This window comes from Canis lupus, chromosome 23 (assembly GCF_011100685.1).
Source record: "Canis lupus familiaris isolate Mischka breed German Shepherd chromosome 23, alternate assembly UU_Cfam_GSD_1.0, whole genome shotgun sequence".
Lineage (NCBI taxonomy): Eukaryota > Metazoa > Chordata > Mammalia > Carnivora > Canidae > Canis > Canis lupus.
The window spans coordinates 31,760,224-32,913,656 of NC_049244.1; the positions used below are offsets into that span (position 1 = coordinate 31,760,224).

General features: G+C 44.9%; 4 protein-coding genes and 8 long non-coding RNA genes across 28 annotated transcripts; 3 read left to right on the forward strand and 9 right to left on the reverse strand.

Moving 5' to 3' along the window:
• Positions 1–346: 346 nt before the first annotated feature.
• ANAPC13 (anaphase promoting complex subunit 13) lies at positions 347–8,132 on the reverse strand. 7 transcript variants are annotated; one of them, XR_005377046.1, is made up of 4 exons: positions 7,612–7,626; positions 5,799–5,877; positions 4,683–4,808; positions 347–533 (listed from the first exon to the last, which is right to left on the reverse strand). XR_005377046.1 is itself a non-coding variant. In XM_038570942.1 (3 exons), the coding sequence occupies exons 2-3, from the start codon at positions 4,779–4,781 to the stop codon at positions 408–410; spliced, it is 225 nt and encodes a 74-aa protein (XP_038426870.1). In that variant the 5' UTR covers positions 4,782–4,808; positions 7,973–8,132; the 3' UTR covers positions 350–407. The 7 variants fall into 7 exon arrangements, 6 of the variants coding, with proteins under 6 accessions (XP_038426870.1, XP_038426871.1, XP_038426875.1 ...); XM_038570942.1 differs by lacking the exons at positions 5,799–5,877; positions 7,612–7,626 and adding an exon at positions 7,973–8,132 and having other exon boundaries at positions 350–533; XM_038570943.1 differs by lacking the exon at positions 5,799–5,877 and having other exon boundaries at positions 350–533; positions 7,606–7,756.
• Positions 7,760–62,518, forward strand: CEP63 (centrosomal protein 63). Of its 8 annotated transcripts, none has more exons than XM_038570934.1 (15): positions 7,760–8,088; positions 18,420–18,488; positions 19,586–19,763; positions 26,879–26,974; positions 27,855–27,977; positions 32,290–32,403; positions 43,905–44,138; positions 46,946–47,085; positions 47,916–48,053; positions 50,687–50,801; positions 51,861–52,058; positions 54,367–54,453; positions 58,717–58,922; positions 59,724–60,003; positions 62,122–62,518. In XM_038570934.1, the coding sequence occupies exons 2-15, from the start codon at positions 18,445–18,447 to the stop codon at positions 62,278–62,280; spliced, it is 2,112 nt and encodes a 703-aa protein (XP_038426862.1). In that variant the 5' UTR covers positions 7,760–8,088; positions 18,420–18,444; the 3' UTR covers positions 62,281–62,518. The 8 variants fall into 8 exon arrangements, with proteins under 8 accessions (XP_038426862.1, XP_038426865.1, XP_038426861.1 ...); XM_038570937.1 differs by having other exon boundaries at positions 7,760–8,084; XM_038570933.1 differs by lacking the exon at positions 7,760–8,088 and adding an exon at positions 8,095–8,236.
• A 19,070-nt stretch (positions 62,519–81,588) lies between these two features.
• Positions 81,589–129,828, reverse strand: KY (kyphoscoliosis peptidase). Its single transcript, XM_038570941.1, has 12 exons — positions 129,618–129,828; positions 126,375–126,437; positions 122,241–122,303; positions 111,065–111,139; positions 109,255–109,317; positions 106,218–106,300; positions 101,720–101,828; positions 100,114–100,231; positions 91,403–91,591; positions 89,967–90,157; positions 83,711–85,901; positions 81,589–82,990 (listed from the first exon to the last, which is right to left on the reverse strand). Exons 1-11 carry the CDS (start codon positions 129,751–129,753, stop codon positions 85,006–85,008), a joined length of 1,986 nt encoding a protein of 661 aa, XP_038426869.1. The 5' UTR covers positions 129,754–129,828; the 3' UTR covers positions 81,589–82,990; positions 83,711–85,005.
• On the forward strand, positions 83,800–88,635 carry LOC119865394. The gene is made up of 3 exons (XR_005377047.1): positions 83,800–83,856; positions 84,444–84,534; positions 87,956–88,635. It is a non-coding gene; the product is annotated as an uncharacterized LOC119865394 (long non-coding RNA).
• Positions 129,829–203,749: 73,921 nt separating the features above from the next.
• EPHB1 (EPH receptor B1) lies at positions 203,750–678,345 on the forward strand. Of its 3 annotated transcripts, XM_038570949.1 has the most exons (17): positions 203,750–203,922; positions 257,319–257,378; positions 385,607–385,671; positions 411,066–411,747; positions 537,196–537,351; positions 560,103–560,438; positions 584,809–584,933; positions 592,291–592,453; positions 596,085–596,193; positions 597,058–597,122; positions 609,444–609,566; positions 621,641–621,888; positions 629,640–629,855; positions 664,829–664,978; positions 671,306–671,499; positions 673,407–673,562; positions 676,880–678,345. In XM_038570949.1, exons 3-17 carry the CDS (start codon positions 385,615–385,617, stop codon positions 676,986–676,988), a joined length of 2,889 nt encoding a protein of 962 aa, XP_038426877.1. In that variant the 5' UTR covers positions 203,750–203,922; positions 257,319–257,378; positions 385,607–385,614; the 3' UTR covers positions 676,989–678,345. The 3 variants fall into 3 exon arrangements, with proteins under 3 accessions (XP_038426877.1, XP_038426878.1, XP_038426876.1); XM_038570950.1 differs by lacking the exon at positions 257,319–257,378; XM_038570948.1 differs by lacking the exons at positions 203,750–203,922; positions 257,319–257,378 and adding an exon at positions 245,368–245,781.
• On the reverse strand, positions 293,199–299,784 carry LOC111091947. Its single transcript, XR_005377053.1, has 5 exons — positions 299,653–299,784; positions 298,013–298,225; positions 297,433–297,486; positions 296,305–296,527; positions 293,199–293,508 (listed from the first exon to the last, which is right to left on the reverse strand). It is a non-coding gene; the product is annotated as an uncharacterized LOC111091947 (long non-coding RNA).
• Positions 299,861–302,356, reverse strand: LOC111091944. Its single transcript, XR_005377050.1, has 3 exons — positions 302,233–302,356; positions 301,415–301,623; positions 299,861–300,918 (listed from the first exon to the last, which is right to left on the reverse strand). It is a non-coding gene; the product is annotated as an uncharacterized LOC111091944 (long non-coding RNA).
• On the reverse strand, positions 385,646–390,353 carry LOC119877434. Its single transcript, XR_005377055.1, has 3 exons — positions 390,058–390,353; positions 388,351–388,579; positions 385,646–385,762 (listed from the first exon to the last, which is right to left on the reverse strand). It is a non-coding gene; the product is annotated as an uncharacterized LOC119877434 (long non-coding RNA).
• LOC111091946 lies at positions 489,675–492,841 on the reverse strand. Its single transcript, XR_005377052.1, has 3 exons — positions 492,572–492,841; positions 490,678–490,817; positions 489,675–490,143 (listed from the first exon to the last, which is right to left on the reverse strand). It is a non-coding gene; the product is annotated as an uncharacterized LOC111091946 (long non-coding RNA).
• Positions 588,187–605,427, reverse strand: LOC111091945. The gene is made up of 4 exons (XR_005377051.1): positions 605,303–605,427; positions 603,648–604,624; positions 602,121–602,242; positions 588,187–588,642 (listed from the first exon to the last, which is right to left on the reverse strand). It is a non-coding gene; the product is annotated as an uncharacterized LOC111091945 (long non-coding RNA).
• A 38,628-nt stretch (positions 678,346–716,973) lies between the features above and the next one.
• Positions 716,974–757,380, reverse strand: LOC119865396. The gene is made up of 4 exons (XR_005377054.1): positions 757,319–757,380; positions 724,512–724,651; positions 721,407–721,521; positions 716,974–718,648 (listed from the first exon to the last, which is right to left on the reverse strand). It is a non-coding gene; the product is annotated as an uncharacterized LOC119865396 (long non-coding RNA).
• Positions 757,381–883,916: 126,536 nt separating this feature from the next.
• Positions 883,917–925,919, reverse strand: LOC111091948. Of its 2 annotated transcripts, none has more exons than XR_005377049.1 (2): positions 925,469–925,919; positions 883,917–884,813 (listed from the first exon to the last, which is right to left on the reverse strand). It is a non-coding gene; the product is annotated as an uncharacterized LOC111091948 (long non-coding RNA). The 2 variants fall into 2 exon arrangements; XR_005377048.1 differs by lacking the exon at positions 925,469–925,919 and adding an exon at positions 909,285–909,339.
• Positions 925,920–1,153,433: the final 227,514 nt, after the last annotated feature.

Below are 1,153,433 nucleotides of genomic sequence, written 5' to 3' on the forward strand. Positions count from 1 at the left end.
TAAAGCTGCGGTGGACAACGTGGCCCATGTTTGGTCACCTAATTCCTGACACAGTGCGCTGTGGTTTTTGCACCTGTCATAAACAGGTTAGCTCATAACCTGATAGTACAGAAAAATCAGAGTTAAAGGCATATGTTGAACCAGTCACATTCAAACACAGATGTCAGTGTTTGACAGTGTTTGTTTGAGCCTTTTGGCTCAGAGGGCCAAATATTCTGCATTCCTGAAAAATCCCAATTAGTTTCTCATTCTGGTATTTTCACATTGCACTTTGCTGTCACAAAACTAGGTGGTGTACATTGTTGAGTGTAGATCTATCACTTCAAGATCTGAATTAGGAGACTGAAAGAAAACATTTTGTATCTGTATATTTTTCAAAAATATGTACAGGAAAAAGGAGCCAGGTGTTAGTTTCCTATAGGGGGAACATTCTCATGGAGATACTGTAAGGCCAAGTCAGTCCACTTCATTTCTTGTTCTTTAACAGATTCTGTGGTTCCACCGTTGTCCTGTTCAGGTTCAGGAAGCTCATTCTGCAAAGGTACAATGCACATTCAGAATGCTGGTACACTCTGCATTGACAACCCCCTTTAAAACCAAGAGTACTTAGAATTCAAACCTGTGAGTTCGTAGAAACAGGCAGCATAATTGATACCAATATATCCTAAAGAAAGAACTTGGAGCAAGGGATGTGAGGCAATCTTATAAGTATTACTCAGACGTGCCCTGGTCTATCTCCGGTAGGGAATGATAGCATGATGATACTGGCACTTGTGCAAGAGGCAGTCTGGCAGAAGGACGAAGAGTACAGGCTTTTGGAAGGCACTGGGATCCAAGCCCACAATACCGCCATTTGCTGGGTTACTTGGGCAAGGTATTTAACCCCTCAGACCCTTGTTTCCTGTTTGGCAATGAGAGGAAAAACCCATCCCTCATAGGACCTATGAAACTAAAGGAGGTAATTGAGATCAAGTGCTCGCCACTGTGGGTGGCCATCCGATGCTCAAGGAAGAGCTGATGTTATTATTAGTGGCTAGGATCACTGAAAAGTCCCAATACCAAATCCTTTTTTGGGAGGCTGCTTTAATTTAATACATTTGCTGGAATATTCCTTAAGCACAAGAAATGTATTTAAAAAAAAACTCCCCTGTACCCAACATGCCCAAATTATTATGGAGGTGAGCGGAGAGCACTGAAAATACAACATAACAGGTGAGACGCCCCCCGTAGTGATGGAGCACAGCAACATAAACCCTAGTAAATGACCCTTTCATACCCTGACAGCAATGGTCACAGAATGGTAAGCCATGGACCACTTAGTATGGAATCTGACGTTTAGTGGTTTTTTTCAGCTTGTAATTTAATTTACATATAACACTGTGTGAGATTAAGGTGTACGACTTGATGATTTGACATATATATATATATATAATATAACATATAATATATACTGTGAAATGATTATCAGGATAAGGCTAGTTAACACACCCATCACCTCATATAATTAACCATGTTTTTACATGTGTGATGAGAACTTTCGGTAGTTTCCTTGTATTTTAAATTTATTACTACCAGGTTTCTGCTTTGTAGCCGAGTTTAATGATACCAATATATTTCTTTTCAATTATTTGAATTTACACTTTTTTTGGAGGGGCAGCAAACTCAATATTGAGACTTTCAGTTTCCCACTGACTCCAATGTGCAGTATATACGTTTTTCTCCTTTTAAATTATGTTCAATATATATAAAATGATTCACTTACAATATGTATACATATACCTGAACCATATACATTGTTTTCCAAACATAATACTGAGATTCAAACATATCTGTACAAATTGCAAAGAGCTATCATTTACTGTAAAGCAATCATACATTCAAACTTAAAGAGAAAGTTCGGTTCCAATAATTATTTACAGCTCACAAAGCACAAACAAGTCCTTAGTGCTGAATTATTTCATTCACAGGCAAGCAACTTTACTTAATTTATTGTATCCATGGTATGTGTTGTTTTAAAAATATTGAGAGAGAGAGAGAGAGAGAGAGAGAGAGCACGAGTGCTCATGTGCACAGACTGAGCACACTGAGCCTGGAGCCCCACATGGGGCTCGATCCCAGGACCCTGAGATCATGACCTGAGCCAAAACCAAGAGTTGTACACTCAACCAACTGAGCCACCCAAGTACTCTACTGTGGTGTATGCTATAAAATAATACCTCTCATTTGGCCACTACTGTCTCTTATGTTAAATGCCAAAATGAAAAATATGTGTATGTGCTTAGAAACCAACACAAAGTATCATAAACACAACAATCAATTATGGTGGTATCCTGCAAAATGCCCTCAAGTCTTGGCAGCTACTCCTATGAAAAAGCCTATTTCCTCCTATTTCCCCAATTTCAGGTTGGGACTGGCCAAGTGACTTGCTTTGGCTAAAAGAGAGCAACGACAATGTCCATGGACCCATTCTTGGCTAAGCTCCACGAAGCCTTACAGATCCTCTCCTGCTGCTCTTGAAACCCTGAGATGGCCATGTGCGGTGTAGGCTAGACTAATGGGTAATGAGCCTTAGGCCTAATCACCTCATCATCCCAGCTGACCTGCTATCTACCAGAATATGTGAAAAGTCTCCCCATCCCCCAGGTGGCCTGCTGACTGCACAACACCAGCAAGTCCAGGAGGGATAAGCTAAGCTGGCAAAGGCTGGAAGACCCTCTCAGCTGAGACATAAAATCACGAGATAAACAGCTGTTGTTTTAAGTCACTGTTTTTGTTTTGTTTTGTTTTTTTTTTTGGGGGGGGGGGTTGTTAGGCAGCAAGAAAAGCTAACCAGTACACACTGCCTTAGAATCACAAGGTAGAGGAAAAGACACAGAATAGCAAGATGGCCAGACTACAGCATGGATATCATCTCCTTCCACAGTAGTGGTCCCCAAATCCTGCCATAAGCCTGTCCAGAATTCAGCAGTTCCCCTCCACTAGTATGCTTTTGTTCAGGCTCTGCTCCCCTGCCTATACCACTGTAATCGCTTCCTACCTGGCCCCTCTGCCCTGTCACTTGCCCTTTTCTCCATGGTACACATTCTCTAACAGTGTTTCTGAACAGATGTTCTAAAACTCAAATTTCAGCATAGCAGATTTCTATTTTGAAAACCACTCATTCCTAGTTATCCTCAGAATGAAGTCTAAGCATGGCATCAAATATTCCTCTCAAAATCTGGTCCAAGCCCATCTTTTCTGCCTACCTTGGGTGACAAATACATTCTCTATCCACAATGAATGTCTCACCGTCTCCCAAAGCCTTTCAAAACTCTGAGCCTTTGTACATCTGTCCCCTCTGTTGGAGTGCCCTCGTCCACCTCCACTAAATTTCTGTGCTCCCTTATGATCAGCCTAATTATTACATTCTCTCTGAAGCCTTTCCTGATGCCCAACAGGCAATCAGCCACCTCCTTTCCTATGTAGCTATTCACAACCCCACTTATAACATTTATTATTATAATTACTTATTTATATGTGCTGCCTCTCTAGACCCCCAGGAACAGGAACTGTATCTTATGTTCACATAGTCTTATGGCACACAGTAGGCTTCAAAGAAATGCCTGTAAAATGAAAAAAGTTTATAAGACAGGAATCTGGAGCCTTCACACAGACCTAGGTGTGAAGTTCAACTTATCAGCTATCAGGCTTTGCACACACTGCCCTACAGTTTCTTGCTGTAAAATGGGGATAACATCACTACCCTTGCAAGGGTGTTTCAAGGGTCAGAGATAATGTATGTCAAATTTTAACCTCAGTCCACATCATAAAACTAGTATTAAGTGGCAGCTAGAATTCTCATTGCATACTCTTTTGATGATTTTTCTAAACTTGAACTAAGCTGTGAATTATTATCTGATATGTGTATTATTTGTTGAACAGATTATCATCTCTTAGCCTTAAATGAAAACGTGGGTGGTTCGAATTTTACTTCTCAGTAAATAGCAGCAGCAGTCTACGTTTTATTAACAGCTCTTCTCAGGGCACTTGGCATGCTCTGACGAAAAACAGTCCATGGAGCCTATTCTCCTTGTTGTTAGGCCTTTATGACATAAATAGGAGTTTAAATAAGCATTTACAAACATACAACTTTTAGATCCTTTATTACAGGAGGTTCAACAAACTCCTTGCAGGAGAGTTCTCCAGAGATCAGGAAAGAAGAGAGTATCCTAGGACCCTTTTGGTCTAAATGCAAAAGAAAAGCCAGGTGTCCTCCAAACATTTTCCAGGGAAACTAGGATAGGTGTGTTTCAAGAATATGTCTCTAAAAATACCAAAAGATCAACCATAGACAGGCAAGTAAGAAATACAGTGTAAATGCCATTACTTCTTGTTCCTCTCCATCTTTTGTACATTAAACTCTCATCATCTGGTTTACTAGCTTTGCTGTGGTGGACAGAACATGGTGCAGAAGTCTTGGGTCCAGTCCTGATGTGATCCCTAACTGAGCTCATCATATCAGCTCTTTGGATCATATTTCTCTTCAAATAAAAATTCAAGTTACCCCCAATCTTCCCGAGTTAGAAGACTACATGGCTTTTATTTCTGTGCCCTACGAGTTTATTTGTCCATTGACATCCTCCTACTAGGGCTCACCAGATCATACCTCTAACCCACCATCCTTGGCACAAATTATAGCCTACCAGTGGTATTGCAACATCCTCATATGGCAGCTTGTCTTCTCGCCAAGCATCGTCAATCAAATCCAAGATCCTTCCATCTCTCTGTACCTCACTGTCCATTCTCCTGCAGCTTTGATCTTGTCAGATCTGTAAGCCAAAGAGATTATTTCTTAAACATGACGACTTAGGAGGTGATGTAATCTACCATTAGGATTCCCCAGGCCTTTTAGCCTGGATGTGTCTTTTGGTGTAACATGACCCTGGGAAATGGGAAAGACTCCTCTTCTCATCAATAGGATCACAGTCTCTCCCTACTGCCCATCCCCTCTCCTCTCATGGACGCTTTATAACATATACACGTCTGTGTGTGTGTATATATATATATATATATATATATGTGTGTGTGTATATACACACACACGTATATATGTATATGTATGTATGCGTGTGTACGTATATATATGGCCCCGTTGACAGATCAGTGTCAGTGTGACAGATGCCTTGTGTGCAAGGCCACAGTGTACCTAGAATGTAGCTTTTCTCTCCTAATTTGCATATTCACCTTTCCCTGTTCAGGATGCCTTTCCCTGGTTCACAACCAAGTGTTCTCTGTCCCCTTTAGCCTTCTCTTGCACAATTTTTTACAAGTCTCCACCTGCTTTGGCTCTAGTATTAGCATTCTTAGGCACAGGAGCTAAATGAACGTACCAAGACAGTGAAATGGGCTACGCAAAGTGACCAACTACAGAGCTGACAAAAATCCTCAGCTGTATTTGTAAAAGAAACTGCCTCCTTTTAAAAAATAGTGCCCCCCCCGCCCCCATAAAATAAAATAATGCCCAACACGAGTTCTGAAAGGAGCATCTCTAGGTGAACCATAGTAGAGGGACTCCTTGCTTCCCATTTCTGCTTCCCTTTGGGGTCCCTTCCTCTGAATTTTAATGTTGTATTCCCTTGAATGCCTGGACCAAGGGGTCAAGATGTTACTTAGCTCCTTGGCCATGGCTGATTCTCCCTTTTTTTTTTTCCTCCTAAACAGCAGCAGCCAGCAGGGAGGGTATGTCTGGATACCCTGTTTCCTACTCTGGGTTCTGCTGCTTCATCATCAGTGAAGCACAGTACTAGGGGCACTCCTACCCGGCCACAAAGCAGCCATCCTGATGGTCTGGAACCTAATGGCACCAAAGACACTCCCAGTCACTCCTGGTTTCTGAGGCTACAAAACATTCATAAAAGGAACAATCTTTAAGGGTGGATTCCAACTCCTTCATACGGGCTGTGCTTGGCCCCAAAAATATGACTGCATGATGGCCCTAATGCCTGGGTCATTAACTACACAGTTTGGGGTGGGCTAAGTGTTTTTATCCCCATGGGAAAGAGCCAGGCGAAACTGAAGCAGAAGGGACCCAGCTATTTTCGGTCACCAGTGAAATAGCTGAGGCCTTGCTGTTTTGGTCAAGAATTAATCCAGTACTACCGAGTGGATAACTCAAAGCAAGTAAAAGGATATTGCTTTTAGGAAATCTCCACACAGTTCCTGTTATATTTTTGGAATCCCTGTCCTACACGAACCCGTTTTCCTGCTGCCATTTCTTTGTCCCCTGGGATATCCTCCTCCTTTTTCTTGCTGATCGGAACTAGCTAATTTCCCCCAGTCACGTACAGATTCCACCTTCTTGTAAAGTTCTTTCAAATCACTCCAGCTTCAGCATGCATTCTGCTTTTGAACGTTTCCTTCTGGTCTTTATGATCCACCTAACAAGCTGGGTCGTCTCTCTAACAGATTCTATCAGTGTCTACAACTACTGTGTGTCGATCCTGCAGCAAGGATCCAGTACATCCTTTCCAAATTTGGCCTCCAGCTTTCTTCACTGTCCCTCTTCCAAATACCACTAACCCTGTTATACTTCCCTGGCTTTGCACTTAAAAGCCTCCCCACCCCACCACCACCCTCCCCCAATCACCAACGCCTACTCTTCCTTCCAAACTCAACACTGGTGTCAGCTCACCGGGTCAACAACTCATTTCCAGAGTCAGGCACTAAGGTGCCTTCACTGAATCTTCAGGGGCTGAAGAATGGAAACGATCAAGACCCCAAAGATTCAGATGCAGTGAAACGCCGGGACACCTGCACCCCGATGTTTCTAGCAGCAATGTCCACAATAGCCAGCCTGTGGAAGGAGCCTCGGTGTCCACGAAAGATGAATGGATCAAGAAGCTGTGGTTTATGTATACAATGGAATATTCCTCAGCCATTAGAGACGACAAATACCCACCATTTGCTTCGACGTGGATGGAACTGGAGGGTATTATGCTGAGTGAATAAGTCAATCGGAGAAGGACAATCATTTATTGTATGGTCTCATTCATTTGGGGAATATAAAAATTAGTGAAAGGGAATAAAGGGGAAAGGAGAAAAAATGAGTGGGAAACACCAGAAAGGGAGACAGAACATGAGAGACTCCTAACTCTGGGAAACGAACTAGGGGTGGTGGAAGGGGAGGAGGGCAGGGGGGTGGGGGGTGACTGGGTGACGGGCACTGAGGGGGGCACTTGGCAGGGTGAGCACTGGGTGTTATGCTATATGTTGGCAAATTGAACTCCAATAAATAAATTAAAAAAAAAAAAAAAAAAAGACCGGCAACGTCCGGGACACGGCCACTGTCCCGAGCACGTGCCACACTCGACAGAATGAGACACTACTACCTTCCCTAACGAACCTTCTCTTACGCACGTGACAGCCCGGGGCCTCCGGAGCAGGTGCTCCGTACAATGTTTCCAGCCACCCCCCGCCCCCCATCAGTCTACAAGACTTGGCTCCCGGGTCATCTCCCGCAGGAGGGCGGTTCCTAGACCCAGGCGGGGCGCGGTCCTCGTCCCTCCTGGGGTCCCTCAGTTCCCTGGACACAGCGAGTGGTCCCAACGCGGAGCTCGTCACACTTTCCCAGACCCGTGGTGTCATCCGGTTTCTGTGCTTTGCAGATCCGCAAGCCGGCGGTTAACGCGAACTAAGCGGGCCCGCCTTCCCCCGCGCTAGAAATGACCCTCGCGGGCCACCACCAGCCGTCCGCAAGCAGGGGGCCGCCCCGGTCCCCACTTCCGGCTGGAGATACCAAGTGTGGAAGCGGGGGAGGCCCGGAGCCGCCACGCGAGTGCCTTTCCACCCTCCAGGGCGAGCGGTGGGGACAGTGGTTGTGAAGATGAAGTGAAGACATCGGCCTCCACTGACGGGAGCGGGGAGAGGCGCCGCTGAGGAACCAACGCGTCCTCGTCCCTCCAAAACCGGGACTAGGGGCGCGGGAAAGCCTTACCCGCACCGGACTCAGCGCCGCACCCGCTTCCACCGGAACTTCCACCCCCCACCCCGCGCCTCTGAGGATCACGTGACCCGCGCGGTCCTGCGCTCCGATCCCCGGATGTGATGTGGGTGAGCCCATTTGCATGCGCGGAGGGGCGTCCTGGGAGGACGCTGCTCCGAGGAAGAAGCGAGGGGGCAGTGGGCGGAACGAACGTGCGGACGGCGGAGGCCGGACGTCGGGGTCGGCGGTGACGCGCGTGCGCGCCCCCGGCCGGAGGTAACGGCGGGAAGGCTCGGGGGCGCGCGCGCGTGCGCAGCGGCCCAGTAACCGCATGTGCGCCCGGTGGACGGGCGAGGGGCGGGCGTGTCCCGGTCCGGAGGCAGCCCTGGCTGCGGCGGCGCCGCGGGCTGCCCGGCCGTACGGCCCGGGGCTGGCGTCCGCCGCCGCCCGCTGGCCCCCGGGCCCGCCCTCGCCGGCCCGGCTCCGCTGCGGCGCCCCGCCCGTCGGCCTCGCCGCGTGTGCCCTGCGGAGCCGCGAAGGCGGACGTGGCCTTTGGCGGCGCGCCGTCCGGGCCAGCCAGGTGGTCAGCCCCTCCCCCGAGGCCGGGCCGGCGGGAGGGCGGCGGGGGGGGCGAGCTGCCGCCCAGGCCTCGTCTTCCGCGGCGGAGCCGGCTGCGGGCCGCTCTTCCTTTGCAGAGGAGGGACCCCCGGCACAGCCCTCCCGCCTAGGCTGCCAGATCTGGTTAGCTTCCCAGCGTTGTTGCGGCTTAGCCTTGGCGGCACTGGGGCCGATTCGCCTGGGGGCGGGGCGGGGGGCACGAGCAGTTTTTATTTTTATTTAAAAAAAAAATTTTTTTTAGCAGTTTTTAAAAAGTGAGTTAATAATGTTCGTCCAAGAGGTACGGAAATGCAGGAATCGTGAAGGACTGAAGAAGTTGGGAAACCCTGAGTTCACCGATCGTCTGACATCAGGGGCGCGAAAGAAATGATCCAGGGCTTAAAAGGGACAGTTCCTTAGGAGCACTTTATTTATTTATTTATTTATTTAAAAGATTTTATTTATTTATTCACGAGAGACAGGCAGGGACACAAGCAGCGGGAGAAGCAGGCTCCATGCAGGGAGCCCGAGGTGGGCCTCGATCCCGGGTCCCCAGGATCACGCCCTGGGTCAAAGGCAGGCGCTGAACCGATGAGCCACCCAGGCTGCCCCTTAGGGGCACTTTAAAAAAAAAAATTTTTTTTTTTTTAAGATTCTACTTATTTATTCATTCATGATAGACATAGAAAGGCAGAGACACAGGCAGAGGGAGAAGCAGGCTCCATGCAGGGAGCCCGACGTGGGGCTCGATCCCGGGTGTCCAGGATCAGGCCCTGGGCCACAGGCAGGCGCTGAACTGCTGAGCCACCCAGGGATCCCCCCTTAGGAGCACTTTAATCGTGAAGATACTTGAGGGCCCTAAGCCTAGGGCGCATACTGTCTTCCTTAACGTTCCTTACCAGCCTCAGAGTAAAAACGAGTCCAAGGTCATTGACTAGTCTTGATTTGTAGTTAGAGTAGCCTTATTTGCAGAGAGTAGTTTTCCTTGAGCCTTTCATCCGATTCCTTAAATAATTTCACACTTAATAAAGAAGTATTATAGTGTAGGTACACTACGGTAATACAGAAGTTCCCTAACTGCTTGCATTCCGTTTTATTTTATTTTATAGAGGCGAAGAGGAAGCCCTAGTAAGGACCATCAACTACATGTAACATCTACATATTCACATTTACACGTATTATAGCTGTAGCGTAATCATATAATAAGCTTCTGTATTTTCTTACTTGAAATACAGTACCGCCTTTAGTTTGTCATCAGCTTCTTGCCCCTCTGGCTACACCGTTCTCAGTGATCAGTATAGTAGAAGTGAAATTCTCTTGGGTTACAGACTCCTAAACATTTAGACATTCACACTGCCCTTCAGTGCATGTAGGTTCAGGTTTTAAAAATTATTTGTAATAAATGTGTATGTTAAGTGTACTGTGCCATATTCCTCGCATTAGAAGGTAGAAGATCTTTGCTTTGTCCTTCCTTTTCTCATTTAACGTTGCAGTGGTGGCCAGCTGTGACAAGATCAGTAAACCACTCTATCAGAGTTCCCTACTTAAAAAAAAAAGTCAACTTGATTTGAAATTCATCTGAAGCCAACATGAACAGGGATTGCAAGGATTTAATTTATTTTTATGTTAGGGTACCCGCAGCTAAATTTTTATGTTAGGGTACCCGCAGCTAAATTTGCTTTTTCAGCTTTACAAAACCATAGTCCTGTCATCACACTTACAAAAATTTATAAAAATTCCATGATGTCGATATTCAGTCTGGGTTTAGATTTCCCCAAGTGTCCCTTAAGTGACTTTTTACAATTAGCTCTTTTGAAGCAAAATCCCATAGAGATTCACATGTTGCATTGGTTGATACATCGATTAAATCTTTTTAAATAGAGCGGTTCCCTTGTGTCCCTTGTCCCCCTTAATATTCTAGATTTAGCTGATTGCATCTGCATGACATCCTTTTAACATGTACATCTTTTCCCTTTAAACCAGTAGTTAGATCTAGAATTGCACTGTCCACTATAGTAGCCACCAGCCAGCTGTAGCTATTAAATATTACCATGATATAAAACTAAAAATTCAGTTCCCTGGCTTCATTAGCCACATTTCAAGTGCCCAGTGGTCACAAGTGCCTGGTGGCTACCCTTTGAATGGTGCAGAAGTAAAATTTTTCAATAATTGCAGAAAGTTCTGTTGAATAGCACTGATCTAGAAGATCAGATTTAACTTTAATTTTGTGTGTGTGTGTGTGTGGGGGGGGGGTCAAGACGATTTTCCAGGTGGTACAGTAGACAATCTATTGCATTATCAGAGAGGTATGAAATGTCTGAGTTGTCTCTCTCTTAAGATTGAGCAATGTAATGGGTTCAAATATTGTTAGCCCAATCCATCCATTGTGAAATTCCCCATGAGCTTTTCACTTAATGGTGAACTCTTTTTTACAGATTTATATCGCCTATATTCATTATTGCATTAGGGATTGCAGAATGGTGATTTTCCCACTCCTGCCATTCCTTCAATATTTATTAGCTGGAAATCTTTTATGAGAAGAACTCTACCCCAGCAGCTATTTGACTGTCATCAGCTATTTGAAATATATTTTGTAGAGGAAAGGCAAGGAAAATGCTTAATTCTTTCCCTCTATTTTCAGACTACAGTAATGAGTTGGTGGCTTAGCAACCTCCAAAGGTAACCATGAGGGTTTTTGCCCTTTTTTTTTTTTTTTAATCATCATGGAGTTGAATATATTTAAACTGTTTCAACTTATTGCAGTCTTTTTTTTTTTTTTTTTTTTTTAATACTCAAATTGTCCTGCCTTTGGTCAGTGGCTTCCCCTTTAAGTTGGTTCCTGTCCACCTTGTTATGATTAGTAGTCTTTGATAATCAGTTTACCTATTTTCTGGTAAAACATGTTCCTCCCTCATTTATACATTAATGCCCACCAAAATGCCCTGGCTCTTTAGAGTAGGAACCAGTATTTAGAGACCACAGTCTGGGTGCTACAGGTGCTCTTATTGTTAGGTTGGTCAATGGTTCTAGCATTCACAGTGGCCAGTTAGGAAATATATATAGTTTTAAACAAATATACAGAATTCATACTGATATTTACATTTTATTTTATTTGTTATTTTTAAAGATTTTATTTACTCATGAGAGAGAGAGAGGCAGAGACACAGGCAGAGGGAGAAGCAGGCTCCATACAAAGAATCTGATGTGGGACTTAATCCCAGAACTCTGGCATCACGCCCTGAGCCAAGGGCAGATGCTCAACGGCTGAGCCACCCAGGAGCCCCTGATATTTACATTTTAATTTAGGTTTTTATATTTTTGTCTTGCTGAAAATGTTGAAACCCAATGTCATTAACGTAATTACTTTTAGTTATGTTATATATGTTGATTTCAAATTAATAATAACAATATGATTCCTGACTAGTGTTTAGGATTTCTTTGCAGTTCTTCTTTTTTTTTTTTTTTTAATCTTTAGTGTATATCCCACTTGGGATACATACAGTTAAAATTATTGCATTTTAAAGACATATGAAATATTTCATTATATGATTAGTTTGTCACCTTGATAACCTAGTTGATTTGTTTCATTTTGTTTCCAATTTTTCCATACTGCCTGTTTTTTTCCCATTTGGACTTGCTTTTATATGTAAAACATTGGCATAAAACTAGTAGTATAAAATGCAGATATTCACACAAGATTAGCTTTCATTCCTTTTTTCTCTACCCTAGTTCCCTTTCATATAGGTATCATATTTCCTAGCTTTGGGCTTATTCTTCCATAAAAATAAATGCATTATCTACTTGCTTTTCCCCCTAGTGACATATGCCTTGTAGATCCCTCCTAAGAAGTATGTTATCCGTTTTTACGGCTTCATAATATTCCATTGATGGATGAATTGTCCCTGTTGATAGGCATTTGTCCTCCTGTTATATATAGTGCTGCACTGTGTGTCTTTGTTCATATGTGATTTTATTATTTTTGCCAGTGTATATTGTGTATTTTGCCAGAGTGTATTGTGAAACTTGAGTTTGGTTAATGTAAATGTAAAAGAAAGGGTAACTTAGTATATATATTTTTAAAGATTTTTATTTATTTATGACCGACACAAAGAGAGAGGCAGAGACATAGGCAGAGGGAGAAGCAGGCTCCTTTGAGGATCCTGATGTGGGACTCGATCCCAGGATCACAACCTGAGCCAAAGGCAGGTGCTCAACCACTGAGCCACCCATGTGTCCCCTAACTTGGTGTATTTGAAGTTTGTATTTCTCTTCTTGTGAGCAAGATAGAGCATCTTTTCATGTTTTGTTGTGTGTGTTTTAATTTAATTAATTTTAAGTTTTAATTTTGATTCCAGTGTTAATTCCAGTAAACATATAGTGTTATATAGTTTTAGGTGTACAATGCAGTGATTCAAGACTTGCATACATTACTCAGTGCTCATCATGACAAGTGCACCCCTTAATTCCTGTGACCTATTTCACCCATTTCCCCATCCACCTCTCCCCTGGTACCATCAATTTATTCTCTATAGGTAGGGATCTCTTTCTTGGTTTGTCTCTCTCTCTTTTTTCCCTTTGCTCATTCCTTTTGTTTCTTAAATATATGAGTCAAATCATATGGTATTTGACTTTCTCTGACTGACTTATTTCACTTAGTGTTATAGTCATTATACTCTCTAGCTCCATCCATGTCATTGCAAATGGCAAGATTTCATTCTCTTTTTATAGTTGAGTAATATTCCATTACATACCCGCCAATATATACACATACATATATGTATATAAATCCATAATGGGTATAATAATATAATATGTTTTCTTCTTTACCTATTCATCAATTGTTGGACACTTGGGCTGCTTCCATATCTTGGCTATTGTAAATAATGCTGATCTTTTCATATGTTTAATGTCATTTGCATTTCTTTTTCTGTGAACTACTTGTTCACATCTTCTGCCCATTTTTCTATAGATTCCTTTACTACCCCCCTCAATTTTTGTTTTATTATTATTTTGTTGAAGATTTACTTATTTCAGAGAGAGCGAGCTTGGGGGAGGAGTGAGGGTGAAGGAGAGAAAAACTCAAGCAGATTCCATGCCAAGTGCAGAGCTGGACATGGGCCTTGATTCAAGACCCATGAGATCATGACCTGAACCAAACAAAACCAAGAGGCAGGCACTTAACTGACTGTACTACCCAGGCAGCCCTCCTCCCTCAATTTTCAGGAACTTTTTATATATCTGGATAAAACTTTCAAATACTGTTGTTGTCTTTAGACTTTGCTTATGGTATTTTTCCACTGAAAGTATATTGTAATCTATTCTGATTTCTCAGTCTTCTCCTTATTCTTTTTGGATTTTGAGTCATAGTTTGATCAATGTTTTAGAACTTAATTATTGGGACGCCTGGGTGGCTCAGCGGTTGAGCATCTGCCTTCAGCTCAGGGCACGATCCTGGGATCCGGGATCCAGTTCCGCATCGAGCTCCTTGCGGGGAGCCTGCTTCTCCCTCTGCCTGTGTCTCTGCCCATCTCTCTCTGTGTCTCTCATGAATAAATAAATAAATAATCTTAAAAAATTATTATTTTGGAAAATTTCTTTGATACTTTATCTGTGATTTTTTCCCCCTTTAAGTAGGAACTTTTCTGGCAATGGTAAATTATATTGATTGTTTATTGGAACAGCCATAGAACTTTGTAATCTTAGTGGTGCCAAGACAGGTAAGGAACAGAGCATCATTATCCTCCTTTATTTTTATTTTTTTAAAGATGTATTTATTTATTCATGATAGACAGAGAGAGAGAGAGAGAGAGAGAGAGAGGCAGAGACACAGGCAGAGGGAGAAGCAGGCTCCATGCTGGGAGCCCAACGTGAGACTCGATCCCGGGACCCCAGGATCGCACCCTGGGCCAAAGGCAGGCGCTAAACCACGGAGCCACCCAAGGATCCCCCATTATCCTCCTTTAAATGAGACTTGATGAGTAGGCATATCCCTTCTATTAGTACACATTAATTCATAGTTGTATCTAGAGTTTTTATTTTCTTCCTGTGTCTGATTTTGTGAGTAATTTGATCATGGGTTTATACTCTGAATATTTTTCCTGATCTGCAAAATGAAGAGGCTAGTTTTTTAAAAAGATTTTATTTATTCATTTGAGAGAGAGAGGGAGCATGAGCAGGAGGAGAAGCAGAGGGAGAAGCGGACTCCCTGCTGAGCAGGGAGCCCAGCACAGAGTTGGATCCCAGGACCTGGACATCATGACCTGAGCTGAAGGCAGATGCTGAATTGACTGAGCTACCCTGGCACCCTATAAAATGAAGAGGTTCAATTGGAGGCCTTCAGATCGTTTCTAGCTCTTAAATTCCAATAATCTAATGAATTTCAAAGCTTTGTGTATTATTAGATACCCTATCTGGAGTCTTTTCCCCCTAAGATTTAAAGTGTGTTTTCCCTGTTTCCCATCCTGTATTTCCTTTAACAGTCCTATTCTAGATGTCACTGATTTAAAACAGCCTTCATTCCAAAGGAGAGTTATAATTAATAACTTACAAGGAGAGTTAAAACAACTTAACATTTGTTGATGTCTTGATTTAACTGCAGAAATGACAGTTGTAGAGCTACATTGTTTTTATTTTTTTATTTTTTCTTGTGCTTACGCTGTTTTTATTTAATCACCTTAGCATTCTATGTTAGTGACAAGGAGTAGCAGATTATCAAACATTAAGTAAATTTGTATTTAATATTATGAACAAAGAATATCTAACTTTACATCAGTATCACATGGCACAGGCAAAAGAAGAAAGCAAAGTGACAGTAATACAGAGTTGAATGAGGCTTAGTTTTGGTTAGGAAGGAATCAGTGGTGTAGCTATGAGAAACTCACATGAGAAAAGTACACAGAAAATATGAGCCCTTGCTATTTACCTGATTCTAAGGAATGAGAACTAATGGTATTTGGCAGCTATTCAAACAGATAATGAAGATATTAGTAAAGAAACATATTACACGTCAGTAAGATTATTTTCTAGAGAGAATGTTGCTGGTCCCCCACCCCACTTCCCCATTTTTTTTTTTTTTTTAACAGAGATCTCTTTGTTTTATTAGTCTTAGACCATTATTTTTACTTCTGAAATAGCAATCTCCCCAGATGTGGACTATTTTCACTATCGCGTTACTGCCATCTGGTGTCCATGGTGGGGAGTTCGCATTTTTTCCTATATCCAGACTTTTTTGGTTTGGTTTCATTTATTGCCAAGAAGACACTATTAAACCAAAAGAAAACATGAAGGTATTTTAAGATCTGGAATCCTCTATGATTTATAAAGATTGTACATTAGTTGTGACTTGGGAGTCACACCGCCTATGTTTGATCCTAGGACTATAATGTGTAGTTCACTGTAGTCAACTTATTTAACCTTCCAAGTTTCTGTTTCCTCAAAGTAATACCGTCTGTCTTTTACAAGTGTTGTGAAGGATGAATTAGTACATACGAGGCAGAACAGTTAGGCACTCAGTGACTGTTGCCTTCTGTCAGAGACACATTGCTAATTTTGAACAATGTCCTCTAGAAAATATATATTATCAAGTGTGTGTCACTAATATATATTGCTAAATATATTAATGTTTAAGAATGATATGACCTAAAGAAGTATAATTTTACTGATAATTTTGAATGACTGTAGTAGCACTGTCCTTAGGAATAGCACTTTGTTACAGATTTAATGAATATCCATATACAGTAGTCAAGAATATGCTACTTACAGCAGACATTTCATTGGCTCCTGGAATCCCATGAAACCTTGGAGATTATAGTTCATACAATTCATTTTACAGATGCAAAAACTGAAGTTCAAGGGCACAAAGCTACTTAGTTGCAGAGCAGGATTCTATCCTGGGTTTTCTTCTACATGGTACTGTGGGAACTGTGCACTGCCTTGCAGCTCCCCAGAGTGTAATAAGACGTGGAGTCTGGATTGTGCTATAATTGACCATATCATGGTTTGAAAGAAAGTGGATTAGAACATGCAAATCTCTTTAGGTTTTTATTTTATTTAATGTCAGTGTAATGTGAAGGATAAGCCAACTGGAGAAAAAAGGTCTCTGCCATATTTGTGCACAAATAGTTTAATACTCCTGGTTAGTAACTTAATTTTTTTGTTTTGTTTTTTAAGATTTTATGTATTTGAGAGATAGAGTGGAAGCACAAGCAGGTAGACGGGCAGACAGGGAGTAGGGAGCCCAATGCTGGTTTCAATCCCAGAATCCTGGGATCATGACCTGAGCTGAAGGTAGACACTAAACTGACTGAGCCACCCACGCACCCCTCCTGTTAGTAACTTTAGAAATGGATGCAAATAGCATGCAGTGATTGTATTTTCCAGTCTTCCAGGACACCCTATCCTCTCCTCTGTCACTACTAGGTAATATTTCGGGTCAATTCTTTCTTTCCCATACTGGACTAATAATTCCTTGAAAAGAAACATGTCTTTCATCATTATGTGTTTGGTAGTACAACACTGAATTGATGATGAATCAATTGACGAAGGAATCCCCTTCTCAGAGCAATGTAATTTTTAGATGAGGCATTAGGACAAAGGGACAGAACCTTCCACCCCAGCCTTTGAGAATTATTTAAAGACTAATTCAGGGCTGAGCTTTTGAAGGCTTAAGGAAAAAAGCAGTGTCTCAGGAGAGAGAAGTAGTTTGACAATGGTTAATATTGTGTAGAGGTGAGACATCACCGGCAGTTACTTCCAAATTTATTTACTTTTTTTTAATTTTTTTTTAAAGATTTTATTTATTTATTCATAGAGACAGAGAGAGAGAAAGGCAGAGACACAGGCAGAGGGAGAAGCAGGCATCATACAGAGAGCCCGACGTGGGACTCGATCCAGGGTCTCCAGGATCACGCCCTGGGCTGCAGGCGGCGCTAAACCGCTGCGCCACCGGGGCTGCCCTACTTCCAAATTTATGAGTAATCTTTTACCTCTCCTTCTCACCTTCCTTTCTTTATGGTGTATCTTTCCCTTTCTATGCCAGTCTGTTCTGTCTTCTTTCTCTACTAGACACTTTATGACCAGCTTGCACAGAGGGATAGGGAAAAGGGAGGGGAATTGTGAGAAGTTCAGCCAAAAGCATCTAAAATATGCCATACTGAAATGCTACACTAAGCTGGAGCTGAGTAGGTGAACAAAATTAGATTTCTGCCCTTGAGGGTTGAATAGTAGGGAAAAAGAGTGTGCAAAAACCTTATTCCCAGTACAGTGTAACTCCTGTGAAAGAACTTGTTAAAGACTAACAGTGGGGAAGTCCAGAGGAGGGAGGGAGGGCCTGTGCAGCTGCCTTTGAGCAGAGGGAGGATGTTCGAGGAAGCTTCTCAGGCCTGTCATCTGAAGGGCGCATATAAGATCTCCATGAGAGACCAAGGAATTCAAGCTCAGGGCATTTAGTCTTTTTATAATATCTCTTAAAAAAAAAAGATATACTTTTCCTCTGATGCATGTGACCCCTAATTATTTCCCCTCATTTTGTGAGATGCTTTGTGCCAGTGTCCCTCTGCTTCTAGTACCGCTGGTTCAAGGGGCACAGGAATGAGGTGTGATTTCTGTCACATGGGGAGTTATCAGCGGCAATTCAGATCATTGTAAGTTATTTTCTTTCAGCCTGAAATGTATTTGGTTTTAATATTTCTGGAAGTGATGTTCCTTGACTGCTTCTCTAGTCATCCTAAGAAGTGCTGTGTTTTCTCTTTGTTATTTGTTATGGTAGGCTTTCACTCAAATTCTTAGCTTTGTAAGTTGGAATGTTAGAACTTAAAAAATGAATTTTCTCCTGAATGACTTTTTTTTTTTTTTGCTTTCCCAGTTGCCAAAACAAAGGGGATTTGGCGATGGAGGCTTTGTTGGAAGGAATACAAAATCGAGGACATGAAGGGTGAGTTCACTTTTGACCTTAAGCTTCTCACTGAGTTTATAAAGCATATCCTCCAAGTTATGCCTCTGACCATTGTGTGCTTTGGGTACAGAAGCAAAGATGCTGAGTGGAACTTGGCTGATTCTTGTTGTGTTGTGGACAGTATCTCTTTGGGGCATCGGCCTCATCTCAGCAGTGTGAAGCTGGCCGCTTGCTTTCATCCTACTCTTAGTTTTTTCCTCTTCAAAAGCAAAAGTAGAAGTTTAGAAGTTTTGTACACTAAGAATAAATGCTTTTATAAAGAGATATTTAAACCTTTGTAGCTATAGCTTTCTGTGGCCATTCCTGCACACTTATATGAATTCAGTAAATCTCTGTTTACTTCTTTTTTTGCCTCTCTGATATCTGGCATCTCCTATAACTGTGAAGGGTATCAGTCAGTTTACAATAATAAGGTCAGTTGCAGTAAGTTTCTAATAATAATGTGGGAAGGAAATAGTTGAAATAAATGTGGCTCAAGGATGATTTTCTTGAAACAGCTTCTAAAATTGTATTGTCATTTTCCCAATTGTTCACTTCCAGGGCTTTTATTTTGGTTAGCTAAGAATGTGACAGACTTGCCTGATTCTTCCTGAGAGCTATCCTAAAACATTACAAAAGAGGTGCTTGTTGGTTGTGGAAGCCTCGCTCACAAGCCAGACTTAACCATCAGTCTAGTGTTTGACCAAATGACTTAGGCTTCAGGGTTGGCTTTTAGAGGGAGACAAAATATACAGTGGAATAAGTAATCACCTTAAGATGAACATTAAGAGGAAAAGCTCAGGGGTGCCAGGGTACTTAGTTAAGCATCTGCCTTTGGGTCAGGTCATGATCCCAGGATCCGGGGATTAAGCCCCACACCAGGCTCTCTGCTTAGCAGGGGTCTGCTTCTCCCTTTCCCTCTGTGCTCTTTCTCAGGTAAATAAATAAAATCCTTAAAAAAAGGAAAAGCTTAGAGATCCTTTTCTTTGCCTCTAATAATTTCTTTACTGATATCGTTCCACCTCAGGTGGGTTTACATCTGCTATATTTTTACATGGAAAACAGGAAAAGTCATGGGCATGTGTTCTTATTTACAGGGGATTTTTGACATCCTGTGAAGCAGAACTGCAAGAGCTGATGAAACAGATCGACATAATGGTGGCTCATAAAAAATCTGAATGGGAAGGGCAGACACATGCTCTCGAAACTTGCCTGGACATCCGTGAACGAGAACTTAAGGCTCTTAGGGGTCAGCTGGATATGAAACACAAAGAGGTACAGCTGTTGAGTCACTCTTTTTTTTGATATCTTGACCTTCAGTTTTATATTAACTGTGTTTCTTAAATATTTAAGAAAGCATTTGTGTGTCAAGTTAGTTTCTATATTATCTTTTAATTCTAGTGGTTTCTTTTAGGAGAAAAATTAGTTGTGAAAAAACACATAAGAATATTAATATTTATTTCAAGTATCATGTTAGCTTGGTCACACGTAATACATAACTTCTTCAGGAAAATGTGAAGGTGTCACATGATCTTTGTATAACCCTCATCCTATAACATGCCCATGTTAATGTTGACTGAGTTTAATGAATGTTGTTTTTGGCCTCATTGTATGACTAGGGTAAAAAAGTTAAGCCCAGAATTCAATAATATGCCTCTTTGGGTATAATTTGATAGAAAATTCAGAAAACCCTTTAAAAATTTTTATTTGCCCTTATTGAAAATTAGGGGAAAAGAAAGAAAAGGGAAAAATAAAAATTACTTGCAATCCCACCATCACTAGTTATTGGTGATTTGAGGGAAAAGTTTGATAATATGCTGACTGATTTCTCATAGATTAGCTGGTATAGTAAAAAGAAGAACGTGGGATATTGGAAGGGAAGCAGAAAGCACGTCTCAGCCCAGGAATTGCTTCTAAATGTCCGGCATGAATGTCAGCATGAAGATTGGAAGAGTTGTAGGGAAGCACTGGTCCCAATCCCCGCTCTGCTGGACTTTCCTACCAGTAGGATCACCACATATTAGTGCTGTTACTCAGCTTACTTAGGAACACACTTACGCTAGTATAGTATGCACACTGACATTGTGATTCTTTTGATAATACTTACCAAGAGTATTTTAGAAATATTTCATGTAACAAGGAAAGAATTAGGCTTGATAAAAAAAATTTTTTTTAAAGATTTTATTTATTTATTCATTAGAGAGAGAGAGAGAGAGAGAGAGGCAGAGACACAGACAGAGAGAGAAAGAGAAGCAAGCTCCATGCAGGGATCCTGACATGGAACTCCATCCCGGGTCTCCAGGATCACGCCCTGGGCTGAAGGTGGCGCTAAACCACTGAGCCACCCAGGCTGCCCTGGATAAAAATGTTTTATGCTTGTCTCACTGGCTGACCATTTGCACTTCGAGTCAAAGCAGTACGGGGTAATATTGGCCATGTCAAAATCAGTTTTCTGTGAATGCCATTTGCTAACTGGAACTTAATTTAAAATTTGGGTAAACCTTTCAGAATGTATTTTAAAATTATACTTCATGTAGAATGTAGAAGGTGGTAAAAAGGTACCTGAAATGATAATCATATTTGATTTTTTTAAACATTTAGGTAATTTAGGTAGGGTCAGTGCTCCTTATCTGGTAAGCTACTTTAGCTACCATTTCTTTATTTCTCCTGGTGTAAAACAAAAGTAGTCAGTAAGTTAAAGTGATTATGCTTTCTTAGCTAAGAAAAACACCGTATATATATATAGATATCTAAGTCGTTTATTTTGTTAGAAGCCCATTAAAGAAATTCCCATGTGTGTGATTATGAGAATATTTAGTCACTCTGAGGCTGTTTAAACTTATTCCTATAGCTTAGTTTTGATGTCAAGGGCATTACTGCTATTACTTAATACCTTAAAAAGAAATTAAAGGGATTGAATGGATAGGTTCCATGGTAAGGATCTGAAGATTTGGCCTGGGGACATAAAAGAAATTTAGAATTGTAGCTGTCTGGTCAATTTACTGCTTCATTGATTGGGTTGCTGAAAGTTGATTAAGTTTCTAGAAGTAAAGTGCTTTTACCAAACGCTAGTAATGGGAATCTATCCCATAGAGTTCTTCTGTGAAATTGTGTTGATATTAACACATTCATAATCTACTTTGATATAAGAGTTAGAAAATAGGGCTTTAAGTTTTTGTCATTCTTATGTGTTTGAAACTTACAGGCCTAGAAGCAGCCCTGTGGTATGAACTGGTGCTACTCAAATGACAGGTCCATGGTGAGATAGAAAGGTTTCACTAGAATGTAAATCAATATATTGCATCCTTCACTTCATAGAAAGTTTTGCCACATAAAAAGTGCCAGTTGCACTACACAGTGTGTTTGGTGACATCATTGCTTCACATTCTGCCTCCTTATCTTCTGCTGGATTGCTGTAGTGACCAGCTCTAGCCTGTGTGCAGATCATGCTTGGAGGAGTACTAGTATAAACAATTCAGTTTGTAAGTGAATACTTTATGTGTTTTCTGATTATATTGTTGGGATTGGGTTAGTTTTAATGGCCATTTCTGTTAGTGTTAACTGCTAATGCTGCACAGAGCAAGTTGGCCTGATGAAATGAGTAAGGAATTTGGAGTCCTGGCTCTGCCTCTTTTCAGCTGATTGGCCTTGGACAAATAGTCTAACCTCTCTGAGCCTGTTTCATCATATGTAAAATTGGGACATGATGTCTATATCCCAGGGTTGTTGTAAAGAATGACTTGCTATTTAAGAAAGCTCTTTGAAAACCCTCAATCATATCTAAAATGATCTTTATTTTAGCTCTTTCTTGTGTCATCCATACTGACAGTTTCAAACCTTGGCTCCCATTTCCCTGCCCAATGCCATTCCTCACTCTCAGCATTTAACATCTTTTTTTCTCCTTTTTTCTTTAAGAAATTTCAATATTGTTGAATGCCCATTATGAACCAGACCTTGGTACATAACTAAATTTTTTTAAAAAGATTTTATTTATTTATTCATGAGAGACACAGAGAGGGAGAGAGAGAGAGAGGCAGAGACACAGGTAGAGGGAGAGGGAAAAGCAGGTTCCATCCAGGGAGCCTGACGTAGGACTCGATCCCAGGTCTCCAGGATCACGCCCTGGGCTAAAGGCGGCACTAAACCGCTGAGCCAACGGGCTGCCCCTACAAAACTAAATTTAAGCAGTCTTTTCTTCACATTTAATATTTATGCTTGCCATGTGATGTAAGTAAAAAGAACAATGGTTCTGTAAGGCTGGTAAGAAAAAACAGTAATCACCTGCCTGCCCCTCCAAAGCTGGAATTCTGGTTTCTCTGAAACAGTCATTTCAGTGCCTTTAATTCTTTCTTTTGGTATTCTCCCCATGTTTTTAGGTAACATTTGGTAGTGATTCTTGTTAATTTTCAGTTTTAGCTATTTATCTAATGACTTACTACTATGAAAGATAAGAGTTTTGCTCTTTTACATATAATTTCCATCTTGTTATCCTGCCAGGATCATAGGCCTTAATTTCTGGTTGGATCGATATTTAGTATTTACATCATTAAGATGGTAAATATTATTCACATCTGGGTCAGATAGTATAATGATAAACTTAATTCTCATACAACTTTTTTTGTTTTCCTGGGAATTAATAATGATCTCATTTTCATTTGCTTTTTAAAAATGTATCTACTACTGATCCTTCCCACACCCCCTGACACAAGTATAAGTCTTCTCTGTGTCTGCAATATATCAGGTAATCTATCCATTTTCTTCTTCTTTTTTTTTTTTTTTTTGGAGCCATTCTCAAATAAGGATGGGATGTTCTCTACGTTAGCTAGGTAGCTGTCATTTTGACAGCTCCTTTCACCATTATTCTGGAGTTTCCTATGCTTTTCTCCTTTTTGTCTCTTCTGTCATCTTTATTTATTTCTGTTTTTGGTAGAACATACTTTTGAGATTTTATTTTTTATTATTATTTTTTTCTTTTGAGATTTTATGTGTCTAAAATATCATTATTCTCTTTTTATACCTGATTGAAAGTTTGATTGGCTATAGAATTCTTCAAAGTAAATTTTACTCAGGATGTTTTTAGTTAAATACGAATCTTTCAAATTTTAACATCTGGTAATGACAGACTGGTTAATTTGGACCAGCCCACCCACTGAGACCAACTAAGTAAGTTAGATTAAAAAAAAAAAGTCTGCTTAAGGTAGAGTGCTAAACAAGCTAGTGAAGAATTTACCAGGCCAGGATTTCGGCTGACTAGAGGTTGAGGGAGGAGCCCACAGCCTGGGGCAATTATTAGCTGAAATTAGAGAAGATAGCTCAGAGGATAGCTGAATGGGGTTTTTAATAACTTCAAGATGCTAAGAGAATAAAAAGTTTGGTGTCCAAGGCAGCTCTGAACCCCTCCTCACTTTAGATTAGGACCCTAAAAGGCAGTACCCTAGGAGGAAGTATGGGCTGGATTTAGAACAGGCTTCTTGAAATTGCCACTTAGCCACACATATTTAAATATCTGAAATCAGTTTGAGGTGATCCTAGAGTGCTGTTTTCCCCAGGCATCTCCAAAGTGCTAAGGTTTTTAGGAATCTGGAAAAAGCAAACTTAAATTTTCTCCAAAGGGAAAAAAAACCCCACCATTCTGGGGCTTAAGTTATGTCTTCAAATAATTTTGCAAATTATGTCCTTGATACCCACTCAGGATGTAACCCCTGACACACAGGAAGAAAGCAACAAGAATATGAAAAAGCAGAAGCAATAGAAGATAGACACAGATCCGTGGCAAATCTAGATATTGGCATTACCGTGCTCTGACTTTGCAATAGCTATGTTCACTGTGGTCAAGGAGATAAAAAATAAGATTAAGCACTTCAAGAAAGAATTGAAAACTCTTAAAAAAATAAAATGAGTGGAAATTATATCAAAAAGTAAAATAACTGAAATTAGGGCCTTAAAGATTAGGGGATAATTAGTGAACTTGAAGATAGGACAGAAGAAAATATTTAGAATAAAGCATGGACAAATGATGGAAAATATAGAGGATAAGAGAAAGAAGATGAGTGAGAAGGTTTAATATAAGTGTTTTGGGATTCCCTCAAGGAGAAAAACAGCGTGCTAATGGGCAGAAGCAATATTTGAAGATAAGATTTTGCCAAAAATGAGGAAGGCCATGTATTTAAGAAGTCTGAGAATCTCAAGTGAGATTAATAAAAAGTATTTACCTAGGTTGAAAACTAAAAACAAAGAGGAAGTCTGAAAAATGATCAAGAAAATAAGGATTATTTAACAAGAAGAAAAGACAGATTATCTACAAACAGTTCTAAACAGCTGACTTGTAAGCTAAAATAGTGAAAAGCCAGAAGATACTAGAATGATCCTTACAAAGAAATGATTTTATTTTCCCTTGCCAAACCATCTAGAGTTAAGATGAAATAAAGACATTTCAGATCAATAAAAATTGAGAGAATTTGTCATTGATAGACCCACACCAAGGAAATACTAAATGTTCTTCGGACAGAAAGAAAGTGATCTCAGATGGAAGCTCAAGAGGGAGGAAGAAATGAAAGGCAACAGTAGATATTTGGGTAAATCTAAATGAATAATGACTCTATATAACAACAGTAGCCTTTTCAGTTTAACATATATGTAGAATTATAATGGCATTTACATGGTTGGGGGATAAATGGAATTAATCATTTTCAAAGAAGGCAAGAAAAGAGAGAAAATGGATAATAGAGCTTATTAAGTACACATTGCTTTTAATAGCATGATAGATTTAAATCCTGATGGATGTTTCCCTGCCATCTAAAAGTTCGCCTTACACCACTTTGCTTTTACCAAAGACTTTATATTAGTACCTGTTTTTACCAGCTGAAAGAAATCTGAAGAGGATTTTTACTTTTATGAAGTGATCGCTGCTTCTTGTAGCCATTTTGAGTTGCAAAAGGTTTCATAGGAACACTCTACTTTCAGATAATGGGGGGAACTTTGTAGGTCCATTAAATGTAATTGCATACAATGGCCTAATTAAAAGGTGAAAATTGCCCAACTGGGTAAAAATAACTAAACTCTCAATTATTTAGTGTTTAGAAAGATACAGCAAAATTGGATTGTTCTTATAAGAATTGTGTGGCTTTTTTCACCGAGATAAAACATATTAGCTTTACGTGTAAAATGTAATGACTCAGTATTTGTATATATTGTGAAGGATCACCACAATAAGTGTACTTACCATCGCCACCCTATGTCCTTACAAAACTTTTGTTTGTGTGATGAGGACTTTTTTTCCCCGAAGATTTAAACACCTCTATTTTCTTCTTTATTGATATTGCCTACTAGAATATGAGTATCTAAGGTATTTGGTGATTGATGTTTTTATTTTAAATTAATACATACAATATTAGCTTCAAGTATACAACATCTTGATTTGATATTTATATACATTGTGAAATGCTGATAAGTGTAGTCACCATACAATGTTATTATAGTATTATTGACTATGTTCTCTATGTTGTACTTTTTATCCTTGAGAGTTATTTATTTTGTAATTGAAAGTTTGTAGCTCTTAATTCCCTTCATCTATTTTGCCCATCCCCCTGCCTTCCTCACTTTGGGCAACTGCAGGTTCTCTATTTATGAATCTGTTTCTGTTTTGTTTTGTGTGTTTGTTTTGTGTTTTAGATTCCATATATAGGTGAGTGATGAGAACCTTTAAGATCTGTTTTTTTTGTTTGTTTTGTTTCTGAAATTACCTTTATATATTGTGATTATTACCTTGTGTTCTCCATTCTACCTCTCCCTCCTCACTTATTAATAGATGAAATTCTAATCAGTTATGGAGAGACATAGAGAGTGATGGATATAGATGGAGGTGAGGATTGGTCATGAACCAGCTGTGGCTGGTATCAAACTTTTGAAAAATAGGTTAAGATAATGTCCTTACTCTGGTCGGTAGAACTGATTTCTCTGAAATGAGGTAAATGGTAAAGCAGTTTCAAGTCTCCTACTGTGTTTCCATCTGACATTACTATTCTGTACTTTGATTTATATAACTTTTTCTTGAAGTCTCACTGACTTTAGTTCAATATTTTTAGTTTCCAAGGTTGTTATAACTTTGTATGTCTTAATTTCCTATGAGTTTTTTTTTAATAAAAAATATTCGGGAAAATAAATCAAACAGAGCAAGTTTTCATCTAAACCTAGAAGTTTTAGAAAGGTTGTGTTTTCTATTTTTTGGCAGTTATGAATTATTAAATAATTAGATGTTTGACTTCCTAAGAAGTGGGATATTGCCATGTACAGTTGAGAACTTGTTTTTACAGATAAGTACAAAGGTTATTTCCTATTTTTATGTTGTTTCAATGCCAATAATGAAAAATACTACCTCTTTTGGCTTCTAGGTTGTAATGTTGCGTCAGCAGATAGAAGAACATGAAAAAGTCAAACAAGAGATGGCCACGGACTATAAGCAGGAGTTGAAGAAAGTACACGAAGAAGTGAGGTTTTAATTTTACTATGTGTTGTATAATTCTGTCTCTTAAACCCTTAGAGTTCTGTTAATGGGCCCATTTCTACTTAATAAAGTGGGAAGTATATATTCCATGGGAGGTACAGGAGTAGAAAGCTATTTTTCTGTTCTTTAAATCCAGGCAAAGAGTCTTGTCTAATTATATGTTTGGTATTATCTAAACAGGGAGTCCAAAATGTGTTTCTCAGTTGAGTACCTGAAAGAAATAAAACTATTTTTGTGTAATGCTGGGAAATATTGATACCAGTAACCTATATTAAATATTTTAATTTTTGAGTTAAATCAGTGACTAGATTTTAAATATTGGAGAGTCCAAAGTATTCAGAAGAGTTTGGGGATAAGAAAAGTAAGAAAATTCTAGTGATTGAGTGTTATTCTTCAGATTGGGGAAAAAAAAAACCCCTGCTCTTACTTTTATTTAATTCCAAAGTACTCTTCTTCTGCTTACTGAATATCAGTGTTCCATGGGAGAATGGCACAAGAACCTGGGCCTAGAGTAGAGGAGGTTTTTTTTTTTTTTTTTTTTTTTTTTTTTTTTTTTCTGTTTATATCATGGGTGTGGTTTATGGGGTCCTTTAGTGCAAGGCTATTAGAATAAAAATTAAAGTTTTGTTTAAAAAATATTTTTCCCTTAATTTTTTTCTTTGATGCAATATCTTTCTCTTCTGGTGTTTATTTTTTATCTGCAGGTATGAGTTGTTCTGTTTTTAATGTATAAATCTGACATGCTCAGTCTGTTTTCAGTAGTACTGTTTAGCACTGCACTTGCTTTCATGATAACCAATTTGTTCCACTACTACTGTTTACAAATTCTTAAATTTTAAGTCTAGAAATAACTGTGTCTACAGTTAGGCAGACTGAAGAGAAGCTATGAAAAACTACAGAGAAAGCATATAAGGGACTTCAGAGGAAATGCCAAAAATCACAGGGAAGATCGGTCTGAAATTGAGAGGTTAACTGGAAAAATAGAGGTATGTGCATAGTAATAATTTCTTCAGCATGGTCGTCAGCCTTCCTTAGGAAGGTGCTGTTTCTAATAGTACTAGTTCTGAAACCAATTTTCTGCCATCTCCACTGCCGTGGAGCTATTTCAGAGGCACATCCTGTCCTCACTTGGTCTTCTGTGATTGGTGGGCTTACTAGCTATCGTTAGTGCTCAGTAGGGCACTTTGAGGACATTTAAAAATATATGGAGACATTGGTTTGGTTGTTCAGATGACAGAGTGAGGCTGGTGTTTAGGAGACAGGAAGTAGGGACATTAAACATGCCCAGGGCCATTCCACACAGGAGGAATTACTGTACCCCAAATGCCAGTGTTGAGAAACAATGAGAAACATTGACCACCAGTTACCAGTGGTCAGTGTCCTTGTCCTATTTATCACCTGATAGAGTAGAGGCTCAGTCAGTGTTGAAAGTAGATGGCTTTTTGTACAGAATACTGTGCATATCAGATTGTTTATCCTCAGTTTCCATTTAGACATAGTAAGCCCTCTTTGCTGACTTCGTTTTTACTAAGGCTGAGTAACTGTGGTTATTGTGCATGTTGATTCCTGAAGGATTTAAGGGAGGTGGCGAGTCAACAGTGCCAAAGATCGATGAAACAGTGGCGCAAAGCTATCACCCTTTTCCCTTGTATCTGCTGCTCCCCATCTCTGTCTATGCCGTTGGTTCTCCAGTGTACCTGAGAATCACGAAGGTCCTCTTCAAGCTGTCAGAGATTCTACTCCAGTATTATGACATGGGACCTAGAAGTTAGTGTTTCAGTGTTTTATCTACCTTCGTTGTCTGATTGTAATTTGAGAAATGTTCACCATCTCTCTATGATTGCTTACAATTTGTCTACTCAGAGTGACCTTTCACCCACAAAAATGCCATTATTACTACTTAGAATTGTAATTTCTATGTTTAATGTTCTTTTACATCTTAATGTTTTTATATATTTGAAGAGCTTAGACTCAGAGGACTATGTAGATATAGATACTGCTTCCTCTCCAGCCATCTTCAGTGATACCTGGATTTTTTTCTCCCATGCCCCTCATCTTCCTCTTGCTATTCATTACCATTCTCTTTTCTTTCTACCTCAAAACCCATCTGTGATTTTCATGTCATCAGCCTGTACCTCCAGCCAGTATACATACAACCAAAGTAACCACCTTCTGATCCCTGGATTACTTCCCTGGCCCAGAAGATTCAGCTCCCAGGGCATTGTTACTTTCTCTAGAGTTACACTTGTCATAATTCTTGAGGGTTTCAGTATCCACAGGATGATACTCATAACACTCTGGTCTTTGAATTCCTTGGTATTCTTTCTTCCATGGACCTCTTGATCTCCTCCTTGTCTCATCCACCCATTCCCACTGCCATTCTTTGGGTTCCATCATTGCCAAACTTGCAGCCTTCCTGGAATCACATTTTTAATCATCTCATTCTTTGACTGCCATCCTTCTCTTTTCAGCTCACTCCCTCCAATCTCAATAATCTCCTGTCAATAATCGTTTGACTCCACCCCCAAGTGATTGAATTCTGCCTCCTTTTCACTGCAGGATGGCTACCTCATGTCCTCACTGTCAGTCCTTACCCAGCTTAAATTCCGTGGTTATGTTCCTTACATTCCCCTTCAGCTCCTGTGTCCCCCTCTTCATCATATTTGCTTGGCAAAACTATAACTAGTTAAATCCAGCTTCCTGCCCTCTCTCTACTTAGCATGTTTGGCAGAATGTGGCTGGAGAAAAACATAATCATGCTGATTGGCTTCATTTTAAATTCATGGCCACTTACGTCAAGGAGTTTCTAGTGCTTCCCAGAATCATGCTACATATCCCCTCACTCTGCTACTTTCCATAATGACTATCTTATACTTTCTCTTTTCTCAAACTTTCAACATTTTTTCTGACATTCTCACCATTGGGTGATGGTGTTGCTTTCCATTTCATTGAGAAAATGGAAGCAATAAAAAGAGAATTTTCACAAACTTCCAACACTGTATCTACCCATCTATTTGCATCTGTGCCCATCTACTCTGCCTTTGTGCTAGTGGAATTGTCCATAGTCTCCACGGCCCCTACCCAAGACATGGTTCCAATGATTCTTCTCTTCTGCTTCCTCCCTTCCTCCCTACTGGATGTTTTCCACCACCATCTAGATTTCTCCCCTCTTAAATATCCTCTCTTGACCTCTCTCTGCCTCTGGATGCTGCCCCATTCCCCACCCCTCCTTCAACTTATAAGTAAACTACATTAGGCATCTGTACCTGTCTCCAGTTCTTTTTTGTCCCCTTTTCTTGCACCCACTCAATAAGGCTTTTGCCTCCTCACTCTATGGAAGCTATTTACATAAGGGTCACCAATGAGTTCCACCTTAAAGCGCTTTCTAGATTTGACTTAGAGAACTAAACCGCACTTTCCTAGGCTTTCTCCTACCTTGTTACCTACTCCTTCTCACTCTCTTTTGCTCCCCAACCTTTTAATATTAGAATATACTCAGGGTTGTATTCATTGAACCTCTTCTTTTTTGTATCTGTGCTCATTCCCTTGGTGATATAATTCAGTCTCATAGTTTTTAGCATTGTAAATATATTGATAATTCCACACTTATAATCTAGTATTGTCCTTTTTTGCTACAGAATTTCCACCTGCCTGTTTTCACCTGTTTCACAGTTCCACCTTGATCTCTGAAGCTGTGTCATACTTGACATGTCCAGAATAAACTTCCTGGTTTCCTCTTCCCCATCTCCCAGCACCATTCCTTTTCATTTAATGGCAACTCCATTCCTCAGCTTTTCAAGCTCAAAGCCTTGGAGTGACCCTCAACTTCTCTTTTCTCTACACAGCAGCCAGAATGATTCTGTTGTAAGCCAAAACATGTCCTCTCTTGTACAAAAACCTTCCAGTACCTTCTTTTATTTATTTATTTTTTAAAAATATTTTATTTATTCATTCATGAGAGAGAGAGGCAGAGACACAGGCAGAGGGAGAATGAGGCTCCATGCAGGGAGCCCGATGCGGGACTCGATCCCGGGTCTGCAGGATCACACCCTGGGCCGAAGGCAGACGCTAAACTGCTGAGCCACCCAGGCATCCCTCCAGTGCCTTCTTTTAAAAGCCAAAGTTATCCTGATGACCTACACAGTCTTGCTCCTTGATAACTGACCTTTCTTTACCTACTTTTCCCTTTACTCCATTCAAGCCACACCAGCCTCCTTGCTTCTACTTCAAACATTGGTACTTGCCTTTCCCTTCCCAGAATAGTATAACTTCATCCCCATCTCCCTGGGAGTTTACTTAAATGCCATCCCTTTTTAAAAATTGCAACCCCCAGCTCTGAGCACTCCGTTTTCTTCAAAACAGGTATGATCATCCAGTGTATTATACATTGAATGTGTTGTCTATTGCCAATGGAGTGGGGCTTGACTTTTTGTTTGTTTTGTTAACTGTTGTAGCCCCACCACTTAGAATAGTTCCTGGCATATATAAGAGAATGAATGAGTGAGTGACTATCAGAAAGCTGGTTAACAGTGATTACCCCATACTAGCATGAGATTGCTGGAGTTGAGGGTCCTGGAGGACAATGATAGAAATTCCTTTGATTTACTCCATTTTTATAAATTTGGGCTCATTTTCTTATTGACTTGAAGTGATCCATCATTCATTTTTACTATTTGGCATTGGGTGACAAAAGTCTGTTAGAATTTAGTACAGATCTCCCCTTGTTATTCAAGTCTTTGTAGTTCTTCTGTTGAGATAGTAAAAATTTGTATATCAAAAAGTACTACATTATATGAATCTATTTGTTCCTGAATTTCAGATACTGAGAGGTAAGACTTGGGCTACCCAGGCACTCATCTGAACATTTTTTTGATCTGTTCAATTTCCGGGTTTGGATATCAAGAATTTGGGTAGTGGGATCTCCCCATAATCATATTTTGAAATTTTAAAATGTTCTTGTAAGATCAGTTTCCTGAAAAATCACTAAAAATGATAACAACCTTTAGGTGGCAGCAAATCTATGAAAATCATCACGAACCCAGGATTTAGCATCTGTGTTGCATACTCTTCACCATTAGGGTGTTAAATTTAGAAAGACAGATATCCAGAGGCACAGTGTGTTAGGAATTTAGTATTGCTCTACAGTTCTATCGGCTAAGTGAGTAATGGGGCTCCTGCTGGGGAGAAAGTTGCGTGTGTACCCAGGGAGGAGGGGGAAAATAAGAGTAAAAGTGAATCTAGGAGCAGGGACAGCCAGGGGAAGCACTTACAAGTTAAGTACTTTAATTGCCTCTTCAGGAATTTCGTCAGAAATCACTGGACTGGGAGAAGCAACGCTTGATTTATCAGCAACAGGTGTCTTCTCTAGAGGCACAGAGGAAGGCTTTGGCTGAACAGTCAGAGATAATTCAGGTAGGTGTAAGCCATTTTAAAATAACAAGAGGCAGAGAAGTCTTGATGGCAATGATGCTAGCTTAGTGTAGTGCACGTGTGCTCATTCATGTCTCCGCGTGTCTTCGTGCCATGTGCTCCTTTGCTTGCTTGCTCCTGCCCTTGAGCTCTGTCTCACCCTCTCTGTCTTGCATTCTCCGGCTCACTCCGTGCTCACCCATGTCAGTCTCCTGAATTTGGTCTTCCCTTTTTCTCCCCTTCTGTCCCTCCTTTCTCTCTTTCTGCCTGTGTTCTCTCTCTGTCTGCTTTCCCATTTCTTTGGGTCTCTGGCTTACTCGTCTGGCTGTTTCGGGCTCTTGCCTTGGCTCCACTTCATGTCTCGCTCCATTTCTAGTAGCTGGGGTACCTTGGACGAGATGCCTCAGCCAGGGAGCTTCAACCCGGCTGCCTGTTTGCTTATAGATTCCAAGAGTTTCACACTGCATTGATGTGCATACTAACTAAAAGCAGTATCTTAGTGGCAACAGAAGCACTTTAGAACTCTAGTAAAAATCTTTTTTTAAAATGAACTAGTTACTAGTTTTTAAGCAGACTTAAGCAGAACCAAAAAATAGCTATCTAATTTGGGGATGTTTCTTCTTGGATACTCTGTTTGCCTTTTCAATGAAAAACCAAGAACATAAAAGGAAAGGAACGTAGAAGGGAATAAATATTTGAGACCATCTATGGTGTGCTAGACACAGGCTCAATACTTCTTCTAGACTGCAGTTCTCTAGAATATGTAGTTTTATGTTGTCTGTTTAATATCATGATAATCTGTCAAGGCTAGTAGTTATCTCAGTTTTATAGAATGAAGGAATTACTGGATAAGTTAAAAGCTGACAGGAGGCTTTAAAAAATATTTTTCAGAAACAATCTGCATCATTTGCTGCTTTAACTCTCAGTAATGTTTTGACTTGTAATCATTCCCCTGAAATATCAGCTGGCTGATAAAGTACTGCGAATGGCTCTGCTATGAGTGACTCCACTCAGGATGGTCAGGAGGGGCCCATAGCAACCTCAAGGAAGAAAATTATTTACTAGGCTACACCGAGCTATGCAGTCAGAGTGGGCCAATAAAATCCTAGATGTCTAGACTACAGTTTTTTGACCTGAATGCTAAAGCACTATGCAAACATAAATAGCTATAAGATATTGTTGTATTCTAATTGTAGTCTTCAGATTGGAAGAAAAAGGAAATCAAGTCCTACTTTTCAGTTCTCAATTACTCATCTGTCGAGTGTGCTTATTATTGATTGCAAATCCTGTTTTCAAATTACTATTGTGATTACTCTGCATAATTAAACTTCATTGTTAGTAAAAGTGAGATTTTTATTTACCATAATTCAGCTAGGCCAGAATAAGAAGCCTTTAAAAAGCCAACATTTGTTTTCCCTACTAAGGGCATTTGAATTATTCTTCTGATAGTTTGTTTAAAACTACTCTGCCGCTTAACTCAAAAAATATTACTGGCAATATATTTCTCTTTCTCCCTTAGCAAACTAAACAAAATTAAATCTTTCTGTGGTTTAGTATGTAGCAGTATTATATAATCATCATTAAAAAAAAAACTTTAAAATAAATTTCTGTATAGTTGTTACCCAGCATTAATAGATACCATCATTTTGCTGGTCTTTTTTTTTTTTTTTTTTGTGGTAGAAATCACAGTAAAATTTGCCATCTTAACCATTTTTAAGAGTTTAATATAGTAATCTTACTATATGCAGGTTATTGTGTCACAGTAATGTAACTATGCATATTGTTGTGTAACAGAGCTCTAGAAATTGTTCCATTTGCAAAAGTAAGACTTTACTGATTGAACAACTCATTTTGCCAGTCTTGTTTCATCCTTCACCACTTTTTACCTTTGGCTGGAATATTACAAAGCAAATCACAGAAATTGTCATATTTCCCAACAGATAAGGACCTTTAAAAATTATAATATACCAATATAACATTAACGGAGTAATTTATTACTAGAACTTAATATTCAGTCTGTTCAGACTTCCCCAGTTGTCTGAAATTATGTCTTTTTACAGTTGATGTTCAAGTTGGAATCTAGTCAAGGTTGCTACATCACATTTTGGTGATATGTAAGTCACCATTCAACAGTTAAGGGAGAAGATCTGGGAGAGAGGATAAATGGATATCAGCATCCACACTTCCACCCCATTTTTAAGAACTCAATATAAACTTCTTTCTTATATATTTTTTAACATCTGAAAGTGGAGTTCACAATAACTTCTCAATTTTTGAGTCCTGTGCTTACTCAGGTTTCTTTCTTTTAGTCAGCTATTAAAGTTATAGAATACATGTTCATTTTAGAAAAATGAGAAATTGTCAGTGAGACAGGAATTAAATGAAATCACCCCTAATTCCATCATTTAGAGATTTATCATGATTAACATTTTGGTGTAAATTTCTTCCAACTTTTTCTATGCTTCTGTGCAATGTAATTGCAGTCATGTACATTTATTAGGAAAACACTGTTGTATGGGGGAGAGAATATGTATATTCGGTTTTTAGATTCCACATACAAGTGAAATTATACAGTATTTATCTGACTTATTTCACTAAGTATAATGCCTTCTGAGTTCATGCATGTTGTCACAAGTGGCAAGATTTCATTCTTTTTTTTATGGCAGAATTATATTCCATCATAATAGAATATAAATACACACCAGCACCCGTACATCACATCTTCTTTATCCATTTATCTGTTAATGGACACTTGTTGTTTCCATATCTTGGCTATTGTAAGCAGTGAGGCAGTGAACATAGGGGTGTGGATATCTCTTTGAGTTGGCATTTTTGTTTTCTTCAAATAAATACCCAGAGGTGGGATTAGTGGATCATATGGTAGTTCTATTTTTAATTTTTTCAGGTGCCTCCAGACTGTTTTCTATAGTGGCTGCACCAATTTACATTCCTACCAACATTGTATAAGGTCTCCCTTTTCTCTACATCCTCACCAACACTTTTGCTTTTTTGTCTTTTTGATACTGGCCATTCTGAAAGATGTGAGGTATTATGTCATTATGGTTCCAATTTGCATTTCCCTGATGATGAGTAATGCTGAGCTTCTTTTTATGTGTCTGTTGGCCATCTGTATATCTTATTTAGAAAAATGTCTGTTCATGTCTTCTGCCCATTTTTAAATCAGGTTTGTTTTTTTTTCATATTAAGCTGTATAAGTTCTTTATATATTTTAGATTTTAATCCCTTATAAGATGTATGACTTGCAAGTATCTTTTCCCATTCAGTAAATTGCCTTTTTGTTTTGTTTACAGTTTCTTTTATCATGCAAAACCTTTTTAGTTTTTTTTTTTTTTTTTTAAGATTTTACTTATTTATTTAAGAGAGACACACAGAGAGAGAGAGAGGCAGAGACACAGGCAGAGGGAGAAGCAGGTGCCATGCAGGGAGCTCGATGTGGGACACTATCCCCGGACCTGGGATCACGCCCTGAGCTGAAGGCAGATGCTTAACCTGAGCCACCCAGGCATCCCAAAACCTTTTTAGTTTGTTGTAATTCCATTTGTTTATTTTAGCTTTTGTTACCCTTGCCACAGGAGACTGGTCCAAAAAAATATTCCTACGCCTGACTTCAAAGAGTACTTATGTTTTCTTCTAGGAGTTTTATAGTTTCAGTTCTTGGGTTCAAGTGTTTCATCGATTTTGAATTTTGTATATAGTGTAGGACAATGACCTAGTTGCATTCATTTGCATGTAGCTGCCTAGTTTTCCCATTGTTTGTTGAAGAGACTGTTTTACCCCATTGTTGATTCTTGCCTCCTTTGTTATAGATTAATTGACCATATAAGTGTGGATTTATTTCTGATCTTTATTCTTGTCCATTTATTTATGTATCTGTTTTCATACCAGTACCATACTATGTTAATTACTATAGCTGTGTGATATAGTTTGAAATTAGGGGGCATGATACCTCCAGTTTTGTTCTTTCTCAGTATTGCTTTGGCTACTTGAGATCTTTTGTTGTTCCATACAAACATTAGAATTTTTTGTTATAGCTCTGTGGAAAATGCCTTTGATATTTTGACAGGTATTGAATTTGTAGATTGCTTTGGGTAGTATAGGCATTTTACCTATTAATTCTTTCAGTTCATGAGCACGGAATATCTGTTTATTTGTGTTGTCTTCACTTTCTTTCATCAGTGTCTTATGGTTTTCAGTGGACAGCTCTTTTATCTCTTCGGTTAAATTTATTCTTAGGTCTTTTATTCTTTTTGATGCAAATGTAACTACAATTATTTTGTAATTGCAATTTTCTGATAGCTCATTATTAGTGTACAGAAATGCACTAATAAGTTAGTATGTTACTTTTGTATCCTGCAACTTTACTGAATTCATTTATTAGTGTAACAGTTTTTTCTGTAGTCTTTAGGGCTTTCTATGTATAATATCATGCCATCTGCAAATTTTCATGGCTTTACTTTTTCTTTACAATTTTGATGCCCTTTTGTTTCTTCTTCTTGCCTAATTGCTGTGGTGAGGACTTCCAATTCTATGTTGGATAAAGTGGTGAGAATAGGCATCCTTGTCTTATTCCTGATTTGAGGAAAAGCTTTCAGCTTGTTGGGTATGAAGTTAACTTTAGATTTGTCATTTATATCCTTTATTATGTTGAGGTATATTCCTTCTATATTCACTTTGTTAAGGGATTTTATCATAATAGATGTTGAATTGTCAAATGCTTTTTCTGCAAATATAGAGATGATCATATGATTTTTATATTTCATTTTGTGGCGTATCACATTAATTGATTTGCAGATGTTGAACCATCCTTATATTCCTGGAATAAATCCTATTTGATCAGGGTATATGATCCTTTCAATGTATAGTTGAATTCAGTTTGCTGATATTCTGTTGAAGATTTTTTACATCTATGTTCATCAGGGATAATAGCTTACAATTTTCTTTTTCATGGTGTCTTTGGTTTTGATATTAGAGTAATGCTGGCCTCATGAGTTTGGAAGCATTCCTCACTCTTCAGTTATTTTAGAATAATTTGAGAAGGATAGGTATTAACTTTTTTTAAAAGATTTTGAGAGAGAGCACGAGTGGGAGTGGGGTGCATTGGGATCAGTAGACTGCTGAGTGTGGAGCCTGACTTGGGGCTCTATCCCAGGTCCCCAGGATAATGACCTAACAAAAGCCAGATGCTTAACTGACTGAACTACCCAGGTGCCCCAGTACTAACTCTTCTTTAAATGTTTTATAGAATTCATCTGCAAAGCCACCTGGTTTTGGACTTTTATATTTTGGGAGCTTTAAAATTATTGATTCAGTTTCATTACTTGTAATTGTTTGGTTCAGATTTTCTATTTCTGTGTGATTTAGTCTTGGAAAGTTTTGTGTTTCTAGGAATTTATACATTCTAAACATTTTCTAGTTTGTTGGCTTGTAATTGTGGTAGCCTTTTATGATCCTTTGTATTTTTGTGGTGTCTTGTAACTTCTTTTATTTGGTTCTTCTCTCTCTCTCTCTCTCTCTCTTTTTTTTCCTTACCAATCTGGCTGGAGATTTAACAGTTTTTTTTTATCTTTTCAAAGGACCAGTTTTTAGGTTCATTGATCTTTCTGTTTTTTAAGTCTCTATTTCATTTATTTCCTTTGACCTTCAGTATTTCTTTCTTCTACTAACTCTGGGCTTTGTTCTTCTTTTCCTAGTTCCTTTGTGTGTAAGGTTAGATTGTTCATTTGAGATTTTTATTGTTTTTTGATGTAAGCCTCCATCTTTATCAATTTCCCTCTTAGAACTACTTTTGCTGCATTGTTTCCATTTTCACTTGTCTAAAGGTATTTTTTTCTTTTTAATTTTTTCTTGTTGATCCATTAGTTGTTTATAGCATGTTATTTAGTCTCCATGTGTTTGTGTTTTTTCCAGTTTTCTTCTTGTAATCAATTTCTATTTTCATAATGTTGTGGTCAGAAAAGATGCTTGATAAGATTTAAGTCTTACTGAATTTATTATGGTTTTTTTTTTTTTTGTGGTCTATCATGTGATCTGTCTTAGAGAATGTTCTGTGTGCACTTGAAAAAAATGTGTATTTTGCAGCTTTTGGATGACATGTTTTGTTTATATCTATTAAATCCATCTGGTTTAATGTGTCATTTAAAGCCAGTGTTTCCTTTTGATTTTCTGTCTGGATGATCTTTTCACTGATGTAAGTAGGGTGTTAAATTCCCGTACTATTTAATATATTACTGTCAATTTCTCTGTTTATGTCATTTAATATTTTTCTTATTATTTTGATGCACTAGGCACTTTATAACACATTTTATTTGATTTTCATGCTTAAAATTTTCATTTTTAAATATGACAAATCAACAGATGTGTGGTCATAATGATTGCATAGAAGTCCTGTCTACAATTAAATGTACCATAATTATATAATGAATCTCTTATTGTAGAACATTTAGCTTTTTACTTTTTCACTTTTGTAATAGTGCTAGGGTGTGTGTCTTTTTAAACATTGAGGAGTATATGTCCATTTATATTCTTAAGAAATGGCTTTGAAAGTGAAATTGCTGTACCATTGTAGTTGTACATTCAGGGATTTTAATATATATTGTCAAAGTACTCTCCAAACTTATGTTGACACAGACTTTCACCTGCAGTATTCGGGATTGTCCATTTCCTTATGCTTTCCCAATATTAGGCACTATTATTTCTTTTAGTTTCCCCTACTTTTAGGTTCAGCAAATTGGGCTCCAGCCCTTTCCTCCTCACCCGCACCCAGTCTCTTCAGTTATTTATTCTGTACAAGGTAATGTATAAGAGTTTTCCCTTTGGGGGAGCAAAAAAGGTTTATATTGTATTTTAAAAATTTAGAAACATTCACACGCTTGGCAGTTATTCTTGGGGATTTAAATCTATTTGATATCCTCCTTTCACATTATCATAGGAATCTGGTAAAAAGGTTTTGGTTCTTGACACCGGAATCTTGATCTGTAATTTATACAAACACTATTTGTTTCTTTGCCTTTCTCCTTTGAGCATTCCTCTGGCTGTGGTCATTATTAAGCATCTACTTTATGTGGCCACAGTATAGGATTTGGGTCCTGTACAGTATACAGTAAAAGCTTTAATCCATGGCAGATTGACTTCCCAGAGACATTTCCATTTAAATTTCTAAAATAAAATTGGATACTTTTACCTTTTAAAAATGTTTATAATAAGGTGAATTTTTCTTAGATGATTCATGTCCATCTTCAGTATTTAAATGAAATATGTATCTGGATACAGAATTAAAACTTGTGAACACTAGAAAGTTGGGAACTAAAAACCAGGAGAGCTGGGATACATAGCCTAGGAATTATCTAAGTCTGCAGGAACTTTATACTATAGGTCTATGAGATAGTCACTAACCAGTTTTATTCGCATGTACCTCAGTAGATAAATCATTGGAAGAAACTAATTTGAGATACGCTATTATTTGGTTAAGTCTTTCAGCTCAGGGAGTGTGTAAATATTGATGATGGAACCAATCTTTCCTTCAAGCACCTTTTTCCTCAAGAAGCAAAATTCTCCTAATTCCCTCCACCCCAAATTTAACCATTTTGTGATTGGTTTGAATCATCTGAATATGCATGTCTGTAATGTATCTGAAAATACAGAATAATTAACTACATGCATGTAACATGTTCTGGGGTGGGGAGAGAGGACAGTTTGACCTGGAAACTTGAGGAGTTTAGTAATTAAAAAACCCTAATTTGAGCTTCCATGGAAATAAAATAATTCATTATAGTTCCTATTTCCTATGTTGTAAAGAGGAGAGAAATCCAGTTTTCCTGTGTGATGACTCAGATGCAGGTAAACTTCTGCACACGTGGGTAAAATAATGCAGCTGTTTTTGCAGTAGGTGGGCAGCATCTCTTCTCCTGAGGAGTCTCTTTACTTTCTTGATTCTTTTTTACTCCTTCTTCTCAAGATATTTATTGTATAATTTTTTAAGATTTCATTTTTTTTAAAGATTTTATTTATTTATTCATGAGAGACAGAGAGAGACAGAGAGGCAGAGACACAGGCAGAGGGAGAAGCAGGCTCCATGCAGGGAGCCCGATGTGGGACTCCATTCCCATCTTCAGGATCACGCCCTGGGCTGAAGGCGGCGCTAAACCGCTGAGCCACCCAGGCTGTCCCTAGATTTCATTTTTTAAGAGCAGTTTTATGTTTACAACAAGGAGAAGGAGGTACAGAGATTTCCTTTATACTATCATATGTGCATGACCTCTTCTGTTCTCAATATCCCTCACCCGAATGCTACATTTGTTACTAGGGAGGAACCTACACTGACACATGATAGTTTACTTTAGGGTTTACTCTTGGTATTGTATGGTCTATATGGGTTTGTACAAATGTATAATGACATATACCCATCATTGTAATAGCATACTGAGTATTTTCACTGCCATAAAATTCCTCTGTACTCTGCCTTTTCATCTCTCTCCTGCCCTACAGCCCCACAATCACTGGTATTTTTAATGTCTCTGTAGTTTTGCCTTTTCCAGAATGTCATATAGTTGGAAGTATAGAACATGTAGTCTTTTCAGATGGGCTTCTTTCCCTTACTAGTATGTATTTAAAGTTCCTTTGTGTCTTGATAGCTCATGTGTTTAGCACTGAATGATATTCCAGTGTTTGGATGTATCACAGTTTATTTATCCACTCACTTACTGAAGGACATCTTGGTTGCTTCCAGATTTTGGCAATTATGAATAAAACTGCTATGAACATAGATGTGCAGGTTTTTGTGAGAACGTAATGTTTTCAATTCCTTTGGGTAAATGGCAAGAAGCACAATTGCTAGATCATATGGTAAGAATATATTCAGTTTTGTAAGAAAACACCAAGTTGTCTTCCAAAATGTCTGTAACATTTTATATTCATACCAGCAATGTATGAGAGTTCCTGTTGCTCCACATCCTTTCCAGCATTTGGTATCATCACTGTTCCAGATTTTGGTCATTCCAATAGATATATAATTATTGTATTAATTTGCATTTCCCTGATGACATATGATGTAGATCATCTTTTCTTTTTTTTTTTTTAGATCATCTTTTCATATGTTTATTTGCCATCTGTATATCCTTTTTGGTGAGAGGCCTTTTTAGGTCTTTGGCCCATTTTTTAATGGAGTTGTTTTTTTCCTTATTATTGGGTTTTAAGGATTCTTACTGTATTTTGTATAATGGTCCTTTATCAAGTCTATCTTTTGCAGATATTTTCTCCTGGTCCCTGGTTTGTCTTCTCATTCTCTTGATATTGTCTTTCAGAGAGTGAAGTTTTTAATTTTAATCAAGTTAAGCTTGTCAGCTATTTCTTTCAGGACTCATGTCTTTGGTGTTATGTCTAAAGAGGCATTCCTATACCCAGAGTTATCTAGGTTTTCTTCAATGCTATCTCCTAGGAATTTTATAGTTTTGCATTTTACATTTAGGTATATGATCTATTTTGAGTTAATTTTTAAGAAGAGTAGAAGATGTCTAGATTTATTTTTTTGTTTGTGAATGTCCAGTTGTTCCAGCACCATTTGTTGAAGAGACTGTCTTTGTTCCATTGTATTGCCTTTGCTCCTTTGTCAAATATCAGTTGACTCTATTTAATGGGATCCATTTCTGGGCTCTCTGTTCGGTTCTATTAAATTGTTTGTCTTTTCTTTCACCAGTATCATGCTGTTTTGGTAACCATTGATTTATAGTAAATCTTGAAGTCAAATAGCATCAGCCCTCCAACTTTTTTCTTCTTCAATATTATGTTGGCTAATCTGAGTCTTTTGCCTTTCCATATAAACTTTAGAATCAGTTTTTCAATATCCATAAAATGATTTGCTGGGATCTTGTTTGGGATTGTGTTGAATCCATAGATCACATTGGGAAGAACTGACATCTTGACAGTATTGAGTTCTCCTATCCATGAACATGTAGTATCTTTCCATTTATTGAGTGCTTTGATTTTTTTTTTTAGTGCTTTGATTTAATTCATTAGAGTTTTATAGTTTCCCTTAAATAGATTCTGTATTTACTTAGTTCTATTCATACTTAAATATTTAATTTATTCAGGCATTAATGTAAATGATACCCTGTTTTTAATTTAAATTCCACATGTTCATTATTGGCATATAGAAAAGTGAGAAGTTTTGTGTATTAACCTTATGTCCTACAAATTTGCTATAATTGCTTATTAATTCCAGGAGAGATGTTTTTCTTTTCTTTTTTAAAGAAGTTTTTATTTTAATTCTAGTTAGTTAACATATAGGGTTTTATTAGTTTCAGGTGTACATTATAGTGATTCAGCAATTCCATACATCATCCAGTGCTCATCACAAGTGTACTTCTTAATCCTCACCACTTATTTAACCCATCCCTCACCCACCTCTCCTCTGGTCACCATCAGTTCTTTATAGTTAAGAGTCTGTTTCTTGGGGCACCTGGGTGGCTCAGTTGGTTAAACATCTGCCTTCGACTCAGGTCATGATCCCAGGGCCCTGCTACATCAGGTTCCCTGCTCAGCAGAGAGCCTGCTTCTCCCTCTTCCTCTGTTGCTCCTCCTGCTTGTGCTCTCTATCTCTGCCAAATAATTTTTTTTTAAAGAGTATGTTTCTTTCTCTTTTTCCCTTTGCTCTTGTTTTGTTTCTTAAATCCACTAATGAGTGAAATCATATGGTATTAATGTTTCTCTGACTACTTCTCATAGCATTATACTCTCTAGCTTCATCCATGTCATTGGAAATGGCACAATTTAATTCCTTTTTATAGGTAATATTCCATTGTGTGTATATATACATATATATCATCTCTTCTTAATCCATTCATCAATTGATGGACACTTGGGCTGCTTCCATATCTTGGCTATTCTAAATAAGAATACTATAAACACAGGAGTGCATGCGTCCCTTTGAATTAGTGCTTTTGTATTTATTGGGTAAATGGTCAGTAGTGGGATCACTAGAAGGTAGGATGCTATTTTTAACTTTTGAGCAACTTTGCAAGAGAGTTATTTGTTGCTGTTCATTTGATTTTCTACATAGATGATCATGTTATCCTTGAGCAAAGAGCACTTTATGTCTTCCTTCCCAATCTGTATACCTCTTGTTTCCTTTTCTTGCCTTATTGCATTAGGGAGGACATGCAGTTGATACTGAAAAGAAGTAGTGAAAGGGGATATGTTTGCCTTGTACCTGATCTTAGTGAGAAAGCTTTGGGTTTCTCACTATTAAATATGATGTTAGCTGTACAGATTTTTTAGGTCATCTTTAGCAAGTTGAGAAAGTTCCCTTCTAGTCCCAGTCCTTATCATGAGAGGCTTTTTTGTTTCTTTGGGTCATGAGTGGGTTATTATAAATGAGCCAATGCTTTACATTTTTATGGAAGTAAAACTCAGTTTTATTTTAGTCTTCCTTATTCATAAATTGTCCTTTTAGAATTTCACTTCTATCTATTGGTAATCTGTGTTTCTAGGCTCAGCTTGCCAATCGGAAACAGAAATTAGAGTCTGTGGAGCTGTCCAGCCAGTCGGAGATTCAGCACCTGAGCAGTAAGCTGGAGCGGGCCAATGACACTATCTGTGCCAATGAGTTGGAAATAGAGCGCCTTACCATGAGGGTCAATGACTTGGTTGGAACGAATATGACTGTTATGCAAGAGCAGCGGCAAAAAGAAGAAAAATTGAGGGAATCTGAAAAACTGTTAGAGGTTTGTTTTAAAATTACTATAGCTGGGGAAATGTGTATACGCACGTTTTTAAGAGAAAATAATTAGCCCAAAGTCCATCAACTGAATGGATAAAGATGTTGTATATATATACAGTGGAATATTACTCAGCCATCAAAAAGATGAAATTGTGCCATTTGCAATGACTTGAATGAAACTAGAGTGTATTATGCTAAGCGAAATAAGTGAGAGAAAGACAAATACCATGATTTCACTCATATATGGAATTGAAGAAACAAAACACATTGAACATGGGGTGGGGGGGAAGCAGAAGGAGGAAGACCATAAGAAATTCCTAAAGATAGAGAACAAACTGAGGGTTGCGGGAGGGGAAGAGTGGGTGGTGGGAAGGGATAATTAGGTGATGGGCATTAAGGAACTTATGATGCTCACTGTGTGTTATATGTAAGTGATGAATCACTGAAATCTACTCCTGAAACTAATATTACACTATAATGTTAACTAACTAGGATTTTTTAAAATTTATTTTTATTAGCTTCAGAGGTATATATTATATATACACACATACAACAAGTGTTCAATGGTTCCCCTTTCTTTGCATCCTTACCAATATCTGTCATTTCCGACCTTGTTAATTTTTACCATTCTGACTAGCATGAAGTGGTATCTCATTGTGGTTTTGATTTGTAGTTCTCTGATGCCAAGTGATGTGAAACATTTTTTCATGTATCTGTTGGCCATTTGGAGAAATGCCTGTTCATGTCTTCTTTTCATTTCTTGCTTAGGTTTTTTGTTTTTTGGGTGTTGAGTTTGATAAGTTCTTTATGGATTTGGATTACTAGCCCTTTATCTGATAAGACATTTGCAAATATCTTATCCCATTCTGTGAGTTGTCTTTTGGTTTTGTCGAATGTTTCCTTTGCTGTGCAAAAGCCTTTTTTTCTTGATGAAGTCCTTATAGTTCATTTTTGCCTTTGTTTTCCTTGCCTTTGGAGATGTGTCTAGCAAGAAGTTACTATGGCTTGGAAGTTCCTTTGGTCATAGAGGTTGCTGCTTGTGGTGTTCTCTAGAATTTTGGTGGTTTCCTGTCTCACATTTAGGTCTTTCATCCATTTTGAGTCTATTTTTTGTGTATGGTATAAGGAAATGATCTAGTTTCATTCTTCTACATGTGGCTGTCCAGTTTTTCCAGCATTATTTACTGAACAGACTGTCTTTTTACCACTGGATAGTTTTTCCTGCTTTGTCAAAAGTTAGTTGACCATAGAGTTGAGAGTCCATTTCTGGGTTCTCTATTCTGTTCTACTGATCTGTGTCTGCTTTTGTGTCAGTACCATACTGTCTTGATGGTTTGAGCCTTGTATTAGAACTTGAAGTCCGGGATTGTGATGCCACCAGCTTTGATTTTCTTTTTCAACATTACTTTGGCTCTTCAGGGTCTTTTCTGATTCCATATAAATTTTAGGATTACTTCTTCTAGCTCTGTGAAAAAAGTTGATGGTACTTTGATGGGGATTGCATTGAATGTGTAAATTGCTCTATATAGCATAGACATTTTAACAATATTTGTTCTTCGAATTCATGAGCATGGGATGTTTTTCTATTTCTTTGTGTTTTCCTCAATTTCTTTATGAGTATTCTATAGTTTTCTGAGTACAGATCCTTTGCCTCTTTGGTTAGGTTTATTCCTAGGTATCTTACAGTTTTTGATGCAATTGTAAATGGGATTGATCAACTCTTTAATTTCTGTTTCTTCTGTCTCATTGTTAGTGTATAGAAATGCAACTGATTTCTGTGCCTTGATTTTATATCCTGCCAAGTTGCTGAATTCCTGTATGAGTTCTATCAATTTTGGGTTTTTCACATAGGGTATCATATCATCTGTGAAGAGTGAGAGTGTGATATCTTCTTTGCCAGTTTAGATGCCTTTTATTTCTTTTTATTGTCTGATTGCTGAGGCTAGGACTTCCAGTACTGTGTTGGATAGTGGACATCCAGGCCATGTTCTTGGCCTTAGGGGAAAAGTTCTCAGTTTTTCCCCATGGAGAATGATATTCACCATGGGCTTTTCATATCATTGTGTTTTGATTTGTATTTCACTGATGCCGAGTGATGTTGAGCATTTTTTCATGTATCTGTTGGACATTTGTATGTCTTCTTTGGAGAAATGCCTGTTCATGTCTTCTGCCCATTTCTTGCCTGGATTTTTTGTTTTTTGGGTGTTGAGTTTGATAAATTCTTTATGGATTTGGGTTACTAGCCCTTTATTTAATAAGAGATTTGCAAATATTTTCCCCCATTCTGTAGGTTGCCTTTTAGTTTTGCTGTTTCCTTTGCTGTGCAAGCTCTTTATCTTGATGAAGTCCTTATAGTTCATATTTGTCTTTGTTTCCCTTGCCTTTGGAAATGTGTCTAGCAAAAGGTTACTGTGGCCAGGGTCAAAGAGGTTGCTGCTTGTGTTCTCTTCTAGGATTTTGATGGATTCTTGTCTCTCATTTAGGTCTTTTATCCATTTTGAGTCTATTTTTGTGTATGGCATAAGAAAGTGGTCCAGTTTCATTCTTCTATATGTGACTGTACAATTTTCCCAACACTGTTTGTTAACTAACTAGAATTTAAATAAGAACTTAAAAAAAATTAACCTAGAACCCAGTTCAAGAATCCATGGTTTCTTTTCTACTCTGTAGCTAATGGATCAGACATTGATAGCCTTATTAACAATAAGGGTTCTGTACCTTGTACCTGTTAGACTTGACTCCCTGGCTTCCTATTCTCATGAAATGGAAACATTGTAAATGACATCTGACTTTTTTCTGAGTATTTTTTAGATTCTGCAGGAAGAAAAGAGAGAATTAAAAGCAACTCTTCAGTCTCAAGAAAATTTCATGCATGAGGAAAGAATGCAAAAGGAGAAGCTACAAGCAAAGTTAAAGCCAGCTGACACTCAACACTCAGTAGAGGCCATAAGGTATATTTAATCTTAAATATTAATTGTAGCCACCTGGTGGTTTGGCATTGAGCACCAGTTTTAGTATTACATATTCATAATTTTGTGTTTGATCATGTTATGGGTTTTCTTATTCGGTTTTAATTTCTGAGTTAAATTTTTATGGTTTTATAAAATTTTGTGTGATTTGGGGGTTTTTTTTTTTTTGGCTCCAATTTGGGTCCCTAACCAAAAGACTGTAAAAATAGAAACCAGTTGGTCAAATCTATACCCTCGGTGAAACTTCAAATGTGAAAGGATTTGGAATCCATGTCTCGTGGAAGGTCTCTGTTTCTTGGTAGAATAGGTCATGATTAGTAACTGCTTATCAACATCATTAAAAACCAGCTATCGAAATGGCTAATTTTTAAAAAAATCCTAAAACACATTTTGTTCCTATGTGTGAATTATTTCCGTGAGGTTTGTAGTGGAAAGTAATAGAAGGAGCTATGCTCCTTTTGTTTGATTTAGGTCTGGTACGCGTTTCTATTCTTGCCAGAACTTTTCTGTAACTTTTCAGTTTCTTTGGCTCAAGGTATCGAGTGGAAACAAAAGTTTTGTCATTTTGTCTTTTTCCCTTGAAAAATGGGCCAAATCCTAGTTGAGAAAGGAGTAAACTGCTGCTGACTTTTTTGAGAAGCATCATTTCTTCAGCTCTTTAGTCTAAGTGTTCTTTTCATGAAGCAGGAGACAAGCTGAAGAGTTCCAAAGAGTTTCATTACCAAAAACAATAGGAAAATATGAACTAATTGTGCATTGTTTTATTTGCAAAGATCAGAGGCCTTTAACCATCCTCCTCTGTCCTTTTTTAGGTCACTGCAGGAGTCACAGACAGCACAGAGGTACACCTCACAAGGACAGGGGGACTTAGGCAATGTGCTGTCCCAGCTGGATTTCACCCACAGTAGTGAAGAACTTCTGCAGGCAGAAGTGACTCGTTTGGAAGGCAGGTAGATAATTACATGCCCATTTCAAGAATGTTCAAGTTGTTAAAAATTATTTTTGATCATCATATTGATAAAGTAAAGTAATGTAACAGTCTTAGGGAAGGGGTGCCTGGGTGTCTCATTGGTTAAGCATCTGACTTTTTTTTTTTTAAGATTTTATTTAGTTATTTATGAGAGACACAGAGAGAGAGAGGAAGAGACAAGGAAGAGACTCCTTGCAGGGAGCCCGTTATGGGACTTGATCCCAGGATTCCGGATCACGTCCTGAACCAAAGGCCAGATGCTCAACCACTGAGCCACCCAGGCTCCCAGCATCTGACTCTTGATTTTGGCTCAGGGTCATGAGATTGAGCCCTGAGTCAGGTTCTACATTCAGTGGAGAGTCTGCCTGTCCCTCTCCCTCTGCCCCTCTCCCCACTTGTGCACACTCACTCTGTCTCTTAAATAAATAAATAAAATCTTTGAAAAAAATAATCTTAGTAAAAAAATAAGTTTTTTTTTTTCTCTAGCATCCACAGATAAAACAGAAGCAATGAAAGGAGGGCTTCCTAATTTTTCTACCACCAAATCTACCAGTCTATCTGCATCTGTGCCCATAGTCTGTTAGAGTGGATGAGTTGATGATGGATGACATGTCTCTTCCCCTAAGACTTCACTCACGTCCTTTTGCACAGTTTTTTATTTTCTTTTTACATCATCAAGTTCTGCCTCACTGCTAAATCATTCCTACTGATATAAAGTAAGCTTTAATATTTCCCATATTGCAAAAAAATCGAAACCATCCTTGAATCCTATATCCCTATCAAATTATTTCCATATTTCTCTGCTCTCCTTCAAAATCAGATTCTTCAAAAGAGTTGTCTATACTGACTATATTAATTTTAATTTTACATTTTCCTGTGTAGAACATCTTCAGTTAGGCTCTGCCCTCTACCAGCCACCTCACTGGAGCTGCTCTCAGCAAAGCCATACCTGGCACATGGTGCTCCTTACTTCCATCCCAAAGTGCTGTCAATTATTTCCTTGGCTGCCGTTTGAATCCACATCTCTGCTATAGCATGCCCAGCTCACTTGCTTCGTCATCATACTTGTAAACTTCTGTTTTGTTTGTCATACCTCTAAACTTTGTGACTGGGAAGAGGTTGATATTTTGTTTTAAATGCGAATTGTGCTCATTTGTATACTAACATTTTCTATATGTAAAAGGTTTAAAAATATATGAATTATTAGCCTTTAGACAACAAAAATATTGCCATTTTACCCTTTCAAGTTTATCTTTAGGTGATACTTTTTTTTACTTTTTATTTCTGTTTTTGGAAATCATCAGATATTTTCTTTACATATTAAATACTATGCACACACATAGTTTTTGCTTTATTTGTTCTGTACCTTAGAATACTTAAGATATTCTTGGTTATCGTTATTGAGGTGGATATATGCACTTTATATTGAATAAAATAAAGTTTATTATTCTTTCTTTTGAGAGAGAGAGAGCATGAGCAAGGGAAGGTGGGATATGGAGGGCAGAAGGAGAAGGAGAATCTTAAGCAGGGTCCACCATGCTCAGCACCAGCCCGATGTGGGGCTTGATGTCACAGCCCTGAGATCATGACCTGAGCTGAAATTAGTCTTGATTAACTGACTGAGCCACCCAGGTGCCCCCAAAGCTTATTATTCTTTTTGACATTAAAACTAAAATTTACATTTTCTATCCTAGATTTTCCATTGATTGACTTTTTAGTATTTTACATGTAGGTGTGTTGTACTGTGCTCCCATCAGGCTTTAAAGACCTACCTCTTACTTTTGACTTGAAGTATGATCTTAGACCCTGAGTCTCTTTAAGTCCCAATTTTCCCATCTGTAGCTAGGACAAGAGGATCTATGATTCTTCTTCTTGCTCTACCTCAGTGTTTGACACACTAATGTACTAAGTACTAAGTACTAGTACTAATGTACTAAGTACCAAATAAGTGGGCATTCTAGGATATTTAGAAATAGGTAAAATTGAAATACATGGAGACAAACACCAGTGTCAGTAATAAACAATGTCTTTAAAAATATTTTTCTATCAAAAGGCAAATAGGAAAAGGAGTCCATTTTAGGCAGTTTATTTGTGTTGTTTAGTTTGAACAAAATATTCCCTACGAAAGGCGCAAAAGGATTTTATTAGCAGAAATGAGTGGTGAGAAAAGAGAGTTATGGTGTCTCTAAGGGTTCTCATATCTCATGAGGGATTGATTCTTAAGAAAGGGTGACAAGTTGGAAGCTGCATGTAGGGTAGAATTGTAATTAAGTATGGTGGAGATTAAAATTACGATAGTAACTACTGTACAATTTGAGAGAGAAAAGTAGTGAAGTTACTGTAATCTTTAGAATTTAAGAATTCTAAATTAAATTTTAAGCAGAGGGAAAAATATTAGGTAAACATAGAAATCAAAAGTATCTCCAGAAGTTTGAATTGGATTTAGTTGCCTCTGGTGATGATGAGGAAATTAGAAATCAGTTTTAATTTGGGGTGGGAGGTGATATTTAAGATGATTCTTGGACATCAAAAAGCTAAGTTAGACAATTGAGTCTGTGGGTTTTTAGGATTTTTGTTTTAAGTTTTGTGATCATATTTATGTCATACATACAGCTTGGAGTCTGTGAGTGCAACATGTAAACAACTGAGCCAAGAACTAATGGAAAAATATGAAGAATTGAAGAAGATGGAACTACATAACAATGAATACAGGGCAGAGATTAAGAAGGTAAAAATATGCCTGCCTGCAATTGCCAAGTTGTATGTATTTAAGGACTGGGCTGTGAGTTGAGAGGTTATGGGAGTATATTTAATGAGAGGAAAATGTGGTCCAAAGAGCCACCTGATATTCAGGAGTAGACATGTACCTGGAATTGCTTAGGGAGTCTTTGTCATCCTCAGAGATGCCATATAAATGTTTTCAAGATAATTGAAGCCTATCCTCTTTGAACTCTAAGCTTTATTTTAAACATGTTTTGATGAAAAACTTTCTAGACGATTTAAACTTCTGCTTTCAAAAAGATATTGTAGGGATCCCTGGTGGTTCAGTGGTTTGGTGCCTGCCTTCAGCCCAGGGCATGATCCTGTAGTCCCGGGATCGAGTCCCACATGGGGCTTCCTGTATGGAGCCTGCTTCTCCCTCTGCCTGTGTTTCTGCCTCTCTCTCTCTGTGTCCCTCATGAATAAATAAATAAAATCTTTAAAAAAAAAGATATTGTATGAACTAGCATTTATTTTTGCTTACTGACTGGAAGTGGTTATGGGTATGTATTCTGTGCTATGGTATAGTTAATATCTGCACTGGCTATTGAGGTATGCAGAGCTGTTTGTGTCTACATTAATGGGCCCTGGCTGCTGTGTTTGACTCATAATTTTTATTACTTACTCGAGATTACTTCTAGCTTCTTTCTTCCTCTTGCCTTTCTGTTGTCTTCTGTGGACAAAGAAGCCATAAAACAAAATTTTTAGCTTTGCAACGTAAAAAAAGAATGAAGGTCACAAATGCTGTCCTCTAAGTAATGTGTGCATGGACTTTTGACACAGGTTCTCAGCATTTGAATATCCCATCTCTCCATTTTGAGATTAATAAATTATTAATAATATAGCCATCTGATTTTCAGTGTAGACATACAATTTGGTAAATTGCTAATTTCCTGCAGACTTAATCAAGGGAAAAATTCATGTCTTGGGGGTAAGGTAAAAATTACCTTACTATTTTAACTGTTAACATATTTATCTATCATGCTTTCTCTTTGTTTTTTATGCTTTCCTTTCTGTTTCTTTGTAGTTGAAAGAACAGATTTTACAGGCTGAACAAAGTTACAGTTCTGCATTAGAAGGAATGAAGATGGAAATCTCACAGCTAACTCGGGAATTACACCAGCGAGACATCACTATTGCTTCCACCAAAAGCTCATCCTCTGACATGGAAAAGCGACTCAAAGCAGAAATACAAAAGGCAGAAGAAAAAGCTGTAGAACATAAGGTGAAGCTTGAACAAAAACTCTCTTCATTTGAAGTGTTTTTGAAGATTGAATTTAGTACAGATATAATTTTCATAGTATTTAATTCAGCAAATTTTTATAAGACTCCTGCTTTGGGCTGGGGTGTGCTGGTTAACATTCTGTGAGGATTGGTGGGGAGGTGAGAATGGGTACAGAGTAGAGAGGCTGTGTCTATCGTGCATGCTGAGAGTGTGACGTGTTCGCTGGGACAGGCTAGAGTACACATGGGGTGAGTGCAGCAAGGGATGGGACTAGAAAGCAGGGACTGGCTCTTGAAGGGCCTTGCCAGCATGTGAAGGGCTTAGTGTTCTCTTAAGGCCAGTGGAGAACAGCTGTGAACAAGCATCAAGGGTCTCTGTGGTTGTGCTATGGAGAGTGCACAGGAGACAGACCACTTGGATACTCTTATAGCAGTAAGATGGTGGTCTGAGCGGTGGGCAGGGGAGGTGGAGGAAAATGCTGGAATTCTGAGTTATCTGGCTGGTAAAATTGAGTGGGCTTTGCATTTGATTGGACAGGGAGAGCGAGTTAGACAGGGAAAAGTGTCACTCTGGATTGCAACATGGGCAGCTGAGTGGAGAGTGATACTCTTTAGTGAAATAGAGAAAAGATAGGGAGCAGGTTAGGGCAGATACTGAATTTGTATGTAAGTTATACAAAATAGAGAAGCTGGTGGAAGGGACGCTGGTTTCAGATTAAAGTTGGATGTTTGTGGGGAAATAACTAATAGTCAATTCCACAGAAGACCTGGAGTTCAGGATTGAAATCTGGGCGAGACATTTGGCTGTGGGCATCTCTGTGTGGAGTTGGCATTTGAAACACCCTGAGAGACTTAGAAATTGTGGTGAGAAAGCATAGAGATGAAGACAGAGATTGAACCACACTTAGGAAACTGCCTTTATGGGAAAAAGGTGTTGGAACAGAGCTAAAGAAAAAAAAATAGCAATAAAGAAGGAAACTAGATTGTTTTCATAAAGGAAGCAGAAAACCAAGGAAGGGCAGGAGTCTTTTAAGGCAGACAAGCTGAGGAGAATGGGGACAGAGAGTAAGTTATAGGCACATCTCCGTTTTTTCTACTTTGCTTTACTGAACATTGCAGATGTCACCTTTTTCACAAATTGAAGGTTTGTGGCTACCCTGTGATGAGCAAGTCAGTCAGCACGATTTTTCCAACATGAAGTGTTTTCTCACTTCATGTCTCTGAAATCACATTTGGGTAATTCTTGGAATATATTAAACATTTTCATTATTTTTATATTTATCTGATAATCTGTGATCGTAATTATAACTCACTGAAAGCTCAGGTGATGGTTAGCATTTTTTAGCAAAAAAGTGTTTTTAAATTAAAGTGCATATTTTTTTAGACTTAATGCTCTTGCACACATAATAGAGTACAGTATAGCATAAACATAACTTTGTATGCACTGGAAAACCAAAATATTCATTTGACTCATTTTATTGTGATATTTGTGTTATTGTGGTGCTCTGGGACTGAATCCACAACATCTCGGAGGTATGTCTATATTCTCTTGTGAAAGGAGTATAGTCCATATGATGTTAGAGGTAGAAGCCACATGAGAGTAAACAACACTGGAGAGTGGGAGAGATTGACCAGTGAACTCATTCATCATAATCTTTTTTTTTTTTTTTTTTTTTTGGTAAAGATTTATTTATTTTCTCTCAAATAAATAAAGAGAGCAGGAGGGGCAGAGGGAGAGGGAGAGAATCTCAGGCAGACTTCTCACTGAGTGCAGAGCCCTTATGTGGTGCTCAATCTCAGGACCCCGAGATCAAGACCTCAGCTGCAATCAAGTCAGCCGCTTAACTGCCTGAGCCATCCAGGTGCCCTGAACTCATTCATCTCCTTAGAATATTTTTAAATACATTGTATTAATTCATCTTTTTAAAAAATCTTTATTTCTTTAGCTTTTAATTTTTTTTTTTTTTTTTTTTTGTGAGAGAGAGTATGCATGAGTGGGGGAGAGAGGTACAGAGAGAGAAGGAGATTCCCTCTGGGATCAACTTGGGGCTCAATCCCAGGACCTTAACTGACTGAGCCTCCTAGACATCCCTAAAAAATCTTTTTAGAAAGGTATTTATATATAAATATATATTTATTGATCTATTAATTTACATATAATATATAACATATAACTTACATATATAAATATTCTTCATATATTTATATGAATGAAAAATGCATCTTTACCTGATGAAAATTATATATAGAAAAATTTTATAGATGCATTTGATTTATGTGTTCATTTTTTTCTGTTTTCCCCTTCTCAGGAGATTTTGGATCAGATGGAGTCACTCAAATTAGAAAATCGTCATCTTTCTGAAATGGTGATGAAATTGGAATTAGGTTTACATGAGGTACGTAATAGAAACTTCAGTGTTTCTGTTATCCAAGCCTTTTAAAGGAATCACTTTGTAAATATTGCTGTTGTAAAGAGAGTTAAGATCAAATTACAGAATGAACCTTGTGCAGAAACTTGCTCAATAAAATAGTCAAGACAATGTTGTCAAGACAATGATGGCAGTAAGCAAAATATCACTCTCCACTTCAGCAATTGGAAGATTTTTTAATGTTATGTATATGACAAAATACATGTGTAGTCTGTGTTCTTACTAGGCAACATGTATACAAAGTGCTTAATGTAGTGCCTGGCATTTGTTAATACACAATAAATGTTAGATGCTATTATTATTATTGTTATAATTACTATGTTTATAAGTATCTTTTTCTTATAAAATATATCTTTTCCATAATTTGGTTTTAGTTATATTTATATAGGATATGGTTAGTTTAGTCAAATATTATAGAATCTTTTATGTTCAAAATATTTTAATAGACAATATAACAGACACAAGGATGAATAAGATAGGATTCTTGCCTTTCTAATAGGATAAGAAGTGTGTGCTAGCTCCTGTGAAACAAGGAGAACATGCTTAGTTAACAGTGAGTTCATTAACTGTGCATGGATGTCCTTTGAGCTATTTTGTTATAAAATTCTTATAATTTGCAAAATGACCCATCAATTCTGACCTATGTCTTTTTGGTGTTGTTCAAAAGCCCAAAGATTGTAGAAATTCTTTCTTTATGCATTTCCAGAGACTGTGTGTGTGCCTCCAGAGAGGTTTGGTTATACAGCGCCCCTATTTGCTACTAAGTAGTTTTAATTTCACAATCATGGACTAGGGAGGCTGGGCTGGGAGAAAGTGCAAAACACTAAATGAATACTTTATTTCAAGTAAAAGAAAACATTGAGGACTCTCTGAGAAACAAAGGGTTGTGGAAGGGGAGGTTGATGGGGGGATGGGGTAACTGGATGAAGGGCAATGAGCCAGGGTACTTGATGGGATGAGCACTGGGTATTAGGCTATATGTTGGCAAATTGAATTGAATTTATTTTATTTTTTTTTAAGATTTTATTTATTTATTCATGACAGACAGAGAGAGAGAGAGAGAGAGAGAGGCAAAGACACAGGCAGAGGGAGAAGCAGGCTCCATGCAGGGAGCCTGATGTGGGACTCGATCCTGGGCGGCGCCCAGGCTGAAGGTGGCACCAAACCGCTGGGCCATTGAGGCTGCCCGGCAAATTGTATTCAAATAAAAAAATATAAAATAAAAATATTGAGGACTATTTTTATAATTTTTTGGAACAGTAAGATTTGCTTACCATCATGAAGCCATAAAGAATTTTATAATATAAACAATTTTGCAACATAAAAATATAAAATTTGTGGGTGGCAAAAGATCCCATAAAAAAGACTAATAGACTGGGGAAACAATCTACAAATAGAAGTTAATATAAAATATTAATATAAAGATTTCCTGGAAAGATAATAAAAGATTGGAATCCAGTAGAAAAATAGACAAAATAGATAATGCATAGAAGTGATGCAAAATTAAATAAACGAGAAAAGCTTTTTAGCCTCCCTAATAATCAAAACTAAATAAATACTTCTTAGCTAACTGGCTTGACAATGATTTTTTTAAATGTTTTATTTATTTATTTATTCATAAGAGACAGAGAGAGAGAGAGACAGAGAGAGAGACAGAGAGAGAGACAGAGAGAGAAGCAGGCTCCATCAGGAAGCCCAACGTGGGTCTCGATCCCGGGTCTCCGGGATCACGCCCTGGGATGAAGGCGGTGCTAAACCGCTGAGCCACCCAGGCTGCCCCTTGACAATGGTTTTTAAAAATGAATATAGCCAGTATTGGCAGGGATATAGGGCAACAGGCTCTCATGCTCTGTTAATGAGAAAGTGAATTGATACAGCCTTTCTAGAGGATAATTTAGCAATATCCATTAAACTTGTAAATATATATAGCCTATAAACTCCTGGGTCATGTGCATTTCTGATTTTGATAGTCATTGCCTAATAGTTCTCCAGAAAGGTCATATCAGTCTGCATTCCCAAAGAACCCATCCTGTAGCAGCAAATGTGTGGAAATGGTCATTCTGGTGTTATTTGTAATGTACAAAATTTTGAAATAAACTAAATGTTAGCCTCTAAGGGGGATGGGTAATCTGTGGCTATACTATGAAATATTATGTCGTCATTTAAGGTGGCAGATGAAAATATGTATCTAATCTTGCTCCTTCCCAAATCCCTCTAACATGAAAGGATTTTTTTAAGTGCAAACCCACAAGGGATGGGAAAGAGAGGAGGGGAAATAGCAGCTAAACCCTTTGTAAGGGGGAAGTTGGAGAGAGGGAGGAAAGAAGGAAGGAAGACTTTTATTTGCTCCGATAAAGCCAGTATAAAGCTAGTAGTGGAAAAAGCCAAGAACCAATCTGATTTTTACTACAGAATCTTCAAAAGGCTCAGGATTCGGCAATACCTGATTGAGAGAATCTTATGTAATGATTACCCCTTCATATTTAAGTTAGGAACTCTCAGGAGTGCGTGCTTAAACCAGACGAGGACCAGAGATTCTGTTGAGCTTTGATTTCTCCTCAAACTCTCATCTAACAGTTATAGTCCTGTTCTTTCTTCACATAGCCCAGCATTTGCTTGGCACCCAGTTTTTATATTACCTCTGACATTAATTTTTCTGTAATTGTTGTTAATAAAATAATAAATTTGAGAAAACTTTAAAAGATGCCTGGCAAAGGCAAAGCAGTATCTTTTAAAATATATATATATATTTAATGATCTCAAATATCAGACTCTGGCTGATCAAAATCCTGTCAAGCAGTTTAAACCTCCTCTGGTTTTGAAGTTACACCTAGTGGGAATATACTGTAGGTATTGAGAATAATTTTTAGAAAGATCCGCCTTGCATTTTACCACCTAGGAAGGTAGAATTACTTTCACAAATGAATGTTTGGATTAGATAACCATTTTAATGAAATTATCTAATTAGCTTAATAATCAAAGCAGTAGCTCTGATAAAATTCTTTTCCTCCTTTAAAAAAATCGACCATAGTTTGTAATTTAACTTCTATGTCCTGCCATATTTTTTTTTTTTTTTTAGATTTTAACTGGCATTGACAGCTTATTGAAAAATTTTGTAACTTATTGTCACTGCTGGTACTCAGGTAGTTGAAGGCTGCATTTTATTTTATTTTATTTTATTTTATTTTATTTTTATTTATTTATTTTTTTAAGGCTGCATTTTAAAGTTTATGTTTTAATTCTGTTGGTAAGCCACTTTTGAACAGCTTACTTTGAGAAAATCTTTACAGAAGAGACCAAGCTAAAAATCATATTAAATTCCAAAGAAAATTACTAATTTTTTCAGAATGTTAATGAAATATTTTGTCATTAGAAAAAAACAGGGGGATCCCTGGGTGGCTCAGTGGTTTAGTGCCTTCCTTTGGCCGGGGGCGTGGTCCTGGAGACTTGGGATCAAGTCCTGCCTTGGGCTCCCTGCTTGGAACCTGCTTCTGCCTCTGCCTGTGTCTCTGCCTCTCTCTCTTTCTCTCTGTCACTCAGGAATAAATAAAATCTTAAAAAAAAACAAAAAACAAAACATGGTCCAGACCATCGTTTTTTCAGGTATAGTTACCAGGAAACACCTAGAATTGAAAAGCAATAAAATTAATGATCACAGAACCCAGACCAGATCACAGTAGGAATTCTACTGTTTTACCATGTATTTCACGTTGATTTCACATACTAGAATAGGTACTGATATTATGTAAAAGTCCTTAAGACCAGAAAGTACTAATTTAAAAGTTATCCTTGCCAGCTGGAATTCCTTTTCAGAACCTTTTGTTCACATGTCTTTCTTTGACATGTGAATTTTCTTTTTCTTTTTCTTTCAATTTTCTTTCAATTTTCTTCCATAGATACTCTGGAAGAACCCATGACTGCTATTTTCTTTCTTTTTTCTCTTTCTGATTCTCACTTACAGCTTTCCTCCATCTGAGCTCCAGCCTTCCTCTAGCTCCTCAGATATTCCCTGACACATCAGGGAAGCTCACTGTACTCCTAATTTTCCAAAAGTGTTGTAAGAGACACTTTTTTTCTCATAGGAGGGCAAACACAAATATTTACTTTTTCCAAAGTAAAGCCATAGATGAAATAGATACAACTAAAAAGAAAAAAAAAAAAAGTAATTTCCCACCAGTGGTATCACAGATCCAGGTATTCTTATTTAACTCTGGTATTCTTTTTTATTAGGCAAAAGAGATTTCACTAGCAGACCTCCAGGAGAATTATATTGAGGCATTAAATAAATTAGTGTCTGAAAATCAACAACTTCAGAAAGATTTGATGGATACTAAATCTAAGCTGGAGATTTCTACTCATATATGCAAAAAAAACCATGACAGGATCTTTAAACCAACACACAACAGAGCACCTGAGTTCAAGAATACAGAGTTCAAGTAAAATTTCTTCACGGTTTACTTAAAATGTGTACCATTATAATTCTCATTTCTTTGAGAATAATTTCAGACTTCCAGAAATTAAGTCTTCCTCAAATGACTTTATGTTTGACTCTGAAGTACAGGATATACAAGTAAAGCTACTGTGAGGTTAATGAATGGCGGGGGGTTGTATAGCAGTTTTTTCAAGTTTTAGTTTCACACACTCTAGACATATGTATAAACAATGTCCTTGCTTCCCCAAGCCTTTCCATGCTGCCTCCCACCTCTCTAACCCCACCAGTACCATGAGAAGTAGAAATTAGCTTTTCATATTAAGAAAACTTCCTTTGTATTTTTGGTCAATTAATTATAAGCTATTACCATAGGAAGCCAGCATTCCATGGAAATCCACCTGGCTTCCGCTCTTATTATATGGCTCCTATGTTTTCCTACTTACCAAAGCCTCTGCTGACACCTCACCTCCACCGCCACCTCAACCCCAGAGGACGTTAGGCGCCCTTCTGTATGCACAGTACTTCCCTCTGGCCTAGCACCAAACACACTAGGTTACTCTGGCAGCTTGTCTTCCTTGCTCTATTGTACTCCTTTGAGGGCCGGGGCCTGGCAGTGGGGATTAGATATTGGGCCTGAATGGATGGAAAGAACATGTGGTCTAAGTGGGCTGCTCACTTTGTAAATTACAGCCTTACTGGTTAGCCTGTTCCTTTATTTTTAAGCGAACTTCCTGCAACAGTTCTATGTTAAAAGAGAAAAGTTACTACAATTTATATTTGTTTTGTTTTCTAATCTGCTATCCAGGCCAACCCATGGCCCGTACAGACATGATGGAGTAAAGACTGAGCACTACAAAACAGGTCTTCATTCTCCGAGACGACAAGCGTTGGATAGTATAGAGCCCATGTCCAGGGTCCTCAGCCCCCTGAGTTCTCAGATCACCCCTTACAGTTCCACCGTCTCTTTGCCTTCTAACTTTCTGTGTAAAACTAACTCTTTGCCTTCAGTGCTAGATACAAACGAAGCCAATTATTCTGACACTATCTCTGAGAGTATAAATGATGAAGAAGAGTTTATATCTTCGGTATGGAAACTTTCTGATCTTACTAGTTTATTAAGTCTGTTTAGTTTGGTTTTATTTTTTATTTGAAGGGAAAGGGAGGGTGATGGGGTGTGTTTGTTTCTTACTAGTTCTCTATCTTAAGTACTCCATGTTATTCTCATGTATGTATGTCTTATGATTTTGCTTGTCAAGACACATTGAGCCATGATTACTTTTCAAAATTCATTTTAGTTCCGAAAATTAATAGCTATTCCTTTATTTTTAACCCTAATTTGGAAATTCCTTTCCTTTTTCAGAGAGGGTTGATTTTATATTGGAATGGTTGGTTCAAGGAATATTTCTGGATGCCAAGATAGTACTGAGGTGTAGACAGTGAAGAAGGAAGGAACTGTGGGAAAGGGACATAGAGGGTGGGTGGAGGCAGAGGAAGGAACTGCATTTGACGTGTCCAGAACATGGATTCGGAACCACACAGTGTGACACGGCGCTGGCCCCATGTTCCTGCACCTGCTATGCAGACTTGAAGCACTTGCCTCTAGCCATTCATTGCCTCACCAGTTAATGGTCCCACACCTGTGAAAGTTCAGTATTTTTGACTTTTTAATGTACTGACAAGTCCACGGAAAGGTTTTCTTTTGTTTTTAAAATAAGTCTCCACTTCACTTACATGTGATTCAGAGATTCAAAAACTTTCTGAAAACTTCCTTCCTATGTTTAGCAGCAAAACTTATTTGGCATGAAAACCTGCCCTGAACTGAACCAATGTCATAATATGCATAGACTTTATTTAATCCCCTCTAGCATTTTCCTTCAGAAATATCAGTATGTTTGATTATGGGACATTACCTCAGATTCCACTAAGGGAATATAGTTGATCTTTGTCAGTTATGGGTTCTGGTTTGGTGAATTGCCTACTCGCTAAGCTATTTGTAACCCCCTGTCAGTACTATAGGGACTCCTATAGTCACTTGTGGTCATGTGCAGAGCTGGGAAAAATTTGAATCCCCAGGCTTGCACATTCGCCGCTGAGGTTGGCCAAGGTGCCTCCAGTCCAGCTGTCACACAGAGGTGACCAGAGGGGGAGGAATTGGGGACATTGCAGTGTAGTGCCAGGAGTGTGAGCTCTGGCGCCTGCTGAACAGGGTTGGAATCCCAACTCTGGCACCTGTTAGTGGAATGGCCTTAGGCAAGTCACTTCACACTTCTGAACCTCGTTTTCTTTTCTGTAAAATAAAGAAAATGGAGCCTACCAGGATGAGTTGTTTTTAGGATGATAGTCTGTGCATGTGTGTGTGCGTATGTGTGTGTGTGTGTGTTTCCCCAAGGAGCAGTAATTCGTTATTCACTAACTCAGTGTTTGAAGTGACTCTAGAAATAACTACTGCAAGTGAGGAGGGACTGTGTGTGGTGCATGTCCTATATTACCTTTCTGAGGTCTGGTTTCTGAAATACCATGGTGGCCCCTGGAGTTTCAGATGAGGGATTATGGATTGAGGTTTTTGAAGGAGAGAAAGTATTGATTTCACAGTAGATTTGTTCTGCTTTAAAATCAAAGTAACATATTCAGAGTTTAAAAGTGAATTTTAAATAACAGACCTTGAGTATACTCTCTTCTGGGGTATTAAAGGCTCTTAAAGGCTATTTATATACTTCATACAAAGTCTAAACAGAGATATTCTTCAGACCCATAACTAATATGTTTATATGATACTTTACATCTATATAATTTAGGTCAGCAAGGAAGAGGTCTGTGATAATTTTTATGGAACAACTTCTTTTTTTCCCTAAAGATTGTATTTATTTATTTTAAAGAGAGAGAGAGAGAATGAGCAGGAGGGAGGAGCAGAGGGAGAGGGAGAAGCAGACTCCCCGTTGAGCAGAGAGCGTGACTCAGGGCTTGATTCCAATACCCTGGGATCATAACCTTAGCTGAAGGCAGATGCTTAACTGTGCCTGAGCCATCCAGGCACCCTCTTTTTTTTTCTTTACTGTCTTACCATTAGGATAAAAACAAATTTCAGAAAAAAAGTATTTTTTTAAAAGTCACCTTTTAATATTTCTAGTTAGAAAATAGCATGAAATTGCATCTGAGAAGTATACTGCTCAGTTTACATATGTCAAAATTTGTTTCTCCTCTAGTGTCCCTTGCCTGTATCTCCTCTTGGTTCAATAGCTACCAGATTTTTGGAAGAGGAGGAGCTGAGGTCGCATCATATTCTAGAGCGCCTGGATGCCCATATTGAAGAACTTAAAAGAGAGAGTGAAAAGACAGTGAAACAGTTCACAACCCTCAAGTAACCTCTTTAAAAAATATCACAAATCTTGAAAGAAAAATGGAGTTGTTGTCACCCAAAGTAGTGTCTCTTCAAAATACAAATAGAAAAATTGCGAAGATAAGACAGCCTAACACTGTTGTGAAGAAGTCTGAAGAACTGATACTTCTCTAAGTCATTGTCACTGCACTGGTTTGTTGGAAGAACTTTTCCCAGCAATAACCTGTAAGAATAAACCACTTTGCTTGACTTTTTTCCCCTCACATTAATATTTATTATAAAGTGATATTTTCTCTTGACTTAAATGTGAATAGCTATAGACTAAAGATTTTATGATACAAGTTGAAAATAAAGCAACTAAAGAGGCATGTGGTAGGGGTATGGATTTCAGAGTCAAACTGATCTAGACTGATGTCCTGGTGTTGCTGCTTACTAGCCAGTTGTGCTAGTAGCATGTACAAGGGCAAAATAGCTTGGACAGGAAGCTCTCTCTTACTCCGAACACAAGTATGAGAGAGAGGAAAAAGGAGAGGATGGGCTGGTTTGAGGTGTGGGGTGCCTATGGAATGTCAGATGGAAATGGTATCTGCATTACTGAGATGTTTAAAGGGCAGACAAAGATCTCAATGTGCAGAAGGTGTTTGAAACCATGGAGAGCTGATAAGATCCACCTGATAAAGTCTACCAAGGAGAGTGTTTAGGGAGAGAGCAGAATGCAGGGCCTGGGGTGCTGAAGGATGCCGGCATATGAGGATCACAGGAAATGGATCAGAAGAGTAGCTAGATCCCATACCTACATGCCCATGCCATTAGGAGGTCCTATCAGTTCGGCTTCCAAAATCTATCTCAGATGCAGCCACTTCTCTCCTCCAGTTCCACCACCCTGATCCAAACTAACTCAATCTCTCACCTCGATTCTGGCAGTAGCCTCCTACCTGGCATTACTTCTACTCATGACCCCCAGTAAATGAAACATTGTCACCTCTACCTCCCTCAAAACCCTTCAAAAGCTGCTTACTGCTCTCAGAATACCTCCAAACTGCTTTGCAGAGCCTACAGGGCCTGGGGTAACGGGGCCTGCCTGTGCCACCCACTGCATTGTCTTTCCTCCACTGTGCTCCAGGCACACCTGCCTTTCCGGTTCCAGTGTAGCCAGCTTCAGCCTGTTAGGATCGTTGTCCTTGTCATTTGCTTGGAATCCCTCTGTCTCACCTCACCCATGGTTGGGGTTTCTTGTGGTCAAGTGTGCACTCTAACATTCCATCTTCAGGAGACCTCTGACCTGGCTTCTTTCAGTTTCTGTAACTCACTGCCTTGAGTTATTCCCTCTATGGTACTGCCCACCCTGCAATCATTTTGTTACTTGATTTACATTTTTTGTTTTTTTTTTTTTAAGATTTTATTTATTTATTTATTTATTAGACACACACACACACACACACACACACACACACACACACACATAGAGAGAGAGAGAAAGAGAGAGCAGGGCAGAGACACAGGCAGACTCCAGGCGGGGAGCCTGACGTGGGACTCGATCCCAGGTCTCCAGGATTACGCCCTGGAGAAGGTGAGAAGGTGGTGCTAAACCACTAAGCCACTGGGGCTGCCCCGTTTTTTGTTTGTTTTATTTTGTTTTAAGTAGGTTCCATGCCCAGCGTGAGCCCAACATGAACCTTGAACTCATGACCCTGAGATCAAGACCTGAGCTGAGATCAAGAGTTGGATGCTTGACCTGACTGAGCCCCCCAAGGGCCCCTAGATTTACGTTTTTATTGTTTCTGCCCATGTGCTCCTTGAGGGAGCCTCTCTGGTTTATGGTGGGGTCCTTGTCACCCAGCACAAGCCCAGCACTATGCAAGCACTCAGAGTTTGAACCCATGGATAAATCTCTTTCCTCGGATGCACCACATTTTCCCTTTGTGCCTTGGTACATGCTGTTCCTTGGGTTGGCCTCCTCTTCCCACACTTTTACATGCTGTTATTATCTTGCTCCGCAAAGCCTTCCCATAGCCCCTGACCAGAGTAGGAGAGCTTCTCATTTCTTACAGCATCCTGTGTGTGTCCCTCTCAAATCACCAACCACACTGTGCTAATTTTTGTCTCTCACAGTCAACTGGTTAAACTAAAACTGAATTGGGAACTCCGTAAAAGCAGGGGACAAGGTCCTGTCTACATCCAAGGTGGTGTCCCACACATAGTAGATACTAAGTAACTACTCAGTCAATGAAAATCACTGCCATTCTGGGCTTCAGTGCACCCACCTGTAAAATGGGGATGAGAGGATTTACTGAAAATACATTTCTGAAAGGGTTTTGCAGACTCTAAAAATATTGTACCCATCCGAATCGGTCAGTATATGGGGATTTCTGAGTTTCAGACTGTCTGAAGCTTCCAATTAAAATATGTAGGGTACAATCCCAAATTTCCATGGCCCATGCCAACAAGGAGGGACAAGGACAGACTCTAGTTGCTGGAGATACTTAAGGAATCGTGAGGTACTATGTACTTCCTTAAACTTCTACCGCATTGTTAAAGTTGAGGTAAACGGTCTAAATTTGTCAGCATGTTTGATTATAATTTAATCTCCCAACTTCGTATTTCAAAAAAATATGCCAAATATTAAAATGTGTCAAACTAAATTTGAGCTAGTTTCTCTGTGCTCTCTGTGCACAGGATACTCACGTGAGATGGAAAGGTAAGGGTGCTCTCCTGTACTTTTGGTGTTTACAGATGGTGTTGTATTGGATGAGTTGCCTCATTCCTCTTGGCCAGCATTCCCAGTGAATTTTGGTCTGGATTTCTAGCTGAAGAGGACAAAGTTGAGTTCTCACTGTGAGTAGGATGCTGCCTTTCTACGGAGCCTTTGATCTCAATAAGCCTAGGAGGCAGTGTGTGTCACTGTTCCAAAGTGACAGGGAGGAATTAAGTGGCTTGCCCTGGATCCCAAAGTGCAGGCTCTCTTTAGCTGAGCCTAGGAATAGAGAGTGTGGACTCTGCAGGCAAGCAAGCCAGCCTAATCCTAATCCTAGCTCTACCATTTACTGGCCGTGTGATCTTGGGTAAGTTAATTAACCTGTCCATATCTCAGCTTTCTCATCTATAAAACAGGGGAAATAAAAACCACTTCCCTTACAGGGTTTGTGTGAAGGTTAGTATTTGTAAGGTACCTGGCCTAGTAAGTGCCATGAAAGTAACTCATTGAATAGAAACAAATACACTATTTCTTTTTTTTTTTCTTTTCTTTTGTTTAAGGTTTCATTTATTTGAGAGAGAGGCAGAGAGAGCATGAGTGGGGTGAGGGTGCAGAGAGAGGGGGGCGGGGAGAAGCGGACTTCCCTCTGAGCAGGGAGCCCAACATGGGTCTCAATCCCAGGACCCTGAGATCATGACTTGAGCCAAAGGCAGACGCTTAATCACTTAACCAATTGAGCCACGAAGGGGCCCCCAAAATACACTTTCTATTATGTCTCCTCAAAAAAATTCTACCCTCCCTAGCATACACAGATACATAACACCTAGTAAACTCTGGGTAATCTGTTTGCAAAACACTCCTGAGTCTGGAAACTAAAGGTTACATATGAGAAAAATAACTGTAAAATAAGTTCTGTCATTAAGAACATACATCTGCAAATAGTCGTCACGAATGGCAGTCAAGCGTATAAAGGCAAGGTTAGAGATTTGTTGACTGGTTCTAGAAATAGTTTGAGATAGGATGTAAAATGTATCAAAAAGAACCAACAGTGGAATCAAGACAAGAGAAAAATGAGGGCCGGACATGTCCATTCACACACCAGCATCTAGTTCAGGTGCGAGGGGCAGGCAGCAACTTTCCCTCTGAGCTTCTTAAGGGCAAAAGCAGAGAAGGAAACATTACTTAAAGGCTTCATGGCACCCACAAGATCAAAACAGACCATGGGTTCAAGAGAAGCACATCTTTTTTGAGTGTGCATATGAGCTTTTGGCTAGGTGTATGAGCATTAGTAGAGGTCCTACAACACTTCTGTATTGGATAAAAATAAGAGAATCTGCACAGCTTCCTTACAGTGGGCTTCAGTGCAGGCTGATGGCAAAGGCTGACGTGCAATCAGAGACCAGTTCTAAGGTGGTCCCAAATGTGATGGTGTAAAGCTCTTGTGGTCTGGCCTGACCACAGGGGAAAATTTAGAGAAATGATGGACTGCAGCCTTGAAAAGCAATCTTCTTTAAAAGCTATTTCTCCACAGTGTGATTTCTATAATCTGACAACCAGTTCACCCATTTTTCCTCTGTGGGAACCTAGAATTTGGCCATTTTATGTTGCCCATTAAGGCCTGGTTCAAATGATTTGACAGTACAATCAGAAGTAAGTATATACTCTTCTTATGAAAAGAAAACCTTATTAAAGTGATGCTTGAATGGTGGAACATCCAGGAACTCTCTGATATTAAATGCAAAGTAGATAATTTGCATGTGTCCACTTTTCTGTCAGAAAGCATCCATCAGATTCTCAAGGATATCTGTGAGCCAAAAAAAATTATCAAGAACCACAACTTTTTTTAGAGACTAGAATTTTCCCAGAATTGTCTTCTATTTTCTGGGGGGAGATGGAGAATTGCAGGAGTCCAACCAATTCCTATTGGGGCTAAGTTTTAAAATGCAGTTGAATAGTCATTAAAAACTCAAGCTTTTCGATAATAAAAAGGTAAATAACCAATTTTAAAGTGGGTGAAGGATCTAAATAGACATTTCTTTAAAGAAGATATGCAAATGGAAAAGATGCTCTACATCACCTGACCAGGAAAATGCAACTCAAAATCATGTGAGATACCACTTCACAGCCACTATAATACAAAAGATGGACAATAGCAAGTGTTGATGTGGAGAAATAGGAAACCTTATACGTTGCTGATGGGAATGTAAAATGGTGCAGCCACCCTGGAAAACAATTTGACAGTTCCTCAAAAAGTTAAACTTAGAGTTACCATTTACCCAGCAGTACCAGCCCTTGGTACATGCCCAAACTCAACCAAAACAAGTCCACACAACGAGTAGCACGTGAACGTTCGTAGCAGCATTACTCGTGGTGGCCACGAGTAGAAACAACCTAAATGTCCATCAACCAGTAAGTTGATAAAATGTGGATACTGACAATGGAATTTGTTTTGGGAAAAGAAAGGGATGAAATACTGCTGCCATGATACTGAATGACCTTGAGAACATTCTATTATGTGACAAGCTGGTCACAAAAGACCACATATGCATGATTCCATTTATACGAAGAAGCTATGATGGGCAAATCTGCAGAGACAGAGTACGTTGGTGGTTGCTAGCGGCAGTAAGAAGGAGGGTCTGGGGGGGTGAAGACTAAAGAGGTTTCTTTTGGAGGGTTATGAAAATGTTCTGTAGTAGATTGTGTGATAGTTGCCCAACTCTGAATATCACTCAACCAAAATCTATTGAATTATACACTTTACATGGGTGAATTATATGGTATGTGAATTATATCTTAATAAAGCTGTTACCCAAAAAAGCCTCCCTGATGCGTAGCAACGCCTAAAAAATTCAAGTTTATATTCAGAAAACATCACAGCACTTAACAGCACATACATATCAAAGTCTCATATTTTCCACTCTGCACTCACATTCAGGAGTAACAGTGGTGGTCCTCTTTAGAGAAGGGGTGGCCAAGCTCTGTCTGTATAATTGCTTGTGAGCGGAGCAGTCCTGTACTGCGAGGTAATGTGGGCGAGGGCTTTGCCAGGAGCTGGGCACACTGCAAGGCCCCAGCTCATTCTCCAGCAGAGCGTGGTCTTGTGCTGCCTGGGTGGGGAGCGGTTTCCAGGATTACTGAGGGTCCTGGCAGCAAAGTCCATAATGATCAGCCAGGCAGAGTTTCTTGGCTAAGCATCATGTATGGAGGGGCTGCAGAAATGCCTGGCACTACCCTCAGTGGTGAGGAGGACTGCGTACAGAACGTTTTAGAGAGCGTTACAGACCAATGATAGGGAAGTGTGTGAATATGGCACTTGTGCCCTAAGACTGCCTGGCAAATCCTCCAGTATCTCTCCAAGCATGACTGGGGAAAAATAGAGAAAGAAAAGCCAGATCCATTACATAAACCTGCTCATTTCTTCCGCTATGGAACACAGATCAGCTAAGACCATCTGACATTAGTTTGCCCAGTGCTTTTATGGAACAACCACTCCTTTGGGAGGCATCTACTGTGACTGAGCTAATTGTCAGTTCCCAGAGCTGTCCTAATCCATGGCACTGGCTTGGGGAAGCAATGAGGGCCTCTCGATAGGCCTTCTTTTGGGTTTGTCTTGCCCCTGATGGATCGCATGAACTAAAACAACTCACCAGTCCCTCACCAGTCTATTGGAATAAAGTCCCAGGTACTGGTAGTTGCTTTCTGCAATCTAGAACACGTGTTTCAGGTCCTCAGTCTCAAATTCAATGTCATGAACAAGACAAAAAGTGTTTCCTACCAATTATTTTCTTTTTAAAAAAATTAACTTATTTTAAAAAGAGATTATTTATTTATTTGAGAGAGAGAAAGGGAACAAGCAAGGGGGGCAGAGGGAGAGGGAGAGGGAGAGAGAATCCCAAGCAGGCTCCATGTTGAGCGTGGAGCCACATGCAGTCAGGGCTGGATCTCATGACCCTGGGATCACCACCTGAGCTGACACCAAGACTTGTACGCTTAACAGATTACACTACCCAGGTGCCCCTCTTTTCTCTCTTTTTAAAAAAGACTTATTTTAAAGAGAGCACATGGGGTAGGATTGGCAGAAGGAGAGATAATCCCAAACGGACACCCTGCTGAATGTAGAGCCTGATGCGGGGCTTGATCCCACGACCCTGAAATCATAAACTGAGCTGAAATTGAGTCAGATGCTTCATTCAGCCACCCAGGTGCACACACAGCCCCCCTCCCCCAGTTAGTTTCTTCAACCATGGTGGAGTATATAGCCCACTCCCAAGTACTCTGTATGTGCGGGTCCCCTTAAACCCAGGAGTGCTGTGGCAGGGCAGGACACAAGTGATTTCCCCAGTGATCCCCCTGACAGGCCCTCAGCCCAGCGTGGGATCCTAACCTGTTCATATTTAGTCCTGGACCGTGAGCAAAGGATAGGAAAGTTTCTAGGTGGCTGGCATGTTCAGCCTGCTACCGTCTGCATGAGCTACTGCTTGTAGACTAAGAAGACATCACCTGATCTTTTTGTTTTGCTCCAAAAAGTCTTAATACTAACACATTTTAAAGCAACACTAGGCAATTCCAGTATCTTCTCAGGCTGTCCTCCCCTAAATCCAAGTTTTTCAAACTATTTTCCAGAGATCTGAAATTTTTCAACATTAATACGTGTTCCTTAGAAATATGCCAAAGCAGAATGGGAAATGCTGCATATCATATCCATTAGGGCCAGGATGAAACTGGGAGAACTGCCTCTTTTCCTTTCACTGGCCAAGATCCCTCTACCCCTCCATCCCTCTCCCTGCCTCCCCTATTGCTTTCCAAACCACTGGGAGCTGGTGGCCTTAGACATTTAGTGTTCTTAACCTTTTGTGTGCCAGGGACTTCTGTGGCAGAGTGGTGAAGCCTGTGGACCCCTCAAAGTAATGCCTAAGCACATAAAATAAAACACGTAGTGTTAAAAGGAAAACCCAACCATTTCAACGGTCTGTTATCAAAACCTAAGAAAAAACAAATTTATGATATGGCATTTTATATGCTTCTTTATTAACTCATTAAATAACAAGACCAAGTGGCAGGTCTGTTGCTGACTGTGCTTTTAAAGCAGTGCTGCATGAAAATAGTATTTTGAGATGTCTACAACAAGTATAATGAGCTATGAAAATATCTGATTTCTACTGGAATAAAGCCCCAGGTACTGGTAGTTGCTGTGGTTTATGGCCTATATTCCTAATGGAAAAAAAGCTAAATTTCAGTTAGGGCTTATTGAGAATTAGGATGTCAATTTTTCCCATCCAAGTTCACGGAGCCCCACATTCTATCCTTGGACTCCTTGGTAGGGGTGTCTGTGATCTCCAGGTTAAGAACGTAGAGGCTTAGAGCTTTTTAATGGTTTACTTCATACCTGGGTCAGTTTGGTTTTCTGTGAACATTCACTGTTGTACAGGGGGTAGTATTTGTGCTTAGTGTCACCAACTTAGGGGAACATTCTTTCCTTTTTTTTTTTTTATTCATGGCATACCTTTGGGCATCTTGGTGAACTGCTGTTGTGCGTTGATAGGCCAGAGCATTCCACCTGGGTTATTGGGGTCCCTGGATCCTTGGAAGTCCTCACATTTGGGGCAGCCAGGTCAAGCCTGGGGTGGGCATGTGACCAGGGAGAAGCTGGACCACTTGGACATCTTCGACAGAGCTGCGGAGGATGCCACTGTCCACTGTGGACAAGGGGCCAATGGAACACTGGAGGAACTGGTGCTCTGTGCCCCGAAAGAGAATTTTGCAGCCCAAGTGCAGCCACCTGGAAACTGTGGGGCAAGGGACATGTTGAGGGTGGTTGATGTAGGGGGGCCAGGTGATGTTCTTGTAGGTGTATCTCTAGACAACAGACCAAAATCTCTGTCTTCAAAAAACAATCCAACAGTCTCAATCTTTGTGGAATCTCAAGACATTAAAGCTTAAATACTATGAACAAGGCAAACATTATCCAGCGAAGGTCAGATAATCCTGTCTGCTGTTATACCCCTTACCACGCCTTACCCGAAGCTAGCTACAAGTTGACTGCTCCAACAAGATTCAGAAGTTACCCAAATTAGTGTTTTGCACTAGACCTAAAAATGTTTGATTGGGTTAAAAGTCTATCTATAATATCACTAGGAACATCAACAATAAATTTGTCAATGAAGGAAGAGAAATTGCAACTAGACTTTTTCTTTGCAACTAGACTCTTTAAATACGATCTATATTGTTGTAATTTTCAAATTAATGTTGTAAAGAATGTTATCACTACTTTGCAAAGTTTCTCATCAGGGTGAACGGTGATGAATTTAAAGACATTGTTAATTAAAAATACCTTGATCGGGAATTGTGTGTAACAGTTTCAAGCATAAATCCTTATATAAAAGTTAAAGTCACAAAAGAAAGCTCAGGGTTTTCATTAAATTTTTTAAAAGATTATATTGGAAGTTTCATATAAATTCAATGTCTTTTCTAATACTTGCATTTTATTTTTATCATCATAATTACATATGGCAGAGAAACTTTAATGAATTTTGTCCCATATAGACACCTTTAAATCCTCTCCATTTTTACCCCAGAGGGTTGTGCAAGTATTACTGTCTCTGCTTTTCATGCCAAGTCCCCTCCAAAATATTCAGCCACAAGATGAGAGGAACTCATGGTGGGGCCTGGCATGGGTTCTGGCACGTTGCAGGCTTGCCCTTCCTCTTCTTTCTTTATATGCCTCAGCTAAAATATTTCTGCAGTTAAAATCTATTTTGATTAATGGTTAAACATATGTGGCCTACTCAGATGACAGCTCATCCATTTATTAGTCCATTCATCAAACATTTAATCAAGCAAACCCCTCATCTTAGAAGCCTGAGCTCCTGCTACTCCCTGCAGATGTCAGCGCAGGTGATACGATCCTCAGCTTCCTTCATGCTCCCAGAACCTCTGACAGGTGCACACCACAGCCTAGTAACACACCTGTGCCCTTAGCAATTTGCATCACCAATGCCTAAAGACAGCCTCAGTGCCCAGGGCGATGGGGCCCAGGAAAGGAGTCTGGGAGCACAGGGGGAGGGCCTCAAAGCCAGCTAGCCACTTAGCAGCTGTACGCCCTTGGGCAGATTCCTCATATGCAGAGTGTGGACTCTGATCCTGGCTCAGCAAGGCTGTCAGGAGGCCAGGTGAGCTGCTGAATAGGGAAGAGGATGGAAAAGCTGTAGATGGGGCCTTGCAGGTAGCATCGAAGAGGGCAGCTGACCCTGGCTGGCCTCAGGGCCTGGGAGACAGTTGGAGGGGCAGGTGTGCCGTGACCTGGACAGCCAGTTTGTCCAAAGGGGGCGCTGCAACTCAACCCTCTGTGGAGATGTTCATGGGCTTCTTGAGAAAAGCTGGCCAGTCAGATTTTGATGTGATTTTCCTGATTTTTAAATATTGGCATTAACTTTTTTTTTTTTAAACACTGTGCATGCCAAGCAGTAAAGTTTGCAACCTCTGCACACCAGTGTTGGGGTGATAAGGTTGGCTGGCGGAGGCAGGGTCCATTATCACAGGCAAGGCCCCCTGGAAAGGGGGTGGGGAAGGCGGCAGGAGGAAAGGAGAGGCCATCTTCTTGTCTGCAGGGCTCCAGGGGAAACAGATGCCAGAGAGGTTGGTCACCCACCATGTGTTCTTTTTATCCTCCATGGAGAATGGGGCGCATCTTGCAATAGAGTGACTTCCATTAAGAGCTAAAACCATAAAACTTCTAGAAGAAAACCGGAGAAAATCTTTGAGACCCTGGGTTAGGCAAAGATTTTTAAAAATATTTATTTATTTATTTATTTATTTATTTATTTATTTGAGAGAGAGAGCAAGCATGAGTGGGAGGGGCAGAGGGCACTGAGCACGGGACCCAATGTGGGGCTCGAACTCACAACCCCGAGGTCCTAGCCCAAGCTGAAGCCAAGAGTTGGATGCTCAACCAGCTGTGTCCCCAGGTGCCCCTGTCTTTTTAAAAATAGCGACACGGATGATTTCTTTCTCCCTGAATTTAACAAATGCCAACATTTCGTCATATATTCTTCAAAACTTACATAGAATAAAAGATTACTGAAAACGTCTCTGTTTTGGTCTCATTCCATGCCTTTCTTCTGTTTCCAGAAGCAAGTGCTATCTGGTGATGGTGTTAACACCTCACAGCTATATTTTTGGATTTGTACACATCCACAAAGAACACACAGCACGATTTCATGTCGTATAACCCTATGTCTATATTCTAGCAACAATTAGAAAACGCACTTTAAGATTGATACCATTACCACATCATGAAAGTTCCCCTGTAAATACCTAGCAATATACCTAATAAAAGATATGCAAAGCTCCACAAAAACCTACTGAACATTACTGAGAAAGGAAGAATTTGCTACCTCGTCCTCAAAACTGGGAGACGGGAGAGGGGGCTCGAATGACACGAGCTATCTAAACACAGCATCTGCATCATCAGTACTTGACATTTACATTAGTATGACCGTGTAGATACCCACGTATAGCATACTATGGTTCATACGATTTGGGGGGTACAACCTTTCCACGTGAATTTAGCATTTGCTTTGTTTTCAACATAGCTTTCACCAAAGAGTCCCACAAACTCCTCAGTGTCATTAACATAGCCCCAGTGAAGTCAGCTGCATCGGGTAACCGAGTCATTTGTCCTGTTTGATTTTTTCCCTATGACATGCCTCCTGGACCAGTCTGCCCTGCTCCTTTCTACACTGGGTCCATCGTCCTTGCTGTGAAGCTGTTCTCCAGATTTATCCCATTACCATCCTCCTGGGTGTCCCCTTGCCCCTCCTTTCTGTAGGAGTCTCCTGGTCCCAGTGCACCCCGTTCTCGGTTTACAGGAGGAAGTGGTAATGCCATATACGTCTTAATCTTGAACATCACACACTGTGATTTGTGTCACATTCTATCTGTTAGAAGAGAGTCACTAAGTATAGCTCCCACTATACTTAAGGAGATGGGAGCTAGGCTCCACCTTAGGGAGGGAGGAGTACCAGAGAATCTGTGGATGTATTTTAAAACCACCGCAGATGCGCTCACAAACTGTGTGTGTGATTTCCGTGTGTGTGTGTGTGTGTGTGCATGCCTGCGTGTGCATGTGTGTATGTGTGTGTGTCTGAGGGATTCCTAGAGGTGGTCCAATGGGGTCCTGGTCCTGTCACTGGAGTGCTGGCCGCAGGTTGTGCCTGTGAGTCTTTTTTCTTGGGTTGGTCCGTTTTCTCGGAGAAGAAATGCTTGGAGGATACAGGCCGGGCAGCCAGGTGCAGGGCATGCTGTGGGCTTAGGGCTCGGGGCTCGTCTCACCACACAGCGTGCAGATTGCTTACATTTTGTGACGCTCACCTTTCTTCATGGGGTTTCAGATGCTGATGTGCAGGCTCTCTTGAGTGGGAGATTTTCCTTTTCTCTCCCTCTCTTCGGGCTCCCCTTCCTCGTCTAGGTAGATGAGAGCTGTTGCGGTCAGCTCCCAGAGCCCTGGATGAGCTGGGTTTGGCCCTGGTGGCCCAGAATGCCTGCATGGGGTGATCGCGGAATAGTACAGGTCTGTCCACGGACCAGTGGGTGGATTGGCTCAACTGCTTGAATTTCAGGCAGTTACAAATAGGGAGGGTCTTTCAACAGAAGCATCCAGTAACGGGATAGCTGTTTCACGGAGTGATGAGCTCCCGGTCTCTGGAAGATTCTAGGAGGGGCAGGTGGCCAAGGATCGGAGACAAGATTTCTTCTTTTAGAGGCTGGCATCAGAGACGGCTGTGATGTCAGGAGGGGCCCGTGACCTTTTAGATTCAACACACGGCTCCGGGAACAGCACATGGCACTTCAATACCATCCTCAGAATGCTGGGGACACCAATGGTGTGGTGGTGATGGCAGCTGACATTCACCGAGCAGGTGCTACGTGCCAGGGGCTACTCCGTTCGCTGTACTCACGTGAATTCAGGGCAAACTTGCGTGGTGGGTGCGCACGTTATGCTCAGTTCACTGCTGCAGAAACCCAGCCGGGGAGGATCAAGTCATTTGCCAAAAGCAGAGGGTGGCCGAGCTGGGACGGGACCCAGGGGGCTGGCTGGGGGTCCGTGCTCCTGTCGCGCCTGATACTGGGGACGGGGCAGGGCCGCAGGCCTCCCCTGGCCTCGGGCCGCCTGGAGCTCGACGAGGAGGGGTCTCCTGCTGGCCGCGGGGCTTCCCCAGCTCAAACCAGTGTTTGTAGAAAGAAACTGAGGCTTCAATCCTACATCAGTGGCTCCTGGCGGCGCAAGACAGCTTTACAGTCCAACAGGGGAGAGGCAGCTCAGAGGCCATCTTTCCAGAAAGAGGCCCATTGTCCTCCTTTTAAAATGGACTTTTAACTCTCTTGCTGAGCTTTAAAAATGTCAAGTGAAGCTTTTACTGACAGAGTGGATTTCCTCCCGCGATCAAGTTAGCATGTTTCTCTTCTCTGTGTTTCTCCTGGGAGGTGAGGAAGGAGATCGGATGCTAAAGAAATGGATGCTCAAAGGGTTCATGGTGCCCACGCTCGCCACCAGTTCCCAGGGGCGGGGGGGAGGCATCACAAAAGATATGGGCAGAGGAGGGGACAGCCTCAAAACGCCTCCGGCATCTTGGCTACATTTAATTTTTTTACAGTGTAATAAAATGTTAATTTGCCCATCCCCTTGGTGTTCACGTACACACAAACACATCAGCCGAGTGTTCAGGGAGCAATTTGTAATCCTGCAGTCATTTCGGTTGAAACAAACGTCTCCTCGTTGTCCCTTGTCGCCATTCTTTGTCCATGTGGGAGCTGCCAGGGGCCCTCACCCCCAACATCTGTCCATCATTAATCATGCAGCCCGGTTGTTCTTGGCACCTTGTGGTCGCGGCTGCTCCGTGCGCCTAGGCCGCAAGCCTCTCCACGGTCGTCCCTGCCACCCTGGAGCGGGGCGCCACCGCCTCTGTCCCTGCACAGCCGGGGTGAAGTGATGGCTGATTCCTTGTGTCAGAGAGGCAGTCAGCCGTCCCTCCTGATGGGAACAAAGCAATCCCCGCACACGCCGAGGGCGGGGGGGTTCCTTGGGAAGAAGGGCAGTCCTCTCATCGATCGGGTGCCCTGATGGCCTCCTGGTGGCAAGCAGTGCCAGCACTCCCGGCTGGTGGCAGTTTCTGTCATCCTGTAAACATACATTTCCCACGGGGGCAGAGAAACTCGCTCCCGGGCATCTACTTTGGTAGATCTCTTTTTTTGAGAAAAAAAGAAGGAAAGGACTATTGAGGATGATGTAACTCAACGGCCTTTTTGGTCGACAGCCGTGTAAATAAGTCCCAAGATCTATGAATTCATTTTTGAAATGACAAATTGATGTTCACCTCAAAACTGTATTGATCATTTGTTCTAAACGCAGGTGTCATTTAATTGTGGAGATGAAATAGCAAGCCAGTCCGGCGGGCACATGCCTGGAGCGGTGTGCCTGCGCGCATTGGGTGCTCCACATGGGCGTGTTGGGTGGCATCTCCCTGGAACCCAGAGGTGTCGGGAGGCGTCCAGACCACCCTTGGACCTACGGTTTGGCAGCTGACCGGCTGTCAGTGGGCTAGTTTGCTCTGGATGGACGGGTGTGGGCAGGACGGGCAGGTGCCTTTAGCTTTATTTCTGTGCTCCTAACCAGGAGCACCAGGCTTAGGTTATAGAATCTCCTTCAAACAGGGTCCTAGAGGGAAATCTGAGGCAGGAACCACAATTAGGTAGAGGAAAGCAACTTCATGAAGTTACTCAGGGCCAAAGAGTCCTGGCCGCCCCCTGCCATTCACAGACAGAGTGGTCATTCTTCTTGGAAAGCTCAAGCCCTGTGTTCAAGTTCTGTTCTGTGGCACAAGCATGTGTCCTCTTTTAGAGCCTCATAAATAAGTGCGGGCTGCTGGTCTTGGTGAAAAGCCCACCTATTTCCTTGAAGACCACCATAAACTACCTCCTCAACACTCCCCAGGGTGGTCATTCCAAGATCTCACCCTATCCCAGTTTCCCAGCCCTTCCTGAGGTGTAGCCCTTCCAGAGAGCATCTTGGGTGCTCCTCGCAGTTCAGGCTCTGGTGTCCAGAGCCGGGCGAAAGGCACAGGGGCCAGTCTCGGTGAAACACGTCAGCAAATGTCAGTGAGTGTTCTTGGACTGCTGAGTTATGTTACTTCGCTGGTCCTGTCTTCATCATCCCTTACTGTTCTCCCAATGAAACACTTGCCAAGCATTTACCAAACCCCTATTTTGTGCCATGGAGAAAAATCAAAGTAACTGTGGTCAAACAACTCATAACCAAGTGTGTGAACTTCTAAGTGCCCTCTCGATCACAGGAATCATGCAGAAAGTCCCTGGTTAACAGATGAGCTAACAAAGTGCTAACTGAATGTGGAAGGTGGGCACATAATTCCACATGGGCCTGGTTAGCGGAAAGGCCAAGGAAGGGCTGACAAGGGATCTGGCCGGGCTTCTCCAGAGAAAGAGGGAGGGAAAGTCTTCCCAGTGAGAAGGAACAGCATGTGTAAAAAGCACGGTGTCTGGTGTCATGCGGTTGAGTTTTGCAAAAGGAATCTCATGGAGAGTCATGAGAGACAAAGTGGAGAAAGCAGTGCGAAGCCAGAGTCGGGGTTATAGATTGAATGTTTGTATCTATCCCCCCCACCCAAATTCATGGGTTGAGACTGAATCCCCAATATGATGGTGTTTGGAGGCGGGGCCTTTGGAAGGTGATTAGGTCAAGAGGGTGGTGCTCTCATCAATGGGATTAGTGTCCTTATAAAGAGACTCCAGAGAGCGAGCTTGCCCCTTCCACCACGAGTCTCTCAGATACCTGAGAGCTTTCAGCTGGCAGTGCCTTTACAGTCTGCCTTAGCTTTTATACATTGTTGGATTCAATTGGCTAATTTTGGGAGGGGGTGGAACGGTTTTTATATCTATGTTCACAAGAGATATTATTAGTCTGTTGTTTTCTTTCCTTATATATTGTGTTTGGTTTTGGTATTAGGGTAATGCTGGCCTCAGATGAGTTAGGAAGTGAGCCCTCTGCTTCCATCTTCTGAAAGAGTTTGTAGAAAATTGGTATAATTTCTTCCTTAGGTGTCTGGTAGCATTCACCAGTGAACCTCTCTGGGCCTGGTGCTTTCTTCGTAGAGGGCTATTGATTATTGACTCGATTTCTTTAAAAAGAGGGGCCTGTTGGCCAATTCAGATCACTATTGCTTCTTGTATGAATTTCAGCAGATTGTGGCTTCCAGGGAATTGGACCATTTGATAACGTAGGTGTTCAAATTTGGGTGCACAGAGTTATTCGTTGTATTCCCTTATTATCCTTTTAACGTGCATGGGATCTAGTGATACCCCTTCTTTCACTTCTGTTATTTTTTTTTTCCTTCTTTCACTTCTGATATTGTAATTGTGTCTTTCCTTTTTTTTTCTTAGCTAGCCTGGCTAGAGGCTCATAGATGTTATTGATCTTTTCAAAGAACCAAGCTTTTGATTTTGCTGATCTTTTCTATTGATTTCTTGTTTTCAATTTCTTGATTTCCACTCTTTAAATTATTTCTTTTTTTTCTGCTTACTTTGCTCTTCTCTTTTCTAGTTTCCTAACGTGGAAGCTTAGATCATTGATTTTAGGGCTTTCTTCTTTTCTAATATATGCCTTCAATGCTCTAAATTTCCTTCTAAAGAGAGCTTTTGCTGTACCTCTCAAATTTTGTTAAGTCGTGTTTTTGTTTTCGTGTAGGTCAAAATATTTTAAAATTTCCTTCGAGATTTCTTCTTTGACCCGTTAGCGGTTTAGAAGTGTGTTGTTTAATCTGCAAATATATTGGGATTTTCCAGTCATCTTTCTGTTACCTATGTCTAGTTTAATTCCACTGTGTCTGAGAGCAGACATCGTGTGACTTCTATTCTTTTCAGTTGGTTTGCGGGGGGAAGTGGGGGGGTTGTAGCCCAGAATATGGTCTATCTTGGTGAATGTTCCATGTGCGCTTGGAAAGAATATGTAATCTGCTGTTGTTGGATGATGTAGTCTATAGATGCCAACTGTATCTAGTAGTTTGGGGGTGGTGTTGTGTTTAACCATGTCCTTACTAATTTTCTGCTTGTAGATACGTCCATTTCCTTCACTCCAGAAGCAGGGATTTTTATCTGATATTCACTGTAAGACCTGGTAGAGATCCAGGAGATAAAACTCACAAAAATGTGGGGGTCCTGATGATTGAGTTCCCCTGGAGGGTTTTCAACTCTCAACGTTGACCACATGGAGCCCCAGCAATTCATCAATTTACAATTCAGGTTTTCCCACCCAGGCTTTGGTTCCCATGGAGGTTTCTGCTCTGGTGGGTTGTGATTCTCTGTATCATCTCTCCAGTTTGGGGAAGGGGGGCAAGTGGTTTACTTTGTGACTTCACTTTTTACAGACAGAGGAAGAGTTGTTGATGTTTCAACTTGCCAGCTTTTTACCTGTTGGAGGGAAGTGATGGCTTCTAGGCTTCTCACATGATGGATCAGAAACCTTATGCTGTTTTTGAGCTGAGGCCAAGCTCTTTCATGGTCAGCCCGCAGCCAGTGACTGAGCAGACTGGGGTCTCTAGGGCCTGGCTGTTTCGGCACAATGGGATTCTTCTGTTGTCCGGGACTTGGACCACGGTCGGAAGTTCTCTCCACCTGATCCTGCTTCCTCCTGCTTTATCTTTCACAGGTATTACCCTCTGGTACCCCACTTGCATTCCTGTGTCTCAGCATCTGCCGGCCAGGAAGCCCACCTGGCACATTTGAACATATGATCAATACTGTTTTGGTTCCAGGAGGAGAACAGGCAAATCTATGAGCCACGGATGTGGATAATCTGATTTACAAGGTGTCGCTCACTCACCTTCAGGCTAGGCTCCACCACTCACCCTGTCACAGGTCCTCCTTTAGCTGTGGTGCTACGAGCCACCCTACACAGCACCGCCCGTGAGTGAAGACCTCAGCACCCAGCCTTTCAGAGTCCAGGAAAAAGGAGGAGTTTCTGCCTCTCTGTTAAGACTGGTTTTTGTTTGAAGACCTACCTTTTCCATCAGCACCTGACACAAATGATACTTTCACCAGAGATGGTGAACTTCTTCTGGAAGGCCTTCATGGAAACCTTGTCTTAGGTTTCCAACAGTCCTGGTGATCTTACAAGAGGAAACATGGAGTCGTCATGGGGCAGTGGTGGTGGTGGGGCCCTCATGTCATCATGGAAAGCAATCACGACAGCGTAGCTGAGAGATGATGAAGGCTTGGATTATGGCAAAGGCTGTGAGAGTGGAGTGGGTGCGGGGCTGGGGGAGTGGATCAGAATGGACCACTCATCAAAAAAAAAGTGAAATGGACTTTCATCACTGAGGGGAATGAAGGGGTCACTAGTGACCATCATGAGTCTGACTTGGGGACTCGGGCATGGGGATGTATTTACTGTGTTGAGGACCCAGGAGGAGGTGGAGGTAATTTGGGGGAAGAGAGTGACTTCGGTTCAGTATCTTTTGATTCGGGGATGCCTGTGGGACATCTAAGGGAAGGCATCCCAATTGCTGCCTGACTTTTATTTTCTTTTGTTCTGCTTGCAAAATCAGAGAGAAGCCGCATCCTGTCAGGGGCTGTTGCTTTCCCTTTGGTCCCTCTGCTGGGTTTTTTCCAGCCCCTTGCCCTTAGGCAAGAGAGGAGCCAGCAGCGCAGTCTGCTGGGGGCTGCAGGGCAGGCTCTTAACACAGCAGGGCCCTTCAGATGTTCCGAAACTGACAATCCCAGGTCTACCACCTGCCAGCATTTGTTCACAGAGACACAGCATCACAAACTCTCCAGACTGGAAGGGACGTTAGAGGTCATCCATTCCAGCCTCGGGGGTGGCATTTTCAGACCGTTCTAAGAATTTAAGAGTTCCTCCTCCTATTAATGTGGGAGCCTTTCTTCTGACTTCTCCTTAATATGCTGTTAAAGACACGGTCCACCTGTGCGCTTCCTTCCTCGGGAGGAGTATGCTGGGGCTCACGTTTGTGGGTCCAGCGGGCAGGGATGAGCGAGGCCAGATTTGCGAACACAGTTCTTTCTGTCCTTCACACTACAGCTACGAGAATGGTCTCCATGGTTACAGCAGCTTCTCAGAGGTGCCTGGATGTTCACTTTCTCTATTCCCCTAAATGTCTAATTTATGAATAATCTGTTTAGGTAAATTGCTAGAAAGTTTCTGTATATATATGAAAATCAAGATATGTATAAATATACACACACACTCAAAACAGCAAAAAAAGTAGGCTGATAGGCATTTTGGGTACATTTTTTTCCTCCTCCTAATAACAAAAATTGGGATTGACTTTAAAAATTTCAAGTTAAACAAGATTCAATGAAAGAAACACTGCCTTCATGTTCTTCAAAGGCATGTGAGTGAGAGGGGTTGGAGCTAACCTAATTATGTTTTCTTTAATGTGAAATAGCTATTTGCCTGACATTGCATTTGCATCTCCCCATCACATTCAAATGGCTGGGACATTGATTTTTTTTTTTTTTTTTCTGCTAGGGCTCCCTTTGAACATGAAAGTGCTTTTTCCTATTTTTTTTCCCCCTTGTGAGAGCAGTGATAAGAACAGATCGATAATTACATTGTTGGATAAAAATGAATATAAATTTTATTGAAAAACAACACCAGCAACAATGTGGGGAAAGCATACTCAACAGCCACTGGCCCACACAACTCAACACACACATTATGAAAAGTAATCACCATTTAAGAGTTCCAGCTACTTATTCCAAATGAAATGATAGACCCCAGATAAAGTGATGTGGGATGCGGATGCACACCCGCCTCTGAACACGCTGCTAACAGCAAAGGATGCGGCAATCCTGTTCACCTTGCGTTTGCTGGGGGCCATCTAGCGTATTTTAAGGATTAACTGGTTTGGTGAGAATTTAGTCCTTCCAGTGAGCAGAGCGTCTAATACCCAGACCACTGGGAAACCTTTTCTACTTTCCAAGTCCTTTGAGAAGAGGATTTCACAAACTTTCTTGGCAACGTGTCCCTCCTGCTTAAAAACAGGAAATAGTTCTTTATGTCTAGCCTAAATCCTTCATGCTTCAGTTACTCTATTTATTTCCTTTTAATCTCAGCAGGCGGTGAGAGGTTTGCCTCTGGTGGGACAATGTAGCATATGGGGAGCTCACAATGATCATAATCAGATTGAAACGGGCTCCAGCTGTGCTGCTGGCGCTTGGGAACCAAGCCAACCAAGCCGCACGCAAGGAGTTAAGAGCAGTTAACTCCCTCACCCTCCCCGACCTCTGCACCCTGCTGCCTGGGGTGAGGGCCACCGTCCTAGGACTTGCGGGGCCAAAGCTCGGAGTGTGATCGGTTCGGTCCTTACAATGGGGGCACAGTAACGAGCGCTCGCAGAGCTGTCCCTTCCAGTCTCATACCCAGGGTTTGCATGTCAAGATGGGATTTCCCGGCAAAACACTCCCCAGTGGCACACCCCGGTGTCTTCTCACCCTGCCAGGCAGTCCCCAAGCTCGCCCCACAGCCTGTGCGCTCCGTGTGCACGCCAGGAAGCACGCGGTGAACGTGACACCAACATCGGAGTGAGCCGGAGTGAGCGTGAACTCTCGGCAGCTCGCGGACTGGGCACCAGGGAGCGCCCGTGCCATTCCACCGTCGCGCCACGGCGCCACCAGGAAACAAAGCTGGGGATTTGAATAAAAGACTTCAAAATGCAGCCCTGCGTTCCACCCTGAGCAGCATGCGTGTAAAAATTCATGAAGATTGGATTTCATTTCATGTATTTTTACTTCAGTGGAGAGAAATACAGGTGATTTCTGGCTGCGCCCACAGCTGTCTTTACAAATGGGGTGGGGTGGTTGGGGGGGGGCCCTGGTTAACGCCGCAGACGGAGGGGCACGTGGTTGCTCCGCAGACACTTTGCGAGGCTGGGCCTTGTCTTGCTTCCTGGGGCAGCTCCTGTGTTGCTGGGTGGCATCCTCCGCATGCTCCAGAATGTATTCATTAGCTACACTATTTTAAAAAAGACGCACGTTGTTCTCATCGGGACGACCCGTGGCTCTGGGTCCGGTGAGCGACATGAGTCATAGGAGGCACTTATTATTCAGATAAAACACAGCAGGTTTCTTTCAGCCCATAAAATCAAAGGTGTGAAAAAAATTTGTTTTCAGGGCATCAGAACCCCCTCCTTGTTTCCCTGCCGAGTGCTCAGTGGTCCCTCCTCTGGGGCCTTTGTGCTTTTTTCCAGGCACGGGTGACAACAGTGCCTGCCAAGGGGGTGTGGGACACGGGCCAGAGGAGAGCTCAGACCCCCCGGGGGTACCGCCCTCGTGTTCGGCCAGGGGGGTGGGCAGCCCTAGAACATGGCCCTGGGACCCCGGGGAGAGGATGGACTGAAGCCTCCGGAGCCCGCAGCCTTAGGCAGGCCTGTTGGGGGGAGGCTGCTGCTGCCCACCCTGAGCTCCGAGATGGCAGGGGCGGGACCCCCTTGTTCCCCCCTAACCCCGGCATCTAGCACAGAGCCCCGTGCTCATTAAGTGCCCCGTGAACATCTGCTGAATACACAAATGTGAGAATGAAGGCAGAGGAGGCGTGAGCAGCGGCTGGCCTGGCTGTCGCGGAGCCTGGGGACATTTAGCAGCGTGGGGGAGGGGGACGGGGGCAGTGTCCCGCTCTCAGGGTGAGGGGCTGAGCCGGGAGGGGCGGGGAGCCGGCGCCAGGGGGCGGGAGCACCTGCAGGGGGCGGGCGCTGCGGGGTGCTGCGGTGGCCACGCGGGCCTCTCCCCCTTCCCCTTCCCTCCTCTCTGCCGTTGCCATGGCAACACGGGCCTGAGGCGCCGCCGAGGCCGCTGGGCCCAGGCTCCTAGGGCAGCCGGGAGGTGCACGCGGACCCCAGGGTCTCTCCTGTCAGAGCAAGGCGGGGAAGGAGGGGGGACAGACGAGCTCAGAGGCTCCGGGCGGGGCGGTCCCCCTGTGCGGGCTTCGCGCGTGGGGACCCTCGGGGCCAGCAGAGCCCTGCTAGTTCCCGAGTCTCCTGGACACTGTGGTATTTGCCCGACTCCCTGCCCGGCCTCCCTGCTTGGGTGTTTATTTAGGGTTGTCCGCAAGCCCCCACCCCAAGGGCCTAGCAGCCTCCTGAAGCTCCCCCTATGGAGGTGCAGGCCAGGGCCTGACACCCAGGCTCTGAGAGGGCCTGGAGGACCACCAGCTAGACCGAACCGGACCGAACTGCCCTGTGGGCTCGTCTGGGAGCACGGAGTCTGGGGTCTCACACCCTCAGACTCAGGTTGTGGGGCTGCTGCAGCGTCCCTCGCCCTCTGGCCCTCCACCCAGGCCACCCAAGAGTGGGCACCGGGGGCCCCCTTCCGACTTCTCTATTGCCACATCCCCAGAGTATACAGGGATTGTGGAACCTCCAGGCAGAGGCGGCCTGGCTGGCTTCCTCTTCACACCTTCTCTTTTCTAGGGCTCCTGAAGAGCAAGAGGCTGCAGGAATGCAGAGGATGGTCAGGTCTGGGAAAAATGGGCTTCCAACCCTCCCTGGGGTCGAGGAATTGGTGAGAAACACCGATGCTACTTGAAAGGGGTTCTGTGATTCAGGACGACTCAGCCTCGCAGACCGGGTCCCTGTGGGGCGTAGAGGAGAGTCCTCTCACCATCACGTGCAAAGCTTTCTGCTGGGGCCATATGCCTGCTTTCCCACATCAACCCTACAAAAACAACAACAGCATGAATACGAGAAGGGGCATCTGGGCAGTGGTGTACAGTTTACAATACCTTGGATTTACATAGCACCTTTTTCTTCTAAAGGGCCTTTGCCTCAGTCCTCTCGGCCGTTGCCACAGCTGAGCGAAGCCATCAGAACACAAACATCGCAGCTTCCACGGCGGGGCAGGGAGACTGAGGCAGAGGCCCAGAAGTGGTTTCATGCAGACTCGCTGGTGGCCGGGGCTCGCTGCACTTCCGTTGGGCCCTCCCTGGGCAGGTCTGGCCTTGGCCCTCTGGGAGGCGTGACCGGGCACCAGGCCTCACTGGGAGTTCACTTTGTATTTCAGGATGTAGGAGTAGAAGTTGTGGTTGGCGTTCTCCAGCACCATGACATAGATTTCTTGGCAGCCGGCCGTGCTGCAGCTGCCCTCCCAGTAGCCCTCTCTATTCAGGGTCAGGGGCCACGTGTCCTGCCCCTTCACCAGGGCTTTGGCGATACCATGTAGCTTCAGTTTGAATGGGACATTCCGGTTGGCAGGAAGCACGCCCGACAGGGGCTCCAGCAACTCATTGTCCTGCCCCCAGTTGCCAAAGCTCTCGGGGAACATGGGCCAGTTCACCTTGGTGTTGGTACAGCACAGAAGGTAACTGAAGACAAAGACGTAGTTGCCCGGCTCCAGCCTCTTCTTGACGAAGATCTTGAGGGCAAACTTGCCGGCCTGGGGCAGCTGGACCTTCAGCTCCGCCCGCTTCTCTCGGTGCAGCTGGAAGATGTAGCGCCGCCCGGTCTCCTCGGTGATAGGGCCTTCGTCCCCGTGCAGGGAAGCCAGGACGCTGATGCCCTCGTCTACACCGAAGCTGACGGAGCAGCGGCCGTCACTGGTGTGGATGATGGGGTCGGGGTGGGAGGGCTTCACGATGCCCATCTGCTCCGAGAACCAGCTGGGGCCCACGGGCTGGTGCAGCTCAGCGGGCAGCTGGACACCGATGTCCACGTAGTTGCACTTGAGTGTGTACTCCAGCACCGAGCTGTAGATGTCAGAGTTGCCTTTGGCAAAGATCTGCAGCTTGTGGGTGCCCACTGTGGGAGGGTAGATGTCCAGCTTCATCCCGTTCTTCCTGAGGCTCAGCAGCCCATGCTCCTGCTTGCCATTGAGCATAAACATGAAGAGCGTCGGGGCACAGCTCTCAATGGTGATGGTGGCCTTCCCGTTCACTGCGGAGACAGAACCAGGGTCGGGAGGTGGATCCAATATGTGCTGACGTGCTGCTAAATGTTTGACAACTGGCTCTCCGGGGGGACCCTGACTCTAGCATCTGCCCATTTCCATGATGTGAATACTTTCAGCACGATGGATTTTAAGCAATCACGGTGGTATCCCAGACCTCGATGCGGGCCACCTGCGGCGTACACTAAAAGGATCCCCTCCCCACGGCAGGTGCTTCTCTGAGAGGGAGTTGAAAGCTGAGGGTCTCAAGAGAAAATCCGCCCCAGCCGTAGATGCTGGCCTCACCCTAGTGATTCTCATTAGATGAAGGTTGCATGGAGGCTTAGCCTGATTCTGGAACCAGGTAGAGGGCCCAGGGGCAAGGAGGGCCCGTGACCCGTTGGACACCCTGTGTCTCCTTCCAGTCTTAAGTCTTGCCTCCCACCGCTCTCTCCGCATCTGCTCATTGCCAGCAGCTGTCAGGTGAACACAGGACCTTACAACCTGGCTTGAATGCCATCGTGTGCTAGAGGCTGTGCTCCAGGGCGACGACTGCCTCCTCGCTCCACTCCTGCCCCAACCCCAGGACTCTCACTTAGCTGTGGCTTGGCCCGGCTCTGGAGGGCCTTTGGCATCCACTCTCCTTCTGCCTCTCCCCATGCCCACCAGTTTTGTGATCTTCCTCTGTCCTGCTGTTTTTCAGGGACAGGTGGTCAGTCCTCTGGTCTTGCAGCCCATGAGCATTTCCTTACCTGGTCCTCCCTGTCTCGAGGGACCACGGGCAGGGCGGGGGGCGGGGGGGAGGGCAGTGGCTCCTTGCAGAGCCTCAAGCCCCTTCCTCTCGGAAGCCCCACACCTGCTCCTTGTCCCAGCAACCTCCCCAGCCCCATTCGTGTTCACAGATGAGCATGAGGGAAGGAGACAGACTACTGCCAGAGCCATGCTCACTAGTCACCTTTCCCCAGTCTGAGGTCCAGTACTCTTCTGCGGAGGCAATGCCTGGGCTCTGGGACAAGTACCTCCAAGATGTCCCCTCTAATCTGCCACAAGGGCCCCGACTCCAAGCTGCTCTGCTACTGCATTCAGTGCTAACTTCCAGCCAGCCAGTGAGAATCCCACACAGGCAGCAGGAAGAGATGGGAGCTCACTGGCCATCTCCCCTCTGCTTCTTCGTGGGCTTCCTCATCCAGAAACCTTGGCAGGGAACCCCTCCCCACTGCGGTCCTCTTCCACCCTGTAACTCTCATCTGGCCTCCGTCCAAAGACTTCAGTGAGTTCCTTGGAGCATCGGGGCTGCTGGCAGGCCCTCCTGGACGCCCTCTTCTCCCCTTGCAGCCACCACGCTCTCCAGCCCAGCCTGCTGACCACCACCCCAAGCCCTTTGCTGCTCTTCCTTCCTTTTCTGGTATATTGATTGTGGGGCCCCTTGTGCTTTGGTGTTCTTTTCTTGTCTACTTTCTTTCTCCACTGCCTCCAGCCGCTATGGGACATCTACCTCCAAAGGAAAGTGACCAGGAGCAACAGGCTTGTTATGAGTCTCTCTGGTCTGAATCTCCCCTCACTTCCTCTTCTAAGCCAACTCAGTGGGCAGAAGCCATCTCAGCCTTCAACTGCTCATGGCCCCATCCTGTTCCATCTTGCATCTGAGTTGGCTGTGAGATCCCACGGAATTCACCTTTGAGGTGGAGTGCCACCCAGCATTTCCACAGGGCCTCCCGAGGGCCCCTGGGAAAATATCTACCTGCCAACTCCTGGGTTCACTCATGTGGGTCACCATCAGCCTGGAGACCAGTGAGAGTCTGTCGCCTCCTGCCTAAGCTGAGTCAGGACCCGCACAAGCATCCTCCCACATCCTCCAGGGCTCCTTCACATCCCAGAGCCCTCACTCATGTTCTTCCCTCCACTGCTTTCCCCTAAACCTGCTAAGACCTTAGCATAATGTCTGACTGCAGAGGAGTGAGGTCGAGCTCCCCCGGGAGCCCCTCTTCTAGCTCCACATCTCCTTCAGGAAGCAGCACTGTTGTAGTGAATTCGTTCTCTGTGATGTCTGTCTTCCCTGCAGGGGTGAGCACTGTGGGGAGCTGCCCTCCTCCCTCCTTTCCTGCACTCCTCAGGCTTGACGAGGGCACCTGGGCCAGCAGATTCTCTACCAAGGTGAGCTGAATGGCCCGAAGACTTGAAAGAAGGACTGGCGACTCCGGGGACTCTGTGGGAGCCTGCATCCTCCCCTGCATCCTCCCCTGCATCCTCTCCCTGTACCTCCCCTCACCCCTGTGGGTGGTACTCCACTCCCCACATCCCCTGTCCTCTTCATTCCCTGTCTTTCACCCACCTGTTTCCCTCTTCTGCTTTCTCCGCATCCCTACTCTTAACGAAAGTAGCTCCAACAAAGAAATATTCTTTAAATAAGCATCATGAATATGGAATCAAATTTGAGATTACTGTATATTAAGAAACCCAGCGTTGACATTTCTGTGCCTCTTGCAAAGGCAAGTTCTTCTACTCCGTGGCATTAATTTGATGTTGGTGTGGCCTGGTCCATCCTTCCCTGTGGTTCCACAGCCTGCACCAGACAGAACAGGCTCCCCATCCGATATAAACAGAGGAAACACATTCTCAAAGATAGCAACCTCATGCTGTTATTTTAGCAGCAGGAGCCTCCAGGTATTTGTAGTTTTAAAAAAGTATTCAAGAGAGCTCCGCAAACTGGTTAAGGAAGCCATTGTGAGGTGGAAGGGACAAATCAGCTGGAAGTAACTTGGGGACACCTGTGCTCCCCATGCCCCTATCACTCTACAGTGTGGGATGGGGCTCACCTGCAGGCCCACCCACAGGTGGCCTGTGCGCTTGGCCTTCTCTCCTGGGAATACACATCCCTCTACCCCCACCCCCACCCCCACCTCACCCCCATTAGCAGAGATGGTACCAACAGGCAGGCCTTTGCTGAAGTGGTGTGTGTGTGTGTATGTGTGTTTGCGGGTGGGTGGGGGGTAGGTACACTGACTAGGTTGTGCTGAGCCCTGGAGCCTGTCCAGGTTATGTGCCCAGCCTTGGACCAGGTGCCAGGGCCTTGGACGTACATAAGACAAAGTCCTCTGTGGTTAGCTCTGCGAGGCTCGTGACCACAGTTCTGTACCCTCTCCCACACAGCTGGCTCCCCCTAAACCTCAGAGTGCACAACACACTTAGCTCGGTGCCTGTGGCCCCTGTGGGGACCTGGGGAGTAAAGGTCAGTCTGGGTCAGCCGTGGGGACAGCTCAGCTAGGTGTCCTGCACTTCTTACTCCCAGGGACGTTGGCTGGAAAAAGCTGGCCTCTGCCTCCAGGAGGGAAGCAGGCAGAGTGAGCATCTGAGCTTGTGAGGGAAGGGCATGGAGGAAGGCAGGCTGCGCCTCTGGGGCCAGCCCTCGTCTAGCGGAGCTTGAGCTCAGACGTTGGAGGGCTTGCTGTGCCCGTCCAGAGCATGTCTGTCCCTGTGTGTGGCGGTGCCTGTACTCTTCCAGCTCCTGAATAAAGCGCCTCCCCCCCCCCAGTCCTGTGTCCTGGGAGACCCACGCTGCTCTCCCACTAGCTGGTTAGACCACTGACATGGAGATCCCTGCTTGGCTGGGCCAGCAGGAGCTCTTTGCCAGGAGTTTGGGAACTCCTGTCGGGAACCTGAACTGGGGGTGGGTACAGCCCGGCCCGAGGCAGTCCTTTACTGGCTCTGGGAACTGGGAGAAACTCATCCAGCTGGGGACCCTCCAGTCCTGGCTCCCTGACAGGTTGGGCTGTAAGTGTGGCCCTCAGGGGCTAGGGAAACCCAAGGACTTCCTATGCACCCCGTTTTTGGTTTATGCTGCTGCGAGCGGGTACCTGTCCCTGCAAATGTGACCTATGGCTGGATCTTGCCCCAATGGCCTCATGGCCTTGGCTGCCGTAGTAGCATCTGCACATACGTTCTGCTTACACCAAGCTCAGGGACCCTGGCTGTACCCTGGCAGGGCGGTCCCCTGGAGGCCCAGATACCTTGAGACACAGGGAAAGCTGCTCTGTCTCTGATGCTCGCATGCTGGCCACCTGCTCAGGGCTTACCTGTTTTGATCACAGAAGTCTCTGGGTGGGCACTCAGCATCCCCTTGTTGTAGAATTCACTCTTGTGATACATGTTGTTCTCAAACTGCTTCAGGGATTGAGGTGGTTTTAGCAGTTGCCAATTCTTGTTGTCTGGGAAATGGTCCTCGATGAACAGTGCGGGATGGGTGAGGAAGTAGAATTCATTGTATCTAGAAGTGGGGTGGGGAGGAAGATGGTCAGTAGCCATATAGGGTGAGTAGGCCTCAGCTCTGTGGAGAAGCAGGTGGGGGCTCACAGGGGGATCCCTGGGGCCTTCTTTGGCCTAACACATCCACAGAAGGGGTCCTGCCAACAACCCAAGGGGAAGAAGCACTATTTCCAGCCTTAACATGGGCACTGCAGATGGCTCCTCAGTGGCTGCTTCCAGAAATAGAAGCCATGGCAGGATCTGAGGCCCCTTTTAAGAGAAGGCCATAGCCCACGTGGAGCTGTGTCCAGGTGGGGAATGGGCTCCCCCTACACTCAAAGCCAAAAAGAGATTTGAGGGAGCAAAGGCATAACCCATGGACGAGGTCCCAGCCATCAGGGTGGAGGGACGGCAGGCAGGGAGTCTTGGGTGAGCAGCCCTCCTGTGGTCCCCAGGGCCAATGAGACACAGCTCCCTAGAGGTTAGTGATGGGGATCAGGAGAAGAACACGGAGACTCATCTGAGATGGGGAAGCTTCACTCTTAGCTTGTATTTGGCCTGTGTGCAGGACTGTCGAGATTTAGACTGCAAAAATCAGAGACAATGCTCTCATTCTTCTGGATAAAAAGGAATCTGAGCTGCTGAGAGATGTTCATGATCCATGAGGAAGGTCATGGCTTTAAGGTTAAGACCACAGTTGGCCAGAGCCTTGGAGAACAGACGTGCTCCAGTGCCCTGCACCCCACCACCCTGCCCCACTGCGGCTCACAGGGACTCTGGGCACCCACAGCCCCCTTCCCACAAACTATAACCCCTTCCTCCGAGATGTGATGTGGCTGCCTTCAGTGCGGAGGAGCCCTGGTGTCTGGGGGAAACAGACACCAGGAAGAGAACTCTGGCATCCCTGCGTTACAATATGGTCAATGGGTCAAAGGCCTGGAGGGAATCTTGATAGTTCAGTAGCTTCTCAGCCCTGCCTGCCTCTCTTGTATGGCCCGTGGGCAAATAAATGCTGGGCTTTCAGCACTTGGGTAGAGGGAGCAATGGGGAGCCAGAGGAGGGATTTAGTCAGTGGAGGGTGAGGTGACAAAAAGGTCTGGGCCCTTCCTCTCGGCCTGGGGCCAGCTCATTTCAGAGCCCGAGGAAGGCTGGGGTGGCCGGCAGCACGCACCTGGCTCTCCCTGCCCTCCCACCTGGCCTGCCCCACCTGCTGCTTCCTTCACCTGTGTCCCCCATTTCCACCAACAGAACCCAGATTCATACTTACAGGAAGGTGAATTTGGAGGTAGCAGAGTCCACCAGGCCACTGCCCCAGGTGCTGTCCACCAGGTGCCACCTCCCCTCCAGGTACACGGCGTTCCAGGCGTGGTCAAACTCCCCCGAGAAGCTCTGGCCCGTCTGATAGCCAAAGCCCTTGGAGTAGCCAGGCACAGTCATGCACTGCACCCCGGCGATCCTGGCGGCGGGACAGGGGTCTGAGAGCGGGCTCCCGCCGGGGCTGCCCACTGCCTGGGACTCTGTCCATGGCCCCCCGCGCAGGCCTGTCTGCTGCGTGTCAGTCCCTCCCTGCCTTTCACACGGTCCCATACAGACAGCCTGAGGACTTTCATCCCCAGGGCTGGGGCGGGGAGGGAGGTACAGGGGGACACCGGGCTGGCTGGTCCTGCTGGCACCCACTGGCTTTAGTCCCCATTGCCGGCTCCTCCTAGGGGACGGGGCAAATCACTTCTGGAACGTTCTTCCCCAGACAGAACCTGCCTGAGTGCTCTCCCCGCAGCCCTCTGGGAGGACACTGGGTGCCGTGGCGAGTATCACCCCGAGAACATGGAAACCAGGGAGAGAATGATGTTCTCGAAGTATCAGAGCAGCTCTAAATTGAGGAGCTAGGTCTGGGTGACACAAGTGGGGTGATGAGGGAGGGGGCTGGATAGGAGGGTTCAGGAGAAAGCTCAGCCCTAGTCTCTCCATTATGTCCTGTTTTAGGACATCCGTGGGGGGACAGCTGGGGCAGGCTGGCCAGTGTCTGCAGCCCTGACTGGGGAAGACTGGCCCATTGCTGAGATGGCTCAGGTCTGACCACCAGGGCCACTGCAGTGCAGTAAGGTAGTCTGCTGACTGATGGTCCTGGCCGCAGTTTTGGAGTCCCCCATGGATGTCCCTTGAGGTGTGACACGTGGGCCAGCCAGCCTGACTTGTTTGGCCCTCTGACAGTGTGCTCCCCCACTGCTTACAACCATGCTGGCACCACTTTCTGTGGCCTGGGCAGTGAGAGATTGGTGAAGGTCACCTATGGGGACCACAGAAATCTTGGGCAAGCTCCCATGTGGGCATTTGTAGCCGAAACCCTGAGGCACCACCCCAAGGCCAATGCAAGAGCCCCGAGAGTCTTTCCATGACCAGCTGGCTCTCCTCTTCAGCAGCCCTGCCCACCACCTGGCAGTGACCAGAGTGGACCACTATCTGCCCCAGGGGACGTCCTGTGCTTGCTCCCCTGGGGGTCTTTGTGTGAATTAGAAAAAGGTGTTCCTTTTTTAAGACTCTCTCCTTCCACTTCTGGCAGATTGGCATAATAAAAACACAGTCCATGATTTCCAGGCTATTCTGGTGGCTCCTTAAATAGGGCCCCTTTGAGGATCATGCAAGCTGCCCTGCTGAGTCTGCACTCCCCTCAGATGAACCGATTCTGTACACTGGGTGTTAGCCAGGCCTGGAGGCCTCTGGGGGCCAGGGTCCTTCCGTGGACCAGGTCTGCAGACTCCAGTGCTCTAAGCAACAGGGCCACGGAGCCTCTCAGGGTAATGGGGAAGATGGCTCTGCAGCCATAATAGGAACAGGGGAAATTTTCCCTATAAAAACATAGGTTTCTAAATCTTTTCTTTTATTTTTTTTTAATTTTTTTTTTAGAGAGAGAGTGTGAGAACACGCACCTGCAAGCAAGTGGAGGGAAGGGCAGAAGGAGAGAGAGAGAGAATCTCAAGGAGGCTCCAGGCCCAGTGTGGGGATCAATCTCACAACCCTGAGATCATGACCTGAGCTGAAATTCAGTCAAACGCTCAACTGACTGAGCCACCCAGGTGCCCCCAAAAACATATATTCAATTAACCACTAGAATGCTGGATTAAATATTGCTTATCATTTGCTGAGAGAATCCGTGAAGCAAAATGGGGGGTCTGCAAGTTTCCACACCCCACCCTGCCACGGGGTCGCTCCACCCGCACACGACAACAGTGTCCCCTTCCCACGTCTGCCTGAACTTCCCTCCTCTGCAGGGTGCAGGCAGGGTGCAGAAGGTGCCCTTCTGCCCACAGCTTCACAGGAGGAGGTCCAGGCCTCCCAGGCTGTCTAGGACATGCCGCAAGAACAGAGCAGCTAGGCCCCCTGGATTTTAGGAGCACCTGGGGAATGCGGGGCAGAGAGCAAGAGGGACTGGACTGGGATGTCAGGTGTTTCTGCTGGTACAGGCCGAAACCCACTCCTGGAGCAGAAGGGCAGCCCAGAGGCAGGAAGCCAAGAAGGAGCCCCAAAGTGAGGGGGGGCGGCAGGCCTGGACGGGTGGGGAAAGAAAGTGCAGCGTGCATGCCTGGAGAGTCCCCGGTCTCCTTAGCTGCAGAGGGTGGTGAGAGGATGCTTCTGGGGGTCGGAACTGGATACGTTTCCAGGCAGCAGAGGGGTTGGGATGAGAGTGAGGCCAGAAGGGCGGGATAGAGGAGCAGACTGGGGGGCTTCCCTGGCAGGTGGGGCTCCACCCACCCAGAGTGAGTGAGAGGAAGTATGGGGTAAGACATGCTCCTGACACGATGTTAACTGACAAAAGCTCATACAACCGGGCCATCAGCACAAGGCCCGAGTGTGTGTGTGCACGTGCGCGTGGGTGCGTGGGTGCGCGTGCAGGGCGAGAGGCAGACAGAGGAGGGCGGCAGAGTGAGACCAGCGGGCTGCACCTGCTCTCCTAGTAATGCGATTATGGATGAGTGTAATTTTCTTTTTTAAACTTCTCTGTATCTCCTAAATTTTCAGTAGTGATTAGGTGTTACTTTTAGAATTGGAAAAAAGCCATAAATACTACTTGAGATTACATTCTTCAGTGAGTTATCTTCCTTTCTTGGCCAGCAACGTCTGTGAGCATCCATTTCCAGGCGCGTGTGGAGGGACAAGTGGAGACCTGGAAACAGTTCTGGGGTAGGTGTGCTGGCTGCGGGGAGCTGTGGACTTCTGCACACGCTGCCCACTAGGTCCGCCTCCGCTCATGGCCCGCTGTGGTCTGGGCCCGAAGGAGGGCCTTGCACATCCACACGGCCCGTCAGCACTGCAGTGAGACGGAGCAGGCATTGCTGTGGGCAGTGTGGCCGGCTGGAACTCGGGCTGAGTGTCCTCCCGGGAGAAGCTATGGGCCTGGCCAGTGGGCCCGGGGCTACCCTCCCACCGAGGGATGGAGTGGAGGGAGGCTCTGAGAGCCAGGTCGGGGAGCAGCAGTGAGATCCTGACCCCAAGCCCGGGAAGGGCAGAAGGAAGCAGAAGTGGGTGGCCGGAGGGGTGGTCCCTGGGCTGAGAAAGGGGATCAGGGCTCAGTCTCAGTAACATGGTCACCTCTAGGGTGACCTTGCCAGGCCCACGATGGACCAAAAGAAATGTTGGATTAAATGGTCTCTAGGGGGGTGATTCTCCTATGACAAGCTGAAGGGAAGCTGGGGAGGCCATGGGGAATGCCTGGGGCAGAATAAAGATGAAAAAGGAAACTTAGCTGTGAGCTTATACCATGCTTGACTATGACATGAGGGTATTTTACTACCTGGAAGCAATGTGCCAGATGGATTGGACAAAGAAGTCATAATGTAAAGCATTATTGTTAATAATCCATAATTCTCTCACAAAATTGTGGAACTAGTAATTCCAGCTGCTGGTTGCTAGTCAGGATGACCCATAGCCATTTCATGCCATCGAAAGACACCACCTTTCGTGCAAAGCACTGTACCAGGCACCAGGGAATAATATCATATATCATCTCATTTCATATAATAAATATTATAGCCTAATAAAATATTCTGGGGACGTCTGGTGGCTCAGCAGTTGAGCGTCTGCCTTTGGCTCAGGGAGTGACCCCAAGTCCCGGGATCGAGTCCCACATCGGGCTCCCTGCAGGGAGCCTGCTTCTCCCTCTGCCTATGTCTCTGTCTCTCTATCTCTCATGAATAAATAAATAAAATCTTAAAAATAAAATAAAATAAAATATTCTGAAAGGAAAATTCACTGGCTTCCCTAGATGTGCTGATAGGTGCAAGAGGGGCAGATATGTGAAGCATCACTAAAATGCTAGTGATACAGACTTTTAAGGAGACCCAAAGGAAGAGGAATTTGCTGGAAAGATCTAGGAGAGTATTGAAGAAGGGACAGAAAGTGAGAAATGTTTCCACTTCCTAATGAGATCTGACTAGTCATGCTAGAGCCTAAAATATCATCCCAGGACATCTATCTAATAATCTCAGGTTGTAGAGTTGGCTTTTACTTTTGATAGCTTTTAAATTGCCAACACCAGTGGTATCAATTGAGGAGTTGGTGGATCCAGTCTGTGACTATTATTTTATACAGACATGGTCCGGGTCCTGCTGTGGGAACCGTGTAATACTGTGTTAGCCACACCACTGCCAGGCCTCAGCAGGGTGGCTGCACTGTCCGGGGTGGCCAATGAGCTCTGCAGGCATCAGGCTTTGACCATAGTGTACTTCCCCAACTCTGATCTCCTCCCAGAATACGTGAGCCATGTGGAAAATAAGAGAGGGAGGGAGGGATGTACCAATGGGAGAGGCAATGAAGCATGCTCTTTTTTTGTGTGTACCTTGATGAAAATATTGTGATTTTTTTTCTTTTTCTTTTCTTAAAGATTTATTTATTTATTTACTTATAGTACATGAGCGAGGGGGAGGGGCAGAGGGACAAGGAGAGAGAGAGAGAATCTTAAGCAGGCTCTGTGCTGAATGGGGAGCCCAATGTGGGGCTCGATTTCACGGCTCTGAGATCATGACCTGAGCTGAAACCAAGAGTCTGCTACTCAACCGACTGAGTCACCCAGGCTTCCCCCAAATTTTGTGATTTCTATACTGCAGCAGGACAAGTATAGCCATGTATCATGTTTCACAGTTTATTTACATAGTTGATTTCTTATAAATCTGATGGTGCCTATATTCCTGCCATACGGTATTCTTGGACCACCCTTTATGGTGAGGTCAGTAACTATAACTACAGTAATTATTCTTACTCTGAGGCCCTTTTGGGGTGTGACTTCAGGGCCCTCCTCTCTGACAAGTCAAGACTCAGAGAGGGAGGCTGATTTGCCTGGGGACATATAGCCAGCCAGTGGCCAGAGCAGCACCAGGACTCAGTTGTCCAGATGCACACAGTTCAGGAGGCTTTGTATTATAGTAGCACTTTTGTATGCCAAGATTCATTTTAATTTATAAATATGTGGGTGGAGTAAAATCAAAGAATGGTTTGATTTAGTGACATCATTCAGCTCTGTAAGCACTATCCTTTGATGTATCTACAAGGGCAGGGGAATTCAGATGTCCCTTTTAGAGGCTTTATCTGACAAAGTCAGAGATCTGGGCAAAACTTCAGGTTATCCAGGGTATCTGCCTCTCCCAGGAGGGTGAGATGGTCAGTCCTGGCCTTTGGGGCCTTTGGAACCAACCGATGTATTGGGATCGTCTGGGACATCATGTTGAGCAGAAGCATGCCGCTGCTCTTGCTCTCTGTGACAGCAGGAGGACGGATGGAGAACAGGCTGACATCTGATTGGTGACAACCAGTCTCTCCGGCAGCAAAGTCTCAAACTGGTAATAAGCTCCTGACTTTATCAAGTCTCTGGAAACCCTAGTAGCTGATGGTGGCTGGAGCTGTGCTAACAGAGGGAAGCGTTCTACTGGGGGCTAAGTTGGGGGCAGGAATCTGGGAAATTAAGCTTGGCCTCTCCAAGGAAGTTCAGCAGAATTCATTAAGGCCAAGGGGGATTGAGACAAAAGAAGGGACATTAATGATGGGTGATGGGAAGTCAGAAAGAAACCAGACCAGCAGTTACAAGCAACAGCACTAACAAAAAAACTCACATAGCTTACTTGGGAAAGACAATGTGGAAATGAAGGATGCTGCAAAAATATCTGAGTTCTCCACCAAATTACTTTATTCAATCAGTCTTTAATGAGGCCATTGCGAGGAGGCAGAATGGACAGACAGAAGTAATGAAGGCCGCATAGGTACTACTCTTGCTAAGAGGCTGCCCTGGCGACCGAGCCGGGATAAATCAGCAAGTGTGGATTACATGTCTTCTGTTATTAAGGACTCCGCTAATGAATTTACCAAACCTTCGGCAATTATTTGGAAGGTGGGGAATTAGGAAAGTGATGCATAGATGAGGTTACTGATTTTTAAAGCCAAAGTTAAAGGGTTCCAAGGGACCGTGAGCTACTGTTAACCGTCTGAGCGGTAGTATAGAGTTTTTCACATGCTAACTGCCAGGTTAGAACCTAGCTTTAAATGATGTAAAATGTTGGGATTGTTTTAATGATCAGCTGCAGGCCAGGATAGGGCCATTGTTAAGCATCTGGATTAAGCCAAAAAGCTGACAGATTCACTCAAGGCAAGTGTCAATTTTCTGAGTCGATGTGTGTCTGTAGGAAAGTTCCACAGAGCAACAGCATTCCCAGACTCAAGAAAGACAGGCAAGGTTAAAATAAAACACAACCACCCCAAAATCAGGTGAACAAACTCCAAACTGCATGTTCTCACTTAGCCCTAGCATTGCCAGCAGGCAGTACAGTCCCCATGTACGGATGAGAAAACTGAGAAATTCCTCAGTTTGTTCCTCAGAAGGCACAAAACTAACAAGTAGTAAATCAAGGACTGGAAATTAAGGAAGGGGGACGGAGGACTCTAAAAGTCTTTCTGGCTTTGAGTCTGGCACCCTTCTATATCATGCTGGAAAGCTTATACTGGATGAAGAAGGATGTATCCTAGGATTGAAAATCCTGAGTGCTTTCAAGTTGGCCAACTAAGATGCAAATTACACTCTGAAAGATGCCAGGCACAAACAGAGCTGAAAATAGACTGAGGGTTAGTCCATTGTTTAAAGAGAGGAAGGCCATGTCATACAAATCTGGTAGGAATATCTTATCATTTCCTGTCATTGCGGACCTATGGTGTGTAGGGTCTGAGATGGGCGTTCACAGGGGAAGCAGAAACAGCGAGCGCCTGAAGACACATAAAAGACATATTAGACCCACAAGACATATAAGGAAAAGTGAGCACAGGTAACATGTATGTGATAGAACAAGGTATGGAAAGGAATGTGACAAAATGTGAAGTGTTATCTCAAAGTGGTCAGAGTAACAATTTTCTTTCTGCTCCTATACATTTTATAAGTCACTTATAATTAAAAAGTATTTTTTCCCTTGATTTGGGAAAGTTATTAAATAAAAGCATAAGGCAAGACAGGAGCTTGTGAACAAGGCGTGCTGATGATATCAAGGGAGAGGAAGGTGGGGTGACCATCCTGGGGTGGTGCTGGAAGGAGCATTAGAGATAGGGGAGCAGAGTGAGCTTGAATACACGTAAGTGCGGCCAGTGGCACAGGGGGTAGGGCTGGAAGGGTGCTGGAGGTCAGATTTTGGAGGACTTTGTAAGACAGTGGAGCCTGTGGTCTTCTTCAGGAGTCCAGGGCCTAGGGAGTCTGGGCAGAGGGCCAGTGAGGATCCTGCATCCTGGAGAGGCCCCCCGGCATATTGGAGTGCCTGGGTCAGAAGCAGGGGCAGGAATGTGAAGGGTGGGAAGGACTAGCGCTGGGGGGGTGGATGGGCTGCTGAGGGGCTGGCATCCTCTGCAGGCCGCAGGCTGACCTGCCCTGGTGGCCTCAGGGACTGTGGTCTTAGCGGTGGGGTGTGTAGGTGGGATAAGTGAAGAGCAGGGAGCAAGCAGGAGGCTGGAGCAAGATGGGAACAGACACATGTCTATGCTTGGTGGTGGCATTGAGGGGTGGGAGGCCCGACAACTGGGAGTTAGACAGGAGCAGGACGTCTTGGGCTGCCTGTACAACTCCGACATGCGACAGCTGCCCCACTGTGGACTCGTGTCTGTTGCTACACTTGGTTTGATGAATCGTCACCTGGGTCCTGGTGGGCTGACATCTGGGTGCCCGAGAAGACCCACTCCCAGAGGCCTGCAGAGATGGTGGGCAGAGCCTATCCATCTCCCTGGGAAAGAGACTTTTCAATGGCCTCCAGGGCTGACTGATTGATCCTGGGGAACCCAGCAGACCTCGGAGAGTGAGCAGAGCAAGCTGTGGGGTCGGTGGGGCTCCCCCTGCCTGAAGTGTGTCCTGAGGTCACCTTGAACCAACAACGGTGTCTCTGTACGCAAGTGGTTTCCTTACCAGCCACTCTCCTGTCGTCACCCACCCGGGCAACCTGGCCAGGTGCTCATTCCCAGAGCAATGAAAACGGAGCCCAACGCCTCCAAGAGAAAAGCTGCTTCCTAGTTATTCAGCTTCTCCAACTGACAAATCTTTTCAGGTAGGAGATCATCTGTTTCCCCCGCGAGAGGGCCCCCGTGCCAGCCCCGAGGACAGGTTTTCACAGTCCCCTTGGCATCAGCAGCCACTGTCCTCCTATTCTCAGACCTGCCATTCTTCTAACCTTCAGCTGCGCAGAGATCGGCGAAGGTGGAAAAAGGGCCTTTTATAACCAAATTATCTCTGTGCATTCATCTGCCATTATGTTAATGCATCGCGAAGCCCGGCAGATGGTACAAAGTCAATTATGCTGGTGTTAAAAAGGGAGAAATTGACCTTTTCAGGACTCACTTGGATTCCAGAGCAGAGTTTGCAAACTCAAGTTTCAGGCCTGGCATGTGGGCGAAGGCCCACAGCGCTTTGGAAGGGAGGAAGGGATGTGTCAGGGTGGTCAGCCCGGGACTGGGGGACCCCTCTTGTACCTGCACATCCTCTCAAAGAGTCCAGCGTAGCCATCACAGTTGGTCTTCTGTGTCCGCAGGATGTCGGTGGGCTTGAAGGCCTGGCGGTCCTTCTCCTGGGCCGCCTCGACGTCGTATTCTGGAGGGCAGAGGCGTCTGTGAACAGCTAGGTCCGGGGAGGCGACCAAAGCTTATGCAGAGCAGAGGGGGTCTGTGGCCGGCAGCACTGCCCTCCCGCCCTTGGCTGTGCTTTCAGCACCACTTGGGCTGGCCTCCCTCAGGTCCCAGAGAAACCACTGTAGGCCGAGGGGAACCAGGGCCCAGCCAGGGCCAGTGCTGGGAAATGTCACCCCCTTGCACAGGTGGCTAGAGGAAGAGCGGAGCATTGGCAGAGCAGGCCTGGCTCGGTGGGCCTCTGGGGAGAAGCTGGGAGGGAAGGGGGCCGAGACAGCACTAGGGGTGGGGGCTCTGGTCTTGTCCCCACCACACAGCTCTGCCAGCAGCTCCCCTGAGGCTGCTCACCCATCCCTGCTGAGGCTGCCACCTTCCAGACCTCACACTGACCCACAGGGGGCGCTCTGAGCTGCCGCTAAACAGCCTGTCTGGTCTCTCTCTGGTCACTAACAGAGGCCTGGGGTCACTAAGGCCTGGGGTGAGGCCCTGAGGCAGGAATCACTGTGGCCACTGGGCACGAAGGGAACATGTGGGAGGGTGGCAGGCAGTATATGGAGTCCTACCTAATGTTCTCTTTCTGCCCCTGTAAGGCCGAGGCTGAGTGGAGCTGCTGGTGGTGGAGGGGGAGGAAATGGCCTCTCAGGCCCTATGTTCAGATACCCTCCCTGTGTCCGGTGAGTTCACCCTCTAAGCTGCATCCCTCACTGCTGCTTTAGAGGACAAAGGTAAAGCCCAGTGGCAGCAGATCAGGAGAGCCCGGCTGGTTGTGGGGTCACAGGGAAAACGCTAGAAGTCCACCCCACCACCACTGGCTCTTCCACTGACTGCAAGGGGTAGCATCCAGCATCTCCCTGGCAACCACCCACGGGGCTTGGCTTGCCCTGGCCAGACTCCCAAGGCTGTCCTGTGCAGAGCTGAGGACAGGTGCAGAGGCCCAGGTCCCCTGAGGTTGCTCTGAGTGCCTGGAGGCGGGGCTGAGGTCATGGGTGTGGGAACAGGGAGCAGGGAGAGGCGAGCCCACTCTTCCTGGCACTGGTGCTGTAAGAAACCTCTTGGTGTTGCAATAACTTTCCAACAGTTATGAATCTTCTGCATCCTTCTGGAGATGACCTTCTGTCCTGTGTTCTCAGGTCTGTGCAGCAGGTTTACCAGGAAGCCAGGACTGGGGGAATGCTGCTGCTGGGTGAAGGGCCTTAGCTCTGGTCACTGGCTCTGGGCTGATGGCCACAGGAGATCCCCCCCACCCAATGACCCTTTATGGAGACTGAGTTTTATGCTCCTTGGTTAGTCTTTGATTATTCACCTAGCCATCTGGGAACCTTTCTCCACTGTCCATCTAACTCCATGCACACTAGTGGTCAAGTGAATCCCAGAGAGGCTCCCCTAGGGACAGGGTCCTGCAAGGAGTGGCATCAAGGAGTCCTAGAGCCAGTGGCACCACAGGTGGGCCTACCTATGTGGTGGCAGATCCAGATCCAGATCACGCGGACCCTCTCCAGGTCACTGTGGGCTTCCTGGAGCAGGTCACTCACCAGCTCATCCAGGCCACTCTTGACCGTCACCTGGGGAATGGGAGGGGTGTACTATGTCAGGGTCTGGGTGAACTGTGGGAGCTCGGTGCCTTGCCACCTGCAGCCAGCGCTGCTTTCCCTTCAGTCAGAGGAGGAGGAGGAGAGGGCCAGGGGCACAAAGGCTAGGCTGAGAGCAACCCTTGGTTGGGGACTGGACATATCAGGTTGTGCCGACCAGCTGGGTCACTGGCCCAAGAGTCACACAGACCCTGGGGCCAGCATTGTAGATGGACGTTTGGGCAGATGTAGCAGCTCCTACTCATGGTCAATACTCCCCAAAGCAATCTATGGACTAAACACAATCTCTATAAAATTCCAACAGCCTTTTTTGCAGAAATGGGAAAGGCAATCCTCTACCTCATATGAAATTAACAACAGGCCCAGAATAGTCCAAATAATCTTGAAAAAAGAATAAAAAAGTTGGAGGACCCATGTTTCTGGATTTCAAAACTTACTACAAAACGATAGTAATCAAAATCAAAATCAAATCAAAATCAAAATCAAAATAAGTCAGTGCTTATGGTACTGACATAAGGATCATTTGGCCAGTGGAATGGAATTGAGAGTCTAGAAATTAACTTGTACATCCATGGCTAACTGACTTTTTTTGACAAGGATGACAAGTCTATTCAGTGGGGAAAGAATAGTCTCATTAATAAATGGTGCTGGACAACTGGATATCCACATATAAAAGAACGAAGTTGGACCCCTACCTCATACCATATACAAAAATTAACTGGGAGCACCTGGGTGGCTCAATCGGTTAAGCATCTGACTCTTGGTTTTGGCTCAGGTCATGATCTCAGGTTTGTGAGAACCAGTCCTGTGTTGGGCTCCACACTCAGCAGGGAGCCTGCTTGAGATTCTCTCTCTCTGCCCCTCCCCCTGCTCTCGCTCTCTCTCAAAATAAATACATAAATCTTTAAATAAATTAACTCAAAAAGGGTCAATGGTTTAAATAAAAGAACTTAAATGCTAAAACTCTTTGAAGTAAACACAGGAGTAAATCGTCATGACCTTGGATTTGGCAACAGATTCTTCAATATGGTACCAAAAGCACAAAGTACAAAAGAAAAAATAGATTAATTGGGAGTCATGACAATAAAAAACTTCTGGGAATTGAAGGACAAAATTGAGAAAGTGAAAAGACAACTCAAAGAATGGGAGAAAACGTTCACAAATCATGCATCTGGTAAGGGATTAATATCCATAATATATAAAGAACTCCTAAAACTCAACAACAAAAAGACAACCCAGTTTTAAAATGGGTGAAGGAAAAAAAGTAAAAAAAAAAAAAATGTATGAGGGACTTGAATATACACTTCTTCAGAGATATATAAATGGCCAGTGAAAAGCTGCTCCACATCATTAGTCACTAGGGAAATGCAAATTGAAATCACTTCACACCCACTAGGATGGCTGTAGTAAAAAAGACAGCAAGGATGTGGAGAAATTAGAACCCTTGTGCATTGCTAGTGGAAATGTAAAATGGTGCAGTTGCTGTGGAAAACAGTTTGGCGGGTCCTCAAAAAGCTGAAGAGAATTCTCATACGATCCAATAATTCCACTCCTTGGTAAATACCCAAGAGAACTGAAGACAGATACTCAGATACTTGTTCGCCTGTGTTCACTCGAACATTATTCAATACACAAAAGGCAGAAACAATGCAAGTGTCCATCACACATGAACGGGTCAGCAAAAGTAGTGTGTCTCCACGACGAAATATTATTCATCCATGAAAAGCAGTGAGGTTCTGACACATGCTACATCACGGATGCTAAATAAGCCAGACGCAAAGGGACACGTACTACATGATTGCACTTAAACGGAACATCGAGAGTAAGTTAAGGGAGACAGTAAGTAATGTAGAGGGTACCAGGGGGGATGGGGAGGGATTGCTTCATGGGCACAGGGCTTCTGTTTGGGGTGATTTTGGAAACAGATAGTGGTGATGGTTGTACAATATAGTGAATGCAAGCAATGCCACTGAGCTGTACACTTAAAATTATTAACACGGCACATTTTATGTTCTATACATTTTACCACAATTAAAAAAAAAAAAAAAGAAGGAACAAATGAGGTTTGCTGGCCGGGGCCCTCAGGAGGAGAAACAGTTGGGGTTGTAGGAAAGGCACCCCTGACCATGTTTAATCTTTCTAGAGAAGCTGGGGCAACTGGGTGCCTAATTCCGTGACAGTTGCTCATGCCTTCACCAGCCCTCACCCTAAGGTACTCCCCAAGCTCCCGGACCCTTTCTGCCACTCACATCAGAACCCCAGGTGCACTGTGTGACCACAAGGAGACCTCTGGACCTTTCTTCTGTCTCCTACCCACCCAGCTGCTGTCTGCCTCCTTTTGTTCAGTGTCCAGCTCCAAACCGATGGTTCTTGTCTTTGTCTTTCTCCCAGGGCGGAGGACAGCGCCTGACTCCAGCCTGGCTGACTCTGACCTAACCCCATGGCTTCTGTGCCTCTGGTCCCCACCTCCTGGCTCTACTTGGGTCTGGCTGGCCCCGGACACCCACTGCTCCGTGGCTGGGTCTCTGGCCTCAGCTGGGCTCCCAACACCGCTCCCGGAGCCTGGCCAGTAGCCTGGCCTGTCCCTCTCAGCGGCCACTGCAGCGCACCCCACGATCCTCGGACCCTGACACCGCCCCCTTCTCGTCCTTTCAGACAACCTGGCCTCAGATCAACGAGGCTCAGGCAGGACTTCCCCTAAGGAGCTCTCCCTCCGGCGCAGCCAGCCTCTCAGCCAGCCTTCGGTCCTGGCCCCGTCTTGGCAGTGCCCTTGCTCACCCGTGTCCTCACGCCTCCCTTCTAGTCCTGGTTGCCTCGTCCCCTCCTGTCTGTACCTCTTCCCCAAATCTCTTCCTCAGGGCTGTCTACACGTAGCCTCCCCTCCTCTGCCGGCTCCTGTGGGGTCTTCACTCCCTCCTCCTCCATCCCTGCGTTGCTCCTCGGCCTGCAAGAGTCGGGCTGAGGCTCCAACCCCTGTCCAACCACCCCTCTGGGGGTAGGAAGCACTTCAGTGCTGACATAGTAGAAATGAGTCCATCCTAACCTCACTTGACTAGACTCAATAGCTCACGCTGTTGACCATCCATGCCCTCAGGGAGCTCTCCCTGCACCTTCCAGAACATTGATCCCTCCTGGTCTCGCCCTGGCCTCACATGGCTCAGGGGCCTTTGGACCTCCTGCCCTGTCCTCCCTAAAATGACACCCACCCTCTGGCTTCAGCTCTTAGCTAAATCTGCTGGTTCCTGAATCAGTGTTTCCTGCCCAGACGTCTCCAGGCCGGATAAGGCTCTGGGCTTCGAGACCTGGCTGCCTGCTGCTCACTTCCACTGGCTGTTCCGCAGCTGCTAGCGCCCACTGCCCCTAAACAAACTTGTCAGCCCCTGGGACTTGCTTCTTGTGATGAGCTGCTGTCCCACCCTCTGTCACTCAGTCCGGCAGCCTGTGAGCCACCTGCCTTCCACCTCCCTCACACACACTGGGATGCAGTCCTCCCTCTGCCGCCAGCTCAGTGTTGACCACTCCTCTCTGCTCTCAGTGTTCCCACTTAATCCTGCCAGCACAGCTGGTGGCCCCCTACTGATGACCCTGCCTCTAACGTGATTCTGGATCCATGCCCCCATCCATCTACTCATCAGTTCAACAAACAAGGTTCCTGAGTACCTACTATGTGCCAACCGTAGGGTGGTCTCTTTAGATTGCAGGGGATCTTACTGCTTACTAGCCTACAGTGGCTCACTCAGACTTGAGCAATGGGTCCAGCTCTTTGGCCCTTATAATCAGACTTTCTGTGGTGAGCTCTCCCACCTGGCTCCCAGGACCCCAGTGTGCCTCTGGTGCTTCAGCTCAGGTAGCTGTTGCTCCCTAACCACATCCCAGATGAGCCTGGACCCAGAGATGTGACCCATTGACAGCCCATATGCTCCAGGGGTGAGCATGGCTGTGGTTGCAATGGGTGCTAGCCAGCTGCATCCATGGTCCTCCCTCATCCTCTGGCTTGCTTCCATCATGGGCTGGGGATGGCCTAGTTCAGTAGCAGCAACACCTAAGTGGCCACCGGCAGCGAGGCAGGACAGGGCTGGCCAGAGGAGCCTGCAAGTGAGGCCTTTGCAGGGTGTGAGTGGCCTGGGGTGGGTGCATCAGGACTCTGGGTGGTATTGGGGGGATGGAATGGCCTTCTGTCCTGGGTAGGGGCCTGATGCCTTGGTCTTCTTTTCCCCATCCATATAATGTGAAAAGGCACTCCGGGCCATCTCTCTGAGGGCCTCCAAATGCATGTGGCGGGGAGGGGGCCTGAAGAGAGGCTTCATAACCTTGACTTGGGAAACTCTAAGTCACCTTATACAGAGGGGCTCGTTCTCTTACCTGTGAGGCATAGCTGTCCAGTTTCTCAAACTGCCGCAGGTCCAGGGGCATGGATTTCAGGCTGGACCGATCCCACGGGTAGGCTGGAAACACAGGGAGGCTCAGTCAGCTCTTGAGGCCTGCTGACCAGTGCCACCTGGCTCAGGCCTCTCTGTCGTTTTGAGGAGCTGTGATTGCCTGACCTCCAGCATGATTCCCAGAGCTTGAAAAACCACTCCCAAGAGCTCTATTTCCTAGAAGGCTTCCTTGGTCAAATTGGTTTGTGAACTATGGCAACTCCTCTAGTTGTTTTGGAGACTCACAGGGGAGAGGAGCCCATTTGCAGAGCCCTGCAAGTCAGCAGTAAGGAAACTGGTTTTACCTCAATTAACTCAGCAGGGCCTAGACAGATTAATGAAGGGACTCCTTCTCCTCACCATTTAGTTTTCTGCAGATTTTTTGCTCCTAGGAATGAGTGATCTGCAGGAAGTGTCTGGGCAATACTTCCAGTCCCTAACGGGCTCAAGAAAGGAGGGTCTGTGCCAGCGTCATGGTGCCCAGGGCGAGGGCATCTCGGGTATCAGAGGAGGGTGTGCTGGAGCCAGGCCATTTGGCTTCGGTAGGGTGAGGTGGGTTTGGCACCCAGACAGGCTTCCTCTCATGCCCACAGTCAGTTGGAGACTGGAGCACCCCAAGAAAGCCAAGTGTGTTCCAGCAAAAGGCACCCCAGGTACTGTGGGGGAGGCCTCTGAGGGAAGTTGGCCCCAGGACCACTCATCTGTGCCAGCCTTTCTCATAGGAAGCCAGGCCACAGGACAGCCCCAGTCAGGCAGGTGTGGACACCTATGCCCCGCCTGTGCCTCACCTATGTATGCCCCACTGCCCCAGCGGTCAGACCTGCCACGATGGGCAGCAAACCCCTATCACAGCCCAAAAGGGAACCTGGGCTTTGGCAGGGCCTATCTTATTCAAGGCCAACCAAACCAGGCAAGCTGGATGGGAGGCCAGGGAGGAGGTGGGGAAGGTGGGGCCGAAGGGGTGCTGATCCCCAAACTTACTGATAACCCAACTCCCCTGAGCGGGGTGCTGGTGGAGTTCCAGGGTACGGCAGCCAGCCTGGAAAGAGTAGAGCGACCTAGAAAAGTGCCTGGTGGGGGCCACATGAAGCCTATGTCCTCGCGGAGGCCTAACCTTCAGGACCTCCACCTCCCTGGGGGTTGCTGGACTCGGCCACCAGGCCACAGGCGCATACCTGTGGGGCACCTGGGAGAGTGAATGAGATGGTGGATCATGTTGCAAGGTCAGTGCCAGTCTGCTCCTGGGAGGGTGCAGGGTGAGGGTCCTCTGTGGGCAAGTCCGAGAGGAGACATATAAAGCCTCTGTGCCCGGTGTGGGGGTGCAGCTACATCTGCCCACACATCCCTCAAGGTCGGTGAGAGACCCATGCCTTGGTGCTACAGACCCAAGGCCTGTGGTGCTAGAGTGGGGAGCAGCTCCTGCACGACCCTCTCTGGGCCAGCTTTGGCTGAGAGGCAGCAGCAGCTGGTTAGGGAGCCGGCCAATTTCTGGCCACAGAGGAGCTCCCAAACTCTAGTCAGCTGTCAGAGCAGGCCACATGGGTCGCTCGCACTTCCCCCCTGACCAAGGTCCCTTCCTCTTAGGAACCAGGCCTTCTTTCTTCACAACCCAACTGGTTCTGGCACATTCCCCAGGGCGGTGCTTTCTTGCTTCCTGCTGACAGTCTGCAGCGCCCCGAGAGGGCTTTGGTCTCTTTGACTCCAACCTTCTGACTGGGTCCTCACCATGTCACATGCTCTGACACATCCAGGATTGGAGGGCTGTTCCTCTCCCAAGAGGGGGCAGGGGGCAGGCAGGCTATATAAACCCTACCCTGAGGCTGTGGTTGTCGCTCACCAAGCAAGCATTTTCTTCTTTCAGTTTTCTGCTCTTTCTACAATGACCAAGACATTTCCTGGACCTGTCCCCAAACCTTCTGTGCTGTACAGTCTTACCCTGAGGCTCTCTGGAAGCCCAGCACCACTGTGGTCACTTGCCTGGTACTGGAGCCGGGATCTCTTGTCCCTCATTACTTAGATCACTGTCAGCCCCTTTCCTGTGTAGTGTGAGCACAGCCCTTGTCCAGCCAGCCCCTAGGGACGGGGGTGGGGACCCGCGGCAGGCTCTCCGCACCCTTTCCCTCCAAGGATTTGGGCTCCTGCCATTCTCTGACAAGGGCTAGCAGGCTGGCCTAAGTGGATATGAAGTGGACTTACATTTGACAAATTTCCGCTCAGTACAACTTGGCAAATGAGGTCTCCCCCGCCCCCATTTAGAAGAAGGATGACATTTCTAAAACGGGACCGAAAGCCTTATTACTAATTTTACCCTTTCTTGGTTCCATTTTACAATATCTGAACATTAAAAATACCCACAATGATTTATGCCTCATTAAATTTACCTTCTGAAGAGATTATATAAGATCTAAATATGATTTTGCATAAATACATTTAAAATACCAGTGGCATTAACTGAATTATTCTAATTTTAAAGCAAAACAATGGGAAGAAGTGCCAAACTCTAGCAAACCTTAGAGCCATCTGGTCTACTGAGAGGAAGCCTGAGGCCCAAGGAAGGTGAGCGAGGGACAAAAATAGGATTCGAAGCCAGGCCATCTATCACCCTATTCAGGGTTCTACCCTCTGTCCCATTCTTATTCACATGCCTCCTACCTTACAGATGCTTGGCATTCCATTTAAAGTTAACACAGTTCTGAATTATGTTTTTAATATGTTTTCTGTAATGGGCTGCCTTATTATTGGGGTTTATGCTTTAGCTTTGGGGTCATATGGCATGTGAGCTTTTCATTACCCTGCCTGTGTCCGTGGCAGACATTGCTAATCAATCATGATACTACTACTCCTCATCCTGAGCCCAGAGGTAGCCCCGGACTCTCACCGAGTCCCCAGGGAGCCATTTCCAGACCATTGGAGATTGGCCCACCAGGCTAAACCGATTCGCCATGTCACAGAACAGCCCTGGGGAAGGCCCTGCAACTTACCATGGGCATCTTTCGCTCCAGGCTGCCGGGGTCTTGTGTTTCCATTTTTATCACCTTGCAAACCTGCAATATCCCAAAGGTCAGAAGTAGAGATGCTCCAGAACACAAGCACAGATGACTGTCTGCGTGGCAGTCTGGGTTTCTGACCCCTCCTCTTCACTGTCTTTCCCCAGCCTTCTTGCTCCGATATCCACCCGCCATCTATTACTGCTGGAATTGCCCTGGACTTCCTCCCGATGTAAAGGAAGGACTGGGAACCAGAGAGGGAATGACAAGAAAGAGAACCGCAGTCTGTGAGCAAAGGCAGAATTTACTCTGACATCAATATTTTGTGTTCCTGTGTTCCTCAGTGGGTCCACCTGGAGCCTGGAGCTCTTGCCCTCCTCTGGGTTCCCCTACCATCTTGGAACACATCTGGGGATGCTAACAGCACCAGTGAATTCTCAGCCAGATAAGAACGGACCATGAGAAGAAATGGATGTGGGAGTGAGGGAAAGGCAGTTTCTAAGGAGTTGAAACCCAGAAAGGTCAAACAATTATTAAATTATTCCCCAGGATGTTTCAAGGGCAACCAAATCTCATCAGTCTGTTAATGCAGAATGGTTGCCAACAGTCATTAGACTCCATGGAAATAGGAGAGGAGCTGCTGATTTGAAACCAGGTCAGGGAGATATGGGTCCCTGATGGAACCAGGAGGAGCTGGGGAGTAGGGTGTCAAGACAGGTTGTTTTCTGCCCTTGAAACCCACAAAAGGATGTAAATATAACAACAGATGGTTGCAAATGTATAGAGGCACTGAAAAACAGTGGTCCTTGTGTTTCTTGCATCTATATTTTATTTCCATCTCCATTCTTTGGTAGAATAATGAGGGTTCAACACCATAGCTAGCGTTTATTGTACACTTACTATGCCTGCCTTGTGTTTCAGACGGACTGTGCCATTTAACTTTACAACAGTCCTATGAAGGAGGGTGAATTATTTTCCTCCTTTCACAGATGAGGAATTTGATTTCAAGCAAAGGGAGGTTAAGCTACTTGCCCAAGGTAAGAGCTGAGGTCTGACCCCAGCCAGGAGGCTCCAGGGCCTGTCCAGTCTACATCTGACTGCCCTCCTGAGACCCTGACCACTGAGGGCTATAGGGCCAGGCAGCCAGAAGGACCTGCCTCGCCCATGCATGGACATGGAGAGAACCTAAGCCCTGGATGCTCTGGGGCCTTCATTCCCTGGCCGGCATTTCCCCAGGCCCCTTTGGCCATAAGGTAGACAGATGCCTATAGAGGACAAAGAGGGAGTGGAAGAGACATCATGGGCCTGGGCCTGTGTACCTTACCTGGAAGGTAGCAAGCAGGCCTTGTGTCAGACCTGGTTTTGACCCACTTCCTAGCTGGTCCCTTAGGCAGTTATTTCACCTCTCTGGGCCTCACTGCTGACTTACAATGTGGGGATAATACTGGCTTATATCAAAGGGTTAAAAAGTTAATTAATGTAAAAAGCTTACCACTGTGTATGCCACTTTTTAGGCAGACAATAAATGGTATCTAAAAACAACACTCTTGTGATGAAATTCATATTTAGCTAAATGCCTCGTGTTACCCACATCTAATTGCAAAGACTCAAGAACAGTGGGTGTTAGTTATGGAGAAAAGAGTCCCCAGAATGAAGCTGTCATGCCTCATTTCTTTCCAGTGTGTAGGCCTGGGTTATTCCTCCTCTTCTCCCAGAAGAGGCCTAAGGTGGGCTTTGGCCCATTAAGTGACTGTAATTCCTCCCTGCCAGCCCTCCGCACACAAGCAGCCCTGTACGTACGTACGTTTAGCCAAGGAGAACTTCTTGAGCAGCTGGGGCATGGCATCTCGAGGGTGGACTTCCACAGTCAGCTGTGTCCCTGCAAGGGAATGGGATGTGATATTCTCAGCCAGATGCTGCTAGGAAAGGGTGTGCGGTGTCCCATGACAGATGTTTGAACAACAAAACACAATCGGTTTTAAGCTTTCTTCTGAATATGCAAATAATTCTTGTTTAAAAAAGTGAAAAACAAAATACAGGCAGCCAGTTTTCAGAGTCAGGCAAGGCGAAATAAGAACATTCTACCTTGTATTTCCCACTGAACACAGCTATAAACCTTGGAAAGAATGCACACAGCAACTATTGAGGACTCTGTAAGGTAGTTTATAGAAGGCAAGTTGTGGAATAAGATTAGCATTTAAAGCACCACCATATTTGCAGTGAGTTTGCTGTTCCTCTCCCCCTATGGCTTTACTTGGACTGGACTTTCAAAGGCAGCCCCAAACCCAGAAGTGCACATGGGTACAGAGAAACAGTGCTCCAAGAGAAGTCCTTTCTTTCAGCTTATGGAGTAAGAAAGGAAACCTCTGAGAGTCAGAAAGTGTGGGGGAAATCCTCTGTCATACCCCCCTCTTTTTTCTGTTATCTCTCCACCCAGCCCCTAGGGAAGTCTGTTGGTAGCAGTGTAGCAGTGATTTTGTTGGTCAGCCAAAACCTTAAGCGTCTGAGTCTTTGAATGAGGCCACAGAGAAATTATGATTCCCTGGAGTGTAGGGGCCAATACTCATTGTTCTTTCTCTCTCTCTGTCTCCCACTGATTGTCTCTAGGTGCAGACAGAGTTGTGAGAAGTGCCTGGCAGAGTGGGCAAACTAAAGTCTAGCTTTTGTGCTGGAGAACTGGGAAGTGGATTGTGAAGAGGAGGGAGCTCTAGAAAGCAAACCCATACAGGTATGGATGAACTCTTGTGGTCACCTCTGAGCTGAGCATACATGGATCTCATCCTAAACATCATACCAGAGTATTTGAGAACTAAACTATGCCAGACTGCCCCCGGGAGGTGAATGTGCTGGGCAGATCTGCATAGCATTGCAAGGGCTACAATCCGAAATTATTCAGCATAGGAAGAACCAGAAATATACTTGAAAGAAAAGATAACCAACAGATGCTAACCCCAGGATGACATAAATTTTGGAATTATCAGACAGACTTTCAAAGAACCATAGTAAACCATCCTCTAAAAAGTGAGGGCAAATAGTCTTGAAATAAATGGAAAGATACCAAGATTCAGCAAAACATCAGAAGCTATGAAGAAGAAACAAATAGAAATTTTAGAGTTAAAAAATATAATAGTTTGAGAAATTATCTGGATATTCTAAATAGTCGAATGGAGATGACAGAGGAAAGAGTCAGTGAACTCAAAGAAAGATCAATAGAAATTATCCAATATGAACAACAGAGAGAAAACGTGAACAAAACTTCAGGGATAATACTTAAAGGTCTAACATTCATGTTATTGAGATCCCAGAAGGAGAGGAGAAACAGTGTGGTGCAGAAAAACAAAACAAAACAAAAACACAACTGAAGAAATAATGAGAGAATAATCAATGAAACCAGAAGCTGTTTTCTTTTTTTTTGGAAAGATCAGCAAAATTGATAAGCCTCTAACCAAACTGTCCAAAAATAAAGAGAAGTAAGACATAAATCAGGAATAAAGACAACAATACCAGGAATGAAATAGGCAAGACCACTAAAGATCTCATGTATATTAAAAGAATAATAAGGGAATACTACAAACAGTCCTATGCACATAAATTCTACAACTTGCATGAAATGAATCAATTCCTTGAAAGCTACAAACTATCAAAACTCACCCAATGCATAGATAACCTCAATATCTCTATGTCTATTTTAAAAACTAATTGTAGTTCAAAATCTTTCAGAAACAAACAAATGCCAGGTTGACGTCACTGACAAATTCTAACAAACGTTTAAAAAGAAGTATGACCAAACATTTTATAAGATCTCTCAGAAAACAGAAGAGTAGCAAATACTTCATTACCCATTTTATGAGGCCATCATTAATCTGATATCAAAACCAGACAAAGTTTAAGAAAAGAACACTACAAACTGATATTTCTTTTTCTTTTCTTTTTTCCAGACCAATATTTCCTATGAACAAAAAACTCTCAAAAAAAAAAAAATTAAATCCAGCAATATAGCAAAAGAATTATACGCCACAATCAAGCATGATTTATTTTGGCAATTCAAGGCTGGTTGATTATTTGAAAACCCATGAATTCACCATATTAGCAGGCCAAAGAAGAAAAACCACATGATCATATCAATTGATGCAGAAAATGCATTTGACAAAATTTAACATCTATTCATGATAAAATTTCTCAATAAACTAAGAATAGAAGGCAGTTTTCTGAATCTGAAAAAGGGTATTTACCTTTTTAACATATTTAATGGTCAAAATTTTAAGAGTACAATTATTGCAAATTTACTAAATTTACTATTTACTAAACAGCATATTTAATGGTCAAAAAATGCAATGCTTTCCCCCTAACACTGGAAACAAGGCATAGATGTCCACTCTCACTGCTCCTACTAAATATGCACTGGAAATTCTATCCAGTGAAATAAAACAAATAAATAAATAAAAGTCCTATAGATTGGAAAGGAAGAAACAAAAATTTCCTTAATCACAATCACACATCTGTCTACATAGGAAGTATCAAGTAATCTACAAAGAAGTTCCTAGAACTAATAAGAAAGTTTAGCATGGTCATAGGATATGAGGTCAGCACCCCAAAATCACTTATATTTATGTTCACAACAAATGACTGGAAATTGAATGTAAAAATTACATTCACCACAGCTCCAAAACACTGAAATGTCTAAGTATAAATCTAAAAGATAGTTCAGGAGCCATATGTTGAGAACTACAAAATATTATTAAACAAATTAACAAGACTTAAATAAGTGGGAAGATATACCATGTTCATGAATTGAAAGTCTCAATATTGTTAAATTGGCAATTCTCCCTAAATTGATCTATACAGATTGAATGCAACTCTAATCAAACCCCTTGGAAGACATTTAGGCGAGATGATTCTAAAATATAGATGGAAAGATACAGCAACTAGGGTAGTCAAACCAGTTTTGAAAAAAATAAGTTGGAGGACTCTAGCTATCTGATTTTAAGATGTGTTATAAAGCTACAGTCATCAGTGCGATACTGGCAAAGAGATAGATTCATAGATAAATGTAGCATAATAAATAGTTAAGAAATAGAGCTATACAAATATGGCAAATTGATTTTTTTATAGATGTGCAAAGACATTCCAATTAAAAAATGGGTAAAAGAACAAATATTCATCAAAGAGAGTACAGATGGCAAATAAGCCATGAAAAGATGTTCAACATGATTAGTCATTAGGAAAATGCAAATTAAAACCACAATGAGGTATCATACCTATTAAAGAGCAATAATCAAAAATAGTGGTAATAGGGCAGCCCGGGTGGCTCAGTGGTTTAGCACTGCCTTCAGCCCAGAGTGTGATCCTGGAGACCTGGGATTCGGTCCCACGTCAGCCTCCCTGCATGGAGCCTGCTTCTCCCTCTGCCTGTGTCTCTGCCTCTCTCTCTCTCTCTCTCTCATGAATAAATAAATAAAATCTTTTAAAAAAATAGCGGTAATACTATATGTTGACAAAGTTGTGGAGAAATCAGATCTCTAATACATTGCTGGTGGGATTATAAAGTACTACAGCAACTCTGGAAAATAGTTCCACAGTTTCTTATAAAACAAAACCTACACCAAACATATGATCCAACAATTGTACTCTTGAATATTTACCCCAGAGAAATAAACACTTACATTCACACAAAAACCTCTACAGAGGGGCACCGGGGTGGCTCAGTGGTTGAGTATCTGCCTTTGGCTAAGGTCATGATCTCGGAGTCCTGGGATCGAGTCCTGTATTAGGTTCCCCACAGGAAGCCTGCTTCTCCCTCTGTCTATGTCTCTGCCTCTCCCTCTGTGTCTCTCATGAATAAATACATAACATCTTAAAAAAAAAAAAAAACCTATCCAGAAATGTTTGTAGAAGCTCTATTCATAATAGCCCCAAACTGGAAACAACCTAAATGTCCTTCAATGGGTGAATGGATAAACGCCCTGTGGTACATTCATATCAAGGAATACTTCTCAGTAATACAAAGAAACTCTTAGGATAGGTGAGAGGATGTAACTACAGAGATTCTGCACAAGAGAATTTTGGGGTGACAGAGCTGCCCTGTATTCTAATTGTAAGGGTGGTTACATGAGCATGTGCTGTGCATGTGTTAAAACCCATAGAACTATATATCAGACAATTCCATTTTAGTAATTTAAAATAAAACAAAAATAAAAATAAGTACCAACTGAGCTTTTTTGCAGAATTAAACCAAGAATCTGGATGATACAGAAAGATACAAAATAGAAAGTCCAAAGCAGGATAATAGTAAACATGTTCTTTGTAACCTGCTTTCTTTTCTTGACTCTTCACACGTCAGTGAATTTAGTCCTACGTCATCATTTTAAGTGGGCTGAATAGTACTCCATTCTCTACATGGTGTATAATCCATATAAGCAACCCTTTTTGGTTGGATAGTTAACTTTTCCCAAATGTTTTGTTATTATAATCAGTGATGCATGAACATTCTGATACATATCTCTTTACACACTTTTCCTTTGAATAAATTCTCAAATATGGATCAAAGGTTATGGAGAAGGCCTTTGTTATATATTGGCAAACTTCCCATGAATGATTTTTATCGGTCGATGACCACACCAACAACATGAGAGGATGTCCATTTTGCTCATTCTTGCTGGGTTTGATTGCAAAATTGGTCACAAAACTCTGCACTTCTGAGAGGTCTTTTGTTATGTCCCTTGAATTTGAGCTGTCCCTATGGCTTGGTTTGGCTAGTTAGCATGTGATGTCAGTAGAAGTGATGCTGGGCAAGCTCTGAGCCTAGGTCTCAAGAAACCTTGCAGCCTTCATTCTCATTCTTGGGAATCCAGCGACAAATGCCTTGTGAATGAGCCCAGGCCAGCCTGCTGGAGGTTGAGACACCACGTGGAACAGAGCAGAGGCATCTCAGAGCAGACCCTAGCCGATCTCTAGCCAACTTACCAGCTGACCACAAATACGTGAGCAAACCCGGCCAAGACCCGCGATAAACTGGGTGTGTCTCAGGCAAGAACGCCCAGACATCCTGTGCCCTTGTGAGCTGGTAAAGGCTTATTGTTTTCAGCCACTGAGTTTTGGGGTGGTTAGTAATATAAAAATAGATCACTGATGTACTCACTGACATTTGATTTTTATCAATCTCTGAAACTTTTATTAATGAATAATGCCATCTCATTTTTGTGTATTTAATTTTAATGTATTTTTCATATACTCATTTGCCATTTAAAATTCTTATTTTGTGAATTGCCTATTTTCCTACTCACATATTATTTTTTCCTTATTAATTCCATAAGAGCTCTTTTTACGAACCCCTTCCTGCAAAGTGTATTGCAATTATTTTTCATAGAATAACAATACTGACTTTCTTGTGTAGCTCATAAACTTGCTCTGCATGCTAAAGAGGGTAATTCTGAAACAATTTTATAAGCTACAATGTGGCCTTCCAAAGCATTACTTTGAAGAGGTTAACATCACTTTGAGTGTAGTTTCTGGTACATTCACTGTCAAAGAAAATCAGTGTGTGACTTTATAATTAAGACTTTAAGCATTTGAGAGTTCAAAGCATAATTCGGTTCTGGTCATAGGATCAGGCGCCATTGCCAAGAGCAACACTCCCTGTGTGTCTTCTCATGCTGAATGGGCCTGTTCTCCTCTGCCTTTTCACTTTTTCCATCTGAAATACTTTCAGGTGTTTTCCAAAGTGGGTGCCAGGCTGTACTTGGCTGCAAGATGTCTTACAAGAAAAGGATTTTAAAAACCTGCCCACTCTCTCTCTTTCCCCTTTTGCAGGTCACAATGTGTAATGCCCTGAGAAGTCCTGCAGGGAAGAAGTCAGTTTACCCCAGGACCATTTTGTGAAACACAATTTGGAAAATGCTGGGCTGCAACCTCATCCAGAAGCTTAAAGAAGCTGCAAAACTGAACAACTTGGTTTGGGGGTCAACAACACACTTCCACCCCAAACTTCTCACATCTAACTTCCAGGCACTTCCCACTGCCCCCAGTTCAGCCGTGTTTCTCTGTCCAAGAATGAGTGAGCTGAAAACAAGGTACTGTTAAAGCCCTGGCAAAAGGTGGTGCTGATATTCTCATACTCCGACGTGATCCTGGCCTGCAAGCTCCACCCAGCCATTTCCAATTCCTTTTTCCTTTCCTGTACCTCATCTTTTCTCCCCGCTCTAGGACAGGGGCCCAAATTCCAATATTCCCCTGAGCCCCTGACTTCCTGAGTCAGGGGCTAATCAGTCCCCGTTGAGGAAAACAGCAAAGCTCCTTGGCCTCCCTGATCTGCGGGAGTGCTGTACCCACTCTTATTGTACACCTGTGTGTACGGGCCCTTGCGGGGGCTTCTCTGCCTCTGAAACCAGGCTCTCCAAGGCTCTTCATATGCTCATTTGCCATTTAAAATTCTTATTTTGTGAATTGCCTATTTTCCTACTCATGTATTATTTTTTCCTTATTAATTCCATGGTTAGAGAACCATGGAGAGCCTTGGGCTTCCTAAAGGTGTGAAACGGTAGGATTTTCTTTTTTTTAAGATTTTATTTATTTTTTCATGAGGGACACAGAGAGAGAGGCAGAGACATAGGCAGAGGGAGAAGCAGGCGCCTCACAAGGAGCCCATCCTGGGACTTGATCCCAGGACCCCAGGATCAGGACCTGAGCCTAAGGCAGATGCTCAACCACTGAGCTACCCAGGTGCCCCTAATGGTAAGGTTTTGCAGACTACTACATTCCTGTATCACATATAACTCTTAATTTAAGAAAAAAATTAATGGGACCAATCTCCAATGGTAAAGAGTGGAACATCATTTGGAGCAAAATTTCAAGTAAGATCTAAAACCTAAGTATAGTCAGATATCATGAACCAATCTAAACAGTCACGACCACCCCCGGGGGAGGCCCTTCCTGGGACTTTAGGTCACCTGGCTGGTTCTCTCACAGCGCCCCTCCCCGGTTCTGCCAACTGTCACCCAAACAACATTTCTGAAGCTGCCGCCCTGGCTGTCTTAGGAACACCATATTAGTGGTTGTTTCCTGTCACCCCTGACCAGTGGCTCCTGGGGCTTTTCCAGATCCCACCAGCTCTGCTTCCTTTTCCTCTTCCCCTCCGATGTGGAGATGTAACAGGCAAGCCCCAGCACGTCTATGGCCCACCGCCTTGGGTCTGCCTTTTACCTGGTCAGGAGACTTCTCTCCCCCAGCAGCTCCTCCCCGGGGCTCTGCAGGTTTGAATGAGGATTTGTCTAAAGGCCTAATTTGCTCAGAATATCTAATGCAGAGACGGCAAACAGATTTCATGTTGTTCATTAACTCTGACTGACTGGAAGTGGCTGCCTGGAGTGTGAATCAATTAGCCATGACTGTGGGCATGTGTGTGCACACGAATGTGAGTGTACACAAGTGGGTGTGTATGTGTGTGGGGGGGGGCTAGGGGATACATGTCAGATATTTGCCATCCTTGATTTTAAGGAGGTTTCACTCATGCTTTCCATAACTAGAACTCGGGTTAATAACCGGGTTCTTCTCCTGGAAATTTTTCTCTGCAGGAGCTGAGAGTCAGGAAGCCTCAGCTAAAGCATCTGTAATTAAAAAACGCCCTGAAAGAGCTCCAGGGTAGGTGTTCAGCAGCGCTGTGCTGCAGTTTCTGCCTAGAGAACAGCATGTGGGATGATGGGAGGAGCAGTCTAGCTCTGTAGAACCTTCACCAGCCTCTGCCAGACACAGCGGGCAAGGTCTGCCCTGAAGCTCTAGTCATGAGATGATGACCTGCCAACAAAGTGGGCTAAGGCCTCTGGAGCATCAGCCCAGTGGAGAGGGGATGGGGTGGGGGGTGGGATGGTGGGGAATGAAGGGCCCTAATCCTGCCCTAGGCCTTCGCTGGGCTCTTGGAAACATGGGGCCATTATGATTCTTTCTGCAGAGCAGAGCTCCACAGGAGTGTCCCAGGTCTAGAAATGTGGCAGTTTGACTCTAGCGCATGTGTGATCAAAGAAGGCACAGAGCGTCTGCATGAGACCAAGGGTACATGACCTGGAGGGACGAAAGCCTCAGAAGAAAACCAAGGAATCGCTTTTGGGGCCTGAAATCACGGGGGCTCCGGTGATCACTCTTGTCATTCTACCCACACACCTGTTCTGGAGTAATCTTCTGAAGCACCCCTCCACATGAAGATCCAAGATTCCAATGATCCCTTTGTCACCCCTTGCATAAAGTTTATCATACCTGGTGCTCCCTCTGCTGGAAGCTCCTCCCCAGGTGCCCCCAAGGCTTGCTTCCACCCCTCCTCCCTCACTCAAATGTCACAGAGGCCTTTCTCAACTACTCTGCTTTAAATTGTCCCCAGGGTGGTAGGCTGTGTAACAGTCCTTAAAGATATCCATGCCTTAATTCTGGGGACCTGTGAATGTTACCTTATATAGGAAAGAGGACTTTGCAGATGTGATTAAATTAAGGATCTTGAGATAGGAAGATCATCCTGGATTATCTGGTGGGCTCAGTGTAATCACAAGGATTCTCATAAAACAGAGTCAGGAGATTTAACTACTTAAGTGGGAGAAAGGTAAGATGACAATGGTTACAGACAATGGAGTGATGCAGCTACGAGTCAAGAAGTGCCTCTAGAAGCTGGAAGAGTCAAGGACCAGATTCACCCTTAGAGCCCCCAAAAGGAACCTGCCCAGCCCACACTTTGACCTAGCCCAGGGAGGCTGACTTGAGACTTGTAGTCTCCAGAACTCTTTAAGAGAATACATTTTGGGGACCCCTGGGTGGCTCAGTGGTTGAGCATCTGCCTTTGGTTTGGGTCATGATCCAGAGGTGCTGGGATCAGGTCCTACATTGGGCTCCCCACAGGGAGCCTGCTTCTCCCTCTGCCCATATCTCTGCCTCTCTCTGTGTATCTCTCATGAAGAAATAAATAAATAAATGATCTTATAAAAAGAGAGAGAGAGAATACATTTTTGTGTTAAGCCACCAAGTTTGTGATAATCTGTTATAGCAGTTATAGGAAACTAACACCCATGTGTACCCACCCTACCCTCATCCTCCTCCCGGCCTTGTTTCTTCCTTCAGCCTCCTTTGACACCTGTATTTTTCTTCTTAGGATTGTCTGGCTCCCTCACTAGGGTGTCAGCTCCACAGGGACAAAACAGCTCCTTGCCTGTTTTGTTGTGGACTCTAGTTCAGCCCCAGACAGGGGCAGCCTTTTCCCTCACTGTGGCCCAAGCTCTCGTAAGACCTTCCTGGGCCCATCTCATCCCAACCTACAGGGCTCTATTCTGCACCTAGGACACCAAGGCCACCCTCCTTTCTGCCCGCTGGAAGCCTTGAAAGCTGGAAGGGAGAACGTGAGTAGCCCATGAGAGCCAGAGTGTGGTGTGCCAGGTGAGGCTCCAGTGACTGGTGGGCCCCATCCCACTCCTATCTGCCTAGGACACAGTGGGGGCAGTGCAGTGTGGAGGGCTGGCAGGTGCGCCCAGCTCGGGGACCCCAGCGTCTCCTGTCTCCGCTTTCTCGTGCACAAACAGTGATGACACCATGACCGCATCAACCAGGGTAGCCAGAGCTAAGCAAATCAGTGAGGTAGTGGCTGATCCACTTTCATTCCAGTGCAGTATTGTTTACTTTTGCTTTGTGCTGAGCTGTGAGCTGGTAGTCCACTTCAGGGAAGCAGCGGGGCACAGGTTTGTCTCTGCCGTGTGCCCAGGGGAATTCTGCTGCAAGGCACACTGGCCCTGGTTGCAAGGAAGGCTGGCCTAGTGCCGCTAACCCGTCTGGAGAGGCCTTTCCTCACCGCCGGCCAGTGCCTTTCTGTTGGGGATGCTGGCTTAGTCCGTGCTTCTGACAGCCATTCTCTGAGAGGCTCTGAGTCCTTCGGCGAGTCCTACTTTGCCACTGCCCCCTGGACACGATGAGATAATTTCCTTACAAGTCAGGACGTCAGCACCGAGAACCACAGTAGTATGATCTTAGGGCTGAGTCTATGAGGCCTCTCAGGTACCAGGGCCTGAGTCTTTAATGAGGAGCCGGAAACCAAGGTGAGAGGTTAGTGTGTGTTAGGAGTGAAGTGGGAGTGAGCTGGGGTGTGTGTGTGTGTGTGTGTGTGTGTGTGTGTGTGTATTTAACCTGGTCTCCCCTGCAGCTGTAGCTGTAGAGTCCTCCTGTCTTTACCACCCCCCCTACCCCTGTTCTCAGATCCAGTCAACTGCAGAGTCAGCCCAGTGATGCCCACTCAGAGCCCCCAGAACCCGTCCCAGCAAGGGAAGGATTCTCAAAGAAGGGCCCTCTCACTTCCCCTTGCTCAGTCAAATTCATCCCTGGGTGGAAGGCCCTGGAAGGCTCAGTCTCGGGAACAAGAGGCCAGGGAACCGCTGTGACAGGAGGAGGGAAAGCTCTGACTGTGAGCACGCAAGGTGAAGGCTGCTTTCCAGAGGCGCCGAGAAGCCCTGCTGTGTGAAGGTTAACAGCAGAGGCCTTGGTGGTGGCTGTGAGGGGAGGGTCGGGCTGCTTACTGGCCCTGTGCTCGCAGACCCATGGCAACCTTTCCAAGCCTCAGTTTACTCATCTGTAAATAGAGGATAATTGAGAGGACTGATCAAATAGGAGTGCTGTGAAGCTTCATTTACATGAGAATAATTATGTAAATGAATCGGCAGGGTGCCTGGCACATGCTTAGCACTCATAAATGTTAGCTCTAGTGATGACAGTGAGGGCGATGAGGACAGCTGTGGGTTCTGTGGCCCAAGGACTTTACTACTCTACCTCCTGTCACCATGCAGCCTCTCACTGTTTCCCCTGGGATGTGAGGAGGAGAGGGAGAGGGTGCTCCAACCTCCCTGGGGCAGAGAAGGCCCTGTTTCCCCCAGTCTGTGCTCTGCACTTGCTGTCTCTGGCCTGGACAACAGATCCAGACACACAGGAGGTGGAGGAGAGGCCACAGGGAGTGGTGAATCCCTTACCTTGGTTGTCGTAGGACGTAATGACCTGGGTCTGCTGAGGGTTCTGTTTCTCCGCTAGGCTTCCTGTTGAGCAAGACAGAGAGAGAAGGACCTTCAGTGACCACTGGGACCCTGGTGGAATTTGCCCCAGGCAGAGCAGGGAGCTGTGTGTGTCTGCAAGAAAGGCAGGCTGGTGGGGGCTGAGCTCATCCCAGGCCTGGCCTAAACCTGTGCACACCCACACGCACATCCACATGTTTAAGAGGCAAATGACTACGAACTCATGCACACACACTCTTACGCCTCTCAGCAGGTGCCAGTGGAGGCTGGGTTTCTTCTAAAGAAGGTGGGGACACCTCTTGTGGGCTAAGTAACCGTAAGTCCCAACTTCAGTGTCGCTGGACTCAGGTGCCAAAGTGCAAAGGGATGCCTGGCTGATCATCACACCTTCTGTGGAGCGGTCTTCGAGGCTCCTATCCCCTATTTTATAGTCGATAGGCCCGTGGCTTGGACATTTAGCTTTTGGCCATAGACCCTGCCCCCAGGGCCTTGAACTCCAAGTCTCCTGATTCCTAGATCAACCTCTTGCCTCCCTCTGAGAAGAATGGGGGCAGCCTGCCTTCTCCTCCAGTTTAGGAGTTGGGGTGGCTTGCAGTATGGCTCAGTTTCACAGAAACCTGCAGGACACCCACTATGTGAACACAGAGCTGTCCCCCAGTGGGGTCAGGCTACTGTGGAGAAATGCCCAGTTCCTGCCACAGGCCACGAAGAGGGAACCCACAGACTCACCTGCCTGTCCTATGGGAAGCAACATCTTTTCCTATATCTCTCCCTTTTTTTAAAAAATAAATTTATTTTTTATTGGTGTTCAATTTGTCAACATACAGAATAACACCCAGTGCTCATCTCGTCAAGTGCCCATCTCAGTGCCCGCCACCCAGTCACCCCCACCCCCACCCACCTCCCCTTCCACTACCCCTAGTTCGTTTCCCAGAGTTAGGAGTCTCTTATGTTCTGTCTTCCTTTCTGATATTTCCCACCTATTTTTTCTCCTTTCCCCTTTATTCCCTTTCACTATTTTTTATATTCCCCAAATGAATGAGACCATATAATTTTTGTCCTTTTCTGATTGACTTATTTCACTCAGCATAATACCTATATCTCTCCCTTAACAGCTGCTGTGGTGGCCTAGTCTTGCTGAGGCTGCTTAAGGGGGGGGGGGGCGGGGAAGGGGTTGAGGGAGGGCCAGCATTGTGGCAGCAGAGCATTCCCCGCTGTTACCACCCAGAAGGCCTGCCACCTTCTCCCCTGGCCTCCCACTGGTCTGCATAAAGGCTGTCCGGCCTGCCACTGGAAGTGACCACTAGGACCAGTGCCTGAGCTGGAAATAAGCATGCCTTTGGGGCTCTGGCCTAAGCAGATTCCATTCAGATGACTTCCCTTGTGCACCTGATCAGATCTGCCACTCAGGGCTTCCCACACCTGGGCCCACGTAGAAACCGGTCAAGGTGGATAGGCAGGTCACTGAGCTGGGCTGGACTTGTGATCCACCTGGCAGGGTCTTGCCCTGGAGAACCTGCCTGCCCCAGCCTTCTATGAGCAGGCCCAGCCAGGACCCTCACCCCATGGGCTGAGGTCGGTGGGTCGGCCAAGGGCTAGGAGCACTGGGTGTGCCAATCCAGGGTGACACTGGTCTAGAGCTCTAGGCCAGACTCAGGCCAGGACAGGGAGGCTGCCTCCTTCAGGCACAGCTGGCTACATCTCTGCTGGGCTGGCGGATGAAGGAAACAGGATCCGGGAAGGGAATCCTCAAGGAGCACGATTGGCTGGCATAGCTGCTGTGGGTATTTATAGTCAGGGCTGCACAATTGGTTTCCCTGTGGCTATGGGGTGTCGGTCCCTGTGCTGCTAGGCAGACTTCGGCCAGGACCAAGGAAAGCAGCCAATCACAGCAGGGGAAGCCCGTTGCCAGGCAAGCTAGTGGGGTTGGCTCGGCCCAAACACCTGCTGCTCGGAAAAGTTTGGAGCAGTCCAGGCTCCCCCCACCCTGCCAACGCCCCAGTTCAAGGAGCACACAGGGCAGCAAGAAGGGGAACATGTGCCTTTTTGGATCAGTCCCATGTTCAGCCACATTTGTGCACACTCCACCAGCACAAGCCATCAGCTGCCTCCTCTGCGGATGAAAGCCATCCAGTTTCCAGGGCTGAGTGCCTTGGACACCAGCAAGGGAAAGTATGAACCCAGAATCTCACCATCAGAAAACATAGAGAAGCCGTAATTTTAATTTCTGCATGCATACAAATGTGCAATTTGAAAAATATAAATACAATTTTACTTTAAATTACCTATATTTGTGGAGTGGAGCAACTCTTACCTTTTCCAGGCTCTGTAGAGCCTCTCCCCAGGCCTCTACTTACCTGAAATTCTCAGTTCCTGGGTGATTTTTCAAGAACTACTTTCACCATCCTCACTTTTTTAAAATTATTTTTTTAAAAGATTTTTAGTTTTTTAAAGTAATCTCTACACCCAGTGTGGGGCTCAAACCCACAGCCCTGAGATCAAAAGCTGCATGCACCACCGACTGAGCCAGCCAGGTGCTCCATGATCCTCCTTATTTGTTGTATTTTTCCACTAACATTCCCTCAAACCAGGGCCCTAACGGTGGTAAAAATAGGATATATTCACTATATTTCAATCTTCTCCTAATGTAATAACATGGCTGAGAAGACATAAGATGAATTTCAGACAACTCAAGGTAAGAGAGTTATAACAAATGAAGACGCTGTGTCTCTTTTGTTCCACCTCAACCCACTTTTCCACGTACCCACTTGTACACTGGCCAAGCATGCATATCTGCATAGGCTCTGTGCATTTTTGCAGCTGACAGGTTTCTGGTGGAATTATTCCTATAATTCTCGTGCGCCTGCAGCATAGTTACACTAACTTTGGCATCTGCTTCCGTACAGCTAGAGCAGGTGCATCTACCATCCTATAGCCCTGAAGCAAGGTAAAGGAAGCCATCCCACCATGCATGCCCATTAGCCAGGACCCTAAGGGATGGTCTCCCGGGCAGGGATATGTCTTGAGGATGATCTGTCCTCATACACAGGGCAGGGGACACAGGAAAGCTCTTTACCTCCAGGATGTTGAAACTCAATTGCAGTAAACATCATTATAATTATGATCACTAACGTGGCCCCATGAGGGCAGGGGTTCTTGACTGTCTTCATCCCAACAACTAGAACCCTGCCTGGCACAGAGTAAGCACTGTAGACCTTTATTGAGGGAATGACTGAATGAATTTACTTTTAGAATTTCATCCTTCCCTTTTGTTACCTTCAGGATGGTCTCAGTCAACTGGGGTCCTGGTTCCCCATCTGTGGAGGGTCATGGGAGTGGTTTCTTCACAATAGTATTTGATAAACCCAGATTTGACTGTGTCCTCTCTTGGGGCTCAGGGAGCAGAGTTCTGATTCTTACTAGAATTCTCATATGCCTATAGTGCAGTCTCACTGATGTTCGTTCTTGGAAGCTGGGCTAATGAATCTCTGAAGGGTACAGAATAAGGCCTGGTATGGTCAGTCCATGTATGGCATTCCCAGAGATGCCCTGGGCCTGTGGGGTGACAAACACCTGGCACCAGAGAAAGGAGGCTTTGGAAAGTGACTTCTCTCAGATCTTACTATATTGTGAGTCTCAGGACAGCCAGGAATCACAGCACCCATCGCACTAGGCCGGGAGTAATAATGTCCCAAAGCAGGCCACTATCCTCTCTGTTTGGAAAAATTTTCAAAGGATGGATGCCCTGCATGACATGGGCAGCCCTACCTCCAGTGGGAACTTACTCAAACCTAGCCATGCCGAATGATGATGTTAAGTCCGTTCCTATATGTAGCCAGTGAACAAGTGAGCGCTCAACCTTATGGCACTGCTCTCCTCTCCTCCCACAGCCTCAAAGAAATTGAGGGACCTGATGCCAGGGAAAGCTTTTGGGGGTCACAGAGGCTCCAGATTTGACTGAGTCATGAGCAGTCACCTTCTGAGTGGTGAGGTGTGTAGAGCCCGTTTTCAAACACGTGAAATCTAATGCTTCCTATCATTTTTCCATGTGTTGAATGACAGAGATCAAAAAGAAAATGAAAAGAGAGGATTTACCATGCACATCATTTCCTTCGAATTTCTGCCATCTCCGGATTCCGTTTCCGACACCCTGGAGTCCTGTGAAATAACAGGGTCTGGCATGAGGGTCTTCATGGTGGGAAGACCCGGGCCAGTGAGTGATGGGCCAGTTGTTAACGTATCTGGGTTGAAGTGGGGCTGCTGGAACCCAGCTCTCTCGGGATCCAAGGGAGGCTGCCCACGAAATGAGATGTACTTTAAAACATAAAAGAAAAATATTAAAACAGTAGTTTTCAAAGGTGGTGAGGTTGGTAATCAGGATCATCCAGGGAGAATTTTCACAATGCAGATGCCCAGTTTTCACTCTACATCTCTTTCGCAGAAATATGGAAGCATTACTGTGGAAGATGTTCACCATTCATTTTGGTGAATCTCCCACTTTTAGAGTCATGATGTGAGGATGAGGGTGGGCAAAGACGGCCTATCCTTGTGGAAACTAGAAGTGATAGTTGCCTGCTCTCCCAGCCTCCCTTGCAGCTAGAGCAGGGACCTATGTGGCCTAGGCACAGCCAGTCAGATGCAGCTGTGTCTGGCTCTGTCTTGGGGCCTGGTGATGCAAGAGGGAGGGAATGGAAGCACTCTCTCTCTCTCTCTCTCGTGGTAGCTGCAAGGTCAAGTTCCTGGCACAGAAACGGTGTATGTCCTGGCAGGGAGCGGCTGCAATAAAATCAAGCTCCTGGTGAGGAAGGAGTACCTAAGGTCCCTTGGTGGCAACAGAGGTGTCCTCACCAGAGCAGCTCTGCTGTGTAGCTTATGGCGCTTTTCCTAGAAGATCGGCCTCCAGCCTGGATCTCCAGCCCTTGCAACCGTTGCAAGCCCCCAGTCCCTTCCCGACGCTCTTCTTTTCTGCAGTCAGTATCTGGGGCTAACCACTGAGAACCCTCACTGACACATATGTGGAGTGGATTGCACACATCATATTGACTTAAGGGATGAAACCTGACTTGGGAGCTCTTTTAGACTTGGTGCAGGCAGCTGTAGGCCACCTCCTCCATGGCTGGGGGATACATGATAGGAGGCAAGGGTGTCCACGCATGCTTTTGAGAAGCACGGCATAAAGGAAATGGAAAGGCCATAGAGGAAAGAACAGAGAGCATCTGTTGGCAACCCAAAACCCAAAAGATAGCACACGCTATCTTTGCCTCCTTGTCCCTCTCACTCTTTTCTGCCACAAAGACACAGCAGAAAACCACCCAATCATATCTCCACTCAGTCTTCCGCATTGTGACAATAATGGAGCTCAGGCCCTCCTTTGCAGAGCCAAGGACCTGGGCTAGACAGGAGACAGGAGGAGATGCCTGGGGATCTTGTACACCAAGAGAAGGCCTTGGAACAAGCTAGTTTAATTCAGTGTTTCCCTGCCTTTGGCTGTGTGGGGCCATAGGTCGACTTAGCCAGGGGCCTCCTGGACATCATCACTGCCCAGCAGACTTGGAGGCTGGGCACTCTCCGTCTTCTCTGCTTTGGTATAAAACTGTCTGATTGTAAATAAGTGACACCAGTCTCTACACTGGCACAATGTCTGGAAGAAACCTCCTTTCAGGAAAATTTTGGAGACAAATGGCAGAAAGGGCTTGGAAAGCAGGGTCTTCTTTCCTTACGTCATGGTCACGAGTGTGAAATGCATCAATGGAGTCATGTAGGGTTTGTGCTGGGGGTCGGACACCTCTGGGAACAGTCCTGATCCCTGGCATTTCTGGGGCTTCCCTGTGTTCCTGGAGCTTTTAGGAGAGATGCAATCAGAGTGGGGAAGGGAGATGGGACTCAGGCCGACCCAGAGCTGGGCCTCATAGGGGCCCTCTGGCCTCACCACACACTGGGGATGGCCTCTGGACTGTAGTTTCTGGAGGAGAAGCAGCTTCTTTTCAATCAAGGAGTGGATGGCCTCTGCCAATTTTCTCATTACAAATACTGGGGTGGCCCCTTTCCACCTCTCTTGGGAGCAGCTCTGAGAATGAAAGAACCAACCAGGGGCTTCCCGGGATGGCCCGCGGCAGACACAGAACCAACTCAAACAACTTCCAGCCCCAAATCCCTCCGGAGACTGGAGTACCTGTCAACACACGCAGTTCTCCACAATCTATTTCTTTCCCCGGCCTCCCCAAGAAGGTCACCAGGAATTATGGGGCAGCTTTGGCCTGTGTGACTGGTGGGGGCAAAGCCAGTGGCCGCGCCACTGCCTCAGCATGGCCGATGGAAGGCAGGTGTTCAATGCACACAGGGCCTCTGTGTACAGAAGAGCCAGAGGCAGACTCAGAGGAGCTCTGGAGCTGGAGGGCAGGCAGGAGGCAGAAGTCATTTTGCTGCATGGGCTGTAAAACATCACTCCCAAAGCACTGGGCCACAGTCAGTCCAGCACAAACCTCACACCAGCCCCCAAGGCAGCTCGGGAGGGCTTTCTCACACACCTAGGACCTGTGGTCCCCCAAATTCCGAGAGGCTTGTTTAACACCTGCTATTCTCCATCTCTATTGTCTTCAGGTGTCCTCTCTGGAGATTACAGGGGCCTGAGTGCTGCTTTCCACCACTGCTCTATAAGCAGTCACTTTACTTTTCCAGCCTATCCTTCCTCAGAAGGTCTGTAGGAAGAGTAAAAGGAGTAGCTCCGTGAGAGCGCAGAGAGCAGATTTTAAGCTTCCCCTACCCAAGCCTCGGTGCCTTTTGCACCGCCCTTTATACCTTCTACTGTGGGACGCTGGGAGAGGCTTCAGGAAAGGGGAAACTGAGGCCAGGAGTTGTGCAAGGACGCGACGGGAGCTCCCGGTCTCAGAGTCTGATTCAGCGCCCAGATTCCCCTGGCTGCCCCCGGGCGCCCTGCAATGTGCCGTGTGAGGAGCAGGCCTCAGCGGCGCAGGGCTCAGGCCTGAGGCTCCGGCCCCCCTCCTCCAAGGCATCTTCCAACCCTGCTGTGCACCCTTCAGACAGTGAGTGGCCCGGAGGAAGCTGGCTCCCGGGGGGGTGACGGAAGCACCGACAAGCCCGCGCGGGGAGTCACCCCAGGGCAATCACGGGGCTGCGCGTTGCCACGGGACGCCAGGGCCACGGCGCACAGGCACAGGCGCAGGCAGCGGCGGGGAGAGGGTCGGTGGGGCCGGGCTCGGTGGGGGCGCGTGGGGCGCGTGGGGCGCCCCCCGGCGGGCGGGCCCCGGGGCGAGGAGGCCGAGGAGGCCGAGGAGGCCGAGGAGCGGGGGCCGGGGGCGCGGGCGGGGCGCGCGTTACCTCCTCGGCGCTGCGGCGGCGCGCCCGGGTCCGCCTGCCGCTCCGAGTGCGCGCCTTGCGCGGCGCGCCGCTTCTCCGAGTGCACGATCAGCAGCATGTCGATGGACACGGCGTTGCTGTCCTTCTTGAGCTCCATGGCGTCGCCTCGCTCCCCGCCGGTGCGCCGCGGCCGCTCTCGAGGCTGCCTGCGCTGCAAATGGCCCCGTGCGCGCCGCTGGCCGGCGCGGGACGCGGCGAGGGCGCGGGAGAGGGCGCTCCCCCGCCGCCGAGCCGCCGGGCGCCGCGTTTCGCTGACTCTGCCAAACACGCCATTAGGGCCCGCCCGGGAGGGCGCTACCCTAACGCGGCGGCTCTAAGTCACCTTTGAAAGGAAATCCCCAGCCGAGCCCTGACCTGCGCCCGGGCCGCGCCGCACAGCCGCCGCTGCACAGCCTCCCCTCCGGGCGCCCCGAGCGCGTCCCCGGCCAGCGGCTTCCCGGGCGGCCCGCAGCAGGCACGGAAATCACGCGGCGCTGCCCGCAGTGAGCGCTCGGGGAAGGCACAACAGCACCGGGTGGCCCCACTGCTTCCCGGGGGGGGGGGGGCGTCGGGGAGGTTGAGGGCCTCCTCCGTAAGAGGGAGATGGGCAGGGTGTTGGGGTCAGGACCTCTGCGATTGCCGCTGCACCGGGGCTTGGAGCTTGACCGCTGGGCATCAACTTCACAGGTCTTTCTGGCTTGCGGTGGAAGTCTTAACATCTCTGTTCCTTCTAGAAGCCTGGCTCATGCTTGGTGGGCCGGGGGGAGGGGCAGAGGAGGAGGCCGGTGCAGGGAGCAGCCTGCCCGCTGTGCTCAGGGAGCTGGACCTGAGAGCCCATCTATTTTTAGTGGGGCCCGGCCAGGCCAGCCAGCAGCAGCAGCAGGGCCTTTGGCTCCCGGTCTCCGGAGTGTTTACAGCGGCATCTGCCTGGTGGCCCTTGGCACCAGAGGGCCCACCCAACCTGGGCCAGGCCCCCACTCAAGTTTCCGCCATTAATAAATGCCGAGCGCAAGGAAGCCTTGCTCGGAGACCCTTCCCGTCGCAGGGTAATGCCCCTGCGTTGCAGCGCGGCCCTTGAGAGCTCCTAGCTCCTCCTTGGCGGCGGATGACATATGGTGCTGGATTCCAGTCCTAGCTCTGCCAGCTGCCCATGTGACCCTGGACAAGCCATATCCCCCCATTTCCCCAGACCTCTGGTGGGCACGATACTAGTTCTCACCCGGCTGCTGTGAAAATGACATGTGCTTGAGGGGCTAGGTGCATAGTACCTGGTCTCCAAGTGGCAGATGTCATTCATAACTCATTTTAAGGATGACGGAAAGGATAGGTGAAGTGACAAGTCAGTGATGGAGTTGGGGGGCTATGCAGACATACCCTCAGATTCTGAAGGCCTTTCTCCACTGATTGTGACTCACCATTTATCTGACAGTAGAGACACCACCTTGCTGTGTCACCACCACTGCCTTGCTCACTGGGCATCTGATGAAAGATGTCACTGGTTTCTAACAGTGTTGACTTGGAATCCCTAGAGAGCTGAGCTGTGGGACTGGTGGAGGCAGGTGGGTGACTCCCAAGGCAGGTTTCCTCATGCAGTGTGTCCTGTCCTTTACTGTCACGTCTACGTGTGTGTGCTCGCGCACATGCGCGTGTGCGCCCACATGCCTGAGGCTGGCTGAGCCTTGTGCTCTCTAGATGCCTAGGAAAGTGAGGACTATGGATTATTGAAAGTCCCTGGGGTCTTGAAGATTGCCCAGGCATCATCCCCTCATCTGACCTGGGACGGTGTGTCCTACCTCCTTCTATGGTGTAAGTCCCAACAGAAGCTTCTGGGTAGCCCCTCTCACTCAGTAATGAATGAAATTTGCCTGAATTTGTATTCCATCCATCTCCCTTGTCCCCCCCTCCCCCGGAAAGTGTCACTGATGGGAGCTTGCTCACTTGGCATCCCTTTCCAGACTTGCCTCTGAAGGAGAAGATGATGACCTGGGGGTGTATCAACCTGAGGTCCAGGAAGCCATTCTAGGGGCCTCTTGCCTCTTTAGGATATCAGATCCTTTGAAGTGGGGCTTCTTGTCTGTAGCACTACAGACATTTAGGGCCAGAGAACTCCTTGTTGTAGGGGGGTGTGCTATGCATTGTAGGATATTTAGCAGCATCCCTGGGATCTAGCTACTAGATGCCAGTAGCACCCACTCCCAGTTGTGACAACCCGGAATGTGTCCAGATGTTGACGTATGTTTCCTGGAGGACAAAAATGCAGGCAAAACACTGCTTTGGAGCAAACCCATGAAATAGGGGCTGTGTTACTTTGTTCTGAAAAATGCTGCCGCTCCTGGATCCTGATAGTGTCCAGAGCCTGGACCCACTCTCAGAGGTTCCCACTGATGGCTCTCAGTCTAGTAGCTGGCTTCTTGGACGTGTAGAGCTGTTCCCTGCCAGCAGCATGGGCAGAAAGATGTGATGCTGGCCTCATTCTTCATGCCCCCACTCTGGCCTCTGTTGACCCATCCTCTCATCCGCACTGCTTTGGCTGAGAGGGGACCAGACACCACACCACAGGAAAGCATTTGGATGTATTGGAAAGGGGAGGGGGAGCAAGAAGGAGTGAGGCTATGAGGCATCATTCACGGAGTCTATACCTTCTGTTCAACACGCCCCCCCCCCCCCCCGCCCCAGCCCTAACCAATGGCACTGAGAACAGTCCCTCAGCCTGTGAGTTACACCCTGGGGCCAGCCTTCCTCTACAGACTCACCTCTTCCTCTTTCCTTGCCAACTCACACATGCTGCAGCCGTAGCTGTGTCCACTCCTGCACAAACACATCTACGTGGCCTTTCTGCTTCTAGGCTTTCCTCAACACACTAGCCCCTCCCCCCTGACACCATCTTGAACAACATGGGACTCAAGTACTTCCACATTCTGACCTAACACATTTCTCTACCTCGTTGTCTTAGGATATGACAAACGAGGGGCTCTCTCCATTGTTGGGCAGACCTTTAACGATTTTAAACACAATGAGTTAGAAATTTCAGGACACCAAAAGTCAAAGAGCCGTCAAAGTGGTTGTATTGCTGCCTTTATCCCCCATTACACTGAATACTCAGACATGTCCTACTGGCATCTACACAGCTTCCACCCTTTTAGTTGAAGATGGGGTTCATCAGTTGTCCTAATGGTTCTGAGCCCTGAGCTGTCTTGCAGATGGGAGGTGGTTGACAGGGGGGAGGCTTGCTTCTGGCAGATGACATTTTCAACAGAAGGGGTGTGTTCTGACTCACGTTTTTGTTTTTCCTAAGGAATAGTGGTTCTTTTTTTTTTTTTTTTTAGGATTTTATTTATTTGAGAAAGAGAGGGAGAGCACAGAGGGAGATCGAGAGGAAGAAGCAGACTCCCCACTGAGCAGGGAGCCCGATGCAGGGCTTGATCCCAGGACCCTGAGAACATGACCAGAGCTGAGGGCAGATGCTTAACTGACTGAGCTACCCCGGTGCCCGAAATAGTGGTTCTTCAGGGACCACCAGCCCTAACTCTTTCACCCTTCTAGAGATCCCAAGAGGTAAGTTTCTCCCTTCTGCATAGAGATGAAATAGGCAAAGCCAATACACAAAAGGCTTTTAGCAGGTGATTTGTAGACATCACATGGTTTTCTCCATTGGTGCAGTGGGGAGGGAGCACGCAGAGAGTGGGGCAGCTCGGTAAAGAGCACGGATCACGTCCCAGACTCTTCATACCCTTGCTTCTGCTGAGATGGACAAATTGTTACATGAGAGACCAGAAACCTTTTCGAAAGCTGGTACAGGCCTCCTGTGGTGTCTTCACTAGCCTGACTTGGCTCATTCCCGTTTCTGAATTTGTTATTGCTGTCACTTCTTCCTGAAATGCCTGTTTGGACATTCCTGGCAAGTACAGTCTAGCCATCCTTTGAAGTCTGACACTGGCTCTCACCTCCACCCTGAAGCCTTCCTGGTCACCCTGGTTCTTGGAGCTCCTGGAGAATGCCAGTTCTCTGTGGTGCCTCTCTTTTTAACCATCTTTAGTTCCCTTTTTCTACTGGAATGGCACAAACATTTATTTTTTTTTAAGATTTTATTTATTTATTTGTGAGAAAGAGAGAGAGGAGTGGTGGGAAGGGGCAGAGGGAGAAGGAAAAGCAGACTCCTCACTGAGCAGGGAGCCTGATGTGGGGCTCGATTCCAGGACCTGGTGATCATGACCTGAGCTGAAGGCAGACACCTAACCAACTGAGCCACCCAGGTGCCCCTGACATGAGCATGTAAATGTTAGTTTTTTAAAAAATGCTCTTCCAAACTACCTCAGGTATTTCCTATTTGCATAGGAAAGTTTTTGGTGAAGTCATTGCCTGGCATCAGATCACATTAAGCTCTCTGAGGGCCAGGTCAGGGTCTTCCTCATTCCTAATCCACCCCCCACTACCCCCCACACACTGTGCCTCCTATGTGTATTGCACACAGGAGGCGCTCAATAGATGCTTGAATCAAATTGGGCAGAATGAACGCTCCCAGCCACCCAAGACTTGTCCCTTTAGCCCGGAGGTGTAGCAGCCTTGCAGAGACTTGTAGCATTTGCTCTTCTGTGCCTTTCTCTCAGACCGTCAGAGAGTGGAAGAAAGGGAGGTTAACTGAGGACAAGCAGCTCTAAAGGCACCTTCTCCCACTGCTGACAGAACCATCTGGAGCATGAATTTGGGGGAGTGCTTGGTTCTAACAGCACTGCTGGGTCCCCTGCCGCCGCCTCCATCCCGCCCCAATCAGGAGCCAGAAGCTGTGACATTTCTGTTCAATACAATTCCCTCTCTCAGCCTTTCTGGCCTGTGTCCCCCTGGTCGGCCTGTCAGCCTGTTCTGGCATTTCTACCCATGACGCCTTCATCGGTTTCCCCTCTTTTTCCTGTCCATAGCTTTTACGATCCCATTTTGTTGCACACAGTGATGTGCAAATGTGGGAAGCACTCCATCCCAAGTTCCAGGGAGTTTGAATTTTGGAGTCTTTATACACTATGGCATTCTTGGCCTTTTCCTGGGGATGGAGATGATGAGAATCAATTTGTCTCTCACCACCACTTCCAAAATATCTCCGGCCGTGCCAAGAGAGGTATCCAGTGGCACATGAAAGCCCATGGAGAGATTACCTCTTCAGCTTCGCCAAGTGTTTATTGCCCAGCCATTGAAATGCCCCTTGCATATTCCTCGATCCGCCTCTCCGAGGGACACCAGAGGTCCTCGCACGGACGTCACGCTTCCCAGTTCACCCCTCGGTGGTCAGTTACTCCTGTAGAGAAGTGTGCACTTTTACTCTCATAAACTCAGGTCGTCCTCACAGTAATTCAAGGCAGGGCTGATACATTTATGCACATTTTATTGACACTAAAACAGGATCGAGACATGGGATTGTGCGATTTTCCCAGGGAGTCAACACCAGCTTCTAGATGGGCCCAGGGCTCACACCAAGCCTCACACGCTTGCCATTCTGTATGCTTTAGTGGGGAAGGGCACGAGTGTCTTTTCCACCAGCAGGCTGAGATTTAGGCCAGCCACTTTTTGCAGGGCCCAAGGCAATGCCCTGAGTGACGTGTCCTGTGGGAGAGAGCACCCACGCCTGGGGTGGGAGGTTGTCTAATGAGGAGAGTCACAGGAAACAGCTCTGGAGGGCTTGCACCAAAACACAAATGAAGTCAGAACGGGCTTCTGATCAGTCCCTGGGGACTGTTGGAGTGAGGTTTGGTGCCCTTCTGCCCCAAACGGGATGGGCACTGTGGCCTGGATCCCACAGGGGCAAGGGAGCCAGTTTCTCGTGTCAGTGCAGACTTCAGCCCTGCCTGTCCCTGGGGCACAGCCTCTAATAGGAGCTGCGGGTATTTTTAGTTTCACGTCGGCAGGCACAGGACAAGGAGAGCTGGACAGGAACAGCTAATAAGCCATGGTCCTTATTAAGTTGGGAAGGGTGAAATGAGGGGGAGGACAGGGAACTTGCTGGAACTTTTGCACATGCCTCATTTTCAGAGAACTCTTTTTCCATAATTCACCAAGAAAGATTGAGGTCAGGGTGATTATGCGTAGCCCCAGTTAGAGAAATCTGAAAGTGGAGCATGCTCCCCTCCTGTGACCTCTCCCAACAGGCCCCCTGCTCTGCCCTCTGGGTGACGAGGCTGGGCAGGAGGGATGTTCAGCTTTGGGACTTGATTATCAGGGCTCCCCCAGTGGGGGTGACTCCAAAGGACAGGATGAGAAGCCAATTCCCAATGAGACCCTTGTAGCCTCAGATGATAGTTGAGCAGTATCAACTATAATCCTTTTTTTTTTTTAAGATTTTATTTTTCTTTTTTTTAATTTATTTTTTATTGGTGTTCAATTTGCCAACATACAGAATAACCCCCAGTGCCCGTCACTCATTCACTCCCACCCCCCGCCCTCCTCCCCTTCTACCACCCCTAGTTCGTTTCCCAGAGTTAGCAGTCTTTACGTTCTGTCTCCCTTTCTGATATTTCCCACACATTTCTTCTCCCTTCCCTTCTATTCCCTTTCACTATTATTTATATTCCCCACATGAATGAGAACATATAATGATCAACTATAATCCTGATTTTGCGGGTGAGGGAATGGGGGTTCAGAGAGGTGCAGACACTGTGCAAGGCCACACGGCCGGGGCGAGGTAGAGCTGGGTCAAGCTCGGAGCCCTAGGTCAAGGTCTACCATTGTTTTTCAGTATATCCTTCTTTTCCCCCAATGACAGGCAGTTGTGTTGGAGACTCCTTATCCATTTTATTTAACTGCACACATTTTTTTCTATGCCAACTCTGTGTCAGGAACTTCCTCCCTGGCCTGAGGCAAGTGAGGATGATACAGATGCTCCCAAGAGTCCTGAGCTTAGGGAGAGCAGCATAGAGGCCCCTTGCAGCCGACCCTCGGCACAGCCAGTGTGCCAGCTTGCCCGGTGGCAGAGGCAGCCCGGCAAGCGCCATTGAAATTGGCAAGTTTCCAGCCTTTGGTGCTGAGTACGAGGACACTCGAAGCTCTGCTCATACAGTCAGTTCCCTTCTGTGCAGCATCGTCCAAGGGTGAGACTGGTGGAAGTGGCCAGGGAGGGGCAAGGGTGCCCTCAGCCTTCCTCCAGTCCTGTAGCTCGCACTGGGATGCTGGCAGCCTGGGGGGCAGGACTCACCAAGCGAGCGCTTGGCAAATCTGCAACCAAGATGGTACCGACTCCAGCTGCTATCAGCCGCTCTTTTCCTTCCCTGCCACATCTTTACAGTTTGAGAGCAGGAGACAGTGAAAGCATTGATTTGGGATGAAAAGCATTGAAGTGGGTTCTCTGCACCTTCCTGCCTCAGTGTGAAGCCAGCCATGACATGTCTGCCCATCTACCCATCCAACAATCCATGCTCTCACACACTCTTTCATGTTGATCCATCCAGGCCCTCTACCCCCTCTTGTCCATCCATCTCTCACTTAGCCATTTGTTCACTCATGCCTCCCTCTCTACCTGAACATTACCCCTCAATCACTCTGCCAACCCCATTCTTTTATCCCTCCCATCTGACTTGTTCCACCCATCCATTCATCTCTTCACCCAACTGTGACCCACCCCATCCATTACCAGTTCCTTCATCCCATCTGGAACCAGACACTGTGCTCCAGGTCCTGTGTCTGGAGTTGTGGGGACACAGAGATGAATGGGTCTCTCATTGTTGACCTAGAAAACAGTGCAGATTCATTTATGAAGGGAGCAGTGGAATCAAAGAGAGAAGGAGAAGAGGGAGCTGCAGCTGGATCAACCAAGATGATTAGTCTCTGCATTTTGGGAAGATAATAATGGAAAGAAAGAGAGAAAGAGAGAGTGGGTAGGGGATAAGGAAGGCAGGAAAGAAGAAAAGAAGGAAGGGAGGGAGGGAGGTGGGAAGGGAAAGGAGGAAAAAGTATGTGTTGAGTACCGGACCCTGTGCTAGGAGCGTTTACTAGTCTTACTTACCCCAACCACCTTTCTAGGTAGTTCCCTGCATCTTAGAGATGAGGAACCCCAGTTCCTCAGGGCCCCTGTTCCACATGAATAAATCATGAAGAGCAGGGCTAGGTTGAACATGCTTGCTAACACAGAGCATCAGAATGAGAGCCTGAAGCAAACAGGTCCAGGACAAGTGAAAACCAGGCTGTCTGACAGTTAACTTCTGCACTGCGTTGCCCGGAGGCGTATTCGGATAGGAACCACATAGTCACTCCTGTGGTGACCGGTGAGAAGGAGGTTGGGGGCAGGGGGACACACACAGCTGTTGGAGTTTGATGCCAGGTTGTACCTGTTGGATGTGGAACTAGAGCATCCCTTGGTGGCTGTGCCAGATCCAGCGTCCTTCTGGAAGATTCCTGGCCCTGGACTCTGTCTGCTGGGGATGCACTGAGCACCCTTAGGGAGATCTATAGGCATTTGCATGCCAGTCCAATGTCCAACTTTTCTTTTCTTTCTTTAAGATTTTATTTATTCATTCATCACACATACACACACACACAGAGAGAGAGAGAGAGAGAGAGGCAGAGACACAGGCAGAGGGAGAAGCAGGCGCCATGCAGGGAGCCAGACGTGGGACTCGATCCCGGGTCTCCAGGATCATGCCCTAGGCTGAAGGCAGCGCTAAACCACTGAGCCACCCGGGCTGCCCTGCTTTGCTTTTCTGGTCCAGGTTCTCCTCCTGGGGAGTGTGGGGCCCCTGGAGACCAAGCATAGCCCCAGGGATGAGAGCTCAGCTTCACCTCCCATCTGTTAGGGCTTCAGCCAGGGTCCATGGGCCCCAGCCCCAGGCCCCTCTGGCACCCAAGGTGTGCAGTTTCCCACTGATGTATCACTCCTGGCACTTTCTGGATCCATACCCAGTTCTCGTTGTTTGATGCCCCCAAATTGTTCACTGCCACCTGATGAACTCTAAGTGTTGACAACCACCACCCCAAGGCTGGAGGATTTCCAGGCGGTTAGGTAGGTGGCCCAGGCAACCATGGGCTCTACGGAGGGAGACGGCTTTGTGGGGCGAGGGGCGGTGGCTCTGCAGTTTACTACACAGAGGCTGTCTAGAAACAGCTGCAGAGCTGGTGGGCGGGTGGGAGGGGAATGTGAAGGTGGCCGGCTGAGGGGCAGTGCAAGTGAGAGATTCTAGAATGACACAGGTTTCATTTATATGAGCCCCACTGGCTCCTCCAAACCTGTGGGTCTTTGCGTCTGAAGCCAGGCTGTCTGTCTGTTGAGATACTATTTGGCTTTGGCTTTGGCTATCCTGGAGAGCAGAGTTTGGGGGAATGGAGTGCAGGCGCCCAGGTGCTGGAGCAGAGTCCCGTGGCCCCGGGGTGGCTGGGAAGAGGGGATGTGTGAGGAGGGCGGCTGCCTGAGGCCCCAGTTACCTCAGCCGTCCTTCCTCCCCGGCTTTCTCCCTCAGCATGACCAGGCCACCCACCTGCCAGCTCAGCTGTCCTCCTTGCTCACCATGTAATCCCTGCCAGGAAGAGAGGGGAGAAACATGAGCCAGCCTGCTCCCACTGCATCCTGCCATCCTGTCCTCCCTCCAGCCAGGAGGGATGAAGGGAGGGGGCCGGGGACAGGGGAAGGCAGGCCCTGGGGAAAGCTCCCAGGCTCCGTGGCCTCCTCGATGTATGAAAACCACAGAACGGACGCCTTCCCTCTGAGCCCATGTTGCAGGGACTGCTCTCGGCTCCTCTGGCATCTGGACACCTGCTAGGCACGTGCCATCCGGCAGAGCCTCTCCTGCCTCCCCTGGACTCCTGCCTTCCCCTTCACTTCCCTGGGTCTGGGGTGGGGTGGGGAGGTCTCTGTTTACATTTTCTGTTTACATTTTCATCCTTAAAAGATCTCCCAGCATCGCCAGGCAACTTGGAGCCTTGGTCTTCTGATCTGTAACCTGGGAGCAGTCCATGCCCACTGTCCAGGGTAGAAGACAAAGTGAGGTGGTGCAGAGTGTGGTGCCTGTTCTGAAACGGTGCCAGTCCAGTCCCCGAGCCTGGGACACGACCACAGAAAGGCCGCTGCTCACCTCTTTGTCAGGGCACCTCTGGGGCGCTGGATGGGAGGAGCGAGGACAGAAACAGCCCCTGTGCACTCACGTCACTGCAGGATCTCAGGAACGTCAGGTGGTGGTGTGTCTACTGTGTGTTTGTGTGCAGAGCGCTGCTGTCAAAACCGTGCCATTCATCTGTGTTCTAGAACAATCTCCCGCCTGCCCATGGCAGGGGTTCCTTTAAAGCAATTCCAGGGGTGTGTGCATATGTGTAACAAGACCACTGTGGGTCCCTCACTGGTGCTGTGGGACCTTGGGAGGGTCACGTCATTTCTCTGGGCCTTGGTTTCTCATCTGAACAATGGGTGTGTTGATTCCCGCCCGGTGCAGCTGTTCCAGATTCAGCAGCTGGCCTTCTGCATGGCCTTCTGCATGGCACAGGGTAAATGAGGGATCCAGTGACATCTGTCCCCTCTCCCCCATCCAGAGGTCTTCTCCAGGTTGCCTTCGGGTCTACTCCAAGAAGACGGGAGAGGACTGGCTAGAACACAGGATGGTCAACAGATGTGGGGAGCCCTGGCTTCTCACCAGACTCTGGAAGTCTCTGCAGATCAAGGTGGGGCAGGGCTGGCCTAAGGTGAGCAGCGTGAAGCCACTTCTGGGCTCACCCCTCAGGTCTGGGAGAAATCAGGCTGGGGCATTAGGGCCCTTCACCAGCCTGGCTTCTTCTCCTCCATGTCCTGGTATGAGAGGGGACCAGGGTGAGGGCCTTGACCATGCCTCTCAGGGAGAGAGGTCAGGGCTGGCCTGTGTCCATAGGACCCCTAGCTCCCGGTGCTGTGACGGGGATACGCTTACTTGGAGCCAGGCTTCTCCCCTCCCCCTGCCCTCCCCTTGAGGCCTCTGGTCCCTGGAGCTGCTGTTGCGCAAGCAAAACCCCACAGGGTTACCTGAGGCAGGCTGGGCCCAGGGCTGGGCCAGGCCCTGGAGCACAGTGATGACAGGGACCTGTTGGTGGCAGGACAGTTTGCACTCCCCAGGTGGTGGCTGAAAAGCTGCCACTGAGGGAGGAGCCTGTGATGACATGTGCCTCTGGCCAAGGCCTGACAGCCATCTGTTCCCAGCCACCAGCCTGGGGGCCTCCAGGGAGGGAGAAGACAGGGAAAGAAATAGCAAGAGAAACAGGGGACAGAGAGACACAGAGACAGGGACACAGAGACAGAGAGAGACACAGAGACAGAAGAACGGAGACAAGAAGAAAGAGAGAGAGAAAGAGGTAGACAGAGAGATAGCAGGACCCACAGACAGAGACAAAGAGAGACGGAGGGAGAGAACAATAGGAACAGAGGAGCAAAGAGAGCGAGAGCGAGAGCAAGAGCAAGAGCAAGAGAGAGAGCGAGAGAGAGAGAGAGAGAGATGGGAGGGGACAGGGAGGGGTGGGAGAGAGAGAGAGAGAGAGACAGACAGACAGACAGAGAAGTAGAGAGACAGGGGAGGATGGACATGGAGGGAGACACTGTCAGGGAGAGAGACTGAGAAAGACAAATTCCTGGAGGCAGATAAAGAGGGGGTGCGTGCTGGGGTAGCTGGGTTGGAGGGGGAGATAGACCAAGGTGCTTCTGGTCAGGCTCCTGGTGGAAGGAGAGCCCTCATGAGCCAAGGCTTTTTCAGTCTCAGCACATCGAGAGGGAAGAAGTCACATGTGACCCTGGACCCCTGAGTCTGGGGTCCTGATGGTGGTTCTCAGGTGTTAGTGGGCCACAGAATCCCCAGGGGGCACCTTCTAGTTCAGGTGCCAGGCCCATCCCCAGGATCTGACTTGCTGGGCAAAAGGAGTTTACTTACTCTTGCTGCTTTATTACAAAGGATATTTTAAAAGCTCGGAACGAACAGCCAGGTGAAGAGATCTATAGGGTGAGGACAGATGTGAAGGATCCCAAGACTCTGCATTTTCATCAGGCTCCCCAGGAAATTCTAGTGTGGGGTCACCCCAGTTACAGTCAGAGACACTGCAGCAGGAGGAGCCAGGAGTCGGTGGCCCTGTCCCGTCCTGGCCTGGCCACCCTGTGGACCCTGGCTGGGCGGGGGCCAGGGCTCTGAGGGAACTCTGTCCACAGACTTGGGGGCTTCCCACATCCCTTGTTTCACCAGCCAGTGATCCCCAGGAAGGCTTGGGGCCCTCTGTCTACCTGTGGATGGGCAGACAGGGAGGCACCTTGGTGGTGCCTCAGTACCCCCTTCTGCAACTCTGTGCAGTCGAGGACACTCAGCGTCTGGGCCAAGGCAATAAAGACAACATGACACGTTAATTTATCCATCTCCGGCTATGGCCCAGGCTCTGTGCTGAATATGAGTTCCATTTGTCGCTTCAACAGGGGAAATGTTGTCACTGTCTCTACCTTAGAGGTAAGGAAATGAGGCCCAGAGATGACAAGTGACCGTCCCGAGGGCACACAGCTAGTAAATGGCAGAGCCTGGGCCAGACTCCGTGTCCGTCTTACCCTAACACCCATGCTCAATTCTCAGCTTCTCCCCTATTTCTATTAATGGCTCTACTGGCTCTCAGGCTGAGCTCCCAAACGCAGCTATCTTGGTTCCTCCCCTGCCCTCATCCAATCAGTGTCCCAGGCCCGCGGGTGCCAGCTCGGGTTCCCCCTGGAATAGCTCATCCCCAGTTCAGCCTTTGTACCTCTAGCACCGACCCGCGCGGTACTCTGCCAACTCATCCCCACCCCACACCCCCAAAACTTGTTACCTCTACCCGTGGATGTGAGGAGGAGGGGCTTAAGTACTCTGTCTTTCCAGGCACTCTAGAAGACGGCCCTCGGCAGATTCTCACGCTAACACTTTGTGAGACTGGGTGGGCTGGGCTGCAATCCCAGGTCAGCAGGACGGAAGGGGAATGGCTTTGAGTGAGGCAGGGAGGAGAGGAAGGAAGATTTTTTTAAAAAAAATTTAAATTCAATTTGCCAACATATGGTATAACACCAGTGCTCATCATATTATGTGCCCTCCTTAAAGCCCGTCACCCAATCACCCCATCCCTCCACCCACCTCCCCTTCTGCAACCCTTAGTTGGTTTCCCAGAGTTAGGAGTCTCTCATGGCTTGTCTTCCTCTCTAATTTTGCTCAGTTTCCCCTTCTTTCCCTTATAATCCCTTTCACTATTTCTGATATTTCACATATGAGTGAAACCATATGATAATTATCTTTCTCTGATTGACTTATTCCACTCAGTATAATACCTTCCAGGTCCATCCATGTTGATGTAAATGGTAGGTATTCATCCTTTCTGGTGGCTGAGCAATAGTCCATTGTACACATATACTAAGACTTAAGAAGCTGTGCCTCTCGGTCCGGTCATGGTCTCAGGAAGCAGGGCCCGTTTCTTGAGGTACACTGGCTGTTTCCAGAAAAAATTGGGAATGTCATCTCTTGAAATGGTATATTTCAGCAGCTCACAGAACCCAGGAGACAGTTTGCTTACTCTTGCTGATTTATTACAAAGGATATTTTAAAAGCTAGGAATGAACAGCCAGGTGAAGAGATCTATAGGGTGAGGACAGATGCGAAGGGTCCCAAGCACAGGAGCTTCTGTCTCTGTTGAGTTGGGGCGCACCACCCCCTCCCGGCACATAGATGTACTCACTAACCTAGAAGCTCTCCAAGCTCCATGCTTCTGGGCTTTTTAGGGAGGCTTCATCACACAGTCATGATGGTTAGTAAACCCATTTCCTTGCTCCAGTCCCCTCTCTGGAGGATGGTGGTTGGGGCTTAAGCTTGTAATCATGGCTTGGGTTTCCAGGAGCCCACGAAGAATTAGCTCCTCCTAGCCTCCTATCACCCAGAAATTACGAGGTTTTTAAGAGCTTTGTGTTGAGAACTGGGCTCAAAGACCAAATATTAGCAGGCACTGGAGGCAGAGACTAATATATACATTTTAGTGTTTCACAATTTGGCAGTATGAAAAACCCAGTGGGACACCCATGGGCCAGCTTCACAGACATATCTGCCTAGTGACACATCCTGGAAGGGGACTCCCTGGCTCCTAATGTGGTAGCTGGCAAAATGTGCTCCAGCCACTCAGGAGGGACGTTCGGGGAGCCGCCACACATCGGATCACAGGCCTTTGCTCAGAATCCTCTGATGGAGGGGCTAAGAACTTGAAATGTAGAGATCCAGTGTGCTCAGAGGTTGCCTTGTGGGACTGCCCTGAAGGGAGGAGCTTGGGGCCTGTAGAAATGTGTAAATCCAAGTCTACACTTTGCAAACTCTTGGGGTGCTCTGATGTATTGCTTCTTATGTCGCCCTGGCTAGGTCATGGATGGAAGAAGCCACAAAGCCCATGACCATGGGCCTCCCTCTCCATACAGTTGTCCACCTTGGTGTGAGGAGGAAGTTGAGGACTGAGAAAGGCTGTCCTGGTGGAGCCCGCAATGGGAGGAACCGCTGGGTGGCCCTTGGCCCCCAGGAACTGTCCTCCCAGAGCAGAGAGGTCAAGTAGGAGGTGGCATTATGAGCCTACTGACTCCTTGACCTTCAAGACAAGGCAAGAACACATTCTGGACAGAGCTGCTTTTAGCAAAGTGGGCCTTCCTCTCTTTTGAATGGCTTTCAGTCCAAACGGTGTCCAGTTAACTCCCATGATAAAATCATTTACGTTTCCTCTTTTCACTGAACTCAGCTGCTCTTCAGGTAGACTGCAGAGTACTCACATCTTACAGGTTTCCACAGAGGTGAGTGCACTCTCTTCTTTTCCCTTGGACTGGTTCCTTCTTAATAAAGTGCATCTTACTGCTATGTTTCTATCAAGAGGCCACCACCACCATCTCATCTCCTCTACTTCTACCTCTACTTCGACCACCATCACCACCTCCACCACCATCACCATCACCACCTCCACCACCACCACCATTTCCATCACCTCCACCACCTTCACTCTCTTATACCCAAAAGACTTTGTCTTACATCTCAGAGACTCTCACTCCTCGAAGTTGCAGGTAATGAAAGAGGCAGACTGTGCACTAGCCCAAGGAGCACAGGCCATGGATTCAGAGCAACAGTCTTTTTCCTCCTCTTTATGAGCCTGTTCTTGGGGGTTCTGGCCAGACACTGTGCTGGGGAGATGTTGGGCTTCTCCAGCCCTGATGCTTGTCACCCGCATAATGCAAGTGCCTGGCAGGGCAGGAATGACCAGTGACTCTTAGGCCCCGCTCTCTGGCTGCTTTGCGTGGCATGGCTGCACGAGGCTGTCGGCAGCTGCTATGTACTCCGACAGATCAGCTCCTGCGTGGTGTGGACCAGTAAGTATTTTGCAGAACGCCAATGCTGTCCCAGGCTAACCATGCCTCCGTTCTTGTCACTTCTTGATGAGGGTGATGGTGATTTCTAGTCATGGTAAAGCTCTTTAGTCATCGTTCCATAGTTTCTGGAGGACTGAAATGCCTGGGAAATTGGGCCAAAGATCTGAAGTAAAAATAGAGCCACTGCGTCTTAAAAGGTAGAATTTGGGGACCGGAAAGTAATTTCTGAGCACAAGAAAAGGTTTTTGACTATTGTCAACAAGATAAACCAAATCAGATACGATTTTTGAGGCTCTCTGAGCTATTTTCACAAGTTGTTTTGCAAGTTGTTTGCCACCAATGTGAATACACTCCTCCCCAAACCACACAGCGCCTCTCTGCCAGGGGCTGGGAGTAGGGGGAAATGGGACGTGACTGCTAGTGGGTACAGGTTCTTGGTGCAGGTTGGCAGAAATGTTCTGGAATCAGATAGTTGCACGACCTTGTCAATGTAGTTAAAGTAACTGTAAGGTGCAAGTGTACATTCTAAAAGGGTGGATTTTATAAGTGAATTATATCTGTTTTTAAAGAGAAGAATTTAAAAAGGTGCACCTGTTGGAGAACAGGGTCGACAGTGAGGAATCAGAGACAGGAGAGAGAGGGAGAGAAGCCAGATCCGTGATCCCACTTGAGCCCCTATACCGGGTCGTGCCAGAAGTCAGACTACCTTGGAATGTTTCAGGTCCGTGAGCCAACAGATTCTCTGTTTCGTAGCTCAGGGTAGATCAGGTTTTCTGTCACTTACCCCCAAAGGATCCCAGGCTGGCACATGTGCCCTCTGAACCCCAGGGGCTGGGCCTCTCGGGTAGCACTCTTTCCTCCCGTCCCCCACCTGTGCCCCTGTTGGCCCTAGCTCATACTTCTCCCATTTAAAAATTAGTTCCCCCCGATGCTGCTTTATACTTTTTCCCTTCCCCATTTCACTCAAATCTCCCAAAGGGGGGTCCACATGTGCCATTCCGCTTCCGGGCCATCTTTCCCTCCTCACCCCTGCCTTGCTCACCTCCCCACTTCCACGGGCACGCTACTGCCCTCCGGTGGCCGAGCACGGCCTGCCCTCCCTCCACCAGGGTGGGCTCAAACCTCTGCTCCTGCCCTTTCTGGAGGTTCCTTCACCGTCTACTCATCCGTGCACGCTTGCAGCCTCCCCTGACTCTGGGCTAGGCCTCCACTCTGATCTGCTCCCTCTCCCAGGGCTGCTCTCTCCATGCTCCATGCTCTGGACTTATCCCTGGACCCCCTACCTGCATGTCAGACTTGTCCTCCCCTCTGACCTTCTCTTTCTGAGGCCTGCTCATGGATCCAGCACCCTGTCCTCCTCTTCTTATGGTCACCCAGTCACATCGTGCCGTGTCCTAAGTATTCCTGGTGTCCTTGCTCTCTCTGCATCCCCATCACTAGGGCCCTACGCTCATCTGCTCGTGGCTCCCTTTCTGTTCTCCCCTCTAGTGTTCTCTCCTCTACTTTCACCTCTTGCTGTGCTCAGATTTAACGCACAAATCTAAGTATGCTACTCCCTGCTCAAACCCACATAGGATCAAGTCCAAGCCCTTGGCAGGGCACCCGAGCCGCCAGGCGCTGCCTTCCCCCTGCTTCTCAGATGTGTCCTTTGTCATCTCTCCTTAGGCATGAGCTCTTCCAACCCAGAACTCCCCGTTGGTTGCCATGGGAACCACGCTGCCCCACATCTCTCTGCACGTGGTGCGCTCCTACCTTCAGCCCCCTCCAAAGATGTTTCTACTTCTCAAGACTGGACCGAGGTGATACCTTCTTGGGGATGCTTTTCTGGACTCCCCATCCGATATCTCCCCTCCCTCCACTTCCGCTGCCACGTCACATGCTTTTCATGGTTTCCACAGAGTATTGGGATTATCTCTGAGAGACTGTTTATAGCTGTTTCAGTGGGTTTCACATCTATGCATACTTTGTGCTTCTGGAGGGCAAGGCTGTGTTCCTCCCATAGTGTCGGACACATACTGGTGCTTGTCCAAAGCTGAAAGAAAAAGCAGGGTGAACCATAACAGCTGACACTCCCTGGCCACTCACCATGTGCCAGTTACCACCCCCAAACCTCTTGGTTTATGACTCATTTAAAGCCCACAACAACCTTATGCAGTGGGTGCCATAATAGTATCCATTTTTACAGATGAGGACACCGAGGCACAATGAGGCTAAGAAGCTTGGCCAGACACGTGCAGCTGGATTCAAAGCCAGCTCTAGGGGCTGGCCGGTATCTGCCACACTGTGCTGCTTCTGCAGATCTGTCCACACCATCGATGACTCGCTGACTCCTGCCCTTCATCCCCCCCACCCCCGCCCTGCTGGGAATGCCAGGGCCCCAGTCATGTCCTGGGGATATTGCTGGGGACTCAGCTCAGGCCCCACCTCTCCCTCTGCATGAGGAGTTCCCTGACATAGCAGGAATGAACCTTTTACATATACCATTCATCAGAACAAAGCACAATACCCCCTTCCTCAGAGCTCATTCAGGTCCCACTACCAGTAGAGCTGGTGACATATGGGCCCATTAGACACTGACTCTGAAGAGACACCACCAATGATAGCCATGCTTTGGGAAATGTCATCTTTCTGTGGGGGGACATGTTAGTTTACTCAAAAGGGAAAAAAAAAACACATTTTAATAACTTTCCCTTATTTAGTATAATTACAGTTCATAATCTACTGCCGTTTCTTTGCTTTATCTTATTTGCTCTCCCCTACTTTCCTGTTGAAGTGTTTAGGACAGGTTAGCCCCATTTTATTGGACAGACAGCTGAATGTCAGCCAGGCTGAAGTCACTTGCCCAAAGCACCACAGTGCATCAGGACCCAGGTTTGTTGGTTCTAAGCTTGCACTTGTTCCTTGCTTGATGGAAGTGTCTAGACACGACCTGGCTCCATGCTGACCCTCAGTAGGACACTGTTCAGCTGGTGGGTAGCCAAGGAAGCCCTGCACTTAGGGATCTTAGCACAGCCCAGGGTCCCTGGGTTAGGACTGCAATGTATGAATTTGTGTGTGTGTGTGTGTGTGTGACACAATTCAGCCCATAGCAATGTGTGTGCTCTTCTTATGTGTGTGTGTGTGTGTGTGTGTGTGCACGCTCTTAAAAGAGAAAAAACAGAACTACGTTGGTGAACTAAGAGCCCAGTCGGAAGCCGTCACGGGAGGGCAGTACTCTTCCGCGTGCACTGAAGCCCTGACAGCTAATGCCTACAGAATGTGACTGTCGTTGGAGATAGGACCTATTAAAGGGGTGATTAAGGTAGAATGGGGGGCCATTATGGTGGCCCTAATCCAGTAGGACCGGTGGCCTTATAACGAGAGGAAGAGACACCAGCTAGTGCGTGCAGGGACAAAGGGCCATGTGAAGGACACAGCGGAAAGGTGGCCTCCTGAAAGCTCGGGAGAGACCAACCCGGTGGATGCTGAGATCTCAGACTTCCAGCCTCCAGAGCCGTGAGCCAGTGAAGGTGTGTTGTGTAAGCCGCCCGGCCTGTGGCTTCTGTGACGGCAGCCCGAGCACACTCAGATATATAGATGTTCCAAAGCTCTGTGTGACCATTTATTCATGTTCGGTTTTCGATAGTCCCAGCCTTGTGAGCCCTGTGAAGTTTCCCAAAACTGGCCAATGGAGGCGCAGGCTCTGTGATGAGTCCTGCGAAGTCACCACCTCGGGAGGCTGCGTGCTGAGCAGCACAGGAATGAGGCAAGGATTCCGGACAACCGTGAGAGCTCCAGCTGGGCCACTCTGGGCAAACAGGTAGACTTTACTGAGCCTGTTTCCTCCCTTGCTAGATGAGCTTGTTGAGACGCGTGACTGCGTCCCCTTCCAGCTCAAGATGGTCATCATTCCCCGGCAGGAGAGAGTAGAGCATTTCTGGCTTAGTGAGGCTATGAGACGTTCACGTTTCCGATTGGGAAGGTCCAAAGCCCCCCACCAGTCTCTTTCTACTGAAAGGCTTACATACAAAAAACCCTTTGGTTTCTTGGCAGGACTGTAGCTGGTGGCTGGGCGAGGAGGTGGCTCAGAGATCTAAAGGAGCCTGGGACTGCCAGCTCACAGCAGAGGCGGCAGGAGTTTTATGAGGACTTCAGCGAGAGCCTTTGAAACTTTCTGCTATTCAAGTCTGTTTAGAGTCTGCTTCTGAAGCCTGCTATCTTTCAACTCCAGTATCTTAATTCTTCCCTCCTGCCCTGGTGGCAGGGCCCAGAGGAGCTTTGCAGGATGGTGGCACTTGTCAGTGAAGCCCTGGGACAGGTGGCTCTCAGGACGGGAGCCTGGGAACACGCAGGGGTGGGCCTCGGAGTGGGACGAGGCTCAGGATGGGGAGAGCTGGAGGGGGTGGGGAGGTGGACACTGCAGGCCCAGTTCCTGGGAGGGTCAGGAAGGCATGTCTTTTGAGGCAGACACCACACAGAGGGGGCTGAGCAGGTGTGGAATCAGCCTTCCATGACCATTCAACTGAGAATAGATCACTTTGTTCTGTGATACTGCGTAAACTGTGAAGTAAAGGACTTTTACCCTGCTGCCTTTGGGGATGAACCGAGAACACATGGGTAGCAGCAGTATGGGCCAAACACAGATGGGAGGGCCAGAAGCCCTAAAGCTCTGTTAAGGTGGAGGATCTTTTTTATTTTTATTTATTATTTATTATTTATTTATTTTTTATTCATGAGAAACACAGAGAGGCAGAGACATAGGCAGAGGGAGATGCAGGCTTCCTGCAGGGAGCCCAATGCAGGACTTGATCCCTGGACCCCTGGGGATCACGCCCTGAGCCAAAGGCAGGTGCTCAACCACTGAGCCACCCAGGCGTCCCAAGGCGGGGTATCTCAATCTTGGGGTGCACATGCCCTAGAAGGCATGGGGAGAGGCTTCATGGATCTCTAAGCCTTTGAAAGTCACATGCAAATATGTGGTTATTTTCATAGGGAGCATGGCCATGAAGTTATGGCAGGAAACAGCAGAACCTAGGAAAAGGTGATGAGCATGAAAACCATTTGGAGTCTATCCATCTGTATGTGGGGCGTGGCGGGGAGAGCGAGTGGATCCCGGCGCTGATGCTGGCTGCGGGCACAGAAATATCTCCCAAGAGGAGGAAGGACATTCAGAACCACGGAGATGTGCCATTTATTGATGCAGCAGGAACTTTACCTGTACGATCTCAGTTCCCACAGCTACTCCGTGGGGGTGAGCATCGTGACCCCACTTTGCACCGGGAACCGGGGCTCAGAGAAGTTAGAAATTTGCCCAAAGCCATGCAGCTAACAAATCTGGCAAGAGTAACAACCCAGTCCTGCTGGCCCTTGGCCTCTTCTTGTTTTGTTCTGCGTGCTGTTTGGAGGGTCTATGCCTCCAGGTCGGCCAGCCCACTTGGTTCCACAGCCAGTGAGTGGCCTTGTGGGTGCTCGGGGGGTGAGTCTTCTGAGAGGGAATTCTCTAAGTGATGCCAGGGACTGGGGCTCTGGTCTAATCTGCTTCCTATTATTCTCAATAAATGGTCTTTCTGAGTCATCAATTGTTTCATTTGAGAGCAGGTTAGAAGAATTGGTTCCCAAATCCTGTTACTTCTGGGTGCCCCAGGGAATTGAGGCCTGGGGTCAGCTGGTCACTCTGGATATCTTTCAGCCTAAATAGACATAATTGAGAAATGAGTCTGCAGTTGTCTTGGGAGCAGTTCATATCAGGTACCAAGAAGGGCAAATCCACACCAAGAGCTGCACATCATCGTTAACTGGACATCCTAGGCCCTGCGAGCCGGTAGCAAAAGCTCTAAGCAGAAAGGATTTGCTGGAGACTTGGGGGTAGGCAGAAATGGCAGGAAGGGGAGCAGGCTCTGTGATTTGTTCCCTCTGAATTGTTGCTTTCATGTCTCTAGAACACCATTGTTAATACGTGCTTACTGATAGGGATGCCTGGGTGGCTCAGCGGTTGAGTGTCTACCTTCGGCTCAGGGCGTGATCCCGGGGTCCCGAGATCGAGTCCCACATCGGGCTCCTTGTGCGGAGCCTGCTTCTCCCTCTGCCTGTGTCTCTGCCTCTCTCTCTCTCCCTCTCTCTCTTTCTGTCTCTCTGTCTCTCATGAATGAATAAATAAAATCTTTAAAAAAATAAGCATTTACTGATAACCTACAGGACGTGAAATATTTTCTTGAGTGCTTCACACTTTTAACCTCTTTCTTCATCCTCCTGTCCAAGTGACCATCCGTTGGCATGGAGGAGTCCCTCCGGGACGATGATGGTGAAGATAAGAGCGAAGACTCATATGGTGCTTACTGCATGCCAGGCACTGTTCTGGGGATATTACTCATTCAGGACTCACAGCGACACTCGGAGGAAGGTACCATTATCATCTTATCTCACAGATGAGGAAACTGAGGCCCCAAGAGATTAAGTGATACACCTAGGATGTGCAAGTAGGCAGGAGTGGGAGAAGGGATGGGAGCCTGCGGGCAGGCATCTGACTTGGCATCTGGGAGACAGAGAGTCGCCAGAGGGCTTTGGGAAGGGGCCTTAGATTCTATGGACAAAGCAACCACAGTTTTGTTTTCAGATCTGTCTGAGGATTGTTAAACTGTTGTTCATACCCCATCTCTGAAAGTCCAAATGGGATAGTCGGGCTGCAGCCACACCTGGGAATTCCTCAGTAGAGGGGGTGCGGGGCTGGGGGTGGTGGAAGTTTTCAGGCACCAGAAGCTAGCAGGTGACACATCCGCACCATGTGGTTCTATGCTTCGCGAAAGGAAAGAGGCCTTGCGTGGTTTTCATCATCTGACATTTGATTTAAACTTTTTCCAGTTTTATTTTAATGTTTTGAATCCACTCTCTTGAAGAAAATAGTTTTGTATCTAATTCTGAGTGTGAAGGTTGCTAAGACACTATTCATAGAAGTCCACAATTCCAGAGCTGGAAGGAACTTATGAGATAGGATCCAATGCCCTCATTTTACTGATGAAGGCACGTGGATATGACCTGTTCAAGGTTAGACAGCAAGCACTCGATGACGTTAGGAGCAACCCAAGGCTTTTATACAGGACTGAGAATCAAATAGTAAGAGAGAAGGAAAATCACTGTCTTTTAAGGTTGAAATTTGTTATCAACCCAGACTCCATCACTTATAAGTGCTAGAAAAACCAACAGAAGTGATGATGCACCAATAATGTATCATTTGCACACATGTCAGTGCAAGGGCCTGGACACTGGCTTTAGACATGATGTTCAAATGACATAATCAGGACTCAGTCCTCTGCTTCCCTCTTTCCATATTCACTCCATTTTCAGGCAGATTCTTCTCACGAGCTACCCGAGCAGCTCCAAGGTGCCTAGTACCTTTATAGGCTTCGCAGATGAAGAATCCTCTTCCCCACTTCCCACCACCACCAACTCCGTCTTGTTAGCTTCAGTTGGCCGGGTTGGGGTTACCTGCCCACATGGGAAGCCAGGAGATGCGATGCTCTCAGAAGCTACATGCCCAGCCTTGGGCCTGGGGTGCAGTCACACCCACCACCAACCATATTGCCTCAAGGCAAGATGGGGTGCTGCTAACAGACCCGGGAGAAGTGGATGTAAGGCAAGCACAGCAACAGATGTGCACTCTAGGGTTTCATGAGAGCGAGTTGCCGTAAGACCGTTTTCATTCTCATTTGGCCTTTGCCATGGAAGGAAACGTGCTGTTGCCTGGGGCCTCCAGGACAGTTAAGAGCGTCTTCTCTTAGACTGGAAGAAAAGGCAAAAGATCTCTCTCATGTGTATCAGGGCCTGGAAGGAAGCCCCTGGCAGGTGGTACAAGCTGCCTAGGAGGGCTTTAGGTTCAGACTTGCTCAGAAACCCTCAAAAGGTGCCACATCCTGGGGACCCCAGTGGCCAATGGCATGTCCCCCTCAGTGCCCTCTCCCACGGGGCTCACTCCCACCCCTGCTCCCATGCTTCTTCCCTGAAAAATGGGGAGCCAGCTGTTTGGGGCTGATTGTGTGGTCCTGGCTGCACAAAACCTCTCTCCACTTTGACCTTCCTTCTCCCTCAGGGGCTGGGGCTTGAGTCTAGTCCTCCTTCCATCTTTTCCCATGCTTCTCCTGTCAGATAACTCCAGGTGGGCAAACGTCTTTATAGCTTAAGCACAGGCTCCTTCACGAATCCTTTACTTTCTCCCACCACCTCCTACTTTGCCTCCCTATCTCAAGAGAGTCGCTCCCCCCATTATCTCCAGACATAGCGCCTCCAGCACAGTGATGCCTTCCTGCAGCAAGTAGAAGATTCCCTCCAATTCAGCAAAGGCGTTTACCATCCTGCAAAGCAGAAAGTCCAGAGGTGGGGCCGAGTGGCACGACACAGGGAGACCCAGGCTCAGGTTCCCCAGGATCTCTGCTCCGCGCTCCTCTGTGGCACTTTGTTCTTGGCAGCCTCACTGGTTACGGCAAGATGCCTGCCTGCAGCCACGGGGACGACATGTTCTGTGCTGTTGTCCGGCCAGGAGCCCTCTCCTCCACCCACAGGACAAAAGAATATTCCTTTGGTGTACTAGACCAACTTCGGTCTCACGTCCCTCCCTGGATCCATGACAATTGCCAGAGGGATCCCAGGTGTCGGTTGGATTCCTGAATACAGCACTGGGAAGAGATGTGCTTACCCTGCTGGCTCCCTGAGCCCAGACCTTCCCCGGAGCTGTGGCTGGTCCAGGGGCCTCGGTGTCATGTGGCTAGAATGGAGGAGGGAAGGGACTGGAGGCTGGGTAGACATTATATCATGTTTAATTGGGCTGTACGTGTTTACTATGTTCTAACGTAAATGTATTTTCCTTAAAAGACACGGTATTGCTGACATAGGATTGTTTTAACAGACCTTTATGGATTTAAACTTATATCCTAAATGTCATGTATAAAATTGTTTGCATGGAGAAAATGCCTAGCCTCATGACAAAATGTCTTATTTATAAATGCATCTATACCAATCTAAGCCATGTTGAGTTGAAGCAATGATTAGGATAATTAAGACTTTGTTGGGGGAAGTGTGGTCACTTGGACTGCTTTCAGAGCTCTGGGCAGCACTTTGTTTGACCCATGCACTGGAGTGAGCACACAGACACAGATACACAATTGGGGTTTCTCTCTGGGGACGGCCATCAAGCCCCTTGAATGAGGGTTCCCATCTGCTTTTATCCTTTGCCCTTCGTCCCAGGGTCTGGCCACAGACATGTGGTCTGTGGCTTTCTGTGTATTGATAAGAGTCTGTGTTTGGAACAAGAGAACTTGGGATTTCACCTTCGGATACTCATCTTTAGCCCTTTCTGAAGAACATTCTGGATTTGGGGGCAGGAAGACGATTTGGGGAATAAGAAGCCATAGATGCCACCCCGTCTTAGCTGGTGCTTTTTGTCTTTCTAGTTCGAATCCTGAATCCAGTGATTTACTTCTTTCTAGTCCGTCCACCATCAGAGTTCCCAGGGCTTGGGGGAGACCACCCAGGCATGCCATAGTGTATACAGTGGAAAAGAGCATGAGCTTGTCAACGGCTTCGGGTTCTGGTGGAATGGGCTTCAGTGTCCTCGCAGTTAGAGGGGGGACACTGCTCCAGTGATTTATTTCGCTGCCATATATTGAGGGCTTACCCTGTACCAGGCTCTGGGCTACCAGTAGGTTCTATATCACTTCATCTCGTTCTCAAAAGCTGTATGAGGTAGGTTTCATGAGCTGTATTTACAGACGAGGAAACTGAGGATCCAGGAGGTGAACCCTGACTTGCTCAAGGTCAAACTGTCAGCCTGTGGCAGAGCTGAGGTTCGAGCCTGCTCTGTGTGACTCTAGTGTCCCTGCTTCCACCGGCCCCTCCCTGCCCAGGGCTGTAGAGAGGAAGAAATGGGAACCTGGGGCAGAGCTCGGCACCCACTGGCTGCTCAGCACATGGTGCTGGTTGCTGCCACTGTTGTTATGAAAAGCAAAGGTCCTGGATACTCCCCAAACTGACAGCCGGCCCTGCAGAATCTCGAGCTGGCTATGGTCTCCCTGAAAACTTGTTTATTGGCCTTGTGGTTGTCTGAAGAAAGAGTTGTCTGTCCTCTCTCAATTGCTCGGGCCCTCAGAAGGTAGGCTCGAATTACCGGGCACATACACCTGTTGTCCTGGGCTGGGAGGGGCTGGGGAGCTCAGGCGACCAAGCACACATCTGACCTGGGGTGGGGTCAGCAACGTCCTTGGCAGGCCCAGGTGCTGGCTGGCCAAGGGCCTTCCAGTAGGGGCTGCAGAGGGGCTCCCATAGCCAGAGACCCTCCAGTCTTCCCCTTGTCATCCTGGAACCCCACTATTCATCCCAGACATAGCACAGGCTCTTCCTGGAGGCAGCCCCATATCAGCAAAGCTCAGGGCAGCTCCCCACCCAGGGAAAGGTCAGAAAAATGCAAGTAACAGCAGCTACCATATCAGGCCAATGCTAGCAGGTGCTGCTTAGTATGAAAAGCTGGGCTCAGTGTTCTATTCGCTGTCTTCTGGGAGTCCCACAGCACACCTACTGAGTGCGGCGCTCTCATGGGCATCATTGCAGGGCTGGAGAAACAGGCCAATGAGAGTGGTAACTTGCCTGACTGCACACAGCAGGCACAGTATGACCTGCGCTAGGTCATTTTCTCAATTGCAAAGCCTTAGCGTCTCCCCCAAAGCAAAGGATTGGGGCGGGGTCATTTTATTTTACTTTCCTTCGGTAAACTTTGGCATGACGACAAAGCGGAGAAAAGTGCCATCCATGTGCCAGGACACTGTGTGGTTGCTCTCCTCATCACCAAGCCTCACAGAAGTCTTGTAAACTATAGCTCAGAGAGGTCAGGTGACTCACCCCAGGTCACACAGCTCTTTATGCCTGCATAGAACCAACTCTGGTCACCCAGGAAAGATGTACCATGGAGAAATTCTCGAAGTGCACCAGGACACACATTTTCTGATGCCTGCCAAGTGTATCTCCATCTTCATCAAATTTCTCAAAGTCTGCTGGTTCTTCTTACCACATCTTGTGCTTCTTTGGGAGAAACTGTAACTTAGCTCAGCTGAGCCTGCACCGGGTCCGGAGAGGGGGGTTCTAGCCTGGACGAATGTGCTGCTTGTCACCCCAGGGACCCAGAGAGCTGGGCGATGGCACCGTCCTTATGGCTGAAGTGTTCTCCCTGACGTTTGTCTCCATTAAGAATAAATCCTGACCCCATGAGGCCTGCTGGCTACAAACCTTTGGCACTTTGGCTGCAAATGAGGTCAAGAAGAGGAGGCTGCAGGAAGTATGCAGTTCAAATGGGTGCTGTTGCAAGTAACAGAATCCCACTCAATCTCACCTGACCTTTTAAAAGCCACTTTATTGGAAGCACATGGAGGTTATACACAGACTCCCAAGAGAGTAGGATATCAGGCCTCAAGAAAGAGAGAAATCCAGGCTGCCTGGGTCCTGCAGCAGGATGAGGAGCAGCTTCCTCGGGGTGCTGCCGTCACGATGGGCCACCCACAGCCATGGCCTGCTCTCACATTCCTGTGTGGAAGTCACTGTTTTTCAGATTTCTGTTGCCAAACACAATTCCCAAACAACGCAAGGTGTTGTTTTCTTTATTGGGTAGAAAGATTCTTTATATACAATGGCAGGGAGCAGAAAAAAATGGGCTCATTTATGGCTGGTTTACAGTTGCATTTGGGGCTCAGACATTGCCAGGAGGCAAAAGCCTCTGCAGAGAAATGATTCTTCATCTCTGCCCACAGTCACCAGACTATTTGCTGAAGATTTGATAGAACCTGAGTGAAGGGGGCCCAGGGAGAGGGCTGTCTTCGGGGGGCAATCTGTGGGTGCTTTTGCCTCACCTGCATGGACACGGCCTGATTTCCCAGGGGCGGATGGTGAGGTCCCAGTCCTCCCCCTCCTGGCAGTGGGTCCGAAGCACCCCCCAACTGACTGCTGCTGGCTGCAAATGTCCTGGAGGTGGTGCGGGAAGAGGGCTCAGGGCTCTGGGCGCCGGGAGGAAGGCAGTGGCATCCTGAGGAGTGTTGGCAGCCATGCTGTGGCCAGGTGGGCGGTGCTCCCCACCCAGGCCCAGATGCTAACCTTCTCTATCAGTCTCCTGGCCTCTGGCCCCTACCCCAGGAAGCAAATCCTCTGGCTCCTGAGCATGGCCATCATTTTCTGTGAAGGGCAGGGGGTTGGCCTGGGCCCATGCAGATGGCAGGCAGGTGCAGTCACCCTGTGCACTATGCTGCATCTGCACACTCGTCCTCCTGGTCCAGGAGCAGGGCGTGAGCACCATATAGCTGGTGCCTCCCCCTCCCAGGTGTCAGACCAGGCTCCTCCTCCTCTGGCCACAGGAGGACCCCGCTCCTCTTGGCTCACATCCTGTTCAGCAAATACACACTGTTGTTCTCCAAACGCTGGCTGAAGTAAAACGGCACCCAGAGCTCTGAGCGGAAGCTAGCTACCCTGCTCCTCTTGTATCTTCCCTTTTTTCCAGCATCATCAAACATTTCCTGAGCACTGGTCTGTGTCTGGGCCTGTGCTGAGGGGTGGGGGACAGAGATGTGTGGCTGTCCTCGGGGGCTGCAGGCTATGACAGGAGCCAGATGCACAAGCCAGCTGGGAGGCCGCCAAGGCACCATTTCTCGCTGAACCTTCTTCAAGGACTCATTCTTGAGCGTGGGCTCAGCTTCTTTCTCTTCTGAGTCTCCAGGCCCCACGTCCATTTCCTTCACCAGGTCCTGATAGCCTACAACCTAGATAATGAACAAGTTTTTCTGTCTTATATGACAAGGAGCGCTTCCCTGGGATTGTCGCAGGTGAAGAAGCAAGCATTCACTCTGTGTGTGTGTGTGTGTGTGTCTGCGTGTGCGCACGTGTGTATGTGTGCGTTTCAGGAGGACTCCCACATCTGCAGAGGAAGAAGGCCGGACCAGAGCATGGGCTTGGGGACAATGATGTGAGGAGGGCCCGTGTAGCGGGTTCTTAACGAGAGGAGTTAGCCAAGCTCCTGACCAGCCAGCACAGGGCTCTGAGATATCAAGCAGCCCCAGGTCAGCCAGCCACGACCTGCCCGAGCTGTGGAGGGTGGGAAGTTGGAGGTAGGACAGGCTGGGTGCTTGGGCTCCAGGTGTCCCTGCAGTCAAAAGCCACTAATGGAAATAACCACCGGGGCATGATTTTTCATGCCCTGATTCCAATCACAGACCTGTCATCCAAGAAGAATATTGAAGGGGAAATTCCATTTCCTTTTAAACCAAATGTTCCCCACAGAAGCCAAGGGCTTGTGGGAACAATCCTGATTGGAAAGGCTTGAGCATATATTGTTCTGGCTTCTCGAGTGAGATGTGACAACACTCATCATTTATTGAGAGATGAGTTTACGGAGAGAGGGGGCCTGCCCACACGTGGCGGTGACCTTTTGTGCTTCCTTGGACCAGATACTCAACCACAGGGGGAGCTTGGGGCCCATCTGGTCCTTGTGAACAGATGGATGTGGATGCTGGCAGGTGGGGAAGCTGGGCATGAGGCACTGCACGGCAGGGGCACCACATTAGGGCCCAGTGGAGTCCCCGAGGGAAAGAAGGGGCTGGGTACCACTCCCAGAGCAGAGCCCGGAGCTCAGTGTGCGCACCCTCTGCTTCTGCAGTTATCCACACGCTGGGCATTTATTAAAGGACAGAGAAGGAAGGAAGGCGAGAGGCCCGATGGCCTGAGCAGCTGACGCAGGGTCAGGCAGCCAAGTTCCCCTCCCTGGTCTGCCACCGGTAACCTCTGAACGCTGATGGCTGGTAGTTTCTGTTTTAAGTGCTTAGAGGCACTGAACTCAGTGAATCCTCACGGCCACCAGGGTAGACAGCCCCACTGTTATCTCCATCTTATACTAATAAAAGCTGAGATTCAGAGACGTTAAGTAACTTGCCTTCGGTTAAACAGCTGGAAAGTGCTTCTGAGCTTTTCACCTCTTCACTGAACTCCTTCCTTGTTCGGGCAATGCTTTGCTCCCTGTCTATATATGAGACGACATCCTGGATGGGCTCTTTTAGAGATGCATGGGGACTTACCATGTAGGTGAAATCTGCCCACATGGCGACCCTTGATGTATGATAATGGCCTGGCAAAATCTAGCCCCAAGGGGAGCATGTGAAAGGCAGGCCTGTTGCTGAGGGCACCATTTTATTTACTCCCCAAATATGACCTACTCTGGAATCACGACCTCCTGTCTTTTGCTGCGTGTGCATTCTCTGTCTGGGACAAGACCTGCCTGCGGCAAAAACATGCCCCATGGTGTCTCCAGCAGGGGTACTGGGTAAGGGTGGCTCCTCCAAAATGCCTCAGGGCAGTTGGCTGACGACAAGTCTGTGCCTCTTAGGCTTCAGGACAAGGGAGGCAAGGACACAGCCCAGGGAAAGTGACCAAACACCCTGTGCTGGTCAGACAATATGAGGGCCCTGTGTCCAGTTCTATTTTAAACAGTAACTTTTCTAGTTGCAAATGGGAAGTAGTATATACCTATTGTAGAATTTTTAAAAAATTTATTTATTTATTCATGAGAGACACAGAGAGAGAGAGGCAGAGACACAGGCAGAGGGAGAAGCAGGCTCCATGCAGGGAGCCCGATGTGGGACTCGATCCTGGGACTCCAGGATCACACCCTGAGTCAAAGGCAAGCGCTCAACCACTGAGCCACCCTGGCATCCCCTATTGTAGAATATTTGAAAAATACTGACAAAATATAAAAAGGATCATCCCCCAGAATGCCACTGATATGTATGTCCTCCACTCGCATTGAAGGGTGTTCCTTCCTGTTTCGTGTGTGTGTCTGTGTGTGCACGTCTGTGCATAGGTATGTGTGAATGTGCAACATGGGCGTGCATCTGTGTAATATTGGGTATATAGCTATGCATCTTTCTTTTTTCTACATTCCTGAAAAAGTTAGGGTTTTACGGTCACATAATGCTGCATCATTACATAGACACAACATAATTTATTTGCCCAACTTCTCATATATTCTTCCATAATAAAGGCCAATGCTTCAAGGGAAGAGCTTTAAGATGAACACCTGGCTGCATATGTAGATCATTTCTTTAGGATAGTCAGATTACGGAAAATAAAAACTAGGAACATTGTCAAGTTCCTTGATATCCATTGCAAAGCACCAGCTGCCCCCCTCCTCAAGGGGCTTTGATGCAAGAGAACATGTCCAGGGCCAGGTGATTGGTCTGAGGTGGGTATCAGCTCCCTTGAGGGATTATTGAGAAGATGAGAGCCTTTTCATGTTGAAAAGGGGGGTGGTGTGAACAGAGCAGCTGCCTTGAAATGTTTGAAGGGACATCCTGTGGGAAGGGGAGTGCATTCTTATGATGACTCCATAAGGTGAAACTGGCACCATGGAGAGATGTGAAGGAGTAGCATCTTGGCTTAACGTAGGAGGAACTGAAAGCAAAGCAAAGCTCAGCGTTGGGTGGAGGCTCGTAACGGGGTATCTGGGCTGGTGAGGCGCACACTGCCTGCTGGGGCAGAGGCAGCCCGGCTGTGGCTGAGCGCCTTCCTGGAAGCCTTCACAGAGGTGGGTTGTAGACGGGTCATATGGTAAAATGTCATGTTATAAAAGGGGCTGTGTGTGTGTGGGGGGGGGTGCCTGGATGGCACAGTTGGTTAAGCATCCAACTCTTGGTTTTGGCTCAGACTGTGATCTTGGGGTCTTGAGATCAAGCCCTGCCTCAGGTTCCGTGCTCAGCATGGAGTCTGCTTAAGACTCTCTCTTCCTCTCCCTCTCCTCACCCCTCAAATCAATCAACCAATCAACCAACGAGTCAATCTTTAAAAAGAAGGGGCTGGTGGGGGGGAGAGAGTTCCTGCAAGACGTAGTCTTCATAGTCTTTCAGAGTGTATTCTCCAGCATGTTATGTTGGTTAATTTGTTCTTCCTTATAATCACACACATACACACACACACACACACACACACACACACACAAACCTCAACTCGGGGCTACAGGTTTGGTTCTTTCAGTAATGCCTACAGGTTCCCACCTTCCTGTCAACTGCATTAAGTTTTTCAGACATTTTCTAATCAATATTAGCACTTTCAACTAATTGGGGAAACCAACACAGATGACGTTAATGGGGCTGGGAGAGAACTGCCAGCTCGCTCCCGTGTGGGGCCACAGAGTGGGATGGGGGTTGTCCCCTGATGCAGACGTGTCTTCACATTCAGGTGGAGCTGTTGTGTGAACAGCATGGCTGTGCAGGTCGTCCCGATGTGGAAGACTGCCTGCATGGCCTATCCTGCACAGCGGGTGTGATGAAAAGCAACAGCCAGACACACTGTGGCAGGCATGGGTGGCACACTCTCCAACTTAATTTCAGGAGGAAGACCTGAGCAGGATTTGCTTTCAAACCAGCAAGCTGTATATCTATGCAGCCATGTGTAGAGATTCCCAAAGTGGCTCTGGGCAGGGATAACCATATAGGTGCCTGGACAGTTGACTCTGGGAAGTTCTGTAAGGCTGGCTGAAACGAGCTGAGCATGGATCAGTAAATCGGTTCCTTTCATCTGCTAGCTTCTCTGGCTTCCAAGTGAAGGGGGTTGAAGTGGTGCAAAGGCTGGGGCTGCCCTCCCCACCCTCTGCCTCCAGAGCCAATTTCCATAGGGATGGAATCCAGAGGCCCGGAATACCCCTCCCGCCCCAAGGAATGCAATCTTGCAATGTCTTGCTGGGAGTTTGCAGCTGCTGCCTGTCAGGCTGAGATTGTTGAGAGGCTGCTCCAAGCTCCAAACTGCTGCTAAAGCCACATGCTCTGGAGAATGGGATACTGGGCTAGCTCCAGGACCCAGCCTGAGCATCAGCCTGCAGATGGAATAGGGAGCAGGTTTGTGGCCTCCGCCTGGGCTCAGAGAGTGCTACAGGGGCCAGCTCTCTGGGCTTCCCTTGTCCTTCCCTTGTCTCTAGGCAGATTGACCCCATACACCCATCCCGCAGGCGACCTTCATCAGCGCCTCCCGTGAGAAGATTCCTTATGTATTTGTTTTTGTTGTTGCCAAAGATCATTTGTATTTTAACTCAGGGTGAGCACTTCACTCATTCATCCACCATTCCAAGCACCACCATGTACCAGGCACTGTACTAGGATCTGCGCTGAGTGGGCACATAGTTTGGCTCATCCTGGGCATTCCTCTCTCCAAAGTGGATAGTTCCAATGAGCCCATGTGTCATGGAAGGGTTAATGTTTGGGCTCCTCATCACCCCATAGAGGTTCACTGGGCCTTTCTACAGATTTGGTCAGGGGGCTTGGAGCCAGAATACAGACTTGGGCAGGTGAGGAGCTTTATCTGAAGGGGCCCAGTGCAGAGAGTGTCAAGGCAGACATGAGTCCTTCAGGGTAACTACTTTGTCCTAATCACCTTTGTGTTCACTGTGCCTGGTACTAGTGTTGGCATGTTGGGTGCTTCATGAGCAGTTGTTGAATGAATGATCGGAGTCCAGTCCTTAGAAAGCAAGGGTCAAGAGAGGAGGTGCATGAAGTCCTGGGGAATGGATAGGCCACAGACTGCAGAGAAAGGCAGTGACCTGGAAGCTGGGAGGGCACAGGACTGACAGTGAGGCAACACCACAGGTGGAGAGAAGCTGGAGTTATCTGACATCCCAGGTGGACACATGGACACTGGCCTTGAGCAAGACAGAGGACGTTCACTTCCAGTTCTCTTCACTTCCATTCCTACCATGCCAGCCCTGTCCTCACCAGCTCTCCCCTGGTTCACTTATAGAGTTCCCCTGGTTCCATTCTTGCCTTCTCCCAATCTGTTCTCCACACAGCAGTCAGGAATGCAATTTTCATTTTTACAAAAGTGATATATGGACATAATTTTAAAAGGCTTCCAATGGACAACAGCAGGCTCTTGTTGCACGACTCGTTGGTCACATTTCATACTTCCCAGAGGTGAGCACTTCCAGCTCTCAGCAGCTGCCACCATGCTTATACTGCTAACATTTGGCTTTCAGGTTTTACTTATTTTCTACTGAATTCCAAACTTGGAATAAGACTTCTGTCTCTTATTCCCCTGCCCTCATCATGCAGACATGTCCCAATAACATCTTGCTAACTTAGCTACATCACAAGTTGGATTAAGTTAGCAGTCTATATGCCATTGCTGTCCATGCAGGGTAGAAGGGGTGGGGGGAGTCCCATGGATCCTCAAGGATCTTCAACCCATTCTCTTGTGTTCAGCCCCACCTGTCCCAGCCTCCGGAGCGGTCTTCCTTCTTCCAGTTCTAGATGCTGAAGCAGGAACCAGCTTCCTTTCTGGCTTCCCCTTCTTCAGACAAACATAGTTGTCCCTTGCTTGGTCTGCCAGTGTGGCTACCCTTGTCCATCTGCTTTCCATATTACATATGTTCATATGTCTAGTCTGCTGTCATCTCCCTCTTATTCTTTTTGTCTTTATGAGTTCATTTTGTTTTTACCTCTTTGTCATTTTGTTGGGATTTGGGGAGGACACAGGTAGTCAGTCCAGCATGTTCAATTTGGAAGCCAACATAGTGCAATTGTGTTCAGCATACACTGCTCAAACTTTCTTTTTTTTTCAAAAAAGTCCACCCCCCACCCCCGAGATTTATTTATTTGAGAGAAAGAGAGAGAGAATCTCAGGCAGGATCTTAAACAGGCTCTGCACCCAGCATGGAGCCCTACCTAGGGCTTGATCTCACACCCTGAGATCATGACCTGAGCTGAAATCAAGAGCCAGACACTTAACCAACTGAGTCACCCAGGTGCTCCTCAAAAAATCATTTCTTGGGGCAGCCTGGGTGGCTCAGTGGTTTAGCGCTGCCTTCAGCCCAGGGAATTATCCTGGGGTCCTGGTATTGAGTCCCACATCGGGCTCCCTGCATGGAATCCGCTTCTCCCTCTGCCTGTGTCTCTGCCTCTCCTTCTCTCTCTGTGTGTCTCTCATGAATAAATAAATAAAATCTTTAAAAAATCATTTCTTGAATGATCAAATGGCATATTATTGATATAAATATTGCTGTGTACAATGATTGTTATGACCTATGCTGATCTAGGGCATAGTTTCGCTCTGTGTGACAAATAGATTGTAGGGGCAACAGGAGGAACAGTCAGTTTTAATCACCCAGGTGTGGGATGGCAATGGTTTAGGTGAGGGTGGCAGCAGAAGGAGTGGTGAGAAGTGTTGCATACTGGACATACATCCACTGAATTTTCTTAGGGTTTCAAGTAAGGGGAGTGAGGGATGACTCCAAGAATTTTGGCCTGAACATTTTGGCAAAGGCTGAGGGGTAGAGGAATTTGGGGGGTGGGATTCATGAATAACAAGAGAATTGGATACATGAAATCAAGCCTAAGGTAGCAGGAAACAACACAGAGGGCTCTCCTATGTAGTTTAAATCACTGATGACTTTCCTTTGCACACAAAGTCAAGCTCCATGTCAGGATGATTAAGAACTTACAGAACTGGCTTCCTCTCACCTTTCCCACCTTACTTTTAATCCCTCTCTCCAGTACCCACTGCCCTTCCGCTACACCAGCCTTCAGGATATTTGCCCCAGCTCCTCTGTATGAAATGCTCTTTCTTGGTGTGTGTGTGTGTGGCGGGCGGGGGGGACCTGAAATGCTTCTAATGCTGTTTTCCAAGTGGCTGCCTCCTTATCATTGAGATCTCAGTCTGAATGTCACCAACCCAGAGAAACTTTCCTGTCACCTAATTTACCACTTTATATTATGTCATGCTGTTTTAATTTCATCATAACACATTCTACAAACTGAGATTTTCTTGTTTGTGGGTTTATTTACTATACAAACTTATTAATGTGCCTGAGCTATATTAGAATGAAAGTAGCCTTGCCTGTCTTGTTTCCTGCTATGTTCCCAGGCATAGACCTATACCTAGTGCATAATAGGGGTTTCACATTGCTGAACGAGTGAGCATCACACAGAGCCTTCCATCTGAAGGCAATTTTCCTACTGGCTCCCCCACTTTTACCCTCAGTTCACTATTTGGTTTTCAGGTTTTTTAAAAAAAGATTTTATTTATTTATTTATGAGAGACACACAGAATGAGAGGAAGAGAGAGGCAGAGACACAGACAGAGGGAGAAACAGTCTCCATGCTGGGAGCCCGATGTGGGTCTCGATCCCAGGTCTCCAAGATCATGCCCTGGGCTGAAGGTGGCGCTAAACTGCTGAGCCACCCGGGCTGCCCCTCACTATTTGGTTTTAATGTGTACTAGTTTTCTGCCAGGACCTGAATTGGCTGCACTTCACAACTTCTGATCATCTGGAAGCTTCTGTTTTCCCAGGAGGGTTGCTGGTGGTACAGAATCTCAGCTAACATTCTGGGAACCAGTCAGAGAGGAGATAGCAGGCTAGGCTGGAACCTGGAATGTCTCTCTCCCTGGCCAAGGAAGATCCAGGAATCTGGAGAATCTTAAAGTTTTCTTCTTCCTTTCTTGTTTCAGTCTCAGTCAAGCTAAAAATACCATTATTGGAAGGAAATGAAGGGACTTGTCTTGACCCTATGACAGGGATATCTCTCCAAGAGACCTCTGATTTTATTTGCTTTCAGCTGAGTAAGGATATGGTTGGTGGGGTCAGGGGTGGTCCTAAATAAGGTCCTTTCTCCTTAAGGAAGAAGAGAAGAAGCTTTGTGTGCTATTTGTTCATCATCCTGGCTGCTTTTAGATGACTTGAGAAAGCAAACCTCTACTCTAATCTAAGGTATTTTGACTTCAATTTTTGTCCCCAGAAATGCATCCTAAACTCTGCAGCCAGAATGATCTTTTTCTCAGATAAATCTCTCTGTGCTTTGCTTTGGATATTTTCTATTGACTTGTCTTTGGATTCACTAATCCTCCATTCAGCTGTGTCCACTTTCTTTAACATATTAATTATAACTATTTTGTTTTAAAAGATTTTATTTATTTATTTGACATAGAAAGAGAGAGAGAGAGAGAGAGAGAGAGCACAAGCAGGGGTAGTAGGAGAGAGAGATGGGGTTTCGATCCCAGGACTCTGAGATCATGACCTGAGCCAAAGGTAAACACTTCACCAACTGAGCCACCCAGGCACCCCTAATCATAGCTATTTTAAAGTGTTCTAACTTATTTCTATTATTCATTTTTTTTCTCTTATCAATTGCATCTTCTTATATCTTTGCATATCTAGGAATTTTCATTAACTTATTTCTATTATTCATTTTTTTTTCTCTTATCAATTGCATCTTCTTATCTCTTTGCATATCTAGGAATTAATCATAGCTATTTTAAAGTGTTCTAACTTATTTCTATTATTCATTTTTTTCTCTTATCAATTGCATCTTCTTATCTCTTTGCATATCTAGGAATTTTTCATTAAGTGTTGGTCATCATGTATAATAGAATCATAGAGGTTTTGGGTGATATTCTCAACCAGCAAGGGTTCCTTCTTTGTTAGGTGGAGAGGGTAAAAAGACTACTACCTCAATCCAATCAGAGATTGGGCTGAGTTGGAAATGGATTACAGTTTTAGTAAGACTCATCTTATCTGTAGTTTGTCCTTGTTCTTTGGGTAAAATCTTTCTGAAGTTCTGATTTACAGCCTGCTGGCACTCTCTCCTCAGCCCTGAAAGTTCCTCCCCCTTTAAAGGATGTGTTACAGGATCAGGAAATTATGGCTCACAGGTCACATCTTGTCCACTGCCTGGTTTTGTATGGCCCACAAGCAAAAATGGTTTCTACAGATGAAAATTTGCAATCTGTTTGGTGATGGAGAATATTAACTCTGAATCCCTATTAAGTGAAATGTTATCTTATCCAAAAGAATTATGTTCTTCTTATAAGTAGACCTGTATTACAAGAAAACAATTCATCTTAAATTATTTTTAAGGCAATTTGAATTTAGTCAAAAAATTTGTGGAAATCTGTTTTCTCTTTTGTTATGTAAGTACCTTTACAATGTCCTCTTAGTCTTCAAGGCACATATATAAATATTTACCATAAAATAAATACATATTGGGACATCTGGGGGGCTCAGTTGGTTAGGCATCCGACTTTTGATTTTTGGCTCTGGTCATGATCTCAGGGCATGGAATTGGGCCCTGCATTGGGCTTTATGATCTTGGGGAGTTTGCTTGGGGTTCTCTCTCCTTCTTTCCTTTGGCCCCTCCCCCCACTTCCACTTTCTCTCTCTCAAATAAATAAATAAATCTTTAAAAAATAAATATATATTATTTATAACAATAATTATTATTATATAAAATGTTTACATAAGAAGTTTGCTGACCTCTGATGTATGAATTAGAGTTTGATCAGAGCAGCAGAGCCAACATGAATGACATGGAATGATGATTATATGGATTAGACCTTATGCAGTTGTGGGAGCTGGTAGGGGAGCCTATGGAAGGCTGCTGTGTCTGTGTCTAGTGGTGGGCCTGAACTTGCTCTAGATCAGCAGAGTACTGTTGCCTCAATCTGCTTTCCAAATCTCAAATTTATCTTGTGACCACCCATAATCTGGTACAAAACAAGGAAAAGAATTCTGGGAAAGGACTTCCAATTTAGTTAAATTAACACAGTTAACACCACTGATATTTCAAGTGTAGATCTCTATCTTTCCCCTCTGAGTATGTTCAAAATTTGGCAAGGATCCTAAAAAAGACTGACATGTTTGTCACAGCCCCCCTCCCTCTGATGATGGGGGGCGTGGAACTTTGTTCATTTTTCCAGTCCTGGTGCCCAGTCTCTAGTGCTGACCTAGGTCAAAACCAACTTTGCTTTCGGGCTCCTCCTATTTCCAGTCCATCAGCCAGCCCGTATGACCTTGAAGATTTTACTTGTTCCTTTTTCCTTTTGAAGATTCCTCTGGCTCAGCCATCACCAGCCTGTGCCCTGAATTGACAAGGGTCTTCAAGGAAGAACAGTGCCAACGTTCATGGGCTCACCTACGAAAGGCTTTTCCTTCCTTGGACTTTAGTTTATCTAGACTTCATTGCTTCCATAGTACTCTTAGATCTTTAAAAAAAAATTTAATAAAAGATCTTGAATTTTTTCCCCCAATTTATCCTTTTCCTCCTAGTCATTGCAGCAGGAACATTGGCCTGCTACAACCTTTCATATCCTGCCTGAATACAGAAGTCTCTCTCAGGTAAATCCCATGAGGCCTCTTTCCATTTCAACTGTACTTTCCCATTGGCCTCCGGATAAAATCCTATCTCTGCACATATTGCTCTCCATGCTCTCTACTTACCTATTCAGTCTCACCACCTGGACTTACTCTGTTAACTGACTCTGGCAACACCTTGTTGCCTGCACTTTTCCAAACGCTTACTCTCTCAGGCCTGGGTGCTTTTACCCATTAGTGTCTACCAGAAATGTCCTTACATGATTTTTCCCTTAACAAACGTCAGTTAATCCTTCAAATTCCAACTCAAATGCCAAATTCTCTTTAATAGGCTTGGGTGCCCTTTTTCCTGTGCTCTGTATTGCTGTGTGCTTCTGTGAATGTGGATTTATGGTCTCCCTTTCCAGCTGAGAGCTCTGATAAGAAGGGTTGGGCCTTGTTCATCCTTGCGTCCCCAGCACCCAGGGCCTCACCTGACATCCAGTAGACATCTACACTGCGCAAAGAGAGACTGAAAGCAGAAGGCGAGAAGGAGGAAAAGGAGACAGAAAGAATTAGATAAAGAACAAAAAAGACAAACAGAAAGAGAGAGAAAATGATGGAGGCCCATCTTTGAAGGGTATTCTGCTTGAACCCAGAGATCACTATGATTAAGAGTCATTCCAACCCCAAACCTGCCATGGGAAGATGCTTATGCCACAGGTCCCTCTCCTCTGGAGCCAGGACTAGTTCACACTTGCTATTTGCAGGAGTCTGTTCCCAGCGCACCTTTCCGATGAGCCAATCTGCCATCATGGTCCCTATGTGCTTTATTTGGACTGACTGGGCAAGCTAGGACTTGTCCATGGGCTGGAAACTTCTGCAAATAGTGTGTGGATCCCAGAATGGAAGGGCGATGGCTTGCTGGGGAGGTGGGGCCTGGCAGGAGTTCGTGAGCTCTCTCTGGAGGAAGGCAGCCCAGGGTCTGCCAGCCTCACAGAAGTAGACCAAATGGGCTTTGATCTCCCTTATCCTCTTAGACCTCATACACAGGCTCCGGGAATTACGGGGTGCACACAATGTCCCCAGGCTCTGTCTAACTTTTCAGAGCCCTTTCTATTTAATACCTTAGCAGGTGCATAAGCAGCCCTGGAAAAGCAAAAAGAGTAAACAAAACTAACCTCCTGGAGGCTAAGGCTCCCTCATCCCACTGTGAGGCTTCAGGGTACCCAAGGTTTATTCACAGGATTGATCTACTTTGTCTTCATGTTGGTGAGAGTGCCTGACCAAATTCCAACCCTCGTTCCTGGGACCTGAGTCCCCAGAGCAGGTGGTGGTTGCTCACCTGTCCCTGGGCCGGACCACCAATGGGCAATTCACATTAGCCTCAGATGGATGGTTGTCACTACCCTGGAGGGTACGAGTTAATGATGTTCATTGAAATTAACTGGAATTGATGGCTGCTCAGCCCTTCTCTCACTCTGGGCTGGAGCATGGCTGAGGACCCTCTGGAGATGACCGCTGGGTGAGGTCAGGTTTTCCTGGAGCATAGAAAGGGCCGGGCCATCTCAAGAGGGCTGTAGGGTCCCCTTTACTCCACACACCTCCTCATGGGCTCAAGGGCTTTTGCTATCTGGAGTAAGACTTCCTTCCCCCAATGGCCATGCCAGAGAGGGAGGGATAGGTTAACTCAGGGCAGCCACAAGCCCAAGGATGGCAGACAAGCAGCACCTGTGATGGCATTGTCCCTGGAGGGCTCAGGGCAGACATCCCGAATCGATGCCCGCACTCTTGCTTGCTGTGCTAACCTCGGGCCTCAGTCCGCAAACGAGCACTCCAGGTAGCCCTACCAATCAATCACGGTTGGCAGCAGAAATGAAATCCATTTGCCATCCTTACATTAATCTTTTATCAGAGATTAATTTGTCCGATTGGTTAGGGATTTCCCACAACAATAAAGCTTTGCCTAGTGGAGGCCGGGTCCCTGAGGGAATAGGGAGGATTTTCATCATCTTGATGGGTCATTGAGGGAATGATCAAGAAGCCTGGAAACTTAGAGGCTCAGATGATGGAAGTGGTCACTGAGAGCCCTGTCCGAGATGCCCCTTCAGGCTTGGGAGGCCCTCACATTTGCCTCGTTCTGTGGTATCTTGCTGGTTGAAGAATTTTGCCTTTACCCCGTCACAGCACAGATACGGTTCTGGCAATATCTCCCATTTGTACATCTTATTCTCAGACTCTTGGGTTTTCTGTTTTATTACATAAGCATCAATTACTAGATATTTATATCTCTTGAAATTTCAGGGCATTGTCCTGAGACGTGGGGAGGACCCATGCCCCTCTGCAGCCTTCTGACCCCAAATGATAAGGTCTAAGGGTATTGGGACTTGACTGTGGGAAGGTGACCAAGCAGGATGAGTCAGGGTGGGCAGGAGTACAGCTGTGCATGTGCGCGAGTGTGTGCAACTGCATGCCTGTGTGCATGTGTGTGTGCTGGGGAGTCAGCCCACCGTGGGGCCTCAGCTATGTCAGAGCGTGTCTGGAAGGTTAGTTGAGGTTTGGTTTTGTTTTGTTTTTTAATATTTTATTTAGTCATCTGAGAGAGAGAGAGAGAGCAGAGAGCACAAGTGGGGGGAGCAGCAGAGGGAGAGGGAGAAGCAGACTCCAAACAGGGAGTCCGCCACGGGGCTCGATCCTAGGGCCCCAAGATCATGACCCAAGACAAAGGCAGATGCCCAACTGACTGAGCCACCCAGGAGTCCTGATTAGTTGAGGTTTTTATGAGGGACTGAGGAGCTTCTAGGGAAGAAGAAGGCAGGCGGGAGTTAGTCTAAGGAGCAAAACCTCTGTCCTTAGAGGGGCTGCCACTTGGATTTGTCCCCAGCTCAGCGTCCTATGGACATATGTAAAACTCAGGTTCAGATGAAAGGAGACTTTTCAGTGGATACCTTGAAAGATTTTAGGTACAGGAGCAGCCTCGCTGTGGCCCCAGGTGGCGGAGCCTCCATCAAGGCCCAGAAGGCCATGTGGCCTCAGCCCTCAGGTTCCAGACACTAGAGCCCCATTCTGGTGATCTTCAGGATTCCAGAACTTTCTTGCTGTGGTGGCTGCACTGTGGTCCTGGGGTGTCTGGAGCTGGCCGAGGCCTCAGCAGCTGACAGCCTCAGACAAGAGGGCTTGAAGGGGAGGAGAGCAGCCGCTGCTAAGTGGCCAGTGGCGGACACGTCCACGGCAGGGGAGAGGTGGCTGAGAGCTCCTGAAGATCAGCAGGGGTCGGATTCGCTTATCACAGAGCAGGGCTGATTGGTTCAGCGTCTTCCTCCTGCACTGGACTGTGCCCTCTTTGAGTCTAGGGACTGCACTTGGCCCCGGACCTTGCATAAATACTTCTCGAATCAACAAATGAGCATTGTGCGGTATAGTAATGTTTATAAATATTCTCCCAGGGAAACTTTGCATCCTGCCCACCCTGGGAATAAAACGTGTCCCTCCCCATTTCTAGAGACAGTCTGGGAAAAGGAAAAGAATTCAGACTTTGGAGCCAGTAGAGCTGAGTTGGCAGTTATTACCTGTGTGCTTGGGGGTGGGTCATTCAGCCTCTTAGAGTAAGAAGGGTGAAGTATTTAGCCCCAAGAACCTGGTGCCCCTGGATTGTGGTTGATGGCAGGGAAGGTTGATGGCAGGTTGATCACCGAGACAGCTGGTTGGGCTCGGGCATGGATCTGAACACTGGGTCTTTCCGATCTGGATTCAGTGTCACTGCACCCACGGCACCAGCTTCGGTGGGACTCTCAGTGGGCAGACTGGTTGGCAGAAGCAGCCAGATGTGGAGACAAGTGTGGTGCCTCGGGTGAAGAGGTCTGGGGCCGGCAGGGGTGGGGACACCCATGCTCTGTCTCCGCCTGGCAGGGGCCTGGTCCCGGCAGATGTGCTGTAGCCCAGCACCAGCCCCAAGGCCCCAGGGTGTTTGGAGCTCCAGGATCGGCTCCCAGCCCCTTGAACCTGGCACAATGGGCCCATCACTCTGGGGCTCAGGGACACAGAAAGGTCACACGGGAGGTTTGAGGCCCAGCTGGAGGTGGCTGGTTGGTTTTTCCCGGGGAGTTTTCAAAAGCTTCGGTGGCGGGATCCCTGGGTGGCTCAGCAGTTGAGAGCCTGCCTTTGGCCCAGGGCGTGATCCTAGAATCCTGGGATCCAGTCCCACATCGGGCTCCCTGCATGGAGCCTGCTTCTCCCTCTGCCTGTGTCTCTGCTCTGCTTCTCTCTCTGTGTGTCTTTCACATGTAAGAAAAAAAAAAAAAAAAAGCTTCGGTGGCATCAGTTGTTCCAAATGAAGACTCTGCAGGCAGCCAAGGGGGGCCACTCACTATTGGCCAGGAGCACACACCCGCTCCTGAACCGAGGTCCCGCAGCATCTCCGTGAGTAGCCTGGGCTTTGGTGGGTTTTCCCTCAATAAGTGAGAATCATTTATATCTTTGAAAGATATTCTTGCAAAAATAACAGGGACATAGTTGAATAATTCAATTAACAAGGTTTGGCTGACGGTGGACCTGCCTCACTTCTTCCACCCTGATGCGCTATTCTCAAGAGAGCCCTGGCTCTGGCTTCTTCTGTTCATTTCTCCCGGCAATACACGATTGTACTTAAGTTTCTTGATTTTCCAGCTTCAACATAATCGATGGACTTGTTATTTCAATATTAGGATTTAGTCCTTTTACACACACACACTTCTATTCCTCCCTTCTCTCAATCTGCTTAGATCACAAGATTTGATTAAATAAATATTCAGTGTTTACAATAGTATGACTACAAGTATAACTGACAATTAAGCAGCCTATTGTTCCATGATTACATTTCCATTCTTTAACAACTTATAGCTTATTGTTTTCTGGGAGGGTGGGGTAGGGGGGTAATTGCCTCATTTTTTATTTGCTTTAGCTTCCCATCTCTATCACTAGATCTCCCCATTCTCTTTCCCCAGCACAGCTGGGAACTGCCAGCTTCACATCTTCTTGGGGACGCCTGCTCTGAAATCTTCCGTCCCTCCTGGTGTCTCTCCAGGCCTTCTGCACACCTGTGGCTGTCGTCCTACGGCCTTCCTTCATGCCATTCTCATTCTCATCATGAATTAGCCTGTGTTCCGGGTCTGATTTCTTCCTCTTCCTTAGTATTTTCCCCTGTGAGTCATGATGTCCTGTGGCTTCCTGAGAAAGGTGCATGATTCTGAGACCTTGAATGTTTGTTGAAATGTCTGAAAATGTCTTTCCAGCACGGGAATAATCATTTGACTATTTATAATTATTTGATTTGTTACATGACTATTTGTTTTTTTTTTTTAAGATTTTATTTATTAATGAGACACACAGGCAGAGGGAGAAGCAGGCTTCATGCAGGGAGCCCAACAGACTCGATCCCGGGACTCCAGGATCATGCCCTGGGCCGAAGGCAGGCACTAAACCGCTGAGCCACCCAGGGATTCCCCTGTTACATGACTATTTGACATCATTTTTCCTCATCTCTTTGATGGCACTGCACCGCTGTCTTCTAACTTACTGTGAGAAGTTTCTGGCTGGAGGTCCGATGCCATTCTCATTCCTCACCATTTGGAGGTGACTTTTATTTATTTCTCTCTGGACACTTCTGCCCCAGTGTTCTGAAACGTCATGATTACATGACTCAACAACATTTGCTTGTCACTCTGGGGCTGCACACTAGGATAGTTTTTCCACCTCCCACAGTTCTGCATGGGCTCCTGGGGAAGGATCCAGAGCAGCCGTTCCCTCCTCTTCCATTTTGGCCAAGTCCCAGATGAAGTGTTGGATTGTCTATGCCTCTACAAGGGAGCTCGAGGGTCCATCCAAGTAGGCTAATCTCATCAAGTCCTTTTCATTTCCCCTTGCCAGCAATTGGTTCAGGGATGGGCATGTCACTTACTTCCACCCAACGTGACCTGAGGGAGATCTGCTGGGAAAGCACCCCTCACTGAATTAGGGGATGCCTGGAAGAAATAGCCCTTCTTCCTGTCTGATCACGATGCCAGCTGCCATCTTGTGACCATGAAGGGAGGTGCCTTGTCTTCAAGGAGAGAGGTACAAGCTGAGAAGGAGAACACTTGTATCCTTCATGATACAATAGAAGCACTGCATTAACCCATCACAGCCACCCTACCTGGGAGCCCCTTGTTAGATGAGGTGATAGCTTTTCCCTGTTGTCTAGGTCCACTAATTTATTCCTTGCACCTGGATGCTTCCTAACTGACAAGGTGAATGTTGTTGGTATGAATAAATTATAGTCCCAGCCTCCAGGGCCCGGATATATGCTTAAATCATGGAGCTAGTCACAAGGGTTCAAGCCAGGTGCAGGTTTGGTCCTGGAGTAAGATGTCAATCAGAGCCAGACAAGGGACACACATGTAAGGTGGTGATGTCTCGTGGTTAGGGCTCCATGCTCTGGAATCCCGGCTTTCATACTTGCTCACTTGGTGAACTTGGTGAGCTACTTCACCATACATCAAAGCCTGGCTTCCTCCTCTGTAAAAGGAAAGTAATCACAGTATCTGATGTTGAGATTATCAAATGAGATAACACGTAAAACCTCAGGACTTTGCCTGCACAGAGCGAGTGCTCATGACCGCCAGAGGGTGGACCCCCTGAATGCTGAGCCAGGGCCTCTTTATATCCTCTGCATAAGGGATGCCGAGGGCCCGAGCCAGGAGTGCCTGAGCTGGGCTGCTGCTGAGACCAAGGCCGAGTGGATGCCAGCCATGGAGAAAACATTCTCCCAAAGACAGTGGGGAGGAGACTCACAACAATTTGAAACATCACCAATCCATGGAAGTCACACGTTTGAAGATTTAAAGAAAATACACTAGATCAGCGGTTCTCAAACTTAAGCATGCACTGGGATCATTTGGTGACTTGTTAATCACAGTTTGCTGGGTCCCACCCTAGAGTTTCTGATTCAGTAGGTCTGGGGGAGCTTATGCATTTGCATTTCTTGGAAGTTCCTAGGTGATGCCAATCCCTCTGGTCTGGGTAGCAGAGTTGGAGAACCATTGTGTGAGACGAGGTGAGGAAAGAGTAAGACCATGAGGGAAAATCATTTGCAGTTAATGTCTTTTTAAATTTTAAATCTTACTTTATTAAAATTATGTTACTATAGAAAAATGCAAACATCCACAAAAGTAGAGAGATGGATAACAAGTCCTCATGCGCCCATCACTCAGCTTCAACATACACCAACTCATGTCCCGTCTTGTGTCTGTGGATGCCTTCTGAATGTGCCCCTCCTCCCCATGGCCAAGAGCACAGGACCCAGCCCCATCTCAGGCTGGCTCCCAGTGCTCATCTTTGGGGTCCAGCAGCATGGAGACATGACCAAGTGAGGCTGTTTTTGAAGAGCTGGAACAGGCATCTCTTGACAGCCCTCTGTCACCCTCAGACATCCACCCCCACCATGGGTAGGCAGCCACAGCAGTGCCATGCTATCTGTAGCCAGCTGCTCAACTGGATGGCCATGGGCTCAGGTAGCTGTGACCACCAGTCTTGGGCTCTGAGGACTAGCTCTCCTCCAAACAAGCCAATGCCCTGCCACTCCACCATTCAATCACGTACAGTGTTCCTGGTTCTGGTGGGTGCTGGGGAGACTGCAAACAACAAGGCCCACTCCAGCTGGGCGACTTGGCCCATAGACCAGTGATTGTAAGACAGCAGCCGAGTGCTTGGGTAGAAGCTTCTGCAGAGAGTGTCATGGGAGCTCGGTGGGGAGCATGCTCCAACTCCAGCTCAGAGCGGGAGGCAGGAGGTCTAGGGAAGCCTTCCTGACTTGCTGATGCTGGCCCTTGTCTTCAGGGCTGAGGAACAGAAGGCCCTGGCCACCCTTGTTCATGGGCCATGCATCTCTTGCTGTGAGAGTCATCCAGCCTCTTCTCAGCTCATGGTTCCTGCCTGCATTCTCCTTATCAAGTGGCCAGGGCACCACTGTCCTTCCCCCTCTCCACGGAGCCTGTGCCCGGCTGCAGCCCCTTTTGTGAGACACTGTGTAGATGAGGCATGAGGGGTGGCACTGTGGAGGTTAGGGGCATGTTCTGGACTCTTGACAGGCGCAAGGGTTGAAGGTCAGCTGCTCTGGAGTTAAGCAGTTTTGCAGCTCTCTAATCTCTACTAAGTTTCCTCACTTATTAATCAGAGCTATCCGGCGGTGAACTGCGCTCCTCCTGGCTGGCATGTGGGGGTGGGGGGGCGTCCTGGCATTGGCTGCTCGGTGTGTGCGTGATAGGCATGGGGTGGGGCCTGCACTTCTGCACATTTAGGGATGGGGTTGATGCCTGGAGGGCTGTGCAGTCAGGGAAGGGGTTTTTCCTCTCTGGGTCGGGGTCAGAGACAGACCCAGAGGGCCTTGACCTCTTCAAGGGGTCCTGGTAGACTGGTCTGCACAGAGCTCTCAACTGATGATTTACAAATGTCCTCTTTCAAAGAACGTCTGAGTTTCCCAACATTCTTATTACACCAGAGCCCTTGTTCCAGATCTCTCTTCCCATGACTAAACACAACCCAGCGATTTATCATCATCTTTATATTTAATTAAATTGCTGTTCCCCGTTTAGTATTTTCAATTAAGCTCCCAAAACCAGATCTTACTTATAGATCTAAGTTTTACATTGCAGGTTCTTTCAAAGGCTTTGTCATGGGAGCTTTTTTTTTTTATTACTATTAATCCCCTATAATAAATAACATCAACTCCAATAATGCTACACTGGTTGCTTTCTCCTGACTCCCGTCTCCTTCCACATTTGTTATTGACTCAATTTATGTTCCTTTAAATCTGTTTCAGTCTGGGTGGCAATTCTCTCATTTACTGACTGATCAATTTGAATTTGTTTTATAAGATTCCATTAATTACCGTGTCCAATTCTCTCGCAGTGTCTGGAAGCAGGGCATCCCTTCAATCCTTTAGAATTCCCTCCAGTCCCTCCGGCTGCATATTTTCACAGGAATGATATCTTCGAGTTAGGACTGGTGGGCCCTCAGATGCTTACATCATCAGATATTTTCAGCTTCATTTGCAGCAAGGAGCAGGTGGCGGAGTTGGAAGTGGCCTGCTTCTCCCTGATTCCTTAGTCCTCTCTTCTGGCCTCTTCTCTGGTGAATCCCCTGAAAGCCCTGCGGGGAGTGGACACGAGGTTTGGAGAGAAGGTCTGTTTCTGAGCAGGAGCACTGGGGGACTCACGGGCCATTCCTTTTGTGAATGGCTGGGATTTCCTAGGATTGGTCCAGTCTGCCACATAGCAGCCCCCTTCTCTGGGCCAGCCTCCCTCTCCCAGAGGCTAGAGGTGCAAAGATGCCTGAGCTTTGATTAATTTCTTCCTTTTCCTTAAGCTGAACCCCTCACCTGGCACTGTCTCCAGAGCCATGTGCAGCAGCCTCCCAGCCTCCTCTGCCCTCGTCATTTGGAAAGACATTTATTCTGTGTTACCTGGTGGCCTGATCATTTTGCACCCTTTCAGTTGGTTGGTGACTTACAGGGAGCACGCGAAGCTGCGCGCCTAAATCTCTTCAATACTCCGGTGCAAGAGGAGGGATGTACGTGACAACTTCGGGGTGTGCGTTAGGTGAGCACCACATTCCAGAGTATTACCCACAGACTTACTGAAGAGCAGCCTGGGCTGTCAAATCTGTGTCTCCTCCCTTGGCCACAGGGATCTGGAGAAGGGTTGAACTTTAGATTGGGGTTGGCTTATTGTCTGGGGCAGAGCAAGAGCTGGTCTGATAACATTCCTCTTCCTGGATGTGAGAATGGGACAGTGCAAAGCAAGTCAGTTGGTGGCTGAGTGTGAGGATTCAAACAACTGGCCTCTGGCTAGCCAGGTGACTAACGGCAGAGTGCTGGGTGAGCCTGGGTGTCTTGCTGCGCAAGTCCCAGGGCCATCCTGATTGTGGGAACTCAGTTTCTAGCTTCCGTGAGGACCGCAGGTTGGCAGTGATTCCTGTCCCAGATGCCCCCAAACACTGCCATATCCACCCCAAATGCTACAATATCCACCCTGCTCCACACACACACACACACACACACTCCTTTCTTTAGTTGGCTTGAGAGATAAATATATATATATTTATTTATATTTCTATTTTCTTGCAAAACAAAGCACCTCACCTTGAATAAGGGATGAATTTCCAAAGAACAATACACAAGAGATGATAACGCTCTGCTGAAGCCTCATTCCATGCGTCCTTGAAGAGAGCATCTTTAATAACGGCAAGGACAAAAGGCCAAGGCCATTTACAGAGAGTATATGTTCAGGCCACGAAAAGTGGCTTAAGAGAGAAGACAAAAGGAACTATGCCTGTTTCTAAAAGGGCTTGAAAAATTCTATGCAATATGAGTTAGGAAGCTTCTTTATGATGCAAGGTATTTTGAGGCAGAAACAAGTGCCCAGGAGTGAGAAAGAAAGAGACCACGGAGAATCGCTGTCCTTGTGATCATGTAGGGTTTGACTCCCATCCACTGCTCCCTGCTGGACAGGGCGCTGGTGATCATTCAGCCTCTGCTGGGATGTCTCTGGAGATGGGGATCTCTCTCCCTCCTCCCTTCCCAAAGGAGCCCCTCTAATTTGCAGTTTATGGCAATCTGTTGGTTTTCCTGACACACTTCTATTTTCCCTCCAGTAAAGAACAGCCAGGCTATTTTTTCTTTGAAGAATCACCTCTCCTCTAGTCTCAGTCCTTGTGGTTTGGGCAGGACAGACTTCACCTCTCAGCTTTAGTGGTGGGCATGTGATCCCAGGCTGGCAAATTGTCACCTTTCCCATGATGGCCATAATGACTGGTTATATGACCCAGCGTGGGCATGTGACGCAGGCTGTCCAGCAAAAGCCAGCCCTGACAGTTTTGATGATTCCAGGCTCAGGCGAGAGACATTCACTCTTTTGGTTGTGAAACTGATGGGACCTAAGCCTGGTGCTACTAGTGACCATATTGACACCCCTGGAGGAGGATGTGCCTGGAGATGGAGTTAACATGGAGAGAGAGTGTGCAAAGATGGGATGCCTGAAACCTACCTCTGGGCTCACATGTAACATGACAAACAAACCTCCCATCTAGCTTAAGCCAATTTGTGTTTGGTTTCTGAGTCCCAAATGATCTAGAAAGCATTGAATTATTAAAATTGTATTACCTTTTTGTTTATTGGAGTGACTTCCCTACAACCCTCCCCCCCCTTTTAAATCTTTGTTCTGCCCCCTGGATCACAGAGAAAACATTCATTTCCTCTTTCATAGGCTAGCCCTCACTTAAAGCTGGCATCGCTTGGCTGCATCTTTACTTCCAGATTATAAACCTCGCCAATCCTTGCACCAGTTCCCCTTGTGACAACATTTCCAATCTTCTCACTATGCAGGTTACCTTCTTCTAGGCAAACTCTCACTTCCCGAGGGTCCTCTTAAAGGTGGCTCCCACATCTAAACTGGGGACTCCGATCAGACTGGACTTCATGGGCTTTCCTTACTGGGATGGACTCTCTATTTGCAGTAATTCAGTTTCAGCCTCCAGAGTCTCAGTGCCTGGGGTGAACTCCTGATGCAGTTGAGGTCATGGTTACATAGAATTGTTTTCACAGCAGTTGAGGGGAAGCCAGACCTCATCCCTTCTTCACTTCAGCACTAGTTAGCACCTCGGCTGTCACACAAATGGAACTCAGGCTTCCCAGATTTGGTAGCTGTCTGACCCTGAGAGAGCTGCTTAACTACCTAGGATCCTGCTTCTTCTAGGTGTGGCATGGGCAGCTTGTTAGAACTGCCAAGTCTTCAGCTCCATCCCAGACCTATGGATCCAAATCTGCATCTTAACAAATCCCCTGATGAACTGCATGCCTATTAAAGTATGAGAAGTGCTCTCCTAGGATGAGTGCTTTTTGCACCTGTGCAGTCAATTTCTTAAAAAAATAAAAGCTTTATTGAGATATGCCACGTACCACATAATTCATCTATTTAAGTATACAAATCAATGTCTTTTGTTTATTCACAGTGTTGTGCAACCATTGTCACATTCTAATTTTAGAGAGTTTTTGTTTCCCTTAAGAAGAAAACCCATACCTATTAACAGTCAATTTCCATACCCCTCCTACTCCTAGCCCCCTGCCCTAAGTAACCACTAATCTACCTTCTGTCTATGGATTTTCTCCTTCTGGACATTTCATATAAATGGAATTACACAACATGTGATCTTTTGTGTCTGGCTTCTTTCACTTAGCATAATGTTTTCAAAATTTGTTATATGTTAGCATACCAGCACTTCATTCCTCTTTATTAGCCAATGATATTCCATTGTCTGGATGTACCATATTTTGTGTACCCATTCATCTGTTGACAGTCATTTGAGTTGTTCCCTACTTTTTAGCTATTAAGACCAGTGCCGCTACGAACACTCGTGCACAGGTCTTTGTGTGAATGCATGTTTGCATTTCCCTTGGCTGTATACCTAGCAGGAGAATTGCTAGGTCATATGGTAACTCCACATTTAATTTTTTAGGAAGTGCCTAACTGTTTTCCAAAGTGGCTGCATCATTTTACATTCCCACCAGCAAGGCATGAAAGTTCTAATTTTTTCAATTCCTCACAGGCACAAATTGTCTGTCTTTATTATCCGTCCAAGTGGGTGTGACATAGTATTTCGCTATAGTTTTGATTTGCATTTCCCTAATGGCTAGTGATTTTGAGCATCTCTTCATGTGCCTCTCGACCATTCTATATCTTCTCTGGAGAAATATCTTCAAATTCTTTGCCCCTATTTAAATTGGGTTGTCTTCTTACTATTGATTTATAGGAATTACTTATTATAGATAAAAGTTTCATATCAGATATAGGATTTGAAAACGATTTTCTCTCATTCTACGGGCTGTCTTTTTACTTTTTGATAATATCCTTTCAAGCACAAACGTTTTTAATTCTGTTGAAGTCCAATTTATCTATTTTCTATTTTATTACTCATGCTTTTGCTATCATTCCTAAGAATCTATTGCTGTCTTAGGTCATGAAGATTTACTCTGATACTTTAAGAGTTTTACAGTTCTATCTCACACATTTAAACCTGTGATCCATTTTTAATTAATTTCTGTCTATGAAATGAGGTAGGAATCCAACTTCACTCTCTTGCATGTTCAGTTGCCCCAGAACCATTTGCTAAGGAGACTGCTGTTTCCGTCATTGAATGGAGTTGGCATCCTTGTTAAACATCAATTGGCTATAAATGTAAGAGTTTATTTCTGACCTCTCAATTCTATTCCATTGATCTCTATGTCTGTCCTTATGCTGGTACTACACAGTATTGATTACTCTAGCATTGTCATAAGTTTTGAAATTGGGAAATGGAATCTTCCAAATTTGTCCTTTGTTTTCCAGATTGTTTGGACTATTCTGGATCTCTTCAATTTCTACATGAATTTAGCTACATGATTAGCTTCTCAATTTCTGGAAAACAAAAACCTGGCAGCTGGGATTTTGGTAGGAATTGTGTTGAATCTGGAGACTAACTTGGGGAATATTGCTAACTTAACAATGTTAATCTTCCCAACATTAAACATGATATGCCTTTCCATTTATTTATATCTTCCTTTATTTCTCTCAACAAGTTTTGCATTTCTTTTGTTAAATTTATACCAGTACTTATTACTTTTGATGCTATTGTAAATGGAATTGTTTTCCTAATTCTAGTTTTAGTTACTTAATTTAATTGTTCAACTTGCACAATTGAATTTGAATTGCTAGTGTATAAAAAATACATTTATTAGTTCTAATGGTGTTTAAGTGGATTCCTTAGCATTTCTTTTTTTTTCCTTAGCATTTCTATAACCAAGATCATGTCATCTGAAAATAGAATTTTACTTCTTTCTTTCCAATTGTGATACCTTTCATTTCTTTCTCTTACCCAACTGCTCTGACCAGAACCTCCAGTACACATTAAATGGAAGTGGAGAAAATGGATATCCTTATATTGTTCCTAATCTTAGGGGGAAAGTGTTTAGTTTTTCACCATTTGGTATACTGCTAGCTATGAGTTTTTCATTAATGTCCTTTAGCAGATTGAGATGTTCCCTCTGTTACTAGTTGAGCATTTTTATCATAAAAGCGTATTGATTTTTGTTACTTTTCCTGCATTTATTGAAATGATCTTATGTTTTCTGTCCATTAATTTAGGCCATTAATATGCCATATTATAGTCATTGGTTTTTAAAAAAGATTTTATTTATTTATTTATTTATTTATTTATTTATTTATTTATTTGAGAGAGAGAGAGAAAGTACAAGCCAGGGGATGATGGAGAGGGAGAGGGAGAAGTAGACTCCTTGCTACACAGTGAGTTCAATGTGGGGCTCCATGCCAGGACCACGGGATCATAACCTGAGCTGAAGGCAGACACTTACCTGACTAAGCCACCCAGGGGCCCCTACATTAATTGATTTTTGAAGGTTAAACCAACTTTGCATTCTCTGGACAAATATAATTTGCTCATGGAATTTAATTATTTTTATATGTTGCTAGCTTGGGTTTGCTAGTATTTTGTTGAGGACTTTTGTATCTAATGTTATAAAGAATATTGTTCTGTAGGATTTCTTTTTCTTGTGACATCTTTAGTTTTGATATCAGGGTAAAACTGACTTCATAGAATGGATTGAAAAGTATTTCCTCTTTTTCTAATTTCCTAAAGTTTTGTGAAGAACTGTTTTTAACTCTTTATGGAATGTTTGGAAGAATTTATCAGTGAATCCCTCTGAGCCGAGGCCGCTTATCTTTATGGGAAAGTTTTAAATGATCGGTTTGATCTCTTTATTTGTTGTAGGCCTATTCAGATGTGCTATTTCTCCCTGAGTCAGTCACAGTAATTTGTATCTTTCTAGGAATTTGTCCATTTCACCTGAGTTATCTAATTTGTTGATTTACAATTATTTATAGTATTCCCTTATAATCCCTTTTGTTTTTGTAAGGTCAGGAATGATGTATTCTCATTCCTGATTTTAATTATTTGAGTTTTCTCTCCTTTTTTGTTGATCCGCATAACTAAAGGTTTATCAGTTTTGTGGACCTTTTTAAAGAACCACCTTTGGTTTTGTTGATTTTCTCCTATTGTTTCTCCTATTGTTTTTCTAGTCTCTGTTTCATTAATTTCCATGATAATTCTTTATTTCTATCCTCCTGCTTGATTTGGATGTAGTTTGCACTTCTTTTTCTAGGATATGTTTTTTTAATCTGAAAGAAGAGCATAATATTTGCTCCAAAGTATGTTGTGAGGATTAAATAAAAATGTGTGCCTGGCATATAGTAGGTGTTCAATAAATTGTCAGTTTCCTTTTTTATTTATCCATCCTTGTTATTTTAGGCCCATAAATCTAGACTGTTGATGCCTTTTTGAATTTTGATTTCATCATCAAAGGGCATTAGTCACGCTGCTCAGCTGTGTTTCATCTGCAAATCTGATAAAACATGATTTGAATACTTACGTCCAAGATGTGGATGAAAACCATGAAGCAGGGCAGAAGCTGATGGTATGCCACTGCAAACTTCTTCCAGATGGACATCAATCCGTTAGTCAATGTCCTTTGGGCACTGTGGTTCAGCAATAAATCTACCCAGCTGTCCACATTTGCCCCTGCCAAATGCCCTACTAAAGCTGTGTTGTCTGTGGCACTCCCCAATTCTCTCCTCTTTACAGTGGGCTGCTGGCCTTGTCCATCTGTCATCTGTGCTCCTTCCTAGGTATGGTAGATTGAAAAATTATCCCCAATTTTTCACACCTCTCTGCATTTACACCCTTGCCATAGGCTTCTGAGTAGAGTACTCTTTGCATCCTTTACTTTGATTTTGGCTGTATGAGTTGCTTTGGCCAATGGCATGTGGATGAAAGCCATAGTATATCAATTCCAAGCCTAAGTCTTAAGAGGCCTCATGTGTTTGTGCTCATCATCTTGTACCTCTGCCATGGCCCCGAGAAGAACATGCCTAAGCTAGTAGTTCTCTGGTCCAAGGAGGCTAAGAAATTTGTGGAACAAACCTAGACCTACAATCCTGTAGCATGAAGTGGAGTCTCTAGCCAACCCACAGTCTCCGGAGAATAAATGATGGTAGTTTCAAGCCAAAGGGTTTTGGGGTGGATGGTTGCACAATATTGGAGCAACACTTGATCAATATGCTAAGCAAGACCCATTAGAAGGCTATGCCTGTGGTATTTGGGAAGAGATGAGAAGAAATGGTAGAGTTACCTTAAAGCTGAGACTCTGTTCTGAACTAGTGGAAATAGTTTTGGGCTAAGGCTGGTTTACGGAGAGTTTGATCCTGGCCCCGGAAAGCCATGGGCAGCTCTCTCTTCTCTCTACCCGTAGCATAAGGGCCTCTCACTAGCACAGTGGCCTTTGCCATTTTTCTGCAGGTGGGGCATAACTGGTGGACCATGCCCATATGTGAGATGCATTTCCTCCACAAGATCCAGATTTTGACAAAATTCAGAAAGATAATTTTGGGGAAGTAAGTCACTTCAGTGATTGACAAACACCACAACTAGTGGTACTGCTGTAAAGCGCACTCACACGGGGTCATGGCTTCGATCCTGAACACGTATCTACAGGTTATTTAACTGCTTTCTTTCCTATTTAAGAAAGCAGAGGAGTGAGATTATTATTATCCACCAGAGGCCAATTAACTTGAAAGCAAGTGAAGCTTCAACCCCAGGCCCCTCACTTTCTGAGCCGTTTTCAAGAGTCCTGGCAGGGACCTTCACAGTGTGTGCATATGGTTCTGCATTTTTATGAAATTTTCAAAGGTGAGGGGTTTGAGCTATAACAGTATGGCCACTGTCCATGTCCATTCTTTCTTCTGCTCTGCCAGACTTCTTTGTGTCAAGTGGCATTGGAGTGGCCAAGGGCCTTGCTAGCATCTGCAAAAGGGGTTGATGCTGGGACGCATTTAGTTTGGGTTAGTGGGATATATTTCTGTGGTTTGCTTCACTCTCGAGGATAAGTCATTGCTGGCCCTGCTGGCCTTGGATTGGCTTCCAAGAATGCTCTTCCTGCCCATTCTGTGACCTCTCACAACACCATGACCTGAATGCAGCTCCTGAAGCATTTGGGTAATGCAGGAGGAACAAGGCTTGGAATGTACAGAGACTATGGCAGGATAGTCTTCTGATTATTAGGCACATAAAATTGTAAGCAACGGATTCAACTCTCATCAATGTCTAGTCAAAACAGAAGTTCACTTGTGCAGGAATATACTCAGTAAGGCAGGGCATACAATTATAATTGTATGATACATCCCTTTTCACTTTTTTTATGAGAATTATGTAAAATAGAATCGATTAGAATTCCTATGCTGCAGGCACAGGCCTGTGGAAGTACATCAAACTTCAAGTACAACTGTAGCAGCTCATCGATGAAAGAAACTTGACAGAAGTTTTTCTAAATTTGACAACAATCATAAAAATGCACATAACATTACCGATAATGAGGGGCAAAGCTAGAAGAAACTTCTCTAAACTATCAATAATTTAAACCAAATTTCAACCCACGATCTAGAGGAAAGAGTGAATGTCTATCTGTTCTCTCTAGAGAAAATATTATAAAATCATTTCATATGGAGATGTAATCAGAGTATACAGCCAGAAACTATAGGAAAAAGGCATTATAGAGGCATGCCAGGCAGTGAAGTATTATTTTTCAAAATTATATTATCTTTCTAGATTCTGTGCATATTGTGTGTACACTGTCAAAACTTGGTGATTTCTAATTGCCACCGTTGATATTTGTCATAAAAATTGTCATTTGCTGTCATTTCTTTTCTCATTCCAAATCAATCTTCATTTTGCATTTAACTTTGTGTGTGTGGTTTTATTTTTCTTAAAACACACCCCCAAAATTGTGTGGGTTTTGGCTCCTGGAAAGTCTGCTTCTGCCCCAGTCGGCCAGAGGTCATTTCCCAAATGCCTGTGTGGGGCCAGGAGCACCTCAGCCGGGGAAGTGGTATGTCCACTCAAGGACTCAGTGTCCCTCAGAGAGAGCCCTGCTTCCTGCTGAAAGGACAGAGCCTCTCAGCTCCCATCCAGGACTGGAGCTGGGGAGCACAGCCCCAGGTTTTCCATGAGAAGCTGAAAATATAAATTCATATACGAATTATCCCAAGCCTTAAAAGTTAACATGCATGGAGGGTGTGGGCTGCCATTTGCACCCCCTCTTGAGAGAACTTTACCCTTGCTCAAATTTACTTTTTAAAAGGCAAGCAATGTGTAAGTGCCAGAGCTTTACTGTTGACAACAGTGGCTTGCCATGGGCCTCCTGGTGACACCAGTAGGTCAGGACACTGCAGCAGGCACTGGGGCCTAGGGAGTCTCTAGGGTCCTGTGGCTCTGATGCTCCGAGGTTTCTGTCCAGCAGGCTCTGGGCCACCTGGCAGCGGTGCAGGTGAGGAAAGACCGTGAACTGTGGCGGCCAGGACGTTCTCCTGGGCCTGGGCTGGCCTGGGGGCTCGGAGGAGTGAGGGCAGCAGAGGCCACATCCACAGAGCTGGGGCTGTGTCCTCTGTGGCCTTGAAGGTGAGGCGTCTGTGCAAGGGCAGGGGGGATTGCAAGAGTTAATGTGATAATGACCGTTGATTATTTTAAGCCACATGGAGGAAAAATACATTATAAATAGCAAGGGCCATCACAGATTCAAAGGGTAAGTGTATTGATAGCCTTTTCCTCTTCCTAAGATTTCTGATGTTTCAAAACAAGATTATTTCGGGAGTGCGTCTATTTTAATTCAAAAGATTCTCCTATAAACACGTTTCATGGTGAGAGAGCCTGTCTTCTCCTGTTCTCCCCTAAGTTTTTCCACGGAAAGGCAAAGCTCTGGTTTCACACACCTCGTGCCGGCCTAGAGTCTTTAAAAACCTTTCTGGGTGCCACCTGGCCACCATGCATGTTAGCAAAAGCCTGGCTTTGGGTCGGGTTTGACATTTTAATTCCCAGAATCCACCTTGTTTACCACTTGACAGCCGGCTTCATTTTGAACGAGGTGCTTTGCAGCTTCCAGGTTCCAGAGAGGGACACAGCGGTGCATGCGAGTGCACGTCTGTGCGCGCACCCACCACCCACCACCCACCACCCCCACCACCCCCACGAGGTTATTGTTACTGGGGCAGGCTGAGCTGCCACTGGCTCTCCCTGCCCCACAGCCGGCCAGGAGATGCTAAAGGGTTGGCACAGGGCGAAAGCTTGACCCGAACACGCGCTGGTCAATAAAGGGCATTCTGACTTCTTTGGAGCAGGCTCGGGACTCAGGCCACGGCTGGTCTTGGGCCTTGACAAGCTGGTATTTCTTCGCTCGCACAACATAACTTCCCCGGATCTACAGCCTCAGCCCGCAGCGCCAGATGCTGAAGTCAGGCAGGCAGCTCAGATTCCAGCGGCTCCTGTTGCTCTCACTGGGATTAGCACAGGGAACGGCTGCGCTGGAGCTCGGGGGTGGCGTGGCCTTCTCCTCTTCCAGCCTGGCTGCAGTTATGTCTTTGCAAGCACTTATTTTTAAAAAACGACTTTTGCTGTCTTGCAGACATGTCTTCCTCATGATTTCTCTCTCTCTCTCTCTCTCTCTCTCTTTCTGTCCTTTCCCACCCTGCACACCTGTAGCCCTCACATTTGGGGCAGCTTGCTTAGAATCTGATTCATTCCTACAGATACTTGAAATTGGACAAAAGTGGTTTCAACAGAGGAGATAAAGACACCGTCACCATCTTGGAGTTCCACTTACTGCATGAAGCCTGATCTGCACAGGGGAGGGCAGGGGGATTCGTTGCTTCCAGCATGGCACAGAAAGCTCCATTTAACAGAGAGGGAAGAGGAATAAATCCCACTGGCCCCTCTCTACATGAACCACTAGTGAAGGAAGACGAACTAAAATTTAACAGTGTTAATGCTGTTGAATTGTGAGTTTGATTAAGGTGGGCAAGCAGTTAGTAAAACACAGGCCTGGAGACGAGTTGTTTACATGCTCAGCAAATGCAAAATTGGTGATTCTCCTAGGTGAGTCTCCTATCTGGGTGACTTTGGCAAAGCCTTGGCCATGCATTTGGCGTAAGTGCATGGCTGCGATATTTCATCAATACCCCATGGAGTGCACACTGGGGGGGCTGAAGAAGGACAAAGGCCACATTCGATGTAAAGAAAGTGTCAACTAAATGTGGAGAAATGATGGAGGGCTGCATTCTGAAAGGTTATAAATAAATTCCTAATTGTAGAGTCAATCCGTGTACTTAAATAGAAATACTCATATGGCAGCTTAAAAACTCTTTGGATATTTATGGGCAAAATGCTATGATGTCTAGGATTTGCCCAAAATACTCCAGAAAAAATTTTTTTTAAATGTCTATATGTGTGTGTTGGGGAAGAAAAAAGATAAACAGATGAAGTTGTCAAAGTGTTCAGAATCGTTGAGCTTAGGTGATGGGAATGTGGGGGTACGTTGTACTATTCTCTCTACTTTTGGATCTTCTTGGAAATCTTCCATAGTATAAATCTTCCCTAATCTCCAAAAAAATTCCCTGGAGACAATTAGAGGAGAGATAAGCAGGGAGATTCAAAATTTAAAAAAAGAAGATATAGAAGAAAAACATGAAGGTCCAAGTAGATAGATAAACACAGTGTATGAGCAGACAACTGGTTAAAAATATCGTGTTTCATAAGATCGGAGAGCCTATTTAACTTCACTGAAACAATTAACGACATTTAAATGAAAGCAGTAGGATGCCTTTGCTCTTCCCAGGCAATGAGCAAAGATTTAAGGAGTAGGAGCTCCTAATTTCAGTGAGCGTCAGTACCAGGCCTCCCTAAGCAGCTGCTAAGAGTGCATACCAGGACAACTTTTTGGAAGGCAAATTAGCAATGTGATTTCAACAACCTTCAATTTTTTCCTATCCATTCAGCCAGTAATTCCACTTCTAGGAATTTTGCCTAAGGAAACAAGTGAAGACACGTGTCATGCTTTGTGATATATGTATATGGATGACTGTGCTAGCGTTATTTAGGAGAGTAAAAACAACTGGAAATGACCCAACATCCAACAATAAGCAACGACTTAGATGATTTTTATATAATTAAGTTGTGCATTTCTCCAACAGATATTTATCAAGACCCCTCTACAAGTCACACATGGTGAACACAAAGATGGAGAAGACACAGCCCCTATCCTCAGGGAGTTGATAGGGTCATGGGAACATAGATTAGTGACCCAAAGACAAAGGCCGTTTCTATAATGGAGTGTCCTGCAGATATTAAGACAGAAGTTGCAAAGGATATCTTTGCTTTAAGGTATACTACCCTATGTAAAAATGTTTAAATAAAATTTAAAGATTGATAAAGTAATATGCAAAATGCTAACAGATTTACTTCTGAGTGGTGGGATGAGGGGTGACAATTTTTCCTAAGACTTTACTCTGACTTGCAAATTTTTGTCTAATCAAGCTTATAATTTTATAACTAGGAAAATAAAAAAGGGGAAGGTGCTACATTTAATGAATGACCATTATATGCCATGTAGGTTTCTGGATACCACACAACACGTAATACACAAACACACATACCGTGTATATAGTCTTATTTAACTCACACCTTTTAGAGGTAGATTTTATGTTAAATATTTATTTATTTATTCAAGCTTTTATTTAAATTCTCTTAACATAGTGTAATACTAGTTTCAGGTGTAGAATCTAGTGATTCAACATTTACAACACCTGGTACTCATCACAACAAATGCCCTCCTTAATACCTATCATCTACTTAACCCACCCTTACCCACCTCCCCTCTATTCAACTTCCAATTTTTATTTTTGAATAAGTCATATATAGTTTTTGAATAAGTTATATAAGTGGTTCCAAAATCAAAACAGTGTAAAATGCTATATAGTGTAAAAATCTCATTCTCCAAAGAAAAAAAATTCATTCTCGCCTCTCCTCAGAACCACTCTTTTGTACCACCATCCCTCATCTTCACACCAGATTTAACCAATTTTTTAAAAAAAGATTTATTATTTACTCATGAAAGACACACAGACAGAGGCAGAGACAGAGGCAGAGGGAGAAGCTGGCTCCTCACAGGGAGCCCGATGTGGGACTTGATCTCCACACCCAGGATCACGCGCTGAGCCAAAGGCATATACTCAACTGCTGAGCTACCCAGGTATCCAGATTTAACCACTTTTATTAAGTTTTCTGTGTTGTTTATGTAAAATAAGAAAATGAGATATATATGTTTTAAAGATTTTATTTACTTATTTGACAGAGAGAGCGTGAGAGCATAAGCAGGGGGAGTGGGAGAAGCAGGCTCCCAGCTAAGCAGGGAACGCAATACAGAACTCTATCCCAGGGTATTATGCTGAGTGAAGTAAGTCAATCGGAGAAGGACAAACATTGTATGTTCTCATTCATTTGGGGAATATAAATAATAGTGAAAGGGAATATAGGGGAAGGGAGAAGAAATGTCTGGGAAATATCAGAAAGGGAGACAGAACATAAAGACTCCCAACTCTGGGAAACGAACTAGGGGTGGTGGAAGGGGAGGAGGGCGGGGGGTGGGGGTGAATGGGTGACGGGCACTGAGGGGGGCACTTGACGGGATGAGCACTGGGTGTTATTCTGTATGTTGGTAAATTGGACACCAATAAAAAATAAATTTATTATAAAAAAATAAAAATAAAAATAAATAATAAAATAGAACTCTATCCTAGGACCCTGGCATCATGACCTGAGCTGAAGGCAGATACTTACGCCTCTGAGCCACCCAGGCACCCCTGAATGGTTTCTAATAGGGTAAGTGTGGCCCAAAGAAGTCAGTTATACTTGTCCCATTTTATAGGGGGAATAGAGGTCTCAGAGAAGATCAGTGAATTGGCCCAAATCAGAAGCTAGTAAATGATTGATGAAGGCCTCAAACTCAAGCCTATTAGAGTCAGAGCCCATGTTTTCTCACAACTGGACTGAGAGATAATCATCACAGATATAACTATACTTGTTATATACCACGAAGAATATACCAGGAACTTAGAGTTTTATACAAAATGGTCAATTATTAGCTTATTAAAACTATTTTAGGAAGGAGAGGAAACAGTGGAGACCTCTGAATAATTGTGAGCCGGAAAACTCAGGAGAAAGGATTTGGAGAGTGGAGAGGTGACCAAAAGATTCAAGAGGACTTTGCAATGACTTGGAGGGACTCATAACCATTGGAATCAATCCATTTGTTGTTTGGGGGTAAATGATGCCTGCTGGGGCAATTGCTTACCAGTCTTTTCTTAAGCTCGGGGAAGAGGTAGTGCCTGGCCATGATCCCTCAGTGTGGGGTTTTCCTGGTCAGTTCCAGCTTCTGAGGTCTGACCATGGCAAAAGGTCTAGGTGTGTGTGTGGTGGAGGTGGTGGCAAAAGAGTTGTTAGCAAGGCCAGATTGGAGCTGTAGGATGCTGACTCCCGTAGGCTGAAGACCAGTAGCCATAGTGTCCTTATACCCTGGGTTAAGTGCTAAAAGGGCCTCTGAAAAGGTGTTAGCAAATAAGAGATGATGAGTCCTGGGTGTCCAAATAGAGAGCACACATTTCAGCTCCACTCAGCAGAGAAAGGCCAAGATTTACAGAGAAGGACCCTCTTGCTCCCCTCTACTCCCCAATGTAATGTGTGGGTGAGACCACATGAAATCTAGGACACAGAGCTATATCTGAGTCTCAGATAAACAGCTTGAAAATTTTTAGTATTAGGATATTCCGTGTCAGTGTTTTATTTGCTAAATCTGAAACCTTGTCATAGGGGCTCAGCTCAGACACTCCTGCTAGCACCCATTCTTTTTCTGTACCTGTTTACTATGCATAAGAGAAAACATTTAGGGGAGGAGGGATTGAGGAGTTTCTGCCTTTAGACTACTTCCATTTTATGGCTGTTGGTGAATCTACCTAGTTGTATTAACATCATTTCCGTATAACTTTTATTTACTCATTTATTTATCCATTTATGGATTAAACTACCTTTAAATATTTTTTATTTTACAGAGGTCATATGTGTTCATTGAAGGAAAAATAGATAAAAATAGATACATGTATAGGTACACAATACCCAAGTATGTAACAATTTAATTATACTTGGAATGGACAGAAGAAAATGTAAAGAGTAACTAATAGAATTGCTAAACACCAGGTAAATGGAGCAAGCAAGAGAAATCAGTTACTTAAAAATCTTTAAATTAAAAAAATAGTAAGTCAAAGTAAATATATGAAACAAAATAACATAGAAAATTATTTTATATAAATATATCTATAATCACAACAAAAATATACCAAACTCTGTAGCTAAAATATACAATTATCAGATTCAATTATAAAATCTATACATATTCTGTTTGCAAGAGCCACATTAAAGCAAAAGTGCATGAAAAGGCTGAAAATCAAAGGTTGGAAATATAGACTTGCCAGGTAAAATAACCAAAATAAAGTTGATATACCTATGGCAATATCATATTTTTATTAAGTTTCAAATTTTAATTCCAGTATAGTTAGCATACAGTGTTATATTAGTTTCAAGTGTACAATATAGCGATTCAACAATTCTATACATTACTCAATGCTCATTGTGATAAGTGAACTCTTAATCTCCTTCACTACTTCACCCATCCCTCTACCCACCTCCCCTCTGGTACCTATCAGTTTGTAGTCTGTAGTTAAGAGTCTGTTTCTTTATTTATTTCTCTCTCTCTCTTTCTCTCTTTTTATCCTTCGTTTTGTTTCTTAAATACCACATATGAGTGAGATAATATGGTATTTGTCTCTCTCTGACTGACTTACTTCACTTGGCATTATATTCTTTAGCTCCACCCATGTTGCTGCAAACAGCAAGATTTCATTCTTTCTTATGGATGTATATTATCTCATTGTATATATTTATAGCACATCTTCTTTACCTATTTATCTATGAATGGACACTTGGACTGCTTCCATAATTTGGCTATTATAAATAAAGCTACAATAAATATAGGGATGCCTATATCTCTTTGAATTAGTGTTTTTGTATTTTTTGGGTAAGTATCCATTAGAGTGGTTACCGGATCATAGGGTAGTTCTATTTTTAACTTTTTGAGGAACCTCCATACTGTTTTCCACAGTGGTTCCACAGTTTGCATTCCTACCATCAGTGCATGAGGATTCCTTTTTCTCTAGATCCTTACCAACATTTGTTTCTTATTTTTGATTTTACCCATTCTGATACGTGTGAGGTGATATCTCATTGAAGTTTCGATTTGCATTTCCCTGATGATGAGGGATATTGATCATCTTTTCATGTGTCTGTTGGCCATCTGTATGTTTTCTTTGGAGAAATGTCTGTTCATGTCTTCTGCCCATTTTTAATTGATTTATTTATTTTGCAGGGGTTTGTTTGCGTTATATAAGTTCTTCATATATTTTGGATACTAATCCTTTATTGAATATGTCATGTGCAAATATCTTCTCCCATCCCATAAGTTGACTTTTAGTTTTGCTGACTGTTTCCTTTGCTGTGCAGGAGCTTTTTATTTCAATATAGTTCCAATAGTTTATTTTTGCTTTTATTTCCCTTTGCCTCAGGAGACATATCTAGAAAAATATTGTTATAGCCAATGTCAGAGAAATTACTGCCCGTGCCCTCTTCTAAGATTTTTATGGTTTCAGGTCTCACATTTAGGTCTTTAATCCATTTGGAGTTTATTTTTGTGTATGGTTAAAGAAAGTGGTCCAGTTTTAGTATTTTTGCGTATAGCTGACCAGTTTTCCTAGCACCATGTGTTGCAGAGACTCTTTTGCCTATTGTATATTCATTCCTCTTCTGTTGAAGATTAAGTGACTATGTAACTATGGTGTTTTCCTCCCCCTGGGTTTTCTATCCTGTTCTATTGATCTATGTGTCTATTTTTGGGTCAGTATCATACTGTTTTGATTACTACAACTTTGTAATACAACTTGAAGTATGAGATGTGACACCTCCAGTTATATTTTTCTTTTTCAAAATTGCTTTGGCTATTCAGGGCCTTTTATAGTTCCATACATATTTTAGGATTGTTTGTTCTAGTTCTATGAAAAATGCTATTATATTTATAATATTCCTGGTATTTTGACAAGGATTGCATTAAATCTATGGATTGCTTTGAGTAGTATAGATATTTTAGCAATATTTGTCCTTCCACTTCACAAGCATAGAATATTTACCCAGAATAAATGGACAAATTCTTAGAAACATCTAACCTACCAAAGCTGAAGGAGGAAGAAAGAGAAAATTTGAACAAACTGGTTAGCAGTGATTAAATTGAATCAGTAATCAAAAACTGCCCCCCCCCCAAAAAAAAAAAAGTTGAGGACCAGATGGCTTCACAGGTGAAGTCTACCAGGAATTTAAAGAGGAATTAATACCTATCCTTCTCAAACTATTCCCAAAGCTAGAAGAGGAAGGAAAAATCCAAATTCATTCTATGGGGCCATTATTCATCCTGATACCAACACCAGATAAAGACACCACAGAGAGACAAAACTACAGGCTAGTATCTCTGATGAACATAGATGCAAAAATCCTTAACAAAACACTAACAAATCAAATTCAATAATATGTTAAAAAGATCATACACCACAATCAAGAGGGAGTTATTCCAGGGATGCAAGGGTGATTCAGTATTCGTCAATCAATGTGGTACATTACATCAATAAGAGAAAGGATAAGAAACATGATCATTTCAATAGATGCAGAAAAACATTTGAAAAAATACAATGTCCATTTATGATTTACAAAACTCCTCTTTCTTCAGTCTCATTGTTAGTGTATAGAAATGCCACTGATTTCTGGGCATTGATTTTGTATCCTGCCACACTGCCGAATTGCTGTATGAGTTCTAGCAATCTTGGGGTGGAGTCTTTTGGGTTTTCTATGTACAGTATCATGTCATCTGCGAAGAGGGAGAGTTTGACTTCTTTGCCAATTTGAATGCCTTTTATTTCTTTTTGTTGTCTGATTGCTGAGGCTAGGTCTTCTAGTACTGTGTTGAATAGCAGCGGTGAGAGTGGACATCTCTGTCGTGTTCCTGACCTTAGGGGAAAGGCTATCAGTGTTTCCCCATTGAGAATGATATTTGCTGTGGGCTTTTCATAGATGGATTTTAAGATGCTGAAGAACCAGCCAACAAAACTAAAAGACAACCTACAGAAAGGGAGAAGATATTTGCAAATGTCGTATCAGATAAAGGGCTAGTATCCAAGATCTAGAAAGGCCTTATTAAACTCAACAGCAAAGAAACAAACAATCCAATCATGAAATGGGCAAAAGACATGAACAGAAATTTCATCAAAGAAGACATACACATGGCCAACAAGCACATGAGAAAATGCTCCGCATCACTTGCCAGTGAAATACAAATCAAAACCACAATGAGATACCACCTCACACCTGTGAGAATGATGAAAATTAAGAAGACAGGAAACAACAAATTTTGGAGAGGATGTGGAGAAAGGGGAACCCTCTTGCACTGTTGGTGGGAATGTGAACTGGTGCAGCCACACTGGAAAACTGTGTGGAGGTTCCACAAAGAGTTAAAAATAGAGCTACCCTATGACCCAGCAATTGCATTGCTGGGGATTTACCCTGAAGATACAGATGCAGTGAAACGGCAGGACACTTGCACCCCAATGTTTATAGCAGCAATGTCCACAATAGCCAAACTGTGGAAGGAGCCTCAGTGTTCATCAAAAGATGACTGGATAAAGATGTGGTCTATATATACAACAGGATATTACTCAGCCATTAGAAATGATGAATACCCACCATTTGCTTTGATGTGGATGGAACTGGAGGGTTTTATACTGAGTGAAGTAAGTCAATCGAAGAAGGACAAAAATTATATGGTTTTACTCATACGGGGAATATAAAAAATAGTGAAAGGGATTATAGGGGAAAGGAGAGAAAATGAGTGGGAAAAATCAGAGAGGGTGACAGAACTGGAGAGACTCCTAACTCTGGGAAACGAACAAGGGGTAGTGGAAGGGGAGGTGGGTGGGGGGACGGGGTGACTGGGTGACGGGCAAGTGCCCCCACCCAAGTGCTCCTATCAAGTGCCACTGATAGGATGAACACTGAGTGTTATACTATATATTGGTAAATAGAACTCCAATAAAAAAATACCCTCAACAAAGTAGGTCCAGAGGGAACACACTTCAAACATAACAAAGACCTTATATGAAAAACCCACAGCAAACATCATACTCAAAGTGGAAAAACTGAGACCTTTCCCCTTAAGGTCAGGAACAAGACAAGGATATCTACCCTCATGACTTTTATTCAACATAGTACTGGAAGGCCAGGCCTCAGCAATTAGACAACAGAAAGAAGTAAAAGGCATTCGAATTGATGGGGAAGAAGTAAAACTTTCACTATTTGCAGATGACATGATACCATATTTAGAAAACCCTAAAACTTCCACCAAAGAATTATTGGAACTAATAAACAAATTCAGTAAAATCACAGTATACAAAAATCAGTGTACAGAAATCTGTTGCCTTTCTATACACTAATAATGAAGCAGCAGAAAGTGAAATTATGAAAACAATCCCATTTACAATTGCACCAAAACTAATAAAATTTCTAGGAGTAACCTTAACCAAAAAAGTGAAAGACCTGTATTCTGAAAATCATAAAACATTGATGACAGAAATTCAAGGTGATGCAAAGAAGTGGAAAGACAGTCCACATTCATGGGTTAGGATATCAGGTTTTTTTTTTTAAAGATGAAAAGAGCAACATATAATGATGAAATCTTCAGTTCATTAGGAAGAGATAACCAATAAACTCAAATATAGTTAATAACATAGTCTCAAAGAAACATAGTCTGCAAAATTTGACAGACTAACAAGGATAAATTGACAAATATATATCATACTGGGAAATTTTTGTTATGCTTCTCTGAGTAATTAATAGATGAGCTAGACAACACATCTTTCATAATATTCAAACAATATAATTAACAAACTTCATCCAGTGAACATCTATAGAGAACCATAAGAAACTGGAACATAGGGATGCCTGGGTGGCTCAGCGGTTGAGAGTCTGCCTTCAGCTTAGGGTGTGATCCAGGGAATCAAGTCCAGCATCGGCTCCCTGCGAGGAGACTGCTTCTCTCTCTGTCCATATCTCTGCCTCTCTCTGTGTGTCTTTTATGAATAAAAAAATCTTAAAAAAAAGAAATTGAAACATATACATTCTTCTCAAGCACACAAGAATCATGTATAATATGAACCAAAATCCTGTCATTAATTAGGTCTCTATATATTTCAAAGAATCAGTAGCATAATGACCACATATCTGATCTCAAAGCAATTAAGGGAGAAAAATATTGCTAAAAATAATTTTAAAACCCCATACATTCTAAATTAAAAAACACACTTCTAAATAACTATGTATTTAAAAAGTACTCAAAGTGGACATTTAAAATACTTAGTATGAGGGAGAGCTTCCAGGTCTGAAAAATCACGGCAGCTTCCCCATCTGTTTAGCTCCACACATCACATGCAAAGTCAATTAAGTCCAGAGGAAGGACAAGTAAATCCTCTCTGACCCACACCTTTACATCACTGTGAGATGGAGACTACCACAAACTTTAAACTAACTGTAAGTTGAGGAATAAACACCATGCTCCAACAGAGCTTCTGCAGATCTGTGGGGAGGACAGTAGGGGAAAAGAGGCTTAGAAGAATGTGTGAAAAGGAAAATAAGGAGAAGAAGGCACAGACAAAACACATACAAAATCACTACCAGAAAAATAAAGGCAACAGTAAGTGTCAAAATACTGAGCACAGGGCTGGGACACAGTTCTTCACAGCTTGGAAGGGAGCTGGGCTGGAAATGGCAGCTGCAGAAAGGCACAGCATCTAGGAGATAATCAAATAAATAGGGATGAATTATTCCCTTTGTAGATCGACGCAGTAATCATATCTGAGTGTATCATAGTACATCACGGTGATATAGTAACAGAGGAGAAATACTGATCCTGCAGAAATGAAAAAGGAACAAGAAATGCCAAGCTTTTTCATTCCCCTCATCATCATCATCTATAAGGAAACTGCACTTTATCAAACTGACGAAAGAGATACTCTTAAGCTGTGAACTTGATCCATACTATGCTCAGGAATAAAAAAAAAAAAAGAGAGAAAAAAGAAAAAGCCTAAGTCCATATAAGACTACTAGCTAATCAAAATTCTTCCCTAACAAACACCCACAAAATGGAAGAAACTGATCACACATGTTTCAAACTGTGTTTAAATCCACTTAAAAAAGCACTTAGAGATTTAAAAAAAAAAAATTAGAGCCAAAATTAAAAAAACTAAAAACAGAAGTGAGCAAAACATATGAGGAAATGCAACAAAATTTGACCAAACTCAGGAAGGAAATTGAAGAAAAAAAGCAGCACAATTTCAGAAATAAGGAATAAATGAGAAGGCATGTGAGAAGGAATATAATGAAGTGAAAATTTTTAAAGAACACCGAAAAAAGGGAGAAAAACAACCAAGCAGAAATGAAGTGATGAAAGAAGCGTGCGCGTTCTGAGGGGGCATGGCCTGTTGGGCTGTACTTGCAGTTTACTTGATCCTGTCTCCTATTTAATTAGATTATGGGGGCTGAGGACATGATGTCCTTCAACTTTCACCCTCTGGCTTCCCGGCCCTGGGCAGTCAGCTGCCACCGTGTCCTCACTGCCTCCGCTGGCCTCGACCCCTGGGCCTCCTTCCCTCTGCCACCCTTCTCTCCTGCATCTCCACCATCTCCTTCTCCTCCAGCTCTGTGCCCACGAAACAGAGGATGAGAGGGGTTGGCAACAGGCCAACCTGGGTGGGTGGGAGACGCCAGGAGATGTCACTAAGAGCAGCTTGAGGGCCAGGACCATGTGTTACCCCCGGGGGCCTCACAAATCGTGGGCTCAGTTGTTCTGGAAAAGTCTCCCTGGTAGCAGGAATGGGCAAGGCTGGGCAGGAGGGCCCAGGGCCGGAGGCAGGGATGTTGCTGCGGGAACCCGCAGAGGTGGGATGTGGGGTCAGGCTGTGGAAACAGAGATAAGCGGGATGAGCTCCAGGAGCTGTTTGGGTTGGGATTCTTCTACATTGTGAGCTCCTGGTACTCCTGGGCTTGCTTGGTGGAAGCCCTGGAGCGGCCCTGAGTCTTCCCGTCCCACCTGGAATGGCATAGGATGTGACAGTGTGCAACAGCCCTGACGTCAGGACAGCCGTGGTCTTTCTTCACGCAGTCCTCACACCCAGCTGGGAAGCTGAGCTTATCCGCCTCCATAGGAACCTGGCGGAGGCTGCTTCCCCTGTTCCTCTCCCACACTCTCCCTGCTGACACACCTCCAGCCGCAGCCCAAGGTCTCCTCATCCAGGGTCCAGGACTTTCTAACATCATCCCCTATAATTTACAACCTTGTCTCCCATAGCAACCCTTCTCCTCTCCCTCCCCCGCCCCCCACCCTCCCTCCCAAAAGTGTTAGGGTAGGAGGCAGTGCCTGGGAGTCATGGTCCTCTTTGCGGTGCTTTATGGGGCCCACCCTGAACTATTCAACTAAGCCTGTGGGTCCTCGTGGGGTGTGATGTTCACCCCACCCAGTCCCAAACACACACCTGTGCTGACTGTCCCCGGGCTCAGAATCCTGCTGGGAGAGAACCAGAGCCCGGTCCACAACTGAGATTCAGTTATCTATCACTTGATGGTAGATTCGCTGTGTGTGTGGGGGTGGAGTGGGCTGTGAGGAGGGAATGTACTGTGCAGACTAATGCCAGGTTGTCAAGAAGGACAAGAGGGAAAAAAGAAAGATCGCATCATTACAGAAGGGATTAGGCTCAGAGGCCAGACTTAGCCTCAGATCCAGCAGAGAAGGGGGTACTAGGCTAGGCTTGAATACACCCCAGCATAGGTCCCTAGGGACACCTTTGGATTCTTAGGAGAAGGTGGTCATAAGATGGAAGGGAAAGAATTGTTTCTTTAAGAACTTAAACTACACTTCTAGGGAATAGGGTGGTAATCGGGAGGAGTCATTTGCCTAGGGGCCCAAGCAGCTCTGCAGGGGCCCTCGGCCTTCTCCTTGCCCAGGGCGGAGCAGTGGGAAGGAAGGGGCCAAGTGACCAGTGGAGGAACCAGAGGCTCCAGCCCTTGAGTGAGAACCTGAGTGGTCCCTGAGCATGGCGATGAGTGGGTGCAGAGAGCATCCAACGAGAGAGATCTCAGAGAGGTGGTGGTAATGACCCAGGTGTGGCAGGACAGCTGTGGGAAGGAGCCTCGTAGGGCTTCTCTGTCGGAGGCCCTGGAATGTGGGGAACAAGGTTAAAGCTCCAGAGGAAAATAGTCTGGCAAGTAGCCTAGTGAGCTGGATGTGCCCCTCTTAGGGCAATTGGCTCGGATCTGGGCGGGAGAGAGACTCATGTGCAACTTATAACTGTGTTTCTGATTCTCTGGGCCTGCTGGCAAAATTCTGAACCCTCACTGGAAACTGGATGCAAATTTGGGACAAATATTGTTTGTCAAAAAGCAGAGAGATAAGGATCTTACCAGAAAGCTATCGATTACTTATATACTCTTTAATGAGTTTCTTTTTAAAAATATTTTTTATTTAAATTCAATTTTGTTAACATATAGTGTATTATTAGTTTCAGAGGAACAACTTTGTGATTCATCAGTTGTATATAATTCCCGGTGCTCATTCCATCACATGCCCCTGCTAATGCCCATCACCCAGTTACCCCATCGCCCCCCACCTCCCCTCCAGGAAGCCTCAGTTTGTTTCCTGTAGTTAGTTAAGAGTCTCTTATAGTTTGCCTCCCCCTGGTTTCCTCTTACTTTCCTTCCCTTCCCCATGCTCCTCTATTTTGTTCCCTAAATTCCACATATGAGCGAGATCATATAATTGTTTTTCTCCGATTGATTTATTTCACTTAGCATAATACCTTCTAGTTCCACCCACATCATTGTAAATGGTAAGATTTCATTTTTTGATGGCTGAGTAATATTCCAGTGTGTACATAAACCACATCTTTATTCATCCATCTGTTGGTGGACATCTGGCCCCTTTCCACATTTTGGCTATTGTGGACATTGCTGCTACAAACACTGGGGTGCAGGTGCCCCTGTTTGTATCCTTTGGGTAAATACCTAGTAGTGCAATTGCTAGGTCACAGGATAGCTCTATTTTTAACTTTCTGAAGAAACCCCATACTGAGTTCCAGAGTAGCTGCATCTTTAATGAGTTTCTGCATGTGTTTTTCTAATGTAGATTATTCTTCATTACCTGAGCAGAAATACCAGCCCCTCCAAATATTAAAAGAAAGCTTTATTAAAGTTTAATTATATAAAATAAAATGGTGTAGTTTAAAGTAAATAATTTGATAAGTTTTGACATATGGATATGTCAAAACCTGTGAAATCATCTCCACAATCAAAGTAGTGAACATATCCATCACTCGAAAATGTTTCCTCATGTGCCTTTGTCATGTGTCCCTCAGTCCTGTACCTGCACCCCACCCCTGCTTCCCACTGCTGCCTGGAGACTTTCCACAAGCAGTAAACCGGGGTATCTCAGGACTCACCCCATTTGTTTCCTGCTTCTCAGGGATAACCCTTCTCTGCTGCCCAATGCCCAATGTCTCAGGCACCATTGTTCTGTATATTTTGCGTGGGTTTTGTGGTTGTTCCAGATCAGAGGGCAAACTTGGTCTCTGTTGCTCCAGCTTGGATGGAAAAGGAATTCCAACCCCTCCTCTTGAGTGATTCTCTGCAACTTGATATGAAAACAGTGCCTTCCCAACTTCGATTCAGAAAGTCTGAGTTGTGCCATGGATTGATGTCTTGGGTATCCACTATGTAAGAGGTTCTCTCACTCCCACAGTCATTCAACAAAGAAGTGGTTTTGAGAATGTTCATGTGCAGGGCTCTCTCTCCATTGGGGATACAAGACAGACAGAGTTCCTGCCTTCACCCGAATCTCTGTCAAGTGGAGACCCAGACAACTGCACAATCTCGGGGCAGTGGAACAAGGCCACATGAGAGGTGGTCATGGCCATGGTCTATGGGAGTGTGTGTTCACAGACTGGTGCAGATGCCCCGCGGGCCCCATTTCTTCTCTCCCCAGCCCACCTCCAATTTCAGCTGCAGCCATGGTGGCAAGTTCCACATGAGTTCAAGCCCTCCTCAAGTGCCCCTTGCGCATCTCCACTTCTCTGCCTCAGGCCTTCCCTGAAGCTTCAGAATCCCACACATCTGCAGACGAGAGCACCTCTGAAGTATAGCCTGGAGGAGGGAGTGGGAAGTTAACAGGCATGTCAGTCCTTAACCAATGGGAGATGGGAAGTCCGCCTCTTGTCCTTTGTTTTTTTTTTTTTAAGATTTTATTTATTCATTCATGACAGAGAGAGAGAGAGAGAGAGAGAGAGAATGAGAGTGAGGCAGAGACACAGGCAGAGGGAGAAGCAGGCTCCATGCAGGGAGCCCGACGTGGGACTCGATCCCGGGACTCCAGGATCACTCCCTGGGTGGAAGGCAGGCACTAGACCGCTGAGCCACCCAGGCATCCCCCTCCTGTCCTTTGGATGGACAGTCTTAGGGGGGCATTCTGCATGCTTCTCATCTCAGGGGTTCCAACAGGATGGAGGCCTGATTACCTGCAGTGAGAGTTGTATTGGTTTTCCCTCTCTCCTGACTTGCTCTCCCCAGATCTTTTCTCCCAGTCTCTGGACTAACTTCCTGAATAAATTGCCCACATCCAAATCCTTGCCTCAGGATCTGCTTCCAGAGTGGACTCCAATTAAGACATACACTTATCTAAACTTCTATAGTTCCATTTTACAGTTGAGAAAATTGAGTCATGGAGCTTTTCCTGAGGTCGCAGGACTAGAAAGTGACAGATTCAGTGTACAAACACAGGTGATTGGACTTCAACTCCCTACTTCTTTCCATGTACTCTGGATGCCCCCAGAAGCCAGGTTAATAAGAGCATTGGTCTGGAAGAGCTGCAGGGAGCTTGTTTTGCATCCTCTGGGGGCCCAGCAACATCTCTGTAGTAATAGTGAACTCTGTAGTAAAGTGAAACAACTGTGCCTGTGTGGCAGTATGTGTCCAGAGAAGTCGTGACAGCCTAGGGAGCAGTGCTTGAGGCGTGGCTTTGAATCAGCGGCCATATACATGCAGGGTGCTGGTGTTCAACAGTGCAAACTCGTGGCCGTGCCCTCAAAGAGCTCACAGTCTAGGTAGGCAGCGAGAGAGGGAGAGGCTGCTATTAAGTAGTAGGGTTGTAGGCTAGGCAAGGCTGCAGGGGGGCACCCAGAGAAGGAGTGGCCAGTGTGCCCTGAGAGGAGAAAAAAGGACACCCAGCCTGGGGGAACAGGGCATAGAGGCCTCCAACGGCCCTTGTCCAAGGAGTCCTTGCTAGGTGGAGAAGTCGATGCAAGGTGTGCTGGGGGTGGGGATGGCAGTAAGGTTTGGGGAGGAGGAGGCAGGATTCAGAAGATAGGCAGGGAGTCGGTCCCAGAGGTTCTGGGTGTCATGCCAAGGAATCTGGGCCTGGCAGTGGGAACCACTGAAGCTTTTAAGTAGGTCAGTGGTTTTCAACTTCAGCAGTATCACAAACACTTGGAGAGCTTGTTAAAACACAAATTGTTGGACCCTGCCCTGAGAGTTGCTGAATCGATAGGCCTGAGATGTGGTCCTGCATTTTTTTCTTTTTTAACCAGTTCCCAGGGGATGCCAATGCTGGTGGTCCAGATCCACACTGTGAAGTAGGCAGGTGAAGTGCTCAGATGTTCACCGGGATGGCCTGCAGAGGGACGAGCTGGAGCAGAGAGGTAGGTGGGTCCGACAGCTGCTGGCTGCTGCCAGTGATTCAGGGATGGGCTGGAAGGGCCCAAAGCAGTTGTGTAGAGATGGGGAGAGGGGGATGGGAGGGAGAAATGGACAATCAACAGGACTGCAGTCATTTGGAGAAAAAATAATATAAAAATCTAAGTGGGTCTTATCATTATCTCAAAATCTCCAGAAGGGGAGTCTGTGAGTCCAACCTGGGGAATTGTAGGGAGAAGCCAACAGACCCTCCTCCTTCGCTTTTGTTCCTTCTACCTCCTTCCCCTCCAAGTTAGAAGAGCAAGAGGAATTGTTCAGAGAAAGGAAAAATGCACAGGGAAGATAAAGTGGGATGATAACACAAAATAAGAGGGGAGCAGAAAATTGATCCCCAGCTGGAATCCAGAGGCCAGGAAACTGGGCAGCCAGAGGAGAGTCAAGAGGACAGACAGACAGACCTGTCTGTCTAGCCCTGGGCCTTGCTGGTGGAGGGGTGGGGCCCCGAGCTGCTAATGGGTCAAGGTACCCTGTGATAGGTCCAGTCTCCCAACAGTTAATTCAGCCTTTGCTACCAGCTTCTTTTTTTTTTTTTTAATTTTTATTTATTTATTTATGATAGTCACAGAGAGAGAGAGAGAGAGAGAGAGAGAGAGAGAGGCAGAGACATAGGCAGAGGGAGAAGCAGGCTCCATGCACCGGGAGCCCGACGTGGGATTCGATCCCGGGTCTCCAGGATCACGCCCTGGGCCAAAGGCAGGCGCTAAACCGCTGTGCCACCCAGGGATCCCCTGCTACCAGCTTCTGCTGGCTGGTTTGGCTTTGGAGGGAGGAGCACTTGGAAGCAAGTGCCCCACGCAGATAACACCTTCACCCGAATCTCTGTCAAGTGGAGACCCAGACAACTGCACAATCTCGGGGCAGTGGAACAACTGCCACCATACCTTACCATCTCATCTGCTTTACCTGGGTTGCTCCTTTCCCCAGCCCAGTGCTCTAGAGACCGAATCAGCATTAGCATCCCCTGGCCAACTGTCCCAGTGTGAGCCCTTTGGGACTCGTTCCAGAATGAGCATTCTTATCCAAGACCAGGCCAGTCATTGACCATGGCTGTAAGGCATGATGGGAAGGGGCCTCCAGCTGCATTTTGGCCCACTGCTCCGGCCAGAGCCCTTCACTCCCTGCTATTAAATGTCCTGGCCCTTTGGGCACCTTCTGGAGGAGCAGCCCCACAGAGCACAGCCTCCCTGCTCCTGACCCCGGGAACTTCCAGAGCAGGACCAGCCCCAGCAGTCCTGGGGCCAGAGCGGCAGGATTCCCCTGACTTTCTCTCTCAGCAGCTCATGGGATGGGGTGGAGTTGCCTTCTGCTTTGAGGCTCAAATAGCTTCAAGGCTGCTCAGGGTGCCTGGGCTGCTGAGGCCAGGCCTGAATGCTGGTGCCTGCGTCCCACCCTCTGTCCCAGGGGCACCAGTCCTACACTGACAAGACAATAGCCTCCCCATGGGGGCAGTTGTGGGAAGGCCAGCTCATCTGAGGAGGGTTGTAGAGGAGAAAGAGGCTTTCTGTAAGCCAGTTCCCCATCCTTTGGCCCCAAGTTCCCTATTGAGTGTTCACACTGCTAGCCTTTCTCACCTGGAAGTGCTGGCATTCCTATTCTCATAACAGAAAAGGGTCTATGTTCAAGGTCAACAGATTCTCCAGGGAAAACCTTACAGGCTCCTTTAAAAATGAGGTGAAATTCACATAACATAAAATTAACCATTTAAAAGGGAAAAATTCAGTGGCATTTAGTACACTCATAATGTTGTGCAACCACAACCTCTGTCTGGTTTCAGAACGTTTCCACCACTCCAAAAGAAAACCCTGAACCCATTAAGCAGTTACTTCTCATTTCCCCTCCTCTCCAACCCCTGGCAACCACCAATGTGCTTTCTATCACTGTGGATTTGCCTACTCTGGACATTTCACGTAAATGGCAGCATATAATGTGTAACCTTCTGTGTCTGGCTTCTTTCGCTTAGCAGAATTTCCAGGCTCTTCCACGAGTAGCATGTGCTAGTACTCCATTCCTTGCTGTGGCTGACTAGTACTCCATTGCATAGATACACCCCATTTCATTTATCCAATCATCCACTGAGGAACATTTGGGTTGCTACCACCTTCTGACTATCATGAATAGTACTGCTAAAAATATTTGTGTACAAACGTTTGTTTGAGTATCCATTTGCAACTATTTTGGGTGTTAACCTATGAGGTGGAATGGCATACATGGGAATGGGTTATACGAGAATTCCATGCTTGTCTTTTTATCTTTAACTTTTAGTTCAGGAGTTCTCATGCCTCAGCCTAACCCTGCTAGAATTTCCAGGACACCATTACTAGTGCAGATGGCGGCTGGGTTGTAGCTCAGGCAACTGGACCAATGGGTGAATGGTGGTGTCGTCACTACAGGACTGCAGTAGGACATGGGCGATGTTCCACTGGGATGTTAGATTTGCAGTGCCTGTTGGATGCCCACAGGGACTGGCCTGTGGGGAGGGATGGTTGTGCTCACCTGCAACCAGAGGGAAGAGTGTGAGCTGGACACTGACGTGGGTCTCAATAATGGCTCAAGCCATCATACACGTCTTCACTCGCTAAGCACTGACCGTTTCCTCAGGTACCATTGCAAGCACTTTCCACTACTTAACCACCCCAACACCCCTTTGAAAAATCTTCATTTTCCATATAAGGGCAAAAGTGCTGGCTGTCTCAGCCCTTCTCATATCCTACAAGCACTGAGCTCATCGACTTTATGGTTGCTTTGTTTCTGGCTGCTCTCCTAGAAGACTGAGCTCCTTGAGTGCAGGGACGGTCTTTCCTCTCTGCCCCCCTGGGCCTGGCTTGGGGGCTGGTGTTCTTGTGCAATGGGTCCTGGGGGTGAATGGGTTTCCTAAGTTAGGGCTTCAGAGTGGGAAGAAGAACGGGCTGGAGTGGCACCGGGGGAGCCCTGACATTTATGGGCAAGTGGAAAAAGAGTAATCAGTAAAAGAGACCAAGAAACACGCTCAGAAAGGGAGATGGGAACCGGAGAAACCACAAGGGGACATAGTTTAAGGTCAGTCAGAGCAGAGGCCGTACCAGATGTTGCAGGATTTCGTCTCATCTGGTTGAAGAATGAATCCCATGGACACAAAAAGGTGAAGTGAACTGAAAGTTTATTACGTGTTGGGCAGCCTGGGTGGCTCAGCGCTTTAGCGCCTCCTTCGGCCCAGGGCCTGATCCTGGAGACCCGGGATCGAGTCCCACGTCGGGCTCCCTGCATGGAGCCTGCTTTTCCCTCTGCCTCTGTCTCTCTCTCTGTGTCTCTCATGAATAAAAAAATAAAATTAAAAAAAAAAGAAAGTTTATTACGTGAAGGTGAGAAGGAAAGGAAAGAAAAAATCTCTCCAGAGTGAGAGGGGTCCCGAATGGTTCTCCAGTGGGGACTTTTACGGTCAATCTTTTATAGAAAACTGACCAAGGAACTTAGATCTTCTTGAGGTCACCACTTAGCACCATGTTTATGTCTCCTTGAAGTTGGGTCACTTTCAGTGGTCAGTTTGTAACTATCATGAAACTCTCTTGCCTATAACATTTAAGACAGACAAGGTGGGTCTCTCGGGGTTCCCTTCCCTCTGGTTGCGCATGCCTCAGTGTTTCCCCACCACTGGGATCCCTGTGGGCCTGGTCACGCAGCCCCCCCATCTCTCCCTACCTAGCCCCACGCGGCCCTCACTCAGTGTGACCATCACTGCGACGAGCCCAGTGCTGGAGGTAAACAGTCCAGCGGACGTGAGCATGCGACACGACCCCCCGTACCCCGGTTCTCCCATCAGGGAGCCGAAGCCACCTTACCCTCCTACCTCCCCCCTCCACCCACCCCATTCCACAGTGGGGGCAGCGGCCGACTCCACTTCTGGGTGGCAGATGATTAGGTACATGGCCAGCACGTTCGCTTATCCCCCTGGGAAGGCATTAATTACAGTCCTAAAAAGAAGACAGAATTTCCAGGGTGCTCCCCCCCAGAGGAGGTGAGGCCAGGACAGGGAAGAGGCCTAGTGTCACAGGGCCAGGCATCATAGAGGAAAAACACCTTCCGCAGGGAGGCAATTGCTCCGGGTCTCATTAAAGCCATTAAAATGCAGGGCTGACAAGCAAAGGTCCTAGGCGGTGGCCCGGGCCTCTGGGTTCGGAGCCCTGTGGAAGCCCCCGCCCTCCTGCCCGTCCCGCCCGCCCGCGGTGACCGTCGCCGCCGGGGCTCGGAGTGGCTCTCGTGGCCAGGAGAGGAAGGCCCGTGGGGTGTCCAGGCCAGGAAGCGGGCCCAGAGGTCACAGGCAGCGGGGACGCCGTGCTTCCATCCTCCGTTCCCGCCTCACGTGGGCCACTCGAGCCCACGGCCCGGACGCTGGTCCTTCTCTCTGTCCGCCGTGTCAGTGGCTGGCTGGCTGGGCCGGCCTTCCGAGGCCGCTCTCCCTACGGGCCGTTTCTGCTCATCCCCTTTGCATCCGTCACCGCTCTATTTACAGTGTCTCTTGCTCTATATTTATCCTGGCTCTTCCCCGCCTTGTGTCCCTGCAGTCAGCGCCCCCTCCCCGGGGACCTGCGGGTCGCTCCCGGGGCTTCGCGGCCCACCGGTGACCAGGGCCCCACTCCCGGCCTGGGACCGTCCCGGCTGCGGGCCCGGACTCTGCTGAGGACCCTCGTTGTCACCGATGGGCGCCCAGGCCACGCTCCATCACTCAGGGAGCGAGTGCCCCCTGGTTTCCAGAGCCCCCCACTCCGCACCGCCACCCTGGGCGTCCGCGCACAGGGTCAGGCACAGACCCCAAACTAGGGCTCTGCAGGCCAGCTTCCCCCTCAGCTCCCTGGACGTAGGTGGCAGGGACACAGGCACTTTTACAAAGGAGAAAGCAAAGGCTCAGAGAGGGGGACTAACTTACCTGAGGACACAGAGCTAGACAGCCACGGATTGCTCTTGGCCCGGGGACCCCCACCCGAGCACCTTGCAGTACCGTCTCGGGCACCGTATTGTGGGCCACGGACGTATTAAGCCGCACACAGGTGTCGGTGCCCGTATTGTATCTGCGAGGTTTCTATGTACGCACGTGTGGGGATTGTTTCTGGGTGTGCCTCTACGTGTATTTTAAGATCCGTTTCCTTTTTAGGGAGCCCCTTAGAACAATGTAAAACGCTCCTTCCAGTCTTTGCTGGAAATGTGATGGAAACAGTGTCTCTGAGCCCAAAGGACTTGCCAGGCAAGGCCTCTGCCTCCCAGGCTGAAGCACGCTCCTGCTGGCCTTGGCATCCTACGCCATGCACACATGGGGCTGGGCCAGGCAGGGGGAGTTGTAGGTTGGCCTCAAGGAAGTCCTTGTGTCTCAGGCTGACTCCGGTTGAGCCTGTGACAGCCATAGGGGCCGTGCGGCTCTGGCTCAGAGACCCTGGGCTGTCCTCTTTGTCTATCAGGAATCTACTCAGAAGGCCACAGTTTTTCCCCTAGGGTTTTTGTGGATGACACAGCTCATCTGTCAACAGAAAGGCTGTCCCCAATGTGAGGAGGGCCTCCTCCTGCATCCTAGCCCCCTCCCCTTTATCAGGCAGTAGGTTACTTTCCCTTGTGCATTGACCTGGGGCTGCCTGGGCTTATGACCACGCCCAAGGCCTCGGGCTGCCTTGCCTACAGATTTTCAAACTGTATCCTTGAGACTCAGCCTCTCCAAGAGGCACTTCAGTGAGGGCTCAAAGCCAGGAAGTGGAGATGGGATACTCAGAGGATGGGACTCTGTTTACCCTCTTCTGCCCACGGCAGCCCTGATTTTGTGTGTTCTGCAATTGGGCTTTCTTCTAGGAGCTTGGCTAAGCCAGCACCCAGACTCATGTCACATTTTTATTTGTCTTCTTAAAAGGGGCTACCACATGACTCTTAGCTAGGGATAAGCAAGATTTCAGCCCTACAAAGCCATCCCTCCTTCCCCTGTGGTTCTGAGAGAAGCAAACCTCTCGTGAGTGCTGGAAAGAACATTCAGGGCCACCTGGGCAGCTCTGACATGCCTCTCAGATCTCAGCAGCACCCTGGGCTCCCTCTTCACCACGGAAGAGGCCAGGACATCTGGGACTTCTTGGGCAAACTGAGTATGAGGGCAGCTTGTTCTGACCTCAGACTGGAGGGTGCTGGGCCATGTGGCCTCCAAGAAGCTGGTTTATGGAGGACCCAGAATGTACTACAGTGGAGGGGATGCCTCACCCTCCACTCTGTGGGAACTCCTTCTAGAGCCCTGAGCCCTGGAGGCCCTGGGAGCTCCCACCCTGTCCAGAGCTGCCCTCTAGTGGAGAGTACTCAAATGGCGACTGAGCCCTCACCTCGACTTCCAGAGGGCATCTCCAGGGGGCTCCCCTGGAGACAGGGAGTGGGGTCCACCACACTGCAGGCACAGAGCAATTTGGCTTAAGAGCCGTCACAGAGCTACTCTAAGGCTGATTGGCCTCTAAGTGGGGAGAGAGATCACGCTCTCCTTCTTCAGCCTCCTGTGCCCGCTGCCTGGGGCTAGGGTCTCTCCACATGGCACAGCTTCTCCCAGACATGCTCAAGGTACTTCTTCTGAGGCTGTGACCAAATATCAACTTCCTTCCCCCCTCCCTTTCTCAGCTTGCCTCTCTTTGGGGAGAAGATCCCGGAGAGGCACCTCAGCTTTGGTAACCCCCTACCGCCCACAGCTGGGGTACTGCTGCTAAGGAGTTGAACCCTCACCTGGCTCTCTGAGTGTCTGATGCTAGAAAGAGCTGTGAGAACTGCAATGAGGGCTTCACACGCCCCTGAATGTGAAGTCCCATAAACAGTTGCTAATGCAACAGCACAAAGTGCTATTCACACTTGGCCTCTGAGTGATGGTGCAGGAAGAGTGGCCCCTGGTTTGGAGAAAGGCTTGCACCTGTGGTCCCTGGCTGGGCCAAGCCCCATACAGGGGGCAGGAGGAGCTTGTGGTCCTGCTGGGAAGCTGGAATCGGTGGTGTGGCAGGCAGGGATAGACAGAGGAGCTCCTGATGGTCACTGAGCCCTTTGTGGGGCATTTGCCCAGCAGAGGGGAAAGTCTCCACTCAGCACTCCAAAGAGTATTTTGAGTGTTCCTGGCATTTGCCCAGCAGAGGGGAAAGTCTCCACTCAGCACTCCAAAGAGTATTTTGATTTCTTCATTCTAGCTTTCCTGAATTCAGGTTAAAATCAGAGGAGAAGAGGGCCCATGCCTCTGTGTACTAAGCATTCCCAAAGGGATGGTCCATGGACAGCGGGGAAATCCTCCTCCTAGCACTGACCACTCTGCAAAGTGTCAGGGAGGCCCCTAGATAGTAAAGAAGAAGATCTTTATCAAGAGCCTGGTGTGGGAAGTCAAGTCCTACCATGTGCAGGGATGGAGGGCTGCAATGTTTGGTACATTTCAAGGACCAGTATGATGTGGGGTCCGGAAACCAGTCCTATTCTGACAGCTGAAGTTCCAGCTAAACCTGGAAAAAAGGAGACACACGGGATAGAGAGCAACAGTCATGTCTGAAGACTTGTCCTGCACCCTGTCCTTCCAGTTCCAGGAGGACTGGTAGGAGAAACTTCCATATGGGCCCAGAGGTCACTCAACAGCAGAGAGACTCTCATATCTGGGTCTCTGAGTAGAACTGGAGTTGGGACCCTGTGGACCTCAGGGTCTGTCTAGCTCCCAGGTTCTGAGCCCCTGAACATAGACCACTCTCTTCCCATGGAGACATCAAGCAGTCAGATACCTTTCCTTTTGCGATTTTTGCATGGAGTCTTGGCTGCTTACCCTCAGCTGGTGATGACTCTGGGACCAGAAGGACCTGCAGGATGCAGCACGTGTCACCCTTAGGCCAAGACTGGCCACCCAGGGAGCACGTTACTACACAGGACAGAATCCAGATTTTGCCAAGGAGCACAACGAGACTGGATAATGGGCGGGTGAGCAGTGGTGTTTGCCAGAGTCCAAGCTCTTCTAGTCCACAGCCTCACTTCTCAGATAAGCGCACTGAGATGCACAGAGTTCCATAGCTGGTGCTGGACTTGGTTCTAGAACTCAGAACTCTGTGCGCCCACCACAAGGTTGTTTTATCAGCACTTCAATGATATTTATTAAATATGCACAGGATTTGGTGATTAGCAGAATATTAAGGGCAGTTATAGGAAGAGGAATCAAGAATTATTCAAAAATTTGAGGTCCTCAAGAGAGGAAGAATGTGGGCACCTGGGTGGCTCAGTGGTTGAGCGTCTGCCTTTGGCTCAGGTCGTGATCCCGGGGTCCTGGGGATGCTGTTTCCCCCTCTGCCTGTGTCTCTGCCTCTCTGTATCTCTCATGAATAAATAAATAAAATCTTTTTAAAAAGAGAGAGAGAGGAAGAATGTCCACAATTAGGGAAGAGATGAGTGATGAGCAAGTTTAAGTTGGATGCGTGCGTGTAGTAGATTGTGGGGAGATGGGATGGTAGGCACAGGAGGTGCCGCTAGGAGGGAGGATGGCACCAGGATGGCAGAGAGTCCCTGGGACAAGGATGGGACCTTCCATGGTCACCTGTGTCAGCAGGGCCTAGAGGATCCCAGACTGGAGAGAGCAGAAAGGACTGGGGGTGCCTGTGGGAAGGGTGCATCTGGGGGGAAGCTGAAGGCAGTCTGGGTGCTGAGGATGTGAAGGGGACCCACTGGCAGTGAAGGGAGGCGGAGCAGTGGATGGTCATATGGGGGTCAAAGATCAGGGAAGGACCAGTTTGCAAGATTGATGGGACAACGATAGACGTGTAGGCTTTGGTGGAGGAGTCAGAGGAAGGGGGTTTGGGGGTGCAGAAGTGAGCAGATGGACTGAGCAGGGAGGGAAGGGGCAGAAGGGGCTTTGGCACCAGGTGAGAGGAGGGGTTGATGTGAGGGCTTCAGCCCTGCGCCCAGGTGAGGGGCTAGGAGAGCAGGGAGGTTGTGGGGGCCGGGGGCGGGGCGAACCTGTACGTGAGTGTGCATGCGTCCCCATGTGTGACTCACCACCTGAGCCTACGCTGGGATGGGGGCCAGGGAGAGCATCCATCTCAGTGCTGTGTGTAGAGACGGAACAGCAAAAAACGTTTATGAGCACAACCTGTCTGTGCCAAAGTCACCCTTGATCGTAGCTGTTCTCGATTATCAACCCTTGATGGGCTGCTACTGGGGGTAAAGACGTGATCTGGGTGTTAGCGGGGCCTCCTTGAGAGCTGGGTGAGATGGGCCCCAGCCCACCCTTACTGCACCGTCCATGGGAGCCCGAAGGCTTCGCCGCATGTCTGCAGGTGTCTGGACCCGGGCTATTTGTACCCTTCTCTACCCTCGACACTGCTTATGTCACTGCTTGTGTGGTCTGACGACCACACAGAGTAAGCATCTCCCTGGAGCTCTCCAGAGAGCCCGGACACTGCAGGGCCCCTGAGGTCGGGTGTAGGGCAGGGCAAGGCAATGGCCCTGCACCTGCCCCTTCTCTCTACTGTATTCACTGTCTGCCCCTCATGGGAGCCTCACACCAGCCCTGCTGCATCTCTGACCCTCCCCAGCTTGTCTTCTCAACCCTCGCTCTCTCCTCTTCCTCTTTCTCTCCCCTGCCTTTTAGAGTCTTCCCACGGAATGTACCCCCTACCTGAAGCCTTGGTTCCAACAGACATATTTCAAGAGATTCTTGCCAAAAGGAACGACAGCATCCATTAGAAGACTGCATTAAATCAATTTTTCACCACCCACTGATTATTCACATTTCTGCTTAGCTTTATTTTAGGGAGCCCTTGAACTCTGCACTTGACTCTGATCCTGTCTATCATGTTCTCTACCACGCATAGGGCCTGATGACTCTCTGGGTAATATGATCACATGATTGTGACTCCCCAGAACACAGGAGACACTTTCTATGCAGAGGAAAGATCCTGGGCCAGGAGCAAAGAGCCAGGGCCGTACCCGTAGCTGTACTCTGACCATTGTAGCTCAGGGAGAGGGGAGCGGGTTTTGTCTCTCCCTGGGCCACTGTTTCCTCATCTATCAGGTGAGGCTGTGCCAGTCACCCTGATGGGCTCTTTCAGCTAGAAGATTCTGGCTGCAGGTTCCCAGCTGCCTGCCTCTCAGCAGCGCCCCCCAGCTGGGCTCTGGCCCTACTTGTTCCAATGCAGCCACAATCTAGACCCTACATGGCCCTGCTGGGTGTGAATGCAGCTACTTGAGCCAGCCTGGGACCACTCCCTGGGTACTATCTCCTTTCTTGCTCTTTGTCACCCAAACCACCAGCTGCTCCATTCCCCTGATGTTTTACGCACACTCAAACCCAGGGCGTATGTTGTTTTGTCATCCACTTCTCTGGGGACTCAGCTCTAGCTTTAGGGTCAGCTGGAGTTGCTTTAGGGTCCTTCTGGCCTACAGACCATCCCTATGTGTACCTCCCCATGGGATGGGGTTCTCGTTATTAAGGAACAGGTACATACTCTGTCCATTAATTCAGGTATCCAACAATTCCTTCTGTAATGGGTTGAATGGTAACCCCCAAAAAGTTATATCCAAGTCCTAACCCCCAGTACCTAGGAATGTGACCCTTTTTGGAAAAAGAGTTTTTGTAGATGTAATTACATTAAGGATCTTGAAGTGAGATCATCTTAGATTAACCATCTGGGCCCTAAATCCAATGACAAGTGTCCCTATAAAAGGCAGAAGAGGAAAAGACACAGACAGAAGGGGTGGGGGACGCCACATGAAGGTAGAGTCAGAGACTGGAATGATATGGCCACAAGCCATGGAATACCCAGAGCCACGAGAAGCTGGAAGACGCAAGAAAACAGTCCCCCTAGAACTTATAGAAGGAATGTACCCTGCAGACACCTTCATTTGAGACTCTTGATCTCCAGAACCACGAGGTAGTAAATTAGTGTTATTTTAAGCCACTAAGTTTGTGGTCATTTTTTTAGCAGCTTTAGGAAACATGAGTCTCTGACCAAATGGGTCTGCCTTCCCCATTAGAAGAGCAGCCCTCTTTGCCTGGGGCCCGTGACTTCTGAGGATTCAGAGCCTCACCTTGTCAGCTCCTCAGTGTTTCTGCAAGAACTGGGAACTGGCCCTGTACAGAGGACATACTTTTGTCTCCAGTACCATCACCCAGTGGCTTTTCCTGGCAAGGAAAACCTCATTCCCCTCTCGTGCTGTTACATGAGACCATTCCGGTCCCAATAACAGGAAACAAATCCAAATGAACAGGAAACAGGCAGGATCTGACACTGACTTGTAACACCTGGATTTTAAAACGTGAAACCAATAAAGCCTGACTCGTAGGACTGTGGTGTGGAAAGAACCCCTGGTTCAAGGGATGGCTACCATGGGAGGAAGGGAAACCAAATCACCTTCCCAATGTTCAGACTTTTATATAGGGGTTTGGGCCTCTGGTACTGCTGTATAAGCATGAGAGCCTTTTAGGACAAGCAACCCTAAAGCAGGAAATACAGCTACAATTATTGCATGTGCTACTATTGATAACAATAAAGACAAAATCTGCAACGCAATAATAAGACTAACAAAGGTTTACAATGTGCCAGGCACTCTTCTAAGCATTTAGCACATAACTTCTTTTTAAATCCCTTGTAGAGTACACATATGATTTTTTTTTCTATTGAGATATAATTCACATATAACATTATGTTAGTTTCAGGTACACAATGTAATTATTCCATATTTGTATATATTGCAAAATGATCCCCACAATAAGTCTGGTTAACATCGATGACCACACATAATTACAGATTTCTCTTTGGAAAAAGTGAAGGTGGCCAAAAGGAATAAACTTCCAGTTATAGGGGATCCCTGGGTGGCGCAGTGGTTTGGCGCCTGCCTTTGGCCCAGGGCGCGATCCTGGAGACCTGGGATCGAATCCCACATCGGGCTCCCGGTGCATGGAGCCTGCTTCTCTCTCTTCCTGTGTCTCTGCCTCTCTCTCTCTCTCTCTCTCTGTGACTATCATAAATAAATAAAAATTTAAAAAAAAAAAAAAAAAAAACTTCCAGTTATAGAATAAATAAGTCCTGGGTGGTGTAATGCATAGCATGGCAACTATAGTTAATAATACTGTGTTATGTGTTTGGAAGTTGCTAAGAGAGTAGACCTTAAAAGTTCCCATCCCAAGAAACGAAATTGTGGCATCTCCTTTTTCATCTTTGCAGTAATCTACACAATGTTTGCCTTTATTGTTCCTGTTTTGTAGATGAAAAACTGGCACACAGAGAGGTTAAGCAATTGCTTAAAAGACAATTAGAATGCATGATGAGTCTGACTCTAGGGAATGCATTCTTTTTTTTTTTTTTTTGAAGATTTTATTTATTTATTCATGGGAGATACAGAGAGAAAGAGAGGCAGAGACACAGGCAGAGGGAGAAGCAGGCTCCTCGCAGGGAAGCCCTTTGTGGGACTCGATCTGAGACTCCAGGACCACGCTCTGGGCTGAAGGCTGCGCTAACGCTGAGCCACCCGGGTTGCCCTAGGGAATGCATCCTTGAATCAAGTGTGAAAATATTCACCTGCACCATCACAGATCCCAGAGCACATCCCTCTTCCTGGTGTCATTTTGGTGCCCAGAGCAGCAGACAGTAATCCTCACCTGCATTCTTCAGATGAGGAAACAGGTCAAGAGACTGGTCCAAGGAAAAGTCACCACCCTTGTTCCTGTTCAATGTCTGTCTGGTATATCTGTAGAGCAGGGGCCTGACCTAGGGTTATGGGGAGAGGGATAAATACAAACAGTGAAAGGGCTAGCATCTATCCCCACCATCTGCTGGGGATGGTGTTAATGCATTATCATGGGCTCATTCAATTTTCCTAATAATGCCTAGAGGTGGAGACCAGAGAAGCTTGCTTGAGGTCATATAGTGAGTAGCCAAGCCAGAGCTAGAAATGCTTTGGGATCTGGGATTGAGAGGAGCCCAGAATTTAATGCAAATAGCTTCCATATCCATACTTGGAGACTTAGAAGGGGCGATGTTTTGTTTTCTTTTCTTTCTTTTTTCTTTCTTTCTTTCTTTCAAAGCTATGGTCATCAAGACAGTGTGGTACTGGCACGAAAACAGACACATAGATCAATGGAACAGAATAGAGTATCCAGAAGTGGACCCTCAACTTTATGGTCAACTAATATTCGACAAAGGAAGAAAGACTATCCACTGGAAGAAAGACAGTCTCTTCAATAAATGGTGCTGGGAAAATTGGACATCCACATGCAGAAGAATGAAACTAGACCACTCTCTTTCACCATACACAAAGAGAAACTCAAAATGGATGAAAGATCTAAATGTGAGACAAGATTCCATCAAAATCCTAGAGAAGAACACAGGCAACACCCTTTTTGAACTCGGCCACAGTAACTTCTTGCAAGATACATCCACGAAGGCAAGAGAAACAAAAGCAAAAATGAACTATTGGGACTTCATCAAGATAAGAAGCTTCTCTCTTGGTTGTAAGGTGCTGCTGCAGGATGACAGAGGCTCATGCCTGCTTTGTGCCTCAGAACCCATGGCCCGCTTCCCCCGCACCCTCTCCTGGATTCTCCGGCCAGGACCCCTCCCTGGATTTGGAGTTCTTTGTATTGACTACACTTGTGGCTCAAAAGACTGTTGCTAAAAAAAAAGGCTGAGGGGTCTTTCTTACTCTTAAATGATAACCTTCTCACGCAAAAGAGCTTCAGCTTTGGGTGGGAGGAAGGACTGGAACCAGCCTCCGTGGTCACTGGGGTGATTGGTCTGCACATGCTGTCCTCTTCCGTGGAAATGTTCAGAAAGCCCCACCCCTGAGTCTGCAAGCCTCCCTTGGCTGACCACCAAGCTCTGCCCATTCGTTCTCCCAGGACGTCCCCCTAATTAAATCTCAGGGCTTTTAATTTTCATATGCATGAATATGGAACACGAGTGAGGCCGGGAGAGGACCGGGGTGGAAAGGCCTGCCGCAGCCGGAAGGGCAAGGTCAGGACTTGGACTCCCTCCAGGAGGCTCCCTTGGCATTGTGCAGCCTTCAGAGAGGCTGGCTCTGAGGACGTGCTCCTGGATTCACCACAACGCTGAACTGAGGACCACTCATTCTGTCTGAAAGGGCAAGAGGGAGCCCGTGCGTTGGCAGAGAAGCTGTCAGCAAAGCCACTGCCTTCCACCCTGGGCAGTGAGGGAGCGACACGCTCAGGGCAGGGGCCTGGCCGCCACCAGGCCCGGTCCACCTGGCCCCTCAGGAGTGCTTCAGGAATGCTGGCTCTGAGGGAGGTGAACAGCTTGCTGAGATGTGCCTCTTCGTCTCCACCTTTCATTTTTCTTCTCTGTGTGAATCCTAGGATGTGCCTGAGCCCCTCCCTTGTCCTCCTCCTTTGTCCCTGAGGTAGACCACCTTCTGAGAGTTTCTCTTAAACCTGAAAAGGAAGCGAAACCCTGTAGGATCCTCTCTTGCCTGCTCTTTTTTTTTTTTAATTTTTTTTAAAATTTTTATTTATTTATGATAGAGAGAGAGAGAGAGAGAGAGAGACAGAGACACAGGCAGAGGGAGAAGCAGGCTCCATGCACCGGGGGCCCGACGTGGGATTCGATCTCAGGTCTCCAGGATCGCGCCCTGGGCCAAAGGCAGGCACCAAACCGCTGCGCCACCCAGGGATCCCTCTTGCCTGCTCTTTATTGTTCCTATAGGAGCAAAATCTTCCAGCGGTTTCCGTCCTGAGATTTAACAGAGTTGCCACATTTTGTAGCTAGTTGGGCAGGATGAGAAGTGAGAAACCTTGATATCAACCCCTTGGTTATATAGTTATGATGTGTGGGACCAGCAGACGCATCAATGCCACTGTGGGGAAGGTCCTTGCCTGCCGGATGGTTAATACAGCCGTGAACGTAGGCCTAGCCCTACAGGCCCAGTCTCTAAACACGTTGGTGGGCCCAAAGGGAATCCGTCAGAGAGACCAAGACTGAGTGCGTGCCTTCCTACTTAGCTGCCATGAGGTGGGCATTACTGAAGGTGAGTTTCATATCATGAATGCAAATTTCTCCCCTCCACTGTGGAAATGTGCCATTCTCTGGGGGAGCTGGGCCCAGGTAACGTGGCTCTCTCATCCCCTATTTGGCACAAATACGCGTGAGTGAGGTTGTTGGATGTTAGGGATTGAATTGTGTTCCCCCAAAATTCATGTTGAAGTTATGACCCTCAAGACCTCAAAATGTGGCCTTATTTGGAGATGGAGTAATTATAGAAGTAGCCAAGCTAAAATGAAGGGTGGCTTCTAATTCCATATGACTGGCGTCCTTGTAAGGAGGGGCAATTTGGGGATCCCTGGGTGGCGCAGCTGTTTGGCGCCTGCCTTTGGCCCAGGGCGCGATCCTGGAGACCCGGGATCGAATCCCACATCGGGCCCCCGGTGCATGGAGCCTGCTTCTCCCTCTGCCTATGTCTCTGCCTCTCTCTCTCTCTCTCTCTCTCTGTGACTATCATAAATAAATAAAAAATAAAAAAAATTAAAATAAAAAAATAAAGTAAAAAATAAAAAAAAAGGAGGGACAATTTGCCCAGGAGGGAGATGGACAGACACAGGGAGAAGAGGGCGTCCACAGCCATGGAGAGATCCTGTCCTCACAGCCCCCAGCGGTGTGTGAGACCTTGTCAACACCTTGATTTCAGAGACTGAGCCTTCAGAACTGGGAGACACTATGTTTCTGTTAATGAACCACCCAATTTATGGGCAAAGTGATCCAGGGAACTTCATCAGTCAAACCAAAACAGAATAAAAGTAAACAAAAAACACTTCTAGCTAAAATTTTAGGACTCAGTGAATAAGTGGGGATGAGAAGTTCCTCCTGAGGTTGGGGGGTGAGGGTGGGGCAGGTCCCAGAAAGCTCACCAGGCAACTTGTAGGGCGATGTATTTATAACATTTCTAACTGTGAAGAAGGCAAAGGCAGTTGGCCAAACCAAATTAAAGGGCAAGAACACTTCTATCGTTAATTTTTAAAAGTAATTTACAAGGCTCATTATAAACTGTGGCTTTTCTATAGTTCAGGGCAACATTGGGGTGTTCCATTTTGTCTTCCTTTTATGAAACAGGAATCGGACAGGCCGGGACTCCGTAACGAGAGGTGTGAGATCAGTACCTCTAAGATTTATTAGGTGTCTATGAGAGATATTATGGCAGCTTGTTTAGTTCTAAAACAACCTGCTTAGGAGATATTTTTATTTGTTTTGAGATAACCCTGAGGATCAGAGGGTCTAAGTCACTTGCTGAACTCACACGGTGAGCTATGTGTTGGAGGGATATTTACATCAAATGCACATATTCTTTTCAGAACGACTGGTTTCTGCTGTGAATCAAGTGTCTCCACCAGATATCTGAGATGACGTTGGTGTTCCTCATCCTGACCTCTGGCCTAATTTAGCCTAAGCGATCATTTTAAATAAGGTCCCCTTCTTAGTGACCCAGTGAACGCTTTTCTGGCTTCATGTGGCGAATCTGCTTTTGGTGGGGTTGGGGTGTTCCACTCCTCCCTGCTCATTTCTTGGGGTTAACACCACAAAGGTAGGGTAGTCCTCTGACGAGGACTGCAGATCCATGCCTCCTCTGTTTTCTTCCAGGGTCAGAAGGGCAGCCCAGGGCTGGCTTCGCCGACTGTGTAGAGTATGTTCTGCTGGCATGTGAAGAGTATCTGAGCACGAGCTGTGCAGGGATGGACCACTGAGCGGCGTTTGGTAGAGCTCGAGCCTGCCACTAGTCATGGTTCACCAAGCAAGCCTCTTATTTCCATTTTGCTTCAATGCCAAGTGGCACGAGTTTGCAGATGCCTCATCTTTAGAGGAAGGCAAACACTTTCTGGTGGGACTTCAGAGAAAGCCCTGCACGTTCAGGTTGGGGTTCCTCTTTCCAAAGCCTTCCAGGGACACTGGTGTTCTGCTGTCCCCTGGATCACAGCGCCTCGCCTCTTTTACCCTGACTTCAAAGGGAGAGTATGTGACAGTCTTTGCCTCGTTGGGCAGTACTAACCTGCTTCATTTGTCCCAGTCTGATTCTTTGGCATTCCTAACCCGTCTGTGGCCCCACCCCGAGCCTGGAGCCTCCTCATGGGCCCCAAGGTGCTGGTGGCCACTTGCGTGTCATTTCTGCAGGTCTCACCTCTCCTGCCTACGATGCTTACTCCTCACGAGGGGGTGGCTTGCAGAATTTGGAAAGGCCTCGCTCCCCCAAACCCGCCAGTGAACAGAACACCTCCTCAACAGCACTGCTTCTTACTCCTGCCACAAAACTAGCCTTCAGCTCACCTGGTTTCTTGGTTGTTGCTTTTTTATTCAATCTCCAAATTATTCACCTGACAGAGCCATCATCTTTCCTCCAAGCTTGGAAACTTGAGCAGGAACCAGAACCACCCAGAGATTTATTAAAACCAGATTGCTGGGCTCTACCCAAGTGCTTCTGACTCAGTGGGTTGGGGGTAGGGCCTGAGAATGTGCATTTCTGAGAGGTTCCCAGGCAATGTTGATGTTACTGGTGAGAATAAAACCTTGAGAACCACTGTGGTAGTGCAGGTGTAAGGTATTTAAAACCCTGTCTAATATGAATGTAGGCTAATATCTCCATAAGACAATGACGAAGTTCATGTTCATTCATTCAACAAACACTTATTGAGCACCCATTGCTCACTAGCCAGGCTTTGGGGATGAAATAGTGACTGGGATGGATCTGACTCTGCCGTCACAGAGAATGAACCAGACCAGCTCTGATGATTCAGGAGTCAGGGCTGTAGGAGGGAAAGTGCAGGCTGCTCTTGAAGCTCAGAGCAGGAGGCCCAGCCCAGTCTGATGTGGGAGTAGCGAATAAGGGGGAGGAGAGTAGTCATGTAAGGCTTCCTGGGGGAAGTGACATCTATGCTGGATCTTCCAACAGAGATAGGAGTGAGATAGAAGAATTTGGAGAGGGGTTGTGTTCTAGGTAAAGGAGAGAGCATGTATAAAGATCTGTGGAGAGTTATGGTATGGTATGACCTGGAAATTGGAAGAAGTTCAGTAGTAGTGGGGAAATTTCTGTGTATGAGAGCAGGACGGGGAGTAGGGAGAAAGGCTGGAGGCTGGCATTGGCCATGGTAACAAGGTGAAGCTAGGGCAGCGGCTCCCCAAGTAGTCCTCAGACCACCAGCAGCAGCAGCATCACTTGGGAACTTGTTGCAAATACAACTTCTCAAGCCCCTTCATAGACCTTTTGAGTCAGAAACTTTGGGGATGAGGTCCAGCCATCTCAGTTTTAAGCTGATGCTGCTCAAGTTTGAGAATTACTTGACTAGAGAAGCTGGAAGAAGGCTGGGTAGGAGCTATGTAAGTTGTACTAGGGCATCTGGATTTGATCCTACCACAACCACATCACAGGACCATTTCTCAGAAAACACATTTATTGAGTAAGCAAACAAGTGAAGGAATTTAAACAAAATGGTAATGTGACCTACTTGCCTTTTCAAGAAATTGCTTTGGCCAGTGTGAAGGATGTCTTTAACAACATTTCTGTGCATAGTTTTGTTCTCAGGATTAGCTGTCTTTACATTGAGGTAAGGTCTTGGAGTCATAGTCACAGAGGTCAGATGTTGAAAGTATTGGCTGAGCCTGACTCCCCATGACTTTTAAATATATTTATTAATATATACCAACAATAGAATCAACTTGATCAACTTGTATGGAAAGAAAGGGTATTCTGGTTCATGAAATGTTCTGGACAGCTAGGGTTGAATATACTCATACTGTAAAAGTACTTGAGATCAGGGTGCTAGATGCTCTCTCTCTCTCTCTCTCTCTCTCTATTAGGATCTACATCTTCCATGATTTTCTTCTCCTGACAACTCTGGAGAGGGTCAGAGATGCAGATATGAGCAGCCCTCTGGGAAGCAGCAGAGTGTCTGTGACTATGAGTCAAGTCTTGCTCTGTCTTTTCTTGTACCCAGTTCTGGTTCTGATTGGAAGCCCTTCCTCGGATTCTTGGGAGCCTGTCCCCTCCAGCATGAAGACTGTCCCAGCGTTCCTGTAGAGCTGCCATCCTATCTGCCTGGACCTTTTGCCACCAGGGCAACCCTGCAAGGACTGCTCTGGTACTAGAAAGGGTCCTTCTTGCCTGCCCTATGCACATCCCCAGTGGAGGCTGAGTGGGCCTGGTTGGGGGCTATATCTTCTGTCACTCTTGGGCCAGTGATGTGGGCCTCTGTGCCTGAGTTCATGTCAGGCCAATTCAGACTCCTCCCTTGAGAATGTGGGAACACACAAAGGATTGGGCCCTGAGCATAGCAGCTGGAGGAGCAGAGCCATAGTGCGGGGACAGTGAGGCTGGCACGGCCACAGGGCTTTGTGCAGTCTGAGTCATGTGGGAGCAGAAACCACATGGTGGGGAGGTGCTGGTCAGAGAGAAGATGCAGGAAGATGTCTCAGAGGCACCGAGGGAGAAACTTGTCCTCATGGTTTTCTAGCTCTCTGGCTGCTTGGACTTCCAGTTTTCCCACAATCCGCAGTTTCACTCCATGGCATCCAGCAAGAGCTTCTCCACCCCTATCCAGTAGCACGTTAACAAACTGGCTTGAGAGATCTCTGTTCTTTGTAGCTCTTCGTCCCTCAGTGGTTGTCCCATCACTGGTTGTGTGCCTGGGGCTGATGGGTGCTCTGTGGGGCCTGCCTGCCCCAGGGATGCCTATCCTACCCACAAAGACTGTGCTGTGCCCTGGGGACCAATCTGTTCTGCATCCCAGCTCTGCCATTTGGCTCCATCTTGCTGCCAGTGGCCCTATGGGCTCAACTGTGGGGAGAGGCTGGCTGTGGACATGTGCACACTGGTGTAACCTGGCCTTTTCAACCCCTGGGTGGGGAAAAATGGGGTTTCAGGTATCCAGGTGCCCAGCTATTGACATGGACATGCAACACCATATGGCTGACTTGTAATGCATGTGGCATTCCTCCTCTTGGCCAAAGAGGAGGCTGAATGATGTTCCCCCTTCAATTAAAAGACTGCATCTGAAGGTTAACTTGATAGTCACTTAAAAACAGGCCTGAGGGTTTTGGGGAAATGGAAGGCACGTGTTCTGGCCCTCCTGGCTCCACTCTTCAGTGCATGTCAAGATGGCAGGCTGGCGGGCTGGACTTCATGGGCATGTGACCTATGAAGTTTACATTTATTTTTAATAAATCTTAACAAGGGACCCTGCATTTTCATTTTGCAATGGGCCCTGGAGGTGAAGCAACACGGCCTGCAGACTGGGCCCTGTTCTCATTCTTTCCTGACCTGCACACTGATTATTCCACTGCAACTTCGGGTGTCCTCACCCAGGTCTGAGTACTCTAAGTTCTTGCCAAAGACATTATTCTTGTTGCTTGTAAGACAACATCTTTGAGTGTCTATGCTTTGCCAGGCAGCATGCTAGTTCAGGGAGCTCTTTGTCTAGGGGAGGAGATAGATGCATAACTGGATAATCAGCATTCAGGGGTGCCTCATCTGGCCTATCCCTGGGGGGAGAAGATCCTTCTTGAAGGAGCAGACATTTGAGTTGAGTGTTGGGTGATTAATGATCCTCCAAAGACTAGGGGGAAAAGATACTCTAGGCAGAGTCATCCAGAGCAACGATCTGGAGATATGGGAAGTCACAATGTGCTGAGTAGCTTAGAACCCTGAGGCAGGACATAGTGTGAGGCCGGGAGTGATGAGACTGCAGGAACCACCAGGGTCAGACCAGGGAGCCTTTTACATACTCCAGGAGCTTGGAATCTTTGGCATCAAATGGGGAGCCATGGGAGGATGAGCAACAGGAAGGAACGTGATCAGATTTGCATGTTGGATAATCCTTCAGTGGCTGGGGTGTGGCCAATGGATGGAAGGGCATGAGTCAGAAGGTTGTCTGTAACATGCTACCCCATTATTGAAGATTATCTCTAGCTAGTCAGACCTGAGTTTCCCAGGAACAAGGACTGTGTTTGTCCTGCTGCAGACTTTGCCTACGGATCTTCATTTTGCAAGCCTTGCTTCACAGTTACTGGAGCTCTAATTAAGGCAATGAAAGGCTTTAATAGTGACCAGAGGCCTTTTCCCTCCCTTCCTCTTCATGGTGCCAGAAGGCTCTGAGAACCCCTCTCTCTTCTCAGTTGGCATTGGCATCCCTTCCTAATTCTGGGAGGGAGCTGGGTGCTGGAAACCCTGGGATCCAACGTGTCCAGGGACTGACTGCTTGCACGCATGACACTAGGAAAGAGTAGCTTCTCTGAGTCCTAGCTCATGGGGAAGCATGAAAACAGGTAGTGTCCTGGGGAAGGCACATGTCTAAAGATGCGTCTCAAAACTCCTGCCCCCTGGTTATTCAGTCAAACACTAATCTTAGGTACTGCTGTGTGGGGACTTTTTTTTTTTAAGATTTTATTTATTTATTCATGAGAGACACAGAGAGAGAGAGAGAGGCAGAGACACAGGCAGAGGGAGAAGCAGGCTCCACGCAGGGAGCCCTATGCAGGAATCGATCCCAGAACTCCAGGATCACGCCCTGGGCCAAAGGCAGGAGCTAAACCGCTGAGCCACAGGGATCCCTGTGTGGGGACCTTGAAGATGCATTCGGTTGCCAATCAGCTGGCTTTAAGGCAAGGTGCTTACCCTCGGCTGCCCAGATGGGCTCCGTGTCATCACATGAGCCCTTAAAAGCAGAGGAGGGTGCAGGAAGATTCCAGGCATGAGAAGGAATGATATGCTATTGCTGGCTCTGAGAAGGGCCACGTGCAAGGACCAGACTGGGTTCTGGGCACTAATTCGGAAGAGCCCAGGTAGAGAGCCAGCAAAGAAATGGGGACCTTAGTCTTCTGAGTTCAAGTAACTGGATTCTGGGAACAACCTGACTGCACTTGGGAGAGATTCTTCCCCAGAGCCCCCAGCAGGGAGTACAGCCCCCCTGTCCCTTTCTTATCTTACCTGAGGGCCCTGGCCTGGCTGGAGGGCCTGCTTTGATAAGGAAGGAACAGAAGTCGGGCAGGAGTCTTGGGCTTATTCACAAAGTAGAATAGCTTTGGGTGGCTCTGTGGGAAGGGAGGCAAGGCTTCAGGTGGACCCTGGATACAGGCTCTTCTTTCTTTCTTTCTTTCTTTCTTTCTTTCTTTCTTTCTTTCTTTCTTTCTTTCTTTCTTTCTTTCTTCTTCTTTCTTTCTTTCTCTTCTTTTCTTTCTTTTTCTTTCGACTTTACCCATTCATGAGACACACGCAGAGAGAGACAGAGCCATAGGCAGTGGGAGAAGCAGGTTCCCCATGAGGAGCCTGATGTGGGACTCAATCTCAGGACCCCAGGATCATGCCCTGAGCCAAAGGCAGATGCTCAACCACTGAGCCACCCAGGCGCCCCCCTACTATGGGTTTCTTGAGATGCAGGCACTAAGTACCTCAGCAGTTCTGAGTGTGGTTCTGGACCAGCAGGGTAAGCATCCCCTGGGAACTTTCAGAAAGCAATTTCTGGGTTCTGCCTCGGGACTGCTGAGTCAGGAAGTGTTGGGTGAAGGCAGAAGTCTGTGTTAGCAATCACCCTCCAGGTGATCCTGATGCTGGCAGTGTGTGAGGGCCACAAATGTAGCTCCAGGACGGCAGTCTCCCCCCTGGTCACGCATCAGGATCACCCGAGATGCTTTCAAGATTATAGTTGCCTAGACCCTACATGAAACCAATTTATTAAACATTTCTAGGGCACAGCCTGGACATTTGTAATTGTTAACAGTTCTGCCAATGACTGTAACGTACATGAGAGAGTTGTCACTCAGGTGCCTGGCACATTATTGAAGCTGAATAAATTTTTCCTGACTGGATGGATGGTTAATAATATACTCTGAAAAATCCTGATGTAAGTGATTCTCCACCAGAGGAGTAACCCCAAAGCTGGACCATACGGGGCCTCAGGGAGTTGTGGGGGGCAGCGGGGGGTCAGCTTTTGGAAGAGTATGGCCAACTTAGGTCCTGGTGTCATCCTCTGAGCAGTCTTCTGACCTCTAATCTGCTCTGTGTTTACCCAAAAGAGGCGGAGATGAGATGTGGAGGCAGGAGAGCCTACATTTACTTCTGTTCCCTCTTAACATCATGTCTTCAGCCCTGGTTTGTGGAGTACAAATGGGTGTATTTCTGAGATATAGGTGAGATGTAATACGTCAGCTCCTCTATCATGCCTTTGAGCTTCTTTCCTGTCATTTCACTGATGTGCAGGGCCAGCATGTCAAGGTTTCTCTTCTTCTCATGTGGAGGCTTTCTGCAGTAAGGTAAGCTGCCTCAAGTGTGAGATGGGTCCTTGTCTTTGTAGTCCAAATAATCAGGCCTCCCTGGAGGGTGGATAACAGAGAGACCCAAACCACAGTTCTCAAATCTGGCTGCCCATTGGAATCTCCTGAAGGGGCGCCTGGGTGGCTCAGTGGTTGAGCGTCTGTCTTCAGCTCAGGGCATGATCCTGGGATCCTGGGATCGAGTCTTACATTGGGCTCCTCACAGGGAGCCTGCTTCTCCCTCTGCCTGTGTCTCTGCCTCTCTTTCTCTGTGTCTCTCATGAATAAATAAATAAAATCTTAAAAAAAAAAAGAAATCTGGAAAAACAAGTGACCATTCATACTACCAGTTTCCCTCTAGACCCATCCAGTCGGGAGATTCAATAGTGGAACTCAAAATCTTTTAAAATAGAATCCTCAGAGACTGATATCTCAGTGCATGGGAGTTTGGGGATCACTGCATCCTAACAAACTCTTTTCACAAAGTTATGCTCTTTTTCTAGAAAATGAAAATAGGTCTTAGAGTTGTTACATGTGAACTGGTTTTAGAAAAAAAGATTGCACATCAAAGCTGCATTACTTAGAGTGGAAATTAAAGAATTGCAAATACTTCAGTAGCATCACAATCCTTTCTACTCATCTTTCATTTCTTTTCCACTAACCTGATTCTATTCTCAGGACTTGGTGGTACCTCTCATCCTCATCTCTGATTTCAGAATTTAATTCTCTTCCCCCCGTGATTTTGGGGTGTTATGCTAGTTTGTCATCAAGCACCATTCAAGATGCTTCTACGTTTTCCCCTTCCAGATGCAATCACTGCTTAGGTGTAGCGAAGTGGATGGGAGGTGATGGAATTGATCTTTCTACCGACAGGGTCTTTGCCATTCTCCCTCTTAGCATCCACCTTCTTCTTATCAAATGGCAAAGGAAAACTATAAATAGTTAAATAATAGTGTTGTCACCCACTCTTGAAATCTCCTCTTGTGTCTGTTTTGTCTTACTGGTACATGGGCTAATTAGCTTCCAAGTCTTTCGAAGTTACAGCTTGTGTTGATGCTAATTTGGAAAACAATGATAAGATCTACATACCAAACACTTTCCTCTCCATTCCCTTAGTAACCATCCCCAAACCTGATACAAAATTATCAATCCATGTTGCCCAGAAAGCAATTTTAGGAATATATTTGGACAGATGCTAACAAAGGGAGTCAACATCCTCACTTCCGTTCCTGGGCACTGAGGCTCACAGTGGGCTAAAGTTCTAAAGGCAGGAAAACCCAGCCTCCTGCTTCCACACCATTAACTCTACTAGATCCCCGAATCTGGCCAAGAGGACCTTCTCTGTCTTTCCTCCAGGCCGAATGGAGGTGGACTGCCTGAAGGGCTAGTGAAGAGCAATCCATGTCCATCTCCACCCTCACAAGGCACCGGATCCGGGAGACTTCATTTTCTAGTAGCTGTTCACTGACACTTGAGGAATACCCAGAATTTTCTTAGAGGATATTCTTAAATCCATATGCATTCTGGATCCCTGACTTAGAGGGGAACAAGTTACAGGGCTGAGGGTTATTTGCAAGCATGCTGGTGAGATCGAGTTGCAGACATCTTTGTGCAGGAAAGTGGATCCAGCCATCCAAGGTGGGCGGGACAGAAGCAGACATAGGCACGCTGAGCGGAGGCATCCCGGCCAGGCCCATCTGAAACATCAGTCTTGGCCACCCCACTGCCTTCTCCCCTGCAGGCACTGTGGGCATTGTGCTGTTTCGGTGCCAGGAGAGGAGGTGGATGGGAGAAACCTGACCCTTTCATGCCAGACACCCGGTGCAGCTGATGCACGGCTGGATCCTCTTGCCAGACTTGGCTGGCCTCCCTCTCTGTTCGAGGCAGCATTAAGAAGATTGATTTCTGTTAGCTGGCCATAATGGGGGACTGTAATGGCTGTGAGGGAGACACTTGGCTTGTGGACACCTTGTACGGGTGCCAGTAGCTTTGAGGGAGACCACTTGACAGAGAGCCAAGCAAGGCTTCTCTTTAACTTCTCACTTTTCTGTTTTTTCTTCTCTCCTCTTCTCTTTCCCACACTTCTCTCCTATCTTCCATTTGCTTCTCCCTTTCCACTCCCTATTATCTCCCTCATGGTTTGGAAATTTCCATTCAGAGCTGCTCTTGGCTTTGGATGCAGGGTGCTCTCTTGCCTAGGTTTTTCTCATCATACCCCTGCCAAGTGCACACATGGGTTCTCTGTAGCCCCACAGTGGGGGGCTCTCACCTCTTCTCCATGACATTCCAAGATAGCCCTTGGGCTCATCTGCCAACTGCAAGCATTTCCTTGTGGAGTTGTTCCCAAGAGGGAGCAGAGAGCTTGGTCATCTCAGAAGCTGAGAGTTGTTTCCAGGAACTCGGCTTGACTGTGACTCAGTTTATGCTGCTTGCAGCCTTTTGGGATGAGGAGAAGGGAATTTGGCTTCTGGTAGGTGGAGATCGCTAACTGGGCTAGTGCTACCAAGGCACTGTGGTCAGTGAACCTCTCTCCTGGGAAGGGCTTTCTAGATTCCTAAAGCATGGGCATAGGCTGTGGCCTCTTTCACATACCCCAAGGTGTGCCCAGAGGTGCCCAGACCCCTCTGAATCATGCTTGCCAGCCCCAGCCTCCCACCCACGTGCTTAGAGACAGCAGGGCTACAGGGTGTCCCAGGGGGACAGCAGATACAGCTGCTTCCTCATTCTTGTCCCCACCCCCAGTTTGCAGGATCCTGCTCCCGTTTGCTGCCACCAGCACTCAGAAATGAGGCCAGGCCTCAGAAAAGACAAGGAGACCCAGCCATCATTTAGAGGTGGGCAATGTAGTGGGCTCCTTTCCTGCAGGGGCCAGTCTCTTTTGGAGTGGTCTGGCTGGGAGGAATTTTGGAGGCCACTCAAGCCACTCCCTAAGCTCAGGAAAAACAGCACTCGTAGAGGCCAAGTCTATTTTGAGCATTAAGTTCCGGGCACTGCTGTTGTTATGGGTAGGTGTGGGGGAAAACTCAAGTGCACCTGCCATGTTACCCCAGTCCCAAGCAGATCCCCCAGCAAACAGCTTCATGAGTGCCATTTTAGAGCATAACCCAGAAGAGAGAGGGCCCCATACAAATGAACCCTGCCCATCTTTCCAACCTCATGTCCTACACTTTTAGCTATTTGCTCCTCACTTACTAGACTTCAGCCCCACTGTCCTCCCCTGGCCTCTGGCATTTGTGTTTACTTGATTAATGTTATGTCCTCATACATGCCCCTCCCTCCCCCCAGTGGCCCTGGGTGAAGTCATGCTCCTCATCCCACCAAAGGCACCCCTCTATCATGCAGTGTTTTACTTTCTACATGAATCTTAGTTGATATCTCTGAGATGATCTTACTTGGTATTGTTTCGTTTCTCGGGGGGATGATTGTCACCCCTACAATTTAACATCCATGAGAACAGGGACTTTGTCTTCTTGTTGCTTCTCCAGCGCCCAGCCTTGGTGCCCAGCATGCCACAGGTGCTCACCAAATACATGCCAAATAAAGCATCGACTAACAGCAGGAACAGAGAGCCTCACTCCGCCACTGCAGAGCCTGGGAGTGAGTGGGGAGTGGTGGTAAGCTCTGTCCTCTGGGTGCCAGAGGTCAGGAGACAGCTCCCATTCAGTGGGCCCTGGGACAACATTTCTGATCTAGCACGTCTCCCCATGTGGCTGTGTTGTTGGTTCACAAATTAGCCCCCATACATGGAGGCTAAAGAGAGACTGAAGAAAGAGGCCGCTCCAGATTGGTAGGTGGCAGGCGTAATAAGCAAGAGAACTTACACAAGAGGCTCCTCTTGGCCCCAAAGCAAGATCTCTGTATCCTCTGTCCAGCATCTTAAAACTTTGATAAAGGACTTAATGGGATTCAATCACAAATACCATCCACATGGTCTCAACAATCCTTGAGAAGAGCTCCCACTGTGGGAATAGTGGGCAGACTTGTATTCCAAGGCAGGGGAGGGGGTGACAGGCCTTTGCCTAGAGTTGCCTCCACCAGCCATCCTGTCCTCAATAACCTCCTGGCAACAGGCTGATATCAACGTCCTTCCCTCCTTGTCCCCTTCCACAGGCTCTCTGGGCGATACTGGTACCCGCACCCTTGCTCCTTCCCTTGCGCTAAGTCATGAAGCTAAGGAACGACACAAATAATTTACTCTCCAATTTAGCGTACAAACTTAAAAACTGAATTCTTAACTCAAGGCAGCATAATGACATACCACAATACTAATATAATAGAGAGGAAAATTGCTTTATTAATCCATAAACACCTGCTAAGGAGAGAGAATTCTGTAAACAGAAAGACTCTTGTGCCCTCCCTCTGTGAACACACACACACACACACACACACACACACACACCCTCAGCATTTGTGTGTGAGGGAGATATCCCCAAGGGTTCGGCAGTGATGAAGGAGATGATTACTTTGCAGAAATACAAATGGCCTCACAGATAGCATTCGATCTTCTCCCAAGATAGACAAGAGCCCATCAAGGGATTTAGCAGGGCACACTTTGGGGGAGAATTGGTATATGAATACCCCAGCTTCCTTGCTTCCTTTGGGGGGTGACATCTCTTAGGTGTGTGTTCTGCACTGGCTCCCAGTGTTTCCCTAGAGGATTAGTATCTAGTCACCCATGGTGGTGACTGGCTCAAGAGATAGTACACCTTTACTGCCTGCTTCGCCTTTGTCTGGCTCTCCCTGGCCCTTCCCCACCCTCACTGATCCAGGTTTCCTTCCCAACCTGCCTTAGTGAGGTCCCTAGAAACAGAGTTTGAAAAAGGGTCTTATTCAAGTGACTTAGTGGGAAGGGGAAAGAGGCCTGTAAGATAGGGCAGGGGAAGGGGTGGAGCAAAACTGTGGTCTTGCCTGGACACTGGCTTCGGCCTGACCCCAGGGGAACTCTGGAGTACAAATAGTACCACAGAGTTAGTCCCCCTTGGAGTCAAGGGAACTGGCCTTTAAACCCCTATTTCAATTAGGCATTTCCTGAGGATTTTCCTAAGGGTGGAAGAGGGTAGGTAGATCCTCCTAAATGAAGCAGTGCCCATTTGGCCAAAGGCAATGTTCCAGAAAAGGGCTCAGCTGAGCTGTTGGTGGCCAGCATTCACAGCTGGAGATGGGTGCACCAGTCAGTAAAGGGGAGCACCCAGTGTACCTCCATATGGGCTCTTATTTTCATCTTTGTCTTGGGATATGATTCTCGGGTACGGAATAAGATAAATTTATCTAGATCTCTGGGACAAGGGAGACCTCAAATCCCTTGATGGCAGAGTCAAGTTCCCAATGTCCATTTGGTACTGGAGGTCATTCTGGATAATTGACGGAGTTATTCAAACACTAGGTCCTTCTCTCTCCATCATTCTTTCCATGTGAAATGGTACATCTCCTCCTGGAGTGACCCAACCTCTCTTTTTCATTCTTCTCATTCTTACTGCCATTCAGTCATGGACGTGGGGCTCTCTGCCTCCCCAAACCCCTCTTTCCTGCGTCAGGTCTATGTAGGGAGCACTAATGACTGAAATGGCATAAGTGGCCAGCTGCTTCTTCAGCAAGCACTTCCCCACACATTAGTCTGTGGGCAGAGATATCTGTGGCATTGTAGGACTGGGTCTCTGACTCACCTCCCTACAAGTAGCTTTGCCCCTCTGAGATGCCCTGCACCCTGCTTTGTGGGGACTTGATACCTGCCTAATCCTTGCTAATAACTGGCCCAACAGAGCCAGATTCTGTTTCCTAGAGTTCTAGTCAGCAGCTGGTTGGAGTTGAAACATAATGCAGGCTATGTATTTTCTAGTAAACAAACTAAAAAGGTAAAGAAAACAGGTGAAATACATTTTAATAGTTTAATATATTGTGTGATATTATAAATTTAACATGAAATCAATATAAAAACTATCAATGAAGTATTTTACATTTTTTTTCATACTAAATGCTTGAAAGCTGGTATAAATTTCAGTATATTTTATACTGAAAGTGCATTTCAGTTTGGACTAGCCCCATATCAAGTGGTCAATGACCACATGTGACTAATGAGAACCATATCGGGAAGCTCAATTCTAGAGTCTTTGGTAGTCAGTCTGGCTTTATTGACATAGCTTGACCATGGGGTCTAGGCTGAACTAGGAGACAAGAGAAGCCAAGAGTACCTAGTGCCCTTGGATGATGTAGAGCAGATGGATTGAAGTTGAAGCTATAGGGTGGTGGTGAGGAGGGGGTGAGGAGGGGGTGCTGCTAGCCTGGGAGGTCCTGGTCCAAGAGGGGAATTACCAGAGGTGGAAATCATAGAAGTGGGGCAGTGTCTGATGCTGGTGGCTGTCAAGACGGTGTGGAGATAGGGACCAGTTACTTCAAGTGATGAAGGAGCTTTCAGGTGAGTGTTTTTAAGGCCTGTGAAACCATCCATGATACTGATAGGAAGAGGAACAGACAGACAAGCCATGGCACCCATGATGATGCTATTTGGGGAATCAGGACTGGGTTAAGATGAGGTGAGATCAGAGCCAAACTTGCCAGTCTGTGGCTTGTCTATTAATCACTAGAAAACCCAACCATCCTCAGTTCTATTTTTTCTAAGATTTCAAAGGCGAAAAGGGACAAGCACAAATTTAAGTAGCATGCTTCCTATTGCATTATCAAGTCCATGGTGTAGCTGTTAAAAAAGGCAAGGTTTTGTATTGACCTCCTCAAAAAGCACTTGTGGATTTTACCATTAATAAGTCCCCTTTGGTTCTCCCTCCAATTAGTTGTGTGACCATCTAACAGTATTTTGATCTGGACTGTATTTCTTGTTATAATGATTAGCATTTCATACCTCGGACTCTCTGTGAAGAGCAAGATAAATTGCCTTCATTTCTTCTCCTTGATCAACCACATATAGCACTTCATAAAGAAAACGATCAGATTGTGCACTCTCAAGTGCCTGCTAACTGACTTTTGAGCAGAATATATACTCACTTCATTTTTCAGATGGGTAAACCGAGGCTTTGGGCAATTACTGGACTCATCCAATTGACTTGCTTTTTTTAAAAAATGGTAAAACCCAAAAAATTTCCTTCCTAAAAATACATGGAAACAGTTAGTATGGTGGTTTCTACGTCTCACTTTTGGCAAAATTCAATCCTTCAAGTTTGAGGTAGCCGGCCAAGCCTCTTATTGGTTTAAGAACATTTCTAAGGTTAATATTTTAAAACAATTGTTCCTCAGGTAGGCCTTTCGAAGTGGCAAATTCTTTTTGGAAGCAACTGAAAACACACAAAGTATGCACACACACAATCAGATAAAGACAGACACACACACATGTATGAACACACACTCCTATGGGAAACCTGATACTGTTTTCTCTTGTTTCTTCTGTAACTTGCCTTTTCACGGAACCCTGGGTCTTGGAGACCTCCTCGCATTAAGTTGCACATCACTCTTTTTATACTTGCATAATACTTAGTAGTATGACTGGATCAGAGCTTAGTGTTTTCCTTAATTAATGGCATCTAGGTTATTCTCAATTTTGTGCTATTTTAAGATTTGCTGCACTGAACATCTCTGCACACGGCCTCCATGGTTTTTCCTCCAGGTTAGTGCTGATCAGCGAAACAGCAATTCGTAGAGATGCCCAATTTAGGTGTTCTTAGATACTGCCAAAATGCCCCACAGAATAAAACTGCGATTTACACTTTTACTGTCCATCTGCCCACAGCCTTGCCTGGATTTAATATTAACAAACATTTGTTTTTACCAGCCTGTTGGGTGAAAAATTATACCTACCTCATTTTGAGGAGCTAGTTTTACTATGGTAAATATATACAAAATAATGACTAGAACTACATATATATGTATCTATGCATGTATAGACACACAATTTAAATATTAATAACTACTACTCAGTTGAATATTGATGTTGCCTTAGGAGCATCTTCCCAATAGTGCCGTAGTAATTCATTCATTTTTGCTCCTGGATAAGAATATACCCAACTTTATTTATTCTTTTGTTTCACAATCATGGACATTTGAGTTTTTTCCTGGGTTTTTCTTGCCTGTTAGGAATTGCGCATCAATGAATTTCCTTGTGTATACTCTTGGTGCACACATGCATAGTGCTGCTAAGGTGTACCCTGCTGTGAAATTGCTGAGTTGTAGAGTGTAGTGGAGATGGCCAGTTGTGCACTCAAATCCTTTCTCTCCATCTGCCCGCATGGGGTCCAACCAGACCTCTCTCCCAGCCACATTTTGGTTGGATGTGGCCACATGACTGAGTTCTCACCAATGGAATCTCAGGAGTTCCCACTCTGCTACTTTGGGATCAGGACTTTAAAGCAATGAGTATAAATAAATAAATAAATAAATAAATAAATAAATAAATAAATAATAAAGCAATGAGTGTACTTCCTCCATGCTCTCTTCTCTCTTTCTATGGCCCCAAACCCAAACGTGGTGGTGACTCAACTTCAACTTTGCAGAAAACAACAGAGTCCTACATATTGGTAGAGCAATGACTTAGAAAGAACCAGTTACCTGTATGACCATGAGGATCAAAGTTGTCCCACTGATCAGGACAGTAAACTTTGGGTTTGATATATGAGAGAGTAATACATTCTTTACCTTTAAGTTGTTTTATCATTAGTATCTGCATTATGGTAGCCTGTACTTACTCTAATACATAAGAAAGCACATGTTAAACTTCACTGAATAATGCCATACTCCCATTCAGAATGTTTGAACCGATTGATACTCTCACTAGCAATGTATGAAAGCTCCCATTGCTCTATCTCCTACCAACTCTAGCTGTTGTCTGAAATGTCTATTCAGATCTTTTTCTCTTTTGAATATCGGACGCTTTTAAAAATTATGGTTAAATATATATAACATAAAATTTGTATTATAACCATTTGAACTGTACAGTTCAGTAACATTAAGTATGTTCACAATATTATGCAACCATTACCAGTATCTATTTCCAAAACCCATTCATCACTCCAAACAGAGACTCTACCCATTGAGCAATGGGTAGTTCCCCATACCTCCTTCCGGGTAACCTCTAATCTACCTGCCTACCTGAGATATCTCATGTAAGTGGAATCATACAATATTTGTCCTTTTTTGTCTGGTTTTAAAAAATAAAGAACACTTCATGAATTTGTGCAGATGCCATGCCAATCTCTATCTACATTATTTCAGTTTTATTATATGTGCTGCCTAAGGAAGCACTTGAGCACTTTTAAAAATGTTTATTTCTTATGGTTTGTAGAAGTTCTTTATACAATCTGGATGTTAATACTTTTTAAATTAAATGGGTGGCAAATATTTTCCCACTGGTGTGGGTGGCTTCACTATGTTTATGGTATCTTTTAGTACCAAAGTTTTGCATTTTATACAGTCAAATGTGTCTGTATTTTCCTTTGTAATTTGTGCTTTTTGTGTCCTGTTTATGAAATTCTCCTCCACCCACCCCATGTCATTAAAATATTATCCTGTATTTTCTTCAAGAATATTTTGAAACTTTTGTGTTTCATATTTGTTTTTGATCCGCTGGAATTGAATGTGTTTGGTGTGAGAGGAGCCTAATTTTATTTTTTTCAAATTGTCTCAGCAACATTTATTTAATAGTTGGTTCTTTCCAGTATTTTGTTAACATTCTCTTCTTGACATGGATTTTCCATATACACATTGGTCCTAAATCCCTACATTGGTTCCATATTGTTTTAATTATGCCTTCCATTTTGTTTGTCTTCAAAATAGTCTTGGTTGTTCTTGCCTTTTGCCTTTGAATTTTGGATCAAATTGTCGAATTCTTCAAAAATACTGTGGGTACTTCTCTTGTATTTGTATTAAGTTTATATTTAAAGTTGTAGAGAATTACCATCAGTTTTCTTACCCACGAACATAATGTATCTCCCTCGTTACCTACATGGACTTTAAAGATTTTATTTATTTGAGAGAGAGGAAGAGAGAGAGAGAGAGCATGAACAGGGGGAGGGGCACAGGGAGGAGAGAATCTTGAGCAGACTCTCTGCTGAGCATGGAGCCTGATGCTGGGCTCCATCTCAGGACCCTGAGATCATGACCTGAGCCAAAATCATGACTTGATACTCAACCAACTAAGCCACCCAAGCGTCCCTAATAAAGTATTATAGTTTTTTCCATACAAGACTTCTAAAGCTTTATTTAAATTTGTTCCAAGATACTAGAATTTTTGTTCTAATTAAAAATTATTACGTATTACATATTATTTTCTGTAGATATTTAGGGAAGCAACCAGCAAACTTGCTCATCTCTTATGCTTGGTCTACTGGTCTGTTTGTATAGTCTCTTGGGTTTTCTAGATAAATAATCTTACTGTTTGTGATAATCTTCCTGTTGGTTCTCTTTCTTCCTTATGGCTTTCATTTCTTTTTCATGTCTTAGGATGCTTGCTAGGACCTGCAAGAAAATGCTGAATAGCAACAAGGAGAACAGGCATCCTTTCTTTTTCCTTAACTGTAAAGGGAATACTTCATTTTTTTTTCCGAAAGAGTTTTATTTATTTATTAGACAGAAAGAGAGCACAAGCAGGGGGGAGCAGCAGAAGGAGAAGTAGAAGCAGGCTTCCCACTGAGCAGGGAGACCAATGTAGGGCTCGATCTCAGTACCCCGGGATCATGACCTGAGCTGAAGGCAGATGATTAACTGACTAAGCCTGTCAGGCCCGCCCCCCGCCCCCTCCCTTCCCTGTTCCAACTTTCTGCCTTGCATTCATTCAAAGCCTTGTTTCCAACTGATATACATTAAAATTCAAGCTATTAGATTTCCCAGAACAGGGACTAATCCCCACCCACACTGCAGTGTAAGCTCCCACATTTACTATTTGGGATTTTAGTACTTCTTTGTTTCTAGGCCCTTTGGGAATACTTCTTCTGAGCTCTGCAATATATTGAGAAGAAACTATTTTACACATTATTGAGTTTTTCTAGCTGTGTTTAGCAAGAAGTTTTGCAGGTTAACTTATTACCATGATTGAGAATTATTCTTTTACTATTTATTTTTCCCTTTGTTTTCGGTATTATTATTATTATTTGCCAACCTGAGTCTTTTTAACCAAGTCAGTTCATTTATACTTGTTATTGGAAGTGATTATCTTCCCGTATATTCTTACTGTTTAAACTTCATTATGTTTATTAAATATTATTTCAATTCTTTTTTTAAAAAAATCTAGGGGTATATTTTGGTTTTGTCTTTTTCAGGATTTTCAAAGGCATATATATTTCTTTAAAGTATATTTATAAAAATTTTTAACTATTTAAATTGTTTTTAAACCAACTTCAATTATTTTAAAGCAATTTCAATATTTGTAAGATTCGAGCATTAAAAAAAAAACCCTACCCTGAATCCCACCCACGTGAACAGGGAATTTCACATAGCTCTGCTACCCTTCCTTAAATGCTTCTTCTCTTAAAAAAAAAAAAAAAAAAAAAAAAAAAGCTTCTTCTCTTTGTTCTTAATTAATATAATTCAAGTTATTAAATTTAGGATTTTGTCATCAGAATTTTAACAACATGTATATTCTTTATTGAGACTATTTTTGACATTTCAATTCAATTTATTAGTAGTTTGCAAACATTTAGACTTCTATCTTAATTGATTTTATTGCTTGTCACCAAATTTCATCTCTTTGTCATTTGAATATATTTTCAAGTAAATTTTTTTCTGAACAGTTGCAAGTTTTCTGGGACCTGAAAATATTTATTGCTTTCAGTATGCTGGAAATATATTTTCTGTGTCACAAATTTTCTCTTATAAAACTCTATAGCTCTGGTTGCATTTTCTTTTGGACCTTAGTGTTATGAAGTTAACAATCTTTATTCTACTGTAGGTGATCTGTTTGTCCATGTGTGTCCTTAGATAGATGTCAGATTTCTTTAAAATATCCATATGGTTCAAAAATGTTACCTAGATGTAACTATCAGGTTTTTGTTCAATTAGGAAGAGGTTTATTCCTTCATAGCTCTGTCACTACTTTCATGGCATTTGTACTGGTATCTCCTTTAATAATGCACTTAGGGACTCTTTCAAGTCCCCAGGCCTTTGCAAGTATGGCCACAATTTTGCATGTGTTGGTTCTCTGTTTTCTGTCTTCCATGTGTTTTGTATTTTCTCTAGATGTTTTCCTTTTTTCTGTCCATTTTGTATTCATTCTTGGAGAGATTTTCCAATCTGTCTTCTACATCATTCATTTATTGCTCAACAGCAACATATCTGCTCTTTCCTGCTATACCAATGCGAAGTTAGATCCCTACACAGCATTTCTGTTTCTTGAAAACTCTCTTTCCCTCCCCTTCTATCATTCTGTTCTCTTTTAAGATTTCATTCATTCATTCATTCATTCATTCATTCATGAGAGACAGAGAGAGAGAGAGAAAAAAGCAGAGACATAGGCAGAGGGAGAAGCAGGCTTCCAGAGGGGAGCCCGATGAGGGACTCGATTCCAGGACTCTGGGATCACAACCTGAGCTAAAGGCAGACACTCATCCACTGAGCCACCAAGGTGCCCAGGTGCTCCTCTGTTGTCTTTTCTGCTTAACCTGGTTTCTTGTAAGCTTGTTCCTTTTACATGTCATTGTCTTCATGCATGCCAAGAAGCTTCCTGAAAATGTCTCCTGCCTGTGCAGAGCACCATCTTCAAAGGGATGCTTCCCTCTGGTCCTGGAGGTGCTGTTCCTGCTCTTTATTCTGAAGTATTCCAACAGACCACGAGTGTCTTGATTCCTCTTTACTTTTCCTTGAGAAGTAAGAGATTCATTAGTTCTTGCTGTTTTTTGCTAGGCAAGATGAGTGGATTGGCTTTGGGCCCTCCATCTTTCTCTTGCTTGATGGTTGAATCATCTGTTTAGACCTACACTGGAGGGCCAGCCAATGTTCAATTGCCAATTGCCAACAGGCTTCATCTAGTATATATCTGCTCTACTGAGATGGCATCTTTCCCTAACCACCAGCCTGATTCTCTGGTGCTCTGATCTAATGTGTCATAGGAAAAACAATGCTCAGAAAGCTGCACAACTTCCATAGTTATTACTGTGCCTGCTCCAGCCTCTTGGCCATTCTTCATATCCTGAATACATTGTGCTTTCACCAGCCCATCTGTCTGGCCAGTTGTCTTGCTCATTTTGGGGCTCTTCTTGGGTATAAGAAGACCTTGGGGAAGGGAGGAAGATGACCTGGGAAAACTTCTTCATTCGGTGTGAAGCAGAAGCAACAAAACAAAGAATATTTACTCCATTCTCTGGTTAGTACAGATCTTGGGTATCTGAGTCAGGTATTGAGAGAGAGGGAATGACAACGTATCTTCCTATTTCTTCAAAGCAGGTTCTCCTTATAGAGGAGAAGTTGGCATATGTCATCCATGCTCTTGATAGGTTGTTCTCCATCCAGTTTCATCTGCCTTATAAGTATTGTCAGTTCCTTCCACATCCTGGCAATTAGGTTGTCTGTCAGAGTTCATTCACTTCGTTAGTGTGAGTCTTCATATTTGTCTGTGTTTGCTGGGACATGTTCCTGAGAAGCAAGGAAAGGCTTGCTGGAAGCTGCTTGCCAGAGGCCATTTTGTACAGAAAGCACCACAATGCATTTCAATGTCTCTCTTCCCAGCGAGCCCATGAGATCCTTAAAGGGAGGGGCTGGGCCACACATATCACTGAGTCCTCAGCACCTTGAAGGCTACGGACCCAGAACTGCTACCCAATACCTGTTGAAAGAACAAAAGCCCAGGTGGCTTAGTGGTTTAGCGCCACCTTCAGCCCAAGGCCTGATCCTGGAGACCCGGGATAGAGTCCCATGTCGGGCTCCCTGCATGGAGTCTGCTTCTCTCTCTGCCTGTGTCTCTGCCTCTCTCTCTCTTTGTGTGTCTCTCATGAATAAATAAATTTAAAAAAAATTAAAACAGAAAGAACAAAGGAGAGGAAGCTTTTTGTTATTTGTCTTATCTCCTCTTGTTAAAATGTTTCAAATGACTCGTAAATGGTTCACCTGCTTCTCTAAAAAGAATTGAAGAAAATGTATCTTGCAGCCCAAGAATCAAAGTAAAGGTAGCTTGGGTCACGGAGGGTATAACTAAAGCTTATATTTATGGAGTTAAGTATATTTAAAAAGAAAAATATGGGATAAAGGAGCAACTTAATGTCTTTTCATGTACAAGATAGCCATATGATCATCTTCAGGATGGCTACTATTTGCCTACACTCTCCACAACTAGGGAGAATGAGGAAAACAGGCTTAAACTATAACAAGGGGGATGTAGCTTAGAGGTGAGCAGATCCTTTCTGTAGGATAGCTTTATAACATACAGAATTGTCAAGAGAAGTTGTACAATTGTACTCGCCAGAAATGTTTTTCAACCTTTTAGACAGACGCTCTAGAGGTGAGGGTGAATTGGGTGACTGCTCCAAACCTTCTAAGCAGAAGGGCTTCTGAGCCCTAGAAGAAGGGTCAAATTGCCCTTGGGTTCCTGGGAATCCTTAGCTGCTGGCTCAGAGGCAAGCATGTGTAGCTTTGAAGGAGTGATTTAGTGATACCAAATAGCTGGGTGATTAATCAAGAAAACAAGTGAGCATTTGACATCAGAGAGAAAAACAAAATAGCCAAGGAGATGCTTTGGGGAAAATAGGCACCCAGGCTTGGATTGCCCAACCAATGCTGTTTTCAGGGATATTTGCAAATCACAACCCATTGCAAGAGAAAGATCAATTTGCTGCACAGCTAAATTAATATTTAACTTGTTCAAGAAAAGTCAATCCCCTGGGTTATTAGAGAAATTAACAAAAGCCCTAAACTGATGCTATTCTTATCTGAGCCATCAGCATGCTCTCAAAGTCATCAATGCTGTTGTCCTCGCCCCTTCTGATCTGAAGTGCCCCAACCCCACCCCATCCAACCCTCTCGTTTAACCCCCCCCACACTTCTTCCTATTCTTGTCACAGAACCCTTTCTTCAAACAAAACCTGGTAGCGATGCCCCTAAAACAAAAGGTTGCTAGAATAGAGGTGGGTCTGAGGCCCCATGCCCTGTTCACTTAGGTATTTCCCCACTTGGCCAACCCCTGAGATGACCTGAGAGCACGGTATTAAACACCTGGGCAAGAACAGTGACTCCCAAGTCTCACTGGTGCGGCAGAATCAATTGGGGCGGGGGCTATGAAATCATATTTGTGGGCATCCCTACTGACTTCAAATACCCAGGGGTGAAGCCTGGAAAATTAGAAGACATTTCATCAGAGATTCTTGTGTAATTTGGCTGGTATAGCCTGAAAGACCCTGGCAGAGTGCTCCTTGGGATCCCTGTACTTATGGTCTGCTGGGGTCCTTCCAGGAGTGATGTTTTGAGGTTGGACAATGGTCAGTTCTGTCTTCAGCCAGGTCTGAAAGAGCCACTCAGTACTGTCCAAAGAGATGGAGCATGAGACAGTGGGCGGGGTGACCAGCTGAGGGATATCAAGACATCCAGGGAGAGGCGGGGTTTGGCAAGAAGCAGGGTGGGAAACTCTACTCACTTCATCTCAGTTTTGTATGTAAATGTCCAGCACGGTGCTTGTATGCAGAAGGATGCATAACCAGAAGCCACCCCCCCCCAACCATGTCTAACTGCACCACCACCCTTTAACTGTTGCCTTGCTTTACTGTCCTTGCTTTACATGCTGCTGCTGCTTTGTCATCCTTCCCCCACTGCTCTGTATCCTTCCTACGAGCAGGGACTATGTTGAGTCCCCACAGTGAGGCACAGGGCCTGCCTGGCTCATCACAAGTACTCAATAAATATTTGCTGAGTAAGTGGGTGAGTGTGTGGCTAGCCAGGTGCAGGGGAAGGGGAGCCTGGGTGTGGGTGTGGGTATGGGGATCAGGCTGGCTCAGCAGCCCAGGCCCAGAAGGCAGGTTTCAGGGAGCCTGCAGAGAAGTCTGGATGCCTTGCCAGAGTGGTTGGTCTTTCTTTAGCAGACAGTGAGGAGCCACTAGTTTTCTGTGCTGGGGAGAGATAAGATCAGGTTTGGCTTGAGAAAGATTAGTTTGGCAGCAGAGTGCAGAAAGATTAGAGGGGGAAGGAAAAGAAGCTGGGTGGCTGAGACTCTCCAGTTGTCCAGCTGAAAGAATATGGTCAGAACTGGGACAGGCTCATGGGTTTGGGACAAGGGCACTGGGAGGAAGAAGGTGGCAGGACAAGCTCTGCCAGACATGCCTGTCAAAAGTCTGTGACATAGTGAAGGAGAGAAAAGAGTCTGAGACTCATCCATCTGTCCACAAGTGAAGGGAGGGCAGGCGGTAGAAGAGCAGGTGAAGCTGCCAAGGAATTGTCCATTGAACTAGAGAGCAGAGGTTCCAGGGACAGAGGTGGTGAAGGGGCTTCCTTTTGAGAGTTGAAGAGGGTCAGCAAGAAGCAGTAAGACAGGAGGAACACGGGGACCACAGAAAGGGAGGGCTGTGGGAGACTTGCCTGCTGGTCACTGATGCAGTCACTGATGTGGAGGGTGCTGAGGATCTGGGCCAGTGATGGGTAACTGGGGGCGGGTCATTCCCATGGTGACTATTCCAGAGATGTTGGGACATATTCAAGGTATCTGGCAGGGCAGAGGGCAGCTGGCATGGCGTTGAGGTGGCTGATGCGGGAATGGATCTCCCTTTCAGGGGCAGAGTCAGGGTGGGATGGTGGGAGAGGGGAGAGGGAAGCAGTGCAGATGAGAGTGGGGGGGAGACAAAGCGGTGTCAGGACAGGGACACAAATCTGGCTGTGACTGAGGGGGTGCACAGCAAGGGAGAGACTCTGCACACAGGTGGGAAACGGATTTAGCAAAGCTTGGGAAGGAGAGCAGAGAGCGCTGGAGGGGTCACCACATCTGGCCATTGTTAACTCATTGACAACTCTGGGAAGGGCTTGCTGGGGAAGAGGCAGCCGCCTTTGCTGCTTTTAGGGGGGCCATCTAACAGGTCCTCCCTGACCCCATAGGGCCGGGCCATCATCAGCTCTGGGGTGGGGGTGATGGGGTGGGGATACTTCTCCAGCACAACATTACAGCCTCAAAGCAGGTCCTTCATTTAGAACACTATGTCCAGAGACAGGAAGGGAGCCGGGCCTGGGGGACTCACTCCTACCTCCAAGGCCCCCTCCTCTTGTTGCTGCCTATTCAGGTCCTTCCAACCCATGCTCAAGGCCTCACCCACGATCAGAGGGCCTTTCTCTGTGCCTCACCTTGCAAAGCCCTCTGCAGCCCCTCCTTCCATCTGTGTTTTTTATAGCAGGCTGTGTGGCCACCTTAGTGTCCCACCTGACCTGACTTCTGGGGTCAAGCCTTCTGCATGCTCGCTCATAGAATGCACTCAGAAGCGAAAACTAAAGCCCGCCAGAAACTTATGGAGGACTAGAGCAGCAGGGAGTTGGACATGAAGCCTATCCAGTGCCCTGCACACACTGGAGCAGTCGTCCAATCATTCTTTGAACCTCATTCACTCACTCACTCACTCACTCACTCGCTGCTCAGTCAACAGATATACCTCATCGCCTTCTATGGGGCTGGCACTGCTCTAGGCATTGGGCATTCTGTAGTGAACAAAACAGACACGAATCCCGAGAATGGAGACCTTCTCCATTCTAATAGGAGGGAGGAAGACCACCAAACACATAATTGATTAGTAAAAGCCATACTGGGTCAGAAGGTGAAGTGCTATGAACAGGAGGGATAGGGTGTGCCTTCGGGTTGCACTGTAATGGGTGGTCAGGGTAGGTGTTGGTAAGATGAAATAAGAAAAAAAATATATACTGTTTAAAGCTCACCCCGTTCCGGTGGGCTAAAAGGAAGGGTAAGGACCGGCACCGGTTCCCCGGGCTGGGCCGCCTCGGTCGGGAGCGGGGCGCGGGGCGCACGGTGCGCTTCTCCGAGAGCACCACGAGGGGGAGCCCGGCCCCCTCCTAGCGCCTTCCAAGCCCTCCCGCACAGCCTCGCAAGCAAAAGTTTTTCTTAAACTAACAATGCCAGCGTAAGGAGGTGCTCGCGCCTGATTGGCCGGGGGAATTTTGCAGGTTTGATTCCTTGATTGGACAGGAGGTGTTAGGGGTGGAGAGAGAGCCGATGGTGGGGGATCCCGCGCCCTCCCCCGTCAGTCTGGCCGGCACCGTCCTCCCGCAGGCTCCGCTGTAGCTCGCAATGTGACACCAGGACGCACACGCACTCGCGCGCTCTCCGGCTCACACTCCCTCGCCCTCCCTCACAGACACGCGCACGCACACACCCACCTCTCCCATAAACACACACACACACATGCACACCCACACCCACGCGCGCCCGCACCGCCCCACGCGCGCACACTCCCGCCCACGCCCACGCCGCGCTCCGGGGAGTCCGGTCCCAGCGAGAGCGCGAAAGGATACGGAGAAGCCACCGGCGGGGAGTGCAGCGGCGCCCTCCCCGCGCGGCCGCCTCGGCTCGGGCTCGGGCTCGGGCTCGGCCTGGGGGCCGCCGGCCGGCGATGGCCCCGGATTGCCTGCTGCTGCTCCTCCTGGCATCCGCAGCGGCCGCGATGGAAGGTAACGTGGCCTCCGCCGAGCGAGGCGGCGGCGGGCGGCGGGCTCCCCGGGGCCGCTCCGGCCGCTCCGACCCGAGGGCACGGCTGGGGGGGCGCCCCGGGCGCGGGGAAGGGCCGGGCTGGGCGGCACCCCCGGCGCGCCCCCGGCTGGCCCTGGCTCGCGGCGCCCTGCGGCCGGCTCGCCCGCCCCTGGTCCCGCGCCCCGGCGCTCGGGGCAGCGCGGGGTCCGCAGCCCGGCCCGGGGAGCACGGGGCCCGCTGCATTGCGGAGCGGGCGGGCGGGCGGTGCAGGCGGTGCAGGCGGTGCAGGCGGTGCAGGCGGGCGGGCTCCGGAGTGCGGACGCCGTCGGCTCCCTTCCCTTCCCGTCCCGGCCGCGGACGCGCTTAGGGGGCCGTGCGCCGCCGATTCTTGTGCTCCGCTCGGGCGCGGCGGGCTCCGGGGCTCCGGGCTGGCGCCGAGCGCGGGCCCCCGGGAGGGGCGCGGAGTTCCTTGGCCGGGCCCTCGGGGCCGTCGGGTGGTCCCGCAGCCGTGGAGCCGCAGCTCCCCCGGGAGGCTCGGGGCGGGCGACGCGGGCACCCCCAGCCGTCCGGAGCCTGGGAATGGGGGCGCGGTGGGTGGCCGGTCGGTGCGGCCGAAGCTCTCCCAGCGGCGCCTCCTGCCCAGAGGGGAGACTCGCCGGCCCCGGGAGCGACGGGCAGGGACCTCCCCCCCCCCTCGCCGCCCCGCGGCTTCAGCTTCGGCCGAGCTTCGGGCCAGCGCGCCCCCGGCCCCGCGCCTGGCGCAGCGGGGAGCCCCCGCGAATCCCCGTGGGAAATCCCTGCCGCGCTGCCCCCGCCGCCCCCGCCCCCGCCCCCTGCAGCCCCCCCCCCCCGGAGCGCCGCCCGGCCCGGGCCCCGCGGAGATGCTGCGGGCGGAGCGCCTGTCGGGGGCGGGCGGCCTCTCCACCAGGACGACCCCCGCCGCCGCGCCCGGTTCTCCCTGCGCGCTCGTCGGGCCGCGCCGCTCCGACCCCGCGGCTGCTCCCGCTGGCCCCGGGAGGCGCCTCCGTCCAGACCCCGCGGCCCGGGCCCTCCCCGCCGGGTCCCGCCTGCGTCCGGGGCGGCGCGGGGCGCGACGGTGGCTGCGGGGAAAGCCCCCCGGCTTCCCCGAAGGGGGTGTTCGGTGCGCCCCCCGCTGCCCTTCCCGGCCGCCGGCCTGAGCGGAGGGCTCGGAGGTGGGGAGCGCGGGCGCCGGACAGCCCGCGGCGGAGATGCTCGCGCTGGACCTGCGGCGCCGAGGCTGGCAGCGCTGGGCACGGGGCGAGCCGGGCGCCGCCGCTTCCACGCCGCTTCCACGCCGCTTCCACGCCGCTCGGGGCCGCCGGGTGGGCGAGCGGGAGCCACGCGCCCGGCCCGCTGGGCTCCGTAGCGCCGGGGCTGCGCGTCCCCCCCCCCCCACCTCGCTTTCCGCGCCCGCGGGGGTCAGGGGCTGGGCCTCGGGGAGCAGACGGGTGCCCACTTTGGGAGCCCGGTCTCGGCACTGGGTCTGCACCGATGGAGGAGGACACATGCACTCGAGCAAAATTGTTTGGAGAGCAGGTGCGTGGGAGCACACCCGGCGTCTGGATGCCCGCAGTTTCCTTCCTAGACCGCTTCTGGGTGAGCTCTCCCTGCCTGCTGGGCTGGCGCTGCCCGGGAGAGGGTGCCCGGTGCGGGCGCCCAGCCGGGTCCCTGGGCCCTGCCACTGGGTCACCCGGAGGGGCTCACACTGTGGGAGTTGCGTGCCTTCTCTCAGCACAGCCCTGGAAACTTTGCCCGTAGCCTGGCAAGAGGAGCCTGAGTCCCTGGGCTGGACACCTCTCCAGCAAGGGTTAAAAGAAACGCCACATTCAGCAGAATATTAAAGCAGCCCCGCGTCCCTGCTCAGCGCGCAGGGAGAGTACACACCATTCACTCCCATCTCTCCTCCAGCGAACGCAGGCGGGTTCATTTTCTCCTCTTCACACACGGAGCCCAGCGGCCTTCCCGCCTGCCTGGCTGGGCCGGGGCCAGCGTCGTTCGGTTTGTGATGAGTGAGGCATAATTATCAGAAAAGTGGATCAATGAGCTGCCTGCACAGACAGCAGATCCCTCGCCAACTCTGCCGGGGGCTAGGGGCATCGCTGCTGACTTGGTCCCCTGTCTTCTTTCCCCGGGCGGGGTCGGGGGAGCGCTTTGGGGTAATTGCACTGGGGTCTTAAGGCCAAGGGCAAGCAGCTCCAAGACCAGGCAGTTCCTCAGTCCAGGCTGGGGCAGGAACAAAGGGACACTGGCGGCCATGGGCCAGTTGGGGACACTTGGCCAGACAGGCAGGCTCCTACCAGACCCTCTGCCTGGGCAGAAGGAAAGAAGGGGCTGGTTGAGGTAGGGTGTGGGAAACCCTCACTGCAAGAGAGCACCCCTTCCCTCCTCTTCCCTCCTCTTCCCTCCTCTTCCCTCCTCTTCTCCATTCCTAGCCAGAGGCTCTGCTTTGTGGGGAGAGAGAGAGATGCCATTGCAGGGAAGGGCTCTCCTGGACTTTTAAAGTCTATTTTCAGAGGAGAACAGGGCAGGCTGGGAGGCAGGGATGTCGATATCCTCTGGCCTTCTGGACACAGAAGCAGGCCTTTTAGTCTCCAGACAAACACCTCCCTCTTCAAGCCCATGTCTTTTTACACTGGGTCTGGAGCTTGTTGGGAACCCGGCCGCTGGACTCTTCGAGGGAAGGCAACCATCTGCATTCTCTGAGCTGCCCTTTGGCCTGTGCTCTTCAAAACAGGGTCTGGAGGCCTGGGCTTCTTTCAGGGTGTTTGTGCAGCAGTAGGACACGTTGGGCTGGCAGCAGACACCCCGCCCTCAGAGTGGACAAAGCCTGTTGGCCTCTCTGGGCAGCAGCCACCCAGAATCACTGAAAGCTTGTAGCATCCTCCCGGCTCCACCCCTGGCATCCACAAATGACTATGTACCTGCAGGTGGCCTCAGTGTCTGGATACTGGCTGACCAGAGCACGCCCACGAGACCTCATAGGTGTGGCCTCAAGTAAAGTCCTGGCCTTGCCGTCCTGGAACCCGCACATGTGTTTGATTTGGTAGTAGATTTCTCAGGGTTTGACAGGAGGGGCTGCTGAGGCACGGATACATACCTGAGTTACCGTGCCCCTTTCTGGCATACCACACCTTCAAACGCAAGGGCCCTGAGTTACAGGGTACACACTTAAATCTCCATTACAAGTTCTCCGTGAAAACCCCCCACGCTCCGCCCATGTGTCTACAACAGGCCACTGGGCTCCACACTGATTGGCTGTTTCTGCATTTTATGTTAATATTTCTTTGCTGTGTGTGCATCTGTTTTGGGCATCCATCAGTGTGCATGAGCGTACGAGCAGTAGCAGGCGCCAAAGATTAAAAAAAAAAAATGTCTAGCAGAGAAAAGTAAATTTGAGGAAATTCTATTAGATGATTTTATTTTCTGTGCATGGTGGAAAGGTGCCTATTACTCAGTGTTTGTGGAGGGACCCCCTCAAGCCAGCGAATGGAATGCTGGTAAGGTAGGCAATGCCGCTCTGGGTAATTGCTTGAGAAAATTCTTGGCAGTGTAAACAGCTACACAGGTTGGGTCCAGCCCCAGCTTGAAGTTTTCTGGGTCGACAGAGCAGAGTCGCCACCCGTGGTGCCGAGGAGCATGAGGAAGTCCTGCTGGGCCACATAGTATCCTGCCCCAGCCCCTCTTGCCATTTGGTGACCTGTGCAGACCCAGACTGAGATCCCAGAGCCCCTACCCTGGCGCCTCACAAGTACGGATCCTAACAACCAAGATGTGCTTTGGGAAAAGCCCTTGAGGCAGAGGCATGATATGGCATCCTTTACAGTTTCACGCATCTAGAAGTAGTCTTGGATAAAATAGATTGGACCAAAGAAACAGGGTGGTGCCAGGGAGTGCATGACAGCACCTTGACCCCTTCCTCCAGAACGAGTGTCTGGACCCACCCCCAGCCCACTTACCATACACTATGTATTCTCTGGTTGGTTGATTGAATTTCATGAATTTGGGGTGGTGGAGAAAGGTGTAGGGTCAGGAATGGGGTCTGGCCATGAGGATGGGGCTGAGTCCACATGAGGTGGAGACAAATGGCTGGATTGTGAAGCCAGGGTACTCCCTGTAGATTTTTCATCTTCCTACTCTGTGGCTTGGGGAAATCACCTAGTCCCCCTGGCCAAGTGTCTTTCTCTGTACTGCGGGGTCATGACTCACCTTTCAAGTTGGACGAGTTATATATGTTACAGGGTATATCTGTACTATCTTAAAAATTAAGGTGCTCTTAAAGTCAAAGATACTTTTTGATTATTGAAACAAAACAGTCAACTGGGCATGTATAGCTAGTCTCTAAGAGTTCTTAATGACACTCAGATTTGGAAGCAGAGCATGTGCCAGTGTGAGCAAAGGATGGAAACAAATTTTTAAAAAAGATTTTATTTATTTATTCATGAGAGAAAGAGAGAGAGAGGCAAAGACACAGGCAGAGGGAAAAGCAGGCTCCATGCAGGGAGCCCGAAGTGGGACTCGATCCCTGGGAGCCCAGGATCACACCCTGGGCAGAAGGGAGGCGCTAAACCGCTGAGCCACCCAGGGATCCCCCTGGAAACAATTTTAAAAACCAAAAGAGGGGAGTATAATCTTGGGCAGTGGTTCTCAGGCTTCAGAAAGCCTCACGGCACCTAGGCAATTTGTAATAGACTCCTGGGAGCTCACTCCAAAAGTTCAGCAGGTCTGGATGGACCCTGAGAATCTGCTTCTGGTCTCTCTAGACGCTTCCTGGAGACATTGCCCGGGGAGAGGTTCTCAGCTAAGCTACATTCAGAAATCATGGGTAGTCTTGCTCCCTTTTGCACTTGCTGAGTCAGAATGGCCTGGACATCTGCATTTTAACAGAGGGCTCCAGTGATTCAGGTGCAGGCAGCCTGGCACCGGTGTATTTGGGAATTGCCGATAATAGCCAATACTTTACACTAGGTGTTGTTCTAGGTGCTTTACATAAATTAATTCACTTAATCTGCACAACAACTGTATCAAGTAGGTGCTGTTACCAACCCTACTCCCATTTTTCAGGTGAGAAGACTGAGGTACAGAGTAGATAAGTCATTTGCTAAGGTCATAGCTAGTTAAATGGCAGTGCATCTGAACCCAGGTGGTCAGGTTCTGGAGTCCGCGTTCATAACCATCCACCTGACTACACCACTCTTAGTGTGTTTTGCATGAAAAAAGGCTCGTATCAGCCCAAGTCCACGGGCAGAAAGAATTCTGGTGCTAATTCAGCCACTGGCCTTGGATGCTTCGTTGATTCCTGGGCACTCCATGTTCCCATGGTCCTGGGAGAAGAGGTGAGTGAAGTGCTCAGATAATCTCAGTACTTCAGCTCGAACACCAGTCTCCACGTAGCCCCTTCCTGCCCCTTTCTCACCTCCTATCCCTACTCCCACCACACACACACACACACACACACACACACACACACGCACACACAGTTAGAGACCAGCACTGCAGCATGGCTTCTGATGAGGAATCTAGTAGAAAAACCGGAGTATCTTTCTTCCCCTCCCTGGCCCGGCCAGCTCTCCTAAGGAAGAAATGATTACAGACAAGTGTCCCCAAAGGAGATGGGCCTGGGCACCCCGTGCATTCCGGGGGTAGTGGAGGGGGCACATGAGACCCTTGCCTGTCTCCACCTGACCGCCTAGAGCACATCCCTTCCCCTGGACTTCGGGAGTCTGCGTTTCCCTGGAAGAGCTCCCTTTATGTCTCCCTCTTCTGCACTAGCCACTTAAGCAACCTGAATATTTCTATCAGATTTCCATGTCTTCAAAGGTGGTGGGGAAACAGAGCATTGGATGCCTGCCCTTCTGAGGAAATTACTAGAGTAATAAAGTAACACCCTGGGAGAGATTTCATAGTTAAAAGCAAAATAGTACATGAGAAATGCCTCAGCTCCTTCCGTGGATTCCACCTCAATTTCAGCAACAGTTGGGGCTCTTGGTCAGAGTGTCTGACGGTGCTTGGCGAGGGGGCATCGACCGGCCAGCTCAGGGCCATCGAAGACCCCTGACCTCTGATGTCTGAGCTGCCTCGCTGGCCTGTGTTGATCGCTCATCTGGGGGTTAGGGAAACGGGAATACGCTTTCTAGGGAGGCCTGGAGGATGGGGGGGCTGGTTCTCTGCTAATGGAAAACTGCTTTCCACCTGACCGAAGCCTCAGAGAGCAGCCAGATGCACGCTTTGCTCCCTCTCTCCTTGTGCCTCAGTCTCCCCGTTGTTGACTCAGCCTGGAGGGGGGGTCACTATGGTGGAGAGGGTAATGGGGGCTTAGGGTGGGGGCAGACCCTGGGGTAGAAGCAGTGCTGGAAGTAGGGGGGTTGACAATTATAAAACTGGGGCGCAGTGGGGTATGGCGACCCCCCTGGCTACTTGTGGGTGGCATGGGGCTCCTCAGAGGTTGGTGCGGTTTCTGCAGGGGCAGCTCAGGACCTGGGTTTTGGGCAGCAGAGATGAGTGAGGGCCTCAGCCTCGTGCCTTCCACGAGGCAGGCCCTGTTCTAGGACCTCCCACTGGCCGGCAGCAGGCCCAGGCCTGTGTAGGTGGTGCAGGCCGCACTGGGGCTGCGTCCCCGCTGGTCCCACGTAGTGTCACCTGCCAGTGCAACTGGCTTGTCAGTTTGCCTCTAACGCAATCAAGGAGAAGGCTTCATTTCCACAGCCTAGAAAAGGCATCTCGCTCACCTGCTCACTCGCTCGCCAGCCGGATGGGGTGTTCCTCAGCTTCTGAGAGAATGCCCAGAGCTGAAGACCTGGGAGCCCTTCACCGTGCTGGAAGACCCTGCCGGTGACTAGGGCTTCAGGATGAGCCATCTGCTAAAGGGGGAAAAATGGTGAGCGGGAGAAGGACCTGTTTCCCCCTGCATCACCTGTGGAGGTGTCCCTCCAGGGCAGGTGAAACCCTGGCAGCCCAGACACGCCATTAGCGGCTGCTTAAGGACGCTGCGCTGTCCCCTCATGGAAGGTTCCCCTGGAGTTCTCTGTAGCAGAACTGGGCCAACGTGGACACGCACAGGAAATTTCTTGAGAATTACCAGGACTCATTTCTGCCTGTGGATTGCACCTGAGGCCCTGAGTCTCTCCTCTCTCCCCTCCCACTTCCTGACAGCAAGTGACAAAATGACTGATTTGAATTTAACCTCCTTGCTCTGCTTCTCCATCCCCCAGTGGAGGTGATAATGAGCAGAGAAATGGGCAGAGGCAGGTGGCAAGGAGGGGAGGGGACAAGCGAGTGGAGCTGGGGCCCTGGGCTGTAGCCTAGCACTGGCCTCTGAGGGGTCTCAGAAGCTCTAGGGAGCTGAGACAAGGGGTTGGACTTGAAGGGAAGAAGCTTCCCAGAAATCCTATAGTCTCGTGGCACTAGAACCGGGACTGAACTAAGCTCCCATCCACCGTTGAGCCTTTACCACCTGCTGGTCCCTGTGTGTGTCTTGATCCCATACCCTTAATATCCAAGCACTCATTCTCCCACTTTACAGGGGAGGAAGCCAAGGCACTGAAGGGTTGTTACTGCTTCAAGAGCTAAGATTCAAACTGACGTTCTGACAAGTAGGATGACTCCCCAGGCCTCTGCCTCCCCATTCAGCACCTTTTCCATTAACGTCGCTTATTCAGGAATTAATTCAAGGAGCATCTATTAAGCATCAGTTGTTCACTGTCCTGCCAGGTGCTATCAAAGGTTCCAGACAGTGCCATGGGTCTCCACATTCAGGTTCCTGTGGCCAGGCTCTTCCTTTGCTTTCTGGAATTGCCCTACTTGTGCCCCCAGCTGGAAGAAACCTGTTTTCCTTCCGGTTTGCCTTTTCCTGCATGCTCTTTGCCTCTCCTGTGTGCTCCCCAGCAGGCAGACTGTGGTCATGATAGGTTTTTGTTTTTGTTTTTTTTCTGTATGTCCATCTGGCACTTGTTTCTGATGAGCTGTTTTGCTTAGGAGGTTGCAATTTAGCACCTGTGCCTGGCTTTTAGGGGTGGGAGTTGGAGGGAGTTTGGGGAGCAGAGTCCCCGTGGGTCTCCTGGAGCTCCCTTCACAGGCTCATCCTCCAGGGGAAAGGAGAGCTATGGGTGCTCACCTTTGGGGACCTCCCTGGCTTCTGTCTTGTGGGTCCTGTCCTGCCTCGGGCATTGTTGCTTCTTGAGTTTTGGCTGCTCCCTCCCTCCCCCCCCCCCACCTGGCCAGGTGCAGACACGGTGACATCAGAGGAGGACACTGGGATTTGGCATCAGCTTTGAGCACAGAAGGGTGTGTGGGAGGATGGGGAGGAGAGCAACCCCTCAGTGTCTTAGTCTCACTGGGCAGTGACTGGTCCCCCGTGGGACTGTGACTGTGGAAAGGGCTGAGCAGGAGGACTGGGTTGATTGCACGCAGCTCCATCGACGCTGGCAGCAGAGAGAATGCCTTATCTGTGAGAGGCAGCCGGGCCTGCAGTTAATTATGCTGTTGTTTTCCTCTTGCTGTTTTTCTAACACATCAAGGTAGGACCTTTGCCCTTGGCTTTCTCATTGATGCTGAGGCTGGAACTGAGTGGTGAGCCTGGAGGAGGGGAGAGGGAGAGGAGGAGCCTCACTAGGGAAGGGACCCATCCAGGTATGCTTTCTGCCCCTTTGGCAATGCATCCAAAGGGCCTGGGTGGAGGAGCACAAACTATAATCTTTGGGGCAAGAAAGAGGGCCTCAATATCATCAGAAAATGCTTTGAGTTTTGGCAGATGCTCAGGGGCTTGTGTTGGGCACTGGTCGGACCAAACTTGGGTGTCAGACCACAGATTGGTATTTTGGTTTATCCTGGCCACCATGTATGGGAATCTCTTCCAGCATCTTCCTGACCAGTGCAAGACCCTTCACAATCCAGGCTTTCCTTTCCTCTTCTCCTCCTGGCCAGCAGCATCACCTGCTGCGTCATTTCCCCCTACTCTGCACAGGCACACACACACTACACAAGTACATACATCTGGGCGTCATCCCATTTTCTTTTTTTCCATCTGTGCAGAGGCCAAACTGAGCTTCTGCTGCTGTGTGCCTCTGGGTCAGCACCTGCCTGCTCTGCCTTTGTTGCATTTCTCACTGATCTTTTCTTGGCTATTCTTTAGAATTCATGGTCACCTCCTCATGGAAGCCTTCCTTCCAGCCCCAGGCTGGATTAGGTGGCCTCCTGGTCACTACCACAGCTGCCTGTGCCTCCCTCTGGTTTGTAGTTGTGTGTTGCTTTCACTGGATACCCCATAGCGCTGTGAGCCTCTGAAGGGTGGGGCTCTATCTTAATTGTCATGATATCCCCAGCAAGTGGCACGTAGGTAGCATCGATAAGTGTGTGTTGTGTGAAAACCTGGGATCATGTCCTGTATAGTAGTTTAATAAAACATCTCTGCAAAATTTTTGATGCCCTTCTTATCAAATATTAAGTCCCAGCTCCTCTCCCCTTCAATCTGGGTTGGCCTTACTCACTCTCATGAATAGAATATGGCAGAAGTGATCCTGCAGGACGTTGGAAGTGACATCAGAGAGGATTCCAGCCTCTGCCTGGCTCTCTCTCCTGGCATGCTGGAGACCCAGCCACCATATTGTGAGGAAGCCCAGGTGACATGGAGAGGCCATGTGTAGATGTTCCAGTGCTACAGCCCCAGCTCAGATCCCAGCCCTCTGCTAGCATCAAATGCCAGACATTGGAGTGAAGGGGTTCCAGATGGTTTTAGCCCCCAGCCTTCTAACCATCTCTGTTGACTCCCAGTGGGAAGAGACAGGCTTTCCTCACTAAGTCCTGTCCAAATCACAGATCTGAGAACAAAATAGATGTTGTTACTGTTTAAAACTATCAAGTTGTGGGTTGGTCTGTTATACAACAATTGATAAGCAAAACATCCTAGCAGAAATAGAAGAAGAAAAATGGATGGTTTAGAGAAGACCAGAGGGGATTTACTGGAAAGCTGGGGAGCGGGGGAGATGTGGTATGTCATTCATTCAACATCTAACATGTATTTCTTAGCCTCCTACTATGTGCTAGGCTGTATGAGTAAAACAGGATATGTCTTAGCTCTTGGGGTGGGGGGGGGCAGTCATTAAGACAACAGATAACATAGAATATAATTTTAGGAAAGTGCTGTGAAGGGATAAACAAGGTGATGTGATAGAAAATGACAGGCTTGTACAGGCTTGGACAACTTGAAATGAGGGAGAAGATGGGGAATGGAAGGCCTCTCTCTGTGAATACGTGAAGGCTGGTCTGCCAAACAGGTTAGCTTTACTCTGGATGCAAGATAGATTTTTGACTTATGAAATTCTTTCCAGCCAAGCTGAACCAAGATGCAGTGGGCTGCCTTGAGGGATGATCAGTCCCATCCCAGGTCTCCACGTGAGGGCTGAGCCACTCCCAGACCGGAGATCCCAGATTCTACAAGAAGGAAATGAGGAGTGGGAGCAAAGAAACAAAACTGACAGCTTTGCTTAGAAGCCATCAGTTTCATGACTACTCATGCAGAACACAGTTATTGAACATCTGCATGAAAAACATTGTACTTGAAACTGAAAACATGAAGGTAAAGAAGCCATTCCTTCAAGGAGCCACCTATTGACAGACTGGTGGGGGAGACAGACCACAGGCTGGAAGAAGACATATGGAGTCTGATAAATGTAGTATACCAGTTACACGCCAGCTGCTAGAAGAGACCAGATGAGAGGGTCATACTTCCAGTGGGAAGGATTGGGGAAGGAGTGTGTGTATGTGCATGATGGGCGTGTGCATGCATGTGTGTATGTGGGAGACAGACCATAGAGAGATCCAGGGTGGAGGTCCTTGGAGGATGGGTAGAAATTTGTCAGATAGAGATGCGAGTGGGTAGGAAGGAGAAAGCAAGCCTGGATTATTCTTACTCCTTGTCTCCTGGAGGTGGAAATCTCCATCAAAGGCTTTGCCTATTCTATTAGCCATATCTTTGGTTGTAGGGACAGATGTTCAACTCAAGTGGGAGGAAAGCAAAGGGCAGGGGTGAAGACTGGCACTTGTTATTACCAGACAGCATGGTAATAACTGGTTATGATTATATGTGGGGCCACTAGTGCAGTGTCAGGACTCAATCTCCCTTTTCCCATTCCTTATCTCTGTGCCTGTGTCAGCCAGGGTCTTGGCAGAGAACAGACGGCACTCTCGAAAGGTTGATTTAGGAGAGTTTAGTGAAGAGACTCTTTGTGGAGTTCTGAATGGGGTTAAGGGAATCACTGCAGATGGGGATGCAGCCAGGGGCTGGCAACAGTCATGGAAGCCATGACTCCCCACAGCCTGCAGGGCAAGGGGAGGGAGGGTGCTATGGAGACCTGGCAAGAGCTGGAGCATGGGAGAGGGCTCCCTGACCAGGAGCTGTAGATATAGGTAGAGGAATGCAGCTGCTGCCCAAACCATGTGGGACCAGAGAAGGGGCACTGTATTCCCTGAACTCCTTCACTTGCACTTTCTCTCTTCCTGCCAGCACTTCCCACTGGACGAACTCAGCAAGGAGGCAGGAGGCATGGAAGCCTGCTTCAGAAAGGTCAGTCTCCTGAGGCTCAGAAGAGAGCAAAGAAAGGTAGAGAATGGATCTGAGGGGACAACGAACAGAATCATTTTTGTTGACTTCATCCTCAGGCAGGCCTTCTGCAAGATGGTCATGTGGCCACTGGCAGCTCAAACTCACATTCTTTGGAAACTTCCACAGAAAGATAAATGCTCACTCCCAGGAGCTCTAGCAAAAGCCCTGGAACTTTTGTCTCCTTGGCCTTCCTTGGGTGCTAAGCCCCTCTTGGCGAGGCTTGGGGTGCAACTACCTCTGGGGCTGGGGGGAGAGGGTTAGCCCAGACCCATCTGAAGCACCTGGCCTGAAATGAGGACTGGCTCCCCACAAAAAGTCAGGGTGTTGTTATAAGATGCAGGAGTGGGTGTTCAACCTTTCTGCATAACTGGATCATGGAACATGATGAAGAGCAGTAAAGGAAAGGATGTGGGCCGTGGGTAGGGGAGGGGCAGATGGGGCCTGCTGTGTCTGTGGTGCTCCTGGTAGACCTGGGAAAAGCTGCAGAAACTGAAGGTCATGGGGAGAAGTAACAACCCAAGGTGGCTGGGCAAACAGCTTCTTTCTGGATGAGAATGTTCCCTACATTCCTGAGCATCATGACCAAACTCGAAGTCATGAACAGACAAACAGCAGGGGTGTTTGGCTACAAGTAGTGATTTCATGACAAGGGTATCTCAGCCAGACTTTGAAGGAGGAGGTCTCCTATTTGGGGCAAGATGAAAAAACACTGCATGAGGGGCCTTACCTCTCACTGTCGCTCTCAGGGTTGCAGCATAGATAGCAGAACATCTTAACCTAATCACTGCATTTAAATTGGACCCAGTGGAGAGCAAGAATGAAAGAAATGCAAACTCCTGGGAACATGGGATGGCTCCTTTCCCTTCATGTCTTGGCGTTTTCAATCCTGGCTTAGTCTCACCTGGAATTTCCATTTTATATCAGTAGTTTGTTTGTTTTCATTCATTCATTCATTCATTCATTCATGAGACACACACACACACACACACACACACACACACACAAAGAAAGGCAGAGACATAGGCAGAGGGAGACATAGGCATCGGGAGAGCCGGATACAGAACTCGATCCCAGAACCCTGGGATCATGACCTGAGCCAAAAGCAGATGCTCAACCGCTGAGCCACCCAGTCGTCCCCATCAGTAGAATATTTATCTGCTGTGCTCTGTGCGGTATTTGTCAAGGCTCTGAGACTTGTATAAAGAAGGCGGGTCTTCAGAGTCCTTCGCAGACTTCTTCCTTCATACTTTAGAGGTCTCTTCCTCTCTTGAGGAATCTGCTTAGAATATATCAGAGGAGGACTCCATTTGCCCTTCCAAATTCCCTGCTCTTGGCTCCAACTTTCCTCTACTCCCAGCCAAGCAGAAAAAGAACAGTTTCAATTTTTTTTTTAACACAGTAGCACAATGCTGCTGCTCTGCATGAAAACCCATGGTTTTCTTTTTCCAATCAGAAGAAAGTAATTTTCCTTTCACTCACCTGACTAACTTGTTCAAAGCGTCCCCACCCCACCCTTTTCTGATATCTCGCTGCTAAGTATTTGCCAATTCATTTGCATCTCAATGGTTCCTTAGCAACTATCGTACCCTCGGGATTAGGTACAAAGCTGCTCTCTGACACAGACCGCCTGGGCTACATTGCCCTCTTTTACGGTGCCTGAGTTCCCAAACCCAGCCTGCCCTGCCCAGACTCGAAACACAAAACAAACAGCAAACAAACACGAAACCCGGTTACTCACAACTGCACAGGTTCTGCATTACAATGCACTTCCTCCTCACCTTATCAGAGCATGCACGCTTCCAGGCGACCCTTGCACAGAGATGCCCCCAGTGGCCTGTTAGCCCCTGAAAACCGTCCTCTAATACCTGTCTCCAGAGAGACTCCAGATCTCAGCATCAGAGGAGAGTCCCAGTCTCCTTCAGGCAGGCGGGGAATGAGGTCCCTCTGACAGATCCAGGTGTGAGGAAGGTGCGAGGGCCAGAGCGCAGGGCATCGCTGCTTCCTGGGCCACCGTCACAGGCTGTGTCCTGCCAGGAGCGACCCGGTTTGCTACCTATTGGTGAGCTCTCGGGTTAAATGTCAAGAAAGTTCTATTTAGCATACTTAGGCGACTCTCTTCATCTGCGGTCCTAGGAACTGTCACTATTCACTTGACTAGAGAGTGATTGCCCACGTGAATATGCCAAGTGTGTGCGTTTTCTCCAGTCCTGGCAGTTGATGTTCTTTCTCTGGTTGGGCTGGTGGCCGAGGGCGGCACGGGCGGAGAGCGTGTGTCTGTGTGTGCGTCTGTGTGTGCATTTACGCAGATGATATAGACAGACAGTGACACTGGACCATTTAGCAAATTAGAGTATTCCACCCCGAGGAGGTGGTGCTGTTTCTGTAGCGCACCAGGCCTCCGCCACCAGGGCTCAGCGGCATGGAACAGCCTGGCAAATGGAAGACACTATTCAGAAAAGGACAATGAGAACAGAGCTCATTCTACGGTAGGGCTGACCTTTGCGACTCCCACTTCACGTTGTTATTAAATATCGGGAAGAGACTGAAAGAACAATTATAGTATTGTCATCATGTATAAGCGCACAAAACAAGCCATTCCCGAGGAGGCTCTGGCTCGGCTGAGCCTGACAAAAGCGGGGCACTCAGCTACGGCGCTGATTTTCTTCTCTGGAAGTTGTCTTCATTATTTAGCACAGCAGAAAACCCTGAACGTGCCGTGCGCACTGCTGCCATCGCAGGTTCCAGAAAGCTCAGATGTCAGGGAGGGAAGAGGTGGAGGTGCTTGGATCTCTACTCGCATCCCTGTGGACTGCCATGTGGAGTCTTGGTTGCAGCCGGCTTGATGGCCTGGGCCTAGCTGGGTGATGGCTCTGGGGGTTCTGGGGGGCGTTCGCTGTGCTGTGCTGGTTTCTTTCATAGGAGGCCCGGGAGTGCCTGGCTTTCCCATGAAGAGGTAGGTGTCCTATAGAGAAGGATCACGGGAGCTCCTGTGGCCACGGCCTCCTACACACCCACCCACCTAAGTTTGCCACCCAACTATGCCGAAGACGAGGGCCCACCACAGAGGTCATCTTAACAGGTGGGAATTCCACACCTGGGCCTAGGCGCTGCCCTGCAGTGTCACTTTCTCCCATGGAGATCTGCATCGAGACCCGTGTTTCTCAGCCTTCTCGTTGCAACTCTAAGGAGTCTTTTTTTTTTTAATTTATTTTTTTTAACTCTAAGGAGTCTTTAGAGACTTTTTCTTCTTGAGCACTCCACGCCCTATGAAATGTAGTATGTACAGATGCACTGTATGTCTGTTCATGTACTGAGGCTTTTTGATGGACCCCAAACCATTGTAATATTTAAGTGTTTTTGTTCCCCTGTGTCCCCCAAGAATCAGTTTTCACCTCCATTCGGAATCAATCCATGACTGAAACGAAATAAGCCTGGCAGCCAAGTAGCCAGCTCTCAGCTGAGTTAGACCACTGCTTTGCACCATCTGTTTCTCCATCGAACTTTTACCCAGTGTGGCACCGACCTGTTGGAAGAGGTGTCCACCTTGGCTGATCCAGGAGGTCCCCTGCTGGCTGGGATTAACCTTTAGTTGTTGGGTCCTGGGGCACAAGGTCACCAGAAGCCTCAGGCAGTGGTGATTTACCAGTAGGGGTGGAAGTATTTCATACTTTAACAAGCGTGGCTTTATCAGCGTGTACTTTCTGAATGGCAGCCCTGAGCTTACCAGATTTGAAAATAGTTTTTTGAGTCTGTGGTCTATTTTTTTTTATTGTGATTTTAATTTTTTAAAAAAATTTGATTTAAATTCCAGTTAGTAATATTAGCTTCAGGTGTACAGTTTAGTGATTCAGCACTTCCATACAACACCAGTGCTCATCACCATAAGTGCACTCCTTAATCCCCACCTGGGTCCATTTTCTTTAAATAAATAAATTTTCTTGATATAACTTACATTCAGTAACAGTCACCAATTTTAACTGTATAGTCCCTTGAGACTTGACAAACGAATATGGTTGTGTAGCCATCGTACAAACACGATACAGAATATTTTCATTACCCTCATGTCCCTTCACTGTCATTCCCCTCCCTGTCCTCTTATTCTCTCTCAACAACTGAGCTGATTTCTGGCTCTCTAGTTTTGCCTTTTCTAGAAGTTCATATAAATGGAATCGTAGCATATGTTTGCCTTCTTTCACTCAGCATAATGCATTTGAGATTCATCATGTTGTTTTGTGTATCACTGGTTCCTTCCTTTTTATTGCTGAGTACCATCCCCATTGCATAGATAAATCATGGTTGGTTTATCCGTCCAACAGTTGATGGGCGTTTTTTCCTAGTTTCTAGTTTTTGGCTTTTTTGAATAAAGCTACTGTGAGTACATGTCTTCATATGGACACAAAATGAAAAATAGGTTTGCATTTCTCTTGGTTAAGTACCTAAGAGCGGAATTGCTGGAGAATATGGTAAATGTATGTTTGACTTTACGAGATTGCCAATTTGTTTTCCAGAGTGGCTGCACCACCTTGCATTCCTACCAGAAACGTATGAGAGTCCTGGTTGCTCCACATCCTTACTGACAGCTGATATTGCCAGTCTTTTAAGTTTTAACCATTCTCTTAGCCATATAATGGCATCTCATTGTGGTTTCCCCGTACATTTCTGTAGTGACTAGTGATGTGCTTTTCACATGCTTCTTAGTCCTTCATATATATTCTTTGATGAAATGCATGTTCAGATCCTTTGTCCATTTTTATTGTTGGGTTGTCTGTTCTGGGTCCATTTTCAACTTGGATGGTTGTTTGGAGGCTACAGAGGAATGCCACCCCTACTTCTGTGTGTCTGGGTTGCTGTGTTGTGCTAAGAAGACCATGGTTTGTTACCTGCTGGGTCTTATTCCTGGAGTGGAGGTAGAGATGGACCAAGATCTTCCCCACAGGGATGGTTATTAGTTATCAGGGATGAAGTACATCCCCAGATAGGGGCCAGGACCCTGGAAAGTGAGCTGTCACTATGTGACTATGTGAGCCTCCATAGGAAACCCAGCTTTGGGTGAACCAGGATTGTGTTCCTGGTATTTATTTCCCGTGTGTCATCCCCAAATACTAACCTCGTCTCCACTATACTCCTGGATATGAAGGAAGGACTTGTGCCCTGATCCCTGCTTGGTATTGCAGGAGGAACTGTCTCCCCATTGGTGGCAGCAGAAATCAGGTAGATGTCCCCAAGGATTCTGCTTCCCTGGGGTGTTCTTATTAGAGGTATCTTTTGGTTTAGGGTTTTATTTTTATGAAGAAAGGTGTGATTTTCCCATGAAGGGTATTCTCATCCTACACAGGGAATCACATGCAGGCTCAGGCCAGATGCTCAGGGCTGGGCACCCCAGGCTGCTCATCACCTTGTTCCTGCCACTCCAACTCCGAAGGGGTTTCACAGCCCTTCTGATTGGTGCTATGTTCAAGCTGCAGAAGATGCCTTTGGCTCATTTCTGAACTTTAGATGACAGACTCGGGATTCCACAGGCTTTCTAACACTGGGGATGATGTACGTGCTTCAGCCATGCCTACTGTGATTTGCATGATGATCAGTGATCACAGTAATCGTGGGGGAGGTGACAGATGACAAGGATGCAGAGAGACCTGCTGTGGTGTCATCAAGGATTGGTATGCTGAGCCGGGTCCCACGTCACTTCTCACAAGTACCTCTTGTGCCCATGAGCAAAGCTGTGGTTGGTGCTATGTCCTTTCTGGCTGTGGGCAGCACAGGGTCCCCCAGAATCCAGCCCAGGGCCAGGCACTTGGTAAATGTGAAGGGATGGATGAATGGATGAGTGGATGGACAGGGTCTCTGTTATACTGCGTAGGTCACTCAGGGAGAGGCTGATGCAGGTGCCCCCACAGCATAAAGCCAGGGACTCATGTCAAACAAAAGAGACCATAGCAGATGAGAGCCTGAAGATCTGATTGTGGAGACATGACTGGGGTGACCAGTGCTGGGTACAGAGACCCAAGGTCAGATGAAGAGCTGCCATTGTAAGGCCTGTTTCTAGGGGAATCCTAGGGGTAAGCTGTGCCTCAGATATATGGAGATGGAGAGTGGTGGGGAGTACATCATGGGAGAAGTAGCAGAAGCAGAGGTGTGGCAATGAGAAAGGGAAGCAAGTGCCTGGAAAGGAGAGGCAGGTGCCTGGAATAGCAGGTGAGTGCTCAGGGGTACAGCTGGTTGGTCAGTGCTGTGGAAAGTGAGAGGACGGAGAGTTTGGAGTAGGCTGGGTTAGCCAGGGTGGCTTCCTGAAGGTGGGGGTAAATTTTGAAGGAAAAAGAGAGTTTGCTGTGGTAAAGGAGGGAAGGCATAGGTCTTCCTTCCATCCAGACTGGCCCAGTCCAAGCTGACATCATCTGGGGTGGTGAACTAGCAGACAGGTCTGTTTCTGTGATGCATGCCCCTCTGTCTAGGACATCGTGGCTCTACAAAGGGCAGGAACTGTTCCTGTGAGGGAGGGCCCAACATCACTGCTTCGTCCTGAATCCTGTGGCCCAGTTGACATTGCCCACATGGTTCACCTAGAGGAAAGCAAGATGTTTCTTGCAATGCTCTGGACCAGCTTTTCACTAGCTATTTACTTTGGTCTCATGCTCTATGTGGTCCGTGGGCTTCACCTGAGAGCTCCTTGGAAATGCAGTATCTCCAGGCCTCGCCTCATAGTGACCAAATTCAGATCCACCTTGATCAAGAGTCCTAGGCTTTTGATTTCTGAGTCAGGGAAGGAGCCTCTTTTTAAGAAAAAAAAAAAAAAAAGATCTTATTTATTTGAGAGGGAGGGTGCTGAGTGCACATGAGCAGGTGTGCGAGGAGCAGAGGGAGAGGGAGAAGCAGACTCCTAACTGGCCTGGGAGCCTGATATGGGGCTAGATCTTAGGACCCTGAGGTCATCACCTGAGCCGAAGGCAGATGCTTAACCCAGTAAGCCACCCAGGCGCCCTGACGGAAGCAGCCTCTTTAAACAATTTAACCGTTTTTTGAGCATTTTTTTTAAAAGGAACCATTCCAGATTTAAAAACAAAACAAAACAAAACTAAGGAGACACATCAAGTAAATATAACACATGATCCTTAACTAGATCCTGTACTGAAAAAAGAGTTGTTCCAAAGGATAGTATTTGGACAACTAACAACTGACAATGGGCTCCCAAAATTAGGGTAGAGGGTCTCATTAGATGGAAGTATTATAACAATGTTAAATGTTCCAAATTTGATAACTATATTGTGGTCAAGTAAGAGAATACCCTTCCCTCTTGATGTATGCAGCCTACTCTCAGAGGGTTCACGGAAGAGGATAAACAAAATAATCAATGTGTGTATATATATTATAATAAAGGCACATATAACACAACACTGTATATGAAATTTATTATATCCCATTTTACTATGTGTAGACAGAGAATGAAAAAAATTTGGCAAAATGCTAAAAATTGGTGAATCAGGGTAAAAGGCATATGGGGGTTCTTCGTTCCATTCAAGCAACTTTCCTATGTGAAAAAAAATGTTTTTTAAAAATATATGGCTAGTTTAAAAGTTTGATGGATGTTGTAGGTTACCCTCCAAAAAGGTTGAACCAATTTCTATTCTCACAACGCCGTGAGAGGCTTGGTGCAGCTGTTTGATGGAGCTAGTTTTAGTCAGCTATTTTGATGTCAGAGACTTTTTCTGATGGGGTCATATATCAGTTTTGACCCGGGGACATTTTGCTTTTTTCCCAGTGTATTATAAATATTTCTAAAGGTACAGAGTTCAGAGTGCAATGAGCATCTATTGTCCATCACCCAGATTCAATAGTTGTTAATATTTTATGATATCTATCAGAACACAGTTTTGGGGGAGGTTGGGAATTGAGACTCAGCAAAATTAAGTACTTGCCAAAGGTAAGTGAAAGAGCCAGACGTCATATCCTCTACACCTGGCTCTTCATCTCCTGTTACCCAGATTTTCCAGAATTGTTTCTGGGTCTGATAGAGCTGATACCTTTTTTCTTGAAGCAAACTGGTAGAGCATTGGAGGTGGACAGATCAGAATTTGAACTCCAGCTCTGGCCTGGAGGGCAAACTCCTCACCCTCTCCTGGCCTCAGTTTATTCATCAGATCAGTGGGGACGACACCTCTTAACCTGTTCAGATTGTTGAGCAGGGTCAGTGAGACAGCCCGCCGAAAGCATGCGGTAGTCATTATCATTATTTCTCCTGTGTCCTTCATCTAAACAGATCTCCAGGCCATCTCCTCCAGGTCCCTGCCTTTTCCCTGCCTCCAGTATGTTGTCTGGCCCGTGGACTGCTGGTGTGTGGCTGTCTCATGTACTCCAGTAGATGGGGAGCCAGTGCTCCAGGAGTGTCTGAAAAGTTGGTACACAGGCACATGTGCTGGGGTGATGTTCAGCAGCCGGCTGTCACACTTCACTGACCCAGAATCCCAGGCCTGAGCAGCAGGGCCTCCCACCCAAGTCACTAACCCCCAGGTGGGCAGGCCTGGACAGAGTCCCAACAGCCCTGGACTAGCAAGGAAAGGGCCTGTGGCCCCTTGTTCCCTTTCCACCCTGTCTCTAGGACTACTCACTGGACCAGAGTTCCAGTTTGTGGGGAGGAAGTGGCACAGGGATAGGACTAGGGTGCGGAGAGAGAGGCACTCACCTTGGGTGCACAGTTTAAGGAGGAACCCCAAATCTCAGTAACCAGGATAAATATTTTTTAAAAATAAAATCTTTAAACTCTGGCTTGTTCCTGGCTGCTTGTCTTTGTAAATAAAAAATAAAGCTTCAAAATAATATTCGAAGGTCTCAGTCAGTTGGTCTGCACACCTGCTTTGTGGTCCTTGGAATTGGGCTGGTTGGAGAGCACACTCCTGGCACTTGTTCTCAATACAGCAATATCAACAAGTGTGCCATTCTAGAGTTCGTTCAGTGCCTTCATCCCTTTTTATATATGTGGTTTTGTTTGTTTTGTTTGTTTTTACTGAAGTTCGATTTGCCAACATAAAGGCATTCTGTGCTCTTAGCACTTGGCTCCCCAGGCCTGTGGTCAGTGTGGCTGGGAAGGAGGCATGTGGGGTGGTGGCTTCAGTTGGTGCTGGGTGGCACTTGTTTTTCTGTCATGGTGGACGAGATACACAGAGTCCCTCTCTGGCCTTCGTACTGAAGTATGCCTCTGTGGAAGAGATGGGGTGCTGGAGGTTGGAGAACTGGCTCACATTTATCTGCTGGTGAGCTTGGAAAGCCACTCATTTTCATCCCTAGTCCAGTGGGCGTGGGGGTGATGGGGTTTAATCGCCTCCAGTCAAGGTTCTTCAGTAAGAGGTTGTGGAGTAGAAATTGGAGCCAGTGTGCTCCAGTGAAATGCTTTGTTCTGGAACTGGGACATGCTCTGGAAACGCAAGCTGCCCTTCTAGTTGCAGTGGATGTGATGGATTCTGGTGGATAGTGTTAGTTCCTGGCCTGAGGCTGAGTGAGTGATCACGCCTATAGAGGAGGATCAAGTCCAACACCTCACCCAGCCCAGAGCAAGAACAGATGGAGGGGCTTCTCAATGTCTAGCCAGGTTCACAGATACCTCTTAAGATCTTGTGCCTTTTCCCCAACCACCTACTTCTCAAATAAGTGACTCCCCGGTGCTTGCCCCTGCTGCCCCATTCCTGGCTCACCTAAGAATTGTGGGGTTGTCCATTCCTCTGACCCTTCAGAAAGCCATGTGGAGAGGAAGGACATGGAAAGGGAAGACATAACGGGGTACCACAATATGCCGGCCGAGTGGTTACCTCACACACCTGGATGATTACAAGGCCATGGCTATAGATTTCACTTTTACCTTCCTTTGACTTGTCATTCCACAGGCGGTGGAACCTGTGGCTGGCTCTTGGGTAATGAGATTGGAAGTCCCTGGTGCCATATTTAAGAACCTGACAGGCAACCAGCCAGTTGGGGGTGGGGGGTTCCCTTGGCTTGCAATAGGCAACCCAAGCATGGTATGACCATACTGCTGAGGACAGTGCTATGGTTCCCCAAGAACCCTCCAGGCACCTGCCCTCTCCTCAGGTAGGACTGTGTTTTAGGGTTAGTAGGGGGCTGATCAGAGGCTGAGGAGCAGAGGGTAACAGGCATCCTGGCTGGAAATGGGGCGGAGGTGAGAAGTGGGGGCAGATTCGTTCTTCAGACTACCATGAGATGCCTGGTGGTCAGTTTATGAGCAGAACTGGTCATGTGGACAGGATAGAAATGAATCTGTACATGGAATAGCAGACAGGAGAATGCTTTGCCAGTTGGGAGTTTTGCTAGATGCAGAGGTGAACCCCTCACTGAATACAGAGAAATGGGAGCTGGATAGGCATCAGCACAACTCTGTCTTACATTTCTGTACTAAATTGGGGTTTTCCATTTGGAGTGTGTCCATCCTCTCTGTGCTTCCTCAGGCCTATTGGGGCTGGATTTGGATTTTTTGGATCCAAAAAATTTATGGATTGGTGTTTATGGATTGGTGCCTCGTGTTTATGGATTGGTGCCTTGTGCAGACTGGCACGGGCAGGCAGGGTGTGTGCCCCACAGTTACTCCCCATTTCCCAAGTGTTGGTTTGCAAACTAGGCCCCATTAGGAGGGCACAGAGATGGAAGAAAGAGACAGACCACTCCAGATCGGTAGGTGGCAGGTGTAATAAGGGTGCTTCAGTACGAGGCCTATCTTGGGCGCCACAAGACTCTTAGATCTCCACCAGAATCTTTTTTTTTTTTTTTTCTCCACCAGAATCTTAAATGTTTATTTAAGAGGCCTTAACAGAGTTCAGTCATGCTTACCATCCGGGTAGCCTCAACAGCATATTGCTGTCTCAAGCCTATGTCCTTGAAAATGGCTTCCACAGTGGGGACGCGGGCAATGTGTACCCAAAGGCAGGGGAGGAGGGGAAAAGATCCTCCACTGCCCAGGTCCAACTCGTGGGTCAGTCAGCGGTCAGGTCCTCTCAGTGACCTCCTCCAACACCATGAAGGACATAGAATGGTGCTCCTTGGGTGGTCTCAGAGAGCAGGTGCCCATCTGCTCTCTTGAGCACCTCTCTTGAGCAGTTGGGCCACTCTTGAGGTGTGGGTCTTGGGCAGTCATCTCGACCTTGGCAAAATGGAATGAGTAATACCTCCGTACGGGGATTTCAGTATAAGATAATATATGTCTGTGCCACTACGGTGCTGGGTATGTACAGTGCTTTCTTTCCTGTGCTCTTTCTTTCCCTTCTCCTCCAAGGCTTGTAGTGTAGGGGTTCTGCTTGGGGAGTCTGAGTCTCCACTCCGTACCCACTGCAGGCTGCATAGACATTGGCCTCGTAGCTCCCCCTGGTGGGCAGGGTGGCTGCCCTAGGACTGGTTTTACCCGCGGCCCTGCTTCTCTTATCTTTCTGCCCTTCTTCTGTGCTTCCCAGTGATGGGCAGCCAGGAGTACGGTTGCCTCCTTACCTACCCTGGTGCTGCCACCCCAGCCTCCTGCCCTGCGCCTTGCTGGGATGGGCCCAGCTCAGAGGACAGATGGATACCCCTGGTGCCAATTTCCGATTTGGCCGATGTCAGCTAATTGCTGTAACAACCGGCTCCATATGTGTTATCCAATAAGATAAAGTGTATTTCTTCCTCATAACACAGGCCAATGAGGCCAGCGGGAGCTCTGGCCCATCCCATCATTCAGGGGCCCATGAAGGAGAAGACACCCCGTTCCTATGTCCTTCACCCCCGAGGTGATGCATCCTTTCCTCTGTTCAGTGGTCCCATCCAGATACAGCTGAGAAGCCGAGTGAGGAAGAGGGTGCTGGTTTTAGAGGGCAGGTGACAGTGTCCCTGCTGTGCACCACAGCCCCTCTGTAGGACAGGGGATGCCTCCCTGCCCTCAGGGGAGGCCTATTCACAAAGAGGGCTAGAAAAATCCCTGCTTCTTCTCTCCCTACTTCCCTGTCCTTCCCTCCTTCTGCCAGCATTTAGAGAGCATTCCCTTGGACCAGAAACTGGCTGCCTTGATGAGGTGAAGGAAGAGATACCTGACTTTTCACATCATGGAGGCTGGGCTCTCTGATCACAGAGCCAAAAATTATCCACATTATTCCAACACAGAGAGAAGTGATGAGAATAATTAAGGGCGAAGCACTTCTCCAACAGCAAGTTCTTGGTGTTGTTTTGTATTTATTTCTGTTTGCCTGGGCGCCTGCAGTGCACCCCCCACCCTGGCTGCCTCCTCTCTTCCTGGCACTTCCCGCGCTTCCTCCTGTCTCCCAACATTTGCACCTGCTGTTCTGCGGCTGGGTAGAGGGAACAAAAGTCCCATAAGCTTTGAAAGGGAGAACGGATTTTAAAAATTAAGGAAAAGCATTAGACTTAGGCATGTAGAGGAATTTAAAAAAATGATAATAAAGTGGTAAAAACCAGGGAGTTAATTTTTAAATTTTTAAAAAAGATTTTATTTATTTATTCATGAGAGACACAGAGACATAGGCAGAGGGAGAATCAGGTTTCCTGTGGGGAGCCCGATGCAGGACTCAATCCCAGGATTCTAGGATCATGACTTGAGCCAAAGGCAGACACTCAACCATTGAGCCACTCAGGGACCCCAAAACCAGGGAGTTTAATTGTGTAAAAGAATTTGTGAAAAGTGAAAATGGCTCAAGTACAGAGAAAAGATAGGGATAGAAATAACGATGGAATAAAAGGGTAAACCCAAACAGACAGGAGAAAACATGTGAAATCCAGAAACCTAAAGTACTCTAAGGTGAGCCTATAATAACATAAGAAAACAAAATTCAGAAAAAGACAACCATTCCCAAGCCTGGCTCTGTGATTGTTCTGGTAGGTGCCTGCATCTCTTTCTCTGAGGACTCTCTGGGTGTGCAAAGTTCGAATGCAAATAGGAACGTGTTCCTCCTAGGAGGAAGAGGCCCCAGGTGGGCACTGTGAAACTGGGGAAACTGGGAGGCTGGGCAGCTTGCACTACTTGTCACGCCCCTGGAGTCCAGCCCTTCTGGTTCTCCCTTCGTTTGTGGCAGCTGTGTGGGACACAGTGGTTGTGGGGGTCGGAATTTGAGGCCACTAAGAGCAGAGGAGCCCCTCCTAGATGGTATATCCTGGAGAACATTGGTGACATGGAAATTGAGACAGTGTTAAAATGGAGGAAGAGGAGGCCCCTAAGGCCTGGTGCTGTCTGGGAATGTGCAGAGGAGCTGGGAGGTCTCCCTGTTCCACTTCTGGAATTGAGGAATGTATGCTGGGTATAAAAGGGGTGCTTCAGCTGGCAGAGACACCCCCTTTCTCTCCCACTGCCCTCCAGCCTGGAACCTGGTCTCCGGGTCCCCACAGACCGTGTCCCCACTATGCCACAGGCATGCACATACTCTGCAGACACCCTGTGGCCTAGGCTCCCGGGCCCTGGCATCTCTCTGCTCTGACACTGACGGCCTTTGGCTCGGACCCGGCTACAGGTGAGCTGAGCTGTTACAGGCCGGTGCTATGTGCAGGACGGTGGGGGCGGGGGCGCTAGCTGCCATGTGGGAGTCCTTTCTTGTTCCCACTGTGAAAGGATTTGCTCCCTAAAGTCAAGACCTTGCTCTGACCCTTCAGGAATGCCCATGATTCTTTTTTTTTTTTTTAATTTTTATTTATTTATGATAGTCACACACACACACAGAGAGAGAGAGAGAGAGAGGCAGAGACACAGGCAGAGGGAGAAGCAGGCTCCATGCACCGGGAGCCCAACATGGGATTCAATCCCGGGTCTCCAGGATCACGCCCTGGGCCAAAGGCAGGCGCCAAACCACTGCGCCACCCAGGGATCCCAATGCCCATGATTCTTATTTTAAGGTGTAGGATATTCTGACACACGATTTGTGAGCAAGACCTCTCTGGCCTCTTGCTGTCTTGTTCTGATGAACCATCCAACGCCAGAGCACGTTCCTTTTTAATTTCACCTCATTTTGCAAAGATGACAGATCTAGATTACATCAGGGACCCTTCTGTTTTAAAATAGCATACTTTTTGCTATTAAAAATTTTTTTTTGTTCCAATCACCTTGTGTCTTCTCAGGAGCGGTGGGATGGTTTGTGGGAATTGGGGTAGCAGATTATAGCTTTGACTTGGCATAAATGAACCCAGATGGTCTAACCAAGGATCATACTGAGCTGATTTCTCAGCGGGACTTGCACCCTTGCCTCAGATCTGGCCAAAAGGGAAGCAGAAGTGCCCTCGGCGGGTGGACTGGTCCACCGCTCCTGTCCCTGAGACCACCTGGTTTCCTAGTTCCTTTCACCCTGCACGTTTCCAGACACTAGGTTGAAAGGCTTGAGTAGCTTGCTCCTGGGCCTGTGGCCTCTCAGATGACTGATTGCTTTTGCTTAAAAGCTATTACATCTCAGGAGAAGGTGTGAACTGGTGTACACAATTCACCTGCCTCCTTAATGGAGGAAGGAAATTCAGAGAGAAGTGTCCAGAAAACAAGGACAGGCCAGCGTCTCCCAGAAGAGAAGTGTCTTCTGTGAGCTATGAGTGTGGTAAGTGGAATGGGCCAAGTTTGCACAGAAGGGAAAGGCTGGAGGGGGTCACTCTGGACTTCAGAACTGGAAGGAGCAAGATATTTCCAGAAAAAACCCAGCACATTTCTGTAGCAGTCTGGGTTGGGGGTGGGGGAATGGTAGTGTTTGACTCTTGGCTGGAGGAAAGCTCCTTGTAATCCACAGAGGCTGTCTTCAGCATCCAGGGCTTCTGGAGACTTCTCAGATGGGGTCACCGGGGCTAGAAGGTGAGTGCTTGGGATGGTGGGAGAGAGATCTTTCTAGACTAAAGAAGGGTCAGGCTCTGGACTATGGGGTGTGGGAAGAAAGGAAGGAAGGTAAGGGTAGAGGAAGGGATGGAGAGAAAGAGGGAGGGAAGTCGAGGAGGTAGAGTGGGGCTGAAGATGACCTTTTGCTGCTTCATGTGGCCCTTTCTGGGCAGAAGCACCTGCAAAGGGACGCCTGAGTAGCTCAGCAGTTGAGCACCTGCCTTTGACTCAGGGCGTGATACCGGATTCCCAGGCTCGAATCCCACGTCGGGCTCCCTGCATGGAGCCTGCTTCTCCCTCTGCCTGTGTCTCTGCCTCTGTCTCTCTCTGTGTCTCTCATGAAGAAATAAATAAAATCTTTAATAAAAAAAAGAAGCACCTGCCAAAATGGGCCACACATGCTCTTTAAGTCAGCTTGGGGTGCGAGTGGGCATGGAGGGCTGTTCAGAGAAGAGAAGACTTGCCTGCTGAGCACCTGCCTTGCCCCAGATGCTACAACACCTAACCCTCATGTATGCTTTGCAGTAACCCAAAGGCTCAGTCTCCTCATTTCCATTTTATGGACCAGGAAACTGAGAACTAGTTTGGCCAAAGGAAAGGCAGGTTCTTTCTACTATTCCCACGAGGCGATCATTGACAGGGAACCGAATGAATACTCAGGGAACTGCCAAGTGTCCCACTGAACGAACATCATACATAGGAAGATCCACACCGATATCCTCTTAGGAAATTGTAAATACAAAGAAATTCTATTGCCTGAAATCAGAAGTCGGTGATAGCATCAATTTCTATGGCAACAGGCTATGATGTCACAGACAGATGCCTTCAACAGCAGAGAGACAGCAGGCAAGGGTAGTGGGGAGCCATGGGGGAGAGGATGTCAGACGTGAGCTGTTCGCACAGATGCTGAAGGCCTTCCGTCCACCCTTCCCCCAGCACCTGCTGCTGCTTTTTAAAAGCACTGACACTTGAAGCAAATACATGAGCTTTATGAACCATTGAATTCTTCACCTTGCAAACTCACACAATAAGCCAAAACAAACATGATTTCCCTGAATGTTTTCTTCGAATATTTGCAAAAAGAACCATACTTTGTTGTTGTTGTTGTTACTGTTATAATACTGGGTTCTTGCATTCCACTGAGTGCTGGTTGGTTCTTTGTGTGTCCAGCGCGGTGAGGCTGTTAATTCCTGTTGACATGATGTGCCAGGGTCGGGATGGCAGTGCGACAGGACCTGCTGGGGCTCGAGTGCCGGGAGGCAAGTGGGTTTCTGGAAGGAGATCGGCAGGTGAGGACCAGGTGTTGAACATGCTGGGGCTGACTGCTGGTTGGTATACCTTGGACTTAAAGAGTCTAGGTCTGGGGCTTGCAGGGTGTGACACACAGCAGCTGTGTCCCCTTGCCCTTGCCAGCTGCAAGCTTCATCGTGGTGCTTCATGTTTTCAAACCTGTGGCCCATTATGATTGTTCAAAAATGGCTACAACAGTATCCGCCATCCCACCTGCTCTTCACCAATGGGCCTGTGCCAGCGTAGTCTCCTGCCTCTCGCCTTGAGTCTGGACTGGTTTTGGTGACTCACTCAACCAATAAAATGTGGCAGAAGTTCTGGGACATCTGAAGCTAGGTCATAGGCAGCCTCACAGCTTCCAGCTGGGTCTCTGGCACTCTGCTCCTAGAACGCTCACTCCGGGAACCCAGTTGTCATGGTATAAGATGCCCAAGCCACATGGAGAGGTCCATGGAGGGACTGCAGTTGACAGCCCCAGGTGAGCTCCCATAATGCCAGCCAGCACACCTGCCAGCCTTGTGAATGGGCCATTTGGTTACCAAACTGGGAAGAGCTTTCATGACTGTAGCTTCTACCAACATTGACTGCGATGTTCTGAGCAACCCCAAGTGAGAACTACCCAGCTGAGCCCAGTCAACCTGCAGAACTGTGAGGAGGACTAACATGTTATCGCCTCAAGCCACTATATCTCAGGGTGATCTGTTACAAACAGTAGATAACAGGAGATGACAGATCAAAGGGACACAAGCCATCACCTGAAGCTGTCATGAGGCAGAAGCCAGGCAGGCTCCAGGTCAGTGACCAAAGGGGCAGGTGACTGCTCCTGGCACGGGCCCTAGGGTTCAAGGCTTCACACCTTCGATCCCAAAAGGAACAGTCGGTGGCCTGTCTGTTGGGGAATCCTACTCTGAGGAAGGCACAGTGGAGGTGTGGGGATCATCTGTCAGTCAACTCTATAAGCTTGGCGATGGGTCTGCAGTTTGGCAACGTCACTGCCCATCAAGCCAGATCTATTCTAGCTCTGATGGGATCATTTTGAACCTAAGCATGCAGGACTGTTCATTTCATCAGGTTGGTTTTGGATGAGCATCCCAGCAATTGAGATTGGATGAGTGTCCCTTGCAGGGTTTCATCCAAGTGGTTGCTGAAAATGCCAAAGAGAGCAGAGCCTGTGAAATCTCACAGGAGATGCTGCTTCCACTGGGCCCTCTTTGGCTACTGCTCTTACAGCTGCGAATCCACCAATTTGTACTTGTCTCTGCCCAGAGCTTTCCAGCTGATCCGCCATTTCATGAAGTGCTTTACTGAGATCCAGATACACCATCATCTGGTGGCCTAGGAAGACTTTTAAGGAGGAAAAGAGATTTGGTGGTTCTTGCTCAACCCATGGTGTCTCCGGGCCATCTCTACTTTCCTCTGTGTGTAAATATACCCCAGTCTCCACCTTCCACCATGGCTTGGCTCATGGCACACAGTATTGACTCTTTCTCCCTTAAGGAAATAATGCGTTCGCCTCCCAGTTTTCTACCATGGTTTTCATCCTCTGTCATTCCTTGAAGAATATGGTCATTCTCTGACTATATCTGTATTGTCTTTCTATATTGTATTTTCTCCCAGATAGTATTATAACATAGAAGGTGCTGGAAAACGTTTTCAGATGCATAGCTTAGAAGCCGTATACATTTAGGAAGTTCTTCCTGCTATCATTTTGATGTCTAGCCTAAACCAGTCCGGATGCATTGCAGTCTTTTTTCCTCACTTCTTTCCCCCTCATCTCACATGGGCCAGACATGGGCCTCTCCTCAGCAGTACTGCTTTGCATGTAATTGACGATGCTTGCTGTGTCCTTCATCTGCCTTCCCTGGTTCTGGATAAATAACCCCCAGCTCCTTGTGCATCTCGTCACCACTCCTGTTTTTCAGGGCCCTAATCAGTTTTATTTCATTCTCCACTATAAATGATTTTAAAGCCCCTTGGAAATATAAAGGTTGTCTAAATAATAAATCATCATTTTGGCAAATGATACCGAGACATTTAGAGACATAAAATTAATCACCCCTTATAGCTACCTCGCAGCTTTTCCACGAGGAGTACAAAGTAGTTTGTAGAGCTCATAGTTAATTCTCTGCCCAGTCCCAGAGAAAGAGGGTAGGGGTCGTTTATCTATTTTACTGGGGGAAAGGTGGTGGAGGTGCAGGTGACTTCGTCCTCAGCACCCTGTGGCAGGCACGGTCCGTGGTGTGAAAGAGGCCTGGGCTCTAGCTCTCTACCCAACATCTGCTACCACACCCAGGGGTGCGTGGTCTCTTCTCCAGCTGGAGGGCGCTATGCGACGGGCTCCCTGGGCGGGCATCATTCCCTCTGCAGCCTGTACCGTGCCCAGGCTGATGAACATAACGCACGCTTTCCTTAGAGCGAGTTCTCTGCCCGGAGTGCTGCAGTGTCTCCCACAGCATCACGTACAAGTGCCACAGATTCTACCAATGTTCACGGAGCCTCCCTTTCCACATACATCAGCTCGTGAATTATGCTCGCTTTGTAGATGAGGAAGCTGGGGCTTGTGGCACCCAAGTGGCTTATTCAGACTCACGCAGCTGCCCTGTGGTGGTGCCAGCATCTGAGGCCAGGTTTCTCTAACACCCTGGTCTAGCGCTTTCTCTCCTCTTTGGTCTGAGCTTACGGCTGTGTCCTTGACGATTCTTTTGGTTCTGAGCGACAGTGAGCAGAACCGATGCATATGCACACGGAGACTCACACCGTAGTGGCCCGTGTGATTGCAGGAGCAGTGTGGTGCTGCTTTCAGGCATGGCACGAGTCAATATGCTAGCAGGACTCAGCTCCTGCCCCGCTTCGTCAGGGTTAGCCTCCTGCTCTCCCAGCATGGGCAGCAGATCCGTTGTCCTGACGACAGCAGCAACAGGGAGATTCACTTCTTGGTCCCTGCACTGTCCTGAGGTTCATTCTGAGTGATTCCAACCTAGATCACATGCTCATCTCTGAACCAGTCACCATGCCAAGGGGCTGGAATTTATTGATTGGCCCAGAGTACTCCTTCCCCTGGGGAGCTGGAGGTGGTGGATGGTGTGTGTGTGTGTGTGTGTGTGTGTGTGTGTGTGTGAAATTGCAATGAGTATAGGGGCACTTATGAGAAGTAGGGCAACAGCCCTCCCTTGGCACTCCACCCTGGGTCCTCACGTTCTGACTGGGCTGCTCCTCAGATGGGCATCCCCCTGCCCCACCAACATCTCTTCACTTATGCATTTTTCCTGCCCCTGCTTTTCACCCTTCTCGTCTGAATCCCCCACACCCATTGGCCTGTTTCACTCCTCCTTGGACTGAGGAAGGCTTCCTGGACACCAGGCCTCAGAGGCTTTATCTCTTGAGGTCCTGTGATCTGTACCTTCATTTTCCCTCATTTGGTACCCCATCGAGGAAAGACATCTGCTTGGTACCTTGGACAGCTTTCAAGAAAAGAGATTATGTTCAAGTTGGAATAAATGTGCAAAATTCACATCTCAGCGCTATTTGGGCTTTTGGTGAATAGTTGGTGAAAAATCACTGCAGCAAAGGATGGAGGCAAAAAGAACCATGAATGAGAGGGAACAAAAAAGATCATGGGGTCTTAATAGACCCATGATGAATATGACTGAATATAGTGCTATCAGGAGAAGTCTAGCATGGACCTTCCAGTTCCCTGAGTGGGATTAAAACAAGTAGGGCCCATTCAAGCTGGGAAGTTGTCCTCTTGCTCTCTTCCCCGTCAGTTAGAATCTTCTTAGAGACTCATCCCCAGTTGGGTCACTAGATGTGAAAATGTGTGTTAATTCCCAGCATCTGACTCAACCTAATTATTTTACAGATTAGGGATCTGAGATTGAATTAATTCCCCAAGAATCTTGCAGTGGGTTAGCGGCACAGCCAGAAGTAGAAATCCTATTTGGTGCCCTTTCCAATTTATGTGGTTGTCTAGGGGGCCCAGCAAGGTGCATAAGGCTGGAGAATGACTCTGTGAGGCTGGTTTGGGGACTGCAGGTTGTCTCCAACCAAAAGGAGGGTGAGGGTCACAGAGAGGGTCCAGTGATGCTTTCCTGGAGGCTGGTCAGCATAGTCCTGGCACATGTGGACATTGAATCAGTACATGGACACCTGGATTGGCTTGATGGTGCTTCTCAAGTTTGGAAGCTTCTAGCTAGGAAGATGCCGCCTTACTGGTTTCTGTACTGCAGGAGAATGGGACAGAGGCTGGGGTGGGCCACACGGGATGGCTGCTGGGTCCCATCTCTGGAGGCATTAGAAGAGAAGATCTGGGTGGCTCAGATATGAGCTGCCTGAGGCTGGCAGGTTGGGGCTTTCCCTCACCCGGTTCATACTCTGGGAAGTACCTACCATCCCCATCCTCCTCCTCGTCAATGAAGTATTGCTGTGCAAATGTGCTGCTTCTCAGACATGATTTGAATAAACGGAAAACTCTCATATGGAGTATGCTATTTTTAAGAGATACTAGTTAAGGAATAAAATTCTGTGAAACACACAATTATTTAGCGTCTTTGTTTAGCAACATTCTTCTAATTAACCACCACTAGCATCTATTGAGATGCTGGGCAAGGACACCCTGCTATATGCTTGCCTCAAACGGGAAAAAAATTGGTTCATGTTCTTGACCCAAATCCTGAGTAAGCCTCCACTTTAAGGACCTGAGTCCATCACTGCAGGGGCAGGGGTAGGAGACTCTCTTTGTTCTTGGGGCATGGGGACTTTGTCACCTTCCTTAGGTGCCTCTCAGCAACTGCCTCCCTGGGGGGCTTTTAGAACCCCAAGGGCCGGAGAAGGCTTCTCCGATCATGCTGTCCTCTGTACACCCTCCCCTTCAGTCCCTTCTTAGAGCTCCTTTCCATTTATCCTTAACAAAAACCTTTTAATTTTGAAATAATTTTAGACCTACAGAAAAGTTTTTAGTACAAAGAACTCCATTATGTCCTTGTGACAGGTTGAATTGTATCCCCCACCAAAAAAGATAGGTTGAATTCCTTACCATCCCCCTTCCCATGCCTCAGAATATGACACCATTTGGAATTAGGGTCGTTGCATATTTATTGGTTAAACTAAGATGAGGCCATCCTGGAGTAGGGTAGACCCCCTCATTCAATATGACTGGTGTTCATATAAAATAGGGGGAGATTTGGGGTGGCCCGGGTGGTTTAGTGCCACCTTCGGCCCACGGTGTGATCCTGGAGACCCAGGATCGAGTCCCACGTCAGCCTCCCCGCATGGAGCCTGCTTCTCCCTCTGCCTGTGTCTTTGCCTCTCTCTCTGTGTCTCTCTGTGTGTGTTTCTCATGAATAAATAAATAAAATATTAAAAAAAATAGGGGGGATTTGGACAGTTCACACACACAGGGAGATTGCCGTGAGAACACGAAGGCAGAGATCGGGGTGATGTACCAAGAAGCGGAGGGAGGCCAGAAACTGCCAGAAGCTGGAGGAGACGCCTGGAACAGAGTCTGCCTCACAGCCCCAGAAGGAACCAGCCCTGCAGGTACCTTGATCTTGGACGCCCAGTCTCCAGAATAGTCGAAAGATAAATTTCTGTTGTGAAAGCCCCCCTCTTCCTCTACCTGGGTGGCTTAGTAGTCGAACATCTGCCTTTGGCTCAGGGCATGATCTTGAGGTTCTGGGATCGAGTCCCACATCGGGCTCCCCATAGGGAACCTGCGTCTCCGTCTGCCCATGTCTCTGCCTCTCTTTGTGTGTCTCTCATGAATAAATTAATAAAATCTTTAAAAAAGAAAGAAAGAAAAAAGAAAGAAAGAAAGAAAGAAAGAAAGAAAGAAAGAAAGAAGAAAGAAAGAAAGAAAGCCACCTCCCACCCCACGCAGTGTGTGGTACTTTGTTACAGCAGCCCTCGCAGACTAATACATGCCTTTGCTCAGATTTCTCAGTCATCGATGTTCTACCACTTTCTCTCCTGCACACACACACACAGAACTGTCATTTTCTGGACTGTTTGAAAGTTGTATGTGCAATGCCTGTCCATTGCTAAGTGCTTCAGTGTTTGTTTCCTAAAGACAAGGAAATTCTCTTACATTACCATACTTATAAGGATCAAAATCAGGGCATTAGCACTGATACAACACTAGTGCAGTACCGTTTCAAATGTAGAGACTCATATTTTGCTATAATGCCAAAAAATAACTATTTTGATCCATTTTATCTTTTAAATATACATATTTCCCAATTAATTAATTCATTTATTTTAAGGAGGCTCCACACCCATTGTGGGGCTTGAGTTGCATGCTCTACCAACTGCGTGAGTTGCACGCTCTACCAACTGCACCAGCCAGGCACCCATAAACAAGTTTTTTTTTTTTTTTTTGAAGATTTTACTTATTTATTAGAGACAGAGAGAGAGAGAGGCAGAGACACAGGCAGAAGGAGAAGCAGGCTCCATGCAGGGAGCCCAATGCGGGACTCGATCCCGGGTCTTCAGGATCACGCCCTGGGCTGAAGGCAGCACTAAACCACTGAGCCACCGGGGCTGCCCCATAAACAAATTATAATTAAAGTCTTTAATTTTTTTCTCGAACAGCATTTTCTTATTTTTTAAAAGACTTTTTATTTTATTTATTTATTCATGAGAGACACACAGAGAGAGGCAGAGACACTGAGGGAGAAACAGGCTCCCCGCAGGGAGCCTGACGTGCTCTATCTCTTCCTGTTCTCAGCCGGACTTCTCATATGTGACCATTTTTATTGTATTTACTTTTTTCTCTTCTGGTGATTATGCCTATGTAACATGTGTATCACAATGTGTCTTGGTTTATCAAATTCAGAGGACTTTTGCATACACTGTCTGTTGACTTACCTGAAATAATAGATTGAAGCTTTAATCTGTTTATCCTTCCCATTCTCCATACCCCATTCCTCTGAACACCCAGATCTCTATTTCTTGCTTAGTTCCGGCAGATGACATCTCTTGATTTTTTTTTTTTTTTTTTTTTTGTAAGAGGAGGACTGTGGCACTGCCTGCTCCCCAGCAGCTCATCCTGTCTTGTCAGCTGTGCCTTCACTTTTACATTGTGAAGGTCGATGTTTGTATTCAGTTCTTTAACCACAGTGGAACTTTTCATAATTTGACTGTGGGTTGATTCTAAAAGACAAAATCCATCACATAGCATTTATGACATCATAATCTGGAAGTGTTGTTCACCACAAGGCCAGCAACATGCTGTTGATTTGTCTTTCTTGTCCAAGTTTCTAATGCCATCGCTCCTGAGCCATTCAAAATTAAGTATTTCTAGCATTTTTTTTTCAAATGGTGCCAGTTGCTCAAAATAATGCTTTAATTTGGTCTGTTACATGTTTGGAGGCTGTCTTCCTTGTTCTTTTTTCCTCTTGTAGTTTACATCCTTCCTTCCTTCCCTCCTTCTTTCCTTCCTTCCTTTTTGTAGTATACGCCAGTATCATATCCCCAGTTTCCCCCCATAATAAGTTTACCACAAAGTATTTCTAAACACCCTATCACACTGTGTAACTGAGCTTGCACCCTCTCATTTTTCAGAGACTTCCCTCCTGAAATTCTTCACCCTCATGCTCCAGTCCTGACTGGCTTTCTGCAGGGTTGCTGCACAGTGGGCCCTGCCCCCCGCTCTGCCCCTGCCCGGGGACTTCTCAGCTCTGATCTTGTGGATTGATCCACTCCCTGTGTCCTGGCCCCTTGTCTTTCTCTTACATGATTGATACCCTTGTTTGACTACAGTACTTCAAATAACCTCTAAGAAAGGGGGCCTAGAAAGTAAACTTGGTATTAGCAGGCTGCAAATGGGAGCTGGGTGCCTGGCATGAGCCCTCATGGCTCTTCTTTTGCTTTCCTGTTCTGTGTGGGGAGAGTTCCTTTGCTTCATCCTACAACCATTGTTTGAAAGATACATATATTTTGACAATAATTTTCTAAGCTTTTAAAGATCACTTTTGTCTGTTTGCTCTATTTTTTTTAATATGGTGTCCTATTCTTGCTGCTTGGATCTGATAGAAACAATGCCTTGTTTCTATCTGAAGGTACTGATTAGAGAATTTTTTAATGGGGATCAGGGGAAGATGAGGAAGGGCTGAGGGAAACTATTTTTTGAATTGACCATTTTTCCTATTTGTGTGTCTTTTGTGTTGCAGGGCTCCTCAGAGATCTAGTCCACATTTAAGAATCAGAGAGACTCCATCTCTGTTCTTGCCGATGACTTTTTGCATCCTGCTTCAAAAGGAAGCACTTGTCCGTGGGCTTTCATCAAGGAATTTAATGAAGTCTTTTCTCTAGCTCATTCTCTCTGTGGGTCTGGGTTTCTTCCCCCCTCTACCTACAGGAGGAGAAGATCCTGTGTGTTCAGCCTGCTGTTTTCTGAAGGCTGTGTTTTCTTTTTCTTTCTTTCTTTCTTTCTTTCTTTCTTTCTTTCTTTCTTTCTTTCTTTCTTTCTTTCTTTCTTCTTTCTTTCTTTCTTTCTTTCTTTCTTTCTTTCTTTCTTTCTTTTCTTTCTTTCTTTCTTCTTTCTTTTTCTTTCTTTCAGATTTTATATATTTATTCATGAGAGACAGAGAGAGAGAGAGAGAGAGGCAGAGACACAGGCAGAGGGAGAAGCAGGCTTCTTGCGGGAAGCCCGATGCAGAGCTCAATCCCAGAACCCCGGAATCACACCCTGAGGCGAAGGCAGACGCTCAACTGCTGAGCCACCCAGGTACCCCTGAAGGCTACCTGGTTTCTTAAGGGTGCAATCTGTTAAACACGCAGACTCACTAACTGTTATTGGTCCTATTCCTCAGTGTGAAGGGATCCCTTATGGGCAGCTGAGTCTTGATGGAGATGGGCTGGGAAACGCTGGAGAACCTGGTAGAGAAGATCCCTTCTTCACAGGAGGTCCTTCCTATCCTGAGGCCTCAGGACTTGGGGTTTGGGTACTTTGCATTTGCTTGCATGTCATCCATAAACAGCCCAAGGAATAGAGGGCCCCTCCGATGCTCTCCCTCCAGTTGTGAAGTGGACAATGATTTCCTACTCTTTATATAAACTGTAATGGCATCCCTCGTCCAACTAGAGAATTGCTCCTAAGTCCTTCTAATAAAGAAATTTCAGCATGGTCTCCAGTGAGGAGATCATTGAACCATTAAGAGGGTGTGCCTCGTTGGCATAATGGAGATCCAGTGTCCTGTCTAGGCAAATTACTGCCCGGGGCTCTGAAAACACTCATAAGTATGGGCCCCAATCTCCCCCAGAGCTTGGGAGAGCAGCTGGGAGGCTAGGCGTGGACCCACAGAGTTCCAGAATCTAACAAGGGAGCTGTGGCATGTTGAGCTGGAGCCCTGATCCCCCAATCCTAGACCAGCTTGCTGATCCCATAGCTGGGCAGATTTAGGTGCCAGCAGGTGCTCTGGGACCATGCCTTCTCATCCTTTTCTGGCTCACTTTCTCCATCTTATTTTCCCCTAGGTTTATAGACTGGCTCATGTCCCCCCGAAACAAGCAACACAGGCTTGCTTCTGGCCTGTCCTTCCCCTCTGATATTTCTCCCTTCTTTTCCAGCATCTTTGACAGTTCCCACACGCTGCCTCCACTTCCTTGAGGACATTTTTTTCCTATGATTGGGGTTGACTCTTCATCTCCTTGCTTTCCTAAAGGTTGCCTCTCTACAAATGGAAAATTACTTTCCACCTTCTCTGCCTTCAGGCCATTGTGACTTGGCTCAGTACTCCCCCCAGCCCATTTTATATGATTTATTGCCTCCCCCTAATCCCATTACAAAGGAGATATGTGCTTCTGAGCTTTCCTTATTTTCCAATGTGGAGATTCCATATTCAGGGACAGCTGACAAGTGATCTGGGATGTCATAAGAGAACTGAATTTCCAGATCTTCAAATGAAGTGTCTGAGTTATTGTACCTCCCTGAAAATTTGCTATATAAACTGGGGACACTCCCTAGCTCCCTAGCTTCTGCCATCTGAGTGTCCCTGCCATGATTTCTCCCTTTGCCCCGTTACCACCGGTGCTAGCATATCTGTCCTTGGTCAAATCACTTAAAACCAATATTTGTCCTTAAGTCACTTAAAACCTTGAATAAATGTATTTCAAAAAGGAAACTTGATTCACCTCTGTCAGGGAAAAATCTCACTTCTCACAAATTGAAATCTCACTTCTTAACAAATTGCAGATAACTGTAAACATAAGGACATTGAAATTGATGGGTATTGAAATCTAACTTTTGACTCCGAGTCTGAAACTTGCTCTTGATTCCTTAAAAAAGTGAAATGAGGATGTGGGAGAGAAGTGCTAAATGACACCCTAGTCCCCAGCTGAAGCTTTCTCCTCCTCCTCCTCCTCCTCCTTCTTCTTCTTCTTCTTTCTTCTTTTTTAAATATTTTATATATTTATTCATGGGAGACAGAAGAGAGGCAGAGACAGAGGCAGAGGGAGAAGCAGGCTCCCTGCAGGGAGCCCAATGTGGGATTTGATACCAGGACCCCAGGATCATGCCCTGAGCCAAAGCAGAAGCTCAAACCACTGAGCCACCCAGGCATCCCTGAAGCTTTCTTCTTGATAATCAGAAGAACCAGAGAAGAGTTGTAGAGGATGCCTCTTTCTGACCCAGCGAGGCAGCATATTCAGTGCTGTGGCCATGCATTCAGGGTGATGTGGCTCACACTTCCAGGTAGTGCTGGTATTGGGTATGGTGCAGCAGTAGCCAATAATACTGGTTTATTATTTATTTATTTAAAAAACTCTTTATAAGTGAATTTATTTTCTCTGTGGAGAAAACAAGATTTGAATATTTGTGCTCAGGAGCCTGACTTTCTGCAAAGCATGCATGGATTAGGGTTAGGGTCAACTTGAATCCTTTGTAGTTGACCTTAGGGATAATGTCCCAGGACCATGAGCCACCATCTGGCAAAAAACCATCTTGAGGTCCCTTGGGACTCTCATCCCCCCGTGAGTGAGACTGTAGGGGCAAACCCAACTGGACTCTCCAGCTTTAATCTGATGGTGGTTCCACGCTGACCCTGTGACACTGCCTGGGAATGGTTGGATGGGAGGCACAGCACAGGATACGACATGCCAAATGGACCAACATTTGTCCCTGGGACTGTGAATGGGCAAGCCGTGTCCCCAACAGGCCAAGCAGAACTTGGAACACAATTTTTCCATGGAAACAATGTACTAAAGGGTAGTTAGGTTTTATGGTATGATTGGTTCAGGATAGTAAACTTTCATTGAGCACCTAATATGCTCCAGACACTGTGCTGGGACTAGAGAACATATAAAGCACTTTTTCAGGCTAAATGGAGTTCAGTCTTGAGGGAGAAAGAGCAAATGTGCAGGCACTGGCAATTCAGCATGGTGGGTGCCGGTGCTGAAAGAAGCGAGGGTGCTGTGGGGTCTAGCGGAGGGCCTAGGGCATCTGGAGGAGCTGCTCTGAAGCTGATCTCGAAGGGCGAGGAGGTATTTGACAAGTGAAGGGCAGGGAGGTGGGGCATGCACAAGAGCAAACGGCCAACCGTGGGGCAGGAGCCTGACCAGCTCTGTGTATATTTCTCAAGTGCCTCGAGCTTGGAGAGGTAAGGTGAGAGGGTTATGGAGGCCCACCAGACCCCTAAGAAGCATGGACTCTCCATTTTAGGGAGGGGAACCACTTACCTTTAAGAAAGTTGCCCTGGCCCAGGGCGCGATCCTAGAGTCCCGGGGTCGAGTCCCACGTGGGGCTCCCGGCGTGGAGCCTGCTTCTCCCTCCTCCTGTGTCTCTGCCTTTCTCTCTCTCAATCTCTCTCTGTCCATCATAAATAAATAAATCTTTAAAAAAGAAAGAAAGAAAGAAAGTTGCCCTGGCAGCTGTGTGGTTGATAGCCGAAGGCTGCTCGGACAGAGGGAACAGACCAGCTTCTGTGGCTCTTTGGGTGGAGAATGGAAGACTGGACCAGACCAATTGCCAGGTTCCCTAGAATGCAAACTGCATGATGACAGGGATCTTACTCTGTTTTGTTCAGACATCTCTTCAGTGCCTAGAATGGAGCCTGATACACGGTAAGCAACCAATAAATAGGTATTGAGTGAGAGGCTCAGACTGAAGGGGAGGTTTAGGGACTCCAGCTTTGCAGAGATGAAATGGACATTTGATATTCCAATCTGGATTCCTAACTATCCCATTTAGACCTCTGGAGCCAAGATTTGTTCTTTTCTCTTTTTTTTTTCTCCCCACACAAACCAAACTGACTTATGGGTGGTCTTTTGGGATGTGAGGGCAGGTTGCCTGGGACTGTCTTTGGTGTGATCATCCCCAGGATCCACTCTAGGATCTTTTCTGCTGGATTCAGATTGGCCAGTCCCATTCTCTCTTCTTTGGTCATTAGTAAAGACAAAATAGTGCTCTACCTTTTTTTAATGCTCAGAACATGTCACCTTCTAGCTGTTTCTTAGAGATGGCCCTCCCCTTTGAGCTTTTTACTGTTAACATCAGGTGGTCTTTTCAAATATTCCCAGTTGGAGGTTGTCTTATAATCTTTGAATTGAGGACAGCCAGGCAAAGGTCTCCTGGCCATTAGGGCAGTTTTGGATGTCACCCAGTGGAGGAACATGAACAGCCACACCATCAAAATCTGTGATTAATAGACATAATCTCCACCAGAGCATTAATTTTGGGTATAATCAAAGCCTGCTGAATTACTTCAGTGTCAGACCTTGACAGAGAAGTCAGCCTGGGATTAGCATTTTGATTTAAAGTTCAATGGGTGGTATTTATCTTTATTTCTGCCACATACGAGTGATTGACTGTCTGTCCTGGAAAATAAAAACAAATGCTACTTCCTCAGTCAAGTGAACAGGGGGTAATTTAGAGGCGCTCTCTCACGGTTGGGTGGACACATGTGTAATGGGTTGGCAGCCTCTTTTGGCTTCCAGAGAGTGTCTGGGATTCAGGTTCTTGGTTCTGTCAGAGGTCAGGCGACCATGGGAGAAGTTGTGCTAACATCTGAACAGGTATAGGACTTCTGATGGTAGTGCCTTAGCCATGCCTTTTCTTGAAGTGAGAGATACTGGTGCGTATATTGGAGGTGGTAGGGACTGTGGAGAAACCAGGTCTATCCCAGCGGGACTGGTGTCTGAACACCAGAGATCCCTTCTCCTTCCTGAGCTGGACAGCATTTATTGGTGGTAGATTCCAGATTCTAGCTCTTATGATTGCTACTGCCAGCCCTGCAGAGGAGCTGATAATGGGAACAGATTCACATATGTGTGCGTATGACATTTGTTGATGTTGACAGAGCAGCCAGGCACTGGCCTACTGTCTTTACCAGTATTATCTTGAATCTTGACTACAACACTTTATAGTTAAGGACATGGAGGCCCACAGAGATGAGATGACATGCCTAACAGAAGTAGAAATGGCAGCCAAGAGTCCAGTCCAGAAGAGCTTGACTCCAAAGCCTGTGCTATTCCTGTCCTAGCATGTGATACATCCAGCCTAGTGGAGCAGACTTGGGTGGAGGTGAGAAGACAGGCCACTGAAGGAGGAAGATGGTGGCTCTGTGAAGGAGGAAGGCCAAGGAAGGTGTGTCAGGGCTTCCCTGGCTCCCCAGGGCTGTATCCATTCTCAGCCCCACATCAGCATCCCCTTTATCAGAACCTGGGGATTCCTGTCTCCCTGCCTGTGGCCTCCTTTGGTTGAAGGTTGGAGGCTGCAGGTATGGGAGCTGTTTTGGTCCTAATAAGAAATGACTGGCGCTCTACCAAGAATCAGCAAGCTTCTTCATAAAAAAGGTTTGAGAGAAAGGTTATGTCATAGCAGTTTGTATCTTCTGTGCACATTTCATTTGAGGGCAGAAGTTGATGCAGGGGGTGTCTGGAGATGGAGAAGGGATGCGTCCTCCCTCTGGGAGAGCTGTCCACTGGGAACCCGGTGGGCAGAGCCATCCTGGTCCCGGGCCACGCTGGACACACTGAGCACCCCAAAGGCACGATCAGTCCCTATTTGTTCCAAAGTTGATTTGACTGCAAGAGTCAATGCAAGGCATGATTTTAACATATATTATACTTAGCTTTTTCAATTAAAAAGTAAATTATTAATAATGGATTTAAGCTCTTAGATTTTCATAAATCAGATGCAGGATTTTTTTTAAAAGGTGCATTTAGAGAATTAACTTCATTTGTCTGTGTTTAATTTTGCATCTGAAAATGTAGTAATCTTTTAGGAACTTTTTTTATTCACACAAATTGAAGCAGATATTTGTAAATTAAGAGGGAAACCATCTCCAATCTAGCAGGGAAATGATATATATTTGGTGAATTTTTTTAAACTATATTAAGCAAATAAAGTGTAACAGAAATAACAGACGTTCAAATTATTTTGTTTGGTTAAAACCACCTATTTACACATTATAAATATCTACATTCAATAAAAGCACATTTTAACAAAACCATGCACACGCGTTGTTAGTTTTTCAGTTATGAATATGAAATGCGGGCTTAAAAAATAGCAGTAAATATGAATCAGCCTAAGTTTAATCAAGATAAGAAATGCAATATTGTTTATTATGCAGCGACTTCAGCATTTACCTTCTCCTTCCTGCTAATTTATTGACCGGAAAAGAAATAGAAGCTCTCCTACTTTTCCAATTCCCAAGTGACGAATCTCGAATAAATTTGTTTAAAGAAAGAAGACATTGTTTCTATATTTATAGAGGAGGCTACTGTTAATAAAAGGTTATTTTATCATTTTAATATTCTGATGAGTTTAGGTAATGACTTTAACTTACCGAAATTAGTCATCAGCAAATACCTACCTCTTAATGCGTTCATGCTGAGGTTTGACTCATAGAGTTGATATTGAAAAAGGATGATCGCTAGTTGTTCATGTGGCTGCAGGCCAGCGTGTCCCTGCAGTTAAAAGAGTGGCTGCAGCCCTTTCTCTATGGAGACTACTAGCAACCAATGTGTCAGGAGCGTATTGGGACCTATTTGTAAAACTTTCCTTTAAAAGATTAAAATAACCTCGTCTTTCAAGTACCCCGTAGCTGAAGAATGTATTTTCTATTTCATGATTCTTTGAGCTGCAGTGTATATTTTTGGCCATAAAAAGGCAAATTGATGTTTTAAATGGAGATTAATTTTTTTAAATGATGTTTTAAAACCTGGTTTACTCCTAAAGAATCCCTGATTGTCATTCCTCTTGGTTCATGTGGGTGCAGATGTTGTTGACATAAGCTTGAGAATGACCACCAGAGGGTTCCCATAGGGTTCAGGCTGCTGTGCAGGATGCTCCAGCTGCCCAGAATGATGGCAGGGGAGGCGACAACCAGTCTTGCTGTGCAGACTTTGTTGGAGCAGGGGAGGTGTGCGGCTGTTGGAAAGGAGGCCTGCGGGGCTGAATCTTAGTGGGCAAGAGAGAAGTGTTCTTGGCCTGGGGCTTCCTTAGGACTTGTTTGCTCATATTTTTACAAGCATGATTTTTTCAAAGGAATGGAATCTTACAGAAAGTTCTCCCCTGGCTGCCAAAGATTGAGAATTAGCCAATATGAAGGAGCTAGATGTTAGGGGCTATTTGATGGATTTTTTTGTTTTTGTTTTTTTTTACCACATCCATACAAGGAGGATTTCAAAGGAAAGCAGGGAACATGAATAGTCTCATTCATGCTGTTTCTCCGTTGAGGGTGCTCTCTAGATAAGAAAAGCTGTGATCCCTGCCCCACAGAACAGGCACTGGATGTTACACAGCCACGCACATAGCCATACACAAAGAGGAGATGGCATCTAGGTGGACCCCAAGAACAGACAAGCAGTGAGGGCAGGAGTATAGGGAGTACAGAACTGGGATGTGGTTTGAGTGGGATTGAGCTTTGGGACTATTTGAGAAGTTTTAGGGACTCATTGGTCCCGGACTGTGCTGGTCTCCCACTCTGGCCCCTTAACACCTTCAGGCACCAGTGATCAGATTTCATGCAACTGCTTTGGGGTCTGCCTGCGGTGGAGATTTATCATCACAAGGGAAGACAGAGGCTCGGATCAGGGAGATGCAACACAGAAAGGTTGAAGATATGTGTCAGCTGAGGTCACGGGAGCCACAAGAGATCCTTTACGCCCTCATCTCCTTTTATAGTGAGGAAACTGAGGCATAGAAAAGTTTGGTGATCTGGGCAGGGGCTCACAGTGTGTTGGGTAGCAGAGCCCAAAGAAAATCCTGGTTTCCTGATTTTTTTTGTCCTAATCTCTTTGTCCCCTCATAGCTTTTCTGGGCTTATTTTAGCTCTTGGGAACATCCCCTGAGTGTCTTCTCTACAGTCTCCTAGCAGTTTATTCTAAAATGTTATTATCCTGTTGGTCAATTAGTTCTTTCTATTATGTCATCTATTTTGCCCAAATTTAAAGCCTTACCCTCTCATGCTATGCTTGAAAGTCATGGGAGAATAATTGCTTAGCACTTTCCTTTAAAAAAAATCCTTCACTTAATAGAATCTTCTAATCAATCATATGTAGCCTTTCTTGCTCTTTGAAAATTAATATCTGGAAAATTCATGGTGGTAGCTAGATCTAAGACAACTCATGAGCTTCCAGCTTGCTAATGAGCCCAAAGCAGCCACCACCACCTGGTGGCAGTGTACCCTAATTACAAGAGAAGTACATAAAAAGAAGGCAGCTTTTTTGCATGTAACTTTGAAGCTAGAAAATGAAGGTGAACACGCTACTCCCAGGGAAATTCTAATAAAAACAAAAGAATGGAGTAATTAGAAGTGGTCTGGAACATGTTCAAGTAAATTCTTTTTTTTTCTATTGTATATTCATTAATTCATCAAATAATGTTCAGATGGAAGAGAACCAATATTTATTTGCATACTGCCTCCTTTTGCCAGACATTGTGTTAAGTCCTCTCATTTGATTCTCAATGTGCAGCCCCCAAATATGATCCCTATTTTACAGATTCAGAGGTTGACAGGCTAAGACACATAATCTGGAACTCTCAGGGTTAGGATGTGAACTAGATCGTTCAGGCCCAAGGAATTGTCTTTGTCAGTGCTGCTGATTCTGCAGAGTCCTGTGCTCTCCCATCATCAGTGCACAATGAATGGGCTCAGCCCTGTCCTTACCATGCTTATTATTGGCTGGTGGCTAATTCCTGTCCTTGAAAGAATGAATGATCTGAGCTTCACCTGGACTCCTAAAGCCTGTTACTTTATTGTTGGGTGTTCTGGCTGTGTCATCAGCCACTGCCTCTCATGAGACAGGAGGGGGTAGAATGAATCCTGGGGAAGAGAATGTGACAGGAGCCAAGAAAGAGGTTTTAGGTTATGAGAAGAGGACACTGGCATGTCTTTAAAATACCTCTGCCCTTGGGCACACTTTGGAAGCCCTGCTGTGCCATGCGCTCAAGCACAAGACCAAGGATGCCAAATCCTGGTCTCCTGACTAGGTCTAGCCTCAGGCCAGGCTATCCCTGAGTAGGATGACCAGTGCTGTGGACAAATCCCTGATGGAGAGGTTGTAGCCTGAATGGGCTCTGGCATAGGGCTGGGCGGTGGTTGAGTAATACGATATGGACCTCAGAGCCACCTGGCAAGAGTTTTCTATGTCCCTGTGAGCAGAAACCCCTCACCCATCACCCCTCACCCCTGTAAGGAGGGAGTCTGACTCCTTAGATAGTGGGGACTGTTTGTGTGTGGGATGAAAAAGCTTCCAAGTGATTCTACTGTGGACCCTGGGGCACTTTTTGGGAAAAACAAGTGAAAAGTAGAATGTGCTTCTGCTTTGTTAAGGATTAGTTTAGGATGGGCTAGGACTGACACCTCATTAGGGACTCTAGGCCATCCCACTAGAAAGTCTTGGGGCTGGAGCAAGGAGTCACATTTCTTTGTGGGACCCCATTGCTTCTCTCTGCCTGCGAGATCTCTTTATCTCCACTTGGCTCCTCCATTATTGTCTTGTTCTCATTCCTGTTTTGGTCAGTTATTTCTGTGTGTCTATCTGTCTCTCCAGGTAGAATGAATCGCTGGGGCACAGAGATCAGGTCTTACTCGATTAGTTCCCCATGGTGCCTGGCACAGGGCTTGGCCTGTAGGAGACTCCTGTGATAGTGTGTGTGAGTCATCTAGAGCAGGGCCTCAGGCTTGCCAGGCACTACAGGTTTTGTAAGCAGGTGAGATGGCATAATGGGGGCCATGGAGATAGATGAGCCCATTACCCATCTAGTTATATGGGCATTGCCTCATCTTCTGTATTTTCAAGGGGATGTTACCCAATTTTTAAATTTTGATGAAAACATGTTTTCTGTCTTTTTTTTTTCTTTTTTACATCTCCGTGTAGTTGGTTGCATTAAAAACCTCTAAATTAAAGCACTATAAATAGTCTGTGTATGCCCTAGTCCTTTACAAAATAGTGTCTTAGTGTGCATGTTTAATGAAATGGGCCTTGGCAATTGAACTTCTGTCTTTCAAATGAGTGAATGTGTAACAGCACCCTCTTCGTAGGAAGGAAAAATTTTATGAAGTTGTCTGAGTTAGAACCATAACAATGCCAATAAAATGTATTTTATGAAGTTGGTGAGAAAGTTGTAATGTGGATGCCATTTTACAGTGCGCAGAACTGGTACATGTTGTAAATGCCAACTCCCTGCCTGTCCCCTTGGCCTCTTCTTTGGTGGCAGATATGAGGTCCCCTCCTTTCAAGAGTCCCCAGAGAAGCTTCCAGCACAGTGGTGGACACATTAGTGCTTCCAGCACAGTGGTGGACACGTTAGTGGCTCTGGCCACTCACAGCCCTTCAGCTCACTTCCAGATTGACTCATTCTGGGCTGTTATTGGCAGGTATTATTAGGAAGGGTGAGTTTTGAACTGCATGTGATGTGCTGCTCCATCTCAGGGCCCCTTGTAGGAGATGGGATCCTTCCCTGGACTCCCACACTTTCAGAGTCCCCCTCTCCATGCCCCATCAGCAGAGGATGTGTATGCCATGCCCCACCAGTAGAGGCAGAACTCACTGGCACTGAATTGTGACTGGAATCCCCCGTTCCTCCTGGGTTGTTTTCATGATTTCTGTGAAGAGCTCTGATGTGAACAACAAACAGTGGCTAGGATGTCCCCAGAACTCCATTAGATGCTTTGGCTGCCCCATGTTCAGATCCAGCCCAGAAGCCTTGGAGGAGCAGGACTTCCTGCCCCAGCAGGCTTATTCCTCTTGGTATTCATGCTCTTGGCCCAGGGCTGCCTTTTGGTGGCACTGTCTTTCCTGAAAAGGCATATGTCAGTGTGTATATGTGTGTGTGTGTGTGTGTGTGTGTGTGTGTGTGTGTGTGTGTGTTTGCGTGTAGGGGGTGGGAGTAGGCAGAGATACTGAGGCTGTTCACCACTGCACAATGCTGAGCTTGGGTGTGTTGCTTTCTAGGGAACACAGACGGAGACGAAAGATTCCTAAAAGGACGCAGGAATGAGTCTAGCTTAAACAGCTCTCTACTCACTTCACCACTGATTTGATTGCAAGAGCTTATTCTGGGAGTGGGGGCCTTCTCACCTGAAGAGTGGCTGAAACTGTGGGAAGAGTGTGAGCAGTGAATCAGGCACACATGCATCTGAATCCTGCTTTTACTTTATACTTATATGAACCTTAGGCCAGCCAGTATGTCCTCAGTCTTTTCCTTTGCAAAATGCATTTAATAAAATCTCCTTTTCAGGCTTAAGTGAGGGAATTTGGAGCGTTTATCAGAGAGTCTGGCATTGTGTATGGATTTATTTAATTCTTTCATGGGGCACCTGGGTGGCTCAGTCAGTTAGGCATTGGACTCTTGATCTCAGCTCAAGTCTTGATCTCTGGGTCGTGAGTTCAAGCCCCCTAGTGGGCCCCGTGCTGGGCATGGAGTATGGAGCCTACTTAAAAATTTTTTTGAAAAAATTCCCTTATTCATTCGAGTGTCCACTCTTTGGGGGTCTCCCTCATTGCTTTATGTCTTGATGAGCTTGTTGGCAGCGACTTTGAGAGCTGGGGAGAGAATAAAAGTAAGAGGACATCATAGACATATAATTCCAGTGGGCTCCTGAAAACTCCCTCATAACGTGCCTCACTCTTGCATGCCCATGCCATCTGGAGCCATGCCATCACAGCACCCATTCCATCTGGGACCTGAGCCATTGCAGTGCTGGTAGCCAGAAGACACTTTCCTGAGGCACTGATTAGAAAGATTTATTTCTCTAATAAAAAACAAAAAACAAAACAAAAATCCCTCCAGTTTCCTTTTGAATGGGGAAAAAACCAGTCCTATTTCCTTAGCCTGGCTTTCCACAGGTCTCCTTAATTACCTTTAGGCAAATCTCAACCTAATCCAACCTGGCCCTCAAATCAGACAACTTGCACTTCCTCAAACATGACTTTCTTGTCTCTACACTTTTGGCTGTTGAGTTCTCTCTGCCTGAAGTCCCTTTGCCACTGTCACCACCTCTTAAGACCCCCCCACATCCTTAATGGCCTTGTTGAAGTGATGCCTTCCTCTTCTTTATGCTATTCCTATTGTGTCTCTTGCATTTGTAGGTGCTGTAAACTCAGTACAGTGTTATAATTATTACTTCATAATCTTGTGTTTTTGAAAGACATTAGTAAGCCTTTCCATTATCATTTCTTTTCATGCATTTCTGTGTTTCCACATTACCTTCTGGTTCATTTTCTTTTATACTGAGTGACGCCCTTTACAATTTTTTTGTGAGGGATATTTTCTAGCAATGAATACCCTCTGTTTTTATTTATCTGGGAATGTCTTTATTTTGCCTTCTTTTTTTTGTAGGATAGTTTTGCTGGATATAGAATTTTGGATTGGCAGATTTTTTTTTTTCCTTTGAGCACTTTGAATATCATTCCACTGTGTTTGGGACTCCATTTCAGGAATCAGTATCAATCAGATTGATTTCCCTTGTATGTGATAAATCATTTTTATCTTGCTGCATTTACATGCTCTGTTTTGTCTTCTAAAAGCTTGACAATGGTGTATCTATGTGGGAGTCTCCTTAACTTTGGGTTCATTGAGCTTCCAGAATGTGTATAGATCAGTGTTTTTGATCAGATTAGAAAAGTTTTGAAGCATTGTTTTTCAGAAATTTTTGTGTCTCCTGTTCTCTTCTTCACCTTGTGTATCTCTCATCACACATATATTGATGTGCTAAATGTTATCCAACAGGCTTCCAAGGTTCTGGTGCTTTTCACTTTAATCTTCATTCTGTGTTCTTCAGATATGGTACTTTCTATTGATCTGTCTCAAGTTCACGATTTTTCCTTTTTCCTTCTTGAGTTTTTGATTGAGTTTCTCTAGTAAGTTTTTCATTACAGTTCCTATACTCTTCAACTCCAGTTCCATTTGGTTCTTTCTTTATAATTTTTGTCTCCTTAGTGAAAATCTCTGTTGATTCATTGTTGTCACATTTTTCTAATTCAGTAGATATGGTTTCTTTTGGTTGTTGAACATATTCGTAATAGTTGATCTGAAGTCTTTGCTGAATCCAATATCTTGGGACTCAGAGACAGTTCCTATTGACCACTTTTTTTTTCTTGAGTATTGATCACACTTTCCTGTTTCTTTAGATGTATCATATTTTTTAAATTTCAAGCTGGACACTTAGATAATATATTTAGCAACTCTGGGTTCTTTTTTTTGTTCCTCTTGAAGACTGTTACTGTTTTTGTTTGTTTATTTGTTTAGTAACTTGCCTGGGCTAAATCTGTGAAATTTGTCTCTCCTGAAGTGTGTGGTCACTGATGTGTTCTATGTTCAGTTTGTTTTTTAATTTTTTATTTTTTTAAAGATTTTATTTATTTACTCATGAGAGACACAGGGAGAGAGAGGCAGAGACACAGGCAGCAGGAGAAACAGGCTCCATGCAGGGAACCCGACGTGTAACTCAATCCCGGGTCTCCAGGATCACACCCTGGGCTGAAGGTGGCGCTAAACCGCTGAGCCACCCGGACTGCCCCAGTTTTTGTTTTTTGTTTTTGTTTTTTTATTTGTGTTTTTATGTTTTATCTTACTCTCTTGGGGTAACCCCCCTATCTGGGTAGGTGAGGGGTCTTGCAAGGGTCAACAGAGTTTGTGCTCAAATACTTTGTGTCAGTAAGTCTCCCATTCTCTGTTCATGGATCTGCGTGTGGGTAAAAAAGCACATTCAAAATTCATATCATCCTGAAATATACTCTGGCTTTGATTTTGCTTCTCCTATGAGTAAGCACAGTGCTGGTGCTGCCAGTAGGATGTGAATATCTTGGGTCTTCTCTGGCTTCACTGGATATATGTCTAGCCTCAATCAGCCAGAAATATGCTTGTCCCAACCGTGACCACAGCCATACCTTCTGAGATCTTCACTTCTACTGACAGTGCTCCTGGATGTGGGCATCACCAGCCACTCCAAATCAAGTGAGTCCTCTTTGACCCCACACCTCCGCTCTTTTCATGTCATTTCCTTTCCTGGCAGAATTTCCATGTCAGCTGAGGTGGGGGGTGGGTAGGAAGAAGGAAGCAGCCCTACGCAAGAATGACACAGGTTCCCACCGCTTTTTATCCAATGTTTAGCCTTTGAAATATAAACACTTCTCAGATGGTCTCTGATAAATTTCCAGAGTGCTGAAAGCGTTGTTTTGTTACTTTTGCCTAACTTTGTAGTTACTTTTTAAAAAAGAGAGTAATCTTTTCCCTCTGCTCTAGCCATGCATCTCTACCCGGTTGTGTATTTTTTGATGTGATCAGCTTTTTCTTGGCTGTGGAGTCTGTGGAGAGCTTGAGTTTCCTCCTCTACTTACTCAAGAGCTCCATCCAAATCTACTTTGGATTTGTCTTTGAATCCTCCACGTGTGGCATCAAGCCTGGTGCGCAGCAGGTGCCCAACAAATGTTTGTTGCACTTATGATATGAAAGATGGCTGACAGATGGCATGATCCATTTAAACACTGGATGTGGACTCATGCAGATCTAGCTTTGGGGCTCAAGTAGAGTGCTTCCCCGTATTGATCCTTGGTTTCTTATCTGAAAAAAAATGTCAAAAATAAAAATCACTTCTTGGGATATTTGTGTGAATTAAATAAGATAAGATATAGAAGTCATCTACAACAATACCCAGCCTGAAGTAGTGCTTTGTAACTATTAATTTCATTTCTTTCCATAAGATGTGGGATTAATGAAGATAATATGCCTTGGGTAATCTGGTTTATCCATCCATCCATCTTTATACAGATGCCAAGATAAATGAAACATGATGCATGCTCTGGAGAAGCACATCTAGTAGAGTAGACAGCTATATAAATAGACAATTTGTAATCCTGTAGGCAAGAGCTATGGCAGGCATCAGTGAAAAGCCACAGGTATAGAAGTCAGAGGAATGACATTGAGTGGGGGATCTGGTGTCTGTGACGCTTTGCTGTGGCTTTGAAGCTGTCTGGTCAGGGGCAGGGAGCCAGAGTTAAGTAGAGACAAGACTGCCTACCCACTTCCTTCATCCCATAGAATCTCAGGGTCTGGTCTCTTTTGGGGAGATGACCCAGCAGATGTCACATGGTGGTGGTCATCTGTGTGCTCACACTGCCATTTTATTTTTCTTGCTCAGAAATTTATCACTTCTATCCATTGTTTTACCCCAAAGCACTCACATGTCATACATAGTTTTTCAGTGGAGTCCAGGAGAGCCTAGGGAGCTCTTGCTTTTTTTTTTTTTTTTTCCTTTTCATGGAGGAGGCATCCTCACCTTTGTAAGATGCCTGGGGCTATATTCCCCACCACAACACACATACACACACACAGACACACACATATATTTAGCACTGGGAGGTTTCCTTGCCTGGGTCAGAGAGAAGAAGACCTGTGGTCATTTCTATCTACCTCTGCAGAAGGTCTGCTGCAGTGGGGCACACCCTTGGGGAAGTGGGGCTGCCTACCTGCACTCCAGAGTTGCATTTCCTTCTCTGCTTCTGTTGCCTCTTCTCCGGGGCCTAGGGCACAGGAGGGCAGAGATCAACACACAGGTTTTCCCTGAGTCTTTTAAGCCAGCAATAGTTTTTCTCTGCAAACACAGACTCATTTTAGAAGGCGAGTACTCAGTGCTGTGTGTGAATAGAAGCCCATTAAGAAGTGGTTCACTGCTTGCACATTTGCGACCTACCAGGGCAGGGCCCTGGGGTTCCATTCGAAGGGATGTTAGCACAACCCAGTGCAGCCCAGGTTGTCCATAACGCTGCCTCCACACGACCTCCCAAGCTCTGCATTGTTCCCTCCACGCACATCACCAGGAGCGTTGCCCAGGTGCTCCTCTGCTGGCCCTGGGAACTTTATAGCTCATATTTACTATTCATTATTGTTTCCAAAGTACATCTTGGGTGATGTCTGTTCAGTGGTAAAATGACTTCCCCCCTCTTCTCCATGGAGTTACACCAAAACCTGCTCCTGACTGAGGGCGGGGGACAGGCCTCTTTAGGAAAGCTTTTGTGGAGAATGAAAAGACACAGAAGCTTTGCTCACCTTTGCAGTGGTGGTTTGGGAGGAAAGGCTGAGGGCAGCCAGGGCCACTCGCTGGTCCATTTTAGAAGTTGAAACTGAAACTTCTGGGGATTTACGCCGCCAAGTCACCTGGCTGAGGAATGGTTCAGGAGGGTCATGTGACAGGAGTCAAGGCGAACACAAAAGAATCCATTTATTATCCTGGCAGGAAATTTGTTCTTTTGGATGCTGTAGCTGCAGACATAATGATTTCATTTCCTTCAGTGAAGGGAGATTAATGGCCCTTACCCCTGGGCCTATGTGGACTGCTGTTTCCTTCATTTCCCTAAGTGTTGTCAACTCCGGTATGCCTGCCTTCCCGTGGGGTCAGAGGGCATGTGCCAGTTCACACTGATTAACAGAATGTGGCCTTCCCTGTGGAAGGCTCCAGGATACCCAGAGGTGACCTGGGTTAAAACACACACATCATGGAAAAACACATCCCAGACAGAGAGGCTGTTCACGGGAGCCCCTGAGAGTATCCAAAGCAAGCAGGGCCAGGCTTGGTTCCCCTCCTGCATCAGAGATGGCTACTCCTCCTGTGGCTGGAGAAGTGTGCTAGAGCACTGACTCCCCAGGAGATGGCTAGTGCTAAGATGGCACTGCCACCGGCCCATTTGCTATGCAACTTGGAGCAAGGTCCCTAACCTCGCTGAACCTAGTTTCCTCATCTGTAAATGTAGAAATGACACCTACTTTACCAGGCCTTGGAGAGGATTAAGTGAGATCTGTGCCAAAGTGCTTTCAAACCAAGGTCCTGTCTGGGAATGGTGGCCACTTGTGGTGCTTCTAAACTCCTGGTGGTTGTGGGGAGGACATATCTGTTGTTGAATTGGTTTTGTTGAAAGGACATGAGAAGGTGGGTGGATTGAGCCTATTGGTCTGCCCTAGATGAGGAATTTAAGAAGGCAGAAGGAGGAAACCAGAAGGCCTTTGAAGGGAATGTCACTGGATGAGCTAAGGTGGCAACTTCTACCTGGCTCCAGTGTTTCATATTGTGTAAAGCAGATGTCCTATATGGGGAGTCAGATTCCATGTCTGAATAAGGATCAGAGTTGTGTTAAAAAAAAAAAAATCAGGCTTAAACAATTTTCCCACCGTGGCCTTCAAACATTGTGTGCTCTGAAGCCCTGCCTGGAGTCGGGCCCTGGATTGTGAGTCACTGTGGCTTCCTCCTGCTGAGCCTGCTCATAAGTGGTACTTAATGGCTATTTGCTCATTATACATTTTTTAAAAGATTTTATTTATTTATTCATGAGAGACACACAGAGAGGGGCATAGGCATAGGCAGAGGGAGAAGCAGGCTCCCATGGGAGCCTGACATGGGGCTCGATTCCAGGACCCTGGGATCATGCTCTGAGCTGAAGGTAGAAGCTCAACCACTCAACCACCCAGGTGTCCCTCTTGTTATACCTTTTAATTAACACCTTTGCATTCCATAGAGATGCAAGGTGATTTATTTGGGGAAATATTTGTATTTCTGTAGGCCTCAGTTTCTCATCTGTGTCTCCACTCCACCCCAGCCACACATTCCTAATGGAGAGTAATGAGTTTCTTACGCTTTGCATGAAGAGATGTCAGATTGAATATCATGAAATTAAACTGAGTTAAACTGACATTACCGTTGAATACGGGACTATGTGACCAGGACGAGGATTGTTCCCTGGGGCCTCAGAACAGGTTGAAGCTCTCAGCAGAGGTGGGCTTTAGGGTAGTCTTTCTGGAGGCGAGGGTTATCTCGATGAGGCATTACTAAAAATACGTTAAATATGGATAACAGAGCAATTTTAATAAACATTTTACTTTTAATATGTTTATAGTGTTGTTAATTATCTCTCTAAGTGGAGAAAATAGAAATTGTAGCACATTGAACAAAGATTGCTGATTAGGATAATAAAATGGAAATTTTAATCAAGACGATAACTTGAAGTTAAAGGGGGTTTTCTCCTAGGCTGCTGGAGCTTTCATCTTTATTAAACACCCCATTTATCATCACCACTCCATTCATCGTGAGCATTAGATTAATATTGACAATTTAAAATAGAAATAACTTTTTCTTGCCATTATGGTGCTGATTTGATAATGGTGCCGGAGACTTTGAGGGAGCCATCACCAGCTGTCGTTTCCCTCCCCTGCTGCAGTCGGCTGCCACTCTTCCAGCCAAGCCTGAAGGCACCAGCCACCCGGCAGAGAGGGCTTTTCCTGCCAGGAAGCTCCTCCATGACATGCAGCCCACTAATGCTCCTGGGAAAGCAAAAGACCTCTGGTGGCTTGAGGTGATCTCTTCATGGTGGAAGCGGGCTGCCCAGAAGTCCCAGCCTCTGACTGCCTGTGCCCACAGAGCAGCCACAGGTGCTCCCCAGCGAAGAGGGAGAGGTAGATTATGACCAGTGCAAGAGCTATTTATTGAGTACCGGGTAGGTACTATGGAGTGCCCACGGAGGTGGGATAGCCCTGCCCTGTGGAGACCACACCTGTGCCTAAGGCAGGAGGCCTGAGTTTCAGGTGAACCACTTGGACAGATGCACCCCAGAGATTTAGGTGGAGCTTCTTAAAGTGTGGTGCCCAGGCCACCAACATCAGCGTGCACACCAGTGGCTGAGGTCCACTGCTCCTAACCAGTGGTTCTTTGACTTCAAAAGAATCATCTGGGGGCTTGTCCAAACATATTGCTGCTCCCCTGTCTTGAGTTTCTGCTGAGTAACTTCCGGGTGGAATCCAAAAAATTGCATCGTGAACAAGAGGAAACTGATGACCATGCTTTGAGTACCACCCCTGAGCCCCACCAGAAAGATGGCTAAGAAGAAGACCGAGAAGATTTCATGGAGAAGGATCTTTTAGCTTTTGTAGGAGAAGTTGAGCATCAGCACGTAGAGGCGAGAAGTCCCCTGGAAGGTGAAGTGGCCAGGGTCAGAAAGAGGAGGTTTGGAGTGCAGCTGGCCCCTGGGGTGAGATATCTGGGTTAAGAACCCTTGATGGCCTACGAGCAGGGGAACCAGCAGGTGGACCTGGGAGTAGGACAGGGGAGCTCTGTCTCTGCCTCTGCAGAGGGGTGAGTGCACCTGGGGGAGCTATTGCTGCCACCATGAGAATGAAGAGGGGCCCCCGAGGGTAGAGTTAGGAGATCAGGGGTTAGCGGCCATTCATTCATAGCAGCTGGACAGCTGTCTCCGGAGTGCAGCCCAGCCCACACCACGAGCACCTGTGCCCGTGCCTACTGTTTGGGTTAACTGCGTTTCCCTACACTGCTGTCTTTGCTGGGCAGGGCAGGGGATGGCCCTGGGTGTGCGCCCTAAGCTCTGCTTCACATGCCCTGTGCTGGGGGAGAAGGATCACCTTGGAAAGAGGATTGCCCCTGCCTTGTGCTGGGTCTGCTGGGCTCACCTTTGGGGGTCACCTCAGCAGCAGGGGTCCCTCAGCTGTGTTGGCAAGCTGCCCCGGATGGTGCTCTAGGGTGCTGGGGAGGGGACAAGGTCATTGACGCCTGCATGGTGCTGCCTTCTCTGTGGCTCCACTTCATTCTTTCACCTTCCCCAATCCTCTAGGGCTTCTTAAACGTGCTACATTGCTTCTTAAAAGGCCTCTTTCTTTTCCTTGATCATAAAATTGCCAAGGAACAATGGCTGTCATTTAAAACAGCAGCATTAAAGCTCCTTCCCACCAGTTACTGCCATGTCATCGCCTTCTACATCAAAGCAGCACGGAGCTCCCTGGGGAGGAGAGGTAGGAGGGCCTGGCCCATCGTCCCGGTGCAGGGGGGCCAGTCAGCATGCGGGCTGAGACCTTCTCTGAGTAAAAGGATGTCCTCCACACTGGCCGCTGGGGAGACATCCCTGGTCTGGGGCTTGAGAGAATGAGATTGGGGGCCTATAAGGATGGGAACCCCTCAGTCTTCTTGAGAATCCTCTCGGCCTGCCCTCACTGACTCCTCTCAGGCAGGGCCGGGAAACGGGGGCATGGAGCCAGAAGGGGAATATGTCCCAGGACAGGGAGGAGAGAAGGGGTCACAGAGCCTGGGGGCTGATGTCGGGGTCTTGGTGCCAGCCACTTATGCTGGCCCCAGAGGGTTTTGGGGATTGTTCCTAAGCCAGTAGAGGCAGGCTGCACTATGTGCCCACATAAGCTATGGGGATCCCTGACTTGCTGTCTAATGGGGCTGGTGAGTCATAATCCAGCCCACTTCCGCTTCCCATGGGGAGCACCTGTGGCTGCTCTGTGGGCACAGGGAAGGCCACACAGTCCCCGCATGGAGCAGTGTCAGCCACATCAGATGCCCCCGGCTGGTGTGTCCAGAGCCAGGAGGGTGATTGTCCCCTTCCCCTTGTGGATAGCCCTGCAGAAGCAGCTGGAAGGGAAATTGCATCACAATAGAAGGATGGTCCTTGACCTCTACCCCATCAGGAACTGCTTTTCTCCTCTCTTCCCTGTTGGATCATTGCCCTGTTTCCTCCTGGGCTGGAGGTCTGAGTATGTTTGGAAGGAAAGGTGCTGGTTCTGTGTCCTTCTGGGATCTGGCTGGGAGCAGCCAAGAGGGAAAGGGAAACTGAGGCCCCCAGGGCTGGACAGACTTGATTCAAGGGAAGGATCCTGGCTGTAAGGAGCCTACTGAGCAGTTGCCTACCTGGCTCCTTAATGCACTGCCACCTGTCTCAGTGACAGGTTTCCAAAGGCAGTTGGGTCTCTGGAGAGACTCCTTTTGGGGCCTCCTTGGGGTCTCCTCCACAGCCTTTTCCCCATGGGGTGTCAGTCCTGTGCGGTCCAGCTCCTCCTGGCACAACCTCCTCTCCTCTCCTCACCACCCCCTTTCTTCCCTTTCATTCTGATCTCTCATTCACCCCTCCACTCTTTTCCATCCCCCCACATCCTCCTCCTGTAACTTTGCTTCTAGAATCCCCTTCTTCTGACAGCAGCCCCCCCCCACCCCTTCCTGGTGGATGTCTGCCTTGAACTCGATGCATATTTGTATGGCCGGGCTCAATGGGGGCTATCTTCGCTTCTGCACTCTTGTTCCTTGGGCCATTGCCAGTTCATTGTGGGGGCACAACCATGCTCATCGTCCTCAGGGCTCTGCCCCATAGGCAGGGTGGTCACTCTTCACGGCCTGACAAGGGATAGTTTGTTTCAGATCTGAGGTTTGTTCACATGTTGTCTTATAAAAGAAGGTATGAATATTAAATCCCCCTTGTTTCACATTGAGTGAATTATGTTGGCTGAAAATCATATAATGGCACAAAATCTTGAACAACAACAAAAAACTCCTGTAACCTTGTTTAGCATTTTGTATCTGTGTCCGTGCTCAGAGCCAAGCAGTCATCCTTTGCCAGGCTCTGGAGACCTGACGTGTGTCCATGGACCTTAGGATGAGCCAGGGATCTTACTGTGTCCTTCTTTGCTCACTGTCTGTTTTGAAACTCTGGCCAAAGGTGGATTTTCGGTAAAACCCCAGGGCTGTCAGGGTCTGTCCAAGTTCAGATTACGTGCCCCGCCCTCATCCTGTGCAAGCGGCTGTGCACTTAACCCACCTCAGGGGTGTTTTCCTACCCGTTTTAAGTGGTCACAACAGGACAGCGCACCGCCATCTGGTGTCATCCACCTACCCCCACCTCTCACCGCTGTCCTCCTCCGTGGTCCCCTCCTTTCGGCTGCCCACCCCTCTGGCAGTCTGCCTGGACCCTAAATCTGCAGCCACAACACACCCTGACACTCCCACCCTGGCGAGCAGCATTCTCACAGATGGCTCTGTTAAATCTGGATGGGTTCCGAAGATGTTATTTGATTTCTGCGGCCCTCTTGTGCCAAGACCATATGGGGCTACAAGGAGAGAAGGGCAGAGGGTCAGGCGCTTGCTCCCCCACCCCTCCCCCTCTGTATTTCCTATGGGTACTCTTTTCGTGGTATTTTATTAAATCCTTTGTGGTGAAATGATGGGATTTTGAAGAGGATTTTTATAGGCGCATCCAATTGCAACAGAATGCATCAGCCTCACCAGGAGGAGAACTGAAGACCTAAAAAGCCACAAAAGTAACATTTGGAGAGGATGAAACTTCTCTTCTCTGAGATTTTTGGGCGCTGGATTCCATGTGTGCAGTAAAATGTAGAGACAGACAGACGGATGTACAGACCTCCCCAAGCATCTTGATTATTGACTTGTGTTGTAGGAAGGATGGCCCTGTCTTCAGCGGAGGGTCACAGACACGGAGTAAGGAACAGGGACAAGGAAAATCAGTGTTGGCTGGGGTCGGGATATCCCCACTGTCCACCTTGCTGCCGGCCGAAGGTGGGGAGAACGGGGAGCTGCTTTCCCACCCTGAGCCTCACGTATCCATCCGTAGTCAGACGGGCAGATGAGGTCACTGGCAACTCTGACTGTCACATCTGAAGACCAGGCTGAGGGTGGAGTCGGGGGCAGAGGGAGGGAGGGAGAGAGAGAAGTCAAGGCCAAGGAGTGGGAGCGAAAGAAGCAGAGTGGAAGGTGGAAACAGAAGTGGGGGCAGACATGAGAGAAAAGCGAAGAGAGAGCCAGGTGAGCCTGCCCTGGGAGCTGGTGTCAGAGGGGACAGGAGCCGTACGTGACCGGCTGGAGGAGCTGCTGCGGGCTTGGGCTCCTCCGGGACATCCGCCCCCGCCCCGCCCCGGCCAGCTTGGGCGGTGCCAGCAGAGGCAGCAGGTGCCTCCGAAGGCGCCTCCGTTTGTGTGGTGCCCGGGGGCAGCGTCTCACAGCGAACCTGGAAACGGAAAGAAAGGCAGATCCGTTTCAGGGATAAAATCAACAGATTTTAGTGAAGGCTGTGGGAAGGGGCGGGGAGGCAGTCAGAGGTGGCATCCAGGTTTCTGGCCTTTACAGCCACTGGATGGTGGTGCCACTTGCTGAAATGGGAGGGGGTGGACGACTGCTGTGTTTGGGGGACTTGACGCGGCTGTGTAGATCTGGAGCTCGGAGGAGAGGTCTGCGGTTGGCGTGGACTTGGAAAGTTGGTAGCTGCGGCATAGAGATGGGGGATCCCCATCAGAAGCACCATGGCCCAGCAGTATTCTTGGCCTCTTCTCAGAGAAGAGAAGAGCTTTGGGGAGGGAGAGAAGGTTCTGGGCTCCACCACCCAGAACTAGAGCCAGGGCGGAGAAGTACGCAGCCTGGTTCCATGCAGGACTAACATCACATCTCTGTGAAGTGCGTTCTCCTCAACCAGCACCAGAGTCCATCCAACACATTTTCCTTCACGTGAGCCCATACTCAGCCCCGGAATCCCTCGCTCCAGAAGCTTCTATCAGTTGCTCTGTTGGCATGCAAGCAGGTGCACATGTTCCTCTCCTGCCCTGGAGATTAACCAGAGGCTTCTGTGCTAACAAAACAAAACAAAAGGTGTTTATCTTGCTGCAAGCTCCAAGATGACATCAGGTGGGACTGGCCAGCGCCCTGGGTGTATGACAGGCCTGGGGTTATTGGGAGTAGTTGATGATAGGTGTGCCCGGGAGGTGCTCAGGGAATGTGTGTGGAGTGAACAAAGGTGTAGAGGAGTGGGCGTGTGCAGCCTCTTTGGGGCAGAGGTGTAGGATCCTCTGATGGCCCTACATCAGGGGACTAAGCCAAGCTGAGCTGAGCCTAGGAAGAGCTGAGTTGAAGGAGGAGGCTCTTTGAAAGGTGATCTGTGTCCTCACCTTGATCCTCTAACGTCTCCCTCTGGGTTATCTGGGATCCACTGCGAACTCCGCCTCCTGGGTGCCCGTCCTCAAGGATTTGCGTTTGCGGCACCCCGCTTTGGGGAGATGCCATCAGCCCACACTGAGGGGCTGTAGACGAACAGCCCCTGGAAACCCTGGGTGTTTACTGTGAGTGTGTCGTCGGCAGCACTCATTGTGTTACACACCGCCCTCTGTGAGGCCCCGTGGGAGGCATTTGCTTCAGGTTTCCGGATCAGGAACGGCTGGGCTCTTCTGTGCAATCATTCGGTTTATGTCCTGTGGACCCCGTGACCCGTGTAACTGATCGGGGTTTCCTCGTCCATGGACTGTTAGAGAATCCGGCTCCCAATGTGTGGCTCGGCCATAGAAAATGAGTTGCTTTAGCCCCACTGGGGGCTCCAGATTATGCCTTTATTTTAGGCTTGGCTTTTTCATTCTTACCTGTGTCTCTTTAAAAGCTTTTTATTGCTTTTCTTCTTATAAAACAGAAATAGATGCTCTACAAAATGTTAAGAAAATATAGAAAGGTGTAAGGAGAAAACAAAATCATTTATAATCCCTACCCCCTCTTGTTAAATTTTGTGTTTCGCTTACCTGTGACTTTCCTATACATTCATGAGCATACAACATAGAGGTGTGCGCACACATGCACGCACACAAACACAATATCCAGACAATTTCACCACATTACATATAGTGTATGGTAATGTACACAATAGCAATATATATTTTTATGTGGTTAGTTAGATATAATATTTTACATAATTTTCGTAAGACCTACCTTATATCTTCTAGAATAGAGTGGGTTATAAAAAAATAAAATGTAAGATTTAAGGCAGTGACTTCCAGGGAAGCTTTGGAACCCAGAGGCAAGGTTTGCAGCAAAATCTAGAGAAGAGCCCAGAGGGGCTCCCCAGAAACTAGAGGCTCTGGACTGTGGTGAGAGACATGTACCTCTGGGGTGGAGGACCCCTGGCAGGCTGCCTCAGGTCCTTTAGGGGGTGTTTGAACACACTGGAAGAAGTTCAGAGGTGTCCATTGGATCCCAGAGTCAGATGGAAAGAAATTTACCTGTTGAATCTATAGATAGAATGTTGGGACAGCTAAGAGGTGTTAGAAACGGGGGGAATGTGTGGCCTCTGAGTGATAACCTACTGTTCACCTGAGCAGAAATATCAGAAGTCACCTTAAAGCAACAAGCTGGCTCCTAGTTACAGATTGGGCTGGGACCTGATTGAGTATACTAATTGTAATGGGAATTCTGTTTTAGAAATATCTGCTGATAGGGGCGCCTGGGTGCTGCAGTTGGTTAAGTGTCTGATTTTTGGTTTCAGCTCAGGTCATGATCTCATGGTTGTGAGATTGAGCTGCTAGTTGGGCTTCGTGCTGGGCATGGAGCCTACTTAGGATTCTCCCTCCCTCTCCCTCTGCCCCTCCTGCTCATGCTCTCTCTCTCTCTCTCTCTCTCAAATAAATAAATAAATAAATAAATAAATAAATACATCTTTTAAAAAAAGAAATATCTCCTGATATATTGTTCTGTATCTATAGGCTTATTTATTTCCCTGCAGCCCTTCCACCAATGATGTTGGCGGAAGGAGGAGGGAAAAATACTGCCCAGTAGGGAAAAAGGAAGCTAGGAGCTAGAGAAGTTTCTGCTCCACTGTTATAACTCATGTCATTGAGCCCTGACCCGGTAGCAGGCTCTCTTCTGAGCGTATTATGGGTATTTGCCATTCAGTCCTCAGAGCAGCTCTATGAGATGGTAGTATTGGGATCATGCCCATTTTATAGATAAGGAAAGAGAGGAAGAGCAGAGTCAGTTAGTTTTTTTCTAGGTCATGTAGCCACTAATGGGCAGAGCTAAGATCCAAAGTCAAGGAGCCTGACTAGAGACAGTGGCCTTAATTTATGAGGATCTAGGGCCCAATCAGGATACAAATAAAATCCTTTTGGTTCCTGGAGGAAGACAAAAAGAGAGAAAGGCAAGGGTGGAACTGAGTGCCTGCACCCCACAGCCCCACTTTGGGATGGGGGAAAGTGAGGGGCTGCCACGGGCTGGGAAACCCGTAGACAGGTTTGGGGGAGTGGGTGTATGGTGGTATCAGCAGCTGGGACCAAGCCTGCAGTGCGGCTGCATCAGAAGCAGGAAGCACCCTGTGCAGGCATCGGTGAGCCTGATGGGCCAGGCAGATTCAGCATCCCCTCGGAGGGCAGGCCTGGCTCTCGGCGTGGATGGGGACGGGAGCAAATGGCCACACCCCAGGAGGATAACCTAGCTTCCCTGCACCCCACTCCAGCTCAGTCCTAACTGAGAGGTTCTGTGAGTTAAACATACCCTAGGTTTCGTAGACTTGATATGAATAAAGGAATAAAATATCTCAATAATTTTTATATTGATTACATGCTTCACTGGTAATATGTTGGTCATATTGGGATAAATTATTAAAATTAATTTTGCTCTTTTATTTTCTTAATATGATTATTGAAAACCTTGAAATTCTGTATATGACTTGTATTGTATTTCTGTTGGACAGCACTGATTTAGACCAGGAGGAAGGTCAAACAAAACAAGGTTTCACTTTCTGCAGATCTCACTGAAGTGTGGGAATTTCTGTTGTGGAAAATGAATCACTAGAAGGAAGTGTGGGAATGGAGACCCTCCCGAGTGACTGGGCAGGGTGTAGTAAGGGCTTGATGCCAGGAAGGCAGCAGAAGCTGGATGAGCCAGCTCCAGGAGGCAGCACCCTGTGAGCTCCACTGAGGCAGGCTCCTGGGAGACCCCAGGCTACTCCTTGCCCAGCATGAGGCTGTCCCCTTCTATCTGCTCCCCCCGCCCAGGCACGTGCTCTCCCTCTTCTCTCAGTGTGTCCTCCCTCCCTCCAACCTCTTGCTTCTTTTGAACTTGGCTTCCACTTGGCCTAGGCTCCTCCTAGCTGTCTCAGCCTTCCAGGTCTTACATCATAGTCCTGATATAGGCATTCTGGTTGGTGAGTCACCTTTCCCAGCTGGCCAGGTCACGGTCACTGAATGGCTGAAGATGTCGGTTGCTGGCCTCTAAACAGAGGCCAACTTGACATGTGCCCTTGAGCAGAGGGCAGGAAAGTTGGGTCTGCTGGCAGCAGATAACAGAGGGTGGGGTGATTGATCATGCCAACAGAAGCAAAGACTGGTGGCGTCCATCCCAGCACTGTGCTGGCGGGACGGCAGTGTTCATTCTGAGTACTATTCATAAGTGATGTCTAGTACATCCCTAGGGTAGAGGAGGACAGAACTTGCTGGAGCCTGATGCTGTTAAGTAGTTAATTCTTAAAAAAAAAAAAAAAAAGATTTATTTATTTATTTCAGAGAGAGAGAGAGAGAGAGAGAGAATGAATATGCATGCTCAAGCAGGGGAGAGGGGCAGAGGGAGAGAGAGAGAATCCTCCAGCAGACTCCCCACTGAGCACAGAGCCTTATGTGGGGGGTGGAAGGTGGGAGTGTGGGGTCGGGGGGCCAGCCAGAACCTGGAGATCATGACACGAGCTGAAATTGAGAGTCAGATACCGAAATGACTGAGCCATCCAGGCCCCCCAAGTACTTAATTCTACCATCAGTCACCCTGTACCTGTTGGATAACACGACTCTACATGCAGCTTGTCTATAGGGAGAGAGCGTGTACTGGTGAGCCGATGTAGGTTTTCTGGTTACCTGGATGGGTACTCATTTCATTTGAAAGCAACACTTGGCATCCTGGTTATACATCACTCTTGGTGAATGTTATTAGCAAAAGTGACCACACTTGGGGGTCTGACCTGGTCTGGGATGATTTCATGAAAGATGATATCAATTTGGCAGGCTTTCTGGAAGCCATCCAGGGGGCCTTAACCTGTTTCATCCCCCCACCTAACTCTTCCAGAGCTGCTTCAGACAACTTTCTCTTGTAAGCCTTATGGTCCCATCAATATTATCATCATCATTATTGTCAACTCCAGGATATCACCACAGGTTGGGATGATATGGAGTCCTTGCTTGGGGCCCAGAAGCCTGTCCTGCTATCACCCCAGGTGCTCATTTGGTTCCCTAATTGGTCAGAATCAAGGGCAATGCTTCGAGTGTGTTTATGTGAGCACTCGAAGTGGCATGTGGGAGGGCATTTGGGGCTACCACAGCTGAGTAATTAAACAGGGAGAATGTATCTGATGTCCAGGTAATTACTGCTGAACATCTGCTAAATATGAAGTTTCATTGATGCCTGGTGTTGTTAGGCACGGAAGTGATGGTGTGTTTGCACTCAACATGGCAAGGGATGATTTAAAATCTGTTCCCATCAGCAGCCCACAGAGCAGCCCCAACATAAGGAGCCTGGAGCTTATGTAACTTGACCCAAAAATCACTTCCAGGAAAGGGCACAGGAAAGCTTCTCTACTTTGGAAAGGCTGCTAGAAATAACAGCAGGGAATGACGGACAGAGGAACACGAAAGGACCCTTGAGAGGTGGTCAAGTCCACTCATCTGATGGTTGAGGAAACTGACACAGCACGGGGAGGGCAAGTGACCACAGACTCAGCGACAGTGCTGGAGCTAGGATAGGCCAGCCCATCTCCAGCCAGGACCTCTCCCCAGCTGGTCCCCAAAGACCAGCCTGTAGACCCCTTGGAAGCACTGGGCCATGCCCACTGGAGCATGGGGATCCAAGTCCTCCCTACCTGCATAGTCACATGAGCTGAAACCCATGGAGGAAGGAATTCAGGGAGGTTTCACCTCTGGTTTAGAGAGCTTTTACTTCTCCCCTCCCCTTGGGGCAGGAAAATATCCTGAACTTGTCTTGATTTTTTGTGCCCTGCTTCTCATCATCAGTGTCTCTCAGTTAATTGTTTTAGGTTCTGACTCAGGGACATGTGACGTGGTATCTTCTCTCCTCCCTCCCTCTCCAGTTACTGCTCCTCCTTAGGCCTCCTTGGGAGACCATCAAATGATGGTTGCCAAATAGAGAAAATTCTTCTCCAACACAGCCTTGGAGTGGTGGTTATCAGAAGGCATAAACGAAACTCATTTAGGCAGCACCTTCCACCCCAATCATCCTGCTGGAAGTTAACTTGGGAGTGCTAGGAGCTTCCCGCCTGTTCTAGCTCATTCTGATCAAGATGAGTGGCAGGTCTGCGCCCTGGTCAGGGTCCCGTGGTCCCAGCCTTGAGATCTCTAGGGGGCCCACCCCACAGTGCTGCTATGTGAAGACTGATGCCCGCAACCCCCTGACTGAGATCCCCCCTTCCCCCCCCCCCGCTGGAGCCTGCAGCAGCCAGTAATAGGACTCATAGTGGCTTCCTTCTGAGCCTCAAGACCCTGTCTTCTGTCCCTGTGGAGCCTGCCAGCTGCACCATTAGGACTTTGAATTTCCCTACGCAAGAGCAATCCCTCATTCAATTAACAGGCATTTATTTGCAGATTTCCTCCTTTTTTACAGTAATGATTTATGCCATAAAATTCAGAAGTTCATTTGTTGGTGATTCCTCTTCCAGTATGTCCAGATGCATACAAATTTAATGCTCATATTTTCCTTGTTCTACATGATCTCTGCCATTTTCATTTTTGATAGCTTTGTCATCATCCATCAAGTGGCTCTATAATACTTAACCACTCCTCTGTTTCATGAAATTAGGATAAGTAGATCTGTATTTCACTTTCCTTCATAGTGTGTTTTCTTTCTTCTGGTAAACTCTGAAGAATGGATTATTTTTGAATACCTTTAGAGCTGTTCTAAGTACAGAGTGGCATCATATGCACATTTAAGTGACCAGAATTCAGCTCTAGCAAAGGAGGAAGGGTAGAAATACATACATACATGTACATGTACACAGGGGAAGGGATACAGTCTCTGCTGATCCCTCAACCCTCCTCCCTCCCACAAGTCTCCCATTCTGGAAATCTCTCCCCACACCCTCATTAAAGATTCTGGTGTTAAAGATGCGTGGTTTTTGTGTTCTCTGGCACCTAAGTGTATACCAACTGCTTCATCTGGCACCTAGCCACAGAAAGGGGCCATCTGTTTCTGGGCTGCTTGGAGAACTGGAAAGATGACATGGTGGTCTCTAGCATGGTGCCTTCCTTGGGGACTCTCAAGGACAGTTTCGACCATAGGGACCTTCAGACCTAACCGTGGCATGAGAAACAGCTCCACTTAATGCTTTCCAAAAAGGTTTCTTGGTGCTGTCACTGGGAGTGACACTAGAGCCTGTCACCAATCATCACACCCACCATGCACCCCGGCTCACCTCAGATTTAATAGGATGAAAAGTAGCACTTAGGACTCACTGCTTAATCTGCATGTGTTTGCTGCCTATTTTGTTTTACTTTCTCTGTGTTTCCCCAAGAAGCGCTTGGTGATTGCATGGGTGAGCAAGAGGTGGTGAGGAGGGGAGAGCGTGGAGAAAGGGCTTGTGAGAGGAAGTGGGTGGACTAGAGTGCCAGCAGGAGGTCAGGGCTGGGTTTGCAGGTGTTGGAATCGTGAGTGGGTGTAGCGAGGAGTGGGGCTGGGGGCAACATATTACATGCGGAACCACACTGGGGTCTGGAGGAGCAGGGAGTGACCCCGGGGCCAGGAAAAAGAAGGAGGTGAAGTAGAAAGATGACTGTGTCATTTCTAGAGTTGGTCAGGGCCAGGGTGCTTAAGAAAGCAGTCAAATGCATGGAATGTGGCTAAGATCATCAGTGAAGGGGGCTGGAAAAAGTGGCTTTGACCAGCTCGTTTCCTGGCACGGTGAGATGGAATCCACGTCATCAGGGACAAGGAGGCAAGTGCACCTCTATGTATAGAACATTCACCTGAGATTCAGCAATCAAAATTAGGGAATTTGCTGTGCCAGCTAGAGGAGGCAAACAGCAGAATAAGGAGGACCATGCCAGGTTCCAGAAAAGGAAGCTGTCCTGGAAAGAAGGTAGGTGGAAGAGTTAGGAAATGGATGGAGTGGGGGAGGGGAGGGAGAGACAGGAAGAGAACACCCCCCCTCCCCTCGCAGAGGTGGGAAAGATATGTTTAGCTCTGTTGGATTAAAAGGATGGCTCTTGTGTCCCTGGCCCTGACCAACTTCTGCCAAATGTCTAACTACAGTATGCAATTTGGAGGGGTGAAGAGGAGCCCTCAGAAATACTTAGCAGCCTCCCTGCCAGGTCAGAGTGGGGGCTCTGCTCCACAGGGATTCCTCAGAATGTCCATCTTGGTCTCACTGATGCCCCTGCACACAGCCGATTCTGTGTCTCCTGATACTGCTGACCATCGTGGGTGAGGGAGGGATGCTGTGGGCAGCAAGAGAGCATAGGGTTTGCCCAGGGTCTTCCCTGCCTGCCAGGAGCATGTGGTCCAGTGCAAAGGGTGGTGGGGCTCAGGGGCAACCCCACCTGGGTGTCTGGCAGAGGGAATGATGCCTGGGAGAAGCTCCTGGCTCTCTGGGGAAGGAGTGGTTGGGCAGGTTTGGAGTTGGGGTCAGCAGAGAGGGAGAAGCAACAGTCTGAGTTGGGCCCAAAGAGGTCAGAGCTGTGTATTCCATGGATTTCCTTAGTCTGTCTCCCTGGAGCCTTAAAATAGACTTACGCCTGTCTTAACCACAGTTTTCCCCCAGGGATACTGCTGAGTTGTTTGGTCATGGATTTGTTTTTCTGGACAGGCTGTTGTTTCTTTGGTTTAAATCATGTAAGTTCCGAAAAAAAAAAAAAAAAAAAGGTACCCAATTAGAATAAACCTTTAATTAAATCGAAACACCAATTAAAACATATCATCAATTAAAATAGAACACTAATTAAAGTGCTCCCAACTACAGCAGCCAATATGGCCCCGTGGCCTGGAAGCACCAGCCTTGGTCATGGGGTGACTGAAGGGCTGACTGGACGTGACACTGTGGCTCTTGGGGTTTGGGGATCAAGAAGCAGAAGGCTGGCTTTGGGCCCTGGGAGCAGGACATCTCTCTTGTGGAGTTGTTCAGTTCCGTGACCCAGTTGGTGACCCTCTTGCTCCTCTTGGAGGCAGAGAAGCTCACAGCATGTACTGTCCTCCTGGGCCTCGGAGTAGGAAGGGCTGCAGGACACACTCAGGACTTTGCATGCACCACACCTGATGGAGTCACTTTGACTTGAAACCACATGGACATTGGTGGGTGCTGTGTTCTTCCCACTTAGGATGGAACTTGGGGCTGTCTGAGTGGTATGGCTTTGAGAACCACTGCGTGTCTGGCTCTGCTCCAAAGGGCGCTGGACATCAGCTGGGGTGGGTCGGGTCTCCTGACCTGGCAGACCTGGAGGACCTGGCGGACCTGGCGTTCATGGTCTCGTGTCACCTGGGCCCTCCTCCCTGTCTTTCCTCATCTCTCACCATCCTGTGTGTACAGAGGCCCTCTACTCAGCCACTCCAGTCTCCTCGCTCACTGGTAAACTGCTGGAAGAGATAAGATGTTCCTCTAGAGCTGTCCCTGGCCACCTACTCCCCACGGCCCACTTAGCCCTATCTTCTTGCTGCTCCTCTAAGTCTGTATGTTGGCCTCGATGGGCCTGTTTCACGTCCTATTGCAATTCCTTCTATACACAGCCATTTCAATTCCTTGGTAGAAGTCAGGGTATCAGTTAAAAATAGCATGAAGTTGCATCTTGTGTAGTTGACTAGGTTTTTTTAAGGGTAACAGTTGACCTTTGCTTATCATTTTAGCCACAAATTTTTATAATTAACTCATCAGCTTTTAAACTTTACGAATTTTATATTCCTTCTAAGGAAGCATTCTATTTTGCCAGGAACAAAGTGTCAGTGTGCGAAAGAGCCCTCTCTGTCTCTGTCCAGCCCTGCCTGCCTGCGGGGCCTGGGACCACCGGGCCATAACCCGGACCCCCGCTTACCTGATGTGAGCTCACTTCAAGAGCAGGCGAGTTCTTAGGTAGAAATCAATATAACCTCATGCGCGTTAGTCTTTTAAACCCAGTGCTCTTAAGTGGCAGCTAGCTCCACCAGGAACAAAAGAAGGAAGAAATTAGGTAAAAGGAGAATCAATATTTGTGTTGGGTTTTTAAAGACTTAACAGTCTTTTACTGTACTTGGTTCCGGGGAAGAGTGGCTATTATTCCAGAGCTCCTGGAGCAAGCCTGGGGAAAGAAACTCAACATTTTGAATTTCCTCTTTCACCTCAGAGCCTGGAAATAGAACAGGTGTGGCACACCCTGCGAAGCATTGTTCCTTCTTCCTAAGGTTGTATCCTCTTACGCGGCTTCGTATTTAATGCAGGGACAGGCCTGCTGTGTGTCAGTGTCCTATGGACAGACTATGTGTCCCTTGTCCCATCACCTCCCACGTAAAATGGGGAATTGCAGTGGGCTCCTCTTCACAGCCTGGAGTTAGCGTTCCTGGGGAGGTGGGTGGTGGGCAGGTGGGGCTCAGGGCGGTCCTGTGTGTCACGATGAAGGCTGTCTCGTTGGGAAAAGGCTTTGGGGAAAGTGACGCATTCTGTCCTCTGTTCTGCTAAGAACAGCTGGGATGGTGGCTCAGGGGCTCCCCTGCCCCAGTGCTGGGCCTTTTTACATTTGTTAGCCCTACTGCTGTTAGGTGCTTTTTTTTTTTTTTTTTTAAGATTTTATTTATTGATTCATTACAGACACAGATTGAGAGGCAGGGACAGAGGCAGAGGGAGAAGCAGGCTCCATGCAGGGAGCCTGATGCGGGACTTGATGCCAGGACCCCGGGATCATGACCTGAGCCAAAGGCAGATGCTCAACCACCGACCCACTCAGGTGCCCCCCTGTTAGGTGCTTTTGTATGAGGTTTTGCTCACCTCCTTCCCTTTAATGCCCTGTTCTGTGGCTTCTGAACCATGCTTGGCAATCCCAGTGTCAGGAGAAGTTTCCAGATGACCTGGGCCCTTGTTCCCAGCAGTCAGGGAGGGCTTCTTGACTTCAGAAACGGCCTGACTGTTTTCTTCGTCCCTGAGGTCGCTGGCCGGCCTTTCCTCCATTTGTTGGGATACCTTTGCACACACACACACTGCCAGTTCCTCTCATTCTCATTTGCCTCCTCCCTCTGCCTCCCCACCCGTTCTTCTCTGATGGCTGTATTTCTCTACAGAGCCACAGGCTCAGAGGAAAAGAGAAGCCAGCAGACTCGAAGGAGAGACATTAATTGTTCTATCTCCTTGAACCTTACTTTTCATAAGAACCAAAGCAGCAGGTGGGGGACTCTCTCACCATGGCCAAGAAATGTGGGAGCAGTAGAAGGCCCATGGAGGTGATATGTCGGGAGGAAGCGGTTGTTCATTTATTCAGTGCAGCAGATGTCTTCGGAATGCCCATTCACTGCCAGCTGGGCTGGCTAGAGTGGGTGTGGGCTACAAACCCACCCGCCTGTCCTTGCTCGGCTCCCAGTCTTTGCCTAGGGCTATGGGAGCTCCCTGCATGGCCCTTGCAGAGGTCAGAGACTTTGGCGACATTTTCTCAGAAGAGTTTCTACAGTTTTTTTTTTTTTTTCTGATTTTTGAAGAGGTTCAAGATCTAAGGATTTAACATTTAAAAAAATATATTTTATTTATTTATTTGAAAGAGAGCACAAATGGTGGGGAGGGCCAGAGGGAGAGGGAGAAGCAGACTCCCCACTGAGCAGAGAGCCTGACTCGGGGCTCAATCCCAGACCCTGGGCAGATGCTTAACTGACTGAGCCACCCAGGTGCCCCTGAGATTTTAAATTTTTGGACCATGGTGTATGGTAAAAAATTCATATCTTGACTCTGTATCACACCTCTGTGTATGTATATCTGTGTGCATGCATGAGTGTGGGGTGTGTGTGTGTGAGACAGAGACCGAGACAGAGAAAGAGAGTTTTCTGGGTATATCTCTATGTACGTCTATATCTCATCTCTGAAACAAAAGTTCTCCAAACAATGGTTACATTGCTTCTACATGCAAATCAATATGGCATTTTCTTTTTTAAAAGAATTTTTTTATTAAGGTATGATTGCAATATAACGTTACATTGGTTTCAGATGTGCAACATAATGATTCTATATTTGTATAAATTGTGAAATGGTCACCACAGTAAATCCAGTTACTATCTGTCATCATTCACAGTTATCTTTGAGGATTTATTCTCTTAGTACCATTCAAGTATTCTCTACAATATTATTGACTTCAGTCACCGTGCTGTACATTATATCTCCATGACTTATTTATGTTATCAATGGAAATTTATGCCTCTTGACCTCATGCACCTCTTTTTCCCACTACCCTACCTCCTTCCCTTCTGGCAACTGCCAACCTGTTCTCTGTGTCTATGATTTTTGTTTTGTTATCTTTCATTTTTTTTTGTCTCTTAAATTCCTCATGTAAGTGAAATCACATGGTATTTTTCTTTTTCAGATTTATTTTGCTTAGCCTAATTCCATCACAGTCCGTCCATGTTGCAAATGGCAAGCTTTTATTCATTTTTATGGCTGAGTAGTGCACACACACACACACACACACACACACATCTTCTCTGCTCATTCAATGGACACAAATTGTTTCCATATCTTGACTATTGTAAATCATTATGTGCTAAACAATAGGGGTGCATATACTTTTTCAAATTACTGTTTTCACTTTCTTCAGATAAATACACAGAAGTGAAATCGCTGGATCATATGGTAGTTCTATTTTTAACTTTTTGAGGAATCTTTATACTGTTTTCCATAGCGGCTGCACCAGTCTACATTCCCACCAACAGTTCATGAAGGTTTGTTTTTCTCCACATCCTGGCCAACACTTGTTTTTTTTTTTTAATGTATTTATGAGAAACACACACACACACACAGAGAGAGAGCGAGAGAGAGAGAGAGAGAGAGAGAGAGAGGCAGAGACACAGGCAGAGAGATAAGCAGGCTCCATGCAGGGAGCCTGACATGGGACTCGATCCCAGATCTCCAGGGCTGAAGGTGACACTAAACTGCTGAGCCACTGGGGCTGCCCCCAACACTTGTTTCTTGTGTTTTTGATTTTAGCCATTCTGACAGGTATAAGGTGTTATCTCATTGAAGTTTTGATTTGCATTTCCTTGATTATTAATGATGTTGAGCATCTCTTCACATGTGTGTTGGCTATCTGGATGTCATCTTTGGAGAAATGTCTGTTCATATCTTCTGCCCATTTTTAATTGGATTGTTTGTTTTGCTGCTATTGTTTTATGAGTTCTTTATATATTTTGGATATTAACTTCTCATTGGATATATGATTTGCAAATATCTTCTCCCTTTTAGTTGGTTATGTTTTCATTTGTTGATGGTTTTCTTTGCTGTGGTTTAGTTTCCTTTTCTTGCATGTGGCTGTTCAGTTTTCTCAACACCATTTACTGAAAAGACGTCCTTTCCCCACTGTCTATATATTTTGCCTCATTTTTTTGCAAATTAATTGACCATATGGGTTTATATCTGGTTTCTCTATTCTATTTTATTGATAGGTGTGTGTTTTTATGCCAATACCATACTGTCTTGACTACTGTTGCTTTGTGATGTAATTTGAAATCAGGGAACATGATGCCTCCTGATTTGTTCTTCTATTTCAAAATTGCTTTGGCTTTTGTGGTGCCATACAAATTTTAGGATGTGTGTTCTATTTCTGTGAAAAATGTTGGAATTTTGATAGGAGTTGCATTGACTCTGTAGATTATTTTGGGTCATCTGGACATTTTAACAATATCAATTCTAATCTAAGAGTATGGGATATCTTTCCACTTATTTGTGTCTTCTTCAAATTTCTTTTATCAATGACTTATAGTTTTTAGTGTACCGGTCTTTCACCTCCTTGGTTAAAGTTATTCAAAGGTATTTTATCATTTTTGGTACAATTGTAAACGGAGTGTTTTCTTAATTTCTCTTTCTGATAGTTCTTTATTAGTGTATAGAAACACAATCAATGTTTGTATATTGATTTTGTACTCTGCCAATTTACTGAATTTATTTATTAGTTCTAATAGTTTTTTGGTGGAGTCTTTAGAGTTTTTGCTATATAAAATCATATCATTTGCAAATAGTGACAGTCTTACTTCTTCATTTCCAATTGGAAGCCTTTTTTCTCTGTCCTTGTCTAATTGCACTAGCAAGAACTTCCAATATGATACACCACTTAATAAAAGTGATAAGAGTGAGCATCTTTATCTTGTTCTCGAACATAGAGGAAAAGCTTCTAGCTTTACACCATTTAATATGATGTTCTAAGCTGTGGGCTTATCATATATGACCTTTATTATGTTGAGGCATGTTTCCTCTATATCCACTTTGTTAAGAGGTTTTATTATAAATGAATGTTGCATTTTGTAGAATGTTTTTTCTGCATCAATTTAGATGATTATATGATTTTTATCCTTCATTTTGTTAAGATGATGTATCACATTGACTGATTTGCAGCTGTTGAACCATCCACAAATAAATCCCACTTGATCATGGTGTATGATCTTTTTAATGTATTGTTGCATTTGGTTTGCCTTATATTTTGTTGACAATTTTTCTATCTATGTTCATCAGGGATATTGGTCATTAGTTTTCTCTTTTGTGATTTCCTTGTCTTGGTATTAGGGTAATGTGGCCTCATAAAATGAATTTGGAAGCATTCCCTCCTCTTTGATGTTTTGGAAGAGTTTGAGAAGGATGGATGTTAAATTTTTGAATATTTGGTGAAATTCACCAGTGAAGCCATCTGGTTCTGGACTTTTGTTTGTTGGGAGGTTTTTGACTAAAAGATTCAATGTCCTTGGTGAGAATCACTCTATTCAGACTTTTTATTCATGATTTAGTTTTGGAAGATTGTATGATTCTAGGAATTTACCCATTTCTTCTAGTTGTCTGATTTGTTGGCATATAATTGTTCACAGTAGTCTCTTATGATCCTCTGTTTTTCTGTGGTATTTGTTTCTCTTTCATTTTTAATTCTATTTACTTAAGGCTTATCTGTTTTTTTCTTGGTGAGTCTAGCTAAAGGTTTGTCAATTTTGTTTATTTCTCTCTTCAAAGAATCAGCTTTTAGATTCATTAATCTTTTCCATCATCATTTTAGTCTTTATTTCATTTATTTTTGTTCTGATCTTTATTATTTCCTTTCTTCTACAGTGTGCTTCATTTATTCCTTTTCTATTTCCTTTAGGTATAAAGTTAGATTGTTTTTTGAGATCTATCTTATTTCTTGAGGTAGGCCTGTATTGCTATAAACTTCCTGTTTAGAACTGCTTTTGCTGTGCCCCATAGATTTTGGTATGCTGTATTTCCATTTTCATATGTCTCTAGATATTGTTTTACTTCCCGTTGATCTAGTGGTTATTCAGTAGCATGTTGTTTAATTTCCAAATATCTGGATTTTTCCAATTTTCTTCTTATAATTGATTTTAAGTGGCTGGAAAAGATTCTTGGTAGGGTTTCAACCTTCTTAAATTTATTGACACTTGTTTTGTGGCCTAATATGTGATCTATCCTGGAGAGTGTTCCATATGCACTTGAGAAGAATGTGTATTCTGCTGCATTTAAAGGGACTATTCAGTATATATCTTATTAAGTCCAACTGGTCTAATGTGTCATTTAAGGCCAATGTTTCCTTATTGATTTTCTTTCTGGATGATCTATCCATTGGTGTAAGTGGGGTGTTAATATCCCCTACCATTATTACAGTGCTATCAACTTCTCCCTTTAGGTCTGTTAATATTAGCTGTGTATATTTAATTGTTCTTATGTTGAGTGCATAAATATTTATAAATGTTTATCTTCTTGAATTGACCCCTTTATTTTTATGTAATGTCCATCTTTGTCTTTTATTATAGTCTTTGTTTTAAAGTCTATTTGTCTGATGTATGTATAGTTACCCCAGTTTTCTTTTAGTTTCCATTTGCATAAAACTTATTTTTCTACCCCTTCACTTCAAGTCTTTACATTTTGTGTGTCTTTACATCTGAAGTGAGTCTTTTATAAGCAGCATAAGGATGAGTCTTGTTTTTTTTTTTTTATCCATTCAGCCATTCTGTCTTTCGATTGGAAAAAATTTAGTCCATTTACTTTTAAAATAATTATTGATAGGTATGTGCTTATTGCCATTGCCATTTGTTAATTGTTTCCTAGGTGTTTTGTAGTTTCTCTCTGTTCCTTTTTTCTTCTCTTGTGGTTTGATGACTTTCTTTAGTGTTATATTTAGATTCCTTTTTCATTTTCTTTTTTTTAAATTTTTATTTATTTATGATAGTCACACACACACACACACAGAGAGAGAGAGAGAGGCAGAGACAAAGGCAGAGGGAGAGGCAGGCTCCACGCACCGGGAGCCCGACGTGGGACTCGATCCCGGATCTCCAGGATTGCGCCCTGGTCCAAAGGCAGGTGCTAAACCGCTGCGCCACCCAGGGATCCCTCCTTTTTCATTTTCTGTGTATCTACTACAAGTTTTTGCTTAATAGTTATCATGAGGTTCACATATAACATCCTATGTATATAACAGTCAATTTTTAGTTAATAACAACTTAAATTTGAATGCATTCTGAAATCCTACATTTTTACTCCCCCTTTCCACATTTTGTTTTTGATGTCACATTTTACATATTTTTATTTTGTGTATTCCTTAATTAGTTATTGCTGTTTTAATTTAATTTTGTTTTTTAACCTTCATACTAGCTTTAGAAGTAGTTAGCCCACTACTTTTATTATATATTTACCTTTTCCTAATAGCATTTTTACTTTCATGTATTTTTGTTATTAATTAGTGTCACTTATTTTCAGCTTAAAGAAATCACTTTAACATTTCTTTTAAAGCCAGTTCAGTGGTGATGAACTCCTTCAGCTTTTGTCTATCTGGAAAGTTCTTTATCTCTTCTTTAATTATGAATGATAACCTTGCTGAGTACAGTATTCTTGGTTAGAAGTTTTTTCCTTTCAGCACTTTGAATATATCATGCCACTCTCTTCTGGTTTGCAAAGTTTCTGCTGAAAAATCTGATAGATTTATGGAGTTTCCTTTGCACATAATAAATTGATTTTCTATTACTACTTTTAAGATTCTCTTATTATCTTTACTTTTGACATTTTAATTATAATGGGCCTTGGGGTGGATCTCTTTGAGTTTATCTTATTTGGAACTTCCCTGGACCTGGATGTCTGTTTTGTTCCCTGGATTAGGTACGTTTTCTACTATGATTTTTTTCAGATAAGTTTCTGCTTCTTTCTTTCTCTTCTTCTGGGACCTCTATAATGTGAATGTTATTCTGCTTGATGTTTTCTGTAAGCTATTTTCACTTTTTAAAATTCTTTTTTCTTTTTCTGCTCTGTTTTAATGAGTTCCCTTGCCCTGCATTCCAGCCTGCTGATCCATTCTTCTGCTTCATCCAGTCTGCTGCTTAACCCTTCTAGTATATTTTTCAGTTTGGTTGTATTCTTCAGCTCTGTGACTTCTGTTTTGTGCTTTCTTATGTTTTATCTCTTTGCTGAAGCTCTAATATTGTGTTCATTCATTATTCTCCTGAGTTCAGCAAGCATCATCATTACCATTACTTTTAATTCTTTTCATGTAGATTACTTATCTCTATGTCATTAAGGTCCATTTGTGAGGTTTTATTTTGTTCTTCTGTTTGGAACATATTCCTCTGTTTCTTCATTTTTCTTGAGTTTCTATGTTTATTTCTATATGTTAGGCAAAACTGGTACTCTTCCAATCCTGAAGGAGTGGCCTTGTGTAGGTGATGAATCTTATTGTTCAATCATACTCTAGACATTGGTTGTCTCCTGAATCTTTGTGATTGTTTAAACAGCCTAATTTACTCTTAATATATCCCTGCTGTTGAGGGTGTGTGAAGACATGTCAGTGTTCCAAAGGGGAGGATCTCATTTAGCACCTAGTTTCAGGTCAATTGGCAGCAAGACCCTCAGAAAGTAGCTTTTAAATTATACAAATATATATAGTCCTGTGGGGCTATAACCATAATCCCTGTGGGCCTCTAGACCAGGATATCTGGAGGTGGCCCCCAGGTGATACTTATGAAAATTGGGGCTCTGGACAAGGTATTAGCTTCTTTCTAGGAGGTACTCTTGAGCTGTAGGAAGGCCACAGGAGTATGCAAAGACAGTATCTCCCTGGTTACATTCCCTGAGAGTGCCTCTGTATCCAAAAGATGTGTGGCAAACTCAAAGCCTGTCCCTCATACTGAAGCTCCAGGACACGTTACATGGGCTTTTTCCACAGGAAGACTGGTGGTGTGTTTCCATCTGCTGTCTGTGTAGTGTCCTGAGGGTGGTGGCCTGCCAAGAACTGTCTTTCCAATTGTTACAGTCCTGTGGAGCCCAGGAATGCAAGCCCCCTTGGTGGCCAAATGATCAAGGTACATCCCCCATGTGGATTGCATGTGCCCACTGCCTTTACTGAGGCGGCTGGAAGAATGTATGGGGTAAAGAAAGCACACTTGCCAGCTTTAGCAAGGCAGTTGGGAAAATGCCATGTCTGTGCACCCACTGGCTTTAGCAAGGGAGCAGAAGAGTGCCTGCACAGGCCTGTGGGATTTTGCAAGGGAGTGAGAGAATGCTGTACTGTTCATGCGCTCCCTGGCCTTAGCCAGGGATTGGGGGACAACCACAACTCCTCACTCCCACCAGCCTTAGCAAGGCAGGAGGAGGGTACTATGTCCACCTTTGTTAACAAGGGAGGTGGAGAGTACAACAGTGGCATCCATAGCTCCTCTGTCTCCATGGAGAGTCCCAGCTATCCCCTGTCCCTCCAGCCAATCACCCCAGATTAGCAAATGAATCTCTTTCACATATAGTCTTGGTGCTTTGCAAACTACCACTTTTGCACTTGGTCCCAAGGCAATGTAGTATTTTCTGTTTTATTCTTCTTGATTCTATTATGTGCTATTCTATCTTATTTCATTAAGAAATACTGATTGCAACCCACAGAATTGATTTCATGACTCAGTAATGAGTCACAACCCGCACTTTGGAAAACTCTGATGTAAAGGAAAAATGTTAAGAATCACTGATCTGGGAACTCCCAAACATCACTAGTGGGAATGTAAATTAGCACATTCTTAATGAGGGCCTTTTGGCAAAATCTATCAAATTTACAAATACATACACCCATTGACCCTGATGTTCCATTTCTAGGAATTTATCTTGCAGATATACTTGTGCAAAGTGATGTTCAAGATAATGCTCTTTTGTTTATAATAGCAAAAGATTGGAAACAACCCAAGTGTCCATCATAGGGGACTGGTTGAATAACTAATGGAACATCCACACAATGGAATAATACTCTGCAGCTGTTAAAAAAAAAAAAAAAAAAAAAAAAAAGGATGCTCTCAATGACCTGAATTGGAAAGATTGCCAAGACTTATTAAGTCAAACCAGCAAGATGCAAAACAGAGTATTTAATATGTTACCTTTTGAATAAAAATGGGGATAATTAGACTCTATATTCACACCTGCTTGTATTGGATTAAACCATATGAAATCACATTTTTAAAGGTCAAAATGATTGAATATTGGCAATTTCACATGGTTCAATGTAACATGCATAGAAGAAGGATAAGCTAAGAAATGAAGCTATCTGGAGAAGGGTGGGGACCTTCTCACTGAGACTCATTGAAGTAAGGAAGTTTTGAGGTGGTTAATGGGAAAGGCATGGAAGTCTATCTGAGCTAGGACGGAACCAGGGGTGGCCCCATGTCCAAGTGGGGCGAGCAGAAGCCTTCTGTCCCTGGCCTTACACTTGGATTCCAGGCAGCACCAGTCCCAGACAGTGGGCAAGAGGCTACGACTGGGTGGACCAGCTGCTGAAAAATTCCTCTGTTTCTCTCCTTCATCCTCCCTTTTTTAGATATTGTGTGTGAATGGTATGGTGAGAATGAGTTGGAAATTTAACTTTTTCAAAATTTTAAATTTTGAAATGCAATTGCATATGGCAAAGAAAGTGTCAAAGATCAGAAAAAAAAAAACAGAAGTAAAATCAGTGAATCACTGAAAGACTAATTAGTAAAAGTTTATTGTGCGCACACATGGAAAAGATAATTTGCAAACTGGGAGCACTCAAACCAAAACATGCAACGAGACTCTGAGATAGATTGTTATAAAGTAGTGTGAAGGCAGCGACTGTTCTTCACGGTGATTGGTTAGACTATTAGAATTTTCCTAAATGAAAGTGAATTGTTTATTGCTTACCTCATATCAACTTGGGGGAACAATTTAAGTTTCACTTAGATTTTCAGAGGCATTAGCAAGAAGTGACCCAGGTTGACTTAGCCTCACTTGCCTTGCAAAATAAGCTAAATCAGGCTTTGGTTGTATGAGTAGACTGGTTTTGTCTGTTCAGGGTATTTTCAAGGTGGGTCTCCAGTTGTATTTGATTTTAACAAAAGCATCACCGAAGGAGTGTCAGTCACCATAGGCTGGACCAAAGTGGGCTTTTTACTTCTTAGGGCTAGGCTGGAGAGGGTTCAGGACTCACGAGAGCTTCCCACAGGGAGGGACCACTTCTCTCTTGCCCGGTACCTGCTACCTTCTGCTCAGCCTAATGGTCAAGCTCTGTGAGGTTCCTAGCATCCTAGGGTCATCTGGGTAGGTGTCTGGAGGACTTGGTCATTGCTGAGGTGAGGGTGGATAGAGGTGGAGCCTGGTTTGTTCATTCTAAAGTTCATGCTGATTTTTTTCATGGTTCCCGGGCCAAGGAGGATCCTTAGGCAGCTGGCAGGGTATATTGCTAGCTCTTTATAGGGCACTTACTACCACGGGGAGCTGGATCTTTGGGCTATAGACTTGGAAATTTGTTTTCATCAAATGTGGAGGATAGATCTATCTCTTTAGGGCAGAGTCCCACACTTTAGGTTCCCAGAGGCTCAATGTGGACAGAGCCCTGTGTATTTGTACCCTGGGAGCAGAACTTCCAAGAGGAGCAGATACCCAGGCTCTCTGGCAAGGACACACTTTCCCTCAAGCAACTCTAAAGGGGCAGAAAAACCTCCCTTTGGCAGGCAAGAATCTGAGCTATGTAGGTCAGTCTGGGGTTATGGAACACCAGCCCTGATGTAGACGTAAGACCTGGGGACTTTGCTTTTCCATTGAAGATGGGAAGTACATGTGTGCATGCTGTGGGGGTGGGGCAGTGCTAGGAAGGCCATGGACTAATTCTCTCTGAGAAGTTTTTTTATTCTCTAGGTGTGACCATTCTCCCCAGTGGGGTACATTCTTTCATTAGCCTTATGAATATCTTTAATTTGGTCATAGTTGATTCTAGCTCGACAGAGATCTTAAGTATCCCTCTGAAAATACCATGTTGGAATATTGACATTTTTCTACTTTATATATGTATGTAGGTAGGTATGTCTGTATGTTTGTATGCATGTATGTATTTTGTAAGGGGAAGATATTATGCTCCCTCTCATTTTCTGCCTACGTTTTACCCAGCACCCCACTGCTCAGATAACAGAAGCATTGGACGGTGGTTGGTACAGAGATTGGTGTGACCACAGTGGGCTCTGTGAAATGAATCAGGAAGTGCTGGGGAGACGGAGTGGCCAGGTAGGAAGCTGCTGCAGAAGCCCCGGGAGCATCCCAATGTCCCAGGCTGGGAGGAGCAGGTAGGTGAAAGGGAGTGAGAGGTGCCAGTGACCTTGAGAAGGAGGAGGCTTCAGCTTCAGAAGCTGACTCAGTTTCCGAGGTAAGAAGACAAGACACCACATGCCCCTGGCTCCAAGTGTGGTGTTGGGAAGTGTGATAGAGAGCAGCCTTGGGGAAAAGGTGCTGCATTAGTTCAGAGCTGGGCATTCCGAGTTGACTTGATGATGGGAATGGAGATCCTCCCTCTCTACCTCCCTTGGCTCCGATTTCCTGACTCCAGTAGTTAATCTCAAGATTAGAACTGGGTTCATGATTTTGGTCAAAAGTTCATAGAAGCAAAAGACGGTGACTCACTCAGATGAAGGAATGGGTGAACTCCTTTACAAGGGGGCACAGGGGAAGTAGATGGCCAAAGACCAGATCCTGAGGAACGCTTTATTGGGGAGTGCTGTTCCCTATCACTGATTATTGGGTTTTGTGCTGGCAGTGAGGAGAGAAGGCTGAGCAGACAGTAGGCTGGTCTCCCAGGGCCCTGGGCACCGCATGTTGGAGTCCCCTTCCCAGGGGCTCTGGTACCAACAGTTCCTTCTGCCTATAGTGGAAATGGAGCTGGGGGCATTGGAACCAGCAGAATGTGTACCCTGAGGACAATTAGCAAAGACCTCATCTCTAAAAGTAAAATTCAGGGAGATTTGAAGGGAGGGTTCTGCTGCATCCAGGGGGAAGATGAGGATTAGGTGAGGCATTGATCAATGAGTTAAGATTTAACAAAAAGATACCAAATGATACTTAAGTGCTTATCTTTTTTTGCTTCTTGTTCTTAAATTATGTATCAGATTTAAAAATGTGGACATGATTAATGCTACTTAGGATCTCTGCCTTGGCTGTTTTAACAAAGACTTATATTTTAACTTAAAGAGCATAACTGAGAGGAGATTCTTATCATTTTTCATCAATTAATCACCATACATGAAGCTCAGCTGTTTGGACCCCAAGGCCACACGCAAAGGCAGCACTGCCCCCTGGGTGGTAATTTACCCTCATTCTGGACAGGGTACTTTGGAGGAAAGAAACTACCTCATCGGTGCTGCAGCTGTGATGTGAGGTGAAGGTTATGGGGCGTGCAAAGGTTCTGTGCTCCACGGAAAAAGGAAACAGATGTAGAGGGTGGGATAGGGGGGAGAAGTACAGTGCCGATGCTGGGGCAGGGGCTAGTCTCAACATCTAGATGCATTAGGGAGAGTCATTGGAGAAGCTGGTCTTTGAAGGGAGCAGGTGTGGTGGAGGGCTGGGGAAGTGAAATATACGGAGTAGGGTCCCAACTTGCACAGTTCAGTTTGCTAGACATTTATTAAGCACCTACTATATGTCAGGTTCTGGAGATATAAATAGGAATAAGATGCATTCTTGGCTTCTAGTTGTTTATCATATCATGGGGAAAATGGACTAGTGAAGAGTTGCATACATACCTGTGGTCTCTTCAATAATGGGCATTCGTTTAAGGCACAGAATCAGGTCTCCTCATGGGAAAATAATGAATCCACATAGCTGTCATCTGCCACTGAGTAGCTACATGGTGCATTTGAGGCCATGGACCTCCAGAGTTTGATGAGCTCTAACCAGAGGGATGATTAAGTGGGTTCAGATCTTGCCTCTGCCTCTTACAAGTTGTGTAGCCTTGAAAAGTCATTGAATATCTCCTTGCCTCAGTTTCCTCACAGCGATATTTACTTCACAGGGCTAGTGGAAGGATTAGATGTGTTATATGGTGTTAGCTTTGATGATGGAAAAGAAGGAGCAGAAGTTGTGTAGAAAGCCAGATTGGAAGAGAGTTCATAGAGGAGAGAAAGCTTTGTAGGTGATTGATAGAAAGCCCAACCCAACATGACTTAAACCAACAAGGAATTTAAGACTGTCTCAGTGGACCAGAAAGATCAGACAGTGCCATGGATCTGCTTTCTCTCTCCCCCTTGGTCACTCCTTCTGGGGTGATCCCATTCTCCCAGATTCTCCACATGACCTTACCAAGATGGCTGAGGGCAGCTGCTGGGACTGTGGCCTTCCAGGATGGATTCAGTAGGAAATACTAGCAAGAGTTGTTATTCTGGAACTCCTAAGAAGAGCCCTTTGATGGACCTGGGAGGGTTAAGCCTGTGTTCCTTCTTGAATATCTCCCTGAGGTTGGCTAACTGCTCAGGGGTCACTCTACTCTGGCCACCTAAAGCGCACCCTCTACAGTGGCCACTTATGGCTTCTTTTAATGGAGCAAGAACTTGAAGACCCTCAAGCATTTTGAATTCAAAATCTGCTAGATTTTTAGTGATACTGTTTCTGATCTTTTAGCTTTGTCTTACCCTGTCCAAAAAGTGAGCAATTTCCTAGCAACTTGCGTCTGTTGTCTTTCCAAAACATTCAACTCAGTGTCATAGAAGCAAAAGCTCTTTTTCCACATTTATACTTAATAGGTTTATTAATAGCTAATTAAATTAAGTATTTATAATAACAAACACAACTGGCAAATAGTTGTGTGGACACACACAGCATACTGCAGGTAATTATTCTACTTCACTCGTGGGACACAAGTTTAAGAGTCTCCTTGAGCTGTCACAAGGCTGTGGGCATTGGCTCCATGCCTTTGAGAGAATGAATAGAAAGAAGAGGTAAAGCAGGCAAATCAGATAAGGTCATTAACGAGAGTTTCCACTGCCCAAGTTTGTTTTCCAATGACTGGAACAGATGGGCCAGTTGCAGTGGATGTTGAGAGAGCCAACGGTCTAGAGAGAGACATAATGATGTTAGTCCATATCTAGCCTGATGTCCGCGGTCTGTGGTTATCCAGTCTGAGCAAGGAAGGTTCTCAGAGCAGAGTTCACAGGGGTGGAGCGGGGGAGATTGGGAAAGCATAGCCCCAGCCTGCCTATTTTAAGTGTATTCCATTAGGGCATGGGACAGAGAAGAGGATGCCATCCCCTGGCAGAGCAAAGCAGGGGTTAGCTCTAGCTCATAAAAGGAAGTGCACCCCTCAGGTCATCTGAGGAGTATTCAGGAGGAGTTGCCCATCCAGGAAGGCCAGTATGGCACTGAGCCCTTTGTTAAGGAACCCAGGCAGGCACAACATTTTTTTGGATCCCATGAGATTCAAAATCTCAAGCAGAGGCTGGCATCACCTAATGCTGCCTGGGACCGCCTGGCCTTGGCTGCAGTGTGCTAGAACATTCCAGCCTCAGAAAACCCAAGACATAGGCACATCAGGTTTGAGGAGCTTCATCAATAGGATAGCAACAAGGATACCTACCTGAGGATTAAATGAGATGAGAACCACCATGTTCCCAGTGTAAAGTACACACGTAGTATCAGCTTCCTCTTCGTCGTGTCTCCCTGGTTTTCAGTGTAGAAACAGAGGCTCACAGAAGTTAAGAAACTTGCCCCATTTACATGGCACAGGCGTGGGTAGAGGAGGATCCCAGAGCTCCCTCTTTTTGTCCCAGCCCAAGTTTGGTCCAAGTTGCTCCTGCTTCTCTAATAGCTCAGCCCCCTGCGATGGCCCCTGTGATGGCCATGGCCCTTCATGGTGGGTTACCGCATAGGGAGAAAGGCCTCTGCTGAAAAATGTAGCAGAGATCAGAAGAACGGAGGCCAGAGGGAGGCCACAGAAATACCTAGTTACTAAACCGGTATCAGATAACAGCCTCTTACACCAGGTGCAGCTCAGGGGTCGGAGCCGTGCCAGGTAGGTAGTGTCTACAGCTCCGGGCCTGACGGGGAGGCCACCGCTGGTTGATAGCACTCCCTCTTCCTGCTAGTGCATGTGTGCCCCTGGGGCTGGAGGGCTCCTTTCATGGTCTCAGCAACAAATGAGTCCATTTGATCAATTCTCTGGGCCTGGGGACTGGCTGAGCTGAAGGAGGGAAGAATTTGGCAGGTGAGGTCCCCAGGTGCTGGCACCAGGGCGAGAGGGAGGGGTGGGTGGTAAAAGCTCTGGAGTCCTGAGTCCTGTCTTCCATGTGGATTCATTTGCCAGGAACGAATCAAGTGGATGTGGGGCTGTTGGGCTGCCACCTTGCCGTATTCATTATTTACCGTGTATGGTCATTATTATTAGAGACTTTATTGAGTGCACTGTGCTTTATATTCCAGGGCTCCCTAGGGGATCTCCACCATGTCTGGACTTTTAAATACTATCTCAGCACTATGTCTCCCAAACTCATTTCCAGCCAGGACTGTCCACTCACTCCCTTTTGTCCCTGGATCACTCAGCAGGGATGTCTGACAGGGTCCTCAGGGATAGCATGACCTCAATTGTGCTGTTCTTCCTCCACTCTTTACACCACAGTAGATGGTGTTATGATCCACTTGGTCACTTGGTCATCACAGCCCCCAAGCGTGGGTCATCTCTAATCCCTCCCTTGCTCTCGTGGCACTTACCCCGCAGACCCTGCTGGCTGTCCTTCCAGAATGCCTCCTGGATCTGTACACTTCCCTCCACCTGTACCACCTGGTGCTACACCTGGCAATCCTTGGCCTCCCTACCAACAGGCACTGCCGCTTCTGGGCTCCTTGTCACCCTTTCTAAGTCAGGTGATTTCTCTCTCCAGTGCAGAAGCTCTCAGTGTTTTCCCATTACACTTGACATAAAACCCCAACTTTGTACCATGGCCCGTGGGTCCCCGTGTGCTTTGATTCTTGCCCATCTCTGTAACCTTGCCTCCTACTTCTCAGAACCCTCCAGGCTGCACAGACCATTCCGGCCAATTAACAGACCATGCTTGTTCCCCTCTGAGGGCCTCTGCAGTTGCTAGTGTCTCTGCCTGGAATGGTTTCCTTCAGAGTTCTTCGGGACTGGCTCCTCATCACTCAGGGTCTACTAAATGCCAGCTTCTCAGAGAGGTCTTCCCAGCCCCCCTTTATTAAATAACACTCCGCTGCTCCTTATCCTATTCTCTTGATGTATCATATATAGAGCACTTATAATTGTCTGAAATTATCTTATTTATTTACACTTACTCGAGCAGGAACCATCTGTGTGTGGGTTCTGCTCTGAACAAGGCCTAGCACACTGCCTGGGACATAGTAGGCTATCAGTTAATGTTCTTGAGTGAATTCAGGAACGAGTGTTTTTCTAATTTCAATAATAACCCACCAAAGTGGTTTCTTTTGCTCGGTATTACAGTAAGTTCAAGCTCTCAGATGTCAGCTATCTTGCCTGAGGTCATCCAGGCTTGTAAGTGGCAGAGATAAACTTCAAAACCAGTTTTATCATATTTTGACACCCTTCCTGGGGCCGCACCACTTTGCCTGGACAAACCCACTTGGGGGCTCCTCTCAAAACAGAGACCTAGGGGGGTGTCCTGAGAAAATGTTACTTAGCTGGCTCATGGTTATCCTTACAGAGGAGTTACTCTTGCAGGGCCCTGGGGTCTTTGCAATTACTATCATCATCATCCCAGTAGCTGCAGATGAGGGAGCATGGGTGAATGTGTGGGAAGGGCAGGTGGCATAAAGAGTGGCTGCCCTGAAGCCGTGGGTCCTCACAGGGACCACACCAGTGTGGCCTTGTGGTGGCTTGCAGCCAGCCTACCTAAGGGGGGTGAATACAGTTAATTTCACCAAGCTACCAAAGCAAGCAGGGGCAGTGTCTGAAAAAAGTCCAGAAAAGTCCCTCTAGAATGGAACCACTGGGGTAGCTAATTGATAGCAATCATTGGATGCTGTGTTTCCATGTGGTAACACAGGTGCTGCCAAATTGCCCTTCTATCTGCCTGCACCTGCTCTTGTCTCCCATGTGGAGGGGACCCCTCCTTCTTTAAAATCCTTGACTTTCTGGTTGTGTCCCCCTTCTTCATTTTGCTTTGTATACATTCTGTTTGCTCTGAACCTTACCTGGCCCCTGCAAATAAAGGTGGCCTCTCACAACAAATTGGCAAAGGATTTCTGGATTCAGGGTAAAGGCTTCACCTCCCTAGGAGAGAACTGATGATCCCACCCTCTCAGGGGGCTCCAGGATACCTCACAAAGTGGCCTTGACATAGTTTACCCGGGCGCTTATACGCACATCTGAAATATGGCTCCTGTTCAAGGGAGAGGCCTTTTGCTAATAGTGTCTTAGTTCTCTCTCCATTGCCTCTTCCGTTCCTTATAATTTGGATCTAGCACAATTAATCAGATTGTGAGAGAGTCCAGGAACAGTAAGCAGAATTTGCCGTTTCCATACAAAGCTGAAAGACATGGCAATTTCACATGCGGCGATTAGACGTTTTTATGGCCAGCCTATCACATTACACGCCACAGCTTTCCAATAAATAAAGGAGAGCTGGAGTGGGGGTGCCGATTGTGTAACAATCCAGCTAACAATATCGTGGACAGAACGGTGCTTTCTTGACATCTAATTTACTCAATTACATGAGTGATCATGTCACTCCCTGCTTAAGCTCCTTCAATGTCTTTCCATAAATTAGAATGACGGGTAAGTACCTCAGTGCTTCCCTCCATGACGGCACTTACGGCAGAGCACTGGGAGAGGATCTTCCCACATGCCTCTCCCACCAGGCTGGGTGTTCCGTGAGGCAGGGACCACGCGATTTTTCCTAGTATCCCTTGACTAGCACAGGCCTAGTGTCCCAAGAGAACCCTCTTGGGGTTCTGAGTGGTTTGCTGAGTTGCCTGGGTGGATAAATGACTGAATGATTAACTCGAGATACTGTGAAGCAGGGGCGAGGTGGACCGGGGAACACTTCGCAGACCTGATGTGGCTCCCGTTCTAGGCAAAATTCACAAAGTGACATTTCTAGATATTTGACACGTCATCTGGAATTTCCTGTCTCGGTGTAGACTGTTACACTTGAATCGTTAGCTTAGAATTATGCACTTAGCTGCTCATCCTTGACAGAGATCAAGAGAACATGAGCCCAGGAGAGAAAAAAAGAAGGGAGGGTGGAAGGAAGAGAGGGAGAGAGAGAGAGAGAGAGAGAGAATGTGAGGCGAAAGGTAATGATGCCTCTTCTGTTCTGGTTCTCCTGTTTTCCTTGTGACCAAAACGTCTTGCTGCTCTGAGTTGTGATAAGGGATTTGTAATTTAGACTGGCCTTAACACCTAATTCATCCCACCCTTATCCCAAATAAGGGAAAACTTTTCTGGGGCTATATTTGCCACGTCTAAGTGACCCAGATGTTTTGGGGATATATGCTGGTTTTATCTGCATCCTATTAGCTGATCCCAGTAATTATCTTTTTATCTAATCTGCAACTCAGCAATGATAGTGTTTATATTTAGTGAAGACATATGGTAGTGGGGACTCATCACATGCTCTTGTCAATTCACAAGGTTCTGCTTGGAGCTACCTGTCGTGTAACCAGGGATGTCCTGCTCCTTAATTCACCCCCACCCCTTCCTGCTGCGTTTCTGGAGAAGCAGGACTGGCCCATGGTATCATGTCCATAATGCCCCATCGTATGTCCTGGGTCAGCAGGTGGGGGCAGACCGTGTCCTGTGACAGTTCTGAGGAGGGGCACTTACTTGGGGTGGGTTTAAATGCAGGGGAGGGGCCTCCAATGTGGGTTGGGGAACAGAAATAAACAAAACCAAGGAAGCAACCTCTCGCTAAACCTCAGATTCCAGTTTTGGCAGAGTAGCTCCTATTGGGAAGTCACTGGCAGGGCTTTGTCACTCTGGTAGCTCTGAGAGGTTTCAAGAAGAGATGAGGAAGGAGGGTGTGGTGTTCTCCGCTGTAGAAAACCTTTGTTAGGAGCTTCAGCTGCTTCTGTGGGTTGGTTCTAGAGTGGAAGTGTGAACTCACAGGGCCTGGCAAGTGATGCCTCCGGGGAGAAGCCTGCCACTCACCTGCAGTAGAGCAAGCTGGACCAGATAGATCTTCAGATGTCCTTTAACACAATCTGGAAATTGGGACTTTTTTTTTCATGTGAAAGTTTTGCTTTTTTAACATTAGCAACAGATTTCTAAAATATCATATGCTGCTTCCTCCCCTCCCCCCACAAAAATCCGTGGGTAGCCTTGGAATCATGGATCTTCCGGCTCCTAGAGGCAGCAGGGTGGCCTGGATGACTTGGGAGACTTTTATGTTGAATTCCTTGTGGGCACACAGTGATTCTCCAAGTCCTCCTCTGAGAGCATAGAAATCATGTCTGATGTGGAGACATGACCTTCTTTTCTTGCTGGAAAATTTGCAGGAGGAGTAACCCCAATGCGTGGGCCATGACCATTACCATAGTTACCCGATGGCCATCTATACAGTGTGGGCCTTCCTCTGTTTGCCTGTCTGGCAGGCTGAGCCGTGCAGCTGGGCCCTTCCCCATGCTCGGGGTCCTTGAGCCTGTCTGTGGGAGACAGTCACTTCCTTCTGTTTCCTCATTGCCTGACTCGGATGGCTGGTGGGCAGGGCTGCCCAGAGCCCAGCTCCTGGAATTCTTTCCTTTTTAAAGGTTTTATTTATTTATTTATTTATTTATTTATTTATTTATTTATTCATTCATTCATTCATTCATTCATTCATGAGAGACACACAGAGGCAGAGACACAGGCAGAGGGAGAAGCAGGCTCCCTGCAGGGACCTGGAGTGGGACTCGATCGCAGGACCCCAGGACCACGACCTGAGCCAAAGGCAGACGCTCAACCACCCAGCCACCCAGGTGCCCGGGCTCCTGGGACTTTAGGAACTCCTCTTCCCAAGGGATCGGCCTCCCTGGTGCTTGCTGGCACCTGGACAGTCTTCAGTTATGCAAGGCCAGGAAGCAGGGCAGCTCGCCTTAGACTCCGCATGTGGCTCTGCTGGCTCCCGGGAGAAGCCGAGCTCGTCCCTGATCCCTTCCGTGTGAATCAGCCAGGAACAGCCGACCCGCCCGCCTGCTGGCTCCGCAGGACCTCGTGTTGGCGGCGGAGGGGAGCAGAGGGCCAGCTGGGAGGGAGGGTCCGGGCAGATGGAGGCACCGCGGGCGGGGGAGTCGGGGTGTGGGCGGCCTCCCGGGGAGCGGCAGGCAGGGGCTGGCGCAGCCCTGCGGGGAGCAGAGGCCGGCCTGCAGGTGGGTGACGGGGACCGCAGGCCTGCGCCGCCCCGGGCACCGTGCAGCACCCGGAGCTCTGCTTTCCACGTCGAGGAAAGGCCGAGAACTACCGCTCACCGAGGCGGTGAGCTCATGTTTGTGAGCTGGCTTCAGACGCCGCAGATGGCTCTTCCTAAGCGACATGCTTGGTTATTCCGTTTACCTGCTTTTATCCCAGTTCTCAAGTACTTATTTTTTCCCAAGTCTTATCTATCATCTATCTATCTATCTATCTATCTATCTATCTATCTATCTATCTATCTATTTATCTATTTATTTTTTATTGGTGTTCAATTTGCCAACATACAGAATAACACCCAGTGCTCATCCCGTCAAGTGCCCCCCTCAGTGCCCGTCACCCAGTCACCCCCACCCCCCGCCCTCCTCCCCTTCCACCTCCCCTAGTTCGTTTCCCAGAGTTAGGAGTCTCTCATGTTCTGTCTCCCTTTCTGATATTTCCCACTCACTTTTTTTCTCAAGTCTTTAATGCAAACGTTCTAAAGACCTAGAAAACGGAACAGATCGGGGAAGTGGCCACAGGGCCTCTCGAGCCTCCGGCACGGCCTGGGGCCCGGAGGTTCTGGCCTCCGCCCCTAACTGGCCTCCGGCACCCAGCTGGCCCCCTCGGTTCCTTGGGTCACACACGGCCTCCAGAGGGAGCTTTTGGAACCTGCTCTTGCCGGGGCGCTGGGTGGCTCAGTGGGGGTATGCGTGTGCCTTTGGCTCGGGTCATGATCCTGGGGGCCTGGAACTGGGCCCCGCATCAGGCTCCCTGCTCAGTAAGGAGCCTGCTTCTCCCTCTGCCCCTGCCTCCTGCTCATGTGCCCTCTCTCTCTCTCTTAAATAAATGAAGAAAAATCTTTAAAAAAGAAAACTGCTCTTGTCACCTTCCTGCTTCACAACACCTGGTTTGTAATTCTGCACGTAAGCTGTGCCCTGGGCAGGGGGAGGGAGTGAGGAGATGGAGGGGGGGCCCAGCTGTTCCCTAGGCTTATGGGTTGGGGCTGCTCAGTCCCTCCAGGATAAGAGTCACGGCTCCCAAGGTCTCTGGGGCTGTCCCCTTGCAGATGTCTCAGGCCCATCCTCCTCTGCCTCTTTCCCCCCAGCGTCCTGGTTAAACTCCTGGGGCTGAGTGGCCAGTGCTGTTCCCAAACCACTCCTGGGGTGTGGGGGTGGGGCAGTGAGAAGGGGCTCCCGCGCTTTGCCTGCTCGTCTCCCAGGTGCTCTTTCTTCTCCCTCCAGCCCTCCTCATTTGCCAGGTTCCTGCCCAGGCTTCACGGCTCAGCCTTTGTAGGGTTGCAAGCAATAGAAGTTTAACCTAAAAGAACTTAACGGAAAAGTGAATGTATTGATTCACAAAACTTGAAAAGTAACATGCTCTCTGGGTCCAGGGGCTCAGGCAGCCCCAAGAGCCGGTCTCTCCCATCTCATGGCTCTGCTGTCTTCTCTGTAGGCTTTATTCTTCGGCGGACCCCCACAGTGGGGGCAAAGGTGGCCACCTACAAGTTCAGGCTTAAGATACAGCCAGTGTGCATTCCGTGGTAGTGCCAGCAAAAGGCCCTGGGTGCTGGCTCAGTGGGCTGGTCTGGGGCTTGGGATTAATGCTGGTGGCGGGGGTGATAGGTTAGAACCAGGTAGATGTTTGGTGCAGGATGAGGAGGGTATGAGCCTGGCTCGATCCCATGGACCGAAAACGGGAGGGAGCATTTACCAGAGCAGAATTGTGTGGTCTCACTAAAGGAAAGGGCCAGAGATGCCGCGTGGGCAAGCACAGTAGGTTCCAGCACACCTTCCTTAACTGCTGCTACCAGCCTCGGAGTGGCTTGGGGGTCGTGGTTCCGTGCTTTCCACGTGCCTTGCTGCCCTTATTAGAGTGGAATGAATTTTTGTTCATTCACCTGTTTCTCCCAGGGACCTGTGAGCTCCCCTGAGGCTGGAGTGTGTGTCCCCTTAGCTCTGACTCCTCATCGTCCGACCCAGAGCCTGCACCGCATGGGGCTCACTGAACAAGGCCCCGTCTCGGGCTCCCGCACAAATGGAACCACACTGAGAAGAGTCTGGAGTCGGCTGGCAGACCTGGGGGTTGCAGTCCTGCCACCAGGCTCGGACTCTTGCCAGACACATCGGCCCAGATCCTGTGGGTCTTGTGGTCTGGTGGGGTCCTCTGTTTAGGTCTGCTGCTTTGTGAGCTGAGAATGTGCCACACGGACAGGATGACAGTGCTGCCCGGCAAGGACGGTGGTGCATGGCACATTGTCACAGGAGCTGGTCCTTCTCCTTGGGGGAAAAATCAACCCAGTGGCCAGCCCCTGAGCCCCACAGAGCAGGGCCAGCCCTGAGGCTGCGTTCCTCCTTTCTGAGCACCTCTCCTTATCCTCCACTGAGCCTCAGGCCTCCAGCCAATCCCCTTCAGCAGTTAGCTAATTATACCTGACACCTGCCTTCCATGTCACCTGCTGAGGCAGGGAGTCAGCTAAGATTTGCCATCCTAGGCCTTCCTCCTCCCCTGTAGCGATAGGATAACTTGTCCCTGGGCACCCAGGGTTGCCCAGGGTTGCTGGGTGAAGTTGGGGTGAATCATGTGCAGTCCCTTGAGACAAGGCCAGCTGCTTCCTGTCTGCCTCTGTGTGGAGGTTATCACCAGTCCTCCCAGTGATGGTGTTGCTGAGCCTGAGAACGTCAGTTCTTCACAGCCCAGCTAGGATGGCGGTGGGAAGTCTGGGAGTTCTGGAGAATGTTCTGGTCCCGTCTCCATTGATCTTTCTGACAGATATTTGACTTCAGAACAAGTTTCAGGCTGTTCTTAAAGCAGGTTCATTTCTTTTCTATCTTTTTAAAAGATTTTATTTCTTTATTCTTGAGAGACAGAGGGAGAGAGAGAGAGAGGGAGAGGGGCAGAGACACAGGCAGAGGGAGAAGCAGGCTCCCTGCAGGGAGCCCGATATGGGACTCGATCCCAGGATTCCAGGATCACGCCCTGGGCCGAAGGCAGATGCACAACCACTGAGCCACGCAGATGTCCCTTAAAGCAATTTTTAAAGAAAATAGCTCAGGTGAAATGAGCTATTCTGAATAATTCATTTTCCTTCTTCCAAACTTACATTTGCTTTTCTCTCAGTGGAGAATCAGCCAGATGTGAAGCAGGGATTGTTGGGGGCTCATATTAAAGTTATGAAAGGACAGAGGGATGCCGGAAACCCCGTGACTGTCGACAGAGAGAAGTGATACAGGGGTTGACATCACCATGCACCACTGGAGTAGAGGTCTCCTTGCAGAGCACCAGGCAGCCCATTGGGCTGGAGGGCCGAGCTCCTGGGGACAGCAGGTGTCACTACTTCTGGCTTCCAGATGGCTGGTGGGAAGGGCAGGCTTGGCCCTTGATGAGGACTGTGACAATATATAGGGACAGTGGTTTTCTCAGTCAGGAGACCCATGCTGAGGGGGAAGTGACCTCCAGTGCCTTGTAGCCCAGTGTTTCCTGAACCTCTGTCATTCACACAGCAGCCAGCTTGTTGAATTTTGGACATAGGGGTTTACTACCTGTACCACTGTTGATGCACTTATAAAAATTTAAGTACGTTCATTTGTAAAAGAAAGTTTAAATCACTCTAGTCTGTGGAAAATTGGACATATACAATAAATACAGGACAATTGTCAAGATGAATCAAATGAAAAATTGGATATTCAGCTGTAGCTAAAATCTAAAGCCTGTTTTCTACATTTGAATATCCAGCGTTCAAGAGGTATTAAAGAAATACCACACCCAAATTAAGACTTTCTCCCTTAAGGTCATCAGAAGACAGTTGAGAGGGGCATGTGTTTCTCCCAAACCAACTAGGTATGATTTAGTGTGGTGTTGGCATCCTAAAATTGCTTTGTATGTTACCATTAGTGCTCACCCTGGAAACTCTACTCTCCCAACTCTCTGCTCCCATTTTGCAGAAGGTGTGACTGAGGCTCACTTATTTTTAGTTTTAGTTTTAGTTTTTAGATTTTATTCATTCATGAGACACACAGAGAGAGGCAGAAACATAGGCAGAGGGAGAAGCAGAGACTCCCCACCGGGAACCTGATGCGGGACTCGATCCCAGGACCCCAGGATCATGCCCTGAGCCAAAGGAAGACATTCAATCACTGAGCCACCCAGGCACCCCCTGAGGCTCATTTATGGAACAATATATTCAAGGTGCCCAGAGCTGGCCAGAGACAGCACAGAGTGAAGCCCAGGTCTGAAGACTGTTGAAGGAACTGGAATCATTGAGTCATGGCTCAGCCTGAAAAACCAACATCTGATCCCAGTTCCAAGCCAAAAACATTTACTAAGCAGAGAGTCCATCAAAAAATGCAAAGGGTAGAGATCCAAGGAGGAAATTGGCCCCATTTCCTGAACTTCAGAGGAAGGGAATCTCTTTTGGACAAAGTTCTGGAAGAGAGAAGAAGAGGTCTGCAAAGTTGTTATAGAATGATTTATATCAAGACCTAGCCTGATACCATGATAACAGGCAAAATCAAATCCAAGAAGGACATTGGTAGGGTTCATCCGTGAAGAAATTTTAAGACAAAGGTCAGAAAATTATATAAATGAGGCTTGAAAAAAATCACATTCCCCAGAGGGCATTTCTGATTTGAAGCACAAATAATAAGGGACTTCTCTGAGAATCCTGGATTCCTGTTCCTTTATATCTACCCCAAATGCTAGAGTTTGGGGGCCTTCCCTGACACCACAGTGCACTCCTTTGTCTCAGCTGTTCAACTGTGCCACTTACTCCAGGGCTAAAAATGGCCTTATTGGGGGGAAAAACTGTGTTCTGGTCTGAACCGGCCTATGTGGCCAAACAGTAAACACAGAACCAAAGGTGACCAGGACTTTGCTGTTCTCTAGCTGTTGAAGAACTGCCTGGAAAATGTGAGGGTGCCATGCTGGTAGAGTGGGCTTCTGTGGGAGTGAGTTTATTTATTTTTATTTTTTTATGTTTTAAAGATCTTATTTATTTATTCATTCACGAGAGAGAGAGACACACACACAGAGGCAGAGACACAGGCAGAGGGAGAAGCAGGTTCCATGCAGGGAGCCTGATGTGGGACTCGATCCTGGGACTCCAGGATCACATTCTGGGTCGAAGGCAGGCACTAAACAGCTGAGCCACCCAGGGATCCCCGGAAGTGAGCTTCTTTAATGTTAGCAGTGGCTAACACTAGGTTTATTATAGTCTCCTAGGCCAACAAAGGTGCTTTGGTGAGGATGCCTTCAGGTCTGGTTTGTCTACTCTGCAGTGAGCACCTCCCAGGTGCTGCCCATTGGAGGTACAGACTGGTTCTGCTCCTTCTCCTGTGTCCATCCCTCTTGTCACTGGCCTAAAATGTTCTTGGTGCAGGTCTGCTAGTGGTGGCCACATGTCCACAACTGAGAGTTCTTGGAGACTGCAATAGCCCACCAAGCCAGCCAAGAGATGGCTTCAACCACTTCAGATGGCATGGCAATGACGGCCCACTACTAGGAACCCCGGGGCCAGACAGCTAGGCCCATACAGCTGCTCAGCCAAGATTTCTCTTCCAGGGCCACCATTAGAACACCCAGCCAGTGCTTGGCCGAGTAAGGCCACAGTAAATGAGCAACTCTGCCATTGAGCTATGAGGCTGGTGGCCTGCATGCCTTCCAGGCACATTCAGCACTGATGAGAATCCCAAATATTTCCTCATAGGAAGGTTAGGCAGCTGGGAGTTGGGCTTCTGGGTCCTTCCTTAAAGAGGGAAACCTGTGGTTGCTTTATCTGTGAGAGGAAGGGGTGGTGTGAGAATTACATGGACAAGGGTTCTGGAACTTGGGAAGTAGTTAAGAGGAGTAAAGCTGTCCATCAGGGAATAGCACCAGTTCCACCCCCTGCCTCAGCAGATCAAGGGTAGCACATGGGCTGTGATCCAAAGAGTTCGAGCACTCTGCCCTAGTGGGGGATTCTGGGTAACTGAGCCTTTGCTGATTGTGGGAGGACCCTTTGTTAGCAGTGACCTAGAGCCTTCCTACCAGCATCCTTAATGTAGAAAGTGGCACTTCTTGGGGAGGCAGAGACTCCAAAAGCAGAGGCCCCCTCACCATGAGAAGAGGCGAGTGGGTGTGTTTCACATGTGGATGGATGGGTAGTAGGTGTATAGCATGTACCCAGTGGCATGTTGTATATAGATGTATGTGTAATGAGACGGAACCTGTGGGTGTGTGCAAGCAGTTAGGAGCAGAGGATTGTCTGAAAGGAAAACACACCGAGAAACAAAATGCAGACACCAGGCTGATTTGAAATCAAGGTGCCTTCGTTGATAATGGAGATGAACCCCCATTCCAGAGCTCCTTCCTCTGGCATCCCACCTGCCTCAGATTGATGAGGCCATGAGAGACCACTGGCAGAGACTGAGTACTGGCCATCTGCAGAGCCGGTTCAGAGGAGATGCTCTCCTGGAGGAGCCTCTTTCATAAACCAGGCGAGATCCACAGGGGAAGGAGGCCTGACAAGAGATGCTAATTGGTTTATGTCCATCAGCAGAGCTGCCTCAAAAGACTTCCATGCCAGAATGGTAAATAAATGAATAATTGAGAGTGAGGAAGAACCTCTTAGACAAGTCAGCCCCTTAACACAGGCATAGATCTTATTTTTAATCCTCAGAATTTTGACTTTTCAAAAAGAGCTTGACTTGGCAGGCAGTAGAAGAAAACGTGGGAGGGACTGTTACGTCTGGCCGTGGGTTGGCACAGCTTCCAATCAAAGATGACTGAGCAAATGAAAATAAGGGTTCACGGAGGGTTAATAAAGCTTTATTGCAAAAACCAAACAAAGAATTCATGGAACAAAATGATAATGGGGAGCTGTCCAACTATATTCTTTGGGATGCATCCAAGACTGTAATCAGAGGCAAGCTAATTCAGTACTAATTTCAGGAAAAAAGATGGGAAAAAATGGATAATTAGAAAAGAAAATGGAAACACTAGAGGAATCATATAAACATAAATTAGGTCCCAAAATACTAACACAATTAATCACAGCCAGGGGTGAATCAAATCTCATCCTATCAAAAAGAACTGAATATTTCATAAAGAATACAAAAGAAGGATGAACTGAGGGGCATTATAACCAGCCATAACTTAAAAAAAAAAACAACTACCACTTGTCAGAAATTAACAACCGAAATGTGAGAGAGAAATAACATCTTCATTAACCAGTGGGGATGAAAAATGGACTCAGGAAATACAACAAATGCTCATATTCCTCAAAGCCCAATCTCCTTCTATTGAAATTACAGCCATAACTTTCAAAAATCTTTTTATTTTTCCTCTCTCAGGAACAGAATGATTCATTGTATATAAAAAAGAAAAGAGAACAGAGGAAATAATTAAAGCTATAAAAAAAATTCCCAATTACGAAGCATCAGAGTCCAGATGGCTATACCACAGATTCACCATGAAGAATCAACTTGCACGCGCATGCATGCCCCAGTGTGTGTGTGTGTGTGTGTGTGTGTGTTGAGGGGAGAACATCTCTTCTATGCTGGTGGAGCCAGAGACCTGCAGAAGGATGTCCTGAGAAAACACTTCTTTCTGCCTGCAGTGAGAGTGTATTAGGAGTGGAAAAGAATATACAAGCTCGTGTATTCCTCATTTGCTCACCCATATTTCTAATTTGCTCATCCTAACGTGTTGGCACTCTACCTTGAAGGAGGAGAAGCAAGCCATAGTCTGTTCCTAGGAGCAGCACTGGAAGCCTGTCCCAAGAAGACCCCTGGAGGAAATGAGGGCAGGATGAAGAGGAGAAGTCTCAGAGACAGACACGAGAGTCGCTGCAAGGGACCTTTCTGAACACAGAGTGTACACCACCTCTCTGATCTGGGCCCTGGCTGTCTTACGAAGAAATGTCCTGCCATGGGGGGGTAGTGAGCCCTCCATCTCAACAGGGGTGGTACAACCTCTTGGCAGAAATGTTGAGGGAGAATTTGAAAGGGTCCTGCTTAAGCCTTGTGTTTCATAATTTTGGGATTGCAAACTGGTCCAACTTGAAACCCTCTTAGAAAGGTCGAGTGATATATTTAAGATTTCTGGAGGAGTTCAGGGTCACATGGCTGGCTTTGAACAACTGGCCATGAAAATAAAGGACATTGTTTCACTCATGAAGAGGAATTGAGGGAGGTTCTGGACAAGGGGACGGCTGCCTGTTCGGAGATTGGACCTTTCTGAGTAACATCTGGTTGTCCTGGAGCCTCTGTAGCAGCTCCCAGCAGGGCCAAGATGCTCAGAGGGCAGGTGTTGCCCTGCCTGGGTTAGGGGAGAGAGTGGTCAGAGAGAGAGTCCTCGGGTACCTTTCTGGCATTGGGAATAAATGGATTTCATACATCTCATGGCAACTCTGTGAGTCACAAACCATTTTCCTGAGTTTAAGCAGTAAAGAAGTGTAGCCACCTCGAATTTAAGTGATTTGTGCGAAGCCACACACATGTGGTAAGTGGTGGAGGGATGGGATTTGAAACCATGTCCACCATTCTAGAGCTGGGTATACTGCTCAGTGCCTCCTCTTATTCTGGTTTCTGGGTATCAGGCCCTATGGCTATCACAGGGCTGCTCGGCCAAAGATATCCAAATGGCCAAGCAGTGTTCCAGTGTGAGGCGCCATTGGCTGAGTCCCACGGGTCAGAGGCTGTGGTCCCCACTGCAGCACGACAAGGAGCAGTGACAGTGTGGGGAAGGGATTTGAATGCTCCATGTTGGGGAGTGCGCAGCAGGAAGAATTCAGAGTCCGGGAGCAATCACAATTCTATCACTTCATGAAGCCTCAAAGAAGCCTTTTTATATGCATATGCTTATTATAAATCAATGAACGTGAGCCTTCTTTTAACTCTTTGAAAATATATGCTTGGAGCCAGAGCTTCTGAGATGCCCTTCCTGGGGATTCAGAAGTTCATTTGATCAGAAGGTGGTCTGTTCTTGCTAAAGACTATGGTGGGTTCTAATTAGTTGGGGTTCAAAGTCTGAGCGAGCACTGCACACAGTTCTGTTAGTTAAACAAAATATCAAAAATCAGCATAAACAAGCAACAGGATATGAGTTAATAATACCATTTCCCTTCAAAAGATTTGGATGACCCAGACCGCATTTCCTTTGGCTAATTTGACTCTTTGCATTTTAAGAGGCCAAGGCTCCAGGGCACTAGAAAATTGGCAAGAAAGCCTCTCGGTTTCCTCCGTTGTGTGGGTGAGCTGTGCTGTACCCGCACCTGACACGTGTGAGCACAAGGGAAGTGCTGGACCGATGAACAGAAATTGAGCAATCCATCTATTTAGAGCTGGTCTTAGAAATGTGGTCAATCAGTGAGCATTTATTGAACATTTATGGAAATAAAGGCCTGCTGGAACTGACGTCAGCCCTTGGAGGAAACACGCGTGGATACGGTGATTTGCATACTGGCTTTGTCTTGAATTTCCCAAGTAATTGAAGAAAGAAGTTTGAGATTCTAAGAGTGCAGAGAGTTGTCTCTGCTCTCTGAGGAGATGGAGGAGTGCATGGACACGGTCGGGAGAGACACAGAAGATAGAAAGGGGGTTGCAGTGGGACTTTTGGAGATGAATATCTGAGATGAGAAATACACTGGGTGGGATTGAAGAAAGCCGAGGAGCTGCAGAAGAGATTAGTGCTCTTGAAGACAGGCTCATAGCAACGATCTAAAACAAAACACAGGAGGATAGAAGATTGAGGAATAATGCCTAGAGCGTCCGTGAACCGTGGACCTTAGAAGAATGACACAGAATAGTACGTGCATGATGTTACGAGTCAAGCAGCAGCCAGAAGTGCAGAATGAAAATTGGTAGCCTCTTTGCCCCGTCTGCTACCTGTTTCTCTCCGCAGTGATAATCACCACTAACAGTTTCCTGGGCTTCTTTTCAGAAAACTAAATATGCCCACATCCACCTGTTTGTATTTACATATCCGAGAGGTGATCCCAGGTAACCAAGAAGCAACAGACTGTCTTCCCCACTTCTGTGACTCCAGGACTCCTTCACCAAATTGCCTTACCTGGTCTCCAAGGAATTTCATAGAGCATAACTGATACTGCAAGCCAGAAGGGTTCCATGGCCTAGAAAGTTGGGAAACGTCGGAGACAGCAGAGTCGAGCGAGTGGGCTTAATTGCTGCTGACTTGGTGGAACATTCGACTCCCGGTGGAGGAGAGAGTGAGCAGTATTCCCCAGGCTTCTTTGATTAACGGACTCCTTCGAGGAAAGGGGTATCCTGTCACTCCCACTGGAGGTACATTCTTCGGGGGATGCTGTACTGCCAACACCTGGAGAGGGCGGCTTGACTGGAAACTGAGTCAGAACGAAGGGGCCATGCTGCGTGAGCCTGAAGACGGGCAGTGTGAGGGAGCTCGTAGCCTGGGACGCTGAGCAAGAGCCCAGGTTGGGCAGGGTTGGAAGCTGACCCCACCCACAAAAGTGGTGCCACAGGGAGCTGAGGGTTGGTTAAAGAGTTGATAAAACAAAACTAAACAAAAAACCTTTCCGGGGAGAAGCAGATGATTCAGCAGGTGAGTTTAGTTCCAGAAAAATGTATAAAGTGTTGGAGAAGCTGGCTCTGCTGCTGGAGTCGAGCAGAAGCAGGACGGTTTGGGGGCCCATTTTCACAAATGTGACAGTGGCAAGAGCAGAAGGCATGGAGTCACATAGCTCTTCTGCTTGCTACCGGGTGACCCTGTTCACTTTACTCATGCTTTCGGAGCCTCAGCACCATCATCTGAACTAGGGGGATTATGACCCATGATGCATGCTTGGCCGGAAATAACTGACTGACTTCTCACAACAACCCCAGAGGGGAAGTGCACTTTAATCTCCAGGCTTCACAGGTGAGAAAGAACTGAGACATAGGGAAGTTAAGTCATTTATCTAAGGCCACACAGCTTGTAAGGGACAGAGATGAGAATCAAACTTGGGCACTATTTTCTGCCATGCCCACAAGGCACATCATTGTAAAGGCAGAAATAAGGATCCCTGGTACACAGAAAGTGCTCCATAAAATGTTAGGTCCCTTTCTTCCTGCAATTAACAACAGTAAAGGTATTTCTTGAACAAATATTTTGTAGTCATAACAGCAGCTAATATTTTTTGAGCACTCATAGTGTGCTGGAAACTGCGCAAACCTATTGCATGTTTTCTCTTATGCCCCCAACAACCCTGGGTTGGTACTGTCGTTATCCCTGTTTTATAGGTCAGGAAGTTGAGGCTGAGACTGAGGTTAAGTTACTCACACAGTTAGTGGTTGGTGGGGTCTGAGGCAGTGTCATGACTTCTGTCCAAGACCAGGGGCTATTGGAGAGTGATATAAACCAGAGTGGTGCTTCTTTCCAGTGTGTTTACCTGGAAGAAAACTGGGAAATTGGAAATTAGAAGTTGGAGATGCAGAATCATGGTGCAACAGACGTAGGGCAACAGGTATCCATTGTTACATAGCAAACTACCCCTAAATGCAATGGTTTATATTACTTTCTCTTCTGATTTCACCTGGGCTCACCTGTGCAGCTGCATTTCGCTGAAGGGTCAGGGGCTCTAAAGTGGTCTTGCTCTTGTGTCTGGCAATCGGTGCTGGCTGTTGGTTGGGGGACTTGTTCTCCTCCATGTGGCCTCTCATCTGCAGTGGGTCCACTGGGCTTCTTCATGCCATGGTGAACACAGCGGTGAAGGACAAGGGTGGAAGCTGTCGGGCCTTCTGAGTTCGTGAATTCACACATCACATCCACCCACACTACTGGCCAAAGCAAGCCACAGGGACAGCCTGGCCTCAAGAGGGTGGACTAACAGACACTGTCTATTGAAGGAAGATGTGGTAAATCACATTACAAGAGGCATAGACACAGGGTGGGAAGATTCATTGGGGACCATGACCACAACCATCTACCATACCACATTTGGGACAAAGGGCAGCCAGGAAGAGAATATTTGCATAGGAAAGAATAGCGAGTATTTATTCATTTTCATTTATGTCCTTTGATGTTAGAGCAAAGGCTACCAAAACAACTGACTCCTTATGAATCTGAATAATGCAATAATGCTTGGGGAGTGATGATAAAAGAAATCTAGTTTTTGTTTTAACTCTGCAGGATGATCTATATTGTAAGTTAATAAAAAGTTGAAGATTAATGAGATTGTATCTATGAAGTATTTAGAGCTCCTTGTAAGGAGTGAGAACTATATCAGTATTAGAAGCATCATCACGCAGCTATCAAAATGCCATTTAAAAGAGGACAGGTCATATTTTCTACTTGAAAAGATTTGCTTCTGATTTTCAGGGGCAGCCTGGATTTGTGTAGAGTGTCTTCTCCCATTCCTCTTGGCAAAAGTGGAGTGAGAACCTGCACTCCTCTTGCTGGGAGTGCTGCGGAAGGGGCCGCGTAGAAAGATCCATCTCAGGAGAATTTGCCCCCTTCCCTTGAGGCAACCACCAGGGGCAGCTGAGGCATACTGTGTGGAGGGAATCCTTTCTGAGGGTAGGGAAGGAATATCACCCGGGAGGCAGCATCTGTGGTTTCACACAGGGGCAGCCTGTTGGAGCTCTGGGGGGGCCTTCCCGTGCCTGGCCTGATCTGGCCTGATGCACAATTTATAATATCACACTAGAGTATCTCAGCTCCACACCAATATAGAAGGTCTCCACAGTGAGTTCGGTGTCCTCAGGGACCTGGGAGGTCCATAGTGAGCTCGCTGTCATCAGGGAGGAGATTCTTTATAGCATCTAAGGACCTGCGGTAAAAGCATTCTGTGGTCTGTTGTGGCCTATATCCCTAGTCCCTCTAGGAAAAGGTACCCCCTCTTTTCTGGAATGAAAGCACGTCTTCCTGGAACGTGAGTCTTAGCCACATGTAACTTGCTTATTCATTAGATATATTGAATGGTGCATACAGGGCACTGTGCGAGGAATGGAGACCCAGCAAGGAACGAGACAGACAAAATGTCTGCTCTCTTAGAGCTTTGAAGAATGTTCTGGAAGGGGAAGCAGGTTAGTGCAAGAGTTCTGAGGGGTTGGGGTTTGGCAGATTCCAGTAGCAGAGAGAAGGTTAGCTGCTAGCGGCTGAATATAGGGCTCAGTGTTGGGTTGAGGTAGACCCCATAGAAGCCAATCATATAGGTCCTGGTAAGGAATTTAGATTTTCTGCTGAGTACCATGGGAGGCTGTTGAACAGTGTTAAGCAGGAGGGTGAATGGATATGACCTACATGTTTAAAAAATCCCTCTACCAATTGAGTAGGGGAACAAGAGAGGAAATTGAGGGAAGGGACCATTGAGGAGCAGGTGCAGGAGGCCAGACCTTATGAGATGATGGCCTGGGCTGGGGTAATCAGGAATGAGAACATATTTTTGAGGGGATTGCACATTCTGCATTCATCACAACAATAAAGCTTGAGTCTTCAAAGTCCCAAATAGTGGGCCAATTTGGGCTGTGGGTCCCGGACCTGCAGATCTCTGTTTACTACCATTTGTCATGAGGGGTACTTGGGTGAAAAACTGTGAGGAGCACTCCCAGACAGAATGTGTTATGTTAGAACGAGTAGGAAGCCTTCTGGAATAAAGAAACAAGAGGAAATTTCTAACTGTTCTTATTTTATTCCACTCATTGACATCTTCTGATGCCAGTACTACACTGTTTTTACTGGCTATGGCATGATGATATGTTTGAATATCTGGTAGGACTAGTTGCCTCTTATTGTTCTTTTATGAAAGCTTTCCTGGCTTTTTTATCATATACACTAGAATGTTTCAGACCTATAAAGAGTAGAGAGAATAATGCAGCACTTTAAGAAAAGAAAGAGAAAAATGTGTTTAGAGACTGACCTCCCAACCACCCAGCTTCTGGAATGTCTCCAGTTGCATCTTCAAATTCAGGGGAAGCCCCCTCCACCTCACTTCAGCCCCTACCCTCCTCCCACCAGGCGGCCACTGAAGTCTGTGCTTTTTATTTCTGCGCATTTTATTCACTTAGAGTATCTGTGTATGTGGACCTAAACAAAACAGTAATCTAGATGTATCTAAATGCTATGTAAATGGTGTACTTTATGTGTTCTTCTGAATCTTTGCCCTTCTTTTCACCCAACTCTACATTATGTTTGAGAGATTCATCCGTGTTCAGACAACTTGCTTTTAGTCCATTATTGCCACAGCTGTGTGGTATTTTATCGTATGAAAATACCACAGTTTATTCATTTTCCTGTTGATGGGCATTTAGCTTGTGTATGATTTTCTGCCATTATAAACAGTACTTCTACTGACATTCTTGTATATTCCTAAGAATTTCCCTTGGATCTTTTGCGTCTCTACCTAGGAATGGAATAGCTTGTTCATAGAATATACACTGTTCAGCCCTCCTAGGTAGAGTCAAACTACTCTTTGCAGAGGGTGTACCTGTTTATTTTTGTTTTAATTTTACAATTAGCTTTACCATTTCCAAATGAACATAGAAATAAATAAGTTGTATTGGATTATATTTTTTTTATTTATTTATTTATTTATTTATTTATTTATTTATTTATTTATTCATGAGAGACACAGAGAGAGGCAGAGACACAGGCAGAGGGAGAAGCAGGCTCCATGCAGGGAGCCTGACATGGGACTCAATCCCGGATCTCCGGGATCATGCCCTGGGCCGAAGGCAGGTGCCAAACCGCTGAGCCACCCAGGGATCCCTGTGATTTAGGAATAATTAACATTTTATGATGTTTAGAATTCCTATCCAAGAATATGGAACTTCTCTTTTTTCTTAGTAAGTGTATCTCCAGGTATGTTATCTTTTTTGTTACTACTGTAAATGAAATTTTTCTCTTCCATTCTGTCTGACGATTGGTTGTTGTTTGCAATGATAAAAACCATCACTTTCTATGTATTACTTTGGTAACTTACCCTTTTTCTCTTCAGAGCAGATTGCAAGTTGGTTGCCTTGGGCTTGTCAGGTGTACAATCATATTATCTACTGATGTTGACCATGTTTGTCTCCTTCTGAATTCGTACATCTCATTTCCTAGACTAATTGTTTTGTCTACTGTCCCACAACACTGCTAAATAACGGTGGCAAATGTGGACATTGTGCCTTGTTCCTAATTTCTATGAGAAAAATTCTGGTGTTGTTCTATTAAGCATTTTGTGTTGAGGAAATGTATATCATCATGGCTGAAGATATCCATCTATTCATATTTTATTACGAGATTTTAAAAATCAAGAATGAGTGTTGAATATTATTTATTGCCTTTTCAGTGTCCATTAAGATGTTTAGATAATACTTGTGTCCAGTAATATGGATAAATTGTAATATGGATTCTCTAATATTGAATCACACTTGCTTTATAATCAACCCCATTTGGTCCTTGAGTGTGTTGTTGGATTCTCTGCCAGTAATTTATTTAGGAATTTTACATCGATACTCATAAGTAAGCTTGGTTTCAAAGGCCTGTGTGGGTGTTGGGGAGCTATGTATAAGGCACCCTGGTCGGATCAGGGTGTTAGAGTCCTCCTTAACACCTTCCACACTTACACCAAAAGCCAGTTCTCATGATTACTTGGGTCCCCAAATATTCCACAGACCTTTAGGTTTCCAGAGATGATTTTCTCCATCATCTTGTCACAGGATGGCATGTCAGATAGGAGGGGGTCTGTTCAGATTCCTTGGGAATGGCCATGAACCACAGCCCTCTGTTACAGCTCATGTTATTCTCTCTCTAGTCAGGCTTTCTTCCATATAAGTGAGTTTTGGAGAACTGGGCATAATTCATTGTCTGAGCTAACCCTTTCCCAGCCCCCTTTCTGCTCTGTTTACTGCTTCACTAGAAATTCTTTCCAGTTTTCTAAGCAGATTTTTTTTTCAGAGTTGAATTTATAAGGGAGATCTTGGATTCCAGAATGTATTTTTCCAGAGAAAGGAGGTTTTAAGTAGCAGTTGAACTACTTCCTTATCCTGGCCTTGAAGCCCGTTTACAGCTTAATGTCCCTACCAGGGGTCTGGGTGTGGTAGTCTCAACCACAGCTCCTCCCTCACTCCTTGTCTTGGTTTTGTGACAAGAACCTGAGCTGAGTTCCGTGCTGGTATCCTCCCCAGGAGCCCATTCTTTCTGACCTTGGCCCGACCAGAGCATCTTTACTTTCTAAAGGGCTGTCGTTGCTTCTGGGGGATTCTTTAGACTGGGCTGCCTACTTGCACCAGAACAGGTTAACTCTATTTAAGAAGAGGTCCCCTTCTCTATTTGCATGAGAAAAGAGAATTCCCTGCATTTTCACAGGAGAAAGCAACTGCCCATCAATCACTCCCTAGGTGACCCCTCAGGAGAACAAAGGGCAGTTAGTTTTTTAAGTCAAGGGTTTGTAAGTTTGGGGTTACCAGCAAATGGGTTCTCTCTTGGTAGGACGCTTTTCTTTTTCTTTTTCTTCTTGATGGACAAATTAGGCTCCATTTTTATTTCTTTCTGACTCCAGGCATCTCTGTAGGTCTCTATTCTCTGGCTTTCCCCATCCTCTTTCTCTTTATTCTCGCTTTCCCCAGTTGGCTACCATTCTGTGCCCCCCCCCCCATCCTATCTCTTGGTGTGTAATTTGTTTGCAGTCAGGTTGTCTCTTTGATTTACTGGGCCTCTTCTCAGCAGAATTATAATAAATGGATTGCTTTGCTGAGCCCCAGCTAGTTCAACACCATTTGCTCAGCCTGGGTCAAGCCCCTTGCAAACAGAGGATGCGTCCAGCCTGAGCAGAGGCACATGCTTGCGCACACACCATATCAGTCCTCTGCATCGTTTTCTAGCCAAATATAATGAAAAATCACAAGTCATCCATCTGAGAACCAATGAAGTTACGGTCACGTGGGAAGAGACGTGCTCAGGACAGCCTGCCTTCCCACGGTGCAGTCCTGGCTGCTGATGGCTCGGGGCCTAGAGATTGTCCCGATTACAGACTTAATTAGTTGTACATTAGCAAATGTAGGCTTATAAAACCTTTTTTATTTGCATCCAGAATACACATAAAGAGTGTAAACCTGAACTCTGCTAACTGAAACGGGGAATAAACAAATCCGTTCATGGGTCGCTCTGCCTCAAACACTTTCAATGGCTTTCCTTTGCACTGAGAATAAAGTAGAAAAACAAGCATAGAAGCCATATAAATCCAAACAAAGAACATCTTGATGTGGCCTCTGAGGCCCAGCTTGCCTGGATCCCCCTTCTGTTCTGTCCAGTGCAAGTGTGACCTCCCTGCCCTATGCATGCACATGCAACACACACACACACACACACACACACGTGCGTGCACCAGACCCTGTGAGGACTTTGGCCTCACCCTTGCCTCAGCCTGACAGTCCTGCCAGGTACCAGGTCCCCTCCTTCAGTAGGCCCTTCTACCAATCCATCTAGGCTCAGCTTCAAAGCTGCTTCCTCCAGGAAGCATTTTGTCATCTAAATGCTAGGTTCTATTATCTTCACCACCCACTGTCATCCTCCTCTGCGTCACTTAATGCAGTGGTCATGACATGAGTATATGGGCCACTCCTTGAGGGTGATCGGTCTATCCCTCCAAAACATACCCCTCCTGTATGTGGGCTCCTGTCTGTTGCATTCTGGGCTTCATCTGCAGAGCAGGTGCTCCCTAAGTACCTGTGGGCAGGGCTGAGTGAAAGAAGGAAGGAATGCCAAGAGCAACAGCAGCTTTGTCTCTCTTCACTAAGTTGTTGGGAGAGATTTGCAGCGAGGTGTGAAATCTCTCTTTTCTTAGCTTCTCTCTGTTTCCTTGTCCTCACTTGCCCACCTTGATCGCTGTGCATGGCTCATTCTTTCTGAGGTGAGCCCATGCTGGTGTCTCTCCATCAAGGCTGGAACCCGAAGAACAGGGCTTGAGCCTCTCCCCATGTGCATGGGCTCACTTCACCTTCATTGAGTTGCGTTGGTGACTTCATCCAGCTGGGGGTCTGGTGTGGCTGGTCAGAGCAGGTACAGAGTGGCTTGCAAGGCCTTGGCTGTGGGCAGACCCAACTCCCTGTGCTGTCTCGAGACCCCCCAACTCCTGGTGGCAGCTTCCTCATCTGAGGCCCCTTCTAATGATATGTTTTGAGTTCTCTGAAGCAGAAATGCCTACCAGCCTTCCAAGAGGTCATCTCAGCCCCCTCTTCGCATCCAGGAAAGGTGGCACCTGGTATGTCTGTCTCTTCTCTGACATCTGGGCCCTCCGTGTTGTCCTTCTCCCTGACTAGCGGTGTTTGTGAAGACCAGAGCTGTTGATTCGGTTCTTTGGGTTCTGGAGGAAGAATGGGGAGTTTTGTTTGGGCCAACGGCTCCGATGTAGCACATCAGCCAGCCTCTGTCCCCGGACTCTCTGCTGTGGGCTCTGCGAGATTCGCTCCTCAGTTCGGCATTTTGTGAATACATCAGTCAGACAAAGTACATTTCCCCTGCCTCCTCCTGTGGTCACCTCTGATCCACAGAGCTGTGTTGAAGAGCCAAACGCTTTGTTCCTGGAAAACAACCCCTTCTGATGGTTTGATTCCCCTACCTGGTATTTTTCTCTGTAGTCTCTCATTTTTCTCTTTGTCTCGGGGAACGAGGAGCTGCGGCTGTTATGCCAGGGCCTCTCCTTGTCTTGTTTGAGTTCAGTAAATCTCCAGCATCTGAAAGGATGACAGCCTCCAGCCTTGGGCTTCTGTGCAGAAACAGGCTGCCTAATGTATAGCCAGAGCTTCTGCTCTAATAATCAGCCCCCCTCTCTTCTGGAGATTTGCAGTTTCAAAGGTGTCATTTAGACAAAATTAATGCAAAATGGGAATCTGAATTGGGAGAGCCCTCTGCCCTCCACTTGCCCCTGCTCTCCCTGTGGCCCGGTGGGCTGTCTTGCTTTTTCTGGCCAAGCCTGGCCCCCGAGAGTTGACACCCACAGAGATCAAAGCCGCCTCTATCTTGTCTTCTCATTCTGCATTTGCTGGCTTGCTGGATGCCCAGTGAATTAAACATTTCACCCAGTGACAGAGGATCAGGGTTCAGATGGACACAGGAATGGTCTTGGTGGCCAGTGTGGAAGGGGGTGTCGGAGAGTGACTGCCTGTCCTTCCGTCATCGCACTCGGCGGGGAGGGTGAGCTTGGAGAGAAAAATCTCTAACTGTTACCAATGCATTTTTTCCCACAAAGAAAATAAGGAAGCCACAGCTTTGAAGTGGAAATTTTCTAGGCTTGGAAGAAGCTGAAAAGTAAAATATGGTGCTAGGGACCTTTTGTGTGCAGATACAGAATCTGAAAACATGTACTTTCCCATTAAACATGCTCAAATATCCTTCTAGTACTCATGTAAGCAGACGTGAGTTTGCCGTTTATAAGCTCTCAGAGGAAAAGCCACCCGAATGTTAAGAAGGGCAGCTTAAGTTTCTATTCAGGTTTATGCTGCTGGAGAAGGTGGCCTGCTACTAGGGAAAAGCATGCCAGGTTTTTCTTCTGCATTTTGCAACGGATGGGCAGGGGGATGGGAAGTGGGTACAATTTGAATCCAAACTAAAAGGTGCATGGGCCCTTCCAGAAGGTCACCCTTGACCTTTCTTTTTCAGTTCCAATTTCTGCAGCCTTTTCAATCATTGTTGGAAAGGGCAAACGAGACTTGAGGATGAGGTAGGGGTTGGGGAAAAACTAGAATCTTCCCTTGGATTCCTCCAACTTTCTTCCACATAGCCAGTAGCAGGCAGTTGAAGCAAGAGGGGGATGTGGAAATAGAAGCATTTTAATGGGTGCCCGCGTCAGGTATATGGTATTTTAAGGCCAGGGAAAGACGTTCTGAGACACAATACCAGCCAGACTGCCCAGACCTCCAGGCTTGTTCATAGTTCCAGAAGGTCCTCTGAGTCCTCCTTGTGGAAGCCATCCCAGAGATGCCCAGTCTGTGTTTCATGTGTTTCGGCTGGATGTTGTTTTCTTCGGTCTTGGCGCCTTCCTTCTCATAACCTGGCACACTGGATGGAAGTTATCCTGTTGGTAAAGGGGGACGATCAGAGAACCTACCTCATGGGGTCATTGAGGACTGTGGAGACACTGAGACCATGCCATGAGTGTCTAATAATAGTTGACATTTGTGGCAGTGGATATTGGTGTTATGACTGACAATCCTTATCTCTGTCCCTGTTGGCATGCTGCTGCTCACCTGCCTTGTTGCTGAGTGACTTGGTGGTTTCCTCCTGTCCATGGCCTACTCCCTAGCGGGCTGGTCTCCACCGTAGACCTTCACATAGTCGCCCCCCTCTAGCCCTTATTCTCTGCCCTGAAGCCTCTTGGAGGCTTTGCTCATCGGTAGCTCCCTGTGGTGTCAGGCACAGAAGGTAGCCTTACTTGGGCAGACTTGCTAGAAAGCACTGTGGGTTTGGTGTTGACAGAGGTGGCAAACTGAGTACACAGCAGGCAGCCGTAGGCCCCTGCTCTGGGGCCCCACCAGAGGCCCTCTGATTCAAAGAGGCAGAGGGGGCAGCCCTGGTGGCTCAGTGGTTTAGCACCGCCTACAGCCCAGGGCCTGATCCTGGAGACCCTGGATCGAGTCCCACGTCAGGTCTCTGCATGGAACCTGCTTCTCCCTCTGCCTGTGTCTCTGCCTCTCTCTCTCTCTGTGTGTCTCTATGAATAAATAAATAAATAAATAATCTTAAAAAAACAAAACAAAACAAAGAGGCAGAGGGTGGTGAAGCGTCAGCCCTGGTGGTTCAGCCTCGTGACGGAGAAGCTGAATGGGGAGTTCCCTCCTGGCAAATGTCACTCTCCTTATGTGGTATCTGTCTTGTCACCAGCAGGGCTGTGAGAGGTGTGTGTGACAATGAGGGAATGGACCCATACGGGGGTGGGGGTGTGTAGGGGGGCTGTTGGAGGGCTCTGGTGCTTTGGTGAAATGACTGTGCTTTAGAGAATTTTCCTGAAAAGCTGAGGGCAGAGTTGTTCCCTGATTCTTTCTCACCACCAGGTTTAAGTTAGGAAGTCTAGGGCACACCCCAGCGCCTTCACCATATTCATTCCTAAAGAGCAGCTTTCTTCTTGGTCTGCTTCCCACTCATAGGAGTCTGGAAGATTCCACCTTCCTTTGGCCTGGAGAACCATGAAGGGCTACAGCATCTTTAAGGGGAGGGATGCCACATCCAGCCACTCCCTGACCCTTTGGGACTCAGGCCAAGGGCACAGGGACCAGGGGGTGCCCAGGCAGCAGTAGCCCCTCAGGAGAATGATAATGCAGGTCACCAAAACAGGGTGGTGGGCTCACATGCAGGTCACACAAGGTGGTCCTCCACCACAGGTGCGTCCAATCCTCAGGCACCATTGTTCCCCTGTCCAGAATGCCTTCCCTGCCAGTCTCTTCAAGGCCATGACTCATCTAGAACTCAGAGGGCATTTCCTCTGGGCTGCCCTGCCTCCCTGGACTCCTGGTTCTGAAATGGCAAGCTCCCATCCTTCCTTTGCATTGTTGACTAATGCATGGAATGGATGTTGGATGGAGGGTCACTTCTCACTTTGGGACCTTTATTACCTACCCCTACCCCACACTCTCCTTTTTCTTGGCTTGGAAATCCCGGGCCTAGCTGTGAAAGATGGAGGCTGCTCTGGGGCACCAGCCTGAGTGGGTGGGTTGTGTTTGCCCTCCCTCCACCATCTTTCTGGTGGGCAGCTTGGTCTCAGTGCTCTGATGAAGGGTGGGAGTTTAGAGCTGCTTCTTTTGTCTTCAGGGACAGCCTCCCTTCTCTTCTCTTAGAGCCCAAACTGCATGTGGACTATGGCCTAGGACCACGATGCTCCCTATGTTTCACCATTAAACATCCCTCAAGGAGGGACACCTGGGTGGCTCAGTGGTTGAGTGTCTGCCTTTGGCTGGGGTTGTGATCCTGAGGTCCTGGGATCAAGTCCCGCCTCTGGCTACCTGAGAGGAGCCTGCTTCTCCCTTTGCCTGTCTCTGCCTTTCTCTGTGTGTCTCTCATGAATAAATAAAATCTTAAAAAAAAAAAAAAAAAAGCATCCCTCAAGGATTCATGGCTGGGGCCTGATTAAATTAATCCTGAGAGGGCAAATCGATGCTGTCTCCTGCGCCAGTGGCATCAGTTGGCATGTCAGCCAGGTGGGCTGCCTAGAAAAAGATTGTGCCTGGGTGGGTTAGTGTGTGGACAGTATCTGTCATGGGTGAGGGGAGAGGTATGGCTGCATGAGGCCAAATGTTTGGTCATCCCAGCTAGCCCCTTCATGCCCGGCCTCCTATAAGTTGCACTTTTATAGTCATCACCTCGAAGAGTCATCCTGTAAAGGGGCTTCGTTAGTAGCCCCATTTTCAGATGGGAGAAATGACTTGATCACAGTGGTACTGAGTGCTAAGGGCGGGACTGAGAGGAAAAGCCAGCTCAGCAGGATTTCCAGCCCAGCCTCCACTGGCTCCTCTTTTCTGCTGACCCCATGGTCTTGTTCAGTGGCACAGATTTGGCTCCTCTGTGTCGCTGGTGGCAGGCCAGCCCTGATGTTCCAAACTCCCAGGAGATCCCAGGCAAGTATGGGCAGTCAGCATGCTAGCAGGTGATCCAGGCCTTCCTCACAGTCTGGTTTGGAAGCAGTGTTGTGTTTTCTAGGCGCCCATCTGTGGAGGAGAGCAGTGTCTGCGCGGGTCTGTCTGCTTCCTGAGGAAACAACTGATGCTCAGGAGTGGAAATGTCTGCCCTCTCGCGTGTGTCATTTCATTTCTAAGCCGAGAAGCTCCAGGGCTTCTCAGGAGATGGATCCAGGCTTCAGGAGCTCTGTCTCCAGGCCCTGGGAGTGCTTCGATGTCTTCCTTTCTTGCCGGAACGAGATGTGTGCATTGCTGGGTATGCAGCAAGCTGGCCGAGAGCTCCAGTCTTGTGTGCCCCAAATTCTGATTCTGGCTGGTCCCTTGAGTGAGTGCAGGTGGAGGGCAGTGTGTGGGGCAGCATGACCTGGAGGGTGTCCTCTGCTGGTTCTTAGTGGGCTCCCAGCAGACGAGGGAGGCACCCCTATTGAGCAGTTCTGGCTTTCTTACTTTCCCAGTGTGCTGATCAGTGAGGCAGAAGGCGAGAGGAGGGCCATGGGCTCTTCCTACCATGGGTGCATCTCAGGGCTTAGAAGTAGAAAAGACTTACCTTGGATGCCTGATGCATGAAGTTCATCCTCATCATCCTCATTATCATCTTTATCATCCTCCTCAGCCTCGGGGACCTGGAGGTTATGGACCATTTTTGCTGGATGTTCCAGGTAGATAATGAGACAGCTCCTCACTGAGGTTGGCCCGAGTGTTCATTTGCTCCTGTCATTGCATCTGAGATCCTACACCGAGCAGCTTGCTGATCCCCGTCACGCACGGTTCTTGCATGCTTCAGTGCCTTTGTCCTTGCTCTTCCCTCTGCCTGGAATTCCTTTCCATGCTTCTTGGACCAGCATACTTCTACTCACCTGCTCGGCCCCTGCTCAAGTGCCCCTTCCCATCTGACAGAATAAATATATTTCCAAGGATGGTGTTGAGCACGTTCTAAAGTTGACCTCCTCCTTGTTTTCAAGTGCCCTGCACACACACACACACACACACACACACACACACACACACAACTTTGGGTTTATTGAGGAGAAGAGCTTTCTAGATAGGGGCACAGCAGAAGCAGTGGCAGGAAGTCATAACTATACCTGGTGAGTTTGTGAAGTGATGGAGATACTGATAGACCCAGAGCTTTTTTCCAGGCCAGGAGTGGCAGGACATGGGCCAGGTGGGTCATGGATGTCACTGGCATCCAAGCTGATGAAACCATCCCAGGAGAATGGCCTGTAGGGTGAGACAAGACCTTCCTTAGAATCAGGTTGTGGTTTCAGTATGTTCTGAGGCCTCATCTTTGAGCCCAGTTTCTCTGTCTCTAGAAATGTGATAATACAGCCTGTCCCTTAGGTTGCTGTGGGAAGTATGTGGGGTGATGCAGGTAAAACACTAGAAGGTACTCAGATGGGGTGGCTGTGATTGTGACAGTCCTGGCTGAGAAGCTGAAGCCTTTGGGAGCAGAGATCTTTCCGTATATAACTTTCGATCTACTAGGGACCTAGCATGGTGCATATGCTTATTGGCTGCTCATTTTTTATAATTGGTTGAGCAGAGATTATACCCTAAGAAGAATTTTGAGCCAAAAGAAGAGAGAAGGCCAAAGGAAGAAGGCTCTGGCAATGCTGTGTGTGTAGGTAGGTTAGAGGTAAAGTAGGGGTGTTGGAAGGGAGAGAGAGGTGAGGAAATATCAAGCATACTCTGAAGTGACCTGGAGGGGTCTTTGGAATGTCATGGAGACTCTTCTTCCTGCTTGGGCTCATGGGGCCTAGTGGGCAGGTAGCCTTGGGCAGAGAGGTGGAAGGGACGGACATATGTATGGGTAGAGGTGCTAATGGGTGTGTGTAGGTGTTGGGGTGTGTGTGTGGGTGGGTCCAGAGGACCCCATGCTGACCAAAAGACATATTTCTGCCCTCATATGACTTAAAGTTGCATGGGGAAGAATGGCATCTATGAAATCATTACTTGAAAATGTGGTGAGTGGTCAGATGAGAAAATACAGGAATTCTTTGAGATTTCAAACAAATACCTAATTCATACTCGGGGGCTTGGGGAAGGCAATTTGTTTCAAAAAAGCTTTTATCTTGTGGTCTTATTTATCACAATAAGAATAATTTAATAATTTTTACATGGATAAAGATGTTCATATTTTCTTTAACATAACCATGATATGGGATGCCTGGGTGGCTCAGTGGTTGAGTGTCTGCCTTTGGCTCAGGCCATGATCTCAGGGTCCTGGGATCAAGTCCTGCATCAGGCTTCCTGCATCAGGCTCCCTGCATGGAGCCTGCTTCTCCCTCTGCCTATGTCTCTGCCTCTCTCTCTCTCTGTCTCTCATGAATAAATAAATAAAATCTTAAAAAAAACTATAACCATATCATGATCATATCAAAAAAATTAATACTAATTTCTTAGTGTTATTAAATACTAGTCAGCATTGAAATTTCCGTGTCTCATAAAAGTTTTTATGGTTAGTTTATTTACATCAGGATCCAGACAAGATCCACCTGTTACGTTGGGGTGAATTGTCTTTTTATCTGTTGAAAGCTTTTGGGTCAGAGGGTTATGATCCCATTTGCATTTTAGGAAGCCCGACCTATTTGTAAGATGGATATGGGTTTGGGAGGGGCAAGAACTCAGGTGAGACGAAAGTTAGGTTGATGCTGTTGTCCAGAGGAGAGGGGTCTGGTGTGGGTGGGTGACAGCGATGGAGGTGGAGGCAAATGGACTTATTGGAAGGTATTAAAGAGGGTAAGCACAGAGAAGAGGTAATAGACAAAACAGGTGAGAGGAGGGAGCCAGGAATCCAGGAGAGGGTAGAGAGCTTTGGCTTGAGGCTCCGGCAAAAGGATGGTGGTAAACCTCTGGGATCCTGGGTCAAGCATGCACTCCAGTACTTGTACATTTATGTATTGTGTGGACATGTGTGCATGCTACTGTACTAATATATTCTGTGCATTTTAATATATGCAATAAAATAAAAACTATTTTAAAATCAAATAAAGATGAAATAAACAATATTTTAAAGTATCTTGCCATGATTAAATGCCTTCTTAATCTCATTAGCCGGTACAGCAAGGCAAAATATACACTCAAGGAAAGGTTCGTCATTAGCAATGGCAGGTATATATCCATATTTCAAAGAGTCTTCTTGATTATTTGATGTTTTTGGCCAATTTTCAGATCTGATTAGAGAGCATGGCTCTCAGCTCCTTGTGTGGCTGATGAAGAGCAATTACTAAGTGTAGGGCAAGTGTCAGCAACCTCAGGCTCAATGGGCTTTATTTACACTTGAGGTATTGGGATGGTTCAACTTGTGAGTTCTTTGCAGGAAGCTTTTAAAGGTCCTATTCCATTTTTATAAGGGTTAGTTTCGTCTCAGCCAGATTGTAGAACCTGTCAGTGCTCTTCACTGGTCATTTATAAACTGTAATGTCACGCTACAAATGAACACAGAGTTAGGGCCCTCTGGCTGCTTTCTGTATGCTGCCCTCCCATGCTTCTTTCCGGACAACTCAGAAGCTGTACCTGACACGTGACACCTACCATAGCCTGAGCGAGGACACCCAGGGTCATCTGTATGACTCAGCTCACTTTTCCCCTTTCCTTTTATGTTTTAAGAAGAAATAGAAATGGAAGTGCAAGCACCCCACTTAGAGCCCTGGGTTGCTCTATGACAAGCCAGGGTTGATGGAGGGTCTTGTGCAAGGTGGTTAAGAAAGAAGAGGCCATAAGGAGCCTGTTGCTGGCTCTAGTCTGGGCTCTTGTATTCCAGGTACCTCTGTAGCTCATGGCATCTGGCTGGTGCATTGCTTCCTATTTGTGCTGGAAAGGCAAGGGTGGGTGTATGAGGAGGGGAGGGGCAGGGAGGGATAGAGCTTTACATCTACCCTCTCTGGCCTCTTCAGCAGGCTGTCCAGGGGAGAAGCCCCAGCTTACCCCCAGGCCTGATGTGTGGGCATGTACAGTCAAACCGGCACAGTTAACAGCATGAGTGCCATTAAAAATGAATTTGCCTAGGATCGTTGCTGCCCTTTCTGAGAATCACCTTCCCTGCAGGTCCTAGGGGCTGGAGGTCCATGGTTCTCTCACTCATTTCCCTCCCACCCAGCCAGAGCCGAGTGTGCATTCTAGGGATGGTGGACCACCCTAGAAATGGTGCAGAGATGCACCAGGCCTTTGAGGCCTCTGCAAAGGGAGGGGCCCTGGGATGCCTGAGTGGCTCAGTGGTTGAGCCTCTGCTTTCAGCTCGGGGAGCCATCCCGGGGTCCTGGGATCAAGCCCTGCATTGGACTCCTGCAGGGAACCTGCTTCTCCCTCTGCTTATGTCTCTGCCTCTCGTTCTGTGTCTCTCATGAATAAATGAATAAAATCTTAAAAAAAAAAAAAAAGGGAGGGGACCGGGTGCCCATCAGAGAGAGAAATCAGATAATGGATTAACCAGGCAGGGTTGGCAGAAAAGAGATGTGTGAGGTTGTTTAAAATTGGTCAGTGTTCTACAGGCCGGTTGTTATTCCGTTACTGCTAATCCTGGATCGTGATGAACCCCCAGGAGATCGCAGGGCTCGCACGCCATTCCCAGGCTGAGCAGGTCCACCTTGACCCCACCACAGTCCACAGCCACATGTGCCCAAGAGGGAAAAAGATTGGAGGAAAGCAGGCCCTAATTGGCTGTGACTGTAACATTGCTGCTTGAGGGTGTGCAGAGGCAGTACAAGCAGCTGCTCTGGCCCTGGAGCCCCTGCAGTTCTGGGGACAGGAGCAGGTACCTGGGCACTGGCAGGAGGGGGTGTCCGCCTTAATGGGACTGGCCGCTGCCCTGCCCAAAGGAGCTAACAGGATCTCCAGCCCCTGTGGAGTTCCCAGCCCTGGAAAGCAGGTCGAGTGTGAGAAGAAGCAGTGCTACTGGCCAATTAGGAGCCCATGCCGCGTGGCACTCTCTCCCCCTGAGTGATCATTTCCTTCCGAGGCTGGGTTCTACCCTCTGATTATCACAACGCCTTGCCTGTTTGGTTTTTCTCCACTTAACTCCCACACTCATTTTGTGCATGAATGAGTACAATGAAACCAGTTTAATTTGCTGTTAATTCTCTGTTCAAAATATTCTCTTATGTTTAAGAGACATAGTCCTTTTCATCTTTCTGCGGTGGTCTGGAAAGAAGGCACCTGTTGGGGTGGCAGAGGGGGCGAAGAGGGCTGTGGGAGATAGGCACAGGTCTTTGGGGAGCAGATGAGCACCACAGAGTGGGACATCCCCTACAGCCTGTTTGGGGGGAGGGTCCATGGTGGTGGGGTCTTTATACTGTGGAGCTAGGGGTCAGTTTGTCATGGTACAAAATTCATGAGTGGGAGAAATACCTCCCAGGGGAGGGGCTATGGCGGAGGGATTCGAGGGTGCAAAGCCAAGCTGGCTTCTGTGGACCCCACATGTGGGCATGAGGAATTGAATTCTGTAGCTGATCACAGTTGTGAGGTGGTCGGGGAAGACATCTGATGTACTTTAGAGAGACGAACTTTACAAATTGCTCAAGCTTCGCTAGTCTGAAAGAGATCTATTTTTGACAAAAGTTGCTTGTTTGGGCCAACCATGCCTGGCTCTTCCACCTGTCTGCTTTAACCAGGGGCCTTGGGGGAAGAGAGCTTTGCAGCTGGTGACAGGTGTCCAATCCCCAGGAGCAGGGTTGCATTTTGAGTGACGAATGACCTACACAAGAGGCGAATCTGCCAAGCCAAAGTAGTGAGTGGAGCTACAGCTTTGTTGCTGATCACTGGACAGTCGCTCAGGCCACGTGGAGGCCGAGGCAGCTGGGTGGGTGAAGTCAATCCATCTTAAGGGTCTGTCTCATCCTCCAATAACTGCAGGAAGACCCCATCCCTTGAGGAGAGCACCCTTTGGGATGCTTTTGTAAGTTGCAGATGGAGGAGGCTGAGAAACCACCACGGATCAGCTTCCTTCAACTTTCCTCCCTGGAGCTATCAAAAGTGCTGGGTGAGCAGCACTTTTGGGGAGCAGATGAGCACCACAGAGTGGGACATCTGCTCAAGAGCCTCCAGGAGGGTGTCAGGTATTCCTCTGTATTCCTTGGCATTCTCGATTCCCAGCCACCACCAACCTACATAGGAGGGCAGAGTTCTGCTTTGGGAAATGTATGTGCTTTATCCATCAGTTCAGGGCATCTATAGGGACCACTTGCCAGGTAAAGATGCCCAGGTGGGTGCAAAGGAAAAGGCGATGAGCACAGGTGGCCCATGGTGGGTAGATTTACAGAGGCCAGCCAGTATGGCTGTGGGGCTTACCACACTGTACTCCCTGGGGTACTGCCTGGCGAGGAGTGGGGAGGGAGTCCCAGAGTCCCAGGATACAGGGATCCTGGGAGTCCCAGGAAGCAGGGATCTTTGGAGCAGACGCAGCTCTGAAGGTGAGGTAGGGGGGTGCGCTGGGCTGGGTTGTGCTCAGCGAGCAGTTAAGGACCCCACCTCAGGCATGTGGCTCCTTCCCACTGCCCCCACTTGAAATGAGCACAGTTTGGGATACTGGGGCAGGGATTCCCACCAAGGAGTAAGCTGAGAATGGACCAAATCAGGGTCAGTGTGTTGTTCAGGGGCACTATAGTTGTACCAAAGTGGAGTATCATCGAGGGATCTGGGTGGCTCAGTCAGTTAAGTGTCCAACTCTTGGTTTCAGCTCCGGTCATAATCTTAGGGTTATGAGATCGCGCTCCATGCTCAATGCAGAGTCTACTTGTCCCTCTCCCTCTGCCCCTCCTGCCCTGCCCCCACTCAAGTGTGTGTGCTCTGTCTCTCAAATAAATAAATAAATAAATAAATAAATCTCTAAAAAAAAGTGGAGCTTTTTTTAGCTTTTTAAAGCTCATCTTAAAGGATATAGAATGAAGGTAAACACAGTGTGTGCCCTGTCCTCTTGCCTCCTTTACTTTGTTATGAAATTTTCTTCCTCACCAGAAAAGAAGTCATGGCACTCAAGCTCACGTGTCTTACCAGGTGTGTCTCTACCACAAGCTGGGCCCTCCTCATCTCTGGCTTCACATCCAGCTTGTGAGCCACGTGGATGAAAGGCTGAGAATGGTGAGGACTGGCCCTCTGTTCTGCTGCTCCCACCACGCTGGCCCTGCCACAGCCACTCTCTGCTGCCCAATTGCTGTCCTTCTCCTTGGCAGCCAGTACTTGTCCGGTGGCAGCTACTGACGATGGTCTGTTCCTGGAGCCTCACTTCACAACCCACCATTTATCCTTACTCTGAAGAGTCTTGCAGTGAGGACACTGGTTTAATTAACTTTCTAACCAATTTGACCATACCCTCTATTTTCCCCTGGAATATATATTCTTGTTTCCCAGTTCCATAGATTACCCTTTGAGGAACTTGGCTCCAGACCTCTCATTCTCTTATTTCTTCTCCCATCCAAATCCTTCACATAATCCAAGCTGTGCCTCTCGTCCACCTCTTGCAGGATATCTTCCCTGATCATTCCAGGCTCACCTGTTCCTCCGTCCTTCCCAGGGCCCTGCTAGTCTGCACCAGTTAGCTCCAAGGATTCTTTTGGAGACTGAGGTGATAAAGAACATTTTTCAGGACAGTCACAAGCCCCAGGGTCATGACTTTCCAAGAACCTGATCACTACTTCCAACCTCTGCTGTCACTTGCCATAATTCCTCACTCCCACAGCCCCAGTGCCCCTGAACTCTGGGGCTCTCTGACTCTCCCAAGTCAGAGAATTTCACAGCCTTCAGGCCAGTGCCTCAGCTAGCTCACCCCCATCCCTGATCTCACCTTCAGGCCCAGGAACCACCCATCAGCCAGCTCAGGGCTTGCAGCAGCCCTGGCCATCCATTCACTGAACAGGTAGTGAGTATTTACAGCATGCCTGGGCCTGAGGATATAGGTGTGAACAAGATAGACCATACCCCTGGGATCATGGGAGAAAGATGCCATTCCTGGCTGGATTAATTCCCTAGGACTACCATATAAAATCATGGTAAGCCGGGTGCTTAGAACAATAGAGATTTATTCTCTCACCGTTTTGGAGGCCAGAAGTTGGAAATCAAGGTGCGGGCCAAGGTGATTCCTTCTGGAAGCTCTGAGGGATAATCCCTTCCATGACTGTCTCCTAGCTTTTGGTGGTTGCTAGCACTCCTTGGTACTCTTTGGTTGTAGCTACATAAATTCAATCTCGGTGGTGATAGGAGCCTTGTTGTGTCCATTACCTCCCAGCTGCCCTCTAGGCTATGGAAGGTGCATAGAGCCTTGCCATTTCCCCATGACTCCTGGGCAGGCCTTGGCCTGTTTGCAGTCAAATGCTCTACCACTGAGATATACCCCCGGCCTGTTTGAATTGAGCATCTTGCTCTTGGCTTCCCTTATGAAGCCCCTTTTGCCCATCTGCTGACTTCTCTCCTTCTGCCACCTGGTTTTGCTATGTTGCATTTTCTCTCAACTGATCTCCTTCATTGTGCCTTTGATTATGGCTCTGTCAGATCAAAGAGGAGTCTTCTCTCAGCCCAGGGCCTGTGGCCCTCCTGAGTGCTCCCATGGCAACATGTCTCTGTGGATGTGCCAAGTCTACAGACCCCCCAGCTGACAGATAAACTAATTATCCATGTTTCTCTGAAAATTCAGTCATGGTGAGTGCGACCTGGGCTCCCTGTATTTCTCCTGTTTCCCTTCAGACCTTCTAGGAAGGACTTAAACTCTGTCCTAAATCTGGTAGAAACCAGTTAGCCCATGAGGATGGCATCATAGACCAGAGTTAGGCTAGTCATCTTCCATGGGTATACTCTGCCTAGAATACCTATAAATGTAAACCATATTTAGTTTTGTTTTTGTTTACTAAATACCCCTGGGGTTGCAGCTGGTGTCTTTCTGGTGTTCTGAAGGGTCACACAGACTTCTGCAGAAGTCTGTAAGTGTGCTGATAGCTTGAAAGCCATTTTATTATTGTATGCTAAAATAATGAATTAATTGATCAGAAATTACAAGAACAAGTTCAACTTTCACTGAACAAATTATGTTAGCATATTTGTCCAGGCCAGAGTCCTTGCCTGTCTAGATGATGGGTGGGCAAGCAGTGGCCTGTTTTCATGCCGTAATAGCAAGGCAGATTTACATGAGTGCACCAGAAACCTTATGGCTCACAAAGCCTAAAATATTTACTATTTGTCCCTTGGCAGAAAGTTTGCCAACTGTTAGCAAAGATTATTATAGTGGACATCATTTAGCCCAGCTCCTGGATAGTAAACTAAGGCCACCTGGGAAGGGTGTGCTCCTGAGTAGGCTGGATGACTTCCTGTAGAATGATGTTCTTTTCCAGCCAAGATGGTGTATCATCTTCAGAGATTTAGGGAATGCAAGCCAAGACTCAATTAATTGATGGTGCTATGGCTAGTGTGTATAGTAAGATCTCAAGCAGTAGGGCACATACCTATCTCTTAGTAGTCTTTTGAAGATGTGATAATGTCTTTGAAAACATTTTATAAGCTCTAAGGGCTATTTATTAAAGCGTATGTCAAAATCCCCTCAAAAATGAAATACTTACATATAAATCTAACAAGATATGGATGAGATCTTTATGAAGACAATGGCAAAACTCTGATGAACAAAATTAAAGAACTAAGTTGAGAGATATTCCATGTTCATGGATGGGAAGATTCAATATTGTCAAGGTGGCAGTTCTTCCCAACTTGAGCTATAGATTTAATGCAATCCTTTTTTTTTTTTTTTTAAGATTTTTTTATTTATTTATTCGTAGAGACACACACAGAGAGAGAGAGAGAGGCAGAGACACAGGCTGAGGGAGAAGCAGGCTCCATGCAGGGAGCCCGACGTGGGACTCGATCCTGGGTCTCCAGGATCCCACTCCAGGCTGCAGGTGGTGCTAAACTGCTGCGCCACCGGGGCTGCCCAATTTACTGCAATCCTAATGAAAATCCTGACAGGTTATTTTATGGGCATAGACAAAATGATTCTAAAGTCTATATGGAGAGATAAGAGACCTCAAATAGCCAAAATAATATTGAAGAGCAAAGTTGGAGAACTTTAAGACTTACTATAAAGTTGCAATAATCAAGAGAGTGCAGTATTGGCAAAAGAATACAAACATAGATCAATGGAACAGAATAGAGAACCCAGAAAAAAGACCCCCACAAATATAGTCAACTGATCTTTTACAGAGGAGCAAAGGCAATAAAATGTAACAAAGACAATCTTTTGAACAAATCATACTAGAACAACTGGACACCCATCTGCACGCGAAAATTGAAGGATCATGGAGCTGCTATCAAGACACAGACCTTACAGTCTTCATAAAAGGCATATATCTTAATTTTTATCTAATAATTTAAAAAACAGTAATAGATAATATTAATGAGTGATTATTATGGGTCAGGTGTAATGATAAACACTTTACAATAGCATCATTAGCTCTTCATACTACCTTGAGAAATAGTTATGTTGTATCCACGTTACCAGTGAGAAATCTGGGGCTCAGAGAGGTTGTGTGGGTTGCCCAGGGTCACACTGTTATTATCTATTTGGATTAGAACCCAAGTCTTCTGACTTCAACTCCAATGCTCTCTTAACTGTACCATAGCTGGCTAGGTAAGGGTCCTCCAAAGGAGGCAGGTATATATATTTTTTGGCTGATTAGTAAAGCTTTGCATCTTTATTTATTTATTTATTTATTTATTTTTTGAAAAATTTATTTTAAATCCAATTAATTAACATATAGTGTAATACTAGTTTCAGAGGTAGAATTCAAGAAGAGTTGGATATAACACAGTGCTCATGACATCACGTGCCCTCCTTCAAGCCCATCCCCCAGTGACACTGTTTCCCCAACCCCCTCCCCTCCTGTGACCCTCTGTTTCGTATGATTAAGAGTCTCTTTTTCCTCCCTCTGTTTTTATCTTCTTTATTTTTCCTTCCCTTTCCAGATGTCCATCTGTTTTGCTTCTTTAATTCCACAAAGGAGTGAAAGTATAGGGTAATTTTCTTTCCTGACTTATTTCTTTTTTTTTTAATAAATTTATTTTTTATTGGTGTTCAATTTGCCAACATACAGAATAACACCCAGTGCTCATCCCATCAAGTGCCCACCTCAGTGCCCGCCACCCAGTCACGCCCACCCCCCGCCCACTTCCCCTTCTACCACCCCTAGATCGTTTCCCAGAGTTAGGAGTCTTTGCATCATTTTTTAAAAGGAAGGGCAGGTGGGCCTAAGGAATGTGGTGAAGCATGAAGAAAACACAGCCCATGTCTCTGGCCATTCCTAGATTTAGCACTGAATTTTGGCTGCTATGGAGTGAAGTTCCACATCATTTTGCTGAAATGTGAACCTAAGATGTAAAGCACAAAAGGGCCTTCCAGGAGGTACACAATTTGCCGTTTGCCATCTATCATCATTCCATACATTATATACATCAGAGCAGCTCTTATGATGTAGAGAAAGGGTGACCCCTTCCTTCCTGAGAAAGCCAGCCAGTAATACTGCTGATGGAAATCAGGAGGAGGTTAAGGAGAATTGACATCTTACAAGAAAGAGAGTATACTTGATTGTATTACTCAATTTGAAAATTAATAGAAATCTTAGAACATGCCCACATTTAGATATTACCAATTGAGTGTCCTTGGGAAATGAGGAATAACCATCCATGGGCCTGGTTACTTCATATGTGCTCTCGCCTCCCACACGCCACAACTTGGCCTTCCCTGTCTGGGCCCCAGACACACTGCTGCCCTTAAATTCAGGGTCTCCTGGTACAGAGTTAGAGACCAGTACGTTGCAGATGTGCTTCCTCCCCTGAGAAACTGCAGGCTGGTATCCTGGCTAAGGAGTTGTTCCCACACTGATTCAGTCACCGGCCCATTCACCCAAATGCAGATGGGCTGCTGGGGCTCTCACCAGCTCCTGGATGCATTCCTACCTCAGAGAGCCCACGGTGCCCTGAGCTGTGTATCCCATCTTCCTTTTTGCAAGCCCTCACCCCTCCTATTGTAAACACAAGATGTGGGGCCTTCTGTGACTGCAACTAGAGACTTCTATGTGTCAGACACAGAGGTGTTAGTATTCCCAATAAATGCATGGGGTGGGGGCCTTGCCAAGCCTCCCAGAGCTCTGACTAGAGAGGCGCTGGCCCTCGTCCCTGGCCTTCCTGGGTCTAGGACGTAGGGCTCTGGCCTTGCTTGCACAGGGGCCCCACGCTCCCCTGGCATCCCATGCGGGCAAACATGCAGGGAAGGGGATTTGTTCCCTGTGCCTGTCACTCTGCACTGCGTGGAGGGAAATAGGGCTTTTGTGAGCTCTTAAGCGAATCCGCCGGCCCATTGTCTGGGTCTGCTCTCCACAGAACTCCACCAGCGCCCATGAGGACCGGGCGGGGCTGGGAAAGGCCGGATGTATGCCCGGCTAGGGCTGAAAACACTATTCATCCCAGAAACACCCTATTAAGCAGCAACAATGGCACAAAGAGGGAGGAGAGAGGAGCCTGGAACGAGGAGGCAGAGGCAGCGGGCAGAGGAAGGAGAGGTGAGGGTGGGGGAGGGAGCGAAGAGGCCCAGGGGGAGGGGGGAATCACAGGGAGGAAGGGCACCCACACCCCAAAGAGAGGCTGCTCATCATGTCCTTGGGGCCCTGGGGAAGGATTTAGAGCTCTAAGAAGCCACTCCTGCGGAGACACCCACCCCTGGCATGCTCAGTGGGGTTCACAGGGAATTGATAGGGAGATGAAAGGTAGGCTGTGCCCACCCACCGGGGAGGTGAGTCCCCTTCCCTCCTAAAGCATTTGAAGTCCATGGTGGGCCCTGTCCCATTACGACAGTGCAAATGAGGTAGTAGGCTGAAAGAAGAGCTGAGGGGACCCCGAGTGTGGGGGAGAGAGAAAACTCAGAAGGGTTTATGAGGTTTCCCCTCATAATCCAAAGGGCTGCCAGGGAGAAAGAGGTGGTTCTTTTGGGGGGTCCTTTTGGGGGCACAACAAGGGCCAAGGAAAGGAAATCCCAAGGAGTCAGCCTTCGGAGAGCTGGAACAACCTGAACAGCCAGCCTGGAAAGGTAGTGAATGGCTCATCCTCAGTGGTATGTAAGCAGACACCAAATGATCCACTGATGAGTGCACTGTATCAGAGGCTCAAGCTTAGGATGGTGGAGTATACCAAACTTCTGGAACTTTTTAAAAAAATATTTTATTATTTCTTCATGAAAGACACACAGAGAGAAGCAGAGACATAGGCAGAGGAGAAGCAGGCTCCCTGCGGGGAGCCGGGTGCAGGACTCCATCCTAGGATCCTGGGATCACGCTCTGAGCCGAAGGCAGACACTCAACCGCTGAGCCACCCAGGGCTCCCTCTGGAGTTTTTTAGACCTTGAGAGGTTCTGAATTGAGAACGATGCCGAGATTTGGGGCCCAACCCCCAGCGTATTTGGATAAGAAGTGATAGAGTGTCCAGACATCTGAACAAGTTATCATGTCCAAGCCAGAGGACATGGAACAGAGCTCCAGGTCCTGAAGCCACTGGACTTGAACTTTCCTCAGGTCGGAAGGAAGAGAACTGCAGGTGTCATTTTTCCTGAAGCCTGTTCTTTTGGTCAGAAAGCCAAGATAAAGAGTTGAGAGGTACCAGCCTCTCAAGGAGACCCCTGCCTCCAACCTGGCAGAGAAATACAAGGCCGAGTAGATGAAGGACTCTCCCCGTGAGCTTCCTCACTGAAGAGGAGGGGGTGACTTCCAGGTGCCCCCCACTGCCAATTGTTAACTTAGAAGCTGCACTTCAGCATCCACTCAAGGAAGAGCCTCGGTCCAGAAAGGCCCAGAGAACCACCTCATCCGTTGTCCACCAGGGGCACTGGGCAGAGGGATAGCCAGGCTTGCACTGCATGCTGATGGCAGAGCCAAGCCTGGACCCAGCGCAGGTCTCCTCTCTGGTTGAGAGCGCTGCCGGAAGCCCAGGACCTCCAGGTTATGCCATCACATTTACCCGGTTCCTAAAGCTACAACGCCAGAGCCCTGGTAGCTGCAGGAGTGTGACAGCTCCTGCCTTGGGAGGTTTCAGGCTCCAGACTTGCCCCTGCTCTCCCTTCCTGCTGTGGGGGACAGATCAGGTGCTCACAGCCAGAGCAGAAGCTGGACTCTGGCCGCCAGACCCGCCGCCTACAGTTGTGCAAACCCAGCAGCCTCCCTTGCAGGCCAACAAGGGGAGTTTTGCCTGGAGCCTCAAATCCCTCTGGAGATATTTCTGCACAAAGACATGCACTGCAAGAGTTTTACAAGGCTCAGGGAGGACATTTGTGGCATTGAGACTATTTGGGACCTCAGGAGATTCTGGAAGCCAGGAGCCAGTCAATGTTATTGATTGGGAAACACAAATAGAAATCTTCCCAGGGCCCTTCCAGACACCTTGGCAGTGAGAAAGAGGCCTTGGGGGCACGAGTGAGAGGCAGGGCTGGACAGGCTTTCCCTGACAAGGAGAAATGGAGCGGCAAGAGGTCCATTCTTGAGGGCAGGAGGCATTTGTGGAGTTCAAGGGCCCTTGCCGGAGGGGCCTTGGGCATCACCCCATCGATCCCCCATGGCTGCACAGCTCAGGGAGGCCTGAACCATGATCTCACAGCTAAGAATGAGCCATTCCCTGGCAGGCTCCTCTTGGGGTCTGCTCTTGGTGGTCCATTGCTTCCATCACTTCTTGCCTCCCTTTGACACTCTGTGTAGTTAACAGTGGTCACATGGTGCAGCAGGACAGGGTTAGACCTGTGGAGAGAGGACACGTTGCAAGCAGTTCCGGATCAGTCCTCCAGCACAGGGTGAAATGATAAAAGCAGACAGTGAAGCTTGCACTGAGTGGTGGCTCTGGATGGAGGCGAGGGTGGGACAGACATGGTGGCTTGAGTCATCAGGAAGGTCTTCTGGAGAAAGAGTGAGTGGGCCTCCACCTTGCTGCCTACAGCCCTGGAACCTAGGGCTGTTTGCACAGCTGGGCCCACCGGTCAGCTCTCCACTGGCTGTGAGTTGCCACTGCCAGGCATCCTGCAGGGAGCCCGTGCAGGTGAGCCTTGTCACTTGGTGTTGCTCTCACAGAGCCTACGGGACACTGTGCCAGGAAACCACAGAGAAGGTGACACAGAACACAGGCCATAAAAGACCGAGGTGCCAGTGGGGGTGAAGGTGACACAGAACACAGGCCATAAAAGGCCGAGGTGCCAGTGGGGGTGGACTGCATCTTCGGGTGCAGGAGGAGAGTGAAGCCTGGGTGGTCAGGCAGGCTTCCCAGAAGGGACGAGAGTCTTCCCAGCTGTGGCCGGAGGAGTTTGGTGGGTGGACAGTTAGGGTGGGATGAGGACAGATTCGGTCTGGGGTGCCTGGGTGGTGATTCTGGGGGCTGCAGTAGGCCAGGCTGGCTCTCTGGAGAGGGAGGGGGAGGCCTCTGAGTGGGGGTAGGGTGGGCAATGAGGAGTCTTGAGGCTGTGTGCAAGGAGAGCAGTGGGGCACAGCAGACCCAGCACTGTAGTCTGACCCACAGACCCAGCATAGACACCTGGAAGAGGGTGTCAACAGAGAGGGTTAGCACCTGGTGGCAGGTGAGCTTTGGAGCAGCCCTAGGGGGCTCTGGTGGTCCCTGGGGACTTAGCAGCCCTAGTCTGGTTCAGGATGTGTCCAGAAGAACATGAGAGCCTGCCTGGGCAGCCCCCACCCCTTCCTTTTCTGACTGGTGGCCCCTCACCTGGCACATCCTCTGAGCCCCTGCCACAGCCATCCCCCTAGGGGTACCTGGATTTCTCTGAGTGCTACCAGTGTATGCAGGGACCCTCGGGCCAGTCCCCATGCCAGTGGCTTCAGAGCGTTACTGTGCCATAGATCAATCCAGGATGAGGGCACAGGAGGGCCTGGAAGGGGAGGCAGACGGCAGCGCGTTTCTTCTGATGAACGAGCTCGGGCCACCATCCGTCGCTGGCCTTCATTAGAGCTGCAGGGAGTCATTTTGCATGGGTGTGTGGGCTCTCCCCCTGCTCTTCTCCAGGGTGACTGATGCCCTGGGGGCCACACCCCCCAAAAGTGAGAGGCCCTCTTTTCTTGTGCGCGAGAAAAGCAGGAGGCAGCAGGCTTATTATGCATGGTCTCTTTCTTTTCTTTCTCTTTCTTTCTTTCTTTCTTTCTTTCTTTCTTTTTCTTTCTTTCTTTCTTCTTTCTCTTTCTCTCTTTCTTTCTCTTTCTTTCTTCTTTCTCTTTCTCTCTTTCTTTCTCTTTCTTTCTTTTTCTTTCTTTCTTTCTTTCTTTCTTTCTTTCTTTCTTTCTTTCTCTCTCTCTCTCTCTTTCTTTCTTCTTCTTCTTCTTTTTTTTTTTAAAGATTTTATTTATTTATTCATGGGAAACACAGAGAGAGAGGCAGAGACATGGGCAGAGGGAGAAGCAGGCTTCCCACTTCGGGAAGCCCGACCCTGGGATCATGACCTGAGCTGAAGGCAGACGCTCAACCACTGAGCCACCCCGGTGCCCCTGCATGGCTATTTCTTATGCACCACTGGTGCCCACTCACTGGCGTGTCAGAGTGGCTGGGGTGATCACATTTCATCTCCATCAGAACTCGTGGTGCTGGAGGGCTGGAAATGCCGGGCTCCTCAATTTTAATCGTTCTTTGACTTTCCTCACACAAATGCAAATAGGTGAGCACTGAGCATCATTGCACTCCCAGCCAGGCCTGCACGGTCGGTGGTGGGTGTTGATTTAAATGATGTCCTTGGACCACTGCATCCCTCTGTGATTCCCTTTTCTCTCCCTGTGCCTTCTGTGTGTGTGTGTGTGTGTGTGTGTGTGTGTGTGTGTCTCATTGCTGCTGGGTGGGGCAAAAGGGCAGGTTCATGTTGTTGTCAGGGAGGAGTCTGGGTCAGGAGGAGGTGAGGCTCAGCTTCAGGTCTGGTTATAAAGGCCCCAGGGATGCCTGATGGCCAGGGAGTGGACAGGGCAGCCAGCAGTCAGGCCTGGGCCAGAGGCAGCCTCGGAAGTCTGCTTTGCCTTTGCATGCTCACGTGATCTGGTCAGTGTGGCTTGTGCCTACAGGTGTTTGATGCCCAAGAGATCTGGAGATCCCTGGCCAAGGGTGGAGACCCCTGGTTTTCTTCTTGGTTCTCTGGCTGTGGCATATCTTCAGGATCTGAGAGGGTGTTGGACCATCTTAAAGGATGAGGGAATACAGAGATCAGAATGGAAAAGAGAACTGAGATGGAAGGAAAAGAAGACAGAAGAAGAAATTTGGCAAAGGAAAGACTGTGAATGTTTGGGATTTTTGTACCCCAGATGGAAGGCTTTCACTCTCCCCCTACCCTGTTCCTGTTTTGTCTCACCTGTGCAGGCTTCTCCTTCATTGTAGAATGGCTGTCAGTCCTGGCAGCCCAAGTCCCGCATCTGCCACTGAGCCATGCGGAGACAAGAAGTTGTGCCCTGGGTGGGGAGGCCAAGGTGGAGAACACACAGAATGAGTAGAAGCTGTGCAGGGGCACGGGGAGGGGGATGCTGTGGGAGTATGTGGGTCACAGGACAGACACTGTTGTCATCCTGTCTTTGTTCTGAAGAACTACCTCCGACCCTGCCCCCCTTGGGAAAACAAGGGCAGTGGAGCTGCTTGCCACCCCCTTCCCAAGGGCTGTGGATACAGGGAGAGACCCTTGTCTTAAGTTCTTGGTGGCCTCCTCAGAGGGAATCTGAGATAGTAGATGGGAGAGGAACCCATTGCCTTGCACTGTCACGGGAGGGGAGCAGGGTGCAGAGGAGGGCAATACTGGGGGCACTGGGCTTGGGGTGTGGCTCGTTCATCCATCCCTTCCATGCCAGCCTCACATGCTCTGCATGAGCTCCAGGGCACTGAGAGGAACCCGGTACCCAGAAAGCCCAGCGCTGCTTTCTGGGCTTCACCTTGTTTCTGGGGGTGAGGCGGGGGAGCCACTCGGCAATCCGGGCTCCTTCTTGTTGGCCTTCCCCATTGCTTCAGACCGAGCAGGGCCACATGGGGTCCAGCTGGTCCTCCCGGCAGAGCCCACAGGACAGGCATTTAGCGAGCTCTAGCGGAGGCTGTGGCCCTCCCCAGGTCCCTTCAGGCACAGCATCTGTGGGGGGAAGGAGGCTGCAGCAGGCCGCCTGTCTGTGGTTGGGCAGGGGGTGGCTGAGGAGACGCTGATGTGGTTGGAGGTTTAAATGTGGCTTCTCCATCAGCTGAGGCTGCCAGGGCCTGGTGGAGCCAAATGCATCCTTCAGAGGGGCCTTAGGGTGGGAGACTGGTCGCCGGCCCCGCCCCACTGGGCGCAGCTGAGGACCTCGGGCTGGTGAGAGACTGCGCTGTGGTGAGAGACACCAGGTGAGGGACACCCAACATGGAACCTAGCCACAGCCTCTGTGTGGGGACCCCTATGACAGCTTGCCAGAGGCCGCGAGAAGCCCTTGGCGAACAGTATCTCATGTTACCTTCATGCGGGGGACGGCCAAGCATGAGCTGTGGGGGTCCCAGTGACTTGCTGCTGAAGGTCGGACAACCGGCTGGCGGTGGAGCTATAACCCCCCACCCCTGGGTGCGTCCGATCCAAGTCCAGTGTGACCAGGACTCGGCCACTCTGCAGGCACCCCCTCCTGCGTGCCGTGCCGGAGGATGTGGCGGGAGAGGGACGGGAGACGTGGCGCTCCCCCCCGTGGGCTACTGACACGGGTCCTGAGGGTCAAGGGGAGCCTGGCAGGAGCACGTGGCAGCCCAGAGATGCGGCTGAGGGAGATGAGTGAGCACAGCAGCGAGGTGGCAGGTGCCTAGACAGCCACAGTGGTGGGGCACCTTCCATCCCAAGGCCTGAAGGGCAAGGGGAGGGACCCCGTAGGCAGAGGGGGGCACCAGCCTCTGCCCACTCGGGACGGAGGAGCCAGGGATGTGCTCCCGTGCTGAGGGGCCCAGCTGGTGCGGTCCCTAAGGGGCTGCCCTCTAGGAAGAAACAGGGAGGAGAGGGATCCCCACAGGATCTGGACAAGCAAATGAACACTGTTCCTTGCCTCCTAGGAAGGATGTCTTTGAGGGAGACACCAGCCTTGTCTGTGCCTATATTTGCCAAACTCTCAGCATGCGGCCTTTTGTTGGAGAAAACCTTACAGCTTTATCCCCGGCATCTTACCCTCCTCTTGTGGATTGAATTGTGCACCCCTAAACACACCCAAAAAAAGGTGTATTGAAGCCCTAACCCCCAGCACCTCACAATATGACCTTATTTGGAAATACGGTCATAATGGATGCAGGTAGTTAACATGAGGTCCTGCGGAAGTGGGATGGGCCTCTAACCTAACTTGACCGGTGTCCTTGCAAAACAGCCATGTGAAGACTGAGACACGCAGGGACAAAGCAGAGATTGCAGTTATGCAGCCGCAGGCCCAGCGGCACCAAAGTTTGCCAGCAAACCACCAGAAGCTGGGAAAGATTCTCCCTGACAGGTTACAGAGGGAACGTGGCTCTGCTCACACCCTGATTTTAGACTTTTAGCTTCCAGAACTGAGGCAATACATGTGTGTTATTTCAAGCCCCCCCCCCCCCCGCCCCACCCCCGGTGGTGGTACTCTGTGGCAGCCTTGGGAAACTAATACATTTCCCAAGAGAGTTGCCCTTTGGTGTCTTGCTATGTTTCTTCGAGAACACTCTAAAGACCTAAAAGCCAGAAGTTACCATCTGATGCCAGAGAGGAATGGGATCCTCTCCAGCCATATACCATGTCTGGGGCCAGGGTGGGCAGAGAGGGCCGCCCTTCAGGGGCTTATCTCCAGCCCGTTCCAGCTCCCCAGCTGCACTGCCCATGCCCTGTCCCCATGCTCTGGTCTGTTGCCCTGTGACCCTTGGTAGAGCCCTCGGAGGGAGGGCAGTCAGGGGCCTGGGTACATGTTCTCAGGCTGTTCTCAGGCTGTGCCCCGTGTAGATCAAGTGCAGATGGAGAGCTACCCCAACTCCCTGAGGCGTGCTGCTGTGTTGTGACCCGTCTATGTATGCTGTGGCTTCCTTCTGTTTATGGTAATTAATTGCACCTTGGAAAAGAAGAGAAACAGAAAGAGGAGGGGGGCCGGTTACTGCACTGATCTGCACATTCCTTAAAAGAGCAAATTTCACAGTTTGTATTTATCATTTAAATGCCTGTTCTGACTCAGTCAGTCCATCAGTCAGCAGATGGGTTGGACTGGCTCATCTGTTTACTCGGGCTTGTTTCTCTTCCTTACCGGCCACCATGACACATCCATCAGCGGAGACTTCTCTAATAATAGCTTCTCTTACCTAGCATTTTACACTTGGCAAAGACAGTCAATGAGTGTTAGTCCAATGTTGTTGTTAAGAATATGCAGAGAGCAGCTCTCTGGGCATGGTCTGGCTGGCTCCTGGGTGCAGGCGGGGCTGCCTCTACCCGTGAGGATCAGGCTTTGATGCTCAGACGTGACTTCCTTGGCATGTCAGTTGTGGCACTGGGACTAGAACCCAGGACTCCAGAGTTGCTTGAGTGTTTTGCTCAGCGTGGCCGTGTTGCTTTTGAACCATTTACATTGGCACCAGGTGGCTGAGATGGGAGCTTCCATGGAGACATCAGTGAGGAGGTGATTGCTGTAATCCCCGTGCATGGTGGGGTGGGGGTGGGGGTGAAGCCCTGGACTCAGATAGGTGGCTGAGAATGCGATGGAATGCACAGCTGCGGAAGGTGCTGCAGAGAAAGAGTCCCTGGGGCATGGCAAGTGATGTGATGAGACTAAGGGGAAACAGGGAATCACAGCTAGATGCCTCTGAGGCTTCCCTCCTGGACTCCAGGGAAGGGTGGTTTGGAAAGCTTGGGTGGGGGCAGTGTGCACGAGAGGATGTGTGGTGTAGAGAGAAGATTTAGTTGGGCTGGACACACGGGATGGGATGCGCAAGGCTTCCTTGGAATACTTTCTTGCTTTAACCTTTTGTAGCTGTGCTGGGTCCAGGCTGGTGATGCCAGAACATGGGTTCTTGAGGCTGGTTGGTGTCCTCAAGAGTTCTCACTCAACCAGTTCACTCCAAACCCAGAGCTGGCAAAGTCTCTGTCTCCCTTGGTCCAAGGAGGCAGCTTGAGGCCAATTCCAAGGGGGTAGGGATGACATTCCAGGGAGGCTGGCCAGTGCCAGCAGCGGGAAGTGTGGGCGTGGTGTGAAGTTGGGGGTTGGAAGCTGTTGGTTCTGGGACTCTGTCTCAGGGACTGAGCATCCAGAGCAGGGCCACATGGGCACATGGAGGCAGGACACAGCTGTGAGGAAGGTCAGGGAAAAGAGCCACATAAGAACTCTGCAGGGAGGCTGGGCTGAGTCCTTGGCAGGCTGCTGTGATGGATGGAGCAGGGCCAGGGGTGCGGGCACCATAGTAGCCAGGGTGGTGGCCGGAGCGCATGGGCTCCAGGTGGTGCTCGGGCTGCCCTGCTGAGCCCAGGTCTGGAGGGCAGCACGGGCATCCCCTCACTGTGGTCAGGGCAGGGGTCGCCAGCACATTCTGGTCCTCAGCACACTCTGGATGTGGGCGTGGGGGAGACTGTTTAATGGCTATCTTACCTGCCAGTTCACACTCGGTCGTAGGGCAGGGATGTGTGTGTGTGTGTGTGTGTGTGTGTGTGTGTGTGTAGATGTGTATGTAGGGGGTGGTGACCCCTGTGCTTTCATCAGCCAGGAGTTGGGGAAGGAAGGAGGCAGTGCCAGCTGTCTGCCAGGCTTCAGTACCCCTGTCATTTTATTCAGTGCTCACAGCTGTCCCAGGGATTCCTCTCTCCTGCCGTACACTGAGGCTGTACATGCAGATTTATCCGCATGGTTATTTGATTAAGTTCTGTTTCCCCGCTTGCCTGCAAGCTCCCTGAGGGGTGAGATGTCCGTCTATACCCTCTGCTCCTTCTCTGATGCCTGCGCAGAACTCACTCCGCCCCTAGCAGTTGCTCAGACAGCTCTTTGCTGAACGGATACCGGGGCCACTTTATACCATTGCGTTTCAGACCTCTCCCAACCATCCCAAGCCCTCGCAAAGGCTCTGGGAGGGAGTTGGGGCTTCAGTGAGCTGCCCCTCAGCTCCTTGTGTGTACCTAACAACAGCTTGGCTCTTGCAGCTACAGCATGGTGTGGGTTCCAGGCTTCAGGAGTTCCTGGGCCCGGAGGGAGTACAGGGCAATGACGCATGGCTGTGCTGGCTCTTCTGGGCTCGGAGGGCCCACAGCCTCACCTCTTCAAATACACAGGAGGCACTGCTCCGAGAAGGCCTGGAAGCCCCGATTCCATCTGTGCATGTTGTTGCATATTGTTACCACCACGGAAGGACGTTGTAAATATTTTCAGCTGAATGTCTGATTAATGTCTCTCCAAAAAGAATGGCAGAGCTGTAAGGAGAGGGGTTTATTTATCTCTCTTTCACCATGATGGGTATCTAATTCATCCCAAATGTCAATACATCCCGAGGTGCCAATCCAGACAGAGACAGTTGCCGCCTGCAGAGCCAGGCAGCAGCTGCCTCTTCCTCCACTCAGAGGGCTCCGACCTGGCCCCTGACCCGGACCTGCAGGCACCGGCCTCCAGAGTTGGAGGGGACACCCTGAGGGTTTCCCTGTATCAAAACCACTGCAAGGAAATTGTTTCCTGGGAAAATGGGTTCTCTCTGCCAGGCTTCTCATGTGCCTGGGTCCTCGGGTTCTTGCTAGCCCAGCCAGCTCTTTCCAGAGGCCTCCTTCTGTCTCCCCGCATGGCCTCCCTCCCCTCCTGCTCAGTCTTCTCACCCTCTCGGATGTTTGGGGTGGCTCCCACTTCCTTCCCATCAACCTGTTTCTGCTGCCGCCCTTGTTGCCTCTGGGTAGTCACTCTGTTCTCTGTCCCAAGAGCCAGGTGGAGCTCTCCATCCTTCCCTCTTCCCCACTACTCACCAGCACCCGGAGACCAGTGTCCCATCGCCCTCTACCTCCACACAGTGTGGAGATGGGCCCACTCATTCCCCACATGCACAAGAACCCCATCCATTCCCTTGAATTTCTGTCTCCTTCTCATGCGCTCAGCCAAAATAGTAAGGCGAGTGTGACTTTGCTTCTTGTCCTTCCCTGGACTAGACCCGAGTCTTTCTAGGGCACCCACCTCTCTGATAGGCTGCTGTATCCTCAACGTGTCACTCCTTGGTCTTTCCAACGTGCAAGGAAGAATGTAGATGAGCTATTATTAGATATTTAATATTGTTGAGTCTTACAGATCTCTTATAGGTGTCTTACAGATAGCACCGTTAGGGTTTTTGCAATAGCTAAGGAAACTGAAGCTTGGCGTGATTAAGTGATAATAATAATAATAGTAATGATAATGATGATAATAATAATAATAATAATGGCATATTTGCAGTGCTTTATCCCCACCCCCTACCCCCAGTCCTGTATATTAGCTGGCTCTAGCCCCATTCGGTGGATAAGGAAGGAGGGAGAGACGGATGGGGATGGGAAGGAGAAAGAGGGAGGGAGGGAGAGAGAGAGAGAAGAAGGAGAGAATGAGTGATGGAAGTGGGATCCGGACCTAGTCTGCCCACAGCTGCACCCACTTTCCCCCTGTGTATGTGCCCTTCCCAGCGGGCAGAGGCCAGGCGGTGGGTGGAGCTCCCAGAGTTGCATCCCCTGTAGGCATCAGATCTGACAGCAACACATGCACCTCCAGCTGGTTGGCCCCCACGCCACTGTTTGAGAGCAGAAGTGATGGTAAATATTTAATTGTGCTTCCACCATAACTTTCTGCCAGAGCTCTCAATATGCTTTATAAATGCAAATGAGTGCTCTTTTCCTCTCCAGGGAGATGTAAACCTCCTCAAATCACTTTTATTCAGCCCCCACCAGAATGTAATGCCATAATCAGGAGCTCTCTGTGCCAGAAAAGAAACTGCCCTTAATCATATCGAGTGGATGGTTTATGGTTCTGTGGTCTTCTGTCTCCACAGCGGGCAGGATGCAGAGAAATGGATTCCTCTTGCTGCAACTTCTGTCCAGTAGGGTGGATGAAAACATTATTTAGAAACAGTTTCAATTATAGCCCTGGAGCAGGTGACTATGAATATAATGAAGTCTTAGATTATATTAATGGGGTTAACAGGACAAACTAGTGCTTGGGAGGTTTAGAAATGAAGGCTAATTCTTATTTTTGATTCTGAACTCTATTTCGCTTGCTGCCACTTCCTCTGCCTCTTTACCACTACTTCCGCTTGGTCCTGAGGTTAAGGCAGGGGTGATGCGTTATTCTGGGGGCTTTTGTGGCTCCTTGGCTTTAGGAGCAAAGCACCCACCCTGACCCCAATGGCCACAGTAGAGCCCCAGAAGCCCACATGTGCCTGGTGGGTGGCACACTGGGGTTTGGAGCTACGGCATCAGGGTGGGAGGCTGTGTGACCTTGCAGGAGGCACTGCTCCTCTCTGCACACTGGTCCCCAACTCTGTCAAATGCATTCACTGGCTCCTGCTTCAGACCCACCTGGCGGAGGCATTTTAATCATGAAGATGAATTTCTGCAGAGCCTCATGGAGTGTCTTTTGAGAAGCATGTTATGTAAATTCGGTGTGTCATTATGATCATTATTAGTGCTGTGGAGTGGAGATGAGGGGGAGAGGGAGGGTTGCTCCAGGAAGGGCCCGGCCTCCCCAGCTGTCAGAAGAATCAGAGGAGAAAACAAACTCAAGAAGTCTGTTCCAGCGCTTACCTTCCTTCTGATGTACGCCGGGTAGGGCTCTCAGTCCAAACCCAAACTCAAACGGGCAAGAAAATACAGCTTGTTATATTTACTCTACTTCTCTCGATTTGCTTTTTAGACCCCCATTCCCTCAGGGTGGCAGAAATGTGACCAAGGTTAAGGACTGGTTGTGTAGTGCCCAATTGTGGAGGAAGCTGCCTCACTGGTCCTGTCAGTACCTGTCCACACCGCACTCATTGAGACTCCCCATAGCCCGTCTGACCCTTGCTTATATATAGTATAGTCCACGCAGGTCCCCTCTGTGTGGTTCTGAGTCCCTTTCATTAGCCCCAGCAGGACCTAAGGCTTCCTCCGCTCTGTCCAAGCCGTATCAGCCTGGTGGAGTTGCTTGCTGCTGTGGTACCATGCTGGCATGCTGGCCAAGGCCCTGTCACCTCCACAGATTCCCACCATCCATTCTCTGGGATGAGTCACTAGGAGACAAGAGCATGGTGAACCTGTTTTCTCAACACAGGTCCTCATTTATCACTTTGATTTTCATTCCCTCCGCCCTGCCCATAGGGTGGCTTTCTTCCCAAACCTTTGGTTTATGCCAGGAGTCATTCCTAAGGGTCCCACAATTTTATAACTGTGCATTCTGCATTCATATCTCCCATCTCCTGCCTAAAGCACTGAACACAGAATAGGGGTGCTCAGGAGAAACAGGAAACAGAGGAAGGAAAAGCCAACACAACTCATGTCTATTTCCCCCTCCTCTGTTTGCTGAGCACTTATACAGTGGGGCCGGTACCTTTGATGCATGTCCTGAGAAATCCAGGTAGAGAAGACACCTCCACCAGCCTAAACGGCACCATTGTGTGAATTTTAAGAAGGTGCCCCTCTGGAACAACTGGATATCCACATGATAAAAACAATTGTACATTTGATTCATATCCCCTACCTTACACAAAAATTAACTCAGAATAGATCACAGACCTAGGTAGGAGAAAAACCTTTGTGACCATGGGTTAGGCAAAGATTTCTCAGTATGATACCAGACCATAAAAGAAAAAAATTGATAAATTGGACTTCATCAAAATTTAAGACTTCTTTTTGAAATATACTGTTAAAGAGAAAAAGATAAGCTGCAGAATGGAAGAAATTATTTGCAAAGTATGTATCAGGTAGAGGACTGGAATCCAAAATATATAAAGAACTCTCCAAACTCAATAATAAGAAATGTGGAAATTGTAAAATCTTGAACACACTGCACCAAATGAAAAAACTACAATGAGATACTACCACGGACTGGTGAAGATGGCCCAAATTAGAAATGACCGACCATACCAAGTTAGTGAGGATGTGAAGGAACTGGACTGTGCACACACTCTGACATATAGCCCCAAACTGGGAATAACAGGTGAACCAGTAGACAAACTGCAGTGTGTCCATACAGTGGAATGCTACTCAGCAACTAAAAGGGATGAACCGCTGATATATACAACACGATCAATCTTTTTTTTTTTTAAGATTTATTTATTTATCTTAGGGAGCATGCAAGCAAAGGAGGAAGGGAGGGGCAGAGGGAGAGAGAGAGAGAGAGAGAGAGAGAGAGAGAATCTCCAGCAGACTCCCTGCTGAGTGTGGAGCCTGATGCAGGGCTCTATCCCATGACCCTGAAATCATGACTTGAGCTGAAGCCAAAAGTCAGACTCTTAACCAACTGAGCCACCCAGGCTCCCACAACATCTAACCAATCTTAAAAAAAATATATATATCCTAGGTGCAAAAAGCCAGATAAAATATAATATGTACTATATTTATATAAAATTCATATAAAATTCTAGAAAATCCCAGTTAATCAATGTATAGTGATAGAAAGCAAATCAATCATTACCTCAGGACATTGATAAGGTGGGACCCGGCCAGGAGGAAAGGAGGATTTATGAAGGGACAAGACACCTCTGGGAATGATGAATATATTTATTATCTTGATTGTGGTGATGGTTTCACATATAAAATATATGACAGACCTTATCAGATTATATGCCTTAACCATGTGCAGTTTATTGTATGTCATTCCTACCTCAATAAAACTGCTGAAAAAAAACCAAAGAGGCTTTTGGTTTTGCTGCTCAGGAGCTCAGGAGCAGCTTTTGGGGAACAGTTTCCACTGAGAGGTGTGAACTGACAGCGGTCAATAATAGGCTGAAGAGCAAAAAAGAAAAAAAAAAAAAAGAGGTGCCTCGTCCTCGGGATGCTTGACTGCTGTCTGCCAGAAAACTGGTCTTGTGAACAGCAAGTGCGTGGTCACTATGTGCCTGGTGATTTTAGTGTGTGAACTGTAGCTACTGCCACGGCTCCCAGCAGCTCCCAGCTGAGTCAGGGTGCCTCTTTCCCTGACTGGCCGGGGGATCAGTAGCCAGGAAGCGGGCCGCAGGGACCTGAGAGATGGTGCTTTGGTGTGAGTCCTGGCTGAGTCTTGGGGAAGGGGATGGCATGCATCTGGGCCCAGGGGCAAAGGGACCTGCAGGGAGGCTGAGTCTTGGGAGAGTGATGGGGGCCAGGAGAGTCGATAAGAAACCACCCAAGGGTGTCAACATGGTAGGGGACAGTTGTGGGGAGAAGTGGGGACAGACACATGAGGCTGGAGAAGCAACCCAGTGGGGAGGAAGAGGGCAGAAATACATGGCTCAGGAAGGCCAAGGAACAAATTAAATCTGGCTGCTGGGTTGACATAGCTCTGGAAGAGCCTCTGGAAGAGTATGCTGGGAAGAAGCCATGTGTGGGGGTAAAGTGTCTGGAGCGATGACTTCATCCACCACAGGCGTCTTTTGGGCTTTCAGGGAGAGAGTAATGGATGTAGCATCAGGATACCTGATGGTCTGAGCCATGGCATCCTGAGGAGCCTCTTCCCCTCTCTGAGCCTTAGGTTTCACAAAGAGGCCCAAGGCTCCTGACACTGACATTTACAGTCCTTAGTAACCTCATAAGCATAAGGACCACTGTCTAGCAATCCTTATGACTCACCAGATTTTCTCTTTTGACCCACAGAAACTTTAATGGACACCAGGACAGCTACTGCAGAGCTGGGCTGGACAGCCAATCCTGCATCAGGGGTGAGTGTCAACCATCCATTCTTCAGTCCTGCTGTGTGGTCCTGGGCCTGTAGGATGGCTGGAGGAGCAGAGCCTGCATAGGGCAGGAAATCTGGGGGGATGGAATATAGGTGTGAATGGCTATGTCCCCTGCCCATCCACAGAGAGGCAGGACCAGGGGTCTCAGAGCTGAGCCTGCTCCCTAGTGTGGTGTTGCAGGCCATCTCCTGACACAGTCCTTCAGGGAGCTGGCCCCTAGGTAACTGTGTGGGTATAGGGCTAGTGGCTGCCAAGAGCTGGGCACTCAGGCTGGTGGTGCTGATACAGATCAGAAATCAGAAATCTGTGATGCCCACAGGGCTGCCAAGAGGCAAAGGCATAAGGAGAACTAGAGGTCAGAAGGGCTAAGGCTTTCTTTCACCTGGTGCTTGGCTTAGAGAGATATTCTTCATTCATTTGGTCAGTGTTTGTGCCCCTGGTCAAACCCTGTTAATTATAAGAATGGACCAGCTCTGAGGACCTCATGGCCTCCCATGGGTGCTGGAGACCACTATGTTCATGGATAGGCTAAAGGACATCTCTTCTTTGTGGGAGTGGAGAGATCAATAGGCAAGTATGGCCCAGAGCTGGAAGTGAGGAACTTAGAAGGGACACACAAGCCTTTGCAGAGAAGGTGCCTGCTAGTTGGGGTGTACAGAGTATGTAGGAGTTTGACAGATGGTGAATGAGGAGTCTGCAAAGATAGTTCAAGTAGGACCCATAGTCAATTGGAGGGAGAGGGTCATGAAAAGACATGAGAGAGGAGAGTCTGTGTTTCTGAAACATGGCAGGGTATAGACAGTGCTGAGATAGGGCTGGGGTATGAGCTGGAAAGGGGCACGGTGGTAGGACCGTGCCTACCATGCTGAGGCAGCACTGTCGATTCTCTCCTGTAGGAAATGGACAGATCCTGAGCAGGAGAATGACATGGCCACGCTTGCTGACAGGACTGTAGGGAACAGTTGAGAGAAAAGCAGTTAAGAGCTTCTCCCAGCTGTCTTGGGTGGGTCGGAAGAGAGGGCTGAAAACAGGCTACTTAGAGGGCTGTTAGAGCAAAGCAAAGGAGGAAGGACTGGCAGCATTTGGCAATGGATGGACTGCCGGCAGGGACGAAGCAGGAGATGGAAGAGGAGAGATGACGTCCAGAAGCCTGGCATGGGTGACTGGCTCCCCGCAGGGCTTGATCACCAGGGGAGGGGGCAGGGGAGTGAGGGGACTCTTCACTCCAGCAAGGGAGCCAAGTCGGCGGGGGCAGGGCAGTCCACGTCTCCCGTCTCCTTCCCTGCCCTTGGTGATCTCTAGCCTGAGCCTGTCTACACCCTGTGGTGCACGTCACAACAAGGCATAACCAGGCCGTGGCCCCCTTTTACTGTAGGGACAGTTCTAAATGGGACACTAGGGTCCCAACAGGCTCTGCCTACTTCCCAGCTCTCGCTGTCTCCCTTCCAGCCCCAATACTTACAGAACAGCCCTCCCCAACTCCCAACCCCCGCCAGGAGCAGGTGTCCTATCTTAGGAGTCAGGAAGGCAAGGATTAGGATGGGTTGGTGTTTGCCGAATCAGGACCAGGGGCAGGGGCCAGTCCTGCCCATGCTGACCAAGTCCCAGTCCTGCTGGGAGCACCATGGGCTATGAGGGAACCTTTCCCACTTCTACCAGGAAATTTACGCCAAACCAATGAGGCAGCAACTCTCCAGGCTGCTGGATATTAAGAACTTGCCACTCTTTTACAAATTACGTTATTGTTTGAAGGCCTGTGTTTTCATGAGGCATCGACATGATTTATGGTTAATTTTCCCCTTGATTTTTGTACACACCACCTGTCTTCTTTAAACTTCTGCTCTCCTTTCCCAAGGAAGATTGTCCTTTAGGAAAACACTCAAAGTCAAGTGATGCCCTTTAGAGACAGCAGCTGGCTGGGCTGCTCCATGCTTGCCCTCCCACTGGTTAGCAGCCACGACTCAGCCACCTTTCCCCCATGCTTTTCTCTCAAGAACTTACAGCCGGGTACTTCTTCTCTTCGTGCCCTGAGCAGCTTCAGAGCCTGTCTGGTTTATAGTGAGTGGTGGGAGGGTCAGGCTGGCCCTCACCCAGGGTCGAGAGGGAGCAACAGGGACTATGCTTCCATTTCTCACCCTCTCCCCATTGCCCACTCTTCTCATCCTAGGTTGTTGCCCCCGATTCTCTGAACACCCCAGTGGCTCTCAAGTGTGTGTCCCTATCCCATCTTGCATTGGATGCTCATGAGCATGTCAATCTAAGCCTGGACCAAACAGAATTCACCTCCCTTCCCATCTCCCACCAAACAGGTGGGCTCCATTTTACCACGTCGTAGAGGCCAAACACTGGAGCAATTCTTCTCTATCATCTTCAGGTCCATCTGCAGGGACACCTTCGTTGCATCCCTGACCTCGCTGGGTCCGCATCCCAGGTCCACCGAGGGCCAGGGTGCTTTCCTCAGTAACACTTGGCACAGTTACATATTTTGCCTCTTTATATGTTAGTGTTGGGTTAATTTCTACCCCCCTGGCTTCTAGCACCCCTTTGGTTATACCAAAGGGGTAATCTCCAAGGTAGCTGGGGTCCTGCCTATTTGTGCACCATTGGAAATTGACCACCTAGTTCACCACCTGACTTGGGTCCTTGTTGCAAGTTTCTGACCTGGGCAGGTGGGTCGATGACAGTGCCATTCTCAGAGATGGGGGACATGGGAGGAGCAGCATGCTTGGGCAGGAAGAGGCCGAGTTCAGCATCAGACCTGTTGAGTTTGAAGGGCACCCATGGGACTGGCTCTGCCAGTGCTTGACTCGTGAGCAGTGGAATTGGAAGGCAGGCAGCCTCACATCCATGGGAGGGGAGCCTGGCATGGCTGTGGCCTCCCAGGGAGCATCTGGAGGGAGAAGAGGTGACAACTTTGGATGAGCAACCTGCGCTGCAATGTCAAATACAGAAGGAAGAACCTGGGAAGGAGGCTGAGGAGGCAGGAGAAAACCATGAGGTGGTTCTCTCAGAGGAGCCAGGAGTGTGTCAAGGGGGGAGGGGGGTCAGAATTGGCAAGAGCCTCAGGGGTTGGGTGGGCTCAGTTACAGGGCCCCTGTTGGTGACTTGTGTGGAGGGTTTCACAGGGGACAGGAGTAGAAGCCAGAGAGCAAGAGTTGAAGGTCAGCGAGAGGTGAGGCGATGGAGACAGCACTTCATGTAGGGGAAGGAAGACCACACATGGGGATGGAGGGAACGGGGCTGTGGGTCGTGTTGGCCTTGCAGGGGACGGGATTCCTTTTCTGCTGAAATGGCAGGACAGAGATCAAGGGCCTGCAGAGAGATATGGGTACTCAAGGTTTGGTGACAGAAGCCATAAAACAGAAAATTCTTTCAATGATCTATCTTCTCGCTGAGGTTAGAGGCCAGATTCAGAGAGCGAGGGTGGGTGGTCATGGGTTTAGGAGGGTGGGGCAGCTTTGAAGGAACCACTGCTAGAGAGCTGGAGAGAGGCATGTTTAGAAGGAGTGTGGTGGCCTAGCTGTGGTGGCGGGCCATGCGTCTGCGACACCTCGATCAGTGGGCCTCCTTCAGTTGTCTGATCATACTGGAGGAAATGTGTTGCTGGAATCATCCTGAGGTGTGGATTTGCAAGCATAGAGGGCCTGGTCCTCGAGGACCAGGAGTAGAGGACATCGGTGAGAGGAGGTTGGTGTCTTGTGTCATGGCATCTATTCAGTAAGAAGAAGAGTGAAGCCACAGCAGTCTGACCACTGTGACAAAGTGTAGGGGCCCAGATGGAGGGGTGGAAGCTGAGACTCATGAGACTGGTGGAGGGCCATAGGCCGTGGACTTGAGTCAGGGCTTGGATTTAAGACAGGTAGAGAGGGGATCGCCCGGGTGGCTCAGCGGCTTAAGTGCCTGCCTTCAGCCCAGGTTGTGATCCTGGAGACCCAGGATCGAGTCCCATGTCGGGCTCCCTGCATGGAGCCTGCTTCTCCCTCTGCCTGTGTCTCTGTCTGTCTCTGTCTCTCCCTCTCTCTCTATCATGAATAAATAAATAAAATCTTAAAAAAAAAAAAAAAGACAGGTAGAGAGTACTTCTGGGTAGTAAAGAGGTCCAGGGAGAGGGGCCAACGTCAGGCATCTGAGAAGCCAGGAGCCTGGGTGGGTGGCCCACATCTTCGTGGGACCCACTGAGGCAGAGACATCCCTCATCCCTACCCTCAAGAGGGAGCAGAGGCCTCAGAGCCTCTCTGCAGTCTGGATACCAAGCACGCATGCTCACGACGGAGAAGGGTGGGCTGGCATTGTTCTGGTAGCCTGAGTGTTCCCAAAGAACTGAGTTTGCCTTGACCAGAAGGAGCATAATTCTTCCAGGGGGCCCACCTGGCGTTCCAATGAACCCTATCCACAGGGCATGGCCTGTGAGGCTGGCTCCTCAGAGAGAGGCCGTGGGGTTCTTCCTTTTACGGGGCTCACTGGGTGTCTTCACTGCTGTGCTCGAGAACCGCCAGTTGTGGAGACGAATTGGACTGCCTGCCCCACACAGAGCCCACAAACTGTTTTCAGTTATGTTGCTGGAAAGCAGATCATAATATTCCGTGGCACAACCAGGAAGGAGTTGTACCCAAATGTTGCTTTCAGATCTAATTGCACCGTTAATTCAAAGCCTTTAGGTCGAACCTGAAGTGGAGGCCACCTGGTGAGCAGAGGGAGAAAGGAACATTTATAGAGTCACAAATGCCAGGGAGGAGCTCAGCTCCCAGCAACTGTATCCCTGGGGACCCTCACTGGTGACACTGGCATGGTGCCGGCTTCTGACATAGTGTCCATGGCTCTGTGAGCTAACCAGGTGTTGCTGTGTGGCCTTCCCCGCTGGCCAGAGGATGGAGCAGCTCTATCTCTATCCCTGGGGCTCAGCAGCAGCCCAGCAGGCGGTAGACTCCAATAAATGTTTGTTGGCCCAATAAATGAGGAGAACTCTTGATACTTTTGCATCTCCAACCCAGGGTTCTGAACTTAGAAAATGTTCAATTTTAGTATATGTGCTGCTGAAGCGAGCACGGAACTTAGAAAATGTTCAATTTAGGTTTACTGTAGCCCAATAAAATGATTGTCGTAGGCCTCTCAAAACCCAGTTGGTTGTCAGTATCTTTTTAAAGAGCTTACTTCGTGATGCAAATGGTGCCACCTCTCCTGAGGTAAACATGATCAAGGACACCAGGACACCTACCAGAAGGTGCCAGTTGCTTTCAGATGCTGGATGGTAGGTCAGAAAAGCAAGCCCAGGTGCCTCTAATAGTGGGGCTTATTCCACTTGCTTGTTGGAAATCCAGCCCCAGAGTTGTTTTGCTTTTCAAGAGTTTTTCTGGGGTTCGCTGTGTACTGGGGCCGCCGGTGGCTTCTGTGTTGGAGGGACATGTGGCCTTAGTGTAAACATCTACCTGAGTGATCTTCAAAGAGCACTCTGTGGGCTTCCAGACCCCAGCTCCATCTGCACTGCCCTTGGGAACCCATCTTCATAGCCTGTGACATACTCTGTTGACTACTTTAATATTGGCACATCTTTATGTGCCAATATGGGAAGGAGAATTTGATGGAGGAAGGATGGAAAAAGGAGTCCAGAGCCAAGCCTGATGAGCCTTCAGGATGAGTGTGCTGGGTGTGTGTGCCTATATATATGTCTGTGTATATGTGTGTCTGATTGTATATCTATATGTGTGTGTGTATATGTGCACATGTGTATATATACGTGTATGTGTGTATGTGAGCATCTGTATATATATGTTTATATGTGTGTCTATGTATATGTATGTGTGTATATATGTATATGTGTGTATGCATATATGTGTGTATATGTGTGTCTGTATATATGTATATCTATGTATTTATAGTCACCTGCATACCTGTATGTGTGTCTATATGCGGGTCTGTATATGCATGTGTATGTGTGAAGTTAAATGATTTCAATCCTGGAGTTCTGAAAGTATCTTAAATGATGGGAGGGTTATTGGACTTAGTGGCAGAGCTTCCAGAGGAGGCCACCGTAAAGGGAATGACACGAATTTAAACATGTGTATCTGGTAAATGAACTCAGTATGTCCTGACACAAGATACACGTCCACGAGAGCAGGACAAGGGCCTCACTGCACAGCCACTCCTTGCTGTCCACATGGACCCTCCTGGACACTTGGCTGTCCTAGGCCGCCTCTTGCTTCCTGTCAGTCATCCAGGCACTCCTGCCGGCTGCCCTTATCATGGGAATAAGGAAAGCATGCTCAGGAGAGAAATCCACTCTAATAACACCCCATTCGTTCCAAGGCCATGCAAAATCAATTGAAATTTATCTGTCTGATGGATGAGAAGTTCTGGAGGAGCTCTGAAGGCTCTAGGCCTTGGCATCAAATAAACTGGCTCCCATTCCAGCTCTGCAGCTCCCCTCTGTGTGATCTTGGGCTGGGCATTTAGACTCTTTCAGCTCCAGATTGGCCCTCTCCTCAGTGGGGCAAAGATGGCATCTTTTCCATAGATGCGATGAGTCAGTAAAACATTTTCTGCGGTAAACATTCAAGAAGTGTTAGCATAGTACTAACCCTTTGGAGGACTGGATTTTTCTCTTTTCTTTATTTGATGACTCAATCATGTTAATGAAGACAGAAAAGCCCGAACTAAATTAGGCAAATTCAAGAGAAATTTAGCTCTGGGCTAAATGATTTTGTGAATGGAGTTTTCTGGTGTTTGAATTTCAGGCCTTGACAGGGGACAGGCAGGCAAAGGGGGTTGGGATTGGTCATCCTTTCTCAGACTGGCACTACTACCTAGGACTTGGGAGCCTTTGGCCTGGTCGCTTATTGCTGAAAGTCACACTTTTATATCGGTCAGGTTCTCTGGTGGCCAGTGACAGAAAAGCCCAACTCAGTCTTAAAGGAGGTGCCCTGCCTGGCTCATGTAACTGAATGGTACAGGGGCTGATGTGGCTTGTGTGGGCTCTCCAGAGGCTTTGGTCTCGTCTCTGCCCCTGCTCATTCTTTCTTTCCCCATCCACTTTCTCCTGTGTCTGCTCTCATGGTGCTGGCTCCGTGCTGGGCCTCCTCTAGGTCACAAGAAGTCTGCAGCAGCCCCAGTCCCTACAACCTCATTCATTCATATCCCCTGGGGAAGAACACATCCCTCCTTGTGGTTGCCTTGGGAGAAGCCCTTGAAAGTAGCTCCGAATGGGCCTCAGGGGCTTGGCTTGAATCCCATGGCTGCCCTGAACTAGTCCTGCACAAGCAGAGCGCCCGGTGACCCAACTAAATTCTGTGCCCTACCTCTGTGTTGTGCTGAGCCCACCAGAAGCCCAGGGATGGAGGACAAGAGGGAGTAAGTCCCCAGAAGGAATTGGGGAATAGCTACAGGAAGGATGAACAGGTGCTAGATGGGGAAAAATTAGAACTCGTGTATCACAGGCCGTAAGTGCATGACAGCCATGCACACATTAATCCTCATGACAGCCACACTTTACAGATGAGGAATCTAAGGCACAGAATCAGCTGTGAAATTACTTCCAATCACATGGCTAGAAAGTGCCAGAGCTGACATCTGACCTCCAGCAGGCTGCTCTCCTGCTGACCACCTTGCTGTACCATCTTTCCAGATGAAGTGCTGCCCACCGTGGTGTCTCCAGAGGCTGGCTCCAGAAGGAGCTCCCGGGTTGTGTGGCCATAGGCTCCTCGAATGCAGGCTCCCTATATAAATGTTTTTCCCTCACAGCGCGGTAGATGGATGGTATCCTTTCCCTGAGCTGTTACCAGGAATGAATATTGCTTTCTCCATTGAGAGAGGCCATGCCTCCCAGGGAGTAGGCCTCTGACCTCCCCGCTCCTTCCCTCCGTTCCTTCTGTCCCCTGGCCTCCTCAGGTAAACCACTGAGATAAGTCAGAGCTCCCCACCCTGGGCCTCCCACCCACTCTTTATCTTTTTCTCTCGCTACCAAAAGGCCTGTAATTAGAAAACATTAGCAGGCTCCAAACAGCTTTCATACCTGAAACATCCTCTGTAATTGCACTCAGCAGTGCTCTTCCCTGGCTATTAATGTCACTTTTATGAAGCAATGAGGAACAAAACACCCTGAGGCACTTAAAACATTTTTTTATATAATATGCGTCTTTTAGGAATGGAAGTTTAAAATCACCTGCCTGACAGAGACAGTGATAGACAAAGGCACGGGAGCCGGGGAGGTGGGGCCCCAGGGAGAGGAAGACAGTCTACAGAGGTGCTGAGGTGCCCCTGCCACTCTGGGAAGAGTGCTAGGGCTTGGTGGGCTGAGGCCCAGTGGGACCCCAGGAGAGGAGAGGTGGGCCAACTGAGAGGCAAGGGCACCGTTCCGGCTGGCTTCGTCATTTGTCATTGCTCTCTCATGGGGCTTTTATATGAGATCTTCTCTGTGGGCGTGTGTGTGGGCCTTTAACAGAGAGGCCAATAGAATGTCACAGATGGCCAGTGTCATCGAGAAGAGTAGTTATTATATTGGTGGTATGACCATGTGTGTGTGGGCGGGGGGGATAAGGTAGGAGTGGAAGAGGGAGACAAATTAAGGGAGAGATGCTTCCCTAGCTCGCTTGCTGTATTAAAGAACTTTGGGAGTTGTGGTGGGTCACCAGAACCTTACTGTCTGGCAGATTGATCATCTTGCTCTTGGAAAGGGCTCAGAGCCACGATCAGCAGCAGAGCAGGAGAGGTTTCTGTCTGCAGACTCCGTGTGAGAACCCCAGAGGTCACCCAGTGCTCCTTCCCCCTTGTGGAGGAGCCTTCATATGCCCAGGTCGATAGGTGTCTCTGCTCTCCTCCGAAAAATTCCCGAGAAAGGCAGTCGCCCCACTGCATCCCAAGTTCCAACCCTAAAAGCCTCCTGCCGCTGGTACGTGAGCCTGAGGACCAAGGGCCTGATGATGGAGCTTCTCAAGTTGAAGGCAGGCGTGGCTCTCAGGGCAGCGGAAGGAAACAGGTCTCCTGACACAGGCACGAGGGCACAGCCGAGGTGGGTCAGCAGAGCCTGAACTCACAGCTCCAGCACACTACCTGCCTTGGTGAAGGAAAGAGAGGGGGAAGGGGGACAACTGGGTGGCTCAGTGATTGAGCATCTACCTTCGGCTCAGGGCGTGATCGCAGGGCCAGGGATTGAGTCCCACATCGGGCTCCCCACAGGGGGAGCTTCTCCCTCTGCCTGTGTTTCTGCCTCTCTCTCTGTGCCTCTCATGAATAAATAACTAAAACCTTAAAAAAGAAAGAAAAAGAAAGAAAAAGAAAGAAAGGAAAGAAAGAAAGAAAAAAAGAAAGAAAGAAAGAAAGAGAAAGAAGAAAGAAAGAAAGAAAGAAAGAAAGAAAGAAAGAAAGAAAGAAAGAAAGAAAGAAAGAAAGAAAGAAAGAAAGAAAGAAATGGGGCAAGAGGAAGCTTTAGAAGGAAGGTGAGGCAATTGCGAGGCCTCACAAAGACGGGTAGGTGGAAAACGGAAGAAGGGAGGGCAGAAGCGGCAGACACAGGTGGGCACCCTGAGTCTGGCTCTGGAGGCACGAGCCTGGTCTCTGTGGGAACAGAGCTGCCTTCCAATGATGCCTTTGGCTTTACCTCCCCTCACGGCCAAAGGTTCTAGAATCATCTGGCCCAAATCGCACTGTATGGCAGTCTCCCCTTACCCACAGTTTTACTTCCAAGGTTTTAGTTACTCATGGTGAGCTGCAGTCCAGAAGCAGAAGAGCCTCCTTCTGATGTATTGTCAGGAGGCCAGTCGTAGCCTAACGCGGTGTCACAATACCTACATCATTCCCCTCACTCCCTCTCATCCAGCGACGTTTTATCATCTCGCAGCATCACAAGAAGGGTGAGTGCCATACAGTCAGATATTTTAAGACAGAGATGCCACATTCATATGACTTTTGTTGCAGTAGATGGTTATAATAGTTCTATTTTTTTTTTGTTCTTGTTGTGAATCTTACTGTACCTGATTTATAAATTAAACTTTATCCTAACTATGTACACCCAGGGAAAACATATATAGGGTTCGGGACTATTTGCAGTTTCAGGCCTCATCTGGAGGTGTTGGAACAGGAACCCCACGGATAAAGGGGGGTTGCTGTACTTCTGGTGGTATAAAGGAGCAAGCCCAGCATCTGGAATCTAATGTCCTGGGTTTATTTCCATTTTCCTTTCCATTCTTTAACTCCTCTGAGCCCGTTTCCTGCCCTATCACATGGGTAATGTAAGATCTTGTTTGTACGGTGGTTGGCAGGATTAGATATTTACTTTTTTTTGTAAACTCTGAAGCTCAGTCAGTACCACTTGCCCTGACTAGTGACTCTGGCTTGAGGGACTTGACTAGCAAGGGGTGAGGGTGTGAACTGGTTGAGGGGGCCCTAGAGAAACAAGATCAGCATTCCAGTGTTTCCTTTGGGAAACTGCTCCAACGTGAATACCATCAGAGGGCCCACCCTGTTATTAATAACGATGTTATTGTTAACGATAGTGATAACCACCGCTACTACTAGTCCTCCTTAATTAAGCACCAGCTGTGTACCAGGCACTGAAAATTACTTGTCTGACCTCAGCGAACTCTCTCCAGGCCTGTGCAAGCCAGGTGCTATTCCTCCCACTCTACAGAGCAGACACGGAGAATCAGGGCGATTATCTAGAGTCACAGGACTGCTTGGGGGTGTTGCTGAGACTGACCCCAGGCCGGTCTGGACACAAAGTTCACTCTTGTACCTCTGCCCCCAAAGACTTATGAAGAAGGGATCTCAGAGTCATTTTGTCATTGAGAAACTGGGGAAGAGGGGCGAGGAGGGGCAAAGGTTTCCCTGTTTTCTACGAAGAGAAAGAGAAGGTTTGAGAGCCCTGTGCTAATGAGCAGTGCACATTTTAAGCACGACATGAATTGTTTTGTAAAGCAAGTTGTATGGGGAGAGGTGGAACAGATACTTGGTGATGTGTGCAGTTGGGGGCAGGGAGCACCAGGTCCGGGAGGACCTATAGGGATCCAGAGGAGGACACAGGTAGTCCCTGGGGATGGCTGGCTCCAGACAGTGATGCAGGAGCCTGGGGGTCAGCTTCCCCTCCTAGACCTCAGTGAATGTTCAGGCAATAGGACTCCTAGGAAGTGAGATGTATGAAGGGATGGGCCCCCATGAGTTGCTTTGTCCCATCCAGTGGCCTCATTGGCACTTCTGTAGAGCCAGCCCCTGCTCCATTTGAGGTGTTGCTGTGCCGATAGTATAGAGGGGGCGTCTAGTCATGGCACATCCTCTTCTCCATGGACCCTGTCCCATTCACCACTCTGGTGGCAGCATGTCCAGTGCACTGCCCAATGTTACAAAGGACAGCCAACAGGGAAAATGTTGGAGTTGAGGTTTGAACTTATCTTGCCGATGGAGAGCTCTGCCTTCAAACTAAGATGGTTAGTGGCGATGGTCTGCATTTACGTTTATACCTGAACAGCTCATTCTGCAGCAACAAGCCAGGGGCGAGCCAGGTGGGCAGTGCCCCAGGTGGCGGGGACTTGCATGTGGCTGGTCACTTACTCATGGGGACTGAGCACAGGATACAGAAGCAGGAGAGGCCAGGCTGAGCTTGTGGTATTTGGAGTAATCCAGGTACAAGTCACAGGTGATGGTGGTCCTGGTGTGTGCTGTGCTGGCCTGAGCATATCACCACAATGGGACCATTCTGGAAGCCGAGTTTTAAAAGAAATATTGGAAAATCTGGAGCATGCCTAGTGCTAGGGTCACTAGGGTGACCAGTGATCATGTTATTCAAAGAATCTTTGTGGACCTGGGAACCTCAACGCAAAGACAATCTGTAGCAAAGTCCGGGAGGCAAAGGAATGAGAGCAAAGCCCTCCCCAGGCTTCCCAGACCACACCCTAGCAGCTGCAGTCCCAGGAAAAAAATGCCTTGAAGTGGGTCACACACTGCGGCCACACTCTCACAATCAGAGGAGAGAGAAGACAGGGTGGAGGGCAGTGTGTCCTCTTCCCAGGCTAGATGTGATTTTCTTGAACCCTGAGAATGAGGATTTTTCCCCAACCTTGAGATGGCAGGAAGCCACGAAATTTAGGGAGACCAGCCTCTTCCATCCCCCACAGCTTGCTCTCTCGTCTCCAGGACGGCTCCAGCTGGCCACAGCCAGCCTGGCCCTGGTGCAGCCAGAACTCTCTGCTCTCATGCATTGAGGAGACCACGTCCCTAGCGGCTGGCCCAGTGTGGTGGCCCAGCTTCAGGCCAGCCTCAGGCCAGTCTCTGCTATGCGCGTCCTGAGCAGAGATCCCTCCGAGCTGCAGGGAAATGTCCTCAGTTTCTCCCATTGGTAGCTCTGCTCCTCCCTCATCAGTGGAACCCCGATCTGGGTAGAGCAGGATTAGGCAGCTGGGGCCTGGGGCCCTGCAGCTCCCGCCCCTGCCTTGTTCGACAAGGCCTTGTTGGACAGCAGTGAGGACCACATTCAATCGACAGCTTAAGATAATCACATGTGTGAGGCACTGGGATAATGACAGCTGAATACCCTGCCACGGTTGCCATAGTGACCAGCCAAGCACTGGTTCCCTCCTTTTTTTTTTTTCTTTCTTGTTTTCTGGGCCTCCTTGTTATCGGGCTGGCTGGTGGGGTGGGGGCTGAGTTTGGGAAATGGGAAAGAGGGGGGAAGGGGGAGGGGAGACCCAAGGGGGCAGCCCATTATACTCTCTTTAAATACCCCAGCTGGAGGTGTTTTAAATCCCAACAGAGACAGAGAGAAACAGTGTCTTAATCCCTAGCTCCCTGTGAATTATTTAAAGGGATCTTGTCAGAAGGATGAATTTGTCACTGTTGCAGTGTCAACAGCAGCAGCAGCTGTCATAATGGCTGAGGACCCCACTCCAGGCAGGGCCTGGTACAAAATGCTGCTGCCTGGTGGAAGTTACAGTGGCCCCGGGGGCTGTGGACAAGGAGCCCCCTCCGGAGGCACAAGCCTGCAGTGTTTCTCCTGGCGTGCTGGCAGAGACCGGGGTGTGAAATGTGCCAGGATGCAAAGAGATGCATGCCATCTGGACCTCGGGCCCAGCCAGCCTCGCTCTCTGTTAGTGGCTCCCAGAGCCGTGGGATCTCTGAGCAGTGAGAGGTGCTCACCCTGGCTGGAAGTGGGCAGAGTGGATCAGTGCTCGTAAGACGACTGGGGGAGGGGGGGGTCATACCCAAGAGAGGGCACACGGGCCCCACCTAGGCCCCAGCCAGCACCTGCAACCCCAACCGCACACAGGCACGTACCCACACATGCACACGCATGTGCAGGAACCAAAGAGGATACGCAGGTGCAAACAGCCGGACAGACAGGGAAGAGTCCTAGATCATACACACCATGGAAGGGGAGCCAAGACTTTTAAGGAAAAATAACAGGCCTGTGCTCAGGGAGGGGCTAAGCATATGTCTGGGGGGGGGCGCTGATATCATAATAGCTGACTTGCAAGGGGTCCCTAACTCAGATTTAAGTACTTGACGTGAATTGTCATGTTTAATCCTTACGACCATCTCACAAGGTAGGTGCTGTTAGTGTCCCTGCGACAGAGGAGCAGCCGAGGCTGAGAGAGGTTTAAAGACTTGCCCACGGTCACACAGCTGCATCTGGCTGACTCCCGAGTCTGTGAATTGAACTCTTGTGCTGAACCGGGGGTCACCACGACTTCTGGAGTCCTGTGTGAGGCATGGTGACAGCAGTGCTTCTTAATCCCAACCCTTTTGGAGTAAGCACAAAAATCTCTTTCCCAGCGATCCGGATGTGTTTCTGCTTGGGGCCATTTCTCCTGCTTCCACCTCAAAGGCGATATTTCTTGCATTTTTCCATCCAGTCTTTTTTAAAAGGATTTTGTAGAAACTTTTAGAGACTGCACTGGGAAACAATGAGTATGTTTTCCATATTCTAATCATTTCCGTACCTAACTGTGTCCCGTACTCCCCTCCCAGTGCTCCTCTGCATGGCAGAGAGTAAGTGAATAGTTGATGGAATGCGCTGCTCTGTACCACTGCAGTAGCAAAGCCCTTTCCAGCAGCCCCCGCCTCAAGGTAGCCAGTCCAGTTCTTGGGCAGGCACACCACATGGAGCCATGGTAATGAGTGGGGGCCGTTCCTTCCTCCCGGCCTAGCACATCTGGGAGGTAAATTAAGGCTATTGGGAGGTGGGCTAGTGCTTGCAGCCCTCAGGAGGGCCATTGAGTACATCTCCGCCTTGGTTGGTTGGTGTACTAAATGGTAGATCCCTCAGGGCTTGTAAGAATTTATGCCCCATGGACCACATTTTACATTTTAATTAGTCCTCTAGCTTATCTAATATCTCAGCTTTTTCAGACTTAGCCTACTGTCTACACAGTGGCCACGTGCTTGGGGTCCAGGCCGATTGGATGGCAGTACCAGCCCAGCCCGAGCAATCTGCTACCCCAAAGAATCAGGGGCCTCCTGTGGGCTCTGTGAAGTTGTGTGCTGTCGGGCCTCAGTGGGCTTCCTGTTCAGAGAGGCAGCCGTCTCTAACTGGGGTCTGAAAGTGGGTCTTTGGGTTTCCTCTGATTGGGCGGTGCCGGGGAGGTTCCATATGGTTCCGTTGGGTGTGTTGGCAGTGACGGTTTGCAAAATAACAGGTTCCCTCAAACAGCAGTCTGTGCCCAAATATGGACTGAAGGAAACCTAAGCCTGTGCACGGAGTCCAATGTCATCTCCTCGCGGTTTGAACTGGTAGCTGACAGGGCTCCAGGGATTGCCTAGTTGAGAGAAGGGAATCCATGCTGAAACCTGCCCAGAGGAAGCCTGGAGATTTCAGGAGGGGCAGGGAAGGGGGCCACTGGCCCTCTCTCCGGGCCTCTGAGGAAGTGGATTTCGTCCCTTTAGTCCTACTGTTCTGCTGACCAGACACGGGATTATTTATCCAAGGTGGAGGAGACGATTTCCACATCCTGATGTGTCAGCCAGAGATGGATCCTGTGGTTAACCTAACAATGGTGATGCTGCTGATGATGATAGTGGAAATGATAATTGGTACCTCCTGAATGGAAGTTGCGTGCAGGCACACGGTGCAAGATAAGTTACTTACACGATCTTTCGGTTCTCCCGGCACCCACCAAGGTAAACAGTCTTTTGCAGGTGAGGAAACTAATGCTCAGAAAGTCGTCCATGGTTATAGCCAGAGCTATAACTGGCAGAGGTGGGGCCCGCCTGGCCTCTGGCAACCTCTCCTGCCTCACATCCTCCCTTTTCCCCTTGCCCTGTGAGATTTGACAGCCACCCTGGCTTCCGGGCTTTCTTGGCAATGGACTAGGCACATTCCTGCTCCAGAGCATTCATTCTTGTTCTCTGAGCCTGGAACACCCCTCTGTCTGGTGCTCTCTAGGCTGGTGGCTCTTGGTGTCATTTAGATCCCTGCTTAAAAGGGGACCTTCCCTGATGACCCCACTGCCAGCTGTCATTCCGTCCCCTTATCTGTTCCTCAAGTGTATTTAACAGTCTGACTTGATATTATTCGTTTGCTGGTTCATCCTTTGGCTCACTCTATTAGAATACGAAGTCCATGAGGGCAGGGACTTTGTCTCTTGCTCACTGTTGGGTCACCAACACCCAGAGAACACTGCTTGGGGGTGTAATAGATGCTTGATTCTTTATTTTAAAAAGTGAGTTAAATGCGCTGGGCTTCATACAAATCAGAATAGCTGGGATCTTGTTAGGCTAATAGAGGCCAAAAAGCCGGTTTCAATTATATCTTCCTCCTAAATAGCAGTGTCCAGAGGAAGTGTCCTTCCCGGTCAGGCCCCAGGGAAATGGCTTATTCAGGGCAATTCTTAGGATGCAGCATCATGGTAGCCTTTGGGCTTTTGGGAGGGGCAGGGTCTACAGGGGGATGTTGCAGCAGTCCAGGGAGCAGGTAATTATCACAAATCTTTCCAAAACTCCATACTTGGAACTATCAGCTTGCTTCTCTTCACTTTATTTTATAGTAGCTCTTCATTTTTGAGCAAGAAATATTATTTCTTAGCTTGTTCATCCATCTGACTCATCAGATTTGGCTCCAAGTGCTTTTGTCTGTTTCTGAACTCCAAATCCACTCTTGGAGGATAAAGAATGTGTTTGAGTTTCTGAAGGTTGTTCTAGAAGTCAGTGTAGATGGGCAGGTAGATAGAATCCATGGCAGTGGTTTTGAAGGGGAACAGCATGTTTTAGACACACACACATCCAGACTGCAGATAGTGAATATACACCCAATATGCACTGTTCAAATGTCAACAGACACTGCTGGTCACTACTGAGCAACAGACCTGCAAGATCTGACTTCCAACAAGCAAGTTTAACAAATCTAGATCTTTGGAGGAACCTAGAGGTGTCTTTCTCATACATCAAAGTCATGGTCTCAAAGCCTGAACAAGTACTTTCTAATGGTTGTCACTGTTTTCTTTACTATGCTTATCTCAAGGACAGGTGGTCCATTTGCATCAATAATAGTGCTCTTTCAAAGGCTGTTAATATTCTGCTGGTTGTGCAAAGCTGCTCCATTTCTTCTCCCAGCCATAAGTTAGCCTGGTGTCACCAGCAGTAAGTCCTCAGGAAAGGACCGGGGGCTAAGGAGGCAGAGAAGTTAAGGAACAGACCAGGGCCTTACTCATTCCCTCAATCTTCCAGTATTTTTTTTTTAAGATTTATTTATTTATTTATTCATGAGAGGCAGAGAGAGAGAGAGAGAGAGAGAGAGAGGCAGAGACACAGGCAGAGGGAGAAGCAGGCTCCATGCTGAGAGCCTGACACGGGACTCCATCCTGGGACTCCAGGATCACGCCCTGGGCTGAAGGCAGGCGCCAAACTGCTGAGCCACCCAGGGATCCCTCGGTCTTCCAGTATTTATTGAGGGCTAGGCGCTGGGATTATGGAGAGGTTCCCAGCACAGTGCAGCTCACTAGGGACAAGCCCGTGGGGAGGATGGATTTGTGTTTTAGAAAACTCACTGGACAGGGGCGTTAAAGAGAAAGCCTGGCAGAGTGACCAGGAAGGGGAGGGATGTCAGTGGGGAAAGGGGCAGACCGCATGGATGAGCTATGGAGGAGAAGAGAGATGTGGGTTTGGCACCTCAGCTCCGCGATGGGCGACAGAAATGGGTGGGGGGGAGTCCAGAGTGCTTCCTGGATCCCTGGCACAGAGACTGGCTGGTGGAGGTGCCATCCGTGCACAGGAGGACTGCAGAGAGCGTGGGGGAGCGCCAAGTCTTCATCAGGAGGCGTCCAGCAGGCAGCTAGGGAAAGAGTCTAGGGGCACTGGGGAGAGGTGGAAGTTGGTGATAGATCTTCAGGAGGTTGCAAACTTATGTGTGGACATCTTCTAGGGTAAAAAGTGAGAGGAGAAGGGATTCCTGAGAAACCAGTGGATCTCACTGGTCCCAGATATTACTGAATAAAAATGCAGCGGTGTAGTAGCAGTGCTGCAAAGCTAAATGCATAGAATTACTGTGCTTGTCGAAATCAACTAATAAATTAGTCAAAACATAATTCCCTGTCCTCAAGGAGCTCACAGCCTGGTAGCGGAATCCAAAGTCCTACACGAAGCAATTAACAAATCGTTCAAAACGATGTATTATGAAATGCTAAATTGTGTGGAATAAGCTCAATCATGCTTTTAAGCATTCGGGAAAACAGTAGCTGAATATAAGTTAGGAAGGCGTCGTGGAGAACAGAATACCTGAGCCCCCTCACAGGAGGGAGCTACACGGAGAGCTTGGCTCTCGCACTCCTCAGCTGCCCGACTTCAGACCAACTATTGAATGTCTCTGGGCCTCAGTGTGCCCATGTGTCAATGAAAGGTTTCCATCAACATGATCTACAGTGGATTCCAGCCAGGTTGGTTATCCTCTGGTTCTGTGTCTTGGAGGAATGGGATGAGGGTAGAAGAAAGGAGTTAAGGGCCAGTCAGAACAGCAACAACATCAGGAGGCAGGGATGGCCACTGTCTCCATGTGCAGATGTGAGAGGATGTATCCCTGGTTTGAATCCTTGCCATCTCTTGCCTGGTCTGTTGTCATTACTTTCTGACAAACAGCAAATCAGGGCATAAGTCCAGGCATTAAGTAATGCCAGCCCTAGCACATGGTCATGGGAATGCAAGAGAGAAGCCAAATAAAAGGAACATTGTTCTGGAAGAAATGGCAAATTATGGTGACAAAGTGGGTGTGTTGCACATGGAGGATGCTTTTGGCCTGACACCTGCCTGGCTCCAGGCTGCAAAATCAAGTGGTCCTTGAGTGGGCTCCTGGACCCAAGATTCTGATCCCATCTTTGGACCACCCTAATGATTCTACTCAGGCTCCCAGAATCAATGATAGGGATTCCACTTCCTTGGTCACCTGTCCCCTCTCTAGATGCCATCTTTGCCTCAATTCAGGCATCACTTATTCATTCACAAATGAACTTGGTCAAGCAAATGCTGATCACTTGGGATATAGGGATAAAGGCATGAGAAGGGCATCCCTGGCTCAGTGGACAGGACAAGCAAGGGCCTGAACTTGCAATGGGCATGCCTTTTGTGGGTAATAGAGACCAAGCCAACATTGTTGGGGTGTCGAGGAGTAGGCTGGATCAGATAACAAAGAATGTTTTATTTTTTAATTTTATTTTTTAAAGATTTAATTTATTTATTCATGAGAGACACAAGGAGAGAGAGAGGCAGAGACACAGGCAGAGAAAGTAGCAGGCTCCATGCAGGGAGCCCGACGTGGGACTTGATCCTGGGTCTCCAGGATCACGCTGGGCTGAAAGTGGTGCTAAACTGCTGAGTGACCCGGGCTGCCCAAAGAATTTTTTAAAAAGATTTATTTATTCTTTTTAGAGTGGGATAGAAAGCATGAGCAGGGGGAGAGGCAGGAGGAGAGGGAGAGAGAGAATCTCCAGCAGACTCCCCACTGAGCACAGAACCCCACTGAGGGTTTGATCTCATATGCTGAGTTCATGACCTGAGCTGAAACGAAGAGTCAGACAACCGAATGAGCCACTCAGGTACCCCAAAGACATTTTTTAAAAGCTAGATTGAGGTGTTAGTTACATGTCATAAATTTATTCACTTGAATTGTATAGTTCAATAATTTTTAGTAAGTTTACAGAATTCTATAGTTATCACCATACATTATGCCATTTTAGAACATTTCTATCACCTCCAAAAAAGATTCTTCTGCCCGTTTGAAATTACTCCCCATTCCCATCTCCAATGTCAGGGAAATAATAAGACTTTTCTATCTACAGATTTGCCTTTTCTGGACAGTCCATGTATGAGGCATTATGCAATATATGGTCTCTTAAGTCAAGTTTCTTTCAGTTAGCATAATGTTTTAGAGGTTTGTCCATGTCACATGTACCAGCAATTCATTCTTTTTTATTTCAGAATGGTATTCCATTGTCTGGCCACATCACATTTTATTTATGTGTTTACTAGTTGATGGACATTAACATGGGTCTTAGGTTCTGTATTGGAGTGCGGATGAGAGCTCCAAGAAGGGAGGACTCAAGTCAGATTGTAATGCAGGATTATGAATTTTAGTCCACAAATAAAGATGCATAAGAAAGGTCCTGGACCTTATTTTTTTTTTCAGTCAAATTATTTCAGACTCTGAGTACTCCCTATCCCACAGATTGGTGAGAATTTCTGCCGCAATTAAGGTTTTTTTCGACCATGCTTGTGCAAAACTCCCAGAGGTTCCACTCAGAGCAAATTGGAGAAGGCTTCTATCTTGTCCATAAGCCCATGATCCTCTGAGGTCCAGCCACCTCCAGGTGTTGTGAGCAGATATAAAACTCTGGAAGTGGTGGTGGCTGCAGGTCACAACTGTTCATACCTATCTTTATATATATAAAAGAATATCTGAGGCTTGATCCTACAAGCGAATGGCTGGGTCTAAGGGTATATGCAGTTATAGTTTTGGTAAATAAAACCAAAATTTTTATAGAGGCTGTATCAATTTGCCCTTCATCTAGCTACATATCAGAGCGCATATTTTCCACATCTTCTCCAACACAGTGTGCTATCAAACTTCTGTCCCCCCCCAACAAATGTGTCACAATGTGGTTAATTATCACTTTGATGATATTAAATGATGTTCAGTATCTTTTCATAAGTTTATGAGTTGTATCTATCTCTTTTGTAGTGAGCAGTTTGTTAGTATCCTTTGCTTGTTTTTGTATTTCATTAATGATATATAGATTATCTTTATATATTAGGGGAAATTAACACTTTATCCATGATAAATTACAAATAGTTTCTTCCCAGCATGTTTCCATTTTTTTTTCTCCTTTTGATTTTATTTCTGGCCAGTTTTGCTATGCCCTTAACAAAAATCGTGTAGAGTTGAATAGATCAGTCGGTTCATTTGTGGCTTCTGAGTTTCATGTTGTAATTACTATACATAAATTGTCCATGATTTCTTTTAGTATGTTTGTGGTTTCATTTTTAATGTTTAAAGCTCTGATTCACTAAGAATTTCTCCTGGAAGTAAGGAATGAGGCATGGATGCAAAGTTGTTTTTTCCCAGATGGTTACTCGGTTATTGCGATGATTTCTTAAAATGATGTACCTTTCCCCTATTGATCTGAGCTGTGGCCAACATTTTAAATGTTGAAAAAAATTTCTGATATGACTTCTAAAATATTTCATCAGTCGTACTGTCACCAGTAGGCTTGCGAGTGCCCTTTGCTCCAGATCCTTACCAAGACTTTGTATTTTGTCTTTCTAATTTTTTGCCAAGCCGATAAGCAAATTATGGTGCTTTGTTGTCGTTTTAATGGGAAAAGACAATTATATAAAGGAACACAGGAGGCAGTATGTCAGATGTCTGGAAGGAGAGGCTGAGAAGCTGCCAGTGAACAGAGACCTTTAGGAAATGAGCTTTGGGACAGGCTGTGAGAGTGCGTTCCAGGGACTGGGGCCGGCACAGGCCTTGGCTGAAAGAATCTGGATATTACATGTCAGTGGGGTAGGATATCCAGTACTGGTAGGCTCCTCTTTTATGGGGAGCTGGGAGGCAGTGTGCCCAGGGACACAGTGTGGCTCAAAGTCTGGTTGGAGAGATAGAGCCAATGCGTGAAGAGTGTTAAGGGGATGCGTGGCCCGTGGTCTGGTCAAGTGTCTCTCTGGCCCCTGCCCAACACTTGGCTCATGAGAACCTAGGGATGCTATCCCAGGGTATCTTTTTAGTAGCCACAGGTCTAGTGCAACCTATAGCCATGTGTTGCCAGAACCACTCTACCCACCTCCAGTTGTCCCACCCATGCATTGAGGTGGCCTTCCAACCCAGTTTCTACATCAGAGAAATCTTCTGAAACCTCAGCTCTGATCACCTGTATTTTCCTCACTAAAACTCATCAGTGACTACCAGTTCCCCTCAGGATGAGATTCAGAGTTCTAGGCCAGACTCATCCTTTCCTCAGTCTTATTCCTGCACCTGCAGTTTTTAAGACTCTTCTGTCATAAGGGAGACATGACTCCACGGCACCAGGCCATATTTTACTCCCACAACCCCCCCCCAACCCCAACACACACACACTCTTTCTCTGTCCCTCTGGGCACCCTGCAGACACACATTCCTCCTGACTAACTTCTATCTGTCCCTTCTCTCTCAGTTTGGAGAGCCTTCGGTGACGCTCTTCTGTGTATCAGGTACATCCCCCCTTCCTGACACCCTGTAATTTCCCCTCACAGCAGTTAGCACGAGTGTCATTATTTTGTTATTTTAATAAGCATTTGTCTAATTTCTGTTTCTCTCACTAGATTATAAGCTTCATATTGTTGTATCCCCAGTGGCTAATAGAACGCCTGGCATAAAGTTGGCATTCAGTAAATATTTTTTCCATTGATGAATGAACGAGGTATAACTCTAAAGCAGTGAGGCTGATTCCAAATATCACAAACAAATAACAGCATTTATCCCTCCCTGCTAGGAATGCCAAGCCACCCTCATCTCCGTTTGCCAGAAGATTCTCTGTCTTCAAGGTTCCCAGCCCTAACTGCCACTTGCCTGGAAGGCGTTCATACCTCCTCTCGCCCACTCCGATCGCGTTTTCCAATCCCTGTCGTACCTACTGGCAGGGGAATGAAAGGGAGAAAGAAATGAATGCGAGGCATTGTCATGGCCTTTCCCCAAACATCAGGGAGTTATGATCTCTCCCTAAGCATCTCTCCTTTCTCTCAATTTCCCTCTCCCCTTTCCCTTTGAATAGACAGCTGTATTCCTCCTAATTTGCTTTGATCACTCCCTTAGGAGCTGTCATGGCATCATTTAAATCTGTGTAGGATTTTATAACTCGGGTCACCCAGTATGATTCCTCATTTTACAGATGAGAAAACTGAGGCCCAGAGAGGTTAATGTTTGAAACTATTGCTTCTGTTGGGTCTTATGATACCAATCAGTGTCATGTTCTAAGATAAATGTTCTCAATATCCCAGCTCTGTAAGAGTAGAAATGCCTCATTCTGTCTACTTAAGACCTGCTGGTGGTGCCAGTCTCGGTGCTAAGATGAACCCTGAAAGGTGGGCTTCCCGTCCTGCTCCCATGCAGTAAAGCTGCAGTGGTCTTGAGTGGGTCAGGGACTCTGGCTGGGACAGGTCCCTGTCCTAAATGGGGCTACAGGCTTCACCTGTGCATTGACAAAGGCGCCTTGAGTTTGTGTAGAGACCTCACACAGCCCAGCTGAAGTCTTCCTCCCTGTAGTATCCTGTTTAAACACTTGCAGAACAGCAGGAAAAAACAAACAAACAAACAAAACAAAACAAAACAAAAAAACAAAAAAACCTGTCCTTCCCTCAGAAGTCACTTAGGGTCAACTGGGAAAATGGTATCTCAGAATGGCCATGGAAGGGAGAGAGTTCTGAAAATCTGAACTAAAACAACTGTCAGCAAATTCTCCTCAGTATATTTGCTTCTGGTTCCAAAAACCCAGGCAAGCAGAACATAACTTTAACCAACACACTTAAATAGAACATAACTCAATCTTTAAGAAGGAGTAAAAGTTGTTTCCTTGGCATCTACAGAATCAATAAGAAATCAAGCAAACTCCAGGTGAGGTTTGGCAGTGTGGAAGGATCTGGAAGGAGCTTACCCAGGACTCCATACTGGGGAAGGGACCTCACCCAGAGGTGCTGGAAGGGGCTGGGGGGAAGGGCCTTGGATGGATTGCTAGTCTGCTGCTTGGGAGGTGGGGCCTGGGCTGCAGGAGTGACTGTGAGGTTACTCCACAGGCCTGGGCGGGCAGGACCAGCTCTCCCTGTGCCCATTTTTCCTCCATGCCATGCCTGGTCTTCAGATGCTTTGGCGCATGCTCGAAGGATAGCCTGGCTCTCCCCCTCTTACAGGGGGCTTAATTCTGTGTAAGAAGCAACTGTGTATATTTCCCCTACACACAAGATGGACTTCAACTTTCTAAATGAAGAATTCTAGTTTGTACGCTTCAGCTCCACACTGTGAACAATAAGCCATTAGCAGCACAGTAGTTAAAGAAATGAGTGGTACTATTTTCTACTTTTTTTTTTTTTAGTGCCACTGCTAAATATTAAGATCAAGGATCTTAATTTATTTTTTCTTTTCACTATTTAAGAAGCTTAATTTCATCTGTCACTTACTTGTTTCTGGCAAGCAGAACACAATTTAAGGAACACATTGAAACTTCCTGGAACTACCCCCAGTTCTTGAGGTCAGCATCCGGAGAGCTCCCCAGTAGGGAGAGCTGCTTCCTCTTCCAGCCCAAGGAAGGAAGAATGACCTGGTGACTCTTCTTTGGCTCCTGCCAAAGAGTGGCTTGGTTAAGGAAGCTGTGACTTTATGAACCTCCTGCCCCTTTTTACCTGTTACTGAAATAAGTTAGTAGGTGCATTTCTTGGGCCATTCAAAACACTTCTTCCTCTCTCCTTTCTATCCTGTCTCCTCTTATGGCCATGTGACCATGGGCAAATTGCATATCTTTTCATCTGTAAATTGGGGTGACAGTATCTAGTTTTCAATGTTATAGGGACGATCAAGAGATGGCACTTAATAAATACAGTGTTTCTCTTCTCCTTCCCACCTACAGGGCTGCTAAAAATGAGTTTTCTTTTCCAATGTGAAGTGTGCTGTCTCTCTCCTGCTAAGAAGCTCTCCTTCCTCCCTGTGTGACACCCTCCAGCATCTTCTTCCATCCTGTCCCTACTTGCAGTTTGCAGTTTGCACACAATGAAGTTTGCTTTGTTCCTTAAGGTTCTCACGTAGCAGCCCCTACTCCTTTTTTTTTTTTTTTTTTTTTTTTGCTAGCAAAGTAAACGTTATTATGGCCCTGAGGTTGGAGCTCCAGGTCCTGCAGAACACTTGAGAGTTGGGGCCAAGGCCTCTCGTGTTGGCCTCAGCAACTCCATCCCTTTCAGACTCAGGTGGAGAGAGGCTGGTTGGGGGAGACCTGGGGTCACAGCACATGCCGCGGAGGAAGGCCACCCTGCCTGCTAAGCTAGTCAGCTCTCCCTTGATCGGTCACTGCAGCCAGACCACTCCTGCCTCCTCATTTCTTGGATCCTGGCTTTTTAGGTTTGAGTGTGGGTTTGGCCTTTTTCATAGGACTCTTGTCTCCCACCAGTTTTCTGGTCTAGGTCTTTCAAAGGGATCAATGTTATTAAACAAAAGTTTATGAGAATCTATGCTTGTTGAGAAATTCTTAAAAGCCTCGTATTCATATGCTTTTCACAACTCCAAAGGTGCTTTACCACCATAAAAGAATTAGGTTCAGAACTGAAGCTTTCCAAGATGAGGAATGACCTGTAGTCAGACCCCTCATCCACAGAGTGGCTGTGGAGAGGAGAGACTGTGGCCCTTATGTATCAAGTCCCTGCTGGGCGGGAAGCTGCAGGTTGACCCTGTGGATGTAATGAGCCAGAGTCACAGCAGGAGCCGCTGTCTGTTAGGTGCAGAAGGGCTTCCTAGAGTGAAGTCTATTATATGTCAGGATGGCCAGCAGAGAAATCTTTGAAATCTGCTTATTAGGAGGTCTTTAAAAGCAGGTTAGAGAGGTGGCTGGGTGGCTTAGTTGGTTAAGTGTCTGCCTTTGGCTTGAGGTTGTGATCTCAAAATCCTGGGATCCAGTTCCATGTTGGGCTCCCTTCTTAGCGGGGAGTCGTCTTCTCCCTCTCCCTCTGCCTCTCCTCTCCCTGCTCATGCTCTCTTTCTCTCAAATAAATAAAGCCTTTACAAGGAAAAAAAAAAAAAAAAACAAGTTAAGGTTAGGTGTGCTCATTCATTAAACCAGGCAGCTAGACTGGTGAGCTCGTAAGGCCCCCTCCAGCACCAGGCTTCTCTGCTGCCTCTCGTTGTCTTCTCACCCTCTCTTTTGTGTTTTTGCATGTGTTCATCCGTGGCCGGCTTGGGACAGTGGGAGGAAGTCAGTGGCTATGATGAAAACCTGAACACCATCCGCACCTACCAAGTGTGCAACGTCTTTGAGCCCAACCAGAACAACTGGCTACTCACCACCTTCATCCACCGGCGGGGGGCCCATCGCATCTACGCAGAGATGCGCTTCACTGTGAGGGATTGCAGCAGCCTCCCCAACGTCCCTGGCTCCTGTAAGGAGACCTTCAACCTGTACTACTATGAGACTGACTCAGTTATTGCCACCAAGAAGTCAGCCTTCTGGTCTGAGGCCCCCTACCTCAAAGTAGACACCATTGCTGCAGATGAGAGCTTCTCCCAGGTGGACTTCGGGGGAAGGTTGATGAAGGTCAACACAGAAGTCAGAAGCTTTGGGCCTCTCACCCGGAATGGTTTTTACCTCGCTTTCCAGGATTACGGAGCCTGTATGTCTCTCCTTTCTGTTCGTGTCTTCTTCAAGAAGTGTCCCAGCATTGTGCAAAATTTTGCCGTGTTTCCAGAGACCATGACTGGGGCCGAGAGTACATCTCTGGTGATTGCCCGGGGGACATGTATCCCCAACGCAGAGGAAGTAGACGTGCCCATCAAACTCTACTGCAACGGGGATGGAGAGTGGATGGTGCCCATTGGGCGCTGCACCTGCAAGCCTGGCTATGAGCCTGAGAACAGTGTGGCCTGCAAGGGTAAGTCCTGGGGCCTCTTAAGGCCTCTGCTTCCTGCCCACCTGGGGTGGGGCCCAATCTGCCAATTTTCCCCACTTCCAGCCCTGGGTCATAAAGGAACAGAAGAGCCTAATGGCTTGTTCTAAAGCTCTGAGGAACCTACATTCCCAGTGCTAGGCATGATGAGTTTTCAACTGTGTCCAACCAGAATGTTGGTATTCATGGTGGGAGAAGAGATAGGGAGAACTCCAAATGGTAGATAATAACTTAATAACCACTTACTTATATTTAGTTTTGGGCCACGGACCTTCATATTCCCTCGCACATGCACATGTGTGCTCTCTCCCTCTTCCCCTGCCCTCCCCTACCACAGACACACACACCCCTGCATCATGTTAGGACCCATGTTCTGAGGCATGGAGAATGTGGGTTGCCATAGACAGTTCACTCAAGGGTAGTTAAGAAGTGGCTGAATTTGGAAAATATTTTAAGTCATTTCAGTTCGGTTCCCTGACTACCCAACTTGGCCCCGCACCTGTGTAGCTCATTACCTCAAAGTCCTACGCTCAGCTGTCTTACCCCAGGGACTCAATGCCAGGTCCTGGGGCAGGGATGGGGGCTAGCTTTCATGTGTCCTGGAAGAAGGTGAGCTGTTAGAGATGGGGGGAAGTGGTACCAACTATTGTGTTACTTTTGCTTGAACGATACAGAATGGTGCGGCCTTTGTAGTTTGGGAGTGTCAAGGAACTGTGTGCTCATACTGGCTCTGCTCAGTCCAGGAGAGCACATGTCTAAAACCTGGTAATGAATGAGCTGAACTGGCTTGAAATTCTTCTCTGAGGGTAACTAAGAGGGTCTCGAGAGCCTATACAGCTCATTTCTCCAGTAAGTTCATGGGAGCTTGAACACGTGTAGCAGACATTAAGAGCTGGGGAAGAGAACACTGTTCTCTTACTACATTTTGCCCATGACAGTCAAAGTTTCAGATTCACATAAACCTCAGAAATGACCACCATGCCCCTAACTCATCGTTTAGGTTGCTTTGGACCACTGGGGGACAAGTTGAGGCTGTATTTGCTCCTTCTGCTCTGCTGTGGGCTCCCTGTCAGCTCTCCTCCCCATTGTCACCCACCTCCCCACCTGAACACCAGACTGCCCTTGCCTGTCTCCCGCCCCCACTCACTCAGCTCCCCAGATGCCTGCAGCCACACACCAGGCACAGGATTGCCAATGCCCTTCAGCTCAGCAGTCCTTTGGACTCAGCTAATTGCTTGGGCTGGGGCACTCCTGCAGCCTCTCTGAGGACTGCTGAGAGCAGAGAGCCCGGCCTTTGTATCTTTATTGGATTTCTTGGTGATGGGACCTGTGATGGATGGTGTGGAAACAGAGGGGAGAGAGTGCCAGAGTGAGTGATGAATCAAGGCAGACAGTTTTAAAACCAGCCTTGCCTGGCCCCACCGCACTCCTCTCTGTCCCCTTGGTTGGGGGTGGGCAGGAGGCGCCTTCTTGGGCACTTGTCAGGTCTGAGTGGGGACCCAGGAACTAGGCTGACTTCTTAAAAAAGGTGCAGGTACAGCAGCTTCCAGGCAGGCTTGCAATAGCACCGGTGATTTCTGCAGCTTCGGAGGGCTGCCATGCTGCACTTGCTGGCTGGGGCCCTCTTGTTTTTCTCATTATTTCCCGAGCAGAATGGCAGGAACCAGAGCAAGCATTGACTGGTTCTGATTTAATTGCAACTCTGGGAACAAGCTCTCATTTCTTTGGGCTAATTGGAACTTTTCTCTTTTGGTTTGAGGGGGGGGTTCTGCTGTCCTTGCTGCTTGTCAGTCACCCCCTCTGGTTGTTGTGGGAGGGCCTATAGAGACAAATGTGTCAATTCAAGTGGTTTCTTTCCACTTTCCCTACCCAGCTCCAACCCCCTTCTGACTCTTGGTGGACATTCCTAATCTAGAGTTATTATGAGCCTGGCGCTTGATTTCACACATTGCTTATTGCCAGTGCATCGGAGGCTGGAGGAAATGTGGAGGCCAGGCACAGTCACTTTGCCATTTAAGAGGCACAGGCAGCCATACTTTGGTGGCATTTCGGAGAGTGGGGAGTGGCAAGCTCTGGTGACAAAATGGATTTTGCAGCCCAGCAGCCTGGCTGAGCTTAGTGCCCCTAGAAGGGCAGAGAAGCACCTTTGTTTTTCTGTCTCAAGAACTTTAAGACGCATCCTCCAAATCTTAGCTGTTGGCTCTGCTGGCAGTCGGGCTTTGATGGCTGAGCCAGAGCTCCCTTCCCAGCCTGCCCCAGGGAGGTGAAGAAGTCTTGGCCATTGATGGTGATCTTGGGAGGACCCTGCACCCTTTGAATGGAGATGGGCAGTACCTGTGGAAGATTTTGTGATTGGTGTCCGTGGAGTGTCTCCGAGCGAGGGTACCACACCCATTTTGGCTACTCATGCTGTGCTGTTCGGTGGGCACCGTATAGCCCTACACAGCAGTTCTGGGGTGGCCTGCCTCATAGAGCCAGTTTTCATAAGGCCAGAAGTGTGGAGAATGGGGGATGCCAGTGAACTGTGGGTGAGCCTCCATCAGCTGTCTTGGTAGGACTGGAGAAGGAAGGCAAGCTAATCTTCCCTAGCACAGCTCTGAGGATTAATGCCCTGGAGCCTGGCTGGGCAAAGCCTGGGTAGCTCTGGGCTTCACACAGTTATACTGATCTGATAAATGTTCTTTTCTGGATATTTGAATCTGAGCCTTTGCTTGTATCAAATCAATAGAATATCCATTATATTATACTTTGGCAAGACAGATTTTTGACATGGATAGGAACGTTATTCTGACTTTCACTTTGCATCTGCTAAACCCTCTCCGGTCAAAGTCATGGTGACCAGTCGCTCGGTTTTGCAGAGACACCTGGAGACCAATTAGGCATCCCAGCCAGTGAAGAGTGGTCCTGGCCTAGAGCTGCTCCTGTTCTGACGAGGGTGGTGACGAGAAGGGGGCAAGCAGAGAAAGCTGTGTGTGTCTGTGTGTGGGGGGGAGGTAGATCTTAAGCATTAGATTGTGCTGCAAGTGACAGTTTCATTTTCTAGAGGGCTCTGTGACCCAAGGCCTCTTCCAAACTCATCCTTGCTGCTCACACAGGTTGGACCAGTCAGGGAGAATCATGGTAGCCTGCTAACCCCACCAGTGACTCTGACCCCATCTATGAAATTGTTAATTACTAGGAAAATGGCCCATCTGCCCCGACTTCAAGCCTTATGCTCATCGTGTAGTGGATTAATGAGCAATCATGGCTTTGCCTTGACCCACCCCATACCTCCCCTACTCAAGTTGATGGCTAAATCGATTTTCTGTGTGGGTTCCTGCAGTCTGTCCATCCTTGGGGCCGGGGACACTGAGAGCTGGTGCTCAGCAAGCTCATTCTGTGCTGTGGATCCTGAAATACTGTTCCAGCTGAAGTCAGCATTGGGGAGGTTGGCTGAGCTGAGACTGACAATTGTTAGAGGGAACCTGGCACGGGCAGGCCTCTTAGGTATCTATCAGAAGCCTCCGGGCTACAGTATCCCATTTAGGTGCCCAGGGATGGGTCTCAGGTGCTGGGACAGACGCGGGCAGCCAGATCCTAGCTGGAGCAATGCACCCATGGGGATTGATTCTGTCTCTGCCCCTGAGAGCTCCTTGAGGGCTTGGCTTTCCCTCCCAGGCATAGTCCCTGGAGCTTCCAGCAGGAGCTGCCTCATTAGCCTGCCTCTCCAGCCACTCAGAACTCAGGGAATGACAGTGCTGTACATGGCCTTCGCTGTCATTCTTCCTTATTCCTGCTCCTGTGGAAGGTTAGGCCAGCCTGGGCTTACCACTGTAGAGGGCACACACTGACCCATGGGGCCCAGGCCTTCATTGTTGGTGCTGTTACTCGCGGGGCGTGCAGGGAGATGAAAGGGTGGAGGGGGTGCCTCCAGGTGGAAGAGGCCTAACCTAGGGACAGGAGCTGGTTTTAGTGCTGGCTCTGCTGTGAGCTTCTGGTGGTTCATAGGTAAGTCCTTCACCACGATAGCCCTGTCTTCTCTGCCTGCTTCTCACGGTGGGTGAAAATCAAGTGAGTAATGGATGTGAGAATGCTCTGGAAGCCATGTGTGATGCCGTGTCACTGCCCTTAAGCCTTAAAACACACCGTGTGACTCTGGCTTCTAAGGGAATAAGATTCTGGAGTGAAGGTGACATGTGGTACCCCCCCACTCAGAGGCACAGGTCAGCAGGAGACCTGGATATTCATCCCTCACCTGCCCGCACCTGTGCAGTCTCAGCTCCATGACTGCCCAGCAGCAGCCAGTGGTCAACACATATAGGTGACCCACTGTCAGGGGGTCAGTTAACACAAATTTGAAGGGTGTGGCTCATTCAGCTGCCCTGAGGCAGGGGGTATAGGCAGGTGGGCTTTGTGAGCACGTCTGGGAAGACTCCCCAAGCCTGAGAGAGATGATGGTTACCTAAAGCAGTGATTCTTGACCCCAAGGAGCAAGAGAACCCACAGGAAATGTTTGATAAAATGATGTCCCCAGGTGGCCCCTTCTGAGATGTACTGGGTAAGTCAAGTGGGGCCCAGGCCAAGAACCCCCGATATAAGCTCTAGACCAGAACCATTGGTGTTGTTGGAATATAGAAGAAGGGGCTTAGGGGAGGTCACTGGAGCCTTCTTGGGCTTGTGGGGTTTGTAGAAAGAGTGCACCTAAGGGGGACATAGAAGGTGTCTGCAAAGAGGGACTACAGGAGTGGGCTGGAGAGGGGAGCAGACTGAGCAGGAGGCCAGCAGGCCAGCAGGAAGGACAGGCTCAGAACATCACTGCATCTGGAGGAGAGGCTGAAAGGCCATAGAGGGCCCTGACACCCTGAGCTGCTGGAAAACTGCAGAGGAGAGAGGGCAGAGAGCTGAGGGAGGCCTACCTGGGGTTACAGAAAGGAACAGAGGAACAGCCTTCCCCGTGGCTGTGTCACTCAGGACCATCCAGAGAGCAAACATTAGGGGTGCCACTGCTGTCTTCAAGGGCTCGGTCGAACCCACAGGATTCCTATGCCCTGCTCAGGGCCTGCCATTTCGGACTAGGGCTAAAGATCCCTGTCCCAGAACTAGGAATCCACATGGCTTTTCCCAGGGGACTCTCAGGTCAGCTAAGACCTTTCCAACTCCTGGATGTTGGCAGGACCTTGACAACTTCTAGAGAAGACAGAGCAGTTCTTGGTTCATCCGTGTCCTCCCCCACCCCCTCCACCCCCGTGTGTGTCAAAGCTCTGATGTAGGGCCTGAAACCTCCCCAGCACTGTCTCATGCAGCCCTCCCTGCACTCCTCAGGCCAGCCACTTCCCTGCCAGCACCCCAGAGGCCTCCTCACCTTCCCCGCTGTTCCTGCAACTCCCCTCTATCCAAATAGGGACTTTTTTCCTTAGTAATTTTCCACCTACATGTAAATTCCTTCATGCCTGGAAACCCAAGGGACATTTTGAACCTTTCAACAGTTTCGGCGCCTTTGTCAACTTGAGCGGCAGAGATGAGCCAATTTATAAGCCTGGGGGAGTTGAGACGAAAAATCTGCAGGATTTGAAGGTGGAGAAAAATGTGTCTAATTTAACTTCCCTTGGAAAAAAGTTGCTGGGGCCTGTTTCTATCTCCCCCGGGGTTGCTGATCCTGGCTTTGGGTCACCACTTCATCCTCAACCTGGGTGCTGAAAGAGGGTGTGTGTGTGTTTGTGTGTGTACACACGTGTGTGCATGCACCGAGCTGGCAGCTGCTTCCAGGGCACTGGGGCACCCCGTCTACTCACTCCAGCCCATCAGCTGTTGGCTGAGAGTGAGAGGAAGCCTCCTCTCAAGCCCCAGGGAGATCAGCTCCGCTCAGGGCTCGGGGAGGCCAGGGTCATTAACACCACAGCCTTGTAAGATGAGCTTCATAATAGGATTTCCCAACAGGCTACTTCATTTAGAAGTCTCTCGGGCTTCCTCTACTCCCTACGGTGGCCCTGCCCAGCGCCCTTCAGAGAGGAATCCAGTGTAATTGGCTGGATGTAATGGGCTGTGACACCGGCATGAGCAACAGCAAACAGAGCTGGAAGGATGCCCCACTGCCTCACCGACTCCGGCACATGGGACACGAGCACTCGGTCCTGGACTCTGGTGGCAGTAGGGGATGGCAAGGGGGGTTGAGGGGAGGAGCTTTGGGCTCCAAGTCCCCTGTGCTCTGTCTACTGCCCCTCTGCCTTTGAAAGACAGGGGCAGATTCCTCTAGTGTTGACCAAATAATTGTGATTTTCCCAGGTCAGTGCTAGAGTGGCGGAGATCGATTTGGCAGTGTTCTGTGCCTGAGAGCTGCCCTGGGTGGGAGTCCACGACTTAATAAATGTGTGCTATCAAAGATGCCAACAGGGACACCATGTCATCACGCTCAGGTGGTGTGGGTAGAGGAAATGTCCCTGGGCTAGCAGTCTAGTTGGTGCCACCACTTACTCCACCATCATTGGCCTGTGAAGAACTAGAGTCTGAAACCACCCAGGCTGGGTGGGCATGTGAAATGCTTAGAGACCATCTATGCTGACCACCACTTTCTCCATAGACAGCGGGTGGCCAGGCAGCGTTTCTGGGTACCAGTCTAGAGAGCCCTGGCTGGGTTAACAACAGAGCCGGGATCAGAACCCATGGTCTGGGGAGGCCGCCATCTGCTCTGCGTCTGAGACTGGATTTTGTTGAAATTAACCATCCTTCAACACATAGCATGTATCTTCAGGACTGTCAGACTTCTCTCAGCTCTTCTCTCATAGATGCCCTCCCTTGTGTCTGTGTTGTCCCTTGTTTTTTTTTGGGGGGGGGTGTTGGGGATCCCTGGCACCATGTTTTCTAACCGTACTTTTCTGCACTGTATAGAACAGAGCTCCACATTGACTATCGCCATCTTCATTTTAACCTCTCTGGGTGCAGTAGTGTCTCTCCAGATGCCCTGACATGTAGATCTGCTTGTGAGGCCATCCAAAGGGTGTGCAGCTTCTCAGTGTAGGGGGGCAACCCCAAGCTCTCTGGGAAGGATGAGGTTGAGGCTTTGTGCTTACAGAAGAGGGCAGAAGGAAGGTGGTGAGACTGTGGGCTGGAGGCCTGGTCGTGGCTCTCTAATGGGCACCAAGGACCAGCATGGGTCCCCAGGGCTGAGTCCCAGCTTAGGCAGGTCAGTGATCAGACTTAGCCACTTTGCTCCCTGTCCTCATCTCTCTGGAGCTGGGCAGTCCCTGCCTGAGCACCAATATCCACACAAACTCCACACAAAGTGAGGAATTACTACATTTGACTTTGAAGCATGAAGATGAAGATCAAACTGAATCTGAGCCCACTTGGAGTGGGGGCCTTCAGTGCTGGGCCCCAGGGAGCTCTGATGGTCTGAATTCTTTTTCTACTGCTTTTGGCCATTGACAGGCTATATTGACAGGGCCCTAAGGCTCTTGAGTCTTATTTCTCCCTGATGGCATGGGCATGAAGAAGACTGAGAAGAGCCAGTCTAGAGCAGGTGCCGGCAGAGAAGGGATGCATCCCAGGCACAGGCAAACCACCAGGAGCAAGCCTTAGTTTGCCAAGAAGGCTCTGACAGGGACAATGAGAGAGAGGCACTCTTGCCTTTTCCTAGGGGAGGGATCTCTGCCTGTAGAGGTCCTATCTACATTCTCCTTGCTGGCTGCACTAAGGCTTGGGTATCAGATACCTGATAGGGAAGCTGAGCCTCTTGAAGGGCCAGCAAGTGAAGGCAAAGCAGGCAAACCCTAGAAAGATGTGGCTTCATACAGAGGAACATGCCTAGGTTAGCTCTGGTCCCCAGGAGCTATATCCCTTATGACGGGAAGCATCCCACCTTCCTGTGTGCCCTCCCAGCCTACTATCGAATGAGTCCATGCAGCTGCACGTATGCTGGACTCATCATCTTGTGTGTGTGTGTGTGTGTGTGTGTGTGTGTGCACGTGCACATGCCTGTGCTCATGGCCAGGGAGTCAGGAGGAAATCAGTTCAGCCACATCAGGCCCTGGAGAAGTTGGTGAGGGGAAGGAGGCGCTTCTGAGAATCACAGGACAAAAATTCAGGGCCAGGATGGGCCAAACCCAGCCCTAACAGGTTTTCATTGAGGGTAGGGCCCAGTTCAAGGGAAGATCTGGACAAAGAAACGGGCCTTTAGTTTCTGGCTTCTCCTTGGCCCCTGTCTGGAATAGCCCACCAACCCCTAGTGGTGCACATTCCTAGCTGGCCTAGCTGGCCTAGCTGGACTTACTTGGTCTTTGAATATGACCTTTGGGGACCTGTTCTGGTAACATCCTTGCAGGCGTGGGCAGTTCTGGCCTTCCATTCCTCAGTCAAGTTGGATTCCACTCATGAGTTCATGTGGCTTGAGTGGTACGTGTGCTCATTCTTTCTTTAAGTACTAACTGGGCAGCTACTGATGCCAGGTCTTTTATGCTTCTATACTCAGATTGAGCGATTATACTTCTAAGAATTTGCTCCATTCTTAGTTCTCAGAAAGTGCTCACAATACCCAGAGGACAGGGGAGCCACAAGTGGCTCTGTTGCCCTGATGGGACCCAGTAGAGGATAGCCCCTCCCAGCTAGGTGAGACCTCTAAGAGGAGTTGAGTCCAGCCCACCAGATAACACTATGAATTCCCACTGTGGTCCCCTGGCCTGCTTTCCCACACCTCCAGTACAGAGACATTCGGACTTCCTGAGGCAGCCTGGTTCATCAAAATTCTTCTTCCTAATACTGAATCAGGGGCCCACTGATCCAGTCCTTGGAATGGGACTTTTATGCAAATCTCTCTTCCACCAAGTTACCCCTTGTAGTGATTATTTTTAAAATGTTTTGGGGTTAAGCATCCGACTCTTGATTTCAGCTCAGGTCATGATCTCAGGATTCTGGGATCCAGCCCCGTGTGGGGCTTCCCACTCAGCAGGGAGTCTGCTTAAGATTGTCCCTCTCCCTCTGTTTTTCCCTGTTCATAGTCTCTCTGTCACTCTGTCTCTCTGTCTCTCTCTCAAAAAAAAAAAAAATGGAATGGGTAGTACATATGAAAAGGGTTTCCCTCCCACTCTGGTCCGCACTAGGGTCCCTCGCTGTTACTGTTTCTGATACTCTCTTGCAAAAAAGGCCTGTGCATTTGCACACCCAGAATATAGATCTACTTTTTCCCCACCTGTATAGGGACATATTACCAGGGCTTCCACCCCCCTACACCCCTTTCTTATTTAACAATGAAAGTTAACAGTAGCTTGGCTCTATTACATAGAAATTTGCCTCATTTTAAAAAATGATTCTGTAGTGTTTTATTGAACAAGTGTGCCTTTTATTGGTCCTTCATTTATATACATAGAGGTTGCTTACTTTTTTTTTTGTTAGTTATTTGTAAACAATGTTTCAACAAACATCCTCGCATCTATCTTTGAACTTGTGTGGGAGCGTATCTGTGAGTCAAATTCATTAATTAATTTATTCAATGAATATTTATTGAGGCCTTTCTATGTGCCAAGTACTTTTCTAAGAGCTAAGGATGCAGAAAATTCTTAGAAGAAAAATTGCTGAATCAGAGTATAAAAGTTTTTAATTTTGATAGATATTCCCAAAGAGTCTTCCAAAAAACGGTGTTTTCTACTGATTTTGCTACTTCCAATCGTGTAAGAGAGTTCCTATTCCGCACACTTTTGCTAAGAGAATAAAATGTCAATCATTAAAAAAAAAAAAATGTCAATCATTTTTATCTTTGCCAATCTGATGGATGAAAACTGGCCTCTCACTCTGGTTTCAGTTTACATTTGTCTTGTTATGAGGGACATTGAACATAGCAAACTTCCATGATTTGCCCTGTTCAGGAATTGTTCAGGGCTTGACAAGTGTTTCCGTTATAACACATCATTAAATCAGGTGAGTTTGCTTGTTACAGACCATTTGGAGTTTGCTCCCTCCATGGTATGGTCTACCCTTCACTTTTCTCTGTCTCATTCCCTCCTGGAGGGCATCCTGCCTTTTATCTGCTCTTTGCCCACCTATAAAATCAGGCTGTTTTGGCACATGTCACTCATCCATTTTGGCATTTCTCACTTGGTGGCAGGTGACTAGTCTGCAGATGGTACAGGGCAGATGTTGGTGCTCAAGGGCCAGCCCCTTCTCCTGGTCCAGTCCCAGAAAAGCCAGTCAGCCTGGTTTGATGGAAAACACACCTCACTTTCCCATCCTTCCTTTCCTGCCTGGAGTTGGTTCTGGGCTCCCTGTACACCCTGTGAAGCCCTGCTGTGCCCCACATATCTCTCAGCTCTCAACCTTTGGCCCAGACCCCCTGACCCCACATCCTTTCCTTTGATTCTCCCAGCTTGCCTCTGGAGACTTGGGCTTCAGCACACCTTGGTGGCTCTGCCTTAACCACCCCTTCCTAAATCACTAGTGCTCAACCCTCACCTACCCCAGCCTCCTCTTTATTTCTTCTGCATCAATCCACCCTCAGAAGAGCCTCCCAGCAGCCTCTGTCCTGGCCCTGACCAGGCAGCTGTGTTTCTGCTTGGGAGGGCCTGGTCTTAGCCCTGGGCAGCTGTTCACTTCCTCCTTCTTTTTGTGGCTTTTGTCTTCCAGCTCTGCAGGTTTTCTTTCTCTCTGAGGCTACAGAATTCCTTCCTCCTTTCCTTATTTCAGTCCCCCTCTCCCCTCTTCCCCTCCCCTCCTTACTTCTTCCTTTTTCCTATCCTGCCTCCTTGCTTGCTACTTTTCTGTTAAAAATAAATATATTCAGGTTAAAGAAATGAGTCAGCTTAAAGAAAAAAATAAATAAAATAATACGTTAAGAACCTGGCATGTAGATATGGCAAAGCCCAATAAAGATGATATGCAAATGACTGATGTTTGAAAAGAAGGCTGAGCGCATGGCCTAAGGAAGCAGGACAGTCCTGTGGTTCATTGTTGCATCATGGTGAGGGCTATTTGCGTATGGAGCAAACCCTTCTGGGTTGGCTTCCGGCTTGCACTGAAGCACTAATCTAGTGTGGCTATCATCTGCAGAGCACTCACTATGTACCAGATGCTCTGCCTAATTCTTTTCCTGCATTATCTCGTAAATCCTTAACAATAGCCCTGTGAAGTACATATGATTTTCAACCTCATTTTTCAGTTGAAGATACTGAGACACAAAGAAGCTCAGTAACTTTGCCAAAGTCACACAGTGTAAGGACTCTGGGGCCGGCTGATAACTGCTGTTCTCTACTCCCCCTTACATACACTCCCCAAACTGGGGAAGAGTGAGATTCCTTAGGGGCAGACTTGTGGTTGTGTTGGGGTTTAGGGCTTCAATATCCCATTTGGACTGAGATATAATCCTTCACTAAGGGACCTAAGGAAAAGTCATCAGTTTGATGGGCATTTCCCATTGGCTAGGGATGACCCAGGAGGTCCATGGAGGGATCGTGCTTGAGGCCAAACCTGTCCACCTCCATCTTGTGCCCGCCTTCAATCTCAGCCTCCTTCTCCCCAAGCTCCTCATGGGCATGGTCATGCTTGCTGTGTCTCTGCATCCCAAATGCCCGCTCCGTGCCATCTGTTAAATGAGAACAAAACAAAATGCATTGAAAACAAAATTTGTGGAAACAGGGTGAGAGCCTAGGAGGGAGAAAGGCTTTGCGTTAGGATGTGTAAGAAAACCTCCCAGCAGCACTGAGTAGCGTAAGCTCTGAAGAAACCAGGCAGGAGCCACGCGGGGGTTGCTGACAAGGCATGCGCTTGTAGAGGTGATGATGGCAGAACCAGATGGAGGAAGTAACCAGGGATGGCGGAGGCCTTGTCTGTCTGTTGTCCAATAGAGTGACACGCTGTGCACACACACACAGAACAAAATCAACAGAATGGCCGCAAGCCCATACGTCGTGAAACCCTTTCACTAAAAGTTGGTGAGAACGCCTCAGTTTGACAGAGGACATAAGGTCAGTGCTACGTGTGTATTTCAAGTGGAAAATGACAATCTGCTCTTTGCACAAAATGGATAGAGCTTCTCATTGAAATCGTATGGAATATGCAAGAACTCTGCCAAATCATGAACTTGGCAAAAATTTGCCTGTTCTGGGAATTAGGCGACTTGAAGGTTTCTGTTTGGTTTTTGGGTCCGCCACACACATGCCTGCATTGATCCGAATGTGGAGGTCCTGGTGACGCGGGGCTTTTCTTTCCCTACTGGTTCTGTTTGTCTTCCCTTCTGCGTCTTTAGCCAAGTTGGTCTCCCTGTTTTCTTTTCCTCCATTTATTCTATTCTCTTGTCTGTCTTCTCTCTGGACTTGATTCAAAAAGGAAAAAAAAGAGAAACACATTTCATTGGTAGAAGTTTAATGAATGGATAGTTATTTCCTTTCACCGTTTTTATTTTTTCCCTAGGAAACTGTTTAGATGCAAATTGCAATAAAAATGAGTTCTTTCATTTAGTATAATGCAGGAAATCAATGTTTATCATTGAAATCAATTGCAAATATTGTAAGAGTGATTTTTGTCATCAAAATTATTAATATATAATCACACGTGTTGATAATGAGATCATTCATTAAAAAGAACAATAACTTTTTTTTTTTTAAATGCCTTCGTAGAATGCTCTGCTTCTCTGTACTCATTTTTTTTTTCCTTTTCTGGGGCATATTCTTCTTTTTTCAGCTTCTTCAACCCCATTATTGATTATTTTCCCCATTGGAGAATTCTTTCAAGCTCTCTTTTCTCCCCTAACATCTTTTAAATCTTTCAATCCAGCTACCGGTTAAAAACCAGCCACCAAAGCTGTTGATTGTTGAATTTAACTTTCCCAGTCAGGGTGACTAATTCAGTCTTTGGGGTTGATGATGCCGCTCTCCCTTTGTGGGTGCCTCTGCCCACTCACCTAAGAATTTCCTCTAATGGAAACTCAATTATTTGGGCTTGACAGCACCAAAGTGAGCAGTAGATCCCTCCTTCCCTCCAGGACTTTCTGCAGCCCGGGGGGCAATGGCTTTGGTACCCAGAGAAGGCAGCACGTCAGTACACAAGCCAACTAGACAGCCATCCACCCACTTCCTAAGGACCCAGGAGGAGGAGGAGACAGAGGTGGCTGCCCCTGGACATCCAGTGGGTTGAGGGCCTCCATCCTCTCCCTCCCCTAGCTTCCTCCAGGGGCAGGGCCCTTTCAGGCCTTTCCCCAGAGACTCCTTTCCTGCCTGTAGCTGTGTGCCCGCCCCTCCTTCTAGGCCACAAAGAGCTCTGTAGACAGACATTGTGCGCTGTTTGCCAACACGGGGGCCCAGGGACACAGAGGGGGCGAGGGAGAAGCCATCTGCTCTCTCCTTTCACACAGACCTTTGCTTTCTCCCTTTCACTCCCCTCGCTCTCTGTCTTTGAACGTGCATACAAAAATAAAAAAAAAGCAGTTGCTAATTAGAGCAAGAGAATGAGAGTGAGCCTGGAAGGGGGTGAAGCGGAGAGGCAGGCCCTGTGCAAATCAGCCCGCTGGTAAGAGCCAGTCGGGGAAGCATGAGGGGGGCGCCGAGGGGGCTTCGGAGGGATATTTTGACAAAATAAGCAACAAAGCTTCTTCTTTGGAATGGCAGAGGGGCTTTGTCTTAACTTCTCATCACAGAAGGGGAGGAAATAAGAAATGACAGAGTTTCTTGTCCACTCCCACTGTTGGTGTCCACCGACCTTTGCTCTTATATTTTCACTCCTTCAATAGTCCAGGAAACAATAGTCTCTATCAGGGGGACATTTAAGTGTGTCCTTTTATTGGTAATTTTTGTTCTGGCTGATAGCTAGTGGGAACTCGCTGGCTTCGCTTCCCAGGCTGGGCTGGCTGAGAGGGAGCTTCCCCATGCAGGAGCAGCTGAGTCATCAGGAAGCCAGAGCTGGGAAAAAAACCCCTGACAAATCAAGACTTTCTGTCGGGGCTGTTTTTCCCCACCACTCTTTCCTATTCTTGGTGCACCAGGTGATTTCTTTGCTCAGCCCCGTGGTGCTAACCTGGCCAGGAGCAGCTCTGATGTGTGCGTGCTGAAGTGCGTTGGCAGGGGGGCAACTGCAGCCCATGTTAGAACAGGATGTTGCCCCAGCCCTGAGCTCTGTAAATCCACCCCATGCTCATGGAAGGTTCTGGACATGGCAGCTGCCAGGGCCAGAGCCATCTGCCTGGCCATTCTGCCTGGACTTAGAATGGAGTCTTCCTATCTTCTTTCAGCCAGGTTTACTCTGAAGGTCTGGAGGCTCCAGGAGGACCACCTCTGGAAGGCCCGATGACCCGGTGGCTAAGCTAAGCCTCAGTAGAGATGCAATTTTTTCCAGGCATAAGCTTGAAGGACTGATGACTCAGATAAGGAAAGATTTTGATGTCAGTATCCCATGTGTTGAAAGAATGAGGTGATTACGGGGGTTCTTGTGAACGTGAACAAATGCAAACGAGAACATGGAAGCCTCGTCATGATACACACTGACACGAACTTGTCAGAGAGGAGAGGAAAAGGAAATAGAACCTGGAAAGAAGGATTATAATTAGTTCACTCTCTTCCATGGGATGTGTAGGTGATGGCTACCCATGAGAACACAGAATGACATGTCTGGAACTGCTGGGAAGATCTCCTGACTCTGGGATGAGGTCCCCAAATGAACTTTTCAGGGTCCATACTCAGTGCACCTGTCTCTGACACACGGGGTGCTTCCCAGGGAGTTCAGTGCAGCCTGCCTTCACCCTGCCCGAGGACCCCCTCTGGGGAAACGAGGACACGAGTCTACACACCATGCACCAAGCCAGGCCAGCAAAGCTGTTGAGAAAAGAGCCGTGGATGGGATGTTGTTCAAAGCCTGCGGCAGGAAAGGTTGGGCTGTTCCAGTCTGGCTTTGCGTTTATTAGCAGAGTGGCTTCTCTGGGCCTCAGTATTGCTCTGCATTAGCTGGTTGTTTAACACTGGACTCAGGTTTGCTGTGAAGACTCTATGAGACTCTGCCTCTATGGAGCTGAGCAAAGACCTTGACACCTTGCAAGGGTTCAAAAATGGATGTTGATGTTACCGGCATTTTTGCTGTTAAATAAGACGGAGGATAATTTTCTGTTTGGTGCTGGTTCCCTTGAGACATATGAGAACTCTGGGAAGAATGTGATAAACGTACAGAGATTCAGTAAATATTAAGAAGGCTTAGATAACATGATCTGGGTCATGGGTACGTAAAATATTTTAATGCAGAGTCATTGAAGATGGTGGAAGCCACCCATCTAGTCATAAATGGGTATGAGTTTGCTCAGTTTGTCATTGCAAGGTTAAGTTCTTCTTTAAAATTCTTTTTTTTTTAATTTTTGTGACTTTACATTTCATTTAAAAAGTTGTCTTATAGAGGCATATCTGGGTAGCTCAGTCTATTAAGCACCCAACTCATGATCTTGGCTCAGGTCATGATCTCAGGGTCATGGGACTGAGCCCCACATTGAGCCCCATGCTCAGTGTGGAGTCTGCTTGAGATTTGCTCCCCCCCCCACTCTCTCTCTCAACTAAATAATAATGAAGAAATCTTTTAAAAAATTGTCATATAGAAAATCTGACTGTGTTTGGTAGGAAGTTTTATGAATTTTTTTTAAAGATTTTATTTATTCATGAGAGAGAGAGAGAGAGAGAGAGGCAGAGACATAGGCAGAGGGAGAAGCAGGCTCCACGCAGGGAGCCCGACATGGGACTCGATCCAGGGACTCGAGGATCATGCCCTGGGCCAAAGGCAGGTGCCAAACCACTGAGCCATCCAGGGATCCCCAGTTTTATGAATTTTAATGCATGTACAGATTTGTGTAACCACCCTACAAAGCAGAACACAGAAGAGCTGCCTTATGATGTTGCTTTGTAGTCTTTGTGAGCACACGTTGTGACTGCTATCAGTGATCTAGTCCCCACCCCATTGTATCATCTGAGATTGGCTTCTTTCACTTAGTGTAATGCCTGTGAGATTCACGTAAGCCTGTGTTTGTATCAGTACTTTGTTGCTTTTTATTGCTGAGTAGTATTCCATCATATGGATGCACCGTAGTTTGTTTATCCATTCACCTGTTGAAAAGCATTTGGATTGTTTCCATTTTTTTTGGTAATCATGAATAGAGTTGCTGTAAATATTCAGGGACGGGTTTCTGTGTAGACATATGTTTTCATTTCTCTAGGCCAGATACCCAGGTGAAGGATTGCTGGGTCATCCAGAAAGTGTGTGATTAATTGCCAGATGGATCTTCAGAGTGGCTGCTCCATTTTGCATGACCACAACAATTTTTTTGCATCCTTTGCAGCACTTGGTATGATCAGTATTTGTTATTTTAGCCATTCTGTTAGGTGTGTCTTGGTATCTCGGGTGGTTTTTATTTGTGTTTCTCTAGTGAATAATGATGTTGAATGTCTTTCATGTGCTTATTTGCCATTTGTTTATCCTCCTTGGTAAAGTGTCTATTCAAGATGTTTGCCCAAGTTTTAATTAGGTTGCTTGTTTTCTTACTATTGAGTTTCGAGAGATTTCTTTATATATTTTGGATATGTCTTTTTGTTGAATATATAGTTTGCAAATATTTTCTTCCATTCTGTAACTTGTCTCTTCTTTCTCTTAACACTGTCTTTCACAAAGCAAGCATTTTCAATTTTGATGAAACCCAATTTATCCATTAAATGCTTTTTTTTTTTTTTAAATTGAAGGCTTTGTTTTCCTAGAGCAGTTTTAGATTCATAGCAAGATGAGGGGAAGGTACCAAGATTTCCCATGTGTCCCTGCTTGCACACATGCATAGCCTCCCCCATTTCAACCTCCCCACCAGGGGTGGATATGGATCACAGTCAGTGAACTTATACTGCTGCTTCATAATCCCCCATAGTTCACATTGGGGTTCACTCTTGGTATTGTACCTTCTGTGAATTTGGACAAGTGTATAATGACACGTACCTACCATTAGGGTATCATAATGTTTAGTTTCACTGTCCCTAAACATCCTTGGTGCTCCACCGATGCATCCCTCCTTCTCCCTTAACCCCTGGCAATCATTCATCACTTTACTGTTTTGGAAAAAGTACTTTTTCACTTTACTTTTTTGGAAAAGCCAAAAGCCACAGCTTTGGCTTTTCCAGAATGTTATATGGGTGTATACAGTATGTAGCCTTTGCAGGTTGCCTTCTTTCACTTAGTAATATGCATTCAAGGTCTCTTCCTCATGCATTCCTCATGTCTCTTCATGGCTTGACAGCTCATTTCTTTTAAAAGCTGAAGAATACTCCATTGTCTGGAGAATGTATTCATTTATTTCTCAAGGTATCCAGCCAACTATCTTTTCAATTGATCCAGGTGATGGATCATACTTTTGGTGTCATGGCCAGTAAAGTAATTCCCTGCCTAACCCCAGATCACAAAATTTTCGCCTTATGTTAATCTTCTAAAAGATTAACACTTCTATGTGTCACATCATGTCTGTGATCCGTTTTGAGTTAACTTTTGTTTAAGGTATGAGATTCAGACTGAGGTTCATTTGTTTTATCATTTTGCCTCTGATGTCCAGCTGTTCCAACATGAGAGAGCTGTGGGGATGGCTCTTTCACCTCCTCCAAGCCTTTGTGTGAATAATACTGTCTCTGCGTGATCCCTGAGTGACTACCCCATTCATGGTGTGGGCCACCCCACTAATGGCGTAGGCCACCCCACTGACAGTGTGGGCCACCTCACTCACAGTGTGGACCACCCCACTCACTGTGTGGGCCACCCTTAACAGCCTTCCCCTTATCCTACCTTGTGTTATCTTTCTCCATAGCACTCACCATGTGTACACATCTGACATAGTGTACACTTACTGATTTTTTTTTTAATTTTTATTTATTTATGATAGTCACAGAGAGAGGGGCAGAGACATAGGCAGAGGGAGAAGCAGGCTCCATGCAGGGAGCCCGACGTGGGATTCGATCCCGGGTCTCCAGGATCGCGCCCTGGGCCAAAGGCAGGCGCCAAACCGCTGCGCCACCCAGGGATCCCACACTTACTGATTTTGTGCACGATCTGCCTCTCCTCGCCGGCACGCAGGCTGCATAGGGGAGGGATATTTGAGTATGTGTGGGGAGGGGGTTGCTTGTGAAGGGATGTGTCCTGAGTTGCCTGTCAGTGTGGGGTGCATGAGGAGACTGGGGCCACCTAGGGCACACGGCTGCAGAGGACAGAAGGCACAGGCCTCCCCATCTCACATGTTCATCAGGCCAAACAGGTTTGTCAAAGTTAATGCTCAGCTCTGAGCTCTTCTCTCACCCACCCGCCTACCATATTGTTTGAGACAAATAAGAACTTAAGCAATTAAACCATTTTCCCTCTCATTCTTAAAGTATTTATCCCTTGAAACGTAAGCTTTATCCCTTTTTCACCCTTATACTCCTTGAGAGAAAGAAAGTGCTCTAATGCCCTGGGAAAATTATCTTAAATTCTAATCAGCCCTCCATCCGGGGTGTTAGAACCGACTCAGAGATGAGGTGGTTGGCAGGGCAGGGGGCACGCAGGGAAAGCTGTTTAGACGGCAAAGTCGGCTGGAATGGAGGCTTTCAACTGGCTGCTGGTGCTTCAGTTCCAGCGAGGGGGCTTAACTCATCAAGTGGGAGGCCCAGGGAGTCCGAGAAGCAAACAGCGCAAAGATGTGGAGACACCCGCAGAAGGGAGAACAGATGAAAGAAACTGGGGTACAGAGTTGATTAGCTTCCTGTCCCCCACAGTGGAGCCTTCCTCTTTATTCTGTCCCTACCCTGAGTTCCACTGTCACTCTGCCCCAGGCTTTTCCAGTAGCAGGTGGAGTGGGTGCCTGCCCTTGTGTCTCCCTTGGGTCTGCTCTGCGATTTCTTTATTGGATAGCCTGGGGGTTGGCTGGGTGGGGAGGCGCCGGCTGGGCCCTTGAAGCCTGTGTTTCTGCAGCAAGCACACTGTTCTTAAAGTGAATGTTAATTTGAAGTCTTGCGGGGAGAGAGGGGGACTAGAAGGAAGGGGATGGGAGGGCTGCCACTGTGTCTGTCAAGACCTGGCTGATGGGCAGCCCAGGGGGGCTCAGTGGTTTAGTGCCACTTTTGGCCCAGAGCGTGATCCTGGAGACCTGGGATCGAGTCCCACGTCGGGCTCCCTGCATGGAGCCTGCTTCTTCTCCCTCTGCCTGTGTCTCTGCCTCTCTCTCTCTCTCTCTCTCTCTCTCTCTGTGTCTCTCATGAATAAATAAATTTTTAAAAAAATCTTTAAAAAAAGACCTGGCTGATGAGGGCTGGCAGGAAGCATTTACAGAAGGAGCTGATCCTTTCCCTTCCTCGATGCAGGGGAAACCAGCCTCCTAGATGCCACCGCACCTCTGGTCCTAACCCGGTACCCTGCATGTCCAGTGGGTCCTGGCAGACGGCCCTCTGTTCAGCTAGCCCTCCTGCTCTGCTCTTTGATGATCTCTGAACAGCCAAGGCTCCTTGTCTGTTTGGAATCCAGACACATACCATGTTTGTTCCCACGAAAGCAAACCCATGTTGTCTCCAATTTCTGTCTCATTTCTACCACTGGATGGACCAAGTCAACTAATTTTCCCTTTTGATAAATTTGTTTCAGTTCAGTGGGAGGAGCTGCTGATTTTGAGTCATCAGACCTATGAAGGTGGGGGAACCCAACTTGTAATATTTCTTAAATTATACTTTAATGAAGACGCCCATTAACACTTGTAATAATTCACAGAAAGGAAGCCCAAGCAGAGTTTGTTGAAATGTCTTCCTTTGTCTTTTCCTTTTCTTTTCTTTCTTTCTTTTTTTTTTTTTTTTAAGTGTTACCAGCTTAAACAGAGGTTTTAATTATGGAACAGAAACAGAAGCTAGCAGAGTCTGGGAATTTCCTTTCACCTGTGTGCACCAGTCCTTAGCCACACCTTCCTCCTCTGGCTCCTCCCAGAGGACTTGCCCCGGGAGAGGCCACCTCTCCCCTTTGCCCTCCCCTTCCTTCTGCTGCAAAGCATCCTTGGCTATGAACCAATGCTGTGTGTAGATCTTCCTGGCTGGACAGAGAGTACCTAGGTCGTTGCGTCTTACGTGTGTGTGTGTGTGTGTGTGTGTGTGTCCGTGTGTGTGCATTTAAAGAGGTAAAGAGGGTTACAAAATTGTGACATGATTTAATGTTTGCTTTCAACAAATAAATGCTTTTAACATACAAATTGCAATACTCTACGTAATGCTACCAGAAGATACTCGCAGGATTCATAAAATGTATTCATGTCCAGAGCCCTAGAGGATGGCTGGTTGGACAATGGGATATAGTTTTAAGTTGTATGGACTCCTTTCAGTCTTGTGAGGAGATCTCACTGAGTGTGAATTTGAGGTCTTTCCTGAATGGGAGTGGGGCCGGATGGTCTCCTTACCCTGTCTGTGATGGCCCTGCGAGGCCTCTGGGTCTGGGAGGGTCAGTCTCGTGTGTATCTGCTCATCCCAGGTTGGTCATATACTCCTTCCGGGGAGCCTGGTCTGGGTCTCCCTCTAGAGCCAGGGTGGGTGCTCCATCAACAGAGACATTTGGAGTCAGATTCAGAGGACAAAAATCTGACGCAGGATTGCACTGGGGGCTGCTGGTGCAGTCACTCTCCTTCCTCCAGTCTGGGGAATGTGTCCTGTTGCGGAAACCCCACCCTGAGGCACCCTCTGTGATTCTAGATGCTCATGGGCCCTGTCACCCAGGTCCACAGCCTGCTCTAAATCCACGCACACAGCAAAAGGACTGTTTTCTCTGGCTATGTTGACTGGCTCCCTCACTGTCCCCAGGGAGTAGGGCAGGGGGAACTAGATAGTGAAAGGGCAGGGCTGACCAGGGTTCAGAGCCCCAGGGGAGGCCCAGCTCAGCTCCCTGCTTCTTTATTACAGAAGAGCCAACTGCAGGACTGGCAATAGGAGGGGAGCTGAGTAAAGCTCTCCTGGACTGTATTCTGGTCTTTGAAAGGAATCATCTGGGCAGAATTAGAATGTCCAGAAGTGCTAAGTGTGGGTTGGTGTGGAGGTTCCCAAAGAATATGGGGACAAAATAGTTCTGGAATGCTGATCCCTAGAGGAAGATCCTACAGCTCCATGCTCCAAGGACTTATCCCTTCAGGGAAACGTTAGGACCCATTGTCTGACCTGGAAAAAAACACCGAGAAGCACATGGGCAGAAGGGACTATTCAAGGGCTGGTAGGAAGTTGGTGCTTTGGCTGAAGGGATGGTCTTCAGAGAGTGCTAGAGAATGCTTTAGAGCTACATCTGGCCCTGGGGGGCCTGTCTTGTCTCTGCCTGTATCTTGCCTGGTGGAGATCATTGCCACTGGCAGGGTCTCCACCCAAATCCTGCCCCAGGGCTCTGTATCCACCTCTTGTCTCCAGACACATCTTCCTAAATCCCAGACCGGCCCAGGCATCCTCCGGGCTCACACGCTCTTATAACTCCCCACTGCTGGAAGAGCACGTGCTCAGGCAAGTTGAGAGTGCACACATACACACAGATACCACAGGCCTCAAGCCCAGCGTCCTTAAGAGTGTGAACTCTGGGTTTGAATGTGGTTGCTGCTGCCTACTAGCTGTGTGACCTTGGGTGGGTAAACTTAGGTCTCTGTGCCTCAGTTTCCCCAGTTATAAAACAGGCATTATAGCAACCTGCTTCCTAGGGTGGTTGTGAGAACCATGTGAACGCTCGCGGAGTGCTTAGGCCTCTGCTGGGTCTCAGGGAGCCGTGGGCATGTATTAACCGGGGCTCTTTCCCAGTCCTCTTGTGGGGCATGTGGAGCCCTCCCCTTTCCACTCAGCAGTTTCAACTTGAAGCCTCCTCAGCCTTTCAAGGCCTCCCTGAGCTCCTGCCTCTTCTCTCAAGAGCTTTGGATTTCCTGGTCAGTTGACAAGGGGACATCCTTTTTTGTTCCCACCTGCCTCACTTATCTTTGCCTATCTGTTCCCCACCCTCTCTGTCCCCTGCCCTCCAAGTGCTTGAGGCCAACTCTGGGCCCCTGGAGGGTCAGCAGCCCTCTTTGTGGCCTGTTCCTTGCTTGCAGAGCTGCTTCTGTGTCACACCTGCACGTCCATGTCCTTCTTCCCGTTTGCACTCTTCTCCCTGCCACTGCCCACCTCCCTCTTCCTCTTGTCTTCCCCTCTCTCCATCTTTTCCTCTTTGAATCTCCTTGCTTCTCTGACCTCCCCCACCTCTCTCTTAATGAGAACTTTCACACATCATATTGATTTGGAGTTTTAAAAAGCCAGAATTGATTTTTCTGGGGGACTTTTCACGATCTTATTTTTAAATGTAGGAAGAAAGCTGTTTCCAGAGCTGTTGACTTTGTTCTATTGAGTTAGGAGTCGATGTTGGAAACTCTTTTCCGGAGACTCAGAGAGCTCAGGGACCTCCAGTGCCATATCTAATGAGCTGTGGGTGGGGGCCGCCCTCCCTTCTGCAGCCCGAGCCTGGGAGCAGAGGGCCCTGGCAGGGGGAGGCCTTGCACACTGGCCTGGGTTGGAGGATGAGGCTAAAGAGCATGTCCAGGGAGTGAGCACAGACAAAGCAGACATACTATAGGCCTTATGGAGTAAGGGGCAGGCTGCGGGACAACAGTGGTGGGAATTTGCAGACGAGGCCACAATTTCTGCTGCTCTGGCATCAGAGACAGGTTCTGGGGACCGTCTCATCTATTCCCACATGTAGCATGTACTGATCTGACACCTGTGCTGCGTGCCCGGCCCTGTGCTGAGGGTTTTGCCCACATCATCTCATTTAATCCCAATAACCCCAGGATTCAAGTCATATTATTTACACCTCACTTGATGAGTAAGACAACATTTTAGCAATAAATTCAAGTTAGTTAAGGGCAGGGGTCCGTGGGTGGCTCAGTCGGTTAAGTGTCTGCCTTCAGTTCAGGTCATGATCGCAGTCCTGGGATTAAGCCTTGTGGCAGGCTCCCTACTCAGTAGGGAGTCTCCTTCTTCCTCTCCCTCTGCTCTTCCTTGTGCCCTGCTCCTGCTCATTCTCTCTCCCTCGCAAATAAATAAAATCTAAAAAACAAAAACAAAAACAAAAAGTTAGTGAAGGGTAGTGGGCTAAAAAAACTATCTGTAAGGGTGTAATAATAGAAAGATCTAAAAGAGCAAATGAGGGGGAAGAAAGGCAACATCTTGCCTACCGGGATGTTTGTATGTGCACATATGTTCACACGTGTAGACTGCTTTAAATCTTTTTGGGAATAAGGCTGGATACATATAAATAAACGAACAGAATAAATGAAATAGTTGAAGATATTGGATGAAGAGAAATTAAAGGCAGGGAAGTAAGATGATCTGTAGCCAAAGGTCCTGACTCCCATGTTTGGGGTGGCTCTTCTGAATCAACAGGTTGATCATCACCAGGTTTGACCTGCTCCCCCCTTCCTTGGGTGCTGCAGTCATGAATTGTGTGCTCCTTTTGCCAACATGAGTTCAAAGCTCCATGGAAGCAGCCAGAACAGGAGACTCACCACACCTCATCTGACTCGGGCTTCTGGGCAGGGGCAAGGAGGATGGGTCAAGGGCATTCCTGGGTTGATGCACAGCCCCACCCTGGGCGCTGAAGCCGGGCGGCCCTCTGGCTAATGCAGAACAGCTTCCTCACCTGGCTCAATAAAGGCAGCATGGGGCAGGGTCATTTCACAGGAAGATTCAGATGGTGTGGTTTGGCAACTCTAATATTGTCTAGATGTGTTACAGAACAATTTTGCTTTTTTTTTTTTTTTTCTACCTGGCTAACTGCTCCTCATTTTCAGATTTCAGCTTATGGGTCACTTCTTCAGAAGCTACCCCCTCTCCTCTGGGTGCCTATGATACCCGTAGTGGCCAAGGCATTTCTTTTGTAATGCCACACATGCTTCCCTAAACAAACTTTTCTGTAAAATTGCAGTCTATGATAACAGTGCTTCTGGGGGAAAAAAGGTTAGGGGTTGTCATTTAACATCTGCAGAACTTTGTAGCCAAAGTCCTAAGAAAAACAACAATCCTTATGAAAACAGTAGCTCAGATAAATCTCTTTCAGTGTTTGCACCCAGCCTCACAGGAGGTGGAGGCTTTTTAGCTCTGAACCTTGGGGCACTTCCCTTTTCTTTGAAATGTCTGTCCTGGAGGGCATTCACTTCTAGTTGAGACCCAGTTTACCAAAATTATAGATCCGAAACTTCTTTGTGGATGATTTAACACAGGCAGAAAAGTCTTCGTAGCTTCTTCATCTGCATTCCTACCTTCAAGGCTTAACAGAGTAGAGGACTAGAGGTCCTTGAAGCTGCTGGCACCACAGTTTACTCGAAAGGATGCACTGGGCTTTCAGCCCAAGCTTCGCATTGTCACAGGGTTATTACAGTGACTGGCGTGAGATGTGGGGGAGAATGCCTCAGGACACCCCCAGCTCCTGACCTGTTTTCTTTCAGCAAAGATGTACTCTAGGGCGGGGCACTGGCCCACAGGAGCCACCCTGCTCAGAATGGACTCCCACAGCCTGCATCTCTTTCATAGCACCTCTGGGGCCCATGCCGTGGTGACTCCCCCCAAATCCTCTTCCCTCGTTTTCAGATTTTCTTCTCAGTAATGATAGCAAGGCTCATAATGTTTCTGGCAGACTCTTTTTCAATGACCAGGACACCCTCTTGTCCCTTCTTCTCCCATGTCCCCCACTCAGTTTCTTATCAATGATCCCAAGCACATAGGTATTCCCAGGGTGAGGGGTCCCCCACCTGGGGTCCCTAATTTGCTCCTGGGGTGAGATGCTCCCCACCAGGATCACTCTCTGTGACTCTTCCTCTCACTTGTCTCCTCTGCCTTCTCAGCTGCTTTTCCCTCCCACCCCTACCATTGAAAGGATGAGTTTTCCATTGTCCCAAGATGCCTCTGGCTCCCCTTGAGTTGTCCACAGGAGGCACAAGGGCAGAGGCCTGACTCCAGTGACCATGCGAAACCTTCAGGGCTGGTGAGAGAGCCTCTGGCTCTCCAGGCCAGGCTGGTGGGATAGCTCTACCTGCTGAAGAAGAAATGAAGGAGACTTGCCAGGCATCCTCCCGGTCCTCTGTGTGCTCCTGCCTACAGTGTCCAGGCCTGTTTGGAGGGTCTTTATTTATTTTTTTGAAGATTTTATTTATTTATTCATGAGACACACACACACGCACAGAGAGAGAGAGAGAGAGAGAGAGAGAGGCAGAGACACAGGCAGAGGGAGAAGCAGGCTCCATGCAGGGAGCCCGATGTGGGACTCCATCCCAGGTCTCCAGGATCACGCCCTGGGCCAAAGGCAGACGCTCAAGCACTGAGCCACCCAGGTGTCCCTTGGAGGGTCTTTAGACAGTGGGATCCATATTGGAGGAGCCAGGCATCTCCACTGCACCCACACACCAGCCTGGGGCTGAATTAAGCCCTTCTGAGGAGGTAGGGCTGCCAGTGGAGCCTCAGAAGTTGGAGGTGCAGGCTTTTCCCTCCTCCCCCCACAGGGCCCCCTGCTACCCAGGCCATTGAGCTATCAGATTCTGTCCATTCTACTGATGCAGATCTCTGGAGCCTTCCCTCTCTCTCCATTGCCCCTACCCTACTGCAGGTGGGCCCTCTCTGGTCTCCCTGGCTCCTGTCCTCACCTCATCTGCCCCATGGCTGCCCCAGGGGCTTTCCAAAAAGTAAAGCTGGCCCCAGCTGCCTGTGCCAAAGTCTTTAGGTCTCTCCACTGCTTCCAGGATAAAGTCTGACACAGTCCCCTGACCCACCCTTTAGCACCAGGGCATTTAGTAATCTGGCTCCTGGCTACATCTCCAGACCCATTTCCTGAGGCCCCACTTCATGCTTCTGGCCAGACAGTGCTCAGGGATTCCTAGAGCTGAGTCTGGCCATCAGTGCTGTTGACACACTCTTTCCTCTGCCTGGGTCTCCCTTCTCTCTCTCTCTTTGACTGGTACAGCTCTGGGTTTGCTCCTATAGCTCCTTCCCTACTGGTACAGCTCTGGGTCTGCTCCTGTGGCTCCTTCCCTACAAGGTCCTCGCTGTCTTCCCCCGCAGAGGCATGATAGCAGTTCTTGCTTCTGTGTCCCTGGTGCTTTGTGAGCATGAGCTCGAGTGGCAGCTGTCACACTGCACAGCAGTGTCTTCTCTCCTGGTTCCTCACAGTACTCTGTGCTCCCTGAGGGCAGGCAGCCTCCAGGTCACTTCTGCGAATCCTCATCTGGCCTAGTGCAGGTGTTGCGAGCACTCATTACACATGCATTGGATGAGTAAATGAAGGCAAGAGCGGTGTGGGAGCTACACAAAATGTGAGAGGTGGTGGGCACTGCTGCCATCTGGCTTCAGGGGAACCAAATAGAACTGGCCTTCTTGGGTGTCCTCCCCGAGGACATGCTGTCCCTGTGGAGGGTGGAACCAGGCAGTGGACCCCATCCTGGCATCTGGAAGCTAGACAAACACTCAGGATTTCTGGCCCCATGATATAGTGTGTCAAAGCCCCCAGGGAAACAAAGCAAAAGATGTCGGAAGATTTTTCTTTGGGGAAAAGAAATATTCTCAACTAATATATTTAGAATAGAACAGTATCTTCTACCTTATGATTTGACTGATGGAAGTAGTGTATTTAAGCTATTTTTAACCTGGAATCTTAGGAGGAAGAAATCTAGTGATTAGATATTTGGAAGCTATTGTGTAATTTTAAAACTTTGGTAAAGGAGCATGTTGAAAGAAAGAAAGAAAGAAAAAGAACCCAACCAGATTGATGTGTTTCAGTTCTCCCTGTAACGTTAGACTTTTGTTCTGAAGGAATCCATTGTCTTCAGGAAGGGGCAGCCAAGGGTGTGTGTGTGTGTGTGTGTGTGTGTGTGTGTGTGTGTGCATGTACGCATGTGTGTGTGCGTGTCTGTGTGTAACTCACTCCCTTCTCCATAAATAGCTTAAGATTACATTCTTTGCCTAAAAAAACATTTTACAAAGGGCCTCCTTCACTCTATTGACAGCAACAACAAGCATTTGTGCAGGGCTTGGCAGGCTGCACTTTCTCATGTATTTTTTCAACACTCTTGTGAGGAAGTTATTTGCTGTGATCATTATTATTCCCATTTTGTGGGAGGAAAAAAATGGAAACAAGAGTGGCTGAATGACCAGCCCAGGACCATCCAGTCAGAGCATGGTTATATAGATGGTGTTTGGGTCCAGGTCCTCCTGCCCTAAATCATATATTTTTCACTATTACTCTGAGACCTGAATATGAGAGGTATTTGGGCTGTTCCCCATAGGACACTGCCAGGACCTCAACTAGCAGAGTTGTTTTCCTTACCTGTTGCTGCATAACAAGCCACTGTTTTACTTCTCTGAGTGAATCCCTTCTTTCAATGGGAACCATTTTTATTATGCTCACAGATTCTGTGGATTGGGAATCTGGACAGGACACAACAGGGGTGGGTTGCCTCTGCTCCATTACAGCTGGGGCCTCAGCTGGGGGATGGAATCATCTGAAGACTTCTTCACTTACATGTGTGGCCCCTGGGCTGGGATAACTAGAAGGCAGAACTCAGTTAAGAGTTCTAGAACTAGGGCAGCCTGGGTGGCTCAGCGGTTTAGCGTCACCTTCAGCCGAGGGAGTGATCTTGGAGACCCAGGATCGAGTCCCACGTCGGGCTCCCTGCATGGAGCCTCTTTGTCTCTCTGCCTGAGTCTCTGCCTCTCTCTCTCTCCCACTCTCTCCCTCTCTGTGTCTCTCATAAATAAATAAATAATATCTTTAAAAAAAAAGAGTTCTAGAGCTGTACTGGAATGCTTATGGTTGTCCTCTCCATGTGGCTTGGGCTTGCTCATAGCATAGTGGCCTCAGAGCAGTCACACTTTTTTTCATGGCAGCTCAAGACTCCAAAAGAGAATGTTTAAGTGAAGAAGGAAGAAGCTACGTGGCTTTTGTGACTTAGTCTTAGGAGCCACATGTCATCACTTCTGCCATACTGTACTGGTCAGAGTCACAAACCCACTCAAGTCTAAGAAAAGGGGACACAGATGGCCACCCCACAATGCGAGGGCTATTAAGAATTTGCAGCCATGTTTTTAAAACCACAGCAAAGTACTTCTCTTCTGACTAGATTGATCTGACTTCAGTGCTGTCTGGAAGAAAGCAAAGGAACAGGATAACCTCTAAAGAGACTTCCTAGCCATGAACTCAGGTGATACCTTAGATTTCTCCATCTACATGAGAAGACAGGCCTTCTAGATTGCCCCATTTAGTTCTTGCTGGCAGTACCAGGGCAGAGAAAAAGTGGCCCTTGCCACCCTCTGCTGGGAATACATACTCAGTGCATGTCAGGTGGATTATTGGGTGCCATGGGCTAGGTCAGGCACTTAAGTATTACATAATTTTGGGATTCTCTGCCCATTGCTCCTAAGCCATAACACTACATCGTCTTGCGGGGAGTATACTTCATCTGGCACAATCTTTGGGAACAAAGGGATTGAGAACCTCTCTGAAAGAGAGAGGCTGCAGAGACAGCTTCCTGGAAATTCAAAGAGCTGTATCCATGAGCTCCACAGCTTTCCCTTCTTCAAGTCTGGACCAGGGAGATGAGCATGGACAAGCAGGGGATCAGACCTCGCAGGGTCATCTTTGTTGTGCCAAGCCGGTGCTGACACATTAGGGTCTCCTGGGACACACAGTGACCAATTTCTTCATTCTTGGTGGCCCCAAATGACCTTTCTTACCTTGTTCCCCACACCTATTTTCACTTGTGCTCCAGCTGCACCACATTTTGTCATTAGATTTTCATGAGCCATCATGCTTGTACCAGTTAGCATAGGCTAAGTTATATCGCAGTAACAAACACTCTCCCAACAACACATGCTTATTTCCCCTCATAGTGTTGTTTATTATGAGTTGACAGGGGTTCTGTTCTGTGCCATTGAGGGTCACCTGTTAGAGGTGAAGAGAACTCTGGTGGGTCTAGCACTGATAATTAAATGTCCTGGCTTAGAAGTGACATATGTCGGTTCTATTTACAACTTACTGGCCAGACTAGACTCATGGCCTCACTTCCACCTCAGATGGTCCAGGAAGCACAATCCCATGATGTCCCTGGAATACAACTGGAAAAAAAAAAAAAAAAAAAAAAAAAAAGGCCAGTCGCATTGACTGCTACATGACTACCACAATGCTCTCCTTAAATCAGTACCTGTGCCCTCTTTTTAGAACTTCTTCTCCACATTTTTATTCATGCATGCAGGTCTGCATGCAACTATCCATCTACTCATCCACCCACTAATACTTAGTGAGCCCCTGTCCTGTGTGCCAGGTATGGCTGTGAATGTCAAGCATGTGGGGATGAAAAAGTTCTCTGGAGAAGTCCATAATCATACTGGAGTTGTTCAAATCTGTCCAACTTTTCCGGGCCATAGCTCACTCTCCATGAAGACAGCTAGTATTAACGGGTCCTTGCTCGATGATATGTCATTAGTGGTTAAGCACAACCACAACTATCACTGAGATATTTTCAAGCCCTTACATTAAGCTTCACACTTTGCTAAGAGTTCGGTTTCACCCGCACTACAATTTTGAGTGGTTGGCCATATTATGCCCATTTACAAATGAGTAAATTCACCCTCACAAGGGTTAAGGCACTTGTCCAAGATCACACAGCTACTAAGTAGCAGCGCTGAGGTTTAAATTTGGCCTGAGTCCACGTCCTTACCCTTCAAAGGCTGCATTACACTTAATCTTAAATGCTCATGCAGTTTTTTCTGTGTATCAGAGCCCTGGAGAGCGCAAACAAGGATTATTCTCTGCAGTCATACTATGAGCACTTAGAAGGCAGAGACCATTTCTAGGGCTTTCGGATTATTTGACTCCTTGATGAGCAAATGAAGGAGGGAGAGAGGGAGGGAGGGAGAGGAGAAATGAAGGGAAAGAAGGAAAGAGAAAGAAAGGAGCAAGTAGAGTTAGAGCAGCTGATTTTCTGAACGTGGAGTGAGAATCCTGCCAGCGAGGCGCAGTGGCGGCGGGGCCGTGTGCGCGAAGGCGGCTCATGCTCTGATCCTGCAGAAAGGTGCTGTGTACACCGGCAGTGCGTGCTTTAACCCGACCAGCAGCGACGTCTCCGAGGCGGGGCTGCTCTCTTCACCCCACTGTCGGGGGAGTCTCCGGGCGGACGGGCTCTGCGCCTCAGCATGTCTCATTACCGCTCAAGAGGATCTTCAGTCTACCACGTCTGAACCGACTACAATTAAATACACAGATGTATTCCTCCTCACTCGGCTGCTGAAAAGGAAATATTTTTGAAAACTATGACAACTCAGTATCACAGCTCAGAGAAGCTGGAGGAAGGAAGAAAGGGCTACAAAGGAAGCATTAAACAGAATTTTTAAAGGTCACTCTCTGATTTTGTGCATTACTTTCCAAAGCCGTATTTTGAGATTAACCGAGCAACAACAACAACAAGCCGTGAATGTCACAATTATGGCTAGCCTCCGCCCCGTGCAGTTAGATAATGGTTTCCTTTTTTTTTTTTTTTAAAGATTTTATTTATTTGCTCATGAGAGACACAGAGAGAGAGAGGCAGAGACGTAGGCTGAAGGAGAAGCTCCTCCTGTGGGGAGCCTGAGGCAAGACTCCATCCCAGGACCCCCGGATCACGGCCTGAGCCAAAGGCAGCTGCTCAACTGCTGAGCCACCCAGGTGCCCCTAGATAATGGTTTCCACTGGGAGCAACAATGGTGAGGCCTGAAAGTGGCGCCTTTTTCTGCAGCCTGGCCCTGTGTGCCAGGCCCAATTTGTTTTCCACTACTCGGTCTTTATCAGAAGAACAATCTGCAATCCCATGCTGTGCTTATCTGGTGCTGGAGCCTTCCTCGACTGGGTCTTACACATCGATTTAAGGCTTGGGTTAACCTAGATTCTTCTAATGTGGCTTCTTGATGGCTTTGATTAAAAGGCCTTTCCTCCATAGTGTCTTTTAGTCTCCAAACTTGAGAGTGAAATGCTTTCTTCTGTGTTCGCTCCTTCATCAGGAAGCATGTGTGTGTGTGTGTGTGTGTGTGTGTCCCTCTGGATGTGTCTGTGTGTGTCCCTGAATATGTGTTCATGCTCATGGATGTGTGTGTGTGCTTCTCTAGATAATATGCATGTGTGCCCCTGTGCATGTGTGCGTATGACCATGCATATGCTAGTGACTACTGTGTTGGCAACTTTCATCCTGGAGATAATGTGTAAGTGCCTAATTGCATTTGCTATTTAGCAATTAACCACTTGCAGGTGCAACTAGTTGTAAGCACAGTTCTGCATGTGTGACTAATTGCAGGTGTAAAATATTCACCTCTTCAGTTCCCTTCATGGCTCAGTGGGGCTCAATGCTAATTCTCCCTCACCATCTGGGTTCAGTCTCATCCTCTGGCCGGAGCATCTCCGAGGGAGAAAGGCCCAGGGGGGAAGTGGGAAAGCTGTCTCAGAGCAAGAAGGGACACATAGGTGAAGGAGGAGCAGGGTGGAGTTGGGAGACTTTGCAGAGCCTCAGAAGCTTAGCTAGTGAGTTTCCTGCCCACTGTGCTGCCCACGCAAAGCAAGGTGGCGAGCTGGGTCCTGGGGCTGCAGAACCTCCATGTCAGGGGCCTGGCATGTCCTCAGGTGAAGCCCTCTGTGATGGGTGTTGGTTTCTGAAGGGTTTCCCTCTCCTAGGACCCTTCGCCCAGGCAGCGATGCAGATCCTCCTAGAGCTGGCTGATGGAAGCTTGGACAGATGTTCAGGAAGCTTGGATCTCCCTGCAGTATTGCCACTGCCCTGTGTGATGGCTGCACCCTTGCTCTCAGCAGCTGATCTGCAAAGTGGGAGTGACACTCTCCCCTACGTTCCTGGTGGGCCACCGGGGTGTCCTGAGGATTAGTTAGGTGGATGTGACTTCGGTTTTGGACTTGCCTGGTGAAGAATATATTCTGGGGGCAGGTGACTCTTGGGTGGCCATGGGCACCTGTAATATGTTCATGGTAAAGATCTCCACAGGGGATCCCCTTCTGTCAAGGGGATGAAGAAGTAGGAGCAAGGACAGAATTCCTGGCCCTGAGATTCACTCCTGTGCCTTTCTCTCACTACTAGTTGCAAGTGAAGGCCTGAGAACAGACCCTCTTCTGGACAAGACCCTCTTCTGGGCTGTGAACTCCCTGCAGCCGGGCCTTCTTCCCCTGCCACTGAGGCACACCCTCCTGTGGAGAGGGACCCTGGCTGCAGCCTGCAGGGTGCCACTCCCCACAGCTTGAGGCCTCCATAGGAGGGGCTTCTGGGAAGTGAGAAGGGGGAAAAAGCAGAGTCTGGAGGAAGAAGAAAGGCCAGGAAATAGCTGGGACAGTGTCAGATGACAAGCAGGCAACTAGATGAAATGTCAAGCTCTCTAAGAAGCTTCTCTGGAAAGTCTGGCCGGAGAGCTACTTCCAGGCCCCAGACAGGGAAAGACCCTGTCCTGGAGATCCAGAGGGATGGGAGCTCCCAGCCAAGGGCCTGTGGGGAGCCACTCTTGCCACATTAGACTAGGTCTCCTTGCTGCCCTAGACATGCATTTCCTGGGGTGAAGGGGGCAGGGGCAGCCCGAGAAGAAAGCGTCTGTAAGCAACAGGCAGGTGTACTGCCTGGTGGGGGTGTTATAAGGGGCCCAGGGAGGAGGGGTGAGGGTGAGGCCCCAGGCGGAGAGGGAAACAGGCACGTCATACGCCCCCTTGTGGTTAGGATTAAGGAGCTCAGGTGGCCACAGTGGAGCTCGGTGGAAGGGTGTGAAGCCCAGTCAGGACCTCCTGGAGCTTGTGACTCCCAGTGTTTACTCCAAGGGGGGGCTGGATTAGGAGGAGCCACTAATCTGGCGTCACATTTTCAGTGCAATCCTTTTTACTGTGTGGCTGAACTTGGTTTCCCAGTCCTGACTCTTGGGTGCCTACTGTGGGCAACTTTTAGTAGAGTACCCTGTAGAACTTTCCTTGACACTGGGACCCTTGGCTTGCCTCTCAGTGGTTCATTGGAGTGCGACTCAAGACGGTTTTCTGTTGGGATTCATTTGAGCTGGCCCTTTATGCCATATTTCTCCAGATATTCGAAAACTCCTTGAAAACAGGAATGAGGACTTTCCTATACCTCCTTCACCACTCATTGGTTGTGCCCTAGATTTCTTATCTATAAAATGGGATAATAATAGAGCTTATTTGATAGGGTTGCAGGGAGGATTAAATGAAATGAGCAAAATGCTCACCATGTTAACTAGAATGGAGCAAACCCTCATAAAATATTAGTACTCAAGTTACTTGTATTATTCTTGCCACTCTTATTTTTATTCTTCATTTTATTTTTTAAAGAGATTTTATTTTTTGTTCATTCATGAGAGACACACAGAGAGTCAGACATAGGCAGAGGGAGAAGCAGGCTCCCTGCAGGGAGCCTTATGTTAGACTCGATCCCAGGACTCTGGGATCATGCCCTGAGCCAAAGGCAGATGCTTAACCACTGAGCCACCCAGGTGCCCCTCTTAGTTTTCTTTTACTGAGGCTCCTTCCTTCCAAGAATGCCTGCCCCTCACTCCCCAGGATGGCTTCAGGTCAGTGTTGTCTGTTGGCTTTGGATACCAGCACCCCATAATTCTGAGACCAGTGTGATTTGAACCTGAATCGTTGGCTTACTCATGACAGCAGATGGCTTTGGGGACTGCTGAGAAGCCTTTGGTCAGGAGTCACACACAGTTCCAGCCAAGCAGAAAATGTGTTTGCCCCAGATAGTGGCCATCAGACATAGATTTCATGCGCAACAACTCTAGAATGAGACACGAATAAGGAAGTCTGCATTCTGACCATTGCCTTAGATGATAAATTCGGGCTTAACGTAACAGGTCAGGATGTGATCATTCAAATGCCAACTCCTCAGCTTCATCCCATGATCATGGGGAGCTGACTGTTTTCCAGATAATTAAAGAATCTGAATGCTGGGAGAATCCCTCATGATTATTCCATGAAACCATCTTTTTCATTTGGGAAAAGTGGTGACAGAGTGTTCAGAGAATTTAGCCAGAGTTCAGCCTACGCAGGGTGCTTTATCTCTTAGCTCGTTCTTTTAAAGTCATTCCTGTCAAATGCAATGCAGCTTAAAAGAGCCTTTCTTAATTGCCAATCCTCACAAATAAGTATATGCATCGATATGTGTCTGTGCGCATGGCATCGTGCATCCCAGCCAACATGCAGCTGATTCCGGACGTTAGCCTGTGGGACTGGCTGAGGTTCAGCATCAGCCAGATCACTTGGAAACACCCAAGCGAGGTTCCAAGAGAACTTAATTCTCTGGAAATCGGAGGCCTACTACAAAGAACTCTGCTTTTTGAGTTCATATTAGACCAGAGGCCAGCCCATGGGTTCCATTTTTGGGACCAAAAATGATGTGAAATACCAGGCTACTAATATAAGCTTTCCATTAAGGATATTAAAACACACACACACACACAACCCAAATGATAACATGAGAGCTGCTATCTATCGTCCGTGCATCATTTCTTAAAGAGAGGTGAGTTTAACACCAAAACAAGGACAAAGCAAGGGATCCCTTTGTCTTCAACTAAAGGCATGTAATTGTATTTCTAGAAAAGCCTAACTATGTGTTTCCAAAATAAAAAGGGGGGAAAATACAATCCCAGAAATTAAGAATTTAATCTTTATGAAAAACTTTGTGAAAAGTTCATCTTTGTGAAAATCTCACTCCACTACATTTTCCCCTTGTGTTCCTATAGCTTTGTCACTTCTGACAGACCTAAGTATGGGGATAGCTGTTCTCACCGATCTTAGGATGAATGACATTTTCTTTCTTACCTTCTACACCTCATCCAAATGCTCACCTAGAGGTAACTTAAACCATGAAATACTGGGCACTCATTGATCTTCAGACGTTAACTGAATCATGACCCAGCGTTCTGAAAACAATAATATCAATAGGAACAATTGCTAACATTTATTAAGCATGTAGTGTGTATAGACACTGCCCTTCCTAAGTGTATTATGTACATCAGCTCATTTAATCATCACAAAATTCACTGACTTGCATCCCTACAAAATTCGCTTGTCACAGCCCCAATCTGCAATGTGCCTGTGTTTGGAAATAGGGTTTTAATAAAATGATCAAGATTAAATGCAATTATAAGAACAGGGCCCTCCTCCAATAGGACCAATGTCCTTATAAGAAGAAGTGGGGGCACCTGGGTGGCTCAGCGGTTGAGCGTCTGCCTTCGGCCCAGATCGTGATCCTGGGGTCCTGGGATCGAGTCCCTCATCGGGCTTCCCAGAGGGAGCCTGCTTCTCCCTCTGCCTGTGTATCTGCGTCTGTGTCTCTTATGAATGAATACATAAAATCTTAAAAAGAGAGAGAGAGAGAGAAGAGGGGAAACCAGAGCTCTCTCTCCATGCACGCCCAGAGAAAAGGCCACGTGAGGGCACAGTGAGAAGGTGCCATCTGCAAGCTCGAGACAGAGAGCTCTCACCTGCTGGCACCTTGATCTGAGACTTCCATCCCTGAGAGCGGTGAGCAAAGAAATGTCTGTTGCTTCGGCCGTATCAGTTTGTGGTGTTCTGTGAGGGCAGCCTGGGCAGACGAAGACAGCAGCCCTTTGGAACAGGTACCCCCGCCGGCTCCGTTTTGCTGAGGAGGACCTCGAGTCCTGGGATTGTGACCAGCGGGTCCAAGGTGGACGGCAGTTGTGCAGCCTGGCCTTGTTCCAGGGCTGAGCTGGGCTGCCCGCCGCTGGGATTGGAGCGGGAGGCGGGCGGGAAGGGGGGTCCTCGCCCCCCACTGTAAGCCCGTAGCCCCTGTGTCTCCGCGCCGCAGGACAAGGCCCTGTGTTTTGAAATGCCTGTCACCTGGGGAGAGGGGGTGGCCGTCACGGAGGAAAGAACGGATACAAAGTCCTGGGCCCCGAGCTCGGCACAAAGTGGGCCAGAGCTCCAGAGAGGCTAAAGGGATGCGAGGAACGAGTAAAGGAACAGTAGGCCGCCATCCCTATGTCTTCGGCTTAATGTGTGTGACCGTAGTCCTAGAACAGCCTCGCCATATATATATATATATATATATATATATATTTTTTTTTTTTTTTTTTTTTTTTTTTCAAAGAGGAGCAGTTAGCCTAATGAAATGAGTAAACATGAGCACAACGAATCACTGTCAGGTTCTAGAAATTGTGTCTTGAAGTGCTAACTGCCCTAATAAGAGCAAGCAGAGTAAGCGAATGCGCCATTGCGCCGAGAATAGGCCTGTGGACCCCGAAGGGCCTGCCCCTCACCTCCTGCCTGTAGCTGGCGGCTGCCCGCTGGCCTTCGGGTGGCCTGCTCCTGGGCGTCTTACTTGTATCACGCACGGGGATTTGTGTGTAGGGTAATCCCTCCCCAAACACAGCTTCTCTTTTTATGAAATTCTGGTATCCTCGGATTTATTTCCGTCTACTTTGAGGATTTCTGTTCCAGGATACTCAGGTTTTGAGTCACTGCTGCTGGGGATAATTTAGAAATAGAGAAACTGGTGGGCGGTAGGAGCAAAAGGGAGCGCGTGGAAGGCGGCGTGGCAGCAGACGCTTCACAACACAGTCGTGGAGGAGGGCCTGGGCCTGGGACGCCTTCTGGTTCCAGGGGGCTCCGTTGGCAGCGCAGGTATGTGTGGCCTGGGTCAGAGTCCTCGGCCGGGCGCGGAGGGGCTCTGGCTGTCTCTCCTGCCAGGTTCCTAAGCAGGCTGAGGCCTCAGAGCCCGACGGAGCTCCTCTGAGCAGATTACGTCAAGATTCCTGAAAATGTTGCAGGCTTCCCCATTACTGTGGGTCTCCGGCCTCCCAGGGGAGGCAGAGTCGGGGCCCAAGTAGCAGGTGCTGTAAATCAGAAAAGCTCTGAATATTTGATTGGAGGACAAGATGAGGCCACCCCCCACTAAAAAAAAAAAAAAAAAAAAGTGAATTACTTTGTGCATAACTGCAGCAGAGCAGAATTACAAATGCCTTTTCAAAACTGTGAAGAGGGAGATTCTGAAAATGTTTCAGCAAATAGAGTCCAGTTAATGAGAATTACTAGCATGGGAACCATAATTATTACTTTTAACTCAGGCATCGTGTTATTGATCTCCTATTTCTGGTGGGACATTTATAATTTTAGAAAGGTGACTTCGTTTTTAGTCACTAAAAACATGTTAATGTGAAATGCTAATAAAAATGACACATTTTTATTAACATTCGGAGAAGAGGAGAACAAAGTATAATGGAGAAAGTAAAAAAATGACTTTAAAACATCCAGAAACAACAATTGTTAGATTTCAGTCAACACCACTGTATATATGTCTCTGTCATCTAGCTTCACTGTGACTGGAAAGATAGATGAAGAGTCAGGGCTGATTTTAGAAAGCTGTGATAATGGTACTCTTGGAAACATTAATTTTGTTTAAATGTAATCTGAAGAAAAACGAATGCAAAATGGAGGAAATCGCTCCACTGGATAAGTGTTTCTTCTGCACAAAATATATTATTTCCTGAAAGATTCTCTTAAGATTAAGAAAGAATATTTTTAAAAAGATGAGATTCAAGTCATTGTTCTAAATGTCGTATTTCAATTATAAGTAGCGGACAGTCAACCCCTTTCTCTGAAAGACGAGGAGATCGGTATACTTCCTTTTCTTCTGTTTCTTTCCTTTGCCGTGCCTCCTAGTTTTTGTTACTTTTTTAAAATTATTTTTTTCGTGCTGAGGTGTATAACAACGTCAGAGTGTTTGCATTGTATTTCTGTACTTAAAAGACCGTAATGACTCCCAGTCGCTCCCTCACGGCTTCTCTATGCCGAATTCATTATTTGGATTTATCTCTTGGTTGATTGAATTTCATTATCAAGTAATTGTTCCCCGTGGAAGGACTCATCGTTACCTGAGGTTCTACGTCCATGAGAACACCTGCCTGCAAACGTCACCGTAGACAAGTCTGTGCCTCCGCTTCCCCTTTGAGTGACTTGCTCGCTCCTCTGCTGCTTGATCACTTCTTCATCTTTGAATTTAGCCACACCACCGGGCTGTGCCTTGGACTCCGCTGATTATTCCTTCATTTTCAGAGACATTTTTTCCTGTTAGCTCTTTGAATTACTTCCACCCCCCACCCTTTTCTGGCGGGGGGCCTCTAATTTAGGAATACCAGTCGTCCTCCATAGATTATTTTGTGCTTCTTCTCACCTATTTTTTTATGTATTTACTCTATGCGATCTTAAACTCTATCAATTCTGTAGCCATTTCTACTTTATTAGTTTTACGATATCGTTATCTTGATCCATAACTCGTTTCTTTAACTGGGCAATCTCCTTTTCTAATTTTAGTCTGTTTTTTTATCATTTGGCTTTGAGCTTTTGTACTATTGAATTCTCCCAGGAATGAATCCATTTGGATACTTTTCTTCTGTTTCTTGGGCTGTATTTTCTTCCCTACTGAGTTCTTTTTCTATTTCTTTTCATTCTATGTTTCTGAATCTCCTTCTTATTTTCGTATAGTTGGTAGTGAGTTTGCGTATTTGGCCAACTGCTCGTTTCTTTCCGTTGTGGATGCTCTTGACAAAGACAGCTCTGTGCAGATCTCCTGTTTTCTGATGTGCAGTGGATGGCTCCTCATAGACTCTATGCTGACTTTGCCTGAGCCACAATTGGGAGTGCTGGGTCACCCATCCCCTCTGTACCTTTCTGTACCTGGGGGAAGAGGAAAGCTCATCTGGGTCTGTGCACAGGCTTTGTTTTTGTGTTTTGTTTTTAAAGGTTTTTATTGATTTATTTGAGAGAGAGAGAGCATGAGAGCAGAAGCAAAAGGCCAGGTAGAGGGAGAGGGAGAAGCAGACTCCCCACTGAGCAGGGAGTCTGATGCAGGGCTTGATCCTAGGACCCTGAGATCATGACCTGAGCTGAAGGCAGATGCTTAACCGACTGAGCCACTCAAGCACCCCTGTGCACACTCTTTGAGGGAGACACTATGTCTGCTCTCTGTCTAGGACTTTGTAAAATGCTTCCAGCCAGGGCTGGTCTTCCTCCAGCTTGGGGTGGGAGCAGGGGGTAAAGCCTTGGCATTTGAATTGTTTCCTTGCTTCAGAATAGAGCCCTGCAGCTTATCTTTCTGTAAGGCTGTTAGCCCTGAAAAAGATGATATTTTTTAAAAAGATCCTTTTAATTTGTTCTTTTCCCACCCTCCAGATGAGGGGTTCCAGAAGGAATTCTCAGAACCCTAACTCACCAGTTGTACCCGACCAGCCCTGCAGACCTGTCTGGACCGCCTGTCTCACACCTAACCCCTCTGCACACTGCTGTCCCCCTTGCCAGCCACCCCTCCTGCAGGCCTGCTTCTGGTCCCATGTCTGCCTCATGTTCTCTTCTGACTTGAGGCCTTCCAGGTGCTGATCTCTCTGCCTGGCTCACTCTTCCCCATCCTCCCCCTCATTCCCCAAGTCACAACTCAGCTCAAATGTCTCAACTTTGAGGAGCCCCCACAGGTCCCTCACACAAGGCGTCTGCTATTTGCACCGCTCTGCTCTCCCTGATGAAATATCTCTTCTTCTCCAAGTTACGGTGTGCAGTCACTTTCCTGGGACTTGCCCTGGATGGCTGAGTCTGGAAGCAGGCTGGTTTCCAGGGCTGTTGATTCCAGCTACCCGTTCTCCCTGCGTGACTCTCTCAGCCTCCACTTTTTTCCAGCTGTATTGTAGAAATTTAATCCCAGGTGCCCTGGGATTTGAGGAAAAACTGACTTTTTCTTTTTTTTTTCTTTTAATTTTTTTTAAAGGTCATATTTTAAATGAGCTCAATGTTGGGACCTAGAATGTGACGCTGGGGCTGTAGAAGCCTGTGATTTATAGTGCCAAGACACCAGCCCAGCATGTAAGGGGGCAGTCCGGGGAGCAATGGGCTGCCCTGGGATGAAAATGAATGCCTGAGATCATGCTCACCTGGCGCTGTAGGAATCACTCACTTCAGGCTGCATGCCTATGAGGATGTGGTGATGCCTCTGGGACAAGCATCCCCAAGCAGGTGACAACTGATACGCGCTCCAGACTTCCCTCTGGTCCCAGGGCTACACTACCAAGCTTCTGGTCAGTGTGGTGAAAGCAAGCTGTTTGTGTTCTTGTTTCCTGAAACAGAGGGATTAAAGCAAGACTAACATCCCACCAGTATTGACTGAGCGTCTCCTATGTGCCAGGCACTGCTGTCAGCATTTGAACACAAGCAAAAAAAAAAAAAAAAAAAAAAAAAAAGATCCTGCCCTGATGAAAGGGATCTGCACTAGCGCTTGGGCTGCTAAGGTAATGCCCTCACAGTCCCTTGGGCCTACAGCCTCAGCAGTTGCTTCCTACAGAAAACAGAATGTATAGAGTCAGATGGTGGCAGGGTCGAGTCTTGTCACACACTCCTCCATGCTGGGAGTTCTCTGAGGGCAAAACTTGTCTCATTCATCCAACCACCTTGCAGTGAGACAGCAAATAGGCCCTCTTCTTTCCTAAACCACACTGGTCCTGCTCTTGCGGCCCCTGGGTACCACTAATGAGAGGAGCCTATCTGTGGATTTCTGCCTCTTGTTTCTCACCAGAGTTTGGGCCAGACCGATGGTCTCCTTGCTTCCCAATTCCAGCAGCCCCTGGCCCTGTGTTCTTTTCTGAAAGCCCTTCTCCAGAATGCACCTGTTCCTGACAGGCATCTCGAGGTCCAGAAGGATGCCTGCCCGACCAGAAGGGGTGCTGTCCTCCCTGCTCCCTCACTTCCACACCGCCAGGTTCCTGTCCGCAGTTCTTGCCCTCTCTCTTTTGAAGCACAGCAGCACAGGCTGCTGGCTGCCCTTGCTGCCAGAGCACAGCCTGGGAAGCCATCCAGTCTCATCCCCATGCCAGGTGAGCAAGACCTGGGGAAACAGATAGATCTAATCCTGGCCTCGGAGGGGACAGCTAAATTGTCAAGCAGCACACTAATGGGGGCTGCTGACTGCACAGGTATCTCTGGGTTATAAATGCCCAGCACCAGAGAGCCTCCTAAGTCACACAGAGGACAACTTTATGATCCAGAAAGTAAAGAACTGGAGCAAGATCAGCTTGTGACAGGAAGCAATTGATCGGGGATGGGAGAAAGCTTGGCCCAGGAGCTCAGAAGTCCATAAACCATGGATACTCAGTGCTTCTGGAGGGGACCTGCACTGACCACAGCACAGGGATGCCCAGGAAGCTGTGTGAGTGCTCTGGATGGCTGTGCAGTGTAGACCTGGAGCACAGATGGGGACTGCAGCTGGGATTCCCGGCCCCACCCTGGGAATTTCTTTCCCTCACTGCTCTCAGAATGATATGCCTGTTACCCAGTTCTGATCATGAGCCTCTCCCATGAAAAAGATTTCAGTGGCTCCCTCATCCCCCTAAGAGTCAGGCCAGACTCCTTAGCGTGGCCTTTGGGGTGCTTTGGGATCTTAAGTGTGATGAGCTTTCGGCTACATTCAATGTCTTGGATTTCCCCAGTTGTGATGCATGCTCTCACCTCTGGGTCTCTGTATAAACCATTGATTCCTTTTACCTTGAAGGCCATCCTCCCCCTACCTCTGCTCATTTGGCTTTCTGTCACTCATGCTTCTGGCTTTAGCCCAGATACCATCTCTTCCACTAAGTCTTCCAGGTTTGGATGCCTCTTTCATGTGCATACCCTGTCATAGCATTCATCACACAATAATGTATTTGCTATTTCTGTTTGCTTATCTCCGCAGCAAGATCTTGGCTGGAGTAGGGTAGGCAAGGTTGGTCTTTTACTTATCATTTTGTTCCTAGGGCATGGTGCAGTGTCTGTCACATGGAGGATATCTGTTGAACAAATGATTGAATGAATGAATGAATGAGTGAGTGAATAAGTGATATGATAAATAAGTAAAATAACATGACAAAGTGGGGGAAAATGTTGGCCCTCCTGGGGCATCCTCTCTCCCTGCTTCTCCTCCCTCCCAGAGATACAGTCATCACTGGGACTCAGGCTACATCGCCATCCCCTGTTGCTCTGTGCCTGGGAATGCTCTGGCTGGTTGCAGTCCCTCCAGATGCCTCAGTTAACCCTTTCTAGGAAGGCCTCCATGAATCCCTTGTGGGGCAAAATTCCCACTGTGCCTCTCCAACCTCCAGGGTTCACCTGGCTTCTTGCATAACTCTGGCTTGACACATACTTTGTTGCATTTCCGTTATGTAATGTCCCATTTTTATTTTAAGATAAGTACAGATCCTTGTGCAGTTGTAAGAAATAATACAGAGAGACTTATGTGCCCTTCATGCAGCTCTCCCCAGTAATAACATCTTGTATGACTGTAGTGCAATATTACAATGAGGACATTAACATTCATACCATCCACTGATCTTATGCAGATTTCGCCAGTTTTCATGCACTCACATATGTGTGTGTATATTTAGATATTTTCCATTTTATCACATGTATAGAATCAGAGGGCCATCGCCACAGTCAAGATGCAGAGAAGTTTATCACAAGAGTCCTGAGTGATACCCTTTTATAGGCATAGCCGACTCCCTTCTTCCTCCTTCTCCCTCATCTTTGGCAACCAATCTACTCTCCATCTTTATAGTTTTGTCTTTATAAGGATGCTGTATAAATGGAATGACACAGTTTGTAACCTTTAGGGATTGGCTTTTTTTCACTCAGCATAATTCATCTGAGATCATCCAAGTTGTTGTGTGTATTAATTGTGTGGTCCTTTTTATTGCTGAGTAGTATTCTGTGGTTTAGATGTGCTGTAGTTTGCTTCACCATTCACCTGTTGAGAGACAATTGGGTTGTTTCCAGTTTTTGGCAATTATGAATAAACCTGCTATAAACATTCATGTTCAGGTTTTTGTGTGAACATAAGTTTTCATTTTTATACAGATGGGCAATAAGCACATGAAATGGTGCTCAACGTCCTCAGCCATTAGGGACAGACCAGCTAAAACCACAATGAGATACAACTGCATACTTAACAGAATGGCTAAAATTAAAAATAATGATAACACCCAATGCTGGCAAGGATGTGGAGAAAATCTATTCCCCATACATTGCCAGTGCCATTCTGGAAAACAGTGCCATGGTTTCTTACAAAACCAAACGTGCTTATCGCATGACCCAGCATTTGTACTCTAGGCATTTTAATTGTATTTTAAAATAAGTTTGAAATAATTCATGCATAATTCATATTCATGGTGAAAAATAGAAATACATAAAGAAAAACATCAAGGAAAAATCTCCCATTGTCTTGCTATCTAGACATAAACTATTAGTAATGTTTTAGCATTTGTAAATGTGTTTTAGCATTTATAAAAGTGTACAGCATTTATAAAAAATGACATTATATACTTTCTTGACTTTTTTTTTATAATATATTGTTTCCCCCTCTATGTCAATGGGTGCCTCTGTATCATGTTAACACTTGCCTTATGTTAAATTCAGTGACTTATTTCACTTTTTTCTCCTGCTATCAAAACAATACCTGAGGAAGTTCCTTGTTCACATATTTTTGATAACTTACTGGTTGATATTCTAAAGATAAATTCCGAGTAGAATTTTTGAATTAAAGTGTTTCCCATGTTTAAGGCTTTTGATAAAAATTTCCATTTGCCATTCAGAGATGCAGTACTGATGATGTGTCCTTCAGATCCTGGATGCCCGTGAGTGACCCCCGACTGTTTCCCAACAATGGTCATTATAATTCTTTTGATTCTATGTTACTATGATGGCTGAAAAATGTTACATTTTAGCTACTTGAATTTAGATTTTTAAATTTGATTACCAGTTGGACTAATTAGTTGCTTGTATCTTTATTTATTGTCAATCATCTGCTTATATTTTTTACTCATTTTTCTTTTTTTTTTAAAGATTTTATTTACTTATTCGTAAGAGACAGAGAGAGGCAGAGACATAGGCAGAGGGAGAAGCAGGCTCCCCGCGGGCAGCCTGATGTGGGACTTGATCCCAGGACCCTGGGACCATGCCCTGACCCAAAGGCAGAGGGTCAACCACTGAACCACCCAGGCATCCCTCTTTACCTATTTTTCTACTGATTTGAATTCATTGTATACATTTCATTGTTTCCTAGTTTTGTATTTTGATTTAGAACCATATTTTTGCAGCAAATCTTAATGTTTTTATGTAGTTACTTGGTCTTTCTCCTTACATGCTTTCCCCTCTGGTTCCTTCTTTGAAAGTTACCCTAAACTTACATAAATGCTCATTTGTGTTTTGCCATATTTAATTTTATGGCTCTATTTTTCATTAAAGTATTTAATCCAGTAGAGATTCATTTTGGGGATTTGGTATAAAGTAGGGATTTAACTTGTTTTCCAGCAGCTAACCTGTGTCTCTGAGTCATCTCCCATTTCCCCTGACTAGCAAGATCCCCTGCATCACTGCCCGTGTTCTCCACCCTCCGGTCTGTTCTGTGTCAAAGATGTTTGAAGCCACCTCACTCCACCTGCGAGCAGCCTGCTCTCTCTCTCCAACATGGTCTTTATCATTTTCTGTGATGTGTCTAGGGTCTCTTTTCACTGACTTTGCCTGGTGAGCCCATCTGTCTGTACACACAGGCCTTTATCTTCAGTTTGGTAACAATTCATTACATTATATCTTTCATTTCTCTTCCACTTCATTTGTGGATTCTATTTTAGGAACCCTCATTATCTACATGTGGCTCTTCATTCTCTCTTTTCTAGCTCTTTCACCTTCTGCCATATTGTCGTGATTTCTTTCCCATTTGTTGTGTGTGTTGCTGACTTGATACTCCGAGGCTCCGCTGCTAGTCTTCCCTGCCTGCAGAGTGGCTTTGCTTCTGTGATTGTGTCTTTAGTTCCCTGGCTGCCTCTCCGTTTAGAATGTACCTTCCTCTCCCTCTCGTCCTGCAGATTGGACCTTTTTGTGGCTTTCTGCCCCTCTGGCTTAGAAGCCATGCTTTCTTGTAAGCTACTGAGTTAAAGTGTACAGCTTCCTGCATTTTTCTTCTGCATTCTAGGGTTATCTCATTTTTAGAGGTATGCTCTTCCTCTGAGTCTACGGGATGGTGTCCCCATTCTGGTGTCTGTGGGGTTTTCCCTTTTACTTGGAGCATGATCGATGTTGGTGGGATTTGGCGAGGTTCCACAGAGAGGGTGAGTGGCTTGTTCTGGGGTCTTTTTCTGGCCTCTTTTGGGGTGATTTCATGCCCTTCTCATTTCTGTGCTAGCTGTGGAGACTGATGTGTGTGGTTTCCCCATCACCTACTCCTATTTAAAATGTCTCCCTTGATGTATCTCTGCTCTGCCCAGGGAGCATATTCCTTTGACCAGAGGGTCATCTGGTTCTTTGGTTCATCTAGCCTGATTCCATATGTGAAAAGTACAGTTCCCTGTCAGCACCACTCCTATCCTCACCCTTTCCCGCTACCACTTCCCCCTTTGGCCGGCAGCTCTCAGAAGCTTGATGCCCCTTGCAGGCCTTGGGCAGCTATGTTCTGTGCAGCTGTGTTCTGGGAAGGGAAGAGGGCATAAGGGATGAAAAGGAAACTTCCTTAACCTTCAGGATAGCCCAGCTCCTCACTGGTGGCAATTCTGGGCCTCTGAGACAGGGATAGAGGGTAGCACTTTCTGCCTTTTTTCTCAGGCAGTCTGTTTCAGGTTTTCGAGTCAGGGTGAGCAGGTCCTAAGCCTGGGTGGGTTCTCTCAACCCATCCCTGGCACAGATATGCCTCTTCTCTACTCTGATACTGGACTATCTTTCAGTATTAGTTTGGATAGAGGTTGTCGTGAGTTTTTGCTCTTTGTCTGACATCATAATAATTGTCCTAAAAGATTGTGAGTGTCTTGGGGCCTGCTAGCCCCATTTTGAGCCCCAAATTCTTCTGCATATAGTATGTTAAATCATTCATTTATTGGTCTGCCCCCCCACTCCCCCACATACATTTGTCTGTCATCTTTTTGAAAGAATTATAACTCCCCACTACATCAACAGTGCCTAACACAGGGCCTTGTATATACAGTGTAATATTTTTTAAATTAAACTAGGATATGATTTCCAAGACAGGGAACATACAGAGAGAAGAAGAAAAGGAGAGTGGACAGAGGGACTCTGAGGGACCTGGCAGCAGCAGGAGAGAGGGTCATACATAAGCCAGCGAGGGAGTCCCAGAAGTCACAGGCAGTGAAGTCAGGATAGCAGAGCAGCTCTGAGGAAGCACAGGGTCCCAGGAGGAGGCCCGAGGGGGGACAGGTTAGCGATGGTGGGGTTGGCCAGCTGGCAGGGAAGGGTGATGAGGGAGGTGATTGTATGCCTGGGCCATCACGGGCGACCTTTCATTTCAGGAGGTGGACACAGTCCTTTCTCAAGTTGGAAGGCCGAGTGGGTTGAGGAAGAGGAAGCGGTTCAGTGCAGATTTAAAAAGAAAAAGGAGAGAAAGAGGAGGGCTTGAGGGGAAATCAGCATGCCAGAAGGTTTTTGTTTTGGTTACTGATGTTGCTGTTGTTGGAATGGGGAAGATTTGATCAGCTTTATATCCTAAGGGAAGGAGGTCGTGACTAGAAAGAACAATTTGTAGACCGAGAAGGCGTCTTTGAAAAAGCCAGTCTGACTCTGATCTGCAGAGGGTGAAGTCAGCCTTGTGGAGAGAAAGCATGGTCTGAGAGCTCCTGAGGACAGAGGCTGCCTTTCCCTGGGTCCAGCCCGTGCCCAGCAGGGCATGCGGGGCACCTGTCAGTGGGGACAGGAGGGCCATGGGCTGTAGTGGGTTCACCTAAGGTGGCAGGAGAGATGGGGGGTGGGTGCTCTCTTCTGCCTCCTTGCAGAACAGGGGGCAAGACACAGCCAGGCCTGGGGATAAGAATAAGAATAAGAATAAGAATAAGAATAAGAATAAGAATAAGAATAAGAATAAGAATAAGAATAAGAATAAGAATGAAAAGGCTTCCTCGTAGCCCTCAGGCCCAGGCTAAGGACAGAAGAAGCCTCTCAGCTGGATGCAGGGTGGCACAGCAAGAGAGCCTGGAAAGCCTCTTGTTTCTGGTGGCCTTTTGCCATGTGCTAACATGGATTACTTTTCTGGAAGGCTTGAGGAGTGCATTTAGAAAGTAGCTTTGATTTAGCCAGGAGAGGGACTTGCCCTGGACCCACACCCTCTTTTCCTTACCTGTCAGGTATTGTGGGGTATTGCTCCTACGTTCTGTCTCTAGAGATATGAAGGTCATTGGCTAGAAGCCTCTGTGGAGATGGTCCTTGGGGTCCAGGCCCCCTGACCCCCAGTGTCAAGGTCCCTCCCCTCTGGGCCCCCCCTCCCCCTCTGGTCACTTACTTCACCTAGGACAGGCTTGAACCTAAGCTGGCTCAGCCCTGGCAGCTGGACGAGAAAGCTGGTGGTGAAATAGGCAGCTCTGAATTCTGGCTTATGATAGCCTTCTTGGGCTGAAAAACAAGATCTTACTTAATTAATCAATTAGTAGGTAAAACATCTTTGAGAACTTTCTGTGTGTCAAGTACCAATGCCATAAAAGTGATGAGGCCATCATCCCTGCCCTTGAGAATCCGTATCTAGTTCAATGAGGGAAACTCACTTAAATAAAGGCTTTTAAACTAGGGGAAAATTCATGTGAGGTGTAGACAGTCCATTTAAATGAGAGGCAGAGGGATGGATTAAGTAATCCCTAGAGTCCTGTCCCAAACAAGCAGTTTCATTATAAAGCAGGACCTGCAAATTGGCTTTTCCTTTCAGTATTCTTCATTGCCCTTTCAAACAAATAATTAACCATGCAAAAATCATGCAGCATATTCTAGAACTCAATTCCTAGTACTACTCTCCAGAGTACTTGAACCGTGCCCTGGGGTTGGCATTGTTACAAGAAACTCTTGATGAGAATAATGCCTGATATTGTGCAATTGTGTGCAGTTGGCCTTCCTTGCATGGTTCTGTGTATGCACATCAATTACACGCATTCGGTATAATTTGTCTTTTTAAAATCACACCTTCTATTTCACCCCAAGAAGATAAATGGATCCTGCCTCGGTCCCAATTCCATTGATTTTTCTGTGGTCCTATGGCGAAGCTATTATCAACACTAATCTCAAACCCTGCTAGGAGCCAGGAAGTCCTTAGAATACAGAGCACCAATTTCTGCGACTTCCAACTTATTTTTCTTTTCACTGGCTTTTGTTCTGACTCCCCTCTCCTCATCTCATTTTCAAATATGATTTGATTATCATCCTGTGAGGTCTGTTCCACCGGCTCTGAGCAGAAACCTTTTGGACACTTCCAGCCTGGAGGAGGTTGCCAGGGGTCTCTCCTGATGGAGCGTGACCCTCCCCGGGGCAGAGTAGCCCAGCCACTTTGAAGCCTCACATTATGACTTCCCTTTCTACCAGGGTGAGCCCACACTCTTCACCTTGCTGCTCTCAAAATGATTTTTCTAGGGAGAGGCGGAAGAAAAGAAGAAATACGGGGATTAGAATGGAGACTACAAGGCACTGGGGAGGCTTTTGACAGTGAGCTCAGTGTTTGAAGATGGGGAAGCAATGATGTTCCTAGGACCTGAAGCGATCAGTGTCAGATGGTCATTTGTTTCCACCTTTCAGGGCTGCTCTGCAGCCTTCCTGCTGTCGCACACCCCTCCTTGTGCTGGACCCAGGGCCAAATTCAAGACCTTAAGAGATCACATGCCAATTAAAAATCATATTGATTAATTTTCAGAAGGCAAAACATTCTGTTCATTAAACTATTTCCAACAGTACAAAGGGCATTCAGTGAAGAGTAAGTCTTTCCTCACTGCTGACCCTGGGCCCAGTGGCCTCCTGAGCACTGCTCTCATCGGCTCCTGTGGAGCCTTCCAGAGACAGTCTATAAATCAGGTGTGCACTCAGTTCCTCCTGCTACTGCTACTGTCCACATGGCTCCTTCTCTTGTAGCCCTCTTCTTTTCCATCACCCTCCTCCTCTTCCTCTTCTTTTTTTATGTATTATCTTGTAGATGATACCGTACCAGAACTCATAAGCCGGCCTCACTCTAAAGGGTTGCATGGTATTCTCTGGTGTGGATATACAATAACTTATTTAACAAATCCCCTATTGGTCGCTATTTGGTTTGTTTCCAGTCTTTTACCATTAGAACGAATACTGCACAAAAGGATTGAAAGCAGGGACTCAAACAGATATTTGTACAAAAATGTTTACCGCAGCATTATTTACAGTAGCCAAAAGGCAGAAATATCCCAAGTGTCCATCAGGAGATGAATGGAGCAACAAGAGATGGTATATCTGTACAATGGAATATTATTCAACCATAAAAAGAATGAAATGTTCAGAGATACGACTTAGATGGACCTTGAAAATAGTATGCTTAGTGAAAGAAGCTGGACACAGCAGAACAAATATTTATGATTCTGCTTATATGAGGTACCTAAAACAGGTAAATTCATAGGGACAAAAAAGAACAGAGGTTATGGGGGATGGGAGAAAAGGGAATGGGGAGTTACTGTCTGCTGGGCACAGAGTTTTATGTTAGGGATGATGAAAATGCTTGGGGTGTGGATAGTGGTGATGGTTATTGTGAATGTATTTAATGCCACTGAATTATATACTCACAAATAGTTAAATTGATAATTATCATATCATAAACATATGTTTCACCACAGTACAAAGAAATGACAATAGAAACGCAAGAATATGCTACTGAAGCCTAAAAAAAAAAAAAATGATGCTGCAGTGAGCATCTCTGTACAATAGGGAGCTCTGTAGGAATGCAAGTGTATCTGTATGATACATTTCCAGAAATGGGGTTATGGACTGGGAAAGCATATGCATTTAAAATGTGGATATATGATGGCAAATTGTCTTCTAAAAGATTGTGCTAGGTAATGCTCTGACCCATGAGATATGAGGTTGGTTTGATGCCAACCACAGTCTGATATCCAGCATTTTGATCTTTGCTACCCTAACAGCTGAAATACGGTGCCCCTTATAGATTTAATCTGTATTTCTCTTAGGGTCTTATGCTATATGTGTGGGGAGTGTCAGAGACTCCACAGATCAGGAGTCATCTCGGTCCTGGGTCAGGACAGAAACAGGCCAGGAGCAACCTGGAGGCACAAGGGAGCCCTGACTGGCTGGGGTGTGAAAGAAGTATTTCTGACTCAGTTTGCTCTTTCTCCCACCTCCCTCTACTTGCTGCTTCAACCTTCTCATATGATTCATGGGGCCATGGAATGGCACATTGGAAGAGAGCCTACCTAACACAGCAGGAGTCCTTGATATGCTCCCTTCCTGCCCTTGAAAGCCTCTGAACACAGCTAGTGATAGCAGGCTTACTCCTTTCTGATCTTTATGGGAGCCATGCTCCCATTAAATGCACCTTCTGGTTTCCAACCCATAATCTTAGACCTTCTGAAGAACCAAAACAAGTGTGGTCCTTCTTTTCACAGCTCTTGAGCCAGTGACTTGCAAAGATAAAGCCTGAAACATGATGGTGGTGAGTAGATCCATGAATAAACGAATTCTCTGCAAACTCTAGTTACTCGGGTTCTTATCATCCTATCCTATGGCTTCCACAACAGCAGAGAACTCTTTGGAAGGAACCTCTTCAATTGAGAAGATGGTGGGTGGCTCTTTTTGGGATGCAGCTCTGTCCTGGGTCAGTGTAGGAAGCGTGTAGTCACCTGGCCTGCCTTGGTCTCCTCCACATCGTGTGCTGCGGAGCCACGGCTCCTTGATTTACGTGCAATTGTCCTGTCTAGACAGCACCTTCTCTTGGCTTCAGTCCAGAATTCCAAACCCCCACGATCAATCTGAGTGAATCTTAGCTCACTCACCGGCACTTTAGTCATTTCTTCCAGCTTCCTGTCACTTCCTGATTTGATATACATTCTGTTAAATATTTTTCCTCTACTTTATGGATTAAAATGTTGATTAGGTCAGGACCAAGGGCAGTGTCAGGTGATGACATCCCATTTCTCAAGTCTGACAGGATACAGTTACTTAACAGAATTATTACTAATGGGATGGCTGAAGTCTCGGCCAACTATCATGTCCGTGGTGAGATCATGCAGGGCTCAGACTCTGCTGAAATCAGGATGACCAGGACTGTGGGAAGAGGTCTAGGGGGGATGAAAAGAGACAGCTACTATTAGTGCCTGAGCTCTGACTGCCATGAAAGAAGCAGATTGTGTAGTGTAAGTGGGGGGACTTGGGACAAAGCACTGGCTTGGTATGTGGAACTGAAAGACATGTAGGTATAACATGAGAACACAAATAATGAATACACTCATACCGCTTACTACATGCCAGACACGGTACTATATACATTTATGTGTATGAATTCATTTAATTCTCACACATCCCATGAGGCAGAGGTAATTATTATCTCCACTTTACAGATGAGGACACTGAGGCACAGAGAATGGTTAAAGCATTTGCTCTGAGTCATACCTCTGGTGCTTAAACCCACGTAGGCTGGCCCAGAGTGTGGACTCTGAAGCGCTTCCTTTCTGTGACCTTGGGAAGCTCAGCCTCCATCGTTACTGTTGAGTGAATTTCAAAGAATGCATTGGCATGTTCAGCTTCTAGAAAGAGGACTTGGAAAATCCCCGGGATTCTGGATCTCAGGGTAATCTCTCCAGGACCAGCAGTAGCTGTGGAATCTTCTCTCAGCAAAGTGGAAGAGTAAAAGAGACTGCTAGGAGTTAGATAATCTCTCTCCAAAGGTGTCCCCTTCGGTTCTGAATGTGTGGTGGCATTTCCTGGCTAGTAGGAATGGCACAGGGCCAGCAGGAGAAGGTCTGGCTGGAGGGAGGGCTTTGCCATCACCTGACACCTTGGTCTTCAGTGGCGTCAGCTGTGAAAACATGAGACTGATCTAAAAGACAACTTCAGTGTAGTTATGGTCTTCAGCAACAGTTCAGAGTGTCTTGAGAGGGGAAACATAAGTCACATATCCCAGTGTCAGCAAGATAAGTGCAATCAGTGCCAGTAGACCCTTTCCTGGACAGGCATCGTCACCGGGGCAATGGACTTGGCCTATCCATCATACTCTGTTGCAGAGCCACAGAGCCCTGGGTTGCCCGGAGAGCCGGGAGCAGCATAAACCTACATCCTTCATCAGATCCAGCAGCAGATGTGAGGGCAGGACTTCTCAGCACAGCAGCAGTGAGAGCTTTCTGGGAAGATCGGAAGTCCACTGAAGATGCCCTGGGCCACCTGCAGAGTCTGATTCAGTCCTCACAAGCTCACACGTGGGGTGGGGTGAGGGGTGGGGCGGAGCAGGCATCAGGACCACCTGGGAGCTGCTTCCAGGTGTGATTCTGATATCTGTCAGAGTTTGTGAACCGGTGGTCTGGGGTATGGCTCTGAGTCTTTTCTTAGAGCTCCGAGTGTTTTGCTGTGCAGCTAAGACGATATAATCTGCAGGCTCTCCTAGGTGTTAGGGGTGCAGAGGGTAGCAGCCGAGAGAGAAGCAAAGGCAGGCCTTGGGATGGGCAAGTTTGAGCATGGGCTACCCTCAAAGGCTGTAAGCACCTGCCCAGGGCACCAGAAGGTTTTCAAACTGCCAGAGAAACGTCTTAATACAAAGCATTCCAAGGTTGTCATAACATCTTGGTACTGGAAAATGCTATTTGTTGGACCTAGAGTAGTTCAGTTTTTAGCTGGCTTATCTCTCAATTTGACTTCTTTTAACCTCATTTTAATTATTTTTTCCTTAAGATTGATACAATTTAAGTACTAATTAGAACATCATTGAAATCTCTTATTCCAAACAAAGACCTTTCTGATTATGCTTCTTAAGGATGTTTTTTTGTGAAGGGGATACAAGCCCATTATTCGTTTTTTTCAATTAGGTGGTATACAAATGTGCCCCAAAAAAAGAGAAAGATAAAGAAAAAGAAAAAGAAAAAATTACTTCAAATTCCACCACGGAGAAGAAATTAACATTTGGTGAACATCATCACCACAATTCTTTCTCTGATAGCATGATAGCTAATTAGGTAAATTGAAACACTTTTACAAAAATAGAATGTTACTGTACACATTTTTAAATTAAAAGCAATATGTTTAATTTGATTTGAATTTAATAGACAAAAATTCAAATGGAACTTCAGAAAGTGCTGAAGTTCAGAAATATTTTTCTTCGTTGCAAGTTTTCAATTTCTGAAACAATTTCTGTAAAGTTTCTAATTTGGGCAAGGGGAAAGATGTGATTTTTTTTTTTCCCCTCAGTTCCAAAATTTCAGTGTCTGGCAATGTCCTGCCACTCCCCACACCCCAAACCCTGGATGTCTTATGCCACTACTTTTCCATCGAGGAGCTTCATGGTGTCTGTGCTCTGCGCCCTGTGTAGAGGCTTTGCCAGCCCCCCACCCTCTTCAATGCCATTCCCTGTCTTTCACGCTGATTCTTTATTCTGGCCTAGTGGTCCCAGGCTTTAAAGTGCATATGAAGTGCTTGAGGGTTAGGTTAAATTGCAGATTTTGGTGCAGTAGGTCTGAGGTGGGGCCGTAGGGCCTTTGTTTCTAACAAGCTCTCTCATGATGTCTGTGTGGCTGCCCCAGTAACCAAACTTTGATAGACAGGTTCTAACGTTTTTTGTTTACTTCAGCGTCAACCAGATTCCATCCTCCCCCACCCCATACCTTGCGCTCATAGCCTCTTTGATGTCATGTTCCCTGAATTGTGACATTCTTGAGAATGCCTGCCTCTCCTTGCCTATTGGTGTGCATGGAGCAGAGAGTAACCTGCCTGGGTTTAAAACACATAGATGACCCAAAGTTGTTTTGCTCACAATTGTGGGCATTGCTTCAGTGTCTTCCGGCATTGAACATTGCTGTGGTCAGTTTAGGGCAAGCTTGAGTGTTGTTGTTGTTGTTGTTTTTAGGTGATTTGCCTTTCTCCACCTGGTGGATGTCCAGGGGAGTCCTTCTTTACTCTTGAGGTTTAGTGATTGGCCAGGATGTGTCTTGATTTGATGGTGGGATGTATTCTGGCTTTTTCAAATGATAGTTTCAAGCTTTTAATCCAGGAAACCTTTCTCCCATAGACCTTCCAATGGTTCTAGCTGTACTTTTGGTGTCTCTTCGGCAGAGCAACAATGATACATATGTGGGTGGATGCACAGGGGTGCGTGTTTTTATCACAGGTGCTGTGGGCTGTGACCCACGAAGCTGTTTCCGTGCATCCTCCACACTCTCTTCTGGAAGTATCTCTGGGCCGGGGGCTCTCTGCCCAGAAGCACTGGAGCCAACATAGAGACAGAAGAACACCCTCTGGTCTATACCGCAAGTTCCCACACTTTCCTCTGTATCTTGAAACTCTCATATACTGGGGCGCCTTTCTGGATGTGACATTTGCCTTTAGAGAAATCCAAATCTTATCCAAAGTCTGAGGAGCTTTGTCAGCTTTCAGTATTCTTCCAAATTCCCCTGCATTTTCTCTATGTGGTTTATAGTGATGGCTCTTTCTTTATTTTAATGAAGGTTGATATTTCTTCTCTTCCTATAAGAAAAATCCCTTTTCTTTTGTGCATTTAGTTAGAGATAGGTGGGTGGAGGTAGAAGGCCTCAGAAACAACTTTGCTTTCCTCTACCTTTCTGTGTTGCCAAGACCAGGATGTGATTTAATTGGGTCCACATTTAACCGACCTATTTTCCCCTGTTTTCCAAGATCTGTAACAAGGCTACTGGGGGGCAGGGGGACACGTGACAGACAAGTGCCTGGCACTCTGTCCCCACTGCCCCGGTTCCTGGAGCTGTGGCAGCTCTGTCCTGAGGCTTCCTGGGGCCAACCCTTTCAGAGGGGGAATCACTTTCAGCCCACACTTCTCAGGTTGTGTCTCTAGGCAGGCTGTTTTTGAGCAAAAGGGGAATGAGAAAAAAATCTGAAACTACCAAACCCACCAACCCAGCTCCTTGGGTGAAGGCCCCAAGCACCCATCATTTCACATGCAATTATTTGCATATCTGTGCTTTATTGGAAGATGGGGAATGTTGCCTGGAAGCACTTCAAGGTGGGCCAAACCTCCCTTCTTCAGTTAACTTCACTCATGCCATGACATCATAATAGACATGGCCCCCAACCACTGCAGAGTGAAGGCTCTTCAGTCTCTGGAATCACCTCTACCTTTAACCCATTTAGTAGGATCCGGCCAAACCTGAGGGGCATCCTCGCCACTTCTGAGAAAAGAAAGTTGAGAACACAGAAGTGGGAATCACTCACCCTCTTGGCTTGGATGAAAAAAACATGAAAACGATGACAGTATCCCCATTATCTCAGGACCCTAGCAACAGCCACTGGGTGACCCAGGAAGGCACAGGCTGTGCTCTGCCCCCATGGTGCCTACACAACCATGCTCTGCTCCCCTTTCTCATGGCCTGGCTGTGGAATCGGTGCCTGCCTGTGGGGAGGAGGGGAGCAGAGCAGATTGCAAGCGCCGAGAGGCAGCAGCCTGACTCATGTATCACCTCCGTGTGCTGACATGGCTCCCAGATGTCAGAGGACACATCTGGGAGAGCTAGCAGACACAGACAGACACTCTTAGTGTGACAGCAGGGACGGGAATGAGAGGAGGTGTCAGCCACTGGGCCGAGAGCCCTGGGGCCAAACTCCACTAGGAAAGAAAAGTCGTTTTGTCCAGACCCCTGCCTTCAGCCAAGACTGCAACTGTGCTCCCCCTCACAGCCACTCCACGGTTGGAAACACCTCCCCTAGACGGTGTCCCCAGCCTCCCTTGATAACCACAGGCTAAAGTTACAACTGCAGTGGTTTCCTCTTGGCTGTGGATTTAGCACATTGTAAACACTAGATTGTAAAACGGACTCAGTTACACACCTAGCAAGGGAGCTCACTCCTGCCTCAACTCTGCTACTTTTAAAAAATCTGATGGAATAAAACCCCTGTGGAAGTTGAAGATGGGATTCCATGTTGTAGTGGACTTAACCTCTGGGTGGGAGGGGCACCCCCTCCCCCGGAGTTGGAACACCCATTCCTGCTTGGAGGTGGGGAGGGTTGTCTTCCTGGAGAGTGTGAGGAAATCCATAGGGCCCAGGGACTGCTCCTCTCCATCCCTGGGGAACTAGAGCCCGGGTACCCAACCGGTACCCGGCTCAGCTACTCAGATGCTCCTGACTAAGGCTTTGACTTTTTATTTTATTGTATTTTATTTTATTTTATTTTATTTTATTTTATTTATTCATGAGAGACACAGAGAGAAAGAGAGAGGCAGAGACACAGGCAGAGGGAGAAGCAGCCTCCATGCAGGGAGCCTGATGGGGGACTCGATCCTGGGGCTCCAGGATCACGCCCTGAGGTGAAGGCAGATCCTCAACCGCTGAGCCACCCAGGCCTCCCAGGCTTTGACTTTTGAAGGAGTGGCTGGAAGATTCAGGAGAGCTGGGATATTCGCCACAGCATTCAGTCCTGGCAGATGCATCTGCATCATTTGGAGGGCGGGCAGCGTAGAGCAGCCATCGGGAACGTGCAGCCAGGCCCAGATCCTCCCTGACGTGTGGCCGGGGCTCTGGGGCCCAGCCTGCCTAGCCTCCCACCCAGCCTTTCTGATGATTCGGAGCACTGTTCTACGGCCTTCCAAAAGGCTGCCTTCCTTTTCTGTTTCCTTCTTTTCTGTTTACTATAGCTAGGAGTCCTCACTGATACAAGAGCGGTGCTGTTACTATAGCTAGGAGTCAATTTCGGTTACTGTAGCTAGGAGTCCTCACTGATTTAAGAATGGGGCTGAGTTTGAGTCAGCCTCTTAGGGGAAGGCTGCTTCTAGCAGAAAGACCGTACCTCTTGAGCGGATCAAGAAATGCCCATTTGTAATTCAGTAAATGGCTATCAAGTGTATGCTGGGGGCAGGCACTGTGCTAAAACACCAGGAAACTTGTGCCCTCATGGAGCTTAGGCCCTGGTGGAGGAGACATGCCTGTCCAGCTTCCAGGTCACCATTCTACATGAGTCCCGTTTGGAAAGCTGCCTGCCTGGTAGGAGCATGTGCCATATGTCCAGGAAGCAGGTGCCCAGCAGGCCTTGTGGAGTGTCAAGTAAGGTTCTGGCATTCAACAGTGGCAACTCATCTAGAGACCAGCTTTCAGATAGGCACAAATCATGCACTCTTTTATGGGCTATTACAGCTATTTCGTCTAGTCTTTGCTTTCTCATTTTATTTTCCTCTTCTTATTTAATAGACCTCGAGAGAGAGAATTGCTGGTCATGGCCAATCATAGATTTACGCTCTGTCTTTAGGGGTGAAGGGACACTGGGCTGCCAGATGTGTATGTGTTTGGCATGTTAGGAACCTCCATGCGGCACTCCAGACTCCCATACAGTATGCAGGCTCCAATCCTGACTGCTCCTTGGCAAGACAGGCCCATTTGGACCCGGAGCCTGACGGCCTGCAGCCTCCTGTAGGCTGGCTCGTAGCTCCCACCTTCCAGTTGCTGTCCTGTTCTGGTTTGTTTCTCTATCGCTAAAGGTACTGGGCATCTCAGCGCTCATCAGCAGGAGCCTCAGACTCCCTGGCCCAGTGGCCTTGGCACGTCCCAGAGAGCAGGCAGGGGGCATTCCCCAATGGAAAGGTAGCAAACATCCCTAAAGTGCTGACCCTGACTTGGCTAAATTTAAGAAAGCTAGGGGAGCTTTTAAACACAGACTGATGGGGATCCCTGGATGGCTCAGCGGTTTAGCACCTGCCTTTGGCTCAGGGCGTGATCCTGGAGTCCCGGGATCAAGTCCCACGTCAGGCTCCTGGCATGGAGTCTGCTTCTCCCTCCTCCTGTGTCTCTGCCTCTCTCTGTCTGTCTGTCTCTCTCTCTCTCTCATAAATAAATATTTAAAAAAATAAAAAATAAAAAAAATAAACACAGACTGATGTCAGCCCCCACCCCTCTCCTGTCATTCTGACTGAATTGGTCCTTGTGGGGTATGGGCCAGATATTTTAAAAAATCTTTCAAAAAAAAGATCTTTCCAAAGTGATTCTTGTAAGCTGTCAGAGTTAAGAAACACTATTTGAGTTTTTTGTTTGTTCGTTTGTTTTTTCTGAGATAACCCTTTGAAGAGGAACCTTGAAGAGTTTAGGAAAAGGAGGAGTCACGTCAGAGGTAGAGCCTGAGAAAAAAGGGGTGGGCATGGCTAGTGGGGCTGTGTAGAGAACCTAAGAGCACAGACTGGACTGTCAGGCTCTGCCAAAATATAGCCACAGTCTTGACACATCTCTCTAGCAAGAGGCAACTAATAATTTCTTACTTGTGTTTGATGGATCTTCTCTTTGGCCATGACCCTGGAGAAAAGAGGAGGGGAGCAGACCCTTATAGTCTCAATCACATCCTCTCTGTAGCCCACCCCTTCTCTGGTGGGAAAGGGGTAAGCAACAGAGTGACGAGGATTTCAGCTGAAGTCAGAGGGTGGGAAGGAAAGTGGAGAGAGAGTGGCTGGGACTGGGGCTACTTTAGAAGGATAGTCCAGGAAGTCCTCTCTGGTCGGAAAATTAGAAGCCAATCATGAATTGATACTTGGGAGGTATCATTCCCAGAAGAGCATTCCAGGAAAACCCAGCAAATGCAAAGGCCCCGAGGCAGGAAGATCTTGGCAAGACTGAGATGAAGTCTGAGAAGTAGGTATGGGTCACGTGGTGTGGGGCTGGTAAGCTGTCCTCAACTTACCTTTCTGACAGGTAGAAATAACCCTGTTCCTCTTCAGCATTGTCATGCCCCCTCCTAGACAGGTAAAAGTGGAAATTTAGAAATTGAAGAGCCTTCGCTCTGAACTGATCCGGGGCCACATCTATTATGATGTCACGGCTTGAAACTATACCGGGGAAGCGAGGTTTGGCCCACCGTGACACGCTTCCAGCCAACAGCCCGTTTTCCAAAAAAGCACAGATGTGCAAATAATTGCATTTGAAGTGATGGGTGCCTGTGACTTTCACCCAAGGAGCTGGGTCAGTGGCTTTGGTAGTTTCAGACTTTTTTTTTTTTTTTTTAATTTTTTTTTTAGTTTCAGACTTTTTTTCCTCATTCGCCATTTGCCCCAAAACAGCCTTCCCGGAGACACACACTTGGGCTGAAGTGTACTTCTCCGGGGAGTGTGAAGGAAGCCACTGGAGAGTGTGGAGGTGGGGAACGACGGTCTGACTGCGGTGGGGTAACAGCACTAGTGACCACAAGCGCCGCCGCTCCGGCCAGTGTGCGGGGAGGGCCGCTTGCCCTGGAAATCAGAATGGAAGGCCAGGAGACAGGGGCTGAGAGGGCAGTGCCCTCCCGTGGCCACCCTGCACGACGGTGACCAGACGGGGTCCGGCCTGGCAAGCCCGGAGCGGCGGTGTCCCCCCTCCAAGCTCAGGCTCCTCCCCCTTGCCAAGAAATCAATAGCCCGTCCTCTCTCTTCTTTCAGGATCGGAATAGGAACTTCACCGACGTGCGTGGCCTCCATCCCATCCATCTGATGATGGGTCTTTCCTTCAAAAACGTCTGTTAGGCTTACTTCCCAGGACCCCGGCCAGGAGTATTTTCTTCCTGCAGAGATTCCCAAGCAGCTCTCCCCTCAGGCCTGGGCTTTCACTAGCCAGTGACTCCCTTCCCTTCTCTCCAGGCAGCGGATGAAGGCCGGGAGCTTGAGGGGGAGTAGGAGGCAGAATTGGCAGACGTTTTCCTCGGGCAGGCTGGGAAAGATTGTTTAAATTTAGGCCTTACCCTCCCAGAATGAAAATGAGTTATTTTTATGTGAGTAAGTGTTAGTTATTGAATTAAATATAAGTGCAGGGCACTTCTCCTAATTTATAGCTCCGGGCCAGGAGCTGAGGCGGCCTGCGTCATCCGGGCGCCCTCCTCCACAGGCCACGCTGGCTTCTCTGCTTCTCCCACCCTCTGTGTTCATCCGTCTTGATTGTCTCTTCCAACTTTGTCAAACGTAACGCGGAAGAAAGGGAAATTAAAAGAAAACAAAAGAGAGGTTTTTCCGAGAGGGGAAATCAGATTTATCCTGAGGTAATTAGATGTGTAGGAAACTGAGAACAAAGGATTGCAAATAGTGTGTGTGTGTGTGTGTGTGTGTGTGTGTGTGTGTGTATGAGAGAGAGACACAGAGAGAAAATAAATCATTATTTCCCAGGCAGCCAGAGCCCTCTGATGAATCTTAAATTCAGGTGCCTATGAGGTGGAATTGGCAGGAGAAGCCAAACGTGGGCTCTGTGTGGCTGCAGCTGAATGCTCAGGTGTCCCGGGCAGCTGCACAAGCCGCTGTCAGCTTCCCGTGGCTTCCCACAGTGCCTCAGCCGGCCCCGGGTGGTGGTGGGAGGCAGGGATTGCTGAGCGAGCCCCCCCCTGCCGTGGTGGGAGCACGTCCGTCCACCCCCTTTATATGCAGCCTTTTGCTCCTACCTCCCTGCAGAACTGACCTTTCCTGCCCGTGCTCAGGGCCCTCGGCGCTGGACTTTCCTTTTGTCTTTCTCATCCTCTAGAGGCTGCATACATCAGGAGTCAAGGACTGTATCTTTTACTATGGCGTTCCCAAGTGTCCACCACGGGGCCTGGCCTAGTGCCCTCAGTACGTGTTCGGGGAATGAATAAGTGAGTGAATGAATGAAAGGGTCTGGGGGGACCCTCATTCATTAACATCAGACACACTGAGATCATCTCACTGCCAAGTTTGACAGGTGCGTCTCCTGCACCTGTGTTGCGAGGTGGGGTGTGCTGGGAGCTCCGGCAAGGACAAGGCGGGGAGGAGAAGCAGGGAGGTGGAGATAGCGCTTAGACTGGGCCTTCCAGATTGATGGTTTTTGTGAAGCCCTTCTCACAGGGCGTGCTTGAACTCCAAGCAAGCAGCAGTCACCCCCGTCGTCCCCACACTCTGCCCCACTTAGACCCGTGAAGGCATTGGTCCTCAGAGACAGTGCTGACGAGTGGCCAGCAAGCCTTCCAGAAGCGGCTGTGACGGTCATGCTGAACAAGGACCAACCTCCTCAGAAAATGTTCTGGGGCTATAGTCTACACAGCCCATCTTCTTATCTTCCAGCCTCTGGGGTATTGCGGGTGCTGTGAGTTCCTTCTGCTATAGCCTTCCTCTCCTTCTTCAGCGACCAGCCCAGATACCACCTTCCTCCCCTTAGCAGGTTCTTGAAACTTTGTTTATGCCCTGGCCATCTCCACCCTGTCTCATGGTTGCTCCTGATGCACCTTTTCCCATGACCTACCTGTCCATGAGCTGCACAGGGCCGGAATAGCATCTCGTCCAGCCAGCCTAGGAGCTGCTGAATAAACGCAGGGCTGATTTCCTCCATAGACCAGTTTCCTAATGCTTTTTGAGTGGCACTGTGTGATAGGGGGATTGTACGTGAGCTTTGCGTGATGATCTCCTTTCCTCTTCCAGGCTGGACAGGAGTGAGTCTTGCCAGCTGATGGGAACGAAGGATAGAAAATTCTGGGCTGAGGCTGAGCCCTGGCGAGGCGGAGGCAGAAGGGGCCAGAGAGACTGTGGGGGCCTTGGGGGAGTCAGCCTAAGAGCCTGTGTATTCAGAGGGATCTTGCCTTTCTACCGAGGCTTAGGCGTCGCAGGTGGCCCAGCCGAGCTCTGCCTGCAGTGCTGCGGAGTGTCTGGAGGCTGCATCCTGCATTGCCCTGCCCTAGTCTGCGGCCCTTAGCAGGGGTGGGGGCTGGCAGGCTACCTCCCAGCAGCAAGCTTGGGGACTGAGTAGAGAGATTCCTCCCCGCTCCTTCCAGACGCCTGAAATTCCACCATGAGACATTATTATTATTTTATGGCGGTAAAATACACATAGCATAAAACATACTTTATTAACCATCTTTAAGTGTGCAGTTCTGTGGTGCTAAGTACATTCTCACTGGTGTGCAACCATCCCCACCCTCCATCTCCGGAACTCTTTTCATCTTGCAAAATTGAAACTCTGTCCCCATTAAACACTTATCTCCTCATTTCCTCCCCCATCCTCCAGCCTCTGGTAACTACCATTGTGTTCTCTGTCACTGTGAGCTTGTGTGTGTGTGTGTGTGTGTGTGTGTGTGTATCCATTCTACATATAGGTGAAATTATGCAATGTGTGTATTTCTGTGTCTGGTTTATTTCACTGAGCATAATGTTCTCCAGGTTCATTCATCCACATTATCACCAGTGGCAGGATTTTTTTTTTTTTTTAACCAGTGGCAGGATTAACAGCCTTTTTAAGGGCTGCATAATATTCCATTATATTAAGTTATATCGCAGTATATACAATGAAAATATATATATTCCATTATAAGAAGTATGTATATCTCACATGTTCTCTAATCGTGCAGTATTCTTTTCACTGGATTCTAAAGGTTCGTTAGAGCCTATAATGGCAGTCCTTGTTAGAATAAACACCACTTTGGATTAAAAGACCTTCAGGTTTATCAAAGATACCAGCTTTACTATTCTTTGTGGACTCAGCCCCACAGAGGACAGAAGCCTAGATGAACTGGAGCATATGAATGGGGGGCCCTTAGTCAGTGGGGCCCTTAGTCAGTGCTCTTGTCTGAATATTCATGTCCCCCCCCTTCAATTCGTATATTGAAACCCTAACTTTAAGGTGATTAGGAGATAGGGCCTTTGGGAGGCAGTTAGTCCTGAATGTGGAACCCTCACAAATGGGATTAGTATCCTCATAAAAGAGGCCCCAGAGAGCTCTCCTCATCCCTTCAGCCACATGAGGACACAGTGAGAAGTCTGCAGGCAGGAGGAAGGCCCTCCCTTGACCATGCCAGTACCCTGATCTCAGACTGCCAGCCTCCAGAACTATAGGAAATACATTTCTGTTGCTGATAAGCCACCCAGTCTGTGGTGTTTGCTTGTAGCAGGTCACAAGGACTAACAGCCTGGTCAGCAAGGGTGAGGCTGCCTCCAGGAGGGTGGGTGGCCTTTTAAAACAGCCTCCCCCCTGTGGTTCCCTGGGGCAAGGGAAGTGGGGGAGGGGTACGTACCCAAGCAGATACAGACTTTTAAAGGACTTGCATTGCCATTATTCATCTCTTCTGGCCAAAGGCATATCTGCAGATGAATATTCCAGAAAATATCATTTTTTTGTTTTCAAGTTATAGAAGTAAAGTGTGCCTATTGTAGAAAACAAGGACAATACGGGAAATATAAAGAAAAACTGGAAATCACCCAGAATGCCACTGCCTAGAGATCTTTTCTTGCCAGCCCTTCGGTGTATTTCATTTTAGCATTTGGTGTGTATGGGATCATATTGTAAGCAATTTTATGTCCTTCATCCATTGAGCATTACACTGTGATCATTTTCCCTGTCATTAAATTTATTTGAAAACATCATTTTTAATGGCTGCGTAATATTCAGCCTTGTGGCTGATTCATAATTTATTTAACCATTTCTCCCCTTTTGGGCACTGATGTTCATTCTAATTTGTAGATATTATAAATATCCACAAATAATGGTGCTGTGAACACCCTCATACATAAATCCTTGGGCGCTTTGTGCTTATTTCTTGAGGACAGATTCCTAGATGTGGAAGAGAGGGGATATGTATTTGGTAGTAGATCTGGGTAGTAGATCCCAAGTTGCTTTCCAGCAGAGTCTCCCGGTGAAGGCTTTGCCCCACTAGAAGAGAATGTTCTCGTTCTGGCACTTCCTTCTGCATTGAACATTACTTTTTCGTAAATCACTGCTAATGTGATAGAATACACACTGCTCCTGAGCTGCTTTGTCATTTGTTGTCTGTTCATTGATTTTGCCCAATTTTCCAATAGGGTGTCATCATTTTCCTTGCTATTCCTAAAAGTTCCTTCTATATGAAGATTCTTCATATTTTCCCAAATACATTACAAATATTTCTCCCAGTTGGTTATTTGCCATTACATTTTTTATAACAGCTTTATCGAGATATAATTCATATACCATACAATTCACCCCATTAAAGTGTACAATTCAGTGGTTTTTAGAATATTCATAGAGTTGTACAGCCATCGCCACTATCAATTTTAGAACCTTTTCATCATCCTAAAAAGAAACCTCATACCCATCAGCAGTCACTCCCCATTTCACCTCAACGCCCCTCCCCCAGCACCTGGCAACCACTAATGTACTTTCTATCTCTATGGATTTACTCGTATTCTGGACATTTCATATAAATGGAATCCTACAATATGTGATCTTTTGTAACTGGCTTCTTTCACTTAGCAGAATGTTTTCAAGGTTGTAGCAGGTCTTAGCGCCTCAATTCACCATTCAATTTTGCTTATGATTTTTAATAGTAGAAGTTTAAAATTTTTATGTACTAAATGTTTTGAGCTTGCCTTTCGTGATGTACCCCCTCTCTCCTCAGGGCTTTTATGCTTACAATGTCCTTCAGTTAAATTTACAACTATATTTTCTGCGAGTTTTTTTTTTAATGCTTCATTAAAACATTAGAATAATTAAATCTCAAAGTAATATATGGATATAGTCCTGTTTTAAATGGCTTTCATTTTTATACCAACTCTTCAATCTACCTGGCATGTATTTTAGTAAATAGTAATAGGGTGAGAGTCTAATTTAATTTTTTTTCCAATAGCCAATTGTCCCGGTGCATTTCTACCCCATTTACTTGTACTGCTTCCTTTGTAATTTATTAAGTTCTTAAATGTAGTTGGGTCTATTTCAAGACTCTTCTGTTGCAGTGCTCTGTTTATCGATGATTGCACCAGTGCTGTGCATTTTAATTCTAACAGTTGTAAAACGGCAGACAGGCTGGTTATTAGACGAGTTACCTCTCTTTATTCTTCTTTCTACAGACTTGAATTCCTTTGCCCTACTCCTTCCACCGGGAGATCTTAGAAGTTTTTTCTTCGAAATTCCTTCTGTTCTTTTTAGCAGTGCCTCCCCTCTCCCCAGACCAAACAGCCACTAGTAATTTCATTGCTTATATTTTCAAGTTAATATTATTTTAGGAATTAATTACATTCAGTCTTCTGTCCAGGGGCACATCTTCCCATTTTGTCAAATCTTATGTTATATATTTTAGTAATGTTTTTAATTTTCTTCATTTTGGTGCCACAGTTTAGGGTTATTCTTATGTCTTTGATTGCTTTTGCTATTTTTTATTGCTGTTGTGAGCAGATTTTTAAAAGTGGCTATTTCTAATATTAAAGAAGGTTCTTTTTTCCCCTTTGTAATGGTCTACATTCCTGAACCCTCTTTCTAATTATAAGATATTTTCCAGTTGTTTGCTTTGCAATCTCTGTGTCTGATCATACTATCTGAAACCATGATTATTTCTTCCTTTCTAATAGTTAACATCTCTAATTTCTGTTTCATTTCTTATTGCCTTAGTCTGATCTTCCAGAAAAGTGTAAAACATTAGTGAAAGGGAACAAGCTCATTTTCTTTCTAATTTTAATGGAACTGACTTTAGTTGTTTCATTATTAAGGATAGCGTAAGTTTAAAATAGAAAACTAGGACGAAAAATAATGTATATTTACTTGAAAGAATAGTAAAGAAGAATATATTCAGTATGTTTTAAGAAGAGCATATTGTTTTCCTTGTTGCTCAATTGACATGCGGTTTTGATTAATGTTAATAAAAATAATAAAATTGTACTTTAAATTTCAAGAATAAATCTTAGTTGGCCCTGGTGCATGATGTATTTGGTACATGGTGCTTTTATTGAGATGTTCACATCTGTATTTTCGTGCACATTTTTATTTTAGTTTTTTTAGTTATATCGGTACATTTTGGTATAAGGTTTTACTGACTTCATAAAACAGGTGAGTATTTTTTTAAGGTTTTATTTATTTATTTGAGAGAGAGAGTAAGTGAGAGAGAGAGAGAGCATGAGCCGAGTGGAGGGGCAGAGGGAGAGAGAGAAAAGCAGACTCCGCACCGAGCAGGGAGCCTAACATCTGGCTGGGTCCCAGGACCCTGGGATCGTGACCTGAGCCAAAGGCAGACACTTAACTGAGCCCCCCAGGTGCCTCCAGACTGGAGTTTTAGATATATTTTAATATCTAATATTAGATAACATATAATATTAACTATAATATATAACAATATATAGTGTCAACAAATCATGGAGCTACCTATTTTTTTAAAAATTTAAAAGACTCCCCCTGTAAAAGTATTTAGTCTTGGAATATTTTTCAGATATCAACTTCAGTAGTTTTTATTTTATTCTGTCCTCAGATTTCTTGTTTTATCCTCTGTCACACTCTGATAATTTACACTTTCCAGAAAAACTATCCAATTTGTTGAGATTTTTCAATTCATTAGCAAGTCTGGTATAGAGGGATTTTTTTAGACAAGAAGAAAACACCGTCTGTGGTTGTGTCCCCTTTTTTATTACTTATGTTATTTGTTTTCTCTCATTCTCATTATTTACAATAATACTACAGAGAACTTTACATGTAAATGGGTTTTATCGCTCACCTCCAGCTTCCTATTCTGGAATGCTTCATTTTGATTCATCACTCAGGCAGTGGAGTATGTTTTCAAGTAATCTTTTTCTCTTCTAAAAGATACATGTCATAATGGTAGAGTTCATGCGTATTTTGAAATGGCTTTGTGGCTCCACTTTTTTTTTTTTTGAAATTATTTATTTATTTATTCATGAGAGACACAGAAAGAGAGAGAGGCAGAGACACAGGCAGAGGGGGAAGCAGGCTCCATGCAGGGAACCTGACACGGGACTCGATCCCGGGACTCCTGGATCATACCCTGGGCCAAAGGCAGACGCTTAACTGCTGAGCCCCCCCGGCGTCCCATGGCTCCACATTTAGACCATGTACTCATGTACTGGATTGGTTGAGTATAACATTTCAAGTCACAACCACTTTCTGCAAAACTCAGCGGGTGTTGTTGTCTGATGTTTTCTGTTCTTGCTTTTGTGTTGTTGCAGAGGTGATCTGAGGCTAGTTCTCCAGTGGTTAGCTCACTTTTGGTTTTGCTTTGCTTTTGCTTCTTTTCCTGCCTGAATGCTTGTAGATTTTTAAAACTTCTTTCAGGTAACATTATTAGGGCCTTTGCACCTAATGTAGTAAGGAGTATGAAGCATGCGTGTGTGTGTGTGTGTGTGTGTGTGTGTGTGTGTATTTCTGTGAGACAGAGGGAGGGAGAGAGAGAGAGACGCAGTATGATGGGGGAACAGGCATTCTCGTTGCCTTCAAATACATCTCCCAGGCAGTGCAGCAGTTTTCCTCATCCTTGGCATCGTTGATGTCCTGGTCTAGACACTTCTCTGGAGAGCCATCCTGTGCATCTGAGGATGGTTAGCAGCATCTGTGGTTCTCTACCCGCTACATGCCAGGAGCTTCCTTTCCCTTGAAGTTGTGATAGCTCCAGATGTCCCCAGACATTATGTCCTAGGGGGCAAAATGGACCCCCGTGGAGAATCTCCACAACAGAGAGTGGCATGAACGTGTGCTCTGACCTCAGATGCGGGAACCCAACAACCTCCCTTATTTCAGCTGGGCTCCAGCTCAAGCAAAAATATATATGTGGGCCTTGGTTTGTGTTTTTCACTTCCACTCCCACGCTTTATAATTGGTGGAAATCCCTCAAGGTGTAGTACTGTATCAAATTGTAGTTTATGTAGTAGCATTTGAGTTTTTACTGGCCTGGTTTTCCCTGGTCTTTAGTGGGAACCTGGGAGAACCTGGGACAGGCAGAGCTGGCCAGCCACTGTTTTTCACAGTTCTCCTTTGCGTTGGATTTTCTCACTCTGTGCATTTTTATACTCAAACGCTTTAAAAACATTTTTTTTTCCTTAGGGGAATTGTTTTTTAATATAAATGCTAGTGTTTTTGGGTGACTATATATATATATCACTGGTTCAGACAGTGATTTGGGATGCCCAGTGAAGTAGTTTATTCTGGGCCACACGGAGAAATGGCCCTCTGCGACCTTAAATCCGTGGGCAGCCCCTCCAGACCCGATGACACTTTTCTCAGGCCACATGCGCTAATGACGACTGAGCTGAGCTCTCAGCTTGCAGGCTACACCTAGTCAATTCTGAAACCAGGCAGTGATGAAAATCCCCTCTAAATGCAAAGAAGTGTGAGACTCAGTCGAGGCATGGTGTGAAAAACAGTTTGGCTGCATACCCTTTGCCCAACTTCATCTCAAGAGACTCGGGAAAAACACAGAAACACCTCCTTTCCAGTATTGTTTATTTTCATGTCACAAACTGTGCACTAGAATGAAAACAGGGCCCTAGTGCGGCTCTGGTTGTGTGAAATGTGATTTTACTTCGTCTATTTTAATCCCGGAGAGGGAAAGTTCCAAATTATCTGCTAAAGCCACCTTCTTTGAAACCTTTCAGCGGCATGGTTTAGAAACAAGGATGGGTGTCGCCAGAATTTAGGACGTATGTCTGTCCCTCGCCAGAGCAGAACATGTGTTTGGGGGCTCCTTTTGTGTTTGGCCTCCCTCTCTCCCTCCCTGGAGGGGGGTGATGCGGATTAGCATCTTCCTCTTCCATGGTGTGGCGGGCCTGCTTGGGGGAATGGCAGCTTTGCATTTTTGAATTAATTTTGTTTTTACCAAAGTGATGGATTTAAAAATTCAGTTTGTACCAAAATGAAAGAACACCAATCTCCTGCCCACCTCCGCCACCCCATCCTGCTTCCTGACACTTTGCTCTACTTCGTATATTTACTTCCATTTTTAAAAATCATACTCTTATAATGCTACTTATTGATGCCAGTTTAGACCTTCTCTTTTGGTTGCCAAGGATATGGCTCTCTCTTGTGCTGTTCTCCACATTTTTCCTCTTCTTTTATTTTCCTAACATCTTTCTATTGCTCTATCTGTTACTTGTCTGTAATGTTTTGGGTCTATGTATGTGACGTTGGGATGTAATACGTGTGCAGTAGAGAATTGATGCTTATTTATTGTGTCGATCTCTATAACTTTTTTGGTAAAAGTTATATCCTGCTCCCATCATTATATGGATGCAGCTATTTTTCAGTGCCAAGCTGAGTAGAGTAGTGTATGGAGCATATGGTGACTTTCTTTTTCGTACACTTTTTAATAAAATCTGGGATTAATGGTTTCCTCATTTTTTTTCATTTATCTGATTTTCTGCGTACTACCTATGTTCTTTCCATGGAGTCAACCAAATCTGTCCAATTATAACCAAGATCATTTCCCAAATGCTCAGAAGGTGCTTGGTGTCTCCCACCTCCATCCTGAAAGCATGTTGTGTCCATCCTGCTCGTTCTTGGGTCCCGCTGCACAGTTAGTGCTAGGACTTGTCTGCGCTACTTTCGTGCATTGCTGGTGTGATATATGTGCACTTTGTGCTTTATTTATCTGCTTCTTTGTTGGAGCAGAGGCGTCTGTGCCTGTACGCCTCACCTCCACTCTCTGAGAACCATGCCCCTGGGGGACCCAGTGACCGAGCCACTCACATGGCCCCTTTAGAGGTGTGGACATCGTGGCCCTTATCTCAAATTCAGTGTTCACTCCTCCCACCAAAAATGTATGCAGACCTTTGTAGGCTGAGTCCCCTTCCTGGTGCTCCTTATCCATGAGGACTCACACCTTTTCTACTGCTTTTTGTCATTTACTGAGATTCCAGGAGGTGGCCAAGAGAAACCTGTGTGTGAGTCAGAGATTTGAACATAGATGGTTTTGGTGGCAAAAATCCATACGTCTGAAGACCATGACTAACACAGTGGGGCGGGGAAGAGGAATCTGAGGCTGTCACCAAAGAAGGAATAAGAGCCTCCGGGCTTTGAACTTCGAGAAGGATTCCTTTTGTGTTGAGATAGGGTATTGCAGGAGATTCCTTTCCTGCAAGGTGACAATCAGGGTAGAATCTGGAATGGTTTACTGCGGGTTTGGCTGAAAGGCAGAAGGAAATACTCGGAGAACTCAAGCCCAGAGCTCACCTTGAAGACAGGGCAGCAGTAACTTCTGGGAAAGGTCAGCTCCATCTGGGAGCTTCCATCATTATAGCTGCTGGAGTTCCCAGAGTTGACCATCGCCCCAACCCTGCAGGACATGTGCAAGACAGCTGCTTGAGTCCTTAGGCCTCAGCCCTTCTGGCTATAAAGTGGGCAGATTGTTTTCAGCCTTCTGGGGAATGTGCCTGTGAAAAACACAAGGTACACCAGGGGTTGGAGGTTCCACAAGCACCTTTGACCATTGACTTAGAGCCAGGCCTGGCACTGAGGATTCATACACGTAAATCCTTATTCACAATGTATCTTAATATCTTCCTAGGAAGTGGGAAATAGCTCAAACCAGAGTAATATCCTTTAAAAAGGAGGAACTGCTGTTTCTGAATAAATTGTTTGCAAATAGGTTGAGAGAGAGAGAGAGAGAATCCGGAAATGAAGACTAATAAATCACTAGACCTTTCCTGTTGCATCAAGAAGGTTCCATCTAATTCCTGTGTGCTCCAGCCCTGGCCCAGGAGCACTCAATAACGTGTCACAGATTCAGAGAATTTAGTTGCTGGAAGGGGCCTGAAAGGTTCTAGCAAACTGCCTCCCTTTGTAGATCCTGCCGCAGAGGAGCCATTGTGCAGCGTGCTCTCCCTCACACCATTAGTGTCAAACCTTCGTCAATATTTAAACATTCATTATTCAGAATTTCATTTCTCCGCTCCTCTTCTTCTATTTTTTTTTCCTTACTCGGAGAAGGAAAGAAAAACAAGGTTAGCAACTATATCCTGTATTTCTGCAGGAAAGAAATGAGCCGCTTCAAAGCTGAGCTGATTTACTGGATAAATATCTACTTAAGCATTTGGGGGACTTTAAATGTATATGATTTACCAGAGAAATAGGGGGCATCCTTCAGAATCCACTATGCAAAGATATATTGACACAATTTCAACTGTGTGGTTATGTCTCTGATAAATCATCCTGCTTCCTTCAGACCTTCATGGTCCACTGGAGATAAAATATGCAGTGGCCTTTGGGGGAGGGCAAGGGGCAGGCGGGCAGGGGTGTACAGCTAGGTCTGCTGGGAAGGATCTCATGGGGAGGCTCCTGAGTTGGGGAGACTGGGAATCTAGTGAGAGGGCACGGGCTCCTGGCTGTGCATTTGTAGCCAGGTTCCGAAGGCTGTGGGAGGCAACTGCTGTCTGCCTGGGGAAGGACTGGAGACCAGAACCCTGAGCAGGAAATGGGCAGGTGGATTGTGGTGAATTGGTAGCTTTAGGGCCTAGACAAGGCTCAGCTCTGAGTCACAGCCACAGGGACCCTGATCAGGTCTTGCCAGGTGGCTTTGCCCAGGGAGGCCCTTCATAGGAGATCAGGTGACCCTATCAAGGCAGCTGTTGTGTCTTTGGGCAACAGTGCTTTCTAAGGTTGCTAGAGTGGGGCTTGTGGATATATAAGCATATGGGGGGCCTCAGCCCTATAGCTGGTTTGTAAGTGCAATGTTTTTTCACTGGGTGCCTTTTGAAACCGCTCATGGAGGAGATCCTATGGATGGACCCTGCTCGTGGGACCTGAGTAGGACTTACGGCCAGAAAGAAGCAGGATGACTGACAGAGAGGCTACCAGTGCAGCTGAAGGAGAACAGAATCTGTGTATCGGAGGCCAAGATGGTGGCCCAGGCTTCACATACTATCCAGGCTGGCAGGATCTTCCCATGGGCACTTCCGCTTCCTGCTGAGTGCTCCCAGGTATTTCTAGGCCAGCTCTGGACTTGTTTCCTCTATGCCCATATTCTGAGCTCATTCTTTTAACTCCACTGGGGTTTGGAAGCACATGGCCTGAGCCCTAGAGTTTGCTGCTCACAGAATGGGCCTGAGTTATGCCAAACAACCCTCTTCCCTCTCTTTCCCTCTCACATCTATCTCTCTTTGGGGAAGCTGCAGAAAAGTCTATGTCACCCTTGTTAAGGGTCTCAGGTGTCTTTTTATGCTTAAAGCTGTGTCTACGACCCCTTTCTACTGAGAAGGACTGGCTTATTACCTACCCATGGAGCTGGGATTTTACTGCCTAGTTCCACAGAAGGGAATGCTAGAACTGCATGGGAATAAAAGAAAAGTCTCTTATTCCAAGCCAGTATTTACAATAATTACATGAATGGTAAATGGAACTGGGAAAGCAAATTACCTTCAATTAGGGAATCTTTTATTCTTAAAGTAGATTCTAGTGTGCACGTCTTTGAGTAATTCAAGAAAGTGGTTAAAATCCAGCAGGTTCTGTGTTTGGGCATGGTCTCCCACTCAGGACTGTCCTGCTGACCCCACAACGGCTTTCATATGCATCACATGGGCCTGGCTCTTGTTTCTGGGAAAAGCTGGATCAGCTGGAAGCCTGGTGTCCATCAGCTCTGAAGTACTGTCTCAGCATCTCCTGCATCTTGAGACATCTTTGCATGATGCATGAGTCATAGGCCATTCTAAAACATATTTGCTTATGGCAAGGGTCAGATGACTGGCCCATGTGGAGGCCTATTGGTAACATGCCAGGGCTCTGCTATAATACAAAGAAGAGAAAATTGGTCCCTAAGGAGGTTGGTGCCTGAGATTTGTCAAAGTATCTGGTATAGCCAGGTCTACAGGTTTGAAGAAAGGAGGGACATGGGTCATGGAAATCCCACTGGGAACTAGCATTCATTTATCTCTCCAGCCACCCATCTCCATCCTTTCCCTGATTCCATGTACATCCACTGAGTATCCTCCAGTGGCTACTGGGCTCTAGGCTAAGTGGTGAGGCCACAGGCAAGAAGCTCCTCCTGACCCCAAGGAGCCCACTGTTGGATGGGGAAGATAGACTATTCATTGGCATGAATATTCATGAATATTCATGCCAATGAATAGTATAATGAGGCTGATGGAGCCCTGTCTCTGAAGAATCAGAGCCTTAGGCCCATATTATACTTAAAAAGGGTATAGGTATAGGGGGATAGTGCCAAGGAAGTCCGGGACCTGTCCAACCAAGTGGCTAGGGCTTGCTTGAATTGGATAGGGAGAAAATTAATCGAGGAAGTGTTGAAATTGGCACACACACCTGTCCAAACTGCCTAGGATGGAATGGGGTGGCAAGCTCAATGGCCTATGAGGTCAGGAGCTCCTGGCCACTTTACTACTCTGTGCCATGTCTACCATGTGAGTATCCTGCAGTGTACAGATTATTGTGCCCTGAGATTGGGAGAGATGTGTCCCCTGTAGGCTTGAACATCTTAGGTTTAGCTATATTTACCTCATATTAACTAATATTAACCTCCGCCCTTAGACCTGTGGAGGGTCCTCCTAACTCAGCCACCATGACAGTGTAACTGGTAGGTGTCCTGCCCTTGCCTTCCTGTGAAACTATGTCTGAACTAAGGATAAGTTCCTTAACCTCTCTGGTTAGTGAGGACCTTGTGCCTATTTAAGAAACTTCTAGAATGACACGTCTTACTAATGACACACAGCCAGTTCAGAAACCCAAAAGTGGATTCCACAGTTGAGATCTGGAGGAGGGTATAGCAATGGATTGAAGTGGCTGGGATCCAGAGCTGCAGAGGTTCACAAAAGTGTGCACTAGGCTTGATGAGCAGTCATGATGTAGCCATAAACATAGCCTTCTGTTCCCTTGATTGATTCAGGCAATGGAATGTCATACCAAATGGGCAGGACAGGGGCTCTAGGATGGTAACTGGACTCCCAGAAGATGGATGGGTGGTTATTCTGTAATCAGACATTCTGGGGCTGCATCCTGACCCGGGACACCTCCAACCTCACACCGGGCCTCTTAATGAGAGAATTAGCACTTTACCACAGAGCCTGAGTAACTTCTCAGGCCTGGAAGGAAGAGAGGATTTTCAGTGCAGCAAATCATTCTGAAACTCAATCTCCTTACCCCAGATGCACACTGAAGATGAAAAGTTCGCTCTTTGTTTCAAATCTCCATGAGATGGGATGAATAGTAAGATGAGACACTCTGGCCTCCGGGAGGATTTGCTAGAATTCTTCATAGTTGTGGCCTTGAAAACTGGAGAGGGTTCAGCCCCTCGAGGGGATGTCCTTTGAGGATGAATATGCATAGAAGCACTTGTTAGTATCTAAGGGAGAAAATGACTGGTTTTGCATATATTTGGCTTTTAAAGGTCATTGGCACTGGTTCCCCACGTCAAAATGTTGGAAGGGATTTAGAAATCATGTAGGCCAAGTCCATTTTACAAATGGGAGACTGAGGTTCAGAGCATTCAGTTGCCTCACCTCTGGCCAGGGAGAGCAGCTGCGTCTCATCCCTTACCCAGTCCTCATGGTGCTGACTTGTGTAGACTGGCTATTTTGTACTCATTCATTGAAAAGGAAGGAGCCAACAGATACAAGGTTGAAATGTGGATTTTAATGTCTACATGGAGTGGGTACTCATTAATTCATTGCATGAATGGTGGATTTCATCAGGCCTCATTGGCTCTCTTCCTTAGCCTTTGACTGGTGGATGATTTATGCAGAAGAGTTACAGGAATTCTGTAGTTAGTTTTGGAATACTTTTCTGGTCTGGCCCTTATGAGGCCTACCCCTTTATTGTCATCATCATTGTCTACACTCACCAGATCCCCCAGCCTGAGAGCCTCAGGAACATCTGGTGTTATCATAAGAGCTCTGGGGTGGTGATCCCTTTGTGCAAGCATGCTCCTCCCGTCACCCTTACCAGGAGAGATGTGAGGGGCATGTGGGCCATTTGTAGCTCCGGGGGAGGGGGTAGCCTTGCCAGGCCCTGGCTTATGTAACATCTGTGGGTTTACTAGTCACCTGTGGTGGAATAGAGATGATAGCAAATCCTTAGACATTCATCCCGTGCAAAGATGGTTTCTAATTACCCTCCCCTTGAATCTCGGCTGCCCTGTGGCTGTTTTGACAGACAGAGTGTGGCAAAAACAACAAGTTGCCCCTTCCAAACCTTGCCTTTAAGAACATATACTGCTTCCTTCTTGGCCTCACCATGTAACAGTCTAGCTACCATGCTAGAGAGAGTACATGGAGAAGCCCCAACACTGCAGACCAAGGGAGATGGGCCCAGCTGAGTGCAGCCTACCAGCCAGTCCTAGCAAGCTGCCAGCAGGTGAGTGAAGCCATCCTTGGAGCCTCCAGCTCCCTCAGTCCAGCCACCAACTGAATACCACTGAGGGACACTGCTCAGTGCCATATGGAGCTCAAGGATCATCCCACCAATCTCTGTCTTAATTCCTGACTCATGAAAACTTTAAACATAATAAAAATATGAGCTTGGAGTCTGACTTCATGGGTTCAAGTCCCAGCATAGCCACTTTCTGGCTGTGTGACCTTAGGCAAATGCTGATCCTCTCTGAATCTTAGTTCTAACACCTATAAAACTGGGCAACACTCCCCTCCTTTCAGAACTGTGAAGCATTCACCATGGTAAGGTATAAGGAGCCTGGCATGTAATAGGTATGCAGTAAATCTAAGCTATCCTTTCAACTTTTTTCAGTAAGCCAGAATTCTCTCAGGCAAAGATGCCTTAGGAATGGCTCCCCCCACATGCACTATGATGTCCTGAGAGTTGCCTGGCTTGCCCTTTTGGGGACCTGTGGTGAAAGGAGGGAAGGATGACCCAAAGACACTGAGTCCTGGGTCTGGGGATATTTGTGAACTAGAGGCCCATGTGCCAACCTCCAAGGAACAAGGAACCACACAGAGTTTATGGATGAGACACATCTGCATCTACGGGCATGCCCATGTGCTCATGCACGGGCACATGTACATGCGTGTGTGTGTGTGTGTGTGTGTGTGTGTGAAAGGGGAGCAGTGGAGGATGAAGGGTTCAGGCCAGTGGATGTGGCTGTAAGGAGCACTGGAGCAGGAGCTGTGAAGGCTCAGAGAACCATGTCAGGGTCCAAGCAGGTCACTGCTGTCCAGCCTCAAAGGTAATGCCCAGAAAGCTCTTTCTAGACTGTAAAGCACTCTATGTATGCAAGGCATTATTTTTAATAGCTTGACAAGGAGGAGGAGGAGATAGAGGAAGCGGACGAGGAGAAATCCGCCTGAATCCTCCTGATAACAATTTTACATCTATAATTCCTTCCCCTTCTTACTGCATTGGAATTTTATGGGGATTAGTGAGCATCCAGCTGCAGAAGGCCCCGGAGCCCCTTAGGAAAGGCTCAGCCTGGACTTTATTTAATGAATCCCCTCAGAGGGGATTTTCCTTTGTGGCAAAATGTTCCCTGCTGGTAGGGGATGCATTCCACTGCCTAGGGCCCCTTCCCTGGGTTTCTGTAAACCAGGAGGGAAAGGCTGCATCCATCTTCAATACCTCATGGAGGGCATGTGTTGGTTGAATTACTTAAAACTCTGGAGCCACAATTATAATTTCCTTCCTCCTTGTCTCTTCCCTAGAAAGAATATCGCCTTGCCTCTCATTCTCCATCCTTCCCCTGGGAATCCTTGGAATTTATTTGTATGGCCCAGGAGTACTGGGTGTTGAGAAGTGTGAAGTGCCTGGGGAGCCTTCTGGGGCCCATGTGCTGGTCTTTGCCTTTGGGTAGAGCCACTTCCTCAAATAGAATTTTTCAAATGCAAGTCTTCCAACCAGTCTTGGATGAAGAACCCCATGATCTTAGCCTCCTTCATAGCCTTGAACAAGGCCACTCCTCTGAAAATGGAAAGGAAGCTCCGGACTACAAGATATCATGATCCAGAATGTGAAAATTTGAAGCCTAACATTTGAGATCATGATGATAGGGTGGCCAGACAAAATACAGAACCCTCAGTTAAATTCAAATTTCAGATAAGCGACTGATAGCTTTTTAGTAGAAGTGTGTCCCAAACGGACCTCTCACAAAGAATGATTTTTCAGTGCATGTCCTATGCAATATTTGGGATGTACTTAGACTAAAAATAAAAATTACTGAAACACAAATTAAACTGGGTAGGCAGCCTGTATTCTGTTGGCAAATCCAGGACCCTTCCTAAGGACTGCCCCTCCTCCTGCAGTGCTGGTAGGGTCTTGCACACTGACCTGAGGTTTGCTGAGTCTGCAAGACAGTCTTCACTGGGCTGATTGTTTCCTCTCAAGAAATTCACTTGAATCAAGGTCAGTGGCCCCAGGTAGGCAAGGTGCGCCTTATTATCTGGTCTGTCCAAAGAGCAAGTGCATTCTTCAGCTGATCTGGAGAAGCCTCATGACTCCTCCCCTAATGCCCTGTCTTTAAGCATATTAATAGCTCTCCATGCCAAATAGCAAATGCTGGATTACTGAATCAGAGATAAAGAAGTTGACTTCTGAGATTTTATTTTCTTATTTATATCCTACTCTCAATTCAAAAGGAATATGGAATATCTGAGTCCCTAAATACAGTTGGGTACTTTTTTCTCTAATGTTTTAACTGTTAGTAAACCAGGCTCAAGCTTAATCAAGGCTAGACTCAGAAGGCAAAACCCTCCATGAGACATACTTATGCACCTGGGTTGCCCTGGGGCCAAGGCCTGGGATGGAAACTCTCCTGGCATCAGGTCTTCTCATTTCCTCCCTGTGCCCCTCCATACCTTCTCCCTTGACTTCCCTGTCTGGGGAGGCATCTGTCTCTGTCTGATTTGGGATGCCTTGAGGACTCCCTGCCCTCTACCATGCTCCATTCATTTCTGCTCCATCTCCACAGCAGAAATTCTCAAGCCTTGTGCATCCATGGAAATGCTGCCTCCAACATGCTTGATGCCTTGAGGCTGGTTGGTGCCTGTACTCAGACCCTGCTCCACAGGTCCTCTCCTGAGTCTGTGCCTTTTGGAGGAAGAAGTAGGATAGGGGCTGACCTGTACGTTGCCCAAAGCCCAGGGCAGGAGGAGGATGGTGAAGTGGGGAGCACTGAGAATGGGGCATGTCGGCTTCCCCGTGAGCCCAAGCCAGTCCTGCCTAGGGGGTCTCCCCGAGACTCCACTCTTCCAGGCAGCCTTTGGCTGAGGGTGGAGGACAAAGACTCACCCGAGAGTGAGTAGGACAGTCACAGATTGGCAAGGCAGATTTTGTGCAATCTATGTCCTGAGTAGTGAATTTATCAGGAAATTAAAACTGAATTCGTCTCACTTTCCAACCACTAATTAACAAAAAGAGGTCTGCTTATATTTGTTGCCTGTATTTGCCGCGGTCCCCCAGGAGATCAAGGGGCAGACGTTTCTGTGTGTGTGTGTGTACATTGTGTACAAGTACAGTGCAGGGCCCTGTGGTCGGTGGCAGCTTGCTGCTGCTGGGCCAAAGAAAAGGGAGCGGGAGTCCTCTCGTGGCAGAGTCGGGCTGTCCTGGAGGAGGGCAGCTGTGCCCGCATCTGCCCTGAGGGGCAGTCCCAGAGGATGCAGGCCAGCATCTCACCCCTGGCAAGCAGCAGAGTAACTTCAGCTCCGCCGTGTGGTCAGCCGTGCCCAAGGGACTGCAGAGCCGAAGAGCTAAGAACGCTGGCTTCCTGGTCGACAGAACCAAGATCATAATCGCAGTTCTGCTTCCTTATTTGCTGCTGTGCTGTTCCATACGGGGCGCATCACTTCACCTCCCCAAGCCTCAGCTTCCTGGCCTGTAAATGCAAGTAATTATATTTGTTTCATAGGCTAGTTGGAAAGATCAGACAGGATAACATAGGCAAAGGTCTCAACGCAGTGTCTTCTTCCCTTAGTAAATGTTTAACAAATGGTACTGATTATTATTAGAAAACATATTAATTGGGTCTGTAATGTCTTAACACATTTGGTTGTTTTTAAAGTGATGCCTTTTAAGCTAAATTAAGCTGCCTGCTTAATTCAACTATATGCTTACTGCCTGCATTGCAGTATAGACTGTATCTTTCCTGAAATGTTTTTCCCCTATATTTTTACCTTCGTGCTTTCTTTCCTTGATGTGCTTAATCTCTTGAGACATCTCAGAGGCAAGGCTGAGTATGAACAAGATAGGTAGGTGTTTAGGAGATGTTTGAGAAATGCTGAGGAATTTAAGCTGCTGTGGTACAGAGGTTCTCAAAGCGTGCTCCACGAACCTCCATTCCCACACAGGGTTCTTTTAGGAGGAATTCAAGGCCAGAGCTATCTTCATAATAAAATTTGATGCCACTTACCTGTTTCACTGTGTTGATATTTGCATGGCTGGTGGATGAATATTGGATCTGCCTGCCTGAAGCTGGTATTTTTAATTTTTGCCCAAGCAGACTATACTGGTAGTCATCCTGTCCTTTACCAACAATCACTCAAAAAACTCCTAGAAAAAACCAATGCCAGTTTCACTTAAGAATGCCTTGATGAAGCACTAAAAGTTAGTAATTTATTTACACCTTGACCCTTGAGTACATGTCATTTTAACCTTCTGTGCAATGAAATGGTAAGTTCAAATAAAATAAAATACTTCTACATCCTGAAGTATTATGGTTGTCTCAAGGACAAGCATTCATGTGGTTATTTGAGTTGCAAGCTGAACTAACCACTTTTCTCCGTTTTTTTTTTTTTTTTTTTTTTTTTTTTTAAGATTTATTTACTCTAGAGAAAGAGAGAGAGAGAACATGCATGCACAAGCAAGTGGGGGAGGAGCAGAGGGAGGGAATCTTTAAACCTACTTCCTGCTGAGTTCAGAGCCTGATGCAGGGCTCAATCCCAGAACCCATGAGACCACCACCTGAGCTGAAACTAAGAGTCAGATGCTTAACCAACTGAGCCACCCAGGTGCCCCCAAACTAGTCACTTTTTTCAAGGAACATAATTTTCAGTTGCAAGAACATCAGACACACAAATTAGGGCTGTTCAGACTTGGATACTGCATTGAAAATTAAGAGGAGTGAGCTTACCATTCCAATGAAAAACACTGAAGGTATTGGTTGCTAATGATAAAACTTGAGCTTTCAAGTAAAATTGGAGTTTTAGGAAAATTGATAGCTTACCATTTTTTAAAAAGAATATTAATGAATATATTTTTTGATACTGTATGATGTGTCAACATTTAGAAGATCTTCATAACTCAATGTACTAATATTTGCCAAAAAGCAATATGGGATGTGACTAAATCAAGCTTAGGTAAAAGTTGCTTTGACAATTCAAAATAGGGGCACCTAGGTAGCTCAGTCTTTAAGTAGCTATCTTCGGCTCAAGTCATGATCCTGGAGTCCTGGGATTGAGCCCCACATTGGGCTCCCTATTCAGCGGGGAGCCTGCTTCTCCCTGTGCCCCTCACCCCACTTATACACACACATTTTCTCTCTCTAATAAAAAAAAAATAAAATCTTTTTAAAAAAGAAAATTCAAAATAGATGAATGTATTTTAATACAACCTGAATGCATAATTTTCATTGATCAGGTTTAAGATTCCACATTACAGCTAAACTTATTGAGTTTTAATGTAGTATCAAAGAAAAATATCCCCAATTATCTGAAAAGGCTACAATAACTTTCTCTCTACATTGTTTCCTTTTTTCTTTTTCTCTTTTATCAATTTTCTATATATCATCAGTCAAAATGACATATTACATCATATTGAATGCAGAAGCATAAGTAAGGATCCAGCTATCTTGAGTCAAATATAAAGAGATTTGCAAGAACCATAAAGCATTGCTAGCCTTTTTTACCTTTTTTGAAAATATAGGTTTTTTTAAATAAAAATTTGTTGTGTGAACATGCAATAAATTTATTATTGGGGTTCTCAATAATTTTTAAGAATTTTAAGGGGCCCTGGAACCAAAAAAAAAAAAAAAAGAGAGAGAGAGAGAGAGAATGGCTACTCTAACAAATGTTTTGTTCTTTCTGAGCAATATCTCTACCTACACTTTAAGTATGGGTGTATATGCCTCTCTCCCTCTCTGGACATGTAAGCTCACAGAGAACAGCTTCATATTTTTGTGTCATACCCAACAGCTCACACATGGCAGGGCATGTGATAGATGTTTGGTAAATATTTAGTGAATGGGTTAATGAGTTTAGATTGTCTCTCCACCTATAAAAATGGGATCTGTTGGCCCACAGGGTTACCTGAAATAATGCCAGGTTATGACCTCAGGCTCTACCATCCAAGAGACCTGATTCCTGTACATATCTGCTCTTTGGCAAATGTGCGATTTAAGTTAAGTTACTAGATTTCTAGCCTAAGGTATGAATCCTCCAATTGAGAAATAGAAATCCTTAGGCCCTAGTCCAGACCTACTGGATCAGAAACTCTGGAGCCAGGGCCCAGAGATCTGTCTTTTAACAAGCCCTCTAGGTGATTCTGATGCACCCTTAAACTTGAGAATTTTTATATCCCCTTTGTTCTCCTGTAAAATGAAGAATAGAACTCTAACTCCATAAGGTTGCTGACAGATTCCATGACATAATAATCATAGAATGCTTGGCAGTGCCTAAACCCTCACTAAGCAGGACCTATTCTTACCTTAAAGGATGAGAAAGCCTAGACTGTTTTACATCTTCAACAGCTATTTTCTTGTCCATGGCCCTAGCCCTTGCTCACCTTCTGTGGCCCTGAACCTAGGATGAAGAGTGTAGTTGAGCTGGAGAGAGAACAGAGATTCCCAGAAAGCCAAGGAGTGACAGTGTGTGGCCAGGCCCTCATGCCTTCTGTTTCCTTCTCCCTGCCTGATGAAAGTCTGTTGACCCATAGCAGTACAGGTTCCCTGGTCCTACCTCCATAAGGAACAGCACCCAACAGTGTAGTCATCTCCCAAAAAGACCTTGATGGAGGAAGAGAGAGGAAGAGAAGCGGGAGTTTGGAGAGAGGTCAAGGGAGGAGAAATTCTGAGCAAATTAGAGCAAGTAACCTTTGCAAATGGCAGCTGGGGAAGACAGAAGGTGAGAAACTGTCATTCCAAATTGCAAACTTGACAAAGGAAATGAATCCACGCCTTGGCAGACAGGTGCCTGAGCTTCCCTGTGTCACACTCTGCAGCCTGGCTTATCAGAAGCCCCATTCCTGTGACCCTATTGAAGGTCCATTGACATCTGCAAGTCTTCTTGTTAATTGGAAATGCATCAAACTGCACAGTCAGCAAAAGCCCATTGAGGATTCAGGGTCCCAGTAGGACTGGCTGACCTATTAACTGCGTCTCTGCCTGTAGCTCTCAATTTATATACCCGGAGCTCCCCAGGAGCAGGATGCTTCCTCTCTTGTGCATTGATTCACTCATTCATTCATTTATCCATTTTTGTGTTCCTTCCCTTAACAAACATTTATCCACACCCTGCAGCAGCCGCATTTTACTCTAGACTGATGGTTCTCAAACAGGTACAATTTTTTACCCTTTTCCCCCAGGAGGCCACTTGGCTTTTGGTTGTCAAATCTGGAGGGTGTGCAGGCAGATAGTGGTAAGAGATGATGCTCTTGAACATTTTACAATCCAAAGGACAGCCTCTGACAACAAAGAGTTATTTGGCCCCAAACATCAGTAGTGCCATAGTCAAGAATGCTGCTCTGGGTGGGAGATGGGTATTCGAGGGTTATGGAAGGAGTTAATACGTGGAGGTGGCAAATACCAGACTGTATCAGCAGAGGGAAGAACTACACAGTGCAGCGATGGCTCTAAGAGGGAGCATGGGGAAACTTAAGATTGTTCTCTCTAAGGGTTGATGGGAGGTGCTAGGGAGGGCAAGTGTGACTGCAGATTGAGGTCTCAGGGGAGGAGAGGAGGGAAGCATTCCCTAGTCTGTCTTTTGTCAAGTCTTAGAAAGTCTCTCCTCTCACTGAGGGCAGAGGATCTTAGATTTGAAGTGGTGCCGTGGGGAATAAGGGGGCACGGTAGCCAAGTCTTCACACCCACAGCTCTGCCATGGGCACACTCATGGTGGGATCTAGTCCCATTTTCTGGGGCCTGTGGCCTCCATAGCAGGGCTGAGGAGCCCTTGATTATGGGACTTCTGTGGCTTCTGCTTCTTCCAGCTTCGTGAGGAGGCACAAAGTCGGTTCACTCCTCCTTCCTACCCCTGTGGGCTTGGTCGCTAAGCCCACAACATGTGATCAGAGAGGAGTAAGGACTTGGCTGTTCCTTCATTCATTCATTCATTGATCAAACAGCCCTAAACACCAACTTTGTGCAAGGTTCTATGTAGGGGCAGAGGTGACTAAGCCATTCCCCCTGCCTGTGAGAAATTCAGGACTCATGGGCTGACTTCTAGACCTTGGAACTCTGTGTTCCATGTTCTTCCTGGTTGGAAACCTGAAATGGGACAAAAGCTGAATGGGCCTGAGTCTAGGTGTTGTTCTGCTGTAAGCTTCTGACGGTACCCCAGGACAAGCGGCCTGAAGGACCTCACCCTGGGAGTGAAGCCTGCTTCCCCCTTCCCTTATAATATTCACAATGTGAGTGTAAGCTCAAGTGTAGTGGGTTTTCTGTTGCGTGTATTCAGACTGACATAAGAACAAATTAGAGGGAATGATGCAGGAATGCAGACAAGCTATCATGTATGCGTGACTGTCATGCGGGCTGCTGGAGGGGGCTTTCTAGGATTAGACTATGGGTTTTGACTTATGTGTTGACTTGATAGCCTAAACTTTGAGTTAGATAGGGACTCTTATGAAGCCACTGAAATATAATGACCGTCCATAGCCCTTGTCAATTCTGTACAAGAGAAGACACCTTCATCCCCACTCCCCAAAGTGGCAAGGACAGAATAATAAAGGACAGCCCTTTAAATGAAAATGAATTTATCTTTGTTAAAACGTCCTGACATTTTCATATTTGTGTCATCGTACCACAGCCTAATTACATTGTGGGCACGCTCTCCTGGGGGTGCATCCTTTCTACATGGGAGGGTAAGTGGCCTTTAATTATCAGGGCATGCTTTTTGTTCCTCGCCGCTATGGGCCTCACCTCAGGCAGGAGTATCTCCTCAGAGCCTCTGATCCATCCTAGCTGCTGCTGAAATAAGTCAAGTGTCTACCACCACACGTGAGAGTCCTTCTATCCCTGATTTTCTGGGCTCTATTATCCTCACTTCAAGAATGGCCAGAAGGAAGGGAAGTAAGAAATGCAACAAGCTAGATGCTAGACTGCAAGGATCATCTCATTCTAGCCTACTCTTGGCCTGGGTCCTCCATCATCTTCACTCTTCCCAGAGTTTATTTTTTTCCTTGCAAACCTAAAGCAGGACCGAGGCACCAAAGTAGTTATTCTCTAATAATAACTCCCCCGACCCAGCCTTCTTCCTATCTCTGCATTAATGACTTAGTCCCTTGGTGGTTCTCTCTTGAAAATTTAGGAATGGCTCAAGCAAGCTGTCATCTTTCTAAATGATGTCTGATCACAGCCTCAAGATTGATTAGCACCTGCTTTCCTGCCCCCCCCCCCACCCCTGCAGGCATCTTTGAGAGCAACATTGCTGAAAGATAACAACGGTAGAGGCCTACGTAATTCATAAATGGCTTTGGCTGCGTGGGTTTTGATGAGGCAATATGGAAAATGATTGCATTAAGCATTGCTATTTATTTACTTGACTTTGTACAGGACAATCAATTTGTTCACGTTCTGTGCCTCCTGTCAGGAAGTTAAACAGCAGAGAAGGCAGGCTGGATGCATTACCTCATTGCTCTAAGAGATGCTGTCACTTCTCAGATCACTTTAGATTGTTTTTAATAACAGCATCTTTCATTCCTGTCCACTGAGGGAGCGGAGATTCTCTTTCCACAGAAAACAGGACACTGAGGAAGGTGAGGTCTGACCAGGAAAAAATGAGCTCATTTTTTTTTGAACTATATGAAAATGCTATTTCTGTAGGTCAAATATCAGCAGTTTCATACAGATCAACCTAATAGTTTAGCACAACCCCTTGCCAGAGCAGAGTTAATCTGTCCGAGGCAGGCAGGAATTGGTCCTGTTGGAGCCTTTAGGAAAAAAAATTCTAGATCCTTGCAGAAAGAGCCAGTCAGTATTCAGCCCTGGTCACAGTGAACCTCAGACGGTGGTTATGTAAGAAGACTGTGGGTCAGAGGCTGAACCGAACTCACAGAATGGGGCTGATGAGGGTGCATGCATCTCTGCTGTGTGTTGATTGAATATTTTTGGAGATTCTGGAAAATGTCTCAGAATGATAGATGGTCTCTGAATTTGAATAAACTCTGGAAATCAGACTTCTAGGTTGGAGGGAAAAGCTGTTTAGAGAAAGAAAAAGAGAAAAATAAAAGAGAAAAATTGCTTTTATTTAAGAAGAGTGGAAGAGAGAAATTGCTTAGACATACGGTTGAATTTGAGTTTAGGCTCTCTCAGCTCTGTGAGCAAGTCTTGTTGTCTCCAAGGACGTGTTTTTTTTTTTTTTTTCTTCTTTTTTTTTCTCATCTGTGAAAGAATCAGGTTGGTGTGATGGTTAATTTATTACATCAACTTGGTTAGGCCACGGTATTGTTTGGTCAAACATTATTCTAAATGTTTCTGTGAAAGTATTTTTTTTTTAGATGAAATTATCATTTAAATCAGTAGACTTTGCGTAAAACAGATTACACTCCATAGTGTGGGTGGACCTCATCCAATCAGTTGAAGAGCTTAATTTAAAAAAAAAAAAAGAAAAAAAGACTGACATCCCACAAAGAAGAGGGAATTATGCCAGCAGACTATTTCTGTACTCAGGCTGCAACTCTTTCCGGGGTCGTCAGGCTGTTGACCTATCTTCCAGATTTTGAACTTGCCAGACTTCATAATTGCATGAGCCAATTCCCTTAAAATCCCTCTTTCTTTCTCTCTCTCTCTCTCTCTCTCTCTCTCTTTCTCCACATACATACACACACACTCTGTTGCTTATGTTTCTCTGGAGCATCCTGACTCACACAGTGGAGAAAATAATTTTTAAGTTATCTCACTCATTCATTCAAGGCATGAGGAACCTGCTTGGGATCTGACATGGCACAAGGTACCTTGGCATTCACTTAACCTCAAGGAGACCACACCTGTTTCATTCCCTGCCGGGTCTCCAGTTCTCTGCAAGCACTGAGCACAAAATTTGTTTCTAGTAAAGATCATTTCTTTTCCATTTTCAGCTTTTAAATCCTGGGTCTGTTCCGGGCATGGGGAGTTGACTTGGAATTGGAGCAGGATGGTGTTTCTGGAAGACCTGGAAGGCCAGGGGTGAAGAGGAAAATTCAGAGAGCTCTGGAAAGATACTAGGAAGACTCAGGATGAGAGTGCTATGAGCTGAGCATCTACTTCCCTCTGTCCTGGAGGGCAGTATGGTGTCCCACACAGGTGAAGGAGGGCAAGCACTTCAGAGCATGGCCAGCTGAACTTGCCATTGCTGCAGCAAACACCCTGATCATCTGCAGGGAATCTAGGACTTTGCACAGCACCAGCTAGCATGGATGTGAGCTCACTGGGTCTTCACAGATTTATCATAAAAGATTTACATCATATACATATTTATCGTTCTTTTTTTCCAGATGCAACACAATTTCCACAAACACTGCATATTTATTCCTTATAAACTCAAATTTATTATAGATTCAATTTTCTTTTTCTCTGCATGGGTTTATCTTTTCCTTTCTGGGTATTTTCCTGATTTTAGAGATGCTTCCTTCCAAAGGCGTCCATTTATCCTTATGCTTCCCATTGCCTTATAGCTCCTCATGCCTTACGTTCTACATAATATTTCTCTGGCTCTCAATTTTCATTTTTACTCAAGTAAATTAAGATCTTTTAAATATGTAATTAACAGATGCCTACTGTCAAAAATTTAAGAAGTTAAACATAACAAGGAGTAGGCAAAATAGTACCCAAAACGCTGTTAATATTTTGGTGTGTTTATTAACTGGTATCCTCTTTTTCTCGTTTATTATCCTTTTGTGCCTAACAATCTAGTCTAAGCATTTTGATAGAAAAAATCATGAACCTTATTTTTAATGGCTGTCCATTTGGCTGTCTACCTTTTGGTATAATATCCTATACAAAACAATTTCCATAATGTTGGACATTTGGTTTGAAGCTGCTTTTCATAAAATGACTATGCATAACGCTTCAAAGAACATATTGCACCTACATCTCGTCTGCCTTTTGGGGTACATATTTAGGAAAGACTCGATCATAATGCTGGCTCACATCTAGTGAACAGTCCCGTGGGCCAGCCCTTTGCTAAGTGCTGCCTGGTTGTTTCTGAAGCAGCCATATGGAATTGATACCATGACTCCAACTTTTTGAAGATGAGAACACCAAAGTGTGAGGAGGTTACGTGTCTATAACTTGTCCATGGTGACCATTCAGTTAGCAAGTGGCACAGCCCAACTCTGAGGATGAATGGGCCCATGCAGTCAAGACCTGGTACCAGCCGACACTTGGTAGGTGCCATCAAGGGTGAGTGCTGGCATTTCTATGGTGAGACTTCCACGGCCCAGGTCTGAAAATGGGCCTCATTTACCCCTCCCTATAGGGAGTCTCTCTCTATCCCCATTTGTGCACCTTTCTTGTAGCCTAGAGGATAGGAAAGCAGGAAACACCTAGTACTTCCCTGGGTGCTCTTTCACTTGGAGTTCTCCATCACATCCCTAATGGCCTGGCCCACAGCTCTTCCATCTCCCTCATCTTAGCACCAGTAGCCCACCTATCAGCCACTAGCCTCTCAGAGAAGGAACAGTGTCCACTTCTGAGTCTCAGCCACCAATACCAGGTGACCATGATACCAGGGAACCTGTACATCACTATAGAGGATTGGGCTGCTCCCAGCAGAGCTGGATCCTTCAGCCTCCAAAGCCCCCACAGGGCGGGTGCCCACCACTGCATGCAGGAGGGGTGAGGCTCTCTCCTGCAGTGCTAGTGTGCCTCACAGGCCTCTCACCCCCTGGGCCACCTCTGCCTTGCAGGCTGAAGAAGCTCTGCAGACTCTTAGCACACTTCTTATTCCTTTAGACAGAGCAGCTTTGCTAGGCTCTTCCCAGAATGCATCCTCCTCAGCAGGCATTTGAACTCTCTAGAGCTTCTGGAAGGCCCCGTCATAGACAGAGCTGATGTGATGCTCTGTGTTTTACCCTGGAGGTAGCAGATTTCACCATCGGGGTCGAAGCTGGCATGGAGAGTAACTCAGGTGTGCTAAGTGTGCCCTGGGGCACTCCCCAGCAAAGGCAGGGTCACAGGAAGGCAGACATGAGAGGGCAACATTAAATCCAGGGCTGGGAGAAAGAAGTTAAATTCTGCCTTTCTATTCCACTCCGGTCTCATTAGATTTCTAGCAGATTTCATGCTTCCAAATGCATTTGCTACACAGAGATGCTTGGGGTTTCTTGGAGCCCACAAAGACAGATGGTGGGGAGGGGCGTGGCTGTGTGGTAGGGGACTCAACTCTGGCAGCAGGGCTACTTGCAAAGCAAGGAGCTTGAAGAGTATGGGAGGGGATAAAGGACATGAGCCCCAAGAGAAGATTCCTGCCCAAATGCAGACTCAGAGCAACCTGGTCCTCCTCAGCTCTGCTCAATACCCACCCAGGTAGCCTGTGAGAAGGATCCACTTATGCGGAGTGGTGAGTTCGAGAATCCCCTTGGGGCCTGCTCAGTGACCCCTGATTAAGTGGGTACTGGTATCTTGGAAAAACCATTAGACCCCACACATGCCATGGCCACATCCTTCCTGCTGCCTCAGATCCTGGGAGCAGGTGAGATGGGACCCGGGAAAGGAGCTAATGCAGGCCTAGAGGCGTCCTGGTTACACACATGTGCTCCAGGTGCCACATGGATATGTGGACTTCATGAGAAGTCCCTGGATGAGAAAGGCTTACAAGAAAGAGGGCCAAAAAACAAGAGATCACAGACCCAAGGGGTCTGGCGGCAGGTGAGAGGGATGGAGAGCAGGCTCCCCTCAACATCCAGCACTGACATCAGTGGGTTCATTCGCATCCCCCTCCAGGGACAGCTCCATTTGTCCCTCTCCTCTCCTTTCTCCTTTCTCTTTTTCTTCCTTCTCTATTATTCCTTTCTCCTTTGAGGAGTTTCTGGTGTGCCCTACCAGTGGGGTTATCGTGTCCCCCAGACCCCACATCCCCCAGCCCTATGCAGTTTTTAAACCTCCCACCTGGGCCTATGGAGGGACCGCTGTGCCCTCCATCTATGATGCTTGCAGGTGCCCACTGTCCCGCCTTCTCTCCACGGGACTGGCTCCCCTCTCCAGCTCTTCAGAAGGGTTCTGTTCCGCACCCCACCCCCAAGTTCCTGTGGCTTTAGTCGCTATTTCTTCCTTGCAGGTTTGCTGAGCATGGAGACCACATTTTCCAGTCTCAACATCAGATTCCCCGATACCCGTGCACAGATGTCATATGTATGCGTATGTCTGTACATACACACACACTGTATGTATAAGCGTGCATATGTCTGTAGGAAGAAACAATCTTGTCTTTTGTTGCCTTTACCAAAAGCCCCGGCCAACCTAGGCTGCAGGGCTGAGCCCCCACCCACTTGGGCATTGCGCTCCGGCTTTGTCTTTTACGTTAGCTTCATTTGAGCTGCCTTCTTTTAGTGAGTTTATTTTTCTCTCTCAACTGGAAAATCACATTTGATCAGCTGTAGAGAGCAATCAGATACCGAAACATTGGGATTTCGCCCCAGAGACAGCCCCTCCAAAGCCGGTAGAGATTCTCTGGGGCGAGATGGGACTCCCGGAGGGACACACCAAGGCCCAGGAGCAGTGGGTCAGGCAGACGGTGGATGGGCACAGATGGGGCCGGGGGGAGCGAAGCAGCCGCATCAGAGACTGGAGAAAGCCGTGCTGAGCGGAGTGGGTTTGGGCTGGTGCCTTCTGTCTGCCTCACTGTCTCCCTCGTTCCTCTGCTCTTCATCTCTCTTGATGAACGTGGCGTGGGTGGATGAGGTGCCTCGCGTCTCAGCACCGGTGTCGGCCCCTCAGCTGCCGGGGCGAGCTGTGCGTGGGAATGGTAGCCTCCTGGCCTGGCACTGAGCTCTGCCCTCTCCTCCCGCCTCCCCCCTCTGCTGCCAGTGGGCCCCTGCGGGCCCTGGGGAGAGGGAGAGCCTGGCCACGATAGGGACTTCTTTGCCAGCTTGCTTTTCCCACCAAGGAGAGCGTGGCTCTCCTGCTGCTGTAAAAACCATCTGAGCTGCACCTCCACCCTCTGCCCACATCAACCCCCCGGGGGGCCCGAGGCAGCCCACACCCCTGAGGGACCTCCCACCACCCTATGCACCCCACCTTTATGTGGCAGCCCGGAGTCAACGAAACACCTTACTGGCTACTGCTGTTCAATCGTCCCCAACATCAGAAGCTCAACCTGCTGCTTCACCGCTGGCCACCCACCCCCGCCCCACCACCCACGCTGGGCATCTTGGCTCAGCCATGGCCTCTCCTCCCTACAGGCCGCAGAGCTCTTGTTCCTTCAGCTGACACAGGGCTTCTGTGAAAGGGGTCTGTGGTCAGAACAATGTAGTGTGTGTGGGTAGGGCTCTTCTGCGGGACTCCACAAACCTTTTTGTATTGCAGTGTGCTCCTCAAAGACTCCAGTAGGGATATTTAGTATTAACCTTTCCCTACACTCTTTTGGCCACAGGAAGCTTTTCTCCTCAGAACACCTGATGATGCCTCACGGAAAATACAGTTTGGGGAAGCAGTGTGGGAGAAGCTTAAACTTGACTCCTCACTCACGCTCATGAAAATGATCCTCGTGGATATTACCAAACAAATCAGATTTGCAAATATTTTTCATGAACTACCTATGTGCAGGGTCTCAGCTTGGTCCTTGTGGGGTAGCAGATTCTTTTGCCCAAACTACGTTCTGTGATAAAACCAGGCAACTTATGTTGGGCTTCTCTGCAAGGTTTACTTATGAGGGAGGAAAAATTTTATCAGAGAAAGAGTCTGCTCCGGGTGAACACGATCATTTACTGCTTCACAGCTACTAAGCTGACATTTAGAATTCAGGTGTCACCAGGAGTGCCTGAAGTACCACGTTATCTGTGATATTATGACATGGGTCACATGCCTGGCAGCTCACCCCATTCCAAGGAGGTCTCTTGATTTGCCATTGCTTGAGGAGTGAACTCCCACCTCCTTGAAACAACTCAAAAGGAGGAGAGGAGAAGAGAGAGGAGGGGGACAGAGTAGAAGGAGAGGAGGAAGGTAGCTGGGGAGGAGAAGGTGAGGCACAGGCAGTGCCTTGCACCCCATGGGGGCTTGGGAGAGCAAAAGTTGCCAAGCCTCCCAGCTTCTATGACAGTGTCTGTTAGGTAGGCATGGCTTTTGTTTTTTTGTTTTTTTGTTTTTTACCTGTTTCAGGTATGGGGGAGTTTTGCTTCCTAAGGGGAGTAGAGGAGAATGGTAATAATGTAGACAAGAAAGCCACTATGTGTTCTATTCCAAATAGCATTCCAAGGCCTTCAATTCCTAGGGAAGTTGCATAGACTCTTAAAGGCCCTGTGGTGGGGGCTATGGGCTCTGGTTCCAGCTGTGCCACTGCTGATGTGTGACCTTGGTCAAGTCCCTTGGCCTGTTTGAGCTCCACTGTGCTCATGCATAAGGTGAAAATCAGTCCCAGCCACAATTCTCAGATGCAGTGGTTATGAGGGCTGAGCCAGGAGCCAGACAATGAGGATGGATGGAAGTGCTTTGAGTATATTCATGAATTTGTGCAATCATCACCACTATCTTACTCCAGAACATTTTCATCACCCCAAGAAGAAATTCACACCCATTAGTAGGCTCTCACTATTTCTACCTCCCCCCAGCCCCTGGCACCACTAATCTCCTTTGTATCTCTATGGACTTACCCACTCTGGACATTTCATATATATGGAATCATATAATCTTTTGTAACTAACTTCTTTCACTTTGTATAATGTTTTCAAGGTCCATCCCCAGGATGGCACATAACTGTACTATATTACTTTTTATAACTGAATAATATTCCATTGAACGGATATCCCACATTTTGTTTATCTCTTCATAAAGTGGAAGTCAGTCTGTTTCTAATTTTTAGTCCTTATGAATAACAATAAGTGTTTGTGTGTATGTTTTCACATAGACATACGTTTTCAATTCTTTTGGGTTTGAAATTGGAATTTCTGGGTCATATGCTAACACTATGCTTAATTTTTTGAAGAACTGCAACACAGTTTTCCAAAGTGGGAAACTGTTTCTTATTCCCTCCAGCAATGAATGAGGGTTCCAATGTCTCCACATCCTCTCCAACATTTGTTATTGTCCATCTTTTTGATTATAGCTGTCCTAGTGGATGTGAAGTGGTATCTCATTATAGTTTTAAATTACATTTCTGTAATGATTAATGGGATCGCGCATCTCTTCATGTGCTTATTGGGGCTATTGATACATTTTCAGAGAAATGTCTATTCAGGTTTCTTGTCCAATTTTTAATTAGGTTATTTGTCTTTTTATTGAGTAGTAAGAACTCTTTTGTTTTAAAGATTTTATTTATTTATTTGAAAGAGAGAGAGAGTGCGCACACATGCACCAGCAGGGGGAAGGGCAGAGGGAAAGAGAGAGAGAGAGAAAAAAAGAGAGAGAGAGAGAGAGAGAGTCTCAAGCAGACCCCATGCCCTGCTGAGTGCAGAACCCAAGGTGGGACTCAATCTCACAACCCTGAGATCATGACCTGAACTGAAATCATAAGCCAGATACTTAACCGACTGGGCAACCCAGGCACCCCTAAGAGCTCTTCATATATATATATATAATAGATGCTAGTACCCTAATAGGTATATGATTTAAAACTATTTTATTTGACTCTATGGGTTGACATTTCACTTTGTTACTAGCATCATTTGAAGCTCAAAAGCTTTTAATTTTGGTGAAATCCAATTTATGTATTATTTCTTTTTGTTGGTTGTGCTTCTGGTATCATATCTAAGAAACCATTACCTAAATCCAAGACCATAGGATTTATATCTGTGTTTTCTGCCAGTGTTTAATAGTTTTAGCTCTTATGTTTAGATATTTCATCCATTTGAGCTAATTTTTATAGTGCACTCTTTTAAGATAGTCACTTCGTTTTTATTTTTTATTTTATTTATTTATTTTAAAGATTTTATTTACTCATGAGAGACACAGAGAGAGAGAGAGGCAGAGGCATAGGCAGAGGGAGAAACAGGCTCCATGCAAGGAACCTGACATTGGACTCAATCCCGGGACTCTGGGATCGCACCCTGAGCCAAAGGCAGACGCTCAATCGCTGAGCCACCCAGGCGTCCCACTTCATTTTGTTTTTAATTTGAGTTGGGTCAGGCCAAACCCTGTGTGGATCACCATTTTGCAAGTTCTGAGCAAAGGTTCTATGAGGGCTCTCTACTTCTCTGTTAGGCTGCCTGCTTTTTGTGAGTTGGTGGAGAATAACCTAGAACCAGTTAGGAAGAGAATTTGGAGCAGGACCTCCAGCATCAGTACAGGCTGATGGGGGCTGTCATGGGCAAGGAAGTGTGCTGGGTCTCCTGATGAAGAAAGCCATAGATATGCTTGTGAGCTGGCCTCAGAACTGGGTGAGGCCTTGCCAGTTTATACTGAAGCTGACTGTAGGTTCTGTGGGCTCAGGCCTGGCATGTTCACTCAGACATGTCCTCCCAGAGCCCAAGCACTGGTCTGGTTTCTGGAGATCTGGGTCCTATTGTGATTTCTACTATAACCAGCTTTGTGTTCCTAGGTCACTCACTAAATCACTCTAAGCCTCTGGATCTTTCTCTGAAACAGGACATTGGGGACCTTGTATTAAAGATTTTGATAATTGCTTAAGTCACAATGACATGAGGTACTGCTAAAAGTTAAACTGGTTTGATCATGGAAGTGTTGAGTAGTGTTTCCCCAAGTGTGTTATCATACAAATGTGAGACACAGTAATTGTGTGGTCGAATGACTGAGAATCCCTAAATAAAACACAAATAGGTTTCTTTATTATGGGATTTTCCAGAGCCTTTCAAAGAAGATGTAGCCTGAATCTATTGGAGGGAGATGTGCTATGCAGCATTTCCTAAATTAGTTTAACTATGAAAGAAATATTGTAAAATGTGAATGCTGCCAATTTCAAACAATGTGAATGAAACCACAGTCCTGGAACTGGTCTTCTGTCTGTGTGTGATGCTGTGTGGATCAGGGGCCACATTATCCAACCTTGTGTATGGAAGTATGCCTCCCAGAGTGAACCTCACACATCGGTGAGGTTTTATAGGCACACCAAATAAAAGTCCATCAGTCTGGCCTACATGTTGGAAAGAGACTCTGTTTTAGCCTGTGGGTCTTTTCTGATTTTTACTCCTGGCTGATCTGACATTCAGGGATGCCCACGTTCCTCTCTTGGGCAGCATTGAAGGGCCACTCTGCCAAGAATCCAAGAATCCTCCTGACTTGTCCCAGATCAGTAGGGCTTTGGTCTTTGATCATGTCAGAGGTAGAAAGCCAGGTGTCTCTGGGCTCAGCTACCAGCACTAGTGGCAGTAGAACTGACCAGGCCATTGGATTTTATAATTTTAGACAAGTGTTTGCAATATTTTACATTCTTAAAATATAGATTGAGAGTTACATGTTGGATAGCAGGTTTGGAGGTGGGCATGGGGCATGAAAGACAGAGTTCTGGACCTGAGACAGGTAGATGCAAAGGGACATCAGACTGCAGGCTTTATTTTGCACGTAGTAAAAAATGGTGCATATGGGCAAGTGTTCATTATATTACAGCATAAGTATGGCCATTTGGGCCAGTTGATCTATCTGGTCTGTTTTCTCTCTCTCCACAAATCTGGAGGCTTTCTGGCATCAGCAAGATCACTTCCTTGAGGGTCTTTCTCAAAGGCTAAGGAGACCTGCCCACTGCCCACCTTCCCTTGCTGACCTCATCTGGTTCGGCTTTGGCACATGTCTTGCGAATTTTCTTCACCAATTGAGTATGTTTTGCTGGTAGAACTGCTAAGGAGGTCTAGATTTCAAATATCCATCCTGTTCATGCTGGGACACAGGTGAGGCTAACACAATCTCTGCTCCTGGGGACATCAGAGCCTCATTGAGGGAGACTGCACCCACATAACCACATCACAAGGCTGAGAGTAGTACGATCTCAAAGGAAGGCATATATAGAGAGGAGTGGAAAATTGTTTCCAGCTAGTCTGAAGGACAGGACACCTTCATGAGAATAGAATGACCTTTTAAAAGAGTCTTTAAAGATGGTAGGGCTTGAATACACTGAGATATATTCAAAGTTGGAAGGACTCATGTGGGTTTTTCCAAGAATTCATAAAGGGGAGCTGCAGTTATATGACAAGATAATGTGCTAGATCAGAATGTGCACAGTCTTCCATACTGGACTCTGGGGGTTGACAATTTAAAACAGGTTGACACCTCTTTCTGTTCTAACACCATTTCATTTGAGGTTCAGTGATGGCTTCAGAAAGTGGGAGGGTGCTCCTCTTAGTACTTTATTTTGGTAATGAGTGAAAAAGCTCATAGCTCTAAATACCATCTATATGCTAATGACTGCAGAATTTACATCTCCAGCCAAGACCTGAGCTCAAGAGTCATATATTCACCTGCTGACTTGACATCTCCCCTACGATGGCTAATAAGCTTTTCAAACTCAATGCATCCCACTCGGAACTCTTGATTTTTCTCCTTCACATCGATTGCTCCCCACTCTTTAGCATCTCAATAAATGGCACCATCACAGATCCAGGTGTTGAATCAAGAAAGTTAGGTCATTCTTTTTTTTTTTTTTTTTTTTTTTTGGAAGTTAAGACATTCTCTTTTTTTCCAAACACACAAGGGTTTATTTACAAGCTCGAGCTTGGGTCCAAGTATACCCGACACAGCGGAGCAGGGACTTGGACCCCGAAGTGGGTTCCAGCTTAGTTTTATGGCCTGGTCTAGACATTCTTGACTCCTTTCCTTAACTTAATATCTTCCCTAGCCCTGCTTCCACTTCACCAAATTCTGTTGGCCCCACCTTGAGAATACATTCTTGTCTCTGCTTTGTTCCATCTCCACTGCAGGGCTCAGCCCAGTCTACCATGCCTCTCTTTTTAATGAAATCAATTTCTTACCAGCCCTCCTTGACCAGACCCCACTCTGTGCTCTGAGGTATATCCTTCTGCTCTGTCCAGGCCCACAGAGGTGCAGCCACACTGACTTTCCTGCTATTCCTACTACCCTAAGGTCATTCTTACCTGAAACCTTTGCACACTATTCCCTCTGTCTAGAGAATTATTTCCTCTGATCTTTTGTGTGACTGGCTGTAAACTTAAAGTCTAAAGCACCCTCTACTCCTCATTCCTGTCCTTTCATTTCCCCTGTTCTGTTGTCTTCAAGGCATTTATCAATGAAATTTTTTTGTGCATTAATTTATTGTCCATCTCCTCCCCTTCTCTCCTCACTAGAATGGAAGCCCCATGAGCTCTATGAGAGCAATTTCATTTTTTGTCTAGCTCATTGTTGCATCCTCTGCACCTGCCACCTCATAGGAGCTCAAAAATATATTTTTAACATATTTATGATGGAAATTTTCAAACATATACAGAAGTAGAGAGAATAGTATAATGAACCCTCTTCTATGTATCACTCAGCTTCAACAATTTATCAACCCGAGGCCAATCTGTTTTCATCTATCCCCCTGTATTGAAGCAAATCCTGGTTATCATATCACTTCATCTGTGATATTTCAGTGTATATCTCTTAAAGATAAGGGTTCTTTAGGAAAAAAAATAACTACAATACCATTATCACATAATTCATAGTAATCCCTTAATATCATTGAATATCCAGTGAGTTTTCAGAACTGAATGTCTTGCCTTTTTTTTTAAGTTTATTTGAAGTAGGCCCTAAAGAAGGTCTTTAAATTACAATTGATTTTTGGTGCCTTTTGAGCCTCTGATAATCATAGCTCTCTCTGCAACTCTCTTACTTTTTCTTCAAACCTATTTGTTGAGGAAACTAGGTCCAGCAGGGTATCCTATAGTCTAGGTTTGCTAATTGCATTCCAGTGGTGTTGCTTAACATGTTCCTCTGTCCTCTGCATTTCTTGCAATTGGAAGAGGTTTGATTAGACTCAGGTTTGTTCCTTTGGAAAATAATACCACTGCAGGCTCACAGTCTTCTGTCAGGAGGCATGGTGTCCCTGGTTGTCCCTCTGTGATGTTAGAGGGATTGATTCTTTTCATCCAGATCCAATATTTCATTTGAGTTTACAAAATGTTAACATTCTAATTCTGTCATTCTTTCTGCATATATTAGCTGGAATACTTTTAGAAGAAGCTTACCCTCATTAGTTATTTGGTTACCCTGAGGTATAGTTTGTATAAGAATGGCAGAGAAATGCTTGATTCTTTCTTTTATCAGATTTCAGGATAACAGTCTGGTTCCTACATCCTCCAAAGTTGACCAATTAGGATTTTTGTTTTAAGTATCATCATGAGCTCATAGATTTAAATATACTTGATGCATTTCAATCAATAGAAATATGTTGAATTAATGAGTGAATAATTGAACAAATGCAAATTTAGAACTTTCTATAGGCTTTCAGTTTTTTCTTTCCAGACTTTATAGTCCCAGATTTCATATGCAAAACCATTGCATGATTTTTTTTCTAGAGTTAATTCTATTCCTTGAATTTTTACTTAGTACTCTGGGGTTTAATTGAATAAGTAAAAAGCAAGCCCTGCTTTTAGGAATATTCTTATCCATCTGCTACTGAACAAAACAGTTTTAATTAGATCTCAAATCACTTCATTATCAAAATCCACTGATGTGTTTGCCACCTGAGAATGTGCTGGTCATTAGCCCAGAAGCAGCAGCACTGACCTGGGCCTGGTTCAGGCTCCTGTGCTGTGGGATTGGGCCAAATATCTCCCCCCACGCCTTAGTTTCCCCACCTGCACATATAGAGATGACACAGGTCATTACCAGGGCTCTTTCTAATTCTTATATGATATGGGGTGCCTGGGTGGCACCCTATTCGTAGTTTTGGCTCAGGTCATGATCTCAAGGTTGTGAGATCGAGCCCTGTGTGGGCTCTACACTCAGTGTGGAGTCTACTTGAGACTCTTTCCCTTTCACTCTCCCCCTTTTCCCTCCCCACTCACACTCTTTCTCTCCAATTAATCAATCAGTCTTAAAAAAAAATTCTTATATGATGGGCAACTGTCCTTTCTTCTTGCTACATGTAACCTCTAGATAAAGGCCATGTGAACATGTCAGAGGGGCAAGCAAGGCAGCAGTGCAGTGTTGAGGAGTTAGGAGGGAGAGGCCAAGAGAGAGAGGCCACCACCACACATAACTCAGCCAGCTGCTCAGAAGGACCCATGGCTGGAATACATTTGTTATTCTGCGAGCTGTTTTCTTTGAAAGCTTTCTAGAGTTTGCTAGGAGCTGTGGGTGTTCATCAGGTTAGGAGAGATTTCTGGAAGTGTTTGGTGGTCTGTCTGTCTGTCTCTCTTTTTAAGATTTCATTTATTTATTGATGAGAGACACGCGGAGAGAGGCAGAAATACAGGCAGAGGGAGAAGTAGGCTCCTCACGGGGAGTCCGATATGGGACTCGACCCAAGGACCCCAGGATCATGCCCTGAGCTGAAGGCAGATGTTCAACCACTGAGCCACCCAGGTGTCCCTGTTTGCCTCTAAAGGAAGAAACATGAGGGGCTGGGTACAGGAGCCTGGTGCTCTAATGCCTGAACCCTCCCACCCCTGACCCCGCATTTCCTGATAGGGCTGCCCCCACACCTTCAGTTCCCCTGTTCCCTGTCCCTGCGGCCCTCCCTGGAGGCAAAGGCAGCTTTGCCAGCCCCTGGCAACAGTGCCTGTCTGGGAATTCAGACATTCAGAATGCCAGGGAGTCTGCTGGCATTTTCCTTTTGTCTGCACAGGGGTAGATTGTATGAGAATCGATAGCCTGTATTCTGGGAGCTCTGATGAGCAGGCCTGCTGCTGAGTAGTTGTCTTCATCCCGCCCTCCAGTCACAGGACCCTCATCTTCCCATCTCTGTCAGTGTGCAACCCAAGAGCCCGAGAGGAAATCAGCTTATCTGATGCTCACGTGGACCTGATGAAGTATCCGGAGGTGATGGAATGTCTCTTCTTCCTGCTTCCCAACACTAGCTGCCAAGAGCTGGAGGACGATGGCCTTTCTATTAGCCAGGGATGGGGCTTGGCAAATAAGGGGGTGTTTTATCTTCCATGGCATCATCTTCAGCTCCTCTTACCCCCTCTGTGGGAGGAAGGGAGGCTGCAATCCCGCTTCCATCCCATCACCCTCACAGTTGTCCATCACTCTTCTCTTCCTGGGTGTGCAACAGTGGGCAGCAGACTCTAAGATAGAGGAGGTTTGCTCTGGACCCTGCAAGGGGCTGATACGATGAGGAGCCCCACACCTTTCTCCTCAGCACCCTTTAAGTACTGTCAGATTATTCTCCCATTTGAGGCGCCTGAGGATAAATGGATGGTCAGAGTCCCGTTGGTGGTGGGAAACCATCCTAAGAGGTGGTTTTTAATACTCATTTAGAAAGAAGAGGGAGTGGTGATACAATTGGAGATCCATAAGAAAGATAAGGAAACTCACACCCTTTCCTAACACCACATGCAAATGTTAAATCAAAATGGATCATAGACCTACATTTGAAAACTAGAACTGTAAAACATGTCAGAAAAAAAAAATTGTGACCTTAAGGCAAAGATTTCTTAGATATGACTCCAAAAGCACAATCAATAAGAGAGAAAATTGATAGATTGGACTTCATCGGAATTAAACCTCTTGCTCTTCAGAAGATTACGAGACATGGCATAGACATGAAAGAAAAGATACTTGTACCTCGTAAATCCAATAAGGGATTCATAGTCAGAATATATGGAATCCTTAAAACTCAGTTAATAAGAGGTCAAACAGGGGTATCTGGGAGGTGCAGTCAGTTGAGCAACTGACTCTTGGTTTTGGCTGGGGTTGTGCTCTCAGGGTTGTGAGATCAAGTCCTGTTGGGCTCTGCGCTGATCATGGAGTCTACTTCAGATTCTCTATTCCTCTTCCTCTGCCCTTCCTGCTTGTGCTTTCTTTCTCTTTTCCTCTCTCTCTCTCAATAAATAAATATATTTTTTTAAAAAGTCAAGCAACTTGATTTTTAAAGTGAGGAAATATTGAATAGGCATGTTGGCAAAGAATACATGCAAGTGGCTGACACACACCTGAAAAGATGCTCAGCACCATCAGTCAGCAAGAAAATGCAAATTAAAAACACAGTGAGGTACCACTTCACATGCACTAGGATGGCTATAAATTTAAATTTTAAAAAACATGGAACCTTTGTATAGTAGTGGGAACGTGCAATTGCACAGCCACTTTGGAGAATTGGCAGTTTCTTAAGTTAAACCTGAATTTACCATATGACCCAGCAATTCCACTCCTAGGTTTCCACCCAAGAGAATGAAAACATGTCTCCACACAACACCTAGCTTGCACAAGTTCACAGCAGCGTTATTCATACTAGCCAAAAAGTGGAAATAATACAAATGTGTATTACCTGGCAAATGGATAAATAAAATGTGGTACATCCATGCAATGGAATGTTATTCATCAAGAAAGAGGAATGAAGTACTGATACATGCTATGAAATATATAAACCTCAAAAACATAAATAAAAGAAGCCAGATGCAGAGAAAATATAGATAGAATCTATGAAATATCCAGAAAAAGCTAATTGGTAAAAACAGAAAACAGATGGGTGGTTGCCTGGGGTTGGGGATGGGAGCAATTATTGGCAGCAAATGGGCATGAGGGAGCTTTTAGGGGTGATGGAAGTGTTCTAAAACTGGATTGTGGTGATGGCTGCACAACTCTATAAATTTACAAGAAATCTTCAAACTGTATACTTAACAATTAATTTTATAGCATATTAATTATACTTCCATAAAGCTATTTAAGAAAAAACAAAGAAGGTAGAGAAGTAGATTCCAGCATGTGCTTTGCCAAAGGTACCACGGGGGAGAGGGAGAAAAGGGGAGAGTGGGCTCAGGAACCCTTGGAACATGCGTGTCTCAGGGCAGATGCAGAGCCTGCCTGGTCCAGCCCGCTGAGCTGAGTCCTGAGCACCTTCTGCTTCCCCCTGCAGGAGTGACAGCCCTATGCAGCTTGCGTTCGAGCCTTAGGCCCCTGCTCTTTGCAGCCTCTTCCCTTTGCAGCTCCTTCGCTCTTCATGTCCCACATAGCACAGATGTCCTCCTGCTCCCTGTATCCCCTTGGCCACTATGCCTCTCTGACTTGCGTCACAGCCCCTGTCCCAGCTCTGGTGTCAGTCATCCCCTCCCACCCTCTCCATTGTCCTAGAACCTGGTGCTCTGCCCACTGATGGGCTCACCCTGCTCTTCGGGGTACACCACTGGTTCATGAGATGGCTGGGCTTGGCCTTGTCAGGAAGGGTCTCAAATGTGGGGAGGAGGAAGACTGGGTGACTGAAGGAGCTGACTGGGTGGAGAGAGTGTGGGGTCAGGGGAGCTGAAGGGCAGCATGTGGGACGTGGGACGCACAGCACTTCCCTGCACCCACAGGAAGAACTAGAGCAGCCCAAGGAGGCCTGTCTTGGGGCCATAACCCAGCAACTGGAAGTAGGAGCAGCTAAGGCCTTTTGGGTTGACTTTGCTGAAGTTCAAGAATTGAGACCCCCTGAAAGGTCAACCCTTTCTGTTGGCTTGTTGTCATTTACTTCTGAGTGTTAACCAGCCCCACAGAACTTTGAGGCTAATTTTGGAGGCCTTATTATGGGGTAGATCCTATAGAAAGCAAGCAATAGGCATCAGTTCACTCAAGCCTCACAAAATCCTTGGAAGTAGATGGTGTCTTGTCACTCCATTTTGCAAATGATGGAACTGAAGTCCAGAGGTAAAGCAAATTATCCAGTGTTTGAAAAGCGGTCAGTAGCAGCACCTAGATTGGAGCCCAAACAGTCAATCTAGTTCCTCTGCCTAGTGTGGGTTTGATGGTATAAGAAGCCAGACTCTTAAAGGCCCACTATGAGAAGGCTGGAGGCCCTCAAGATAAGCTCATCCTCTGAGCCTAGTGTGGGGAAGAGGAAGGAAAGGAGTAGGAGAGAAGCTGACATGCTCTGGACAGAGGAGAGGCATGGATCCTTCTAGGGATGTGTCCTGGGAGCCTGTCTGCTGGAGAGAAGGGAGCCAGATGGGCAAGGCACCCAAGCTTAACTCTCTGGCTACATCTGAAATGTCCGCATAGATGGAAGCCTGGGCCAGTAGCTCTGCCCATCCTTTTGCACACCTTGGCATGGGCACTGCAGAGCCAGTACCTTCTTTGGCCGCAGCCAGCTTGCAGGATGGGGGTCTATCTTCTGAAAGAGCAGTCTGTAAGGCCAGTGTGCTGGTGGCCAAGGACCAAGGAGAGGGTGCTACCTATGTAAGAGGGAGGGGGACTGCAGCAGAGAGGTGAGGAGCCGTATTGTACTCTGCCCAGAAAAATCTGAGCATGATGGGGATCCCTGGGTGGCTTGGCGGTTTAGCGCCTGCCTTTGGCCCAGGGCATGGTCCTGGAGTCCCGGGATCGAATCCTGCGTTGGGCTCCCAACATGGAGTCTGCTTCTCCCTCTGCCTGTGTCTCTGCCTCTCTCTCTCTATGTCTATCATGAATAAATAAATAAAATCTTAAAAAAAAAAAAACCTGAGCATGGGTCTTTCTTAGGGAGGATGGGGGCTCCCAGTAGCAGAGGGCTGGGCCTACAAGAATCCACTGACAGAAGACTCTTGAAACTTGAGAAAATTTTTGCCTTCTCCTAGTATGGCTTCAGATTCAACCTGTACTCTTTGAGTGCCTGCTGTATGCTTGGCTTCCTGGACAGAAGCCTTCTCGTGGGTTTTGGTGGGCTCACTCTCTTCTCCAATCCCTTTTTCTTTTCTTTGATTTCTGCAACCACAGTATCCTCTAGAGAAGGACCTCAGGATAAGAGTACTTGTGAACCGTTCCCTCCAGCATCCAGTGTCTAACAATATTATGCTGAGACCAAAACAGCACCTGGGGAGTTGTGGACACGACTTTAAAAACCCGACCAGCCACTAAAGAGTTACCTGCCGTAACATACACTTAGAGAATTGTGCCTCTCTTGGGTTTGGCGGTGATGACCCAGGGGGCCCAGAATGAGTCGTTCATAGAACTCTGAGACTGCAGGATGATGGTAACCATGGAGGATGGGCCATGCCTCCATCCACAGGGTCTTATACTTCCATCTAGTTGGGACCCATACTTCCACCTAAAGGCCCATGTCCCTATTCAAAGGGGCACCCCTGTCTTCATCTAGTTGTGCCTTGTGAGGACACTTCTGCCTACCACTGCCACCACAAATTCCCTGACTGCATTGACTCAGGTACTCTGAAAGGCTCTACCCCAAACCCCATGTGGGAGGAGGCCTCAGTCTGCCTCCTGCCTCCCAGAGACCAGCCTTCAGAGAGCAGGGCAGGGAGACCCTTGAGGAGCAGTCCTGAGCTCCTTCAGGGCTATTCTCCTTCCCTTTCCCTTCAGCTTGATTATTATTCCAAAGGCCTCGTTATGGAAATTACAAAATAATGGTTCTGCAATTTGTGCATGTGTGGCTGTGTGCACGCTAATTGTCATCCGTGTACCCTCTCAGAGGGGCTGCAGGAGAATCTGGACGTAGCTCACTCTCTGCTGCAGCCTTGCCTTCCTCCCCTCCTGTCCTCTGTCACCTGTCACCGCAGCCATCTCCCTTCCCCAAGGCATGGGGAAGGCATATCTGACCAGAAATGACCACCCCAAGCCCATGTGTAGACATGTCCAGAGGGGCCCAGGACTCAGAGAGGTTCCTTGGCTGGAAGAGGAGATGCACATCTCTGTCTGTGAAGCACACACACTGTTTTAGCAGAAAGCCTGTTTATTTGGGGTGGCTTTGGGGGGCTGGTGGAGATAAGGAGGCACACTGCCCCCTTAACACTGTCACTGTGGCAGATCTACCCTGGCTTGCCCTATCCTCTTGGGTGGGAGTGGGGGGTTATTTTCAACGTTTGGAAAGGGGATGCAGGGGAGAGGGGTATATTACCGTGAATCCTGGTCCAGACGTGATGCTCTGAATGGGGTGATATCTTGGCTTCAGAGGGAAGTTCCCAGAGTGGGTGGAGTGGCTCTGAGCCAGAAGTCGTTGAAGGGGAAGCCGGGGCTGAGGCAGAAGGCAGACAGGGCAGGAAGAGACATGAGCAGGAACAGCCTGCCTCAAACCCAGATTAGTCAGATTCTTTCTAAAGGAAATTGTTCAGGGAGAAAGCTAAGCTTTCTTTTCCAAAAGGGGTAAATTGCTTTAATGGAATTATCCCTGGGGACACTCGGGGTAGAGCAAAGGCAGAAGCTTCAGAGGTCCATGTTTGGACAGCACGAGGACAGTGTGGTCCGGAGGGGTTGAGGGGTAAGCACGTGTGAGAAGGACACGGAAGCATGTGCTGGCAACAGGACAACTTGGCATCTTTAGGACCTGAGTGCCAGTGAGCTGGCTGGGGGTCATGATCAGAGGCTTCAGCCCCCAACTGCTCTAAGCTTCGATCAGACTCTGGAGCAATGCAGACCTGGGCTGAATGTCGATTCTCTGGCTTACAGCTAACTGGAGGCCCAGGGATGAGCTACTTAACCCCGCTGTGCCTTGGTTTCCACGTTTATTTAAAGGTGTAGTGACAGCACCGACTTCGAAGGCTGGTGGGGGAATCGAACATGACATCGTGACTAAGCGTTTAGCACAGGATTCACCCAGAGCAAGTCCTTGTCCACAGTGGCCGCGTGCTGTTATTACTGCGCATGGTTATTGGGTTGTTTTAAGAATTCAGTGATACGGTTATATAATTTGTTTAGCTCTAACACAGCCCCTGGCATGAAACCACTGTGTATTCAGTGTTGATGGCTTTCGCCCCCAACCTCTTCTGGGTCAGACAGACATCCTCCATTCCAAATCGCCATCCCATCTCCCACTAGAGAAGTGAGGTGAGTCAGGTTGGGGTAGGGGGTGAGGAGAAGGAGCAGCCCAGCCTGGGATTCCACCTTACACTCTCTGCCATCAGCGAAGCTCACGAAGTCTTTGAGGAACTTCAAATTCCTGGTAGCTTTGAGTATGCTCCTCACACGTTCTTAGAATGTGTGGCATAAAAGGAGGTCTTTGGGAAGAATTCATTTTAACCTATTTTAGTAAAAAGCTGTGCGCAGGGAGGAGGAAGGGAATTGGCATAGAAATATCGCAGGTGATTTCAGGTAGAATCAGATTTGATATAGGAATTCAAAACTCTTGAAAGAGATGGGGAGACAGAGGTCAGACTAGACCACCGAATACTGTCAGGTTGGCCACCAACTTCAGAGAGTCTGTAACCAGAAGATCCTGTTGACCATGGTCACAGCTGCCTCCAGCACTGAGGCAGGTGCATGCAGAAGAAACAGCTGGAGGTCACTGCAAATTGTATGCCGTGAGAGGGCCTCTCATTGGCAAACTCTAATCCAGACCCACAGGCCAGCATTCTGGGAAATGTCAGTCCCCTGCTCCTAGCCTCTGTGAACCTAAAGGAAGCATAAAAGGTGGTGGGGGCTGGTTTCCCAACAGATAATCCATGGAGGTGGGGATCTGACCCTTTTAAGATTCAAAAGTCAGTGATCACAAGTGTAGAGGCAGGATCCCCTTCGGGATGGCAAGAGGACACAGAAGGCTCCACCATTTTCTTGTGGGCAGAGAGCTCAGAGCCACACAGCTCAGGGGGAGGAAGGGGAAGGAGAAGCAGAGGCCTGGGTACCTCTCTGTGAGGCAGATGGAGCAGCAGCAGGAATGTGAAGATCTCAGCAGGAGAGCCAGGCTGGGAGGCATTAAATGCAGGCCCTCCCCAGCATGGGTGATTGGCAGGGTAGGTGGGACTCAGAGTTACAGGAAATCTTATGCAGTTCCAGAGGACTCCTGAAACTGAATCAGGACTACAAGAAGAGCCTGGGGAAGCTAGGGTTCAGTGGGAGGACTGCAGCATCACCATGGACAGACATGAGAACCATAGGGCCAATGGGGATATAAGACAATCTTATGATGAATTCAGTTCGGCATGAATCCAAAGCCACCACCTGGGTCAAGCAGGACTTTGGACGCAGAAGGGTACAAACATGACCTGGAGACAGCCCTTGCTCTCAGAAGCATATGGTTTAGTGAGGAATGATGATGATGGTAGTGGCAGTGGTAGTGACGAGGAGGAAGATAGTGATGAGCTAAATTTTTTGACTGCTTATTATACAAATTATTTTACATGGATTATCATGCTTAATCTCCAACAGTACAAGTAGGTACTCTTATTATCATGTACTAGCATTAAATACTATTATTAACAGGAGCTAAGATTATTCCTAATTTATAGATGGGGAGCCTGAGGCTTGGAGAGGTTGGTGACTCACCTGTGGTCACAGCTGGTAGGAGGTGGAACTGGGATCTATCTGTGGACTCCCTGACTCCATATCCTATTGTTGTAATACAAGACAGACAGCGTTGGTGCGATGCCGGGATGCAATGCACGGATGGTAGTCAGGGGCCTTCTGGGAGGAGACATTCGTGCCAACTGGGAAATGAGAGGTCTCAGTCATGGCTAGGATAGGAATGTGAGGTAAGGCATAGGGGATAGGCACATTTCCGGTGCAGAGATGGGTGAGAAAGACATCTAGAGAGTAGGATCCATGTTAGCAACATCTTAGAAAGTCACTAATAGTCACATAGTAGGGAAAAGTGCAAAAAAAGAAAGTCTGAGCTCTTAAAAGTTTGTCTTGCCTAATACCCACTTTTTTGCTCATTTAACATGAGTACATGAGCACTGTTGACGTACTGGCAGGCAAAGTTGCGCAGGGAACTGGGAGCAGCTTGGCGGGGGAGGCAGGCAGGTAGACAGACAGCCATACCCGGGTGGGCAGTTCTGCCGTGAAGGCATATGGGAGTCTAGGACTGGTGCAGAGGAGGGCAGTTCTGACACATGGGTGGGAGGTTCTCAGGCAGCTGCCAGGTGTGGGTGGGCAGGGGCAGCGAGAGGCTGGAAGTGAGCAGGATCATCGACCCTGAGGGGCCGTGGCATAGCCACGTTCAGGCACAGGGCTTCTTTACCAAGACAAGGGAGGCCTCAGAGGCGTCGAACAGGAAGGTGGCCCCATCAGACCCCTGTTAGTGGAAGATTTCTCTGGCAGGTGTGTCGAGGAGGCAGGCAGACATTGAGGAAACCAGGCAAGAGGTGACAAGACAAGGGCTTGCACTAAGTTGGGGACAGGCATCAGGAGATTTGACAACAGAGAGCTCAGAACGTGGAAAGGGCAAGATGTGATGACCGTTGGATTCAGGGTGGGGAGGGAGGCTTAGGGAAGCAACAGGTCATGGGAAATGTGCCTGTCGGCTATCCACAGGATACATCCTCTGCACAAAGATTGAAAACGCAGAAGAAGGGATGACACAATTAGGGCAAGGCCCGGGTCCCAGCCTAACAGGCCTGAAATGGGGCTGGGAGTGAGAGGGAATGGGGTAGGGTGGGGTTCCTCTCTGGCACAAGGAGAAGCTTCTCCCGAGTTCATGGAGGGTTTAGGGTGGGGAGTGGCAGATGGGAGGTGGTGAGCCTCCTGTTTTAATTGTGTGTTGTAGGCGGGAGTGAGTGCTACGTGGATCAAGTTAATAAAAGCCTACACCTTAAAAATAATGATATTCAAGGCCAAATGAGCCCCTCACATTATCGATGCCTCTTGCTCCATCCCCTAGCTTTCCAAGGAAGCCTGAAGCAGTCTTTGAGGCCCTGGTCTCCGTGGGTCTCCAGTCCGATCCTGAGGCCCCCTCACTTCCCAGGGGCAAGTGACAATGGCACTCACACGGGGTTGTGTTTGTGGTGGCAGAGCTGTGAAATAGTTAATCTAGGCAGAGAGTAAAATCTTTGCTGGATATGGTTCCTCCCTCTCCCTTTTCAGGAATAGATTTTTTTCTTAGCTCAGAGATAACGCCAAGAAAATGATATAAAAGTAAAAGGGAAAGAGAGGGAAAGGAGAGAGAGAGAGAGAGAGAGCAAGAGAGGGAACACAAAGTGCCTTTAATTTGAATAGCTTTTCCCCATGTGAAAAAGCGACAGTTCATTGCAAAATATTTATCTTCATTACGGTTGGTATCATTATTGATGGAGAAGCCCCATAGACTAATGGGAAAATTTCTCTAGAAGGCCTGAATCCAGATGAGCTAAGTCTCCACTTTGCCTTCAACGTGCTGGGTGAGCACAGCCTTTTAATTTCTAGGTGCCCCCGCTGACCCATGGGTACAGCCGGGAAAGACAAGTCCTCGTGGCTGGACCGACCTCTCAGAGCTGGAAGAGGTCTTCTAGCTCAGGGAGTGAGCTGCTGGTGGCACAGACTGCTTCTTGTTCGCCTTTGGATCATACAGGCCCTTTCCTAATAAAGGCGTGTGTGGTGTGGCTGAATGATGGATGGATGGTGTGAGAGCGAGCGTGTGTTAAAGGGATAGGTGGATCAATGAATCCAGTTGAACCATTCATTTCTCCAAAGGGTCAGTGGGGTCCAGAGAGGAGGCTCACACCCATTAGCTGCGGAGTTGGCCTGAGGTTCAGCTCTTCCTCCCCAGGGGCCTTGCTGTCTCTGTCCCTTCTGCTGAGAGGTGTTGTAAAGCATAAATGAGAATGTGCTCTTGCAGTTATTTTTGCTATTCGGAATAAAAGGAGCTTATAAAAATCAAAGTATCATTTATCATGATGGATGTTCAAGAGGCTCAGGTTAGCAGCCTTGGAAGCAGTAATTCACAGTAAAATCAAGCCTCGTATGTGTTCGCCAATCAGCAGCAAAGGCGGGGAGCTCCCCGTGTCCCCCTTTCCCAGACAAGCCCACTGTGGCTCTGAGAAGCTACCGTGGGACTTGCCCAGGACTTCAGAGGTAGCCAGGGTTTAGGAACTGGTTCTGGAGCCCAGGTGTGTGGAGTCAACAACACTCAGAGTGAATTTTGCTGTCTGGGTGCCCCCTCCTGTGACATTCTGGGGCCCGGTGTGGAATATGCAGCCGTGAGCAGGAGAGTCCCGGGCTCAGAGCTGTGTCTTCTGCTGCCTGAGTCAGTGGATTAACACACAAGGTACTGAGAACGTCTCTGACTTTGAGGAATTCCTGGAGGGGAGCTGAGTGTGTCTTCCCAAGCTCATTACCTGGTCTCAGAACTTTATAGCCATACCCCATAAATTGGTACCACGTGACATTTGGCTGTTTGCTTGGAAGAGACGTCAGGGGTGATTTAGAGCTCCTGCGTGAGGGTTTCCGGTGTGTGTCAGCCCATGGAAAGCTTGTGGAGGATGGAGACCTTTCTGGGTTGTTTTCTCTCTTCAAACCCAGCCACTTGCAGGCCCAGGTTTACTGCTCTGAGATTATAAAGATGCTGAGGAAGCGATACTGGGCCTGGCTTTTCCTGTGGCCGCCTTGGATGGCATCTGCTTGTCTGGACAGAGATGGCATCACACGTGTCTAATGCAGGTGGCTCACCTTGTCCTGGGGGTGTCATCCAGTACCCTGGGCACACACTCATCCCACACAGCTATAGCAGGAGGCATCCAGACCATTCCCTTGCTGCCTGCCTCTGCTGCAGCCACCCCCCTCCCCCCAGCCATGACTGGCCTCCCCCACCACGTGTCCATCTCAGCGCATTACCGACACCTCCTTCTGTCTCAAACCGCTTCCCTTCCCCCAGGGAGTGCTGTGGGTTTGAAATGATGGTCTTTAATCATTTCTTAAGTGACCAGCCCAGAAATCATTTCTTAGTGCCATACACACAAATTAAATCATAAATCCACACCAGGCCCTGCCCAGGAAGGACTGAAGTGCAGCCTGATTCCGAGCAGAGAGGAGGCCTCCGTGGGAGGAGGAGATTGGCACACACCTGGAGGAAAGGCCGGGGCCTCGGAGAGAGGGAAAAAGTGCCCCTGCTATCAGAGCTGGGGCTGCTGTAACAGTATCATAGGCCGGGGGGCTTAAGCAATATTGATTCTCACAGTTCTCAAGGTTGGAGATCTAAGATGAAGGAGCTGGTGTCTGACTCTGTGCCTGGTGAGCCTGAGCCCTGGTTTGCAGAAAGGTGTCTTCTGAAATCCTCACATGCCTTTTCTTTTGTGCTTGCATTCAGAGAGAAAGAGGTATCTCCTCTTTCTCTTTTTGTGAGGGCATTAATCCCATAAGGGCATTAATCCCATTAATCCCATAATGTATCCATATGACCTCCAAATACCATCACACTGGGGATCAGGGCTTCAACACGAATTTGGGGAGGGGAACACAAGCATTCAGTCCATCACACCTGTTAACAACTCCCCTTTCACAGAAGGGTCCCTTGGATGTCTGTTGTCTTGCTCTCAACCAAAGAGGCCCCAGAGAATGCAGATAGGTATGCTCTGGGCATTAGGAGGGTACCCATCCATCTCAGGGTTAGGAGGTCTGGGCAGCCCCATGCAGGGTCAGGCTATCCATAGCTCACCATCCAGAATCAGCCAGGCCCGAGAGGTTCTCTGATGACCTCTGAGAGGCCAGAAGGAAGAGGGCAAGCAGGATTACTGGGAGAGTAAGAAACTGGCAGGCACTCATCAAGGGAGATGCACTAGTGCGGATTGAGTGTGGTTTTCCTGAGACATGTCTACGATTCCTACTCATTTTGAGACTCAGTTTAACATCATAGCCCCCTCTAGGACCAATTCCAGCCTATTTGAAACATCTGATATCTCTCCCCATGAAAGCAAAGATTCCTGCTTCACTAGGTTGGTGATGGGTGTGCAGTAAGGATGCTACCAAACTTCTTAATATCCTTGACTCTTTCCTACCACCATACATTTGCACATGCTGTCTCCTTTACCTGGAATGTCTTCCTTCATTTTATCTACCTAGTAAACTCCTATTCATGCTTCAAAACCCAGATCAACCATCCTCTCCTCCAAGGTGCCTTTCCTCTCTCCCAAGTAACATAGAGAGGGGACTGCCTCTCTTCTCCCTCTCTTATACGTGCTTCTCTGCTCATTACTCATGCTACTTTATAACTACTGTTGGTTTTCAGTTCTTCCTTCAAGATTTGTGTTCCTTGAGAATGGGGACTCGAGCTTACCCTGCTCTGTATCTCTAGTGACCAGGCCAGGCCCTGGATCCAGGGAGTGATGTTGCCGAAGCCTTGTAGTAAAGCAGTTTGGGGCCCCGGAGTGAAAGAGCTGCCATATAGCTTTTCTTTGCCTCCAACATGCTTTGTTTATGGCAGTCACTCAGTTTCAGAGTTGAGATTCTGAGTTTCTCCCTCTACAAAATGGGAGAAATAAAACCAGTTCTTTGACTATTTCAGAAGCCTACAAAGAAGATGAATCTGAGAGTGGGTTGGCGGGGGAATGTGTCAAAATGCTTTAGCTCCTTGAAAAATTCCATTAGAAAGTCAAGGTGTTGGTATTGCAATTATTATTTGATTCCCAAATGGTGAGAGCGCTTCCAGAAATGTGCTTTGCTTGATGAACCAATACATTTTCAGCCCCCACTGATGAATTTGGGAATCGAATACCTGTCATCTTGAAATAATTGACACATCTTGGTGAAGCGCTTACATTCCTCTGATGAAATTTTGGATTCTTATTGAAAGCGAGGAGAAAGACATGTTACATGGGAGCTATATTGTTTTATGGACCTTTATCTTGGTTATTAACAAATGAGCGTTATGTGTGGAAATGGTAAAGGGGGAATTCAGTAATGAAGTTTCATAGGATTATAATGATTATTAGCCTGATGATGATGAAATCCAGGTTATATTGCATGGAGTTTCCTTGGCACTCACTGTTCCTTGGCCCCCAACGCTGATGGACAGCAGGTAGGCTACTTCTGTCCTCATACCCCACTCTGAAGTTATCTGGGAAGTAGGCATAAAAGTGATAGGCTCCTTTAGCATATTTGCACTGGGTGTCAGTAAACAATAGTAATTATAGGTGCCCACATGTCATGTCAGTATCTTATAAACTCAGAAACTGGCACCCACTAGAGCCACGAGAGGTAGGAGCAGTTCGTGCCAGTGACCGCTTACCCACAGCTGCTGCTGAGCTGCCCCGAGCATCCTCCAAGAAAAACAGCCAACCCACCGTTTACACCCTTTTCATTTCCCTCTGCTCACCGGAAGCCACTGGGAAGATGAATTTGCCTTTCAGAGCTGGCCTCTGCAGGATACCCAGTGACCACATCCATACATCACCTTTTTACACCCGGCCGGGAATGCAGGCAGCCAGAGACTCAGAGGTCTCAGAATCAGCATACGACATAGACTGTAGTTTTTTGTGTCCCCCCCCCCCCCTTTGGAAGTAGAGAAAGGAGGGCAAGGTGCCTTAGCAGAAACAAAATATGTGAGTCCCTTTCCCAAGTTTCTCATCTGGACTCACGTGCCCTTGAATGTGTTCTTGAACCTTAGCACGCATGCTCACAAACACAGAGTGTCCCCACCTGTGTGAATAACCTGTTAGTAGCTGCACAGGGCATCAGCTTTCAAGCCAGGCAGACCCGGTCTTGAATTTTGCCTCTGCCAAGGACTAGCTGTGAACACCACTAGCGGTTTTACCTCCCTGAGCCGTAACGTCATTGCCAGTGAAACAGGAGACCAAGACTATTGTTACTGCATTTTATGGATGAAGAAACCAGGACTCAAAAAGCTGACAAAATTCAGTTCCTGTGGCTGTAAGTGGTGCAGCCTCTAACTCTGAAGGAAGGTGACGCTCTCATCTCCACGAGTGATGTTGCCATAGTTTATATTTAATGCGATACACATTAGCTTTTGTTGGTTCCAAGGAAATTTACTTGATTGTTAAACACTCCAACCACTGAGCTCTCGAGTCTCTGGAGTCACCCAGGCAGCCCATGTTCAATTCCTGGCTTCACCATGGACTGGGGGACCTCAGATAAGCTGTGAATCTTATTTTGAGCCTTACTTTCTGAATGTGCCAAATGGGAATAATTGTAGCAATGTCTCTTGGGGCTATTCTGAGCATAAAATGAGGTCATGCTAAGCATGTAGCCCATGAAACATGCTTATTTAAATACTGGTTATTGGGACATCCCAGGGGCTCCGTTGGTTGAGGGTCCAACTCTTGGTTTCAGCTCAGTTCATGATCTCAGGGTCATGGGATCAAGCCTCATGTCAGACTCCATACTCAGCATGGAGTCTGCTTGAGATTCTCTCTCTCCTTCTCCTTTGGCTCTTGTGCACCACACTGCATGCTCTCTTTCTCTCTCTCTCTAAAAATACATACATACATACATACATACATACATACATACCTACATACATGCATACATACTGGTTATTGATACTATTAACAACATTATTGTTACTAACAGCAACACAACTTTATAACGGATTTCAGTAGGGTGGTAGTCAGCCTGCCAGCCCACAGAACTCACCTTAGAAAGGTGCAAAGGCTGGGAGTGCGCTGGCCCAACATCCCATCCTATCCTGAGCTCCGCAGGACATGCTAGTCTCTCATTTAATAAAAGAGCCTTACTGGCCTGACCCAGAGGCCTGGAGGTGGAGGATAGGCAAGGAAGAGCAGGCCCTTTCCATTGCAGTTGGGGCAACCAGCATAGTGATCTTCTGTCCAGCTGGGCTCTTGTCATCCCTTTGGCCCTGGGCTTACTCCCTTTGGGGAAGGGCTTTCCCAAGGTGCTCAGTAGGACTTGCCCCCACTTGCCCCCATTCTTCCCCCCAGCCCTCACTTGGGCCCACACCTGCTGCCCCTTCCCTAGGCCCTCCCTGACATGGGGCCTTCAGTTGAATGGCTCTTCCCAGAAGTGCACTTTGAGATCTAAGTGCTAAGTGCACCCTTAACACCTCTGATCTTTGCTGCAAGCTTCTCCCTTAATCATGTTTAACTGACAAACCTGAAGGTGGTTCGTAATGCTAATGTTCATCCAGGAACTGCAAATAGGGAGGACACAGAGCTCTGGAAATTACCTCTCAGCACCTGGGAATAAATGGTGACTTGGAGAACACAACTATTCCATGCTCTCCTGCTTCCCCCCTGCAGCAGGAGCCCTCTCCCACCTGCTCCGATTGCAATAGCCACGGGGCTGCTCACGGTCTCCTTTGCTCAGCTGCTCAGGAGGAAGGCATCCTCCTTGTTCTAGAACCCGTGAACCCCATTTCTCTGTTCAGAGGCTACTGGAGACTTGGTGAGGTTCCTGAGCAAAAGCCATGGGAAAGACAAAATGCATTCTGCCAAAGTTGTCTGCCTTCTGCCCTTTGGATAAATGTCATGCCACGGTTCTGCTTTGTCACTTCCACTCCCACTTGGAGAATCTTTGGGGATGAGTGCAACCTTATTATTTCAGTATTGATTATATTGCTTCTGGTTGTTTCACTTTTTCCGAGTCGACTCTGGGACTTGCAGAGGGCTCCATCCACTGTCACTGCAGTTTAGGCCCTGAGATGGGCTACGACAAGCTCTCCTGGCAAGTGGGAGGCAGAGCCAGTTAGACCTCACCTTGATTCCTCTGTGACCTCGGGCAGGCCACCTTTCTCTGACATTCTTCCAAGAGGCCCATGCCACACTCTTGGGCTGACAAGTGAGGCCAGTGTGGAGGAAGGAGTCCTGTCTTTTATCTGTCAAACAGCTCTGGTAATACAGCTTGAGAATTTCAGCCTCCAAGCTTTTGCTCCATCATTACTATAAAATAAAAATCATTTCTTTTGCTCACTTGTCCCACTTGAATGGTGTGTAATATCGTTACAGATTTATGTGTTTATGACTTTGTGACCTGGGGAGAAGCTGGAAATTCCACTGTGCCCATTTCTACTCCTGGGTTTCTGTAAAGGTCACAGCAAAATTATTTTATCAAGTACACCACAGAAGGGGAAAATCTTAATCTTATATTATACATATGCAGCACTTGACCTTCTCTTGAGATGCGGCACCTCTTAGCTACACTTACTTAAACATAATGCAGCTCTTCCCCGGATGCACACAGAGAGAATAATTAGGTGCCCTGGCATCCCGGCCGGAGAGGAGGCTGTGCTGTGGGGCTGACCTCACCGAGGAGAAGGGGAACGAGTCAAGGATGGTGGGGGCAGGGAAGAGGGTGAGCCTCACAGAGCTACAGCAGGCTCATTCCCATGAGGGGCCACGTGGACAGGTGGAGCCGACACTGGCTTCTTCTGCCTCCCTTGTTGACTGTGCGCTTTTAGTCGGGTCATTCATTACCTTCTCTGGGCTTTGGTTTCCCCTTCATAGGTCCGGGATGTGCCATCTTTGATCCATGGGGAGCAGCTGCCTGGGGCATTGTGTTAAAGATTCGGAGCTCTGGTCTGGGTTGAGTGAGAATGAGAGCTGTGATTGATTAGCAATGTCTGCCGTGGGCAGCACGTGAGATAGTGATTGTAGCAGTGCTGGCTAACCTTGTTCCAGGGTGTTTTTAAGGTCTTTTCCCAGTCTGGCTACCTGTGATTGGTGGACTCGCCAAAGCCCTGGGGTGAGGAAGCTTGGAAAAGGAAAAACAATAATCAATAATAAGCTTTCCTAGGAGAAGGGTACTATTTGCTTTGTCAAGTTTTGGAGGGGAAATGATATTTGTGTGATGCATCCAAACATTGCTTGTTTGTTTATTAATTAATTAATTAATTATTTATTTATTTTCACTCTGAAAAGCAGAAAAAGCAGAGGAAAGCAGTGTTATTTTTCTGGATGTGATGACTCACCAGACCTAGCCATCTGTGTGTGAACAGGTGGCCAGCCCATGCCCCCTGGTTCACAGGAAGAGTGAGGAGCTCTGGGTGGCTTCTCACCATTGTCCATCCTTGAGAACCACAGTGAGAAGTCACCTTCGTTTATCTTAAGAACTTGGTTATAAATTATTTTTTAAGGGAATCCATGAAGGTCTGTGTCAGGGGAAGTGGTTAAAAATAGGTTTTTCTCAAAGGGTAAACACTTCAGTCTGAAAATGTGGGAAGATGCCTGACTGCCAGCATATGTCCCCCTAACCCGCTACCCAGAGCTACCAGATTGATGGTGTTTTTAGAACTTTGGCAGCCAAGCTCTGACGTGGATGGTGACAGGGCCTGGGGAGGGGGTATCTGGGGATTCCCTGCCCACACCCCTGGCATGGAAGTGGAAACCTAGGCCTGGCAGGCCCGGTGGCCCACTGGGCCCAATTAGGAGAGATGACCTTGGGGTCCCTTGGAGTGGCCAAAGTGATCTGACTCTCACCTTCTTGTTTGTTGGTTCCCAGGGGCCCTATGAAGCATCTCCCTGGTGATGAGAGAGAAATGGGGAAGCCATACTCCCCTAAAGAAGTCTGTCCTGGCTGCTGGCAGGATGCTAAAGGCCTCTCTCACTCCCCACCCTTGCCTTGGCCCCCAGCACAGGTTCATCCACCTCTTTCGCCACCTGACTATGACATTGACAGTCCTCCTGCCCTTGGAGCCCAGCACTTTGAGATTTCTATCCCCATCTGGACATTTGCTGCCTCTGGATTGGGGGCTTCTCCAGGCTCCCTCCCACTTCTCATACCCCACACATCTGCCCCACTCCTCAGTAAGAGCCCTGTTTTTTTGCTTATGTAAGGAAAGTGACTCTCATCTCTAACTCAGGGCACATAGAAAGTGCAAATGCGTTGTGTGGAATGAATGTATCAAAGGGAAAGGCTCTGTTGGGCTGAAGCTTTAGGAAGCAACTGAGGACTTACAGCAGCTACTGGCTGTCCAGGTGGCCTGCAGGGGAGGGCTCAGGAAGTGCTGCACCTTCAGGGCCTAGTGGCATAAAGTAGCTGTAGGGATGGATTTCCAGCCAGCAGCCCCTCCCCACCCTATTACCAGTCCTGGAGGCTCTTGTGGCCATTCTGAGGATTCCTGCATCTGAAGACTGATGCATCCCCTCCTTGGGGCAGGAGCTGCTTGAGCCTTGTTTGCAGGCTTGCAGTTAGAGGACAGACACACTTGGGGCAGCCACAGACTCAGGGAGCAGTCACAACCAGCTCCCAGAGGAGCCAAACCAGTCCTGGTTTTTGAGTGAGCCCTCACCCCGCCTTCTCTGCTCTGGGCTCTTTCCTAAGGTAGTTCCCAACCACCTCAAAGTCATAGAGACAGTGGATACACACAGCCAGAGCATTGGATGTTTAAAAGAGAACTCTAGAAAGAGGAAAATGTCCAACTCAAGTGAATGAAATGTGGAGGGTGGGCTTTCTGGCACCAGTAGGGATTCAGTGCATATCTACTGAATGAGTGAGTGATCCCAATGAGTCACCAGGTCCACTTCTTCTTCTTCTTTTTTTAAATTTTATTTAAATTCAATTTTCCAACATATAGTATAACACTCAGTGCTCACCACATCTCGTGCCCTCCTTAGTGCCCATCACCCTGTTACCCCATCCCCTCACCCACCTCCCCTTCTACAACCCTTTGTTTCTCAGAATTAGGAGTCTCTCATGGTTTGTCTTCCTCTCCTAATTTTTCCTCACTGAGTTTCTCCCCTCCCCTTATGGTCCCTTCCAGTATTTTCTTATATTCCACATATGAGTGAAACCATGTGCTGATTGTCTTTCTCCAATTGACTTATTTCACTCAGCTTAATACCCTCCAGTTCTATCCACGTCAGTGTAAATGGCAGATACTCATCCTTTCTGAGTAATATTCCATTATATACATATACCACATCTTTATCCATTCGTCTATTGAAGGACATCTTGGCTCTTCCACAGCTTGGCAATTGTGGACATTGCTGCTATGAACATTGGGGTACATCATTTCACTGCATCTGTATCTTTGGGGTAAATTACTCCTGAATCCATCTACTTCTTTCTGTTCCCACTACTCTGATAATTATCATTCTTTCTGGGCCACTGTATTTCCCCCTAACTGTCCCTACCCTTTCAGTCCTTTCTCTCCCAGAAGCCAGTGTATTCTTTCAGAAACAAAAACCCAATGGTCTTTCACCTCATCAGTGGCTTCAATGAACCTAAAGATAATAAGGTCCAGAGGCTTGATGACATGAACTCAGGTTACCTCTCTAGACATTTTCCTCCTTGCCACCTCACCCCTGCTCACCCCAACTGCCCTCTGCCTGGCCATGGAAACGCTACTCTCAGCTTCTTGACTGAGCCACATTCTTGCTCCTGGTCCTTTGTACATGCTGCTCTCTCCATGTGGAGGGTTCCCTGTCTCCCCTCACTAACTTGTCTTACCTCTGCCAATCTGTATGGCTCTTATTTATTCTTCATGTCTTGGATGCTACTTGCTTGAGACCCTCCCAGGTGGAGTTAGGTCCCTGCTTTGGCCTCCCCACATTGATTCCCACCATTAGAATTTCCAGTGTAGAGTCTGCCTTCCTCCACTAGGATGCCAATTCCATTAGGAAGTGTGTTTCATCTTTTGATGTATTCTGGGGCTTGGCACAGCTCCATGGTAAGTGGCCAACTTAAATACTTTGAATTCAGCCTGGCTTCTCACAGAAAACATCCAGCTGCTATTTATTGAGGAGATGCTACATTCCAGAAGGTTTATGTACATTACACAGATCTTCACAAAGCCATGAGAAGAAAGTTTTCTAGCACCCTGTTTTAAAGAGGAGAGGGCTGAGATTCTGAGGGCTAAGTAACTTGCTTAAGATTATACAGCCAGTTAAGTGGCAATTTTCTCAGGCCCCAAGGCCATGATGTTTCCACTCTACCAGCTGGTCTAGAGCAGTGGGTCTCAATGTGGAACTGCATCAGAGTCTCCTGGAGGACTTGCTAACACTCAGGTCCTTGGGCCCCACCCTGGAGTTTCTGGTTCAGTAGGTTTGCACTGGGGTCTGAGGCTCTGAATTTTTGCAAGTTCCCAGTGGATGCTGCTGCCATTGGTCTGGAGATCAGAGCTGGAGAATCACTTGCCTAGATCAGTAGGAAACACCTGGGTCTGCCTTAGGGCTACTCCCACTTTCTAACCACATTGCCCTTGGGCCAAGATTATAGGATGCAGCTCTGAGCTCCCTTTGGAGAGGCTCTGATGTCTGAAGAGCCTCCCACATCTGGACCTGGCCTTGGCTGTGCTGTGTCTAGCTGCCATCGCTGACCAGGGCCTAAGTGCCTGCCCCTCCCCCTTGGGACACTGCTCTTCTGTTTGTCATCCTTCACTCCCTACCAGTGACCTCCCCATTCCCATTTCACCGAGGCAAAGGTCCCGTCCCCAGCCCACCTTTTTAACAACTTCCATGCTGATTGATGCATTCTAGGCCCACTGCTGCTGCTGCCATCTGAGCAGCTTAATAGCACGGGAAGTTACAGTCTTGTCTGTGTCGTGGTGCCTGCAGCATTCATCAATTTCAGCAAGTGTCACCAAGAGTGATACAAGTGTGTGACACAGCTAAATATCCCCTCTGCACAGGCCATTACAGCTGGCACCTGGCCCAGGGAGGCAGCAAGTGGAGACCCATCTGGCTTAGTGTGTGCATGTCATAGACGTGAAAGAGCCCGGGCCCAACTCCTGCATGGCCCCTTTAAATGGTTTGCATTCCTAGCAACCTCTAGGACTGCCCCAAGCAAGCCGGAGCTCTGCTGTCTGTCTCCACGTTGGCACATTCTTTTCCCTTTGCCCCACCCTCCCATTTCTTCATCAGCTGTTACTCTTCCTTCAAGGTCTGTACATATCTACCTTCTCCAGGCAGCCTTCCCGGCTCCCCTTCACTCTCCTCAAGACCTTCAGCACGGGGCATCTCCACCCTGGTGCAGGGTTTTTCTCAGTAAACAGCCCACTCTGACCTGCCCTGCTTCAGTTTAGCTCCATTGGGATGTTCTGGCATTGTTCAGGGAGATCCATTTTTGGGAAAAGCAGAGGCTGCTGGTTAAGAGTAGACAGGGGAATCTCAACACGGGGGCCAGTGCCACCTCCCTGCCATGGAGCTTCATGCCTGGAGTTCTGGAGTCAGTGACCCATGGCGTCAGCCACCAATAATGTGAAGGTGTTGGAGACATTTGGCCGCTGGAATGACTCCCAATACCAGGCTCCACCTGGGGCCACAAGACCTCTGGGGAGAGCTGTGCAGAGCTGAAGCACATGCTTCAGGAGCCCTCCACTACGGCCACCCCCACCCTCATCCCATAGCTCTCAGCCTTTCCTACAGAGCGAGACCAGAGTGTGGAGAGGAAGAGGAGGTTTTAGGAGCAGAGAGCTGAGCTCTGTGGCCTGTGAACCTTTCTTCCTGGCTAGGAACTAGTTAGTGCCTTGCCCAGCTCACTGTCACCCCTCGAGGCTGGCAGACCTCCTGAGCCAGCTGCTGAGCAGCACCTGCCTTCCAGAAAAAGGCACCCGGTCCTTAAGCAGGGGATGAATATTCATTGGCATGAACCTTTGCAAACTCATTTGGGGAAAAAAATTAGATCAGGAGAAGTAATCAGATTATTAAAAAGAAAGCAAGGACAGAAGGCGGCGGTGGAGGGAAGAATCACATTTAAAATGCAAGGAGAGATTTCCTTCCTGCAGAGTAGCTGTGACCCCCTGGACCATGCACCGGGAATAGTTAAGCTCTCCCACATTTCTGCTGCATAAAAATGTTGTTTTTTGGAGGCTTCAGTGGATGGGGGGAGGGGCAGAGGCGATGCACGCCCTCCACGTATGAAAATTATAAAATAATGTTTGGAGGTTTTCATTTTATCTTCATTGGATATCGGGGAAAATCATGAGAGCTAAAGAGGCTCCGGTGAGTGCTGAGTGACAGGTTAAAGGGCCCCAATAAAGATTAGATGGTCCACTATCTCCTGAGGAAATTGCATAAAAGTGGTTATTCCCTCTTGCTTCTATTAATTTCCTTTTCCTGGCTGCTTCGAAATGCTTCATAACCTGATGCTGCAGATGGGGACGAGAGGCGCTTTCCATTATCTCAATCACTGCACTGTTTATGAGACACTTAATCTGTTTCTTTATAAAGTAATAGTACTGTAGGTGATGGATTTAGTGTCACTGGAAGTCTGCGCACAGGGACGGGAGGGGAGGGGGGTTCTCCAGAGCATTGTAAGCACCAGGTCATTTGTTACATGGTTGAGGCTCTGAGAAGTTGGGTGGGCGTTTCAAGGTGACCTTCGGATATCAGCTAGAGGTCACATGTACCAGTCCCTTGTCACTTGAAAGGGGAGAGAAAGGCTGTGTGTTTTTCCTGGGGAATGGCAAATGCACACATGCTTAGGGACCTGGCACTCAGATCCTGTCTCTTCCTGTCTGCCAGAGTTGGGGGTGGGGAAAGAGGCCTGTGTGGGGAGGTGCTACCCAAAAGCTCCATTTATCACCTGTCTGAACTGTGATCACTTGCAATGGAGGGAAGCAAGCCCCCTTTTCTTAAGGAAACAAAGCCAGCTGGGCTGTACTGGCGACCTTACAGCCTTCCTGCTCCCAGGTGTCTCACTGACCAAGGTCTTGTGCCAATAAGCGGCCAGGCGCAGGAGGCTCCTCCGTTCCCACTCACCTGCTGGAACAATAATGAGACCCTTCTGGCTGAGATCTGGGCTGGGCACTCTCTGACCTAATTTCCCTTCCTGTTCTTCCACTTCTTACTCCTTGCTTTGTTTTTGCCTCTCTTGAGACTTACCTCCTAGCTGCCACAAGAAAATGCTTCATAGGGTCCTTATCTCATGATGACACATCCTCGTCATGATGCACGTCCTGCCTGATCAGTCCTCTCAGCCTGCGTACACATAAATGTCACACGGATCATGCCATACATGATTCAGCTTTCATCTCCATTGTCTGCCTCCCTGACCTTGGCAGGGTGCTTCCCCATGCCTGCACCCTACCTCCTGCACTGTGCTCTGTCCTTCTAGCAAGGTGCCTAGCCCTGGGCAGGTCTTCCTTAAGCCTTGTTGGGTGAGGGGCTCATGTGTAGCCATAGTGATAGTGCTTGACCATACTTTGATATTAAGGGATTTAAAAACTCTGAGTTTTGCTTTAATAATATTAAAGCTAAGAACTGTGTTATCTACCTCGAAATTACCTGAAAGTGTGGATGTGTGCTTGGCTAGTTGATCATAGCATTATTATTTTTGTGAATATAGAGAGCGTATAGGCAGGTGTGCCATCCCCATGCAGCCAGAGTGCCCACCACTCTTCATTGTGTGTTACTCCCAGCTGCTCTCCATACTCTGGTGACGTATCTGTGCTGAGACCATTTGCTTTTGTTTCCCTTGGCCTAAATACTCTTTGTTAGAATCTCCCCCAGAAGCACCATGTATCACCCCTAATTAAAGCTGCATTTTCTCAAGGGGCAACATCATTTTCTTATTTATTTTTCTATGTTAAATTTCTAGTAAAATAACAATGTTGTTAACGTCTGTTTCTTATTAGTGGTGTCTGATACAAGATGAGTTAAAAAGGCTTTGTGGACTAGTCTGGCACTTTAACCATTATTTAAAGCATTAATTCTATGGGAAAATATAGCTCAAGTGTGCTAACAAGTCACAGTCTAAAAGTTTAATAGCTGCCTAGAAATGTTGCTTCTTTATAAATTAGGGGATGCTTAGACACAGGTTTTATTAAAATGTTAACTTATGGCATCTGGTTATTAAGAAGATTCATTCATTTTATAATTACATGTAAAATATATCTTACAGATATAATGATTCACCATTATACAAAACAGAAATAATCTGTGCAGAAACACAGTCTTCATTTGGTTCCAAGATTGATTTGTCTGCTTTGGGACTCTAAACTTATATTCTGACCCTGAATTCTAAAAGTTCTTGCGAAGAAAACTTGTTTTTCAACAGGGAGTGGGTAAGCAGAAGTAGAAAGAAATTTGCATTATTTAGCATTTATTAATGCTGGGTACATTTTCATATTTGAGTTTATTAAATTCTAATGACCTGTGGGAGTTATGAGAAGTGTATGTTTCTTTTTTTATAGATCCTTTTTACAGACAAACAGATTGAGGCTCTAAGGCATTACATAACTTTCCAGTGGTCACCTCGCTGGGAATGAGCAGAGCCAAGAATGGGACCCAGGGCTGTCTAATCACTGCTCAGCGTTCACTGTCCTGGAAAGGATGGAGTCACAACCCCTTCCGGGACCTCTATCCCTAACCTTTCTCTGACCATCTTTCCCTAAAGTTTGTCTTAAACCTGCTTTCCTTCATTTCCTCCCCTTGTGGACTTGATAGCATCTAGAGTCTTCAGGGCACCCAGTTCTGAGCTTCCTCCATCAGGAATCTCAAAGGAAGGCACTTTCTAAGTCCTCTGCTACTTGTGGATATCAGGATGATTGTTTATGCTGTTAACTTATTAAATGTAAAGCAAGTAGGCTTTTAAATGCTCAAAAGAAAGTGAAAACACCGTGTTCCTCTTGGACTGATACATTAAGGAAATTACAGTGTAGCAAGGGACCCAATGAATGCTTGTGATTCACCACGCTCTCCTCCCCCACTTTCCAGGGAAAGGGCTTCTGCTGTGTTTGGGCAGCCTGGGATTTCTCTGTGTTCTTTAGCTCCAGAACTGAATGGCCCAGCGATGCTGAGTGATTTACAATGGGAAGGATCAAATGCTTCTCACAGGAGACAAGGGAGAGATGTGGAAAGAAGAAAGGGAAGAGGAGAAAGACAGAGAGACTTTCCTGAGTGGGCTTGCAAAGATAGATCAGTAAGCCACATTTGAGGCTACTTTGGGTTTGCCACTTAGAGACACTGCTGATATTTTGTTGAGTCTTGAGTAAAAATGTAATTTTTTTCCTCTACTGAGAAATTTCTTTTGAATGTGCTGAGGTGGGTGAGCAACTAGCCCATTTTTACATGGGTTGCAACCAGGAATCTTTAAGAACCTTACTGGGTCATCTCGATAACATGCTAGTGTGTTTCATGGAACTTGAATTCAGGGGATGCTCTACAAAATAGGGCTTTTTGGTGAGAAAACAGGATTCTGTATTTCTTTTTTTGGAAGTTCTGAGAAATTCTGTAATAAAAATGAGATTAGCTTTTTCAATACACATTTTCAAATATCTGGCCACAGAACCCTTTTGTAAGTGACAGGTGCTAACAATCCAAAGAACATGGACTCCATGGAATACTTGGGTTATGCCATCCCAGAGCATTACATTTCAGAAATTACCTCACATCGGAGATGAGCTCCTACCCTGAGGGCACTTCCAGAGTAATTGATATCCTGTACTTCACTACAAGTGAGCAAAGGACAGAGGAAACTTTCCCAGCTTAGGAAATACTCCTTCCTTCTTGTTTTAATAGAAAAACTGTGGGTATTTTTCAAATAGTTTATATGTATATCATCACTATCATCTCTCCCACTGTGTGATTCTGGGCAACTTTTTTAACCTCTCCATGTCTCAATTTCCTCATTAGCAAAATAGATATAATAATAGTACCCCATAGAGTAATGCATGCAAGGCACTTAACAAGAATGTTTAACGGGTAGTGGCTACTGCCATTATTAAAGAATATTCTATACTTTCCAGAGGGAACAATATATTTGATAAGATGAGCTTTGTGTAAGTAGAAACCATTATAATGGTACTTCTGTTACAGCAACAATCACATTGTATTATAATTGTATGACTATACTAGATCAAGAGCTCCTTGAGGGCAGGCTCTGCTCTCTAAATTCTCTGGATGGAATTCTCAGAAGAGTCACAATAAATGTTTGTTGGATGAATTAGTGAGAATGTCAAATGAGTTAACCATGCAGTGAGTTTTACTGTCTCCAAAGAGGATGAGTCAGAGCAAGTTTCCCAGGGACAAGAAGAGTCCAGAGCTGTAACGGTGAGGAAGTAGGACAGGCAGGAGCAGTCTTTTGAGGAATCTGCAAGAAGGAGACCAGATGTCTGGAGTAGAGGGTCTCTGTAGATGAAGCATGGTGAAAGTCTAAAGGATGGCCTGGAGCCAGATTTTTTGGAGCATGGCTTCTCATAGGCAGACCACACACACAGAGAACTAAAAAAAAAAACATGCCTCATGTCTGAGGGTACCTCTAGTGGGCATCGGGCTGTACCAGGCATTCCCAACATTCTCCACTGTCATATACATGATAGATGACACCAAGTGCATGACACATTCCCTGGTGCACTGCCTGAAAAACCATCTTTTTTTTTTTTTTTATCACACCCCCCGAAGCATTTCAAAATGCAATTAAGGGAGAATGATATTGTTAAGCCAGTAACCTTGAAATCACTTTAATTTCTTTTTAGAGAATCACTCATGAATTTCAGTTCTTTACTATCATTCGTAACAAGTGCTTGTTAACGCAACTTACAGTGACCCTCATGAGTGTTGCAACATGACATTTAAGAACCATGGGTCTGGTCCATTATAAACAAGGAACCCTTCCCATCTGAGGATATTAGGTGAGATTTTTTTCAATGAGTGGTTCTGGGTAAGGCCCTGGCTGTTAACCAGGTGGAAGAGGGAGGGAATAACCATTTATAAAGCACTTATGTCCCAGACACTGAGCTACACATTAGATTCATTTTCTCAATTAAATCTCTCGACACACCTGAAAGGGAAGAATCATTATTCATATTGTTCAAGTGAGAGAGGACATTGGTACCATGGAAGGTGTATTTCACTAAGGATATTTAAAGAATTGGAAGTGTTAAATAGGGGCTTCCTTAATCTGAAATGCTCACTTTGTGCAAGGAGGTATCTCATTGTCCTTTTCAGGGGGGGCAGGATCTTTCGTTTTCCACATCCAAGGAAGGGCTTCTGACTGCCACTCTTTCATTAATTCTCAGATGGTCTCTTTGTGTTCCAGCCTGCCCTGCCGGGATGTTCAAGGCCAGCCAGGAAGCTGAGGGGTGTTCCCACTGCCCTTCCAACAGCAGATCCCCTTCAGAGGCATCTCCCATCTGTACCTGTCGGACCGGCTATTACCGAGCGGACTTTGACCCCCCAGAAGTGGCATGCACTAGTAAGTGTCTAGTAAGGACTCTGGGCTGTGGAGTTTGGTTCCCTGACAGTGCAAGTGGCGGGTCTGGGACAGGAAAGACTAAGATGCCGGGTTGTGCAGTACAAAAGAGAAATGCTGGTTGTGGTGCTGAAGTGGACAGCTCCTGGGCTGTTTAGTAGCACAAGGTCAAGATTATCATGTTTTTCTACACTCCTCCTCCTAAATGAGTGTTCCTCCCACCGACACAAGACAGCTTCTGCCCACCAGATGTTAAAAATGACAGCCTTGAGAGTTCTTTTTTTTTTTTAAGTTTTCATTTATTTGACAGAGAGAGAGAGAGTATGAGTAGGGGGAAGAGCAGAGGGAGAGGGAGAAACAGATTCCCCACTGAGCAGGGAGCCCAACTTGGGGCTTGAACCCAGGACCCTGGGATTATGACCTAAGCCAAAGGCAGATGCTCAACGAACTGAGCCACCCAGGCACCCCATCCTCAAGAGTTCTTGAGTGCAAAGTCAAGATCCACTAGGCTAAAGCAACAGTTCCTAGTCACCTCCTCCAAGAAGCTCCCTTGGTCCTTACAGCTGACAATATTCTCTATTTTCACCACAATTCCTGTATTCCTGTATACAATTCCTGTATCCTATTTTCTCAACGTCTATTAATCTTATTAATTGCTCAATTATTTTGTAATCTTCCCTTCTCAGTTACCAAAGGAAGATCTTTGTGTGCTGGGACCATGTGTTCATCTCCCTGTGTCCCTTCCAGTGCTCAGTATGGTGCAGCACCTATCCGCTTGCCAGATGATAAGACCAGAGTCCTGGCTGCAGCATGCATCTCTGAGGCAGAAATTCTAGGGTCTGGGGCTAATGCATCCACTTCACTGCTCTCCCATTCTCTGTTGTAGAGGGAAGGGCAGTCATCTTGCCAGAAGTGGATGGGGGGGCAAATCCACTCCCTGGGTGGGAATCAGGGAGAGGAAAATTTTGTCCCAATATTCTCTCCCAAAATCATGGGGAAATAGAAAGCACTAACTCTGTCTGCACTGTGCTTTAGAGAGCTTGCTCTGGCTCTCCTCAGTGTTGTAGTTCTGAAACAAACATGCTTTTTTTAAGTATTCTCATCATATTTGGAAGTCAGTGTTCCAGGTCAGCCTCTAGTTATGCTACAACTTTCTTCTGCATTAGATGCTGTTGCCTGACTCCCTAGACTTCCCATCACCTCTTTGAACCAAATCGCTCCCTCCAACCACCAGGATAGAAGGGCACAGAGGGAATGTTTTGTACACACTTGCAGTTTGATGGACAGAAAAAATGATTCAGGTCTGAATAGAAGAATTTCTTAATTCTTGCCTTGCAGTGTATGTAAGGGGAAAGAAGAGGAAATGGAAGTGTCTTCTAGATCAAGGTTCTGAGATCGATCAATGCTTATAGATTTGGACTGAGGAAAAGCTCCTCCTCTTGTAAGCTGATTTTCCCCAGACCTCCCTCCCTGGTGCTTTATATGAACAGAAATTATTCCTTTTCTGCTGACCGGAGTCCCTGTCTTCCTGTGGTGTATCATCCCCACTGATTCCTGAGGTTCCATGTGGTCTCTGTGAGCATGTGAAGTCCATTTAATGGACTTCTTTAGAATCTGAATCACTGCTGCCTAGATGTTCATACCAAAGACTAGTCTCCATGAGTGCCAAAGCATATGTCCAGGGTCTCACAGCTTCCCTTCTGAAAACATTCCCATTTGCTTCTGCCATGAGCTCTGTCTTGCTGGTCAGGCTGTCTCTGCAGATCAACTCATGGAAATAGAAGTCTGGGTCCCCAGCTTCCCACTTCAGCAGACACACCCTGTAAATCCATCTAGCCCCTGCATAAGGTCACCTACACAGATGATAGGCCAATGACCAATTGCTCAGAATGCCAATGTGAGCTGTCTCCCCGCCTATATGGCACCTCTCCATCCACCTCTCAATCCTTATCTTCCAACCATCTCACCTTATGTGCTTGAACCAATAGGACCAATTCCTGGAATAAATAGCAATATCCCAAAGTTTTCAGTCTGCACATTGCAGACCCTCATTCTTCTTCTCCATCTACCCATATCCTAAGTTCACCTCATTAAAATCATACCCCACAGGGATTTTTTTTCTCTCCCATCTCTGGTCCAGCTAGCTGTGGAAGCAGGCACACTTTCCTCACCCCCTGTGGCCCCACTAAAATCTCCCCACCTTGTCCAGAGAGGGGATGAATGTCAGACTTGTATGTGTCCCCACACCCTTTCCATGGTTTTGTGCTCTTATGCCCCCAGATATAGAACACTAGGGTCAGACCAGAAATTGCCAAATCAAAGCCACAGTTGTCTGTGATGGTCAGACCCCAGGTCAGCTCATGGATGCATCTTTCAGCCCCTGGTCCTGGCCTGCAGGATCAAGCATTTGATGAGGAACCCAGAGGCCAGGCTGGGCCACAGCACAATAGTAGGCAAAACAAGTGTAAATAAACCTATTATTTTATTGAGCCTCATTATATATTTGATTTATTGTGTGCCAGGAAAGTACTGTATGAAAAAGTCAATTTGTTGGCTTTTATAATCTCATTAGGGTTTCCTTTTAAAGCATTCTAATTGGAGGTGCCATCTGTTCTTTTAAAAAGGCATCGCACATCACCACAGTAAATAATTTTTCAGATATAAGGAGCATATCTGGAGCTTTTGAGGCCAGGCATGGCCTAGCACTATAGCCTGGGGCCCCGACTAGTTCCTTGGGTGGAGCAAGGCAGCCAGGCATGAGCCCAGCCCAGCCCAGCCTGGGAGAGGGCAGTTGGGTTGGGGAGGGTGCAGGTGCTTGTTCACTTTGCAAGTGTGGTTCTCCATCCATCTAACCAGGAAACAATTGTGGCCCAGCAGGGCACAGGGAAGACCCAGCTAAGGGGGAGCTCTATCCTTCAGTGGGCATCTGCAATGTCTAGGTGGCTGTCAGGGAAAGGGAACAGTGTTGGGAGTGCCCGAGAGCCCAGACCTTGAAGTCTGGAAAGGCCTCAGACTTGGCCTGTCACCATCATCTTTAAATGTGATTATATCATCAGTTCTACTCATTCACTGACAATATTGAAGGTTTTATCAGGAATATTATGATTTAAAATGTGTTCTTTTACAAAGCTAAAATATCTATCGTGCATTAAAATTAGTATTTTTTTATGAATCCTGTTAGTCTCCTGGGACCAGCATGTATATAGTCATAGTAGTTTTATAGTGTTAATTTATTCTCAATTAATCTAAACATTTAGAGGGCATGATAGCTTTTGTAGCCTTATGTGGGCATTTCTTCATTTTCTTCTTATTCTCCCGGGAAAGCTTAGAATCCCCTTGACCTCTGAGAGTCCCTGGTAGCCTTGGGTGTCCAACATTGTTCCTTGATGAGGTTCATGGACTCAGCAGGGATTTGGGTACACCCCAACACAGTGTCACAGGGAGTGGTATGAGCTCTGAGTGAAGTCAGAGGAGGGGGGCACAGTGGGCTCTGTACCTTAGCGTATGATGTTCTTGATACCACTCTATGGACACATACCTCCCTTCTTCCTTCTCCATCATCCTCACACCTCTACTGGGATGAAGCAAAATAGTTTTATAGAGTCTTTGGCACAATGCCCGGTTCATAGTAAACTCTCAATTGATGTTAGAACTTGCTTTGGTTACATCCCTGGAAAGTGTGAAGATTACAGCAGATAGGGAAGCTTCCAGCCTGCTAGGATGTTGGAGCACTAAGAATAAAAGCGACATTCTTAGGGAGAATCCAAGTTCACTGGGCATCACAGAAGAAGCTGTGGTGTGACCCCAGACCACACAGTCACCTGGGCCTGATGGAAACAAAGAAGTGACAGCCCCTGTGGGAGCAGATGCACTGTGGGAGAAGGAGGGAGGTACAGACCACAGACCCAGCATCCCAGACGCCAGCTGCCCCGGGGGCCGAGAAGCTGGGCAGGAGAGGTGGCCAGCAAGACTGGCTTTCAGTCCTCAGGGAGCAGGGACTGGTTCAAGCCCTCAGGGTCAGACATGCTTCTACTCACAAGAGGGTCTGATGGCACAGCAAGTGTGACACGGTCAGCAGAGAGAGGAGCAGGCAGGAGAGCAGGAGACAGTGCACGGCAGAGTGAGACCAAACACCTAAATGCACATCTTTGGTTTTAAATAATTTCTAGTTTGCTGGGGGACAAAATGGAAAGGAGGAATTTATGAGGCAGGTGAAAATAGATAATTATGCCTTATAAAATTGCGGTCTGTGAAAAACTATGCAGAAGGACTGGTGTAAAAATAATTTCCTGGTTACATTTCTGACCACAAAACCCTTTTTTCTGTCACCCTCATGGAAGAAACTTTGATGGATCACAGAGACAAGCTAGTGCTTCTCTTTGTTTCTTTATTTCTGCTTCAAATGCCAGTGGGTTTCCCTCTGCAGATTTAGATCATAGAAATGTAATGAAGGGGCTTCGGAGATCGTAGTTTCATCCTCTGGGCCCATCTGCCGTCCCCTCACGAGAGCCCTCTGGGGTTGCCTGGTGACCACCTTGACCCACCTCCTGACTCACGGGTGGCGGCCGGGAAGCTGAGTGGTGAAGCAGGGTCTCCTGGATGTGGATCCCAGCGGTGTGCCCTGGTGCCCAGCACAGCCTGTGAGAGCAGGAGCTCCTTATAGGAGGGAACTGGGCATGATGGAACTCAATGTCAGGAGCTTGTGAGAATTACCAGACGGAGGTCAGTGCAGACCCGAGGTGAAAGCTTGGGTCTGCCTGCCTCCAATGCCATGAACTCACACTCGGTGAGAGGTAAAATTTGGCACGTTGCTTAGGAAGTTGCTGCAGATGGCCATGGCAATGGTGATCTGCTTTCACTCTTGAATCAACCACCCCAGAGAAAGATAGGAATCCATTCTTCCCTCTGCCTTCTCGGCACATGCCAGTTTGTCTCTCCTAAGCTCCTGCTTTACCTTTAAGGTACTCCTTCTTCTCTTTCATCCCAACCATCCCAGGGCAGCAGGGTGGTCCCTGTGACACGGGGGTTATGGACTGCCCAGTGTGGCACTGCCCAGACCCTGGTCTTCCCTGGCAGGCTAGGTGAATTGGAGGAGGACACCAGGCCCCAGAGGGTGGGGAGGGCCTTGGGATGGCAGAAAAAGAAGGAAGTTCCTCTGCAGCCAGGCCTGATGGTCTTTGGGCCACTGTGAAAAGTCTGTGAGGACATAGGCTCATAAACCTTCTCTGACCAGCCTTGAGGCCTGCTGGACCACGCTCTTCAAGATCTCCTGTGATGTTTTTTTCTTTATAGCAGTGGTGTTTAAATGCAGTCCCTGGGCAAGCAGCCTCAACACCACACAGGAACTAGTTAGAGATAAAATTCTCAACCCCTCCCTAGGCCCACTGAATGAGAAACTCAGAAAGTAGAGGTGTGGGGGAGACAGCAATCCTAGTTTTTAACAAGCCCTCTAGGTGATTCTGAAGCATGCTAAATTTTGAGAACATCGCTTTAGAATTAGGTTGTTTCTCTGTCCTCTGCTTTATGGCTCCTGGGGGAGAAAGGCCATCAAGTGAATGTCTGCAGACTGGAACCACGGGGCCTCCCCCTCCCCATTTGTGCCCTGTATATCAGGCTGGAGAAAGAGGGACAGAGACTGTAAATACCTGCATGTGGAAGAGCAGGGGTGGGGTGTAATATGAGTGTGCATGTGTGAATATGCATCAGTGGTTGTGTGTTTTGAGGGAAGGTCTCACTAGTTCTCAGAAAACCCCCCACTTGTCCTGGCCCAGTGTTTACGTCATTCTCACTTTTGGGTGGTTAGAGCAGTGTGGAGACCTCCAGGGCACCACATTAGTTGGGGCTGCAGGCAATGATGAGAGATGGAAGAGGGTAGAGGTCAGGGAGTGTGGCCTGATTAGAGTGGGCTCAGGGAGGGCTGAGAGAGAAACTGAGGCAAAAAGAAATTGAATGGTGGGGCTCACTCACCCCAGCTCAGAGAGTTGGGCAGGGAGAGAATATAAATGGGTGAGGAGCTCATAACTCGGCTGGTCTTCCACCCCACTCAGCAGGAACTAAGCCAGGAGGAAACCTTTATGGTTGTCCCTGAAGACCGACAGGGTAGGGAGGTCCCCCCGAATCACAGACATGCCACCTGAGTCATAGCTCATCAATTGGGGACTGCTTGCTTGTCTACATGCCCACTTTAGGGATGATCTTTTTTTTTTTTTTTTTTTTTTTAAGATTTGAGAGAGAGAGAGAGAGAATGAGCAGTGGGGAGGGACAGAGAGAAAGAGAGAGAGAGAGAAGCAGACTCCCTGTTGAGCAGGGACCCCGATGTAGAGCTCAATCCCAGGACCTAGAAATCATGACCTGAGCCAAAGGCAGGTGCTTAACTGACTGGGCCATCAGGGCTTCAGGAAGAGACACACTGTGTATCCCATTCTATAAGTAAAGGACTACTTAATTTTACTCTGATACGTGATGTTGCCCATGAAGATACAACATCTGTGTTTTTGTGAGGGAGGAAGGCTGTGTTTTCCTTGAGGCAAAATCCTGATAAGGGTCACAGATGAACAAGAGTTGTAGGACAAGCTGTCCTGCTGGATGCCTGGATTTGACTGGTTCATCCACTTAGGTGCGGATTTGAGGGACTGTGACAACCAACGAAAGCTATTTATAACTGTCGCTGCCATTTCCAGAAGGGTCAGCTCTGCCTTTGTAAACACACTTCCACACTTCTATCATCTACAATTTCCTTTCACAGTTGTTGACCTGAGTGGGTCTAACCCTTAGGAGGCATCAGAGAGCTCAAAGTTTTAAGCTGACAGCCAGGGACACGCTACATTTCTGTTGTGGCTTTTCATCATGAGGGTGTCTGGAGTCACAGATTGTTAACATTCGGAGCCGCCTTCAAGGTCCTGCCATCCAAATCTGTCCTCAGTGTCAACCTCTCTCTCCAACAACCTGAATATTGTGACGACAGACAGCTGATAGATTTTGCAGGACAGCTCTGTTCCATTGCCAAGCAGCCGTCATCCATCAGTGAGGAGCCTTCTGGCCCTTGGGTTGGGGCCTGTCTTCTTCTCCTCCTCCCCATTGGTCGGCCACTGAGGACCAATGTTCTGCAGGCCAGCAGCTACAGTGTTTAAGGACAACTTCCTCATCCTTCCTGAGTCACCTACTTTAGGCTAAACACCTGTTATGTTGTCTATTCCCCAAAGCACATGATGTCCTAAACTCCACCGTCTGAGCTGGCCTTTTCTGAATCTCCCACATTTATCAAAAAAGCTCTCAAGATGTGGTGTCGTAGCCAGAAAGAAACGTGTGACCCTCACCTAAGAGCACGGTTCAGTGGAAATGTGATGGATCTTCTCCTGTGCCTGGGATACTGTTGATTGTTTACGGGGGTTGCAGTCCTCATGCTCTAGCTCCTACCAGATGTTTGGCCACCACACATCGAGGGGTTTTGTTCGTCCCTTTGGGAAATGCTGCCTATTTGCATCTTTTTTTTTTTTTTCCTGCACTGATGAGTGTGACTTCAGAAATGTGTCTTTTGGACCTATGCATAGTGCTCTTTCAAGTCTGGATTATTTTGAGTGCGATTTTTGTTATCTTCCAAATGAGAAGTATTAGCCTAATTGTTAAGAGTGTGCCTGGGTTCAAGTCCCGCTTTGCTGTTTGCCAGCTGTGTGATGTGGGGCAAGTGCTATGGCTTCTCTGTGTCTTCATTTTCTCATCCATAAAATAGGTAGAGTATTGGTGTCTGCCTCACCGTGTTGTCAAGGGTATAGCACCTGTCATAATACTATTTAGAATGCAGTTTGGCATACAGGAAACACTCAATGAAAATAAGCTATTTTATTTTATGGCTATTATTAGAGTTGCTTACCCTACTTTGATGCTATTTGCAAAGCAGCTAAAACCCAAGCAGCAGCATTATTATCATTTAGCTAACATTTCCTCCTTTGGTACACAGGGTTTGTGTACTTTTTTCAGTTACCATTGTTGAAACCTAGGCATACTCTTTTTCTCTGCAGGCTCATAAACATTTGGAAAAAGAAACAATGTCATTTGGCCTGACTTGTACTTAGAGACAAACGCTGGTTCTTGTCACTCTTTGTGTGAGGCTCACAAAGCACCGCTTTAACTGTGAAGTTTCAGAAGGAGGAGGGGATTGTGGTAAAATGTAGTCATTTAATCTGTTCTCTTTCATTGAAAATGTGAACGAAACCGTCCACCCTGTGGCTCTAGGACCCTGTTGTGTCATGAATGCTCCTTAGCAGTCTTCAGGCAATGACTCTGATGCCAAATTTGCAAGCTCTGGTCCTAGATGGGGCTGGTCTGAGATGCATGTTGGAACTTGATGGTAACTGTAGCTCATGGTTCTTAAGTATTCCCTGCTCCCAGTTCTTCGCCTCAGGGGAGAAGGCAATCAGAAAGAGGTGGCTTTACAACCTCTGTCCTCTGCCACTATCTCTGAATATTCTGTACTTGTTAGAGCTATTCAGGTATAGGATGTTCTCTGTCTGCTGGACAGGAAGCTCGTTGACATCCTGGCCTGATCTTTTTTTTTTTTACCCTCTTCTATACAGTAGTTGCCCAACATAGTCAAGTGGTAAGAGCCCTTCTGTTGGAATCAGATAGACCAGGGTTAACTCTTGACTCCATGCTTCCCTTGCAATATGGCTTTGGGTAAATTACCTAACCTCTATGAACTTTCATTTCTTTTCTGTGAAATGAAGATACTGTTTGGTTTTGTCCCCATTGTGATGATGTATGTAAAATAACTACCTCAGTATTAGACATATGGTAAATGCTCAATAAGTGATTGTCCTTATTTGGTTGTTATAAATAAGGACAAGAGGTGAGCCTGGGTCATATCTCAACTGCATAGTCCAAAATAGGAACAGAATAAAAGTGTGGGGGAAATGGGCATTTTACAGCAAATACTCCTGGAGAGCCATCCTAGGTTGGCCGAATGGTGACACCATCACCCCATCTCCACCCGATGGAGATGTGATAATGTGATCACAAATCTGTGTATCATTTGTGCAGACCACTTTGGTCCTCAGTCGTCACAGGTGCTCCCCAGATGGCCTCCTGATATCCTCTAGTCTCCCCTCTTCCATCTGTGTAACTTAGTATCAGACCCTGATCCAATTCTGACACCAAGTCAGAGGCCAAGTTCAAGTGTCATAGTGGGGGCTAGGATGTATCTCATTCCCAGACTTCTGGCCACTGTTGTCTCTATGGCCACTTTTTGAGGTCACTACTATCAGTCAGCCCAGGACCCATATGGACCACCCCCCACAACCTTGATACTGACCATTGACCTTGTCTAAGAATTGGGTTTGGAATCTACCTTTAATTCCATAATGGGCGAGTGGGGGGCAGAGGGTGTCCCTGGCTCCACCTCTCTTTCATTCCATGGCCTTCCAGTTGCCATCTTAGAAACCTGGTATCAGCCAGTCCTTTCCCAGACCAGAACTGTGACCTTCCAGATTTTCTGGTTTGGGAATACATGTGAATGTGGCAAGGAAGCCAGAACCAGAGACCCACATATATCACCATGGCTTCACTTGTGTGTGACAGAGACCAGGACACCCAGTGTCTTTGACTGTCACCAAAGATTTAGAAGGAAGCCACTTTCCATTTAGTGTGAAGGTAGATTACTAACATTGTCCAGGGAACAAAAGCCACCTGAGTAATTAGTGGAAGTATACAGAAGACATCCTTGTGATGCCTGCCAAGTGGGCTTCTGAATTGTGTGGCAAGGTGGATGAAGTGAACAAAAATGGGTCTCATTGTCAGTTTGGGTATGCCCATGCCCTCTGAATTATGTGTGGCATAGGACTGGGTTGTCAGCATTTTGTAGTGATTTATTTTGTAACTGTGTGCCTGGTGCCTTTAGAAACTTTCCACACAATTGGCTGGAAAGTACCCAGTCGGAGCCAGACACCTGAGAACTATTATGTTATAGGGTTGGCTGTGGGCTTCAAGGCTGGCCTCCGCAATGGATAAATGATCACGGATGCCTTTGCAGAGAAAGAGCAGGCTACAATCTGAAGTCAGCCTGTGGAAGGGCCAGGATTCCCTCCAGCCTATGCCAGAGACCACCTCCATCCACTCAATCAACAGTGCTCTGACTCTGAAGTCACATCAGGAAGAGTGGCTTATCTCAGGGGCTAAGGGCAGAGGGCCAGAGGCTGCCTGGACACAAGGGTCCCACTGTCTTCCCACTATATTCTATAGAGAGAAAATCAGGGCAGTGGTAGTAGTGGTATGCTGTCCTCTGCATGGCTGTGGACTCAGACTTGGAGGAGATGCCCAAGGCGGCCTTTTGAGCAGCTCCTCTGGGTCACCTCTGAGCTCTGTTCACCTTGAAAATGGGGACAAAGGCTGTTCAATTGTGCTGTCTGGAGTGAGGCCTTCATGGCATCTGTGTAGTGAGATGAAGCTTGGTACGAGCTGGCTGTGCTGACCAGACGTATGCAGAAGGTGGGTGGTTTGGCGGGGGGCAGGTGGGCTGTGGGCAATGGGAAGCTATGGTCACTGCCAAGCCCTGACAGTGCTCAGTGAGCACAGATGGAGGGCTACTCGGTTCCTGTAAAGAGCACGCTGTCTACTGGCCAGCAAAGGGGGACTGTGTGTGAGGTGAGAATTTGTTTTTCTTGTGAGTGAAGGGCAGTCTTCGCGCCCAGGCTCTGTGCAGAGCTCTAATGAGGGTAGCTGTGCCCATACCTGCAGCCCCTGCTCAGGCCTTAGGGCCAAGGCCTCTTCTGAGCAGACCTCACGTGCTGTGTGCCATGGCACTCCACTGCCATGCCGGCTACAACAGATTAGATTGGGAAGGTAGGTGCCTGACAAGACAAGATAATAGCTGGCGCTGAATGAAGTCTCACCACATGTGAGGCATTGTGCTGAGTCCCTGATGTGGATCTCCTCAATCAACCTCACAGAATATAAGCCAGGTACCACTGTCATTCCCCATTTATAGGTGACAGAACCGAGCTCCAGAAGGGCTTGCGCGTAGGTGAGTGAGTAGGCCTCACTGGCTGGGTTCAGGACTCTTTCCCTTCAGTGTGAGGCTGCTTCCTTCAGGAAGGAGGACCTCTGCTTCTGAGGTGGCATGTCACCAAACTAATGACACCCCACTTGAGGCAGTGAGGGATCACACTTCATCGTCTCAGACTCGTCGTGTGATCTATATGATGGTGTCTGTGAAGCCTGTCTTCTGCGAGGCTGGGGCAGAAAGAATTGGGCAGGGGAGGCACCAGTGTCCTCTGCTGTGGACCCCTGGGTGAGCGTTCGGGCTGACTCCATCGTTTCCCTACTATACACAGTCCTACTGCAAAAATGCTCACACAGACCTCAGTAGGGTGGGGCAGGGGGCGCACATACGCTGGTATTTGTGGAGGAAATTCACCTAGAAAAAGAATTGCTGGGCTGGGGGGCACATGCACGCAGAAAGCCAATCAGTATTACCCCAGTGCTCTCCCAAAGGACTCATGGGTATAACCCGTTTATACCCTGGCAGGAGTGTACATCTTACTTCTCCATACATGGGCCAGCTTTTACTTTTTGCTGATTTGACTGATCTAGTAATTTTGACTAGTATTTCCCTAATTATAAATTAGTCTGTATTTTTCATATGTTTCTTGACCAATTTATCTTGTCTTCTGGGAATTAACTGTTTATAACCCTTGCCCTTTTTTCTATTTAAAAACATTGATTTCTAGATGCCCATTAATTATATGTGACATCTGTCCCCCCAGCCCTCCACTGATTTTTAACTCTATATATGGGCATAGCATTTTGTTTGGTTTTGTTTTGTTGGTCATATTGATGTTTTTAATTTTTCAATTCAAACCTGACCATCTTTTTCTTTCTGGTTTTGGAAATTTGTGTAATGACTTTTGCCTGAGTTTTGTTTATGTCCTTCCACTCTAAGGTATAAAAACAATCTCTTATATTTTCTTTCAATTCGTTATATAGTGTTTAGGTTTAGCTCTTTCCTCCATCTGGAATTTATTTTTGTGTAGCATGTGATACTGGTGTTCTTACACCTTATTAAAAATAACATCCCATCGACTCCACCTGAATTGTCCACATGTTAGTGAGATGCCTCTTTTATTATCTACTAAATGCCTGTATATGCTTATCTTTATTTTTTTCCATCAAAGAATGTTCTGTTCGGGCATCATTTCTAATCTGTTCTAAAGATGGTCGCTTTATAAACATTTGAGTAACTTGTAAATCAAACCCCTACGTATTACTCATTTGTCAAAAATGTCTTGCCCATTCTCAAACATTTTTTTCTTCAAGATGAACTTTGAAATCAGCTTGGCTCATTTCATTAAGCAATCCTATTAAATTGAGATTGGGATTGCATTGAATATATGGATCACTTTGGGAAGGTCTGTCATATTTATGATATGCCTCTCCATCCAGGAGCATGGTATTCAAGTCTACTTTTGTGCCCTTGAGTAAAGTTTTATAGTTGTCTTCATGCAAGTATTATTATATAGGCCTTGTGAGACTTAATCGTATGTACTTTATGGGTTTTGTGGCTATTGTGAGTAGGTACTTTCCTTCATTATATTTTTAAATAGGTTATGCTTATCCTTAAGAGATGACTCCCTTGTGGTGGGAATAGTGAGCTTCCCATCAATGGAGGAATCAAATGGAGGCTGGCCAACCACGTAGGGACTGCAGAGGGCATTCACCACCAGGGGCACACTGTGATATGCAAGGTTTCTTTCTCTTCTAAGAATAAGTGTGTCTATGAAGTGTCAGAATGAGGACTTGATTTTGGATGACCCATAACTTTCTGGGAGGATTATCTACTTTCTCAGTTTCTCTTTTTGTTGCCCTGACCTTGAGTTGTTGTTTTTGGAAACTGGATCTTTCCCGTATCCCTGGAGAGAGGCGGCACAAGTTTCTTTTAGAACTGAAAGGGACAACGCCTGGAAGATTCTTCTGTGTATTCCCAGGGAAAATCGAATGAATAATCCATGAGTCCAGGGCACGTATCTTCACCAGCCTTGTCAGTCAGTGGTTAGTTGGCTGTTTTACAGGTGCCCATCTCCCCTGCAGAGTTTTGAACTCCTTAGGGCAGATGTCAGTGAATTTATGAATAGCACAATCTTATACACAAGACACAGCACCCAGTGGTGTATCAATAAACGTGTCTAGATTGATCAGTCACACATCAATGAAAGATTAGGCCCAGAGAGTGTAAGGGACCTGCCTAAGGTCACACTATGGCAAAGCTGGCACTCAGCCCTGATCTTCTCTTTGTGAGTCCACTACATCTTTCAGGACTCCACAAGGCTTCTGAGCCTCGTTTTAGGGCAAGGAAAGAGATCGTGAAGGCCAAACCTTTAGGATGACGTAACCTATAGCTTTCCTTGACTCAGAGTGTTCCCAAGGAACATGTAGAAGAGAGTCATTTCAAAGCTTCCCTCTCCCTGGCCTCACCTTTGACCACAAATAGAAGTTCAGCCATGTGTACCTCCTACATGTAGGCAGTTGTGTGAGACATTCCTACTAAAATAAGCTGCCTCCCCAGGTACAGGCATCTCAGCCATACTCTGCGGCCTTATAGAAACTAGACACTTGGGCTCCAGCTCAGACCAGGTAGAGAGGCTGTCTTTTTTCCCAGAAAGTGAAATCCACCCCCTCTCTCCCAGACAATTAGCTCTATTGAAGCAGGAGAAACAAGAAGTACTTTCTACCAACATTGGTGTTTGGTGAAATGTATAACACTAGGTTCTCCAATTCTCCTGAAATCCCTCCCAGCAGGGTCCCTCCTTGTTTTGACTAATCATTTCTTCTTATTACTAACTGTTATGATTAGGAGAACTGCCTGAGTACAGGCCCAGTGTTTCCAAGACCCTAATGAGCAACACGTGCAGACTTGCTCAGCTGAGCGCTGGAGCCACTGTTGCTCTGTCTCTATAGGGAAGCCACTGAAACAGTTCAGGAATAAGAGCTTCCTGCCACCCTGAGCACCCCCTCCCCACACCCCTACATCCAGCACTTGGCTGCATTGGCATCACTCCTGCACCTGGGTGGAAGAGTTGCTAAGGATGAGCTTTGGGACTGGCCAGGCCTGTATTCAAGTTTTGATTCCACCACTAACCAGCCTCGTGACCCAGGCAAGCTCCTTAATGTCTCTGAGCTACAGGGTCCTCATGTTTAAAGTGGGGATAATATTTCTACCTCATCGAATGTTGAGAAGATGAGATTTTATTAAATAACATGTCAAAATACCAAAGAGCATATTTTGCATCTAGGATTTGTTATTAAAACAAAACTTGGAATTCCATACAGAACACCACTGAATGGGAACTAAAGCTCTGCTCACTCAGATGATCCCTGTAGAAATCTACTTTAGGAAAATAGCCGGCCTTAATCATCAGGCCACTTAGTGGCATGAAGCAAGTGAGTTCCACCAAATCAGTGCCTTGTCCTTCCGACTTCCATGCAGATGGCACAGGTGTCTGTCCACAAGAAGCCTAGGTTTAACCACTTCCAAAGGTGGCATAAAATTATCTCTGGGAACATTGGGATCCAGGGATGTTAGGAAATGTAAAGCAACATGACTTCCCCAGCTTTCAGCTACCTCTTCTCCTTGCCTCAGAAGGACAGCCTGCATTTTGAGGGGAGTAGTCAGGGTGCCAGCTTGCAATGGGACAGGTACCACTCAGCTTTCTAGCCCTGCTGCCTCTTTGGAAGGGGCACTCAGAACTTTACACACTATCATCTTCACATTTTAAGCTAACAGTATTCCAAATGTCTGGTGCTCATCACTCACAGATTGTAGACCGTTCTCATTCTTTTTGTAGGGATCCCAAGCCTCTCTAAGCTTCTACTATTGAGTGAAGGATTCCTCACTAGTCCATTTCGATGCCCCTACTTTGCACCAGGTCTCTGATAAATTATTTGTGGTTTTCTGATATGGCCTCAGACAGCCACCCCATATCCCCCAGTGAGAAAACCTGACAACTCCTGCTGCTACTGACTCCTCCTATTATGGTGTTATTGGTGCCTGACATAGAATTTTAGGAACTGCCCCACTGTCACCCATGGCACCTCTCTGAGGGGGTCAGGCCGCGAGCAGGCACATGCCCCTCTCCAAGGTTCTGAACCAGCACGCACACCACATCACAACGCTTTCCTCTAGGACAGTGGTCACTCTTGTCCACTCTCTCCCAGGAATTCTACACCAACTGCAGGAAGGATGGTGTCTTGGGAGGGGAGAGACAGGGAGAGAGATAGAGCTGAACTTAAGCTGGGAAGTGTCATGGCTACACATGGCACCTAAAAGAATAGGGGTTTTTTTTGTTTGGCATCGTTTTCGAATAACCAGTTACCAAAGAAGGAACCACAACTGAACATGAAACTGACTTCATATTTATTCGATAACTTTACCATCTTTCTGATAGTTGCAAAATTTCCCTCTTTTGGCTTATGTCCTGATTTCAGCCCCGTATCCTGTGTTGAGAGCAAAGGTATAACAATCAGCCTGACCTGGTTTTCTACCTATTTTGCCTCCATAGAAGACCTCATCATATATCTACAGCCCCATTTCCATGTCTGTCTGTGTTTCTTAACTCCTATCTATCTCTCCATAAAATCTCAAAGGACTTTCCCCTTTCTCCAGGAAGCCTCCCAATTATTCAGACATGGCTCCTTAAGTAACGGCTCAGAGTGAGCAGTAAATAAAGAGATGTCCCAACAGTACTGTCATTTTTTATAATTAATCCTGGACCACCCCACCCATGTCTTCCTGGGCCCCCACACCATGCTTTTTGCACCATCCCTACCCCTGATGTCATTTTCTGATCTCCCTCTCTATCCCTTCTTAACCCTTAACCCACATTAAAATATGCAGTCAGTTTTCCAAACTACCATCTTGACTCTTCTGAACCACAAGAACATTATCTCTGCATTATTTTGTCTTACTATATTTAAGAGTCTTGAGTATCAACTGTCCTTGGCTCATTCCCTGTTCCTATTCCAACCCTTTCTCATAAAGGAAGATTGAGTAGAAGATATAGTTTGCTGTGGGAGTAAAAGAGGGGCTTCCCTGCCCACAGGGTGAGGGAGAACAAACAAGCCCAGGTAACATGTCAAGGCCAAACCACCCTTGGGAGGTCAGGGGGCAGATATATAGGTGCACAAAGGAGTTAAAAAGAGCTGGATCCATTCTGGCATTATAGCCTCATGCCCAAGATTAGGCTTCTCTTCCTTCCTGGATGTGCTTGCTGGGGTTAGGGGACCTAAATTGTATAGACTGGAGCACAGAGCCTCCAAAATGTTCTCCTCTCATATAGCTCCAACCTGGTGACAAGGCCCCCAGATGCCATCTCCGAATATTTTGTTCTACATTGATCTTACCTTTCCCCAGACATCTGTAACTCTTTGTGTCTGTATTACTTACTTTGATCCTTACCTGTATGTGTCCACAGTTCCCACTACTCCATGAGTGGGTGGGGGGCTCACCTCACTAGAAAGCATCTGGGTTCACCAACATCATGGGCTGAAACCTAAGTATCTTCATGGCTTTCAGTGTCCAGCACAGTTCTGGGCATGGGGTCTCTGCCCAAGGAATGAGGGGCTGCACAAGGTCAGTCTTTATTGGATGAATGGTTTGGGGTTCCAAATCATCTAATAATGACAATACTACTAATAATAGCAGCTGATATTTACGGAGTTCCTCTGTGTACCAGCCACACAGCTAAACTCTTTGGGTGTATTTTCTCATTAAATCCTCAAAACTACAACTTTTTCAGATGAGAATATTAAGGCCTAGCAATTCGTCTTCTCAAGGTGCACCCACAAGAGAATATTTTTGAACTTGGTTGCTGTGAACATCTAGTGGGTTCACTGGTTAGATACAAGGAACTATAAGTCCCTGGGAACCTCTGAAAAATGATGTGTGTATTCAAGAATTTGTCCATTTTTCTGGGGAAAATCTTCATTGCTTTCATCAGATTCTTCAGGGGGTTGTACACACAATGTGGAGGAGCCCATCGTTGGCCTGATGCAGAGCAGCATAATCTCAGCCTGCACTTGGGGTCTCCCTGGAAAGTTTTACCTCATCATGGTTGCCACCCTCACCAGCTCCCCTTGGGGAGGGATGCAGGGATGTAGAACCTGGCTGCAGCAGTATAGTTAGCTGGACCCTGCCTGGTTGGCATCTTGGACCAGACTGAAGTTCACAGCTAAATTCTGAGACCAGGAAGTTGGCCTTATTAAGATTCCTGATAAAGGAATTGGCTTTTAGGGCTTACCTATCTTCAGCAGATTTTCCCTCTGATTACTCAGGAGTGCTCTTATTTCCAGCTTAATGCCTACAGATACACTCACCCACTCTCTCCCACCCACCCTGGCTCTCCATTTTTCTAAGAAAAAAAAATCATCTGGCCTAAATCACATTAAGAAGCAGGAGATTCTATCTCAATATGGCAACACTTGGGCCAATCCTATGTCTCTAGAAGGATCTTTTCTGTTTAACTCTTTGAGTTCCCAATACCAACCATACTATGCAGGCTGAGCCAACCCCTTGGCCACATTCTGGAAGACACAGAGCCCCATCCCCATAACCCAGGACCTACCATGCCCTTCCCACTTAAATCAGCTCAGTGGTTTTCCCATCTTTTAAAAGGACTGAGTCTCTTTAGCCTTTTCACAGGAAGCTTTCATCAGTAGTAACCGTGGCAACAGATCAGAGAAGCTTCAAAAAGCCTGTCTGTATGTAATTAAGAAAAACGAGGACGTGGACGCAAGAGCAGTGAGCTTACACAAGGAGCCTGTGGCTCTGAGCCCTGCCACTGCACGCACTGAGGGCTTTTGCTGACGGAGATGACAGATTTTCTTCTCCCTCTGACTTCCCTCTTCACTCCCCCTTTTAGCGTTTTTGTGTGGTTGTCTCAATTGGCCTGCTTCCTGGGGATATTGCTGGGAACTCTGGTTCTGGAAAGATACTCCCTGCAGGGCTAGGGCCTCAAACCCAGGGAGGGCAGCTTGAATGAGCAGAGGTGGTTCAGCACCTTTCCCTTGGGAGGTTTATTCAGAGGCTAAACCTGCTCTGGTCAGGCTCTCCAAGTACAGGAGAGGCAGAGCAGCCTGCTGGCAGGGACATGCCCTCATCATTAGGCCAGTGGAGCAGAGACCAGGGACCATTGGTGTTTAGCCACCCAGACATTGGGCCCTGCCTTGTCCTGCCCGGGGCAGACCTCCCAGGAAAAGGAGCAGGAGCTAAGCATTGTTGGGAGGCAATCTTAACCTGGTGACTGTTTTATCTCTCAGCACTTATTCTTACTTGAGTCATCTAATTTTCTCGATGTTTTCCTTCTTTCCTATCTGTTTTCTCTTACCACAGTGTAAGATCTATGGGAGCTGAAGCTGATCTGTCTGGCATTTCTCCTAACCCCTGAGTGCCTAGAATAGCACAGAGTATTTGTTAAAGGAATGAATGAGCAGATGATGAGTAGGGAACAGGATCCCAGTCATCGCTTGTGGCTCATGCTTGGGCCACCTCCACAGGTGTGCTCTGCGATCCCAGGCACTGTGCTGGACTCCAAGATACCAAGACACACCGTTACTGTGGAGGATACGTAGCAAGGCATATTGGGTTCTCCCAACTCTCCTTGAAAGGAAAGGATTAAAGGATTCAGATATATGCAACCAGGGACTCAATAACCATGGGCCCTAGAGGCCCCCATTCATGCCTCACAGATACATTTCTCTGGAATGTAGCCATGAATGCGAAGGGGGCAGTAGTTGCTTTATATGAAGGCTATTTCTAAATAAACATGAAAAAACCTTCCTGGAGATGCACCACTTTTCTTCCTGAGTGGGAAGCAGACTTGGGGCAGCATCAAATGAAGTCTTCCCAGATGCCATGGACACCACTGGATTAGGGACAGGGAAGGCGTCTTCAAACCAGCTCCTCCCTTGCCACCTTTATGTCACTAAAGCCTCTACCACTCAGGGTCACAAGCAGTGAGTCCTCACTGCGGCCATGTCTGTACCCTCCCTCTTCCCCACAGCAGGGCATCTCACATTGGAGTGGGGTGCACACATATAATCTTAAACCATGTATCCTGAGCAGAGGTCAAAATCAGGTACAAGGGTTTTGCTTCCCCTTGGCAAAGAGCAGGGGCCTGGGAACCTTGGAGACAAGCCAGCCACAAGCTCCTGCCCACCAGGAGGCCACTGTGTGGTGAGGACAACACAGAGGAAGAGGTCATCACCAGGCAATGGTGGAATCTGTGTTAGCATCTAGAAATGAGCTTATGGAATACCAGGGGTGGAGGGTATATGACTGGAGGCATCAGTCAAGCCTCCTGGTGGAATGAGTGCTAGATCTTAAAGGGTGTCCAGGAGTTCACCAAGAATATAAAGAGGAAAAGAATTCCAGACGGCAGAGAACACTGTGCAGAGGCTCAGGGGCATGAAGAGAGTTTAGTGTGCACAGGAAATCACAGGAATCTTCCTATTGGCCACGATGTAAGGGCAATGGTCAAGTGGCCAGGGGTGAGATCGTGAAAGACACAACTGCATGGGGACTTGAAGGATGTGGATAGGAGGGTAGATTTTGGGCCTTTGGGGTTTGAGCAGGAGAACACTATGATCTCATGAACATTTCAGAACTCATGCTCTGGCAGGAGAGAATGGATAGGAGGGATGCAAAACGATGTGGGAGGATTTATGAAAAGGCTGCTGCTATAGCGCAGAAAGGTCCACAGGGCCTGTAGTTCTGAGGTGGTGGAGGTATTGAGGAAAGGAACGTTCTGAGGAAAAAGAGGTGGGGCATCACTGTGGTGACAATCCATCTGCGGGGGACACAGAAGATGTGACTGTCAGGGTCTGGTTGGTGATGACTCACGGTGTCAAGGAAGGGAAGGGCTGAATAGGTGTTCCCTGCATTAATCAGGTAGGAGGCCACAGGAAAAGTGGACGTGGTGGGAGGAGTGGGGAAGTAACCAGGCTGCACGTGGCTGAGCAGGGAGAGAAGAGAGCCTCCACTTTGGAAAGCTCAGCCAGAGAGCAAAGAAGAGAGAATGTCAATGCAGAAAGATGCCAATGACAGCGTTTTGGTTTTAAAATGGCAAAAATGGGGGCAGGCTGGGTGGCTCAGCAGTTTAGTGCTGCCTTCAGCCCAGGGCCTGATCCTGGAGACTTGGGATCGAGTCCCACTTCAGGCTCCCGGCATGGAGCCTGCTTCTCCCTCTGCCTGTGTCTCTGCCTCTCTCTCTCTCTCTCTCTCTCTCTCTCTCTCTGTGTCTCTCATAAATAAATAAATAAATAAATAAATAAATAAATAAATAAATAAATCTTTAAAAATAATAAATAAATAAAATGGCAAAAAGAAATGGAGGTTAAGCAGAGCAGTGGAGTCAGGGGAGAGGCTGAAGTTGAAAGTCATGGGGGACAGGAGATACTTGAAATGGGGAGGCCTCCAAAGGGTAGGAAGGATGGGTGGCCACCCTACTGGGCAGTACCTATCCCTGCTCCGTCACCCAAGGCTGTTCCAGTGAGAGCCTCACGATGTCCCAAGAATGCAAGAAGACAGCACTGTTAAAGAATTCACTCCACACCCAGCGGAAAGCAAGCACTGGAGCAATGTATTTATTAGGAGTATGAGAAACGGTGGCCTGTGGAGAGTCGAGGCTGTCTTCTGAGGCAGGGAGCAGGTGGCGCTGACCACTGGGGGCCTGTGGTCCGAATCTCATCCGTCTGAGCAAACAGACGCTTCCAACACAGGCACTGGCCAATATGCACATTAACGAATAGTGCCGCGTGAGGTGAAGCTGCCCTGGCCCGGAAGAGCCCACCACCGGCCATGCCGACCACCCTCCCAGTGCGCTGATTCAAGAAGAGATGGATGTTTATCCCTGGGCAGGGTCTGGGTGGGGGATTCTTGAATGCTATTTGCAAGACTTCAGTAAAAATGCTTCATGGATCCTGCCCTGTCACAAGCATGTATGAAAGTTGTGCTTTAGCTCAGGCCTAATGGGCTTTATATACTACAGTACTGATTTTCTTTCACATTTTAATAGAACCCGATTTAATATTTGCTTTCTGCTCTAGCTGCTTGCTGTTGACTGATTCAACACAGAATCCTTCCCTGGTGCCCCCCGACTTTGTTGTTATTCCCTCATTTTGTTTGTTGGCATTTGATTCCTGTCTTCAGCATGAAGCACTTTACACATGTCTTCGTTCAGCTGGCGACAGTCACGTGCGTGAATTCTGAATGCATTACTATCCAGAACGGCTGCTCCAGCAGACCCCCCATTCGGAAGGGGGGCTTCTGGGTAGGATTCATTTTCATCGTTAGACATTGAGGATATGCAGCGCTCAGCTTGGGAGCCTGCGGCCATGGTCTGTTCTGTTCTCGGGCAGGAGATTCTCCAATTTCATCAAATGTCCAGCACTGTAGCTGGTAATTCAGAAACATGTTGCCTTTCTACAAAGGACCAGGCTTTCTAGAATCTAGTATTTAACAAGGCATTTCAACCTCTGCCACAGGCTGAAGAGCAACCGTAGACAGAGCTGTCCAGAGGCAAGGGGCAGCTGCCCTCCTTGACTCCCAGTGAGCCTGGCTGGTTTGCAGGACAGAGAGTCTGTTCAGATCTCCTGTTTGCCATGAATAGATCTTACCCTCCACCTTTGGAGCACCATACCAGTGTAAGGCCAGAGTGGGGGATGGCTTTCTCCTTCGTAGGGAAAGATAACCTGCTTTACTAACAGGCAGCACAGGGCTATGGTTGAGAGCGTGAGCTTTGGAATCAGGCAGACGTGGGTCTCCATACTGGCTTCAGTTCTTATAGACCGCGTGATCTACAGCCAGTCTCCATTCTCAGCTTTAGTTTCCCTGTCTATAAAGTTGAATTAATCATTGTATCTTCCCATGTAAATGCATGTCAAGCAGCTAGCAGAATGTCTGGAACAAACCTCTCTGCTCTTTTTATAGCATGGGATCAAAAATGGTGGCTCTATGGACCTCCCACCTAACTTTGCTTCTTGTCTTCATGCTTGGGCACTGTGAACTGTTCATCTATCCAGGGGATGTGGCGGTCTGTCCTGCAGAGAAACACTGCCAGCACGGACACACTACACAGACCCCAAATTGTGTGATGTTTTGTCCAGGATGCCAGGATGTGTTGGGGCTTTTGCTGGGCCACTCATGTCCCCCAACTCCCTGAGTTCTATACTAATTAAAAAGACAGGAATCCAATAATTGTCTAATACATATACATATTATACTCTCATAGTCCTAAGAACAAAAGGACTTGAAGCCAAGTCACCCTTCTCACCTTTGCACACATGACTAAAAGAAGTCGTCCCAGGGGTCTCTTGGGTGGCTCAGTGGTTGAGCATCTGCCCAAAGCATCTGCTCAGGGTGTGATCCCAGCGTCCTGGGATCGGGTCCCGCATCAGGCTTCCCACAGGGAACCTGCTTCTCCCTCTGCCTGTTGTGTCTGTCTCTCTGTGTGTGTCTCTCATGAATAAATAAATATAATCTTAAAAAAAAAGAAGTTGTCCCAATGGGGACGCCTGAGAGAGGAGTTTGGGGCGGGTTGTCATCTCTGTCCACCACATTTTCTCAGAATGGACTGGAACATGGAGATTTGGGATGGAGGAACAGGAGGTGATGTGTGCAAGTGACAAGGGTGGGAACATACCGGCAGATGGAGAGAGGCTGGAAGAGGAAGCCCTGGCCCATCCTCACTGGGCCCTTCTTTGTCTCCCTACAGGTGTCCCATCAGGCCCCCGAAACGTCATTTCCATCGTCAATGAGACATCCATCATTCTGGAGTGGCACCCACCAAGGGAGACAGGCGGGCGGGATGATGTGACCTACAACATCATCTGCAGAAAGTGCCGGGCAGACCGTCGGAGCTGCTCCCGCTGTGATGACAATGTGGAGTTTGTGCCCAGGCAGTTGGGCCTGACCGAGTGCCGTGTCTCCATCAGCAGCCTGTGGGCTCACACCCCTTACACCTTCGACATCCAGGCCGTCAATGGAGTCTCCGGCAAGAGCCCCTTCCCCCCACAGCATGTCTCCGTCAACATCACCACGAACCAAGCCGGTGAGTCTGATGGCATCTGTGCTCCTCCTTCTGTCTGCGGGGCTGGCTCCTTGGCCGTCTCTGTGAAGAAGCAGAGCTGTAGCCCCACCCATTCTGCTCCTGGGCCCCCTTCCAGGAGTGAAGGGGTCAGGTGATGGGCATTTGTGGCCACGGTGGAAACAGGTGGAGTGTTCCACCTCTGAGAGCGAGCCGGATTCTGAGGGATGTTCTCAAGCAGGGCACAAAAGCAAAGAGGCATATATCCAAGTCAGAGTAGAACCTAGTACTCTCTATCCAGCTGGGGCTTAACTGATGCCTTTGGAAAGATAGATGGAAAAACAGACAGACGGACGGGTGGGAGATGGACAGACAGATGGGCGGATGGGTAGGGGGATGCGTGGAAGCCCTGCACGATCTTCAGAACACCAGTGCTGCTTTATCAGAAAACCCAGTGAGAGAAACTTCCCAGAAACCACGTGCTGGAGTATTGCCTTCATAGATTATTTTTCAATTAAGCCACGTAATTCAAGGGTGCGTTCTCCTGTACCGCTTGCTTAGATGGATGCTACACTGTTATAGAGACCTCAGATCGTGGGCAATAGATCACTCCTGATAGCCCGTACATCCCTGTGGCATGCACAGCTCAGAACACATTTGCTTCTCTTCTCTTTATTTCTGTGTCTCTTAGTCTTCTGACCTTTTCTCTTTATTACCTTTTACACCTCTTGCAACAATCCATTTCTTTTTATATCCATTTAACTAGTCCGTTCATGCACTCATTCACTTATTTATTTACTCACTCATCATTAAGAGAGAGTTAGTTAGCATCTGATGTGTGCCACGCTGTGGGCTAGGCACTGTGAGGGATACAGCGATACGTGGACACCACTGTTTCTCCCACAAAACTCATTAACTGTGGAATTTGCAGGCTACAGACACAAAATCCGAATCTGCAGCGTGGTGCATTCGAAGTGTGGGTACCGCGCGCATGCGGTAAATACCGAGGGAGTTAGGGAGAAATGAGCAGTCTCTCCCCTGGGGTGATGGCGCAAGACTGCAGAGGGAAAGTCTATAGGCAGTGGGGGTCGTGGGCAATGGACTGTGATCTTATTTGGAATTATGGATTTTTCTCAATCAACAGATTGTAGCAGGACAGCTTGTTAGTGGAATAGCTGGAGCAAGCACTCTCGCTCTCCCTCCGTGTAGCTCCCCCTTCTTAACCTTCTCTTCCCTACTCTGTCCTTGTCTGCTCCTCACCTCCCCAGCCTCCGGCTCCTTCTGCCTCTTTCAATACTAGCATCTTTGATGGCAGATGATTCTTGGGTTTAAGCTGTCAGAACTCAGGAGAAAAAAAGGTGTTGTAGGAGAGCATGGCTGTCCAGATGGCTGCGTTGTTGCCGTGAGCATGTGTGTGTTCGCGTGTGCATGTTTGTATGTATGTGTATGATCACGTGTTTGCATGCATGCGTGTGCAGTGAGAAAACAGGCGTGGAAGTGTGGAAGCCTCCAGCTGGTGACCACAGCCCCAGCGCCTTGGAGACAAAGGTTGTGACAGTCTGTCTTACCCAAAGAAAAGGGGATGGTAATTTCTGGATCACGTTGAGCACGGAACACGGGCAGCCTTTGTTAGCATTGTTTCCCTTGGAGAGTTTAAGGCAGAAAACTGGCTGAAATATTTTAGTGTCCCAGCTTCTGGGACTAATAATCCTGCCAGGCTGTCATGTCATGCTGGGCTTGGCTGTCTGCTCTCTCTCTCTAAGAATGTGCGAACAAACCTGCCACTTATAGCGGTTTGCTTTGATTCCTGCCCCTCCCTATCCTTACCCTGCTATTCCCGAACCTGCCCATCTGCTTGTCTTGCCATCTGCACCTTCCTAGGCTGCAGAGGCGCCGAGGGACCAGGGCTCCTGCAAGGGGCCAGGCATTGCCAGCATCAGAAATATTTGTTGTTATCCTCACTCACTTGCTCCTCCAAGACTATCTTTCTCCTGCCATTTGTTCCCCCTCTGGCTGCCCCTTTATTCTTAACCTTCCCTGATTTTGGAGTCCCAGCCCCATTGGCATCTTCCAATTTATGTTTTCTTTTGGGTCATCCTGGAATTTGGATGTTGGAAGGTTTACAATCAATGAGGGAAGGATGCTTCTTGGGGGCATGGAGTATGACAAAACAAATGACAAGGTGACCCGTGAGTCCTAAGCTGTGGGCTGTGGAGCTCTGAAGGACATGGTGCTATTACACTGCTTTGACAGATCTACGTGTGAATGAAAACTATTTTTAACCAACAGATAATTCTTTTAAAAGATGGGATCCTTCAAAATAAACACCTGGGCCTGTACCTCTGCAAGAACAGTTTAAAAACATGAATGGAAGTGACGTTTTTGGGGGGAGGGCATGGGGAGAGGGAGAGGGAGAGAGAAAGAGAATCTTAAGTAGGCTCCAGGTGAGCTCGAAGTGAGGTTCAATCTCACGACCCTGAGATCATGACCTGAGCTGAAATCAAGAGCCACCCAGGCACCCCTAAGTGACACATTTTATAAGAGATGAAAGAGAGACTAAGTAGCAGTCATCATAAAAGCCATATCACTCAAATCCATTAAAGGCAGAGGTAGACGGACCCATGTAAGTCCGTAAGTCATGACACATCTAACCCCTTTCCAGGGACCCCCGAGCTCTTCCAGTCTGGGTAACATCAGGTCAGCCTCCTCACCCTGACCTCATGGTATGGTATGGCTTCTGCCACCACTTTTCTACTGCCTGGGTCATGAGGAGGTAGGTGGAAGGTAAATAATTTGACCCAGAGTTGTTCTAGAATCCATCCTTAAGTCACATGGTAAGTGCTGTTCCAATGCCTATCCTAGGTCCAGAACTGCCCAAACTGAAATAAGTGGGGACCATTGAATGGATCCTGATTGAAGAGTAGGTGAATAATTATTATTATAACTTAATGCTTCATGCTTATGGGTCTGTTCTGTTTGTTTTGTTCTTGAGTTGACAGAATTTTGGAGCACGTGGACCAATTTGATCCTCATAGTTACCCATGACTTGGGCGTTGTTCCTGTTTCAGATAAGGAAGAAAAGGCTTAAGGGGGTTTGAGAATCTAGGATTAGAAGAAGTTCAGCAGGGCATCACCTTGTTTCTGCCTTCCTATGGCCTGTCCTAAAGGGTTGGCAGTCCTCTGAGCATACAGAGATTTTCAGAGGCAGCCAGTGCCATCCTGCTGAGTGGGCACCTTACCGTACAGCCTCTGTTACCCTTCCACAATTTTCTCTATGACAAAGAACCCCAAAAGGCTTTTTTTTCCTGCCTCTGGACGGAAATGGAGATACGTGTATGTTTGTTGAGGGATCTAAAGTGTCCCCAAAGTGAATTGGAGCTTGACAAGTGGGTGTCAGTAAGAGTCACATGAGAGAAGGGTTTGGATAAATCAGCTGCTAAGTGGTCTTTGACTTGATCTGAAGCTCGATGCTCATGAATATCAGACTGTCCTGGGAGGCTGCTTGCTGCTCTGGGCTGGTTTTTCCTTTGGTCAGAAGCTACTGACCACATCTATGGCTACACATGTAGTTTTTACTGTTCAGTAGACACAGGATTGTCATGCTCTTCCTTCTTGGGGCTGCCCAAACATGACACTGATGCTCTATCCCAGTGGAAGCAGGCAGCTCATCCTAGCTGATTGAGGTCTCCAATACAGAGAGTTATGGTTGGCATCAGTCCATCAGAGGGAGTTACCAAGAGGCTTTTCTTGACCCTAAGGCTGGGATCTAAGAATAGATCTTAGGAGGTTTATTTTTTTTTTATTTTTTATTTTAATTGGAGTTCAATTTGCCAACATATAGCATAAAACCCAGTGCTCATCCCGCCAAGTGCCCCCCTCAGTGCCCATCACCCAGTCACCCCAACCCCCCCCCCCGCCCACCTCCCTTTCCACTACCCTTTGTTTGTTTCCCAGAGTTAGGTGTCTCTCATGTTTTATCACCCTCACTGATATTTTCACTCATTTTCTCTCCTTTTCCTTTATTTTTATAAGCATCTTCTGGCCCATAGAGCACACAGAGACAAGTATCACCAGGGGGATACTGAAGGATCTCTTAGGTCCTGAGAAACAGAGGACTTCCTTCTATCTCCTTCTGTGATGGCCTCAGTCATGTCTATAGTCATGACTACTCAAAGATCTTGTATCACTTGGAGAGCAGCAGAATTAGATCTCACCTTGGCCCACAGGCAGTGGCAGAGAACTGCCATTTGGAGCACCTCCAATATGCCACACCCATGCCAAGTTCTTTACAAAGTTGAGGTAGATCAGATGAAGAAACCGGGATCAGAGTGCTTTCAGAATCTGCTCAACATCCCACAGCCAGCAGTGCTGTTTCTAGGTTTCAAACTCAGATTTGTGGCCATTTTATCCTCTGACTGATCAAAAATCGCATTATGGTGAGCCAGGTAAGTTGTGAGCTCTCTCTAAGCTATTGCCACATAGCTGGGCCACTTCAGCTGTCAAAAAAAATGTCCATCATCTCCGGTCAGAGTTGGTCATGAATTATGCAAGCTCAGGTTTACGTGAGGTCTTCAGGGATGCAGCCTTGCACTGAATACAGCTGCCTGGAGTTTAAAATAGACCGAATCAGGTGGCACTGTCTTTGTTCCAGTGGCCAAGTGATCTGCAGAGAGGTTGTTATCACCACTAACTCCTGCAGTCACTCTCTGGCACCTGGCCCCAGATTCAGACTGATGGCCGGATCATCTGGCTGTCAGAGAGAATTAAAGTGAATGACAAACTTTACTTCTTTTTTCTGCCAACTAGATTCAGAATGTCAGAGTTGGGGAAGGGGACCTCAGAGGAAATCTTGGAAAAAATAAATAAGACAAATCAGACGGGCACATCTAAAAAATCAACTTGCCGCAAAATAAAAGAGTCAGTGAACTTGGGACCATCTAAGCCAGAGAGAACAAACTCAAAGGCCCAGGAAACCTGGCAAGGCAGTGGAGAAGAGCAAACCCGGGCAAAGTGTCAGGCAGTAGGGAGTGGTGAGGACTGCAGAGAACTGTAGAGAACAGGGCCAGCCTCTGCTCAGGGCTCCAGCAAGCGGTGCCGTACCTAGCACTGCCAGAGCTTATAAACTGAAAACCAAGATTTAAAATGGTGACAATTAGAAAATTTTAAAGTACTTGGGAGCCAAACAAATCCAATACTGGGTCTGACCTATTGGTTGTGGTTTGTAGCCTCCAATTCAGAGGACTGATTTGATTTACCCAAGTCTGAATGGCAAGTGTGCTGTGTTGACCTAGCCTGATATATTCCACCATGGAGCAGTCACCTTTCTCACCTCCTGGGGTTTGTTTGTTTGTTTTGAGATTATTTATTTATTTATTTGAGAGAGAGACAGCAAGAGAGAACAGCAGCCAGGGGGAGGGCAGAGGGAAAAGGGAGAGAAGCAGACTCTCCCCGGAGCAGGGAACCCTACACGGGTCTGGATCCCAGGACCCTGAGGTCATGACCTGAGCCAAAGGCAGATGCTTAACTGACTGAGCCACCCAGGATCCCCTCACCTTTCTCACCTCCTGGACTCAGTACAGCAGAGGTGTGGCAGGGGATCCTGCAGTTGGACCCTCTCTATTCTTCACATGACTCCGACAAGTTCACCTGAACTGCCATGACCCCTCCTTTCTCAACTGTAAAAAAGGAGTGACAACACTTGCTCCCTAGCGCTCTTGTAACAAACAAATGAGATGGGAAAGAAAGTCACTTTTCGAACCATGCTGTGGATGAGGGGATGAGCGTCATTCTGGGCCAGACAGCAGTTTGCTGGACTCTTTCCCGAGGCCGTTTCCTTCCAAGGCCCCTCCATCTCTTTGTTTGGAACTGATGTCATCCCCATCAGATAAATGACTGGTATCTGTTTGTCCATTCTTCGAGGGAGGAGGAGGCACCTGAAGGGTGAGTAGCAAAGTCCCAAGGAGTTGATGAGGGCAATAGTGCCAGAACCTGTGTACCTGAACCAGGCTGATCCTGCCGCTCAGAGGAGCCTTATCTGTCTTTCCTCCTCGTGTGTTTAGAGGAGCAGCACTTGCTCTCTTACTTTTATGATGCCATCAGCAGTATTTATATCTGACATTTATATTACGCACGGTCCATGTGTGGCCCACTGTGCCTATTGCATGTGGAATATTAACACATTCACTGAGCCTACAGACACAACCCATTACTTAATTTTGTTTAAAAGATACTGCATTACTTCCATTAATGGTCAGAAGCCCCTATAGTTTGTCCATTTTAAAGGTGTTTTTGAGGCTCCTAGACAATTAAAGTCACTCAGAGATGCTACTTTTCCTACAAAAGAATTACCTAGCCCACCAATTCCTCTGAACACATCACCTAATTTGCATTATTCCTTGGTTAAATATAGTATTTGCATGCATAAAGAATAATCTTTGAATATGAAAAGGAATTTTATGATATTGCAATATATCGAGCTCTTTGGAGGAAAGATATTATGTAAATCTCAAAATTAAATATTAAAACAATATTACAGTGCTGCCTGTAAAAATTTAGAGTGTTAAGATCCATATGCTGAAACCAGTTCATTTTTAGGGGCTGGTCTCATTGGAAATTAGTAGGCGAAATTTGCTCCAAAGTAGAGAAAAGATTGAGTCAGAACTTTAAAAAGACTGGAATGACTTTAAAGAAAACTTTCATTGAAATTAATAAAGAAAAGTTTAGAAACCTTAAGTAAACGAAATTTTCACCTTTCTTAATTCAATTTCACAGAGCATTTCATTGCTTTCAGCCCATTGTTGATTCTAAAAAGGTTGTTTTTATTGTTTCTTAAGCCCTGACAATGAGAAGAAAATTTAAGTGGTCTCGGAGAGTTCTAGGCCATTTTTGCAAACAGTGGTGTGTTGTCTGTTGAACTGAGTGCGTCAGCAGATAGTGCAGCTCTTGATCAAAGCCTTGGCTTCCACCCCTCGGCAGTCTTGAGGCTCTCCAAGAGACGGTGAGCTCTATGGGAAATCAGACTCTCTCACCTACCCAGCTTCGTGAGGGAGGGACCATACCATGCTAGGCACAGGAACCTTGGTAAATACTTGCCAGGATCCTCTCATCCCTACATATGAGTTAGGACATAAATGTTTGGCTGGGGTGTGGTGATAGCTGGCTGACCGGGTGTCTTTCTCCTCTGTGGCTCCTAAAAGGAAAAAGGTTGGGAATGATCCTAGGATGATGCCAGCAGACTTGATCCATTCAGAGGAGCATGGTGAGACTCGTACTCTAAGGGGTTTATTTATTTAAGCACTTTACCTTTGGAAATGTATTCATTCATTCAACACAGTCTTCGTGACTGCCTTCCACAGGCTGACTCATTGGTTCCTGCTTCTAGGGGCTCCCATTCATTCACTTTTTTTTCTCTCTCTCTCTCTCTCCTTTTTTTTTTTTTTTTTAGGTATTTAAAATTTATTTATTCATGAGAGGCACAGAGAGAGAGGCAGAGATATAGGCAGAGGGAGAAGTAGGTTCTCCGTGGGGAATCCGATGCAGGACTCAATCCCAGTACCCTGGGATCACGGCCTGAGCCAAAGGCAGACACTCAACCACCAAGCCACCCAGATGTCCTCATTCACTTTCTCAACAAATATTTATTGAGGCTTTCTGGGTGTCATGCACGGCTCTAAGCATCAGGAACATGGGTGCAAATAACAGAGATGACAATCTGTGCTTTGTGGAGCTCACATTCTAGTCCATGGCACTCACCGAGACTGGGGTCAGAGGCCCAGACAAGGCACAAGGGAGCAGACAACTAGCTGGTCAGCAACACAGAGGGCCCTTCAGGGGAGCTCTTGGTCCACGACCCACTGTGATGCCAGCCTCCTCTTTGCAAAAGTTCAGCTGCAGCCACAGGTACCTGACAGAGAGCATTTCAGTATGTAGCGGCTGCTGCTGAAAGGTGAGTGTTGAGTGGGCGATTCCATTGCTCACTGACTGACCTATTGGGACTTCTCGTGGACAGATATCACCCGCTGTACTGAGCAGTGGTTGCATGTGGTGGTTCTCTGAGTTTCTGGTCCTGAGCAGTGTCTGGTGATGCTAACTTCTGGGGAACAGCCGAGAAGCACCCTGCCCTGCATCCCTGCTGGGATGACTGGAGGGCCCCATGGGGCTGGGCGCTCATTTGCTCATTTTATTCTACCTGGGGCTGGGCGCTCCAAGTCTGTAGTTTGTTATATGAAAATGGGACAGACTGCTGGCAGTGAGATTGTAGCAAGTTCTTACCCTGTTCCAAGTCCAAATGAGATTGCAATAACCCTCCTCATAGAGGGAACCTCACTGAGGGAACTTCTAGTTGGATTATGAGATAGTTGCTATTCGCCCTGTGGCCTTGGCAAAGGAGATGGGAGGGAGGAGGAGTCCTGGTGATGTGCCTGCCCTCCACTCCTCCAGCAAATGTCAGCTCCGTGAGCCCCAACTATAATCTTCCGGACAGCATCCCTGTATTCATCTTATTGGCTATTGTTCCCCAGTGTCTCGCTAGATGCCTGAAATAATAGAAGCCAATTAATGTTTATTGAATGGATTAATAAATTATCAAGTAGATGTATGAATGAATGCCTCAGTCTTTCTTAGACTCATCTCAGGCATCAGCAAATGGTGCAGCTTGAGCTGTGGCCCTTGCTTCCTCAAGCATCTTTGGGCGGGCGCTGCGATGGGAGTTAAGCCCTTACACTCTTCCAGATGTTGCTGAGACGTGGAACTTCCTGGGGGCACTGTCCTCCCCTAAACGTGGCCCTGTGGGAGACACCCCACTGTGACCCAGGCTGCCCCTGCCCTTCAGGCCAGGAGCCAGCTGCCGGAGCAAGCCTTGCGGGGGTGGTTGGGCTGGCGTTCCGACGCGCTGTCTGTCCACCGGCATGCCAACTCCGTGCCTATCATTTTCACAGCACCAGCCATGTTAAACAGGCAGGAGCACCAGGGGTTTTTGAATGCCGCAATTAACAAAACAGTAATCAAGCTAAGTGTTTAATTTCAGAAAATTAACATCTTCTCTAAGCGGATGTGAAAGATGGAGAAAAAAGGCACATTAAATGTTCTGGGTAAATAAAGGCAACAGCAGACCACAAATATTTTCCAGTTCAAGGGAGACTTTTTGCCACCCCTCAGGCCTTGGGATGAGTTGCCTTCTGAGACCTGGGCTGCAGGACATCAGCGAAAGAATGGAGCCCTAGGATTTCAAAATGTGTGTGCTTTTGTCTTGTCTCGTCCTCTTTTCTTCTCATCTCTTTTCTTTTTTTTCCTTTTCTTTTCCTTTCTTTTCTTCTTGTCTCTTCCCTTCTCTTCCCTTCCTTTCTCTTTTCTTTCAGAACAAAGCAAATGCTTTATCCATCCAGAAGAGCTCAGGGGAACAAGGACCCTCTGTGAGCATATCTGCCCCATAGAAAATCCTGATGTGTGTATTGTCCTTCTTTGAACTGTACTAGTCATAAAGATGACACAGTGAGTTCTTGAATGTGCATTAGTTTTTCATGAGCATAGGCCATATTTCTCCTGATAGACTTTACAGCTCCTGAGGGAGAAGACCAGGTCTCACTCTTCCACTAACCCCTGTATGTCAGCACAGTGTCCTCTGTTCTGAGATGTCCTGACTGGCTTTACATAATGTTCATGGTTTTGTGATGCCTCATAAAGCAGCCAGCTGGCATTTGTTTGTAGGCGCAGGTTTGCATGTGGGGAGGGAAGCTTGTGAGGAGGTGGGTGCGCAGGGGGCTGGATAGGGACAGGACCTCCTGGTGTCTGTTGGCTTATCCGATGCCTCACAGAAGAGAGTGAGGGCCCAGGACAAGGACAGCAAGGGCAAGGAAGGCTGTTTTGCAGCAGGAACCAGGTGAAGTTTGAGCACAATAGGCAGCCTTGAGACTCGGTGATGAGGTGCCACAGTTCTACAGGGAGGGAGGGCACTCAGGGCTTGTGGGGGTTGCACTGAACATGACCACACGTCCTCAGAAAGGGGACTGGAAATTTGGCTAAGTGAGCAGCTTTCCCAGGGGGTGTTTCGCAGGCACCTGACATGGAGAACAGAGAAAACAAAGCAGGAGACTGAGCACATGGATTGCAAATACATAGACATGCCAGGGGCTCCCAGAAGTGCTCAGGGACAACGACCAGGGGAGGGGGGCTCAGTTCTGCACATGTGTGATTTGTGGAGATTTGAGTTCCCAAGCCCAGCACTAGTTATGCAGTTGGACATTTTCTCCACGATGTGAGAGATAAGCTTGGCTGAAGATAAGCTGAGGGTGAATGGAGAAGTATTGGGGTCAAAGGTTTGAGGATCGTGGCAAGTTTGGCAGTGCTATTGCAGAGAATGGGAGATGGGATTGAGCAGAGAAATCGCTCATTTCCAGAAAGCGTTGAGGGCTCCTAGGAAGCTGATGATCATGTGTTTACAAGGCTGTCCATCTGCCCTGGTATGTGACTTTCTCAGCACTGCATGGCTGACCCTACAGGAAGTTAATCAAGGATCTCTCTTGGGATGAGTTTTGCTGGCTATGTGCTCAGAAAAGATAAAGGAGACTCATGCTGGAGGGTTCAGGAGTATTGCCAGTTGTGTTATTGCAAAGATGGAACTGGGGTGGATAATGAGGGATGCAAATAAGGAAGAGAGATAATGCTTAGGGTGGAAGTCAAGTCCGAGAGGGCCGGATGAGCCAACCAAAGTTCTGGTGGCTCATCAGAGGTTGCTGAGAGGAAGGAGAAGACCTGAGTTTGCAGCTTTGAAAATGGAGCAGGTGAGGCTGAATCCAAGTGTGCCACAAGAATGGGCAGGTGCGTAAGAGTGGTGGGGCCAGGGCACAGAAAGTACACTGTTCTGGGGGGACATGGGAGTCACCCACCGAAGGGCAAATCCTGGCGTGGAGAAGACAAAAGCTCAAGTGTTGGGTGAGTCGGGACTGGTGGTAGGAGGGAGAACACAGTGATCTCAAGCTTGGAGACTGGCAGCCCAGCTGAGACACACTTTAACAGAGGGTGTAGGAGATGGTGAGCAATGGTGTGGAAGTGGTGACTGGGAATAGGGACATAGCCCACTTCCCGACCATGAGGTATGCTGGGCATGAAGCTGTAAACTGCCACACTTTAGAGGGCTGCAGGACAGAGGTGTCCCCAGCAGTCATAGTCCAGGGGAGGGAGACCCATACCTTTATGGGGATGGTGGCATACAGAGAGGGGCTCGCAGCTGGGCATTGAAGGGTGGAAACCTGCCTGCAGGATGAGGGGTTCTGGACCTCTGGGTCCTACAGCTGGGAGACTTCCATCTCCGGATCACAGAGGATAGTCACAGAGACTGCAGGCACAGCAACCCTGCCCGGTGTCAGTGGTGGCACTGTCAGTCTGTGGGTGGTGGCAGTAGGTTGCCCAGATGTGAGGGGCGCCCTACTGGGCATGTGTGAGTGAGAGCCAGTTGTGATGGGCACACAATCTGCTGCAGGGTATCCTTTGCTCTCTCCCGTGGCCTCGTCAATGTCAGGGTTTCTGTGAACCGCCTTCTGTGATCAAACATTCAACAAACTGGAGCTGCCATCATGCTTGTCTCACATTGGGAAAGGCTAACGGGTCTGCAGGAGGCACGGCTAATGGGTCTGTCCTCAGCCTCCTTGCCCTGGGACAAGGCATCACCTGACAAATGCCCCTCATATCCCTTCAGAGCCTCCTACTGCTACAGGGCCATAGCACTCGCCATTCTTTCCACAATAAAGGGCCATTTCCTGGTGCGCCTCCTGGTTACCCCAGCAGGGAAGAGTCAAGCAGGATGACCTAGGAGGGCCCCCAGGATCCCACGAGCTAGATGCTTCCTTCCTCTGGCACAGACCTCTGCACACTTCCTACCTCTCTGGAGACCCTCGATCTCCCTGAGGAGCTGTCCTCCCCTGTGCTGGGCATCCTCAGTGCTGGGGCCTGAGTGGAGGAGGAGGGGACAGATGGGCAATGCCATCATTTCTGGCTCTGCTCTCACCTGCTGAGGACTTAGGGAAGTCACTCTCTATCTAGCCTTCAGTGCTCAGATCCATAAATTGTGAGAATTGGCAGAAAACTGAGTGACCTCATATGTCCTCTCAAAATTTTATATTCTGATCTCTAGACAAATAGTTCCCAAATTTGAGTGTGTATTAGATACCCTGGAGGGCTTGTTTAAAAAGTCTCTCTCTTTTTTTTTTAAGATTTTATTTATTTATTCATGAGACACACACACACACACACACACACACACACACACAAAGAGAGAGAGAGAGAGAGAAGCAGAGACACAGGCAGAAGGAGAAGCAGGCTCCATGCAGGGAGCCCGACGTGGGACTCAATCCCGGGTCTGGGCTGAAGGCAGCGCTAAACCGCTGAGCCACCCGGGCTGCCCTGGAGGACTTGTTTATTTTTTTATTTTTTTTATTTTTTTTATTTTTTTTAAAGATTTATTTATTTTATTTTTTTTATTTTTTTTAAATTTATTTTTTAGTGGTGTTCAATTTACTAACATAACCCCCAGTGCCCGTCACCCATTCACTCCCACCCCCCGCCCTCCTCCCCTTCTACCACCCCTAGTTCGTTTCCCAGAGTTAGCAGTCTTTACGTTCTGTCTCCCTTTCTGATATTACCCACACATTTCTTCTCCCTTCCCTTATATTCCCTTTCACTATTATTTATATTCCCCAAATGAATGAGAACATATAATGTTTGTCCTTCTCCGACTGACTTACTTCACTCAGCATAATACCCTCCAGTTCCATCCACGTTGAAGCAAATGGTGGGTATTTGTCATTTCTAATAGCTGAGTAATATTCCATTGTATACATAAACCACATCTTCTTTATCCATTCATCTTTCGTTGGACACCGAGTCTCCTTCCACAGTTTGGCTATCGTGGCCATTGCTGCTATAAACATCGGGGTGCAGGTGTCCCGGCATTTCATTGCATTTGTATCTTTGGGGTAAATCCCCAACAGTGCAATTGCTGGGTCGTAGGGCAGGTATATTTTTAACTGTTTGAGGAACCTCCACTTCTGAAAGAAATTGAGGAAGACACAAAGAGATGGAAAAACATTCCATGCTCATGGATTGGCAGAATTAATACTGTGAAAATGTCAATGTTACCCAGGGCAATATACACATTTAATGCAATCCCTATCAAAATACCATGGACTTTCTTCAGAGAGTTAGAACAAATTATTTTAAGATTTGTGTGGAATCAGAAAAGACCCCGAATAGCCAGGGGAATTTTAAAAAAGAAAACCATATCTGGGGGTATCACAATGCCAGATTTCAGGTTGTACTACAAAGCTGTGGTCATCAAGACAGTGTGGTACTGGCACAAAAACAGACACATAGATCAGTGGAACAGAATAGAGAATCCAGAAGTGGACCCTGAACATTATGGTCAACTAATATTCGATAAAGGAGGAAAGACTATCCATTGGAAGAAAGACAGTCTCTTCAATAAATGGTGCTGGGAAAATTGGACATCCACATGTAGAAGAATGAAACTAGACCACTCTCTTTCACCATACACAAAGATAAACTCAAAATGGATGAAAGATCTAAATGTGAGACAAGATTCCATCAAAATCCTAGAGAAGAACACAGGCAACACCCTTTTTGAACTCGGCCATAGTAACTTCTTGCAAGATACATCCACGAAGGCAAAAGAAACAAAAGCAAAAATGAACTATTGGGACTTCATCAAGATAAGAAGCTTTTGCACAGCAAAGGATACAGTCAACAAAACTCAAAGACAACCTACAGAATGGGAGAAGATATTTGCAAATGACGTATCAGATAAAGGGCTAGTTTCCAAGATCTATAAAGAACTTATTAAATTCAACACCAAAGAAACAAACAATCCAATCATGAAATGGGCAAAAGACATGAACAGAAATCTCACAGAGGAAGACATAGACATGGCCAACACGCACATGAGAAAACGCTCTGCATCACTTGCCATCAGGGAAATACGAATCAAAACCACAATGAGATACCACCTCACACCAGTGAGAATGGGGAACATTAACAAGGCAGGAAACAACAAATGTTGGAGAGGATGCGGAGAAAAGGGAACCCTCATACACTGTTGGTGGGAATGTGAACTGGTGCAGCCACTCTGGAAAACTGGAGGACTTGTTTAAACACAGATTGCTGAGCCCTACCTCCCAGAGTTTCTGATCCCATAAGTCTAAAGTAGGGCTCAAGATTCTGCATTTCTTGCCAGTTCCCAGCTGATGCTGGACTGGGATCACATTTTGAGAAGTAGAAGGGTCATTCGATCCCAATGAAGAACCCTTCCACGCAGAGTTAATATCACAAATGAGAGCCTCAGGTGTAAACCTACATCCCCAGAGCAGCCCCCAACCTATAACCCCCAGTTGTCATACCCTTGCCCTTGGTTTGGAACCAGGCCCTTCGTGGATAGACCCAAGAAGGAAGCATCTGTCTGGGGTACAGGGCGGACTCAACCACACAAGCCTAAAGCCCTCACTGTCTCTCCCACTCCCACTTCATTGAGCCCATGGTGAGACTCAGGCAATATTCTACAACAGATTAAAATGATGCCACCCCCACAAAGCAGTCCTTTGTCCTTAGTTGACTCCAAGGTAAAGAGGGAGATTGGAAGGGGGTGTCAGGGTCATCTCAAGGCAAGTCCAGAGCAAAAGCCAAGAAGCCAATGTTCAAAATAGGAGAAAACAATTAGAAAAATAATTAATTCTGTTTTTGTATTCATATCCAGTCTCCAAACTAATTGCTTATTTGTTTAATCTACTTTGGCCAGAAGTGTTACTGCACCAAAAATATTTAATGAGTCAGGCTTCCTAATGTAAAATTCAAGCATATTTGTGCAACGAAATGAGTTTTCATCATCAGAGGGAGAACCTGTTATCTAAGCAATACCTTCTCGACAAAGTTATCTCCTAGAATAGAAATGTCAGAGGAAACACAATTCATCGTTTGCACAATTCATCTGTGTGCAAACTGCTCTTCTTTGTCTTCAGTACTGGTGGGCCTGAAGTCTTTAGCTGACATTTAAATCTAGATTTTTTTTTTTCCTGAGAATATGTTTCATGTAAGGAACAAGATAACCTGCTGCCCCCAACTCCTCATTCCCAATCTCATCACCCATGCCTTTTAGGAGCCCCCATAGTTTCATCTGAGGCCTCAAGGGGACTTCTGGAGCCTGCCCAGAATTTTTGGATCTCCCTGTGAGCCCTCCAGAGTCTAGGCCGGGAACATAGGTAATGGACTAGTTTCAGGGCTCTAGGACTCCTGCTTCTGATTTACCCAGAGCAGCCCTGAATTGTTCTGTTTCGCTTTTAATGCTTCAAGGAAAATTTTTTGGGGAGGAAGGATTCCACAGCTCTTAAAAAAGAAGGAAAACTAGAAAGCTACTGAAGTTAGACTAGCATTTCAGCTGAAACTTCCCAGTGAGGTGAGGATGGCCTCAGCCTCCTGGCTTCTGCCTCTGTGCCATGTAAAAGCACTCCTGCCCTGAGTCCCCAGAACTGCTATATTCAGACCCACTCTGTATTCCTCCCCCGGTACAGGCTCCCAAATGCTGCACTCCACCTGCTTCACAGAAGGCTGTCCACACCCTTGGCTCCTCTTTCCCCCTGGAGGGCGACATCCATGTTAGGTCCCGGTACATGATTTGCTGACCCTTTTACTTCCAGTGTCATTAGAGAAGAGCCTACAATCATTACAGTAAGGGCAAACTTATATGGAACATCTATTATGTGCTAACACAGTGGGAAGAGGCTAAAGACATGACTTATGCCCTAAAGAGTTTATTATTCCAGTGATGGAGAGCAGACATGAGCACCTGGAAAGTTAGACCACAGTGCACGGTCCCAAGGTAGCAATTACAGACGGTGAGAGTTACTAAAATAAGGGCTTTGAGTTGGCGGGGAGGAAGGAAGGGGTGCTCTGCAGGGTGTGGTCAAGCAGGGCTAAGGCAGGGCAGCATGTGGCCTGGTCTGTGCCTCTGAAGACTGCTGGGTTGTGAAGAGACATGTCGGAGATCCCCAAAGCCGGGCTCTGCTGGGACACGGTGTGTGCAGCAGCTAGAAGAAAGCAATAGGCTCCTCTAGGGGACAATGTGGGGGCAGCCTGGGCTGGCCAGTAGCTGCCTCATTGTTAAATGTTGGAGGGGACATTAGAACTTTTTCCATTGGGAAGCCATTGAAGATTAAAAAAAAAAAAAAAAGATGTATTGATTTATTTTAGTAGGAGAGTGAGTGTGAGGAGGGGGAGGGGCAAGGAGAGAGAATCTTAAGCAGACTCCTTGCTGAGGATGGAGCCTGACTAGGGGCTCGATCTCATGACCCTGAGATCATGTCCTGAACTGAAATCATGAGTCACACACTTACATGACTGAGTCACTCAGGCGCCCCCTGCCCCACCAATTGAAGATTTTTGAGCATCAGAGGAATATGGGTGACTCTAGCTTTGGAGGAGTAATCCAGCCACAGTGTAATTTGAAGTGAAGAGGCCCTGAAGTGTACAATGGAGGTGGGAAAGGATATTAGGTGTAAGGAGATACAGGTGACAAGACCAGGAGAAAGGTAGGGACAGAGTGAAAAAAGCATCCATGACACCTGGGCCTGAGTCACACTATCAGATGGGCAGCCCATGGCTCATCCCCTCCTCAGGGTCTCGAGGTCTCCTTGTCCTCAAGGACAAGAAACCTATTGTTTACATCCTAGATTACTTCCCAGAAATACTTTAAGTCATCTTGAGATGTCCCTAGGAAATCATCTGTCTTCTGGAGCATCTATCACACCAGCCTCTAGGGTACCCTGTTGTTAACCTTCCTCTTCTCCAAGCTCATTCTTCTCCATCCCTTCCATCTTGACTGGGTGGACGTGTGTATTTATCACCTCAAAGATATTTATCTGATAAATGCCCATGACTGGGTCATGCTTTTCACATTTACATCAGGAACTATGCCCAGGCATTGCTTTGGATTTATAAAGAGTAGTGGACCCAGAAGGAGACTACGAGGTGGTTGCTGAGACTGGCAGACTAGACTCAGGTGGAAGGAGCCATGGGCCGTACAGGCACATGCACAGAACATTTGAAAAATATATAACATAGGATTAATACTCCTGTTTTACAGTTGATGCATTTGAAGCCCAGAGAAGTTAAGTGACCTCAGTCCAAGGTCACACAGTAAGCAGATGTCAGACTAGGAACCACATCTCCCTACAGCATCTGTAGAGCCCTAGGATCCTGACTACTCCTCACACTGCCTTGTTTTCCCCATAACTGGGGTCTGTGGTCTACAGATTGCAGATGGTTAGTCCAAGAATAATTTGGCTGGGAAATGCTATTCTAGAAAGAACAGAAGAGGTTAGCATTACCATATGATCTAACAATTTTACAATTAGATATACGCCCAAGAAAAATGCAAACCTAAGTCCACACAAAAACTTGTACATGAATGTTCCTAGCAGCATTATTCATGACAGCCAAAATGTGTAAACAACCCAAATGTCCATCAACTGATGGATATCTGTCCTAGAAAAGGCAATGCCCAGAAGGCAGAAGAGATTACTAAGCCGCAGAGGCACACTGTTCAGGCTGGGGCAGCAGCATCTCTCTGAGGGGTCGCTGTGAGGACCTCCCCTTCCCCCGAACCACATGGAAGGGCCAGGGTATATATTCCCCCCACCCTGCCCAGCAGGAGTTATCATGAGGAGTACAGATGGGCCTTCTTCTGAACCTCTTTGGAAAGCTTACATGTGAAAGTCCCCCTAAGTGGAGAGGTCATTTATCTTCCAGGATACTTACTAGGGCTGTCACCTGAGCCAAGGTGAGAGGGACTCAGCTGTGACCTGCACCCCAGCTTCTAAGGTGGGTGAGAGGTGGCCTCAGAACAAGGCTGTCTCTGGCACAATTTCTACTTGCAGAGCAGCATTGTTTTCCCTTTAGATGAAATCTGCCAAAAACTTGAAATCCAACTTTCATATTTTTATAAACTCTCAAGGCCTTTTCCTCTAGTAGATCAGCTTAATTTTGAACGTCTGTGTGTTGCTATTATTTTTTTTCAAACTACGTTAAGTACTTTTGATGTCTTAAATAAAATATTTTAATACAGTAGACTGTTATATCATTTATTATATCCCCAGATGGATTATGGCTAAAGCTGTTGAAAGAATTATTTTGACACAAAAATCAATTAAGACATTAGGAGGCAATTTTTAATAAGCAAAGATAACATGCTAGAACTCAGTAATTGTCCTAGAAAAGAAGCATCAACTCATTCTCATATTTTGGGATTTGAGATGCTTAATTGTTGGGGGGGGGTGGAATGCCCTTATTAAATAAGGAAAACAAGGGGCACCTGGGTGGCTCAGTTGGTTCAGTGTCAGCCTTCGGCTCAGGTCATGATCCTGGGGTCCTGGGATCCTGAGCCCCACGTTGGGCACCCTGCTCAGCGGGGAGCCTGCTTCTCCCTGTCCCTCTGCCTGCCACTCCCCCTGCTTGCGCCCTTTTCTCTCTCTCTCTCTCTCTCTGTCAAATAAATAAATACAATCTTTTAAAATAAATAAATAAGGAAAACAAAATAAGAGGAAAACTTTGAATATGCCTGAGTTGGTAACTAAATTAAAGGATCAAGGAATGTCATAAACATAAAATACATGATCCAGGTGAACCTGAGATTTGGCAGCAAGGCTTCCACACTTGAAGACTCAAGGTTCCAGATTTGGGGTTAACTCCTGAGATAGAGTCACGCCACCCTCCCAGACCACAAGCACTGTGATCTCCTTTGGAGCCGTCCTTACAGATGGAGGGCTGGCTGGTGTCTGGCCAGGCTCAGCCCTGAGTTTGAGCCCAGGTTTGCCCCGTCTCACCTGTAAGTTCTTTCATAACTGGCAGCCGGGGCCATCCTGTCCTGGCAATTTATCCACATCTCGTTTGTCAGCTCAGGCGAGAACATTCTGTACACTTTCTCTGCTGTGTGTGATATACTATCTTGGATCCGCCTGCTTCAAAAGCAATTTGGGAGTATGATCTCCCCAAAGTCTTCCTTGGTGAAAAAGAGACTGACTCACTGACTCAGCCTGTCTTTGCATTTTTTCCATCCCTGAGCCCCTTGACCAGTGGAGGTTAAGTCTCTTGCTGCTTCTACACATTTAAAGGGCCTCTTATTATTAGCAGTAGCCTCTCTTATCAGACACTCTGGGTTCTGGTTCTTTTCAAACCCAGCGGATTCTTTCTCAATGCTTGACAGGACACTGTACTACCTCCACATTCTTTTTTTTACATCCCAACTTATCAAGTCCAGCCTCTTTATTTTTCTAAGAAGGAATATGGAGCAATTTTGATTATATTTGGGGCTTTGGGGCATCTCCTCATTAGGACAAACACATCCTTTTTGAACCTTTAGTACCTTTTTTTCCAAATAGCCCCTAAGTTAATTCTTTATTCTTACTTTTTCTAAAGGAACGCCCATATTTATTTCTTTGCTAAATTTTAATAATTTTGTGAACTCTTTATTTTCATTTTCTTCTCTCTGTAGAATGTTTAATTTAGTCAAAAGCCTTCTTGCAAGGGAGAGATTCTTTCAAGCATTCGGTGAAACTATTCCTTGAATTGAGGATGCAAGTGTATGGAGAAAAGACAACTGGCCAGGACTTACTGTTGAACCAGCATAGTCAGGGTTTATGGGGGCTGCTGCATTGAATTAATCTTCCCATCCCTCTTTAATCTGTCTTAGTTTTGCTAGAAGGTGGTGTTTGTGTGGATATCTGAGCTCATTTTTAATTTTCTGTTTTGTTGGAAGGTTTCGTAACATTTAAAACACCAGATTTAGAGGTGGCATTTGCACTTGGAGAAAGAAAAAAAAATTGTCACCTTGGGTGATCACCAATGTCAGAGCACCAAATATAAGTTAACCTTGATTTTCGGGGAGCAAGAGTAATACTCTTTTACTCTCTCCCATGTGCTAAATCTCATCTCAATTAAAACAAGACATTTAGAGTGACCTGTGTGAGAATAAACAGCCTTCAAGGGGGCCTGTAAATATCTGTCATCACCACAAATCTGAGCAGTGTGGGCAAGTGGTGACCATTACCCTCTGGCAGCTTCCCTCCAGATTCACGTACTGATTGGTTGCTGGAGGGTCTTTGCCATCTGTGTAACTGGGGTGTTTCTCTCGGATTTGGCTCTGGATTGCTTCTGGATCACCGTGCTCTGTGATTGACTCTTCACCATGTAACCTCAACTGGATGCCAGAGATCTTCAGGGCAGGGCTGTGGCTTTTTTTCACTCATTCTTCTGTCCTCTGTGATTAGAGCAGGGGCCTGGCACAATGTTTGTCAAATATGTTGAGTCTTGAACGATGGCTTTCCAAGGATTAGAGGCAAAGAAAATAACCAAGTCCACCAAAATCCTCAGACCGTTAGGGTTGATCTTTCCAATTTTTAATCCATGGTGCTTTAGCATTCGAGGCAAAGGAGGATCATGTAAACCTATATAGCATTGACATGGTTGGCAACCTGTAAATCATGTTTCCCTATAGGCTGGAGGGCAGCATGGAGCAAGCTGGGCAGCAAGTGTGGCAGGGGTGGGGGAAGTAGGCTTCCCCGGATTGCCTGTGTTGGTGGGCCCACCAGGATCCCCTCGTGATCTGGCCTGACTCCAGAAACTGCCTGACCTTCCTCCTCTCCCTGGCTCTGCACAGTGCACATGAGGTCAGGAATGCCAGCCATGAGCCATCCCCGCTTAACCATTCAGCCTTTTGCTAACTCTGAGTTCAGTTCCTGGTTTCCTTTTACATAATTTAGCAGCAGCGTTTCACACATTCTCTCCTCCTGGGGACACTCATTGCCTCTTGACTTCTAGGTAATCACACTCCCCTGCTTCCTACCATCTCATTGGCCTTGCCTTCTCCTGCCATTTGGCTGTTTCTCCTCATCCCCGGAGTCTTAGACCAAATATTCTCTTCTCATTCCCTCGAGGATCTCTATCTGTTCTGCAGCTCCCCTTATCTTTGAAATACTGATGGCTCTAAACTGATGTCTCCAGTCTGGACCTCTCATACACATGTTTGCCTTCTCAGACCGCTCTACTATTTCTTGAGGCATCTCAGTTCATGGCAGCCCCACTCTTCCAGTTGCTCAGGCCAAAAGCCTTGATGTCATCTGGGCTCTTGTGTTTCTTCCCCATCCCACATCCGGTGAGAATGTGCTCAATCTATTCAGAATCCGACCACCCCCATTCTCACCACCTCCACCACTCCAAACCTAGTCCAAGTAGCCACAGTCTCGCAGCTGGATCATCACAAGAGTGTTAAGATAGAGCTTTCCACTTTGGCATGGGTCCTGCACTCTATTTGCAGTGCAGCAGAGGGTGATGTTGTTAACGTGCAAGTCAGATTATGTCACTCCTCTGCTCATCACCCTCCCGTGGCTCTCCATGTCACTCAGGGTGGAAGTCTGCCTGTGACCTCATCTCTGCTCCAGTTCCTGTATCTCTTTGCTGCTCGTCTGGAACACCAGACTGCTCCCAGGTTAGAACTGTTGCCCTGGCCTTTCCCTCTCAAATGCTCTTCTCCCAGGTGTCCACATGGCTTCCTCCCCTCCTTACACCCCATGCTTCTGCATCCACTTCTTGGGCAAGGCCTTGCTAACCCAGTGATTTAGAACTATAGCCTTCTCCCAGCCAGCCCCTGCACTCTGGCCTTCTCTGTCCCTTCTCCTCTGCTCCATTTGTTTCTGTTTTACTTAATATTTTAATGTAACTTCTGATTGACTGATTACATTTGGCCTCTGAATCCCCCCACTAGAAAATAAACTCCATGAGGGCAGGACACTGTGTTTCATTCACTGTGGAATCTCTAAAACCCAGAATGGTGACTGGCATGTGGCAGGTGCTCAGTGAACATTTGTTTGATCAATTAATTAATGGACCTGGATCGTGATGCTAAGGAAGAAGGAGGAGGAAGAGAAGTTGCATTTGATGGTTGAATCAGGATCAAATATTATTTCAGTTTACCAGATTAATAGGCCCAATGCTACACCATAAAGGCAAAAACATACATGTAAATCCCTGTAGCCAAGGCAAGCAAACTCTACCAACAGAAGAGGAGGAGCACACCAGGAGAAAACCCTAGGGGTTATATTTGAAGGTGATTTCAGAATTGAATGTCAGGGATGTGTTTTTGATGCAAAAAAGGCTAATGGTCACATTAATAAAGTATAGCACACAAATCATGGGAGATACTAGTTTTACCCCAATCTTTGCTGCTTCAACAGCAGTGGGAGAATTGGATTTACCTCTGGGCCACATGCCTAAAGAGACAACATGAGCCCCATTGGGAAAAGAGCCACCTCAGGTGGCAGCATGTCATGGGATAATTGCTCATAGCATCTGGCCATTCTTTTCAGCAGGAAAAACTCAGGGGAGACCTAACTAGTTTCTTTAGCTATTTGACAAGCCATTCTGTGGAAGAAGGAACATTCTCTATTACTTTAGTCAGTGGAACTGAGAAGAAGACAAATTTCAGATAAGGGTAGGAAGACATGCAAATTGGTGAGAGCTACCCAAGTATGAAGCCACAGCTCCTAGAGGCAGTGAGCATCCCGTCCCTGGGGACACAGCAGGGCCCAGCAGAGAATACTTGATAGGGGAATTCAGGACTACATTAAATCAGATCCTCCCTGAAGCAAACTCCAGGATGGGATTAGAGGTGCCAGAGACTGGGGAAATGGAAGGGGAGGCCAGGGGAAGCTCAGAGAGCCATCAGATCACAATGAAGGAGAGAGGGCAGGAAGGAGGATTGGATGGGAAGACTCTTAGGCTGCCGTGCTGAACAAAGAAGCATTGGTGAGTCTAATGGGAAGTCTTTGGGCAAAAGCCGCCCAGCAGAAGAGTCAGGAATGGGCCTTTCAGAGCATCCTTACTGCTCTCAGTCGTTGGCTGGAAGCAGCCTGTGGGAGACGTTCTGTTTCTGAGTGCAGCAGCCCAGGGCCCTGAGTCAGCTATGCTCCCGGGGTCGGGGGAGCTCTGAGAGGCACATTTTCAGGGCCACCCCAAGGTCCCTAATGGGAACTGTGCGGGGTCCTGGGTGGACTCTCTGATTCTAAGCCCTCCTAACACTGTGTGCTATCCTGTGGCTCCGGGGACTGTGGGCATCTTCCCCACAAGTGCTCTGCTTCCCTCCCCCACTGCCCCCCACCCCCGCCCAGCCTAAGGGCCCGCATGTAGGCGTAGGCGGTGCTCACTGAAAGCCCAGTGAGTGGAGAGCAGAGAGCCCATCGACCCCCACACCCAGACCCATAGCCATGCTCTGGAGGGGGACCCGTTAACTTAAAGTGAGGATAGTAAATGTCACTCTGCCACAGTCCCCAGAGAAACCCGTGTAAAGTGGAGTTCATGTGAGGAAACGACCTTCATAGCTACAGAAGTGCCAGGACTAAACTGAACAGCCCCTGAGCAGAGCGCAGACTGAAGCCTCATCCATTACCCGCCTCTTCCCCTAGAAAGACAACCCTCATTTGTTATTTCCAGACTGTTTTCATTTTACTTACACCGTGTGAAAAGCATTGAATTGGGAAATAAATAATATTATTTCCAAACAGAGATTTTGGAATCACTTCACGGATTTTGGAATTATTATCCTGTTTCCAAATGTTTGGTTTGTGTATCATTTCTTCATTTATATTTGTGAGCCCTTTATTGCAAATGTCCTCATTTGGAAAACTCTGACAGAAGTCTGAATGAACTCGGTTGTTGGTCTGTGTTCATGTCTTTTTGAGAGATGCCTCCTCCCTTTCTCTTGAAGTGCAGAAAAATCTTACTGCAGTTTCAGGAGAGATGTTTGCTAGAACGTTCCTTTCTATTGCAGTAATTCTGCAGTGACCAGTTCTACTCTCTCACTGGCATCCCTGTCTCCCGGTTCTCTTCTCTACCGGCTTTGCCCATTAATGCAAGACTGAGATTCCTTCACCACCTTCTGTTCAAAAACATTCCATTGTCCCTCCTGTCCCACTGTCCTGGAAGCCTAGACTTGCCCTGGTTGTCACACCCTCCCTAAATGGCCACACTGTTTTCATGGGATTCCTCCAACCATCTCTTTTTGGCCACGCCTTTCTCCACCTGTCCATGCCCAGAAAACACTGAGTCCATTCCAGCCCTGCCCTCATTCGTGTTCCCCTGTCCTAAATTATCACCTTTTCTCTCCTTTGGTGTTTGAACTCCATTCATTATGCAAAACCCACAGGAAGTTCTGCACAGCAGCTCAGCTAGTGAGAAAGAAAGGGTAGGTTCAAAACCAGAGACACTTCTCTCATTTATCTCTGAAAGATGACATGTGTCATATAATCAAAGGTCTGTTCACCAGCCCTGTCTTTTCTTCTCTCCACAGCCCCTTCCACTGTTCCCATTATGCACCAAGTCAGTGCCACGATGAGAAGCATCACCTTGTCATGGCCACAGCCAGAGCAGCCCAACGGCATCATCCTGGACTATGAGATCCGGTACTATGAGAAGGTGAGTCAGCTCTGCCTTCAGGCTTCCAAGACACAGGGCCAGCTACTGTTCAGTGGAGGGAGGCCAGCTGAGGGCACAAGTGGAAAGGCTGGAGGAAGTTCTGAGGTAGGGAAGGATCTGCCCATGGAGGTCAGGGGCTCCTTGGGAGAGTTTGTTGGGTCTTCATTGGCAAAAGTCCCCGAAGTCCAGAGACTTTTTGTACCAACTCAGAAGAGACTCTTCCAAAATACCACCCTGCTGTCCCAACAGCTCAGTGCGCTGCTATAGGCAAAACTGATCCTATTTTCCCAGTCGTGTGTTTGCTACACTAATGTAGATGCCACAAAACTGCCAGGTGTCCCCTGAACTTTCCAAAGATTTTGTGGTTTCATGGACCAGTGTTTTCCAAAGTTTTTGATCATATTCTTCCACTATAAGTTTATTTATAAATCATATGCTAGTACTACTGCACTAATCTATTTGTTGAGCTTAAAAACATGTAAATGGAAATTTTAAAGGATGAGATGGAAATTAAGAGAAATAGAAATTTGTATATTATCTACGGACTGTTCTTTAGCAACTGTTCCTGGGGCCGGCAGCAGGGCACTTGCTGCCAAGAGAAGGGAGAAGGTGCCCTGTGGGGTTGATTTCCTTGGTCTCTGTGGGGGAAGCACATGTTAAACTATAGCATTTGCAAAATCCCAGGAAAATACTGACCCAACACATTTTTTGTAAAAACACCAGATTCATTGATTTGTTCAGCAAGTATTTATTGAGTGCCTGCTATTTGGCAGGTACTAGTCTAGGATATATTAATGATCTACACAAAGATTCCTGCTCTCATGGGCCTTACTTTCTAACAGAAGGAGACAGAAAATGAACATAATAAATAGGGAGGTCATATAGTATGTTAGAAAATGAATAATGCAAAGGGAAACAGAAAAAGCAGAGCATGGTAAATGGGATCAGGAGGGTCAGGTTTGGGCGAGGAGCAGGTCGCAGAATTAAATAGAATGGTAAAGGTAAGCCTCTTGGAGTAGGTAGGTTCCAAGTAAAGACTTGAAAGAAGTGAGGTTATTGTGAAGCAGGGGAGAGAGAGGCAACTGCCTGTGCAAAGGCCCGGAGGCAAGGTCATGACTGGTGACTCTAGGAGCCGGAAAAAGACCAGCATGACCTGGAGGGGTACAAGCAATGGGAAAGTAGTAGAAGGTGAGAGAGGTAACCAGGAGAGGTGATCATGCTGGACCTTAGAACTGCAGCTTTCCCACTGAGTGAGACGAGGATCTGTAGCAGGGTTAGGAGCAGAGGAGAGACAAAATCTGACTTACATTTTTAGAGGATCATTCAGCTGTTCCATTAAAAACAGGCCTACTAGATTACAATAGAATGAGAATGATGGTGGCTTGATGGGAATGGGAGAGGGCCAGGAAGACAGTAAATTCTAGATACAGAAACTAAAGACAGAGCAGCAGGATTTCTAGCAGGTTGGACCTCAGATGTGGGAGGGTTTGGTCCTGCCCCAATAGGAGAATGTCCCTAGCCATCATTGACTTAGTAGGAGGCTTGCTGTGCTAGAGCTTACTTGGGGTAAGGGAAGGGACAGAAGCTCAGCTCGATGTCTAAAACACTTCTGAGATGGCCAAATAGAACAGGCAGCTAGATGTCCATGTCTGGAGTTCAGGAAAGAGGACCAGGTTGGATAAGTCCATCTGGGAGTTGTCAGTCTGTAAATGCTATGAAGGCGCTGAGCCTTGACAGAATCATCCAGTGGGGCAGTGGAAATAGGAAGAGCATCAGGGATGGAGCTCTCCATCCCTCCGGCGTGGAGGTAATGTTGAAGAGTGAGCATGTTGAACGTGACCACCTTGGGAAGCAGGGCCCTAGTTTCCAGTGCCCTCTGTAGCTAACCAGCCATGTGGCCATGGTCAAATTACTTAGCCACTCTAGGTCAGTTTTCACACTTATAAAATGCGAACAGTTTACCCCCCTGAAAGTGGAGGGCCAGATGGATCAGCAATCCAGCCTGTAAGGAGGTATACTCTTTGGCCCTTATAGCCAAACCTAGAAGCAAGGTGAGGATTAGGGAGCATCTATCTAGAGAACATTGGGCTTTGTAGATTCAGATAATTCAACGAATTGGGGGTTATTTAAACCATCTGGATTTATAAGCAACCATTATATCCAGTAAGCTTTGAATTTGGGGTCCTCGTTTGTGGGATATTTTTTATCAGCTAGTACTGTAAATGTTGGCTTTCTACCACATTTTGGACCATATGTGTCAAACGATTGTCCACACAGTCTCATTTCATCATCCAAGTTGACCTGAGAGTTCAGTAGAGTATCACCTGTGGCCAGCATATGATGCAATATCGGAATCACCAATAAGATTCCAATGGAGCCACTTCCCCCATACACTTGAACTTGAGCCTTAGAAGCTCATCTCAGGAAAATAATAGTAATTTTTCCCTCATATGCCCCTACTGGGTGCCAGGAGCTTTAAAAATATTTTCTATTTTTCTCCTCACTACCCAGCCTGGTCAATATTCATATCATAGCTGTGGGGCAAGGAACCAATGTACGAAGTTCAAAACAAAACAAAACTTGCCCACAACCACGCAGCTAGGAAGTGAGTCTACAGCCTGGGTTCTTTACCTACAGCAAGTGACAGGGCTGGAGAGGGGCTAAGTATATGGGAGCCACCTGCTTTCTACTTCATCTGCCGGGCAGAGGGCATCCACCCCAGCATAGGCGGTGGGCTTTGGAACAGACTCCTGCCTATGTCCCTGGACTCCTTGCTCCCCAGTCCACACCCCAGCTCCTCTGCTACTTTTCCCTTTACATGAAGACCTCCTCCTTTGAAACACTGTAATTAACTTTAACTTCTGATGCTATGAAGGAAGCTTATTCCCCCATTTCAGACCACGTCCCTACTCCTCAGTAATTTATACTAATTATTAACAGACACACATGCACAGCAGCTCAATGCCCGAGGCAGCTTCCACACCTCAGTGAAGCATATTATTGTCCTCACTCCAGAGGATAGAATGCTTTCCTTGGGAACACAGAAGATTCTTTGCCCAAGCACTGGTTACCGTTCAGTATGTTACTATGCAGCTCTACACTTCACTTATAAAGTGCTTGACTGTAAGATCTGTTACATTGCCTGGACCATTCCTAATACAAATAAAGAAAAAGACATTATCCTATGAGGGTATTTTGAAATAACCACAATGATAATAATTCATCATATATTGAGTATCTATTATGTGGCAGATATTCACAGATACATTAGCTCTGATCCTTAAAAGAAATGAAAGATACTTGAAAGCCTGGTATAACCAATTTATAGATGATGGCACTAAGTCACAGAAAGGTCAAATGACTTACCCATGACCACAAAGGACCAGAAGTACGGACATTTTTACTATATTTCAGTGGCGCAATCTTCTGAGCTCAGTGTGCAACTGGATTACAATCATGCCCATGCTGAGCATCTCAAAATTAATGGGGCCTCTGAAATAAGAGAGTGCATCTTCATTTTTAAATCCAAATGCTTATAAGCGGAATGATCCGCCTGCCTGCTCCACAAGGCCAGCGAATCCTGTCTTTAGAAGATGCAAACACAGTAGAACTCAGCCTGGAAGATATCCTGGATTCAATCCAAAGAATCAAAAGCACTATTCCTCCATTGTGTGCCACTTCTTCTAAGCCAGGAGTCAGCAGAGTTTTTCTGTAAAAGACCAGACAGGAAATATTTAAGTTTGTGGCCATATAGTCTCTGTCCCAACTACTCAACTTGCCTTTATAGAAGAAAAACAGCCATACACAATATATCAGAAGGTGGGCGTGACTGGGTTCCAATAAAACTTTATTTACAAAAACCGGTAACTGGCCATGGACCATGGTTTTCTAACCCCTGAAAACTCTCCCTGGATCCCCTACCTCACATCACTCTCTCAGTTTGTGCTTAGAACACCTTTCCATTTCAGGTCTTACGAATAGAATCAATGAGGCTTTCGCCTCCTCCAACAGCTCATTAATAGAGAGCTCAGATGCCATCGAGCTGATGACACTCCCAAAGCCTCTCTATGTTCATCTCCTTCCCATTTTAATATGCTTCCATTCATCATTCTCTCTTGTTTACTGTCTTGTAGCACTTTTCACTCCTGGTGTCAGCGCTTGTAGGCAAACCATGGGAGGAGCATCTACATCTGCTCTCAGCTGTCGTAATGATTAAGCGTTTAGACGTTTACTAGCTCTTCATAATAACTGTCTGGGCCAGAATGGGCTGGTTTAGGCCTTGGGAATTTCTACCCTTCAAATTTTAGGATCATTTTCTCCTAGAAACTCTTTCAGGCCTTGGCAATATCTTGTGCTCGATCGATTGGTTCAAATAACTGGTCTGAAGTGTGGTGTTTATTCATTCATTTAGCACCGAATCGTGGAGCACCCAGGCGGTTTGGTGCCAGCCCTGTGCTACATGTTGGGGATGGGAGCTATGGTCTCTGCCCTCAACAGCTACAGTCTCGTACCTCTCACATGCTTATAAAATCAATCATGAGAAAAAAGAAAGAAGGAAGGAAGGAAGGAAGGAAGGAAGGAAGGAAGGAAGGAAGGAAGGAAGAAAGAAAGAAAGAAAGAAAGAAAGAAAGAAAGAAAGAAAGAAAGAAAGAAAGAAAGAAAGAAAGAAAGAAAAAAGAAGAAAGAAAGAAAAAGAAAGAAAAGCAAGAAACCGTGCTCTTCACTCTCACTCATTTGTCTGAAGTTGATTAATGGTTTTGAAGGGAAGAACGACTAATACTCATTTTAATCACTGAACTTCTTAAAGAATATGTGGGCTATAAAGTGATTATGGGTTAATGTTTTTGTCCTCACAATCCAAATACCAAAAGGCAGTTTTCAGTAAAAGAACTGCCGGGTCAATGTTTTACTTCTTTCAAGCAGTGCCTAATTCCACAGATTCTGATAAAACCAGAGAATCCAGACAGCTACTTGCTATCCAGATTTTGTAGCAATAGGATTTTATCCTAATTTGCAAGGTGATGAGGTGATTTTTATAGTTTCAGTCTCAGATCTCCAGTGTGTCAAGATAGTAATGACCAAAGTTCTGGATGATATTGCTTCTGTAGTGGCCAACTGTCTTTCTGCTGGATTTCTGATTGGGGGTAGGGGTTGGGGGGAATCCTCCTTCTTTTTAAATATATCAAATGATGCATGGGCAGTCCTTCCCCAGCAGTCATTCCTGGAAGCCGGTGGATAGCCCCTCCATGAGGACGGGCATGTAACCTTCAACTGTCTATTCAAACTGGCCTCCAGCCTGTGGTCCTTTAAACTGCTTCCGAAGCATTTGTCACCACCCCATGTGTCGCCACACTCCAGATAGGCTCAATTGCTTGCAGGCTTCTGAATCTCTTTAGGCCTTGCTTTCACATGTTCTAGTCAGTTCTCACTCTTCACCTTTTTCTACGTGGCCAGTTTCTTTCACCTGTCATGACTCAACTCATGTCACCCTCCCAATCTCCTTATCAGCCTGAGTTAGGGGAACCCTCTGCTCCCCCATGGCCCCTTAAGCTGTCTTCTGACAAGTCACTCTGTCAACACTGCTGTCAGCGTCTGTTCATTTGCTGGTCAGTCCCACAAGATTTTGTGTCCCCAAGGAGAGGGGCCATGTCTCAGTCCCTGCAGCCCCTGTGTAGCACCCAGCATGCGATAGTGTGTCATAAATGTGGCTGCCTGGCCACATGATTGAGTAAATACACATCAGGTCACCTTTGAGACATTTACATGTTTTAAAACAATGGCATTTAAAAAAAAAATCATTCCACTGTATTCTTTTGTCCTGGCTCAACTCCCCAAACTTTTGTCGCTTGTCTGAGGATGTGGTTTACACGTCTTGCCAGCAGTTTTCCCCTCATGTGTCACCATACTTCTCAAACCATTGTGCCTAGAACTCATCACAGAACCTCAGATCTGCACATTGGACTTAGGGGCTTCCCTCTCAGTGACCCAAGCTCTCCATTTTCACCAACATCCCCATTTTGCTCCAAGATTCGTGTTCCGGACAGGGACAGGCCCAGACTCAAAACTTTTGTCCCTGCACACTTGGAGATAACCCATAATCTCTCAGATGTGCGCATGCAAATGACCAGAGCCCCGGCTGGTGTGTAATGACGGAGAGCAATGAAGAGAATCCATGGGAAGCCTTCCTGGAAGAGGAGGCCTTAGAAGTGTGGGCATAGGGAATCTGCAGGGTGCAGAGGAATACTGGAGAGAAGAATTTTAGACTGAGAAAGCAGACTAAGCAAAGGCCCTGGGGCTGGGGGTATGGTTCCTAGAGGAACAGTGAAGAGGCTATTTGGGGGATGTGAAATTAGAATTGCTTCTTTCTGCAGGGCCTATAAACATAGATTTAGGAGTTTTGTTTTTATCTGGTAATAGTTTTTCTTTTTCTTTTTTTTTTTTAAGAAAATAAGTTTAGATGATTTAGTGTGGGGGGGGAGTAGCAGAAAAAAAATGGGAGTCTACAAAAGTCTAGGCACAACCCAAAGTTTTCAGCAAAACAATCAGCAGCAAAGAGAAAGCACCCTTGAAGGGCACCCACCAAGGGTAGAGGAGTCAGAAGGATGAGAAACATGAGCAAAATCTGTGCATGCCAGAGGACAGTCATGTGTCAATAATAGGGACTGTGGGAGACAGGGTGGAAGGGTCTGGACAAAAGTGACAGGGGTAGGGAACTGACCCCTTGAATAGGTGAGAAGGGACAGGGCTTGCTCTCCAGGGATCAGGGATATACCCCCAAATGCTGGTGGAGAGGGAACTGGAGGTGACAACCTAGACAGGCCAAAGCGAAGGCAGAGCAGGTAAGCCAAGTAGTGCAGAATGGCCTCTGGCTCTGCAGCAGAGTGGACACTAGGTCACTCAGCTAAGGACTCGGACTTGAGGAAGCTTAAGGGGTGATCTAGAACAGCCGTGATGAGGAGTGAGGAGAGAAAAGAGGAGGCCTCAGGAGGAGCAAGACAAAGGGCAAATGTCCAGTTTGCTTCCACTGACCTCAGAGACCTGACAGGATTTTGCAAAGCTGCACGTGCTCTGTTATTCTAGCAATGAACCCTGTGGTGGGGAAGGAGCTAGGAATGACAGTGAGCCTCCCTGAGAGCCCAGCCATTTGCTCAGAGCCTTCTTTTTAGAACACCGCCACCTCATGACACAGAGCTGATTCCTTTCATTCCCTTGGCCCAGGCCAGACCATCCCCCATTCAGAGGGAGGGTCTGGGGCTGATGACGGCTTCTAACTGGTGGGGCCCCGGTGCTCCAGGGAGGAGCAGGTAGGGATGCAGCACTCAGGAGCAGGCTGCACACTGTTCTTGCTCTTTTTCAGGAGCACAATGAGTTCAACTCCTCCATGGCCAGGAGCCAGACCAATACAGCGCGGATCGATGGCCTACGGCCAGGCATGGTGTACGTGGTCCAAGTGCGTGCCCGCACTGTGGCCGGCTATGGCAAGTTCAGTGGCAAGATGTGCTTCCAGACACTGACGGATGGTAAGAGGCGGGCCAGTGAACTGGTACTAGGCCAGCACTTGGGGGAGGGAAAGAAGCCCCGAGAAGCTACCCTCGCAGCCCAAATGCCAACCTTCCCTGGATTCCAGTGCCATTCCCTTACCTCAGGTGGGGCTGTGTGCACTTGTGTGATTCATAAGGCAGGGCATCCGTCTGAAGTCTGGCCCGTTTCTCTCCTAACATCTCATGGATTTGCCTTCAAAGGGTCTCTGCACCACATGCAGGGAGGTCACTGCAGTGAGACCCACACATACCTCGGGAGTCATGTGCCCTCTTGCCTCTGGATCAGGACCTGGGTGCCTCCACTATTTTCCCTTCACTCCCACTTCACCCCCTCTCTACTGGGGGACAGGGAGCTGAGCTCACAGCCTAACGGCACGAGTCAAGGTCTCCAGGAAGGAAACACAGGAGCAAAATTTGAGGTGCAGCAGTCCCTTGTACCCAGTATCTCAGCTTATTTGAAGCAGCTTCACATGTGACTCTAGTAGGTCCTGTTCATGTGTCATCAGAGGTAACAGAGGCTACCTTCCAAGCCATCCCCAAAGTCAGTAAGCCTGTCACCCCAAATACTTCCACCTTTGGGCTTTGTTAGTTCCCTATTATAACGATCTCTCCCAGTCAGTCCTCCGAGAACTACCTTTATGAATGGTGATGAAAATCTGATTTCCCTGCAGCCTGAGCATTGAGCATGGGGTACCTGCCTGTGTGTTCACTCACTCTTTTCCCTTAGCCACCCACTTACCGTGGTGCATGCTTTTGTTTATGGGTTGACTATCTACCTCTTTTATTTATTCATTTGTGAGCTCTTGCCTGATAGTTTTCCAAACACCAGTCTATTTTCAACCTCCTCAACTGAAAGCCTTTAATTTTTCACTTATTACTTGCATTATGTGCAAAACAGTCAGCTTTTACAGAACATTTTATTTTAGGCCCATACTCTCTGACGAGGCACGTGATAGGACTCAGGGTTTTATGCTGACTCACATAATAATTTTTTAACAATTTAAAAAATCACCCAAAATATTTTAAAAATTAGATGATCTCATGTGAAAACCATAATGTGCATTTTCTTGTGAAAAATTGCAAAGAAGCCAATGCTGGTGGGCATTCTGGTGTGAGGGCTCTTCCCCTGAGCTAATAGGTGGCTGCCCCTGTGGGATGCCTGCCCCTTCTCAGTGATTTGTACCCAGATGCTTGCATGCGAGCTGTCTGACCCCTGTAGGATTGGAGTTTGCAACCTATTTTGAATTTTTTTAGGTGAATCTTCACAATTATTTTGAGGATGCTGAGATGGGATGGAAAGGCAAGCCAGTTTATTCAGATTAATAATGCTGCTGGTATGAAAAGAACGCAGCTGTCTCCTGTCCCCTCTTTGCACCTCACTTACTATCTGGATTTATGGGCACTTAGGCATCAGGAAGTACACAGGATTAAAAACCCAAAACTCAGAATGCTCTGAGCACTGGTCTCTTGGCAATTCTGCTAGACAAATCAAGAAGTAACAAATTTCCCCCAAGAAGACTATTCCTTTTACATTTGGCAGTTAAGTTTTATAAACCCAAGAGGGACTAGATGTAAGAGAGTTTTGGTAAGTGGCCAAATTCAGGAGTATTTATTTTAATGACTGAGGTTCACACATGGGTAATAATTATACTCACTGAGGCTTTGGGCCTTGTCTTCAGCACAAAGGTGAATCTGAAGGTTGACTAGTGAAAGGGTCAGTGGAGCAAGGAGGACCTGTGGGATTCCACCCAGAGTCAAAGACCACGCCTTGGGCAGGTGACCACCACATAGCACAGAGCCACCCTGGTCCTGAGCTGCTGTTAGCTATAGTGTGCCTACATTGGTCTTAGCTGCTGTTGTTTTAACCCATCCATAAAGTATGGTATCTATATATTTATCAAACAGTCCAGGTGATTCTTACGCTCCCCGGAGTTTGAGAATCATCCTTCTACTCTGTGAGCGGAAGAAGACACTTCTGAAGATAAGGGTGTTGGTTCTTGAAGCTTCTCACTCTCTAGAAATCAATTTTAAAGACTGGAGGTCACATTGCTTTATGAAGTTTTTAAGTTATAAAGATGTTTTTATGGACTCTTTGCTGTGGTTCCTTGAATTTTTTTTTTTTTTTTTTTTGCCAAATTCTTTTTTTTTTTTTTTTTTTTTTTTGTTAACATACGTGTTACAGAAAGCTCTCAGCTGAGGGAAACCTTCCATCTTTAAATCGATGTCTGTGGAGTGGTTGGCTTCGAGAATAACATCCTTGTCTTTGGAAGTCACTTTCTCCACCCACAGAGTTGAAGAGTGGTTCTTAAACTTTGAGGAGCATGAGAATCACCTGGAGTACTTGGTAAACACGCAGAAGTTCTTTGCTCAGAGGTTCTGACTCAGTAGATCTGAGGAGGGGCCTGGAAATAGTCCTGTTTAATCATTGGGCTCGGGTGATTCTGATGCAGGACATGGGAAACTTCACTTCAAGAGCTATTTATTGCCTTTAGGGTGGCCAAATAGAGGACAGCCAAATAAATTTGAATTTCAGATAAAGCCAACAACATTTTAGTCCAAGTATCTCCCGTGCAATGTTTGGGGGCATACTTATACTAAAAGATTATTCATTGTTTATCTAAGAGTCAAACTTAACTGGTCAGCTGTATTTTTATTTACTGTATTTGGCAACCCTTATTGTAATAGAACATATAAAGCTTGACCTCTATATGCCTCAGTCCTGAACACCAGGTGAAAGAATAACCATAATTATTATTGTGCCAGCCGGGCCAAGTTGTTTCTATGGATTAAGGAAGAGTGTCAGTATTTGGGGTCCCCCTGACAGTACAGACATTATGAAATGTGCCCCACAATAATTTGATTACTTTGTTATTGCCTTTTTTTTTTTTTTTTTTTTTTTTTAGCAGAAAAGAGTCTGAGAGTCAGATGGACTAAAGACTTTGTTCTTTGTCCAAGAGCACAGGGCTCACACACACACACAAAAACCAGACTTTGGGCGAGCTCTGGTGTCCTCTGTGACTCAGGGGCTTCCCGTCCTCCTGCGTCACACACCATGGTCTTAACCTTGGCAGAGGCCTCAATCCTGTTCTTGAGTGGGCCATTTCCCCACTGTTTCTTCATCCCCCGCAGCACCTGGCACAGGACTGCCCAGCCGCAGAGACTCTGTAAATATCTGCCTGGTGAAATCTGTGCACTCTGCTGGGCTTCAATACCTTTGTGTTTCAGGAGATACTTCCACAGTGGTTTTCAGTCTTCCCTCTTAGATCATCCTTAGCATGACTGACAGTCCTTTGAAAGACCTTCCAAATGAGGGCTGTAATATGGAGTCACCTCTGCCGTGGGGACAGATGTCATCAGCATTTAATTCTGAGCTTTTCTCTGTCGCTGCTGTTTCATTTTTATTGTTGCTGTCATTTGGCTTTAGTTGTTTTTTATATTTGTGATTTGAAGCTCCCTCTTTGTTTTAGTTGGGCTTCTGGCTCTGTAGCATAGAAGCCATACTCCACATCTACATATATATTTATTTATAGTGTCTTTGGTGTCATGAATTGAGTCCCAGCAGTATGCAAAGAGCACACAGGAAGGACTCTAATGGCTCTTTCTCACCTAGATGACTACAAGTCCGAGCTGCGGGAGCAGCTGCCCCTGATTGCTGGCTCGGCGGCAGCCGGGGTGGTGTTTGTAGTGTCATTGGTGGCCATCTCCATCGTCTGTAGCAGGTAGGCCTTCCGCTTCCGCTCCCAGCACTTCCTCTCCCACTGCCCCAGGTCCAAGAAGCTCCTATCTGCTTACAGGCCCCTCCCAGGCCACACACAGTAGATGGGGCCTAACTATTCACAGACGTGCTGCCAAGCTCACGGTCATCCCCTCTGTCTCAATCCACGGGCAGCCTAGAATTTGCCAGATTATGTGTTTTCTCTGTGCCTAAGATAAAATCCCCCGTAAAAGTTGGGCAAGGCTATGAGTAAACAGCATCCATCTTCCAATCTCATTTTATTCTCCCTCACTATCAGAGTGACAGTTCTCAAATTGCATTTGATCCACTGGTTCATCATAGCCTATACCACAGCCCATCCTCTGGTTAGGGGGCCAAGGCCCTCGGCAGAGGACACAAGGCAGGCAGGTAGGAGGGGAGCCTCGGAGAAAGACAGGAACTCCAAGTTCTGCAGAAGGGCAGGCCCTGAGGCCTTGTGAATTTTTAATACTGTTGCTACTGCCTTTGGGGGTTAGCCCAGATTCTGCTGCAGAAAGCAGTGTAGCTCGCTTCTCCAGAGCTGTTCCATGGTGCAGTCAGCATGCTGACAGGTGTCCTTAGCGCTCTGCCCGCAACCCTGATGGGGATACACGGCCCTGCCTGGCCTCTGAAAGACCTTGACTTGAAAGCAGACCCGGCTGCCTACAGTGGTGGTCAAGCCAGGAAGCAGGCCAGGAGCTAAATGTTAACGTGAGAGCTGCCCAGTTCCCAGCCCCAGGAGATGCCTGAGTGGGTCCCCATCAGGACAGGGGAGCTGGGTGGAGCTCCCTGGAGCAGAGCAGTGAGCTTGCACCCCAGCTGAAAGAGCTCCTCTTGCTTGCATCTGCAGGAAACGAGCGTACAGCAAAGAGGCCGTGTACAGCGATAAGCTCCAGCATTACAGCACCGGCCGAGGTGAGTAGAAAGCACACACCTGGCGGAGTAGGTGAGTACTTGGAGTGCTCCTTAGAGCCAGGCTGGCTGGTCCTGACGACAGAACCCCTTCCAGCCCCCGGTGCCCCAGCAGTGGCTTCTCTCTGCAGGTTCCCATGGGCCACGGGCTGCCTGCCCCTCTGAAGTCTGCCCATTGTGGGCACTCGTTGGGCGCCTGGCGAGTAGATTATCTTCCACATTGATAAGCCCATATAGGACACAGAATGCAGGGAAAAGATTGGGTTTAGCAAGTCAATGAATCCTGAAATCAGACTCAGTGGGAAAAGATGGAGGGTTCTCTATTAACATCTTTTGCCTTATCTTATCCAATTGAGCGGCTGGGGAATGTGTTAACCAAATTCACAGATAAGCCAGAGAACATGAATGTAGGAATTAAAAAGATAGCAGAGCCCAAGAGGCCAGAGTGTTGGGATATCTCCCAAGTGTTTTCTTTTAAGCAGTACCTTGAAAAGTTTTTCTCACTCATTATCCTACCCATCTCTTTTTAAAAAACCTATATGTAATACTTTTGTGGCTAAAATTTCTCCTCACCAACGTACAATGTAAAGTCCTATGTCAGAATTATTCTTCTATCTGTGTCATTACATGGCAGGATCTGTAAAAAGTCCCCCTAGGTCAGTTAGGCCACCTCTCACTTCCAGAAAGCTTAGATCCTTGGGACATGTTCTCTTTCTAAGTAACTCCTTTTGAATTCCTCTGATGCCCTCAGAAATCTGTGCCAGCACCTTGCGCTATTCTCTGTCACAGGCTTCTTCTGTAAACCTCTTCTCACCTAAATCCCCCGGTGCAATGCCAGCCCCTTTCTTCCTGTTCACTCAGCAGTAAGCATGAAAAACAGACCTCCTGGACACACACAAACCCTCAGCATGCCTTCAGTGGGTAGTTCCTGGAGTGAAAATTGGCTCAAAGGCAAAATTTCTCTCGGACCCAAATCCTCCCTTCTCCAAGGTTCCCCAAGGCAGGAAAGTGAGGCCAGGACCTTCACCCAGCAGCTCCACCCCAGGTAGCTAGTGTTGTAGCATGGCCAGCGCTGGCTGGGACTGTACCAAGGTCACTCTGTAGAAATGGCTTTGCTCTCTGGGGGCTTTCAACCCAAGACCAAGAAACTGCCAAGGCTTTGTAGAGGATGGAGCCCCTGGTGGCTGGCTGCTGTTACAGGCAGTTATTACTGGGAGGGAGGTGGGGGCTCAGTGTGGGCTCAGATGCCCTGACACGCCCTACCAGGGGTCTGGGGCAGGCTCCAATCAGCAGCACAAACAGGCTGGGGGATTGAGAGAATGGACCCCTTCTAGGGCTACAGGCAGAGTTCCTGCAACACTGAGTCCCATTTACTTTTCTTGCTTTGCCTGTCCAGGCCCCCCTGGGCCTTCATTTTAACCAGTTGTAGCTGGTTTCACAGGGGAAACCTTACTGTGTTCCTTCTCTTTTCCTGTGTCCTGACTCTGTGCCTTTCTGCAAAATCTACAGATGTGTTTAACTTATTTTAACCTCTGCATTTGCCCTTCCAGGCAGTGCCTTAACTTCCCCAACTAAAAAATAAAGACTTTGATTTTTCTCTGATTCTCAAGTGAAGATTCCCCCTCCACCAAGCATCTGAATTACCTGAAGGGTTTTCTCCATCTGCCTGCTTCCCTGCCTCTGCCTCAGGACTCGGACATTGCCCCTACCCACCCCCTACTTCGGGCTGACACCTGGCCATATGAAGACCCATGGTGAAGTCCATTTCAGATGTGGCATCTGGGTGACCTCTTTTGACGAAACATTTGAGATGGCCATGTCAGCTGGAATGCAGAGGATGCAAAATTGTGTTCAAGAGGAGAAATGCCATTTTGGAGACTAGAGATGCCCTAGGGTGAGAATGGGGTGCCCTAAGAAGGAGCTCCCCTTGTCAAATGGCAGGCAAGCTAAGCCTTGTCACTTCTTGGGCAGGGTACAGCAGGCATCAAGAATCCAGTCCAGGTGCAGCTTGGTGTCCTTTGGACCACATCACCCTGAGATCTGGCCATCCTCCTGCTCTGGAGGGGTGCCGCTCTGCTGGCCCACCACGTGGCACCCACGTACACAGAGATATGCTTCCACAACACCCGAGCCCCTTCTGGGGAACTCTGCTATCCCTAAGGCCAACAGAAGGAGGTGTCCATGGTTGTTAGGGTGCACAGAGAAACCAATCCCCAGTCTGCAGTGATGGTGTCCTGCTGCAGCCAGTGTGGACAGCTGAGTCCATGGTGCCATCCATGATAAGCTGCACAGTCGCATCCCTACCCCTCAGACTGGACACTGTGCCACACAGAGTTCACTCCCTTGGCTGCTTTAGAAGGCTGTCTTCTTTTTAATTCAGCTCCCCTTTTATAAGTGCCCTTACCCCTGTCCATAACAGTTCTGGCTCCTCTTTGCAACCCAGTTCCCTAAACTCCTGGTCTCATGCACTGAACTGCATTAGTGCTTTTTCTCCCAAGCACATCCATCACTCTGACCAAAGCTCTTACTGTTGGAGAATCACAGTTGAGAGGCTTTTAGAGCTGGGGGAAGGCTCAGCACACTTGTAACAGAAGAGAAAACTGCTGGCTCTGATGGAGGACGTGTCTGGCCCAAGACGGGGAAGGAGTAGGAATATTTAGTTATAGAAAGCCTACTCTGTGCCATGAATTGGGAACTTTCTTCTGTTAGCTCACTTAGACTCATCCAACCCTGACAACCACTTAAGAGGCAGGCATTAATAGGGCAGGAGTCATAGGGCTCCTAGGTGGCAGAGGTAGATGGCACACTATCTAAGTCTGGCTACAGAGTCCATTCTCTCTCTTACCATATTGCAGAGACTCAAGGTGCCAGGTGATCAGGAGCTGGTGAGGATAGGGTAAGGACTAATCCCTGCGGTCCTGGTTGGTGGTTTATCAGTTCTCCAACCCTGTTTCCCACTTTAGAAGGTGGAAAGGTCAGTTATGTCTAATCTGAGTGTGTCTACATACACGTGGCCAGCAACTGCAGTCTGAGGACTTCCTGCCTGGGAAGTGATGGGAAGCCCACAGCAGCCCCACCTCTCTTCCCCGTGGGCAGGCACTAGGGTACCATAGAGAGGCCCGGTGGTCCCTGCACTCCCAGACCGTCCTTTCAAGCTGATACAAAAGCTAAAGGAGAAATAACAGAAATCTTTCCAGATGGAATACCTTCTCTAGCCCATCCAGACATGGAAAAGATGTTCAGTTTAAGAACAGTGTGCTTGCTGGGGCACTGAGTTATGCCCCCTCCGCTGAGCTTGGAGCATGTGAATAAGCACAGAAAGGGGAGGCTGAATTTGAGTGAGAGAGATTAGAGGAAAGGCAAGTTGGGAAGAGGATCTGCTGGATGTGATGCTAGATGCTTGGATGAAGAGCCTGGAAGCCTGTGGTTCATGTTCAAGGTGGGTGGGACCATGGTTTTCCCGTGTCCAAGGAGAGGCAGACAGATGGTGTGTTCTCATGATTTCTGTGAGCCAGATCTCAGAAGGTGCTCGCTGGCTGACTAAAAATTGCCTGGACAGGATGATCCAGGTAGGCCAGGGTAGGCTTGGGAATCTATCTTAGAAAAGTTCTAGTCAATTCTGCATTTGGGAAATGCTACTGGGCATTTATGGGGCTTATGTAACTACACACCTGATGCCTCACTGATTTCTGAGTTGGGTGAAGTGGGGAGGGGTGGGGAGAGAGGAAGAAAAGAGCTTGGTAAGAGGTCAAAGGCTTTCAGAAAGCAAACCTATCACAACCACCTCCGTGTTGCAGGCAACTGCAGATACAATGACACATTTATTCTTAAGCCTAGAGAAAAGCAAAAACAAATAGGGCACGTGCCCAAGGGACCGGCTAAAGCTCTAATTTCCACCTAGGGCAAGAGGACAGAGCACTGAGATTACAGAACAGGAGTGTGAGCTTGATCCGGGCCAAATGCTTATAGAGACCAAAGCATGTGGGTACTGGGCATTTACAACTGAATTCAGTGATCATTGGGAACCACAGTGGCTTCTTAAGAAAAAAGAATGAAGACCTCATCTCATTTACTAGGGTTATATCTTTAGTAATTTCAAGAGGAATTGAAGATGTAGTGAATTTTTATTTTGGCAAAAATATTTGATGATCTCTTAGGGAAAGTGGTGTAAAGTAAGTACAGAGCTTGTCTTCATACCCAACGAAAGTAGGTTAGTGACTCTGTCAGCCAAGAAGGAAGTCACTAGCTTTATTCTAGTCCATGTCCGATTCAATCTCTTGTTCATTTGATTGTTTTTTTAAATTCATGAGTCAGGTGCAAGCAAGCCTAGGGATGCTTATCAAGTTTGTAGGTAACAGTTGGAGAGCATAACTAACACCATATAAAACAATCAAAATTCAGAACTATCCAACAGCTTTGAATGCTAATTTGAAATCTGCAACATGAAATGTTAGAGGGATAAATCTAGAATCTAGTGTTTAGGTTAAAACTAAAATAAAGCAACACAGAAAGGAGGAGACCTGACTTGCTATTCGTTTGTGTGAAAATGTGTAGGTATTTAGTTTACCGCATGCTTAATATAAGTGATATATAGCAGAGTGAAAAGCCAAGCACTGTTACTGATGCAAAACAAGAGTAAAAATAATGTCCAGTTTTGAGTACTTACTGTGTTAAACACTTTACCTCTATTCACTCATTTAATTCTCATAACTGTCCCATGAGGTAGATTTTGCATGTGAAAAAAAAAAAAAAAAACAGCCTCAGAGGGGATAGATAACCTGTCCAGAATCTTGGAATCAATGATTTGCAAAACAAGGATTTAAACTCACATCTGTCTGACTCCGGTTCCTGAATCAGAAGAGATGATACACAGACACGCTGTCCTCTGTGCTAGTAAAAACACACCTCCAGTGATGTCCTTGGTTCTGAGGACCCCATTTCAAGAAGAGCATTATTGACAAACAGCCTGCCTGTGGAAAGTGCCAACTCTTGGTCTCTTACCTTAGAGTCTTGGAAATACCCGTACGGCGCTGGGGAAACACAGGCAGGGATCAAGCATGATGCTTTTATGGCAAAGGAAAGGAGATGGTGCTGCCATGCTTCATGAGGTTAAATGGAACCATCTAGTCAAAGAGCAGAGTAGACAGACATTGGATTCAGTTCAGAACTCCCCTGCCCCCCTCCACCCACCCAAACTGGAGCTGTCCACCACAGAGCCAGGCTGCTTTGTGGGGAAGTAAGCTCTCTGTTCTTGGAAGCATTCAAGCTCAGGCTAGAGAGCAGCCAGTAAAGGATGTTGTGGAGCGGGCTGCTGCTCCAGGTGGGAGATTGGACTAGATTAGACCCAGAAACACATCTCGCTCTAAGATTCCACACCCAGCTTTCCTGACTCTGGGTGCTAGATGCACTTCAGAGCTGTAAAGGACCAGCAGCCAACCCACTGGAAATCACCTTGGGCACCAGGGTGAAGGTCGGGTGGACCCATTGCCTCTTCTGGAAGTAACAGGAACATTAGTAACTGGTCATGAATACATGAGGGCTTATAAGGAAAGGAGAAAAGGCTCCCAGGTACAGAAGGGGGCGGAGTTTTCAGTGGGTGCTTATTAAATGGCGAGTAAATTTAATGAGCAACTCTATGGCTGTTGCCTTTGGGTTCCCAACGACACTTTGATGGCCCAGAACCAGTGGGCCTTGCCTGGAAAGAGCTGCCTGTGCTAGTCATTGATGCCAGAAGCAGGAGGTGTTAATCTCTTTTTCCTAAAGTACCTTCCTCAGTAGCAAGTAACCTGTGGTCTACTTTCCATCTCTTGGAGACACATATGAGGCAATCACTGTGGTTTTAAAAAGAAACTTTAAAATGTGGTGAAACTGCCAAATACAAGGAGGGAGGGAGATCCTGCTTGGATCCTCTGCTTTTCCACTGAATCACTGCCTTCCTGGGGGTGTCCCTCTTGGATTCTTCCTCAAACCCTTGCTGGGCACCCATGACCTCTGCTCCGTCCTGAAAGAAACAACTGCCCATCGCCCCGATGTTGGCCTTCAGAATCAGGTGGAGCAGACTATAGTTTCTAGTTTCCATCAAACTTTCCTGGTAGGTTAACTCCAGGAAACTGCCTATCAGGTCAACAACTTCAACCACCACTGATATGCCTCCTAAATCCACAACTGGAGATTTAGATGTCCAGCTCTGTTTCTGTTCTGAGTTTTACAACTGACTTCTAGGCACTTGCATATCTCACCTGTGTATTCAAGGTGTAAAAGCACATGTGCAAAATTCCCTGACAGTGTGGTTTCTTTTTTTTTTTTTTAAGATTTTATTTATTTATTCATGATAGATAGAGAGAGAGAGAGACAGAGAGAGAGAGGCAGAGCCACAGGCAGAGGGAGAAGCAGCCTCCATGCAGGGAGCCCGACGCAGGACTCGGTCCCGGGACTCCAGGATCATGCCCTGGGCCAAAGGCAGGTGCTAAACTGCTGAGCCACCCAGGGATCCCCAGACAATGTGTTTTCTTTCCCAAAGTCCATTACCTGGTAAATTGTACCACTCTATTCCAAAAGTCTAGGCATTGATTTGGATTCTTCTCGTCTTTCTTCAATTCCTTGTCTTTAAATGCTCACCAAGTGCTATCAGTTCTCCCTTTGAAATTGCTCTTGCTTCTTCTGTTGTTCTCATTGCAGCGCTCTGGTTGAAAACCCTGCATCTTGCACCTTAATTACTACGGCAACCTCATAGCTGTTTTGTCAGCCTCCAGCCCCTTCCCCACGACATACATGTGAAGGCTGCAGCCTGCCAATAAAAGGAACACCTAGCTCTCGGGGCTGATGGATCTCTCATTTGTTGATGCAACAGTTGCCAGCACTGTGTGTCTGATGGCATCAGTCTTAGTGCCTTTGGTTTAGTCATCAAGGCCCTCCCGTACTAGAACATCAGTGCTCTTCCACCTTGGTCCTGCCTTCCCACTGCCTTGAGGCTGGTCACACTCTCCTCGTTCATACAAGAGTGGGCTTCTCTCTGAGCTTTGCCTTAGATACTCCAGGCTTCTCCCTCTTCAGTGCATGACTATGGGATCTGTCCTTCTATGATTCTGACCTAGAACACTGACACCCATAGCCCTCTGCCTTCTCTGGTTTCTGCAGCATTGATAGCTCATTTCCGGGTGTGGGCTCTCGATTCTAGACTCTCCAGCCCTATTCCCCAAGTATTTCAGGTCTTCGTCATCTGAAGAACCTCATGGGCTTTTCTTTTCCTATAGCTGCTGTAGTCACTAGAACAGTGTCCTGTCAACATTGAGACAGATGAGGGGTGATCTATGTACTGAGGCAGAGTCGGGGATGAAGTTCCTCCCAGGGATTGGATCTTATGTGTAGATCCCTGAATTGCTTCCTGCTTGTGGTTAGATATCTGGACCAAATTTAGGTGAGTCACAAAGATGACAAAGTCTGCCTTGGATCCGGAATGGGACACAAGGAAGCACACTTCCCTCTTCCATGTGTCTCCGTCAGACCTGCTGGGACACAAGATATCAGTGACGGGGAACAACCTAAATCACTACCTCTCCGGAGCCATACTGTGCCATTCTAGGAATCCTCAGCCAGCAGGAGGATATCAGGCTCTTCCTGGCACCCCTGAAGCCTCCCAGGCTGTCATGCTCTCCATGGACACCCAAGATGTCCGTAGCACTGATTTTTCTCACAGAAAAGCATACTTTCTGCATGTGTGAGAGGGTTGAAGAGGAGCACTCAGTCTTCTTCAGCTATTAATCCTCATAGGTCACCCCCTAATTCGAACTGGCACTTGCCCAGCCTGCTTCTGCTCAGCCTTGAGATCCTGGCACTTGCAAGCGGGGCTAACTGACTTTTCAGATACTCTCTACACATCTGCCAGCATCCCCAGAATTTGTCCCAGGCACTTTGCTTTTGAGAGCCCCCAATCTACTGGTGTAGGGTCTCTAACAATGGCCAGGAGTTTCTTCTGCTTGCAGGAGTGCTCTGTGCCACTCAAGAAAGCTCTGAATAGTGGCTAAGTCATTTCTCCCCAGACTTCTCTGCCTAAAGCTTTGGTTCATGAGTAAGATTTGGCTAATTTCCTGGGACTGTGGTCTTTTAGAGCTTGAGGCAGTCCAGGCTGCACCCCCTCCCCAGCCATAGCATAAGTGGGTTTTGGGGTCAATGAACAAACATACCTGCAAATGAGTTGTTTATAGAAATGAATGGATTAGAAGATTATAAAATTGAAGATTTTTTTCTCTCTCAAGACACTAGCAATCAGATGTTTAGATCCGTACATACTACTTTTGTGCCAAAGGTATGGAACCTATGTTAAAAATAAGAAAACAATTGGTAACTGTTAACTATTATAAATATGTAATATTAACAATAATAATAATGTGAAACACCCTACAGAGCATTCTAAAATGCCTTATATTATGAGCTATATTGCATCTGATATTATTATTACTACCACTGATAATATTTCCCCAACACTCATAATCTGAGAACAATTTCTGAGCCCCGTCTCCAAATGTTTGGCTGTGCCTGACTCGGCAGCTGACTTGAATTCCTTGTTCACTGTCTGGTGATTCATTGCACTAAATACCATTTTCCTGATAATTAAAAACTGCTCACTGGCAAGTGGGAGCAGGAACAGGCTGATGCAGGATTTATGCAGAAACACAAAATGAGCCAAAAGACAAATGACCTGTTCCGCCTAGCTGAAGGCATTTTTTCTTTCTCATCATCTTCGGGGGCTTGAGAAAGCCGAGCGGTAATGCAGGAGGGAGTTGTGGAGAGCTGTGTTATTCCGGGATGAGGTAGATGCAGGGGCGCCCTTCTTGCCAAATCACTTTCCTGATTTTGAGCCCCGGATCCCTGCCCCCAGCCGGAGGAGTTAGGCCGGGACCTTCCTCATCAGGAGAAAAGCACTGATTCTAAGCCGTTTGGTAGACTTTCGATTCCAGTTTCCCTTCCTCCATGTGACAAAGGTATCTTCAATTTCAGGGAAAACAAGTCATGATTCCTACTGTTGCACAGATGCAGAACTTCAGAAGCACATTGCATCAGCCCTCCTAGGCTCTTCCGTATGGCCCCCTCTTGCTGCTTTGTGAAGGGCTTCACTGACAGTCAGAACCCTGGCCTCAGAACAGCCGTGACATTGCACACGTGCCCCCTCCACCCCCATTCCTTAATTCTACAAGTCAACAAGGTAGCAAACCTGTCCGTGTAAGTAAACCACACTCATCATTGAAGTGTGAACTTTCTCCCACCTCGGTGCACTTGGTCGCCTATTCTTGACTTGAAAGAACACCAGCAGCATCAGGAGATGAGCCGACCGTTCCCCTCTGGGAGTAGGTCCTTCCCAGAACTGAGGGGGGCTACTATCCGTAAAGCTCATTAACTCAGAATGCTTTCTCATTCATCCTTATATGTGTCTGTACTTGCAAACCATTCATTACTGCACATTCTAGATTGTTTAATTAGTCTTTGTGGAAGAGTTCCTGTAGGACAGCTTAGCATACATCGTTTAAAAGCCCTTGATCTAAAATAACAAGGTGGTTATTTTTAAAGTAACTAATATAACTCTTAGTGGCTTACATTCCCCCACTGGCCACCCCACTTTGCTTCCTCATCCTACCTCCCCAAACACTTCCTAGAACCATTTACTGATAATCATCATGAGTACGTCAGCGTGTGAGCCCTCCCCGAAAACATCAGGCGCTGTGCTGGGTATGTCACTTGCAATATGTTCTGTAATATCATAGTCGCCGTGGGAGGGAGGTGCTAGCTTCCCCACTGGCAGAGGAGAAGCCTGTTCTAAGAGATGGATGCGGCTTTGCTGTGTTATGCCAGGCTAGTAAGAGGCTTTGGGGTTCTGTCCTCGCCTATTGGCCCCAGCATCTGGGTCTCAGCCTCCTCCCCTCTCTGCATGGTACAGAATTCGGGGAACGTTACAGGTTGCTGACACTAACCTGCTGTCTGCTTGGCATTTTGAGGGGCTCTATTGTTGCCTCACCTCTTGCCCTCACCCCTTCAGCTCACGCTGGCCAACTTCCACCTGCCACATCCGTGTTTCTTCGCCTCAAAGCTCTCTCTGGCCACGGAGGCTCCCTGCTCACCTGTGCAGCTGCCCCACCAGAGGCTGATGGGAACTTGGGTGGTAAGACTGGAGCTCCCTCCACCCAGGGCAGGCCAGCTCTGAAGCATGTGGTCACACACACCAACTCCCAGAGCTTTCCCCGGGGGACTTAAGCCTGCTTCGGCTACTCACAGTGGGAAGTGGCTTGAGATCACACTTTTTCTAGGCAGACTTTTTTGCCCAGTCTCACTTCCCCACTCACCTGCAGGTACTGCTCGGGGCCATCTTTCAGATAAGCCACTTGGCTCTCATCACCTTGTCCCAAGGGTCGCTTTTGGTGGAGCCCAAAGTATGGCTGCCTGGAGCTGCTGACGTGGTTTCGTTAGACACTTCAGTCTGGTTTCAACCGTTCTTGCTCTTCACTTGTTCTTCATACCAAGTAAAAAAGAGATGACCTCCATCCCTACTAGCCTTTTTTTTTTTTTTTTCATCCCTACTATCCTTTTAATCCACTGTTAGCAAAGTGAAACACCTCTGTCTCTCTCTCTCTCTCTCTGTCTCTTCCTCTCTCTTCCCTCCCTGCCACATTCCACAGGGATTAGAACATTCTTCATAAAGTGAGGATCTCTCTGTTTGCTTGGTCCAAATCTCAGTCAGCTGATTCCAAAGTCAGTGTTGTCATCCCCAAGTTTCCAAGGAGCATTCCAGCATGCTGTTGACCATCCTCAAGCAAGCAGGCTAGCATGTTAAGAGTGGGTTTTCTTGACTGAGAATGAACTATCTTTCAGAAAGAGTAGTTCTTCGGGGCATGGGACCTGGCTCTCTCTCTGACTTAAAAAAAATCCCCTTCACTTCTTTCTGTATCTTCCTTCTCCCGCTGGATTGTATTCTAGTACTTTTAATCCTTGCCTGAATTATGACCAAAGCAACATGAATTTGGCGGGGTGGGGGGAGGGGGGGAGCTGTAGGGTCGGTCCTCAGAGTTTGGGGGGATGAAAACTGTCAGAACTAGACCCTGGTTATAGACAGGGCTGGGAGTCAGCAAGATGAGGCGCAGTGGGGGTGAGCGGGGGTGGTGTTCGGGGAACCTGAAGACTGCCTCAGACTTGGGTCCCAGTCATGGGTGCTTGGCACATGGGCCTCTCCAGACCTGCCTGTCCTGCTGACCTGACTCTTTCACCGACCAGACAGGAGCAGCAGGCAGGGCGAATGCCTCCTCTTCACAAGGATGCCATGCTACACCGTGTGTTTCCTTTGCAAAGTCCTCTCCTGCCCACCACACCACCACCGAGGAAACAGTGTCTATACTTTGCCTAATGACACATCAGACACTTTGAAAATTACATCGTCAGTGAATCCATTTGCTTCTTGGGCTCCATTTCCTTTTTTGTGTCCTCTCTCCTCCACTTTTTTGAATATATTTTTTCTGCAGTGACAATTCTCTTGTTTTGTCCCCATGCACACCTATTTATCTTGCCACTGTAAATATCAGTGACAAAGTCTATATTCCTTTTTGTATTTCTCATTCACCATTTCATTCGTTTTTCATACTTCAGTGTGTCTGAAGGCATGGGTGTTCATTACCATTTTTCTTTCATTCCACCTCATTTTTTTTCTCTAGACTTTGCTCTTTTCTCCATGAGTATTTTCTAAGCTTTTCCCTTCATGTTTTCTCTTCTGGTAATTCTGTCTTGACACTTCTAACTTGAGATTTTTCTAATAGCAATTTCTCCTTCTTCTTCTTCTTCTTCTTCTTCTTCTTCTTCTTCTTCTTCTTCTTCTTTTTAATCCATCCTCATCCCTCTTGCAGCCTTGGCCACAGCCGTCAGTTATAACCTTAACAGTGGCCTCCACTCAGAAAAGTTGTCAAGTTGATAAATATTGATATCTACCCTACCATTTTACCACCGCTTTTCTGCTAATGCATTTGGTTGGCATCAATCAGTTTCTTTGCCTTCTGTGAGCGCTCAGTGTGGGAACTGGTCCCGATCTGTCACTTATAAGTAATCTGCTCCACATTTCATCAAGAGCTCAAAGGGAGAAGAAAATATGGAGGAGAAGTAGAGGACAGAGAGCCAAGCTAGTGTGGCCCAGAGGGAAGGGAGCTAGGAAGACCCAACAAGGCACAGAGAGGCAGTCTGGTGTGCAGGGGGGACCCGCCCGGCCATACCCTTACTGCTGGGGACAGCAGCCAGGACTTACCGCACCATGTCCTCATTGGGATGTTAACCCTGCTTATCTCCTCTAATAAGGCTCCCCAGGGATGAAGATCTACATTGACCCCTTCACTTATGAGGACCCCAACGAAGCTGTCCGGGAGTTTGCCAAGGAGATTGATGTATCTTTTGTGAAAATCGAAGAGGTCATCGGAGCAGGTATGGCTCTCCCCTCCCCTTGTTTCTGTTCTCTTGGTGTCCAAACTTCTTCCCACCATTCTAGGTGCTCTCTTTCAGCATAAAAAGCCATCCCATTGGGAAAAGAGCTTTTAACATCTTTCTCCCCAGAAGATGAGTCTGAATCATCTACAATGTATGTCTAGGATCTTTTGGGGACCTTGATCATGGTGACCAAGCTTGACTGGTGTTGCAGAGAAGTCAGCGGTAGTTTTGCAAGATTCAGGCATAGCTCTGGAAATAGACTACCAAATGTGGGTAGAAAGAGAGATACACGGTACATAACTGAGAAGACTTTGAAAGAAACAGATTTTTAGAAAACTTAGTGTCTCACTCACTGATAATATCTCCATGGCTCTGGATCAAGATTTCTTCCCAAACTTTCAGTTCTCCTTTTCCTACATACACGTATTTAGAGACAGATCACAATCAATTGAAGAAGGACCACTGTTTCCAGAAGAAAACCAACCCATAATGTATTTCCTATAAAAGAACTATGATATGGACAGTGACCCAAGACAGATTTCACTTCTGAGAAACATGGGTGCTTTCATCCATCTTACTGCATTGGAATAGAAACCCAGCCCAGCAGAGAGCTAACTACCTGACATGCTCTCAGGAGATCCTACCTAAAGACTGACCTAGAATTTTCATCTTTCCTTAATGGATCAGTAGTTGAGTCAATTTGGCAATGGACCCAGCCTTATTAATGTTAATGAGTAAGATATCCCAAAATATCATCACTTCATAAGTAGTCTTTTATGTCTCCTCTGCTACCTGTTTTGAATCTTCTTAAAATTGTGTTTGGTTTGTGTCCTCTTTCCTACTTTTATTGTCTTCTATGACATTCTTTGTCTTTCTCCTCCTTCAATTCTTATCAACCATTGTTCAAGCTTTCCTCATTCATATGATGTCGTCTTCGTTTTAGTTCCTGCGTTCAGAAGTGCTTTATTCATATCAATATTTGGAGATCCATGGAGTTGCCTCTTCCTGTAACGTTTTAACACGATAAAATATGCTTAGTCAAAGTCTTATAGACAGCCACGTCGTATATTATCTTTAGGGGGAAAGCCACTATCCTTCCATTCACTGCGTCTCTTAATGCACTAAGGGGTCAAAAAGCCATCTGTGAAATTGGAAGTCACATTTGAAAGCTTGCCCCATTAGGGCCACCATTTTCATGCTCTGGTTTCTCTCTTAAAGAGTTCCGCACTCATAACATCTCTGTGGTGGCTGCTAGAACTGTCCCTGTCAGGACACACCTCTCCCCTCTCCCCACCCCCAGAGGAGTTCCAGCCGGGTGGCCATAATCTGATCCACATGAATCTATACATATTTCCCATTGACTTTCATTAAATATGTTACTGAACCACGACTTTCACTTCTGTGCAGATAATTTTCTCTTCCTCCTTAGATGCTGACATATTTAAGGATCATGCCTTGGAAGGCTGGATACCAGATAAATTGGATTACTCGTAGGGGCTCAGATTTCTCCAGTGAACTTGAAAGAGTGTTGGGGAGGCATGCTTCCAGTCCTGCACCCTGTTTCCCCACATTATTAATTGTTGTTATGTCATGTGGTAATGGAGCTAGTGATTTTAATGTTGTTATTTATGTCATGTGCTTAGAGCGATGTGTTCTGGACTGCATTTCACCCCAGAGAGTGCACATCAGCCCCCTCCCGCCTTTGTCAGGAGAAGAGTAAAGAGCCTTCTCACTTTATGACCCTGCCGGGGAGTGACAATTTGGGGTGAGCTCACCAACTGCTAGATGCCTATAAAGGGACATTCGATGGCCCTGCTCCATCCTTCACTTTCCATTTTTGTGTAGCTTTGTTGCTGCCGCTGTGTTTGTGCATCTTGCTCAGAGAAGGTCAGTCCTGTCCATGGCTCACCCAGTAGTAGGGAGCGATCGATACATTTAGCAGTTTATAAGATGGCCAGTAGCACAGGGTAAAGATTGTGCCTGGTCGCTGCTGACCACCCTCTACCAGACACTCATCTCCTTATGATTCAGAAATTCTGGGGCTAATCCCTGTGGATATTAATTCACTATGTGTAACGCGATGCAGTTTTTAACAGAAGACACTCCTAGCTGGAATCAATCCCCACTCTCCAGTTCTTTCTCTCTCCTCTCTCTCTCCACTCCTGCTTCTCCCACACCCCACCTCACTGAGACTGGCTTCACTTTGTGCTAAAAGAGAGCTGGTGTGAAGGTCAAGTTAAAAAGAAAAGAATTTTGTAAGTTAATATTTATACAGTGTTATTGGCAATACTGCTCTTAGCCTCCTGGCCAATTGGGAGCAGGGGGCAAACACTGGGTTGCAGATGGTAATGACAAAGGAAAAGAAGACTCAGAGCCATTTGTCCTTCCCCTGCTTGTGTAACCTTCCTCCCCACCCCCCCCCCCCCACAAGCCCTTATTGAATACTTCCTACATGCTGGATGTGGGGTTCTGGAGATGACAAAACAGCAATCCTCTCCCCTCCCCAGAGGTCTGGCAATCTTACTGGGAAATAGACCGGTAGTGTGTTCACTGTTTCACCCCATCCATGACACGGGCATGTACACAATGTTGGGCCAACACAGAGCTATGTTGGGTTCCTTGTTCTGGAAATGGGTGTGGACATCAGGAAGGCTTCCACAGAGAAGATAACCTTTGGCCTGAGCTTTAAAGGATGAAAACTAGGAAAAAGAACAAGCTTTTGTGAAACTCATTAGGGAATGAGACAATGACAGAAGAGGAAAATTACATGATTTAAGGAGAGAAATGAATATGACCTTCTAACAGCAGGATGCTGGAGCCAGCTGGCACTGCCTCACAAGGGCCCATGGTGTACAGTTCTTTCTCGTCTGGTGTTTGGTGATACGTGTTGGTAGGGCGACCCCAGCCCCAGTTAGGAGTATTTACACAATGGGAATTGGCAAATATTACAGATGGAAGGTATTTGTTTCTTTGTTTCTTTGCTTTCTGTAGAGCTGGTAGTAGAACACTTTCTAGTACATCCTAAACTTCCAGGCTGTGCAAGATTATTTCAAGAGGATGCAGAGGAACCTGCCTATGCCTGCTGAGTGTGGAACACAAGGAGTGGGTTGTGATCATTGCAAAAGGGATTGAGTTTAGAGTTCAAGAAGATCCGCATTCATGAAACATTGATTTTGTCCCTGAGACTGTGGTGGATGCTGGGAAATGCATGATGCCTAACAACCCCAGCCCTATAGGAGTTATCATTTAACAAACACACAGTGCCATTCCACAAGAGGGTGGTGGGCCATTGACAGCTAAGACAAGGGACCCAGGGGACAGATAGTCCTGGAGATGGGGGAAGAGGCTTGAGGGCAGGAGAGAATCCAGGGAAAAAAGACCTTAGGGGCCCCTGAGGATGTGGAGGCTGACACTCCATTGGCACATCCTGAGAACAGGGAGAGAAGGCTGACAAGGAGGTGTTTCCTGAGGGTAAATAGCAAGTGTGGAGTCTGGGGAATTAGGCTGAGACCTGGAGTTCCAGGAGCTTGGGTATGGATTTTATCCTATAGAGGGAGGATGGTGTGAGTCTTAGGTACGTGCCTGAGCAGGCTAGGTGATAAGAATGAGGCTCTGGGGACATGAATCTGATAGATGCTATATCCGGATTCGACTAGAAGGAGTTGATGAGAAAGGGTGAGTGAATCTTTGGAAGCATGGAGACCAGTTATGGGGTTTTGCTTGGAAGTGTGGGGAAGGTTTGAAATGGCCACCGCTGGAATGGAGGTGGTAGGCTGTGCTCAAGTAACTAAACAAAACACACACACACACACACACACACACACACACACACACACAAAAGTAACTAAACAGATCTAAACCCGAATGTATCCAAACATGGTGAATGGAGCTGATGGGGAGATGCTACATGGAGGTTGTGGCCTCCAGTTAAACACTTGGGTGGGGGGGTAGCGGTCATGCATGTGAGTAAAGGCCAGTAGAGTCAAGTCTAGGTGCTGAAGCTGAAAAATTGCAACAACTGCCCAGGTCTTCTCAAGTTGTTGGAGATGTTGGACAAAGTAACCATGACCTGGATATGATAGCATCCAAGAAGACTGAGCGATGATGAACTCATTAACTATCATGCAATTAGCTGCCTGTCTTTCATCATCACCCTCAAAGTTCCATGACGGCCACACAACCTCAGGGTTTTGTTAGTCTCGCACCTGGCCTGGTATTGCACTCAGATGTTCCATCAAATGTTTGTTGCATATGGTTGAATGAAAGTGGGTCCTTGGGAGGAGAGTAGAGCAGGGAGGAAAATTTGGGGAACTGGAAGAGCTTAGGAGAATGGAGAAAACCCAGAGGGAGGTGAAGGGTCCTGAGTCACTTGGCACTCCAGAAGTGGCCCAGTGGGATGATGTCCAGCCTTTCACCCTTGCTGCAGATAATAGATGTCACTGGTCTCTTCAGAGAGGGCCACAGGCCTCTAGTGTCTTTAGAAAATATCATATCTTTGTAACCATGAATTTTACTCATAGGAGCCATCTCACAGGCCAACTCCAATGCACTGGTTAATTCTGATCAGTTTGATCCATAGATTCATCCAGAGCATAAAGCAGGGTGCCATCCATAATTGGGCTCCATGGCATGAATGGCAGTCTGGGTTGTGCAGTGTGTAACCTATGTAGCATCCCTGATCATGACTGTCAAGTACCTGAAAATGTAGGTAGAGGTGACACTAGAGGGTGGCGTCTGGAGGAAGATATGGCAATTGTATTTTATTAATAAATCTCCTCCTCTGACTCTAGCAGCTGCCAATTCAGCATTTCCACAGATCACTTTTTTGTGAGAGAGGGGCAGGTTTATGGGGAGAGGGCTGCATGAAGAGAGCTGTGGAGGGGAATCTGTGATGTGCACAGATTGGGAATGGGACCAGAAGGCCCACTTGTTCCGTCTTCGAAGAAGATGGGTTTCTTGGGGGGTGCTTTGGTAGAAAGGCCACCTGCCAGCCTGACTCTCCTGGACTTATTCAAAGTGAGGGTAGGCAGCATGAGGATGGCCTCAATATTGGATAAGAGTCACAACAGAAGGGTTTCCAGAAAAGGAAATCAGATAGATGTCTTAAGTAATTATAATTAAGGTAACTGGCATATATTGAACACTCACTATGGACATACTTTACAAGCATTGTCTCACTTTGCTCCCTTAATGTGAGGTAGGGTGTGTGTGTGTTTGTGTGTGTGTGTGTTTAACCTGGTGAGGAAATCAACATTCAGAGGATAGCTTGCCAAAGATTGTGCTGCCAGCTGAGTGAAAAATAAAGCAAGAATTGAAACCCATACACAAGTGATCTAGGTCTGAGGAACATAACCCCCACCTACCTACCATTATTGGATACCTACCAATATTCAGTTACTATTCTGGAAAAGAGCTGTTGAGTATACAGGGACATTACTTCTGATGGTAAACTCAGGGAGTTTGGAATATGCACACCTCCTTGCTGGCAATGATGATACTATCCTGGAATTCATCATGCCCATGGGGTAGGCACCTCACATTCCCTGGGGAAAGCAAGTTCTTCCATCCTCCAGTCCTCCTCCTCTAGTATGACCAGTTACCGACCTTAAGAAGGATAACGATGAGGATCAAGATATTTAGCATGTTCAGCTATATGTGCTTGCTTACATTATGCAACTAATGTCATCTATTGGTGGGCAGTTGCCAAATGACCACAAACAGCTATAAGAAAAGAGAAAATCAGTTTGCTCTCACCATATTAGGTATCGTGGACATCATGGCTGTCGAGCAGGTTCCATCTCATCTGCTAACGCCAGTAGCCTGGTAATGGGGACCTGGGAAGCTCTGCTGAAAAGGAGGAATAGGAATATTGTGATCGATAAGGAATGTCTGTCCTGGGTGCAGGGTTAGGAGGTAGCTGACTGCCTGCCATGGTTTTACTATCCCTGGTTTAGCCATAACCTACTTACCTTGCACGGGCTAGTGTGATAAAACAGGCTGGAAATCTCACTTTTAAAACCTAGTTTAAATTTATTCTTTAAAAGTTCCTTTTCTGGTGGAAGCTTGAATTAGTAACTAGAAGCTCTGCTTTCCTTTTTTTCCCCCAAGGCAGTTTGTGACTTCAAAATGCTGCTAAAAAAAAAAAGAGTGCAATTGTGTGTAGATTTGCACTGCACATAGCCAACAGTCACTGCTTGAAATACCTGCTGGCAGGTTGGATGTTTCATTTTCAAAAATTGAAAATTCTTTCCTTCTGATTTTATATATAATAGTTGAGGCATTTAATGCTGCTGAACCACTTTTTCTCTCTTCCTCATTTTGTCAAGGAAAGTAGGAAAGAGGATCTGGCAAGGAGCTGAAAACTTGTAGGGAATTATATCAGTAGCTGTCTGGAGGACAGTTGTGGGAACTGGCTAAATTACCCTCAGCTGACAGCCTGGAGCGCCAAGGTTCTCAAACTTGAGCCAGGCATCAGAACCATCTTGGAGGCATATTAAAACTCCTGTCACCGGGCTGAGCTTCTGAACCAGAAGGTCTAGGTAGAGCTACAGAATCTGCATTTTCTAACAAGTTCCCAGGTGATTCTGATGCTGTTGGGCAGAAACCACACCTTGAGAACCAGTGCTGAGAGCCCCTGGCCCCCAGACTGGCCTGAAGCTGGAGCGAGGTCTTACCCAAAGGGAGGTTTGGCGGTAGAAGAGGTTCTAAGGTCAGCTGCAAAGATGCCTGCCAATCAAAGTCCAGCTAGAAGAAAAAATTAGGCTGGCTACAATTACTGTCAGATCTGTGTAGAAAGAACCAACCATAACCACTACCCAGTCATTTCCTATAAGCATCTATTTTAAATATGATGTTAATGCTTGATTTGTTGAGAATATTTTTAGGTATTATGAATTTTTATCAAAAACTGAAAAATGTATGGCCGTGGTTTGGAACTCATGTAGAAGCAAGCTCTTTAGAGCTCAGATCATGGCAAATCAAAGCATCACAGACAGCAGGTTCTGGCCCTAATTACAGGAAAGGTGTCAAGAAGCAAAAATAGTTTCTTGAGAATGATATATGAACCTGAAGTCAAAGATCAAGGAGACAGAGTCTCTCAGATGGTAAGCCACACCAACCCTTGGTTTTCCGTTACTAATAATGGCAGTAGGCCTTGACTTCCACTCCCTATGAGGGTGTGGTGGTGCTAGAGGGCCAGAGCCCTCACACTTTAGTGCCCTAGGCTTATCTGGGGATGCCTTCCACACCCAGATACCTGGCAGCAGGCCTTCCCCACTACACCTCTGTCTTGGGCCCCTTCAGTTTTCAGATACCTGCTCTTCCACCTTTTTCTCTTCCAGAGCCCATACCCATGCATTACTACCCTCACGCCCCTACCCCTGACTTGTCTTAAATTGCTGCCCACATGTGTCTCCATAGCTTGTAGTTGCACTACAAAAAGCACAAAGCACTTTCTCAGAGACTTGACACCCTGTGAGGAAGCCCCCATGGTTGGTCCTTTCTTTTTATTGTGTAAAGCTGAGGAAACTGAGCCTGGAGACATGCCCCGCAAGTCGATGGCCAGGCTGGCGTAGATAGGAGCTGCTTCCTCCACTCCCTGCCAGAGTTCCTCTCCTAGCACTGGGGCCACTTAATGAGAGGGTGGAGCACAGCCTCTGAGTGAGAACTGTGGACTAAGTGGCTTCCTTAGCAAGTGGGTACTTTGAAAACCTCTGGGCTTGGAGAATATGAAGCCATTTCTTTGCCAGACAGGAAAGGAGCTATTTTTACAGAATCAGTATGAAGCCACTGCTTCCCATGACTGCAGAGCAAATTCCTGGGAGCAGTCACGCCACTCCCACCATAGTGACTGACTACAAAGCCCATTACAAGCTACCCAAGAACAGCACATCTTTTTAAAGTCTATATTTTTTTAGAGTGGTTTTAGGTTCGCAGTAAAATCAAGTGGAAGGTACACAGATTTCCCATATACTCCTCGCTCTACACATGCACAGTGTCACCCACTATCAGCATCCCCCACCAGAGTGGTACCTTGGTAGATAAACCTACACTGACACATCATTATCACCCGAGGTCCATGCTTTACATGAGGGTTCACTCTTGGGGTTGTATACTGTACGGACCTGGACAAATGTATGATGACACCTATCACTATGACAGTTTCAGACAGAGTGGTTTCACCACCCTGAAATCTCAGGAGAGCACATTTTTATTTCATAATTTTCAAGACCTATGTGATGCAACCTGCGCAGAGGATACAATTTAAAGCTCAAGTAGTAGAAGCACTACACTCGGATACCAGTCAGCCACAAAGATTAGACAATGAACTAACATTTGTCAGTTAAGAAAGTAGTTTGAGCCACACTGTTCTGTGTAGATAGAGCTTGCCAAAGCCACACCTTCACTGGTTTCTTCCTTTTCTTGTTCTTTCTTTTCATTCACGTCTATGAAGCCCACACTCTGTGGCAGGCCCTGTGCTGTGAGAGGCAGCCTGTACACAGGCGCTGCTTTCCAAGGGATTCAAAGTGGCAGTGATAAAGTCCAGGTATTCTGGGGCCTTTGGCACTTCCCCCGATCCATTTGAAATATGCTTGGGTGCTTTAGGCCCGTGGCACTCAACCTGGCTGCACATCAAAACACTCTGGGCAGCCAGTCCCATCTTCACGGGTCACCACCCTGGGCCCCATGTCCAAAAGGGCCCACATTTAGTTTAATGCACTGCTCTCCCAGTCTTGAAATCCTTCATAATTTTTGAATGAGAATTCCTTCAGTTTCATTTGGCACCTCGGTCTGACCCATAAATTGTGTAGCTGATCCTTTGGGCAGCTGTTAACTATGTCCAGGCTCAGGGTGCACCCAGACAAGTGAATCAGAGTTCTTAGAGGTGGGACCCAGGCCTCTACTCTATACTTTATACGAAGTGCACCTGCTCCCCTATAGTGGGTGGCCAACTTTGGGAACCACTGGTGGTGGTCCCGTGTGTGTGTGTGTGTGGCGGGGGGGGGAGAAGACATCAGATTCCCCTGGAGCCTTTCCAAACTCCACACACTAATGTAGAAATTGATGAATATTCTGATGCCTAAATATTCTGACCCCACCTGACTCCCAGGCAGGAAGTTTCAGTGAATGTGAGATCTGTCTAGGAGATAGTCCTACTCCATTTTCAGTTCCCTGCATATGAGTTGCCGTGACGGTGACTGCACTGTTGGGGCACGGTGGTCCCTGGATTGTGACTTCATATCACATGGCTATGTTCCCTGCGGCACCGCTGAGTGAGCATACCTACCAAGAGGCAGTATGGCAGGAAAAGGGGTGGGCTTGGACAGCATCCCTGGCTCTGACTCGCAGCTGGGGGCTTGGGGCATGTTTTCTTTGTGCCCCAGTTTCCTTACGAGTAAAATGAGCATAATAACACCCAACTCACAAGGGTGCTGCAAGGATAAACTGAGATAAGGCATGCAAAGAGCCTAGCACATTGCCTGGCACATAGTAGGTAGGTGGTCAATAGATATTGATGTCATATCTCCTCCAAGAAGAAATGTTACCATATCTTTGCTTTCAACTTCCATCTTTTTACTAAAAGAAAATGTAACTCAGTATTATAGCAATAAGGAAGAAATACTAACCAATATTCTTCAATCGGTATACTTATCAAATATGCAATTTGTATTCATGCAGCTCATGGTTACTGAATGCTTCCTATGTCAGGGTGTCAGAAGGATGGATTTAATATCTATACACACATATTATAGATCATACATACATACACACATATATGTATATTTATAGACACATGTATGTGTGTATACAAATATATACACACATATATACACATACTATATGCACACATATATACGTACACATACATACATACATATATATGACAGGTTCCTGTTGTGGAGCACTTTTAAGAAAATTTTACTCAGTTGAATAACAAAAGTAATGCTTATTGCAACAAGTCAAACAACATAAAAGGAGCTAAATTAAGTTTACTAACTTTACTTCCCCACTCCTATTCCCACCTTGTAGGGCAACCATTTTTAAAAATAATTTTAAGTTAAAAATAATTTTATGTAGATTTTTTTTCCATTGTTTTTCTTTTGCATCCACACACACTCTGTTTGGCTACAAACTGCACTCACATTCTGTAGCTTTCTTTCCTTTTCTTCCCCATTTAACAATACAAGTCAGGACGTATGACTCATCTACTAGTTCTCGGTAGCTCATGGCATTCCACAGGATGAATGTGTCATTTTCCAGCCATTTCCCTGGTTATGGGCATACAGTGTTTTGCTGTAGAAGAAAATGCTGCAGTAAACAATCTTTTATAAGAAATTTAAATACTTCCTTTTTTTTTTTTTTTTTTGGATAAAGCAGGGATAGAGTCTCCAACAGGTTATAACCCAAGAGCAGACAAAGCAGAAGCCAAACAGGTAGTAATAAATATGCTCCCCCACCTTTTATGGGCATGCCTACCCCATACCAGGCACCACGGTGGGTCCTACAAGCTAGGAACATGAATGAGACTTAGTCTGACCTCAAGCAGTTCACCAAAGCAGCATTTGATTAATGTCGAAACCAGTGTCACACATGATCTATGCCTTAAGCTCCGCGTTGAAATCATCCTAATGGTGCTTGAGCCAACCTCTACTCCAGCCCTAGCTTCCAACAAGTCCCCCAGACTCTGGAGCAGTTTGGTATAAAAAGCCCTTTTTCTGCAGCTTCCTTCCAATGACTTCTGCAGGAGAAAACAAACAAAGGGAACTCCCAACCAAATCACAGAGATGTTAACTTGCTTTTCTCCTTTGGCCAGCAACAGATTCTGCTCACAGTTGGGTCCATTGTTTTCTTCCAGAAACTAAAGATAAAAGAGGAAGTCTCTCCCCGACCCCCCTCCACCAGCAGAAAGCCAGGAGTCTCCCCATCAGGCTTTTGACACACATGTCACTGACGTACTTGCAAGTAGATGCTAAAACTGCTTCACATGGAAGAGCTGGAAGTTACAAAGCCAAGCTAAAGAGTAGAATAATTTTTGAAAGCATGTTTAACAGGATTCAACAGATTTTTTTTTTTTAAAGCAGCTATGAAATAGTGTCACCAGAATTGTTTTTACTCCGGGTGATTTTACTGCACAAATGCTTAAGTGCTGCGGCACCCATGGAGGTGTACCACTCGTGTTTGCGCGGAGAAACCACTTGGCTCTTCAGCTGCCAGGAATACAGGTAGCTGCCAGCCCCAGCTGGGGCACCTTCGGGACCAGCCTCAGCCTTCCCGCCAGAGGCCAGCTCCTCCCGGCAGCCCAGGCCAGTGACCGAGCTCGGTGGGAGGCTAGGGCCTGGGCCTTCCCCGCATGGGTGCTCTTTATTCTGGAACGCTCCAGGGGTGGATGAAACTGACAGGCCTGCTTCAGCCCGGTCTGCATGGCCATCTGGAGCTCTCCTTATTCATTCCTTCCTGCTCCCTCCTTTCTTCTTTTCATAAGGTCAGGTCTGCACTGTGATCTGGGACTCTGGCCAACCCTGCTTCCTCCCCTTCGATCCTGCACAGTGTCTACTAACTTCCCTTCCTGACTTCTCAGTGTCCGCTCTCCGGGGGACCCAGTAGACACAGAAGTTTTCAGGGCAGTGTAGGAACATAAATGTTGTACATCTCATTCAGAGCACTAAAGAACCCGTACATATCCCCTAGCCCCTTGGATGTTCTTGCGTCAGGCTCTGCTAAAAATGAATTATGATCTGCCAAAGTGAAACTGACCGTTTCATTTCGATTATTCAGCTGGGACACAAATGGAAAACCAAACGTGAGGGAAAACAAACTCATATATACTCTGAAATTTCCCTTTAGTTACCCGAGCTATTTTGAAGAACCGAGGCAAGGAACATGTTTTAGTGTAACCTCTGTGTTTGCGGTGAACTGATTGGGATCGGGACACCACAATGAGAGAACACTGTTGCTATCTCTGTCACTTTCACGGCAATTCCACTCTGAGCACTGTTGTGCCCACCACTATGGTGCCCTTGCGGTTCCACAGACCGGGAAGGAAATGGGTACTGATTGCATTCTTGTTGCAGGGGAGTTTGGAGAGGTGTACAAGGGGCGTCTGAAACTTCCGGGCAAGAGGGAAATCTACGTGGCCATCAAGACGCTGAAGGCTGGATACTCGGAGAAGCAGCGTCGGGACTTTCTGAGTGAGGCCAGCATCATGGGTCAGTTTGACCATCCCAACATCATCCGCCTGGAAGGCGTGGTCACCAAGAGTCGACCTGTAATGATCATCACGGAGTTCATGGAGAATGGTGCTTTGGATTCTTTCCTCAGGGTAAGAGCAGCTCCAGGGTGTGGATGACGTTAGCAGTGTACAGTGCTGGGGACACGTGTCAGCATGAGGACACCGCTGCTTAGAAATCACCCGATGAAGTGTGAGTGGGCGTTGGAAATGGTAGCGAGGTTGACGGATCTGTTCCTAAAAGGATAGAACAAAGAGAAGCCTGTGGACCCCTCAGTAGGAGGATAGCGTGGAGTAGGGCCTCGATAAATGCTTGTTGGATGAATGCGAATGAATAGAGGCGGGTGAAGAATGGCCATCGGCATCTGCATGAATCACGGAGATTGAGGAGACTTTCAGCTGCTGCACTGCCCTCTGTGATTCACGCAGACGCCGGTGGCCAACTGCCTTTTCCCCGCCACAGCTGCCCACCCAGCCTACTCCTTTCATCAGAGATAATACGGACTGCCCTTCTCTGATGCCCACGCCACCCACCCTTGGAGGAGGTGCTCCTGGGCAGGAAAGGAACAGACAGTGTCACAAGTATTCACAGGTCTTTTCTGGGCTTGATGAGGAATTGTGACTCCAAAGCAACCTGCAGCAGAGGTGAGGGGGTGCCTTGAGGCCTATGGCTGGGAGCTCTGTAAATGGTCATTGTCATACATGCTCACATGGAGCCATGATAGAACCACCTACATTTCTGTGGGACATCACAGAGTGACTCCGAGCAGGGGTAGGTGAGAACATCCACAATGCCGATGTCTGGGGAGTGGCAACTGACATAACACAGGCCAGCCAGCAGGTCCCGCCTTGGACCAGAGCCTCAGCTGGGGACTGCTGGGGAGCCTGAGAGCAGAGGGTGCACGGGCAGCATCACAATGGGGCAGGGCCTTGTGAGCAAGGACTTCAGGGTAATACCAAGTGGCAGGCTATGCATTGTCACCAAAGCTACCAAACAGTAGCTGGGGCTGCAGATCAAAGGACCATTCATCTGCTTGATCTTGAAATATTCATGAGGTGACTGCTGCGATCATGCCCTCTCCTGGGTGCTGGGCCTATAGACATGAAAGAGACATTGCTCTAATGCTATGTAACAAAACACCCAAGATTTCAGTGTCTTACCATAATTTATTTTGTTCATGAATCTGCAATCTGGGCAGGGCTTATTGAGGACATCTTTGTTCCCTGTGGTGTCAGCTGGGGAAGTTAGAGATCTGGGGCCTGGAATCACTTAAAGACTCACTCACTCATCTTGGCTTACTTGGGCTTCCTCACAGCAAGCTGAGTCCCAAGAACAAATGTCACATGAGAAGAAGGCAGAGAGGATGGACCACTTCTGTAACTTAACTTCAAATTCCACAATACTCTTCAACCTCTGTGATGGGCTCCCCAGATTCAAGGGGAGGAAATAGGCCCCACATTTTGATGAGAAACAACATGATGTCATCTTACACATAAGGGATGGGAGGTCCTGTTGTGCCCATCTTAGATACTACAACCCACCACCTCGGTCCCTTCTCTGAGGACATTAGTGCCCAAGGCATCCAGCAATCATCCGCCTAGATTCTTTTTGTTTCCATGTGTGGTGTAAAGAGGTGTTGTGAGCCAAGACGAACTGAAAACATCCAGGGAAAACTTTAAAGAGGAAGGAGAATTATCTGATATTAGGGAATGAGGACCTCTCCGGCAGGCGAGGGGGCAGGCAGGTACAATGGAACAATGGAGCAGTGTGTGTGAAGGCCAGAGCCAGCATGGCCAATCTGGTCATCTCTCAGCAGCTTGTGGTGGCTCCAAGGCTCAGAAACAGGGTTGACAGGCTGTGGTGTGGAAGGATAGCTGAGAGGTTTGTCTACAAGTTGCATTTGCACATACCGAAGCTACCTTGGCAGGCAAGCATACACTTTTGCCTCCTCTGGGTTTGTAGGCAGTAGTGGCTTATGTTTGGTAGGGGGCATGGGAAGACAACCGATGGGGCTAATGTGCTTTGCCTACACTTGAGGGTATGGGTTATGCCTTTTATTTTGAAACCCCCAGTACCTAACACAGCAAGCACCTGGTAAATGCCGGTTGAGTGAAAAACATGAAAAGCCATTTCTGGCACAAAAGCATCTGGGAATGGCAGGAGAAATGTAGTCCTCTTGAGTGTACATGGTCTCTTGTTCCTATAGCCAGACCTCTCATGTCAGAATGGGGTGTATAGACCATGCTTTCCTGGGGGCATTCATTCGTGATCAGAGATCTCATGAAGACAACCAAATAAAAATGAAGAGAAGACAATGTTAGGAGAAAATGTATTTTCTGGAACCAGCCTCCAGACCTTTTTAGGTGCCATTTATTTCCTATGAGTCACCTGACCGTACTTCCCAGAGTCCCAGCGTGATTTGAGGACTGTGATCAGACTTTCTCCCTGGAACATACAGGGGAATGAGGAGATTCATTCTCAGGAGCCTGCGGAAAATCAAAACCCCACACTGATGCTCCCTCCACACAGGACTCTTTCCATGTGGGGCCTGGGACATGGGGGCATGTTAGACACCGGTATTTTTCATGATGATAAGGCCCAAGTGGTAGGAGTAGAGCCGGGGGCAGGAGAGGAACACAGGGAAACAGAGGATGAGGGATGACAAGAAAGGAATGGCCAGAGCAGGCAGTGCCAGGAGGAGAGAGGAAATGAAGCGTTTCTGACTCCTCGCACGGCATGGAGGCAGGTAATCTATAAATCTAATTTCAGCCCTACTACCAAACCCTGGAGCATAGCAACATTAATTGATGTATCTGCTGCTTGGTAAAATTGAAAAGTGGGTCATCAGTTCAGTTCTGCAGGGTCCATCTTCTGGGAAGTAGTGTAATTTTAGGATTACCATCCAGAGAAGAAAGGAAAAGAGTTAGTCCTCAATTTGAGCCCTCCCCCCACCGTCCCCACCTCGAAACTGGTCACTGTGGTTTATGCTGGATGGACATGGCAGCTTTAGGGAGTGGCTGCAGCTCCAGTTCTCGGTCAGTGTTGGAGAGGCTGTGGGCATCGGGAATCCGGGGAGTGCACTGGACATGGCTTTTCACAGCCCACCCACTGCCCCTCTTCCATTGCAGGACTTAGAATCCTTGGCCTTCTGGAAGGATTAGAAGCACCATTATTTTTTAACCACACGTTCAGTCGGTACATTATTATCTGTTTTTGAAAATGCCAGCACCATGGGTTATGTAGCATGAAAATCCATAATGAAATATTTCCTTATTGGCACTCAAACCTAGGGGACTCAATCTGGCGGCTCTTGTATAATCTTAGGTACACCCCCTCATCAATGTCCCTCTTGTGCCATAGCCCAGAAGGTCAATGTATTCTGTAAGGCCTTCCTGCCTAGATTGGCCTTGTAGTTACTGCTGGCTCATCCACAGGTGGTCATAACTGGAAGACTCTTAGAAGGTAATGAGCAATGTCAAATGTGGACATTTCTTATCAGGGAGGCTCATTCATGGGCAGGAGCTAGATGATCATAACTCAGACGTCAGGAAGAGAACACCAGATTGGACATCCCAAACCTAGGTTCTGCTTTGGGCTCCACTATGAGTCACCTGGCGGCCTTGAGCAAATCTTTTAACTCTATTTCCCAACCTATAAACTAAAGGCATTGAGCTGGATCATCTTGAAAGGTAGGTCTCTTACAGTTAAAAAAAAAAAAAAAAATCTGTGATTCATTCTCTTCAAACAAATCAAATAAGGGTTTCATTTCCTGAAGTGGATTTGTCAATGAAAGCTGAAATACCTAAATCCTTCCTGCCTAATAAAAGGGCTAGCAAGTGGCTTCAGTGAATTTGCTGAAAAGCAATTTCAGCAGAAAGCACTTCATGAAGGAAAGAAAGTTTAAATCACTTCACCCAGGCCTGTATTTTTTCTCTATACAGTGTTTTTACGATGTGATCAGCATGGAACCTGACCCTTTTCCAAAGTCACTAAGAAAACTAGGCCTTTTCTGTCTTGTTTATCTCTGTCTGCTGGTATTCTTATCTTTGGAAGTTCTTCTTGGAGAGTTATACCAATGAACTGAATATAAAACAGCTGATCATATTAGGGGATCTTAATATGCTTATTATATCTTTAAGTTTCACCAAGATTATGAACTGAATGGGCATGATCCTGTCTTACTGTGATATGTGATTTCCCTTCAGGTTCTAAAGAAAATGTGTTGCCATTGCAAAGTCAGCATATTCCATGGAAAAGGCCCTGAACAAGAGTTAAAAGATTCAAATAAGAGTAGCATATTTGAGGTACACATGCCTCTACTCTTTCTTTTTCTATGACCTTGGCAGACATCATTAATCAATCATGTCACTTTTTGCTGCAAAGCTTATACGCAGCCTTATTCTCCACACAACATTTGAGGAAGTCGTTACCAGTTGATCAGAGATGGGATGCCAGTGAAGTAATTTGGTATTCTGGACTTAGATTCTTGTTATAAGTCAAAGCCACACAGTGATTTAAGGCTGATGACTTAAACTTTCCAGACTTCCTTTATCTCCTCTGAAACCATCACCTGCCTTACACAAAGGAGGATCAAAACATATTCTAGAAGTATGACTTGCCATTCAAAAGTTACGAAATGGAAGAAATCATGTTTGTTAATTAACTGACCCAAATTTTCAGCCTTCATCATTAGCTGGGGTGTGGGCTGTTGGGGGGCTCTACTACAGATGCCAACCTGTTGAGCTCAGAATGCACTAGGTTCACCAGGTGAACTAGGTTCTCCTGGAGCAGTGATCCTAAGGTGTCTCCCTAACACACCAGATAGCTGTGGGAACCTATAGTCTTGGCCCCAAGTGTCCTCCATCCCTCTCACCAGGCATCTGAGCACGTGGAGGAGGTGGTTTCTGAGACATTATGGCCTGGCTGATAACACCAATGGTCATTGCTGCTGTCTTAATATTCACGGCCACCGTGAATATTGTCCTTTCACATTGTCTCATTTAATCTCACCAAAATCCTATGGAGAATGGACACTGTGTTCTTGTTTTATAGATGTGGGAATGATGGCTCTGGAAGTTAAATAACTTGCCCAAAGGCACACAGCTAGTGAGCAATGGAGCCTAGACCCCAGTCTGGGTCTGTCTGCCTCCAAAGCCAGGACTTTTAACCACTTCTTGGCCTTTGTTGACTCCAGAAACTATAAGGATGACTGATCTAAATATTAAAACATATCAGATAGTAAAGCTGTTTGATGAAGGCTTAAGTGATTTAAAGTAGAAACAGACATATTGCTGCACATTCTTTCAACATTTCTTTTTCCAGGGTTGTTTACAACCAGCACCAGTCCCCTCCCCAAAATCTATCTACAAGCCAGCTTCTTTGGGGAGACATTCATTTTTAACCACATTGTTGTCTACACTTACAGAGAGGAAGTAACAAACTGAATTGGAAAAATATGACCCTTGTGACTCACAGCTGAGATACATTTCCTAATATACAGAAGTTGCATGACAACTTTCTGGGGAGGCAGGTCTCTAGAGACCTACTTAGAGAAAATGAATGGTGCTAGCAAAAGCCTGGCTAACTTCTCGAGGAGGTGTTGATTGAAGTTCATTAGTGAGAAGGAGGATTCGCATCACTCACGGCACATCCAGCTCTCGCAGATGGGCACCATGTGCTGAACACCAGTCAGAGTTTCCAAAAAAGCAGATCTGCACTTCCTTTTGGAGTTGGTTAGAAGAAAATATTGCAGAGAAAGCATTCCAGGCAGGCTGGGAGGGGGTTAAGGTTTGAGTTAGAAACAGTCTGGAACTTGGGGTATGTCGATCCCAGTGTGTTTTGGGGGGTTTGCCTCTGGCAGGGGACTCAGGAAGGAGTGGAGGGAGGATCAGTTGGCTCACTCTAATTGATCAAGGGGCAGGACCCTGGAACACAGACCTAGGTTCACAATCTTGCATGAGGAAGTCTTCAACATTCCCACTATCATGGTTAGACTTTTTGATTGGTGGGGCTTTCTCTAATAAACAGGGTATTTTTGCAATAGCCGTTTTATTTTCCTTATTTATTTTTGCATAGAAAATGCATTTGTAGAAACACATGCATAAATGATGTATCCCACATATATTTAAGTGAGGTAGTGCATGTGAGCACATTATGTATCATCTCGCAGGCAGCAGGTGCTCAATAAATGGGAGCTGCACCCACCGTTTATGCTTTCTGTGTTCACATGAGGCCGCTGGGGAGTGGATGCCTTGGCTTGTGCCTACACTAGATCTAGGATGTTCCACCTCCTTCTACCTCTCCCCTAGTCAAAGCAGCTCAGTGCCTGGGCCATGCATTACCTATAGAATACAACTTATAGCCCTTAGGGCAGCAGCTGAAGCTGGATTAGAAGGGAAAACGTGTTGTTGGAAACACAGCACAGGCTCCACTGATTTAACCAGTGTGTGCAGAAGCCAAGACCCAGGAGGTTTTGGGGGCAGGAGGAAGGGTGGTTCATTCACTGAGGTGTGTCATCAAGCCATGAAGGAGAGCTCACCCAGGAAACGGTGAACCCACCATTGACTGGAAGAGGGCAGCCCTGTAGGTTGGCCTGAGGAGGAGAAGCAAGAGCTCCCATTGGCTAAGAGGGCCCACATGTCAGACGCCGTGTCTGTGCTTCTCCTGTCACTGATCCCTTTGAGGTGAGTGCGGTTATGCCAATGTCGAGGTTGGCAGCCCTGGTAGGACCCAAAGAAGACACCTTAAGCATTTAGTTCTGGAAACAGGGAGATATGTAGTCATAAATTGAGCATATGTCTGTTGAGTTTTTTCTATTTACATTAAAGTTCTTAGCCCTGGGAGTACTGTGGTGACCATGAGAGAGAGGGTCTTGTCTTCAAATTGGTTAGAGTCAAGCTGCACAGAGAGACAGACAGGTGTGTACATACACACACACACCTAAAACTTAGTGATGGGGCACCTGAGTGGCTCAGTTGGTTAAGCATCCAGCTCTTGATTTTGGCTCAAGTAATGATCTGAGGGTCATTAGATCAAGCCCCGCACCAGTCTCTGCACTCAGAGGGGGAGTCTGCTTGAGATTCTCTCTCTCCCTTTCCCCTCTGCCCCTCCCCTTCTCAAATAAATAAATCTTAAAAAAAAAAATAAGAGCATGCACTAAAGACAGTAAGATAGGAAGTGCTAGGTATATTTGGAGCAGGAGAGTAGTAGTTATGGAGACATTGTCTCTAAAGAAGGGACACTTAAGTGGAGACCTGAAGGCGGATGGTGCTGATTGTGGGGAAGAGCAGCAGGGATGGCATGAACAGGAACCCTAATGCAGGAAGAGTTTGGCTTGGGAAAGGACTGAGGGGCCGCCAGTCACTGTGGCTGGCAGGTGAGGCAGTGGCTGATCCCCCGGGGTCCCAGGGGCCATGCTAAGGAGTTTGGAGCTTTTCCTTAATGAAATGGGAAGCTGTTATAGAGCTTGAAGCCAGGGAGTGGCATGGCCTGATTTATGTCTTGCAAAGACGGCTCTAGCTCCTGTGTATAGAAGGGGGGGGGGGGGCAGGTGCCGAGAGGCTGTTACAGGTGATGGATGACGGTGACTGGGTTAGAATGGAGGCAGTGGAGATGGAGAGGCGTGGATGGCTTTGAGATGTAATTTAGAGATGGAATCGACAGGGAGGAGAGAGCGGAGCATTCAAGGAGAGGGATGAGGGTGAGAATGGGAGGGAGAAGGGCACAGTGAGCAGCATGGCCAGCGACCAACAGAGGCTGACAAGCAGCAAGGCTGTAGCACCTCGGCTTCTGTTGAACCACCGAAGCCCATCTTGATCCCAATGTCCTTTGTGTCTCATTACAGCAAAATGACGGACAGTTCACGGTGATTCAGCTGGTGGGGATGCTCAGGGGTATTGCCGCGGGCATGAAGTACCTGGCCGAGATGAACTATGTGCATCGGGACCTGGCTGCTAGGAACATCCTGGTCAACAGTAACCTGGTGTGCAAGGTGTCTGACTTTGGCCTTTCCCGCTACCTCCAGGATGACACCTCAGACCCTACCTACACCAGCTCCTTGGTGAGTCCTTCCTGATACTCTCGGATAAAAGCATGGCATGAGTAAAAAGTGGCTGCACGTGGCTGGGCTAGGGACCTGTGGTCAGGCACACTGTGTGGGACTGGGACCTGAACTTCTCTCTCTACTGGGAGAGGCAGGTGCCATATGGAGAAACAATAGCAGCTGGTTGTCCAGGCAAGCATTTGGGCCTAGGCCACAAGGAAGGGTCAGGATGTCTGCTCGGGAGTCCTGGTGTTCCTTGGCCAATGGAAAATCATTGGGCATCAGAGGGGAATCCAGGCAGCTGGACAGTGGCATCAGAGACATTCATCAGCAGAAGTAGGCGCTGGTGGGGTTGGGTACTTGGTCACCAGGCAGACCCTTGGTGCCTTTCTCTTCTCCCTCTCTGGGCCTTCCAGACAGCTTGAAGTACCATCTGCATGATGAGTACTCTTATGCTTGCATTTCCTGCTCAGCTTGCTTCTCCACAGTCCGAGCAGCTCCGGTCACCTATGGCCAGCACCTAGCTCATACAGGTCCAAAGCAGAGCTCTTGTTTTACTCCATTTTCCTCCCCAATCTCTGTGTCTCAGTGGTTGCACCAACTCAACTAATGAAGGAAATCTGGGAGTCAGCCTTGATTTCTCTCTGCCTCACCATCCCGTCCAAGCCCTCCATGACTCACACAGGTCCAAATAAAACCTGCTCCTTTCTTTCCTTCTCTACAGTCCCCACCCTATTCCAAAGCACCGTTCTCTTTGACCTATTCCCTTCTAGTAACTTCCTAACTGGTCTCCATGGTTTCCTCTTGTCTCCTTATGTCCACTCCCAATATATTATTATAAAAATAAGAACAATACAGAGAAGTAAAGGGGAAACAAGGTAACCAAGAGACCACAATTGCCCTGAAGCATCATGTAGTAAGTATTTTAGGCTTTGTTGGCCAAGAGGCAACACAGAGGATATTGTGTAGATAATCAAATAACCATTTAAAATATAACCCTTTAAAAAGATATAAATACCATTCTTAGCTCACTGGCTATAAAAATCCAGGTGACCAGTCAGTAGTTTACCAACCTCTGTCCTGAAGCATCAACTTTAATAATCAGGTGTGTCTCTTTTCACATTTTTTTCATTGTTCAAAATTTGAAATTTTTTATTTTATAAAAATGAGATCATACTATGCCTGTTTCTCTGCCTTGCTTTTCTCATGGGCATTCTTCCTGCCAAACTGCTTTTCTAAAAGTTTGTGAACAGTGACTTTCTGCTGGGAATGTATGGTGCCCATCTTCCCACATCCTTACCAGCACTGAAGGTGATCAATCTTTAAAAATTTGCCAATCCAAAGATGAAAAATGACACTTCATTTTGTTTAAGTGTGCATTTTCAACTGACTGTTAGAGATATTACTTTACTGTCTTTTCACACAGTTACTGGGATTCATGTTTCCTCTTCTGTTAATTACCTATACGTGTCTTTACCTATTTTTCTGTTGGGTTGTTTGCTGGTTTCTTAGAAATTTGTAGGAAGTCTTTTTATATTAGGGATGTTAACCCTTTGTCTTCACATACGATACAATTAGTTCCCCTACCCCCCATCTGTTGTCCTTCTGCTATTATTTATGATATTGTTGGGCTTCCAAAAGTGGTTAATAATATTCATACAGTCAATAATATGCATCTTTTCTCTCTACGTCTTCTTGGGTTTTCTGGTTTTCTTAAAAATTTCTTTCGCTCCAAAGTTATAAAGTGCTTTTTAAAGTTTCCTGTACTATCTTATTGGGGGGGTTTCTCTGTATTTAAATATTAAGCACACTTGAAATTTATTTGTTTTTCCCAAGATTTTATTTGGAACAATTTCAAGCATACAGAGAGCTTGATAGAATTTACAGAGGAATAGTCATCTATCTACCGCCTATGTTTTAGAATTAATATCTTGCTATGTCTGTTTTATTATATAACTATCCATCTGATCTGTTCCTCTGTCCATTCTTTACTCCATCTTATTTTGTTGGTGCATTTCCAGATTTCATGTTTCTGTTGGCCATCTGTATGTCTTCTTTGGAAAATTATCTATTCAGATCCTTCTCCCATTTTTAAAATCAGGTTGTTTGTTGTTTTACTGAGTTACATGAGTGCTTTATATTAGATATTATTGGATATATGATTTGTAAATATCTTCTCCATTCAGGAGCTTGCCTTTTCATTTTTTTGATAGTGTCTTTTGCTGTGCAGAGGCTTTTTAGTTTGAGGTGATCCCGTTTATTTCTGTTTTTGTTTCCCTTGCCTTTGACACCAGATGCAATACAAAACATTACTAAGATTAATGTCAAGGAGCTTATCACCAGTTTTCTCCTAGGAGTTCTATAGTTTTAGATCTTACATTCAAGTCTTTAACCCATTTTGAGCGGACTTTTGTATATGACATAAGATAATGGTTCAATTTCATTCTTTTGCATGTAGCTGTCCAGTTTTCCCAACACTCTTTATTGCCCTTTCCTCATTGTATATTCTTTGCTCCTTTATTATAAATGAATTACCAGATAGGCATGCATTTGTTTCTGGGCTCTCTATTCTCTTCCTGTTTTTATGTTTTTATGTCAATACCGTACTGTTTTTGATTACTCTGAGTGCTTTACAGGATAGTTGGAAATCAAAGACTATGATATCTCTGGCTTTGTCCTTTTTTCTCAAGATTGTTTTAGCTATTTGAGTTTTCTTTGTGATCCTATGTAAATTTTAGAATAATTTGTTCTAGCTCTATAAAAAATTCCATTGGAATTCTGACAGGGATTGATTGCACTGAATCTGTAAATTGCTCTGGGTAGTTATGGACATTTTAACAATATTAATTCTTCTGATCTATTAAAATGGAATAGTTTCCCATTTGTGTCTTCTTCAGTTTCTTCCTCAATCTCTTATAGTTTTCAGTGTACAGGTCTTTCATGTCCTTGGTATTTTATCCTAGTATTTTATTCTTTTTGATACAATTATGAATGGGATTGTTTCCATGATTTCTCTTTATGATAGTCCCATTATTAGTGTATAAAATGCCACATATTTTTGTACATTAATTTCATATCTTACAACTTTACTGAATTCATTGATTAGTTCTAACAGTTTTTTGGTGGAACATTTAGGGTTTTCTATATAAGGTATCATGTCATCTGCAAATACAGCTTTACTTCTTCCTTTCCAATTTGGATGATTCTTATTTCTTTTTCTTGCCTAATTCCTCTGGCTAGGACTTCCAATACTATGTTAAATAAAAATGAGGCGAGTGAGCATCCTTGTCTTATTCTTGATCATAGAAGAAAAGCTTTCAGCTTTTCATCACTGGGTATGATATTAGCCATGGGCTTGTCATACATGGCCTTTATTATTGTGAAGTACATTCCCTCTATACCCACTTTGAGAGTTTTCATCATAAATGGCTGTTGATTTTTGTCAAATGCTTTCTCTGTGTCTGGAAGTGATCATATGGTTTTTATCCTTCATTTTTTTAATGCTGTATATGACATTGATTGACTTGTAGACATTGAACCATCCTTGCATCTCTGGAATAAATCCCACTTGATTATAGTATATGATCCTTTCAATGTATTATTGAATTTAATTTGCTAATATTTTGTTGAGTATTTTTGCATCAAAATTCATCAGGAATATTGGCTTGTAATTTTCTTCTTTTTTTTTTTTTATGGAGCCTTGGTCTGATTTTGGTGTAAGGGTAATACCAGTCTCATGAAATGAGCTTAAAAGTGTTTCCTGTAATTTTTTGAAAGAGTTTAAGAAGGATATGTATTATATCTTCTTTGAATGGTTGGTGGAATTTACCAGTGAAACTATCTGGTCCTGCACTTATACTTGCTGGGAAGTTTTTGATTAGTGATACAATCTCTTTACTAGGAATCAGTGTATTTATATTTTCTGTTTCTTCATGATTCAGCCTTAGAAGATGGTAAAGTCTTTATTTCTTCTAGATTGTCCAATTTATTGGTGTATAATTATTCATAGCATTTTCTTATAACTTTTTGTTTTCTGAGGTATTAATTATAATTTCTTTTCTTTCATTTCTGATTTTATTTGCACCCTCTCCCTTTTTTTCTTGGTGAGACTAGCTAAAGATTTGTCAATTTAGTTTCTTTTCAAAGAACCAGGTCTTAGTTCCATTGATATTTTCCATTGTTTTTTTAAATCTCTATTTCTTATTTATGCTCTGATCTTTATTATTTTCTTCCTTCTACTAGCTTTGGACTTTATTGGTTCTTCTTTTTCTATTGCCTTTAGGTGTAATATTAAATTGTTATTTGAGATCACTCTTGTTTCTTAAGTTAGGCCTGATATTGCTATGAACTTCCGTCTTAAAACCACTTTGCTGCAGCTCAGAGATTTCGGTTAGAAATGAATAAGTCTTAAGTGTACATCTATTGAGTTTTAACAAATGCATATAACTGTGCAACCCAAACCCCTGTCAATATACAGAACATTGCCATCACACTAGGAAGCTCCCTTATATCCCTAACCATTTCACTCTCATCCCGCCCCCACACCCAGAAGCAACCATTGTTCTGATTCTTTTTCCAACCATGGGTTTGTTTTGCCTGTTCTAGAACTTCACATAAGTGGAATCAGACAGCATATTCTCTTTGTGTTTGGTTGCAGTCTGTGAGAGTCATTCACATTGTTGTGTGCAGCAATAGTTTGTTCCTATTTATTGTAAGTTCACTATTTATATATCTATTCTTTTGTTGATAGACGCAAGGTGTATTTTCAAACTTCTTTTTGAGTATGTATTAGGATGTATATTTTTATGCTGTTTTCATACAGGTGAATAGATAGTTATGTCAATACCATGTATTAAATATATTATCATATTTTATTGAATCACTTGTCATCCTTGTCATGTGTTAAGTTGCATATATGAACTTTGTTTTGATTCTCATTTCTGCTCCATTGATGTATTTGTTTATTCTATGCCCAGCCATATTGTTCTGGTTGTAATAATATTAATATGAGTTTTACTACCTGGATTATTTTGATTATAATAACCTTAGCAAAAATTTTACTGTTTGGATAAAATAAGTTATCTTTCTCTACTCCTTTAAGAAAGTCTTTGTTAGCTGTTCTCAAATCTTTTCTCTCATATATGATTTAAAATCACTTTTTCCAATCCTAAAACATGCACATGTATACTTATACTTACATTTGGAATTTGAATGGAACTTGATTTTAACTTTGAAAGGACTGTGAATCACCTAAATAATTATGTGAACCAAATATTTGTATATGCCTTACATTAAAAGTATTTTAGGTAAAGGATTCTCCACCTGATTTTCTTGCATACATTAGTTAGATCATCTATTGCAATATTTGTTTTTCTTCTAAATGATAAAGCTTACCAACCCCAAGATCTAAGAGCTCTTAGTCTCCTTCACAGTTGTTATGTTAACCTGACTCACTATAATTATTATATTATTTCTCCAGGCTTGCTTTTTATCCAAAACAGAAACAAATAACATGTTTGCTGATCAATTTGTGTTTCTAAAAATACAAAGAATTTATTCACATGAAAAGTTATTTATTGAACATCTACTATGTGCCAGTACTGCTCTGAGGCTAGGCACACAAATAGGATCAAAAAGAGACATTTCCCACACATCACTCACAGTGATGAGGAAAGAGACTTTTCCTTAATGAGGAAAGAGACTTTAGTTAGACACATAGGAAAATAAGTGCAAAATTACCTGTTGAGAGAAGAGCCCTTGTGTTCTGTGAGAACTTGAATAAAACAACAAGTAACAATATAATCTGACTATATCAGGATCCCTGGGTGGCGCAGCAGTTTAGCGCCTGCCTTTGGCTCAGGGCGCGATCCTGGAGACCCGGGATCGAATCCCATGTCGGGCTCCCGTTGCATGGAGCCTGCTTCTCCCTCTGCCTGTGTCTCTGCCTCTCTCTCTCTCTCTCTCTCTCTCTGTGTGTGTGTGTGACAATCGTAAATAAATAAAAAAATTTAAAAAAAAAATAATCTGACTATATCTAGGGGGATGAAGGAGGGCTTCCAGAAGAGGAGATGGTACTCCAACAGATTTGAAGAATAAGTGTTCTAACCTACCCCAGATGAAAGAGGTAGGTTAGAACACTGAGAGATATAAATAGCACATGCAAAGGCCCTGTAGCAACAGAGAAAATGGAACATTAAAGATGTTCAGAGGACCCCTATGCCTGAAATTTGGAAAAAGAGGAAAAATTGGCCAAAGAGTTCAGCAGCAGCTTCCTGGACCCTCATGATGGAACTTAGGGGCTTCAAGCAATGGGGAATCATTTTAGCACTCTGTGTGTGTGTGTGTGTGTGTGTGTGTGCGCGCGCGCGTATGCACACATAGATGGATATACATGACCAAAAGGTGATGAATTTGCATTTTAGAAAAATAACCTGGCTTTTCTCTTGCCTTTCCCTTACAATCTCTTCCCTTCTCATCTTTCAAAACAAAGCAAAATACTTTATTGGCTTTCTTCATTTCATCTTTCACCAAAAGGCCACTTGGCAGGCCTAACCAAGATAGATGTATCAAGCAAAGGATGCATGCCTAGAATCTAGACCCACGTGTGAGGGAGCTGGCAGCCCAGCAAGGTTGGGAAATTATCTATTTACAGGGAGATTGGGAAATATATTGGAGATAATGGGAGCCATTGGAAAGGGAGATACAAATATGGAAAACATGAAAACTAGAATGAATTACATGGTGTTGAATTGGAATTGAAGACATTGGTGTGAATTTGAGGTTTTTAATATATAAAGAGGTAGAGAAAAAAAATGCAGGGTGAGAGTGCCTCGAAGCTATGACACCACGTACAATACAATTACCTATATGTAGAACTTACAAAATTGTTCCACTGGTTCCTGAGGCTCTGTTAATTATTTTCCCCAATTTTTCTTCTCTATTCCTTATAACTATCTTTAAGTTCATTGATTCTTTCATTTGCCATCTCCATTTTGCTAAAAGAAAGTTCATCTAGTGATTTTTTTGATATTGTCTTTTTTAGCTTTTATGGTTTCTTATTAATCTATCTTTTATAATTTCCAATTCTCAACTGGGGTGTTTTATCTTTTATGCATTATAAGCATATTTTTCTTTACCTCATTGAGCATAGCTATAATAGCTGCTTTAAAGCTGAGGTCGTCCTGAGGCTGGCATCTCTCTTTCCCATGAAAATGGGTCACATTTCCCTGGCTCTTTGTATGTCTAGTAGTTGTGGATCACACACATTACGAACATTATGATGTAGAGCCTCTAGGTGCTGTTACATTGATTGAGTGTCAATGCTTCTGATTTAACAGGAAGTGAACTCGGTTAGACTCAGCCTGCACGCTGTCATGTCTGCAGTGGGCAACAGCTCAGATTTCAGCTCCTGTGGTTTTCAGTCTGTGTCATCCATGCATGATTCAGGGGTCAGCCAGAGAATCAGGAAAAGTTCATATCTGGAATTTGGGATTCCTTCTTCATGGCTTTCTTGTTTCCAGGGAGTCCTCCCAGCCCCAGCTCACCAGCCACCTTGATTATCCTGACTCCTTCCCTTGGCTCCTCCAGCCAAAAAAGGGATGGGATTTTCAATTGGAGTTTTAACCACAGGGCAGAGGGTCCTCAGAGCAAAATCGCAAAAGGTGAAACTTGCCTTGTGGTGTTCAGTTTCTGGAATGCTTAGATAGTTTTCCTTTATGTTTCTTCCTCTTATTTCCTGTCTCTTCTCTTCTTTTTGTTCTTACTCACTGGAGAGTCTGGTTGTTGGAAGCATCACCCCCCACACACCAAAAGTGGAACCTTCCACTCCTTAACCCTGAATCAGCAGTTCCCTAAAACAATCCTTAAGACCTCTGTATTCCATCTTAATTCTCCTATTATATGCAGTTCTTTCAAGACCTTTAAAACATCATCATCTTCTAATACATCTTGTTTTGCTCTTTAAGTGAAGACCTCATTAATAGCTATTAAAGTTTTCTAGTTTTCCCTATTTGGCCCTCAGCTTTTATCACTTATTCTGTCTTAATTCTCCACCATACTTTTCCCCAGGTCTTCCTTCTTTAAATTGCTATTTCTAGCCCCAGGATCATTTCTTTCCCACCAGGCTCCTGGAATAATGAACAGATAGAGAATTTGTTCCTTTGTGCTTTCTTATGGTTGGAATCAACCCACTAATCTAAGGAGGAGTTCTGAGCTGCTGTGACATTCCCACCCTTTAAGAGGAACAGATACTTGAGCTGGGCTGGGGTCTCACATCTGTATGATTCACAGAACTTTATTTTGGGAAAAAACGTGTCTGAATACTGGAATGAGTGTTCACATTCCCGTTCCCATCTGTCCTGATTTTCCAGGGCAGCCATAACAAAATACCGTAGTCTAGGGGGCTGGAACAGCAGACTTATTTCTCACAGTTCTTCTAGAGCCTGGAAGGTCCAAGATCAAGTTTCTGGCAGATTTGGTTCCTGGTGAGGGTCCTCTTACTGGCTTGCAGATGGTCGCCTTCTCCTCGTATCCTCATGTGGCAGAGAGCAAGAACTCTGGTCTCCCCTCCTCTTCCTCTAAGGACACTGATTCCATCCTAGGGGTCCTGCCCTCATGACCTCATCTAAACCTAGTAACTTCCCCAAGCCTTACCTCCAAATCCCATCACATCGGGGGTTAAGGCTTCAGCACATACATTTTGGACACGAGCATGCAATCCACAACACCATGCTTGTATGAACAGACCCCTTCTCAAGATTTGACGTCAGAGGTCACATTCTGGTCATTATTCGTCCTGTCATCTGTTACCAAGAGGGGGCAAAAAGGCACACACGTACCAGGAAAGGTGCCACATGTCTGATGAACTCTTTGTATTAGGGGCTCATGTACACACTCACAAACCCCATCTTCACCTTTTATCAGCCATGTTGGTGGACAGAGCCCCAACAGGATCCCACAGATCTTCTCTGCGTGATGGCTTTCCGTTGGTTAAGTCAAAAGCTATACTCCAGCGTGGTTTGCTTTCTTCTTCTCCTCAGTAGAGAGAGACCCCATCCAGTCCCTTTGTGAGAAAAAAAATCTTCCCTCCTTAGTATTCAGCTAGGTTCCCTCTGCCAAAGTAGTGTCAACTCTCCCATCCTTCAGAGCCGCAGGCTGTCTCTCTGAGAAGTCTCCAGCCTTGCTCGGTGCCTTCCCTTGGCCTTGCTCCCTGCAGGCCCTCCCTGTTTCATCAGGAACTGCGCTCCATCTTCAAGGCGCCTCTGATCTCCCTCAGCCCCTTCCCCTTTGCTCCTCCTGCTGCTCCTTCCTCTTGTCTCAGGCCCCAGCCCCTCCCACACCGTGTTTCTGCAGCTTCTGATGCTTTCTGCCTTCGGAACCCGCCGGTCTCTCCTCCTCCTTGCTTTCTCTCTTCTAATGTCTGCTGGCATTCTCTGCCCCCTGCCTCCTCTGTGAACCTCAAACAGAGCTGTTGCCTGGGCATCTGCCCCTCCTGGCAGGAGGCAGGAGCCATCTTCTCAGACAATTTGCCAGCTGCACCTTTGTCCTTCTGTGACAGTTGTCTCCTTTTGCCAGATCTTCCTTACCTGCTGCGCTGCCTGTTGCTGCCCTCCTTTCCCACGTGGAGTGCCTGCACCGGCTCAGGGACAGCTCGGCTGTGGCACTTCCTCTAGGATCTGCCCCTTCTGTGTCAGACTCATCTCCTGCTCACTTCTGGGCCCTGGGCTCCGAGGGCCCATCCTCGCCCTGGGACCAGGGACCACCTCTCCTCGAGGACAATCCGTGTGGGCACCTGGTGCCCGGCTCATCCTGAGCCTGCTGGGGGAGACCAGGCCTGCCCCCATCCCCCTGTGTGCTCTGCAGAGGCCCTGGTTCCCCTGTGATGAATTTCAGTCATCCCATGTCATGATGGGGGCAGGACCCTTGTCTCCTCCTCCCCCACTCCCTCCCCCGCCCCCGTTATTCCCATGAGTTACTGTCTAGGCTGAAGTCTCTATCCTCGCTGTGTTTCTAGGGGACAAGATCTGTTTCAGCCACAATACGTTCTGTGCTGAAACCTGTAGGGCCTTTGCTTTCACAGAAAATTGTATTTTAATTCCATGTTATTATGTTGCCCATTTGAGCCCTATCTTCAGCAGTGTCAGTGAGGAAAGGAGCAAAAAGACCCTCTCTAGGACTTTCTTGTTCTCAGACATGCAGTATAGTTCTTTGACATGATAGGAAGAATGCAGGACTTGTATCCAAACTATGCTCCATAAATTTGGACTTAGGTCTCCTCATCCATCAAATGGGATTTGTGAGACAACTTGTGAGATTCATAAGACCCCATGTGCTAAACTGGAAACAACCCCCAGATCTGGTCCTGCCCTGGTCACAGCTTATATGACCATTGTGGGTGTTGCCATGACTGCTTTCCATGCTCTCCCAACCCATACCCCATGGAAGACACACACAGACATACATTCTCAAGGAGAACTCGTAAAAAATAATCCTCTAACTTTCCCTATTCCTAGTCACTCTGAAACAGAAAACAATAAAGCAGAGAGCCTCCAGAATCCCAGGAAAAGATGACACTCACAAAAGACAATTAAGGGCTCTTGTGACAAGATCGCTATGGAAGGATTTTGAAGAAAATTTCTCAGGAGGGAGCAGGAGAAAAGGCAGCTGAGTTACTGTATCCATTGCCACGGCAGTGTTCACATCCCATTGTGCACTAGGAACCCCGGAGAGCTTGTGAAAGCACTGATTTCTGGCCAACCCCTCACCCCCTACAATGGTTTCAGGTCTGTAGGTCTGAGGTGGTGCCCAGGAAGTGCATTCACACAAGCACCCAGATCATGCTGATACCACTACCCGAGCACCACACTTGGAGAGCCACTGCATTGAGACTATTTTAGGGAGCATACTTTTACTTCACATACTTGCATTGCAAGAAATGTCAATTATTTTTCAAAAAGCAAAGCAAGTCTGACAGAGTCCTCATCTTGTCAGTCTGGAAAAGGAAATGTATTTTCCATCATCTTGGAGCTCTTCCTCCCTCTCCAACCCCAGGGGAGTGTGAAGGCCCCGGGGCCACATGTATACACCATGTCTCTGTGTCGTCGTCGTCTGGAGCCCCTGTTCCTCTGGTTCAGTTTCACCTTTGTCTGAGGAGGTGGGGAAGGCATGATCCTGGCAGAGGTCCCCACCACAGAGCCCCACACCAGCACCTGCTTCCAGGGCTTAAGGTCCTCACTCCGATCCTGCCACTTGGCTCCCCTAATAACCCAGCTCCCAGAGTCTGATCCCCTCTCCCATCCGTCAGCTGCTTTGGAAGAAACACAAAACAAAACAAAACTAAAAATATTAATCAGCCCTAGAGATCCTGCAGCTGATATTAAAGAGTTGGGGTCAGATCTGTGATTACCTTCAGTCTGGAGATTCTTCTGGTCCATAGAATAAAACTCATATAAATTAACAGTTCAGTCATGTTCATTGTCACGGTCATTAGTGAAGAGGCAGCCCATAAAGTGGGGTTGAACCCAGAGAGTGTTTTCTTGCTTTGGGTTTGTTTGGTCCCCACCTTTTCTAAGTAAACAAGTACTTAAGGAAGGAAGATATTTCAGGGAACCTGAGGGGATCACCCAAGTCTAGGATGGAGAGTTCTTATCTCTCTAGGGAAACTGGCTTGGTAGTCTTTCAAAGGGGCAATCCACGGAGAAAAGATTGATGGAACCAAAACCTCAGCCTTATGCCAGGCTCTGAGCCCGACTTGCTCAAAAGAGGGTGAACAATCTGAGCCCCCTTCTCTCTCACATACCCCAGAGGTGAGGTGGACCCACCTCACTGTTCCCCGAAACAGCAGGGGACCAAGGGCGGAGCTGGGAGCACAGGCTTCTCCAGGCTGCCAGAGACTTGCTGTACCACCAGGGGTTGGCAATGCCATTCACAGCCCTCCTGGAGGACAGACTGGGTAGGTGACTCTATAGTGAGGACGGGAGGACTCTGTGAATTTTCCTAAAGCCTATGGTGAGCAGCTACTGTCAGCAACACGCACAGAAGGCACATGTGTGCTCGTGCGCGCACACACACATACACCCACACGTAGGTAGTACAGGATACACATAGAGATGCGCAAAAGCATAGTCAGAGACACGCAGACAAATGCACACACCTGGACTCCCCAGAGGCAGCCACCCACAGGCACAAACCTAAGCGGGTGCAGGGTGATAGCTGGGCGGTCTCTTTCATTACCGCTGAGGAATGGGTTCCATGCTGTAGTACTGTACTAGACTGTTCTGTTTTTTTTTTTTTCTTTTATAATGTGCCTAATCCTTAAAAGGTGCAAGGAAAGCAGAAAGTTATCTTGAAGATAATCCTTCCTGCAAGGCTTCAGGAGAAAGCCCCTCTGTCTACACTTTGCAGCTCCGACTTGAGGAAGCTGCTGCTAACTGGGTCACCATCTGCCTGACAGGTTTCAGTGCAGGCTGGGACCTTTGTCCTTCGAACGAGGAAGGTCTGTTGGCTTTCTGTCCAGTGACCCCAGGTCCAGCGCTGCTTCTCCCCTCAGTTCCTGGTGGGTTTTTACATTTAAGCCATACTTCTCCTCCCTGTCTGATCCATGGCTTCCCTCAAGAGGCCGTTTTCAAATTATGATTCCTCACTCTTCTTTCAATCATTGAGCTTGGATAACAGGCCATCTCTTGGGTAGATGGAGAGTGGAGAGGAATGAAGACGACAAGCAAGGAGAGGAGGGGAGACCCTTTAATTGCAGCCAGAATAAAACCGAGTCCCGGTCCCCTGGAAATTCTTCTATAGCATTAATTAAGCTGAAGGAGGAATAATTCAAATGCCACTCTGCCCCATGCTCTGCAGCTCAGATCATTCTTCTTCCAGCAGCCCTGCCTCCTCTTTGCTCTGATATCTCTCCCGGGTCACTTTGTCACCACATGCTCAGTTAGGGATATCAGGCCCTGACTGAAATGCCCTTTTGAAGAAGACTCAGCGTAATTATTATTAGTAAGGCCAGTATATTATTAGCACAAGTGAGATGGGGATGGGATTTCAGAACCCCCAGGGGCTGGAGTGAGGCTCGAGTCAGGTTTCTCTGGAGCATATCTCTCTGTTCTGAGCCCGGTGTGTGAAGCCAGGAAGGCAAAGCCCTCCCCTCTCTGTGCCTGTCATCATGCCTGTCACCACAGAGGAGGGGCCAGCTGCCTGGGTGTGGGCCCATGCAGTGCCTCCACTAGCTGCTCACCCAGCCAACACATTCTTGTGAAGCGCTTAGTATGTGCAAAGCACAGCAGTTAACAAAACAGACGGTTCCTGAGCTCCTTGCATTTCCTTCCTGACCAAGAAAAAAAAAAAAAAAAGATGGACATGAAACAACTAATTAAGCAATTAGCTGTGTAATTATGGTTACACACTGTAGGGAAGTATGCATCATGTATATATCACAGGACCCCGAGGAAGGAACACCTGGGCTGAAACCCAAAGATAGAGAGGAGAGAATTTGGGGGGACAGTATGGCCAGTGCCTCATGGGGACTGTCCCCAAACAGGACACAGGCTCACTTCCTCAGCAAGGACAGAGTGTGAAGGCGAGGAGTCTGTTGACCGAGATTGTGCTCAAGCTCAGAGCGGGGAGAAGCAGCTCTCCTGTAGGAACAGCCATAGGGTGTTGTGAGAGGTGACAAGCTGGGGTGAGTCAGCACCAAGAAGTAGGAACTGTGTGGGCAGCTCAGGTGGGCCCATAGTAGCTTGGATGCAAACTATGAAGTCTAGGGTTCTAAGAAGAAAGGAAGAACCAGAAATAAGACCCCAGATGCCAGTCTTCAGAGACTGGGCTGGGGAGCCCTGTGAAGAAATGCAAGGTTGAACTGTGAGGGTGCCTGGGGTGAAGCACTCCCAGCGGAGGGTAGTGAGCCTTCTCAATGGAGGTTCCCATGAGAGTCCATCAAGAAGTCAATGAGCCAATCAATCAAGGATCATTGATTTCCAGCAAGAGGCAAGGACCTCTGCTAGAGAAAGAAACCAACTTTACTTATTTTTAATATGTTGATTGGCAGTAGTATTTGTAAATCATTCACTAAGATGTAGGCTTATTTTCCTGATTTGGTGCTTAGTAAATAAAAGTGTGGAACAATAAGCAATAAGAGGAAGGAGATGGCTTTCAGTGGAGGTGAGAAGGGGATGGAGAAGGCTCCCAGATGAATTAGATAGGAACTAAGCAGTAAAACTGGCCACATAAAAAATACTCATTGACTACTTATAGGCTGGATGGATGGATGGATGGATGATGGGTAAATGGATAAGGTTAGTATGAGGGCTCAGAGCCTGAGAGTTTTCTAGAAAGAAGTAATAGCCTGATCAGAATTAAAGAGGCAAAAAAGTAACTGGTATGCTCATTGGGTAGTGAACAGGATAATTTGGCTGATGTTGGAAAGGGGTGTGCTGGCCAGTAAAATCATGCTATGTTAGTCCTCGAAAGGCCCTGTTATCAGATGAATTGTATTCCCCCCAATAAAAGATACATTGAAGTCCCTACCCCATAACTGGTGACTGTGACCTTATTTGGAAATAGGGTCTTTGCAGATATAATCAAGTTAAGATAAGGTCATACTAGATGAGGGTGGACCTTAAAACCAATCATCAGCATCCTTATTAGATGCAGAAAATTTAGACAGATGCACACAGGGTAAAGATGGCCATGTGATGACAGAGGTGGAGACTGGAGGGATGAATTGACAAGCAAAGGAAAGGCAGGGGTTGCCAGCAGATACCACAAGCTAGAAAAGGCAAGGAAGGATTGTCTCCTGCCGATTTCAGAGGGAGATTAGCCCTGCCAATGCCTTGATTTTAGACTTCTAGGCTGCAGAACTGTGAGACAATAAATTTCTATTGTTTTAAGCCACTCAGTTTATAATACTATGTTACAGCAGTCCTAGCAAGCTCATGTGAATCCTAAGAGACCAACTCTACCCCTATCACTGGGCAGGTGCGCAATCAGACGAGAAAGGATGGAATGTAGTATACAACATGGAAGGTCTTGGATATACATCTGGAACTTACCCACAGTCAGGAGAACCTTACTGCATGATAATTAAGGAAAAGCTAAACAAACAAACAAACAAAACAAACATATTATAATCCCTGTTTGCTAAATTCATGAAGTGGTGGTACATCTTTGCAGGAGCACTGCCTTCAAAGACCTATGGCCTAAGGGGTTATGCAACAGGGACTTCTCAAGTTCTGAAAGCTCTGACCAGCCCTGAGATTCTGGAAGTCTTTGCAAATCTTCTTCTAGTTCTTCAGGAGTCCTACCATTGGTAGACAAGTTGATTTGGAGGGTGGAGGTGCCTGTCCTGTGCACCTGACCTAACAGGGCCTTCTAACAGGGCTTGGCCTATGAGCCCTCCACGGAGCAGAGCCGCCTCACAAAAAGAGGTCTGTGGGTCTAGCAAATCTCTCTAAGGTGAGGTGTTTCTCCTGGAAAGGGAATGTAGGCCCTTCAACCCAGCTCTCCAAGAGCACACAGAAGCAAGAGTGATTTTCTAAAGACCCCAGTAGCTCAAAACCAGCACTATCAAGACTGAGCATATTGCACTTCCTCTGAGAAAGCAGAATTCCAAATCCAAAAGCAGCCAAGACCCTCTCACCCGGTACAGTTTACAGATCCAGGGGTTAAAAAAAAGAGAGTAGGAGTATGAGGGAGAGAGAAAGAAGAGAAAGCGGAGTGAGGAGGGAAGACCAGGAGGACACCTGATCAAAGGCCACTGGCGAACTCACTTGGCAGATCGTCTAGCTGCAGGGAAACAGGCAGGGAGGATTTTAGAGGTGAAGATTTTATTTTAATCCTCCCACAAAAGCATTCAACTAAACCCTTTCCCTGGGAGAGAATAAGAAAAAGGAAGGGAAGATTCTCTGTGAAAAGATCCACGTAGACCTCCACTAATGTTGCTCACTTAGAGAACACATGCCATCTGGGTGTTTGATAAAAAGAAAACTAAGGAAGGGTCCAAAGCCGTGGATCCGGCTCGTGAATCACAAGCTGCCTGCCTCTCCTCGCGGCCGGCTCTCTGCTTTGTTGGAGGCGGATAGTTCTTTTCTTGGTGAGCGTGGCTAGGTTCTCAGAGTGACCTGTCAGGGCTTCGTTTGTTTGTTTTTTTCCTGTGGCCTAGGAGCTGAGCAGTGGGGAGAGAGAGGCGAGGTGACCCAGCTGACCAGAGCAAGGCTGACCTTCTATTCATTTATCATGTGAGAATTCACCCCTAAAATGCAAAACCTCAACCCTCCTGTGCCTGGGGCCGGCCCCGTAGCTTCATATCTTGCTGCTCCATGCCAGATGGGTCAAAGGTGCCTGCTTTTGTCCACACGTGTTTTCTGACTTCATGTCTATCAGAGGTGCTTATTCTGGGCACACACCCCAGGACTCTGAGCCATGACTTAGCCAGGAGTGGCCATGGGGCTTGACTTGAAGCTCCAGAATGTTTTTAAACTTCTCTGGAAAGAAATTCGGCCCACCCCAGGGATATAGAAGATGGCAGGAAATCTGGGTGGACTCCACCCCAAAGTGCCAACCAATGTGAGTCCATGTGCTTTTAAAACCAACACCACTAAGGGATCCCTGGGTGGCGCAGCGGTTTAGCGCCTGCCTTTGGCCCAGGGCGCGATCCTGGAGACCCCGGATCGAATCCCACGTCGGGCTCCCGGTGCATGGAGCCTGCTTCTCCCTCTGCCTGTGTCTCTGCCTCTCTCTCTCTCTGTGTGACTATCATAAATAAATAAAAATTTAAAAATAAATAAATAAATAAATAAAACCAACACCACCAATCAAATGGTCTTAAATGGCTCTGATATTTTACCCTGAGCAATCGAAAGTGCAGAAGTTTGGCCAGGAAATGCTGGGGTAGAAGAGGGAGTGGGTGGGTAGAAGGAAGGGGAAGGGGAGGCCCTAATAGGGGGAGGGGCCAGTGTACCTCCTAAATTACTTTTTTTCCTATTATACAATATGGTTCTATTATCTTAAAATGATAATTAGTATTCTGCAGTAATTCTCGGTATTAGAAAATTATTTTAGTAAGTAAATAAGACACTATCACTTACAATCCATTATTCAGGGGTTTTTTGGTTGTTTGTATTGGCCTTTGATTCCCATTATCCTACCAGTAATCATTATCTTCAATACAAACACACTAAAGTCATCCTTTCCTTGCTTTATTTTTCAGTGTTTTCATCAAATTTCAAATCATATAGCATAACTCGGTCCAGTAGCTCTAATGACAATTTCAATGCATAGGACTTCACTGCAGATAATTCTGAAGGGTGGTCCCCTCTGTAGTAATAAGGACAAGGATGAATTTTGAGCCAGAAAACGTGGCTTGGGTCCTCCTCTGCCAATTATTAACTTGGGGTAAGCCTCTCTGAGGCTCCATTTCATTATCCATCAAATGGGAATAGTAAAGGGATCCCTGGGTGATGCAGCGGTTTAGCGCCTGCCTTTGGCCCAGGGCACGATCCTGGAGACCCAGGATCAAATCCCACATCGGGCTCCCGGTGCATGGAGCCTGCTTCTCCCTCTGCCTGTGTCTCTGCCTCTCTCTCTCACTGTGTGCCTATCATAAATAAATAAAAATTAAAAAAAATTTTTTTAATGGGAATAGTAAAAAAATAGGTAAAAAAATGAGAATAGTATATTATATGTGGTCTATATCACATTATTGTAAAGATCAAAGGAAAAATATCGTGTTGAAGGTGTTTTAATAAATTTCTAAAACCCTATAAAATATAACAAAATAAAAGTTACCATAAAAGCTGATGAAATAGAGTAAGTCATTCTTAATCTCTGTAAAATACATTTTTTTCTCCGATTGGGGGGGGCGGTGTTTGCTCCAATGACACATGATGTGCCAAATATAATTAGCAGTGTAGGAACTAGTTCCATTCAGTAACACAAGTGGCAGGTCTTAATCTAGCAACCAATGCAATGTAAAGAACAGAAATTTGGACAGTAGTGCTATCCAAGCCCCTTGGCTCGGCTATTAACACATTGTGTAACCTGCATGAGATATTTACTTCAAGAGCCTCAGCTTCCTTACCTGTAAAATGGGGATTAAAATCTAGGTCTCAGGGTAGCTCGGGTGGCTCAGCAGTTTAGTGCCTGCCTTCAGCCCAGGGCCTGGCCTGATCCTGGAGACCCGGGATCGAGTCCCACGTCGGGCTACCTGCATGGAGCCTGCTCCTCCCTCTGCCTGTGTCTCTGCCTCTGTGTGTGTGTGTGTGTGTGTGTGTGTGTGTGTGTGTCTCATGAATAAATAAAATCTTAAAAAAAATCTAGGTCTCAGTATGATTGTGAAAACTGGAGGATATTAAATATGTAAAGTGCCCAGCAGAGCAGTTGGTGGCCAGTGGATACTTGACAAATGCCCATCTGCTCTCACCAACTCAGGTGCCTCATAAAAATGGGAGTGGAAACATAGCCTGTTCTGTTATAGTGCCTATTCCTCAGTGCAAACTCCCTTCATTTGGTGACCAGCAAATGGGGGGAGGATGTCAGCATAATGGGGAAGTCCTATGGTTTCATCTAATCTTGACTCAGGATATTTATGTCTTTTTCAAAAGATTTTATTTAGTTCTTGGAGAGAGAGAGAGATGGAGAGTGAGTAAGCAGAGGAAGGGGTAGAGGGAGAGGGAGAGAATCTTAAGTAGAGCCCATGCTGAGTGAGGAGGCCCACATGGAGCTCCATCTCAGACCCTGAGATCTTGACCGGAGCCAAAATGAAAAGTCAGAGGCTCAACCTGAGCCACCCAAGCACCTCACAGGGTACTTATATCTTAAAGCAATCAGAGACAAGTTTTCTTACAAGGAAAGAGAGAGCCTTAGCATAATAAGAAGAGCTTAAGTCAAAAAAAAAAAAAAAAAAAAAAAAAAAAAAAAGAACCTTGACAGAAAGATCTTTCTTTTGTGCAAATAGTAGTTTCATGGTTTCCAGAACTGCTGTGTTTTCCACTCTTGTTACCTGGTGAATCTGAAGATGTGGAAACTGAAATATTTTCCTTTGTGTTAAATTTTAATTTGGGAGCAAGGAAATCTACCCTCTGGATCAGATTCGGCATTTTGATGGAACTGATCTCCATGAGATGTGACCTGCTGCGCCCCCACCCACCCAGCCACTCCCTAAGGACCTCTGTCTCCTACGAGGAAACACAAAATCCAGGGCTTAGGCTGTAGAAGTAAGGACGGATAGGCTGGTGCAAAGGCAGTTCGTAATTTACCCATGCTGCTATTTCTTTATTAGGAGTGTGGTGTTTTTGTCACATTTTGAATGGTCGTCTCCAAATGTAATTTTTTTCTGATAGGCTGTGTTATTTTATTGTGTCAGTTGGCAGAAAATGAGTTTTTTTTTTTTGTTCAAAATGTATATATGACATTGTAACAGAAAAGCCTGGATTAGGATATTAGAATCTATTCAGTCAGTTTCAGGAAGCATGCGCTGCGTTTAGGTGTGATCAATACTTGAACCATCAACAGGCCTAGCCATTTGAGACAGGGAAAACTTTTAGGGTCCTTCACAAAATCAAAATTAAAACAATTATGTTCTTACGTATAGGTGAATTAAAGGCAAGGAAAACAATTGTGATGTCACCTCTTGTACATGAGTCTGCAGAAAGCCTCTCTACCCCTGTGGCCAGTGCTCTTCCCTCCACGTCCTGTATTAATAGGGATTTTTCAAGACTTTCATCTCCTTTCCAATCATGTAGCATTACTTGGTCTGAAAGGTCCATTGACAGGCAGTTCAGTGCATAGGACTTCACAGTAAGTAATTATGAAGGGTGGTCAGGGACCCTGCTGGGTGATGGGGACACACAGCTGGGCTCCAGACCATTACTCTGCTTCAACCATGGCAGCTTCTGTTTTATCAATTTTAGATTCTGAGCTTTTACCAAGCTTTCCTTTCAAACAAGTGTTTTGCCACTACACGTATAGTATTTGGAAAGTATAGGCAATCAATTGTGATGATAATAGGTTATTTTATGTGGTCAATATCTCTGTCCCTAATCACACTTGTTCCAGGCCTTCCAGAGAGTCTACAGGCCATGCTAAATATTGGTCTTTGAAGAAGATCCCAGGGAAATTGTATTACATTTTAGGAGCTTCCAAGCTAGGATGCTGTCCATATTACTTTTTTTTTTTTTTTTTTTTTTTTACTGTCTGCCTTGAAACCACGATAGAAATGTCTTGGGACTCTCCTCTCTGTCTTCTCTATAAGAACAACTTCAAATGAAATGCCAGTTTGGTCAGAGAACTCCTCTAGATACCCAATGAACTGAGAAGGAGATTTTTTCAAACTTTTTATGTGAGTAAGAATTCCAAAAAATGGCTATGATCTCAATTTGTTAAAACTAATCTCTCCTAGAAGTGAATGCCCTCCAGGTCCTGCAGTCTAAGGTCAGGTCTTGCAATTGGCTGTTCTTCTTCAATCTGGAACAATTCCACTGTCTTTCTTTGTCTTTCATGACATTGACTTTTTTTAGGAACACAGTCACTTTTTTTTTTTCATTAATAGAACGATCTTCCTTTGGGGTTTTTCTGGTATTCCTCATAATTAGTTTCAGGTTCTACATTCTTGGCTATAATCCTACATAAGTGATGTTGTATATTTCCTAGGTTGTCATTCCTCAAGACATACGAGGTCCATGTGCCCTTCATTGGTGCCATGAATTTTGATCACCTGGTCAAGGTTTTGTCCAACTTCTCCACTGTGTATTTGCATACTGTATATATTGCATTTTTTCCCCTGTGATAACTGATAAGCAAACTGTGGGAAGAAAGGCTGTGCAAACATCCTGCTCTTCGTAGAAATCCCCCCGCCCCCAGTTTTAGCATCCATTGATGATTCTTATCTGAACCAATCTTTATTATTATGCTACAGAATGATGTTTTTCAACCCTAGCCACCATGTTATACTTGTCATTGATATTTTGGATGGTAGTTCCATAATCTGATTAAATGTTCCAAATGTTCCTTTACTCTGCTTGAAAAGTCAGCCAAATAACATTCTGAGGATCACATTCTCTTTGATTTTTGCCTGGGAAAGTTTTGGAATGACCTTTGGCTAAAAACATTAAGATTCTCATCTGTTCCCAATTCCTGTCTTAGGCTGTTGACTTGCAGACCTGGTCTTGTTCCATCACTATCCACTCTGCCCACATCTTTGATGTGAACACTCTAATTTATTTGAGGGGGGGCAAAAGAAGGAAACAGACAAGCGCCTCTCTGCCCACAAATATGCCAGCTTATTAATCCCTACTTCTCTGCCCTCATCCCTCTCTGCTCCAGGGATAGGAAGTCCTGCCCTTCACTTATCTAATCCTACCCATCCTTTGCCATAGGCAGGAAAATACAGCCTTGAAGGGCCCAGAAATGTGAAAGTCTTAAAGGCCTTGGGAAACATTGAAATGTTCCTACAGGGTGTAGAGCCTCCAGGAGGTTCTCCAACAAGACCTGATGAGAAGGCATCTCTTTATCTCATGCACAAAAGCCGTAGTATATCTTGGGAACCTTCTAGGACTTCTCTTGACTTGTGGTTGAGGATTATCTCCTGAACCATTTGGGCTCCCACAGAATGGTGAATATGGGTTTTAGGCCTTGCGAGACCATGGATCTGGTGGAAATGGTAACTAGGAGGAGTGTGGTTCACAATTCACCCGCCCCCAGATAAAATGGATTCTGAACCCTCTGAAAAGGGGGTGTTTTGGACTTCAGCAGGAGATGCTACTGTGACTGTCACAATTATAGAAAATTCTAGAACAAAGACCACATAGTCCTAGACAGAGCTTCAAGGCTATGGCAAGGTTAGGAAAGCCCCAAGTCCAGTGAGTGGGGCTGGTGGTGACAGCCACTAAGAGCCACAGAGAAAGGTTCAAGTACAGGGTTGGAGAAGCAAACACTGAGGGGTGTCTTTTTCCACTGTGAAGAACTCAACTGCCTTTGGGACAGCCATATGGTAAATTTATTCACAGGCAAGGAGGCAAAGACCAGGGATCTAGACCCACCAGGTTGGGGTAATTAGGTCTAGGAATGTGGAAACAACCCCAGGAGTTGGTTTTCTAAGGAATGCGGGAATGGAGTGTAAATCCTAAAGCATATCAGAAAATAGATCAGTCACCAGTGAAAGGACAGAGAAGATGCCTGCAGCATTGGCTGAAGTCCACATCAAGCTGGAGACCCCAGCACACCTCAAGCAAGGCTTCTGGCCAGCAGACCTATGCATACCAACAGCATCCGAGGCCAAAGGGTGAGGGATTAGACCAACCATGGGCGCCTGGACCCAAGGCCAGCCTCTGCTGTGCCCTCAACGTTGCTCTACCAAACTGCACCTGGTTGCGTGTCAGTACCCACCCCCCCAGCCACTGGTCAGTTACTCCCCTAAGCCTCTGCCACACTCCTCAAGTTCTACCCAGCCAGGACAATTCTTCTCTCCTCGCCACTGGCCTGGCTTCCTCTTTTATCATGGTATCCTCAGGCTTGTGTGTGCTGCTCAGTAACTGTTTGTGAAGTGAATTAAGAAATTAGGGACGCCTGGGTGGCTCAGCGGTTGAGCATCTGCCTTCAGCTCAGGACGTCATCCTGCGGTCCCAGCATCAAGTCCCACATCGGGCACCCTGCATGGAGCCTGCTTCTCTCTCTGCCTGTGTCTCTGCCTGTGTGTGTGTGTGTGTGTGTGTGTGTGTGTGTGTGTATGTGTCTCTCATGAATAAATAAATAAAATCTTTTTTTAAAAAAAGAAGTTAACAAGTGACAATGTGTCTCTGGTGACCTGAGATACCAAGTAGGAAAATGGTATACCCAGGGAGCAATATGGTGGGCCATGGCAGCTGGGTGCTTCACAGTGGGAAGAAGAGACCCCTCTGTCTCTACTCCTCCAACCCTGGACTTAAAAGCCTTTCTCTCTGGCTCTTAGTGGCTGTTATCACCAGCCCCACTCACCAGACCTTTGGCTATCATGACCTCACTCCTTCCACCCACACCTAGGGGAGGACTGATCCCAGACCAGCCAGAGAGAAGGGAACTTATAGTCCAACTTGGGAGGTCAGCCTATCCAAAGAAAGAAGTTTCTAGAATGCCTTTCTTCAAAGATTTTATTTAATTTTTCATGAGAGACAGAGAGAGAGAGAGAGAGAGGCAGAGATATAGGCAGAGGGAGACGCAGGCTCCCTTTGGGGAGCCCAATGTGGGACTCGATTCCAGGATCCCAGGATCATGCCCTGAGCCAAAGGCAGACGCTCAACCACTGAGCCACCCAGGCGTCCCACCTTATTTTTTTTAATGTTAGTCTGGTTTTATGTATAAAAACAATGCTTAAAAACATCATAAAATAAAAGTGTGTTTAAATCACAAAGTGAAACAGACTTTCTATCCCCAATTCCTGAAAGTCACTGTCAGTAATAGTTTGGTGTGGGTGTGTCTTTTGTGGTCTCCAAAATGGTCTCATCCATACATGCCACCTCTTCATCCACTTGCTCTGTTACTTAAGAGTATGTCATGAACATGACCTTTTCCTCTCTTAGTACCTTACTTCATGCCTTTGGAGACTTCGCTGCTGCCCTTGTCGGTGTCTCAGGCATCCTTCGTATGAAGGAAAGTGGAGACTAACTAGCTCCCTTTGGATGGTCATCCTGGTAGCTTCTGATGTTGTATCACTTCAAACAGAGCTTCAGTGACTGTTCTTACATGGATGTCTCTGCACCCTCATATGGATATCTCTGTACAATAAATTCTAAGAACAGAGATCCCTGGGATATAGAATTTTCACATTTTGCATTTTTAAAATACCTTCAACCTTAAATAAGAATAAAAATAAGAGTAATACACTCATACCTTTTTTTTTCCAGATTCTTTACCTATTATTATCACTTCACCTCCATTTCTTTATCATTTGCCTGCTCCCCCTCCAAAAAATAAACTTTTATTTTCCTAAATTCTTGAAAGAAATGTTGGATACCTTATGGCTCCATGTCCCCATATACTTCACTGTGTACTCCTGCATTTCCTGAGAGCAGGAACATCCTCTTACATAACTATAGTATAGCTGTCAACTTCAGTCATTTGATATGGATAAAATGCCTGACTCTCTGTATTCTAATTTTGTTAACTGACCCCAAAATGTCCTTTTAAGTACCTTTTCCACCTAGTACAGCATCCAGTCTCAGATCAGATGTTGCATTTTGTTGTCATGCTTATTTAGTCCTTTTTAACCTGGAGTATTTTCACAGCCTTCTTTTGTTTTTATGATATTGATATTTTTAAATACCATCTTTTTAAAAAACATAACTAAAACCTTCCTCATTTTCAGTTTGATTAGACCCGGGTTACGCATTATACATTACATAACTGATGGTGTGTCCTTGTCAGAGTATCACATCTGGAGGCACATGATGTTCATCTGCCCCTCGTGGTGATGTTAAGAATTGCATATTTAAAGTTTTGGTAGAAAAAGTTTATTTCCCAAAACATTTTGCCCATTTAACTCCTGCCGCGGTTTGTGGAGTCCTCCCATGTCCCCCATTCCCTCCCTCACACTGAGTCCCATCAGTCTTCCTAACTTTTTCCTGGCCTGTACACTCACTCTGCTTGTTAAGGCTTTGTTTTTACAAACAAAGCAATACATGGTTTTTTTCCCTCCCTATTTCACTTTGAAATACACTTTAATATTCTTATCTCTCAGCAAATGTTCCCCAAACATCAAAAGTGCAGTACACTCACATGGTCTTTTGTATCCCAAAACTCGCTTGGCCTTGGACAGTGGAAACAGTGCAGGTGGGATGGGACCGACCCCTGGCTGAGAGTCAGGGGCTCCACGCTCTGTGAAAGTAAAACAGAAGCCAGTCCTCCACAAATGGGGACACCCTCCTCCATTTCTCTTTCCTTCCTCTTTCTTGTTCCTGCTATGAGGAAAAGGCAGCGCAGGATTTGGCATGGGAGGACCCAGATTTAAGCTCCCTCTCCACCTTGGATCAAGGGTGGCCCCAGGCTGCCCTCCTCTCCTCACCAGCTCCCAGTGCTTGTAAAATGAGCTTCAGAATACCTGCTCCACATACCTGATGGGTAAGGTACACAGGGAGGAGCTGGCCTCCCTGATGGTCTTTGGGGCTGGTCCTGCCCTCCCTGGCCACCCCTCACCCCCACCAGAGGCAGATGTGTGCCTCACAGAACAGGACTCATGCCTGGAGGCAAGCAGAGCAGCCTCGCTGCACATCTCACACTCTGCTAGCATCAGCCAGCAGCTCCTCATACGCCCCTCTGAGATAATTAAGCATTATTATCCCTATTGGCAGGTGGAGACAGTAAGACAGAGTGGTTAAGTGACTTGGTTATAACTGCTGGGATTGTTTGAGAGAGAAGCTGTGCCAAGAAGGGAGTGTGGTTCAGAAGGCCAGAAGAGCTTAAGCTATTTAATGTGACTGATTATTTTAAAATAGCTGTTGGAGGGTGGAGACAGGAAGAGAGACTAGAAGTGTGGCTAGTGGACATTGGTAAGGCACCCCAAATTACACTGTGCTTAAGGAATATACCCAGTATATCTATTAAAAGGGGTTGCCATGGACAGTCTGTTAGATGTTTACATCATGTGAAGAGGAGGGAAAGAATCAAAGGCAGTCGTCAACTCATCGAGGGCGATAGAATAGACCCCGCAGGCTTCGCACATGGCTGGACAGAGGTCTCTGAGAAGTCCCTGCAGAGATCAGCCTCAGTCTACAGACCACAGAGAATCGGCAGCCCCAGCCACGCTGCACCCCAGGGAGGTGCAGCCCTGCCCCAGGAAGCTTGAGGGTCCTCATGCATGGTGCATCGGGCAGGAATGCAATGCAAGAAGAGCGCGGAGCCTGAGCTCATGGGGGGGGCACAGGGGCAAAGGTGGGATGGCCATCACAGGTTATTGACAGAGACAGGAGCCCCGGGGACAGAGGGACAAGTAGGAAAGCCCTGGGGTCAGTCCTCTTAGGGTGGGCCTGGGCTAAGAGTGGACAGCAATGAAGCAGTGTGGGTGTGAGTGGGGCTCCGAGAAAAAGCACAGCACTTGCCTCTTTCAGAGGAGCAGTGGATACATAGTGGACATGGCACAGGAAGCAAAAGGTCGATGGCAGGGTGACTGCCTCACCCCTTCCTCAACCTGCCCCTCCTCCGTTCCCTGATCCTCCCCACAACCTTGTCCACCAAAGGACCCAGAGGTTCACGGACCCTCCTCCACCTCGGGAATGGGCAGTTCTTTTCAGCGGTAGGCATGATGGATTCATTCTTGCTTCACCAGGTCCTTGATGAGGACTGGCTCCCTCCCTGCGTCACCAGCAGTCCACCATCTGGGAAGGCCAAGGGCAGAGAATCTGCAGCCCACTGGGCCACTAAATCCAACCACTGACTCCAGGGGCCTGCTTTTCAGGAGCGTTGAGAGCAAGACCCAGGCTTCTGGGACTGCACCAGGAGAGACCAGGCCCATCCTGTCCCTGAGCCCATTAGCGCTTCAGGATTCCCAGGACAGTGCCCTCTTCAGGGCAGCAGTGGTATGGTTCCCTGGCCTGGGCCAGAGAAGGGAGCAAGACACAGCCTCTTGGCAAGTGAATAAAGGCAGCCAGTGAATTCTTTGGCCCCTGTCTCTCCCCCTTTCTTTTTAATTATAAACTCAGTAAGTGCTGTGTGACAAAAATAATAATAATAATGCCTGTCCCCATCTCAGCCATCAGGGGCTATTTCGAGGGTGAGTAGTAAAAGACAGCTGTTTGCCTTGCTGCTAGAGTACAGAGAGACAGCGTCTGTTTGGTTGAACGGGATTTTTTTTTCCAGCTGGGAAACGTCACCAAGTGGCCTTTCTGTTCTTCACACATGAAACACACACTATCATCCGCATATTTTTAGTTAATTTATGTCCAAATAGGCCTTTCTCTAGCTGCTGGAAAATTATGTTTGGGCTGCAATTACCTTTCGCAGCATCTCACAGAAGGTTTTCAGTGCTCGCAAAGCTCAGGGGAGAGGTAGCAAGGACCCCACTGACTGTAAATCTCTCCATTTGTAGTTATTCAAATCACATATTTTATTACGAGGACAAAATACATTGTGTCATTCATTTTGGAGAAGCAACTAATGCTTCAAGAAAAGCTTTGAAAAACATTCTATTTAGAAACAATTTTGTCTGCAGCCAACGCAGTGTGTCTTTCTAGGTTGTCTTTTCTCCCAGCCCTTTTTCTCTGTTATTTGTGTCATTTGCATGACAAATAAGACCATCCTCTCCAAAAGCTCACCTGTTCCTGCAGCCTGTTTCCCACCTAAAGTTCTAATTCTCTGTATGTTGCATCATAATCCTTAGCATGGTAATAAATTACAGTGTCACCATCAAGATTGTGGCTTCTGGAAAGAAATAAGCAGCAGGGCCAGATGAACTCTCTCAGAAGATGGAGAGACTGTTTTCATGCAAATTCCTGGCATCCTGGGGAACTAGGAACAGCCTCTTTATTATATAGACTCGATTGCAATTCCGCAGCCAGAAGCCATTTCCACTGGCTGTTAGAAGCTGGTAACACTCAAGAAAGATAACCTTTTAGGCAGAACCTGCTTTTCCTTCCTGGCTGATACAGGTCTTATCTGGAAAAATCACTTTGCTGATTAGGTTGGGCGAAATGGGTCAGTGTACTTTCAGAGCGCTTTTGAATAGAGACGTTCGTTCTAATATACTTTCTTAATTTAATGGTTAGAGCCACGTTAGACTTCTCGGTCCAGGGCAGTGGACAGTGACTAGGGAACAGGAGGAGGGCGTGTCCCATGCACGCACCCTGACCGCAGGGCCATCTGTGTCTGAGCTGTCCACAGAGGGCTGCACAGAGCCCCTCTCAGGGGCAGACGCCTCACCTAGGCTGACCAGCTGCACGGTCAGGACGGCCACTGCTCCACAGGGAGTGTCCGAAGGCCACTCCAGAGGGACACTTTCTGTGCAATGGAAACTTCAATTCACCCCACACTTGCCTTCGCCCATAGCTATACTTGGTGGAAACTTTGGTGAAACCAGCTTGCTGCCTTTTTCCCATCATTTTGAGATCTTTTGAGGTTTAGCGTAATGTTGGCAAATACATGCCCTATATATAGCCATTCATTCCCTCACCCGTGGCAGACATCGCTCATCAGTCACGGCCCTCTTCCTTGCTGAGCCCAGATGAAGTCTCGGAATCCTTCTCAACCCAGCCATTAACAATGCCCAGAGTTGGTATTCAAGATAAGACCTCACTCAATCCATGATTTATGCTTGGCGGGTCTATGCCAGTGGTTCTTCAAGTGTGGGAACCACACTGGGAATTTGTTAGAAATGTACATTCTCAAACCCTATCCCCAGAACTGGTAAATTCGAAAGTCTGGATTAGGGTTCTGTGATGTGTATTTTAACAAGACTTCCAGGAGATTCTTATGTACACTCAAATTTAAGAACCACTGTTCCAGGCTGGTGGCTGCATTCTAATGACTGCACATTAGCATCACCTGAAGCATGTTAAAATGTTAAAACCTACCAGCGCTTAGGCTCCACCACAACCAGAGATTCTATATAAATTAGGATACGTGTTGGCATTTAAAGAAACGAAGGAAAGAAGGAAAGAAGGAAGGAAGGAAGGAAGGAAGGAAGGAAGGAAGGAAGGAAGGAAGGAAGGAAGGAAGGAAGGAGGAAAGCCTTTTCCAGAGTAATTCCAATGGACAGCCAGGTTGGAGAACCACCAGCCTAGGTTTTCTGGGTATGCCAAGAATGAGGGTATTGATGCTGCCTTCAGCTCTTGCCGTACACAGCTAAGATGCAACTGCCTAGGCCTAGAGTGGCCAAGCTGGGTCTTTGGCCACTCTGGTACAATGAGGATAGATTCTTCCTTGGGCATATCATGCCTCTCCAGCAAGCAGGAGTAGCGACAGTGGCTCCAGCATGGTCATCAGAGCTGCCTTCTGACTGTTGTCCTCATTACCACACCAGTGGAAGGGCCATGGTGCTGCCTCTTGATGTCCTCTCCACGCAGCGCTCACATTGCTAAAGGAAGGGCAGTTCTTTCAAGGTGTACACTGGCCTGGGTCTGATCAACAGCACCAAGGAAATGTCAACAGAGGGGGCCGAGGTTTACCTGGCGGGCTTCCATCTAAATGGTACAGGTACTCTCACTCCCAAATCCCACTGCCCCCTAGCGGCAGCCCGGGGCAGCTCTGCCACCTGGGAATTCAGCAGCAGTATTTTTAAGCTAGGGCCTAATAAATATTTATATCCTCAGTGTATTAGTTTTCTGTGACTGCTGTTACAAAGTATCACAAACTGCGTAGCTTCAAACAACAGGGATTTATTCTCTCTGTGTTCTGGAAGATAGAAGTCTAAAACCAAGGTGCTGGCTGGATCAAGCTTCCTCCCCCCTCCCAAGGCTCTAGAGAACAATCTCTTCCATGACTTTCTCTTAGTTTCCGGCTATTGCTGTCAATCCTTGGCATTCCTTGGCTTGCAGGTACATCATTCCAATTTCTGCCTCCATCTTCATATGTTATTCCCTCCTGTCCGTCTCTGTGTCTTCACATGGCTTTCTTTGGATACCAGTCATTGGATGTTGGGTATGATCTCCCCATCCAGTATGATCTCATCTTACTTGGTTACATTTTGAAGCACTCAATTTCCAAATAAGGTCACATTCACTGGTACAGAAGGTTAGAACTTGAACATATGTCTTTTGAGGGGGGACGGGATACAATCCAACACACACAACTCAATAAATCTCTTTTAATGGTAACAAAAATACATTGAGCGGTTTACACATACAACATGTTGAATCTTCACAACAATTCCAATATGTTTTATATGTTGTAAACCTCTTGGAGAGTTGTTTATTGTGAAATTCAGAGATATTACATGATGCTCTTGGTCATAAACCTATAGCTTCCAGACTTCAAGGGGATTCCTCATGCAGCATGATCCCAATATTTGATGAACAAGTCTTTTATCACCATACTCAGTATTCATGAGTGTCTGGATTCCTGCTATATCCCCACTGAGACTTCATCTCACACAAGATGGCAGAGAAAAGTACTGTAGCAATGCCTCTCGCCCACAGAAGTGTTACTTTTATGGGCATCACTAGGATAAGTAATCAGCAAGGGGAATCGGTGTGATGCTCAGACTTTGGCCTGTAAAACTCCACAATTGACTGGGTTTTAGGACCAAAACTATGAGCTGTGCCTGTTTAATCCCACTGTGACAGGAGAGTGAGCTGGCTGGTGGCACTGGGGCTATCCCTTGATCCTCGAGAATGGAGCTGAGGCTCATCACTGACTGCCTCATCTCCGCGGGGATGCTGGGCAGCATGGGTGCTTTAAACAACAGGAATTTATTCTCTCTCTGTTCTGGAAGCTAGAAGTCTAAAACCAAGGTGCTTGTTGCAGTCTGGCTTTGGCTGAGGTACTAAAGTATCTCTACACTAAGACCCTGCCACCTGTTGGTCACAGCTGCTGGCAGGTTGACCCTGAAGATGGCTGGGTTAGAATTAATCCATGGCCAAATATCTGCTCTTATTTTGTCAAAGTACACACACATACACACACACATACACACACACACACACACACGTTTTCTAGTTTATCTTATGCCAGAGGTAGGGCATGATTATTCTGAAGCAGTGAATTTCAAACTTTTGAAGAATATCTCAGCAGCACAACAGTGCAAAGCTTTACAGGGAAGGTCAGTGTATGAAGTCCTGTGGGGAGCCTAGGGCCCTGATGGTGGTGAGATGCTCCTCCCTCCTCTGACCTTCTCCCTCCTGCACACCCAGCAGTGAGCCATGGCAGCTCTGGGGAAACTGGATCCCTGCAGGATGCAGACTGCTTTCAAGTCCCTGGGGATAGCAGTCACCTGGCATCTTGAAGAAACACTGTGCTGGGGGACAGTGCTCCCTTGAAACCTGGTGTCAGCCTCCCTCTGCCCATGTGGATGCAGATTCCTTCCCAGTGAGCCTCGTCTGTTCCTCAACCCCCTGAGAATTCTTCCCTCATGTTCTTTCTCATCCAACAGGGCAAACCACTCCTCCTCTGTGCTCCTTCCTCCTTCCTGCTTTGGTGGGAGCCAGTGACTTCTAGAGCATGTTGCAATCAAATGAATGCTTTGGCCTTGGGCCTTCTGGTCCAGACTTCCCTTCCAGTCGGAGGACTGTCCTCACTAGCAAACCTCTGTCTGCTGTAACACCATTCCATTAACTTTTCTTCTGTTCTCCCTCCACGGGGCTGGTCACTATATTCTAAATTAATAGCTTTCCTTTCACTCATCCAAAGACAAGCTAAGTAATGATCACCGTAGTTACCTCTGAGCATCAGAAGGTAATGCTGATGACGTGATGCTTGAAAAGCTGTGAGGAATAGTTGAAAATTGTCAGGAAGGACAGCACCCATCCTTGTGCTCCTTTTGCTTTCCCTTCCTTTTGTTCGCCTCAGAGGTCAGCATCTCCTGCTCTCTTGGCTGAGTGGGAGAGCTGGTGTGACAAGCTGTCACCTGTCTGTCCAGGGCGGCTCTTCTGGAAGGCTCTGCTCCCTGCTGGCATTGGAGGGGGGGGTGGCCGTGACAGGCCAAACTCAGTGTTCAGTGAGGCCCAGCAGCACAAGGTGGCGGGAGGGCTGAGGCGCTTTGCCAGCAGGCCCAGCTCCGCCACTTTACATGCAAGAGGGAGCAACTCAACAGCTGTCACCGGCAGCCCCTGGGGTCTGCTCCAGACTTGGCAGAGAGGACACCTTCAGACTCCCAAACCACCTCTTTGAAATTCAGAAGAGCCACTTCATGTCCCCTCCCCCTCTCTGACACAACCATACACACACAAGATAAGCCCGAACTCGCTTCTCCACAGACCTACACGGCCAAGCTTTCTCTCTGTCTCACACTCTGCTCTCACACATATTGATAAGTACTCACAGAGCCCCATTCTCTCTCTCTCTCTCTCTCTCTCTCTCTCTCTCTCTCTGTCACACACACACACACACACACACAGGGAGAGTCACATTTCTTCTCTGTCTCACACACACACATACACACAGAGTCACATTCTCTCTCCCATTTACACACACACACATATATATACACAGTCACATTCTCTCTCTCTCTCTCTCTCTCTCTCTTTCTCATACACACACACACAGACATACTCACATTCATTAAACTCCTGCTCTCTCCTGCCTCACTTAGCCCAGGTATTGTGAGAGGTCAGAAACCCCTCCCTTGGGGCCCAGGTGTGGTGTCCACCTCAGTGGTGGACACTGGCATCCAAGTGTTTAATGACTCCTGGTTCACTGGCTGAATTTTCCACCTCTCTTCCCAGCCATGGGCACCTTGTAGATAAAACCAGTGAGCTCATTCCTGTTCTGGAGGAGGATGAAAACAAAGCACCCCGGTGCGGCAGAGGTCCAGGCCTGTCCTCCAGGCATTTGTCACGTTGCTGGTATTTGAGCTGAAGATGTCTCCTGCCACGACGGCCTGCCATCATCCTCGGGGAAATCAGGACTGGCTTCTTTGCAGGAAGCTGGATGTGCACCTGGGGAGATTCGGGCCCGGCAGGGCAGCCGTTCCTCCTCCCAGGCTCTGGTCAGGAAACCAGATAGAAATGCACTTTGTTGCTTGCTCCTTTTTCTGTCACTTGCACTCAGATTAACAACTTACACATTTTAAAGGTATTTTTGCCAAAGTCCAACATGCATCTCTGGTGATTGGAACAGATCGTGAGAGCGGTCAGCATAAAAATAGCCTCCTTCGGCGGAGGCATGAGGCAGATGCGGACGGGAGGGGGGAGCCTCATGTATTGTGCAGTCAGAGACCAGGCAGAGGGAAAGGCTGGGGAGGGAGAGCCCGCTACTTGGCAGGAAGATGTGAAAATGAGGATCATGTTTGTTCTAGAGATTGATGAGCTGTGGAGGGCAGTGTTGGCCAGTGCCCCCACTTCACTCCGAGGAGCGGAGTGGCATCGGTTCCCTGCAGAGTGTGCCCTGCGCTCCGCCCCCCCCCCCCCATTTCCCTTAGGGACTGCCAAGCTGCAGCCACGTTGGGCTCCCCCTTCCAGGTAGTTATCATCCCTACTCTTACCCCAGCGCCTACGCATGTTCTTCCCTGCCTTGACTTCCCTTCTCCCTCCCCTTTGCCGGGTTAACTTTTGCTTGTCCCCTGGGACTAAACATATGGTGAAGTAACAGTTCCCACGGGTGCAGCATGTCAGGCCCTGTCGCAAGCACTGTGTGGATAGTAACCCACACCATCCACAATCAGACTACATTGTGTGTGATCATTACCCCCATTTTGCTAATGAGAAAGATTGGCACAGAGAGGTTAGGTAACTTGCCCTAGGTCACAAGGGTTGAAAGGGGCAGTACTGGAATCTGGACCCAACCAAAGGCTCTAGGTGCTCTTAACTCCACAGGACGCTGGCCCTCTGGCTACTGCCAGCCACCTTGCCCACCCACTACCTATGTTAGGGAGTCTCCTGGTTGTCACAATGCCCTGTGTCCCCCTGGGACTGCACACTTCTCACTTTCCATCCTGCTAACAACACATTTCAAGTGTCCGTTGTCTGTCTGCCTCCCCATTCCCTATGCAGCCAGAGGGCAGGGACCATGGCTGGCTCATCTCTGGGATACCTGCATCTCAAAAAGGGCTTAGCACAAAGTGATACCCATTGCCTAATGTTGACGGGGCAGATGAATGAATGGATGGCTATCAATCCCTTAGGTACACAAAACAGCCCATGGTGTGGCAGACAAGCTGAAGGCCAAGCAGAGATCCAAGCTGGAAACATCCAGCGTGGGGTTGGAGGGCAAGAAGAGAAGCAGGCAGGGATCCCTGGGTGGCGCAGCTGTTTAGCGCCTGCCTTTGGCCCAGGGCGCGATCCTGGAGACCCGGGATCGAAATCCCACGTCGGGCTCCCGGTGCATGGAGTCTGCTTCTCCCTCTGTCTGTGTCTCTGCCTCTCTCTCTCTCTTTGTGTGACTATCATAAATAAATTAAAAAAAAAAAAAAAAAGAAGAGAAGCAGGCATAAAAGTAGAAAGTGGGGATCCCTGGGTGGTGCAGCGGTTTAGTGCCTGCCTTTGGCCCAGGGCGCGATCCTGGAGACCCGGGATCGAATCCCACGTCGGGCTCCTGGTGCATGGAGCCTGCTTCTCCCTCTGCCTATGTCTCTGCCTCTCTCTCTCTCTCTCTCTCTCTCTCTGTGTGACTATCATAAATAAATAAAAATTTTTAAAAAATCTTTAAAATAAATAAATAAATAAAAATAAAAGTAGAAAGTGTATCTCCAGCCTTTAAAGATCAACCAACACTGAGAGGCAGGGAAGGTAGCCAGTGTCCGCAGAAACCTGAGCACCCTTCACCCCAGGGCAGCCCAGGGCTGTCCCCAAGCTGCAGGATGAGGAACACTCTCCACTGCCCCTGCATACAGATAGAACATGATGAGGAAACTGGTGCAGAGGGCAGCACAGTGTGATCCTGTAGAAGGAGGCCCCCAGGAAGTACTGCCTACCACTTGCCTGTTTTTGCATTTGTTTTGCTTCCTCCTGACTCAATGCTGTGAGCGTTACAGTGCTGCAGAACGAAGACTGCCATAACTCACATCTCACGGCTCACATGGCCAATCTTGTGTAGTACGGAATTGCATGTTGGCTTGCGCATACATTTCCACTCCCTCTCCTACCCACCCCTGCAATGGCCACATGAGGATCAGTGTGCGGGGAACTGGGGACCAACGAAGCTTCAGTACAGCCGTCGCCTCACGGGTGGTGTGCCCACATTCAGTGTGAGAGCAGCACGGCCCACAAGGATCCTCCTTGAGCCCCTGTATGCAGGTGCATAAAGGCAGCGCGGACTACCCTGGCTGTCCTGATTCATGAGACAGGAGGGTAGAGGAGCAGAAAGGATGTGCATGCAGAGTTCATTTTCTCCTGCCTTCAACTAGAAACCTGACAGTTGGGCTGACCGGCTTCTCTGTCTTCCAGGGAGGAAAGATCCCCGTGAGATGGACAGCTCCAGAGGCCATTGCCTACCGCAAGTTCACGTCTGCCAGCGATGTCTGGAGCTACGGGATTGTCATGTGGGAAGTCATGTCGTTTGGAGAGAGACCCTACTGGGATATGTCCAACCAAGATGTGAGTGTCAGTGGTACCTGGTTGCCACAAACCCCCATCCAGGGGTTCCCACGGGCAGTGGCATGCCAGATCTTCCTATCTGGCTTCAGCTCAGGGCCTTACAATCTGAACGTGGGGTGTCCGGGCATGGAGTGAGTGTGGGGGCGGTGCAAGGACCCCCTTGGCACCAATGTTGGAGCCAACCGAGGAGTCCAGGCATGGAGATATGGCAATCCCAATACCCCCAAAGGCCCATATAGGTGCCGGGGCCAATCCAGGAGCCCCAGGGCTAGTTCTGAATGGCTGTGGACGATGAACTAGAGAAGGATAGAGCAGAGATTCGGCCCTGCTTCAAAGCACCCAGCCTGCGTGTTGTCCCTGTGTACACATCAGTGGGGAGCAATGCTGTCTGTTCTGACAGATGCGCTGCCGGGGGCCATGGGCTGCCATGAGCCAGTTGCAGTTTCTCTGTGGCTCACACCTCTTCTTAAAGAGAAGAATGGGAAAGGGCCCTTCTTTCCTGAGAGTCTACTCTTTGGGGGCCTTTGTCACCTATCAGTGAAGGAGGAGCTGAGCAGGCTCCCCAAAGCCAGTCAGGTTCAGATGACCCGCGGGAGTGGGACCCTATCCGAGTAGAGGGCACCACCCCTCCAGGCTGCCTCCAAGGACAGCAAGGGGCGAGCAAGGGAGAAGAAGGATCATCTGAGATGCTTTAAACAGAGGTGTTCCGGTTGGGACCCTTTGTTTCATAACTGCTAAATGGTGAGGAAGACTTTTGAGGATGATGTGCTTTGTTAAGGCCCCAGTCGAAAGTCATATATGGATTTCCACACTGCCTTTGATCCTGCGCTCTTCCCCCGGACCATTTCGCTTTTGTATTTTTAATATCTCCTCTCCTTCTGGAGCTGAGAGGATTGCAAAGCCTGCATTCCTGTTCCACTTACTCTTCCCATCTCCTTGGGGGCAGTTACTACATTTTCCAACCTAGCAGCAGGAAGAGGCAGGGCTATCCCCAGTCCAGATCTGCTCTGCTGGGCAACTAGCTACACCATATACATCTCCATGCTTGGGTGGCTCTGGGGCACTGTTAACTTGAGAAATCTGGCCTCACCAAGCCTTCTGTCCAGCCAGAGAATTAGAACCGTGTCAGGTGCTCAGAAGAATGAGAAAGGTGGCGGTCTGAGGGCTCAGGAAACATTTCCCGATGGGACTGTGGGGAGGGGCTGGGTCCTGCTGTAGGGGTGCACCCTGCTCCCATGGGCGCAGTGGCATCAACCCAGGGCAGGTGAAATGGCTGCATCGTTAACCAGGCCCCAGGGCCATGGGTCCCCTCTCATCTATGATTATCCACGCCTCACCTGCACCCCTGTAGCATGTCAAAGCAGTAAATGTCAGAATTGATGTCGAGGCTGCGTTCATGAAATCAACTGCACCCCAGCTGCATCCATCCCGTCAGCTTGAGGAGTAATAAATGTGATTCAGAAACATGGAGGCCCTTCCCTGAGACTTTAATCCTATTAAGAACAATTCAGCACACATAGAATGGATTATGAAACTGTCTGACAGGCAAGATTTGACATTCAAGATATTCTCAGCAAATGAGTTCACCTATGCTGAAAACAAATGGAGCTTCTGGTATTAGACTTCCAGAACTCCCAAATCATTCGCTCAGCAAACACTGGTCACTGCTAAGCACTGCAAGTGTCGGTCGTGCTCTGGGGCGGTCACGGTCCTGCGGCGCATACACCGGGCCGTGGGGACATTTGGTAGGGGCAGGAGGGGAAGGCGTCCCAGGTATCGGATGCTTGAGCTGGGTCTCAAAGGGAAGAGGAACATGTGCCAAGTAGCAATTTATTCCAGTTGTGCTGTATTCTCCCCCCACACACAAAACCCCTAAGCATGGCCCCGAGCGTAGTCCTGCTCTGGGTGGAAGGTGGGCATCTGGGGGCACGAGGCCCACTTGGAGATGGCCCGGCTGAGGGAGAGCCAGGCGGACCTGCATCTGCCCGGCTGCAGCCCCACTCGGCGGAAACCACGGAGGTGGTGGCAGTGAAGGATTCTACAGATGACAATTGAAAGGCTTTAAGAAAGGGAATTGCAGAGGCAAGTCGGAGTGCTGGTAATTGGGCTTCCGGAGCCCAGGAAGGTCTTTGAACATGTACAGAGAGTTTGTCAGCCAGAGAGAGAACTTGGAAGTTCTGCTGCTTGGATGTGATTGACAGAGATAATGAGAGTGGCAGTGTCTGTGGAGAGGAGCTGCGGTTTTACTGAAACATCAGAGCTCAACTTAACCCCCTCTGCCCTGGTTCCTCCACTGCTCTGAGCTTCTCCACTTCACTCTCCTCTGTGGAAGGGGGAGCGGGGGCCCTCGGACTCACTGATGGGAAAGACGTGTCCGGGGGCAGCCGCTAGCCCACTGAGGACAGGAGGGCCAGGGCAGGGGGCCCCTGCTCATCTACCAAGAAGCTCCAGTCCCTTCCTAGGAGGCACTGGGGTCAGACTACCTGCCTCTGACCCCATCCAGTTCTTTCCCCCTAACCCTACTCCCCCACCCCTGCCTTGTCCAGGTACAGGGAAACAAAGGCAGTCCCTCACCACTCCCTGGCCTGGCCCCTTAGGGTCCAGGGCATTGGCTTGTGCTGACCTTCAGAGGCCCGGAGAGTTGCTGCAGACCATTCCAAGTGAGCTAGCAGGCTGCTCTGCTTCGGGTGACGGTTGCCTCAACTGGCTCTTGCTTCTTTATGGAAATACCATCTACTCTCATTCTAATCTCCAGTGTTTTCAACATCCGTGTATCTCATCCTGTTACAAAACAAGGAAAGCGGCCCAGGACTCACTCCCATTCTCAGGTCTGCTCAGAACACCCTATGCCCCCAACCTTGGGCCGTATCTTTCCATACAGTTCAAATGTGGTCACTGCTGTTTACAGCCATCAGGTGGCCAGATGTAAGGTGCTTCTCCATATCTCCTCCCTGTTTTCCATACCTGCTAGCAAAGCAGATGTGACAGAGAATAATTCCAAAACCCCATTAGAGGACCATAATTATTTTTCTGAAATAAAAATGTTTTGATTAAAAGTTATATACTCAGAAAATTTGGAAAGCACCCAGATCCTTAAAAAGAATAAAATTATTCAAAGGCACAGCACTTCAATGAAAGACTTGAGCAGATAAATCAATTAATGACCTAGGTAATGTTTTTCTTTAGGGTGGCAGGTAAAGGCTTTTTTTTTTTTTCAATGTACAAGAGGCATCAATGCTTCCAGAATATCAACCCAAGTAGTAACAGCAAAATTATCTAGAAGACATAGCAAATGGCATAAAGTCCCATTTTGTAAACATGAATGGCTATCCTCTATTCTGGAAGGTGAAAAATAAAGATCTGGAATCAATTAACCCTCTACTATGTGCTTGGTGCCTCTCAAACACAATCCTCCTAGACCTCCAAGTGACCAGCTTCAGAACAGTAACCCCCTTTGCAGAGACATCTACTGTAGTAGATGTGGCAGGGATGACAGCCTCCATCTGATGAAGAGTTTCCTTCTATTATTCATGTGTGTGATGTTCAACATCTCCTCGTTGTGTCATGTAATCTTTTTAATAACCCCATCTGTGCAATTTTCAGAAGTCAAGTGGCTCTCCCACGGTTCTGGAGCTAAATAAGAAGTGAAACTAGGACTTGAACCCAGGCCTCCAGTGTCTTTGCCCCTAGCCAGCACAGTGTGTGGGTCTCGCTCCTGTCTGACCTGCAGGGAGGAGGGATCAGTGGTTGTGATGTCCTCTTAAAAAGAAAGTCAGTATACCAAACAAACGAAAGAAATACAAAAACAAGTGCCAGAAGAGTCTTCAACATTTCCAACGAAGTGGCATGCAGAGGAGACAAGGGAAATGTAGTTAAGTTGCATTTGATCCGAAGCTCACAGACAGAGGATTCAGTGCATGCATGGGTCCTCCAGGCTCTTGGTACCCTGCCAAGCACCTGGGTCAGCTGGTCACATCATGGAGCTGTGCCACCTGCAGAAGGGCCCTGACTCCAGTGCTCTTACCTGTCATAAGCAGATCCGAGAAAAACTTGTCTGTGGGGATAAGTACTATTTTGGGCTCTGGCATCAGATAATTTGAGCAGAGATGCCAGCAGTTTAGAGGAACATGAGCTGCCCCACATTGGAAGACTTTGGGAGTTCCTAGCCCCATCGGAAATTGAGTACAGACACTAGCCCCTCCTGCCGGCCCTACCTAGTTTGTCCTTAAGAAACCCAAAGAGTCATTCAATGGATAATCCCACTTGTCTCCACAGTGACTGGGGACTCTGTGACAGGGCCCCTCAGTCTGGCTGCCCAGAAGGAGCTGGGAAAGGGTGCCAATTTCTGAGCCAGGCTGATGGGAAGGATGCCCGGCCACTCTTCCTCATGTATTACTTGGTTTAGTTCCATACCCCTGTTTGCTGCCATGAAGGACACCAAACAGCTCCATAGGCAGTTCTCCAGGCTGAGATTACAATAGCAGCCCCACAGACAGTTTGGAAAGGGGCTTCCAGGTATTCTGAACTTAAAATTAGATACCCCTGAGACTTATTCTCAACTCTACCATTTCCCAGCTGTGGGTTCTCTGGCAGGTTACTTGACTGTGTGCCTCTGCTTCCTCCTGGGGAAAACGGGCTGTAATGCCCTCCTAAGAGGATAGCCGGTAATCTGATTGACAAAAGTTTGGCAGAGGTAAAAGTCTGTTGGTGGTGCAACATATTCAAAAGTGAATGCTCACAGTCGACCAGTTTGTATATTGTGCTAATATTGGTATGGTCTGTATGCTCATTTGTTTTTCCACCACCTAGAATGGAGAGAATAATATGCCTTGATTGTCTCTAATGACTTCAGGTCATATTATCTCATACCCCACTTCATGTCCTATATATTGGGCATAGAATGTATGAAAAATATAAAATGATTGAAACTATCTACTTTCTGACTGTCTGCAAGGTCAAAAAAAAAAAAAGAATAATCAGTTGAAATAAATCTGACATTTTTTTTTAATCTGACATTTTTTAAAGTAGAGGCAAAAACACCCGAAAATCCCTGAACTCCAAATTATTTCCTTTGTTGTGTAAGGTGCTTGAGCTGTTTATTTTAATATAAAATCAATGTATAATTATTACAGAAAGTAAAAACACAAACAAGTGAAAAAGAGAAACATAAAGAGCGTTCGTGGGTCCGCCTGCCCAGAGGCAACCACCATTAACACCATGGTATAGATCTTTCTGAGGTCTTTCGCATGCATGTGTATAATTACTGTTTTTTGTTTTGTTTTGATTTTTGTTTTTTACAAAAGCAAGATTATACTATACCTGCAGTTATGTGCAGCCTGCTCTTTTACCTAATATTACAATGTGAGTACATTTCCATTTCAATAGGCACATTTTTGCAACATCACTTCAAGGCGCTGCTCATTGTATTCCAGGCCTTCCATTGTGGTAGGAGGGGACCATAATAAATTCATATGTTTAGTACTGCGTCGTTTACAATTATTTTCCCCGATGACGAAAAGCGCAGAGGAGGCATAATTGATTTAAATGAATTGGAAATTAAGAAGTGAAGTGTGGAAAAAAAAAAATCCTTACAACACATGAAAAGCAGACAAAAGTACTTAAAGATCCAGAAATCTTAACAAAATTGTCCCCTGGAGTCTGCACAAATTACCAAAACCTGATTGGATATATTCATTTTAGCTTGCCTTGTTATTTTGACCATTGTTGTTGTACTTAACCAGTTTGTGTAGCCAAATTATCTTCAGTCCTGCTCGTGTTGCTGCATCCTGAAGATTAAGGCAAACAGTGCACGGGAAGCATCTAGAGGAGCCCTGGCACGGAGTAGGCTCTCTATCAAAAGCTGATTCCTTCCTTCCATTAGCAGTATAAGGGCTAGCCCTACCGCAGACTTTGGAGGATATTCTTTATAACTAACAAACTCACTAGGTTTCTTTCCCACATGCCATTGCTTCATCACCCCCAGTTCTGCCATCAAGGCAGAATGGGGCCTGCTGTCCTTTTAAAGAGAGGAGAAGCTCAAGCCATTCACCAGCTCGTTCTTCAGTAAGCATTCACAGAGATCCGGTGTGTGTCAGGCCTTTGCTCCAGGTGCTGGGGACATGAAAGGAACAGTAAGATGTGGTCCTCACTTTCAAGAAGCCCACAGTCTAGGTGGAAAAGGCCAAGTACACATTAAAATCCATGATGGTGAGAGGTATAGGAGCATAGAATGAGGGTACTTGAGTCAGGGAGGCTCTGTCCCTAGGGACTAATTTGTGAATGACTGGCTGGTGTCTCATCCCCCCATTCCCACATGTGTCACTGCAGGTCATCAATGCCATTGAGCAGGACTACCGGCTGCCTCCACCCATGGACTGTCCAGCCGCTCTACACCAGCTCATGTTGGACTGTTGGCAGAAGGACCGTAACAGCCGGCCCCGCTTTGCAGAGATTGTCAACACCCTGGACAAGATGATTCGGAACCCGGCAAGTCTCAAGACTGTGGCAACCATCACCGCCGTGTGAGTCTCATGGAACAGAGTGGTTCCTAGGTGTGGGTGGCCTCATAGTCAGGGTCAGGCCCAAGAGCAAGGCTGCTAGCCTTTTGATTTATTGACAGTGAGAATGAAGTGGCTATGCTTATCCAGTTTCTGGAAGAAACTCCAAGACTTCTCCTTTCCTTTTTCTTTTCCACCTCTCTAAAGTATTCCCCACCTCCAGCGTGGGCTATAGACAGATATCCAGATACCTGTCTGGGTCTCCACCTTCTGCTGGCTTCAGATAAGCTGGGAGCTGGGCTTTGTAATAATTGAACATATGTGATAGGAGTGGGAATGAAGCTCCACTTCTGGGAGATCCTGTTTCCAGAAGGTACCCTTTCTGGTAACCACACCAGGTAGAGCTACAGACTTGGAACCTTGGCCAACCTATTAGCAGGTAAAGGCCCTGATTGCTGTGGGACACAGAAATACAAACCTATTGGACTTATTATGAGCAAATGCACAGAACAACTTTCAGGCTCCTGTCAGCAACTGTCAGCTGTACGTTACTCATCTACATTGCAGTGTTAACTGATTTATTAATTGATCTTATCAATCAAAGCATATTGGACATTCATATGCTAAGCACTATGCCCATTGCTGGCAGTATAGAATGAACAAGAGTGACATGATTCCTGCCCTCATGGAGCTTAGAATCATTTAGGGGGTCATACCCAGATGATCACCCAAAGAAATACAAATGTGAGACCTTGATAGCCACTATGGCAAGATGGTGTGTGGTGTTGGAGAGCATGGATACATACTTCAGGGGGGCATCCCTGATGTTATTTCCAGTTGAGAGCTGAAGGGAGAGAATAAATGAAAGGAAGATGGGAAGAGAAAGACAGGTGTTTCAGGCCAAGGAACAGCATATGCAGAACCTCGAGGGTGGGAAGGACAGGGCCAGTGTGTTCAGAGTCCAGTATGTGAGGGGACTGGGTCAGGACTGAGGCTGATGAGGTGGGTGAAAGCCAGACGCTCAGAGCCTGTAAGCCCTGTTAATCCTTCTGGGCTGATTTTCAGAGAAGTGAGCCCCCACTGAAGGGTGTGACATGAATCAGGGTCAGTGTGAGGGTTATGGACATGATGCATCTGCATTTTTCAAAAAACACCAGGCTACAGTGTGGACCTTCTGTCGAGGACAAGGAACATGCATGAAGAAGATGGGCAGGAGAATATTGCAGCAATAATGACAGAGAAGATAGGGTCTTAAGTCAGAGTAATGATGCAGAGAGAGGTGGATGAGTTTAAGAGATTTTGGAGGTCAAATCTTTAATTCTTGGTGAAGGACTGGGCATGGGTGTTGGGAGTTGAGGGATATTGACATATATTGACATGACACCCTGCTTTATGGGTTGGGTAGCAGGGTGTGTCTACTTTGAGAACCTGCTAGAGAAGGTCAGTGGAGGGCTGCTCTGTTCCATTTATTTCAATTAGCTGAAAATAGAACCAGGGGGAAAAATATGTTACCAATAGATTTGGGAAGGTCATAATGAACTTTATATATTTTTTAAAGAACCAGATGTTTGGATGGTGAAGCTCTTCAGTTCTAGTTTACAGAGGAGTTGTAGGTCTTCTCTTCCCTCAAGACTGCATGCTGTGCCAGTCTACCTGTCTGGGCTGACTGATATGTAACAGAGTCCATAACCAAGGGTACTGGCCACCTTACCTCCAGAAGTCATGCTAACTCAGAATTCTGTAAGGACAGAAGGGTCAGCACGGGCTCCCCTGTAATCCTCATTCTGTCAGGAAGGAATCCTCATCCTGCAGGAAGTCTATTGTCTGACCAGAATGTGACTCTGTCCATGTACTACTTCTACAGCTGTGGGGTCACCTACTCCTTTCTCTCTCTCCCTCTCTCTCTCTCTCTCTCTCTCTCTCTCTCTCAGGCCTTCCCAGCCCCTGCTAGACCGCTCCATTCCAGACTTCACGGCCTTTACCACCGTGGATGACTGGCTCAGTGCCATCAAAATGGTCCAGTACAGGGACAGCTTCCTCACCGCCGGCTTCACCTCCCTCCAGCTGGTCACCCAGATGACATCAGAGTAAGTGACAGGAATCGCCTCTATGCAGCCTGTGGGTGGGGATCAACGCTCCTTCCCTGCTATTGCTCATGGTGCGAGTCAAGTCTTGATTTCTGGCCTCACCCCCAGAGCTCCACTTCTGTATAGAACCAAGCCTGGTGCGGAAGTGCCTTGGAAAGATGGAAGGGTTGGGTGGCGAGGCTGAGATCCATCCTGGCCCCAAATGAGAGTTCTCCAAAGTCGTAGCCATATGTCATTTGCCTAATCATCAAGAGTCTATCCTCCATTTAAGTTTTTAAATTTAACCCATCAAAGAGAGCATCCAGATGGAAAGAACACAGCCCGCCAGCACTTTAAACAACATAGCGGGAGGAGGCACTGCACTGATTCAGCAACAATCCCAGACGTACGGGGGGAGCCTGGATCCGTACTTAGATAGCGCTTGTGAATAAGCATACGTTTCCATCCCCCACAAACTATTTACCAGTCTGCAGCTCCCACAGGAGTATGGAGGAATATGAAAACTAAAATTATTCAAATAAGATGAGAGCCAGAAAGGGTCTTAAACATCCATTAGTCCATCGTTTCCCCAAGAATGTTCTGAGCAGCACCCGTTCTGGGAAATGTTAATAGGTTCTCCTTGGAAAAAAGGTCCCCCGGTCAAATAAATTTGGGAAATACTGCATACTTTATCACCCTTTTGGAGACTTGCTACACATATTAGCATTGTAAAGGCCATGAGAAATCCTGAAATAAAGAAACCCATTTAAAATTATTAAATACTGCGGAACCGTATTTTTGAGGGGCAGAGTTTCATGGCACGGTAGGTTGGGAAATAATTATCTAGCTCTGCCCCCTTCCACTCAGCAGATTCAGAAAGTAGGTGAGTTAGTGCCTGAAGATCCAGGGTTCATGAGTGGCAAGGCAGGCGCTACAGCCTGCTTTCCTGAAGGCCACTTCTGTCTTAGCCTACCGGTCCACCCCAGGGGCACAGAGGGCCCATACTTTGCAGCACCCTGGGATGACCTGGAAATCTTCAGAAAATACTAATGCCTGACTTCCACTCCTAGATCTTCTGGTTTAATTGGTATGAACTGAGACCTGGGCTTCCGGGCGTTTAGAACTCCCCAAGTGATTCTCACATGTAACCAAGGCTGAGAAATGAAGTTGGCAAGGTCGAATTTTGAGTACACACACCCTGCCAGAGGGACTTCACCGGATGCCTGGGCTACAATGCGTATGGCCAACGTGGGGGTTAGTAGCCTGTGACACACATTTCCCAAATGAGAGGATTGGTCAGTCCTCCAGGCAATTGGCAAACACTAACTGATGACCTGTTATGTCTAAGACACAGTGCCAGGTGCCAGGTTTTCCTTCTGCTGTGGGCCAACTGCTGAGTCCCAAGGATGAGGGGTGGTCCCATCCAGCCCCAGAAGCTGATCCCGGACTACTGCTTTGTACCCAGTCTGCCTGGAGTCCCATTCTACCTCTCTGAGATTGATTCTTGGCAGAAATTATGGAAGCTCCATTCTCCAGGGAGATGGTGCATCTAGTCTAGGATCCACTAAACATCAGAATTCATTTTTAAAATGTGGGTTCATTTTTCTGTTGATGTCTAAAAAAGGCACTCCCTGCCACTATGAATTATTGTCAGGCAGCACCAAAAAAAGGGGGTGGGGGAGAAACACTTACCAGTGGAAAACCAGCTTCCCCATCTTGCAGAGCTAACGTGGATGTCCTAGATGATTGGAGAGCCCGGATTCAGGGGCAGAAGTGAGTGCTTATGCCGGTGGGGCTGCTTCTGCTTCCCCACTCTAATGTGGCTGAGTATGGGGCCATCACCCTCTAATCCCCCACGACTGTAAGAATCAAATGTAGTAATTTCCTCAGTCCGGAAAAGGAAAAATTAAGGGATTTAGTTCAAAGTAAAAAATGTCCACATACTATTGGAGCAATTCAGTTTGTTTCTTGAGAGATAAAAGATGGAAAAAGAACATGAGCAACTAAATAAAATAGATTGCAAGACAATTTGTGAATTCGAAATTCGAGCATGCCTCTCAGAAGTGTTTGCTGAAAAGGCATGGACAATTTGACAACCTGAGGCAGCTGCAGCCCTGAGGGGATTGACCGCCAGCTGAAAGGAGAGTTTGAGGAGAGCATGGAGCCTCCTCCATGGGTCTGGGTACAAAATGATCTGCTATGCTAGGGACAGGGGCATTTGGGGGGAATATAGTCTGGACCTTAGAAGAGTTCAGAGAATACCCCTTCAAGGGTGGCTAAGACCAGGTAGTCTTGAATTTGAACCCCAGCTCCATTACCAATTATCTGGTGTGTGTCCTTGAGCATGTTACGTAATTTCTTTGAGACCTACTTGCCATGTCCATAAATGAGCAAATAATAATAGTACCCATCTCATTGGTTTGTGGTGAGAGGCTAACAGAATAGTGCAAGCAAAGCACCTAGCCTATTGCCTGCCTACAGGATGCACACGGGAAATGATTACTGTTAAATAACTATTATTGACTTTGAGTGGTTTGTCAAATTTAGGAAATGCTTCATTACATATAAATGAGATAGCATATGGCACATGAGAAGTACTTGAACATGCTATTTATTATTATTATTATTATATTATTATTATTATTATTAACTAGGAAAAGAAGCATGGGTCTCCCCACAATTAAATATAAGTCATGAATGATTATATTAAGACTCACAGCTTAAACATGAATCTAATCAAAAGCCCTCTCCTAAACATATTACTTGGATTCCCGCTTGGGCAGATATTTGAAAGTTATTTTGAGATCACCCTTCTTAAAAATTCATGACATTAAAATTCAAACAGAGGCAGAAAATGGAAACTCAGGGGAAAAACATCAGAAAACCCAGCAAACCCAACATCTTTTCGATCTCAGTGGGTGATCACTAATTTAGTCAGAAAGCTCCACAGCATAACTAAAGCCCCATATAGTGTGTGCTTAGAGTGTTTAAAAAAACAACACAGAGAAAAGTTCCAATCCACCTAAGGTCATGGATACAATGAAGGGGCTGCTTCAGAACCCACAGATGAAGAACAGGGCACAACACTTCCAGGACTGTCTAAGTTGGAGGGGCCATTGGAGTCTAGGGCCACTGCATGAAGCAAGTGAAATTGAGCAAGAAAATAATCTAGGTAGACATTTGCCAAAGACTTGGGTAAACTTGAGTGTTGGATTTTAAATACGTTTATTTGCTATTCAACAATATCAAGAGCTTGCCTTCTGTGATGAGTTTTGATCGGTGAAAAGCTGCCTTAACACTAAAGTGTCTTTTTTTATGTCTGGCTTTCTCCCTCCTAGAGACCTCCTGAGAATAGGGGTCACCCTGGCAGGTCATCAGAAGAAGATCCTGAACAGCATTCATTCTATGAGGGTCCAGATGAGTCAGTCACCAACGACAATGGCATGAGAACTCTCATTTTCTGGGGGGAGGAGAGGAAGGAAAAGGACCAGGCTCAAGAGAGAACCAGAGGTTGACCACTGTGGAATGTTCTGGAAAGATTGGCTTCTCAGCTGAGAAACGCATGACATCAGTGAAGAAGAAACTGGACCTGTTCCTAATAGGCGACCTTCGTTTCTCAGTGACAGAGCATGTTTAAGATGCCTCGGGAAACCAAATCTATAATAATAAAAATATGGAAAAGTGATGTTCAACGGAAGTGAAGACAAAACAGTATGCATCGGGGTGGGGGGGTACCAAGAGTAAACTCGGCTCCCACCCTCGGGGCACTGGAGTCACCCATCCACAGGAAGAAAGGGAAGGAGGTAGAGGGAAGAAACAGGCAGTTTTCCATTTTCTTCCTCACCAATGACATTCTTTTCTTTTCTCCTTTTGTACTCCTCCCCACGAGCCCTCTCCCTTCTCCCACATCCATTTCCCTTTGCTCATGACTCGTGTAGGGAAGTTCCTTCAAACAAACCCCAGCTCCTGAGTCTCCAGATGTCGTTCTGTCAGTTGCCAAAGGACTTTGCTGACCACTGCATGGGGGATCCAACCAATTCAATTAATGTCTTCATATTGAAGAAGAGATGTACCTTCAATTGAAAACCTTGTTTTTCTTTTGTTTGCATTTTCTGCAAAAAGGAAAAAGAAACCACAAATTGGAAAAAAAAAATAGAAAAACCTGTTTCCGTGTGCAGGAGCACACATATGTGTGTCTGTGTTCTAAAATGACTGTGCTTGTTCGTAACAGATGCAAACAAGAAAGAAGAACCAGGAAGTCTCTGCCCCCGGAAAATCCAAAGGGGCTGGAACGTATTGTTGGTTTTGTGTTCTGGTTGGCCCAGTTGGCCTATTGGCTCAATGGGGAGAGAGGGCAGGGAGAAAAATAAAATGAAAGGGGAAAAAACTCTCAGGAGCTTGCAAATTCAGACAGGAAACAGGTGAGTCGTTTGAATTGGGTGCAGTGTGGGCCATTCTAGAATGATACTGACTGATTAATTATTCTTGGTAACATCTGAAGAGAAGGAGAAGGAAAGTGTTTCTGGAGAATGTTCTTGCACATCCCTGGAATCTGCAATTCAAGAGATGGCAAGAGAGAATTCTTCTTACCTTATCTGTGGACTGGCTTAAGCCGTGTGGCATCCGAGGAATGTTTCAAATGTGTCTGTGTTTCTCTGCATTCCTTCTTGTACCTCATTGTTCAATTCACTTTTGTAAATTCCACCTAACATTTAAATATTTTTAATTTCTCCTTTTATCTTACTCTCCTTGCTAATTTTATCTGTCTAATTAAAATGAGCAGAAGCATGTCTGGGTTTACATAGAATGGTGTCAGAGTGTATGTTCTCACACCCCGGTGGGTCCATCCCCAAGGTACAGGAGAATCCTGAGCAGCTGTCCTTCCTTCTTCCCCTTGTAGGGGAGGGAAAAATATATCCTGGACCTTGTGACTCCCAAGAAGCAGATTATATTAGAATCACTCTCATCCATGTGACCCAAAGGAAGAACTGAATAAATATGAGAGTCTGAAGCCTCAAATATGCAGCTTAAGAAGTCACTGGCAGATAAATATAAACAATCACCAATAATACACTATCAGCCTTGATTTCAGTTCGTATATTGAGTTTAAGAAGTTCATATCCAGGCCAATTTTGTAAAAGCCACTGAAGACTGTTTTAGACTGCTTGCTTGTGGTATGTCTGTGAACAAGCTTTTGGAGGGGAGAGTGTGAGGCCATAAAAGGAGCCATAAAGAAAAGAAAGGAGGAAAGAAAGAAAGAAGAAAGAAAGAAAGAAAGAAAGAAAGAAAGAAAGAAAGAAAGAGAGAAAGAAAGAAAGAAGAAAGAAAGAAAGAAAGAAAGAAAGAACAGAAGAAAGAAAGAAAGAAAGAAAGAAAGAAAGAAAGAAAGAAGAAGAAAGGAAGGAAGGAAGGAAGGAAGGAAGGAAGGAAGGAAGGAAGGGAGGGAGCCACAGTTCCCATGTAGCTTATTTAATGCAAATTTAAGGTGAAATGAGCCTTAAATCTACCCCCTAATCTTGGGTAACATTGTACTTGGGGAGGTCTTACTTTCTGAAGCCCCTTCAAGGAGGCTCATTGGCCAAGGGGTACAGTTCTGATGTAGGGGAACCCATCTTAACATATCAGCCTTGTGCTTAACCCTGGGGGGACAAGAGGAGATGGACAGAACTGTCCCAGCAGATTTTCATTTGCAAAGAGCCCCAACCCTGCTATGTAGGAGGTAGAAGAGAAAACTTCCCCTTATTAAGCTTGCCAATTCCATGCACAATTTGCTAATTACCCCAAAGACCTCAATCCATGAAGTGTTCTTACAAGTCTAGGCAATTCAGCTAATCTACTCTCAATTTTCCACAGGAATGAATTTTAATTTGTCACCAAATTTCTCAGGCAGCATCCTTATCTGAAATCCTCACTGCATCTCCACCAATGCCAGCCACCTTCTGGCTGTCAACAAAGCAAGGTCAAAGTGAAGTCATGTCATGCCCTTAGGTTTGGTTTCACCATAAGATCCCACAAAGGAGATAGAAAGTGGGAGAGAGAGAGAATCCAAAGTGCACACAGGGAAAGCATGAGGGGTCAGCAGAGCCAAAGCCAGGGCACCTCGAGACCTAGTTCTCAGTGGGAGGGGCATGACCAAGTTCTTGACATACCCCCTTCTCTGCAGATGCCCAGCACAGCTTCACATGCCAGGCTGCCCCCTACCCTACACCCCAGAATGTGGTGTGTCTCTAGTGAGTGAGATATCATGCCTTCCCTCTGTAGCCCAGGGTCAGTCATTTACCTCCCTGAGCCTCTGTGCCCTCTTATGTATAAACGGATAGTAGTAACGACCTCTGATAAGGCCTGTCTAACACTCCTGAGCAGCTTCTCTATGCCAAGCACGGTGTAAGTACTTCACATCTATGAACTCTCTTCCTCACAAGCATCTTACAAAGTAGTAGCAGATACTTTATTGTCCCCAGTTTTCAGATGAAGAAACAGACAGGACCTTTCCTACCTCACACAATGGTGGAGTCAGGATTTTGAGTCAGACAATTTGACTCCGTGCTCTTATCCACAATCCCAGGGGTCTCACACTTGAGCATGCATTAGCATCCCTGGAGGGTGTGTAGAAACGCACATCACTGGGCCCAACCCATGAGTTTTCTGACTCAGTAGACCTGGAGCGGAGTCCAATAATTGGCACTTCTCACAGATTGCCAGGTGGCCAACTGATGTTGCTGGCCCAAGGACCACACTTTGGAAACCACTGCACTACACTAACCGGCCTTCCTGGAATCAGTAATAAATGTGAAGTTCTTGACTCTGGGAGGGATAGTTATTAAAGTTCTTGAGCTACTCAGAAAGAGAGAAATGAACCCTCACCTTCTTGGACATGAAGCTATAGGAGCTGAGGCTGGTCTCCTGAATAGAGGTATCTGTGCTCGTTGGCAGTTTGGTGCCAGGAGACTTAACTCACACCTTCAAAAGAACTCCAGAAAAAATGCTTCCTGGCTGTGAGACCCCAGCCTCCAGATTTCAGTTAGACATGCTACTTTATCATCTGGCAGAGGATGAATTCCAATTCAAATTGTTTCTTAAAAACACACTTTGCACAGTGGGCAGTGGCCTGTGGCCCCCTGAGCTGGGCTAGAAAGATGTAAATCTACAGCCGTGCTACACAGCCCAGGATATGGCTTACAGAGACAGGCTCTGTGCCAGGCATGCCTGCAGCCACCAAGGGTCATGCGGGTGAGGACTGCACAGGGAACAGGTGGGCGATATTTAATTAGTGCTCCTGACTCAGGGGTTATGGGAATGGAGGTGATTTATGAGAAAGCCTTTGAGATTATGACCCACCTCTCTGTGTTCTCTCCTTGCCCCCTCTAATAAAGGAAGACAGGGATGAAGCGAGTAGATACATTTACAGAGTGGGTGTTTATTGTGTCATTTGAAGATCACTGGAGCTCATAGATGTCAAACAGGTACGGATAGTACCAAAATCACATGCCTACTCTCACCTACCACCTCCCTATGCCCCTCCCCCCCCACAAAGTTATGTGTAGATCTGGGTCAGTGAGGTCCCGTAGGATAATTGAAATCACTGAGGTCCCCTAGTATAATCGAAATTAAGTAAAGGACAGAAGTTACCCTTGGCCATGCCTTTGTGAAAAGAACAGAAACCAGTGAGGATTGAGGAATACAACACCAGGAATACTGGGGGCAGGAGGAGTGGGATACTGGGCCGAAAGGTGAGAATCTACCATGTGATTCTCAGTTAAAAGTGCAAGACTCTTAACAGCTAGGGTTTATTCTAAAAAGGCTTTTGTGAGTTAGCCTGGGAACCTCATTATCATTTCAAAAGTAATAATGGCTTTGGCCCCAGCTGAGTAAGGGCATGATTAGGTCCCTGGCAAGTGAAGCAAGGGACAAGCACAACCATGATGGAGTATTAGCAACAAACAGGTAGCATCCAGGGTTCTCCGCCACCAAGAAGGCTCAAAGGACACTTATGATCCATGTCACAGAGAGCTTTGCATTCACTGAGATGCCTTGCAGTTCATATAGAAGTTTCAGGGTCATTTTCAAAATTGAAATGAGATTTTGTATGGTCTAAGATATCAATAGGGCTGGGGGTTGGTGATGGGAGATGGGAATCACTGAAGCCGCAGAAAGGTTGTCAAAAGGGGAGGGGGTGACTGGATCACACACTGAAAGGTCATTCAAGTTGATCGATGTTGAATGGCAACTATGTTCATCACCAGGGAATCTCTTGAGACTAGCAATTTCCAAATGAGAACAAGGGCACAGGGGGCTGATAACAAATTCTCAGTCCCTCTCAGAGAGTACCAGCCCTGGTGGTGGGCAGGTGGGGGTTGAGGTGTCCTACAGATCCTGTTTAAGGCGGGGGGTGTGATGGACAAATTTGGGCAGTGGTGGATGGATCTCCATTATGCGCCTGGGAGAAAAGGAGAGCCCTCTGCCCTTTACCCCTACCCCTGCATCCCTCCTGGGCTGACCGTGTTATTGCAGGCCCTTCATGGGTTCCTGTGTTGCCAGGAGTCACAACGTGACACATGGTGTTCCTTCTCTTCCAGAAACTTCTGGTGATCTCCGGAGTGAGAGTGGACTCAGGTCATGTCCTAGTCACCTCTGTATCCAGCACCCAATACACTGCCTAACATGTGGCAGGTGCTCAATACCTATCTGGTAATTTAAATAAATTTGAGTTGAGAAAGTTTTGGGTATCATCATTTTACCTACTGAAGTCCATGACCTGAAACAGCACACTTTTAAAGAAATTAGTCCCTAGGTATTCAGTTGGAATCTTTCTCACTTATTCTTAACTGCTATCAATTGTAAGCTATTCTAATTTTACTTTTGTGAAGTTTAACACACTCCTTTTCAATGCCGTCTGCATCTTTCACACGATGTCACGGTCTTCCCCAGAGAACCAGCCGGGGAAAGCAGCATCCCATCAGAGTGTCAGTCACTGTGTGAAGAACCCACCCGAGACACAGCAATGAATGCAGCCCTGTCCTTGGTACAACAGAGGCAGTAAGAAGGTCAATGAAGGGCAGTGAGCAGCCCATCCTTCTGAAAGTAGAACCAGGGCTTCTGCCTTGCCAGGTTGTATCCAGCTGGGTAGAAAGGATGGTGGGACTTCCTTTGCCAAAACTGTGTCTTTTACCATTTCCTGTATACTGGGACTTTCTTCCAAGAGTTGTTTTACCATACTAAATCCACCTTCATTCCAAGATTCCTGTAGCCACTCATTCACCGGGGGGGGGGGGGGGGGGGGTAGGTCGGGGGGGAGTTTAATTAAGAAAAGAAAACAAAATTATGGACAGATAAGCCACTTTCAAGGTACTGAGATGCTGAGCACATGCTATTTTGGTCTTTTAAAATATAGAAATTCTCTTCTCTTGCATTTCCTTTTCTGCCATTTAAATTCATATCTGCGTGTACATTAGGAACTACTGTAGCTCTGGAAATGGCTTTCTGGCACAGAATAGATGACAAGTTCTAGCTATAATCTTTATAAGCAGAACTCAACTTTGTACATAACTTCCACAGGGACATAGGGTGATGGGAGCACAGAGAACAGCACTGCCCTTGTCCTAAGGGGTCAAAGAAGGCATCCCCGAGGGAGGTCTGTTAAACTGGAACCTGAGGAGTGAAAGCAATTATCAAAATTGGGAAAAGGAGATGTGAGTGGTGGAAATGGTCTTGTAGGTGGAGGGAATAAAATGGATAAATGTTCCAAAGCCACAGAGGAGGTGGTATGTTTGTGGGATGACAGGCTGTTCAACAAGGCTGGAGAACAGTGCTGGATGTGGGTGCCTGGAGGGGTAGGCAGGGGCTAGATCATGAAGGATCTTATATGGCCTAAGGGATCTGGATATTGTTCTGAATGCAATTGGTGGAAAGAAGGTTGAAGCAAGGGAAGTATATTTTATATAAATCACTCTGGCCACAAAATGGAAAATGGAGTCGAGTGTACTAAACTCAGTTCTGGGAGACTAGTTAGGAGTGGTTGCGATAATGTAGGCAAAGGCTGATGGTAGCCTGGGTGAAAGTGTGAAGTAGCAGTGGGGACAGACTGATTCAAGAAACAGAAAGAAGATAAGATCAATAGAAGATGGAAGGGGATTTGCTGTCAGTGGAGAAGGAGAGTACAGTCAAGGATGAGATTCCAAATTTCTGCTTTAGGCAACTGAGTGGCTTTATATACCATTCACTGAAATAAGGGATACAAAGGAAGAAGAAATTGGGGGAGGGGAACAATATGAATTTGAATTGCCCATAGGCCATTGGATACAGGGATCTATAATTCAGCGGAGCGCTCTGGGCTGATGGTACAGATCTGGGAGTCATCCTTTATCCAGATGGCCATTAAAGCTGTGGGAGTGGAAGGTTTTACTGCATGAGAATGTAAGAGCGAGGAGAGAAGTGGGCCCCCATGGAACCCTGAGAAACAGCCAGACTTAAAAGATGTTCAGGCAAAGGGAGGCTCACAGAGGGATCAGGATAGAGCCACTGCAGAGAATGAGGAAAAGCCAGGAGTGTGCAGTGTCCATGGAACCAAAGGAAAACCTTTCAGGGGGAGATAGTAGCCCGAGGGCCCAGGGCTGCCAAGGAGAGCTAATACAAGGTAGAGGTTGAAAACTTCCCATGGGTTTAACTGCCGGGGGTTCATGGGTGCCCTTGGTAGGGGCAGTTGCAGCACAAAACACTGGCTGGATTGAGAAAGAGAAGCGTAACTTCAAAGTGGTGGAGAAAATAAGGAGGTAGCTGGATTTCTTCCTCCTTTTGGTGGTTGTTACCTTGTTGGTTTTTTTGTTTTTTGTTTTTTTTTTAAGCAGGAAAGACTTGAATATGTTTGAAAGATACTGAAACAGAATCCATGGAGAGAGAGAAAGGAGGGTCACTGAGAGAGTGGGTCCAGGAAGGCAGGGAATGCAGCCAGAGGGAGGAATAGCTTAGAATACACAGTGGGCCCAATTGTTTATGGACGATGAATGAAAGGATGATGGCATGAGCTCCTAGCAGAATTTTGGCTCACTGGCCAGCCTCCTCACAATCTCATCACTTAGTTCCCACAGCCTCTTGTGCAGACGGTGGAAGAGCCACGATTGGACTCATGAGACTTGCCATCACACGCTAGTGCGATAGCAGGCATGCTCATTTCTGATGAAGGGGATGGGCAGAGAGTGTCAGGGTCATCTGAGAAAGGAATGGGAAGAATCACAGGCCTTCTTCTCACCCAGAATCCCTCTGGGGCTACCAATGAGCAACATTCAAAGTCCTGATCATGGAAGGGAGGCCTATGCCCACCTCTCTGGCCAAACTGCCCACCAGCCAAAACCTACTGCCTATCCAGACCCTTTTTACCTGGTTTCTATACTCATGGATATTCTTATGCTGAGGAGCCCTCCAACCCCCAGCCTTTGAGCCCATCAGGCCCCAGCTCAGGTGTCATGCGTCTGGTGAGGGTAGCTGAGCCTGCAGAGTCAGGACCCTCCATATCTATCTCCTCAACAATTGTCCTTATTTCCATCACATTCAACCTTCAAGCCCATGAGCTCCTTGGACCGTATCCATCCGTATATCTCCAGCACCCAACACAGGGCCCACATGTAATAAATGTTTGTGGGAGGGAAGGCATGGCCAGGCCAGGGGAGACTAAAGCCGAAGGAAGGAATGTTCTGGGAGAGTTGAGGGTCAAGAAACTGGTGAGCTCTGGAAATTGGCTAAGAAAGCCTCAGCAGCAGAGAATATAAAGTGTGCCCAGCGGGGAGAGGCTGAGCTAGGATGATAGTGAGAGGCCATAGGTGGTCACTCTGGCATGGGAACCAGGGCAAGCTCTGGACATCCTAAAAAGTGGAAGGACCTGACAACTGACCAACTAGACAGACCATGGGATTGGGATGTCTGTACTTCAAGGTCAGGTCTTAGCCATAGTGACGGATCCCAGACTCCCAGCAACTACAGTAGTAGGATGGGGAGCAGAGGGTAGTAGTAGCAAAGCAGAACTCCACACATTCATCCACCCAACATGTGTCAGACTGCTACCTGGCCAGGAAGACAGGTCAGATAGTTCAGGGAGGACCCTCAGCATTTCCACTCAAGCTTGGTATATGCTCGGGCAGGTCACCAGCCTCTTCAGCTGCTGCTTCCCCAGCACTCACATGGGACAGACCCAACTAAACCAGGTGGACGTGGGGGTCATTCTTGGGCAATCTTCACTGCTGCAGGACACAGTCCTGAGTGTACACAGCAATCTTTACCTGTTCAGATGCTGTGCCATGTGTTGATTGAGCAGGTGGGCAGCTACATGTGAGCTGGGGACTAACTGCTCTCATCAGGAGCATGAGCAGGAAATAAAGACTTCAGAAAGTGTCCCACCTCAGCTCTACAAACAAAACATACTGCTTCCAAATCTGACCAGTTAGCCTTTCTTTTGCTGGATTGCTGTGGTTCCATATTAACTCTTTGAGTCCCTCCACCCTACCCCACCCCTGGCCCCATGTTGAAGCAATAGGCTTGATGAGAGCCGAGCTCTGCTCCCCCAGCACACAGTAGGAAAGGTCTGGACCCAGGACGCAGAGCATACAGATGTCTGGCATTCAAGCCTATGGGCTTTGGCAGGCAGATTGGGTTCCCACTGTCTGATCGCAGACATCTCGGGGATCTCTGACCACAGAAGCAGATAAGCTGATTAAGCCTCCCATACCAGGTTTCAGTCTAGGAGTGAGAGCTGGGAGTGTTCTGCATTTAGAATTTAAAGTGCATCTTTTTATCAGCTAATTAAAGGAGGTGCTCCTGGGGTGGGGGCCGGAATTATGGCCACTTGAGAAGTTCTCAAAAATAATAATCACAAATTCAATTATGTAATTGGTAATAGAAATTGCTACAATTTTGAGTGTTTGCTATGAGACAGGAACACTGAGTACTTACACAACTGGTATTATCATGCCCATTTGAAAATTAGATAACTAATAAGGCTCAGAGAAGTTCCAGCGGCTTGTTCTAGATCACACTGAAGATTCAGGATTTGAACCCAGGTTATTTGCCTGGAGCATGTTCTCTGAATCACAAACCATTGTGCCACCTGAGACATCTGGGAATTTTTATGGACCACCCCAGGCCTGGCACATAGCATAGGTGATTTGTTTATATGCTAAGACTTTGGGTCTGTAAAACAGGGGTGATGTTGCTATTCCACGAGGTTTTTGCAAGGGTGAAACGAGGAGCCACATATAAATCACTCGGTCTTGTTCCTGGTTTTTAGGGAGTGCTCAGTATATAGTAGCTATCAGTTCGTTTATTTTACTTCTAGGGATTTGGGAATATGACCTAAAAATAGAAAGCAAATTAGTGCCTGAGGTTTGTTGTAAAAAGTCTTCTTGCTTTCTGATAAAGGTCAACCCTTAACCTCTGTGGATTTGGGTTGGGTATTTTTTTTTTTTTTTTGAACTTCAAAGTTGCATGTACCTGTCATCTTAATCATTTCTGCCCTTCACCTTGCATGTTTACAGAGATTGCAATTGAGCTTTGCCTTGCTCCTAGGTGCATTTCCAGGCCACCTGTCATATTGGACCAATGGTTGGATTCTGGAAGCTTCTTCAACATGTTGCATAGGCACTTGCTTGCTTTTTCTCAAAGGTCAGGGGCCTGTCCTCCTGATACTAAAGCAAGTATCTTCTTTGGATTAAAGCCCAATATCTGAGCCTGTCAGTCAGTAGGAGGAGTTTTCTTCAACTAATAACTTTTCAGAGATTTTTTTCTGTGACCAAAAAGCCATTTTTGGAGGTCAGCCTACTGGGTTTCCAAAAGAGTACCGAGTATTCCATCGGTAGGCAAGTGGGTTTTAGGACCTACGTGTCCAAATTCTTCAAAATCATAATAGTCATGCATTTATTTTAATGTACACTAGAGAAAAATATATCTATCACACAAAATGCATGCATTTCTTTCAGAGATATTATTAAGTTTCCTCTTGGAATAAATTTATTCAAGTAAATAGTGTCTTGGTTTTAAAAAAATACAGCAATCAAATGATAGCACAATTAATATGTAGATATGGCCAAAAAAAAATCATGAAGGAGAGGATTGAAAAACAGAGGCTAGGAAACCCTTGAATCCTTCTCACTTCTCTTTGCATTTTCCGCCCCTCCTAGACACGTCCCACAATACCCACTGCCCTGTGGCTTGTCCTAGAGTTTTAGCCAAAGTAATGCCTGACCCACCTCCTCTCTCACCTGGTAAGCCTCCTGGCCTCCCTTCAAACCTCAGCTCTCTTCAGGGGCATGCCGAGGTCCTCCCACGTGGGTCTGCTGCTGGTCCTCAAGGCCCTGAGCGCCCTCTGCCTCTCACTGTCATGGTGTCAGCTCTCTGTATTCTGATGCTCTGCTTATGTGTCTGTAATCCACTGTCCCAGACTGGGAGCTTCTCCAAGCCAGGAGCATGCTTTCCTCATGGCTGAATCTGCAGGCCTGGTGCTCAGCCGTCACACAGTAAATCTGTTAAGTAAATGAACTGATAATTGAATCCACGTACTTTTGCCATCAGTCGCCTCCAACCAGGAAAACAAAGGACCAAAAAAACCCGTATTGATTACAATGATTCTTCTTGAACTTCCCTCGCCCCAGGCTCAAGGTTGGGCCACTTCTACTACAACTCTTTAAAATCATGTTTACACCACCTGCTCACTTGGTTGTATTTGTGCTTTCACTCAAGGAAAATGCAGCAGCTGAGCAAGGCACCTGGTGGCGGGTGTCCCTGCAGAACAGAGCAGATGGCACCAGGACTTGCATCCACTTTGCCCATTGGGGGAAGGGCTACTTTGCTTATTGGTGGCCTCTTGTCTTACAATCTGATATTTTCCAAACGCAAAGGGCCTACTGCAACTTTGAAAGATATTCTCTCTGACATCCAATTTAACAATTAACAATTTTTTTATTGTTTTTTTTTTCCCACCATGGGGTTCATCTCCTGCTGGGATGTTTCACAGAGAGGGCAGTTTGCCAAGCATTAACTTGTCTGGCCCAGGGGGCATAACTGTACAGCTGATTTCATCGGAGTGAACATCATTCCTTTGGTCTTATTTGCAAACTGTCACATGGTGCTGGGATTCAGTTAACTGTTTGTGGTTCTGAGTCCTGTGATTAGCCAGAGAGAGAAAAATAAAAGGCCGTAGCATCTTTTCTAGACTCTAATGCAAAGGATCTAATCCAGGGGATGCTAAAACTTCTCTGTGAAGGACCAGAGAGTAAATATTTTAGAGTTCTGGGCCATAGGGTGTCGGTCACAACTTTTGCACTCTGCAGTCATAGATGGTATTTAGATGAATGGATGTGGCTGCGTTCCAATAAAATTTTATTTACAAAAACAGGTGGCAGGCTGCATATGGTACATTGGCCTTAGTTGCCAAGCCTGGTCCAACTAGTGATTAAAACCTCCTGCTTTTGAGTCAGGTCAACGTGGACACAACTTGCCTAAGGAAAACTAGAGAGACACTGGCTGGAGTCAGGGAGGTTGTGGCAAAGTACAGGAACCCAAAATATTTGTAGAAGCCTTACCAACTAAATGCCAATCCTGAGATTGATCAGCTTTGTGAGGCAGTCCCTACCAGTGGTGTCTTATGAGCATTCTTGAAAGCTTTTCCATGAGAATCAGATTGTTACTATAACCCTGTTTGTTACTACCCGCATTATGGAGAGGGAGAAACAAAGCAAGTTCCTCAGAATATAACTGTGAAGTAGAAAGGAAATGACTCACAGTCAGTGTTAAAATGGTTGTGGTCCCGAACTAAAGCACCAGGAAGGAGAACAGTCAGCCACCATGGACTCTGTCTCCTTGGCTGATTAGGGAGAGTGATGACTTTCTCCAGGGAACTGATGGAGTCACAGGGAAGGAGATACATGCAAGCAGTGACTCAGGAGAAAGTGGAGGCAACAAAAAACTCAAGGAGAATCTCTAAGGGGTCACAAATATCTATTTGCCCAACCTTCATTCATTCACAGATCTCTACTGAATCCTATAAATGCCAGGCACAGTCCTTGCTCTAAAGGCACCCACCGTCTAACATGGGAGGGAAAGATAAAATGAGGTGTGATGTGCTGCCATGGAGGCAGGAGTCCTGAGAGGAGGCTGAAGAGGCCAGTGTGAGGGGTCGATCGTGGGTGAGGCATCTGGCAGAAATCGAGGTGGGCATTTCCAGACGGCCCCTCACTGTGCACAATCCTCATGGAGAGAGGCTGGCTTGAGAAGCGTGGCCCGTGGCTCCCAGCACCTTCCCTCACGGGGCACCTCTGTGGCCGGCCTGGATGAAGTGACCCTGCTGACTCCGATGCTGCCTGCCCTCCTAGTCCCGGCCCTCAGAGCCATCAGCCCACCTCTGTGGCCTCTGGGCCCTAGAGCTGCCCTGAGAGCTTGGTAAGATTTACTGCACGTCACATACTATGAGGAAGTCGTCCCTTCTCCAGCCCGAGATGAGCAGCAAGCAGAATGGGCTGCCTCGCACGTGTAATTAGAAGTAAGAGCAGTGAGGGAAAATTGGTTAAGTAAACCCAAAATGACTTTTTATCATGAAGGAATAAATCTCAGGGAAAAGGAGCTAAGTGAAGCCAGAGCGCACCGCCCTGTTTCCCTCTGCCACCCGTCAGGAGGCATCACAAGGTCACCCGGCCAACAAAGGGCTTTGCCTGCCCCAAACCAGAAAGATGGTGACCCCACTGCCCAGGGTGAGGGTGGAAGGGAACCTGGAGGGTCTCTGTGTGCTTTGCTGCATTTCTATAGTTTCTGCTACTTGCTTCTGTGGTTCTAGCCCAGCCATTGCGTTACCTCGGCCCTGCCCTCTGGCAGGATCTGCGCTCCTAGGCCAGGACGGCATTTCCACATGGTCTCCTCCAGGCATATTTTCTGTAACTGCCTGCTGATCAGCAGCCCCTCTCAGGGCGTTTATCACCCCTTACGCACCTCTCACTGTCTGTCCCCTGTGCTCATGAAATGCTTCTCAGTTGTCAGCTCCATTTCTATATTTCTATGGCAACCGCAACCCCCAGCCTCTTTGCCTTTTCTCCCCCTACCCCCACCCCTTCCTTTTGCAAGTAGGATTTGCAGGGAAGCTGCTGACAGACTGGTCTTCTAGCAATTTCCCTCATAAAACAAACAGCTGAGGAGAGGGGGTGTGTTGGTGGGGCCAGCTCAAGGACTCCCCAAGGGGATAGAGGAGAGTGGTGCACTTACAAAGTCCTGGGGCGCAGCGTTGACAGCCAGCGGTGTGAAGTCAAGTTGGCCTCAGCCTGGGGCACCGAGCAAGGTGTGGAAGGCTCCCTCCAGACGTGCAGGGATGGTGGGCCAAGTGCTAGCACAACCGCTGGCCATCACAGCGGCCTTGGGGGAGGTGTCCCTCCCTGGCTGCTGTGACATAGACCAGAGGGAGCGACGACACAAACTGCAGCCCACAGGGGAAATTATCCCAAATATCCTCATTACCGAGGCAAGTGCCTCTGAACCCGTCAACGCTTAACTGCCGGAAGTGCCCTCTCTCTGGAAGACAGGGCCATTTCACTGACTCTAATGGCAGTTTCCATCCATCCCAGGCCGCTGCGAGTCACAGGTTCCTCTGGGTGCTGGAGGCTCTGGGCAGGTGTCAGGGATAGGGCAGGTGTAAGGAAATGAAGGCCACCAGGAGGGCACATTGTCAGGGGCTGAGGCAAGACAGCAGCTTACGTTGCAGCCAGGAAGCATGCCAGAGCTCAGGGAGGAGAGTAAATATTAATGGCTTTATTACATGCCTTTTTTATAAATAAAAGAAATATGTTTTTGGCTGCTAATGACCTTCAAATTAGCAGCTCTTTCAGAAAGCGCTTATGTATTTTTAATTCCAAACGTAGCAGAGTGTCAGTTGCAACAGCAATGAAAGCAGCAGGGCAGCTGGGTAGTTTTAAATAAGAGGAAACCCAGATCATTATTTTTGAAACTGTCAGCTTTTACGCTTTTTAATGGATTCACTTTCTCTCATCTCTCCCCCCACTTCTGTGGTCTTTGAAGTTTCCCAGGCATTCTCTGTGGGAGAGAGAAGCAGAGGCACAAGGCCTGCCATATGGACCCGGGCTTTAGTCCCCACCTTGGCTCTCAGGGTGTCACAGTCACTGGCAGGGATGCTTTAGGCCAAGGGTTTGCGAAGAGCATTCAAGAGCCTCAGAGAGAAGAGAATCGCAGGACACTGGGTAATGGGACTTGGGGCTTCCTTGTCCACCCTGCTCCTGATTTTAAGTTACAGAAAGAGAAATCAGAAATGTTGTGGCAGCAGAGAGATGGGGAGATTAGCGAGGATGTAGAGGAGACACAAGACAATGAGAGGACATAGACGGGCAGAGGTGGATAGAGAAACACAGGGAGAAGTGGAGATGTCGGGAGCAAACAAGCAGTACAGCAGTGCTTCCCAAGGTATGGACCCCAGACCAGCAGCAGCAGCAGCACCTGGGAACTTGTTAGAAATGCAGCTTCTGGGATCCCTGGGTGGCTCAGTGGTTGAATGTCTGCCTTCTTGCCCAGGGTGTGATCCTGGACTCCCAGGATCGAGTCCCGCATCAGGCTCCCTGCATGGAGCCTGCTTCTCCCTCTGCCTGTGTCTCTGCCCCTGTCTCTGTATGCCTCTCATGAATAAATAAATAAAATCTTAAAGAAGGAAAGAAAGAAAGAAACACGGCTTCCCAGGCCTCAGCCCAAAGTGCTGAATCAGAAGGTCTAAGGGATGGGCCCCACTGTCATGTGCCCCCTCTGAGGGATTCTGAGGCTCACCAAGGCTTCAGGAGCACTGATCTAGAGCACAGGAAGGAAAAGGAGAGCATAGTGAAGGGAACAAGAGGAGGAAGAAGAGATGGTGGCAAAGGAGGAGGCACACAAGAGACAAGAAATGTGGAAGTGAGTCTGCGGGACCCCGGGCCTCCACGTCTCCACTCACACACTCCGCGTTGTTCTCCAGTAATCAGCCAATAGGCTGCTGCTACACCAGCCTCATAGACACCAGCACCCAGCCTTTACCAGTGACTTTCTGTGTGGAGCTGACCCCCAAGTCACCAGGATCCACATCTGTATCAGACTTCTTCCGACCTCAAGGGAGAATGCAGTGTCATGTTGCTGGTCTGAAACATGAGGATGGTGCTCCTCCTCTGTTCGTATGGGCTCCTGAGCAGCCCTTTCCAATGGGCACCCCATTTTTACTTCAGCTATCAGAACAATCAGCCTCCAGGCTGAATTTTAGATAAAAGTTGAGCTTTTTTTTTTTACAAATTGTCAGGCTGATGGACAAAAAGCAAGGATATTTCCCATTCAATCATGAAGTTCTTGGTGCCTAAGGCATAATTGCCTTTATATTTAAAGTTGACAAACACATGCCAATTTGTCTTCAACCCAGCCAATAGATTTTATCAAATGTCTGCTCCATGCAGAGGTAACTCATCCTGGCTGATCCTCTCACCCCCACCACCCATTCACCCAGGGGCCTTTGATCTCCCAAGCAGTGACTGAGGATAAAGACTCCTTCTGGAAGACCCCTAACCCCATCCAGGCCTTGGTGTTTGCCTTCTCCAAAGACTGACTTTCTCAAGCGGCCGTTCTGGCACCATGAAAACATCTTAGATAGGCTCCCAGGACTATTCTGATTTTAACGGTAAATATAACTATTTGTTTAACAAATGTTTATTTAGTAGGGACTCTAAGCCACCTGGAAACAAGCATTATTTCCAAATGCTTAGAATTCATCAGTAAACAATTCACAGATCTGGGTCTTCTACAGGAGCTAGCAAGAGGAGACAATAAACATAAACAAATTATCTAACATCTTTGAATGTGAAAGTGCTATGGCCGAAAGAAAATTGGAGAGCAGGAGAAGAGTAGTTTGCAATTTTAGTTAGGGCAATCAGGACAGAACATATTGACAAGGTGGGATTTGAGAAAATATTTGAAGGAGGTAAGGAAGTGAGCCAGGATAGAAGAGTCTTTGCAAGCAAACACCACTGGGGCTATGCCCAGGTAAGTTCTAAAAACAATCTGGTATATTCAAATAAAGGCAAGTAGATTTTCCATCTGCTATCTAAGTCTCACTATGCCCTAACACATCAGATATTTTTATTAGCATTTCACTGATGTAAAAACTGAGGCTTAGAAAGGCTTCCTGATTTGGTTAAGGCTGTTCAGATAGTGGGTTGCAGAGCTGCAACTCAAGTCCTTATTCAGCTGATCCTAAAACACACATTGTTTTCTAAAACCTACCTACCTCCAATGTGTCAAGATGGATGTTGGAGTACTCATAACACATAGGACACAGAACTCAGCCATGCAGAGGGAGACACCACAGCCAGGAAGCACCAACTTCATAGCAAGGTCATCCCCAACAACTATGACCCAACTTTCAGAAAGGATGGATGCCTCTCGGTCAGGGGGAATAGTCTCACACTAGAAAGGGTAAAACTCATGGCCAAGAGAAAATGCAAGTCTTAAATAGTAACAAAATAGTCAAAGAGAAGGCCAGACATTCTAAGTGATTTCCAATCTTCCAGCCCAGATGACTGATATTACAAGATTGTAATAGAAGGTGTCTGATGGCAAAGAGTTGAGGCAGTCTGGGTGCCCACTACTGAGAAAACTGATAGTCAAAATGTGGTAGACACACCATGGAGTGCTTGTGTTTCAGTTAAGACATGATTAGATTTTCACATTGCAACCTGCATGGATTTTAAGATCAGAGGGCTGAGTGGACAAAACCAGAACTAGGAAGGATGTATAATATGATAATATCTGTTTCACAAGAACATGTGTCTACCAATGTGTCTACTTTGGTAGACAACTAGACAACTAGAATGGTTGCCAGTGGTTGGAAATAGTGGGGAGAATCTACCCATTTCTCATTTATTTCATTTGTAACTTCGTACATGTCTATATATACCTGTTTCTGGACATCTGAGACGCTTCATTAGTCTGCCAACTCTTATTCCAGGACAGCACTATCTTAATTATTGCAGCCTCATTGCACACTTTAATGTTGTGTAACTTGAGTCATCCATCCTTATTCACTTTCATAATTCTTGTAACTGTTTTCACCTACATATTTTCTAGTTGAATTTTGAGATGATTTTGTAAATTTCCAAAACAGTGGTATTTTTATTAGGATAGCTCTAAGTATTAAATGTATATGGGAGAGTGGCAATCTTTATTAGATACATCTTCTATTTTCAAATATGGCATTTCTATGTATTTCAGCAGTTAATCTTTTAACCTCAGCAAAGTTTTGTACTTTTTTTTACAGATGTTATATATTTCCTCCTAAAAGTTCCTATAATTTTATTTTGCTGTAGTCAAGAGAACCTTCTTCTTCATTATACTTTCTAATTTTTAACGTATATCTTATAATCATCCAACATGTTAAACATTAATCTTTTTAAATATTTATTCAATGGAATTGATTGTTTCATTTCTTTCTTTATTCAGGCACATAATAATATAGTCTACAATGAAAAAATGGTATTTCAAGTTGCCAATGTTTTTTATTTAATTTGTTTTCCTGCCTTATTGCATTGTCTGGGACTTCTAGAAAAATATTAACTAGTATTATTAGCACACATATTTATTTTTTTGCTTATTTAATGGAAAAGTCACTATTGTTTCATATTCAAGTGTGATATTGGTTGCTGCTCTGTACAGATATTCAAATAAGGGAGTTTCTACCTTTGTTGTACTAAGAATTATTATTTAAAATGAATACCTTATTTTTCAAGTGCATTTTAGCACCTATAGAGGAGATGATATATTGAACCAGACATGAATTCTTGAAATAAACTTTACTTTATCACGGAATGTTTTGTTTCTAATTTACTGGTGGATCTGACATATCACAATTTTACTTGGGGCTCTTGCTTCTGTATTAATAAATATAACTAGTGTGTAGTTTTCTTTTTTGTGTATTTGCAATAGCCTTTTCAACATTTTATAATCAATGGCCCTGATTATTTATTTTTATTTTTTTTAATTTTTTATTTATGATAGTCACACAGAGAGAGAGAGAGAGAGAGAGGCAGAGACATAGGCAGAGGGAGGAGCAGGCTCCATGCACCGGGAGCCCAACATGGGATTCGATCCCGGGTCTCCAGGAGCGCGCCCTGAGCCAAAGGCAGGCGCCAAACCCCTGCGCCACCCAGGGATCCCGGCCCTGATTATTTAATAATCACATTTACTAAGGTACAATATAGCAAAAAAATTATCCAAATAATTAGTCAGCAGCTTGATAAATTTTCATAAAGCAATTTCACCCATAACCACCACCAAGGTCCAGAAATCAGAAAACCACTAGCATCAAGCTCTTTCTTAGTCACTAAGCCCCAGTTTGTAAAAGTAAATAGGAAACTACTCTCCTGAGTTCTAAGCTATAAATTGTTTTGCATTCTTTTGAACTTTATATAAAAGGAATAATATAGAATTTTATTATTTAGTAGCTGGTTTGTTTTACTCAACTCATATTTGTGAAACTCATTCATGCTCTTGTCATTTTAATTCATTCATTTTAATAGCTATATAATATTACTTTGTATGAATATAACCACATTTTGTTTTATGTTTTTGTTATATGTTAGGGCCATTTCCAGTTTTTTATTATTATAATTTTATAATGAATATTCTCACATGTCATTGGTGTACATTTCCTTCAGTATATACATTTATGCATTTCTGTTAATATATACATAGAAGTGAAATTGCTGGGCCAAAAGATATCTGTGTGTACTGCTTTAACAGGTACTTTCAAATAGTTTTTTAAAGTGGTGGAATGGAAGATGTATTGTCTCTATACTTGTCACTTTTATATGTAAATCCAAGATGCTGCTTGGCCAACCTGATTGAGTACTTGAATATGCTATTTCTATTTGACAAGTTGGCTTACTGAGGACTTCTAAACTTGTTAATCATTGTCCGAGTCACAAGGACTTTATGAATCAGTCGCTTTCTTTCCAAAAGAGCAAGCTAATAGATTCTTTTCAAAAGGGGTGTATTTGAGCATTGTGAATAGATCCACATAGTCTCAAGAAGGTTTTGTTGTTGTTGTTAAAGATTTTATTTATTTATTCATGAGAGACACAGAGACACAGACAGAGGAAGAAGCAGGTTCCATGCAGGGAGCCCAACGTGGGACTTGATCTCAGGTCTTCAGGATCACACCCTGGACTGAAAGTGGCGCTAAACCACTGAGCCACCCAGAAGCTTGACACGAAGAGCAGGGTTTGAATTTTATCAGAGTTGTGAGTCACCTTACTGGCAGAGGTGTGATTACACCATGCAACCATTGAGACCCAGACTTCTGACTTGCTAAGCAACAAGGTATCATTTATGCAGTAAAGGCTTTGGACATCAGGGAGTAGAGACAGTTACGCTGAAACCTAACTCATTCACTGGTGGCAAGTCACAGCACAGTTTAGGCACCTGTGGGGATATACTAAAAGTTACTCGAGGTCTTCCCTTCTGATCAAAAGACTCTCTTCTGGACTTTATGACCATTCAAAATACATGCATATAAAATATTAGTATCAATTATACTTTCAACAATAAAAGCCACAATAGTACATTTAATTGGCCCAAAGGGTCCCACTCACAAAATCATGTTAACTTCCTTTCCCTACTCTGAACCTTATCCAAACCTCATAAGCTAAATCCAGGCAATGGGTATGTTGGTGAATTGGGCATCTGTGCCCAACAGAACCATACAAATTTGAATGTCTCCCCTCCCAGATGTTCCCTAGTGTACTCAAATAGATGCATACTGTCTTCAGTACTCCTGGGGGCAAGAGGAGATCTTGGCTGCATGCCTAATCATCTCTTTCCTTAAAGTAGCTGAGGAAGAGGGGAATAAATGAATCAAGAGGACTGGACAGAGAGAGGCTCCACACCAGTAAGCAAAGCATATCCACTTTCCATTTTGAGCAGTGCAGAAGCTACTCTCAGCTCAACCAATGGAACTCCCACTGTTTTCAGCCTACCCACTACTTTACAGAATGGTGAAGTTCTCATATCTGATGCCCTGTGTTTCATCCTTGGGAACTCTTGACTCAACCAGCTATAGCCTCAGTGACTTCCAGCTGGGGCCATGCAGTCTATGCCCCCTGGCCAGCCTGGCCCTAGCTCACACAGTGGTGACAGCTTCTTTGAGGAGTCCATATTAGTCTGAGGCATCATTTCTTGTTACTAAAATAACATCTCCTAAGTTCTCATTTGATTTCCATGTAAGAGCTAGGGATATTTTCCAGTGAGGCAGGCCTGAAAGTGAGCATTTATCTAAATTTCTTTGGGTCAGTTTCTCATTCTGCAGTGGGTCACTTCCATCATTATTATAAACCCAATTCAGTGCAGTGAGACCCTAAGTACTAGTTAATGACTCATTTATGTTTTCCCGGGGGAGTCTGTCCCTTTTTTGGGAAAATTCTCCTAAAGCAGCCAGAACCCACTGCAAAAAAACTGAATCTTTTACTGTCATATCCAAACAGTTCCACAGTTGACATGATGGACTGTAGGAGGGACTGAGCCATAAGATGATCCAGCTACTCCCATTCTTCCTTAACAAAGCATTATTATGCAGGGTGCCTGGGTAGCTCAGTCGGTTAAGTGTCTGACTCTTGGCTTCACCTCAGGTTGTGATCTTGGAGTCGTGATCTCAGGGCTGTGGAATAGAGCCCTGGGTGGGGCTCCACACTCAGTGTAGAGTTTGCTTGTCTCACTCCCTCCCGTTCTGCTCCTCCCCCTCTGCGCTCCCCCCTACCGTATCTCTCCCCCCTCTCCCCATGCCTGCATGAGTTCACATGCTCCCTCCTCTCTCTCATAAATAGATAGATAGATAGATAGATAGATAGATAGATAGATAGATAGATCCCTTTAAAAAAACAGAAACAAAGCATTATGTATCCTGCCCCATTCATCTCTCAAGTGAACCAGCCAAAGATGTATAGACTCTCTCTGTACATAGTGATCACAAATCTCCCTCCTTTCAGCCTCCTGTCCCCAGGAAAAATCTTAGCATTAGTCATTACAATAGAACAAACTTGAAGCTGACCACTAGATGGGCAAAGAAGTCCCCCCACTAGAGGGAAGTCACGTCATCCAAGGTCCAGTCCACGCAACTGTTTTTAAATCTGTTCCCTAGTACTTGCCCTACAATGCCTCTCCAATTCCTTCTCATTAACAGGCAACAAAGTGGAGGAAAATTTATTGCCTGGTTGAACATATATTGTGGTCAATATGTTTGCTAAAAGTGTCAAAACTGTGGAGGGTCAAATATTTTATCCTACTTGCAGACTAACAAGTCCTGTCACTGTCCCATGGGTACTGTCCTACCAGAAGGGGTAGCCAGAGTACCATAACATTTGGACCAATTTCTAAGCCCCAATTCCCACAGGGTGACATGACATGGGCCAGATGGACCGTCATTACAGTGCTTGGCACTGCAAAAGAGGGACCCTAAACTTACTCAACAGTAAGTTTGTCTTTTGCTCCAGAGAAAGACATTACCTTTATTATACTGGACAGTAAGCATGCCTGCACTTTACTCCAAAGAGTGACACTATCTTTCTGTCTACCAAGGCTATTCACTATTCAAACATTCCTGAAAAAATAGTCCAGAACAAAGGACAATCGTCTCCTCATAAGACATGCAAGAACTCCATGGAAAAATGTCTCTCAACAAGTATAATTTACATAAGGTTCACCCTTTTGAGCTGTACATTCCCATGAGTTTTGAAAATCAGTCATATAATCACTACTATAGCAATATAGAATTTTTTTAATCAACTCCCAAAGTCCCATGTAATCCTTAAACCACTGATTAGACTTTAGTCTCTATAATTTTGCCTTTTCCAAAGTGTTATATAAATGAACTGATCAAAAACATTCCCATTTGTGTCTGGCTTCTTTGACTTAGCACAATGCTTTTGACATTAATCCATGGCGTTACATGTATTGACAATTCATTTATTTTTATTGTTGAATAGTATTCCATTGTATGTATATACGATTTCCTTATCCATTCACCAGTTGATGGGTATTTGGATTATTTATGAGTTTTTTGGTGTTACAAATAAACATACTGTAAACATCCATGTACAGGTCTTTGTAGGAACATATGTTTTTATGTCTTCTGAGTAGTTTGGAGTAGATTCTTGGGAGTAAGTTCATGTTTAACTTTACAAAAACAAAAACAAAAAACGAAACAAAACCTGACCATTGTTTTTCCTAAGTGATTGTACCATTTTTCATTCCTAGTAGCAGGGGATTAAAATGTCACTTCCTATCCTCACACTTGATATGATATGGACTTGTTTTTGTTTTTAATTCTGGTCATTGTAATAGGTGTCCAGTGATATCCCATCAGTTTTCATTGCATTTCTCTGATGGTTAATAATGTCAAGCATCTTTTCATGTGCTTACTTATCATTTCAAATGTCTCATTTGATGAATTATCTATGCAAGTCATAGCTTTTTTTTAAAAGATTTTATTTATTTATTCATGAGAGATACACAGAGAGAGAGTCAGAGATGCAGGCAGAGGGAGAAGCAGGCTCCATGCAGAGAGCCCAAGGCGGGACTCAATCCTGGGTCTCCAGGATCACACCCTGGGCTGACGGTGGCGCTAAACCACTGAGCCACCGGGGCTGCCCAAGTCATAGCTTTTAAATGAGTTGTTTTTTTCTTATTGAGTTTTTTGAGAATTCTTTACATATTCTAGGTACACTTATTTTTTTATTTTTTATTTTTTTTAAAATTTTTTTATTTATTTATGATAGTCACAGAGAGAGAGGGGGGGGGGGCAGAGACACAGGCAGAGGGAGAAGCAGGCTCCATGCACCGGGAGCCCGACGTGGGATTCGATCCAGGGTCTCCAGGATCGTGCCCTGGGCCAAAGGCAGGTGCCAAACCACTGCGCCACCCAGGGATCCCTAGGTACACTTATTTTTTAAATCACTTTTTATCCCAGACATTTTCTTCCACTTCATGGCTTATCTTTTTATTTTCTTAACATTCAAGGAGCCTAAGTTTTAAATTTTAATTAAATTCAATTTATCTTCTTTTAAATTTTATGGTTTGTGCTTTCATGTCCTAATAAATTCTCTCCTAACTAGAAGTAAACCTAGGGGGTTCAGTCAGTTGAGTGCCTGACTTTTGATTTTGGCTCAGATCATGATCTCAGTGTCATAAGATGGAGCCCTCAGTGGGGAGTCTGCTTGAGTTTTTCTCCCTCTACCCTTCCCCCTGCTCTCTCTCTCTAAAAATAAATAAATAAAAGTCTTTAAAAATTCTCTTTAATGTTTTCCAGTTTTACATTCTATATTTAGGCTTATAATCCCTTTTGAGTTATTTCTGTATATGATACAAGGTACAGGTTGAGAATTTTTTGGAGGGGATTATTTGGTTGCTATTTGATTTTTTGTTTCTTTGCATGTGCACATTCAACTGTTCCATCAATACTTGCTGAAAAGAATAGATCTTTTATCTATTAAATTACATTAGGACCTTCATTTAAAATCAATTGAACATATATGTTTGAATCTATCTCTGCTTTCTCTATTCTGTTCCATTTACCTGTATGTCTTATCTCTCATGATTATTAGACTATCTTAATTATTGTAGCTTTATAGTAAGTGTTAAAACGAGGTAGTAGGTGTCCTTTTGTCCTTCTAAAATTGTTTTGGCTATTACATTTCTTTGCTTTGCCATATAGATTTTAGAGTCAGCTTTCTGATTTCTACAAAAAGGCCATCTGGTGTTCTAATGGAGTTGCATTGAATTTATAGATTTATAGGTATAACTCTCTATTTATTTAGTTTGTCTTTGAGAGCTTCATTAATGTTTTATAGAATACATTGTAGAATACAATGTTTTATACAATTTGTATAGAATACAAATATTGGAATATATTTTGTTAATATTTTTCATTTATGATGCTATTGTAAGTGGATCTTTTAAATTTATATTTCCTCATGGTCATCTCTAGTACACAGAAATATAATTAATTTTTTTATATTTACCTTGCTAAATTCACATATTAATCCTAGGAAATGGTTTTATAAACAAAAACAAAGTAAAACAAAACAAAAACAAAAAATCCTCTAGGACTTCTACATAGAGGCTCATGTAATCTGCAAATACAGAGTTTTATTTCTTCCTTTTTGATCTGGATATCTTTTCTTTTTTCTCCCTTCCTCCTTTTCTTTTCTCTTTTCTTTTCTTTCTTTTTCTTTTTCCTTATTGCCCTGGCCAGACCCAGAGACACTCCAGAAAATATGATGAGATGAAAATAGACATCTTTGCCTTATTCCTGATCTTAGGAGAGAAGCATTCACTCTTTCACAATAAGTATGGTATCAGCCATAGGGTGTTTTTTTTTTCTCTATGCCTTTTATTAGATTGATGGAGTTCACTTCTTTTAGCAGTTTTGATGAGAGGTGTTTTTGTTTGTTTGAAATCAGGAATGGATATTGAATTTTGTCAAATGTTTTTTCTGCATCTGTTGAGGTGATCACGTTTTTCTTCTTTTTTAGGTTGTAATATAGCAAATTGTACCGATTGATACTCTAATGTTACACTACCCAAACATTCCTGATATAAATCCAGTTTGGTTGTGAAGTATTATCCTTTGTAATATATTCAGGTGACTGAAGTTTTGTTAAGAATTTTTTCAACTGTGTTCATGAGGGATATAAATCTACTATTTGCTTTTCTTGCATTCTTTTTTGTCTGGTTTTGGTATTAATGTAATGTTGGCCACATAGAATTAGAAAGTGTGACTTCCTCTTAAATTTTCAAAAAAGTCTGCACTGAGTTGGTATTTTCTTTCTTAGATGTTTGTTAGAAAACCCCACTGATGTGAACCAGGCTGGGATTCTTTGTGGGAAGTATTTTAACTACAGACTCAATTTCTTAAATAATATAGAGCTATTCAAGTTATCTACTTCCTGTAAAACTTTGCCAGTTTGAGTATTTCAAGAAAATTTAGCATTTAATCTAAGTCTTAAAAAATTTATTGGGAAAAAAAATTTATTGGAATGAGGAACGCCTGGGTGGCTCAGCAGTTGAGCGGCTGACTTCGTTCCGCTCAAGTGTAATCCCAGAGTCCTGGGATCAAGTCCTAAATTGGGCTCCTTGCATGGAGCTTGCTTCTCCTGTCTCTGCCTTTCTCTCTGCCTCTTTCTGTGTCTCTCATGAATAAGTAAACAAAATCTTTTAAAAAAAATTATTGGAATGAAATTCTGTTTTCTAAAACTTTTTGATAGCCTTAGAATATGGCTGCATATTTCATACCTGATATTGATAATTAGTGTCTTCTCTTTTTCATAATCTAGTTAAACGTCCATCTATTTTTTCAACCTTCTCAAAAAAAAATAGCTTTTGTTTCCATTAATTTTATCTGTTTTTCTGTTTCCTTTTTCATTGATTTCCTCCTTGACCTTTATTGTTTTCTTTCTACTACTTATTTGAATTTAATTTCATCTTCTTTGATTTCTAGAGATGAAAGCTGAGATCATTGATTTGGGATCTTTCCTTCTTTTTTTTCTAGGTGTTTAGTACTATAAATTTCCCTCCTAACTACTGCTTTACCTACAATCTCAAATTTTGATATGAGTGTTTTATATATTTTTAGTTCTAAATATTTTCTAATTTCCCTTCTCACTTTTTTCTCTTTGACACATGAGTTTTTTAAAAAATGTGGTATTTACTTCCAAATATTTGGGAATTTTTAAGATATTGTTCTTTTATTGATTTCTAGTATAATTCCATTTAGGTCAAAGAACAAACCTTTTATCATTTCAATCTGTTTAAGTTTATTTATTTTTATTTATTTTTATAAATTTATTTTTTATTGGTGTTCAGTTTGCCAACATATAGAATAACACTCAGTGCTCATCCCGTCAAGTGCCCACCTCAGTTTAAATTTATTGATACTTATTTTGTGGCCCATGATATGATTGGCAAATATTCCATTCACACTTGAAAAAAAAAGTATTACATTGCTACTGGGAGAGTGTTCTAAAAATGTCAAATAGGCCAAGTTGGCTGATAGTGTTGTGCAAGTGTTCCACTTCTTTACTAGTCTTCTGTCTACTTATTCTGTTAACTATTAAGAGAGGAGTGCTGGAATTTTAAATAATAAATGTTTGATTAATCTATTTTTCCCAGAGGCACCTGGGTGATTCAGTTGGTTAATCATCTGCTTCTGGCTAAGGTCATGATCCCAGGGTCCTGGGATGGAGCCCCACATTGGGCTCCTTGTTCAGTGGGGACTCTTTCTTCCTCTCCCTTTGCCCCTCACCCCTGCTCAAAGTCCTTCTCCCTCTCTCAAGTAAATTAAAAAAGTTTATCTCCTTTATCAGTTTGTCAGTTTTTGCTTGTACCTTCAAGATCTATTATATGGCACATAAACATTTTAGGTAGTTATGTTCTCTTGATACACTGATGCCTTTATCATGAAATGACCTTTATCTCTGGTAATATTCTTTACTGTGATTAATGTTAGCATGCTGTATCATTTTTCCATTCTTTCATTTGTAAACATGACTTTATACTTAAAGTGCATTTTTTTTTATAGGCAGCAATAGTTGGGTTTTATTTTTTTACCCAACTGATAATTCTATTTAATAATTAAAGTGGTTAGACTATTTGTATATAATGTGCTTATTGAATAACATTGTTATGAAGATAACTTTAAAATACCATTGAGACACAAGATAAGTTTTTAATCATGGAAAGGCTGCTGTATTATTGGAAACCAAAATATCAGTACATTTAAAAAAATTTTTTTGGGACGCCTCGGTGGCTCAGTGGTTGAGCACCTGCCCCTGGATCAGGGCATGATTTGCGGTCTGGGAATCAAGTCCCACATCGGGCTCCCTGCCTGGAGCGTGCTTCTCCCTCTGCCTACGTCTCTGCTTTTCTCTATCTGTGTCTTTCATTGATAAATAAATAAAATCTTTTAAAAATTTTTTTATTTATTTGACACAGAGTGAGAGAGTGTGCATGCACAAGCAGGGAAGTGGCAGAGGGAGAGAGAGAAGCAGGCTCCCCACTGAGAAGGGAGCCCAACGAGGATGTAAGGCTCCATCCCAGGACTCTGGGATCATGACCTGAGCTGAAGTCAGATGTTCAACCAGCTGAGCCACCCAGGTGCCTCCCAAAAAATAGTATTATAAGACTTTAGTTATTCCTAACTTAATATCTAAATTTAACTTGATCCCTATAAAAGCAACATTATTTTTGAACATTGAATTATATGTTGATAAGGTAAAAGAAGCATGTAAGAATCTCTAAAAAATTCTGAAAAATAAAAATAATGAGAAAAATTGGTCTTATGAGTATTAAAATATTTTATAAAAGTGTAGTAATTAGTGTGCTATTGACATGACTAGATAATCTCTGAAAGGAGCAGAAGAAGGAATGGAGAAATAGATATTCATTCAATATTCATGCAAAAATTTTGTATATGAGAAAAGTGTATCAGTGTGGAAAAGATGAATTCTTCAATACATGGTGTTCAGACAACTCAGAAGCCCTCAGAAGAAAATAAATGTGAATCTCTTCACACTTTACATTTATGTAAATTACATTTGCATCAAAAATTTAAAACACAAAATACTAACCAAAGACATAAGAGTACTAGGCAAAGATAAGAGAGAATTTTTTAAATAATCTTGGAAAGTTAAGGCTTTTATATGCACAACATAAAACCAGAAGGTTTAAAAAATGATAACTCTAAAAACATTTAAAAAATTAGGACAAAAATATAGTCAACTGATCTTTGACAAAGCACACGTGCAATTCATTGGAGGGAGTATATTCTTTGCAATAAACAGTACTGACTGAAAGAAATAGACTTCCATATGCAAAAAAAAGCAAAGAAAAAGAAAAAAAATAGACACCAACCTTATGTCTTTCACAAAAAATAACTCAAAGTGGATCCTAGACCTAATGTAAAACACAAGATTATAAAAGTTCTAAAAGTAAATATAGGATAAAATTGGGGCATCTGGGTGGCTCAGTTGGTTAAGCATCTGCCTGCAGCTCAGTTCATAATCCTGAGGTCCTGGGATCAAGCCCTGAGTCTGGCTCCCTGCTTGGCAGGGAGCCTGCTTCTCCCTCTGCCTCTGCCTCTTCTCCTGCTCTTGCTGTGTGTGTGTCTCTCTCTCTAATAAATAAATAAAATCTTAAAAAAAAAAAAAAGGAAAATATAAGATAAAATCTATATGACCTTGGGCTTTGTGATGAGTTTTTAGATAAAACATCAAAAGCATGTTCTGCGAAAGAAAAATTGACACTTTGGACTTTATTAAAATTAAAAATATCTGCTCTGGGCACCTGGGTGGTTCAGTTGGCTAAATGTCTGCCTTTGGCTCAGGTCATGATTCTGGGGCCATGGAATTGAGCCCGGCATTGTGCACCCTGCTCTCCGGGGACCCTCCTCCTCCCTCCCAATTGTGTATGCTCTCTCACTCTCTGTCTCTCTCTCAAATAAATAAAATCTTTAAAAAATAAAAAAAAATATATCTGCCATGTTAAGAGAATAAAAAAGATAAGTCATAGACTGGAAGAAAATAATTACAAACACCTATCTCATAAAGCCTAGAGTCCAGGGCAGCCCTGGTGGCTTAGCAGTTTAGCACTGCCTTCAGCCCAGGGCATGATCCTGGAGACCTGGGATTGAGTCCCATGTGGGATAGAGTCCCTGAATGGAGCCTGCTTCTCCCTCTGCCTGTGTCTCTGCCTCTCTCTATAGCTGTGCCTCTATGAATAAATAAATAAAATCTTTAAAAAAAAAGCCTAGAGTCCAAAATATTCAAAGAACTATTATAACCCAATAATAGGAAAATATCCAAACCAATTTAAAATGGACCAAATATCTGAAGAGACACCTCACCAAAGAAGACATTCAGATGACGAATACACAAGTGAAAAAATGCTCACCATCATTTGTCATTAGGGAAGTGTGAAATAGAAACACTACATACCTATTAGGATGACTAAAATCCCCCCCCAAAAAAAAAAAAATTGACAGTACTAATTTCTGACAAGGATGTAGAGGAACAGGAACTCTCATTGATTGCTGGGGGAAATTTAAAATGGAAGACAGTTCAGCTGTTTCTTACAAAGACAGATGTGCTTATTATATGATCCAGCCATCACACCCCTAGGTATTTGCCCACCTGATCTGAAAACTTATGTCCACACACACACACACACAGACACAGACACACACACACACAAACCTGCATATGAATATTTATAGCAATTTTATTAATAATTACCCAATAGTAAAAGTGACCAAGATATCCTTTGATAGGTGAATGGATAAACCAACTGTGATACATCCACAGAATGGCATACTATGCAGTGACGAAAAAGAATGACCTATCATGTCACGCAAAAACATGGATGGATTTTAAATGCCTAATATTAGGCGAAAGAAGTTAGTGTTAAAAGACTACATACTGCATTTTCCATTTACTTGATATTCTGGAAAGGATAAAACTATAGAGATGCTAAATTGATCAGTGGCTGCTAGTGGTTTGGGTCAGGAAGAAAGGACTGAAAAGGGGAAGCACAGGGATTTGTAGGGTGGTGAAAATGTTCTGAATGATACTGTAATGGTGGCTGTAAGACATTACATTTGTCAAAACCCATGGAACTTCAGAGTACAAAGAGCAAATCTTAACCCACAGAGTTTTACAGCACAAAGAGTATAGCATATGCAAATTTTAAAACTTTTTTAAGACATTGAGGGTGCTAAGTTGGAAAGTAGCATGTGACAATGGAACCTATTTGCATTACAAATGCATGGAACAACTTCGCTGAGGAGGATGAGGGGAAAGGTGCTGATATAAGCAACTTTGGAAATGAGCAGACTCTACAGATTCAAAACAAAAGGATTTGTATTTAAACACCGTACTCCAGCTGATAAAGTTTTTCCCATGGGGGTAAAGGTTAACAGTGCTGAAAACAGTGCACACAAATATACATATAATTAGACAATGAAGTAAATGGGTGAAGTAGGAGCCAGATTTCTCACTATGAGAGCAGAATTTTACAAGTAGGCAAGGGAAAAAGCTAGAAAGAGCCATGTGGTACTGGATTGTAGTTTGAAGGCTACACATTGATATGTGAACTCATGTTTGGCTTAATATAGATTCAGATGTTACATATAGAAATAGTCATAGATAGTCGTATATATATGGGTTAGCATACACACACGTATTTCCTTTCTCTGTCAGCTGAGAGGGCCTACAAGCAAGGACACCCCAATTAAAATAAGCACACCTAGAACCCCTTAGTTTTGATACCATTCTTCAGCTAAAGGAAGTGCACTCCTTCAAGAAATGACTGATTGTGGCACTGGGACGAGAAATGTACAAGACGGGCCAGGGGCATCTTGCAGGAAGTAAGTGCTTAAAATACAATGACAGGGGTATGTCAAAGGGGCATAGGAGCTGGCTGAGAGAACTCTCAATGGCCAAAGCAGAACAGTGTGAGCCACAAAATAAAGTAGTATTGGATTATAAACCTAAGTATATAATAAATATTCATGAGTCCATACTGACATAAATAAATCATTGAATAAATAAATAAACAAACAAATATGTACATAACTACATAAATCATAAATGAGAGAAGAATAGACAAATCTGCAGTGTAGAATTCCCAATAATTTATGAAGATGCTCTGTTTCAAGAAGCTGGAGGCTAAGTCCTCACTCCTGAGGTGTGAGTGGCACAGTGACTTCCTGCCAGAGACGTGGATGAAGGGGGGAAAGAGTGACTTTACAGTGAGGAAACCTGACCACCTCAGCCAGGTGATCAAGATTAACATCAACGATGATAAGTTGTGGTTATAGTGTGTTGACTTTACAGGAAGTGATGAGAATGGTACTTTACCTCTGCAGCCTTCCTCCCAGTCTAACCATGAGAAAAACATCACACAAATCCCAGCCTGGGGACGTTTGACAAAACACCTGACCGGTATTCCTCAACACTGTCAAGGTCATCAGAAACTAGGAAAGAGGAATCTAAAGACACATGGTGGCTGAATATAATGCGATAGGATCCTGGAACAGAAAAAGGACATTAGACAAAAGCTAAGGAAATCTGAATAATAAAGTATGGACTTTAGTTACTAATGGTGTGTTAATATTGATTTATTAATTATTACAATTGAGCCATATTAATCTAAGATGCTAATAATAGGGTGGATAGAAACTCTGTCTTCACAATTTTTTTTTTAAATCCAAGACTATCCCAAATTTGAAAAGTTTATCGGAAATTTAGGGTAGAGTGGATAGAAACTCTGTCTTCACAATTTTTTAAAAAATCCAAACCATCCCATTCCAAATTCGAAAAGTTTATTGGAAATTTAGGATGGCAAAAACTCCATTAGTAGTTTCTAAAGAAATGTTTTGAACTCACATGATAGCAAAAGACTAATTTCTTTAACACATAAAGAATTCTTATAAAACTTTTAAAATATAAATAACTTAATAGAAAGGTGGCCTGGGTATAACAAAATAGTTAACAGAAATGGAATCACAAAAGATTTTTGAATGTATAATAATTTAAGGATCAACTCATAATAGGAAAATGTAAATTAAATGACACTGAGATACCATTTTTCACTGATAAGGCAGGTCAAGCCTGTTAGTGTACTTTGCTGGGGAGGGGAGAGCGCACAGAACTCTTTTTATTATTTATGGGAATTGTTAATAGAAAGATTTGGCAATTGCTTGATTTACTGTTTAGGTGTTTATTCTTTTTTTCCTTAATAGTCAAGGTGCTATTTTTTTCAAATGAGATATAATTGATAAAACATTATATTAGTGTCAGGTGTACATTGTAACAATTTGCTAATTGTATGTATTCCCAAATGGTCACCACAATAAGTCCAGTTAACATCCATCACCATACATTGTTATCATTTTTTTCTTGTGATAAGGACTTTTGAGATCTGCTCTCCTAACTACTTTCGAATATGTAATATAGTATTATTAACTATATTCACCATACTATACATGCTAAACATTAGCACTTTTTGCAATTAGAAGTTTACTCTACTGTAGTAATAACCTATATGCACAAAGATATTCATACAAGGAGAATACATGTAAAATTGTTTGTGTGATATCAACTCTTTTTTTTTTTAAGCCAGATCACCATTAGGGGACTTGTTAAAGAGTTATACTTAGGCAAAGAAGAAAATGAAATACAATGTAACCATTTAAAATAATTTAATTAATCCTGCGGGTACTGACATCCAACAAATGCCAAGATAAGATGTCAGGTGAAAAGAACAAAATTCAGAATATTGTATGCTTAAAAATAAGTCTTATTAGTATACATAACAACAGTTTAAGAGAAATTATACCTCTAGAAGAAAAACTAGATCTTTTAAAAGGTGCAATCAGAAAACAAAAAGTGTTCTCAGTAATCAAATATGATTGCAAAAATAGAAAATTAAATTGCATTCTGAATAATAAGCACACAGCTAAAGACAAAGTTGGTCCTCTGGTAAATAAACTTATGGTAATGTCTCAAAACATAGAGTAAAATGAAACATTTAATTGAAAGTTAAGTCACTGTAAGACAGTCTAACATTTATATAGAGGAGGTTTAAAAGGGAAAACTGGTGGGGGGTAAGGAGATAATAGCAAATTATCAAGGAAATATTAGAATAAAATGGTGCTAAAGAAAGAAGGGATTTTCTAATTTTGAATGATCCCAACCAAATCCCAATAGAGTTAATACAAAAAGTTCACATTGAGAGAAATCTTAGTGACATTTCTGAATTCTAAACAGTAATAGAAAATCCTAAAACTTCCTCAAAAGCAAAAAAGAGATTATCTCAAAAGAAGAAAAATCAATCTGATCCAGACTTCTCATATGCAGCAGTGGATTCTGGAAGACAAAGGGGAAATGCCTTGAAAATTCTGAAATGGTTTGAATCCAGAATTCCCTGCCAATCTAAATGATCAGCCAACTGTGAGAGTTAAATAAAGACATTTCAGGCATTCAAGAATTCATAAAGTTTAAATTCCATTCACATATATTTTCCGAAACAAAAATGCTCAAGGATGTATTCCAGATACCCAAAAGGAAATTCAGGAAAGAGAGACACATGGACTCCCCAGATGAAATAACTGCTGTTTGGCCATCCCCAAACCTAACCAGCCATGCAAAAACAGGAGCATGAGGACTTCCACGAAGAATGTTGCAAAGAGAAAAAGGGGATTTCATTCAGTCAACAGCACGATTAGGAAGATACTTTATTTATTTTTTCTAAAGATTTTATTTATTCATGAGAGACACACACAGAGAGAGAGAGAGAGAGAGAGAGAGGCAGAGACACAGGCAGAGGGAGAAGCAGGCTCCATGCAGGGAGTCCGACGTGGGACTCGATCCCGGGTCTCCAGGATCACGTCCTGGGCAGAAGGCAGGCACTAAACTGCTGAGCCACTCAGCAATCCCCTAAGAGGATACTTTAAAGATCACCAGATGTGAAAAGAATCTATTAGGATACTAGGAAAAATGAAAGACTGCCCAAGGAAACATGGTCCTGTCTTTAAAAGCAAATTAGGATGAGGCATGGTTTGAACTGAAAGGGATGTAAGTAAAGATAAAGCATTTGGCTTTTTTTTTTTTTTTTTTAAGCCTTTGGCTTTTACTTACTGAGCCATCTTCCTTAATAATGAGGGAGAATATATATCTTTAAGGGGGAAAGCACAGTACTGATTGGCAATGAACACTATTTCCATATTCATAATATATTAAATAATATTTATTTATTTTTGGAATTAGCTTATGGATAAGTGACAAAAGAACTAAATAATATTTAAGAATGAAAACAACTATTACGAACTTTGACCATTTGACATGTTTCTTCTCCATAGTTAGTTTCTTCTCTGTACATTACGAGCTGTAGATAACATATAAAGTTAAGGATTTAAAAATAGAGGTTTTGTTATGTTATTAATCAAGGTAACAATTTTAGAAACTGATTCACAGTATTTTAAATTTGAACAATTAAAAGAAGATAGGCATGTTATTTAGTGATACAGTGATAACCATTAGAAATGCAAAAGGCAAGAGAGGTTATATGGGTCTGGCCCAGGGAGGGAGATTGTGTCTTTGGGGTGAAGGAGGTCAATTAGGGTTATCACTTTGTTTTTTTAAAGAGTTATTTATTTTAGAGAAGGAGAGAGAGAAAGAGAGAATGAGAGCACAAGTGAGGGAAGGGGCAGAGGGACTGATTGAATATTCACACAGACTGCACTTAGCAGGAAGCCTGACTCAGGGTTCCATTCCAGTCTCATCTCTGGGGCCTCAGGTTCTTTATCAATAAAACAGAGGCTTGAGCTTGACCATCTCTAGGTTCTTTTCAGCTCTAACCTTCTGATATTCTAATTCGAACTTCATCTATTTCACATTTGATAAAGTCACTAGCTTGGTAGGTTAAGGGTCTCCCACAGATACTTGTATTTTTGTGCTACCAGGGAGTTTGTATTTGGCTGGTCCTTCAGGATTCCACATGGTAAGATAGAGCACTGGGCTGGAAGGCAGGCACTTCCCATGGGTAGGGTCTGGGCTTATGACAACATGGAAGAGAGACACGGCACTGAGCTCCACCTTTACTGACAGGGTTATCAATACATCCACATGGGACCTCCAGAGAGGTACTTAGGATTTATTTTCAGAAAGACAGACCTAAGAAGTATGATGAAGAGGTTTTCAGGGAATAGACCCCAAGATCCAGAATTGAGTTCCTGCAGGGCAGGAGTCGGGTGGGGGTGAGGGTGACTTTGGCAGAGCATCCTGTATGGGGAAAGGACTGATTGTGCAGGAGGAAAAGGAAAGGAGAGAGAAAAATCTCACCTGCTCACCCACCTTCAAGGTCAACTGGACCCAGCTGCTGGGGTCAGAGTGGTAGTGACAGAGCTGCTATTTCCAGAGCCACTGAGAAAAACGGAGACTCGGCTATGCTGTGATATTGTGATTTATAGTAAAAATATATATTTGGGGATCCCTGGGTGGCGCAGCGGTTTGGCACCTGTCTTTGGCCCAGGGCGCGATCCTGGAGACCCAGGATCGAATCCCACATCGGGCTCCCGGTGCATGGAGCCTGCTTCTCCATCTGCCTGTGTCTCTGCCTCTCTCTCTCTCTCTCTGTGACTATCATAAATTATATATATATATATATATATATATATATATTTGGTCTTCATCCCTATTCCTGGCTCAGAGCTCCTAAAACTCTTGGACTCTACTGTGATGAGGCCGATAAAGGTGTCTTTTGTTATGCTAATTATGTGACTTTTGAAACCAACTAAGGATGGGGAGAACCAGCTTCTGATTAAAGAGTGAGAACTTTTAGTCCCATCCCCCTGAGTGGTGGAAAGCAGAGAGGGCCTGGAGGTTGACTCAGTCACTAATAAAATGTTTGAACCAATCACACCTAGGAAGCCTCCATAGAGACCTAAAAGGGTGGGGTTTGGAGAGCTTCCGGGTTGGTGAGTGCATGAGGATCTGGGGGAGTGTGGTTGCATGGAAGCTCCTGGCTGTTTCCTCACACCTTGCCCTTCCATCTGGCTGTTTCGGAGACAGGTCCTTTTATCATAAACTGGCAATGTAGTAAGTGAAATGTTTCTCTGAGTTCTGTGAGCTTCTCTAGCAAATTAATCAAACCCAAGGAGGGGATCTTTGGAATCTCTGTTGTTCAGAAGCACTGGTAACAACCTGGATTTACAATTAAAGTCTGAAGTAAGGGGAGGTGGGGTAGGGACGGTCTCGTAGAACTGAGCTCTTACCCATGGAATCTGATACTATCTACCTGGAGATAGTGTCAGAGTTGAGTTGAATTATAGGACACCCGGTTGGTGTCAGGGAATTGCTTGGTGTGAGGGGAAATACCCACACATTGTAATTGGGTACAGAACCTGAGGTGGGTTTAGGTATTAGTTTGCTGGACCTCAAACTGGGTAGCTTAAACAATAGAAATGTATTGTCTCCAACTTCTGGAGGCTGGAAGTCTGAGATTAAGACTCAGGTCAGCAGGTTGCTTCTTTCTGAGGCTGGAAGGAAAAATCTGTTCCGTGTTTCTCTCCTGGATTTTTGTTTGGCTGGCTGTGGTTGGCATTCCTTAGCTTCTAGAAACATCACCTCAATCTCTGCCTTCACGTCCTTGTGGCATTCACCCTGTGTGCAAGTCTGGCTGTGTCTAAATATTCCTATCTCTAAGGACACCAGTCATTGGATCGGGGCCTACTCTACTCTACTATGACCTCATCTTAACTAATTACCTCTGCCATGACCGTCTTTCTGAGTAAGGTCATATTCTGAGGCACTGAGGGTTAGGACTTCAACAGATGATTTTTGAAAAGATATAATTGAGCTCATAACAGCTCACAGTTAAGTTCTAGGCTAGAGCACTTCCTATTCTACAAGACAAAAAGTCCTGAGTAAAATAAGTAAAATAAGCTTTTTCAGAAAAAAAAAAAAGTGAATTAGAGTCAGCCAGGAAACATGGCTTCCACTTCATTACCTGTTAATGTAGGTGATGGTAGGTGGCAGGTGACTTAAGGGTAGGAATGGCTGAGCACAGCTGGAGTGGCTGGTGGGAGAAGCACAAAGCCAGGAGAGGGTAGTGCAGTAGCCAGAGGAGAATATATATCTCTCCCCCTTTTCCACAGGAGATGTGTTCCAAGACTCACAAATAGTACCGAATCCTACATATACTATGTTGCTTTTCCTCTATGTACATACCTATGATTAAGTTTAATTTATAAATTGGGCACTGTAAAAGATTAGCTCCAAGAACTGATAATAAAACAGAACAGATGCAGCTCTATATTGTAATAAAAGTTATGGGAATGTAGTGTCTCCCTCTCAGAATGTCTTACTGTCCAGCGCTCACCCTGCTTGTGATGATGAGAGATGATAAAATGTCTACAGGATGAGATGGAGTGAGGGGAATGACACAGGCCCTGTGACGGAGCATTAGGCTACCACTGACCTTCCAACAATACATCAGAAGGAGAATCCTCTGCTTTCTGACAGCAATTGACGGCAGGTCATTGAAACCAAGGCAAGCATGACATGCGTAAGGGGGACTACTGCACTGCGAGAACACAGCAGTCAGCATAGGAGGGGTCGACTCTCCCTTCCAGGCAGTTATTACTGTAATTGCTCTGTCAAAACAAAATAAAACAAAACTTCTGAAATTACATTTATTTTTCTCACTCAGGATTCTGTGGGTTACTGGGGGCGGGGGGCGGTGGATGGGGATCACTGCCTCGGGCTATGGATCTGGTTCACATCGGCTCCAAGGGCTTTCAGTTCTCAGACCAACATGCTCTCCTCACGTTGGGTGGTGGGCTGCTGAAGTACAAGTGACCAGACCAAGCCACATCAGTTAACATCATATCATCATAGCAAGTCACATGGTCAAGTCCAGTGTCAATGTGTCAGGCCTGTATACACTGCCTGCCCTCCTGGGGACCAGTATGAAGTCCCCCAGCAAAGGGAATGGGTGCATTATCTCTTCCAGGAAGACAATGAAGAGGCAAAAACAATATCCAATCTATAATACTCTGGCTTTTCTTTTTTTTTTATTAATGACACTATGAAACCATGCCCATTTATTTTTACAAATACAACCACCACCACTTGGACACAGCTGCTGCTCACATTTTGGCACATTTTTTATTTCACTGTGTATTCACAGTGACCTTCATAAACCACCTCTACCTCACTCCCCTAGCCCTGCCGTTGTTCACTTAGGCCTGGAAATGGGTGCACTTACTAGACTCGGGAGGAGAGAGCTTCCATGCTTTGGAGTCAGGAGCGAAAAAGATTTAACTCCCTGGAATGCCAGAACCAGCTACACAAAACTCAGTAAGAAGACATAAAATATCCTACATTTAGGTGAGAAAAAAAAAAAAAAAAAAGAAAGTGTACAAGATGGAGAGATGAAAACTTAATAACACTTCCTGTGCGAAAGATCTGGGTGCTCCAATTTGTCATAAATACAACAGGAGCCAATCACAAAACTGCCTTAAAAGATGTATCCGAGCTAAGGTAGGATTATCTGTGCGTTATATCTGTACCTCTGTGTGTGTGTGTGCATGTGTGTTCATGATTTTAAATGCAGAGCACACTTTTTGAAAGATATGCAAGAGACCGCTAACAGTGCTTATCTCCAAGTGGAGGAGGGCTATTGGGGAGGGAGTTCTTTACTTTTCATTTTGCATCTGTTTGTGTGGATGAAATTTTTTTTTTTACCATGACTCTGTATTATTTTTGCATTGTAAACATCATTTAAATTGGAAAATCTAAGAGAGGCAATAGAAATACTACTGGGGCTGGTCAAAGCTGTTCTCAGTTTGAGACGAGCTACTTCCCATTATTTTTATTATAATAACACAATGCGGCAGCATTAGAAAATATTCACCACATATCCTCATAGCTGCAGTCATGGCTTATACACAGTTCTGTAACTGTAGCTTTATTATTTGACTTTAGCAGGAGCCAGGCATAGAGGCTCTGGAATTAAACTACCTGGGCTCCAGCTGTGTGATCACAGGCAAGTTACTCACCCTCTCTGGGCCTTTTTTACCACTTTAAAAAAATGGGAGTGACCGTGTTATCCACCCTGTGGGGCTATTGAGATGATTCAAGGAGGTAATCACTAATATGCTTAAATAGAGCCTAGGGTATAGTCAGTACTCTCTTTCAATGTTAGTTATTAGCATTAGCACTTCCTCTGGTTTCTAGTGGTTTCTATGCATATGCATAATATCTCATAGCCTTAATATATCATAATTAATTAATCATCCCATCATTTGTTATAGAGGTTACATATAAACATGTGCCTGTGTTGCTATGAAGACACCAGAGACTTCTCAAACTTTTATGTGTGTATAAATCGTGTCGGAAGCCTGTGAAAATGCAGTTTCTAGCTCTATGATGGGACCTGAGAATCTGCATTTCTAGCAAGCTCTCAGGGGATGCTAATGTTGTTGGTCGGTGAGCCGCATTTGGGCAGCAAAGAAACCTGAGCAAGTGCTTGCTAATGCTAATAACCAACATTGAAAGAGAGTGCTGACAACACCTTAGACTCTATTCTAAGCATATCAGTGATTACCTCCTTGAATCATCACAATAACCTCAAAGGTAGATAACACTGTTATTCCCATTTTAAAAGTGGCTCAAGGGGTGCCTGGGTGGCGCAGTCAGTTAAGCTTCTGCTTTCAGCTCAGGTCATGATGTGGAGGTCCTGGGATCAAGCTCCACATCGGGCTCCCTGTCCAGCAGGGAGTCTGTTTCTGCCTCTCCCTCTGCCCCTACCCTCCCTGCTCATGCTCTCACTCTCTCTCCCTGTCTCTCTCTCATAAATAAATAAATAAAATTTTTAAGTGGTTCAAAAGGCCCAGAGAGGGTGAGTAACTTGCCCGTGATCACCCAGCAGGAGCCCAGGCAGTTTAATTCCCAAGCCTCTGTGCCTGGCTGTTAGAAACAGCTAGTGAGAACAGGAGGGTAAAGAGGAGTTTAGAAACAGTCACTGCAGAAACAAAGGCGATTTGCCCAGATAATATGGATATTGTGACTCTTGAATGCCTTCGAAGACTTGGAAGACTGTCACACAAAGAGAAGCCTGATTTCTGGAGCTGCAGAATCCCAGCTAACAGTAAGAAGTGCCAGGAGGAGAGGTTTCCGTTGTTATAAGGAAGGACTTTCTCACAGGTCCCGTTTACCTCCACAGCTTAGGGGCCTGTGAACTAACATCATTGGCTCTGCCCGTTACCACAGCAACAAAGCTGACACCCTTCAGCAAAGCGAAGGGGGATGCAGGGATGGGTGTCCCCACGGCAGTGGCAGCTTGATGGGCACCTTCCAAGAAAAAACAAGCCTTCTGGATGTGGCCAAGGAGGAGCCCTGGAATTCCCACGGTGTCCTGCAGGCCCCTCTGCCCTCGAGCCGGGCCTTCTGTTGTCCAAGTGAGTGTGGTGATACCTTGTCCTGTGGCTGGATCATTCTGCCCCTGAGTTCTTCCCAGGCCAGACTCCTCAAGACCGCCTGTGGCCCTGCTGCTTTCTAATTCATTTCCTGGCTCCTGGTCCTCATGAACTTGCAGCCTGCAGACTGCCAAGGCAGCAGACTTCAATGGCAGATTTTTGCTCACCACGTGGCCAGGAAGGATCTGGGCATGTCCTTCGATGGGATGTAGACATCTCATCCTCCTGCTGGCAGAAGTCAGTGGCACCTCACTTCCGTCCGTAAGTGGCAAGTCTGGCTCTGCACCCACCGGATGGGAGCAGCTGTGCCTCTGTAGGAAAGGAAGAGCACCAGCTTCCTGTCCCAAGTCTGCTTGGAAGCTGAGTATCATTAGGGTCCTTAGGCAGCTTTTGCAGAGCCAGGGAAAGAGGGGAAGCATTCAGGGGGTGAGTTGGGGACCTTCAAGGAAAGCATACTGTCTGAATGGAACAGTACCCATGAAGCCAGAGGGGGAGGAGCTCTTCTAGCCTCATAGAGTCTGGCCTGGGCAGAGGTGTTTGTCACAGGAGAGACCTTCTCAGTAATATCCCACAGCAGGACCATCTTGGTTCTGAGAGACAGCTCTCTCTCCAGTTCCAGAATAGTCTGTCTCCTTCTGAACCCAGCATAAAACCTACCAAGCAGAACCTTTCCCTCTCCTGTTGGTCACTTTTGCAACGAGACAAACTGGGTACGAGGTTAGAGAGCTATTTGCAGAATTAAAACTCAAGAGTCCTGTCCTTCTCTGTGCTGTCTAAGGCACTAAAGCAAGAGGACAGTATCAGGAAAGCAGAAGGCCACACTATTGGTGGTTCACAGACACTGCAGTGAGTGGCAGAGAAATCGGGATAGCAGGAAGCACACACACACTATTTTGTCTTGTCCCACGGTTGGGTCAGATGGCTGGTCTTTCATATGCTTATCTTCTGCTGCTGAGATCCTTCGTTTGTCTTATATGCCCAAGGCATGGTTCTGTGCCCCATATGGAGCTGGTTCTCAATAAAATCTTGTTGAGTGACTCAATCTCTGAATCAAAGGGAAAGGCAAAGAAAAGCCAAGAAGGAGATAGGAGAATAGCACTGTGGGAAACTCCGGCACAGGATCTGGCACATGGTAAGTACCCAGCCCTAGTGACAGGAGACCAAATCATTAGGTGGGCCCTCTTTTCCATCTGAAAAATGGTTGTCGTTTCTCTCAAGGCCAAAGCAAATCAACTGAAGGTACTTCCCCGTGCTCAATAGGATCAAAATATACCTAGCCCTCCACTCGGAACCTCAGAACGACTCACCTTGACATCACCAATAGCCTTGGGATGGTGTAGGCTTCTCATGAACCTTTGTTTAATGAATGAATGTGAAGCACGAATAATAATGGGACTTAACATAAAGCCTTCTATTGGCTTCTTTCCACAAGGGGAAAGAGAAAGATGTGAGGAGAAAAGAGCAAAGAAAAGAATGATCTCCAGCTAATAATTAATTCAGCCTGAAGGAGTTTGGAGCTGAGCTTGCATGTTGGGTTTCCACCAGGCGGAACTCTAGCTTGACACCTGGTGCGGACACAAGCAGATGGGGTGCAGGAGCTCGCCAGCACCCCCTGCATGTCCTCACTTATTGTTAGGTTCTGTCCCTCCTCCGGCCCTCCCTGGCCTTGCACGGTTCTCTCTCTTACAAATACACTTACAAAGGCTCTTACAAATACACTTATTAGACAATTAAATGCTTACAAAAACACTTATTAGACAATTAAACGGTCTTCTCTGGATAAAAGAAGAGAGGGTGTGAAAGTGATAGTTCACACGCACATCTGATTAGGAAGGATGGAGTAGGGTAGATCACAGAAGGCCAGCTCGGATGCATAAAAAGAAGAAACCTATAGTTGGAGAATCGCACTCTTCATTGACACGGGGAGGGCGCTGGGTGGCAGCCTGACCTTCCCACTGTTTGCCGAGGACTTCGCTTTATGGTTCCCCCCACACACATTCACATTATGTTTTTGTTGCCCCGCGTGGGAAGTTCGCAAAGCTCTGTGTACGGTTTGGTCTGTGGCATCTTCCAGAGCTGGGGCCCAGCGGGGTCAGGGAAGGGCCCAGGGATTGGACCAGTCCTCAGAGCCTAGAGAAGGTGCAGGTCCAAGCATCAGGGAACAGAAGATTGACCAAACAGAAGATGAAAGGAGAGATAGCCTCCTTCCTGAATACAAAGAAACCCCAGTTACCCAAGTTTGGAAATAGATTAATTGAACAGATACCACTTATTGAGAATTGACTATGTTCCGGGCACCTGTGCTGTTTTGTCTACCTTATCTCAATTAAGTGCTATAATAATTCTGTGCTTGTGAGTATTAGGGTTTTTACTTTTTAAGTGAAAAAACTAAGAAGTAGAGAGATTAGGTAAACTGTCCTAGATCATAAACCTTGTAAGTGATGGAGGCGAGTCTGTGACCCAGGTCCATGTGCATTCAAAGCCCATGTGTCTAATCACTCCACCACCATCGGCCTCCAAGCCAGAGGGGTCGTAGAACCAGTCTTCCCAGGCTTCCCGGTCACCCCCAAGGCTATGCTTCCGCTTGGGAGCTCAGTAATGGCCAAAACCGCCTCTGCCTGGTGGTTTCAGATGGTCTGACTTCCTTTTTCACATTTCAGCTGAAGTGGAAACCCTGAACCCTACCTCTTCTAGCTAAAACCATACCATAAGGTTGGAATAAAACTTAACCTGCTACTCAGGTTTCCACCACACCCTCCCTGCAGTCAGTGTGGTCTTATTTGTTTTTAATGTAGTAGGTTCTCTATTAAGGTTTATAACATGGCATTTGGTAATCGGTTACAAAACAATTTTGAGACTTTCTGTTCTAGCCTTTCTTACTCACTAGTCTTCACCCTCTTGGTGGAGACCATCAAAGCACCCCTTACAACCCAGGAGCATGTGTATAGCCCACTTAGCATAAAATATGGGTTCTCTGATACCTCCAGAGAAGCAAGTGGTGTTACCTCCCCAGCTGACTGATATAAAGCTGGCATCTATGGGACTGTTCAGATGGATGGCCTCACCCTTCAGGACCAACCCACAGACAGGGCACCACCCAAGCCCAGTAGATCATGGAGTCAGTGCAGGCTGCAGAGGGTGGGAGGAGGTCTTGCCAGTATCTCCCAGAACACAGGACAGTGGGAAGAAGTCAGGGAGTAGTACTGAACTCTCCAGCTAGAAGTTGGGATTTTAGAGCATGAGGGTAGGGACATAAGGACATGACCAGTGAGCACAGCATTCCACGATGTAGTCTGGGAAGACACTTAACCTGAGGATGGGGACAGGTGTTCGAGTCATGAAAAATAAGGTACCCTGTTAGGTGTGTATAGCATCCAGGTGTAACAGCAGATAGGTTCAGTGATGAGATAGAACCTACAGGTGGGGGACAGAAGAGAACAAAGGCTGAGAATAAGACATAAATCTAAGAGAGGTCAGGATCCCAGACACAGACTTGGGGTTAAAACAAATCTCTGGAAGACTTGAGGTCACCCAGGACCTGCCACAGGTCAGGAGGAGCTGAAACCCAGAGATGGGATTTCACCACAGAAGCTGAGGCAGGTCTCCACTGGATCGAATGAAAATAAAGGGAGATGCTGATTTAAGAAAAGGAGTGAATGCCATGGTTCTGTAATCCAGGACACTTGAGATGGGACCACAAGATTGATGGAATCCCAAGCCACCAAGTCACAGATCTGGGGCGCCTTACAGAGGACCTGCCTAGAGTGGGACATGATCTCTGACCCTGAGAGGGCTGAGCTTACTTTGAGGGTTAAATGGTCCAGCCACAGGAGAGGGCTTAGAAGCCAGCATCTAAGCAGACAGCCCATCTTGTCACTCTTCTTGTGTCCGGTGCGATATCAACTGACGATCAGCCAGCTGTGGAAATCCAATAGACATATAACATGGGCATGTCAAGTAAATCAATCTTCAATTGACCTGGACCAGACGTTTCTGCCTCCCATCCTAAGCGGGTGCCACTCAGGAGCTGGCTGACAGCACACATCGCAATGTCATGACCTTCCCACAGATGCCTGGGCCTCCACATCTACTGCGCCAGGCTCTTCCCCCTGAGGCCAGAGCAGTTTCAGGAGTGTGTGTGGTCTGACAGCAGTCTGAGCCTTACCAAGGAAACCCTTAGGTCAGAAGCCATGTCATGTCATGTCAGTGTCCTTAGCAGGTTCAGAGGACAATTTATTCACTACCAATGGCAAACAACCCAGCACTTGGCCATTGGGGTTAAGACACCAATCTAGAAATTTCTGCCCCTTCCTCAAGGGTCTCTAATGGCTCCCCATCCCCTGGTCAGGAAACTGAAGGCTGAACCCACAGCACTGGTACTGAGGCTGCTCTCTTCCACCCTGCTTGGCTCTGGGCTAATACCAACCTTGCCATCTAAGAAGCAGAAAAGCCCCCTTCCCTACCAAGGATTGGGAGCCCTGGCCTGGACATGGGGCCTTACTTCCACCAGTCCCTTCCTCAGAGTTGGGCCCTGCCACTACAACCCAGGGAGACTGTGAGATTCTGGAAGGCAAGGCTTACTCACAGTCATCTAAGTAGAGTATGGGCCTGGCCCTACAGGCTGAGGGATGAACTAATGAATGAGTGAAGGAATGAAGAAACACAAGAATGGAAGTTATCCTTATCCCTGAAAGATTTTGTTGAGATGTGTCTAGAAGAAGAGAGTATTTTTTTCTTGATAGTTCCTAGACCTTGGTAGACTATATGAATGCCCTGATGAGAGAAAGGAAGGTATCTGTAAGCCACTATTACCAAGTCATTAATCAGTCAGGAATTTACATCCCACTCTCTAGTCACCCAATAAAAAAATCTGTGAGGACTTGACGCCTCTTTTCTCCTTCCAGAGGTAAGTGTGAGATAGTGGTTCCTGTACCTTCATCTCAGTTCCTGTTGCCCCTCCTCCTTACTCCCAACCACCTCAGTGCCCTAAACACACACACACACACACACACACACACATACACACAGTTGCCCACAGCAGCCTTAATTCCACCCACCCCAGCTAGGCCTCCCTCTTCTCTCCTCTGTCATTTCTGCATCTTCAGATACCAGGAGAATGAATCTCTTCATTATCATCTGGGCTAGGCTCTGTGGTGGCTTGTGGCTGGCAGACAAGGCTAATTGTTCAGCCTAAAACCCATTCATTTTGCTACTTTTTTATATAAATTTATTTTTTATTGGTGTTCAATTTGCCAACATATAGAATAACACCCAGTGCTCATCCTGTCAAGTGCCCCCCTCAGTGCCCGTCACCCAGTCACCTCCACTCCCCGCCCTCCTCCCCTTCCACCTCCCCTAGTTCGTTTCCCAGAGTTAGGACTCTCTCATGTTCTGTCTCCCTTTCTGATATTTCCCACTCATTTTTTATCCTTTCCCCTTTATTCCCTTTCACTATTTTTTATATTCCCCAAATGAATGAGACCATATAATGTTTGTCCTTCTCCAACTGACTTATTTCACTCAGCGTAATACCCTCCAGTTCCATCCTCGTTGAAGCAAATGGTGGGTATTTGTCGTTTGTAATGGCTGAGGAATATTCCGTTATATACATAGACCACACCTTCTTTATCCATTCATCTTTCAATGGACACCGAGGCTCCTTCCACATTTTGGCTATTGTGGACATTGCTGCTAGAAACATCGGGGTGCAGGTGTCCCGGCATTTCACTGCATCTGTATCATTTTGCTACTTGTTGTTCTCCAACCCTTCAATGGCATAATAGCCTATGGGGGTGCTATAGTGATGGGGCCTCCTCTGAGCAGAGTGGGGAGACAGTCTGTGGGCCCTGAAAACATTAGCTCTGTGTATAGCTCAGGGAAGGCAGTGCCCTTGAGACACTGATGGCCACAAATCCCATAGGCTAGCCAAGGTGGCCCAGCACTCAGCAGTCTGGAAAGGAGGCCAAGCCTTTCCCCATTGCCCAGTCTTGACTAGATGTGAGCAGAGTGAGTCCGAGCTCAGTAGCCTGCAGACTTGCATCCTGGCCCAAGGCACTGCCAGCCTCTCAAAGTTCAGTTATGAGTTCCCAGGCCTGTCCTGCCCTTGGCCATCTCTGGAGACATAGTCAGTTCTTTTGCCTTTCCTCCATTCCCACCCTAGATACATAGCCCACTCTTACATTGCTTTCCATTGTCAAGGCCCTTCACACTAGCCCCTGAGAGAGGAGAACTGTGGCTGAGCCATTGTGAGAATCCTCATCCCACACCCAGCTCTTAGCTCTAGTGGAAGCGCCCTTCCTCTGGACAATAAAACATTAAGCAGAATAAAGGGGCAGCAGGAGGGAAGTTTGAGGGGATGAAACTATTCTGTAAAATGACCATGGTAGTGGATAAATGACCCAGTGCATTTGTCAAACCCCATAGAATGTTGAATTTTAGAGTAGGCAAAAAAAAATTTAAAAATATAACAGCTTTGAATCATAAGGATGAGAAGCAAAACTAGGGGGTTGTAAGCAGTGCCATCCTTTTGCTTCCTGGGCCTGTGTATCGGAAATCTAAGGGAAATAGCATATGGACCACATATTGCAAGATAGTGCCCACTTCTTGCAGGGTGTCATGTCCCAGCTGGTGCCTGGAATGGAGTCTTCAACAAACCATTCCTGCTCTCTTTCCTGCTTCTGGTTTATGGCTGGAGGATGTAATCCAGGGCCTTCTGGTGTGTGTTCCTAAGGGCATGGGTATTTTCAGGCTCTGGACCTATCTGGAGAATTTACCCCTCCCTGTGTCCACAACCTTCTGATACTGATCCTTCCAAGATTTCAACCACCCATACAATCCATTGGGATTGGTAATGCATGGATACTCACTCAGCTTGGGATTGGGGCTCTTGGGAATGTGTGGATACTCACCTCAGCTCATCTCTCCTATTAAGCAGAACTGGCCTTCTAGGACTTTCCCTGCCCAGTGGTGTTTCAGGCCACTTGAGTGGAGATATGTAACTCCTCAGCATGTGCTTGTTGATGGTACTGACAGATACTGCTGGAACTATCTGAAAGCCAAATTTTAAATTTTCTCGTTGTTATTTAAAAGGCCACAGGGAACTTCCCCATGGAGTCAGAGGTTACCATGTGATATTCAACAGGATAAAGTGGCAGCCAGGAATTAGTCTTCTTTCCCAAATGTGTTCAGTTATGTTTTTTAAATACACAGTAGACTGTTTCCTGGCTTCCTATTGGTTGGGTAGGACTCTGTGACTAGTTCTTCCCAGTGAGAAATCATGCATCCCTCCTTTGAGGCTGAATATTTGTTTAATTGCTGGTATGAGACCGTCCAGGTCACCCTTTCCCTCTGGGTGTGACTGATGTCATTTGACACAGTGACAACTTCATTAGCTTGGGCCTCTACATAACTGCAATGGTCACAGCCCTTCCCAGACCCCTCCCTTGACTAACCAGCCCTCAGTGGAAGATGACATGGAGTAATTGAGACTCAGATATTTTGTTATTTGAAGCTGCTGAAATCACAGGAGTTGTTTGTTATTGCAGCATAACCTAGCCTGACCTAACAGTTACAGACACTGAGGTGGTCACAATCTCTGAGGTCACCCGACTGACTGGCCATGGCTAGTTACAATAGCTGCATGTAAGACCATTCACTGAGTCCCAGCCCCCATGCTTACAAAACCACCTATGATGAAAACCAAAACTACTTTGCTTCTAGATGTATCCTGAGCCATGTCACTCTAAGATTTTTCCATCCTCATGGGTGCCAGGGCCCATTTTGAGTGAGCCCCATCTACAGTATTCTTGGCCCAGAGAGTAATATCAGTAGAATATGTTAAAAAAAAAAAAGGTTCTGACATTTCTCTTACCATCTATTCCTCAGGCAAGGGAGAGAAGTCTTTGGGCCTTGTCAAGGGATATAGCAAGAGGGTAGATCTTTGAAGTCCCTTCACATTGCTGCAGAGCTTTCTGACCTTTTGGTTTCACCCAGCATGGACCAGTATTCAGTAGAAATTTTTATTAATAAAAGTATCCAATTGTTGGAATCCAGCTGACTGTCCAAGCAGGCACACAGCAGGTACGGTGTCTGACGGGCTTACTTACGACAATAGATTCTGCTTCATTTAAGATTATGTTTCACTCTCATTAGTTAAGCACTTTCAAAATGCGTGCCCCCAAGTTATCCCAGATGATGGACCTGCAATTACTTCTAGAGACAACTTATTCTTTTGCATCCTACTTATTCATTTCCCCTTTCCAGACCATGTTGAGTCCAACTCTTGCTTATTCAGAGAGCAGCAGTGAGGCGAGGACAGTGTCAGCCACTTCTGCAGGCAAGAGAGGTGCAGGGGGAGTACTACAGAGGGGGTCTCCAAGCCCTCCAGCTCACAGATGTACCCATCCCAGGATCACAGTTCCCGCCTACCAGCACACCTGGTTTCCGAGGTTGTGAATTAACTAGTGTTGTCACTCAGAAGCCAGAAGACTCACTCCTTGAAATTTTTAAGGGAGTATCAGCCCAATAGCCACAAGGAAGGAGAGATTACTTACTTTAAGGAGAGATTTTTGATGCTTGGGCTCAGGTTAGCACTATTGTCTCGGCTATCAGATGCTCTTCTGAGAACCCACCGTCCCCATGTCTCACTCCCTTCCTTGCTCTGTGGCAGGGGCTACTGGTCCCCAGGTCTGTGCCATCACTGGGCTTATAGGCATCTCAGGTAAAGCACAACAGGTAACCGAGGAGCTGCTCCCTCTCTATATACTTACACATTGCATTTGGGCTTAGGACCAATTCCATATACCCCAAGAGCCTGCTGTATATGACTAATTTCTGAAACCAATTTCTCTATCAGCCAAGATTCTGCTGCAACAACAGAAAACAAGCATGAGGAAAAAGGGAGTGTGTGTGTGTGTGTGTGTGTGTGTGTGTGTGTGTGTGTGTGTGATTAATTGGAAGGATCCTGAAGCAGCTCACAGAACTGAGGAATGAAAAGCTGGCCTTGGATCCTGGGTCTCAGGGACAGAGCTGTTCTATGAATCTCAGCAGCAGCAAGAACTATGAGACCTTCTCAGACATACAGCAACCCAACCCTTCTTCTTCCTTTGCCCTATACTTCCCTAGGATGGGATGTGAGATTGGTCCAGCCTGGACATGTCCAATCCTGGAAAGAGTCAGAATCTGTTGCTAGTAGAAGGGGAAGAAATGGGTGGCCATGTAGGAAAACCTTAACTGCTCCACCTGGCCCCAGTCTTCACAACCTCCCTCTCCTGAGCACTTTTCTTCTCACTTAGCAGGTGGCATGGTGGTGGGGAGGTAGGGTGCCTGGCAGTAAGCTGGCCCCTTGCCTAGAGGAAAGGTTGGCATCTCTCAGACCCTAGACCCAGGCACCACTGGGTTAGTCGTCCTGGCCCTGCCCACAAGGAATTCCTCTGAGCCTCTCTCCACCAGGGCCCAGGTTGTGTGCGCTGTCACTTGCAGAACAGGTTTCTCAAACATTGTAGGAAGCTGGGGAATTCTTCCCCTCGATGCAGGGCTGGGATTTGGGCTCTCTCATTTCCAGCCCTACTAGGAGATCATAATAGGGAAAGATAACATTCTCTATTTCCACTGGGTGGATTTAACAGGTGAATGAACCCCCTTGACATACTTGGCAAGAGGGCGGGTTTCACTCAAGAAACTCAATGCTTTACCAGCAACAGCCTTTCCTGGGAGGACTGACCCCATTTGAGTTCACGGACACTGTCAAATTTCCTCTCTGGAAGTGTGAAAGCTCACTTCCCTGACAATATGCATCCCTTTAGACATGGCGCAGGGAGGACTGGGCTCCAGGGAGCACTATGTTTTGGAGGAGAAACCCATAAGGCTCCATACCCCAGCCTGAAGAGTATTGGCAATGGTCCACGGACAACAGTCCTGTGTGTTTCTGGAGATTTGTTTGTGTGACCAGCAGCTCTGTCCCATCACAACCAAATGCCCATCTTCCCACAGGCCAGGACCTCGTCCTCACACCAACCCAGCCCCATGCAAGTGCTATGCTACTATTACCTTCTAGAAGTAATGCTGATAGGAAACAGCCTCTCCAGGAAACTACAGGAAGGCATTTCCTTCATGGCCTGAGCTAACCGAGTATCTAAATTGTCCCTCCTTGCTAAAGCCCGTACTGGCTCCCCCTGCCTCCATGCCTGTTCTCTGTCTACACTTGAGCCCTTTCCATTCCTCCTAACAACATCCTCACTCCTTTCCCCAAGAGAAGGGGCTACTTTTCTGTGCCCCAGCCTATCCCATAGTTCTATTAGAGCACCTTAGCATTTTTGGCAATGATTCACTTAACTGCCTGCTTTCTCCAGTACACTGAGAGCTCCTCCAGGGTAGATGCGATACATCTCTCTATCCTGAGGGCCTGGCACAGTGCTTGACATAAAAGTCGCTCAAAGGATTTACTTAGCAAATGGGTACATGGCTAGGACAGGCCGTACCCTGTGTTCCCCGGCAATGCTCTGAGGCAGGACACAGTGCAGGGGCCCCATTCTCAATCTAACTGAACCCACATTCCCAGTTTTACATAGCTTCCTCTTATCCCTTTGCTTTTGCCACTTTGCAGGTTTTTCAAGTCATTTAGAAACTCTAACTTTCCACCAGCATTCTCCTCACACTGTCTGGTGACAGAGAACAGTGGGTTGGCAGGAGAGTTATGAAATACATCTTTTCATTTTTAGTAGAGTCCGAGTTTAGTAAAGCCAGGTAACAGAGTAAGCTAGGAAGCAGTGTGGGATGACAGAGAGAGACAAGCCGACTGACCTGTGTCTCCGTGCTGGCTCTGCTACTCCCCTTCCTGATCTCAGGTTTTTCCAACTGTGCAAGAAACAAATCTTCCTCAAAGGCTTGCTATGAAGTTTAATGGTGTAAAATAGGTTAAGTACCTAGTAGTGCCTGGCACATAATAGGCAGGTGACTGTCCCAAATGTAGGCAATCAAGAGACTGGCTAGATGAGAACATCCATAAAACCTAGGAAACTCAGCAACATAGAATCTTTTTTTTTTTTTTTAAAGATTGTATTTATTTATTCATGAGAGGCACACAGAGAGAGGCAGAGACATAGAGGGAGAAGCGGGCTTCTCCAGTGGACTCGATCCTGGGTCTCGGGGACCATGCCCTGAGCTGAAGGCAGACACTCAACCACTGAGCCACTCAGGCATCCCAGCAACATGGAATCTTAAAAGGGACCTGTGAGGAGATGCCATGAGCTCATTACACTCTGCTATCAGAAGCTCTTTCTCCCCGACAAAAGCCAGAGACCCCACTGTTTTCCCAGAAAGGCCTAGCCTGGACCCCCAAGGGCAACAGTGACTGTTGATTGTGGGAAAGAAGTGTCTTGTGTCAAATAAAGCTGAATGTACATGCATACTTCACGAGACAATAATTTCATCCAACACATTCATAAATTTATCAAAAATCTTGTACAAGATTATTCATAGCAATACTGTACATGAGAGCCTAATACTTGAAAGTACCCAAATGACCATTAACAGAAGGATAGGAAAGTAATAGTGGTGTATTCATTCAATGGAAAACTGCACATCAGTGAGAATGAATGAACTACAACCATGTGTTGAGGCAGATGAATCCCACTATCATAATATTGAGTGAAAGAAGCCAGGCACAAATGACTACATGCTCTATGATTCTATTTACATAAATTTCAAAGCAGGTGAATCACATAGATGCTGTTAAAAGTCACGAGAGTAGGGGTGCCTGGGTGGCTTAGTCACTTAGGCAACTGCCTTCAGCTCAGGTCATGATCCCAGGGTCCTGGGATCGAGCCCCATGTCTGGCTCCCTGCTCAGTGGGGAGCCTGCTTCTCCCTCTCCCTCTGCAGCTCTCCCTGCTTGTGCTCATTCTCTCTCTCCTTCTCTCTCTCTCTCTCTCTCTGTCAAACAAATAAATAAAATCTTTAAAAAATAAATAGTCATGAGAGTATAATGGATCAAGAAAAAATGATATACACACACAGAGGAATACAATTCAGTCATTTAAAAGAAGGAAGTGCTGCCGTTTGTGACAACATGGATGGTCCTAGAGCGGATTATGCTAAGTGAAATAAGTCAGACAAAGACAAATACAACATGATCTCACAAGCAAAATCTAAAAAAACTAAAACCAAAACCAAATTCGTATAAACAGATCAGATTTCTGGTTGCCAGAAGCAGGGGATAGGGTAGTTGGAGGAATTTGGTGAGGGTAGTAAAAAGGTACAAACTCTAGTTATAAGATAATTAAGTCCTGGGATGTAATGTACAGCAGGGAGACTATAGTTAGCAATCTTATATGGCATGTTTGAAAGTTGCTGAGAGTAGATCTTTAATGAGTTCTCTTTATAAGGAAAAGAAACTTGTAACTGTGAGGTGATGGGTGGTACCTGGACTTATTGTAGCGATCATTTCACAATATACACATATATCAAGTCATGTTTATACTTTAAACTTAGATAATGTTATATATGCTACTTATATCTCAATAAAACTGGAAAAAAGGTCAAGAGAGTACTGACCCTCGGAAGGGGGAATATTGACAGGAAGAGCGTATCTTCTGGGGTGCTAGTAAGGCTCTGCTTCTTGATCTGGGTGCAGGTTACATGCATGTGTCCAGATAATGAAACCTTACCAAACTAGACATTATTTTTGTGATTTTTTCTATGTGTATGTTATACTCCAAATTTTAAAAATTACTAGAATGTTACCCCCCTCACCCCCACAGACACACACACACTGCAAAGATGGCTTATGGCAAGTCCTCTGAAAGAGAGGTCATATATTATGTCTAGGTGAAACAGTTCCTAGATCTGTGACAATATGATGATCCCCATGCCATGCCAAATGAATACAGCATTCTCCCAGTGATGACACAACATCTAATTAACTGCCTGGAGCCAAAGAAGAAGGCTTTGGAATGAATTCTGATTCCAGGATTCTCTTACACTTGCTCTGGATTGTGGGCCCTGATCTTCACAAAACACTTTACGCCACATAATTGGGGAGGTTTGGTTTCAAGTCTACTTAATGAATTTAAAGAGAATAATCCCTGGATTTCCCAAGTTTTAGATACATCAGCCCATTGAGAGTTGATCCCAGCTTTGTTTTAGATAAACTATATTCCTGGGCACCTCAATCTGAAATACCCTGTGAAGTTTGTTTTCCCTAATTGGAAATGCAAGTAAAGATAACCTAAGGCCTGGAAGCATGTATTGATGTTGTCATCAACGGTTTATAGCACCGACAGAAATCAAACCTGGCCCAAGTCGTACAGTCTCATTATTGACCCAAGCCTATTTAATTCTCTTTCAAAGACTTTAGTGCAAGACTCAGACTGCAAAACATGCCGTTATTTCTCACAAAATTACCAACGACATGAAAAATATCTGTGCCCTACATCCATTCTGATAGTTTTTAGATGATTTGAATTTATTTTTGTCTGCTGTAGCAGAAAAAGATGGTCAGCATCTGCTCTCTAAAGATGACGTAGCATTCCCAGGAGGAGCCTCATGAAGCAGTTTCTGTCACCAAAAACAGCTAATGCCTAGTTATGCCTGTGGCTGACTCAGCAGCCATTCCCAACCCCCTCCTCCCCTGTCACTTTTCACTACAAGAAAATGAAGAGTTAAATAATTTCCCATCCTCTCCAAAGCTAGAGGTTGTCATACTACACAGTTATGGCCAAGGAGACTTTAGTAGAAGTTTTCTAGAAGGTTGTTTTGTTGGTTAGTGGGAAAACTAGTAGGTATTTCCTTGATTGTTTCTTCCTGCATTGACTATGAATGATGTCTGGAAGTGCACCTCTGTATGCTATAAGTCAACCTGCCAAGGATAGGGAGGAGGGAAAACAGAAAGGGTGCAGACTGCCTGCCTCTTTACATAAGGGACATTGTGGAGACAGGAGCCAGCATATTCAGTAGAACAGTAGTATAAACGATCTAGACAGTAAAATTGTAGTGATCTACTTCCCATGAGTTCCAGCACATCATGAAGAGCTATCTGTAAATTAGGCCTTCACTTTTGGTGGGATGGGTTGGTCAATTGTTCATAGGGAATTTCCCATGATGCCATAGATGTGTCTGTAGGAAGAGGAGGCAATGCAGTTGGACTATGTGCTATAGAAGTCTGAGTCCCCTGCAAATTTGTCTTACTTGGACCTCCTGTAGGACCTGCTTGAGCTTGATCATTTGATTTATATATTTACACTTGATGATGAATTGTGCTTATGCATGTCTAACCTTATGACTTGAAGGGTCCAATGACACTCAATTCATGATGAACAGCTCAGATCACATGGAGGCCCTTGGTCAGACATTCAGAAAGTACCAGGACCACATAGCAAGCAAGAAGTTACTTGTCAGAGGAATAATTGTCTTTAGAAGAGAGATGAGTTTTTCTTCAAAATCCCAAGGCTCTCCACAGTGATGCATGTCAGAAGACATGTAAACTTCAAAAACTTTGTGTGATAAATGGGTCTGAAAATCATATTCCAATGTCATTTGTTGCCTCCAAAATCTAAAGAAGCTTCCCCCTCAAAAATGTTCTTCCATTATCTTTAGTGGTAGATTATACAAGGTACAGGCACTTATCTTTCACATTGAAAGGCATATCCCATATGACCTAGATCATAAGAATTCCAGATATGTCACTGAGGTTGTAGTTCCTTGAAATCTTATGGAATTTATCTCCAATCTTTTGGCACTAATGTATCTTATTAAAATTTCTAAGATACTTGATACCTTCTGATTTTCAAGAGCAGCAGTGCCCAGTGTGATATTTTGTGCATTGTCAAAATGATTAATATCTTTAGGTTAGATTATAGCAAAGATTAGGAGAGTTGGCATAGCCTGCAGGAAACAATGAAGGTGTACTGAGCCCCTTGCCAGGTGAAAGAGAACCTTCCTGTACTCCTTTAAATTGATGGTGCTAAAAGCATTTGCTATACAAATAGCTACGTAATGGGTTCCAGGAGTTGTTTCAACCTGTTCCAGGAGAGATTCCACATCTGGAACAACAACTATACTGCTATTAGCACATAACTGAACTTAACACTATTCCAATCATTCTCCAAGATCCATGTACATTCTGCATAAGTCAGCAGACCAAATCCACTGGGATCTGAGCAGAATTACCACCCTTGCATTTTTTAAGTCTTTAATGTTGCCACTAACCTTTGCAGTTTACCCTGAGATATGATTTTACTTTCAGTTTACTATCCTAGTTGTGTGAGAGGACAAGTTCCAGAGGCTTCTGTTTGACTTTTCTGACCATAAAAGTCCTGATTTCTTGTATCCGAGAGCCAGTGTGGGTGTTCTACTAGTTGTTGAGTGGGTCTATCCTAATCATACGTTTAAAAACTAGAAAATGAACACAAGGAGGACCATCAGGCTCTTTACTATGAGACAGGGTTGGAGCTGATTTACCGTAAGACTTCCATAAACTACTCTGCCAGTGGAACACTGTGGTATTTTGGATCCTTAAAGATTAACATAAAATCAGAGCCAGTTTCTAGTTAAGTCCTGAAAGATCTTGATGTTACTCATTAGTCTGTGTACAATCATCCAAGTAAATGGGTTCATAGTCCTTTGGAGAATTTGTGAAGGCATACACGGTAGTAGAATTGTAGGGGCCTATTTCAAGAGAACTCAGTCTTCCCTGCAACCAACCCAAGAGCTGTGGTCTGTTAACTGATAGGCTTTGAAACCAGGATTCTCCATTGTGGCATCTCTCTCTAGGTTTCTGACCAACACCCTATAGTCTTCCCTGTTATATATATTAAGTAACATTTTATTTATTTTTTTAAAGATTTACTTATTTATGAGAGAGGGGAGGGGGGAGAGAGAGAGAGAGAGAGGAGGAGGAGGGAGAAGCAGGCTCCATGCCAGGAGCCCGACGCGGGACTCAATCCTGGGACTCCAGGATGATGATCTCATCCTTGCTGCTCATTATGGTAATTTTGTCCACTCTATCTCTGGCATTTTGGTGTTATCACTTGGTTTCTGCTACTTCAGAATTCTATCAACCTCAGCAAAATTAGGAAGTCATCTCAGTGGCAGCACCCTCCAGCCTATAGATTGCCATAACTGAGCTACTCAAGATTTTTTGGTGGTCCCTCACTAATGTTCTTCCCAATATCTTAATCATAGAGGTGAAATATAGACCCTTTTCATGGTCTAGTGAAACATTTTTGTAAGTGTGAAGGCTGCATGAGATAAATCTACCCCAACATTCTTAAGTTCTTAAGCATTTTGATTTTTTTCTCTGTATTATGTGAGGGAAGTTTGAGCATCTCAGCATTATCAAGCTCAGGATTCAGTAAACTAACCAAGAATCATATAGATAAATTCAGCCCAATCCACTGCTCCAGATGATCCTTCTTGCTCTATCACCTTAAAAATCATCCCCAGACTCTCCGCTTATGTAAATTAGAAACTCTTGCAGGTTTTTTTTTTTTTTTTTTTAACATGTATCAGTTATTTCCCTCTGGGATAGACTTTGCACCTGTCTTCTGGAACATGTAAACTAACGTTAGATATGTGTGGAAACAGTAAGGGTGAAGAACTAGAGGTGATGGCTCAGGCAGGGATGATGCTGGAAGCACCAAAAGAAGCTGGGTCTGGAGCCAAGTTTCTGCTGTTATTGGAGGGAAAATGAAGGAAACTGGAAAACCAAAAGAAATTGCTCCTTTCCCCTCTTTGTTTCTCTAATCTTCCTCTAGTCATTGGCACAGCTTTACAGGAAGCCAACCGACAAGGGAGTCTGGGAAGTCACATTTGCAGAGTCTCAGCCCCAGTATCACAGAGCAAAGTGTGAAAGAACAGTCTGGAAGGTGAGATGCAGTGGGTGAATAGCTGATCCTGGTATGGTCCCAGCATTGTTTCATTTATTAATTTATTTTGCACATAGCATCCATTCACCTTCTCTGGGAAAAAGAAATACTATTGAAAATTTTTGGAGATCACCCTTTTCTCATTCTCAGCCCTTGAAAATTAGGTAAAATGTCACACCCACAGCTCCAGAGGTGAGTCTTAGTTGGGTTTAAACCAACCAGAGCATCACATCATACTGGTCACAATGAGGAAGAGCAAAGAGGGAATATAATACACACCAACCAGAGTGAATGGGATGAATAAAGACTTTCTTAAGAATTCTGAGATAAGGGCATAAGAAGCTTAAGGTTGATCTTGAAATTCTGTAGACTGGAGCTACTAGCATGATCTTTCTGGAACTTGAGTCTAAGCATAAAGTCAGTATGTGAAAGAAAGCAGAGCTGAGACAGACACAATCCAGGTCCCGGGGACATTGTATGAGTTCCAATCTATCTTTGCCCCAAAACAGCATTATCCTAGAACAGTTCCATGTACATACTACCCTCCCTTTTTGTGGGCCAGTGTGCAGCATTGCTTTTGATATCTACACAACCCATTGCTCCAGAGAACTAGCACTGAACAGTCAGATCTGCCACAAGATGTATGCCCATTTCTATAAGACCATCCACCGTTTCTCCTACCATTACATGTACAGTCAGTTCTCCACAGAAGGGTCAAATCTAGGAGCTAGACCTTATGAATATGGTGCTGATAACCAAATACATTTACAGTAAATCTATTATGGACTTAAATCTGCCAGCTTCAAAAGCATATTTGAGGTGGCTATAAAACAAACACATGCAGTGTAGAATGAGGCAAAATGAAAACAAATAGAAACCTGCAAATAGAATGAACCCAGACTGGATGCTGGAGGAGCCTATAGTTGTACCTTGAGTTAGCTCTGAGCTTCCAGACAGTAAGGTGGAAAAGAAACAAGCATTTACATAACCCTAACACTCTGATGAGATGAAGCCCACAGATTTGTTTGCAGAAGGAAGAAGCCATCAATATTCATTCAGCACCTACTATGTGGCAAGCACATTCCATGTATTTCATTCACTCCTCTGAGTAAGTCGGTGGAGTGTGTGCTAGTCTCCAAGACTTAGGAATTAAGAAAGCGGAGGCTCATAGAAATTAAGTACCTAGCACATAGCATCAGCTACGGCAAATGGTGAAGTCATGCCTGGATTCATCCACCACCTCCTAGAATCAAAGCTATGTGTGATCCATGAGAAGTTAGCAGATGCTCATTTAGTACCCAAGAGAATGCAAGAATCCTCACATATGTGGTCACAGTTGACCTTTCCAACAGCCCAGAAAGGTCATCCCATGATCCCCACATAACATATGGGAAAGCCATGTTGAATGTGTTTCTTGATGCTGAGAAAAGGAAGTTCTCAAAGGGAAACCCCTCAAATCAGGGATATTGGTTATTTGATGGACAACATCTCACTTCAGTTTGACAAAAACACAGGGCAGCTTTCCAGAAGGAGAGTGGGAGAACAAAAACAGCCCAGATCAACCTTTTGGTTTTTGATGACTTTACTAAATAAGAGTATGAAGCTTGGAGGATCTGGGAAAATGGGGAATCGGCCTGCTGTTCTGACTCTCTTTCAAATTGTCCGTATCTTGAGCAGGCCTGTGGGAAGGGCTCGGTTTCTGTATATCTCTGCTGGGTTCTCTAGACAGCAACTAGAATGATCTTTCTAAAATGCAAATCAGAGCATGACATTATCCTGCTTAAAAACCTTTATTAAAGCTGCACATGGCCTGGATAAAGTCCAAGACTCTTAATGTGTTTCCTTTATGACTAAGCCCTCACACTCTGGACTCATGTGTCACCCCTTTCTTCCCCAAACTGTGCTCTAGTCACACGGAGCTACTTTTAGGCCCTGCTGCAACCTTCCCTCACCTTCTGGCATTTCTCTGTGCTGCTTCTTCCTCCAAGAATGCCCTCTCTCTCGCTGCTCCCTCCCTGGGCCCTTCTCAAGCCATCTTTGCCTGGCTTGCGGCCACTCCCGTTTCAGGAGCCAGATATGGCCTTGCCTTCCCAGGGACGCCTCCTCTGAATCCCACATTTGGACTGAGATGGCCACAGAACCTGCTCTCATTCCTGTCCTGGCACTCCCACACCAAAGCACCATCACCTGATTTTACACTGGACTCACTGGTTTCTCTGCTGAAGTTCTGGGGCAGTCACTGTGTGTAAGGTGCTTGCAGGCGATGAGGTGAATAAACGAAGTGTCTCGAGCATGAAGTATTTGGATGTACAGGTAAAAGAGATGATGCCTGTTGTGGACACTTGAATTCTGAGTTAAATTCTGCCCTAAGCACAGGGATGAAGCTGTGGACAAAAAATTAATGATGTTCTAGAGTAGGTTCAAAAAGAGCTGCAGTCGAGGCGCTGGAAGACAATATCACCATGGGCTAGTTGGACTAGTGGCTCTGAGCCAAGGCCTATGTGACAGAGCATTGGATGTTTCTGCTCCAGGGACCAGGCCTGGGCAAGTCCAGAGGTGGGAGGGAAGTAACCGCAGCTGCTGGAACCTACAGATCAGGGGAGCAGGGGCCCAAACCTATCTATGCTGAGCTTTATTTCTGACTTTATTTTGTTTGTTGTAACAGGGGCATTGCTGATGTGGGGCTCTCTCCCCAGCATCCTGAAAGCCTTGGCAAGCACACCTGTCACAGACACTGGACAGAGCCAACACTAAGTATCTCAGTTGCACCAGCTTCTCAGTTCTGGCCCTCCAAATGCCAACTGGGCAAAGGCAATGTACTTTGATAGAAAGAGCCCCGAAACAGCCATCAAAGGCTCAATGCTGCTCCAGTCTCTTCTGGTTTGGGGGTCCTGTCACCTTGGGACAAATATCCATCGCTTTGAGACCCAGTACAACACTGTGGTATTTTGATCCTTAAAGATTAACATTAAATCAGAGCCAGTGTCTAGTTAAGTCCTGAAAGATCTTGATGTTACCCATTTGTCTGTGTACAATCATCCAAGTAAATGGGTTCATAGTGCTTTGGAGAATTTGTGGAGGTATACATGGAAGTAGTATTGTAGGGGTCTGGAAAATGGGGATAAAGATACCTGCCCTGCCTACCTCAGAGGTTGTCGTGAGGATCAAATAAGATAATGGCAGTAGGAGAGCTTTGAAAACTGTAAAGTGCCGTAGAAATGCCAGAGAGTGTGATTAAGAGACAGCGCTGCCCCCACACTTACTTCAAAGGGGAGAAACAGGGTGGAGAAGGCTGACACGCTCTGCTTTTGAAGTGCACAAGAGCAGCTCTCAGCAGAGAAAAAACAGCGTTGCTGCTTAAAAGGCAACTTTCAAAACAACCATTTTCTCTCTGAAGGGAGAATATAGTTGGGAGTACTTCAAAGGCTGGGGAAATTTTCCAGAAAAAAAAAAAATGACGTTCTCAATCCAACTTTTAGTCAAGTCAGAGTTATTAAAAAACCTTCAGAACTCTTCACTTATTCAAAAAGAATTTTAATGCATTTAAAAATTAAAAACCGTTAAGAGGGGGCAGACAAAGGCAGTTTTCCCCGTTCCTTAGGATCACACTGCAGAAGGGGGGTGTAACGAGTCTGTCCATCGTCCATCGCTTCCTCTGATTAAACATTCTCTCCAAGGCTTTCCTCCCTGTCCTGATAAATTTCCTACCAAGAATAAGTCACCAGGAATAGGCCCTTATCTTCCCCTATCCATCTCTGACACCTAGCTATCAAGCACAGTGAGATTATTTATTCGGTTTTTCTTACTCCTTCCTTTAAATATGGCAGCCTACAAAGGAGCAACTTCAAGAAGCCAGAGCAGAATTACAATTCTGCAAAAAGATATCTCCACTTCCAAGCAAAGAGAGAATCCCTTTTCAAACCACCACATATAAAAATGAATGAAGCCCTGGTCTTGGTCTTGGTCTTGGTCTTGGTTTGGTCCTTGCCAGCTGTGGGTAGCAATGCAAAAGCAGTGCCTGGCCATGATGGCTGGGAGGTCAGCCAACTGGAATTTGGCCAGACCCATAGGGAAATGTGACCATGCCCTCCTCCCTCCCCTGTCCCTCTCTATTCCCAGTGGTGTACTGAGAAAGCAACCGGGGACTGAGCTCCTCAAGGTCCTGAGAATCAAGCATTCCCCTCAATTCTGCCCTGAAGGGACTCTCCAGGTTCCTGTTGGACATCACAACAATGTGGTTATTGGGAGATGTAGCTTATTTTCCCCAAAGCATGTACCCATGTCTGTAGAATATAATCAAATTAGATACTTCTGAGACAACATGCAATGCTCAATTGGGCGGTCACATTTTCTACTTTTATTAAACACACACAACTAGACAGGGCTAGAGGGAGAGCAGGAGGAAGTACAGAAAGAATTCACTCTTTCCAAAGGGGCAACCCACAGAGAGGAAGCTCTTTCTGCCCCTCACTCCCCACCAGATCTGCCTTAGAGTTTATTTTTTGCAAAGAGCTTTGAAGACAGAAGTTAAAGAAATCTCAGTGGTCTGAACTCAGAGAACGGCAGCTGCCAAGGGAAGATTAGTCCAGAAGAAGGGAGAAAGAACACCCGCAAGCAGGGTGATGTCATAGGAGAAGAGGCCATCTGAGCCCCAGCTCTTCTGCCGCAGTTTTAAGCAACTCCATTTAATTAAAGTTGTGCCTCGCGCTGGCATGAGAGCAATGGAAGTGTCAGTTTGCTTGTCAGGAGCTCCTCTGCCTGGAGCACAGATCAGAGCACCCGTGGCTGAGTGCCAGGCTTCATCTCCAGCACAGATGGGAAGGCCAGGGGTAATTACCCCGCCCTGGCCAGTCGCCTTCCCGGGTGAAATTACAAAAAAGTGGGAAACAGCAGCTCCATCTGATTCTTATTCAGCATCATTTCCAGGGAAGGAATGAAGACAATCAAGCATGACGTCCTGATTTGGGCAGGAAGGCTGCCCTGAACCTTTCTACTCCACGGACTGCTTTGTAGGAAAGTAAGTCAGAGATGCAGGCACGCTGTGAATCGGCCCCGCAGTGGTCCATTCTGGCATTCAGCTCCATAAATGTAACTGGTTAATTGAACTGTCTGAACTCTGCAGGGCACACACATGAAGAGGTTTTCCTCCAATCTCTGCCTTCATTTGTGCTTTGTCAAATCTCTTCCCATCTTTCAAGTATAGCTTGGAAAATTCCAGGCTTTCTAGTCACTTCCAGGCTAGATGGCAACTTACCATCTCTCATTGTCGACCAGGTTTGGCCAAGGCCTCTTGAAACAGGGAGGAGACGGCCTTGTCTGTCTTGTTACCCCCATACTTCTTCTGCATTGAGGATGGGGTTGACCTGCCCACAGGGTATGTCCACCAGCGGTTGGTGCCCGACTCCCTTCCTGACACTGTCACTCTCTCCCTTGGTGCCTATCTGTGCAGCTACAGAGCTGATGCCTCTTGTTCATTTTCTCCATGCTCCTCAGAGACTATTCAGGGCCACTTCTGCATCCTCTGGGGACCACTGGCAAGCAGAGGGTGCCCCATCTTCTTTTTGAGCAGACTACTCCACATTTCCTGCTTCTAAGTGCCTTTGAAAAGCCCTTCCCCCCAACCTGAAGAAAGGCTCTGTGATGCCACCCTCTTCCTACCCCTGACCACTCATTTTGTAGATTGGGAAATTCGATTCAGTAAACCTATGATACCTTAGGGTCACAAAGAAAGTCTACAGCAGAGGGGGACAGAACATTTTGCTGAGTGCACGGTTTGTGTGAGGTTGGTGCTGATAGACAGTAGAGGTCACCAGGTGTGGCTCTGAGATTATGGGGGAACCTGGTTCTATGCCAACTGACCAGGATCAGTGTGTGGCTGACTAAGAGTGAATGTGACCTTGGGTTTGCATTAATTTTTATGACGATAAGGAGAGAAATAACAAAAATTGGTTGAGCACTATGTATTGTGTACCTCTTGTGTCATCTTTCATATCATTTTAGCTCATGTTGTATTCCAGCTTTTGTTGGAACAATTACTTTTATGCAAATATAACTTGATAGTGCCTTGCTTCAGCTGTATCTTGTCATTCTTACTTTTGAGAGATTCTCAGATTCCTCAGCTATGAGACATTTGAGGAACCTGCTGGAACTTCAAGATGCAATCAGAAAGTGTGAGGTGGTTAACACAAAATAAGGCCATCTTTGGCCAATGGGCATCAATAAATGAGCTCCTCTTCCAACCTCAGGTGGACACTTCTAAGATACACTGGTTAGCAGAGGACCCCAGCAGGACTGACCCCTAGTTGACATCAGTGGTGACCAACTCAAGAACATACCATATAATGGTCTTCCGTCCCTCCTGTTTCCCTCTTCTGGGACTAGTTTGTAGACCTCCCAGTCCTCCATTTCCATTCCCTGCTCTCTCTTGCCAAAATAAATTTCTTTTCTGCAAATTATTGTCTCAGGCTCCAGAGGTGACTCATGCTAAGCTGATTAACTTAGTCATTTGTTTAATGCCTTACATAGATTATCTGTTTTAACCCTGAGGCAACCCTATGAGGCAAGTACTATTTTTCTCTTCCTTTGATCGATCAGGAAAGTGAGGTAGAGAGAGGTGAAATGAGAGAAGCCAAGTGCCCTATGGATGAGTTGATAACCCCAGTGAACTCGGGTAAGAACATTTCTCCAAACTGGAGTGCTCAGTTTGGTTCTGGGCTCCGACCTCATATCAGGGAGTATGTCCATAGGAAGCCCCCAGGATGTTAAAGGAAAGAAAAACTAAGCCTAAGAAGAGAGAATGGGGAGAATAGATGGCTGAGCCCTTCTGCCATTCAGATGGCACACGAGAGCAACCTTTCCCTTCAGAACTTCATGTAGAAGTGAGGATGGTTGGTTCTGAGTCATTGGAAAGACAGAACAATCACAGTACAAAGAGGCAGGTTTATGCTCATTATAGGACAGAACTTTATAACAGAGCTGCCCAGGTACAGAGTGAGTAATTCTAGCACACAGCAAACCTGATGCTGCAAGTGGGAGAGCTGAGGGGGCATGGCCAACCATTTCATGGGAACATTGCAAGGAGAGTCCTATGGAGAAATTCTATCTGATTAGGGCAGGGTTCAAATTTGGGGCTGACAAAGATTTACCTCTTCAGTCACCAGTCCAAGGTAGCCTTACCCTAGCAGCCTCCTGAGGCTCCTTTGAATCTTTACTGCTATAGAGCCACCAAAAGGTGAGATTTCACTGGTGTGGAGAAGGGGAAGGATGCATTTTTAGGCAGGAAAGATGACTGTTGGCTGAATGAATATGGGGTTTATTCCACCAGGTAACATGTAAAGGTGAGAACCTACCTTGAGATTAATTTTCATTCACTACAGTACTTAGAACAGGGATGGGCACAAAGATAATGCCCAATAAATGTCCATAGTATGTAAACAGGTTGAAAAGGTGATTGGTCAAAAGCCATCTGTGAGCTTCAACTTGGCCTGATGCCTCAACTGTAGCTCAGCTCTGTCCCAAGTCCTTCTTGATGTGCTTGGAGCATCCTCTTGACTATTGAAGTCACTTCCCTTAAAACCCAGTGAAAGCTCTTCAAACCCAGAGAAGGAGCCTAGGGCTAGAAACAGAGCAGATGTAGGACTGGATCCAAGAAATGGGTCAGTGGGCTGGTAAGTAGATTGTTCATGGTCATTTTAGGGCAATGCTGAGTGCCTGAAAAGCTTCCTGCTTGGAGGTGGGTACTCTATCCACCTATCCACAGACACAAGAGACAGGACTGTCATCACAGATAATTGCTCTTGGTATGTGAGTTACACACACACAGAGTTGGGCTGGGAGGGGGCCATTATCTCTAACTAGTTTTTCAGAGAGAAGAAGAAGAAATGGGCTGGAAAACGGGCAGTGTAGAAAGGAATTTAAGAAAATGAGTGAATCAAGGCCCAGGGTGGGAGAGTCCCAGCCCTTGTCAAACACATTCTATTTCCCTCTCCTAAATCCACTGACTTCATACACAGTCAATATGAGCGGCCTGTGGCCCAGGAGAATTGTGCACCAATGTCTACAGGAAGAGGTCCAGACTGTCAAAAATCTCCAAGGAAGAAGGACTAAGTCAGCAAGGTTTTTAGGGTCATAAGATATGCCAGCTCCAGCCCAGCGTCTCTCTGACGAGAAGGAAAGAACCTTGGTAATTGAGGAACAGGGACCCATGAGAAGTTGTCTTTAGACTGAGAAGAAGCCCTGGGAGCATTGAGTTCTCTTCTGCTCTCACTAAGCCAAGGAGTAAAGGAAATACACCCAGACTCTGCCCAGTTCTCTTCACTCCCACTGCCAACTCCTGGTCTGCATGGCTGCCTTGCATCCTCACATAACCTGGGCCAATCCATTCTCCACACAGCAGCCAGAAAGAATCTTCCCAAAATGGAGTTCCCCAGACTTTGCCACCTAAAACAAAGTCCATATGCTGTACCACAGTCTTCAGGGCCCTGCATGTTCAATCCCATGTCCTTCCCTCCAGCTCATCTCAAGTCTTTCTGCCCCTTACTCATCGTACCCCAGACATGCTGCCTTTCTTTCAGTTTCTCAAACACAGCACAGTTCCCCTATTCCACCTGTGAGCATTTGCCTGTGCCGGGAGTGTGTGGTCCTTCATTCTTTCTCATCCTTTAAGGCCCAGTTTGAAGTCACCTCCTCAGAGGACTCCCTGACCTCTCCAGATAAAGTAGGTCCTGCACCTCTGTACCTTCAGATCCATTTCTTATCTTTGCTCTGACATTTTGTGTCTTCGAGGTGGAGGCAGAGAGAGACAGATCCCTGCAGGTAGTGTTCCCCATAGCCCCTTAACCACTGCATCCGGTCAGGCTCAGCCAGTGGGAGGCACTGACAGCACATTAGAGAGCTGGAGGCAGGGAAATGCAGGGGGGCTTTTTCACCTCTCTCTCTGCTCAGGTAGCATCTTGTAGTCTGGACAGCTTTCAGGGAAATTGGAAGCCTTTGAAGCATGTTAAACAGAGCAGGGACACCATCAGTTTACTTTTTTAAAGGATCACAATAATTGTTTGGGAGAAAATGTGTTAGATCTGGGAAAAGGATTTAGGAGGCTGTCCCAGTGAGAAATGATAATGGCTTGGACTAGGCTGATTGTAACTCAGACAGAGAGAAGTGGGCAGATTAAAGCTGTCTTTGAAGGAAGAATTACCAGAATTTGGTGATAGTTTGGCTGTGGTGCCTGAGAGAGAGGTATGGTCAGGAATGACTTCCAGGTTTCTAGCTTGAGCAACTGGGTAGACAAGGAGTGCCATTTATTATGGTGACAAAAACAAGAGTAGAACAGGTATTGTTCTGTTTATGGGGGAAATGTTCATATACTTTCGTGTGATCTACTTTTTCCCTATCCTATCCTGCAATGCCTTTTATCTATATACATAATCTCTTATCTATCTATCTATCTATCTATCTATCTATCTATCTAATCTATCAATCTATCTACCTAACCTATCATCTGTAATATCCTGAGGTTTGGATTAAAATGTGTGTATTGGGCTGTGATTTCATTTTCCTATTATTTCCTACTATTTTACAGATATTTATTGGTATTCTGTATTGATTATATATTTCATACTTTTCCAATTTCATAAATTAGATTCTGTTGAGTTTTTCAGTATGTGGTAGATTCCTTAAGGTTTCTAAATACACAATAATGTTGTCTGTAAATAAAGGCAATTTTACTTCTTCACATCTTAGTAACTTTTTCTATATCTTGCCTTATTACAATGGCTGGAACCTCCAATGCAAAGTTGAACAGAAGTGATGAGAGTGACTATCCTTGCCTTGATACCAATCTTAGCTGAAAAGTGTTGAATACTTAATCATTAAGTAGAATAGTTAGCTAGAGGATTTTCTGATAGATGTTCCTCATCAGTTTGAGGCAATTTCCTTCTATTCCTAGTTCCTGAGAATTTTTATCATGAATAGTTGTTGAGTTTTGTCAAACTTTTTTCTGTATCTATTAAGGTAATCACATTTTCCATTTATCATGTTAATGTAGTAATTACACTATTTTTGAAATAATAAGCCAATTTGCATTCCTGGGATAAATCTCACTTAGCCAAAGGGTATTACTGTTTTTATATAGTTCTGGGTCCAGATCCAATTTACCAGTATTTTGTTAAAGATGTTTCTGCCTATGTTAATGTCCATTTGTTTCTTTCTTATAAAGCACATGATCTATATGGTTAAGATGTAGTGTTCCGGGGATCCCTAGAATATTTCAGAAGTTCATAAGGACTCTTCTCATGACTAAATCCAAATTCTAATGTCTCCCAACACTGTGAGCCATCGAGTACCTCTGTTAAGTTTTTATCCTGCAGAATCTGCTCCCTGAAGGCATTACAGGTCTCTCAGTGTGTTCAAGCTATCCCTCCAAGCTATGGCAGCAGCTTCAAACCCTATTACCCACCTCCTCAGGTCAGTAAAATGATGCTCCACTTCTCTGCACTATGATAGGAAAAGTGTCTCCAGATAGAAAGTCAGGTGAACTTGAGGTCAGCTCATCTTGAGTTTCTCTTCTCCCAAGGATTACAGTTCTGCTCTGCCTATTGTCCAGTGATGTAAATAATCATAAATATGTTCACTTTCATGGATGAAGGGAGGGTGATGGGAAGAAGTTGGGTTTTTTTTGTTTTGTTTTGTTTTTTGGTTTTTTTTTTTTTTTGGATTTTACTGGGAACTCAGTCTTCTTAACCTGGAAAGACATGCCCTTCAATTCAGAGAGGTTTCCTTAATTTCTTCATGAAAAGGATGGATGCCTGTCTCCCATTTTCTCTGTTCTTGCTTTTGGGAATTTTTATTATTTAGATTCTGGATCCCAGAGACTTTCTTAAAATGTTCTATAGTTTCTTCTAGACTACATCGCTTTTCTTTTTGTTTTCTTTTTATTTCTACTTTCTAGGAGGTAGCTTTAATTTTATCTTCCATTGAGCTGTTTATCAATAATCATATTTTTGTAATCATATTTTTAATTTTCAAGATTGTATCTTTGCTCCCTAAATGTTAATGTTGATAGCCTCCTCTTCTTTTGTTTCATGGAGACCTCTTCTTCTGGCTATCACTAGACCTTAATGATAGGGTTTTGCTGTTGCTGTTGTTACTGTTTTATTCTCGCATCTTCCCTAAGTTGTTTTTTCTCTCACTTGCTTTGATCTCTGTGTTTTAAATTAGAGGACTTCTTCTGTTTTCTGGTTATGTTTGATTGTCCACTTATATTTAAGATTAGGAAACTGAAAGGCTGATTGGGAGCTCTGTGCAAGTGGCCAGAATGTTACCATCATGAATGTCACATAGTGAAGTGCTGACTGAACTTTTCTTTAGAAAACTTCAATTTTATTATCTTCAGGCTGGTCAGGTTCCTTAGAGAAAATTCTTCTGATCTCCTTCCTAGAAGGTCAAGTCTGGCTGCTAGAGTCCTGGGAGCTAATAGTGAAAAGGGGACTGGCAGCCTCAACATCCAGTACATAAGCTTGCATGTATTCTCTCTCTTTCTTTATGGTAACCTTGACTCACATGGGCCTGAGACCCCCCACTCCCCAGGCAACCTTCTCCTCTCTCCAGGATAGAAGCCTCCAGGATTTTGGAGGGGGAGAGAAGGAGCAGTTGTCCACCTTTTTGGAGTGGGAGGGATCTAGAGAACCACATTCATCCTGATTTTAGGCCTATTTCCATTCCCACCCTCAAGGGTACTGGAAGAAGTGAGTTCTGAATCTTTAGAGGGCTTGGGGCTGGAAACCAGTTTGCTTTTCAGCTGTCCTGACTGTGGCCTTTAGATTCAGCTCACTTTATACTAAGTCACATATGACTTGTACATCTGCAATCTAGCTTTCAAAAATATTGTTGTTGCTGCTTTTCTTATAGTCTCTTTGTCCTTGAAGGTTTATGCCTTTTATCTTTTAAATATCATTTTAGTAGGGTTTTGGAAAAGATCCCTGTATTTTTTCAATGGAGAGATGAAATGATGGCTTGATATCTAAGGCTAAAACTGGTAGCTCACAGTTACCAATGGGCAGCAAACATGCATACTTGCCAGGTTTTCCAAAATATACAGTGCTGGATGAATATAAATCTTTTCCCCAATCTCCAGGGCAATAGGCTAAGAGGGTAGGTCTTAAATTTGAAAGTATAAAAAGAAAGACTTCTACCCTCTATAGATGGTAAGCTTAGGAAAATCATTATCACCAGAATTGGCCTAGGATATTTACTTACATACAATTATTTTTTCCAATGTCCAGAAAAACCTAAGAAAGCAGAGCCATAGAAGATCACATAAGAGAGCAAGCATTTGAGACCTATCTAGGAGAGCATCTTTCTCTTTCCCTTGGCTCCTACATTCATCCACATTCTGAGCTTTAATACCCCAAAAGCCCTTCTCTCGCTCTTGGCCATGGCCACCTCAACTCAGACCTAGCAGAAAGTTGCTTTTCCATTGTTATCACTGGCTGATAGAAGGAGAATCCCAGTGTCTAGGTAAACAAGACTCTGTGGCCAGCTATGTTCTTAGCTATAGCCCCCAGCCTCTGTTCATTCAGGAAAGTAACTATAATAGTCATCAGTTATTTCAAAAATCTTTGAGGAGAGACTGTTTCTCTAAGACCTTCTTTAACAAGAAAGTGAACACCCTTCCCATGATCTGCAATACTCAGAAGACAGAAAAGGGCTTTAGTGCAAATGGACCATCACACAGAGGTGTCTGTGCCTCCTAGTTCAGAAGATAGGTCTCCCCCTGGTGCTGGACCCTAAGCACTACAACCCACCTCACCCTCCCTGGAGCTTTCTGCACTCCGCCTCCCGGGGATCATTCTCTTAGGGACACAAGCCTGAAAACCACACTGTCTGAAGCAGCCTCCAGCTTCCAGAACTCCACAGACATGGACAGGCTATCTCCTCAGCCCTGTCCCTTCCCATTCACCCTCAGGGTGGATATAAAAATATAGAAAGGGCTGGAAAGAGGGCATTACCAGGTAAAAACTTCTTCTGCAGGTTGAGAGATTTCATTTTGATCCTGTCTTCAGTGCTGTGTTATGATACAGCAATGTCATGATCACTTCACAGCCATGGAAGGAATTATTTTCACTGGCATCTTTCATTTCTGATCCCCTCATCCTCATGTGTCTGCCTGCTGACAAACCAGAGCTGTCAGAGCTACCTGTCACTGCAGGGGGAAAAAAATACCTTTTTGACAACTGTATTTTCCTCCAGCATACTCTTTGTACCTGATGTCTGCTTCCCAACCCGTGTTTGTGACATTTTTGTTATTTCAAAGAGCCTCGTGAAATTCTCCAAAAAAGGAATCTCAAACCCAATTAATTTAAATTCATTTTTGTGTTGAATGTGCTACGTGACATATTTAGGAGGGAGTGTGTGCATTGTAAAATGAGGCAATGGGAGGGTCTTGTGGTAAAGAAACAGCCTCCCTCATTAAAAACAAACTCAGAACTCTCCAAGGACCTAAGCAGGGAAGGGCTCCAAGAGGTGCCTCATTGTGGTTGGGGTAGGGTTGGGTGAGGGATGCGTGATTCTAATTCTAATGTTAGCTTCACATTGGAGGGGAGATTTTTCTCGGTGGAAATAAACAGTCCTTCCTAATTTCCCTTTAAATAACACCACCCAGTGACAATAACAACTTGCCCTTCCCTCCACCAGCCCTACCTTCCCCTTAGACAACCTGCCAAAGCCACGTGAGGCCCCAGAAGTCCTCCATTGCATTATAAAATCTCAGCTTGCATGCTCTATCTTCTGATCCCTGAGTCAGGCTGTTTTTGTTTGTTTTGACTTTTGTTTTAATAAAGACCAACAGAAAATAAAAAGAAAATATGGTTTGCAGAGGAGACATTCATAGGAAATTTCTTGTTCTCCAAGTTCAAAAGCAACCTTTTGGCTTTCGATTTAAGATGGTAGCCTGTGCATATGCATTGTCCTCTCCCCCTGCAGAATCACACAAAAGGGTCAGTGACATTTGGCAAAAAGAATAAATCCATGGAAGCCCCTTAAATATAAGGAAGAGTGTCATCAATGGAACAGAAATGATAAAAAATTTATGGACAATAGAATACAGATGTGGCTGCATCATTGCACTTGAAACCATGAGGGAAGGCTCTAGTGGCAGTAAGAGCACTGCTTCCCAGGGGAGCCCCAGAGGGTCTCCCAGCTTGAGTTTGGCTGTGATGTGATAATAAGAATCATTAGTTAGAGGACTATCTATGGCCATGGTTTCCAAATTGTTTTGAATCACTCTTGTCATTAAAAAAAAAAAAAAGGCACACATCTACAATTTATATAAATTTATTTATAAGTTATATACATATACGATCTCATTAGCAAACATCTCAACATAATTTATATTTAAGTGAGAGTAATCATTAGTGATCATGAGTGAGACTTTATCTTCCAAATAGTCTTCATGATAGGTCTGAATTTTAGGGACCAAATCCTCATCAGATCTCATGAAGTCATCATTATTTTCATCACATAATGCAGTGAATGAAAGTTAGAAGTACCAGCTTTGCGATTCTCCAGTTGTTTACTAGTGTTGGCATTTTAAGATTCTCTTTGATTCACATTTTTTATGCCAGAATTTTTAATCACTTAACCATTTTGCAAAGATTACATTTTTTAATGGAATGTATTATCCATAAATCTCCTTAGCCAAGAAGATACAAACTGCAATTCAGCATAAGACAAGCAAACAAGTGGATTAAGGAATTCCTATTCTCACTTCAGGAATGACAATCCATATGCTAAAGTTAGTAAACCTTACTGCCTTTCATATTTTAGATTAACTCATGTCAGTAAAAGTGCTAAACTTTTCTTTGCTCACCTAATGGATTTCTTCTCGTATAACTCTCAGGAAGACCACCACTAGCATCCGCTGGGGTGTTATCCTTTGGGCTGGGTGGCCCTGTGCCTCCCTGAGTCACAGAGGGTATGCTGCAGCTTCTGTACCTGGCTGTCCCTGGGGCCCACAGTATGTCAGAGAAAATGAGCAGGAGAGACTATGCATCTCCTAACCTCCTCAGCAGACCAGCAAACAGAGATGGAGGCCATGCAACTCAAGAGTAAGATGCAATGAAACGCTGGGACACCTGCACCCCGATGTTTCTAGCAGCAATGTCCACAATAGCCAAACTGTGGAAGGAGCCTCGGTGTCCATCGAAAGATGAATGGATAAAGGAGATGTGGTTTATGTATACAATGGAATATTACTCAGCCATTAGATTCGACATGGATGGAACTGGAGGGTATTATGCTGAGTGAAATAAGTCAATCGGAGAGGGACAAACATTGTATGTTCTCATTCATTTGGGGAATATAAATAATAGTGAAAGGGAATATAGGGGAAGGGAGAAGAAATGTGTGGGAAATATCAGAAAGGGAGACAGAACATAAAGACTCCTAACTCTGGGAAATGAACTAGGGGTGGTGGAAGGGGAGGAGGACAGGGGGTGGGGGTGAATGGGTGACGGGCACTGAGGGGGGCACTTGACGGGATGAGCACTGGGTGTTATTCTGTATGTTGGCAAATTGAACACCAATAAAAATAAATTTATTATTAAAAAAAAACAAAAAAAAAAAACAAAAATGAAGACAAAACAGACAAAAAAAAAAAAGAGTAAAATGAAGTAAAGTGCTGTGATGAGGGTCAAGGCCAGTGTATCTAGGCAGTGGTGGGAATCGTGAACCTGGTTGTCTGCCCAAGTTCAACATCATCACTCCCTGCAGATCTTGCACATTGCAAAAGTGTCCTTGTGTGCCCTCCATCCCAAACAGCCTTGTCTTCCACTCATGAATGTGAAAAGTCAGCTAAAGGTCACAAAACCTTGGAGAAAAATCAACAGTATGGAAGAAGAAACCAAAATGAACAACAACAACAACAAAAACAACAACAAATCAATCAAGGAAAAGAAAGCAATTTAAAAATACTACTTCTCACTTGCATTCTTAGAGTTATTGAGACATTTATAAGGATTAACTACCTATTTTCTCTTCTGTACCCCAGGGCTACAGAAGGAATCCTTCTGGTATTAGAACTGCGTAGTATCTCAGTCGTGGTGGTAGAAATACAAGCCTATACAAATGATAAAATTGTATTGAGCCGAATTTGCACACACATGCATGTACCCACACACGCAGACACATACGAGTACGAGTAAAACCAGGGGCATCTGAATAAAATTGGATTGTATAAAATGCCAGTCCCTTGGGTATGATATCATACTACAGTTCTGCAAAGTGTTGGGGGAAAACAGGGCAAAGTACACAAGAGATCTCTCTATATTATTTAAAATTGCAGGGATCCCTGGGTGGCGTAGCGGTTTAGCGCCTGCCTTTGGCCCAGGGCGCGATCCTGGAGACCCAGGATCGAATCCCACGTCAGGCTCCCAGTGCATGGAGCCTGCTTCTCCCTCTGCCTGTGTCTCTGCCTCTCTCTCTCTCTGTGACTATCATAAATAAATAAAAATTAAAAAAAAAATAAAATAAAATAAATAAATAAATAAAATTGCATATGAATCTATGAAAATCTCAACTGTAGGTACTGAAATACATACATTCTAGTGGTGAAATGATGTGGACAATAAATGAGCAATAATGAACAACAAACAAAGACATATATAAAATGTAAAAGCAATGAGAACTATAGTTAGTGGGAATACGACTTTATAGAAGTAGGTAATGAAGGCCAGCACTGAATCAAATTGTAAACAAAAGAAAGCTTATGATATTCATTTAACTCAAGATTTTATATATCAAAATAATTAAGAGTTAAGCATGGGTTGCACAAAATTATAAAAAGAATAGTCTAGAAATAAGATACAACGATTGTGAATTGTCAACAGAGATCCCATATGGAACTTGTATGACTAAGAACATGAAATTCCTTAATTGTCAAAGGAAAGTAGATCTGTCCTCTATCAATAAGAAAAAGAAATTCTAGGCTTAACACTAGCCAGTTTTAGAATTCCTTCTCTTTCAACTATAGAAGCTCTCTGCAGTATAGTGTATACCAACACAAATCATGTTTGCAGAGGGCAGCTGGGGCAGTAAGCCAGCCGGTGAAGGAGACTAGCAGACTTGCAGTGTTTTCGTGAAGATCAAATGAGGTCATATTATTTATTCAAGTGTCTAATTTACTATTTAACAGGCAGTAGACATTTGTGTTTCTCAGAATAGTATAAGCAATGCTGCAGTAACAAATAAACTTCCAAGTCTCAGGGTCTTGACATGAAAATGTTTATTTATTACTCAGATAAATTATAATGCAGGTCCGACAGCCCTCCTCTATCTTGTAGCTAAAACACATGGAATATGAGATCTCAAGGTCAACGCAGCCAGGAAAGAAAGGTTTGGAGGATTTTGTAAAATGTTTGTAAGCGAGAGCCTGGAACCAGCTCATAACGTCACTGCACCTGCATCCCACTGGTCAGAAGTCTGTCACGTGTTGCTAACGTAATTGCAAAGGAGGCTGGGGCATGTGGTCCTCCTGCTAGACCAAACAGTATGGAGGGCACAAATCCCTGTGGTGCCACAGCACTCAGTAAGTGGAGACCCTGCCCTCCTGCTGGGGCTGCTATTCCACTGCTATTACTTCTAATGTCCTAATAATAACAATAGCAATGCCTAACACTTGCTATCCGGCACTGCCACTTTTCATTATTTCAGTTTACACAAAACCCTACCAAATAAGTTTATAATTTATTGTCATAAATCAAGACTCAGGGACACTGAAATTGCCTGAAGTCACAAGCTAGTAAATATTTGTTTTATTACCAGTACTTTTCCTACTAAAAGAGAGAGTAGAGTGTATCCTCCAAGGGACTGGGGAGCCTCAGCACAGACTCTCTGGAAGGCTCCAGCCCTTCCCAGCTCTAAGCCACCTGCCTGGTACATAACCATTGGAACATCTGTAAAATGCTTCCCTCCACGGTAATTTTTTCTTTGATTTACTGGTTGTGTTAAAATTGTTGTTCTGTAATGGTCAAGTCTGGAGGATGTTGCACTTAAAGAGAAAATTGCCTTAAATAAAAACGAATGATACTAAAATCCCTTCCTTCCCAATGAAATGATTCTCCTGTATTTTGTTCTCCTTGTGAGCACACCAAAAAAGCTTCTTTGGTCTATTATTTCCCAATTACCTCCTCTAGTGTTAGCTGAGAGCAGAGAAGGAAGATGGGATCATGAGGCTCATAACATTTGATCTTTTCCAGGCTTCAGCAAACCTGTGAATCACTTTCATAAGCTAAATCAATATCAGGTGTCACCTGGTGGCAGGTAAGGGCAGTTCCATGGCTTTTCTAATACCTCGCAAGCATTGATTTTCCCACAGATCAGGAAAGAAGAGGCTGAATAGGGAATGGAGAAGCAGGCAAAGGCAAAGTGACCACACAGCTGTGCAGGTGAGATCAGGAGATCTCAGGCCTCACATCTGCCCTGACTTCACCCCGACTTCCCAGCTGCTGCCCGCCATGCCCATTTCCCTCAGAGCATTCCCAGGTCCAAAAGCCCAGAGAACACCGCTTAGCACCTGTGTGCGAGAATCAACCTGGACCCCGCATTCACCAACTGAAATAGGGCAGTTCTTCTTCTGTTTTAAAGGGCTGAACGACCCAGATGGCATGACGAAACACTGCTCTCCGAGAATGTGAGGTGGAAAACATGGTTCTCAAAGTTGGCTCTGGACCAGCAAGAGCAGCAGCAGCACCTGGGGAACTGGTTAGAAATGCAAATTCTCAGGCTCCAACCCACACCTACTGGATTAGAGTCTCTGGGGGTGGGGCCCAGCCATCCGTGTGATAACAAGCCTGAGAAGATTATCATGAAACAGTTTGAGAACTGTTGTACTACAAGAACCTCGAGAGATCATTCAGCTGAGCTCCTTATTTCCTGGAAATGAAAAGCCGGGCCCAGGAAGAGTTGTGTCATATCAGGATGGGAACCCATTTTCTTGGGCTCCCTTCAGTACCACTCCTTGCTGCTTGCTCTGGGCAGCCCACTAGACATGCTGGAGTTGAGTGGGGTGACCCTCCAGGCCGCAGAGTGGCTGCTGTGACACAGAGCTGAAGCCCAGAGCTCATAGCTAGGAGGCTGTGTGGGGGACACTGCGGAGAGCTGCTTCTCGGCTGAGGGTATGCCACTGACTGCTCAGAGTGAGTGAGCCAAGGGTACACAGAGTCTCAGCAGTGCAGTTATTGCTGAACCGAATCCCAGGCAAAGCTTCAGATGCATTTGTTATGGGGAAGGACGTCCAGGCTAGACCCTGGCAAGCTTGCCTCTTCCCCAAGAAAGGGCAAAAGCAGAGGGATGTGCTCATCTTTCATCCTGGGCGTCCCAGATTCTGTTCCTGCTTCCCTGCCCCCTCCGGTCTCGCCATTTCTCATCTGCTCTACTGCAAGAGCTTCAGGATTGCCTCCACCAATGTCACTGCTGTCTAGTCACTCTCCATCCAAGGCTGGAGAGAGAGAGCTCTGTCTGACTGTGTTTAAAATCTTTGCCCAGGGATCCCTGGGTGGCTCAGAGGTTGAGCGTCTGCCTTCGGCCCAGGGCGTCATCCCGTCATCCCGGGATCGAGTCCCACATCGGGCTCCCTGCATGGAGCCTGCTTCTCCCTCTGCCTGTGTCTCTGCCTCTCTCTGTGTGTCTCTCATGAATAAATTTTAAAAATATTTTTAAAAAAATCTTTGCCCAGCTTCCCTCAGCTTTGAGAGGAAATCAGCACTCCCTCGCTGGCATATTCTTGTCCTCCTCTGCTGCTGATGCCTGGCCCTCTCTAGCTTCCCCTCCTGCTGCTTCCCTGCCAGGGCTTCAGCCTCCCAGGGATGCTGCCCTCACAGTCCCGCCACTTCATTTCCACTTCTTTCAACATCCAGACTGGAGTCCGCTCCTCTGAAGAATCAGAACCCCCTCCATCAGCACCCTCACAGAAGTTGGACCTATCTCTAACACAATCCTAACCCCGATTCAAGATACATTTGTCTGTCATCCCCACCAGACAGTGAGAGACCAAGTGCAAAATGACCTCCCTGGTGATGAGATCCTGAAACCACTAGCATTTGTGTGTATTCAGCTATAATGCCAGATATTTTACTCACTTGGCTATTGCCCCAACCTCTCTCCTTTGAGTACCACCTCAGGTAGGAAACACATGGAAGTTTAAATTCCTATAGTTACCTGTTTTTTAATTCTAATTATGCATGGTCCTTCCTGGCTGGAAGATCCCTTGAGAGGTGATCTCACCCAACCCCTGCCTCTAAGCAAGACTCAAGGAGGCTTCTGGGCTCCCTTCTACAATAGGTGATCGGTATACCTTAGCCTGGAGAAGGTACCCATCAGACACTGGGGACACTGCCTGCACTGCAAGACACATCCTCTCAGCCTTCTGCTGTCAGTGGACAGAATAAGAAACCCTTTAGGCTGGATGCAACTCAGCCTGGAGCATCTACCCAGAGAGGCCTTTTTAAATAGGCTTTGTGCTACTTAAAATAAAAGTTACTTTGTCTCCTTGCTTTTATCTAAATTTAACCCCATTACTTTTACTATCTTTGTAATAAAGCAGACTGAAGTGCTTCGTGGAAGAGGTTTGAAATAAAAAGCTTGCTTTCCTTCTTATTTTCTTCCCTTTTTGTTTATGTCTTGTTTTAGTTAAAAAAAAAATTGCACTCAGGGAATATTAGAGATCCATACAAGGCTCCCCAACTTACAGATGGAGAAATGCTCAAACACTACTATTGGTCATTTGAAGCCTACATCATGTATTCTATAAGTAGAGGCTTCATTAGTGATGGTTCCCAGAGCAATATCAGGTAAAGTGAGGCAGGAGTGTGAATGTTTAACCTTGAGCCTGATGTAGGCTCTGGGGTCATCAGAGGATGGATGACCAGGAAAGCAGATTGTTATACTGTTCACCAAGAAATCATGGACCTATACAACCATGAGGGAGGGGAAACAAGTGAGGCGACCTTCAGGATACCCCTACCAAATGGAACATCTGGGTATATCCTCTAGCTGTCCTCCACAGTGCCTCAACACGGCCTGGCACTCAGGTCACAGTGCAAAGGACGGGTCCTGCTCCTGGTCAACAGGGAGGACTAGGCTATCAGGTCTGCCAGGAGACTTTGGGTTCTCTTGAAGTAGCCTCAACCACAGCTTCATTCGGCCTATTTCTCCACTTGGAGTGAGTCATCCTATTTGTGCCTTCCTGCTCCAGAGTCTAGCTGTTTTCTCTTCCCTAAAATAGCCCGAAAGCCTCATGGTTGACTATTCCTGTGTACCAGAATGAGAGAGAAATGTTCCTAAGATGGGTGTTTACCAATAGGTCTTCTCTTGCTTATTTTCAGTATTGCCAATCCTCAGGTTGCTCCTCCAGAAACCCCTCTTTTCCTTAGCTCAGAGTAACCTGAGAGAACTCCCCAGAGAGTGACTGGCTTCTAGCCACTATTGTGTTAGTCAGGAGAGGGCAGGCTTTGCTGCACCAGCAAGCAACTTCAAAATCTCTGTAGTGTAACACAACAAAACTGTCCTAGGCCCATGGGGGGGTTCTACTCTGATTAGATACTCTGTGACCCATGGTGAGAGAAGCTTCATCTTGACATGTGCTTCCATGACCACCACAGTAGCAGGAAGAAAGTCAGGCTCTTGATGTCTTTTACCTGGAAGGGGCACAGTTCATGTTCACTCATATCTCATTGGCCAAAGTAAATCATATGGAAGGATATATAGAAGTACATGGAGCCCCATATAGGAGCCCTCAAAGAAGGACAGAAGCATGGTCCTACTATGTGCTCACAAGGTGGAGAATGAGCTAGAAAAACTTAGTGTACATCCATCACCAGCATCTTGTGGACCCAGATAACATACTTTCCCAAGCATGACAAGCCCCCAGGTCCCTCTCACACTGTTTGCCAAGAACTACGTGGAACCATGCTGACACCTCCAGATACAAACCCAGTCTGTTCAGAGACCACACTCTCTCCCACCCCTCCTAGGGGAGCTTTAATTATAGCAAACAGCCCTGTCATCTCTGCCACAGAATCCCAGGATATTGGGGAGAGTGAAAGGAATCTCTGCGTCACACAGTCTGCTCTGCAGCCTCCTTGAAGAAATAGACCTGTTCTTTTTAAGGAAATTATAAAAAGAAGGAAAATCCTAAAGCCTTCTCTCCTCACCCATTCTCCTGCCAAATAATTATGTCCTTCCCATTCCTCCTTTCCGGACTGTTAAAAGCACTTGCAAATCAAAATAGCGAAAATCAAAACAAAACAAAAAACAGTTAACAAACATTAAATATTGAAAGGAGATATAGTGTGTGTTAGGGAGGTGGGAGAGTGAATAAAATAGATCTCCAACCCACGTACTCTCCCTCAGAAAGACTGTCTAAGAGACATACCCAGTTGGGCTGCAGGCTATGATATAATTAGAACAATATTGCCCAATTGCAAAGACATGTGCCTGTTTGCATGAAATGGAAGCATCTGCTGAAATTATTTGAGGTGTCCCATCACTAATTAAAAGAGCTTTCATTTATAGAGGATGCACCATATGGATGCTGTTGATTCTTGGGTTGCTGGATGTGAATGAGCACTGGGGGAGTTGTTGGGGCAGGTGTATGGTGAAGAATATCCGGCAAAATATGATTTAGCCTTCCAAAAATTCTCCTTACAAAGAGGTATGGGAACGGGGGAGGTGCTGCTGGAAGTTGTTTTAGCGAAGCACAGAAATGTGACATGTCATCCCAAATTGGACCTGACTTGTCTGTGACTGCTTATGAGTTTTGCCCCTGGAGCCTTGCTGTGTCCCTTTTACTTTTCAAGCCATTACCTTGTCTTCAAGGGGTCGTCTTTCAGGTAAATAAGATCAGCTTCAGAATTTGTGGGACCCTGCACAAAATGAAAACGTAGGTCCTTGTACTAAAAGTTATTAAGAATTTCAAGACAGCAACAACAGACCATTAAAGCAAGGAAAGCCTATCCCAAATATGGGGCCCCTGTGCATCTGGAGAAAGCAAGATCTGTTGGACAAATAGGGACCAAGACATAGGGAGGTTAAAGCAGAGCCATGCCAGACAATAGTCACCATAGTACATTGTAGCCTGTAAGGGGCTTTCACATCCACACTCAGCTCTGAGGGCCACATAGCCCATGCTCTTGGCAGGACAGACTCAGGGGGAAGAAAGGACTTGTTATACCTCTGTACTATGCAGAGTGGTAAAACCTAGATGCTAAATTTTGGCCCCACATGCTTTCCCTTACTTTATATCCTATCTACTCAGAAAGTTTCACCATTCTTTGCTAGTACATACGGACTCTTGGAATCCATGTACATCCCATTTAGTACAGCAAAGTAGCCCAGGAAGTAGCCAAATAGGCACCATGAAAAACGAAGTCAGTATTGCCTGAGCTGGAAATATATGCATTCAGGAGAACCTAGTAAAGCTAATTCTTATCATTCTTTTTAGTTAGAAGGGAAGTAACAGACTATTCAAGATGGGATTTTTAACCAACTTAAGCTATAGAATCAATAACTGGAGCACACTTTAAACAATCACAGAATTCTTTGTCTCAAAAAAGATATAATTGTCTTTTCAAAGAAAAAGATCATTCAAGGGTCAAGGAAATAAGAGTCACTGAATGAAGTCCTCTGAATCCAGGCCTTTTTTAAAGTTCAGGGAATGTCCCATTCCAGAATCACTTTGGGGTGCAGCAATACCCCTGTTTCAGATTCCAACTTTTTTTAAGATTTTATTTATTTATTCATGAGAGACACAGAGAAAGAGAGAGAGGCAGAGACACAGGCAGAGGGAGAAGCAGGCTCCATGCAGGGATTCTGATGTGGGACTCGATCCCGGGACCCCAGAATCATGCCCTGGGCCGAAGGCAGACGCTCAACCGCTGAGCCACTCAGGCATCCCATCAGATTCCAATTTTTAAGAAGCGGTAAGGAGGGAGGAGATCCACAGCATCCAATGGATACAGTGATCTTTTTGTAAAACAACGGAAATTCAACATGTCAAAATTTGTTCCTTGTAGGTAAAGCTGTACTTGGAAAGATAAAGTCAAAATCAATTACCTGGAGTCTCAACTTTTAAAAAAAAAAAAAAAAACTGGAAAAAGAGCAAAGTAGACCCTAAGTAGAGAAAGTAAAGAAAATTAACACAGCAAAAAGCTGGTTCTTTGAAAAGTTCAACAGAATTGACAAACTCTAACTACATAGATCAAGCCAAAAACAGAAAGAACACATATCACCAATTTAGTAATGAAAAGGTCTTATCACCACTCATCCTACATACATGAAAAGGATAACAACAGTTGGTCAGTTAACATTCCCTGGAATGCCATTCAGCAATAAGTGCGTATTATGAAGTGAAAGAACATCTGAAAACATTGCCAGTTTTATTCAGAAAATCGATGGAGAATCAGGATTCCAATGCAGGCAGGCTGACCTCAGGGCTTGAGTGCTGCACTGTGATGCTACCCTGCCTCCCTTCCTCTGTCAGGGCCGACTGTCCCCTGGAGCACTGTTAGGTCTCCTTGGCACCTGTCCAGATTACCGATATTGCCTTTCCAAGGCAATAGATGTGTGGAGCTGTACCCTCAGTCATCCATTTAGACAAAGATGGTAACAATACAATTGCAGCAGCAAAGGCAATCTTATCTTCCATTGTCTGTGGTGGTTCAATGTATAGAACCAACCTCCTTGGGTTGAATTCCCTTCAAGAAGGACTCTCTCCCATCAATGTAAGTGTCAATGAACAAATTGTCATGGAGGGCCTATTGACCACTTCTGTGGGTCTCTGGTGGGACAGAACTCCCAAGATCTCAAGGAGTTTGTAAATGCGCAGGGGTAACATGATGGGGTAACATATAAAAATAAATGAAAGCCAGGATGGGAAGAGTAACTGAAAATGCTTGTAGGGGCTGAAACAGAATTCAGGCTATGGGGACTGGATTGGGAAGTGACTGAGCCCACAAAGAGAAAATGATAACAGGAAACTTTAGATATGATAAATAAAAAGACAAATCTGTGACTCATTCTCATCTTAGTCCTAGGTCCTCTGTTTATCTGGGAGATGGTTTCTGGTTATTCTTTCAGTGGTTCTTCAAAAGATCGCCAGAAAAGTCTACCTGGACTTCTTCAAAATCTTTGGTCATGAAGTGCTGGAGAAAAAAGAAAAAGCACCATTTGTGTGACTTGAGTCAGGAAAAGAAGCAAATCAAGCAGCTGGGAGATCCAGATTTTGCTCAATAATCTTCTGTAGAGAAGAATCCTATAATCTGTTTAAACACAAGATAGGAAAATGATTGTTTTAGCCAATGTAATTTTTTATATTTCTGAATTGAAATAATTATGCTTCTAAATCGATCAAAAATTCCAATATAATCTACCTCCTTGATAAAATTACCCAACCTTTAAAAAAAAAAAAAAAACAAGAAGAATTTCTTTCTTTCAATTTAAAAGTATCAGGAATCAATTTCCTATTTGTCCTCAAGGAAACTTTCCCACCTGGCCCATGGCATCCTCTAGTGCATCAGCACTTCCTCAGAGCTGTCCTGCTCATCAACAGATGTGTCAACTTAGGACTAACCAGCATCGATGTTCCCTCCCTATGAGTACCCCCCACCCCTTCAACACACACACTCTTTCTCTGACTTGGAAGACAAGATCGAAGTGGCAGATGCTAAGAGGGAATTCAGCTACAGGTGGTGTGCTAACTGACCAAGTGGTTTGGAGCAGGCCAGTCAGAGAGATGGGTGGCCCTGAGGTTGAGGAGACACACACAAGAAATTGTTGAGAAAGAATTAGCAGGACAAACCACCTATCTGTAGAGGGAAATCAAAAGACAGAGGCAGACCCGAAGTGATGACTGATATCCTTTCTAAAGCATGGGAGAGGTGACTGCTCAACCATCACAGTGACAAAATTGGGATCAGGGGCAGCAGAGGAACAGGGGAATGGATGAGCAATTCTGTTGTCCTATGTTGGTGTGGGGACCTCAGTGTGGACCTCAGATAACCTGTGGGAAAGAGCAAATGCATGCCATTGAGTCCGAATGAGACAAACACCCTTGCAGCAGGAGGCTTGCTCCATTGTGCCCTTGCACGACAACGGGAATTTTTTTAGGACAGCAGACTACGAGTGGGTCTCTGTGGTCTTGAGAATAAGGAACCATCTCCCCAGTCTAGACCTTGAGATCTACTTGGCACAGATAATCAGGGTGATCTTCCATGGACCAATCAAAATTGATCACTGGCCATAGTCCTAGAGCCAGGTGGCCCTGGAGATCCCCTGTAGAACTGGACATTAATCTTTAGTTCTGGATTTGAGGGACTTTTGACGGGGGGGGGAGGGGGAGCAATAAGTTGGTCATCCAAGGTTACTGACAGTACATGGACTGTACTTTTCAGTACTTTAACAAGAAGTACTTAAGCAACAACTACCATGCAATGGTTGAATCTCCCCAACCAACATTACCTATAGCAGCCCCCAGATTCAATCCGTGTTCCAGTCAGCTTGGTCTCCTTACTGTACCCCACAACTTATTACACTAGGCCAAGCCTCTCTGACTTTGTTTCTGATGTCCTTTTACCCAGAATGCCCTCCCACCACCCTGGGTTATTGCTTAGAGCAGAGTTTCTAACTCCTCCTTTCTCTTTGCTTACGCTAATGCAATACCAGTGTCTACACTGGATAAGTACACACTGCATGGAAGTGTCTTCCTTTCAGATTTCCTTGGAGGCGAAAATGATGCCTCTAATTTTTGTTCTCCTTGTGGGTCCCCTACAGAGTTGCACACCCTGCTGGGCCCACAGCTGGCCTTCAGTAAATGCTTTCTGCAAGGAACTGAACTAACAAAAAATGAGGTTATCGGAGTAGGGAGAGAAATCCGAAACGACGAAGTGAGAATTCCCATCCTCTCCTCTCCCACCCCCACCCCCATGGAGCTACTTTTAAGCTTAATGCACTTAATCTGTGTATTATCAATAATATCTGATAAGTATTTGGCATTTATTAGCTTCTAAAAGCTTACATGTGCATGTTTTCGATCCACAACAAACTTCTGAATCATGTAATATAATTATCCCCATTTCACAAATGAAATATCTGAGGCAGAACAAAGCAAGATGACTTGCCCACAGTGCTTCTAGAATCTATCCACTTAACCCTTTGCTTTGTCAACTCTCAGATGAGTGAGGCTTTCTCTGGAAGAGCTTGCTTCTTGGGTTTCCTTTTCAGGTATTTAAGGATTGATCCTTCGGTACCTCCCTCATCTCAAAATGATGCTGATTTCTTCCTGGCGACACTGTAATGGGAGACAAGCCAGCACTCCGTAAGATCAATTTCTGAAACAATAGAACTTATCTAAATTTGTTCTGGATCAATGGAAGTCCTGTTCTGCAAGCCCATGAGGAAGAGAGAATATAGATCAAACCCTTTTGCGGAAAATTCCAGACCATTGCCCACATACTTTTTGGTTGTGCTGGTTGGGCCATACTAATTGTTATGATGACCCATTGGAAGAAGTAAGCCGCCTATTGCAACTTAGTAGTGCTTTGATGATTAATTTTAACGGGCATTTTTGGGATACATTATGGATCAAGCATCGCCCTAGAAGATATACATACATCCTCTCTTATCTCTCCCAACAATCTGAAGAGGTAAGTGTAATTATTATTGCCATTTCAAAATTGAAGTAACTAGGGCACAACAAAGTTTACCAAGTTTTACAAGCTTCCACAGGTAGTTGGTAGTGGACCCAAAATTCAAGCCTTGATGTGCTGATTCCATGTGTTAGAACCTAATCAGGTCATGTGTCTACCTTCTGCTTATTGTTTAAGATTTTTCACTGAAACCGAAATGTGATGCTATACACTAAAATGTGGTGTGCTGCAAAGCCTGCTCAGCTGAGAATCAGACAACATCCAGAAGCCTGAACAAGTCTTCCAAGAAAATCTCTCTTAGGGGGTCCCTCAGTTCTAAGTCTATAGAAATCCTGTGCTTCTCTACCTCTGTAGATAATATGGTACTTGATTTTGTCATGGAAACTAGGATTCGTGTTCTTTGAGCACAAGTATGAAAAGATAAGTATGCATACGGACAAAGATACAGATATTAATATAGATACAGTTACTTAGAATTATTTAGCCTTATTCTGTGCCAGGTCTTATATCATTCACTTTAGATTCAGGATTGCATATAATGCCGCACAACAAACATTAGAAATTGGTATTACATTCTCATCTTACAAATAGGGAAACTGAGATTCAGCAAGGCTGAGCAACTTTCCCACTGTTGCATGATGAGAAAGTGACAGAACTCACACTCCAGAATCATCAGATTCCTGAGCTAGAACTCAGGTGAGAAGCAGGCACTCTTCAGACACAAAGTCAGTGATCACTTGCCAACAGATTTTGTCACGGGCAAATACCATAGAAATCATTGAAAACAGTGATGACACCTAGTGTTTGAGATGGCTTAAGGAAGTTTTTCTGCAATTAGTGGGACTATGTTGTGGCCCATGTTTGCCTTCTTGCATACGCTACAATTCTGTTCTCCTAAAACATCCTTCCCTACATGTCTTGTCAATCCCATGTGCCCTTGACTAGTTGGTCAAACGTCATTACCTCTGGGGAGTTCTAGCTGGCTGAGACTCCTACCTTCCCCAGGTAAAGTGAGTCTTACTCTCTGCCAACTTCACAGCACTGGGCATTTACCTTTACAGGATTCTCCTTGGTGTTGTGGCCATTACCTTTGTGCCACACAGCAGAGGTCCATGACTCAAACTCCATGACTCAAACTGGAAACAGTGTTAGCAACTTTAACAAATGTACAATGCTTGGGTTTGATTTCCAGCTCTTTCACTAGCTACCTAGATGACCTTGGGCAGGTTATGTAACTTTTTTTGCCTCATTTTTTTTTTAAATCTATAAAATGGAGTTTCCAGGTGAGAACCAAATAAGACAGTGCATGTCAAGTGTTTGGTACGTTGCCTTGTCACATAGTAAGTTCTCCATAAATGAGAACAAAGATTATACTGCCCTGTTACTGTTTGCACATCTGCTTTTTCCTCTAGTCCACAAACCCCTCAAGGACATGACCCTCTTTTATTCATTCATGTCTCTTCGGAGACTATCAATATGCCTCCACTCAGTAGATGCATGATAGTTGTAGAGTGACAAATTTATATGCCTTTCATCCTTTGGTATCTTTTAGACTCTCCCTCCTCCACTGCTCAGATCTGGAGCTGAGGGGCTACCCATTCCTGGTTTGGCAGGTGTTTCTTTGTCTGGCTCCAGTTTATGAGGCACCCACTCCCAAGCTCTCTCATTCCCTCTGATTCATCACTCCCAGAGCTCCATGTCCAACATGGCTTTATGTAGCGATACAAGTGGGAGTTCAGTGGTGTGTGCAAGTTTTGCTTTCATTTTGAATCAATGGAAGTTTTTAAAAAATCTTACCTTATTCCTCAAAGGCCCATAAAGCCCTTCATGGGACTCAAGAGAATTGTTCACTGTGAAGATTTTAAAATTGCTTCCAAGTTACTTATCATTCATTCAGGCTCACACCATTCTTTAAAATTCTTATTGATTTTGGAAACAGTCCTTTAATTGATATCAAAAAGCAATTACATTTTCCAGGCTGTAAATCTGCTTCGCTCTCAGTATTAAATTCATCATCTCTGTAAATAATTTTCTCTTATTATGCATACGTATTAACCAAACTATAAATAGCATCATTAGTGTGCCCATGGTTGCCTTAACAATCAGTGACCCCTGAATTTGATTTAGAAAAATTGATTCCTGCTGAAAATTTCCCTTAAATGAAATTGCCATTCCTGCTGAATGTCTGGGCAAATGAAGGCATTAGAGAGTTGTTACCTTTCATTTCCTCCTGGACTTCAATATAACAGTTTTAAGTAGGGATTTACATAGATGCACCTGTTGATGAGCAGTCCTTAAAAATCACTGCTGGAACAGCATGCATAATAGTTCTTATTAGATGCTCAAGTTTGAGTTTTTAAGCAAAGAGACTCCTCAGCATAGCACTCCTTTCTAAACACACACAGGAACATGGAGCCCTCTACGGTTCAGCTGGGGGAGGCTATGGGGAGGTAGAGTGGAGACAGGGGAGGCAGGGAAGCACAGGGTTCCTACAAGAACAATCTACATCCCCTGAGTATGGTTGCTTCAAAGGCCCACAACAACATGGGAAAATGCCCATGATGTGACATCAGAAGAATGCAGAATCCAAGATGATACCTGGGGTATGATCAAAGAAACAAAAAATATGAAGGTACTTGGATAAAGACTCAAAGGAGACTTAGGAAAATTAAAATGGTTGACTTAGGGTAATTGAATGATACATAATTTTACTTCATTTTTCTTTCTTTCTCTTTTTTTTCTTTATTCTTAATCCATTATTTGCTTATAAACCTGGGAAAACTGGAGGGAAAAAAGGAGGAAAAGAATATTTGAGTTATAAAGATCTTACTCTTAGCTTTGGTTAGACTTATTTACCAACCCTATAGCTCCAAAGAGCTGAGATGTGATGAAAAGTCACAGATTTTTGTGTTAGACTCAAGAAGGAACCAGCCCTCCACCACTGAGCGGGCTGAGGAAGCTTCATGTCCCACAGGCCTTGTGATAAGTCAATGAGATAAAGTTTCTAAGGGGTCCAGCTTACAAGATGCACTCGGAGCCTCACCTTCCTCATCTGTAAAATTAAGGATATTTATGCTTGTGCTGTTAACATTACGTTATATAAACCATATAGGAAACTACTAAATTGTGTCCAAATATATTTTTTTCTTAAGGTTTATTTATCTTTTTTGTATATTTTTATTGGAGTTTGATTTGCCAGCATATAGTGTAACACCCAGTGCTCATCCCATCAAATGCCCCCGCAGTGCCTATCACCCAGTCACCCCATCCCCCTGCTTCCTCCCCTTCCACTACCCTTTGTTTGTTTCCCATGTTCTATCTCCCTCTCTCTGATATTTCCCACTCATTTTCTCTCCTTTCCCCTTTAACATATAATGTTTGTCCTTCGATTGACTTACTTCACTCAGCATAATACCCTCCAGTTCCATCCATGTCGAAGCAAATGGTGGGTATTTGTCATTTCTAATAGCTGAGTAATATTCCACTGTATTTATAGACCACATCTTCTTATCAATTCATCTTTCGATGGACACCGAGGCTCTTTCCACAGTTTGGCTATTGTGGACATCGCTGCTATAAACATTGAGGTGCAGGTGTCTCGGCGTTTCACTGCATCTGTATCTTTGGGGTAAATCCCCAGCAGTGCAATTGCTGGGTCGTAGGGTAGTTCTATTTTTAACTCTTTGAGGAACCTCCACACTGTCTTCCAGAGTGGCTGCACCAGTTCACATTCCCACCAACAGTGCAGGAGGGTTCCCCTTTCTCCACATCTCTGCAACATTTGTTGTTTCCTGCCTTGTTAATTTTCCCCATTCTCATTGGTGTGAGGTGATATCTCATTGTGGTTTTGATTTGTATTTCCCTGATGGCAAGTGATACAGAGCATTTTCTCATGTGCTTGTTGGCCATGTCTATGTCTTCCTCTGTGAGATTTCTGTTCATGTCTTTTGCCCATTTCATGATTGGATTGTTTGTTTCTTTGCTGTTGAGTTTAATAAGTTCTTTATAGATCTTGGACACTAGCCCTTTATCTGATATGTCATTTGCAAATATCTTCTCCCTTTCTGTAGGTTGTCTTTCAATTTTGTTGACTGTTTCTTGTGCTGTGCAGCTTTTTATCTTGATGAAGTCCTAATAGTTCATTTTTGCTTTTGTTTCCCTTGCCTTCATAGATGTATCTTGCAAGAAGTTACTGTGGCCAACAACAAAAAAGATGTTGCCTGTGTTCTCCTCAGGATTTTTGATGGATTCTTGTCTCACATTTAGATCTTTCATCCATTTTGAGTTTATGTCTGGTGTAAGAGAATAGTCTGGTTTCATTCTGCATGTGGCTATCCAATTTTCCCAGCACCATTTATTGAAGAGATTGTCCTTTTTCCAGTGGATATTCTTTCCTGCTTTGTCAAATATTAGTTGACCATAGAGTTGAGGGCCCATTTCTGGGTTCTGTATTCTGTTCCATTGATCTATGTGTCTGTTTGGGTGCCAGTATCACACTGTCTTAATGATCACAGCTTTGTAGTACAACTACAAAAACCGGCATTGTGATGCCCTCAGCTCCAGTTGTCTTTTTCAATATTCCCCTGGCTATTTGGGGTCTTTTCTGATTCCACACAAATCTTGAGATTATTTGTTCCAACTCTCTGAAGAAAGTCCATGGTATTTTGATAGGGATCGCATTGAACATGTAAATTGCCCTGGGTAACATAGACATTTTCACAATATTAATTCTTTCAATCCATGAGCATGAAATCTTTTTCCATCTTTGTGTCTTCCTCAATTTCTTTCAGAAGTGGTCTGTAGTTTTTAGGGTATAGATCCTTTACCTCTTTGATTAGGCTTCTTCCTAGATATCTTATGCTTTTGGGTACAATTGTAAATGGGATTGACTCCTTAATTTCTCTTTATTCAGTCTCATTGTTAGTGTATAGAAATGCCACTGATTTCTGGGCATTGATTTTATATCCTGCCACACTGCTGAATTGCTATATGAGTTCTAGCAATCTAGGGATGGAGTCTTTTGGGTTTTCTATGTACAGTATCATGTCATCTGTGAAGAGGGAGAGTTTGACTTCTTTGCCAATTTGAATGCCTTTTATTTCTTTTTGTTCTCTGATTGCTGAGGTTAGGACTTCTAGTATTATGTTGAATAGCAGTGGTGAGAGTGGACATCCCTGTCATGTTCCTGATCTTTGGGGAAAGGATCTCAGTGTTTCCCCATTGAGAATGATATTTGTTGTGGGCTTTTCATAGATGGCTTTTAAGATGCTGAGGAATGTACCCTCTATCCCTACACTCTGAAGAGTTTTGATCAGGGATGGATGCTGTATTTTGTCAAATGCTTTCTCTGCATCTATTGAGAGGATCATATGGTTCTTGTTTTTTCTCTTGTTGATATGATCTATCACGTTGATTGTTTTATGAGTGTTGAACCAGCCTTGCATCCTGGGGATAAATCCCACTTGGTCATGGTGAATAATCTCCTTAATGTACTGTTGGATCCTATTGGCTAGTATCTTGTTGAGAATTTTTGCATCTGTGTTCATCAGGGATGTTGGTCTATAATTCTTTTTGGTGAGGTCTTTGTCTGGTTTTGGAATTAAGGTGATGCTGGCCTCAAAACAAGTTTGGAAGTATTCTGTCCCTTTCTATCTTTTGGAACAGCTTTAATAGAATTGGTATTGTTTCTTCTTTAAATGTTTGATAGAATTCCCCAGGGAAGCCATCTGGCCCTGGACTTTTGTGTCTTGGGAGGTTTTTGATGACTGCTTCAATTTCCTCCCTGGTTATTGGTCTGTTCAGGTTTTCTATTTCTTCCTGGTCCAGTTTTGGTAATTTGTGGTTTTCCAGATGCATCCATTTCTTCTGGATTGCCTAATTTATTGGCATATAGCTGCTCATAATACTTTTTAAAATCGTTTATATTTCCTTGGTATTGGTTGTGATCTCTCCTCTTTCATTCATGATTTTATTAATTTGAGTTTTTTTCTTTTCTTTTTAATAAGGCTGGCTAATGGTTTATCTATCTTGTTAATTATTTCAAAGAACAAATTCCTGGTTTTGGTGATCTGTTCTACAGTTCTTCTGGTCTCTATTTCATTGAGTTCTGCTCGAATCTTTATTAACTCTCTTCTTCTGCTTGGTGTAGGTTTTATTTGCTGTTCTTTCTCCAGTTCCTTTAGATGTGAGGTTAGCTTATGTATTTGAGTTTTTTTCCAATTTTTTGAGGGATGCTTATATTGCAATGTATTTTCCTCTTAGGACCACTTTTGTGTATCCCAAAGATTTTGAGTGGTTGCATCTTCATTTTCATTAGTTTCCATGAATCTTTTTAATTCTTCTCTAATTTCCTGGTTGACCCATTCATCTTTTAGAAGGATGCTCTTTAACCTCCATGTGTTTGGGTTTCTTCCAAATTTCTTCCTGTGATTGAGTTCTAGTTTCAAAGCATTGTGATCTGAAAATATGCAGGGGACAATTCCAATCTTGTGGTATTGGTTGAGACCTGATTTGTGACCCAGTATGTGGTCTATTCTGGAGAAAGTTCCATGTGGACTTAAGAAGAATGTGTATTCAGTCGCATTTGGATACAAAGTTCTGTATATTTGTGAAATCCATCTGTTCCAGTGTATCATTTAAAGCTTCTGTTTCTTTGGTGATGTTGTGCTTAGAAATCTGTCATTTGTAGAAAGTGCCGGGTTGAAGTCTCCTACTATTAGTGTATTATTATCTAAGTATGTCTTTACTTTGGTTATTAATTGATTGATATACTTGGCAGCTCCCATATTTGGGGCATAAATATTCATGATTGTTAGGTCTTCTTATTGGATAGACCCTTTAATTATGATATAGTGTCCCTCATCATCTCTTACTACAGTCTTTGGGATAAACTTTAATTTATCTGATATGAGCATTGCTACCTCTGCTTTCTTTTGAGGACCATTTGAATGGTAAATCATTCTCCAACCTTTCACTTTCAGGCTGGAGGTGTCCTTAGGTCTAAAATGAGTCTCTTGTATTCAGCAAATAGATAGGTCTTGCTTTTTTATCCAGTCTGAAATCCTGCATCTTTTGATGGGATCATTTAACCCATTCACATTCAGAGTAATTATTGAAAGATATGAATTTTGTGTCATCGTATTACCTATTCAGTCCCTGTTTTTGTGGATTCTTTCTTTGGGCTTCCTCTTTCTTTTACAGTGTCCCCCTTAATATTTCTTGCAGAGATGGCTTGGTGGTCACATATTCTTCCAGTTTCTGCCTATCTTGGAAGCTCTTTATCTCTCCTTCTATTCTGAATGAGAGCCTTGCTGGATAAAGTATTTTTGGCTGCATGTCCTTCTCATTTAGTACTCTGAATATATCCTGCCAGCCCTTTCTGTCCTGCCAGGTCTCTGTGGAGAGGTCTGCTGTTAATCTAATATTTCTCCCCATATAAGTAAAGGATCTCTTGTCTCTTGCTGCTTTAAGGATTTTCTCTTTATCTTTGGAATTTGCAAGTTTCACTATTAAATGTCGAGGTGTTGTTGATTTGGGGGGGAGACTTCTCTATCTCCTGGATCTCTGTCTCCTGTTTCCCTCTCCAAATTAGGGAAGTTCTCAGCTATGATTTGTTCAAATGTTTTCTGGCCCACTGGCCCTCTCAGCCCTCTCTGGAACCCCAATTATACACAGATTTTTCCTTCTGAAGCTATCATTTATTTCCCTTAACCTTTCCTCATGGTCTTTTAATTGTTTTTCTCTTTTTTCCTCAGCTTCCTTCTTTACCATCAACTTGTATTCTAAGTCGCTCACTCTTTCTTCCACCTCATTAACCCTGGTTGTTAGGAGCTCCAGTTTGGATTGCATCTCATTTAATTGATTTTTAATTTCAGCCTGATTAGATCTAAATTTTGCAGTCTTGAAGTCTCTTGAATTTTTATCTTTTTTCCAGAGCCACGAGTAGCTTTATAATTGTGCTTCTGAATTGGCTCTGACATTGAATTGTAATCCAAATTCTGTAACTCTGTGGCAGACAGTGTGCTTCTGATTCTTTCTTTTGTGGTGAGTTCTTCCTTCTAGTCATTTTGCTCAGTGCCGAGTAGCTGTATGAGTGGACTGAATCAAGAATATCAACCACAACCTAAGTAAATTTCACCCTACATGATTCTGATAAGGTCAGATACAAGAAATTGAAAACAAAGATCAGAACGAAATAAAACAAAAAGGCCACCAAAGTGAAAAACAAATTTTAAAACAAAGTAGTGAAAAATAAAAGGCCAAGCATCCCAAAGAAGAAGAAAACAAAAAGAAAAGAGAAAAAAACAGAACTAAAGAGGAAAAAAAAAAAAGGAGAAGAAAAAAAAGTGGGGGGGACTGGGAGATGGTGTGGTGATGAAGTTGTAGTGGAGGGAGAATATAGTCTACCAGAGGGATCCTAGAGGGTGATCCTGTTGGTTCTGAGTGTATTAAGTTCTGTATGTTAGAAGATGCTCAGTCTCAAATTTATATAAATCAGAAATGTAGAGAGCCCCACCATTGACCACCAAAACATATATGAGATAAAAGGGGGGGGGGCAAAATGGGAATGAGGAATCTCACAGAATGAACCAGCATGGAATACCACTTGGTTCTGGGTGCATGCTGGTCATGTTTTAGAAGGTATTCACTTCTGCCATTGTAGAACAAAATGAGGCAGAGAAAACAAAAAACACAACACACACAAAAAATATATATCTTGTATATCTCCCAAAATTAAGTTGAGTATGTTGAAGGGAATCTAGAAGTGAAAAATATATCTAGGATCTGTAATTGTAGAAATATGAAAGTCAAAAAGGAAGAAACTTAAAAATGAAGAGGTGGTAAAGTATTGTAGTTAAGGTGGGAAAAGAGAAAAAAAATGGGAAATTTACAATCTAATATAAAAACGAGTTGTGCTGGAAAAAGGAAAAAAAAGGAGGGCTACCCTCTAGCTCTATACACTATAAATCCCTCGACTTCCCCTGGAGCTTCCCAGTGCTGCTCGGTCAAGAACTTGTTTGTCCCCGTCCTTCCAGCTGGTCTTCTGGGGGAGGGTCCACTGTGCTGACTCTCAGGTGTATGCACCTGGGGAGCCGCCCAGCCCCCCGCTGGGTGCCGGGCCCAGTGGGAGCTGTTTACCCCTGGAGGGCCCCATCCCCTGGTGGCCCCACCCCTCCCAGGCACAGGGTGACACCAGGAGGAACGACCACACTGGCGGCGGCCAGCTCCCCAGCCCTGGAGTCCACTCCCGCAGTAACTCCCAGGATGCTCCCGGGCGGGGGGCGCTGACCTGCACAGCTCGGGGCGCCCAGCGGCAGGAGCATCCTCGCTGTCCTGGGCCCTCCCCGCCTCTGCCTGTCCCGGGGAATCTCAGGATCCTGGGCTGTGTCCCCGGTGCTGGAATTGCACTGGAATCGCACTCCCGAGGCCCCACGGGCATGCTCCAGTCCTTTACCGTGCTCGGCCGGGCGCCCCTCCTCTGCTAGTGACCCCGGGAACCTGGGGGATCCACTGCCCCTCCTGCGATCTTGCCCAAGGTCTCTGCTGAGCACCTTTCCCACCGCGAAGAATCCATTGCAGATTTTTAAAGTACCCGTGTCTCTGGGGTGGGGCTTTCTTGTCCTGGAAATTCTTGCCGCCCCCCTCAGCCCGGCTCCTCGCGGGGACCCCTCCCCAACTAGATTCTTTTTTAATTTTTTTCCGCCTTCCTACCTTGTTAGAAGTGAAAACCCTTCTCTCTGTAGCATTCCGGCTGTTTTCTCTTGAAATCTCTGGTGGAATTCATAGGTATTCAGGATGGTTGGTTGGTGGGTCCAGGTGACTTGGGGACCCTTCCCCTCTGCCGTCTTGCCCGCACCCTCCAAACATATTTTTATTGACCTAGATAAGACTATATTTTGAAAGAGGAAAGCAAGGTGGTTGCCCAAGAGGATAGAACCTGTAACTCCCCCCGGCCTAATGGCTCCCTTTGCTGGGTTGGGGCATCTGAAAAGTTTGTCAGTGCATCTAACCCTCTCAGTGTCAAGATATCTTGTGGTATAAGGACTTTTTATTATAATGCAGTTTCTCCATGGGGCAGAGAGATGAATGGATGGTGACATTTTGAATCTTTACCCCGATGATGAATTTTGAGAGGTAATTTCTTGTTGATCTAGAAATGAGACCCTTCATCCCTGGATTGGAGATCTGAAGATATGTGGGCTCCTGAAAGGAAGGCACAGGTGGAATTGGGTGAAAAGGCACAAAACAATTTAGCCTGAAAGAGTCCACTTTGGCTTCCTCTACCCTAACGTGTATAATTGTGGTTTCAGAAGAAGAAACAAAATAGAGAACATTGCTATTACTTCTGAAAGTTTCTTCATGCCTCTTTCTAGTCAACTAACTCCTACCCCATCCACTAGTCAATTTCCATAACCATAGCTTAGCTTTGCCTATTCATAAGCTACGTAAAAGTGAGATCATGTGGTAGGTACTCTTTCAAGTCTGTTTTTCAAGTTTTCCTCAATGTTTTTGAGATTCATCCATGTTTTTGTACTTAAAAGTACAGTTTTATTCTTTTATGTTGCCGAGTAGTATTCTATATGAACATGCCACAGTTTGTTTATTCGTTTTCCTATTTATAACAAAGACTCACAACAACTCCAAAATGAAGAGAAATTCTTCAACCTGATAAAGGGTATTTATAGAAAATCAGTAACTAACATGTGCTTCCTCATTCTGGCCAATTGGTTCTGTCTTTGTTTGGCTGCTATAACAAAAACAAAAAAACCAAAAAAACAAAAAAAAAACACCATAGACTGTCCAGCTTAAACAACACAGTTCTGGAGACTGAGAATTCCCACATTCTGAATGCCAGACCACAATCCTACTGCTGTGTCCTCATATGGTAGAGAGAAAGAAAAAGAGAGCTCTCTGGTTTCTTTTCATTAGAGGACTAATATCATCATGAGAACCCTTCCTTCATGACCTCATGTAAACCCAATTATCTCCCAAAAGCCTCATCTCTTAAAACAATCACGTGGGTTAGGGCTTCAACATATGAATTTGGAGAGTACACAAACATTCAGAACGTAACATTCTGCTACCGGGCCTCTCAAATTCATGTCCGTCTTACATGCAAAATACATACATTGCATCCCAACAGCCCCAATGTCATAAGTCATTCCAGCATCAACTCTAAAATCTAAAGTATTTTTTAAAAGATTTTATTTATTTATTTGACAGAGAGAGAGAGAGAAAGAGCATGCACAAGCAGGGGAAGCAGCAGGCAGAAGGAGACGCAGGTACCCCACAGAGCAGGGAGCCCAACACAGGGGTCCATCTCAGGACTCTGGGATCATGACCCAGGCTAAAGGCAGACACCCAATGTACTGAGCCACCCAGGTGCCCCTTAAATCTAAAGTCTTATTAAATGTCATCTAAGTCAGATATGGGTGACACTTGAGGTAAGATCCATCCTGAAACAAATTCTTCTCCATCTGTGAACCTACAAAACTGAGTAAGTTTGTGTTTCCAAAATGCTATGATGCGACAGGCATAGGATAGGCATTCTCTTTCCAAAAGGAAGAAATAGGAGGAAGAAAAGGGGTGACAGGTCCCAAGGAAATCCTAAAGTTAGCAAGGCAAATTCCATGAGATGTTAAGACTTGAGGATAATTTTCTTTGGTTTGATGCTCTGCCCTGTAGGCCCTTGGGTAACAAGAAGCCCCCCCACAACTTAGCAAGGTAGCCCCATCCCTTCAGCTCCATGAGCTGCTGTTCACAGAGCTCTCTGCAGTGGCTCTGCTCTTGAGGTGCCAGCCCTCCAAACCAAAGAAGTGGCTCCACCCTTTGAAGCCCAGTAGGAACTAGCTCTGCCCCCTGGGTTTGTGGTGGGAAAGGCAGCTCTGATGATCTCTCAATCACCTTTGATGTCATTCTTCCCTTTTCTTGAGAAAAGGCACAAATTTGCAGCCTGCCTTCATTTCATTTTCCCTTTCTTTTAGTTCCAGGTTGCAGTATTTCTGCAGGTAAAATCCCATCTCTACTTCTGACTTCTGTTGAGAAGACTGATTAGGTCCTTGGTTCACACTCACACTAATCTCATTGGTTAGCCACATGCTTGGTGTTCTCCAAACACACTTCCTCATTTTTACTTATTTATTTGCAATGTAGATAGACTGAGAATTTTCCAAATATTTAAATTCTGGCTCCTTTATTTTTAAATCTTGTTTCTTAAATTGTTTAATCAAGATTTGGATATCAAGCCTCCTTGTGGTTTTATTTCCCAAAACATTTCTTCAATTTATTTCTGTCTTCTTACTTTACTGTAAGCAATCAGGAGGGACCAAGACTCTCCTTCAACACTTTGTTTAGAAATCTCCTCAGCTAAGGGCACCTGGGTGGCTCAGTTGGTTAAGCGTCTGACTCTTGATTTCAGCTCAGATCTTGATCTTGGGGTCATTAGTTCAAGCCCTGCATTGGTCTCCATGTTGGGCATGAAGCCTACCTAAAACAAAACAAAACAAAACAAAACAAAACCTCCTCAGTTAAATATCCAATTTTATCAATTTTATCGCTCACAAGTCCTACCTACCAAAAACCAAAAGACACAAACAGAATCCACCTATCGCTCACAAGTCCTACCTACAAAAAAACAAAAGACACAAACAGAATCCACCTCAGTTCTTTGCCACTCTACAATAAGGATGGCCTTTGCTCTAGTGTCCAAAACATATTACTCATCTCCATCTGAGCCCTCATCAGAGTGGCCTTCATAGCCCATATTTCTACCAACATTCTGTATGTGATTCTGTATGTGTTCTTTAAGAAGATAGCAGCTTTCTCTACAGCTTTTCCCCTTTTCTATCACCAGCATGCACCCCAAAAGACTCACAGCTTCTGTCCATCACCCAATTCCCAAGCTGCATTTCTAGCTATTTGTTACAGCAGCCCCCCAATTCTCACTACCACTTATTGTTCTAATCAGCTCAGGCTAGACTGTTATAAGAAAAAGCTATAGACGGCAGGGGGTGGGGGTGGGGAGGCTAAAAAACAGACAACTATTTCTCATAGTCTAGAGGCTGAGAAGTCAAAGGTGTCAGCAGATCTGATTCCTGATGAGAACTTGCTTCCTGTCTTGTAAGACATCTGCCTTCTCCCTGTGTGCCCATGTATACATGGGAAGAGAGGACCTTGAGCAGGGCACACACTTGCTTCCTTCCTCACATCATCCCCTGATAGGGAGACTCTCACTCTTACCCTGCCATCCAGCAGCTCACTCTAGAGAATACTTCTCCTTACTATACAGTCCTCAGCTGTGAGCCGGGTTTCTCTTCAGACTTCTCCATCCCAGAGTGTACCTCCCCCTCCAGAAGTCACAGGACAGGAGCTCTGAGTGGTTCTTCTAATGCCTTCTCTGAGGTGAAGGGGAGAGGGAAACACCCTCCTCTTTCTCCTACAGACAGGCAAGGGGACATGCCACACTACTCCAACCACTCTTGCCAAAGAAATTTCCTCTTCCGATGTCTCCAGACTTATCCTGCTATAAAGCTGCAGGTAGGTAAAAAAAAATTTTTAATTAAAAAAAAAATAAAGCAGCAGGTGGGTGATGAGCTAACACTATCACCTTGCTTTGGAATATGGCGCTACTTGGCACTTACCACATTGGTATTGGATTCCGGTCAAAACTGAGTTTAAAAGATCCTCATTTTAATAAACTCTTATATATGTAAAACCTTGATAAAGCTGGGTAGTGGTTCAGATGTTCATCTTATTTCTATTGCTTCTCCTGTGTTTAATATTCCCAATAATTTTTTTTAAAAGATGAGGGTCAAACATTTTTGACCCTTGATCATCATCGAGTGGTCAAACAAGGTCTCTCCAGGGAGGCAGTATTTTAGCAGAAAAGTGAATAAAACGTGAGGTAGAAAGATTGTCACAGGCTAAGGGGACAGCAAGTACAAAGGATTAAAGTCATTAATAAGTCCAGCATGTTCCAAAATAGAAAGCTGATCTCTAGGGTTACAGTGGAGTGAGTGAAAGAATAGCAGATGAGACCAGAGAGATAGGCAGGGGCCCATTCCAGCAGGTTCTTGCTGGCCATGACTGTAGTCTAGAGTTCATCCTAGGAGCATAGGAAGATATGAAGGGTTTTGTACAGGAATACAACACTAAGTAATTCACATTTTACAAGACCCCTCTTCCTCTAGTGTGGAAGGAGCCTCTCCTGGTGAGAGTGGGCTCAGAGGACCATTTACAGTGACCTGAGGGGGAGATGGGATGTGCCACAGGCCTCCTGGAAATTTTCCTTCCTTGGTTCACAAGGAAGCTACATTTCTCAGTCTGTTTTGCTGTTGAGAGTGGCCGTTTTCTTCTTTTTTTTTTCTCCTGCCAATGAAATATACGTAGAAGTGATGTGCTTCACTTATGGGCCCAGGTGATTAGGGAACAGTATGTTGTCTCCCCTTCCTCTGTGCCCATCTGCTCCAAGAGTGGCATCTGAAGACTTAGGGGATGGTGGGGTCATGACCTGGAGGTTGCTTGGGTTCCTGAAGCCTCTAGGGAGGAGAGTCTCTTGCCAATCATAAACACTGTGTTAAACTCTAATATATGGAGGAAATAAGCTTTAATTGTGTGAAACCACTGAAATCAAGAAGTTTATTTGTTATGGCAGTTGGTATTCACCTAACTAGAAAAAGATGCCACATAGAGGTTGATAAAAAGTGATCACATTTAGAATATAGGTAATTTTGAAAGTAGATGCTATTCAAAGACTGTCCAGAGATTATTCTAGGCAATATGAAGAACATTTTGACTCTAATCCTCACAAGAGCCCCCCAGAAGAAGTTATTATTGTCTCACTTTTACCATTGATGAAATAAGGCTCAGCAAAGTTACATAACTCATATGGGGTCACATGTCTAGTAAGTAGCAGAACCAGGATTAGAATTCCAGGACCATTTATCTCTTGTGCTGCTCCACTACCCAGTATGTTAGCTCCAGGGCTGGTTCTATGGAGAAAATGAAATAGGGACTAAAGTGCTCCTGATATGCTGGTTGTTGTTATCCTTATGGAAAAGGAGGCAAAGCAGCTAGAGAAGGTACCTTCCTGTCTACACCACCTTGGACAAGGCTCATGCATCTCTGATGGTCCTCTGCTGGAGTATAAGGTCTGCTTCATGCATTAAAGCCATTTAGACTGGAAGATAATCACCCAACCAGACAATGAAGAGGTTAATTCAACCATTGGAGTTGAAGTTCATGGTTCTGTACATGTAAGCAGTATAATAACACCCTATGCTAAGCTGAGTTATGTGTTGACAACTACTCACTCCCTCTCCACCTAGGCCATGATTCCCTGTAGGCAGAGTATATAATTCTCTACACATTGATTGCAAGTTTGGCCAAGAGACTTGCTTGGCTAATGAAATGAGAGTGTGGATGTGATATAGGTCCTATCTGAGCAGAAGTTTAACTATTCTTGGGGGATTTGGCTCTGCCCGTTTTGTTCTTACCCTCCACCATGAGAACAGCTTGAGAGTAGCTACCTCTTCAGTCTGAATGTGGAGCCCAGCTCAGTCCAGCCCAGCAGAGGCCAGCAGAACCACACCTGCAGCCCTCACGTTAAGTCAGTAAGAAATAAGTGGTTGATGGTTTGAGGCCCATGACAAATTGGGGCTCTTTGTTACCACAGCAAACACTAACTAATACAACTTCTCATGTGCATTATGAGGGCTTTCCCAAATACTATCTTTCTGAGCTAATACTTAGGTACTTATGTGTGTATGCACGCACATGCAAGCACCCGCATGTGTGTGTGTGTGTGTGTGTGTGTGTGTGTGTGTGGTGTTGTGTTTGGGGTGGGTAAGGGGCTAGCCTAGGCTTCATTTTCCTCATGATCAAGTGAAGGGACTGAGACTGAGAACAACTAGAGGGAGCCTAGTATCACACAGAATTTCAAGCCAGGCCTCAGCATTACAAGCGCACAGTCCCACCATACCTCACAGCTTTCTTACCACACCAAGCCTGGCCCATCCTCTGGATCACATACATCCAAATCCAGGGTGTAGCAGAATCCCCTGGGGATCCAGCTAACAAGCTAGGTTCCCATCCCCCGTCCTGACACCATGAACCCTTTCAACCCTGGAGTGAGTCTCCGACATCCATATTCTTAAAAATGATGCAAAGCCTCAGGAAAGGCCCTGGTCTGTCAATCAGAAAAAAACAAGTGCAGCCACACCTCTGTTCCTCATTAGCTGTGACCATAAGGCAAGTCACTTAACCTTTTATCAAAAATTGCAATAAGAATATTTGAACTCTCTTCTTCTTAGAGCTCTTGTAAGAACCAAACGAAGTAATTAATAGGTGTGAATGTGCACTGCCTGTGGCAAAGTGATATAAAACGGGGAGCGACTGTGTGCATCTTGGGCCATTAGAGACGCTGCTGAGAAGCAATCACTGATGCCTCTCCCTTTAAGGTCAGTGCCCCAAAGTGACTCACTTTGCTGGTGTTTGCAGCCAGCAAAAGCATCCCCACTTGGAAAATTGGGGTGACAGGGTGTATGTGAGGGGGTGAGTGGAGTGATAGGCTTGCCAGCTCCAAATGGCCTCTGGTGCCACCAACAGCTGGCCAGGGAGAGAAAGTACCAATGGGTGCCATGTCAAGGGGAGTTATTTGGAAGCCTGGAAAAGACCAACAAAAAACTACCCGAAATAACAGGTCTGAAGGTGCCAGACCAGCTCAGCAGGTTACAAAAATCATTAACTGCAAAGACTGAAATGGATTCATCTCTGTTCCCTCATTAATCACTTCAGCTTCTTTTTCAGTTTCTGAGAAGCCCTCAGTGCAGGAATGATGGGAAAGAGGGAGAGGCTCTTCCTAATGGCATGGGGACTGGGAGCAAACTTTAGCATTCTATGGTTCACATCCCTTATTTTCCAAGTGGGGACACTAAGGCCCTGGTGGGGGGAAGGGTCTGCCCAAAGTCATACAGCCAACCAAATCTTCTCATTCCCAGTATAGGGTCCTCTGCACTGCCTTCTGCTCAAGGTCAGCACCCTGCCCCCTGGAGCACACTTCTGAGAAGGTGTGTATGTGTATTAATGAATGCATTTGTGTTGTGTGTGAGAGCATGTGTGCGTATGCGAGTGTGCACCAGTGTGTGGCTGTGAGTGTGTATGAGTAGATATGAGAGTATGTTGTGGTGGTGACAGGGTGTATGTGAGGGGGTGAGTGGAGATGAGGGTGTGTCTTGAGCATTTAAAGGGGTGTGAGTGTGTGTTATGGGGAAAGTGAAATGAATGGGGGCGTCTAACAGAAGCCTAAGCCCAGGGTGGAGAGGCATCACTCTTTCCAGGGGTGCATGTCTTCTTCCGTGGACTGCACTACACAGCCACTACCTGACTCTTCAATGCACGTTATCAGCTATCGAAGCTTCGAGCCTGTGATGTAATTATAAGTAACATCTGATTTTAATCCATAGAGTCATAGTCTTCTCATCTTCCATTCTCTCTGCCTCTAGCACTTCACTAAAATAATGCAGACTGAGCTTGTGCTATACCCCACCTCCTGCACTCCAGTGAATGGACAAAGGGTGGCAACCCATGGGAAAAAAAAGAGAAGTAGCCAAGACACCACAAAGCCCACCCCAAGATGATCTCCACCCAGGGCCTAGATGGAAAATGTAAAGTTTTGACATATTTTCAAATTATTCTTTCTAATCTTACAAGCTTAAAATGGAAATGTTGGCAGGTCCCTGAAAATTAGTAACTTGGATATATGAAAAGTACTATGAAGCTCCGCTGAACACATGCTCTGGCATATTTAAGCTATTTTTTAAACTTTGGAAAGGCCAAAAGAGTTTGGCTTCTTTAAGAAAAGGGCTGTCAGAAGAAAGAAAACTGTATGATCCTACTCACTGCAGGTTCCAGGGCTCAGAGGGTTGTTAGTGTGTCGGAGGGGGCAATTCATCAGAAAAGCCAGGGCAGGGGAGTGGAGGGAGCGGGGCAGGGGGTAGTGAGCAGAGACTAGTGTCCGTGACTCAGTCATCAGGTAAGACAACCTGATTGGAAGGGAACCAGACTGTGAACCACAGGAACTTTTCATTTTCTTTGTGCTCTGACCACGAAAGAAAAGGAAACAAAAAGTCAATTGTCTTTTAAAGGGACTTCGAGAGAGATAAGGAAGCAGGGACCCCAAGCAGAAGCTAAGCCAAAAGGATCTGGAGGCCAGAAGTTCATGGACCGGCAGGTGCTGGAGAGAGTGTTAAAAGGATTTCTGGAGGATAAGAGGAAACCTTAGGTCAAGCAGCAATTAATGACAGCTGCCACTCAGAAGTACCAATCCGTACCTCACCGTTTTGTTTCTTTCTAGACCCCATTGAAACCTTGAACTTATTCACCTCCTACAGAGTAAACTTAATTAGTGCATATCATTTTTTTAAACTTTTCTTTTTATAGAAGAATCATGAATGACTGGATCATAAGCACTTCACTGCAATATCAACTATTTATACCTGGAGAAGAGATACCACAGAATTCCCAGTCCCCCAGCTGAACCTTTCCCATGTCATCCTTGACACGTGTCAATGATAATGGTCTTCATGGTAGGAAAGATGCGTTAGAAATAAGATAGGTGGCCGGTCATGCAGAATTACCTTCAGAGCCATAAATCTATCCCCTTCTATGCCACTGGGAAAAGATTCAAACACGAATGAGAGTTGTATCATCATAGAAATAACTCTGAAACTATTATTGAGAGGTGGGTATGTGAATCATTTTTAGTTATTACAGGTGTGGCCACATACCCTTGTGCTATGACCTCAAGCTGAAAATCATGCTTTTAGACACATGAAAGAGAAAGTAGTGCAAGGGGGAAAGCTTTCAAGTCTCCATGCCCTGTTGAGATCTCAGGCTCTGTGTCCCAAAGATAGATTTCTGGGATCCCTTCCCTATGAGCCTCAAGGATGCTCTGATATCTTCCCAAGTGGGAGGAAAATCGCAGTTCTACGATTTCGCTTGGATTCTCTTCATTGTATAGGTATGTTAACTCAGACGATACTTCTGCTACTAATTTAGAATATTCTTCATCTCAAAACCACAGCAAAATACATCCCATTCATGCCAACACCAGGACAGTTGTCCAGGTGCTAGGACCTTCTGAAACTTTATTTTTAGCAATTTTGAGCGATTTTAGCACATATGTCTTTTTCCCAACCCAAACAAGGCACTGACTACTTTAGGACATTTCTGACCAATGTTTAGTTTGCTTATATTCTGATTTAGAAAAAAAAAATTGTATGCAAAGTTAGTTACTTCTTCTGCTATGTTCCCTAGCTATTTTGTGCAATTCACTGTTACAGAATTTACCAAACAGCATTTTATTTCTTTATCTAACTTCTCTTTCTATCCCTCACCCAGGTGATGATCTCTTTGAAGAATGGAATTATGTCTTATTCATATCTCTGCATACCCCTCATCAAAAGGCCTGCATATAGAAATTGATCAATAAATGTTTGGTTTGGGATGGATGGATGATGGATGGACATGTGAGTACAATGTGATCAGTTTCTTAAAACGCATGAATATTATCTGCTTCCCATAATGAGAGGGGACCTATAATTTAATAGCAAAGTCTGTATAGTCCTACCTCTCCAATCAGAAAATTCACTGCTACGCAGCAGTGGCAGTGAGGTCAGCAGCCAGCCACCTAGAAATGGTCTTTATTAGGGCGAACTGTGGTTTGTTTTAGTTGTCCAGGATCGTGATCCCTACTTAGATCTCACACAACTCCAGTGAGCTGGAAGCCTGAGCCAAGTCTCATGGTGCCCTCTGCTTGCTCACAGCGCTGTTGTAAGCCAGTGGAACTCCACCTGCCTGATTACAACTTCCCTGCTACACTGAGCCAATTGCCCTGTGTTGCTTCCTGGGATTGACTGTGATGACATTTTCTAGGCTTAGCCATTTCCTCTCACTCCATATGCCTTTTTAGTTCTCTTGGCCAAAAAGTGTTCTCTGTGAACTACTGAGAAACTCATTTATACCAAAGAGTAAATGATTCACAAGGCTTGGTGTATTATTCTTCCTCGGAATCTTTGCAACTTCAAGGGGACGACATCTTAAGTCAGAAAAGGAATCTCAGGGGCACCTGGGTGGCTCAATCTGTTCAGTATCCAGCTCTTGATTTAAGATCAGGTCATGATCTCAGAGTTGTAAGATAGAACCCTGAGATGGAGCCCTGTGTCAGGCTCCATGCTTCTGGGACCTGCTTAGAATTCTCTCTCTCCCCCTACCCTCTCCCTATCCCCAGCCCCATTTGTGTACTGTCTCTCTCTTTTCAAAAAAATAGAAAAAGAAAAAAGAAGGAATCTCAAATTGTGGCATTTCAGGCATAAGAGTACTATAGGCTATAGGCTAGGCCACCTTCCAGGGCTATAGGCCATGCCACCTTCTTCCCCTGCTCAGTGCTTCCTGCCACCCTCATTCATAGATGACTCTGGCCCTGGAGTCATGTGGCTTCCGGGTCCACGCGGATGACCAACCAATATTCTGATCACTCAGTCTCTTGACCTCCTCCTCCCCAGTGGTCTTCTTCCCTATTCCACACTGGTTACTTATTCCCCAAACTACCTGAATCTTGTCATCATGATTTCTTTTATGCATAGGTCTTGATTTCCTATCCAGGTAGCTTAGTCAATTTCTCCCCAGTGATTTTAGAATTTCATTGGGACCTCCAGATAGCTAAACCCCTTTACTCTGTGCCCATCCATCAGCTAGCTTCTCTCTTTTTATTCTCTTCTTTATCAAAATTCCATCTTGTGGCCATTACTCCATAGCACTTTTTCAGAACTTGCTACTCCTCTGCCTCTCTCTTTATATCACATCCATCTGGCAAAAAGCCAGCTCTGAAAGGAAGGACCCAGCTCTCCTTGTGTTCTGAGGCAGAGGGCAAGCTGCTGAGTTTTATTCAGAAAGTACCACTGGGCAGATCAGTTTCACCAGGTATTCACAGTAACTATTCTCAGATGGACTCCCAACACCACCCAGCAAGCATACCACTTTCCTCTCATCAGCTCTGAGGGAAGGAGATGCCCTCCTCAAACCTCTGACACCCTCACTTCTTGCCTCACTCTTGGCTTACAACCCTGCCTCCTATTTCATGGGGAACACTGAGTCTATTCCCCAGAACACTCTCGCCCACTCACCACCAAGCATGCAAGCCCACCCCCTCCCTCCTGTTCCCTGGCCTTTTCTCCCTCCCACCAACAAAGACTGGTTCGTCCAAATGGTTTAAGATCCATCTTCTCCTGCCTTGTCAGGAGAGGCACCTTATCCACAATCCCTCCTTTCTTTAGTTCCCTCTCTAATGGATTTCTCTCAAAGAAAAAATGCCCCTTTAAATACCCGTAGTCTTTTCCACTCAAACACTGCCTTGTGTACTCCTCCAGTAATTGCCTCAGCCCTCTTTACCCTTGATACCAAACCTCCTAGAAAGGTAGTTTCATGCTTCCTACTTAACACTTCTCACTCATCTTCAATCTACTCCCAGCTTGCTTTAGATCCCATCACTCCCCTGGAACAGCTCTTGCTTGGGTCATCAGAACTCTACATGCTCACATCCAATGGGCATGTTTGGGTCCTCATTTCACTCACCTGACAAGTTCTCACTGCCCTATTGGACACTCCCTACTCCTTGATACCCACTCCCTTCCCTTTGCTCTAGTGACATGCCACTGCCTCACTCCCTGATTTCCTGCCAACATTTGTTCTGACTCCTTTGCAAGCCTCCCCTCCTCTGCCTCTCCTTCATCCTGGGATTGACTCCTTCTGGGATTCCTTCATCCTGGGATTCCTCCAGATATGTGCCCAGACCCCTACTTCCCCACACTCTGAACTCTGCCCCTGAGTGAGCCTATCTGCCTCATGGCTTCAGATGTCACCTACACACACATGGACTCTGGAATCTGCCTTTGGTCCTGGCCTCCAGTGCTTTCACTCCTTCACATTTTTTATTCTTGGGTCTCTCTTTGAACAGCCTGGACAGGGGTTCCATATCCACTGAACTCATATCTTCATCCAGCTGGTTTAAGGGAATTCTTAAATCAGTTCCCCTCATAGCATCCAGCAATCCTCCTGACTCCAAGCTGCTGGAGATCTCTACACCTCAATTTCCTCATCAAAAAGTGGGGATAAGGATACTAAGAATGTATAAAAATTATACTAATGAATTGAATTATCATGTAGGAGGCATAGAACAGTGCCTGCGATGGAGTATGTAATCCTAACGGTAACCATTTATGTTTGTACTTCTATTCAGCCTGAATGATTCCTTATTGTGTTCTTCCCTGTACAGATCCAAAATGTTTCTATTATTCCCAAGTCCTTGATAGGCAGACGTTGATCTCTTTATATGTTTATTATGAAGATTAAGGCCATCCACCAGGTGCTTCTTTAGTAACCTCTCCCCACTTTAAAGGTCGCTCTATATGGAGCCATGAAGTCCTCCTTCCTGCAGGCCTGGGGGTGTATCCCATCTCCTTATAGGGGCAGCCCCCTCTCCTGCAGGATATCCTGGCTGCCATAATCTCAGGCACCTCCCTCCACCAATGTTCCACTCTAACTTTCTTAGTCAGACTCTTTTACTTCTCCCTCTATCTCTGAACTGAAAAAATGACCTCAAGTGCCTCCTAGCCCTAAGCAAAATAAAAGAAAACAAATTTAAAAAATCTTCTTCCTTTCTGGGCACTATCAGCTTCTTGACTGGAGTCCACTCAAGTTTTCCTTCCCATTCTCTTCTTAGCCCCTCACCGTATGCCCTCTGTGCTCTCAAAAGCTTCCCATCACTGCAAGCAGATCTCCATCTCGTCCATGGGCTTTCTACCCTGTAGCACACAGCTGGCCACTCTCTTCTTTAGAGCTGCCTCTTCCTCAGAAGGATATCTCAGTCTCCATCATATTCTCCTCTCATTTAGTCAGTTTATATTGGGTATGAATGAGATGCAAGTGTTCAAGAAATATTTTATTTCTTTTTCTTTTTTCTCAACGTAGCAGATAGGATCAAATATATCCATGATGATGGAAATATGAGATTATGTTATATTTTCTTTGCCTGCAATTGCATTTTTAATGTCTCAAAATGAATAACAAAATTCAAAATCCACAATAAAAAGTTTATTTTCCAAAGAGGTATTTCCCAATTTATGTCCCTACATAGTCTTCCTTGAGGATCTCACCTATTTCTCATGGTCTCCCTTTTCCCCACAGCACACATGATTCTGAAATTGATCTCATGGCCTCTAAACCATCTCCTACATGTCAAAATGCCATATCCAAGTGATCTGAGGACATTTGCATTTGCATATCCGACAGGCAGCTCAAGCTCAACCCATCACCACCACACTGACAGAGACTCCTGCCCCTCATTCTAATCCATCATCAAGCCCCATCAGTTCAACCTCAGACCTCTTAAATCAATTTCCTTCTCCCCATCTCCTCTGCCACGCCCAGTCCAAACCGCCCCCACCCTTCATCTGGAGAACTGCACCCGTTCCTCAATGTTCCTACTTACTGTCCAATCTGTACTCCACAGAGCAGCCTAAATGAGGTTTTTAGCCCCCCACATCAGACAGGACTCCCTCTTGCCTAAGGCCTTCTGATGGCCTCCTTTTATAAAGGGTAGTGTCCTTACTCCATAGAATGGCTCACAAGCCCTGAGGTGATCTGAATTCTATCCTCCCAGATTGTTCACCACTCATTCTCTACACATCAGCTACACTCACTTCTTTCACTCCTCCAACATGCCAATCTAGTTCTCACGTCCGTGACTTCCTACATGCCACCTCTCTGCCTGAACACTGACCCCACTCGCAAAAATCTTCCCATCCTTCCATGCTGCCTTTCTAGAACCTTCTCTAGGCAGCCTGGTTTTGAATTGCTCACCAGAGCACAGCAGGTCATGACTAACATTTAACATTTAATATTTCCCATTCCTCTTCAGATGAGGTTCACAAAGTCAAGCATGCCCTAGGAGATGCTGCAGAATCCAGCCCATGGCAGGCCTCCTCTCATTCCCTGTGATGCCTCAAACACCCTGGCCTACTTCCAGCACCTCACGTGTGCCAACTTCTTTCCCACTTCCACACCTCTGTTTGTGCTGTTCCTCAGTGTGGAATACCTTTCTCCTGGAATGCTTTTCCCTTTCTCATCACCTAGGTAGCTCCTACCCATCCAGGATTCAGCTGAACAGTGATGTCCCCAGAGAACACTTTCTCAATTTTCTACCTGAATCAGGGCTCTTCGTATTCCCATATCCCGTTTGCGATGATGTTAATGCCTATCTTCCTCTGATGAGGGTAGAGATGGCTGTATAGTCCACCCCCACCTGTGTTCCTAGCAGGCTAGTTCAGTGCCAGGCATATAATAAGTGCCCAATAAACGTTGACTGAATGAGTAAATATATGTCTAGGTTTCAGGCCATCCTAATGCCATCTCCTCTCTCCACCAGATCCTGGCCTTCTATTGTTTCTTCCCTGAATCGCTGCTACTTAAAACCACCCTGACCCTCAGGCTCAAATTCTACTGTCACCTCTGATTCTTTCTCCTCCTCACTCCTTCTGTACAATATGTAGTCAAAATACATCCTCTTATTCTAAATAAGTCTAACACACCCCCTCTCTTTTCCATTCTCTGTACTTGACCCAAGTGACCTCTCATTTGGATGATTGAAGTTGCTTTCTAGCTGCCTATCCCCCAGTGACTCTAGCCTGCTCTCCCCAGAATCACAGAATTGCTTTTTCTGAAGTTCAGATAGACCTCATCCTCAAAATAGTCTACTCTTTCACACAAGGAAATCTGAATGGAACATTATGCAGCAATTAGAAGAAACAGATTAGATTTAAACACAGCAGCATGAGTGAATCTTAAAAACATAGTATTTAGTGAGAAGAGTAAGAAATGGAAGGAGATTATAGAACACAATACCACTTATATACATTAAAATACATGCAGTAAACAGTAAACATTTTGTGAAAACATATAGAAGCAAAAAAGATAGACATCAAATTCACAAATGCAGTTGCTTCGGGGGAGGAAGGAAATGGGAATGTGGTGTAGGGGATAAAGGGGGGAAAGTAAATATTTTTATTTACAAGAGAGAAGGACAGAGAGAGAGAGGGAGTGCATGAGTTGGGGTGGTGGGTGGTGGGCAGAAGGAGCCAGAGAAGCAGACTCCATGCTGAGCAGGGAGCCCAATGCAGGGCTCCATCCCAGGACCCCGAGATCATGATCTGAGCCAGAGGCAGACGATTACCCAACTGTGCCACCCAGGTGCTCCCAAAAGTAAATAAAGGAAGAGAAGCCTGGAAGTGCAGCAGTAATGATAAGGGGGCCAGGAATTGAGGAGGATTAACTTCACCCACTGCAAGCACGATCCACAAGGAGCAAAAACACAGCAACAACAAAACAACTTGTATTCTAGACAAGAGGATTCGATTCGATTTTGCATCTCTCTTCATAGTTCTTCAGACATTTCCTTGAATATAGTTGGGGGAGTCAAACAGTGCACAAAATGTGCATTTATTTTAATTAGGTAAGCTTCCTGACAGGCCTCAGCCCTGAGAAAGTAAACCATCCCTATCCTGATCTTACCTGACCAGAGATAAATTTCCAGGTACTGGCTCACTTCTTGCTAATGATCACTTCACACAAGCACAGTAATTCTCTTAGCAACATGAGCTTAAGGCATCACTTAAAAAAAAAAAAAAAAAAATCTGATAAACAACTCTGAGTCTTTACCATAGATTTTAAGTACATTAGAGACAGTATCCTAATTTTATCAGATACAGCCACGAATAATGTATAGTCACATATTTCAAAGGAAGTAAGAATGGTATTTTTATCTTTTTTGGTGTCCAGTGCTCAAGCTCCTACCTTGCCAGAAATTATGGAATCCAAAATGAAAATGCAATCTCAGAAGGCATGAGGTCACTCAGAAATCAGCTTTGCCAGCGAAATCCAAGTTTCAAGGAGAAGTAATAAATATTGTGGACTGACTGGTCTAGTAATCTCCACTTGTCCCCTTCCAGCCAGCACAGAACTGAAAAGGATAAATAGTTGATCCTGGATTTCTAATTCTATCTGGATCTGCGAGACACTGAAAACACCTCCTTGCCTTGGGATGAGCATGCAATGTTTTCCTAAACTTTTATTTAAAATCTACAGACAAAAAGGGTCTTAGTGGGGAAGCCAAGCCTCTCATGGCCCTTGAATCTGGCTAATGAAAGTGTTAATGATTTCAATAGACATTGTAAAATAAATACTCATAAAAGTTTGCACAGCACACCGTTATATGGCCCCATAAAATCCACAAGGCAATTACAGAGTTATGAGCTCTCTGCCCACCTCCCCGGGCACCAAGGTTAACACAAGTGGAGGTGAGAGAGGAAGCTGGCAAAGGGGGCAGAAGGAACTAATCCAGGGGAGACCAGAGCTCTCCATTTGCCTTTGGTCTCCTTGTCTGTGAAATGGGCATTTGATCTCTGTTAGTTCTCATCTCTTTGCTTCACCCAGAGGAGAATATTGGTGTGGAAAATGCAAATCTGGGCCCCATACCCAGTTCGTTTCTCAAGGCCGAGTGACCTCAAGTGCATCATCTAATCCAACACCCTTCTGGTCATACTTATAGTCAACATTTATGTGTTCATAGTAGCCATGCATGGTGCTAAACACCTTACACACTGTATCCCATTTAATCCTCGCCTCATGCCTGTGAACCATGCTTTATCATTTTCCCCATTTTACAGATGAAGAAACTCAATCAAGAGCCTTGGCCATTAACCACTGCCACATAGCAGCTCATAATAGGGAGGATGCAACCTACCGTATAGCTACAGTGCTGGGCACAGCTAGTGCTCAGAAAGTGTCAGCCCTCAGCCTATGCCTTTGCCATACATTGCTTTCATTGTTTGACAGAAAAAAGAGTAAATATGCCATAATCGTGCAGCCATAATCGTGCACAGGGGTGAGTGGAAAACACAAGACACAAAAGCATCGACTGGATATTGAACATTGTATTCAACACCCTGTCCCCCAACAGTCCCCACCTGCCTCTACTCCCTCTCTGTTCACCTGCTGCTCCTGGGGGTCCCTGGCAATATGGCAGTCAACCCTTGGAAGGGTGCCCCCTTCAGGCATTTCCTCACTAGCATAGACTTCATCATGGAAACAACTACGAGAATGATCTTACATTGGTTTGGTGCTATGCAGGTTATAAAACACTTGGATAGAGTATTGCCTTAATTACTAAAACCATATTAGGGAAAATAGTCCTTTAACTTTGTGGAATGAATCTTAGCTTTGTATCTTCTAATGTTTCCTCAATAGTGAGTTCAGATTGTGCATTTTTGCAGGAATGCCACCAAAGTGATGGTGTGTTCATCTGGCATGTCCTATCAAGGGGCACACGGTATTGATTTGTCCCCTTGCTTGTGATATTAAGTTTGATCTCTGGGTTAAGGGGGCATCTACCAGGTTTCTTTACTGTAAAGCTATTCTTTCCTCTCTATAATTAAGGGGATATATTTTGAGAGCATTCTTTCCAGCATTAATTTAGCATCCATTGATGAATCTTATCTGAAACAATTATTACTATAGTAGGATAGATAGATAAAGACATGAGAGAGAGAGAAAACACACGTGTGGTAACATGTTATTAGCATTTTGGGAATCTGGGTGAAGTGTTTATGGGTTGTTATTTCTGCAATATTTTACAAGTGTGAAATTGTTTCAAGATAATGTTTTTTAAAGGATATTGATTGGGTCACTCAGAATTGGCAGGAGGGCTAAGGAGCCAGACTTGGAGAGGCCAGCTAGGAGCAATGTTCAAAATGTGCTCAAAAGCATGCTGCCAAACAGTCCACCAAGGTCCCAGTGCCATCTCCAAACCCTGTGTGGTCACCCCCACCCAAGCCCTGTGGCCACCAGGCCAGCTTCCCCAAGGCCCCCGCCTTCCTACGGTCTGTGTGCACCAAAGCTGGGGGTTGTGGGTGAGCAGGGGAGCCCATATCCTGGGCGCCACTGGTCTACAGAGGAGCCTGGCAAAGTAACAACCTGCTGTTTTCAGTTTCTCCCACCTAGGCTCAAAAAATGGAGGATTCTTCAACCTAAGTAGGAGGGTTTCGTTAACAGAAGGGCCAAAAAAGAATATAAAACACCATTAAGGGCCAGAAAACTTCCATGCAATCTCAACTCACCTGGCTCTCTCAATTGCTTTGTAATCAATCCTTTTATTCTTTTATCACATTCAGCTCTGAAGTCATTTCTGATTTTTTTTCTGCTTTCTAGAAGCCAGCCTCCATCTCACCACTGACCTCTCACTCTCGGTCGTCATCTCCTGACTTTCAGAGAAGAGGGGCTCCCCACCATGAGAGTTCCTCATGGTCCCGTGGGCAGAAGGGCAGACCTGGTTCAAACTCTGACTCCGTCACTTATGGACTGGGGACACTGGGCAAGTCACTTTCTCTGGGCTTCAGCCTCCTTGCCTGTGAAATGAGGCTGGAGATGTGGACCTTGCTGGGGGCCTGGAAGTGAAGTAACGTGTGTGAAGTGCAGGTAGGTACCCTTATTTTTCCCAGTGCAGAGTAGGTACCCTTAATTTTCCTTCCCTCAGCTGGGCCTAGGGACACTGTGCTGTGTTGTCTACACTGGAACTGAAGGACTTTGTTCCCCCCCCACACACACACAGACGGAAGTGCTACTGGGGCTGCCCACCCTGGCTGGGAATGCTCCTTGACTAAAGCGAGTTGCCTCACCCGGAGTCACACATCTTGGTGGAGCAGCCTGTACCTGGTGACTGGCCAGTGAAAGAAAGGCCCCTCTTCCTTGTCCTAGCTCAGGACCAGTCTGAAGGGGCATCTCAGCTCTGGAGCTCCCCATGGGGTTGGCTGAGGCCTTGGAGTGGCCGCATACCAGTCCAGCTCCTCCTCTGCCCAATCTTGACCTGCGTCCTTTTCCTTACCTGTGCTGACCCTGAGAGCACCCTCTCATAAACTCCCCGCACACCAATCTCTGTCAGAGACGGCTTGCTAAACAACCCAACCCATGATAGCCCTCTCCTTTGACTCATCTTCAATCAAACCCAGTCTCTTCGACTCTATACCTCATGGAAACCGGTCCCATCAGTCTGGTTCCATTTCCTCTCATCTCAAAGCATCTTTTCCCTTATATTGGATGTTACCTTTCCTTTAATTACAGATGAGTGTCTTCTGTCTTTCCATCACTCAGCCCTAGCCTTATTGATGAGATCCTCTTTATACTTTGAGGTCCATTGTAGGTGGTGCCCCTTCTAAAAAGCCTTCCTTGATTTCCCCCGTAGAAACATCCACTCCCTCCTCTGGGTTCCTTCACTATTTTATCTCCCTCTCCTCATCTGGCACTGGGCCTGAGTTGGTATGCCAGTTAATTGCTAACGACCCTCAGATCTGTCCTTGTGTCCCTCACTGCACTGAGCCTCAGAAGCCTGACACCGCCAACTACTTTTCCCAAGTGCTTATGCTCCCTGGCTTCTGGTTAGGCTCTGCCAGTGGGAGGCAAACAAAAGAGTATGGAAGACAGGAAAGGAGGAGAATCCAGGGAATTTCTCCCTCTCTCCACTTTGGGAGAGGGAGACATCATGATGAGAGCTATGCTCACCTGGCCTCAGCAACCACCAGGCAGCCCCAGCTCCTGGGCTCTAAGTCACTCCATCTTCATCCTTTGTGTCACCAGCTTGAGTGATGGTGATTCCTCTTTTTGACCTCTTGTTAATCCCTGGGTTGCCCCACCATCCCTTGTTTTTAGTTCCTCCAACCCTGCTGTAACTATTCTCCTATAGCAAAATCCCTCGATTGAAATCTCTGGTCTAAGTTTCATTTTCCTGGATGATACAGATAGTTATTTTTGAATTGCCTTACCTTAACCTCTCTCAGAAGAAGACCTCCAGAGCAGAGACAGAGTCAAGGCCCCGTGGTCAGCAAAACCAGAAATGACTATTCTTGTTGGTAACAAGCAAATGGCAAACACAAGGATCAGATGTGTGATTCTTTAAGACAAAGAATCTCACACTCATCCAGCATAAATTCAACTTCTCACTCTCCAGTATCATTTAGAAGAATCCATGAATCCTTTGCCAATCTTGTACAGAATCAGCCTTCACCAGCTTAGCTAACCTTCTCAACAACTGGGAAAAATCTACTCTCTGTGGCATCCCCTGACACAAAGGCTTAGGAACTTTTCATGTTAAAACAAAATGTGTTTTACCCAGTTGATGTCTCAAAGAATTATCTCCAGATCTTGCTAGTGGTTTTGAAGATAAACACTAATAGTTAATCTGTTTGTAAATATTTTGAACAGATGCTAAGTCTTTAATTATTTTTTGCATTAAAAATTGACAACAATCGATATTCCCCACCGATGAGCTATACACACTATGTGTGTGTATGTGGGTATATATTCTTTTCAAATAGCAATTATTGCTCTGTGATGACTGGGGAAATTGCTCTGAGGTTTAAAAGCATATTTGCAGCTATACCCAGGGGATTGTGGAAAGCAGTGCCTACTGTATCATCCACCTTATTTAAAATTTGCAGTAGGAAACACAATTCAATCTAGTGCATTTCTAAAGGCCAATGGGAAATAGATTGGGCAGCAGTCAGGAAATGCAAATCCAATGCTAAATCAGTCCTGAACCCATCGGCCTGCATTTTACTTGCCTTTTCTTTTCCAAGGCCAGTGGTGCTGACTCATTAGTGCATTAAACACAAATGTGTGGGTTTGGCCCTGACCGGCCATTAATCAATGTTCAGCCACACAGGCAGCATCCATGGATTAGCAATCTACTGCAAGGTGCCAGGCGCCACACTTGCAGGGAGAAATGAAACCGGGCTGTCCGAGGTAGACAGGGGCAGGCCACTTTTTATGCTGAGAGGTCTCAGTTGATTGAAAAGAGATGTAAATGCCAAAACAGAGTTATAAATGTGTGGTATATTTTAAAGGCTTACATTTAGCAAGTTGTCTCCTTTAACTGTGAGAAAGAGGAAGAGGAAGAGAAAGAAAGAAAAAGAAAGAAAGAAAGAAAGAAAGAAAGAAAGAAAGAAAGAAAGAAAGAAAGAAAGAAAGAAAGAAAAAAGAAAGAAAGAAAGAAAGAAAGAAGAGAAAGAAAGAAAGAAGAGAAAGAAAGAAAGAAGAGAAAGAAAGAAAAAGAAAGAAAGAAAAAGGAAAAGAAGAACAATGGTTGTGATTTAGCCCCATTTGGAAATAACATCAAAAGTCTACATTTGAGAATTTTGGGGAATGTGAGGCCTGAAAGAAGGGCCTCTGCCCCTTTACTCCACACCCCCAACCCCGAGGCACTGCGGCCAGCCCCTCAGGTTCAGGACTCCATCCACCCGTCCCCCAGTTTTTAGAGGCCACCGTGCTGCTGTGCTGGGGGGAGCCTCCCGTGGGGGAGGGCTGGCCTTGGGCTCTTCATCCTGATTTTTCACCTTCCCTTACTGTTCAGCCCAGAAGGCAGGTGCTTTTCCCCTCAGAAGCAGCCTGTGTCCTTGGACAAGGGCAGCCTCCTGCCGTCAGAACGGAACTCCTCCTGGGGCCCTCGAAGGATGCAGGATGCGTGCTAGGTTCTCAGAGAGAAGCCGGGCGGAAGGGAAGGCTGAGAGATGATTCCTTCCCGGGGAGTCTTTCAAGGCAGCAACTGCCCTCTTTATCCCCTCCCTGCCTCTCTAATCTTGCTTGCATGAACCACGTGATCTGCACATCCAGCCCCACCTGGGGAGGTATGCAAAGTGCCCCTGCATATACCACGCATACCATGCACATCCTCGAGCTCTCTCTCTCTCTATATATATATATATATACACAGACACACACACACATATATATAAATATACATATCCACACATATATAAGTATGGAGAGAGACCCCAGAGTCTCGCCTTCATTAGGACAATGGTAAGTCCTACCCTGCCGGTCCCCTGCCCCTAATATCACCAGGGGGAGGCGGAGCACTTCAAGCATGGGAGTCAGAGAAACCTGGAGCAACAGTAACCTAGCAACAGTGTCTCAGGATTTGAATGTAATTATACCCCGAGCGTGATAAATACTCCGAAGGGCTCCTTATGTGCAGATCATACTAAACAAGTCTTTGAAATTACCCTCATCAAATATTGATAGAAGAAAAGTTTTTTAAAAAGGGAAAAAAACCCTCAAGTGCGTGGACAAGCGATCCCACCAAAGTGCCCTGGGCAGTGAGAGAACAGCAGCCAGGGCGGCTCGGAAAGCCTCAGAAGCTCCTTCATGGTGGTGATGGGCCTGGGAGAGTAGTTTAAGTGGGGACAGCAGTTGTCCTGCACATGAGGGAGGATGTTTTGGGACTGAGGGTGACATTCAGGTTCTGCAGTCAGGAGATCCGAGTCTGGGGTCCTGGCACAGCGCTCCACACCGAGGTGTTCTGGTTCAGAGTGAGCCTGTTGACCAAGAGGGTCCCCAGTGTGCTGGGAGGAGGGGGGAGGGAGATGTGTGCAGGGGTGCAAGTGAGACGCACCAAGAGGGAGACTCTGGAAGAGAAGTCCTGGCAGGGGACCACATGGATGCAGTGCAGAGGCATTTGCACCCTCAGCTCTGGATTTGACTGGATCCAAGATGTGAGTACACTGTGTGCAAGCCAAAGCCAGAGTGGGGAGTAGCCCCAAGTGCAAAGGGCCTCGTGAGCCTCACTGAGGAGCCTGGGCTTCATTCAAAGTGAAAATAGAAGTTGGTGTGAGGCTGTGAGGTATGTGAGGTATGTGAGGCAGAGGCTGTGAGGTATGTGTGTGCCAGCCGGTGCCAACTCAGCCACACATGCATGGAGGGGTCTGTAACCATGCTGTGGGCAGGACAGGAGGGCAGGGCCTACCTGGAGCCTGTCAGTAATAATCACCGTCAGAGAGGGGGTGGGGGATTCAGAGCAAGGTCAGGAGCAGCCAGCCATGGCATAGAGCTGACCTCGACGTACCTTCCTTCAGGTGACTTACCAAAACCCCCGGGACAAAGTCCAGCACCACCAGCCTCCCTTCACTGTTGTGTCTGCACCACACTGAGGCGTCAGGGGACCTGGGGCAGAATGAGCAATGGGGCCCTGGCATCAGAGCATGCCTGACAAAAAGTCTGGAGTGAGGATGTTTGAAAGGGAGAGAGGTGAGAGGAGTCGGGTATTTCACAAGGGGAGAGAGGATGTCTGTGGCTGCCTTAGCAGTGGTCCAGAGCTGGATGACACGCTCCTCAGCCCTGGACAGATGGAGACTAGGATCTGAGAGAAGAGCAAGAAAGAAGGGTTCTGGGACAGCTGAGTGGCTCAGTTGCTGAGCGTCTGCCTTTGGCTCAGGTCATGATCCTGGGGTCCTGGGATTGAGTCCTGCATCAGGCTCCCCACAGGGAGCCTGCTTCTCCCTCTGCCTGTGTCTCTGCCCCTCTCTATGTGTCTTTCATGAATAAATATATAAAATTCAAATTAAAAAAGAAGAAAGAAAAAGAAAGAAAGAAGAAGAAGGAAAGAAAGAAAGAAAGAAAGAAAGAAAGAAAGAAAGAAAGAAAGAAAGAAAGTGTCCTACATAGAAACTCAGCTGGTGTCTTCATTATTTCGAAGGCCCTGCCCAGCCTGACCACTATACCATGTGAATCATGCCAATCCCTCTTCCTCTGGAGCCAAGTGCACAGTGAGCCCACCTCCCCCCACCCTCACCCCACCCCCACCCCTGATGGCTCTGCCTCCTGGGAGCCTGGGATTCTAGGACCAAGCTGTCAGCCTGGCCCGGGTGACACACAGCAAGCCACAGCACTTCCGGCCTTGCTCCCCCCTTGCTTCATCCCTGAATGCCCTCATCACAGGGGAGAGCCCCCTTCTCTGATGTCTCTCTCCAGGCCTGCCGTGCATCTGTCTCCTGCCTGTTAGTGGAAATCCTCTTCCGTGAGATGCAAGATCTTTAAAGGGCCTCAGATCTCATTTGTGAGCTCTCTTCTCTGGGCCGGGCTCCCTTGACAGCACTCTGGTGTCTCCCAGCAAGCAAGAGGAGGGAGGCAGGGCTGCAGGAGGATGAAAGGCCCCCCTTTCCTGCTGTGGGATTCGAGGCTGGATCCGAGCCCAATTACTCCGCCTCATTCATCCAGTTCAGTGTTCTTCCTAAACATTGATGCATCTGACGGCTCTGCTCTGGGTAATAATGGCAGGGCGGACCCTCCCTGCTTTAAGGAAACTCCATTTACAGAAATCCCCTCAAACAAATTAGCTAAAGGAAAGTGGGACCGTCCCTCCTGCCCCTGCTCAGGGGATCCCTGTAAACCCCAGCAGCCACAGGTCACCCCCAGGGAGTCCATTTGGAGAGCACATGGGCTGCAGGAGCAAAGGGTGGGAAACTATAAACACCAGATTACTAAAGGTCGCTGCCTTTCAAGATCAGAGGAAATGGAAGCGTGGCTGACACCGGACAGAAGAGTGGAGAGATACGTCAGCATCAAGGCAAAACTTTCCAGGGCTCCCTGGTCCGCAGGAAGAGGACTGGAAAAAGCATCTGGCCCGCTACTTGGATGGAGTCTCCGGGCTTTGGAAAGCACGTCTGTCTCCTATATATTTGCTTTCTGGTTCAAGAAAGGAATCACTAGCTATATCTATTTCCTAGATATTGCCAAATTGTTCTCCGCAGCCACTTGGGAGGGTTTCCATTTCTTCGCACTCTCCTAACACTGGTGGGTTGAACGGTGGTCTCCAGAGAGATGTGTCCACATCCTAATTCCTGGAATGTTCCCTATTTGGGAAAAGGGTGCAATTACTTTGAGAACTTCAAGATGAGATCATCTTAAATAATCTGGGTGAGCCCTACATGGCCTGTAAAACGGGGGCAGAGAGAAATGAGAAGGCACCATCCAAAGAAAGTGACGTGAAGAAAAGAAGCAGACGTTGAAGAGATGTGGCCATGAGCCAAGGAACACCAAGGATTGCTGGAAGCCAGCAGAAGCTAAAGAGAGCCAACCCATGAAGCGGATTCTCGCCCCAGAACCCCGGAGGGAGCCTGGCCCTGCCAACACCTTGATTTCAGGCTTCTGGCCTCCGGAACCGTGAAAGAATGCGTTTCTTTTTTCTTTAAGCCATCAAGTTTGTGATAATTGCTATGACTGCCACAGGAAACTACTATCAAATACAAGAAATTCTTTTTTTTTTTTTCTTACTTTAAGAATTCTCTGTAACAGATAATTGACTGTTTAAAGCAAAAGTGTTAACCATGAACTGGAGAGTTTATAACATATGCAGAAGTCACATTAGCACAAAGAACAGGAGGGGGAGTGGGGAATTACTCCTGTGGAAGGGTATTATTATACTCTACCTGGGTAGTACAGTATTAGTTGAAGGCAGACTTTGGTAAGTTAAAGATTGATACTAGAAACTTTAGAGCAGCCACTTAAGAAAAAAAGAACAGGAAAAAGGAAACTATTAAAAGCCAACAGAGATAAAATGGAAGGAACAAACTCTTTAACATCCATAATTCATAAGTATCATAAAACATACAATGTTTCAATATTGTTCACTTAAAAAATAGTTTTTTTGAGTTTATTTTAACTGCCACATTGTCATCTATAGTGATTAGTTTATTATGTTTCCCTACAGTTCCCCCATTGTCTCTCCCATCCCATGCCTTCCTCCTTGGCTTCCTCCCCTACTTTCTTCAGAGAGTCTTTCTTAAGATTTTTGTTTGTTTGTTCATCTGCTTCGTGCTAGCAGAGAAATGTGCTTGGCAAACTGTCTTCCTTTTTATGATATCTCAAAATGCCTTTATTTTGCCCTTTCTCTTGAGTAAAAATGTGCCTAAGTGTACAATAAAAATTTGGCATTTCAGGACTTTAAATACATTATTGTCTCCTAGCATCTATTTGTTCCTGAGGAAGAATCTGCTGTCAATCGATTGTTCTTTACCTTGTACTCTATCTTTTCTCTCTAGTAACTTCAGAGATTGTCTTCTTACTTTTCATGTTCCACAGTCTTGTGTGACGCCTCTCAGTGTGGACTCAAATGGAATTATTTTTAAGTACTCCAAAGCTAATTTAACTCCTGAAGCTACTTTCTTTGATGCTGAGCAAGTCTTAGCTATTTTCTCTTCAGAGATTCTTTCTCTACTATAATTTTATTTACTTATAAAATCCTTAGGAAATGTTTGTGGAATAGTTATAAACTATCCTCCATGTCTTTTAATTACACATTTTTAAATTTTTATATCTTTTCCCCCCTCTGTCCTAGATCCCGAATGTGTTCCTCAGTGCCGTTTCCAGTTCAATCCATTTCTCTTCCAATATATCCAGGTTAGAATTCATCATGTCCATTGAGTTTTAATATCAGTGACTGTATTTTTATTTCTAATATTTCTGCTTAATTTTTATTGTGAGCATCTGTTCTTGATTCATTTTACTGGCTTTGTTTCAAAAAATTAAAAAAATGAACTTTATCTCTTTAATTATTCAGATTTTTAAACCTATTTTTCAAATCTTTTTTTTTTTTTTTTCAGATTCTTAAAGGCATCTCACCAGAAATAAATCCTCTGATCTGACAGATATGGTTAGTAATCTTCATTGGCTTAAAATTTCTTCAATTGGTTTTGAATTTTGGATTTCAGGTTCATTTTAAGAGGGCAGCTTTGGATTGTTATGCATATTTTTTCCCTCTTTCTTTCCTCTGTGAACCCACCCTATCCAGTAGTTTTATGGCTGCTTCTATTCAGTACTTCCACAGGACTGACCTCAATACAGAAGTTCTAGTCCAACATTGGCAAGCAGAGTCCCTGCTCCAGAATGATGTAGGGGTAGAGAAGATCCAGTCACAAGAGTGATGGGTAACTTAGTCCATTTCTGGCCACAAAGCTGAGTCTGTATTTGAACCATCACCCCTCAGGCTCAAGGGTGCTGGGGCTACCACTCCATGCAGTGTAACCATGGCTCTTTTTTACTCAAGATTTTTCTAGATCTAAGATGTCTTTCCGCAGGGCCTGGCTTCAGGCAGTAGGCTTTTACTGACCTCTCATCTTACATAGGACCCCTCAGTTCTATTATCCAAATAGATGATGAACTAACTTACTCCCAGCTTCAAGTGACCATCTCTGTATTTTCTGACAGACCCAGAGATGAACAGACATGTGCCTTCAGCTTTGCTCACTTCACTGCCTTTCTGTTTCAGGAGGTCCACAGAGATGTCTATCTTGTGTTTGAGCAGATTGGCATCCTGTTTTTCTTTTTATAGCTTATCTATCACCATTATTCATTTGCAACACTGAAGATATCAAAAGTGTGAACTGAGTACTGATCTTGATAGAAGACCCAGATGTGACTTCTTAATCCACACATGTATGACTTATCATTTGAAATTTAGAATAATTCCTAGACCCTCAGCCTTACATCACTTGGATCCAAGGATCTGGAGCTACCAGATTTAGAATCGCTGGGATAAGTTATGCAATTTGAGAAGATTAGAATGGCCCTTCCAAAATATCTTCACCACAGCCTAGCAAAAATGCACCAATCTCAGTGTTAATTGAGCATACAGTTCAACTGCTGACCCTATAGAATATGGAACATGAAAAGGTCTCTCTTTAGACCCTGAAACTATTAACCCATTAGTGTTAGATAACAGAAGAATTCCTATTTGCCACACTGACTGCCAGCATGGGGCTAAGAACAGTGTCCCAGGGAATGAGACAAGGCAGCTGAACCAGGAAGGCTGTGACGCAGCCTCCATAAAGATTCAGTCACGCGACCAGCTGTGATACACTAGAGCCCATCTGAGTCCTCCAGAATTGGGGATCAACCAAAGGTCAGGGTCCCAGTGTGTGTTTCTGGTCAGTGTGTATTTCAGGGCACTTGCTTGCTCACTCTGCACCTGATGATTTGCAGTCTTTATCCATCAGATGAAGAGGTCCATCACATCAAATAATGGTGCTCTATTTCCCCTTTCCAAAAGATTAAGTTACGGGTCCAATTTTTTTAGAAGTTTCCATTCTTCTCCCATAACATTTCCTTAAACTTTGGGAACAATGTACCTCTCAGCCCCCAGTCACTAACAGGAGCTAAGGTAGCCAGTCGTCAGCCAAAGTCAGTAACATTATGCATCCTGCCAGCCTCGGCTCCACATTAAACTTGATAATTGGACTTATATCTGTTACTGTTATTCTACCCAAATGTGATGTCTAAAAATGTCTCGTGTATTTTTGGTAAAGGCAAGACTGCTTTAATATATAGTAGAGCAGTTCCTCATTTTCTAAATAATTTTTCACAGAAAGTTAATTCCATTGATTGTTCACTGGAATTACCTGGAAAAAGAGGTTTTGGTTTTTAAAAATTATAGAGAGGGAAATACTGAATTAAACTCTCTTATTTTTCATTTTACTTTTGGAGGTATTAAATCCTTTAAAACTGTCATGTTCAGTGTGATTTCTTAAGACAAGGATCAAGCATTTCCTTTTTCTAGACACATCTAACCACAGAAACTTCTCTTCCGGAGCACCTTCAGGAGCTTCTATTCTACAGAGCCCTTTGTGGGAAATGCCAATAAGGTCTAACAAAAGGGATCCAATGTAGCCTGATGTTACTAAGGAGAACAATATTTTATGGTATTCTGTGGAGAGTAAGTACTTACTGCCAGGTGCTTGGCAACTTTGAGAACCAACCGTTACTTTTAAAAATCCATCTGGTGGCAATGTGGAGTGTAGGCTGCAGCAGAGCGTCCCGGCAGGGGTTCCAGAAAGGTGGACACTGCAATAGGAAAACCATGCAGTCTGCATCCTGCTTGGAAGAGGAGATGGGTTCAGGGCAGAACCTAGAGGATTTGCATCTCTTTGGATGTGAGCAGTGATGCAGAAGGACACCAAGAATCTGATCATTTATTCATTCAACAAGTATTATTGAGCGCATCATGTGCCAAGCACTGTTGTTCTAGGTACTGTAAGTGGAGCAGTGAACAGGAGATAAAATCCCTGACCTTTCGGAATTTGTATCTTTCCTATGCTTTAGGGTGATAAGTGGGGTGCCACACGTGAGAGGAGAGGGCACCCAAGGAGAAGCAGCCTCAATGTGCAGAGCAGGAGCCCACCACTGTGGAGGGTGCTGGAGCACCTGATGTTCAGGTGGAGAGGCTGGTGAGGAAGCATGAAATGCAATCTGGAGCTCAGAGAGAGATGTGGGCAGGATGTAGAATTCACATGCATAGGTGGGAATTGAAGCCATGAGAACATTTGCAGTACCTAGGAGATAGTCAGCCGAGTGAGAAGTGGAAAGAGTTGAAGATTCCCTTGGTTTTAATGAGAGGAGTAGAGAAGGAGTCGGCAAGTACAAGGAGGTATTCCAATAAATGTTTAGTGAATGTAAATAAATGAGACTTGGCCTGAGAGACCGACAGGAGCCGGGAGAGAAGGGCAAAAGGAAGACAACAAAAGGAAAATTTCAGAAAGGAAGATGGTGTCCATCAAGTATGCCAAGAGCTGTGGGAAAAAAATAAAGGGCAGGGGAAGGACGCACCTTTTTTTTCCTGCTCTAACTACTGGCTTCCCTTCTTCAGCTTTTCTTGGGAGGCCCCCTGGAATCCCCAGTTTATTATAAGCAGATTTCCCTGTAGTTTCAACCTTCTTCCCCATCCCACCATCCATTTCCTGCCACAACTAAAATCTGGACATGCACCTTCACCTCCAGCTTCTTATAGGAATAAAGCTGCTGGGAAGTTTCTCAAGGGGAGGCAGTTCATTCTCCCACATCGTAACTAACTCTCTTGGGGTCCAGAGCCAGGCTTGGGGATTTCTTTCTTCTTCTGACTTTACTGCAACTCTCTGCCATGGAAGGTGTTGGGCAGCGGGACGCCTCTGCCACAGTTCGTCTTTTCCATCTTGCAAAACCCCTGCTCCACCTGTGCTGTCATGGCTGCCTACTAACCAAGAGGTCTTGGAATATTAGCACTTGACTTCCATCTTCCACTTCCATTCCAGGCCAACTGTTGTCCTGGTGGTTTCAGTCTCTATTAGTGAATTATCTAGCATCAGCCTCAAAATCCTTTCTTCTCAGTTATAACACCTTTCATGCTCTACTCCTGCAGCCTATTTTGGGGCCCCATCCTGGATTTTAGAATTCCTGAGAATTATCCCATTTGTGACCTTCTTCACTCCCACCCCTTTCTCCCTCATTTGCCTTGACACCCCCCCCCCCCAAGGAAAGCCTTCAGTGCAGAGGTTGCGAGCCCCAGCTGCAAGGTCTAGCATATTCTGTCTCCTTGGAATCTAGCCCCTTGTTCATTTCCCTGGCCTTGTCTCCCTACCCTGATTCATCTTCCACCTTGCTCCCTTTTAAAGCCTGAAACTTTCAGGATTCCTGAGTGGCTCAGTCAGTAAACATCTGCCTTCAGCTTCGGTCATGATCTTGGGGTCCTGGGATCAAGCCCCTTGTTGAGCTCCCTGCTCAGTAGGAAGTCTACTTCCCCTTCTCCCTCTGCTCCTCCCTACTGCTTGTGCTCTTTCTCTCAAATAAATAAATAAAATCCTTAAAGAAAGAAAAAAAGAAAACCAAAACTTACATCTGAACTTGGCATAGCTCGATTCAAATCCACTCAATGGTTTCCCATTCCTTATAGAGCAAAACACAAATACAGCAGACCAAGATTGTACAGCAGGACTTAGGAGACCCCCTTCATGGACTGGTCTGCGTCACCACCATGCCTGCCAAGCCCCTTGCTCCCAGCTTGTCCCAGATGCTCCTGCACTATACACCAGCCATACACCTACACCACACCAACACTGCTGCCAGGAAAGCACCCCTTCCAACCTCCCAGCATTACTCCTCATTCCTTCCAATTCAGCACTTGAAACCCAGTTCCAGCTTCACCACCTCTGCACCTGCACCAGTAGCTACAATTCATGGACTCGGTCTCCATCGCTCCCCTATACCCACTGTGCCCCAAACAAGCCTCCATCACAGATCTTGCCAGATTACCATGCATGGGGGTGTTCATTTCCCTCTCACTAGACACCAGCCTTCCTAAGAACAAGCCTGTGTTTACTTCACCTCTTCATCCCACAGAACCTGGCCATTGTAGCAGCAGTCAGTAAATGTTTGATAAACAAATGAAGATTTAGAAAAATAAGAGATGAGGGGGAAAAATTGAGGTTAAAGAATTCTGATTAGGTATATTAGCTAATAAATTTGGAATCAAAAGACTCAGAATCAAATCCCAGTCCTGCCCCTAGTAAAAACAGTATCATTCTCCACATGCTTGTCATATGTTGGGCACCGTCTCCTACAAGTCTGATCATAAATCATTGTCATCCCCATTGAAGAGAAGGAGATAGTGGCCCCACACACTTCAATAATTTGCCCAAAATCACAGCTACAAAGGGGTAGAGCTAAGACTCAAATAGGAGCTAATGTCCAGAAACCTATGGGTTACTGCTGTGCTTGATGCCACCATGTCCTCACCTCACAATGCCTGCCAGGCTGCCTCACTGGGGTTGTAGTGAGGATGGAAACAAGCAAATATGTATCACAGAGAAATGCATGGCAAATGCCAGTTCTCCTTATATATTAAATCATTCCTTCACCAGCCCTCCCTCCAACCCCACAAAAGCTAATCATTTGAACATCTTTAGTAGCTTAAAAGTAGCTGTTAAATAGAATCTGAATTCAATGCAGGATTGAAGCCAATTACAGTTTCTGATAAAGTTAATCTGTTTTAATTCATTATTATTATGATTACCATCATTGTTATTATTAAACCACAGCCAAAAAACTATTTCTGGCTCAGAGATAGAGGGAGCAAACTATTCCTTGAGCTCAAGACACAAAGACCATCCCTCCCCAAGGCTCGGAGGGGGCATAATAAAGAGCTCCCGGAGTAATCTTTGCTGAGTTGCATTGTTAACGCTCTCCTAAGGGACGCCAGTGGCTGTAATTTGTTCCAGTCTGACTCAGCCTGCAGAGCTACCTGAATTAAGTGGGCGAATTGGAATTTTCAGTGGAACCATCTGGGACATCACCTTTAACCCTCCCCAGTGCTCCACCCAGCTCACGGCTCATTACAAGTGGAGACCCCTGTCACCTCCATCCACCTCCTCCTCTGAGTGTGCACTAGTCTTTTCCTCCTGCCAGACCTGGCACCTGGAAGAGCACCTGGATGAACCAGGTGGGGCAGCGGGGCAGCAGCTGACATACTCTGCACCTGAGCAACAGGACCTCAAAACCCAGCTTCAAACATCACAACCTGTTCAAGGACAGCACTGAGCTTTCAGTTAACCATCACGGAGCTCCAGGTTAAAGGCCAGAGTTCAAGCTTCCTCTTGCCACTTATTCTTTCCGTGGAATTTAGCCAATCGTGTGCACTCTCAGACAAGCGTGCATGGGAGACACAGGTGGTGTTTTGTGAGTGTACACAGAGGGAGACTCCCTCATTCATTCAGGCAGGAGGGTTGGAGAGGCTTCCCGGAAGAGCAGTGCCAGACTTAGTTTTTTTAAAATGAAACAGAATGTGGGAGGGAAGCAGGAGAGTGTCCGTGAAACGTGGGTGGGTGGCAAGAGAAGCTGAGAGGTGGGGAAGGGTGAACAGGCATGTAGAGAAGAGGAGTTGAAACACCATGTGTAGGTGAAAAGAAGTCGCTGCGTAGTTCGCAGTAGGCATGTTCTGTGGAGAGCGGTGCACTTTGAAAAAAAAAAATCACCCTTGACACTGCAGAAGGTTGGAGGCGATCACGCTTGGAGGAAAGGTGACAAGTCAGCAAGCCCCTGAATTAAGTGAGGCAAAAAGATATAAAAGGAAGTGACAGTAGGGATGGAGGAGATAACATTCCTTTAAATTACTAAAAGAAAAATAAGCAGCCAAAATAAAACTATTAAAGAGAAAAATAAGCAGAGGAGGGAAGGCACCAGCTAAATAGCCCAGATAAGGAGACGCCTGGGTGGCTCAGCGGTTGAGTATCTGCCTTTGGCCCAGGGTGTCATCTTGGAGTCCTCGGATCGAGTCCCGCATCGGGCTCCCTGCATGGAGCCTGCTTCTCCCTCTGCCTGTGTCTCTGCCTCTCTCTGTCTCTCATGAATAAATAAATAAATAAATAAATAAATATTTAAGTAAATAAATAAATAGCCCAGATAAGACTTCAGCATCATGAAGCTGGTCCCCTTAGAGGCATCTCTGCAAGGCCTCATGTGGTCTCCTGGCCCATGGTGGGTAACGTTTGGGCAACATAACATAACACACATAGGTACATGCACACACATGTCTGATATGTAGAAATATGCAGATGTGTGTACAAAGACATGGACACATGTCCATTGCAACAGCACATGTGAATATGTGGAAACACGCATATGCACGAGCACACACATGTGTCGCATGGCACATACATGAATACGCATATGCAGAAACAGACTCATGGACACAAATCCATGTGCCCATGCACACCTCTAACCCACTAAATAGTCTAGTCTTAATTGTCCCCGCTTTGCAGATAAGAAATCAGAAGCATAAAAGTTGCACAACTACTAAGTTACAGAACCAGAATTTGAACGCAGGTATCTTATTCCCAATTCTGTGCTTCTAACATCCGTGTAAAATAACCTCTAGAAAAAAATGATCATTAACAAAAGAAAAAATCATTCTGGTCTCAGATATCTCCTTTGCAACACAAAAGTCCAAAAGTGAGTTAGTAATATCTAGAGTTTTGATGAAAAGGAATCTCTAATCCATGATTCATAGCTCAGGTGTTTTTCAGCAGTAAAAGCAAAAGAAAGATAGCCTTAGTTATGTAAGTGCCAATCTTAAAAGATTTATTCATAGCTATACTTTTACCAACTAAGGGAAGAAGCAGATTATAATTCATAAATGATAAAATCAAGGTAGGAGTGGACTGGTGGTTAGTACTAAAATGAATTATGATAAATAAAAGAGTAATTTGTGAATGTATACAAAATTGAATACCAATGTCAAAAATCATTCTTGAAAAGAATACTTCTAACATATCAAATAATAATGAAATTTTATTATATTTAAAAGCCTAGATTATATTGACCACAGACCAAAGAGTCGTTGATTGGTAAGGGGATCAAAAGAAGACACTTAATTCATTATTTTAAGGTAGAAATTCAAAAGAAACCATTTACCCTTAAAAATAGATTAAGGAATGTTTTTTAAAAATTAATGGTAATTACTAAATTAAAAAAAATGGAGTACATACCTCCCAACCTCAAGACAAGATAAAAGTAAAGACACCATTGCCCTTAAAATAAAAGAAAATAAAACAAATCAAGAAAAGAAAACAAGTTAAGAAGCTCTGCTAACCAAGAACTTGTAGAAGGATGGCATAAATAAGAATAAATGCACCCACTGTAAGAATAAATGTAAACAGATTAAATTTCCTACTATTCGAAAAGGACCTTAGGATTCTGTTAAAAAAAATAAACAAGAAAAATACTATGTTTTTTGAATGCCACCCTTACAACAAGTGACACAGGAAGTTGAAAAGCAGAAAAATGGACAAAGATATTAAAGCAAATGCAAATCTTTAAAAAAAATCTTGACGAAACAGAAATTCAGTATTGGTCAAGATAGGCCAAATAGAGGCATTAAAGGATACAAATTTAACATAAATGACAAGAATTTAACATTGAATGATATGAAGAAAAAATATGAATTTCATTTTTATAGATAGATATTTTACAGTGAAAAGATAGTAGTCATCAATCTTGTATCAACTATGTAAAGCACAAACTGTTAGAAACATACTTTGTAGAGGAATAAATTTACAAGAGCACAGTGGAGTTGGGAAATTTGAACACACCTGTATTAGTCAGGCTTCTCCAGACATACAGAACCAACAGTATGGAGGTATATAGTGAGAGAGATTTATTTTTAGGAGTTGGCTCATGCAATTATAGAGGCTGGCAAGCCCAAAATCTTTAGGGTTGGCCAGCAGGTGGTAAACCCAAGAAAGAGTTGAAGTTCAAATCTAAAAGCAGTGTGCTGGCAGAAGCACACTCTGTGGGGATGTCAGTCTTTTCCTATGAAGGCTTTCAACTGATTGCTTGAGGCCCACCCATATCATAGAGAGGAACCTGCTTACTCAAAGTCTACTAATTTAAATGTTAATCTAAACCTATATAGCTTCACATAGATATCAAAAATGTTTGGCCAAACGTCCAGGTACTATGGCCTAGCCAAGGTGATATATAAAATTAGCCATCACCATACCTTTGTGAATGAGGACATACCAAATAAGCAGCAGTACAAGGATTTAGCAATGTGAGTAATATATTACAGAAACACTTTAATTTCATATATTTGTTTCTGTGTATTTACGCACATGTGTGATACCTATGTAATTGAACTCGGTACCCTAAGAGCACAGATTACAGAATTCCTTTCTGTGGCCCATGCCATATTTAACAAATACCGATCATATATCATGTATAAGCCCACAAAAAAGAACAAGACAAAAATTGTATAAATCACAGTGAATATGCTCAAATTTAATTCCACTGTTTATATTGAAAGGCTTCAATCACTTTGAAATGATCTTAAAATCCACTCTCTTAAATAATTCTTAGGCCAAAGCAGAAATGAAATTTTCATATGCACATGATCTCAAAAAGAATAATAGGAAGGTTTTTGATTAATATATATTGGATGAGTCCAAAATTAATCTCAAAGAAAAAAACAAATCTCAAACGCTTTCATCATTAAACACAAATGAATGGAAATATTCCCTCTTTTAACTAAAGAATTAAAAAGGGAAATTCTAAGTGAATTAAAACTGACTTAAGAATGAGGAAAATTTAAATAGATAAATAATCCAGAAATAAAGCTGGTAGTGTTCTCAAAAAATTGATCACCTTCAATAACAAGGTCAAGCCCCGAGAATATTACAACCTAAGGTATTTCAAACTTTTAAGAGACAGAAAACTTCCATGTCACATAACATGTAACATTTCATGATTTCTGAATCATTTTAGTAAGCTAGAATAAGCCTGATTTTGAAAAACATCCTGGCAAAGTTAACCTCCCAAACTATAAACCAATTAATTTCCCTTTTGAAAATAGACGCAAAACAATTTAAAGTACAAATAAAAGGACTATTTTAATAACACATTTATTTCAAGATTATAACCTATAGTGTTATTTCATTTAAAATAAACTCATATTTGATGAAAGAAAAGAAAACATTTGATAAAATTCAAGTAAGCATTGGAGGGAGTTAATAAGAATGAGTATATCTCTTAGACAGAGTGGTCCAACATGAAATATAACAGGTCACTTGCCAAAAATGTAGAATCCTGAGTCTCATCTCAAACCTAGACCCTAGAAAAAAATTCCTAGATTCCGCATTTTTAATGGAAACCCAAATAATTATTTTTTTTTTTTTAATTTACTTGTTTATTTGAGAGAGACAGAGCATGAGTGGAGAGAGGGATAGAGGAAGAGGGAGAACAGACTCCTCACTGAACAGGGAGCCATAAGTGGGACTGGATCCTAGGACCCTAGATCATGACCCAAGCCAAAGGCAGCTGCTTAACTCACTGAGCCACTCAGTTTTTTGGGTGCCCCCAAAAGCTCAAATAATTCTTATGTGCACCAAAGTTTGAGAACCACTAATCTAAACCAATCTAGCTAATGGTATAGTTAACATTGAAATAATAGAAGCCTTCCCAGTGAAAGTCAGGAAAAATATAATGTGTCTGTTTTCAGCCCAATTTAATTTCCTCAACTCTGAAAATGTTTGGTTATTGAAATAAAAGACACAAAATAAATAATGGATATAAGTATTTGAAAATAAGATTTCACATTATTATTATTTGAATGATTATCATTGGGTAAATTCCAATTAACTAATAATCCTTCCTATGAATAAGGGCATTCAGTAAGTTAGTTGGATAAAAATTGAATGTGTAAAAATAAATAACTTCCTTATATACTAGCAACAACTGGCAAGAAAAATAATGGGGAGAAAGGATTCAATTTATAATAGAAAAAAATAGATGTATGGGAATAAACTTATCAAAAATTGTTTAGGGTCTTTATAAAAAAGAATTTAAAACTTTACAAAGGCACATAAAAGTATATTTGAATAAGCAGAGAGAAATAACATTTCTTAGAAGAAAGACTTAATATCATACAGTACCAATTAACCCATAAATGATTTAGAAATCATACACCAAATGTATAAAACTGGAACACCATTGTCTAGAAAAATAAAAATACAAGACTAGCCATAAAAATTACCATAAAGAAAAATGGACACAAAAGACTAGCTAAGAAAATCATGGAAACCAATGACAGGGGCTTACTCCGCCTGATATTAAAATCTATCATAAAGCTACAGGAATTAAAATGATTTATTATTGATGCAGAAAGAGCTGGAAGAGTCAGACAACAAAGATCATTTACCTGGAAGAATGAAAAGTATCATGCTTTCTCGGCTCTTTTTGCATCCCCTTCACGTCTGCAGTCTCTGGGAGCTGGGGTGCTCCAGGGCTCCATCCTGAAAGTCTCTCCTCTCTGTTACACTTAGCCCTGGCTGGTCTCATTTCTTTTCAGGGCTTCAAAGCCCTTCTCTGAGTGTTTGAACCATACATTTTATTTCTAGCACCTATCTCCCCTAAAACTCCAGATTCTCAACCCCATTTGTCTGCTCAACATCCTCCTTGGATGCCATGTAAATGTCACCAACACTTTTCTCCCTAGCTTCCCAAACTGAGAAACAGGCACCTCCATTTTTTCTGTTGTTCACATCAAAAACCCTAGAGACATATATTTTTTATTTCTCTTTTTCTCTCAAACTCTGTATCTAACCCTTTAGGAAATCTTGTGGACATACCTGCAACATGGATCTTGAACACCACCACTTCTCATCACCTCTTTGTTGCCATTCCAATCTAAGCCCTGTAATCTCTTCCATGGGTCACTGCATATTTGTCCCCCTGTGTCCCCTCTTAACCTCCTTCAGCCAATTTTCAATATGGCAGTGAGAATGATTCTTGGCAACTCAGTGACTGGCCACACCATTCCTCTTGCTCAGAACCCTCTAAAGAGCTTCCAGTAATGCTTAGAATAAATATCCTTACCTTGGTCCACAAAGACCCATATGTTCTGCTTCTGGCTCTAGTGGTGTACTGGTAAACAATTGATAACCAGTTCTCAAAAAAAATGTATACATTTTTTTGTGCATACAGTCATAAGTTTATTATAAATTTTACTGATAAAAAAAGGACGTATAGCACACAGTTTGCAAATACTAATAAACTCTACAGTTCTCACCGTTGTAAATTCCACATACCAAATTGATTCTCATAAAATTCCATTGTTTTTTTGCCAAACTCCTGGTATCCTGACCAAACCTATGGCTGCAATGGACCAATCAACACACTTCTGAAATAAATGTTGATTAATATATATCTTTACACCAAAGAGTAAGGGAAAAGGAAAGAGTGAAAAATGTGAGATGGAACTTCCCTTGGTCATCAGAGATGCAAACAACTTTTTTGCTGATAATAATTTTTAAATACTAGAGGAATATTTCCTAAATGTTTTGTGTTCTTCACAATGCAGCAGCTAAAGACAAGACACGTTTTTAAGTTTAATAGGCATCCTTAACAGTTTCCCCATCACTGTGAATCTAGACACCAATAAAACAACAAGTGAAGCCCTGTTTTGTAGAATTTGCTGATTTCTGTGGTGTAAATATTCTCAACTGACTTCAAGCTACCAACATGATGCCACTGAGCATGAAGTTGGGAAGAGATGTGTGGTAACACCACACTGTGGGATAGACACAGTTAACCTCCAGAGCAGAGAAAATGGTCAAATGTAGAAAAACAATTACAAATGACAAAATTTGAGTACTTGTTTCTTCCTTTTTAATACAATGTACTTAGTTATAAGTTTACATAATTTTATTTTTAATAATGGCTATGTTTAGCAATGGACTCCTGAAAGTCCTGAAAATATGGCGGTGGGCTCTGCTGAGCAGGTGAGAACAGCCCCCAGCACACCACCACCTGGCTTCCACTCCATTATCTTCACTCTGCTCCAGCCACAACTGGTCTCCTTGCCCCCTTCCACACATCCAGCACTCTTCCACCTCTGGACTTCTACATTTGCTGTTCTCTCTGCCTAAACACTTTTCCAGCCTGCCCCACAGCTGACTCCCCTTACTTCCACTCTCTGCTCAGAAGATTCCATCATTCCTGGCCACTCCAGCTAAAGTCACACTTTGATCATTCTCTACTCCCTTGCTGCTTTACTTTGCTTCTCAATGTTTATTATTATCTGATATTTTATTTGTTTATTGTGTGACTCCTCCACCCTCCAGAAGAAATGAAACCCAGGAGGGAGGTGATTGTCTCATGTGTCACAACAAATTCTTGTTGCCTGAAACAGTGCCTGGCATGTGGTAGGACCTAAAATTTCTCTGTTAAATGAATTTAGGAATGAACTTAATGCTTTCAAAATTAGTCTTGGGCATGTCAAAAAAAAAAAAAACACACACAAAGAAAATCATAGAAATAGGCAAAGAAGCAATATCATGAATAAATAGACTCTCTTTCAAGTCAATCATTATGTAAAATACGAATATAGGAATAATAAAACAAAGAACGTGAAAAGGCGTGGCATAAAAGATGAGAAATAATCATTTTAAAATGTTCAATGTTTTATTATCAAAGTCATACAAATTAAAATAATAGAGTTCCTGGATTTTTTATAGTAAATTTGTTATATATATATATATATATATATATATATATATATATATATATATATAAACATTTATTTTTTTCACATAAACTTTTATTTTATTTTATTTTTTTTAATTTTTTTTTTTTATTATTTATTCACGATAGTCATAGAGAGAGGAGAGAGAGGCAGAGACACAGGCAGAGGGAGAAGCGGGCTCCATACCAGGAGCCCGACATGGGACTCGATCCCGGGACTCCGGAATCGCGCCCTGGGCCAAAGGCAGGTGCTAAACCGCTGAGCCACCCAGGGATCCCCCTTTTTTCACATAAACTTTTAAATATAAAAGTTAATGACATAACTTTAGCACAGTAAGCTCTTACACACTTCAAGCAAAGATATAAAGTTAGTATAGACTTTCTGAAGGACAATTTGGTATTTTAAAAAAGCATAGAATTTCCATGCACTAAGATCCAGTATTTACTTCTATGAATTTATACCACTAAGGATATAATCAAGGATTTATACAAAATGAGGCTTGTGCTATCACAATGCTGTCTGTAACACTAAAATTAAAGAAGAAGGAAGAGAAAGAAGAAGATCTAAGTATTCAACAAACAGAAATTAGAAAATCAACTTATGGTACCTCTATAAGTGGAATATGATGATGCAGTCATTAAAAATGGAATGAGAGGGGTGCCTAGCTAGTTCAGTTGGTAGAGTATGTGACTCTTGATGCTGGGGTTGTGAGTTTGAACCTCATGTTGGTTGTAAAGATTACTTAAAAATGAAATCTTGAAGAAATAGAGTTAGAGAGGAATGTGTGATAAAATATCCAGGGCATATTATAAGTAAAAACCATAGAATACAAAATGGTTTGTAGAGTACTATTATATAGGTAATAAATATAAACATGGAAAAGCAATTAGAAGGAAACAATATTAAAACATTCACAATAATTTATCTTTGAATAGTGAGATTAAGGTGATTTTTCTTAGTTTTTAAAATATTTTCTAGTTCTCTTCAACAAACATTTGCTATATTTGAAAGATAGAAAAATTAAGGACCGTATTTTTAATACTTAAGGAGAGAATGACATCTTCTTCCCCAAATTCCCAAGATATTGGGGAACTGTTCAAGATGGCCACATATACAGAGTGCAAGAGACTAGTGAGAAAGCAGTTATGGGTGTCTTTGGAGTTTGCCTCTCTTACCTCCAAAGAAGAAACACAAAGCGAGAAAGCAGAACACCCAAGTGGTTTATGTGTGGGTATCACTAGCAAAAGGCCTCAGCTTGAATGAACTAGGCCTTTCCTAAGGAGCATTCAGCAGAGAACAAATAAGACTTGACAGCCTGGAGGTGCTCTACTAAATAAACTTGCCCACAGAGAAGGGAAGTATTGGAGTGGCTCCTTGGGGGTCTATGTGTACACATTACAGAAGGACTCCTCTTGATGAGTTGCACAGTCTGAAATCATGTGACCTGATATGGCTGCTGGGTGCCCATGTCATGCCTGCATCTCTAGCTGATCCACCCTTGCCTCACAGCCAGGACAGCCTTAGAGCATCCCTTTATCTTGCCTGGTCCCTGTGGTAAGCACAACAAATGAACTCATGCAGGTTCCATTCAATTTTTAATCAAGATGCTAATAAAGCACGTTAATGATAAGAATGGAGGGCAATTTTTTTTAAATGTCAGAAAACTTGAAAGAGCAAGTGAAAAGGATGCCAGAATGTGCGAATCAGGCACAGCCACAAGGCATGGGCTGTGACAATGGCTCAAAGACGTAATTGGGCTCTTTGCTATGATGCTCTGCAGGCAGCTGGTGGCCCCGGGGCCCAATCAGGGCTGAGAAAAGAGAGCAGTCTGATGAGATGGACTTTGCCTCCTAATGCAGGCTCAGAAAGCAAAGGCAGATCCTTCTTCAGAAGAGATTCAGTTCCCCAAGGCAGAAGGAAGCCTGGGAGCAAATTACATGGGGCTCTCCTATGGATCAGAGGAGGAACCCCAACCATTTTTCCTACGGCCAGTCCTTCTTATTTAATGAAAAGTTTTACTTTGTGGATATTATCTGACCTCAGAGAGTATCAGAGTTTTGAGGGCTGTCAAAGATGTCCCTGAATTGTATGAGGAAAATAAGTCTATTTATTTTTTTAAATAAATTTATTTTTTATTGGTGTTCAATTTACCAACATACAGAATAACACTCAGTGCTCATCCCATCAAGTGCCCCCCTCAGTGCCTGTCACCCTTTGACCCCCACCCCCCGCCTTCCTCCCCTTCCACCACCTCTAGTTCGTTTCCCAGAGTTAGGAGTCTTCATGTTCTGTCTCCCTTTCTGATATTTCCCACACATTACTTCTCCCTTCCCTTATATTCCCTTTCATTATTATTTATATTCCGCAAATGAATGAGAACATATAATGTTTGTCCTTCGATTGACTTACTTCACTCAGCATAATACCCTCCAGTTCCATCCACGTTGAAGCAAATGGTGGGTACAAAGTGTATTCAAAGACAGCAATTTGGGGCATGAGAAACCAGATCCTCCTGGAATTCTGGATGATAAGAGAGTTCCATTGTGGTAACCACCATAGGCTACCCTAAAAATCTTAAATTCACAGATTAAGTGCTAGACTGGCGAGCTCTACTTTGGAAAGGAATCCATATTTGGCTAGATACAGTACCATCTCTGCAGATTATCTGTTGAAGTTTGAAGACCAGTCTGGTGGCCAGTGCCAAATGGCAAATACAACAGAACTCCTCAAAAAAGGGAGACAGAGATATGGATAGAATAGGCTCACCAATAAGAAAAAGCAATAATTAATTACCATTTAAGACCATGAATTTAATTCTTTTTTCCCCAAATTCTCACTGCATCAGTCAAAAGACAGGAAAAACAAAAACAACAAAAACTCCTATGAGAAAATAGGGAAGACCTTGGAGGATATTTGGTAATTTTAATTATCCAGATGGAGAAACCATGCACCAATTTCTGTTCTACCACAAATGAAGGAAAAACCTCCCTGGAAAGGCAAGTAAGGTGGGCTTTCCCAGCAGAACATCCCATCCCCAAACCTCTAAAACTGATGGGGAGCCAAGGAACAGTTGGTGGAGGAAACCCTACTCTTTTGAATCACAGAGAGTGGATTCAGAGCTTGCCCAGAGGCAATCTTCCTAGAATGTTTATGTGGTGTCCTCCTGGCACGTATGCCTATGGAGTTGTCCTGGGACATCAGGGCCAGGCCCTGCTTCTAAAAGAGTGGACTGGTGAGCAGATTACTTCCATTAGCCAGTGCATTATTTCCTCCATGGCAGGGTATGAAACTGAACCACCAGAATAATGTTGACACATTGATTTTGGACAGCCTTCATTCATGTTGGATACACATACATGTTGAATTCAGGTCTCTAGGCTACCACCAACTCTTGGGTTTAGTCTATATACAGGGGACCATATGTTGGTGTTCATCCATCTGAGTTCCAATCACATGCCACCACCATTCCAGGGCTCTGGGGTGGAGGCAGGCATCATTTGCCTTGTGTGGCCACTACCAGGGATAGTCATTCCACCCCTTCCAAAGGTTCAGGACCATTTGCCAGGCCATCCTCTGGGGGTGGCCAGGCCAAGCTCTTCCAAGGGCGTTTAAGATCATTATTCTAAAATGCCAAAAAGCCCCTCCAATGTCCTCTCCTGTCTAATAGTATTGGTGGCATCATGCTCTTCTAGATCAGTCGTAAGCCATATTGGATGAAAAACAGATGTTCTTTGTGGGAATGGGACCACTCTTCTTGCTTTGCTTGCAGGCCCCTCAACTATCCTGTCTGTTTGCAGCAGGGATGCTGTCAACATTGAAAGAGATCACATTCTGGGAATGTAATGAACACAGCTAAAGAGTTCAAGGGAAGATGTGGTTGGAAGAGGTGTCATTCTACATTTATGCTACAAAATTTCAAGGTATAAATTTAACATGACCAGAAAACAAATTATTCACAATTTCCTTCACACTTTGAGGAAGACTTGTGTTTGTGGGCAACTAAAACAAAGCACAGTAACAGTCTTTGAGAGTCCTTGGAAACCGGTATTGACAGGCAGCTCTGGATAATGCAGCATCATGAATAACAATATAACCAGCACGAAACAAAAGCATTAGGGAACATCAGAGTCAAGAAGATCTACATTGTTTTACTACAAACAGGTTCGGAAGAGGCATGGCATTGTGTATAATAACATAATCACTAGCTTTTTCTCCTGGTGAGACACAAGAAATTAGTCAGGCACTCGGTATTTGACAGTAAATAGAGCACTAATAAAGAACAGGACGAGAGGAGTTCAAGACATGCTCAGGAAGATACGGTGTTTGGCCACTACAGAGAGTATTCGCATGAACTGACTGGATAATAGGACATAAGACTTAAGTCCCTCCTGTATCCATTGTTTAAATCTTCATTGACAATTCACTATCCCTCACATGGACAGATGGATTTGTAATATAAATTTTAATTAAATTGTTATATAGACAATATTTGCCCAGGACCCTACACAGCAGAAAGATAGCCCTGATGTTGTAGGTTTGACATGGAGATTTGCATGCAGGTGGTTCTTTGGAACGTGCTCTTGGGAACAAAGCCTAGTAGTGAGTAGATAAATCCAGCAAAATTTAGAGATGTCTAAACAAATGCAATGTAATTATATTTAATGCACATTAAAAATAATTCTTAAAAAATATAATACATAGTATATAACAATAAAATTGAAAATGGTACATGCCAAATTTTTCCATGAAGATGTAACGCATGATGGTAGTCAGAGAAAACACATAGGAAAACATAACACATCTCTTACCTCGTATAAGAGAGTAAATACATTCAAAGAAGCATGGGTCTTTTCATTACACACCAGTAGAATAAAAATAAGTGTGAAACAAAACATGCTCCCAAAAAGACCAAGCAGACCACAGCAATATTGCAAAAAGAGCCAAAGAAAAATAATAAAACATTAAAATAACAGAAGTAGAATAAAATGTATCAGAAATATATTGAATGTATCAAGGCTAACCATCTACTAAGGTATCTCAAATCAGTTTAGCAAACAAAATGCAAATTATTATTATTTAACAAGACATATTGAAACCAAATAATGTAAGAAATTTAAGATAAAAGAATGATTGGTCTTCTGTTTCTGACAATATTTAAGACTAGCTATCTAGAGAAACTCTCAATACAAAATATTTTAAAATGTAGGATACTATATTGCTTCAGAAAAAAACTCTTAAATGTATGGCAAGAGTATTTATAATAAAAATGTATTTACAACAAAACATGTATTTACAATAAAAATAGATAAAGCACAAGAAGAATGTTTCCATGAGCAAAAATCTGCAGGGAAAAAACAAACTACATAATAATACCTGCAAAGACAGCATATGTTAGAATTATCAAAGACTGGTGAACACACATACTTCTTGATATTTTAAGAAAAAAACTAAAATATTGAAAGCATAATTAATGAACAAAAGACCACTAAAATGTTTGGTTGGGAATAATACCAAGTAAAACTCCAGAAATAAAAAATATAAGTGAAGCTAGAACTACATAGATATTAAGTTGAATGTCAGCTGAAGAGATCATTGTAAACTAGGTAATATGCAGGAGATATTTCCCAAATATTACACAAAGATAATAAAAACATGACATAGAGGTGAAGGGATCTGGGATATAAAGTGAAGATTTCCAACATACATCTAATTGTAATTTATGATAGAGCTTATACAGGTAATAAAGGAAAATTATTATTCAAAGAATGGCTGAGATTTTCCCTAAATTGAGGAAAGGCATCAATCTCAGATTCAGGAAGTCCAACAATTTCCAACAGGATGGACAGAAAGACATGTAGAAAAATTCAGTACAATTTGCGGAACAAAGACAAACAGAAGATGTTAAAATCAACCAGACAGAAAAGATAAATTACCTGCAAGAGAATAACTGTTGATTTCTGGGAAGGAGGGGGTGCGGCAGGGAAGCCAGGAGACTATAAAATGGTATTTTTAAAGTTCTGGGAGAAAATAAGTGCCAACTGGCATCATTACACTCAGAATTATCTTTCACACACAAGATAATAAAGGCAACAATAACAAAAATTTACTAGTAACTGACATTCACTAGAAAGAAGGACACCCTTCAAGAAGGAAGAAAATAATTCTGCAAGTCTAAGGTGCCAAAAAATAGGTGAACGAAAAAAGATGGCAAATGCGGAGCTAGCTATAATTAAACATTGCTTTAAAAATAAATAATGTCAAAACAAAAATAAATAAATAAATAAATAAACAAATAAATAAATAAATAATTTCTAAAGTATAGAATTAAAAGAATAAAATGCTGAACAATGATAGGTATCTATGGAAGTGATCATTAAGTTAAAGTATTCAAACCTCTTCATATTGTTCAAGATACAAGTAAGGACACAATTGATGATTTAATTTAAATTTTGTTAACATAAACATGCATGTTAAAATGTCTAAGTTACTACTAAAAGAATAGAATTAGAATGTAACATCAAATTAGTAAAGGAAGAAAACAGAATAGAGGTGAGGGACAAATAAATCTAAAAGAATGAAAGAAAAGGAAGCAAGGAGAAACAAAAGCTACGGCAAGTAGTTCAAAATGAGATGGTATAAAACATTCACATACACACAATTAGAATAATAACAAATCAACTTTTCCAATTAAATAAAAAAAATATATCAGACTGGATTTACAAAATAGTCAAGCACATTTTAAAAACAAACACACACACATAAACTATAAGAACAACAGAGAAACCTGAAACAGAGAACATGAAAAAAGATAATCAGGAAAATTCAAGCCAAAAGAGCACTAATATATATATATTATTATTAGACAAGATTACATTTTTTTTCTTAAGCAGGATCCACATTTAGCATGGAGCCCCTATGTGGGGCTCAATCTTAAGACCCTGAGATCATGATCTGAGCCAAAATCAAGAGTTAGATGCTTAACCAACTGAGACATTCAGGTACCCCCAGAATTAAGTTTTTAAAAAGCATTTCAAGAGACACCTGGCTGGCTCAGTGGTTGAGCATCTGCCGTCGGCTCAAGGCATGATCCTGGGGTCTGGGATTTGAGTGCCTCATTGAGTCCTACGTCGGGCTCCCTACTAGGAGCCTGCTTCTCCCAGTGCCTATGTCTCTGCCTCTCTCTCTGTGTCTCTCCTGAATAAATAAATAAAATCTTTTTAAAAAAATAAAAAGCATTTCAGGATATAATGAGGCCCATTGCATTTTTTAGTTTATTTTTTAACAGCTTTATTGAAATACAATTCACATATCATACAATTCAGCTGTTTAAAGTATACAATTCAATGGTTTTTAGTATATTCACAGGTAAGTGAATTTTAGACTATTTTCATTACCTCAAAAGGAAGTCCCATCCCTTTTAGCTGTCATACCCCAGCCCCCTAAGTCTGCCTCTGCTTTAAGCAACCAAAATCGACTTTCTGTCTATATTTTGCTGTTCTGGGCTTTTATATGAATGACATCATATAATACGTGGACTTTTGTGATTAGTTTCTTTTGCATACCATGTTTTCAAGATTCATTCAAGACACAGCATGTGTGGTATTTTGTTCCTTTTTGTGGACAAATAATATTCCATTGTGTGAATATTCGCTTCATTTATCCATTCACTCATTGATGGACATTTGGGTTGCTTCCATCTTTTGGCTATAAATAATACTGCTATAAACATCAGTGTACAAGTTTTTTGTGTGAACATATGCTTTCACTTTTGGGTATATAGCTGGGAGTGTCATTGCTGTGTTATGTTTAATCATTTGGGAAATTGTCAAACTGTTTCTCAAAGTGCCTGTACCATTTTATATTCTCACCTGCAATGTATGAGGGTTTCAATTTCTCCACACCCTTCCTCACTATTTGTGGTTATCTCTCTTTTTTTTCTTGGCATCCTAGAGGGTATGAAGTGGTATCTCATTGTGGTTTTGATTTACATTTCCCTGATGACTAATGACATCAAGTACTTTTTCATGAGCCTATTGGCCATTTGCATATCTTCTTTGGAGAACTATTTCTTCAGGTCCTTTATCCATTTTTTATATATCTATATAAATTTATTTTTTTATTGGTGTTCAATTTGCCAACATATAGAGTAACACCCAGTGCTCATCCTGTCAAGTGCCCACCTCAGTGCCCAGAACCCAGTCACCCCCACCCCCCGCCTTTATCCATTTTTGAATTGTGATCTTTTTTTTTAGTTGTTGAGTTGTAGGAATTCTATGAATTCTTTATATAGTCTAGATACAAGTCTCATATCAGATATATGATTCTCAAATATTTTCTCCCATTCTGTGGGTTGTCTTTTTTACTTTCTCAATGGCGCTCTGTGAAGCAAAAGTTTATAATTTTGATGATATGCAATTATTTTGTCTTTTGTTTCTCATGATTTTGGTGTTATATCTATGAATTTTCTGTGGAACCTTAGGTCATATTTACCTCTATATTTTCTTCTAAGAGTCTTACAATCTTAGTTCTTACATTCAGGTCTTTGATCTATTTTGAGTTAATCTTTGTATGTGGTATGAGATAGGGGCCCAACTCTATTCATTTGCACGTGGATATCCAGTTATCCCAACTCCATTTGTTGAAAAGACTATTCTTTCCTTATTGAATGATTTTGACAAAGGTATAGTTTTATTTCTGTCTCTGGCTTCTATGCCATTGATTTATATATCTGTGCTTATGATAGTACTGTACTGCTTGATTACCATTGCTTTGTAGTAAGTTTTAAAATTAGGAAATGAGAGTCCTCCTACTTTCTTCCTTTCCAGAATTGTTTTGGTTATTCTGAGGCCCCTTCAATTTCAAATGAGTATTAGAATCAGCTTGTCAATTTTTACAAGAAGTCACCTAGGATTCTAATAGTGATTGTGTTGAATCTTCAGAGCAGGTTGGAGTATTGTCATTTTAAAAACGTTAAGTCTTCTGATCCATGAACACAGGATATTTTCCCATTTATTTAGATCTCCCTTAATTACTTTCAACAATGTTTTTGTTTGGTTGGTTGTTTGCTTTAAGTTTTCAGGGTATGTGTTTGCACGTTTTTGGTTAAATTTATTTCTAGGTAACTTACTCTTTTTGATGCTATTGTGAATGAAATTGTTTTCTCTTAGTTTCATTTTTGGATTGTTCATTATAACTGTATACATATACAATTGATTTTTGTACATTAATATTGTATCCTCCAACCATACTGAACTTGTTTATTAATTTTAATAATTTTCAATGGGTTCATAGGATTTCCTATAGTTGTGAATAGAGATAGTTTCACTTCTTCCTTTCTAATATGAATCCTTTTTATCTACTTTTCTTGCCTAATTACTCTGGTTAGAATATCCAATACAATGTTGAATAGAAGTGGTGAGAGTGTGTATCCTTGTCTTATTTCTGGTCTTAGAGAGAAATTATCCAGTCTTTCACCATTAAATATGATACTAACTGTTGATTTCTCACAGATGCCCTTTATCAGGTTGAGGAAATCTTTTATTCCTAGTTTGTTGAGTATTTTTATCATGAAAGGGTGTTGAATTTTGTCAAATGCTCTTTTTTTTCACCTTATGAAAAGATCATGTCATTTACAAAATTTTATTGATATGATGTATTTTATTAATTGATTTTCAGATACTGAGAAGTCTTGCATCATAGGATAAATTCCACTTGGTCATGGTGTATGATTCTTTTCTATATTGCTGGATTCAGTTTGCTAGTATTTTATCGAAGTCTTTAATAGCCATATTTATAAAAGATATTGATCTGTAATTTTCTTGTGATATCTTTGTCTGCTTTGAGTATCGGAAATACTGGTCTCATAAAATGAGGAGGGAAAGGATATCTTCCTCTTCCATTTTTTGGAAGAGTTTGTGAAGAATTGGCAGTAATTCTTTAAATGCTTGGTATAATTCAGTGAAGACATCTGGGAAGCCATTAGTTTTACCTCATAAAAGAGATAAGACTATTTAAGTACATAATAATAGATATATAGAGAAAAAAGAGACAGAATCATAAAAGAAATTAATAAAACACTAAAATTCAGAGACATTTAAAAATAAATCTCTCAGCAACTATTAAAACAGTACCACGACTATTACACATCAAAACTTGAGGGATGCTTGTCAATGGCTTTTGGAGTAGACTGTTCCTCTGTTTCTCTTTAGACATAAACTAGTTGTATACCTGTCAGCAGTGGTCATATTCAGTTTCCTGGGCAATAGCCCTGGACTCTATTCTATGTACCTGGACCTCCTGAACCATGAGGCTCACCTTCATGCCCCCACCAAGGGAGCCTCTTCTGCCAATGTCATCAATGATATATTGCTCACAGTGGGAGAAGAATTTTGGCTTTTGACAGAAGCTAGATATGAATGTTGCTCTGATATGAACAAGTTAATAACTTTGGCTGTATCTGTAATCACACTCATTTCTTATTGGTATTGAGAGAGGATAAATACTCTGCTTTTCTATCAAGGAAGGAAGAGGTGAGGGTGGATCAACTCATACGAGGCCCGAGTTTTGCAGTGAGTGCCTCTTAGAGGGGCAAATGAGTGAACAGAGTGTGCAATATCTATCTGTCAGCAAAGGAGTGTGGTTGGTGTCTCCCTCTGGCTCTACGTAGATATTCATTAGTAGATATTCATCAATGGATCTTGCTCACAGCCATTATTAGTGTAGTGATTAGGTGATTTGCTCTTTCTCATTCTGAATTGTATTTCTTTGCTAAAGCAATTTTATTTTCAAAAAATAAAAAGAAAGTGATTTGACTTTTATTGCTGGCAATAGTTTGAACTAGATAAACTGAAAACTCTTTAAAAATATTACAAACTTCCTATTATATGTGTAGCCATGATCCTAGGAAAGGAAATTCCCATATGTCAAAAACAAAGAGAAAACTAAAAACCAAAGAGATAAGGACCTGAGCTGATCCTATAGCAGCCCTAAGGGTGTTTTTTGGTCTTGGTAACTAAAGGATTTTGGTTTTAATGGACCTCAGAGAGGAATGAAATGAGATCTTGATCCTGCTTATGGTGAGCAACAGAAGTAAGACTTCTGTATAAAAGCCAAGTTCCTAGAAAAGCTTCACATTTTGTAAAAGAGTCAACTAGAGAATATCAACCCAATAGCACAAGGATAAAGGAAAGAAAGTTTTTTTGTTCTGTTCTGGCCTCTCAGTGGGAAGAAAGTGTCTCACGGGCTTGTGTTTACACAGTTTTAGAGATCGAATTTAAGCTTTATCCAGGATCCTTTCACATCACAGATATACATAAAATAATGGCTTGCTTTATGGCTTCTTATAGCTGGTAATATCCTTAGAGCATCTGACAGATGCAAAAGAAAAATCACTTTGGAGAGACATACCTTCAATCCAGGCTGCATAACTCTCCTACAAATTAAGTCTTCTAAGCATGAGCTCACAATGAAAAATTACAAAATATATGAGGAAACTATTTAGCTTCATGAGATCAGCAGACAATGAATAGTAGGTTTAGATGTTTAAGAACGTCAGATGATGCAAACATAGGACATAAATTATACACTGAGTATGATCAATATGATTAAAAGCGTAATAAATAATGAAAAATAAGCAGGAACAATAAAACACTATCTAAAAGCAACCAGATAGTACCTATCAACAGGCCCCAAATATAGGAAACAAAAACTGACAGAATTGAAGGGATAAATAGACAATTCAATAACAATAATTGGAGATTCGAATGCCAGGCTGTCAATAATGGATAGAACAAGTAGAACAAGTAAGCAGAAGATCAACATGGAAACAGAAGATTTGAACAACATTATCAATCAGCAAGACCTAACTGACATCTATAGAATACTGTACTCAATAACAGACATTCTTCTCGAGTGCGCATTCTCCAGATCCAACCATACGATGCCAAAAAACAAGCTTCAGTATATTTTGAAAGGATTGGAATAACACAAAAGATGCCCCCCAACCATAACCGAATGAAATTAGAAAATAACTATGGAAGGAAATATATGAAATTCACAAACACGTGGATATCAAACAACACGCTTCTCAATAACCAATGGGTCAAAGAAGTGAGAGGGAAAATTAGAAAATACTTTGTTGTAAGTGGAAACAAAAACACAACGTACCAAAATTCAGGAGGTGCAGCTACAGCGGTGCACAGAAGGAAATTTGTAGCTACAAAGCCTATGTTAAAAAGGAAGAAAGACATCAAGTCAATAACCCAGCTTTCTACCTGAAGAAACTAGAAAAAGAAGTAAACCCAAAGCAAACAGAAGAAAGAAATAATGAAGACTAAAGCAGAAACTAAACAGAAAATACAGAAAATAGTAAAACCAAACACTGATTCCTTGAAACAGTCATCAACATCAACAAACATTAAGCAGCCCTCACTTGCTCTGAAATTTCATTATTCTACAGGTCTATATCCACCTGGGAATTAACCTCTCTGGGCTGTAGCTCACCCCACTTTCCCCATGCCTCCTAAATCACACCTTCCATTTTTCTCCCCTGCATAACAGCATTAAAGTCATAAACATTTACATAGTACATGATTTCTATCTTTATAACTTGACTATTTCCAAAGTGGTTTTGAGAATACTTACATACACACACATATTCTAGGAAAGAATAATGAAATCAGAGGAAATGAACATTTCAGATAAAGGATATTTTATATATAAAATCCAACACATGCAACAAGTCCTACACATTGTACTGAGATGGGCCAGAAATGATGAAACTGAGTTTCCAGCTCTCCCCTCACAACCCCTTTCATACTTTCACCCCCAAAAAAGGAAAAGGTCCTCTCTGAAGATTCACAGGATCCCTGAGTTAGGGAACAAATTGCTGTGATGCACTTTAAGAGAACCTCAGTTTTGGGATCCCTGGGTGGCGCAGCAGTTTGGCGCCTGCCTTTGGCCCAGGGCACGATCCTGGAGACCCCGGATCGAATCCCACGTCAGGCTCCCGGTGCATGGAGCCTGCTTCTCCCTCTGCCTATGTCTCTGCCTCTCTCTCTCTCTCTATGTGACTATCATAAATAAATAAAATTTAAAAAAAAAAAATTAAGAGAACCTCAGTTTTATCTGATGGAGCAAATTGAAAGGTTTTCCTTGGAGGCACTGGATTTAGGGTCACTGAAGAAGCACTACATATCTTTGAGTGTCAGCACCCTCTACCCTTTCCCATTTGACCTGAATGTCTTATTCCCTTGGGACTCCCTGTTCACAGAGTTCTCTTGGTGGACAAGTGTTAATTCAAGTTTCATAATTGTACGGGTCTACAGAAAGTCCACTAGCTCATCTTCCCAAACTGACAGAAATAATCAGGAAATTGACATGCAAGTAGCATCCTCAGGATGGTTCCTATATAAACCCACCCTGGTTCTGAACAAGTGGCATTTTAAAAAGGTGAGTAAACATAAATATATCAATACTACCAAATTTATACTCTAGGCCACAGTAATTTGATTACAATAATCTGCGAGTATTTTTAGAGAAGTACTGTATTTGGCAGACTTTAGAAAAAAATTAGTAAAGGATTTATATTTACTAAAAAGAGAGAGAGAGAGAGAGAGACAAATGATCATCTAAATGCACCAGATATTTAAATGTTCAATCTATTTTTGAGCTCTCAAACACAATTCTGTCAATTTTGAAAGCGAGGAAGCTTAGTCAAGACAATAGAAACAGTTCAATGGATTCCTAGAACATTTGTTCAAGGAATTATTTAAATACATCAGAAAGATTTCAAAATCCAAAAAGCAATATATGCTTTCTGAAAGAATCCAAGCAATGTATGGCAAAAAGAGCTTTTCCTGACAGTCCAGTATAAGTGCAATTTCAGATCTAAGGGTTATGTCATCAAATCATCAAAGACAATTTATTAACCACCCCCAGGAGTAGGGCATACAGCAGCATGGTGTCAACCCATGATGGTGATGTTCACTCTCATCAGCACACATGTGAACAACTTAATCTCTACTTGTGGGAAACAATAGAATGGTAACAGCCCGCACAGTAGTCATTTAAGCAAAAAAGAAAGAAAAAAAGATCAATTCTCAGGAAGAAAAATCAATTACACAAATATAACTAGTTGTATTTAGAGAAATTTACCCATGTGCTCACCTCAAACTCTGGAAAAAGTATTCCTCTGAATTCTATCCATACATGGTATTTAGGGTACACATCTGTGAATCTTAGATTTTTTTCCTTAAGAGTTGAGACTGATACCCTGTCATAGTTTGTCTGACTGCAGCTGTAACAATGTTGAAATCCTCAAAGGCATAAATGGTAAATATTTATCACTTAATTAATGTTAATATTTTAGGCTATTTATGACAACTCTCAAGATGATTGACAACATGCTGGGGGTACAGCATAACCAGAATTTGGATTTCATGATGCAGAGTACTGGTGAGGATGAAGATGAGGTTGAAATTAATCCAGACCCTGAACAAATCTCACTATCACTTAATTAATTCAACAGAAAGTGCTGTCAGTCAAGACTTTTGGCTACTGTAGTATATAACATGGCAGCCAGCAGGCAAAGATGCCCAATTTTAGGATATGCAGTATACCAGACTGTTTTTTTCTAGGATGGCCACAACAGTATCTCCTGTGCCACATGCTCTTCCCACAGTGTGGAAGCTCTTCCATCAAGAAGGTAGAGTCTAATTGTCCTCCCCTGAATCTGTCCTGTCCTGATGACCCACTTGTTATCAACTGAATGAACTGAATGATACTGCTGAGTTCTATAACAAAGTCAGAAAAGGCCTTGAAGCTTCTGCTTAGTTCTCATATGACATTCACTCTGGGAGAAGCCATCTGCTGTATAAGAAGTCCAATTATTCCGTGACCACCATGTGGAAAGGCCATAGAGAGGTAGGTGCTCCTTTAGATAGTCCACCTGAGCTCAGCTTTCATCCATTCTGATATATACTCAATTCCAACATATGGCATTTTTCCCCCACTACTATGTAATTCTCCAACACTAACTAGACATCCTACTATGTAACTCAATCCTGACACTGTCCACCTGGAGATAGCATCAGCCCCCCCAGGTTAAGGCTGGGTCCTACGAGACTGTACCCAACTTCAGATGCCAATCACAAATCCAGGTTGTTAGCAGGGCTTCTAACCAACAGGTTATAGATGAGAAATTCCAGCAATCCCTACCATGGGTTCAATTAATTTGACAGAGTGGCTCACAAACCTTAGAGAAACATTTTACTTACTAGAATACTGATTTATTATTAAAAGGATATAACCCAGGAAAAGCCAGATGGAAAAGTTGCACAGGGTGCAGACCTTCCATGCTCTCTAAGTTTGCCACTCTATGTTTCACCAAGCTGGAAGCTCTCTGAACCCCATCCTTTTGGGATTTTATAGAGGTTTTATTACCTAGGCATGATTGATTACATCATTGGCCATTGGTGACTGATTTAACCTCTAGCCAGTCTTTACTCTCCAGGATTGGGAGAAGGATGGAAATGAAAGTTCCAACCCTCTAATAACTGAGTTGGTTCCCCTGGCAACCAGCCCCTAGCCTTAGGTTACCTAGAAGTTTTCCAAAAGTCACTTTATTAACATTAAAAAGACATCCTTATTGGTCTCATCACTTAGGAAATTACAATGGCTTTAGGAACTCTATGCCAGCAACAGGGACAGAGACCAAACATATTCCTTACTATAAATTACAGTATCATATCCATCCCACAAAAACATCAGATGTATATGCTGTCTTAACACTTTCCAGAATAACAATCCACCAGCTGAGAAGCACTGAGTGATCCAAGACTACGCCATAGGGAACAAAAGAATAACAGCCAAACCCTGCCTGAATGTCAAACCCACCAAATGAAATATAATAAAAATAGTGATTGTTTTAAGCCACTAATTTTACAGTAGTTTTTTTATACAGAGTAGATAACCAGAATATGCAGGCAAATGTTACCCATAGCATCGGGAAAACCTCTGCAGACTCAACTACAAACCATGGCCACTTTCTTTTCCACATGAATCTCTATGGGATTCCACATGTTCCGGGCCTCAGCTGTGTAGGGGTGATTTGCTCTCTCTAAAAGTGTTTATTTAAATGCCAAGTGACCCTAGTACATTTAGGCATTTGCTTTCATATCATTAGCCTTTCGACAGAGATGCTTAGAGTACAGAGGATACTAACAGTTTAAAAGCTTCTACCTACAGAGTGTTAGAGCAGGTAGGTAGTTAAGATCTAACAGGATACCTGGAAGTCAGCGAGGAAGAAGTCAGGGCCAGCTATTGGGAAAGTCAGAGACATATCCTAGCATCACTCTACAAGAAGCCAGATCAAACCAGACAGGCCCAAGATGGCAGATGCCATGATGGGAAACCCCTGACCAAATTAGGAAAAAAAAGAGCCTGAAACCCTACTTCCCACCCCAAGTAATAAATATTCCACCCCCTAGTTAACAACTGCCAATAAAAGATAGGAACCCAGTCCCCCGGGACTTGAAATTCTATCTTTCTCTGTCTCTGTCTCTGTCTCTGTCTCTGTCTCTGTCTCTCTCTCTCTCTCTCTCGCCTGGTTTCATATCTCGAGAGTTTATTCTCCGTTTAATAAGCTTTCCCACTTGTGTTGCTCATCCATGTGCTGCATGTCTGCCCTTGAATTTATTCTAGTTACAAGACCAAGAACCATCACGACTCCTTGGAGTCTGGCTGGGTCAAGGCCCCAGGGCCTGGCGACACCCCAGTTTACCTGGCAACAAGAGGAGGAAGCAGAAATTAAAATAAAACATTTCTGAAATTGTCATGTGAGCTGGTGAGTAAATCCATCTTCTTCTACACGAAACTTCAAAAATATCTTCACTGATTAAATAAAGCTAAAGACAGTTGTCAACTCTATGCTCTCTGAATGCTGATTTGTAACTTAGAATATACTTCTCCAAAAATTTCTAGGCATGAGTCCTAATAATACTAATCTAAGCTGTGGGCCAGAGTTAGGAGATAAAGAAGAGAAAGAAAGATGAATATAGTATTCTCTCCCTTCTCTAAGAGCAGGGTGAGCCCTAGAAGAAATTTAAGCAGGCATAGCTTTGTCTTCAGCCCTCTGGTACCTTAGAATCCCTTCTCCTGGGTTCCTGGGACTTTTAAGGTCACCCCCTGATGGTGGAATCTCATCTGGGTCTGCCCTTCACTCCAGCACCTTCCACCCCTAAGTTGCTGGCTTTAACATTACTTATCTAATTTATTTTCCCAGTCCCCCAGGGAACAAATTCTCACCAATATACAAATGGTTGACTGACTCTTTCTACCAGATTTACATTACTGGGATTTCAGGCTGCTTGGTTTAAGTGAAGCAAAAATGACCAAGAGGACCAGCCAGCAGGCAAAACTGCTCTCCTTCAGGTGTTTTCTGGCTTTTCTCAGTGACTTCTCCTTCCCTTCTGAGCTTGTGGATTATCTCCAGCTCCTAGAGGTGGCAGCAACAAGGGAACCATGATGGGGTTAAAGGGAAATTTGGGGGTAAACTCATCTGTGTGTTTGTGTAGTTTGTAAATTGAAAACTTCACGTGTAATATTTATCCCAAGGGTGTATCCACAGAGGATAGTTCCAAAACCAGCATCAGGTGCTAACAATTTGTTCTCTGGAGAGAAAAAATCCCTTATCACTATAGCCTTTGCCAACCTCCCTGGTGCAAATGTTCCCACTGTATCTGATTTTAAGATACCCCTGTGCCATCACTGAATGTGGAACTGGGAAGTATGCTGTCTCTCCTCTTAGCCCAATGGGAGGCACTCCAGCCTCCACTGCCAGCATCTGTGGCAGCCATGATCTATTTCTAAGCCCAAGCAACCAAGGTAAATTGGACATAGGGTTCCACCTGGAGACTATTTTTGAGAGGAAACTGGTCATTGAAGTCCAAAAGATACCCTTCTATTTTTGCCCATGCAACCTTATTCAATTTCCTATCTTCAAAGTCCTTTTCTCACACCTAGAATCTCTTGGCTTCTAACACGTTGCCACTAACCACAGTGGGCCCCTTTCTGGTTACCAGGTCCCTGGCTTGCTTTGTGCACCCAAGTTCCTGTCTCTACAACTTGCCCATCTCTAAGAGACTCTTGGCCCCCAGCCTCTGTCCCAAGACTGGAGCCCCAGCACAAACTGATGCCTACACCCAGAGCCCTGCTCCTTGTTGACTGGTATCCCCAAGGCTGATCCAGGCTGGTCTGTCTGGGGGAAGGAAAAGGGTTACAACACATCCTGAGTATCCCTTGTTTCAGACATCCAGCCAATGGGTAAAGCAGATTCTTTCCACCCTACAGGTGTGGATGATGAGGCCTAGACACAATCCCAAGGCCAATTGATATGGGCAGAGCCAAATTTCAAGCCAGATTTGGTGAGGCCGAAGATGGGTCTCTCTAACTGTAATGCCCCCGCTTCCCCAGAATACTTAGGGGTTTCAAACAGTTCCTCAGGAACTTAGAATCCAGAGAAGGTGACTCAAAGACATTGCAAATATTTTATGCAAATTTTGTGTTTTAAAGAATCTTAACCATTTCCCCAAAACTATACAAGCTAAAGCAACATGCAAAGTCAGTGTTTTATACCAAATATGGGTAACTTGTTCTGCCCAGGTTTAGTGCATGTAGACCTCAAAATTAAGTGTTCTTATCTTGTAAAGATGTAGATTTCTTAATAAAGTTCCCTCATCATTTCATTAATGCATTTCCACTTTTTGTGTAGAAAATTGTGCACATGAATAGAAGTAGAGCAAAGTCATTACATCATGGCAAGCACCAGAGTTTTGGTATTTTTTACCAGTCAGGTATGTTGAGTGAGACATCAGCATCATGGGTTAGGGGAAATTGCATGTAAAATAAGGAACCACTCCTTCCATCTCTGTGTTTCATGCTATCATTTATGTTCCAATGGCACATTTTATTCTGCTTCCTCCAACGTCTTTTCAACATAGCCCTTTGATTTAATTTTCAACTGCACTTTGATTTAACTCACAGATTGCCCCTGACAGATGTACTTATTTGTTTGTGGGCTTACTGTCTATTTTCACAACTCCCCTCTCCCACCCACCCTCCAAATGTAAGCTCCAGGAAGGAAAGGACTTTATTCTGTTTATCACTACATCTAGCTCACTTAGACCACTGCTTGCTATATAGTAGGTGCTCAGCAAAAAGTTTTTGAATGAGTGAATAAAATAAACAAATGCATGAATGAATAAACAAAAGTTAATCTGACTGCTTTGAAATTTTGAGTGACTCTACAGCAGAGACAGGTTCTAAGATACAGGAGAGTTTTTTAACGTTATTGCTAAACATCCCATGATGTTACAACGTAAATTTGAAAAGTGTTTCCTACCACACAGGTGTGATTTTAAACTAGCTGAAGAACCCATCCATCAACTCACTCCAACATATACATTTGCTGATTAAGGAACACAGACAGTTCTTAGCCACAGAGAGTAATTCAACTTTGGAACAAAAATACCTTGCCACTTCTCTTTCAATTCTCTGGACCCGCCAGAGTGGCATTTGGGAGTATACTTAGATCATAAGACAGATTTTCAGAAATTAATATGTGCATCTAATACCTGTGTGAATCAGGATTTTTAAAAAATATTATGCGACCTAATAAAATGCAGACATAAATGGAACACTGAGACTGATCTAAGACTGCAAATATTATCCAAAAAAAAAAAAAAAAGCTGATTTCAAAAGCTGTGCTGATCTAAAAAGTCTCACTTTTCTTACTACCTGGTTTACAATGAATAAATATTATACATTTGAACTTATAAAATCAATTCTTTCTAGTCAAACAAACCTTATCTGTTTTATAAGTCAGGTTTCTTTTCTCATTTGAGAGAAATAAAGAATTTTGCTGCTAAAAGAAATTCAGATGTGAAAACATAGGCCCTATGCCACAGAGTGCCCATTCTCCTGAACTGCAGCCACCATGTACTGTAGAGTGCTCCAAGTTGGTGATTGGAAGTGATCCCTCGCCTGCTGGAACCCCCTGTGGCAACTCGCTGCGGCCCACTCCATAGACAGGACCAGTGTCCAGCCCTTTGCTGTGGCACTAACCTACAGTGGTGAGAACAGGATGCAGGGCACGAGTGTGAAGCCTGAGAGAGCTAGGTTCACTGCATCTCTGCCACTTATCAGTTGTGAGAATGCGACTTGACTTCTCAAGCAACACTTCCCTCATCTGGCAAAATAATAATGTTAACTACTTTACAAAGACAGAGCTGTTGTAAGAATTTAGCTGGCAATGTGGGCAAAGCATTTGGAATGGAACTGGGTGATATTATTACATTTATTATTTCTGGTTTTATTTGCATTATCTTTTAGCTCTTGGGTTCAGTTCATATACATAAGGCACCTTGCTTTATGTCTGTTTGACAAATGTGTTCAGAAGAGTCCAAGAAAATAATAATGAATTGTAAATAAACAGAAAAATATAAAGGATTGTATAATGGATTGCACTATTACCAAGTTTTGTCATTTTGTATTTGACTAGTACACTGGTCCTGAAGGATATATCCAGTCTGAGTGTTCCAAGTAGAAAGAAAAGACCCAACCATGCAAACCATTTATCACCGATACACATTTGATCTCCGCCATCATTCCTCACTGCTTATCTGTGGGCTGTTTGGAAACAGTAAAACAAAAACATCCAAAAGCTCCTAACTTAAAAACATATCCATAGCATTCATATCCTGAGATGGGAAGAAGTTGAAGTCACAGTGCCCTAGGCCTGCCTTCTGGGAAGGGCACTTGAGAAGGTTTTACCAGCTTCCTAAGGAAGAGACAATACTAAGAGGACTCCTTGAATTGGAAGTAAGATGGCTAAACCACGTGGTGCCCCTCGGAACCTCTCCACAGGTGACACCTTGAGATCCAACCTCAGGAAACTGAGAGTAGGGGGCTTCCTTACAAGAACCAGGCCCACTCCTTCCCACCACCCACCACTGAGCTTGAGCTGCCTGGGATGTGCCACAATTAGGTGCACCCATAGGACTCCTACACCAGGACCCTTCTGCCCTCATGCTGTGGTGAGCTGGGTTGGGACCCTGAGGAAAACCAAGACCACTTCCTTTAGAAGAAGTTCTAGCTTCTCTGACTCAGGCTTCTTCCCTGCCCTTCTTGGATCACTACTGCCTACCAGCACTCTGGCCCTTTAGCTCACAAAATCACTGCCTCAAAAAAGAAGAGAAAGCCGAGAAAGATGTTAGGAGGTCTTTGAACACTCTCTGACCCTTCCCAGTGAATGGTGACAACCCTCAGCCAGGTACATTCATTTGTATCCCCAGCCATCATTCGTGAGTACCTCCTATGTTAGGCACTGTGCTAGGCACTGGGCATTTGAAAAATGGACAAAGCAGAGCACCTGAGTCAACCCCGCTCATAGTGTAGGGAGAGACATGGCACAGAGTAAGAGGGAAGCATTGGGACAATGAAGGCTACCAAACCCAGCAGGAACACTGCCCAGGCTGCCAACTCAGGAAGGACACTAAGATGGAGTCAGCGGGCAGGACTTACTAAGGAGTGCCCTGGATTGACATCTGTGGAAGGAACAGGACAGAATGAGCAAAAGGGAAACCACGTCAGGACAGAATGACACAGGCCAAGCAACAGCCTCAACTGACAGCATGGGGACCTAAAGTTTAATCCAGTGGAGTTTCCCTATATATAGATCTTTATACTCCTGCATCACCTGTCATTGAACCGAGCCACCCAGGAAAAGGCATGGCCTTGGACACATCAGTTCCCAAACTCCTGAGTATATGGCTCCCTTTATTCTGGACCATCTCTTGGGACCTGCTCAGCAGAACACATTTTGGGTCCCCAGTGCCAATGCCTCAATCTCAGAGATCACTTGTTTCATGGGGTTGACAATGATGAGCTAGGTGGCAGCCTCAAGGGGGGCTCGAGTCACCAGAGAAAGCTGTGTGCCCCCGGAGAGGCATTGGCTACCCAAGAGCTGGAATCCCAGCTCTGCTCCTGCACCACCTCAGAGGTGGGGCTTCCCCAGGAGCATTTCCAATGCTAAGACACCCTCAGGTGACAAGGCTACAACCTCTACTCAGACTGGTTCAAAACAAAAAGTGGGTAAGCATTTATTGGCTTGTGTAACTGCAAAATCCAGGGCTATTTCTAGCTTCAAGAGAAGCTTAATCCAGGGCCTTGCTCCCTTTCCATCTCTCACCTCTCCTGTACCCTGTGGCAGCTGCCTTCCTATACATGCTCTTTCTCAGCAGTGCCACTTGGAAGCTCCACGCTTAAACATTCTGCCGTCTTAACAACTCCCACTAATAAATACAGAGCTTCTACTGTTCCATATTTCCTATAAAATCCTGGATTTGCACCTCATTGGGTTGCTGGTCTCACACACCCAAGCCTGAACCAATCCCTGTGTCCAGAGGAATGGAATATCTGATTGTCCAGGTCTTTGACGTGTGCTGGGGAAGAAAGAGGGTAGCACGGTCCCCAAATTACACGGCCTGGCAGTAGTGGGGAGAAATGACTCCCCAGAGGAAAATCAAGAACTGGCTTCAGGGGAGGAGATGGATACTAGACTCACACACCATTTGCTGACACAGATAGCAGGGCTGAAGCTGGACTCAGCCCTCATTATAGCCTGACAGGGGTGGTAAGAAGAGGTCCTGAGCTGGGACCCTCCCTTCTCCTACCATGTCCAGTGTGACATGTCATATCTCCCACTGCCAAGATGGTCCTCTGTCCTGCACTGAAGATACACTAGAGATGCAGGTAGGCAGTAGCTGTCTGCGTAATGACCACAAGGTTCCTTCCAGCCCCTGGCTGGGCAACTTACTCACAAGGGTCCCTGGAATGAGTTTAGCAGTAGGGACAGAGGAGGGGGCCAAGAAGAGTAGGAAAGTAAATACACAAAAACCTAAAAACCTGCCTTAGTCATTATTTTCAACTTCCTCTGCAATCAGTCCTCTCTGACAGGGAGGAAAGCCAGCTGTCTGAGATCTCACAGACTCATAAGTGATATGGGGCCAAAAGGGGACCTTAGAGACTCTCAGCCCAACCTTCTACCCCTGTTAAGGCATCCCCTTAGCAGGATCCCTGATAGGAACTTGAATACCTCCAGCCACAGAGAGCTCATCACCACACAAAGCAACCTCTTTCATAGTGAAGCAGCCTATTTTGAGCCAAATTCTACTGCCCAGAAACTTCCACCTTCTGAACTTGTTTCTGTGCCCAGCATGATCTGAACCCCCTTGCACTAGTGTTCCCCACTCCATCTCTGATGCAGGTGCTGCCAGAACAGAAATAAATAGTGGCAGCCAAGCAGACACTTGTGAATGTCATCAGGCTTTATGACCATGGCTGTGGGCCTTTTAGAAAGACTGATTACAGAGCAGAACCCAAAATAGATCGTTGGCTCCCCTGCACCTTCTATTCACTGCTAGTGGTTTGGATCTTGACTGGCTCTTTGGAATCTGATTCTACTCTGATTTCCAGCCCGACATCAGTGCTGTTGGCTCTGTTCTGCTATCACTGGACCTGATCCTGCCTTGTTTCACAGCTACAGCAGCTTCTGACAGCCCCTGACCATTCTCTGCCCCAGAGTTCCGGGATGGACAGACTTCTCTACCGTCTGACTACAGGGCTTCCTCTGGCCCTTGATGCCTTTGTGTGAATCCACAGGCTCCTGTTCTTCTGGACAGACACAACCATGCCAGGACACGTGGCTTCGTGATTGAAAAGTGAGCGGGGCCCCAGTCCTCCCATGTACTCTGTCCTTGGGCAATGAGCAACCCGCACAGCTAGCAGCAGCACTAGCTGGCCCCTCCCTGATGGGCACTGGCCACCCAGGGGCCTACTGGCTACAGGCTGTCCCCACGGGATCTGCCGGACCCAGAGCTGACCTCCCCACTGCCTTCTGTAGTCCACAATTCACTGTCTGTGCTGCCCCAGACCTGGGGGTCCTTCCCTGGGCTCCTCCTGAAAAGATGAGCGACAAGAAGGAAGAAAGGAGAAAGCGGCTCTCCACACCCTGGATGGCAGACCTTGAATGGGCAAGGATTTTTGCTTTACTGATTTCAGCCCTGCCTCTCCGGGGCTCTTCTCTTCAGTCAAGACCTGTGATTTATGGGGCCCCCGGCCAGCATTCCCTGCCTCCACCCCAATGGTCCTTCATGTCAGGACCTCTACTGAGCAAGAGAGGCCCCTCATCCCTGACGGAGAAGACCCTTGCCCCTTTGCAGCTTTTCCCTTTCCCTGACTGATCCAGAGCCAACCTTTGGCCTTGACCCCAGAAGGCAGAGATAGGGCCATGCCTCTGCCAGAGCTCCTCAAATAAGAATGAATGGCCACTGGGCAAGGATGCATGAGCCCAGGGAAGGGCCTCGGAGGGGACACGCATTGCAGGCCTGTGAGGTGGGTCACACACTGTCAGCACTGCTGACAGCCCCTCCTCAGGCCCAGCCCTGCCTCCCCGGCTCCGCCTCAACACTGACCGGCCCGACCCGTTGGAGCCGTGCGTCCAGCAGGGCGGCAGGGGAAGGGCCCAGCCACGCGCTGCACGAGGCCGCTCTCCTGACGACAGTGTTGGCTGCACGCGGAATTACAGTGCCGAGGGGCAAGCCGAATGGATGGTGGACGCTGACAGGCCCGGAGACCCCAGAGCAATTTCACTTGGTTTTGATTCATGGCTTGTCAGAGCGCTAACCAAATAGTCCATTTTCATTTTAGCCCTCCTCTCTCTCCCACTGACCGGCATCATAATTGAAGACTCTGGCATGAAGGGCTGAGGCCACCTGTCTGCAGGCCCCTCAATCCCGCCTGCTCTAGGAATGTCTTGCTCCTGAAAGACGGGGACAGAGGGCAACCACGGCAAGCAGATGGTGTGGGCATTAGATACGCGGGGGCCACCTCGGTGGCCTGGGCCTCTCCTGCCCTCCCCTCTCTGCCTCTGGAACTTGTCTCTGCTCCTTTACTTGACTCTAAAAAGGAGACAGGGCTGGAAAGGTGGGCTGGGTTTGAAATCACTCTTTGGCTCCCTGTTTGAAGGGCTGACCCCAGGCAAGCTGCCAAGAGGAGAGTTTGACAACAAAGTGTCAATCAAACTTGGGGAATTTAAAAAATTCCCTTTTCTCATATAAATATCTCTTAGAGGCTAGCCCCAAGAATAATAACACATAACTTTTATTGAGCCCTTACAACTTGCCAGATGTTCTAAGATTTTTACATACTTATTATGTAAAATGAACTACATATTAGTTCATTTTATCTTGGCAAGAAGACTATGTGCTAGGTATCATTGTTGTCCACGAAATTTACTTGAGGTCAAATGGTTAAGAACTACTGAAAAACTGGTTTCCAACTCGGCCTACCATCTTAACTTGTATGCCAGGCTTCTCTAAGCTCAAAGATCAAAACCTAAAATAAATAGATAGATAAATGATGGATGGATGGATGGATGGATGGATGGACAGATTCTAGACAGATATAGATATATACATACATAATACAGAGATAATAGTAGTAGCATTTACTACTATTGTTGTTATTGCTACTTTAATAAATTCCCACAAACTTAATGGCTTAAAACAATACAAATGTATCTTCCTACTGTTCTGGATGTCAGAACACTGAAGAGGATCTAACTGGACTAAAATCAAGCGCTGCATACTTTCCGGGGGCTGGAGGGTATGCATTCTTTGCCTCTTCCAGCCTTGAGAGGCCACCTACATTCCTTGGCTTGGGCCCTCATACAGCTCAGACTCCCCGTCCACCGTCACATCTTCTCTCACTCTGACCCTCCTGCCCCCCTCTTATAGTGACCCTTACGATTACACTGGACCCACTCTGATAATCCAGAATAATTTCCTCATTTTAAGAACTTTAATTTAATCACATCTGCAAAGTCATTTTAGCCATGTTAGGTGACATATGCACAGATTCTAAGGATTAGGACAGGAACTCCTCTGGGGGGCCATTACGCTGTCTGCCTCAGGTTACTAGCACGCGCATCCACTTCTGCCCCTGGACTGGCCTAGACTTTGATGACTGGGCACACATTTGCCCACTTGCAAGTCTGAGGGAAGGCCATCTTGCCCGAGTGGAACTCCACCAGCTCCTGCCTGGGAGTCAAGTGAGTGGGGCAACCACAGAGGATGGTGGTGTGCTGTGCTGCGTTGTGTGTGCGTGCATATGTGTGCACATGTGTAGATATCAGAGAAGTGGTTCTCTGAGGCTCTGAAAGAAGCAAGTGCTGAAAATGGCAAGCCCTAGAGAGAACAAGAGAAAGGAGCTCAGTGGCGTTCTCTCTTAAAACGGCCTAATAAAACATGCATCTCAAATTCCCAAGACTCCTCATTGCCAAATCATTTCTCCACAGAAGCCCAAGAATTCAAGAATTCTCCACCCTCATTCCACAGAGGGCTGTAAAAAACAAAATGCCCCTGCTCTGCCCTGCTTGACTGCTGTTTAACTGCCTGGGGAGGCCAGAGCGGCGGTCTGTCGAGCAGCCTGACCAGGGCCTCTAAATATGGATTTGCTGATGACACCCAGAACCATGCAGAGCCTTTTGAAACCGGCTCTTCTGCCCTCTGTGTGGAAACATCGCTCCTCGACACCCTTCTTGAGCACACCTGGAAGAAAGCCCCTGCAGAGGTGCTCTGGGCCTGGCTGCACATGGCCAGGAAATCACAGGGCACAAGGGACAGGCTCCATGGAGGCCCTTGGGAGCCTGGGAGGAGAACTGTAGTGTAGAAGGGGTGCAGAGAGCATCTGAGAGAAAAAGCCACCCTCTTGGCTCAGGAGCATCCCTGTGAAGTGAAGTCTTCCAAGAGGTAACACCGACATCGAGGAGACCCTGGAGGAGGGAAGGAGTGCTTTCTCTGCAAAGCACACACAACACAGCTCCCCCAGGGCTGCCTGGCTGGGTGTCAGGGCAGATGGGGTCCCCAGACCCTTGTTCTGAAAGGGGTGTTGCAGGGTTTTTTTTTTTTTTGGTCCATGACCTATCTGGTTGACCTGGTATTTCCAGAGAGAGAGGATGAAAACCCCTCCCTGGGCTGTGTGAATTCCAGTAATGCTTCAGAGGAAACATCCAAATAACCCAGCTGACACCCCAAAGCCATCTGGGAGCTTGCAGGATAGAGAGGGGACTGTCTTCATTCTGTTCTACATGAAGTTAAATTTGTCATGTTTCATTTCTGAGGATCTTTCCTTGTTTTCCTACCTGTGACTTTTTTCACATTTATTTCCTCTATTCGCCTCTCATTTTCTTATCAATTTTATTCCTTAAATATCCTTCCCCACCCATCTTCCCTTCCTTTTTTTCCCCTCCCTCATGTTCCATGATTTCCTCTCTACTCCTGAAAAATATCTCCTTTCCCAGAGATTTCTCTTTCCTATTTCCAAACCATCCCCTAAATACATGTTTTAATAAGCTCCCAACACTGATCTCCTTACAAATCACTCTTTGCCATTTTGCAATTGAACCAGTGTCTTGGTTAAAATGAAAATTCCCCAGGGCACACAATAAATAATAAAAAGAAAAAACATAATCAAGAGGGTTATGATTCTAAGCAGAAAGAAATAATATGAAGCAGTTGGACTGTATTTTGTGAATCTTCTGTTCCAAATGCAAAAACATGGGGAGGGTGGTGGGCAGGAACCTAGATCGACAAGCCCTCAGACATTCTGGAAACTCTGAGCAGCAGCATCTGTGGAGGGGACTGAATTTAAGCAAATAAATATCTTTTCTTACAAAGACCTGCCCTTTGTGAGATTTGGGAATTATGCTTGGAGAAGGAAGAGAGCCAACACAAAATGTTCATGCCACATTAACAAATATTTGGTACCAGGCATTTGGTGCACCATACCTTGGGACTGCAAAGGACAAACAGACAGCACCTGTTCCCTTGGGCCTTGCAGACTGAGAATGCGTGAGAATGAAGAGCAGCAGCCTGAAATGGTGACACAGCACGATCTAGAGTTACAGACCCTAGATCGCAGCCCTAACTGTGTCTACGTGGCTCTGGACAACTTGCTCAACATCTCTAGCCTTCAACTTCTTCATCTGAGAGATAAAGATAGTAAGGAATCTCCTGTTGTTTTGAGGGTGTAAAAAGAGCACCCCTATAAAGACCTGAGCCCAGGGCCTGGCACAGAGTGGGCACTCATTAGATGGGAACTCCAAGACAAGAGTTAAGAGGTCTCACGAACTAAAGCATGAAGTCTGGTGGGGCCTGACCTGAACAGGGGTATAGCGTGGGGGTACAGGGCATTACCTGGGGTCCCAGACATCGTGGCTAAAACAAGACCACTGAGCCCCAGCTTGAGGTCTAACCCAGAGCCCTGTGTCTCTAGGCAGTGAAGCTTCTCTGCAGCACTGGGCAGCGCAGAAAGTGAGCCTCTGTGAGCCTCCACCTAAACAGAGGGGGCTTCTCCCCTAGGGAGTCAGAAAGACGCTTCTGCACCATGTCACTGTGTCTGCCATTTGGCGGTCTATTTCACAGATGAAAAACTGAGGCCCAGGGGACAGCGACTGGCCCAAGGCCTTTCGGGGAGGCTGAGGCAGCAAGAGAAGATAGACATCTGCCTGCTGACTGGATGGATGTGCACACACTTGTCACAACAGGAGGCGGCCGGAGCCTCCGGGAGGAAGTAAGGGCACTATCACACAGCAGCAGGAAGGACACAGAGCACTGAGCACAGAGAAGTGTGCTCCCCTAACTTGTCTCCCGGTCAGGTGGGGTCCAGCACAGATTGCCCTCACCATTAGGGACCAGCTGTGGGCCTTGGACAAGCCGCTTCTGGTCCTCCAAACCTAAGTTTATTCAGGGTTGGCTTGGGTGAGAATCAGGGTGTCGGTCCCATCGACTCAGCACGCCGGGTGCTGCCTCCCTCTGGCTTCCTCCACCTCCCTCTTCCTCTCTCCTCTCTTCCTTCCATTGCTCTTGAACACCAGCTCACCCTCTCCAATCATCACAGGCTCTCCCGTTGCAAATTATCTTGCTCCCGTCCCCATCACTCACGGCCCACCGGGCCCTGAATACATTTGATTTTGCAACCCTGGACAAGATTTCCTCCAGGGCCTTGCTACTCAAAGTACAGTCCGTGGACCACTAGCACCATCATTCCCTGGGAGCTCGCTGGAAATGCAGGATCCCAGGCCCCACTCCAGACAGGCTGAAACAGAACCTCCATTTTAACAGAGTAGTGTGCACGTTCGAGTGTGAGAAGAGCCAGGTAGTCCAGGGGACCCCCTCTGAGATCCTTTGCAGCCAATCCTATGTCTCCTTCTCTGCTGCTCAGAGCACACTCCTAAGAGCCTCCCCCCGCCCCCATACTCCACTCCCCAAAGTGACCATCCTGGGTCTAGAGCGTTGGAGAGTTTTCACGGACTGTAAGAGCACTGTCAGGAATTCTCTTATACCAATGACCTTAGCCTGGTCTTCAGAAAGTTCCCTTGACAGATTCAGCGCCTCAAAGACGGGCAGTTCAGCACCTATGGTAATCATGGGCTTGGCACCCTCGCAACTCTGGTAATCATAGGCTTGGTACCCTCATGGAAAACTGGGGAAGCTAGAGAGAAATGCAAACGTGGCAAATTTTAATCCTGCCGAAACATAATCAGCTTTTGCTTCTGCAGCAATTAGCATAATATTACCGATAATGTTTTACATGGCAATTTTGCTGTAAACATTTGTGCTAATTTGCCATGACCTAATTATTTTATGACATATAATTACAAAGTATTTTTCGAGTCGAATATTTTTGTTTTACGTTTTTATAATCCTTTTCTGGGAAAAAAAAAAGTAAAAATTAGCACTCCCCCAATTTGAAATACCGTTTTCCCTTAGCTGTTGTTTGTGACACCTTCCTTCGCTAAACAGGAGGAATTCCCTAGCGCTGGAACGCTGACGATCATGCATTTACTCGTGACTAATTTGAATTGGGCGTCACTGCATCTGCCTGCTTCATTATTACACTGCGAGATTGTCGACTCCACATTCTCAGCCTCCTACCAACACCCACTCACTCCCAAACACACACATACTCTGAAGCGGACAAGGGGAAGGCGGCAAATGCTTGCAATGAGAGGAAGGGGGTGGGGGCTGGGTTTCATTTTTAATGAATGTGAGAGCTTTGGCTAAGAAGAGAGCATGAACACTGCATTATCCTCCCTCAGACAGATTCCTCCTAGCAGACTCTTAACTGCTTCCCCAAACGCACAAGATGTGAAGTGAGCAGCCCCAGCCATCCCTGAGTTCTGGGTGGTGGGAAGAAGGAGGACACTGCTCTGGTCACTGTCACGACAGTCCCAGCATCAATCCAGCCCCTCCAGAGCACATCTTACCAACTGTAGGTAATGAGGGTCCCTGGACCTTCTGTGGACAGCAATAACTGACCCCAGACTCCTAGAATAGATGAAGGAGATGACCAGTATATGGAAGGTTGGCTATGCCCTCTGGGGCACCCACTGAAGCAGGTGCCCAGACAGGGTTCTCATTCTCTAACCCTTTCCTGGAAGGAGTGAGCTCTCAGAGATGGGGACCACAGAGGAGAGGGCCAGAGGCCAGAAAGCAGGGAAGGTGAGGACTTTAAGTCCCAGGAAAACAGAAGGCTGCAAGACCATGTAAGGGGTTGACCATAGCAGGCACGACCAGGAAGAGGCACAGATGTATGTCTGCAGAGGAGCTTCTCTAGGACAAACATCACTGACATGGGTTCATGTCATGCTCCAGTGGGTTAGAACCTGAACCTTATAGCTGGATTCAGATCCAGGCTTCATCATTTGCTCAACATGCAAATTGGGGCAAGTTCTTAACATCTCTGTGCCTCAGCTGCCTCTTCTGTAAAATGGGAATGATGATAATATTCCCTACACCCTAGGGTTTTTGTGAGGGTTTAATGTTTTTAAAACCTTTAGAATAAGCACTCTCTAAGTTTTTGCAAAGCAAAATAACATTCCTTATTCTTACAGCTTTCCACGAAGAATAGCATCTACAAGGAACAGGTCCCGCCAGACTCAAAGAGGTGAGCAGCAATCTAAGTTAGATTTAGTAATTATTGAACTGATGATCACTAAACATTTGTTGCAATAAATATTTTTTGATTAAATGGATAGAACATTTATGGAGCACATACTTTCGTGTTAGGCCCTGGCTGGGTCCTGGGGGAATTCAAAGATGAAACAGAGCTCCATCCTGGAAAGAGCCCACTGTCAGCAGAAGTAGGCATGCAAACCAATAATAGTTGCAGGTAAAAAGGCAAAATTAATATGCATGGACAAATTGCAGAAGAGGTAATAGGACTAACACAAAACACTACGATTTCCTTGTTACTAACTCACCTTTGTAATCACAGATTTAATGCACCTCAAAGATTTTATCAGCTTTATTTACGGTATGTTTTATGATTCATAAAATTCACCAATGTAAGTGCACTATGTAATGAATTCTAACAAACGTACACAGTCACATAAACATATCCCAACCACAATACAGAATATTTGTATCCCCCTAGAACACTCCTCCACCCCATCATAGTCTCCTTCCCTAACCCCCAGATCCTGGCAACCTCTGACCTGTTTTCTGTCACTATAGTTTTGTTTTTTCTACAATTTTCTGTAAGTTGGATCACGCATTTCATACTTTTCGTATCTGGCTTCCTTCACACAGTACAATCTAAGATTCATCCATGCTATTTGTGTATCAGTAGTCTGTTCCTTTTTATTACTGAGTGGAATTCCATTATATGGATGCACTATGGTATCCATTCACCAGGTGATAGACATTCCAAGTTGGGACTATGACAGAGAAACACACACATAAAAGTCTTTGTATGGATATATGGTTTCATTTCTTTTGGATAAATACCTAGCACTGGGATTGCTGGGTCATATTTTGAGTGTTTGTTTAACTTTATAAGAAACTGCCAAACTGTTTTTCCAAAGTGGCTGCACTATTTTGTAACCCCACCAGCAAAGAAGAGGAGCTCTGGTTGCTCTGTATCCTCACCAACTCTTGGTAGCTCATTCTTTGGCATTTCAGCCATCCTAACAGGTTGTAGTGGTATCTCATTGTGGTTTTAACTCAAGAATGGAGAGAAGAAGGCTGGGGTGAGATCAGTTACTGATTATGTTTAGCATGCTTTTTATGTGCTGCTTCAGCAAAATATCTGTTCAAATAGTCTGTCCATTCTTAAGTTATTTGTCTTCTAATTATTGAGTGATAAGAATTCTTTACATATTCTTGATAAAAAACATTTTATCAGATATCAAATATCAGTTTCACAAATATTTTCTCTCAGTCCAGGGCTTACCTACTCATTTTCTTACCTTCAAGTTTCTAAGAAAAAAAGTTTTTAATGTTGATGAAGTTCAATTTAACTTCATGATTCATGCATTTTGTACCATAATGTAACCATGGGTTATAGATAGTTTTCTTCTAAAGGTTTTTTAGTTTTGTAGTTTAGTTTTGTAGTTTAGTTCTTATAGTCTCTGGTATATCTTGAATTAATGTTTATATATTGTATTAGATTCAAGATTCATATCTAATATGAATTCATATTCATATCAAAACATCCACGTGTTTTGCATGTGGATATCCAGGACTATTTGTTAAAAAGACTATCCTTTCTCCATTAAATTACCTTGGCATCTTTGTTGACAATCATTTGACTACTTATGTGTGGAATTCCTTCTTGATGCTTCTGTTTCATTGATCTATATGTCTGTCTGTCCTTTTACCAATACCCACCCCACTGTCTTGATTACCGTAGCTTTATAGCAAGTTTTGAAATCAAGTAATGTAAGTCCTCCAATTGTGTTCTCTTCCAAAATGTTTTGATTATTCTAGGTCCTTTGCCTTTCCATATAAATTTTAGAAATAGCTTGCCAATTTCAACCAAAAGCCCTGTTGACATTTTGATTAGGATCATGTTGAATCTATAAGTCAACTTGGGGACAACTGACATCTGTGATTATTATACCTTGTAATGGCTTCATAAAAGATGATAGATAATATAACTTAACCATTTCCTGCTCTTGAATCTTTGTACTGTCTTCAGGTTTCCACTCTTTGAATAATGCTTAGTTGATACTGTATTAAGTGAAAGAAGTGGAGTATAAAACTGCACGAAGGTTTTAATTACAAATAAAGACATATGTACATATGTATGTCTTACTTACAGCTATTTCAGGTAGTAGAAATTAGAGACTGCATGACAAAAAGGTGGCATATGAGCAGGGTTAAGAAGGTTTTCCAGGTACATGGCAAGGGAAGAGAAAAGGAATAATGTGAATAAGGGCACCATGGTCCCCATGAAAGAGAGTATCATGTTCAGGGAACCCAGTTATTCTGTTTAGCTAGAGCAAAGCAAGATGGAGAGAGGGCAGCTGCGGTCATACCATGAAGGGTCCAGATTATGAAATTTCCCACATGTGAATATGAGGACTTTGAATTTTATCCTATTAAGCACTAAGGAACTACCGAAATGTTTTCACCTTGGCAGTGAGCCTGTGAGACTTACATCTTAGAATGATCACTCAGTGAACAGCAGGTGAAGAGGCAAGAAAGACAGTTCTGTGGCACAGTGACCAATTAGACATTCTTGCAGAAACACAGGTGCAAAATAAAAGGTTCCTGGACTCAGGAAGTGACCCTGGAGATGAAGACCAGAAGATCCTGGTGGACAGGATCTACAGATCCTACAAATGGGCAGGATGTGAGGGTAAAAGAAAGTGGATGTTTTTGCCATTCACTAAAATGAGGAGCCTGGGAGTGGGGTAGAGGCAGATTTAGTCAGAAATTCAAGATTATTCAATATTAACTTGTGATATTTATTAGACATTCAAGTACAGATGTCAAGTGGGCAGTTGGATATTTGAATCTGTGGTTCAGAAAAGAAGTTTAGGTTTAATGTGTAAATGTGGGACTCCTTAGCATAAAATGGTTATTTATAATCCAGGGATTGACTGGGCTCTATTCTGAGTAACTATTGCTATATAAGAAGCCACTCATAGCTTAGTGATATAAAACAAAAATTGTTTTATATGCTGAATCCTGTGAGACAGGAATTCAGGCAGGGAACAGCAGGAATGGTTTGCCTCTACTCCTCAATGTTTAAATGGGCAACCTGGTTACCTAAATGCAAGGAATGTTCTGAGAAAAAATAAGGATACAGGAGAGCATAATTGCACAGAGTGTTCAAGAAGGCACAGAGGGAGGAATTGAGGGAGAGGCAGAAATGTGGAGTCTGATTAGGAGATACACAAGACAGTTCAGCAATGAGAGTCGAGGAGATTATGGATGCTCTGGAAGATTTGATCTTGCCAGTGACTGCTGTAACCAAGGATGTGTGGAATGGTGGAACTTATGGGAATGGTACTGAGAGTTCTTGGAGGAAAGCAGATAACAGAAGTTTTTGCTGTAATCCCAAGTGAATCCCACAGTGGTACATAGAATGTCAGGTCCCCAATGCCTGGTCCAGTTCATTGTGTATCTGGGACACAGAAATCTGTGTAGTTCCCTGAAGCTACTAATGCTCACAGGGTGAGACTAAATGAAGTGAGATTCCTTGAATAATCATAGAGTATAGGACAGAAATAGGCATAGAACAGAGATGGGATAGAATGAAAACATCCTATTCCTGGAAGCTGGGGATAGAATAGTTCCACTGAGGTGGGGATGAAGATGGGATGGAATGGACTACAGTAGTGAAGATGAGATGTAATTCCTGTGTGTGGACATAGGTTCATTAGCAGCAAGTTTCCTATGGATGGAAGTTGGTTATCCATACTCAGAGGAGCCAGTACGGAGGCTGAGGGATGGTGACCAAATGCTATTTTGTGTACTGGTGCTAGTTAATGTCAAAGTTTTGTGCCCACCAAAGAGAAGTCCTGATAAACAATACACATTTTCAGTTGAAACCTCCAAAGTACTCTGCCCCAGGATTAAGGCAAATGAGAACAGGTGAGCCCTCCAAACCATAAAACCAAGTTTTGAAACATTTTTATGCATTATAAGATTGAGGTTATCTGCCCTTAACTACTAAACAGGAGAAAATTGAATCTTCTATGGAAGAAAATAACATCAAACAGAATCTCTACAATTTTTCATGTGTAGGGAAAAAAAGTTTTTCATACATTGTCCAGTATTGCATAAAATATAAACAAGCATGACAAGAGTCAGAATGAAATTACCAAAACCAAGAGTGGGGGCGGGGAACAAACCAACAGATAAATATTTTTAAATTATCAGGTTCAGGTTTTAAAGCAATTAGTGTTAATATTTTGAGAAAATAGAGAATGGAGAATTTTATCAGAATCTATAGAAAGGAATCAAATGGAAATTTTTTAAATAAATTTATTTTTTATTGGTGTTCAATTTACCAACATACAGAATAACACCCAGTGCTCATCCCGTCAAGTGCCCCCCTCAGTGCCCGTCACCCATTCACCCCCACCCCCCGCTCTCCTCCCCTTCCACCACCCCTAGTTCGTTTCCCAGAGTTAGGAGTCTTTATGTTCTGTCTCCCTTTCTGATATTTCCCACACATTTCTTCTCCTTTCCCTTATATTCCCTTTCACTATTGTTTATATTCCCCAAATGAATGAGAACATACACTGTTTGTCCTTCTCCGATTGACTTACTTCACTCAGCATAATACCCTCCAGTTCTCAAATGGAAATTTTAAAACTGACAAATACAATGTCTAAGATGACTAGTTAAATGTATGGCTCTAACAGCAATCCAGACACAACAGGAGAAAAAAATTAATGAACTGGAAATAGTGGGATAATAAAAAATATATAAACTGAAACAGAGAGAAAGAAGAATGGTAAATACAGAAGAGTATTTACAGAGTAAATGTACAGTATATGGGACAAGTTTAAAAGGTCTAATATGTAACCAACTTTGAAGAGGAGAATGAGGCCAAAGCAATATTGGAAGAGAACATGGCCAAGATTGATTAAAAGACATCAGTTCGTTGATATAAGAATCTCTATAAACCCCAAACAGGTTAAATATACATAAAAGCATGTCTACACACAAAAAAGGAAAGCTCTTGTAAATCCAAGTCTAAAACCATCTAGAAAAACAGTCAGAGAAAAACATCACAATAAAACTGGCAGATTACTCTTCTTTAAAAAAAGATTTTATTTATTCATTTATATATAGAGAGAGTATAAGTGGGGGGAGGGGTAGAGGTACAGAGAGATTGAATCCCAAGCAGACTGCCCACTGATTACAGAGCCCCTCATAGGGTTCAATATCACAATCCTGAAATCATGACTTGAGCCAAAATCAAGAGTTGGACACTCAACCGACTGAACCACCCAGGTGCTCCAAACTGGCAGATTACTTTTAATGGATTATGGAAGACTATAAAATGTCATCTTTAATGTGATGAAAGGAAAGCTTCAACCCAGAATTATATACCTAACAAACATGACCTTCAAAAATAAAACAAAATAAAGCCATCTAAGACTGTCAAAAATGGACAAATTTGCCATTACATGTCTCGTATTAAAAGAAATCTATATTAAAAGAATCTCTACAGCAGAAGAAAAATAACCACATATAGGAACAGGTAAAGTAGAGATGAATAAAGAAGATCCAAAAGAATAAATGTGCAGGTAAAATAAAATGAATACTGATTTCAAAAATAGTAAGTCTTGGATAGGTTTAGTGTGAAAGTAGAATTAAAATGTATTTTTGTGGAAACTGACAAGCTGAATCTAACATTTATATGGAAATGCAAAGAGCCAGAAATAACCAAAACAAAAAAGAGTACTTACACTACTACATAGCAAGATTTTTATAAAGCAAATACATTTAAGACTGCATGGCATGCTATCTAAAATGGATCAATAGTACGGAATAGTCTATAAACAGATTTGTTTATATTTGGTCACCTGATTTATGACAAAGGTGAGACTGTGGTTTTTGTGGGGAAATTGTGGTTTTTAATTTAATATTGCCAGGTCAATTGAATATCCAATTAGGGGTAAAAAAGAATCATGACCCCAATTCACACCATTTACTACAACAAAAAAAAATCAGTTCCATATGAATAAGGGATCTAAATCTAAAAGTAAAATAAGGGGTGCCTGAGTGGCTTACTTGGTTGAACATCCAAGTCTTGGTTTTGGGATTGAGGCCTGCATTAAGCTCTGTGCTCAAGTAATGTCTGCTTGGTGATTCTCTCCCTCTGCCTCTCCCCAACTCATTCTCTCTCTCTCTCTCTCTCTCTCTATCTCTCTTTCTCAAATAAATAAGTCTTTAAAAAAAAAACACTTCTAGAAAAGATAACATAGAAGAATATATTCATGACCTTGAGGCAGGCAAATACTTCCTAAACAAGATATAAAAAGCACTAAACATAAAGGAAAAGGCTGATAAATTTGACTTCATTAAAATTAATTACTTCTGCTAATCTGAATGAACTCTTTACAGTGTGACAGGCAAGCCAGAATGGGAGAAGATATTTCCAATATGTTTATTTGACATGTGTAAGTACATCATGTATATGCTATATATGTGTAGTTATATCACATATCTTACATTTATAAACATATATATTTACAACTTAATGTTTTTAAAGACAGACTACCCAGCAAAAAGTAAGCAACAAACTTGAACATGGTCAACATGGATGGTCAGTATCCACGTGGCTAACAAACATGGAAACTTAGTCTTTCCAATTAAAAAATTTGTAATGATGGATAGTAAAATACAAGTTGAATCACAATAAGCTGCTACTACATCATACTCACCAGAGTGGCTGAAATGACAAGGATTGACAAATTGTTGGCAAGGAGGTAGAGCAACTGGAATTTTTACAAACTACTGTTGGAAGTATACATTGGTACAACCACTTTGCAGAAATGTTTGTCAATATCTACCGAAGTTGCATATATGCATGCCCTATAACCCAGCAATTTCCCTCCAATGAATCCAACAGAAATGGATACATACATTCAGTAAATGACTGGAAGAAAGCACAAGAGAAGCTTCTAAAATGCTAGTGATCGATATATTTATTATGGTGGCAGATACGTGAATGTATTCACTTTGTAAAAATTGATCAGCTGTATACTTGTGCTTTTTCCCTGCTCTACTTTTGTAAGTTACATTTCAAAACAGTTTTAGTTTGAAAGAAAGAACTAGCACCCTAAACATTATACTTGTTAAAAAAAAAACAAAACCAAAAATTACTAGCCTATGAAATTCAGATAGCTAGAATCTAGAGAGAGAGCATAAAATAGAGAACCTAGAAACAGATTCATTGCTATTTAGTCATTTATGATGAAGGAATGACTGTGCTTTCTATGTGGAAAATCATGGTCTTTTCAATTAAAACTCCATGGTTGGGGCTCAAACATAGGATGAAATTTGGGGCCAGAGCTTTTCTCAGGTCTTGACTAACTTCCAGATGCCTCGATTATCTGAAATCTTAATCTCTAAACCTCTAGTGGAAGGCGGGAGTTGTTAAGGTAAATAAAGGACATTCTAACTTGATAATAGATGGTGGCCATTGTCTGTCGCACTGTGCTGAAATATTTGTGATTCCTTGCTTTCCCTGGGTTCATTGACTGCAATTTCTTCACCAGCCAGGCCATTGGTTAAAACTTTCAGAAAGGTCATTATCTCTCTGTCAGGGGATAACTGGCAGGCCTGAGTTCTGTCTAGGATATACCCATGAGCCAGCACCATGGAGCAAAGCAGAGAGTGGTACTATTCATGTGGATAATGAAAGTATCATGAGACTTCCAAAAACAGAAGATAGAGGCCAATAATGGGCTTTACTACCATTATTGGTAGTATTACCAGTATTGGTAGTATTGGTAAGTATTATTTACTTACCAAAGCAGTTGGAAAGCAGAAGATATATTCCTACTATGTGGCATCTTCATGAGAAGTTCTCCTTTTAAAATTGATTCCCAAATAGGGCAGCTGGAAAATCCTGGATATGGACCTGACAGTTGAACAGATGCTGGAGCCTGGGACTTAATCATGAGGACTGGTGAATCATCATTATGGGGCCACCTCCAGGGAAGGCAGGCCCCGAAAAGCAGGATGCCATGGTGACAGAGCAGCATATAAAGCACATGCTGTAGGACAGTAAGTTCTCACTTCTCTCAGTAAAGGTCTCTTTCACTGGATGTATCTGGGAAGAGCCCTTCAACATGCAACCTAAAATCTATGCTATGGCTCAATGAACACATCTGGATGGCTTCCAGGCTAGTTGTGCAGGGGCTTTACCAAATCTCTCATAAGAAATTGGCTCTTCTCTTAATACCTGCTCTCTCACTTTTCTGCATCTGGGTCTCTACTTCCAGCATTCTTTCCTGCTGGAAGGCCCTTCCCCTAGCTATAAAAACTCTATTCCCTACTTATCAGTTCAAGTGAAATGCCACCTTATCCCAAAGCTTTCCTCACTCTTTATCTGACCTAATTATGTCACTATGCTGTTTAAAATCATCCAGTGTCTCTTTGTTGCCTTCACAGTACTGTCCCAGCTCTCCTTAAAAAAAAATAAATTATTTATTTATTCATGACAGGCACATTGAGAGAGGCAGAAACATAGGCAGAGGCAGAAGCAGGCTCCCCACGGAGAACCCGATGCAGGACTCAAACCCCAGGACCCTGGGATCACAACCTGAGCCAAAGGCAGACGCTCAACCACCTAGCTATCCAGATGCCCCTGTCCAAACTCTCCTGAACCGTATAATGCTGTTTATTCTCTAACACATTGTTAACCTTGATGACTTTTCATCATAGCTACTATTTGTACACAGTTTTCCCCTCTTTGGCTCTGTGAAGACAGAAGCATCTCTGATCCCCCTCTCTTCTCCACATGGCCTTGAATGGGGCTTGGCACACAGGAGAAAACACTGATCAACTAAATGAACAATAGGCAATAAAAGTTGGATGCATTCACATAGAAAGCTACAAGGGACATGTCGGAGTCAATCTTAGATTCTTTCTGAGTGAGAATACCAAAAAACCAATATCAGTTTTCCTAAGCCTAATTCTGTAGAAACTCCAAGTTAGAAAGAGACCCCAAAGATGAATACTTCTAGGCTTACCCTCCAGCCTTCCTTGAAACTAATCCACATCTTCTTTGGCATAGCCAGAGGCAAGGCAGAAAGAACCATCACCAAAGAAGATATATCCTCAGGGTGGGAAATGTGGAGCAAGTCTCTTTCTCCTCTGAGTGGGTAGGTAGGGGTTTTATTTCTTAGCTCTCAGATTTGGATAAAAAAATAACATTTTTTCAACATGAGCACCTAAAGTAGGCCAGGCACTGTGCAAAGCAATGGCAGTATGTGGGTGAATACATAGGTCATCATTCTGAAGACTGGTGTGCCCTGCCCCCACCCCAGCGAAAAAGAATGGTGTGGCTGAGTGAGAAAATAGACATATACCTCAATAATCTTTGTTAGTTATTTAAATACATGAGTAAAATTTCTTGCTGACAAAGAAGGACCCTATCAACTCTGTCTGATTAGTCTAGAAGGGAAGACTAATATACATACACACAAGTACAAGGCATTATGCTAGATGCTACACGGTAATGTGTGCAAAAAGCTGTGGAAGTCTGGGGTGGAAGCATGCTGAATTTACCTAGAAGAGCTGAAGGGTTGTAAAACCTGAGCTGAGTTCTGTGGGATCAGGAGCTAGAATCAGAGGGAGGAAGCAGTATTTACTCAAGTATGTAAGAGCAAAATGTTACAATTGAAGAAAAGTAAGCATACAGGTAGATTGGAGTATAGAAGACAGGATGAAATTTGGCAAAACTGAGGCAAGATATGGAGGTTGTTGCCAAATTAGCTTTGAAAATCATGAAATTTGGACTTGATCCTGAAGACTGCTGAGGGGTAGTCTTTGAAGTATTTAAACTGGAACAAAGAAGAAGTTTGGTAGATCACCCAACATCAAAGTGGGTGGTGAACTGAAGTCAGAAAGTCAAGGAGGCAAGGAATGTGCTCTGAGGTGGCATGGGGGGCCTGCACTGGGTCTGTGACAGTAGATTGTATTTAAGAAACATTGGCAGGCAGCCTCGGTGGCTCAGCGGTTAAGCATCTGCCTTTGGCCCAGGGTGTGATCCTGGAGACCCGGGATGGAGTCCCACATCGGGCTCCCTGCATGGAGCCTGCTTCCCCCTCTGCCTGTCTCTCTCTCTCTCTCTCTCTCAATCTCTCTCCCTCATAAATAAATAGAATCTTTAAAAGAAAGAAAGAAGAAAGAAAGAAAGAAAGAAAGAAAGAAAGAAAGAAAGAAAGAAAGAAGAAAGAAAGAAAGAAGAAAGAAAGAAAGAAAGAAAGAAAGAAAGAAAGAAAGAAAGAAAGAAAGAAAGAAAGAAAGAAAGAAAGAAAGAAAACATTGGCAAAGAAGACATGACAGACATCTATGACATGTTGGTGTGTAGACAGGGGAAGAGGAAGTCAGTGTAACTGAAATTTTATGCCTTGAATAAAGTTAAATAGTGGTCTCATTCACAGGCACAGGGAAAACAATGGGAAGACCCCCCCATAAGGGAGATGGTGAGTGGAGCATTGAACTTGATAGCTGTAAGGTGCTGCTCTGCCATATGACTGGGGATAGACTGAGGAGCCATCAGTGCATGTGCAGCTGGCCTGAGCTCTCTACCTCCCTGTATTCCTCCTACCCCTTCCTCTCACTCCCAGCCTGCTTTTCCAATTTAGGCACCAATATGCCTTGTTAACTCATCTCGGATCCATCGTTGGCATGCAGAGAAGATGGCATCCTTCTATTCCTCTGCCTCTGACCTCTACTCTCTTCAATCTCACTGTGGTGAGAAAGATAATAGACTCCCAAGGATGTCCTAGTCCCTGGCATCTGTGGCTGTGTTACCTTACATAGCAAAAGAGACTTTGCAGTGTGATTATGGTCAAGAACACTAAGGATGGGAGATTATTCTGGATCATCCAGGTGAGTCCAACCCAATCACATGAGCCCTTAAAAGCAGAGAACCTTTCCAGACTGTGGAGAATCAGAATGATGACAGTAAGAAAAACACTTAACCTGCCACTGCTGGCTTGGAAGATAGAGGAGGGGCCAAAAGATGCAGATAGCTTCTAGAAATTGGAAAAGGCAAGGGGACAAATTCTCTCCTAGAGCTTCCAGAATAGAACATAGCCTTCCTGATGCCTTGATTTTAGCCCAGTGAGACCCATATCAGATTTCTGACCTTCAGAACTACATGATAATACATTTGTTTTAAACCACCGAGGTTGTGATAATTTGTTACAGCAGCAATACGCATGAAAATCTACTATCCTCATTTCAGGGACATTCACCAAATTTAATTCCCTCCTGGAAGCAATTGACAGCTTTTCAAAAAAGAATCTAATGGAAGGAGAGACCCAGGGCCTCCTTTTAATATCAACAGTTCTGGGGTCCCTAGAGGGCCAAGGACTCTAAAATAAAAGTGATTCATATTATGGAAGTAGATGAGATAACCTGGTGAGAGGGTTAGCACTGAGGTGAGAGGGAGCCCTGGGAAAGGAGACAAGTCAGTTAATGAGACAGGGAGGGAGGGAGAGAAAGGGAAAACAAAGATGGCATAATGTCAGCAAAACCAGGAAAGGACAGTATTTCAGTGGTAGGTGTTGGTCAGAAGCATTAAATGCTACGCAAAAGAGAAAATTGAATTTGACAACAAGCAGGTCATTAGTGGTCTTCAAAGGAAGCATTTCAGTGAAGAGATAGGGCAAAAGCCAGAATGCAGAGGGCTGGAGAGAGACTAGAGAAAGAATTAAGAAGTAAATAAGCTGTGAGCGGTCCTTCAGAAAAGACTATGCATTATTCATCTTTATATCCGTTATACTCAGCACAATGCCTGGAACACAGTGGGTGCCCATTAAACATTGAACTGAGTGAGGTAGATACAGACCAGCACTTCTCAAACTGTACTGTGCACACAAACCACCTGGGGATTCCAATATAGTAGGTCTGGGGTAACACCTGAGATCCTGTATTTCTAATAAGCTCTCAGATTTTGCTGATGATTGGGCTGGTCTGTGGACCTCACTTTGAGTAGCCAATTACCCAGCAATCATGGCCTCTCTTGGCTCCTGGATAATGTTTGATCCCAGAGACTGGTATGATTTCTGGAACTGTAAGATTTACTGACCCCAAGGTACACATCTATACTGTGAAGCCAAATCAAGCACCATCCAAAGGCCAGCACTTGGGAGTAAACATTCATAACAGGCTTTGTACCCCAAACTCTTCACATTGCAGAGCTTTTCACAAGTCCCTGAAACTTCAACACCACCACCAACCCCTCCCTCATCAACATAACTCTTTATATCTCACCACTGATAATACAAAGGGTGAGCCTTTGATCTCAAGGGTTCCAGATGTATAGGTATCAAAAGAGCCACATGGATCAGGACACTCCCAGCAGAGCAACTGCTCAGAATGAGACATGGTTCCCAGTGCCTAGCCTTCTTCCCACGTGGGCAGCAGGGGCACCAGGTTACATGCAGATATCCTCCAAAACAAACTTGGGGAGGGTGAATCTTAACTATCTACTATCTTAACTATCTACCTATATCCCAATAAAAAAAGAAACCATTAAACATCTTAATATAAACTTCCAGGCAGGGTGTCACTAAATGGCACCACCATAGATATGGCAATGTAGGAAGTCAGAAGGCAATGTTAACCTTTATTAAGAGATATTATCAAGGGGAGCACAGTTTGGGCAAAACTGGCAAGATAGGCCTTTCCACTTAAGTGAGTGCCTACCACAGTTCATCCCCACACATTAGTAGCTCAGTTTTTATGTTGTCCCAACCCCCCCAGTAGAGGAATTTGATGCATGTGAAAGAGAAGTAGACTAGCAACTAAAGGTCAGTGAATCAGCTGTCTTTCAGCTGAAGGTCACATGAAACTTCCTTCTAATTGGCTTAGGCAAAAGAGAATTTATTTGCTTATATTGATGGAACATTTTTAGATGGGGCACAATTCAGGGCTTAAACCATGTCCCAGGGGTGCCTGGGTGGCTCAGTTGGTTAAGCATCTGCCTTTAGCTCAGGTCATGATCCCAGGGTTGTGAGATTGAGACTGGTGTCAGGCTCCCTGCTCAGTGGGCAGTCTGCTTCTCACTCTTCCTCTCCCTCTGCCCCTCTTCCCCTGCTCATGTTCTCTTTTTCCCTCTCTTTCTGTCTCAAATAAATAAATAAAATCTTAGAAATCAAATCAAATCAAATCTTAGAAAAACAAAATAAAACAATGTCCCAAGTATATCTCACAATTTTGCTGGCTCTTGGTTGACTCCAAGCCCAGGCTGTGTATGGAGTCCCCAGTACTTTCAATCTTTATGTCACAACAATCTAACAAAGTCCTGTGTTGGGGCCCATTGATCCCATCTTGCTTGAGTGTTCATCACTATAAACTATGGTTGTTGGGGTGGGGAACAAAATGCCCCTACCTGATTGGTTTATCCTGCTCATGAGTTCTACTCTGAGATCACCTTCTTGGTCAGAAGCTGAAAGGAGAAAGGAATCCTCTCTATCCAATCAAGGCCCCATTGCCCCAAGAAGGGAGAGTAATACAAAAAGTGTTATAAATGCCCACCACACTTGGGTTTGGCCCAAGTCTATTACAATGAGATAAATCCAGACTAATGATGATACACCAAGCTCCCAAATTTTCAGAACAGAGAACTATCAATGCTGCATGACTAAAGAGTGACTCAAAGGTATGGTGTTTCCCAGCAGGACCAGCAATGACATTTCTAGTACCCAGTGCTGCTGGGAAATTTAAAAGCCTTTCACATTGTGATGCAGTTGGTATATATGTGTGCTTCCCACTTCTCAATGATGTTGTGTTGACAGTCCCTCAACAACCCAAAGAAATAAGGCTATTTTTCTTCTCAATCTAGCTCACCAAAAATCAAGCCAACCTAAGAACTAACACTCATTCGTTCATTCTAGTTATTTATTGAAAGAGATCACACGATGGTGGTAAAAAACATGAATTTAGAAGCCAAAAAGCACTAATTTGAAGGACCTGTTCTATTCCTTTGGCTAGGTAGACTTAGCTTATTTAATCTCTTTCAAGCCCCATTTCCCATATGTTTGTGAAGATTCCCTGAAATGATGTTTATAAAGTACTCAGCACAGTGGATAAATATGCAAAAAGTACTCAATACATATATTTTTTTATTTTTAAAAAAAGATTTTATTTATTTATTCATGAGAGACAGAGAAAGAGGCAGAGGCATAGACAGAGGGAGAAGTGGGCTCCTTGCAGTGAGCCCAATGTGGAACTCGATACCCAGACCCAGGATTGCACCCTGAGCTGAAGGCACACAACCGCTGAGCCACCCGGGCATCCCACACATTTTTTTAAAAATTTTTATTTATTTATTTGAGAAAGAGAGAGCATGCATAAGTTGGAAGAGGGGTGTAGAGAGAGGGAGACACAGACTCCTCCCTGAGCAGGGAGACTGACATGGGGCTCGATCCCAGGACCCTGAGATAATGACCTATGCCAAAGGCAGATGTGACTTAGCCAGGCACTCCTTAATACACATTCTTGTTAAGGGCCTACTATGTGCCAGGTACTTTGCTAGGCTCTCGACCATAGGGCTGAATAAGATATAATAAGATATAACAAAAGAATATTAAATATTAAATGAGATGAGATATTAAAAACTAGATGGTCTATCACTAGGAAATTTAGGTCTAAGAGAAGGAAAGGACTTGTCCAAAGTCATAGCCTAGAAGAGCAGAGCTACGATAAGACTCTTTCCCCGGACTCCATCTTTGTGCAAAGCTTAAAATCTCTGTGAATATGGTTGTAAACTGGTTAAGATAAGCAGGCATCCAAAAGATTATCGTTTCAAGCTGTAGAAATATGGATTCTTTTTTCAGTTTAGATTCCTAAACCTGCCCCGCAGCCCAGCTACCTTAGTCCCCAATTACTACCTGATGATGCATGCACTGCAGCTTGCCTTTGCCAGCTCAAGATCAGTGACAAGGAAAGAAAGGCAGTGGCTCTCAGCCCAGCTCTGAAGCTGTGTCCTGCAGCAGGTGGCTGATGTCCAGCGCCCCTTGGAGCAGGCAAGATAGATCATAATCACTAATTAGGTAAGAAGGAGGGTCAAGGTCAGGGGCATGTCTCTGGCACCAATTCCCAAAATGTAACAGAACAGACCTCTGCAGACGGTGGTCTACTTTATGTCTCACAAACACCAACCAATCATCTAATCATAAGTATATCATGCTTGCCCCCATCTTAGCTCTTTGGCAAGGCCCTAAGGGTCCCAACTTAGATCTAGGACCCCAGCCAACCCTTGAAGCTGTCTTTCATTTGTTTTGGCTTCTGGAGAAGAGTGTTTCTAATGGATATGAGCCACCCTGAAAGTCACATACAGGAGTTTTTAATTCCAGTCCAGATGGGTGCCAGTTCTCCAGCAGATACCCAGCCAGACATTGACACAGATGCTCTGGAGGTCAGAATGAATTCACGACCAGGATCAGACATTTCATACACAATATGCAGCCCCCCCCTCCAAAAAAAAGCAATATGCAGCCCATTGTATCCTGAGCATCCTGGATCACATTTCTTAAACCTCCCCCAAACCAAAACCAGGTTGCCGGGCAACTATGAGAGCAGAAAGAACCTGAATTTAGTTTTCAAAACTGATGGAGGTGAAAGAGGTCCAAAACACCTACAAAGAAATGGAGTCAAATTAATCTTCTTTCCAGAGATAGCGTCTCTTTACCTTTGAGCTTTCCTTCCCATCAGATCTTGAAATGGATTGAACCATTCATTCAGTAACTTATCTATAATATCTGTGTTTATTGTGTTCCAGATCCTTTGCTAGGTACAGCATTGTATTAGTGCTCAAGACAATGTACTGCCTACCCTCACAGGGCTCACAGACTTGCAGAAAACATGAACAGAAATAGTGGCGCATACTACTGACCTAAACTCAAGGCGCAGAGAAGGCACCCTTGAAGAAGTGAGGTTGAAGCTAAGACCAGAACCATGAGTAGGACTAAGTGAGGGAAAGAATGCGTATCTAAGGCAAAGGAAAGAGCATGAATGAAGGCCTTGAGGTGGGGAAATATAAAATACTATAAATACTAATAAGAACAATGATGATGATGATGATGATGATGATGATAGCAACTACCATTTACTTAGTGTTCATTATATGCTGGTTCCTTTTATGGACTGAATCATTTGATTCTTACAATTACCACTTGAAGTGAGTGCTGTTATCCCAGTTTACAGAGGATGAATTAAGACTTTCGTGTGGAGTCAAGTTATATAACTTTGCCCCAGTTACGTGGCCAATACCTGGACTTTGATGTGGGCAAGCCTGGCTCTGGTGCCTGCTCTCTGATGACCACCATCCAGTCTTTCATTTAGTCATTCCTTCATTAGCTGATATCGAGCACTTGGCTAGAAGTTGGGGGCTATAAAGAAGACAAAACTAGATATCCACCTCCAAGAAGCTCACAGTCTCTCAGCAAAAGTGTAAGGACCTGCAACAGGGGGCAGGCTTGAAATCTTGAAAGTGCTGCCTCCCATGATTGGTCTACACTGCAGCCAGGTCCACTCCTAATATTAGCAGGGCCCAGGACAAGGGTACAGATGGACGCCCACTGTATTACTTTCCTCAAGCTGACCTAACAAACCATCACAAACTTGGCTTAAAACAGCAAGAATCTACTCCCTCACAGTTATGGGCCTAGAAGTTAGAAGTCAAGGTGTCAGCAGGGCCATGCTCCCACTGAAGACCTTAGGGGACAACCCTTCCTTGCACCTTCCAGCTTCTGGGGGCTCCAGGTGTTCTTGGGCTTGGGGCTGCCTTCCCCTTCACATGACCTTCTCCCCTGTGTTTCTATGTCTTCTTTTTTGTAAGGACAATTGTCATTGGGCTTGTGGCCCACATCTTTAGCCACAATGACCTTATCACAAGATCCTTCACTTAATCACATCTGAAAAGACCTTTTTTTTTTTTTGCAAGTAAATTCACTTTCCCAAGCACCAGGGATTAAGATTTGGACATATCTTTTTGGGGCCATAATTCAACCCACTAAATGTATGTCTAAATATTTAAGTTATAACTTAAGCTAACAAACTGGTAAGTTAAGACTTTATCTTCTTACCTTGACATTTATACCTTCATGAAAATAAAATTCAAAAATATGTCCAAACCTATGGTTTCATATGACCAAAATTAAAATATTAAGGTTGATTGAATTTAATCGTCATTTATATATAGGGGGCCCAATGATAGGCTGATGATATTTAAGTACTTAATACATACATAAATTATTATGTCCCATAAAATTTATTTTTCTTGTCTTCACTTCAAGAAAATCATATGTTCCTATGATCAAGAGTTTCACATAATTTGTGTTAAATTGGCACAAAAAGGATAATAACACTCCCTTCACAAGTTTGTTGTGACAATGAAATAAGTCCAGCCTGCAAAAAGTAAAACATAATTTGTATTCAAATTGTGTAAAATTTGAATAAGTTTTCATTTAAAATGTTAATTGAGTATAAAATTTATAAAATTAGGGGCACATGGGTGGCATAATCAGTTAAGCATCTAACTCTTGGTTTTGGCTCAAGTCATAACCTCCAGGTTGTGAGATCAAGCCCCATGTCAGGCTCTGTGCTCAGCACAGAGCCTGCTTGGGATACTCTCTGCCCCTCACTCTCTAAAATAAATAAATAAATCTTAAAAAAACTAAAAGTTAAGTTTATTTCTCAAATAATTGTATATCTTTCTAAAATATTCAGTTATCTATTAAATTTAAAAGGTAAGATATGAACTATAATTAATGAATATCAAATTTTTAAACAATTATTTAAAGCAACCTTAATTTTTAAATCAACTTTTTGAATATTTAATTAAAGCTTAATAAATGTTCTATAAAAATAAGATTATTTGTAATCTGAGCATTGAATGCCCATGCAGTTGATCACGTCATACTCCATAGATGTTACACCTAGACCTACATATATACAAATTTAAGAGTAGTAAAATTTTTTGTATTGCAAAATATTATCTATCCACCATATGTAACTGTTGTAAATATCATAATTCCGAGTACCTCCAGAACCACAAACTGGAACATGAAAAGAAAAACACATGTGAAACTACTAAAAACTATATACTTTATTAGTTTATTATGTAGAACCTATTGCCTTCATGCTACCTAAAAATAAGGATTTGACGTGCTAATTTGTCTTTTTCTTATCTAAGTGCTTCCACTGCTGTAGTTCTCTCCAGTCTTTTTCTAATGACAACAGCCACACGCCCACATACCTGAATGAGTTGACTTGTGTTTCAATGACATAGAGCAAGAGACATGGAGAAACATTTTCCTGGGGCCTGTATGGTGTATCTGTGAAAATGAATGTTCAGGGTTGCAAGGAATGATGCGCCAGCAATAATAGCTGTATCTCAAGGCCCTTGTGTGTTCTTACATAAATTTTACTGTGTGAGCATATGCTTATGATGTACATATCCCTCTAAAATGCATGAGCAGATTCCTTTCTGGCCCAGGGTTAGTTCTAGAATATATTTCCCAGAATCTAAATCCCACTTGGCCTCCCAAGATGGAGGCTGCATCTTCTCTCCCCACCTCCAAAGACAGAAGGCTAGCCTTGAACACTCTGCCTTGGAGCTATGGTTTGGATCCCTACCCCTGGCCTCTCTGCTGCTGACCACCTCCCCACCTACCTTCCCAACACCTGCTGACCTTTCTGAGGCCCTCTTTACTTTCCTCTGGAATCAGTTGACCTATGCATTCTTAGGCTCTTCTGACACTCCATTTGCCGGGGTCCCCAGATCTCTTGCCACAAATCATCCTGCCAGTTATTGGACGTACTCTCTTTGCTGAAGCCTGTTAGCTGGCGCTCCAAGTGTGGTTGTCTTAGGATTACCACCTAAGCTGGATCTCTGGACAACCTCTTTGTTTTTACAACCTCTGTAAGGCATGGTTTTCCCTCATGGGATAGGTCAAGTTCCAGACTAGTTTTGCTAGCTAATAGCAGCCCGTCATAGAAAATGCCAGGGGCACCTGGGTGGCTCAGTCAGTTGAGCGTCTGGTTTTGACTCAGATCATGATCTTGGGGTCCTGGGATGGAGCCCAGAGATAGGCTCCTTACTCAGCAGGGAGCCTGCTTCTCCCTCTGTCCCTCCCCAGCACTGGTGTGCACTTGCTTTCTCTCTCTCTCTCTCTCTCTCTCAAATAAATAAATAAAATATTTTTTTAAAAAAAGAAGAAGAAGAGGGACACCTGGGTGACTCAGCTGTTTGGTGCCTGCCTTCGGCCCAGGGCGTGATCCTGGAGATCCGGGATCAAGTCCCATATTGGGCTCCCTGCAAGAGCCTGCTTCTCTCTCTCTGCCTCTCTCTCGGTCTGTGTCTCTGCCTCGCTCTCTGTATCTCTCATGAATAAATAAATAAATAAAATCTTGAAGAAGAAGAAAGAAGAAGAAGAAGAAGAAGAAGAAGAAGCCGAAGCAACGACGAACGAAGAAAGCAGAAGAAAGAACAGAAAGAAATCAAAGAAGAAAGACAGAAGGCATGAGGCGGAAGGGGCGCACGCCCCTACCTACCCCCCTCCGCCCGCCTCCCGCCCCTCCAAGAAAGAAAGAAAGAAAGAAAATGCCAAAGAGAAAAAATGTGCCGTTTCCCATCCTTGACTGGGTGCAGTTTCTTACCTTATTTAAAAAAAGTTGTAAATGATGAAGTCCAGCCTGCAAACATGTGGGTGAGTTTGTTTTTTGTTTGGCAAGTAGTTTTTTAAAGTTTGCTTCTGAATGTCTTGAAACAGGGCTTGCATCCTTCTCACAATTTTCTTATACATGGCCTAATTCACACACTTACATTACCAGCCTAGTCCTGTGTGTAAACAATAAAGCATTGTTTTTAGAGTCAGATAGAAGTGGATTTGAATCTCTTTTCTGTTTCTTACCAGCTTTGTACTCTCAGATGAGTGATATATCCTTTTAGAGCTCAGTTTTCTCGCCTTCCCAAGGGCTAACAAAATATACCCAGCAGGTTGTGATGGAGACCAGAAAAAAGGTGTTCAGTATAGTGTCTGCATACACCAGATGCTCAGTAGTGTTAGTTCAGCTCCCCTCATATGGGCTCCTTGGTTCTCAAGCTGCATTCTCAAATCTGCCAGGGTTTGGGGTTTCTCAGTCTGGACACTTTATAGCCTGGTTCTGAATGGGGCCCTTTCCTTCCTCCTTTTGGATGAAGCAATTAAGGACTCAGGGGATAGCCTGCAGCCAGGAACCTAAGTCAACTAAATCCAATAAACGACTTCTTCTATTATGTAGAAATCATGGGTGCTCGTAGGTACTAATTGGCTGTCTTCTTTACTTTCCTTTACAGCATTTAAGTAGTTCCTTAACACAATTTTATTTTGGAGCTTCCTAATTATATTACTCCAGGCACCTATTGTCAATGAGCTTGCCAGTGGGAAAAAAAAATGGAGTTATTTATGCATTCTTATATTCCACAAGCACTTATGGGGAAACTCTGATGATCTCAGCATGACACAGCATGCCAAAGTGCAAGGTATAGTCCCTGCCCTTGAGGAACCTAAGGATCACTAGTGAGGAATGACAAATATGTGGGAAACAATTACATCAAAACTGTATGAATCAGGTGACAGGCACTTAAGGAGAACGATATTGTGGGGTAGCTCAATAATAGTAATATATCTGTGGTTATGTCTTAACTAATTATATATATATTAAAGCAGATAGAAAATATGCCCTGAACCAAGGAAATAGCTATTGGCAACTGGACTGAGCCAGCAAGGAGCCTGACGCAATTGAAGTGAAAGCCAGCCACATGCAGATGAGTGCTTTCATTTCCATAGACATCACCAGGCTCTAAAGGATGGCGAGGATACCCCCAAATGTTTTTCCTCTCTCTGGTCTTTCTTCTAATTGGAGAAATCTGTCATGGTCTAGTCTGACAAAATATCCTAAGTACTGTGTGGGGAAAAAAAATTTACTCTCTCACTCAAAGACTTTCGATGGCTCTCTCTCACAATCCTACTGCTGCTCACTGAATCCAACTCCCCTCCTGGCCTCCGTATCCTTGTACATCAGATAGAGTCTCAGGGTTGGACTGAAACATAGTTGGATAAAGTAAGGTAGTAAACTGAGTTTGAAATGCAGCTCAGCCATTGGCTAGCTAATGTAGACCCCTACAGAACAGAATTCAGTTTCCTTGTGCCTCAAATGTATACCTTGTAGGGTTGTTGAAGAGATCCAAATACAATCAAAAGGCTTAGAATATTGCTTAGCACATAGTAAATACTCAGTGAATGCTGCCTATTAGTAGAGCAATAAAAGTGTTGATTAATGAGGCAAATGAACCTAGAGGGAGGTCTCTACTCCCAACCCTTACACTAGCCCAGTGAAGACATCGAAGTTATACTGATCTCGTCTGTGGTAGTATTAAGTGAGGAGGGATAGCAAATATTTTGGATGATGGACTCATATCCCAAAACTATGCCAACAAGCAACTGAAATGGACAGATATAACAAGGTATACGGAATAGATAGAAACTCAGTCCAGTTTTCAGTGGTATACCAGCTCTGTGGAAGAAGAAGGAAAAAAGCCCGGGTTTGTAGCTTTTGCTGATTTCCATGGTATGAATATTCCTACCACAGCCAATGCCAAGCCACTGATGTGGTGTCAGTTAACACAGAACTGTGAAGAGATACTCACACTGGCTCCTCTGATCAGTATGAGCTGGTTCCAGTACACCACTGAAAATATAATTTCTAGGGACGCCTGGGTGGCTCAGCGGTTGAGCGTCGGCCTTTGGTTCTGGGCATGATCCCAGAATCTGGGATCGAGTTCCACACTGGGCTCCTTGTGGGGAGCCTGCTTCTCCCTCTGCCTATGTCTCTGCCTCTCTCTCTCTCCCTCTCTCTCTTTCTGTCTCTCATGAATAAATAAAATATTTTTTTTAAAAAAAGAAAATATAATTTCTAAACCAGAGTTTAGAAAAAAAACAATGTGGCATAGTTCCTTACCCTAAAGCATTTCCACTGACTGAATTCAATGTATGAGAGAAGCCAGGCAGTGAAATAAATGCCTTAAGAGCTTGGGCTCTGTAGTTAGACAGCCATGGATTTGAATCCCATCTTCCCTGCTTGCTAGTTGCATGATCCTTGACAAGTCAATAAGCCTCTTTAATTCTAGTTTCCTCATCTATGAACTGGCATAATGATGTCTACTTCATAAATTTACTCACAGAGTTACATGAGAAATGTCATGTGAAGAAAGAGCTTAGCAATAAGAAAAAGGTCAAGCAATCAAAAAGGAAAAATGGACAGAATGGGTGTGTAAATGAGCTTTATCTGCATAACAAATCACCCAATATTTACTGATTTCAAACAGCAGCCCTCTACTTGCCTACAGTTGGCAATCCAAGCTGGGCTTGAAGGGAATGGCTCTCCTTCATCTAGGGGTTAGCTGGGCTTACCGTGTGTTTGCAGTCAACTGGTGACCTACGGTCTCACTGGTGTTTGGCAGTTGGCAAGACTGATGGGGGTTCCTGGGCTACAAGTCTGTCATCAACTAGCTGACTAGTCTGGACTCCTTCACATGGTGGTACTTGCAGGGTTCCCAAGAGCAGCAAGAAAAAGCAAATGCCACTCTTGTGTTTTTCCAAGCCTCACGTTTTCTCATGTCATTGGCCAAGGCAAGTCACATGTCTCAGCCTAGAGTCAGTATGATGGGAACTACCCAAGGATGTGTATTTGGAGAGGGAAATTATAATTTCCCTTTTTACAGTCTCCCACAATGTAAGAATAGGCACTTGATAAAAGAGAAAATCTGAATGACAAATAAATGTATGAGTTGTCCAAACTCACTAGTAATAAGGAAAATGCAAATTAAAATGAGATATTTCGTATATACCAGGTTGATAATCTTTAAAAGTCTGATAAAACTCAAGGATGGCATGAAAACAGAGAAATCAGCAATACCCTACATAGCTGCTAGGGAGTGGACATACGGTGACACTCAGAAATACAGTGATCAAAATGAATAGATTTGGTTTCTATGAATCAATATTGAACACCTAATCTAAGTATGGAATAGTCAACAATAAGATTCGATACATTATATATGGACACTTTGTTTTTATAGATATATACATATATAATAAAACATAATACATGAATGGGAAAGATACACACCAATTTCAGAGTATTATCTCTTGGGATGAAGAGGGGAAGAGTAAAGAATGAAAAATAAGGGAAGCTTCGAATTTATCTGTACATTTTAATTCTCAAAAAGAATGAAATAACTGTGACAAAATAGATATTTGTTGCATTCAAGAGATAGGTCCATGAGCATTTATGTTTGAGGTATTCAAAATACTGTGTCTTTGAAATATTCCATAATTAAAGCGACATTTAAAGAAAGGTATCTGACGGTTCCTTTAAATGAAGAAGAAAAAGTTGGGGAACAAGAGGATTAGTTATGTAACTGATTAACTGCCTACAAAATATAATTTTTGTGGGAAGGGACCACCAAATGTGGGGCAACCTGATTGGGTGGAGGCTACTGGTCAGGCAGTGAAAGAATTCACCCAAAGCAGAACAAAAGGTCTAGAAATTTACTGAATACAGTGCAAGAGAACAGTGGGCAGGGTGGCAAAGGAGAGACTGTGTGCCAGGGGGCAGTGTTAGGAGGCTGTAGTTAAGGGGGAAGGTGAAGAAGTGTGGGAGCATATGGAATATTCCTTTTTTGGTAGCTGTATCCATGTGTAAGTAACCCATTGGTCACCTGGGGCTTATAGATATTTTGAGGTGGGTAGCCTGATGGGCCTGTTTGCATTCAGCCGGGGGGGGGGGGGTCACTCTGGGCCCTCCTTCTTTACTCAGGTGTCCACTGTTTAAGTTGGTTGCCTAAGAGCAGCCTCTGCAATTTTAGGTCACATTTGTCAAAGTGTGGAACACAGAAAGAAAGTGTCTACCATTCTGTGGCATTCTGCAGTGATCAGACTATGCCTGAGCACACTTTGGAAGGGGCACACGCTAATGTGAGTGTGACCGCTTGTTCAGTCAGCCACACCACTTGAGACCTACCTGGCTGTCACGGAGGACTTCACAGAGGACAGAAAATCAGAGGCCCACCTCTCAGAGGCTTAGCTTCCAACCCAGTCAATGCACACAGCATCCGTTAGAGCACAGAGAGTATGGGGCGGGGGGGGCGGGGGTGGGAGTAGGAGGCCAGAGAGTTGACTGCATGGCGGATGTGAAAAATATATGCCCAAACCAAGTGGTGTGGGGAACGCTGACAAAGTTGCCATCTGCCTCTCTCTCCGACACTGGCTCTGAATCCATAGGGAACCCTGTGGCTTTAGATGGAACAGCCCTGGGCACCTTCCGGCACAAACACACTCAGCACAGACAAGGACAAACCAGCCTGTGTGCCCAGAGGCCTCACCAGAGCCTTCACCAAAGCCCAACGTTAGCACCCCCATGAGAACTTCTCCCCCAAGTAGAGCACAGGATGAGAGCCCTCTGCTCCACCCATCAGCTCCTCAGAGGATTTACCCCCTCAAGGCTGAACTGCAAAAAGAGTTATTTTTGCTATACTGTCTTTTTATTTCTTTTCAACCTCTTATTTCCTATTCTGTAATTATTGCCAAGAAATGTTCGCAGAAAACATGCTAGATTTCTGACAGTCTGTCATGTGGGAGAGAGATGAGCTCTTCCTGTGTGCTGCCCAGAGACTGCAGTCTGCCTGGGGAAGGTACAGGGAGAGGGGTTTCTGGCCACTGTGAGGGAGAGCTCTCACTGCGAGGGTTGCTGGATCCAGAGCAGTGGCCCACAGCCTCCCCTGAGGCTCACCCAGAGACTGCGTGAGAACATTGAAAAGCAAATGGTTGGCCTTACAAGTTCTCCAAAATGTCTTCATTTTTTTCTGATCCCAGAATAATCATTGTAAATTATTTTTTAAATTATAGAAATGTTAAGAAGGCAGTGTAGCCCCGTTATCTCATCTTTTAGAGAAAAACACTAACACTTCCATATGTATCCTTTTGAATTTTTTTGATGGGTATACAAACTTTTAGATACAAAACGGGACTCATGCTCTATGTAAATTGAATCACAGTTTGCTGCCGACCCACTAGGTTATATCTTGGAAGATTCTCTCATGTCTGGATGTACAAGACTGGCTCATTCTCTTCATGAGCTGCATTATTCCTGCATTCACAAATACGCATTGAATACAAACACCCACCTAGCCAGGCATTGCTCTAGGCATTCATGAACACAACAGTAGACAGAACAAAGGTTTTGCCCTCATGAGACTTCTTCATATCCTTGCAGAGAGAAAAAAATATACAAACAAACCAATAAAATATAAGATGTCCAAAAGACACATGCCATGAGGAAAAACAATAGGTTAAGGGAACATTGTACAACAAAGGACACTGCTTGTTTAGACTGCATAGTCTTGGAAGACTTTTCTGAGGGGTTCTGTATCAGTTATCTATAGCTATGTAACACATTATTCTACACTTCACGGTTTAGACCACAATATTTATTAACTCATGTTTTCAACAGGACAGGTGTCTAGAAGCAGCTTAGCAGCATCCTCTGCCTCAGGGTCTCTCACAGGCTGTATTCAAGGTGTCAGCCAGGTCTTTAGTCACCTGAGGGCTCAAACAGGGAAGGATCTGCTTCCAGACTCACATGGTAGTTGGCAAGAATTAGTGTCCCACAGGCTGTCCTCTGAGGGCCTCAGTTCCTCACTGGCTGTTTGTTGGAACTTTCTCTGAGTTCCTTGTCACATGGTCTTCTCCACAGGGCAGCTCACAACATGGCAGCTAGCTTCATCACAGTGAGCAAGAAAGAAGAGCCAGAGAGGGAGAGACAGAGTGTCAGCAAGATGGAAATCACAGTGTTTTATAATCAATCTCACAAGTGACATCCCTCATTTTTTTTACTTTCCATTCCTTAGTAGCAAGTCACCAGGTCCAGTGCACACTCCAAGGGAAGGGATCACAAGGGGTGTAAACCCCAGGACGAGGGATCATTGGAGCCATATGAGAAGTTGCCTACTATGGGGTGATATTTGAACAGAGACACGAATGAAGTGAGGGAGTGAGTCATGTGAATATCTGAGCAAAGAACTTTCCAAGAACAAGAGCAAAAGCAAAATCCCTGAGGATGGAACAGGCTTGATCTGAATGAGGAGCATCCCTGTGGCTGGAGCAGCAGAGGGAAAGAGTGGTGGTAAGTGAGGTTGATGAGGAAAGTGGAGACAAGATCATGGCAGCCCTTGCAGGCCACAGGAAGGACTTGGGTTTTAGTTCCTAGTGATAAGCAGCAGTTTGCCTGGTTTGCATAATTTATTTACCTGACTCTTCATTGACAAAGATTAATTATAATAATTTTCTGTTTCTGAAAATGCCACACCCTTATATGCATGTGTACACACATTTGTGCTGGTATTTATATAGTATATATGCTCATAGGTATGTATGTGTCTACATGTCTTAAGGGGATTTTTCTGGATCAAAAAGTATGTGCATTTAAACATGTAGTTACACACATATAGCTAAACTGCACTTTAAAAGGCTTTCCTATTGTCTCTCCCATCAATATTGTGCAAAAGGAGAACCCTTGGCTAACGCTAAGTAGTTTTAAGCTTTTGAATCTTTGTTAATCTAAATGTGGAAAATGTGGCATTTCATTGTGATTTGCCTTTGCCTTTCCCCTCTAAAGAGGATGAGCAGTTTTGCATCTCTAAGGAGGATGAAGTTTTTTGCATCTTTCTGTTTCTTCCTTTGTAAGGCCTGTTGAGGTCCAAGGGTCCTCTTCTCTGACGGACCCTGATGGAAGCTGGCCCGGGGACCCCAGGCACTATCCGCCTGTCCAGTACCGCTTATCTTTGCTTTCTGGGGTCCCAGGACACACTCTGGTCTCCCCACTGCCAAGCCATTGCTTTCTGCCTTTGCCTGAACTCCTTTCCCAGGTGCATATCCTCAGCTCCCTGTGTGCCAGAGGTCTCAGGTCCTCAGAGCCCCTCCACAGGGTACCAGGTAGGGTAATGGTTAGGAAAGTATACACTAGACCCCCATCCAGCTCCAACTCCAGCTCCTGTAACTCTCTGACCTTGGGTCAAATGCTGAAACAAAATGCCTCCATTTCTTTCTCTTAACTAAAGTCAGAAATAATAGTTGCCTCTTCAGTAGGTTGGCATGGGGATGAAATAGATAGTTCAAGAAAGCCACTAAATATAGTACCTGGCACTTAGTAGGTGGTCCGTAAGTGTGAACTATTGCCATCATCTCATGTTGCCATGCTGGCCACGGAGTTTTTACAAGGCATGACAATATCTTATTCATTTCTCTATTACTGGAAGCACCTCATACGGTAGCTTGCACAATACAGCTTTTGATAAATTATTGTAGAATTATTTGTGTATGTGTCAAATAAAGGAATTCACACCTGAATGAATGAATGAATTGCATATGTAGTCTTAATATAAAGGGACTTAACTGCCAACTGTTATCTCGTGTACAATTGGGAATCCGTGAAGGATTTCTTGAAGATTAAATAACATAAAACAATGTTTTAAGAAGGAATTTAAGGAATAAGTAAATTTGCAAATAAGATTTTTTTTAAAACCTGAAGATTTCCCCAGTCCCCATGAAGGCAAGAGGCCAATACACATTGGAAGTGTTTTCAGCTGTCTGCTCATGCATAAGCTCAGCAGCCCACCCCCCATTTCTCTAGCTCACCCTGACCTCCCGTCGGCCACTATTGGGCTGAGCCCCCTCTAGAAATGAACACACAAATGTGCTTACTGGTTTTTTTTGCCTCTGGCACTCTTTCCAGCATGTACAGTGGTTTAAAACAGAGGCAGACAACCACAGCCCGCAGGCCACATCCAGCTTGTAGACATATTTTGCTGCACAAAAACAGTATTTTCTAAAAATCGAATTAAAACTCAAGAAGTTTAAATTATTTCAAAATACATATATCTGGCTTCTCTTGCAAAATCTGAAGTCTGGCCACAGGGGCCAGCCCTCCCATGTGGAAATGTCTGTCTGGAATCATGTAGCAGCAGCCCCCTTTAGACAGGTATGTGCCTGATTCCAGGTCCCCACAGTCCCTACCTGCTTGTCTCATTGTTTATGTTGCATGGATGCTGAGCCACATGAGCCTTCAACACTTGCATCAAAACCATTATCCCAAGTGCACACTGGTCTTGCCCTTCACAAATGAGCATTTCAGCCCCATACAACCCTTTAAAGGCACAGAGCAACAATCCCTTAATCCCTGATATGGTTTTCGAGAAAGAGGCCCTTCTTTATATTCAAATACATCTGAACATTGTCTACAGTTCTAACCTCTGGATACTGAGTTCCCATTTGACCACCACTTTTTATAAGAAGCAACTCTTTAAACATCCTATGGAAGACATTTTGGAAAACACAGCCTGGGAAGGTTCAGAGACCTTCCAAACCAAGAGAAAACCCTGCATTCACAGAAGGAATCCTGCAGAATAGGAGCAGCACTGCCCACTTCCAGCCCCTATCCAAAGAGATGACATGTGGCTGAAACAAGCCATCCACCAGATGGGTCAACAGCAGATGGAGCTGGGGAAGAGGAGGACCCATTGCCTGCAGGATCAATCCTGGATAAAGACTCTGAGATGGAGATGTGTGTGCAAGAGGTTCAGCTGAGTGTGCACTAGGTAACAAGAGGCCTAGGTGATCCTGTAAGGGGCTCAGGAGCTGCTGGAACCTTCAGAGTTGTCTTCCACATTGAGACAAGGGGACCAGGCATTTTTTACTATCTGTATCAAATAGTCACTGAAGGAGAAAATATAACCTTGGTGGTAGGGGTGGGGGCATCTCTCTCTAGCCAAAGACAATTCCCAGAGAGGATGTAGCTGTGAGCCACCAACAGCCCACACTTGCTGTATGAGTGGATGTGTGACAGTCCTGAAAAGGGGATCTGACTGGAACTCACAGACCCACGTCACTCACTTTTCTTCTTGAGGGTTAAATGGCACCACCTTCCTTCCCACCAGTGGCAGCAGTGACTACCACATGGAAGTCAGAGGGCAGGACATGGAGGCAGAGCTCTATCATCTTGCTTCCAACTTTTAGCACTGGTAAACAGGGTGATCGTTCTGAAGCACAGTTCTGATCACATTTACATATACTTAAAATCCTCAATGGATTTCCTTCTGAATGAAGTAAAGAGTCCTTAGCCTGGAATTCTAGGCTGTCCAATTGTCTAGGGCTACCTTTCCAGTTTGTCTCCCATTATTCTCCTGGAAAGCCCCACACAGTCTCCACAGTTCATCTCCTTCATGTTTTTGCCCTTGGTGATTCCCTCCGCCTGGAAAAACCTTATTTCCTATGTCCATATATCTAAATCTTATCTAACTGTTTTAGTTTAGTTCAAATGACTCCCCAGTTCCATCTAACTGGAAGCAATCTCTGTCTGATCTTATAATAACATTTTTATCATCAATTATATACAATTTATCTCATATACTAAACTGTTTACTCCTCAAGGGAAAGATTTTAGTCTCATTCAGTGTTTTGTGCATAGTAAATACTTAATGAATGTTGGATGAATGGATGGATGGACGGATGGATTGATGGACAGATGGATAGGTGAATAGGAGTGTAGATGGGAGAATGACAGGCATTGGATAGATGTCTTGTGATTGAGGTAATATCAAGTCTTGTCTTCACTCTCTTCCTGGGCTCAGTGCAGTCTACTAAGTTTGTGCATAAGAGTCATACTGGTCCAAAAAAACCAAAGATGTATCCAAAGATGTGTTTTCTGCATCAAAATATGAAAATTACCTATTCAGTACTGAAGGCATTGAGGAATCACTGATTCACCTTTTTAAGCTTATTACCACATTTGCTCCTAAGAAGGAAATACAGGTTTCCCATGCTATCCTAAAGAAGAGCATTCCTACAAAGTCTTTTGTAAGCCAAAGTGGCACACATAAGAGTGAAGAAGTAATTACCATCAATTTATATGGGAAAATTGTTGAGCATTCCCAGACCCAAAAAAAATAACCTCTTAGGTTTTTCTGATACTTTAGGACACATCCTGCTAACGGATGCACAAAATAAATCCAGATAAATAAAGCACAGATGCTCACAGACACAGTTCAAAGCTGTGGCAGCTAGATGCTGAGATACGGAGTGTAGGTCCCCAGGAGGGAGCTTGGCGGGGCCACTCTCTCACTGCTGGGGTGTGTGCTGCCTCTGTAATGGCAGGCTACAAAACATCCGTCAATCCATTGAACGCTATTTTCACTTCTCGCCTTTTTTTGTAAAAAGTGAAAATCTTCCTTGGATTTCTTTCAGTTAGTGAAAACAAGTACTTAGATGGGTTTTTTTTTTTTTCATAAAACCAAAGTGGCATAACTTGGACTTTTGAAAAGTGAGGGATCCCTGTAACACATAAATCCTACTTGAGTGTACCACAAAACAGCCCCCTAGCCAGCTGTTACGTTTCAGGTAGTACCACTCAGAAGATTTCTTGAATCTCAGATAGTTGTTAACAAAACAATATGCTGATCAGTTCCAAAAAAATAAATCAGAGGCAATCAGTTTTGGCAGCTGCTTGGCTCGTGAAAGGTGACACCCAATTAGAGAATATGATCCACCCCAAACAGTGTGTGCTTCCAACAGCCCACGGTATTTACAGCCGCAGTCATGGGTCTGACAGCTGTGGATCCCGCCTGGAGTCACAAACTCCTCCAGAAGCCATAATAATAACCTTTTACTCCTATGCGATGCTGCCTTTCATCTGAGTTCTCACAACGACTCAGTGAGATAGGGATGGAAAGTATTCCCATCCCCCTCTGAAGCCCAGACAAGAGAGCATCAGAGAGGAAAGGGTACCTTGGTGTAACGTGATGGTAAAGCTAGCGTGGAGCAACAGGGCCACAAGGAAGACTTAGCCTGTGACACATTCACAGCAACAACTCCTTTGCTATTGTGTGACCTCCTCACCCACATCTTTGCCCCTGGGTCTACAGGGGGTAATCACCAAATACATAGCCAGTTTATTAATAACTTGTACATGTGACATGGTCATTGATTAGAATTTTAGCACAATTTCGGCAAGGGAATTATTCTTAATACCTCATCAAAATTATTTCTACAAAATGTAACCTCAGTCTCCTTGTCCCATTCTCATGTCTTTAATATCCTTTAGAAGAAGGGCAAGTCCTGATTTTCAAAGGAATAAGATGGTCTCTATCAACCCCTTGGGCAGATTGTTAATAGGAAGAATGTGAACTCAAAGATGGGGAGCATGTTCATTCCCTGGGAACAACTTAGACTCACTAAGAACAAGACATGAGGTAGGCTTGTTGGTGGGATGACCACAAGAAAGACTCAAAGGGATGCAGTAGATATAGTGCTTATTAATTTTAACAATGTCTTTGATGGAATTTCCTATTTTGTGAACAAATTACAGAGATGTGGACCTCATGATATACCATTTGGTGGATTTGTAACTGGTTGAATAAATTCGGAGATGATAAGTAATGTGTGATAAGATCCTACAGTATACTCTGAATGATATAATGAAGAATTTTGACTTCTGTCTTATCTAGTCCAAAACTTTTATCAAGTATTATTAATTTTTTGGCCTCTAGAGCCCATCGATCAATCTACATGGCTTAAGGTTGAGAGGAGAAGCTGAGGAGGGGCATCAGAAACTTCAAGCCAAAAGCAGTCTGGAGCGAGAGATGCATCAGTTCAAATCTGACAAGGGGTGCCTGGGTGGCTCAGTTGGTTCAACTTCTGACTCTTGATTTCAGTTCAGGTCATGATCTTAGGGCTGTGAAGTCCAATGCACATCAGGCGTGGATCCTGCTTACGATTCTCTCTCTGCCTCTCCTCTCTCCTCCTCCCCCAGCTTTTGCATGGGCACAGCCAGCTCTCTCTCTCAAAAACAAAACTGCACAAGATAGTATTTCAATGGATATTTTTTAAACATTGGGGTTCTATTAAAAGACTCAAGTGCACAAGTAGAGGATGAGGAGACATACCTTGGAACAACTCATAACAAGAAGACCAGAGGTGTGAGAGTACATGTAGTCTCAGATTCACACAGTAGTAGGGGGGCTCTGGCCAAGGAAGCTGCTAGGAATATAGAGTGCAGTGTTTCAGTGGGAACTGGTTCCTGTTTTCTTCTCCCCATGATCCTGAAGATCTGTGCTTAAGATGGTCACTAACCAATTGGAAAAGGGTCACCGGTGGGTGAAGAACAAGGAAAAGATGCTGGACACCATGTTAATTAAATCGCAAACAAAGGTGCTAGAAGTGCTTAGCCTGATGATCTTTGTCTTCAAATATCTGAAAGATTCTCCCCTGAAATAGTGAGTATTCTCATTGTTTGAACCCTGGCACTGGCAGCACTGGAGCTAGTGGGCAAGAGCTAAAAGGAAGCAGATTTTTGTTTGACTTTAGGAGAAGGACCCTAAGAATTGCAATTTTCCAGATAAGGCTACTTGTCAGGAAGAGGTGCAGAAGTATATATGAGACAGGCCCACAATGAAGAAAAGTTGTAATGTGGGTGGGTTTATGGGATGTGAGTGCTCTGAGCTAACACAATGAGAACATAGGCTGTTAACCTGGGAGTGGGCCATCAGCGAGGTGGCAGTGGAGCTGACCAGCCCTCTCTTGCATCAAGGGCTCTTTATGGTTGGTCCACCCCTCCTCATGCCTTCTGGCCCCTGACTGGTGCCCTAATGTTAATAAGTCCTTCAAGCCAGCCTGAAAGCTCAGGCTGAGTGGTTTCAGTATCTCCTGTTTTTCTCAGGGTCTTCTTCCTCTTCTTCTCCTTCTCCTTCTTTTTACCATTTTTTTCTTAACCACCTTTTTGGCTTCCCCTGGCCCCCTCCTGTCCTCCCCAGCCCTGCATGTCCTGGTCAGCTGTGAGGCTGTGAGGCTCCCCACTTAGCACAGTACTGAACTGATGGCTAGAAAATTAGGGATGCTAATGATGGTGGGATGGGTGACCCAGAGTGCTCAGCAAATCTCCTCCCTGAAGCTATCTCCACACAAGAGTCTACTTTGTAAAGATGGATCAGAGAGCATCAACTAAGTGAACCAGAAGACATCTGAGAGGGGATGGGAAAGGAGTTCTTATAGTCTAAATCCCCACTCTGTGAATGTCATTGTCTTGGGGCTTTTGATACACATTATCACATGCAATCCTCACAATACCCCCCTTGTTAAGTCAATTCATCCCTTGTAAATGGAAGGAAACTGAGGCTCACAGGGTTAAGTAACCAGCTCAAGGTGACAGGGCTGGCAAGTTGCAGAGTCAGGATTTAAATTCAGGTCTGCACAGCTACATCCCATTCCCGCCCCGCTACAGGTCTTTTCTGATTTAAGAAATCAGAATCCAGCAGGCTTCATCCTACGCCCATTTTGAAATTAGTTGTAGAATTTCATTCTTCCAAGAGGTTTGCTTTGGAGCAACACTCAGGGGAAAAAATATCACTCCACTGGGCATCGATTAGTGATATTAAAATGCCTTTAGAAAAGACAGAATGGAGCAATGCAGGGCATTAGCCCTGAAATTAAATTCAGGGTGCTAGCGCTACAATTATAGATCCAGGGCTGGAAGAGGATGGAGGCTGGCTGGTACAGGTTCCTGCAGAACCATCCCCACTCCGTGTTTTCCAGTGTATCTGAGCAGCTCCCTCCCAACTGAGGCATTTATCTCTGCAGTGATACACCAAAGAGTCATTTTCTTCACTTTTGCCCAAATTTTGACATTTATAAAAGAGTCATGGACATACTACAATACAGGTTTCCATTTGGTACTATCAATTTGCCCTAAAGAAATACTGCATTAAATTACAATAGTAAGCACTACAGCATAATGTTGGCTGGGAGTATGGGCTCTGTTGCCCTGGCTACTCCATCACCCACCAACCCAGACTCCATCACCACTCCGTAACCACTAACTTCTCTGGGCCTCAGCTTCCTTCTTTGGATTGTCTTGAGAATTTAATTAGTTAATCCATGTCATACAGAGTAAGCGATATATTGTGGTTTGGTTTGGTTTTTTAAGGAGAAGGGAAAACATGGTCATTGTGCAGCATACTCCCAACCCAAATTTTGGGAATAACAGCCAACACTCTCAAAGGATGCCTCTGAACTTAGAGTCTACATCCCCTCCATTATTCACAACATCTCTACAACTTGCCACACCCAAGTCACCCACAACTACTGAAATTCTCAACCAATGAGAGCTGAATGCTGGTGATAAAGTGTGAGAATAAGAATCAAACAATTCATTTTCTGGATATCGTCATTTCTTAATTTAACAAAGTGACTCTTGACATTAGCTGACTGTGTTCACTTCTCTTTAGCAATTCCATTGAGGGGCAACCCTTGATTGGGGTAGCCAGAGAAAGGAACAGAGAACTTTTCCAACAAACTAAAGGTATCCTACATTCATTCATTAACAGATTGACTCATGAATTTGATGAATAATTTCCTGAGAAACCCTTTATGCCCAGTGCTCAGCTGGGTTCTAGAGATTCAGTGATAAGACAAAAAGACATGTTCCCTGCCCGTATGGTGCCTCTAGCACAATACAGGACAAACAAGTAAACAATTATATCATAAAGAATCTCCACAGGGAAACAGGAAGAGTGGGGGAAGGGTTGATACTTAGACAAGGTGTTCAGGGAAAGCCTCTCTGAGGAGAAAATGGGTAAGACCTAAAAAATTAAAAGACAGATGTGATAGGCACCACTAGTTGCCTACCTACTATTTTTCCTCTTCTTCCTTATTCTGTTTAGGGCCACAGTGTATCCAGCTGAAAGTATCCAGCCATGATTTTATTCGGGGTCACAGCACAGTAGCTAAAATATACTATCCCGGCCTTCTTTGTAGCAAGATATAGCCAATGGGACCGTGCTCTGGCCAATGATATATATATCATATATATATGCTGGGGTTTTAGCCTAATGGTGCTACCTTTTCTTGCTTCCCTTCAACTCCTTTTTCTTACCTGAATTATGGATATGATGCCTGGTGTTGTGGAAGCCATCTTGTAACCATGAGTCAAGACAACCAAGACAGAGTCTCAGGGATCTTGTCTGATATTTTTGAGCAAATGTGTCCAACCAAGACAGAGTCTCAGGGATCTTGTCTATGATATTTTTGGGCAAATGTGTCCAATGCCACATTTTTCCAGAAATCTAACTGAATCATCAAACAAACAAACAAAAACCCTTGTATGTATTGAAGTCCTATTGTCCGAGTTTTCTGTTATTCAGAGTCAAAGGAAATCTCTCACTGATATACCAGCCACGCAAAGCACAGAAGGAAGGGCAGTTACAGGCAGAAGAAATGACATGTCCAAGGACCTTAAGGCAGGAATGAGCTTGGCAGGTTTAGAAACAGAGAGAAGACCAGTGTGACTGGACTACAGCCAGGGAAGCAAGGGCAGCTAAGTTTGGAGACATAAGCAAGGGATAGGCCATTCAAGTCTTATAGGCCCAGGTGAGGAGTTTGAATTTTAGTTTAGGGGTGAATGGAAACCATTCGGTAGCTAACATATATTCTATAGATCGTCTGCCTGCTGTGTGAGAAAGGCCCTCGAGCAGGGCAGGAGTAGCAGCAGAGACACCAGTGAGGGCCACTGCCACTGTCTTGAGAGTGAAGATGGTGGCTCAGAGAATAATTGGGGGAGGGGAGGGAGTCAGTACAGTATATGAAGAACCTAACATTTTTTTGTTCATTAAGACAAACTGTTTATTGCCACAGACCAGGGCAGTGAAATAATATTAAACGTACCAGCTAACATTTATGTGTTACATGCTTTACAGATACTGTCTCATGAATCCTTATAACAGCCCTTTAAGGTAGACATCATTATTATCCCCATATTATAAATGAGCAAAATGAGTCATAATCAGATCAAACAACTTGCTCAAGGATAATATTGTTAGTAAGTTAGTGGAGCTGGGTTTCAACCCCAAACCCGTCTGATTCCGTGACTCAAGCCACAAGGCACTGACCGACAGACTACTGTAGAAAGATTTTCTATTCTGTACACATTTGACACCCCACATAAAATGTCTCCATTCTCCCCATGCATGGTCTAGCTCCTTATCCCCTGGGCAGTAAAACCTGGGCACATTTATTGAGACTTTATTACATGCCAGACTTGTACATTTATTGTGCCCACTTTGCAGATTGGGAAACTAAAAGCGCAAGCAGGTTATGTAATTTACCCAAAGTCGAAAATCTGGTCATCTTTAAACCCAGGCCTCCTGACATGTTTGGCCACTGCCTCCTCTAAAGGAATTTGCTCCTGTAGAGAGGATCTGAACCTACACAAAAGGTCACCTGAATGGTGCAAGGGTCCCAAGAGCTGCTGCTTCACCAAGCCAGCCCCGCCCCAGGATTGAAGGATGGCAAAAACATGGAGATTGGCAGGTTATTTCAGCTACGTGTAACATCACTAGGCCATAAGTCCAGGGACGACCAAGCCAAGCACAGAGATGGCCCTCACACCCTGAATAAATCCTGTCTCCTTCTGGTTCTCCTTTGTCACCTCTTTGGAGAGGTTGTCCCCGATGACCCCTAGCTAAAGCTGTGCCCCTTCTCTCATGTCACTTGCTACCCCATCAATCCTTAGCATTTATAACTTTTGGTTAGTATCATTTATCCTTTATATGTTTGCCAGTCTCTACCCACTAGAATGTAAACTTTATATCCCCTTTGCTTAGAATATCTGACACATAGTAGGCATTCAATAACTATTTGATGAATGAGTGATTGAATAAATTAGTTAATTACATTTTAGTTTGCATTTGCACCTGAGGAAAACTATAAGCTTCTGGCAAATACATGGATGTCTCTTGAGCTTTAGCATCTGGGACAATAGAAGGGAGGACTAAGAAACAAACTGCTAAAATGACATAAGAAAACAGTAATAAGATTATTGCAAGTGGGCCAGACCTACCCACTTTTTAAAAACCTCACATAGGCACAGTGGCTTTCTTCTAGTCCCATGGAAGGTGCCACAATGCACCACAGAGCAATTAATTAAGCAACCAGACGCTTGAGTTAGTCAGAAGTCACAAGGGAAAGGGGCAGCGGTGGGAGGGCTCCCTGGGGGAGGGCAGTGAGAGGAAGTACAGTCCAGGGAGCACCCAGGAGGGGGACCCCATCATCCTCATCTCCTGGTTCATTATTCCCATCAGCAGTAGTGGAGGCTCCCAAAGAGCCATGCTCTCCTCCGCCTTCCACTGTGGGCAGCAGCAGAAGGAATCATGTGTGCCTAGTTCTTTTTGGAAATCTGTGTCCCACTGGGAATCAGTTCCATTTCAATTTGAAATTCAAAAAAATAATAATAAAAGTTAAACAAAACAGAGGTTCTCTGATGCAGATGAGAGTCATCCATTGCTCATTTTTGTCTTCCTAGAAATCCATGCATGATCTTTCCCTGTTTGGGGGAACATTTTTGCAGGCTGGCTTTTCTCACTCTCTTTTGAATACCTCAAGCAGAACACCCCTCATGTTGTTAATGACTTCAAAGATACCGGGTCCACTGTGCGGCAAGTGATAAAAATGTACACAGCATGTGTTGGATAAATTAATAAACTCTCCAGAGCCTCCAAGTCCTCGGGCCCAGCAGCACCGTAATGAAATGTTATTCTGAAGTGGAGGAGGTGGGAAGGAGAAAAAAAGGGGAGCAGTATTTAATATATGCAAATTAACTAGTATGCAAATTGCCACTAAGTTAAAAATAACGGACTGCGAAAGGAACCCATTTTTTAAGCAGCTTGTTTATTCATTAGCCTAATTCCCATTATCAATCCTTCTGTTTTCTTCTTTATTAAGTACTCACATTTGGGGAAGTTTGCTTCCTACAAATTGTTTTGCTCCAAAACCCATAACACTGCTTAGAACAATCACCATACATTAGCTTTTCTCCGTCTCATTCTTGATTTTGCCCCTCTGCCTGCATTCTCTTTCTTTCTTCCTGTACCTTTCCTCCCTTTCTTTCTGTCATCCTCACTGGCCTTTTTCTCTGACACCTTTTGTTTCTCCAGTGCATGAGGCTCCCAGGCAAGCAGGCAGTGTAGGGCAGGGGCAGGGAAACCTCCTACCTCAAAAGGCACAGTGGCTCTCCCAACCACTGGCCCCATGGGCTGGACTCTCAGATACAAAAGGCACCAGAAGCTGGCTCCCTATTACCTTGGGGTGTGGACGACCATCAGTCCCTTGACAATAACATCAGGGCAGCCAGAACAATGCACCCCCTGATTCCGGTCTGTATATGGCCTCCTCTGCCTCAAGACAGACCTTACACAATGTTAAGACAAATTGGCAGCCAAAATCCTCCTCTTTTGTCTCAAGAAGCATCCACCTCGCTATGTGCAAGCTCTGGTGCCCCCTAGAGGCTGAGAGTGGTGCAAAGTGCTGGGATGGTGGCAGGGAAGGCAGGGCCGGAGGAAAACACAGGGAGGGTTCTCCGGCACAAAGCCCCTGGCTGCAGTGTGTCTAGAGGGCATATCCAGAGAGTGTGGGCACCTGTGAGCAGCTGGGGAGGGGGCCGAAGGCAGAGGCTTTGCTGATGCTGCGCATGAGCTTGCAAGGCTGTGTTTTGGTATTAACTCTTGTCATTTTTCACGTGGTTTTTAATCACATAGTTATTACAAAGCATCAAGATCATTTTTTACCAAGCGCTTCTCTATACAGGGTGCTTGGCTGCGGCTCTGCAAAGCTGTTTGTGCAGACCTGCCCTGTGGAGTGTGCGGTCTTAGACACACAAGCACGCACCCTGAGGCTCAGAGTCTCTCTGTGCCCTGGAGAAGCTGCGGTGGAGGCCCAGGGTACAGAATCTTAAGGCTGGCCCTGCCGGGAGCCCTTACTCCACATCAAACTGTGCTGCAGATCAGACGCAAGGGAGTCGATGTGAACACATATCCCCAGAGCAAATAACTCTAATTCTCACTCTTTCCTGAGCTCCCACTTGTTAGTGCTTAGAATTCTCCTGGGAGACATGCTATGTCAGACCAGGAACCACATTTTTCAGGTCGCAGCTCAGGGCCAGAGCTTTGCCAAAGCATCTCTTACTCTAGGGCAATGATGTCAAATGTGAAAGGTCACACTCAGGTGGCTGCTTGGCATCGTCCAGAGACCAGGGACAGCTGGAGAATGAATTTGCATCAGCTCCTGAACCTCCAGCCTGCACTACAATCTCCCATTGCTCTTAAGGACCAAAAATGGTGTCAAAAGACTAAAGACCTCAAAGAGGCAGGCAACGTCAGAAACAGTCACTGACACTAAGCTTGAGATTGAGCCAGAAAAATAAATCATTATCATTTAAGCCCTGCACGTTTTTATACATACTGTCTTTGCAATATTTCCATAGAATGAGCAAATAAATCACCCTGCTCTTGACATTTTTAATAACTTTAAGAATGTGGTTAGGGTAATACTTAACTTTATTGACATATTGTATGGTTCATCCATCTCATCAAACCTCAATGAAACTTCAATGAATATTAACCGAGGACCCATAATGTACTAGGCACTGCCTGGAGAATCCCCCAAGCGGTCCCTGTCCCCCTCCAGGAGCTCTAACTCATCGGCTTGACTCCTGTCTGTGGAAATCAATAGCCCACAAGCAAGACTAAATGGAGCAGGGTACAGCCAGACTGTTCAGATTCTGGCTGGAGGATCTGGCTCCCTGGGTTTGGGGAAACCCTCTTTTTTGGACTCTGACTGCTTGAAAGTGTTCTCAGGGTCAGGAGCCTCCCTTGTGCATTAGACACAGACCTGATGAATGGAAAGAAGAGAGGAAAGAATTCCACTCAGTAGCCAAACCTAAACACAGGAGATGTAGTCGCAGTATGTCATTCTGGGACATGACCTTGCCTGGTCCCTGATGTCCTTGGACACAAGCCAGAAGCCCAGAATAGGTCCTTAAACTCATCAAAGTCAAACAGCTCTTTCATAGCAGAGCTAGAAGTAAAAACCAAGTGTCTTGATTTTTTAGCCAACTTCCTTTTCAATGGTAAATGATAATGGTGGCATATTTTACAAAGTGTGGGGGAGTTTTAAAAAAGAGATCAAATAATTCAAGGAATAATGATGATAATATTTGACCCATTTCTCAAACACTACCTCTACGAGGCACTCTTTAGCATGTTAGATTCTCAAAGGCACAAGTTTTCTCTCTTACCCCAAGAATTTTTTGAGCTGTTGCCTTCACAAAAAAACCATGACTTCCAGCCCTCTTCTCTTAGCCAGTCTTACTCGTTCTTCAGATCTCAATTTGGAAATTACTGCCTCCAAGAAGCTTTTCCTGATCCCTCAAATCTGCTATATTCTTGGAAAGCTCCCAGCCCCCATCCCACATTCTCCATCACAGCCCCTGCCCCAGCTCCCAGTAATTGTCTTTTACTGAATGCCTTCTCCAATCTTCTGTGAACCTCTGGAGGGCAGGGACTATATCTTCCTTGCTCCCTCAAAATCGTCTCCATAGACCCTAAGGTTAATAACTCTAAGAATGCGACTAAGGTAATACTCAACTTTATCGATATAGTGTATGATTCATCCACCTCATCAAAACTCAATTAAATCTCAGTGACCATGAAACCAGGCCCGAAATGTCCCAGGCAGTGGTGCCTGGTATAGAGTAGATGCTCAATAAATATTTTAGAATGCATAAATGAAGAGTGGACCATAGAGTCTCATCAGGGAGAAAATGTCATTAGCCATTCCTGCCACTGAGGGATCCAATTTCTCTCTCCTCCTGAACACATCCTTGGCTGCTAATCTGAGCATTCCAGAGTGAGACTTAAACTGTCTGAGAAAACATATTATAGGCTATGTAAAGATAAGAGAAAGGTACACACATTTAAATATGGCCCTTCTTATTTATGGGTACAGACTTTACACTCAGAAGACATATCTTCTTTATAGCAAAAGCCAAGGAAACAAATATTGGACAGAGAAAGAATTTTGCAGCAAACATTGCAGAAATGCTTTAATATCTCTGCTACATAAAGAATTCATATAAATTGATTTTTTTAAATTCAAGACCTCAGTAGATAAGTAGACAAAGAACATGAGCAGAAAATGCATATGAGGGGAGGCTTAACAAGTAAATAAAAATATAGAAACATATCTATCCTTACCAATGAAGACAGCTGGGAGGTCCAGATATGAAAAAAGGTCAGTAGCCCTCACGGTCCAGTCTCCCTCACTTACCGCAGGACTTCCTTGCTGCTGCCCCTGTCTCTCAATGTGCCAAGTGAGGCAGGTTTGAGGAAGAGCCCTCAGGTCCCTGATAGGCTAGGAGAGATTCAGGGAGCAACACAGTAACCAAGGCCAGGATATGAATTCTGAGCCCAAAGCTAATGGGGCAGATGAAGGCTATACAAGAGCAAGGAGAGGAGTAGAATGGCTTATAGGCAGCTTTGCTTATTATAGGATGTGGTGCCAAAGGTGGCTAACACAGTGCCTAACACATGATAAACACCAGAAAACTGTGAAACCGGAAATACAGGATTACAAATGGAGGAGAAAGAATCAAAAAGGGAAATAAATGAATGTTTGGAAACAAGGTGATCTATTTAAATAGGACACGATCCCAGGGGCTTTATGATTTGCTGTCAGCTTCTGTTTTTGGCTTCTTCTACAACCAGCTGCCATGCAGGGTTCCCTCAGGTGCACCCACCAGAAGGGAAATGAGACCCATTAATGCTTTATGCCAGCATGGCTCACAGGTGCCTGGGAAGTTCAGAAATGTTTCTGAAAAACAAAACAATAATGAAAATATGATTTAGCCTATTAAACTTTCAGAAGCTAAAAATAAAAATACATTATGCAGTACATTTTAAACTTATACAGTGATGTATGTCAATTATATCTCAATAAAACTGGAAAAAATAAAAATAATACTAAGTTTGGCAAGCTTGGGACAGTATAAATATAAGTACATTTTTGGAAAGGAGTCCAGCAATATTTATCAAACACCATATATCAATTAATCACTGTGACAATAACGTTGTATAACAAATGACCTCAAAAATCGCAGAAATGAAGGTCCCCAGGGGTCCAAGGTAGAAAGTATGTTATAGCCTAAGGCATCCCATGACTGTCAAGGGGGAGCACTGAGCTCCCAAAACAATTCCTCATCTTGTTGATTGTTGAACCCTGCCTACTTACAAAAATCACCCAGTTCCTGAGGTCCAATAATTCATTTTGTGGAGAGTCACATATGGGTCTGTCTACCTAGGCAAAGGAGATAACACAGTAGAGTGAAATCCGGAGCAAGCAAGAAGGGGAGTCAATCCACTTGATGGGCTCCTTTCCCTCACTCAAGAATCAACACATAGAGTTCAACTGACTTTCATAATTGTACATTAAAACTTTGTTGAAAGGAACTTTATGGGATGATAGAAATGTTCTATTTCTTGAATAGGGTCAAATAGCTTTGCACATCTGTCAAAACTCACTAAAATGATCACTTAAAATGTGAAAATGTGTGCATTTTATACCATGTGACTTATTCCCCAGTAAAGTTGATTTAAAAATAGAACCTGTTGAGAGTCATCTTATTATAATATTTATTTATTTTTTATTAATTTATTTATTTATGATAGTCACAGAGAGAGAGAGAGGCAGAGACACAGGCAGAAGGAGAAGCAGGCTCCATACACCGGGAGCCCTACATGGGATGCGATCCGGGGTCTCCAGGATCGCGCCCTGGGCCAAAGGCAGGCGCTAAACCGCTGCGCCACCCAGGGATCCCTAATATTTAAATTTATATTAAAAACTGACTTTATCTGGAAACAGACTGGCAACATTAACTGAATAAAAAGCTATTTATAGTTTTCACTTCTGACCAAGATGAAATAACAGGGGCTGGGTTTAACCCCCTCCCTGAAATAAACAATATTTTTGAAGATGAAAGAAAGAAAGAAACAAAGAAACAAAGAAGCAGAGGGAAAGAAAAGAAAGAAAGAAAGAAAGAAAGAAAGAAAGAAAGAAAGAAGAAAGAAAGAAAGAAAGAAAGAAAGAAAGAAAAAAAGAAAAAAAGAAAGAAAGAGAAAGAAAAGAAAGAAAGAAAAGAAAGAAAGAAAGAAAGAAAGAAAGAAAGAAAGAAAGAAAGAAGAAAGAAAGAAAGAGAAAGAAAGAAAGAAAGAAAGAAAGAAAGAAAGAAAGAAAGAAAGAAAGAGAAAGAAAGAAAGAAAAAGGAAGGAAGGTTTTCAAGCCATTGGATGTCAGACATGATTCCTGAAGAATGGGAAGTAAATGAGGTGGGTGTTATTATTGCCTCAAGAAGGTTTCCAGACCTTAGAGAAAAACAGGGGAAGCCAAGCAGAGCTCAGGGGACTTCCTGAGTTTAGAGCGTTCAGAGTGGAGAGCCTGTGGACCTCAATGGCATTTATAGAATACTCTCCATTCAACAACAGCAGAATACACATTCTTTTCAAGTGTACATGAAACATATACATAAAATAAGTCTCAAATTATGGTTGGAGCATAAAACAGTCTCAAATTTAAATGAATTGAATTCATACAGTGTGTATTTTCCAGCCAAAATGGAATTAAATTATAAAACCAACAGCAGAACTCTAAAAATTTATCAAATACTTAAAAAATAAAAAGCATACTTCCAAATAACCTGTGGGTCAAAGAAAAAATCAAAAGTGTGATTAAAAAGTATTTGAAAAAATAAAAAGTATTCGAAACTGAAAAAAAGTGAAAACACAACATAACAAAATGTGCAAGATGCTGCTAAAGTTGTACTTAGGGGGAAATTTATAGTACCAAATGCCTTATTAGAAAAAAAGGAATGTCTCAACTCAGTGACCTCAGCCTCCACCCTAAGAAGCTACAAAAATATAGATATAAAACCCAATGTAAACAGAACAGAAATAATAATGATCAGAGTAAATATCAGTGGATAAAGAAACCAAACACAACACAGAAAAAAATCAATGAAACTGAAAGCTGGTTTTTTTTTTGAGAAGACCTATAAACCTCTAGCCACTAGCCAAATTAATCAATAAAGAGACAGAGCTAAGATACAAATTAGCAGTAACAGGAATGAGAGAGGTAAAATCATTTTACATTCTACAGATATTAAAAAGATTATAGGGGATATTATGAATACCTTTATAACAATAAATTTGAAAACTTAAATAAAGTGGACAAATTCCTTGCATGACAAAATTGCCAAAATTCACTCAGAAAGAAATAACCTGAAAGTCTCAGATATTATTAATGAATTTAATTTGTAGTTAAAAATTTCCCCAGGAAAAAACCTCCAAATCCAGATGGCTTCCCTGGTGAATTCTACCAAACATTTGAGGAAAAAATAGTATCAATTCTACATAAATCCTTGAAGAAAATGAAAAAGGACAAAAACTTTCCCACTCATTCCATGAGATCAGAATTATCCTGTTATTAAAAGCAAACAAAGATATTACAAGAAAACTCTAGACTAACAGACCTCATGAATGTTGACTCAAACAACTTAACAAAATTTTCGCAGACCAAATTTAACAACACACAAAAAGAATAATACATCATTATTAAGTAGAGTCTATCCCAGGAGGACAAGGCTAGATTAACATTTAGAAAAAAATCAGTGTAATTTGCCACATTAACAAACCAAAAAGAAAATTGTATGATCAATTTCAATTGATGCAGTAAAAACATTTGACAAAATCAACACAATCATTCCTGATAAAAACATTCAACAAAATAGGAATTTAAAAAAAAAATTCCTCAATGTGATTAAGGGCAGATCTGGAAAATTTATAGCTAATATCATATTTAAATGTGAAGGACTATTTTGCCTTAATATTGAGAATAAGACAAAGATACCCAGTCTCACCATCTCTATTTAACATTTTGCTATGGGTTCTAGCCAGTTCATTAAGGCAAGAAGAAATTAGTCATTCAGATAGGAAAAGAAAAGTTAAGACTGTACTTATTCAAAGATAATATGATTATCTATGTAGAAAAATTCAATGAAATCTACAAAAATGCTATTTGAACTAATGAGTGAGTTTAGAAAGGTTTCAAGATATAAGATCGATATACAAAAATCAATTGTGTTTCTATAAACTAGCAACAAACAATTGGAAGCTGAAATTTAAAAATCAATGCTATTTAGAAGAGCATAAAAAAATTAACTACTTATGGATAAATCTCACAAAAGATATGAAAGACCTATACTAGTAAAACTAAAAAACACTGCTGATAGAAATTAAAGATGATCTAAATAAAGAGAGTGGGTGAATCATAAGATTGCTATGATGTTAAATAGCCTTAATATGTTAAATATTGTTAAGATGTTAAATCTCCCAAATTAATCTATACATTCAATGTAATCCCAATCAAATTGTAGCGGGATTTTTTTGTAAAAATTGACAAACCAATTATAAAAATTCATATGGATATTAATCCCTGGTCAGATACATGATTTGCAAATATTTTCTCCCATTCCATAGGTTGCCTTTCATTTTGCTGATTATTTCCTTTGATATATAGAAGCTTTTTAGTTTGATGTAGTCCTACTTGTTTATTTTTGCTTTTGTGGCCTGTGCTCTTCATATTCTATCCAAAAAAATCATTGCTGAGACCAATGTTAAGGAGCTTTTTCCCTACATTTCTTTCTTTCCCAGGGGTTTAATGGTTTCAGGTTTTACACTTAAGTCTTGCATCCATTTCAAGTCAATTTTTGTGTATGGTGTAAGATCAGCATCCAATTTTATTCTTCTGCACATGGATATCCAGTTTTTCCAGCACCACTTATTAAAGAGATTGTTCTTTTCCACTGTCTTGTGTGTTCTTGGCTCTTGTCAAAGATTAGTTGACAAATATGCATGGATTTATTTCTGAGCTCTTGATTCTGTTCTATTAGTCTGTGTCTGTTTTTATTCCACTACTATTCTGTTTTGATTACTGCAGCTTTGAAACATAGCTTGACATCAGGAAATATGATGCCTCTAGCTTGTTCTGTAGAATGTATAATGATTTTACCTCTCTCATTTCTGTTTTTGCTATCTTTCATAGAAATAGTAAAAAAAAAAAAAAAAAACAGCCCTAAAATTCATGTGGAATCACAAAAACTTGGAAAAGCCTTCATAATCCAGCTTGCCCTAAAATCCTAGAACTTCAGGAAAACTCCAAGAGAAGGAAAGGTTTCAAATTTTCTTGATGACTTAGGTCACCAAATGATTTTCATTGCAATTCCCTCTAGGAAAAAAAAAAATCTGAGCTGGGTCTTCTGAATATGGCCACTTACTATTAGATTACATGCATGTATTCCTATACCGGCATACTATATGGATTTTTCAAACAGGCATTAGGAAGTAGAAAATAAAATAAGAACAAAAATCAGAGCTATAATATTATATAATATATTATATTATATGTTATATATTATAATATATTATAATATTTTCTTTCCACATTCCCAATCCCCTTGCATAATGAGTGACCGCACCTCACTTTGGAGATCACTGAGTTAAATAAAGCACTCTAGTTATGTCTAGTGGACAGGAAATAATCAGACCTGGTAGATTATGACAATATTAAGAAAAATAGAAATAGATGTGATAACAAAACACTGTAAACAACTGACCTATCCAAGAAAGAATAACTGTTAAACTATCAAATAATCATTTAAAATGATATCTTCAAAAGTATGAAGGTTCTCCAAAAAATGAAAAGTGGAAATGTCATATGATCTAGTAATTTCACTACTGGGTATTTATGCAAAGAAAACAAAAATACTACTTAGAAGAGAGATATGCACCCCTATGTTCACTGCAGCATTATGTACAATAGCCAAGATATGGGAGCACCCCACCTGTTCATTGATACCAGAATGGATAAAGAAGATATGGTATATAATGGTATGATATATACCATATCTGAATAATATTCTATTATATATATTCTATTGTATATAATATCTATTATATATGTTCTATAATAGAATATTATTCTGTCATGAAAAAGAATGAGATCTCAAGATTTGTGACAACATAGATGGACCTAGAGGGTATTTGCTAAATGAAATAAATCAGACAGTGAAAGACAAATACTGTACGATTTCACTTACATGTGGAATCTAAAAAAACAGCCAAAGAAACAACCAAAAATCAGGAATAGACCTGTAAATACAGAGAACAAATTGGTGGTCATCAAAATGGAAAGCAGGTAGGGAGATGGGCAAAATAGGTGAAGAGGAGTGGGAGATACAGACTTCAAGTTATGGAATGAGTAAGTCATGAGGATAAGATAAAGCATAGGAACTCAGTGGTGTTATAATAGCATTGTATGGTGACAGATGATAGCTTCACTTGTGGTGAGCAGAGCATAATGTATATAGTTGTCAAATGAGTATGTTGTACACCTGAAATTAATACACTTTTGCATGTCAAGTATACGTCAATTAAAAAACAAATAACAGGGATCCCTGGGTGGTGCAGCGGTTTAGCGCCTGCCTTTGGCCCAGGGCGCGATCCTGGAGATCCGGGATCGAATCCCACGTCGGGCTCCCAGTGCATGGAGCCTGCTTCTCCCTCTGCCTATGTCTCTGCCTCTCTCTCTCTGTGTATCATAAATAAATAAAAATTAAAAAAACAAAAACAAAAACAAATAACAAGAACAAAAATAAATAAAAGAATAAAACATGTCTTCAAAGAATATTCCCTGACATGTAAAAATATTCATGATGTGGTATTACATGAGAAAAATCAATGCACAATGCTCAGGAAGATTCCAATTTTGTAAAAGAAAAAATTACATATGTATTATGGAAAAGACTGAGAAGAAATGTGTTAAGGTGTAGTTAAACTGTGGATGATTTTACATTTCTACTTTATTCTTTCAGCCTTTCCAAATGCTCTAAAATCAACATTTCCACTTTATAACCATAAAAACACAATAATTTTTGTAAAGAAAGCAATATAAAAAGATCACCCCACCAGGCAGTAAAAAGTAGTGACACTGAGGAAACACTTAAAATTCTAGTGAGAGGTTAAAAAGGTTAGAAATTTTAAAAAATCAGAACTCTAAGTGCAATGTATGGGGCTCTGGATTCTCAGTAATGATGGAACACAGGGACCCACCAGAACTCAGGATATTCGTTTATTTGGGTTACCCTACAGGCATCCATCCTTCAAGTGCCAATCATGCCATAGATTATGCGTGAGATCATGGCAGTACAAAGATGCTTCAGAAGTGGGGTCCCTGCCCCAGAGTGACTCTCAGTCAGTTATCTTGTGTTCCCATGCAGTACTCTCCAAAACAGAAAGCAAAAAGTCTTCGCTTATACAAAGCAGTTTTTGTGTTTTCTTGTGAAACAGGATGGTTGAAGATGGGCTGGCCACCATGACAACCAGAGATTCAGAGAAGGACAAATAAAATGGGGATAACAGGCTGAAAGGTTAGGCTCTTCAGGCTGAAGGCCAGGAGGGGTAGGGACGAGGGTCCACAGAACCAAGAATCTTGAGGATGCGTGGGGCACAGACTTACCAAATTCCGAAACTCTGTGACTAGGAGATATCCTGTGAAACGTGACCCAGGTTTAGTTCCAGACATAAAAGGAAGCAATTTCTCTCACAGTGAGTAATAAACGGATTGGAACTTATTGGAATTCATCACCCCCAAGAGGTAGTGCTGGCAGGAACTATAAATGCCTTCCAAAAAGCTATGGACAAATTTATGAATGGCAGAATTGTAAATGACCTTTTTTGCTTACTTCCCCTTGCTCTTTCTCTCTCAAGCGGACACCGTCTATAGAGACTGAGTCAGCGGCTGGCCTAAGAGATGCTGCCCAGATTTTCCCTAATGGCCAGGCAAGGTCAGGGCCCCCACTGTGCTCCCACAGCACCCTGTGTTTAACTGGTCTGACCACTGCATTATAATTTCTTGCCAAGGAGCCTGTGGCTCTGCTAGGTTGTCCCATCAACAGGACAGTACTGAGTAGGTGCTCAGTAAGTGTGGGTTGAAACAACGTGTGGACTTATACCTGTCTTTGTTAGAGGAAGCAGCCTGGAAGGTGCACCAAAGTGCCACATTTAATCGGGAACAAATCTTGAGACCTTTGACACTGGCAGACGTGTTGATCACTCTGGTCCTTGCTCTCCACTACCCCCCACCTCCACTCCCATGTATTCCCAGAGCAGAAAATCTGGTCAAGGTCAGGAAGTGTGGGTAGTTGAGGATATACTCCCAGAGGAACATCACCAAGTGCAGTTGTGTTAAGAACATCTCATCTGAGAAGCAGCTCTTGGAAGCCCCTGGGAGACTAATGTCTGAAGAGCTCTCTCATCTTTCCTCTTCTTATTCCCCAGCTCTGCTCACCAGACAGCTCTACTGTCCACCCCTGTGGGCTTCTGAGCTCTGATTTGCAAGTCAATTCCCTGGGAACCTCATGATAAGATACATTATCAGATAACAGATACCCAGTTTCGTCAAGGACACAGTCTCCTGCATCTCCTCTAAGCCTTGTTTAATAACACAAGTCTTATCCATAAGTGTGCCAAGATTCTTTAGGTAGAGGAGGAATTTTAATTTATTTTTCCATTAATGGTCAGGATCCATGCTAAACCTGTAAACACTGTTTCTATAAACGCAGTGCAATACTAATTTTTAATGCAAATAAATAACTAGGGTGAGTGATTCAGAAACATAGTTTGTCCCAGTGGAGCTTTTGCAAATCTCTTACATTTGGCTTTGGAGAAAAGAGAGGAGAATACTTTATATTCTGGTAAGTTGCAGTGGTCACCTAGGGTCCAGTTTCCTCATTCTTGGGATTTCTCAAGGATATATGGGAGAAAGGAAAGATAAATCAAAAGTAGAGATCATAACACCATACAGCTGTTAAAGTTAGAAAAAAAAACTCTTAGAGATTTTCTACTAAAACTCTTTTGTTTTATAGGTGAGAAATGTGGTCACAGAAAGAATAAGGCCTGCCTGGGGATATATGGCCTATGAATAACTGTGCAGAGTCCAGAAATGGCAAGTTTCTGAGAAATGTACAGGAGCGGCCATGGTGGCAGAGCACCTCATTGCTGAGTCTATGATTATCATTTAGGTGCCAGTAACCCACCAAGGTGGTCATATGGCACAGATTCTTTGGTCAGCACTGACTGGACACATTCTATTATAGAGATCCCATAAGTCCATTAAGTCCATTTAAACATGTCAGATATTTACTCCAATTTGGGTTTCCAAATACAGTCACTAGAATTGCACGAAACCTGGAGAGGTTAAATGGTAGGTCTTGCCAGGAATCCCAAGAGGCCAGAGCCCAGACTCCTGTCTGGACTCAGAGATCTAGACCATGCTGAGCCCAGGCGTGGAAGTCCTTAAGACAGTGACTCCTCTGGCAGAAGAAGAAAGAGATACAGAAAAACTCACGATAAAGTTGGCACCCATTATTATCAGTCTAGAGGCCACAGGAACTGATGTTTCTGGGTGGCCCCCGGTCAGCTGGGAGAAACAACGGTCACCATCACTCTCAGAGCACAGTCAGTCACCAAAAGTAGCATTTCTCAACAGTTTTCAAGATATTGTTATGAAGGCTGAGATGGGGAAAGAGCATTACGAACAACAGGTGTGAAATATGAGACCGACTATCACCAGCTGGACTGTGAGGTAGCTAAAGAAGGTGAACTGCAGGAGATGGCTTCTCCATGGGCTCACACTCCCATCATGCAACAGGGCCATCACTGCCCTATAAAACCAACTTCTCCTTCTGGAACTGAAAAGGTGGTTAGAGAAAACATGTTGATTGACATGATGGGGATCTGTATCTCAAAGATTTCTGGTCTCTAGGAGTTAAGTCATAAAGACAAAAGTAAGGTGGAATAAAGTACTCCCCCTGCAGTCAGACAATGATTCCATCAGGGAAGACTCAAATGGGCAGGAAGTGAACAGGCCAGAGAACATCCATGTCCTGGACCAGAGAAGACTTTCCTCCATGAGGGTTGGCCACATGGTACTTAAGAAGCTATGGACACTTCATAAGGGAGAACAAATATGAATTTTTTAATTATCTATTTAAAGTAGTTTCTCCACACTATAATTACATATTTTCATTGTATTTCCTTTGGGAGTGTTTTTATTGATGGTGGTGGTATCCCTCTGATTATAAACTGAGAGAAAACCCACCAATCTTTAAAGGGTCTGAAATCTCTTTGTTCTTGCTGGTTTACAGAAAGCAGCAAGACCTTGAGAGCAGGAGAAAACACTGCAGCAGGACTGAGGGAGCTATTATATGACCCACTATTTCAGGCACACATAGAAAGCTCGTCTTTTTTCAGAAAAATGAACTGAGAGCGGAAGTGAAAGAAAAAAATTATTGAGTCCAACTTCTGTCATATGGGATATAGTCACACTTTCTGGGCTGCACAGCAGTTTCTACTTTTTCTGATGCTTCTATAAACTTAAAGAAATGAGAAGGAAAATATCCCACAAGCACTAGACTCTGGCTTTGGAAGGAAGGGCGGGAAGAGACGGACTAAACTATGATCAGGTAACCAGGAAATATATGATCTCTAAGCTTCTGTCGGTGTTTTCAGCTGTGAAAGTATGGAGACCCTGGGGAGATGGCCCTGTGCTTACAGGACACAACAGTGGGTGCTTGGATAGAGGAAGCTGGCTCAAGAGCTTGGTTTGGGTTGGAGATAGGAGCTGAACTGCTCTGTTTAAGAAAATAGCAAGAGAATAAGGATGGACTGAGTCCAGGCACAGACTTAGCATGGAAGACTCAGGCACTGGAATCCCTGTGCAGGAGAGCTGGAGCCATCCCCTGTCGGGGTCCTCCATACTCTCCCAACTCTGCATTCCCTGAAGACCACAATCCTTTCAATCACGTCTCCCCACTATCCACATACACCCCACCCATTGCAATCCTGTTTTCCTCTAAGCATTCCCCTTGCTCTGGGCTGCAGCCAGAGTATCCAGGCTACGAATTTCCTGCCCTGGACACTCACTACTCCCTATTCTCCTCCATAGTCACCAGCTGCCCTGGCAAGAATTCTGTGAATTCGTAGGTCCCTGGAATGCAGGGCCAGGACTGGAAAAAAGATGAAGACAATGGAGAAAGTTCACAGATACCCAAGATAGTTCATGGATACCCAACTCAGCAAGTATTTCTCTTCTTTCTGTACCAGTTATGGGGCCATGCTTTCCTGCCCACAAGTGTCACCAGCCTTCTAGCTCCCCATCATGCCTCTAATGCTTTATCGGGCTATTATGCTGGGAGAGTTACCTTACTGGCCCAGCCTGAGACTCCGAATTTCCTGGTCCAAGTGATAAGGAAAAATGAAGAAACACCACTTGGCCAATAAGATTACCCTTTTACTTCTCAGTTGACCTTGTAGCTGCCACTTTCAGAAGAGCAGCAACCTTTCTAAATGGCGGAGCTATACATAGAAGATAAATTTAAAATTAATAAAATGTGACATTTCCTTTTATTTGTAATGGTGGTAGTTAGTACAACAATGCATTTTCTGACTATTGTTTTATTTTTTTTAAATGGTGGCTTAGTAGAGTGTTTTATGAGTGGGTAAACTACTTTCCCTGCAGGCTTGTATTGCCTGTACTTACTGCAGGGTCTGCTAACAATGGTATGTCTACCCTATCTGCATTCTTCAACCTGTTATGATATATGAGCTACTACTACTTTTCTTTCTCTATATGCTAATCCCCAAAAGCTATTTCTCCAGGGCCGGGGGCACAGGGGGGGAAGGTGAACAAGTGAAGAACTGTAAATTTGTGGTTTGAGGCAGAAAATGAAAGAGAGAACTCAGAAGGATAAAAGATGGCAGCAGGCCAGGGCTTATGGGGGATTGTGACTAATTTTAGAATATGATGCCTATACTCAATTTTAAGTGACTGCCTATAAGCCCTACCCATTACCCACAAATAATCCTTAATTAAAAGTCTCCTGTGTACATAAATGATCCTGTGTTAGTGATCATTTGAGGTCAATTTAAGGAACTGGGAAGGTTTTAAGATTAAGATTAAGATTAAGATTAAGGCAAAGACGTACAGAAAATTAATGGTGGTTAAAGGAAACAAGACACAGAGCACAACTCCATAAATCAGGAAAGGAAAATATTAAATCAAAACTAAGTAGGAGGAACACCAGTTTCCAGATAAACTTTAATAGAAAGAGAAGATACTAGTATAAACCAAAATTAAATTTTTAAAAAGAATTCTCTAAAATTTTAAAGCAAAGTGAAGCAAATAAACCTAAGTTGGTGGCATAACCATACAGAAAAAAACTATTCCAAGATATTTTAAAACACATCAATTGATTTTACATCTTAAATAGGACAAATTCTAAAATAAAGTAACTGCAAAAATATTGTAAGTTATGTGTATCTAGTTATCATATTATTATTTGCATTGTTGACTATTATTCTCAGATTGTTTTATGTGTATTGTGGGATAAAATTAATGAATGCTTATGTTGACATTTTTGATAACTGGGATTTTCAGTACAGGAGAAAAGGTTACAGGCATAAGAACAAGGAAGTAAAAACCCCATAATCCTGAATTTGAATTGGAAATACCAGAATAATGTCATGATGAATTTTTTCTTTTGAAAATGTATTTCCCAGCTCTATCTGCTGAAAAGTCTAGAAACAATAACCAACCCAAGAGCAATCAGCACTCTTAGTATCCAGACTATGGTTTCTAACTATTTCCCCCTAAAGGATTCTCCTTGAAGAAATGGCTGGTTCTAGTTCTGGGTTAAGAAACAAGGTGAGGCTGAAATATCTTATTTTACTAAAAAGGAAGGAGGTAATTAAGGGGGACTAGGATTTTGTCAAAAAGATTCAGAATCCAAATTGAAAAGTCTCCCACTCTCTGAAATTGGGACAATATGGCCACTGATAAGAATAAATATCAGTGTTTTACTATAATATCAAGTATGTTTGAGTCCATAAGCCCAAATGTTGTTTAAAAAAAAATAGCAGCCAAAAGGAAACTCAGTAGTAACTGATGGAAAATTAGGAAACCATTATTCTGAAAACGGATACAAAGAAAGAATCAAGGAATTATCTTTCCTGTCTTATAAAGATCTGTACCTAATTAATGATGAGGGGAAGTTTTTCTTTAAAAGAAAAGGTGTTCCACATACGAAGTGAAGAAAAAATGATGGAATTAGGAAATAAATATCTGGTAGTTACAAAGGAATTGATGGACCTAGATAATGATCATCAATGCTGCTCATGTCACGAGAGATACTTGAACATTGTAGATCTCCTGATGAAAGTACAGAACACTACCAACTAAGTAGTCTTATAAATAAATAAATAAATAAATAAATAAATAAATAAATAAATAAATAAAATAAAACCTGACTCTAATCAAGCCCCTAGATCTAACTAGCAATTTAGAGGAACAGAGCAACTCATTACATGACACCATGGGATCCAATTAGTGAATTCCAGACAGTGGAAAACCCTTTAGGACAGACAATTCAGTTTCTTCAACAACTAAATTACAAAGAGAAAGAGAGTGAAAATGAGATGGAAGAGGAACATTTAAGTTAAAAGAGACTTGTAATAGATATCAACAACTGCAAAGCATGGACCCTATTTGAATTTGGATTGAACCAAACTATAAAATATAAAAATGAGACAATCAAGGAAATGTGAACACTGATTGAATATTTGATTACATTAAGGAGTTTTTTTCTGTAGTAATGTATGGTTATGTAATGTTATGTGTTGTGGTTATGGTTAGGGATTCCAAGAAAGAATACCTAAGTTTTTGAGATACATGCTGAATTATTTGTAGATAAATTGACCCAATGGTTGAAATTTGCTTCAAAAAATGGGGGAGGGAGGATTGGAGAGGGAAAGTCAGTAAGTGGGAAATAGAGGAAGCAAAATTGACTGTGAACTTACAATTATTGAAGCTGAGTGAGAATATGTAGGGGTTCATTGAACTATTCTCTCTCTCTCTTTTTGTACTTTTGAAATTTTCCCCTAATAAAAATTCTTGAAGAAAGAGAAGAGGATGCTGGTTCCATTGGGCATAAGAGAAATATTTGAACCATTTAAAAAGTCATCAGTGAGGTTGCCCCCAAAAGTTGTAGGACTTGAAAGTTCTAGGCAACTAAAGTAAGGGTATCTCTTCATTTTTATCATCTTCCTCCATGGATTATAGTGTGACCAGATCTCTTCTCCTTTCCCAAGTACAGGTATTGCCTCCTGTAGTATGTTTCCACACACAGAGCAGTCCCCTCAGCCCTCCAGAGCTGACCAAAGAATCTGAAACCAGGACCAACAAGAGGAGTTGGATTCTGTACCATGTAAAGTAGCAAAAAGAATGGGTCATTAATGGCCTAGGCATCATTAATTAGAACCCCAGAAACCAACTCTGACCTGGAGCATTGTATGTTTGGCTAGTGGACTGTCTAGTTTTGTTTTGTTTTGTTTTGTTTTGTTTTGTTTTGTTTTCAATGCTTTTGGTCAAAGTGTGCACCATGCACCCCTATAATCCTATACACTGACATTTCATGCCTGGCCCTGGGAGCCTGATAACCCACAACCCAAATCCTCAATACTGAAGGAATTCCAGCTCAAAAATCTAGATATTTTCCTTATTCTGTAACATTTGAAAATATCATCCACCACAAAGCCTTTGGATGCTGCTAGTTTGCAGTTTGATCAAACTCAGTACCCACCCTTTCACCCAATCTGTCTCTACTTTTAAATCTTAAATCTGAAAGATTGGCAGTAATATGAATTGTCTGATGAACATATCTTCCTGTAACTCAATAAAATCTTTTGCTTTACTTTCTCTTGTTTTCTAAGTGAAAAATACATTTGGATTCTTAAAAATCATTTATTTGATCTGGTGAGAAAAGTCAACTCAAAGTAGCCTCCCTCATTTAGACAAAATGATTGCAATAGGATGAGTAACTTTGTATTTGTCCTCTTTAGTTAACTTTAAGATGAATCTGGAATTAGTTCATTGATATCACAATAGGATAATTCTGTGAGGAAACCCTGACTTTGAGAAGAAAGTCATCATGCTTTCAAATTGCCTGGGAAGACCATAATTTGGAACAGTAAAGCTGGGGGTGGGGGTGGGGGGCTGGTAGCAGATGAGCTAGACTTAGAATGAGCTTACAGGAGTTTGAAGACTGTCTGCCAGTTTCTTGCCTTGGCCAAGTCATTACACCTCACTGAGCCTTGGTTTCTCAGCTTTCTCCAGGAAGTGGTATAGCAGCCCAAGTAGACTAAGACAGAGACGTAACACATTTCTTGTAAGTTTTTGGGCTTCTTGATTGTTCTTGCTCCTAAACTGGATGATTTACAGAAAACCACAGGCTGTGTCCAAAATGTATATACTATACCTAGAATGTCTGCCCTAACCAATGTATTGGAACTGATAAGATTGTCTCATCTATAGATTTATATGAAGGTCCTTGGCGAATAGCCATGGAAGAGGTATCTAGACTGCAACATTTATAACATCAATTGAGACGTGAGATTTAATGAGTTCAATTTGGACCGAGAACTATGTTTATATCTTTACAAAAGTTGGTCAATGTAATAAACTAAGGGCTGAGCATTTTCACTATGGCCTGTGTTCCTAAAATTGCTCTCTTCATTGATAGTATAAAAGTACACCTGGCTCATCTCAAATTGTAACTCAGAGCAGAGCCCAAGTTACTCTTGTGTGAAACTTAGTATCAGGCTGCTTCTCAAGACCCAAAAATGGCAAAAAAGATAGATAAAAAAAGGTCTCACCTCGTTTTTTTCTGGCTACACCTGGAATATTGTGGCCAAATTTTATTCCCCACAATTACAAAGGGACTTTAATCAAATGATGGCATGTTCTAAGGAAAACAAAATTTCTGAAATCCATCAGGGATGAGGTTTTCTTAGAAGACTGAATTAAAAGCAAAGATTTAGGGACTCCTGGGTGACTCAGCCACCACCTTCAGCCCAGGGCATGATCCTGGAGTCCCAGGATTGAGTCCCACATCGGGCTCCCTGGATGGAGCCTGCTTCTCCCTCTGCCTGTGTATCTGCCTCTTTCTCTCTATGTCTCTCATGAATAAATAAATAAATAATCTAAAGAAAAAATAAAAGCAAAGATTTAGAGAGAGGTTTGCCTGTCCTTATATGTTCCATGGATTGGCAAAGCATTGGGATTATTTTGAGGGGTCCCAGAGGAAAGGGCTAGAATGAATGGGTAGAAGTTATACATGGAAAAACCCCAAATCACAACAGCAACTTTAAAAATGTTTTTTAGGGCAGCCTGGGTGGCTCAGCAGTTTAGCACTGCCTTTAGCCCAGGGTGTGATCCTGGAGACCTGGGATCAAGTCCCACGTCGGGCTCCCTGCATGGAGCCTGCTTCTCCCACTGCCTGTGTCTCTACCTCATTCTCTCTGTGTGTCTCTCATGAATAAATAAATAAAATCTTTAAAAAATAAAAATAAAAGTAAATTTAAAAAATGTTTTTTAATCCTTAAATCTGACTCAAAATAGAGTATAGGCTATCTGGACAGGTGGTGAGTTCCCCAACACTAAAATTGTGTGGGTAGCACCTAGACACACATTTTTCAGCAGTGCTATTGAAGGGATTTACCAGTAGGCTGGAGGGTTGTTTGGATAACTGTTAAGGTCACCCAACTCTGACATTCTTCCCTGCTTCCCTGAAAACTGCTGTTCATGGGTGGCAGTGTAGTACAATGGTCAAGATCATGGTTAGGAAAACATGTACGCCCAGGTCCCAACCCCAACTCTACAAATTTGGTCAAGGTTTCTAACATCTCTAAGGCTCTGTTTTCATTTATAAAATAAGGATAATAATACCAACCTTCTACTGCTTTATAAAAATTGAGTCAATTATCTTGAGCTCAGCATATTAGTAATATCTCCAGGAAAGATAAAACGGGTCTTTCTCACCAGTCTGACAACTTTGAGCCTTTTTTAGGTGTATCCAGTAATGACTCAGATGCTGTGTCTTATTTCATTTTGATTTGTTTTTATAAGAGCATGAGAACTTAAAGCAGGCTACAAACGCTGTCAGTAGAAAATAATCTCCAAGGGGAAATACTGGCAATTGTTTGGGCGTCAGGAAAAACCTGTCTGCATATTTTGAGTCAAGAGCTTACTCTGTGTATAGATCATCAGCAGAATTCCCAAGGCCCTGCCACATGGAGTATGGGGATGTCAGACTTCATGTTGGGCACTCAGACTGCTAGAGATGAAAACAGCTGGCAGAAGGGCTTTCTTGGCCAAAGAAAGGGAGCAAATTGATCTCTGGCAGTTCTCAGGCTCAGCCAAGAGGATGGCAAATCCTGACCTTTGCCTCAGCTGGCAGAAGTGTGTAGGGAGCATGTAGTAAGGGATCCATGTATTGTGAAGGGGGTAAAAGGACTTGTTCCACAATTAAGCGAGGAAAGCAAGGAAATTAAGAGGTAAATTTCCAGCTACACCACCACGCTGACCGCAGCTATATTTAGTCTCAGCTTACTCTTTTGTTCAAGAATGGGAAGCCTACAACTTAGTCTTCCTAACAAATTCTTGCTGGTGAATAAAGCAAGCTCACAGTTCCTAATTGAGAGAAAGCAGCCCCACAAGGCATGCCAATAAATGAATCTGCACTCCAACCTACTGACACATCTCTGAACTTTGATTTCACTTCTCAGGAGCCAAATTTCATTATAACCAAGTGCTCAAATCTGTAGAAACACCACAGAGGGAAACAAGGAAATGACACCCCCTTTGTTTGGACTTTGGTAGCATCACAAACCATAGAAACTTTCCATCATATAACCTCTCCGTAATGTGAATATTTACTGCCTGGGTCCCTTGAGTAATATCTTCTTTCTTTCGCACTCTGTTCAATTTCAAGTTTCAATTTCAGTAATTTTATTGACATGACAACGTACACAAATGCTGCTGGAGTTAATCCAGCAATGCTCCGTGTTGGGGCCCGTTTTATGTCATCTCTGTCTTTCCTATTATTCTTCACCTCTCATTTGGTGATCAGCTGTCACAGAGCAGGGAGGTTATCTGGCTGTCTTTATTTTCTCTGAAAATTATGAAGAATTTTTCCTTCCTAGAAGGTACTCCATTGACCTTTCAGTTTGATACAATGTGCACTATCCATTTTCTTTACACAGAAGGTTCCTCTTCCATCTCCCTAACTCCCCTGATTACAAAGTCCGTCTTGCCTAAGTTTCTAATTTTCTCTGATTATTTGTTTTTTGTTGATTTGGGTTGTTTTGTTGTCACTGTTTTAATTTTAATCTTCCATTTTTCCATTGGAACTGCAGATCTTATATCTGCTAAAGGTTTGGAGCATGTATTAGTTTCTTGGGTTGCCATAAGAAATTACCACAAACTTACATGGCTTAAAACAACAGAAATTTATTGTCTCTAGTTCTAGAGTCTAGACTTTGGAAATCAAGGTGCTCTCTCTGAAGTCTCTAAGTGGGGATCTTTTCTTACCTCGTCCTAGCTTCTGGTGGTGTTCCTTGGCTTATATAGGTGTACCACTACAGTTTCTGCCTCCACAGTCACATGACATTCTTCGTGTGTCTGTGTCTGTGTTCAAATTCCCCTCTTCTTATAAAGACAACAGTTTTTGGATTAGGGCTGACCCTAAATAAGTAGCACTTCATCTTAACTTGATTGTATCTGCAAAGACCCTGTTTCCAAGTTAGGTGACATTCACAGTACTGAGGCTAGGACTTAAACATATCTTTTAGGGGGACACAATTCAACCCATAATATGGTATTTGGTGGAAATAAAACAATCTGTTAAGGTGACTCTTGGGTGCCCTGTCTGGGACAATAAAGCAGCACAATCACACTCTGTGGCTTATAGCCTGAATTTTAGAACATTCTTACAAGATACTTAAGTCTGGAAGTGATTCCCCCTCTCCCCACCCCAGAAAAATTCTTAGACATTCCCGTGTGTATTATTTGCCGGAGTCCAAATGCACAGATGCTGAGACAATATCGACATAGACCTAGTGAAGTACTAATAGATAAGAAACTCACCTCACCCCATCTCCTACTACATACAAACACGTGCACCCAGAAGATACAAAATCATCAGAAGTCAAAAGAGAAATATTGTACCATAGAATTCTCTAAAATGTGTGTGTGTATACACACTTTACACATTTTTTTTAAGCAAACCTGGTTTTTGAGGGTTTTTTTTATTTATTTTTATTTTATTTTATTTTATTTATTTATGATAGTCACAGAGAGAGAGAGAGAGGCAGAGACACAGGCAGAGGGAGAAGCAGGCTCCATGCACCGGGAGCCCGATGCGGGATTCGATCCCGGGTCTCCAGGATCGCGCCCTGGGCCAAAGGCAGGCGCCAAACCGCTGCGCCACCCAGGGATCCCGAGGGTTTTTTTTAATATAGACTAATTGGGCATCTTCATGCCAATAGCTCTGATGGCTCAGAAAGAGCTCTTGCTTCTTCACCCACCATGAAGGTCCAGAAAGAAGCAGCCAATAAGCATCTCTGTGAATGCTGGGATGTGCTGGAGGATGTATCCCCCCACACACACACATCAGCTAGCATGAACATCATAGGCCATCCTCATCAACTTCAGTCACGGCAGCAAAAGTCCCTGGGCCCAGATACTTTCCCTCATCTCTCACATACATCTCAAAGCCCACCTTTTCCACCTCTCTCCTGGGTCTCTTCTCTGTAGTTCCTCCATTTTTGTAGCACATAGGTCCCTATTGTCATCTTCATTTCTCATCTGGATGGTTGGAACAGTCTCTCATCTGGTGACTGCCATGAAGCTCATCCTTTCCAATGCTCCTTCTGCACTGCTATAAGAGGGTCTTTTTAAAGTCTCAACTTTTCAGGATCTCTGGGTGGCTCAGCGGTTTGGCGCCTGCCTTTAGCCCAGGGCATGATCCTGGAGTCCTGGGATCAAGTCCCACATCGCGCTCCCTGCATGGAGCCTGCTTCTCCCTCTGCCTGTGTCTCTGCGCCTCTCTCTCTCTCTCTCTCTCAAATAAATAAATAAATAAATAAATAAATAAATAAATAAATAAAATCTTTTAAAAAATAAAGTCCCAACTTTTCAATGCCCAGAAATCTGCTTTGTCTCCTCATCCCCAAAAGCAGAGATTCTAAACTTCTGTGCATATCAGAATCATCTGGAGAGCTTCTCAAAGTTAAGATTGCCAGCCACACCCGCTGAATTCCTCATTTGGTGGCCAGGGCTTGAAAATCTACATTTCTAACCAGTTCTCCAGTGGTGCAGGTGCAGCTGGTTCAAGGCCCACACTTAGAAAAGCGCTGGCCTAGAAAATGGAGTCTACACGTCTAGGAATACAAGACAATGTATTCAGCCCCACCTGTTTCTCCAATTTCAATTTCTTTCACTCCTCTTGCCAACAGTTTAAACTCCAGCAGAACCATCTCCCTGTTTTTTTCTAGCAGATAGAACGTTGTTTCCTGTGGCTGTCATATCTCGTTCATGTTGCTAGCAATTTGCTTTCCACTTTATCTGTCTTCAAAGCTTGGCCTCAGCATCACTGCCTCAGTGAGGTCTTCAGTAAGGTCTTCATTTGCTTCCCATCGGGTGCCATTGTTTTTCTATTTTTGTGTATCCCTTAATCCCTCCATAACTGGAATATGGGATCTTTGAGGGCTAGATTCATACCCTTTGCCTTGCTGCCCACGATACCCAAGAGATGCTCCATCAATGCTTATACTTCTTCACTTAACCAGGAAAACTGGTCAAAGAAGTCTGGCAGTCAATTGTCTATACTGATCCTTTATGTGGCTTATAAATTCTCCATTTCACCTACAAATAGGAGCTCTCTTAGAATTCTACCTGTGGAGGTACCTGCGTGGCTCAGTCCATGAAGTGTCTGCCTTCAGCTCAGGTCATGATCCTGGGGTCCTGGGATTGAGCCCTGCAACAGGCTCACTACTCAGCAGGGAGTCTGCTTCTCCCTCTGCCTCTTCCCCTGGCTCGTGCTCTCTCACTCTCTCTCTCGCTCGCTCTCTCTCTCTCTCAAATGAATAAATAAAATATTCAAAAAAAAAGAATTCTATGGTCATCCAAACTTGGAAGATAAAGAAATGTACAGCAGAGTCTATGTCTAGGGCTTTTCCTTTACTGATGGAGAATAAAAGGAAATATAAAAGTCTGTCTAAAAGAAGCGTGGCTATAAGCGGAGATAAGCCAAGAAAAACAGACTTCTGCCACAAAATGAAAAGTAGAAAGAGAGTGGAGAGTGGAAAACATCAGATTGGTTTAATATCAACTGAATGAGGGGGACTTTCTAATCACAGAAGTCCATCAATGGTCTGCACACAACTCCAAGAAAGACGGCCCAGCCCATCACTACAGAAGGCATATGCATGTCAGGAGACTAAGGGCATCAAGCACTCATCCCCGAGTGATGACAGAAAAGCTGAGCAGGGCCAGGAAGGAGATCTGGAGGGAAGGGTTTGGGTTTCTCACAATTGCACAATTGGATGTTATTGGGGTTCACCAGACCTGCCACTTTACCTGCTAATCCTGGTGAGATCAGTGTTGGTAGTAATCATGGGCATAGCCATACCCACTTTGACTTTCTGCCAACCAATCCATATCGCTGCATGCAAGAAACCATGGACTGGCAAAAGTGAGAGTCAGTCCCACAGTCCCAGAGCTGTGGGAGCAGAACCAGACCACCCAGGCAGCCTATTGCTTGGATGACTCTCCTTGCCCTAATCTCTGCAATCTGCCCAGAGAGAAAGAACAGAGCACAGACAGTTATGATTTCATACATTTGGAAAAAGAGAATCTGAGGGCAGACTTATGTTAAATATTGAGATTAAGACAACTTTGTGCTGACCACCCCAAACTTGTCAATGGGAAACTTTGATTTCTAACATTACTGAATTCTGTCTCTCCAAGTAAGATAAAGCAGGTGACTCAGTCATCATTTTAGACTTTCTTTTGACCAGGTAAAAGGAAGGAACAATCTAGTAGACACTGTGCTTTCCTTTTTTTCTGACAGTCTTGGGAATATGAGCCAGGAAATGAGGGAAGATATAACTATAAGGAAGTCAAAAGTTATTAGGGATAGAGGCTGATGTGGCAAATATTTTCTGGGTTCAAAGACCATGATGGTATATCAGCCCACAGAGCTAACTAGGTATTCCTGTTTCCCCAGAACACAGTTAACCTGACAAATGGCTCAGGACCACTATGGGGAAAGCTCTGTGGAATACTCACTATACCTATGTGCAATTATACCAGAAGGTCCTTCCTGAGGGAGTATAGCCTTCTATTCAAAGGGTGGACCCAGAATGAACTACAGCTGGATGAGAGACTATGGTTTTCTACTGTGGCAGCTGAGATGAGCCTTTTGTGTTATTTTACAAGCGGAGCAACATTCTAATCAAGCATGTATCTATTGCCACCCCGACCCCTCCATCACAGCCCTGATCTCTTTAGCCGCTCCTGTAAGTTAATGTACCCCATTGCTGTACCACCTTAGCCTTACTGCATATGACAGTAATGACACCACCACTCACTTCTGACCCTAAGTGCAACCTCCTGACCTCTAACATTCTAGAATCTCATTACCCCATTGATATTAGGGAGCCCAGTTCATAGCAACATCCCCCATAGTTAGCCCCAACCTTCAGAAGGTAGCCATCACCAAGTTTCTTAAAGATGCCAGTGTTCCCATCATCTGTGCCCTCTTTACTACCTTAGTAAAGGGGTACCCTCAGGGCCCTCCAAATGACCATACTCAGAGTGGAATTCATCTTACATAATAAATCCATTCTAACATGTCCATCTCTCTGAGCCCCTTGGCCCCTTCCCTAAATACTGTGCCAAAGAAATTCTGCCTTCCCCACCTCATTACACCCAACTGGTTCTCAAACTTTAGTGGGCATCTGAATCACTGGGCAGACTTTAGTGGCTTTAATGAGGTTTTTAAAAGCCAACCCACTCTACAACCCCTATAATCATTGTCCCTATACTATTCAATAGCCATAGTCACCACATATCACAACACCTCACTTTCTACCTGTGCTTCATCCCAAGTAAACCTAGGAGAAAACATTCTTCATTATATAATGCCATGGTCTCCACAGAGTTATTTCTACTCCCCTTATTGCTGGCGTAGAGGTTCTTATTCCCATCCGACTAGTGAACAGCACAGCTCCAAAATGCCAGTCAGGGGTTTGCTTTCTGGAACTGCTGCTAGTACCATATCTTAAGGCAGGAAACAGAGCTTGAGGCAGGGGGCTTTCGTGTTTTACTTAACTAGAGAATCTGATCTAAGGAGGTGGGAATGAGGGTTAAAGAAAGTAAAACTGGGAAAGAGGAGGAGTGCGTGAAGGAGCATCAGACTAGCCAGCACTATTGACTCTTGATGCTTGTTCCTGCGGGATCATCCCTGAGAAGCAGTGCAAGTGCCATACACCAGGAGGGAAAGGAGGCAGAACTGACCCACTAGATCCCAGCTCCCATTAGAAAAGGTTCATCTCATGAATAAAACATGTACATCCAAGTGGCATACGCTACTTGAGTGGGGATCTTGCAGCATCACCAAAAGTAAAATCCTGGAGCATGAAGCATCAGATGCAGGACACTAACAGGTTACGTCTCTGTAAAATCCAGGGGAGCTCACACATATTTGGTTACCAAAGTAGCAACTAGAAGAGATAAAGTAGCCATATAAGAAATATTCAATACAAATAGTGTATAAAACAAATGACCTCCAAATGACCATAGACCAAGAGCTTACTTTATATTGGCCAGGCAGGTGTGGGAAGACTTGACATTTTACAACTAAACTAATATATTTATAATGTGTAAGGAGGCAGTAAGCACAGTATATATTACAGAGGGTCCACCAACAAATGCTCACTATTGTAGAAATTTTGTAAAAAACAACCCCTTCAAAAAGCATGCTTTTAAATTTTTAAAAATATTTTATTTGTTTATTTATTTATTTGAGAGAGAGGAAGAGGAGCAGAGAGAGAGGGATAAGCAGACTGTGCAAAGCCTGATACTGGGCTCGATCCCATGACCCTGAGATCATGACCTGAATTGAAATCAAGAGCAGATGCTTAATCGACTGATCCACCCAGCACCCCCCACCCCAGAAACCATGTTTAAGGAATATTGCTTTGATGTTGCCATCTGTTGCCGCTAAAAGGCACACAGAATTAAGAAACCTGGGTCACTCTCTTATGTCTTAGGCAAGTCACCTAACTTCCCTGGATATCAGTTCTCTCATCTTTAAAATTGGTATGGTGATGCCCTCTCGTTTTTTGACAGCCTTATTGAGATATAATTATCATACAATAGGCTTCAAATATAAGCTTATAACATACACAATTTGATGAATTTTGATGAATTCAAAATTTGATGAATTTTGATGAATTTGATGAATATATATGTATATATACATATATATACACACACACACACCCGTAAAGCTATCATCAAGGTAATAAACATACACCTACTCCCACAGATTTCTTATCCTTCTTTTGCTCCACCTCTTTCTGCCCTCCCCCTCCCCAGGCAATTGGTGATCTGCTTTCTATAGATTATTATACATTTTCAGAATTTTATGTAAACAGAATCATGCAGTGTTTACTTGTGTGTGTGTGTGTGTGTGTGTGTGTGTGTGTGTGTGTGTGATATTTCTTTCGTTCAGTGTAATTATTTTGAGCTCCATCACACTAGTGTGTCAATAGTGCCAGGCTTCAGTAGTCTCTGTATTTCATTTTAGATCATTTTTAGTGTTCAAGTTCACTGATCTTTCTTCTGCAATGTCCAATCTGTCCCTAATTCCATCAGTGAATTTTCCATCTCACACATTATAGTTTTTATCTTCAGTTCAATTTCAATCTTTTTAATATTTTCTATGTCTCCACTAAACTTTTTTGTCCTTGACTATGTTAGTTCTGAATTGATTTCAGTTGATAAGCTTTTCTTCTTATTATCTTTCATATTTTCCAGCTTCTTTGTATATCTGGTATTTTTTTCAATGCCAGACATAGTGATTACCTTGTTGGGTGTTGGATATTTTTGTATTCTTATAAATTATTCTTGAGAATTTGTTCTAGGATCAATTACTTACAAAATGTTTGATCCTTTCACATTTTATTTTAAAGATTTGTTAAGTGGGACAAGGCTATCAAGGACTAACTATTCTTACTATTGAGGAAAGATCCTTCTGAAATCTCTATTCAATACCTGTGCATCGGGATCCCTGGGTAGCACAGCGGTTTGGCGCCTGCCTTTGGCCCAGGGCGTGATCCTAGAAACCCGGGATCGAGTCCCGTGTCGGGCTCCCGGTGCATGGAGCCTGCTTCTCCCTCTGCCTGTGTCTCTGCTTCTTTCTCTTCTCTCTGTGTGACTATCATAAAAAAAAAAAAAAAAAAAAAAAAAACCTGTGCATCATGATATTTTTCATTCTGACCTTTGGGAACAGGCATATTCACACTCTGTATGAGCACTGGGCACTATTAACTCTAACCCTTTTGAGTGATTCTTTTCCTAGCTGTGGTTATTTTCCTTACATTTCAGGCACTGATCAGTATTTGAGAAAGAGACCTCTGCAGATCTTGGGACTTCTCTGTTCAGCTCTCTCCTTGTTGGCACTATGTCCTACGAACTCTAGCTGCCTTGGACTCTCTGGGATCTCAGCCTCCTTAACTCAGGGAGTCTGCTGGATATACCCCCTCCATACACAATAGTTGGTAAGCTGGGGCAGTCATAGACTCACCATGTTCACTTATCTTTCAGGAATCATTGTCCTCTATTGCCTGATATGCATGTTGCAAAAACCACCCTTTCATACATTTTTTTGTTGTTATTTCAGACAGCAGGGTAATTCTGGTCCCTGTTACTCCCTTGGCCCAAAGTGGAAGTCCTTTGTAATACTTCTAAAAATTAGCAGTAGTATATTTGAGGTTCATAGCCCAGTTCCTGGACTCTTGTAAACATTCAATAATGGCCGTAATTATGGTGGTGGTGATGGTGGTAGAGAGTGGTGGTGGTGGTGTTGATGTTCTTATTATGCCTATTATAATAAACTTTCCCCAGAACTCAACAGCTTATGAGTATCTATGAGGTCATATTAGTAGCAAAAATCAGATTTCTGTCCTTAGGAGCTCTCCAGTATCTCTGGGTGGCTCAGGGAATTTCAGGAATGCACTCACAAAGTATTCTACAATTAACACCGTTCTTCTTCTATTCATCTTGGTCCTTCATCACTACTCCTCAGGGCATTGCAGACCCTGCTTCTTCTCCATCATTGCTCTGCTGGGCCCGTGTTTTCATCTGCATCTCTGCTGAGCATCATGGTCTCCGTCACTGACCCAGTAAGAACTGTGGTCTCATTCCCACTCTTCTGGGACCACAGATTTCTGCTTTGTTGGATATAATCTCTCCTTCTTGCCTCCCTGGAAAATACCACCAAAATCTCCGAGCCCTCATGGTGCCAAAGTGCCATAGTGGTCAGGTCCAAATTATGGGGAGGCCATTCTCCATTTGACACCTGGTTGTAGAGAAAGTGAATTGCTTATGCTTCAGTGTCTGCCAGACGGTTTAGAGCACCGGCTCCTTCAAAATTTACTCTCAGCCATCCTAATGTCCACAGGATATGAACATCCATTGTCTCTACACTGTTCACTGCTGCAATTCCACACATAACACAGTGACGAGTACATATTAATGCCTCAATAAAAGTGTTTTGAATGAATGGATGAGTCCAATGGTAACTGGGCTAGGAGAAAATATGAATACTCTGCCAACCACTAAGGCTTTTATTCTGGATGCATGAACTGTGCCTGGCTCCTTCTCCCACTAGGGTGACTTCCCACAGGAGGCTCATCAGTCTCCATTACACACAGCTATCTGGCAGGAAAACCCCTCCAATTTGCCAGTCATGCCAAGGAACCTCAACTACACCATCAGGCAGTAGTCCAAGGAGTCACTGCTATCCTATTTCCCATCTTAAATAATGTCCAGCTATGTCATCCAACCAAGCCTGCCAGACAGTGTTAAACAATATGCAGCAGATGATAACTACATAGTCCAAAGAACACAATGCTTGCAAAATAAAATGCCCCAAACTGGCCCATAAAATTTAACATTGTTTTCCTTCTCTTTCTTCCAAGTCCATCCCTGGTTGATGCAGAAAAATCCAAATTGTAAGGAAATCAATTTCCTATCCCCTGTTGCCATTGGTAAATTTTTAAGATATATGCAAAAACCTTTCTTCAACCACTTGTTTTCCTTTTGGCTCACCCAAGCCAGAGGGGTCACACTCAGACAGAACCATCTCTGGGTTCCTTCTTCAGCAGCCGTGATCTGCTGCACCTTCCCCCAGAGGTGAGGATACACTTTTTTTCACCTTCCTACTCAGTCTTTCATGTGTTCCATTTCCTCAAAAATCTAGGAGATCAAGGTTGAACTTCTTATCATGTGTCTGGTGGGGTAATGGGTTGAATAGGTGGGTGAATAGATGATGGGGATTAAGGAAGGCACTTGTTGAGATAAGAAACAAGTACTGTATGGAAGTGCTGAATCACTAAATTCTACACCTAAAGCTAATACTACACTGTATGTTAACTAACTGGAATTTAAATAAAAACATGAGAAAAAAATCTAGGAGATTAACAGGGGATACATAAGAATACTACTTCACCAGTTCTGCCCCACAAAATGGTAAAAATACAAGAAAATCCCCATATTAGATGCGGTTACTGCCACAGCTCATAATTTAATCCCCCAAACTCTTATGCAGTAGTATTTCTCAAGTACTAATACATCTGTTGCAACCTACAATTATATTGTCATTACCACACTGCAGGATCACAACATAGGACAAACTCCGCTCATCACAATCCTGGGGGTGGCCCATTGATTCTTCAAACAAAGTCAGTGAAAAGCATCCTGGCAGGCCATTGCCAGAGTAACTGTTCCCTGATGGTCTGGCCATGTGGAGGATGATGGTGTTTCTAGAAACATCTTGCCTGGGCCCTCTATCCAGAATGCAAGCCCTACCTGTCTCCTGAAGCCTAATAATATACGTGGACACAGAAGATCTTGAACGTTGTTCTCATGGCCTTTGAGTCTTTGGCTCTCTTGATATATGCCTTCTACTGCTAAACCTGCTCCCCACATCTTGCATTGCCAAACAATGCAAGCTCTGGGGACTCTGCACCCAAGGATTGTTAGCATATACAAATGGCCTCCAGTTTGTGCAGCTAGCAGCTCAGCTATTTATCAGAGGTCATCACTAGTAGCTTTTACTCTGTGTGTCATAGACCTTACTTGCACTGCAGGCCACACTCTGAGCACCTGAGGCCACAGTGAAACATGCAGTTTAATTGAGTTGAGGTAGTGCTAGAAACCTTTGTCATGGGGTCCATTATAGAGGTCTGCAGCTGGCAGTAGAAGAAATTGCCACTCTTCTCCTAAGCTAAGACAGGAAACTGCCTTGGCGTCAAATGTAGCAACACACTTAGTAGGTTGGCCTTCCTGTGTGAAGTGTAGATCTCTGGGCAATGAGAGATGAGGATGGTGAACCTCAAGCCTCCATGGTCATTTGATCATTCCAACTAGTCCCACATTTAGGGGAACTAGGGGAGGGAGAGTTCTTCTAGGTCTTATGCCATGCCGTGAAAACTACTCCAGTCCTTATCGTGGAAAATGATAGGAGCTAGTGGCTTAACATCTGGCCTCCAGAAACTCAAGGACCTGTGTTTGAATATCTGCACCACTATGTCCCATCTGTGGGATTGAAATTTTCCTGTTAAACCCTCTAAGGTTGTTCCTTCATCTGTAAAATTGGGATAATGATGGAACCTACTTCCCAAACTGAGAATTTTAGGTGATGATGCATTTAAAGCACTTGTCACAGGACCTGGTTGGTGGTTTGTAGGCATCAAATTCTAGCCACGCTATCTGCTCAAGCCACCAAGACACACAGCCTCTCTGAATCTCAATGTCCTTGTCCACACAAAAAAGAGAAGAATACTTAAGGGTGTTGTTGAGAGAGGAGATGAGACATTTGTAAAGTGCCTGGTACTAAGTAATGTATGAAGTATAAAAATCTTGCTGAAGCCCACCCAGCTGCTTCCCAGGACTGGGCCTGCAGACTCAGACCCTAGGTTACAGAGATTCCTTGCTAGTGGCCTGTTCCTGACAGCTGGATCTCTGCCTCTCTGTGCCTCTCTGTGCTTTGGTCTCTAGCCAGCTTCTCCTCTAGGGCAGAGCACCCTCCCTTAATCTCCAATCCTTCCTTTCCCTCCCTTGTCCTTCAAAAAACTGTTTCCCTTAGTCATTAACTTTTTATTTTAGAATAGTTTTAAATTTACAGAAAAGTGGCACAGATAGGACAGAGTTCTCACTGTTTCCATTATTCACTTCTTACATCAATAAGGTACACTTGTCACAACTACAAAACCAATAGTAATGCATGATTTTTAACTAAAGACCATAGTTGATTCAGACGTCCTGATTTTTTTATCTAATGACAATTTTCTGTTCCAGGTTATCATTCAGGATACAACTTTACATTTAGTTTCCATGTCTCCTTAGGCTCCTCTAGACAGTGACAGTTTCTCAGACTTCTGTTGTTTCTGATGATCTTAAAACTTGAGATATTTTGTAGAATGTCCTGCAGTTTAGGTTCAGCTGATAGTTTTCTCATGATTAGGCTGAGGTTCTGATATTTGGGAAAGGAAGATCTTTGCAGAGGTAAGGTCCCACTCTTGCCACATCAGATCAAGAGTACAAGTGACTTATCACTGCCTAAACTGACCTCGACCACCTTGGGGCAGCATTATCAGATTTCTCCACTGTCAAGCGACACCTTTTTCCCTTTTTCCACATGATGTTCTTTGGAAAGAAATCACTAGGCACAGTCTACACCTGGGGGGTATGGAGTTATGTTTCACCTCCTTGAATATGGATCTCCACATTAATTATTTGGAATTCTTCTCCGTAGCAGATTTGTCTATTCTCCACCATTTATTTATTTACTCAATCATTATTTATATGAGTACGGTATCATGAATATTTATTTTTATATTTGGGGTTATAATTTAATATTACTTTATTTATTTTTTTGGCCAATTTGTTCCTGCTTTGGCCCCTGGGAACTCTTTCAGCTGGCTCCTATGTCCCCATAGGACATACCCCACCATTGTGTGTTTTTTTAATACTTTTTCCTTTCTGATACTACATAATTCTCCAGGCTCATCCTGTGTATTTCCTGCCCTAGCCCTAGAATAAACCATTGCTCCAAAGCCTGGTTCCTTTTATCAGAGAATGGCACTAGAAACCAAGATTAGACTCTGGGTATGCTCATTGCTCCTGCAGCATTCTTGTGTCTTAGCCTTCCTCAAGTTGATGGAATAAATATACGTGTGTACATAACCCATTTATATACACATATCCAAAAATATTTCTCTATATATTCATTTGTATCTGTAGTAAGCTAAACTAGATCATAAATCAATATCTCCTATTCTAACCCAGCACCAGCCACATGGGTCAGCTCCTCCCCTTGTTTATCACCTACCACTCCACCAGTGAGTATATAGCAGCTTCAGAACTGCTCACCTATACCACCATAGGAAAGGACCTTGCCAGCTACAGTACTGTGTGTGTACACAGTTCCTTTTGTCTTTAGTCTTGAATCCTTTGACTTTAGTCTTAAATAGTGACTAAAGTCATTTCCAAAGTTGCTCAGGTCAGCATCTTTTCCCCAACACCCTTCTCTGGTAAGCACTGCAGATCTATGTCCTTAAGGTTCTGTATACTGTAGACTGTGGCTTTCTCTCCCTCAGGTGAGACAGGAAAGCTAGAGGAAAATTCCTTCCCCTCAGCTGGGATAATGTTCTAGTATTGTGCTCCAGCAAATTCCTTTTTCATGCAGAATGGCTTTTGCTGTGGAGAATATTCTGGGCAGGGTTCACCAGGAGTGCTCCTCACCCCTGCTAGAACCATGGGAGATCTTTCTACCATCCTCACTGTGAAAATATGTTGGGGTTATTGGGATGAAAGTCTATAAAAGTGTGGAGGGCCACCTAAGATAGTGACCCACAGGAGTCTGTCACTGTCACACTAGTACACACTCAGCCTCCAGCAAATGACCAAAATTATCATCTAAATGTTCCTACTAGGTGTGTGACTCCAGTAGTTCTTTCTCTGATAAGCAAACCGTGGCTGTTTACACTCTCTCTGTGGATGTTCCCAGCTCTCTAGATTTTAGAGTGCTGGTTTACCTTAACAACCACAGTTCTTAGTGAGTCCAAGAAAATTTACTTTCTGTTTGTCTAGCTGTTTCTTGTTCCATGAGGATAGGACTGATGACTTCTAAGCTCTTTAAATGTCAGGGCTGAAACTGGAAATACCCTCTCTTGTCATCAAGAAACTGCCTTTCCTCATCTGCTCACCTCACCAGTCTCCCAACCCATAAGCCCTCCCCATCCAACCTCTCTGTCAAACCTTATCAGGCCAGCCCAAAGGACTTCTCCCTCCTCTCAATATTTATTTTATGAACTACACATTGGACATTTACTCATGAGCTAGCATAGACCTCTTTCATATCTTAAACGATTATTATTAATCTATTATGATGAGGCTATCATTTTTCTCACATATTTATATATAACCTCAGTGTCCCCTGGGCCCACCACTTACAGATCCTGGCCAGGGTCACTTTAATACCGTGGTCCTGCTCTGCCAAATCAATGGGTTCTACTCATTAAATGTTAGGCTTCCCCAGTACCACCCCCCCCTCCATTTCCTGTATCTCTGGGGAAGGCTCTGGTGGATTGGGAAGAAGGTGTCTCATGCAGAGTTCAGGCTGCTGCCTCCTCCTCTGTGGTTTACCCCTTCTTAGCTCCCTGATGTTCTGGCCAAGTTGCCTCCCACAGTCTGCCCACCATCCACTTGGACACCCTTCCCTTGATCTCCAAGACTCAAGAAGCTCTACCTCTGAAACTCCATTACTAGTTTCATGATTTTCTGGTCTCATACCTTTCCACTAGAGAAAATGCATGCTCTTCTGGAGACCCAAGCACTGCTTTTGAAGGAAAAGGGTACCAGGGCAAGGGGGGAAACCTGCTTTGCCCCTAAGTCCAGGGTTTCTTTTTCTTTTTTCTCTCTCTAAAGAGACTTTTCTTATTAATTTAATATGTTTGCACAATAGATAAGAAGTGAAGTATGCAGTCATTTGCCCATTTTTAAATATACATAGCCTTTCAATAGTTCTGTGGTGTTGGACAAATATTTTTTCCTCTCTCTCCCTCTCATGCTGAATAAAAGTTGATCACAATTCCCTGATGCCAGTTTTTCTCCTGTGAACCCAAGTTGGTCAACTGTAGTGTTGAATTTAGGAGGTACAAATATATGTACTCCATTATATGTCCATGCCAATCAAAATATTTGCTTTTTTAGTGGACTTTTTTACATTAGCTTCATTTGCTAAACTGGAAACCCCCATAAGGTTTCTTTGGAAACAATATATATATATATATATCTGGCACTCAAATTAGGCACTGGATCACTTTTTTTAATACTGATCTATTTTGCCTCCCTTGCCTTGCTAAAATTACCTATCACCAACCCCTTATGTGGGTGTATATAAGTGTGTGTGTGTGTGTGTGTGTGTGTGTGTCTTAACTTTTAGTTTATGCATGATTCATATAACACATTATCTAATTCTGTGATGAAAGCACAACCCAGTTTTCAGTTTTGATGCCTATTCCTCCCCTCCCATGTAGAAAGTAGATTGGGATGGGTTCAGATATAGCTTCAAGAGTACCTAAGCAATTTGCCCCCTGCCATACTCAGGCTCTACTTCTGGGCCCAATACCTGTGCTGGTCAGTCCCCTTCTCAGGGGGCTTATTGTCCACACTTGGCATCCCCTGGGGCCCAAACAAATGTGTACAGGTGTCTGAACAATAATTCAGATTCAAGTTCTTTGTTTCTGGGCTACCTGTAAATCAGAGGAGAGGGCTTGATTGTAAAAGGCTCCCCTAACTCCAAAAGTGGCATACCTGAACCTCAGTGCTGATCCTGATGGGACTCCAATTTTTGGTTTGGGGCTTTGTTTTTAATAAATTCTGAGCTTCTTGACACAAGGATTGAATCTCTTTTCCCTCTAGGTCCTCACTATCTAGCATGGGCCTGGCACCCTCACAATGTGTTCTTGAGTTAATTTTATTGCATTTATGCCAACTTCATTTGATTATATGGCATGATAAAATAAAACTTTATTATGCACTCCCCATACCCTCATCGGAGAATTAGGGAGAAACAAATTTGAACCCTAAGCTGTTTCTTGTCAAATTAAAGCAGAATTCTTTGTGACATAATCCAGGTAAGGAAGGGGCAGACATTATTAGCATAAGAAGGCCATAGTATTAGTTGTCAAGAAGTAGAATCAAATTTGGGCTAATGTGCAGAATATGAATTTCTTTTGTAGACCCAAGAAGGTCAGGGTAAGGTTTCAGAAAGAAATGAATCCTCACACTGGCAGTATCCATTTAGTCTTAGTTATGAAGTGGGAGGTATAACAAGGAACTAGATCTAGCCCCGACTTTCAGTCCTTACCAACCCCCCTAGCCCCACCCCAATTTCCCTGCCAGGGAAACAGCCACACTAACACTGAGTGCACTCCACCTCCACGTCACCTCATTTGGGTGATTGTAGAAAAGATCAAGGGGAGGAGGAAGGCTAAAGGAGTGTGGTTGAACTTTGGGGCAAACAGGAAGGGAGTGAGAATCCAAAAGGAGAAAAGAGAAAGAGCAGAAGAAATCAAGGAAGAGAGGTGCAAAGAGTGAGGTCACAAAAGCTATCCACACAAAGGACCCTGACCCCACCCCCACCTCCCTAGGGGGCCCAGGTGACCTTGGAGCGAGTCAAAATGTCATAGGCACCTGGGCTGCCTCAAATTTGTCATTGTGAGTCTTAAATGCTCACCCATAATGACATTAAAGATATATTTTTCTGCTGAAAAAAGTGAACGCTAGATTTCCGAGGCAAGTAGACTTAATAAACCAAGAGTAAAGAAATATATGAGTTAAGAGTCTAAATGTACACATTGAGTGACCTCAAATCAGAAATGAGATGGCTGGCTGAATCTTTAGCTCTAATTGAACGGGACCAAAAAAGCTTAGAAAAGACTTACTAAAGCTGCCTTTGAAAAAAAGCATCAAACAACAACCAATCAAAGTTCTAGGAAGATTTTTTTTCAAGGAGTTCACAGCAGAGATAAAAAGAATTTAAGGATGATCTTAAGCAAACATGAGTTATAATGAGGAACAGTCTAAGTCAGAAAATGAGGGAGGTGGGAGGCAGGCCAGCTGGAAGGAGTGATTACAACTTACAGATGAGACCCAAAACAGTGGGAGAAGGCATCTGAGGGCTCAGTCAGCTAAGGTAGAATAGGAATTCAGGTCCCAACTAGACAAAACTAAAGGTCTGTCCATTTTTGTGATGTACCCATATGCAAAGGGGTTGCACATGTTGGAGAAATAACATAGATTGGGCCCTAACTAAGGATGCATGTATTAAAATACAGTTGGAGCTGGGGCTTTGACCATCTATTAGCTAGGAGAGGTCTAGAACAGGGAGCCTGGTTCTTGCCCCTGTTCTGCTGTGACCTTGGGAGGTCATGTGGCACAGGAGGCTGCTCTTGTGAAAGTCAACCCACGTTGCCATATTGCCAGGCCCAAGGACATTTGAAGTCTTCATCTTACTTGGCTTTTCAGCAATATTTATCATTCTTAATGCTCCCTCCTTTTCAAAACACACTCTTCCCTCTAACTCCACAGCACAACACACTTCTGCTTAACCTTCTACTTCTCTGGCAGCTGCTTCTCAATCTCCTTTGCCAACTCCTCTTCTACTCATGCTTCTCTTCTACCCTCAGAGCCTGTCTCTACTCCTTGCTTTCTCTCTGCCCTCCCCTCCTCTCTCTGAAGATCTTATCCATCACCTGACTTTACACAACATCTGAAATCAACCCAGATCTCTCCTTAGAGCTCCAGACTCAAATTCAACCACATGTTTGACTTCTGTACTCAGAAATCTCTCAAGAATTCTAAAATCCCCATGCCCAACTCTGTACTCTAAACTTCCATCCCTACACCCATTTCTCCCATAGTAGTCTCTAAGTTGTTGTTCAAGTTATAATCCTGTGTTCCTCCTTCAGCATCAGCACCCTGCCCCACCAATTCATCTACAAGTCCTATAGACTCCAAATCCAAAATCTACTTCCACCTGAGTATCTCCCTCTCTACAGCCATCTTTTCACACCTGGCCTGGGCTACTGACCCTGACTGGTTCCTGGCTTCCTCTCTGACCCTATCAGGCAATTCTCTATATAGTTATTAAAACTTTTAAATGGCTTCCCATTGTTTTGAGAGCATATTCTTAATTTTTTTTACAGCCCAAACGTCTATATTACCTACATCCACTTGCTTTTTCACATAACTCTCCGCCCTACTCATTAGGCTTCAGGTCCTTGAACCTAACAAAGTCTTTCCCTTATTAAGGCCTTTGCACATGCTGTCACTCCCTCTTTTTGGAATATCTTTCTTCCATTTCTTAGCGACAAGCTCCTTCCTATGCTTCATTTTCTGTTCCAAGGCTTCACTCTAAGTTGACCCTCCTCATCATCTCTTCTCATAGTTGCTTGTTCTTTCCCTTCTCAGCATTTACCAAAATTCTTAATTATGCAGGTGGCAATTGACTCTTCTGTATCCACACTGGACCAGGACCACTGCTGTGCTTATCACTGTATAATAGTAAATATATATAGTGTATATGTCATTAAGTATACCATACTTGTCATAGTATGTACATCATAATAGGTGCTCAGATTGGATGAGATAATCAATAAATGGTCATTGATTGATTGGTCCTTGACTGATCCTTGAAGAGAAATACAGGACCCAGGGCTAAGGATGAATAGGACAGCCCTCTGGACAAAAGAGCTGGGCAACACAGCTACAGAGCAATGAAAGATGAGAATACTTAACAAGGAATTCCAAAGTGACAGGAAGCTGTGGAACAGTCAAGACCACAGCTTAATTGTCAGCCAGAAAGTGGATACAAGACAGGGTTAGAAGGGTAGGAGAGACTCATCAGAAAGGCAAGAACCCAGGCTTCTCTCTGCAGGGATGGGGTGGTGCCTAGGTAGAGAACAATAGCAGAACACTGTGACTTCTGACCTATGCTCACACCTAGTGTGAAATCAAGCTTTGAGAGAGAACCTGGGTGGAGAGAGATTTACAGATTATGGTGAGGATCTTCCTTCCTGGGAGTGGGCCAAGAGATGAGAAGTGGAGATACAATGGCCCAGATCCCCAGATCCTGCTCAACTTGACCCCAGGGATCTGGACAGTACCTAGATGTTCTGTACTTCTTTCTCTCTGGAAAGGTGACCACGGAGATCCTTAGAGCCATGAATGGCTCCCCCAGATCCCTCAGCATGGAGTAAAGGTACTCCAGGCCTTTACTGCCCTTGTCTTATTCATTTCTCCTGCTTAAATCTACACCATTTACCCCACTCACTCACCACAGCAGTCCACTTGCCATTCTGTACATGTTCTGTTCCTCCCAGATTCTAGTCCTTCCCACAAACTATTCTACTTCCTAACATCATTTTTCTGTCCTGATTTTTCTAATAAATCCCATGTATCTTTAAAGTCTAGCTCAAAAAAAAAAAAAAAAAAAGTCTAGCTCAAATCCTAACTTCTCCCCAAAACCTTCCTAGACCGCCACTCAGTCTATCTATCCTTCTGTTACAATGTGTGTTTATACCTTCCATGGGTGAGTATGAATTATGATTATCAGTCTCCCCCTCCCCCCTTGAAACTAGGAGTTGCTATAAGGGCAGGAGCCTTACCTGGCTAATCTTCTCAGTGGCTAGTCTAACCCAAAGCCTTTCCCATATAAGTCCTCTGTTGGGTGTTTCGTTGAAAGGGTATGTATTTGTGTCTTAAAGTCCTAGGACTGCTGTAACCAAGTACCACAAATGGGGTGATCTAAAACAACAGAAAGTAATTGTCCCACAGTTCTGGAGGCTGGAAGTCAAAAGTCAAGGTGTCAGCAGAGCCATGCTCCCTCCCTCTGAGACTTACAGGGGGGTCCTTCCTTGCCCCTGCCTTCTGGTGGTGGCCAGCAATTCTTAGTGTTCCTTGGCTTGCAGCTGCAGCACTTCACTCTCTGCCTCTGTCATCATGTGGCTTTCTCCCCTCATATGTTGGTGCCTCTTTGTCTCTGCTTATAAGAATACCAGTCACCTTAATGGAGGATGATGCCATCTTAACATTATATCTGCAATGAGTCTATTTCCCAAAGGGTCACATTCTGAGGTACTGGAGGTTAGGACTTCAACATCCCTTTCTGGAGGATACAAGTCAACCTGCAACAGGATGCATGTGTGAAGGGCATTCTGTCCCTAAGGACTAAATGAGAGACACAGATGTCCAAACCCAAGATACATATACATGAACCCCACCACAGCCCGGGAGGAGTAGGAGAGGAGGGAAATAAGGCAGAGTGCATTCGTGAGGACGATGGAGAAAGAACCAATGAGGAAAGAAGGGCAAGGGACAGACATGGAGAGGCTAGATGAGAACATCTACCTGCAAACTCCCCCTCAGGCTCTGGCCAAACACAGCACAGAAGTGACCATGTTAGCAGGACATGGGAAAAGCACAAAGAGCCTCAGGCTTCCTGTGGCAAAGTGAAGGTGACCATGGGTCCCATCCCCAGCTTCCTTCCTTCACAGCTGCCTCCTTCCCTTCTTTCGCGGCTCTGGCTGCTGCAGCTTGACTCTCATAATGGGGAAGTTAATGAGACCTTCAGTAAATGGATCCCAGATTCTCTCTCCACCCCAACTAATTATAAAGCTCAGCAATTTTTTTCCCCTAACTTGCTGCTGATTTTCTAATTACTCTTGCTCCAAATAGGACAGTTAGCATTAAAATGAAACCACGCTGAGGTTGTGGGTTCACTCACATCTGCTTGGCTTATTTCCTTAATTTGACAGCATGGTTTTATGGACAGAGAGCAGCAGGTGATCCCCATGTTTTATAATATGAGGCCTGTGCCCCAAAAACATAGGAAATCTTCAATAGGCATCAAGGTAAAACTCTCCTGTAGGAAAAATTCATCAAGACATACCTACCAGATGGAGTTTAATGAGTCTTAGAATACAGCAGCCTCCTCTCTGGAAGGGTACCAGAGAGGGCGTTTTCCTTCACTTCTTCCCAATGAAGGAAGTAGCATGGCCCCAGCAATTTGAAATGAATTTATGAACACGAAGGAGATTCCTTTCGCAAAAGAGCAGGAGTACAGCAAGAGGAAAGAAGGGATGGGGGTCTGGGACTGGGAAAGGAAAAGAAGGTTCAGGTATAAAGAATAAGCAGGCAGTAAGAACTAAGCAAAAATGGTCAGAAAACACTTGGGTCAGTGTAAAAGATGTTGGCATCTCTGCAGGGGCACGTCTGGGGAAATCTTGCCAAGAGGATCCCACCTTTAAGCCAAATAGCCCCAAAGTTACATTAGGCTGATTAATAGGTATTGTCCTGTTGCAAAAGTCTATTATCTCAAATTGGGGGAAAAGCAAGAGAAACTTTCCAAGGAGATGTGATTAAAGGGACCAACGACATTTAATCGGAAAGGAATCTTCACTGTAAAGTCCTCTGTCCATATATTAAACGTAAAAACACCCTGTGGCCAGTCAATCTCATTTCCTCTTGCCTTCAACTTAGTGGCAGCTGAAGTGAAGGAATGACTGCTCCCCTGGACGCTGAGCCAATGCTTGCAGGTACTTTGTGTCCCTCTCTCTGTCTTCTCACATTCTCAGTTGTCCCCCACCAATACCTCAAGAGTCAGTTAGGAAACAAGAAGAGAGGAATCTTGGGATTCCAGCAAAGAGAGGATGCCTTTAGGCCCTCTTTCCCGACCCTGTAGTTATGGATGCTTGTATCCTTTTCACTCCCTGTTCTTTCCACATTCTGCTCCTTGCTTGGAGGTAAAATGAGTATTTGGACTCAGAATTCTATAATTGGAGAGAAATGAATGTAGACACAAGACCCTGATAGACTTGGGTTCAAATCACAACAACATCATTGATGAGAGTGTATCCTTTGTAAAGTTTGTTCCTCTCAGCCTCACCTTCCTGCCCTGAAAGCTGGAACCAGAAACCTTCATATTAGGGTTTACTGGGATAACCCAACATGTTATTAGTCTCCAGTAAACACCATTAATTCAACACACACTTCTTCAGGATCTTGGCTGGGAAAGGATATTGGGTAATATGGTCTCTGTTCCTGCAATTGCATGGGGCTCTGTGTTTGTGCAATGGCATTTTCACTGGTACCCTGGAATTATCTGTTTCTTTCTTCTCCACATCCATCTTAGTTCTCAAAGGCAGTGCAGGACTGAGCTGGTGTGGCTTGAGGGCTCAGTTCATCTTGTTTCCATACCATCTGGCCTATGACCCACCATTAGTCCTTTTATGTCTTCTGTCTAAAGAAATGTCTTGTATTTTGCCTACGGAAGATGGTTCCCTAATGAATGTCAAATAACAATAAAACTTAAGTGTTTTCATCAGACACTTGAGCAGGCATCTGTCCTCCCAGCAGTAAAATATGCTAGGATTCTGGAAACAGCTAAGAAATTTGAAACTGGGTTTCACCCACTTAGAGGAGAACTGTGATAATTTCAGTCATTGACTCAGAAGAAAAGTCTTCGTGAGGCTACAAACAAGCTGCAGTGGCTCTTGATGTGAGCCTTCCCGTGGAAAAAGAAAGAAGAGTGTGCCAGGGAGAAGGAAGGATGGGAAGTTCCTGAAGTCCAGCACACTTAGCTGGATAGAGTAGGGCAGGCTCCTGGGTGGCCACAGCCCCTGCTGCCTCTGCTGCAATCCTACCACAGGTTCTGTAGACACCGGCCTCATGGGCATCACCTGCCCCAGAGCAGCATGCATTCAGCAGTCCTGGCCTGCCTAAGCGCCATAGCATGTGCTTACCGGGGCAAGAGGGGCTTGAAGTCACAAAGAGAAAAGAACTGCTCAGGTAGCAGCTCTATCAGGTGAGTGCAGATGATCAGGAGCAGATGAATCATACTCAAAGGCCCTGAAAGAATATGCAAACGAGATCATGAAGCCGTCCTCCAGTTTCTATGGACTTGGAAAATGGAAAGGCACTATGGTTAGACTTGGAATCTGAGAGTCCTAGGTTCAAATCATGGTACAGCCACTGGTCAGTTGTGCGGTTTAAGGAAAGTCATTTAAGCACTCATTTGAGTCTCAATTCCTAGAATGAAAAGTTAAATGCAGGGGTAGAGGTAGGGGAAGAGGGGGACTTAGTATTTTTCCTTCAGAGCTGATAAGGGGATTAGAGATAAAGTATGGAAATTGTCTAAAATGTAGCTGGTGCTCAATAAGCAACCACCAGAAAGCAATACCCAGAGCCTATGGAACTACATGGTCGCCATTCTCTAAGGAGAAAGAAACAGAGCCTGATCATCCCTAGTACGAATGATCAAGGCAGAGGTCACTAGCTCCCCGGGAGCAACAAAATTGGGCAAAGTTCAACAAATAATGTACTCAATGTACATTGTTTCCTTCAAGAACTCTAAAAAGACTCTTGTAAATAAGGAGAAATGAAGCTTAGATAATAGCAGCCGGGTAAAATCATCCCCAAGATAGATCCATTTCATATGGAGGAAGGCCTCCACGGATGCCACCATAAGGATCTTCGATATGTTTGGTATCAATTCAGTACCAGAGGATTCATATGAAGCAGGAGTAGGCATATGTATCACATTTGGGGATGACACAAAGCTAAGAGGGCTTACTGATAATTGGATTATAGAATTAAGATTCAAAAATATCTCAGTGGCCTTAAATTATGAGCTCAAAGAAACAGGTGGAAAATATAATCATCAAATTCTTCCCCTGGGTTCACCCTGGTAAGCTGGGGGTGAGGCCCTCCTGCTAAGTGCAGTGGCATCCCTGGTTTAAGCTGGAGATAAAAGCAGGAAGCATGAAGGGGGGCGGGGGGGAAGAAAACTATTCCAAGTCCAAAAAATCCAGCCCACCTGTCAAAGTCAGAGGCCATGTTACGGGGGGCCGGCAAGGGTGGCTTGCAGGATTGATGGCTTCAGATGCCTAGGTAGCCCCCTTGCCTTCCTCTGGTATCATAAAAGCCTACCCTGCCCTCTGCATTTTGCCTCAAGAGCACATTCTGCGGTCTTTTCAGAAGGAGGCGACCACCTCAGCAAACTGAAGCTAACTCTGGGGCTCCAGTGGGCCAGAGGCAAGGTCAGTTGGAGGCCCCACCTCATTAGAGCGGTCTTCTTTGTGGGAAGGGTTTTACATTTACTCTCTTACATGATCCATTTACTCCATTTCTGCTGGCAGGAGGAAATAAGGCACACTTAGTGCGCCTCCAGCGTGGAATCCCCCGTGGTGGTTTCTTCCCAGGCAGCGTATTTGTGCCCATCAGAGCCACTCCTCTGGCTTTATCTTCTCCCTCTGGAAACCACGTTGGCAAATTAGCGAATGCACATCAATTCTGTTTTGCTTCTTCTCTACCTTCTGTTACTTTAAATACTAGAATTTATTAGTTGCTGCTAAATCTTAAACTGACTGGGCCTTTTTCTGGCCACTCGATACGCAATAAAATGGAATTGGACACATTTGAAGTTAATGGCTTCTCGCTTCCTTCCTAACAATGTCGAGGCCCCAGCAGCAGAGCAACCTCCCCATTCCTTTGATAACTCTTCCTTTTGTGGGGAAGGACTGCGGCCACATGGCCTCTCCCCTCCCAGGGCCGGCTCTCCCTGAGAACACAAGGACTCAGGGAACTGTGCAGGGCACTTTTATGACATCATGATGTCGGCTCCAGAGCGGGGATACATTTAGAATGTTTCCCCCTTGTGGTTTTTGACCCCAAACCAGAACAGCCAGTGTGATTTTTATAGGTTACCTGGAGAGTATTTGAGAATAATTTTATTTCTTTTCATAGAAATAAAATGATTTTCAAGAAATCCTACCAGCGTCTGAAAGTCAAGCCCACGCTTACCTACAAAAATATTGCTCTAAACCCTGCCACACAGCGTTTGCGTATCTGACTTGCATTTACCCTCAGAGCCTTTCAAGGAATGATAAATAGAATTTGAGGAGTCAGAACTGAATGAGATGAGGCCCTGAGACAATGAGATCATTTCTTAACACCCAGTCCCAAGTTTTTTCCCTCTTCTATAGTAATTTATTTCAGACTATAAGAAATTCTGTATGTATTATATCAGCATAAACTCATGAAGTTTGTTTTTAAAATAAAAGTATATTTTGGGGGCACCTGGGTAGCTCAGTGGGTTAAGGGTCTGCCTTTGGCTCAGGTCATGATCCTGGAGTTCTGGGATCAAGACCCACCCATGTTGGGCTCCCTGCTCAGCTGAAAGTCTGCTTCCCCCCTGCTCCTTCTTTCTCTCTCTCACTGTCTCTCAAATAAATAATTTCTTTTTAAAAAAATATGTTTTCAGATAGGATTCTGAGAGGCTTGGCATAATATGGGCTTTTAGGATTGTATTTTAGACCGGAAAGTGTTAGAAAAAAATCATAGTTTCCCATCTTTTGCCCACAATGGTAATGCATACTTAATTAGCATTCAAAGCTTGTCTATTTGCTTTTGTTAGGTTCATACGGAGTTAGGTGTCACCAAAAGCAACTCTTAACCTGTGACGCAGGTTCCCCTTCCCAGACCATGCAGGCTGTTCCTAAACTAGCTTTCTAAAACTATTCTCTGCCTAGAGACCAGTCCTAGGAGGGCCAAAAGCAGGAGGCCAAAGGCTATTTCACAGGTCCACTCTCACCTCCTTAGGCCCTGCTGTTCCCCATCTCTTCCAAGTGTACTGGCTGCCTGGCCCTGGCCACTCCCCTGAGCCTGGGGCCATAGCTCTCCCAGACTCACAGACCTGCTGGTACCCTGCTGTCTGCCTGTCTGCCCAATAATGGTCCTGGCTTCTCATACTGAAGCCATCCATCCCTGCCAGTTACTGTCCCTCCCTAGGCCCTTAGCACCTTCTAGCCTTTTCCTGACCCCTGTCCCTTGTCATCCAGTGATACCAGACACTGATACCAGACATAGTGACCAAGAAGCCCCGACTTGTTCAATGGGGTTTTCTCTTAATGCAGATATTTAAGTGCATCATCGGGGTGAGAGTTGAGTTCCAAAGGGCAGCACAGATGGCGGGAGCTTCTCTAGTGCCTGCTCAAGCAATCAGGAAGCCTAGCAATGAACTAAGTCTCACTGGGAATATACGGGCCAAACTCCAAGTTTGGAAGAACAAAAGCTCCAGAAAATTGGGGCAGGGATCAGCCAAGGAGCCCAAAGTTCTTAACTGGAAAGAGATTTAATCTAAATTTAGAATGTGTGGGGTCCAGGGGAGGAGAGTCCTGGGGAGGTGAAAGGGGAGAAGGGGGCTGTAATACCAGCATGAGTCCATAGTTTGTTTTCAGGCTTCATTGAAAGTCAGATGAGCAAGTCGTACTCAGGGCCAGAGAAGGCAGTCATTTGCACCACACACGAAACAATCTGATGCACCAGAATCCATATTTAGCAACACTAATTCCAGCAACACTGAATAATTTCACTGATATTTTATTGGAGACTGAAACCTTTGATTTTAATTAGATTAATTTCTCTAGGTTTACTACATTTTTCACATATTTTTAATATGCCTTGGGGTCATTTCCCCAAGAGGAACTATTCCAGTTTTATAATTAAAAAAGGAATCAACATTTTTAATTTAAAATACAGATTTTTCAGATTTCACTTTTCTGGATCAAAGTTGTGTCATAAAAGCATGCCCACTTAGAGACTTCGACTACAGGTCTATAAACATGTTGCATGGTAATTTTTTCTTCTCACCTGGATGAAATATAACTAGCTCTTACTGACCAACACTGGGAAATGTCTTGGCCTGTGGATTCTTGGTAAAGATTCCAATGTCTCTTGTGGCGAACGTGAGCAGGTTGCCTCCGATCTGGCTACAGAGCACATGCAGGTGAAGTGGCTGCCTTTCCTGGCACTCGGGAGGTGAAAGCTGTCGCTGGATCCTGCTACCTCGGCCCCATGCTGACAAACAACACACTAATAGGCAAGGAACTAGACAACTCTATCTAGGAACCCAGCATGTCTCTTGGCAAAATGGCAGGAAGGTTCTGGTTTCCAAATAACAAAGTTTTGTCAGAGCCAGAGGCCCAACATCCCCCTGCTTAGATGGACTCTCATGGTTTCCTAGCTCCTCTCAAGTCAGCTTTCCCTTCACTAACAGTCTATGTGCCGTGCACTGTGCTGGGCATGGGCAGGGGATCCCAGAAGAAAACCCATGTTGTGATCCAGTCCTGCTGCCAAAGGCAGGTCTTTCACTGAGTTTCCACTAAGGGTCAGGTACTTGTGTGAGGCATAGTGGGAACATCATTATTCTCATTATTCTCATCATATTCTCATCATTTTGACAGAGTCAAAACTGCGCTGATACTCTAAAAGATGAAGTGACGTACCCCAAACCATACCACTGGCAGAGCAAAATCTATTTTGAACTCAGGTCTGTCCAGCTCCAAACTCCACACATTTTCTACTCCACCAAGCAGCATCCTTTCCAGAAGCTAAAGGGTTTCTGTATAAGCAAAGCCCCAGTGCGCTGTCACCTACCTGTCAGGAGCAATGGTCTCCTGCAGACCCCTGCCCTTCCAACTTGGTGCCACACCTACAACATGTGGACGGAGGCTTCTTATATCCAGCACAACAGGTCCAGAGCAAACGCCTCATCCTTCAAATCAGCACCTCCCAACCCCAGACTCTGTACCCTGCCCCTCACTCAGCCTGGTCATCCCTGCCCAGCCCTGGCCTCAGGACCCAAAGAACATCATCAAAATCAATCCCCTATCCAAAAAAAAAAAAAAAAAAAATATCAATCCCCTACTACTCATACGAACTGTTTTTATATGAACTCATGGTGATACACTTTCCTCCCTCATCTTGAATATGTCTAAAGAGCCACAAACATCTCAATGCTTATGAAAATGAAATTATCCAGATGTCTTTGCAGATGTTACAAATGGCCAGCCAGTACAGCATAACTGCAAAGAACACCTCCTCTCCCCACATGAGAGCAAGTATTTGCAAATGAGATCAGGAAAAATGGCCAAATGTACACTAATTCCCGATGAAGTCTTCCTTATCCCCATGGTTAGAACTTCTATTAAAAAAAAAAAAAAAAACTTAAAATTTTACATTTTAAATTTTTTCAGTGGTGGTCAAAAATTGCTATTTGGTGGTTATTACGTTGTTATTAATGGAGGGCAAAACCCAAGGAGGTGCAAGGAGGTATGAGAACAATTACTTTCGTGTCCTGTCAGGGTCAGTGAAGAGAAGTGCCTTGCTCACTTATGTCCCGAGGTAGAGGAGGAGGTGGCTTGAGGAGGGAGTGAGAAGGCAGCTAGCCGGAGGCACTGAGCTTTGTGGAGGAGAGGAAACCCCGGCTGATCATGAACAGTGGAGACAACTGGTCTGGTGGAGATGGAGGAAGACAGCAGTTGGAGGATGCCTTGACTGAGAACACAGGGTTGGGAATGGGCCAGGCCCCTCTGAGGACTGACTCAGAGATCGTTTTTGACAGAAGTTGAATAGTCATGGGAGGAAAGGAGAAAGGGAAATTCTGGAAGTCCTTGAGTGCCAGGCTGATGAATCCTGGACTTCTATCTTTGAAATAAAAGGCAGCACTGGGAATGGTCAAACAGGGGTGTGACATAATGGAAGGAGAGGTTTAGGGAGACTACCCATGAGGTAACCAGAAGGATAAGCTGAAAGGGAACTTGTTCATGTGTACACCTGTCATATGAACTCAGAGGAGTTGAGGGCTCCCAAGCTGGTGTGGTGCAGGGGTGAGGAAGAGAGAAGTATCCATCCCTTCTGCATCCAGATGTTTTCTGCTGATGGTAGTAGGAACGGCAGACCCCATGAAAGCCTGGAGCTGGCCAGGGCCTCACCGCCTTCCCACCAGGGGCTAGTTCATCTCTGCTGTCGTCTGGCCAACAGACAAGGCCTGCTGAAGCTGCTTCCCACCCAGCCCACATTCCACCCTCCCATCTCTGCTCCTGGCCGCCTGCCGCTCCCTCAGATTCCTGGAGAAAGTCACACCACTACATCCTGCGTCCTTGAGCCTCCCACCGACCTGGGTTTTGGCTTGCCTGCTCACAATCTGCCATGGCATAAACCAGCCTCCAGGCAGCAGCCGCTTCCACTGCAGGCCCCACAGCTCAGCAGAGGGGAGGACCTCTCCAGGGCCAGCTGATGGGGGCAGAGGGAAGGGGCACACGGGGGAGGCGATGCTGCTTGGGAAGGACCCAGGGTGGGGTGCCATGTGCCCTAAATGGGCAAGTGAGAAGAGATGAGAAAATCCTTGGCCTTAGAAGTCCTCCTGGTTCTTCAAGTTCTGTCTCCCATCCCTCAGATGATGTTACTTGAACTGAGAGTCTCCGGCCACATGCTCAAGTAGGCAAGATATGTATGCAATCTCTTCATCTCCTTTATTTTTCTAAAACAGAATTTCACTACTATTTCAAGCCTCCAGGCCCCTGGGGAACAAAGACAATCTTAGTTATAATGGAGCCCCTCCTGAGCAGGGTTGTGGGGTTTCCTTCCACAATGCCAAGGTAATGATGGGACAAATCTGTATCCTGCGAAGCTGTCCTCCTGTCATCCCATCTTTGGTCATTTGTTCATGCAGGGTTCTCCAGGTGACCCCTCATCTCTCCCTGAGACCTCTTCAAGTCCAGCTATCTATCTCAACTACTGCCATGGCCCTTCTATCCCAGACCACACAAGGCTGAGAGATGCTTCACGCAGCCAAGTCCCCAAGTGTCATGGTACACCAGGAAGCCATTTCTCCTCTGGGGTCTGGCTGCCTCAGGAGGCTTCTGACAAGGCAGAGGGGACAAGTTCCCTCTGCTTTGAATTCCCCAAACCTCTCTGCAGCGTTATCATTCCTTCTTTGGGCCACATCTCTTTCAGGTGCTGTGTCAGTTGGTCCTCCTGAGATGCAGACCCTGAGGTGAAATTAGGAGTCTGAGAGGTTTGTTGGGGATGGGGTCTGAACACTTATGAGAGATAAATGGGGAGGAAGCAGGATGGGGCAGGAGAGCTTCCACTGCCATGAAGACCTACAGTCCCTACCCACACACCAGAGCTCCAGAGCAAAGACTGCTCAAAATGGGCACAAATAACCAAGCCTTGGTCCCCAACTCATCATGGTTTGCTGGAGCCACCCAGGAAGAGTGTAGACTCAGCTTGAATGCTGTGGTGAGTCTGAAGGGTGCTGCAGCTTGCCTCCCGGCTGACTGCACTCCTTCCAGCTGATCAGCAGGTTCTTAGCAGAAGGGAGAGCCCAGAGTCACACCTCTGTGGCTCCATGGGGGAACCTCACACCTGCAGACTGTCCCTCAGTCCCCACCTTGCCCAGAGTTGGAGAAGCTTGCTATAACACCTCCAGCCTCCTGGAGTTCTTTCTGGGCCCCCACTGAGGACTATACTTTTCAAACCTAAAAACCAGAAGTGGATCTTGTTTTCTTTTTTTTTACATGATGAAAACTTTCTCCTTAGAAAATAAACTCGGCATAGCCTAGCTTGACTGGGAAGAGGTCATGGGGACCGGGGACACATGGGAGAGCCAGGGAACGCCCCCGGTTAAGTTTTGAAATGTCATCCCACCACATGTCTCCTTTTAATGCATCTTTGCATCCCTGCTACAGAAATTTACTTCTCACCTCCCTCCCCGCCACAAAGGAAGGAACTCTTTCTCCATTTCAGTCACTGCCTCAGGCAAACCATGTCCTGGCTGTGGAGCAATACGGCTCCCAGAGTCTCCCCAGATGATCAGGCAAGCTGAGATACAGATGAAGTTCTCTCCCACCTCCATGTGGGTGGTGTAGTGTTCTTCTAGGAGCTTCTATCTTCCCAACAATGGCCCCATCCTCAGGTGATCAATAAAAGAGAAATAGCTAAGGATTATATACTACTTACCACATCTCAGGCACTGTTTTAAGCATTGTTAAGACTCATTTAAGCCCATAGTAACTCTGAGACAAATACTACCATTATCTCCATTTTATGGATGAAGATACGAAAGCACAGAGAGGTCAAGTAACTTGCCTGAGGTCATATAGCTCCTTAGTGGGAGGACCATGATTCAAATCCAGGTAGTTTATCTGATCCCAGGGTTAGGGTGCCAAATCTCTATAGTTAGCTGCCTCACTATCAAGGGCTAAACTTAAAAGAGGGCAGGAACATGAGGTAAAAGGAACTAACCCCCATACACAGACACCAGCAAGCAGAACACGGGACCATGGAGTCACAGCTCTCTCAGGAACCCAAGAAAGACAATTCCCTCAATGTATAGATGGAGACATGGGATACCAGAGAGGCTAATGGTAATGCAGCTGGTGATATGGAAAGCCCCCATGCAAACTCATCTCCTCTGACTTCAATGCTACAAGCCATCATCATTACCAGGAAAAAAAAAATCACTCAAGGTCCACATCCTGCAGTGGACAGCTCGCCCCTTCCATGGTAGCACTTGGTACAGCTAGGACTTCCTTGGCAGTGACACCTGTGACTTAAAATGGCAGAAAGGCATATAATGGGTTACAGAAAACAATAAAGCAACAGCATCACTATCTTTCCTAGGAGAAAGCTGAGCCCCCACTCAGTATTTATGATGAGAAGTCATCTATACGATCTATCTTATGTGCAGCATGTCCCTCAGCCAAGGATGTTATCTTTCGAAGAAAGTAATTTATTACTTCAACAAATATTTATTGAGTATTTACTATGTGCAAGGTACTAGACAAACTGGCTGGGATGAGAAAGACAGGGTGTCATTCAAGGGGCTTATAGTCTAATGCAGAGAATGTGGCATGTAGGCAAATCATCACGATAAAGTAGAAAGAGGTGGACTCCATGCTCTTCCCAAATGATCACAGTGAGAAATACTGGAGAGTTTACAGAGCATTTTTGTGTGATGTACCTGGAACACCAGTCCATTCCTCCCCTCCTTAGCCTGCAGCAAACTCCTCTTCATGCTGCAAAACCCCGCTCAAATGTCAACTACTTTGACTGCCTAGCTCATTCCCAGGAAGACTCCTTCTTTCCTTCCTTCCTCTCTTCTTCTTTCCTCCCCCATTTCCTTAAGAACAGAGAATATTTTTTTAAGCAGTTCCTATGCTAAGCAAGGTACAAGGACATTCCACCGTGCTGTGATACATAGGCCCAAGAAACAGAACTGTGCACAATATTCTCTGACTAGACAATACTATCACCGAGGCCCCCCTGTGAAGACGGACAACTGTGTGCTGGACTTGACATGCCCTCAAAGACTGTGAGGCCCCAAAGGGCCACCCACAGGCTGACCAGGCCTGTCATGGACACAGCCCCACAGCACCCCTTGGCAGGCTGTAGTCAGTGCCCGGACCCTTCTGTTCCTCCCCATCTGGGTGCTTGCTCACTCCTGGGGGCACCTCTACCTTAACAACTCGGCAACCCACTGGCATCTCGTTAGCTGCCCAGATGGCCCAGCTAGGACGAGCTCTGAATAGATATGTACCCACCACGTGCCCTGCCCAATCCAAGCTGTCTGCAGCCTTGCTCAGCCACAGACTGAGACTCTGTTCTCCCCACCCCCCTCCTCTGCTGCTCAGTATCGCTGGAGAAAGGCCTGGCCAGAGTGAAAAAAGCCCAGAGTGATGGTACAGCAAGTCCTCAGAGAGGTGCCCAGCCAAGCCCACTTGGACTTGGAACCAGCTACTTGGGCTCAAACTCCAGTGCCAACCCCTCTTGGTGAGTGCTCCAGGCGAGTTACAGAACCTTTCTAAGCCTGGGCCTCATCATCCAGAACATGGAGGCAACAATAATAGCTCCCACTTCACAGGGTTGTTGGTAAGAAAAGTGAGATGCTGCTCACAGGGAAAAAGTGCTTTGTAAACTAGAAAGTGCCATTGTGTGTACACTTGAGAGACTCGCATCGCCATTATTATTACCTGTTATATTATGTAGAGAGATGTTAACACTCAAAGGTTGAAACATGAGTTCTAGAGCCAAGTGGGCTGGGGTTCAAAGCCTAGCTTTGCTACTTACTAGCTGTGCAATATCGGCCAAGTGAAAGAACTTCTTTACGCCTTAGTTTCTTCATCCATGGCATTTTGGGAAAAGTAAATAAGCTAATCCACTTAAACATTCAGTGCCAGGCATAGAAAGTCAGCATTCCATAAATGCCAGCTAGGACTACTATAAGATTCAAAAGATCAATATATTATTGTCTTAGTTTGGGCTGCTATAACTGAGTACCAGAGACTGTGTGGCTCATAAATAAAAATTCATCTCTCTCGGTTCTGGATGCTGGGACTCTAAGGTCAGGGTGCCAGCATGGCTAGGTTCTGGTAAGAGCTGTCTCCTGCATTGCAGATGGCCATTTTCTCATCGTATCTTCACTTGGCAGAGAGCAGAGAGCTCTCTGGGGTCTCTTTTATAAGACTATTGGTCCCACTCCTGAGGGCTCCACCCTCATGACCTGATCACCTCTTGGTGGCCCCATATCTAAATATTATCACACGGGAGAGTTTGGATTTCAATACATGGATTTGGGGGGAACACAGACATTCAGTCCATAATACTCATATTCTTCGAAATTGCTTTTGTTAGATTATGCTACATATGAGTATAGTAACTAATACTTGAGAGTTTACGGAGCATTCACATGCTTATTTTCTGGAAGTGGTAAGGGAGCCCAAAGCAAGTGATCACTTTCAACCCAGAGAACTTAATGGAGAAGGTGACACTTACCCTGCACCTTGAAAAAGGCGTAAGATTTGGACTGATCGGTGGAAGGCAGACAGACCCGTGTAAATGAGGGATGGAGGGGTCCTGCCTACAGGACATGTGCTGGGAACCTCACTGTGGGGTTGGGAGTTCTCCATCCATAACACGGAACAGAATGCTGGGGGAGCTTATCGAAATACAACCACCCACGTCCCACTCTGACAGATTCTGAATCATTGGTCTTTGGTGAAACCTGATTTTTCACAGTCCCCAGGTGAAATTAATGTGCAGCTAGGTTTAAAGACCTCCAGGCTAGCTAACCTTAGCTGCATCAGAATCACCTGGAAAGCTTGTTAACCTACCTATCACTGAGTGCCATCCCTGGCATTCCACCCCCCTCCCAAACACACACACACACACTCAGGAAGTCCCACTGGGTGGGGCCTGAGAGTTTATATTTCGGGCAAGTTCCCAGGTAATGAATGAGGATGTTGGCAGTTAGGGACCACACTTAGAGAACTCCAGGCAAGTGCATAGGACACAGGAAAACTGGCTTGAGACGAGGTCATTCAGTCGCCTCATGGGAATCTACAAGGTCATTCCACAGAATTTTCAACCTTATTCTGTTGGCACGGGGATGTTGGAGTGAAACATGCTCAAAGCTGTGTATTAGAAAAATAAATCTGGTGGCAAGATGAAGAAAGAATTAAGAGGGAGGAGATTGAAGAAAGAGAAACCAGTCTGAGGGTCTGTAACAGGCAGTAGCCTAGATGGGGAAGTGCAGCCTGAAGCGGGGTGGGCAGGTGGCTGCTAACAACATGGCTGAGGTCAACTCCAGAAGATAGAGCGGCCAGGAGCTGGAAAGAGAGAGGAAAGGGAAGGGCTGCCATGACTCCCAGGTCTCGAGCTTGAGACATGAGCAATGGGGGGTTAGGGGCAGATCCTGGGTGAGAGGTGACAGTCTGGCTTTGAACCTCTGCATCTGGGGACAGAGATGGTCTACAGGCTGTTGGGATCAAGAGTTTATCCTGAGGATTAAAGATGCTGCCTCAAGAAAGGGATCACAAAAGCAGTGGTGAGAATGCAGAGATTGAGTCCAAGGACAGGTCTTGGGGTCACCCAGCCCAGACGCCTAGGCGAAAGGGTACAGAAATAAAAGACAAAAGCCATAGGAAAAGAATGTTAGAGGGAATAAGGTGGTCAATAATATGAAATGCTACAGGCCATTGCAGTGATAACTGGAAAAATATTTTTAAAAAAATCCAACCTAGTGAAAGGAAACTGTTGGGGAGGAAGAACCCACTCCAGTGTCAGAGCCTGCTGGTGCTAACAGACGGGACAGACTACAACCCTACAGGGAGTGTCAGGGTAGGGTCCCTGACTTCCTCGTCAGCTCATGAACAAACAGCACGGCCAGTGCCAGCCTCATTCTCACTCCTGAGCAGCCTGCCCTCCATCCCAAGGGACACCAAATATGTTGACAGAGGGACCCCTGGGCCTGGCATTAATGTTTCCTGCCATCACTAAGCTCAGACACTGGCAGCTGCTCATCTCACCAAATGCCTGTGCCCTAAGGACCACACTTTCTATAAAGGCCCAGCTAGGGGACAGAACAGTGGGAAGCAGATGGCATGTGGCGGGACACTTGCCTGTGATCACAGGTCTCCTGTGAGCCTCTGTGATTGGAGATAGATGAGGGCACATATCAAAAGAATGCTTGAGGGACTGCATTCTCTCCCACATCTGCAGCTCACTCAGGCCCCAGAACTGGCTTGGGCAGGCGCTGCAGGACAGCCAGGGGTGGCAGGCATGGGTGCATGTGAGGTGGGCGTTGATGGGGGCCAGGGCACCAGAGAAAGAACATCAGAGGCTTTCTGAGCAACCATATGTTTCAAGATTTCTTTTCCTTTAGTGCCTGCAGTTATTGGTCATGCCGCTTCGAAGAATGAAGAGGGAGACCAGATTGAGTGGTAGGTAGGCAGCAAAGCAAAGTTTATTGAGCCGTACGTAGTACAAAGCTCCCAAAGAGGGAAGGGACCCAAGAGGGTTGTCAGGGGAATTTCTAAGTTTGGGGGCTTTTATGAGATTGTTGGCGGGCTCTTTTAATCTGATTCACTCTCCATAAGCCTGTCACCGATCAGGACTTTTGTCCACGAGCTCATCTACCTATCAGGAAGTAGTTCACATAGGAAAGAGTGGATGGCTCCGTCCAGGGTGGTGTTTCATAGCCTCGGGGATCAAGAAGGCAGCAGCTGCCACGGCCCTAAAACATGCCACCCAGCCACAGGCCACCAGATCAAGCTCTTTGCTTAAACGTCCCACTGGCTGTTGAGCTGGCCCCAAGCCTGGGTTGGGATACCCAAGACCCTTCCCTTCCTTTCTGTCATATATAAGTTGTAAGTTCCCCTGTAGGAAGACTTATAGCTGAGGCATGGAGTGACGCCTAGAATAACAGGATGGGGTCTTTTTCCTTTATTTTTTTATTTTTATTTTTTTTAATTTTTATTTATTCATGATAGGCACACAGTGAGAGAGAGAGGCAGACACACAGGCAGAGGGAGAAGCAGGCTCCATGCACCGGGAGCCCGACGTGGGATTCGATCCCGGGTCTCCAGGATCGCGCCCTGGGCCAAAGGCAGGCGCCAAACCACTGCGCCACCCAGGGATCCCGGTCTTTTTCCTTTAAAGGGTAGTTTCCTCTTAGGATGGGGGCCCCTTGCCCCTGCCTGCCTTTCTTCCTACTGTCCTCCATTACATAGACCACTAAGATTAACTGAAACTGCAAAGGACAGCCAAGAGAGAGCCGTAGAATTCTCCACCCTGAAACACGAGTGGAGACTTTGCCTCTCACTGAATAATATCGGCCCCCTGCTTACACTCAGTGGATGGGATACTGCTCCATCAGAAGCTCTGCTCCCATCACGTTGGTCTCACAGTCCTCCATAACACCCCATATGTTCCAGGTTTGCATATTAGGAAAGAAAGAAAGATAAAATTGCAGGGAGTAAAGGCAATCCTCTCCCCTTTGCAGATCTGACCTGTGTCAAAGCTTTCAGATAACGTGTACAGGTAAACTTGCCTAAAGCTGCCCGAGCGTGATGCAGTTCCATGGCCAAGCCTTTCAGCTCGCATCCCTGGGGGAAGAGCTGGAATTGACCCATCAGATAACATTAGTTTGAATCCCTGAACCAGTAGGGATCCCTGGCTCCTTCCCTGGGGCTGAGGAAGGTGTGGGTTCTAACAAGCTTTGCATTCAGATTCATTTGCTGGGTAATCAAAGCTCTGTAACTTGTCTCCCTAGAGTTTTCCAACTGGATTCTTGATAACTTCACATTGTGGATAAAGGAAGAACTGGTTTTCATTCAAACTGGAGATTTCTGGAACATCTTATATGAAGTGTCCGGACAGTAGATTCTTTACTAAAGAAATCTTGTTGAGACATAGAATGTTCTTATGAAAGGTTTCAGGGATGATGGCAAGAGTCACTCTTAAGTACCCAGTCTTGTGCTGGTAACACAGCTACCTGGAATCCTTGGGGAGGAAGGATTCTGAGCTGTTTCATCTGAGCAAGAGCTCAGGAAAGAGAAGTAGCCCAAAAGCTCTATTTGCCACCCCGATTGCTTCATGTACACATGAGGGCAGTGAGCCCAGAAGGGTAAGTGGCTGACCCAGCCTTGGTATTTCTATGAACTACCAGAAGTTTTATGCTGCACTACAAGTCCTGGAAGGTGTCACTGTACAAATCCCTCCACCAAGAGCCCCTGCAAGGTTGAGAAGATAAATAAAGCACTGCCATGGAAAGCTAAATGGCAGGCCCAGGAGCTGCTGTAGGTACTGAGGCGGTGAGTGGACATTTGTAGAGCCCACCAGCCTGCAGGGAGTCTGGGGAAGACTCCAGGTTGGCAGAGGGGAGCGGAGGGGGTGCTAGACTAGAGAAGAGAGTGTCTGCCTGCATGCACTTGAGTGCTCTTCCCCCATTCCTGTTATAGTACTTTCTCACCTCCACCTACATGGTTTGAATAGTCCAAAGCTGGCCCCAACCCAGGATTAACCAGGTTAAGGGTTTCACACCCCCTGGCTACAGTGACTGGCACAGAAAGAAGTACATGGCCCATCCTAGAACAATGAGCATCAAAGCCTGTCTCTTGCAGAAATTAGGGGAAAGTTCTCTTTCTGCTGGGATTATGGAGCAGGGTGAGAAGCCAGGAGTGGCTGGTGGCTTGTGCTTCCACATATCAGGAGCCCAACCAAGAGTAAAGCAAAGTCAAAAGAGAGACGCAAATTTCTGATTTAGGGGACAACCAGTACTGAGCCATACTTAACACCAGCTCCACCACTGAACTTTTAGCTACATGAGCCAGTAAATTCTCCCTTTGGTTAAGACAGTTTGACTGCATTTCTGACACTCTGCACAAAAAGCATTCTGAGTTTTACACCAAGGAAGAGCATCATCTTGGGATTAAAGCTCAAGCATCCTCAACTCAAACTAAGTCATTCTGCATCATTGTGAGAGTAGAATGCAATGACTTGTATTTATGCCCCGCATGGTCTCTGACACATGGTAGGTGCTTGAGAAATCCTGAACTCAGTGCTGTCCCGAGTGGAGGAGGAAAGCTGAAGAAGATATCACCCCTGCCCTGGGGGCATAGTCCCACAGGGGAGATAGATGATCAACTACAAGGAAATGGGACATCATGTGAGGGGAACACTGACAGAGATGTGATCAGGGTGCCAGAGGAGCAGGAAGGAGGGGAGAAGCACCTCATGGCTCAGTGCAGAGAACACCTGCTTGATTAAATTGAACTGAATGTCATTGGTCTGTCTCTACCTATAAAATCATGAAGTGTTTAAAGTTCTTATCAGTTGGCAAGGGAGGAGAAGATTGAGGGGTGACTACCAATTATTGAGTATCTACTATGTACCATGTACTGTGGACTAGATTTTCTCATTCTTTTTTTTTTTTTTTAAGATTTTCTCATTCAACCCTCTCAGTTGCCTGATGAAGTAACTATGAGCATTGCTCTTTTATACATAAAGGAATCACGTATCAGAAAGGTTCACATTTACAAAACAGAAAAATCCAAAGGAAGATATAGCTTTGGGAATGGCTTGATCCAGGGACTTAACATTGTGAGAACCTAGTTTCTTTCCATTACTCACTTCTGTCTTCCATGGTGGCTTCAGAACCTCTGTCCTAGGGGTTCAGGGAATGGCTCCTACAGCTACAGGTTCACATCATCCTTTCTGCCTGGAGTAATTAACGAGAAACATACCTCTACCCCAGCAGTCCCAGATATTGTACATTATTGGCTCTGATGGAATCACATGTTCACCCCTAAATCAAGGAATATGATGCTTTGAGTGCCCAAGATGAGTCAATAGTTCACTCCTGGGACCAAGAGATGACTCCTCTCCCCCTACTGCATATGGATGGAGGGTAGAGTTGACAATGGATCCTCAGGAGGAAGTTAAGATAACAGATGGCACAAACAATGAAGTCCAGAGCAAGAATATTTCCCTCCTATCTTCTTCAACATGTTTGACTTTATGAACACAATTCATGCAAACAGGTGGCCTTGGTAATAGTTGGCAGCTCACAACTTAGAGTAGTTAAGTAGCAAGTTCCACTGGTTCTGGGTTCTCCTATGGTCCTGAAAAAGAATACGGATGTCATGGCACGTGAACACAGACTATAACTATATCTCTATTTAACTCCAGTCTCTAACATCCTGTTTAGCATCATTGTCCCTCAGCTCTATACTTGCACGCACACAGTGGAGCCAGTGTGGTGATCCTCAAACTATCTGTACATCAGAATCACTGGTGGGCTTATAGATACACACATACACACAGAGGTAAAATTGACAAGAGGACCAAGGCACATATCTTATTTGCAAAATTTATAAGGGACTCTTGGGCTTCCATTTATTCTGGACAAAGGATGAGAAGCAAAGAAAAGTGATAACAGCTTGATAGCTATGAATAAAGGCACAGCATTTGGTTGGAACGTTCATTTGTCATTAGAGTTAGGGGCTGCCTGTCGCAATCTTCACTTCCTCCTTCCTTCATGGAACTCCCTCTGTATGTTCTTGCAGAGACATGTTCTTTGATCTCAGCACCTTTACAAAAAGCTTCAGCTCCCCACAAACAAAATCAGATTCCTGATGGAATCCAGTGGGTGGTATAGATGCTCCCAGCATTGCTCAGCCTGCCTCATTTACCTGTGGACGCCAGTCCAAAAGTAAATTGTGGCTGAAGGCACTACCAACAACAATAACAAATCAGCATACATGTAGCCATTGTGCTATGTTTGAGAAATTCTTCTTTTCCTGAGAAGTTTTATTTATTTTACAACAACACCATGAGGTTGGGATAATAGGAAAATTATCCCCTCAATATGTCCCTTCAGTATTTAGGACTGGGAAATCATTTCTCTTTCCTCCCGATCTGATATGCATCCTTTATTAGACAATGAAAATCAGATCTCCTAGGTATTTCCATTTATGCCTTAGCTTAGTTTTCAAATCTCCAGGACTAATTTAGCACTGAGTTTTATGTAGCCAAATTAGGTTAGGGTGTTGACATGATTCTCTTCCCCCCATCCTTTGATCTTTTAAGTACTCTTGTTTCAGAACTCTTTGCTATAACCTATAAAAATCTTCTTAGGAGATAAATAATGTAAACATTATAAATAAATGGAGGTAAATGATGCTTTATTTCTGTGATATTCTCCAGCCAGAGAAGACCTGCACTTTAACGTGGTTCCACACCCTCCCTCCTGCCTTAGCTAATTTGTTCAGGATGGGTGAGCCCTCAGCCCCCGCATAGGGCCTAGTGAAGCTTTCACTGACTTCCTCTCTTCCCTTCCATCAGTTCCTTTTCCTTTCTTCCCCTGTCCAACTTGTAAGGTAAACTTTGCTTGAGGAAAACCCTGACCAAACACCTCCATTCCCTCTGCATCCTTGAAGAGCCTCAGATCAAACAGAACAATTAACTCAGCAAACAATACCATTAGCAGAGCTCCCTGTGCACCCACCAGCCCTAAGCTGAACAAACGGCTCTTGGAGCATATGGAGACAGGGAATTGCAGGCAGGGATTTTATGGGCCTCTCAGCAGGCCTGCTCCAGCTCTTTGGGAACCAGACCATTTAGCGTATGTCTCTGTTCCCAACTGCCTCGGGGCCTTGGCTGGGGACCACAGGCTTCTGTACTCCAGTAACAGCATTCAGAGTCAGGTGGGGCTGAAGCTGCTTTCGTGGCACCGCAGGCCCAGAAGGTACCACGGTCAGGACTCAGGCTCCTTGAGGCCGAGGATTGATGGAACCCCAAGGAAGAGCATACAAGAACACATCCACGAGGAGAGAAGCCTCTCCCTGTTTTTCCAGAGCCTGGCACATCGTTCACTTTCAGCTCAGCCTGTGAAACTTCTTGGGTACTTAGGCAGAAATTGAAAGTCATCGAAAATCTCAATGTACCATAAGAACAGTAGTTTTTACAAAAATCAGAGACTAAAATGACCTATTAAGGTGTCTTGTCCACCCCCTATCAGCATAGGATTGGTCCCTGAAGAGTTTTGATGGTTCATTTTTAAATAACTCCAGCAATGAGCTTTCTATCACAGAACTCCCCAGAAGAAACCATTCTAATGGATCTCATTCTTTGGAAGTGTACCCAAGATCCATCCTAATTTCTCCATTTCATAAGCTGCTCCTTGTACCATCTAAAATGACTCCAATAGCTCTTGCTGTGTTCTCTCTCTGAGGCACTTGGCTGTAGCAGCTTTGTCATTGTGTAGTTTGTAATCCTTTCTTATTTTGGAGAGAGGCTAATTGATAGGCTTGAAATTTGCTACGTGCTTGATCAAAATATACACGAAATAGATACAGTCTCAAAAAGCTTTGCTTTGTGGTAAAAGCAATCAGAAATCAAAGGGTTAAACTGCAGCAGGCATAAGGTCAACTGAAAACCTGAGACTGTATAAAGTAGAGGTGAAAAGCTCAGGCTTTAGAGTCTGACCAGCCCGGGATCAAATCCTGACTCTGCCACCCACTGAGGGGTATGACCTTGGCATGGGATAACCCCTCTGAGCTTCCTATCCTCATCTATAAAATGCAAATAATAACATTGCCTACCCCAGAGTATTGTTGGAGAGCTTAGGTGAAAAGATCAAGGATCTGATATACTAACTCATTAAGTAGTAGCATTTCTTTTTTTTACTGTAAAAGTGATTTAGATGTGAGAAATATAGTAAGAGCAAGAATTTAGAGTAACTCTTCCACATTTTTCCAAGGTAGAAATCCACAAACAAAATAAATGGCTTCATTCATTCTTTTATTTGGAACCAGCCATGTACATTTGCAGCACTGTGCTGGACTCAGGAGGAATAACTGGGGGGAGGAGATGCTCTCATATTAAGAATTTAATACTGTAGCAATGGCATGGCACTGCAGAGCCAGCTAAATGCCAAGGAAGTGGGAAGAGGAAGGAGGGACTGAGAACAGAAGCCACGAGGGTTTCATGTAGACTGGTCAGGGAGGCTCTGTCGTCCTCCACGCCCTAGGAGGTCGACCTAGGGCCCTCCACATGCAGTTCTGGGGACAGCTTCTAATACAGTCTTGCAATACTCACTCTAAAGGAGATCAATGTGGTATCAGATTGTCTGTTTAATCAAGTGGTCAGTCCCACTAGCTCTGTGTTAGGGCTCTTCAAGTAGTGACAGAAACGTAACTCTAAACCAGCTTAAGACACCCCCCACCAAAAAAAGGTGAATTTATGGATGATTCTGGGGAGCTTCTAGAATAACCAAGCCTCAGGAGCCCAGAGATGAGGATAATCTTCAGGACCACTGGACCTGGACAGAGACACTTCTTCAGGGCCTCTGAAGTTCACTTGTTCTTTCAGAGCTGGAAAGGTGGGGGAGAGGCAGGTGAGTGGTGATGGAGAAGGCTGGAATGTATCCAGTGGCAAAGAAAGGGGAGCAGCAGCTGATTTCACTGCAGAATCACAGAAAGCCTCAGGAATTGGAGGCATCAGCTCCCTCTGAAAATGGGGGTGTGAGTAGAACAGAAAAAAGTAAGATGTGCTAAGTACATTTATAAGAAGCATTTTGGCACGCCCACATCCCTACCTCCACCACAGCAGAAAATGAGATGTTTATTCTCTGTGGAGGGTCACCTGAGCACTTCTGCACTGCGAGACTAGAAAAGCTGAGGGCTGGGGTGCCACAATAAAAACAGAGGAAATTAAGTGGCAGCAGGTGTGCTGAATCAGAGCCCAAGTCCCCTTTCCCATGCTGGGCAATGGGGTGGGAAGGGACAGGGAACTGCCCTGCTCTTTTTCATTATAAGCCTTTAGAATTCATTTTCTATTTAAACTGTAGGTACAGATACATATCTAGGTCTGCATAGATATTTATCTATGTACATATATAAATATCTATATCTAAAATTTTTGTTAAACATGCTGGTTTGGTGTCAGAGATCCCTAGATTTGTATGAGTCCTAAGACTTCCTAGCTGTGTGACCTTAACCAAATACCATCTCCTCTCTGGATTGCTCATCCATTCCAGGGGACAACAGACTTGACTGAGATGGCCAAGAGCCCAAATTCAGAGTTCCTTTTCTTCACCCTCTGTCATTATCATCCTCATCTTCTCTACCCTCTGTCATCTCTGCTATCACTTACCAGCACCCACCAAAGAATGTGAAAGAGGTCAGAGTTGTGAGATCAGATTCCCAGAGAGCAAGAATGGGAGGAAGGGCTGGTATGGGCGGGGCCCGAGGCAGGGGTGGAGAATTTGTTCCAGAGGATTGCTTCCTTCCCCATAGAAACCCCTACCGGAGGTGCAGCATTGACAGCACAGGGTTTTATTTGGAACTTGGGGACAAGAATGGGCTGAGGGAGAAACTGTTAAATTTTGGAGCCGGTTATCAAACACAGAATTAATTTTTAATTATTAAAAATTAAATTATAAAACTTACAGTGATATAAATCATATCAAAAACAAAAGTACAAAATACTGAAAGCTCAACACCTCCTAATTATTTGACCATATTTGACTAAAATCTATGTTCTTGAGGTTATCCATTGCGTCTGCTATTATTTATATATAGTGATGTCATGTTGGTAGCCGAAAGTCAGCGTTGGTGAAAGATTTACATCACAGAAATCAATAAATGCTATAAATCAAGACCTTTTTTTCTCGGAGAGATGGTATTTCAGCTTTCACTAGCACGCCACAGGCTGGAGATCAGGAATATCAGAATCCAGAAATCTGGCTTTCCAAAGGCTCAATAAAAACATATGTTTTGGCAACCTCCTCAGCAAACTCTTTCATTTCCCTGTGTATGATGGGCCCTAGTAACCAGCAAGCATTTGAATGAACTGTAGGGGAGGAAACACTTTTCCTGAACCCTCTGCATTTCTGTAACTGGAGAACGCAAATGACGAAAGACACATTAACAGAAGGAGAGCAGACACATTCTATTTGAAGCAATATTTTTACATGCACAGGGGCTTCACAGAAAGAAAAAAGAAAAACCCCAAGAAACAGCCTCTGGGGTTTATGCACCATTTGAACAAAGGATGATATCCCTGAAGGAGTGAGAAGACCAAGGAGGGCCTTGGGCTCTCAAGGGAGGGAGGTGAGCTGAGGGAGGAAACACACAGGGGAAACCAGAGGTGGGCCAGGATTTGTTTATGCAGATTCCTCTCAGGACTACCCCCCCACCCCATCTCCAGCCCTGAAGGTCGCTCTCCTCCTCAGGGTAAATGAAGCACAGGGGAGGGCAATCTCCCCGTAGCTATTCAGTTGCCTCCGGCTCAAAATAATCCTTATGCCAAAGGGGCATATTTTGGGGTGACATTCTGATGCCCTTTAGAACAAACAAACGAAGGGACGAATATCCAGAAAGCTGTCCTTAATACTCAGAGCTCCTTTTTTTTTTTTTTAAGATTGTTATTTATTCATGAAAGACACACATACAGAGAGAGAGAGAGAGAGACAGTCCCAGACACAGGCAGAGGGAGAAGCAGGCTCCATGCAGGGAGCCCGACGTGGGACTTGATCCTGGGTCTCCAGTATCACGCCCTGGGCCGAAGGTAGCGCTAAACCGCTGAGCCACCCGGCTGCCCTCAGAGCTCTCTTTAACAAGTGCAATGAAATCCTCTTAACCCTTACGACTCAAAGTGTGGTCCATGGGCCACAGCACTGGCATCACCAGGGAATGGGTTAGAAACGCAAAATCTCAGGCCCCTCACAGGCCTGCTGACGAGGACCGTGCATTGTGGAGGCCGAGAAAAATTAAGGCCATCCCACCTAAAGTTTAGCATTAGCACAAGTACAGCCATCCTAGGCCCCTGTGAATAAGAGCTGAACTTTATGGGAAAAACTGCAGAATGTCCTCAATGTCCTCGGCAGGTAATCCCCTATCAGAAAGACAACAGAGCCCAAGCCAAGGGCAGGAAGCCCCTATTAGAATAAGAACAGAGCTCAGTGCCCTTGAAAGCCCCATATCAAAATGTAAACAGAACTTGAGAAATTCCTCCAGCCCTTCTGAAGATCCCCTAGACCAGCCTATAAAAACTAAGCTGAAACCCACCTCGGGGTCCAAGTCCCTGCTCTGCTGTGTCGGGTACACTTGGACCCAAGCTCGAGCTTGTAAATCATCCCTCGTGTGTTTGCATCGGTGTGGGCTCCTCGGTGGTTTCTCGGATTCGCAATCTTGGGCACAGCAGCATCTGAACTCAGTCGAGTTTGAGAAGCACTGCTGCAAATGTCAGCCCGGCCAAGGCCAAACTCTTCCCGTTAGCCAGAAAGCCTTCCCTTCCCCGCCTGAAGTTCCACCAATCAGAAATCCATTGTGGTTAACAAGGCTTTGAAAAGGCAAATACCTCTGAGTGGGTTAATGGCCCAGCCCCGAGGAGAATTTGTTCAAGGAGATTGCTTTTTGCCCCCCATTCGAACCTTTACCTGAGACGCACGATGCCTACAGAATGGAGGTTTTATTTGGAAAAGGCAGGAGAGAGCGAAAGGGGAAATAGTTCAGGGACTCCCCAGGATCACTGCAGTAACCCTGGCCTGTAACTGGGCCTCCTCTCTCACCCCCTACAGTCTGGTCTCCACTTAGCCCTTAGAGGAGCTTTTAAAAAATGCAGATCAAGTCATGGAATTCCCTTCCCACTGCATGTAGAATAAAATCTGGATTCCTGACCTGGACCAGACGACCCAGGAAAATCTCCCCCAGCCTCGCCAAATCCCACTCCTGTTCTCCTGAGCCCCAGTTCCGCCCCAGTTCCTCCCCAGTTCCCAGGCCTGCCTCCTGTCTGCCAGGCTCCGGGGCTCCTCTGCCTGCCTGCCATCCTCGCTGTTCCCTCCGCCTAGAAATCTCTGCCCTTCCTTCTGCCCTAACAGGCTCACCAGTCTAGGCTTAAATGTCTCCTTTGGGAGAGGCCACTGCTGACCAAAGCCCAGCCGTCACTCTATCACTTTGCCTTTCTTTTCTTCATTGTAGGCATCACTTTTTGAACTCGTCAGACTTTCCATTTGCTTATTTATCTTCACACACTCACGCACATGCACACACCCATCCACAGACACACGCTAGACATAAACTCCATGAGAGCAGGGATGATGTCAGCACCTCGAGTGGTACCAGCACACAGTAAGTGCTCGATAAACACTATGGCACAGGTGCAGGTGTGAAGGAAGGTGACTGAGTGGTGAGGTGTACCCCATCCACCACCTTCACCAAGACCAGCCCTATACCCTGTACCCTGTACCCCTCGCTCTGTGGCCTGTCCCCCACTCCCTTCCAAGATATAGCCCTGTCATTGGTACTATGTCCTTGGTATTCAAGTGTGAAGAAGTTTACAGAGGGCCCATGAAATCAAGCTGGCCTGAGGGCTTAGAAACCCTCAATGGCAGGTCCTAGAGTGGGTCTGATTTGAGGATGCCAACTACATCCTCCCGAGACTCATAAAAGTCTGATTTGAGGATGCCATCCATCTCCTCCAGAGACTCATAAAGGTGCCAGATGCCAATCTGTTAAACCATTAGATATTCCTGAACCCCTGATTGGGGCAGAACCTTCTGTGGAAGGTCACATCACTAAAAGTTTGCTAAGTGAGGGGCACCTGGGTGTCTCAGTGGTTGAGCGTCTGTGTTTGGCTCAGGTTGTGATCCCAGGGTCCTGGGATTGAGTCTCGCATCGGGCTCCTCTGCCTATGTCTCTGCCTCTCTCTGTGTGTCCCTCATGAATAAGGAAATCAATCAATCAATCGATCTAAAAGTTTGTTAAGAGGGAAGTCAAATAAGGTTGTATGGATGCAAGGTCGGCCTTCCACACATGTGCACCCCTATGCATGAGGCAGATGGGAGGACTGTCAGGGAGGCAGAGTGCCAGCCCTCCCTCACTGCTTAGTGCCAGGATGGGCCCTACTGGGGAGGCCTCTGTCACTCTTCTTCATTTGGGACTGTCCTGTTAGCCAGGAGGCAGCCTAACTACTAGGCCATTTTCTATACACACACAGGTTCAGTACATTCAATCAAGACCAGGAAGTTTCTTTGCCATCTCTGTTTCCTACACAGGTCTTCCCTGTGGACCTGCGACATCTCTCCAAGGATAGCCTCGGTGGCCCCATTTCTAGGTCTCTGGGGACATTTCTATGACCCCTTAAGACCAGCTACCCGGACCATGGTGGGACCACTGTCTTTTGCAGGGTGCTGTGGGAACCCATCCTCTACCTACCACATTATTTTTATGGGAACAAGTCATCTGGGTACACATAAATCCAGCGACAGGACAACCTGAGGGCTACTATGTTCTAGCCATAGCTGTTAATAACATATCTCAAAGGAGGAAGTGCTATGGGGCTTTTTCCTCCTTCCCTCCCATTAAGTATCCTTCATGTCCTCTATTTTCTCTATTTTCTTATTTTGTCTTTGTCCTCAAGAGTATGAATAAATCATTTTTCCTTCCTACAGACCTTCCTCCATTTCAGGCTCTTGTCTTATGAAGTATAATAGTTTAGGGAGTGTCTACCCAACCCCTGCCTCTTCCTCCTCTTTTCATGATTATCCTCCCTCTGTTGGAAGGTCTGGAGTAACAGGAGGAGGAGGAGGCTGCCGGAGGGGACACTGCAAAACAGAGTGAGGAATGTTATCTTGCACCTGCACCTATGCTCTAGTACCCAGCTCTCCGTGCTAGGGAGCACCCCTGCCTTCAGAGCCACCTGTCACAGATCAGTAGTAATGGCCCCATTTGAAGGGATTTTCCTTCATGTGACCAGAACCAATCTGGAAGACTTTGCTTCTTCATTCTCTTTTCCTCCTTGCTTTGACTCACTTCATTCCCTCCGCCTCATCCTCCCTCAGCCCTCCTCTGGTGTTTTGGCAGCCTCTCCAAGCCCCCTAGGATTCTCAGGTCAGCTGGGGTATCACCGTCTCGTAGGTTCTAGATGCCAGTGGCCCTGAAGCAAAGGCATGGGAGAGAGGTATCAGAAAGAAGTGGGTGTGGGGACTTATGCCCAAGCTTGAGAGGGGTCTTTGCCTATTTGGGGGCAGGTAGGAGATCTAGAAGACCTAATGTAAACCATGTACTGAGTTCAGTACTGGGGTATGAGGAGGAGGAGCTGCTCCCTGGGGGCCTGGCCAGAGGCAGACCCCTTCTCCTCAGGCCTAACCCTTCACTCCTGTTCCCTCCCACCTCAGCTCTGGCCTCCAGGCTCCTCTCCTCATTGGTCACCTTCCTTTTCCTCTCTATCCCAGATCTCTTTAAACATAAGCAAAAACAAATTATTTATGAAGAGCCCTCATTTACAATGCATCCATAATGCCTGGGAAGACACTGATAATTTATTTAATGAGCACAGACATGATGATTCACAAACGATGATTTCAGTCAGAAATTAGCTTCATTAATTTGCTGTGAGCTCTCTGCTTTGATTTAGAGCTTCAAGAGTACCTCAGACCCACAAATCTCCTCAGCATTTCTGTTGCTCCTGCCTGAGTCTGGCCAACATGCCACTCCAGATCCCCTTGCATCACGGCCTTCCCACCTAACCATGCCTTGCAGTCACCCAACATCCTGCCTCTGGGTCAGCCAGCCCTGCCTTGCAGGAACCTCCCCACCCCACTGTGCAGCTGGCCTACCTGTGTGTAACAACAGAAGAGTAACCCAAGCCAGACATTTGTGAGGGTCCTGAGCGATCACAGATGCCCACCCCACCCACAAGTGACAATCATCCTGAGGTCTGTGCAAGATACCCCAACACCAGGACAGGTCACAGACTTGGAAGCTGCTGACACAAGCCTACCTCTAGGAATTTAACAGCCAATGATGTTTTCTAGCTGCCAGGCCACACCTTTGCTGAGCAGACATGTGTCCTGTCCGTGTGCCTCAGGGTGCCAGCTGAGGGTGCTCAGGGCAGCTGCAGACAGTAAAAACTGCCTGAGCTTCACTATTCTAAGTCCCCTCCTCCCAATATACTCAGTGACCTCATCCTTATCACCTAAGCAAACGTGGATTACGGTTTGCTGCCCGCATGAATTTCAATTATTTTTATTTTTTAATTTGGCTATTTTTACCCATTACACAAACACATGGGTTAAGGAGACAAACTGTTCTACAAAGCTTGCATTCATACAATAAACAGCTGTCCCCCCTTCACTATCCCCATTTTCATTTGGTATTTATTTCCCTGTCTAGAAAAAATATGCTTAGATTATGACTTTGAGGTTTGTTTTTTATTTTCGATTTCAGGCATTAACTCTTGGCTTTCCTGTATAAAATATGAAGGCTTAGTTCTCCTTCATTTCACCTCCTCCTCTACCCACATATCCTTCTAGGCCAATTTGTAACCAACAATATCCCTTGGCCACCACCTGCTTTTGTAAATAAAGTGTTACTGGAATACAGTCACGGTCACTTATTTATGCACTGGCCATAGCTGCTTCAGTGCCATAATAGCACAGGTGAGTAGTTGTGACAGAGACCATATGGCCCACAAAGCCTAAAATATTCATTGTCTGTCTCTTTTCAAAAAAAGCTTGCAAACTTGTGTCAGTCTTCACATTCCACCATGCAGTTCCACTGGATTTTGGTTATAGATCAATACCCAAGGGTATCCATTATTATCACAATCTAAATGCCATGCTCAACTGACCCACATAGTATACTATGAGTACTTTTTCTTTCTTGTACATTTTGTCTTCACTTGCATTTGTAATTCGCTTTTTTGTTTGTTTCTATTTCTTCGTACTATAAAAACTCAACAAACTCTTCACCGGGAATGTAAATCTATTTGAACATACTAACGTATTAATTTTATCCACTTCGAGATATTGTTTTAAAAGCCTACTGATGGGCTCCCTGCATGAAGCCTGCTTCTCCCTATGCCTATGTCTCTGCCTCTCTCTCTGTGTCTCTCATGAATAAATAAATAAAGAAAAAAGCCTACAGATCTGGGACACCTGGTGGCTCAGCGGTTGAGCATCTGCCTTCAGCTCAGGGCACGATCCCAGGATCTGGGATCAAGTCCCACATCAGGCTCCCTGCGAGGAGCCTGCTTCTCCCTCTGCCTATGTCTCTGCCTCTCTCATGAATAAATAAATAAATCTTAAAAAATAAAAAAGAGCCTACTGACCTGCTCCAATCTGAACTGGTTACTCTGTAGGCCAGCTGCACAGCCATCATGCTGCTGCAGGAGGAGGCCTTTGCCTCTGGTCCTGTACTCGATCCCCATTTCCAGGATCTAGATCATACACTTTCCTGATTTACTCTAATTTTAAAAGAACAGGTACTCCACTGACATCCCAAGAAAAAAAAATATAGAACTGGTACATTTTTGGAGGCTCCACATGTCAGAATATGGCTTTGTTCTATCATGATAATAATTTATTGTTAGACTAGGAATACTAATAGATGGAAATTATTTGACTTTGTAAGTCTGAGGTCAGTTTCCACTATCTTCTAATAGTCTTACTGTTGAAAAGTCTGATGCCACTTTTAATCCTGATCATTTGGTGGGGGGGTTGTATGTTTTTCTCCCAGGAAAATAAATGATCTCCGTTTTCCTTAGTGTTTTCAGATTTCACAATGTGCCTTGACTTGGATCAATTTCTATCCCGTAGGCAGGGCACTAGGTAGATCCCTTTTGTCTGGAAACTCACCTCCTTCCATTCTGGGAAATTTTCAAATTATTCCTTCGATGATTTCCTTCCTGCCAATTCTCTATTCTTCCTTTCTGAAACTCTAGTTGTCTGGGTGGTTTATCTCATGAACTATCCTCTAACCTTATTTTTTTCTTTCTTATTTTCCATCTTGTTGTGTTTCTGCTCTATGTTCTGGGAAATGAATATAAATGGACAGCTAAGAAACACCAGTCAACTGAGGAAGTAGCTAACATGACAGACTGGGACCAAAGCACATAAGCCTAAAACTACTAGGAGGGAACAGAATATTTGAGAAAATGAAAACTTGGGGAAAATTATTATTAATATTCTCACAGAGATAAGAAAAAGCATAGGAAGCAAAACTAAAATTTCAACAGAAGTGGAACACTCAGAAACCAAATGGAAACTCTGGGTGGGTGCAGCCAGCCATGACAGCCTGGCTGGATCACTCCTTGGGGGTACCTCTGATGTCCCTATCTTTTGGTTCTCCCACTCGGAATGAACAGAATCAACAGAGAGGGCAGGGATGAATCTAGCTGCCAGTGGGAGGAAGGCTGGGATCTCAATATTCAATATCTAACTATTCACTTAATCACCCTGCATTCACAACAGTACCTCCACAGTCAACTGTGCCAGGTGTTAATCCAGTCCAGAGACCTTGCGTTTTTAGTCTCTCCAGAGAGCAAATCCATAACCTTCTAGTCTATCGTCTGGCTGTGTACAATGGTGAAAGGGTTTGAAGAGGGCAAGGGGTGCAGCTTCTAATTTCTTATTAAACTACACTTTTAACCAGTTCTTTTTTTACTTTACCTTCAGCCTCACTTCCAAGGGTACATGGTACCATCAGTTACAGAGACTTTGAGGGTTCTGGGACAAAAGTTGAATTATTTCTTGACTTTCCCTACTGCTGATTTAGGATTTATCTTTATTGTGCCTTGGCTGCTAAATCAGTTATCACTAACATAGTCTTCCCAATTACCATATTGTTGTAGGCAGTTCTCCTGTTCTCTTTGTTCTTATAAGGATATTTTCACCTTTTGGGGGTCCCTTTTTTTTAAAAAGATTTTATTTATTTGAGAGGGAAGGGCAGAGGGAGAGAAAGAGTCTTAAGCAGACTCCCCACTGAGCTCAGAGCAAACTTAGGCAGGGCTTGGTCTCAGGACCCTGAGATCATGACCTGAGCTGAAACCAAGAACCAGACACTTAGCCATTGCACCACCCAGGTACAAACCTCCCTGCCTTTGTGTCTTTGAACTGATGCTTCAGTACAGATAAAAAAATAAAAAAAATTTTTTTAAATCTAAATGCTTATGCTTAATCTGCCAGCTTTCAAATAAGTCTGTCAATAGAAAATTTATGAATACCCTCTCTTTGTCTACATCATTGCTGTTTCCTACAAGACTTTCTGTATACAATGCTCATAGTAGCTACTTAGTAAATAGCAGGCTGGCCCCAAATGAACATTTAAGGAACATTTGTGGAATGGCTGATGTCTCCTCACACTGTCATCATTTAAAGCTTCATCTGTCTTCACCTTTCTTCAATCTTCCTTTTTTCAGTCCAGGCTCTATCCACACTGACCTTGTACCTGTGCTGCCCACTATGATAGCCACTAGTCACACGTGTCTGGTGATATGTCTCCAGAGAAAGTCCTGTCCTCTCCCACTTTTACTGTAGTTTTACATGTGCTCTTCCTCCATCTGGAATGTAATCTTTTTTGCTCTCAGTTTGAAAGAGGGTCTCTTCTAGGAAACCTTTTATCAACCACTCATCCCTCTCCAAAATTCTGGATTAGATGCCTTTCCTTTGTATTCTCAGAGAACTGTGAATTAAGCCTTTTATAGCACTTGACACGGCTTGTTATAAATATATGTTTACTTATTTTTCCTATACTAGACTATGAATGTATCCAGGGCAAGTATTCATATTATCTCTGTTCTCTGTATCCTCAAGACCAACCTCAGTGTCTAGAATTTACTCTTTTGGGGAGTAAAGAATGAGAGAGAAAACTTGCAAGAAAGGAAGACAGAAAGAGAAAGAGAAGGAGGAAGGTAGGAAGATTGGGAGGGATTACTCTTGGCATTCAATTTCATCTGTTTTGTACTTTCATCACAACTCATTTCTGCTAACATTTGACTCCTCCTTTCCATTAACTTGTGTGGCACATTTTATAATTGCTCTCTAGTATATGCTGCCATCCCTACAGGAGGTTTATAGTTCCCATGCCCTTGATATCAGATTTGACCATGTGACTTGCCTTGGCCACTCAAATGTGAGTGGAAGGGACACATGACACGTGAGAGCTGAAGCCCTAAAGCTGTTGTGTTGTTCAGCCATATTTTAATTTATTTTTTGTCACAGGATCAGTGATGTCCCAGATAGGAGCTGATTCTTCTTCCTGTCTCTTGAAAAGAAGACAACGTGGAGCAGAGTTATAGCTAGCCTGCAATGGAACTGACCTCCATGTGGATGGAGAAATAAGCCTGTGTTATTGTAAACCACCAGTAGAGGGTTGTTTATCTGGGGGAAGTAAATTAACCTAAAATGAATGACAGTCAGGCACAGCTGTGACGGTGACATTCTCTGGGTATGCAATGCAAGAAAAGCCATAGGATCTGAGAATACATCAGTTAGAACATCATCCTATTAGCCTCCTCTCCAACAGAGAAATCCTCTACCCAACACCCTGGGCCTTTGAAATTTTGCCTGAACTCCTTTGGTGTCAGGGTAGGGAGCTCATCAGATTGTGTGTCAGTTCATTTCATTGCTGGAATTCAAGTTGCTAAAATAGTTTTCAGTAAATCTCCCCTACTGGTTCTACTCCTGCCACCTATAGCCACCCAGATCAATCCACTCTGGATTCCACAGGACTGAACTTGAGTTATTAAAAGTTTAATCATGTCCAGGCTAAACATTGCCAGTTCTTACTTTGTAGGAAGTCTTAGAAGATGAGACTGAAGCTATTCTGACTTCTTACAACAAATGAAGATAATCCTTCTAGTCCACAAGTGCCATGACTCCTTGTATATTCCACAGTTCGAAATGGCATTTTTAAAACAGATTTTCCCATTTTACAACTTTAAAATTCAGAGAAACACACAATCAATGAGTTTGACCCTTAGTAAAATAAATTATCAGTATTTTGCCAACATGCTTCCAAGAAAGCATTTTTAAAATGCATATGATTTGGTTAACATGTTTTGAAAACAATGCACATTTTAAATGCTTCCAAATGCTCAGGAGGAATGTAGTCCTATGTAGACACCACTGTATTTCCAGTAAATCCATCATGGTTCTATTCTAATGAGCTTTTCACTGATTTACACATTGTGTTGCTTTTAAATAACCAAAGAGACAACTGTTAAGAGAAGTAAATTCTGAGCAATTCCAGAGGGCAGAAGGAAAAACAGTATGGTCAAATAATGAGGGGTTGGGGGGTGGAGATTTCCACTTTGAATAAACAGTTCTCTTCTTCTATCATTGATCCTTCTTATTTAATTAAAAAAGTAAATCATGAATACATACGCATTATAAAAAATTCAAACACTATTGAACTCTACAGAACACACTGTCCAATAGAACTTTCTGTGATGATGGAAATGTTCTATATCTGCACTGTTCAATAAAGTAGCCATTAGCCACCTGTGGCTACTGAGTACACCAGAAATGAAGCTACTGAGACTGAGGAACTGATTTTCTTTTTTTTTTTTCATTTTAATTAACTTGAATCTAAACACTCACGTGTGGCTAGTGGCTACCATACTGGGTAGCACAGATACAGAAAAAAAAAAAGTAAATTCACATTCATCTCTAAAGCCGGTAAGAAATCGTTGTTAATGGTTGGGTATATTCTTTGCACAATTTGGCAAGTGTGTGTGGGGGGGCTGCTAAATGTCATATAAATGCATCAGTGGCTTACAGAATGGGCTCTGGAGTCAGATAGCCTGAATTCAAATCCTCATACTAGATGTGTGACCTTAAGTTCATTAACCTCTCAGTTTCCTCATCTGTAAAATATGACTCATAGCCCTCAGGGATCTACTAAAAAGTAATTAACCAATATATACAATGCCCTTAGAACAGTTTCTGGAATGTAATAAGCATTCAATAAATGTTAGATATTGGTATTACTATTATTGTATAAATATTGTTCTGTGGCTTAGTTTGCACTTCTTATCTTAGAAAGCATTCTATGTCAGAGCATATAGGTCTACCTCATGTTAAATATGTGAACTTTTTAAAATTACAAAAGTAGTAAATGCACAAACAACAAAACGAATGGTCAAAATTGACTTACTTTTACCTTCTGAAATGGTGGACTAGGAAACTCAGATCAATCATCCCCTAAGACACCATAAGAATTGGATCACAATTTTATTTATTTTTTATTTTTTGGAATAAAACCTGCTGTAAAGAACTAGAAAACTAACAAAATAATGAAGAATTACCAAGTTCGAATTTGGGGTAGAACCCCTGGGCCTGGGCACTAATTTTTCCCTAACAACATAATAAGAAATTCAAATAGAGGGTTATCATGATGTGGGGGAAAAAAAGCACAATAAAAATTATTAAATTTATTTCTGCCCACTGACAAGTCCTATAACAGGCAGAGTGCTATTCCTCTAGGGGCTCAACTGCCTCAATGTTAATACTTTGCTAAAGGTAAAAGGCAACTTTAGCCCAACCCCCAGGATCTTGTAAGTCTACTTTAACATATAAAAATCCCTTGAGAAATTTCCTTTATCTCTGAACCCCCCCCCCCAAGATACATATTGGCAATCATTCCCCAAGCATATGACCCATCAGTATACATCTGAAGGGTCTCATGACTAAGGTTTTATTAGATGGTGATAAATGACCTTTTCCCAACAATAGCTAGCACCCTCAAGGTCCTGGAAACCTTGCTTCCAAAATTCCTTAGAGACTTACTTATCCCTAACCCCTCACAACTTGAAAGTATATAATGGGCCACTCCTCATGACCCCAGTGCAGCTCTTTCTGCCCACTGGTCCTCTCCCTGTTGCTTTAATAAGATCACTTTTTTGCACCAAACCCTAATGTCTTTCCTATATCAATCAGACAATGACTTTGAAATAACTGGAAATAAAAGGAAAGGAAATAAAAGACAAATTTGAGAATTTCAGAAAAGGACTAGAAACTATAAAAAGGAAGCAGATGGAAATCCTAACACCAAAAAAATGTAATATAACAAAAAATAATAAATTGCTCATTGGATGGATTTAAGTACAGACTGTAAACAGCTGAAGAGTGAATTTGTGACTTGGATGTTAAGGTAGAAGAAAATATCCAGAAAAAAGAATGGAGAGACAAAAGGAGGTGAGGAAAAGTCAGAGAAGAAGATAAAAGATATTGAGGATGGTGTGAAGCCTAATTTATGTTAATATGGATTCTCAGAAGGAGGCAAAACAGACTACAAAAGATGATAATATTGGAAGCAAAATGGCTGAGAACTTTGTGAAACATATGAAAAGCATCAATCAGTAAGTTCCAGAAGTTCTATGAACCACAAACAAAAGGAAGCAAAAAGAAAACACTAAATGCATGGTCATAAAACTACCTCAAACTGAAACAATAAGCACTCTTAAAAGCAGTTGGACAAAACTATTAGATAAGCTTCTAAGGAGCAGTAATAAAACTGAAAGTTAATTTCTCCACAGAAACAATGGAAGCCAAACAAAATTCAGCCGAATGCTCTCTTAAAAGTGCTGTAAGGAAAAAAACTGTCAACCTAGAATTTCAGTGAAACTACCCTTCAAGAATAAAAGTTTAAAAAAATAATGAAAGATTTACAGAAAAAAAATGAGAGATTCATCACCTGCAGACTCACTAATGAAAATACTGTGAGTACTCTAGAGGCAGAAGAATGACCTCTAGTGGAAGGTTAAAAATGTAGGGATGAATGAAGAGCAACAAAAATGGGAATAAATCTGTATGAATGTTGACTATAAAACCAGGCCCTAAGGCCCCAATAGGCTTAAAGTATATTTAAATTTAAACATTCATGTAAGTCAGAGAGGGTAAATAAAAATTAAAGTTTGCTAAGGTCCTGGCACTATTTTGGACAAGGAAGGACATCAATTAATATTAGACTTTTGTAAATTAAAGATGCAAGTTGCAATATCTAGGAAAACCATCCCTCTATTCCTAATTTAGTTTTGATAAATAGATTTTGAATTTTTTTTTTTTAGATATTTTGTTTATTTATTTAAGAGAGTGAAAGAGAGAGAGAGAGGGAGCACGAGCAGGGGGTAGGAGCAGAGGGAGAAGCAGACTCCTCACTAAGCAGGGAGCCTGACATGGGGCTCGATCTCACAACCCTGAGATCGTGACCTGAGCCAAAGGCAGATGCTTAACCAACTGAGCCATCCAGGCACCCCTGGATTTTGAATTCTATCAAATGATTTTTTTATATCTGTTAAGACTATAATAGCCCCCTACCATTATCTATGGGGGATACATTCCAAGACCCCCAGTGGAGGCCTGAAACCATGGATAGTTCTGAACTTTATCTATGCTCTGTTTTTTCCTATACACACATGGGAAAGCTTATTTTATAAATTGGGCACAGTAAGAGATTAACAACAATAACTCATATAAAAATAGAACAATTATAACAATATACTGTATTAAAGGTTATATGAATGTGGTCTAAGTATTTTTGTGATGATTCAGGATGAGAAAATGCCCCCCGATGAGATGGAGTGATGGGAAATGGCATTGACACTGTGACAGAGTGTTAGGCTGCTACCAACCTGATGACCTGAAGTTACCTCAGAAGGAGGATCATCTGCTTCCAGACTGTGGTTGACCACAGGTAACTGAAAGCATGGTAAGAGAAACCGTAAATCAGGGGCCACTACTATTATCATCTTGTTTTTACCCTCTGAATTATTAATGTAGAGCTATTAATGTAGAGCATATATGACACAGATTCTTTGGTATTTCAGAGTTGTTTTGCAACCTAGAATATGGTTAATATTTGAATATGCTCTATTGTGCTTGGGAAAAATACACATTCTGTGATTAATTGGTAAAGGTTTCCAAATACATCTATTTTAAGTCAAACTTGTGAACTGTGTTGTTTTAAAAATAATTAAATTATAAACTCAATTGCATTTCTACACATCAGTAATAAACAATTAGAAACTAAAATTTTTAAATGACACCAACACTTATAATAGTATTAAAAAAAATCAGGTACTTACCAAAATGTTGTAAGACCTGTGTTAAAAATTATAAAACTTTACTGAAAGATAGTAAATAAGATTTAAATAAATAAAGACAGATACTTTGCTCATAGTTTGGAAGATTCATTACAGAGATGTCAGTTCTCCACATTATGTGTGTGTGTAGGCATATCAACAAATGACTCTAAGTGTATACAAAAGTACAAATTACCAAGAATATCTAAGACACACCTAAAGAAGAATCAAATGTCAAGATTTATTATGGAACTGTGATGATAAAATAATATGATATTGATACAGGAAAAGACAGACTAATGAAACAGTACAGAAACCTAGAAATAGACCCATTTAACTATGTAACTATGTATACTTTATGACAGAGGCAATGCTGTAATCAATAGGTAAAGGAAAGATTCTTCGATACATAGAGCTGACCATTGGGTTATCTTTATAAGAAAAAAAAAAAACAAAAGAAATTTAACACCTAGTTCACACCATATACAGAACTTATTTCTAGGTAAATTAAAATCCCAACTGTAAAAGTGAAAACTATAAAACTTCAGTGGAAAAATTTTCTAATGACCTAAGGGTAGGAATGGATTTATTAAAAGAAAGAAAAGAAAAGAAACCAAAGTGAAATAAATATAACTAAATTAAAATATTTATTTAAAACTGTTAATCAAAATATAGCCCTCCAAAAAAGAAAACAGTAAGCCACAAATGGAAAAGGATATTTGCAGTATATATACCAATAAAGGATCTGTACATTCAGTGTATAAAATACTCTCACAAATAAATAAGAAAAAATTAAAACCTTAATGGAAAAATGAGCAAAAGATGCACCAATCACTTCACAAAGGATGAAATGTGAACAGTACATGAACATGTGGAATGATGCCCAACCCCATTAGTGACAGAGAAACAAAATTTTAAACCAGAAGGATATTCAAATATCCATTCAACATGATATGACATTTTAAAATCTAACAGCACTAAATGAGGATCTGACACAAAGGGAACTCTCATATATTGTCAATTGACATAAAAATTGTTTAGCCATCTTTGACAATTGGGCGTTTTGTAAAGCCAAACACATGCATACCTCATGATCCAGCACTTCCACTCCTAGATCTATACCCTGGAGAAAGTCTCGCACTCATGCACTGAACGACATATACAAGAACATTCATAGCAGTTGGTATATCATGCAAATGTCCACTGGATTGGGAATGGCTAACTAAATTACAGGACACGTCAATAATCTTTCATTCAAAATATTCAGTGGGATTTTTTTTAATTTTAGAAAGACAAAGAATAAACACACATATATGTATGTATACATGTAAATACATATAGATGATGTAACACCTCAAATTCAAACATGTAACATTTTCTGAAGTAAAACATGAGTTTTTATACTAAATTGATCAATAAATACTGTAAACATCAGTTCAAGTTTTTTTACTTTCAGAATTTCAAAGAAAGGATGACACATATTCACTGACAAAATACTACAGAACAATGAAAATGAATAAATTTTTTTTTATTTAAAAATTTTTTTTTATTTATTTATGATAGTCACACAGAGAGATAGAGAGAGAGGCAGAGACACAGGCAGAGGGAGAAGCAGGCTCCATGCACTGGGAGCCCGACGTGGGATTCGATCCCGGGTCTCCAGGATCACGCCCTGGGCCAAAGGCAGGCGCTAAACCGCTGCGCCACCCAGGGATCCTGAAAATGAATAAATTATAAACTATATCATCAGCAGCATAGATGATTCAGGAACATAATGATAAGTGAAAGGAATGAATTAAGAGTATCAAAGCTAGCAATATATTAATTAGGGATACATGCAATTGTGGCTAAATTATAAAGTAAATAAAGCAATGAGATTATTATTATTTCTGAAGGGAAGAAGGGGATGTGATCAGAGAGTATTGGTTACTCCCTCAATTTTAAATAGTATATATATTTTTTTTTAATTATATGTCCATGCACAATTATACGTTTGTGTATGTGATACATTTCACAATAAAAAGTTAAAGATAAAAAAGCTATTGATTTTTATATATTGATTTTATAACTAGCCACTTCATTCTTTTATTGTTTCTAATATTTTTTCCATCAATTCTCTTGGTTTGTATATGAAAGTATCAACTGTATATAATGATAATTTTGTTTTCTCCTCTCTAATATTGAATTTCTTTCTTTTTTCTTACCACTGCATTGGCTGTTGCTTCTAGATCAATGCTAAAATAACAGATCTTTTTTTTTTTTTCCCTCATACCTTTCGTGGATCATCTGTGCAGTGTTTTACCCCTAAATGTATAAAGAACTTTTGCATGGTTGGAACTGTCTCAGGTTGCAACAGGCCACTTGGAGAGACAAGCAGTGAGCCTCTGTGAACTTGTGTTTTACTGTGCTCCGTGTTTGTCACTGCACATGATGTGGGGACCCTGACATCATCCCATGGCCCTCCACGGGGCCAAAATGGAAGAAGCGCTGCCTGAATGCAGGAGGGTGGACAGACTGTCACTGATGAGCTCGCACAGCAGCCAGGCTGAGCGGCCTTCTCCATAGAGCCCAGGGGTGCTCAGGTCGGGCTCATCTTCAATTACAGAATTGGCTGGCTCACAAACAGGCTGGAGGGAGTCCTCTGTCTCAAACCAGACACCTGCATGCCTGTGACAGATCTGTCCCCACAGGCCATTCTCTGAGCACAGCACAGCTGAATCCAGAACAAACACCTCTCTCAAAGGGCCTGTGTTTCATTTAATAGAGTTCAAATTGAGTGTCCAGAAACCTTGATGCTTTTTTATTTCTTCAATGCCTTCTGCAGCAGCTGAAGGGATTCCCTGGGCCCCCACCCCGCCCACATCTCAGGACCTCCTCACCTGCGAGGTCTGCCACTGCCACAACTTCTCAATTGTTCTAAAATAGTGCCCGGTGCCCAAGGTGAGTTATTGAAGGGCTGGCTGAAAATCTGGGGACCTGCATATATAATACATCTGCAGAACTTCTGGGCAGGAGCTGTGTTCATAATTGCTTCTAGAGCCTGGGTGAGCAACAAAATTAAAACTTTTTAAAAACACAGATTCAAAAGTCCCACCCTAGGCTAATGGACTTAGAATCTCAGATGATAGGGTCTGAGAATGTGAGTTTTTAACAAGTAATATTAGTTGGTTATTACTACATACACCCCAAAATGCATGGCTTAAAGCAGTAAGCATTTATTATTTCTCTTGAATCTACAGGTCATCTGAGCAGTTCTCCTGATCTCAGCTGGGCTCATTCATTCATCTATGGTGAATGTAGTTTGGGTAGGTAGCTCTACTGATCCAGGCCAGGCAACTTCACTTTGGGGAGAATCAACTAGCTAAAGGCTAGTCTATGAGGAGGTTGGTTGGGATTGCTGGGCCCCCATCCATATGATCTCTCCTCTTCCAGGAGGTCACCCTGGGCTTGTTCACAGGGGCTCTGAGGAGCTAAAGCAAGTAAGACTTCTTGAGGCCTAAGCTTGGAACAGGCACATTGTACTTTCATCTCATTCCACCGGCCAAAGCAAGTCCTAAGGCCAGTCCAGACTCATTAGAGAAAGGGAATGGGATCTCCGTCTTCATGGGAGAGGCTGCAAAGGCCCACAACAAGAAGCATGGACATTGGAAGGAATGAAAATTGAGAACATTTCTGCAATCAATCTGCTGCATATGTCCCCTGGTGAGCCTAATGCAGGCAGCCTGGCATCAATCTACAGACCATCTGTGTATTCCAGGGATAAATGGTGTCCTCTCAAGATGCCTACAGAGAAGGCCACTCAAGGCCTCCCATTGTGTTATTCATCCATGGGGCTTAATTAATTCTCATATCACAGAGTCTGCACCTTGTTACTGGTACCAAAACCTCAATCTTGTCAGCACTACATAGGTAATCTTGGGCCTGGCTGACCTCACCCAACTCACAAAAGCCTCAGTTCTTACTAACCAAGAGCGAATCAATTCATTTACACAGCATTCTTTCCCTAAAAGCAGAGACATGGAAAGACCAATCAGAACCAGAAGTCTGCTTTATGTATCAGGTAGGATGTTTTCAGTTGCCACTGATACAAAAATCAGCTCAAGCAACTGAAGCAAAGAGAGCAAGTTCACACATTTGTTTAAGTCTGGGTGTTGGCCTGTCTTGACCCAAGAGCTTAAACAATGCCTTCAGGCTACTCCTCTCCATCTTTTGTCTCCGTCTTCTGCTGCATAGGTTCCATTCTCAAGCTGCAGTAGAATACTCAGCAAGAGTATTCTAGTATCTAGAAGACTGACATCCTCACAGGCTCAAGACCAATTGAAAAAGAAAGTGTGTTTTGTCTCTCAATATTCCAGCAAAATCTTGTTTCTTCTTACTGACTCTGAATGGGACACATGGCCATCTCTAAGCCAATCACTATGGGAGGAGAATATGATATTGTCTATGCTGATGAGGATGGACTAACAAGATAAATAAGAACTGTAGTATGTCAGATGGTGACTAGTGTCAGAGGAAAAAATAGAGCAGAGAAGGAGAACAGAAAATGTCAGAGTAGGGGCTCAATTTTAAACATGGTGGCCAAAGAAGATATCACTGAAAAGTATAGATCAAACGTGGGCCTCGGCAAGGTGTGCAGATGCCTACAGAAGGGCAATCCAAACAGAAAGTAGAGCCAGCGTGAAGTCCCTCGGGCAGGGGTGGGATGGTCTCATTGGCTCTTTGTTCCCATACATTTAGAGATACCCCAGCCCCCCCAGCCCTGGACAGGGGACTGTGGATTAATCATCTGGTTTAAGCTCCTACTCATGCAGATGAAGCCAGACACTTTAATCCTCAATTTTTATTTTTGTCTGTTATGACCATGACATTTTTAAGGCTCATGGGCCAGTTATTTTGCAGAATGTCCCTCAAATTAAGGGTCTGATGTTCCTCAATCACATCTAAGTTACACATATTGGACAGAGATACCATAGCAGTGATGGTGTGTTCTGCTCAGTGTGTCAAATCAAGAGACCCATGACATCAATTTGTCTCATTCCAAGATGTTAACTTTGATCATCTCATTAAGGTGCTGTGTGTCAGGCTTCTACACGTTTCTGTTTTTCCATTTGCCACCCTAAATATCTTATGGAGAGGCACTTAAAGATTATGTTAATATCCTGTCTATCAAACTTTCACCCCCTTGTTTTGACAGCTTTTTAAAAAAAAATCCCAGGCAATTCAAATGTGCAGCCAGGACTGAGAACATTCCCTAGGGCCTCCCTGTTCCTACATCCTTTAAAACTAGGAGAAAGAGATACTGCACAGTCTTCTTCCAGGAATCGCTGTTCAGTGTGGGCCACAGAGGAAAATAGGCACAGTGGGCTTAGCACTGCCCACTGTGGCTAAGCATGAGGTGAGGGAGCCCTGGGCAGAGCAGCTTCAGACTCAGCCAGGGAGGTCAGAGTCAACATTAAGCAGAGCCTACAGCAGCTCTGGTCCAATGGCTCTTAGCCTGGGATGTTTCTCCATCCAAGTTTGACCTATTGCAGAAGAGCCCCTCTGTTCTCTGCCCACTCTCCACAGCACCCCAAGATGTCAGGCCCCTCTGGCTGCAGCAGATGAAGCAGGACACTGCAGCCAGGAAGTGGGATCCACATAGGGTAACCAACTGTCCCAGTTCATCTAGGACTGATGAGATGCCCTGGACACAGGACTTTCAGACTTAAAAATCAGGAAAGTCCCAGGCAAATCAGGATGAGTTGATCACTCTAACAACCCACTGTAGTGTAGACATACCTGGTACCCAGTAACCAAGAACTATACCTAGAAGTGATCTAGAAATTCAGGTTTAAATTAATTGATCTAAAAGATGAGAAGGACATCTGGTCTTTAAGAAATTGATAGGTCCAAAGGTACAGAGCAAGATTTAGGGGATGAGCAGAGGGTTCTATTTTGATGCAAATGAGGCACAGAGATCAAATGGGACTGAAAGAAGTCCATAAACCAAACTGGGCTGGTGACTGGTGTGAATAAGAAAATGGAGATAAAGTGCCTTCCCTCCTTCAAGTTCCCACAAGTGTCTCTCCTTCAGAGTTCTGACAGCTGTCAGAGGATTCAGGCACTAAAATGATTATGATATCCACCTCTCTACCCCTACTGCACATATATATACATAATATATAATTCCAAAGACAAAATGTAAGGAATTTCAATAAAATTCACAACCTCCCTTTCCACTTTGTTGATGGCCCCATCTGCTGCTTTTCTAGCAGTGTACCTGTTCTACCTCTTGGGCCCTCCAGCCTTGCTCCTTGCACTGCAATGCCCTGCTGACCTGTTTGTCTCCTGCTCAGCACTGGAAGCTCCCAGAGCGCAGATATTCTACTTAAAGCATGTCCATACTCCCAACCAGGGCTGAGCACAAGGACCAAATAGATGGCATTCTCAAAGTAGGCAATTTGAAGAGAGTTTAATAAAGGGCTATTTATAAAGATGTGGGCAAGGTGTAGGATGGTGACTCTCTATGTTACTACACATTAAATGTCCTAGAGAGTCTTAGAAATCACTGCTTCCTGGATCTCATCCCCAGAGAATATGACGGAATTAGTCTAGAGTTGCACCGCTCAGCATGGTGACCACATGTGGCTATTGAGCATTTGCAATGTGGCTGGCCCAAATCAAAATGTTTTAAGTGCAAGACATGTAGCAGATTTTGGAGGCTTAGTACCAAAAACAAGAATGCAAAATATCTCATTCATCATATTTCAGAATGATATCTTATTAAAATGGTAATATTTGAACACTGGGATAGATAAAATATATCATAGAAATTAATTTTGTCTGGTCAAGTTTTTTTTTTTTTTTTACTTTTAATATAATGTAGCTACTAGACAATTTAAAATTACATATGCGGCTCAAATTATATTTCTGATGGACAGTATAGGTCCAGAGCATAGCTTGACATCAGACTGGAATTTTTTAACAACTCCCCAGATGATTCTAATGTGCAATCAAAATTGAGAAGCACTGGTTTGGAGAAATCATAAGACATAATGCAGTAGCTTGTGACTAGCAACAGCAGGTGATTACAGGAACATAGTGAAAGTAGCTCTATCAAGAGAACTGCCTGGCAGGGGCAGTGGTCTCTCATAGAATGATGAAGTAAACTCAAATTCAGTAAGGAGAAAGCAAGGAAAATACCTCTTCCTCCTGTCTTTGATCCCCAACTGGTGATCTGTCTTACTGAATCCAATTGACAGCCAAATGACAAGGACACCTAGTTTATGCAGCCAATTCCAGTAAGCTTCCCTGGGCCCAGAGCAAGGCTAAAAAGGATGGAGTGTGAATTTAAAGAGGCAAATGGAAGATAACCAGCTCAGGCACTTAATGAATGTTTTGGGAATAAATGAAGATATAACACATAAACCCTTAGAGTAGTAGCACTGACCACAGGTAGGCTGTACACCTTCCCTCTTTCCAGGCCTAAGTCCTAGATTAACATCTAGTAAGAAATGCAATCAGCAGCATTTGAGTTGCTCAGAATAATTTCCAAAGCTAGGTAACTCATAGGCATCCTCTTTACTCACAAACAGTAATTCTGAAGTCCTTGGGTACTTCAGTTCCTGCAGAAAAAAAAAGTTGAATAATAATACTAATAACCAATAAGTTTCTATCCATTAAGTGTTTAACATTTGCCAGGCAAAGTGCTTGCATGTAAAGTGCTTCAAATAAATTATAACACAGTGTGGGTCTATGCTTTTTTAAAATTTCACAGTAGAAAATATATATTATGTATCAGGATATAAAAATGGAACTATTTTTATCTCAACTACACCTAAGATCCCAAAGATGAAAAAGAAAAACATTTAATGCCAGTTACTCCTATATTCCAAAGGATGGCATCCAGTGTTTTTGTAGGATGTACTAAGGTATCATTAAATGGGGTCTGCCGGCATTCTGGCTGAAGGGACAGTGGCCACCTGAGGCATGACCTTCTCCCTATGATCACTGGAGTACAAGAGACAAACCCAAACCACTCAGGCACTCATCAAGCTCTGTTTGTGTCATAAGTACTATCTTTCCATTGGCCAAGTCCAAAATCAATGCGGTAGCAAAGGACATCCCACTGAAATAGCACATGCCACAGGGAAGAAGTAAAGAACTGTGATCAATAACCAATCCAAATAGTGACAGTAACAATCCAATAATTCAAAGAGAGAAGAAGCAGTTGACATTCTCTTTTCCATGCCAGGTTTCCAAGCTCAAAGCAGCCTGTGAATGCTCACAGAGGGGAAATGCTTTAAACTTGGTAAGAGTGTGGAATGATACAGTTACAGCACTGAATGGGACATTTTATTGAAATGAGAACTTTCTTGAAACTGGAATTGGTCAAGAGACATTTTGTTGCCTAAGACTGACTGAAAAAAGATTATGAATTTACCCAAAGTTCCATTTAAGATCAGAAGAGAACACATCTGCATGTCGCGTTGATATGCCCTGTAGGTGGGAGGATGAGTTTGCTTCTAGAACCCCCACTGAGTCCAAATCATGCAGCAAACCAACCTTATATGCTATTTTCCAACCCACAACTCCTCTGTTTATTTGACATTATTCAAATAGAAAAACCAACACCTTTGCCTTTAGAATGTTTATTTTAATATGTTGTAAACAGTTTGAGAAACAGTATTTCTAAGAGAAGCATTTAAAGATTGCCTTTACCCACCTTCAAAATATTTACAGAAAAGATGAAAATCAGAATGTTTTCAACTGTACCCAAAAGAAATCTGTTGTGCTCTAGTTAAGATTCACAGAAGGGGAAAGAAAAAGTCTGTCACAATCAAATACAAAGCAAAAAACACACTGTTCTGAAGCCAGCAAGCATGAGTTCATTCCTCATGGACTTGGAGAAACATCCCGTCCTCAGAAAAGCTTTCCTGAAATAAAAGGAACTGAGGGCATGATTAAAAGGTATTAAATAGACTAATGTTCTATTCTGAGATGTGTCTGATAAGATATAGATGGTGAGATCAAGTTTACTGGGCCATTTCTCTATACAGACCTGTGTACACCAAACCATCTTCCTCACAACACCCTTCTCACCTTGCCAAGACAACTGCCCTAAGGCAGAGGCTACCTCAAGGAATCCACTTGACATTGTATCACAAGTAGCATCATAAAAAAATGCTAGGAGTCAAGGTACTTACCCCAATAAGTTCTGGAAATCATACTGAGCCCATTCCCCAAAAGATTCTCCTTCTATGGTCTTTACTTTTTAAAATTGATTCACTTTTCCCTTTCCATCCAAAACCACGATAAAGACAGCTCTTTTGTTAAAGAATCTGTGTCTTTCCACATGATCTTGCTCCTTGAAAAAATTATAAACTGATGCCAATTGAGCTGGTATTTGCTTCTGTCTGGAAATGACAAGTCACATTCCCCGATTTCCTCACATGAGATGCAGCTTTGCCATCTCTCAAGTTCTCTCATTACCAAATGGAGCTTCCCAAGGACAAATACCTCTATTGTTCATTTCTGTGTCTTTGGTCTCTGGCACAGTGTCTGGCCCTGTATACATTGATGTTTGAGATTCTGTGAATAAATAAAGGATCCTGGGGCTACTACACTGCATGTGTAGTTAGGGGATAACAAAGAAGGGTTAAGGACATGATGGGCCACAGGTCATGATGTGATTGCTGCATGCGCTTTCTCCTCCTTTCCCCTGTGCCTAAGAGTTGATAATAAACAGTAAGAAGAGTAGAGAGATCCGTGAGAGGATAGCTTTGAGCCACTATGGTCTCTGCTTCTCCATTAATAGTCAGGGCTGGCTTCTTGGGCTTGTGACCAGAGCAGTTGGCTCTGTGCTCAGAAAGCCCTCACACTTGGTTTCATGTTCTATATTGACTTCTTGAAATTCATAAGAATTTGTGACTAAGGAGTCCTGCCCTTCACTTTCATTCTGGGAGTCTTGTAAATTATATAGCTGGTCTGTTTATAATATGGGGAAGTGAAGAACAAGGAGTAATAAATGCTAAGTTTCCTCCCAACAAGGGCATTCCAAGAATCTGTTGTTTTCACTGGTTTCCTGAGAACAAATGCAGGCTTCTTCCAGGGGACATCCCTGGCTAGGCACCACCTGCCTCCCTTAGGCATTGAGCCCTGGAGTCATTTTCAGCATCTGACTCCTAAACCCATAGGTTTGAAAGGAGAACTAAGAAGTCCATCTGCCTTACTTTCAACTTTGCTGCTAATATTTATTACAATTATTTTCCCTTCTAGATAAGAATATTCTAATGGAGTTTTATTTTTTTAATATTTTATTTATTTATTCATGAGAGACACACACAAAATGAGAGAGAGAAAGAGAGAGAGAGGCAGAGACACAGGCAGAGGGAGAAGCAGTCTCTATGCAGGAAGCCCAATGTGGGACTCGATCCCAGGACTCTAGGATCACGCACTGGGCTGAAGGCAGGCGCTAAACCGCTGAGCCACCCAGGGATCCCCTCTATTGGAGTTTTATTTTATTTATTTATTTTTTTCTATTGGAGTTTTTAAGGTCAAAATATTTCCCCCAAAATATATGTGAAATTTGCACCCAAAAACGTTCAGTGTTTTGTTAAACACTGCCAACAACCCCACTTTCCTGTACCTACTTTGTTTTCCTTAAAACTATCATAAACAATCCTAAAATAAAATTTGTTCATCCTCGGTAATTCCTTGCTCTTTAACTGTTGCTTCAGAAATTCAGAAATTCCAGGGCAATTTCTTATGTGGTCACACTTACCATGATGTAATCAATCAAATGAAGACTCGCAGAAAAATTTATTAACTCGGCAGAGAAAAGACTCCTGCCAGGTGCTTAGCTGAGTTATTAATATTGGAAATGAGTGCTGAATTGATGATCAGTAGAAAAACTTCTAAGCAGACACTGGTTTTAAAATTTGATTTCCCCATCCCTAATGAAAGAACTGCTCATACTATATTTCACTGTATAAAAATGTGGTGGAGCTATACTTCTATTCTCATATCTGGTCTAATGAAAGCCTGATATGTCTCTATTAACTCTGGAGTGTCTGAGACCTGCTTTTGTAATACATCATCTGAAATCAGAAACTACATATTTAATATTTGTTCAGAAATCATTGTTGTCCTTACTTGTGCTCTCATTCAGCTTAATGTCCATTATAAATGACTGATATCCACAACAGGCAATACCACACATTTGTTTCAGTGAGTTTTTCTCTACTATTCTTAGGCTGGTGATGGGAAGAGTTGTAGCCATAGGCAGGAGGCCATGGGTCTTTGTTCAGCCATTTCTCCATGGCCAGGTCTGATCCTGCAGGAGATGCTAGCCCTTTCCTCACTGATCTTTGTCTATTAGTAGCAGCCAAGGTCTGAGGGCAGGTAGAGCTAAGTAGGTCAAGCCAATGAGGCCACCTGCCTGGAGGAGCATGGCACTCCAAGAGAAGGTTCTGAGAAAGAAGGAGGGATGCTCTCCTTCAGATTCACTGCTGTCTCCGTAGTCCAGGCCTAAGGGAGGAGCTGGACTGTGTTGAGAGATCATGTGACCTCCCCCTTCAGTATCTTCATGCTGGAGTCTCACATCCACTCAGTTTCCAAGTCCCAAAGCCCATCTGTACTGGAGGGGTGAGGGTTAGCATGCCATGGAAAAACATTTTGGGGAAGGTTTACCCATCCTTAAATATCCCATCATTACTCCTGCCTCACATGCTGCTTACATAACCCACAGATATGGGTCTCACTGTCCCAGTTTTCCTAGCATAGTTTGAATTCATCGGAATATTTTGTTATCTATAAAATAGCTGAAAGCTTTCTTTAAGTTTCCTCTTAGTCTTAAAATGCTGTGCTTCTGTGATTCAAGGGAAGATGAAGAGGTTTTTTTGTCATTACTCCCTCTCAGGGAAGAGAGGGCTGGCTGGGGGCCCAGGCACCCTCAGAGCCTGCAGTGGCCGTCTATAGTAAGGAGAAGAGCAGGAGGGAGCTCCACACGCAGTGTGTGCTTTACCCTGTTACTCTGAGTGCATCCTAACCAAGCCACAGCAGATGCTCCTCTGGATGGAGGTTTCCAAGGATCTGTTTTCTAACTCTGACAGCTCTCCAAAAGTTTACTTTGACATACCAGAATTCCTTCTGCTTTCTTTCAGCAAGAGCACTGAAACAGCATCCATTTTATGAACAAAAGTGATACCAACAATAACAATTGAGAATTTGTTTTCTACAGAATTTTTTAAGGTTTTTGTCCTTTTTGACCTTTATGAATCTATGAAGCTATGAATTCTAGAGCCCCTTTGTTTTACACTCGCTCCTCCTCTTCTCTTTCTCTCCCTGGCTCCCCTCTCCCTAATACCTCATCATTCTGAGGAAAGTGAGAAAGACAGAGGTTGTCTAAAAGAGAGGTAGCTAGAATTTTTCTTTCTGTAGCAACTGAGGTAGAGCTAGAAGAAAAGAATCTGAGAGAAAAATTTGACCAGCTCCCTCATCTTACAAAAAAACTGAGATTCAGAGTTTATCCTTCCTTAAGCACTGTTCCTACCGTCCACATCCACATTTCCTACAAATGCAATAAAATACAAATGCAAGTCACACATTTGAGGTTCTCTGTGATTCAGCCCTGACCCACCTTTCCAGCCCTTTCCCCAACTATATCCTATCATGTACCTTTATGTTTCTGAAGCTAACTTTCTCTCTTCCTGTCCTTCATGTATCTATCATATTTTCATCCTTCCATGCCGTTATTTACAGAGTTTCTTCTACTGAAAACACCCTTCCTTCTCCTCCATGTCCTCAAGTTTCAACTTTGATCATCACTCAAGATCCAAGTCAATCCTTTGTCATCCATAGACCATCTGTGAGTTCTCCAGACTCCCTGGGAAAAGCTCTTCCTTCAATACATATTAGGCCCAATGCTGGGTTACTGGATGGATTCAGAGCTAAACTGCATGCTGTTCTCACATGTGACATGTAGGCATTTGCATGCCTGGCTACAAAGGGTTCTCAGGAGTCCATGAAATATCTGTAAAATAAAATTTAAAAATTTAAATCTCTGCTCCACTAATCTTAGAGCAGAATCCTTTGTATTTTCATATACAAAGCAGCTTGACTTTAAAACAAAACCTGTAATTCAGTTTCAGCCTTTGAGGCTTTTAATTTGGCCCCACATTTGAATCCACAATTGCTGGACATATATGTGTTGTTTCTCCTAGTCAGCACTCACAGGGGCCTCTTTGGAACCTCAATTTCAGCTTCTCTGGAGGATGACTACCCATCAATATGAAGTGTCCAAATCTGGCTTCACAAAAAGCTGTTTGCATATATTCTATAGAGTAGATGTTAGGTCAAATCATCCCAAACATGCCCTGTAGCATCATAAATTCCAAGCCACCAAGCAGAACTTTAGAGCACGCCTCTTGCCTTGGGTAAATTGTGAATGAGTTCTCCTCAGTGCAGAGGGCTCACGGAAGGTGTCTGCAGATCACATAGGTATTATCTTGGCATCAGTCCACCTGGAAGAAAATCTGCTGCCATACAGCATGTCCAGGCCTGCAGCAAAGAAATGAGTTCTTGCTACTTTATAGGCCACCAAATATTCTATATTCAGTTTTCCTATCCAGGGCCTTAGATGCTCATAACTCCAGGATATAGTCACAAGTGATTTTAAGTGATAAACCAAGTCATCCACCATGGCCTCATTTGGCTCTTTTTTCTGGCCAGGTGTTTTTTTCTTTCTTTCTTTCTTTCCTTTCTTTCTTTCTTTCTGCTTCAAAGAAGAGAGAATGTAGAGTTGGCATTACTCCTCCTGGAAACCCAGGGGGACCACAACAGACTTCCCTCGCCTGTGTTCCATCACACAGAAAAGTGATATGAAGGAATGGTCTGTAAAAATATATGTATACTCTTTTTTTTGAAATTTGTGAGGAATGTTCATTATTTTTAACCATTAGATGGCAAAATGGGATAAGGTACTAAACAATGCAAACAGTACCATTAAAGAAAGAAACTCAAAGAAAAAAGAAACTCATCATTAAGAGTCTTAAATTCTGAAAAAAGAGTTCAGAAAGATCTAACAGGAAGAAGAGGGCCTTCCAACTGTTGTCATCCTGCTATTGTGACCTGAGCCCCTCCCAAGTTTCCAGACTCCAAAATCAGATCTAATTAAAAGAAAATGGAAAAGGACTTGGAGCCTTTTCAGCTCTAGAGAACATGCAGACAAATAAATTAAAAAGTGGAAGAAGTGGAACTAACCCAATAATCCGTGAAAAGCTCATTTCCCTCCCCGCCGCCACTGATGCAACAGTGTCCTTCCTCCCTCCCCGTTCTCTGGTTCAGGGGCAGTGAGTGAAGAAATTGGCTAACAAGATCAGAAAATTTAATTACAGTTCTGCGGTCCCCTTCCAAGAAGTTGGCTGTCACACTTCCTTTTTGCCAATCTTCAGAATGTGCTGTCTCTGATGAGCTCCCCCTCTGCTCTGGTCCTGCTCATCTTCCCACCTCAGCTCAGGACGATGGACACAGATGCTTTAATTTGGGGAGTTAGGAGGATTAGATACAAAGATGAAAAGGGACAGTTGGAAAAGAGAATATCATTATCCCTTCATTTCCTTGGTCTGCCTAGCAACTTTTGGGTCTTAGCCCAAAAGAAGTATCCCAAAGGCATAACATCCTTGCATTCCAGACCTAAAGAAGCCCTAAGACCTTTTGGAAGAAGCACAAAAATCTGCACTCAAGTGTCTTTTTCCACGTGGACTTGGAGATAGAGGAATGGCTTTCTTAAGCAAGGTTTTTAGCGAGATTCTGAAACACTTTGGACTCAAAATAAATGAACAAACAAAAGAATAACATAACTAAGTCACAATTTCCACCAAAGGGGTAGAAGAAAGAATGGTATCAAAAGAATCAGATATTTGCCACTTTTGTCCTAGGACAGCCAGAGATTTATGACCAAATCCAATATGCAAACCACTGGAGAGTGACATGGAACAGGTGTCTTCAAAACTCAAAGTTTAGATAATTTTAAAAAGACTGCTTTTCCATTACTGGATAAATCAAGGTAGCCAAACTATGCAGAGGTTCCTGGTATCCATGTGACTGAGATGCTATTTTCTTCACAGAATGCAGTCATCTCCTACATACTTGAGCCACCACAAATCACCCCCCAGATTAGGGCAAGACATATAAGCCTGGAAATGTGACTATGCTAATAAGGGACAGCCTGCCTGCTGGGACATCAAGGATGCCTTAACTTGGCCCACTCATTGCTGGTGGGAAGTCAGTGCAGCGGGAGGAAAAGGAGCTAGCCAAGGACAGACAGGCAGGAATTCATCATTATGAATAAGAAAGATGAGAGATTTTCTTAAACTCTCTTTCTTAAGAAATTGTATCAGTCTGGATTACAGTTGGCTGCTCACAATGGAAACCCTCCCTCACACAACAAGGAGTCCAAAAGTAGGCAATCCAATGCTACTGTGACAGCTTGAGGACGCTTTCAAGGACTCAGGCTCCTTCCAGCTCCCTAGTCCTCTAGTTCCTGTTTGTGGTTTTTATGTTCATGGTCACAAGAAATAGCTCATCCTCTGTGTTCCAGGCAGGAAGAAGGGAAAGGGCAAAGGGGAAAGGTGAATTGTTTTCCCTACTGATCAGGAATAAATTAAGTTGCCTGAAAGTCCCAGTTAGTAGGCTCTGCTTACATCCCATTAACTAGAACTGGATCCCATGGTTCCTCTAACTACAAAGGATAGGTCTAATTAGACACACTGCTGCCCTGCACTAACTATGGATCTGTTGGTAAGGAAAAAAAAGAGGATGGATGACTAGCAGTGTCTGACACAGAGTGGGTAGTCAAGAATGCCAAGAGGGGCATCCATCTAAGTGGCTCAGTTGATTAAGAGTCAGACTCTTGATTTCAGCTCAGGTCATGATCTCAGGGTCATGAGATTGAGTCCCACATCAGGCTCCACACTCGGCATGGAGCCTGCTGAAGATTCTCTCTTTCCCTTTCTCTCTGCCCCTCCCTGCCTTTCCTGCTCTAAAAAGAAAAAAAAAAGAAGAAGAAGAAGAAGAGTGCCAAGAAAAATGAAAAAGAGCAGAATATGCCAGCCAAGGCACAGGTAGGCTTCTAGTGAGGTGCCTACAAGGAGCAAGGAATGAGCAATGAGGAAAGAATGGCTGTAATATAAACTCTGCATTATGGAAACTTAGACCTATACATCTTAGCATATAGATCTATAGTGTGTCTCCTACCCAGCTGTATCAGCAGATAAAGGCCTTTCTTGTCCTAGTGAAAGAAAGAAAGCAGAGCTGGTGAAGATTCTGACTGAGGTGGAATATCATGGCAATAGCCCATGTCTCCAGGAGCTTCCTCTTTCCCTAGAGAGCATACTTGGGGATGGGCTTCAGGTCTGGAAGGGTATCACCTTGGAAGACATGAATGACAATAAAATGACAGGGAAACCAAAGGAGAATCATTAAACAGGATCTTCAAATTACCTTCAGCTGCCCCTTCACCTCCTCAGACCCTTGCACCAAAAGCATTCATGTAGCCAGAATAAGTTCTGAAGCAAAGGTCTGCCAGTCCAGGAATGGGCTTCTCTTGGCAGCTTTGGAGTTGGAAGGGCTACTGTGAGGTCTTCTCAAGGACCCTAGATCTCTCACTTCCTCTCTTGCTGTGGGAGCAAATATATAGCCTCATATTCTTATGCCCAGTGGCTCAGACAGCACTTGGGCCTCCTATCACTAGGGAGATATGCCTCCTGAACTATCTTGAGTGTTTGTGCATTGAGAAAAGAAAACACAAGTAGTGCTTTATTTTTCAAGAAATTGACAAAGGAGTATAACAGGTAAATATGAACTGCTGGGAGATGTTCTGATTTTTTCACAGAGATAAGAGGGACATAGGGTTGACTTCTTCCATCCACATTCACCAGGAAATGGACTCAAAATTGAGATCTCATCAAGCAGCTGTTTGTTTGCACATCCTTGATTCATTCCATCACCCTGCTATTGACTGCACATCAACTGCATTTGGTGTGTACTTGACAATAGACTAGCGGCAGTCAGAATTCAGTTATGAGACTCCATCCTAGAGGGGTTGCTCATGGAACAAACCATTAAATAGTAATGATCCCATAGGTCCTTAGTGCACACAGAGTGTTTGCAGATCCATTACCTCATTCTTTCTCCACCCTAGCTCTGCAAGATGGTCTGAAGAGATAGCATCATGTGGTGGACACACACTATACAGATTCAAAGCCTGGCTCTGCCACTGACTAGCTGTGTGACCTTGGGCAAAGTTAATCTCTCCATATCTTAGTTTCCTCATCTGTAAAATGGGAAGAGAAATAGCTACTATCTAATAGGATTGTTGGATGATTAAATTAGTTATTTCATGTAAAGCAGGTTCAGCTGTGCTGGTGTACAGTCAACTCCTGCTATGTGTTAGTATTACGACTCCCATTTTACAGACAGGGATTACTTGATCCTTAGAGTGGAATATTAGGGCTAAAGGAAACTTAGTTATCATACTTTCTGGGCAGAGAAATTGGGGCACACTGTTCATCAGGGTTATAGTCCAGGCCAGTGCCTTACTCTGAAGGGTGACGAGCAGTAGGCCTAGAACCCTAGTCGGCTCCCTCTCATAAAATGTTGAAAAATTCCATCTGAGCCAAAAGGAAGCCATAAAACATGGCTTCAAGTAGCACATGCACTCCCAAAAGTACCTCCAATGGTTAATTGTATGCATCATCTTGATTAGGCTATGGTTCTGTTTGGTCAAATACCAGCCCATGTGTTACCATGAAGGTATTTTTTTTAAGTGTGATTAACATGTGAATCAGTAGACAGTGAATAAAACAGATTAGCCTCCATAATGTGGGTGGTCCTCATCCAATCAATTGAAGAGCTTGAGAGCAAAGACTGAGGTTTCCTGGAAAAGAAACTTTCCTCTAACTGCAACAAAGGAACCCTGCCTGAAGTTACAGACTGCTGTCCCGCAGAATTTGAACTCAAGAATGCAACATCAACTCTTGCCTGAATTTCTAGTCTGCAGGCCTGTCATACAGATTTCAGACTTGCCAGTCCCCATAGTTACATAAGTCAATTCCTTAAAATAAGGATCTCTTGATAGATAGATAGATAGATAGATAGATAGATAGATAGATAGATGATAGATAGATAGATAGATAGATAGATAGATAGATAGATAGATAGATGATAGATAGATGATAGATAGATCCTTAATAGATAGATATGTCCTTATATATGATAAATATATCGTAATATATTTATATCCTAATACAGTGCTCTTCCTAAAGGGACAGGGCAGTAATTGCCTAGCTCTTTCTTGTGTTCAGAATGTTGTTGGTGATGCCTGTCAGAGAAAGGGCAACACCAATATGAACCCCTCAAGGAGAGGGATTTACAATGGGCTCTGAAGTGAGGGATCTTAGCTGGAAGCCACATAAAGATTCAAATGATGTGAGTCCTAGACCAGGAGAAGCCAAGCATGAAATTTATCCTTGGTTCCATGGTCAATAGGAAGACATGGAATATTTTAAAGAAATGTTAGAAAGGAAATTTCAATAAGGTAAGTGTAGTAGCCATGTGCTAGGAAGTGCTAAGGTGCTCACCTCAGGAGAGGTAGATGTGGGGTATGAAGCAGTCAGAGCTTGGGACTGAGTCCTAAGAGAGGATGGTGAGGAAGGAGAGTGGAAGCTAAGTCAGGTTTAGGGATCTCATTGTTGATGGATTTGTGCATTTCATTGTTGAAAAAAGGATGTACACAGGGAAATGTCCCCTGGCAATCTAGGACTCAGCAAGAAGTCAAAGCTAGAGATGTAAACTAAATGATTTAAGCCTCGGGCAGCCCGAGTGGCCCAGCGATTTAATGCTGCCTTCAGCCCAGGGCGTGATCCCAGGGTCCCGGGATCAAGTTCCACGTCAGGCTCCCTGCATGGAGCCTGCTTCTCCCTCTGCCTGTGTCTCTGCCTCTCTCTCTGTGTCATGAATAAATAAATAAAATCTTTTTAAAAAATGATTTAAGCCTCAAGAATGATGAACGCACAGAATACATACAGAAAAGAGCAGAGGACCTCAGTCACTCCCATTGATAGAGGGTGAAGGGAGACAAAGAAGATATAAAATGTGGTCTCAGAGGAGAGGAAATGGGATCCTGTGGTGTCCTGGAACTGGGAAGAAGACAGCTACATGAGGGTGGGATGGGAGATGGCATCACAGATGCACTGTGATGGTTATGACTTGTTGGTCATTCACAAGTACATTTGTATCTTAAAAAATCTGGGAAGTTCTGCAGTGAAGAAACTTGTTTCATTTGGTTCAGCACTGCTTTTCCCCAGCTCGCTGGACACAGTTCACTCCCTTACAGGATTCTCAGAGCACATTCACAAATGCTGGCCTAGCCCCACCTCTAATGCCCAGCATAACCTGAATGATGTCCCAGATCCCCCAACAATTAACGCAGCGTTTTTCAATGTATCACACCGAATGCCTTGAACTCAGCAGGGGAACAGCATTATATAAATCTAAATGTCGGGAATGTTAAACATCCTAGACAGCTGGAGCTAGAAACAACCATGAGGTCAGCCCACATCTGGTCTGTCTCAGAGCCTCAGGAGCAGGCTACCCATGGCTCCCACCCCCACCCTGGCCCTCTCAGGAAGAAGAGCCAAGAGATAAATAACTCCTTGAGAACATTCTTCCCCTCTCCACTTCTGCTTTCTGCCTCTTCTCTCTCAGGGCTTTACTTGATGAATACACCATGTGCCGCACATTATTTATTTCTCTTTCCAGTATTTCAACAATAGATGGATTAGAGTACCACTTTTTTTTTTTCTTTTTCTTTTTTTTTTTTTTTGAATACCACATTTTTAAATAGCAGACTCTTGAAATGCCAGAGGTCACAATCGTTATGTGCTGGGACAAAAGACAGGGCCAGGGACTGGAGGGAAAGACTTGCACTATGAAGTCTAGGTGAGCTCTGGGCATGGGCTGCAGTCCTACACTTTGTTGGCTGCCTGGGCCTGGGTGGCCTGAGTGCATTCACCACCCACCTTACCCCACCACCTACACTGAAAAAGTCCCTTTGGCTCCTCTTTCTGTTAGAGGTGGTGTCAGTTTTTGTTATCTGGAGGAAAGGACCTAAGGGTATGGATGGACTTCCCAGCAGCCATCAACCATGATGACCTACCCATGATCCTTGTAGGACTTACAGAGCTATTTAGAGGTACCTAAGAGAAACATACCTTGAAGACTCAGAAGAGACATCACTGTTTATAGACTACTTAGAGCAGGGTTCACAAACTATGGCCACTGGGCCAAATCTGGCCTGCCATTTGTTTTTATAAATAAAGTTTTATTGGAATAGTGTTTTTATTACATATTGTCTGCTTTTACATACTGTCTGTGGCTGCTCTTGCCCTACAATAGCAGTGTTGAATAAGTGCTACAAAAACTAAATGGTCCACTAAGCCTAAAATATCTACCATCTGGCCCTTTACAGAAAAAGTTTATTGACCCCTGGCATAGATAACATGGCTTAGAATATCCCCCTTGCCCTCATTCCCACCCATCTCTCTCTTTCCCTCCCTCTCTCTTTCACACACACACACACACACACACACACACCCTCCTGTCCTCCCATCTCTGTACCATGATTTAACTTTGCTTTTAGTCTAGGTCTGTGTATCTCTCAGTCCCTGGGTGTCACTGTCAATCCTTACTTTTCCATCTCTGGCCCTCCCTGAGTTGGCTTCCCTCTATCCCTCCCTGCCTTATCTGTTTCCATTAATAACTGATTATGTATAAACAAAGGGGTGTTGTTTTCTCATTTGTTGAACTTACTGAGGGACCTGCTCTAATTATGAAAGTGAATGAGTAGGAGCTTTGAATTTCTCTGGGGAAAAAAAGAGAGAGAGAGAGAAAATCTAATTGCTCTTTAGCTGTGTGGTCCTCAGTGTTTCCCAATGTGGTTCAATAGCCCGCAGAAGAAAGGTTCCTCCTACACACATACCCCTACAGCTTTAAAACCATCCTTAAAGATTGTCATTGTGCATAGTCTGTAGTCCCTGCTACCTGAAAAACAGTCAGCAGTGACCCTGAGATATTCTAGCTCACATTTGTAATCCAAGTTAGGAGACATTAATTGGAAGCATGATTCTGTAATATCTTTGTCTGGGAGGGTTTCGGTCACTGGAGAGGTTTTTCACAAGTGAGCAATTATGGGGTCACAGAAGAAATTTAGCAACAGTGGTTTCATTTATTATAGCACTCATCACAGTCTGACTCGTATGATAATTGTGAAGTTGTGGAAGCAAATTGAGAATCAAGAGTATAACCACCCCATCCCAAACTATCCAAGGATCTTGCTTGGTAGCCAGCACATAGTGATAAGGAGCTTCTGTCAATTAGAGCTGCTTCTTTGTGCTATGGATGTGTTGAGTGATTTACACTCAATTTCCATCCTGACAACTACTTTGGCCAGGCAGAAATTATTAGTTCCATCTTGCACATGAGGAAACAAGTTCAGAGAAGTAAGGTGATTTACTCAGGGCCTTATCCCACCATGGCAACTGTGTCAGGGCTTTCTGATGGAGTCTGGCTCAAGTCCCTGTCTTTAAGTCCCATGTCACATCTGCCCTTGATGGCCTGACATTGATCCTTGCTTCCTCCCTCACACACACCCTGGTCTGTGCTGAGCATCAGCTTTGCTCTGCACTTCTCTTCTATCCCACAATCTAGTCACTCCTGGTCTGGATCCTCAGAGAGATGGGTGTCTCTGGGTCAGCCAGGCTGAGCTGCTCAGCAGGGCACCATACCACTGCCCTGGGAGAGACTGTCATTACATGGGAAGGCATTGAAACATGCTCTTTGTCTACAGTTCTGGAAGAAGGAAAAAGAGGAGCTGGAGTATCACCCTGGCAATCTCATGTGGGAGCACAGCCTTTGAGGTTGTCCCAGACCAACTAACAACAATATGGCTCCATTCTAACTTGACCCACCCTTCTTTGACTCTTTGGGCAAGATGAATATCCCAGGGACATGACATGAATATCCCAGGTGCGTCCTGCTACTAAGGACGCACCTCTGGGAAATATTCTGCTTTTGAGAGGTTAACATCACCCATGCTCAGCCCCCATGTTCAACCACCAAGCCCTCTGTGCCCTATATGAACATGACCGTGACAATGATGGCCTTGTATATATCCTGGGTATCTTCCTACTCCTACTCCAGTAGTTCGGCCCAAGCAAGGTCACATGGAGTCCTGCAGTGGAGCACACCATGCAGGAACCTCACAAGCCCCCAGATGCTGGCAGCAGATATTTTTGAATGGAGGTAGGCAGTCTCCCCACCCACCACTGGCTTAGCTGCAGCCAACACTGGTGCATGCCCAGTCTCCAAGGTGTTCCTCCTTCAAAACTGGCAGAGAACACTGCCTGCTCTCACACCTGCCATCCCCATGCCTAAAGAATCTGAAAATGGTTTACCACTCTCATCAATCTGCATTCTTACATTCCAGTAGCTCGTTTCAAGGTGGTGTTGCTGCCAGGGCCAAGCACTTGGGGTTCTGGCTACAAACCCTGGCTTCCATCATCAAGTGGATCTACCCCAACCAGTCACCAGCTACCAGCCCTCCCTCCACCTTCCCACCCCTTCTCTATAGAAGAAGCAGAGAAGCTGAAATTTGGAAGGAGTTTCCAAATCACCTAATGCTGGAGTTTTAAACATAAGATCCATGGATAGATTTCCAGAAGTTCATGAGTCTCCTAAAGTCTTATGGCAAAAACTACCTACACACACACACACACACACACACACACACAGTTCTGTACTGTTCTGGGGAAACTGTCCATAGTTTCCTATTAATTTTAAGGAGGAATTTATAGCAATAAAATAAAAGAGACAAGAACGAGCAACTTAGTAAGTCCTTATTTTGCAGATGCAAAAACTAAGACCCAAAATCAAACTTCAAGACTTGCGATTCACCAAAGTTCCCCAGCTATCTTTCCTTTCCCTTTTTATTCCTACTTTTGATGTCAAAAAAAAAAGATGTAACAAGAGGGTCTGAGCAGAAGGTATCCCTTGCTATAAGGAAGCTCCTGAACCCTGAAATACATCCCAAAGCCTACTGCTTGGTGGTCACTCTAGTAGTTGGTCCCTGATCCACTTGCTTATTAGACCCTTTGTCAAATAACAGAAACTCAGTTCTCCCTTTCATCTTTTGAGGGTGATTTCAAAGTGGGGATGGGGGATTCTCATAATTTACACTGATGTCTATGCATTTCCCTGCCCTCCACTCCATCTACTACTCCAACTCTCCTTCTTTGCTATTGTTGGTGTCACTCCCCTCTTTGTTTTGATTCTTCCTGCATCTGCCCACTGCACTGTCAATGCTTCACTTGACCAATAAAGCCCCAGGCCATCTTTCCTTTTCACTGCAGCTTCCCATAGGTCCCTCTCCACCCACCTCTGGATCCCCACTACCTTAACACCTACAGTTCCAGTCGAATGTCACTCTTCTCTTCAGGTGGTCCACAGTGCCTGGAACCCAGCTAGGACTGCTTTGAGCTCTCTATGCCCACACTCTATGCTCAGTGAGGTTGCCAAATAAAGGTGACTAACTGCTCTCCCTGGTTTGCCTAAGCTTATATGCCTTATATGGCTTCCTGGGTCATGAAATTTCCAGTGTTCAAATTGGAATAGTCCCCGGCAAATCGAGATGGTTTGGTTACCCTCTGAGGTCACACAGTAAGTGGCAGATGTGGAATGCAAACACAGGCCTATTCTGCTTCCAAACCTCTGTTCTTTCAAAGCATCAGCCCACAAAACACTGTATATGTGTTCAACACACAGACCAGAAACATGTAAGAGAGTGACACTAAAATGAGACCTGCTTTCCTCTGAAGAACATGATATGTGGAATGAGCCTATTCCACAGGCTTTTAAGAATTAATTGATAAAGTTAATATATTACCTTAGGGTAACCATATGTCCTGGTTTGCCTGGGACAGGCTCGATTTACACCTGTTCTCTCAACATAATTATTAATAGCACTCTCATTTTGGTCTCAAAAGTGTCCTAGATTGGACAATAAATTATATGGCCACCCTGACCACCATATCACAGAACCAGCTGATTAGGCTCTTGATTAATAGGGCCCTTCCCCATGACTATAACTAAAACCCAGCAGGGCTTCCCCTGCTATTGACAGTGCATTTCACTCTGCAGACCAGTCACCCTGAAAACGCAGCATTTTTCCAGGCCCATCTCTCTCAGCTGACTGGAGCTTGCCTAACCAAGGGAGTGGGCCCTCCCCAGCTTTCAAACAGAACCCAGCCTGAGGAATCAGTCCTCACATCACTTCAAAGAAGCAGACCAGGCATTAATTGGCACTCTGTAAAGATTTATGCACCATATATCATTATCTCCTGCTGAGAAACAAGACAGATATAGGGCATATGGTGGGTCCTTTAGAAAAAGGTGTCTTGACAGGTCTTTGAACCTAAAATACCTTAAGTAATTGGGACACCCACTCAGGGACATGCAAGATAAATGACCTGGTTTGTAGAATACCCATGCCCCTGGCTGCCTGCCCCTCCCCTCCTCTATTTCCTCCTCTTCCTCTTCCAGGCCTCCTTAAGAGCTTCCTATGGCCTCTCCTTGCTCATTAGTAGCTCCGCAAAGAGACAAATTGGGGAAGGGAGAAGAAAGGGCATATTAGTCACTAGGAGGAGGCTGGATGGGACAGTAGGTAGAAACAAACAGCTTGAATGAAGTTTGAGTCAGCTTGTGGATTTCATTTATTAAGCTCTACCTGTTGTCCTAGTCCATCTGATTAGCAGGGGGAGCTTTGGAGTCAATATACATACATGTGAACTGCTTAGTGCATGGCCCACAACACAGTAGGTTCTCAATAAATGGTGAGCAGCAGTGGTGTTGAGACCTGCCTGCAGTTAAAGGAGTAGCAAGATTGGAAGAGTCCACTGCATCCAATACTGAGGGCCATTGGGGCCCAGTTCAGCTCAGCTATCTAATCTGAGCATTCACAGCTGGGTCACACACACACATCTCTACCTCACACCCTCTACCACACACACACTTCTGCCCCAGGGATGGTAAACTCAAGAGACAGCATGGGGCAGGGATGGGAAGGGCACTGTCCCAGGGAGTGTCCCAACACTGCTTCCACTGCAGTTGAATAAATACTTTTGGCCATAGGATGTGCACAGGATAGAGAGGACATATCAGGATGCTGTCACAGTCTGCTGGGGTCTCACAGTGAGGTGGAAACATATTCAAGTAAACCACCCACCTCAATCTGATCTCACAAGCTAAATAATAGAGGTGAGCTCAGAGTGCTGTGGGAATGCAGTAGGCCTCCTGAGGGGAGGTCAGGGAGGACTTTCTGGAGGAACCCTGGGTGAGACTGAAGGTCTGTAACAATGAACCAGAGGAAACACCAAACACCCAGGCCCAGTGGGGACTAGCAAGGCCTTACAGAAAATCAACATTCTGAGTGTGTTTGAAAATTAACCTAAGAGACATTCTTATTTTTTAACTTGTAAGATGTTTTCAAAGAGAAAAGCCCTTAGGCGCATTCCTGATTCTAAGAAAACCTTTTATACTGGTTGAGTTCATTATAATTCAATCAATAAGGTCATGGTCACAAGTTAATTATCACAAGGGTGGTGAATAAAATCCACTTCCTATAGCAATCATAAATTACAACTCTAAAGAAATATATTCAGTGTTTTACAGTAAGTGCTCTGCTTTCTAAATGAATTTTTCTTTTTAAGGTTACCAGTTACAAGTGAACAGGCCTTAAGAGTATTGAACAAACCTTTTAATATGATAGGAAAGCTAGCCTTTGCCTCTTTCAAAAAATACTTTTAAGGAACTCAACTTAGGGCAGCCTGGGTGGCTCAGAGGTTTAGCCCCACCTTCAGCCCAGGGCATGATCCTGGAGACCCCATAGAGTTCCACATCAGGCTCCCAGCATGGAGTCTGCTTCTCCCTCTGCCTGTGTCTCTGCCTCTCTCTCTGTGTGTCTTTCATGAATAAATAAATAAAATCTTTAAAAAAAGAAAAACTCAACTTTATGACAAGATTTAGAGTAAGTACAGATTAGTTTAAAACTTTTAAAACTTTTGGTAATTGGTATATAAATATTCACTAATCGTCTTATCTTTCTTTCTGAATGAAGAGTTGTAGTTTTACCAATTGATTTGCATTTTCAAAAACACTTGTATCAAGACCTTCTAACTCTCTCAAAGTGCCTATTAAACAATTCTGTACACTAGCAGAAACTTAATTTTAATCAGAGCTGAATCAAAGATTTGGGGGACATAACTAACTTATTTCCACAGCAGTGTAAACAGGGCACACCTGCTCACTTGCCTGGCCCTCTGCTTCCTCTCCTGTGAGTTGGATAACTGCCTGCACCCTCCTTCCTTCCTAGAGGCTTCCAAGATGTCTTGACATGTGAACTTGAGCCATGGCTATCTCCTTTCACCCTGGTTATCTCCTTGCCTTATGTTAGGGGTGGGGAGAATATCCAGTGCAAATATGCAGGCCCTCAGTGAGAAAAAAGGGACAATTCTATGAGCAGCAGGAATTCCAAAGAGCTATCCTTTTGACTCCCAGTGAAAAACTACTAAGCAGTTCTCTGCAAATTCCTGCTCTAGACCAACTCCTCTCTCCCTACCATGGCCTGATCCCTTCTCTCTGCCTCCTCATCCTTGGTCCACTCTTGTGGCAGACAGCCTCCAAAAAGCCTCCTCCCTAGTGAGTGCTCCTCACTGCCAGAGCCCTGTTGCCTTTTCCTGCCAGTTCTGTTGCTCTCAGAGGTCTTCAAAGAGAACTAACCAAGTCTCCAATGCCACCTCTTGAGTCCCCCAGTGTGTGAGCTTAGAGTCCCCCTAGTGCCCATATTTTGCAGCCTTAGCTCTTACAATCTGGGGCACAGGAAGCTGGTGTCTTCCCAAAGACACCGTCACCACTCATGTCTGTGGGGAACTGGGAGCTTGTGCCAAGTTGTGATTTGTTTCCATAGTGCAGAACCCGAGAGAGTCTGCAAGCTTGGAGAAACCTCCAGGTAAGAGGAGAGTCATTTCTCTGCACCTCTTCCATAGGCCTTTACCTCCTTGACCAGTGAAATCTATTCCAGGTCACTGAGGTCATTTTCTAAACTAAAGATACAAGGGCCTAGAAAAAGTTTTAGAAATGAAAAATAAAAAAGCAAATAGACAAAATGGAAGAGAAATAGGTTGACACAACATGGATCACAGCAACAGTGGAAATGAGAATTGGAGAAACTTACTACAAAAAAAAAAAAAGATGGAGAAATAAACCACAACCAGAGGAGCACAGTGTGTTGGGGGTTTCAATAAGAGAAGTCAAGCTGGCATACCCTCACAGACTGCAGGACAGCTCAGGGCCACACTGAAGCCTGGACACCAACTGCCATACTATTAGGTTTAAAGCTGATCATGGGGACAGAAAATGTTTTTACTGAAATCAGAATAAAAACACCGCAAAAGATTCTGACTTCAGGGAAACCTAAGCTGTTCCATGGCTAACTTCATTAGCCATCCTGAGTGGTCCATGCAAACAGTTAATGGTGGATTCAGAAGTGCCTAGTGATCCTATATGCATGCTCCCATAAGAAAACTCCCCTTTTTAGAGGAGATCATCAGCAGATTGGAGACATTTTGCACAGTATGGAAAAGAAATACAGCATGATCTTTTTCTCCATTGTGTCTTCTTTTCAGCACAAGGAAGGATCAGAGGTGAAAGAACAATTTGGAAACTAAGAAATGGAAGTCACATGCAGGGAACAGGTAGTCTAAAGAGAAGCACAGGAAGCAAAAGTATTCCATGTGCTGGGCCAACAAGCAGGACTCTTACACCTCCTGGAGACTGGGCCCCTTGTAGAGCTGGAACCAGCAGGGTAAGACAAAAGCATGAGCATGAACACAAAGCCAAACTGGCATGTGGCAAGGACTTGGTGCTCTAACTGCTTGGACAACGAATATATAGCCCTCCCCACAAGGCCAACAGGATTTAATCACTCTCCCCATACTCCACTGTCCCACAAAACTTTTTTTGTCTCTTCCTTGAGGCAGTGATTCTCAACCTGTGTTATCATATGTCATTAGGTACTGTCAGTTATTGGAGAGTATAAAGTATTTTGCTACTCATATTAAAGTACTAAATGTATGTGTTTTCTTAAAATATTGTGGTTATTTTCACAGTAACATCATTTTACTCCTTTGCTATATTAGTTGGGTCTTCTTGATTGGAAAAGACAAAAATCTAACTCAAACCAGCTTAGGCCAAAAGGGAGATTTATTGGAAAGTTATTGGATATTGAATATAGTATTGTCATGTAACATATTATCCCCATATAAGTGACTTAAAACAACCATTTCATCATGTTCATGAAATAGGTGGGTAGGAATTTGGAGGGCATGTGAGAATGGCTCTATTGCATGACATCTGAGGCATCAGGTAGGAGGACTCAATGGCTGGTGATGACTGGAGAGTTGGGGACTAGAATTAACTAAAGATATATTTACCCAAATGTCTGGGTGGCCAAGGTGAACTGTCATCTGGGATCTCAGCTAAGTCTGTCAACCAGAGCATCTATACATGGTCCTTCCATATGGCCTGAGCTTCCTAACAACATAGCAGTCTCATGGTAATGGAACTTTTCACATGGTGGCTCAAGGCTCAAGTGCAATTTTCCAGATAATGAGGCTGAAGTTGTATCATCTTTCATGACCTACTGCTACAAGACACAATGCTTCATCTGCTGTACTCTTGTCGGTTATAAGCAAGTCACAAGCCCACTCAGATTCAAGGAGAGGGGAAATAAACCCTACTTTTCAGTGGAAAGAATGTCAACATAATGTGTAGACATGTTTTTAAACCACCACACTGGGCTATTTTATTTAACTACAGGAAGTAAACACTGCCAGGACTCTGCTTCCTTCTGCATGCTGAATTCTTTGGCTTTCTTCTTTCTTCCTGCAGACTGGTTTCATCCAGAGAGCAGAGAGGGGGCACCTAGAGCCACACTACACAGACATGGCCCCCAGAGGCCCCTCTTTATCAGACCATTCCCAGAACAGAGATAATGATTGTGAGATAAGCAGCATCCTCAAATGGTCTCTGCACCATTTGTGGTCCAGTGTATTCTCCTAAGCGCAAAAGCAATAGTGGACTGATAGCCACACCATAGAACTACCCATATGCTACAGTCTACCTTATGTGTGTCCAAGTAATATGCCAATGGTAAGAAAAGGGAAAGGAGAGAGGATGAAAACCTGCCTTTTGGCACAAACTGAATTTTACCCTGAAATGAAATTGTGCATATGTCATTTCGTTCTCTAAACTTTGAGTGTCTTGAGGATTGTATGGTATATATACTAGATATACCTGACTGAATTAATGAATAACTGAATTATCTGAGTGAATATAAATCAATTATCACTTAGGATCATAGAATACTTCAAATTATCTAAACAGTGAATGAGTTTAGGATTAGATAAAAAGACATCAATAAATACCTAAATACTTAGCATATTTCTTTAATATTATTTACAATAGCATTTTCTCTAATAATTAAAAATTTTAAGTGAGTAATTTGTGATTATTCATTTAAGTTTATTACTTTTAATTAAAAAATACTTGCAATTCAGTTGCAACTAAAGACAGTCCTTGATTTTATTAACACCATCAGCCACCACTTTATTTCCTCTTAGAAGGGAAGGTAAGTCCTCTCTAGAGAAAGAGAACATCAAGACACATTCATCAGAATATTGCAATCTATTACAAATAATTAAATATATATGAATTCTAAAATCAGAAAATAGAATATCTTGAAATGAAGAAAATATTAGATAGATTTACCAGAGATTAAACACAGCAGAAGAGAGTACTACTGACCTAGAAGATAAAGCAGTAGAAAATAAAAACTAAAGCTTAGTGAAAAAAAGCGGCTTAGGAAGCTGGAATACAAGTCAATAGAAAATCTGTAAGTACATAAAGGGAAAATATGGAAAAGATCATTAGAGAAATGTGAAAAATAATGGGAATGGGACAGAGCAATATGAGAAGAAGAAATAATAACCAACATTTTTCCAAAGCGATGAGAGACAAATCACACAGATTCTAAATAATCCATTAATCCTTAAAAAGAAAAAACAAAACAAACAAACAAACAAAACCCACTGAGGCCCATCTTAGTAAGGTGGTTGAAAATAGAAAGAAAAAGAGCATCTTGGGGATACCTGGGTGGCTTAGTTGGTTGAGCATCTGCCTTCAGCTCAGGACATGCGGGATCAAGGAGTCCCATATCGGGCTCCTGCATGGAGCCTGCTTCTCCTCCCTCTGCCTGTGTCTCTGCCTCTCTCTGTGTCTCTCATGAATAAATAAATAAAATCTTAAAAAAAAAAAAGAGTATCTTAAGAATAGCCTAAAAAGAAAAACATTACCTTCAAAGGAGACACAAAGAGAGAGACATCTGATTTTGTAATAGAAATGATAAAAGAAAAAAAAAAAAAAAAGAAATGATAAAAGAAGAACAACAGACTGATTTTCAATTATGCCAGAAGAAAAATAAATGAACAATGGCCAACCTAGAATTCTAAACCTTGAGAAAATATCCTTCAAAAATTTATATGAAAGTTTTCTATGAAGCCAAAAGTGAGAATCATGGCTATGAAACCTGAATTAAAAAGAAATTGTAAGCGATTTCTTCTACAAGAGTCAGAAGGGGCCGGCAGGGGGATGACTCTAAACTGCAGAAGCAAAGTATAAACAAACCTCTCTTAAAGAACACATTTGTTAACCCACATAACAATGTTGAAGTCCCACATACAAAGTCCTGCCAAACATGAGCCCACACAAGGTAATAAGCCACCTTTTGCAAGAAATAAAAGAAATACAAACAGTAGAATTAGACAAACTAGGAATATAGATATAAGAACTATGGCTAGAGACTTAGAGAATAAGCATGTCTAAAATAAAGCAATAAAAGATGGAACTTTTAAGAAGAGATAAAAACAAGATACTAAATTTTTAAGACAATTAAAAAGAACTTTTTGAAATGAAAAATATCATTAGCCTAACAATTTTTAAATGGGTTAAACAACAAATGAGACACAGAGAGAATTAGTTAGCTGGAAGATAAATCTAAAGAAATCACCCAGAACAGCACAGAGGAACTAACAAGTGGAATATCAAAAGTTAAGAGAAATGGAGATAAAATAAGAAGACCTAATATAGCTCTAAGAAGAGTAGCATACCTGGAAAGAGAGAGAATGAGGAAAGGCAATACTCAAGAAGATCATGGCTTAAAAAGTTCTAGAACTGATAAAACACATTAAACCTCAGATTCAGGAAGCATAATTTATCTCAAGCAAAGTTTTAAAAAAATGACTCTACAGGCAGACACATCAAAGGGGAAATGCAGAACAAAAGAAATAAAGATCTTAAGACAACCAGAAAGAAAAGACAGGTCATTTTATAGAAGCAAGCAAAAATACTCTGACATTTCCCAACAACAATAGAAGTCAGAGACAATAGAATTTTATCTTCAAAGTTCTAGAGGAAAAACAACTATCAATCTAATAATTTTGGACCATGTTAAACTTTGTCAATGCCCTTTAGCCAAAGACATCAGGTAACATATCTGCAGTGGAACACACTGGGTTTATTTATTACTTGTTGCACCGAGGGGGAATCGTAGTGTGTTTCAATAAGAGAGTGCTAGAAATAATCTATTACAAGATTTAGGCTTTGGTTGAGTAATTTTGGAGAGGGTCTAAGGACCCAGAGGACTCATTCTGAATGGGGTGTTATCAGAAAATGGGAGCAATTTTATGATTGTGTATCTCAATAATTACCTCAGCAAGAGAGTGGGATGTTTGGTGTTTAGTGACCTTGTCTGAATGGAGAGTCTGTGAGACTGTTCATGTCTAACAAGAGAAAACAAGGCTTAGCTGTAAGCATCAGATCAGTTTATAATAATATGGAGGCCTAACTGTGAAGTTAGATCAGTCCCAGATGTCAGGAGCTGCTTTTCTTTTCTTTTCTTTTCTTTTCTTTTTTTTTTTTTTTTTTCCCTTTCTCAACTTCCATTCATAAGTGAGGGTGAAATAAATAAGGATGAATTAGAGAATTTGACACTCACAGTCCCTCACTGAAGGTAATTCTAAAGGGTATAACTGCAGGAAGTAGGAAATTGAACCCAGAAGGAATGGGATATAAGAAAATAGTGAGCAAAAGAATTGGTGAGCATGGCTATAAATCAAAACTCACATTAACAGTATGAAGCAATAAGTGATATGAGAGGTTAAAAAACAAATAAGGTTGAACCAAAGTACTGAACAATATGTAAAATCAGGAGGAATGTCAAGCCAAGAATTCTATAAGCCTTGTATTAAGGAAGAAGGTAGCAATTCTGATTAATGATAAGGCTTTGCTAAGGCAAGAATGCATGTTAAAATGTAAGAGTAACCACTAGAAGTACAGAAATAGACAACCTGAATTTCATGGGAGAAGGAATGAAAACATTCATTACTAAATAAGGAAAGAAAGGGGAAACAATGATGCCAAAAAAATCAGATAAATGGTATATAAAAATAAATCCCAATATATCAGTAATGACTGCAGATGTAATCAGATTACATTTTTTCAGTTAAAGGGCAAAAATTACCAAAGTGGATTTTTTAATGAGCTCTGTTTTCAAGTGGCACACAACACATAAGGACAAGAAGTTTGAAAGTTTTTAAAAGGGGAGAAAGGAGCAAATATCCTACTAACAAAAGGAAATTGATCCTCTATATAACTGTCAGTCTCAGAGATTTCTACGCCCCTCTCTCCTCATCCCTCTCGCTGCTTACTGCTCTATTTTATTGTTTCTGAATTCGAAGTGGTTCTTTCTACCCATCATGACATGCCCTCAAATGGCTCCCCAGACCCTTTTATACTATGACCTTTCAGTTCGAGAAACAACCACCAACAAATTCCCAGTCTCTTAAAAAAGAAAATCTTATTGGTTGGAATGGAGGAGGGATTAAGGCATTAGAAATATGGGAAGCCTCTGATGAACTGAAGTTTGTGACTTTGATGTTAATGACAATATCATTAAGTCATCAAGAAAACTTTAAATGATACATAGCTGCCCATCAGAGGAATTCCATGTTGGACAAGAATGGACTGGCACAATTCCATAATTCCACATTTGATAGGAATCAGACTACCATGCTCATTCATTGGCTAGGACCAATGCGGAGAGGCACAGACAGTATGGGGCAGCAGCTGGAAGCTGTCAATCAACTATATTCCCTGAAGTAAGTTCACATGAAAGAAATCTGAATGGCATGTCCCATGGCCACCATAATTCCTGACTTACACCACTCTATGGTCCTCCTGGTTCTCTAGAAGATAAAATTCAGAAGAGGCAGGTTAATGAGATGAACCATAGCTCCCAACATTGCATCCTGAAGGATGGCCACCCCCTCTAGTCTGCTAATTCTGCATTCAGAGGCGCAGAGTTCATCTGTTCACAGGGTCAGAGTTCATACCTCATCTATATTCCCCCTACAGCAGGTTCTCTTGAAGGAGATCCAAATGGTGCACCCCCACAACCACAACCTACAAAGAAAGGCCAACAGGGATTTAGAATAGTTTCTAGGCAAACACCTAAAATCTGTCTATTTCCACAGTTATTCCAACTATCTCTTGCTGCATAACAAATTGCCCCAAATCTTAGTGGCTTGAAACAAGCAGTATTTTATTATACCCAATGATTTTGAAGGTTAGAGATCTGGGCAGGGTTTGCTGGGTGATCCTTCTGTTGCACAAGACATCAATAGGTCACTGGGTGGTGTCAGCTAGAGAAAGTTCTAGAGGGTCCAAGATGGGTTTATTCACATCCCCTGGCACCTTGATATAGATGGATGGAAAGTTGGGTTCAACCAGGACTACTGACCTGAGGGTCTACACATGGCCAATCCCAAAAGATACTCCAAAGTAGTACAACTTCTAATGTGGTGGCAAGGGAAGAAAGAACATGACCCTTTTTGAGCTAGCCTCAGAAGTCACAGCTTATCTACCACTGTACTCCATAAGCTGAAGCAACTCAACTAAAGAGGAAGGGAACATGGAATCCATTTTTCAAGGGGAAGAGAGTCAAACAATTTGTGACCCATCACAAGGCTAAGCTTTCGGTTAGCTAGAGTAATTTCTTACTCAGAACGCCTCAATTGCCAACACTCTCAGGAATACAGTGTGTCACAATAATTTACAATACCTATAATTGTACAAGGTAAGAACAAAAATATCTGTTCAATGAAAGCATAGATAAATGTTTATTACAATCTGGAAGACAAGAAATGAACTAGCTAGAGACACTGATGCCTGCCCTTTTCACAACAAGAAACCCCTTCACCTCTTCCCCCTAGTCCCTTGAGGGAAGGAAAGACTGTCATATCTGCCATCATCTCGACACAACCCTGCCCTGTCATACACTCTCCTCGAGAAGCAGAGCTGTGGTACACTCAGGACCCGAGCCTCTTCTGTGATTGTGTGCACAAACACAGCATGAGCCTCTGACTCCCAGTCCTCTCTCAAGAGAGGGTGCAGTCCTCAGTTACCCCAGCTATTGCTTTTGATTATTCAAATTAGTATTATCTTAATAATCTGAATAGTTATTTAAATCATTATTTATTATTCCTGGGAGATAGGTCCTATCTCCCAAGAGGCAATTTAAGAATGGGGGTAGGGAATATTCTGGTTGTCACAATGACCAGAGGCACTACTAGCATTTCATGTAGGGCAGGGTCGCTAAATGTCCCTCAGTGCTTGGGATAGTCCTGCACAAGGAAGAGCGGCTTTGCCTGAAAGGCTGACGACACTCTCTCAGAGAAGTACCCTCTAATCGCCCACAAAGCTCTCCTCACTATGGGGTTGCTGTGGGGGAGATGAGAAGCTCAAAATCAGCCAATTTACAGGTTTTCCCACTGTCTGTTCTGCTTGTGATTGACTATGTTTGGGGAGTACTTGTTCCACGTTAATGTTTCTTCCCCCTCCCCTTCTCATCTCCAAAATGGTACCAGTATGGAGAGGGCAGGGCCAACTCAACCTGTAGGTATAGGGGAGAGGAGATGATCTACCTGAATATGTGTGAAAAAAACTTGCAAGCCTTCACATCTGAACATGTCCTCATGTTGCCCTTATACTTAAACACAGCTAAGTGGCATGTGTGCATTCCTCCAGAAGCCAACCCTGAGATCAGGATTTAGGTGTAGGTAGTTTACTTGCCAGGTGATCCCCAGCAGGAGCAATGAGGGTAGGACGATCTCAGGAAAGGGAGGAAAGTCAGTACAAGGATGTGTTATTCAGGAAGGTCCATCCATAGTTGGATGCTCCATTCTGCCAGGACCATTTGAGAACTGTGTAGAATTACCTTCTAGAATTATCCCCCATGAAGAACACTGAACTGGTTAGTTTTTTACCAGTTTCCATCACCAACTGATGGAGAGGTAGAGGGCTGCCGCTAAGGGCATTACCTTACCTCACTCTTGAGGCAGAGCATCAGGGTGGCCATCAGAGAAGATCCCGGGGCAAAAAGAAGAAAAACACACAACTTGAGCTTGAGAAGGGAGGCTATTAGCAGGAGGTCAGCCTGGGCAACCTTATGGTTGCCCCAAAGCCCCTCCTGATCTATTTGTTGAGTCTGAGCTTTAAATATTTCTGGAAGCTCGCAGAGAAATGTCCACTGCGGCCTTGGGGGGAAATTAGAGGTAGGCCAGGAGACAATGTGACCACAGCCATCTGCACAGCATAGAGCTGTAACTTCAAAATGATTTCCCCTTAGAAACTAAGAGATGATACCATTGACTTTGAGCTTCCAAGATTAGCAGAGAAAAGTAATGCCCACCGAATCTTGTTCCTTTATAGGTAAACTCTTCTTTTTCTCTCCAGATGTTTCCAGTATTTTCTTTTATTATTGAGATCCTACAATTTCGCCAGTTATCGAGTTGTAAGTTTTTGGTCATTCATTTTGCATGTCTCTCTGTGAGCCCTTCCCATCTGAATACTTGTGGGTTTTTTTCAGTTCTTTTTTTTTTTTTTAAGATTTTATTTATTTATTTGTGACAGACAGAGAGAGAGAGAGAGAGACAGGCAGAGGGAGAAGCAGACTCAATGCAAGGAGCCCGACGTGGGACTTGATCCTAGGTCTCCAGGATCATACCGCGGGCTGAAGGCGGCGCTAAACTGCTGAGCCACCCGGGCTGCCCCGGTCTTTTCAGTTCTTATGTTGTCTTTTTATTTCTTCTCTTCTATACTCTCTGGTCTCTCCTTTTTCTTATTTTTTTACTAATTCAAGAATTAATTCTTTATCAGTATCCATTCTGCTCTTCAGCACATCTATTAAATTTTCAAAAATAGGTAGTGATCATGGAAACCTAATTAATTCTTTTTCGTACCACTTGTTTTTAATCAATGGTGTATGGACCCCTCATATCTGATTACACTTTTCTTAAGGTTAATTCTCCCTTCCCATAGATATTAGTTCTTTTATTTGTTGACTTTGTTTCTTTGTTAATGATGCTTGTTTTCTTAAATGTTTGGACATTCCTAACTACTGTTTGCACTTGAATTTAAAATTCCTGTTTGCCTGAGTATGTAAGTACTGATTCCAGCTGCCTCTGGTGACTTTGGGAGACAGGAGGGGAGTGAGGGAGAGGGAGGAAGAGGGTAAGAATTGCAAGCTAGTAGACTGCTCACCTTCTGAGAAGGTGCATTTCCCCACCCCAGGAATATAAGTCATCTGGAGTCATTTCTCTCCTGCTCTGGCTCAACTGTCCATCTGAGTTTCCTGGGTCAGGACTCCTTCTGCTTCGAGACAGCTGTGCTCAGAGTTTATTCTGGCAGCAAATACACAAATCAGGCACCTTCTTTTTTCTTTCTTTTTTCCTTAGATGTCTGGGGTGACTTCCAGCTCTGTTCTGCCTCTCTGGGTTGTCTCTCCCCTTCTGGAGGTCTTATCCCGCATCTAAGCATCACCCATGCTCTCTGCTCAGTAGGTGTGGGGAGGGAAAGGGACCTCGTGGGCTCAGCTGTTCCAAATACTAAGTTTTATTAATTAACCTTATGGTTGCCCCAAAGCCCCTCCTGATCTCTCTATTTGTTGAGTCTGAGCTTTAAATATTTCTGGAATTTGTATTACTTCCACAGTAGTTTTCTATTGTCTATGTTGGGGGCTGTGGTATTTTCCTGCCCTTATGTTTCTATAGTCTGATCCCATCTGCTTTCTATCTCCCAGGAATTTTTCAGAACCTGTAGGGATAGATCCCTTTCTTGTTTCACAGGCTGTGGTGGATTCCTTTACCTCTTCCTCCTTTCAAACACATATCTTGAACTTCACAATGATTCAATGACAGACTCATTATTACCTCATTTTTCAGAAGTAAAATTGAGCTTAGAAAAGCTGACTTCTCTAAGAGGTCACAGCTAGAAAGTGGTAGTGCTGGCACTGGGACTCTAGTTCATCAAACTACCGGTAGCAGTACAAGTATCATCTCCATTTGTTCAGGACCTTCTTTGTGTCTGCCTCCTGATTCCATCCTGCTGTGGCCTGAGAGCCCCTTGACAGCCTTCTTTGTGTCCCCTGTAGCACCTGCACAGTGCAGATAGCACCACACACCAGGAGCACAGGTCAACAACAGCTTGCCCCAGGTCACATAACTATGCAGTGGCAGGTCAGGATTTGAACCCAGAAAGCCTGGCCCCAGAGACCAGCCCCTAAGACCATCTTTCACTGAGATCTGAGGTGTCACTCACCAGCTTCCTCCCAGCATCCCCGTTCTGAGAGGAAGGCATAACACTAGGCTAACAGCCAATTTATGCCTCAGAAAAACTGCCTTAGGGGGCTTCCACTGCTGTGTTTCATTATAAGCATCATGACACGATTTGACTCTTAAAACCAAGACCAAGTATTACTTTGATGAAACAAAAGAAAAGAGAAACAAAAAGAAAAGAATACCAAACGGGAGCTGTCAGAGCCGTCAATAAACCACACAGACACAACAGAGCCTGTGAACATGCGAACTAGTAGAGGCCACGTCTGAGTGGGGAAGGGAACGGGGAATATGGATAAAGCAAGACTAGTCTATGAGGAGGTAAGCAGCTGTGGTTTGTGATCTGCCATTAAGAACAGTGTCACTGGGCAGCCCGGGTGGCTCAACGGTTTAGTGCTGCCTTCAGCCCAGAGTGTAGTCCTGGAGACCTGGGATTGAATCCCACGTTGGGCTCCCTGCATGGAGCCTGCTTCTTCCTCTGCCTGGGTCTCTGCCCCTCTCTCTGTGTGTCTCTCATGAATAAATAAATAAAATCTTAAAAAAAAAAAAAAAAAAAGAAAAAAGAACAGTGTCACCTTCACAAGTGGAATTCTGGGGGCTTCAGGGGTTTTTTATTGGTTTTGTTTTGTTGTGTTTGTCAGATAAAGGCATCAGCCCTATGACGCTAATATTGGAATATTCTAAATAAACAGTTAATTCATCTCTACCATAACTAAAAACTGAATTTATGAGTGTTTCCAGCCCCTCTTTCAGATCTCTGAGTGCTTCTCCAATTCCATCTTCATTATTCTTTGCCTCACACTTTTGCCCTCCAGCCCACAAAAACCCAGGCATAGCCTTCTTGTGTAAGCATCATTGTAGTTTTCATTCCCAGGTCCCTCACTGCCTCAGACTGCACCACCTCCCTTCTGACTACACACCTGTCATCCGCACACACATACCCAATCTGGGGCCAGGCCAATTGTATTTGTTATTCTTAAAACTCTGTTTAGGTATAATTTCCTCTAGGAAGACCTTTTTGGTACCTTTCCACAGGCTGAGTGAGACACCCACCCTTTGTGTTCCTCCCTGCCATTCAGTGGTAGCCCATGATACACAATCATGTTAACCTAATTTAGACCTAACATCCAGACAACTCAGGATCAGCTCTATTTTCACACATGTGGAAACTAAGACTCAGCAAGACTGAAGAACCCACCCAACACGGCTGAGAATCAAAGCTGGTGTGTGTACCAAGCTGTTTTTTTTTTGAACAGCCACCTCATAAATCTGGGGCACAATTGGGATGATGTTCCAACACCTCAAGTTGGGGTGGCAAACTTACAAAGGCCAGTGCACAGGTCATGGCAGCTAGAACAAAGCCAGGCTGGGGGAACTGATGCATGGAGCACCTCAAGCCATTGTCCCAACCTGAACAGAGATGGGAAAACAGGGTCTGCCTGCATGCTAGTCCCACTTCCTGGACACTGAGCTCATGTGTGACTGGTTTCCAAGCCTACAGGCAAAACTGGGTACACAGACATCTAGGGTGTTCAGTGTTTCTTCTTCTGGGTCTTTAGGTGCCAAGTCACTTGGGAAATGGATCTCACACATGGTTTTTGGGGATTAACTAATGACTGGGCTGGATGCCATGTTGGTCTGTAGGCTGGAAGAGTTCCATCAGAGCCTCTCCTACTCAGGAGCACCAGATATGAATGAATACAGTCAGACCAGAATTGTATTGCTTTCAGCCAAATACTACTAGAAAACATACAGAGCAAAAAGTAAACATAACATACTTTTCCCAATAAATTATTAAGATAGAAATAGGGCAAAGTAAGAGCAAGTGTCTAAGTATGGGACTAGGCAAAACTTTTAGAGTGACTTTCAAAAACTGAACCATTAGGACCATGCATCACTGTCATTTTAACTAATGTTTAGTTTAGAATTTTGAAGAAGTAAAGCAAATGGATTTTCTAGTAAGTAACTTACCTTATCTGAAATTATTCTAGAAAGGAGTATAGTTGAAATTACTCTCAAAGATACTGAAGAAAGAAGATGCAATAAGAAATAAAGGTATAAATATATTATTTAAAATTAGAGTAGCTAAGACCATGGGCTCTGGAGTCAGACTGCCTGGGTGTAAATCCTGACCTTAATTCATGGGTCTTTACCTCAGTTTTTCTTATACATAAAATGGAAATAAGGGTATCTATCTTTAAGATTGTGTAAAGATTAAATGGGTTAATGCTCACTAGAAGAAAGCTTGGCATATGGTGAATATTCCATAAATGCTAGTTATTAGGTATTAGGTATTATTTTTAGCAACTAAATATAATAGAATAAATTAAACATTTATATGTATTTAATTTTTTAACTCTCCAAAATCCTTTATTTGATAAAATTGGCAACTTGATTTTTAAAATTTGATGGCAACCTAATTACACACACTCAAGTCCACAAGAAGAATTTCTTCTTCCTCAAGGAAACCTGTTTTGCTCCTAAGCTCTTTCAACTGATTAGAAGAGGCCCATCCAGATCATCAAGGATAATCTCCTTTACTTAAAGTCAACTGATTGTAGATGTTAACCATATCTACAAAATATCTTCACAGCCAAACCTAGATTAGTTTAATCAAATAACTAGGTACTATCGACTAGCCAAATTGACACATAAAACTAACCATTAAGTTTGAGGAAGGGAAGCTGAGTTGGTGGAAGGGAAGTATACCCTAAGCAAAAGGATAGTGTGTGCAAAGGCACAGGGAAGCAATAGAACTAACTGTATGTGTTGGAGTATGTGTCTGTGTGAATACATGCAATGTGTCCTTGTGTGTGTGTGTGTGTGTGTGTGTGTGTGTATGTGTGTGCATGCACTGGTAGATGAGAGAGGGAGATAGAAGATGAGTCTATAGAGATGGGCATACTTGCCCACCAGCTTACAGAGATCTTTGCCTGCCATGCTGAGGAGCTTTACCTCACGCCATGGCCTAAATCAATCTGATCTTCAAAATCACCTAGAATCTGCTAGGCACCATTTTTGAAAACAGATTCTTTGGCCTCCTCCCAGACCCAATTAATCAGATTAAGCCAGAAGCTTATTTTATTAAAAAGCTGCATTTTGTCCTCCAACCCAATGACCAAGTTTGAGAATCCCTTCTTTAGGCAATGGAAGTCACTTTACTATTAAATGACAAAGTCCAAATTTTGTCATTTAACTACCTTCCTGACTTAAGTGTTTGTGATTTTCACATGAATAGGATAACTTTTCCATGGTGGCTCCAAACATTAACACAGGTAGAATGTGCCTGGGAGAAACTTGGCTGAGATCCTCCCCACTATGCTTATCTTTGCAGACACAACCTAATTGGATCAGAAGGGCCAGGAGCTGGGAGGTAGGAGGATGGAGTTCTCTGTCACTGTCAGCTCCATTTCCATGGAGATCTATTCATTCATCAAGCACTCATTTAAGGCTTACAGAGTACCCAGTCTTTGCCAGGCTCAGTGGGGAACAGAAAGACAGCTGAAGCCAGCTTACAATTTTGCAGACACATGTATCTGAAACACACAGTTTGAAAAGAGAACACAGCGCTCTTTAAGGCAATATTTAAGACAAGCGTGAAGCAAGACAGTACAGACACAAAGCATACAAGTCAAAGACCTAGGCTTGTTTAACAAGGCAATTCATACAAAGTGCCTAATACACACCTGGCACATAGGCAGCATTCAATGAAAGTCAGTGCCTTGCCTTCCTGAGTTGTTATTATTAATGCCAAAACTCCCTTTTCAGTAGTCATAGTCTTTGGGGTTCTGGAATACATTTTAAAAAGGAAAAGCATGTCTGGCCTCTAGAATCATAGATCTTATTAATATCATGGTGTACATCCAGTTGACAGAGAAGACAGGGCACTGGTTGTATATAGATAAGGCTCACACAGGAAATAGAAACACCTTTTCCTGGGGACCACACTTGTCAGTCCTCTCTCAATTGGGACCCCTTCAAACTCAACCAGGGAAACTCAGGGCTCATCAATGCCACTTCCACTCCAAGGAAAAGTATTTTTCTGAGGGAGATCTTCCTTGTCTGTGCATCCTCAACACCTTGTGTGCTCAATAGTAGAGCTCTCCAATCATCCAGGCTCACATATGTCCTGCATGTCAACTAAGAGAAAAGTAACCCTTATCAGAGAATATGCTACAGTTTATCTGAGGATGTTTTTTAAGATGTAATAAAGTGCAGGAGGATAAAAGTTGGCTTAAACCTGCAGCAGGGATCCCTGGGTGGCGCAGCGGTTTGGCGCCTGCCTTTGGCCCAGGGCACGATCCTGGAGACCCGGGATCGAATCCCATGTCGGGCTCCCGGTGCATGGAGCCTGCTTCTCCCTCGGCCTGTGTCTCTGCCTCTCTCTCTCTCTCTCTCTCTCTCTGTGTGACTATCATAAATAAATAAAAATTTAAAAAAATAAAAAAATAAAAAAATAAAAAATAAATAAACCTGCAGCAGATCTGACCCCAGACACATCGAGGCCCAGGGTTGCTCTTCCAACTCTAAAGGAAATTGTTCTCAAAACTGAGGTCTTAGGCTGCAAAGTGACCCAATGGTATATCTCTGAATTTCCTCTATCTTGTATAGAATGTGTAGACCTACCCCTTCATCTCCTATGCTTTGTCCTATCACCATATTCTAGGAGGGACTTTTCTCTTACGGGCAGACCAAGTATCACCTTCTCAGCCAGCTGGTTTGTAGGCCCATGACTTGTACTGGCCCCCCTCTGGCCATGCTCACATTCACCTACCCCTCTACATAGTTGTGATTCTCTGAGGGTCCAACACAGTGAGTGAGTCTGAATTAACAGAAAAGATCTTAGAGTCCGAGGACTGAATTAAGTGACTACAAATCAGGAAATGAGGTCAGCTAAAATCTGACATTGAAAAACAGAAGAGGATAAAATCATGATGAATTTAAAATCTTGATAAATAAATTTTAGATTGTAACACTTTGAAACACAGGAGAACTCCCCTAGTGTAATGTGTAGACATTTTGCTAAGACATACCCAAGCTCTGCCCTGAAGGCTGAACATAAAGAGAACTCAGACCCCAGGACTCTAGCCCAAACCTCAGGTACAAGCTCCCATGAACCACATTCTCTTCTCAGAGAAGCAGCTCCCTCGGTGGTGTGAGCCAAGGCCTACTCCCTGAGAAGAGCCTAGAAACACTTACTTTGAAGGGAACGTGACTGGCTAACAACACAATGGTGGCTACCACAGAATATAGCTGGGTCCTATATTATGAGGAGTATGTTCCTGAGCTGGGACTCACCCAGAATTCCAGGCTTCATCTTGAACCCACATTAGATTGATACTTAAAGAGACATCTGCTTCTGTTGTAACACAGCAACCCTCCTGCCAAGAACAACTGAAAAAAAGAAAAAGAGACTGGGGGGAGAAAAATCTGTTTTAAGGCACTAGAGACCCATCATGCCCTCAGACTTAAAGGCCCAAGATTCTAGAATGAAGGAAAAATCATTGAGGAGAGTCCTAATAGTCTATGCTGCTTTTCCCCTCAAGGCACTTGCCACTTCTTAAGTGATGCTGCAGGTCAAGCAGAAAGCAGCTGCTAAGTACTAGAAAACCTGAACAGAACTTTATGTGGTATCATGGACATGGGGAGATAAAAACTGGAATTCAGGAATACCAAGATAGCCAGGACATCCAATCCCAGAAACCAAGAGAGAAAAGAAATGCAGAGTGAGGCCAACATCAGGCACAGCTCTTCTACTCATGGCTTCGCTGCTTCCTAAAAAAGAGAAACTGGGCAGAAAGGGGTAGTGAAAAGGCTAAGAAGATAAGCAGGGTTTGGCCACGCTCATCAAGCAGAGAGAAAGGAAGGGAGATCGAGTACCAGGATCTCTGCACAGAGGAAGCTCCATTCAGTAGAGAAGCACAAAGGATTAAGTCCAAGGATTCAATCTAGTCAAGGATTAAGCGGTGTGGGGGCTTGGTTGCAGTCTTCCACCTTGGCAAGAGAAGAATTAGTAATCTTAAATAAGGATCCACTGAAAATATCCAGACAGAAGCACAGAGAGAAATACAAATAGAAAATACAGGGGAAAAATGAAGTAAATATTTATTATCAGCGCAGTAACAGAATAATAAAAATCAATATGATCATCAGAACAGATACAGAAAAGCATCTGAAAAAATTCAACAGTAATTCATGAATAAATGAAAAGAAACAGACCCTTGGAAGTGTATCCTAAAGATCTATTGATAGAACTGCCTCATTCTCCTTCACCTCTGTATAATTTTCATTGTATGGCTTTGACCTCAGTTTATGTATATACACTCCCCTATTGTACATTTAGATTGTTTGTAGTATTCTGCTATTACAAACAATACTGCAATTGTATATGCCAACTCCAGTTGTGTATGCCCTTTCTGTGCACAATGTCTATCTTGGGTACAAACCAAGAAATGAAAAAGCTGAATCAGAGTGTGTCTATTTCTTTTCTTGACTAGATATTGCCAGATTATCTTCCAAAATTCCCTAGAAGGCAGGTCAAGTTTGTCTCAGTATTCTTCAGTGAAAATATTCCAAATCATTTCTCCTACCCCCCATGTAGGGACTTGCGATATTTAAGTTTCCATGAATGCCTTGTCTAGGTTTCAGCTCCTAAACCATAAATGCCATGTGTTCTATTTTTCTGTATCACACACAGCAACTAGCACTTATATAGGTATTTAATAAATACAGGTGTTTGCTGAATCAATGAGCAGATACGCTTTGTGTTAATAGGAAAAATAAGTTGGGGAAATAATCATTGTGATTATAGCAACACACAGTAAACATCAAATAAGGATGACACTGCACAGACCAATTACTATGGGAAGAGCTCTAGGCAGTGGGCATGTTTCTCTAGCCCAAATGACACAGTAATGGTGGTCATTAACTGGGAGCACAAAACGATTGGCTAAGTGCCAGTCCTCTTCAGCAGCAATATGTTACCAGCGAGAGATGGTGGAATTGCACTAGGGAGGGGAAGATGGTTCCGTTCCACATTAATGGCACTCTCAATGTTCTGATGATACACAAATGTGCCACATAAAGCATTCCAAAGCAAGGACAGTGGTAAGAAATAGACTTGAGCTTGCTTCTGCCCGAATCATCTTGCGAAGCAGTATATTAGAGCTTGCTGATGAGTCTGGCTTTCTTCATGCCCAGACAGGTAGGTCTTGGGCCTATAACAAATCTCCAAAGTGGCCTCCAAAAAGCCCACCATCAGAACCCACCTCATTCTAATAGCAATGATTCTCAGAAGCCTCAAAGGTAAAATAAACACTAATCATTAAAGCAAAAGAAATATTACCCCCCTGATTCCACAAGTGTCCATTCCTTCTAAGTTTTTCTAATCATTTTCTCATTAGCCTCACTCTCAATCTTACCATCATTATTATTCTGTTTATGTAACGTCACTCACTGAGCACCTTCCAGACTCCTTCCCACCAGCATGCACAATACATTCCAATTATGTAATTATGCCATTGTAATCAAATCATTAAGATTCATATTAAACATGTATTAAAGTTCACAAGGAAAAAACGAGCATCAGACATAGGCACCAAGAGGGAAGGAAACACACAAACATGCTTGTAATTGCAACTTGCTTTTAATGAGCCTGTGACTACAGATTTAGGGTCTTGGAAGGATTTCATATCTGAGAAGAGGTGGCTGATTTCTTTTTTTCTTTTTTTCAGATTTATTTATTTGTGTGTGTGTGTGTGTGTGTGTGTGTGTGTGTGTGTGAGAGAGAGAGAGAGAGAGAGAGAGAGAGAGCATGAGGTGCCCCAAAGTGGTTGATTTTTAAAAATGGAAAGCAGAAACTCTCCCCTCCCTACCCTTATGACTCCAGTGAGTTAATCTCTTTATTATATAATGGATTATAAGAAACAGCTCAAGACAAGTGTACTACATTTGGGGCACATGTGCACATGTGTGTGCGCGTGCACACACACACACACACACACACACACAGTGAATAAAACAGAAAGACTGTCCAAGAGACTTGCAAGCACTCGCTGGCCTGGAAGAAATAATACCGTACCTGTGGAAAAGCCTCAATTGACTAACTGATTTGAATGGTGTGTGACATCTACATAATCAATTTAGAAATACAAGACCAGACTTACTGAAGGTGGTTATTTACTATCAAAGACGATTCCTACAGCGCCACCAGCTGACAACACACAGATGACAACGGTGCCCTGAGTAGGACGCTGTGTAAGCCCAGTGGTAAGGCCCATGATTTGCATCTCATATTAGAGAGCACTGGTGGAGGGGGGGGAGCTTTAAAATAATACGCAATACTACTGCCCAGGTCTCACCTAGACCTACTAAATCAGAAACCTGTTTTCACAAGCCACGCCCTACAGGAGATTCGAGTATACTAAAGTTTGAAGATTATATGTCCAAGCCTCGACAATGGAGAGAAGGCACATTTAGGAGAACTAACCATGCTGTGGCCACTGGGCTAGACTCTTTAGCTATATTACTGCATTTAAGGGGTGCCTGGGTGGTTCAGTTCGCTAAGCATCTGATTCTTTTTTTTTTTTTTTTTAATTTTTATTTATTTATGATAGTCACAGAGAGAGAGAGAGAGGCAGAGACACAGGCAGAGGGAGAAGCAGGCTCCATGCACCGGGAGCCCGACGTGGGATTCGATCCCGGGTCTCCAGGATCGCGCCCTGGGCCAAAGGCAGGCGCTAAACCACTGCGCCACCCAGGGATCCCAGCATCTGATTCTTGATTTCAGCTCAGGTCATGATCTCAAGGTCATGAGATGGAGCCCTGCATCAAGCTCCATGCTCAGTGCAGAGTCGGCTTGATTCTCTCTCCCTCTTTCTCTACCCCTCCCCCAAATCACATGTGCAAGTACGTGCATATGTTATCTCTCAGATAAGTAAATAAAATCTTAAAAAATATATTATTGTATTTAATTTCCCAATAATTTCTTTATTCACTCAGTAAACATATCCTGCCTCAGTCAAGACCCTGCTAGGTGCTGGGAATATAATGGTGCAAAAGACACGATGCCTACCTTCAAGGAGACTTACAGTAAACAGATAATCGTAATATAAAGTGGCAACAATAACTGCTACCACATACTGAGTGCTAACCACATGTCAGAGACTCTACCAGGTGCTTTACCTGTATTATTTGTAATCCTCACAGCAGCCTTAGGAGAACAGGTGGTGTTACTGCCAGTTCCCATTTGAGGAAACCGAAATCTTAGAGATTAAATAACTCACCCAAAGTCAAATGGCTCACAAGTGGTAAAGCTGGGACTGAACCATATTCTTAGGCACTCACTACTCTAGCTGTCTCTAACCTACAGACCCAGTTCTCCTAAGTACTATCTCAGGAGGAGTCCAGAAAACTTCACATATACCCAAGTATTTTCTGCAGCCTGATTAAATTATCCGGCCAGCTCCAATGTATACAGTTACCTTTTAAGTGTTACCAGTGCTACTGAGCTTAATAAAATGCTGACTACATAGTAATTGTCACATGTATTTTTCTTAAGGTAATATAAGTACAATTACTATGTTGTGAGAAATTCACAAAATGTGGGGCTGTCAGAAAGAAATCTTATTTAGAAACACTGGGAACCATACATTTCCATATGGCACTACACCATACAACACTGTATATCATACAACATTCCATATGGCACTACACCAAAAACATGGAGGCTTTTCCAAATGTGAATAATACATGACTTAATCCCCATTAAAATTTTTTTAAAAAGTATGTGTATTCCCTAAGTCAATGGATACTCTAAAAATCTAGTTTGAGAGCCACTACATTAAAAGTTAAACACTTTCACTTAAGGGGATCACTTGACGACAATTTGAATTTAAACATAAGTACCAATGTCTTTCCACTAAAAATGCACTAAAAAAATTACTTGATCATAAATACAAAGGAATCTTCCAAAGGTCTCTGACAAAGAGACCATGCAAATGATTCAGAACACTCCTTACTTTTGTCTGTCTAGGATCTCTTTGAGGAACCATCTCTGTACTCATTTTATTCTTTGTGTTTCAAGTGATACTGATACCACCTGCCCATAGCCCCCACCTGGTCAATGAAGAAATCCCAGACCCTGGCCACAGTTATGGGCACAGGGCCAACCTGAAACAAGCCAGGACTTTGGATGGAATTGTTAGAAAGAGGCATTCTGTATGTGCTGCAATACCAACTGTGAAAACAATATAAGCCAAGAACAACAATAGGTGACCATCTTTCCACCACATGGAGAATCTGCTTAAGAATGTGGCCAATTCTGAGGACAAAATAAGCCAAAAAGTAGAGAGAAATAAACAGAGTCCTGATGATGCTATCTGAATCTCTGGACCTAGGCTCACCAAAGACCACCTATACCCCAGTACTTACTAAACATGGGCCAATATCTTCCCTGGGCTTTTTTTTTTTTTTTTTTTTTAAGCTCTTTTGAATTGTTTTTCTTTCATTTACAACCAAAGGGTCCTAACCAACATGTTGGGGCCAGGCGGGAAGGGAAACTCCTCAAGATGGTGGATATGCCAAAATGGCTGGGGTTCTTGTCACCACCTCCACTTGGGACGCCAATGGACCAATGACCTGCTGACAGCTTGAGCAGACCCTTACACCTCTCCTTCGGACTTCCCCAACTGAACCCAATGCCCTTCAAACCCCAGAGGAGGAAGTCACCTTTGACTGGTCGAATTGCAATCCTTCCTTTGCATAGTGAGGGTCACTCTGACTGGTTGGATTGCAATCCTTCCTTTGCATATGAGCCAACCAATAGGAAACCGTTCTGCCTTACAACGTTATGTAAACCCCCTACCACCTTGTCTTGGCACGACTTCCCCGACTCACTCTCTCCCCCATGAGTCATGGAACCTCGCCAGAGGGTGCCTGCAATAAAATCTGTTCTTGGACCCTCGCTTGCCTTGGCGGTCTCATTTCCATTTAGTTACTAAAAAACTTAACACAACATGTAAGTCAGTACTAGGAGTGGGATGTAATGAGTGACAGACCTACATGGAATTGGCTGTGTTTAGGTGGACTGAGGTGCAATGAGGATTCCCTCTCCCCACATTCAAGTTGGTAATCCATTTCATGGATTGCAAAAGAGTTGGTTAGACTGTCACATGTTATATTTTTGGATTCACCTTAGAAGAAAAAATATCATGATGTTATTTTAGTAGAGCAGGAAGGGAAGGCAAGAGAGCCTCGCTAAGAGACAGTGGCCAGCAATTGAAGAGGGCTAAGAGTCAGATATTATCTTCCTATAGCTAAAGTTAGTGTAAGAAAAGGTAGTTAGGTGAGAAACACAGACGCAATTAAGATTAAGACCCAGAAGAAACCAGGAAAGTGGAGTGAGCCTAATGGCCCAGGCCCCCTCTAACACCTCTATAGTTCACTTGCTGCTCAAAAAACACAATTAACTCCATTGTAAAGAGCTCCAGAGTGAAGGCACATTAGCCTTGCCTCAACCCATTGTTTGAGAGGACAAGATGGAAGCAGTTAACCCAGGGCTAGGAACTTGCACAGAGCTCTTGAGCCTGTTGCTAAGAGACAGATATTATAAAAACAGGGTCAAAATTCATGGACCATGACTCCATAAGATCTCTGGCTTTGGTTAATATCCCTTGAAGGTTCTGGAAAGCTAACCAACTGGCTAATTGGTCCAACTTCCAAGTCCTGAAAAAAAGGCCTGTGATTGTTCAATCCCTAAGGTCAGCCCCAGAGCCCAGGAATCCCTACAACAGAAAGTGAGCTATGAGAATAAATAAATATAGCTCCTGGAAAAAACAAAAAAACAAAAAACAAAAACAAAAAACAACTCACTGCCTATCTCATATATGGTAGTAGAGAACAGAAGATATGGGGAATGCTTTCAAAACACAACAAGGATAGAGCCAACAGGGAACTCCCTCCACTACCACATCAGGGCATCCTGTGAATATTCAACCAGGAATGGTATGGGACATGACATTCACTTAGTGCCAACAGCATTATTTCCCCTATTCTCTATTTTTTTTTCCAAAAAGAAGTATCTTATTGTGGCTATATTCTTTTGCTTTCATCATTTCCTTCCTGGTATGTCAGGAGTGATTAAATGCATGATTTGGCCTTGGTTTACATTTGAAGAGGCAGCACATCACACAGACACAACAAAGGAAGGCAATGAGATAGGATTGATATATAAATGAGGCTACAAGAGATCTGCAATGCATTATTTCTTTTTTTAAAAAATCTGTAGGAAAAATTGGAGGGGGAAGGATTTCTTTTTCTGTAGTAAAAAATTAAATGTATTGGTTTACAGGGAGTCCATATGGAATACTTTTAGTATTTTACTGGTTTAAGAGTTAGACCTAGATTTAAATCAAGTCCTTTGCCTTCCCTCCCACACAAAAGGAAACCACTTGTCTAAGATTGACATGTTTTTTTCTGTTTTTATACTTTTACTACCTTTGCACATGTTCATAAATAATATATAATATTTATTTATATTCTTAAAATTTACATAAATGGTATGCTATACTTATCCTTGAGAAACTTGGCATTCTCACTCAACATCATGTTTCTAAGATTTATACATTTGGATATGTTCATTCATTTTAATGAATTGATAGTATTCTAATATATGAATAAATCATCCTTTACATATCCATTCCCATTCTGATTCAATATTTGGGTTTTTTTAGTCATCATTATAATTTTGCTTTTATAAGCAATGAGGCAGTGAAGATCTCTGGGCACATCTTATATACATGTGACAATTTTCTAGAGCATATACCTATACATGAGCTTGCTGGGTATAGTGTTTGCTCATCTTCAATGCAGTAGATCTTGCTAAATTGCTCCCTGGTGTAGTTTTACCATTTGACATTCTTGCCGGTAGTGGATAAGGATTCCTGTTTGTGGTGTCTCCTGACTCTGATGTGTGATGGTTTGATTCATGAGGTTTGTCTGCTTTTTATTGTGAGCCTCTCTTCATCAGGGGTATTAGGTCTATGGAATTCTGTGTGCCCTGGATTGTGAAAGAATTCCTGCTGAGAAGTTTTATATTTGCTTTTACTGGAGCCTATAGGGTTTCAATGGTCCTTGACCAGGTTTATGATAAATTCTCAGCTTGGGTGTCCCACACCAGACAGGTAGTGTAAATTTGGATCACATACCTCTACATAGTTCAGGCCCGGGGATTAGGTTTCTTAAATGATTTTTTTTTTCTTTCTGTCTAAATCTCTGAGCAAATGACAAGCTCCCATTTGCTTCCCCTGGTCAGTGGATGCAATTTTCTGGTCCACATTTTATGAGTGGGCAGCTCTTTGACTTTCCAGACTGTATACAGGATTCCTCCTTCCTCCATTTCCTATGATCTGGAGGCCATATAACTTGTCCTCATGGGGACACTATGGGCCCAGCTCAAGTCTCACATCAAAGCTAAATTCCCATGAGTCCCCTGCAACAGCTCTCCCTCACTCACTCACCATAAGTATATTCATTTCACTCTCTTTCCCTATATCTGAGATGAACTTTTCTTTCTTCCAAGTTCGGCAATGCAATTTCACCAAAAGTCCATTACATTTTCCTTTTATCTAGCATTACTATGTATTTGAAGTTAAAGGGGAATGATCACATCTATTACCTTAATCTGTCATATTACTGAGAGTCCTTTGAGGTGATTAAGGTCACCTTCTATTTTCAAACTCTACAATTTTAATTAAGTATTCTATAAGAGAAAAGAAAAAGAAGAGATGCATTATGTAGGAAGATTTAAAGAACCATATATACCCAGGAATAAATAATACCTAGTTTTCCTTAATATTCCACTCCTGTCATCTGTCAGTCTGACTCTGAGAGTCAGCCGTTCATTATAAGCCCACACTCTTAGGCCAGAAATTTTCCAGGGTGGGACAATATGATTGTTCAATCTTTGGAACTCCAGAGTGAAAGCCATCAACTTGTGCTCAAGGTATCTGTCCCACCTGAACACATGCACCCCCTGTCAGGAACAGTCAGTGGGTAGGCAAATGCTTTTTCAAACTCCTCCACACAGGGTCTTATCTTCTCCTGCAACCAGTATTCATCTTAATTCAGTGAAGCTGCCACAAGGACTTCCTGCTCTGTCCTCCTCTGCCCCTCTTATCATACCAAAACAAAGTTTGGAAACACAGGACCTGATGTGTAAAGATTCTTCAGTGAGAATTTTGACTCCTAACTTATCCTGATTCCTTCTTGTCCCTCCTTCTGTCTTTGTAACAGTTATTCACAGCTTGTCATTTCCCCAACAAGCTCTGTAAGCTCTTTCATGGGAGCATTTATACTATATACCCAATGCCTGTCACAGTGGCTAATACACATAAAAACACAGATCTTCCTTGACTTACCATGGATTATGTCTCAGTAAGCCCATCGTTAAAAACAATTTAAGTCAAAAGTGCATTTAGTACACCTCACCTACTAAATATCATAGCTTAGCCTATCCTGCCTTAAGTTTGCTCAGGACACATTCATTAGCCTACAGTTGGGCAAAATCATGTAAGACAAACCCTATTTTATAATAAAGTGTTGACTATCTCATGTAGTTTCTTGACTGGACTGAAAGTGAGAAACAGAATGGTTATATGGGTGCAAATTGTTGTAAATGTATTGGTTGTTCATCCACATGACTGCATGGGAGCAGCAGCTCACTGTTGCTGCCAAACATCACAAAAGAATGTCCTACCACATATCACTAGTCCAGGAAAAGATCAAAATTCAAAATTTGAAGTATAATTTCTACTGAATACATGAATCACTTTCACACCATGTTAAAGTCAAAAAATCCTAAGTCAAAACATCATAAACTGGGACTGGGTACTCAATAAATTATTTATTATCAAATATATTATAGTCATTCAGATATCATCAGTTGTGGGGATCCACTTTCTCAATCCCCTTCCTAAGATCCTGATTGGCCTAAAGCTCTTCTTCTTATCATTACTCAGTTGTCTTCAATAGCTGCCAAACTTCACCAAGGGTAAAGGGCTGAACACCAACTTTTTAAGGGTATCCGCTATAGCATGGGGACCATTCACAAGATAAATTAAGCTTCTTTGGCTTCAAATTGGGGGCAAATGGTAAGAAATCTGTGATGAGAATCTCTTCCCCTCCCCCCCATAAGGGATATGAGAAGCCCACCTTTATGGGAGGAGCAAAAACAAGTGGGAGAATTCAGTGAGGTTACATGATGTGCTCTCTAAGATGACTGGTAAAGACTCAGCGGGCACATGTGCTTTTTAGAAGGCAACTTCAGGGGTACCTGGGGGGCTTAACTAGTAAGAGTTCAATTCTTGATTTCAGCTCAGGTCACAATTTCATGGGTTGTGAGGTTGAGCCCCATGTTGGGCTCCATGCTCAGTGGAGAGTCTGCTTGAAGTGGGGAGGGAAGTGGGGAGTCTGTTTGAAGATTCTCTCCCACTGTCCTTCCTCCTACTAGCGCATACTCTCCCTCTCAAATAAATAAATAAATCTAAAAAAAAAAAAAGAACCCAACTTCAAATGATGAATCAGGCCCTGTAAAATGTCCATAGGTTCTGTCTGGTTATCTGACTTCTGGAAATAAAATCTAATAAAATAATGCAAAGATAGGGGTAAGGGAACAGAACCATGAATGGTACCATTTCAATGATACAGTAGAAAATTTTTAATTGCAAACAATCTAAATATCAAAATTATCAAGAAATAGATATGTACTTTTTTTTCACTGAAGGAAACCATGCAGTCATTAAAAACTATGGTTATAAAGGTCACACAGCACCATGAAAAATGCTCATGGTTGAATGTTAAGTGAAAAATGAAGAGAACAATTTTGCATATTCAGTAGGAGTACAACTAGATTTTAAAAGTGAGCGCTTAGCAAAGAGTCTAGTAGGAAATAACCAACTTGCTAAAACCAATTCTGGTACATTACTAGTATTACAGAGTTTTTTCTTTTCGTTCACTCCAACATTTTTTAATGTGGTTCTATTACCTTTGTAATAATCTACATTACACATAAATGTTCAATTTTTTTTTAATTGGGAAAAGATTCAACCCTAGTCAAGTGTTTCTCTGTCCTCACTCACTCCTTTATTTACTTCCTTCTTGTCTTCCTCCTTCCTTCCTTTTCTCTATTTTTAATGGGGCAAAGAGGAACAATTTGAAGTTAAGAAATTAGAATATTCTACTAAATGTGCAAATTCTTGAAGTAATTCTTTTTCCTTTTTCTATTAGCAAAAGGTAGAGAGGGAAGCTAGAGAGAAATAGGCACTGAGAGAACCAGAGGCAAAACTGTTCAGGGATGTGGCCAGTGGGTGCAGGTATAATCAGTGAGTTTTAAGGAAAAGCAGCAATCAGCAGCCCAGGGGAACCAAGTTTCATGGGTATGCAAGATGATGGCAAAAGTTAATTTGAGAAAGTGAAGGGCAAACATGGGCTAATCAGTGCTGAACAACTGGGCAAAATGCTATTTACAAAACACTACAGATGCCTTCCTGCTTTATTTAACCAGAGTACCAAAAAAGCCCCCACTGAATTTTGCTAGATTGTTGTTGGCAATGAATATGGATTAAAGGATGAAGCAGGGATTGATTGTTGTCTCCTGTGAGCCTCAGGCTTGTACACATGAACTGTTCACAGACATTTAGTTCAATCTTTGGTCATCAGTCGGGTCATGCACACACCTGGAAACTGATGTCTGATTAACCGCTCCCTTGTGGTGCTCCCACAAGCTCAGCCTGGATGCTTGGCAGGCCTGCAAATAAACCCTGGTTGGTTTGGAGATTAACTCTTTCCTGCTCATCTGCCTATTAACCACCTGTATGCCCTATTCAGCTCCATATCCATGCAGCCTTTCTGAAAGCTCTGTAAGAGACCACATGTCTAAGGTAGCCCTACTGTGGCATTTAGGGCCATGTTTGGGACAGCCAGCCAGAGGTCATCATCTGGCCATAAAAAGGCAGAACTCTAATGAACTGGCCAGAGCAGTTTTGATCACCACCATGAAGTCTGGTAGTCCTTGTTCAGGGTAATAACTGGGAAGTATATAGCTGAACACTGTCACAGAAGGGGTTACTACAGCAGAGTTCTCAGAGCCAGGGATTACAGGTACCTAGAAAAGCTTGGAACAGAAGTTTCTCTGACAGTGGTTAGGGGCTTCTGCTATCTCTAAATTAATGCTTTCCAGCCCTCACCTCTTAAACTGTTTTTTTGCTTTGTTTTGTTTTGTTTTTGCATGTAAAACCACATATATAAACACATATAAAATGGCTTTACAATGGAGCCATTTTCCTTGGATAAATAAGATAATTGTAACAGAATACTTAACCCTCCAACACTTCGCACTTGCCATCCTATACCATCCTTGCCTCTTCTTCATGATGCTGGTGGATTGGTGCCCCAGATCACAGTCTGGACATTAATGGATTGAACACAAACCTGTGCATGGTGTTGACTGGGATCATCTGTGAAAGTCAGCTCTCTCCGAGAGAGTCCAGATGTGAGCTAGCACAGAAGGGGCAAGAGGCAGAAGAAGCCTCATCCCAGAGTCACAGTGCCTGAAAATGTGTCAAGGCTCTGGGAAATAACCAATAACCCAGAAAGGTGACAGTCAAAGTGCCCCTGGCTCCATCTTACTCATCCAAGTCTGACCAGGATGAGATGGTACCTTAGACAGGACTTCACTTCCCTCCAACATCTCCCTTCTGAATCCTTCTTATATCTATAGCTTTTTCTCTCTACCTTTTCCAGGCCTGAGATTGCTCACCAAAAGCAGCCACCAACAAATGATCTGTGTAGTGTATGCTTTAGTGAGAACTATACTAATAGTAGAAATTATCTCTGCTAGCAGTGTACCCTTTAGTGAGAACTATTCTAATGGTGTTTTTTAAACAGGATGTTTCTTAAATATCCATGGGTATCACTCAAAATTATTTAAGATGATGCCAGAAAACAATATTAATGGTTTACATGTTTATTTTAGTATCAGATATAATAAAATGAAAGCAGCATATCAAACTTGTGATTTCATCACTCTTGCTGGTCAAGATAAAGCTAATTGCAATTAGTAGTTAAAATTAAAACTCAAAGGAAAGTATTAAGTAACATTATTGGTGATATTCCAGTACAACAAACATCATTAAAAAGTAGGACATAACTGAAATTTGGGAAACACTCTGTGGATCACCTCCTTTAGGTAACTGTACATTAAGCCTACATCTGGTTTAGGATGAAAGGATTTGTCCCCTGTTGATTCACATCAAGCAATCCAGGAAGGTGGACTTAGGAGACAGCAATACCCACAGACCAGAGCCCATGCTGCCGAGACAGGAGGCTATTCTTGTTTCTGCAGCACAATGATTGGGAGTTCTGCCAAAAACGAAACGGACTATCCTGCAGCTGTTATCTCATTTGTATGAGTAATATGAAAAAATGTGGCACAATTTAATATGCCATCTAATACTTTTATTCTTATCTCACCAGTAGGGCAGGTGGTAGCATACGTGTTTGAAAGTCACTGCAGATTATTACAGGGGGAGGTCCCCAAGAAATGATGTTTGCTGCTATCTGAGCTGAGTAAAATGATCTGAGCACAGATATTATTTTGTAAAGGCAATCTCACTTGTATCTTCTCCAGTGAGATCTTAATCATGGCACGCAATGGAAGTGGATACCTCCTTTCCTGGTTATCTGGGTGCAGGATGACAGCATCGCCATCACTGGGAGAATGGTTATCTGTTATTTCACTTGTGAGAGACCAACGAGAACATTATCGGGGCATTTGTAACCAAACGTGTACAGCTCAGAGTGATAAAAGAGGAAGGAGGCGGCTCATCTCCAAGGATGTGGAGATAATGCCACTTGCAGGGGGAGGAGATGGATGGCATTGTTGAAAGCGGTTTCAAATATTGGGAACTGACTAAGAATCTCTCACAGCAGCTCAAATTTTGGCTTAGGAAAAGAGAGAAATAAATAAGAGGACCTGGGTGAAGAAAGGAAGCATGGATGAGAGAGTGATCATCTCAACTCCTTCGACCTTAAGAGAAATGTGGTTAAATAAATCTTTCATGACTCTCGGTATCTGAAGATGAACTATAGCAACCTTCAAACTACTGAGGGACACAAATAATATTTTCCCCCTATTCTTGGGCTTATTTATCTTTCCTTATTTTCTCTTCTTTTTAAACAACCAGGATCTCAAATAAGCCTTCAACAAATAAAGCTGCTAAGATGTTAACAACAACAAAAAATGAGGACACAAATTCTTCACTGTTAAAAGGGAGACTCAGAGAGCCTCACTACTATAATACTAAGTATTAACCCCAAAACAGCCCATATCTCTAATTTATAAGAATAACGACGTCAGGTTAAAAAGCCAAACTCTACAGCGGCGTTTCTGTTCACTCTTACTGACTTTGACTTATGACCATTTTTACTTATGGTCAGGAAATCACTGTTTCTCCCCCATGAGGCTAAAGTCTAAAATGTTAATGCTCTAGCCTGTTTTCTCTCTCTTTCCCCTTTTCTCCCCTCCTCTCTCTCTCTCTCCCTCCCACTCTCCTACCCCCCTTTGTATTTCTTTTTAACTTCACTTCTACTTCAATGGAAGCCTTATTGTGTAACAATTCAAACAAAACAGAAACATACAAAAATGCCCATTCTTAGGCTCCTCTTGCCCTCAAATTCAACCCCTTGAAGTAATTAGTGTCTGCAGTTTGAGGTATTTGTTTCCATAACTCCTTCCAGGCCTTAATCATACATGTGCATTTACTGTTTGACCTAATCTTTCCTTAAAATGTGGATCCTTTTCAGGCAATAAACATAAATCCAAGTCATGCATTTTAGTGACTGTATAATAACCCATACTACAGATGTATTATAAGTTATTCAATTGTCCCTGAGCATCCATGTTCCCCAGCTCGCTGTCCCTATTTTATACAATCATTGCTACAATAGGTAACTTTGTGTATTTCTCCCTATGTACTAGTACTTTTATTTCTCTAAAATAGTGGGATTGTTGGATCAAAGGATGTGTACATTTTTTATTTTTAATTAAAATTAAAAATACTTCCCAAAAATGTTGAAATTACTTCCCAAAAATGTTGTAAGCACTCATATTCCTACAACAGTGGATTAAAGAGCCCATTTCCCCAAACCATCCCAAGCTTTGGCAATTCTCAATCGTTTTATGTTTTACTGATCAATTGAGTGAAGATGGTATCCCATCCTTTTAATTTGTACTCTCCTGATTTCCAGTAGGGCTGTACATCTTTTCATATGCTTAGTTACCATGTTTGTCTCCTCAGGTATGACTTGCCTTTGCCTCTCCTTTCAATGGCTATATGCCTTTTTCTTAACATTCGGTACAGCCTTGAGACACTAACCTTTTGTTTATCATATGAGTTGTAGGTATTTTCCCCCCAGTGTTTTGGCTTTAGATTTTGTTTATGGTACCATATGATGTAAAGAAGTTTTAAATATTTATCTTATCAAATACATCAATGTTTTCTTCTTTGGATTATGGGTCTCCTGGCTTATTTTAGAAGATCTTCTCCACCCCAAGGGTATATATTTTTCTAACACTTTGGATTTCCTTTTCCTTTTTCAATTCTTAATTTTACTTTGGTAAATCTGTAACATAAATAAATAGGATATATGTTGGCAGGTATCAGTTACTTTACTTTTGAAGACACCATCTTCCTGATATCACTCTCATCCTTTTCAGTCCAAATGTTCTTCACATGCCTAAAAAAAAAAAAAAAAAAAGAATCCATTAGAAATTACAAATAAAACAACTAAACTAAATAAAGTATACAATCTTTAATAAAGATTCAAGAAATAGCATCAAAAATAGAGAAAGTAAATAGTCAAGAGTCCAGGAGGCTGATACTCAGCCTCCACAATAGTGCTATACCTGATTCATGGCTGTATCCCCACAGGATCTCCCCCAGGTAGTTGGACAAATTACATACTTCAACAAGTGTGTTTTTACTGGTTGGATGGCTGGCTGCCTGGAAGGATGAATGGGTTTCAGACAACCCTTTAACAGATACATAGCCAACTTGAAAACTAACCAAGAGTCAATGTGAGGGAATTAATGATCAGAATTAAACTCCTACAGATACAGTCTATATGCAAATAGTTAACATTTCACTCAACTATATAGTGAAATGTATTTCTTAGTTTACTCACAGAATGATTACAGTGATTTCAAAGAAATTTTTCTAGATTCAAGTGTCAATCAAAGAATTAAGTAGTAATTATCTGAGGCAGAAACCACTGAGACCAAAGGCAATCTACTTACCCCTATCAAGCCACTGGATGCCAAAACTGTGATTTTCATGACAATAATTAACAACCATGACCATACAGCTGACAAAGAGCTCTCTATATGTTACCACACCCATTCTACAGATAAAGAAATTGAGTTCCCAAGAAGTTAACTGAATGGCTTGAAAAACTAAACCAAGTTTCAAAAGAAGGGTTCTTTCCCTCTACAACCCATTCCGTTGTCAATTGAGCAAATATATTCACCACTACCATTATCCTCATTTCCTAGCAAAGGTAGAAAGTAAGATGATGTGATTATTGTCCCCCAAAGGAGTAGTTTTTACCTTCCAAGTATCTACACTTGAGATCTCTTTTCTTTTTCATGTTTCATAAAACCCACAGACTATCTTCATTCTGTACCAGATTCTTCATCTTCCAAGGAACAGGCATAGTTGGATTTTAAGCAGCAGAGATTTGTGCTAAGGTGACAGATCATAAGCTATGATTACTCTTCACAGTAGGGGAGGTGAGGGGAGGCTGAATCCAATCAAGTGAGAGATTCTTCTGAATAGAACTGTAGCAAGTAGGGCATGCGGGTGGCTCGGTTGGTTAAGTGGCTGCCTTCAACTCAGGTCATGATCCCAGGGTCCTAGGATCGAGACTTGCATCAGGCTCCCTGCTCACTGGAAAGTCTGCTTTCCTCTCTGCACCCCCACCCCACCCCCTGCTCGTGCTCTCACTCTCTCAAATAAATTTTTTAAAAATCTTTTTAAAAAAAGAATTGTAGCAAATAGGAATGTTCATCCACAAACTCCATGTGTGGAAAATTATGATTGTTTCCATCAGTAAGCTTTAAGCAGGATGGGGCTGGAGTGCAGCTGTATACCTATACTGACATCTGCAGAGACATCTGGGCTCCTTCAGGTTTGGATGCTCAGGCCATGCAGGTCACTGGTAGGCCATTCTTCATTCCCAACACAAGGCTCCTTTGGATCTGGCCCCTCTCTTCTCTCTCCCAGCATTCCTGCCACATTTCACTTCATGGTGATGCCCAGGACACTCTGTGTGGCCCTGTCCCATCCTCACCTCTGTTTTTTGCAGCTCTGAGGACCCTCACAGAAGGATGCTCTCTGCCCACTGCTCTAGGCCCTTCCCAACCCAACCCACACCTATTCCCAGTCTAGCAGTTTGCTTTTCCCTGGTTCCTATCCAGGAAAGAAAATCCATAACCAAATGGCTCTCAACCAGGACTAGTCCCATTCCCCATGGAGTATTTTGGAAATATGTGGATGTATTAATTGGTTGTCATAATGATGGGAGTTATATCACCTATGAATTTCACCATACTTCAAGGTAGTAAAGAGCACTTCACAAGGTATTTACTATATAAAGGAGTTAAGTTTTAATAGGACCGAGGATCACTGCCTTCAAGTAACTTTCTTTCCTCTTCCCAGGGTAAGTTGAGGAAGGGTGGCCATGGAGCCCTATGGACCCCTACCATCCCATCCCTTTCTCTTCCCCTTCTGACACCCCTCCCCGCTCTAGGAAAACCTCATCTAATCCAAGGGTTCAAAAAACGTTGTCTGTGATTCCCTCTGACTTCACTATTCCTTGGGCCCTTCATATTCTCAGTTTTTTACAGCCAAAGCCTGGCCAAGGCGTCTTCTGTCGCCTCCCTTCTCTGAGGCAAGGATGCTACCAAGACAAAGGAAGAATCACCAGGTAAGTCATGTATTAGGGAAAACACGTCTGCTAGTATTTCCAAATCTTCTCCAACCACATAATCAAGAAAGATCTGCTTACTAAGTAGTTGTCTGTACCAGCCTCCAGAGTGGTTTCATGACCTCATCATAGCCATGCACAAGACAGGGGATATTGTGCCCAAGATTATGTATCCGAGAAACCACCAAGGAGCCAACACCGATGCAAACACACGAGGGTTTATTTACAACCTCGAGCTTGGGTCCAAGCATACCCAACAGGACACAACGGAGCAGGGACTTGGACCCCCAAGGTGGGTTCCAGCTTACTTTTATGGCCTGGTCCAGAGGACCTCCAGAAGGGGTGGAGGAATTTCTCAAGTTCTGTTTACATTCTGATATGGGGCTTTCAAGGGCATTAAGCTCTGTTCTCATTCTGATATGGGACTTTCTGCCATGGGCATTGAGCTCTGTTCTCATTCTAATATGGGGCTTAACTGAAGTAAGGTAAAGTTCAGCTCTTATTCCCAGGGGCCTGAGATGGCTGTACTTGTGCTAATGCTGAATTTAAGGTGGAATGTCCTTAATTTTCTCGGCCTCCACAGGGAGATGGGAGAGAGGCTGTTAGGAAGCCATTAAGTGGACCTTAGTATTGCTAAATTGCAGCACCATCAAAACACAGCAGACCCCTAAGCAAGAAGGTTCTAGTCAAGCATCTGGCTTCTATATTCCCACCTCTTGAGCCAATGAGCTCTTACTCACCTTCAGGACCTTGCCACAAATTCCCCTAATCCTACTCACACAGAACAACTGCTCCTGTTTCTGCACCCCCATGGCACATTTTACAGATTTCAGTTCTAATGTGCTATGTGGAGTAAGAGGTATGGGTCACCTCTGCATGCCTCCCACTAGACTCTTCTTTGGGAAGAGATCTTAGCATATTCATCAAAATTTGGCACTGTACCTCTTGTTCATCCAAGGGAAAAAATAAAATAAATGTAGCGTTGTAAGACAGCTCTCAACCCATCCAAAAAACCATGTTTCTTAGATTTCTGACCATGCAAATCCGATTGAGCCCCTCCCACAGGGGTTGGTGTTAACTTGTGAAGGACCTCTCTCCAGTTGCTTGGGGTTGCCCAGGAAGCCCTGGTAAAGGCTATGCAGCCCAGAGCAATTGGGTCCCCTGCTGTCCATTGGTAGGAGACAGAGCCAGCTACCTAATTGTAGAGCCCAGTTAGTACAAAATAAAAATGTAGATCCGTGGTTCAACAAGGATTACAAATTTTAAGATAGTGTCAGCAGAGCATTAAAGTGCAACTGCAGAGGCCACCCATGCCCACAAAGTCTGTCTGGCCATGGGTGTATCTCCCAAGCTCTCAGCCCTAGAGCATGAGTGGTCTGTTTGGTAACCCATGACTTCCCTGCCTCCTTGACTAACTACACACAAATGGGATGCCATGTAAATAGGGCCTGGGTGTCTGCCACACAAAGAAGTCCTATCTTCTCTCTCCCAGAAGGAATGCTTCCCTTTCCCGGCTCACATAGGTCTTGCACCCTCATAAATCAGGCCACCTCCTCCCCCAGCTCGAAGCCAACCCTCATCTTCTCCCCCTTCAGACACTTATTTTGATGAGCTTCTTCCTCTGAACAAAGGCCAGGAAGGAAGTTTTCTTCACAGGACACAAAGACGTGGTGCAAGAAGATCTTAGACTTGGGGTCCAAGCCCAGGGAACAGGGCAGGCAATCCAGCCTCATTGTGAGTTGACAAGGGGGAGCTGTAGGTGTGAAGAATGTGTGCCCAGCACTCCCATCTAAAGAGACAGCCAAAAATAAAAAAAATAAAAAATAAAAATAAAGAGACAGCCACAGTGCCATGCTGGTAAATGTCTGACAATGGGCTCCCTCAGAGAAAGAGGGGGGAAAAAAAAAAAACCTAATTTGTTGCATTTGCTAGTATTCATGGTATATATATTCCCACTACGGCTGATCTCAGTGATATCAAGCTAGCAATGTGAAGTCACTGAACACAGAATTGAGAAGATGTGCACATGCTCTCTCTCACAGGCTGGCAGGAGCCAGTTCCAGCACACCAAAGAAGGGGCACCAGCCCAGTGTTGCCATGTGGGTTGGCTTCGGCAGATCTTCTAATCTTTCAAAAAGACTGGAAACTAAATTTTTATGTTTAATGCCTCCCTTGCTAAATATTGGCTACTAATTCAAACCTTTTTTTAAACTTTTTTTAAAAGACTTTATTCATGAGAGACACATAGAGAGAGAGATGTAGGCAGAGGGAGAAGCAGGCTCCCTGCGGGGAGCTTGATGTGGGACTCAATCCCAGGATCCCCAGATCACAACCTGAGCCAAAGGCAGACACTTAACCACTGAGCCACCCAGGCACCCCTCAAACCTTTTAAAAACACTCTGGAAGTCAAAGTTGCGCAGGCCAAGCAAGAGTCCTGAGTTTAGAATCCTGACCTCGCCAGAGAGCTCATCTGGTGATGAGATACAGAGGGGAGTCCTTCCTGTCTCCTCCATCATGAAAATAACATATTAACATTTCAGATTACCCTACCTTCCTAGCCTTGCTCATACATTCACCCATCAGCCTCATGGAACATTCTGAGGCTTGTGATTGCTCAGCCAGAACCATTTCCAGTTACTACACTGAAAGATGCAGTGTTCACTTCAGCAGCACATACACTAACATTGGAAGGAAAGAGCTCAGATAGAGACACCAGTTCTTTGCTATCTTCTCGGTGATATCCACAATATTGGCAAAGCATAAAAATAATTGATAACAATGATTGATGGTGATGATCAAGGATAATGACATACTTTTAAAAGCACAAGACTCTAAGTTTCCTGGGCACTGTTTTTCCCTTTTCCTCCTCTCCTGTTTCTCTTGGTGATACTTTATGTATATTCTATGTCACTCAGCAGCTACAGGAGATGGATGACTATGGGAGCAAAAGATAACGGGCGGAAGTAGTGAGAATTTTCTCTTGCCTGCAGCAGACAGCTGAATACATTTTTCAAGCCTGAAACATCATAAGAACAGAATGATTTTTTAAATGCCCTTTCTTTTATTTTCATTCATTTGCCTTTTGTGTGTGTGGTTTTTTTTAATTGCTCATTTTGCTTAAGGAGCCTCAAGGCAGGAGCACAGCAAAGTATCATTAATTAAAATATTTAAAATTATAGCAGTGGTAACAATGCTCCCAAATAAGCCCAGGCAGCACAGACAGCAAACACAATTATTATCCATAATAACAGCCAAATCATCACTGCTGCACTCTACTCAGAGACAATGCCTCCTTCCCAGAGTGCTAAGTGACTACGACAATGAGTAAATCCTGACTATCTAAAATGAGACTAGATGGGATCTCTGGGGCACTCTTGGTCTGTGCAGAAACCTTGCCATTCCTTCTCCCTCAACCTCACCCCACACAAGGGTTTTCTAGGTGCAAAACTGCTGCATGGCAGCCACTTGTGCCCCATCCCAGCTTTTCTCCAGGAATCTAGGGGGATGCTCAGCAGTACATCAGTCAGGGCCTGGTGTGCCAGCTGATCCACCATAAACATGTTAGTGCTTTTCCTGCACCTGGAATAACCAACCCTCTGTAGGAAATTATTCCCATTAAAAATAAGCCCATTGGAGTAGAAATGGTGATAATTCATGTTAAAGCGTGTAGACACAAGACTACATAGAGCATAACCAAAGCTATTCCAAATGATGAAAAGAATTCCTCATTCATTTGTTCACTCAAGACTTACTGAGCACCCAGCATGCTCCGGATTCTGGGTCATGTCTTCTAGCCACCACAGAGACTTGGAGATGGAAGACACCGGTCTGTATCCGCAGTGAGCTCAGAGTTTACAAGGAGAGATGCAGACAGTCATACACAGTGAGGGATGGGTACAATGGGAGCAGAGCTGAGAGGCACCCAACCCACCACGGGAGACAAAGTGAGGGGCCATGGAGTGCTTCTCAAAGGAGCTGATACCTAATTTGAATTCTAAAGGTACTCACAGAAAATGCTGTTGGTTCCCCTCCCATCTCTCTTTGGCACTTAACATGTCCCTTCAGGCCAGCTTTCAACTGCCAACTGCCAACGGCCAGCACCTGCAACTCTGAGGCCGAGGGCTTCCTCCAGCTGCCATATAAGCTCTGTCTCCCCAAGAGGCAAGCCAGGGTGCCCCTTATGCCACTCCACGTCTCATCTTGGCTCCCCCTTCTCATTTTATCCTATCTCAATGAGGTGATCTGGCCTCAAACACTTTATCTTGGTGCCACTGATCTGGAAGCCTCAGTTGTCTCAAACCCCAGTTGTCTTAATCCCAAAACCACTGGCACAATAGTGTCTGTGATCGCCAATCTCCAAGATGGCCCCAAATGACCCCTATTCCACCCCAATATTCATAGCTTTATGTAATCCCCTTCTACTTTGTTTCAAGGTTGGTCTGTATGACCAAGAAAACACGGGAGAGGTGATACTATGTGACTTTCAAGGCTAAATCATCAAAGACATGGTGGTTTCTGCCCTTGCTCCTAGATCACTTGCTCTGGTGGAAGCTAGCTACTACATTGGGAGGACTCTTAATAAGCTCTTTGGTGAAATCCATGTGGTGAGGAATGGAGGCCTCCTTCCTACAGGTAGCAAAAACCTGAAGCCTCCAGCCTGTGGAGGCCGAGAAAATTAAGGACATTCCACCTTAAGTTCAGTGTTAGCACAAGTACAGCCATCTCAGGCCCCTGTGAATAAGAGCTGAACTTTACCTTACTTCAGTTACAGAAAACAAAAAAAAAAAAAAAAAAACACAGCTTAACACCCTAGGAAGCCCCATATTAGAATGAGAACAGAGTTCAATGCCTGTGGCTGAAAGTCCCATATCAGAATGAGAACAGAGCTTAATGCCCTTGAAAGCCCCATATCAGAATGTAAACAGAACTTGAGAAGTTCCTCCACCCCTTCTAAAGGTCCCCTAGACCAGCCCATAAAAGTAAGTGGAACCCACCTCAGGGTCCAAGTCCCTGCTCTGCTGTGTTGGGTATACTTGGACCCAAGCTCGAGCTTGTTAATAAACCCTCATGTGCTTGCATCAGTGTTGGCTCCTTGGTGGTTTCTCGGATTCGCAATCTTGGGCACAACACAGCCAACAACCGTAGGAGTGAGATATCATGAAAGCAGGCCTTTCAGCCCCACGCAAGTCTTTGGAATACTACAGTCCCAGACAACATCTTTACTGTAATCTCAAGACTCTGAGCTAGAAACACACAGATAATCCACTTTCAGACTCCTAAGTCTCAGAATCTGGGCAATACTCATTGTTTTAAGTCACTAAGTTCTGGGGTAAGTTGTGATGATGAAGGAGCAGAAGGCAAACTGTGGGCAAAGCACAAGCTGACACCCAGCACCCCTTCACCCCACTCCCTGGTGGGATATGTGTGACATTCCTCAGACACTCCAGGCCATCCTAAAACAAAGGGAAGGGAAAAACAAATGGTTAACTGATAGAGATCACATTCCTGCAGGACTGGAGTCTCCATCAGTTTACAAATGTCTTAGTGATTTACAAGAAAAAAGCATTCTTATCAATAGCCTAACTTCCAGAGGGCCCACAGACTTAATTTCCTGGAGCCCTAACATCACCCTCCCCTCCATGAGTGATGTGGGAAACAGAGGCAGAAAAGAATGTAAACAAAATTAAATTTCTTTATGACCTACAAGGACTTGTCACAGGAAGAATAGAACATTCCTCCAGGAAGCTCCCAACTGTCTTAATGTTAATGCTTTGCTAGAGGGGAAAAACAACTTTAGCTTGACAATAGCTAGGCCTCCAGCATCCTGAGAGTCTTCTTTAGCATATGAAAGTCCTCTTGGAGAGCTCCCTTTTCCTTACCTCTCCCAACTTCCAACTATATAATCAGCCATTCCTCACAACCTCAGTGCACCAATTCTTTTTGCCCATGGGTCCTGTCCCCATGCTTTAATAAAATCATCTTTTTGCACCAAAGACATCTCAAGAATTCTTTATTGACCTTCAGCTATGGACCTCATCAACATTCCAAAACTAGGTCACAGTTACACAGCAATAGATAACTAATACAGTGTCGTATCCCTACTACCTTCCAACTTAGTCCCACCTCTCAGTCAAGACAAATAAGGGAAGATGAGATTACAGCAGGAGATGAAGAACTTCATTTTGAACACCCTGAGGAACATCCAAGAGATGATAAGAGGTGGACAGTTGGAGATAAGAACCTGATATCTGTGCAGGGAAAAAACTAGGGCTGGAGCTCCAATATATGAGTTGTCAGGATATGGGTGGTCAGTGAAGACACTGTTGTGAAGAAAAAGGCTCAAGAAGTGTGTATGTGGTGCATTTGTTCAAATTCTCCCTCCATAAATATTGGTAGAGTCAGTCAGTGGTAATAGTTGGGTTACAAGGAGACAAACATGTGGCAAGTTTTCCTACTTAAGATGAAAAACCCAGAGTCCCAATGGGGCCTATGTTAGTTATTACCAATTGCTGCATAAGAAATTATATCATTACTTAGTGGCTTGAAATAATAAACATTTATTATTATCTCACACAGTTTTCATGTGTCTGGAATACAGAAGCCACTTAGATGGGTGGTTCTGGTAATATATACAAGACCATTTATCCCAGTGTTGTTTACAACAGCAAAATAGTTATATTATTGTATCAAATTTTAAATATTATATTAACAAAAATGATCAAAATCTGTAATAATAGAAAGCAGAAAAAAACTATGTATCTGCTAAAACTGAGGTTAAAACACCTTTTAGTAACATGGGAGACCACTCATAATGTCACCAAAAAAGCATAATGTAAAATTATAAAGAATATTATTCCAGTTTTATGAAAATGCTCAAATTATATAAAAAGACCAGAAGTTCATGTGCCAAAATGGTAACTGTAGTATATTAAAGTTATCCATTACTAAGTAACAAACTACCCTAAAAATTAGAACAATCACCATTTATTTGTTCATGATTCTCGTCAGGATAGTTTTTCTGCTGGTCTCTCCTGAGGTCACATATGCAGTTGCAATCACCTGGTTGAATGCCTGACAATGGACATCTAAGGGGGCTTCAGCCACAGGGCTGGTGCCCTAGGTGGGATTGCTGGAACAGTTAGTGTGTGTGTACACATGCACACACAGACACAGAGACACACAGACATAAAGGCAAGTCTGAAATCTTAGGGCAGGCTGACAGACTAGAAAATAAGGTAAGAGTTGCTGCTGCAGTCTTGAGTCTGAATTGCCACAAAGTAGTAGGCTAGAAACTCGGTTTCATACTGTCATCTTTTTTTTTTTAAGGATTTATTTATTTATTTATTTATTCATTCAGAGAGAGCGAAGAGAGAGGCAGAGGGAGAAGCAGGCTCCATGCAGGAAGCCCGATGTGGGACTCGATCCTGGGTCTCCAGGATCACACCCCGGGCTCCAGGCGGCGCTAAACCGCTGCACCACCAGGGCTGCCCCTCATACTGTCATCTTGAGGAGAATTCCTTCTTTGAAAAATCTTAGTCTTTGTTCTTAAGGCCTCCAACTGATTAGATGAGGCCCACCCACAATATAAAGAGTAATCTGCTTTACTCAAAGTCTAATCTGATTTAAATATTAATCACATTAAAAAAAAATACCTTCACAGCAACACCAAGATTTGTGTTTGACCAAACAACTAGGCACCACAGCCTAACCAAGTTGACAAATAAAAATTTTTTTTAATTTATTTTTTATTGGTGTTCAATTTACTAACATACAGAATAACCCCCAGTGCCCGTCACCCATTTACCCCCACCCCCCGCCCTCCTCCCCTTCTACCACCCCTAGTTCGTTTCCCAGAGTTAGCAGTCTTTACGTTTTGTCTCCCTTTCTGATATTTCCCACACATTTCTTCTCCCTTCCCTTATATTCCCTTTCACTATTATTTATATTCCCCAAATGAATGAGAACATATAATGTTTGTCCTTCTCCGACTGGCTTACTTCACTCAGCGACAAATAAAATTAATGACCACAGATGACCAAGCCCAGAGTCAACGTGCAAAGGGACTACACATAGGCATGAGTACCTATAAGCAATGCTCATTGACAATCACAAACAGAACAGGCCACCACATCCAGATATATCTGGATGGTAGGTTTTTTTCTTTTTCTTACCGTATGTTTCAAATTTTCTGCAAAGAGCATGCATAACATTTAGGAACAATAATAAATGTTATATAATGATTCATATTCATTATTTTAAAACGCAAGACATACAGAAAAGTATGAAAAATAAATCAACAAATCACTGGAAATCTCATCAATCTGAAATAATCAGTGTTAATATTTTGTGATCACCATTGCATTTTTATTTATATTTATACAGATGTTAGCAAAGAGAAAAGGAAAGATGGAGCAATGAGAGAATTCTAAAAATGAAATAATTGTATGTAAATTAAAATTGTGATTTAATTTGTAAATTTGATTATTTTCTTGAACTTAACAGAAGAGAAAGAAACTGAAGAAAATTTCAAAAATCTATCGTACATCAAATGTTTCTTCACCCCTGAGAGATATTAGCTTCTTAAAAATTACTCTAAGGTTAGGAGCACCTGTGGAGGCCGAGAAAAATTAAGGCCATTCCACCTCAAGTTTAGCATTAGCACAAGTACAGCCATCTTAGGCCCCTGTGAATAAGAGCTGAACTTTACAGGAAAAACTGCAGAATGTCCTCAGCAGAGAAATCCCATATCAGAAAGATAACAGAGCCCAAGCCAGTGGCAGAAAGTCCCATATTAGAATGAGAACAGAGCTCAATGCCCTCGAAAGTCCCATATCAGAATGTAAACCGAACTTGAGAAATTCCTCCACCCCTTCTGAAAATCCCCTAGACCAGCCCATAAAAAACCCAGCTGTAACCCACTTCGGGGTCCAAGTCTCTGCTCCGCTGTGTCAGGTATACTTGGACCCAAGCTTGAGCTTGCTAATAAACCCTCGTGTGCTTGCATCGGTGTTGGCTCCTTGGTGGTTTCTCAGATTTGCAATCTTGGGCACAACACACCTAGGCAGGTTAAGTGTCTGACTCTTGCTTTCGGCTCCAGTCAGTATCTCAGGGTCTTGGGACGGATCCTCAGGCAGGCTCACGCTCAGAGGGAGTCTCCTCCCTCTGCCCTTCCCCCTGCTTACATGTACTCTCACTCGTGCATGCATATGCTCTCTCTCTCTCTCTAAAATAAATAAATCTTTTAAAAAATTACTAAGGTTAAAGAAAATTTTACATATTATGAAAGTCATTAAGAGATTACAGTCATATTTTTTAACTAGAATTTTAGATAATATTGATTCACTGCTCCAAACAGCATGGGAATAATACTCTCACACTTACTCCACCTTTCCCTCTCCTGCTCCACCTTGCAATGTCTGTTTATGTTGACTTTACTTTGCCAAAGTCTGTAATAGCAGCATTCCATTCCATTCCATTCCATTCCATTCCATTATTCCATTCTATTGCTCACCTGATCAAACCTAACCCCATCACCAAAGAGTTCTGGTTTCATGCAAGCAGATACAGTGAGTGTTCAAGTCTGGCTGTGATTTCATATTTAAGACTGCTTCATACATAGGCATCTCCCTGGCTGCAGAGACTTTGCTTAGGTCTCACTTTCTAAATCTCAGAACTTTATAAGCATTGGTTATCTTTGAAAGTTACCATGATGTATCGGAGGACAGCCAAATCTCTGCCACTGTTGGGGACTACTCAGTGCCTAGATGCCTCAGGAATTCCTTCTTTATTTTATAAGGTCAATAGATAAACCTAGGAATATTCTTGATGATGGTCATTCGCAATCTGTTTTTCTTGGCATGTCCTACACTTGGCCACATGCAGATCTGCAGATTTGCATCTTCTCTGAAATCTTACTCTGTGTTGCATTGTCTTTGGCAGTAACATCCATTACCTTATTTTGAATCATCTTTGCCTCACTTCCTCTTCTAATTATTTAATCTCTTTTCTCTTCCCTCTGTATTCAGTACGATCATCTCCAGCTTTCCCTTCATGCCATTAGTTTTTAGCTATGTCGATTCTATTCCTTGCTATTTTATGTTACTTTATTTCAATTCATTTCCTAGGTTTGCAGTCTCCTTTTATAACTCATTCTGTAGTTTTATCATCTCATCTTTCAGCTCTTGTTTTATCACATTTATATTCCTACTAATTTATTCTCTAAAGGAAAACATTCACGTGGAAGCTACTTCTATCTCCTGATTTATATTTCTTCCAGATCTCACTTGACTTTTTCATATCCACACCTGACTTTCTGACTAACTGATTTTCCTGTGGTATGTTTGCCTTGTTGCTCTATCATTTCTCTTCATTTTGCTTGTGCTTAATGAGAGCAGCTCTATGCATAACACTCTTCCCTCTTTATTGGGGCCAGTTTGCCTTTCCCCACCCTGAGTTCCATTTTAAGGCCTGGGTCTTGTTGGTCTAGCCACTTTACTGTAACCTGGGAGAGGACAGAGCTCAACCAGTAATTAATTTAGCCATCAGTGAGGAATCTGCTCTGATGCCTATGCAGAGGGCTCACTCTCCACAGCTGAGTGTATGGCTCACTTCTGTGTACTGTGGTTCATCTGCCAACCTAGCCCGGTGTCTTAGAAAATAACAATCCCTCTACTGGGATTGCAAATTGACACCACCTTTCCAGAAAACAATCTGGCAATAAATATCAAGACCTTATATTATATATCAAGACCTGTATTTGTAACATCAATCCAGTATCTCTTTTGAGATTTTCATTAGAAAAAAAAAAGGAAAACAAAGATTCATTTGTTTTCATTAGAAAAAAAAAAGAAGGAAAACAAAGATTCATTTGCAAAGAAATTCTTTGCAGCATTATGTATAATAACAATAAACTAGAAACAATTTAAATGTTCAACATCAAGGCATGTGGCAGTAAAGGTTGCAGCAAATAAAAACAAGGTTTATGAAGAACTTTAAACATAACATTATATGCTTCTGATGTAATATTAAATAAAAAGCCAAAATACAAAGTTAATAATATAGTAAAATCCAACTTATGTTTTCAAAATGCATAAAAACCATACCTAGGAGGAACCACTAGACTCAAAACTCCAGGAAGGTGAGAACCAGAATTGTTTTGTTCACTCCTATATAAGCAGAACCTAACATAGTGCTTGGTACTTAACAGAGGCACAATAAATATTTATGAATAAATGAATAAATTAATTCAGCAAAAGAAATTTATCTCAGGATTCAATAGCAAGAACAGTTGTGTTTTCAATGGCTTTGATTTAACAGATCTTTGATCATGCTCTGACTAGTAGAAACTTTAACACATTTGGCTAACTGAGATAGAGGTTTTCACAAAACACATTTTGTATATAACTATCTCATTTCCTCTTCCCCTATTTTTTCTTTGATGGAAATTCTTTAAAGAAAAATAACTTTATAGAGATAATTTGCATACCATACAATTGGCCCACTGTAAGCATACAATTCAATAATGTTTAGTAACTTTATAGAGTTATGCAACCATCACCACCATCTGGCTTTAGAACATTTTCACTACCCAAAAGAAATTCCTTCAAACTCATTTGTAGTCAATCCCCATTCCACCCTCAACTCTTGATAACCAGTGATCAGCCCTCTGCCTATGTAAATTTGCCTAACTGGACATTTCATTTAAATGAAATCATACAACATGAAGTCTTTGGCTTCTTTCACTTAACATTTTGGTGGTTTACCTATGTTGTAGCGTACAACATAACATCCATATTGTACATCATTTTTCATTGCTGAATAGTATACTATAGTATGAATATACCACTTCTGTTTAACCATTCTTTGCTAACCAGTTGATGGACATTTGGATTGTTTTCAGTATGAGGCTATTTGAATAATATTGCTATGAACATTCTCATATGAGTCTTTGTGTAGACACATGTTTTCATTTCTCTTGGGTAGAGTCCTAGAAATAGAAATGATGAGTCGCAGGGTAAGTTCTTTTTAACCTTTTAAAATGCCAAAACATTTTCCAAAGAAGCTATGCCACTTTAAATTTCCACCAGCAATGTATGAGGGTTCTAGTTTCTCTACACCCTGGCCAACAATTCATATCATCTGCTTTCTTAATTTTAGCTGTTCTAGTGATGGTGTACAGGTATCACATTGTATTTCTAATTTGCACTTCCCTAATGACTAATAATGTTGATAACTTTTTCTGTATTTCAGAACCATCTGTATGTACTACTTAGTGAAGTATCTATTAAAGTCTTTTGTCCATTTTTTAATTGGCTTGTCTTCTCATTACTGAGTTTTAGGAGTTCTTTACAAATTCTGGATAGAAGTCCTTTATCAAATGTATGATATGCAAATACTTTCTCCAAGTCTGTAGCTTGTCCTTGAATTTTCTTAATGGTATCTTTTGAAATGGAAAAAGTTTTTATTTTAATGAAATCTGATTTTTTATTTTTGTTCTTTTTTGCCTTAAGCTTTTTATATCATATCTAAGGACTCTTTGCCTAACTTAACATCAGAAAAATGTTCTATGTTTCGTCCAGAAGTTTTCCAGCTTATCTCTTACATTCAGGTCTTTGATCACTTCAGTTAACTTTTGTGTGTGATGTAAGGTAAATGTGTAAACTCATTTTTATTTTTCCAAATGAATATTCAGTTTCCCAGTACCATTGATAAAAAGACTATTCTTCTCCCCATTAAATTATCTTGACATCTTTTTTTTGAAAATTGTTTGACTATAAATGTAAAGAGACTCAATTCTGTTCCATTGATCTTTATGCCTATCCCTATACCAATACCACAGCATTTTGATTATTGTAACTGTATATTAAGTTTACAAATCAAGGAAGTCCTCCAATCTGGTTCTTTTTTTTCCAAAACTGTTATTTCCAAAAAAATTTTAGGATTAGCTTGTCAATTTCCCCATAATTCTGCTGGGTTATTGAGACTGCATTAAATCCATACACCAGGGGATCCCTGGGTGGCGCAGCGGTTTTAGCGCCTGCCTTTGTCCCAGGGCGCGATCCTGGAGACCCGGGATCGAATCCCGCATCGGGCTCCTGGTGCATGGAGCCTGCTTCTCCCTCTGCCTGTGTCTCTGCCTCTCTCTCTTTCTCTATCATAAATAAATTTAAAAAAAAATTAAAAAAAAATAAATAAATCCATACACCAATTTGGGGAGCATTAAGATGTTAGCAATCTTGAGTCTTCCAATTCCTAAATACAGAATTTTTCTCCATTTATTTAGATATACTTTAATTTCTTTAAGATATGCTTTGTAGTTTTCATTGAACAAAATATTACACTCCTTTACTAAATGTATTCCTAAGCATTTTATCCTTTTTGATCCTTTCATGAGTGGCATTAAGAAGATTTTCATTTTTTGCATTGTTTGTTGCTAAGACATATAGAAATACAACTGATATTTATATATTGATCTAAAATATCCTGCAACCTTGCTAAACCTGTTTATCAGTTTTAGTAGTTTATAGAAACTACTAAATGGATTCCTTAGGATTTTCTATATATATGAGATCATATCATCTGTGACTAAAGATAGTTTTACTACTACCTTTCCAATCAAAATGCCTTAATTCATTCCTTCACTCATTCATTTGTTCATTCATTCTTGCCTTATTGTACCAGTTAAAATCTCCAGTACAATATTGAACACACAAAGCAAGGGTGAACATCCTTTCCTTATTCCCAATTTTATGGGAAAGAATTCAGTCTTTCAGCATTTAATATGGTGTTAGCTATAAGTTTTTTTTACAGATGTCCATTATAAGGTAGAGGAAGTTCCCTTATTTTGTTTAGTATTTTGATCATGAAAGGGTGCTGAATTTTTGTTAAATGATTTTTCCACCTCTATTGAGATAATCATCTAGTTTTTGTATTGTATTCTATTATTATGGTGTATTACATTAATGGATTTTTACCTGTTAAACAAACTTTGCATATGTTAGATAAATGCCATCTGGTCATGGAGTATAATACTTTTTACATACTGCTGAATTGAATTCGCTAATATTTTGTTTAAAAGTTTTTATTTATGTTCATGAGGGATATAAGTCTTTTCTTTTTATGTCTTTCTCTGGCTTTGGTATTATGGTAGTATTCCCCTCATATAGCGAGTTAGGAATTGTTCCTACCCTCTCTATTTCTTGAAAGTGTTGAATTCTTTAAATATTTGACTGAATTCACCAATGAAGCCACTTGGGACTTAAGGTTTGCTTTGTGAAATATTTTAAATTACTAATTTGATTTCTTTATTTATTACCAGCCTACTCAGATTTTCTATTTAAGTCAGTTTTCATAATTTGTGTTTTTTGTGGTATTTAATTTAATCTAAATTGTCGAATTTTCTGGCATTAAGTCATTCATACTATTTTCCTCAAAGTTCTTTTAATTTCTATATGATCAGTAGTGATTTCACTTCTCTTATTCATGATTTTGTACTTCCTTTTTTATTTTCTTGGTCAACCTAAGGGCTTGTGGTCGGCAGAAGAATAGTCCTCCAAGTATGTCCACATTTTAATCCCTAGAATCATTAATATATTATATTACATGACAAAGAAGAATTAACGTTGCAAATGGAATTACAGATGACTTAATCAGCTGACTTTAGGATAGGAAGATTATTCCGGATTATCCTAGTAATACAAATGTAATCACAAAAGTCCTTAAAAAGTAGGAGGAGGCATGAAAAGAAGAGCCAGAGAGACGGCAGTGTGAGAAGAACCTGGCCTGATATTGTTGGCTTTAAAGATGCAAGAAAGGGCCATGAGCCAAGGAGAGTTTACAGCCTCGAGCTGAAAAAAGAAAGAAAATGGATTCTCCTTAGAGTCTCCAGAAAGGAATTCACCCAGCCAGCAACTTGAGATCCATGTCAGACTCCTAATTATAACTATAAGATAACGAAACTATGTTTTTTAAGCCACTAAACTTGTGGAAACTTGTTACAGCAGCAATAGAAAACTAAGATGGTCTCAACTTCTTTAATCTTTTCAAAAAACCAACTTTTTGTTTCATTAATTTTTTTATTTTCTACCCTACTGTTTTCTACTTTGCTCTTTATTATTTACTCCCATCTATTTGCTTTGGGTTTAGTTTTACTCTATTCTTTTTCTAATTTCTTAATGGAGAAGCTTAGGTTATTGATTTAAGACCTTTCTTCTTCTTTCTTATAGGCATTTAGAACTATATAGTTCTCTGTAAGTGCTGCTTTATTTTAATCCTATAAACCTTGATACATCATCTTTCTATTTTCATTCAGTTCAAAATACTTTCTAATGTCCTTTTCAGATTGCTTTTTTGACCAATGGGTTATTTAGGAGTGTGTCATTTAATTTTCAAACATTTGCCATTTTCCAGAGTTCCTCCTTTCTGTGAATTCAAGTTGCTCTCTGCTGTCACTTCCTTTCAGCCCAAAGGATTGCTTTTAGTATTTCTTGTAAAGCAGGTCTGCTAGCAACATATTCTCTCAATATTTGTTTATCTGGGAATGTTTTTCTTTCACCTTCATTTTTAAAGAGTATTTTTGTTGAATTTTTTCTTTTTTTTTTTTTTTTGTATTTTTTTTTTAAATTGGGAGATTTTTTACTTTCAATATTTTGAATACATCATTCCACTATCTTCAGAATTCATTGTTTCTGATGAAAAGTCAGTGATAATATTGCTTTTCTGTACATGAGAAATTGCTTTTCTGGTTTTGTTTTCAAGATTTTCTCTTTTCTTTGGCTTTCAACAGTATCACAATGTGTCTATTTGTGTATGTCTTTGTGTTTGTAATGCTTGGGTTTTGCTGAACTTCTTAAAACTGTAAATTAATGTTTTCCATCAAAACTGGGAAGCTTTTGACCATTATTTCCTCTCTTTCTGAGATAGCCATTACATGTATGTTGGTATGCTTGATGTAGGCTCACAGGTCACAGAGATTATATTAATTCATCTTTGACCTTTTTTCTCCCTATTAATCAGTTTGGGTAATTTCTGTCAATGTACCTTCAATCTGCAGATTCATTCTTCTGCTATTTAGCTACTCTAGCAAATTTTTCATTTAAGTTATACTTTTCAACTAAGAATTTTTAATTGCCATATTTTTCTTGAGATTCACTATTCACTAAATCCTTGTTATTCTACTTTTGTTTAATTCTTTGAGTGTGATTTCTTTTAGTTATTTTAAAGTATTTATAATACTTAATTTTAAGCCTTCATCCATTAAATCCAACATCTAGGGGAACTCAGTTTCTATTGACTGCTTTATTTTTCCATACTGTAAGTCAGATTTTCTTGTTTATTGACAAGTTACCATAATTTTTTATTGAATCTTGACATTTTAGAACATATATTTTAGCAACTCTGAATTCTGATTCCTCCCTACCCACTCACCCACCCCTAAAGATTACTGTTGCTATCGCTGATGCTATCGCTGATTTGTCTGTTCTCTGTTGAGTAACTTGCCTAGACTAAGTCTGTGAGCTCTGTCATAGTATCTGGCTTCTGATGTGTCTGCTCAGTTTTGTTTTGATTTTTTCATTATCTTCATTTTTAAGCCTAGCCTCCTAAAGTTCATCCTACTGTCTGTTCAACCACAGATTAATTATAGGTTGTGCTCAAATACCTTGAGCCAGGAAGGTTTCCATTCTCTGCTGATGGATCAGTGTGTGTGCTAGGGAGCTCATTCAAAATTCAGGTCATTTTCAAGTCTCTCCTGCAGTTTACTTTCTGCCAGGCCTTCTCATGGTGTCTCACAGACTCCTCAGTACATGAACCCAGACTCTACTGGCCAGGAATGTGCAGATGGCTTAGGATCACTCCGGTTTCTGCTGTTCATATGCATAGCCTCAGTCAACCCAGGGTATGTGAAGAACATATCAAGCATATTATGGTTGTCTCACTCCCAGAACTTCCTGCTAAATTTCTAACCAATCTGTTATTTCATTGCATTCTCCAAAAAGAACCACAAGTTTAGACTACAGAAGCTACTAGCCCTCCCTGTTTTCTTGCTGTAAAGACCACCACTTTAATTGACAATGGTCCAAGTCAAATAAGCCTCTTCTGGAAGTAGCAGCAAAACAACTGGTTTTCATGGCCTTCCTTACCTACACTTAATAAACTACTTGTAGAGGTGGAGGGAGGACGGCAGGAGCCCCATGCAAGAATACCACAGACTTCTACCTTTCTTAACCAAAATTTAGTAGTTTTCATAAATAAATGTTTTGCTCTATTTCCAGTAGGCTAAATGGTTGTTTTTTGATAGTGTTATCCAGTTTTATAGTTGCTTGGTGGGGATGGGGGAAGTTCATTGACCCTTTCACACAGGCATGCTAGAAGTGAATCAGGAAAACTTTCAATAACCAGTTTTGTGTTATATGTTCTTTTTCTTCACCAAGTCATCTCAAATCCATTCTCTAACAAGGCAAAAAAAGGAGGAAATAAACAAGAGGGAGCAAGAAAGAAAAGAGAGAAAGAATTCCTAAAATGATATAAGCAAAAGTATTTGAAAGATTTCACTGTTTTTTCCTGCCTTTTTTTATATTTTCATTTTCCATTTTATAATTTTAACTTTATATATTTTATAATTTAATTTTCAAATAGTATGTGGTTGTGTATGTGGTTCAAAAATTAAATTGAAAATTAATGTACAAAAAAAAGAAAATTAATGTACATAGTCTCTCAGTCCTTTAACTCATTCATCTACTTCTTGACCCCATTCTTACCATGGGTCATTTATTTCATGTTTATTTTTATTTTGTATTCATCTATTGTGTGTACGGTTTCCTTATGTAAATGCAAGCATATATGAAGATATATTTTTATTTTTCTCCTTTTCTAATAGGAATCAAAACCTAATACACATATTGCTCTGCACTGGCTTTTTTTCAGTTCATAATCACCCCTGGAAAGCTTTCCATATCCTTCCAGTTTCCTCATAGTTTTGTAGAGTTGTGTTGTATTCCATTACAGAGGTAGTATGATGTATTTGATCAGTCCACTACTGATGAATCATACAAAGGAAGTCTCTGCCCACAGTCTAGGGAAAGCTAGGAAAAGGCCCTTCTGCTTTCAATGTTCCTCTAAGCCATTTTTCAACTAGCTGGATGAGGGACTATCACTCCCTCCAGCCCTTTTCTCGGTCAGTTTACCCTAGCTCCAAATGAGATCACCAATTAGAATGGGATAAGAATGGGTGGATTAGGAGAATGCTGAAAACCCACTTCTAAAGATGGAGAGCTTCCTCCTGGTGACCCAAGCCAAATTCAATCTCGCTTAGCTCTTGCATTTACATGTGGATAGGTTTCCTAACTCCCAGTTGTAAAATAAGGTTCTTCTTATACAGGAAGAAGACATGCTATGATTTTTACCTTTACAATAATTTTTTAAAATACACATTCATTCTTTAAGGTTGTAAATTGAAGGTTAAGTTAGGAGTCTTATAGCAAAGATGTTTGGGGGAGCCTGATACTACTTCCTTCTCTAAGAACTTATGCCATAGTTGCTACTGAAAGGAGGGTATGGGTCATGGGGCTACTGTATTAGTACCACATGCCCTTGGGCATACCCTCCTCTGATTCAAGAATGGATGACCAACACCAAGGAACACAAAGCTTTGACTATCCAGGGATAAATAAATTTTTCTCAATAAATAATTTATTCTAGAAGACACAGGGAGCATAGGAATATAGGGAGCACTTGAACTGAAAGGTGATGTACAATATGGCTGGAGAAGGTACCTGCCCAGGAGCAACATTTATGAGCTTAAATTGAAGAAAAATCCCTCTCCTTGATAGCAACCTAAAGTCAACTCTCCCATCAGGATCAACTTCAAAGCCCTTCTCCATTAGCTGAGGCCACAAATGACCCTGCTGCTCAAAGCAAAGGGCATTTGTATGGGCAGCAATGTCACAAGCTATCATCAGTTTTTGCTCTGAGTACCAAGATGCCAGCATAGAAAGGTCCCCTTAGGTACAGCCAATATCCCCCTCCCACCCCTCAAAAAGCACCCCCTGACCAAAACCGTCCTCCTCTGCCCTTCAACGGCCTCTCCTTTTTGCACTCCTTTAATTGGACTTGTTTTTGAAGCCCATAGAATTTATTATTCAGAAAACAACCTTCTCTGCAATATCAACCTTAATTAACTGTGTTCTTTTTCTATCGCCTCCCACCCTCCACTTCATGCATTTGAATTAAGGCACTCCAGAGCCCCTGGCCAGCACCCCTCCCCCATCACAGACCCATCAGTGTCTACCAGCCAACCATGACCAGATAAGGGAAAATGGAATTCCTTATCTCTGCCTGCCAATGTGAAAGGGTCAAGGTTACCAAGGAGAGACCTTCCAAAATGAAGGAGAGGAAGAAAGAAGCCAAGCCTCTCTGGTTTCCATGGAAACAGAAGGTTGAATCATGGCGCATCCCCGAGAGCCTGGCCCGCTTAGCTCTGCTGACATCTTTCCACTTCATTAGCCTCTTTATCAAGTGATTCTGCATAGGACTAAGTGTATTTTGGTGTCAGGGTGCACTGTAGATGATTCAAAAACAGAATGACCTTTGCCGCAGATCCCCAGTGCCTTCAAGAGCCACAGACATCTGCACCCCCCGCTCCTTTCAGTCCTCTTTACAGCTCTGCTCACTCCTCACTCTAATCAAAGCTCCAGCACCATGAGGCTGAGCCTGGGAGGTGTCCCTACCCAGCAGCCCAGGAAGCTGGGACCCCGGCTGTCAGGGATGCACAGCACCCGAGCCAGGAGGAAGATTAATGACTTTGCCCACAGAAAATGGATAAAACGGGCCCCCAAAAGACAATAAATGTGGGGCCGACTGTGAGGAAGGCTCTGACAGTAACAAATACTGACTGACATGGCATTGTGTTCCCTTTCTAGATGACTCTGAGCTGCCAGTGGAAACACAGATTCATTTAATAAGCGCTTCAGTGAGACAAAGGGGCCTTTGGGGGTTAGGATTGATCTCTACCGCATGCGTGTGCACACCAACATTTTGTGTGTGAAAAGGAATGTCTGCCTCTGGTATCTGTCCCTTTAGAAATCCAAGGAGCGTGCTGTAATTTCCCAATCTTGTCTCCATGCTTCAGCAAATTTGTCACTAGTAGGTTCTCTCAGCCATGAAAATTCTCCTGCAAGAGCCCAGGGCTGAAAGGAAATCAGTTAGGGGACTTAAAACACCTTTGGTAAGTTTGACCTCCCTTTCAGGAACCCTTACAGGTCAGTGTCCAGGGGAGAGACACTCTTCCTCTTGTACACGGGCTGCAGTGACCTTTGCAGGAAGCAAGCTTGACCAAAGAGCAGGCAAGGGAAGCTGGAGCCACAGGAATGAGGCTGACAAGGAGATCCCTGGGAGGTGCCTGGGAGCAGCCTTCCTTGTATTTTGTTTTCTTCTTTCCAAAATAACTCAAAAAGGCTGTGTCACGGAAGCCAGGGAATCTGGGTCCCATGTCCTGGGGCCGACACCAACTCCATGTGCGCATGACGAGGTCATTTGTTCTCTCTGAGCATCATACTGCCATCAGAGGAATGTGATGATTAGACTGGGTAACTTCTCAGATCCCTTCCAGCTCTGTCATGGGGGTCAGCCCTAATGTGACCCATCCTCTCACACTCACCCCCCAGCATGGTCTCCTAAGTCTTTTCCCAAATCCCATTCCCTCCGCACTGTCTCTACCCTCACCTCCCTAGCTCTGAGCCTGGCCAGAACCTTCACATCTGCTACTGGACTGGCACCATGACCCCCTACTGGGCCCACAGTCTTGCTCTTCTCCCATTCATTCTCCAGAGCAGCAATTCTCAGGGTACAGTCCTGGTCTAGCGCTATCAGCAGCACCTGGGAACTTGTTAGAAATGGGAATTCTCAGACCCTATCCCAAATCAGAAATTCCTGGCTTTGGTTCAGAGATCTGACTCCCCTAGATCAGAATAAAAGCTCTCTTTGACCTGACCCCTCTAGGCCTATTCCAGGTCCTTGTCTGACTACCAGCTTCCTTGGAAAATATTTACTGTCAGGCAACACAAACTTGTAATTGCCAATTACACTGTATTGTGTCACACCCCTGGCCCCACAGAAATCATTCCTTCTAGCTGGGATGGTCCTTATGGCTAGTCCTCACTTCACAGGGCTAAGTCTTTATCAAACTTTAATTCAGTGCAAATGACACTCCTCTAAAAAGACTTTCCAACTTCCCCGACCTCCAAAACTAGCATCAAGACCCCTCCCTGTATTGCCAGCATTCCTTGTGCATACCTCCACTCTGCATATGTCACCTTGTGTGGCAGGCAGGATTCTAAGATGGCCTGTAAGATTTCCCAATCTACTCCTACCCACCCCACTAACAACCCGTGTGTACAAAACCTGCATAACCTCTGGGACAATGAATATGATAGATTTCATTCCCATAATTCTATATGGTTGATTTTGTTTATTTTGTTTTAAGATTTTATTTATTTATTTGAGAAAGAAAGAGAGCACAATTGGGGGAGGGGGCAGAGGGAGAAAGAGAAGCAGGCTCCCTGCTGAGCAGGGAACCCTATGCAGGGCTCAATGCAGGCTTGATCCCAGGACCCTTAGATCATGACCTGAGCCAAAGCCAGACATTTAACTGACTGAGCCACCCAGGTGCTCCATAGGGTTCATTTTAAAATAAAAGGATTAACCAGGTAGTCTTGATCTGAACACAAGAGCCCTTTAAAAACAGTTTCCTCAAAAAAGAAGTCAGAGATTCAAAGCATAAGAGGAATTCAACCCAATGAGGTTCTCCATTGCTGAGACGGGGGGGAAAGAGGTGGGCCTAAGGCAAAGACCCAAAAGCAGCCTCTAGGAACTTAGAATAGGCTCCAGCTGACAGCCAACACGGGAATGGGAAGTCTAGTTCTACAACCTCAAGGAACTCTATTCTGCCAACAACAGAAATAAGCTTGGAAGTAGATTTTTCCACAGATCCTCCAGATAAGAATTTAGTCTAGCCAACACCTGGATTTCAACCTGAGCAGACATATTGTGCTGGACCTCTGACCTGCAAAACTGTGAGCTAACTTTAAGCCACCAAATTTAGGGTACTTTGTTACATTGCAACAACAATAACAACAACAACAAAACTAACACATCTTATTTTGTAATTGTCTGCTTTGTGGCAGCTCCTCTACTGACTGAGCTACTTCAAGTAGAAACTGCCTTATTCGTTCATGTCTGTGTCACCAGCACATGTCTTAGATGCGCCCAGAGCTTAGTAGGTAGGTGGATGGATGGATGGATGGATGGATGAATGGATAAATGGATCTTAGAGCACTGGATTCCATTGTCCCAGCAGTTGCTTTGGTATGATGACAAAGGAACAGAATTTTTTTTTAAAGAATACATAATAAACAATAAAACTGGAATAGAAAAAAATGGGGTTTTGCCACTTTGTTGATTTTTACAGCATGAAGATATCTTCATTGTTAAGAGTTTATCCTCCATTTATCTCTTGAAGATCAATACCTCATAGCACCAGGAGCTAACAATATGTGCCCTCTTATGGACATCTGCTATTGTTCTATATAATGCCCCTTCTCTTTGAGGTAATGATGCTTTGTGTACAATACTGGTGGGGTATAGTGACCAGCCTCCCAGCTCAGAAGCCCAAAAAGGGAAAATCCTACCTGTCTCAACTCGCTGGATGTGCAGACAGCTGACCTCTCCACCCAGAAGTTAGGGTGAGTGGTATGATGTTGCTGGGACAGTCAGGTTTATCCCTAACGGATTTAGGGGTATCTAATTCCTGGTGTCTAATAGAAGGTCAAGTGGTATCCTGGTGTAGCAAAGGCTGTCCCTGGCCCAGCTGCCCTGTTATAACAGGGTTCTGACTCAAGCACTTGATTTCTTCCCATATTTCACGCTGCTTCTTTGGCCACCCATTGAATCTCTGAACCTCTGATTGACTCTTTTCCTGCTTAAAAAATGTAGAGTTGGTTTTGGTTATTTGTAACCAAGAACTCTGACTGATAAAAATTCTGATCATGCTGAGGTGACAGCTGAGCACTTTTCCTATTCTTAAAAGTCTCGGAGAGTCTACAAACTCTCTCGGTTACCTGTTGTACTAGTCAAGGTTCTTAACTGTAAACAAAAGAACCCTCTGTAGCTGATCTAAGTGGAATAGAAATTTATTAAAGGATATTCAGCATCTCGAGAGACCCTGAAGCCAGGAACAAAAGACAAATCTTGCCACCCTCTGGATTGCTCCCACAGGGTCTTTGCGAGCACCCCCAACTGGCACAGAAACCACAGGTTCCAGCAACAACATTGCACCCTATGTCTCCACCAGAAAGCCTGCCATAGCTGTCCTGGATGCTCAATGCCTCTGTCCAGTCCCTGGTACGAATGGACTCCTTTTGACACCTGCTTTCTAATATTAATGGCCTCCTAACTGAAGCCTGGCACAGATGCATCTAGTTAGGAGGAACTTAATCCAGTGCTCCGTTCAAGGGAAACTAGGAAAACCAATTTCTGGCTTCTCTCTTAGGAAAGCACAGACTCAGAAGGCAAGAAATTTTCCAGAAAGTGTCCAAGAGTTCTGGGTGCCCAAGTGGCTTGACAGATATCCTTTTGACTACCAGTAGCTTGACTACATCTGTTTCAGTGTTAAAAACACCTTGCGGGATCTCTGGGTGGCGCAGCGGTTTGGCGCCTGCCTTTGGCCCAGGGCGCGATCCTGGAGATCCAGGATCAAATCCCACATCGGGCTCCCGGTGCATGGGGCCTGCTTCTCCCTCTGTCTATGTCTCTGCCTCTCTCTCTCTCTCTCTCTCTCTCTGTGACTATCATAAGTAAATAAAAAATTTAAAAAAAAAAACCCTTGCATCCAAGAAATCCTTTCTAGAGGCTAACCAAACTCCCACCTGCTGCAAAGCACTAATGTAACCAGAGTCCTCTGTATGCTGCTTTCAGCAGAATTCTACAAGAGCTCACCACTGCCTTACAAATATTTGAACACTGTCCTTAAGTCCCCTTTTGACTTCCTTTTATGCTGGTTAAGAAGTAACAATTATTTTCTCCTTCTCCCTTTCTTAGGATTCCTTGGAGCTTTTGTCAATTCTTGAAGCCATTCTCTCAGCTATTCAGATCTGTCTTCAATTGCTCTAAAAGATCCATTCCTTGTACTGTTCTCTACCAGATAACATAGATGCTTTCATTTTCGCTCTTCATGCTGTCTCTCCAGTTTAGACCCTTAGCTACCTGCTCCAATGAATAGCATCCTCCCCTAGGTTCATTCAACTCTGCTAGGTCATGCTGCACTGTGGCCAAACCACAAAGGAATTTTGCAGTGACCTGTTATTATGGGGTATTCAGAGCTAAAAGCACAGCAGCCCTTCCACCCCTTAGTCACTGCATAGCTACAGTGCATACTCAGCTCAGAGGTCACTGGAATTATAGGGGCTCAAAGAAGAAGCAAGGGGGTACACTGCTGCTCTGGAACGAAACTCTCTCCCAAAGACTTCCACCAGCTATGTGACCTCAGACAAAGGTCCTCAAACCTTACCTCTCTGAGCTTCAGATTTCTTATCTGAAATGTTTAGATAATAATAATATTTGCCTCACATAACTCCTAAAGGGTTGAAAAAGGTGATACATATAATATACTTACACTAAATGCTCAATATTTGCCACCTTATAGGGATGACTTGGAGACCCAAAATAATCATGGGTATATATATAAAAAAAAAAAAACCTGTAAACTGGGAAAATCTCATAAAATTTCAACTAACTAAGTAACTAACATCATAATTACTAGTATTATTTCACAAACTCAAAAGGTTGTGGTACAAGGTTGTGGGTACAACCATGATAATAAAATGTACTTCCTAGAAGGACACAAGTGGGTTTTCACAGATTGCCCTGAGAAGAATGAATGTGATGGTTAATTTTATGTGTCAATCTGAATGGCTTAAGGAATGTCCAGATATCAAGCAAAACATAACTTCTGGGTGCATCTGTGAGGTTCTTTCTAAAATCAATTAGCATTTGATTCAGTAGACTGTGTAAAATATGCAGGCAGTCCTCACCAACATGGGCAGGCATCATCCAATCTGCCAAACTGAACAAAAAGGCAAATGAACCATGAATTCTCTCTCTTCTTGAACTAGAATGTCTACCTTTTCCTGCCCTCAGACATTAGAGTTTCTAGTTCTCAGGCTTTTGGACATAGACTAAATTATACCATGGGCTTCCCTGGTTCTCCATGCTGCAGACAGCAAAATGTGGACCTCTCATCCTTCATAACCATATTAGCCAACTTCTGTGAGCTATATATCTATAGATACAGATTATAGATATAGATATAGATATCCCACTAGTTCTGTTTCTCTGGAGAACCCTAATACAGTGATTATATATCCATTATAGACATGCCCAGAATGGTAGAATTTGTGATTTATAGAGGCAGGAACTGAGGGGACAAGACCTTGCCCGAAATGGTCAGTGGCAGAGATAGTCCTTGAATCTAGTGTTCTTGGCTCAGTCAACATCACCTTGGCAGAACAAGTCTTCCATATTGACCTTTGTGGGCCAGACAGTGCTCCCCATCTCCACTCACACATCCCAGCCAGGTTTCCAAATGGCACTCAACACCCAGACCACCCAGACCATCCAAAAGCCAGAGTTAGTGCCCTTAAACATAATTTGAAGAGTCAAGGAAATGTCCACATCAACAATTCCTCCTCCAATCCACCTGCCTTTGAGTCTGAAGTCCCTGCCCATGTACTAACCTCTTTAGGAAATTTTAAAATGGAAACAGCAATTCAAGAGTGAACTCTGGAACCGTTATTATGCTAAGAACTAGTCTAGCAGATCTCTGAGTAAGAGCAGATAAGAGTTTATATGGGGAGTTGGTACAGGGTAGAGTTAAATAAAGGTTAACAAGAAAGGTAGAAAAATCATGCAAAGAATATTTCTGACACAATAAATGGGATTTCCCATAGTGAAGACTAAGGTGGGGGCTACTGAGGGATATAGGAGGCGCCTTCAGGGAAAGGTTTAAAGAGTGTCACCCTGTAACTGTCCATCCTTCCAGGTTCAGTCAGACAGCCCCTCATTAGGGAGTCTTCCTGGGCCCTCCAGGATTGAGTGCCTGCCTTCAAGGATTTCATAGCATTCTGAGTCTCCCCATCATGACTCTTCCATCTCACTAGCTGTGAACTCTTTGAGGGCAAAATTAGGCCCTGCTGTATCCCTAACATGCAACAGAGAACCTGGCTGGATTTACGGATGGCACGGCAAGTCTAGTCACCTGCCTTAATACATTTGCAAGCCACACTCAGAGGAAGGCCCCTTCAGCCAAGGCTACTTCTTCTGAGATTTAGGACCCTACCAATGTTCATAATTCCTTTAAATCCAGAGACAACTCATGTGTGCATCAACTAGAAGACAAGAAGAGAAATCTTCTCTGGCTACCCCAGGAGCCAGCACTCAGGAGCAGTAGCTTCTGAAACTCTACAGAGGAAGGACAGATAAGTGTGGCAAGCTAGGGCCACTTATCATGGGCTGGCTCTGTATAGCTGGCACTCAGTTTTTAATGGGATTACATGTTTCAGGTGAACTTTTTATTTTATTTTTAATTTCAAGTTTTTATTTAAATTCCAGTTAGTTGGGGATCCCTGGGTGGCTCAGCAGTTTAGCACCTGTCTTCAGCCCAGGGCGTGGTCCTGCAGTCCCAGGATCGAGTCCCACATCGGGCTCCCTGCGTGGAGCCTGCTTCTCCCTCTGCCTGTGTCTCTGCCTCTCTCTCTCTGTGTCTCTCATGAATAAATAAATAAAATCTTAAAAAAATAAAACAAAAAAATAAATTCCAGTTAGTTGGGACACCTGGGTGGTTCAGTGGTTGAGCATCTACCTTCAGCTTAGGTCATGATCCTGGAATTGAGTTCCACACTGAGCTCCCCATGGGAAGCCTGCTTCTCCCTCTACCTATGTCTCTGCCTCTCTGTGTCTCTCATGAATAAATAAATAAAATCTTAAAAAAAATAAATTCTAGTTAGTTAACACATAGTGTAATACTGGTTTCAGGAATAGAATTTACTGATTCATCACTTACATACAACACCCAGTGATCACCATAACAAGTGCCCTCCTTCATGTCCATTACCCATCTAGCCCATCCCTTGCCCATCTCCTTCCATCATCCTCAGTTTGTTCCATCATTAAGTCTCTTATAGTTTGCCTCCCTTTTTTCTTCTCTTCCTTCCCTATGTTTATCTGTTTTGTTTCTTAAATTCTACATATGAGTGAAATCATACAGTATTTGTCTCTCTCTGACTGACTTATTTCACTTAGTATAATACACTCTCATTCCATCCACATTGCTGCAAATGGCAAGATTTCACTCTTTTTGATGACCGAGTAATATTCCATTGTACACACACACACAAACACACACACCTCATATCATCTTGATCTATTTATCAGTCAGTGGACATTTGGGCTCTTTCCATAATTTGGCTATTGTTGATAATGCTGCTATACACATCCAGGTCAATTTTTTTTTTCCATAGGTCAATTTTTTAAAACAAAATTTTAAAACTGCTTTTGTTTATATTTAATATAAGAATGAGATGATGTCAGTGGTCCCTATCAAAGAATATATACGTGTGTGCATATATATAAGTAATGCATCTTGGGGATGAGGGAGCTTTGTGAAGCCCCTGGGGATGAAGGGAGGGCTGTGCCCCTGCATCCCCACCACTGAACTGCCACTTTCAAGGACACTTAACCTGCTACCCTCCCACATGCTGCCTTTCACTTGAGTCACAAAATAACTCCCAACTCCACTGTGAAAACACTCGGCTTTCACCAAGACCTAGAAGCAGGCCCCAAACAAAGAAAAACCAAAGCAGAAAGAGGACACATCACATCCAAACATGGGCCCTTCTGTGGGCCCTACCATCCACAAGGCCAGTTCAGGAAGCTACTATTGATTTTACACGGGAAAGAGAACTAGGTAAAGAGAAAGCTTGTGGGGGAGTCAGGCCAGACAGAGACTAATATCTCATCTCTCTGTGTTATCTTTTTCCACAGTTCAAAAATCAATTAGTGAGGAATTTCTCTGGAAACTTCTTAAACAATGCTATTTCATTAAAGATCTGTGCAAGCACCATCAGATTTGCTTTCCAGGTGTGAATTAGAAAATTAGCCTCATCCTTTTAATAATTTCCTCCTTGGTAACGTTACATCAGTCTACACATCGTCTAGTACCAGCTGAGCTGAAGCCAGTGGGAAGCACATAATTCCTTTTCCCCTCCAGTAATAGAAATAAAAGCAGGCAGGATGGAAAACATGGGTATTTCCTAAAATGGGAGGAGGAGACAAAACAGAGAAGAGCCCCAGAGAGGCCAAGAAGAGTCTGGGAAGACAGATCTCCATGGCTACTGGGAGTAACTTGCCAGCAAATAGCAAAGGAAAGGGGTGGAGGGTGATGAGGAGGGTGGGAGTAACTGAGAAAGGAGCCAAGAGGCAGCCAGGGGGCAGCCTGTTGACCCTGCAAGGTACTGCCTAGGCAAAGCCAGCAAGGGTGCTTTCTAGTGTGGTGCAGCTCCCAGCCCAGACCTATCCATCTCTATCTATGGGCAGCATTGCCACAGTAATAGGCTGGAGAGGTGAGGGCTGCTCTGCAAACAAGGAGGACTGTCACTGCGGCCAAGCACGACACTAGCCTGATACCACAGCACACAACTGCCTTACTTTCTGCTTCCCTCAAGAGAGGGAGATGAACCCTCATTAATTCAGACTAATTTGCTAGAAGGCCAACCTAATAGACAGTAGTAAGATGCTCTTAAAGGATTCCATTTTATCACTTTCATTTACACATAGTAAAAAGAACTAAGTCTGCCTTTGATGAATAGATAAAAATGATTAGTAGTTAGCTCATTAAAGCACAATTTAAAAATAACTCACATTTTATTGATTGAACAAAATTACATTAAAAACCATGCCATGCAGAGAAAATGACTAAGTCACCATTCCTGTCTTCAAGGAGTGTGCAGTCTGGGTAGAAGGTCAGTATCCAGGTCAGGAAATGATTGCAACAGAGTAAAATGTGTTGAGATGTCAGCCAAGGGGGTGGGGTGATGGGAACATAGAAAAACACTGTCTTACCCAGATAGACCAAGCTGGGCACCTAGGAAGGCTTTTTGGAAGTGCTCCTGGAACTGGTTCTTGAAGAACAGTTAGAAGTTAGCCAGGTTGTGGGGAGGCAAAAATGGGGGGAGGGAAAAGACAGGGAACCACATAGTCATCCCAGGCATTTGCATAGTAGTATACGGTTTGCAAACCTCATAGTTTACCTATGTTTTCTCATTTTTGATGTTAGAACAGCCCTCTGAGAGAAGCGCTGTTATTTTGCCCTATTGTAGATGAAGACAGAGTCCAAATGACTCCCCCAACCCAGCTGGTAAAAGAGGAAGGAACCAAGGAATGAATCAAGTCCCCTCCACTCCAGACTCCACACCCTGTCAGAAATCTGATGAAAACCACAGACCCTCTTCTCAGGAAAAAAAATGCACATATGCTCGCACTCACAAAAAAATTCATATACGATTGGATGGCACTCAGAAACCCTCTAAATCTGGGATCAGCCCAAGGATCCCAGCTAAGAGCTCCTTCTCTGAGCAGAGCTGGTCTATACTTACACAGTAGTAACCCCACATTGTTTGTAGAGAAATGCAGACTTCTGGACCACTCTGATGATTCTACTTTCAAGGAAGTAAATGGTCACTCTTCATCTCAATATACTTTACCCTACTGCTAGTGAACCTCATGTCCTCGGATCAAGCAGAGTAAATGTTCGACCTTACAACATTGAAACAATGTCAGATTCTATAAGACTTGGAGTCACATCTTACACTGACTCTGTCCATCCAAAATGAATTCTGTCTGCTAGGGTCTTGGGGATCCAGAGTCACAAGCTCACATTTCATGGGGAGGGTCTGGGCATGAGGGCAAGTGAGCAGTCAGGTTGACAGGGCTGGAACTCCGTGAGAGAGGCAGGCAGGCATCTGAGGAAGGAGGCTCCTTGGTTCCTTCTCCCACCTATTGTAGGTCTTACCACCTATTGTAGGTCTTAGGTCATAAGCAGTTCCAGGACTGACCTCCCAAGCTCTAAAACCTTGCTGGAAACAATTTTCTCAGCCGCAGAAGAGAATTTTAAGTGTAAACACCTCCCCCTACCACCCCCAACTCAACAAACTCCTCCTCACCTTGACTGCAGGATTGGGGCAGGGGGCACATCTTCTTGCTCACTCCATATGCTCAGCATTCCTTGGTGCCTGGCCCACAGCAGGTGGCTATTAAATATATACTGAATTGATACACGAATGATGTTCCATATCTCTCCATCATTGATTCAAAATCATCTCTGGAAGTGACAAAAAGGAAAAAGAATTAAAAAAAATCTCCTCCCCTTGTAGGTTTCATGTCTCTACAGCACATTTCCAAAGGTCCCTCTCCCTTACCTGGGTATCCACAGACATGATGCTCTAGTGGCCTTGTTCATGCACCGGCTGCCTTGCCACAGACAGCCCTCTGCCCACACCTAGCAAGGTCCCTGTGGGCCATGTCCGTGCTCCCAGGAGGCCAAATGCACACCCTTGTGGCTTCTGGTGAACCAGCTGCCAGCAGGCCCCACCTACAGTCCTCCTCCCCTAGGGTGAGGACACTAACTGAGAAACCGCAGAATTTAAATGATCCCACAGGAAGGAAATCAACATCTCTTAGAGAACAAATTCTAGGACTGGAGTAGAAACTGAACATTCTGGAAGCGATAATTGGTCTCATTTATCTAAATTTAGAAGGTCTGGAAAGGGAAAGAGTAACTATTAAGACAAGTTATTTAGAAGATAAGCCTTTAATCAAAGAGATGAGTCAAACCCAAATTCAAACCAAAATCCTGCTCAAATCAGGGGTTTGAAATATAAGTTCCTTTGGGGATAAAAGTCAGATCTTATTTAACTTGAAAATGAATAAGAACTTTCACAAAAAGAATAAACTCCAGCAACAAAAATAGGCCATCTGATAACTGTGATAACCACCAAAAATCATTAGTTGTAAATCTGAAATATTTTGAAAAGTGATGCCTTATGTGCAGAGAGAAGGGCTGAGCACTCAACGTCCATGGTGCTTTGAAATCACCTGTGAAATAGGTCCAGATCAAGTGGATTATGTGCCCACTACCTTTCACTCAGTACTGGTCCCATCCAGCTTGCTGTGGATGACCTTGTTCATGATGCCCTCCTAGACGGGCTCTTCTTTTACCCTCCCCCAGTCCTCAATAGCAAAATGAAATTGATAACCACTCATTTCTCCCCATCTTCAGTTCGGTTCAGTTTAACAAACATTCTTGAATGCCAGTTCTGTGCCTGTAGGTCATGTACATGAAAAATGAATAAGACACTGTCCCTATCATGCTAGAAACCTGCAGGTAATTTTTAAGAATAAGAGTAGGGAGATGTCCAGGGTGCTGAACTAAAAGTACCCAGCATAAGGGATAAACAAGAATTAACAGGTGAAGAAGAGAGAGAACATTCCACTCAGAAGAAATGTCAGGAGCAGGACAAGGAGCAAGGAGCACAGGTAATTTGGTCCTCTCAGACCCTAAAGGCAGAACTGCATGGAGGGGCAGGTGACGAGGCTTAATACCTAAGAAGACACCAACCAGGCTGGGAGGCTGGGAGATCTGGGCTAACCATGTGCACTCTACCGTGTGGGAGGAGAAGTACCATTTTAAAGTGTCCACTATGAAAGTGACTTAGTCATTTGGGCATTTTGGAACAGTCATTTTTCCACAAAAAGATGTTATAAAGAAAAAAAATGAAATAAATAGGGGTAAATAAATGAACTTTAAAAAACAATGTAGGTCATTATGAAATTTACTATGTAAATGACCTCACTTAAGGACAATGGCCCCTGCTAATAATGGCTCAGAGCACAGCTAGTTAGGGGTGTTCTGCAAGCCAGAATTTAGGAAGAAGTTGAGGTCCTCCCAACACATCTATCTTCAGCCCAGCTTATGGCCACTGCAGACGCACTGCAGACTTTCAGACTCCTACCTAGATTTTCTGCTGGATCTCGATGCTATCTGTGGCCCCCTGCATGTACCTTCATACTAAGTTGACCAATTGGTAATCTGTGCCTCATGCAGTCCATAGGGCAAATTCAGTGTTCTCCACCAGGTCTTAGCTTACTTCATAAAGTTCAGAAGGATAACACTATAGGTCTTGTCAAAGACACCCAAACTGACAGGGAGCTGGGAGCTCTCAGAGTCTGGGTCCTGGTCCAGCATAGCATGATCACATCTACCCAAACTGACAGGGAGCTGGGAGCTCTCAGAGTCTGGGTCCTGGTCCAGCATAGCATGATCACATCTACCCAGGGCACACAAAACAGGTCTCCAGTATGACCTGCCTATTCACCTGTTACAATGTAATTTTAGCTTTGTATTACTCATTATTTCTACCCGCGGAGCTTCTGGAATTGTACATCTTTCGAAATATAAAATTTAGCCTCTGATTGTTGCAAAATCTCTTTCTTTGTCCCACTTTATTTTCCTTCATAACACTTATCACAATCTGACGATACATTACATATCTGTATGTTTGCTCACTGTCTATCTATCAAACTGCATAAGAGGAAAAGATTCTGTTCATTGCAATATCCTCGGAGCATAGAATAGTGTCTGGTCATGATAAAGCCTCAATAAATATATGTGAAATAAATAAATGAAGGACCACAGTACTAACGACGATAGTGCTATCTTCCACTAGCAGTCTTGATCTTTTTTTAACTGTTCACTATTTCACAGAATAAAGTAATAGTACAGATTAGGGAGAAGCATGAATGGCTGACAGATTTAGTTATTATATTCATTTCAGTAACTCAAAAAACATTTCTAGATAATTGATGATATAGATGCCAGGCATTTAAAATATCTTCAAAATTTGTGTACAGCTTTTTTTAAAAAAGATATTCAGATGGTTTCAAACAAAGGGAAAGAATATTTGGGAAATGTGTAGCCTTCAAAATAGGAGGTCCAGATCTCGTGCATCCCAAACTGTGAAGGGATTTCACCAAAATTACTTACTCAACCACAATAGCAGATGTGGGAAAGAAAGATGAAAGCTATCGATTGCCATAAATAGCTCTCAAAATCCTTTCTTTCATAACATCAATCATTTCAAAATAACCGAAAAATTAGGAGAAAGTCCCTAGCCAGTACAGAGGATACAGTGACTTTTAAAGAACTAAAATGCCAAGCAGAATTGGGAGATTTCAACCTGAATACCAAATAGAAAGGTGGTGGGAATACTATTGATGGAATGCATGCAGCTATAAGAAAAGCATTTGATATAGTGGTATAAAGTGTTACACTCAAAATTAATTCAAATTGGCTTAGTAAGGAGCGCTGCCACATAAATTTAAAACGGGCTCAAAGTCTGCAAACAAAGGGTGATGACAAATGGAAATGTATGGATTTGGGGGGGAGTAGGGTGCACAGGGGTCATCTTTATTAATGATCTGAAAGAGGGAGAGTAAACAGCACGTTAATGAAACTTGCAAATGATGCTAATTTGGGAGGTGTTGCTCTGATCATTGTGGACAGAGAGAGAATGTAAATGAACCTTAAGTGGTAATAAATATGAAGAGGAAACAACACAATGAAATTCAAGTGGGAAAACAGAAACCATGCCCCATGCAATGACTCGCCCACTCCCACCCCAGAGCCCTTTGCCTCTCACATTTGTAGGATAGAGCTGGGGAGGAAAAGAATATAACCCCGACTCAGAAACATTTAATCCAACTATTTCTCATTTGTGGATCTTTCCTTCACCCGTCCTTTAAATTTCCACAAAAGGCTTTTCCTGGATTCAGAGCAAGAGTGGTGCTTGCCCTTGGATGATGGGGCTCCATAAATTATAGTGCAAGAGAGGCTGTTAAAAGAAATAAGCAAATAATGAAGGGAATGGGAAAACTGATTTATGAGAAATGACCCAAAGGGGTAGACTTTTGTTAATTGATGGCTAAGTAGTAACATGATAATGACCTGCTGAGATCTCTCCATGATAAATAACCAAGGGAAAGAAATATTTAGTATCAGACAAGATACTTCATTCTGCCTGGCAGACAGTGCCTCCCTCTCTCTTGGGGTTGCCACTATACCACTGAGGTTCACTAGTGCAGTTCTGATGGGCTTCGCCTTGAGCAGCCCACCTTCTGGGCCCTCTGTACCTCACCCCTGCCCCCACTAGTCCCACAGGCCATGACTTCTCCACTTCTGCCCCTGACTTGATGGACAACATGAAGGCAGGGGCCAGAGGAAGTTCAAGGAGGGCACAGACGCAGAGTGGACACACATCCCTACAAAAAGGCAGGTGGGAGAGACAAGGTCTCAAGATGTGCTCTTCTCAAACAAGCCTCTCCACACTCCAAGAAAAGAGTATAATAGCTCTATGCAAACAGATGATTGTGTGCAAATGTGAGTGTTGACACTATGTTTACTTCCCCAGCAGGTCCAGCCACCCAGATTTGTGACCTCAGCCAGAGATCTGCCAGGCTGCCCCCCAGGGCCTAGTGGCCCTTTGAGGATGGAAACTGCAACAGAATGTCTCAAGCTTCAGTTCAACACCCAATCCTAGGAAGTTCAAGTGGATGGAAGCTTAGAACCTGTTTGTCTTACTTCCTTATTTCACACATGAGCACTTAGAACTTAATAAAAGTTTGTTGAACACGTGTGCACAAAGAGAGGCTGCCTGAGATCACCACACTGTTTTAGCAAAAACAGTAGTAGCTTAATATATCTCTCAATCCCCTGTTAACCTTCAAAATAAAAATACATTGCCAGCAAAAAAACAGGTTTATTTGGGAATAGCACAGAGTTGCAATTTAGGACGTGCAGGTTGTGACAAAGCCAAAAGAAAGACCAACAGAGGAGAGGAAGATTGTTTTACAGAAAAGGAGGAGGAAGTTGGAAGGAGTTGTTTTAAATGAAAGTCCACTGGAAAAAAACAAGAGTTCAGGATGATGAAGGTTTCTCCCTGGCTGAGCAGCAAGGGTAGCTGATTTCTTATATAAGACTTAATATGTATCTTATCCTGCCTGGGCTTTGATCATTGATCTTTCTTTCCTGTAGATTCTTCTGTTGAGATCTACAATTGGCAATTCTTCCTAATTGACTTTGAGGGGTATTCGCTCCCCCTTCTAGCCTCAGGACTACTCTAGAGTTTCACTTTATTAATCTTTCACACCACATTTTGGAGAAGAGAAATTGAGGCCAGACCAGTGAAATTTTTGCTCAAGGCCACAGAGCTAGAGTCCTCTGAGACCCAGGCAATGGCCTTTCCTCTAACCCTCCTACCTCTCTAGAAACTTGGAAACACTGGGAACCTCTGCTGCAGGAGGAAAGGAACTTTCCCAGGAACTGAAGCAGAGCTCTCAAACCTGAGATTTTTGGATAATTGCTAGATGGATCTGGAAAATTGGCAGCTTTGGTGATTTTTTTCATATGCTAACATTAACACCCACAAGGCAAGCACCAAGGCCCTCCACACCTCCTTCTCTACCCTGGCCTGCACCCTCTATCATCTTGCCTCTCCTTGGCCTAGTATCTCCTGAGTCATGATACATGTTCAGAGAACATAAAACCAGGAGATCCAACTCCCCACACTTGGGCCAGCACCACAGAATATTCAATCATACAGCACTTTGGCAGATTTTCTCAGCCACCCTGTGAACCAAGCAGGTTAGTTGTTAATAACCATCTCCATTTATTCAGTCAACAAGTATTTACTGGGCATCTACCACGTGCCACTATTGGGGACAGGCAATAAATAAAACAAACAAAGTGCCCAATGTCATTCCATATGGAGGGAGGTAAGGCAAACAGAAAATAAACAAGTACACAAAAAGAGAAGAATGAAGGTTTCAGATGATAGTTAAGTGGCATGAAGAAAATAAACTAGGAGAATGAGGTGAAAAACAACCAGTTAGAGGAAAGGGAAGCTTCTTCAGGAAGGAGGTCAGAGAAGCCTCTCTAAGGAGGTGGCATCTAACAATGCTTGCATGAGGGGAGAAAACAGGCCATGCACACATCAGGAGATGATATGTTCTAAGAAAACAGCAAGAACAAAGGCCCTAGGATCAAAATAACGAAAGAGGTGCCCAGTGACAGACTTCATCTAGAAGTGGGCAGAAGCCAGATCATGAAAGACTGTGAAGGACATGGCAAGGAGTTTGAACTTCATTCTAAGTACTAAAAGAAGGAATGAATGATAGCCTAGCACTGAGAGGGGCTCACTAGTGTCCGAAACATCACTCAGCTAGGCAATGGCCCAGCCAGAACCCCAGCAAGAACTGTGACTAATGTTCTTCTCTTACATAATTTCTTTTTTTAAAAAAAGACTTTATTTATTCGTGAGAGATACACAGAGAGAGGCAGAGACATAGGCAGAGGGAGAAACAGGCTCCCTTTGGGGAGCCCAATGTGGGACTAGATCCCTAGACCCCGGGATCACGACCTGAGCCAAAGGCATATGCTCAACCACTGAGCCACCCAGGTGCCCCTCTTACATAATTTCTAAGGGACCTTTGAAAGCAAGGAAACTTGGTCCTGTTTCAATATCACCCCTTCCTTCTCCTAGACCCTCTTGCTGAGCTAGGCAGGAAGAGGGGAGCCTCCTGACCTATAAAACTTTATAAGGAGGCTGTCTCCAAACAAAGCAGAATTGTAACCTTCTAGCTCCCACTAAAATGAAAGGATAGGCAACTGAGAGGATGTATCACCCTCTAAGCAATAGCTCAGATAAATTGTTACTAGGTCCTAGAAGAAGTCAATGCCTATATTACAGGGACCACCCACCACTACCCTTACATAATCCTTTCATACCATTGTCACTATAGCAAGTCAAACATGACAGTCAAATGTAGCTATCTCACACTGATGGGGGCGCGGGGATACAGGGAACATGGAAGAAGGGGGATCTACTGGTCCAGAGATGCCTGTCTCACTAAGACTCTGCCCCCAACTGGCTGGACCTTGCAGACCCAACTATGGAGGCAGCACCTGTCATGATTCATCCTTGTCTGCCCCACCCTTCATCTTTCCTTCTGTAATAAGGTCAGAGACCCACAGGTCACACTGCAGTCAGCTCAGAAAAGCCAGTGGGGCCATTACCCCTGTTCTGACTGTTGCCCAGGATGGCTCTCCCACTGCTCAGCTCTCAGCTTCCTGCTCATTCCTGCCTGCCTCACAGATGCCATGATTTGCTACTATATGCAACCTTCTTCCTTGCTTGTCTCATTCAGAGTCCCTTCTCTAGCTTCCAGATGTTAGCGCAGTGACTCCACCCTTTCTCCTAATTCTGGACAAAGGAGCCTCTGCCTAGGGCCCTGTACTCAGCCTCATGGGCTCCCTTAGCCATCCTGCCAGAGGATGCACCTCCCCAGCACCATCTGCCTTGGGTATGGCCCCCACCTCATCAGGAGGTCACTGACACTTGTCTCACAGAATCATTATGAAGATTAAATGAAATGCTGTATGCAAAGCATTTCATACATACATTGTAAATGATTTTATTGTTTCCTTTCCACCTTCAATTCATGACAAACTTTCTCCAATTCCCTCCTCTGCTCTTTCCAGCACTCTTGGTCCTCTTTTCTTGTGTGCCATATTACCATTGTGACAGCACCTGTCTCCTCATGCCATTAGACTTAAGGTTAAGGGCAGCCCCTGGTTCCTCTGTGTCCCAGGTCCAGCTCAGGGCCTGGCACTGGACAATGCTCAGCAAGTAAAGGATAGCTCTTTTGTATGCTTGTTCTGATTCCCATTTACTTCCCCATCTTTCACGTAAGAGGAAGTGCAGGTCACAAAGGAGGAAGGAGACCTGATATTTTGGTGATGCATCTTGAGTAGGCATATGCTCAACCATATGAGCATATGCCTACTGAGCCACCCAGGCGTCCCCTCTCTTCTTTTTAAAGAAACTTTTAAGCTATCATCTCCCTTTAAGAATTAGGCTTCTAGAACAAAGTCCTATGAGAAATTGTTTTGCCTTTTACTCTGCCCTGTGCATTCACTGAGACAATGAACACAGAAATAGGGAGACAGAAGAGGGGAAAATGCAAGAAGAAAAAGAAAGGCATGGGTTGGAGTCTCAGGATCTTATCCAGACACACACAAATAGCACCTTCCTGGGCTGGGAAAAGACAGGCACTGCCCCAGAGGACAGGCTTGGCTTTAGGAAAGCCTGTCCCTATGCCTTTTCAGTCTACCAGTGGCCAGAGGCACATTTCAGCATGCTAATCCCAGGAAGCCTTAAACCCACAACTACTGGGAGGCTCAGGGATCTCTATCATGAAGAAATAGAACACAGAACACACACCACAACCCCATAAGCTTGAAGCTAGGAGCACAAAGTCAGATTCTCCAAGGAGCATCACCAGCAGCAGAAATCACCACGCAGAGATCTCAGGAGTACGAGCTCAGTTTCTCTGCACAGAAAGGGTGAGGATTTAGCTGAAACACACAGCTCTGGAACCCCAAATGTGTCTGATAAGGAAGCAACCAGGACACATGAGGCAAGGCACAGAGTCAGAGAAGGAACCCCAGCCAGAAAATCTGTGTTCTCTTGGTTGCAAAGACTAGCATTCCTTCTAGAGAAAAACGATGCCTCCTGTTCACTGTGTTCAGTGGCTGCCCATCAGAGGGCCTTTTTGATACTGAATTCTTCCTGCGTGCCTGGAAAGGGATGACTAAATGCATAGCCACCGAGGTATTTCAGCTAAATCTAGTCCGTTATCCTCAAAGGGATTCGATTTCTTTAAAATTCACCTTGGATGGCTTAAATTCCCATCTCTGTTTTATAGTTGACATTGGGCTCTGGGTGTGGTGATGGCTTTTAACGTTACTTTGTTTATTTTAAACTCACCACTGGCTTTCCTACGGATTTAAATCGAATCACTCTGCCCAGCAGTTGCTCCTCTTTTATTGTTTAAAAGCTGATCACATCTCTTTCTGAAAAGCACAGCGTACTTGTTACCTTGCTATGAAGCAACCACAATTTACTGGGCTAAAAATCAATATATGATTGAATCCAACTCCTGCTCCTCTCTGGAATTCTTATAGCCTCTCAGCTGACGTCCCCACATCACTGTCCCACCCAAGCATTTACCTTCAAAATCTGGAAGGAAAAGAATCCACTTTCCAATGAATAAAAAGAACACTAAAGGAATGATTTTAAGCACCAAAGAGAGATTCAGCATTACTTGGGAGCTGAGCAGACAATCCTTGGGCGAGAAAATAAATGACAAGTTTCAAACTAAACCGGAGGTCTATTCTATAATGCTCAGCTGGCTGGAAGGAGTCGCCGACTGGAACCTACTATGAATTTGCTTTAATGATATTTTATCTCTTCTATATTTTTTTAAATGCACGATCTGGAAGAATTAGTAACCATACCATTCTGTGGAGACATTCTTCTAGAACCCACCTGGTATAGAAAGTGAAGCTGTGAGAACTGCAGCTGCCTCCTCCGACCATGGATTTCAGAAAGGAGGAAGTGAAACTGTCAGGGACCACGGGTACAAGCCCCAAGTGAAAAACATTATGCACCTGGGGCGCCTTCTGCTGCCTGTTACCGCCAAATTGCCCGCCTCACAGAGCAGAACCACCACGTGGCCAGCACGAGGACCTTTAGGAAACCCGAGCTTCAACCAGGGGCCCTCGGCTCCAAAAAGCACCAATGAACTGTCTGAGTGGCCTGCCGGCCAATCAGGATGAGGCCCTCCCGACCAATCAGGATGAGGCTCTTCTGGGATCCCTGGGTGGCTCTGCAGTTTAGCACCTGCTTCTGGAGTGGTGTGATCCTGGAGTTGCGAGATCAAATCCTGCCTCAGGCTCCTTGCTTCTCCCTCTGCCTGTGTCTCTGCTGGTCTCTCTCTGTGTCTCTCATGAATAAAAGAATTTTAAAAATCTTAAAAAAAAAAAAAAAGGATGAGGCTCTTCTAACTAATCAAATTGAAGCACCTTATCAGCATGTTGGTCCAGGGTGGGAAGTGAGTGGGAACATTACATAAGCAAGGCTTAGCTCTGTTCTCAAGGCCAACCTAACTGTTCTCTGCTGGTTCTGTTTCCCTTCAGCTGGAGCGGGAGCCCCAGTAAAGCTTTGCCTATGTCGCTGACTTTTGGGTCAGGCCTCATAGCATCCTGCTCCAGACAGTAACAGAAGGATTATGCTGTCATTATCTGAGCAGCCCTGCATTGGGAGACAGCCCTAATGTCAGGTAGATTCACTTGTCTTCAGTCCCACTTTTACTGAATGGGTTGGAGCCCTAATGTCAGACAGATTTACTTGTCTTCAGTCCCAGTTTTACTGATGGGTTGGGAAGAAGGGTTGTAATAGAAGAGCAGGGTGGCAGAGCTGCCAAAGTTCACTTTTTTCTTTTTTCTTTTTCTTTTTTTTTTTTTTTTTTGGTAGGTGGGTTGCCAAGCATAGGAAAGTCTGAAGGAAAAGGTTTTGCTCCATCTCCCTCTGTGTAGAATGGGAGCATTCCCATGAGGTCAGCAAGGCAGAGTAGGAAGTGTTTTTAAAGAACATTGAACCAGTGTGCTTCATTTCTCATTCATGAAAGAGCCAAAAAAGAAGACAGAAGCATGAGGAAAGTTCTTAAGGAATCCTGACTTTTGAATGGGTGTGTTATGGTTGGAGAAGGAGAAGAATTTAACTTAGGTTAGCAAACAAAGTTAAAGTCTAAATACAGAGCCAGAGTGTTTAGTAAATGATGTGATGAAAGTGCAGAAATTGGTGCTAACTCCTATATGGTATTGCATGCCAATTATGCCTCATATAACTGTTGTTTATAGTTTTTTCACTTTTTCCTTTTTTTAAACATAAATAAGCAAAGAGTAGTTAGAATAAGCATATCTGAAGTGCAGTAGCCCAGGCTCAAAGAGGACATTAAGACTTTCACTGCCTAGGGATACATAATCATATGGAGATGACTATATCAAATTGCCTATTGGTCACCCAAGTGAAGTAGATAGAGCAGGGACAGAAAATGGTAGGCCACATAGATGAGTTAAAGAATCAGGGAGACAAAAAAAAAAAAAAAAAAAAAAAGAATCAGGGAGACATTGGGGCTTTCAGGGTAATGAAATTTATGTAAGAGAAAAAATAATCTGATAAGTAAAAAAACAACTACAAATATTCAAATATTAAACACTACAGTTGACTCCATGAAAGGAATGGTCATCCTTTCTGACAAACACTAAAGAGAGCTTATATTTACAGTGGCAGATTGAGCAAGCACTTCATTATCTAAATGTGCAGAAATGATATAAATTATATATATATATATAGTTTGATAAACACAATGCCATTATAGAAACCTAGGAACAATGCCAACTACTAAGAGGATCCCTAAACCAAAGAATAAAATAGCAGCCATAGCATATATGGGGGCCAAAGCCATTTCACCCTGACAATTCAAGTTTGGAGAAGGACCGTTATAGGCACGACTTCTATATGGAGTCAGAAACTAGAATCACTGAAACTCATATGACAAAGAGGTAGACCCATGCCTCACAAAGTTACCCCTATGAACAAGGTTAGAACAGGATTATCCACACAGGCAAGTATCCACCACAGTGATCCTTGCATGCTCTGGACAAAATCCATCCTCCCCAAATTGTTAGGGTTAAGAAAACAACATAACCTTCCCACCCCATGTCTGTCACAACCCCAAATATATGAAAGAGAAATCACCTCTGGAGGCTAATTTATAACCTAAATTTACTACATATATGAGGAATACCAACAGCATGAAATATAAAGGGGGAAATCAAGGAATTTAAACTCTTAAGCCTGAGGAAGTAAATATAATAGAGCATCTCCTATATTTAAAGTCCCTGAAGTGATTTTTAAAATAGCATTTAGAAAAAGAACCAGGGGGCAGCCCCGGTGGCTCAGCGGTTTAGCGCTGCCTTCAGTCCAGGGCGTGATCCTGGAGACCTGGGATCGAGTCCCACGTCAGGCTCCTTGCATGGAGCCTGCTTCTCCCTCTGCCTGTGTCTCTGCCTCTCTCTCTCTCTCTCTCTGTCTTTCATGAATAAATAAATTAAAAAAAAAAAAAGAACCAGGGTGTTATGAAATAAGAGCAGATACAAATGAAACAAGAACTAGTGATTATAAAAGTAAAGCTATTGAAATAAAAATATAATGAAGAAGTTATGTTTCCAGCCAAAATGGAGTAGTATAAACCAGTTTTACTCCCTAGCTTGAAACAACTAAGAATTAAACAAAATATATAAAATCACAGTTTTCAAGACCTTGGACACGAGGCAATGAAAGCCAATGATCCTTCTGAGACAATAAAGAAAAAAAGGGAAGGCTCATTAGTACCCAAACTTATGCTTTGAGAGTTTCTAGGTCATAGCACAGTGAACACCAGTGATATCCACCAGAATCCTTGAGTTGAGGACACAGACTTGAAGTCCTGGAGACTATGACAGTCAGATTTTATAGTACCAAAGAGAAGAGAACAGCAAAAAAAAAAAAAAAAAAAAAGAGAGAGAGAGAGAGAGAATGCTAGAGATATGTAGAAGGTTTGCCATGGGTGTTCATCAGAGTACTCATCAGCAAATGCACATGAGAAAAATATCTAAGGCCAGAGAAAAAGTCTTTCAAAAAGGTTAGAGGGGACAGTATGTGGTGGTCATGCAGGGCTAGGAAGAGTGCCTGAACACACCAGCCAGACCGGAAAATCTCACAATTATGAAATGTTTTGTAGAGTATTCAGAAATCTTGCCTTAGCAGTGGGAAAAAATTAGCTGCAGGTTAAATGTTGCTCTGGTTTTGTCTGACAAATCTTAAAAGCAAGAACAAATCAAACTGTTTCCAAGTAATTTAACTACATCTCAATAAAGCTAAGAATATTTGCATAAGTATAAAAATATCAACATCTAACAAGGTAAAATTTACAATGTCTAAAATCCAATAAAAAATAACCAAGCATGCAAAGAAGCAAGAAAATATAACTTATAATAATGAGAAAAACAATCAATTGAAATGACCCAGAACTAAAGCAGAATTAACTTAGACGGACATTAAAAGAGTTGTTATAACTGTATGTCATATAACCATATTTCATAGTTGTTATAATTGTATTTCATATCCAAAAAGCTAAGGAAAGGTTAAAGAGGAAAGATATTTTAAAAGATCCAAATAAAACTTCTGGAGATGAAAACCTCAATGTCTGAGGTTTGTTTTTTTTTTTAAATAATCATGTTGGATGGAATTAATGGCAGATTAGATATGGTAGAAGTAATTATTAGTGAACTTGGACATATAGAAATAGACACTATCCAAAATGAAACCCAGAGAGAAAACTCAGCTATGTCACTAGTCATATTAAACATGAATGGGCTGAAAACCCCAAACAAAGGCAAAGACAGTCAGATTAGATAAAAATATCAAAACCCAACTATAACTGCCTACAAAAAACCTACTCTAAAAATAAAGACAATTAGGTGCGCCTGAGTGGCTCAGCTGGTTAAGCAATTAAGCATCTGACTCTTGGTTTTGGCTCCATGATCTCAGGGTCCTGGGATCAAACCCTGTATCAGGCTCTGCGCTCAATGGGCAGTCAGCTGGAGATTCTCTCTCCCTTTCCATCTCCCTCCACCTCTCCCCTCACTCACACTTTCTCTAAAATAAATCAATAAATCTTTAAAAAATAAAAACAAAGACAATTAAGTTAAAATTTTTTAAAGATTTTATTTATTTATTCATGAGAGACACACAGAAAGAGAGAGAGAGAGAGGGAGGCAGAGACACAGGCAGAGGGAGAAGCAGGCTCCATGCAGGGAGCGCAACGTGGGACTGGATCCAGGGCCTCCAGGATCACGTCCTGGGCTGAAGGCAGCAGTAAACCCCTGAGCCACCCGGGCTGCCCTTAATCTTTTTTTTTTAAAGAAAAGCATATACCGGGGCAGCCCAGGTGGCACAGCGGTTTGGCGCCGCCTACAGCCCACGGCGTGATCCTGGAGACCCGGGATCCAGTCCCACATCGGGTTCCCTGCATGGAGCCTGCTTCTCCCTCTGCCTGTGTCTCTGCCTCTCTCTCTCGCTCTGTATCTCTCATGAGTAAATAAAATAAAATCTTAAAAAAAAAAAAGAAAGAAAAGAAAAGCATATACCATACTAACTGTAATAAAAAGTAAGCTGGGGCAATGATATTCATAGAGCATATTTTAGAGCAAATAATATAACCAGAGATGAGCACAATCATTTTATAATGATAAAGGAGTTAATTTGTCAAGAAGAAATAACAAGCCTAAATATTTATATGCCAAAAACATAGTTTTAGAATAGATAAAGCAAAAAATATTGGAAATGCAAAAAGAAATAGACAAATCCATGATGAGGGTCACAGATTTTTACAGCTTTCTCTCAATAAAAGATAGAAGTAGACAAAATGTCAGTAAGGATATGGAGACTTGAACAATATTATCAACAAGTTTGACCTAACTAACATTTATAGACCCTCCAACCTACAGCAGAGTACATACTTTTTGAGTAAATACAAAAAAGTTACAAGATAGATCACACTATAAGGCCACAGACAAGCCTCAAAACATTTTAAGCTGTTAAAATTGTACAATGTAGGTTCTCTGGACATAAGGAATTAAAATAGAAATCTTTGTATCATTGGGATAGGTAAATATTTTCTAGATATCTTCCCAGAAAAATAGTATAGTGTAAGGTGGAGGGCTGGAGGGCTGGAGGGGGAGAGCTGGAAGGAAGTACTCCCCAGAGATTTTGATAGAGTGGTAACTGGAAAACTAGAAGTACAGCATCATCTTGATGGGCATGAAAATTTTGAGAGGAGTTTGAGAAAAAAGACAAGTTCTGTTTGGGTCAGATTGAGTCTGAGTGGGCATGAAACCTCCTCAAGGAAGTGCAATAGTCAGAAGTACACAACTAGAAACTCAGAAGTGAGGTCCAGAATTCTAAATATGAAAGTTATCAATATGGTTTAAGCTCTAGGAACGTGATGCTCCAGAGGAAAAACAATAGGAAGAGAAGAAAAGTGGGCCAGGGGTGAAGGTGTCCAACCACAGTTGGTCACAGAAGCAGCTACAAGGAGGTAGGCCACATATGCAGATGGTATTATTGTGAAAACCAAGGAGAAAATCAAGAGTTTCAAAAAGGAAAGTTTGATCACTGAGTGGTCAGTATCAAATAAAACAGATCAAGAAAATGGGAGTAGAGAAAGGTGTTTGCTTTGGGACAAGAATTCATTAATGTACTTTCAGGAGATCAGTCTCAATAGAGTAGGGGAGAACTCTAGAATGCAGAGGAGGGAAAGAGCAAGAGAAAATGAGCCACAGGTGTCAGTCATCCATCCTGGAAGTTTAGCAATGCCTGAAAGAACCCTGCTGCCCAAACACACCAAGCATCTCAACATTTTTTAAACCCATCAGTCACTTTCACTTTGTACTCTCTTCCCACTGCCTGGAATCTTACGAGGAAACCATGCATTTCCCTGCTAGTAAACCTTTCCCATTCTGAGAACAGAACCTCTTTTTTTATTAACATGCATCCATCCTTCTAGTCAGAGCAGGTGTTCAGGGGTTGGCCCATGACTACATGAAGAGTTCATTGGCAGATGGGTTTAAATGCTGGAAGAGGGCAGTGTGTCTCTCTTCGTGAGACTGGAAATAGAACTGAGCAAAGAAGAGATGGAGATGAAGAGACAAAGAGAGATGAGAGAGATTGAGATAGAGCCAGAGGTACTTTTAAGAGAAAGGCAGATATTCCCCTAACATTATTTAACCCTCTGTTCCAGTCATGCCTGAAATCATCCCTTCTTCCTTATAACATGAGCTAATACAATTCTTTTTTCCCTTGAGTTATTTTGAATTAAGTTTCTATCACTTGCAACTGAAAAAATCCCAGCAAACAAATGTCCTCCACCCTTTCTTCTCCCCAACTTCTATCACTTAAAAATCTGCTGCCTATCCTCCAATAACTAGGAAAATGTTACTTTCTCTGTGATGCCCTCGAGGTGTGCTAATAAACCGGCGAAAGAAAGAAGAAAGAAAGAAAGAAAGAAAGAAAGAAAGAAAGAAAGAAAGAAAGAAAGAAAGAAAGAAAGAAAGAGCAAAGTTCCATTTTGTAAAGTTTGCTGATTTCCATGATGCAAATGCTCCTACGATGGCCAATATCAAGCCACAAATGTGAAATCACTGAACACAGAGTTGAGAAAAGATAAACAGAATCTGGGTTAACTCCATCACATCTCCCGATTCTCATGACAGAAATAGATATAGTGTGGCAGCTATAAGAAGTTGCCTGACCTTGGGGCTCCTGGTTGGTTCAGTCAGTCAAGCATCAGACTCTTGATTCTGGCTTGGGTCATGATCTCAGGGTCGTGAGATTGAGCTCTGCATCAGGCTCCATGCTCAGCAGGGAGTTTGCTTGAGATTTTCTCTCTCCCTCTGCCCCTCCCATCCTCTCAAATAAATAAATAAATCTTTTTTTCTCTTTTTTTAAAAGGAAGGAAATTTCCTGACCTTGATAGTACATACTAAGTACAAAAGTCTCTGAGGATATCATTTCCTGAATCAGCCCAACCAAGCCCACTTGTCCTTGTTCTGTTTTCTCAACTGATCTGACTTTCTACCAACCTCACCTATGCTTCTGCAGGTCAGTGCTTACTGCTATCCCAATGCAGACACTGCGCCTTGGTTACATTCTTGTCCCAGTGCTCAACTGAGTGTCTCCATGACAAGAACTGCATCTCCTCAGGGCTGGACTTAGGGTGACAGTAAACACTTATGGGCTGAGGAAGGTAGCTCTAGTAACAGTGGAGCCAAGTAAAGGTAGAAGAAGCACATGCATATTGGAAGGCAGGGCTGTTGCTAATGGAGAGGGAAATAATGGGAAATATTTTAAAACTCTGGAAAAGGTAGGAGGTGCTTCAGAAGCTAGGAGAGGTTAGTCGGAGGAGGCAAGATGGGGGATTTATTAGGGAATAATGACAATCTGGGCATGGCCAAGAAATGTGCCAAAGTGAGGAGGGGATAAATGCAGAAAATTGTTCCCCCTTCTTCCAGGGAAGTCAGGGACAGGAAGGAGGAGACAGAGGCTGGGGCTGGGATCAAAACATTGGGTCTGGGAGAGCAATAGGGATTCAAGACAGACCAGAGCAAAGCTTCAGTCCAGATAAGGTGGAGCAACTTCAAATTCAGCCATTCCCACATGTGCAGTTCTGCACCATGTTCAACTTCATGATTTCTAGCAATGACCCATGAACCATACTTAAAGCTGTAATTACTCTCTGAGAATAAAGGGCTGGGCACTTATCCTTCTCTTCCTCCAAAAACGTCTCATTCTCCTGATTTACTTTTCCAGGGCCTTGCCTGACAATGCTTCCGGAGCAAGTACTCAGGGCTGCCATGGCCAGCCAACGGGGGCGGCAGGGGAGAATTAAACCCAGCCAACTGCAGCAAGCCGGGAGTTACACCACGTTGCCCTGACAACTAATGGGCAGAGCTCCGGAGAGATAGATGGAGATGGCTGAGGTCAATGGGTAATAAAATCCTAGTTAAAGGCTGGTTTTTCTCTCCTTCATTTCTGCTGATATAAATATGAGGGAAAAAAGGAAAAAGATAATTGGGAGGCAGATTCCCTTAGAGATGTGCCAGGCAGGAACTGCAGATTCTAAACATAAGGCCCTGGGCTGAACTGAGGGTCACACGAGGACATATCTAAAGCTTCAAAGATCCTGTGCAGAGATGATGGCCTCAAAACATAAACCAAAAGCAATGGGAAGGAGAAAATCAAGCTTTTACTGAGCACCTACTGTGTACAGAATATGGCCCTAGGAAGAGAATATAAACAAGAAGCTTCAAAAGACAGCACAGGCTCTGGCAGTGCAGCCTTAGATCTCATCTCTGACATTTACTGCCCAAGGAACCCAGCCAGGCCAGATACCAGATACCAGCTCTATCTAAGTCTGAGTCTGTGTAACAGAGATAACAGTCTTTGTCTCACAGGGTTGTTGGGTGATTGAAGAGATAATGAGCATAAAGTAGGCAGCATAATCCTGGCTTGTGGTCAGCACTGAATGAAAGGCAGCCCATAATAATTGCTGACATCACTGAGCCCCTACTGTATGCAAGCACCATTCCCAATGCTCTACTCACACGTTCTCATAACACTCCTATGGGACAGCTCCGCTACGTTATCTATTTTACAGATGAAGAACCAAGGCACAGAGAAGTTCAGTAGCCCACCCAAGATCACACAGGCAGTCAGCAGTGAAGCCAGGGCTTGCACCAGACCATCTGGCTCCAGAACCTGGGCTATAGCCACATCAATAACACAGAATTGTCATTAAAAATGGAGAAGCAAAAGGAATATTGACAGACTATTTACATATCTGTGCACACACTCACACAAATAATAGTTCTGGAAGGATACACAATTTAAAAATTATAATGTTGTTTGCCACTGGGGAAGAGAAAGACAAAGAAGGGAGGATTTTTACTCTATATTTACTGTGGATTTTGAACCATGGGAAGGAATTGCCTGTTTTAAAAATGAATAAATTAAATTTAAATTTAAAAATAGAGGAATAGGGCAGGAAAGGCCATTTTCAATATATTTATTTCTGCAAGCATTTATCCCTGACATGATGGTGAAGGAAACAGGCTCGTGGACAGGTGACTGCAGAACATGCTGATAAATATCCATGTATGTGAGTATAATATGCTCTGCAAGCCCTGAGGAGAACCTGGAAAATTCTCCACATAGAAAGTCTGGGAGGCCTGGAAAAGGAGGAAACTCTAAGATGAGCTCCTTCCAGAACCCATGGCCTTGAATCAAGTCACACATGAAATAATAGTCTATGTTGATAAGCCTTACTGCCAGACACGGTACTAGGCCCTTCACACAGATGATGCAACTGAATTCAGGCAACATCCTTTTGAGGTGGGTACCATTACCATCATTTCTATTTTTCAGGTGCAGAATTGAAATTTGCACAGGGAAGGGCACACAGCTGGGTGATGGAACTGAGATTTGAAGGCAGCCTTTACCAGAAACCACTGCTTCTCACCTTAATCCTCTAATGGCAGCCTCTAAAGAGACTGAGGAATGATGGAGTATGCGAGGGTGGGACCTGAAGGCACAGAGTCCCTGCTGAGAGTCCAGGCAGTAGATGGGTTGTGGCCAGGCATGCTGATTGACTCCAGGTGGAGAGTCAATCCAGAGTCCCCATTGTGTGATGCCAAGGCCTGTTTCTCTGGGCATTAATTTCTGTCCCTGAAGAGCAAGGAAATAGAAGAGATGCTTTCTCAACATTGTCACTACTAATCCTATGAAAAAAAATTTTTTTTTCTGGTTGCCTTTTAGGTTTTATGATTATAGGCCTGATGGGTTCTGTCCTTAGAAAGTCCATCTGTGGATCCCTGGGTGGCACAGCAGTTTAGCGCCTGCCTTTGGCCCAGGGCGCAATCCTGGAGACCCGGGATCGAATCCCACTTCGGGCTCCCGGTGCATGGAGCCTGCTTCTCCCTCTGCCTATGTCTCTGCCTCTCTCTCTCTCTGTGTGTGACTATCGAAAGAAAGAAAGAGAGAAAGAGAGAAAGAAAGAAAGAAAGAAAAGAAAGAAAGAAGAAAGAAAGAAAGAAAGAAAGAAAGAAAGAAAGAAAGAAAGAAAGAAAGAAAGAAAGAAAGAAAGAAAGTCCATCTGATCCTAGGACTGCAGTTGTCCCTTCAACTCTGCAGCTGCTCCTCAGACCTCCCTTGAGCAGTACCTACTGGGTGCAAAGAGCTAGCTAGCTGCAAAAGAAATAGAAGCCTGGCCCCTGCTCTGGTGGGGAGGAGAGGCTGCCAGGGCCTTATTGCCTAATTGAGAAACATCCACAGAAAATAGTGCAAAAATCACATGGCTGCACAGGAACCCATTGCAGGCAGCACACACAAGGCTGAGCCCAAACCCCCAAGCGCTCCTTCTTAGAACACCTGGGTGCTGCTCTGCAGAGAAACTTCGTGCTGGGTTTAGCAGGTGCAAATGTAGCTTTAATGAGAATAGGTGGAAGGACATCACAGGTAGACACGGGAGTGAGAGAGATAAGAACAAGACTCCAGCCCTATTCTAGGCTGTACCTGAAAGGGATGGGAAAGAATCCTGATAACACAGGCCCCGGAGGAGGCAGATAGGGCAACTCAATGCAGGCCTAGGGAGTTTCAAGCTCCATAGGAAAAGGAATGGAGACTCAGTGGAGTTTCTTAAGAGAGGAAATAGCTTAATAAGAATCATCTGCAAAAAGATTATTTAAGAGCTATTCATGTCCTAAATGGATGACAATCAAAGTGTCTGAGCAGAAACCCAAATTATATAAATCTAATCATAAGGAGGAATATTTAAAACGAGGGAAGTATATAATGAACACATCCTATACTTCCTGCTCTGTTCAGGATTCCTGCACACCAGCATTTCAAAAGTACCATAATACTCATAATACTCATTTCAGAGAATGAAAATAGGTATTACACATATATGTGTATGTATGTATATACATATATGTTACAAATGTTTATGTATGTATATATATATGAGATATATATCCAATTTAAAAAATTAATACTAGCTAACTATAAGCCAGACACTATTTTAAGGTGATCCACAAACATCCTTTTATTTAATCCTCTCAACAACCTCACCCCTAGAGTAGGTGCCATTAACATTCCCATTTCACAGATGAGAAAACTGAAGCATAGGTAACATTAGTAACTTGCCCAAGATCCCTATGGAAGAGTACAAGTTTATTCCAGACAGTCTGGCTCCCAATCCTGTGCTCCTAACCATCAGATTATACCACTTGTCACAGTTTAGAAACACCAGGTTAAGCAAAATTGAACTGTTTTCCATTCCAGGAGATTTCTCAAAGCCTTTCCCTTTTTTTTTTTTTTTTTTTTTAAGATTTATTTATTTATTTATTTATTTATTTATTTATTTATTTATTCATGAGAGACACACACAGAGAGAGAGGCAGAGACACAAGCAGGCTCCATGCAGGGATCCTGATGCGGGACTCGAAGGCAGGCGCTAAACCACTGAGCCACCCAAGGATTCCCTCAAAGCCTTTCCTGATCTTTGCCACTTCAGTTGTGACTCAAATCCAGTTGACGAAGCCTGGGAGAAGCTGAGGATGTGAGAAACCCCACAAGGCACCCATAAAAGCGGGAGACATTACTTTCATTCCTGCTTCATGGTGAACATTGGGAGTTAGGGAAGAAGACAAGTCACCAGGGGGAGAAGAGGGCTACCATAGCTATTCTGGGCACGTAAGAATGAATAGGAGATGGGAGCAGTTGAAGCAGCAATTATTTCTCTAGGTGATCTCTTCTTCTGTGACAGAAGTCAGACACTGCTCCTTTGGTTGCTGGATCATGGGGAGGTCCCAAGAGTTCCAAGTCCAAGGACCCTGGGAGGATCCAGAGTGGTGGTAAGGTGGGCAGGGGCAAAAGCTAATAATTACTACCCAATACAGAAATACATCACTATTTTAACAACCATTGGTAACCAAAGTTACCAATACACTTTCATGTGTTCAGCTCTTGACCATTTCCAAAGCCCTCAATCTCATTTGATTGATGGAACAACTCTGAGCTCTCAGCAGGACAGAACTTCATCATTCTCATTTAACAGATTAGGAACCTGGGACTCAACCAGTGAGTAAAAGAAATGGCTCTAGAATGAAGTCAATCTGATACTCACAATATGGCCACAAAACTGAGATTCCTTTCCACCCCAAGGTTTGTCCTCAACTGAGGCATGATTTCCTCATGGGAAGCAGTGGCCCAAGGGGTATGCAGTTCTGCCCCAGCTGTGTCACTTTCTAGATGTGCAACCCAACCAAGTCCCTTTACTCCTCTGGATACCATGTCATCTGATAAGTTTTATGTGCACTGGCTCCCAATTGGCAAGGAAATTATGGAGGTTAAAGACATAATGTCAGACAGCCCCTGGCCCAGGAAGTGACACACAGAGAAAGTAATCATACAAAGCTCAGTTCCCTCTCTGAGAAAAGGTCAAGTTCACGCAAACTGGAAGCACTCAGTCAACAGGAGGAGACAGGTTCTGTATCTGTTCTACATCCACTGGCCCCCTCTGGCACCAGCATCCCAATGGTCCTTTGGGAACTGGCCTATCCTCAGCTGTGCTTCACCTCATCCCCTGCTCAGAGATGAGCACATGACCTGGTCAGCCAATTTTCTATCCCAAGGCTACAGTGATTGGTTCAGAAATGGACACATGACCCAAATCTAGCCATGAGATTCATTTTAGGTTTTATATTGAAACTGTAGGTAAATAGTTCCCCTTCTACTGGGCTTGAAGCTGGTAGAGTATAAACCTGGGCATAGGGTCCTGGGACCCGCCACACACCACCACGTGGACAGAACCTACATGTGATCCAACAGCAGGGGTGGCAGAGAGACCAAAAGGACACATCCCAACAGCACTGAGTGCTTAAAGGCGGCCATGCCCCTGAGTTAGGTGTGTGCTAAAAGGTCCATTTTTACTTAACTTAGTTAAATAAATTCCATAATCCTACATAACTGATGAAAAGGAATACAGGGTTAATACTGAACAGTATGGGCAGCCTAGGTGGCTCAGTGGTTTAGCGCCGCCTTCAGCCCAGGGCGTGACCCTGGAGACCCGGGATCGAGTCCCATGTCCCTGCATGGAGCCTGATTCTCCCTCTGCCTGTGTCTCTGCCTCTCTCTCTCTCTCTCTCTCTCTGTGTGTGTCTCTCATGAATAAATAAATAAAATCTTTAAAAAAATACTGAACAGTATGTGTGTGTTGTGCTGGAGAAGAGGGTTAGACAGTGCTTACATACAGGTAAGAAAAGACAAAACACTAGAAACCTATACCCGGCAATTTTCTGCTGTACCCAGTACCCTCACATGAACACATTACATACTCCCCTACACATGAACAGACCCACATCCCACATATACATACACAGGCACACACCACACCCTCACACATAACAATGCCCACATATGTACATGGCCTCGGAGATCAATTAATCAAGACAAGGCCTTTCCGGCTCTGTTCTGCTCCCTGTCTCATTGCTTCCATCCACAGCCCACCACTGCAGGAGGGCCACATGGTGTTCCATCCCCCTCTGGGCCTGCAAGTCTCCCACTAGAAATCTCTCCCCCTTTGCTCCCTGACTGCCATGCCTCCCCCTCCTCTCAGCCCCACAGAACAGCTCTCCTACCTCAAAAAGCTGTCCCTGACTCATCCCACTCCATCCTTGCCAAGTTCCCGTCACCACTTGGCTATTTTGCACTTCTACAGAAGGAATAATTTGCACTTCACCCTGTATGGTTTATACATATTTTAACATTATTTTAGAGGCAGCATATTGAGGGGGGTGAAGAGGCTGGAGCCAGACCAGGCTGGGTTCAAATCCAAATGCACCTTCACACACTGTGGGACTTTGGGCAAGCAGTACCCATGCTTTGACTCTCAAGTCCCTCATCTGTGGATTGGGGATTTGACCACTATCCATGATACTTCCCTTTGAGCTTCTTACCAGGAAAGAAAAAGAGAAGACATGAAAGTTTTCATTAAACAGAAAAGAGGTGTCCGTGTCAGTGGTAAAGATGGGCATGTCTGTGGCAGTGTGGCAGCACTGTAACCTCCTGATGGCTCACTCCTGACCCCTTTGCCCTGCCCTCCTCCAGGCAGCCTCCTCTGTTGGATGTACTGAAGAGCCCCTCAGCAGGCTCACCAGTTAGCTGGCTCAAGCCACCACATGTTGTAAGCCTGTGGGCCCAGGGAGTTACTGACTCTCAGCCACCTGGTGGCGATAAAAGGCTGAGCTTCCCTCCTAAAATCTGTTTGGCTTGGACCCTTGGAGCCAGGAATACACACTGGAGCTGAAAAAGACACTTCTACCGTCTGCCCTTCACCTTGCTGGCTCTCCATTACTGCAATAGGAATTGCCAAACTAAAGAGAGAACGTGTTTGTGTGACTTTGGTCTGGAGAGAGATGGACACATGGTTGGCCAAGGAAATGAAGACACCAACAATCTATTGCCAGTACCATGCAGGTGACCAGCTGGTGCTGTCCCATGGGACCAGCTGGTCATGACTAGAGCGGAGTCTTTTGTCTCCTCCTGAGAAGGAAGCAGACCACCTAAGGAAAGACACAGCTTGTAGATACTATGAGCTGGAGGAAGGAGGGTTTGGTTCTCAAATGTGTCTGCATTTATATTCATTCACTCACTGGTTCCTGAATTCTTTCATTCAACAAACAAGAATCGGGTGCCTGCTCTGTGCCAGGCATTGTACTCAGAGCTGGAGGTGCAAAAATCAAATGAAACCTAGTTCTCTGTTCAAAGGAAACCCACATATAGTGAAGGAGGCAGATAATTAAATCCACTACTGTGAAGTGAGGTGATGAGTATTATGACAGAAAGTAGAACAGGAGGGTTTTACCCTAGCCTCAGGGATTCAGGGCAGGCTTGAGGGAGGTGAGCTGATGCTTGAACTAAGTCAGAAGTTGGAGGTGGCAAAGGGTAGAGTAGGAAGAGATATAAAATAAATAGAGACCCTTCCCAAAGGGGATTCTAATCTAATCTAGCTGAGTAGGAGCTGGGAGATGAGGAAGAGGAGGAGAACTCAAGACACATGGCAGATGCGCAGAAGTACGGAAGAGCAAAATTAACTGGAGATTGGCAAGTAGATTGTGATGTCTGGAGCCAGGGGCCCTGGGAGAGAGGAGAGAAGGGTCTCAGTCGGCCTTGTGTGATGAGCTAAGGAGTTTAAGCTTTCTTCTAAAATCAGGAGACAGCCCCTGAAAGGAGGACATGACATGATCACATATAAAATTTCCAAGTAGTGCTTTTTGGGAATCAGAAGTTGCTGTTAGACTTCACCAAATAGAAAAGCAGAAACAAGATCAGGAAAATCCTCAAGAGTATGGTGGAAAAGATGCGAAGGAGAACCCATTTTCCTGGCTTGCTTCCTATATCTGAAACCTCTCCTCTTTTCTTTCTTCCTCTACTGACCTCTACATTTTGGTTTTCCTTGGGATTCTATCCTGGGTCCTTCTTGGGCTTTGCCTCACTCTGTGAGTGGGTCTCACAGTGTGGGCCAGGGACCAGCAGGATCAGCACCAGTTGGAGATTTGTTAGAAATGCAGAATCTTAGGCCTCACCCAGACCTACAGAATCAGAAACTTTGAAGTTGGGGACCAACACTCTATGTTTTAACAAGCTCTGCAGGTGATTCTACTGTATTCTTAAGTTTTAGGACAACAGAGTTGCCCCAACCATGGCTGCACATTATAATCATCCGTGATACTGTTAAAAAAAAAAAAAAAATCAAAAGCCTGGGTCACATCACAGATGAACTGAGTCAAAGCCCAGGGACTGGGGATTCTAATGAGCATTTGGAGTTGAGGAAAAAAACCACTGGCCCAGAGTAGTGCTTCTTGGGCTTTAATGTGCAAATGAATTCCCTAGGGGTCTTGTTAAAATGCAGACTAATTCAACCCAGGCCTGGGGTGGGACCCAAGATTCTGCTTTTCTAATAAGGAGATGCCAGTGCTGCTAGTCTACAGACCTCACTTTGAGGTCCATAAGGCCTTTCACAGTCTCCTTGGACCATCAACTTCAACTACCACCTGTATGTTAGTAACACTCACTACATCTAGTCTCCCTTGGTCTTGAACTCCTAACCTGTAAGAAAGGTTTCCAGCTGAAGAACTCAGCCGAACCTCAAACTCAACTCTTCCCTAATTGACTTTATCCTGTCTACCCTCCGCCAAAATTATACCTACACTGCATGCTCATCATCCCATTGACTCAATCAGCCAAACCAGGCAGGGTGATGTCCTGAAGCCAAAGTAAGACAAAGTTTTAAGAAGGTATTGCTTGAAGAGGGCAACCCCAAAGCCCCAGACACTTGCCCCATTCTCTTTCCTGGGAATTCCGCCCCCCTGCAAAGGACCCACTTTCTAGTATTTGTGGGATTCCCAAGGGAGCCCTTGAGTGTGCTTTGCCAAGTCCTTGAGGGCTCTGTCACTACTGAGGATTATGACAAAGTCCCAGGATACTTTGGGGGAAGGTGACAATGACAATGTTCTTTAACTTAATTATACTTCCTTGTGTAGTACAGCCAGTCATTGCCTGAGCTCAGACTCCCCAGCTCTGCAGGATTTCTGAGGGTGGCCTGCAGGTGGCCCCATCAGTCCACCCCTGGCAACTGTGAGCACAGCCCTGTCAGTGACATGGCCCGTTGGCCCTAATTCCTTCCACTCAGGGCCTCCAACCACTTTTCATGCACCACAGTTTCAAGGCCCTGTTCTCAGGGCATCCTTTCCTATGGGTTCTTGACTTAGCATCTATATTCATTTCCTAGGGCTGCTGGAACAAATTACCACAGATTGGATGGCTTGAAACAACAGAAATTTCTTCTCTCCGTGTTGTGGAAGCCAGAAGTCCAAAATCAAGGGATCTGCCAGGCCACACTCCTTCCAAAGGCTCCAGGAGATAATGCTTGCTTCTTCCAGCTTCTGGTGGCTCCTGGTATTCCTTGGAGGTGACAGTTGTAACTCCAATTTCTGCCTCTGTCTTCATATGACCTTCTTCCTTTGTCTTTCCACCTGTCAAATCTTTCTTTCCTTTCTCTTAAAAGGATATCAGTCAATGGATTTAGAGCTCACCCTAAATCCAGGGTGATCTTATCCCAAGATTCTTAGCTTACTTACATCTGCAAAGACTCTATTTCCAAATGAGGCCATAGATACCAGAGGTTAAGAGTTGGGCATATCCTTTTGAGGAGGCATGATTCAAGTCACTACCGTGTCCATCTCTGTTAAAATATAGTGACCAGAAGAAAGCTCAATACTCTACTTCCCAGATATGAATGAAGGGGTACACACCCTCATTTCCTGTCATGTGAATGCCATGTTATTAATGCAGCCTAAAATTGTGTCCCTTCATTCTCACCTCCTGTCACCTCTGATTGATCTCATTACTGATAAACTGCATGCAGACAAAGTCTTCCCCACCTGGCATTTGTGCAATTGGTGCTTTTGAACCCAAATATAAAAGCTTACATATATCTCTATTAACTTTCATCTTATTGGTTTCAACCTGCATTCTAGACTGTCAAAACCACTTTGAATCGCCATTGTATTTTCAATTGCAGAATTTTCCTTTCCAACTTTCTATTATCTACAAATTCAATAAGCATGTCTGAGGCATGCAGAAGGGAAGAAACCCTGTGCTCAGGAGTCAGAGAGCTGGACACTAGTCTTACCCTTCTACATAACTATAGGAAAATTCTGTAACTTCTCTGGATCTCAATAAGATGACTTCCATGGTCTCTGCTAGCTCAAAATTCTATAACTACTCAAGTGTTTAAAAGTCCTAGCCCTGGAAGCAAGAAAACCTCTTTGTTTAAAGCCCAGTTCTGTGACATATAGGGTGACCTTGAACCAGCCACATAACCTCCCTCTGCATCAGTTTCCTCACCTGTGAAATGGGTGATGTTACAATATCAGTGTTAATAATTACATGATTATACTGTATACATATATATTACATATTATATATAGGCATATGGTTATAATAAATACTTAAGTATAAAGTACATAGTAATCATAGTATCTACCTCATGAGGTTGTTAGAAGAATTAAATTAATGGATTCACGTAAGGCGCTCAGCTTATGCCTGGCATATAAATAAGCACTCAGTGAATGTTAGCTATTTTATTCCAGACAAGCAATTAGAACAAAATTAATAGGACAGGACTATGATAGAATAAGATAGAATGAAAGAGTGAATCCTGTAAATGTTTTCTGGAAATACAGTGTCCAGATGTCCTGATTTTTGAGGCATGGTCCTGTTTTACTCCTGTTGTCCCAATGTAATTGCTAACAGTGCCCTGTACCAGACACAGGTGTGTGTGTGCGTCACAGATGCCCACTCAAGGAAGGACTTGCTGGCTCCCTGTGAAGAGCAGTTACCTGGCAATCTAGAGGGTTACATCCTTCAGGACCACTTCAGCTTCTGAACCAAAGGCAGTCAGTCTGGTCAATGGTGGTGGAGCAAGGGTCCAGCTCTTTCCATTCAACACAGGATTCTAATGGTCAATATTTTCCCCAGAGCTCCCCATTGGAATGACGGAGACTTGGCTAGGTCTGCACTGTAATTTCACAGCTCTCCCCATCCAATCCCACTTCCTCCTCCTCTTCCTTTCAGAGGTCTTACTCCCCAGTGAAACATTTGCCCTCCTAACTCCCTCTCAGTGCCTGCTTGCTGGAGGACCCAGCTAACACAAGCCCTTCTAGTTCTCAAAAAGTGAACTCATTTAGATGATAAATTATATGCTCACACTTAACTTTGCTCCTGCCCCACTTCAACTATCAGGGCTCCCCCAGTGATAAAATTATATACAGCTGTGACACCTGGGGGGCTCAGCCAGTTGACTCTTGTAATCGGCTTATGTCATGAGCTCAGGATCATGAGATCGAGCCCAGCATTGGGGAGTCTGCTTGAGTTTCTCTCTCTCCATCGCCCTCTGTCCCTCCCCTACACTTAACACACATGTGTGAACACACTCTCTCTCTCAAATAAATAAATAAATAAACATATTTTTTTTTAAAAGAATTACATGCAGCACACATTTTACTATCTTAATCACAGATGTAACATGAGACTGCAAAGTCTCTAACTTGATCCAGACAGGGCCACATAGGGATCCCACTTCTGCTGACCTGTCTATCAGAGATAGCATTACTAACTCTGACCAAAATATGAGGTTAATTTGACAAAAGTCAGTGAACCCATAGTTAAGTTCAAATGATCATATCTTTCCTATGTTTTACCAAACCAGGTATCTAATACGCCAATGTAGGAATTTCTCTGGCTTCCCAGTCTGTGGCCTTGGTTCACATCTCCCAGTTCTCTCAGCAGGGTATATGGTTTGCTCTGGCTGGAGGCTTTCATTGTCTCCTTACCCCTCTCAGTCCTCAGCACCATCTCTGCACCTTCATCTTTGTGGTTCTGCATTTCCAGCCTGCAGGGAGAACTGTGTATTTGCAGGCTCCTGGATGCATGGCCCATCTTGACAGCCCTTCCCTGGATACACAAAGGCGGCCGCCTCTTTTTTTTTTTTTTTTTTTTTTCCAAAGGCCCCCTCTTGATGGACCTCTGCACGTCTACTTGCATGAGCCCCCAGGTCCCCCGCCTCCATCCTGTGTTCAGTCTGCACTCCTCCCTCCCCTGACCCTCTGATCATCCAGGCTACTTCTGGGGCCCAGGTAAAGCCCCATCCCTCCCTGTGAGGCCTTTCCTGCCCCCAGAATGAGCCATGGTGACTGAATTCCATAGATCCAGTCCAGCAGACTTGACCAACCCTTTCCCTGCAAGTCACTCATCTTACTGGGTGGCTTTTCTGCCGTCCTGGCTATGTTCCCTGGACTCCCAGCATTCTCCTGTCAGTCTGAGGCCCTGCTCACTGAGGGCAGGCAGCCCATGGGTCCAACTTGCCCCAGTGGAAGAATGGTCCAGAGGATGAAGGCATTTTCTGCCCCTAAACTCTCCATAGCTCCTTTTCTTGAGGGAAGGTAGTTCTGCAAGATTAAGGGCTTCCTTTTACGTTGGTAACAGCCACAACGTCCTCCGGTCTCACCACACCTAGAGCCCAGAGAGATGGTCTGGCATCCTAACTGTCTGCAAGCTGAGACACTAAACCATTAGTAGGGGCTCTGGGTCCAGAGCAGAGGAGGGAGAAGGAAGGCTGAGAAGTTTAATGATCGACTTCCTGCTGGGGTGAAATTACCTCAAGAACATGGGGTAGCATTCACACATTCCTGCTTCCTTTTTGGCAGGCACCGGCAGTTCTCTCCCCCAGAGACTCACTTACTTTGCTATCCACAAAGATATTCCTTCTAGCCTTCCTAATCTTTCTCATTCATTCACTCATTGTGTGCCTTCTGTGTGCGAGGCAGAGTTGGGCTCTCAGCCTCAGACTACAGGGCCCAGGATCTAACTACCCTACTGCTCTCTGAAAGCATCTTGGTGTTTTTCCTCCTCCCTTCCAATCTTAAATCACCTGCTAGCAAGTGTATCACCAGACACCCCATCAGAAGAGCCTGAGGGAATCATTCTTGAAGACAGAGTGACCGTGGCTCAGTAATAATATTCATTCAGAGTGAATATTTCTCAGGTCCTTGTTATGTGCCAGGCACTGTGCTGACACCTGGTATACCGCTGAGCAGGACAGACATCACCCCTGCAGAGACTAGTATCTGAGGGAGACTTAAATAAATAGACCCATGAATAAGTTTATCACCACGAATGGAGAAAAGTGCTTGGAAGGAAAATAACAGGTTGTGAAACAGAGAGAATACAGGATTGGCTGGTAGGGGCAGGTCTCTTAAAGCTGAGCTCTGAGGGATGGTCAGCGCTGACTGGGACAGGATGGTGTGACCTCTCACTCCCTACCTGCCTTCTTCCCTCACCTTCCACCATGTTTGAGACCCAGAGTGGAGAGCCTCCCCCAGCCACTGCCTGGAGGACTCCCTCCTCATTTCAAAGTCCTGATCTCAAACAGGGGATAGGATTATCTCCAACCTCGGTTTTATAGCATTACTTGTTTTCCAAAGAGCCAGCTCATGGCATCTGCGGAAGTGCTCTATCGGGCCCAGGAGAGAGGGCAGCCGAGGAATGCCGCACCAGGACAGGAGCACAGCCTCCTTCCAGACAGGGCCTTTGGAATGGCTGCATTAAGAATGATTGTGGCAATAAAGTTCTATTAGCCATCTGGAACAATGGTGCACTCTCCAGGGCCAGGCGCTCAGTCGCCGATGGCTGCAGACAGATGTGCACAGAGAAGGGCTCTAAGGGACGGGAGCTGGTGACTGTCTGGGATGGAGGTCAGTTAGAGGGGGACCCCAGCCATGGCCAGTCTGAGTAGCAGGGCACCAGAGCACTACAGCCAAAACACCTGAGTGAATTCTGTTTCCATCTTAGATAAGATCCCCAAGAAAAATGTTAGGGTACTATCATTTAGAAAACAGCTTGCCTTTTCTCGGATAAATGTGAAAGATACAAATGAAGTATCCAAGATAATTAACAAGAAAGCTCCCTTCTCCTCCCAAAGCTGTTCTCTGACTCTCCCACAAGGGCAACCTGACTTGGGAGTCAGACAAACCCAGGTTCAAACTCAGGCATGGTCACTTAACTGGCTGTGTGACCCTGAGGCTCACATGGAATATCTGAACTTCAATTTCTCACATGGAAAATGAATGCAATGATCTGTCTCTTCACTGGCTTCTGGATGGAGCAAGTGGAGTGCTTAGCTACACACACACACACACACACACACACACACACCTCCTAAGGAGCCCTTTTAGGGCTACAGTCTTGGCCAAAAGTGGATGGGAATGCAGTTGAGGCTGACAATGAGGGAGAAGCATAGAGAGCCCTGATATCCTGAGCCCATTTCAGGTACCTCTGTCCCACAGTTTATGGGGACGGTTATTCTTTGGCCATGTGCTTCCAGCCCTCACCTCACTAGAGTGAATTAACAGGAGCATAAACACAGGTGTCACTATGATTTATGGAGTAATTAATAAACAATTAAGGTGTCTTGGAGCACAATTATGCATTTTATTTCAGCTGCCTTGTGTGGCAACGACTTGGCTTACCCACAGTCAGGGCTGAAGATAGCGCCTGGCCTGTGGTGGTGGGTGATCTGGAAAGCTATGTGGGTTTTATGTAAAACCAGGGTGTGGGGCCAATACTTCCTGAGAGACATAATGTCAAATGAGCTGCCCTCAAAGGCAACCAGCCCTAAACCTACCTTTTCCATGTCTCTGCATGGGCTCTGCATCATCCAGGGGGTGGAGAGGCTTCTCCTGGAGCTGCCCAGGAGATCCCAAGGCACACAGACCCATGCTGGCACTGGCTGCCACTACTGTGAGCATTCTTTCCAGGCTTGTGTGAAGCTCTATTTCTAACCTTGGAGCCTACCTGTGCCCTACAGAAAAGAAGGCAGCATCAGTCCCTCTCACTAGGTCAATGGCTACCCCACCACTGAAACCAACAAGGCTCCCTCCCTCCACCACCATTCTGGTCCACTTACTGGTTCCCTCCACTCAGGGGCACTGCCAGATGGCCCTTGTGGGCATGTTCCTTCACCCTCTCCCTGCATCTATTTCCACCAGTAACTCCTATCTAGATGCCTCCCACCCATTCAACCCCACTGCCACCACTCCTCATCTTAAAACTCTTTACTGGCTTCCCATTGACCTTAAGCTTACATCAGCCTATATGTCACCCACCCCACCTCAATTCCACCATGGCAATTCACCCCACTCCTCACCCATGACACGGCCCTGCCCTCCTCTTCATCCTTACAGGGAACCTCTCCTGGTCACTCTGTGTGCCAAACCAAACACAAACATTCTCCCTCACTGGACCAACTCAACTCCTGCTGTCTCCTCTGACTTGCTGGGATGCTCCCCTCACAACCCACCCCTTCTGTACTCTTGCCATCCACCCCACCAGGCTCCCTCCTTCCACTGGTCCAGGCTGGTGATCTCCCCACTCGTTTCACCATCCCAAATCCAAATCCATCTGTGAGAACCCAGTTTCTGAGTCTCTTTTTCCAAGAAGCCTCCCCTGGCTAATCTGGCCCATACTGACCTCTCCTACCCTGCCTACCTTCAATGCCTCAAAACTTCAGACAGTGTCAGTACTATGCCTTTTTGTCTTTGTCTTGTTTTGTTTTTGCTTGCTACACTTGGCTGTGAGGTTGTATGGCATTGAGGGCATGGGCTCAGCTCCCAGGCAGAGGCAAGCCTGCGTTCGAGTCCTGGCTCCATCACCTATCTGTATGACCTTAAGCAAACTACTTAAACTCAGCATTTTTTTCTATATCTGTAAAGTGGGGATCATTGTTTTAAAGAATAAATGAGCTAACATGCTTAGCACAGTGCCTGGTGTGGTAAATGCTCAGTGAAAATTAGCTTTTATTATCACATGATCTCGCACGTGCACATACACACAATCTTTATAATGAGATTTTTAAATGTCATAAAGGCAAGGACCCATTCAAATATGTTCCAAACCTAGAAAGAGACAAGCTGCCATTCAGAAACCACTCCTCTGGATCCTACATTGACACTAATCCCATCTTTTGCTTCAAAGTCTCCTTGTTTCCTCCCACTTAAACTCCAGTTTTAAGTATTCATCTATAGCTGACATCCCAAAGTCCCTGAAAAATATACCTCTCTGTGGTTCCAGGTTCAGGTGAGAATCAAGCTACCAGGTAAAATACAGGATGCTCATGCAATATTTGAGACATACTTATGCTGAAAAACTCACTCTGTTAACATGAAATTCAGATTTAACAAGGCATCCTATGCTTTTATTTGCCAATTCTGGCAACCATAGGCGGAAACTTCTGAGGCACCTCCAGCCATACAGCACTGTCTCATTTCTCCCATTGGGAAATTCCATTGCAACCAAATTGGTTTCCCTGAGGTCCTCTCATATAGACCTGGGATTATGTTTATTATGGCCAACTCAATTCTTCAGTAAACACATCTAAATGCAAATAAGCATTAAAATCCACATAATGGTTTTAACAGCCTTCCTGACATTCTCTCCACTCCCTGCCCTTATGAGTCCCTGCCTTTATCACATCAGGAACACACATACATTCATAAAGGAAAAATAAATAAGATTGATGGGGGCTAGCTACAATAATATTTAAGGTCTCTTCCAATTTTGACCTTGTGTGTAGAATGTGGTGGTATGCTTACCGGTATCTTGTATGTCCAGAATGCCCTAAAAGATGATCATTATATTGACTGGTAATAGAATTCTTAGATCATAATCCTCTTCTTTTGATATTGGTAAATATTGTTCCACAGATTTCTGGCTTCCCGTATTGCAAATGAGTCTAAAGTTCTTTCCTTTGGAAACAACTCACTTTTTTCCATCAACAGCTTGCAAAATTTTCTCTTTTCCTTGGTAGCTCAGTGATGTCATTTGATGATGTCTGTTTGCAACTATCCTGGAATCCTCAGTGAGCCCATCTATACTCAAGACCATGTCTTTCTTTAGTCAGGAAATGTTTCTTCTGTGATTTCTTTAATTATTATTTCTCTATCCACCTTTCTTAGCTTTTTGCTCATGATCTCCATATCTTTGTTTTTACTTTGTGAGCTGTTTATCCCATATGATTATCCATGCTAATTTGGTACCCAACAGCGACCAGTCCTCTGTACAGTTTGCCTATCATTTTTAAAATTTTTATTAGTTTTTTAAGATTTTATTTATTTATTCATGAGAGACACAGAGAGAAAGAGAAACAGAGACACAAACAGAGGGAGAAGCAGGCTCCATGAAGGGAGCCTGACCTGGGACTCGATCCCTGGTCTCCAGGATCAGGCCCTGGGCTGAAGGCGGCGCTAACCCGCTGAGCCACCCAGGCTGCCCTATCTTTTTTTTTTTTTTAATTAAGAAATTGCATGGGACACCTGGGTGGCTCAGAGTTGAGCGCCTGCCTTTGGCCCAGGGTGTGATCCTGGAGTCCCAGGATCGAGTCCCACATCGGGCTCCCTGCAGAGAGCCTGCTTCTCCCCCTGCCTATGTCTCTGCCTCTCTCTCTCTCTCTCTTCTCTTATGAATAAATAAATAAAATCTTAAAAAAAAAAAAAAGAAATTGGCCTTTGGTTGCTTTAGAAAATTAATGTTTTCTCTAGTTTTCCTTGAGAAGTCTTCCCTCTGTTCTACTAAATCTCTCTCCTGCCTCATCATTTTGTGCTACCTGAGTAAAAGCCACCTGTTCTAGTTGTTTACTAAATTCCCTGAAGTGCATGATAAGTTTTCTTTTTCCACTCATTGTATGTTCCCTGGGCACTCAGGCAGTTTGGGCTGTGGAGGGTCACTCCAACAAGAAGGCATCAAAAAGATGGTGGATTTTTGTCTCCTAGTAGGCTGGCAATAAATGAGCTGTCAAATGATTACCAATCCCTTCTCTTGAGTGGAATAAGGAAGCAACTCTGCCCCAAATGTCCGCTCTTAGAGGTCAGAGGGCTAGTCTTCTCTTACTCTGCACCACTGGTCAGCAAGGTCAGGCAGCACTTCCAGGAACCACATGTATCTGACATTTGGTCAGCATCTCTGAAGAACCTTTGGGCTTTTTAACAGCTAAGCCTCTCAGGGGGTTGTGAAATCCCATCTTTCTCCCAGTCCCTGAGAAAGCAGAGCCTTCTCTACCAGGGTCTCTCTGTCCTCACCTGAACCAAATTCCCAGTATCACATGTGCTTTGGGCTCACCAGCAGATCTATCCACCAGTTTGTTAGTCCACGGAGGGAATCACTATGGAAAGGGCCTGGAGACCACAGGCTGGGGGCTATCTATCCTCAAGAAACTAGCTGCCCCTAACCTCCACTGTAAATATTACTGTCCTGCCTCTTTATCACTGTCCTGGAAAGAAAACAGTTCTTCTGGGATAGCTGAGTGAATAGTTCCTTTCAAGGCAGTTATGGGAGAGCAGGAAATAACTTGAGTTTGGAATTGAAAGACTTGGGTTTGAGATCCAACTCTAAGCATTTTGTAAATGTTGAAGTATGTTTATATGTCACCATGAATTATCTCTGTAATCATATTACTGAACAAGACTCATTCCAGACCTGGGTCCTGAGCAAGGCCCTCTCAGTACTCTCCTGGGCAACAGTTATTTTTCTGCAGAGCACTCTACTCAAACTCTTTAGGGAAAGGGAACCATGATAAATCAAAGACTAAATAACAATAGCAGAGGCTACACCATATTTTCATAGCATGTTTATGAGGACATCATATGGAACAGAGCTAAAGGGCTTACTGAAGTCAGGATATTTTACGTCTATTGCTTTTGCCTTATCTTCCAGACCTGTCATTCTGACATTGGAGGAAATTAAATTGGTCTGATGTAATTGGTTCCCTGCACAGTCACATTGGTTTTTTTTTCCAGTACCCTCCAGTTTTCTGGTATTTGTAAATTAATTATTGAATGATTTGTTGCAATATCTCTCTCAGGATAATAGTGCCTGTCACAGCACATGACATTTATGTTTTTGTTTCTTGGCAATGTGTGCTACGTAAATGTAAATTATTATCGTTGGCCTCTATCAAAGGTATCAGATAATCGGGCATGAGGATGAGTAAACAGGTTGGGCTTTCCCTCTGAGTTGGATATCCTACACATCAAGAACTCCCTCTGGGAAAGGAAGCTGTAAAAAAAAAAATCTATCCTCATCTAATTTGTAAGATATATTCATTTTCCTCTTCCTTCTTTCCCTCTTCTCATTCATTTTGTTCACCAAGTAACACACCTGTCAGAGTGAAGACACCTTTGAGCTCACTTGATCATTTGACCCGAGCAAGTTGTGAGAAGTCTCTACCTTGCCCCAACATCTGCCAATTCAGGGATATTAGAAGCCAAAGCCAAGGCCCCAAGTCTCAATCACTAACTACAGATAGCAGTCTGTGGCAACTTTTAGGATCTGTTATGGAAGAGAGACAGAAGTGAAGGCAAAGGGGTCTTGGGCTCAATGCTCCCATAGCTGCCTGGAGTAGATTACACAGTCTCTCAGGACACCACCTATCCAATGAAGGGACTTCACTTCAGAGGATCCTTCCAGAGAGTCACTTGGCTTAATGTTGGGTTCACAGGACACAGACATAGTATATATACTCTTCAACAAAAGGAGAACCAGATTCTCTGACCACTAACCTGAAAGCCTAATGGCCATGCTGCCTGGTGGAAAACCCATGGCAGCAAAGATGAATCCCAACAAATTCTGAACTAGGCAATGGAAGTCTTTGGTGTTGCTACTTCCAGCCATCCCCATTCTTCAGTGGTTCTCTCTCCTTCCTTCCCTTCATTCTAGGCTCTTGTGCCTTTATATAATCCCTGATGGCTCATGAAACTCCCAGATAAGTGTATCTTCTCCAGACAGTATTCACTGCTCACATCTTTCACAATCTACCTGTAGCCATCAAACTTACCTATCCCCTATCTCTATCAGAAGATCCGTTTGATCATTCAGACTCAACAGGAAAACAAAACTGGAAATACTAATAATAGTTTATTGGTTTATATTCCAACTGAGAACATTGGGTTGGGACCTTATAGAGGTAATTTTACTATGTGGCAGGAAAAGTGGTTTGAGTACCTCTCCATGTACTCAATCACCAGGCCAGTTGTAAGATATCCTATTTGGATTTACACCTCAACCTTCCACCAAAGGAAGAGAAATGGGATGGCATTAAGAAGAGGCTCAAAATTGAAAACTTACCACATTAGAAGTGAGAAAATGCCAGACTCCGTTTTGAGTTCTGGGTTCCATGTACTGAAAAAGACATGATTGAATAGAGAGTAATCCTCTCTCTCAGTCTCAGGCATTTGGAGCTCTAGGTGGCTGCAAGGTACGTGATGCGACCAGCTCAAATTGGGCAGGAGGAGCCCTAGAATCCAATTCTATTGTTGCCACTTATGCACTTGGTGATTTTAGACAGGACTCTTCTCTCAGAGCCTGACTTTCATGCTGTAAACCATGGAAGCCGACAGGGGGGTCCCTGAGGTCTCTTAACTCTTACACAATGTGGTTCTCACCTTCACTTGTCTCCCCCAAGTGAAGAAACTTAGTTGCAGGTTTGGGGAATACTTGTTTAGTATCCACCATTTCTGTTGGCAAAGGATGACACCTTTTATTCCAGATAGCCCCTTTCTATCAAATGATGTAACCTGGTCTTTAAGAGCTGGCTCCTGCCCAAATTCACTTCCAAACAGCAGGCCAGGCTTCCTCTCCTAGCCGTACTTTGAAATGTAAAGTAAAGGTTTGTTTTGTTGCTTTTCACCACCAACCTACATTCAGAGAAGTGGAGCCTAGTTGTTGCTTTTGGAGATGTGCTATGCATCCCTAATGGCCTCAGCATTCCCACTAGAAAAGGTGTCACCTTCACAACCCAAATTCAGCCTAAACTTGCAAACTAATCAGATAAGAAATGTCCCTGTGTACACAGCAAGTGCCTCAGTTGAAGCTCCAGATCCCTCCTGTTCCAGACCTTATGGCCACATAAAGGTACCAATCAAACATCTGCCAATCACCCCTGTGGTAGCCCCAGAAATGCCAGCTTAGGAAGTTGGCCATGAGGTCTTCATAGGAAAGAATTTGCTGAATGATTTGTAGAAGAGTCAGAAATTCTTGGGATTTCTGTAGCTCTGGGATTTACAAGCTTATCATTTAACCTCTCTGTGCTTCAGTTTCCTTTTCTGTGAAACAGGGGTACTAACACCTGTCTTGCCTTTTGCAAGAATCAACAGAGACGATGGATGCAAAATGAAACACCTTGCAAACCAAGGCTTTTGGGGGAGGGTGGCATCTTGATTGTCAGAGGATTGTTTCAAAGTAAACATGTCAAACTCCCCAATCCAGGGGAATACATCTGACCAAATGTATTCTGAAAAGGCCCCTAGAAGATTCTGGTCCACACTGAACAATGGGTGGATGTGTGCTGTGTGAATATGAGAGGTGATTGATAGGATGTGAGCTTCATTCCCAACCAATGTTTGGGCGATTCTGGAGGAAAATATTCAGGGAATTATGGACTCAAAGAATCTCAAACAGTCGTCCATCTTAAAGGATCCTTGCCCTATGAGCCCAAGGAGGAAGCGAGGCCCTCTGTTCAGTTGGGATAAAAGCTAGATTAGGGCATGTAAAGACAACAGATCCAAGGGTGATACCTATTGTGAGATGACAGCAGGAATGCCTCAAGCTACACTTAGTTACCAAAAAAATATGTAACTCCCAGGGCTTTCCGAGATTTCTCCTTTTCTTACTACCTTGCCAAAAGTTGATCAAAATAGGCCTTGATGTTCAGACTCCTAAAACAAAAGTCCATTCACTAAAATTCAGAGGTCAGAACAGGAAGCCAGATGCACCAATTTTTGTTCTCCCAGCCTAGTCCTGAGGATGAGATTCCACCATACAGACATATGAGTACAATGGATTAATCACTTCTTAGTGGGTCACAGATGCCAGGCTCACTGCTGGGGTCCCAGGGCACTCCCCAGTGGAAGCATTAAAACTGAGCCTTGCCACCTGACTGAGTTCTCTGAACCCCCTTCTTGATGTTAGAGATGTCTGGGAGTCAGCTGTCAGCCATCAGCCAATTTCAGCTCAATGATAAGAGTTTAATCCCAGCCTCTGGGCCCTTGACTATTGTTCACATTGACTAAACCCCTAGCCTACTCATGTTTGCCCATATTTACATATACATTAACCCAACACAAGGCCCTTAACGGCTATCATTCATACCCAGCATGGCCTTTAGGTACCTTCTTGGATGCATGTCCTTTGAAAACTTGAGTATCATTGATAGTAAATATGTCAGTAATACCACGCATGCATGCTTACATGTAAGATATCTTGTATGGCAATATTTTAAAAATGACCTCAAGTCTTTGTCATTTCTCCCATTACAAGGTGGAGTCTATATCCCCTCCACTTGAATCTGCACAAATGTGTGATGTATTCAACTAGTAGAGTACAGTAGAAGTGATACTATGTGACTTCCAAGCTAGGCCATGCAGCTTCCACTTGGATATCTTGGAACACTTTCTCTGGAAGAAGCCAGATGCCATGTGAGAAGTTTAACTACCCTGAGATCATCATGCTAGAGAAAACACATGTGGGCACTCCAGCTGGCAGCCCTAGGCAAGCTCCTAAGGCAGCAGTAAGCACCAAATGCAACCATGTGAGTGAGCCATCTTGGACCTCCCAGACTTATCAAGCCTTTAGATGATTCCAGCCCCAGCCAACTTCTGACAGTAAGCACATCAGAGACCCCATGGAAGCACCACCTAGGCAAACCGTGCCCCACAAAATTGTGGATGAAATTAAGTGGTTGTTTTAAGTTTAGGATAAGTTGTTACACAGCAAAACTAGGTGAAACACCTCTGAATTCCAGTGTTTAAGAAATACAGTGATGAATATGAGAGGTAGACACTTGCTTAGATCACTTGATCTGTCCTAGTTAGGCACTCTCATACCTTACAGGTAGGAATAAAAGTTGGTAAACCCTATCAGCATTTTTGGAAACATCCAGCAAGAGCTTTTAAAATACCCATCCTTTGACCTCTTGATTACAATTCTAGGAGTCTGCTCTAGTGAATTGATTACATATATATACAAAGAATTATCTGAATTAGCTGTAAGGGTGCTCATTAGTGTTATCTATTATAGCAAAACACTGGGAATAATCTGAATATTCCCCTGAGAGAATGGTTAACTAAACTATAATGTATCTGCACAGGGATGCATGGGTGGCTCAGTGGTTTGAGCATCTGCCTTCAGCTCAGGGCATGATCCCAGAGTCCTAGGATCGAGTCCTGCATCAGGCTCCCTGTGGTAAAGAAATAAAATCTTAAAAAAAAAAAAAAAAAAATATATATATATATATATATATATGTATATATATATATATATTTGCATAAGAAAATATACCTGTTTAAAACCAAGTTTTTGAGGTATATTTCATGACAAAATATTCACCATCTAATAATAAATAAAAATTGAGATTACAAATGGCATTTTCCTTACATAAAAACTACACATAGGGTTGCCTGGGTGGCTCAGCAGTTGAGTGTCTACCTTTGCCTCCGGAGTTCCAGGATTGAGTCCTGCATCAGGCTCTTGCATGGGAGCCTGCTTCTCCTCCCTCTGCCTATGTCTCTACCTCTCTGCCTCTCTCTGTATCTCTCATGAAAGGATACATAAAATCTTAAAAAAAAAAAAAAAACTACACACAGGAATAATCTCAAATTATAAAAGTGGTAATGTCTAAATATTAGTCTGGCTTTCTGGTTTTGTTTGTTTTTTTTCTATATTTCCTTTAAGATTTTATTCATTTATCTGAGTGAGAGATAAAGAACAAGCAGAGGGAGAAGGAAAAGCAGATTCCCTAGTGAGTGGGGAACCTGACGTGGAGCTCGATCCCAGGACCCCCGACGTCAGACATTTAACTGGTTCCTGTATTTTCTACATTTTCTATAATCAACATACACTACTCTTATAATCAGGGGAGACAAGATACTTTATAGAGAAAAAGCGTGGTGCCCAAACTGCCAAGAATGTGTAAAAAGCCTGTGACCCAAGTACCAGCTACTTGTAGAGGGCTAACAGGATGGTCAATCATAGCTACAGGCAGAACCAAATAGGAAACTGTAGAGACAGAGACTGAAACTCAGAAACCAAAAGTTAAAGGGAAGCTGGAAAAAGAAACTATAAGAAACTACCAGTCCTTTGTCCAGCCAAACCCCCAGGGCCCTGGTCACAAGGAGTAGAAGGTAACATCCCACATACAGTTTGCTTCAGAAATATATGGGAAGGTAGCCACTAAGTGTATGTTCATATGTGGGGGAGAGTAGGAGGCACTTGAGTGGGGGCCATCCGTTATGAGCTCCTGGGGTATCCTTGAGCATTTGCACCAGCAAAACATAAGCTCTAGCACTGCACTGTCCAATATGGTAACTGCTACCCATGCGAGCTATTTAAATTTAGATGAATTTAAATAAATAAAATTCAAAACTCAGTTCTGTCACACTAGCCACATTTCAAGTGGTTAATGGTTATCATATTGGACAAAGCAGACTAGGAGTTTTCTGTCATCATGGAAAGCTTTCTAACAGATGGTGCTGCTCTAGGGAATTGCTTAGCTTGGATTCTTAGATTTCTACAGGATAGTGACGTGTGGTGGAAAGATAGAATGAGAGTGAAAAGGCCACCTGAAACCCAACTCTCAGACTTACCAAATGTGAAATCTGGGACTCTTTATTAACCTCTTGAGTCTCAGTTTCCTTATCCAGCTGATGGGAATACTAACTACCACATAGTACTGTGACAAAAATTAAATGATGCCAAGATGGCAAATCACTAGATCAGAGCTTACACTCAGTAGGTACTCAAACAGCAGTAGCTATTATATTAATGAGGATCACCAGGTCTTGCCAAGGGCATCTCAGAATATCCAAACCAACCAGACCTACTCAGAAACCAGGAATCTTTGCCCTCAGAATCAGTCTAGAAATAAGAAGCCCTTCAGCTTTTTTAAAGGTTTTTTTTAAGGTCACCTGGTCTCACACCTAACATTAGCCCAAGCCAACGATCACCTAAAGAAGCCTGGGAGATGTGTGGCCATCATTTCTCCCCACAACAAAACCCTTTGTCCCCGTCTGCACGGTATCAGGAAGGTGCCCCACATATCACCTGTTACCTGCGAAAATATCTTACCACAGTGGCATTCAGAAGGTCTGCTGAATCACAATCTAAACCCCTCCTTGAGCAGGACAAGCCCGTCAGGGGAGCTAAGGGGACACTGGGTGCCTGGTCTCAGGGGAGTGGGCACCAGGACTCCTGCTATTCCCATGGAAAGATGAAGAACTGGGTGCAAGCCATCGGGGGTTAGACAGAGGACACAAAAAGCACTCCCAAGCATTACTTAGTAGGGAAAGAAAAAGAGAAATAGAACACACAGCTTGTGGAAATGGAATCAAGTGTCTACTCCAATCGGAATTGAGCACCAACCTCAGGAAGGAGGAATGAGGAATAATTGGCCTTCCAGGGCAGGCAGCAAGTATAAACACAAGTAACACTATTCCCGTTCAGCTCCTACATAAAGCACAGTTACAGAGTGAGGGAGCCAATTTCAGCATGACAGGAGTAGGCATAAAAAGGATATGTGGAACCGTAAGCATCTTCCCTAGCACGGCATAACCACGTTATAACTAGACAAAATGCTCGAATGGGCGCCGCAGCAGCTAATTAACAGTGGCCCCTTTAAAAAGAGAGCTCTGCTTATTTTTATGGACGTGCTGAACATAACTAGCAGGATTTAAAATCAGGCTCTCCTTACTCATTTATTTCTCCCTATAACTTGAACCGAGTATTTCCCTGGGTTCCAAACTAATGAAATGCTTATTTAGAAGCTGCGGCCATCTGTGGTTGGTGCTGCCGTGTTGGTGTCTGCTCCCTACCCACCGGGTGATGGGGTTCTGGGGCTCGGGGAATTTCGCAGGATGCCCAGGCCCACGAAGCCCAGTTGTGCGGGAAGGGATTCACCGGGAAGAAAGATCGGGCTCCTCTGCTCCAAAGGGGTTGGCTCCCTGCTGCTCTGTGGGAAATCCCGACAGCTGGCATGCTGGCGGCCTCGCCTCCACTGGGGCATGTTAAGCTGCATGAGGAGCTGGGAGCCTCACTCTGCATGCTGAAGACCCCAGGGGCTCCCTTCTGCCCCCCACCCTACTTTCTCCTTCCTTAGATGGGAAGAATACAAACCTGGGATGCTTCATCCTTGCTTTCCCTCCATTAACCCATGTGATTTTAAAAAATCAGGTGCATTACACTCCTGTCAATTAATACAGTCAGCACTAGGGCTCACCTGCCACTGCTGCTTCCTTGCACATTCTCCTGATGACACGCCCCCTCCCCCAGCATCTCCTGACCTGTGTCCATCCACAGTGATGGCAGATGTAAACAGCTGGAAGAACACTTGCAGCCACACTTTGGGATGAGCCCTGTGGAGGGCAGTCTCCTCATTAAGGCTGTCCTTGCAGCATCTAATCTGCTATCTGCTGCTAATGTGCTGCACCCTCTACTCCAGCCCCAACTGCCCCACCCCACCCCCACCCCCCTGCAGCCCACAAGATTTGTTTCTGCTCACTTTTCTCCCCTCCCAGTTCTCTGAATGATAACAGTAAGAAATCAACTTCCTTAATGTGTCTCCATCTCCTGTTTCTGGCCTCTTTCCCTGCCCAGCCTCTCTGGACAGATACCACATCTCCAATTCCATTCAATGAACGTTTGATGTGAACCTACTCCATGCCTGCCATTGTCTAGGCTATTCACCCTCCCATTTGGCTCCATGAAAGCCAGAGCCCTGCCTGCACTGTCCCTCATGTATCCCCACACCTGGAAAAGATGGCCTGCCAAGTAACTTGGGGTAGATGAATGCCTGCATAGGAGAAGACAGCCATGCAAACAACCAGTAATAGCACAATGCGATCAGTGCTATTAAAAGCAAACAGAGTATAAAGTCCTTTGGGAGTTCAGAAAAGAGATCAATTAATTCTGCCTGGGGAAGGATACATTCCAAGCAAAGGGCACCAGACATGCAAAGACATGACATTGCTTAAGTATAGGGAAGCCAGTGTCAGCTCTGTTGACCATGTTCTTGCTCAACAACAAAGCTATAAAGCCACACAAGGACTGACTGTGATGTCTCTACATGGCGGTCAGCGTAACCTCTGGGTGAAGGTGGCCTGCCTTCATGATGAGCACAGAGATGCCAATCCCTGAACACTACTCTGTGTACTCTGGGATAGGCTCTAGAGACTCAATGATGAATCAGACCAATCATTGCACTCAAGTTCCTCTCTGCTGAGGGGGAAAGATTAGTTGGGAAACTATAGTAAAGTATGATTAGGATGCCTGATGGCTCTGCCAATTCTGAGCACCTGAGCCACATTGGCACCAACTACTATGAGCTCTGAGATGGAAGTTATGACCAAGATAGGAGATGGAGACACATTTAGGAAGTTGTCTTGATGATATACTTATGACATTGGTTGGTTTTCAGAGGGGCTGAGAAAGCCAGAGAATGGATGGAAGACATCTCGTTCAGGTTCCACTGACACCAGGGAAGATCCTTCACCTCTGATGCTGTGAAGGATCTGGGCTCCCCAACCGCAATCCAAAACTAGGCACAGATGGAGATCATGTGTTCTATGGGAAGGTAGATACTTCTGCTGGGCTCCAGGTGACCTCATCTAACTCCCCTTTCCTTCCACCCAAAATGGTTGTCTCCTTCATTCCTTCTATTGGTCTTCTCCCTCCTGAGAGGTGGGGGGGAGACAAAGTGGAGAAAGAAAAGGAATAGCATATCTGGAGAAAATATAAAGAGGAATAAAGAAACAAGAGGAGAAGAAAGGTGGTGGCATCATGAAGGCCACTTGGCACTAAATCAGTGCCATGGCAGGACTTTTCTAAGGGTATAGCTAAGGCCTGTAAACCTCCACTCTGGGGCCAGACCAGGAGAGGGCCTTCCCAAGAGCCTGCTGAAGGGTCCTGGGAGGGCTGACTTCCCTGTCCTGGATTCTAGCCCCCAGCTCCACAGGCATCCTTCCTGACAGGTGGTACTCTGAACCTTCCAGAGGTACTCTGTACCTCCTCTGGCACAGAGAGCCAGCCAGGACTGGACTTGGGTCATAAAGGCATTATTCCCCTCATCAGGTGCCCATTCTGCACCAGAATTCTAGCAAGGTTACTGCTCTCACCTGACTCTGAGGAAGGGCATGGGAAGATTCCGACACCCAACAGCTTACAGGCTGTCTTCTGCTTCCTACGATTCTGCACTTCAAATTGCTTCGGTTCAAACTCCTTGTGGTTTTTCTGGGCTGCTGGGAGGAGAGTGCATTGATTCTGTTTTGATAAGGTCAGCAGTGATCAGCTCTGACAGTCAAGTGGATAACCTGTCCCCTTCCCCCTCCACTAGATGTGGTTCCACATGCAGAAAAGGAGGGAGAGAAACAAAGACAGGGAGGAGGAGGAGGCGTCCTTTGTCTCTGTGCTTAGGAAAACCTCTTTAAGCCCCATCAGCAAAAGCAAGCTCCTCTCAGGTTGCGGTCTTAGAGAAGCACTAAGGGCACACTTGATCTTTTCTGTGTGCAGTTTCATTTTCCTTTTCCTCTGTGCATTCCTGCCCTGCAGCCTACTCTCCTAGATGGTGACTCACTTTCCTCCAAAGAGCCAATTAAGTGCCACGTAACAGCAGCAGACTCCTGATGACACTGATTAACGTTCAGAACCAATAGGATTGTTCAGACTGAGATGCCGAGGAGGATGTGGAGAGGGCCCCTCTGAGGTTTCACACAGCTGATTTGAGCTTGATGAGAAAAGTGCTTGGATCGTTCCCACTTTGCTGAGGTCACCGGAGAGAAGGCTGCCTGGAGCTCCCTCTCCAGGAAGATTCCACAGCTCCCCCAAAATGGCAGGCATGTTCCCAACCGCTTGCCAGCCAAGAGCTGACTCTCCTTGGAGGCCTCCCAAATAGCAGGCAAAACAGTATTTATGTGCATGTAGATATATGTCTAGAGAGAAGATCCAGACTTTCATCAAATTCTCCAGAAGACCCATGATTCAAGAAAGGTGAAGAATATTGTTCTATAAAATCCTTTTGAAGATCCTCTAGAATATGCCAGGCAGGCTCCCAAAAATATCTCACAATTGGCAATGCCATGGCAGCTGCCCTGAGACATCAAAGCCCAAGATAAAGGTGATGTCTTTTTTAAAAATAATATAATAAAACCTTATGTTCCCCTACAAATGGACCTTGAGAGTTTGTTCAGAAACTCTAAATTCTAGAAAGGGAGCGCAGCTATTCATATACCCTTGACCAAAGAACAGTCCTCTATCAGGAAGGCCGTCCTCTTCGAGTAAGCACATAGCTTCAAAAGGGAGGCACATGGGGTGGTAAGGGAGGAAGGGACCACTTGCCTAGACTGCCAGATCAGCCCAATCAGCCCTGGTGATAAATGGGGTGACAGATGTCACAACCAGATCACCCTCACATCCAAGAGTGATGTCTTAAGTGTATCTCAGTGTGGTAATACAATGCCACTGTCATGAGCTGAGAAAAAGAAAGCTCCATGACCAACGACTTGATGGACCTGCTAACCAGTGGGAAGGAGTGTGAATATGGTACCCATATCACAAGAAGCAATGGTCCCCTGAGCTGCTGTCAGTTGTAGGCTAACTACAGAACTGTATTCAGATTCAAGTTCCATGGGATTTGAACCAACCTCAACACCTTAAGAGCCACTAACCAGGATAATAAAGTCTGAAATCATTACATCAAACACAACAAAATCACAGCTACTGCTGAGTAGGAGCCTACTGTGCCAGGCACAATGTCAGGTGCTTCAGACACAGGATCTTATTCAATATTCACAACAACCCTCAAAGTACCTATATCTCCATTTCACTGATGACAAAGTTAGGATTCAGGGAGAATGTGTTCATGATCCCAAGACCAGTATGTGGAGATTGTTGATTTTGAGCTGATGTCTGTATAACTCCAAAGCCCCTGCTTTAGGAACCATGCCATTAAAGGAGCAAAATCAGAAGAGAACCTGTGGAAATATGACAACAGAGGATGGAGTAATCTATTGCTGAGAATAAGAGGGGAAGTTGCTAGAAGGTAGATTTTGGTTATCTAGTGTTCTGTTGGGCTCCTTTCCTAGCAGCCTTAGGCAGCAAGTCAAGGTAGCTGCCATGCTCACAGTTCCCTTCTGAGAAATATTTCCCAATGGAAGCCTCTGCTGACAGAAGCCTTAGGCCATTTGTTAAACAGAGATAACCACAGTTTGTTCCACATGATCCTTTTACCACACCTGATTGGACTAGAAGTAGACTCTTGATTCCAGATAGTCAAACCTGACTGTGGGGAAAACTCAGTGCTAACTGCTTGCTGCTGCAACTAACAAGCCCAAACATGTATGATGGTTCAGACCTGATAGACCTATTTCTTGTGTAAAGTCCTAAATGGATGACCCCAATTGACAAGCAGGTCTCCTTTTCGTGTTGATTTAGGGACTCTGGCTGTTTCCATTTTGTGCCTCTTTGCCTTCAATACATGTCATCTAAGGTCACCACACTCGTCTACATGTAGCCAGCAGAAAGGGAAAGATCGTGGAGATTGTACTCGGGATGTTTTTTGCCAGGCCTGGAAATGGTACACATCACTTCGGTTCACATTCCATTTGTAGGAACTCAGTCTCATAGTTACACTTAACTGCAAGGGAGGCTGGGAAATGTAATCTAGGTGTGTGCCCAGGAAGAAGAGGAAATAGTAAGGCTGAGTCTTTGCCAGCCTCTGCTAGAAGCAGAGAGAAGCCAAGCAGCTCAGCGGAGGCAGAGTTCACCTGTTATTTCTGGTCCTCTCATATGTTCTCAGTTCTCTGCCTGAGGCCCTCAATAAGGAAACAAGTGTTCTTTTCTAAAACAATTCCTCCTGAGAACTCTATACCAAATGGGAAGCCCATATGACCCAGGGTGCCACTAATAGTGAATCATACAGATGGCCATTTTACAGGTTTGTCCCCGAGACTGCAGACCAACAGCCCTCACCCAAAAAGTGGTAGCACTTCAGACATCTCTAGTTTGAGGCTTTTCTAGAAGCCTCCCAAAGGGACTGGTCATATCCCCATGAGTCTTGCTCATTCTCCCTGTCAGTTCCTATCTATCTTCACTCTGTTTGTCACCTTAATGTCTGGCATATCAATGGCACACTACTCTGCCTGCACCAACTCACTTGGGACCTCCTAAGTCCCCTTGGAGCACATCTCCTTCTCCTGCCTGCCTTCTAGAGTTTAGTCCCCACTTACATCCAAACACCACCCTACAGAGCCACCTGCACTAGGGCTGTCTAGTTGCACAGCTCCAGAAGCACCATCCACAATGTAATTGAGGTAAGTGACACCCACCCCCTGGAGCTGTGCTACAGGTAGCCCTAAATCAGATACCAGGAGAGGCACCATATACCAACATCTCCAAGCCTTGGCTCTTTCTGTGTTAGGACCTCTGACACATAGGATACTCTTTCTGTTCTGACCAACGTTTAACTAAGGCACAGAGAAGTTAAGGGTAATCTTAATAGCACAGAATGGAATAGATTAGATTACATTTCAATTGGCCTGTCTTTTCCCATCTGGCAAAATGAAATACTGACCTTAGTTTCAAGGCCAATTAGAGTTGTGTGTGTTTGTGTGTTTGTCTGTCTGTCTGTCTGACTCTGTCTTAACCTTAACATAAAAATCAAAGTCTCTAATAAAAACAGAAAAGTCAGAACTGTTACAATAGAGTCATTTTCTGAAAACACTGGTCTTTAGCTTAAAAAAAAAAAAACAGTATCTTCTGTGACCATGTATTCATTCCACCACCCATAATTGGTCCATAACTATTTCTAAGAAGGCTATATCCTCAGGCCCTACCATAGTGCCTGACACATGACAAGCATTCAGTGAATATTTGTCTGTTGAGTGAATGAAGCCAAGCTTTTACACAATGTGTTCAAAACTTTCCTTGCTGGAGGGAGAGGAAGTATCGTCAGTGCTGTTTTTACCCAAAGGAGGAAAATAGACAAGAAAGAATCCTGTAACTCTGAGTCTGAGTTAGATTCAAGCAGTTGCCACTGATGGCCTCCTATAAGCCATGGACATGCTTAGACCCCCCAATTAGCCAAAGCCTCCCAGAGCTATCCTAGTGCCTAGTGGCCTCCCCAGCACCACCGGCACTCTCCCATATCCTGCTTCTCCTCCCCTGCATCAGTCCAGGCAATCACAGCTGTGTGGTCTCTTACTGCCCACAGCAGCTCCCAGGAACTGGTGTAGAGCCCTCAAAAGTCTGGCAGGATGTTTTGGGAGCAGACACGGGCACAGCTATCTTGGAAACCGCCCCCAACCCCCACCCAAGATAAACAAACATCCTCAGTGACCTTAGCCTCCAGGAGCCTATCAGATCCTCATTTAGAAAATGTGTCCCGGTGTCCAAAACTCAGGCGAAGGACCAGAAATGGCCAACAGGCACGAGGACCTACACTTCTAGACTCCAGCTTCATCAATTTAAAATATCAACTCCGAGACGTCACCCCATTTCTTTCCAGACAGAATGTGTTATCCACTCTACAAGAGACAGCAGATTAGGAAAGCCAGAAAGGATTGGCATGTCCATTGCAAACGGACTCTCTGGGGCAGCCGATCTAGAAACTGAAAACATTTTTCTCTCATTTATTGTTCAGTCTTTATTTAAAGGGAAAGTCCCCAAATGGAATTGAGAATGTTTGGGTTGTTTTAAGGGCATCTTTCCTTTCTGTGACACGGTGAGCCTGCTCTCCATTTTTCCAAGCTCCAGAGAGAAACTCCGCTTGCCAACACTTGAGTGATTTCACCTCTAGCGTTTCCATGGTAATGCACATCCCCACACAGCCTGGAGAAAAGGTGCAGCTCCAAGTGATGATGAATATGAACGAAGCTCAACAGCCTCCCCAGGCCCAGGGGGCTCTCCTGGAGGAGCTGGGCTGTCTAGAGTGCTGGATCCACATAGCCTCCACCTCAGGTAGCCTGAGATGGCCTTCTCCTACCTGAGACAGTGTGGACATGTTCCTGGAACCCTCAGCTGGAAGGGACTCCAGGGGCTGGGGAGGGGAGAAACCAGTTGTCCAGGAAATGTATGGAGAGTGTCTCCAACAGAGGAAGCTCTAAGCAGCATGCTACTGGAAATTATCTGGGGATTCCATGGCCCCTGGAGTCTACGGGGCCTTAGTCTTTCTCCTGTCCCAACCTAGGCCGGGCCACCTATAGGTGCCATTACATTGTCTAAATATAGCACTAGAGCAAAAACAAAACAATCCCTCAAAAAGCTAAGGCTGACCTTTATCACTTGGTGAGCTCCGCCAGGGTAAGGTAGGGGTCAGGGTGTGGATGCCCTTCTTGCCCTCCCTCAGACAATAATGATAATAAAGCTACCACTTACTGAGCACTGGTAATGCACTGCCACATACCACACTAAACGCAATTTATACAAACTCTCACTTGATCTTCACAATAAAAGCAAGTCTGTGTGGTAGGTAGCATTATTTTCACTTCACAGGTGACAAAACTGGGTTTCAGAGAGGCTTATTGACTTATTCAAGGCCACACAGCTAGTAAGTGGTAAAGCTAGGATTTGAATTCAAGTAGTTTCAACTTAGAGTCTGATATCAGGCACTTCCCCTGCCTCTGTGTCTAGGGCCAGGCTAGGCCTAACCTCCAAAAGAACAATGACATACTGATTTTCAGAACTCACATTTGTTCAGCCTTCCAGTATACAATGACTGCAATTTCTACTTCTTCAGCATCTTCTGTGTGCTAAACATTTTATATACCTGACTTAATCTGATCTGCACAAGAGTCTTAGGAGATAGGTGTTGCTAGTCCTACTTTTCTCTTGGAAGAAACTAAGACCCTGAAAGATTGTTTGCCAAAAGTCTGATGGGTGTCAGAAGCTAGTTTTGAACCCAGTTCTGACTCCATAGCCAGCATCTGACCATGTTTCATTTTTCACATAACTAATGTAATCCATACCTGCCAGGTCTGAGGTTGAGTGCCCAGCTCTCCAACTTTGGGGGAAATCCAGGAGCCTAAGCAGGATGGGAACACTAAAGGCAAAGCTACTCCCCTTTTGCTGCCACTAGCCTGGTCACAGTTGGCCAACTTCCACAGGTGTGATGTATCTCTATCTTAGCCTAGTCATTCCTTCTCCTCTTTAACCATTGTTAATGGAAGATCTACTATGCGCAGACCCTGTGCCAGGCAGCAGGGATACAGACAGCAAAAGGCTCTGTCCCTCTGTCCCTGCATTCTCCTCAGTGTCCATCTCTGCATATGGCCCTGACATGCAGGCTCTTACTGATTTCTCACAGCAACACTGTGGGCCAGATCCTGTGATCACACTCACTTCACCAGCAAGGAAGCTGAGGCTTGGCATGTCTCCTTAATCAGACCACCAGGTCACAAAGGAAATAAATGAGGGTAGCAACTGGGTAGACAGGCTCTGGAGGTAGCAACTGGGTCAGACAGGCTCTGGAGACTTTGGTCATATAACCTATTGTGCTTGGCTGTGCAGCAAGGGCTATGGGCCATGTGAGCACTAAGAAGGGAGCAATTCTGCCTGGGGCTTCAGGGACAAAGCCTACAGAGGATGGGATTTGGGTACAAAGAGACCAGAAACAAGAACAATAGGGGTTCCTTATTGGTGGTCCATAGGCTCCTACAGGTTAAAGGACAAACCTTGGGGATTTCACAAACCATCTGAGATGAGACTGACAAATATGTACCTATGGGAAACACTTCCTTTTTCTTGGAAGAATAACCATTATTTTCTTGGATTCTCAAAAGGGTCCCTGATCCCCCAAAATAGATTAAGGACCACTGCCTTAAAGTGATGCATTTGGCCTGAGGAGTGACTGATGGGAAAATGCTATCCCATTGATGGATACAGTGTGAGGATTCAGCTCACAAAGTTTCAACATCCTCAAAGCTAAGCTTATATCTTTCCCAGTCCATCTCCTGGACCTCCTTTTCCTACTGCTGGAAGTGGAGGGAGCTGCCACAATGGGAAGGAGGGGACCGGAGAGGCATCACTCTTTTCAGACCAGGAAGTAACCTTTCTCTGCTCTGTTTCTTTATCTGCATCTGCAACATGGACAATTGTTTCTTTGGGCTCCCCGATTGCCTAAGGAGGCCAGTGCTGCCCTCAGCCTCCTACTCTGACCGATGCATTTCAAGCTGCATGCCTAATGCTTAGTGCTTTCAAATTGGAACCACTAGTGAAGTGACTCATTCACAAAGGCTTGCACCTGGAACACTTGATGACCAAGTGACTAATTTGGATGATGCCCACTACAAAACTGGTCACATTAAGTCCTCGCAGGATTAAACACTGGGAGAAGATGCAGCAGCAGCAGCAGTGGCCTCCATTACAGAGCTGACCCCTAAGGCAGGCCCTTACCAACATCATGGCAGAGTTATGCCAAGTTCCCAGGAGTACAGGGTCAGACTGCTGAGCTGGGAAAATCAAAGCATTTCCAGGATGATTCTGTTTGAACTATGCTCTGCTCACTGCCTATGCACACATTTACAAGGCCAGTTAAACCCAATGCCATCATCCAATTAGCACACACCAGCAACCAGCTCCCCAGGGCTAAAATGAAACAAGTAGGAGGAGATCAAAATCTAGTTCCACTGTTTTAGGGCAGATGTCCACAGGCACATGAGGATGCAGGAATACACCTGCTTCAGGCAGCTGACAGTGTCACTCCAGCCCAGCAACCCCACTAAAGGCTGGAGTTTGATATTCTTCTATCAGGACATCATTCCTGTGCCCCTTCTCTGGGTCCGGCACTGAGCCAGGCCCTGGAGAGTGAGAGATGAAAGGCAATCTCTCTTCTGAACAAGCTCACAGTCTAGTGGGAGATGCAGCCTGGTAAAAAGGCAATTATAACAAAATAAGATAAGGGCTATGATAGAGTAGAGCACAGGCAACTGCGAGAGTACTGAAGAAGGGTTCCTAACTCAGCTAGCGAAGTGTCAGGGAAGGCTTCCTGGAGGAAGTGACGCATGCATTGATTCTTGAAGATGAATCAGGAGTTAGCGGAGGAAGCCTCATGTTAAGCAGACAAGTTGTTCAGTTTGATCAAAGCAGAGGGGGAGAGGATACGCAGACAAATGAGAAAACTAGAAATGTGGGTGACTTTCTAAGCCACTGATACTCACACTGTAGTGTGCCTCTCCTGAAGAGCTTATTAAATAGATGGCTGGACCCTACCCCCAGAATTTCAGATTCAGTAGGTCTGAGCTTGGGCTCGAGAATTTGCATTTCTAATAAATTCCCAGGTAATGCTGATGCTGTTGTTCCAAGGTCTGTTCTTCGACATCCTTTTCCCCAAATCATTTTGAGATGTTTGGATTTATCTTAAGGGGTAGGAGGATAGCTATCACAAGGGGCTGATCAGGGGAAGGATACCAGGTTTGCAATTTAAGATCACTCTGACAACAAGTTCAAGGATGGAGTGAATGTGGTAGGATTCAGGACAGAAAGACTCATCAGGAGGCAGTTGCAATGATACCAGCCAGCATAAAGGCAGCTCCAACAGAAATAGAGACAGCAGTCATATGGCAGGTCCTGGGGGATCTAGAGAGGGTCTGTGGGTGGCAAGACAACAGAGCAATCAAGAATAGCACCAAGGCTTCTGGCACAGAGATTTAATCCACACTTAGGAGCTACTTCCCAAGACAGAAAATATGAAAGGACCAGTCTTTTTTTTTTTTTTTTTTGCCAGGAGATAGGGTTTAGGGTTGATGAGTTCTTCTTAACTCACGTTAAGGTTAAGATGCCTGCAAGATATCAGCTAAAGCAGATATACACAGACTTAAAGATTGAGGAGAAATATGACCTGAGAGATTTAGATTTTTCTACTAGTGTTGGGAGGAAAGAGAAAGACACAGAGGAGAATGAGCCAATGACCCCAAAACAATGGAGAAGTTGAGAGAAGAAGGCCTAGACCAACACCTTTGAAACACTATCATTTAAGAAGCTGGTAAAAAGTAATGACAACAAAGGAGTATAAGGAATATGTCACTTGGGTCCTCCAGGAAACAAACACAGAGACAAGGGAGAGCAGAAATTTTGCTGAGAGCAACAGCTGTGAAAGGAAAAGGAAAGAAGCAGGTTTAGGTGGGGAAAGGGTCAGACTGATGCAGACCCTAGTAAGCCTCCGCCAATCTGGACCATGGGGAGCTCCGGGGCAAATATTCATGCTGGAGACTTCCATGCTGGAGGGAAGTGTCTAGGCCCTTACACCACAGCCTTGGTCAGTCATTGGCCAGGGGCCACCTGAGAAGAGTGAGTGAGACCTTGGCCCAAAGATGTAACGAATCCTGAGGGAGCCTCACTTAGGCAGTAAGTCCTTCCTCAGAGGGGATCTGAATGCTGCATCTTCATGACTGTCACAAGGAATAAGTAGGAAAACATCATCAAGAGTTGTCACAAAAGGGATCCCTGGTGGCTCAGTGGTTTAGTGCTGCCTTGGGCCCAGGGCGTGATCCTGGGGACCCTGGATCGAGTCCTGCGTCAGGCTCCCTGCATGGAGCCTGCTTCTCCCTCTGCCTGTGTCCCTGCCTCTCTCTCCCTGTGTGTCTCATGAATAAATGAATAAAATCTTAAAAAAAAAAAAAAAAAAAAGCCTCCCAGCAGGAAGGTACATCACTTACCCCCCACAGTAGTGAGATGAACTTCATCACCAAGCAGCTACAAGGGAGGCAGAAAAGCCCTGACAGGAAGTGGGAGGGAGCTGAGAGAGGTTTGGACGGCAGGTGCAATTAATTCCTTCAGGAGTTTTGCTGAGGAGTGAAGGAGAGGAGGAAGGTAGATCCTGGAGGAACACATAGGAGGCAGGGAACAGAAAGAGGAAGAAATGTTTGGGACACTGAGATAGCTGCTGATCCAACCTCAGTGGCTCTCCCTCCCACCCAGATCCACCTGCACACCTTGGACAAGGGGGTAGTCGACTGGCTTATGGCTGGTGAGCAGGGATGGAGGACAGCACAGTGCCCTTTGGAGGGAAGCAGCAAAATCCCACCAGCAGAATGGCTCAGACCACTTTCTCTGCCATTGATCCAAGCTCAGCCCCCACCTTCACGCCCTGGAGGTCTCACTGAACTTCACAATCGTAAGTCATTGTCCTAATAGCTTTATTAGGAAAAAAAAGTATTAAAACTCAGCTTAATGAAGCCAGGACTCAGAAGGCAGCAGGCAGCACACTTGTCATAGTACTTCCTTAGGCCCCTTGGGAGTCCACCAGAAAATGGTTCAGTCTTCAAGACTGGGGCGATTAACCTCGGACAGAAGGAACGCAAGCCATAAACATGTTGTGGGCTTGTTTTCTTCCTTAAAGGCTTTATAACAAGAACAAGCGTCTCACGGTAACATGTCATCATGGGGCAAATAAAGTCTGGTTGGAGTGAGTGCCTGAAGCTTGCCTCCTCTCAAATCTCTGCCTTGATCAATAAAAGATCACAACGAGGCAGCTTAGAGCTTAATTATTTACTATTTCTGTGCTTTCGTATAAGAGAAATTTTTTCTAAAGAAATCAAACTGCCTGCTCAGTGCCATATGGAGTCAATATCCTGTGCTCTACGAGGTGTTAATGAATTAATTAATCAACTAATGGCAGTGAAGGTCTTCAGAGACCATGGATGCTTAGCTCCCAAAGGGAACACTTTTCACTCATATTGGCAATAATTTTAAATCATTCTTTATTTCCTAAAAATCCTGGCTAATTTCTTAGCCAAGAACTCATTGGATTGTGTAAATTTTCAGTGTCAGTTATTTTGATAATGTTTTTCTATTTCGTTTTTCATGTCATTTACACTAAGCCAACTCCTCCTTATCTGTGAAAATGAAGAATTGAGAATCCATGGAGAATGAGTGTCCATAAAGAATGAAGACACCTCCTCTTAGCCAGTTGGTGGCAACAACATCCCCTGGTATAGGCGTTGTGTTAAGTCTTTTCCCTGACTTCTTTTTCCCCTTGGGTAGGAGCACTGAAGAACAGTGAAATTAGGAGAAATCCAGGAAATGAAAGGCAAAGGAACAGAGGTCCAAAATATTCCACAAACTAAATTATGAATCCTCAATGTAATATTAATAGTAACCACAGGCAAGAAGGGTAGTTTAAGGTCTTCCTGGTAGCAGTAAAGGATGCATGAGAAGATAATTACAGGATAGCAGAATAAATTAGGACTTGCTCTTAAAGAAAAGGGGTGGGCTGGAACTTGCTATCAAAGGAAACTATGAGACTTGACTAGAAGCTTTTTTCAAATAAGAAATAAATAAGGTGATAGTATGTTGGGTGAGATGCAAGCCAACAGGAGGCATTGAGACAGCTTGGCTGATTTTACAAGATTCTTGACACTTTCTGAAGCATTAAGGGAAGAAGAGATTAACCTGGTGGGAGGAGGAATGGCAGGTCTAGAGACGGGAGATGAGGTGTAAGGAAGGTTATGATGGGCCTTTCCAAGTGAGATACCAGCTCCAGGAGAGGGGTGGGCAGAAATCTTGCTGTTTTATTTTATATATATATATATTTTAAAGATTGTATTTATTTATTCATGAGAGACAGAGAGAGAGAGGCAGAGACACAGGCAGAGGCAGAAGCAGGCTCCATGCCGGGACATGGGACTCCATCCCGGGTCTCCAGGATCACGCCCTGGGCCGAAGGCAGGTGCTAAACCACTGAGCCACTCAGGGATCCCAATCTCACTGTTTTAAAGGCACATTTTACTGGATACTTACAAAGTTAAGTCCTGGTCCAAGCTGGGATTTAAATAGTCATCAAACCCTTTTATCAAACCTGTGTCAGTAGTTGGGCTATAAACAGGTGGTAAAAGTGGCAGGAATGTAGTGAGGAGTGTTTGCATTATCTCTAGCTCAGCTACCTGGTGGGGGTTGGGGAGACAGTGGATGGGCACAGCCAGAGATGGAGACAGGCTGTCTGGCAAATGACAGTAAAAGGCTTTCATTCTGGGCCAACCTAGCTCACTGATTCATTCTCTCTGTTTGTCTCTCTGTCTCCCTCTGTCTGCATCTGTCTGTCTCTGCCTCTGTCTCTCTCTTTCTGCTATTGAGGAGAAAAACAGGGAAATTGGAAGGGCAAAGGGGGATTTTAGCTGCCAGAGCTGAACGATGTGCTCTTGGCATTGCAATTGGAAGTTGGAACACATTTTTCCATAGAAACATTGATGCAGATGGTGATTGAGACCCATCAGGAGGGCAGGGAGAATGTGAAAACAACCAATGCTGGGGCCAGAGAGACCACAGGGTCTTGGTTTTACCAGGTACATGCTGTGTGCCCTTGGGCAAGTTACTTAAGCTGTCTGAGCTTGGTTTCCTTTGACACGGAGTTATGAGAATTAAATCATCGAGATAACATATAAAGAAGGAGTAAAGAGTCAGGCACCTAAGAGAGGCTCAGTAACCGCTAACTATATTAGTATGGTTAGTAAACGAGAAGGCTACAGCACACTGTGGAATATGTGGGCTTTTGTGGTCCAGATTTGGAACTCAACCACCATTGTTTCTATAAGAAAAAGCATTCTGAATTCAAGCAACCCACTTAAAAAAAAAAAGTTATACTCCCAAATTAATTTACAAATTGAGCACTGTCTGTTCTTGTTTTTTAGCATCCTGTGCAAATCTAAAATCACTTGATACATTTAAGAACATAAAATGTATTATGTATAACTTGGTTGCTCATAAAATTATCATGTTTGATATATTTAGAGATGTGAAGACTAGGGAAGAAAAGAAATTCATAAATATGTGGGGATTTATTTCCCTGTTTTTCCAGTTTGGAGACGAAAAGGCAAAGAGCTCTAGGAGATAAAAATTCTTGAGGTCTTCCCATCCTTACAGTGATCCAACTCCCCTCTCCCAGGCAAGCAGAATCCTAGTGTGAAACAAGATGTCACCAGTCAGAGGACCAGATAGGTAGACAAGAGAAAATGGGCCACCTTGATGTGCTCCACCAAAGAGCACTCTTTTGGGAAGCCCTGGTGGCTCAGTGGTTTAGTGCTGCCTTTGGCCCAGGGTGTGATCCTGGAGATCCGGGATCGAGTCCTACATCAGGCTCCGTGATGGAGCCTGCTTCTCCCTCTGCCTGTGTCTCTGCCTCTCTCTCTCTCTGTGTCTTATGAATACATAAATAAAATCTTTAAAAAAAAAACAAAAACAAAGAGCACTCTTTTCATGAATGTCTTGTTCCACTCTAAAGAAAGAGTGGCTCTGGTATTTACCAGGTTGTCACTTTCAAGGTTCTTTGAGAGCCATTGAGGAGGTCACAAATAAAGTTTGGAGAATCGCAGTCACATTCATGTCCTCAGGGGGGCAGCAGTTGTGGGATCTATGTGGATGCCTGAGCTTGTAAGTGTCAACTGTTTATTAAGAAATAAGTCTTCATAAAAGAAGGTAAGGTGAGGAAATGGGAAAAGAGGAGACAAAGATGATAACTATATGTCAGCTTGGAATCTTTTCAGCTCAATGAATTGGAAGACACTTTTGAATAAATGAGAGCAAATCACATAACAGCACTTATCTCACATAACATGAAGTTTGGAATAAAAGCATATTCAGCTTCATTCAGTAGCTCAGTCATGTTATTGGCAACCCAGTTTCTTTCTATCTTTTGGCTCTGCTATCCTCAGCATGCTCCCCTTTGTCTTCAGGCTTCAATTATCATGGTGGCAAGATGACTGCAGCAGCTCCAAGCATCAGGTCCTCACACAACAATGTCCAAAGGCCTAAGGAGAACATCCTTTTCTTGGATGTTCTTTTAAAGAGTAAGAGAACATTCCCAGAAGCACCCATACACACACACACACACACACACACACACACACACACACACATTTCACATCTCATTGGCCAGAATTCTATCACATACTTATTCCTAAAACAGTCACCGGAAAGCAGAATATAATTCATATGTACTAATGGAGATTGACCTCTTGGGGCTGAGGAAAGGCCCAATGCCTGACAACTGGAAACCCACACAAAGTCAGTTCTGTTAGTAGGCAAGAGATCCATGCAGCATTACTTCCAAGCAATCCAACATGTCAAGAAAGCTAGGAAAAGATGGCACTCCCCATGGAGGATGACTCCTTCTGTACAGCCACTGTAAAAACAAAACAAAACAAAACAAAACAGCACTTTCTGAAATGTTTACCCAGGGCAGGAGAAAAGAGCAGGAAGTAAAGCCTCACAAGCTTATCCTTCAGACACTGTCCCAGGTACTGTACAAATTTAAGGGTCTCATTCATCTAGAAAAGCCCAGTCCCTGGGTTGTTCTAGAATACCTCACTTTAAGACAAAAAGTCTGAAAGCTTTTAGGGACCAGTGAAAAATATTTTTTCTCCATAATCAAAACTAAAAAGTCATCAGTTTCAGAGGAATTCCTTACTAAGGTATGAACTCATTCTTCCCCACTTCTTTCAGACCACTAAATCCTTTGAGACGAAGCACTGGATGATAACTATTCTCCCTGGACAGTTTCTGATGTCATTGGCAGGAGCAGTACTGGACTTCCAGGCACTCTCTTCATTACTCTGATAAGCATTGTGTTTAAGACTAATTCATTAGGATGATATTTCATATCACATTAGGGAATACACTATATGATCCAAATGTGAAGGCAATGACAATTTCTCCTCCTATCTCTTACCTGCTGCTGCAAAATGAAAGGGCGCCATCAACCTGTAAAAGGCAACGACCTCATTCACTTTAATAACCTCTGCCCCTTTGCCCATGATATGTTCATTCTGTACCAGGAGAGAAGAATTTATGTAAGCATTTAGGTTCTAGTCCACCATCACCTTTAGCAATCCTAATTAATCCCTGAGATAATCATTCCCATTTCTTTTTTTTTTTTTTCATTCCCATTTCTTAAAAATGGGCCAAGTTAATTGGCATGAAGTTCTCTTAAAATTTCTCTCTTCCTTCAGGTGTTGTACAAGTTTCTGAAAAGAGCCCCTTAGCATGAAAATTAAGATCTGAAGTTTCCCAGCAGGTGGAGATTTGCAAAAGACTCTAAAAGGTGACATATACTTAGATTTATTTTCTTTACAGTTTTAGGTTAGTGCAACTTTATTTTAGAATACTGAGGATTGTTTATAGTGAGGAGAGGCTCCAAAGAGCCAGCCACCAGCACCCCTGCCAGTTGGAGAAATGCAGTAGGGTTGCTGCTGACATAGTACAATGCCAAGGGCATCGGAAATACCTTTTCCAAATATCTCTGCTGCTCTAAAGTGCTGTACATGTCTGCCACATGGAAGAGTCATTCCTTCCCAAGACGCAGGTGTGATTCAAAGAATGTTCTCTAAGAGGTAATACTCCAACAATGTAAATCAACACTAGAGTGTAACTAATCATTAATGAAGCCCACGAAAACAGGGCTTCACTAGGGAAAGGGGGCCCATGAGAATGACAAAGGGACACAAAAACAAAAGGTAGAAGGAGATAACAAGTTTTCCTAAATCCCCTCATGGCAGTTGGGCCTCTCCCTAGCAAGATTGAGGAGAAGTCAACAAAATTACTCTATTAAAAAAGGCAGGAAGTAGGGCTAAATCTTGTTTCAAATAAAAAAAAAAAAAAAAAAACACCTTTCTGTGATACCCCTAGGGATAGAGTGCCCTTCATAGACCCTATTGGCACAGCCATGTTCTTCTGTCCTCCCTTATGTTGTTGACCTGCTCGCCAAGGCCTTTACTGAACTATCACATGCCACTGGCCTTTTTTACATTCTTTATTACTCTTATGGTAAAATGCTAGTAGAAAACACAAGATTTCTGGGTTGGAGATGAAGGACTACTTATTATTCACAGTAATAGTAGCCAGAGTATCAGCATTTTGTACCATTCCCTGAATCCCAGCTCCCACCAGGTGATGTGAAGAGGGTCAGAGGACACTGGCACATGCAATGAGATACATTACAAAAGAGGTCTAAACTTAAATAATCTGAATCTTTGATGCTTAGCAACACACCTTCCCTTTGTTCATGAGGGAGATACTATCTCTACCTTTCAAGGCTATAAGCAAATGTGTTCTTTGCTTGGCAAGAGACACCTCTACCTTCCAAGGCCGATTGGTATACAAACCCATAGGGAATTGTCTCCCAACAGTGTGCAGACTGAGCAGGATTTATTGCACCAGCCTCAATGGGATGTCAATTAGTGATTTCTGCATCTGACACTGGAGAATGTACTTGCAGCATTAATGCTAAATATTGCATATTACATGATTAGTTACCAAAAAAGACATAAAACCAGAAGAATTAATAAGAGAGTTCAGGGGTAATTATAAAATAAATATGCAAAAATAGCTTTCCAATATACCAGTAAGAACTGGTGAGCTAGTTAGAAAATATAATGAAAAAAAGATGACATTCAAAATAGCATTGAAAAATATGAAATATCCAGAGGCAAAGTCAACAAGAAATATGCAAAACTAAATAAAGAGGACCATAAATTTTCACAAAAGGACATAAATTTTAGAATCAGTTGAGAAACATCCTATGTTCCTGGGTAGGAGAATTTGCTATAATTAAGATGTCACTTGTCCCCCAAATTCATCTCTCCAGTTAATGTAATTCTAGTCCCAGAGATTTGGGTGTTAGAGTTTGCAGAAGTGAAAGGTAATTATCTAGGGGAAACATTTGCTTTTATTGGTTGAGCCCTAGATTGATGGGTTGTTCTAGTCATCATTAGTTGGCCATCCTATCTAGTTTGTCAAGCTTACAGAGAAATTTCTTGATCTGCAACCCTCTGCGACTTAGGGGGGGGGCATTAATCCAATAGATCCCCTTAAGTTTTGCTTCCTCTCTTACTAAAAGCAAGTTCCATAGCTTCAGCCTCTGAATCCTTTGCCGAAAGGCTAATGCCAAAGTCTGAAGACAAAGCCTTCATTTTTAAGGTTTGCCCTATTAGACTCTTCCACTGTATCCAAAGTCTTGCAGTTGAAATCTCTGCAGCAGACCATATGTACAATGAATAAAGGAGCAATAGAAATGGAATTAATTATGGTTCCAGCACCAACGAATCTCTAAAAGAGGTTCAGTGGTATATTTAATAGCTTTTCAGTGCCCTATGTTATGATCTCCTGGTGTTAACTAAAATATATCAGTAAAGTCGTTCTAATGCCCAGCACACACTCATTCCTCAGCAACGGAGTTTTGCTGACCTGAAACGATCAGGAAAAACAATTGAGTCTCCCAGATCTCCTACTCATTGGATGTTGTCTCTTCTCCAGATTCCTCTAACGCTAACACAACAGCTATTCCCACAATTAATTCCATGCCCACCTGCATCTCCTTTGCCTAACAACTAATACAGATCCATCACCTGAGATAACGAAGAAAAACTACGGGAAGTGGTCACGTCACAAGAAATTGACTCCCCACTCTCTCCACTCACCACAAAGGAGGAGAGAGCCTCCTCATCTTTTATAATGGTCAGGGAAACATTTTCCTGCTCCCTAGTTTCCATGGGCATTACCTCAACTCACATAAAAGCACAAATTGATCCAGTTGTAGGAGCTTCAAAAAAAAAAAAATCCACGTAAGTGGCATGCTTCCAATTCTGATCACATTTATGCAGGACAGCTACATAATTTGTGGGGCTTGGTGCAAAATGAAAACACAGGTCCCCTTCTTGGAAAATTACTAAGGATTTCAAGACAGCAAAAACAGAGCATTCTCTACCAGGAGAGAAGAAGGGCCTCAAGGGTGAGGCCCTTCTGAGTATGTAGCTTGTGGAACATCACCAGTTGCAAGTCCATGTAGCCAGTCCTGTATTTGCATTTTAGTATTGCCCGGGGTTTCCTGCTTCACCTTGACTCCTTTTCCATGGGTTTTACAAGGTTAAGCCTCAGCTTGCATCAGGAGCAAGGTGCAAACAAGAGGAACACTAACTCCCCCAATTTCTCAAGATGAGTTCAGACCTTGTGTGGGTGATGTTGGGTGGAGGGCAAGAGTCTGTGTCCAATCCAATTATTGTTGAAACAGCAGGTAAGCAGTAGCAGGTGGCTGCAGGTACAGCCCTATTGACTCAACCCTGTTCTAGATTTGCAACTTTGGGGACTTGTCACACTACCAGAGAGGTAGGACTTAGAAAGGACAATCAGACCATCCTGTGGGGAGTTTTACTGGATGACCATGGGGTAGGAGAGCCATATGTGGGATTTCGGCTTTAGAGAAGAGTATCCCAGACTGACAGCTGACAGATCCCATACAGTCTACAGACATATTTTGTTTGGCTTACCATATTTTAAAAGCTGTAAAATTTCATCTTAAATCTGGATTCATGTCTTTTGTAAATAATCAGAAGAACTAGAATCTCTGAGCCCACAACTTTTCATGGCAACAATTAGCTAGAGTTAGGAAGCCACTGCCCTTAGGTGTGGTAAATGCTCTCCAGGTGCCCATAGTCTCCAGCTTCCTTATTATTCTATATCACCCTGATTAACATATGCATGATACCTGCCTGGCCTTCACTTGAGTATATGACCCTTGGTTCTTCGTGGGCTCTTCCAACTCTGAGAAGCCACTGAGGATCCAGCCCCTACCATAGACCAACATGGGACAGAGTACAATTGTAATACAATTTACTATAATTCTATAGCCAACTATCAGACTTTCGGAATGCAACATGAAATTAAGTGTAAAGTACTATTCAAGATGACGGTGATGATAGTGGTTGCCACTGTTAAATCCTTATCATAGTATAGAGACTAAATTGTATATTATCTTGTTTTATCCTGATAAATGAAGTGAAGCCTTGACACAGATAGGTGTCTCCTACTTTTACCCAACTTCAGCCACCAGGTAAGATACTTCCTACCCCAAACCCTGCTATGCCAACAGGGCAATATGTAATAGTTGCCTTAGGAGCCAGGCCACTCAGCTTCTGCCACTCTCTTAACCTGTCTGGGTTGCTGAGTCCCAGCAAGACAGAACCCTGGGTCTGCTCACTGGGTCACCTAGTGACCTCTTCATGATGGGCTCTCAGAGCACCACATCCACTGAATAGGGATCTACTCCTCTAGCCCAACTATCTCAGAGAAACACCGTGGAGAAGGGGTACTTCCAAAGGTAGGTGAATAGGACAATGGGAAAGATCTCTGCAAGGAGCACCCAGAAGCCAAATCTGACTGGCATCCTCATCATTCCCAGCCTCCAGACCAGTGAGAACTTCCCCTTCTCCTTCCACTGTTGTTTTCTTCTTCATCTGCCCCAGGGCCTGACCAGTTGTTTCCTAAAAGATATATATGACCAGATTGCCTCCTGAGATATTGCTGTGATACACATGTGAATCCCTTTCCGCAAAGCCTCAAGACACTCTAGGTCCAAAGAGGCCTCCCCTTCAAGTAGGAAGTAGGAAGGCTTAAGCCACCTCTATTTTGGGGCACTAACCTGAGTAAGTTTGAGACCCTCGCAATGAGGCTATGTTTTAAAAATGCTTCTGTAAGATTTATGCTCAAACACACCCTTGGAAACATCTGTTCTTTGAAGGTTCAGGACACGATGGACATGCTGGGTTCCTGGACAAAACAAGATTATGGTCTCCATAAGCCACCAAGGCCACAAAATGAGAAAGACCATCTTTTTCAGAACCTCCCATGTATGACTACACCAAAGAAGGGAACCCAAAAGCCATAATGCACTCAACATCTGACAGGATCAGGGTCTTTATCAGTTTCAGCAGAGGTGATCAGATGAAAGACTAAGTCATTGGAGCTGAACTCACCAGAGAGTGATTGATAGACCAATATCCCATATTAACTCCCAGCAGGAGAGTCCTCACTGAGAGAACCCAGGCTGGTCATCAGCACTCAGGAGGCCAAATTGCAAGTTCTCTGCTAGGTGAGCTAAGAAGATGAGCCAGGGCAGCTGGATGTTCTTTGAGAGAATTACTTTCCAGCTCTTGTCGCTTGATGAATTGCCCTTCTCCCCTGGAGGGATATTTCAGTCTGAGGAACCAGTACAGGTCATCTGAAGTCAGATCACGCTCTCTTCAGGCAACATTAGAGGAAATCTTTCAAAGTCTTAGTCTCTTGTATTCCTTTCTCAATATTCCTTATCAGTTACCTTATCTTTCAAAAGCCCCTACTACTATGTGATCTCATGTTACAATTTCCCAGATTACTGCTTGTTCTACATTAGCTACATTTGTGAAGGCTGCTTCCCAGAACATGAGCAGGGAAAGCCATCTCCTTATATACGATGACTTATAACTTACTGCCCCAAGCCATTGTGTTTTCATTCTTGTACCTTCAATTTCCCAGAATGGCATTTCTTAACTTTGTTTTCCAAAGGAGGGAGATAGAAGATAATGGAAAAAGATCAGAATCAGAAGACCTAAGACAATTTCCTTGAAAAATGTTCTGTATCTACAGTTGTAAATGGGGATAGAAAGGCCTTGCATGCCTCTCTTATTAACAAATGAAAAAGCTCTTTGTAAAACAAAGGTGCTAAATAAATGTTGGGGTCATGGATTTTAGGGGGGAAGTTCAGTGGATTCCAGCTCAAGTACACAGACTCTGGGGCCCCTGCTCACACCATTCTCTTTAACAGCTTCTCTTAAGGTTAGTAGCCAAAAGGGCCACAGGTAGGCAGGGATTAGGGTGGGGTGCAGGAGTAGGGGATAGAAATTAAAAGAGCTAGGTCTAGCAAGTTCCCTAGTCATGATCTACCTGGAGGAGCAGATCTCTACAACCCAAGACACAAACAGAAAGTAACAGAAAACCATTGGATGTTGGCATCTCTCAAATCTGGGCCCCACTAACTTATTAGGTTTGGAATCTTGGAAAAGTCACTTAACTTCTCTCAGCTTTATAATACAATAGAGAAAAAATACCTAACATGTCTTTTCTCCTGAGGATTAGATAAGTTATGTAAAGCCCTGATCTGCTATGCTCAACAGACATCAGGATCCTTCCTTACAAAGAAACACCTAGGGATGCCATCCCTGATTTAGTCAAAATTAGAGTCTATCCCAGGACCACAAAGCTGAACATTCTAGTTCCCATAGGCTTCTTCAGCAGGCTCCAGTATCTATTATTTATAACAGATAGGGACACTAAAATGGCATCCCAGGTGTTGTGGGCGAATGGATATGTTCATTTTTCTGGACAGAATGTCCACAGCCTATGAAATTGTCCTTGGACTATCAAAATGTTCAGAATGTCTGCTACAGAGAATGTACCCTTCCAGAAAGCAAAGATACCTCCAGCCAGGGAAAGGGTGGACAGACTTGAGGCTGTGCCAGAAACCATCTCACCCAGCAAGTTCTGTTTAATATCTTATCTCTATGATTTGCAGATTTCCTTAAACAAATATAGCCATGATGAGAGCTTAGAGTTGTTTGGTGGTTGGTTTGCTTTGATTCAGTTGTTACTGTTATGTTCCAGCTTCATGTAGTGATGGATGGACTATGAGGTCATACAGTCATATATGTCCAACAGAGTACAGACAACATATGGGAGCCCACATACATACACAAAGTCCCTCTGAGAACACTTTGCCCTCTCAATTAGAACAATGTGAGTTGGACAAACACTATGAGGTTTGGGATTACATAACTTGTCTCTGAAAACTTTTAATTCTAAGTACCATTCATCTAGCCAATGTCTCCTGGATACTAGGTACTCTTTCTACAATATCTCTGATTTTCATAACAAACCAGTAAGATAGGTGTGATTTTCTCATCATCTAGGCAACTGGGACTCAGGGGGTTAATATCTTGCCAAAGAAGATTTGAATTCCAACTACTTCCAATAAAAGTTAAGGGAAATTTGATTTTAAAGTGTAGAGTAAGACATTTAAGAGTAAAATGGAAACCACAAAAGTATGTGAATGGGAAAAAATAGGAGGTGGACATTGTATAGAGTCTTAAGTAGAGAAAGAAAAAATCTTTCTTGCATTACTACTGCTACATAATAAGCCAAATCAAATTTAGTGGAATAAAATAGTGACCATTTTATTATGTTTACAGCTTTCATGGGTCAGAAATTTGGAAAGAGCACAGCAGAGATGGTTTGCCTCTGCTCTAGCATGTCAAGGGCTACAGCTGGGAAGTCTTGAAGGCTGGGGGTGATTCACCAGCTGGGGTCTGGAACCATCCTCAGGCATTTCCATTCATGTCTGGTGTTGATGCTGGCTGCTACCTGGGATCCCAGCTGGAGCTGTCAACTAAAGCACCTCTCCAGGCCCCTGCATGTGACCTGGGTTTCCTTACAGAGAGGCAGCCTCAAGGAGGTTGGCAGTTTAACACAGCAGCTCAGAGCCTCAAAAGCAGATGTCCAAGTAGACAAGGCAGGAACAGCAATGTCTTTTTTGGTTTAGCCTCAGAAATCACACAATGTCATTTCTGGTACATTCTATTAGAAGTGAGTCACAGCCATTTGAAGTAAAACCTCACAACCTTCTATCCATTTTCTAGGATATAAGATAGAAATAAGAATTAGATCAGAAAAGTGACCTGAATGGGATTTTGAGTGCTTCAAGTTTACTGAGGCCCTGGATAGTGGCTGAAGAGGGGAGTGGATGGTAATATACAGCAGGAGACTGACAAACAAATGTAATTTAAACTTTTTTAAACAGTGTTGATTTGAAAAGCAGAGCACAATAAATTCTTCGTAGATGGGGCTCCCTTATTCCAAATCAGGGCTATCAGACTAAGGCTGAGTTACAATTTCCTCATGCTATCTATACGGAAAGGCTTCCTCAGCAATTTAATCATGTAAACAAGATGCAGGGTCAGGGAGGGTTTGTCTATAACCTACTTAGGAAAAACTGTTCTTAAGAACTTTAGCACTTTAATCACTTTAATTGTTTGCATGCCAATTAATTGGCACTGCTAATTATAAATGAGTTATCTGTTCATTAAAGCAGGCTTAGACGAATGTCAGCTTAAAAGCATTTAGCAGTGTGGATTGCTGTTATCTGAAAGCAAAAACCACATTCCTTTAAAAATGTCTACATTATAAGCAAAAAAATCTATAATTTTTTTTTTCACAAATTCTAATTCATTCTACTGGGTCCCTGTATTGTTAGTCTTTGAAAGAAGCAGCGTTGTTCTAATTCTCTATTGCTGGCTAACACATTACCCCAAAACTGAGTGACCTAAAACAACAACCTTCTTGTTCTGCTGTTATTTGGTATAGTACATGAGGAATGCAGGAAGAGCTCAGCTAGCCAGATCCCCTCTGATCCACATATTTTCAGCTGGTTCAGCTGGAGCAGCTGGAACAAGATGATTCACTTACAAGATAGTTTCTCCACTCACATGTGTGGCACCACTGTGTTCCTTGGCCTCTCTCTCCACATGGAGTCTTATCCTCCAGGTTCTCCACCACATACTTACCTCTGGATTGTGTTTGTTTTTGTTTTTTTTAAGATTTTATTTATTTATTCATGAGAGACACAGAGAGGGAGAGAGAGGCAGAGACACAGGCAGAGGGAGATGCAGGCTCCATGCAGGGAGCCCGACATGGGACTGGATCCCAGGTCTCCAGGATCAGGCCCTGGGCTGAGGCGGCACTAAACCACTGAGCCACCAGGGCTGCCCTACCTCTGGATTGTTAATCTTCTTGCGTGGTGGCTCAGAGCTCCAAGAGACCAAGGCTGAAGTTACCAGTCCTCTGAGACTGTAGATTTAAAAGTGCACAGTGTCTCTTATGTCCATACAAGCCAGCCCAGATTCAAGGGCAAGGAAATGGACCTTATCTCTTGATGAAATGAGTATCAAAGAATTTGTAGCCATTTGTAATCCACTGCAGGTCCACCATGAATCTGGGTGAAGTCATATGATATTTAAAATAGATGAAAACAATGAAGGTATTCTCACCTGGAAGCCTTTCTTTTTTCTTTTATAACAGTTCTAAACTCCTTCTTCACTTAAAAAATAAAGTTAGAGTAGTATAAGTGATGACATGTTGGGCACTTATACCCAAACAATAAAAAGGCAAGCAGGAATATAAACTCTTTGGAAGGAAGTCCTACATCTTCTCCATCTTAAAGGTTTGCTTTGAATATGGCTTCAATGCAAACAATCCCCTTTATATGAACCAAAGTTAGTCTCTCACCCTGACAAAACACCTCAGTGTGCTGTGTTGAGAATGGAGGTGTCCTCCCTCTGCTCCTCCAACATACGCTTAGCAAATTAGTCACCAGGTCACATCAGTTCTTAATTTGTAGCATCTACTGCAACTGTTCCACCCTCTCCTATTTCCATTGCCTTGCTTTCCTGAGCCTTTATCACTATGTGATATATGCCATTACATTTGTTATAGACCTCCCTACATTCTACACCCCCTTCTCATACTCCTGACAAATTAATGCCTCTTCCAATTGAGAAATTATGTATTACATCCCTACTCTTATAAGTTAACATTATCTACCTTCCTTCTGGGTTATAAAAGGACTTTGAATGCCTTGAACTTCCAATCCCCTCCCTTTCCTCTTATATATTATTTCTGTCTAATAATCTAGTCTATGATGCTTTCATGTTCTCTTAGTCAATATATTTCTTTACCCAATGAATATTTAGATTTATCCCCCATGTTTAACAACTACTTGGGTTTGTTTTGTTTTTGTTTGGGTTTTTTTTTAAATTGAGATATAATTGACATATAATGTTATATTAGTTGCAGGTATACAACAGACTGATTCAACAATTCTATACCTTACTCAATGCTCAACATAATAAATGTAGTCACCATGTGTCACCATGAAATGTTATTACAATATTACTGACTATATTCCCTATGCTGTACTTTTTCTCTCCATGATTTATTTATTTTATGTTTGTACCTCTTAATCCCCTTTATCTATTTTGCCTATCCCCCAAACTATTTGTTCATCATTATTTCTTGGGCTCAATTTCATACTTCATGAAGGGCATCCTTTTTATACAAGTGTTTCTTAAACTTAACATCAGACTAGAGTCACCTACAGATATTTTAAAAATTCCAATTCTCAGGGTGTACCTCAGAAGGATTAAATCTAAACCCTAAGGGTATAACACAGGCATCAGTATTTTGTGTCTTTTGATGAATCTTTTTTTTTTTTTTTTTTTTTAAGTAGGCTCCACACTGGGCATAAAGCCCAACACGGCTTGAACTCACAACCTTGAGATCAAGATCTGAGCTGAGATCAAGAGTCGGATGCTTAACCATCCAGGTGCCCCTCTTCTGGTAATTCTAAGTGTAGCTGGATTGAGTACCTTCATTTTAGAAAATCCTTTAGCAAAGTTCTCTTAACACTAAATTGTTTCTGGTTTTGTCTGAAAATGCTTATAAATACATTCACTTTCAGATGGAATTATAATAAAGCTGAATTTAAAATTTTAGATTGACAATTATTCTCCGTTAGCATGTAAAAAATGTTATTCCACTGTCTTTGGTTTCTATAGTCTCTATGGTGAAGTCTGCTATCAGTCTAATTTCCTTCCTTAGTAAATAGTCTTTATTCACTTTATAGTTGCTTTTACAATTTTCTCTTTGTCTTTGAGTTTTCAAGTTTCATTAATATTTTCTGAATAGTGAATTAGTTTTACTAAAAAATAAAAGTTTTTGAAAATTATTATATTTCCAGAATCTAGAAATTCATATATTTCAACATTTTGGAAAATTCTCAAGGCATTAGCTCTCCTAATATTATCTCTCATTTTTTCTATTGTGTCTTCAAATAATCCTATTTTATATATTTCAGACTTTTTCATTCTATTTTCCATGTCTCTTAATCTTGCTTTCATATAGTCCTTCTTTTTAAATCTCTCTTCAAAGATCTTCCAATTCATTTGTTCATTCTTTGTCTCTGCCTAATCTGCTGCTTACCTTGTCTTTTGAGCTTTTGGTGTCAGTCTTATATTTTAACCTCTAGAAGTTCTATTATTTATAAAACTGGCTAATAATTATATATGCTCTATTTATTATATTTTTTATTCTTTCTCTTGTGTCTTTAAACAATCTCAGAGAATATGTTCAGTATTTCATTATCTGAAGTCTTAGAGACTTAATTCTTTTGTCTCTTGTGGTATGTTGTCCACTTGTGATAGATTGATTCCTTGCATGTGTTGTAATTTTGAATCATAATATTGAGTTTGGTAGGGCTTTAGCTGAAGAAATCTTGTGCAATCTGAATTTAAGGGATGTCCTTCCAGAGTAGTACCCCATAGGTGCTACTGGTCTGGAACCAATTTCATGTTAATTTCTTTGCTTGAATTTCCTTGATTATGCAAGTAAGGGCAATAGGATGATCCTTATGAATTCTCATGAGACATTTTCCCCTGCTAAGTAAAGCCAGCTGGGTATCCGTATAGGGTCTTAGGTTTGTTTTGCTTTATTTTTTGCCAGTAAGTTTTCAACCACCATTTTACCAAGAATGCAGCCCTTTGAGGGCTTTATTTGGGGGAGGGGAGGTTCAGTTCAAAAATCCTGCTGTAAGAATGCCCAGGGCCTTAATTCCTTATGGTCTTTAAACTGAAGCCACTGCTTTTGGAGACTGGCAAAACATTCCAGGGCAACTGAACTAAATGCCTACTTGCCACTCTAATTTTCAATGTCCTTTTCATGTTTTGGTCTCTGAGTCTTTCCTTTCCTAACCTCCTGAAAGTTCTGCTATGCATTTAAAAGGGTGTTCATTCCATTTTATTCAATACTCAAGTTTTGTAGTTGTGATTGTCAGAACAGGCTTTTCAGGGTAATCAGCTCACCAATTTGCTATAAATTGAAATCCCCACATATATCCCCTCTAACTTCTAAAAAGAATAGATTATAATTTGCATTGTTGTATACATTATTGGATAAGCAGCATTACTTATTTATTGGTATTAGTTTAAAAAGTAAGTTCCTTTTTTGTTTATAAAGAGTTTCCCTTTTCAAAGAATCTACCCATAAAAAGAAAAAGAAAAAGTTTTAGGCTTAAAACCAAAAAGTCATTTTCAAACTATTAAATACTGACACAAAATTTATTTGAAAGTTGTGAACTTTCCATCCTTCCTTAGTCTTTAAGAATCAAATAAGGTATCTATTGGACCAATGTGATGAAGTAACTCTCAGAATTGCTATAACTCAGAGAGTTACTAATAGTTAGGAAATGATCTTTGGGCATACATTCCATTCTAGTTAAAGCTTGTAAAACCGGGTAGGTATTTTTTTGTATATTTTTAAATAACTCACAATTAATATCTCTGAGCAAATTTAACTTTATATTCCTGATGGTGAAATATAAGTGTGGCTAGACTTAATTTGCCTTTCATTTCATAAGTCATTTAGTAAAACATCAGATGTATGAATGAAATTTAAAAGGGAAAAGTAGTGATATGGGCTAAAATGAAGTTTTTTCAATAGAAATCTGTGGATTTCAGTTATTCAGATTATTTCTAACACAAATCAGCGTGGTTCACTGGAGAAAGTAAAATTTTTCCAGTTAGTCCAAGCCATCTTTGAATTATTGATAGTGCCCATACCACCTTTTCATCCTCCTATACCTCACTGTGGCCATATCTTAACTTTTTATACTATCATATCTTCAACTCCTAATTCTGTAAGATTCCCTGCCCCCTTTTCCTTCTGATATATATATATTTTTAAAAGCAATCCCTAGCACTAAATTAACAGCAAAGATAATTGCTACAGGGGCTGTGAAGTTTTACCCTACAGAACTCACACAAAAGTATGGCACAATGAATTACCTATTGCTGTCTGTGATCTCTCCCTCCAACCAAATCCTCAGCTCTGTGAGAGAGGGAGCCAAGTTCTCATGCTTCTCACAGGTACCTGTGGCTGGCTCAAGACTTGGTACAAGTTTCAGTCTGGATGAACACTGGATGATAATGAACACCTTGGTCATCATCATCATTATCATGAAAATTCCTGCCATCTATTGAGCACATGCTTTTTGGATTCAACGTTAAGTCACAAAATAATCCTGAGTAGTATTACTGTTGTTGTTATCACCCCTCTTTTTTTATATAAGATTTTATTTATTTATTCATAGAGACACAGAGAGAGAGAGACAGAAAGAGACAGAGAGGCAGAGACACAGGTAGAGGGAGAAGCAGGCTCCATGAAGGGAGCCAGACACGGGACTCTATCCCGGGACTCCAGGACCACACCCCAGGCTGCAGGCGGCGCTAAACTGCTGCTCCACGGGGGCTGCCCTGTTATCACCCCTCTTATACATGAGAAAGCTGTGTTTCAAAGAGAATAAGTAGCTCAATCAAAGCCACACAGAGTATAGTGGCCTATATAGCATCCTTGTAAATTACTCTGATCAGATAAATTTTGTAAAGCATTCCCATGGAGTAGACAAATGGGGGAAATGTGTGTTTCCCCCAGGTGGGTACATTCCCATAGATATGAATCTTGGTCAGGTGGCACTGGTGGGATGTTAGCCTCCTCTTGTCCCCTCAGTGGGAAACTTTTGTGGAGCTCACCACCTGCACAATCCTATGTTCAAACCCACTAGTCTCTGATTTCAAATCCCATGATATGGTCTTTTCAGTCTTTGGGATTGGTCAGTGATGATGATTCATGATCCCTTAATGTTTGTCCCTAGAATAGCTGAGATTTCGCTTGCTTCCTCTCAGTTATCTCTCAACAAGTTAATGTTTATTTGTGGATAGTTTGAACTACCCAATTTTTGGATTATAGTGCTCCATTCTACTCACTCATCTATGTCCACTGCTAAGGACAGTTTCCAGAGTTCTCTTTCCTTGACCTCTGAGCCATTTTGGTGAGTAGGACAATCATCATATTATAACTAAGCAAACCACCCCTCCCACCTCTCTAGTACAAACAGTGGCAAACATGGCTGCACACCTCCAGCCCTAAACAAGCTCTTGCTAACAGAAATCCTGACAAATCACAAAGCATAAGCAGCAATAGCAGGCACCGGGGTAATAATTTATTTTTAATGCCATGCTGTCTTTAACAGTGCAATTTCCTCTAGGGTGTTTGCTTTGAGATTGCAAGATAATTACATCTCAGAAACCAGGCTAATTACAGTTAACAGCCTGAAAACCAAAGGAACCCTTCCCTCCACCCCCACCTTTTTTTTCCACTAGAATACTATACAAATTCCAGTTAAAACGTACAGCATCATTTAGGAAACCAATTTGACTAGAGCTTAGAGGTTCATTCTCCCCTCCTAGCTGCACATGTATAACTCTCATTGATGTATATCAGAGGGACCTGAGTAACAACACAGCCTCAGTGATTAGAATAAATAACAGCACTATGGAAAGGAAACAATGACAGCAATTTTCCAATAGAGATGAAAGTCTAAATGTTTCTGGTGGAAAATCAGGGTGGGAGTGTGGATTCATGCTGCAAAGATGAGACTACCTGTGGCTTCTAGATACTATTTAGGGTCTCCTGAAGCAATCAACCAACCAATTCGGGCCATTTGTAGAATTAAGGAGTTGGAAGGGATATGAGAAATCATCTAGTCAATTTTCATTATTCCATAAAAAATGCAAAGCATCATGTGCTGGTCAGAAAAGTCTTAAAAAATGATACTTCCATGACCAGGTCATTCACTGAGAAAGCATTTTTTATCAACTCATGGGCACCAGGCTTTGGGGCAGGCATATGCAAGTGGATTTTCGTGTTTTTTTTTTTTTTTTCATAATCTTCAAATCAGAAAGTTCTCCCAATCTTAAATTTAACTTGATACATCTTCAGACCTTTTCCTGTGTTTTTGCTGAGATAAAGACTCTCTCAAATAGATTGAGCTGCCCCTACCCTCTCCTTTGGGTGGTATAACTTTCCATTCCAAGTACTTTCCAACTTTTAAAATGCAAATGTGCATATAATTTCCCAATTTGTCTCCAGTTTCTATTAGCTTTTGAAATGTGGAAGGCAAACATTACAACTAATTCTGGCTCAATTTGGCATCTTCTAGAAACTAGGGCCTGGATTTTCTTTCTTCCATTTGTGGGGAGAAGGGGACTGGATGGGGAAAGAGAAGAGGAAATCCAATATGCTGAACTTTCACATGAAAAATCATTTCTAGGGGCACCCAGGTGGCTCAGTAAGTGAGCATCTGTCTTTGGCTCAGGTTGTGATCATGGGGTCCTGGGATCAAATCCTGTATCAGGCTCCCCACAGGGAGCCTGCTTCTCCCTCCGCCTATGTTTCTGTCTCTCTGTGTCCCTCATGAATAAATAAATAAAATCTTTTTTTAAAAAAAAAGAAAATTCATTTCTATTTCTATGGAGTGCTACAGAACTTATCTACCTGACATCATAGTCTTAAACATAACATAACTAAAGCCAAGCTTCTTCAGAAGCTTCTTCTTCAGGTATTCTGCAGAATACCAGTGGTGTTCCTCTCCATCTACATCCTATTCAGAAAAGTAACATATTGGCCCTACCCATCAGCCTCCTTGCTAGAGGCTCCTAGTTGCTAATAATGTAAAATTTGCATGCAAATGGTTTTTCTCATAGTAACAACTCCTTACCAACACTCCCTGACTTCATTCATTCCTTTAACAAACATGTATTGAGTGCTCACCATAGGGGAGGGACTCCACCATCTTTGCTCCTATTCAACTGTTCCTTCTGTTAGCTCTCCCCTGAAAGAGGAGGAATTGCTAATCTTGATTGATCAGGACAGTCAGTGGTCCACTTTTTATCAGCAGATGGGATTACTTTGCTCTGAAAGCAGCAAAGTCACTTGCCTTTCTGCCTCAGATCCAGGCAGGTCCTGGTGGTAGAGGTGAGTCAGCCATCATTATTAGTCTTCCTCTTCTACCTTGAGGGCTGGCTGGAAAACATTCTCAGAGTCTTTCTTGGGACAAGCCACCTTTCTTTGCTCTTTGTTTCTCTTCATGGGCATGCCTAAGCATCATGGCCCTAAGATTCAGTTAGGAGCTGATAGAGAGGTGAGAGGCCCCACTTTTTCATCAGACCTAAGTCATGTCTCCTTTCCAGTATTATCACAGAGTACTAAATTGGGAGTTAGGTTGGTTGCCTGAGGAACACATTTAATTAGCTTCCCAAGAAGACCTTGGGAGGACAAGGAAGATTGACAAGGCATGATTTGAATATTCAGACTATCAAATCATCACATTAGCCCAAAATCATACCTCCAGTCTCTAAAATTTACTATATACCATGCCAGGTGCTAGGCTTCAAGGAGACAGTCTTATGAAACATAACCCTCTCCTCCAAGGGCTTATGATCTAGTGGAGGATTTTATCTACCTTGGAAATGAAGTTTCCATTGTCATTTTCTGAAAGAAATTTTATCTTTTACAAGAGAACATTTGAAATGAAATTTAAGTATGGTTTAAAGAGATTTCATTGCAGAAATTTGGGAATTTGTGAAAGTGAGGTCAGAGCACCTGTGTTATGCTCTGTTAAGATCTTTATGTTTTATGCCTTTGCCTCAGAAACTTTACTAACTGGTCAAAAGGAGGAAATTAACTAAAGGATATAATACTATCTCAAGGCCAAAATGTCCAGGCATAATTCTGGAAAAATGTGAACTACCAGCTAGCAATTGAATGGCTTTTTTTTTTTTTTTTTTAAGAGAAGAGCTCAGAACCAAGAAGTATGTAGCTATGAAAATGTCCAAACCCAGGAGGGTGTTCTGATCCCCATCACATATAGCATGGCTCTCACTTCCCAACACATTTCTGCCTCAAGATGGGAAAATTAAGAGGCTAAAGTGTGTGAATGAACTCATTAGAGTCCATGAGAAGAAAAGTTCCTACGTGAAAGGAAGCTGTCTGGACAAATGACATGATGGATGTTTAAGGATGCTTCCCTCGGATGAGTTTTCATTTCTCTCCCTCATCATTTTGAACAACTCTTTAGGGCAGGTAAAGGGCAGGTGTTGCTGAGTAACAAGAAAACCACTTCTGAATTGTTCTCATAAAGTTGGGTCAACAGTCAACCACAGTTACCTGCACTTCCAGGTAACTGGAAAATCCCATTATTGGGGTCTCTGCTGGTCACATGAAGTGGGCAGGCCACAGTGGGTGGTTCAAACTAAACAGTCTAACTGCAACATTACAAGATTCAGGATGAGAGAGAAAGATTCTAATAAAATTCTGGGGATAGAATTCAGATTGGATGAAATTTTAGTTGATAATATTACAAAAATAATTTGTATAAAATTTAAAATACTTTGAAAGTATCATATTAGTAATGTGGGGGTTTGTTAATTCTCTGGATGCTGTAGCTATTTTAAGCAACTTAAAATAAAAAATCTTGTGCTTTAAATAGTCTCCTTTGGTCCATGCGACTTAGATCATATATCTCAATTGCAAATCATCCAATAGCTACTTACTTTAACAGCAGGGAGAAAACGTAAGAGAAAAGCATAAAAGGACTGCATCCTTAAGATTATAAAGGGATGGCGAATGGTATAATTTTTAGGAATAACCCAGGAACATTTTTTGGCAAGGCAAAACCTACCCTAATAACTTGCTTTTCTAAAAATCTTCTTGAATTCATTTATAATTCTCTAAAGAGATACCCTATCAAGTAAGTACATTCTGTTATAGAAGTCAGTAGTGTAGTAAAGATCTGCCTATAACAGGTTTCTCTCTGATCACTGTCACTGATGATTTTCTGTTCATTCATTCATTCACTCAAGAAAATTATTTTTCTCTAATTGGACCCAGATGCACAGAATTGGATTCATCAGAATCCTTGATTGATGATCCTCTCATCATTGGTCCATGCCTAAGCCACTATTATTTAGTTATTTTAAATAATGTGTGAAGCATTCATGAATGCACCATCCAAAAAATAAAACTGAAACCTTGATGGAGATCTACATCTAACCATATGCTTCTCCCCACTCTTCATTCCATCTTCTTGTTTCCTTTCCCCACCTGAGATAAGTGTCCTTTTGAATCCCAGTTTCATTCCCTTCCTTTCCTTTGTTATAGTTTTATTGCATGTATATGTACATATATAAATTACATGTATAATGTATATGTATGCATGCATAAAATGTATAAATTTCATACATGTATGTATACATTGCTGTTTTTAACTTTATTTTTTTAAAGGGGATTATACTGTACCCTTTGGAAAACTACTTTTTTTCTTTAATGTGGTATTTATTTTTTGTTTAAGATTTTATTTATTTTTTTATGAGAGACAGAGAGAGAAGCAGAGACATAGGCAGAGGGAGAAGCAGGCTCCCTATAGGGAGCCTGATATGGGACCCGATCCTAGGACCCCGGGATCACTATCTGAGCCAAAGGCAGACGTTCAACCACTGAGCCACCCAGGCAGCCCTAATGTGGTATTTGGATTCACCCATATTGTTGCAAGTTACTGTGGTTCATTTGTTTTTGGATAAAGCAGATAATATTACATCATGTGAATATGTTACCATTTGCCCTCCCACTCTCCTAATGTTGAGCATTTAGATCATTCCCAGGTTTTTGCTATTATATTATAAACAATGCTGCTATGATCATTCTTGTACTTGTATTTTGTTACACACGAACAAGACCTAGGAAATTAATTGCTGGGATCTAGGAAATGTGAATATTCAACATTAGAAGACAATGCTAAACTCTTTTCTGAACTGATTGCATGTTCAACTTCCGGAGATAATGTCAAACTCTTTTCCAAAGTTATCGCAAGCTTACTTGGCATTGTCAGACATTTTAATTTTTACCCAATTAAATAGCTGTAAAATGATATCACAGTTATGATTTGCATTACTCTGTTCACTAATAATGTTGAACATGCCTTTACAAGTTTTTTTGTCATATGGTGATTTTTTCTGTTCATGTATTTTTCTCATATTTCTGCTGGTGTGTGTGTGTGTGTGTGTGTGTGTGTACATGTGTACTTTTCTTATTGATTTGTAGGAGTTCTTTATATTTTTAAATGTTATTCCTTTGTAGTTCTGTATTTTATGAGTATTTTACCTAAGTTTATAACTTGTCTTTCAATTTTCTTTAAGGTATCCTTAAATTTTTAATCTATTTGGAGTTGATATAGTATGAGCTAAGAATCCAATGTCATCTTTTTCCATATGAATAATGGATAACTATTTTTTTTTCCAGCTCCATTTATTGATCAATCTTTTTTCTTACTGTTCTGATATGTCACATCTGTCACACCCCCAAGTTTTCATCTATGGTTCTCTAATCTATTCTTTTGGTCTATTTTTCTATCCATATACCAATTCACATTGCCCTTCCTCCCAGCTCTTGCTTTTCAGAAATAACCTGACTACTCTAGGCCCTCTACCCTTCATGTGAATTTTGGAATCATTTATCAAATACCATGAAAAACCCTGGGGTTTTTGTTGGAAATATATTCAATCTACAGATAACAACTGAAATCTTTATGATATTAAGTCTTATCCATGAACAAGGTATCTTTCTTTCTTATCTGGGTCTTCTCTTTTTTTTAAGATTTTATTTGTGTGTTTGTGAGAGAGAGAGAGAGAGAGAGAGAGCGCACATAAACAAGTGAGAGTGAGAGGAGGAGCAGAGGGGGAGGGACAGAGAGAATCTCAAGCTGACTCTGTGCTGAGTACAGAGCCTGCCCTGCTGCTCGACTCATGACCCTGAGATCATGACCTGAGCTGAAACCAAGATTCAGAGGCTGGGACACTTAACCAACTGAGCCACTCAGGCCCGTCTGCATCTTCTTTAGCATTTCTTGATAAGGTTTTATAATTTTCCCTGTAGATATCTTTCATATCTAATGTTAGATTCCTCCCAGATACCTGATATTTTATGATAATTCTGTAGACGTTGTTTTCTCTTTAATTTTGTTTTATAGTGTTTACTGGTATGGAGGAATGCAACTGATTTTCATATTAATCTTATAATCAGCCACCTTACTAAACTCTCTTATTTTTTCTAATAATGTGTCTATAGAGTAATTTGGGTTTTCTATGTAAATTATCACATAACCTATAAATAATGACTTTTATTTCCTTCTTTCTAATCCCTCTATCTTTAATATCCTTTTCTTACCTTATTGAACTGTCTAGACTCATCAATATAGTGTTTTTAAAAGTGGTAACAGAGAATACCCTTTTCTTGTTTCTTCTCATTCTGCATTCTCATCTTGGATGATCTCTTCTACTCCCACAGCCACAATCATTATCTAGATCTCTATCCTGACTCATGTATTCAACTGTGAATTTTGGACCTCTTGATCTGAATGCTCCACAAGTACCTCAAACTCAATTTGCCCATAACTCATCATCTAGTCTCATCTCTCAACGGATGCCTGCCCTTCCTTTATTTTCTAACATTCTAATGGTGCTACCATCCATGTTGGCATATACCCAAAAACTTGGAGTCATTTTTCATTTTTTATTCTCTCCTACCATGCACCCTCTCAGGCAACAAATCCTATTGGCTTAATTTGTTAAACTAACCCTTATTTCCACCCACTCTACCAGCCACTCTACTATCACGTGTCACGGCCTGTCCTATTGCCATAATTCCTAAGCCATCACCTGCATCTGGTCTTGCCTTCTACCAAGCCCTCTTCCATACCAGCCTCTCTTAACTTTAAATCTGGTCAGATGGTGTCCATATTAAATCCTTTAATGGTTCCCCATGATGTATAGAAAAAGCCTAAACCCTTTGCATGGGCAAATGTCTAAAAGCTAGGCCCTTTTTGATCTGGTGCCCATGAAACATTAGCCCCATCTCCTGTTCTCCATGCTCTAACACTCTATGCTCTGGCCATCCCAGCACCTTGCAGTTCTACAAATGCCTAATACCCTCTCTCTTCAGTGTTCCATACCTACTGTTTCCTCTCTGAATAGTGCACTTTCCCTTCTTTACTTCCTTCCATCTTTATCTGGTTCACACCCTTTGGGTCTCAGCCTAGACATCACTTCCTCCAGGAAGCCTTTGCCCTACTTAATTGACCTTGCCTGTTTCTCCACTCCTTGAGAGCAAGAAAAAAATCTTATTCATGTTTACATCCCCAGAACCCAGTGTAGTGCCAGACATAAGGTAAGGGCTCAGTGAAAGCTTTGGAAATGTACAGTGAATCAGTCCTGTCCCAGATCTCTGATCTCCATTTGCTTAAAATCCCGTCTTTTACAACTCTGTTCCGTGTCTTCCTAACCGCTCCCCACAACCCCTGTGATGTGCCCCACCACTTTGTTTACATCTTTTCTTAGCACATATCTCATGGGACTTGGGCTGATGCCTGATCCTCTCTACCAGCTGTTTGAAGGCTGAGGCTGTGCCTCATTCATCTTGGTGTCCCTGCCACCTGTAGCCCAGAGTCTAGCACATAACTGATGCCAAATAGATATCTAAAGTAATAAAATTGAATTCCCTCCTGGAGCCACAAACCAAGCAGAGAACGTGCTTTGGATCCTTCCGTGAGTTCAAAATACAAAGATTTCTGCCAGCATCTCCACCTGCACAGCCTTCCGCCTCTACCTCCCCAGTGCTTCTTCAAATTTGAAATGGAAGTCTCTGAAAGAATGTTATTCATTTTACACAATATTATTCATTTCACAGGCCATGCCTCTTCATCTTTCTATTCTGTACTTCAAAGTGCACCTGCATGTTTTCTTGGCTTTGTTTTGGGCATTTTTAAGGAAAAAGCCTTCATATGGCACTTAGTCTAGGTTTCCCTTCCTAGAAATATCACCCCACTCCTCCATAGCTGTTTATGAGTGTCACACTCTGCCATTTAAATATTAATGTTATGGAAACAGAGGAGAAAAATCGGTCTCTCATCTGATATGCGATGCTGAGGGAAATTAAGATTAATAAATGGTGACAAGCTCTATAGAGGAAATAAAAGTTAAATTGCCTTGGACTATTTTCAGAAGTTGTTTGAGCAATGAGTATTACATTGAATGCCCCATAACTATGAACGTTCTAAAAGCCTGATTTCTGACTACAGATCTCAAATGATAACTCAAACCTTAGCATTCCCCTCAGAGTACTTGCATTCTGAAAGTTCACATGTAGAGGAAATCCTTTAAGAAACTGAGGGAAGTCTGAAAATTAGGCTTTCTTTGTCAGATCTCAAGCAGCCACTATAATTGGGGAAAAGCAAATTTTAGGTCTAAAAATTTAATAAACATGTCTAGCAGGTAAAAAGATCTAGGAAATTAACTAAAATTTTTCACTTCTTCAGCAAGATAAATCACATCATAGACACATTGGCTTGGCCCAGCTAACTGCAGAAGGAGGGCACCCTCCAGCTCCTGTTCTAGGTTTGGTTCCCAGAGCCTCTGTTTGGCTTAACCTTACTAAAGCTATTGTGAAAACGTATAGCAGTGATTCCCAAACAATAGTCCCTAGACCAGCAGCAGCAGCAGCATCTGGGAACTTATGAGAGAAACAGATCTTCAGGCTCCAGCCCAGACCTACTGAATCAAAAACTCTGGGAGTAGAGTTCAATAGCTTCTGTTTAACAAGCCCTCCAGGAGATTTTGATGTGTCTTCAAGTTTGAGAATCACTGATTCTTAACCCTGGCTGCACATTAGTACCACTTGGGGAAATTTTTCTTAAAAAACTGATGACAGGGTTCTATCCCCCCAGAGATTCTGATCTAATAGGCTTGGGGTGAAGCCAGCACACTGATACGTTTTGATAGTTCCCCAGATGATTCTAAAGTGCAGCCCAGGTTGAGGATTTGATCTCAGGCTCTGATTTCTTACTCTGGTGATGGCAACAACTTCAGAAAAGAGCTTTTGGCGGAGTCTTTCCCTTCAGTTATTCTCCACCCCTCCCTCCTAACCCTCTCCAACCCCCACCCAGGGATTTATCACTAATCCGGTTCTCAAACTTTACTATGCATCAGAACCACTTGGAGAGATTGCTAAAGACAGTTTGCTGGGCTTCAACTTTACAGTTTCTGATTCAGTAGGTCTGGGGCAAGGCCCAAGAATTTGCCTTTCTAGCTATGTTCCCAGGTAATGCTGACATTGCTGATTGGGCTTCTAACCCATGCATTTTTCAGTCACTCTGGCCTTGGTGAGAAGGGAAAGTTCTTACAGTAATGAACTTACCCTGCAGGACTTCCAGCCTCTTACAGATCTCCTAGCCTGGTTACGTGGAGTCCCCTGTTCCTGACCAGAAGACAGTGTAGGGTCATAGTCCAGAGCGCAGCCTCAGAGTCCAGGCTGCAGTGCTTAGTTCCACAAACTCTCTGTGCGTCAATATCCTATCATAAAAAGAGAGATAATATAGGACCTACCTGAAGGGGTTGTTGTGGGGATTACATACATTAATATATGCTGCATGCACAAAAATTGCCTATACTAAGTGCTCAAAAATATTATAATTAGTTACAAACATAAAGTTGTAATTAGTTTTAACTTCTAAATTGTCATAATTATAGGTAAAAATAGCTCTAATTATTGCATAGCCCCTCCCTTTCTAGAGTACAGCCAGTGATGTGTGGCAGTCCATGCAGATAGAAAAATCAAAAGGACACATACCTTGCCATCCATACTCAAACTCATTTGTCCCACCCTGCTCAAAAATGGAGGGGCCATTAATGGACTGCTATGAGTCTGAAAAAGAGTACTCTCTAGAGAGACCCTACCCACCAGTCATGCCAAGCATAGCAGCACCTCTTGGAAGCAAGTGAACAGAGCCCCTAAACAAATTGAAGAATCTTTGTTATAGTTCTAAAAGCAAGTATGCCTAAAGTTATTCTATGATTTCCTACTGACTTGAAAATAAAAGCCAAGTTGTTGATCATTACTTAATGGTTCCTGGCCCCTTTCCAGCTTCTCATCCCATAACAAACCACTTGGACTTTTCTTAAAACACCCTGCCCCATAGTGTCACCATGCCTTTGCCCCTCTCTTTCCTTTGCCTGTGTGCCTTCCCCCTCCTTGCACTCCTCACATATAAATTCACTACTTCATATTTCTTTTTCATGTTTCCTCAAAATCACCTCTGCCCTAAAACCTTTCTCTTTTTTAAAAAATATTTTATTTATTCATGAGAGACACAGAGAGAAGCAGAGACATAGCAAGAGGGAGAAGCGGGCTCCCTGCGGTGGGCCTGATGCGAGACTCCATCCCAGGACCACAGAATCATGGCCTGAACCAAAGGCAGATGCTCAACCACTAAGCCACGTTGGTGGCCCCCCAAACCTTTCTGATCCTTTCTTTCCTACTTCCCCCTAGGAAGGGCTGATCATCCCCTTCCCTACATCACCTCTCTGCCCTATATAATCCACTATCGTGCCAATAACTGCCTGGGCTGCCACCCTCCCTCCACTGCTAGACCATGAGCCAAACCAAAGAAACAACCATGTTCTTCTGGTCATCCTTGATCTCCACACCAAGAACAATCACTAACCCACATTAGGGACCTCATTATTGAATGGATATATTTCATATATCCACTCAATTCTATATAAACTGAAGTCAGTTCCTAGATAGTCAAAGGACACCAAGAAAGAAGGGATCAAAGGGGTGCTGAAAGAGGAAAGAGGATGATCACCTGAACTGGCCCCCAAAACAAGAGGTGCATGGGACATAAAGCTGGTAACTGCTCACCAACAGGAAATATCAAGCTACCTATATTAGGGCAGTGGTTCTCCAACATTCTAGACTTCTTTACACTCTTAAAAGTTATTGATGACCCCCAAAGTGCTTTTATATAAGTGGATTACATATTTCCATATTTACTATTAGAAAGTAAAATGGAGAAATTTTTTAATGTTTTTTTATTAACTTGTTTAAAAATAAAAAACTCGTAAACAAATACTTAGAAAAAACTATATTTAAAAAAACTTTTATTGAGAAGACTGACACTGACATTTTTTTTTTACTCTTGCAAACCTCTTTTAATATCTGGCTTATATTAGTATTCAGCTTCTGCGTTCAATCTGTTATGATAGTGCTCATCATGTAGCCTCTGGAAAACTCAGCTATATGCTTGTGAAGGAATGAGAGTGAAAAAGGCAAATAAAGTTTCAATACTGTTATGAAATAGTTCATGAAAGAGTCTCAGAGATCCCCACCACGGGCTCTGGGACTATACTTTGAGAACTGCTGAATTAAGATAAAGATCATCTGTAGTTGCAGAGAATGAAATAACAATGACCTAGAAAAGATCAACATATACTTCTATTTTGCCTAAACTTCCAGATATAAGCAGTCCCCATCAATCATGGCACTCTTTCTGGTTGCTTTGTCATCCTGGTACACACGATCCTAAATGGTTCCCCAGTACCACCTCTACAATCTAGCCAGCAAGGAGGAAAGGGCATGCCCTGTTCCTTTGAGTACATGTCCCAGAAGTTGCATCTATCACATCTCCTCACTTCCCATCAGCCCGACCTTGGACAAAAAGCCTATTACTAAACTGTACAGAAGACTGGGAAATATCTCTAATCTCGTTGGCCATATGTTCTATCACTGTAGATGAAGGTGAGAAGAGATATGGGGATAATTTTTAGTCTCTGCTACATTGACCTTTCTTTCTAGGCTGTGCTGGGCACAGTCCCAGAATGGAGTTTGGACAAGACAGGGCTTACTTTACCCCTGCCCAGAAGGAGCTCTTCCTGACAATGAGCAGAACGCACACAGCAATATCTCTTTGCCTGTGCATCTGCCTCACACAAAGCAGGACTAACAGAAAACAAGGAGGTCTTGAAGCAGGTAGGCCCTCAGATAGGAAATAGGGGCTCACATAAAGAGCAGCAGATGGGAGCTACAGATTAGTCACAATGGAAACTTATTAGTTAAGAGGAAAACCTCATGCATCATCCATAAATGAGGCTCTGGTTAGAATACAGGCCAAAAATCATCTACACAGCTCACAAGGTCCTGCTTGATCTCAACCCTTTCACCCCAAACCTTACCCCAGCTATTGCTCATGCCAGTCTCTCCCTCACCCTCCACATTTTGGTCATGTTCAACCCTCTCATTTGAAGACAATACCTTAATCTTTGTCTGAGGGTCTTTGAATATGCTGTTCCAGCTCCTGGAATACTCTTTTCCCCATTACTGCCTGGCCCACACATGCTCACCTTCATTCAGGTTTGTGGAATAAACAAAGAGCAACCAAATGAGAATAAGCAAAGACTATTTATTCAGAGCTTGCTATATCAAGGAGGTCAGCCATTATCACTTGAGTTTTGGCAGGTTCAAAGGCAGGCAAAGGAGTGGGAGAGTTTTATAATGCAAAAAGAGAGGGCTTCAGGTGTGCCCTGACTAGAAACTACTGGCATGAGAAACCTTAGGTAGGATAACTAGAAGTGGAGCATCCTATGTGATGAGTTAAGGTGCATTTGGCTTTCTCGGGTTGATCCTATATTGGATATATCCCAATAGGGATAGAAATCAGGGAGACTGTTAATTATTAATTAAGTCCTATCCAGTTGTTACTGGGGTGATATATTGGCTTCCCTGGGATGGTTTTTCTATAGTGTGACTTAAAGATAGCAGGCTGGCTGCCTACGGGTGTTGCTATAGATGATGGGTTGGCTAGTTGCTGCAGATTGGGAGTCAGAGTTCTATTGTACATTTGGTCTGACCATTGTCCACTGGGATATCCCATCTCTCCTGTTTATAGCACCTTCTCCTAGAAGCCCTCCTCAGCCCCAGACCAGGATAGATCCACCTGTAATATACTCCTGCAGCTCCCTAAACCCATCTTTGCTAACTCTCAGCAAATTTGTAATTACTTGCCCAATAGGCTGTAAGTTCCACAAGGGTAGGAACTCTATTTTTTTTTTATTATCCAATCCTCTATGCTCAGCACCAGACAAAGTGCTTAGCCTATAGGAGGGGCTCAGTAAAATATTATATGGACGAATGGGTGAATGGTCGGATGGCTGTCAGACTTTTGCAGAGCTGAGGGCAGTATTCGGCCTGCTTCTCATATGACAAATTTCCAGGACCCTCCACCACACTAGGTGAAGGCAAGTTCATGAGTTCCATATTAGTTCTGCACCATGAGCCATTATGGCATTCCAACAGAGTCACCCACCAGGCAAAATAAGGTCCCATTCCAGATAAAACCATCCAAGGTGTGAGCTGTTTCAGATTTACTCAATTCTCCAACCAGGGGTCCAATTTGTCTGGGACCTAACATCTACCTTGGGGTCTCCATCCTAGACTATGTTTCTTCTTAAGCATGGATCACTGACAATATCCTACAAAATATTCTGTTGGGTCCTGGTGCTGCCCATTTAGTGAGAAGATTACTCGTCCTAAGGTTCTAGCATAAACCTGCCAGCTGTAACATATCTTGCTGGTCTGACCCAATGGTGACCTGCCGTACTCTGTGTATGGGCTGTTTTCTTTTATTTTCCATCCTCTGAAGATTGTCAGAATTCTGCCTGTCTAAGCAATAAATCCATCTTTTCAGGGATCAATTGCTGTGGCTGGCTGCAATGCCTGGAAATCCAATTAACTGAAAAATAAATAAAAAATGAAAAATACACTGAAGCTGTGGCATAAATCAGCTAGAAAATGTTCTGCACATTAAAATAAACAAGGAGAAATTTCAACTTCATTTGTCTTCTTTTCCTTTTTTTAAACCTTGTTATTGATAAATTTAGCCTTAGTTCCAATTTTGTCTTAGCCACGATTTGCTCAAGTATAGATCTGTTGGGATGGCTATCTCTGTTCTAATTATACCCTGCAGGCACTCTCCTTGGAGAAGCCAAAGCGGCTAGGATTACCTTGGTGCCATATGTAAAACTTTAGGCCCTCTCTCCCTTCATCTTTTTACACCACATGTGTTCTTAAAGGGGCATAAATCTGCTCTAACGTTGAGTGGGAAATATGAGTTATTTTGGCTTTCTGGGACATTTTGAAAAGGACAGAGTTTTCATCAGTTGGCTAAGTGAAAGGCCTTATGCCTCACTGTTACTGGGTCTGCTGGGCTAGAGCCACGACACACAGAGCCCATGAGCACTGGACAACCTTCCCGGTGTGTGTCATGGCAGTGAACCTCATTCCCAGCTGTATCCCCAGGCTTCCTGTCAAGGCCTTGGAAAGGGCCCCACTAGGGTCCAAGGAACCAGGCAATCAGACAGTCATGAGCTGCTCTGGATGTTTCCTTGTGTGTAAAATGAGCAGATTGAAATTGAGATATTCCCAAGGTCCTTCTATGTCCCATTATCCAGGATTCCATGTTTGGTGAATAAAAGCACAGTTTTAATTTAAGGAACATTTGATGAACTATAAACTAGCTCTTATGTCCTTCCTTTTTTTCCTGATACCTTATCCGTGTCATACTGAATTTGTCATCTCTGGGGTATGAGCATTACACAGACAACTGGTGTTCGTCAGGTGATGTCACCATGGAAAACAAGAAAACAAGAAGTCAACTGTTCTCAACATTTCTCATCAGGGAGGCAAAGTGACAACACTGCTTCCTCAAAAAGCGCACTTTCAATTTAACCTACCTTCAAACACTCCCTGGATAAAACAAATGATATCAACAAACGTGAGAGAAAACCTCTTCCAGGCTTCAAAATGTGGCAGTTTTCAAATTCAAATCACAATTTTTCTGTTATCCTTAGGTGGTTATTGATTTGGTTTTACTAAAAAAATAGTGCTTTATTTTCTAAACTTATTTCCAATTCTACTACTCAAAAACAAAACCAATAGGATAACAAAAAAAACATAATCATTGGAGACATAGTCATGACTACCTAGAGGTAGTTCTATGATCATCAAGCTGGGGAGATCAGACTTATGCAAGGAAATTACTGGAAAACAATCTCAATACAACAGAGGGATAAATTTACCCTCTTATTCCCAAGCCTGATTGCTATAGTATTTATTCAATCATTTATTCAACAAATGTTGCCTGGACACTAACTTATACCAGGTACTGCGCTTGGCAAGAGAAAAGCAGCAGTGAACAGCACAGTCAAAACCTGCCTTCTTGAAGTTTACAGAGAGTGATGCATATATCCAGGGGTCATGGAAACAATGGGTCAATTTAGGGGAAACAATCAGTTATTTAGCATAGTGTAGACAACTATTCTTTTGTTAACCTGTGGCTGCATTTTTCTAGTGGTGTTGGCATCAAAAAGGCAGCAGAAGCCTAAGGCTCTTATCTTTCCAATCCCTCTTTCTTCTCCAAGGCAGGTAGTTACAAGTACCAAATAAGTTTCTATTCTCACTATGGGGTTTTTTGGTTTAAAACTGTTTATTGATCAATAAAAAAGTAGAAAATCACAGAGTCATTGCCTGGGGAAACTGTACTAGTAATTTTACAGCAGGCTAGATAGTAAGGAAAGATTACAAATGTTGGTAGGCAGGAGACCCAGCTCCTGCTGAAAACAAGTCAATTCTGACAAAAATCCAACCACCTTACTGACCTTGGAGAGCCTTCACAAGGTCAATGGCAGAGTGAATATGATCATACTGGTCCTGTTCCCAGTATGTTTACTAGCTCTAGAAAAAAGTGGACAGACATCATATGCACTCCCATATGCTTAAAAGTAATAAACACTGTAAATAACAGACTCAAGCCCTCAAAGGAATGCAAAAGAGAACATACATAGAATTTAGAACAACATTTTAAAATAGATTTTAAAGTTAATTTTTAAAATAGGACTGTCACTGGGACATATTGTTGCCACTGTAACTATTTATATTAATAACTCTGACTCACCCAACTAGTCTTTGTAAGCTCAGAGAGTATACTGGCAGTATTCATTCATTCTTTCAGTCATCTCTTCTTCCATCTGCTAAACAAGGACTACTGTGGGTGTGAGCATCCAGAGCTTCCACAGGAATACCATTGCCCTTGCTTTTATTCCCAACAATGATCTTAACCTTGGCTCCTTCAAGGAGAGCATTCATTTCACCCCACTCTACCTTTCCTTCCATCCACTTGCCTTACTTCTTAAACTTCTCTATGCCCATAACCCAGATATTCCTAAAATTATTGGGTCAAATATTTCCAAATATTTGTCCTCTCTCTGCTTGTATCCTCACCTACTTCTCCTTCCTCCATGGCTTCCATGGGTCACCATCTTAATTCTTTTATATGCACTTTCAACTCCTCTGTTGTCTACTGAATGAATCCCCACACTTGATTTCTTCTTCCGTCAGCCTTCTTTACTCTAACAGACAGACAATGGTGTATTATCTTAAATATCACCAGGCATCTCACCTTTTCAGGGAGACGGCATGTCCTGGATCTAAACAGTCATCCAACCATAAATTTTGTTTATAAAAATTCCTGGAGGATGGTGAAGAGGTAAGTGAAGGATTGTCTGTCAATCATCTCAACAGAGAGGGGCACCACCCATTCCCATGGGAGCTGTCATTTTCATGTTCATGGCAAGGCTCTTGGTCTTCAGTCCTGACACCCAAAAGGTGGGTATCGCCTGTCAGCGCTTACCCCATTCCAACAGGACCAGCCAACTGAAAGATAGGACAAAGTTGTTACCATTATTGAACATCTCAGCTTAAAGTGGTTTCTCATTTCCCAGAAAAGGTCAAGCTCTTGATAGAATGGCACTGGGATGGGTAGAATTTGATGGGAAAGAAAAGAAGAGGAGAGGCTCACAGCACAGCGTCCTGTCTATGGCAGTCATGCCTGGTCAGGCAGCACCACTGAGAATCCTGGTAGACAGGTGGAACTTAGGGACACACCACCCTTCCAGGAAAAGGCACTAAAGGATTGCAGAAGGAGGAAAAAATGAAAGCCTCATAACTAAAGGCATGGTCTCCATTTTTCACTTTGGTCAAAGGGAGCCTGGGTTGTATTATGGGAGAGCAGCAAAAGGCCACAGAATTGGGAACCTCCTGCCCTATTCTTTCATAGTAGGAGATCTTATACTGTGGGGAGCAGAGAGGTAATTGAAGGTTCTGACTTCTGTCATTGAGTATCATAGACTACCTCCCATCAGGAGCTAATAGTCTAGCTTTGACTATATCTAGAGTTGATGGGGGTGAGGACATCAGCCTGAGCCTGAAGATTCAAACATGAGGGGTCTATTCATGTGGAGGACTAAGGACCCTCTAGAGTAAGTCCTATGCTGAAAAAAGAGAGAAAGGAGGTACAGAAGTTTGGCTCGAGAGTAATAGATTGCAATAAGAGTGACACACTCAGTGGTCCTCAATTCCAGGCTTAGGGCCTTGCAGCAAGACCAAGAACAGCAGTGACAAGATTCAGCATTCTATGAGTCAGAGCTGGAGAGAGACTGTAGTGAAAGCACTCAATGCCTAGGTGCTGAGCATAACTGAGGTTCTCCCATAACCCCCCAGAGCCATTTGTGAGGGCTGTGGCAGAGAGCCAGAGTGAGAATGCTGGTGGCCGTCACCACAGATGAAGCCAAGAAACACGGAGGAGGGCTGCCCGGCAAAGACATTCCAGACAAAGAGCCCTAGTTTTTCAGCTCAGTGCATCTTTTCACACAGTCATCTCCACAGAGATGGCCTCAACTGGGATTACGGAGAATGGGTGTCAAGAAGTCCTCTCAGAAAGTTTGTGACATGTGAGTTCTCCCCACATATGCAGGCCCTCACCTCACGCCCTTATCTCACAGATGTAGCAAAAGATGGCATCATCTTCCTATCATGGTTTCTTTGGCTACAGCTACTGTTGATGAACTCTGGTCAAAGAACAAAAGGCCAAGAGACCTGGTGAGCAACCAGAAAGACCCATATGACTGAGTTGATTTGATGCAGTTAATTAAGGAAAACACCAAATATCAAATTCCACCAGACTCATTTTCCATACATTTCTGGCCTGAATGGCTTAAGCTCAGGGCTGAAGTCAGGAGCACAGTTTTCCCTTCTCCTCTGAAAGGTGACAAGATCACCTGTGCCTGCCACTTAACCCCACTGATCCTCCATAACTCCAGCTACAATAAGAAGAAACTAGTACCTGTGAATGACAGAGGGGTTTCAAGAACTGACTGCATTCTCCAAATTACCTGGGAGTTAAAGGAGTAGGCATTTTCTGAATACCAGGTATTATTACAGCAGGAATTACCCTTTTCTTTTTTTTTTTTTTTAAGATTTTATTTACTTATTTGAGAGAGAGAGCAGGGGGAGGGGCGCAGGGAGAGGGAAACACAGACTCCCCACTGAACAGGGAGCCTGATTGGGGGCTAGATCCCAGGATCCTGGGACCATGACCTAAGCCAAAGGCAGACACTTAACTGATTGAGCCACCCAGGAGCCCAGGATTTACTCTTTTTAGATCTAGAAGTGTTCCTTTCTCTTTACAGACCCTAGGAAACTGATGCTCAGAACAGGAAAGTGACTGCACACAGCCAGTTGGTGGCAGTCTCAGAATGAGCAGCAGGATATCCTGATGCATTTCTCCTGCAGTTCAGCTGGGACAACCCGATTGACCTGGTGGATCTGGGGGCAAAGAGCAAACACACAAACGGCAAACACAACCTAATTCATTCATTGTGCTTGAAGAATGCAGCCCTCCAGACAAAAGCATCCTCTCAGAGCCCTCTGGACTTTGGCTTTCTATCCCTGCTGGTACTGAAACTTCTTCAGGTAGCCCCGTGCCGTCTCTGTGGCTTCTTTTCCCAAAGGAGTAACCAGTCCTTTCTTCTAATTTCTACTTAATACAGTTGCAATGGTGAACTTTTTCCTTCCGTACTTCTTCATTAAAGCAATGCTGGGTTGGTTCAGAGGAAAGCTGATTTGAGGTCCTCACCTTTGTAACTGAGCCCTGGTCTCTAATTGGAATCTCCTCCGCAGCATTCCTGTTGCCAATGGCAGGAAGACTTCTTCAGCTTGGTTATGAATTCTGGGTTTTTTTTTTTTTTTTTAACCTTAAGTCTTGAGAACTCCCTACAAATAAAATTTTAATGTAATTGGTTTCAGTGCATCTAGGAGCCTTTTAATTACCCTCTGAAAGATGCTTAGGTAACAGCTTGCTATTAGATTAAACAGTGTCAGCATCTGTATTGTAAACACGAACAGGTTTGTTACATTTTGCAAACCAACATTTGCCTTCTATTATTTTTTTCTCTAAGGAGACTCCTTTGGGGGTACGGCTCCAGTCCAACAGACAACATGGACATCATGCCAAATGGAACACCATCTTTTCTCCTTACTCCCCTCAACATTGGACCCTGGCTATTTCAGGCACCTTCATAAAACCATGGGGGCACCTTGCGATAATTCAAGAGCCATTTACACAGCAGGCCGGCTCCACAGGCAGGACCTCCTCTGCTCTGGCGTTGCCCGCCTGGCCATTTCACTGCTCATTAGCCCCTTTTCCAGAGAGTGAGCAGAGAAAACAAGAGATGAAATTCAAACCCATCCGTTTGCCTCCTATTAGCTGCTCTAGTTAAAAGTTTAGTGGAGGAGCAGGCTGGAATGATTAATCAATATAAAGTTTAAGGAGTGACTCTGAAGCTCATTTGTTTAAGCTCTTCCTTCCTTCCTAATCATGTATAGTACACAATATACTGGCTGTGGAACCAGGCTCAGGTAGTGATTGGGATCCTGTTGGCCAGAGGGAAGGTGATCATGACAAGTGGGTAAGGAAAGAAAACTAACATTGGACTTTCTAACAAATCCAAAACTTTATGTTATCTCATATAACCTTTTTGAGTTTTTAATTAAATTATAAAATAGACTATCCTATGGCTAGTAAAAACCAAAATGACTGCTTCTTTCTTTGCTTATTCCATCTATAGAAACCTCACTACAGAGAAATTCATACTTTTAGAAATAATAAATCTTAATAATGCTATTAGGAAAACTGACTCTTAATGATAAAGAATTGGCACAAGATACTAAGCAAACATTGCAGCAAGTTAATCTAGGCTTAAACAAACAATTAATAGTGACCATGCAAGATAAGCCCTTCCAAAAGAAGAAATAAAAGTTTGAGGCTTTCTAAAGGAATATTTACCTATAAACAAAGAGAAATACATATTAAATTTAAAGAAATAGGCAAGCTATATCTTCCTCTAAACAAAAAGATTGTTGTCTTACACTTTATATTTGTTGGTTTATTCTGAACAGTATTTTAATATTTCATCAGAAAATCCTTTTCCCTCTAAGCACATTTTTTTTCTATTATATCCAAGTGTATAGCCAAACCTGAAAGGTTTTACAGAAGGAATACATCTCAAATCTTTGAAAGATGTGATGAAATACATGATTTAGTGAAATTCACTTTATTATCAAATTTGCAAAAATATATCCAAGGCACGCAATGAGGTCTCCCTACACATATGATACAGGCTCTACTTCCTAAGTCATTTTATCCAAAACTCAAGGATAAATCATGCATAGAGCATGGAAAAATTGAGATACTGAACTAGAATAGAAGTCAGCTGTATTCTAGCCCTGCCTTGTCACCCACCAGATGTGGAAACTTGGACCAATCACTTACCTCTCTGGGTCTCAAGGTGTCCTCTAACTCAAATATTTTGTGTAATAAGAGATAGAGGATCAGATCAGATCAGAAGAAAGCCCAGATGACTAAGAGAAGTGCAAATTCAAAGTCCAACTGAGGTTATAAATGATACTACGTGACAGGTTCAGAGCTGGAAACCTCTAATTAACTGGAAAAGATGAGGGTATGGGTAGGGAGGGCACTCTCAGTCCAGAGTCTGAAGCTCAGCACTGGTGTTTGATGAATTTTATTATTTCACCTAGATATAATCAGGCTCCAAAACTCTTTTGCAAGGGGTGTGTGTGTGTAGATTTATAAGCCATAATGCCAATCCATTAACCTACCAATGAGGATAAATATTTATTGTGACTGATACTCCTCATAGCTATTTAGAGTGACTGTTCCTGTTATTAAGGTAACTAGAGCCATGAACCAGTCATCAAAACATTACCCAGTGAGTGCAGAACTAGTTGGAGCTGAGCTGGTGCTGAGAGAGGAAGAAACAGCACATGGAACTTCTAAGGTCAGATTAAAGAAAGTGTTCTTAACCAAGGGTCTCAGATCTAAGCCTAGGGTTCAAAAAGTCTGTGACGCTGCTTAAACAGTATGCAAAACTGCATATGAATCTGGCCATGTGCATTTTTCTAAGAGTGTCCATAGCATTCATCAGCTTCTCAACATGGCTCGTGAGTTCTAAAAGTTATGAAGTATTGGGAAACAGAAAAACAGACTCAAGATAGACAGAGAGGAGTCTGAAGCAGCTCTGAGAAGTCTGAAATCAGGAGCCAGAGCTGAGTGGCAGGGTGAGGATTCTCAGGGAAGGGTCAGGTCAGAAAGGATAGATCAAGCAGAGGCCTAGTCCAGGCCCAAGCCACTGACTCCAGGGACCTCACCCACAAGAAACCTCATTCATATGTAAAGCTGTAAGGCCTGCCAGATCACCAGAGTGGGACTTCTGTATGCCCTGCTGAGCAGTGCAGCCAATTCTACAGAATTACTCATAAAAGATAGGAGACATAGGACTGGGTCCCATTTTACCCCAACTTCAGTCTAGCTCACACCAACCTCCTCTGACAGAGTACTGCCCTTTTATCCTCTGTCTTTCATCTTCCCCTAAATCCATCCTTTGATTTCTCTATGGGCAGAAAGAGATACCTTGGAAAGACCCAAGGGTGCCAGTGGAACACACAAGTATTACCTCTCATGAAAGCTATTGTCAGAGTAGATGGTTGACTCATTGGGCCAAGGTGGCCATTCAAATGTAAAGTTTAATTAATTAAAATTAAATAAAATAAAAAATTAACTTCTTCAATTACACAAGCTGTATTTAAAATGCTCAATAGCCACATACACTTAGTGGCTATTGTTATTGGGCAACATATGTATAGGATATTTCAATCATCACAGAAGGTTCTTTTCTATATAATCCAGCACTAAACCCTACGATAGAAACAGTAATTCCAATAATGATTCAGAGAAGGGTAGAGCCTGAAGTAAGCATAAATAGCTAAAATGCTTCAGGGAGGAAATTGAACTTATGTTGAGCCTCCAGAAGGGGTGAGAGCATGGGAAGAGATTCATTCAGAAGCATGGTAAGAAAAAAGATGAGAATAAGGAGAAGAAACAGTCACAGGCCTGCCTGGAGTCTGGTGCATGTTCAAGGTGAATATATTCTAGAGGGATGAAGGAATGAGTGAATGGCAGGAGACAAGATAAGTAGGCAGGCTGGAGGCAGATTGCACAGAAATTTCCATATCCAGCACTGTAAGTTAGGCCTGACAATAATAGCTACCATCACTGGCTACCACTTACTTAATACTCACTGTGTTTCAAGCTTACATACAGAGAGATTTATATAAATTATTAAATATAAATTATTAAATTTACTCCTTACAACACCAAGAGGTAAGTGCTTTTAACTTCTATGACAAGAATGACACAACTGATGTCCCAGGAGTTTAGGTAACTAATATCACAAGCAAGCAGCTTGGAAATGGGGGGCTGTGATTCACACCCAATGCTATTGTTGCCAGTGCTTTCACTTTATACTTCCATGCCCCTGCCTGTCCTCCAAATATCTTTCTTTTTAATCAGGAAGGGTTTTGCCTTCACTTATTGCAATGTATATCAAGTTTCTAAGGCATCTCTTCTGGAAATCAGTTCACCATTTTCGGACACTAAGGGGAAAACTCTCTTAACAGGGCCCTCGTCCTTAATAGTTTAAGCCAGGTAACACCAGCAGGAGCAGGAACATGACAGAAGGGGTCTGGAAATGACAGCATCTGGCCCTGTGGTATGGATAAGAAGCATCTAGACAAAGAGGCTGATGTATTCAAGGTCTCACCAACTTTTCAGTTGATGTCTAGGCTAAAAGTCATCTCCCTGCCTCCAGAGTTCCATCCATCTATCAAGGATATGGAGCAGGATACCTGGCTCCTCAGGCTCTGGGCATCTTTGTGGCCTTTCTCAAAAAACTTGCTTGCTACCTTTTTGTAGGTTTGGGTTTTGGAGTTTGTATATGGACTCTTCCCACTCATAACTATGACTACCACTTTTTGCTGGCTGCTCCTGGGGCAGACATGGCCTTGGAATGTGACTGTAGGTTGGAACAAAAGGTTTCCCACAGGAGAAAGAGAAGTTAACATGCCTTCCATGCCTCTGTGCTTTTTCTATAGAAATAGAATACTTCATTAAGTTAACAAAGCATAACAATTCATCTCAAATTATTATAGATAAAAATTGATTACAGTATTTAGAGCAAGATTTAAAGAAATGCATATACCTTGTTACTACTATTAAAGGTCATCATTCACCGCTTAATCTAATCCTGGCACTCACAGCTTAAACTCGAATTCACCCTGTGTCTTTCCTTAGAGTTTAAATCCTCTTTGGGGTTGACATTTGGCATTTTTTTTCCTTCAGGGTATTAGAGAGGGGTATTTTTGGCACCAAAAATATTCCACATGGTTTGTCTCCAGCTTTTCCCAATTTTAGCTACCTTCATACAGTTTATCAGTAAGAAGGTGCCCCGCTGCAGTCTTAGCATTCTAATTAACAGTCTTGCCATCTAATCACTCTGTTCTTCTCATGAGAGGCTGATCTTCCACTCCACACCATTTGCCAACAGCCAAGAAGAGAAATTAGAGTCAAGCCACATAGTAGTTGCAGAACAGACACACATACTCTGTAGCTTTTCTCCTTTTCATGTAAGAAGGAGTTGATTTGACATAACGGGAAAGGCCTTCTTCAGTGGTAGTCAACTGTTTTATTTTCTTACTTGGTTGTTTCTTTAATAAAAGCTAAAGACCTCCAACTATTCATAATCCTCCTTCTACCTATACAATATTTCAACACAATATAATATTTTTAAGCCAAGATTGAGAAAAGTTTTTCTGTAGTATCTTATTCTAGTCAGTTGTCAGATATAAGGGTAAAACATCCTATGCCTATGTATAAAAATAGAATTCAAATTTGTACATTATGAGAATCAGTTCTTTCTGAGTTGTATGAGGAAAGTTGCTCTTATAACAGAATCAAAATCACAGGGAATGCCAAATGCCAACTGGTACATTTGAGGATTATGGAGTTGGGAAATCATCATTTTGTAACACCAGGGCAAAGATTAGCTCAAGCAAGAATCATCAATTGTTGCTAAATCTGGAGGGGAATACTGATGAGGAGCACAATATCTGCATGCTCTTAAAGGATCTCCTTAAAGGTGGGTGAACAAAATTAGCACCATCAAAAAGAGGCAGTCGGACTATATGTGCCTCCAGATGTACCTGCTGAAAGTTATGCCTGGAATGTATAACCTGAACCTAACTATCAGGAAACATCAGACAAACCCAAAATGAAAAATATTCTTTGTTTTTTTGTTTGTTTATTGAATTCTTCAAAAATACCAATGTCTTCAACAGAGAGGGAGGCAAACCATAAGAGATTCTTAACTATAGGGGACAAACTGAGAGTTGCTGGAAGGGAACTGAGTGAGAGGGTTGGGGTAATTGAGTGATGGGCATTAAGGAGAGCACTTGATGGAATGAGCACTGGGTGTTATATGCAACTGATGAATCATTAAATTCTACCCCTGAAACTAATACTGCACTCTATGTGAGCTAACCTGAACTTAAATAAAGTTTTGAAAAAAAAAAAAAAAAAAGTCTTCAAAGACAAAGCCTTTAGAAATGTTCCAAGTTAAAAGTGACTAAAAAAGCATAACAACTAAATGTAATGCCAGATCTTCAACTGGACCCATTACTGAAAGAGGGAAAAATGCTATAAATCATTATTGGGTCAACTTGGAAAAAAAAGGAATATTGAAGCTAGATTAATTCAAAGTATTCCATAAGGTTGAATTGTGTTATGAATTGTATTGTAATGTAAATCAATTATATTGTGGTCAAGAGGCTATTTTTAATCTTAGGAAATATACATTGAGATATTTAGAAGTAAAGGCAATCATGTATACAACATTTATTTAAATTGTTCAGAAAAAAAATTATGTGCATGTATTTATTATTGCACAAATGTGCACAAATGAAAGTGAATCCAGCAAAATGTTAACAATAGATGAATATGGGGAAAGAGTACATGGGCATTCTATGATCTATAAATATAGGTTCTATATCTATAGAACATCTATAGTATATCATTTACTATAGTACATCTATAGTATACTAAAATGTACTATAGGTTTAGAATTATTTCCAAATAAAAAGTTAACAACCACACATACATACACACATGGAAATTTGTGAAGGAAAACAGGAGGGAAGGAGGACCAACCATCTTCATCCTAATGCCCTCCCAGGAAAGACACTTGTCTCCGCCAGCATCACAATTGCTTCCAGTGGCAGTTTGCTCTTCACCTGTCTTGGCTTAAATTTTAATAAGTATTTTTTTCTCTTGGTCCAGCTGAGACATAAGTGAAAAAAGTTTTTCAATTTTTGTCTTTAAAAAATTGGGGGGAAAAAGAAACAAAAGGATTAGAAAATTCAAACACAAATCCAGGTAAGGTTACCAGAGGATTTCCCATCTTTAAATTACCAAACCACTTTACAAAATTTGGCTGGCACCATTTACTGCACTCACCTAAGTTCACCATACTTTACTCAAAGTTAATGTGCTTTTATCTACTCTTCTTAGCAAAGAGATTCATTAGTGACCATGTAAACTTATAGAGAGTACCATCAGCCCAGAATTCTCTTTTCCTCATACAAATGACCTCTCCTTCCATAAACAGTTGGAGTGCTCACTAGTGATCAGAAGTGAGGTGTGGCTTTCCATTGCCTGCACTCAAGAGTTTAGTAGGTATCTCAATGTCTTAATGTAATATAAGCTGATGGGAGTTTTACCCTAACCCATGAATTATAAGAATGAACTGTTAAGTTTGATTGATTGTGGCTAGATTTTGATGAAGTGAATTTGAAGATTATTAGATGCTACTTACCGTGCCTAATAAAGATCTTTATTCTTTAGGTCAAAGAAGGAGAAGGAGGAGGAGGAGGAGGAGAAGGAAGAAGGGGGGGAGGAGGAGGAGAAGGAGAAGGAGAAGGAGAAGGAGAAGGAGAAGAAGAAGAAGAAGAAGAAGAAGAAGAAGAAGAAGAAGAAGAAAAAGAAGAAGAAGAAGAAGAAGAAGAAGAAGAAGAAGAAGAAGAAGAAGAAGAAGAAGAAGAAGAAGAAGAAGAAGTCGTTATTAGGGGCACCTGTATGGCTCAGTCAAATGACCAACTTGTGATGTCAGCTCAGGTCATGATCTCAGGGTCATGGGATCAAGCCTCAAGTTAGGCTCGATGCTCAGTGGGGAGTCTACCTGAGATTCTCTCTCTCCCTCTACTCAGCTGACTCACACACACACTCTCTCTCTCAAATAAATATATAAATCTTTAAAAATAAAAAAGAAGTCAGTGTTATATTGAAACAGTAAATTCTCATTTATGGCCTGTGGAGAGGTCTGCAGCTCATTGGCAAAAAAGAAGACAGACATACTTAGGGCCCAGTGACCCTCCCTGGATCAGGTGTCATCCCTGCCCACTTGTCCTGGTGCTCCTGAAAACACATTCAAGAGTCATTCCCTGCCCCATTACCACTGCCACACTTTCACCACCTTCCAAACCACTCCTTCACCTCCACTGCCAAGGACACAGCAAAGATGAAAAGCTCTTTTCCCACACAATATCAATGCATATGACTAGAGAGAAGAAGCCATTCAATCATGAACTTCCTTTGTCCAGATGCCTCTTTCTCAGATCCCAATCTAACTTTGTTCTGTATCCTAGTTCCCTTTGGTCTAGCTTTCCAGGGAGTTTATTTTTTGTCTTTCTGTCCAAGTTGAGATTATATTAGTTACAGTAAGCTAAATTGCTATCACAAGCATATTCACAAATGTTATAGCTCAAACACAAAAAGAAATATTAATTTGCCCACATAATTATTCAAGGCAAGTAGTTCTGAATCAGCAGGAATCTCTTCATCACATACTGATTCAGGGACCCAGTCTTCTTCCAATTTGTGGCTACACTATCCTCTAGAGCCCCATCATCCTTGGCAGTCTCTGCATTCAGCTGGTGAAAAGGAAAGAACTACAAAAGGTCCACCTGCCTCTTAAAGTCCACAGCTTCCACTCATATTCCATTGGTGAAAACTAGTCACATGTCCCCAGCTACTGCAAAGGAATTTGAGAAAATGTAGTCTGTGGCTAAGCAGCTATTCCTATCATGAAATTGTAGAGAAGAGGAGATTTTTGGTGGGCAGCCAGCAGACCTGGCCACAGACCTTAAACAAAGAAAGGGAGGTTTGGTTTATGGAAATCACATAAGAAAACAAAAGAAGGACTCTGAAAGTTCCTTTTTTGAACTATTTTTTCTTTGAATTACTTTGATTTTTTTAACTTTATCTTCAAGGAAATCTATGCCTTAGGATTATGTTCATATAATTATTTGTATTCTTTATTCTTAACTTGTTTACTAAAAGTTTTGAGGCAGGTACTAGATTCAAAGAGGGAAAAAGAATGGTATTGACTTTTGTTCAAAGCCAATGCAAATATTGTAGGTCAAAATGCTTTGCCAGGCAAAAGATCAGAAAACTCTTGGGCAGTCTGGTTTTCCCAAGGCTCTAGTCCCTGACTACCTCTCCAACATTATTTTCTACCCATATTCGCCTCACACATCACACTCTAGCCTCACTGCCTTGCTTACTGTTCTGAAAAGAATCCAAGCATATTCTTGCTCCATGACATTTACATTTTCTCTTTCCTTTGCCTGGAACACCTCTTCCAGACATTTCCATGGCTTGTCCCCTTACTTGAGGATCACTAAATAAATGTGGCCACTTTAGAAAGGCATTCCTTGACTTTCCTACTCAATATAAAATAGGATTTTCTCCCCAACTCTTACAAACCTCTATCCTCTTTTTTTAAAAGATTTTATTTATTACACAGAGAGAGAGAGAGAGAGCAAGCATGAGCAGGGGGTGGGGGGCAGAGGGAGAGGAAGAGAGAATCCCAAGCAGAACCCTCCATCGAGTGTGGAGTCAGACATGGAGCTCGACCAGACGACCCCAAGATCATGACCTGAGCCCAAATCAAGAGTCAGCCACTTCATCAAATGAGCCACTCAGGTACCCTAACTTTTACCCTCTTACTCTGCTTTTTTCTTCATAATACTTACCACTACTGCTGTATTATATAGTCATTCATTTATTTGCTTATACTCATCTTCCTCACTAGCATGCAGGTTGTTTATAGGCAAAGACTTTGCTTTATTTATTGCCATATCACCAGCAACTTAAACCTGCTTGGCATAAAGTAGATGCTCTGTAAGTATTTTCTAGATGAATGAGTGTATTTGAATAGGTATGAGCAAAGCCATAGAAATAAATACTGTTTAAACCATATTAATATTCAAAAAGTTCCCAGAAAAAGCTTCATTGCCCTATTTTTTTTATTTACCATTTAAAAAAAATAATAGGTGATGACTGGACATCTACATGTAAAAGAATGAAATTGGACCCCTTTCTCACACCATATATAAAAATTAACTTCAAATTGATCATAGACATAAATGTAAAAGCTAAAACTATAAAACTCTTAGGAGAAAACATAGAAGTAAATCTTTATGACATTGGATTAAGCATTGGTTTCTTAGATGGGACACCAAAAGCAAATTGAAAAAATTAAAAATGATAAATCAGACTTCGTCAAAAATTTTAAAACTTCGTTCTTCAATATACACCTTTAGGGTACCTGGGTGGCTCAGTTGGTTAAGTGTCTGCCTTCGGCTCAGGTCATGATCCTGGGGTCCTGGGACTGAGCCCTGTGTCAGGCTCTCAGCTTGCTGGGGAGGCTGCTTCTCCCTTTCTCTCTACCTTTCCCCCTCTCTTTTTCTCTCTCTCTTATGCTCTCTCTCTCACTCATGCAAATAAATGAATAAAATCTTTAAAAAAAAAAAGACACCATCAAGAAACTGAAAAGACAACCCACACATGAGAGAAATGTGTTCCA

Coding starts and splice junctions, on each gene's coding strand:
- ANAPC13 (XM_038570942.1), bottom strand. CDS start 4,781: ATGGACAGTGAGGTACAGAGAGATGGAAGGATCTTGGATTTGATTGAC. Junction 534..4,682: donor AGGATGTTGCAATACCACTG/GTAGGCTATAAT, acceptor GTACCTTTGCAG/AATGAGCTTCCTGAACCTGA.
- CEP63 (XM_038570933.1), top strand. CDS start 8,103: ATGCGCGGAGGGGCGTCCTGGGAGGACGCTGCTCCGAGGAAGAAGCGA. Junction 8,237..18,419: donor GTGCGCGCCCCCGGCCGGAG/GTAACGGCGGGA, acceptor TTGCTTTCCCAG/TTGCCAAAACAAAGGGGATT. Junction 44,139..46,945: donor AATCTGAAAAACTGTTAGAG/GTTTGTTTTAAA, acceptor AGTATTTTTTAG/ATTCTGCAGGAAGAAAAGAG.
- KY (XM_038570941.1), bottom strand. CDS start 129,753: ATGGAGCTCAAGAAGGACAGCAACGCCGTGTCCATCGACATGCTGCTG. Junction 100,232..101,719: donor CTGGATCTGCCACCACATAG/GTAGGCCCACCT, acceptor TCTGCCCTCCAG/AATACGACGTCGAGGCGGCC. Junction 90,158..91,402: donor ACCTCCAAATTCACCTTCCT/GTAAGTATGAAT, acceptor CCCCACTTCTAG/ATACAATGAATTCTACTTCC.
- EPHB1 (XM_038570948.1), top strand. CDS start 245,724: ATGGCCCCGGATTGCCTGCTGCTGCTCCTCCTGGCATCCGCAGCGGCC. Junction 621,889..629,639: donor CTTTGGATTCTTTCCTCAGG/GTAAGAGCAGCT, acceptor GTCTCATTACAG/CAAAATGACGGACAGTTCAC. Junction 629,856..664,828: donor CTACCTACACCAGCTCCTTG/GTGAGTCCTTCC, acceptor TCTGTCTTCCAG/GGAGGAAAGATCCCCGTGAG.